This window comes from Oryctolagus cuniculus, chromosome 16 (genome assembly GCF_051225735.1).
Source record: "Oryctolagus cuniculus isolate XC-2025 breed Fujian yellow rabbit chromosome 16, ASM5122573v1, whole genome shotgun sequence".
Classification (NCBI taxonomy): Eukaryota; Metazoa; Chordata; class Mammalia; order Lagomorpha; family Leporidae; genus Oryctolagus; species Oryctolagus cuniculus.
In genome coordinates, this window is record NC_142882.1 from 86,721,892 (window position 1) to 87,837,143 (window position 1,115,252).

Below are 1,115,252 nucleotides of genomic sequence, written 5' to 3' on the forward strand. Positions count from 1 at the left end.
AACCACTGAATGTCATTTACCCCACTTGATAACTAAGAGCAAGGCATTGCCACTGCCCTGGGATGGCCATTGCTGTGGGCTGCTTGGCTAGCTGTTGACACACAGATGGCTACAAAGGCAAAGGTACAATAGCTAGAGGAGGAGAATGATTTGGAGATGACCATAGGAGAGGACTCTCCAATCCTGGACCCATGCTTTTCTGCCCAACACTTTGTACAGCAGCTGGTCAATCTTATGGAATCCCCTAGGAGGAACAAAGAAGATACCCAAGGCCCTCTGTGGAAATTAATAAGGCAAAATGTTTATACTTGGGTTTTTCAAGGACTTGATAATGCCATTTTTTACTGCTGGTATGAAAAATAAGAATGTACAAAGGGTACCCCTAGCCCCACCAAGAATGATATGATCTGCTTCTCTTTGTTCTTACCCAGATTGTCACGAAACACGTGTATCATACTGCAGAAGGTATAACCAATTTGGGAAAGACTGAATAGGGCCATATTAGTATGCACCTTGTCATTAACAGAAGATCAAATTAAGCTTGGAAAATAATATTGAGAGATAGGCCTGGGTAATTGGAAAACAAATATGACACTATATTCTTGACAACAAAGTGCTCCCTTCCCCCACAAAAAATAGTAAAGAAACTGAATACTATGTTGGCTGCCCTGTAGGAAGTTGTAAAGTCCAGTCTCTCCCATGCATTCCTCCTGAGGGAAGATGATGGATATTTGCAACTCTGCAGATAAACATGGAAGATTAGACAGATTAACTTCCTGCTATCTGAGGTTAGAGGTGGGTTAAACTTGCCCAGGGTAAGAGCAATAGGGGCTATCAGACACTTTGTGTACAAGTCATTATTTAGTGAACTGTTCTAGTAAATATGGACACCTAAGGTTCTCTAATTCATGAAAACCTAGAACATTTCCCAGGATTTGGGCAGTCATAGATAGTTTAGGGATTACATAGATAGTTTAGGGATTACACTTTTAAATGACCCAGTAGAAGTCCTTAACCCATCTCCAAACCAGAAGTTGGGCTATTGATCCCAAAAAGATTCAAATCCCTGAATCTTTGTAAATCTTCTTGAGCTGGTCTAGCCTGGAAAGACTCATTTAATACCAGTAAAGGATGTACGGATATCTGTTGGGCTCTTGGGATATGGGTGGACTTCCATTCCCCAATTTAACCCAAAGCCCATACCCATTGTATAAGCTAATTAAAAAGAGGAGCATGTGAGCCTTGGATGTCTCCCCAGTAGGAAACATTCAAAAAGGCAGACTTTTGTAGCATAGGCACAAATCTGGGGCACCCCTCTCTTCATTGTGCCAATATAGTCAGACGTTACCAGTACAACAGAGGGTATGAGCTGGGTCTTCAAAGGAGCAGCAAGGTGAAAATGTACCCCGGGGGTTTTTAGCTAAGATATGGAAAGGAGCTAAAAGCAAAAACACCGCTTTAGGACAAAGGCTCCTAGTGGTATGCAGTACCCTAATACAGGGACAGCCACTGGCCTGGGTGTGTGGTACAACACTGTCCTGGCAATGTGACCCAGCCTCACAGCCGCCTTTTTTGGGGCTGCAAATAACGATGTTCTGCCTTTCATCTACCTGAGTGTCATTGTATTTTCTGCCACCAAAAGTCTTTACGTTTTTTAAAACATAGAGCCATTAGGCCATTCTCTGCCCCCCAACCAAGAATACAGAACTAGTCTCTGGCTCTGGGCAGCTAAGTTTGCATCTCCCCACAAGCTGGAATCTCTGTGAGAGCTACTTACTCATCTTCACATCTCATTAATCATTTTTAGACAGAAGCCATTTATGTTCTCTTGAGGCTGGGTCACATGAAAAAGCCAATAATGAACATAATCCGAACCACAAGAATGACAGTTTCATTAGCTTAATTATATACACATTCTCATACAACAGTCAACATGTGAAACATCTAGAGATAGCAGATTCTATCCCCATATCTTCATGCTCCTATGCTTTTTTTTTAAAAAAAGATTTATTTATTTGAAAGAGTTACACAGAGAGAGGAGAGGCAGAGAGAGAGAGAGCGGTCTTCTGATGGTTTATTCTCCAGATGGCCTCAATGGCTGGAGCTGTGCCAATCTGAAGCCAGGAGCCAGGAGCTTCTTCTGGGTCTCCCACGTGGGTGCAGGGGTCCAAGAACTTGGGCCATCTTCTGCTTTCCCAGGCCATAGCAGAGAGCTGGATTGGAAGTGGAGCAGCCTGGTCTCTAACCGGCGCCCATATGGGATGCTGGCGCTTCAAGGCCAGGGCATTAACCCACTGCACCACAGCGCCTGCCCCTCATGCTCCTATACTTATCCCTGCCAGTCTTATCAAACAGGAGTTAGTGAATTGGTTGATGGTGCAACAACTCTTCTTCAATGAGCAATCTTATTTGCCCTCTGTATGCAGGAAGCAAGCAGTGGGGGTTACACATCCACTAGGTAGGCTTGGCTACGAGAGCTCTCCCTATATTTTCCTTCTCCTCCAAGACATCGTTGGCAGGGATGATTTAGGAAAGACCCTCCTCTCTTTACAAATTCTCATAACTGACTGACCCAGATCCTGGCATCTGGTTCCTGGTAAAACAGCCATAACGAGGGTTAATCAGAGTTCTGGGAATTACATTTAAAAGCCAGCCAGATTTAGGAAGGAGGATGTATGGTAGAGGTCATGTATTGTCATTGAATCTCTGAAGACAAAGACTTGGAGAGGTCAGCAGCAGCAGCAGCAGCAGCAGCACAGTGCTAAGAACATTTTGAGTTCTAGAAAGTTCAGATAAAGCAAATTTAATCTGTTGACCGGAAACTCAGGTCAATGGTGATCACAGGGGGAAGGGGGCAGTGTAGCAGTTTCCATTGCAGCCTTAAACCAAAGCAAACACAGAAGCAATTCATCTGTTATCAGAGAGCACAACATTGCAGATTAATGGGTGCTGGCTGTGATCTCAGTAAGCTCCTAGATTCCAATTTTCTCTCCATCCCTATCCTACAATTCTTTTTGGGGAAATTGGCAGTTTGGGGAGATGGATAAAATCTCATCATCATGGCTGGAAAGTCTTTCCTCTAATTGCCAAGAAAATTTTACTCAAAAAAAAAAAATTAATGGATTAAGGAAGTTAATTGACCACAAAGACAAAGAAGGTTCCTACAGAGACGTCAGAAACTAAAACACAAGAGCAAATGAGAGCAAAAGAAAGAAGAGAGAATATGGTTGTTTAGCATGAACAAAAGCTGTTGCACACACGTACACACACAATTTGGGAAAGTGTAAAAGAGCTTATTGGTTTCCATAAGAATTGATGTACAAACACTTGCAGTTATTTCTCAACAAAACAATTTTGGTGAGCACCTACCCTCTAAGTAACTTCATTCCTGAAAGCTTTTCTCCAACTCCCTTCACTGGCAAAACTGCCCATGGGAAGGGGCTCCACTCCCTTCTCCCTTAGGTAATCACTTAGGAATCCCTTTCTTCCGGAATCAATGATTTTCCCAAAGGCTCCTCTCTAGCATCCTAGAAAATTACAAGGGTGACCTGGAGGAGTCCCTTAAAACACCCCTGAGATTTTTAGCATAAGACATCAACTCTGAAGGGATACACCATATGTGATCAATTAAATTTGAAGTGAGTGAAAACGTTGTAGGTGACTTCAGTGTTTGAGTGCTAGCATCACATGTGACAGGAAGATAAAAGGAGATTACACTAGAAATGTTTTCTTCCACGACGTCCTCTCAGAGCTAATGGGGTTGGAAATCAGATAGGAAGAAATTAAGACACAAGCACTAAAAAAATTAAAAAACATTAAATTAAAAATTAAGATAACAAACATGCAAAGCATAACTCTAAGGTATTTTGCATGGAGTACAGAAAAATACTAGAGTATTTGGAGATTTGTTTACATTGGTGTGTGAATACACACATACACATGTGAATTTTGTTACTCATAACTAAAGAGAAAATACTTGTCTGTGGGGTGGCATAAGAGGAGGATATAGAAAGGAAAAAGGCTGCATCGAAAGGAGATTAAGCTGGTGGAAGAGTCATCCTGGACTTGAATGAGCCGCTCAGGCTACAAAGTGAGCTGCAGGTGCTGCATTCAGAGAGACCACAAACAAAAAGGAGCATGAGTCACTTGTATAACCTCTGTTGGCAGTTTGTGAGTTAAATCTTTGCACTTGCAATTTATTCCTTTAAGGTATTGTGTTCACATAATTCCCTATCCCCGGGATCTCTTGTCCCTGAGTTTCCAGTCTCACTGTAGAGTTCAAGTGCTGAAACATCACAGGATTGGGAACTGAACACAGGTGAGTTAGGAATTCAAACCCCTGAACCAGTTCTCTTATCATACTGTGGCTCAGTTTTCTCTCTTGGAATAATACAGTGTTCTTAAAAAGCAAAAATCCGGGGCCGGTGATGGGGCACAGCAGGATAAGCTGCAGTGGACAAAGCCAGCATTCCAGATCAGAGCCCTGACTTGAAACTTGCTGCTCGGCTTAGGTCCAATTTCCTGCTGATGCACCTGGGAAGGCAGTGAAGGGAGGCCCAGGCACTTGGGGCCTTCCATCAATGTGTGAGACCAAGATGGAGTTCCTGGCTGCTGGCTTTGGGCTGGCCCAGCCTGGCCCAGAACTGATTGTTGTGGCCATCTGGTGAGTGTACCAGCAAATGGAAAATCAGTCTCTCTCTCTCTCTCTCTCTCTCTTTCTCTCTCTCTCTCTCTCTTTCTCTCTCTCTCTCTCTGTGTTTCTCTCTGCCTTTCAAAAAATGAAAAAATACACAATATTTTTAAAACCCCCAAACCCTAACAGAAATAGATGGGGTTTTAAGAAATAAACAATACAATCTTAATCAAATTATTTACTTAGTTCAAACTACTCTCTCATTGTTCATGATCTTTAAGAACATTAAAAAATCATGGGCTTCATGTGGACGTGTTTCTTCCCTCAGTGTAGGCTGTGCCTTTCCCTCGCACTGCGTAGTTCAGATTTCCAGGGAAAGGCATAGTGCCCTGAACCCAGAAGCCCACCTGCACATGCTCGCATCTTTACAACTTTCCTTTCCATATCCACTGTGGTATCACAGTTAGCCTCCCATTTCCCAGGCCCGCGCTAGGCACACACATTTAATGAGATCGTTACTGCTGATCTTCGAAGTCTCAGGTCAGGGATTTATTTCTTCTCTGAGGCCCCGTAAACTCCTGGAACTTTCTTCTTCTCTTGTTTTCTTAACACTAATTTCTGATGATTCTTGACCGACAATGGTTCAGTGTCTACTTGATGCTGCAAAAGTGATAGGTGTTCAGTAGAAAATCTTCATACTTTGGTATTTCCTTGGACTGGCATTATGTATGGTAATTCCTTGCCATGCTGGGATGTGGCAAGGAGTCATAGCTCCCAGTGAGCCCAGAGATCATGAGAGAAAGAAGCTGTGCTGCGTTGCTAAGCTTTGATTTCCAGTAGGTTTGGGGAGTTAAATGCATCTGACTTGAAGTATTTTCAATTTATGATGGGTAATTAGGGACAGCCTGCCTTATAGGTTGAAGTGCATCTGTACAATCTATTTTTTTTTAAAGATTTATTTATTTATTTGAAAGCAGAGTTACAGAGAGGCAGAGAGAGAGAGAGAGTCTTCCATCTGCTGGTTCACTCCCCTGATGGCCACGATGGCCAGAGCCAGGAGCTTCTTCAGGGTCTCCTATGCAAGTGCAGGGGCCCAAGGGCTTGTGCCATCTTCCACTGCTTTTCCAGGCCACAGCAGAGAGCTGGATTGGAAGTGGAGCAACTAGGACTGAAACCGGCACCCATATGGGACGCCGGCCTTGCAGGCGGCGGCTTTACCTGTTACATCACAGCATTGGCCCCTGTACAGTCTATTTTAAGTCTGCATTTACTCCTCTGATATTTACTAACCAGATAATGTGCTCTTTGAGAACATTTATTTTTCATTGTCTTTTTATAACGAGGTCTTAGCCATGTTTGGCATATGACATGTGATCAATAGTACCTATTGAGTGCCTCTTTCTTATATGTAAAGTCTAAATAATCTGTTTCATTTATTTATTCAGTTAGTTTCATTTTATTTGAAAAGCAGAGGGAGGGAGGGAGGGGGAGAGAGAGAGAGAGAGAGAGATCTCCCATCTGTTGGTCTATACTCCTAAGACCTGCGACAACCAAAGTTGGGCCAGGGCGAAGCTAGGAGTCAGGCACTCAGCCTGGGTTTCCCACGTGGGTGGCAGGGATTCAAGTACTCGAGCCATCTCCTATAGCCTCTCCAGGACCACATCAGCAGGAAGCTGGAATCAGAAATAGGAGTTGAGCCCAGGCACTGTGATGGAGGATGCAGGCGTCCCACGTGTCATCATGACTGTCGTGCCAAACACCCAGCCCAAGCTGTATTTGAAATGGCAACCCAAGGGCAGAGGTTCATATTTCTTAGTTCTTGTTTTTAGTAGTTTATAAAAAGAAGGGTATAGGTGTGCAGACGGGTGATGGATGTTAGGGAAGTAGTTAGGGATGTAGTTAATGGTCTTCATATTGCAAAAGACCAACAGTGACATGAGAAAAATATAAGCAAAGCAGTGAAAAATCCAACTTCTGATGTTAATAAGTTTCTCAAGATGATTTGTGTGTCCTCAATTTCATGCATCAACCCACTGTTACTACAGCAAAATGCCTGAGACAAACTACTTTAAAAAGAAGAGGTTTATTTTGACGTGCAGTTCTGAACACTCAGAAAGCCCAAGCAGCATTATGTGAGCTTTTGCAAGGAAGCGCTTTGTCTACATCACTTCGTGGCAGGAGCACGGGTGTGTCTGATCTTTATTTCCTTTATAAAGCCACCAGAGTTCAAGTACTGGGACCTCCCCTCCCCACCCTTCAAATCTAACCTAATCACCACCCAGAGGCCACAGTCTAAACAACATAGCTGGGTCAAGTTTCCACCCTTTTAATATCTTTAATATAGGGCTTTGGGGATTAAACTTCTGTATGAGAATCCCTAGCAGGTAACATTGAAGTCATTGGTTGTTTTGTTATACTTATTTTTTAAATTGGAAAGAGCCTAAATGCTCCAAGAAATCAAAGGCATATTAACTGAAGTCTTAGGATTTGTCATGTGTAAAAGAACCTTTCAAATTGTAATAAAAACCTAATTGTTGGGGCCGGCGCCATGGTGCAGTAGGTTAATCCTCTGCCTGCAGCACTGGCATCCCATATGGACGCTGGTTCTAGTGCCAGCTTCTCTTCTTCCAATCCAGCTCTCTGCTGTGGCCTGGGAAAGCAGTAGAAAATGACCCAAGTCCTTGGGCCCCTGCACCTGCGTGGGAGACCTGGAAGAAGATCCTGGCTTCTGGCTTCAGATCAGCACAGCTCTGGCCATTTGGGGAGTGAACCAATGGAAGGAAGACCTTTCTCTCTGTCTTATTCTCACTGTCTGTAACTCTACCTCTTAAATAAATAAATAAAATCTTAAAAAAAAAAACCCTAATTGTAACTCCTACTTTTATTTAGTATATTTTTATTCTGATTTCCTTTTAAAAAGGTATAAGCTTCAGGCTCAATAAAACCTAGATCACTGCTAGAGAGAGGGGTGGGGGTGTGGGTGGGAGGGAGGGTATGGTGGGAAGAATCACTATGTTCCTAAGCCTATATATATGAAATGTATGAAATTGCATACCTTAAATAAAATTTTTTTAAAAAATATTATTTATAAAAAAGCAAAACTGAAAACTGATATATTTAATAAGTTAATAGTAACAAGCTTTGAGAAACCTAGTACCTAATATAAAATGGCTTTTTAGTTTTTAAAAAATAGTTAATTAGGACAAGTAAGTAACTTTACCTAAAGTGGTCAGATTGCCTGCCAGTAGGAGTAGGAAGATATTGAATAAATGAATATAGATGGTAGGCCTATAGCTTATACTAGCCTATCTTAGCTGAGGGACTGGAAGACACTTGTTTCAAGTTGCACCATTTAATGTACTATATTACTTTCTTTAGTTAAATGCTTTCTACATCTTTTTTTTTTTAATTGGAGTTCCCATGTCTTAATGCAAGAGGGACAACTGTGTCCCCTACTTTGCAACCCCACCTCCGTGGTGCATGAGCTATAGGAATGGCCATCAGTGTTCTCAGACAACAGTCCTGCATTCTCTTGGCTGACTTTCAATGTAAGGTCATTTTCCAGAAAGGCAAGTATCAGTGAGTTTTTTTTCTATGAGCTTTCGACACACTAATTGAAAGCAGTAAATTGGTCGATTTTTTATCAGAGAAAGGAAGCCATAACCTTTAAAATTATAATTAAAACAAAAGACTCTCTTGCCTGGCAATGAATAGAGACCCAAGGAGAACATTACTTGTAATCATGACAATATGATGCCTTCATGTTAGCCTGAAACAACATCTGTCTTCTGTAACCATTTTGAAATCTTATTTGATAAAGTACCTAAATCTGTTTTTAATTACATTTATTATATTTGGCAAAGATTAATGCTTTTCTTATTCTGGAGATTGGTATATAAAATCTCCAATAACATAAATATCATTTATAATTAGGTTGTGGTGTTCAAACTAATACACATAAATATGCTCAAAACCCACTATAAATTTCAGAACAGAGAAGATGTACTACTCAAATAAATATATACCTTTTTCTGTTAAACATGTATTTAAAAAATTTGAACCACTTTTAGAATTAGTCACTTACAATGAAGATTTAACACATCTTTACTGAATCAAAGAAGAAAACTTTACCCTGTTGAAAAAAGATAAAGTTTGTTATTAAAACCATATCTAAAAAGCTGTATAGTTCTGCATACATTCCTATGGACTTACTTCTAAGGGTACAGTTTAAAAACCTGTCATGGGACTCCAAATCCCATTAAAACTGGTGGTAAAAATCCCATCTTTATTGTTAAAGTGATCATATTAAATGTTAAAGTGAACATATAGATAGGATTAAGTGTTAAAGAGATCATACAAATAGCATCAAGTGCCTGGTAATAATAGACAGAATTAAAAAGGAGGGAATGTCTAACATGGGAAGCAGTCCACACAGCAGACTCATAGAATGACAATCGCTTGAAGTAGCACTCAGACCTCAGAACCAACCCTTAAGGCTTCCTGGTCTGGCTGAAAGGCCTTTGAGAGCATTTCAGGCATGGAAAGCCAAGACAATGTGGCAAAAAATATCCTGCATGAAGGATCTCTGTGAGTGAGATCCCAGTGGAAAGAGGGGGCCATCAAAGAAGGATGTACTTTTCTCTGAAGGGAGGAGGGAACTTTTACTTTGCTTATGGCCCTGTCCAAATACTGATGGAATTTGTGGTAACAAAAGGCTTCCATAGCCTTGGCAGCTCATGGCAAGAGCCTCAGGTGATCACTGACATCATAAATAAGAGTGTTAATTGCTAAATTAACAACAGAAGTCACTATACATTTATTCTTCATGTAGGACCTCTGTCCTTTATGAGTTATACTATGCGAATTAACTGCAAAACTTGTTCTCAAGCAGTACTTTATATGGTGTGTGGGGGGGTGCAAACTGTTGAAATCTTTACTTAGTATAGTTAGTCTTTTGTATGTAAAGTTAAACTAAAAATGAACCTTAATGAAGAATGGGATGGGAAACAGAGTAGGAGGTGGGATGTGAGAGGAAGTGGGAGGGCAGGTGTGGGGGAAAGAACCACTATATTCCTAAAGTTGTACCTATGAAATTTGCATTTATTAAATAAAAGCTTTAAAAAACATATCTAAGTAGTACCTATTTTTGCTAAGTTGAAAGAAGGTTTGAGAATAAATAAATTTAAGTTAGAGGTAAATTAGTTTATCCTCACTAGAAAATAGTAAAATTTCCTTTGCACTTTTCCTTTATCTGTAGAACTGAATGCCTCTTCCAACCTATTTCTACTGGTTCTGTGGTATTGACTTTTATACCAATGGACTAAACTGAGAGGAATAGAGATACTCTGAGAGAGACAGATCGAGCTCCCACCCACTGGTTTACTCCTCACATGCTGAATGGCTGGGGATGGACCAGGGCCAGCCTAAGAGCTAAGAATTCAACCTAGGTCTCCACATGGGTGGCAGGAACTCAGTGAATTGACACAGAATGAGTTCCTCCTAGAGTCTGCACTGGCAGGAAGATGGAGTTGGGAACCAGAGCCCAGAATCGAACCTAGACACTCCAATGTAGGACTTAGGCATTTAATTGCTAGTTTAAACACCCATTCTCTGTCATGTTTCTTCAAAAATCTTAAATGTTTTATTTAGAAAAAATTCAAAACCAGGCTAAAATATAGAGGAAAACTATGATGAACCCTCCTCAGGTGCTCATCCCTCTGCTTATCATGCATGACTAATCTCATTTCACATGTCTCTACCCTCTTCACCTTCTGCAATGTAGAATCACAAATTCCAGCCTTTATGTATTTTTATCTGAATCTCCATAAGAGATACTTTCTTTTTTCTGAAATAAAACCCCGATATCATTATCACATCCAAGATAAGAATATCAGTAATTTCTTAAATATTAACAAATTGTCACCAAGTTTTTCTGGGTGCTTCATACAGTTAATAACTTCTTTTTTTAAGATTTATTTATTTACTTGAAATAGTTACAGAGAGAAAGAGAGAGACAAAAAGATTTTCCATCCACTGGTTCTCTCCCCAGATGGCTACAATGGAGGGGGCTGGGCCAGGCCCAAGCCAGGAGCCAGAAGCTTCTTCCAGATCTCCTGTATGAGTAGCAGTGGTCCAAGCACTTGGGCCATCTCGCACTGCTTTTCCTAGGCCATCAGCAGGGAGCTGGATTGGAAGTGAAGTTGTTGGGACTTGAGCTGACGCCAATATAGGATGCCAGCATTGTAGGCGGCAATTTTACTGGCTACACCACACACAATGCTGGCCCTGTCTCTCTTTATCTTTCTCTCTCTCTCTCTCTCTCTCTCTCTGTCTCCCCCCTCCCTTTTTGATTGTTGATAAGCCTTTTTTATTATTTGCAATTATTTTTTGAAGACTAGCAATTGATTTTCTCCCATTATAATTTAAGTCTTTGGCATATTGCATTCCTGTGGTGTTAATATGTTCCTGTGTGTATCTCCTGTAAATTAGCAGTTATATCTAATTATCAAATGTACTTTTGGACATAACTTTTGTGTATTTCCATCGAGAGGCACATACTGTCTCCTTGTCCTGAATTAATGATCCTTATCATGAATTCATTAAGAATGGGGTGCTGTAATATTACCTTTATTAGCTAACATATGCAACAGTTTTATCCAGGGTTACAGATCATAGAGGAAGGGCAAAACAAACACTTAATTCTTCTCAATTACTTACCATTTTTTGAACTGAGTTGGCTCCATGGCCTCCTTCCAGGTTGACCAGTGTATGTCATTATTTTTAAGCACCATTATGAATGGATTTCCAATTGTGTCCTGAAGAATTAACTTTACTGAAAGAGTGGTCTTACCTTTGTTCTGAGCTACTGGGAGCTGGTCCCTGAGGCCTCTGCATGTCCTGTCTGAGAAGAGAGTCTCTTTGCCTGGGTCTGGGGTCACCAGGCAGTTTGACAACGTGATTTATGGTGGTGGCTTTGGAACACACCGACGGTCAGTAGGAGGGTACTTCAAACACTACCTGGGAAAATAGAACTAATAGATATGTTTATTTTGGAGAAAAATATTTGAAATTGTATATATGAGTATGCAATCGAAACCCAGTAAAACTGGAATGAGCTTCCCTGGTTTTAGTCTTCTGCCCATGGGGCTAATGTGGCCCTGAACATGACAGGGTTGGGTTTGTAGGCCTCCCTTTGCCTGGTTTTCATTGGCAGTCGTTGATTATCATAAAACTGTAGCCGTAAGGACAACACTTTCCTAAATTCTGTGTGCGTCTAGGAAATGATCAGACCTGAAGGGTAGAGTGGAAACCCCTGAATCTGTAGCGCGCCTGTCGTAAGGAAGGAAGGTACTGCAGATCTCTGACCCTCAGCTGGCGCCTGAAGGGAGTGCAGCCCCGTGGGGGACGATTCTCGCAGCTTCTCTGCGATTTGGCAAACTCACTGCACATATATTTGGTATGATGCAATTTTCTATGGTTGCTGGAGGTGATGCAGTTTGTCTCATCTTTAGCCAGTTAGAGGTTTCTCAAATGGAATCTGGAATTCTAAAAACTGGCATAATTCAATGCTTTCTTGATTCTGATATGACAAGATGGTGCATATTCATCTAGGACATTTATTACTGCAGACTTGGAATTAGTAATTTGTTTAGGATGTCCTGGTACCATTCAGGAGGAAATGGTATGATAATATGAGTATGATAAGCAGAATTCTAAAATTACCAGGACACATGCTTTGCATAACCTCTAGGACTATGAGTAGGGTGGATTTGACTCGCGTGATGAGTCTTTGTTACATGGTACAACTGATCGTAAGATAGCGAGATTTTCTAACGGGGTCTAACTTAGTCCCATGAGCCCTTTTATGGGAAGCTTTCTCCAATTGGCTGAAGAAAGCATACAAGAGAGAAACTCAAAGCCTGAGGGGATTTGTGTTAAGAGAGAATTTCTGTTGCTGTCATTGAAGGGGCCACAAGCAAGCACCTGAGAGCAAGCTCTGGGACTGAGAGAAGCCAACTGCTAGGAACACAGAAAAAATCCAGGAGCTGAGTCAGGCCCACAGTCCAAAAGGACTTGCAAAGATCTCTCTCTTAGGGATGCCTCAGATGGGAGACCGCCGCGAGTGAAAGACAGCCAGTAGATGGGAAACCCGAGCGAGAACCCAGGTAAAATACACCATATTTTTGGCTCATGGAGATTTTGGCATAACAAATTTGTAATAGTTTAAGTTGTGGTTTTTAAGTTGTCAAACAACAAAAGGAAATTAATACAATGGTTCCTGGGGCATAGTTAAGCTCATTGTGTTTTGCTATTAGATTTGTCCTTGTTTCTTAGTCTTTCTGTGGGGATAGCTAAGAGAAGCTTTTTAAAAAATTAATTAACTAATTAATTAATTTACAATTCAGAGTACCCAGACCATCCTCCACTGCTTTCCCAGCTATTAGCAGGGAGCCTGATCAGAAGTGGAGCAGGTGGCACATGAAAAGGTGGCTATATGGGATGCCTGTGTTGCAGGTGGCAGCTTTATCTAATACACCATAATTCTGGTCCCAAGAAGCATTTTTTTAAAGATAAAGTATATTTAAGATTGTTCTTCTATGTATACATGAAATTCAGGATTTCAAAGTTTTACTTAACTGTGCTTTTACTTACCAGAATCTTTTTTTCCTCCATACTAAAATTCCCAGTTGTCAATGAAACATCAGCTTTGTTTTACATTTGCATTACCTCTCAATGTAAACTCCATAGTCTCACAGTACCAATGGCATTCCCAAACCAATGATTACAGGAGAAATTTCTCTGCTATCTGCCACTAGAATGTTGAGGAGATAGAGTCAAATGATTGAGTTTTAAACTTCCGTGGAATAGCTCTTTCTCAGTGTGGTTATGCCTCAAACTTGACACAGCATTTACTTGTTGACTCTGTTTTAATTTTTTAAGAAATTATTTTTATAAATTGAATTATATTACAGATATTTGCATGGTTGTAAACTCGTATCACCAAACAGGATATGATCAGAGAAAGCTAGGTGTTGTCTCACTATATTCCACCTGCTTTCTTCCTTCTTTCTCCATATGTAGATATTTTGAAATACACAATTCTTTCTTCTACTTTTAAATCTAAGCAAATATGTCTGCACATACATTTCTACAGTGTGTGTATACACACACAGATCACATATGACTACATTCAAATAAATCCTCTCTCTTCCCTCTCTTCCTTGAAAATCTGTAGAAAATTATACAGACTTTTCTCTACTGTGCTATTTTCACCTACTGATACATTCTGGAGATTACTCCATGGCCGTACATAGAGATTTTCTTCATTCCTTTTATAGCATAACATATTTTATGGTGTGAATGTTCCATAGTTTATATTAGCAGTTGCCTTTGGGCTTTTTTCTTCTTCTTTTTTCTTTTTAAATCTACTTTTACACAGAGTGCTGAAATGAATAACTTTGTCATGTGCCACCCGCCCCTCCATTTTTTCCCAGAGTTAAATACAGAAATAGGAGCTCAGTTGGACATTAAAGATCAGACTTCTCCTACAAGGATATCTCATAAGTAAATAAAACCCAAAATATCATTCTTCACAAATACCTGATATTCTTTATCTGAATTTACATCATATTCATAACACAGTCTCATAACTTGAGCCATTATTTCAGAATTTCTTTCAAATTATCTTTAGTTAATCATGGAACCCAGTTATTCCTCCAGAAAGCTTAATTATCCACAAGCTTTATCCTAGGACTGAATTTATATGCTCATCATATCATACTTTGTCCTTTGCCTGAAGTCTTATTTTAAATCACACTTATCATCTACACTGGGACAGATTAATTTAAAATGAAAGTTTAACCTTGCCGCTGGCCTGCTTAAAACACCCATTGTGTTCTGTCACATCCAGGACACAACCCAGATCAACAGGAAGCATCCATCTCCCCAAGCTCATCCTCTGTGGTTCCTTGGCATTTGTTTGGCCAAATGTTTCTTCATAGCTCTGAGCCTTCCCAAATGCTTCTGTGGTGGAAACGCTCATCCACCAGTCCTCTTTATCCTGCCAACTCTTAGGAGTATCTCAATATGCAGCTCATTGACTGACCAATAACAATATCTCTGTCATTCTCAGTACATCTTTATCATAGAACTGACCACAAAGAATAGGATGCCTATGACTATCTCTTCGCAGCCACACTGGAATTGCTTCAATAATGGGAGTGAAATTTTTATGCTTCCAAGTCCTAATAACATACATGGCCTAATAATGTTCAGTAAATGTGGGTTAAATTGAACTGTCAAGAGAATGTTCAGCTTTCTGCCTCTACTGTAATTGGAGCAGGTAGATTGACAGAAAAGAGATTACCCAAAGAGATCTCAGTAAATGACATTTAAAACAATGAGAAAGAGCTAATAAGTAAATAAGTAGACAATTAATTTCTATTATTAAATTATACTTTTCCTCCTAAAGCACTATTCAGTCCCTAATTTAACATTCAATATATTTATATAAGGTGAGTTGTCCACCAAGAGTTAGCATGGTTAACCCATAAAATGCTCAATTTTGTTTGCTTTAAAGGGAATTTTCCTCTATTTACCTAGCCCTATATATCTATGTGCTATACTATGTGTTAATGTCTGCTTTCTAAGAGACACCTAAATAATATTTATGCATTTTATATTCTGTAATTTATGTTCATGAAAATAGCATTTGAAAATCATCTGTTTCTACTTATTATTTATTCAATTCAAATATAGTTAGACTAGGGAAGCAGTCGGTAAGTTCTAAGCACTGATGTGAATTTAACACTTGAAGTTCAAGTTTGATTTATTGCTATAGAAATACGATCTCCCACTTCAAAGAGGTGGCTTTCACAGTATTTGGGGAACACTACAGACTTTCTAATAAGTTTAAACCAAATTGATAAAAACCATACTGATTAATTTTTTAATATATTTTCTTTAAATTTTTCATTTATTATACCTCTCTAAACTTCAAATAGCTCAAAAAAAAAAAAAAAAAGATCCATAGGAAGGAAACATGACTACCGAAGGCTATATTTTAGATGTTTTTTTCCCCTTTCTTTGTAGCTTGTCTCTTTCACCTTGAACCACTTTTTATGTTCCAATACCCTTAAGCATTTTACCTTAAAATCAGAGTATATGTAAGCATTAGATTGGAATGCAAGAAACTAAGATGGAGTATATATTTAATGAGAGAGGGTGAGATGTAAGCAATAGAAATCGCTGCCTAGGTTAAGTGTTTATGTTGGCTTGTAGACTCATTGATGGTCTCAGTAGACACAGAGGGCTAAAGGAGCATTTTTATTTGACTATTTTTTCTCTGTGTGTTGAATATGGGCATCGGCATTGAACAAATATCTGTATACAAAGCAGCCAGAAATTCATGGTGGCTTCTGGGGCAATAAGCATGCTGCTGTGTTGTCGTCTCTACATTCGGCAGAACCTGATTATTGTCATTGCAAACCATTCTGATATTACTCACAGGACAGGTGATGAAAACAAATGACTTCAAAGCAAAACATTTTAGCAAGAAAGTATAAATTGAACTACAAAATTTATGTACGTAAGTCCTACCTAAAAAAGTTTATATGCTTCTTACTTGGAACTGCAAAACAATGATCTAACAGGACCACGCTTATGTTTGGAATTTAGCTTCAGAAATAACATGGGCAACAAAGAAGTATCTTTTTAGAGAATCAGAGGTAACAGATATAAATCCCTCACTAAAGGGGTTGAATATCTATTTTTATAAAAATCATATATACTACTATTCATAAAGCATATTCTGATATTTCCTCCACAATTTTCTTCCTATGTACTTTTATGGATTTACAAATTTAAGTCTCATTTTATGAAATTTGGATATGTTTCATTCATGTAATAGCATTTTCCACTCTGACTTATAATTTGTTGTTAAATATCAATTTCCCTCACAAGATAACTTCTCTTTGAATAGAAATACAGTGTCATTAATGTATTATTATTACTAAATAGTTCATATTTCATACTTTCATTGAAAAACAAATATGTGAACACATTGATAGGCTAAGCACAAAGTATTAATGTTTTTAAGTTTATAAATATAAATTGGTTTGCAAATAATGATTCCAAGCCAAACTTTAATCAATAGGATAGAACTTTGCAATGAGACATTGATCCGTTTTGTGTTATTTTTTCAGCATTGCATACTGAGCAAATTGATGCACACTATACAGTTTCTGTACTAAGAACACAGTGCAGGTAGCACATAGGTTTAAAACTAATGTCATCAACGGCACTGATGTTAGGTTACGAGCATAGTAGTTGTACTTGTACCTAAAATATTTAAAGAAGTAGTGGGAATAGCATTAATAATAAAATTAAACAAAAATTTTCTATACATGTTTCCAAATGATCTATCATCCATCTACCTACCTACCTACCTACCTATCATCTATCAATCAGCTAACACATGCTTGCTTTGAAATATAAAACCACCCATTATGTATCATTAGAGGACTGTGTGGCTAACAGCCTATAGTCTATAATTGACCTAGAATGAATCGTGCTCTATTAGTTATTTTAAAAAATACAAAAAAAATTTTATTTGACAGAGTTATAGACAGTGAGAGAGAGAGAGAGAGGAAGGTCTTCCTTCTGTTGGTTCACTCCCGAAATGGCCGCCATGGCTGGCACTGTGCCAATCTGAAGCCAGGAGCCAGGTGCTTCCTCCTGGTCTCCCACACGGGTGCAGGGCCCAAGCACTTGTGCCATCCTCCACTGCACTCCCAGGCCATAGCAGAGATCTGGCCTGGAAGAGGAGCAACCAGGACTAGAACCCGGCGCCCTTATGGGATGCCGCAAGGTGGAGGATTAACTAAGTGAGCCGCGGTGCTGGCCCCACAAAAAAAAATTTTTTTTAAAAAAGAGAAAAAATTTCCAGGGCTTCTGAGATTTATAATGTCAGAAAAAGAAAAAAAAACTAAGTTATATTCTTGCTGTTTTCTGACATTATCTTCATGCACACAATTTCACACAAGTTTAAATCAGAAAGCCAGAGAGCAGTAAACCAGTTTTACATCTTTAATAACTATAGATTGAGTGGCCAGGGCTGAGCTAGGCCTAAGACAAGAGCCTGGAATTGATCCAGGTCTCCCACATCTGGACAGGGGCCCAAGCACTCGTGTCATCCTCTGTTGCTTTCCCAGGAGCATTAGTAGGCAGCTGGATAGGAAGCAGAGCAGCTGGGACTTGAACCTGCATTCACATGGGATGCCAGCATCCATATATGCCAGGATACCCTGGCCTGTCTTTGGTCTCCTGGCTTCTGCCATCGGATCAGCATGGTGCGCCGGCCACAGCGCGCCAGCCGCAGTGGCCATTGGAGGGTGAACCAACGGCAAAGGAAGACCTTTCTCTCTGTCTCTCTCTCTCACTGTCCACTCTGCCTGTCAAAAAAATAAAAATAAAAAAAAATTTTTCAATTTGAAATGTTTAAGTTGTAAATGTTAACACTATCATTTTAGAATGGCACCAAAGATACACACATACATTACAGAAATATACTTCTTCAAGTGTTATATTTTATGTCAAAAATTAGTTTTATGTCAAACTTGAATCTAGTGAAAAAGAAGTAAAATGAATAAACACAAATATTGCCCCTTACAGCTAATATAATTCTAGTATCTTTGCCTTAAAATTATTTGAAAGTATTTCTTTACTGTTTGTATTAATTTGAAACATAATCTATCTTGTGGTTTGCAATTACAGTATGAGCTTTAATTTTGATATATAAGTTAATAGTCCATGTTTTCTACATTGCACATTCATGGGACTCTAGCACTCAAAGTATCCACTGTACAGCATAACAAGTTTTGCATCTAGACCACTATGTCAGAAAAAAAAAGTTGTTATAATATGGTTGGGGAAAACTAAAGAAGTCAGTATCCATCAAGTTAATTAAATTACCAATTAAAAAATAAACCTACACCATATTTATCATTTAATCAAATCAAATGTAAACACTTAAAGAGACTAATGGAAAGTATGTCTGAAATTTAATCTCAATAAATGCAGATATACAAATAAAGGTATATTACACTCATAGGACTAATTTATGTCACTTATTAATTATTTTATTTTTTATTAAAAATTTTAACAGATAAAACTTGTACATATTTCTGGGATACTATGTGATGTATCAGTACATAAATTTATTGTGGAATGTCTAATTTGTATAAAAATGTTTCACTCTTCAAACATTTAGCCTTTCTTTACCCTGAAAACATCCAGAGTCCTATCTTCTAGTTTTTGTCTTTTTAGAGAAATATTCAATATATTAGCAATATCTATAATAACTCGACTATGCAAGAGAACCCCCAAACTCCTTACTCCTACCTAACTCTAACCCAGGACTCATAATCAAAGTTTCCCCGTCTCTCTCCTGTTGCCTCCTCAGACCCTGGTAACCACCATTATACTTTTCATTAGCATGAGATCACGTTTTGTTAGTGAGGTCATGCGATATTTTTATTCCTGTGCTTGGCTTATTTCGTGTTACATAAAGACCTCCAGTCTCATCCATGTGTTTGCAATGGATGGACACTTAGGTCATCACATTTCTTGGCTATTCTGATTAGTGTTGCCATAAACACGGAGTACAGATGTCTGTTTGACAGATAGGTTTTATTTTCCTTGGATATATACCAAGTAGTCGGACTTCTGGATCATATTCTAGTTTCATTTTCAGTTTTTGAGAAGCCTCCATTCCCACAGTGTATGTACCAATTTTCATCTCCACCAATAATTTATAAGATTTTCCTTTTCTCCTTGTCCTCACCAACAATTATTACCTTTGTCTCTTTGAAAATAGTCAGTCTATCTAGAGTGAGTTGATATCTTAATGTAGTTTTGATTTACATTTCTCTGCTGATTAGTGATGTTGAGTATTTTTTCATAGCATGTTGACCATTTGTACATTTTCCTTTGTGGATGCCTGTTTAGATTTCAGCTGCACATTTTAATTGGACTATAAATCATTTATTTTGCTTTCGGGTTGTTTCAGCTATTTATGTCTTCTGAATATCAATCCTTAGATATGTAACTTGCAAATATTTCTGTTTACTCCATCGGTTGTTTCCTTTGCTGTGCGGAAGCTCTCTAGTTTGGTAAAATCCCATTTGTCTATTTTTGTTTTTGTTTCTTGTACTTTTGGGATCTGAACCAGAAAGTCCTTCCCCATCCAAACATCCTAGAAGTTTCCCTATGTTTTCTTCTAGTAGTTTCAAAGTTGATTTTTGAACATGATGAGAGCTAGTGGTCTACTTCCATTCTTCTGCATGTCGATATCTGATTTTTGCCAGCACGACTTATTGAAAAGACTGTCTTTTTCCCAAATACAAATTAGAAATGGGAAAAATTTTAAATTTAAGTATTATTTTGTGTAGAGGCTGGCATTGTTTAGCAGCTTAAGTTGCTGCTGGCAATGCCAGCATCCCATATGAATGCCAGTTCAAGTCCTGACTTCTCAACTTCCAGTCCTGCTCCATACTAATGCATATGGGATGACAGAAGAAGATGGCTCAAGTGCTTGAGCCCTTGCCATCCTTGTGGGAGACCAGAACAGAGTTTCTGGATCCTGTTTCAACCATTTGGGTAATGGACCCATGAATGGAAGATCAATATCTGTATCTCTCCATCTCTCTATGATTCTGCATTTCAAATAAATAAAATAAATCTTTCAAAAACTTATTTTACTAAAATGTGGCATTCCATATTTTAAATATATATGTCTACCCTCATATTATTTGTGTTGATTATCTGAGAGATAACAATTTATGTGTTATCTACTAAAAATATTCCATGTATAGAAGAATCAAACTATGTGGAATAGCTATTTCTTTAGCACTGCTAAGTCACTTTCTATCTTTGTGAAGCATAGAAGTTCTTGAAATATTTTGTAGTTGAAGAAAAAAATATAAGCTTGGAGATACAGAAATATATATATTATAGCACATTTTTTTTTCCATCTGGGAGAGTTGCAGTTTTCACAGAATAGCAAACTAAGCCAACATTTATCTATCGCTTTGAAGAATCTCCCTGATGGTAAACATCTACTTTGGCATCAAATAAACCACCATATATACATATGAATTTCAATTTCTTAATAACTCAAACCATGACCAATTTTTTTACTTCTTAATCTTGTCTGAATTTAAAAACATAATTTTATATACTCTGGGCAACATAGAAATCTGTACCCTTTCAATAAATCTGGTTCTCATATAAATGTTTTAAAATGATTGTGTTTGTTTTCAGTGGTTTCACAAGTGTGATAAAAAACAATTTTTGAAAGGAGATACCAAAAAAAAAAAAGATTGTATATTGGATTTCTATGTTACAATGTGTTCTTATGGTTATAGTTAGTATACCCATACACACACATACATAAATTTTGTATGTAGTATGGTATGTGCTAGTGAAAATTTTATATTAAAATATATCCATACTGAGTGATTGGAAAACTTACACTATTTACTCAATGTGCATTAATTCCTGGTTTTGTTCAAGAAGTTAAAGGATTGGCTGAGAATAGACTATAATCCATTTCTTCCGAGAGCATTACTTTCCAATATGAGCTATTTTAATAAATTTACCAAATTAGAAGCATATGTGACCTATTAAGACCCAGCTGGTGTTTTATTATAAACTCTTGAAACCTAGTGCCTTATAAGTGCATTCAAATTGAGCTTCCTCTCGAGCAATCTGCTTATCAGAACAACATATAAAATCTGACTTTTCATGTCAGGAAACACCTGTCATCCCAGGTCTTCTAGGGCTTGTGCACACATGAACTTGAAGTGTTGCAAATATCCAGCAGAAAGATTTGGGTTCTTTTATGTGAAGACCAAAATGGATCTTGTGTGAAAATTGAAGAAAAGCCATAGTTTTAACCCTCCTTTAAAAATTATGCATATATACCTACAGAGCAGTGGTTATGTTGCTATACTTCACTGGTTCAATGAACTTCTGGTGTTAGAAATCAGGCTCAATATCCATATTTAACTTTGTGCCTTGGATTGTTTCTTTAAGAATGATGACAATAGCTATTCCAAAAATGCTCAGAGAAGACTAAATGTGTTAACACAGCTCATGTATTCAGAATCATGTTTGGCACCTGGGAAGTACTTAATCAGCATGCTGAGGAACAGCATGATGGTGGCAGCTACAACAAGAACAACAATTTTGGTCTCAGTTTCTGCAAAGTAGACTGTAATACATGGCTTTGTGGAGCAGAAGATGCTCCTGGGACAGTGTAGAGTGCCTTTACAGACCTGCAAGAGAAGTGAGTTCATCAAGAATGTGTTACTGAGCCATCTGGGGCTCAGTCTTGCTGAGTCATGTGGAGCATGCATTGGAATCATCTCTGAGAAACTCTCGGGCTTTTTAGCCAGATCCAAATGCCTTAAGGGCTGATTCTGATGCCAGAGTGCTGTTTAGGGCATTTGCTATTCTATAAGTCTGCTGTGTATCCTGCTTCCCAAGTTGGGTCATTCTCTCCTTTTTAATTCTGTCAATTATTATTAGAAGACACTGGCCTTATTTATGTGATCCCTTTGACACTTAATCCTATCTTTATGATCAATTATGAACTTAAACTGATCACTTTAACCAGTAAGAGTCATTGTGTATTTACTTCCTATGTAGGATCTCTGTCCTTAATGTGTTGTACTATGAGAATTAAAGTATAAAATACTGTTTGAAGACTTGTTTTACTATTGTGTGTCTGTGTGGGTGCAAACTATAGAAATCTTTACTTAGTATATACTAAGTTGATCTTCTGTATATAAAGATAATTCTTTTTAATGAAGAATTGGATGGGAGAGGGAGTAGGAGATGGGATGATTTGCAGGTGGGAGGGTAGTTATGGGGGGAAAGCTACTATAATCCAAAAGTTGTACTTTCAAAATTTATATTTATTAAATAAAAGTTTTCTAAAATAAAATAATAAAGTTGCTCCAGCAGAAGTGTTTTTCTCAGGAAAAAAAAAATCATCCCACTGGGGTGAGAAAAGGGAAGGAAGAGGGGAAGGATGGAAGGACTCTTGGCATTTATCAACTGACAGCATAACTTCATTGATTTAGCTTTGCCTGTGGATGTATTCTCAAGATTTCTCAATGTTAAAGAAAACTCTCATTCAAAGAAAAGAGACAGAGCCTCTTAAGGGAGACCCTGCTGGCTTACTGAAAACTATTTGCAGTATAGCTTCCTTCAACTCATGGGTCAAGGAAGTAATCAGCAGACCATCATTCTGGTCAGCCCCATGGTCTTTCCAAATTGCCTGTAATTATGGGATCGACACAATGAGGACCAAGGTAATTTCATACAAAATTTAGATCATGTTGTAAGGGAAAAGCTTTTCTGGTAGTATTAGGATTGGTAAACACTGGGATATTTGCATAATTCTAGACTCTACATAAATACACAGGAAATAAGTGCATTATATACTTGTTCATTTATAGAGTGGTTTTTCTTTATGGAAATTCTACCCCCTTTCTCTAGTTCTGGTTAGCATCAGAGTACTATGAGATTAGTTGTTCAAATATCTTAATATTCCTCATTGTTTTGTGATGGTTATAAAAGAATAGTACACGACTGAAAGTGCCTAGTAGCAAGTAATCTAGTAGGTTTTTTTTTTCCCAATAACAGAATGACAGACCATCTGAGAGCATTAAGTGGGAGTCTGACCATAATCTATTCTCTTGATTAGGTATAGTATTGTCTGATTTATGCATACATGTGGTTTTTTAGAAAGATGTATCTGCAATAAGATGGATAATCTGACATCCTAGTTTGGATCTTACTGTAAAGAGACTGTCTTCTCAAAGGATTTATTCCTTTTATAAACAGAGCAAATTAGCTAATACATTATAATGACAGAGCCACTCAAAACCAATTGAACCCCAGACTAGAGTCATGTTCCTAGCTTGCAAGTCAAGGACTTTAGGATTTTGGAATCTTCAGATTTATGGAGAGAGATTCCTAAATCTGGATTCATCAAAAAATTGTGCATAGTCTGAGGCTGTTTTGTGTTAATAATATAGACATTCATATAAATTTATAGTAGTATTTTAAAATATTTATCAGAGACAACCTTTAGCCATAAACCATAGAATTTGTTGAAAGAAACATAGATTTACTGTCAAAAGAATTAGATTCAAGCTTTCTTTTTATATGAGGTACATAAACGTCAGTTAATTTGCTTAACTGTTCTGAGTTTATTTTTTAATTTGTAAGTGATTTTAATTTTTATTCATAATTATAAATTTGTTTATGTAAACATCATGTATATATGCTTGCAGTTGTACATAAATATATATTTTATACACTATGTAAGTTATATACTTTCTGTGACATAATACAATTTGCCTTTAGCTTTGCAAAGGCTATTGTGTGTCAAGAAATGAGAATAACAGAGTCAGTGAAGAGGATGAGAGAATGGATGCAGCCCTTCCAAAGGAGTACCTGAGGCTTTGAATTATTTTATTTCTTTATTTCCTTGATAGGAATGTGGATGCAAGCTTTATTATGTTAAACATTATACATTTTTTTCTTAAATATTTATTTATTGGAAAATCAAAGTGACAGAGAAAAAGAGGGGGGCTGGGGGAGAGAAAGAAAGACCTTGCATCTGCTGGTTCACTCTCCAAAGGCCCACAATAGCCAGAGTTGGCCAGGCCAAAGCCATTTGTGTCACCATGGGAGAGGCAGGCCCTCAGCACATAGCCCTCACCTGCTGCCTTCCAGGGTGTGTGTTATCAGGAACATGCATCAGAAGTGAAAGATCCAGGATTCAGGCAGGAACTCGATATGGCATACAGGTGTCCCAAGAAGCAGCTTACCCACTGCACCACCACACCCTCACCACATTTACCTTTTATATAGATGTATCTCTCAAAAATTAAAAAAAATAAAAGGGAGAGGAAATCATGTGAAATACCACCACCACGCAATCTGTACCATTGGAAAATGATGTGAACTTTGGAGAAATATGTGTTCTTTTGTTTAATTTTTCTTCAATTTTTCAGTTTCAAACATGGTTATTAGATAGTTAGAAATGAGTATACCTTTTCTGTAAGTGTTAAACTATTAGTAGTTTAATTAAACCCTTCATGTTGCTATCTCTGATTATCACAGAGTATTATTTTACACATGCATCTTTGGGAAACATCATACATATTTTCTTTTTCCTGAAGCCACTTTAAAAACCTCCATGAAAACCTGAAAAGATATATTAAATGTAATTTTTAGATTATATTTAATTTATATGGAATAAACTATAGTGAGATGTTTTATTGACCCTTTCCTTACTATAGGAAAATTCTTACAGCATGGTGCTACCCAAATAAAATAGCCTTATTACTGTATACTTAACTTATTGTCAACTTTCAGCTTTCATAATCAGCATCAAAATGCCTAGTATATATGGACTGTATACAATCCAACTCTGGAAAGAAAATAAATTTCTCACTAACACAATTAGACCTTAACATGGGGCTCACCAACAATATCAAAATTTAACATTACCGCATACTTGTTTATTAATTTCTAGTCTTTGGAATGAAATGCTCTGATTTTGAAGAACTTACTTTAAAAACTATTTTTCCAGTATATAATAAAAGATAGAAAAGTTAAATTAACTGGCCCATCATCATGTGAGCCTTTCCAAACTGGGAAGCAGGAAAGCATGATAAACTCCACTTGAGTGTGCTTGATTTTGGCTTAGAAAAGTGCTGTCACATGAGTTCCATGGCACCAAAAATAAATCTTCCTCTGATGATGACTTGAAGGAATCCAGTTTTTCTTAACCTCAGAAGAGGCCTCTAATATGTTAGTAAACTTATATTCTATGATGACACACTGCATTGCCGTAGATTAACCCAGAATACTTTAGTCTTGAAGGATTTATTACATTCTGGTCTACTGATCTAAAAGCCAGCAAGAAGACAGATGTGCTGGTGGTCGGCCCTTTAGAAATGTCCCCATGATGACGAAGGGGGTCAGGACAAATTTTCTTTTCTCAGGACACAAGTCTAGCCCTGAGAAAGCACATTTTATAATAAAAGTACATTATCCTAGACTTTGATCTGCATCTATATAAACACCACGTTAATGGGGAGATGGTGGCCAAAGGGCCCACTATTGCAGTTAGGAGGAATAAGTTCTGAAATCAGTTGCATAGCAGGGTGACCACAGTTAATAATAGTGTATTATATATTTCAGAATTCTGAGAGTAAATTTCAAATGCTTCACCACAAAAAAAAAAAAAAAGATAAGTAAGGGAATGGGTATGTTAAATGACCTGGTTAAAACATTTCACATTGACTATACATGTCAAAACATCACGATGCACCTCATAAATACATACAACTAGTGTTTGTCAATTAAAAATAATATTAATAAAAAACCCACCATCTTATATCCCTTTCAGAGCTTTAAGTTGTTCCACTTACAACCTATGAGCATTTGTTGTGCCAGCCACCGGGCAAAGAGCTGGTCAGTGCTCCTTCAAACCTGGGGGACGTAACACACACACACACACACACACACACACTCCCTCCCTCCCTCTCCCCCAACGTCTTCAATTCCACCCACTTTCAAGTGGGTGCCCAAGTCATCTTGTGGCTCGTGGGAAATAGTTCATCTTGCAAATAACACAAAAAATGCAAACTAAAACAAGCAGCCTGCTCAGCTTCTGCTTTGTTTGGGGAGCCCGCTAGTTGATGGCACTAGTCAGGTTTCAATCATATAATGTTTTCTTTTGTTTCTTGCATGCAGTTGGCAGATGGGTAGCACAGGTGAATCCTAGGCTACCACCACTTCTTTACAACCGAAACCTTAACATATGCAGTTGTCACATTGACCCAACTAAAACTGCTTCATTATACTACTCAGAATAGCACATTTCCGTTACCCATGCTGTAAATCCTCGGAGCTTGAAATCTCCTTTGTCCCGCCCCCTTTCTTTCATGTACTTCTTCATTGCTTCTTACCTTTTCCTCACAATCCCTTCTGTTTTGCTCCTTCTGCCCCTGTTTTGTTCTTTCCGCATTTCATTACTCTGGCTCCCCAATCCATCCTGAAAGTCAGCACATTTAGCTCTTTCTCTTTTGCAGCTGATCTCAATTTCCCTGTCCTTTCTTGTTATTCAGGTTCCCTGCAAAGCCCCAGTCATGGATCATTCAATTCAATAGTCCAATCAGCTCTTAGTTAAGATTGATGCCCTTACAGGTCTTGGAGTGTACCCTCATTCTGGCCTTCATCAGCACTCAGTGAGCCTTTTATTTGTGCTTCTTGGCTTCCTTCCCTGTTCCGTAAAAACTTTTCTCTAGTTTCATAATTTTGCATGTTCTAGTTTGTTCCTTCCCCACTGATGCTATTTAAAATAGATAGCGTCATTCCTATCTCATAGGAACATACAGTGGGGAAACCGTCTGCCTTTTCTGCTTATGCCTCTATCCCCTACAAAATGTTCATCTCCGTCAGCATCCCTACCACTTCATTGTTCCTGTGGAAGACAATGTCCCCTCTGTCAGACTGTTGTGTGCTGGCTTCAAGCTGCGCAACTACACCACCACCCAACATCCAGGATTCCCTCAAATGTAAGCTGAAGCTGTGTTTTTTGCAGTTACACTGTATTTCAGCTTTTTCTCTTGTTCAATACTGAGTCCTTCACTCCGCACAGTTTCGTTTCGTTTCTTTTCTTTTCTTTTCTTTTCTTTTCTTTTCTTTTCTTTTCTTTTTGACAGGCAGAGTGGACAGTGAGAGAGAGAGACAGAGAGAAAGGTCTTCCTTTGCCATTGGTTCACCCTACAATGGCTGCCACGGCTGGCGCACTGTGGCCGGCACATCGTGCTGATCCGAAGCCAGGTGCCAGGTGTCTCTCCTGGTCTCCCATGGGGTGCAGGGCCCAAGGATTTGGGCCATCCTCCACTGCACTCCCGGGCCACAGCAGAGAGCTGGCCTGGAAGAGGGGAAACCGGGACAGAATCCGGCGCCCCGACCAGGACTAGAACCCGGTGTGCCAGCGCCGCAAGGCAGAAGATTAGCCTAGTGAGCCGCGGCGCCAGCCTACAGTTTCTTTTGTTTTAACTATAATGCTTTCCAGTAATCCTTTCGAACTTTTGATTTCTTATTCCTGGACAGCTTTCAATACATTAATTGCCAATGACACCTGAGTGTTAGACTCAATCAAATATTCAATATTTAACTCGTTTGGCTGCCATAGTATTGTCCTCATATGACCACCAGTGTTTGTGAGGTATCCTCGGTGAGTGCTAGCCCGCAACACTGTTCTTGCCTGGTCTCATCTTACTCCTCGGTGTCCTCCATCCATTCCTTCTACTGACTTGTTTATTAATATAAAAAGAGATTCCATGTATTCTTGGATATAATTCAAAGAGCATAATGATACTTCCCTCCCTCTTTTCTCCTTCTTTATTTTCTTTTAATTTTTGCAATAACATACTTTTAATTTACTTTATAATCACAAGCTTAGTGTTCCCCTAAATATAATGTTCAACAAGTGAAAAGTAAGCAAGAAAACTGTTCCACAAGAATGTACACAAATGTAACAAACAATAATCAAATCATAAGATGTGAATTTCACTCTTATACATTCTGGGGTATGTATTATACTCTGTATATTAGCTACTGCAATCACAGAAAACTTGCTATTTGTTTGTTTAGGTCTGCCTTATTTCACCAAGCATAAAAGTCTTTAGTTGTATCCATTTTGTTGGAAAGAACAAGATTTCGTTCTTTTTTATGGCGGAGTAGTACTCTCATGTGTCTTTGTACCATAATTTCTTTCTCCAGTCATCAGCTGATGGACACCTGGGTTGATTCCCTATCTTAGCTAGGGAGAATTGAGCTGCCAGAAACATGATAGTACAGGTAACTCCTTCATAAGCTGATTTCATTTCCTTTTGGTATATTCCCAGGAGTGGGATGGCTGGGTCATATGATAGATCTATTTTTCAATTTCTGAGGACTTTCATTCTGTCTTTAACAATGCTTATACCAGTATAGATTCCCACCAATAATGTATTAGGGTACCTTTTTCTCTGTATCATTGCCAGCATTTGTTATTTTTCTGTTTTTAGATGGTATCCATACTAACTGGGGTGAGGTGAAAACTCACTATGGGTTTTATTTGCATTCCCCTGTGCTAATGATCCTGACTGTTTTTTCATGTGTCTGTTGGCCATTAGTATTTCATCCTTTGAAAAATACCTATTCATTTCTTTTGCTTATTTCATTTTTTAAGATTTTATTTATTTATTTATTTATTTGAAAGGCAGAGTTACAGAGAGAGGGGGAAAGACAGAGAGAGAGAAAGATCTTATGTCCACTGGTTCAGTCCCCAAATGGCAGCAGTGGCCAGAGCTGAGACCTTCTGAAGCCAGGGTCGTCTTCTGGGTCTCCCACCTGGGTGCGGTGGCCCAGCCTCTGGGGCCATCCTCTGCAGCTTTCCCAGGGACGTTATCAGGGAGCTGATTCAGAAGTGAAGCAGCTGGGATTTGAACCAGCACCCATATGAGATGCCAGCATTGCAGGTGCAGCTTTACCTGGTACACCACACTGTTAAATAATTTATTTGGTAACTTTTTGGTTTCTTGATGTAGGGACTAATTCTATAAACTCTTACTCTTTTTTTTACCTTTTTTTTTTTAACTTTTATTTAATGAATATAAATTTCCAAAGTACAGAATATTGATTACAATGGCTTCCCCCCCATAACGTCCCTCCAACCCGCAACCCTCCCCTTATCCACTCCCTCTCCCCTTCCATTCATATCAAGATTCATTTTCGATTCTCTTTATATACAGAAGATAAGTTTAGCATACATTAAGTAAAGATTTCAACAGTTTGCTCCCACACAGAAACATAAAGTGAAAAATACTGTTTGAGTACTAGTTATAGCTTTAAATCTCAATGTACAGCACACTAAGGACAAAGATCCTACATGAGGAGTAAGTGCACAGTGACTCCTGTTGTTGACTTAACAAATTGACACTCTTGTTTATGGCATCAGTAATCAACCTAGGCTCTTGTCATGAGTTGCCAAGGCTATGGAAGCCCCCTGAGTTCACTGACTCTGATCATTTTTAGACAAGGCCATGGTCAAAGTGGAAGTTCTTTCCTCCCTTCAGAGAAAGGTACCTCCTTCTTTGATGACCCATTCTTTCCACTGGGATCTCACTCACAGAGATCTTTCATTTAGGTTTTTTTTTCCCCCAGAGTGTCTTGGCTTTCCATGCCTGAAATACTCTCATGGGCATTTCAGCCAGATCGGAATGCCTTAAGGGCTGATTATGAGGCCAGAGTGCTGTTTAGGACATCCACCATTCTATGAGTCTGCTAAATATCTCGCTTCCCATGTTGGATCACTCTCCCCTTTATTTATTCTATCAGTTAGTATTAGCAGGTACTAGACTTGTTTATGTGCTTCCTTTGACTCTCAGTCCTTTCATTATGATCAATTGTGAACTGAAATTGATCACTTGTTCTGGTGAGATGGCATTGGTACATGCCACCTCGATGGGATTGAATTCAAATCCCCTGGTATGTTTCTAACTCTACTGTTTGAGGTAAGTCAGCTTGAGCATGTCCCAAATTGCACATCTCTTCCCTCTCTTATTCCCACTCTTATATTTAACAGCGATCACTTTTCAGATAAGTTTCAGCACTTAAGAAGAATTGTGTATTGATTACAGTATTCAACCAAAAGTATTAAGTAGAACAAACAAAAAAAATACTAAGAGGGATAACATATTAAGCTGCTCATCAACAGTCAGGGTGAGGGCTGATCAAGTCACCGTTTCTCATAGTGTTCATTTCACTTCAACAGGTTTCCTTTTTGGTGCTCAGTCAGTTGTCACCTATCAAGGAGAACAAGTGGTATTTGTCCCTTTGGGATTGGCTTATTTCACTCAACATAATGTTTTCCAAATTCCTAACAGGGATCACTTTTCAGTTAAAATTTAAACACCTAAGAATAATTGTGTGTTAATTACAGAGTTCAACCAATGGTACTAGAACAAAAACAAAATACTAAAATGGATAAAGTATTACATTGTACATCAACCGTCAGGACAAGAGCTGATCAAGTCACTGTTTCTCACAGTGTCCATCTTAACAATGCTTTTGTTGTAATGAGTTTTGATCTGTTGTCATCTTCATTCTTTTCTCTGAATTTTTGGTTTCCCTTTTGATTTCTTCTATCATCCACTGCTCATTCAGAAACATGTTGTTCAGCCCCCAAATGTTTGTGTGTTTTCTAACCTTTTGCTGTTGGTTCACCCTCCAATGGCCGCCACGGCTGGTGCGCTGTACTGATCCGATGGCAGGAGCCAGGTACTTACCCTGGTCTCCCATGGGTGCAGGGCCCAAGCACTTGGGACATCCTCCACTGCCTTCCTGGGCCACAGCAGAGAGCTGGCCTGGAAGAGGGGCAACCGGGACAGAATCCGGCGCCCCGACTGGGACTAGAACCCGGTGTGCTGGTGCCGCTAGGTGGAGGGTTAGCCTATTGAGCCACGGCGCCAGCCTTTCTAACCTTTCTTATGTTGTTAATTCCCAGTTTTATTCCATCATGGTTAGAAAAGATACATAGAATGAATCAAATGTTTTGCATTTGGTGAGACTTGTTTTTTGGCCCTAACATGTGGTCTAGAGAAAGTTTCAGGCAGTGATGAAAAGAATGTGTGTCTGGTAGCTGTGGGATGAAATATTCTGTAGATATCTACTAGATCTATTTGGTTGATGGTATAGATTAACTCTGTTGTTTCTTTGTTGATTTTTTTTGTCTATTTGATCTGTGCATTGATGAAAGTGGGGTGTTGAAGTGCCCCATTATTATTGAATGGGAGTGTGTGTCTTCCTTTAGATCCATTAACATTTGTTTTTAATACCTGGGAAGTAAAGCACTGGGTGCACATACATTTACAGTAGTCACGCTTCCTGTTGAATCCCTTATTGTGACATAATGATCTTTATCTCTTTTAACAGTTTCATCTTAAAGTTTATTTTACCTGGTGTTAGCATGGTTACTCATGCTCACTTTTGATTCCTATTTGCATGGAATGTCTTTTTCCATCCTTTCATTTTCAGTCCGTATAACTGTGTTGGTGAAATGTGTTTCTCGTAGGCAGACAATAGATGGATCTTGTTTTTAACCCATTCTGCCAATCTGTATCTTTTAATTAAGGAATTTAGTCCATTCACATTCAAGTTTTTGATTAATATGTAATGATTTGGTCCTTCGATTTAACATAAATATTCATATTGTTTTGGATCTCCTTTCTACTTTAATTAGGAGACTTTCTGCCTTTACAATATTTCATCTTGCTTATTATCTTTCTGTTTCTGTGTAGTATGTCCTTAAGTATCATTTGTTAGACTGCCTGGGTGGTGATAAATTCTTTCATTTTTGTTTGTTTGTGGTCTTTATTTCACCTTCATATATATTTGAGAGCTTGACTGGGTATGGTATTCAGGGTTGACAATTTTTTTTTTTCCTTTCGGTACTAGGACTATATCTCCCCATTCTCTCCTAGCCTGTAGGGTTTCTGATGAGAAATAGGTTGTCAATCTAATTGGTTGTCAATCTAATCTATTACCTTTAAAGGTAATTTGACATTCCTCTCTTCCATATTTTAGGAGCTTTTCTTTATGTTTTACTTTTGAAAGTTTGGGGCTGGTGCTATGGCGTAGTGGGTAAAGCCGCCACCTGCAGTTCTGGCATCTCATATGGGCACTAGTTTGCGTCCCGGCCACTCCAATTCCAATCCAGCTCTCTGCTATGGCCTGGGAAAGCAGTGGAAGATGGCCCAAGTCCTTAGGCCCCTGCGCCCACATGGAGACCAGGAGGAAGCTCCTGGTTCCTGGCTTTGTATCAGTGCAGCTCTAGCCGTTGTGGCCAACTGGGTAGTGAACCAGTGGATGGAAGACCTTTCTCTCTCTCTCTCTCCTTCTCTCTGAATTTCAAGTAAATAAATAAATCTTCAAAAAAATAAAGTTTGGCTATAATGTGTCATGGTGAAGCTCTTTTCTGATCATATCTACTTGGGGATCTATGTGCTTCCTGTACTTGGATGTCCATATCTTTCTCCAAATCGGGGATTTTCTGCTATTATTCCACTGAATAAGTTTCTAAGGCATTCTGTTCTCCCTTCCTTCAGGAACTCCTAAGAGATAGATAGATAGACAGACAGACAGATGATAGATAGATAGATAGACAGACAGACAGATAGATGATAGATAGATAGATAGATAGATAGATAGATAGACAGACAGACTGATTGATTGATTTGGTCATTTGATGATACCCCATAGATCCTGAACACTGTTTTTATTTTTTCTATTTTTTGTTCTTTTTTTTTACTGAGGTATTTCCAAAAATTTGTCATAGCTCACATATTCTTTCTTCTGCTCACAAGTCTGTTGTTAAGGTTTTCCACTTTATTTTTTATTTGTCATATTGAATTCTTCATTGCTAATATTTCAATTCAAATTTTCTTTAATATCTCTATCTCCCTGCAGGATTTCTCATCTGTGTCATGTACCAGTTTCCTTAATTTAGGTAACTGCTCTTTGTTTTTGAGTAATCTTGTGCTTATTTTTTAAAATCAATTTCAGGCATTTTTAGGCTCCTTATCTTAGTCTTATATTGGAATATTATACCCCTTTTGGGGAGTCATGATGTCTTCCTCATTCATGTTTCTTGTATTTCTACATTTATTTTAATGCATCTTTGGAAACACTATTTGGTGTCTACACTGCAGGCTTTGTGCTTGGACTGGTGGCTCTACGGCTAGGTGGAATGCCTGCTCCTTCAGTGGGTATCCAGAGGTGTGTGCTGGATGAGCCAGGCATCTCTGGCTGGTGTTTTTGGTGGAATCAAGGGTCCAGAATGACACCCAAGTTGGGCAGGGTAGGTCTCTTCTTTTCATTCAGGCGAAGGGGGGATGACTGCACTGGCTGGCATGTTCACAGCTTCAATCCTTTTCTATGCCAAGGGGAGCCAGTTGCCTAGGTAGGCTCCCCATGCCTGTGAATACCACCTATTCAGACTCACAGATCACAAGAATGATCTGTGTGCTCTGTGGTGTGAGTATGCAGCCCCTGCAGTGTCCATCCCCAGCACACAGGGAGTTCTGAGCTTTTGAATATGGACCAGGTGATTGCCCAAAGACCCAGCCACACTACCTATGTGTCTCAGTTTCCCAGCTTATGCATAACTTACATAGTCACTGGGTCCCCACAGTCACAGGGTGCAGGTGATCTACTCTTAGCCTTGTGAGCTTCCCTATCAGAGTTACCCCATCCCCAGAGCCAGCCACCTGACTGACAGAAGTCAGTTGGTGTTCCACCTTGGCAAGCCGTGTCTAGTGCTTTGGTGAGGGAAGGGGAAAATGTACCATATCATCTCTTCATGGAGTTAAGTGGACATTCTGCCGCCTGCCAACTCTCCAGGCTGGACTCAAAGTCAGTGGGGACCTTAGTGCTCTTTCTCAGACAAAATCTGCCAATAGCACATGGGCTGCTGCAGGCTCCTCTCATCTTTCTCTGGGAATATGGCATCCCTACCATCCACTGCCTGGGGGAGTCACTGCCTGCATTCTTCAGCTACTGTGTGTTTATACAGTCTTTGCTGCTCCATGGAGTCTCTCTTTTATTCTCTAGGCTTCCCACTGAATTCAGTGCCTCCCTTGTTCTTCTGCTATGTTCCTGTGGTCAAAATTAACATGTCTTTTCCCTGTTCAGTGATCCTGGAAGCTTCTGTCCATTTCTCAAATTTTTGGATTACTCGACTCTTTTATTTTCCTGCCCAACTCTTCCTTTAAATTGTGTTATATCCATGGAATAAAAATAATGATGCAGTTACTCTAGTTCAGAACTCCAGATATAAACACTTACTTATAGACCTTTCCTACTGGCTAACCTAATATCACCTCATGGAGCACTTTATTCAACACATATTGTTTGGTTATAACTTAGTTATCAGTAATCAAATGTGTCAGCCATTCAAAATTGAGCCCTCTACTTCCTGAAACTCTAACTTGATTTGAGCAAGGTTGTGCAGATGGAAGAATAAATCAAAATTAACTTTGAGAAAATTTAAAACAAATACTTTGTTGTCATATTTACACATTGATTGGGTCCATAGATTTTGAAGAAGTCCCAGCAAAATCATTGTATCTTCCAACAAAGTATCCAATCACCCTTTCTATTCATTTTCTTTTCAGGATGGAGTCCCAACTCCAGAGGGTCCTTCAAAGAATACATTTAAGGTCTGGACACTCAGTCTAATTTCAAGTGTCATATCTTGACATTGTAGTCACACAGACAGCTTCTGATTTGCTTCATAGAACATTGTTTCTTATCTCTATGTGCTTTCCTCTGTATAAATTATTTTTCCTAGAATTCCCTTTGTTTCCTTTCTACTTCAGTGAAACCTACTCAACTTCAAAGATTTACTATGTTAATGATTATTCCACTTTTATTTATTTAGACCCTACTGTGACTCAATATTTTAGATACTATGTTAGTAAACAAATGTAATACAAACTTCTGTCTCCTGGAGCTTATACTTGAGTGAGAGATGACAATCCTTAAGTATGACAAATAAGTATTAATTAGGTAAATGGATTATCACTGGAAGGGATAACAAAACAGAACAGCTAAAGAGAGCTTGGGCAGTGCCAGAGGGTACAAGGAGAACTTTTATATTATAAAATATTGTGGTTCAAAAGGCCTTTTGTAATGTAATCAAATGGTGGTTTAGGAATTGAGAAAATTATCCGGGCAAAACATTAAGGAGATAGGGAAGTTTGCCATGTGACTTTTTGCTATGCGAACCTTCCAATTTAAGGTTGTGATCAGTATTAAGGGCCCTAAGACAGTACTGAAGGTGACATGTATGAAGACTAGTGAGGAGCCCATTGTGTCCAGACAAAGCTAGCAAGTAGATGAACAGGATATTACAGGGTCTTGTATTTATATTGGGAACAGATGATGGAGAATATTGTTCCTTTGTAAGGACCTTGCTTTTGGATAAAAATGGGAGCCATCAAAGGATTTTGAGCATAGGAGTGGCATTATCCAACTTCCATTTTCAAAGGATCAGTCTGATGCTCTTTTCAAAATACACTATGGAAAGGCCAGAGGCATAAGTAGGTTGAATTTTGAAGCTGATGGAGTCATCCATGGGAAGGTGGTCACAGTGGAGGTAGTGAGATATACGGAGTCAAAAATATGTTTTGATTGTAATATTTGCAAATGTACTACATTTATAGATGCCAACAATGGCTTTACATTTTCTACCCAGGCACCTAGAAAGAAGGAGCTATAATAAGGTGGAAAAGCTGCACCTGGAGCAGTTTGTGGCAAAATGAACCTGAATACAGTTTTGAGCTTGAAGTATCTATTGAGAGCTATTGAGAGCTGTTAGATATAAGACTGCACTTCATAATAAAATAAATTTCTGGGTCATAGATAAACTTGGGGAATTGTATTTATATATATATTCTTTTTTAAAAATGTGAAACTAGATGTTATTGTTAAGGAAATGAGTTAATATAGAGAGGAGGACCAGATACTGAACATAGGATACACTGATATTAAAAAGTCAAAATATAAGAGGAATGACCTGCCAAGTAGATTGAGAAGAATCAGACAAAGGAGTAGGAAGGAAATGAAGAGAGTTTTGTGATGCAGATGGCAAGTGAAAACCAGATGTGTTATAGATGAGGGAATCATCAACTTGTACAAATTGGACTGCTGTGTGAAATAAGATGCACTATTTCTCTGTTGCTGTATATCAAATTACCACCAACATAGTGTGAGATAACTCATTATCTCCATGGTCTCCACTGGATAACAGGCCCATGTGTTTTTCTGAGTTCTCAGATTAAGATTTTGCAGGGCTCAAATCAGCTGGCTGCATTCTCATCCGAAGGCTCAACTGGAGAAAGATGTTCCAAGTTACCGTGGTTGTTGGCAAAATGAAGCTTATGAAAATGCATTTGGTATTTCACTTTTTCAAAGAAAATACATACTAAGACGCTAATATATCAGTTATTCTATGATGCTATAAAGGATGAAATGATTATTTACACTAAGATTTTATTCAGATAATATATACTGCTATAAGTTACATAAAATCTATAAACAAGGATCTTCTATGAGATAAATTATCATTTTTAAAAAGATTTATTTTATTTATTTGAAATACAGAGTTACAGAGAGAAGTAGAGCCAGAGAGAGAGGTCTTCCATCTACTGGTTCACTCCCCAAATGGCCGCAGTGGCAGGGGCTGTGCCAATCTAAAACCAGGAGCCAGGAGCTTCTTCTGGGTCTCCCATGTGGGTACAGGGACCCAAGGACTTGGTCTATCCTCTGCTGCTTTCCCAGGCATGTTAGCAGGGAGTTGGATTAGAAGTGGAGCACCTGGGAATCAAACCAGTGCCCATATGGGATGCTGGTGCTGCAAGTCAGGGCTTTAACCCTCAGGACCACAGCGCTGGCTCCAAATTCTCATTTTTCTTGGGGCACAAGGAATAGATTTTAAGAAGAATATAATTTTTGATCTGGATCTTAGGCAATATTGGGATTTAACTCTGTAAAAATGAACAGGTAAGTTATATTCAAAGAATATTTTCTCAGTCTAGCAGGAATACAGAAATAATTATAGCTATGGCTGTGAATTAGAAATAAAATTCAGACTTTGTAGAGCCATGGTCTGTTTCAAAAACAGTTTTGGAATCCCTCTGTAAGTTAATGCAAGTGGTGGACATTTGACCTAGCAGTTGAGGTACTGCTTGAGATACCCACATACTATATTGGAATACGTAGGTGCAGGTCTTTATTCCAATCTCAGTGATTCTAGATTTCTGCTGATGTAAAACCCAAGAGGGAGCGGTGATGACATAGTTGCTGAGTCCCTGCTATCCTCTTAGGAGACCTGAATTGAGTCTCCAGCTCCTGGCTTTGGCTAGACCCAGCTCATACTGCTGTGGGCATTTTGGTAGTGAACTAGCAAATAGAAAATCTCCTCTCCCCCTTCTCCACCTGAGTCTCTCCTGCCCCGCCCTTCCCTCTCTCCTTCTTTCCCTCACCTTCTCTCCCTCTTTCTTCCTTTCAATAAATAAAATAATTACACATTTAAAACAAGTAATATAAGAATATAAATAAAATGTCTTTTGCCACTGAACTATCGCTCAACTTGAGTAGAAATGGGTTGGAAAAAGTCAGGGTGGAAGGGGCAGTGCCTGAGACAGCAGACCACAGAAGTTAAAAGGTTAAAAGAGGACACAGAGGGGTTAAAAGCGAGAGTAAGCAAGGGGGTCTCCAGCAGCCCAAAAGGATGCACTAAATAAAATAGCAATGAAGATGGTCACCTGTGTGGTTTGAGCCATGAGCCAACTTTATATTTAGGTCATTAAGAAAGGCATTTTAAATTTTTGTCCTTGTCTATACCTAAAATTTATTTCTCCGTATTACATCAGCCAGGCACAATTAAAAGAATAAAATGTACAGCCATTTACATAAATTTTATTAATTAATGATCGGTTCCATGATTTTATGAAGAGCAGGAGCTTTTACAATTCATTTAGAAACATAAAAGAGTTTTTGACTTTTAAAACTAGGTAGATATGCATTTTTCCAGTGAAAGGGAAATTTATGATTTTTATTTGTTGTTTCTATTCTGCGCCTTATGCTGTTTACTTCATTGATTCTGATTGAAAATTGAAATGTTGATGGTTTTTCTGACTATCTAAAATTTGAGAACTGGCCCATAAAACTTAGAAAAATAAATTAAGATTTTTAAATTTTAAAAATTTACATAAAAGGAGCAAATTTCATGTATCCCACCACATCCTCCCTCCTTCTCTCACTCCCACTCTGCTTCTTCCATCCTTTTATATTTTTGTTTTGATTTTTGCAATGATGTACTTCAAATTTACTTTATTATCACACTTTATTTATTTATTTACTTTATTATCCTCCACTAACTAAATAATTCAACAAATAGTAAGTAGAAAAATCGCTGTTCCTCAGGAACATAGAAAAGGGCTATAAAGAAAAGTCAAAAGGAAACACTGTAAAAGTCTTTGTCAAAATAAACCAGTATTTTAGGCATACAAATTTAATTAACACGTATTTATTGGTGACATCATTACTATTATCATTATTTTTAAAATTGGCAACCAAAAAATTGTTCCCATTCATTTTAAACCTACCTAATGCCCAGAAATCATAACCATGAAGAACAAAGAAAAATAAAGTCCATTCATCTATATGGAAAAAACCCACAATTTATAATGCCTCTATGTAGGCTTTCACAAGATTCTGACAGGCCATAAAAATGCAATTCTTTGAAATCTAAGAAATGACACTCATCTATTTCATTGGTTTATTATTTTAGGATTTATACACATGCTGCTGCCAAAAATCAGCCAACAACCATTTTTCATTTTATTGCAAGGATTTTTAAAATTTTTAATATAAATAACCATGAAGGGTTAAGATAAAATCATTACCTGTTCTTTGTAAAATTCCTCCAAATTTTGATTTTCATGTAAGCATATTAGAATAATGGATTTGTACAGGTAAAATAATAAAAGCCAATTAACCCAACCCCTTCCCCAGCAGAGCATCTCCTCGTATTGGAAGCCTTTTCCAGGTTATTCAGTAGTGATGTGCAATCTCCAATTCTAGAGGTCTCCAGTGACATAGGTCGGGATGCTGTGTGAGTCTGTGTTCCACATAACTTCACTTCAGAGTCCAAGCTTAAAAACCATCTTCTAGTGGGGACACATTGTTCTGGTAACAGAGGAAAAGCAAGAAAAGCAAGCGCTATAGCAGAAGTGTCAACCAATGACTTTTTTTTTTTAAGATTTATTTTATGTATCTGAAAGACGGAGTTACAGAGAGAGGGAGAGACAGAGAGAGAGAGGTCTTCCATCTGCTGGTTCACTCCCCAGATGGCTGCAATGGCCAGAGCTGTGCCAAAGCCAGGAGCTTCTCCCAGGTCTCCCGTGTGGCTGCAGGGGCCCACACACTTGGGCCATCTTCTACTGCTTCCCCAGGCCATACAAGAGAGCTGGATCAGAAGAGGAGCAGCTGGGATTCAAACTGGTGCCCATATGGGATGCCGGTGTTTTAGGCCAGGGTGTTAACCCACTGTGCCACAGCACCGTCTCCACCAATGACTCTTAAAAATCCCCTCAAACCAGGTATACACCAGTTGCTTCTACATTTCTTCAATGTGAGTTTCATGTGGAGCCTTTCAGTATACTAGAAAGGATATTATATCTGAGGGAAGGCGTTGCAAGTATATGGCAGCAAGTGGGGATGGATAAACCTATTATAGGGAAGGTGAGGCAAAGAATTAGAAATGATATTGCGCTCCTCCAGCTTAGTCACAAATATTTGACTCTCTTCTGTATGCTAAATATATTAATCACTTCTAAGAACATTATCCCAAAAGCAACATTCAGTCATGGAACAAAGAACAATTGCAAAGTCTGTTCTGTTATACACCTCATCATATGAGCCTCCTTCACACTAGGGAGATTTATATCTTTACCTGTGCCCAATGCCCACCCAGAAGTTGTGTTCCTATCTATGAAATCATTATTCATTTCCCGAATTTCCCTAAAAGACCTGGAACCTACACAACCTATGACAGCTAGAAGGATAGAGACAATATCCAAAAGATATTGCATGTCCTCCCTAAGACTTTAGGCACTTGCTTTACTATCCATACTTGGCAATTGTCTTGGGTTTGATCTTTATTTATTTTTATTTGAAAAGCAGGGAGATAGAGAGAGAGGGAGGGAAGGAGGGAAGGAGAAAGAGAGGAGAAGGGGAGGCCAGCACCGCGGCTTACTAGGTTAATCCTTTGCCTGGGGTGCCAGCACCCCAGGTTCTAGTCCTGGTCAGGGTGCCAGATTCTGTCCCAGTTGCTCCTCTTCCAGTCTGGCTCTCTGCTGTGGCCCAGGAGTGCAGTGGAGGATGGCCCAGGTCCTTGGGTCCTGAACCCACATGGGAAACCAGGAGGAGTACCTGGCTCCTGGCTTTGGATCAGCGCAGCGCGCCAGCCGCAGCAGTCATTGGGGGGGTGAACCAATGGAAAAAGGAAGACCTTTCTCTCAGTGTCTCTCTCTCATTGTCTAACTCTGCCTGTCAAAAAAAAAAAAGAGAGAGAGGAGAAGGGGAGAGACAGAGGGTGGGAGGAGAGACACAGAGAGGGAGGAGGGGGGTGGGGGTGAGAGGGAGAGAGAGAGAGAGAAATCTATATCCTGGTTCATTCCCCAAATGCCTGCAGCACTCAGGGCTGGGCCAGGCAGAAGCCAAGAGCCAGAAATCCATCCTGGTTTCCCACATAAGTGGCAAAGTACTTAATGCACCCCCTGCAGCTTCCCAGGGTGCACAACAATGGAAACTGGAATTGAAAGTGGAGCTAGAACTTGAACTCAGGCAGTGTGGTATGGGTAGCAAGTGGCCTCGGTGACAGCTTAACCACTATGCCAAATATCTGCCCTTTGAGTTGGATATTTAAATAGAGTCTATTATCCAATTTAGCATTCAAACCTGGATAATTTTGAAATTTAGAGCTGATAATGAGAATGAAACCAGCCATCTTGCCTGTAGACAGGGACTTCCACAGGCAAGGGTAGCAGGTAACCCTCTCTAACCATGAATATCACCGAGCATTCTTCAGTCACCAACACCACAGCTCCAGTCATGAGAAACTTAAACTTAGTGGAAGGAAACAGAGATTGTCACTGATTAAAAAGACAGGAGAACAGAACCAGTATTTGAAAAGAGCAGGTCCCAGAGCAGATCTGGAGAGCTACAGAGCAGTATAGAAGAAACAGTTTCTCAAAAATGGCAGGATCTGTACATAAATAGGAATGTTTTGATAATAATAATAAAATTAAAAAGGAATGAATGCTCCAATATGGGCTGTGTGGACTCACACAGCAGACTCATAGAATGACAGTCACTTTAAGTAGCACCCTGATCTCAAAATCAGCCCTTAAGACATTCTGCTCTGGCTATAAAGCCCCTGAGAGCGTTTTAGGCATGGAAAGCCAAGAGACCATGGCAGAAAGTGTCATACATGAAGGAACTCTGTGGGTGAGACCACAGTGGAAAGAAGTGGTCATCAGGGCCGGTGCCACAGCTCAATAGGCTAATCCTCTGCCTGCAGCACTGGAACCCTGGGGTTCTAGTCCCCTTCGGGGCGCTGGATACTGTCCTGGTTTCTCCTCTTCCAGTCCAGCTCTCTGCTGTGGCCCAGGAGTGCAGTAGAGGATGGCCCAAGTGCTTAGGCCCTGCACCCGCATGGGAGACCAGGAGAAGCACCTGGCTCCTGGCTTTGGATCAGTGTGGTGCGCTGGCCACAATGACTGGCCGCAGTGGCCATTGAGGGATGAACCAACAGAAAAGGAAGACCTTTCTCTCTGTCTCTCTCTCACTGTCCACTCTGCCTGTCAAAAAAAAAAAAAGTGGTCATCAAAGAAGGATGTACTTTTCTCTGTTGGAAGGAGAAAAATTCCACTTTGCTTATGGCCTTGTCTAAATACTGAAGGAGTTTGTGGATTCAGAATGCTTCCATAGCCTAGGCAGCTCATGTTAAGAGCCTCAGATGACCACTGACATCATACATAAGAGTGTTAATGGTTAAATTAACAACAAGAGTCCCTGTGCACTAACTTCCCATGCAGAACCTCTCTCCTTAAAGAGTTTTTATTAAGAGTTAATAGTAAAACCTGTTCTCAAAGATTTACTTTGTTTTAGTGTATTAAATGGAAGATATTCTTATGTCTCATAAGCTGTAGTTATGTCTAAGTGCTCATTCTAAGTGTATCATTCTTGGGTTCTTCTTCCAAGTTAATTAAGTTTCTAAAACAAAGAATACTTAAAAACAAAAGGTGGCAATATTTGGATAAACCCACTACAGATTCCCCCTGTTGTGTTCCACTGCCTCTCTGTGGTGTCCCTCTCCACTACACAACCTGTACTCAGTGCCAGGGTGCAGGCGTACACCTTCCGGATAGGTTAACGCCGGCGAGACCTCGGAGACACCAGACGCGTTTATCGGCTTTTCAGCTTTCACTTTATTTTTCAGCAGACTCGCGTTGCATGTCGCGAACGCCCGCCCTGTTACCGGCATTCATTCACAACTCCTTCATTCACAACTCCGCCTGTTACCGGCGTTCATTCATTCCTCCGTCTTTTACCAGCGTTCATTCACTCACTCCCGCCCACCGTCCACCTATTTATATATATCATTCACGGAAAACATGTTACCAACTAAGTGTGGGAAACATGCAATAACAGGATGCTTAAAGTCAAAACAGGATCTTGCAATTAGCAACGGGCAGGGTGGAAAAAGCCCAGCACTAAACTTCTTGTCAGGAGCGGCACAGCTGGCCAGGCTGTCCCGTTCCCCGACATCTCCCCCTTATTTCTTTGCAAAATGGAGTGGTACTGTGCCTGTCTTAGGTGACCAAGAGCATCTATCGGGCTTACCCGTCATTGGCACATGAACATGAGGTGTGGAGGGAGCGTTCATGCCCTGTCTTAGGTTGCCTTGAAGACCTCTCAGAACTTACCCGTCTTTGACTACCATTCCAGCAGATTCAGCCACACCTGAATCTGTCCATTTTGCATGGGGTACTGGTTATTGAATGTTAGCTGCGTATTAACAGCCCTTGCAAGATCCGAACAATAATTGATCCTGTCGTTAACATGCTACCCAAAAGACGGGAACACAAACTGCAGTAGATCGAATAACACAGGGTATGCCAACCAGGCCTAATCTTCAGTAGATCTTGTGATGCTATCAAGTGTGGACAGTGTGGAGGTTTGGCTCACGGCCATGCCAATAGCGGCCTAACCAGCTGATAACGCCGCAATTACTGCAACGACGACCACGGTGACTCCAAAGTCTCTCCTGTGTTGAACAGCCATAGAGAAGTCCTTCTCAGGCAAATACACAACTGGAGAGGGAGAGGTAGGGCTCTCAAGAGACCCCAATACTCATCCAGCTTGGCCATCGTCGGTGACAGTGGCGTCATTATTAGTAGGAGTAGGATCACGATCATCTTGCCACTCTATTGTTCTTGTCCGTCTTTCTGGAGTCCAGATTGGATTTTTTTCTTCCTGTGGGAGAAAACAAACAGCGCCTCGTACCCTTCTTATTAAAGGGTATGGGCCTTTCCATTTGTTATCTTGTGGGTCTTTCCACATAATCATTTTTCTAACGTGTGGCTGAGCTTCTGTCGGTTCATGGGGTTTATTACTATTGGGGGTCTGTTCCAAGATTACATGACGTTCTGCCGGGGTGAGACCATCAGCTTTTTTATTTAAAAAATTTATGGTAAGTAAGGCGAGGTTGAGAATGTCTTTAGGGGAACAGGATAGTGCCCCTATTCCCCCTTTTTGTTTTAATACAAAGTTTTTCAGATACAGATTAGTGCGTTCCACAACGGCTTGTCCAGTAGGGTTATATGGGATGCCGGTTAAATGAGAGATATGAAAAGTTGCTAAAAACTCAGCAAAAGCCTTAGAAGTATAAGCAGGTCCATTATCAGTTTTTATTATATTAGGAATTCCCCAAGAAGCAAAACATTGTAACATATGTTGCATTACATGGGAGGTGGACTCTTTGGCTGCGGCGGTAGCCATAACTACTCCTGAGTAAGTATCCACCGTAACATGGACACAGGATAGCTTGCCAAAGGCAGGGATATGCGTTACATCCATTTGCCAAATGTGACATGGATAGAGGCCCCAGGGATTAGCTCCAGTAGGCATAGTAACAGGCTGATGAATAACACATTTTTCGCAATTTTGGACAATAGATTTAGCTTTACGAATAGGGATATTAAACCTCATACTTAAGGTCTTACTATTAACATGCCAAAGTTTGTGATATTCTGTTGCCTGTTCCATGGCAGTGCAAGCTAAAAGGAAGCTGGAATGTTGATCGGCAAGGGCATTTCCTGCGGTGAGAGGACCTGGCAGGGAGGTATGTGCTCTAATATGGGTGATAAAAATGGGATCTGATCTCCTAAATAAAGCGTGCTGAACAAGCTCAAAATAAGGAAACACTGTAGAACTTTTGGATATTAATGAAGGGGAGCCTAGCCTCTTAACAGCATTAACAACATATAAGCTATCAGAAACGATATTAAGAGGACCCTCAACCATATTTAATAACTTAGCCACTACAGCTAGCTCTGCATGTTGAGGTGAGGGAGATGCAGTAACTGCATGATGCACCTGACCTTGTAAAATAGCCACCCCGGTACCTCCTTTTGCTCCATCAGTAAAAGCTATGGGTGCTTTGGGAATGGGATTAGAATAAACTCTTTTAAAATAGTGTAAGGGTACCGTGTCGCAAAATCTAATAAAGGGATGATTGGGATAATGGTTATCTACACTTATGTCAAGGGTGATGGTGATGTGGGACCATTGCCAAGTTTCCTTAGCCCACTCCTGAATGACTACAGACTCTAACGGAAGAATGCAGGACTGTGGTCTTCTCCCTGCAATTTCTACGACTCAGTGGATGGCTTGTAAAACTAAATTTCCCATAGCCTCCGCATAGGAGGTAATAGATCTGGGCATATGGTTATGTGGGTATATAAACAACAATGGTCCTTCTTGCCAGAGTAAAGCATAGGGATAATGACTTTGTATGAACACCAAAATACTTAAGGGCATAGTGGGGTCACACCGCTGCATTGCGGTGCTCTTAAGGCGCTGTTCAAAATTTTTTAATACTGCTTTTGCCTCCTTTGTAAGTTGTCTGGGTGAATTTAGGCATGCATCACCTTCCAGAAGTCGGAACAAAGGGTGCATTTCTTCAGTAGTCATTTTACAATAAGGCCGAATCCAGTTTAAATTTCCACACAATTTTTGTAAGTCATTTAAGGTTTTAACATGATGAGTGGAGATGATGGGGGTTAAAGAACTCTGCCCAATTTGGTTTCAGGCGCCGCGGTGGTTGGGGAGTTGAATCCCCAGTATTTATAAAAAAAGCGGCTTCATCGTCATTACGAGCACTTTCGTTTTCAAGCATTTGCCTTCTAGTCTGTTTCTCCGGCCCAGACTCTAAAACTATGGGCCTCATCTCGCTGGAAGCATTGCCGGCAAAACAGCAACAGCGCATAGGATGACGGGGTGGTTCATAAGGAGGAGCGGAGGGCATTAAGGGCAACTCCGAGTATAGTGGAAGCGATCCCAGTGTCTGCGAATGTTTTGCTTTTGGTCGGGCTCCCCCGCTTGCTTCCATCCTTTGTTCCTCTATACTATCTCCTTTTTCGCTACTATCATGGGAGTCTTCACTGAGCTCCTCCAGTAGTTCAGAGCCTTCATCTAAGAGTTCCCGGATCTGGTCATCCTCCGACCGTAAAGCAGTATCTATCAGATACCACAAGTGGATCACTCCCTCCTCGACTCCAGCAATTCACGTCCCACCCGTCTCCACCGAACCTGTGATAAATCTCCTTCTTCAACAAACCAAGGACAAGTTTTATATAGTATCCTCGTAAAATTGCACACAGCTACACTCTTTACGGGCGTCCCCGTTGCCTTTAAAAGGCGGCTAATCAATAGGTGCATTTTCATGGTGGACTGTGTGTTCCCCATTGTACCGCGGTATTCCTAGGCTTTTTCCCCTAGACTCCCGTCTATAGACGTTTTTTTTTTTTTTTTTTTTCTTACCTTCTTTCCGCGTCGCAGCGATCCGAGTCATGGCACCAGTTGCAGGCGTACACCTTCCGGATAGGTTAACGCCGGCGAGACCTCGGAGACACCAGACGCGTTTATCGGCTTTTCAGCTTTCACTTTATTTTTCAGCAGACTTGCGTTACATGTCGTGAACGCCCGCCCTGTTACCGGCATTCATTCACAACTCCTTCATTCACAACTCCGCCTGTTACCGGCGTTCATTCATTCCTCCGTCTTTTACCAGCGTTCATTCATTCACTCCGTCTTTTACCAGCGTTCATTCATTCACTCCGTCTTTTACCAGCGTTCATTCACTCACTCCGCCTTTTACCAGCGTTCATTCACTCACTCCCGCCCACCGTCCACCTATTTATATATATCATTCACGGAAAACATGTTACCAACTAAGTGTGGGAAACATGTAATAACAGGATGCTTAAAGTCAAAACAGGATCTTGCAATTAGCAATGGGCAGGGTGGAAAAAGCCCAGCACTAAACTTCTTGTGCTTGTACATGTCGGGAGGGGCACAGCTGGCCAGGCTGTCCCATTCCCTGACACCAGGGAATCTTGAAAATAAAAATTCACACGTGAGGAGGGCTCACCAAAAGGAAATCAAGTTGCAATAATCAGATGATAGAATGAATGCAGGACACAAAGTCACGGGCATCCATTGCAACCAGTTCCCTTTCGGCATACTTGTGGGGAGCAACCGAGACTAGACTAAATTACTGGAACTAAGACTAATTCTATGCATCTGATCTCCCATCATATGGCGCTGTGAGAGAGTAAACAACTTCTACACAGCTGCCTCACCAATTCGACCTACAAGCTGCAGGAGCTGATCCTGCTCCTGATTGGAGGAGAGCAGCGTGCTCAGCGCGTGGGGAGAGAACGCCAGCAGAGTTGGGATTGGTGGGAGAGGACTATAAAGGAGGAGAGAGACAACATGCACCAGGAACACCTGAGGACCATCTGAGCAACCCCTGAGAGAGCCAGCCAGTGGTGTGCCGCTCCTCTGCCGAAGCGGGGGAAGCGGCGGGGGTGCCGCCCCTCCGCGGAGGCGGGGGGGCCGGCAGCAAACCTGGGAAGGGCCTGGCAAAGAGAACAGTGCAGGGTCTGGTGTCGTTCCTCCGCGAGTGGGGGAGCGACAATACTATGTTAAAAAGTACGTGGGTTTTGGAGTAAGGAAGAACAGGAGCCTCTACTACAAAATGAAAAAAATTGTTACAATATTTATTGATTTCAATTTTTTTGGTATAATAGCATACATAAAGTGACAGGGTTGTATGGAGAGGCTGGGGACGGAGGCAGAACAAAGATGTATGAGGCTCAGCATGGGGTGGGTCACCTGACTAAGAGACTGTTACCTCCAGTGCAACCTTGTTCCTTTAGTACCCTTGTGGCTCACCCTCACTGCGCTGTGTTTTCCTTCTGCTGCAGATGCGTCAAATGCTGACTGCGAGCTCATCGTTCCCTTCCTTTCCCGTCTCGTTCCCCATCATAACGTAATCCTGCAGGTTGAAGGATTTCCTCCCTAACGTGTCAACACAGCAGTTACGTTTCTAGCAAGATTTTGCATCACCCCAAAACCTCACTCAGTTGTACTGGTCTCATTACGCATTTGGACCTTAGGAGAGACTGAGGGTGGTGATGGTGGATTCTGTGTTGGGCAGATGGGGGGAACTGTTGATTGACGAGGGTCGTGTGCCCCTCCGTGTGGCTGGGGAAGGCCTTTAGTGGCACTTCAGTTGGCAGTTTGACTTCTCTATGGAGGCAACAAAGACTCTTTAATGGATAACTATAAATCAGGGAGAAGTTCAAAGGCAATGAAATTAGTAATTCTTAATTTCTGATATCAAACATTTTCTCATCATAGAAAAATCAAGTAAGTCATTTTGTCTCTTATGAGAAACGGCGACAAATGCAGCAGTATTTTCTTGTTACAAAAATTTTTCTCACATGGATGAAAAGATAACTATTTTTCATTTTTATCTTCCTTGGCCTTGTGTACTCTAAATAAAATAACTTGCCATCCAGTTGAAAAGTCTCCCCTTGAGAATGAGGCTTGAATCACTAGCTAATTTCAGTTGCAAGTTCATTGTTTATGTACAGACATGGCCTTTCTTTTTTTAGCTCAGCCAAGCGTTTTTCTGTGATAATTTCATATTTCCTGTTAGGAGATCATTTGTGTTCAGTTGGAAAAGCTGTTCAAAGCGGGAGGATTTGTGCTGCCAATCACTTATATTAAAAACAATAATTTATAAATATTTAAAATCAAATATGGTGGTGTGTTTGTAAAAAAAATCTTCAAGTCCTTTGTTGAAAACTCTGGGAAGAAGCACTTTTAAAAAACTTAAGAAAAAGGAAATAAAGTATTAACAGACAACTGGACCTCTGTGGGTCACCGAGTTCCCTCTCAGAGCAGTGCTCCTCGCATTTCAAGCCCACTGGGGCTTCCATTCCTTTGAGTGACAGGTGCGGGGTGCTGCACTCTCAGACACTGTGCTGATTTATCGCTACTGCTCTAATCAGGGACCTGTTTCTTCAGATAAATCCTCTTGCCTGAAATACTGTCCCTGCTGTGCCATTTAGTTTGATTAGAAAAGCAGTGATTCTTCACTCTGTTTTTGTAGTAAAACCAGAAAACTTTCTTTTTTACCCTTCAACAGTCTTTGAACAACATATTTCAATAACTCAGAAGTTTGTAAACGTAGAGCAGTGTAACTTTTTGCCCTTGAAGAATCATGACCTAATTTATGGGCTGCAGAACAAAGCCTATTCTTTCAGACTGATATTTTTGTAGAATTATGTATTATAATGAAATCTGATCTGACTTTCAAGTCACTATTTTACCTTACAGACAGCAATAAAACCCTGGTAGCATTCAGTTATGCTATTGTAATTCTCAAAAGAGCATTGTATAAGTGTAGCAGAAATAAGCTTACTTAAGTGGAAACTCTGAAAGTACGGGTTCTTCATACTGGGAGCTTTAAAATTTTTGTAGGTTAAAATCAATTTAATTAGACAATTAGAGTTTATATTTGGAACAAAAAATAGCTCTACATTGCTAAGTGGGAAACTGGTTGAATGCAAATTGAAGCCACTTAGAAACGTGAGGATGGCTAGAGGGGATTCATCCTGAAAATGAGAGACCTTTGGTGATAAATCTCACTTATTTTTAAATATTGAACAGGACCCTCAAGCATACTTCAGACAGAGGAACTGAGGCACTTTGCATACAATACTGTGAGGTGCTTTCTCTCACCATAAATTCTGTAATAGCTGTTAGGAAAAAATGTTCAAATTTAAACTAAGTAAATATACATGATTTATCTGGTTAACTTTACTCCACAAGATTTTAACAAATTACTTTTTAAATTTATTCTCCTGAATAATGTATTCTGCTTTAATTGTAATTTCTTTCAAATAATTGCACAGATTCTGGATATGATTAGGAGGTGTGGGGGAGGGACGTTGGGTAAAACCTGAAACTATTTATAGTACTTGTGAAATTTTATTTTATACAATTGATATAGCACTTTCTTCATAGAGGGAGATACTGCGACTCGGGACACATTCAAAGAGAAATCTGAACTTGGATCAGTTTTATGAAAATTAAGATTTTTTTAATGCAATACCATGTTTGATAATTTCCAGTCCTGCAGTTTGGGTTATTTGTGTCACACATCCATATACATATTCATGTACATGCCAGAAATCAAATAAGTGAATTGAAATATAAAAAATAAGTTCAACTTAAAAATTGGCCAAAACAGAGAAATCCATGGTTACGTATTTGTGCTGAACAACTGGAATATAGGATATAATTAGCTTCTAATTGTAGAATAATATTTTAATTTAATTGTAGAACAATATTTAAGTCACCAAAACCATTTCTGAAATATAAATCTTATTGAGTGGATTTTAGATGGTTATGTGCCAAAGGAGAATGCAGAAGCATAAAATTATTTTTCACTAATTTAGTAAGACCAATTATATTTTAGAACTTATAGAGTTCTAGCTTCTTGATCATGTACTTGGCTTATGCACCCCTGGAAAATAAAGTGGTTACATCATGTAATACCTGTTTTATTTTTTTCTCCCACACATTGCTAAAAAGACATTTATGATAAAGAAGAGTGTTGTAACAGAAAAACTTCTGTTGATTATCACAATAAAATCATGTCACCCAAATGTTATATTTATGGTCATGGAACAAAGTAACAATATATTTTTTTGACAGGCAGAGTTAGTGAGAGAGAGAGAGACAGAGAGAAAGGTCTTTCTTTCCATTGGTTCACCCCACAAATGGCCGCTATGGCCAGCGCACTGCACCAATCCGAAGCCAGGAGCCAGGTGCTTCCTCCTGGTCTCCCATGGGGGTGCAGGGCCCAAGCACTTGGGCCATCCTCCACTGCCTTCCCGGGCCACAACAGAGAGCTGGACTGGAAGAGGAGCAAGCGGGACAGAATCCGGCGCCCCGACCGGGACTAGAACCTGGTGTGCCAGCACTGCAGGCAGAGGATTAGCAAAGTGAGCCACAGCGCTGGCCAAAATAACAATATATTTTTTAAAAATTTTAGGGATGGGTATTTGGTACAACCTTTAAGGTACTGTGTAGGACTACTGCATCCCAAATCAAAGTGCTTGATTCAAGTATTGGGCTCTCTTCCAATTTAAGGTTTCTGCTAATGTGCACCTAGGGTGGCAAAAAATGATGGCTCAAGTATTTGGGTTCCTGCCACCCACATGGGAGACACAGATTGAATTCTAGGATCCTGGCTTCTACAAGATCCAGTCCTGGATTTTGTAGCCATTTGGCACTCGCTCTCTCTCTCTCTCTCTCTCCCTCTGTGTGTGTGTGTTGTGTGTCTTTCTACTTTTTAAATAAACCAAGCATAAATTAAATATTTTAAATAAAGACAAAGGAAGGTTTAAAAAGTCAGTAAAATATACTTTTCAATGCTCATGTGTATCAGCTCTTCTGCAAAGCTCTCATTTGTGAATGAAAGTGAAATACAGACCTTCCATAACAAAAAGAACTTGAAAGAATTTGTCACCACACATTCAGCCTTACAAAAGAATCTTAAGGATGTGCTACACACAGAAACACAGAAGCATGTTCATCACTATGAAAGAAGGTCAAGGCAGACAATCTCCCAGCAAAAGTACAAAGGAAATCCAAAGAAAGCAATAGGAATATTTATGGGAGAATGGCAGGACCAAGTCATTACTTATCAAGTCACCTTGAATGTAAATGACCTCAACTCTCTAGTTAAAAGATACAGATTGGCTGAATGTATTAAAAAATATCCATTTGCTGCCTACAAGAAACACTTCTCACCAACAAATATACAAGGAGACTGAAAATGAGAGAATGAAAAGATATTCCATGCTAACAGAAACCAAAAAAGATATAGTGTAGCCATCCTAATATCAGATAAAATAGACTTTAACACAAAAGCTGTTAAAAACAAGAAGATATAACTATTATATATATATATATATATATATATATAATTACAGGACACCTGACTATTTAAAAGATATGTTAAGGGATCTAAAGGGAGACTATCCAATATGATAGCAATGGGGGACTTTCAGCAATGGACAGATCAACCAGATAGAGAATCAGTAAGGAAACCATAAAGCTAGTCGATACTATAGACCAAATGGACATAACGGCTATCTACAGAATTTTTCATTCTACAGTTGCAGAATACACATTCTTCTCATCAGTGCATGGAAATTTCCTCTAGGATAGATCACATGCTATGCCATGAAGCAAGTCTCACTAAATTAAATAATTGAAATAATACCATACATCTTCTCTGACCACAATGGCATGAAGCTGGAAATCAACAACTCAAGAATCTCTAGAATATATACAAACACATAGAGACTAAACAACATGCTCCTGAATGAATCGTAGGTCATAGAAGAAATCAAAAGGGAAATGAAAAAAATCTGAAAATGAATGAAGACAACAATAGAACATATCAAAACTTATGGGAGACAGCAAAAGCAGTGTTAAGAGGAAAGTTTATAGCAATTGGTGCCTACATGAAGAAATTGGAAAGGCACAAAATAAATGAACCATCAATGCATCTCAAGGACCCAGAAAAAGAGCAGCAAACCAAACCCAAAATTAGTAGGAAAAAATAAATTATTAAAATTAGAGAAGAAATCAACTAAATTGAAAGTCTCTGCTCAAAAAGCAATACAAAAGATCAGCAAAATAAAGAGCTGGGTTTTTTTTTTTTTTGAAAAAAAAAAAAAGACAAAAAGCAAAATTGACACAGCATTGCCCAACTAACCAAAAAAAAAAAAAAAAAAAAAAGAGGAAGAAGACACACAAATTAATTAAATTGGAGATGAAAAGATAAAGGTAATACAGATATCACAGAAATAAAAAGAATCATCAGAAATTAGTACAAAAAAAGCTATATGTCAACAAATCAGGAAACCTAGAAGAAATGGATAGATTCCTAGCCATGAAGACATAGAAAACCTAATTAGATCAATAACCAAGATGGAGATAGAATCAATATTAAAGATCTTCCCAATAAAGAAAAACCCAGGACCTGATGGCTTTATATCTGAATTCTACCAGACATTTAGAGAGCTAATTAAAATTCTTCTCAAGCTATTGAAAACAATTGAAAAGGAGGGAATCCTCCCAAACTCCTATGAAGCCAACATCACCTTAATTCCTAAACCTGAAAAATAAGTAGAAGAAAGAAAATTGTAGACCAATTTCCCTGATAAGCATATATAGAAAAAATCCTCAAGAAAATACTAGCCAATTGAATCTAACAACACCTCAGAAAGATCATTCATCTGGACTAAGTGTGATTTATCCCTGGAATGCAGGGATGATTCAGTATCTGCAAATCAATCAATCTGATACATCCCATTAACAAACTGAAGAACAAAAACCATATGAGTATCTCAATAGATGCAGAGAAATCATTTGATAAAATACAACACTTTCATGATGAAAACTTTAAGCAAATAGGAGATAGACGAAACATTTCTCAACACAATTAGGCAATTTAAGACAAACCCACAGCCAGTCTCCTATTGAGTGGAAAAAAGATGGAAGCATTCCCTCTAAGATCCAGAACCAGATAAGGATGCCCACTTTTCCCATTGCTATTCAATGTAGCCCTGGAAGTTTCAGCCAGAGCTATTATGGAAGAAAAAGAAATCAAGTGTATACATATTGGGAAGAAGGAAGTCAAACTCTCCCTATTTGAAGATGGCATGATTCTGCATATAGGGTAACAAAAGACTCCACTAAGAGACAATTGGAACTCATAAAAGAATTTGGTGAAGTAGCAGGATATAAAATCAACAAACAAAAATCAATAGTCTTTGTATACACAGTCAATGCTGCAGCTAAGAAAGAACTTCTAAAATCAATCACATCCACAATAGCTACAAAAAAAAAAAATCAAATACCTTGGAATAAATTTAGCCAAGGACATCAGAGATCTTGACTATGAGAATTACAAACCATTCAGGAAAGTAATAGAAGACACAAAAGAATGGAAAAATCTTCCATGTTCATGGATTCGAATAATCAATATCATCAAAATGTCCATACTACCATAAGCAATTTACAGATTCAATGCAATACCAATCAAAATACCAAGGACATTCTTCTCAAGCATAGAAAACATGATGCTGAAATTCATATGGAAACACAGGAGGCCCCAAATAGCTAAAGTAATCTTATACAACAAAAATAAAGATGGAGGCATAACAATACCAGATTTCAAGACATACTATAGGAGATTTTTAATCAAAACCACCTGGTACAGGTACAAAAACAGATGGGTAGATCCACAGAATAGAAACTGCAGAAATCAATGCACACATCTACAACCAACTTATATTTGACATAGGAACTAACATCTATCCCTGGAGCAAGGATTGTCTCTTCAACAAGTGGTGGTGAGACAACTGGATCTCCATATGCAGAAGTATGAAACAAGGCCCATACCTTACACCTTACTCAAATATCCACTCAAATGGATCAAAGACTTAAATCTGTGACCTGTTACCATGAAATTATTAGAGAACATTGGGGAAACCCTGTAAGGCATTGGCATAGGCAAAGATTTCTTGAAAAAGACCCTAGGGGCCTAGGAAATCAAAGCCAAAATTGACAAGTGGGGTTGCATGAAGTTGAGAAGTTTCTGTACTGCAAAAGAAACACAGCAAAGTGGAGAGGTAACTGACAGAATGGGAAAATTTGTTTTGTAAACTATGCAACTGATAAAAGATTAATAACCAGAATATATAAAGAGGTCAAGAAACTTAACAGCAATAAAACAAACAACCCAGTGAAGAAATGGGCAAAGGACAGGCATTTTTCAAAAGAGAAAATCCAAATGGCTAACAAACACATGAAAAAATGCTCAGGATCACTAGCCATTAGGGACATGCAAATCAAAACCACGATAAGGTTTCACCTCACCCCATTAGAATGGATTTATACAGAAATTAACAAACAGCAAATGCTGGTTAGGACGTGAAGGAAAAGGCACCCAAATCCACTGTAGGTGGGAATGTAAACTGGTACAGTCACATTGCAAGGCAGTATGGAGATACCTTAGAAATCTGAATATAGACCTATCTATCATATGACCCAGCCATCCCACTCCTGGGAATTTACTCAAAGGAAATAAAATCAGTGTGTGAAAGGGTTATCTGTACCCTCATGTTCATTGCAGCTCAATTCACAATAGCTAAGACATGAAGTCAACCCAGATGTCCATCAGCTGAAGACTAGATACAGAAATTATAGGGAGGTGGGCCGGCACTCTGACGTAGCGGGTAAGGCCACCACTAGCAGTGCTAGCATCCCATATGGATGCCATTTCGAGACCAGCTGCTCCACTTCCAATCCAGCTCCCCACTATGGTCTCAGAAAGCAACAGAAGATGGTCCAAGTGCTTGGACCCCTGCACCCTCATGTGAGATCTAGAGGAAGCTGCTGACTCCTGGCTTCAGATCAGCTCAGCTCTGGCCGTTGCAGCCATTTGGGAAGTGAACCAGTGGATGGAAGACTTCCCTCTCTCTACCTTTGCCTCTTCCTCTCTGTAACACTTCCTTTCAAATAAATAAATAAATCTTTTTTTAAAAAAAAATTATGGGATATGAACACCATAGAATATTTTTTTTAATTTATTTAATGAGCATAAATTTCCAAAGTACAGCTTCTGGACCACAATAGCCTCCCCCCCCCCCACCCGTGTCTTCCCTCCCATCCACAACGCTCCCCTCTCCCACTCCCTCTCCCCTTCCCCTTCACATCAGAATTAATTTTCAATTATCTTTATATACAGAAGATCAATTTAGCGTATGTTAAGATTACCACATTTTGCTCCCACACAGAAACATAAAGTGTAAAATACTATTTGAGTACTAGTTATAGCATTAATTAAACACCTAAGAGTAATTGTGTATTAATTACAGAGCTCAACCAATAGTTTTAAGTAGAATATAAAATGCATCTTTTGCATTGTTGTGGCTTCCCCCCGACCTCCCTCCCTCCCGTGGCCCTCCCCTTACCCACTTCCTCTCCCCTCCCCCCCCCTTCATCACGTTTCATTTTCGGTTACCTTCATATACCGAAGATCAATTTAGTATATACTAAGCAGGGATTTCAACAGGTTGCACTCACACAACCGAACCAGGTATAGGGTATTGTTCGACTAGTAGTGTTGTATTTGAGTTTCATAGATAAACATATTAAGGACAGAGATCCTGTGAGGGGAGCATGAACCCAGTGACTCCCGATGTTGATTTAACAATTGGCACTCTTATTTATGACGTCAGCAATCACCCGAGACTCTTGCTATGAGCTGTCTAGGCTATGGAAGCCCCTTGAGTTCACCAACTCTGAATTTGTTTAGTCAAGGCCATATCACAGTGGAGGTTCCTTCCTCCCTTCAGAGAAAGGCGCCTCTCTCCTTGATGGCCTGATCCTTCTGCTGGAGTGTTGTTCACCAGGATCCTTCATTTAGATTGTTTTTTGCCACCATGTCATGGCTTTCCACGCCTGAGAGACTCTCATGGACCTTTTAGTCAGATCTGAATGTCCCAAGGGTTGATTCTGAGACAGGAGTGCTGTTTTGGGCATTTGCCATTCTATGAGTCTGCTGTGTGACCTGCTTCCCCCGCAGGATCATTCTCAACCCTTTTGATTCTATCTTTCATTATTTGCTTACACTGGTCTTATTTGTGTAATCTCTTCGACACTTACCCTGTCTTTTGGATCAGTTGTGTATTTATATTTGTCTCTTTACCAAGTGTGCTGGCATTGGTACCTGCCTCCTTGGTAAGATTGAGTTGAAATCCCCTGTCACATTTCCAGATCCACCATTGGAGGTAGGTCTGAGTGAGTATGTGCCATCCTATAAATCTCCTCCCTCTCTTATTCCCACTCCCATGTTCCACAAAGATCAATTTCCTATTAATTTTTAAATGCTTAAGAATGGTTGTGCATTGATTACAGAGTTCAACCAGTGGTCTTGTGTAGAGCATACCGAGCAACAACAACAACAACAACAATACTAAAGGAACAAAATAGTAAGTTTTTCCTCAACAGTCTAGACAAGGGCTGCTCATGTCATTGTCTCTCATAGTGTCCATTTCACTTCAATGGGTATCATTTTAGGTGCTCGTTTAGTTGCCATAGATCAGGGAGAACATGTGATATTTATCCCTTTTGGACTGGCTTATTTCACTCAGCATGATGTTTTCCAGCTTCCTCCATTTTGTTGTGAATGCCCGGATTTCGTTGTTTTTTACTGCTGTATAGTGTTCCATGTAGTACATATCCCATAGTTTCTTTATCCAGTCATCCGTTGGTGGACATTTAGGTTGATTCCATGTCTTAGCTATTGTGAATTGAGCTGCAACAAATATTGAGGTGCAAATGGCTTTTTTTACCCCTTTAATTCCATTTGGGTATATTCCAAGGAGTGGGATGGCTGGGTCCTGTGGTAGTGCTATGTTCAGGTTTCTGAGGACTCTCCAGACTGTCTTCCATAGTGGCTTTACCAGCTTGCATTCCCACCAACAGTAGATTAGTGTCCCCTTTTCTCCACATCCTCGCCAGCATCTGTTGTTGGTTGATTTCTGTATGTAAGCCAATCTAACCGGAGTGAGGTGGTATCTCATTGTGGTTTTGATCTGCATTTCCCTGATGGCTAGGGATCCTGAGCATTTTTTCATGTGCCTGTTGGCCATTTGGATTTCCTCTTTTGAAAAATGCCTGTTAAGGTCCTTGGCCCATTTTTTTATTGGGTTGTTTGTTTTGATTCTGTGGTGTTTTTTGATCAATGTGTAGATTCTAGTTGTTAATCCTTTATCTGTTGTGTAGTTTGCGAATAACGTCTCCCATTCTGTTGGTTGCCTCTTCGCTTTCCTGACTGTTTCCTTTGCTGTTAAGAAACTCTTCAATTTTAGGTAATCCCATTTGTTTATTTTATCTTTGATTACCCGTGCCTGTGGGGTCTTCTCCAGGAATTCTTCGCCTATTCCAATATCTTGGAGGGTTTCCCCTATGCTCTCAATTAGTTTCATGGTGTCGTGGCGCAACTCTAGTTCTTTGATCCATGTTGAGTGGATTTTTGTATAAGGTGTAAGGTAGGGGTCTTGCTTCATACTGCGGCATGTGGACATCCAGTTTTCCCAGCACCATTTGTTGAAGAGGCTGTCCTTGTTCCAGGGGTTGGTTTTAGGTCCTTTGTCAAATATGAGTTGGTTATAGATGTTTGGATTGATCTCCGGTGTTTCTATTCTGTTCCATTGGTCTATCCATCTGTTTTTGTACCAGTACCAGGCTGTTTTGATTATAACTGCCCTGTAGTATGCTTTGAAGTCTGGAATTGTGATGCCTCCGGCCTTGTTTTTATTGTAAAGGATTGCTTTAGCTATTCTGGGTCTCCTGTTTCTCCATATGAATTTCAGCATCGTTTTTTCTAGGTCTTTGAAGAATGACTTTGGTATTTTGATTGGTATTGCATTGAACTTGTAAATTGATTTTGGGAGAATGGACATTTTGATGATATTGATTCTTCCAATTCATGAGCATGGTAGGTTTTTCCATTCTTTTGTGTCGTCATCTATTTCTTTCTTTAGTGTTTTGTAATTTTCATCATAGAGGTCTTTGACCTCCTTGGTTAAATTTATTCCAAGGTACTTTATTGTTTTTGTGGCTATTGTGAATGGGATTGATCTTAGTAGTTCTTCCTCGGCCCTGGCATTGTCTGTGTATACAAAGGCTGTTGATTTCTGAGCGTTGACTTTGTATCCTGCTACTTTACCAAACTCTTCTATGAGTTTCAGTAGCCTCTTATAGGAGTTTATTGGGTCCTCTATATATAGTATCATGTCATCAGCAAACAGGGATAGTTTGACTTCCTCCTTTCCCATTTGTATCCCTTTAATTTCTTTTTCTTGCCTGATGGCTCTGGCTAAGACTTCTAGGACTATATTGAATAGCAATGGTGAGAGTGGGCATCCCTGTCTGGTGCCAGTTCTCAATGGAAATGCTTCCAACTTTTCCCCATTCAATATGATGCTGGCCTTTGGTTTATCATAGATTGCCTTAATTGTGTTGAGGAATGTTCCTTCTAACCCCAATTTGCTTAGGGTTTTCATCATGAAGGGGTGTTGTATTTTGTCAAATGCTTTCTCTGCATCTATTGAGATAACCATATGATTTTTGTTTCTCAATTTGTTAATGTGCTGGATTATGTTGATTGACTTTCGAATATTGAACCATCCCTGCATACCAGGGATAAATCCCACTTGGTCCAGGTGAATGATCTTTCTGATGTGTAGTTGGATTCGGTTTGCCAGAATTTTATTGAGTATTTTTGCATCTATGTTCATCAGGGAGATAGGTCTGTAGTTTTCTTTCTCTGCTGTGTCTTTTCTGGGCTTAGGAATTAAGGTGATATTGGCTTCGTAGAAGGAATTTGGGAGGATTCCCTCTCTTTCAATCGTTTGGAATAATTTGAGAAGAACTGGGGTTAGTTGTTCTCTAAATGCCTGGTAAAATTCGGCAGTGAAGCCATCCGGTCCTGGGCTCTTCTTTTTCAGTAGTGCGTTTATTACTGATTCAATTTCTTCCATGGTTATGGGTCTGTTTAGATTTTCTATATCTTCATGGCTCAGTTTAGGAAGGTTGCATTTGTCCAGGAATCTATCCATTTCTTCCAGGTTCCCCAATTTGTTAGCATACATCTCTTTGTAGTAGTTTCTGATGATTCTTTTTATTTCTATTGTGTCAGTTGTTACATTTCCATTACTGTCTTTGATTTTACAGATTTGGGTCTTCTCTCTCCTTTTTTTGGTTAGTTGGGCCAATGGTGTGTCGATTTTGTTTATTTTTTCAAAGAACTAGCTCCTGGTTTTGTTGATCTTTTGTATTGTTTTTTTGGTTTCAATTCTGTTTATTTCTTCTCTGATCTTTAGTATTTCTTTCCTCCTTTTGGATTTGGGCTTGATTTGCTGCTGTTTTTCTAGTTCCTTGAGGTGCATGGAGAGTTCATTTGTTTGGTTCCTTTCCAGCTTCTTGATGTAGGCACTAATTGCTATAAACTTTCTTCTTAGCACTGCTTTTGCTGTGTCCCACAGGTTTTGATAGGTTGTGTTATCATTTTCATTTGTTTCTAGAAATCTTTTGATTTCTCTTTTAATTTCTTCGATGACCCACTGTTCATTTAGGATCATGTTGTCCATTCTCCATATATTTGCATATGGTGTAGAGATTCTTGGGTTGTTGATTTCAAGTTTCACTGCACTATGGTCTGAGAAGCTGCATGGTATGGTTTCAATTTTTTTGAACTTGTTGAGGCTTCCTTTATGGCCTAGTATATGGTCAATCCTAGAGAACGTTCCATGTACTGGGGAGAAATACGTGAACTCTGTGTCTGTGGAGTGGAGGGTTCTGAAGATATCTATTAGGTCTATTTGGTCTATGGCGTCAATTAGCTCAGTTGTTTCCTTGTTGAATTTCTGTCTGGTTGATCTGTCCATTGGTGAGAGTGGGGTGTTGAAGTCCCCTGCTACTATTGTATTTGAGTCTATATATCCCTTTAAATCCTTTAGTAATTCTTTCAGGTAGCCAGGCGCCCTGTAATTAGGTGCGTATACATTTATAATAGTAATGTCTTCCTGTTGGATAGATCCTTTAATCATTATATAGTGCCCTTCTCTGTCTCTTTTAATAGTTTTTATGTTAAAGTCTATTTTGTCTGATATTAGGATGGCCACACCAGCTCTTTTTTGATTTCCATTAGCTTGGAGTATCTTTTTCAATCCTTTCACTTTCAGTCTGCGTGCATCTTTGCTGATGAGGTGTGTCTCCTGAAGGCAGCATATAGTTGGATCCTATTGTTTTATCCAATCCGCTAGTCTGTGCCTCTTTGTCGTGGAATTAAGACCATTCACATTCAATGTGATTACTGTTAAGTACTGTCTTTTTCCCTTCATGTTTCCTGAAACGAGCTGTTTATGTATTTTGAACTTTGTTTGTGGGTTATTCTACATTCGCTTTTTTTTTGCAGTGAAGTTCTTGTTTTTGTATTTCTGTGTGCAGCACGTCTTTGAGCAAGTGTTGTAGGGTTGGACGCGTGGATACAAATTCTTTCAGTTTCTGTTTGTCGTGGAAAATCTTTATTTCCCCTTCATTCATAAATGATAGCTTTGCAGGATATAGTATTCTAGGTTGGCATTGTTTGTCTTTTAAAACTTGAAATATATCATGCCATTGTCTCCTTGCCTGTAGTGTTTGCGATGAGAAGTCTGGGGTGAGTCTGATTGACTTACCCCTGAATGTGATTTGTTGCTTTTCTCTGGCACATTTTAGGATTTGTTCTTTGTGTGTCACTGAACTGAGTGTTGCCACAATGTGTCGTGGTGAATTTCTCTTCTGGTCTACTCTGTTTGGAGTCCTGGCTATCTGTTGTATTTGTGTGTTGTTATCCAGCTGCCTTTGTTTAAAGTTTTCTGATACTATTTCGTTGAAGACACTGTCTAATCCATTCTCTCTTTCCACCCCCTCAGGGACTCCTATTATCCGAACATTACACCATTTGATTGAATCTTGTAGGTCTCCGACCGTGTTTTTTAATTTTTTAATTTCTTCTTCCTATGATTGAACTGACTGTATTATTTCTGGAAGTTTGTCTTCGAATTCTGATATTCGGTCTTCTATTTCATCTGTTCGATTTCCGAGGGATTCCACGGTGTTTTTTATATGGTCAATTGAGTTTTTCAGTTCTAGTATCTCATTCTGGCTTCTCTTTAAGATCTCTAATCCTTGGGCTTGTTTTTCATTCAGCTCTTGACACTGTTTCTGTTTATTTCTAAGTATTCTGATTATTAATTTTCTGAATTCTTTTTCTGGCATGTTTTCAACTTCTTCTTCTGCCTCTGTTATGGTTGGTTTAGCCTGCTCCATTGGCAAATTTATATTATCTTCTATATTTTTTTGGTTTTTGGTTTTGTTTTTTGGCATTCCATCCGGGTGATTTTTCGGGTTGATTTCCCTCTACTATAGGCTGCTGTGAGTCTCTACCAATATCCAGTGTAACCAGGCTGCTCTACACAGCCCGCAGGTAAACAGACAGGGTGGCTGCTCTCTGCCCACTGCAGCTCTGGATCCTGTGCTTTTTCCCCACCAGGAGACGCTATTCAGTAACTTGAGTAGTCGGGTCTCAGGACTTTGGGCTGCCCTCCCTCGAGCACCCTCAGCTCCACCTTTGGGCTCCGCCTCCGAAGGTTAGTGTGGAGGCAAAGATAGTTCTCCTTTAAGCCCGAATGTAAACAAACAAAATGGCTGCTTCCCGCCTGCTGGAGCTCTGGGGAGGCGCCAAGAGATACTGGCTTACTTAGTCTCTCAGTTAGTGTCCCTGAATCGTGCACTCTCTCCGCCGGCGCCACTCACTGTGTTCCGTTTTTCTATTTCCTCCCCCACTCAGTCGTGCATGTCTCAGTGTCCGTCCCAGGGTGTGTTGGGGGAGGGGCGGCGGCAGCTGTGCCGCAGTGCTGGGCTAGTGCCCCGTCTCACCTCGGCTTCCAGCGCTGGTGCGTACACACTCCTGCTGGTGTCCTGAGTCTCAGGCGTCCGCGTCCTCCACGCGTGTCCACCCTAACACCCCAGTTTGAGGAAGGGCTTAAAAACTACAAATTTTCATCCCTCTTTGAACCTTCCCTTAGTGGAGCTTCACTGTGCTCCCTCCCTCTCTATTCCGCCATCTTGCCCCGAACACCATAGAATATTACACAGTGGTAAAAAAAAAAAATGAAATCTTGCCACTTGCAACAAAATGGATGAAACTGAAAAACATCATCCTTAGTGAAATAAGCCAGTCCAAAAAAGGCAAATACCATATGTTCTCCCTGATCTGTGGAAACTAATAGAGCACCTGAAAGGTAATCTAAAGAAGTGAGAGTGATGCTTTGATGCAATGACTTTGACCAGTCCTCGTGTTGACTGTTGAGGAACAGTTGTTTTTTTCATACTATTTGTTGAAATCTTTACTTAGTGTAGAGTTATCCTTATGTCTATAAAGCTAATTGAAAATAGACTTTAGTAAAAAATAAGAATGGGAATAGGAGAGGAAGGAGCAAGAAGGGTGGGAATGTGGGTGGGAAGGCAGGTAATGGGTGAAAGAATGATTATACTTCTAAAGCTGTATTTATGAAATGCAGGAACTTTGTGTACTTTAAATAAAGTTTTCTGGGAAAAATGCAATAGAAAAAATAATTGATTTCCTTGGAATTCCTGGCTGCATTTTTATATAAACTCTGTATATGTAAGAATGACTTGCTAACCATTATCTCAGATCAAAAGATATATTTCTTTGAGAAGCTACTTTTTGCTACATTCTTTTGGCAGATAGTAAATTAGATAAAGCTTAAAAAAACATGTCAACTAAAAAGTATTCCAAAACTGTGAGTAGTGTATAAAACCCTTATAATTTATAGTCATTATTTATTTATTTATTTATTCAAAGCTAATTCTATTACAGTATGTGTAGTTTTATTCACATCCCCAATACTTACATTTGCACATACACATGCAGCAAATCATAAATAAAATGGCATTTTAATAGGCAAATCCAAGTAACGATAGTTCTGCTGTTTCTGGCAACACTGCTATTTTGGCAAATTCTTACAAGTTTAATATTTTTCCAAATAAAAAGCTAAAAATATTTAAACCTGTTCCTTTCATTAATTTGCCAATAATTGAGTTTTGATCCAAATCCAATCAAATTGTTTAATTTTGGAGCCCTGTCATTGTATGGCTTAAAATTTATAGACTTTATTTTGTACTTGTACTTCAAGTTACTGATTTTAATCATTTAAATTTTAATTCCTAAACACTCCTACTTAAAATAATGTTGAGAATGTGGGTCACATCTTCTTGAAACACATGTTCTCTTAGCTTTTAAGACACTATCTTCTCTCTGGCCGGTGCTGCGGCTCACTAGGCTAATCCTCCACCTTGCGGCACCGGCACACCGGGTTCTAGTCCCAGTCAGGGCGCCGGATTCTGTCCCGGTTGCCCCTCTTCCAGTCCAGCTCTCTGCTGTGGCCCAGGAAGGCAGTGGAGGATGGCCCAAGTGCTTGGGCCCTGCACCCCATGGGAGACCAGGAGAAGCACCTGGCTCCTGCCATTGGATCAGCGCGGTGCGCCGGCCGTAGCGCACCAACCTTGGCGGCCATTGGAGGGTGAACCAACGGCAAATAGGAAGACCTTTCCCTCTCTCTCTCTCTCTCACTATCCACTCTGCCTGTCAAAAGAAAAAAAAAAAGACACTATCTTCTCTTGATTTTTCTCCACATCTCTGCCGCCTCCTGTTCAGCTTTTCCTGGTTCCATTTTCTCTCCCTAATACTCTTATCTTGGAGGGTACAACCTTGGGACTTTTCTTTTTTAACTCTTACCGTTTTCTACTTTACTGATATCACTTAATCTCTTCATGTAAATCACAATGCATGTTATAAAAATTCCAGATGACCATCCCAGCTTGTATTCCACCTGTCAACAGACCTCTGTGCCCACTGCCTTTAGATGCCTTCACATATCATCTCCAGCTTGACCAAGAGTGAACCATTGTTTTCCCTCAGCCTGTGTCTACCGCAGTCCTCTGTGTTTACAGCTGCAGTCTTTCTATGGATTTGATTTGTGATTAGTTCAACGTGCTATTAGCCACTTGCGTAATTATTTTCAAGTGATGTCTACATGTCCACATTTAATTGAGTTTTATTTAATGTATCACAGTTATAAGGGAAAGCAAAACACTTGCAGTTACACTTACTCCTCACATATTCTCTTACACCATGTCAGTGCTTCAACATCTATCTCCAGGTTTTCATCCAACTTAGTACCTCCATTGTTATACTACTTTCATAAACCACCAATATCTAACCTAGATTATTGCAAAGGCTTCTAAGTGAATCCTTATTCTGTACCCTTGTTTTCCACACCCCATCAAGGTAGTCTGTTTTTCAAGTATAAACACTTAAAGCTATTAATTTCCCTCTGATTCAAATGACCTTCCACCAATTTGAACATGTACAATTTTACTGTCATTTTGCTCATAGTCTTTCTAGGTGACTTTGTGATGTTTTTGTTCTATGCATCTATTAATATATTGTTTAATTTTACATATTTATATTTTCTATATATCTTACTGGGACTGGTTTATAATTAAATTTAATTGTGGGCAGATATTGTATACTTTTTGAAATTTTGAAAATATATTAAATTTATTGAGACTTGGAAGGGACAGAGAATTAGAATTAGTATTAGAATCATATCCACAAATCACACTGAATCTATTAAAAGTAATTTAAAATTTAAAAATTTTTAAAAACTTGTTGAGGTTTGTTTTGTGGTTCTGGACATGTTCTGTCTGTGAATTAATCGTGTTCATTTCAAAATAGAGTGTATTCTGTGGTTGTTAGGTATATTTTTCTAGTAATAAAAAGATTAAGCTGATTGGTATAGTTTTTCAGATAACCTATATCTTCACTGATTTTATATATTTTTATTTTTAGTCCTAAAATATCTGTCTGAATCTTCTGTATAATTTATATTTTCAGCTGAGATTTCATCTTATTTATGGAAGTATAATTTACTTAATTATGCAGAATTAAAATAGCTGCTTTAAAGACTTATTTACTAAATTTCATCATTTGAGTTTTCTCTCTTGATGCTGTGACACATCTTAGTTTTTCATATGTTGAGTAATTTGGGATTGTATCTGAGACATTGTGAGTGTGTTGTATGGAGACTCTGGATTCCATCACATTCCTTCAAATGGAGTTGATATTTTAACATAAGCAAGACCTCAACATGATTGGACTCAAACTACAAACACTTGTCAGTTTGAGTGTGCACTTTGAGGTCTGCCCTACACTTGTATAGTTGATGGATCTGGCATAGATTTGGATATAGAAAACTATAGAAGCTATAGAAAACTTTGGGTATCAGTTGCTGGATCTCTCATTTTCAGGAAGACTCCCTCACTTTTCAGTGGTCATATTTACCCTGAACTTTAAATTTTTTTTGTCTAAGAAGAGTATGTGAGGATATTTTTTCTTGTAGTTTTTAGCCTAAAGCCACAAAAAGAGGTAAAGTCACACTCTACCAGTACCATCTGCCAAAGAATTACACTTCCTCAGAATCTGCCTGCTTTTTTTTTTTTTTTCACACCTCAAAGCCTTTAGCTCTTTGTGTCTGTTTTGTTTTATTTTCTCTCAAATATAGGCTTGTCAACTGTGTGATGGTTATGCTGGCAGGAGTCCAGGCATAGTAGAATTGGAATCCCAAAGTCTAGTAGTCAACATACATCTCTGAAGTGGTCCTGTCAAAAGGAAGTGAAATATATAACTTGTGTTATAAAATTTTCAAACTGCTTCTCAACTTATTCATAATAAAATCCAAACCTCTCATCATGACTTACAAGACCCTAAGTCCCAGGGTCATCCTGTTACCTCCCGGCCTGTATTTCTCATTGCTCTTCCAGGCACACATCACTCACGCAATGGGGCTCTCTTTCTCTTATTTGGATGTGAAGACATTAGGCTGATTCGTTACTCAAGACTGCAGTTGCTTCCTGAAAATCTCCCCCAAACAAATGGAGGCATAGATTCCTCCTAAATACATAAACCTTTCCTCGAATGTCACAATTTTTTAAAATAGATTTTACTATTTTGAATAGCTTGAGATTTACAGGAAAAAAATGAAAAGGCATTCCAGAAAGTTCTCATAGGCCTTGCACTGTTTTTCCTTGCATTGTTTTCCTCTGCTACTAAAAGCACTCATACACTCTGCACTTTTTCCCCATTGCTAACATCTTACATTAGCATGGTGCCTTTTTTAGAATCAGTGAGACAATTCCAGCACATTATTACCCAAGAAAGTCCGTTGTTCTACCAGTGCTTCTAGACAGGTATTCTAATGTCTCTCCCTTCCAGGGTCCTATCCACCTCCTGACCTTTAGTCACCGTGTATCCTTAGCACCTCCTGGCTGGGACCATTTCTTAAACATTTGGATGACACCAACTGTTCTGAGGAACTTTGACTTCTTTCAATTAGCATTGGACATTTGAGTCATCCTTGTGTCCTTGTTACTGGATAACATCTGTTTTTACTGTTGAATAATATTCTTCTGTATGGAAGTAACACAATCTATTTGTCCATTGATATTTTTTTTTTTTGACAGGCAGAGTTAGACAGTGATAGAGAGAGACAGAGAAAAAGGTCTTCCTTCCATTAGTTCACCCCACAAATGGCCGCTATGGCTGGCGCACTGCGCCAGTCTGAAGCCAGGAGCCAGGTGCTTCTCCTGGTCTCCCATGTGGGTGCAGGGCCCAAGTACTTGGGCCATCCTCCAGTGCTTTCCCAGGCCACAGCAGAGAGCTGGCCTGGAAGAGGAGCAACCAGGACAGAATCCGGCGCCCCGACCGGGACTAGAACCCAGTGTGCCGGCAGGGCAGGCGGAGGATTAGCCAAGTGAGCCACAGCGCCGGCCTGTCCATTGATCTTTGAAACAGCATCTTCATGATTTCCAGTTTTTCAAACTGTAAGTTTTTAGCATTGATGTGTGGGTAAATTTTCAAACATTTGCTTAAATACCTAACAGTGTAGTTATTGAAACTTTTGATGTGCCTGTGTCAATTTTGGCTGGTACAAGAAACTGTTATAAACTGAATGGCTTAGAAACATCAGAATTTTATTTCTCACAGTTCTGGAGGATTGAAAATCCACAATAAGGGTGCTGGCAAAATTGCCTCCTCGTAGATGGTGTCTTCTCTCGTGGTGGAAGAAGTAAGCTAGCTTCTAGAGTCTCGCTGAGGAAGCAACTATCCTTCCCTCACATCCCAATCACCCCCGAAGGCCCATCCCATAATACCATTCCCGTGCAGGACAAGATCCTCACATAGACACTGGGAAGGCACCAACATTCAGCAACAACTGCCAGACTGTGATTAGCACTGTAGGAAACTCTCAAACTCTGCCCCCAAGGGTGTGTGTCTTTTTTTTTCCCACAAGAACTGAATGAGAGTTCCTGTTGCTTCATGTCCTTAGCAGCACATGGTATTGTCGGCTTCCTGATTGTCAGCCACTCTGATTGGTGTGTAGTACAGCCACATACTTATGCTAATTTGCATTTCCCTGATGACACATGAAGTAGCCTATCTTCTCATGGTTATTTGCCATCTGTGTATCGTCTGTAATATTTAGAGCTTTTGTCCCTATTTTACTTGGTCGTTAGATGGCTTACTCTTGAATTTTAAGGGTTTTTAGATAATTTAAATATTAGTTCTTCATCAGATATGTGTTTTTAAACTATTTGCTTCTATGTGGATAACACTTATGTGTGCATATCAGATGTGAGGAAATTAATTTTTCTATTAATGCTGAAGTTTTTCTAGTTACCTAATGTTATAAAATGGAATGGAGGACTTATTCTATGCTAAGATGTAATGTTTCATGATTTAAGTGGATTTATAAACATCACTTCTGTGCTTTCTTTCTTCTTCCTTCCTCTGATAGAATGCTTTTTAATCATGTGTAAGAGTATGATTTTGTAAAAATGAGTATTTCACCTCAACTGCGAGTGGGTTCAGTTGCATGATAAAAATCAGCCAAGTCATTGGTCTTTCTTTTGTTTAAGAAAAACACAAAGATTATGTCACCATTAAAGTCCAGCACAAGTAACAGATCCTCCATTGCATTAGCTGAAAGACAAGCACTAGCAAGGTGTTAGTGATTTTAACTGCCTTACCAGCCAGTATCCATTGTATATCAGTGGTAGGATTCCTTTCAGTCTTGATGTTTCTGTCTGGAAATTGTTATTGTCTGGGAATTAATTTTAATTATAGCAATAGAAGAATTATAATCACTTTAAATGCTGGTATTTTGATAGTTTCCTAAAAAGGCAAAATGAGAGTGAGATCGTTTTAGACCTCTTAGGTTTCATCATTCTTCATTAGTGCTCACTGAAAGAACTCATTTGAGTTAGTTCTGATTGTAAATTCCACATGTCAAGTAAAAAAGTTTAGCTGTCAAAATATAAAGAATAGAAATAGAAGGGGGATGCTTAACCAAACACAGAACATACTGGCTAATTCTGGTTGAGAAACCATTATTGAGTGACCTACATGTGGAGTAATTGTGATAATTCTGAGAAAGCAGGACATAACAGAGTAATGTGAGTTGGTTGTAGATAATTATATTAGAGGAAATCTCTGTATTTACCATTGTGTTCCATTTCCAATGGCTTCTCTATATAGTTCAGTGGTCACTACTGTCTAGAATTGGGAAGAAAGTAAGAAGTTGTGCCAGCGATAGATCTACGTTCTTGAAGGAGGAATTGGTTCCTAGATGTTAGGGATGTGGCCTAGTTTCCCTCTGGGATATAAAGTAATAATGCAGACATGACAGGTCCTTTCAGTTACTTATGTCCATTTCCTAAGTCACGTATGAGAGTCACATAGGAAAATGAGATATTCCATAGTGAAACATAAAGATCTTGTTTGAGTCTTAACAGTTGTAAAACTCTTATTGACAAAGGAATAATTATCTTTGGACTTCTAGAATGATATTTTAATGGCTATAATTCTGCATTTGATAACCTAGAAAATTATTTGTGATTTTTAATGCCAAACAGTCATACCTTTTGTTATCATAAACTTAAAAATTCTTGCATAGATTGAAATATTTCACACCCTTAGAGGAAAAGGATTTATCCCATGTAAATTTAAATATTTGCTCATATTTATAACTTCATGTGAATGGAAACTGCAATATGATATATCTCACAGTGAGGAGCCAAAATAGTTAGAGCCACACTAGATAGACAGCTGAGAGAATCTTTGGAAAGATGATCCCAGCTTCTCTCTTCGGATGGATCCTCTCCTCACTGAAACTTGTAATCAATTAATTGAATTAATTCTCTTCTTCTCATGTCCTAGAACAATCATGCATATTAACCTTGTTTTTCTGTCCAGTTTGTGTTGTGTGGGCTTTAATACATTCACCCTGGAAACACTTGTCTTGGGTTTTTATGAGGCCTGTGATTTTACCCCTTTGCGGTCCCTCAAGGTGTGATATTCAGCCAGTAGATTCTGTACGTCTCAATTGTCTCATGTGTGAAAGAGAATTTTTGTATGCAAATGTCCTTATTCGGAGATGTACAGATTAAATAAGACAAGTCCAGATGAGCAATTAACCTGGGGTCCAGATAATAGAAAAAACTCTGAGATAATTGTTACTTATGAATTAGAGATGGTATGTAGCATATGCAGTTGGTTTTCTGAATACGTTCAAATGAATGAATAATAAACCTCTACTCTCATCCCAAATCTAAACTTAGTAGTTTTTTAGTAATAAGGAAATAGCATCAATTGGATGAACATTGAACTCCAGCTTTTCCAATCTGCTGAACCATTGAGAGAACTCTGCTGACTAACTCAATGAGAACCTGAACTTGCTTAGAACCTCTAAGTAACCAAGTCTCCTCTTCAAGTAAGAATGTTTTCAGAGGCCGGCGCCACGGCCCAATAGGCTAATCCTCCGCCTTGCGGCGCCGGCACACCGGGTTCTAGTCATGGTCAGGGTGCCGGATTCTGTCCCGGTTGCCCCTCTTCCAGGCCAGCTCTCTGCTGTGGCCAGGGAGTGCAGTGGAGGATGGCCCAGGTGCTTGGGCCCTGCACCCCATGGGAGACCAGGAGAAGCACCTGGCCCCTGCCATCGGGTCAGCGCGGTGCGCCTGCCCCGGCGGCCACTGGAGGGTGAACCAATGGCAAAGGAATACCTTTCTCTCTGTCTCTCTCTCTCACTATCCACTCTGCCTGTCAAAAAAAAAATGTTTTCAGAAACATTTGGTTTTTATATGTAGGATTATTTCTGTAGTATAGTATATAAAACAAACAATTATTGCTAATTCAAGAGAAGGTTTTGTGTTTCTGTCATAGAGTTTAGTAGTTCATTAAATACTCTATAGGACAATTAAACTTTCTTGAGTCTTTTATAAAACTACATAATTTAGTAAATTTCAAGAAGTCTATCAAAATATGTCATGGGAAGGTGGCAAGATTTTATTACTTGTCAATAAGAAAGGGACACTTGAATGTATGCAAGAGGTTAAACATATATTGTCATAATATAAATTAAAATATGCTGTATGTTATCCCCTTGAATATATCCTCTTTCTGACAAGTGTTTCTGAGCACAGTTTTCTGTGAACTCACTAGTTTCAAGTCTCCATACACTACACCTGTACTTTACTTGTGTGCCAGGTAAGTGATTTTAATATTTTCAAGCAGAATGAAGTTAATTCTGGATCTTAATGGCTCTCACTAGCATCTGTGTGCATGGTCTGATGTAGAAGGTGAAGGGCAAGGTCAAGACAGTTGCTGAGAACATGTAAAGCATTGGGTTAAAACAGAAAAGAACCAAGCAGAAAATTGCAGAAGGAAATGGTGGCTTTGAGTTATGTGTAGCTAGGTCAGACTAATTGAAGATTTAATGCCCAAGAATTTTCTTTCAGATCTAAACATGAAAGTTTCATTAGATTGCATAATGCATTATTATTATTTTTTAAATTGTATTTATTTATTTGAGAGGTAAAGTTACAGACAGAGAGAGGGAGAGACAGAGAGAAAGGTCTTCCATCCACCTGTTCATTCCCCACATGGCCACAATGGTTGGAGCTGAGCCAGTCTGAAGCCAGGAGCTTCTTCCAGTTCTCCCTTGCTGGTACAGGGGCCCAATCTCCATTGCATTCCTAGGAGCAATAGCAGAGAGCTGGATCCTAAGAGGAATAGCCAGTACATGAACTGGTACCTGTATGAGATGCCAGTGCTACAGGTGGAGGGTCAGCCTACTATGCCAAAGCACAGATGTCTCATAATGCATTTTAAAAATGAATATTCAATGCCTTGTGAAATACTGAATAATTATATAGTATGAATAATCAAAAATTTAAATAGGTATTTATGAAAAACTCTATAACAAATAATGTTTGATTACACACCTTTTATAAAGCAAGCCAGGAACCATTTCCAAATCTCTTTCATTCAACCGAAGATTATGGATCAGGATCTTTTTGAAGGTCTGCACAAATAGACCTATTTATGGAGTGTTTATAAATAATTTAAAATGATTGTGCTTTTGATGATTTCAAAGGGTTATTGACAGAAAACACCACTGAACAAGTTTTTTGAAAATATCATTTTTATTTCTCAATACCAACAGTCATGATTTATTTTGAAATAATTGTATATTTATTTGAGAGAGAGAGAGAGAGAAACTTGGCCAAGCTGAAGTTGGGAGCCAGAGAGCTCAATCCAGTTTCCCATGTAGGTGACAGGAGTCCAATTAGCTGAGCCATCACCATTTCCTATCAGGGTTTGCATTAACAGGAAGCTAAATTCTGAAGCCAGGGGCAGGGATTAAACCCAGACATACTAATATGGGGCAAGGGCATCTTAACTACCAGGCTAAACACCCTCTCAGTCATGATTTCTTCTAGGTAACTTGATAGAAAAAATTCAGGACAAAAACACCATAGGAATTTAGTTTGATTTGGGCAATATCCATATATATGATTAATCTCTGCTACCCAACCTAAAAGGCATTGCATTTTGCCCCCTTGACCATACTCAATAGATTAGGGAGCTAAGAAAACCCAAGCTGCTAGCAAACTGCTGTACCCAGTGAGCACCACACCAGTGCAGTAAGAAGCTGGATAGCTCAGTTTCCATGAGTGAGATGAGGGGAAGGTTTGTATCTTCTCAAATATTCTTGTTTACACGGTAACCTTTTTCTCACCCACTCATCTCCTTATCACAAAATGCTCTTCCTATGGGCTGGAGACAGTCTCGGGACATTCTCATGCTGTTTCCGGAGTCAGGGGGACGGCTGCTCTTACTTGCTCAGCGAATCAGAGGGGAGCCTGTAGCACTGATTTTATCGTCAAATCTAAAATATGTTGGGGTTTATGCTGCTGAGATCTTTGATGCTTTAATTTGGCAAGTGAAGTGTCAAGGGTTAACAGAGAACAACTGGAAAGCTCTCAGGCTACTGTTTTGAGCTGTAGGTCATATCTATTTCTTTATCTGTATACATATACACACATTTAGATACCTGTGTGTGTGTGTGTGTGTGTGTGTGTGTGTGTAAAACCTGAAAAAAGGAAGCAAATCATCGCAAAGTTTGAAAGTTGGAATCAAGCTCTTGGCAAAATTTTATAGCAGTAATTTTATATTAATTTCATCATCCTAAAGAATTCTCATTGCCTCAGTTCCTGGTGAGAATTTGGGTAAACCTAGATAGTTTTGGAGGAGAGGTCATGGAGAGGAATGAGTGTCTTGATACAAGGAAGTGCTTAGGTCTTTCTGTTGGGAAGATTATTTAGAAGAAAATCTTAAGCATGCAAGTAAGTGTAATACATGATAACATAGGTCATTTCTTTTCAGTTTACTTAGAATATTTAGATAGCATCAAAGCTGTCCATCATGATTGTAACACATCCCATCTATTTTTATAGTTGTTTTCTCTTTTGTGCTAATGCTAATGCTTGGGGCTTTGTATAATGAAGAATACTTTCACTGAGCTGTTGAGCACTCATTTAAGCTGTTAGTGTATATGTGTGGTTCTTTCCATCACAGGGAATGAGGAAGGCTTCCAACAATCTCATGACTTTTCTACTTGCTCAGTAAGAACTATTATTACTTTGTGAGCATAGCATAGAAACTCTCTTACAAAAATTAAATTACTCTCTTGCAAACATTGAACTCTTTTACAAACTATTAAATATATCTTGCAAAGCATAATATTATAAATAACAGATTTTTTTTTTGTAGAAACACATAGGGCAGAATTCTTATCCTTATGTCCTACTTTTAATAAAATGGTATCAATTTATTTTCTCTTCATTATAAACTTTAATGCTAACTTAATACAAACTGAACCCCTGGCACGAATTAACTGGTTCTGGAAAGATGCTGGACTTATTTGAAAGATAATGAAGTGCAGTGGAAGAAACACAGATGAGTCAGTTGCCGAGTGTCGGGGGCAGGGTTTGCTTGAACTGGCTACGTTATTTTCCGGAATAACTGGTCTGTTTCTTCATTGAAACAATCACATCTTTTAAAAAATGGGTAAATCCCTTTTTCAACTCTCTGCCACTACATTAGTTGTGTTACAAAGATGCAGATGCACATTTAGAAATAAGACTCATAGACTTTTATAAATAGGAGAATGCTTTTTAAAATTTGCACATTTGGGGAGGAATAAAAGCAGCAGAAAATAGAATGGTTGAAAAAACAAAAATAAAGTAGTTTAGAATATCGTGATGATAAAAGAAAAAATCGATGTAAAAAAGGAAGATGAAAGTATAATGTAGGATGAAGACAAATGGACCAAAACTGACAATAAACATCTTTCAAGCAAGTGTATATCTGATAAGTGAAGAAATGTTTTTATTGCTTTAAAACATCAAAACATTACTGCCACCTTGACCTACAAGTTCCACATGCTGGCATTCCTTCCAATCATTCTTTTTGGCTTTGGATAAAATATAAATATTAATAAAGTTATTTCTGACAAGTTCCCATAATATAATTTCTATTATAATAGGTATAGATACAGATACAGATTTGGCTTTGTATGGTATTACTATTAGAAATAGGTGAAACATTGGCCACCGTCAAAGGAAGACAACACATAGATCTATCAGAATATCATGGATTTCAGAATTGGTAAAGAAAACTGAAACAGGGTGAATGTAGGGAGAAAATCACTTATTCATTCTAAGGTTTATTTAGTAACTACATAGACAAAATGCCATTCGTTAGGGGTAGCATGGCAAACTATAGTGCCTGTGCCAAAGTGAACAAGTGAACGTAAGCTCTGCTTCACTAAATAAAAACGTCCACAAACAGAAGGAATTTTGAAAAATCAGAGAAAGAGTGAAGTTCTGAATGGAGGTTTTGGTTTCACCTCCAGGTAGAGTGTGTGTGTGTGTGTGTGTGTGCTGGAGAACAGGAGGAAGAGTGAGAGAGACCTAACCAGAATGGCGTGGGTGTCGCAAGTTTCTGTGTAAAATGGCATCCTTTGAAGTCGTGAGATCCTAATCCTACTTGATATCCTAGCTGACTGAAGGGCTGAAAGGCGAAACGCAGATGTCACAATCAGTGTTTAATGATGGAGGAATGTCCTCACACATGTCCTGCCCTCTAGGAACGCTTGCCCTGACTTGTCTCAGACTTCAGAAAAGGGAAAGTACAGTCTGAAAAAGAGATGCTCAATAACGAATCTCAGTATCACAAACACAACAAAACAAACAACACGCAAACACAGCAAAGGAAAAGTGTGTGGAAGGACAGACACCAAACTGATAATCCTGGCTCCCTTAGAAGGTGCAACTGGATGTCTGTGGGAGGCAGGTTTCTGCAGAAACTTCCGCGATCTGGTGACTGATAGGATGAAAGGAGTAAGGTCCTGGAAACAAGTAGGTCTAGGGTATAGCTTTCCTGATATGCTTTTGTGCTATTTATCCAAACCAGACGACAATAATCTCTACAAGAAGTCCCTCTCCCTCTCCCTCTCCCTCTCCCTCTCTCCCTCCCCCCCCCAACACTGGTGTTGAGTGATCACTTAATTTTTTTGTTTGTTTGTTTAATAAGATAGTGTTATGGGGACATGTGGGCCATGAAAGCATGTGGGCTCTGGAGCAGTTAACTTTAGCTTAGCTTTTCCACTCTTTTATGAAGTGGTAAGTCAACCAAAAGATATCTTCTGCACCAGGCCTAGTTCTGAGGGCAGGGCTGGGGCAGGTGGTAGGATAAAAGACAGTATACCACGTCATGGCTGGAGCCAGATTTGAAAAATTGACACATTACTTTTTCTTAAGTATAAGAAATAATGAATGTCTGTTATATACTAAACAAACAACAGATTGGGCCCTAAGAATAAAGAAACTAATGTGGCAAGCCCTTGTCTTATAAGAACTTGAAATCTACAGAAGAGAAACCCATTCCTAATCAGCCTGCTACAACACAGTGAGTTAGCAGTGTTTTAAGAATGTGTGAATGCAGGAAGATGGCATGGGACTTCCCTATGTAACTGTTCAAGAAGGGTTTACCTCCTACAGTGAGATTCGAGCTGGATCTTCACAAGTGAGTGGAAGTTTGCCAGGTGGATGGAGCTGCAGGAAGGCTCTTGTTATCAGCAGAGGCCAAGACATCTAGAAAGCCACAGAGGAATAAAAGAAATGGCAGTTGTTAAAGACTGATGTGTTAGGCCGGCGCCGCGGCTCAACAGGCTAATCCACCACCTTGCGTCGCTGACACACCTGGTTCTAGTCCCAGTCGGGGTGCCGGATTCTGTCCCGGTTGCCCCTCTTCCAGGCCAGCTCTCTGCTGTGGCCAGGGAGTGCAGTGGAGGATGGCCCAGGTGCTTGGGCCCTGCACCCCATGGGAGACCAGGAGAAGCATCTGGCTCCTGCCATCGGATCAGCGCAGTGCGCTGGCCACAGCGCACCGGCCACGGCAGCCATTGGAGGGTGAACCAATGGCAAAGGAAGACCTTTCTCTCTGTCTCTCACTCTCACTGTCCACTCTGCCTGTCAAAAAAAAAAAAAAAAAAAAAAAAAAAAAGACTGATGTGTTACTACAGTGGTAGGGAGAGGAGAAGCTGCAGACGGGCTGGGGATGAGTGTGGGAGGGAGGATTGGCACTTCCTCCCATGGGTGATGAACCATGGGAATTCTTTGAGCAAGGGTGTGACATGAGATGCTCCGCTCTGTACCCTTTTGGATATTGTTAATTTCCTTCTTTTATAAGAAGACATTTGTTTCTTTCCAAAAAGATGAAAGTTTTCTCCTTTAAAATGGAACAGTATCATTAAAATACCTCCAACTTGCATCTGCTTACATAGGAATGAGGGCGAGAAGGTAACTGTTTAAAGAAAAGGCCGACCTTGTAACGAATGCATTGGCACATCCCTTGATGCCATTGACTGAGCAGTCATTGTTCTCATGTATGTTTATTTCTGAGCATGCCTCCAGGGAAAAACAAGTTCAGATCATTTCCAATCCATTCAGATCATGAAATGGGCAGCTATTTAAACAACTTAGAGATCAATGAACATTTGTGGTCATTTTTCTAAAAATAATATGTAGTAGTAACGCTCTATGTATAGTTATCTCATGACTGGCGAATAGTTCACATTTTACACATATCATGGCACACAAATGCTGCTCCTTGGGTTTCTGTTTGAATTGAGTTGTGGGTGGTCCTACAAACGGCTCAGATCATCACCCGCTAATCCCTGTGTCTCCTGGAGAACAGAATTCCCATTGTTGCAGCTCCTTGCTGGAAACAGCTGGGCTACCTTTCCTGGGTTAGCTGGCAGGAGGGGCAGCTGCATTCCCCAAATCACACAAATCACCACTGAGCTTATTTTGATTGCTAACTTATGCTACACCACATACTCCTTTCATGTTTTTTTTTTTTTTCCTATTTGTTGTCCTAGATTCCTTCTATGCACTACTTCACCCAGCAAAATGTTTGGGCTGCATGTCCCGTATTTTCATTGCAGAGATTCCAACCTTCCTCAAGTTTGGAAAAAAATTGCTCTCTGGGATCATTGCTATAGTTTTGAGAAAGGAAAAATATTCTTTATAGTCTGCTTTCTCACGTTGAGTTCCATTGTTTCCTCTAGGGCATTTTTGGCATTTTCTACATTCAGTTCAGCATACACTGAAAGGATGCAGTGAGTTTGGGGCACTTTGAGGAATAGAGGAATGTGTTCTGTACATTTACTTTGTCATGAAAAAAAAAAAAAGATCATCCATATGAACTTCCGTGAAATGAAATAGTTGCATTCTTTAGTGTCAGTATGAGGCCAAAGGGAGTGACCTGAGGAGCTCCGTCCTGATAAGAAATGATCCAGAATTGCTAAGGAAGTTTGCACACAGCATGGTGCTCTTAATCAATGCACTGCCTGATTTATTGTGAAATTAGAATGTATTTATTCACATAAGGAGAGACCGTGAAACTACTACATATCCAGTTATAAAGGTCTGAGCTTGAGACACCATCATTAGAAAGTGTTTTGTGTTCTGATTCTTTCAATTTCCCCAAAAGAACATTCCAGAGTGTCTCTTTCCACTCAGGGGTTTTCAAGTACTTCCACGTGTTAGCAGCCTCAAGTTTATTTATGAAAAAGCCCAGTATCATCCAAAAGAAATTTTTTTCTTTTTATATCAAATTGAGAGCAGCTCAGGACTGATTTCTTTGCATTCCAGCTGTGGGCTGTACACCTGGAATGTTCTGTTCTTCCCGCGTGTCCTTGTTTTCTGCAACTCACTCTGCTGATTCCGGAGTGGGAATGTGGGAAGGAAGAGAACATGGGATTGGGAGGCAACTTTACCTCCTGCTGGTTTTGGATTTTTGCTCCTGTATCCCCTTCCCTGAGACATGTGTTGAAGTCCCTGGCTGATCCTTTGTAGGTAGCAACCATTTCGTGTCCTGGTGTCCCTGACTTCTGGCGACACCCAGCTGGGGCAAGCTTTCCTTCTCACAGTTGCCTTCCCAACTTCTTTTTCTTCCTACCTCCTTCTTGGGCATAAGAAAGGAGATAGTAGAAAGAGATTCTCCCACAAAGTAATCTCTAAGTGTCTATCCTCTGGGCGCGCACTGGGCTTTACTGGATGCATTTTAAGGCTGGTTTTGTTTTCATGTTTAAGGTCTTGCAAAGGCTGCTTGTCATCATGGGCCTCAGCCTTAAATTTTTACCAAGATTCTGAGAAAAAGAGAATTGCTTTATTTAATATCCTGACACATTAATAAAATTTCAACATATTTTATCTATTATGATAGGCTTCCACAAAGTCCTAAAGATATACCCGATATCTTAATCCATGGAACCTCCTAATGTTACCTTACTTGGTAAAGGTTTTCCAGATGTGGCTAATTTAAAAGTATCGAGGTAGGGAGTTTGTTCTGGATTTTCTAGCTGTGTTCTTGTGAGAGAGAGGGAATGGGAGATAAGATCACAAACTGAAGGGATATTACCATGGAGGCTGGTATTGGAAGTTTTAAGCCAGAAGTCAGAGATTGCTGGCATCCTTACCCACTCTGCCCTGGAAGAGGCAAGGGGTAGAGCTTCTACAAGGGGCACAGCCCTCCCTCACTTTCATTTCACACTTCTTGTCTCCAAGATGGTAAAAATATAAATTTGTCTAGTTTTGAACCACCCAGTTGGTGGGATTTTGTTGTGGAAACCATCACTAGATATAATGACATGCTATGCTCTGAATGTTGACATCCCCTGAAAGTCATATGTGGCAACCTCACCCCCTCTGTTGTGTTAAGATGTGATTTTATCGTCTCTCAGAGGCTCTGCCACCATCTGTGGGGCCACTGCCCTTAGGAAGAGGCTCCTGCTCCCTGCTGTCTTGAATGGCCCAGAATCAGATACCAAATCTGTGGGCACCTTGCACATCTCAGCTTCTCAATCTGGGAGAAATTAAGTTCGGCTGTTTATAAATTGCCTGATATAGAGATTTTGTTATTGCATCCTGAACAGATGGAACAGAAAAGCAATCATCAATCTCTATTCTCACCTCATCTAACCAATCTGTACTATTTTCACCCTGCTAACCTTCCCTATCTTGACAAATCCTCATGGCTTCAAGAATCTACTCATCCACTCTATGATCTTCCTTGACATTTCTGGCCAGTCAATCTGTCCTGTTATTTTACTTCTTCTCCAAGATCTCTTAATGGTGGAGGGCTCAGTCTTGGTTCCTTATCTCTAGCTTTGTCCTTTCCATAGTGATTTCTGTTCTCCCAGATTTTAGTACCATGGTGATTCCCAGATTTATGTAGCAGTCCCAGCCCTCTTTGCTGAGGTCCCAATCACAACTCCATGACTATGCACTGTTCCCATTGCACGTTTAGAAGCTATCACTGTATGGTGTGTGAAAACCCTCCTTACTCCCGCTCCCTGCGAATTGGGCCACTCAAGGTCTTCTACATTTTAATTGAGAGTAACTGTGCTTTCAGTGTTTGGAGCAAACTTTTTAGAATAAGATCTCATTGCTCTTTGTTCCTCACTCTCTATCTACTCCATCAGCAAATATTGGTGCCTCTGCTTTCACAGTGTATCCAGAATGAAATCCTCTCTCATTGTCTTCAGTTATGTGCTGACTTACATCTCCCTGGATTGAGTGGTAACTTGCTACCTATTCTGCTTCATTCTCAACCTGCCCCCTGTTTTCAACATAGCAGTCAGTACATCAGCCTCTAGAAAGATAGAACAGACGTTATTTCTTATGCCTCCAACCAAATACAGTTCTTCAACATTGTATGTCAAGCAAAGTCGAGGCCCCCACTCATGAACTCATCTAAGCACCTTTCAAGACCTCATCTCCAAACAGTATGGCACTGGGAACTAGCTGTTCACTCGATGAATTTCAAGGGACACAAACATTCAGTCCATGACAACATCCGTATGATTTATTCCATTGCTTCTTTTAGGTCGCTTCCAAGCTGTCCCCTTCTCAGTAAGGACTTCCGGGTCATGCCACGTAACTTTTTAATACCCATGCTCCTCCCAACATTTACTTCCCTCCTGTGTTTAACTTTGTAACAGTTAATACAGAATGAACTCATTTTTCATGTATTTTTTTTCTGATTCCTTTAATATAATATAATCTCCAGGAAGTAAGATATATTTTGTATGGTTTTGTGTTTTTTTTTTTTTAATTTTTAAAGATTTTTATTTATTTATTTGACAGGCAGAGTTACAGACAGTGAGAGAGAGAAAGAGAGAAAGGTCCTCCCTCCATTGGATCACTCTCCAAATAGCCGCAACGGCCGGAGCTGTGCCGATCTGAAGCTAGAAGCCAGCTGCCTCTTCCTGGTCTCTCATGCAGGTGCAGGGCCCAATCACTTGGGTCATCCCCCACTGCACTCCCGGGCCACAGCAGAGAGCTGGACTGGAAGAGGAACAGCTGGGACTAGAACCGGCGCCCATGTGGGATGCTGGCACCGCAGGCGGAGGATTAACCTAGTGCCCCACGTTGCTGGCCCCTGGTTTTGTTTTTTCTACACTACGTCCTCTGTGCCTCTGGCCCATTGGCCCTCAATGAACATGTGTTGAGTGAATGAACACCACTAGGAATCATATTCATAGATGTATCACTGAATGGGTGTATCACATTTTGAGAGAAATGCATGAAGTTGAAAATGGTTGAATTTAGATTCTGAATATTCTAAGCAGCGGGTGAAATCTTACCCTGTGAAGTGGGAAAGTGTGAAAGAATCTGTGTTCTCCCACGCTGTGTTCTCTGTTCTGTTGTGTTCACTGCCACACTCTCTTTGTCTTCAGCTTCATCACCTAAGAGTTTCACTTTGATTTTGTAATATACTTGAGTTTTCTTCTTATATGAATATTTAATTACCATTTTATACTGTTTTTCAGAATTCTTATGAACTTTAATCCTTTTAATATGTACAATTTTAAACCTTTGATTAGGAAAATACATTGGAAATTAATTTTAATTAAGTATTCAGAACTATAATTCTGTTTTCTAGTCTCAAGTTCAAAATAAGTCAATTCTGTTTAAAGTTACTTAAATTATGGAACAGATAAGTTTAATTTTAAATGATCAATTTAAAAATATTCAGAAATGTATCAAATTCCTTTAACAAGATGCCACCTACCTGTCAGTTGCCATTTATAAAATGTGTAGAAAATGAAAGAAGATTTTATTTTCATATTTTTACTGATAATATTATTTTAACTTAAGCTGACCACAGGAAAATATACCTGGCATTTTATGTAAGAAAATCTGCCTATGTAAGATATAGCTAAACTGAGATAAAAACCAGTATCTATATATATTTTTTAGAATTTTCAGAAGATTAAATCAGTTAAAATTTTCTTAGGATGTTTTAGATTGGGAACAATGAGATTTACCAATTTATTGGATTCTTATGTCCTGATTGTCCTTACATCTATAGTCTCTTTAAATCACATTTGTGGAATTTATCACTGCCTGTCATAATTATTCCTAAGTTTCTTTTCTTTTTTTCTTTTCTTTTTTTTTTTCTTTCTTTCTTTTTTTTTTTTTTTTTTTTGACAGGCAGAGTGGACAGTGAGAGAAAGAGGCAGAGAGAAAGGTCTTCCTTTGCTGTTGGTTCACCCTCCAATGGCCGCCATGGCCAGCGCGCTGCGGCCGGCGCACCGCGCTGATCCAATGGCAGGAGCCAGGTACTTATCCTGGTCTCCCATGGGGTGCAGGGCCCAAGCACTTGGGCCATCCTCCACTGCATTCCTTGGCCACAGCAGAGAGCTGGCCTGGAAGAGGGGCAACCGGGACAGAATCCAGCACCCCGACCGGGACTAGAACCCGGTGTGCTGGCGCCGCAAGGAGGAGGATTAGCCTAGTGAGCCGAGGCGCCGGCCCTAAGTTTCTTATTTAGTTCATGCAGTAAGATAATTTGAAAACTGCCAAGTTTACACATTTTTAAAGGGCATGCATGCCAAACTGTATTTTTTTTTTATTATCTCTACTCTGAGAATTATCTGTTACAACAGTTAGTTGATTGTTATTTGGGGTCTGTTTTAAACTTCATACCTCCTTATAACTGGAATTTGGAAAAATCCAAAAATAGTTCTAAAGAATGTTTTTACTTCTTAGGAATTTTCTGAATAAATATATTTTACTGCTAGCCAGAAGAGGTCAATTGATTTTATTTGACCTCATGTTATGTTATTGAGTCGTTGGTGCTCATACTTCGGTGCAGCAGCACTTTGTAATTACTGCATATTCTAACACCAAGCAGCATAAAATCAGTCTTTAGAATGATGCACCTGCATGATATAAATTTATAACACAATAGGAAAATGCTCCCTCACTTTAATTACAAATGTGAATGCAAAGAGGCAATGGATTGATTTCCGTTCTTGGATGGTTCTCCATCATCCTACCTCATGGGGCCAGAACAGCTCAGTTTTTTCACCACTGGTCAGGGGGAGACCATTTTTACTCCCAGCTCTTGGGTGACACAGCATCATTTCCTGTCTTTGGCCACAGTGATCGACTTAGGGGAGGACATGGGATTTAAAAGAAGCACCGTACTTTTTTTGACAACTGAGGAGAAAGGTGACCTTTTATGGAGTGAATGAAGGAGGATGTGCCCCAGCATGGGTGAGGCCTTCAGCTGCTGTGTGGTCCTGAGGAAAACCACACCATGGACACAGACCAGGGAGATGGGGTCAAGCTGACTTCAAGGCCACTCCCAGGCCATTCAGACACACACCATCTTACATTCCCTTTCTTCTTCTCTATTTTTTTTTTTGCTTTGATGAATATATTCATAATGACTGTGTCTTTCTAATTATATAAGAGGCATCCTCAAAAGTAGGCTGCTGTCAAAAGTAGGCTGAGTTGTGCCCTCCAGTGCTCTTAGTGGAATGCATCAGGCACACCTGTGTGTATACCCTTTGTCATATAATTTCCCAAGTCTCTTGCTAAAGGCAACCTGTGCTTCTCGGTCCCTTGGCTCTAGGCTCAGCCATGTGTCTTGCATTAGCCAATGGGGTAAAGGTAGTCATGATGAAAGCAAGGCTGTAGAAGCACTTGCGCAACAGATCTTGTTTCTCTTGCATTTCTATCATGATGTTGAAGAGAACGTGCACTAGCTAACCAGCTGGTCTGAGGGAGAGGAAAGACACGTGGAGCAGAGCCAACTCACAGCTCTGCACTGAAAGAAGAGATCCCCTGCTGAGGATCAGCCAAACCCCAGCCTTCAGATGCCCTGACCTGCAAGAGTAAGTGATTGATAAGTCATTGAACTTTGCAGCTAGTTTGTTACACAGAATTACCAGGGCAGGAGTCAGCATTGCAGCACAGTGGGTTAAGCCACCGACATCCCATCATGGTGTGTCTGCCCCGCTGTTCTGCTTCCTATCCAGCTCCCTACTACTGGACACGGGAGGCAGAGGAAGATGTCCAAGTACTTGGCCTCCAGCCACCCATGTGGGAGACCCCAGTGGCATACCAGGCTTCTGGCTTTGCACTGGCCCGCTCCTGGCTGTTGCAGCTCTTTGGTGAGTCAACCAGCCGATGAGTGATCTCTCTCCCTCTGAACTCTTTCTGCCTTTCAAAGGAAAACTTGTGACAATCCTTAAAATAATTACTGGAGCAATAGCTATACATTTAGGCTGGAAAGCAAATCGTACCCACAGTCTTCTTTTATTTGGGTAATAAAATGTAACATTCTAATACACAACTTAGTTAACACATAAATACTTTGGGGAACAACTGGCTCAGGTAGTGTCTACAGGATTCCTAGAACAATCACTACCTTCAGAGGAGAGACAAAGATGGGTGCCACTAATGAAGTTCTTGTCTGTCAGGTGTCATTTTAACAAATAATAATAATGAATCATAATTGTTGCTTTATGAGTTTTATGAAATTCTAATCTGTGGTTTGTAAGAGAACACCAAAATTCCAAAATTTCATTAGGTGTTCTGAAACACGAAGAATGCATCGATTTTTTAACTTAGCTTAATGTTTTTATCTCTGAGAGAAATGTTTTTGCATACTTTCTACAAAATCATAAAATGATGGCCTCTCAGTAGAACAATGTTAAGAGGATATGCATTCTAGAAATTAGCATAGAAAGCAGTTTATCACATTGTCTCCATTGCAAAAATAAACTAAGGCTTTCGGTAAACAGTGATGCAGCGGCAATGCTACCAATCATGTTATTTAAAACATTTCTGTTTCCATTTTCAAATACCAGCTCTACCAATTGAAAAAGAAAAAGGACAGATTGGTGGTAGCTTATGACTTAGAAATCGTCATAGTATTTCAAGCCACGTGTGCTTTTCAGCCTCACACTCTGGAGCTGGATCGGAAGTGGAGCAGCTGGAACTCAAACCAGCACCCATATGGGATGCCGGCCCTGCAGGCGGTGGCTTTACCCACGAAGCCACAGTGCGGCCCCTAAAGGAACATTTTTAGTAAAGCCTTATCAGTTTGAGAAGCAAACTTAGGGAACAAGAGTTTGACGCAGCAACTGACGGCCCAGCTGTGATGCTTGTATCCCATATCCCGGGTCAAGGCTCGTGGTCCAGCTCCTACCCCAACTTCCTGACACAGCACACCCCACACCCGGGAGGCAGCAACTGAGGGCTCGGGTGGCTGGGTCCCAGAGCCGTGTTGGAGACTTAGATGCCACCCGGGCCTGGCTGTTACAGGCATTTGGGGAGTGAACCAGCAGATAGAAGATCTCTCTGTCTCTCCCTCTCTCAAAATTAAATAAATAAATAAAACTTTAATTTTTTAAAAAAAAAAAACATGTTTAAAGAAATTAATCTTAGCCTAGTTCATGAAAAAACTATAAATTCCCAATGTAAAATTCATTAGCAGTTATTAATATTTTTCTCTTACAAAACTTAAACACACTTATAATTGATATACCCTCTTACATTGCTGGAAAGATTCTAGGCAATACTTTCTGTAAGAGGAAAAATTAATCTGGTGACATAAATATAACCAGATCCTGGCTGTTCACCATATTAGAAAAAGAGATTTTAAAGCTAAAGCCAATATCAACCTTGGTATCTGGTACAATTCTCGAAACATGCCTCATTATCAATTGCAATCCTCATTTATCACTGTCAACCTTCTATCTCTGTGCAGAGTAACAGTAAATACATTCGATGATTTTTGGAAGTGTGCCATTTTAGTTAAGTCTGAGAGAACAATATTGAACAGAACAAATGTGTTCTGTTTTAAATAAAACTTGAAAGTGTAACATTTTGAGATATTAGCTGGAGAAAGACCATCCTTACAGCATTCCTTTCATTGGTGATCAGTGCTATGTGGAATAATACAGGCACATTAAGGCCACGTCTCCCTTTTTCTCTCTACAAGTAAAAATGTCAGCAAGAAGTCCTTTTTAATCATGCAAGTTCTCTGTTGTTTTTCTAGATCATGGACAATCTGTGGAAATATCTGTCAGAATTACCTCTCGTTACTGCCACCTGAATAAATTTTCACACCCACCCACCCCCAGGTTAGAGAAGGAACAAAATAATTCTGCTAGAATATGTGAGTGATGAACTTTCTTTGTTGGATGCCCATCACTTTTTGTAGGTTTAGAGGGGGTAGGACAACATTTTACATGTTATTAATTTGTCCGTATAAACTGGAAAAGTTGTTTCCATATTATTCCATGAGATAATTTATGTTATATTTCTTTAATACATTTTAATTTTTAACTCTATTTTATAATCAATATATTAGTTATGCTACATCTACATTCTGGAGAAATAAGTCTATTAGAATATGTTCATGTAAATGTTCTGTATCAAAGTAAATATGCTAGCAATTGAAAGTATAAATATATAATTTAAAAGTCTTTATTGTGGTTCCTTCATAACAATCAAGCTTTAAAATTACTTACATAGTGGAGAGAGAGAAACAATCTCTCATCTACTGGTTCACTCTCCTGATGCCCAGAAAGTCAGGAGCCAGAACCCCAATCCAGGTTTCTCACAGCGAGAAATTGATTACCTGATTGATCACCACTGCCTCCTGGGGTCTGCGGGAGGCTCGAGGCAGCGCCGCGGCCACCTATTGCACTCAGATAATCCAACGTGGAGCATGGGCGTCCTGCTGGCAACTGAACTGCTAGGCCAAACGTGCCACAAAAGTGAACTTCAATGATTGCTGTTTAATACTTCAGTGGCTGTTATATATGATATTAATAATATTTCCTGAACTTTGGTCATTTTGGAAAACAAAATTTCAGAACAGGCTAAAAAGCAAGCCTCTATAAATGAATTCATCCTTGATAGTTCTAAACCACAGCGTGTCCTCCACTTCCCCCATCCAGGTCTCTGAAATAGGCTCTGATATTTTCTAGATTATTTCCTTGCATCACTTCTCCCTGAAATTGGCAAATTCGCCGTTGTGTTCCTTATGCCTTCAATGTCTTTCCTGCATACATCTACCAGAACAATCTCTTCTCAGTTTGCATGAGAATGCCTTTCTCTCCCAACCTTGAGAGGGGGAACATGTTTACATTCCTCTTCATGGATCTTCGCAAACACAGTGGCAGGTAGGCATGTGCCCAGCGTGTTAGGAAAATGACAGCAGTAAGGGGCAGTGATTGGAGGCGCGGGTTCAGCACGCCCAGGCGCCGTGGGAGCTCTGTGAGCCCAGTGCTTCCGAGGCCTGAGAGCTGACTTAGCATCGCCTCGGGCAAGGTGTCAGTGCCTGTGCATTTGACAGTAACAACGAATGACTCATTTTAGATTTAGACATGCTGTTTTATCACTGGGAAGGTGGTTTGCACTGGGAAACCTATGGAGCACGTAGGCTGAGCAGGTCTGGCACAGGAGTTGCAGTGCACAGATGCACACCTGGAGTTTGTCTCCCTCCTCGGCCACCTCCGTTCTCCCGCTCAGCACTGGTGTAAATTCCTGTGTGCGAGAACTTCTCTTCACTCAGCACACTCGGGGACACAGAAGTGCTTCCCTAGCACCGCTTCCCCTGCCTTAGTGAGGCTCCCGCTGTCCACAATGGCTGCTCCCTGCAGGCTGAACGGCGTCCACCCAGTGAGTTCCAAACTCTAGGCTGCGGTTACTGATCGTGTGTTAACCAGCGCCAAGATGGAGTTCCCTAATTAAACAACCTGAACAACAGAGCTAAGAAGCCTCAAAGATGTCCAAAAGGCAAGAAATAACAATACCAATCTATACCTATCTGTCTAGCTATCTTTTAGTATACATTTTGCATTTTATGTCTACGAGCATATCAAATTATTTCATAATGATATCATTTGTTATAAGAAATGCAGCAGGTCACGTGTATCATTTATGTGTGTGTAATGCAAACCATCTCAAATTGTAGGTGTGTACTTCTGGCATTTTTTTTCCAATGAAGATATACTCCATTCTTCTATGCTTCCTCATAGCATTTTGTAATACAATGGGATGATGAGAATTGGTTCTTATTAATTTTTTCCTATTTTTTAAAGATTTATTTATTTACTTGAAAGAGTTACAGGGAGGCAGAGAGAGAGAGAGAGAGAGAAAGAGAGAGAGAAAGGTCTTTCATCCACTGGTTCACTCTCCAGATGGCCCCAAAGGCGGGAGCTGCACCAATCCAAAGCCAAGAGCCAGGAGCTTCTTCCGGATCTCCCACCCAGGTGCAGGGGCCCAAAGACTTGGGCCATCTTCTACTGCTTTCCCAGGCCATAGCAGAGAGCTGGATCAGAAGTGGAGCAGTGGGGACTTGAACTGGCACCCATATAGGATGCCAGCAGTGCAGATGGCAACTTTACCCACTATGCCACAGCACTGGCCTCTTAATTTTTTTTCTTAATTGGTTCCTATTGTGCTTTTTCAGCATCTTTCTTCTGCTTCATTTCCCAGGCAATTCTGCACAGTCAGTATGCAGACAATAAAGTCAACTGGTCTCGAAACGGTTCCTCTAGTGCAGCTTTCATCTCTCTCCCTCTTGCAGACTAACAACTACTAAAGCTTTAAGGCAAAAGTAAACATAGTTTGAATTTAGGGAAACAATTCTTATTTCAAGCCCTGTGATTCTTAAAAATATGTGAATGGATATAACATACCTAATCATCTGATTGCTTTAAAAAGTCTTCCACAGTGTAACAGTCACACCACCACCACACACATACACATACAACTTTACAAAGCAATTTTAATTGACCCAGCTAGATGAGTGCAATACTATCAACTGTATAACCTGCGTTTACATTGTAGCAACAAAGTGTTTAAACCAAATAACAAACACTGATATTTTAAAGGTGATATCTATTTAATGGGTATGAAGGAAGTCTCCTGCATAAAAGCAGAAGATACCCTGTGTGCTTTCAGAAGTAGAACTGTGCGTGTTTTTATATGTGGGCTCATGAACACATAATTGCATCGCATGGTAGTGACTATTGCCCTTATTTAAGCATCTGCAATATTTGCATTCCTTTTTCTCTTCTGTGGGTGACACTTCATTACTAGAAGTCTGTGCCTTTTTATTCCTTGCCTCATAATTCAGATTCTTGGCACATGATACTGAATTTTTTACTGCAAGAATGAAAGTAAATCATGCACAGCTGTCTCTGTTGTAGGTGTGCTCTGTGTTTGCTTTGGTGGTGTTACTGTTGTGTAACGCAGTGTGACCGAATCATTGTGTGTCCACAGTTCTGCCCTGATTATGCTGATTGGAAATCGTTTTTCAATTCTTGGTCATTTTCACTAATGCCCTCTAAATGTGGCTGAAAATTTTCTGATAGTATCGCTCAGTCCTTGGTTCCAAAACTACAGGAGTATTAAGGGTAATGTACTCTGAATGTGTTTTTGGTCAGGGGTCAACAAATTGCAGCCCGCAGGCCAGATTCAGCTCACAGCCTGTTTTGGTGGCGTCTGAGCCAGGAAAGGTTTTTACACTTATAAATGGTTGTTTTTAAAAAAAAAAAAAAAAAAAAAAAAAAAAGGAAAAGAATGCGACAGGATGCAAAGCATAAAATAAAATCGCACCTTTCCAGTAAAAGTGTGCCAACCTGTTTTTAAGTTATTGCTCCATAACCATTCACTCTTTTTTGTTCAAAGATTTATTTCTTTATTTGAAGTGCAGAGCGAAAGAGGGAGAAGGAAAGGGAGACAGAGACGGAGATCTTTTATCAGCTGGTTCTCTCCTCAAATAGCTGCCACAGCCGGGATGGGGCCAGGTGCAGTCCAGGAGCCAGGAACTCCATTCAGGTCTCCCATGTGGGTGCAGGGGCCCAAGTACCTGGGCCACCTCTTGCTGCCTTCCCAGGCACATGAGCCGGAAGCTGGCTCAGAAGTGGATCAGCAGAGACTCAAATCTACACTCCAGTATGGGATGCCTGCGTCACAAGTGGCAGTTTAACCCCGTGCCACAAGCCAGGACCCCACTCACTACTTTGCAGGACCTTGTTCATAGGAGTTATTTAACAAAATATCTTGGGTATTCATAATATTATTTATTTTAGTGTTCTGTTTATTTTTATGCTATTAAGATTGGAGCAAAAAGTATAACATTAAAATGAAAGTAAATGCATTGTTTTTGGAGTGATAATGCCTTTAATATTTGCACAAATTCCTTGATTAGAATTGGAAGACATTATTATGTATATAATCACAAGCTGCGAAAATTACTTTGAAAGAACGATGCTTGAGCATTTTTAGTAAATTCTCAAATATACGGGAACAACTGCATCACAATAAATTGCTGATGACAGATTTTCAGTGACAACAGTCATAAGTTTTTTTGTGACATTAGTATTAGTTTTGGTATGTAAGAACTGTTCACTCAATTAGAGAGCTGCAAAAAATATTTAGAGTGAAGTCTATCAAAAGCTGTAAGTTTGAATTGAGTAAAAGAATAGATGCTTAAGTCAGAACTAATCAATTTAAGGCTACAATGTTTTTATTAGTAAGTGTGAACATTAAGAACTGAATTTAGGGGCCGGCACCATGGCTCACTTGCCGGCATCCCATTTGGGCGCTGGTTCTAGTCCCAGTTGCTCCTCTTCCAGGCCAGCTCTCTGCTGTAACCCAGGAGGGCAGTGGAGGATGGCCCAAGTGCTTGGGCCCCTGCACCCCATGGGAGACCAGGAAGAGGTGCCTGGCTCCTGGCTTCGGATCGGCCCAGCACCGGCCATAGGGGCCGTTTGGGGAGTGAACCAATGGAAAGAAGACCTTTCTCTCTCTCTCGCTCTCTTTCTCTCTCTCTCTCTCTCTCTCTCTCTCTCTCTCTATTTCTATCTCTCTGTGTCTATAACTCTACCTCTCAAGGAAAAAAAGTACTGAATTTAACAGGATTCCTTACCTCACCTTGAGGTCAGGAAACTCTTCCTTCTATCTGTCTACAAATGATTTCTTTGATGGATTGACTCCTGTTTCTAACCGAAATCCTCCCCTGTTTAATTGCCATATTCCTTTAATTCTATTAAGGAAAGAAAAATGAGTTTTTGACTGTAATTGTTAAAATAAACAAAACTGAGCATAGATATCGTAATCAGAAACATTGTGGTCATAGAGTTCACTTAAAACTACTGAAAATGGTTTTAAATTTTAAGTTGTATTGGTCTTCAGAAAATCTGATTTCTGTTTCATTGTTATCTACTTTCTATCTCATTGACTACTGTGTTTACTTGTTCCTTTATTTCAGAGACGTGGGGTGGAGCTTGGGAAAGGGAGCTGGCCCACAGTATCTGGTTCACTTCCCACATGTCTGCAACAGCCTTGGCTGGGCTGATGGAAAAGCTGGTCCCTCAATCCAGGTCTCTCAGTTACTGGAGTCATCACTTCCTTCCAGGGTCTGCATTAGCTGGATGCTGGGATGGGAGCCAGAAGTGGGATTCAACCAAAGCACTTTTGTGTGGGCTGCTGGGGTCTTAACTGGCATCTTCACCTGAAGGCTAACTGCCTGCCCCTAAAAATCTTCAACAAAATAAATGACACGCCTATTTGCAAAGAGGAAATAAAGCAGCTTATCAAAAATTATTTGAGTCCTTCCCATGAATTCATTTCCTCCTGGCATTATTTCATTTAATTTATCCAATAAATCTGGGAAGCAGGTGCTGCCATTGAGCTCTTGTCACAGATTAAACGTTGGAGGATCTTACTCAAAGACAGAGAGGTGACTGGTAAGAACCCACATTTGGAAATTCAGCTCAGTGCTGTGTGTCCATTTACCCATGGGTCATGCTGGCATGGGAAGCACCATCCATCCTTCTGGGCTGGATCTGAAGAACTATGAGAAAGAACAATCTGGAGGGAGACAGGGAGAAAAGTTAACAGGGAAACTGTAACTGCATCTAAATATATTTTGTATTACTAAGGCATAAACACATAGGCATTCAAGTTATACGTCAATGGAATGTTTGCATCCAAGAAGAAATATGTAGTGATACACTTAAAATTGACAATACTTGTCCAATCTTTTGTCCTTGAGATTTGCACCAGGCAGACCTGAGACACGCGGGGCGCTCACCACTGGCCATGGGCCGGGGCGCTGGCTCGTTCTGAAACGTGGCTGGCCCTGGATCACCTGAGCTGCTTCAGCACCCCAGCACTGAGTCCCACTCCTGGAGACTTCAATTTCACTATCTGGGGTGGGGCCCGAGCAACTGAGTTTCAGCATTTCCCCAGGTGATTCCAGCATATTTTCGGTTTTGAGCAGAGTTTAACTACTTGCTGGTAGGCACATCCTTACCTGCTAGTACCCTCACAAGGCGGCTGATTCTCAGACATTTAATGTGTCGCAGATGAGGGAAAGGCCACGATCTGACTTTACACCTTTCAGCCTCTCAGAGCGTGGGCCTGGACCAGCTCTGGGGTCACCTGGGAACACAAGCCACAGGGAAATTCTCAGACCCAGAACAGACCTATTGATGCCTTGCAGTTCTGGGGTGGGCTGAAGCAAGCTCGAGGGTGAATCTGACACCCAATAAAGTGTGAGAACCACTCTAGGCTCAGGGAACCCAACCAGGCACTGAGAACCTCTGCCTGCTTTTCAGATAGTAGTATAAATCAAAACACAAAACTGCAGTGTTTATTTTTGTGTAAGTCATATTTTGAAGGGATACATAGCTTCTGCTTCACACAACATAAAATATCTGCAGATTCAACTCCATGAAAAGGATATGTGTGTGTAAATATATTCAAATATGAAATATCTGAAGTTTATTTATGTTGTGACTGATAATGCTTCTTTCAAGTATGTTTTGGCCTTGCTGGTGGAAATATTTGAAGCATTGGGTTTTTTAATTTTGTAACAGAGAAGTTACTTGGATATATGTGAGTTAAATAAGCATTTGGTCAAATCTGAGCATCTAGAAATCTGCTCAGAGACCCTTAGTTTCAGCTTAAACTATAAGAATACCTGTAGAAAAGATGAGTGTCTATAATGTATGAAACACATTTATAGATAGTCAATATAATGTATTTTTAAAATATATTACATATTAATCTAATTATTTGAAATATTTTGCTTGGCACTTAACATCATGAGATAAAGTTTATATTGAAACACTCTCTGTCACTTGTTTGCATTATTGGGTGCAGGATTTTTTTAGACTTTGGGCCAAGAGCTGTCCAGACTCTAGTTTATATCAGGTATTGCACACATGTAGTAACTGTGATTTTGAGCAATTACTTAGACACTTAGGTTCTTGGTAATATTTTCTTTCCTTAATAGCTCTGTGTCTTCCTGTATGAAACAGAGATAGTAGTATCTTCAGCACAGTGTCAGCATGAAATTAATATACAAGATAATATGTGAAAGGCCTTAAGGCTAGTGGCAAGGACCCAGCATTTCTGAGATGTTAGCTACTTTTATTTCTATTGTTATATGCAAATATTCATTTATACAGCAGTACATTTTTAAAGAATGTATGATTTTAGAGAAAATAATCTATTTTGCTTTTTTAATAAAATATTTTTCAGCATTTATATTAAAAGTTTTGTGGAGAAAGGTTTCCAGACATAAAGAACTACACTGAGGGTTAATAAAGGGGTCTATATAGTGGGCTATTGTTCATTGTAAATGCAGTGGAACCTTGATAAAATATGACCTGCTATAGCATGAAATTTGGCATAATCCTATTGATTGGTGCTTGTTACTGAAAGAACCAGAAGGTTCTTGTTAAACTATTTTATCTATATCTCAGTTGCTTGGCAGAATCCCAAGGAATCATGTTTTAATGAAGTCCATCTTTGGGAGAAAAATGGAACAAAATACTATTCTTCTTCACTTTTACAGAGCTCTGAAAACGTTTATGTTAAGTAAATGGAGTAGAGACATCGATAGGGAGGAACCACACGTCTAAGAGTACAAAGACAGAAATCCAAATTATCATACAGACAAGATTTGAAATTTTTGTTTTGAAAGTATTCCTAATGTAAAAACATCAGAAAATAAAGCAGTTATTGTTTTCCTGACTATATTTGTCATAAAACCATGTAGGTTTATCATAATGATTTCTTAATTGAAATAATATTCAAAATTCTAACACCCTTATTTGTGCTGAATGCCTTATATCGTTTTTTAAATGCCCTTTTGAATATTTGACTGAGACACAGCAGAGTTAGAGTAAACTGTTTGAGATAAGATGCTGTGCTTTTTCTTTGGGTGCCACAGTGGTGCTTCTCATAGAGCAGACACTGGGTGGTGCTTTCTGAGTAAGTGGCGCCCTTAGCCGTTCACAGGCATTGATGATCCATCCTTGTGTCCATGGCTGAGTGCTGTTCACGTTGCTTTTGTCTGATGTCTCCTTCCCTGTGGACGAATCTGTTAGGATGACCCTCCTGGAATCATTCTCCCCCTATTTGTACCTTCCTGGGAGCCATAGCATGACTTCAGTGACAAGCCACTGCACAGGTAGGAGCTGGACTTCTTTTCTCAGCTGCTTGCTTGCTTCCTTTGGTTTTGGATCCATCTTTCAGTGCAGAGCAAGTGCTTGTGTTTGCTCATGGCCGTGTGGCAGCCGGGAGGCACAAAGCCTGCAGGTTGACACTGTAGGTCTGTAGCTCTGCCTGGGACAGTCTGGTTGAGTCTGTTAAATTCTTTGGTGAAGCTGAGGATATCAGCCCCTAAAGATTAGCTTGTGGAACACGGAAGCTGGTGTCTACTTTTGCTCCATCCATAGCTAAGCTGCTATTTTTGCCTCTTCTCCTTCTGTTCTCTCTGCCTTGTTTCCAGACCTTGGGCATGGAGCAGTGAGGTACTGTGTATGGGCTCTCTTGGACTTTAACAGATTAGTACATGTACATGTACTAACACAAAGGCCTGGATGGGAGTGGAGGGCACACTGGTAATGACCATTCACTGAGCCAGAGCTCATCCCAGCAAAGCTAAGTGAGCGTGCTACCAGACAGCCAAGTGTTTCTGATCTGAGAATCTTCAAACAGGAGGTAGATGAACATCACGGTGCTAGCAAATGTGAGAGCCTTGGCAGTCATGTAGGACTGAGAATTCCAGGACATCACTAGCTGTTCATGAGAACTCAGCAGATTGTTCAAAATAAGTGGCCAGTAATCAGAAAACCTTTGTATTCCCCATTCTATGGCCACTACTGTGGTTCTGTTTTCCAACTGCCAGCATCCCCAATAACAGCAGAATTATTTCTGTCTTCAAACCAAAGTTGACTTCTCAGCCACAAGTCTTCCTATATGTACTTATGCATTGGTAAGAAATAATAGATTTTTTGTTTATTTTTATTTGTTTGAAAGACAAAGAGGGGAGAGAGAGAGAGACAGAGACAGAAACCCTCCATCTCCCCTCCAAATTCCCACAATAGCCAGGACTGGGCCAGGGGGAGGCCAGGAGCCAAGAACTGCATCTGGGTCTACCATGTGGGTGGCAGGGACTCAAGTACTTGAGCCATCCTCTGCTGCCTCCCTGGGTGTGCATTAGCAGGAAGCTGGACTCAATTCCAGGCTCAGCAATTCAGGATGTAGCTGTCTCATGCAGTGACTTAACCTGTTGCACCACAACCCCCATCCCAGAACTACTGTTTCTCACTCATGCAAATGCATTGTTGTACCACTATTTACTGCGAAAACTTAAAATCCCCCTTACAACATCTTCTTTATGGCCCAATTTTGTCAGTATTCAACTTCTTACCTTACATTAATGTAATATACTCTATTTTTCTGCAACTAGCAACCTCTTGTCCATGTCTTGAGAAAACACAAAATAAGAAAACATACATGATATCATTCTTTCCTGGCTTATATCCTGCCTCACAGGTGCATTTATTATTCAAAGCAAGTAGAACTCAAATGTAAAAGAATATGTAATACCTGGGATGGGATTCATCAGCATGAATTGAATATGACTGTGTATACATAGGTACATAAATACATACATACATAAAAGGGTACTCCAAAAAGCTTGTTGAAAAACGTAATAGAGTTTATTTAAGTGCAAACATTTTAACAATATATGGAAATGCATATTTTTGCACCAAATAAACCCTTAATTCCATTTATCATGAACTTTTTGAAATACCCTTGTAGATACTCAAAATCACCTCTCCCATCTGTTCCCTTCAAGTCACAATTCACATCCAACAGGCTTGTTCTACTATTCCTCTTCTCCTATGCAGCACTCCTCTATTTTTTCTGCCGTTACCTGCTTCACCACGATGGCCTCTTAAAGTTAAACCTTTCTGAGAACCCAGCACGCTACATAGTAGGCCCTCAACAGACACTTGTTTAGTGAATTAGTTAATTAATTAATTGAATGTAGTGGTTAAAGGCAGAGGACTTAAACTGGTTTTATTTATTTATTTGAGAGGCAGAGTTACAGTGAGAGGGAGAGACAGAGATACAGGTCTTCCTTCCGTTGGTTCACTCCCCAGATGGCCTCAACGGCCAGAGCTGCGCTGATCCGAAGCCAGGAGCCAGGAGCACGGTGCTTCTTCCTAGTCTCCCTGGTGGGTGCAGAGGCCCAAGCACTTGAGCCATCTTTTCTACTGCTTTCCCAGGCCACAGCAGAGCTGGACCGGGAGAGGAGCAGCCAGGACTAGAACTGGTGCCTGTATGGGATGCCGCACCGCAGGCGGAGGATTAACCTACTGTGCTATGGCGCCGGCCCCCAGAGGGCTTAAACTGAAAAATCATGGCTCTACTGGTTCAGAGCTGAATGATGCAAGATATGGTTTTAACCCCTCTAAAGCCAGCTTCCTGCTCTGTGCTTTGGGGAATAATGAGATCTCTTTTCACTGCCACTAAGAGAATGACACAAAGCGAGTTAAGTGCTTCATATGTGCAGGAAGTCAGTAAAAGTTAGTACTTTCTACACTAAATCTACATGCATTTTAAATTAAGCATAATTAAAAATTAATATTAATCTGCAATGCCTAAGCATGTGTTATTATTTATATTTTTGTAATTAAGAAAGAATCAAAGTTAAGAGCATATATTAAAAAGATAGGACAGCCGGCACCGTGGCTCACTAGGCTAATCCTCCGCCTTGCGGCGCCGGCACACCAGGTTCTAGTCCCAGTCAGGGTGCCAGATTCTGTCCCGGTTGCCCCTCTTCCAGATCAGCTCTCTGCTGTGGCCCAGGAGTGCAGTGGAGGATGGCCCAAGTGCTTGGGCCCTGCACCCGCATGGGAGCCTAGGAGAAGCACCTGGCTCCTGCCATCAGATCAGCGCGGTGCACTGGCCACAGCGCGCAGGCCATGGCGGCCATTGGAGGGTGAACCAACGGCAAAGGAAGACCTTTCTCTCTTTCTCTCTCTCTCTCACTGTCCACTCTGCCTGTAAAAAAATGAAGATAAAAAAAATAAATTAAAAAAAAGATAGGACAGGGGCCGGCACTTTGCTCACTTGGTTAATCCTCCGCCTGCGGCGCTGGCATCACATATGGGCGCTGGGCTCTGGTCCTGGTTGCTCTTCTTCAGTCTAGCTCTCTGCTGTGGCCCGGGAAGGCAGAGGAGGATGGCCCAAGTGCGTGAGTCCAGCACCCCATGGGAGACCAGGAGGAAGCGCTTCAGATCAACGCAGCGCCGGCCGTGACGGCCATTGGGGGGTGAACCAATGGAGGGAAGACCTTTCTCTCTGTCTCTCTCTCTCTCTCTCACTGTCTAACTCTATCTGTCAAATAAAATAAAATAAAATAGGACAGTGGGTGAGTCATATGAAATCATGAAGGGTTGGGAGGACCAGGGACTGGAGACACCAATAACACATCCATGACTTTTCCCAGACTCTCCATTCTTAATGTCCCTCTACTTTCATGAGGACCATTTCCCAGAAAACAGGCTTGAGTGGGAACTAAGCTTAAGACATCCATCTCAACATATTTGATGATCTATTTAATTGAAAGTCTAAGTGATAGACAGAGGGAGAGAGAGAGACAGAGGTTGAGAGAGACCTTCTATCCACCGGTTCACTCCCCAAATGCCCACAATAGCTGGGGATGGGTCAGGCTGAAGTCAGAACCTGGAACTTCACCCTTGTCTCCCACGTGGGTGGCAAGGACTCAAGTACTTGAGCCACCATCTGCTGTCTCCCTCATGTATTTAGCAGGAAGAGCAGCAGCCAGAGCTAAACTGGCCTCTCTGATATGGGATGAGGGCATCCTGGGCTGCAGTTCAACTCACTGTACCATGACACCCACCGAGGTCTGTGTGTGTGTGTGTGTGTGTGTGTGTTTTTCTTTTTCTTGTTTTAAGATTGACTGATTTATGTGAATGGCAGAGTTGAGGGTGGGAAGATAGGGGGAGAGAGAAAGAAAAAGAGAAAGAGAGAGGAGAAAGAAAGAGAGAGAGAGATCTTCCGTCTGCCAATTGATTCCCTAATGGCCACAATGACAAAGCCAGGTGTCAGGAACAACGTCCAGGTCACCAACATGCAGGGGCCCAAGCATAGCAGCCATCTTCCACTGCTCTCCCAAGAGCATTAGCAGGGAGCCAGATAGGAAGTGGAGCTGCTGGGATTCCAAGCGGCATGCATTGAGGTTTTCCTGCTGCGCCACATCATAGCTGCCCAGGTGTGGTATTTCTGAGATAAAGTCAGGTTCTGGCCCTGAACACCAGTGCATAGAGCATCTAGGCAAGGCTTCCCATTGCTCCCTGGCCCAAAGGTGTAAGACAGCCTCAAGGGGATTAGACACTTGTTCTGACCACAAAGTACAGAGTAAGGAGTGGTGTGTACCACATTGTATGTCCATCTGGGACACAGAGGTCTTTGTGGTCTTGTTCTGAAACCTAACCCATAAAACATCATGAGTGATATGGCTTCTGTGGGGCAAATTCTTTCTGGAAATCACAAATAATTTTCAAAGAAATGTTAGAAACACAGTCACTAGAATCGCAGATGACCAAAAGGCTTCCAATATCTTGGCAAACACTGGAGGCTCGTCTTCATCTTCAGCTCTTGACAGGGCGATCGTTTGTCCAAGCACGGCTTCGGCTGGCAGGCTGCTGAGCGCCGTGCCTACCTGTTCTCTCCTTGTTTTCCCACACCTCTCATCCCTCAGCGTGGGCCTCCCATTTTATCTTAGGTCTTTTATCTACGTGAAAAAGCCCACTTGTGCAAAATATAATGCCCATGTTTAAGACCGATTTGCATTCAGCTTTGTAGAGAAATAAACGTTTTGAGAAACTTCTCTGAAACATGAAGACTAACCCACAAGGGTTACTGTGTTAGAGGGAAGGTAACTTTGCACCACTTCTGAGAGGTTTCCAGGGCTGAATTCTTTAGACCCTGGGTGTCTGAGACAGCCCATCCCATCACCACCTCCCAGCTTCCTAGTGGACCAGATTACTTTGCCTTTATACAACAGCTTGAGTTTCTGGGATGAAAGACAATGAGGGTAAAGAAAAAAAGGTATTGCTTTGTGATGAAAGTAAAAATAGACAAATTTTTACTGAGTAATGAGTGGCTTTATCTCTGGCAAGACTGCAGTAGAATGTTGTTCTTGAATGTCATGGTATTTAATCTGATAGCATAATCTTGCAATCTAAAGAGGGATCAAAGACTGTCTTAATTTCAAACCTATTGAAGTTTTCTTCTGGGCATATCTATGGTAAGATAAGAAATTATAGCCACTTAGACCTGTTTGAAGTTTGGGGAGGGTGACCTACTTATGGGGCAGTATATAAACAAATTACATATCCTGTAACAAAGCACAAGGGTAATTAAACTCTGTTTTGAGTCCTAAATACTTATAAAATAATCAGTCTTTTCATGAATGGAGCATTTAATTAGAAAATACAGTTAATGGAATTAGCTTTATGTTAAACATTTATATTAGTTTAACCATTTTATTTTTGATGTCAATCCTCCAAACATATACTAAATAGAGAATAATTCATAGGCTATCTTGTTTCAAGCAACCAGATTGAACAAAAATTTATATTGGCCATATTTGCCTGGAATTTTTATTTTGAAAATTTTAGAGATACAGAGAAGTTGAAAATAATGTATAATGACCATACCTCATGACTCCATTTGAACTCATCAGATGGAACATTTCATCTCATTTCCCAAATGTCCTTCTATTTAGCTTCTATATACTTCAAGTTGTTCTTCAAGTTGTTTCCAAAAATGTTAATTTTACCAGAGGGTTAGTAGATTGTTTAAGACTCTTTTTTTTTTTTTTTTTTTTTTTTTTTTTTTTTTTTTTGACAGGCAGAGTGGACAGTGAGAGAGAGAGACAGAGAGAAAGGTTTTCCTTTTGCCGTTGGTTCACCCTCCAATGGCTGCTGCGGCCAGCGCACCGCGCTGATCCTATGGCAGGAGTCAGGTACTTCTCCTGGTCTCCCATGGGGTGCAGGGCCCAAGCACCTGGGCCATCCTCCACTGCACTCCCTGGCCACAGCAGAGAGCTGGCCTGGAAGAGGGGCAACCGGGACAGAATCCGGTGCCCCAACCGGGACTAGAACCCGGTGTGCCGGTGCCGCAAGGCCGAGGATTAGCATAGTGAGCCATGGCGCCGGCCATAAGACTCATTTTTGAAAATAAAAATCTGTTAGCCAATTGAACGACTTTAATACCTTTATCAAAGACAAATTGAGGCCGGCGCCGCGGCTGTGGCCACAGCGCACCGGCTGTGGCGGCCATTGGAGGGTGAACCAACGGCAAAGGAAGACCTTTCTCTCTGCCTCTCTCTCTCACTGTCCACTCTGCCTGTCAAAAAAAAAAAAAAAAAAAGACAAATTGACCTCATGTCTGTAGGTTTCAGCCCTGGACTTTATCTTCTATCATGCATCTGTGTGTATATCCTTTAGCCAAGCACACAATGTCTTGATTATTGTAAGTTTTTGGTAAATCTTTAAATTAGTCCTTCCTTCTTTTTTTTTTTTTTTTTTTAAGTATACTAGCTGTTGTGGTTCCTAATTATTTTGCAATATATATTTTGGATTTGCCTTGCCAATTCCTATAAGCTATATACTAAAATTATATTTGAGAGCACAAAGATTCAATAAATCAATTTGGGGAAAATTAACTTCTTAATAATATTTAGTCTTCCATACATGAACATTAGCATTGCTTTTCAGTTATTTAATCTATCATCAATTTTCCCTGCAATGTTTTATAGGTTTCAGTGTACAGGTCTCATACATGCTTTGTTATTTTGATCTTTATATTTTCTATGACTGTAAAGCTGTTGTAAATCTAATTATTTAGATGGCTCCTAAGGGAATATATCAAAAAGCTTTTGGGAAAATGAAATTAAAGAAATTTTAGTGCAAAAATTTAAATCCTTTATAATTTTTATACAATATACATTTTTGATGTATACATTCAATATACATTTTTGAAGATCCATCATATGCATGGGTTTCAGAAAAATTTTTCATTGAAATAAGCTTATCTTTTTTTTTTTTTTTTTTTTTTGACAGGCAGAGTGGACAGTGAGAGAGAGAGACAGAGAGAAAGGTCTTCCTTTGCCGTTGGTTCACCCTCCAATGGCCACCACGGCTGGTGCGGTGCGCTGCAGCCAGCGCATCGCGCTGATCTGAATCCAGGAGCCAGGTACTTATCCTGGTCTCCCATGCAGGTGCAGGGCCCAAGGACTTGGGCCATCCTCCACTGCACTCCCTGGCCACAGCAGAGAGCTGGCCTGGAAGAGGGGCAACCGGGACAGAATCTGACACCCCGACTGGCACTAGAACCCGGTGTGCCGGCGCCCAAAGGCGGAGGATTAGCCTAGTGAGACGCGGTGCCGGCCATAAGCTTATCTTTTAATTCCTTGTTCCACAAAATTTTTGAATTTCCTTCACACTTCCAAAGAGATTATTCTGTGGTAACTAATAGAGCACCTAAAAGGTAATCTATAGAAGTGAAATTGACATTTTGAGATGCAATGACTTTGAACAGCCCTTGTCTCCTCTTGAAGAACAGGTTTTATTTTATTTTTTTTCGTACTATTTGTTGAACTCTTTACTTAGTATAGAGTTAATCTTATGTGTATAACATTAATTGAAAATAGATCTTAATAAAAAATAAGAATGGGAATAAGAGAGGGAGGAGGAAGAAGGGTGGGAGTGCAGGTAGGGTAGGAAGAATCACTAAAGTTGTGTTTATGAAATGCACGAAGTTTGTGTACCTTAAACATTTCTGGGGAAGAAAAAAGAGATTGTTCTTCATTTTTATGCTTTTCATTTATATATTTTTTAATTTATTTATTTGAAAGGCAGAGTTACAGAGAGGCAGAGAGGCAGAGAGGCAGAGAGAGAGAGAGAGAGAGAGAGAGAGAAAGTCTTCTATTCACTGGTTCCCTCCCCAGATGGCCACGATGGCTGGAGCTGTGGCAATCCGAAGCCAGGAGCCAGGAGCTTCTGGGTCTCCCACATGAGTGCAGGGGACCAAGGACCTGGGCCATCTTAAACTGCTCTCTCAGGCCTCAGCAGAGAGCCGGATCAGAAGTGGAGCAGCTGGGACTCAACCCAGTGCCCATATTGGATGCCGGCACTACAGGAGGCAGCTTTTACCCACTAAGGCACAGCACCAGCCCCATAGATCTCATTTTAAGTTAGGAATTAAATTCATTTATTTTCATTCTCTCATTTTTATCAAGATCACAGGAAAACTCAAAACCTTACATTCTTGTCAGTCTTTCATTGTTTCCCATAAATTCTGACATGTAGTGTTCTGATTTTTCATTATTTTAGGAATTCTGAAAATTTGTTGTATTTCTCCTTTTGCCCAAAAGGTGTGTAACAAGTTTCAAATTTCCAGTAGACAAGGGTTCTTTTCATTTTCTTTAAAGTATTAATATATTTTTATTGTGTTGCGATCAGTGAATCTGGTTTGTATTATTTTAATATCATGGAATTTTAGTGTTTTCTAAAATGTGGTCAGTTTTTGTGAATGTTTCAAGTGCAGTTGAGAATAAAGTCTACCTTTCATCAGTAGGGTGAAAAGTATACATTGCTGTACTGATTATGCCATTCAGGGCTTCTACACCCTGCTTTTATCCACTTGGCTTGAATTGGACTGAAAGTGATGTGTTAAATATCTATTTTAGTGCTTCTAGTTCGTCATGCATTCCCTGTAGGTCTTGCTTTACAGAGTGGTGGTTGTGTTTTAGGTTTATGTATTTCCTGTTATGTCTTCATTGTGAATCTTAACCTTCAACATTTAAAATTTTGTAGTTAAACTAGAGATTTTAGAGTCTAAATTCTGCCTTGTCAAGTAAGATTTTTACCCTTGATTTTACTGTCTCATTGTTTGCAATAAATGTGTTAAGTCTATTCATATTTATGAATACAATTCCAAGTCTTTTGTTTTAATTTTGTTTTGGCTTAGTAAAATTTTTTCAGAATATTTTGTGCTTTTTCTTAGCTCCTGTTAATGTTTGGTTGTTGTTTTTAATTAGATGCTGAAATCAAAACCACAATGAGGTATTACCTCACACTATTTAGGATAGCCTTTATTAAAAATCTAAAAGATTGCAAGTGCTGGTGAAGATGTAGAAAAAGTATCCCCTCGCACACTGGTGATAGGTATATAACTTGGTGAAGCTATTGTGGAAAGCAGTATTGAAGTGCCTCAAAAAAATAAAAATAGAACTAAAATATAATTACATCATAAAACTATCATCCAACAATCCCACTTCTGGATATGTATCTGAAGGGAGCAAAATCAATGTCTCAAAGAGCCATTTGCATCGTAGGGTTATTTACAATAGCAGGATAGGAAACCTGCTTAGATGTGTGTGTGTGTGTGTGTGTGTGTGTGTGAGAGAGAGAGAGAGAGAGAGAGAGAGAGAGAGAGAGAGAGAAAGAGAGATATTGGAGAATGGAATTAAAAGATAAACTTGTTTTGGTGAAAATTTTATGCATCTGGGGTAGGCATTTGCCTTAGCAGTTAAGATGCCTGCATCCCGTATTAGAGTGCCTGGATTCAAGTACTAGCCCTGTGTTTCATTCAGGCTTCCTGCTGTTGCATACCTGGGAAGCAGCAGATGACTGGTGACCTCTGGAAAACTTGAGACCCTGTTGCCTGCCAGGTTCCCAGCTTCATCTTGGCCTAGCCATGGCCAAGATGTAGGCCTTTGGGAAGGTAAATCAGCAGATGGGAACTCTGTCTCTGTGTCTTTGCCTCTCAAATTAATTCACTAGTTAATTAATATTTTAAAATCCATGCCAATGAAGGACCTTTAAAAGTTCACATCAAGTGTATATTGTGATAATCTTTTCAAGTTTTTCAATGTTCTTTGCTCCAAAATGAAAATATTTGTTAAATCCATTTTCTTTGAACTTTATGTATACCTTTCGATGTGGGATGTGTGTATACACAAGTGTGTATGTGTGTATAATACTTAAGAAATTCATGGGAAATGGAAGTTAACAATAATGAGTATTTTCCATGAACATTTTGAAGGCTCCTTATATTTGATGTGACACATACACGCACATCCAGGGGGATATTCAGCCACAAAAATGAAATGAAGTAAGTTGTATCTTTGTGGCAACATAGATGACCTTGGAGGGGTATATTATCTTCCCAAATAAGGGCAAACAGAGAAAGACAAACACTGAACTCATTTAAACATGAAATCTAAACTTGTCAAACTTACAGAAATAGAGAGCAGGAGCTGATTGCCAAGCTAAGCTTCAGTCATATGATGAATAAGTTGGTGAGATCTAATATGCTACATTCTGACAGCAATCAATTATACTGTATTACATGAGTGAACTTCACTAAAAGAGTATCTCTTAAATGTTCTGACCAGCCCAGACACACATACAAAATGGTAACCATGTGAGGTGATACATTAGCTAACTTAATTGTGAAAATCATTCCACTGTATATCAGATTATCACATTGTACACTTTCAAGATATACAAGTCTTACTTATCAATAACACCGAAAAAGAGTTACACGCCGAGAAAGCACAGAATAATAAACCTGAACCCCATCTCTTTTCCCCCTCTCTGGAGCCTCTGCTTTTGCCATGGAAATTCTGATGAGGGACGAGAGTTATGATGGGGTGAAGTCGTACCTCCTACATGCACAGTGCTCTGTGACTACACAGGGGTGAAGTCCCTCCTCGCTCAGAGTGTTAGAATCTGCATTCACCATTCATCAGTTTTTAATCTTAAAGGCTGGAGTGATGCTATCAAAGGCATTTTAAAGTAGCACCTAAGAAATATGAGGAACGAGATGTTTTCAGGAGAGAAAGTTTGTCTCACACATCTGTCGACAAGAGATTTCCTTGGAAGTAATCAGTCAATGACACCTTGATTAAAAAATCCTTGAGAGGGAAACTCATTTTATAGAAATCTGGCAAAATGGAGCTTCATGCATGCTAATCACACGTTGCTAAAATACTTCTGCATAACTTCCCATTTCCTCCTGCCATTGAAGAGCTCTCAGAATGTATGCATCAACGTGCATTCCATTTTCTCTGTGCCTGCATCCTTCCTAGAGGCAGTGGGGTTTATTTTAACACCACCAGTCAAGATACAAGGTTGTTTCTGGCCGGTAACAAAGCAGGAGAGTAACAGTTGCTTTAGGTCATATCTCATTCCAGTTTGCCTGGAAGACAGACACTTGCTTTACCCCTGCTTTGCCATGATTATTCACAGTCCCCTTTGTCCTCAAAGTGTCCTGGTTTAAAAGATACATTGTAAAGTCATCATTGCTATTTTCACTTAACTGAATGATTGGTTCTTCATAGTTAATGAGATTTTTTTTTTTCAATGAAACACATCAAGCAAAGTTTGCCTGTTAAGATTTTACCTCTAACTGGGAAAAAGGAAAAAAAAAAAAAGACTCAGTCTCCATGATGTAGTAAGGTAACAACAAGGGTGGGGATGCTAGGAGCCCAGTGATCTGTGTTAACAGAGGCCTGTTTCCTGGAGCTGTTAGGAAAGAATAAAAGTCCGGCCCCTTCTTGAGACTCTTTGCCTTCCCTGGCACAGTTCCAAGAGGACTCTTCCCTCCGGTGCTTGATCTTGATCCGCGTCATGACTTTCTGCCCAGGCAAGAATCCCACTTGTCCTTTGCTATCTTTTATACCTGCAACTTTGCAAGAATTTCTGATAGAATACATGGTGAGATCTGTTTTCCTCTCCCTTTGTCTCTGAAATACAAGCTTAAGGAGGAGACAATTTTCTTGTATCAACTGAAATACGCACAATATTTAGAAGGGTTCTGGCTCAAAATATTTGTTGGTGAATAAAGAGGCATTTGTTAATTGGCCATAATGGATTTAGCCACATGCCAATAAAAATAGGAGTCACAGACAAAACAAGATTTGGTACCACTGATGAGAAGTCTTGCAAAGAACAAAAAAGATTGTTAGATGTTAAGTTACATTAGGGGCCATTGCTGTGGTACAGTGGGTTAAACAGCTAATGGCAACACTGGCATCCCACATGAGCCCTGGTTCAAGTCTTGGCTGCTCCATTTCTGATCCAGTTTCCTGCTAATGCACCTGGAAACGCAGCAGAATATGACCCACTGCTTGGGCCCTGGGAGACCCAGGTGGAGGTCCAGGCTCCTGGGTTTGGTGCAGCCATCTGGGAAGTGAACAGCCAGATGGGAGGCTCACTCTCTCTCCTTCCTTCTCTCTCTCTCTCTCTGTAGCTCTTCCTTTCAAATAAATAAAATCAATCTATAAAAGATGAGAGTTATATCAGATGTTTTATACTCTAGAAGCAGAGGAATGTCATCAGTGGCTAGAATCAGGGAACCCGTGGTGGGTTGGCCTTGACCCTGCCTGACATTGCAGGGTAGGTAGATTTACATATTTGGAAAGAAGATAAAAATAGAAAAAGAAAAAGTTCTTTTGCGTATAAGAAATCACAGGAAGTATCTTCAGACAATAAGAAGTCTCAAAGTGAATAAATCAAAATGTGATACAAACAATGAACCATTTTGATAGTTTTCTCCAGTTTACTGGGAAACTACCCAAACATAAACTCAACAACAAAACCACAGTAGTAATGGATTTTATAATGTGTGTATGTGTGTATACTTTTCACTTTCCATGTATTTTGTAAGAACATCCTCAGGAGTAACATCGTTGAGTCATAGGTTTTACCTCCTACTTATTTTCACCCACAGTGCAGGAAAGGAAGGGCTCTCCAGACTGGTTCCACGCTCAGACTTCCAACTGCAAGGCACAGTGGTCCCCATCTCTTCACACTCTTCATAACAGTATTGCCCATCTCTTTGAGATTTGCCTTGGTGATGAGTAAAGATTTGCATCTTTTTTGTTTTATGTGAATAATATATTTTAAGAGACACTGGAATTTTAAAATTTTTACTACTGTAACAGCATACTTGCATTAGTTTTCTATAATCTCTATTGGTAATTTGCATTTAAATAGCAATATAAATGTTTTATCAATTGAGGCACTATGGTGGAATTGAGAGTAGGTCACATCAGAAGAGCTAAACCTCTCTAATTGAGCTAAGAAAAAGAGGCGATTTGATGCATCACTTTTTGTATAAATAGTGACATCTAGAGTTGCCATTAGAATTTCCTAATATGTGAATAAGTTAAAGGTTATCATCTGCTGCAGATTTAATGGATTGCAATAGAATTACAGCAAATGACCCTTGTAGATTCTTTAAATTTGATTGATCACAATGTAATTATCAAGGTGGAATAGCAATTAATTTTCATTAAACAGGAAGGTCATTAATACTTGCTGTTATGGAAAAATGGCTATTAAGTTGTGATGTAAGAGATTTAATAGTTTTCCACAATTCAAAACTTTTGCTTAATTCCCTGATCCCATGAAGACTATTGTAAAGCTATTGGCTTCTCTTATTGTAGAATTGATAGAATGGCATAAAACAATTGTGGGTATAGGTGTGTCTGAGAAAGAGAGATGGACAGCAGAGACACAATCTGTAGAAAAATATTTTAGAGTTAAAAGGAAAACAGGTCTTCACATACATTTGTTAGACTGGCTTCACTTTCCGGTTAACATACTTGAATATATTTTGTCACTTTTCAATTTCAAATGTATTAATGCATCTCTAAATTTCTTTAGAAGAATTAAAAGAGAAAACCACCGAAATTTTTGAAAGCTAACATGTAAACAGTGATTCAATATTGTCACTGTTGCACATTATTTTATTTATTTTCTTCAAATCTATTCTATATTTTTCTCTTGACTTGTAGTTGCCATAGTATATCGAGTGTAAAATTGGGAAAAGCTAATTAAGTTGAAATTCATCAGACCCCAGTCCTAAGATAACTACTCAGCAAGCTTGGGACAAGGTTCAGGTTTAATTATTTGAACAGTAGAGAGAGAGACTGACACTGAGATCTTCCATCAACAAATTTCCTCCCAAATGCCCACAATGTCCAGGGCTTGGCTAGGCTGAAGCCAGGAGCCTGGAAATCAATCCAGGTTTCTCATTTAGGTGACAGGAACCCAAATACTTGGGCCATTACCTACTGTCTTCCAAGGTGAGCATTAGCAGGAAGATAGAATCGTAAGTGGAGCCAGGGCTCAAACCCAAGCAGTCTGAGGTGGGATGTGAGTTCCAGACAGCAGCTTCCCACCTTAACAGCCACCCCAAGAGTGTGTTTTAAATAACATCCTAGGTGTTTCTTGGTCTTCTTCTTTATTCATATACTCAGGTACTCTTTTATTTGAAATCTTGTTTTGTTATCTGCTTTTAATTTCTTAATCAAATGTGCCTTTTTCTTTTCTCAGGCTTTCTATCACTTTTATTTTTTTAATTTCAATTTTTAATTAGTTTTTAACAGAGTTTATGTGATTTGTAGATATAATTCTAAGAACATAATTATATTTCCTCCCTCCCTTCCATCCCCTCTCTCCCTCCCATCCTCTTTCCTTCTCTCTCTCTCTCTCTTTTTTTTTTTTTTTAGTTTTTGAGATAATATAAACTTACATTATAGTAAAAAGGCTTAATACTTCACCAAATAAGAATTTTAACAAGTATAAAGCAAAGAAACTTTAGTGGTAATATAGACAGTGGCTATAGACAATACTGGTGTTGTGACTTTTTCTATGCCCTTTAATATACTTATATAACATGATTCTTAGAGGTAATACAGATTGCCAGTGCAAGCATATATTTATTTAATCAATTTTATGGGTTCTGTTTTTAAAAGATTTATTTTATTTATTTGAAAGACAGAGTGACACAGAGAAGGGGAAAGACAGGACAAGAGAGAGAAATCTTCCATCCACTGTTTCCCTTTCCCCAGATGGCTCCAATGATAGGGGCTGAGCCATGCTGAAGACAGGAGTCCATAATTCCATACAGGTCTCCCACATGGGTAGCAGGAGCCCAAGTACTTGGGCCATCTTCAGCTGCCTTAGACACATTAGCAGGGAGATGGATCAGAAGTGGAGCAGCCAGGACCAGAACTAGTGCTCTGATATTGGATGCAGGCAGCACCTTATCCCACTGCACCACAACACTGGCCCTGACTGATTTCCTGGTTTTGAGAAGTTAATCCCTGTGTCTCAGGATCACCATATAATCTACTAAAGCTAATGAATTTCTAGAGATTCAGTTATAACAAGTAAATAAATCCCATAATAAAATATATGTAATTATAAACCCAATGATTTTCTTTAAATGCATGAAATCTTCTTAGTAATTTTTGATACATTGCATTGGGATTTGTTTAGAAAATAAAGTAACTACTCTTGTATTTTTAACATGTACAAATGTAAAAGGAATGTATTAAATACATAGCAAACCTTCAGTATTTCTTGGATTTTCATTATACTCCCTTCCAGGGGCAAGCTGTAAATTACTTCCTTGCTTCTTTTCATTTGTTATTAGATGAGGTACATGGGCAACTACTTTATTACTCTTTAGAGTTTTTTTTTTAATATTAATTGAATGGTAGAGTAGTACATAGTTCACTCCTCAGGTGGTCGCAATGGCTGGGGCTGTGCCTGGTAGTAACCAGGAGCCAGGAGCTTCATCTCGGGGTCAATTTTTGCTCATGTTTTTCTTTTTGTGGTGTTCATACATATTTTACTTACTATACCTTTATAATTACACATTCTCTTCATGATAACCCATGATGTCATTTTACAATGAATGAACACAATCAAAGACACTTGATAATTGGCACTTAAAATTTTTTATTAGTCAAGATTTTCCTAAAGTCTGTTCCAATACATATATTTTCTTTTTTTTAAGATTTTTTTCAACTTTTATTTAATAAATATAAATTTCCAAAGTACAGCTTACCGATTATAGTGGCTTTCACCCCCATAACCTCCCTCCCACCCGTATCCATCCCATCTCCCACTCCCTCTCCCATCCCATTCTTCATCAAGATCTTTACTTTAGTTACTAAGTAAAGATTTCAACAGCTTGCACAAACACAGATATACAAAGTATAAAGTACTGTTTGGGTAGTAGTTTTACCATTAATTTGCATAGTACAACACAATAAGGACAGAGATCCTACATGGGGAGTAGGTGCACAGTGATTCCTTTTGTTGATTTAACAATTGACACTCTTATTTATGAGATCAGTAATCACCCAAGGCTCTTGTCATGAGCTGCCAAGGCTATAGAAGCCTGTTGAGTTCGCTGACTCTGATCTTATTTAGACAAGGCCAAAGTCAAAGTAGAAGTTCTCTCCTCCCTTCAGAGAAAGGTACTTCCTTTTTGGATGGCCCATTCTTTCCACTGGGATCTCATTCATAGAGATCTTTCATTTAGGTCATTTTTTTTTTTTTTTTTTTTTTGCTTCAGTGTCTTTGGCTTTTCATGCCTGAGAAACTCTCATGGGCTTTTCAGCCAGATCCAACTACCCAAAGGGCTGATTCTGAGGCCAGAGTGCTGTTTAGAACATCTGCCGTTCTATGAGTCTGCTGTGTATACCACTTGCCATGTTGGATAGTTCTCTCCTTTTTAATTCTATCAATTATTATCAGCAGACAGTTGTTGGTTGACTAGCAGATTTTAAAAATATATGGTATTATAACTAAATGTAGTTTTAATTTGTGATAATAATTCTAGGGTGTTTAACTATGAAGTTAGCTTACAAATATTTTTACCTAGACAATGTCCCACATGAACAAAAATTATATGAGCAGTTTGACAAGTACCATTGTGAACTAATATGCATTGATGAATTTGATACATTTGAAAGTGTACTAAGATAATTTATATAATGAACAATTTATGACAATTAAAATCAAAATTTTGAGTGTTTAGAAGCAACTTACTTTTGCTCTTTATGATGAAATTATTGCGTATTTGGGGCAGGCATTAGGCCCAGTGGTTTAGATGAGCTTTGGGATGTCCAATCACATGTGTGACTGTCTGGGTTCAGGTCCCAGCTCCACTGCAGATTCCAGTTTCCTCCTAATATACACCCTTGAAGTAGCAGGTGAAGATCCAAGTAGTTGGGTCCCTGCCACCCATGTGGGAGACCTAGATGCGGTTTCCAGCTCCTGGCTTAGGCTCTGCCTACCTCTACCTGGTGAGGCATTTGGGAATGAGCAGTGAAAAAAAGAACTCGGTCTCTTCATCTCTCTCTCCATTTCTCTGCCTTTCAAAAAAAAAAGAAAAATAAATAAAATTTTAAAATGCATGAGAGCCTTTTTAGAAAGTATACATTTTACCATATGTGTAAAAAGGCTCTATATAAAACTATGGGGGAAAGTATATGACAAGGAACTCAAGACCTGCCTATCACTGATGCTAATAGGTTTCCAAGTCTGCTTTTTAAATTCTGTTCTTCAGATGACTAATGTGTGAAGGAAAGTATATACTCAGATTTCTAATTGTGCAATAAAAGGAAGAATTTTGTCACAGATTTAGTAAATGTATTTAATACCAAGTTATCCATTTAATAAAATTTATTTATGGTATGAAGCATGTTAAAGGGAGATTATGTAGCCTGCTTGTTTGATTGCATATACCTGTAGCCAACTCTATAAATGCATTGGAAGTAGAGAACTGGTCTTACATATTGATTTTGTATTATGGGCATCTTACAGCATATCTATTTTCTGCAAGGCATTTAATAATTACTAGTTGAAATTACTCTTAATGTTTTTAAAGCATATACAAGACATCATTTTTATGGTTAGTTTCCATATTGACTTTCAATAAAATCTGAGAGTACAACACCAAAATGTATATTGTAGAAGGTAGTTTGTGATGCACAGGGCACTACTGACTTCCAGGCATGGAGCTTTTTTCATATAACTTGCTTGGGAAATAGAAATTAGGGTTCCTGGAGAGGAGACTATAGAATTTTCTTAGATAATATTCCTTTAAGTAGTATTTCTCTAAATTGGAATTTTCATAGATTTCTGACAGCCAACCAGGCAAAGTTAAACTTGGTGATGAAAACATGAAGAATATTCGAATATAACCCACATGCTTTGAATATGAGAAAGGGAAAGCAAGGCTGAGTATTCATCAAGAAAGTGAAGGAGGCAGTGAAAGTGATTGTGAGTGGTTTGGAGGGGGCCTGGAATTGAAATTATACTTAGGAAAGGACTTCAGATTTCCCTCTGGCACCAAAAGAATTTTGCCTAAGGCTAGCAAGTGCAACAAAAGGAGCATTGTGGAAGTAATTTCTGTCATGGCTCAAAGCATGATGGAGTCTCAGGAATTTAGGTTCATCAATCAGTGAGTCAAAGTAAATATGCAGTAACTTGGCAGAATGGCACTGGCTTAGGAGCCATTTCTATTTCTGGATTAAGGGACTGGCCACAGTCAGGCACTAAGCATGCAAACATTTATGGGATACCAGGGAAGGAGTCCAAGTCTAGAGGAAAAGAGGTGCTAATGTATTTCATGATAGATTGGAAAGAAAATGCAAGCAGAAACTCAGTCTAGTGATTGGACAAATGCAGAATGTGTTCAAATCTGTTAAAGAAGTATGCACTCATTTAAAAGGGCTCACTGAATTCCAAAGAGAATTGGGGTGGAGACGTTACAGAAACTGTGGCAGATGTGGCTGGGTGCTGAGTTAGAGGTAATTGTCTTGTATTTTGCTTGTGTCACCAACTATGAGAAAAATCTGGAGGGCCAGAACATCTAGTTGGGGCACAAAAGAGTGTAGGTCTAGGAATCCAGAATCCAGAGAAAAAAATGCAGAATAAATAAAAAACACATTGTCAATTTCCCATTAAAAATACGAGAATATTTACCACTGCCTCATTTGACTATAAGAGCACACCCGTGTCCCCAGTGGTCTTTGTTCAACTACTTTCTTCCCAAAGAGCCTGGCAAAATAAGGTTGCTGACATGTGCTTCAGGTTACTGGGTGAGCTGACCTACTGCATAATATAAATTAGCAGTGTCCATTTGTTTTGGATTTTTGTTATAGAATGGTTGATACTGTCACTGGGATATTATTTGCTGATTTGTAGTAGTGAAATTATTAAGGAAAATACTTGATATAATACATTATTAAGGAAAATATTGAAAAAAAGCAATGGTTTTGGAAAGAAAACTATAAACATGCAATGGAAAATAATATGTAATTTATGAATGTTCATTATTACCTCAAGAAGTAGAAGAAATAGAGGTGGGAAATACAGAACATTTTTGGAAAAAATATAATTACTGTGTAAGTCCTAATATAAAAGATAGAGAAAGCAGAGGAAGGAGTGGGGAAGAGGAGTTGGGGACTTGGTGCTGAGTGACGGTACAAAGATGGGTTTTGTAAGTTAGAAACAAACTGACTTCTGAGGCAGAAATGCAAAAGCCTAGGAAAGAGATGGGCAGGAACAAAATTCCATGGACTTTCAGTATAAGCTGCGGCTGGTATCCTTTTCACGTTCAAGGAAATCTAGAAAAAATTTTCAGTACTGTTAATTTGCTCTTGGCTACTAAGGTGAAATAAATACTGAAACCTTTTCTAGTTGGGTATTCTTTATAAATCTGGTAACATTAGCTAATTTTCCATTTGCAAGTAGTATAGGTCATCTATCCAGATTATATAAACGCTTACCAAGATATTTCTGTATATTTGAAAGGGAAATGCAAGAGGCATTCCGGTTTCCTACCTCTTAGACTTGAATTAGGAGCAGTTAAGAGATAATTCTTGCTCTTTTATTTCATCTTTTTAAAAAAATGCTTAGAATCCAAAGGAAAAACTATGAATTTGACTACGCAGAGTCAGTAAATTGAGTAAACTATGAGGGCCAATTTACCTCTCCACTTTCTACTCCAAAATTTAAAAAACTTGGACATAGTCATTCTCTTCTTTATATCAACAACAACAGCAAAAAACTGAATACACTGAAAATCTGTGTTTTTTTTTTTTTTTTTTAAGTTTGTAGGACAAATCTGCTACAAAATCTAAGGAAATGAGTAAACGCAAGGGCTCTTCACACTTGGAACAGAAGTCACTGCAGCTGGTGCTGAGAGTGGATAGGTCTGGAAGTCAAAAACTCCTGGGCTTGTAGTCTGAAGGTGGAGGCATTCTTCCATGGATTTTCCCTTCAGATACCCCAGCAGCATCAGACAAAGAAGAGCAGAGGAAAATCCCCTCTTGTCTCTGCCGGGAGAAGGGGAGGAGTATTCACTATGAAATATACTCTGGACATTCTCTAAAAACAAGGCTTACTCAGCTTTTACTGAAGATTCACCCCAGCTGTGGGGGCATTTCTCTGACCCCTACCCCAGCTAGCCCTCCTGCATCACCCAGGGGTATACGGGAAGCTGGGAAACACTTGTGAATTCTATGCATTGCCCAGAGATGCAGTCCTACTGAAGGAATGGGATTTAATCATTAGCTTATAGAATGCTCCTTAACTTACAAAGGCATTGCATCACAGTAAATCAGCCATTGAGTCAAAATTGTCACAAGTCAAAATGCATCTAACATGCCTAGCCTGTAAGGCGTCAAACCCTAAACATTCCCTGAACTCTTTAACACTTTGACAGTCAAAACACAGTGCCTCTTTTATAATAAAATATTGAATATTTCATGAAGTTTATGGAATTCTCCTGCAAATGAGAAACAGAGGAGTGTATGGGTACTTACCACTGACATACAGTTACTGAACATTAAAAGTATGGCTTCTATGAAGTAAATATCATTGTAAACTCAAAAAATACTAAGTTAACCCATGTAAGTCAAAGACTGCCTGCTGTATAATACCAGAATTATTGCTGAAAGAGCTGAAAAGCATAGATGTTCTCTGAGAAAGAATACTTAGGGGAACACAAAGAAAAAGAGAGTGAGGCCGGCGCCGCGGCTCACTAGGCTAATCCTCCGCCTAGCGGTGCCGGCACACCGGGTTCTAGTCCCAGTCGGGGCGCCGGATTCTGTCCCGGTTGCCCCTCTTCCAGGCCAGCCCTCTGCTGTGGCCAGGGAGTGCAGTGGAGGATGGCCCAGGTGCTTGGGCCCTGCACCCCATGGGGGACCAGGAAAAGCACCTGGCTCCTGGCTCCTGCCATCGGATCAGCGCGGTGCGCCGGCCGCAGCGCGCCGGCCGTGGCGGCCATTGGAGGGTGAACCAACGGCAAAGGAAGACCTTTCTCTCTGTCTCTCTCTCTCACTGTCCACTCTGCCTGTCAAAAAAAAATAAATAAATAAATAAAAATAAATAAAAAAAAAAAAAGAGAGTGAGAGAAACAATGACACCAAGGGAACTGGAAGGCTCCAGTACCTCCAGCTACAACATATACTGAACACAGCCAGCATCTTAGATAAATTAAGAAGAATCATACTAAATACCTGTGAACCTTAGTTCTTATGATCTGACATGTACTATGGGGTTTTCAGATGCCCTCTAATTTGGGCAACAGGAAAACATAGTCTGAAGGAACAAAGTAAGATTCAGAACCAGACTCAGACACAGCACCAATGTTGGAATGATCAGACTAGAAATTTCCAATAACTTTGATCAATATTTTAAGGTTTCCAATGGCAAAATAGACAAGAGGTAAGAGCACACAGGAAGCAAGAAAGGGGCTGGAAGCTCTAGGAAAAAATCAAAAGGAAATACCAGAAATCAAAAGCATTTAATAGAAAGTAAGAATACTTTGAATGGGAGTATTATAGACTCAATATGCTAAGAGAAGAATCAGAGAACTTGAAGTTAAGTCAACTGGAACCTTCAGAACTGAAAAAGAAAATGAAAAATAGGAACACCCAAAGAGCAGGCAAGAACTGTGGAATGATGTCAGTAGGTATAGCATACGGGTAACTGGCTTCTCAGAAGGAGAAGACAGAAAAGAATAGCAGAAATATTTTAAATAATAGTGGCAGAAGATTTCCAAGTTTAATGATTGATAGCAAGCTCCAGATCCCAGAACTGCAGAGAATACAAAGCAAGATAAATACTTAAAGAAATCCACAGTGAGGTGTGTTATATTCAAACTACAGAAAACCAAAAATAATAAGAAAATCTTGAAAGAGCAAGATAAATGAAGTACCTTACCAATAGAACAAAAAGGATAAAATTTATAGTGCAATTATGGTCAGAAATCATACAACCAAAAAGAACCTAAGGTGAATTATGTGAAATATTTAGAGGAAAACATACCAGTCTAGAATTTTATATCCAGCACAAGTAGCCTTTAAAATTGAGAAAAATGAAGGTAAAATGAAATGTAAATGATAACTTGTTAACTAAGTAATAACACTTATATGCATTGGCTGATTATGTCACACAGACAAGTGAGAAGAATAATAGGGATGTAATAATGGAAAAAGGGAAGGAAATAGAAAACTGTTAAAATGTGCAGATTAGTTAAAATGTGTATTACCTACTGAGAAAACCGTTGAGTATTTTTAAAATATAACTTATAGGCTAAGAGAAGAGATAAAATTAAAATATAGAATATGCTCAAGTGAAACCAGTAACAGTTAAAAGGGGGGGAGGGAAAGAGAAATATTGCAATGAATAGAAAGCATAGATATTAATACAATTATGTTGATAGCACAGGGTGAAAAGTCAGAATAAATCAATTACAGATTTCTCAAAGTGGATTTTAAAAAGGGCCTGATTCTATATTTCCCATAAGAAACTCACTTTAAGACTCAAATAAGTAAAAGTTAAAAGAATAGAGAGAGATGTCATGACAACCCCAGTAAGAGGGAAACTGGAGTAATTATATTAGTTTCAGACAAAGCAGACTTCATATCAAATTAAAACAACAGTAAGATGTCAAAGAGTCAAAGGGATCACACAAACAAGACTAGTGTCTGCTAATACTAGCTGATAGAATCAAAAAGGGAGAGAACAATCCATCATGGGAAGCAGGATACACAGCAGACTCATAGAATGGCAGATGTCCTAAATAGCACTCTGGCCTCAGAATCAGCCCTTAAGGCATTCGGATCTGGCTGAAGAGCCCATAAGAGTATTTTAGGCATGGAAAGCCAAGACACCCTGGAAAAAAAAAAAAGAACACCTAAATGGAAGATCTCCGTGAGTGAAATCCCAGTGGAAAGAACGGGGCCATCAAAGAAGGAGGTAACTTTCTCTGAAGGGAGGAGAGAACTTCCACTTTGACTATGACCCTGTAGGAATAAGATCGAAGTCGGCGAACTCAAAAGGCTTCCATAGCCTTGGCAACTCATGACTCGAGCTTAGGGAGATTACTGATGCCATAAACAAGAGTGTCAAATTGTTAAGTCAACAATAGGAGTCACTGTGTACTTACTTCTCATGTGGGATCTGTCCTTAATGTGTTGTCCAATGTGAAGTAATGCTATAACTAGTACTGAAACAGTATTTTACACTTTGTGTTTCTGTGTGGGTGCAAACTGATGAAATTTTTACTTCATATATACTAAATTGATCTTCTGTATATAAAGATAATTGAAAATGAATCTTGATGTGAATGGAATGGGAGAGGGAGTGGGAGATGGGAGGGGTGTGAGTGGGAGGGAAATAATGGGGGGGAAGCCATTGTAATCCATTAACTGTACTTTGAAAATTTATATTTACTAAATAAAAAATAAAAAAAGTTCATGGAAAATGTGCATTATCTTTAATTTCATTTTCCACTGGCTTTTTGGAGCCCCATTATACGCACTAGAGTTGTCAGAATAGGAAAAATTAGAAAATGCAGAAGATAAAAAATTCTTCATAGAATTTTTACCACGTAGATCAGACCACAATTAACCCTTATGTTTTTAAAGCATACTTTTTTCATGTAAATCAGTAAAATTTTCCTTTTTCTTAAAAAAAAAAGAATTTAACCATATCAATGCAAGTCTTTTTATATTATTAAAAAAGGGTTTCCCTTTAAAGTTTTTGTTTTTAATGATTAGGAAACAAAAATAAATCAGAAGAAGCCAAATCAAGGGTATAAGATGAATGCCCAATGATTTCCCATTGAAATTCTACCTAATTTTCTTTGTTTGATGAGAGAAATAAGCAGAATTCTTATTGTAATGAAGGAATTTCTAGTGAGCTCTGCTAATATTTACCAACTTTCTCAAAGCACTCGTAATCAGAAGATATTATTGTTCTCTGATTTCTAAAAAGTCAACAAGTATAATGAATTCAGCATCCCAAAACGCTAGTGCCATGGCTTTCCCTTGATTAGTCTGCTTTTGCTTTGACTGGACCTCTTGAACATTTTGGTAGCTGTTGACTTGATTGTGGTTCATCTTCAGGGTTATACTAGGGATGCAATATTACATTACTTGTTGGAACTGTTTGGAGAAATGCTAATTTGTTTTCCTTGAAAACTGATGTGAATACTTTGCCTCCACAGGCTTTATCTTCAACATTGCCTCATGCCTTCTTAAAACAAATTCTCCATTTGGAAACTGTTGGTTTCTTTGGGGGCATTGTCCCCAAAACGTTTTGCCATTCATCTACTCAAGCTTCTTCATCAATTTGTTGCTTAATCTTGTTTCAATTTTAGCAGAGTTCATGTTGTTCCAAAAGGGATTCTTTTAAACTGATGCCTTATCCGTCCTAGTGTTTCAAACCAGATCCTTCTTAGACACATTATAACAAGTCAGCATGAATCTACTTTGGTGCAAAAAAAATACATTTTTGCTCATAATACACATTTTTCCATCAAGCTCTGGAAGAGCACTTGTATCACATTTTAGGGAGCATGCATCGCAAAGGGAACTCATGACTAGGGAGAAGGCAAAATGCCCAGTCCCTTCAGAAGCAGTGTGCAGGGTTTTTTACAAAGCTAAAAATAATCTTACCAGATCATGCAATAGTTGTGCTTCCTGTTATTTACCTGAATGAGTTGAAAACTTGGGTCCATACAACAACCTAGACACAAACACTATGGTGGAATTATTCACAATCTCCAGAAAACTGGAAATAACCAAGATGTCCTTCCTAGACGAATGTGTAAACTGTTCTACATCTATACAATGAAATAGAATATGTGACATTATTAGAATACAGTATAGAACAATATAGTGATATTAGAAATATTAGACATATGGTGTATCCTTGATACAGATTCTAGGACTGACTTATGTATCTATTATTTTTATTGTTGTCATATAAACACATTTTCTCTATCTTCAACCAATGTCCTCAATTTTAATAAACTTTCATGAATCCAGTATATGCATATGAGGATTTAATATCTAGTTTTAGAGAGAGAATGACAAATGATCTACATGACCAATGATGGTGTGATGGGTTTTAGAACAAGAATGGTTAATCAATCAATAAATAAATCATGGTTAAGACTTGAAATTCTCATTTTACTTTGTGTTTATTTTAGAAAAATACCAAGCTATGAGCCATGCAGTTGATGAGATGGAGATTTCCTGTTATTTGCCTGACGTGTTTGATTTAGATTTAAATTTACCTGTAACGCATCATGCAACTAATGACAGTACTTGCTATCACTGTGCTTAAACTGTTTCTATTGAAAATAATGTGTTTTTACTTCTTCACATAAACATTTAATGAAATATTTGTTTCTACTTCATGCATGACCATGTCATTTCAGAGTGTTCAGATTTATTATTTTATGTGCTTTGGAAATATTTTACTGACATAACTCATATTTGTGTAGGTGTGTTGTTATATTCTATCAAGAAATCTGTTCAAGCTTTTTTTTTTTTTGCTTTTGATGCCTTTTTCCAATATATTTTCTGTACTCCTTGATTTTAATATTTATTTGTCTGATAATTTAGATTTCTTTTTTATTAGATTTATTTTATTTATTTGAAAGTCAGAGTTACACACAGAGAGAGGAGAGGCAGAGAGAGAGAGAGAGAGAGAGGTTTTCCAACCACTGGTTCACTCCCCAGATGGCTGCAATGGCCAGAGCTGTGCCAATCTGAAGCCAGGAGCCAGGAGCTTCTTCTGGGTCTCCCACACGGGTAAAGGGGCCCAAGGACTTGGGCCATCTTCTACTGCTATCCCAAGCCATAGCAGAGAGTTGGATCAGAAGAGGAGCAGCCAGGACTAGAACCGGTGCCCATATGGGATGCCGACGCTTCAGGCCAAGGCTTTAATCCACTGCACCACAGTGCCAGCCCCAGATTTCTTTTCTAATGTTGTATTTTATACCAGTAAATGTTTTTGTGTACTATATAGGTAAGGGGAAACTTCAGTTATCAGCATAAATGTGAATTTATAAAAAATGCATTGCATTCTATGTTCGCTTAGAAGAAGCATAGCTTATAATGCATTGGCACAAGAAAAAATAATCTATTTATTTCTATTTTTTAAAATTCTAAATTGCTTTTGTCACTCCCCCTCTTCATGGAGGAACGACACAGGACCCTGCGCTGTTCTTTTGTCTGCTCGGCCCTTCCCGGGTTTGCTGCTGGTTCTTCCCGGGTTGGCTACCGTGCCTTCCACCTCCGTGGAAGGGCGGTTCCCCCTGCCACTTTCCCCACTTCCGCGGGGGAGTGGCACACCGCCGGCCGGCTCTCTCGGGGGCTGCTCAGATGTTCCTCAGGTGTTCCCTGGTGCATGTTGTCTCTCTCCTCCTTTATAGTCCTCTTCCACCAATGCCAACTCTGCTACCCACACGCTGAGTACGCTGCTCTTCTCCAATCAGGAGCAGCTCCTGCAGCTTGTCAAGTTGGTGAGAGGCAGCTGGGTAGAAGCTGTTTACTCCCTTCTCAGCGCCATATTGTGGGAGAGCAGATGCATAGAATAAGTCTTAATTCCAGTAACAGTCTAGTCCGAGTTGCTCCCCACAGCTTTCAATTGGATAAGGGAATAATTTCCACCATAAACGAATTTTATTTCAAAAAATGCAACAGTTATATCATAATGTGATTTACATGAAGGCAAATATGAAGAATTGTGGAACAGCACTTTATTTATATTTGCTATTTTAATTCAGTTACAGCTTCAGATTTCCCTCTGTGTAGCTCTGCTACAGGTTTGCTGTGGTGATCTGTGTAGACCACTGAGGTTCTTCTGTTTGATGTCTTTTGTTTAGTGTAATCCCAGTCCCACATGTCTGACTTCAGTTTGTCTAAATGCTCATAAGCCTTTTGTGAGAGCAGAGAGAATCCCTTGCCTCCTACTGAAACAGACACCTCGGAGGAACGCTGGACCTCGGTTAAGGCGAAGGCCGTGTGACCCCCGTGCTCCTTCTCAGCAGGTCCCTGTGTTAGGTGCACAGGAAGCTCTAGGAAGTAAAGTCAACATAGCCCTTTGTATTCTGACACTATTAACTGTGGAAGTTTGCCTTCTGCCAGACTTTTAGATAAACGACAACAGCAGATCTTGTATCAGTTCATAGATTTTGACTTTAAATGTTTGTGGTTTCTAAATAAACGCTGGAGGATGAAGGTTGACAGTTCCATGCGAGGTGTTATATGGTATCCATTATCCGTGTGGCAGTATATCATTGTCATCAAAAGAAGCTGTGGATGCTGGCGTGCATACGGTTCTGACCAAAAAATCTTTTCTATTATAATAAATTATTTTCATTTTTGCAAGATGACCTACTGCCATAACTCATATTTCACACACCAGAAGAGCAACACAAGGCCACAGTGTTGATTTTCTAACTGGAATATGTGCTAACCAATGCAGTTCTTTGTATTTCTCCCATTAATTTCACATATTTAGTTTCCAGCTAATTTCCTACATCAATCTAAATCATGCTAGATATTCTACATCTTACTAAGATTTTAAATCTTATTAAGAACAACCTTCTCTTCTCTCTTTGCGTGAGAGCAAGGCACTCTTCTTCCACAAAGACATAAAGTATGTTCACACTTTGGCTACCCCAAAGTGGCTGTTTTCTCTGTAAAGCCACTCACGCCACCAACGATGCCACTTCAGAGAATCCGTGAATCAGAATCTAAAAATGTAGGGCAGAATACAGCAGGACAAATTTAAATAACACACCGCATGTTGCCTTGAAGTCCTGTTTAATTATATTTTGGCTTAATTATGATTTTTACAATTAATTCATTCTTCAAAGGTTTATTCTTAGCATATACAATAGGAAGTTATACTACTCACACCATTTAATCCATGGTACTTAGCTATATTCTGTTACTATATATGATTAGTATTCGTCAGGGATCAGAAAATGTTTCCATAAAGGACCAGGCAGTAACTGCTTGATGCTCTTCAGGCCATCCAGTTCCTGTTATCATTACCTAAATTAGCCATTGTAGCACAAAAGCAGCCTTAAGCCAGACAAAATGAATGTGGTGTTTCCAATATGGATCCTGAAACCTGAGATTGAAATTTTTTAAAGATTTATTTATTTATTTGAATGTCAGAATTACAAGAGAGAAGGAGAGACAGAGAAATATCTTTTTTTTTTTTTTTTGACAGGCAGAGTGGACAGTGAGACTGAGAGACAGAGAGAAAGGTCTTCCTTTTCTGTTGGTTCACCCTGCAATGGCCGCCGCAGCCAGCGTGTTGCAGCCAGCGCACCGTGCTGATCCGAAGCCAGGAGCCCGGTGCTTCTCCTGGTCTCCCATGCAGGTGCAGGGCCCAAGTACTTGGGCATCCTCCACTGCACTCCCAGGCCACAGCAGAGAGCTGTACTGGAAGAGGAGCAACCGGGACAGAGTCCGGCGCCCCGACCTGGACTAGAACCCGGTGTGCCGGTGCCGCAGGTGGTAAATTAGCCTATTGAGCCACGGTGCCGGCCCCTTCAGGGCCACGGTGGCCAGGGCTGGACCAGATCAAAGCCAGGAGCCGGGAGCCACCTCTAGGTCTCCCACTTGGGTACAGGGGCCCAAGCAGCTGGGCCATCTTCTCGTTTCCCAGGCTATGAGCCATGAGCTGGACTGAAAGCAGAGCAGCCAGGACCAGAACCAGCACCCACATGGGATGCGGCATTGCAGGCATGGCTTCACCCGCTGCTCCACAATGCTGGATCCTCAAATAATTTTCTATCATGCAATATTATTTTTTTATTTTGTCATCCATTTTAAAATATAAATAGCATTCTTAGATCTCAGACTACAGAAATAGGAGGAAGGCTGGGTTTTACCAACAGGCTGCATTTTGTCCATTCTTGTTATAAATTAACAAATAAACCTGGAAAAACAAAGATCTTTCTATTTAAATGGAAAAAGAAAATCACAAAGATCTTTGTATTACTGAATTTTCACCTTAATTTATCAAGATATAATACCTCCCACAAGGGAGGAAATTATCTCAGACTCTTCTCATTTTGAGAAAAAGAATATGACGGTGGAAAGAAGTCAGTCTTTTTTTTTAAGATTTTATTTATTTATTTGAGAGGTAGAGTTACAGACAGTGAGAGGGAGAGACAGAGAGAAAGGTTTTCCTCCCATTGGTTCACTCCCCAGATGGCCATAACAGCCAGAGCTGTGCCAATCCAAAGCCAGGAGCCAGGAGCTTCTTCCTGGTCTTCCATGCAGGTGCAGGGGCTCAAGCACTTGGGCCATCTTCTACTGCTTTCCCAAGCCATAGCAGAGAGCTGGATTGGAAGAGGGGCAGCCGGGACTAAAACCGGCACCCATTGGGAATGCTAGCTCCGCAGGTGGAGGATTAACCTACTGCGTCACGGAGCCGGCCCCAAGAAGTCAGTCTTTAGAGGAACAAGGAAGACTTGGATTCAGTGTAACCTGATTTCTTATTAGCTTTAAAAGTTCTATTGCCTCTCTGGTCCTTGGTCTTCCCATGTAGAAGACTCAAAGAACATTTTGAAATGTAACATAATTGTGAGGATTGAAAGCATTAAAATTTAAGTCACTCAATTGTTTAAGGTTCTCATATCAAACATTTTAGTATTTTATACCAGAAATTTGTTGGAAGGCAAATTTTATAAAAACAATTGATTGCTAGTCATCTGAGGGGTCAATTTTCATTCACTTTTTTAAATATTTGTTTATTTATTTGAAAGTTAAAGTTACAGAGAGATAGTCCATCTGCTGGCTTACTCCCCAAATGGCTATAATGACTGGACTGGGCCAGACCAAAGCCAGGAGCCAGAAGCTTCTTCCAGGTCTCTCACAGGGGTTCAGGGCCCAACCACTTGGCTTGCCCAGGCACATTAGCAGGGATCTGGATCAGAAGTGGAGCAGCCAGGACATGAACTGGTGCCAATATGTGTTGCTGGCATCTCACGTGGCTACTTTACCTGCTAAGCCACAATGCCAGCCCCTAATTTTCTTTTATTAACATCTGTTTTACATGTTTGGGTTTTCTTACACTATTGGCAAAAATAATCTGGAGAAATACAATGTTTAGTAGCCTGAACATAAAAACATCTAACATCCATGCATTATCATGCCTGTACCATGTTAATCATCTGATTATTGCAAATTATTTTAGCTTACATATAATTGATATCTGAATTGGTTAAATTCATATTTAAAAGTTTGAATTCATATATTCACGGACTTCTCTGACTATGATTAAACATTAGAAACAAAAAACAACTCATTCTAATTTGAACCTTCCATGAAATGTGTTAGTGATGATAATGTGTGTCTCTGGGATAATTTACAAGATAGTAAAACTGAAATATCTGATTTGGTTAGAGCATATTAAATCATGCAATGTGTGAAAATTGTAAATCATTCTGCATGTACACTTTAATATCATAGCTTTAATAAGATGTATTTCTGACTTAGTAAGATTCACATCTCCATGTTATGAGTTTCAAGGAAGTTATATAAAGTACTGAAGGACACTGATCATCACTAATAAACCTGAAATCAGTCTCAAGAATAAAATTAGTCTTAGATTAAGTTACTTTTATTCCCAAGTTTCTATAGGATCTAGTGGAATTGATGGCTTTATTCCAATATTCTTTGTTAAACATAATTTAGCAATGTATTTATCCAACCCAGGGCCTGGGTTTAATAAGCTTCATTGTATTTTATTGTAACTGAGTTATATGTTCAGTATGGAGTTGCTATCCCAGAGATATGTGGGACAACAACTACATCTTCATATTTTTCTAGAGAGCAACACACATTTGCAAATACTTGGTAACTGGCCTGGAAATAGCGTTGTGGGTGTTTGAGTACAGAACACTGGAGTTTAGAACAACAGGATAGAATTGAGACATCAACTGTCTACTTTGGCTTTTGTTTACTTTGGATTACATATCCTGTTTTTCAAGTAGAAAGATCAAAACAATTTCCTGGGCAATCAAGTATTTTTTTTTTTTTCCGAAACAACTTTTTGATGAGTTACGTGTAAATGAATCAGAACCATATGGAAAGAGTTTTCCTTACAACACACACTGCTTTAATGGGAAAAGTGTTTATGAGAATGTAGTTTGGTTTTTAAAAATTTGAAAAATATTTTGAGAAATAGCTTAAGAATTCCAAATGTGGTTTGATCATTTTTTCCTGGTACAATACACATCAAAAGAAAATCTTTGAAGTAAAAACAACTCTAGGGCATAGCTAATCAGAGAGATATCCTTAATCTGATGTTTATCATAGCCTTCTCAGCATCTCTGAGAACTGGGCAGTATCTTAAGGAAGTGGACAAGGTGGGAAGAGAATTGGTTCTGGCAGTTTGAAAAAAGGAAACCAAGTTGTGATCATCACACAAACTTTTACTAACATCCAAGCGGAGTTCAGTCCCCTTTCCATCAATCCAACCCACAATTAGCTTGTTTCTTCCAGTCTTGGGGAGGGGGCAATCAATAGCTCCCCTCTTTCCTAACTGATTACTTTGCTTAAAAAAAGATTTATTTATTTAGAGAGTTACAGAGTGATAGAGAGAGAGAGAGAGAGATCTTCCATCTGCTGGTTCACTCCCAAAATGGCTACAATGGCCAGGGGCTGGGCTAGGCTGACACCAGAAGCCAGGAGCCTCTTGCAGGTCTCCCACGTGGGTGGCAGGGGCCCAAGCACTTGGACCGTCTTTTGCTGCTTTCCCAGGCCATTAGCAGGAGCTGGACCAAAAGTGGAGCAGCCAGGACACGAACTGTCACCCATATGAGATGCCTGCATCTCAGGCAGTGACTTAACCTGCTATGCCCCAACGCTGGTTCCTTTTAAGATTTCTGAAATGATTGAGAAAGTAACAAAAGAGTCAAGAGCCAGCAGATCTATAGGACAGTGCTGTTGCTTGGAGGACACATCTGGGAATCAGAGAAAAACAGGTACCTTCTGTGGATGCCGTACGCCGTGCGTGCACAGAATTGCATCACTCCAAAATCCTAGGATAAAGAAAGCCCTGAGGATGGTGTTTGGAGATGAGGCCTTTGGGGGATAGTCAAGGTTAGATTACATGAGGATAGGGCCCTTATGTAGGGATCAGTGCCCTCACCAAAGTTTACGTTCTGTCAGGTGAGGACACGCAAGACAGAAAGAGGGTCCTCACTGAACCCAACTGTGCTCACCCAGGCCTTGAACTTCTAGCCTGCAGACCTGTCAGACAATCCATCCATGTTCTTTGGGTCTGCCCATCTGGATCATGGTAATATGGCAGCCCAAGCTATTGCACCATGAAACAACCCATCAGAGGGGAGGTTGGAGCCTACCGAGAGGACCAACACCTAATCCCCACCTATCCCGGGCTAGGTAGAAAGGAGGACAACGGAGACAAAAATGTACTTTGCACAGTGTTTGATGGATTTGCTCCACTGTAAAGAACCAAGCCCAGTGGCAGTGCATGGGTTTGCTGGGCTCTGTACACAGGCACCACAGCCTGGGGGACTCAAGCAGCACAAATGTGTCTTCTCACCTCTGCGGGTGTGGAAGCCTGAATGAAGGTGTTGGCAGGCTGCTTCCTTCGAAGCACATCCGCTTGCTTGTAGCTGCTCTTCATGTTGTGTTCCACCTGTGCATGTCTGTGTCTGAGTTTTCTCTTCTTCCGAAGACCCCAGTCCTATTGGATTAGGGCCAGAGGGAATGGTCTCATTGTGACTTAATCTCAGCTACAAAGACCCTATTCACAAGTCATCACTCTCAGAGATATTAGGAGTGAAGACTTCAGCCCAAGAACTGTTGGAGGACTTAGTGCAGCCCATGCCATGCCCATGCCCATGCCCAGTGTGATCACTCATCTGAGCTTCGTTCAGTAGACATTGGGATTCCTTTAGCAGCATCCTGGGCTATGTCTAACTCAAGCAAGGGTAATTCCTTCAGGAAATCAGTCATTGTGTTTGTTCGACTCCAGATCTCTTAAGAGCTGCAGATTTAATCAGACTCACATCAGGGCATTGGCTCCTCCGCCCGCGGAGCTGAGGGACGAGCCCCTGGCGACATGAGCAGCAGTTCTACCTGGCAAAATTACATGTGTTCCTGGAAGGGGAGCCAGAGACTTTAATGAAAGTTGCATGGTCTTCCAACGCAGAAATATTGATACAGAACATGTCTGTGTGTTTAGTCTCACTAGGATGCTAGATTGTTTATGACAGCTGTCCAGAATCCACTGAGAACCAGGGTTGAGTTGAGAAAAACTTGGCACTGTTTGTTTGCCGAATCTGGGGGAAATAACCATTTAGACAAACATAAAACTTTGTCTCTTGGAGAACAGCATGTGTGCTTGATGCAGCTTAGCAATTTACAGTAGTGGCAGTCACAGGGCAGCCTACCAGTGTTTTTTTCTTTCACTTCCATAATTTAAAAAATATTTAAATTAACATTTTCCCCTTGGTGTGATGATTTCAACATAGACCTTCTTGAATGCTCTATAGTGGAGACTGAATTCAATTGCCTTGCAGAAGTTAAAAGCAGCACTTGTACTTGCTAGCATCTGAGGGCTTCTACTGATTGATCCTCTTTTCCTCCATAACTGAGTCCTTGCCATAGCTGCATCTGCTGTGGTCTCTCAGGCTGTGCCGCAGACTCCTGCTGGCACATATGCTAAATATGGGCTGAGGTCAAGGTGTGGTGTTCTGCACCCACCGTGTGCTTGCACCTGCTGACATCGCGGGAAGGGGTTAATTTATTCAGCTCCTGTATGCCCTTCAGAATGATTTTACTTAGAGCTAAGGATTCGAATGAAGCATTCCTTTGTGTTTAAAAAGTCCACTTCCCTTCAGTAGTTCGTGTTTTTCATTTAGTAATTCTAAATCGCTTTATGGTGACTGCTGTAAGCTCATATATCAGTTAGCCTGATCTCCAGCCAAAAGAATCAGGAAATGTATTTCAAGAGCACTCAGAACATTGTGATTTATGGATCACAAAGTGTATAGGTTGATCATACTTTGATTAAGTTAGAAAACCTACACAGAGCTGCATTTTGGGACACCTTCCACTTTTTTTTTTTTAAGATTTTTTCATTTATTTGCAAGTCAGAGTTAGACACAGAGAGGAAGAGAGGAAGAGAGGCAGAGAGAGAGAGGTCTTCCATCTGCTGGTTCACCCCCCAGTTGGCCCCAACAGCCGGAGCTGGGCTGATCCAGAGCCAGGAGCCAAGAGCTTCTTCCTGGTTTCCCACATAGGTGCAGGGGCCCAAGGACCTGGGCCATCTTCTACTGCTTTCCCAGGGCGTAGCAGAGAGCTGGACCGGAAGAGGAGCAGCCGCATCTTGAACTGGTGCCCATATGGGATGCCAGCACTGCAGACAGCGGCTTTAGCTGCTATACCACAACACTGGCCCCTCTGTATTTTCTTTTAAAAATACTTTGTCTTGTTAATGGTTTTGTGCTGCTGTGTGAATACATTTTTAAAACTTGATGTGTTGCCATGAGAGTAAGAGAAGAAGCTTAAAGGGAGTGGGGTCAGGATCTGGGACCAGGATGCATCGGGATAGGAAGAGGACATCCATACCTTTCAATGAAAAATGAGTTTGTTGTATTTGTATATCTTGAAACAATTCATCAAATAGAGATTAGATTTCTCAAGGGAAAGCTTGCTGACTACGAATTGGAGAAGTCATTTCTCTTAAACCCTCTGAAAGTTCTCTTTGGTACTTACTCCGCATTTGACGGAGCTGGCCTGGTTGAGGCACCTGACAAATTCATGGACAGTGGAGTTAGATGTTTACTTTGGTGTAAGAACTTTGACTCTGGGATAGTGTTTTCATCATACACATTTTACTTGGGCTTTGTGGAGCCCCTTTCTGTATGTGACCCAGCCTTCCCTGAGGTGGGATGAACTTCACCCCGACAGGGCTCCCTTTTCTGGGAAGAGGTGACTAACCTGTGAAATCATCCCTACAGAGTAAGATTTCATAAGAATGAAAATAAGCTTAATCTTTTCTTAAAAATATTCTATTTTGATTTTGTAACCAGGGTTTATGTAAAAATAATTCTTGTGAGCTTAATTTTTTAAATAATTAGATACAAGCAATACTAAAATATATCTCACATTTCTCTTTTCCATTTGAAGCTAAAAGTAGCAACAATTTGACCTGTTCTAATTTTAACTTGCTTCAAAAATTATATGCTGAGCAGGTTTTCCAAATGATTTTTCTGCACTGACATTTCATAACTATTAAAGTGTTATGACTTTATAGAAAATGTTAAATCTGGGATATTGTTCATTATTAAACTTTATTGTTCAAATTCCTTACAACAGTAATTTTTACATGTGATGGGCAAATAAGATTTTTTTTAAAGAGTAAATCCTGGAATATATTTTGTTATTTGTGCTTTTATTTGTTTACTAGAAAAATCTTTCCATTGTTTACTTTTGATTTTTAAATGTATAAGAGCCATATTTTAAAATTCTCATCACAATATTACTTAATTGTTATTTGATATAATTGTGAAAAGTTTGAAAATTATTTTAATGTTTTATTTGTATTTTCCTAATTTACTTTTAAATCAAATAAAATTATGCATGCATATCTATCTATATATCTTGTACAACATGATTTGAAATATGTGTGTATTGCAGAATGGTATTACATCATCTCTTTATCTACTTGTTATTTTTATTTTTTGGTTGGAACACTTAAAATTTACTCCCTTAGCCATTCTCAAGTGTACAAGACATTGTTCATCATGTAAATTAACATGTTTAAAAGAGATCTCTTCAACTCATTCCTCCTTTCTATCTGAAACATTTTACCCTTTGAATATTTTCCAACCACATCCTCTACTCCTTGGATCCACCATCCTACTCTCTACTTCCATTAGTTCAATGTTTTAGATTCTATATGTAAGAAAGATTATATGGTGCTTGTGTTTCAATCCCTGGCTTATTTCATTTAACATGGTATCTTCCAGGTACATATATGTAGTTGCAAATGACAGTAACCCCTGCTTTTATCAGGCTGAGTAGTATTCCATTGGGTATGTATATCATCTGTTCTTTAGTCATCCATTGTTGGACACTTAGGTTGATTCCATATCTTGGAAATTAAGAATAATGCTGCAGTAAATATGGGATTACAGATATCTTTTTTGATATACTGATTTCAACCCCAACAGTGGGGTTGTTGGATCACATGGTAGTTCTAATTCTAATTCTCTGAGGAACACCCCTACTGTTTCCATAATGGCTGTACTAATTTACATTCCCATCAACGGTATGCAAACATTCCCTTTTCCCTAAATCCTCATTACACTTCTTTTCTTTCTGTCATTTGGTAATTATTCTAAAAGACATGGGGATACTCATTGTGGTTTTAATTGCATTTGCCTGATGGTTAACGATGTTGAACATTTTTTTCATATACTTGTTGGCCATTTGTGTGTCTTCCATGGAGAAATGTCTACTCATGTTCTTTGCCTATTTCTTAAGTTACTTGTTTTCTGACTCATGAGTTGTTTGAGTTCCTTGTATGCTTTGAGTATTAGCCTCTTATCTGATTTATGGTTTGCAAATGGATTTCCCAGTCTATGGGCTGTTTTTATTTATTTATTTATTTATTTTTACTCTGCAGCAGCTTTTTAGTTAGATGCAATTTCTTTATTTATTTTTGCTGTTGTTGCCTGTGCTTTGGGGATTATATCAAAAAAATCTTTGTTCATATCTATGTCATGAAGATTTCCCCAAAATTTTTCCCCAAGATTGTTGCTATTGTTTTACAGTCTCAGTCTTATGTAAGTCTTTAATCAAATTTAAATTGATTTTTACATATGTGTATGGGTCCCGGTTCATTCTTTGCTTGTGAATTTCCATCCTCCCAACACCATTTATTGAAGAGTTTGCCCATTCCCCATTAGGGATTTCCAGCAATATTGTCAAAAAGCAGTTGGTTATTAATACATTAATTTTGGACCCTCTACTGGGTTCCATTTTTGTGTCTAGTTTTAAGTCAGAACAAAGCTGTTTTATTATAATATTTCTCAAAGAGATGGAGAGAAGCAGGTGGGCCACCCAGGTTTAGTTCTAGAATTTTAAGGCCTACAGATTATGGGTTTGGTTCCTTGTGCTTGAAGATAAACAGATCCCCTATGTGGATCTGCTTCATGCCAGTTTGGGGAAATCAAGGCTGACCTGGACTGACCTACAGCTCATTATATGCTCATTGTAAAAACATTAGCATGCTAAATGACACACAAACCAGCCAGCATAACAGGAATCAGATCCTATAAGGAGTGAGAGGGGGCAGCAGCTAGATTCTGGGAAATCCTCTCCAATTCCCAGAAAAACCATCAATAGCCCTGACCTTTGCCATCATTTTTTACTATTACATGGGACAGGCATCTCCATCTTCAGGGGTCAGCCTGGAAGCTGGGCTCAAGGATGTTGGCCTGATGAACAAAATGTTGGGAGGGTGGCCTGGGGCAGAAAAGGCTGCTTGGTACTGGGTGTGGTCCAGAGCCCAGCACCTCTGGGGCCAGCCTAGCCCTGCGTCAGAGTCTGTGGGTATTCACGTCACAATGGGGCAGTCTCCAAATCTGGATCTGTTGCAGCCAGCCAAGCCCTAGGGCAGGCCTGGAGACCACATCCAGGGTGAGGTGTGGTGTGGCACTATGGGAGCCTCCCTGGTACCAGGGTAGGCTTGGAGTCTTAATCCATAGACACCAAAATGGAGTCTGGGCCCTGAGGACCTGTCGGACACTGGGCTTCGCTGGGGTGGCCCCAGGGTTGGGGTCTGTGACCAAGTGAAAGTCTCACTTGCCTCTCCTTCCCCCGTGTGGTTGTTGGGTCTCTCTCAGCACCGTGCTGCTTAGGGTTGGAGTAGGGGTGTCGGGGAAAGTGAGTTGTCCTCCCACACTTGTTCATTAATCTCATCTCAGGTGTCTGTTACATCCAGACGCTGTTATCACTCACCTGCTTTCCTTCGCTCTTTTGAGGGATTTTCGTACATGCATTGCTGTGTGCATGGGCATTGAGTGATGGACATCCTTGTCTGCCATCTTACCCATCACCCTTGTGAAAGAACAGTAGTGACTGTGAAAACCAACACTAGGGCATTTATATAATAATTTCAGGGGCTTTAACTAGAACTTCAACATATGAATAGCCATTCTTTTCTGACTTAAGGGTTCTGATCTAATGACATGAATTGTTTGTATATTTTAAAGAATATGGTTACAATAGCCCCCAGCGGCCATCACAGTGTTAAATCACACTATTTACTTAAACATAATTTTATAGAAATGCTTAAGAAAATGAGAATGGAGCTTTAATGTGGAACCAGACACAACCCAGGCAAATGAGCAGCTGTTTACTAAGGGTCCTTCCAAGCAAGAGGCCAAGCTAAGGTGTAAAATGATCGTGCTGGGCTCATGGAAAGCTTTCAATATGATTTCATGTTTCAGTGCAATTAACTCACGTTCAAGAATCTGAAATCCAAATGCCTAAACATATGTTTGTCTATAATATACGTTGCTTTCTTGAACATAGGGATTTAATAAAGTTGGGTAATTTTGAACATATATATGCTTAAAAATTCTATTTAATTTGGATCCATGCAAGTTTGACATGAGAAAACTTTATTTAGAGAAGATGTAAGTTTTAAGGCTATAATTGGAGAGAGAAGGTATATTTATTTGTTGGGGCATAATTTTGTTAAGGTCTGTTAGCACGTCTGGAAATCCATTAAGAACAGAACTAAAATTGATGTAGACGTGTGCTGCGGTGTGATTTAGATGAATTCTGTATCCTCACTATATACATATGCATTAAGGCCTAAAGATGCTGAACAACACTCTTCACAATCAGACTGAAATCTTTGAAAGAGTGCCTGAGGGTTTTCCATTATTAGACGTACGCACTTGCCATAATGCAATGCATTTGGTATGTTTACAAAAGCAGGCCAGAAATACATACATAGAACCAAAGTACAGTTGCATAACCTTATACCACCTTTTATGTAAGAAAAAATGCAATTCTGAAACAGAGAATTGTCGCGTCCCTCGACCAGCAAGGAAGACACGACCCGAACTCTTCTTCAAGCAGTTTATTCAGGAACCTTGAACAAGCTTCTTCTTCCGCCTCCTTCCCTCTCCCATCCCTCTTATAGCCATCAGCACACCAATCAAAAGCAGCCAAGTGGCAAGGATTGATAGGTACAGCAATGCGGAAGCCGGAAGGGAGCTCAGCCATCTCCTTATTAGGAGTTGTTTGTTTCTCGCCAGTCCTTCCGGGAGAAAGGAGCCGGCGCCATCTTTAGGGCGCCGTGCAATGGCTCCCCACAGTTCCCCCTTTTTGTTTTAGAACCAGGCATCTAAGGATTACAGGAGAAGGTAGGGGTCTGTCCCCCACTGCCAGGCATCCACCTGGAACAGCATCCTTTTCGCGGGGGTGGGATCTGGGATGCCAACCCACATGCAGACAGACTTGCCTTCCAGAGAACGTAATGGCTCGTTCTCTCTGCAGTGCTTTGCCTCGCACCCTGCACCCATGCCTAGCATTCAAGGAAGGCCAGCCATGCTTGCAGTGATTGTCCAGCCTCAAGGGCATAAAAGGCTTGAGCTATCATGGCCAATTCCCGCCAATGAGCTGTCCTCATCCTGCACAAACACCACAGGCAAAATAACACAAGTAACAACAACCCGTCAAAGCTCCAAGTCCCACCCACTCCTTCAGGTTGGAGACGGCTGTGCAGATCCAGGATGACAATCCAGATGCGAAGGAGACATCCACACATGTGGAGTTCATGGTGACCACGGCAAGGCACAGTTGCTTCAAGGTGTAGTCAAATTCTGTGGACCAATTCTGCAAGAGCATCTGAGACAACTGTTTAGAGTAATTTGCTGCCTGAGTCATGTTATCGTACTGAACAGAGGTCACACACAACCCTGAAAATTTCCACTCACATCCTAGCTGAGCAAGCTGCCAGAGAGTATCCACCTGCTCCTGTACCAAATCCACACGCTGATTAACAATCATCAAACCTCCCTTTATATGTACATTTAAGGATGTCTGAGTATCCAAAGCAGCAGCCAAGGAGGCCGTCAAATTATTCAGGGTATTAGCAGTTTGAACTGTCCCTGTGAGCGCTATAGCAGGTGTTGTAGCGCCCACAGCTGCAATGGAAATGGCGGTTATAACGGCTGCAGTAACGATCCCAATCAGCAATGTTATAATGAAGATCGAGGGGCTGCTTTGTGACATTGTCTGTTTGCCGCACCAGTCGCTCAGGTAACCATCGAGAATATAGAAACATGTCCACGTCCCCATATTAAAACAGGGTCAGGTCCATACCATTGAGCAGTTAGAGGGTCTTTCTACTTCACATAGACTTGTTGTCTTTTGGTTTCAGGATGCCAGTGACGATCAGCTGCAGTTTTCCCTTGATTATCCAGTATTAGAAAATTTAAAATGAAAAGAGCATGTGATAGCCATTTTTGTGGGGAATATGCCATGGTCCCATATTCCCCCTTTTTTATTTTTTGTAAATAATTTTTTAATGTGGCATGTGCTCGTTCCACAATACCTTGTCCCTGGGGATTATAAGGAATCCCGGTGATGAGAGATGTGGAAGTTAGTACAGAAGTGCTTAAAAGAGTTGGAAGTATACGCTGGGCCATTATTAGTTTTTATCTGTATAGGGGTTCCTAGAACAGCAAAGGCCTGAAGGCAATGAGAGATGTTTGGCAGCCTTGCCGCATTGCGGGGTGGCAAAAACAAAACCTGAACATGTATCTAAAGAGACATGTATGTCAGTAGAGTACACATTTACTTGGCAGAACATGAATTTTTAGGTAAACCAGAAATACAAAAACCTTGAACATAAGAGTTAGCACATGAAATTATCACATAACTCAGAACTATTTAACAGAGTTAAAAAGAGCTTACACGACCTAACTTTAGAAATGGCAGAGTAACTGATTAAGCAGACACTGTTAAAAAGAGACGTTACAGTTTTTGCAACAACAGATTTTAAGATTTACAATTGAGACCATTTCCAGATAATTAATAACATTAGTACACATTTTAAAAAATCCCATTGTTAGAAGATCAGACTTCAACTTTAGGTTAGTGTAATTTTGGCATTAACATTTAACTTATAGAAAACTCTGTAAACAATGTTTTAAAATCGTAAACTTTTTACAACTTTTCATGACTTGCTCACACCTTCTGAAACTTTATACCTGTAGTTACTTTTACAGTCTTGAATTATCATGTATGGACAACCTATGAGAATACATGCTGGCAAACTTAAAAGTCTTATCAAATTTAAGATGTTAAAAGTACACATAATACATTTTCCATATTTTACTTAGCACCGATGCCTGGATAACTTAAAACACTGAGCTATTAATGAATACCACACCATTATCTGAATTAAAAGTCAAAATTACATTTCCATGCTTTTAAGTAACATAAGGATAACACCACTTGGGCAGCAACAGTCACTAGTGCATATTTACAACTTTGAAAAGATCTTCATCCTTAAGAGAAACAAGTTTAAAGCATATCAAAGACATGTAAATGTAAAACTGAGCAAGTGAACCAAAGGGCGTTTGCATTAACCCAATTTTCTGAACCAATCTGTATTGGCTTACTTGAGTTAACACCACAAAGGCTTGTATACACAGAATTTACTCTCATTTTTATAAGACTACTTTAGCTGAAAAGCAAAAACATGAATACAACATAGATTTGACATCATTTACTACATTTTAATACACTTTGTATAATTTGAATTGACTCAAACAGCTGTTACTTTAACAAATTTAGAGTCCCATCCTTTGAGAGTTCCAGGGATCCAACTGGAAGCCCCAAAGTTGAAAGACTCGGTTTAGAATTTAAACTATCAGAGAGTCAAACCATTTTAGTCAAAAATTAGTACGTTTAACCAAGGCTGTGGACTAGATCTAATCAGAGTTAGGTACTCACTCAAACATTAAAGATATAACGTAAACAGCTTCATGGTGCAGTTTTTCCAATCAAGAGTCATACTGGCAATAGAAAAATGTGAAACCTTCAAGACACATGAAAACTCTCATTAGATAAGTTAGCTACAGCAGCACAGAAAAGAATTGATTATCAGCGTATGAGCCCATTGCTTAAGTTTTTATTAACTGTAAAGAGAAAAACCCATCAAGTTGGAAAGGGTTATCGAATTAAGACTTTTCTCTAGGTCAAGATACCTGTGGAATTTTTCCTCTCTCTTTCTCCTGGCCTGTCGTGCCCCCCTTTTTGTTTTAAAAGATATTCTTTCAGTGTGCGGTGTGCTCGCTCAATTATGCCCTGGCCCTGAGGATTGTACGGCAATTCATGGACAAGTTGAACCTCCATTTTTTGGCAAAAGGTGGTAAAGGTTTGAGATGTATAGGCCAGGCCATTATCAGTTTTTAGCACCTGGGGTCTCCCCCAGGCGGCCCATGCATCCAGACAATGAGCAATCACCTGACGTTAGGGATGCAATTGGGCTAGAAGGTTTAATCGGTCCTGCGGTTTCCAATATCTTTAATGCGTTCACCACATATAAGGAATCTGACAACAACTGGTAATGGCTCAGCAGCTGTAATTCTTGGAAATCCTCATTTGCCGATTCAATTCCCGTACTTGCTTTATACCAGACTCTTTGTTATCACCACACTCTTCAGACTCACTGCTGCTTTCTGAGCTACTTTCTGCACTAGTACTACTTACTAAGGAGGGGCTGCGCAACTCGGAAAGATCGGGGTACAGTTTTTTCCTAGTTCTTTTCTGACTCTCCTTCAAAGTTTTCCCTTTTTCACTGGCAGCTCTCTCGGAGCGCTCTTCCTGAAGCTCCTCCAAGGCAGCTTGACCGCTCAGAATAGTTTCACTACACTGCTCATCCTCAAGGCATGCTCGCACTAACTTCCATATTGGTCTCACTCCCCTTTCGAGATTACCCTGTTCAAATGCAAAATCCAAATCCCTGCCTAGTTTGTCCCATGAAGGGATAGTAAGGCTTCCCGAAACCCCATACCAGGGTGCAATGGTATCGCAGTTACGTAAAAACCTATGCAATGTACTAGGCTTAAGTTTCAAACTGTTTTCTCAAAGCAGCGCATTCAGCGCCAGAAAAATTGGATGGGACTGTGAATTACCCACCGTCAAATATTGTACTCTTTCCCTGGCCACGGGTCAGAGCTCCTTCTGCTTTTGTCGCAGAACTTCCTCTGCTTTAATCGCAGAGCTATCCTCCCGCTATTGTCGCAGGACTGCCCGCTGTTATCGCGGATCCCCACCTTATTTTCCTGGGGGACTTACCAGCGCTGCCCTGACTGCAGGAAGTTCTGAGTTCGCGTTTGAGATGGTTCCCCGTACGGGCCACCAGTTGTCGCGTCCCTCGACCAGCAAGGAAGACACGACCCGAACTCTTCTTCAAGCAGTTTATTCAGGAACCTTGAACAAGCTTCTTCTTCCGCCTCCTTCCCTCTCCCATCCCTCTTATAGCCATCAGCACACCAATCAAAAGCAGCCAAGTGGCAAGGATTGATAGGTACAGCAATGCGGAAGCCGGAAGGGAGCTCAGCCATCTCCTTATTAGGAGTTGTTTGTTTCTCGCCAGTCCTTCCGGGAGAAAGGAGCCGGCGCCATCTTTAGGGCGCCGTGCAATGGCTCCCCACAGAGAATCCTCTGATGTATGTCATGAGCCTATTAAATATTCTTTTGCTGGCAATCACTGGAAAGGGATTGTCGTATCCTGTAACCACGACATCCCGCTGCCTAAGCTACGCTGGAATCCCAGTGTTAACATTGTCCCATGAAGTGCGGCCTCTGCCTCCTCACTGCTGCCGCTGCTTCACAGCTGCTGACGCGCACACGCAGAGCTGCGCCTCCCTTCTCCTGTTCTGACCTTGCGTGACTGCCACTGCTAAAGCAGATATGTTTTCGGTTCAGTTTCCATCCCAGCTTCTCCCCAGAGCCCATGTAGTCAGAAAACATTTGGAAATTAGAAGGAGCTCAACTATAGCCAGCTGTTTCAAGAATGAAACAAGGAAGGATGTCATAGATTGGGCATATCAGAGTAATGTGTACACATCTTGCAAAATCAGCCCCAAGGTTTCCACCTCTTCCCATCCACCCACAGATTTCTTCAATGCTTACTCTCTGTTTAGATATAAGAGTTGAAACACAAAGCATGGTAGGTAGCAGAAGTAAACTCTAAGTAAGAGTCATTTCTGCTCTTTTCATTGAAAAGACAATACACAACAAGGTGTGCTGCTCTCTCTCTGCTCTCTGCTCTTTCTCGGCTCCTCTCCTCTCTCCTGTCTCCTCTCTCTCTCTCTTACTCTTTCTTTTTCCTTCTCTGCCCCTTCCCTCCAGTCTGCTGGGTTTTCCCCAATAAACCCTTTCCCTTAAAAAAAAAAAAAAAAAGGTGCACTTTGCCGTAATGCTGGCCCCAATATGATTCTAGTAGTAATACAGAAATTGATCAGTTTCAATTCATAATTGATCATAATGATAGGATTAAGTGTCAAAGGGATCACATAAGCAAGACTATTGTCTGCTAATAATAACTGATAGAATTAAAAAGGAGAGAACTATCAAACATGGGAAGCAGGATACACAGCAGACTCATAGAATGGCAGATGACATAACAGCACTCTGGCCTCAGAATCAGCCCTTAAGGCATGCGGATCTGGCTAAAAAGCCCATGAAAGTTATGCAGGCATGGAAAGCCAAGACACTGTGGCAAAAATAAAAATGACCTAAATGAAAGACCTTGGTGAGTGAGATCCCAGCAGAAAGAAGGGGCCATTCAAGAAGGAGGTATCTTTCTCTGAAGGGAAGAGAGAACTTCCACTTTGATTATGGCCCTGTCTAAATACTGAGGGAGTTTGTCCTTGGCAGCTCATGACAAGCGCCTCAGGTGTTTACTGACGTCATAAATAAGAGTGTCAATTGTTAAATCAACAACAGGAGTCACTGTACACTTGTTCCCCATGTAGGATCTCTGTTCTTAATGTGTTGTGTTATGCAAATTAACAGTAAAACTACTACTCAAACAGTATTTTATACTTTGTGTATCTGTGTGGATGCAAACTGTTGAAATCTTTACTTAGTATATACCAAATTGATCTTCTGTATATAAAGATATTTAAAAATAAATCTTGATGAAGAATGGAATGGGAGAGGGAGTAGGAGATGGGATGGTTGCGGGTGGGAGGGATGTTATGGGGGGAAAAGCCACTATAATCCAGAAGTTGTACTTCAATGAAAAGAACAAATGAATTTCTAAAGAGAGGAGACAGGAAGAAACATAAATGGAAACTTAGACTATTGGAAATCCAATTTGAGTACCAGTAAGAAGGGAGCATTTTCAGAGAATTATCTTGGAGAAATTATATGATCACCTTGAATTTCTGGCTAACTACTAAGTTATGTACCTATAGGTTAAGACTATAGGAGGGGTCAGTGCTGAGGCACAGTGGGTTAACACCCTGGCCTGAAGTGCCGGCATCCCATCTGGGTGCCAGTTCGAGACCCAGCTGCTCTACTTCCAATCCAGCTCTCTGCTGTGGCCTGGGAAAGCAGTGGAGGATGGCCCGAATGCTTGGGCTCCTGCACCTGAGAGGAAGACCTGGAAGAAGCTCCTGGCTCCTGGCTTCAGATTGGCACAGCTCCAGCCATTGCGGCCAACTGGGGAGTGAACCTCTAGGAGTTGTAGTCTGAACAATGATGAGGGTTTACACAGAGCTAGGGGTGTTGGAGTACGTGTCTCAAGGAGAAAGACCTGGAGCCAGCATGGTGGTACAGCAGATTAAGTCACTGCCTACAATGCCAGCATCCTATATGAGCATAGGCTTGGATCTTGGTTGCTCCACTTCCAAGCCATCTCCCTGCTAATGCACCTGGAAAGTCAGGAGAAAATGGCCTAAATTCCTGGGCCTCTGCACCCATATGGGAGACCTAGACAGAGTTCTGGAGTCCTGGATTTGGCCTGGCCCAGCCCCAACATTTGCAGCCATCTGGGGAGTGAATCAGTGGGTGGAAGATCTCTATCTCTTTCTGTCTTTCCCCCTCTCTCTGTTACTCTGTTGTTCAAATGAAATAAATACATCTTTTTTTTTAAAAAAAGGAGAATGACCTCTTTGATCTCCAGGCGTTCATCATGTATTCTACAGTACTGGCTGGGTTAAACTTCTTGTAAAGTCTAGGGGCAGCATACAAGAGGGCTTTCAGAAAGGCCATGGAAAATATGTGTAATGAAGAAACTATGCATGAATTTCATTTTTTGCACCAAATAAACTTATCTTTTAATTTTATCTTTCCACAAAGTTTTAAAATACACTCATAATCTAGAACTATAAAAATCAAACCATAAAATTACTAAGTTGATATCCAAATAAGTTAGTGGCTTATTGGAAGATTTATTAACTCCTAAGGGAAACTACAACATTCAGACTCTCAACAACTTAACCTTTACAATACCCATCCTATAATGAAGAGTTATGTGATATGCAAAGAGCCAAAAAACTTTCCCTTATAACTAAAAGAAGAAAAAACAATACAGGGCCGGCGCTGTGCCATAGCAGGTAAAGCCACCGCTTGCAGTGCCGGCATCCCAAATGGGTGCCAGCTTGAGTCCCTGCTGCTCCACTTCCAATCCAGCTCCCTGCTATGGCCTGGGAAAGCAGTAGAAGATGGCCCAAGTCTTTGGACCTCTGCACCTACATGGGAGACTTCAAAGAAGCTCCTGGCTCCAGATTGGCACAGCTCTGGCCATTGCAACCAGCTGGGGAGTGAACCGGTGGTTGGAAGACCTCTCTCTCTCTGCCTCTTCTCTCTGTGTAACTCTGACTTTCAAATATCTCTTTAAAAAATACAAATAGAGCATTAAATGACAGAAATGGTGAAATTAGACAAAGGCACGACACTACTGTAAAAACATCGAAAGTTTTAATATAAATGCAATGAAAGAGAAATCGAAACTATAGAAAAAGAATCAAATCGACCTTCTAGATCCTAAAGCTGTAGTATCTTGGAGCAGGCAATTAGCTTAGGGTTTGGGACACTCCTGTCCCTTCTAGGGGTGCCTGAGTTTGAATCCTGACTCTGCGGACTCCAGCTTCCTGCTAATGCACCTGCATGGGGAGACCTGCATTGAGTTCCAGCCTCAGGGCTCTGGCCCCATCCCAGCCCTGGCCATTGAAGGCATCTGGGGACTGAAACAGCAGTTCTGCATTCTGTTTCTCTATCTATGCCCATCTCTCTGTCTGTGACTCTGCATCTCAAATGAATAAATAATCTTAAACTTTATTTTTGAAAAACTTAAATATCTTGAAAAAGTGCAAAAAATAATAAAAAAGGAAAAACTGCTTGGAATTTTAAACAGGTAATGCACTACAACAGAAGACTTGTGAACTCTATGGAAGAGAAATAAAAGCTACCAGAACCAAACAAAGCCTTGGGGAGGTGAGGAGGAAAGAGGGAACAAAAAGAGCCCTCCTCGAAGGATGAGACAATATTAAGAGATGTGACAGGAGCAAAGCTGGAGTCCAGAAGTAAGAGAGGTGGGAACAAAAGTTTTACTGTTTTTAATTAAAAAAAATAGCCAAAAAAAACTCAGAGAGGGAAAGATGTAAGATTAAAGGTAAGAAAATAAAACATAGCTGATTAAGATGCAAGTTTGTGGCTCCCGGGGGAGATCAGTGTTCAGTTGATAAAGGAAATTACACGGAGGTGTTGACTAGATGGTGAATTACCAGACAGAAGATGCAAGAAATCTCATTCAATAGTTCTGACTCAGGAAGCTGGGAGGTTCGCAGATGCCTCAGTCAAAACAGAAAGTAGTGGCCTCACCATGCAATGAACAGTATCTAAGGTACCTTTAAGATCAGAAATTGGAAATTCATATTTGTAGCTAAACACAGAGGTCTAGATAGAGGTCAGGCATGAGGCCTTAATGAAGAGTGTAGATTGAGCGTCACTGGAGTCTCTCACTCTGCTCTGTTCAGATTTCTGCTTTTGTTGAAACTCAGAACGTTCCAGTCCACCTCCACCCTCTGTTTGCCACGAACTCCAAACCAGCCTCAGGGTTGTTATCAGCTGTGCTCCCTGGTGTTCAGACAGATTGCATCATTACATCCTGAGCCATTTCTCCATGACCTTTTGTACTTAAAATTGCATTGACATTAATGTGAAGTCCTTGCATCACGACCTTAGCCTATCTTATCTATGTGATTTCCCACTAATCCCATATTTGTGGTCCACATTCTCTAGCTAAATGCAATCAGTCTGTGTTTTCCAGACAGTGTGCATGTAATTCCAGGCATTTCTCCTTACTGTTTTCTTTTCTGGAAATGCCTTCTTTCTTGTCTTCTATAGGCATATTTTATCCAACCTCCTTGATTGCACGCAGCAAACTGGTGCACACCTGTGAATCATAACAAATTAACAGTTACTCTATCCATGCATGAAACCCTAGAAACCTGATTTTGCAGTTCATGTGAGCCTATTCAAAAAGCATTTCCCTTCTTTCCACATAAGAAAGCACCATTGTACAGATAAGTTACCTAAAATCCAGACTCTGTGTGATTATGTTGTATGATCAAAACCCTATTGAGTAGGGGTAGCAAGCATTTCACCTAGTCTGGCTCCAAACCCAGGGTGCCTCTGTCCTCTGCAACACGCGCGTTCACCTTGTGGTTTGGGTTCTTCACAGTACCCACTCCTATGAGTTTATAATCTCTGTGTAAGTAAATAGAGTGCTTCCTTCCCCTCTTTTCTAATCCATGCTTAACACAATGCTCAATATATGTATATTTTTTATTCTTTTGTTGAGAGAATGGGAAAACAATTCTGCCAAAAGTCAAATATTTTACTAGATTCAATTTGGAATCAGCCAGTAAAAAATGGCACTGTTACCACACTTTTCATGTTAAGGAGACAAAAAATTAATTGCTGTCTCTTTAACTAAACGTCTCATGTGGCTTCCTCTTAGGTTAAACACATTTAATGTTGCCCTTTGTCATGAATCTTTAAAGATAGTAACATTTGAAATATGAGATAGTTACTTATATGATGCTGAGATATTTAAACTTGTCAATGCACAGCTCTTTGTAGGTAAGATATCTGTGATTCAAAAAGGCAATATCAATCTTAGAATCTGTTTCTGTCTGTCCACACAGACTGTGGTCTGCTCTGAGTCACAGAAATTTTTACTCTCCAATTCTGTTTTATTTATTCTTTAAAGAGTATTGACTTGATGAATAGCATTTTATCTTAATAATAATGTTCATGCAGGGGATTCTCTTATGATTTTGATTTATAAACTGACACATTAATTCAATTTCAGAGTCATTCTTTAAGCATCTGAAATTTTATATTAACAATGGATAGCTCACATTTCTGTTGTAACTTGGGCATCAGTCGTAACACAGATGATCTAGCTCTGACTGTGTGCATCTTGCCATGTCCTGGGATCACAGACATGAGCCATCACTGATGGCTGGATCTGGAGCTCGGTGGCTCTGTCTACTGAATACGGTCACTGTTGTCATTGATGAGGCTGTGATTTCTCCATGAAGTGGAGTGCAGGGGGTAGGAAAGCATTGCATGCTAATATTCATGCTTCATTTACCAATGTCCCAGGATTCCATGCTAAAATGTCTCTTAGGACACTCTTTCCAGTATATGTCCACAGAGCATTTTCCTCCATAGTATCAACCTATCTTGCCTGCCTCACCACCTCTAATCACACCTCCCTTCCTCAAATGAGTCTGGACAAATCTTGAGTGTTTTCTAGTCTCAGATTTGTGCTCGGCTAGAATTGGGAACCTCTTCAGTTTTCCACCTTCAATTCTGAGAACAGAAGAAATTTATCAAATCCGAAGACTTCTGTATTTCCTATCTTAGATATGCCCCCTTTTCCCTTTTAAAGTTATCTCTAGAATTACGTAAAATCTTAAGGAAATTATTTAGTAATCTTGAACCTTTGTTTCTTCACTTGGATTAAAGTTCTCTACAAAATTGACAAATGATCACATAGAATTAGTATTGGATAATAATAGAGAAGAACTAAGCAAAATAAAAATGTTGGAGTTATTTTAAAACGTTCAACTCCTTAGTCACAAAATTAGTGATGTGCGTTATTCAGCTTTTTGTTATTACAAAAGAATTCCAAGATACTCTACTTATGAATGAAAGAGAGGTTTGTTCAGCTCATGGTTTTGGAGTCTGAAGGTACAAACAGCATGGTACAGGCTTTGGTGAAGGCCGCACGGTGGATGGCAGAGCACAAGTATACAGGAGTCACATGCAGTCAGGTAGCTGAGTGTCTGGGCCCCAACTCTGGCTTATCTAACAACCCTCTCATGAGTCTGCCCTCTGAAGGCATGCCCCTAATGACCCACATCTTTTACTAGAGTCCACCTCCTAAAGTTCTACCACCTGTGACCTACCACCTACCACCCTAGGGATCAAGCCCTAACACATGGGCCTCTGGGGACACCCAGACTAATATCCAAACCACAGCAGACTGGGAAAGCAAGCTATGCTTATCTCCTCAGAAGACTTTCTACTGCAATGCAAATCGCACTTCAGCAGGATTTACAGGATTAGGTCAGCATACAACTTGCCTGTTGGCCTGCCTGTAGCAGGCAAACAGGATGCCACCCGAGCAAGTGTTGTGGTAAAGGACGGTGCCTCGGTTTGTTCGGCTGCTGTAACGACATAGTATAAACTGGATGGCTCCTCAACAGCAGAAAGTTCTCACAGTCCTGGAAGCTATAAATTTGGGATTTGGGTGTGAGCACGATTGGGTTCCGTTGAGGACCTTCTTCTGGCTTGCAGACAGTTGGCTGCTGCTTGTGTACTTACATGACAGAAGAAGACCCAGAGAGCTCTCTGGGGTCTCTGTTATACAGGTACCAACCACAATGGTGAAGTCTGCACTCTCTGGTAACCTCTCAATGGCCCTACCTCCTACTATCATCACATCTGGGATTCCTAATCTTTTCAATATATGAATTTAGGGGCAACACAGACATTTAGACCAAAAAGTTGAGTTCATCTCTGTCCTCCTGTTGTACTTGAGATGTTTTGCAAAATAGTTCAATGTCTCTGTTGAATTCTTTATGATGGTGATATTGGTGATGACTTATCACTCCAAAAATATAGATATGGAAAGGCAACTTTAAATTATGAAATATTTATGATGTACCCTGAAATGATTTGCAATTCTTTAGTGACTGTCTGATTATTCAAAATTTTGATGCATTTTAAGTATAGGATCATCACTCATGAAACATTCTTAAAATTAATCTTTGCTTTTCCTTGCATAAATCAGGAAGTGCCATCAAGGAGTTTCATTTCCATGATGACAAGAAACTAAGAAAAAAATGATGATTAAAGATTAAAATGGTCAAAAGAGCAAGTTAATTTGCATGAATGTGATTTCAGAAAATGTTCTCCACCTTTATCCTGTGAATATCAAATATGTTTAAGGCAACAGAAAATGTCATTTCTGTGTTGTGAAGTTTCAAAATGACTTCATTGCTTTAAATTAGAATAGTTTCTTTCAACATAATGATGGAAAACTAATGTGTGTTCTACTCAAGATTTCATTATATAGGTACCTATATTTCTTGACCAAAACCAAATCCTCAGGTCATAGCCAATCTTGGTTTTTAATACTATCCTCCAAGAAAAGAAGCCAAGGATTCCTGGATATTGTGTGATTTCAAGGGAAGGAAAGTGTACAAGATGAGTCTGTTCGAATATATTTTAGTGTCAGGAAGAAAGGAAATGACAATATATGGAGTTGGGTGTTTGGTGCCGTTGTTAAGTCACCACTTAATATCCACACCTGCATCCCATATCGGAGTGCCTAGAGTGAATCCTGGCTTTTCCATTTCCAATATAGTTTCTTACTCTTGGGAACTCGAGAGGCAAGAGATGTTGGCTCAAGCACTTGGGTCCCTGCTACCGACATGGAACACCTGGATTGAGTGTCAGGATCCTAGGTTTGACCTGGGCCATCCCTGAGTGTTGCAGGCATTAGGGGAGTAAGCCAGCAGATGAGAAGTGTCTGTCTCTCTGCCTTTTAAATAAAATGAATGAAAGTGACACACATAAAATGACCGGGGAAAGAGAAGCTAGCTAAAAGAACTACCAATGGCCACAGTTGCGAGAATTTGGAAAACAAAATGAGTAAAATATTGTCTGATTGTAATTTAAAGTGTGAGAATAATCTGTGTCACCATATGGATATAAATTCATCAGTCAAGCTATGAAGATAAAAATAATTTTTCATGTGGAAGAGTTTCAGATAATGTATGTAGATATTCCAGCTCAGGAACCAGCAACTCTTTACCCATTAAGGGCTGGTTGTACATGATGATTTCCACTAAAGAGCACAGACTGAAACATGTGGAAAAGAAACCTGACCAGCACTGCCTTACCTAGGCAAGAAAGGTCTAGATGAACAGTGATAAGTGACATTGATTGATGGTACAACCCTTAATAAGATTAGATGAGAATGGCAATTTCCCCCAAACCACAATCCCTGAGTAATCATGAGAAAAAAAAAAAAAAAAAAACAGAAAAATGCAAATAGAGGCATGGCACGTGATACAAAATATCAAATCAGTACTCAAAACAATGGAAGTCAAAAACAAATTCAGTCTGGAAAATGGTCACCGTGAAGGAGTCTAAAAAATGAACATATGACTAAATCCAATATGGCGTCCTGGGTGAAATTCTGGAGCAGGGACACTAGCTTTAAAATGAAGGATCTAGGGACCTGCACTGTGGTGTAGCAGGTAAAGTCTCCGCTGCAGTGCTGGCATCCCATATTGGCACTAGTTCGAGTCCTGGCTGCTCCACTTCTGATCCCGCTCTCTACTGTAGCCTGGGAAAGCAGTGGAAGATGGCCCAAGTTCTTGGGCCCCTGCACCTGTGTGGGAGACCTGGAAGAAGCTCCAGGCTCCTGACCTTCGGATCGGCGCAGCTCTGGCCATTGTGGCCGCTTGGGGAGTGAACCAGCGGATGGAAGACCTTTCTCTTTCTCTCTCTGCCTCTCCTCTCTCTGTAACTATGACTTTCAAATAAATAAATAAATAAAGGAATCTTTAAAAAAATAAAATGAAGGATCTAAACAGTATTTGAGCTTTATTTAAAAATAGTGTGTCAGTATTGGTTCATTAATTGTCACAAATATCCTATTTTCATTCAAAATATAAAATAGGAATACTTGGGAACTCTCCATAATAATTAACATTGCAATCTTTCCCCAAATTGAAAACCACTCCAAAATTAAAGGTTTATTAAAGAAAATTAATTGAAAAGAATCCAGTACATTATATCAAATGCTGCTTACACACACTTGACTATATTTTTATGTATTTTTCTATTCTTTTTTTAAGCAATTTGTTAAAACATTAGATTATCAGGTTCACAGTATGCACATGATAATTACTACAACTCAATTCTCATCAATTCTCATGTTAATGTGATATTAATACAGACAGAACAGAGTCCAAGTATTTCATAGATACAATTCTAAAAATCTAATGATACCACCTTCCCCCCTCCCTCCCTCTTTATCTCTCTTTCTTTCCTTTTTAAGATAATATACTTTTAATTTACATTATATTATAGTCAAAGGCTTAATATTCCACCAAATAAAAAGTTCAACAAGTAAAAAGTAAAGGGACTATAGTTTGGTGAGAATGTAGGCAAGGCTAAAATCAATAATCAAATGAAACAATGTCCATTTCACTCATATACACTAAATTTTAAAATAATCACAGATCATTAACATTACAGTAATATATCAGTCTTAACCATTGGTCTCATAAAGGTATAAAACAAAGTCTGACAAAGCTGCTCTTGCAGCAACACTGATACCCTCAGGCATTTCTCTTGTTGTTTTTAAAATTTTTTTCCTTCTTAGTTTTAGCTCCCACATGTGAGGGAGAACATGAAGTATTAGTCTTTCTGTCCAGCTTATTTCACTCAATATGCTGTTCTCCAGTTGCATCCATTTTGATGCAAATGTTAGAACAGAGTTCCTTTTATAGCTGAAAAATATTCCATTGCATGTGTGTGTGTGTATATATATGTGTATGTATATATATCTATATGTGTGTATATATATGTATATATATATGCTTTCTTTACCTGTTCATCTGTGATGGACACCTTGGTTGATTCTGTGTTTTGACTATTATGAACAGTGCTGCTATAAACATGGTGCAGGTATCTCTGATGTAATGTGTCCATGTCTGGTGGACACAGTAATAGGATTGCTGAATCATATGGTGTGTTTATTTTTAGAGTTTTTTTTTTATCACCATACTATTTTCCTCAGTGGCTGAACTAATGTACATTCCTGCCAACAATGTCTAAGAGTTCTTCTTTCTCCACATACCCACCAACATTTGTTGCTCTGTGTGTTTTTAGCCATCCTGACAGGGGTGAGGAGATAGCTCATTGTGGTTTTGATTTACATTTTCCTAATGGCTAATGATGCTGAGCACTTTTGAATATATTTGTTGGTCATTTGTATTTATTTTTTGAGAACTGTCTATTGAGATCCTTTGTCTATTTCTTCACTGGGCTGTTTTGTTGTGGTTGAGTTGTTTGAGTTGCTAATACATTCTTGATATTAATCCTTCATTGGATAGGTGGCTTGCAAATACTTTTTCACATTCTATTGTATGCCTCTTCACTCTATTCTTTCCTTTGCTGTTCAGAAGTGTCTGCATTTGAGATAATCTCATTTATCTAGTTTTTCTATGGTTACCTATGCTTTGGAGATCTTAACCAAGAAGTTACCACCTACACAAATGTTTTGCCTACATTTTCTTCCAGCAACTTCATAGTCACAGGTTTTAAATTGAGGTCTTGTTTTTATTTTTTATATATGGTGAGAGGTAGGGATCTAATTTCATTCTTCTGCATATGTACATACTGTTTTGTCAGCACCATTTATTGAAAAGATTATTCTTTCTTCAATGTATGGTCTGGGCACTTTTGTTAGAAATCATTTGGCTGTATGCACGTGGATTAATTTCTGGACTCTCTATGCTGTTCCATTGATCTATGTATTGGTTTTGATGCCAGTATCATGCTGTTTTAATTACTGTAGCATTGTAGGATGCTTTGAAGTCAGGTATTGTGATGCCTCCAGCTGGAAGGCTTTGCTAAGATCCCTTTGGCTTTTCTGGGTCTTTTGGGATTCCATGTGAATTTCAGGGTTGTTGTTTCTGATGTAGTTTTCCCTGAGATTAAGTGATAAAACCTGTCTGGGCATTGCAGGGAGAGAGTGGGAAAGAACTTCAATTTTAGTAGGTTATTTTATTTACAGCCCATATCATATATTGCAGAAATTATTTGAGAATGACCTTTACTTTAAACCTCCCCACATTGATGGTCAATGGCAAAGGCTAAGGGGTGTATTTAATCCTCAGCCGGGTGCTTTGCTGTGTAGAGGGTGTAGATGGGGTATTGTGGGGATAGGGTAGCAAGTTCTCCAGATGTTCAGTTTCACTTCCACCTTTCGTTGTAACACAAATCATCGGATGATACAAGCTAGTGGGAAAGCTGACTACATAGACCAAGGAGTTACTATTACTTTACAGAGAGATCACCGTCAGTGTTAGTAGCTTGGGTATTTTGTTATACACTGAAAGCAGCTGTTACACACTGAAGTCATTAAGTGGTACACAGAATTTCAAGGGAAAAAACCTGGATCCTGTATCCACAGCATGCATACATGGGTACATGGGCGTTGCATCCTGCGGAGAGTGGATTTCAATGTGTCCATTAATATGACTTCATTTTCTCTAGCATTTTTGAGACTGGACTGTGAAAGAATAAACTACTACTTTAAAGAATGGAAAAACTAGCATCCCTTGGTGTTTGTTTAGAAGACTGCATGCGAGCCAGCCATTTAGCAGTTATTTTGCCATTCACAGAAATCACGATGTTCAAACAGAAGTCTCGCTTAAATCGGTTTGGCTAGTAGCCCTAACCCCTGTGAAAACATCAAAGTACCTAATGCAGCAAGAGGCCGGCTTTCCAGTGCTGTGGAGGAAGAAAATAGCCTTTCCACCTTTAAGCATAACACGTGCTGCAACTTGAAGGAAAAAAGGTCTCCGAGGTCTCCCCGTACAGTGTCCTGTAATCAATCTCAGATGCAGAGCTGACCCTTAGACTCTCACTTCCCTCCAGGTACTTGAAAGGAGAGTGCAGTGCAGACATCAGAAGGCGAAGCTGTGTGATTGCTTTGGAGGGTGCGTCCTGCACTTTTACACAGAAATGCCTGCATCGGTCATGTCGCAGGAACCCCAGGTCAGACTTGGCATTGTAGACATTGGTAGCTTCTTTTCTGGATATGTGACAGTGACTGAGGTGACACTTAAAAATAGGTGGGGAATTGCAAGAGAAGAATTGGCTTGAATAGCATTTTGAGACATTTAGACAAACCTGTGGAGTAGAATAGCTGGCTTGTTGTAAACCATCAGTGTCTTTGTTAGATCTGGACAGTAAATTCATAGGAAGAATTAAGACTTTAATACCCGTGGGTTAAACAACTGAATCAGTGCCTTCTTGATGCAGATGACTTTTTGTTGTCAGAATTATATGGGTTGGTTCAATCTGCTGCCCAGATTTCTCAAGTCCCACGTGTGTTGTTCCTGTGAACTAGCACCTGAGTATACGGGGGCATGCAAACACTTTTAAGGTTTTGAATCAAAGGAATCAGCTGCTTGTTGGGCGAAGCTCTGATTTTTACATTATGGGTCACTAGAATGGACCAGCAGTAGTCCCATGTCTTGATATTTTGCGTCACTGTGAGTGAACAATATGTCCAAGAATAGTAAATTATCTTTAACCTCTCAGGAAAAGTGAATGGTTTCATGGTGAGAGAGTGGTTGTGTAAGTCAAAAGCATAAAAATGCCAGCTATAAATAAAGGTGAAAAACCCTCATCCCCACCGGGATAAAACAACATTACATTCCTGAGACACTAACTAGGGACAGACAACTTCTTGGAGATTTGTTTGGTCCACGAGTAGAGAGAATATAACTTTAAATAATTTACTGTCACATTGTCCCAAATCACAGCCTTGAACGTAGAAGGAGAAAATCTACCTAGGTACTATTACCATTTTCAATGGTGTTTAATTCAATTATTTGACGAGTGACAGACATTTCCACACATTTAAACTAAACACAGGGCATAGTACCCTTATCAAAAATGATGAGAGCAAACTCTTTAAATTTTATAATTAAGTATATATTTGAACTAAAAATCATTAACACAGGTTTTTCTTCTAAATGCATTTGATTATAGAAATAAAGCAAAATTAAAATAAAGTTATTGGGAGCCGCTGTTTGGCTGTTTTTCTAGCACTCAAAGCAACCCCACCTTGCCTCTGGCTGTGAACAGACCACATTGGCATAACTCCTATTTTCTTCTCTGTCAGATGCATTTAATCACACTCACCTTGTTCTACTGTATGTTGTCTGGCTTAACAAATTAATGGCTCTGAAGTGCTTTGAAAATATAAATCTCTACATAAATAATAAAACCTTATGATAGCCTTGGGATAGGTTTGAGGAAGAGGAGGTGAAAGGGTAATGACTTGTCTTCTAGGATTGTAAAAGTTTCAAATGTAGGGTTTTCCAAAAGTAGTTATTTCTTACTTTGATATGAAGTCTTCTAGGGACAACTTAAAAACAATTATATTGGATAATTTAGCACTCCATAAGCAGTTATAATTGAACCATGATGTTAAAAGGCTGTCTAGTTTTGCCTGAAAGATTAGTACAACCAAACCAACAGGGCAGCCTCTCATGTTTTCTTCTGTATGCATGCACATTCTCAAACTAAGAAACACTTGATGGTATGGGAGTAGAAACAGCTAAAAATGTGATTTCTTGTTTCAAGAAGCTTTTGAGCCCATCAGGGAAGTAAATGTATACAAATTTTCTGAGTAGAAGGTTGAATATCTAAGCCATGTTCGGGATGTTTTTGGTAAAAGATTGAGGATTACAGAAGGCAAGATAATTTCTGACACTGATACGGCAAGGGAAGATGGGGGTGAGATGAGTTCAGTATCTGGGATGCTTTTGCTAATCATCCAGCATTAGATCTAAGCCTGGGTGTGGATTAGATTTGGAAATGCAAAGACATCTTGGAAGGTGTTCACAGCAGGGGTAATAGCTGGAACAAAGATAGGTAAGCAGAAAACGCAAGATGCATTTAAGAAAGTAAATGGTTTGGGAGTTAAGCTTGTGTCAAACTAGGTAGGAGGAGATAAAGCCCTAAAGATAGCTTGGCGCCAGGTTGCGTAGGTCTTAAGTGACAGGTTAAAATGTGAGCTTGTTTCCTGGAAATTGTGAACTACTTCTTAAAGTCAAATAAACGTTTTTGTATCAGTTGTCTCAAATAATCAAAAAAAAGACATTTTATTTGAGAAGAGGTTATATATAATTCATTTAGAAATGTCCTTCCTTTCTGTGGTTAGAAAAATAAATAATTTGCCTGCCCATTGGACACTTGACTTCCAAAAATATGTAATGATTTTTAAGCTAAGCCTACCTTAGTATGAAAAGACAAACAACTGAGCTATTGTTAATGTTTCACAGAAAATTATTTTTAACTGAATAGGAACTTTTTGCTTATTACTGTACTTTGAAAAAAATTCAGATTTGTGCATGAGTCTAAATATTGATACCGGAGATATCCTTATGGAACTTAAACTGGAGCATTTCCTTCCTTTATTTGTGGTCTTAAGAAATGTTAGCATTGATTCTCAGTCCACATGTACTAGAATAGAGAAAGCAAGGTCCTTACTTTCACGCTTCATTTGCTCCCATTGGTCATAGTAACAGCAGCTTCCTCTCTGGGAATTCTCTTTGGCCCAGACTTCTTGTTAGTAAATGAAGAAAACTTGAAGCTGGAGATAGAAAATGACTTGCCTAAGTCCACATCAGTAGAATCCTGACCATAAAACCCAATCTTTTTTACTTAATTCAATGCTTTTTCAATTAAAAAGTCAGTTTTCAAATATTTTAGGCAATATTATTTTAAGTATCAGGTTTATATTAGGTCCAAATACAACATTTTCCTTTAACTTTCTTTTTAAAGGCTTATATATGGATGTATGTAAGCATTAGTATGTAAGCATAATGGCAGAAAGAGACAGAGACAGATCATCTGCCTGCTGACTCATTCCCCAAATTCCCACAAAAGCCAGGGCTGCGCTAGGTCATAGGTCAAAGCCAGGAACCAGGAACTCCAATTTAAATAACAATGGTTTGATATATGATTTTATAAACCACATACACACAAACACACACACACCATATTTGGAAACTTTGACCAGTTAATTTACATATTTCATTTGAATTATAGTAGACCCTATGAATAGAAAGCTAATGAGGACTAGAGTTTTGTTGTTAAGAGAAGATTTTATTCTTGGGATTTCAGAAGTAAAATAGGGTGGAGTTAGCATGAAAGTTTTTGAATATGATGTGTGTTTTTGTAATGTATAATTACTTGGACAAATATTAGCAGGTTAACTTCCTCCACTGCTTTTGTTTCATTTCATTGATTTTAATAGATTTTTTTCATTGATTCAAAATTTTGGATTATTCTTTAGTATGATATATTGTAGTGTTAAGTATATAATTCTATTTGCTGCATAAGCATTGTCCAGGTTTTATTTGGGGAACATTTTAGCTGTATTGTAATATCATATAGTCCAATGGACTGATAGTCATGAAATGCATTTTACTTTCTTAACTTCATTAGATTCAAATGAGCATACCAAGATATCATAATGATTAGTTACATAAATTTGATGCAAATATTTGAAAGAGTCTGGGGATTTTACAACACAGAAACTTTTGTAGAGCTTTGCTTTTTGTCTTTTTCTCCTCTATTTTTTCTTTCTATTTGTTGTCATAAATTGTCATTGTCTTTCTTGCTGACTCATATACTAAATAATTGTAAATTAGTAAAGCTACAGCCAGGATTGGCGATACAATTTGTAAGGCTCATTGCAAAATGAAAATGCAAGGTGATTTATTTTAAAAAATTGTTGAGACATTTTTTGAAGATTTATTTATTTATTTGAAAGTCATAGTTACAGAGAGAGGAGAGGCAGAGAGAGAGAGAAAGGTCTTCCATCCGCTGGTTCACTCCCCAAGTGGCCACCATGGTCAGAGCTGTGCTGACCCAAATCCAGGAGCCAGGAGCTTCTTCTGGGTCTCCCACGTGGGTGCAGGGGCCCAACGACTTGGGCCATCTTCTGCTGCTTTCCCAGGCCATAGCAGAGGGCTAGATCAGAAGAAGAGTAGCTGGGTCTCGAACCGGCACCCATATGGGATGCTGGCACTTCAGGCCAGGGCATAAACCCGCTGTGCACAGCCCCAGCGCCATTGTTTAGAATTTTAAACTTGACAGCAGAGCACGGAAATAAATGTGTCTTTTCTAAGCATGGGACCCAGCACACTTATCCATGAGACCAGCCCTGGCTGCAGCTTTCAGAGGCAGATTTATGTGATCTGGGGAGAGATGAATTTCCTACTTCATCCTTTTTTTTCTGAAATACTGATAAGTTAAAAGAATTTATTTATTTGCTTATTTGAATGGTAGAGAGACAGAATTAGAGAGAGAGAAAAGGAGAGACAGAGAAACAGACTCAGAGAGATTTACCACCTACTGTTTCACTCCTTCAGTGCCCACAGTAGCCATGGCTGGCTTGGACTGAGGCAGGAGCCAGGAACTACATGGGTGTCAACTGCTTGACCCGCGGCCTGCTGCCTCCCAGGGTGCATGTTCGCAGGTGGTGGCAACCAGGAGCAGAGCTGGGCGTTGAACCCTGGTGCTCCAATATGAGACTCAGGCACACAGGCCAAATGGCCACCTCTCCCAAAAAGTTTCTGGGAAGGAGTATTTTAACACAGAAACGTAAGGTGCCTCTAGTCTTAAAGGCTGGCACTATTGATCACAGAAAAACCTTTAGTTACGTAAGTCTCCCCCTGCTGCTGCAAGAAATAGCACAAATGGAGTGGCCTGCAGCTGCAGCGCGTTGTCATCCTACTCTTCTGCAGGGCAAGCGTTAATTTTCCTGCTGAAACCCAGGTGTGAGCGGGGCTGTGTCCCTGGGAGCTTCTAGAAGGAACTGAATTGCTGCCCCTGCCGTATTGAGCTTCTAGAGGCTGTCTACACAGTGGGCCTTGAACTCTCTCTCCGTCTTCCAAGCCAGCAGAATAGCACCCTAAGGTCTACGTCACATCCTCTGCCACTCTGTTCTCCTTAACACTTCTCTCACATTTCACAAAACTGTGATCCTGCTGGTCCCCCAGATGACGCAAACTAACCTATCTCAAGTCCTTGACGTAGTCAAGTCTACAGGCTCTGCCATGTAGGATGATATATGCAGAGACCCAAAAGATTAAGATGTGGGCATCTTGGGGGTGATACCAGCCTATCACAGGACTTCTTCCTGTACACATACTGTTTTACTAATGTTGTAATTCTTCACGGAGCGTTTTTAATTTCAAAACTCCCCGACTTAAAAATCAGCTAAATAATCCATTTTTCCTGGACTTTGAGTCAACCAGATGCCAGGAGCTATGCCAAGATTTAGTTTAAAATAAGAAAGGCACCTTATTATTTTCTTTAGGCAAGAGTATCATTTTACCACCAAAACCATTTGTAACATGTGTGAAATGACTTTTTATTTGTTATCTACCCAAGACCCAAAAGCTAATGTTTATGCAGCACATGTTATTTCCATACAGTATGCATGAGCCATTCTCTGGTTTTTTACAGACACACCTTTTATAAGTCCAGATTTTACTACACTCTCATTCTCAATTTTTCTTACCTACTACATTTACTCGTAATTACCTTGCTTTTATGGATTCAAACTTTCTAATCCTTTTGTAAAACCATAAAACTCAGTGCTTCTCACAAATAACAGGTTAGTGGGCATTTAAAAGACTTGGTATCAGGTATATGCTCAGTGTTTATTGCATACCTAATATGTTAATTGGAATTGTAGGTACTATAGAGTATACATTGAAAGTTCCTGTGGAAAACTATGCAGATACTCAAATAGCAGACATAAATTCAATAAAATAAAATATGCATCAACTCAAGAACAGGGTGGTCTGAGGGTTTAGTGTTCATAGAAACAGTGTTTTGCAGGAAATATTAGAGTGATAGAATTGGGCTGGGTAAATGAAGGAATGTAGCCCTCATAGTCACCGGTATGTGCAAGGACTTTTCAGGGCCTCATAAGAGAAGAAGTAGACGAGCAACAAACAGGACCAGTGGTGGGAATGGAAAGAACCAGCTAGTGTCCCTACAAAATAGAGTCAGGAAACATACCAGAAGGCTCTGTATCTCTGTGATTAAATAATGGGGCTTAATCTCCAAGATGATTCAGTTATCTAATATATTATGTAGTGAGATTCCATATTCAAAGCGTGAGTCAGCTTTTCAGGGACATTTGCAAATGGCACTACATTCTGAAGCCAAATATGCAATTTGAGGGGAAAAGTTCAAAACAAACTCGGGAGAAAGACGAAGGCAATCTCAGAGATGGCTTTAGTGTTCCCAGCACAGGAGAAACCACAGCTTGAATGTAACGGGAAGACAGGAGAAAGATAGACTGCTTCGGTTAGTGTGATGCACACAGTGCACAGTTTCCTGGGCTCGTGTCATGGAGAGTGGTGGGCTGAAAGCTTATGAACTCTCTAAACATACGTGGTAAGAATACTAGGTACCTTCTATTGAATGTTTGTTTTAAGTCAGATACTATCCTTGGGGCTTTTAAATAATTTCATTCCCACTGCAACGCCTTAATCTTAACCTTCCCTTATATACATGGAAACTGTATAGCATTCAACTGATTTATCCAAGTAACCAGAAAATAGATACCAGGATTTGTCCTGGTTTTGGACTCCAAAAACTATGCCTGTCTGTAGTTTATGCCAATAAAGTAAAGGCACTAAATTTTAGCCTAAAATGCATTCCCATTGCATGCTCCCATTTCATTTGAGATTAGAATCATTAAATCTTAGCATCCAAAGCATAATAAATCTCCCTCAATGTCATATTCTATTCACTGTAGGAACTGCCACTGCAGCCACTGTAGAAATGGGCTGTTTCTGCGAGAACACTTCTGAGTCACGGAGATTTTCTCATCTCTCATTTATAATGTTTACAGTAATGGTTTTTTTTGTCTTTAACTTACATTTTTGTGTGGCCCAGGGGCTAGGAAGTTCTTCCTTATTTGTAATTAAAACCTGGTGTTCTTAACCTTTACTCTGTAGTCCCGATTGTCCCTTCTGGCCACACACACACACACACTCACACACACACACACAATCATGTGCCTCTTTCACAGGCTACCCCTGTAGAGTGTTTGCAAACAGCCATCGCAAGTCCAAGTTCATTCAAGTGGAGCGCTCCATCCTCGAAACCATCCAACAATGTGTTCACATCCTCATCATCATAGCATGTTCTTTAGGCTGCTCAGCGTACTGTAGACAAACTCGCGTTATTCCTTTCAAACAACAGATCATCATTTCCCTTTGCAGCTCACCTGGCTCCAGAAGATACCCTTAAAACATTTGGTCAACTTACCAGCCTTTCCTGTATTAGCACTAATCGATAGACCCACAACATTTCAGGCAGTGCCTTGCGTTTCCCGCAGTTACAGGGGACACCTCACTTCTGATAAAAGGAGACCTTCCTTCCATCTGCAGCATGAACACCTGCAGAGCTGCACTCTGGAAATCTGAGAATTGTGCAGGCACTTAATCATCGTTTACACTCCCCATCCTTAGTGCTCAGCTGTGAAGGCCTAGCAGTGACCTGCTGAAGGTTCACCAGTAAAACAGAGGAGACATAAAGCAGGGCCATCAACTCTGGTTAACAAGAGCCTTCTCTCCAGCTGTCAATGAGCCACGCAACACTGAAGAAGCACAGTAGGAGGCCCTCCTATCGCTGACTTTTGACTAGTAGACAGTGTTTGGTTAAACGTTTTGAAAAGTGATAGGTGAGTGGGGTCTTTAGTTGAAGCTACGGGTCAAATTCCAGGCTTGTGGTAGCACATCAGCGACAGAGAAAAATAAATTACTGGGCTTTCAAGTGTCTATGGACATAAAATACCTCAGGGTGTGATTGAAGGCTAAGCTCCATTTTAAAAGTCAACATAAGTAAAAAGTAGTGGGAAAGGAACTAAAGCTTCTGAAATCTACCATCAGTACAACTGGCAGAAGAGAATAATGGAAAGGTGGGAATCAAAGGTAAAGAAAGCAGGCTGCAAACATGCCTTCCTGTTATCTTATCCAGTGTCCTGGACGGGGGGGACTTATCTAAAGTCTGTCCCCCTGCCCTCTTATATGAAGATCCACAATGAACTGAAACACTAAGAGAAACACTGGAGGAAGAAATGCACTTATTTGAAACTCACTTTTAGGTCAAAAATATATAGGACAGATCTGGTTATTATATACATATATTTCTTTTAAATTTTATTTTTATGCAGATATAGCTCCTAGATCCACTTGTGTCTGTTAACATACAATGAACATATAAATTAATGTGTTTACATTCATGTGTGGGTATATCTATGTATCCTATATATACATACACATGTATGGAAAGAGACAATATTAGATATTATATTAATTGCATAGTTTAGGTGTTATTGAAGCACAAGAGAAATACTTTTAATTAGGGATTTGTATTTTGCCAAAAAGTTCAAAACGCTATTATACTTTGTTGCCTGAATCATTTTTTTCAGAGAGTAAATAGATTTACTAAGGAAAATGGTTTATATCTTAATATAATTCAGAAATGTCAAAATTTTCATATATTCTCATATGATATCTCCAACATTTAGCCTTTGAAAGCCTGTGGCTATCATTTTTCAAATTGAGAGTTGAAGAAAGTGAATTCTGTGGAGTGATTAGTGAGGGTAGGAAAGGCATCCATATCCGGTTTTTCTGATTCCCTTTCCTGTTCTTTTTCCACTTTTTAGTGATACATTTCTCATAAAAATAAAATTGTAAATAAAGGCTTATAGTCATTGAGTCTTGATAAATGAAACTGGCATATCTTAAGAATTAACTTTTATCTTTCCAAGTATCTAATAATCAATGCCTCCTGTATTTAAATTTATATTTTAATTCACAAATGCAAATTGTATATATTTGTCATGTACAACATGACATTTTGAAATATGAACACTTTGTGGAATAGCGAAATTGAGTTAATAAATATCACCACATACTTAATTTTCCATTCAAGATGTCAAAATGTGTTTTATGTAATTTTAAGAATGAGAAAGCAAGGGAGAGAAAAAGCATGAGTTCTTCCTGAGGAGTTTGTATTTTGAAATCAAGGAACTTGTTTTTGATTTTAAGAAAAAAAGTACATTTTTTTTCCTTTCTAGATTATTCACAGACTGGTAGGAAAACCAGCCCTCATGGTTTAGGGGGCTTGTGGGGGTGGGGTGGTTTTATGACTCAAATGAAACCATTCAGAAACCATAACACACTCCATATGCTTGGCTTTTTGAAGTCTGCTTAGTACTCCATTAGGGATTCTCAATTTGTACTTCCCAATCTGATTTCGATAAGACACCATTTCCCTTCAGCAAACTGACCTGGTGCAAACACACGATGGATTAATTTCATAATAAATTATGGGGGCAATAAAGCTTTCTAGACCAGTTTTCCTCTTAAGTAACAATCTTTTATGTCGCCTTATAAAACTGAACTTATGTTTTATTTGTAAGTCATTCTGGGCATCATAAACTGCTTGAATTCGGAGCCCTTGGTTTTGGGCTTTGAACACATTCATCCTCAGTGCATCGTCCTATGATGGTACCAGATTGACCTATTAGCCAAAGCACCTGAACATTCCTGGAGAATACAAACTTTTTGTCAAAATAATGTCACACTAATTCTGGACTCCAGCTGTTTTTCATCTAGTTCTGTTTCTATTCATTTATAGCTGGGGAAAACCTGCCATTTGCCATTCAGTGTTGTAATGAGATCACTGTTCTTCAGTTTTGTGTGAAGTTACATCATGTAGAGGGCGTGTATTGAAGCCTTTTTAAGATCACTGTTGGGGTAGGTAAATTCATTCTGGCCCATAAAGGAAGACACGGATTATTTGATCAGATCCTGAGCAGTAATGTGAACACACAGACGCCTATACTGCTCATCCTTTCCCTTCTTGGAAAATCATTTGTTGACTTTCTTGCACCACTGCAAGCTGGTGTCTTCCTCATTCAAGACAATCTCATTTTTCAGCGTTTGGATTTACTTCTGTAAAGTGTACCAAAGCTGGTAATCCTTACTCCAGAGCTTTGTAGACAAACCAAAGCGAAAAGTGAGCCCCTTCCCTCTTCTTTGCATTGATGGATTCTTTGAAAAGAAAGTTGGAGATATTGTGGTTGGACTGTTTTCTTAACTTCTGAAATCAGTGGAACTTGTTACTTTAGAATGAATCTGTAAACCTACAAGAAATTTGGAAATAATTCAGGATAAGGTGAAGATGCCTCTGGCACTCATGAGCTCATGAAGAAACAGTCTATTCTTAGCAAATGTGACCAGCTTTGCTCCCAGCTGCAGTACAGGACAATGAAACTGAGGTAGAATCAGGTAAACAGAGTGTTCTAAATGCATGTCTCGTATTCTGGACGTAGCGTCTTCTCTATGTCTTTTCTTTTTGGGAAATGGAAATTCAATCAAAACAAAAGAAAACACGCTTTTAGAGAGTAGCAACATCATGGAAAATGCGAAGTATAAAACAGCAGTTCTGTCCTCAAGGAATGCACAGACTAACCAGCATCACATGGTTTTCGTGAAGATCAGTTAAAAAGAAATACCAAGATGGTACAAAATCTATGATGTCCTCTAGAAATGGAAAGGAAAACGATATCATCGTCATAGTAAAGTCAAGTCAATTCAGTTCCTTTAATTCAGATTGTTTAATATGCACAGAATTTATAACACAGCAGTAGTGTAAAGATGATGATCATATCAGAAGGCAGCCCATGTACCTTCCTTTTTATATTAACTCCAAGGACAAGGAGGGCTCCTAGTTCTGAACAAGAAATAGCACTCACTATGCTTCTTCCGTAGACAGCAAGCCTTCCTGGGGTAAATCTTGTGTCTTTTAGTCTTCCACATTTGACTTTTAATGGATTAGTCCTTGGAAAATACCTGACACATTGCCACAAGCTGGGTGACTTCAAACAATAGACATCTATTTGCTGTCCATTCTAGAGGACGGATGTCTGAATTCAAGGTTCTGGCCAGGCCATGTTCCCGCCAAAGTCTCTATGCGGGTATCCAAGCTGGTTTCTTCCGGGTCTGATGGTTGTGAGCCATCCTTGAGGCTTCCCGGCTTGTGACAACATGAACTGCAGTGTCTTTGTTCACATGGTCATCTGTGTCTGGTTGGCCTCAGTCCAGTGTTCCCGCTTTTCATAAAGAAGACAACAGACATTGGATTTAGGACCTGACCTGATCCGTTATGATCATGTCTTAATTTGATTCTGTCTCAAACAGCCTATTTCCATATAAAATCACCGTCACAGGACTTCAGTACATCTTTTGAAGGGTCATAATTCAGGCCATAATGAAGTTATCAGATCAAAGCTTTGAGTGTGTTTTTAGGTGGAATCAGCAATGCTGGCCATCAGGTAATTCTAATCCTTGAACTCAGATCTTTCTCTAGGGGCGAACAAGTTCTTCACCTGGTCTGGGGCCAGCTTATTCTGTTTCCACACTCTGGTCCTGACCTGGAGTGACAGAAGGAGCTCTGTGTGCTCTTTACCTTCTCATACATGTCTCTTTTATACAACATTAGAGATGACAGTGATGGAATCAGAAGTTTGTATAATCCTGTGTTCTGGCTTTCTAGGTTTCATCTTTTCTTAGTCTCAAAATGTAGATAATTTAGTGTCGAAGGAGAGACTAAAATAAAAAATGATTGGATATCTCTATATATTTTATCCCCATACATTATGTAAATAATCACATAAAAATCTCCCTTCTACTTCTACTCATTATATTCTTTGTTATTAGCATTTCTGTCTTAATGTTCTCTTTCAAATATGCATAGAATGATATTACAACAAAGTATTACTGTCATGTTGTTTGGAAAACATTGCATTAATATACTCATAACGATGTAAGAATTTGCATGGTAAAGGATTCCACACAAATTTAAGTTTTTGGCCAACCTGTTGTTTTAGAAAATAATTCTGGTCAGCTCAACGACAGAAAAACTAAGAAGCAGATGGCACATTTTTCCAATAGAATATTTCATGACAATGGAAATTTTCTGTATAGCTAGATTATTAAATACTACAGCTGTTAGCCAGATATATCTATTAAGTAATTGAAATGCATCCAGCATGTTTGAATAATTGAATATCATATTTTATGTTTCATTTAATTTAAATTAAAATAGCCACAGACAACTGGTGGTACAATTCTGGGTATCATAGTTCTATCAGCTTTTGATGAGTTATAGGGCCGTGAGCACACCTTGGAATATTTGCTCTTTGGGGTTTCAAATGGATCCAGCACAGCAATGTTTATCGATTGAATACAAAATGAAGAAATAATTTGTTTTTGCTCACATGAGTGTTAAATTTCTTCATGAATTAACAATGGAAGCCTTAGATTGGATGGGGTGAAAAGACAAATGATTAATTATTTTGCCATATCAAAATCATTAAAGAATAAAATTTGTTCTGGCACAATAACTATGCATTTTATAGCTCATTTAACTAACTGCTTATTATTCCACAAAATGGAAAACATCTTGGTGCTCAGTTCCATCTGGCTGATGGAGTCATGGAAGGCTACTTTGAAAACCACTGAAGCACTATTTCCTAACAGATAGATGCTTATACCTAAAGTTTAGTTCACATTTAAAGCATCAATTGTCATGAATTTTGGAAAATCAGAGAAATCTTTCAAAGAAAATTACTCCTTTAAATGAGTTAACGTCAGCTGCTAGAATGTTACTTGTTATTACTGGTTTTTGATGTACACTGAGAAATGTAAAAAAAATGGAGTGTTCTTTGTCTTCTAAAACACATATCCATTAGAGACACAGACTGTTCCATTCATTTTTTGGTGAATAAGTGTTTGTGACTTAACAGGGATATTATAGCATACATTTAATGAAAATATGAATAAGTGAATTAAGGCTTATGGCTCTAATTTTTTTAGGTTTTACATAATCACAACAAAGTAATAATTAGCATATACTCCCTGTTTTCTGTGAATACTTTTCCCCTACACAGCATAATATTTTATACAACCTGGTTAATTCGACAGTTTGCAGGCAGGTGTCTCTTCAATTGTAGTTCCTTCTTGGAGACTGTTTTTAACCACATTTTGCAAGAGCGTTCCCCTATTTCTTCGTCGTTTTTGGCATCAAAAGATGTAGGGGAAATGGGCAGATAAGATTAAGATTACAAATCCAAATGTTTATTCATATTGAAAAAGTACAGAATATATCTGGAGGTCTAAAATAAAAAATTGGGACTGTAAGAGGAATAATTCGTGAGTCAGAAAGTCTTGTATGATAAGAGGGCTTATAAGAAACAGAGGACATTTTTCATGGATTTCACCAAGTGGATTTGATTGCAAAAACGCCATCCGCACCATCAGTTCTTTACCTGTGTGTGAAGCATCGCCATGTAAAACTGGCTTTCCAGGACTGATTGAGAAGTTTCATTCTGCAAGAATTGGCCACTTAAGTTTTGTGGCCTCTCAGCTCTAAACCTGATTACTGGTTGCTCTGTGAAGAGCGAGGTGCTTCCTGTAGGTGTGGTTTCCTGTGCCTGCTGGCACTAGGGTCAGCTTTGTCAGTGGAGAGTACGGAGGAGACAAAGCCATTGGAGCTGTTTTTCTTTCTGGTGCTTTAATGCGTTGTTGGATGGTTCTAAACACAACTGCCCCAGCTTCCAGCTCCTACAGTGCACAAGGCTTCTCCAATGCCCAGCTCCTGCAGAGGGTGGAGCAGCAGCGTCCAGCGGTCAGCAGCAGCTTCTTACAGTGAGACCTCTCCCCGTGAGTGGCTTCTGCTGACAGCTCTCTGGCAAGTTCTGTCATCTCACAGGGTACCACAGCTACTTCTCTGCCAGTTAGTGATCGCTGCTGTACCCTCCTCAAGAAATTCCACATCTCAGCCCTTGTGGGGACAAGGATCTCTCTTGCATGTTCTATCTCAACCCTGGGAGGAACAGTTGCTCCTTTATGGCTGCTATTCCTATACTTACTCTAGTTCCCTTTAATTCTTACGAGTTAATCTGCCATTGCTCATATCTTCTGCTGGAGTATACCAACTTTGTCATGTTCAGATGACAGTGTGGTTTCTCTCTCTTCCTGGGATTCTGAGTTATCCAGTGGGTGTTGCTAATAAAAAGCCAAGCAGTTGCTACCCTGTGATTCTCTGGTTTGACAACCAGCCAGAAAACTGTTCATAGATTGCATTCATCCACTGATATTCACTGAGTTGGATAGTAGCTCCCCCCCGCCGAGATGTGTCCATGTGCTAACTCTTAGTACTTGTGGGTATGACTTTGAGGAAAAAGTGTTTGTAGATGTAATTAACTCAGTGAAATCATCCTGGAAGACCTGGATGTGTGTCCTACCGTCAACGACAAGAATTCCTACACCACTGGGGGACAGAGCCACTAGACAGACAGACAGGAGGAAACCCTGGGGAATGTTCCATGAAGGCAGCGGTGTGGATCTGGGCCATGCAGCCTGAGCCAAGGAATGTGTGGAGAAACCAGAAGCTGGAGGAAGCAGGGAAGTTTCTCCCCTGGGTCCTTTGAAGGGAGCACAGCCCTGCCCACACCTTGGCTGCAGACTGCAGGCCTCCTCAATTGCAAGATGATAAATCTGTTGTTTTAAGCCATCAAGTTCGTAGTAATTCATCACGGCAGCCCAAGGAAACTAATTTAGGAAGTGACGGGGGCCAAATGAAGTTGACTAGAATATTAATGATATAATAGATCATCCAAATTCTATGACAAACAGGATATCTACTGATTGAAAATAAATACGATGATTACTGTTCTCTATTAAACAGACATTAATAGCAACTGATATTTATAACAGTAATGGGATACAGTGTGATAAAATATATATTGAATATTAAGACCATCAAAAGTATAAGGCACAGTTATGATTATGTTAATGCTATTAATGATATTTATTAAATGTTCTCAGTGCTCAACACATTTTTAACTTCATTATATCCTACATCGAAACTTCTTTAGGAATTTTTTTTATTTGAATCTTGTACAGCGATGGAACACTTTTAGTTGATAACCAAGCCATTTTAAAGCCACTAAAAATTGTAAAAAAAACCCATAAAATTAGTTATTTAAACAGGAAAAATATTTTCTTTTTAAAATTTCAATTGGTATTCACATGTTCCTGCATGAAATTTTAAAAGCAGATATGGAGAAGCTAAACTGCTAAGTGTTAGAACATGGAGAATGAAATTTATGTTAGGCCAGCCCTACAAACACGTGCCAGTACTTTTATTCTCCTGTCATTTTCTAAGTAAAGGTAATTTAAAACTAAGTAATAATAAGTAGTAGTGCATTCCTACTTTCCTCTTAAGAAGTAATACTTTCATTTCCTAATTTATACCTACTTTAGGGTGGCACTAAGGCCTTCTAGGTTGATGATGTCTGCTGAGGTGTGGATCCAAATCCAATCTTCAGACAGAACTCAGTAGATTAGTTTTCAGGGACAGGAGTAAAGCAAACTAATTATTGAAAGGAAAGAAAAGCCTGTGCCAGGTCTGAAATATCTAATTTTTCTTGAATTAATTTATATCTAGCAAAATCTGGCTTCCTAGTTCTCAAAAATAGATGAAAATACTTTAAAAAGCTTGCTTGATTTTGTATCCTTGAAAAGACCATCTTGATGAGTTAAGTGAAAATTAATCGGAAACATATGGATTACCTCGCCTTAAAATATTTATAGTTATAAATAGAAGAGGAAACTAAATACTTGGCTAAATGTACTTTGGGTTTTCCATAAACTAATCACTTGAAAATCACTGGAATTACTCATTTTCAATGAACTGGGCTGGTTTTTCTTTCCAGAATTGCTTTGAATGTGGTGCAAACATCTTGTGGATGTTAGTAGAACCACTAAAGGCAAATTCCTTTTTTGGAAAAAGATTTATGTGTTTATTTGAAAGGCAGAGTTACAAAAAGAGAGTGAGAGAGGGAGAGAGAGTGAGAGAGAGAGAGAATGAACTGGTTCATCTCCAAATGGCCACAAAAGTCCAGGCTGGGCCAGTTGGAAGCAGGGAGGCAGGGACTCCATCCAGGGCCCCCATGGGGATGAAGAAGCCAAGCACTTGTGCCATACTTAGCAGGACCTGGATAGGAAGTGGAGCAGCTGGGACTGGAACTGGCCCCCATATAGGATGTTGTCATCTTAAGTGGAGGCTTAACCCACTGAGCCACAACACTGGCCCCAGTAAAAGGAAATTCTTAATTTCTTCTGCATGGATATATTTTTAAATGGCCACCAATGCTTGATTATAAATACATAAAAGATATTGGAATAAACATTCATTACATTTTCTTGATTGTGTGTGGAACATTTGCTTTAATAGTTACTGAGTTTGGGGGCTGGGGCCATGGCACACACTAGGTTAATCCTCCGCCTGCGGCACCGGTATCCCATATGGGCGCCGGTTCTAGTCCCGGGTACTCCTCTTCCAGTCCGGCTCTCTGCTGTGGCCTGAGATAGCAGTGGAGGATGGCCCGAGTGCTTGGGCCCCTGCACCTGCATGGGAGACCTAGAAGAAGCTCCTGGCTCCTGGCTTCAGATTGGTGCAGCTCCGGCCATTGTGGCCATCTGGGGAGTGAACCAGCAGATGGAAGACCTCTCTCCCCCTATCTCTTTCAAATAAAAATAAATAAATAAAAGTCTTTAAAAAAATGGTTACTGAGTTTTGTCTAAAATAATGTTTTATAATAACATTTGGAATATAGAGAACTATTTTAACAAAACAGGTAAATGTTGATATTTCTTCAAGAGGATAAAAAATTGTAATTTGGAAGGAATGAATTGTTGCCATTAAAAGTACTTTATACAATTATATAGTCAATCATTTGGATTTTGCTAATCTGTGGCATATTGTAATAAGTAAATATTTATCAAATCTACCTAAATTTTGATGTTTGAAGAATCTGGCACAACATAGGACCACAGAAGGGTCTGTGCTTAAACATGGACACTGTTGCTAGCATTTGTGAAGAAAAGATGCATTTTTCTTTGGTCTCACAATTTATATTTTTTTGTTCCTATTTCACAAAATGCTACTTTTAGATATCAGCAGTGTTTTCCCAAATTACTTGAACATGTTCTATCAGATATACTAAAAGACAGCTTTTTAAAACAATCTGCTTTATATTCTATATATATAATTAGTATATTACGAGTGATGCTCTTTGATAATTATTTTGTGTGTGAAAAGAGACACCCAAATTCAACACTGAATCGTTGCTCTCGTAAGTTTCCCATCTTTTGTCTATATAGGATTCAAATATCTAGACAGTTTTTGGATCTTAATTGGAGGGAGTAATTGTAATATCACCATTAGTTCTTAAGTTCAGCTTAGCAAGGCACTGGAGCATGGGCTTTGTCTTGGGAGCAGTGGATCGGTGATTGCTGTGGGCTGGATAAAGTCTGTCCCCTAAGAATGCAGGTGTTGGAAGCTTGGACCCTAATGTGATGATGTTAAAAGATGGCAGAACTTCTAGTAGTGAGGCTTCATGGGGGTCATTATGTCATAGTAGTCACCACCTGCAGAAGAGATTAGGTGGTTCTTATAGGACCCCAGTTCTGATGAGGGTTGTTCTAGAAAGAGCCACCTTTGCTCCTGTCCCCATTCTGGTTTCCTCAATGGTGAGGACACCTCTCTTAAGTGCATGCTTCCCCACTACAGTGAGGTCCTCACCAGAGCTGAACTTATGTTGCCTTTGAACTTCTAGAACTGTGAGCTTAATCACCCTCTTTTCCTTTAAGTTATTCAGCCCTTAGACACATTGCTATAGTAACAGAAAAATGGACTGATGCAATGGTGATCCCGTTTTCTAGTTCTGTGCTTTATTAACCATGGCTAATATTCCTGTACACTGTGAACATAGACTGAGGCATTGATAAACACTGCTGGACTTAACATTTTAATCAAAGTTTAAAATGTTTCTTGTTTAATGGTTTCTGTCTAAATCTTGTGATGGTCAAATCCAAGAATCCGGTGTTTCCCATTCTATGCAGTCTGACACCTGTGCTTATGGCTCTGTCTTTACACAGGTGCACCTTGATTCCGATGCCCGAGTCATGGAGTCTATGTGCACATTATTTTTCTGAACTGTAAACATTAAAACCAGAAATCAGCAAGTTATCTTAGAGAAAGGTATGAATTTAACAAAATCAAAAGCACAATTACTTTTAACTTCAGGCTTTGTCCAGAGTCATGTTTCAAGAAAGATAAGGAGTTTCTTAACTCTCCAGTTTTAGCTATAGATCACATATTGCCTTTTATTTAATAAAAAAAAAAAAGTATGATACATGTCACATGGAACAAACCATCAATTCTGTGGGATGGATAAATTATGGGGGTCTAATGTACAGTACTTATGAGTGTAGTTCATCTGTGTTGTACACCTGAAGTTCACTAACTAAGTAGAGTGTAAATAGTCCCACTAACAAGGGAAACTAGATGAGGTCTTAAGAATATTAATTGGTTTGATTTTGGTCATAATTGCACAATGCATAAAAATATCAAAGCATTACACAGTGCTTCTTCAATATGTATGTTTTCAGTTGATCAGATATACTCTAGTGAAGCTGGGAGAAAACCACATGGTGCTGCACACCTCTGCCCAGTGAACTCAGCAATTGCTGACATCCGCAGCATCTTGACTAGAATGGTCGTCTGCTCCTCATTCGCCCATGCTCTACGTATAACTGAGATGCAGTGAATCTAATAATCACATGGTCTCTTAAATTCTGAGTTTTTCAGCATACTGATTAAATAGCTATTGCATTTGTGCAAAATCTGCTCTTTTAGAATGAGTGAATTCATTGTGTTTAGAGGATTATCCATTTATGTTTTGATTCTGTCTTTGGTAAATGAAAGGAAAAAGAAACAAGGAATAAAAACAAACATCCAATTTTAAAATGTTTCAAGTTTTATACTAAAGTTTGTAGAAATCATACAATGACTAGTGAAAATGGGGTAATGTTATCATCCATATTTTTCTTTTTCCATACATTTTAAGAGCATAGGTATGTCTCAGTTATTATGATCTAAGTTAAGTTGGGCAGGCTCAGAGAAGGTAGAAACTACAGGTAAACTACATCTATTTTACATTAATAAACTGAATTTTAAAACCATCCAAATTTTAGTGTACCTCTTAGAAAATGGTGACACAGTGTTTGTTAACATGGTAACTGACACCTTATAGGTGTGGCATCAAAAATGGTTTGCTACCAAAAGTCAAACTTTCACTCATTCTATTCTTTGGCATAGGTATCAGTTATCATTCAATAAATAAGCACATACTGAAATAAATAAAATTAAACAATAGCTACACAAGTATTCATGCTATTCAATCATTATTAATTATAAAAATAATTATTCACTCATGCATTGATTTTGAGGTCTGATGATATTTAATTTTTACATATGTTTCTGATCTCCAGGATATGTATAATTTCCTTATAAGAAAATTCTGAAGCCGGCGCCATGGCTCACTAGGCTAATCCTCCACCTGTGGCGCCGGCACCCCAGGTTCTAGTCCCAGTTGGGGCACCGGATGCTGTCCCGGTGGCTCCTCTTCCAGTCCAGCTCTCTGCTGTGGCACAGGAAGACAGTGAAGGATGGCCCAAGTCCTTGGGCCCTGCACCTGCATGGGAGACCAGGAGGAAGCACCTGGCTCCTGGCTTCAGATTGGCGCAGCACGCCAGTGGTAGCGGCCATTTTGGGGGGTGAACCAATGGAAGGAAGACCTTTTTCTCTGTCTCTCTCATACTGTCTAACTCTGCCTGTCAAAAGAAAAAAAGAAAGAAAGAAAGTTCTGAAAAAAGAAAGTACATATATTTGTCAGGTTCAGGTCTCTTCTGTTAAATAATACATAATTTATTTTAAATGATTTTGTTAGTAAAATAAAGTTGATTGAGCTTTTTATAAGATGTAAGTCTTAAAGGAATACATAAAATATATTAAAATCCTAAGAAAATTTGTTAAGTTTATGGGCTTCTTTTCTTAGTTTACTGAGTAATAACAAGATATTCTTTAGTTCCTTTATAACCTGCCTAAATAGCAAACGTTTTATGTTTTGTCAGAATAATTTGGTCTCATTTATATTGATTTTATGTTCTTTTTAAAAAGAACAAATGTTCCTCATTTATGAAATGACTTTCTTTTCAATCCTGTTACCTCTATGTTTGTTTTTGAATATTTTATTGTCCTCTGATTAAATAGGTAACAAAGCATTTTCTCAGACTCTTGAGATCTTGAGTTCAAATATTCTCTAATAGTTTTTAATAATGCCTTTCCAAACACTGGAAACTAAATAAAGAAAAATTATAATGATATTTTCAAAATATGTTTTATGCCTCAAACAGGAGAATTATAAAATGCTTTCTTCTTTCATCATGCAGAAAGTGATATGTTAGAAATAGTGAGGTCTGTTTTATATATTTTCATTTTAAGAATTGTAGGCAAAGAGTTTTCAAGTATGAAGAGAGTCAGTCCGTTCTAGGCTACATTTGTGTAGGTAAATTATTAGTCAAGTGAAAACTTTATGAGAAAGTTCTGGAGGTACGCAAGCGTACACACAGTCCCGTGTTTTAACCATTGCAGAATGTAGTGACCAAAACCACATCAGATCTGCATTCCATTGTGTTTCTATGTTCGTCTGAGTTCTGACAGTATCTTTGATGATATAATATATAATGGTATAGTATTATCAATCAAAGTGTCAGCTATCATATAAAATATTTACTTGTCTACAATCTGATCTCTTCAATTTGAATTTGGCATCTTCTAGGCCACTGGTTTTCATTTGGGGTTGTAGATCAAATTTATTCATGAAGTTTCATAAAAGTATATATGTCTAGGCTCACTCTAATCTTACTGGATTTCTCTCTGATACACAATAATTTAAAAAGTAGTGTTTGGGGATTTTTCTATGTAATGTCTCAATGTATTTTCCTTCATCAAAATTATATCCATCCATTTTCATAAATCAGATATGAAATCCAAGGACATCTTTGAAAACGTACTTAATCCTAACCCTTAAAGACATGTTGTCAGAATTGAGGGATGGATGGTTTTCTCTCCTTGGTCATGCATGCCAAGAAAACAACCAGATCCCCTTGTTAGTTGCATTATTCTTATGATCTTTCATCAGACCTTCTGTTGGAATACTATCAGCAGTAAGCTAGCAGCAGCCGTTAAATCCTTGTCATCTGCAGATAGTTTTGCTTTTACTCTGACGCTTGCCTGAAGGCTCTGGTGTATGCTACGTGACCGTGTGTGTCTTCTGTAAGTAATGGCATTCCGGCTGAAACTGCACGTCCTTTGACCAGGCTCAGAACCTCAAGCAACAGGACAGGGCTCAGTACTTTAAAACACTGGCAATTCCTAGGAATAGCTTTGTGGTACAGGCTGTCCTGGAACTTCCTGGTGTGGGCATCTCCTGGACAAAGCAGCGGACCTAATTGTCATATCCAGGGTGCTTTTTGTGTAGAGCAGATATTGTCAAGAAAGGAATCTGCTGGAACAAGATGAGCCCAAATTCAAATTAATTACCAAGTATGAATTCACACATAAAGGGACTTTCATTATGCCTATTGGCTTGGAACAATGTTGACTTTTTAATTATCATTTTCTGATTATATGAAGATGATTCTTCTCTCTTATTACACTTTTAATCAGTTGATATTGTACTTTTACAAAGTGAGATAAAACATTTTAGATGATATCAGATTCTCTCTGGTTCCCCAGAATTCAGAAAATCTTATTCAATATTGTGATTTTTAGTGACAACATAGTGTCATTTGCATAGGTTAATAAGAATTTGTCTTCCACTCTATCAAGATGGTTTTTAATTTTATTTATTTGTTTTTATTTTATTTTAAAGAGGGAGAGAATGGAAGAGAGAAAGAGAGAGGTCTTCCATCTGTTAGTTCATACTCAAAATACCCAGAGCAGCCGGGGATGGGTCAGGCTGAAGCTAGGAGTCCAGAACGCCATCTGGATCTCCCATATGGGGAGAAAGGCCCTTTGTCTTTGACCATCACCTGCCGCCTCCCAGGGTTCACATGAGCAGGAATCTGGATCAGAAGTACAGGAGCCAGGACTCAAATGTCGCCCTCTGATATGGAATGCAACTATAAAAAAAGACAAACAAGGAAATCCTATCATTGTGACAAAAACCTGGAGAATATTATGTTAAATGAAGAAACCAGGCATAGAAAGAAAAATACTTCATGATCTCACTGTATGTGGAATTGAAAATACTTGAAGTTATAGAAAAGAGACTAAGGTGGTGATTACCACTGTCTGGGAAGTAGGAGGATTGGAGAGTTGTTGGTCAAAGACACAAAACTTCAGTTAGATAGGGGAAGTAAATTCAACAGATCTATCATACATCATGTTGAATACAAATTAATAACAAAATACAGTATATTTTTAAATGGCTAAGAATGTAGATTTTAAGTGTTGTCATCCAAATATATGATAAATATATGATGTAATGTATGTATTAATATTAAATATCTTGATTTAGTCATATATATATCAAAACATCATCTGTAAATCATAAATATATACAATTTTTACTTGCCATAAAATACAAATACAACATAAAATAACAAAACATTCTGACAGGCTGCATGTATGGAGCAAAGGATAGTTTTACTCCTGGAGCCAAAGCCTTCACAGTTCTTCTGGGAAAATTGTTCTGTTTCAGATGGAGAGGGCCCAGGTACCTAAGGAAAACTGTGGGCTCCATTTCCTTCATCAGTGACTTAAGTGACATCTTTGACATATTTCATTGTATATTTTTATGATGGTCCTGATTGTACCTTTAAAAATATTACCCTTTAAATTAGTCTCTTTATGAAACAGTCTTTGGAACTAGGGAAAATGATTGTTTTCTCAAGCAACGACTTTATAGCTTTAAGTTAAAGTACTCCATCTGTTTTAATTGGTATTGTTTTTTTTTTAAAGATTTATTTTATTTATTTGAAAGAGTTACAGAGAGAAGGAGAGGCAGAGAGAGAGACAGAGAGAGGTCTTCTATCTTCTGGTTCACTCCCCAAATCACCGCAATGGCCGGAGTTGCGCCAGGAGCCAGGAGCTTCTTCTGGGTCTTCCCATGTGGGTGCAGGAGCCCAAGGACTTGGCCATCTTCTACTTCTTTCCCAGGCTATAACAGAGAGTTGGATCAGAAGCGGAGCAACCAGGACTCGAACCGGTGCCCATATGTGATGCTGGTGCTGCGGGCCGCGGTTTTAACCTGCTGCGCCATAGCGCCGGCCCCTTAATTGGTATTGTTAAGAGGCTAGAAATAGGTCTATGTATTATAGGCAACATTCAAAGTATACTTTTATGAATTTATGCATTTTATGTATTTAAAAACTTCTTTTCAAGAGATATTTGAAAATCTCATGTATTCCTGCAGCAAGAGTGATCTCAGTTTTGCAAAATTAGAATTAAGGTGGTAACTGCCGGAATTTGATGTTAATTCCACTGGATAATATTATGTTCCTGGGCCTAGATGTTTAAATATTGGAAAGTAAAGCACTGGGATACTGAGAGCAAAAACAATCATCTTTTTTGTTTCTTACTGACTCTTAAATTTATGTACAAGAATGTTTATCACAGAATTATTCAGAATTACAAAAACTGGGAACAAACACAAAGTGGGAATAGCTAAGTGCATCCACATGGTCGAGTCCTTCAGCCATTACCACATATTCACAGAATATTCAGTGACAAGTTACAAACCCTGTGTTGAGCATGATTCCAATTATGTAACTATATATGCACGCATAAACCCACACCGACCACAGACTTCAGCTTGCTTGTACAGCCTCTCCCACTGCTTACGTTTCCACCTCGCTGGTCATGACCATCACTTGGTCTGTCCATTTTACCCCTATCCGTCAGTTTCTTGCTCCGTGCACTTCACTGTCAAACTTGTATTCACAGCATGCAAGAATCTAATTATGTGACACTAAATCATAGCTCCCCAAACTGAAATCTAGACATTTTCTTTGTGCATGCCATCCGAATACAGCTGGGGAAATTGACTAGACGTCATAATAGCATCAATATAAACACAGGGTCCCTAGCAGGTACAGGACATTTCAAAATTTCCCTACCCATTTTTTCTCTTACTTTCTGAGATGACGCATCTTCCCTTCTCTGTCTTGAATCACAGAAGAAACATTGTTCCTCCAAGTTCACGAGAGAACACGGCCCCTCCCAGTTTCTCACTCTATCTTTTGTCCTGTTTTTTCTCATAATAATCTTGTACTTCTTCCTCACTACTGAAACCCTTCCTGTACTGTTAGATTAATTCTCTTCCATTCACCTCCTCGTCACTTCTCAGCCTGTTCCAGCCATCGCTGCATGAAACCCAGACTTCAGTGTAAAGCTGGTCTTGATATGTGTGCCAGTCATTTCCAGTGGAAACACTTCCCTGTCGTCTTTCCTGCTTCTGAGCTGCCTCCACTGCCAGTGACTATTCCCTCAGTTCTCCTCCTCGCACTTCCACCTGCTAAGCTCTGTGGGTTTCATCTGTTCCTTATTCTCCTTTACTTTCAAGAATCTGTTCACTCAGAGCTCACACTCTCTGTTGATCACGGACACTCTCTCCTTGTGTGACTTAACTGATTTCACTGGCTTTAGATGCCCTCTGTGTGCTGACCACTCCCAAGTTTCTATTATTAGTCCAGTCTTGTCTTCTAAATTTCAGACTCTGTGTATCAGGGGTCTTCATGAAGTTCTTGGAAAAGACATACTATGAAAACATACATGGGTTTCAAATGTTTTTGCATCAATATAGACATTTTAAACATATTTTAAATAAATTTGATTTATTTACTTTTTTTTAATTTGAAATGAAGAGACCCAAGACAGAGAAAGACCCTTCATCTGCTAGTTCATTCCCCAAATGTCTGCAACAGCCATGGTTGGGTTAAGTCAAACCCAGAAGCCCAGAACTCAGTCCAGGTCTCCCGCGTCGGTGAAAGGACTTGAGCCATCCACTGCTGCCACCTAGGCTGCATATTAGCAGGAAGCTGCAATTAAAAGCAGAACTGGGACTTGAACTGGATTACTTCCACGATGGGATGCCAGTGTCCCCGCTGGTGTCTTAACCACTGTACCAAATGCCTACCCCTACACTTCTCTTTTAATTCCACCTGCCCACAGACTTGCTAAAGTCCCCTCATACAACCATTAGGGGATATTTCCAGGTGGATGGCATCTTGCTATCAGTGTGTTCAAGACTGAACTCATGATTTAACCATCCTAACTTGCTCCTCTAAAGTTATAGCAAAAACTTTCCATCTTTGCACCTGCCTTCAATGCAGACAACGAACACGTTCTTTTTAAGTAGATGAAGTACCATGATTCATAATTGAATTATTTGATACTTCTAATTTTCTGCAAGTCTATATCAAATCATGGTAACTATGTAAGCTTCAATATTTTATCAGATTACTGAGATATCTAAGAAGAAAGAGGAATGTCCCTTAAACATGAGCATTTATCAAACAAGTTGAAATTTACCATGTTTTAGTTAACTACCTAGAGAGTCAGTGGAATTTTTTACTTGGAACACTCTTAAAACAGGGAATAGGCCGGCGCCACAGCTCACTAGGCTAATCCTCTGCCTGTGGCGCCGGCACCCAGGGTTCTAGTCACGGTTGGGGTGCCGGATCCTGTTCCAGTTGCTCCTCTTCCCGTCCAGCTCTCTGCTGTGGCCCGGGAGTGCAGTGGAGGATGGCCCAAGTGCTTGGGCCCTGCACCCCATGGGAGACCAGGAGAAGCACCTGGCTCCTGGCTTCAGATCAGCATGGTGTGCCAGACGCAGCACACCAGCCACAGCGGCCATTGGGGGGTGAACTGACAGAAAAGGAAGACCTTTCTCTCTGTCTCTCTCACTGTCCACTCTACCTGTCAAAACAAACAAACAAACAAACAGGGAATAGGGCCCCTTATCTGGACTTATTTTCAGGCAAGAAGGTGACATTAATTCCTTCCCAGACTCTTTTTTTTTTTTTTTTTTTTTTTGACAGGCAGAGTGGACAGTGAGAGAGAGAGACAGAGAGAAAGGTCTTCCTTTGCCGTTGGTTCACCCCCTCAATGGCCGCTACAGCTGGCGCACCACGCTGATCCGAAGCCAGGAGCCAGGTGCTTCTTCCTAGTCTCCCATGGGGTGCAGGGCCCAAGCACTTGGGCCATCCTCCACTGCCTTCCTGGGCCACAGCAGAGAGCTGGCCTGGAAGAGGGGCAACTGGGACAGAATCCGGTGCCCCGACTGGGACTAGAACCCGGGGTGCCGGTGCCGCAGGCAGAGGATTAGCCTGTTGAGCCGCGGCGCTGGCCCCCAGACTCCTTTTGAAATCTATGACTGTTCAAATTTTAAGAATTCTTAATGAACCTGATTTTTATAAGTTATAACTTTCAAAAATTTCTTCCCTATATATTTCTGATGTGCATGATACTTTTCAATTAACATAAAACTTTGATGAGCATTCTCCCCAATTGCTTTTTGTGCTTGTATGTGTGTGTGTGTTTAAAGATGTATTTATTTGAAAGCCAGAGTTACACAGAAAAAGCAGGAGAGGCAGAGAGAGAGAGAGAGAGAGAGAGAGAGAGAGAGGGGTCCTTCATCCGCTGGTTCACTCCCCAATTGGCCACAAGGGCCAGAGTTGCTCCAGTCCAAAGCTAGAGGCCAGGAGCATCTTCCGGGTCTCCCACACCCGTGCAGGGGCCCAAGGACTTGCACCATCTTCTACCGCTTTCCCAGTTCAAAGCAGAGAGTTGGATCAGAAGTGGAGCAGCCGGACTGGAACCAGCACCTGTATGGGATGCTGGCACTGCAGGCGGCAGATTTACCCGCTACACCACAGCACTGGCACCTGTGTGTTTTAATCTGTGGAATTTAGTTTAAAATAGGTCAGCTATTACTAATGTGCTCAAAGGTACACCAAAATGAAATTCAGAAGAGAAGGAAAAGGGTGGAATATGATAAAAATCATCATTAGCTTTAGTTCAAAGAACACAATTTTCTCAGTGTGTCTAACACAGATTGTTTTATATGTTACAAGTCTTTATTTCTCAAAAGTTGTATGTTGGATCTTGTTTGCTTCCTGTTTCATTGGTCTTAGGGCTCTAAGTTCTGCCAAATATAAACATGTCTCAAAGATCTGCATGATACAGTTCTAGAAAAACATAATAGCGGTCACTTACTGTGCTTCCAGTAGATGTTCAGGCACTGTACTAAATATCTTACAAACCCGATTTTCTCTATTAATTTCCATTTGTATGATAATCTACAATGTCAATATTGTCGAAATCACAAAGTTAGTAAAAGTATCCAGATTTTACAACTAAGGAGCAACAGAACAGTACTTGAGACACGTCTCCTTGATTTCCAAATGTGAATGTCAGCTACTAATTTGAGTATCTAGATATTTTCATTTTCTGAGTTTTATCACTAGTGGCTCATTAATTTTGGCCACATAATATATGCTTTATTTAAAAAGCATAAGTAAATCTAAAGTGTGTATAGGAGGATATAATACAATTTTTATCATACATGTTAGCTAATTCCCAAGCAATCAATTGTATTAGGGTTTTGAAGTTCAACGGAAACTAAATTTCCGATTTCATACACATTCCCCAATATTATTATAGTGAGTTATGAAGCTATGGGATAAGCCACCTATCATTTTATAAAAGACTTTTTCTGTTTCACTTTGGCCTTGGGCAAATTGTTATGTCATCACTGCACTGGAAATTAAGCTGTGTCTGTGATGACAATTACTAGTGCAATTTCCTGAAATCCCAGACTGGAGCTGAAACCATGCCCGTGATTAAAGCCAGCACAATGGAAACGCAGGGCTTCATGAAGTATGGAATATGTATCTATTGCTATCTAGGGCTTTTCCTTTAGAACAACAGAAGAAAGAACATCGAGGAGATCTATTAAATGTAAGAATAACTGCCTATTGCCTGGAGATTATATATCTTTTCTTTCATAGCTTTTCATATTTTAGGCTGTATGTAAGACTTTATATATTCGATCCAAGATCTGCTCCAAATAAAATATTATACCTTTCACTGTGTTCCAGTTCTGTGTATCTTGATTAGATTTTCTTTTTGATCAAAGTCCTGATTTTCACATTTGAAATATTAAAGTGCTTTCACACTTGTTTCTCATTTTCAATTCAAACAGGTGAAGAGAAAAAAAAAATCTTTACAAGCTTTTCCCAGAGTCTGGAGGGGCTAATTTGCAAGATCATGAGTCTCTGGAAAACAGTTTGGTTTAACTATAAAAAAAAATGAATCTTAGATGTTTTCTGATAAGCTGCAGATCATCACCCTGATGAGCAACATCTCTTTTGTAGAATCCCAGGCGCGTTTGCACTGCACAGACCAAGGGGTCAACACCCAGAATCTCACTTAGATCTTTCAGAAAGTACAGAGCCTTGGGCATCAAAGGTTGAGGAACCCTTGTGCAGATTACAGTGACCATGGTGCAGTCACTATAATAAGCACTTTTTTCCTCCTGTTCCCAATCCAAATGCTACCAGCCAGGCTGTAAAATGATCCTAATCTTCTACGTTTGAGTTATCTTTTTGAAGGCAGTCAGAATAAAAGTCGCATACGGAAACAATCTTTATTTTCCATTGGCTGCATATGTTGTCTGTCTAATGAAATGCATTTCATATATTTATTTTAAGCATGTGATAGAATTACAACATTGACAACTTACATGGTCTTCAAAAAATGTGATGCATTTTAAACATATGGTGGTACCTAGTTCTCTCATAGAAATGCTTAAATAAAATGTATTTAATTTAAATATATTCATATATATATATAAATATATATGAATGATGTTAAATGTATATTTCATTTGTATATCTGCACTTTTGGATAAATATCAAATATAAAACAAGTATAGCTTTAAGACATTTTGAATTTTTTTCATTTTGCTGAAAGCAATTTTGATAAATACTTTCAATACGAGAATGTTGAAATTCTACAGTTGGTGGTTAGCACTTTGGATTTGTCTGTGAAAGATACTTCTTGAGAAAGCTTTCTCTAAATTAAATCAGGAAAACAATGATTGCCACATACATGTTACCACAGTCAATTATTTCTCCAATTTTTTTTCCCCAAAATGAAAGCCCTCACTTTGTTTTAATCAGATTCTCTGGACGAATGACTCTTGTTTCATTTGGTAAACTTTCCAACTTCCCATCTTTCAGGAAGGTTTATGAAGCATAAGTGATAATAGTATCCCTACATACAATGTCATATAAATGGTATTATTTCTACACCAAGCAATCAGAAAATGCCCTAATTGATGACTAATGAATTGTTGAGCACCAATTTTGAGCAGAAAATAGGCTATTTAGAAAAATCAAAATAAAAATTATTTTCTTTATGATTTGATATTTTCAGTGTCACAAATAATACATTTATACTTAAAATCCCCAGTTCATAGAATAAGGAAATAGAGAGAGATCCCTACAAGCACTATTATTCACCTGTTTTCCAAGTAGATTCAAATATCATGTTGTTAAAGCCGTGAGATAATCATAATCAACCTGGAAAATCTAGAAATTTAATGTGCATTACATAAAGTGAAACCAAGTACTTACAATATTTCCTAAGCAGAAGCAGCAAATAAGTTACTTTAAATCTTTTAAAAGCTGTTTCCTTTGACGTGAGAAGCGCTGCTAAAACTATTGTGTTTTAGGTCAATTGTCTTATGACTTCTTTCATATTCTATATCACCTTCCTTTTGAAGGGGAGTTCAGGATTAAAGTAAATGTGAAGCATATCTCAATCTTTTACAACGTGGAGGAAAAAATATGTATTTAGACAAGTGTTCTTGATTTGGTCTCCATTGACACCTAGAGGTTCCAGGGAAGGGATTCTAGGGGTTCATGAACTCTCTGAAGCCGCATGCAGGCTATCATGTGTTTGTGCATACATTAATTTTTATAGGAAAAAGATGCATGGCCCTTGTCCTTTCACATCAGGTTGAGAACCACTGTGCTATTGGAGAGTGATGACATTTCTTGCCGGAGGTCCTCGCGTTTAGTCTCCCGGATACTTAGTGAACATCTGCTGAGTTACTTTGGTTGTAATCAAAAGAAACGGTCTCTGGATGGTTTTAGAAAAATGAAAATTCATTGCACATCCATGAAATAGCTTAGAAACTTAAAGGGAATAATGAAGACGCAAATGTGGAAAGAGCTAGAACTGGGGCAGAGTTGGTAAAGGAACCAGGGTAGCAGCTGCAGAGAACAATACTTCACCAAATCTTCTTCTTTCATTGAGCTTTCAAAAGATACAAAATCCAAGGAAATAGTTTGGTTGGCCTGCTCCTTGGGTGGAGAATGGCAAGGTATCTGGGTTAAAGTCCAACCAGGGGGCACACAGTGTGGCTTAACAGGTTAAGTCTTCACTTGGGTATCTGCGTCCCATGTCTGAGCTCCTGGGTTCGAGCCCCAGCTTCACTTCTGATTCTGCTAGTGCACATACTGTGAGGCCGTGGATGATGGCTCATGTACTTAGGTTCTTGCCACCCAAAAGGGAGACTCGGATGAAGTTGCTGGCTGCTGAGTGCAGCCTGGCCCAGCCCTGGCTGCTGTGGGTATTTGGGGAGTGAGGTAGTGGATGGAAGATAGGTGTGTGTGCTCACTCTCTCTGCCTTTCCAATAAGTAAAAATAAAGAAATAAAACTTTAACAACTCCAACTGTGAGGTTGCACCCTGAGAAGAAAGGGAGACGGATGGGCCCAAGCTGGCATCTGCTGCATGGGATCCTGGAGCCTGGTCAGAGCTACGTTATTAAGCCCAAATTTAGTCAGAGTGCTTCACCATCCTAAGTCAAGGCAAAGCGTCTTTCCTTTGTGCCTGCATATGATCCACTTTTTAATCCAGAACTTAGTGTTTCTTACCTGAATTAAGTTTCTGGCTCCTGGCTTCAACCTGGCCCAGCCTCAGCTGTTGTGGGTATTTGGGGAGTGAACCTGTGGATAGAAGTCTCTCTCCTCTCTCTCTCTCCCTTTCAAATAAAAATTAAAATTAATTTTAAACAGTCAGAAATGCAGAAATATGGATATTTGTGGATATTGTCCAGGCAAATAAGTGACCAACTCATTTTTAATGCCTCACGAAAGACAGCTGCAGATCAAAGGAAGGCTAATATATGACTTTAAGATTAAAATAAGAGAAAATACTAAACCATTTTTCAAAAAAAGGAAGTCAAAGAAAACAAAAAGCATTTCAAGGAAGAAAAGAGCCTCCAGAATATTCTCAGAAAGATACAAACTAAAAACATTACAATAGAGAAGTCACGTATCCAAGGAATAAAAATGATGTCTTGAAAATTAAAAACTATAGTAAGAAGGCAAGAGAAAAAAAAATCAGTTTAACAAATATCCCAGAAAGTTGAAACAGAAGTGATAAAAGTGGGTGCATCACATGTCCACTAATACACGACGCACAGAGGAAGCACAGTGGCTAAACGGAGATAAGGAAAACTCAGAACTGAGGCCATGTTACACCGGAGAGTCTCACTGGATATCAGTAAAGCAATGGAAAGCATTTCACTCAAAGACATAATAGAAATTCCAACCCCCAGGAACAATGAGACAGACAAGAAAGAATCTAAAAGGAGAGAATAAAGAGTGGGGTTGGCCAGCGCTAATCCTCCACCTGTGGCGCCGGCACCCCAGGTTCTAGTCCCGGTCGGGGCGCCGGATTCTGTCCCGGTTGCCCCTCTTCCAGGCCAGCTCTCTGCTGTGGCCCGAGACTGCAGTGGAGGATGGCCCATGTGCTTGGGCCCTGCACCCCATGGGAGACTAGGAAGAAGCACCTGGCTCCTGGCTTCGGATCAGTGCAATGCGCCGGCTGCAGCGGCCATTGTGGGGTGAACCAACAGAAAAGGAAGACCTTTCTCTCTGTCTCCCTCTCTCACTGTCCACTCTGCCTGTCAAAAAATAAAATAAAATAAAGAGTGGGGTAGAAGGGAGATAAAGTAGTTGAAGGTGATAAAGCAATAAATTGAGAAACCAGGAAACAATGGGAAAATGTCTACAAAATCTTTACCAAGAGTGATTTCAACTGCAAGGTCACTTACTGCATATGCAGTAGAACTCAGAAATGCAAATCGCCCATCCACAGTCATTTTACTAACTTCTCTTCCAAAGATTCACCATGACTTTGGTCAAAACCTTTAAACTGAATATTTTCTTCTTCCAGCTATAACATAAGAGGAACAAAAGCTTGATTTTCCACCTTAAGGATATGTTAAGATATGACAAAATAATTAAATAATACATATGAGTTGGAGTATATGAACAAAACAATATCATGATTATTATTTCATTCAAAATTAAACTTCTACATGCAGCCACCACCCACCACTCTCTCTGGAGTCCTAATCCATATTCTTACATTTGGATAGATAGTCTTGTCTGCACTAATCACCAATCCCATGTACGTTCAGAGTTTGAGATGAGGAGAGTTCTGGATAAATACTTGCTTCCAGTGTTCGGGAACTATGAGTAAGAAACCCTTCTCTAGGGCAAATGAGCCCCACAAAAGTTTTCTAACCTTGCATACCAGCTCAAAGTAATTTCTAAGCTTCTATAAACATATTGAGCTGGATTTATTTCCTAACCCATTTAAGCTTGTTTTAATGATGATAATATATATAGGAAATAGGATCCTGTATCAGCTTTCTTATTACCCAATCAATGTACAAAATTGCAGTGACTGAAAAAGTTTCAATGTTTTAACCATTATCCTCAAAATGCATCTTACAGTAAGCTCCTATGACTCTTTCCATTTTCCTAAGGATATTTGCTAAAATCTATTCACACTATGAAGATATGGGTTCCACAAAAACATGGAAGCATGAGTACAAACATTAGGTTTCCAACCTGTTTGATATACCCTGACTCCAGCTAGGTTTTGAGCTCTTTGTTACGTATCTTAGTATCTTCTGATCTGAGAAAAATACTTGACTCTCAAGTGTTCAATGAGTATTTATTTAATGGATAAGATGTCCAGAAACTGTTAGTATTTTTATTCCTGCTCATTCTTCCAGTTTCCCTTATAGTTTTAAACAAATTTTGCAATTTAAAATGCATTTTGAATATGCTGTCAATACCTGTGAACATTTTCCAGTGTGCCCTTTGTAAATTCTTTGTGTTCTAAGATTGTTATAATTTGTTCCAGTTCTTTAGAAGATTAAGGTTTGCACATGATAAAGTTGACCCTAGTAATCTAAAGTGATTTAAACCTAAGAAAAAGGATTTGTACTGAACGTGCCATTGCTTCTGCACTTCTCTCTAGATCTTTCTTAGTTCTGTGGATGATATAATCGCCATTCCTGAATATAAGTGTGGATTTGACAAAATTGATTACTTTTTAAATTGAATGTTCAATAATCTCAGCTTCTGATTAAGAAGCATATTAGTCAACAAATACCAATATACTGTTTTAGTAAGATAATGTTTTCATATTATCCCTCATCTTTATCCACAGTGTTTTATTCCCTATATTCATTGCTTCATTCAGAATCTTTTTATTTCTATAGGTATCTGTGGAATGAATGTTCATTTCCCTTGATAAAATGTAAATAATCCATAGTAGATGAGCTAATATCTATGGGCAAAATTTCCTCCTGACTTTGAATCTTACTGTTAGTAACAGAAATCCTAAATCTTTAAAATTTGTATGCCTAATGTTTATTTTGGATTGAGTTACTCGAGAATATATTAAATGATATGCAAAACAAATTGTAAATTTGATATTTGACAATATATCTACTGCTACAAGAGCCAAAACCATCCTTTCAAAATTGAGCTGATGGAGTTATCAAGTACAGATGTGCATTTAAATAAATAAGAGAACCCAAATATTCTTTAAAAGTTTACTATATCAAAATTTTAAAATGACTTAGAGAATCACTGATGAAAGATGTTTACAAGCACTGTAGAATTCTTTCAAGATTGTAAGTGGATAAATCTTAAAGTAGCAGGTTGGGTTGCAGGATAGGTTGAAGTAGATGAAGGTAGAAACCTTAAGGGTTCCCAGATCAGCAGTGTCAACTGTCAAGTATCTCCTATTGGAGAATTCATATCTTATGTATTGAATAAGAACAAATGGAGGATTTTAAGAAGAGGAATTATATATAAAATTAAATTTGGGGTTGTCAAAAGACAACATATTGTGATGTGTGGAATGTTGTGAGAATAAAAGAAACAATTTGAGGGATTTGGGAACAATCTATGTGAAAGACAGTATATGACATAGGTTTCTGGCAATGGGGGGGCACGTTGCAGAGACATTGTGGGGAGGTAGATGCATGTATGTCGTGATTATAAAGAAAGAGGTCAGCTTGAACATTGGATGGGTGGGGACAGTCATGGAGGGAACAAGTCATAGGAAGAACAGCTCCATGACTTAAGACAAGATGTTCTGATTTAGAAATGACAATTTACGGAAGACAGCTAGGAGGAGTATGGTGGGTTTCAAGTTTTGCTGGACTTGAAACATCTGTTTAAATATAGTTGAAAATTAAAATTTTTCTATTTGTGAGATTGTTTAGTCAGTGAACATAGGATGAAAGGAAGAGGGCCTGAACATGACACTGAAGTGGACCAACATTGCAAGACAAAGCAGCAAGCTCTGCATTACACAACGTACCAGACACAGCTGACTTTATGAGAAAAATCATTTAGTTTCCAGTTTTGGAGACTGCAAGTCGGCATGGTGTAGTTCAGGCTCAGGGAGGGCACTCCCTTGGTGGCATTGCCTTCTTACTGCAGGTAACCATGGTGGGAGTGAGAACAGAAACAGTGGATTACATCTTGACCCAGAAGCAGAGGAGCTGGGTGGAGCCACGCTTGCTCCTTTTATTACAAGCCTCTGATGAGAACTCCAGAGGCTTACAAGGATGACCTTCAGAGAGTAGGTACCCAGTGACCTAGTATCTCCCACTAGGCTGCAACTGTTAGAGGCTTCTATAACCTCCCAGTACTGCTGCCCTGGGGACCAAGACTCTAATCACATGGCCAATGGAGACACCCAAAATTTAATTGTATTCAAATCATAGTAGTTACCAAAGGAGGATCAGTAGCATTTACTATAATATAAGTTAAGTGAGAGAGATCAGATGTGACCAAATGTGGCAAATGATGTGGACTCAACTTATAAGAACATATTCTTTTAAGCCAATGGGCATGGCCAGAACAATCTTGTTTTTTTAAAAAAGAAAAAATTAAGTACAATGGTAGGAGTAGGGAGCACTTCTCTTCCAGAATAGGAGAGTGCAAGGAAGACAAAGAATGGATGTGTAGATTTTAAAGGCAGGTATAAAAAGGAGAAAATAGGGCATTGGCTACAGGAAAATGTAGAGCTAGAGGTGGTTTTGGTTGCCTTCAGAGTTTCTTCATGCTTCTACCTGTTTTTTTTTAACATGAATGCCATTGTTTATTTGGTTGATTATTTGGCTTTTTAAAGAAGATTTATTTATTTATTTATTTATTTAAAAGGCAGATACAGAGAGGGAAGGAGGGAGGGAGGGAGAGAGAGAGGGAGAGAGAAGGAGAGAGAGAGATCTTCCATCCACTGGTTCATTCCCCAAATGACCAGAAGGACCAGAGTTGGGCCAAGCCAAAGCCAAGAGCTTCATCCAGTTCTTCCACAGGGTGTAGGAGCCCAAGTACTTTGGCCATCTTCTGCTGCTTTCCCAGGCACATTAGCAGGGATCTGGATCATAAGTGGAGCAGCCAGGACTTGAACTGTCACTCTGTGGGATGCTGGCACTGCAGATGATGGCTTAACCTGCTATGCCACAGCACTGGGCCCTTAACTGTTTTTTAAACTGGATTTTTATTTTTTTCCCAAACTATTTAAAAATTCTATTAATACATGATAATTGTTAATAATTGTATGAGATGCAGTGCAATGCAGTGCAAATACGTGCAAGATAAACCAAACAACTAACCTTTCATTTCCCTGTCTTTTCTTTATCTTTAGAACCCACCAGCTTCTCTCTTGTAGCTGTTTATACAACTAGGCAAACCTAAGCTTGCTAATTCTTTTTCCCCCAAAATTTGCTTTATTGATTGATTGATTGATGTGAAGTATGGAATGTCAGAGTGGGGAAGACAGTGAAAGAGAGAGAGAGAGATCCAACTTCCATCTGCTAGTTTGTTCCCCAAATGTACACAATAGCCAGGGTCATTCCGGGCCAAAGTCGGGACCCAGGGACTCAATCTCATTCTCCCATGTGGATGGCAGGAACCCAACTACTTGGGCCGCAATCTGCTGCCTTCCAGGGTGCGCAACAGCAAAAAGTTGGGTCAAAAGCAGAGGTGTGAGCAGATCCCAGGCTCTCAGACGTGGGTTGTAAGCATCACAAGAGGTAGCTTAACCCACTGTGCCTCAGTGCCTGCTCCAGGTTCCAGCTTTTGTGTCATTGAATGCGTTTTCTAAGCCTCTATTCTTCTCTCCCCCTACCCCAGTAGCCCCCCTAATTCATACATCTGTTCATTTAATGGTGTCTCAAAGGCCTGTCTTCAGGTTCAGTATTCTTTCTTCTGCTTGATCCAGTCTGTTGTTGAGGCTTTCAAATACCTTTTAAATTTGACTTATTGAGTTCTTCATTTCCAAGATCTCTATTTGATTCTTTTTCAACATTTCTGTCTCCTTGCTGCATTCCTTATTCATATCATGCATTGTTTTCCTGACTTCGCTCAACCGTCTGTGTGTATTCTCTTGTATCTCTTTGAGCATATTTATAATTATTCTTTTGAATTCTTTGTCAATCTCCCTTTTCTTTGGAGTCTGTCACTAAAGCATACTGTGTTCCTTTGGGGACAACATCTTGCCTTGCTTTTTCATATGTCCTACTTCCCTATGTTTATGCTTGTGTATCTGGTGGATTAGTTGTTTCTATCGTCTGAAATAAGTGTCTTTCACGGGAAAGGGCTTTTTCTTGGAAACAGGTCTTCAGGTATCACTTTGGGAGGCTGTTTGGCTTCATTTTTGGTTGGGTGTTGTGGTACATTCTTCCTAGGTCCTCTTCCTCAGTAACTGATGGCAGTAGCAGTGGGGGTATGGGCCTTATCCTCAGTCCCAGAAGAGGTGCATGGACCTAGTAGCAGCTTTTATGGCAGGAACCAGGATTGCAGGGGCACCGGCCCTGGGCCCATTGTGGCTGGGGTCTCTGAGTGCTGGTCTGGATACCTGGAAGTCTTGCTCTGGTACCTGTACTGGAAGGGATATGGTTGGAGTTGCATTAGTGCTGACCCAAGGTTTGGTAGGGGCACTTGAGCCCCCACAGTGCCAGCACTAGGTTTCTATGCAACGTCTTCACACCTAGTTACCTGTCTTCTCCAAAGTAGACCATCTCTCCATTTTGCACCTGTGGAAGGAGGAACAATGGAATGAGCAGTCCTGTGGCCACCTATGCCACAATCCTGGATCCCACCAAGAATCCAAAGCCTGCAAAAACAGGTGCAGTATGGTATAGCACCAAGGCCCACTTTGCTATGGGCTGCCTACTGCTGTTTGCTGTAACCAACCACAGGGGATTCTGGCCATGGTACAAGTTCAATTGACTAGGGCCACAGGTCTCCGTTTGGCACCAGGCAGGACCAGGGCTTATGTCCTTGGGCACTGGTGTGGGGGTTAGGACTGTTAGCATCTTCCTAGTAATGGTTTTACCAGATCCAAGACAGTTCCGTGCTCATTTTCCTGCCCTTCTCCTTGTTCCCTGCTCTCTGCCCACAGTTGGGGGAGCAATCATACAGGCAGTCCCTTGGCTACCCAGGGTAACACTGAGCTGAGTTAGAATACTCTAACTTCAGGGCCCTCCATTGTCTTGTAGATACTCAGCAAGCATACAGAGGCCTGGGGTGATCCAGGCTGAAACAGTCATCAGTCCCATCAGGGTCTATGTCTCCACCCTCGTCCAGGGCAGTTCTAGAAACTCTATCTGTAACAACTGGTCTGGGGATAGGGGCTGTGGTCTCTAACTGTTGCTAGGTCTCTTTGAAGTGGGAATAGCAGGGAGCTTCAAGATACAGCTCTGAACTCATTTTCCTGCCCTCCCCTCTGGTTGGAGTCTTGCTCCTTGCCAGGGATCGGAGGGTGTGTAGTGGAGACAGGTAGATCCTTGTCTGCTCAGGCCTGCAGTAAGCTAGGTTGCACTTCCATCTCAAAGTCATAGGGACCTATGCAGTCGCAGCATGTGTGCCAGGCCCACCTGATGCTGGATGTGAAACAGGCCAAAATGGGCCTAACCCACCAACCCATAGCTCCCTGCTGGTTCTGGCACACAGATCTAGAGGCTGTGTGTGTGTGTGTGAGCACTGGCCCAGGACAGAGACCTTGGGCTTTATCAGTTTCTGGCTCTCTCTATGGCAGCTCTGATACCGAGCTTTAGGGAAATGTCCTAAGTTCCTTTTGGTCTGCTGGAGGTTGGGGTAGGGATGGTGGGTTCAGTCTCTTTGCCACGTGGCCAAGTAGGGACTAAAGTTTTGTTCAGCAAGTGCTAGTCTGGGAGCAGGGGCCTTGGCCCTGTCCCACTTTACATTTGACCACAGCAGGCCTGGCACTGGGTGTCAAGTCCAAGGTCTGGACTCAGTTCCCTCTCCTTCAGGCAGGGTTTATCTTTCTCCAAGCTGGGCTCCTTGGAGCTGAAGGAGGTGTTGCAACAACTCTTTCCTTCCTGCTGTCTTCAGTATATCTTCTCTTACTTTTGCACCAAAAGCAGGCATGGTTGCCCTCACCTGGCTCTCTTGGCTCTTGGGGAGGTACCTTGGAGGGCCAGCGCTGTGGTGCAGCTGGTTAACGCCCTGGCCTGAAGCACCAGCATCGCTTATGGGCACCAGTTCTAGTCCCGGCTGCTCCTCTTCCGATCCAGCTCTCTGCTATGGCCTGGGAAAGCAGTAGAAGATGGCCCAAGTGCTTGGGCCCGTGCACCTGCTTGGGAGACCTGGAATAAGCTCAGCTCTGGCCATTGCAGCCAATTGGGGAGTGAACCGGCAGATGGGAGACCTCTCTCTCTCTCTCTCTCTCTGCTTCTCCTCTTTCTGTATAACTCTGACTTTCAAATAAATAAATCTTTAAAAAAAAAAAGAGAGAGAGAGAGAAGGTGCCTTGGCACACAAGCTGCTGTTCAAATTGTTGACTCTGTGGGAGCATCTTAGCCTCCATCTTGTTCTGCCTCCTCTTGAACTTATTTAAAGAAAAAAAAAAAAAAACCTCTTAAAATGGGAGAAAAGTGCGGATCAGTGGCCCAGAGGTTTATCACCGAGCAGTGTTGGGGTCTGGCTGAGATCGCCAACTTCACTGCTGCTTCTGGTAGGAGAAGTAATTTAAGTTGATTTCACCACAGTATTTAGAGATCAGATAAAGCTCATATCTGGGGTTGGTTTCCCAAGTTGTCAAGCTAATGAATAACTATTAAGATTTGGTTATTAGCCGGCGCCGCGGCTCACTAGGCTAATTCTCCACCTTGCGGTGCCAGCACACCAGGTTCTAGTCCCGGTCGGGGCGCCGGATTCTGTCCCGGTTGCCCCTCTTCCAGGCCAGCTCTCTGCTGTGGCCCGGGAGTGCAGTGGAGGATGGCCCAAGTGCTTGGGCCCTGCACCCCATGGGAGACCAGGAGAAGCACCTGGCTCCTGGCTTCCGATCAGCGTGGTGCGCTGGCCGCAGTGCGCCGGCCACAGTGGCCATTGGAGAGTGAACCAAGGGCAAAGGAAGACCTTTCTCTCTGTCTCTCTCTCTCTCTCTCCCTGTCCACTCTGCCTGTCAAAAAATTAAAAAAAAAAAAAGAAAGATTTGGTTATTGGTCTTCGACTCTGCCACTTTGTCATCGTGGCCAATCACTTCACTTTTCTGAGTCTCAGCAGATCTGTATAAAGTTCTGAATTTCAGGTTAAATGATGCTTATTGAAGGGAAAGAAACCCTGTCACACCAGTGTAATTCTCTGAGCTCAGACAAAATGTATAAGGAAGTAATGCAAATGCTTATTGATAATATGTAAAATATGTCTAAAGGAAAGTAAATTTCCTACTGTGAGCGCATTTTAACAATTGGTGGAAAATGGAATTAAGAGCTTAGTTTATTTTGATGCAAAAATTTTTGAAATTCATGGTTTTTTCATAGCACACATTTTCCATGAGCCTTTTAAAGACCCCTTGTATTCTGAACACACAGGACTAATCACTTTATTTTAAATGAGAATTAGCACTAATCTTTAGTTTCTTAAGAGTGCTTCCTTCTTCTGAAAGTAAATACAGTACAAAGTAAAGCTATTTGGTTAAAAAATGAGTACAATACATTTTTTTTCCATGGGAACTTATGCATGCATCTTGATCTATTTTAGAAGCAAGGAGTTCTGTGAACACACTCTCAACTTTTGCACTTTTATCAAACTATAAAGCAAATGAATTTCTTGGAATCAGACAATTTCCAAATACGGTCTCATTTTTTTTCTCCTCTGTGGAGCTGTATCACCAAGACACATCTAGCTCTTTGGCCCTGAAATCTAGTAAGGAGAAGAGGATTTACAAATGCACTTCTGTTCTTTTCACTGGAAATATAACTGCTCATCTAGAGAACAAAGGTCTCTGCAACTTTTATTCATGATCTGCTACAGATGCAGTCGTAAAAGAGGGATTCCAAATGCCGCTGAGTCATGGCCAAGGGTTTTCACTTCTATATATCAGGGCAAAATATTTATCAAGAACTTGACGAATTTTGATTATGGCTAATTTTCCTTTCTTTTCTAATTTTTTATTTATTGACTTATTTATTTATATTTATTTGAAAGGCAGGGTCACACAGAGACCCTCCATCTGCTGGTTGACCTCTCAGATGCTCACAACAGCTGGGGCTGGACCAGAATGAAGCTAGGAGCCCAGAACTTACACTGGGACTCCAAACAGGTGGCAGGAACCCAAGTGCATTATCCATCACCTGCTGTTTCCCGGGGTGTGCATTGGAAGGAAGCTGGAATTGGAAGCAGAGTCAAGACTGAGACCCAGGCAGGCATGGCAGACATCCTAAGCAATGGCTTAACCTCTTTGCCAAATACCCGTCCCTTTGGCTTCATTATAATAGAAAATATATCAGACACAAAATATTTAAATCTTATATATTTTAAAAATAATTATGTAGAAAAGGAATATTCCCTAGACACTTAAAAATAGGAGCTGTTAGACAAATTATAAACATGCATACAAAGTACACACACACCGATGTACACACAAATGGTTCTTCAAACAGTTCATGAAGTATTTGCATCAAGGAAAAATAATACCTGGATTTCAGAATTTGTGCTCCAAAATAAACTTGACTTTTAAGTCCATGTTCCATGAACTTTTCGAAGTATGCTGGTGTGTATGTTTTTGTGTTTATAGTAAATATACACACATAATAGTGAAATATTTCACATCATAATTAGGATATTTAATTTTTATAAACAGTAATATATGGAGACATTTAAAAATGTAAAGTAGTTTTAAGTCATAAGTTACTTAAATCACTAGGCTTAGCCCTGCAGACTATGCCACACAAAGTGTGGTTCTGCCATACAGGAAAGGAATTGTGGGAAGTGAAGTTCCTACTTAGCTAAGTTGACAGAGTACAAAACTACCACACACCCCAAACTCTACAGTACAGACCTGTGAATCTCATCTACCTTAAACATTGGTCATATTGGTATTTAACTGCTAATGTTCTCCAAAACAACCCAATTTCCTCTGTTTTTGTCCTTAAACTATAAATTTTTCATTGTCTGGAAAAGCTTTTTGTCACTGATTTCTCTGCCTACAATGCTGAAATGAAATATCAGCACCTCCTGGCTGGCGCCGCGGCTCACTAGGCTAATCCTTTGCCTGCGGCGCAGACACCCAAGGTTCTAGTCCCAGTCGGAGTGCCAGATTCTGTCCCGGTTGCCCCTCTTTCAGGCCAGTTCTCTGCTGTGGCCAGGGAGTGCAGTGGAGGATGGCCCAAGTGCTTGGGCCCTGCACCTGCATGGGAGACCAGGAGAAGCACCTGGCTCCTGGCCTTGGATCAGCACCATGCACCGGCGGCGGCGGCCATTGGGGGGGGTGAACCAACGGTAAAGGAAGACCTTTCTCTCTGTCTGTCTCTCTCACTGTCCACTCTGCCTGTCAAAAAAAAGAAAAAAAAAAGAAATATCAGCACCTCCTGAAGCCTCAGACTGAGCACGAATCCAGTTTATGGATTGTCATTTGTGGGGAGCAACTGGGAGCAACTCGGACTAGACTAAGTTACTGGAATTAAGACTTATTCTATGCATCTGCTCTCCCACAATATGGCGCTGGGAGAGGAGCAAACAGCTTCTACCCAGCTGCCTTTCACCAACTTGACAAGCTGCAGGAGCTACTCCTGATTGGAGGAGAGCAGCGTACTCGGCGTGTGGGTAGCAGAGTTGGGATTGGTGGAAGAGGACTATAAAGGAGGAGAGAGACAACATGCACCAGGAACATCTATCTGAAGGAACACCTGTGCAGCCCCCGAGAGAGCCGGCCGGCGGTGTGCCGCTCCCCCGCAGAAGTGGGGAATGTGGCTAGGGGGAACCGCCCTTCCACGGAGGTGGAAGGGACAGTAGCCAACCCGGGAAGAACCAGCAGCAAACCCGGGGAGGGCCGAGCAGACGAAAGAACAGCGCAGGGTCCTGTGTCGTTCCTCCACGAAGACGGGGAGCGACATAATGGTGCCGTGACTCGGATATGAATCCTAGGCAGGGTTTTGTGTCGTTCCTCCACGAAGACGGGGAGCGACAGTCATTGTGCCACAAATGGGAGATGCCCAGAGAATTCCCGGCGCTGCTGTTAATACTGTGTGTTCTTTGTGAGGGTGCAAGGATTGTGAGCTGAGTCTGACGCAGTGCTTCCGCGGAGTCAGAAAGCACAGGCATCCCCAGGGAATGCTCGGAATTTGCTCAACAGCTATGTGGGCAAGCGTAGGCCGCATTAGCAGACTTTAATTAAAACGATAGCTGATGGGTAAGTGTTTAGCCCAGCAGTTTAGACACCCCAGTCTCATATCACAGTGTCTGGTTCAAGTCCCAGATCTGGCTTCTGACTCCATCTTTCCTCCGGTGCAGTCACAGAGAGAACGCAGTGATGCCTCAAGTAACTGGGTCCCTGGCATCCACAGGGGTGCCAGGGCTATTGTGGGGATTCGGGGAGCGAATCAGCGGATAGGAGCTCGCTTGCTCTCTCCCTCTCTCTTCCTTTCGTTTATTTATTTGAAAGACAGGTTTTAGAGAGAGAGAGGGAGATACAGAAAGAGAGAGCTTCCATCCATTGGTTCACTACCCAAATGACTGCAATGACCAGGACTGGGCCGGGCTGAAGCCAGGAGCCTGCGACTCCATCCCGGTCTCCTCCGAAGGTGGCAGGGGCCCAGATATTCGGGTCATCTGCTGTTGCTTTCTCAGCTGCAGTAGTGAGGAGCTGGATTGGCAGTAGAGCAGCTGGGACTTGGACCACTGCTCATATGGGATGCTGGCATCCCAGATACAGATTACCTCACTGGGTTAAATGCTGGCTCAAATATATAAACAAAATTTTTTATGTCACATATGAAGTAAATTCATTTTTAACTGTTCAAGATATTTAATATAGATAAGGAACTATTACAATATATCATGCCTTATATGGTCTCATTTTACTAATCTGTTCAATTTATTAAACTTTTATTTAATATTTTTAAGAAATAGGATACTTCTTAAGAATACAATTCTTATGAACACTACAAGAAATAATAAGGTAATATCCAGGTTATTTTTATTAAAATTGAGTCATACTGTCTTCAGCAGAAATATACAGAAAATAGACTCTATTTCAGTAGAATGGAATATCCCAGTTTAAACTGTTTCTGGGGGCTGGCATGTGGCAGAGTGGGTAAAGCCGCCACCTGCAGTGTTGGCATCCATATGGCCGCCAGTTCGAGTTCTATCCAGCTCTCTGCTAAGGCCTGGGAAAACAGTAGAACACAGCCCAAGTCCTTGGGCCCTTGTACCCTGGCTCCTGGCTTTGAATCAGCGCAGCTCAGGCTGTTGCAGCCAACTGGGGAGTGAACCAATGGATGGAAGACCTCTCTCTCTCTCTCTCTCTCTCTCTCTCTGCCTCTCCTTCTCTCTCTGTATAACTCTGACTTTCAAGTAAATAAATAAATCTTTATATAAATAAATAAATAAAGTGTTTCTGCTGTGATGTGAAATGCATCATCATTTCAAAATAATTATCACCTAACGTAGTGTAGGTTCACAAATGAAATCCGTGGATGCTTTCTCTTCCTAATTGATAGCCATCGTTAAGTGAACCACTTAAATCATCTGAAAAGACTTTTAAAAGTTTCCTGCCTCTGCTTTCCCACGATACATTTGTTTGGCCAGTAAAAATTGTGCCAGTTTTGCAGAGTGGTTACCGAAGTGCCCAATACACGAATCCACTTCCAGTGACATCCACTGTGGGCTCTGTGCTGAGCAGTTGCCCAGGCAGGGAGCCCGGGACTCACTGGGCCACGGCTGTCGCAGCTGCTGTTTCCTGGATGCAGAGAATCAAAGCCGAGACTGATGCACATCCCTGATCCACACAGGAAAGCATGTCAACGTAGACCCAACCCATGGCCTCGAGACATAAATCACTGTCAGGGTTTGGAAATAGGCAGGATCGGAATTCAAGTCGGAACGTCAGGAAGTGGCAGAAGCACGGGAGGCAGGGTAATTTATAAAGAAATTGTTGCAAGTGCCAGTCATCCTGTGTGACTTCACGGATCGGGTGTACGGCTCGTCTGCCTTCCAAAGGCTGGGCAGATGAGCTGCAGGGAGTCTGCCACGTATGAGTCTGCCGCGTATTACTCCCATCACTTTGCAATGGAAGCACGTCTCGGCCTTTGTTGATCAGAGATCCCATCACTTCCACCCTTTTACCTGAGAAATTTTACCCACAGTGACAGAAGGGATTTGTAACCTTGGTTGAATACAGTGTCTATCCCTAGTTTCAATGGCTAAAGAGACTTCAGGATGTTCCTTGCATTTTTTTCCCATAAATAGCAAGTAATCAGCAACATGATTTTCTGTCTTGTTCTAATATTTATTGTAATATCACAGTTCTATATAACAGCAAGAGATAAGTAATGCATTATTTATCTCTCCCTAGTGTTCTTTAGTGTGTCTTTATAGAAGCATGAGTGATTAAACTGACTTACTATAGACTTACCTCAAAATGAGAATCCAATGATTCTAGAGATAAGGCTACTAAAGTAAAAGGAAAATATTATCTTTTTCCCTATAAAATTAATAAATGAATGGAAGTAATTGATGAATCTATTAGAAATCTGAGGTTCATCAAAATAATCTATGATAGATTTGCTATGGGTTTGCTATAATGCAAAGAAAAAATATAAACCAAAAAAACTTTTTAGGTTGAAGAACATAACAGTATACATCTTTTCATTACTTGATTATGAGTTAACCTGTTTTGAATGAAAAAGAAATAAATTTTCTACATCACAGGAGTGAATACAAAATAGAAGAGAAACAGTGAGAACAAGCTAGCTGAACACATACCAGAAAGCCTGATCTACACCCCAATTCCTTTTTAATTATAAAGTTAAGCTCAGGTCAAAGGACACTTACGGGTCCACCGAGAGCTGAGAGCCTTTGTTGTCCTCGCAGCTGAAATTCTTTACATTGACAACAGTTTTATAATTCTTATTAGATACCGAGATAATAAGCAAAGATGCTAGATATTTGATGTAAAAATTTGCCTGGGAGACATAATAAATTGGCAGTTTGTAATAATGTGTCACCTTACTGGACGAGACTGTGCATCACAGAGAAATGAGTTTTGTGACAGGCTGTCACCCAGCACGGCTCCCTGGCCCCACGCTGGGTAATTGCTCCAGGCCTGAGTCAGGAGAAAGATCACCACCCACTGCGTCACCCATGTCACTTCCTGCAGCACCTGGGTTTTTCTTGGAATGTTTCCACCCAAATGTAGATCTTCTCTGACCCTGATCTGTTTGCCAGGGCTGATAAGATCACAGCCAGGCTGCAGTGTCAGTGGGCCATGAGCGTAGGAAAGCCCGTCTTTCCTAGTTCTTTTCTGAGGCTTTCCTAAAGCTGATTGAATCCCTGGGCTGTTCAATAACATGTGACCAAATGGGATTTCTTGAAATGTAGGTTTTCCTGAAGAGTTTCTGCTTGTGATTGAACTCACCAATTTCCCATTAGCGTTGATTTTCATCATAAGCCTTAATATAATAGCCTCATAAATTTTTTAATGCACTGTGAAAGAGTGGAAAATTACAAATTGTACAAATTCTGTGTACAGGAATTGCAAATAAAGAGGGAAAAGTATGTCCAGGACACAGGAAGTACATTGAACAGGCTGGGCACGAGGTGCTGTCTCTGTAATGTTGCTGATGTTTTAAGCACAGGTCTTGAAGAGAAATTTGTACTGCTGTGGGAAATACTTTAGCCACTGCTCATGTGTTTTAATTATCTGCTTAAGATTTTTTTAAGAGAGATTTTTTTTTTTTTTTAAATTTGGAAGGCAGGGTGACAGAGAGAGGAAGAGATAGTGAGAGAATTAGAGATCTTCCATCCTCTGGTTCATTCCCCAAATGGGCACAATAGCTGGGATTTTTAATTGATTTGTTACCTTTAGAAAACTTGAAGTCTTTACTGATTGTGTACATCTAAGTGGCATATTATTTTTCAAAGATACAGGATTCTCTTTTTATAGAAGAGAAAATTCTTTAAAAAATGTAGTTTCCTAGTTTCTTTCATTAAATATGGATGCAAAGTACTCTTCCTTTCTTTTTGGTTACAGGAGAGAACTCCAATAGGGCAGTGCCAGTCTTCCAGGAGAGACCATGGGGACACCATAGAGCTCTACACACTGGGCTTATTCCTCCACAGAGCAGAGAACAAATACCTTGGGATGAGGCCCACCCAGATTCTGGGTGGTAATCTGCTATATACAAAGACTGCTCATTTAAATGCTAATCATATCTAAAGAAATAACTTCAGGGCAATATCTAGACTGGTGTTTGATTGGACAACTGGGCATCAAGCCAAGTTGACACATAAAATTAACCATCACAATGGGTAATCATGGGGTTCTCAGTAAGAGGGTGTTAGAATCGATTATAGGATTTTGAGGGCTTGGCTGAGAGCTCTGTGGAAAAGTTAAGGAGGCAGCAAGTAGGGCAAGGTTTGATGTACCTTGGAGGCTGTGAGAAAGTGGACAATTTTGTGACTGGTGTTCCAACATGTATTATTATAGGAAGAAGAGATTCGAATAATGATGAAGGAAATTATTTAAAAAGCATGAACAGTCATTCATTTTCATAGACAAAATCCTGAGCTGACATTGTTTTGTCTCACTTTATCATGAATTCAGAATAACCTTGTCTGTGGTTGGTATTGGGTGACACAGTATTGGATAACACAGTATTATTTTGGGAATAAGAGGCCAGGTTCTGGATACAGGGTTTCTTTTTGTTCCTTCTCAACAATAATTTGTCTTTCTTTGGTCTTTGCTTAGAATTGCATGGGGAAAGTTTTTGTGTCTTGGATTATTTGCTTGGCTGTACTCTCAAAATTGACATTAAAAGTAGGAATGTTTCATATTGTATGAAGAAATGAGGGAAATAGTTTGGTTTTATATCCTAACTCTTACCCAGCTTTTCCCAGTCTATTGCTTTTCTTGTATGTGTCCTGTCATTATGGATTTGCACAAATACCATTGCAAATAAGCATATAACCACAGAACTTGCTAGAACAAATATGACATTGCATGTTGTATGTGGGTTGTCTGTTGCTAACTCAGCTTGACTACGATCCCTTGTGTGCAGACAAGGATCTCCTTCTCTCTGTGATTCCTGGTTGTGTTGACAGTCCAAGGAGCTCAGATCTGATCCGAAAGGTGGGAGATGGCTACACTGGAGATTTACACTCTGGACGTGGTGGCACATTACGGAGTGTCCTCAGCAAGTTTGAGGGGACTTCAAAAATGAGTTAAAATATAAGCTTGTTTTGCACAAAAAATGTTTGAGATTTTTGCATATTTTTTTCATGATACACATTTGCCATAAAGTTTTCGAAGAAAGGTTGAATTTGTAAACTGCCCATTTCACTGCTACATAAGACAGCCAGTGTTTTTCAGGTATTTTTCCTAAAGTTTTAAGAGCTATTCACTTTTATGTTTCAAGTTGGGATATTCAATATCCTCTTTCTAGCTGCAATTCCTTTGTTCTCCCAGTTCTTCTAGCATTCCTTTAAGGCCTGATTCCCATTCCAAATCCTTAAATTGGCTCTGTGTTCTTGACTTAACCCAAGTTAATACAATTCCTACTGGCATTCCTACTCAAACTGATACACATTTCTACTCTATAGTATATAGGTCCTTCTACGCAGTACATGGTGTTTGTGTGTTGATATCTGCAAAATCATAGGCTGGATTTGAATATAAATACTCATGAAAGATAAATACCCATGAAAGATGATCTAAGATATCTCATTCAGGCATTAATACATGCAGTGTCCATATATATTATGGTGCTTTGACAGGATAGACAGAATATAATAGAACACTGAAATATTGGTATACCAAATATATACATATAAAATCTCAGATAGTGGTGGGTTAAAAACAATTTTATTCTCCCAAACACCCCATGCTCATGAAAGTAGTATTTAAATTCACAAAATGGTGTGAAACTTTGTGACAGTAAACTTCAGAAACTGGTATACTGTACATAAGAAAGCCGAGACACTAACAGTGGGCTAGAAGACATTCCACCCCATTTATGTCACAGAATCCTCAAAAGCTTAGGAAGCAATGCCCCTGGGTGTCTCGGGAAATGGGGTGAATGAGGAAAGGGTGTTGGGAGAGGAAGGGTCACTTAAAAGTCTATTTGAAGACACATAACCCTCAAATCCTTTACCCTTCTGTAGCCAAGGCAGATGAATGAAAGCTTGCAGGCTGGAGGGAATAAAGCTGGGTGCAGCTGGTGCAGCTGAGCATGCGGTATGGAGGACACGTGTACTCCTGATGTATGCTTCTGAGCATGCTGACAAACCACTTTTCCCCAGTCCTTTCCTTCCTGGGCTCTCAGAACACTAACTCTGGACAGAAGACAGGAGGGTCTTTTCAGAATCTAGTGAGACCAGGGTGTGCACTGAGGGTGTACAAAAGAGTACACATTGAGTATAACAAGACAAGTGATAATCCTACACAGGCAATAAGCTGAACACAGGCTGTGAGCACTCTCTCTCTACAGAGGAAACATTCCAGACCAAAGTCCATTCATACGTGCGCAAGTGCGGGCTGAAAGACTGCATGACTTAGACTGCACTGTGAATGAAATATGAATAAAATATTATGAATATTTAAGAATAGACATACAGTACCATTCAAAGGAACATTCAGATAACAGAGGAGAGTATGAGGACCATTCCAAAAGCTTAACATGCGAATAATAGGAGTTCCATAGCAAAAGAATAGATTAAAATGAGGAGAAAGAACTCATTGAATAACTCTTTCAATAATTTACAGTAATAGGAAGACATGTTTCCAGGTTGATGGCCCCATGTAATGCCAGCACAGTCCATAAAAATGTACTTCTACTATGGCACAGGCATCACTGAACAATTCTGGAAAATTTAGGAAGAAAGAGACAACTCTACATGCCTCCCTACAGGGACAAAATGGCACATTTGCAAAGTATCAAGAATCAGCATGGCTTCTGACTTCTCCACAGCAACACTGAAAGCTAATAGACAATAGAATGATGGATTTATCATTGTATTTACTCAAGTACCCAACAGAGAACACAGAAAGAAGTATCTAAATAATTAAGCAAGTTCCCAAACTCTTTTATATATATATATATGTATATATATATACACACATATATATCTATTTATTTTCATTGCTGTTATTCTCAGATGATGCCAATGTTTGGAATATAGGAGGAGAATATAGAAAATATAGTAAAAACTGATATTTTTTCTGCAGAAAGTTATTACACCTAGAGTCTATGGAAAATCATTATAGTGTTAAAACCTTAGAGTAATCCTAACATGACAACCAAGTAAAGAAATCTGGGAAAGTGGTTAAAACTGGCAATGTTAATAATAGAATTTGTTCAAGTTCCTTAAAACGTTTTTTAAAAACTTTCCCAATCTGTCTTCCCCTGTTCTGTAGTTGTACAAACCATTTCTCATAGACGTAGACAAAGATGCATTTGAGCTGCCTGAAGGTCTGTCACAGTAATGCACATGTGGTAAATTCCTTCCTACGATGACAAGCAGAGTAATTACTGGTAACGATGGTTAGATCATAGCAATAATTACTATTAACAGTTGGCACCTTGCTTCAAACCAGTGTACAAACTGATGACTTTGGATGAAGGAAAAAGGAGTAAACATTAACGTGACTACTCCTTTAATAAACAATTCGTTTTTTCCCTAAAGATTTCTTAAACTTAAGTGTGTCTTGGCTTGCTCAGGAAGAGGAAAGCACAGGTTCTCAGTTATGACCGAGTTCAGGATATTGTACAGTTTTAAAAATGGCCTGTTGAGGTGGTTGTTGTTGTTGTTGTTGTTTGGTGAGGGGCACTGCAAGGGCCTGCTTAATTTTGTTTTTGTTACATGCTTATTATCCATGGTTCATATTTCCCAGAAATTATCTCTGCTTTAAGAAGTCATAGCTAATAAACCAAATGATCCAGAACTGTAAAAATAAACAAGTAAATAAAAAAAATCACTGCCAATACACGGAAAGATGTACTTCCTGCTGCGTGTTGTTCTTTGTCCGTTCCGGCACGGGCCAGGTGAGGCAGAACACGGGAAATCATGTAGGTTTGAATGTCGTGTAAGTGTCTCATAGTGACGGGAACTCTGAGCCCGGGAGATTCTTTGCAGAGACTGTGTGAAAGGTGTTCTGGCCCCCTTCCTTTGTGCTTGCTAAAAAACACTTGAAATTCAAATGCCTACTTATCTTGGCTGACACATAGCAAGTGATCGGTATAAACCAAGGAAAATCCAGGGAGGGAAAGAAAATGTTTCACCCAGATAGACTGCAGAATATAATTAATGAGTCCCTGTGGAAGTCATGGTTTTAATAAAAACTGTTATTTGATGTCTTATGGGTGTATCATATCGTTACTGCCCTTGAAAACAGATTCAAAACCTTTTCCTTTAAAATTTGGATGGCGATTTCCTCAGAATGCTTACTAGCAGCGGCATGAAGCATGCGTTGGGATTGAATGAGGACAAATGTGAGGCAGGACTGGGAGGGGAACCCTCTTCCTATTAGGAGCTAGCTGGGGTGGAGCCTGACAGATAGAGGAGAGAGGCTGCCTCAGGCGATGGTGGAAGCAGCTGGGTTGCTCTCTCTTCAGTCCATCCGCTTTCCCTCCTTGCAGCCTGTGACTCCACAGGTGCTTCTGCATTGCATAGGAAGCCTCTTGGGTACGTTGGTACTGTCCAACCTAGATGATCCTGCACTGTCCGGGTAGAGAGAAGAGCACTTTCGTTCTAAACTGGGGGTGCTCTGAGTCGCACCGGAAGCTTGTCTGTCACATCCTTGGGACCTTTTAAGTCCCTTCTTTTTCTACAAACATGAGCAGATTGACCAAGTTTTACAATGGCTTTCTGTGTCCTCCACATGGAGACAGCCCTAACGCAGGGGGAGTGTATCCTGATGTCTCCTGCACTGTGCTGGTGCCCCCACAGAGACCTCCAGTGTCCCTGTGCCACAGATGGCACTGCATCCATTCTAGGATGCCCTCTAGCGAATCCAGCCGTGGTTTGGAAATCGTAGATATCCAACTAGATGCATGTGGATTGCACGTGAACCTCAAGGGATAACATTCTGTAGACCTTTTGGGGAAACTGATGATCTTTTGACACTTGTCATTCAGATCAGTTTCTAGACATTCCAAGTTATTCCTCGGCTTCTTTGCGGGCCAATTTCACACCATCAGAACTGATCTGCTTTGAGGATCCATGTACACTTGTAAATGCCCCGCAGACCTTAGGCGATACTCAGTCTCGTGTTTCTCCTTGACCTCTTGGACTGCCTTCTGCAGGCATTCTTTGTGGTGTCCCATTTACTTCCTCTGGGAAATTCTGCGTTCATTTGGCATCAACAAAATAATGAGCGCAATGAGGCCAGCCACATGACAGATAGTTCTGCATTTAATGACATGTCTTATGTGACACATTAGACGTTGTATTATGTTGTTTGCAAGGGCACGATCTCAAGGGAAATTGCTACCCTGTTTGAAGGAAGTAAATAAATATGAAAATAGTGTTGCCTTCTGCCATGAAATTAGCATCCCTTCAGGGTACCTGTTAACAAGTTTATTGTGGGAGGACATGGAGAAATGCACTGTGAAGGGAAACTTTGCTTAAGAGGGTTTGCCTTTATTTTCCTTGGGAAAGAAGGCATTCCAGGAAATTTGATAAGATTCCCGTTTCCTATTGAACTGTCATGACGAATTTAGGCTGATACCATCCCGGATGCAGGTGTCCAGGTCAAAGGAAATAAAGGGGAAGCTGACAATCACTCCTCCCATAGCTGCTGATCTTGTATCTCTGCTAGTGTGTCATAGGAAGTCTGGGGTGAGCATATGCTGGAAATTAGGCAAAACCAAAATTGCATATCAGGCAAGTGAAACAGGTTATTAAAGAGGAAAACTCTTCTCAAAGAATGCAAAGGATATGAATTCAGCAATACCGTACTATGGACTGAAAAAGTTGTTGAGAGAGTAGATGCCACGTTAAGTGTTCTTATCACAAAGGGGGACAGGAGGAAGATTTTAGATGCATCGAGTCCCTGGATCATGTTAATGGTTTCACGGTTGTGTGTATGTATCTCAGCTCTTTAAATACCTGCGGATTTTTATTTATCAATTTACCTCCTTAAAGTTATCATTTTGAAAAAGTATTCAGAATTACAAATAAATATAGCCTTTTCACATTCAAAGTATTCATTTCATTACAAAAGATTTTCTTTCTTTTTTTTTTTTTTTTTTTTGACTGGCAGAGTGGACAGTGAGAGAGAGAGAGAGACAGACAGAAAGGTCTTCCTTTACCGTTGGTTCACCCTCCAATGGCTGCTGCGGCTGGCGTACCACGCTGATCTGAAGGCAGGAGCCAGGTGCTTCTCCTGGTCTCCCATGTGGGTGCAGGGCCCAAGCATTTGGGCCATCCTCCACTGCACTCCTGGGCCACAGCAGAGAGCTGGACAGGAAGAGGAGCGACCGGGACAGAATCCGGCGCACCGACCGACCGGGACTAGAACCCAGGGTGCCAGCGCCGCAGGCGGAGGATTAGCATATTGAGCCATGGCACTTGCCTCATTACACAAGATTTTCAAACAGACTGAAACATGTCAAGATCCATGCAAAGAACTCATGTGTACCATTCACCCATGGACTCTCTAAGGTTTGTCTTAATTTATTTGAAAGGCAGAGTGACAGAGAGAGAAATAGGCAGAGAGAGATCTTCCATCTGCTTTTTCACTCCCCAAATGCTAACAATAGTAGGGAATAGGCCAGGCCAAGTCATGAGCCAGGAACTCCATACGGGTCTCCCATGTGGGTGGCAGGAACTCAAGTACTTGAGCCATCATTTGCTGCTTCCCAGGTACATCAGCAGGGAACTAGATAGGAAGCAGAGTGGCCAGTGCTCAGACTGGTCCATGGGCAACATGGGTGCAGGTATCCCAAGATGTGGCTTGACTGGTTGCACCATAGGGCCCGCCTTCTCCCACACCATCCAGTGCAGGGGCTGGCATTGTGGCCCAGCAGGTTAAATCACTGCCTATGACAGGCATTCCATATCAGACTGCCAACGCAAGTCCTGGCTGCTCTGTTTCTGATCCAGCTCCCTGCTAATGCACCTGGGAAAGCAGCAGAAGATGGCCTAAGTAATTGGACCCCTGCTAACCACATGGGAGACCCAGATGGAGTTCCTGACACCTGGCTTCGGCCTGGACCAACCCTGACTGTTGTGTCCATTTGGGGAGTGGATCAGGAGTTGGAAGATCTCTCTCTGTATCTCCCTCTTTGTCTCTTTGTAACTCTGCCTTTCAAATAAATGAAATAAATATTTAAAAAATAAATAAGAGTATCTAGTCCAGGATTGTATTTGTACCTAGTTGTCAAATTTGTCTAGTCTTCTTCATTTGGGAACCTTCTCCAATATTTCTTTGATTTCATGACCTTCATATCTGGGACGATTATAGGGCTGTCACTATGTACACTATTTTTCAGTTTAGGTTTGTCTGATGTTTTCTCATGAGTAGATCCAGAATATACGTTACTGGTATAAATATCACAGAAATCAGATTGCATCTTTTAATGGTATCCTATCAGATAATGTAACACAAACCTTGTTCAGATAATTATGATGGTGTCAGCCAGATTTCTTTTTCCTTTGTAATTAGTAAGTATCATGTGTGGAGGCAATATGAAACTATGTAAATATGCAATTCCTTATTCCATTGTTAGCCTCTGGTTTGAGCAGTATGGGGTGTGTCTTGTCTGAATTCATTATGCCTACGATAGCATCAAATTGTGATCATATTCATTCTTTCTACCCTTATCCTTTCCTATTTATTTATTGGCTCATGTATGTAATTTTGGACTAATTCCTCTTTTATTCAAAGGGATATAGTCTGTTCGTATCATCATCTATTTAGCTAATGGGAGCAACCTAAAATTGGCTACAGGATCCTTCTTTATACTCCCATTTTTCTTTGACTGCTTCCTAACCCACATAACAAAATATTCCTGGCATATAGAATACTTTTTCTGCCCACACCCTGAAATCAGCTATTTCTTTAGGTCTCTGATACTCTTTAGTGGAGAACAGTATTTGAAAGTTCTATCAGGGGAACACAGCTATGCTTATTATTAATGGGGTGTTCTAATGACAAAGCCCTTTCACATTTGTTCCTTGATTCCATCTTTGAGAAACCCAGCTCCTGTTATTCCTCATATGCTCACACATGTGGTAAATACCCTGTGTGTCGCTAATTTCCCAAGACTGCCAGGCCACACTCACCACGGCCCTTTGAAGCATGTTTGCATGAACCACCATGCCTGGCCACACTTAGTGCCTCACATACACAAGCCGCATGCTTGACACCATCATTCTCCCAGCCTCGTATCTCTTGGAGGAGGAAAGAGGGAGTTGTGTTCAGGAGGGGAGAGACTTGAGATGGGAAGAGAAGAGAGGAGACAGGATGGAAAGTGACAAGGAAGAAGTAATGTGCATATTTTAAGCTTATTTTTAGAGTGGTTTGAAACATTCCAGACTGTGTGAAGTACAAGTAACAGTAACAGAAATGTGTTATGATTATTGCACTCTACATTTTGCTGATTGAAATACTGCTATAACAAAAATTCTTAAGGCCTACAGATAGTATTTTCTAAAATGCAATTGTTGTTGAACATTTTTCAATAGTTGTCTTAAATACACAATACACTTACAAAAGATAGTTTATGTCTCAGGCTGCTTTTCCTCATTGTGGCATTTTATATGTGGAGAGCTTATTTATATTATTTATATTTTAAAATCTGTGGAAATATCTTTGACTCTTAGGCATCAAAGAAACATGTATTATCAAAACCTCAACATTTCTCTGTAAATACAGCTTTCCATGATTCCATTGTCTCCCACTGGCAAGGACGCAGCAGTAATGACACGTTCACTCATCTTTAATAGACACATGATGGGCAGATGCTCCCTTCTGATCAGGCGTTGAACTAAATATAAAAGGAATGCTTATAAAGTGCCATTTAGATTCCAGTGTAATAGAGATGTAATGCATGTGTCAAGTTATTGAGTTGTCAACTTAAATAGAAGCCAGTATGTCATCCAGTAATTATTGCTATTTAGGCCTGAGGCATTAGTGCTAATATTAGCATGTGAGTGTTAAGTATGCACAGCACAAAAGGGGAGGGAAGAGAGCAGTGAATCGGCCCTGAGCAACACGCGAGAGCCGCAGGCCGCACTCTCTCCTTTAGAGATGAGCTGATATTTTAAGATCAGGAAAATTTATATAGGCATACACACTCCACTCGGGAGGACAAAAGTATCACCCATCGTTTTAGGGGAAATTCAGTATGTTCTGCATAAGTAAATGGTGAAAATTATCCGAATCCCCTTAGAAATGGTTCTGTTTCTAGTTGCAATGATTTTTCAAGGATATTTTTATAGTAGGACTTTCTTTAAAAAAAAAAAAAAGCCCTGTTACAGGTAGGCCTTCATGTTGTAGCAGTATTTCAAGCCTAAAGTTAAGCTGTGCAGTGTTCTCCCGAAGTCCTCCTCCTCCTCTGATCAGTCTCATGTTACATGCATATTTAGCCAGTAAATTCATGTTTACATAACTCTCTTGGACTGCTCTCTTTTATAAAATCAGAAATCTTCTATCAAAGCTAAGAAACTTTTGAAAAATTTTGAAATTTCACTAGTACATGTTAGAGATTATGTATGTGTACATACACATATATATAAATACAAATATTCACATATATGTGGAAATTCATAAATGTACAAACACAAGTATCAGTCCCTTCTTACAGGTAGTGTATCTAATTTAAAAGTACAGTTCCTTTTTAAGGTCATCGTTCAAAGAGATAGATTAAAACCTGCTGTTTCTAAGTGCTGGTACATATGAGCAGCCCAAAAGAAAAAGAAACAAAAAGGAAAAAAAAAAAAACCAGACACTCTGCCATCCGCTTCTGGTCCATTGCTGAAGAACATTAAGTAATAAAAGAACCCATCTGAAGATTAAGATAAAATCAGGCAAGACCAATACTGTCTTTCCTAATTCGCTGTGCAGACAACAGAGCCAGCAGAAGAAAATTGGACTATGTCCAAATCCTTTTAACAGCAGAAGGGATCTCCTAGTGAACGGACAATCCCCCCCTACACACACACGCCACCACCATGGCTTGCATTTTATACCAATGGGCTAAAACCACACAGTGCAGAACCACATTCTTTCAAAGGAAGGCATCTATGCTCACGTTAATGGGTAACACAAGGCAGAGAGCAGGAAGGCAGGCACAGCCTCTTTGGACTTCTGCCTTTGCCCCTGTTGTAAGCCAACTCACCACAAGCCCAAGTTGTCCCCTGCACTCCAGGTCCAGCTCGACCATGTTCTCCTCAGGAAATCATGTCTTTCTGCACCTCCCAACATGGAGCTAAACAGCCCTCTTTGTCTTCCCATGTTACTTTGAGTTCCTGCACCTGGAAAAGCACCGCTTCTATTAAAATGTCCATCTCCCTTACTAGACTGAGAAACTCACTGTGCAAATGTGCTATTCAAAATGTATAAATTGCATGTGGACCTGTATCTTACGTTTGCATTCCCAGTGCCTAGCACATGTGCTGTGGATAGGTGGAACATCAGACAGAGTTAAGGCCCTGGCTTTGCTCATGGTCTTTACTGATAAAAGGACTCTCCATTCCAATACAGGTTTGGTCCATTTTCCTTCTTTACAGAGGTAGGAAGGAATTAAAATAAATCCTCATTTTTATTGCCATCCCTCCTGTTCTTCTATACCCCAACACTAAACCACATGAAAGGGACTAAAGAAGTTGTAGCTACAAGTTTGATCTTAATTGGAGAGTGTAATTTGCAGATTTTATTTTTGAAGAAGAAAACGAAAAGTTTCCCACAGGCATTTCTCTGCTGTCTGCTTCCCTCCCTGGTATTTGAACATATTCCTGTAGCAATAGATAACAGCTGTTCATTCCACACCATTAAAGAGACGCTTGAGACAAGAAAGAGCTAGGTATTTGTTAGTGTACTTCTAGTCAATATACAATTGATTGATAGTCAAAGAGTTCTAGGTTTGATAGAGAAGATGAGGTTACAGTCGGTTATGGGTATTTTAAGTTTGAAACTATTTCTACAATGTACTCATAGTGGTTCACAGGTAATTTGGCCTAATTATGTTTGATCTGCACTGTACAGAAACACCATCACAGTGGTTGGAATGTTTCAGATTTTCAGTAGTTTTTGGCACTGAGGGCAGTAGAAATGATGTTTAAAATGGGTCACATCAATACAATGTCGATGTATGTGTTAACTTTTCATTTTTTAATATTAATTTTTGTTTTTACTTTTGCCGATTTTTATAAATCATTTTCTTTAGTTGGAAACACCAAGGTACAAATTAATAGTCACTATTGGAACCCTTTGTTTTCAGTCTTGTCTTGGGCTGGATTAGACAATAATTTTTTTTCTGTCCTTAACTAACAAGTCTTGATGTAAAAATGTTTTGCTGCTTTAGAATCTTAAATTTGGCTAACGGAGATCTCAGAATGTTGCACACATATTCATTAGTGAGATTGGTCTATGCCTTCTTGCTGTAATGTTGTTTTATTATAAAAATCATGCTGACATTATAAAGTAAAATGAGCAGAGCCGGCACTGTGGCATAGTAAGTAAAATCTACCACCTGCAGTGCTGGCATCCCATCTGGGTGCTGATGTCAGTCCCAGCTGCTCCACTTTAGATCCAGCTCCCTACTAATGTGCCTGGGAAACCAGAGGAGGATGGCTCAAGTCCTTGGGCCCCTGCATCCACAAGGGAGATCCAGAAGAAGCCCCTGGCTCCTGGTTTCAGATCAGCTCAGCTCCTGTTGTTGTGGCCATTTGGGGAGTAAACCAGGAGATGGAAGATTTCTGTCTGCCTGTCTGTTTCACTCTATGCAACTCTGCCTTTCAAATAAATATAATTTTTAAAAATAAATAAATAAAATGAGGCGACTTCTATCTATTTATGAGGTCTGGGAAGTTTCAAGAAAATTGGAATTAGCTGTTTTTTGCTTTAAGATTAAATGAAACTTTGTTCTTAATCCCTTTTCTTTTTCCATGATGGAGCTTTGGCTTATTATCTATTTCTTCTTTGCTATTTGTTGTACTGAAGTACTTTACTTTCTCTTGGATCCATTTTGATCATTTCTACTCTGCTGGAAAGCCATATTTTTTTCCTGGTTTTTAGATGTGTCACCATAGTTTTATACCCTAGTTTTAAAATATCTGTTTCTATTTTAATTTCACACTTCATCTTTTTCAAATTTCTTTTCCTAGTTCTCAGCAATGAAACTAAATGGAATGAATTTTGTTATTTTGGGGAAAAGCAAATATTGTTTTCTATTTTATTTCCACAACATATAATATTTAATCTTTTTTGAAAATTGTTTATTTTTCACTTTTTAGTTGGAAAGGCAGGGAGACAGACAGGCAGAAAGAGACCGTCCATCTGCTGGTTCACTCTCCAGATTCCCAGAACAGCCCAGGCTGGCCAGACCAAAACCAGAAGCCAGGAATCCAGTCCAAGTCTCTTGTGTGGGTAGTGGGGATCCGAATGCTTGAACATCTGTTGCCTCCAGCGTGTACATTAGCAGGAAGTGGAAAGGGCAGGAGAGCTGAAACTCAGACCAGGCACTGCTAGTATGGCGGGCAAGCATTTCAGGTGGGTTCTTCATCACTTCACCAAATGCCTACCCTGATACTTAATGTTTAAAGGTTTAGGCCTCCTGCCTCAGATATTTGAGATTATTTGTATGTAATTTGTAAAATATAACTATGTAATATGTAATTTATAGGATATTCTGTAGATAACAAAAATGTCAAATAAGTGTAACTTTGGCTTGTAGCTCTTAAAAATGTTAACCTCTAGTATTGTGTAACAACAATATTTCTCTTCATGAAATATGTCAATGTAGATCTGCTCAAATAATGTTCTCACCTTTATTGATTGATTTGCTAAGAATGACTTAAAATACTGAGGCAAAACTTAACCTGCTGTCCCAACCCCCATGATTTAAAAAATATAAAGTGATGTATTTTCACCTGCCCTTGATTTCTTTTATAATCTGAACGTGTGTGAAACATGGCACAGAACAGGGAGACAGCTACAACAAGGGAAGGTTATGAGCAAGGTCTGAGACCTAGCATTTAAGACACTTGTCTCCTATACCAAAGGGTCTGGGTTCAATCCCCGTGTGTGCTCCTGACTCCAGCTTCCTACTAATGCAGACCCTGGGAGGCAGCGGGTTATAGCTCAAGTAACTGTGTTCCTGCCATCCACATGGGAGACCTGGATAGAGTTCCTGGCTCCGGACTTCAGCCTTGGCCCAACTCTGGTGGTTGAGGGTATTTGGGGAGTGAATAAGTGGATGAGACATCTCTCTCTCCCTCTGTGTCTCCCCCTCAACTATATGAGTAAGTAATTTTTTAGTTAAAATTAAAAATAAATGGACAATGATGGAAAAATCATTTTATAATCCCTTACCACCTCACTGATATCATCCAATGATATTCCCTTTCTGTCATCCTCCAAATAAACTCCATCTCCCATCTCAAAAAATCATAGTGATATAAATGATCTACTTCAGAGTAGATACAATCCTTATCTGAATAATGTTTTTCTTTTAAGACATTAAAATTACAAAATAAGCTGGTATTCTACTACTTTACTAGGGTATAATTTATGTATTAAAATTGACCCATTGTAATACAATTTAAGATTTTTTCATTAGCTTATAGAATGATACAATTTTAGAATATTTTTATCACTCTAAAAAAATTTTGTTTGCTATCAGTTCATTTTCCCACATCCATCCACAGGCTACCCTCTAATCCATTCTTTACCCTACATATGTGCCCTCTCCTACACTTCCTATAAATGTAATCAAGTATTACACACTCTTACATTGAGCTTATTTTATTTGCATGTTTTTGAGGCTTATCCACGATGTAGCATATTGTTGCATTGTATAACATTGTGCTTATCCATTCACCAATTTGTGGACTTTTAGATTATTTCTATTTTGGTTATTATGAACAATACTGATATTAACACTCAGTTATATTCATTTTGGATAGGTATGTTTTTTATTTCTCATATTATTTTCCTAGGAGTGGAACTGCTGGGTTATCTGTGTGTGTGTGTGTGTGTGTGTGTGTGTATACATTGCTGTTTTCTGTCTTTTGATTGCATGTATTCAAGTGGTATCATTGTGCTTTTAATTTTCATTTTACTGGTGACAAGGGATTTTTGTACCTTTCACGTGCATGTTAACTATTCCAAAGTCTTCAGTGAAATGTCAAATCTGTTATCCATCCTTTAAAGTATTGTTGTATTTCTTTTGATTATTTTCCTTTTATTATTGAATTGTACAAGACTTTTAAAATGCATTCTGTAAACAGGTATTTTGGCAAACATAGAATTTTACATTATTTTCTCCCTGTTTATGTTTTAATTTTCTTAATGAAATCTTTTAATGCAGAACATTTTTGCTTTTGATGAAGTCTTATTTATCTTTTATTTTCTTCCATTGATTGCCTTTAATATTGTATCTGAGAACCGCATGGCCAAAGTCACAGGGATTTTTTGTTTTCTTTTCTGTTTTTTTTTTTTTTTTTTCATGGTAGTTTTATAATTGTAGCCGTTAAATCTAGGTTGCTGCCCATTTTTTCCACTCACTTAGACAACTTCAGTATGAAGATCCTGCTTCTTGCTTATGTTTGGCTGTCTTTTAAAAGGGAGAGAGGAACAGATGGACATAAATGATCACTAACAGGATCGGGAAGCTTTTGTCTCCCAAGGGCCATTGGGATATTTAATACATAATTCACAGGCTATACAAAATTATCAACGTCCAATTAACCTGCTATCAACTTACGGACTTCCTGGTCCAGCCTGTGGTGGCCTTGGTCTTCTTCAATGCTGTGGACCAGACCTGGCAGATAGCAGGTATTGTAACAGGAAATTTGTAACAGGAAAAGATAATGATCGAGATCAGTACTTGAAAATTTGGTTTCTTCAAGGCCATCTGAACTTTCACAAACTACAAGTACTACATACTTGCAAAGTCATCATTAAAATGTGTGCGTATGCTTTGTAACCCATTACTTGGGTTATAAAAACAGTTTAATCACTTACTGTGAAAGTAGCAATCAGGTGCAGCACAGTCACCATAGAAGAGCCCCGGCTATACAGGCGTGTGCATGTGGATACCCAGTTGTCTGAGCATCACCCCGTGCCTCCCGTTCCCCTCAGAGAGCTCTTGGCGCCTTCACTGAAAACAAACCCACCACAAATACAAAGACTTATTTCTGAGCTCTCAGTTCTGTTTGCTGATACAGAAGTCCACCCTGAAGCCAACAGCAGAGAGTAGCTGGGACTTGAACCAGGCACTCCTCTACATCGTGGACAAAGAGTGTGCTATCTGGGTCTTATCATCTAAAACAGCCCTTGCCTTGTTTGAATACTTTATGAGTGGGTGATGCACCACAGTGACATTTATTTAGAAATGTTCCAGAATGTTTCTTTAAGAACATAGCACTTTGGGCCGGCGCCGTGGCTCACTAGGCTAATCCTCCACCTTGCGGCGCCAGCACACCGGGTTCTAGTCCCAATCGGGGCGCCAGATTCTGTCCTGGTTGCCCCTCTTCCAGGCCAGCTCTCTGCTGTGGCCAGGGAGTGCAGTGGAGGATGGCCCAAGTGCTTGGGCCCTGCACCCGCATGGGAGACCAGGAGAAGCACCTGGCTCCTGCCATCGGATCAGCGCGGTGCACGCCTGCTGCGGCGGCCATTGGAGGGTGAACCAATAGCAAAGGAAGACCTTTCTCTCTGTCTCTCTCACTGTCCATTCTGCCTGTCAAAAAATAAAATAAAATAAAATAAATTATAAAAAAAAAAGAAGAACATAGCACTTTGAGCCAAATTCTGATTTTACTTTTTTCGTAACTAAAGGGAGCATTAACATTTAACTGTTAGCTGCATTTTCTGTGATAGGAATTCATTGTTTCATCAACAGAATGACAAAAACATGCAGAAGGTTCGATCTTTCTTCATTGAAGTAATACCTGTATCTGTGTTTTATGCACGATTTAAATGTTCCAACTGTACTTTGTTTGGGTTAAGTATTTATCCCTATTTTTTAAAAGTAGCTATTAATTGACATCTAAAACTTCATTTATATTTGTGCCATGACTTTAGCATATCTTGGCGAAAAAAAAACAACAACCAGTTTTTATCTCATCCCTTTGTGGGGTCTTCAAAATGTTCATGAAATATGCAGATACTGAAAAGCTACATGTGTATTTGGAAATTTTGGCATGAAAAGAAACTTACCTTTTCATTTCATTGTCTGTGAACATTCTGAAGTCTTCTTGTATGAGTGTACACGAAAAGCCACAAGATAATGTTACATAAAGAGGCACAGTGTTGAAAACTTTGGTTGAATTCACGTATTTGTAGTTCACCGGAGCAATGACCTTAGATAAGTAAGTTAGTTTCTTGGGAAGTTGACATTCTGGTTTGTAAGATGGAATGTGGCCATTCAGTGCCTACTTGCACAATCAGAATGTTATAAGAAAATCAGTGCCTTGGGAAAGCAATTTCAAAAGTGGAACAAGAATTGTGTCAGTTATTGCCCAAACGACCCTGGACAAGTTACTTAATAACTGAGATTCAGTTTCCTAATCAGAAAATAACAGGGATAATGGGAGCTACCTGAAAGTCTAGTTCATGTAAAGTGTGTAGCAAAAAGTCTATCATGTTCTTAATACTCAGTAAACATTAACCACTTCTAAAAATCATGATCATAGGAAAAGTAATAAGATAGTCGGAATAATAGTGGGCTACGTGGAAGAATGTCTTCATTTTGGTTTAGGTCCTGCTGAAATTAGTTGATGTAATTGAAGCAAATGATTTAAGCTTTCCAGACCTGAGTATAGTTATTGTAAGTCAAGGATAATAATCAAAATGACCTTAAATGTTCCTCCTATTGCAGGGAGTTATAAAATTAATACTAATTGCATTTAATAAATACATACTAGCCTTTTTTCAATTTTTCCATCCAGGGCACCTAGTGATAAATATATGAACACAGTAATATTCTCTGTTTCAAAAAAGAAAAAATAAAATTAATCCATAGGCTTATACTTAAAACTATGTCTTGGCCTTGGATTAGTTTGTTTTTCTGCTTAAAATATATTGGAAATATAAATATATAGCCTTCTTGTAATTATTTGTCACATTGACATTCTGATAACATGAATAATTCAATTACAAAAATTCCTAAACTCTCTGCCCATAAATGTGTCACTTAAGTTAAAACATCAACAACAACAAAAATATCTCCAACAAGGTTTCAAAGTTGAATAATACCTGCATTTTCAGATATGAAGTTCATATACAAACATATTTAATATCTTCTCTAGATTGTGTCCTTCTCCTATAAAGCTAAAGAAAATGGAGTAAATATCACTGATTATTCACAGGCTCTAGGTGCAGACATCGGGACGCTACAAAGTTACAGTTGATTGTGGCCAGTGTGGCAGACGCAGTGAGTCCAACAGTCACAGCATCCCTATGTGGGGAAGCAAACGAAGTGAACAGTGATGGACACACCCACTGTAAAGGGGATGTGAGTGTGTGTGCGTGTGTGTGATGTTTATTACTTCATTTCTTTAAAAAAGCAAAGACAGGTGTCGTTGGCAGCTTGCACCAACATTCTAATCACATGCGAAGAACGAGAGAGGCGGCGGGTACCTGGAGCGGTCCCAGTCCCAGCTCTGTGCTGAATGAGGGAAGCTGACACCTTCAGACGTCGTGTGGATCGGTGTTGACATTTCTCCTCCGGAGCTGACAGCTGCTAATGAATTTAATTTAAACATCAAACGGAGACCAAAAATATCTCTTAAGCAGTATTTTGCTAAAAGAGATATTGAGGCACATTGTTCATAGGCAGTACCAGTAAGTCTAATATGCGGCATCCCAGACCACCATAGGCCGCCTCATATAATTGTACCCTTTAATCTTGGAGTGTAATTTATAGTGAGATTTTCCAATTAGAGCTTGTAGAAAGTCTATTGAGTTACATTGAAATGTTTCCCACACAAATGAGTCATTCAAAGGGATTTTTCTATTTCTGCTCAATTTTGAGTAAAAACCTAAATGGAAGGCGTGTAGCAAGAGATCTTAAGCAAGTTCTCTTTATTTTTAAATCATCTTTAAAGACGATATTTTTAATGTGCATCATCTTAAAGACAATGTGGTTTTCTGGGTGGAAACTGTAGGTGTGTCTCTACCTTCACTTCTGATGATCTTATCCTCTTTAAGAAAGGAGACCTTTACCTGTGTTTGTTTACTAGAGTGGAAATACGGAGATTCCTGGTTTCTCTGAATGAAAATGGGACACTTGAAAGAGCTGTCTGACTTAGGTCGGAGGTTATGAATAGATAGCATCGAGCAGGTGTGCAGCAGGTTACAGTGTGAAAAGTATTTTTTCAGCCAGCTAGAAACTGAACAGACAAGTTGGGGGCGTTTAGCAAAGCGCAAGGCAGGGTCGTTTGCTGGAAAGATGAGCGCACGATCTCCCAAGCCGGAGCTGTGAGATGGAGTTCTGGAGCAGCTTGGGTGGAGGTGTGAATCGGTCGGGGTTACCGATGAGCAGAAGGTGAGGCAGCAAGTGTGGCGATGAAGAGGGCAGGGCAGAGAGCGGGGAGGTGCAGAGTTCCAGATTTCCCTCATTCTGTGTCCAGCTCTCGCCTCCACCCAGCCCAGAAACACGTGGAATTCAGCACGAGTGACGGACGGGAATCTGGGTTGCTTCTGCTTACCCAGGACGACTGTGTGTGAAAAATGAGTCTTCAGAGATGATTCTGCCACCATTCCTGAAGCCATTACGCTATCACCTGACAAGCCTTTATTAAATATTTGATTAAATATTTACAGAGAGGCTCAATTCCGCTGTCTTTTTACCAGCTCCAAGTCCTTGCCCACTGCTTCCCCCGATGACAATGACAGTGCTAGGCAAGGAGGACAGAGAAGCAACATTAGTGGCCTTGCTACTCTTGTTGATTTTGTATTTCTACAGGTGCTTGCTTCATCCAGGCTGCCTCAGCCCCTGGCAGGTGAGCCCTGCTATAATCCCCCCACTTTCCTAGGCAGCATAGGGAATGTCTAATAGAACTTAAGCAGGACCCCCACCAGAATCACCCAAAATCAACATTCTTTTATAAAATGTTGAAAAGTATGTATTTTCATCTTATGTGAAACACAGAAACAGAAGGACAGAAACAAATATCTTGCATCTCTGGGTTCACTGTGGGCCAAGCTGAAGCTGGGAGCCCAGAACCCAATCCAGATCTCCAACACAAGAAGGAACCCACGCACTTAAGCCATCATGACTGCCTCCCAGCTGGGCATTAACAGGAAGCTAGAATCAGAAGCAGAGCTGGGACTGGAACCCAGGCACTCCTTGTGAGCTGCAAGCATTCTGAGTGGCATCTTTTTTTAAAAAAATATTTATTTGAGAGAGAGAGAGAGAAAGGTCTTCCATCCACTGTCTCACTCCCTAGATGGCTGTAACAGCCAGTGCTGGACCAGGCCAAAACCAGGAACCAGGAGCTTCTTCTGGATCTCCCACATGAGTAGCAAGGGCCCAAACCCTTGAGCCATGTTCTGCTGCTTTTCCCAGGCCTTTAGCAGGGAGCTGGTTCAGAAGTGGAGCATCTGGGACATGAACCGGTGCCCATATGGGATGCTGGCATTACAGGCGGCAGCTTTACCTGCTATGCCACAATGCCAGCTCCGTGAGTGCCATCTTAACTGCTATGTCACATGCTTTCCACCGGAACTAATGTTCTTGAGCACCGCGTGATGTTCAGTATTTTGAGATCATTTGTGATGCATTTGGTGATAACACATTTTGCACTTTTAAATGGAATTCGCATGAAATCATAGCAGAAATTGTTCATGCATTATTCAATTATTCTAATTTATTCACTTGGCTATCCAAACTTTGACTGCAGCTGTCCATAACTGCCAGAGCACCCAGACACCTGCCGTTAGAAATATTTAGTAGAAATAATTGTTTTTCTCTGGGAGCTTTATCAGTGAAAACAGAAAGGATTAATTAAAATTAAATTCATGTCCTTTAATAAATTGATATGTAATTCACTAGGCCATTGTTTAATTCTGTGTATATGCCTGACTGTATCATCAATCACCAATACAGAGCTGTTGCTAGAAACATGTTTGTTTTTGCTGTGACGCTAATACTTCTAGAGTCAACAAGTAGGAATGGGTGAGTATACTGGCGATGTGGTAAAACGGAAGCTCTCTGCTCCCTTTCCGGTCTAGGTCCTCCTTGTTGATGATCCACTCCAGCATTGCCCGTTCCTCCCATCTCGTGGCCTGTGCTGACCCGTATGAACCTTGTAGACATGTGGCAGCAGGGGTCATACCTCGCACCCTGTGATGGAGTGGGGACATGTAACAGGCTCAGACTGTTGAACACTGAGGGAAAGTGACAGGTGCAGCATTGTTAAGTGACCTTTGGGAGCCACGCGCTGACCAGCTGCATTCTTGTTCTGCTGCTGTTCACAGAGAAGCTTCTCCCTTGGGCAAGACAATGGTGACACGAAACTGCAAATGGAGACGAAGAGGCTACTGGGGGCATGTGTCATGGTATGGGCCCCAAATAAACTTCTGTTACCATGACTGTTTGAAGGTGGGGGCTGTTTGCTCCCCTAACATAACAGCTTATGGAATGCAGGTCACTTAACATTTCCTGTGAAATACAGATTGCAGGAACTTTTGTTTCTGTCTGCAGTGCTCACAAATTCAATGTTCTAGGTGCTCTGTCGGCCTCACTAATGACATCTCTCCTCCCATCCCTCTCGTTCTGATTTGAAGGAGTCTAATGAGACCCACCCTTACATTCAAACTGCCCTGAAATGGCTGCTGAACTCTTTGGCAAGGCCTGTCCTATCCCTGTTATCGTGGCAAATCCATGTATACGAGGAGTCTTCAACAAGTTGATGGGTAAATGCATGTGATGGAAAATCTACGTGTGGTTTTTGAATATTTTTGCACCAAAGTAAAATTATTTTCAAATTCCATTTTTTTCTTGAAGTTTCCTATGTGGTAAGCAAAGTCACAATTTTTTTTTCAGGCAGAGTGGACAGTGAGAGAGAGAGAGAGACAGAGAGAAAGGTCTTCCTTTTGCCATTGGTTCACCCTCCAAGGCCACTGCAGCCGGCACGCTGCGGCCGGCACACTGCGCTGATCCGAAGGCAGGAGCCAGGTGCTTCTCCTGGTCTCCCATGGGGTGCAGGGCCCAAGCACTTGAGCCATCCTCCACTGCACTCCCTGGCCACAGCAGAGAGCTGGCCTGGAAGAGGGGCAACTGGGACAGAATCCGGTGCCCTGACTGGGACTAGAACCCGGTGTGCCGGTGCCGCTAGGTGGAGGATTAGCCTAGTGAGCCGCGGCACCAGCCTGTCACAATTATTTTTAATGGATAAAATGTCAACACAAGAATGCCTAAATCTCCAAAACGGTCAATGCAGAAAACCTCATTGCTCTTGCGCTCGCTTTCTCTCTCTCTCCCTCTCCCCTTCTCTCCCTCTCTCCCTCTCTCCCTCTCTTTTCTCCTCTCTCTCTCTCCTGTTACCCTCTAGCTTTAATAGGTACTTCTCTGTAAGTCTTCATATAACACTGTATTAAATATCCTATCTAGTTATAACTGCTTGAGAGGTTTTTTTTTTGTTTGTGTGTTGCTGTCGTTTTACTTAATCATGTCATGCTCACTTATAAGCAGACTCCATCACAACTGCAGTTGGATTTCATATTTCCCTAGAGATAAATTGTACTCTTGCAACACCACTGCTTTACTTTGTGTGCAATGGTTATTAATAGGTATTTTTGACATTTCTCCAATTTTGTTGTTCCAAATTTGAGAACAAGTTGAACGACCCCTATTTTTCAGACTCTTAAAATAGAATCTTGCATATTCAGATCAGGTGCTATATCAGGAAAGATATGCTAGTCCATTGGGTGAGCATGTGCAATAATTCTATCAATTAGAATAACTATTGTGATGGACTGATCAACAAAACTGCTGGCTTAATTCATTAAAAGATGGCTTCTCTCTTAGGCGTCAGTCACATAATGGCCATCCTCGCTGGCTGGAGGAAGAGGTGTTGTGTTTCGTGCTGTCATGGGAGTTCCGACATTTTACGGTCTTCCACACAAGCTTTCCTGATGTCCTTGTGCAGCAGGCAGAAGGGGAAGGACACGGCTGATTGCAGAGGGGAGCTGTTTGGAATGAAATCCTGAAATGTAACCTATCCCGCCATCCACAGGCAGGGACTCGGTCACATGACCATAACTAATTGCAGTGATGACGAGGAAATGTAACCCAGCCAAGAAGGGGAAGTTAACCGATGTCTGCCATACACTTAAGTAGTTATAATTACTTTGATTATTCCTGTCTTTCATCACGTCTAGAATTTACTTTCTTTAACCCTCTTTGGAATCAAGATGTGTCCTAACATTGGTGATGCTATAGTCTTTCATTATGGTTTAATTGGAGCCATCTTTTTCCCCTCTAAGTACACCACAGTATAGTGAATTTTGTAATATATATATACATATACCATACTTTTAAATACAATAAAATATGGTAATACCACAAAACTTCCCCAGAAAAATTTAACTTTTTAAATTGTAATAGCGAATATTTTATAAACACTGAAATGCTATTAAATCTTACAGTTTTATAATGCTGATATTAAAGGAATTGTTTATACTTCTTCAGTTGTTCACCAGAGGACAAGACAATAAACAATAAATGCCAAAAACAAAGCCAATCCACTAAAAAGTTGAATTAGGAAACCCTATGATATTCTGTGGAGATATACACACACATAAGTGCTATAGTTTATATAGACATATATATGATATGGCTTTTCTTGAAAAATAGGTTTACAATATGTTAAACATCAAACAAATAACATGATTGGAAGTTGGTAGTTAACTAATGTTTCTTACAGGGGATCTTATGCAGTGGAGTTATATAGAAAACATTACAGGTGCAGAGCTTTAAACGCTTCAGGAGAGTATGGAAGCCAAGGAAGAAACAATGATACTCTTTGGCCTATTTTTGGTTTCAGCTTGTGGCTTTTGTGTTCATATTATTTTGCCATTTTTGAAAAAAAAAAAATACTTCTAAAAGGCCGGTGCCGCAGCTCAATAGGCTAATCCTACGCCTGCAGCGCCAACACCCCAGGTTCTAGTCCTGGTCAGGGCACCGGATTCTGTACCAGTTGCCCCTCTTGCAATCTAGCTCTCTGCTGTGGCCCAGGAGTGCAGTGGAGGATGGCCCAAGTGCTTGGGCCCTGCACCCGCATGGGAGACCAGGAGAAGCACCTGGCTCCTGGCTTCAGATCAGCGCAGTGTGCTGGCCACAGCGCATGGGCCACAGCGGCCATTGGAGGGTGAACCAACAGAAAAAGGAAGACCTTTCTCTCTGTCTTTCTCTCTCACTGTCCACTCTGCCTGTCAAAAAAAAAATACTTCTAAAAGTCACTAAATAAGAGTACAAAAGTATGTGTTGACTTGAAATATTCCTGATTATTGTCACAAATAAAGGCTATATTTAATGAGCTGGGAAATACTGTAGCTCATTTCTTGCAAAACTTTTCTCTAACTTCCAATTTTATGGACCATATTTTCTAAAAGAATCCTCCAGAATTTTCACTCTTGAAGCAGTGAAGACAGAATAAAAACATTTTCTTTTTTTATTAAGATGTAGGAATTTTTTTCTCTGGCAATCTTCATAAAATACATTGTTTGTCCTAAATCACCACATTTTATGTGTGCTCTTCCACTATATGTACGAATGGTTAAGATAATTCAAGCCATTTACTTTAATTGCCAGCTTTATGCAATAAAAAAAGAATGCTAACTTTGAATATATTTAGATCTATGAAAGTACTTTAAAACTTTGGTGGAATAATGGAAGTAAAAGGTAATGTTATTTTGGTGCAAAAGCCTTTTCAATTCCATGCATAGTTTTGTCATAATACACATTTTCCATGAACTCTGTGAAGACCCCTAAAAACGTATTTCCATTAGTTTACAATTTCTGTTTCCCTGTCAAAACAACCAGCAGACTTTCAGGTTGAAATATATACGATTAATTAGAAGTGTAGAAAAAAAAAACATTTCTGTTGTTCCCTTCTTTGTTATATATAAACATTTGGTTTTGTTTAATGTTTGTTTATTTTTATTTATTTGAAAGACAGAAAAACTAAAAGAAAAAGAGACAGAGACACAGACAGATCTTCAATCTATTGTTTCACTACCCAGAGGTCTGCAGCAGCCAGGCTGGGCCAGGCCAACGCTAAGATTCAGGAACTCCATCCAGGTCTCCCATGCGGATGGCAGGGACTCAAGTCCTCTGGCCATAATATACTGCCTCCCAGGCACATTGGCAGGAAGCTAGCTCATAAGCAAAGGCGGGACTGAATCCCAGACCACTCCAAATGGAATGTAGGCATCGCACGCAGCAGCTTAACCCACTGCACAACAGCTTCCACTATAATTTTTTTTTCCTTTCTTTTCAAAGCGTCCTTTTTGTGAGCATTTATTACAAAAGATACTCATCCTTAAAATAAATGCCTTTGTCCATAAAAATATATAAACACTTAAAAAATTAAATGAGAATGCATTCAGCTTGTGTATTTAAAAAGTTGTCCGCTTTAATGTCACAACTCAAATGTTTGTAACAGTCTATCTTTCCTAGAAATCAATAATCGGATATCAGTTAGTTTATTCAACATTGACAGTCCAGATTGCAGAATCTGCTGCTTTATGGAGACAAAATGCCAATCCTCTGAATTCTAACTAGAACTTGCCGCTAGTGCAAACACCTAACTTAGCACCTTTCACTGTTGAAATTTTCTCTTGTGTTGTGTGCCTCCCTCCCTGAACTCTGAATTCATTGGAAGTGTTTCTGATGCATGCACTGAATAGTCACTCAAATGTTTATTGAACTGAATATAAGCTAAGTGAGTAGAATTGCAATTAGAACACTGAATGAGCTGTTTGGGGATACATCACATGCTTTTGTTTATTGGTGACAACTTTTGTTTTAGAATCTAAGCAAAAATCTTGCACTAAGTATGATGTACGTGGACTGATTTCATTTAATACAAAATCCTTCATGTTGTATGGCACAGAAATATCTTACACTTTAAAATATCTCACCAGGAACAGGCTCTGATCTTTGCACTTCTGTATAAAAGTAGGAGGGCTGCAGGCCTCAGATTGAATTTGATGAATTCAAGTTTCAGGATCAAAAGGATCAAAAGGGTTATTGAGTTTATTTGTAGCCATATTAGGTAAAATTCAGATTCTGATCTAAATTTTGCATAGAGCATAACATCATAGAGCAGATATCTTGTTATGACCCTTAAGATAATAAATTAAAGATATTGCTGGTGGAAAAACTGACAAATTTTAAAATATCACAAGCATCACTCATTAGAAATACTAATAAACAGTAACTTTAGTTGAAACACCAAGTATAAAACTAATTCCTCAAAAACTTAGTTCTAATACCTCTACAACACACAACTTTCACATTTCTAAGGAGTTATTCTAAATAGTTATTTGAGCAATTTATAAAGATCAGAAATATACTGACCATCTATGTTAAAGATCAAATGCACAGTCGATAGAAGGAGAATGTAAAATTGCTATATTTAGGATTGAGACATTTTCTTTAATCTTTTTGTCTTAAAGTTCCTTAAAGCCTAACTTGCTTCCAGAATATAAATGAACATGCGCTAACATGCATTTTTATGTGTTTCTAGATTCTAGCAACCCGTAATAGAATTACTAAGTTAAATAGCATGTAATAAGAAAGTAATCTCATTAATTCTCAGTTTCGGCAACTTCATCAAAAGCAATACCCCTAAAATGTTTTGCTGATGTTAAAATATTTAACATATGTATGTTCAGTATGTCAGTGAAGATTATCAGAAGAAAGCTGCATAATTCATAGAATAATCTTCCCTGATGCATTTTTAATGGATGTGGAGATCACAAACAACAAATATATTTCTATCTATGGCATCTTTTTTATTTAGCTTTAAGCCACACTTCCACTTCCAATACCTGAAGAACTCTTACTGGTCAATTGAGCTGAATGTGGAATATTTAAGTCTCGCTGAGAAGTGTGTCAAATCAATGATTGAATGCACAGAAGAGTGGAGACAAGTTCTTTTTGTGCCACGCAGATTGGATTCCCCAGGTGTGTTTTGGCACCGTCTGCCGGAAGTCATGTCACAGATTTCCTTTCCAGCTCACCTCCACTTATCATCAGTAGACTTGTCAGGCATACGAAATGGCCCCCTCATGGGTACCACGTAACATAAGAAAGTCATGTATTAAAGAGACTCAAAAGCTACCACCTCAAAGCACTGGTTTCAATTTCTTCTCAACCCTTCCCCTGCTACCCCATGTATTAGCTTCTCTGAGGTCCCTGCCTTAACGTGCTCGGGACATGGTCCATTCCTATTTTTCATGGTCATTTGGAGAGATGTATTATGCAGTGGAATGTGCCGTTTGTTCATTGGTTGACTGGCTGTCATCACTTAACTCCTTCCTCCGCTATCTTTTATGTGAAAGGAAATAAGCAGGGCTTTAAACTTGAGATGAAAGAATTGTTAATGTAGTTTTATGCTCATATTTCTCTTATGCTCAGTTTTTATCCCTTTTTGGCTGAAGAAATTACAGGTTCGATACAATATTCACTGTGTTATTACTCATTTGTGTTATGAAGGAAAGTCTTTTTTTCGCTGTTGTTAAAACACAGAACACCAAGATTTAGGAGCAAGAGCAAGCTCCAGATTGGTGAGGTCGCGGGTGAAGCAGCAAAGCGTATTTAAGCTGCTTGATCTGACCCCTCACAAATCTTGGACGTTCCCTTCCGTCTCCTAAATCTTGAGGTTCCTGTGTTTTGTTTTAGTGAAAAGATGGTCTTTCCTCCTTGAAGACTCCATTTCCTCATTTTCATCCTGTCTAGCCACTTCTCAGTGTGTGCTGCTTCCTCTCCTTCCTCACGTACGCCACTGGATGCGCTGAGTTCAAGTCGCCTTCTGGTCTGTGTTCACTGCTTATTGATCTCATCTGTCCTCATGTCCAGCTGCATTTATAGACAGATGACCCAAATTCCTCTCTCTCACCCAGGCCTCTCTCCTGTTTGTCTACTGAACATCTGCCGTTGGGTAGTAAACAGTTCAGATTGAGAGTGAGAAAATGAGACTACTATTCTTGGTCCTCAAACCCATTCTTTTCCAACTCCACCCGCCTTAGTTGTTTAGACCAAAATCCTTGTTGGTATCTTTGACTGTTTTCAGTCACTCCTTAATAAGTAATCCATTAGAAAATTCTGCATGCCTTCATAGTGTATCCATTAGAAAAGAGCTATCCAAAGTGTATGGCACGTAGTGTATGATCAGTGAATAATTGTAGATGGGACAGATAAATCAATATACTAAATCCAACTGTATTCACTTTCTCTACCATTCTGCCTGTGGGTATATCACTACACTGACTTCTCTCTCTATTACCACCCATGTTCTCTAAATTCAACTCTCAATCAGTAGCCATGATGATCTTTTGCAAGTACAGTTGGGATCTCACTCTGCTACCCCAAATCCTTCAGTAACTTCCTACCTCCTGGTCAGTGCCAAACTCCTCACAATCAACAAACTGTGATGCACAGCCCAGTGTTCTGCAACCCAGCTGAGCTCTTCTTCTATACTCTGTGACTCAGTCATACTCTTTCAGCTCCCGGCTACTCCAATGTCATGTTCCCAACTCTGTCTATTCTTGGGTGCTATTTCTTCTGCATTCTTCCTCCCAGATGACATGGCTCCATCAGGTCTTTGTTATGTGACATACTTTCCAGGAGTATTTCTCTGGGGAATTCCTGATTAGAAATATTTATCCCCTCTCCCACCTCCACATGCAGCATGTACTCTCCTACCCCCACATCCACCTGCTTAGCTTTTGGTCTTTGCTTTGTGAATTTCCAGTGGAGTATTCCACAGACTGTTCCTGCATGAAAGACAATTGGCAATACTGCACCATCCCTTTCCCAGTTTTGCCATTAAGATGAGAAGGTTAAATCCAGACTAGTCCACTGATCTCATGAGGTAGGCAAGAAGCACACACAGCAGTGCCAACTCAACAGCATAGGCCAGCCTGGATCACCATCACCCCAGATGTCAGAGCTAAATAAACTTTTGTTGATGTATGCTACTGAGATGTTGCTGTTTTGCCTACCACCCTGTGGCAATAACTCTTAGATATACCTCTCATGATCAGCTTGTTTAAAAGTTGCTGTAGGGGGCTGGTGCTGTGACCTAGCAGGTAAAGCCACCACCTGCAGTGCCAGCATCCCATATGTGCGCTGATTCAAGTCCCAGCTGCTCCACTTCTGATCCAGCTTTCTGCTATGGCCTGGGAAAGCAGTAGAAGATGGCCCAAGTCCTTGGGCCCCTGCAGCCACATGGAAGACCTGGAAGAAGCTCCTGGCTCATGGCCTCGGATCGGCACAGCTCCGACCATTGCAGCCATCTGGGGAGTGAACCAGCGGATGGAAGACTTCTCTCTCTCTGCCTCTCTGTAACTCTGCCTCTCTGTAACTCTGCCTATCGAATAAACAAATAAATCTTTTTTTAAGAAGTCACTGTGTACAAGACAGAAAACTCAAAAAGAACAGATGTTTTTACATAATACCATGTAGAAGACTAATTTATTGACCATTTAAAAATTTAGTGAATTACTGCTTTTGGCAACAGCGAGTGCTGCTTGGATGATTTTCCGTGAGCATTGCTCCTGGCTTTGTGTCCAATCAGAGCGACACTGAGAGCAGATGCTCTCGATACAGTTCCCTGTTCATCTGAGTGTTTTCTTCACAATACTTGATTCTTGCCGTTGGCAGACTACTTTCCAGAATGGGAGTCATTGTAGAAGGTTTGAGTAAGGAATTTTAACTTTTTGCAATAAACAAATGCACACAGGCTTTTCCTACAGAACAACCTTAGGGTAGAGACATTGGAGTACTCTAGCCATTCTCTTGCCATTTTTAGTTACTTCAGAGTTTAATAAAATAAGCTCTTTCCAGGCATCCCATGCATTTCTTTGTACTTCGCCAGCCCTTGTCCACGGTTCTCTGGGGTATTCTCTTTAGAACTTAATATTTAAACATGGATATAAAAACAACTTGCAACAGGAGATTTAGCTGTGTGTACAAGATTTTATTTTTTTACATATGGTTAAGAGAGCTCATAGCTTTTTATTGATAGCCTGTTATTGCCCTAAGTGAATCATTCAGGAAGTTGAGATCTTATATTTCACTCATATGGGTTTCCAGGTTTTACTCCTTATATCCTGAGTAATTTAAATTAAGAGACTTCATATACTCACTTCAATGACCTGCTATGATTTTCATTGATTTAAAAAATGTAAGAAATAGTCATTTTAGGAAATATTCTACTGCCTCAAATCTTTGGGAAAGAACCTAAGTATTAATAAATTCACATATTTCTTTCATTAAGAACATTTCTTATTAATATGTAAGCCTATTTAAACAAGTGACTGCCAAACCTAGCCAGGTGCTTTTTCTTTCTAGTTAAAAATAATACACCTTAATTGTCTTTGATTACTTCCAGGTTTTTTTTTTTTATTTTAACTCTCTTTTATCCTTAGGGATTTAAAACAAGATTCCATTAATTTATATATCCAAGAGAATAGAAAGTTTCCCATATATATACATACCACAGACAATATTGAATAACATATTACACAGTATAATATAGCAAAAGCTGTTTATAAATCAGTTTTAGGTAAAAAAAAGTTATAAAATATTTCAAGCAAAGACATATTAACATTCTCCAATTTCTAACAAAATCCATATATTAGGCATGTGTTATTTACTGGTCAACATAAAAGAGCCATTTTTAAAAGATTTATTTATTTGAAAGGCAGAGAGACAGAGAGTGAGCGAGAGACAGAGGTCTTCTATCCATTGATTTGCTCCCCAAATATCCACAACTACTGAGACTGGACCAGGCTGAAGCCAGGAGCCTGGAACTCCTTCTGGTTCTCCCATGTGGGTGGCAGGGACCCAAGTACTTGGACCATCTTCCACTGCTCCCCAGGTGCATTAGTGGTAGATAGATGGAAAGCAGAGAAGCCAGGACTCAAACCAGAAATCAGATATGGGCTACAGACATCACAGGCAGCAGCTTAACTAGCTGCGCCACCCCACTGGCCCGTTTTATTTCATTGGAATGAAAGCTTCTAAGTTATTTCATTTGGTCAGTGTTAAAATTTTATTGTGTGATTATTAATTTTGAATGTAACCATCTATTTTCATGTCATTGATGAAGAAATATTAAGGTTTTGTTCTATTGTTTTCAAGTCTTACAATGTAGCACAGTTGACATATATGCTATGGTGCCTAGTATGAGCTTGAAAGTGGGTAATGATTCCCACCCCCTTTGTTGATATTTAAACATAAATAAATGCAATTCACTTTGAAATGGTTGATATTTTTAACGTACTAATTAACAGGATACCTTTAGACCAAAATCACATATTACAATACAGTGGACAAGTGATCACTTAATGAATAGGATATTATATCAAACAGCTGACACAGGGTGATACAACTACTGTTTCAGCCAACACAGGATGGCCAGGGGGTGACTGATCAATCTACCTTGTTTTCATATCCAGCAATCTTTATCTGAATTTTTATATGCATCATTTTCCTCTCTATACAATAGCACATCAATAGCCTCTAGAGAGGTGGCAATAATTAACCGGAATAATGCATGTAGATCCAAGTATAATTTTTGCATTACTTTAGATGGACTAGGTTATGCTGCAACAACAAGTACTCCTACATATAACTGACTTAATGCAAGCAGCTTACTTGTGCTGTTTGACCAATGAGTGGCAGCAGGAATAGAAGGGTGTGGAGGTTCCTTGTAGTCTTCTGTGTATCTACACGGGTAGAAGGTCTTCCTTGACCCTGCTGGCATAATCATCGGAGTAGGAAAAGGGAAAGTAGTCATTTCTGCATGTTCCTTGAGCTTCTGCCCAGCAGTAAAACATGCTGTTCACGTTCACTTCTTACTAGATAAAGTAAGTCACGTGGTCAGATCTAACTTCACAAACTCAAGAAATCTAGCTCTCTTAACCTCATTATGGTGGTTGATGTATAATCCAGGTTAATTCAAAGATTAATATCCATTTTTGATCAGCCATGTTGAAAAGCACATTCTACCTTGGTAGACAAAAGACATGTAACATGACATTATAATTAGATGATTAATATTAAACTGTTACATTTATTTGTTACATATGTATATATATGACAGTCTTCAAAAAGTTCATGGAAGAAACTATGCACGGATTTCAAATCTTTTAGAGATACATTTATTTATTTCAAAGGCAGTGTAAGAGAGAGAGCGAGGGAGAGAAAGAGAGATCTCCCATCTGCTTGTTCATTCCCCAAATGACTCAACAGCTTGGGCTGGCCCAGCCAGAAGTCAGGAGTCTGGAACATCATCCAGGTCCTCCACATGCAGGGACCCAAGTACCTGGACCATCATCCGCTGCTTTCCCACATGCGTGACTGAAAGCAGAGCATCCAGGATGTGAAACAGCCTCTAACACGGGATGCCTGTGTTGCGTGCATAATAGGTTAGTGTAATGCACCAAACTCAGGTCCTGATTTTCAAAAATTTTTGTACCCAAATAAACTTATCATTTAATTCCATTCTTTATGAACTTCTTGAAATGCCCTCATCTATATCTGTGTATTGTGATGGGCTCCTGTGTTTGTCAACACTGTAGAAGTACTTCTGTGATTCTGATTGCACCATCAAGTTCATGAGTGAAGGCACCATCTCCGATAAACAGCTCCAATTTTCACAATTTCCATATCGATAATGGGGTGATGGAAGTCTCTCAATTAAAGCTTTATTTAATCTTAACTCATCTTTCAATATAGTCATAACATCTGAGATTATATCCAGTCATTAGGAATTAATTTTTCCGAAATTTCCTGTTAATCTGCCTTGTGTTGCTTTGTGCTGGAAGGTCTGAATGTTACTGCCACTGTCATAGCTATTGTTTACTAAGTATCTTCTCTTAGGAGGGCTACATACTTTGTGTTATTAAATTCTCCCAACATCTTCTGTTATTCTTTTAGAGAAGATGAAATTAGGACTTAGAAATATTAATTCATTTTGCCACTTTGTCACCTAGTATGAATTTGGCAAAGCAAACATTCAAATAAATGTTGCATGGTGGCCAACTTACTCATGCTAATATATTTCACTGGCTCAGTTCCATTTTGATTATTCTGAATTTCATTAAGGAGTGACTTACATGTACACAGTGATCATAATTCACATGCCTTCTTTACCCTCCACAATGAAGAACCAAAAGGAGAGATAGCTGGCCTGAAACTGCCATTGTCAATTTTAAGTAAGAGCTAAATTGAAAGGATTAAGATTTTGAGAGCCGATTATTTTGGTTTTGTTCTTAAGTATTTCTTTTCTTTCTTTTTTTTTAAGCACCATTGTGTCATTTGTGGCTGCCCTGTTTTCCAGCAGAGAATCTCACTTCACTGAGCACCTCAGGTACACACAAACCAGTTTCTTCTCTGGCATTCAGCTGTGGGACCCACCTAACCTCTTAAAGGGGAAGCCCAAATCGCTCCGAACTTTAGTTAAGCCCGCTCATTACAAAAGAGATCTTATCTACTAAAAAGCTGAAAAAGTATGAAACAAGGTCTTCCCTATTTCAGAAAAGCACGACTCAATCAGGGAATAAAGCAAACACATATGCAATGAAACCGCTAACATGCTCTAGTGTATGGATGGTGACCAAATGTAAAAGAAAACCCATTTTATCAAAAACTCTAGGGTTCTTCTAATTTCAAAAGAATTAATAACTTTTCCAATTGACTACTCAATTAGAATTTGCAAACAATCTCTGTGTTGTTAAGCAAAATATGACCCACTATTTATGACTGCATTCTCCTAATTATTCTAATCATGCCTGATGGGTCATTTAAATGAATGGAATTTGTGCTTAATCTTCATTCAAACAGAAATCACTGGATTTTTAAATGTGAAAATATATGGCTCCCAGGATACCAAAGGAAGTGATTCTGTCTACATGGTTGTGAAACACCAAACATGCTCAAACCTCCCAGTTCCTATAGAAAAAACATGAATAAATGTGGTTAAGACGTGTTCCGGAGAAGAGGCAACTTGATAGGCAATTTCAGATCCATGTGGTCTTTATGCCCTCAGACACAGATATTCTGGGAAATGGTTGGTATGCATTTCCAAGAAATTACAATCTTTTAAGAGCCATGGAAATGCCCCCATTGAGTTAGAATTTAACAGTGAATTTCCAAAAGAAAAGGGTGGGTTATGAGCGTGGTCATTTCTTTTCCCAGCTGAATTCACTGCGTTTGAACCTCAAAACTACAGCTTCAGCAGGATACCCAGCCACCACTATTTTATAAACATGTGGTGCTAACAAAAAACTGGAAAAATAGCTGATAGACTAATTAAAAGAATGTGAACTTGTTAAACACCTAATCCTTCCATAATTTATAACCTAACATGGGATAGCTCATTAAGTATAAATATTACTCTGTACAATTATGAAATGAGAGCTTAAATGTGTTAACTATTTTACTTGGAATGCTATAAAATTGCTGGTAGCCCTGTGCGTGTTATATTCTTGTTCCAGAGTTGTTCCTCTATTAATGTACAGATCTGATAAGTTAAAAAGTCCAATCACAACTTAGTTTGCATTTTTTGCACTACGTTTTTTGCACTACATTTTATTTATAAGGAATAGGCCTTATTCCTATTTAATGTTAAAAACAGATGTGGCTCCCACTTCTCCCATCTTGGTGGGAATCTCCTTTCAGGTGTCATGTTGTCAAGTTTTCATCACTGTTATCTCTTTTTGTCTTCCCCACACATGGTACTACCTACTTTCTTCCTTGAAAAGCATCCAATCTGATTGTTTAGATATAGACAATTCTTAACATTTTAATTTCAAAAGGAATTCTGTTTCCAGATTTGTATCATGCCTGCTGGCTGAGTTAGGGTGTGTCCCAAAACTTCTAGTGTTCTGGGCTGCAGTGCTGTAAAACAGTCTTGGCACTGATTTGTTCTCTGGAAATGAAATACATCTGTGAAAGAGTATCCCACTGATTTGTGATATGAAAAGGTACATCTCTCCATGAAAAAACACTTCCTTGGGGGAATGGCAGCCCCATATTTATATGAGATTTTCTTAGCATTATCTTAAATGGGACTTTCAAATATGCATATATCTATCGTTATGTCCTCATTATTTTCAGTGTTCCTTGAAGTAGAAGATTTTAAAATATTGACTATTTACTAAGGAGAAAAAAATAAGCAAAATAATATATGGTTTCGAGTCTCAAGAGAGTGATAATGGAGAGATGATAAAATGCAATGTGGACAGGAAATGATGAGACCATAGAATAAGTTATTTTGTTTACTGATTGATTCCAGTGCAGTATGGAATCTGGCTCCCTAAAATCTGCTTGAGGTGATTAATATAAATATATAGTGCCACGAGTGATGGAAATAAGAGAGTTTAGCTATGGGAAAGTAATGGTAAAGTATATTGGAACTCAGGAATGGAATTGTTTACTTGGTGAATTGTAGGTTAGTTATAGAACTTCTCAGGATACAAAATTAAGAAAGGGAGTATAACTGGAATTAAAGTAAGTTTAAAAGATAAAATAGTGATACAGTACAGATATAAAATGAATAGGAGTTAAAGATTTTGTTAATCTCTTTAAGAGGGAGCTGATAAAATGTTGAAATCGGTACAAAGAACCAACAGGCATTTGAAAACTGTATATATGATTGATATTATGCCACTATATGTCTATATAGGTTAATATATAATTAATTTAATTATGTACATTTTATGATTATATAAATAATTTAATATTATAAGTCTCCTGGGTTAGAAGCAAAACTGGTTAATGTCTTATAGGGCAATAAACTGTAATCATTAATATTTTCTATGCTACTGGACAGAATTTGTATTACAATACCTTGGCTAATATAAAAATAAAATTAAAAGATAAATTTAATATAGTACAAAAGTGTTTGAAATGCATGCATAGTTTTTCATGAACTTTATGAAGACCCATCTTTTTTTTAAGATTTATTTATTTGAAAGGCAGAGTTACACAGAGAGAGGAAAGGCAAAGAGAGAGAGGTCTTTTTTTTTTTTATTTTTTTTATTTTTTTTTATTTTTGACAGGCAGAGTGGACAGTGAGAGAGAGAGACAGAGAGAGAAAGGTCTTCCTTTGCCGTTGGTTCACCCTCCAATGGCCGCCGCTGCAGCCGGCGCACCGCGCTGATCCGATGGCAGGAGCCAGGAGCCAGGTGCTTTTTCCTGGTCTCCCATGGGGTGCAGGGCCCAAGCACCTGGGCCATCCTCCACTGCACTCCCTGGCCATAGCAGAGAGCTGGCCTGGAAGAGGGGCAACCGGGACAGAATCCGGCACCCCGACCGGGACTAGAACCCGGTGTGCCGGCGCCGCAAGGTGGAGGATTAGCCTATTGAGCCACGGCGCCGGCTCAAGAGAGAGGTCTTCTATCCTCTGGTTCACTCCCCAGTTGGCCACAACAGCCAGAACTGCACCGATACAAAGCCAGGAGCCAGGAGCTTCTTCCAGGTCCCCTACATGGGTGCAGGTGCCTAAGGAGTTGGGCCATCTTCCACTGCTTTCCAGGGCCATAGCAGAGAGCTGGATTGGAAGTGGAACAGCTGGGACTCAAACTGGTGCCCATGTGGGATGCTGGCACAGCAGACAGCAGTCTTACCCCCTACACCATAGTGATGGCCCACATTAAGACTCTTCTTATCATAGTTTCAAGATTTTTTTGCACCTAAATACACATTTTTTAATTCCGTTTTCCACAAACTTTTTGAAGTTCCCCTGTATATTTACTGGACAACAAAATAAAAAATTATCAAATTTTGCTGAATATGCAATCTTTAGTTCATTTTGTATGAAGAGTTGACTTAGACACAATTCTTGAAAAAAATCCTTGGGTGACTCCAACACTGCTTAGCATTGGAAAATATGTGGCTGGGGCCAGTGTTGTGGCATAGTGGTTAAAGCCACTGCCTGTGATGTTGACATCCCATAAGGGCGCTGATTAGTGTTCTGGCTGTTCCATTTCCAATACAGCTCCCTATAAAGGACTGGAAAAGAACCAAAGGATAGCCCAAGGGTTGGGCCCCTGCCACCCGTGTGGGAGACCTGGATACAGCTCCTGGCTTTGGCCTGGCTCAGCACTGGCCGTTGTGGCCATCTGTTAAGTGAACCAGTGGATAGAAGATTTCTCTCTCTCTCTCTCTCTCTCTCTAACTCTTTTAAAATAAATGTAAAAGGAAGAAAGAAGGAAGGGAGAGAGGGAGGGAAAGAGGAGGAAGGAAGGAATTGTGGCTCACAAATTGGTCATATTTTCAACTTTGTTAGTTTCTTGTACATTAGTTATAACAAATATTCAACATGTATTGACTTCTGTGTTTCTGATGTCATATTAATTTATTTACAGGCATTATTTCACTTAAGGTCCTTATGCAAGTAGGATAGATAATACAATTCTTATTTACATCCTGATTGTATTGCAGAAACTGAGGCAGAGAGGTTAGCTAGCTTCCAAGGCTGTGCTGTAGTTAAGTATTGCAGCAGGGATTCAAGAGCAAGTGGTCTGGTATCACTTCACTCCTGTGACTGCATGTTAATTGTACACACACATACACACACATTAATTTCACGTATGGTGTGGAAGAGAAAGGTGACAGTGAGTGACAGTGAATAATTAATATTAAATATTAGTAATTAGTAATTAACATTAATAATTAGTAATTAACATTAATTAGTAATTAACATTAATAAATATATCTTCCCAAGTGGACTTTTCTGTAACTGTTTTGCACAAGCAATACTTGTTGTAAAATGGAGTTATACAGCCCAAGTGTAGTTTCATAAAGTTAGTCCTTAGGGAATCAAAATGATGTTTACTAAACATGCCATTCACTGAAGGCAATTTAAAATTTTTTATTTTAATTTTTAATTAGTTGTTAATGGCTTCGACATAGTTCGTGGGTAAAATTCTGAGAACGTGATGATGTTCCCTGCCTGCCTCTGCATCGCCCCCTCCCACCCTCCTCCCCCTTTCTTTCTTTGTATTTTGTTTTTTTTTTTTTGAGATAATATATTCTAAATTTATATTGCAGTAAAAAGCTTAATACTTTACAGAATAAGAAGCTTAATAAGCAAAAAACACCCTAGATTAGTAGGAATATAGACAACGACTACAAACAATAATTGAATGGAAAAATGAGTATTTCACCCATGTAGAGTAATTGTTTAAGTATCACAGATCATTAAAACCATGATAGTATAACATTCTTAACCATTGGCTTGACAAAGGTATAAAACAAAGTTTCACAAAAGTGTATGTGCAGCAAAATTGATATACACAGGCATTTCTTTTTTTGAATTTAACTCCCACATGAAGGGAGAACATGCAATATTTGCATTTTGCTGCAAACGGTAGAATTGCATTCTTTTTTATAGCTGAATAATATTGCATTGTGTGTATGCATCACATTTTCTTTATCTAGTCATCTGGTGATGGATACCTGGGTTGATTCCAAGTTTTAGCTATTGTGAACAGTGCTGCCATAAACACAGTGGTGCAAGTATCTCTTTGCTGTATTGAGTTTGTATCTTCTGGGTATATACCCAGTAATGGGATTGCTGGATCATATAGCAAGTCTATTTCTGGCTTTTAAAGAAATCTCCGCATGGTTTTCCACACTGAGTGCACTAATTTGCATTCCTACTGACAGTGTGTAAGTGTTCGCCTTCCTCTGCATCCTCACCTGCATTTGATACTCTGTGTTTTGGATTTTTGCCATTCTAACCGGGGTGAGGTGATATCTCATTGTGGTTTTAATTCGCATTTCCCTGATGGCTGGTGTGGTTACAATGTGAAATATGCCAATTTTATACATACACACACATGTGCCTACTTACACACATAGTAATAAACAAATATTCTCGCTCTAAATTTTCCTAGGTTTACGGATATATTCCCTCCTTTAGACAATACTCCATGAATGTCATTTTTATAGGTATGTTTTCATTATAAATCAGTATTAAAAAATGTGAGCTGGCATTTGACTTGGTGGTTCAGAAGCCAGTCTGGAAGTAGGTATCCCCTATCAGAGCCTAGGTTTCAGTCCCTGCTCTGCTCCTGAATCCAGCTTCCCGCTGTTGAACACTGTAGGAGGCAGCATGTGATTTAAATACGAGGGGCCCTGCCCCCCATTGTGGCAAACTTGGTTTTGGTTCCACATTCCTGGCTTTGGCCTGGCCCAGCCCTGGCCTTTGTGGACAACTGGGGAGTGTGCTAGTGGATAGAAAATATCAATCTCTCTTTCTCTCCCTCTCTCTCTCTCTCTCTCTGCCACTCAAATAACAATAAATCAATGAATAAAAATTATATTTTATAAAGCTAAGTATACTTTTTAGTAAAAACCTAGAGAGTAAATATTCTACGCTACGGATCTAGGATATGCTGATTTGTCTGATGTCAAAGTTGATGGTCTCTTAAGTAAAAGATCAAAACAGGCCTCGCGGCTCACTAGGCTAATCCTCCACCTAGCGGCGCCAGCACACCAGGTTCTAGTCCCGGTTGGGGCGCCGGATTCTGTCCCGGTTGCCCCCCTTCCAGTCCAGCTCTCTGCTGTGGCCAGGGAGTGCAGTGGAGGATGGCCCAAGTGCTTGGGCCCTGCACCCCATGGGAGACCAGGAGAAGTACCTGGCTCCTGCCTTCAGATCAGCACGATGCGCTGGCCGCAGCGCACCGGCCGTGCCGGCCATTGGAGGGTGAACCAATGGCAAAAGGAAGATCTTTCTCTCTCTCTCTCTCTCTCTCTCACTGTCCACTCTGCCTGTCAAAAAAAAAAAAAAAATCAACTCCCAGACTTAAAAGAGAGATGTGAAAGTCTCCTTTACAAAAAGTATTGCTGAAGATCTTCCTCCAAAAAGAGTTCAAGAATCCCAACAAATGAGTAACAGAGAACTGCAAATGTTCTCCTCGCATTTGGCTGAACTGACACTATCCTAACATTTCAGCACTTTCCTACCAGTGTCTCCACATGCATAAAAATGAATTGTGTGCATAAAGTGTCAAATGTTGAACAATTCCATTTCTAAATCAATTAATTGGAATGTGTAATACAGGATAATAACAACAAAACCATTCTCTACCCACTGTGTTCAGTTGTTTGATAATAATATCTTGAAAATTTATACCAAGAATTTTTAGTTATATTTAATTCTTTTTTTCTTAGAAAATGTGCAAATATATTGTATAAATATATCAATATTCCATAAGGAAATAGATTTGCAAAATAGGGATAATAATAATACAATTTATTGGACTTATGAGGATTAAATTAGTTCTATTATGTAAAATAGCTGGCATTTGGTAAGCACTGAATTAAGATACTTTCTTGACCCACCATGAGCTGTCCTGCAGACCCAATGAAACATGCCTTTTCAGCATCAGAACCAGTTTGATTTTTCAATGGTGCCTCTTGTTTGTTCTTATTTCTTATCTAGTCTCTACCCACCAGCTTTGTGATATCTGGTTCCTTTTTACTTTAAAATGTGATGTGTTGATTTATAGTGTCTGCAATTCCCTTTAATCTTAATAAGGAATCCAACTTCTCAATACACCCCTCTGACACATGAGATACTATTAAGATTTGATAAGTTACCAGGAAGATTTTTAAAAACGATATCAATGTACTGATCACATTACTAAAAGATACATGAAACAATATGGAGACACATGCGTGGCATGCCTTGTCCTCAAGAATCAGAGAGAGATGGGACACCGTGGGCATGCCTAGGGAGGCTATCAGCTAGATGCTTTCAAGGCCACCTCCATGAGAGGCAATGATTTCTGGATAGATTAATAGAAATCAAACAATAAGCAATCCTGGTCACATAAGTGGTGTACTACATAGTGTGGCATACACTGTGATACAATGGGAGTTCCAAAGAGAAACAACAGAACCACAACAGAGTAAGAAAAGGGGATTTGTGGATGAAGGTTTGACTTGGAGGATGGGAGTTTGGTATTCAGAAGAAAAAGAGAAGTGTACCAGGGAAACAAACTGAACACAAAACCAAAGTAATAATAAACATGAGAAGTGAGTGGGAGGTAATTTTGGCCGATGTATACACTGTTGTTTTATTTATTGCATACCCATGATGCCAGGCATTGCTGTTTGTGCTCATTGCACATTGGAGAAGCAAACTCCCATGGAGATGAGTGTAACAGCATACAGGGAGTAGTGAGAAATGACCACTGGGGAGGGCCATTGCTGGGTTGTCAGCATTAACACTGCAAACACTGGCCAGCGCCGTGGTTCACTTGGCTAATCCTACACCTGTAGCACTGGCACTCCAGGTTCTAGTCCCGGTTGGGGCGCCGGATTCTGTCCCGGTTGCCCCTCTTCCAGGCCAGCTCTCTGCTGTGGCCAGGGAGTGCAGTGGAGGATGGCCCAAGTGCTTGGGCCCTGCACCCCATGGGAGACCAGGAGAAGCACCTGGCTCCTGCCATCGGATCAGCGCAGTGCACCAGCCGTAGTGGTCATTTGGGGGGTGAACCAACGGAAGGAAGACCTTTCTCTCTGTTTCTCTCTCTCACTGTCTAACTCTGCCTGAAAAACAAAACAAAACAAAACAAAACAAAACAAAACAAAACACAACACAACACAGCAACACTGCAAACACCAAGCAAGGAAAGCTGGCCCGGTTCTAGTTCTTTGGAAACGTTGTTCCCTCCATTTGCAACGGTAACCTCCTCCCCTCACCAGATTCCTGGCTGTTTTAATGCTGCTCATTTTGAAATTTCCCCTGTAAGGACCTTCTCTGACTCCCCAAATTAGCTCAGATTATTCTGCTCTCATATTATCATGCGACTATCCATCTTAAGACAGTTCATGGTTGTTCATTTACCTGTTGGTTTTTTATATAATGTTTATTTACTTGAAAGGTAGAATGACTGAGAGAGAAACAGAAAGAAAGAAATCATCTGTTTGTCAGTTCAACTCCCAGATACTCTCCATAGTCAGGACCAGGCCAGGTCAAACCCGGGATTAAGGAACTCTATCTGGTTCTCTCATGTGGGTGGAGGGACTCAGGTGCTTGAGCCACCATCTACTGCCCCCCCATCACCCCCCCCCCCGATGCATTAGCCAAAAGCTAGACCAGAAATGGTGTAGCCAAAACTGAAACCAAGCACTCCAATATGGGATGCAGGTACCCAAGTTGGCTTAACTTGTGGCACCTCAATGCCTACCCCAATTTTGTCATTTTAATGTGACTATTTTTCTGTATTTGCCCCTTACCAAGCTGCTTCATTGGAATAAGAACAATTCTATTTTACTTCTTAATGCCTAGTAGTGTAAAACATCATCGTGTTAAACTTTGTAAATCTGTTAAAACTCAGTCTTTATATAATAGGGAGGAGGAAAGAGCTATCAGGACTCTTTAATTAATGTATACAAGGGCACGTGTTTGCCGCAGGAGTTAACACTTGCATCCATGATGGAGCGCCCTGGTTCAATTCCTGCCTGTGCCTCACCATTCTGGCTTCCTGTTCATACAGAAACTGCAAGGCAGTGCTGATGATCAAGGGCTTGGATTCCTGCCTCCCACATGGGAGACCTGGATTGTATTCCCTGCTCCTGGCTGCAGCCCCTGCACAACCCTGTCCATTTTGTGTATTTGGGAAATAAACCGGTGGATGGGAACACTCACTCACTCTGTGTTTCCCCCTCTCACCCTCTGTTCCTCCTTCTCTCTTTCTCTCTTTCACTCTGCCTCTCAAACACACAAGTAAATAAATAAAATTTTAAAATATTCAAGCTCTCTGGGCCCAGAAAAATTTTATCTTATGTTAAAATTACATGGAATTATGTTAATAAAACCACTCCTAATTTTTTTTTATAATTTATGATTAGTGGAATATCAGCAGAAAAGTAAATGCCTTGATTTTTTTTAACTTTTATTTAATGAATATAAATTTCCAAAGTACGATTTATGGATTACAATGGCTTCCCCCCCATACCGTCCCTCCCACCCACAACCCTCCCCTTTCCCACTCCCTCTCCCCTTCCATTCACATCAAGATTCATTTTCGATTATCTTAATATACAGAAGATCAGCTTAGTATACCTTAAGTAAGGATTTCAACAGTTTGCTCCCACACAGAAACATAAAGTGAAAAATAATAGATGATTTTTTAAATGATGATGAAATCAGATCAGACCTATTGTCATGTTTAATCCCAGTGAGAGTCAAGTTGGGAATTGATAATTTCTTTCTTTTTTTTTTTTTTTTTTTTTACAGAAGATCAGTTTAGTGTACATTAAGTAAAGATTTCAACAGTTTGCACCCCCATAGAAACACAAAGTGAAATATATTGTTAGAGTACTCGTTATAGCATTAAATCTCAATGCACAGCACATTAAGGACAGAGATCCTACATGAGGAGTAAGTGCACAGTGACTCCTGTTGTTGACTTTACCAATTGACACTCCTGTCTATGGCATCAGTAATCTCCCTATGCTCCAGTCATGAGTTTCCAAGGCTATGGAAGCCCTCTGAGTTCTCCGACTCTTATCTTGTTTAGACAAGGTCATAGTCAAAGTGGAGGTTCTCTCTTCCCTTCAGAGAAAGGTACTTCCTTCTTTGAAGACCTGTTCTTTCCACTGGGATCTCACTCGCAGAGGTCTTTTGCCAGAGTGTCTTGGCTTTCCATGCCTGAAATACTCTCATGGGCTTTTCAGCCAGATCCAAATGCCTTTAGGTCTGATTCTGAGGCCAGAGTGCTGTTTAGGACATCTGCCATTCTATGAGTCTGCTGAGTGTCTCACTTCCCATGTTGGATCACTCTCCCCTTTATTTATTCTATCGGTTAGTGTTAGCAGGTACTAGACTTGTTTATGTGCTCCCTTTGACTCTTAGTCCTTTCATTATGATCAATTGTGAACTGAAATTGATCACTTGGAATAGTGAGATGGCATTGGTACATGCCACCTTGATAGGATTAAATTGGAGTCCCCTGGTATGTTTCCAACTCTACCAATTGGGGCAAGTCAGCCCGAGCATGTCCCAAATTATACATCTCTTCCCTCTCTTATTCCCACTCTTATGTTTAACAGGGATCACATTTCAGTTAAATTTCAACACTTAAGAATAACTGTGTATTAATTACAGAATTAAACCAGTCATATTAAGTAGAACAGACAAAAAAACTACTAAGAGGGATAATGTATTAAGTTGTTCATTAACAGTCAGGACTATGCTGATCAAGTCACTGTTTCCCATACATAGTGTCCATTTCACTTCAGGAGGTTTCCTTTTTGGTGTTCAGTCAGTTGTCACCGATCAGGGAGAACATATGGTATTTGTCCCTTTGGGATTGGCTTATTTCACTCAGCATGATGTGTTCCAGATTCCTCCATTTTGTTGCAAATGACTGGATTTCGTTGTTTCTTACTGCGGTATAGTATTCTAAAGAGTACATATCCCATAATTTCTTTATCCAGTCTACTGTTGATGGGCATTTAGGTTGGTTCCAGGTCTTGGCTATTGTGAATTGAGCTGCAATAAACATTAGGGTGCAGACTGCTTTTTTGTTTGCCAATTTAAATTCCTTTGGGTAAATTCCAAGGAGTGGGATGGCTGCGTGGAATGGTAGGGTTATCTTCAGGTTTCTGAGGAATCTCCAGACTGACTTCCAAAGTGGCTTGACCAGTTTGCATTCCCACCAACAGTGGGTTAGTGTCCCTTTTTCCCCACATCCTTGCCAGCATCTGTTGTTGGTAGATTTCTGAATGTGAGCCATTCTAACCGGGGTGAGGTGAAACCTCATTGTGGTTTTGATTTGCATTTCCCTGATTGCTAATGACCTTGAACATTTTTTCATGTGCCTGTTGGCCATTTGGATTTCCTCTTTTGAAAAATGTCTATTGAGGTCCTTGGCCCATCTCTTAATTGGGTTGTTGGTTTTGTTTTTGTGGAGTTTCTTGATCTCTTTGTAGATTCTGGTTATCAACCCTTTATCTGTTGCATAGTTTGCAAATATTTTTTCCCATTCTGTCGGTTGTCTCTTCACTCTCCTGACTGTTTCTTTTGCAGTACAGAAACTTCTCAATTTGATGCAATCCCAGTAGTTGATTTTGGCTTTGACTGCCTGTAAATGCCTTGATTTTTAAAATGAGAAATTAAATAAAGTTCAAAAGTACCTAGTGGTTTCCCCAAGCATATGTTTTATTTACTCCTAGGAATGTTAGGAATGCTTGTAGCCAGCATGAATTCACCAGGACAAATTCACATCAAATAAGCCTGATTCCCTTCTTGACTGTATTATCAGATTCCTAGATCAAATAACTGCTGAAGGGATAGGCCATGTATCAGTCAAAAACTCAGGATACTTTATGAAAAAGAGAGATAAAATTTCAAGGGTGATACAATAATTAAGTGCTTGGATCACCTGAAGAAAGCACATTGATAGGATCCAAACTGGGCAAATTCTTTAATTAAATGGGTATATGTTTAGTTTTTATTTTTTTCCACATTTTTACCCATATAAAAAAATAGAAGGCACTTCTAATTATTTTTGCAAATAGAAAGCAATTATAGTTGTAGTTTATATAGTAGATCACAAAATCGAGATCCATAAAAAGTACACATTCTGTAGGAGGAAAGGAACAATCAAGCTGAATTGCAAATGAATTCCATCACAGGCAAAGTTAAACTTGGGTGCAGAATACTTCACAATGAAAAGACTTGGAAATTTTAATTTGCCACAGTCCCATGGTGAACCATGGGGGAAATCAAGAGCCTACAATAGGCAACAACAAAATTACAATTTGTAATAACAGTAGTGATAATGGTTAAGAGTTTGTCCCTAGATTAAACTGAGTTCAACCTCAGTCAGATGTCTACTTTGAGCCATGCTGGAGTACAAAGGCCCAGACTTGGTCTCCTGCTGTAAGAAATAAACAAATGTCAAGGAGAATTCATGGCACAACTACTTTCAGGCTTTGACAAGAGGCCGCACAATCGCACCCCTGTGAGAAGGAGAACCACGTAGGTGGGTTCTCCAAGCTTCCTTGGTTTCCTCCAAGAGCCCGTCTCCGAACTGTTAGTGCAATGCAGCAACATGGAGTTAAGGAGGTGCAAACTGGAGTTTGGAGAGACTGATAGGGCTGTAAATTGCAAGGGTGGGGTCAGAAAGATGGGATGTATGGGTAACCGTGGCTCCTGTTCGCTTTGGGTCACTCTTGCAAACTGTGACGCTTCTCATACAGAAATCAAAACTCCCTAGAGCAAGGCCAAGAATGACAGGAATTTGTACCAGAGAGATCCCCAGCACTCCTAAAAGGTGAGGTGATATCTGAACTCTCACAAGTCAAGGCAGCAAAGCTCAGAGATAACTCGGGGTAGAGTGAGAGACCCAAGGGGGTCCTGCCTTAGATGAGAGGAAACTCCAGAATGCTCATGAAAAAGCAAAATTCAAAGTATGAATCTATTCTGATGCATGACATTTTGATGCCGATCTTTTCATAATTGGGAAATGCATATTATGGAAAACCTATTCATGGATTTTTAAAAATTACACTCAAATAAGTTTATTCCTTTCATTACATTTTTCTGTGAACTTTTTGAAGTACTCTCAAATTTGAGATGAATTATCTCTGGAGTTAAGGTTACTCAACCTCTAAGAAAGACTAAAAATAAGCCTTTGGGGCTAATGCTGTGACATAATGGGTAAAATCACTGCTTACAGCTCTGGGATTCCATCTGGACACTGGTTCGAGTCCTGGCCGCTCCACTTGCAATCCCTGCTAATGCAGCTTGAAAAGCAGTGGGAGATGGCCCAAGTGCCTGGGCCCCTGCACCCACATGGGAGACCTGGATGAAGCTCCAGCTCCTGGCTTCAGATCAGCCCAGCTCTGGCTCTTGTGGCTATTTGGGAATGAGTGAGCAGATGGAAGATCTCTCTCTGTCTCTCCCTCCTTCTTTAAAATCTTTAAAAATAAGCCTTTGAAGGATCAAACTGACTAGAGATTAACTTAGGTGTTGGCCAGAGCACACTGCCTTCAGACCTGAACTGCAGCATCAAATGTGTACTGGATTTCTTGCAAGCCAGCCTCATCATTTTGTGAACCAATGCCTTAACAATAAGTTGTCAGATCAGGGTGAGTGGGGAAGAAAGTGTGTGTGTGTGTGTGTGTGTGTGTGTGAGAGAGAGAGAGAGAGAGAGAGAGAGAGAGAGAGAGACTATATCCTATTGGTTCCTTTTCTCTGGAGAGCCTCATTAATACACAGAGCTTATCAAACTTCATGAGCTGCAGCCAAGGCTGTACTAGAGGGAAATTTGTAGTATTAAATGCTTACACTGTAAAGACATGAAAACATGAAATCTAGAAATTAAGTTTCCACCTAAAAAAAAAACTCAAAAAAGAGAGCAAATTAAGCTGCAGCTGGGGCTTGAACTGGTGCCCATATGGGATGCTGGCACTGAGGCTGGGGTTTTAACCCACTGCACCACAGTGCCAACCCCAAGCCATAAGAAGTAGAATAAATGAAATAATGAAGGGAAGATCAGAAAAAAGATAAAACAGAAAAGAGATTAGAGAAAATACAATTGAAACTAAAATCTGTGTCATTGCACAAAGGACGTAGAATAACTAAAACATTCTTTAGCATGAACTTAGGAGACATTGACTACCTGATTGTAATATTCCCTGTAGAGCTGCAGTAATCCTGTAGTGTTGGTATGAAGGTAGACCTATATGACAACAGAAAGAAAGAGAGACCCAACAATTGAGGTCAACTGAGTTTCAACAGAGGTCCAATGGTGCTAGGAGAGTATTTTCTGCATCAGTACTGGAAGAACTGGGGGTATATATAGGACGAAAGTTATCTTGATCCTTTCCTTATGACCTTAATTTGAAATGGTTCATATGTCTAAATGTATAGCTGAAGTTATAACATTCTAGAAGAAATATAGAAAAAAAAAGCCATGATGTAGAATAGTAAAACATATTTTAGGTAGAACACAATTTGCATAAATCATGGGAGAAAAAAATTCACTCTTTTCCTAAATTAAAAAATTCTGTAATGGATTCCACTTAATGATACAAAACATATCAAATTATCTGTAGCGATGGAATACAGATCAGTGGTTATTTGGGGCTGACAATGGAGGAGGGACAATTGAAAGGTGTATAAAATAATTTCTTGAAATATTGAAAATATTTTATATCTGAATTTATGATGATTATTACATAGATGTATATATTTGCCAAAATATACAGTTTAGGTGGATGGCTTCATGTGTACATAGACCATACCTCATAAAAATGTTATTGAAAGAAAAAGACATTTATAAAGATCTCAACTAGAACTCTGAAGTCATGCAGGTTAGGAATTGTATCTCAGTGTTGCCATTAACTTTGGACATGTTACTTATTCGCTGCAGTTCTGTTTTGTTTTCATACACAAGAAAGAGGTAATCAGGGGCCTGGACTCTTAGAGTGGGAGGAGTTAATGATTCTGTGTGGCAGGCAAGTTCGTGGCATAATGACCAGTGCTCCAGATATGACAGCATATACTTTGGAGGTAATTATACTTGTCCCTGAGCTAACTCCCAGCAAATTTATAGTGAGTTCAGCATCTCATCTTCTTGGTTGGATAACGTGACTGTACTCTGGAGTTTTACTTGAGTGCTTTCTGAAACACTCCACATTATTCAAAGCAAGCATCTGAAGTCTCCTGGGGAGCTCCTCTCAGCAGATCTGTAGAACTGCAGGTGACTTTTGTGCACAAAGAGGCGCATGGCGGTGATGAGATCAGAAAAGCTCTCCCAGTGGCAGCAGAGTTACATGCAGAGGTTAATAACTCTATCCACTGGGACGCTGTAGTTGCAGGGTGCCGGGAATCCATAGGAAGTGTAACCAAAGCCCAGTCCCAGAAAGAGCGAGGCACCCATGTAAATTGATGAGCGCTTGTGAATTCAAAATCCAAGGCAGGCTAGTAAATTCTGGAAGAAGAACCCCGCGGTGCAGCCCCACTGCATCTGAAGTGCAGGCAGAGAAATTTGTGAAATAAAATGTTGATGTGATTATGACCTGGTTTGTTGTTTTGCTCCATGTTTAACTCTTCCCGCAGATACTTAGGAACGTTTATCTGTGCAGAGGGAAAAGCTGGACAGATGGTTCTGTGATCACAGCCTCCCTTCCTGCGCCTCTGCCTCAGCCTTTGGATTTTCAGGAAGCTGGCATCTTCTCTATGCTAGGTTGTTATTTGAGGTTATTGATTAGTGATCTAAATCAATTGATTATTGATCTAAATCTAAAAATGAGAACTGAAGGGTTTATTGATAGAAAAGTTTGATTATATTTTGATATGATCGAGTTTGATAGCTGCTTATATTTTCAAAGAAAACTCAGAAGGATGTTATTTTTCGGTTAAAAAAACTAATTATTATAGTTCTGAGACCTTTTTGACTTCTTATATTAAGTCAACCATCTTGTAAGCAGATATTTCTGCTTTAAACAAATATTTCTGGAGACTCTTTGTAGAGAATGGCTGAATTCTATTTACTCAACAAGATTAAAAGCTTTAGGATTCTCCTTGGTATAGACTATCCATGTGCTATCATTTCCTTTAAAAACAGGCTTATAAATAGAATAAGAGTGAGTTTCATTATTTTTAGTTCAATATAAGAGGTTCATCAATAAATGAAAATCTGCTACCAGTGAAAAGTCAATAATTTTGTGTCACGAAACGTTGAAAGGTATGCAGGAGATAATCTTTGTAAGTACTGCATCTGTACTTGATTTAAATTGACTTTTGCATATGCTATTTGCTTCCTATTAAAACATTGTTTTAGATTATGATAGTAGTAATAGAATGCTACCTAAACATATGATGAGAATAAAATATTTCATACTTTTTATTATTCTAAAGTAACAATGACTAACAATATTTAATGTTACAAAATTGATTATATCTTTTATAACCAGGTATATGCATAAGAAAACATCAGATGTATAAAATTAGTAGAAAAAAATTTAGGGGGAGAGGGGTTTAATTTTATTTAAGGTATACAGATTTCATGTATTTCCTGTACACAGACCTAGGAACACAGTGATACTGCCCACCCTACCCATTGCCCCACCCTTCTTCCTCCTCCTTCTACTATTTCCACACTTATTTTTTACAAGATCTATTTTCAGTTAACTTTATACTCATAAGATTAGCCCTACACTATGTAAAGAGTTCAGCAAATAGTATGAAGAAAAAAATCTGCAACAGTCGAGACAGGGGCCTTTAAAAATCATTTTTTAAAAAGTTAATGGAAAAAATTAGAAAGTTAAGTTTGTTTTGTTGAAGGAAAATTTGAAAACCATGACTTCCAAATTTCATACTATGTGTTTTCTGTGAATATTTTTGAAAACTCTGATTTCATGCATTTCCTAAATACAACTTTAGGAACATAATGATTCTTCCCACCTTACCCTCCATTCTTCCTCCTCCCTCTCCTATTCCAATTCTTATTTTTTACTAAGATCTATTTTCAATTAATTTTATACACATAATGTAAACCCTACGCTAAGTAAAGAGTTCAACAAATAGTATGAAAATAAAAAAATAACTGCTCCTCAACAGTCAAGACCAGGGCTGTTCAAAGTCATTGTATCTCGAAGTATGAATTTCACTTCTATAGATTACCTTTTAGGTGCTCTGTTAGTTACCATAGATCAGGAAGAACATATGATATCTGTCTTTTGGAGACTTACTTATTTCACTAAGTATAATTTTAAAAGAACTACTGTAAAAAATGAGTATCAAAGATGAAGGAAATGAAACTGTAAAGACATTCTAGAATGAGTCTATTCTCTGAGAATAATCAGACTCTAGTTTACATTATTTTTTTTAATTTGTTTTATATGGGATATTTGGTATGTTTGTTTTGTTTCCTACGACTTGAACATCATATATATTATTCATTATCCAATCCAACTGTCTCATTCTTTCTGAAAAATGTAAACATCTGTATCTCTTGCAGGGAATGCGTTCTTTGGTGATTTCCCCCAAAATTGTTCTTTGTTGCTTTTTCACTCTCACTTAGAATTCTTATAATGTTTTTCCTTTTATTCAAAAGAAATGTTTGAAGTATGTAAATATTACATTACACAAGAGTCTGATGTAAAAGATTGATGTGGCTGAGTTTCAAGATAGCAATCAATTATTTACTCTCCAAATATGTAGGGTACCACAAATATGATAAGTACCACCATAACCACTGAGAATGCTGTTTTGAGGAATCAAAAAATCACTTATGTGACAGATATTATTTAGAGTGGTTCTCAGAAAGTTTTAGCTAGTGTTAAGGGAAATTAATGTAAGTTTTTTTCTCTGAAAAATTCCTACATCATAACTATCTATAAATCACAATGTTCAAAGAGTTGATTTGATTTAGATCAAGCAGTAGATATATGTTAAAATACTATGATCATAAGTTTTAAAAGTTTATGAAAAATCTAAATAGTATCGTATAAATTTCAGAATAATGCTACTAAAATAGTGTAAATATTTATATTTATAAACAACGTATACAAGCTTTAGTTTTTAAGTCACAGCTATTATAACTGGTTTTCTAGTTTCTAACAATAAAGAAACTGCCATTATAACTTAAAATAAATGAGACATTTGGGTTTAGATGATTTGTTTTCAGGAAAAGTTGGGCTTGTTTCAGAGCATTGCGTTATTTTCCTCCCTCTTACGTTCAGTTTGTTTCTTGAGAAAACTTAGATGCTTTCATCGCAACTCTTGATCTTACAAACCTTCTCAGTCATATAAAATAAGAGAACACACTTGGGGAAAAGAGGAATTTCTCGAAACTCCCTAATGTTTCCCATATTGGGTTACAGTGCACATATCTGCTCTTCAACTTCCTTTTCTAAGAAACAAGGTACGAATTTGGCAGGGCGGTTTTACTCTGAATTTCCATCACAATAATCTAATCATCATGGTCAATTGTTAATGACTAATAGCCCTCTATCCTACCTTATGTGTATACAGCCACAAGATCGGGTTAAGTTCCCTGAAAATTTCATGGCTTTACCATTGAATATTAAACCTGGCAGTGAAATATGAATATTTTGAATGCCACTTTGGGATGGAGAAAGTGCATATCATAAGAAACTGCCTGTCTTTAATTTCTAATTCATTCCACATCACCATTGTGTACTCATTTTTAATGCTTCTCAAAGCTTTTCTATTGAAAGAGGAAACATTAGGGTTAAAAATTCATGTGAAGATCTTCTGCAGTGAAGCCATGTGCTTTAAGGAAATCACTGGAGATTCCCTCCATGCTTCTGACTCACGATGAGGGTGATGTTGACAGGAGTAGGATGACCTACCCTCCCAAAGCATCTTTAATAAGAAAAATGTGTACTTGCTGTCTCGGGAGAGGATTGAGCATTAGAACAGGAGTTATAAATTCAACAGAACCTGATAACCCTTTTCCTCCTTGGGCCCAAGGACCACATCTTCACTGCCATCATTCCTACAGATGCACGAGCATCGCCACTGGCAGGGGCTCTGAATTCAGAAGCACACTCTGTAGTGAGTCTAACAGAGCGTTTCACAGTAAATTTTTGTTCCTTAAAAGGGGAGATTCCACCTAGTATTTCTTTTGTCACTCTGAGTTGGAGGACCTGACCTCTGCAGAGAAGGACTTCAGGGGATTGAAGATGTGGTGGAGGTGGTAGTGGTGGGCAGCCTTACTCAGCAACCTACAGACTGCAGGAGTGACTGCTGGTCTGTAATGATCTGGCTTAGAGTAGAGGTCACAACAGGAGAGTTTATCCAGCTCTTATTTTTTTTTTTTATCTTTTATTTAATGAATATAAATTTCCAAAGTACGACTCATGGGTTACAATGGCTTCCCCCCCCATACCGTCCCTCCCACCCACAACCCTCCCCTTTCCCACTCCCTCTCCCCTTCCATTCACATCAAGATTCATTTTCGATTATCTTAATATACAGAAGATCAGCTTAGTATACCTTAAGTAGAAAGCACATTCTTCGGGGAGAGGGAGTGGGAAAGGGGAGGGTAGCGGGTGGGAGGGACGTTATGGGGGGGAAGCCATTGTAATTCATAAGCTGTACTTTGGAAATTTATATTCATTAAATAAAAGTTAAAAAAAAAAAGAAAGCACATTCTTCTATAGCAGTTTGCCACCATACTGGTGGCCGTGGGAAATTTAAGAAATTCTGCAATTTAATAATTTATATTTAGCTGGAAATTGTCAAATAACTATTTGACCAATTACTCCAAATTTAGCTTCATATTCTTATAAGTCCACATTTTCTTTTTGTTTAAAAAGACTCCTGGGGACCTAGCACGTAATCTATTCTATCCTCTGCTACTTAGCACTGTGGCTGTTTACTTACTGAAATGTTGTTCAGATAGATTCCTTTTGGGGTGCTCTATTCTTGCCTAAATGCTGAATCTCACTGCAAGGAATTTGTCTACCTAATTATCTCTGTGGGGTGACTGGAATCCAGGTTGCAGATTCATGGGGAAGAGGCAGTTGCTTTGAATCAGGAGAAAACCTTTACAAGTTACAAATATTTTCTGACTCCTTAAAGCTTTTGTGAATGCAGACAAATTTGTCTTCCCGAAGGCCCTCAGAGCTTACAGAAAGATGACAAAAGCAACTAAGCAAAATTGTTGTTTTGGGAGAACTCTCAAGTAGCTTCTTACATTTTGTTAAAATTCCCTTTGGATTATCACCCACCTTTTCCTAACAACCAATACTCATTCTCAAAACCCCAAACACTACACATAAACACAGGAATCAGCAGTCTAAGTATCATTTATTTGACATCAAAACATTTGTTAGATTACAACTTTTAAAAGGTAGTTGACGTTAGTAAGATTCTAACCCTAAACATTAAATGATAAACTTTAGACTTTGATGGTCACTTTGTTTATCAAACAGATGTGGAGAGAATTTCTTAAAATAGTCAAATTACTTAGAAAAATATCTGACCATTATTATAGAACAAATACAGCACTCTTGGTTTCTCATTAGATTTTTGGAGAAAACATAAATCTCAAGAGATGGCAAGTAACAAATGCAATAATTATTCTAATTACTCTTTGTCCCTACCAAAGTAATAAAGCAGCAGTCACAGTACAATAACTGGGATTGTTAATTATATAACTAATCCCACAAGTGTCATGTTAGCATATAGGAAAATATAAAATATTAAGTTATTAAAAGAAAATTGTAAAGGACTTCACGAATCCTCTACAACAAACATCCTCAAACAGCCCACATCCTAAGCATGTGTGCCATGAACTGGAAACTTAGTAGTATAGAAACCCTGAAAAAATGTGTGTATATCTTTGTCTAGAAATTTAAAATATTCAAATAAGAATAAAGTGTGTCACTGTTCCTGTGTGATGCGTTTGACCCTTCATCATGAGGACATGTGCTGAGTAGTTTTTCCACTACAAATGATGAGTCCCTCTGCAAAAGAAACATATTTTCCTGGCTGGAATAAGGCATCCTTGGACCAGAAATAACTACCATGTTTTCAGTAACTGAGTTAACTGGATACTGGAAACAGAACATGTGAAACTTTGGCAGCTACGAGATATTTTACTTAGAAGTTGAAGCTTCAGAGGCACTGATGGTTGAAGATCAGAGATTCATCACAGTCCAGATTTGGATGTAATTGTCTTAGCCAAAAATATTTTCTTCATGCCTACTGCTGAGATTTCCAGTTTTTATGTAACAAGCTGTGATGTTACTAATAATGCCAGTTGTCAGGAAATTTTTGAAACCAGCATTTTTTAGCTATAAGGATTAAAGGCTTATGTGGCTTGATAAGTATCAGGTAGCCAAATTAAGAACAAAGAATGAAATACACAGCAGCAAGTAATCACGCCAGAAATCGCCTATCTACCGGAAATACACCATCGTGTCGGTTACGTTTCCACAACCCACGAGATTGAAGTCTATTCAAGGAAGGAAGAAATGAAACACACATATGAAAACACTTAAGGAAAAATGGCACATCTCTAGAGATGTCACGAGCAGAAATGGAAAGGAACTAACAAATTAAAGAGATATTTTAAAGTGGAGAAATCATTTACTCATTCCTTCGCCTGATTCACTACTGATCTCATCAGTGTAATCAGTGCACCATTTACACACTTAATAATTCATTCAACACTAAGACCTGTGTTTGTGCCAGCAGACTGTGGTTACCTAGGATACCTAGGTTGACAAAACATAATCTCTGACCACAAGAGTGCATAGTCAAAAAGAGACAAATAAGCAAATTCAATAAGCCGCAGTAGAGATGAAGAATCTGTCCATAGGCACATAACAAAGTAGAGAAATAGTGACAAGAGGGGGCTATCAAGTCTGGTGGACAGGCAGGGATAAGGCATATGTGGTTCTATATAGGTAGAAAAATATGTGTACACGTATAAAGTTAGGGTTCTAAGAATTTAACCAGACTCACTCATTGGTATTAGAATGATTTCTTAAAATTGAATAGATCCAAACTTATGTGTTTCACGGAAAAAGACATATTTCCTGGTTTTACAAAAATAAGACAGATACCCACGACAATAGCAGTGATAAGTCACAGGGTAGTGGATGATGCACACTGATAGTAGGGGCCGGTGCTGTGGCGCAGTAGGTTAATCCTCTGCTTGCGGCACCAGCATCCCATATGGGTGCCCATCTTCCGGTCCAGCTCTCTGCTATGGCCTGGGAAAGCAGTGGAGGATAGCCCAAGTGTTTGGGCACCTGTACCCACATGGGAGACCGGGAAGAAGCTCCTGGCTCCTGGCTTCGGATCAGCAGAGCTCCGGCTGATGCAGACATTTGGGGAGTGAACCAGCAGAAGGAAGACCTTTCTCTCTCTGCCTCTCACTGTCTGTATGTAACTTTACCTCTCAAATAAATAAATAAAAGCTTAAAAAAAACACTGATAGTTACAGTATCAGTTATCTCTCAGTGTGTAACATACTACTTCAGCCCTTAGATACATAAAGCAACAATGGACTGACCATTGCTCATGATACAGTGGATCAGTCATCCAGGCATTTCTATTGCAACTGTTGCCTGGATCACTCCTGCAGCTGCAGTTCTCTGAAGCTTTGACAGGGCTGGAAGGCCTGCCATTGCCTCAGATGCTAGAAGTTGGTGTTGGCTGTTTGCTGAGTTGTCCTAGGTCACTTCCATGTGGCCTCTTAGCCTCTAGTCATCTGTTCTTTACCACAGCCTAGTAACCTCAGTGTGCCAAGAAGCAAGGGTGCAATATGCAATGTCTCCCAAGTCGTAAAATCTGAAATCTGAGCAAGTTAATTCTGCAACATTCTATGGGTCAGAGCAAATCAAAGTCAGCTTCCATTCAAGAGCAAGAAAAACAGACAAACGAACAAGGTGATTCTGCAGTGATTAAGGTCAACATAACATAGAGACTATCCCTGATAACTAAGGATTTTAAAAGTCAAGAAAGAGGAGTGGTAGGATAGGAGAAATGCAAGTGAGAAAAATAGCTGTCTTTAAGTATAGATTTCTAGGTACTAACAGTAACTGGCGCCAGTGCTGTGGCTTACTTGGCTAATCCTCCACCTGCTGCGCCAGCACCCTGGGTTCTAGTCCCGATTGGGGCACTGGGTTCTAGTCCTGGTTGCCCCTCTTCCAGTCCAGCTCTCTGCTGTGGCCTGGGAAGGCAGTGGAGGATGGCCCAAGTGCTTGGGCCCTGTACCGCATGGGAGACCAGGAGGAAGCACCTGGCTCTTGGCTTTGGGGAGTAAACCAGTGGAAAAAAGGAAGACCTTTCTCTCTCTCTCTCTCTAATTCTGCCTGTCAATAAATAAATAAATAAAAGAAGTATTTTTAAAAAACCAGTAACTGGCAAAGGAATAAGAATGTGGTTAATGGAATGAAATGGGAGATGATACGAAGGCAATACATATAGCCTGATCAAAAATGAAGTTTAATATTCTCTAAATAGTTGGAGTGAGTTCAGACAAAAGGGACTGAAATTTAGATTCTGATGAATGGGATGGAACCTTGCATTCATTATCTCCTCAGCTCTCAGATGGCAGTGGTTTTGAGCCAATGATGCATACGGTGTGAGATGAGTATGTGATCTTGAAGTTGATGCCGGGAGTTTCTCTTCCTTATACGTTACCATATGACATTATAACTGAAAGCGTAGGTGTCTCTATTACCAACAAATAATCTAAGCAGCAAATTAATCTAGGATTTAGATTAGTGCTATACAAGCATTCAACAAACATTTTAATAATATTCTAAGAATTTATTTAGTATAAAATGTTGATTAACCAAATCCAACAATATATAAAAAACATATACACTATGACTACATGTCATTTTTCACAGAATCTAAGGTTGGTTTAATATCCAAAAACTTTTTGTGTTATGTTTCATATGAGGGTACTTCAAAAGGCTCATGAAAAATAGAAGCAAAGATAAGTTTATTTGTGACAAAAAAAAAATTGAAATCCATACATTTGAGAGGGTTTAAAAACACTCATAGTAAATACATATTACGCAAATTCACATTGTGAAAACCATTCATGGATTTTAAAAAGTTTTTTCTTTCCATCTTAAGAAAGTTTATTTATATTTGAATGGAAGAGAGAGAGAATCTTCCATCATTGGTTCACAAATACCTATAACAGGCAATGCTGGGCCAGGCTAAAACCAGGAGCCCAAAACTCAATCCAGGTCTCCCATGAGGGTGGTAAGGACCCACGTACTTGAGCCATCATCTGCCTTCCACCATGTGCCTCAGCAGGAAGCTGAGTTAGAAGCAGAGCGGGATTGGATGGTACTTACTCCACTATAGGATGCAGGTATCCGAAGCATTTAGCATGCTGAGCCACAGTTCAGGCCCCTGTATTCAGTGTCTTTGAAATACGAACATGAAAGTTACATATTTTATTCAAAAAGAGATAATGAAAATTTCATACATGCAAGCTTATTTAGTTGTTTACAGCTGCATAAACTGGTATTTCATATCCTGTCCGAATTGACTGACTTCCTTCTCTTACTGCATATTAACTGTTTCCTATGCTTTAATATATTAAGTGAAAGTTTCTGATTACTTTGCAAACATTCTTGGAATATTATTATTTGGGTAAACTATCTTTTTTTAATGATTTATTTATTTATAAGACAGAATTACAGAAGGAGAGGGAGGGGGGAGAGGAAGATAGAGAAAGAGAGAGAGAGAGAGAGATCGTCCATCTACTGGTTCACACCCCTGATAGCAACAATGGCCCGAGCTGGGTTAAGTCGAAGCCAGGAGCCAGGAGCTCATTCCAGTTCTCCCATATGGGTGGCAGGGGCTCAAATACTTGGGCCATCTTCTGCTACTTTCCCCGAGCCATCAGCCGGAGCTGGATTAGAAGTGCAACAGCCGGAATACAAACCTGCGCCCATGTGTGATGCCAGTGTTGCACGCCACAGCTTTACTTCTTATGCCACAATGATGGACCCTGGGGTTACCTGTCTTTAAAATATTTCAGTACTAATATGAAGTGGAATAGGTCTCACACTTTATTTAAAGAGGTTCTGCTTTCTGAATGAGAAAAATCAGCTGAGGATATCTGCTTCCTGCAAATAAATCAAACTTTCTTTGGTATTCTCCTGTAGAAGAAGGAAATTCATCTGTAAGGTGGGAAAGTAATTCTGCAGGGTGACGGGTAGTTGTCTAAAGTACTCAACATTCAGGGGAATCTGTACTTCTATTTGGTTCATGGACTAGGTTTCTAAGAAACTGCAAGATAGAGAGTTTTGTAGCACAGTAAATTTATCGTTTAATTCCATTTTCCATTAATTTTTGAGGCTCCCTCATGTTAATAGATCTTTCAGTTCTCAGGTTAGGCAAAAAATTGAATATGGAGCTCACTTCTTAGAAAAAAACAAGTTTAAGCCGGCGCCGCAGCTCACTAGGCTAATCCTCCGCCTGCGGCACTGGCACACCAGGTTCTAGTCCCAGTTGGGGCGCTGGATTCTGTCCCGGTTGCCCCTCTTCCAGGCCAGCTCTCTGCTGTGGCCCGGGAAGGCAGTGGAGGATGGCCCAAGTGCTTGGGCCCTGCACCCGCATGGGAGACCAGGAGGAAGCACCTGGCTCCTGCCTTCAGATTGGCACAGCGTGCCGGCTGCAGCGGCCATTGGAGGGTGAACCAGTGGAAAAAAGGAAGACCTTTGTCTCTGTCTCTCTCTCTCTCACTGTCCACTCCGCTTGTCAAAACAAACAAACAAACAAAAAAACAAAAAAAAACAAGTTTATTTAAGCAACGAGATACTTCACTTGAGGAGTAAACTATCTAGGATTCATTTTTTAAGAATCATTTACCTCTACTTAAAGACAGATTGCTCTACATGTAACAGGTAGGCACAAAAAAGTTATAAAATTTCCCTTGGTTTATACAATGAAACATGAAAAACATCAAGATTCTCCAATCAAACAAGATATGCAAGGATTTTTGTGGTTTTTTTTTGGTTGCAGTTTATTTAAAAAGCAACAGTAATAGCAAATAACTTTCTGGAATGTAAAGATAAGGGCAGAATGAGCATGCCTTTCATGGAGAAAGGGGATATTTTCACAGAAACAATATTTTTCCCCATTCCATCTCCATTTTATGTCAGTAAGAACATACCATTGGTTATTTAGGGAAAAAAAAAAAAAACAGAGAGAGGGAGAGAATGCAAGATGCTTGTGCACACACACCAATGACTTTATGTGCAATAAAGGAATGAGGAAGGGAAAATGAAACAATAGAGAAGACTCTACCATAGTAGTCAGGGTGTGATGGAAAACATGGTTTTCTGCTTGAGAATGTATTCTTGCTCTGTAAGAGCAGAGCTCTGGTATAAAGTAGCAGGTTCCCTTTTTGGTAGAAATCTCTCATCTGTTGTTGGAACCCTTCAATTTTATCTTCATCCTCCATTTCCAACTGTGTAGGTATGTCTGATTAATTGAATATATGAATGACTAATATACAAATCAAAAGATGTTTACTTTCATTGATAATTAGTTCAGCACAAATTAAAATATGATGAGACATCACTTCATACCCACTATTAAAGAAAAATAAAAAAGATAATAACAAATGTCCTTGAGGATCTTAGAAACAGGAATCCTCACCAGTTACTGATAGGAAGGTGAATTTGCACAGCCATTTAGTAAAATACCTAGCAATTTCTTAAACTAAATTTCCATTCAACCCATGAAATTCCACTCCTAGCTATCTACTCAAGAAATATGGAAACATATGTCCATGTCCACACAAAGCAGAAATTGGAACAACCCAAGAATTTATCAACTGATAAAGAAATACCCTAAATGCTGTATAATTGTACAATGGAATGCTATCAGCATTAAAAAGAAATAAGCTATTGATAAGTGCTACAACACAGCTAACACTCAAAAATATTATCCTAAGTGAAATAACATCATCGAATGAGAATACATGGTGTATTATTTCATGTATATGAAATAAAACCTCAATTATGGTGATGGTTGCATACTTCAATAAATTTACTTAAATTAAGTATATTGTATATTTGAAATTATGATATGTCAAATATATTTCAATGTTGAACAAATAAAACCAAAGCCATTTTGTTAAACACCCAACTGTGAATTGGACCACACAGAAAATCAAGCTGACAACTAGAAGAAAGTTAATTAGAATTGATGTCAGAACCTGAGATTTTTGGCACAGCTTCTCCTTGCCAATAAAAATGGGTAAGTTCCATAACATTTCTGAACCTAGTCAGCTTCACATTTTCCAAGAGTAAGTTGGAATAGGTGATTCTAAACTCCATAGTTAGCAGTAATATTCCATGGGTCTACTCATTTCTTAAAAATTATAGATGGCATCCATCCAATTGTAAAATGAAGTGTTAAGACTGAGTAATATTATCACACATTCACCAATTTTCTCTCTTTGACAGTCTTATGATTTCAAATATATAATACTTGGAAATTTAATTTCTAATTCATTGGACTAATTAGGTTTTACTGAGTATCCACTGTATAGGAGATATTCAAAAATTAGTGAAAATGGAATTACAATATTATTTTGCTGCAAAAAGTTGGAAAATCATGCATAACTTTTTTCATAATACATATAATCCATGTAAGTTTTTGAAATCCCTTTGTTTAAGTTTTAGATTTCATGGAAACAAGAAAAAATTAGGAATGCATAATCCTACCTCAAAAGAATCTTTTAATTTTTTAAAAAGGTAGAAGTAATGAATGAATGATATCATTTATAGATGAATGAAAAGCATCACCTTAATAGACACAAAAATTAATACTCTGGAGTATTTGGGGGTGAGGAAACTGCTAATAACTGAAGGATTTAAAAAAGCCTTCATGAAAGAAACTTATTTTTGATGGAATTTTTAATAACATGTAAGATTCAAATATATGAAAAATATAAATCCAATAAAAGTCTTTGAGTAAAAGTAGGAAAGTTCAGAGAAAACACTATAACTCAGCTGTAGACTAGGAATGAACAAGTGAAATGAAGGAATGGAAGCCTGGATGGGAAGCCTGAGCCAGGTCTTGGAGGATTTTGAATGCAGATAGCTGCTTTTATTATTGATGGGGAATTCCAATGACTTTTTTATTTTTTAATTTTTTACTTAATGTCTTTCAAAATAACATATTTTTAATCTACGTGAAAGTCAAAGGCTTAATGCTCCACTAAATAAAGAGTTCAATAAATAAAAAGGAAAACGATGGTAGTTCAGCCGGAAAATATCAAGGACTGCAAACAATAATGAAATGAAAAGATGTTCAACTTCACTCATATAAAGTAAATTTTGAAACAGTTACAAAACCATTCAAACTATAATAGGATACAATCGATACCAATTTAACAAAGATTAAAACAAAGTTTGACAAAATACCATATGTGCCGCAAAACCAATACACACAGGCATTTCTTTCTTGTTTTGCTTTTTTTTTTTATTTTTTTCAAATATTTACTGCCCACATATAAGGGAAAACATGCATATTTATCTTTCTGTGTCTGGCTTATTTCGTGTAAGACAATGTCCTGGAGTTCCAAACATTTTGCTACAAATAATAGAAAATCATTCTTTTTTTTTTTTTTTTTTTTTGACAGGTAGAGTTAGTTAGTGAGAGAGAGAGAGAGAGAAAGGTCTTCCTTCCTTTGGTTCACCCCCTAAATGACTGCCACAGCAGGCACTGCACCAATCCGAAGCCAGGAGCCAGATGCCTCCTTCTGGTCTCCCATGCAGGTGCAGAACCCAAGGACTTGGGTCATCCTCCACTGCCTTCCCAGGCCACAGCAGAGAGCTGTACTGAAGAGGAGCAACCGGGACTAGAACCCGGTGCCCATAAGGGATGCTGGCACCGCAGGTGGAGGAATAACCAAGTGAGAAATGGCACCAGCCCCCAAATCATTCTTTTTTATAGCTGGAAAATATCATATTGTGTGCATGTGCATATATGTATTTCAACTAATAATGTCTACAAGTTCCCTTTGTCCATAACCTTGCCATTGTTTGTTGCTCACTGTCTTGTATAATAGCCATTTTACAGGGGTGAGCTGATATTTCATTGTGGTTTGATTTGCACTTTCCTGCTGCCTAGTGATGGTGAGCCTTTTTTTTTCATATATTTGTTGACTATTTGTTTATCTTTTGGAAACTGTCTATTGAAGTCCTTTGCCCATTGCTTAACTGGATTGGTGGTTGTTTTTTTGTTGTTGAGTTTTTTGAGTTGTTGATATATTCTGGTTATGAATCCTTTGTTGGCTAAGTAGCTGGAGAATATTTTATCCCATTCTATTGGATGTCTCCGTGCTCTATTGATTTTTGCTTTTGCTGTGCAGAAGCTTCTGAACTTGGTACAATCCCATTTATCTAGTTTGCTTTCATTGCCTACGTTACGGGGGTATTATACAAGTCATCGCCTACACCAATGTCTTAAATTATTTCCCCTGTGTTTTCTCCTAGCAATTTCATAGTTTCATGTTTTAAATTTAGGTCTTTGATCCATTACGAGGTGATTTTTGTTATGGTGAGAAATAGGGATCAATAATTAGCAGTCTTGCATCAGTGAAAAGTTCAGGACCTGATATCTTTGCTACTAAATTTTACAAAACATTTAAAAAGGAACTAACTCTAATACTCTTCAAACAATTCCAAGATATTGAACAGAATGGAACTCTCCCACTGAGTTTTGAGCAAGAAGGTCAATTTAAAAAGAATTTACCATAAGAAGATTAATCTGATGGCCCTGAGAAAGGGGAAATTGTAAGCTGTGAAATGGATTGGAATTCATGGTAATATAGATATGAACTTAATTAATTACATATTGCTAGCACAAAATGTTTGACACAGCTATAATAGATCCTGCAGAGGAAGAATTAATAGAACTTGTTAATGCTAATATATGATCAAAATAAAATGAGTCATACTGGGTAATATTCTGAATTCTTTACCTATTATCTCATTGAATCCTCCAAAGCATCCAATAAGATAATGGGTTACCCCCACTTTATGTGCTGGAAAACTGCACAGAGGATAATCCATGCTTTTAAACATTAGTGGTGGATTTGAATTAGATCCTAGCAGCTAGCACATCTCTAACTTAGCTTAAGCAGCTGCAAATATCATGGTTGCACTGACATAAATAGGCTACATGTAATGAGAAAGATAACCTAGGAGGGAATCAGAAAATACAGTTTAGAAAGCTTGTCTGTTTACTGTGCAGTGGATGTTTTCTCAGTCTAGAGTTCATGAATAATATTGAACAAAATTACAGAATTTATCAATTGTACATGAGTCCCTCTTGGAATTCCTGCACTATTTCTCAACAAGTAATTCAGTCTTTCATTGGTCTTTGCGATGGAGTTTTATAATAAGCAATCCCATCCTGAAAAGGGGCAATGTATCTTCTAATCTTTTACAATTTTGTAGACCATAATTTTTAAAAATGTAAAAAATTAATACTATGGATATTTTTACACTAATTGTGAAAAGGATAAAATAGGTAAAGAATTTTACTTATACATTGTATGTGCATAGATATGACATATCTGAAAAGTATATGCAAAAATCTTAACTTTGGTTTTCTCCTTGCAGTAAAGTTATATTTTTTTCTTTCTGTGCTGGGATTTCTTGGATATTTTCATCTGACATGTGTTACTTTAGTTACTTTTTAAATAGAACTTTAATTATGGCATCCAGTTCAGGTTCTTATAAAGTTCAGCTCTGCTTCCAGAGATATTTTGTTCCATCTGGAATTGAAATCTGCCATCTCATCTAATTTTGCTGAGTAGTGTTTATCCTACTGTGTCAAAGACTGCTTGTTGTCCTTGCCAGCATCCATTCTATCCTTCTTCCTTGAGAGCAGAGCTTAACTTTCATTGGGACTGGCCTTCTACCCCACTCAAAACAAACTACAAGGAACCTGGTGCATCTCTGCCTCCCTTGAAGATAAGGTTCAAGGAAGACACAGTGAGGCAGGAATCTCATCAGGAAGATTCCTTAAAGAGGGTAGAAGGGCAGGTATTTGGCCTAGCAGGTGGGATGGCGATTGTGACAGCCATACCCTACGTCAGAGAACCTGGGTTACAGTCTCAGCCATGCTCCCGATTCCAGCTTCCTCAGGGGGTTGTTCAGGTGATTGGGTCCCTGACACCCATATAGTCGATCCAGACTGAGTTCCTGGCTCCCACTTTGGTCTGGCCCAGCTCTATTGTTGACATTTGAGGAATGAACCAGCAGATGGGAGATCTGTCTCTCTCCCTTTGTCTCAAATAAATAAATAATACGTTGAAAACTAGGAAGCGGATTCCAGTGGGCATATTCCTAAACTATGTCTTTGTGTTTCCTCCTTATTTCTATGCTAACCTCAGTCATGTTGACTGAAGTTGCAGTAGACATCTTAATGACTTGCTTGAAAATTATTGTTAGGTATTAATGTACCTGTCTTCATTGTGCATTCTAGATGCATTTAATAATACACTTGGGGGTCATACTTCTTTTAGACCATAACACTCAACTCCTATTGTAGACACCAGGATACATTAGACAGAGAATATACCCCATGAGGTAGAGCAGAACCAACACTTAGGTGGCATTTTATTTCTTTCTATTATTTCATTTGGGCTTAATTGATAGTAAAGAATTCTTGTCAGTGAGAATTGAGCATCTGTTTTAGTTCCTTCATAAGGGTATATTATTCAGAATGATAACCGCATAATTATCAGATAGGATAAAACATTCACAACAGTATAGTAATAAACATTATGACAATAATAATAGAAATGTTTATTGTGGACTTGCTGTATGTGAACTCCATGCTGGGAACATTAAGTGCATCATTTCATTTAATTCTTAGTCCAGCTATTGCCAAGTAGTCATTTCTGTATCTACATTTTGCTAAGAAACAGAGGAACAAATCGCTATATATCTCGCTGAAGATCATACAACAAGGTCATGCGGAACTCAGAACTGGAACATAATACTGACTTCAGAGATTTTCCAATGAAGCCTTCTGTTCTTCTTCTACCATTTTTTAAAGGCAAGCCTTCCAATTCATCTAAAATGTCAATATAGTTCTCTGAAAGTTACCGGGATTTTAGGACAGAATCCTCAATTTCACTCACTGTCATAGTACTTAAAAGAAATATTTATTTATTTGAAAATGTTACAGAAATAGAGGAAGAGACAGTGAACAGAGACCTTGTATCTGCTGGTTCACTCCTCAAAAGGCCACAATGGCCAGGGTTGAGTCAGGCTGAAGCCAGGAGCCTGAACTGACCGTCATCTGCTGCTTTCCCAGGCACATTAGCAGTGGACTGAATCTCAGGTGCAGCTGTCCGTACTAGGGCATCACTTCTATGGGAAGCTGGGCTTTGCAGGTGGTATCTTAACATGCTGCACCAAAACACCAACCCCTCCATGACATTTATTTTTTTTTGTTACACTTTTATTTATATAAATGGAACAAATTTCATTTATTTCATAAATATAGCTTTAAGAGCATGACATTTCCCAAGCCACCTTCCCTCCCACTTTCTTTTCTTATTTTTCTTTTAATTTTTATGATGACATACTTTCAATTTTATTTATACTCACAAGCTTAACCTCCACTAAATAAATAATTCTACAAGTAGTAGTCTAAAAGTCATTATTTCTTAAGAGTATAGACAAGGAGGCCGGCGCCACGGCTCACTAGGCTAATCCTCCGCCTTGCGGCGCCAGCACACCAGGTTCTAGTCCCGGTCGGGGTGCCGAATTCTGTCCCGGTTGCCCCTCTTCCAGATCAGCTCTCTGCTGTGGCCAGGGAGTGCAGTGGAGGATGGCCTAAGTGCTTGGGTCCTGCACCCCATGGGAGACCAGGAGAAGCACCTGGCTCCTGCCATCGGATCAGCACGGTGCGCCGGCAGCAGCGCGCCAGCCGCGGTGGCCATTGGAGGGTGAACCAATGGCAAAGCAAGACCTTTCTCTCTGTCTCTCTCTCTCACTGTCCACTCTGCCTGTCAAAAAAAAAAAAAAAGAGTATAGACAAGGGCTATAAATAAGAACTAAATCTCAAAATATCAATTTCACTCATATATGTTGCATTGTTTTTGTACACTGTATAATAATGTAAGTTACCAAAAAATAAGGGAAAACATATTATATTTGACTTTTGGGGATTGACTGACTTCACAAAGCATCATGGTCTGTGGTTGCCTCTACTTTGTTGTGAAAGTTGGGATTTCCCTGGTGGCTAGTGATCCTGAGCATCTTTTCTTGCGTCTATTGACCATTTGTATTTCATACTTATTTATATATTTAGACAGTCAGAGTTACAGAGAGTGAGGGAGAGAAAGAGAGAGAAGGATCTTCCATCCAGTGGTTCACTCCCCAGGTGGCCATAATAGCCAAAGCTGTGTCAGGTCGAAGCCGGGAGCTTATTCTGTGTCTCCCACATTGGTTCAGGGGCCAAAACACTTGGGCCATCTTCCACTGGTTTTCTGAAGCCATTAGCAGGGAGTTGGATTGGAAGTAGAGTAGCCAGGACATGAATCAGTAACCATATGGGATGCTAGCACTGCAGGCAGCAGCTTAACCTGCTATGTCACAGCACCAGCCCCATATTTCATCCTTTTAAAAATACCTGTTCATATCCTTAGCCTATTTCTTTTTTTTTTACAGGCAGAGTGGACAGTGAGAGAGAGAGAGAGAGAAAGAGAGAGAGAAAGGTCTTCCTTTTGCTGTTGGTTCACCCTCCAATGGCCGCCATGGCCGGCGCACTGCGCTGATCCAAAGGCAGGAGCCAGGAGCCAGATGCTTCTCCTGGTCTCCCATGGGGTGCAGGGCCCAAGTACTTGGGCCATCCTCCACTGCACTCCCTGGCCACAGCAGAGAGCTGGTCTGGAAGAGGGGCAACCGGGACAGAATCTGGTGCCCCAACCGGGACTAGAACCTGGTGTGCTGGCGCCGCAAGGCGGAGGATTAGCCTATTGAGCTGCGGCACCGGCCACCATTTCTTAACTGAATTGTCTGTTTGTTGTTGTTGAGTTTCTTGGAATCCTTGTATATCCTGGGTATTAATCCTTTATCAGCTGCCTTGTTTGCAAATATTTTCTCCCACTTTGCTGGTTGTCTTTTAACTTTGCTATGCAGAAGCTTCTTAGCTTGATGTAATCCCATTTGTCTGTTTTTGCCTTTATTTCCAGTGCTTTGGGGGTCTTATACAAGAAGTCTTTGCCCGTGCCATTACCATTCTAGCTGTAACTGAGGATCCAAGCCCATAGGAAAGACTGTGGTTCTTCCTCTTCGTAAGATGTGCCAAGGATAACATTGATGTCCAAAAGAAGCTCAGGAAACAACAGTGCATTTGGACCCTACCAATATAATATAAAATCAGGTGTCAACATGACACTGAAATGGTTTTTGTTGTATAATCTCCAATTTATTTCTGAAATTTGCCAGGTTTCTGGTTCTTCTTCCTGTCATCACTCCTTCTTTTATCGACTTTCTTATCAGTAGTTAGAGTTAAGCCTGGAACACTGTAAATTCCCTCTACCAGCATGAATTCCATAGAAATTGGGTAATAATGAAATAATAAGGGAGAGTATAAGCAGTTTATTTGGAAATTATTCTTTAAACAAGAGTCTGATTTGTATTCATTCGACCTCAATTTATTATTAGAAACTGGGCATATGATGACTTACTCCCCTAAAGTTCAGAGAAAACAGAGATTTAGTGTAATCAATAAAAATGAAATAAAATATCTTAAACATATAATGCCACTACAGAAAATGTGTATCTTTACAGTTAGTCGCTGCACTAAAGAGACAAATAAGATCATGAAACTTGCTGACTTATTTTTCATACAGTTTTAGCACTTTCTTTTGTACCTAAATTCAAATAGTAAGAAGTTCGTTTTCATAAATGCTGTTTGTGAAGAATTCCATGATCAGCAATCTCTTATTTCGCATCTGTGTAAAGAAGCCTCCCAGGGAGTTGCTTTAGCATTAGACACACGATTAGGCCCTGATAGACACATGGCATTTGGTAATACCATTAAAATATTCTACACTACACAATGGCAACAGATGTCTTAAGTTCTAACAACTAATCAAAAAGTAAATCAAGCAACATAAAAACACATCTGGAATCCAAGAAATGGAGGAATTTAGTCATATACCATTCAGTATTTTATCAAATTTGTGTTAATTTGTGAAATGCTGTGCTGGATGTTTTTATGTAAATGAGACCAAATAGACATTTTACTCTGTGATCTCCAAAACCATTTACTATAGAAAGCACTTTGTCACGTCCTAAAGTGCTTCTTCCTGGGCTTGAGATAACTCAAGCTTTCTGAAATAATTCTCCTTATTAAAGCAGTATGTTCAAAGTGAGCAGTGCAAGTCCACAGGGAACCCTGCTCAGCAAGCAACGGTCTGAAGGTAACTTGATGGACTGAATTATGAGGCCTGGCCAATCCGGAAGGAGAACTGACAGCAGCTCACTTTGTAAATGTATTTCATATGTAGAACATATTTCGAAAAGAGTCCTAAATATTAACACTGAGTATTGGTAATCAAACCACATGCAAATCTTGGCATTACAGCCCTGAATTAAAAACTCTGACCCCTGGTCTCTAATCATCGGGAATATTCACAACAACATGCGAACAATAATCACAGTAAGATAGATTTACATAGAATGCAATTGTGGTTTGGTTTTGCTTACAATATTAACTAATTTCTGGGCCCAGAAACTAATTTCCAGGGAAGGGAGTGTATTTAATATATTTTTAGATGCCAAAAATGAGTCAGGTATTTGAAAGTCTTTCAAATTACTCTAAATATTCTGAAAAATTGCATTGCAATACAATAAAAATGAGTGAAATGTAATATTTTAGTGACAATTATAAGTAAAACACTCCAAATAAGTGGTTAGAGTAATACAATAAAGACTTCAGGCCAGATTCTGGTCCTAATGAATCTTAACAGAGAAACTGACATTATTTCTTCATCTCATCGGAATCTCTTCTATTGTGCAGCAGGCATATTTGTTTCTCCATCGAAAATAAAGAAGGTAAATAAAGAGGGATGTTATTTCTCTGGAATATTTTTAATACGACAAATATTTGGTTATATACATTACATCTCTGATGGCAGAATTCATCAATGTAGGAAATGTAACAAAAAAGTCAAGGTTTTTGGCACACAGTTTTGAAGTTATTTCTCATCCTGATTCTAAGATATATATTAAATGTGATCTCAAAATTAATGCTGAATTGTAGCAGTGATTATTATCTTTTGAATTAAGTGCAGCATGTAAGAACTACCAGACTGCTTGAAGTAAACAAGTCATGGTGTCACGATGTGCAGAATTTCCGTTAGGCAGATAGGGTCTTCCCCTGCTATAGCATTTTTAGTTTTCCCTGCTATTTTGCCTCTATCCTCTAGAGCAACTGGCTGCAAGTGATATCAAGAAGTACCAAGAAGTGCTCTGTAACCTGAAACTTTACATGTGCTAAAGCACCACTGTTAATCAACAGATATTGTCTGGAACTTGAAAATTAGCCTAGAGAGCCAATCTCATGCAATTCTTCCATTATTTGGAAGATTTTATTTTTCCTAAACAATGATCAATGATTAAACTTTATACCTAGATAGGGAAAGTTGACATTAGAGAAAGAAGGAAGGCTTAATCAGTGGGAGTATTCACTAAAATGATTATCTTTCTCTCATGTTTTTAGGAGGGAAAAAGAAAGCAATTGAGATATTTCCAAACAATTAGGCATGAGAACTCTGTAGACTTCCTACAATCACAGGGGCCTTAATGATCCCTCGATACTCTTAATCCCTCTTGTAATTTTCATAAGACTTTCAGGTCCTGCCCTTGGCTTGTCTTATAGCAATGACCTGGAACCTGAATGATCCCGTATTTTTATTTCACAGCAGTAATAAAACGTTATGTCACAAAAGTACTTAATAAAAATGAATGTGATATTTTACTAGAGATAGGGGAGTTGCCAGATCAAAGCATATCAAATGAATGTTACAAACCCTTGATTAAATGAGTTGTCAAGTGGTGACATGTTTATTCCGAGAGAATAGATGAAAAGATAATATTTTTAATTAAAAACAATAAAAACCTTCTGCTAGCAGGTGGGCAATAGTGTTGGGGGCAATGGCTAACAGCTGGGCATTAAAAACCTGCATAATAGCCTGAACACCTCATTTGTGATTCTTATGTACGTTAACTATCTTTTCTTTTATTGCTAGTGTGAAGGGGTTCTATATTTGTGCCCATTTGGACCAAAAAAGGACATAATTTTAAAAGCTTGTCTATAATTGTCATCTTTCTCGCAAATCTGCAACATTTTAGTGACTGGAGAGCCATAAAATTGCCAATAAAAGTGAACTTATTCATACTCAATTAAGCTTTCAGTCAATATAAAGCTGTCCCCTAAGGAATTGTTTCTACCATTCCCTTCTCCCAAAATGCTGTCTGAGTGGGAAGATTTCTAGTCGTCGTGGTCCAGGGGAAGGTAAGGCTCATCCATGGCTGGATTTCTGCCCCCTCTGCTGTGGGAGCTGCCCGTGAACGTCAGAACTGACTGTGGACTCCTTTATTCTCCTGGTCCTGCTCTAACAACAGCACTGCTCATCCAGGCACAATGTGTGCTTGAAATGATGCTAGCCCCGTCATATTTGACCATTCTGAACATTATGTGATTGTTTTCACCCAAGTATTTCTCTTTTATTTCCAAGATGTGCTAGATAGATAGACCATCATACAAATCACTCCAGCCAGTTTTGAAAGCGTTGAATTCAGCATGGTAAAACGCAGAGAAAGAGGAAGTGATTGGGTCAAAGGGGCCGTGGTCTCACCTAGGACTGTCCCCAAACACTTGCAAATCCTACAGGTCTTCTTCTTTTATTTGTGCTTCTTTCAGTGTGCTCTTCCCATTTTTCTGAAAAGCTTCTGCAGGATGCACACTTTGATTCCCTTTTTTAGCAGGGAAGATCTAGTAACTAGGGATGCTCCGGCAATCTCCGTATGAAACTTACCCAGGAAGCACTTCAGTTGGTTCACCTCGACTCATCCACCTGCTCAGGCTAGAGGAGAATTGCCTGCCATGAAGGACCATTTCGTGAAGAACTAGGAGAAAGTGTTGAAATACTCAGAACAATAAACACCTCCATGTGCAAGCAATCATTTTACTATCAGTACACCTAAATGAATTATTTACTTTTCCAAATTTGTCCCAGAGCCCTTGCGTTTTCACACACTTTTTGCCTTGGCTTAAGCACCCTTCTCTTGATTTTTAATGAAAGTTTATAAGACGGCATCTCTCCAATCTGAAAACAAACATAGGTTGGCCCTGCTTCTGCCTTCAGCCTCATCTGCACAACTACATGGATCCCTTGAATGCTTATGAAAATGTTCCAGCTTCGTTCTGAGCAGAGGCTTTCTGGCTGTGCTTTTTCCTCTTCCTGGCATTGTTCCTCCTTCTCATCCTTCATGTCTACACTAAAACACTACCCCAAAGAGAACAGTTTCTACCACTTGGGCTACATTCTTTATCCGTCTGTGGATTTACTCATTATATGTCTTTCCCATCGGGCAGGAATTTTTACAGGTACAAAGGCTGGAGCCCTGGGCTGCCCTTCTGTCCCATGAGGTCCACGGCAAGCCAGGAACATGGTGCTTGCTGGTCCTTAATCAGTTGCAGCACCTCATCTTCTTTACTCTTTACTTTCTTTGAACCCGGAGACTTTCCATTGTTACTCTGGCTCCAACTGCTTTTCTTTTTCTTTTCTATCACAAAATGCTAAACTTTTTCCAAATCTTATTTTCTTCTAAAACTATGCACCCAGAGAAATCTAGTACTTGTTTGTGGATTTAAAAAAATGTTTATTGGGGTTGGCGCTGTGGCATAGCGTGTAAAACTGCCACCTGCAGTGGCAACATCCCATATGGGTGCTGGTTCACATCCCAGCTGCTCCACTTCCAATCCACCTCTCTGCTGTGGCCTGGGAAAGCAGTAGAAGATGGCCCAAGTCCTTGGGCCCCTGCACCCATGTGGGATACGTGGAAGAAGCTCCTGGCTGCTGGCTTTGGATCAGCACAGCTCCGGCTGTTGCAGCCAATTAGGGAGTGAACAGCGGATGGAAGACCCTTTCTCTCTCTCTGTCTCTCTCTCTCTGCCTCTCCTTCTCTCTCTGTGTAACTCAGACTTTCAAAAAAATGAATAAATCTTTTAAAAAATGTTTATTTCCATATACTTGAAAAGCAGAAGGAAAGAGGTAGGGAAGGAGAGCATCTCTCTACCACTTTACTCCCCAAAGACATTCCTGAGCAAATAGTCACAGCCTAGCTCTGGAATGATATATGCTCTAGAATCACCATTCAGTGTTCCAAAAGAAATACAAGCCATTTAAATTTTAACTGAAAAGTGATCCCTGTTAGGAATTTGGAAAACATTATGCTGAGTGAACTAAGCCAATCCCAAAGGGACAAATACCACTTGTTCTCCTTGATAGGTGACAACTAACTGAGCACCAAAAAGGAAACCTGTTAAAGTGAAATGAACACTATGAGAAACGGTGAATTGATCAGCCCTCACCCTGACTGTTGATGAGCAACTTGATATGTTATCCCTCTTAGTATTTTTTGTTTGTTTGTTCTACTTAATACTTTTGGTTGAATACTGTAATCAAAACACAATTCTTCTTAAGTGTTGAAACTTAACTGAAAAGTGATCGCTGTTAAATGTAAGAGTGGGAATAAGAGAGGGAAGAGATGTGCAATTTGGGACATGCTCAAGCTGACTTACCTCAAATGGTAGAGTTAGAAACATACCAGGGGATTCGAATTCAATCCCATCAAGGTGGCATGTACCAATGCCATCTCACTAGTCCCAGTGATCAATTTCTGTTCACAATTGATCATAATGATAGGACTAAGAACCAAAGGGATCACATAAACAAGAATAGTGTCTGCAAATACTAGCTGATAGAATAAAAAAGGGAGAGAATGATCCAACATGGGAAGTGAGATACACAGCAGACCCATAGAATGGCAAATGTCCTAAACAGCACTCTGGCCTCAGAATCAGCCCTTAAGGCATTCGGATCCAGCTGAAAAGCCCATGAGAGTATTTCAGGCATGGAAATCCAAGACACTCTGGGAAAAAAAAAAAAAAAAAAAAAAAACTAAATGAACGATCTCCGCGAGTGAGATCCCAGTGGAAAGAATGGGTCATCAAAGAAGGAGGTACCTTTCTCTGAAGGGAGGAAAGAACTTCCACTTTGACCATGCCTTGTCTAAAAATTATCAGAGTCAGTGAACTCAGGGGGCTTCCATAGCCTTGGCAGCTCATGACAAGAGCCTAGGGTGACTACTGATGCCATAAACAAGAGTGTCAATTTGTTAAGCCAACAACAGGCATCACTGTGCACTTACTCCTCATGTAGGATCTTTGTCCTTAGTGTGCTGTACATTGAGATTTAATGCTATAACTATTGCTCACACAGTATTTTTCACTTTATGTTTCTGTGTGGGAGCAAACTGTTGAAATCTTTACTTAATGTATGCTAAACTGATCTTCTGTATATAAAGAGAAACGAAAATGAATCTTGATGTGAATGGAAGGGGGGAGGAAGTGGGAAAGGGGAGGGTTGCGGGTGGGAGGGACATTATGGGGGGGGAAGCCATTGTAATCCTTAAGCTGTACTTTGGAAATTTATATTCATTAAATAAAAGTTAAAAAAAAAGAAATACAAGCTATTTTTTTGAAGAGTCCTTTTAAAAGACACATCAAATCTAACATCATTTATAGTGATGCTTATTTCTCTCTCCCATTCTTTTTCCGTCTCAGCTCCCAGTATGTCCCAGCCCATAGCTTCCATCTATCGTTGAAACTTCCCCACCTCCAAGCATCTCAGCAGTGATTCTTTCTTCCTTGCCTTTTTTTTAACTTCTCTTTCTCTCTCATAGATGATTTTCCCTAAAAGATGACCCTCAAACTTGTGTCTTGCCACATTCACAACCCATCCTTCATTTACCCTCAGTTCTTCTCAGATAACCACCTAATCTCCCTCTCTAGGCTGGAGTGTGCTACTAATTCACACATTCTGCATTTTAAATGGTTACTTGGCACTTACACAATGGTGTCTCAAGTGCCAGGCTCCGTCAGTTAAATTATCACGTTATTTAATCTCTCTAAATCCACACACAGTAAATACCCCCCCGCCCCCGCAACACAACACTCTCAACTCTACATGAAAATCAGCAGACTCCTCTTACTGTCCTCAGTGCCATCTTCACTGTAGAGATTCTGGAAGGGTCCTCCCCTGCTTCATGGGGTCTCTAGACCACTTTACATGTCTATAAGTTGCCCTTTGGTTCCCACAACAAGATGCATCCCTTTTCAGCCCTTTACATTACAATGGAAATGGCTGGCCGCAGCCTGGGATCCCTTGGAAAAAGAAACTCTCACAGACCCTAGGCCATGGCCCTGAATATTCTCTTGTCCATTATGACTTGGATCATGGAAGTAACCCCCTACAGGCTTGGGGTGGGCTACTGAGTCATTGACCTAGGATGGACCTGAACCTGGCACCTGTGGCACATTCCACTTTCAGATGGCAGTAGCCTTGCTTGTACTCGGTGCATTGCAAGCTGTCATGGTGCTGGATGCCCACCTCCTCGGCTCCCTGTGGGTTGAGTGGATTTAACTGAGTGAAGAGAAGTAGGGAACTGAACAGCTGGCGTTGCAACTGTCAAAGTTGTGGAGCTCAGTGGAATGTTGCTGCTTTCCATGCTTAACCAAGAAGCCCTTCAGAAAGGGTAAGACCCAACATTCAGTGAGAATTTCCAAACTTCAGTAGTTCAGTCTCAGCACTGAGGGCCCTTGCCAACAAATGGTCGCACCTGCACATTTTCACAAATTCTTGAGCCATTGCCTAAGAGTGGCCCCCTTCAGAGTAAAGAATTTGGTGATGTTTCCCTCACAGAAACCTAAACTGCAAACCAGTGTCTCACAGATCCTTACATGTATTCGAGCCGTGATGCAAGCCTTCATCAGGACACTGTTTGATCCCTTCAGAGCTCCAGACGTTACTGATCATGACCAAGGGACACATTTCACCTTTCAGAACACAATGCAGGGCACTAAAAAAGTCATCCAGTGGAATTTCCATCTCCATTACAGGCCCTGGACAAGTGGTTTAACAGAGAGGGTAGAGAGATCCCTTGAGGACTCCCATTTGGGTTATAAAATGACAAATTAACTCCTAGGTGGGTCTTGCCCCAGACTTTAATCTCTCTTAATCCAAGGCCTCTTGGCTGATGCACACCTCACACAAATATAGAAAATCTTCCCTTTCCTACACAAATGTTACTTCACTTATGGGAGGGATTATATCCTTAAAAAAAAACCATTGATTAAGTTGAAAATATCACAAAGGAAACATGCATTTAATACAACTAACTCATGGTACATCATAGCTTAGCAACACAGCACACTGTTAGGATTGGTTGTTTCTCTTCATGATCTCTTGGTTGACTAGGAACTGGGGTTCAGCAGTACTGCCCATTCTCACAAGAGTGTATTTTACTGGCTATCTCAAAGATCAAAATTCAAAATTTGGTATATTCCTTATACTGAATTTGTATCATATTTGCACCATAGTAAAGTTTTTTAAAAAAGAAAGTAGAGGTGGATGTGCTTCACTGCCTGTTCACAAAGGGTCTTTACTCGTGAGTGCCTTCAGGAATGTCTCCTTCCTCCGTGGATGTTCGGTCCTGCCCTTGGCCCATAAGTGCTGGCAGCCAGAGGATGGCATGTGTTCTCCTGGGATCTATAAATTGTCCCACGAGCCAGACATCTGCTTGGCTGGTATGTCACCCAACCAAACCTGAACATCCACCAAACACCTTTCTTGAGATTTGAGTTATAAGGGCTGGCTAATACTCATGGTTCTCCTCATCTTCGTACTCCATGGCCAATCACATAGACAATGCATACTTCCAAGAAGGAAGGTAGATAAAAGAAAGATACAGACGTCTCCACTTATAACAGAAATCATATTCACAAATAATGGAATAACCACCTCTATAATGAAGGGACCAGACAACCCCTCCTTGGCAATGTTATGTGGAGGATGGAAATCAACATCAAGTAACAAAATCCTGTCAAGCATTTGACACACCATCCTGCATATTCATGTAACTCATACTTTAGCACAATTCATTGTGTCACCAAGGTATTTTTCAAGACCCCAGAATTTTCAGGTGTATTTTCTCAGCTACTACCACGCTATGGGAAATTTGGTTATCTCTTTCCCTATCATGACTCCTTGTACCTCTATGTGTTTCTGCCTTTTACTATCATGGTAGTCAATCATTTTCAGCAGAATCTTCCTCCTCTAGAGTACTCTACTATTCAGGACATTCAAATACGCAAATAATTGAACTCAAAACTGATTTCAAGGCATCAAGAGTTAGCTATGGTATGGTTTCCTCTCACTTCATTATATTTGGCCCACTTTTACAGCCTGGTCTAGAGTCTGTGACAGTTATTCCTCCCGAGCGCACAAGAGGAGTCCACACCCAAATGCTTCATCTATAGAGTACAGTTATAGAGCATGGATCTCAAACTCCCCAGCCTCTTAGTTGCCAAGGTGACAGATAGCCAGGGATAATCCCTATGCTCCAGAGCCCTTGAAATTATTCCCATTAGCCGATCCACAGACCTCATGCTGTCTAGCTAATCCCTTCCAGTTGGCTACGCAAAACTGCCCTCCACAACTGCAGCTTGCTGCTGCCCCACACCCAGGTACAGCTCCCTGTGTGGCCTTATATGGCTCCAGTCTATAGCTATGAATAGTGAGGAATTTTGCCTTTCCTCTACCAGAGTGTCATTGTTTCTATTTCACCATCAAACGAGTTCTTAAATCCTCTAAAAGATTTGTATATGCCTCAAGTCTCCTGATACACTGTGCTATTAACTTCTGCCATCTTTATTTGAAGAATAAAAACAAGTCCATGAAAAGTAAACAGTATGAACATTGGAAAAGCCATGTTTTTTTTTTTTTTCCCTCAGTTATTATTCGGTCACAGAAGTTACACTTTAATGTCTTTCCAGTTTGAACAGATTACATCTTTTCTGTTTATTGTACAGAATATTGCTGGTATCTTGATTTACATGAGAATTGGGTCTTGGTACATGGAAGCAGAAATTATGTGTCAGAAAGTTTCCCTAATGACTATTGATGGAGGATATGAAGGTACAGCAAAAAGTTCGTGGAAAAGCAGATAAAAAGATAGATTTACTTTGATCAAAATTTGAGATCCATGTCTAACTTTTTCAAAACACACACTTTTTCATGAACTTTTTGCAAACCCCTCACATACGTGGATTTCAAAAATTATTACACCAAAATAAAGTTTTTGAGTTCCATTTCTATGAACCTTTTGAATTCCCCTTGTACTTTCCCCATTTTGCTATGCTCTTTCCACTGTAGACATTAAATTCATACACCTAACCGATAAAGAAATCAAAATTTCAGAGTTAGATAGATGTCTCTGTTTAATAATAAGCAAAAATTGAAATACAAAAGTGTAGATTTTGACATGTACTATGTTACTTTCTTACACACAACTTTAAAATATTGCCAAATATTTTTAATTATTTAATAATTGGCCATTGCAAGATATATTTTAAAATAACGTGGGGTACTTCAGGGAGAAATTTTAATACAACTAAAGAGAAAGAAATCATCAACAATTGCATTGCTGTCTTGGCTTACGATTATGGGCAGAACAGTCTCTTTATGTCAGTGCAATTTATGGCGTTCCAGTTGTGTTTTATTCATCCTTCTTTCTCTTGAAAAATGTCTCTGACTTCATTTTCTGCATATGCCAGGTAGTTCCTAGTAAATCGTCCTTTGTGTAAATGGATCTTATCTGTATAAAAGTGATCCAGGCCAGGAGTAAGCAAACTAAGCCCACCCCAAATCTAGCCTGCTACTTGTGTTTGCAAAAGAAGTTTTATTGGGACATAGTCACACTCATTCATTTAGGAGCATCTGTGGCTCTCTTCACACTGGAAAAATGATGCGTAGCTGAGGAGTTGCTTGCTACACAGAAGTTTGACCTGTGAAGACTAAAATGTTTGTGCCCTTGTCCTTTTTTTCTTTTTTTAAAGATTTATGTATTTGAAAGGCAGAGCTACAGAGAGCCAGAAGCAAAGAGAGGGAGACACAGAGAGAGAGAGAGAGAGGTCTTCCATCTGCTGGTTCACTCCCCAAATGGCTGCAATGGCCAGAGCTGAGTCTATCTATCCAAAGCCAGGAGCAAAGAACTTCATCTGGGTCTCACACATGGATGCAGGGGCCCAAAGCACTTGGGCCATCCTCCACCGCCATCCCAGGCCACAGCAGAAAGCCAGGTCAGAAGAGGAGCAGGCAGGACTAGAACCAGTACCCGTACAAGATGCCGGCACTGCAGGCCATGTGGATTTGCCCACTACGCCACAGCGCTGACCCCTACTCCCTTGCCCTTTACAGGAAACATTTCCCAATCCCAAATCTAAATCAAGGCTATCCTAAAGAACCTTCAGAAATACTCTGTGATGATGAACATGGTCTACCTGTGCAGTTGAAAGTTCCTGCTGGTTACATGTAATTACTGAGAAAATGCGACTTCATGATTAATAAGCAAATGTTTTGTTATTTTAATAATTTTATTTTTTTATTTGAGAGTCAGAGTAAGAGAGGGGGAGACATAGATCTTCCATTCACCAGTTCATGACCCAAATGGCCACAAAAGCCAGGGCAAGGCCAGGCCAAAGCCAGCAGCATAGAATTGCATCTGGGTCTCCCACATGGGTGAGTCTCATACTTGGACTATCATATGCTGCCTTCCCATTCGCATTAGCAGGGAGATGGATTAGAAGCTGGGCATCCAGGGGTTGAACCAGCACTCTGATATGGGATGCAGGCAGCAGCTTAACCCGCTTAGCACATTAGCCCTTATCTTAACAATTTTCAAGGACCATATTTGGCTAGTGGCTGTACTGTTGGGCAGCATACATGCAAACTCTAAATTCTCTCACTCCATGCTTTACATCTTCCTTACCTCTTTCAGAGTTGCATGTCACAGATAAGCACCCTGGAAGGGGCCAGTTGATAAACTAGTGTTTCTGTGAGAGCAACTTTCAGATGAAGCTAAATCCCGCACAAGCATGTCAGAGTTTGGATCTTCAAAGGAAAATTTTAAATGGCAAAGATTATTTTACTCATTCACATAAGATGTTTATTCAAACTGAAATACATCAGTGATTTTTAATATAGAAAACAAAACCCGAGAGGGTGTCTTCATCTCCCTGCAGTCGTAACTGCAAGGTCATTCTTATAGTGCAGGAATTCTTCAGGAATGATAGAACACACCTGTGCCCCTGATTCACATTACATTGCTTGCAAGATGCTATTCAATAAAATGTCCGTGGTTGGATGGTTTTCATCGACATTTTTATCCCAAAGTTATCATTCCAAATAAACATTGTAAAAGTGAATCCATACATTTTTCTAGTTCACTTGAATTGATAAAACTAAGAGATTGCTGGATGAGTGTTTGAAGCCTCATTAATAGCTTAAAAATGAAAGGAAGGCCAAATATGAAATTGTCAGAACATAAATTTCCCATTTCAGTTCATTTCGTCAAGATTATATAATGGATCATTAAATTTAACCTCTATTAGAAAGTAAAGGAAGACTGTAGTATTCAGATAGATCCATTCCTTTACTGTTCGTTCAGTACAAAATTATGTCCTCTGTAACAACTGTGCCTTGAATAATTTTTTCCATATAGATGCATATTAAGGAACAATGAAGGTTAAAATCTTACATAATTAAAATTCACTGCTATTTTTAAAAGATACTACAAAAAGATCAAGTGACTTTTATCTTAAGAAGTATATTTTAGAGCACATACTTGGGAAAACCACTATGTGAAATGTTTTCATCTCTCTCAAAAATTAAGGTTCCTTTTAAAATACATACCAACATTTTACTCCAGGGATTTTATGTTGAATTAGTTCCCCTGGTAGTAAAAACTGTGCAACATCTTGGATTACTAAGAGACATCTTAGTTGTGGTTCAAGTCTCCATGATTCAGTGGGTGAAATCCATTGCTCTCTTGACAGATCCTTCTATAGGTAATGACTATTTTTACACAATGCAGAGTTGTGCTGAATCAAGACTTCTTTTTTGAATGACTATTAATTATGAAAGATGTTTAGGCTGTTTCTAACATGATCTCCCAGCGGTAGGTCAGTTGGGTGCTACGTGGTCAAAGGTTTCTGGATTCAGTTGGGGAGATACTGTGTCACTTCCCAAGGGATTTGAATTTGCATTAAGACCGTTGAGTCTCAGAAGTGTAGCCTTCCCACCCCACCGTTGTTTCAAGTGTTGGTTCATCATCCCTGGAAATGTTGGAGCATTCTACTGTACTGGCATAGCTGGGTGATGTAACTCAGTTTCAGCTGGATTCCTGAGAGGATTGTTGCTGCTGAAATGGTGAGTCATCATAATTGTCTCCGTCCTCACAAATACTGCATTTCTCTTATGAGTTTTCTTTATGCCCTTTTCTGAAGACAACTTTACACTCTTCTCCCTCTCAAACCTCCACATCCTTTTTTCCCTCCATAGCATTTCAGCTTCTAATCTCACGTTTAAGTCCATTGAGAAAATAAAAGACTGAAACATCATCATGTCTCAGCATCAAACCTGCGAGTCGATGTCCCTGAGCACCCAGGTGCTCCCTTTACGTTCCACTACCTGTTCAGCCAGACAGCACATTAGCTCATTTGAACTCTGAGAGCACTCTAGACTACATCAATAGTACAACTTATTATCAATCTGCTGACCTGCAGGCATTCTTTCTTATTATTATTTTTGTACTTAGCTTTGCATAGCTCCTGAGGCAGACAAGCCCCTGTACATTCCTTAGATGTGAAATTTCCATCCTACTTTTTTTGAAATTTGTTTATTTTTTAAAAAATGTAAGAGGTGAACAAATTTCATGTATTTCATACACAGGCTTAGGAACATAGTGATACTTCCTACCATACCCTCCCTCCCACCCACACACCCATCCTTCCTCTCCTCCTCCCTCTATTATTCCCTCTTTTAAATTTTGCAGTGATCTACTTTCAGTTTATTTTACTTACGAGATGAACCCTACACTAAGTAAAGAGTTCCACAAATAGTAAGAAGAAAAATAACACTGTTTCTCAGCATTAGAGACAAGGGCTATAAACAATCATTGAATCTCAAAATGTCAATTTTACTTTCTATATATTACATTTATGGTACTCTATTATTTACCACAGATAAGATAAAACATATGGTATATATCTTTGGGGGATTGGCTTATTTCACTATGTATAATGGTTTCCAGTTGCATCCGTTTTGTTGTGAAAGACAGAATTTTCATTCTTTTTTACAGCTGAGTAGAATTCCATATTATGAGTGTGTGTGTGTATATATATATATGGTATATGTACATATACATAGTGTATATATATATATATATGGTATATATACATAACACAATTTCTTTATCCAATCATCAGTTGATGGACATCTGAGTCATTTCTATTTTTAGCTATCATGAATTGAGCTGCAGTAAACATGGAGGTACAGATAACATTTTCATATACTGACTTCATTTTCCTTGGGTAAATTCCTATACGATATATCTATTTTCAGTTTTTTGAGGTATCCCCAGACTGTCTTCCACAAGGGTTGTTCTAGTTTACACAATCCCACCAACAGTGCATTAGGGTACATTTCCCCACATCCTCACCAGCATTTGTTTGTTGATTTCTGTATGACAGCCATTCTAACCAGGGTGAGGTGAAATCTCATTGTGGTTTTGATTTGCATCTCCCTGAAGGCTAAAGATCCTGAGCATTTGTTCATGTGTCTGTTGGTCATTTGAATTTCCTCTTTTGAAAAATGCCTATTCAAGTCCTTTGCCCATTTCTTAACTGGATTGTTTGGTTGTTGTTGAGTTTCTGGAGCTCTTTATAGATTCTTGATATTAATCCTTTATCGCTTGCATAGTTTGGAAATATTTTCTCCCATTATGTCAATTGCCTTTTCACTTTACTGAGTGTTCCTTTGCAGTGCAGAAGCTTTTCAGCTTTTTTTTAACCGCATTTGTCTATTTTTGCTTTGATTGCCTGTGCTTCTGGGGTCTTTCTAAGAAGTCTTGCCTATCCCGATGTCTTACAGAATTTCCCCAGTGTTCTCTTCTAGTAATTTGATGGTACCAGGTCATAGATTTAGATCCTTGACTGATTTTGAGTCAATTTGTGCAGAAAATGTAAGGTAGGGATCTTGTTTTATACTTCTGAATGCAGAGATGCAGTTTGTCCAGCACTGTTTGTTAAAGAGACTGCCCTTTCTCCAGATTGATTTTAGCTCCTTTGTCAAAGATAAGTTAGTTGTAGATGTGTGGATTGATTTCTGGAGTTTGTATTCTGTTCCATTGGTCTACATGGCTATTTTTGTGCCAGTATCGGCTTGTTTAAATTTTAACTAACCTGTAGTATGTTTTGAAATCTGTTATTGTGATGCCTATAGCTTTGTTTTTGTTGTATAATATTATTTTAACTATTTAGGTTTTTTGTGTTTCCATATGAATTTTAGCATCATTTTTTTCTAAATCTGAGAAGAATGTCATTGGTATTTTGATTGGAATTACATTGAATCTGTAAATTGCTTTTGGCAGTGTGGACATTTTGACGATATTAAGTCTTCCAATGCAAAAACAGAAGATTTTTCCATTTTTTTGTGTCTTCTATTTTTTCTTTAATGTTTAGCAATTTTCAACATAGAAATCTTTCACCTCCTTGGTTAAACTTATTGCAAGGTATTTAAATTTTTTGTAGCTATTGAGAATGGGATTGACCTTAGAATTTCATTCTCAGCCATGGCATTGTCTGTTGTGTACAAAGTCCATTAAATTTGTGTGTTAATTTTATATCCTACAACTCTAACAAGCTCTTTTATGCATTCCAATAGTCTCTTAGTGGAGTCTTTTGGTTCCCCCAGTGTAGAATCAAGTCATCTGGCTAATTTGCCACTCTCCATTCCAATTTGTGTCCCTTTGATTTCTTTTTCTTGCCCAATGGCTCTGGCTAAAGATTTAGACCCTTTCAATTTAGCTTTCAGTTGCTGAAGTGATCTCCAAAGTGATTGCACAAATTAATATTTCAAAATACAGGGAATGAGTGTTTCCAAAACCCTTACAAAACTTGATATTGTGACATTTTTACTTTTGCCAAATTTCAAGTATGCAATGGTATCATATTGTTTTTATAAGTTGTATTTCCTTACTGACCAGTCAAACAAAATTGTTTTCAATCTAGGCAGTTACATTTCTTTCATATCACTACATTTCTCTGATACATTTTTAAAAATCCACATACATATTGATAACATTCATGCTTTTTTTTTTTTTTTTTTTTTTTTTTTTTTTTTTTTTTTGACAGGCAGAGTGGACAGTAAGAGAAAGAGAGACACAGAGAAAGGTCTTCCTTTACCGTTGGTTCACCCTCCAATGGCCGCTGCGGCTGGCGCACCACGCTGATCCGAAGGCAGGAGCCAGGTGCTTCTCCTGGTCTCCCATGGGGTACAGGGCCCAAGCACTTGGGCCATCCTCCACTGCACTCCCTGGTCACAGCAAAGAGCTGGCCTGGAAGAGGGGCAACTGGGACAGAATCCGGCGCCCTGACTGGGACTAGAACCTGGTGTGCCGGGGCCGCAAGGTGAGCCGCGGTGCCGGCCTCAAGCTCTTTGAAAACCTGTCTCCTTGCCAACAATCCTCTGGGATGCTTTGTAATCTCAATTATCACTGTCCAAACGTATGCTACAAAAAAAACTTAAAAAACTTTCTGCCACCAATTCACTATTGAATCAAAACAATACATTTTGATCGAAGACAGCGTGTGCACTGCAACCACAGCTCTGTTGGTCACTTGATAGGATCATTACTGTGCCTGTGGTTGTTGTTTAAACATAACATGCTTTAGCACGCTCATCTTCCTAGCACACTCTCTGGCAGTGCAACCCTCATGGTCCCCAGCATTACCCTTCCAGTCTCCTGAACAGCTTCACCCCTTTTCCTCTCTCTTTAAATTGTCAACAGCTTTCTCCATGCCTCAATCTCACTAGTGCTCGTGCATATCTTATCACTGATTTTAAAAATGCAAATGTATAAACCACTTACATCTCTACTTACACATCACATTTTCCCTCCCATCCTGTGGGTGCTATGTCACTTGGCAGACTGGAGACCACTCCCTCCACAGCTTTTTTAGATATTTCTCATTAAACTCCTCCAGACTTTGTTCCCCAGAATATTGATGTTGATTTTTCTATATCATTAATTTTCCTCTCTCTTAGATCATTTCCATCATTATACAACCACAGTGTTACAGTTTCCTTGGAATCCACAATCTCTGGTTATAGTCTTGTTTTTCTACTTCTCTTTATAGCAATACTCTTTGAAGCAATTTTTCTTCTTCCTTTGACTATTTTCTCAGTTTTTACTCTTTATTTATCTCAATAATACACTGAAATGTGTCCTGTTGAGGTTACTAGTAACTACCATCTTGCCAAATTATCAGTTCATGTCTAATTTAATTTCTCGCCACCTGTTAACTCACTGGTACACATCTTGAATATCTTTCTGCAATTGGCCCTCAAATTCTCTTCCATTTCACTATCCACTTTTCCTTAGTCTTTGCAACTGACTACTGCTTCTCTTCCATATCTAAATTATCAAATGCCTCCATGTTTTCATTGGCTCTTCTTCTTTGTCATTTCTATCTTGCTACAGAATCTCACTGCCCTTGCTGGCTTTAGAAACGATGTATGCAGTGTTAACTTCCAAATGTATTTCTTCAGCCTTAGCTTCCTTTTTGATCCAGGATCCCCATCCCAGCTGTATATTTCATGGCTATATAACAGGGATGTCAATGCTGACCAAAATAGAACGTTATTCCCCCACATATCATATGAATGATTTTTCTACCCATCTAAGTAGACGGAACCACCATTCACCAAGTATTAGGCCAAAGACCTAGAAGTCATTGTTAATTATTTCCTCCCTTATATCCTAAATACAAACCTAAATTTTTAGCTTTTTAATTAATAAATCCATGATATGAGTATTTTTCTCTGTCCTCTAAGTTAGTGATAGTACCATAGATTTTCATCAAATATCTGTTGGATTGTAGATAAAAGCAATAGCAAAACTTGTTGTATATAAAATATGTAAATCTTTTGCCAAACCTTAAGTGAGAGTATTTTAGGAAACAAAGAATGAAATTTAGCATTGCTATCATATGCTATGTACAAAATGCTTTAGAAATAGTCAATCAAGATTATGATAATGTATGTTTTAATTTAATATTCCACTAGCATAATGATTATATTCTTTTCTTCCTCAGGTGTGTTATTTTTGGCTTTCCTTCCTGGGTGGATTTCCTGATAGTCTATTTTATTTCCACATTTTCAATCTATAGGTATAATTTAAGAAAAATTAGTAGCCATTTGTGGAGAAAAAAAATAGTCCCTAGTGACATTCAAGGGTATCCAGCAAAAGAAAAAGGCACGTACAATTATTCAAGAAGGATTTATAGTAATTCTGACAGCACAGGTTAAACAAATAGTTAACAAATTCAAAACAGAGCAATTCAAATCCTTCATTAGAGGGCTTCAGTTCTATTTATGTCTGGTAAAGAAACATTATAGTAGTAGTTGATTATTTTGATTTGGATTATTAACCATTCTAAACAGCAATCATGACTCAAAGGATACTATACTTCCTTACATGAGAGATGTGCTACGTCACAGCACCTTTCAAATACTGACTTTTGCTCTTTTTCTGTAATATATGCCTCAGTGGTACAGAACTTTTCTGTTGTTTTTAATCCTTTTCCTTCTGTCCTGTTCCTCTCAGAGGGGCAGCTCCTTCTCCTACCTGGTGGAGCCTTGTGTCACCTGGCTTCACTTTTTCAATTTCATGGTGCTTGTGCAAGAAAAAAGTCCAGTTAATTTACTTTTCAAAACTTGATATAAATCTTGGGAAAGGGATGCTGTGTGCTTTTCCCTGGCATTGCTCAATGTAAGTAAAATCCAAACTATATCTGATGATGGCAAGGGTTCAAACTCCTTGAGCATGAAACCATCAGAAAGTAAAACTGAGCAGGGAGAAGGCCCAAAAACAGGCAGATGAAATAATATTTGATTATGTTGTTTGAGTTCCTGGATCCACCTCTGTTTAAGTGATCCTGAGTTTTATATGTTTCTGCATCTAAATATTTCTAAGTCACTTTTGTCTCATGTCATTGAAGGTGACCTTACATGCATAATTAAAGTTTTATGTAAATATACACATAATTGGTTATGATAATTTATAAGCAAAATGTGTAAACATGCTTCTCAGAGAACTCAAATACTACTAAAATCAGAAAATGTTAGTATTTAAAGTCTATATTTGGAATAACTAAATAATTTTTGTCAAGAAGTTAAATGTACATGACCTAAATACAACTCTGACATTGCCGATGATGGTCTGGAGGTTGCAGAATCACAGAATTGTATCTGGATGCAGGTAATTTCTAGATCCTTCATCACTATTGATTTCTAGACTTCTTTATCTTCTTTCTTGAGTTAATTTTGTAAACTTCAAGCTTTCTCTGTGTTGTTTCATCCACATTTATTATTGTATCCCTTCCCCATATGCTGAAAACCAGATCTCTTCCCTCGTTTGCTGATTTCTATATCAGCACTAGAAACCTTTTCTTTAAAAAGTGTAATTTGTCCCATTATTTCTCTGTCTCATGTGAAATCATCATTAACAGTCTTGGATAAATATCAAGAGAGAAAAAATGCAAAGAAGTAGCAGCTTGAAAACCCATTAGTGCACAAAATGATGTACACTAGGGGTTAGGAACCCTACTATGTGCTTTCTAATAACCTAAATAGCAACTCAGAGGAGACTGGCCATATAAATTAACTCACCTCCCCTTGGTCCCTTATTGATCTACTTATCCTGGGTAATTAAATCTAACATTAATGGAATAGACCTTGAGTGGCACTCTAACTCATTTCCCATCTTCTTTTCTCAAAATCTTATTCTAGTCCTGGAGGAGCCACCTAAATTAGTAGCACCCCACTCAAATTCTTGGAGTTGTTATCGATTTCTCCATTTCCCGAAATACTGATCAAACGATTCCCCATCTAGATATTATTCCAATCATTTTTGTTGCTCATCCCTGATTCTACAATACTCCACATAGTTTTTCTGAAAATTGCAGCAATCTTTCATTGAGCAAATAACACTTTATGACTTGTAGCTTCACAGAGCATTCCCTGGAGTGGTTAGGTGCCCCTATTATGTGCTTTCTGAATAACATGTATTTATATGCCATCATTACATTTAAAACACATCAATGTAATTTTGTGTGCGGCTCCGGAGAAATTTTCCTTATTGTTATTAATATTCAACGTGGAAGAGCTGAGAGAACTTGAATCTCTTCAAAACAAGACAAAGGAAATGTATCATGTTTCATTTCCATTTTTAAGTAATATTTCATAGAAGCAAAGAAAAAATAGGATTTAGGAAATTTATCTGAATTATCAATTTTCTTTGGTACATTTGAGTTATACCTAGGCTAAGAATTTCTTTATGATTTTCAGCATTTTAAAAATGTGTTTACCAACTGATGGCCTATGAGATGACATTCCTCCAATTCTGTGCCTCTGTCACATGCTCAAATGTAATTTTTAAGCTTCATCTCATAGGGCTCCGGACCCTAGGTACAGATTGAGGCATTGACTCTGACAGGATCATTGTTTTCCAAGAACCTCCTCTTCTTGTTGTGCCCTTCCACCTTCCTTAGCGGGAAGCCAACTCCACTATCACATTCTCTGCTCCTGTTCCTGTTCCCCCTTTTTGCCTAAAGTCTACGCTCTTGGTTACATCTTCTATAAATCACTCTGTGTCCTTATATTCTGATTTGTTTTCCTCAAAATTATGACAATTAAGTGGCATCATTCAACTTACTATTTAGTTGATTACTGCCATTATCACTACTAAAATCTAAACCCCTCAATTCACAGGCTGTTGTATTCCCTATTTATTCAGAGTTCAGAAAATGATTTGAGTATGCCTCCCATAGCTACCTTTAAAATAAATAAATACTAGTTCATAAAATTATGTAATGTTTACACTTCTCATGTAACATTTTATGAAAATGTATTTGCACCTTTATATATTTTAGTGTTTATTTTTTATTTGAAAGGTCAATTGACAGAGAGAGCCAGAGAGAGACTGACAGAGAAGAGTTCTTTCCTCTGCTGTTTTACTCCTCAAATGCTCACAGTATGTAGGGCTGAGCTAAGAGTCCAGAACCGGGTCTTCCATATGAGTGGCAGGAGCCCAAGTACTTCAGCCATCATCTACTGTCTCCCAGGGTGCCCGTTAGCAGGAAGCTGGATAGGATGTAGAGAAGCAGGGATTCAAACCCAGGCACTCCCAGTGGGGAAGCTGGCAGCCCAAGCAGTGACTGCACCACAATGCTCATCCCAATATTCATACCGTTAATCATTAAAGTTACTCACCTCCATTCCAATTTTAATTGTATCATTGAGCTCATTGTTTTCTTATTTAATGAAAGTAATACCATTGGCCCTCATCCGTAGTTCAATATCCTGGATTCAACATCCAAACAACTAAAGTATTTGGGAAGAAAATATTGTGTCTGTACTAAACGCAACACAGACGTCTTTTTCTTTGACATTATTGCCCCCAGGAATATAATGGAACTATTTATGTAGCAGTCAGATTGTGTTCGGCACTGTAAGTAACTAGAGATGATTTGTGGAGGATGTGCACAGAGTACATGCAAATACCATGCCATTTTATATAAAGGACTTAACCATCATGGATGTTGTTATCTGAGGGCCGCTTGGAACCAGTCCGCAACAACATGGAGGAGTGGTTGGATAAATACAACCATTTTGCCTTTTCCCCATCTGCTTTGTTTTCTTTGCAATTATCTGAAACATGAAGCATCGATGGTGGTTTGCCTCTCCCCCAGTTAATTAACTAAGTATTTTTCCTTTACTAATTCATCTTATGATATGCATAATTTTATTTCCTTATTGTCTAATTTTTCATTTTACTGCAGAGAATGTGAAAACATTCTTTCTCAATAGTTGTTAGGATATCAAGATTGATGATGTTCTGATTATATTTGTATTAAAAAAAACACTATATTCTAAGGTTCATCTTCTAAGATTATTCTTAAAGGGAAAAAAAGGAAAAAAAGATGTATCAACTCTGTGTCTGAAATTACTCTAAGAATGACAAGTAAAAACACAGCAAAACATCTGTATTAGAGCAATAAAGTGACATTAGCAGTCCATTCATTAATAAACAAATGAACAGTTCTAAGATTGAGAAAACTACTTTCAAATTATTAATCACATTGAAGGTGAGGAACTGAAATAGTCAACCACAAACGTGCCGTCGATTGCTCTGCAGGAATATTTCATTCTTCAGCCATTTATTTTGACTTTTGTCACATTTCCATCTATTTTTAAAATAAATTCTACTATTTAAGTTATACAGCATGATGTTTTAATATTACATATACAATATCACATTACGCTTGCTATATGCATGTAGTAAAATGGTTACTCTTGTGGAACAAATTAATATATCTACCATCTCACACATTCATTTTCCCCACTTGTCCTATATGATTTATGTTAATTATTCCAGAAAGAACAATTTTATTTAGTTTATCTACACATTCATATATTCTTACGACTTTGCAATTTGAAAGTTTGTCTCAAGTAATTACGATTATGTCAGTTCCTTTATTTTTCCTTTAGGTATCAGGATACTGTATTTCTCTTTTTATTCTACTAAATTCTAACATATTTAAAGTATATGTGTTTATATACATATTTATGGGGTGTCATGTGATGTTTATGTATAGTTACACACTGAATAATGTCCACTCAGGGTAGCATCAGAATCTCCTCAAATGTTTAACATTTTCTTAGGGCAAAACATTCTAAATCATTTCTTCTAGTTGTGAGTGTGTGTGTGTGTGTGTGTGTGTGTGTGAGAGAGAGAGAGAGAGAGAGACATACATGCATTATCAATATCTATAATCCCTCTACTGTGCAAAAGATAACTGGAACTTCTTACTCCTATCTAGCTACAACACAGTATTTATTAAACAATGTTTCTCCACTCTCCTGCTCTCCTCAGCCTCTGTTAGCCATCATTATACTCTTAACTTCCGTGAAATCAGCTGTTTTTATATTTCACATGTGGAAGATCATGCAGTACTTGTCTTTCTGTGTTTGGCTTATTCACGTAGTATTACGACCTTCAATTCCACCCATGATGCAAATGACAAGAGTTCATCCTTTATCATGGATGAAGAATATTCTATTGCATGTATGTACCACATTTTCTTTATCCATTCATTAGTTGATAGGTACTTAGAAGTTTACATTTCTTGACTTTTGTGAATAGTTCTATGATAAACTTAAGAGTAAGGATGTCTCTTCAACAGAGTGATTATAATTTCTACTAATCATCTATTTCTGTTGTGTTTATTGCAATAGTGTTTCCCTTTTTAATTGATACTATTTATTTGTATCTTCTCTATTTTTCTTAGTCTAGATAAGATTGTCAGTATTGTTTCTCTTTTCAAAGAACTAGTTATTTGCTTCTTTGAATTTTTGTAGTTTATTTTTGTCTCTGTTTCATTCCTTTCTGCTCTGAGTTTTATTGTTTGTTTCACACTAATTTTGGGTTTGATTTATGCTTGTTTTTTCTAACTACTTAAGATGTAGCCATTAAGTTTGTTTGGGAGCTTTCTGCTTTTTTTAATATAAGCAGTGATTGCTAAGAACGTTCCTCCTGGGACTGCTTTTGCTGTATCTTACAGGTTTTGGTGTCCTGTGTTTCCATTTTCATTCATTTCAACGCAATATATTAACTTCCCTTTAAATTTCTTCCTTGACCCACTGGTTGTTCAGAAGTAACTTAATTTTCATGTATCTATGCAATTCCCAAACTTTCTTTTTGTTAATAACTTCTTGTTTTATTGCATGTGATCAAAAGAGATACTCAATATTATTTCTAATTTTTGAAATTCATTGATAATTGTTTCTGTGACATGCTTTATGAGCAACCCTGGAGAATTTCCCATGTGCTGTCAAGAATAATGTATGTTCTGCAACTGATCGATGGAGAGTGTTAGCAGACACAAGGGACCTGCTCACTCGGAGTGTTGCCAGATAATCAGCATCAAGTGAGATTTGCTCAAAGAAAAGCCTGGTTTCCTTGAGAAAGGTAAAGGAGACAGCAGGAAGGTATGGTTCCCTAGGGAACTCGCCTCTCCAAAGGGAATCTTATAGGAAGTGCTATAGAAGCTTCCAGAATGTCGAAAATCCAAAGTGGGAGGAACCTCCTTGCTTGAGCAACATACATCTTCATTCAAAACGCTGACTCAGACTGGTCTCTGGCAGCTTTCCTTCTCACTGGTGAGGTGGTCCCTCTGCGTGAGTGTTCCCAGATCAGCTTTCCTGGAACACCCTCTGAGGACGACGCTTCAGTGAGGCAACTTTCAGATTCTCTCCAGTGTCCTTATGCCCGTGTCTTGCCCCACACTCTGCGGTACACAAGTTCTGTAGATGTCTGTGAGATCCAATGGATCTAGGGTATAGTTTAACTGGGCTATTTGCTTTTGATTTTTGTTTGAATGATCTGTTCATTGTCAGTGAGTGGAGTGTTAAAGTCTCCTGGGAATTGTGTTATGGAGTGTATCCCTTAAAGTCTGTTCATATTTGCTGCGTGTATATTGAGTGTACTTTCAGTCTGTGTGTATCCTTAGGAGTACAGTGAGTTTCTGGAGAACAGCATATAGTTGGACCTTGCTTTTTTTTTTTTAATCCATTCAGCCACTCTGTGTCTTTTAATTGGTGAATTTAACTCATTCACATTTAAGGTAATTTTTGATAAGCATTGTCTTATTGCTTCCACAGTGATACTTTTTCCTAGTTTAATTGTAGTTCCTTTCTTTATCCCTCATTATAATCTTCATTTGTGATTAAGTAGTTTTTCCAGTAGTGTGCTTTGATTTTCTGCATAACAACTTGCTTATAAATATAGGAAAACAAACCAAAAAGAAAGAGACTAGAAATACAATAAAGAATTCTCCACTTGCACATCATTCCTTTCCAAATTTTGAATGTTTGGTGTCCATTGTACATCTTTCTAGATTGTGTATCTCTTAACATATAAATGTTGCTATTATCACTTTTAATCATTTGGCTTTCTAGTCTTCGTAACAAATATGCGAATGGTTTTGCACATGTTTCCTATATTAGAATATTCTGAATTTGTATAGCTGCTCCTGTACTTCTGATATTTTCTTCTTAATCATCAGCATTTCTTGTAAGACAGCCCTGGTGTGGATGAATTCTCTCAGCTTCTGTTTGCCTGCATGGGTCTTTGTCTCTCATTCACATCTGAAGGATAGCTTTCAGGGGAAGAGTAGACATGGCTGGCAACTTTTTCCTGCAATATTGTGAATGTCTCACCCTATTCCATCCTGGCCAATAAGTTTTTGTTCAGGCAAATATGTTTATATGATTATAATTTCACATGTTATTCACATCTCTTCTCTTGTAGCTTTGAGCACCTCCTGCTTCAGCTTGCGGAACTTGATTATAGAACATCTTAGGGTGGATTTGCTTGCATTGAATTGGACCAGTGGACTTTGAACGTCCTGTACCTGCACAACTATGTCTTTCTCAAGAGATGAGAACTTTTCGGCTATTATCTTTCTGATATACTTTCTATCCCTTCCACAATCTCAAGTTCCTCTTGTACTCATTACTCAGACCTTTGTTCTTATCATGTTGTCACAAAGTTCCCATAAGCTTTCTTCATTCCTCTTAATTATTTTCCTGTTATTATTACCTCTTCTACAACTGTGTGTTTTGAAACAGCCTGTCTTCATGTTAACAAATTCTTTTTTGGATATATCCTGCTATTACTGCCTTCTGTTGCATTTTTAATTTTACTTAGTATAGTTTTGAGATGAAAGGTTTGTGTTAAAACTAATTCTATCTCTGTGAAATCTGTTTATTAGAGTCTTAAATCATTTCTTCATATTCTCTTGAAATTTTTCGATTCATTTAAAGTAACTACTATAAATTCTTCATCTGAACCTATGACAATGTCAGATCCTAGGTGGTGGCTTTCTGGCTCCTCATTATGTTTGTTAGATGAAATCGTGGTTTCCTGAGACTTCTTGATGCTTGTTGCTATATGATATCCTCTCTACATGGAAGGACAAGCTTATTTTTTAGGTCTTCATAATATATGTTATTTTTATTTGTAGCTAAATATCCAACAATCCTAATAAATCCATTTATGTCCTGTGAGTCTTTGGACATTTCTGCCATATCATGATTAGTTGGGGCACTAAGCAGAATTTTGCAACAGTTCAATGCCAAACAGAAATACTTTGGAAACACATAAATACATATATGTTCTAAATGCACAGTTGGTGCGGCACTCATATGAACCAGGGATTTGCTAAAAAGGAGATAGACTGTCCCTATAAGCCTCCCCTGGGTCTGATGAGGCCCAGACACCCAGTCAATGGCCATCAATTCATTAATGCAAGATCACAGCTCGAGACCACAGCCCACCCACACCAGACCAGTGGGGATGGGTTGAGGTGGGGGTATTGGACCAAAGTTCACACTGGTATGGTATGTCCACTACTGAGATGGACTCATGGTTCACAGATGCTGCCAATAGCCCCGTGTGAGGGCGACTGGAATGTCATTCCAAACAGTGGGAGCCATGGGGCTTTGCTTGCCACTAGGCAGTTTCAGAGGTCCCAACCATGGGGATTGGCCTGGGCACTGGGGTCCTTAGGATTTGCCCAGTGTTGGGCTTTACCAGCCCAGCATTGAGTTCCAAGAGACCATCCTGTGATGCCTTGCCGCCTGCCCAAGAATGAGGGAAAGAAGACAAAGGCAGTGCCTTAGCTGCTCAGGCTAAAAAGCCGAGTGGCACCTGAGTTTCAGTTAGAAGGCTCTTGTACTCCCCAGGATGCATGTCAAGAAAACATGAAGATGGCAGTGACACTTACCAAAACAAGTCTGCCCACTGGTGTGTGGATCTCCAATACTGGGAACGCTAGCATCTGTGTGAGTACTGCCCCGGGGGAAAGGACTTGTTGTGTGGCAACGCAGCCCTGAGCTCCAAGGCAAAGTACTAAGTTCACTTTCCTGCCCTCCCCCTCAGTAGCTGGAGTCTTGCTCTGCTACTTGCCAGAGGTTAGGGGAGAGGTGCGGAGAAGTAACCCCTTCGCCACCTGGCTATGGAGAGTTAAAAGCTCAGAGTGCTGGTATGAACCTGGGGCATTTCTCTTCTCTTATTCATTTGTAGAATCAAATGTCAATAATAACATTCAGTCATTAAAACAATTTTAAAAGATAAATTTCTTTCAAATAGTGAAACCACTGTCAAGAAATCTATAGGATTAAAAAATGACTAAATTATAAGTACAATATTGGTCATTAAATGATTTCCTAAACAGAAAAATATACAGAGCTTATATATATATATATAAAACTTTACCAATGGCAAAAAGGAAGACCTTTCTCTCTCTCTCTCACTATCCACTCTGCCTGTCAAAAAAAAATATATATATACTACTTTAATTATCTTTATAGAAGAGAATGATCACCAATGATCATTGTTGGTTGCAATATCTTATTAAAATATAAGTGTTATTTCAGTTTACCACCTTTTTATCAAATGATAAGATAGTCATAGATGTTCTTATAGAGAGATATACAGTATATTTATTTTTTAAGATTTTGTTTATTTATTTGCAAGGTAGAGTTACAGATAGTGAGAGGGAGAGACAGAGAGAGAGGTCTTCCTTCTGTTGGTTCACTCCCCAGATGGCCACAACAGCCAGAGCTGTGCCAATCTGAAGCCAGGAGCCAGGAGCTTCTTCTGGTCTCCCATGCAGGTAGAGGTGCCCAAGCACTTGGGCCATCTTCTACTGCTTTCCCAGGCCACAGCAGAGAGCTGGATTTGAAGAGGGGCATTCAGGACTAGAACCAGCACCCATATGGGATGCCGGCAACACAGGCAGAGGATTAACCTACTACACCACAGAGCTGGCCCTGTGAGATATGCGATATATTTAGAGATGTGCAATATACATCCTTATTTAGATATGTGTTTTATATATATATATATTCAACATTATATATATATATATATATATATATAGTTGACAGGCAGAGTGGACAGTGAGAGAAAGAGAGACAGAGAGAAAGGTCTTCCTTTGCCGTTGGTTCACCCTCCAATGGCCGCCACAGCCGGCGCGCTGTGGCCGGCGCACTGCACTGATCTGAAGCCAGGAGCCACGTGCTTCTCCTGGTCTCCCATGCGGGTGCAGGGCCCAAGGTCTTGGGCCATCCTCCACTGCACTCCTGGGCCACAGCAGAGAGCTGGCCTGGAAGAGGGGCAACTGGGACAGAATCTGGCACCCCAGCCGGGACTAGACCTGGTGTGCCGGCGCCGCTAGGCGGAGGATTAGCCTATTGAGTCGTGGCGCCAGCCTTCACCAACATAATTTATATTTAACTGCCAGTAACAATGTTTCTTTTTTAAAGATTTATTTATTTATTTGAAAGTCAGAGTTACACAGAGAGAGGAGAGAGAGGCCTTCCTTCCGCTGGTTCACTCCCTAATTGGCTGTAACAGCCAGAGCTGTGTGATCTGAAGCTAGGAGCCAGGAGCTTCTTCTGTGTTCCCCACGTGGATTCATGGGCCCAAGAACTTGGGCCATTTTCTACTCTTTCCCAGGCCATAGCAGAGAGCTGGATTGGAAATGGAGCAGCCGGGTCTCCAATTGGCAAATATATGGGATGCCAGCACTTCAGGTGGCGGCTTAGCCCTCTACGCCACAGCACTGGCCCCAGCAATGTTTTAAAACATGTTTTAGGTTTTAATTAGGTTTTGTTATTATCCATTAATCGATTTACTAAAAGATTCAAGAATCTATCAATTCTTCTTTTTGAAATGGATATCTTTTTTTAATTTTATTTAAGTTATACATGTTTCATGTATTTCATATATACAGATTTTGGAACATAGTGATCCTTCCCATCTATCACCCCTCCCACCCACACTCCAACCTTTCTTTCTCCCTCTCCCATTCCCACTCAACCTTTATAAAGATCCACTTTCAATTTACGTAATGGTGGTGAAGTTAAGCACACACTAAGTGAAAGAGTTCAACAAGCAGTATGAAAACAAAACAAAGCACTGTTCCTCAACAGAAGAGATAAGGGCTATAAATAATCATTGGACCTCAAAATGTCCATTTACTCCAATATATGACATTTTGGGTACTGTATTAGTTACCTATCAGTTAAAACATGGTATCTGCTTTTGAAGACTGGCTTATTTCACTAAGTATAATAGTTTCCAGTTGCATCTATCTTGTTGAAAAAGACAGGATTTCTTTTTTTTACAGCAGAGTAGTACTCTATAGTGTAGATATACCATAATTTCTTTATACAGTCAACAATTGATGGACATCTGAGTTGATTCCATATCTTAGCTATTGTGAATTATGACGCAATGAACATGGAGGGTCCAGATACCTCTTTCATATGCTGATTTCTTTTGGTTTTGGTAAATTCCCAGGGGTGGGATGGCTGGGTCATACGGCAGGTGTATATTCAGATTTCTGAGTTATCTCCATACTGTCTTCCACAGTGGCCACACCAGTGGGAATGTACTGGTGAACTGGATACATTTTTAATGAATATTTGGTATGGTCCAAAAAAATAATTAGCTACAAAAACTGCATATTACCATTATTTTATCACTTTTATAGTATATTCCATTAATATTTATCTTTTTCTCACATCTTCAATGAATAAATTTAAATGACAAGAGCAGGAAAGCTAAGAGAAAGAAAAAAGTGACTAAGTTCACACAGCTAAATTGTAGCCATTAAAGCTTTTACAGAATTATCTGTTTTGGTCAAATCTGAAAATGCCTAATATAATCCATATGATCCTTGCCTTTTAGAATCTAGGTTCAATAGGTTATCCACATATGAGGTTTTAGAGTAAAGAACCATTTATTTTTAACTAATTTTATTTTTTATAGTTAGAAGATACAATGAGCAATGTATTTAACTACTTAAAGCTAAATATTTTCATCATTTTGTAAGTAACTACAATAAAAACAAAATAAAACTGAGATTAAAAGTAACAATGTAGCAGTTAGATAAATATTTAACTGGTGAGCAGATTTCCTAGGTAAACTCCAAGAGAGCATACTAAAACGGCGTTCCTCTACACTGAAAAAAGAAAGAGCATTATTCTCTTTAAATCTTGAAAGATAGCCTCGTTCCTACAGTGAATAGTGAAGCGCCTAAACCTAACCCTAGGTCCCCCTTAATCATCTTTGTAAACACCTAGGTTAACACAAAAAGATTGATTATAATGTGAACAGGGGAAGTTTTATTTTGCAATGAAGGTGAACATGTTGATAATTTCATTAAATTTAAATGATATAATTAACTTAAATTTAAAAAACTCAAAAGGTTGGTTGGCCCAAGGGAGTTTATTTTTTTTTCAATCAGACCTTTCACCTCTGTTTTACCATTTTGAATCCAAACCAGATTAAAAGTGACCGAAAATTGTTAACACATGATGTTGCTTGATGGCTTATAGGAAATTAGTTGGTGGTCCCAACTTAATCCCACGGACAGGCTTTCAGACCATTAAAAAGACCCTCAGAGTTTGCAGCACTGTGTCTCTTGTCATCTAGGTTTAACTGAAACAAGTGAGTTGTGTGTGTGTGTATTCATGTATGTGTTTATAATATGTATACATATATGTATGTAAATACATATTTATGTAATAGATGCATCTAGATATATGTATACAACATATGCTTTTATATAATCTATATTCTAAGGTGAAAAATCTTATTGGTTATATAGATCCTGGAAAAAAAGAACTCTTTTGTAAATGATGTTTGAACCATTTTAGAAGCTCTAAGATTACTAATATAATTCCTTTGGTAAATGATGCATTCAGTTCAAAGGACAATATGATCATTTGTGTTTGTGAGTAGGTGAGAATAATGGGGGATGACAGAATAATAGATATATGGGCAGTGGTTTTACAAAATACGTTGTGTGTGCATGTATGTATGAATAGGTTTTTGTTTTCTTTTTTAATACGAAGTTTCTCAAGTCACCCACCAAAAAGTTAAGCATGTTGGCACAAGTATCTCTAAATCCAAGTTCAAGCACAATACAGATTAAGAACAAATACCTATTTTATAGTGTGTATATGTTTCATAAAGAATTTTAACATTTAGTAAAATGGACTTTCTTTCTATAAGTTAAAATAGTCCTGGAATTGAAGTGTAAAATATACTTGTGTGAGAATTTAATTAGAACCAACTCAATTAAACTCGAGCCAGAGAATCTGAAAATCTCAGGTTGCTATTTCCTCGTGCAACCTCCCATAAAACATTACAAACATTAAATTCAATTTTAAAGCTGCCTCAGTGAGTATTCCCCAGTGTGTTGCATTAAAAAGCTACATCCCTATACCCTAACACATCCCTATCACATCCATAGATAGGTCCTGGTTTTGCTTTCTGTGGTGACATTCAAAATGTGTGACACTTTCTCCAAAGTTACATTTTAAATAGTTGTCTTTCAGATAGACTCAGCTACTTCCTGTGACTATCCAGCTACCAATAGTAGAGCCACAACATCAGCACTTTCTTCCCACTTGCTCTAAGGCCGTGCCTTTAGCCGAGAGAATACATCACTCCCACTGCTGTGAGAAAGAGGACCATGGCTTCATGACGGCAAAAGAAATCACTGAACACATGTTGTAGAAATAGCACCCTAAGAACAGCGTGGCCAAGATTTCAGGCCACAAGGTTTAAATGGAGAGGTCCTGAGGAAGTTGTAGCATGTTTGACCGGGACAGGTTTGAGTGGTATTTGAATTTCAAGCCTGGTTAGGTGTTGCAGGACCCGGGAGGGAGCGGAAGCTAGACTAACAGCAAGATTTTGAGTTCGTCACCTGGGAGGTGGATCGCAGTCAGCATGGGAAGAAGGGTAGCGTGCCCCTTTGGCTGGAGGCAGACCATTCCGCTCAGACTTCAGTTACTCCTGGGAAAGCAGGAAACTATCTTCAAGATACAGCAAAATGTAGAGTTTGCAGTGAGCTGCCTTGCTGTTTAATACATTCAAGACTTTGGGCTGTTGGAAAATTTTCCAAATGAAATTTAAAACATTTTGATCAAATTATTTTTATAAATAACTCAGATCCCACTTACAAAACAGCAGAGTTCAGTAGTTTCAGAATTTTTAGAAAATTGTTTTAATTCGTGTCCATGAGTTTTTCATGAGCCAGTTAGAGTTAGAACTACCAACGTGCTGTAGACACACTGAAGCTTCTTATGGCCCTTGGAGATGTGGTGACAAATTCAGAAATCGAGGCCACAGGGATGACTGTTTGACCTCTCAAATGCGGCCAGTTCATGGAAATGCTAAAAATCAAATCCAGAAAGTTGATGGGATCAGATCTGCAACGCTCTGTGCAAAGGGTTGGGTGCTGGTAAATCACAGATGCCTGAGGTTTTCATATAAATCTTGGCCTCCTAGCCCTCAGAGGATTCTCATCGCGCTTTTTTTTTTTACCTTTTTTTCCTTTTTTTTTTTTTCCAGAAATACCCTTTTGGGTACCAAAAGACCTCATGTGATTACTGGTTTCCCTTATTGAAGAAACAGCTCGTATCTGCAGGGTCAAAGGGCTAAAATTAGGAAGAATGTAACTGTGTTGAGCAGGTCAGTGCAGGGAAAACTTATAACTGACACTAAGCACAATTCTACTGTTAAAATAGTGTTTCCTTGGGGCCACCTTGGTGGTATAGGGGGTTAAGCCACCATGTGTGATACCTGCGGTCCATATCAGAGTGCCAGTTCAATGCCTAGCTGCTCCACTTCCAAACCAGCTCCCTGCTCATGCACCTGAGAAGGCAATGGAGGATGGTCCAGCTGCCTGGGCCTCTGCCACCTATGTGGGAGACCTGTATGTAGCTCCTGGCTCCTGGCTTTGGCCTGGCCTGGCCCTGGCTATTGGCAATCATTTGGGAAGTGAAACAGTGGATGGAGGACTTATCCTCTCTCCCTCTCTCTCTCTCTCTCTCTCCCTCTCCCTTTCCCTCTCCCTCTCCCTCACTTTGTTTTGTGGTGACACTGCAAGTTACATTGGAATTGTTAGAAGACTGAGAGAGACACCCTGCTTTACTTTTATAAAAAGGAATATAAACTCTGGTTGCTCTGCATAACTATGTCTCTGTTAATGCTTTATGGCTTCCCACTCAGCTGACTTTCACAAACCTGCCCATAGTAATTCACGTCCGTTGTCCAGCTATCTGGGACACAGCTGCCCAGTGAAATATCGTTCCTCTTGGTGAACACCTGGGGTTGGAAATCAGGAGTCTGTGTCTCCACCCTGGTGGTGAACCCCTGTGTCTTAGATATTAGCTAGTAGGTCAAACCCCAGAGTCAGAAAAATAAAACTGAATTATCTATCAGGAGCAGGAGTCGAATTACCAGGGCATCCCAGGGAACATGATGAAGCACAGGCAGCAAAATGAAAAGTGAGCCTGAACCATGGTAGCTTGTGTCAGACTGCACAACGCAGATGGGACAACCTGGAGGTCAGATGGAGGAGGAAAACGCTGGGCTCAGATTCAGAGACTGAAAGAATTTATAGGCAGATCATCAAAAGACAGCAGAGTATCTGGAAGGCTTGACTACCTGGCAGGATAGCATGGTGAAACCCCCACCAAGTCTGGTTCACATTAGAATGTGTGTTTCAGTCTGCACACCCCTCTCCCTGGCCAGGAGGGACAATCTGGATCTAGAAGAGAGATTAACACATGGCAATATTTTTAGACCTTCTCTTGATAGGGGGTTCTGAGAAACAGACAACAAAGAATCATCCAGTTCAGAGGCCAGCGACTGGTTTCTGTCTCTCTACTCTTACTTTTTACTTGGCTTTATCATTAGTCTAGGTAGCCCTCTAAGGGCCTTTTAAAGAAGACAAATATCTCCTTTCTGCTAACGATGTTGAGAAAAGATTTGATCAGATTCCTATCTGTTGAACTGTTACATGTGTCTCGGTTAGGAACCAAGGACTATTTGAATGCAAACTGTACTTGATAGAACAATCTGGCTAAAATTCTATGTATTATAGTGAATCTAGTTTCCTGACGCTTTGAAGACCTCTTCTGATGTCTGTGCAATGTGACAGGCACCATTACAGAATCTGAGCTAAAGACGCCATGTGGGCTCCTCGCTGTCTCTCAGGTTAATGGGAGAGGCAGACAGCAAGACAGGAATCTTAGAGGTGTAATGAAACTCTGTTGACATGCATGGGGAGCAAATCTCATGGGAATTCTCATGAGCAAGCTGATGGTCACCTAACAATTACAAAAGATTTCACAACTCAATTTGAAGAAATAATCTTTCCAATTACATTGCACGTTTTTATTTTCTCTGTTCACCAACTGCATTTGCCTGATTCATAATTTGATATCAATGAACCACACCAAATTTTTGTTGTACTGATTATCTGAGGTGGCAGTAACAAAATATTACCATCAAGACTGTATCATCCCATACTTCTGGAGGCTCAAAGTCTGATACCCAGGGGTCTGGACCCCGCTGAAGACACCAGGAAGATCTCCTCCTTGCCTTGTGGCAACAAAGCCCCAGTATTCACTTAGAATTCATTCTGTTTTCAAGTTTCTCTGTCTCCAAAACTGACTCCAGTCAAAGGGAATGGGAGCGTTCTACTTCAGCCTGACCTCCACCTTGCTAACTCCTTTGGCAATGCTCCTATTTCCAAATAAGTCTACGCTTTACGGTCCCAAGATTGGAACTTCGAATCTGAATTCTGGGGGACGCATTTCAACAGTTAGGTTTGTTTAACGCTGTCTATTGTGTGAAAGGCTCGAGTTCTATCCAAGGACTGGACACACTGAATCTGAATTTAGGTGTAAACATTGCCAGATGGGTACAGGGCCAGGAGTGGTTTTTGTAAGCTATGGGCACTTAGCAAATACTGATAATCAGGTCTGCAAGTGACCTGGCACTCTGGATGATCGAGAGAAGAGAAACAGGTGATGGAAAGGTGTTCTGAGATCAAGCTCAGAGAAAATTTCCCTAGCAATAGCCAAGTATGCGCTGGATTGATGACTTTTTACAACATCACTCAGATTTTGCTGAGAGATTTGTATGTTTTTCAGCTATGCTAAGCATTTGGCGGTTCTTCCGTGGTTTCTTACAGAGGATACTGTGGATACAAAACTATTCAGTTAGATTTATTCAATCTGGAAGGAGTAAACGTAAGTTCACCACGGCTCGCTTTGGCTTGTCTGACACTAGGCGTTATATTGAAATGGTTAGAAAAGTGAGAGAGACACACTGCTTTACTTACATAAAGAGGAGTACACTATGGTCACTCGGCATAAGAGTTGGTAGATTACCAAAGCGTGATTGGCATATGTTAATAAGAAAGCTCTGTTTCATTGTTACTAATTTATAATATATGACATAAGCTTTGCATTATGGAAAAAGTATGTTATAAAGAGCAAGAAACGGCAGTGGTGGTTACAGAGGACAAGGTTGGTAGATGAGGAAACTTGTTTTTTTCTTGTCTATTTTGACTTTAGTAGCCAATACCAGGAGCTGAACTAACCAATAATGAGAAGTTTATTTCACTGTTGTCTAAATAAGTTGGGGTGGTTTTTTCGTTTTTTTGTTTTTAGGGTTTTTTTTTTTTTTTTTTTTTTTTTTTTTTTTTGTCAAGCACTGTATCTGAGCACTTAGCGTGTGCTGGTTTAGCTTCTGTTACTGCTGATTCATTATTCTCAGAATAAAAGGTGATAAGTGTTATCAGTAGCAATGACATAATCGACTTTGACATTTCTATAGAAAACATATTAAAGGAACTCATTTTGATACCCAAATTTTCAAAAGAGAAGTGCAGTAAAAATAAAAACAAAGGAGATCAGCTAGACAAACCTCAGAAGAAAAAGATAGGAAATTAAAAAGCAATAGAAACATGATAGGATCAGGAAATCATGAACACCAAGAAGCAAAATAAGAGGCAAGGTGTCGGGGTTTGGGCAGGCGGGAAGAGAGTGATGGGAGAATGCTGGGCTGACCTCTCCAGGGTTCACGTTTAAAAAACCAGTCACTTCCAGGTACGTGCTCAACCAGTCCCCTCCACAGGAGTGTGCTGGAAATGCGGGTCCGTCGATTTGCTTTGTTAGCCTGTGTCGGGAACGAAGCAGTCCAGAGAGACAACACAGAAGGCAGAGGCACTGAATGGGGGCTTTGTGTCTGGCCTTCTCCCCGGGATGATGAAGAAGCGTCTACCCTGGAGTTACTTTGCACAGAGAAGGAAGGTGAGGAACTGTCAGAGAAATCAAAACAAAGTCCTGATTGAAAAAATATGCGAAATTAAGTGACCATAAATCACTACGTTCAAATAGTCTTCATGTGAACCTCCTGAAGGAGTTAAAGAGTGAGGTCGCTAAGCTACCACCAAAAATGTATCAACACCTTCCGTCAGAGGGGAGGGTGGTGACTGCCTGTGCATCCTGGAGAACAGCCCAGTGTTACTTGTGAGGTTAGGTTTTAATAAAAAGCATGGTGTTGTCTAGAATTATTCATGCCTTGAAAAAAGGCGTGCATTTTTCTCGTGGTGGTAGATGATTACCTTCACATTCAGCTGACTGTTTCTGGAGTCCGTTTCTCTACATGCAAGCCGTCTTTCCCCTTTTGTTTTGTGTTGTTCCTGTGCTATGGTTACTATTCCTGAAAGTGATTCTCCAAGAGTCCACCGCCAAGGACATTGCTGAACAGTGCTTATTAGACAAACACTAATGGGCTACCAAGGGGAAGATGGTAAGCCAGCCTGAAATAACTCACGGCAGCTTGTGTTGGTTGTCAGCATTGTCTGGTGAATAAGCAGTGTTAGGATATATGGTGCGGCTGGAGGTGCCAAACACCAAGCAGGGAAGCAACAATCAGACCTGCTCCGAAAGCTTGAGTTCAAAAAGCCATTCGTGCGTGCGTCTGCTTAGCCTGAGAATTTTCACACATTCTAGGAAGGCTGTTGTTTTTAAGGGAGGCTCTTCTGTGATGTCCAAACACACACACATTAACGAATGCCTGATGAGTTTCTTAGGGTTTCTGGTGATGAACCTAGAGCTTCCCACGAAGGACCAGGCGCTGACTGACCAAGAGAATGCACTCTGCTTTTTGCTTAGCAGAGGGCCACAGGCCAGGTTTGCCAATGAAGCTCAAATGCGACCCCTCCCAGAGGAGGGGGGCATTCATCCACCAGGTTCGCTTTATCCTGGAACTCTTTGTAGAAGAGGACTCCTCACTATGCTGAATTATTGTTCGTTAACAATGTGAGCTATGTGGCATAACTGGTGTTCCCAAGTCTCTTAAACAATAATTTCCTGTGTAACTTTGACCAAGTTTCAGAACCATCGCCCCACCTGAAAAACAAACTCATGTGAAATTCTTGTGAAACGAAATGTATTTCATTCAAGGGTGTTCACGAAGGGTGTGATGTTTAAAAGCCAGTTGCCTTTGTTTTGCTTAAAGGTAAGAAGGTAGAGGAGTCCAAGCTTCCCCTACGGCCCCAGTCTTGGGATTTCCAGTATGAGCTAGGACTGCACCAAATCTTCATGGCTGCTACCTCCTCCCCTGAACTGTTTCGTCCACACCATCCCTCGGAATAGCATCGTTCACAGTTTGCTGAAGGGGACGTTCATCCCAGGACGATGGTGGACCTTCTTTCATTCCCTTTGCGAGTGTCTTGGCTCACTTTCTGAATTATAGCACATTTAAAAAAATACACATCTGTCCTTTAAAAGAAAAAAAAATTTTGTAAAAGCGAGAGTGTGCATGAAATGAGAAGGATAAATGCTTCAGAGGATAGTCAAGGCTTTTGAAGAGAGCACCTGCTCTTAATCTTTTTAGATCACTGAGCACTTTGAAAAGCTGACAAAACCTATGGACTCATTCATCAGGAAAAGGTACCTGTAAACATTTAGCTACGCAATTCCAGTGGTTCATAAACTCACCGATAACCACCTCCAGATTAAGAACCCTTGACTGGCTGATACATGGAGTGCAATAAACTATTATTACTTTTGAAGTAGATAAAATAGTAGGCATCTTGGAACCCTAATTTTAGTCCCACTTCAATGCATTGCCTATTTTTCCATCAGATGGAAATAGTCTCTTCATGTGTTAGATATATTTGAACTATTTCTAAGTCGATATTTCAGGGAAGTAAATCTAGCTCCAATTCTAAATATCATTAACTTACTATAGCCTGCAGTTTTCTTATTTCTGTGATCAATCATTTTTTTACTGATGACAAAAATAATTATTTAAAATTTTCATAAGTAACTTGCTGTTAAATTTTCACTTTTTAAAGTTTATTTCATGAACATACTTGCAGTGCCACATATATGTTTGTATTTATATGACATTATTTTCTTGTAGCTTAGTTTTAAAATGTATTTACACTTGCATGCTTAGTGACAAATATTAAAAATGTCATGGAAAAATACTTTATTATACTGTATAGTTTCATTTTTTGCAAGGAAAACTGATACTTTTTGTTTTCATAGCTTTTTACCTAGCCATGGATGTAGAACATATAAGAGAAGAAGAGATAGGAAATTGTCTTAAACTACCAAGTTCAAATCCTGACTTTTCTCACCTTATTCTGGGACCTCAAGGCTTCTCCACTGTAAGCTTGAGCCAACAATGATCGTGTCAAACTTACAGGATATTGAGAGGCTTAGATAAGATGCAAACACCCTGGTAAAGTATTGACTACCTGAGGTGGACCATTAATGTTAGCTGTTATTCAGTTAGCTTTTTGTTATTTACCTACAAAGATTCATCTTGAGTGTTAGAAGAATAAAACTGTATCTGAGACAGTGATTTGGCTCCACACAGTACAGTGTCACAGTGCACACAGTGATTTCTCTCTCCAGTAGAAGCAGCTCAGGATGGTGAACCCCGGGGGGACCTTCCATGGGGTCAGGGACCAGGACTACTTTTGCATTCTGCTCGGCCATCTTCAGCTTGCACTTTCCAACCATGTGTCCAAGAAGACTGTTCACTTCTAGCTAACCTGTCTGTGTCTTGCCGCCCGGAGGAAGGAGTCAGGGAGGAGAATGTGTTGCTGTTCTTTAAAGATGCTGCGCCTGTGTCTGTGCTATGCACTTTAACTTAATCTCAATCCAGTCTTAGCAGCAGACTTTATGCTAGACCCCGTGCCTAACTAAAAACTGGGATTTTCTTACAAGGAAAAAGATACTGCAGATTCAGGGGCAGTTAGCAGTTCTGCCACGAAAACATAATAGATCACTTTTAAATGAACAACATAAACCAAACCCTACAAAATAAAATGCAGTTTCTTCATTTTATTCCCGAATGGCCATTAATCCCTCTAACGACTTAAGAGAGCTGTGAACTTTTATGTTATGCCTTTCCTCTTATTCTCATCATTTATCCTGTATAACTGAGGTAGCTCGTCTCTTTAAGAAAGTGTCCTGAACCCCCTCATCTTACATACTTTCCATATCCTACTCTAACCATAGCGCACACGATTGATTAGTTACATGCCCATATCCTCTATTAGAATATTCCTTGAGGGCAAGCACTACATCTGACATGTTTTTGTAACCTCGGTCTCCAGCACATTCCTGAAACAGACTGCGTTCAATCACTACTTGCTGAAAAAAATGAATAAGTGGACTGAGGTAAATGGCATGCTCTAGGATATGGAACACTGGCAACTATCCGATACCTGTAAGTTGGAAATCAGCTGTCATATGCACCACACACACACGCATGTAAGCTATCTGGTTATGTGACAGATCTTTGAATTCTTGTTCTAAGCTAAGGTAGCCAAAAAAAGTAAGTAGTTTGAAAACACTCCCCTCTTTGTTTCCCTGACTCGCATCAGGGAGTGGAATTGGATAAAAAGTCCTATGCCGTGATTTCAACGTAACCTATGTTAACCGTAATCCCCAAATTCTGTGCCTGTGTTCTTGCGGCTGGAAAGTGGACAACAAACCCCTCAGTGTTCAGCTCCTTTCTTACTGCAGCCTGAAGTGTTCTCTCTGAACTCATTGACAAAGCAAGGACCCCACATGCCTGAGATCTGACTGCCAACAAGGAGCATTGCCCTGGAGAAAGGAGCCTTGCACACTGTAAGGCAGTGAAGGAAAATATTTGCCTTACACTCCTTTATTTATTGTGTTTTGAGAGCAGTAAGAACATTTAACATAAGACCCACCATCAGAACAAAATTCTAAGTGTGCAATGCACTATTGCTCACTGTGGGCACAACATTGCACGATAGATCTCTAAAGCTGATCCATCTTCCATCGCTGGAACTCTATGCCAATTCATGAGCAACTTGTAAATTCTCTCTCCCTTCCCAGGCCTTGAAACCATTATTCTACTTTCTACTTTTATAATTTTGCAATTTTAAGTATTGCGTATAAGTGGAATCATGAAATTTGTCCCTCTGCTACTGGCTTATTTCATTTAGCACAGTCTTCAAGATTAATCCATGCTGTCACATATGGCAAAATACCTTTCTTTTTAAGAAGGTATTTTATACAATATTTCATTTTATAGATGTGCTGCATTTTCTCTCTCCATTCTTCTGTTGAAGATATTTAGATTGTTTCGTTATCTTGGCTTGTGTGAAAAATGTTGCAATGAATATGGGAGTATTATTTTGACCCTATGAGATCCGACAAATACCCAGAAGTTAGATTGTTGGATATGGTAGCTCTGTTTTTATTATTCTAAGATTTATTTATTTATTTGGAAGTCAGAGTTACAGAGAGAGAGGGAAAGAGAGATCTTCCATCTACTAGGTCACTCCCCAGCCGCAGAGGTCAGGGGCTTGACCAGGCAGAAGCCAGGAGCTAGGAGCTTCTTCCAGGTCTCTCACATGGGTGGCAGGGACTCAATCACTTGGATCATCTTCTGCTGTGGCAGAAAACTGGAGCAGAAGTGGAGCAGCCAGGACTCTAACCAGCACCCATATGGGATGCCAGCATTATAAGCTGTGGCTTTACCCGCCACACCACCATCTTGACCCCTATTTTAATTTTTTGCATAACCTCCATGCTGTTTTCTATAATACCAGCACCAGGGGCTCCACTTGTCTGCAAGCTGGCCAACACTGATCTGGTTTCAGTAACCCATCCTCAAGTGTGGGTGATATTTCACTGTGGTTTTGGTTTTCCTTTCCATGAAAATTTGTGATGTTAAGCATCTTTTCATATACTTGCTGCCACTTGGATGTCTTCTTTGAAGAAAGTACTATTCATTCTCAAGACACTTTAAAAATTGGATTATCAGTATATTTCTCTCAATTGTAACAGTCCCTTATATAATCTGTAAATTAACCTCATTAGATTTATGGTTTGCAAATATTTTCTCCCATTCTATAGGTTGCCATTGCAATCTGCTAATTCTTTCCTTTCCTTTGCAAATGCCTTTTAGTCTGATGTAATCACACTTGTCTATGTATGCTTTTTGTTACTCATGTGCTTAGTATCACATCCATGTGATACTAATATTGCTAATATTAATGTTGGAGGTTTTCCTCTGTTGTTTGTCAGTTTTATAGCTTCGGGTTTAACATTTAAGTCTCTAATCCATTTTGAGTTTATTTTGAGAATGGTGTGTACATCCAGATCCAGTCTTTTTCACATTTGGATATCCAGTTTTCCCAATACTATTTATTGATGAAACCAACCCTTCCCCATGTATATCCTTGGTACCCTTGTCAAAGATCAGTTTACCATAAATTTGCTGATTTGTTTGTATCCTACTGTGCTTCAATGACCCACATGTCTGTCTTTATGCCAGCACCATAATGTTTTAATTACTATAGGTTTATAATACGTTTTGGAATCAAGAAACCTGATGCCCCAACTTCATTCTTTCCCAGAAATGTTCCAGTTTTTCAGAATCCTTTGTGGTACTCTGTGAATTTTGAGATTTTTTTTTCTCTATTTCTGAGAGATTGCTTTGAATCTGTAGATCACTTTGTTCACTAAAATAATTTTTAAAAATTTTTGGACAATTCATAGGTGCAGGATAACTTTCCAATGTCATTTTTAGTTCTAATTGTTTATGTTTCATTTCTTTCATTGATGTCTTAGAGTTTTCATTATACAAATCACTCACCTCTTTAGTTAAGCTTATTCCTAAGTATTTTACTCTTTTTGATGTTATTTTAAATAAGATTTCTTTGCTAATTTCCTTTTCCGATAGTTCATTGCTGGTTTAGAGAAATGCCTCTCATTTTCGTATGTTGATTTTGTATCCTGTAATTACACTGACTTCATTTATTCTAGTTTCTTTTTGTGAGAGAAAGAATGTGTGTGTGTGAGTGTGTGTGTGTGAAGTCTTTGGGATTTTCTATAAATAAAATCTTTCATCTGCAAGTAAGGACAATTTTAACTTTCACCTTTCCATCAGATGAATTTCATTTTTTTCCGTGCCTAATTGCTCATTATAAGACTTCACTTTCAACCAATGTGTCCTTAAATCTAAGGTGAATTTCTTATAGAGAGCAAATAATTTAAAATTCTGTTCACTCATGATATATCTTTATTGGGGAAGTTTAATCCATATATGTTTTAGGTAATTTTTTGATAAGGAATGATATACTCTTCTCACTGTATTAATTGTTTTCTGCTTTTTTCTCTATACTTTCTTGGTTGGTCTTTTCCTCTCCTGTGGTGTTCCTTTATGTTTAGTTGATTTGCATTGATGTGTTTTGTTTACTTCCTCTTTTCCTTTTGTATAGTTTCTATAGATATTTTCTTTGTGGCTACCATGGAGTTCACATAAAATTTCTCATAGTTGTAACAGTCTGTTTAATCTATAAAAGTTTAAGTTGCTTAGAAAAACTACACATTAATGTTTGCCTTTCTCACACTATGTTGTTTTTGTCAAAATGTATATCTATTTAAATTGTTTCCATTAATGTTTTTATTTATAATTATTTTAATTGTTTTATTTTTAAACTAGAATTAATAGTGATTTTTCTCTTTTTGCATGTCCTGCATGGGAAGGAGAGGACATAGTCACAGACTCACTGTTCATGGCATAGCCATGTGTTCAGGGGTCACATATAAATAGCTCCATATATATTTTTCTTTCTCACCAACATTCTGTTTTTGGTATTTGTCTCTGTATTCACCTTTACCAATGAGTTTTACATTTTTATTATGCTATTATATTGCCATTTCAATTCTTCTAATGTCAACTTAAAGAGCTGCCTTTAGCATTTCTTATAATGCAAATTTACTGGTGATGGAATCCCTCAGCTTTTTATTTATTGCCTGAGAAAGTCTTTATATTTCAATTTTGAAGGATAGTTTTGCTAGGTATAATATTTTTTGTTTTTTCAGCACATTGAGTATATCATTTTCCTATTTCTAGCCTATAACATTTATGCTAAACAATATGCTAATAGTCTTACAAGTGTCTTTCCCTTGCTGCTTTCAAAATTCCTTTGCTTTCTTAAAATATTTAATTATTTATTTGAAAGAGTTACCAGAGAGAGGGAGAATGAGAGAGAGAGCTCTTCTATCTGCTGGTTCACTCCTCAGACTTTGATTTTAATATATCTTGATGTGAATTTCTTTTTTGGGGTTCTATTGGACTTCCCAGATCAGATCATTTCCCTATCCAGATTTTGGACTTTTTAAGCTGTTATTTCTTTAAATAAAGTCTTTTGTGTTCTCTCTCTCTCTCTCCTCTATTTCTTCTTTCTTCTAGGACTTGTATACTAGATATATTGCTTATTGGTGTCCTATAAATCCATTAAACTTCTTCACCATTTTTCTTTCATTTATTTTGCTGCTCTGACTAGATAATTTCAAAGTATGTTGGAATGCCTGCTATACAGTATAGCTACACCAATCCCGGAAGGAAGCATGAGGTTCTTCCCATTTGCATGGCACTGTGCCAGGCACAGTGATTGCGGTGAGAGTGTATTCACACTAATATGCAGAATATCACAGTTATGACAGGGGGCTACATCTGGGTCACACCCACCAGACATGACCGGACCAATGACATTAATCATATGGTCTCAGAAAGACACCATGCAAACAGGTCTGCTGGTATCCATACCACATGCTTTCTCCCATCTCTTAAGTTACACAGGCGACTTGAATTTCCATTCCAGAAGTTTTCCCCAAACCTATCTCCAGTTCCCAGCACTGTGTGAACTCTAGAGAATCCCAACTCATTACAGCAATCTCCCCTTAATCTCAACCCCCATACAACACACCTTTATGTCCCTTCCCAAAATGACTACCTCCTCAATGAAGCTCCAGGCCTGTGGCTCTCCTAGACTCCATACTCTCTCCACCGGTGCCTCTCTATTATCTTCTCAGGTTTCTCCCTCCTCTCTGTCCACAGAAACCTGCATGTGATGTATCCCAGATGACTCACAATTCCTCATCCTCATGTGCACAGTTCAGCCTTAGATTTTCTGAATCCAAGTTCCGTCCCTTTCTTCACCTACGCAGAGCATGGTGTTGGATTCCCCTTCTTTCAGGTAGCGTGAAAAGTGTCCTCAGCCCCAGCACCATCCAAGTGCTCAGACCCAGCAACCTAGAGCACAAGAATGGTACCTGCTTCTCATTGGCCCACATGACACGTCTCAACTCCATCAAGCAACAGTAGGTTTAGTACTTTCATCACAGGATCCTATAGCTCACCTCCCACATTGGTGTGCCTAGATTCAATTCCTGGCTCTGGGTCCTGACTCCTGCTTCTTGCTTATGCAGACCTGGGAGGCAGCAGTGATGATCCAAATAACTGGGTTATTGTCACTCACATGGGGCACATGGATCAAGCTCCTCACTGCCAGCTTCAGTCCAGGTCCAGCATTGGCTGTTGCGGGCATTTGGAGTATGAACTAGCAGATGGGAATGCTGGCTCGCTCTTCTTCTCACACAGCTCTCCTTTCTCTCTCTGCTTCTCAAATAAAATAAACAAAAAACTTCGGAGATATTGAAACAAAAATTTGTAATTTTAAAATATCTATTATATTACACTAAAGTGAAGCATTTCTGGCAACAAGACACCACAGGGGCTGGTGTTGTGGCTCAAGAGCTAAGCTGCCTTTTGCAAGAGTAGGATATCATATCTGAGTCTCAGCTATTCTGCTTCCTACTAATCCAGGTTCCTTCTAATACGCCTGGGAAAATAGTAGAAGTTAGATCAATTGCTTGCGTCTCTGCCACCCTCATGGGAGATGCAGGTGGAATTCCTCACTCCTGACTTCTGCCTGGCCTGGATCTGGCTGTTGTAGCCATTTGGGGAGGGAACAAATTCATGAAAAATCTCTCTCTCTCTCTCTTTCTCTCTCTCTCTCTCTCTCTCTCGGTTTCTCCCTCTCTCTATAGCTCTGCCTTTCAAATAAGTAAATAAAACTTAAATAAAAAACAAACTGTAAAGCAAATTTAAAATAAATTGAACACACAAACTAGGTGAAGATATTTGCAACAAATATCGTAAGATGCTGAGCATATAAAATCTCCCAGAGGGCCAGACATATGGTGCTACAGTTAAGTCACCTATTGGGCCACCTGCATTGACCTGTCTAGTGCCTGATTTGATTACCAGCTCTACTGATTGCCATGCAGCTTCCTGCTAGTGCACATCTTGGTAGGCTGATGGATAGTCTCTCCCCACACCCTTGTACCCCTTTCCTCTCCCTCCTCCCTCTTTCCTCCTTCAAATAAAATGAAAAATCAATATTTAAAAATAAACAAATAAAATTGCCAAGAAGCCAATAAGAAAACTATTCAAAAATAAAATAGGTGAATATTATGCTGGTAAGTCACAAAACCAGCAAAAGAATAAATCTGAAAATAAAAGGACTACTAATGTAGGAGAAAGTTCTGTAATGTCTCTTAAGACACTTGCAACCAGGCAAAGGCAAATTAAAACTAAGAGACTTAATTAAATATCCCTCAGCATGGCCTGTGATCGCAAGTTTAGGAGATTGGAACTAAAGAGCCTCAAAGGTGACAGATTACTTACTTCTAATTCGTGGAAATCTCTGCAGAACGCAGCACAGAGAGACTCATTTCAAATCTTTGTAAGTTCTTTTTCTACCAGAGCAAAGTGTGCTTTAGCTATTTAAAGTTTGATTTTTCTTGTAATCTGCAGATCTATAAAATCCTAAATTTGTTCTGTCTTGTGTCTCTTTTTCTAATCCAAATGATATTTTCCACTGCGCAAACTATGGGGTTATGATATTCTCAGCAATGCCCAAAGAATATAAACAATTCTTGGGGCAGGCACTGTGGCACAGCAGGTTAACGCCCTGGCCTGAAGTGCCAGCATCCCATGTGGGCACCGGCTCTAGTCCTGGCTGCTCCTCTTCTGATCCAGCTCTCTGCTGTGGCCTGGGTAAGCAGTAGAAGATGGCCGAAGTGCTTGGGCCCTGCACCCACTTGGGAGACCTCGAAGAAGCTCCAGGCTCCTGGCTTCGGATTGACGCAGCTCCAGCTATTGCAGCCATCTGGGGAGTGAACCAGCGGATGGAAGACCTCTCTCTCTGTCTCTACCTCTCTCTGTAACTCTGTCTTTCAAATAAATAAAAATAAATCTTTAAAAAAGAATATAAACAATTCTTGCTGTCATATTGCTTCAGAGGTTTCACTGATGCGCGTGATTTTTCAGTTCAGACGCATTGTGACATCGCTGTATATTAGATACAACTGCTGTACTGGGACTGCCTTGCTAGAAATAAAAAAATACGCATTGCAAAATACAGAAATTATTTTCAAACTTGCTCACAAATAGCGTTGGTTGAAAATTATCTTCAAATGGATCTCTTAAATCATTTATTCTGGTATAAAGTGTCTGCCACGATTCTGAAAGAGCTCTTTCAGTTTCCGTTTTACCTGTGAGAATCAAGACAAAATTTCATTTGTACTGGAAGGATCTAGAGACCACACAGAGCTGGCATACTTTTCTGCCTTGATTTTCCTTTTCATCTTTTCCTTGCAGTTCATATCAAAGCTATAATTGTTTGCTAGCCAGCAAAATCTAATGGCTCCCTCTGGCCAAAGGCTGTCAGCAGCAATCTATCCAGCAGTGAGGGCACTGCCTGGAATGGAAAGGCATCCCATATGGTCCTGTTCCTTGCTGAGCTACAAACAAGGCAAGCCTTAACCATTTCAAACAGAAAACAATTGCTAACCCCACATCATAGGACGGTGGCACCAACATATCATTAAGAGAGTCCAGCACATCATTACGAAAGAATATTGATTCTTAGTTCATTACCGTCCCATAGATCAACTGATACCAAGATAGTCCAGCCATTTTTGTCTTCCCTGGAGTTAGCAATGTGGCAGTAAGTCTCTTTGTTAGATGTTACATTGTGATTTATTAGGTGTCCAAAAGTAAACCCGGACTCCACAATGTATAAAGAAAACAGGCCTCAAATGATCAGTCCAGATTTCCTGCTAAGCGTCAAGACTGCTAAATTCATTAGAGAACCCAACAAAGAAAAACATTACCATAGTTTTTTAAAAATTCTCCCCAAAGCTGTAAAATACTGTTTAGGAAATTCTGAGGTATGGGCTTTTTTTCTTAAGATTTGTGTTACCACATGCTATTGTGAAGTCCTACTGATAGCATCCCTTGCACTGACTCCACACATCAGTCCAACGATTTAGCCTTGTGCTGAGTTTCTCATCCACGCTAATTAGAATTTCTGTCTCCTTAAAACATTTGCACTGTGGCATCCCAATGGCTTTTCCACTTGTGCCTGAGCCTTTTTGATATTTCTAAATCTGAACGTAAGACTGCTACAAGCTTTCCCCGTTCGCCTGCTCTTGCTGGGAAGCCAGAATTATTTTAGTAATTCCTCAGAATGGAGCAGAACAGTTCTATTATCTCAGCTTGGAGACACCCCAACTTAAGCAAAGTAAAAACGGAATATTCCTCTAGCAGTTTTCATACATTTTGACCCCCCCACCTCAATCTACTACATACATTCTTATGTGTACCTAAGCCACGCTGGGCTCAGTGTAGTACCTAAAATCCGTATCAAGCTTAGTCCATCTAGAAGAGTGGTTACGTTGGACTAGACTTCAAATAATAAGTTGAATGAGAAAATAGCTTTGGGTCATGTAGAAGTGGAGCTTGTTTCATTCATACTTGACATGATGTGTGCTGTCCAAGTAGGGAGTGGCACTGCTTGTCTGTTAGAAGGGACACAATAGTAAGAGTCTGAAAGTTCCTGCATAAAACAGAATAAAACAGCACGTGATATGTGTCCTTCCTAATCTCTTCGTAACCTAGTAGCTTCCATCTATTGTGAATAGAAAATTCGTTCCGTAATATAAATTTTACACAACTCATTAAGTGCCATTGGGTCCTTTTCAAAACTCTTTAAAAATGCATACATCATTCCACTCAGCAATGATTATAAGCAACTGATGACAAGTCCTATTGGAACCTGCCATTGGTGTAATCACACTAATTCATCCCACAGCTGAACTAAACTTGGGAGAAGCTTTCGGTCTGAATTCAAACGGATAAGAATGGCTGTGTGAAGTAAAAGCCTGACAACAGATTCAGTGTTTGGTCTATCTATCTCCCTGACACAGAATTCTAAGGTTCAGTGAACTGGGAATATGTTTTGTTCATTATAACATCTTCAAGCCTTCCTACAATGTCTGGGCTTTGGAAAGCGCCACAGCTATCTTGCCAAGCACATTTTCCATCAGTATTTACACCCATATGTATCTTCAAGGAAACAGTCTGAGTGTTTCTGATTAAACAGGGCTACTAAATGTCCAAACGTCCTCCTGGATACACTATGATAAGTCTCTTATCTCCCTTTTCAGAGGGAAAATTAAAAACTGAAAGAGAATTCACACTTGCCCGTAGGACTAAAATTTCATGGATTCGAACTGAGTCTAACCCTTAAAGTGTTATTAAAGCCTAGAATTGAATGAAATGCATTCTTATGGTGCTTACCATCCATGCCATTTTCCGTTCACCTTGTCGTCTCTGTCTAATTTGCCATATATGTTACTTTACTACCAGTGCTGTCCTGATTGCCTTGTAACATAAGTTGGCAGTAAAAGTAATTCTTTGCAAAGAAGACCACTCTTCAGCCTGTGGAAAATGGGGTAGAATTACTCAAGCACTTCGCTGAGGCACTAATGTGTCATATGTCCAATAGTACAATCAGATATGATGTGTGACCATATGTAGGTATATATATCATAATTTAGTATAGTAAGCAGAATAGTAAGGCACTCTAGCCTAATATATTAAAACTATAAGACCTACTATCTTAATACTGAAGACAAAATTCACTACTATTCATGACCTCTATTTCACATGTCATGAGGTCGAGCTTCCACTGTAAAAACTAGAGCGCCAGATTTCAGCGAAGGTTCTGACTCTTCAGTTGTGTTCACAGGGAGGCCTGTTTGTATCCATCCATGCTCATCTAAGCAGCAACAGAGAATTGCTGTCTCATTTTCTAGAATGTTCTCAGGAAAAAGACCAGACTTCCAGAGATCAAAGAGAGCCATGATACAGATGATTCCGAAGTGTGGGCTTGCTGAATTCATCCCTGAAACTTTTCAGTCTCTCAACAGTTCTTTCTCTTTGACGAGCACAGTGTGTGACTTGGAATTGATGTATTTGTAACGAGCTCTGTGGAGTGGCCGTCACACTGAGACGTGTTCCTCAAGGAAAAATACTTTCCAAGAGAGAAGCAGGCATGGAGAGTTTTAAGAGCGTTGCTTTCCAGATATGATTCTCATCGGTATAAATACTTGTTGCTAAAATGCACTTGCCTAAGTACACACTTAGAGTCAAAATGTTGTGCCAGTTTCCCCACCATCACCTCTCCCACTAATGCTCCCATTTCCTGATTCTTGCTATGGTGCATTGGACTCTATGTGTAAAAGCCCCCAGTGTACCAAAGAGGCAGTGAAATACACTGTTGCCTAAGAAACATTGTTTCACTTCTAAGACTTGTATAAATACTAAGACATCTGGTTGGTCTGGAAGCCTACTTCCCAAAAGTTAAGGGTGTGCATGACTTTGGTCACTAGGTAATAAATGTTTTGGCCGGTATAATTAGTTTCCAGTTTTTGCTTTCAACAAAAGGAGAAGCTAATTAACATGTCAATTAATGAGTTATTGAAATTCCCTTGTGTTGAAATATCACAATAGGCATTTCAGTATAGCAGACCCACGTAGGGGACCCAGATGAACTTCCTGGCTTTGGCCTGGCCCAGCCCAGGCTGTTGCAGCCATGTGGGGAGCAAACCAGATGATGGAGAATGTGTCTCTCCCTCTCCCTCTTTCAATCTGTCTTTCAAATGAATAAAATGAACCTTCAAAAAAACCGCACAATATAATGTTGGCATATAAATCAGAAGGGATTTAGATAATTAGGTGGGATCTATACTAAAATTCCTCATACTGTTATCTATTTATTTGAAATTTGAAAAATGATGCTTATTGCTGACACTTATAAAAATAAAAAAGAGGAGTAAATCTGAGGCTGAGAGGTGGCCTTTAGCTTCGTGGTTCAGCTCACTGCCTCCGTATTAGAATGCCTACATTGAACTTGAGACTGGCACTTGAGCCACACGGGCTCTGGAGGCAGAGGTGTCTCTCTGGCCCTCCTCTCTCTCTCTATATATATATATGTGTATATATATGTATATAAATATATATATAGTATATATGTTTTTATTGTATCTATATATTTATTGCATTATATTATATATTTATTGTATATATTTATATATTATATATATTTATTGTATTGTATATATATATTTTTTCATTGTATCTTGTTCTTTATTTGTCATGGTGTTCAGGTACTGGCACATCTTTCTAGTGTTTTAGCTTTAAGAGCAGTCCAAGTCCTGACCAAACTTCCTCTTGGCTGCTAAGACTCATAATTTTCTTTTTTTTTATTTTTTTTTTAAAAATAAATAAATACATAAAATTGAGACCAATTCCTGAATGAGTCTAGAAGCAAGTTCTATTAATCTATGCATACACAATATATTTAGAAGAAAAAAATCCATGTATGTCTTTAAGATTAATAGAATTTTGTTTAAAAGGCGTTTTTAAAATGTGTACTGCAGCTATACTGATTCTGTGTTACTAAGAATCCTACTAAAACTGAATTCAGGAAATTAGGTTTTATTCTTTTTCTTATTTAAGGATTTATTTATTTATTTGAAAAGCAGAGAGAGAGAGAATCTTCCATCCACTGGTTCACTCTCCAAAAGGCCCCAATGGCTGGAGCTGGGCCTATTCAAAGCCAGAAGCCAGGAGCTTCTTCCAGGTCTCCTGTGTGGATGCAGGGCCCAAGGATCTGGGGCATCTTCGATTGCTTTCCCAGGTGCATTAGCAGAGAACTGGATTGGGAATGGAGCAACTGGGACTTAAACCAGCACCCATATGAGATATCTGCACTGCAGGTGGTGGCTCTACCAGCACACCACAGTGCTGGGCCCTTCTTCTCGTTCTTTGTTTGTTTGTTTGTTTCTTTTTGCAAGTTGAGTTACAGAGGGGATGGGAGTGGGTCTTCTATCTGTTGGTTCACTCCCAAGTTGGATGCAGCGGACAGCACTGGGCCAGGCTCAAGCCAGGAGCCAGGAACTTCATCCAGTCTCCCACATGGGTTTCAGGGGCCCAAGTATTTGAGCCATCTTCTGCTTCCATTCCCAGATCCTTAGCAGGGAGCTGGATTGGAAGTGGAGCACTTGAGGACTCAAATCAACACCCATGTGGGATGGTGGCACTGCAGGTGAGGTTTAACCCACTCTGACACAATGCAGGCCCCAGGAAAGTTTTCATCTCAAGTATATAATCCTCAATTTTAAAAGTTATATAGATATTTTTGTTGAATATGGTTCTATTCTTCCATTTCCTTTTGCTGAAATAGGGGAATAGGAAAAATCAGAATATTGCTTTAATGATATATGTGCCATTAAGATATCTACAGAGGAGAAAATGATTTGGCATGAATTGGGTCAGATAGTTTGGACTAAGGCCTTAATAATGCTATAAGCAACCTTCTAAAAGTTGATGAAAACACAAAGTTAAAGTTATTTTTCAGAAGACAATTAAATACCTGTTATCCTAGATGCCATAAGGTACATTCAATTGTTTTCATCTTTTAGTCTATGCATTACGTTTATGTCACTCTATTTTAAGCACAATTCTAAATTTTGTTATTAAAAATATTGCAGGAGAACAATGTACAACGTAGATATCGTCAGTGTTATCTCAGGTGGTGTCTACTTAGACATGATTTGTGGAGGGGGAGCCGGGTTATTGTGTCACTGCTGCTGCGTTGTAACTTGGTGAATATAATTTCACCAATTGTTATTCTAGCCAAATCTTTTCATTTGAATCTGTAAGACTTACATTTGTCTCCTAGTATACTGAAAATAGAGCAGTAAGAGAAATAAGCTAAAAGACATCAACAGGATGTAAGCAGACAAAATCAAAAGGCAAAACATTCCTCTAGACAGCCGTCTTATTCATTTCAGTAAGCTGGTGTCATTAAAAATTGCATCAAGTAGCCTAGAGGCTGAGAGACCCACATCTCACACCGAGTGCCTGGTGCAGCTTCTGACTTGGCTTCCCACCAGTTCAGAGCTGGGAGCGGTAGTGATGGCTCAAGCAATGGAGTTCCAGCCCCCTGTTCCCGGCTGCTCTCTCTGGCCCTGTCCCTACCCCAGCTCTGGTGGATGGGAGCTCACTCACTTTCTCTCACCCTTTCTCTCTTCCTCTCTCTTTCTGTCCCTCAATCCAGTAATAATGATAATAATAATGGAACTTTGGTATTCCAGAAATGGCTCAAAATGAAAATGTCAATTTGTTAAAAAATAAAAATGGAATCTCACATGAATAAGGGGAATATATTACCTTATAATAAGTGGTAGTATGCAACAAGATAGCCATGTAGAAAAAAATAAATGTGGATCCAGTCCTCAAATCTTATGCCAGCACACATTCAAAATGTTTTACTGATGTAAATTGTTTTTTAAATCAAACAAGAGCTAGAGGAAAACATAGGTTATTTTCACTGTGCATCTAGAGTGGAGAAAATTGCCTGAACTATGCCTGAGTTTATAGACAGAAGAATGGAAAATATTAATAATTATATCTGTTGAAAAATGTTTTAAAAATGCAAAAGTCCCCATACCATTTCAAAGGACAAAAACACAAATAAAAAACTGGAGACAACATAACAAGACATAAAGTGTAGTGTGCCTCTCATATTAATGCCTTTTAATAGTAGAGAAAAGCCCAACACCATAGAAACAGACAAAACATACAGACAGCTCAAACAGAATGGAAAATGTGAACATAAAATGCCTTTGAAAACATGAAAAAATGTTCTGCTTTATTTATAATAAGAAAACTGCTAATTATGACTACCTTGAGATCCAATTTCTCATATATTGGGTTGGCGAAAATCCAGAAGTTTGGCGCCATTCTCTGTGGGTGAGGATGAATAAAATGCTTGTGCCATGAAGATGGAAATGCACAATGTTAAAAATCACCGTGAACAGAATGCAGTCATGTCCAACAACTCAGGAGCCCCACTGCTCAGACGATATCCCAAAAATGCATTCACAAAAACATGAAAAATCAAACAACAAGCACGGGTTTTATTGAGTAACATCTGGATAACAAAGACCAAAAAACAATCAAATGTGCATCAAAGTGGGACTGGCCTCAATCAAACACTTCGCACAATAGAGTTCTGGGAATATCTCTACAAATATCTAAGGAACAGTGTAAGCAGCATGTTCAGGAGCAAAATGTTAAAATATAAGCAACACATATATAGACATGTTTATATAGCTCAAGTTGAAAGTTGAATAATAACTTCAGAATTAGAAATCATTTGAAGGCTTATCAGGCTAGGCAAGATCAGGGAAAGGAAACAAGAATTAGACTTCTCCAAATATGCTGATTTATAAGCCTTATTCTATAACCACATGAATGTTTTTCATAATTGCAAAATAGAGAATTTATTTAGTAACAATCACTAAAACTTTAAAGCAAGTTAAGCTGTGTACTGAATTGATGGTGTAACCACACGTCGTGAAATTATTCCAAGTGCTTTTAAGTTGGCTAACAGGTATCAAAGCTCAGTTAGAAGTAATAGCTCTAGTGTTCTGCAGAGCATCTGTGAGTACACACACACATGCACACACATGTATCTACACACATGAACTCAGAAACACATATACACATGCATACACATAGATGTATATGCCTCTATTAGCACCTATGTATCTCTATACAGTTCTATGTATATAATTTTATTGTTACCATGTTTTTAAAAGCACTCATTTTGTAGAGATACATTTGGATGAAATGATATGTAATATTAAAATTAAGAGTTAGAATAATTTTGGTTAGTTTTGTGCAGAGAGAGGAAGCATATTCATGGGGGTACAGGCTTGGTCTAGGTTAATAATTTCTGAGGTTAGTTTATGAGAATATAGGGAGTCACCCTAGTATCTTTATGAATGTTAGAAATTTCCAGTGATAAGTTTTACAAAAGGGAAGCGAGTAGACTTGTGTTACAAAAGGAGGAAAACACGCTGGAGTCAACATCACCAACCATCAGGGAAATGCAAATCAAAACCACAATGAGGTATCCCCTCACCACTGTCAGAATGGCTAAAATCCAAAACACAGAGAGTAACAAATGCTGGCAAAGATGTGGAGAAAGGGGAACACTTATACACTGTTGGTTGGAATGTAAATTAGGACAGTCACTGTGGAAAGCAATGTGGAGAGTTCTTTAAAAACTAGAAGTAGACTTGCCATATGATCCAGCAGTCCCAACACTGGGTATATACCCAATAGACATGAATGCATTCTATCAAAGAGACAACTGAACACCATGTTTATAGCAGCACTGTTCACAATAGCCAAACTTTGGAATCAACCGAGGTGTCCATCATCTGATGAATGAATGAGAAAATATGGTATATGTACAAAATGGAATGTTATTCAGCTATTTAAAAAAATACAATTCTAGCATTTGAAGCAAAATGCATACAATTGGAGGACATCGTATTTAATGAAATAAGCAAGACTCAGAAAGACAATTGCCACATATTCTCCCTTATATGGGGGAACTAAATTTTAAAGTTTCTTTTTATTTATTATTTATTTATTGACAGGTAGAGTTATAGACAGTGAGAGAGAGAGAGACAGGGAGAAAGGTCTTCCTTATGTTGGTTCACCCCCCAAATGGCCTCTATAGCTGAAGCTGCCGGAGCTGCGACTATCCGAAGCCAGGATCCAGGAGCTTCTTCTGGGTCTCCCATGCAGGTGCAGGGGCCCAAGGACTTGGGCCATCTTCCACTGCTTTCCCAGGCCACAGCAGAGAGCTGGATCAGAAGAGGAGCAGCCGGGACTAGAACCTGCTCTCACATAGGATATCGGTGCCGCAAGTGGAGGATTAACCTACTGCGCCACAGCACTGTTCCACTATTATAGTTTTAATGATTAATGATTACTTAAAAATTTACTGTATATGGGTGAAATGGTCATTTTTCCATTCAATTACTGTTTATAGCTACTGTCTATATTCCCAGTAAACTAAGATCTTTTTGCTTTTTACTTGTTAAACTTCCTATTAAGCCTTTTTACTGTAATGGAACTTTAAAATATGTTACCTCAAAAACTAAAAAAGAAAGTGAGAAGGAGGGAGGGTGAGAGGGAGAGAGGGGTGGAGGGGATGAGAGGAGGGAAGGAGGAAAGGAGGGAGGAAGAGAATATTATTATCTTCTTAGAATTATGTCTACAAACCACATTGAGTCTTTTAGAAACTAAAATGGAAAGATTAAATAAATAAGAAGTTTAAGAAACATCCAACAGATACTAAAGGAGGTTTAAAAGAAAGTGAAACCAGAAGCAACACTTGGAATGAAATTAGCTACTATTTGAACCACTTTGAAGTCAATTGAGATAAATTTAAGTGTGAACTGTGTATTAAGAGTTTAAAATGTACAGAAATGGAAATAAATTCTGGTTAAAAAATAAATCACAAATCTGTGTATTAAATAACATGTAAGTTATTATACATAGAAGTGGATCTGAATGCTAATTTTGTTGTATTTTCTAATTTTTTATGATAGATATTTATAACTTCAGTAATAATAGTTTATTTTACTTAAGAAATAAAACACAAGTTCACTGTTTTCTACCCTACAGTCAATGATATTTTTCTTGTACATGAAAGTAAAATAATATTGTAAGCCTCTAATCAGTTCCCATTTTTATTATATTTGCAAATGTTAATACTCTACATTAAACAATAGGATCATTTTAAAAAGGATAGTATCAATGTAACTGAATCCAACTTAAAACTTATCACTTATTATTTTATAATTTCAACGTCTAAAATGTCTCTTGGTTCACGCTGTGGTTCAGGGAGTTAAGCTGCCATTTAGAATGCCAGCATCCCATATTGGGGTGCCAGCTATTCCTTGTCTGACCCCCAGCTTCCTGCTAACACATCCTGGGAGGCAGCAGGTGACAACGCAAGTGCTTGGGTCCCTGCCACCCCTGTGGGAGACTGGGATGCAATTCTAGCCTCCTGGCTTGGCTCCAGCCCTAGCTGTTGTGGCATTTGGACAGTGCATGGAAGATTTCTCACTCTCCCCCACCCCTCTCCCTCTCCCTGTCTCTGTCCCTCTCCCTAACCCCTATCTTGCTCTCTTTCATTCTGCTTTTCATATAAAATTACTAATTAGATAACCATTAAAAACATAAAATTTCTCAAATCATTCTGCATTCAAAGACTTTGGTTTTCCTGAAGCTGTTTCATCTTCTAGCCATTGCCACGTAAAACCTATACTTACTTTTGGTCTTGTAGTTGTTCTTCTGAGTCACAATGAGTGATAAAAAGAGAACTTTTTTTCTTTCCTGTACTTTTTTGCACAAAATAGAAAATATTTTGTATCTTTTATATAAATGATGAAAATAACTCCATCGTTGGAGGTTAATTTTTTAAAAGTACTTTTGATACAATTGCTACTATAAAGATGTATCCCTGACCCAGGCCAGGACTCTGCGCCTTGCATGTGGTAAGCTAACTTCCAAGGATGCACACAGTGGAGTGAGTCACATGGCCCAGTGACAAGGACTGTGAAAGGCATGGCTGTTTCATGGAATGAGTGCTTCCCTGACCTACAATTTATTTCAATACCTCACCTTTATTTATATTACTCACTAATTGTTTTCATACCTATCCATGCCCTTACCTTCTTTTTGAGTCTCCCTTCAAATTATAAACAGAATTGGAAAAAAATCAACACTCCTGATTGGTGATAGCTGTAGTTCATATCAGCAGATGTAGGATAGATGGTATCTCCGGAAATTTGAGTATGAAAGGAACTTAAATACCTGTCTTTTGGCAACTGGCAATGCACTTTCAGTTGAAAAGAATAATAAGCCTTTCTTATCCCGTTTCTCAGAGCCCTGGGCTCTCTTCAGACTAGCTCCATTCACGATCAGCAGTGTTATTGGAATTTCATTCTGCCTAAGGTTTCTGCATGTTTTGAAAACTATTAGCTTTGTGTATTGTGATTAAGAAGAGGATCAGCATGGCCATAACTTTTTAATAGAGAGTTGGAGGGCACAGGTTTACTACTTACAAAACTGTTCTAAAATGAAGTGTGGATCCTTTATAAGAATCACATCTTAGGGGAAGAGGTGTGATCCTTATAAAAATGAGGCAAGTGATTTTAATAAACGGGCTGCAAAAAAAATGGAGCTGTAACCTGCCCCCCTTTTCATTCTGACCCCATCTGTTGTAAATGAATAAAAGCACAAATTGGGTTTATGCTGAACACTTTAAAGTCAGTAGTGGTTTAAAGTTATGAGCAAATGAAAACCAGAAGGAGATTTAGAAGTTATGTGAACCTAAGAGCTTGAAAATGTAAGTTCCTCCCTGGTAATCACAGTGAAGAAAATGGAGAGTAAAAGATCTGGGACGTTAGAGCAGACCCATTCCAGTGTTCCCAACCAGTTGTCTGCACTCTGAGTTAGCTTGGGAAGAGTCGTCTTGGGTGTGGGCAAAACGAGACCATGATATGAAAAATAATCTCATGAAGTTGACTTTATTTGCTTTAACTACTTTTTATAAAACATTTCTGGGGTGAGCATTTGGCCTGGCATTGTTGGGATGTCATTTGGATGCCCATGTTCCACACCAGAGTACTTGGGTTCAATACCCAGCTCTGGATCCAGACTCCAGACTCCTGTCAGAGCAGACCATGCGAAGCAGGGGGGATAATCCAAGGAACTGGGTCCCTGGCACCCATGTGGGAGGTGTGGATTGAGTCCTGGCTCCTAGCTTTGCTCCAACACAGCCTTGGCCATTGAGCACATTTGGGAAGACAGCCTCAGAACCCCTAGAGTCTCTTTACTCATGTCCAGTGTTTCACCAAGGTTACACTTGTGTCTCATCTCTCTAACACACCTGGCTGAGGATCTCGGTAGACTGAGATGTGGAATCCATGTCATGGAGGGCCAAGCGGTTTGCCACCGGGAAACCCAAGAACAAGACAGGAAATGCATTTAGGGCACCACTCCTGCCACACCTTGAAGGATCTTACTCATTGGATGTTAGTCTCCTTCACCAAGTCTTGTAGAGAAGGTTCTCCTCTCTATACCATCAGAATATCTTTCAGGAAAGAGATACTCCTTAGAAATCGCCTGGCTCCAAGTGGACATGTACCAATCCCCACATTGTGTGTATCTTCCGTGCTGCCTGGTTGGCTCTTGATGACACCGTAGGCTTTTCCAATGGCTCTTCTCATTTGGAAAAATAGAAACTTGTTTTCTGTTAACACACAAGCAAGGCTCCCAGGTTCATAAAGTGAGCTAGGATCTGGCTACTAGGTTATGAACTAATAGTAAAACAGTCTTACTGTTTGTGCCCTGCCCCATCATTTGCTGAAATCCTAACCCCATTAGGTAATGGGGTCTCTGGTGAGAGATTAGGTCAGGGTTAGTGGCCCTGACTTGTTCACTACTTCATTCACACGAGGCTTAATAGGTCACCATCTGAGAACCAGGAAATGGGCTTGTGCCAGACACCAGATCTGTTGGTTCTTTGATCTTGAGCCCCCAGTATAGTGAGAAATAAAGTTCAGTTGTTCATAAGCTACCCAGTCTACGGTACTGTGCAATAACAGCCTGGCTGGACTGAGACAAGATCAAGGGAACACTGGAACAGGTCTTCTGCACCAAGGGAGTAGTTATTTGTGAAGGGCACAGTGGGAGCCCAGTAGATTCCATGCAGTGCCTTTCAATATTCTAGGTATGAGGACACATATAAAAGTGCTTGAGACTATACTGCACATGGAGTGAAAAGAAGAGGATTGTCTCAAGACCCTCCTGAGACATGCTAGGCCCCAATGGCCCCCAGTACTGCAGGATGACTACTTGGGCTCTTGGAAGTCCATTTTTAATGCTCCAGTTGAAATGGGACAAAGAGCAATTTCTTAAGACTCCATTTGACACAACTTAGAATTTGATATCCTATGAAATGTTATTTTCCTATCACATGGTCAAGGATACCTGTGTTTCATTCATAAGAGATGTGCTTACCCAACAACATGATGGCCTAATGAGTTGGTGTTTAAAACTATGACAAAGAGGCAAGCCTGTGGCCAGCAGTTAACATGTTTATGTCCCATATTGCAGTGCTTGGCTCTGATGCCCTGCTCCAGCTCTTGGTCCCAGCTTTCGGCTAATGCAGACCATGGGAGTCAGCAATGTTGACTGAAGCAGTTGGGTCCTGGAGACCTGAATTGAGTCTCCAGCTCTTGTCTTTGGTTCATCCAAGTTTCAACTGATGTGGTCCTGTGTGAACCAATGAAAAGGAGCACTTCCTCCCCCTCTTCTTCCCTCCCTCCCTCAGAATTTGTATATGCATGTGCATATGTGTGTGTGTGTGTGTGTAATGAATGAATAAAGTTCAAAAAATAAAATTAGGACAGAGATAGGCATATCTAAAAATGAAATTTATTAGTGAAATGTTAGCTGTATGAATAGATCTGCAGCTGTTTTTGTGGTCCTTACAGACTAAACAAGTGATTAATTGAAATTATTTCTGAGGATGGTGAGTCCTTGGAATAAAATAGGACCAAGGTGTTCAGAGGGACAGAGGTTGGGAGGCTGCATTAGTTTGGGCTATCGTAACAACCCTGGCTCACACTGAGCCTGGGTCCAAGAAAGCTGTGCTCCTTCTGGGGGATTGCATTCCAGCTCAGAATGTGTGCAGATAAGCTCAGCATGTCCTGAACAGATGGGAGACTCATGTGACTGTGAAATGGAGAATGAGTGGTAAGAGATGAAGTGAGCTGGGACACATCATCCAGCTTCCTATTATAAAATTTTGGGATTCATCCCCAAATTAGATGTAAATTGACTTGAGTTGATTTATGTTGTTGAGTGGTTATCGGTGTGGGAGGTAGATTACAGACAAGTAATGGTGGAGTTGGGGAGACTGGTCAGAAGACGATTCAAGCAATTTAGGCAAAAGATAGAGGTAGTGGTTAAAATTATGTAAATTGAATAAATTCTACATGTATTTTGGAGAATGTATCTTCCAAAATCAGAAACTCAATTTGCTAAGAGTCCCAGACCAAACAAAATACACAGACAAGCTTGAGAACCACTCACTTAGGTTAAATAGAGGACAGGTCGCAGCACGGATAAAGGCTACCAGTTTTGGCCTTGACTCCTTTCTTTAGTAATTTGATGACTAACAAGTACATTTGGTGGATGTAAAATAGACAAGGTAGTCACAAGGCCTTCTGGCCACGTGGGAGCCATTCTTTCTCTCTGAGGAGAAATTATTGCTGTCCTTCATCCCATTTATAACTTAACTCTCAGAATGTATTAGTTTCATTACAGGCATGCCCCATAGAACATATTCCTGGTTAGTATTTTCCCAAGAAAATGCTTCTTGTTATTTCTAATTTTCACCTAAAATAATATTGGAAAAAGGTTTTATATTACTCAATAAAATGTGATAAGCAATAACAAGAACAGATAAAGCATTTGAGAAAAGTCATGTTACATTTCAAATAAAAAGAGTTCTGGGGAATGGGAATTTGCCTAGTGGCTGAGATGACCACATCCCATACCAGAATACCTGGGTTGAATTACATGCTCCTGTTCCCCATTCCAGCTTCTTGTCAGTGCAGATCCTAGGACATAGCAGGTGATGGCCCAAGTAATTGGGTTCCTGCCACCCACATCAGAGACCTGGACTGAGTTGCTAGCTCCTGACTTTGGCTCAACCCAGTCCTGGCCATTGTGGCTATTTGGGGAGTGAACTTGCAGACAGGAGCTTGCTCTGTGTATCTGTCTTTCTAGCTTTCTTGCTATCTCTCTGCTTCTCAAATAAATATTTTGGAAAATATTTTATAATTTTATAATATATTTTATAGAATGAATCTCATATAAAGATCTTTAAAAGTGTTCTGAGTGTCAAAAATCACATGCTACTGGAAACAAAAGTGACCATATTATTGGTGATAGAGTAACTGGTTTCTAACAATTAAATTCATTGGTTAGTGATCAGGAAGTAACCTTTGGAATCTTTTATATTATCACATGACAGCATATTTCTTCTACAAAATTGTTTTACTATATTTTTAGTTTTAGATGAAGTTTGTTGTTGTTGTTGTTTCAGATGAAAGTTTTAGTTTTGGATGAAGGTTTTTCGATTTTAACATGAAGCCCGATGTCATTTTTCCAATTTAATATACAGCCTTGTGTCACTTAAAGATGAGCAGACATTCTGAGACTTGCCTTGCTAGATGATTTTTTTGAAAGATTTATTTATTTATTTGAAAGGCATAGTAGAGAGGGAGAAACAGAGAGAGGGCTCTTCCTCCTGCTGAGTCATTCCCCAAATGGCCACAATAGCTGGGGGTATGGGAATGGGTGCAGGGACAGACCAAAGCCAGCAAACAGGAGCTTGCCATGTGACTCACAAAATCCCATATACTTGGGCCATCTTCTGCTGATGTCCCAGGTGCCTTGGCAGGGAGCTGGATTGAAAGTGAAGCAGCTGGGACTCAAACTGGCTATGGGAAGCTGGCATTGTAGGCGGTGGCTTAACGCAGTAAGCCACAATGTCAATCCCTTGCTAGTTGCTTTTGTCATTGTGTAAACATCATAGAATGTACTTATGAAAATTAAGATGTCTATCACATTACTATATGATAAAATTTTACAGAACCCCTGACATATATGTGGTCTGTCATTGAACAAAACATCATTATGCAGAACATGACAGCAGTAGAAAGAAGTCATGTATGTGGATTCAAGTCCTAATTCCTGATTCCTGTTACTTGCAAATATTGCATTATTTGGAAAATGTTATTTGGAAAAATATTTGCAGATAGCATTAATCTATGGATTTTGAAATGTAGAGATTATTCTAGACTATTGGAGTAGACTCCCAATGCAATCACATGTATCCTTATAAAAGGAAGGCAGAGGGAAATTAGATTCCCATGGGGAGGAGAAGCAAGGTGAAGAAGGAGATGAGGCTGCAGTATGCAGCCACAAGCCCAGGGATAGTGACTGCCCACAGGAGCTGTCAGAGGAAAGAGATGGGCTCTCCGTTGGGGGCCTCTGGAGAGAGCTCAGCTCTGCCAACAACTTGATTTTGGCCGAGTGATGCTGACATTAGACTTCACGCCTCCAGAACTGTGATAGCACAACTTTCTGTTATTGTCAGCAACTGTATTTTTGGTAATTCAGCAGAAGCATGAAACGTAGGTCCCAGTGACCATTTTCATCCAGAACTGCTGAGTTTTTGGAATGGATTTCTGATGTTAGTGATGTTATGTGTGTAGTCTCTGTTTCTTGGAGGAAAGTCCACTTTTCTAACATCTATGATTTGGTTTCCCTCTAATTTCTCTGTAAGCACAATTGCTTGCTCTGTCTGCAATGAACCAGCAATATTACTGTCTCCTGATGTGACCACTTGCGTAGTTGATCCGTTTTTCCAGACTCTTCTGTTCTTATCTCATTATCACCTATTACCTAAAGCCACCTGACTGGGATGGAGAGTTTCTTATTTTGAAAGTCAGAGTTTTAGGCTCTTTCTCAAAAGAAAGCCACACCCCCATGGAATCAGACATTCCCTAAGTTGTCAATTAGCACAGTGGACCAGTCTTTCTTTCTTTCTTTCTTTCTTTCTTTCTTTCTTTCTTTCTTTCTTTCTTTCTTTCTCTCTCTCTCTCTCTCTCTCTCTCTCTCTCTCTCTTTCTTTCTTTCTTTGTAAGCAAATTGGTTTATTGTGCTGCTACCCATATTTCACTATGGAATCTTGATCTTATCACTTATGACAGTTACCACTTCTGATCTTTGTTCCTCAGTCACCTCGTTAAGGAAAACATTCAGGACCCCACATGTGTCAGTGGGTCCCCTCTGAGCTTCCTACTGGATCCTCACAGACCTCATCCCTCCTTACTTCAATCCAGATACCTCTAGTACTCCCAGCTGAGTAACCTCTGCCCAAAGAAAGTCGCACTGTGCACTGCAGTGTGGTTTTTCTCCTTGGACCTGGCAAAGCCATCTCCCAGTAGCACAGTGCTCTGCAGTGTGGTTTTTTGCCTTGGACCTGGCAGGGCCTTCGCCCAGTAGCACAGTGCTCTGCAAAGGAGCAGCAGCACTGTCCCCCAGCATACAAAGCAGCCCTTGCCCTTGCTAACAGTCTGTCGTGTTAGCTGTAAAATGATCTTTATCAGAGGATTCCTACTGAATTCCTGCTCCTTTAGGAAGTGGCAACATAATTCAGGTTGACATTTTGGAGGAGAGGGGAGCAGAACTGAGCTCCCCTTAAATGAAGTAGGACAAGAAATATTACAGATAATCAAAGGAAAGATGATGCTGTTTTATGGTCATGATCTACTGAACATGAGAATATATAGATCATGGATTAATGAGAAAAAATAAATGTTCAAAAATAGTTCCCATGAAGAGACCATTTTCCAATTGATTCAATGATTCCCTTAACTAAATAATAGCAAAATTAGTTTAGATATGCTAATGAGTCACAGTATTCATATCCAAATTGACTTTCTGACTTACTGGGTAATAATAGGTAAGTTATGTAATGTGTTGAAGTGTTAGTTTGTTTTTTCTTGTAAATGGGCATTTACTCATAGTGTTAGGGGGACCACATGAAACACATACAACAGAATCTAGAATGTTGCAAACAAGCAATGTGAGTCATTGTTGCTTTCTTCCTCCTCTTTCTCCTCTCCTCCTCCCATCTAAGTAATATTGTATATCCCCCTGGTGTTTAGTGTTAATTATAGAGTTTTAAACCATGGAATCAGTTGCAGTAAACCAAACCAAGCAATTAAAGTATATTTGTGTTATCAGAAATAAAGCATCAGAGTCAGTGTAGAAAGCTAAGATTTCATTTGACCATAAGCATACAATGAAATGACAAAATTCTTAACAGGATATTTAGATTACCATAATGGACCCGTCAAATCCATGCTGTGCACGAACCTGCACTAGTATATGCACAGCAAGCAGTGTTACAGAGTCTTTTGAAAATCATACTTGATTATCTCCTACCATAAACACTTAAAATGAATGCATTACTCTTGCCTGGGGCCTGGCAAATAACAAATGCCTGTAAAAGGAGAGCTCTAACTTCCTAGACTGCCAGGGAGAGAATGATTACTAATGAAAGAAGAGGGTTATTTTGTTTGGTTTTAGATAGAAATCAATGTCTTTCTGTCCTAGCATTGTCATTTAGGGCAGGGAAAGTAGATCCAGGAGGAAAATAGGTATAAAAATATTAAAGGAAATGGGCCATTGGACAATTTCTATGAATAACTGTGTAGCATCTGAAATTATCTTTCATCTGGTTTGTAGCCACATAGTAATGGCCCAGTTTTGTTACCCCCTCTTCTGTGTTTCATTCATTTTTTTCACTCTTGGGCTGGCGTTCACAACACTGGCAAAATAATATCTTGTCACACTTTTTATGCAACCCATGTGGAAAATGTTTCTGAGCGCTGATATATGCCATGTCTGGCCTTAACTACACAGCCTTGCCTTTACACTTTGTAAAGCTTTTATAAATTTTTTTTTCATTAATCTTCTTTAACTTGTCTAATATTCCTCAGCTGCCTCTGACTTACATATGTAATTTTTATTGATTCTGTTAAACTACATTCAGAATTTAATTTTAACCTAAAGTTGAAGCTGCAAAAAAGTATGAAAATATAAATGTGATACAATTTCTTAATCTATTATGCCTTTTAAGATTCAATTTCAATTTGAATTACAATTTTGCTAACTACTTTTGAATGCAAATGATTCAGACTTTTTCTTTTCTTTTCCAAGTTTCCAGTGATAATGAATCCTTAATTTTCACCATGACAAAATTTAGCCCATATTTTAGCCTGGAGGGATCAGGTAGTTACTGCTCTCTAAGAGATTTTTCTACCCAATGAGAGAGTCTAATTTATAGCATTCATATTCCTAGATATTTTACATTCATTACTTCTCATTTTCAAAGTAATTCCCTATGTTACACAATTATTCTTATTTTAGAGATGAGGAAATTCACTGCTGCTACTAAATCTGACTTTAGTCTGCCGGTTTCATTCTACCATGACTGTCTCAATCATGGGGTCAGGAATAAGGATGTGAAACGGATAGATCCTGTGTAGGAAGCCACAGGAAATAAGCAGTGTGTGACTACAGCATCGTGCCTATTTGGGGATGACTAGGATTACCCAGTGGGTAGTAATGATCCAGGAGTTTGAATAAACTCCGAGAAGAACTCCAAAGAGCACCAGTTCACTGAAGTCAGGACTTCTAACCTTCTCCTCCCAGAAGTGCTCATACTGGCTTGTCATCACTAGCCACTGCATTCCCTGGTGAAGTTCCCTGCAGCGTGGTAGCACCGCTGCACTCTTCACTAGCGCACACCTTGTTTGTTTATGTGTTGCCTTCATGTGTTTGCAGAGATCCTTAAGAAGAGGAAACCACGTTCTACTGTATCTTAGCATATTACACAGTTCCTGTCCATGATACCACAACTAATGTTTGAGTAAAACACCTACATGAACGAATATATCACGGATTATGTTGACATTTGGGAGATACATTTTGGAGTCAGAGTTGTGGCACACGGGTTGAGCTCCGTTGTATCCCATATGGGTGCTAGTTCAAGTTCTGATCCAGCTCCCTGCTGATATGCCTTGGAGACCTGGATGGAGTTCCAGGCGCCTGGCTTTGGCCTTGTCCCTCTCCACTGTGGCCATTTGCGGAGCTAATCAACAGATAGACGTTACTCTCTTTTCCTTGCTCTTTCTGTTTCTTTCTCTCTTTGTCTTCCCCCTCTCTCTGTGTCTCTGACTTTCAAATAAATAAATAAATATTTAAAGCACAAAAATAAAGATATATTTTAAGAAATCAAAGCACTCTGAATGACAAAAGAATCCAGAAAAACATGACACATAAGCATAAAGGAAGAAGTTCCTGGCTCTTGGCTTGAGTCTGCCCTGGCTGTTGCAGCCATTTGGGGCTGAACCAGCATATGGAAGACTTCTCTCTCCTCTCTGCCTCCGCCTCTCTCCCTCTCTAATCTTAAAAAATAACAAAAGAAGTTCTGGTGTTCTTTTGCACAGTAGGGTAACTAGATAATATTTGTAGACTTTCCTAGGAAGAAAAATCTAGAAGAAATGATTTCACTTGTCCTATCATAAGGAAATCTTAAATGTTTGGACAGATAGACATGTTTATCCAGATTAGCATTACACAGCATGTAAAAGTATGAAAGCATCACATGGTATCTCATAAATATGTACAATTTTCATTTGTCGTTTAAAAATTTCAGAAATAGTTGAAAAGTTTGGCTGTATGAACAGAAGATAGATAACATATAGAGTGGAAGTCTACCTAAAAAATTCATAAATAGTTGAAAAGTTTAGGCTGTATAAACAGAAGATAGATAACATATAGAGTGGAAGTCTCCCCCCCTCCCACCCCGCCATTCCTCTTACGAATGTTGAAGAAATGTAGCCAGAATGACAAATGATCTGCAGTCCTCAACTTTGCTTGTGAAGAACCAGCCTCCCACCAGCTGAGTCAAAGCGTCCTGACACAGAGCTAAGCCACTGTCCTTCCTGCTGCTCTCTGGGATTCTGCATAACGTAAACAAGGTAGAGAACCACTGGTCCCACTGGTTTGTGTTATGCTGTCTTGGGCAAGCCAGATGGTGGGTATGGGAGTGGTGGAACATGAAGGAAACAATGAACTGGAAGAGGATGTGCTCTCCACTGGCTGAGAAACCTTCAGAAATTTAATGTAAACTTCTAAGCTGTAATCAGGAGGCCACCAAGCGAAAGAGAAGACCTGCATGCATGCTAGGATACGAATTTGTCTTCATTCCTCTCCATCCCATTTTCAAATATCAGTTGCCACCTTCTATAATGCAATTAGATGGTAACCAGCTTGAAATGGAATCAGTATAACTGTGATGTGAAAACGGGGCTAATAGAATATTATGAAAAGTGAGTTAAAAGAACAAGACTACAATTTGTAAATAAATGATTAGAAGTAATACTGATAGTTTAAATTACTCTTATAGGAGAAGGGATCATTTAGTTTTGCTAAGTAAATAGTTGTGCACTTTATCATTGTGGTGCTATCACCTAATTACAAAAAACAAAATTTCTCTGAAGATCATACATCTGTTTTCTTTCCCATTTTAACTAGCCATCTGTTGATAGTTATTTTATTTTTAATAAATTGTGACTGCAGAGAAATAGTGTTTCTGAAGGACTAATCGGTTCACATGTCATGGGATTTATCCTACTATATTCTCTGAGCTATCAATATAATTATTCAGACTAGAAAGTGACACCTGTGGTATTTGGTGTCTGATCATAGAAACAATTAAACACTTAAAATATACACCGTTGTCTTTGGTGCTTGATTTACTCTAAGACTCAACAACTTCTGTGTGCATGTGCAATAAATTCACTGAAATTTCAATTTTTAATTGAAAGATTGGCCTATCTCAACAGTCAGGCTAACTTCAATTCTCTAATTTACTAACTAATTCAAGTTAATTATGGTAGCCAACACAATAGGTATTTTTTGACTTCTTTATTTTTGTGTAAAAATAAACCATTTTACTATGTATATTTAAGAGTATGGTTAAAAAATTAAAAATCTTGCCACTATATTGTCACTTTAGTTAATTAAAAGGGTAACATTTTTGAATTAAGCAGATTTGCATGCATGTGATCATCATGAGCCAATAATCCTTCCTGGTGGTCTAAAAACTAATTTTCCACACATGCTGTACTAAATGAAAAGACTTTGAACTCATGACAATGTCAGAATAATGAGAGTTATTAAGCATAGGTCCATAAAAGAGTAAAATCAAAGAGGTCAGAGATTCCATATGCTGGCTATTGTAAATACAGCAGCAATGAAGATGATAGTACCAGTCTCTTTTTTTTATATACTCATTCCATTTCAGATACATACCCAGGTGATGATGAATGCATAAAAACATATACATACACACACCTACACATAAATTCACAATGGAATATTATATACCCATAATAAAGAATGCAATCCTGACCTTTAAAGCAAAATGATTGGAACTGGAGGACTTTGTATTAAGTCCAATAAGGCAAATACAGAAATATAAATACTACATCTTCTCTCTCACATATGGAAGTTTAAAAAAAATCTGAACGTGCAATGGTGATTACTAGAGGTTGTTGATGATGGAGGAAGAAGGAGACAGAGAGGTCAGATAACAGGAACCAAAACACAGATAGAAGTAGTAGAGCATAGCACTGCACACGTGCCAGGAATGTATTCTATATTACATAGTACATAGTAATACTCTCAAGAGAACAGTAGAGGAGAGGCTAGTTGGCTCCAAACATGGCAGAAGGATGGAGAGATGGGAGACTGCCTGATTGGATCGGTTTACACTAGAGGTGACTGTTGAAATCTGCACTGTACCCCACAGAGTTGTGTAAGTATTACATATTAACAATATTTTGTAAAAGAAAAAGAAAAAGGGAGTAGAGGGCCAGAGAAAAGATCTAGGAAGATTTTCTAAATTCTAAAACAGGAAGGGGCCAGCACTGTGGCATAGCTAGGTAAAGCCATCGCCTGCAATGCCAGCATTCCATATGGATGCCTGCTCAAGTCCCAGATGCTCCACTTCTGATCCAGCTCTCTGCTATGGCCTGGGAAGACAGTAGAAGATGGCCCAAGTCCTTGGGCCCCTGCACCCACATGGGAAGAACTGGAGGAAGCTCCTGGCTCCTGGCTTCGGATCAGCAGAGCTGCGGCCATTGCAGCCAATTGGGGAGTGAACCAGTGGATAGAAGACCTCTCTCTCTCTCTCGGGCTCTCCTTCTCTCTCTATGTAACTCTGACTTTCAAATAAATAAATAAATCTTTTTAAAAAAGAATAAAATATAGGAAACTTTAAAAAAAATCCTTATTGCTTTTTAGAACTTGGAATAGGCACTTGTCAAGAGCAATTCTGGAATTTTAAGCAAAGTTACTGCTTATATTAAATCGAATTGCATTTTGGTTTTGGACATTGTATTCCATGTTTGTTTTACAGCCTTTCATTAACTCATGCTTTCAGCTGATATATATTTATGATGTCCTTACTACATGCAATGTGTATCATGTTAGGTGGTAGACAAAATGTTCATTTAAACATAGGGTCCGTCACTTTTATTCACAAAAAGAATCGGTTTCTTTTTCAAAAAAAAAGTTTTACTCTATTAGTAAAGCCATTTAAGTCAAACAGTAGAAGAGGACCTGAACCCATCTTTCTTCCAATTATATATCTTTTAATGAATATATATACTTATATATACTTATTGTGTAGAATATTATCTTTTGAAGTGTATACACATTGTGAAATGGCTAAATCCAACTGATTAACAAATGCATTGCCTCACAGAGTTATCATTGTTGAGGTGAGAACACTCACCATCCACTCTTTCAGTATTTTTCAAGAATTTGTATTAACTACGTTGCACAGACAGAAAGCCGCCAGCAACAGGCTTCAGATTCCATCGTTGGAGGATGGCTGAGAGTGCAGTGGCAAATATAAAATAAACAAGAGTAATCGCATATCCAAGCAAACATCACTGAAAGGTAGAAATATGAAAGACCTGCAAAAGCCTGTGAGGGTGAGAGTAGTATAACAGTATTTCCCAGTTTATATAACATGGTAGAAATGTTTATACATGGTTGTGTGTATGTCTCCGAGTGTGTATGTTTTAATTTGTGCATTGTCCTTAGGGAAATCTCTAAACAGAGCCCAACGCATGAGCTTTCCTCAATGATGTTCATGGAGGTATCCTATAAATTTCTGAAGAATATGATTTGAATAATTTGGTCAAATTGCAAGAAAGTTACAGCATCTGGTTTGAACTCATCTATCAAACAGAGTAACGTGAATAAATGGAGACATTCATCACTATGCACACAACAGAAATTGTGTTCTCCTATTGATATAATTAAATACCCATAGAAGCCTAAATGCATAATAGCTTCCAGACCCTTTGTTTAATGCCAAAAATCAATGGCTCCGCTTCCAATGAACTCGATAGGCATATGTTCCTAGTCAGAACCATTGTGAGCCCTCTCCAGTTTCTAAACATTTATTGCTGGTACTATAATAATAAACATCTTGCATTTATAAAATGTAATGTTGCCTAGAAATTTTCATTTTTCAAGAATGCAGCACACACTGTCTAATGGCTCTCATATGTCCAGTGTGCCCATGAACAATTTGTCTTCTGAGTGGAGTGTTAATCTGACACCTCAAGGACAGACCTGTTTTCAGAGGGACTTAAAGAAAAGCTAGAAACATTCATAGGCTTCAATAACTACTGAAAATCCTGGCGAACTGTGGCTGGGATCACTCAGAGTTCTGGATCACGTTACTTCTTCGTGCTATCTGTTGCTTAAATAACAGTTATTAAAGATGCTCGTACATTATTTTTTGACTCATGGCCAAATATGTGCATACCAAACACATATGTAATATATGTGCGTTTATATAAAATCAAACTAATGATGACGTTTATGGTCCAATTGTTTTGTTTTCCATCTGCACTCAGAGATGCATGTGTGATAGTAATGTAGTTTCCATTTGTTTAACCCAGATGTATGTGATAACCCCACAGCAGTGATGAAGGAAGCAAATATAGCCTTTGGTCATAAACACCATGGAGCAGAGCAAAATCCCTCCTCTAAAGACAAATCCCAGATTTTGATCTTAGGTCAAGGGCAGTCCATTAAACATGTGGCCTGAAAAAAAGAATTAACCTATTTCAAAAAAAAAGAGGTTTCATTAATGATGCTATTCTACTTAGATGAAAAAAATTAGAAAGTCATTTCACCAATGGAGGAAAAGATTCCTTTCTGTAAAAAACACAGTTGGTAGAGAAGGGAAGAGAATATTTAGCTAAAGCTAAAATATGGCCAACAGCATTCACACCTGATCCTGTGTTGTTTGCTTTTCTTATTTGACATGCATTATTAATCTTAACATTCCCAGGGGTGTGAATGGACCTTGACGATTCACACCAGTACCTTGAGCTAGAACAATAATATTTCATACAGTGGAGGAACAGAATTAAATGAAAGTGATATCTATCTGGCTCACATACAAGTTTTGCTCATTTTTTAAGCCATGATTTCTGTTTAAGAGTAAGGTCAAAATTGTCAGCTTCTTTGCTTCCACAGTGTTTTTATTCATTTTTCTCTACTTTGTATCCTAAGGATGCACTTAATTCAAGACGTGGAAAAACTGACAGACTTCTCAAATGCAAATCAATCATGTCCCTCATGTATGTTGATTACAATTATAGTTTTCAGTACTAATATCCTGGTATTTTAAATTTTCTACTCATAAGTACATAAACAATGTTCACGAACTATATTTGATTAGTATTTTAGATCACTTCTTTTTTTTTTTTTAATTTCAGCTTCTACCATTTCCCAAGGCACTAACATGATTCACTGAGCTCCCAAAACTCATCTATCCATGCTCTGCAAGTGCCAAGGCACAGGTATCACTAGAGCAGATCTCCAGAGTTTGCAGGAGGTTATGTGGAACCATCAAGAGAACCATACAGGATGCCTGAAGAAGAGAAAACTGGGTGGTTTCCACTTTGGGGGGAATCTGTCAAAACATTTCTCTCAAATCAATTGGATTGGCATGGCAAAATCTAAAGCAACTCCAAGCAAAATGTCCTCTGTTTTATAACAAAACTAGGAGGTAGTTAATGAACTAAAATTGAGAAAGAGATATTTGTTGGGCTAAATTTAGATTCAACAGTCTTTTCATAGTTGAATATGTGTGTGTGTGTGTGTGTGTGTGTGTGTGTGTGAGTGTATAATCCTGGCAATGAGTTTCCTAAGCAAATGAACAAATCCAGAGTCCAGTATGAGATGTTTATTCTGAAGAGGTTTTCAATGCTCTACACGACCTCTTTGCCGAGTTTCTGATTTTATTTGTTGCTCTTTACATGCCAAGAACTGCTTATTTAGAGCCACATTCATCTGCAGTGTTTTACTGGTGTCATTCAATCTTTTCCGTTAGTGATGTGATAAAGGCTATAGCTCATGAACCCCTATAAATGTTTTGGTAATTCAACCTTAACACCCAACAGAAGTTCAAGTGTTTTGCATTTAAATACCAAGCATTCCCTCTTGCTAAAAAAAATAGTAAAAGGGGAAGCAAGAAGCAAGGATACAACATTCAACAGTTAAGTTTTATAGCACAGGTATTATCTCTAGTGTTAGCTATCAGGTTTTAATTAACAGATTGTATATGCTCCAAGAAATTCTTATCATGTACTTTACAAAAATTAAGATTACACTTATTATGTTATTTCATAATATTTAACTTGCTTTCTGTCATTTGAATATCAGTGCATATCAATAAATATGTACAATATCTTTTAAGTTACCAAATAATACTAGACTGATTACTTAACTATTATTCATGATTGGGCTGTCAACTTTTCCTATCATAAATCATATTGTGATGAAATCTTTATAGCAAATCCTTTGAATCATTATCACTTACTTCACTCTCTCAATTCCTTTACATTCATTCTTAGGTGTGAAAATTCTAGACCAATTTGAAATGTGCATCTGCCAGGACTGGAAATGTCCTCCGTACGTGACCGAAGCAGTTACAAGCATGAATGGTTTGTTAACTGCTCATATCTTGGAAAAGGTAAGAAGATTTAAAAATCTATAATAAATGAATTAGATAATCATATATTATCTGCTAGTTACATATTAAGTCTACAGTTACATTTTATATATTAAAAGGTTCATTTTTTTGTTGTTGTTGTTGTTGTTGTTGTTTTTCTTTCTCCTTTCTTTTTATTTATTTATTTATTTATTTTTTATTTTTTTAAACTTTTATTTAATACATATAAATTTCCAAAGTACGACTTATGGATTACAATGGCTTCCCCCCCATACCGTCCCTCCCACCCACAACCCTCCCCTTTCTCACTCCCTCTCCCCTTCCATTCACATCAAGATTCATTTTCGATTATCTTAATAAACAGAAGATCAGCTTAGTATACATTTTGCTCCCACACAGAAACATAAAGTGAAAAATAATAGATGATTTTTTTTAAATGATGATGAAATCAGAGCAGACCTATTGTCATGTTTAATCCCAGTGAGAGTCAAGTTGGGAATTGATAATTTCTTTTTTTTTTTTTTTTTTTTACAGAGGATCAGTTTAGTATGCATTAAGTAAGGATTTCAACAGTTTGCACCCCCATAGAAACACAAAGTGAAATATATTGTTTGAGTACTCGTTATAGCATTAAATCTCAATGTACAGCACATTAAGGATAGAGATCCTACATGAGGAGTAAGTGCACAGTGACTCCTGTTGTTGACTTTACCAATTGACACTCCTGTCTATGGCATCAGTAATCTCCCTATGCTCCGGTCATGAGTTTCCAAGGCTATGGAAGCCCTCTGAGTTCTCCGACTCTTATCTTGTTTAGACAAGGTCATAGTCAAAGTGGAGGTTCTCTCCTCCCTTCAGAGAAAGGTACCTCCTTCTTTGATGACCTGTTCTTTCCACTGGGATCTCACTCGCAGAGATCTTTTGCCAGAGTGTCTTGGCTTTCCATGCCTGAAATACTCTCATGAGCTTTTCAGCCAGCTCCAAATGCCTTTAGGGCTGATTCTGAGGCCAGAGTGCTATTTAGGACATCTGCCATTCTATGAGTCTGCTGAGTATCTCACTTCCCATGTTGGATCACTCTCCCCTTTATTTACTCCATCAGCATAGCCCTGACTGTTAATGAACAACTTAATACATTATCCCTCTTAGTAGTTTTTTTATCTGTTCTACTTAATATGACTGGTTTAGATCTGTAATTGATGCACAGTTATTCTTAAGTGTTGAAAATTAACTGAAATGTGATCCCTGTTGAACATGGTGGTGGGAATGGGAGAGGGAAGAGATGTATAATTTGGGACATGCTCAGGCTGACTTGCCCCAAGTGGTGGAGTTGGAAGCATACCAGGGGATTCCAATTCAATCCCATCGAGGTGGCATGTACCAATGCCATCTCACTGTTCCAGGTGATCAGTTTCAGTTCACAGTTGGTCATGGTGGAGGGACTGGGAGTCAAAGGGAGCACATAGACAAGTCTAGTACCTGCTAAAAGGTTCATTTTTAAAAAATATATTTATTTATTTTTTATCTGAAAGTCAGAGTTATAGAGAGAGACAGAGAAGTAGAGAGACAGAGAGAGCTTCATTTGGCAAGTTCACTCCCCAAATGGTTAAACTGGCAGGATTGGGCCAGATTGATGCCAAGAGCCAGGAGCTGTATCTGGACCTCCGACATGGGTGCAGGGACCCAAGTACTCGGTCCGTCTTCAACTGCTTTTTCCCAGGCCACTAGTAGGGAGCTGAATGGAAGGGGAGCAGCCAGGCCACAAACTGGCATCCATATGAGATGCCATCATCGCTGGCGATGGTTTTACTCCTTTCACCACAACACTGGCCCCAAAAGACGTGGAAATATTTCTGTGTAGGATTTTTCTGCAAGCTTGGCCATGATTGGATCATAAGCTTCTGTGGTTAGAAAAAACATGAAATAACAATGGAAAAGAAAAACACATCAAACCCAGGCAAGGTATGATCCTCTGAGAAGAGGTGGCCGGCCCATGTCAGCCCTCAGGATGACCATGGCTCTCAGGATGACCATGGCTCTCAGGATGACCATGGCTCTCAGGATGACCATGGCAGCTCAGCATCTCCAGCTCAGGTGAAGTTCCACATCTTAACGCTGCAAGGCTGGGACGTCTCCTGCAGTGTGCAGCCTTTGAAGAGCAATGATGCTCATTTTCCACATCTAGCAGATACCATGGAACGAACTCTTGGGATTCTAATAATTCTAATATGAAGCAATACTTTAAGCACAGTGTGAGGGAATCCTAGTCTGTTTTACAGCAGACTACTTTGTAGAAAAAAATAAAAAGAAACTATCATGTTAAGTTTTCCGTTGCACTCATTGTGTGTTTCCTTTTTTGTTGTTGTTGTTTTGTTTTTGTTTTTGTTTTTGTTTTGTCTTACTGTGTACATTTAAGGTGGAACCTTAACAACTGTGATCCTAAATGGCAAGTTATGTTGGGGTACAACGAGGGCATGGCCAATTGTCATATGTATAAGAAATATTCTGCACAATATAAACCACAAGCCTAGGACAATGGTGCCAACCACTGCACTGCAAACTTGAATAGTAACAGAACACACATGGTAGCGAAGTACCTTAACTGACTTGCTAGTTAAAGTACACGGTATTTCATGACTTACGGGAGAAACAGGCAGAATCAAAGTCGTGTCGGTAGCAGAGGTGACAAGAATACCCGTCCTTCCTGGGCCTCAGGTAAGATAGCCATTACTTCGCATCACCTAATGTGAATGAGAAGTTCTCATCTCAAATTCCACAAACACTTCCCCAAAGAGAGTGGCACCTTTTATTCTAGATGCATTGACTTTAATTAAGTGGCCTGAAGGAGAATCCAAGGACAGAATATCTGAGGTGGTACCCAGATACTGCAACGGATTTACCATTAACTCTAATAAGAATTGCTAGCATAACTACAGATGCTGAAAAGTGATTCAAAGAGACGAATGTCCATACTCCTGGACTTTTTTTTTTTCTAGTTAGAGAAATAGATTGCTGGAATGAATTCTTGACATCTGAATGTTTGTCATACTGTGTAGTGATTTCTTGTATGTTTCTTTTTAAATGTTGTTGATTTGTCATTAAGACATCACTATGTACTTTCTGCCATTTGACTCAATAGGATGTCAAAACTGTCGCTCCCCCTCTTCGTGGAGGAACGACACTAAACCCTGCCTAGGCTTCATATCCGAGTCACGGCACCATTATGTCGCTCCCCGTTCTCGTGGAGGAACAACATAGGACCCTGCGCTGTTCTTCTGTCTGCTCGGCCCTTCCCGGGTTTGCTGCTGGTTCTTCCCGGGTTGGCTACTGTCCCTTCCACCTCCGTGGAAGGGCGGTTCCCCCTGCCACTTTTCCCCACTTCCGCGGGGGAGCGGCACACCGCCGGCCAGCTCTCTCGGGGGCTGCACAGGTGTTCCTTCAGATGTTCCCCTTAGATGTTCCTGGTGCATGCCGTCTCTCTCCTCCTTTATAGTCCTCTTCCACCAATCCCAACTCGGCTGCCCACACGCCGAGTACGCTGCTCTCCTCCAATCAGGAGCAGGTCCTACAGTTTATTGGTTGAACTGGAGGCAGCTGCGTAGAAGCTGTTTCTCCCTTCTCAGCGCCATATTGTGGGAGAGCAGATGCATAGAATAAGTCTTAATTCCAGTAACTTAGTCTAGTCTGGGTTGCTTCCCACAAAAACTATTGAAAATGACTCAGCACACTAGCAAGTTTGCTCTGAACTCTCATGCTCATGTAAGACTTTAATGTTAATAGCCATGTGCACTATTTAGTACATGGGCAAAGAACTAGGAGTAATTGCTTGTTCACAGTTACACAATACACTAAGCAGCACTTGATTGTATAAGTGTGTTTCTAATTGTAGCCTTAAAACAAGTAAAAATTAAAAGATAATGTAAACCATGAATGAAATCAGTACTTTGAGGAAAATGCACATTATTCAATTTATTTTTCAAAATGAGTTGTCCAATACATGGTTCAGCCACATAAAAAGTCAGAGTAAACATGGATTATTACTACCAGTAGAAAAGTACTGTGTAAAATATAAAATAATAAACTAAGAATAACTTTGAATTTTTTCACTGCACTTTAATGGTTGATGCAATATGTTCATTGACAGTGTCAGCCAGGTTATTCACGAATACATTTTATTTAATACATTATATGTGATGCAGAGTCTGTGATCAGCTATTTGTACTATTTATGCTTCGAATGAAAACCATGGTATTAATAAAAATTATTTGATGCCTATTGTTTATTTGTGACTGTGATATTGTCAAAATAGCTTATTTTTAAAATATTGTACTGATAAAATCAGAATTTGGTAATGTGTTATATTGATATGATATTCTTCACAATTTATTTTGCTATAATTATATGATGATGGGCCATTATAGAGTAATTTAAAATAACACAAAGGACTCCGCTGACTGAGACACACACTCACTAGTTTTGCACCTCTTGCTTTAATTGCCAAAAGAGGGGGCTATTAAGTATTTCAAGGTGAATCTTAGATGAAGTAGTATAATTTTTTTAAATATATAGTACCTTTACTTCCAAGATAAAAAGGAAAAACATGTTAAAGTCATGCATTTTTACTTAATGCTTGACATGGATATAATTATCTTTTTCCATACAAAATCCTTATGAGCAAAGGCTGGAATTATAGGGGGAAAAATGGTAGAAAAAATGAAAATTGTATGTTCTGATTAATAGGCCTCTTTTACAAACCTACCATATGCAGGAGGAATGACCCACTTATGGAGCATACATGTTATGGTCCTGAAGAATTTTATAGTTTGTGCGAGGGAAAAAATACACATAAAACAAATAAAAAGTAAAGTAATGACAGAAAATTCAGCCACCATGCCACCTGTTTAAGATTCTCAGGTAAGTTTGATTACAATGTGTCATTTACTTAGTATATACTAAGTTGATCTTCTACATATAAAGATAATTAAAAATGAATGTAATGAAGAATGGGATGGGAGAGGGTGTGGGAGATGGGATGGTTACGAGTGGGAGGGTGATTATGGGGGGGAAACCGCTATAATCCAAAACTTGTACTTTTAAAATTTATATTTATTAAATAAAAGTTTAAAAAATATAAAAGACATTAAAAATATTTTCAGGTAAAACACCAACATAAAAGTATAAAAGCACTTAGCATATTTGGAGGTTATAAATAAAATTAAAATTCTAAATTCTTCATCCTTTAAAATTCAATTTTTTAATTCTGACTTTCTCAAGACTAGGTAAACTATGTATATCTTGGAAGCTTTTGCACAAAGATTTCAGTATATCCAATTGTTTTTCTACAGTTAAGGTAGTAAGATAGTCGAAACTGCAGTTACAACCAAAAATTTCAGAGATGCATGCCCACAAATGATAATTAATTATGCACGTGAAGATCCAGCATAGAGACTGCCCAGTGGGAGGGCTGCTCTGCTGTAGGTGGTGACACGGAAATTTCAGACTCTGCCTTTCCCTGGGGCTTTGCCATCTGTCACCTGCAGCCACCCAGGCCATTGCTGGAAGCCCTGACGCTTAGGCCACTTGAGGACGTTAGTGATATGGCCACCTCTGCCTTCACCGAGGCTGGGAAAAGGAGTACTCGTGTCTGCCAGGCTGTAACTGCCGTGAAAAGAAAAGATAGGAAATTGAGTTGGCCGCTTCTGATATTCAACACAACTCTCATTTGGTTGACAAAAACAAGAACAGAGCTCTTGACTTCCTGGCTCTGATATTACTGGCATAATCACACGTATTTTCACATACAAACGTCTTCAAAAAGCTCAAGAACAATGTGTATTTCATTAAAAAGATGATTTCAGAGAGACCGAGAGAAACAAAGACAGGTAGAAAAAACTCCCATTTGCTTATTACTCCACAAATGCCCAGAAATGCTTGGCCTGGGCCGGGGCTGAAGCTGAGAAACAAGAATTCAATTAGGGTCGCACATGTGGAAGGTGGGAACTCCGTCAACTCAGCCATCACTGCCGTGTCCCACGGTCTGCACAAGCAGAAAGCTGGAGCCAGGACTCAGACCCAAGCGCTCCACCCTGGGCTGTAGGCATCAGGTGCTGTCTTAATCAAGGTTGCACCCTCCAGGCCAAATGCCTGCTCCTGTATTTCATCCTTTGTATAACAAAGACTATGGTCTCTCTACTCAAGATCATTCCCATAAGTGAAGCAAGTGCCGTGTAAAAGTGAATTAAAATGGTTAGATACAATTCCATAAAATATTATTTGAATTCTATTTTCATAAGTACTTTACCTGTTAGTGATACCTATGTAGGAATGCAGATATATACATACATATATATATATATATATATAGAGAGAGAGAGAGAGAGAGAGAGTAAATCCTGTAATCCTCTTTCCAGCTAACACATTCCTGGTAGAATACCATCCAGTTTCTAATATAAAAATTCCTTAGAATATAAAGATAGATCAGTAATGAGTTTTTCAACTGATGCTTACTGAGCAAAAAATCATATTTATATTTGATTATATATATAAAATTTAATGTAACTTTGAAGCTATATATATATATAGGCATTCATTGTTCATGTATAAAATATTTATATATTAAGTTTAGAGATTTATACATACAAAAATGTGTATGTTTATAAACAAAGAATCCTAAAAAGTTTGTGGAAAGTGCATATAATGAAAAAAGTATATATAAGTTTCAAAATTTGCTTGACCAAAATAAATGTATCTTTTAAGTCAATTTTTTGCACTTTTTGCACTGTGTGTGTGTGTGTGTTTGTATATAAACTCCAAACTTAATAAAGTTATGTGGAAGAAAAATCTCATGTTACATTCCAAATATTATGGTCAAATACCAAAATCTCATATAGAAGTTTTCTAAGAAATGTTGGATGCTAATAAAAGGGTCTGTGAATAGCAAATGCTGCTGGCACCAAGAGGGTTAGCACTGGCTTGTAAGCGTCAGAAAACTTCCCTCTGAACTGTGCAATGTCCTGAACTTATTTCCACACTGTTTTCTTATGTTTAGTTTTTGTTTTTGCCTCCTGTCGTAAAATGCTTTCAATCATTCCAGGAAGCTTTGAAGAAAACCATGACCAAGTCAAGAGTGCGAGAACAGTGCTTACAGCAGGAGAAAAAATGAAGTGGATGTTTTGACAATGGACAGCCCCACCAAAGACATCACACATGTAATTGGACTGTTTCATCACCAACCTGAATATTATCATAATAAGGAGTAAAAATAATCAAAAGTTCTCATAGCATTTGGGTAAGTAACATGTGTCCTATAGAAAAATGCATTCTGTGTTTTAAAAAATAGCTTAAAATATGGGGGCCAACACTGTGGTGTACTGGGTAAGCCCCAGCCTGTGATGCCAATATCCCATATGGGCACCAGTTCAAGTCCTGGTTGCTCCACTTCTGATCCAGCACCCTGATAATGACCTAGGAAAGCAGTGGAAGGGGGTCTAAGTGTTTGAGCCCCTGGACCCACATGGGAGACCCAGACAGAGCTCCTGGCTCCCAGATTCGGCTTGGCTTAGTCCCAGCCGTTGTAGCCATCTGGGAAGTGAACCAGTGGATGGAAGATCGGGGATGGGGGGGGATTATGTGTCTCCCTCAGTCTCTTATTCCGACTTCAAATAAATAAATAAATCTTAAAATAAAAAGCTTAGGATAAACCTGGAAAAGAGGGTGGTACACCACGTGATCACGACACTCCCTTTGGGCTGATCTAGGACAGAGGGAAGAGGGAAGAGGGTTCTAGAGAAACTGGAGGTGAAGGGTGTAGTGGCGAAGGATGTACTGCCTGTACTGTGTATTCAGGCCAAACTGTGTTTTATCAAAACCACAGGGAGAGCAGCTGCCACTGACACTGACAGTGACGGGACATCACATCCTTATTTGCAAAAAGCAGACACTGATAAAGGAGGCTGTAGCATTCCGTAATTGTTCAATGTAAAAACATTATTTGCAAACGCATACCTTTCTCAGCGTTGATCTTACGGTAGAAGAAAGCACCTGATCACTAAGCCTGTGGGGCAGGGTGACTTCACTGCTGTGAGTCGAGTGCAAACCCTTTCTAGTGATCACTCCGGAAACCTCCACCCCTCAAGAAATGCTCAGAGGGAAATGACGTCTGGCGTTTCAACATCCATGCAGATGGATGAGAAGGTGTGTTTGTGTTACCTAGGGCTCCGGTTGCTGTGCTTCCTGACGGGGAGTAGAGCCTAATAGATTCACCAAGAAAACTCTACACAGAACTGCAATGTCTGAACATCCGGGCAGTACTGTGACACTGGGGCAACATGGGCAACAGTCACCAGGACTTGGCTGGTGCAACCCACAGACGAGCTGGGGACTGCCTCCTTTAGGGCTCATGGCGCTCACTTGCTCATTCAATATGCACGTGGTCCATAGTGTGGATTCCTACCAGGAAGCTTCCCTGAGAAACCTTTGGAAAAGCCTTCATATAGGAAAATCTGTAGAGATCAATTGAAGAAGCATGACAAAGAATTCTCTACACAACAAACAGTATATAAAAGAATACATCCTGCAATTGGTGGCATATTTGTAAAGATTTAAATCAGTGTTTTTTTTTTGTTTGTTTTGTTTTGTTTTGTTTGTTTGTTTTGACAGGCAGAGTGCACAGTGAGAGAGAGAGACAGAGAGAAAGGTCTTCCTTTTCCATTGGTTCACCCCCCAGTGGCCACTCTGGCCAGTGCGCTGTGGCCGGTGCACCACCCTGATCCGAAGCCAGGAGCCAGGTGCTTCTCCTGGTCTCCCATGCTGGTGCAGGGCCCAAGCACTTGAGCCATCCTCCACTGCACTCCTAGGCCACAGCAGAGAGCTGGACTAGAAGAGGAGCAACCAGGACAGTATCCAGTGCCCCACCTGGACTAGAACCCAGGGTGCCAGCGCCACAGGCGGAGGATTAGCCTAGTGAGCCATGGCACCGGCCCAAATCAGTGGTTTTCTACAGGGAAAGTTTTCGTTCTTGTAATGGGAACTGGCTTTATTTTTTAAGATTTGTTAATTTTTTTGTTTATTTGAAAGACAGAGTTACAGAGAGAGTTAGAGACAGAGAGAGAGGTCTTCCATCCGCTGGTTCACTCCCCAGATGGCTGCAATGGCCAGAGCTGTGCTGATCTGAAGCCAGGAACCAGGAGCTTCTTCTGGGTCTCCCACAATGGGTGAAGGGGCCCAAGCACTTGGGCCATCTTCTACTGCTTTCCCAGGCCACAGCAGAGAGCTGGATCAAAGAGGTGCAGCCGGGACTAGAACCGGCGCCCATATGGAATGCCAGCACTTCAGGCCAGGACTTTAACCCGCTGCGCCACAGCACCAGCCCCCAAGGGGAACTGGCTTTGAAGTGAACAAAGTGACACTGGAGAGGTTTTAGGTTCTACTCAGAGAAAAAGCAACACAAGAATGCTGAAGACCATGGTCATGAGAAGCTGAAAGTGCAATCCATCAAAATGCTGGACTCCATCCCCTGAAAGAAATGTGAGTTATGCAACAATACGCGTCATCCTCAATGCATGAGTGGCAGCTTTTCCTGTAGAACAGGCTGGGGGCTTGTGTTGTGGCACAGCAGGTTAGGCCACCATGTGGAGTCCCAGCATCCCATATCAGAGCGCCAGCTCCAGTCCTGGCTGTTCTGCTTCCCATCCAGCTCCCCGCTAATGCACTGGGAAGGCAGTGGAAGATGGACCAAGTGTCTGAGCCCCTGCCACACACATGGGAGGTCTGGATGGAATTCAGCCTGATCCAGACCTGGCTTTGCAACCATTTGATGAGCGAACTAGCACATGGAATGTCTTTTTCTTTCTCTCTCTGTGTCACTCTGCATTTCAAATAAATAAATCTTTAAAAAATAATATGGTCTTGGCCGGCACTGCGGATCACTAGGCTAATCCTCCGCCTTGCGGCGCCGGCACACCGGGTTCTAGTCCCGGTTGGGGTGCCGGATTCTGTCCCGGTTGCCCCTCTTCCAGGCCAGCTCTCTGCTGTGGCCAGGGAGTGTAGTGGAGGATGGCCCAAGTGCTTGGGCCCTGCACCCCATGGGAGACCAGGAGAAGTACCTGGCTCCTGCCTTCGGATCAGCGCAGTGCGCCGGCCGCGGCAGCCATTGGAGGGTGAACTAACGGCAAAGGAAGACCTTTCTCTCTGTCTCTCTCTCTCTCACTGTCCACTCTGCCTGTCAAAAAAAAAAAAATAATAATAATATGGTCTTGTGTCTCTTGTAACACCATTCACAGAACTCTAAACAGACACATCCACAGAGCAAGAGCTAAAGCTTCATTTTGTATTGATTTCAAATGCGAAAGTCTCTGGTTAAATCCCCTAAAAACGTTTCAAGAGCTTCTTGTTCAGGATTGTCAAGAGCAACACCCAAATAATGGAAAAATCTCAGTTAGTTCCCCGGGGACTAATGGTTAACATTTTCTCTTTCACCTGACTCACCCACACCATCATCTTCCACACCCAGGGACAATGTCTGCTCTACCGTATTTCTCAACTGTGTTTTTAAACCTTCAAGTCCCTACTTCAGCCAGTAACAGTTTATTTCAGGAAACTTCTGCTGATGAGAGTTGCTAAATTTTGTTTGCTAGTAAATACCTAGACTTCATGGGACTTACACTCTCTGATGCTGTCACTCAGCTCTGCCCTTATAGCATGAACACAGCCATTGGCAATATGTCAACAGATAAGGGTGGCATTGATACAACAGAGCTGTTTCAAAGGTGGCAAGGTAGATTTTTGTCTGGAGGCTGTAGTGTGCAACTTCTGTAGGAGAAACTCTCCAAATGCAGGCACTGAGACTTACTCCACTTCTTTTCTGGGCACGTCATGTCCGACACCAAGACCTGGACTCCGATCTCCTTCTCCCTGAATCTTAGCTGATCTGACAATTCACTTGGCGCTGGGGGAATGCAACAGGAGCAGTGTCTGGGGCTTCTGAGGCTCAGCTGACAGAGACCTTGCATTTCTATCTGGCTCTCCCCGCTGCTTGCTGTTGGAATGTTTCTCATCCAAAGTGAGCCACTGTGCCATGAGAAGTCCATGGAGAGACCATGTGTAGGTCATGGTCCACGGGCAGTACCAACTGCCAGCTATGTGCAGGGACAGCCCTGGGCATCCAGTCCAGCTATGTGCATGGACAACCCTGGGCATCCAATACAGTTGCACCATTGGATAACCCCAATACCCACTTCCTTCTCATTGAAATCCTACGAGAAACCCTAGCTGGAACAATCCAGCTGAGTCCAGTCATGAACAGGATTGTAAGTTATAATAATAGGATTATTTTAAGCCACTTGTTAGGCAATAAAACAAAACCCAGAATGATCAGCTGGTTTCCTTTTTAATTATTTGAACCTACTTTTGTGTAATTATTTTTTTTTCTAAACTTCTCTGTTTGTTTCATGGCTCTGGACAAGGACCATAAATGAGTACTTATTGTAAGGAGTACAAATGGTCCAGTGTACTGTGTTTACTGTTTTTAAAAAACCTCATCTTTTTGCATTAATTAGAAACTTTTTTTAAAGATTTTATCTGTTTATTTGAAAGTCAGTTACAGAAAGGCAGAGGCAGAGAGACAGAGAGAGAGAGGTCTTCCATCCACGGGTTCACTTTGTAGCTGCGCCGATCTGAAGCCAGGAGCCAGGAGCCTCCCCTCGTCTCCCACGTGGGCACTGGGGTCCAAGGACTTGGACCATCTTCCACTGCTCTCTCAGGCCATAGCAGAGAGCTGGATTGGAAGTGGGGCAGCCAGGACTCGAACTGGCGTCCATATGGGATGCCAGCACTGCAGGTAGCAGCTTCACCCACCACACCACAACACCAGCCCCCAAAATATTTTGAAACGCATCATATCCTAACCTGGTATTTGCTATTTCCAGGGGAGCCTGGTGTGTAATACACTATAATTTCCCGCATTGAAATAATATAAAGTGGACATCTAGCAATCATTTTCACACAGAACTTGTGATTTTCAGGGGAAAAAATTACTGACATCAGTGGGATGTGTCTACTTGAACTATTTTATGTTGTAACTGTTAGGGAAGCAAAGAATATAGAATTTGCTATCGTTCAGTCTATGCATGGGGCTCTGTTTCAATACCCTATCATTTGATCTGTGTGAATAGCTGTATGAATGACTCTGCTAAGCTTGTCATAGAATTACACCCAATGTATTTGAGTTGAAATTTCTGTAGCTAGATGATTTGAACCAAGAAGCCAGTTGTCATGAGTAAGAACACACTATCATCTAGTTTCTTAGGCTTTCGATAGGAAGTGACAAGTCTGGGAAATATAACTTTAAGTGATTATTTACTCATTTCAAGCTCAAGATAAACTAAGGACATCAAAGGAAAATATGCCACAAAATCATTTATAATTGTTTTCTTCTTACTTCCTTTTGATTATATGGCAGAGAAAAGAAAAACATTACATAGTTTGCATTTTACCAGGAGCTATGTTAACCTAGGATGCTCCTCTGTGTACAGTCACTTCAGATATAGAAGTAGGGACAAGTATGTGATATACTTGTAACAATTAATGTCCCAATCTAGAATAACACAGATTAAAGCCTTGATGTACAGCCTAGAACTTCACGTGTAAACGAAAGCTAGAGGACACATTAGCTCTTCCTCTGAGCATTGACTTGACCTAAATGTGAACAATTTGCTTTATTCTGGAGCTCTGAAAAAAACATATGTCAGATCTGGCTTGTAAAATCAGCAGACACCTTCCTAAGCTTGGTCCAAAAAACCCTGAAACAAATCCAGAGAAAGCAACAGTTCTGGTGGGAGATTACAACATGTTTGGACATTCCTTAATTCACTGTGTACAAGAAGCATTTGTGTGACAAACTATTGTGTACCTGTGTTTGAAGAAGTTCAAACACCTAACAGAAGAACAGATGTCCTGTGTATTTAGATGCATTGTAAACAAAGGATAAAGACGCCAACACAGTAAGGACATGATGCACAGTAAACAGACATTTACTTTCAACATCCAACTGCAGTGTAACCATAGTCACACATGCTACATACTTGTACAAATGTGTTAGTAAACGTGTATAAAACATGGAGCAAAATTCAGTCACCTTTAAGTTGCAGTTTTGGAGCTGTGTTGTCTTCAATCTGTGTTATCACCATACTGTGAGAGTGTGCTTTACTGGCATATTGGATTGATGTCCCAAGGGCTACATTAAAGCAAGACTTTTTCCATATGTAGACACACAAAATCCTGCTGGCTGGATTCTGCCATAAACAATATGCTATAGACCATTCCATCCTTTCACATCTTTCTCTGGGGCTCCCAAGAGTAGAATAAGTATTTTTCATAAAATAGATTTTCTTCCTAAGTGGCAAGACGCGCAGAAAAAAAAATAAATAGGACTTTGACAGAAGCACTTACCAAATGCCAGATTTCAGAAGCTATAAAAAACCCCGTGTGCTCACAGCACTGATAGAATATTTAATTGGACAAAACGTACAGGCAATAGAGAAAGGCTCTTTAAGGCCACAGCTGCATCTCAAGGACTATCGTTGAATGAAGTTTCCAGGTGAATTTCTATTGTACACTTTGTCTGTTCCAACCATTTTTAATAGTGAAAATAAACTTCAGAATTCTGAACTGAAATTGTGTAAGCATTAAAATAAGCCTAGAAAGGCTAGATGTAATATAAAAATGTAACTTGCTATCTGTATGTAGCTTCATAAAATAAAAATGATCTGGAAGTTTCATTGTTATTTCAAGTGACAATTAGTTTAAACGCCAACATCAACCAACTGATAGGTTATCGAGCTTCAGAATGTTGTAGGGGGAAGTGAGATTTGCTAAAGAGAAATTTACATTACATGAATTTTTTTAGAATATTTTCTGATGTTCCTGAGAAGGACATGGAGAGAGAGAAAGAATTACAAGCCATCCTTCAACACTGCCTGTCCTTCCCTGAAACGCACATGTGACATGTTCTATTGGAGAAACGCACCGTTTCACTCTCACAGACAGATTCCATCACACGGACCAGCTTTTAAGTTTGAGATCGGCTGATATTTGTGGTGGTTTTCAGACTCTGAATAAGAAATCTTTGATGTACCCAGAAAACAGTTTCCCTACCATTCCTTTCAATTATTTTTTCTTACAATCACTTGTATAAAATGTCATAACACATGAATACTCCAAATCAGGTTATATCATCTCTGTAGGTTTCCATATTTCAAGAGTATATTTCTCAGAAAAACTAATATCACATCTTCCTGGGTTTCCATTGGAAAGACTACTTACATGTTGTTCTGCTTGTTTTAGACACATACACAAATGATTGAAATGTTTTACATTTTAAATACTATTTTCCAAAAAGCCTCCAAGATTAATTTAGGCCAGTTTACACTTGTTCATTGTCAAGTAAGATCTTGGCTAGGGTTTTGATGATTATTGGAAAGATACATAGACTTGTGTTCCTTTAAAAGGAAAGGATAAGCCCAGGATGTATTGTCAGTCGAAGTTCACTTTTGAAGACTTTCAAACAGCTTGTATATACTTACATGCAGAAAACCAAAGCAACAGGCAGTAAAATGTTGCTACAGACCACATGAGACTAAGCAAGAGCCTTTTACAATATTAAGCAACCTCCTGGAAATGTGATTCTATTCTACCTTTGCTGAGTGTGGGATGTACCATAAAGATTCAGATCCTAGACAGCCGGATGCTGCTGTAAACAAAAACCACACTCCATCATTCTCGAAGGGAGAGGAAGATGTTTTTTTCTGTTCTCTGTGCTTCTTATATTGTAGTCCATGGGAAGGAATAACACTCTTTGAATTACACTGGGAAATGAAGTCTTAGAATACTACACGAGGTGAAAATCTTTCCAGTGAGAATGAAAACTCAAACTGGGAGACCTCCAGGTTAGAAAGTGTTCTGTGAATATAACTCAAGTATCTATTCACATTTTTAGAGAAATGTATGAAAGTATTAACACACTTCTGCATTTATTAAACGCATTTGACACTGGAATCAGAAAAAAAGAATGTGATTCGTACTATCCTCCTTCACTGAGGCAAATTATTTCACTTCCCAGAGACTCAGTTACCTCTTTTCTAAGGTGAAGATAAGGTGGTCTAGGTTGTTCCATGTTTTCAACAACACCTGCTGTGTGTCCAGGACCTCCACTAGGGTTGAAAAAAGACTCCTTGTCAGCAATGATACTAGTCAACAGGAGACACTGGGCCTGATCTCATAGAGCTTAAGCTGCAAGAGCGCGATGATGCCAAAGAAGCGACCATAACATTGAAGACATAATGATGCGTTTTAGCAAGAGCTGTGAAGCAGAGGGAAGAGGACGCCCTGAGAGAAAACACAAACAGCAGAATAAGAGAGTGAAGGGGTGAAGGGGTGGAGGGGTGGAGGGGTGAAGGGGTGGAGGGGTGAAGGGGTGGAGTGAAGGAGTGAAGGGGTAGAGAGATGTAGGCGTGGAAGGGTGGAGGGGTGAAGGAGTGGAGGGGTGAAGGGGTGGAGTGAAGGAGTGAAGGGATAGAGAGATGTAGGCGTGGAAGGGTGGAGGAGTGGAGGGGTGAAGGGTGAAGGGGTGGAAGGGTGGAGGGGTGGAGGGGTGAAGGGGTGATTGGGTGGAGGGGTAGAGGAGTGGAGTGGAGGGGTGGAGGAGTGGAGGGTGAAGGAGTGGAGGGGTGGAGGAGTGAAGGGGTGAAGGGGTAGAGAGATGTAGGCGTGGAAGGGTGAAGGAGTAGAGGGGTGGAGGGCTGAAGGGGTGGAGGAGTGAAGGGGTGAAGGGGTGAAGGGGTAGAGGGATGTAGGCGTGGAAGGGTGGAGGAGTGGAGGGGTGAAGGGTGAAAGGGTGGAGGGGTGAAGGGTGAAGGGTGCCCCCGTAGAGAACACTCCTGCCCTCTTCAGCATAATACCAGCCCAGCTGCCAGACTCATTCGGAGCTCCTCACGCCTCTCCCTGGTCTGCTGAGCGCATCGATGATGGAGGTCGGCACCACATCCCATACAGAGAGGCACAGCCGGAAAGAGGAAGGCGAAACAAGGAATAAGTGGCTTTTTCATGACTTTCCAAAAAACATGCGTGGGCAGGAAGGTAGAGCGGTCGGACACAAGGCAGGAAAGCCGTGTCCGTGACAGAGGGAGCAGGAGCAGTGCGCGAGGCCCAGCAGGAGTCAGGGTCTGAGCGGGAGGAACCTGGGGGAGCAGCAAGCGGCCTGATCAGTGCTGTGGCTCAGGGCGAGGAGACCATGGGGCCCAGGAAGGGGGAGGGGGCGGCAGGGGAGGGAGAGGTCAGGGCCCCCGCTCCATGCGTGCTTGTACTGTCTCCTTGTGCTCGGTGTTACTTCTCCAGTGACTGCGTTTTACCACGTTTGTTTAAAAACTGCTTCTTGGATCTCCGAGTGTGTTCCCAACAGAAAGAAGTGGCCAGCAAATAGGATGTACTTTTCTCTGAAGGGAGGCAAGAACTTCCGTTTTGCTTATGGCCTTGTCTAAATACTGAGGGGGAGTTTGTGGGTTCAAAAGGCTTCCGTAGCCTAGGCAGCTTGTGTCAAGAGCCTTGAGTGGTCACTGACGCCAGGCATCAGAGTGTTACTTGTTAGGGTAACAACAGGAATCACTGTGCACTTACTTCCCATGCAGGACCTCTGTCTTCAGTTGGATTATGAGAGTTGACTGTGATACTTGTTTTCAAACAGTTTGTGTGTGTGTGTGTGTGTGTGCAAATTGTTGAAATCTTTATAGTATAGAGTAGATCTCCTGTGTACAATGCTAATTGAAAATGAATCTTAATGGAGAATGGGACTGGGAAGAAGGGAAGGGATGGGTTGTGGGTGGGAGGGCAGGTATGGAGGGAAGAACAACTCTATCCCCAAAGTTGTACAAATGAAATTTGTATTCCTTAAAAATTAATTAATTAAAAAATGCTTCGTATGTTCTGTGATCTGCTGCCTTCTCCAGCCCCGACTCCCTGCTACATTCCAGGGACCCTTAACGCCCTGGTGCCAACCTCAACACAGCTCCAGAACCATCTGCCCCAGCCCCTGCTCTACCAGTGGTGACAAGTCCCGCCCTCTCGGGCTTGGCTGTGGCGTCAACCTGACACTGTGGCAGCCAGGGCCTCCCGGGTCCTGATCAGAACACAACTGGCTTGGAATATTCCCTGTCCTTTGCCCTTGGCCAAGCTGAATCCAAGGCCACGTGGCAGCAACCCCACCACTGAATCCATGTTCCCTATTCTTATGTGCCAATCATTTCTGCTTGGGCAGCATGAGCACATAATTTATTGTATTAAGCAGGCCCCACGAACAGGAGCAACAGCACAGACCATCCTGGGCCACCCCTACCTTCAGGGACATGTCCTGGCTAATCTGCTTGGTGCTGGCCCTGTGTCCCTTGGGAATGCCACACTGGGATAGAAACGGGCATCCAGAGGACGCCGGCACCAGCACAGCACAGCAGCTAACACTCCTTGGAGCAAGGATGATTTGTCACACACTGAGCTAAGCACTTGGCTTTCATCTCACAGGAGCACATCATTGTGTCCGTTAATTTCAAGGTCAGGGGCGAAAAAGCCAGTTGAAGCTACATTGTACACTACAGCTAAAATAAGCCAACAGCTATACAGAATATGGGTGCCTAGGCTTTCAATTCCTGATCATTTAAAACAAGGCCGTCTAAAAAAGGAATTGCTTTCCTTCCTTATCTCCACTCTGAAGACGCCCTGCCATGTTTGAGCCCACTACCACAGGAAAAGCTTCCTTACAGTAAACCCAGCTGTCCCGTGGTGCGACTCAGTGCATGCGGCCTGAGAGCTCCAGTCAGTTCTCTACTCGCGGGAGTCGCTTCCTGGGAAGCAGCTGCAGACACTGACTTCGTGCGTAGGAACCGTCTCTCCTCGGGAGACACAAGATAAGGCGCCTGAGCACATCTGGCCGAAACGTTTTGCTCCGCAGATCAATACCTCATCTTTAAACGTGTTTCTGTTCAAGACCCTTTACTTAATATTCCAGGGAACTTTTCAACATTTATTTTGGTGCAATACAAGTTTGAAATACATGCATTTTTTCATAATCTGTGCATTTTCCCTGGATTTTTTCAGAGTTCCCACGTGCATGATTTTGGGGGTTGGGGGTGGTGGTGGTTGTACCAAAATAAAACTATCTTTTAATTATGCTTTCGATTAACTTTTTGAAGTGCTCGAATGCATCATTGATTTCACTAACATTGACCTTGGGACCTACTGCTCTATAGCTCAGCCCTGCACAAAGCTTTCTAACGCATGCATGTTTCCTCCAGGCCCCGCAGAGCCTTCCATGAGACAGCAGTGCTGCCCTGTGTTGGGAAGCCATTGAAAACAGCAGAATCAGCAACTAAAAATGTAAAATAGAAAAACGATGGCACTGAACCGGGCACAAAAAAAAAAAAAAAAAAAAAAAAAAAAAACAAGAACAAAACAAATAAACAAAAAGCCACGTGTCTCCAGCCTCAGAGCTGAACAAGAACACAGAGCATCACCTTGCACCTCTGCTGGCACTGATTTTTCCTGCTGTGTGTGTTGAAAGTGCTGTGGGTATTGAATTCAGGGTCATGAACAGGGAAATCTGCAAAGACTGAGCCCACAAATAATGAGAATCGTCTATAAATTGAATTGTGTTATGCTTCCTTGTTTAAAAACCATGCAATGTCTGATAAGTTTAATTGTTTTTTTAAAGATTTATTTTATTTATTTGAAAGACAGAGTTACAGAAAGAGGTAGAGTCAGAGAGAGAGAGGTCTTCCATCTGCTGGTTCACTCCCCAAATGGCCGCAACAGTCAGAACTGAGCTGAGCTGATCTGAAGCCAGGAGCTTCTTCCAGTCTCCCATGAGGGTGCAGGGGCCCAAGGACTTGGGCCATCTTCTGATTTCCCAGGCCATAACAGAGAGCTGGATCAGAAGTGGAGCAGCCGGGTCTTGAACTGGCACCCATATGGGATGCCGGTACTGCAGGCCAGGGCATTAACCCACTGCGCCACAGTGCAGGCCCCTGATAAGGTCATTTGAATAAAGTATGACCTGCTTGACATGGCATGCAAGGACCTGCATCCTGTGGCTCTGCTTGCCTGTCTGATGCCTATGCCAGAGTCCGCTTGACCCACTGCACGCAGGCACCTTGACTTTGCATGCATTTGTCACTCCCTGCCAAATTTGCCTCCCAGTCCTAACCTTTTCCTTACCTCTGAGCCAAGAGCTCATGTATCCAATTCCCTACTGGAAATCTTGGTGGAGAGACCCAGGAAGCAATGCAAACTCAACACAGCCAAAAGCAGTCCTCCCAGCTCTGCCCCTCGCTTCCTCTTGTCCACCGCAGCAAATGTCACTCCGTCCACGCGGTGCTCTGCTCCTACACCACCGAGTTTATCTCCACCTCAAATCCTGGGCAACTGCTCCTTCTCCCGGCTGAGACCCTCTTCCTTCTGGGGTGTTCAAGACTGCTTCCTTCTTTGCATGCGAGTCCAACGCTCCTTGTTCAAAATCATGTGATCTTACCCACTTTCTTTGGCTTTTGTTTTCTCAGTACACATTGCACCACCGGAAATTCTCTGCTTTGCTCCTGTGTTTGTTTTTCGGATGCTCGCTCCATTGGCATCCGGAGCCCTGGACAGCAGCGGCTGCCGCTTCCTGAGAACAGGCCCAGTACACAGTGAGGACTCTGATACCTGTTGCCGACTGGACTTTTTCCAGGGCATCACCTGCACGCAGGTATGCCTGCACCAGGGCCATTGCACCCAGCACCCCCTTAGTATGGATGGGCCAGCCATCAATCATCCCTCAGATGCCAGCCGTAGTGTCCCTCGGCCGAGGCTTTACAAGCCACCGATCTTAACATCGTCTCCATGTGTGGGGAGCAGCCCGGACTGGACTGAGTTACTGGAATTAAGACTTATTCTATGCATCTGCTCTCCCACAATATGGCGCTGGGAGAGAAGTAAACAGCTTCCGCACAGCTGCCTCCAGTTCAACCAATAAACTGTAGGACTTGCTCCTGATTGGAGAGCAGCGTACTCGGCGTGTGGGCAGCCGAGTTAGGATTGGCGGAGGAGGACTATAAAGGAGGAGAGAGAGACGGCATGCACCAGGAACATCTATGGGGAACATCTAAGGGGAACATCTAGCTGAAGGAACACCTGTGCAGCCCCCGAGAGAACCGGCCGGCGGTGTGCCGCTCCCCTGCGGAAGTGGGGAATGTGGCCAGGGGGAACTGCCCTTCCACGGAGGTGGAAGGGATAGTAGCCAACCCGGGAAGAACCAGCAGCAAACCCGGGGAGGGCCGAGCAGACGAAAGAACAGCGCAGGGTCCTGTGTCGTTCCTCCACGAAGAGGGGGAGCGACATAATGGTGCCGTGACTCGGGTATGAAGCCTAGGCAGGGTCCTGTGTCGTTCCTCCACGAAGAGGGGGAGCGACATCCATGCCCATCTCCCCTGACGCCACCTGACACACCCTGGCTATCTATAGTTGTATCAGATGGTTACTCGGTTAGTTCCTGTCTCATTCACTAGAACGGAGGTTAGCACACAAAGGCCTGTGGCCCACGTCCACCCACTGCCTGATTTTCTAGACGTTCTTCTACCTGTTGGCTTGTGGCTTGTCTGTGGCTGCTTCCACTCTACCACAGCAGAATCTACTCATTGCAGCAGAGACCACATGGTAGCCAACGCCCATGATTTGGACTGTCTGGCCCTTCACAGAGAGTTTGCTGATGGTGCATAGACTATGGCCCCCAAGGTCAGGAGGTCTTACCTCTGCCGGCCCAGAACTGAAGAGCATCATACATAGGGCAAGCTTAGTATTACTACTTGACCATATGTTGAATGATTTAATATAGGAAGCAATGTAATTAAGAACTTTTTTTTTCAGTTACAAATACACAGTCTTTCTTTTCGTGAGCATCCATTTTTCTGTTTTTCTTTAAACTCTTGATCCTGATTCTTTGAACTACATTTGTTTCCCATTATTTTCACTTCTTATGTAACATTAAGACAACACACAGACTTCCATCCAGAGAATGTCTAAATGTTGCCGAGCTGCTCAATAGAAAAGTCTTGTGTATTTGAGGCCCCTAAATTAAACCCACAGAAAGTTCTAGAATGTGGTGAGTTTGGTCTTCCTGTGTTCTTCTGGCATGAAGGTAGCAGTCTCCACTGTTTCTGGTATGGCCCTGCCGCAGAGCATAGTTAGGGAACTCCTCCAAATCTCCTGTTCCCCCAGTGTGAGATATCATCATGTGTCCTTGGAGCTTGGTCTTTTCATTTGCTATACTAATTTAAATCTGACCTATTGGAACTTTGTTCAGTGCGCTCCTCATTGCTTTTACAATTTGCCAAGTTCATTTTGAATACCGAATCTCTCTCACGAGTGGCCCTGCCCTTATTCTCGTCAGAAGATTGAACTCATCCACAGATTTGATGAGCCGATTCTCTATTCCATTTTCCAGGTCATTGAAGAAACACTTAAGCAGCCCTGGAACCCAAGGTGACCCCTTCACAGCATCGCTTCTGATGTCCCCTTTGGTTGACACTAATTCATCAGGAACCTTTATCTGGGCATGGACGATCATTCGGTTGCTGGTACAAAAGAACAGCGCAGCAAAAAGAGTTCATTTGAAATTTTCAGAAACAAAGCATTTTGTCTTCGGCTCCACTAAATTCATCCAGAGGCGCAGAAGGTGCTGTGTAGCAATTAAGTCTCTTTTGTGGATGGTAAGCTATATTTTTGGTTTGTGTAGTCAACTCTGCAATGAGGTCTTTCCCAAACACTGTGATTAGAAAGCTAGCTGGTCACCCTTGTTTCGACACAGAGCAGTCTGCATTTGTTTTCCAGTCTCCTCTGTATCTGTATTCTCTGCCTACCGTGTTGAGTAATTACCAAGTCCTGCTCCTGCCACTGTTTCTGGGAAGTCTCCTTTACTCAGTTGTCAATTAGAGCCTCAGCTCAAGCTACTACTCCTTGTAGCCTAACTAATGGAAAGGGATAGACGTATTTTCAAATAACAATATTCTTGCCTCCAAGGCGATCTTGTCAAATGTTGTGTTGTTTTATGGTTCCTACCCCGAGCGTCTACAAACAGCTCCCCACTGATGCTCCAAGTAAAACAAACTCCCAGTGTAGACTCCATGGCCCTCTCTGTGCTATTTTGCTCAGTGCTCCAGACTTTGGAGCTTAGTTCATGTTTAGTGTCTTGATAAGCACGGTTTACCAATGCAACGTCTCACCACAACCATGAACATCATTTAAAATCACATTTGTTCACAATGCAGAATATGCTCTTATCACCAGGGCCATTATTTTACAAACATGTGTATCTTTACCAATATAGTATTCACAACTCACTAGGCTATTTTTTAAGCTTTCCCATGAAAAGTAGTCTTGCAGGCGTCTAAATACATTCCCCGCAACTTGTAATCAGCTTATCTTTACTGCTGGTGAATTGTGCATTTGTCTATGATTCCGTATTGTCCTTTTCAAATCTTTTGGTATAACGCATTACTGCCAAAAGCAGTCTTGAACACGATGTGTGCTTGTAAATGGGCTTTACTGACTGAAAAAAACAGTATTGGTATTCGTGTTACTGATACCCAATGCCATCAAAAGGGAATACAAAATGACACACAATGAAATTATACAATATGCTTATAAATTCAGAAAAAAGGACTATTTAAAATTATTTATTAATAATTTAACTGCAGTTTAATTGTTCTTGATGATTAGTATTCAGAATATCAACATATATGCACCCAATTAGATCTAGTAATATGAGTTGCATAAAAGTCTGTTGTAGAATTATTTGATTGAAGTAGATCTACACACATACAGTTATACATGTCTAACGCCATGTTCCTATGTTACAAGTGTGTTCAAGAAACAAAGAAGAGAGAAAACAAGGAAATTTTACAGAAATTCTATGCTTGCGTAGCAGCTATTAAGTACTCTGGGGGTATAAAGAATAGCTTTTGACAGTGATTATAGATAAATTAATGAGATAATGTAGAACGATACATAGAAGTGTATGGAGTCATTTATAAATTTAGAAGTATTTCTTCGGAAAAAGTTTTTTTCATTCATTAAGCAACAACAGAGTACTAGATAAAATTTACATTGCCATGTGCTAAAATAAAACATACTTAATATTCAACTAATGTTTAAAAATGCTGAAGATTTTTAGAAGTGGACTTAGGAAGACAGTATTTCTATCAAAAAAACAGATAAAAATGCAAAGAAAGGAAAATAGCCAAAGGTATTAACAAGTAACTCAGTTTTCAATATTTTGCTCCTAATTGAGGGAACATCAATATAATTCAAAAATTAGACGATTTTTGATCACTTTGAAAGAGCTTGTTAATTTGTGTTTGGACAGCAAAACATATTGTAATAAAGATTTTGTTCTTGGCAATTGCCCTGCCAAAATCTGGATTTACTAAATAGGTTGTACCTCCTTGTACCTTCCCATCACATAAATAAAACGACACATGTAACATGCCACTGTGAAATGTTGGAGTACTGTAGAATGATGATCTGAACAATGAAAACCAGCTTTCACTCCTCCGATACTTCCTGCCCAAAGGATTTTTAGCATTTGCTTTAGGTTTTCAGATTGCTCCAGTCCTCTTTAAAAAACATTGCCTGAGTATGTATAATCAAAATGTGCTCTAGTCAACTTCCACTATATCATGGTGGCAAGCTTTAAATCTTGGTTGTAGAAAAACAGGTTCTTTTATACAAGCTTGTGGAATATTCGTGCAGCATGGAAACAGACGTTAATCCTTTCCCAATGTGAACCAGGTAGGAAGTAAAGACTTGGCAATCATTCTGATAGTGAACGCTAGCACATCAAGCTAGCCACGTGAATTTCAGTGCCCAGAATTAGCTCAGATAGGGAGGTAATGTGACATGTTTCTAACCACGTATGCGTTCTTCTCTCCCTCCACCACTTTCCAGCTCTGTGGCTATTGCTATATTATTATTCTGTAGCTCAGTTTCTTCATCTACAAAGCCAAATAGAGAAGGATGGAATTGATATCCTTTTAGGTGTAGCAGGTAAAGTCACCCACTGCAATGGGGGCATCCCACATGGGCACCAGTTTGAGTCCTGGCTGCTCCACGTCTGATCCAGCTCCCTGCTAATGTGCCTGGAAGCACAGTGGAGGATGGCCCAAGTGCTTGGGCCCCTGCACCCATGTGGGAGACCAGGAGGAAGCACCTGGCTCCTGGCTTCTGCCTGGCGCAGCCCTGGTCCTTGAGGCCATCTGGAGAGAATGAACCAGCTGATGGAAGACTTTCTCTGACTTTCAAATAAATAATAAAATAAATCTTTAAAAAAAGAAGTTAATACTTATAAAGTAATCACTTCCTAGAGTTGCTATAACAAATTCCAACAAAATTGGCCACTGAAGTCAACGGAAATTTCTTCCCTCACAATTCTGGAGACCAAACTCGGTTTCTTCAGTCCCCTGTCTTTCAGGTCTGAGGACAGCCAGAACCCTGGGGATGCATCGTCTTCATGTGGCAAATCCTCTGTCCCTCTGAATCCATTCCTCTCCTCATAACGACATCAGCCACAGGACGGGACAGACCCTCGTGCCAGGACGATCTCATCTCATGATTCTTAATGTCATTTTGTCAGCACAGACCCTATTTCCATTTGAGTTCATAGTCTGAGGTGTGTGGTGAACTTAAATTTGGGGACAAATTGCAGGGGAATATTTTCAACCCATTGTAATGACTTGGAACAGGAAGTAGCACTCAACTGAATTGAACTGAAGTTCAAGAGACCTACTGTACAACACGATTACTGTAGTTAAGGACAACATGTGTATTCTTGGAAACTGCTAGAGGTCAACTTTTCAGTGTTCTCACCACAAGCCATGATAAATAAACGAAGTAATTCACATTTTAATAAACTTGATTTAGCATTTTCACATACATATTTCAAAATGTTATATTATGCTTAATAAATATATAAATTTTTATTAATTAAAAATAAACACTACTCTAAAAACTTTCCAGGACACATTGAAAATGTTCAGTGACTCAAAAATTATATGAGTCACAGGATAAACTCTGTTATAATTCTTGAAGTAATAGCCTCTATTTGTATGAATTTTACCATAAGTAAATCTGGAAAATATAATTTAGGTTTTTTTTTCAAATAAACTTCAAAACCCAAGCTATATAACATTAATGTAAATTAATATTATTGCATTTTCATACCATAAACATCAAACTCATGGTAAGTATAGATTCTAGTGAGAGAAGAGTGACACTAATGGGAAGACATCAAAAACTTATGTAATAATTATTCTTAAATTACCATGTATCTTTTCAATTTAACTTATAATAATATCAAAAAGAATAAATGCTTAGAAATAAATCTAATCCATGGAGCAGACTATTTCTACATTGAAAATTATAAAAAAAGATATAAAAGACACGGTTATTATGGAAAGCTATGCCAAGCCCATATATTGGAAGACTAAATATTGTTAAGATGCTAATACTGTTTCAAGTGACCTGGAGTTCCAAAAATGCATATTAGGGGCCTGCACCATGGCTCACTTGATTAATCTTCTGCCTGTGGTGCTGGCATCCCATATGGGCGCCGGTTCTAGTCCCGGTCACTCCTCTTCCAGTCCAGCTCTCTGCTGTGGCCCAGGAGGGCGGTAGAGGATGGCCCAAGTCCTTGGGCCCCTACAGCAGCATGGGAGACCAGGAAGAAGCAACTGGCTCCTAGCTTTTGATCAGCACAGCACCAGCCGTAGCAGCCATTTGGGGAGTGTCTACAACTCTACCTGTCAAATAAATTTAAAAAATAAAAATAAAAAATAAAAAACTAAAAATAAAGTGACCTGGAGTTCCAAAAATGAATATTAAAATTTCATTAATGAGTTTTGCAGACATAGAAAAATATCTATCTATCCTAAAATTCACATAGAATCTTAGAGGGCCCTTAATGTCCAAAGCAATCTTGAAAAAATACATTTTGTGGTCTCATATTTGATAATTTCAAGACTTACTATAAAACTGTATTAACCAAAACATGTGTACTGGCATAAAGACAAACATACCAACTAATACAATAAAATAAAGAGTCTAGAAATAAACCCTTATGTGTATGGTCAAGGAATTTTCAACAAGGGTGCCTAGTCAACTCAGTGGGAAAAAGACTGTCTTTTAAACAATCTGTATTAGCAAAACTGTACAGTCACATGCAAAAGAATGAAACTGGTCTCTTACCTTATGGCACGTGCAAAAGTTAACACAAAATAAAGATCAAACCCCAAATATAAAAGCTAAAACAATGGAACTCTTACAAGAAAACATAGGGGGAATATTTCAAGATAGAGGATTCATGAACAATTTCTTGAATATGATACCCAAAGCCCAAAGCAGAAGAAAAAAAAAAATAGACAAGTTGTGCTACATCAAAATTTTAAGAATTTGTGCCAAAAAAGGATAAAATCAGTAGTGTAAAAGAAACACAAAGCATGAGTTAAAATATTTTCAAATCAAATAATACAATTGTTCCAGCTCCCATAGGCTGCTAGAAACAGTCAAATAGAGTATGAACATGGGAGAATATCTTGAATTTTCAAAATTGCATTATTCAAATCAAGCACCAGGTTGTGTTATGCAAGTCTTTGAAATTAACTTTGGGTATCATTGATGAATGTAGTCAAATGAGTGCCATCAACAAAATTTTTCACAGAATCCTTTAAAAAATGTAATCTAATCAACATTTGATTTGAAGACTTGCAGATACCTATGCTAATATATGTACATATATATTTAAAACCACATACACAGCTATTAAAAATACCCAGTTATGTGATTTCTATGCAGTAGTATTTAAGTGATACAGGTCTAAATTGGGTTTGGATGTGCATTGAAATGACTGACCCTTCATTAATTGCATGTTCTTGATTTGTTTTGCTACTTTCTTGGTACACAGATGTGCATTTCATTTTCAGCCAAATTATAGATATAATGTCCTAATTTTTAATTCCTCATCCATTCATTTTTTTAAGTTAAGACTTCAAACTTAACATGGTTTCTGCTTCAAATATTTCTACTTTTTCCAAATACTATTTTTTTCAAATCAGTTGGTAAGGGTGAGACCATAAGTTTGCTGCCCAAAGAATTCAGCCATTTTTCTCAATAATAGCTTCTGCTTCATATTTTAAGTACTTAAAATAACATTTTCAACCTTCCTCATCATTAGGGGTCCCAATATTATATAAGCAAAATTTTACAGGTGGATATTTTAGGCTTGGTCTGTAACAATTGCATGGGCCTTCGTTTACCATTCCCACCATTCTTTGAGTCATCAGAAAACCAACCACCAGAATTTCAACAGCTTTATTTTGAGCTTGGAAAAGTCATCCATTAGGCAGGAATGGCAGAGCAGAGAAAAAGAAGATGGTAGATCTCTAAGGATTTGACAAATGATCCCGTATCAGACTTGGGACCTGGACCTCCTCCTAGACCTCTCTTACTAGAGCAAAGAAGAAACATCAAATGTACATTCATCTTGATTAGCCTGCTATTATTTTTCTATTATTTTGGGGGTCACTTTTGATTGATTGATTGATTTGAAAGGCAGAGAGAAAGAAAAAGACAGATTGACTAACAAATAAAAAATCCCCCTTCTCTGGTTTGCTTCCAAAATGCTAACAATAGCCAGGGCTGGGCCAGAACAAAGCTGGGATCTGGGAACTCATTCTAGTTCTCCCACAGGAGTAGAAGAAAACCATGTGCTTGAGCCACCTTCTGCTGCCATCTATGGAAGGCTTTGCTTGGAAAGTGGATTCAGGAGCAGAGCCAGTACTTAAAACTCACACGCTCCAGTATGGGAAACGGGTGCCCCAAGTCTCCAAATACCTTCCCCTTGGGGTCAATTTGCACTCAGTGTTCTCCATCTGTACTTGTTTACCAGGTATTTTTGCTTCTAGCTTTGAAATTTCTCATATCAAAGTGTGAGCTTTGTTTCTAGTACCATATCATTAACAAAATCTATTTGGTCAGCATACAAAATAAAATGTGATAAGAGTTCTATATTTTGTAAGTACTGTAAGAATTATTTAGATATATAAACACTTGAAAAATATTTTTTGACATCTGTTTTGGAATCTACTCAAGATGTTAAAAATTGAGGATGCAGAGAAGGACATTATTCAACTAACCTCCATTTAAAATTATAAAATTCCAGTTTGGTGATCTCATTACACTTAAACTTCATAAATAGGTGTTGCAGTCCCATTTATTGATGAGATATGGGGAAGTTGAATTACAATTAGTGGAGGGAACCTGGGATTTGACCCAAGATATTTTAAAATCCTATTATTTCCCATGAAGCACCACATATGGCAAGAACCTAGGAGTAGAGGGGGATGAACTGGAAGGAGGACTCATGTATACCAGGCTACAGGGCCAGTTGTATGCTGGGAAAAATTATGATCAGATGAGAAATCTGGTCAATACCAAGTTACTTCAGTGGATCAAAGGTAATCTATGGAGGCATAGTCCAGGTCCTAAAAGAAAAGAAACAAAAACTGTCAGAAAACTGTACCCAGAAATGATCTCATTTATAAATGAAGGTAAAATAAAGATCTCCCAAAACAAACAGAAATTGAAAGAATTTGTCACCACTCATCCTGCCTTACAAAGAATACTTAGGATGTGCTATACACAGAAACAGAAATAGAAAGTCATTATCACAAAAAAATGTGAAGGCAGAAAATCTAGTATAAGTACAAAGGAAATTTAAAACAAACAATAGAAATTTTTATGGAAAAATGGCAGGACCATGTCATTACTTACTTATCAATGATAACCTTGAATATAAATGTCCTAAACTCTTAATTAAAATGCATGGGATGGCTAAATGTATTTAAAAATGAGACCCATCTATTTGCAGACTACAAGAAACACACATCACCAACAAAGATATACACAGACTTAAAGTGGAAGGATAGAACAAGGTAATCCATACTAACAGAAAGCAAAAAATGAGCAGGAGTAGCCATCCTAATAGCAGAGAAAATAGACTTTAACACAAAAACTGTTAAAAGAAACAAATAAGGGCATTATGGAATGAATCAGAGGTCAATTCAATAGGAAAATGTAGCTATAATAAATGTATATGCACCCAATGCCAGGGAAGTCTGGATATTTAAAACAAGTGTTAATAGATCTAAAGGGAGACATAAGCTCCAATACAGAAATAATGGGGGACCTCAACACTCCATTTTCATTAATGGACAGATCAACTTACCAAAATATCAATAAAGAAACAACAGAGCTAACTTAAACTATGAACCAAATGGACCTAATTGATATCTACAGAGCATTTTATCACACTGCTACAGAATACACATTCTTTGCATCAGTTCATGAACCTTGCCCTAGAATAGATCATATACTATAAGTATATATAAGTATATATATATGTACACATACAAGTATAAGTAAAGTAAGTCTCAGCAAATTTTAAAAATATGAAATCATACCTTTTTTTTCTGACAATGAAATAAATATGGAAATCAGTAATTTAAGAAATTCTAGAAAACATGCAAACATGCAAAGAAATGGAAACCTTACCAACAGGAGCTGAATGAACAGTGGGTCATTGAGAAATAAGAAAGGAAATAAAAAAATTCCTGGAAATGAATGAAGATGAAAATACAACATAATAAACTTTAGGGATACAGCAAGAGCATTGTTAAGAAGAAACTTGTTAGCAATTAGGGCCTACATTATAAAATTGGAAAGGCATCAAATAAATGATCTAAAAATGCATCTAAGGGACCTAGAAAAACAACAACAGACCCCAAATTAGTAGGAGGAAAGAAACAATTAAAATTAGAGAAGAAATAAAATTTGAACTAAAAAAAAGGAAAGATCAGTAAAATGAAGAGCTGCTTTTTGAAGAAAAAAAAAGTTAAACAAAAGTGACACACCTTTGGCCCAACTAACCAAAAAGAGGGAGGGAAAAAGACCCAAATTAATAAAATAAAAAGTATAAAAGGATACGTTACAATGGATACCACAGAAATAGAAAGAATCATCAAGAATTACTGCAAACAACTTCATGCCAACACACTGGAAAATCTGGAAGAAATGGATAGCTTTCTGGACATACGTACAAAGAAATAGAAGATGACACACAAAAAAATGGAAGAATCTTTCATGTCCATAGATTGGAAAAATTATCATCAAAATATCTGTAATACCCAAAGCAATTTAGAGATTCAGTGTGATCCCAATCAAAATATCAAATACATTATTCTCAGATCTAAGAATAAAAACAGTGGTAAAATTCATATGGAGGCCGGCGCCGCGGCTCACTAGGCTAATCCTCCACCTAGCGGCGCCGGCACACCGGGTTCTAGTCCCGGTCGGGGCGCCGGATTCTGTCCCGGTTGCCCCTCTTCCAGGCCAGCCCTCTGCTGTGGCCAAGGAGTGCAGTGGAGGATGGCCCAGGTGCTTGGGCCCTGCACCCCATGGGAGACCAGGAAAAGCACCTGGCTCCTGGTTCCTGCCATCGGATCAGCGCGGTGCGCCGGCCACAGCGCACTGGCCGCGGCGGCCATTGGAGGGTGAACCAACGGCAAAGGAAGACCTTTCTCTCTGTCTCTCTCTCTCACTGTCCACTCTGCCTGTCAAAAAAAAAAAAAAATTCATATGGAAACACAAAAGATCCTGAATAGCTAACGCAATTTTAAACAATAAAAATAAAGCCAGAGGCATCACAATATCAAATTTCAAGACATACCACAGGGCAGTTATAATCAAAAGAGTATATTAGTGGTCAGTGCTGTGGCTCACTAGGCTAATCCTCTGCCTTGTGGCACCGGCACACGGGGTTCTAGTCCTGGTCGGGGCATCAGATTCTGTCCCGGTTGCCCCTCTTCCAGGCCAGCTCTCTGCTGTGGCTGGGAGTGCAGTGGAGGATGGCCCAAGTACTTGGGCCCTGCACCCATGGGAGACCAGGAGAAACACCTGGCTCCTGCCATTGGGTCAGCGTGGTGCGCCGGCCACAGCGTGCTGGCCGTGGCGGCCATTGGAGGGTGAACCAATGGCAAAGGAAGACCTTTCTCTCTGTCTCTCTCTCACTGTCCACTCTGCCTGTCCAAAAAAAAAAAAAAAAAGGAGTATATGAGTGCCACAAAAATATACATGTAGACCAATGAAACAGAATAGAAACCCCAGAAATTAATCTCTGCAGCTATAACTGATACATTTTCAACAAACAAGCTAAGATCACTCCCTGGAGAAAGGACAGTCTCGACAAGAAATGGTGTTGAGAAAATTGGGTTTCCACATGCAGAAGTGTGAAAGAAGATCCCCATCTTATACCATACACAGAAATCAAATCAAAATGGGTCAAGGATCTAAATCTACAATCTGATACTATCAAATTACTACAGGAAAACATCAGGAAACCTCTGTAAGATATTGGCATAGGCGAAGACTTCTTGAGAAAGACTCCAGAAGCACAGGCAATGAAAACAAAAGTAAACAAATGGGATTATATCAAGCTAAGAAGCTTCTGTACTGCAAAAGAAGCACTCAGCAAAGTAAACATGCAACCAACAGAATGGGAGAAAATATTTGCAAACTATGTAACTGAAGGCTTAGTACTCAGGATCTATTAGGAGCTCAAGAAACTCAACAACAACAAAACAAAAAATCCAGTTCAGAAATGGGCTAATGGCATAAACAGGCATTTTTCTTTCTATTTTTTTAAGATTTTGTTATTTATTTGAAAGTCAGAGTTACAGAGAGAGAGGAGAGTTAGAGGGGGAGAGGTCTTCCATCCACTGGTTCACTCTTCAAGTGGCTGCAACAGCTGGAGCTGAGCCAATCTGGAGCCAGGAGCCAGGAGCTTCTTCTGGGTCTCCAATGCTGATGCAGGGGCCTAAGGGCTTGGGCCATCTTCTTCTGCTTTCTCAGGACATAGCAGAGAGTTGGATCGGAAGTGGAGCAGCCGGGACTTGAACCAGCATCTATAAGGGATGCCAGCTCCACAGGCAGCAGTTTTATCTACTATACTGCAGCGCTAGCCCAAACAGGCATTTTTCAAAGATAAATACAAATGGCCAGTAGACACAAGAAAAGATCCTTAAAATCAGTAGCCATCAGGGAAATGAAAATAAAAACCACATTGAGGTTTTACCTTATCAGTTAGGATGGCTCTCATGCAAAAATCAAAAATAATAAATGCTGATAAGAATGTGGGAAAAAGGTACTCTGATACACTTTTGGTGGGAATGTAAACTAGTACAAGCATTATGGAAGATAGTATGGGGATTTTCAGAAATCTGAAAATAGAGCTACCATATGACCCAGCCATCCCACCTCTGGGAATTTATCCAAATGAAATGAAATCAGCATTTGAAAGAGTTATCTGTACCCCCATGTTTATTGTAGCTTGGCTCACAATAGCTAAGATATAGAATCAACCCCGATGTCCATCAGCTGATGACTGGATTCAGAAAATGTGGCATATATACACTGTGAAATACTACTCAGCCCAAAAAAGAATGAAAGCCTGTCTTGTGCAACAAAATGGAAGCCATTGAAAAACATCATACTTAGTGAAACAAACCAATCCCCAAAAAACAAATATCATATGTTATCTGAAATATAGTGGTTAATGTAGTATACAAAAAATGTATAGGAATAGAATGGACAACTTGAGATTTGATTATTATTTTCAGCCCTTATTTATCCTCCTGTGGAATTGTAGTCTTTCTAATTTTTACTTGTTGAATATTATGTTAAGGAGTACATTAAACTTGTGATTATAGAGTGGACTGAAATTATGTTTATGCAAAAATTAAAGAAAAAAGGAAGGAAGGGAAGGGTGAGGTTGAGGGAGGAAATAAGAGAGGGAGAGAGTAAAGTATGGTTATCTTCTTAGAAATTGTGCCTATGAAATATTTGAAATCTATTCTGTTTATATCAATAAAAATTTAAAAATAGAGTTCCTATTATGTATGGGTAAGATGGTAATGAACACAATGGAAGGGAGTTGGAGATCAAGGATGAGGTGACGAGCTAGACATTTGTTGGTGGGGAAATTATGATTTTTACCTCCTTCAAGAAAAAGAAAAGTCAGCCAACGTTGGATCATTAGTTCATAAATTAGATAACATTGGTTAAAAAGAGCTCTCTTGAGTATAGGCTTGTATGGTGTGTTATGAATAAAGCAAAGAATAAATCAAAACAAAGTCTGTATGCTTCTCCCAATTTTATCCAAACTTTGGTGTAAAAGTTAGACTGGAAACTACCCAAGATACTGTTTCTTGGGATGCTTCCAATACGTCCATTTTCAGCCAAGATAGAAAAAAAGTCAATGAAAATCTTTATGGTATTTTATATGTATCAAGAAAATGTGGAAGCTTTGTTTGTTTTTCCAGTGAAATTGTTTGAAATCTGAAAATGCTGAAGTTTGACTGAAACTCAAAACAGAGAATTAAGGCAGGCCTAAACTTTAACCTAATTTACTTAAATCCTATTAAATAAGATTAAGATTAATTGCTGTCCTATACCATATTTCTACAGATAATATTGTGTTCATACAGTAGTATATTTTCTCTAACTTGAATAAGAATGTATACATGTAACATCTTTAGGATATAAAGATTCATACATGTCCACACCATGTCCACATATAAACATATGCATCCACACACACACATGTTCTAAAATAGCTGGACATTGTTTACAAGTCCCTCTTCTCATTTCACAACTATGCACAAGTACTAGACCTCTCTTGAAATCTCATTTGCTCTTTGGGTTACAATGAAAACACTACCTGTTGTATTGTGGGTTCTGTTATCTCTGTTCTTTGATCCTGTCTTTTCTTGGTACTATGTCCCCATTTTTACCACACCTTATCTTTCTACCTCATCACCTTGAAATACTTTCCTTAAAATTACTCTTTCATTTGAAACATGCTCATTCATGTTCTTTAGTTTCTGATGGAAGGACAGAGGGCATTATTGCTAGGTGTTGAGTGTGGTATTGTAAATATCGGAGACCAGAGACTAAAATATGTCTTCTACTGTCATGTGCCATTAAACATGACTATGTGATTGTTCTAGAACCAGACATTTGTTATTTATCTTTTGAAAAGTGTTTCATTAAATGTCAGTCTCATTTAAAATTTTTTCATTGAAGTGTGATTTTTTTGGATTTATTTTTCCTATCTTATTTGAAATGAGTGAGAGTTTTTCTACCATTTTTCCCTATGTGCTCAATAATAGGACTTCACTGCTGAATAAAATTTCCTTGTATTGGAAAATATAAAGCACTATTCACAGAGAAAAGGCAAAGCATGAAAGAGATATAGAACATTACTAATCATATGAGGAGTTTTGGCCCATTATGGAAACATGGCAAAGGTATAAAAATTTTTAATTCTCAATCCCATTCTTTTCATTGGTTTGCTGAAAATCAATTATGGATATTAAAGAAGCATTTTAAATGTAAGAAAATAGTCCAATTGGTCATTTTTAGAATATGTGTTCTTAGGCAATTCTTAGCTTTCTGGGTCCTTAATGTTTTAGTGGAATTTCTATCAGTAGAGAGGACTGTATTTTTATTACCTGTTTGCACACACAAATATTATCTACTCTAAATTATTACTAGCTGAAGAAATATAATGTTATTTGGAATTTCTTGTTAAGTGTATCAATGATAGTCATTTTCTTTTGTACAGGATAACAATTATTACGCGTGGAGACCATTACCATGGTGAAGCCCGAGGATTTTAGAAACAGATTGAGTTGAGTCTTGCCTCCGACCCATAGCAAATATTTGGCTTTGGGTAGAACAGCCTCTCAGAGAGGCTTTTCCTCATCTTACCAACAACAACGAAGGAGAGAAAAGTAGTTACATTGACCTCCAGGTCCTGCTAGGACTCAACAAGGATGCTGTGTGTGGAGGTCTTGGCAGTTTCTGGCAACTTGCAACTGCTCAGCTGCCCTCAGCGTCACTATTGATAACAGTAGTGCACGCTGCTTCGTCTAGGACAGTGGCTCTCCACAAGATGGGGAAACGGATTTACTGATTTTCACCTTGCAGAGTAAAATTATGCTCATCCTCATTAATTATGCATTTTTAATTGTCAAAGAGCTGTGACTCAGAAAGCCCTAACGCTTCCTTGGTTTGGGGTGCCTGGGATAAGAAGTGCCATGTGGAAACAGCTACAGGAGGACATTTTTCCTAACAATTGGCTTCAACCACATTAAAGAAAGAAAAAAGAAAAGCCCAATTGCAGAACGTCAATCTGCATGACAGTGTAAATCCCCTTCAAGCAATTTAATTCAGATTAAAAAGATAACCTTGGCTTATGCGGCAGAATGAGGGATCTGTTTCAAATCCATCACATTAACACTATCAAGAACCCACTCTGACCCATGATTGAGTAGTTTTAATTAAGTTCAGTTTGGGCATTGGGGGAAGGGTGTGCTATTTAACCCTTCATTAATAAAGAGAATATCATAAATTTCTCTACAACTGTGATAGTTTGAGCATCCTGTTTTTTTCCCCCAGAATTTATTATTTTCCCTGCTATGGGGCTCTACCATTTGGGGAACTCTGGCTCCCAGGAGCTTGAGTGCTACCCCACTTCCAGCCCTATAAAACAGAGGCCTGCTGTTTTAATCACGCCTCTCTCTCTCTCAATGTTGTTTGCGCCCTGGTACAACCCATCTGCCTTGCATCTAATGCTCCGCTGGGGCCGCACACATCTGCCAGCCAGACTACCTTCGTACACAATTACTCAATCCACCGCAAGGCTCTTTAATAGGAAACAAGTGTGACAACGGCGAGCCTCTCTCTCCTCTCTCTCTCTCTCTCTTTTTCCCCTCCCTCTGAAACCACAGAGTCGAATAGCGCTAATAGAGATGAATCTTGATAGATCCGCCCAGGTGTAGGTGAAACGGTAGAGCCTCCGGGGTAATAGACGCTGCGCTCGCCTGCTGAAGTTGAGCACTTTCCCCTGCCCGGCTCTCCGGCAGCCGCGCGATGGGCTGCTCCCTGTACAGTTGCAAAGTCAACAGGCTCCTGGCCGTGCGCACTTGTGCCTGATCCTGCAGGCAACCTGGAGCTAGGTGACCGCAGCCAGCCAGCCCTGAGACTTCAGCGCGTGGACAAAGGACAGCGGACGCAGTAAGTGGAAAATTTCTCTTTCCTTCTTGGCAATTAATTAAGGATGTTTACTCTCAGGGAATCCTCTGAAGACTGAGCGAAAGTGAACCAGCCAAAAGCCTGTGTTCAGAACCCTGTGGATTTCCTCGGGTTTCATTTTGCACGGTGCTCTGGCACTGTCACTGACTTTGAAGTAGTCCACAAGTGACTTCCCATTCAGAAGGGCTCCAAACTGAAACGTGGTGCTAATCGGAATGCTAATTCAATCCTGTAGGCTGGCATATCCACCACGATTTGTGGGTGAAATGTCCTTTATTACTGTCAAAAATGATGGTGGTAAGTGCATCGTCGCAGTTCTGAGAATGGAAAACATTTCAAGAAGCCCATACTCTTTTTGAAAATGGATTTCAACTTTTATGCATGTCTGTATTGTTATGTCACTGTTCGTGCACTTGTGTGAGGCGCTTCCTCAGAACATTTGCTTAATGAATCCGTGCTACAGCTTTAACTCGTGCCAAAGCCGCCATCCTAAAAACTCTAAAAGCAGTATTAGATTGTAGCTGCCACCGTGACAATGATAATGAATTTTTACAACAAACAAAACAAAACAAAAGGTCATTTGTCTAATAGCATGGGAGGAGATATTAAAACCAGATGTAGGAAATCTCAACTTTGAGTTGCTGGTCTTTCATGCTTGGCTTAAAGCAGCCTTCAACATTGAGTTTACTTTGCATTTACAACTTTGGATTCACCGTTAAACTATGTTTGAACTTGAAGTTCAGATTTGATCTAAGTACAGCCCTGTTCCTGAGCCCCCACTCTGATTTTTACTTGGCTGTGGGGAATCTTTTTACTACTCTACCATATATCCTGAATTGTGTTAACTAGCTTGCTGTGCAGACTTTCAGGTGCAGTCGCAACCAATGTGAAAGAATGTGTTTGCTTGTTCAAGTTAATGATACTCCACGTTAGAAATAAACAGATGGAACATGTGCCCTGACGAAGACTCCAGTTATGATTCCTACATAATCCTCCAAATAGTGCACAAATATGATTCTATTTTGAAAGAATGCAATGCAACTTGTCAGTTCATCATCCACTTGCAATCATTTGAGTTGATTTGTTTCTTAATTTAGGGATTATTTGTTTGAAAAATTAGTCTGGAAGGCATTGTCATCTCAAAAGGGAATGCCCATATCTAGCATATGTAGGCAGGCAGAAGTCAAGCAAAACGTTATTGCATTGTTTAAATAATTCCCCATTGGCCAATGTTTTGTTTTTGTTTTCTGTTATAGATGGACATCATTGGAAATGATGATTTAACAGCCATGACGGTAGAATAGTGATGACTCCTTTGTGTGTATTCAGAAATGATTTAGCTTGGATAAAGTTGCTGCTATGAGAGGTTTAATTAATTACTGCTAGTTAAATATATTTCTTTAAGAATGGCCTTTGACGTTACTGATGGCATTGTAAATGCAGTTGAAAAGTCATTCTTCATGAAATACTTTAACCGACAATTGTTGGCATTGAATAGCGGTCGATGTCTACCCCCTACAGGGAGAGATTCTAATTTCACTATGCCTTCCCCAGGACGTGAATACCACAGAGTACAGTTCACACATATGAATGCTGTAACCTTGTCAATGATTCCAACAAGTGCCCCTTAATGAAAAGGTCAGCCCTATGATTAATAGGAAGCCAGTTTCAAAGGCTGGACTTCACTTCAGCACTGCCTGTAGGTCTCTTTCTTCTTGATTTACTTCATTTACCTTTCAAAGTGTAATGAAAATCAAATGGTCTGATGCTGCACATTTTTAACACATTGGTGACGTTTTTGTATGATAGCAACACATCAGTTAGATCACTTTGTTCAGTAAAGAATAAAGTGAGAAAATCAGTGGCGTTGATCGAGGACACAAAGAAGGTAAATTGAAATTTCATTTCTTCTCTGAATAGAAGATAGAAACTGAAGTTTCAGTTAATCCCATGCACTCTTGAGAGGCACTGCAGGTAAAGTGGAGGGACATGGGGAGTCTGGGTGTTCAAGATCACCTGATTAAGCCTCAGTGCGAACAAGTATAGAGGAAGTCACTCATGAAGATGGTGATCAGTAACTGTTGGTGAGATGTGTTGACGAATATGACCAAATGCAGATGAAGACAGTAATTACAAACCTAGTGACAACTTCAAAGAAGCAGATTACCTATTTAAAATTAATAATGGTTGCTTTCTTGTAACTCTTGTAGTGAAAACTGTGCTGAAAAATATTATGGTTGAGTCCAACTTATTTTCAATACTTTTTTGTCTGTGATTATATTTTTTCTAACAAATGTATTGACACTTCCACAATTCATAAATAAGACTATTCCTCTTAATTTATGAGTTCTTTATGTAATTTTTATCACCATGGCTTCACAAACAAAATTGCAAAGTAAGTATTAACAGCCACATAAATGCATACAGTACATTTACTACACATGAAAAATCCATATACCTAGAGAAAATTTTTAGAAGTTATAGAATATATCAATTTATTCCCTGTAGTATTCGCTTTCAAATAATTTTTCCTTTTAAACCCTAAATCTTGGTCCAATCTTGAATGCTAACAGGGCACAACAGGAGGGAATACAGTGTAATCAGCTCTGCATAATGGGCACAGTGCTTCCTGAGTGTCCTCATGGCTTTTTAGTGCCCACAGGCACTCACCTATTTATGGTTGTTCTTTCTTTCTGATATGGAAGCCCACAACTTCCAGATAGGTTTGTAACAAATAACATTAATTGTGTACCCACAAGGTAACAGCAACCACCCTCAGCGCCTTGTAGCCATGATATATTTAGTTTCTATGGTCCAGTGAAGTAGGTAGTGCTCCTGTTCCTATGTATAAGTATGAAAGCAAAGTGCGCTGGGTATTTCCCAAGTGAGCAGTGGTACTTGGGTTCAAGTGAACTTGCCTGAGGGCAGATTCCTCTTCCAATCAGTGGACTATAGTGTGTCTCTAACAGATGACCTCGTTATCAGTGCAAACTTGACTTTGTCTCTAACCATTTTATCAAGACCACTTGAATTCTTTTTTTTTTTAATTTTTTATTGGAAAGTCAGTGTTAAGAGAGAGAGAGAGAGAGAGAGAGAGAGAGATCTTCCTTCTGCTGGTTCGATCTCCAAATGGCCATGACAGTAGACCTCCGTCCAGCTCCCACATGGGTGACTGAGGCACAAGCACTTTGGCTGTCTTGGGCTGCCTTCCCAGGTACATTAGCAGAGAGCTGGATTGGAATGGGATTCCGCTGTTACTGGCAGAGGCTTAACTTGCTATGCCACAAGGCCAACCCCAGGACTACCTCAATTCTATAAGGAATTGTTCAATGGAAATTCATGGAATACTCAATCCATCAAAGCATAAGTAGTTGAATGCCAAACTATGGGTATGATTTCACCTCAGGTCACATCATCATTGAATATTTATAGACCATTCCACTTTGCAGTGGCGTTACCACAAATAGTTCTAACTCATACAGGTGAGGGGCATCTGGGCCATCCAGCTTTCGTCAATAGCTGTTTCCATTCTTGTTAGTCCTTTTTCTCTGCAAGGTGGTTCCAATCAAGCCATGGGGGGTGTTAATGGGTGACAGTACTGAGAATGGTGGCCCCTTGATGAAGGTCACCAAAACACCTTCCCACCTCCAAGGCCGTGAAGAAAATGAGCTGTCCACTACCCTCAAGGATTTTCACACCTCAGTTTTTCAAAAGGACTATTATGATACTTATTTTTCACAAGTTAGAACACTAACTAAATTTTCCCTTGATTAGTGGATTTTTTTAAAATTATGTTGACAGCCTGGAAAATTCTTCTTTACAAGGTTTTATTTCAAATCCAGAATTCCCTAGAACCTGTAGCTGTGGTGTATCTATTAGTTAGCACTTTCTCCTCAAAGCAGACTTTTCATCAATATGGTTGAGACTGTGGAGAGACAAAATAGTTATCACAAAATTCCCTTGTATTTCATGATACGATTTTGACATAATGGGTTCATGCATCCTCGCCCAAGTAGGAATATATTATTCATTTTAAGAGGAATATTTATTTTATTTTTATTAGTCCATATTACCATACTTTTTACATCAAGACAACAATTACTTCTATAAACATGAGAAAATGTATAAAAGGCAAATTAAATGAACAGGAGAAAATTACTTCAAGGCTGAAGCAAGCCCCAAACTGTTTTCTCCCCCAAAAAAGTCATTAGAAATAAATGTTCCTATAACTCCCATATTTCTTTTGGTTTTGATGAAAGATGTCTGAATATGATTGACGTGTGTAAGACAATAGCCTATTACAAAATTGAAGATAGAGAAGAACATAAGTAATTTTAAAAACTAACCTCAGGATCCTAGACAAATGAATCTGTGGTGACAGGTCCTGAAAGCTCTAAATACCTTGAGGATTGATGACCACTAGGAAAACGCAGCCAAGGACTTCCTCTATCGTGAGCATTAGCCTAAGAGGTCAGTAGGAGAACTCCTTCAAGAGAATCTCATCTTCGTATATCCCATTTTGAATTGTCTACCAACTGTTTCATTTTTATACATATACTCAAATCTCTCTCGCGCTCCCTCTCCTTCCCTCCCGCCCTCCCTCCTTCTCTCTCTCTCTCTTTCCCTCCCTGCCTCCCTCTCTCTCTCTCTCCACCCTCCCCTCTCTCCCCCTCATTTTCTTTCTACCTGACATTCTTCCACCATGGCACCAGTCTAGGATTAATTCTTATGCTGGTTACCTCTGGTTTATATTCTGGGGAAATGTTGGGAGCACTGCACACCTAGATACTGCACTGGTGATCATTTCCACCCACTCCAGGGGGTTGGCTGTCCGCTCACTTCCACAGTGTGTACCTCCTGAAACCCTAGCCAGCACTCACAGCAAATAACTCAACTCCTGGCCCTTGCTTTGTATGGAGATTTCTTGATCCCAGTTCTCTGACATGAGTCAGACAGCTGGGCAGTTCTGCAATCCAAATCCAACACTTCTTGGTTTCTGCTCCCACTTCTTATTAAACAAGTCTCTCCATTCCAGGTCCGTTGAAACATTGACCCTACTTTTTAAGCATGGCTATGAATTTTTAGTTTTGTTATGAAGTACACATTATCATTGCTGTATGTTCAGAGCAGAAGTGGCAAACGTGCCAAATCAGAATTCAAGGAGGCATCTAATTAGTAGTCAGATTTCCTTCTTGAGATTCCCAAATATTGAATGGAAGCAAAACAGAGGGAGAATTATTGTTTTCCTTCTACTTCTGTTATATTTGAAGGTTTAGCCAGATGTGCCATTAGGCTTGAATTTCACAGGTTAAATCATCATTTTTCTGATAAATAGTATTATCTGTTATTCTGGAATTTATTTTCCTAAGGTTTTTTAATTAGTCACATGTATTTTTTATTTACAATTACCCTTGATTGAATTACAAATCTACAATTTTCCGCAAGTGGAGGAGAGATCTGGAGGTTAAAACATGGGGCTCAGGTCCTCTGACCATTACAGACTCATTTTCAAAACATAGAGAATATACACCAGATGATTTTTTTTTTATTTTTTTGAGTATTCACATATGAAAGAACTTTTCAGAGTTCTTTGTAAAGTTACCATGAAGAGAAGTCACAATAACAGGAAAAATAACATAGAAAAATGCATAAGGCGTACACCATTGAGGATCCTGTATCCAAAATGCTTGGGACCAAAAGTGGTTCTGATTTTAATTTTTCAGATTTCAGTTGGGTAAACATCCGTAATCTAAAAACATGAAATCCAAAATATTCTGATACACAAGACTTTGAGTGGCACATCACACTCAAAACGTTCATGGTTTAGAACAAATGTTGGATTTAGTATGTTCAGGTCGGGGTGACATGATGTGTCCTGCAAGGTGATCGCCAGATTATAAAGATTTTATAAATGGCATAAGGATTAACTTATGGTATTACATATAAAGTATGACTATTTTCTCTTTTGCATCAAAATATATTTTAATGATATTTAATCTCTAAACTTTTACCTGAGCCTAATTTCCATTCTACAAAGTATGAATTTAAATAACTTTCTTAGACCAATGAAACATTTCTTAGCCTTTCTCCAATTTGTAAACTTGATGAACCATGCCTATTTGATGAATATTGTTTGTTGTTTCATTTCTATGTCCCAGTTCTGAAGAATTTAATAAATGAAGCACGGGGCCAGCATTGTGGCTCGGCAGGTTAAGATGCCACCTTGACACTGGCATCCCACGAGCACTGGTTCGAGTCTCAGCTACTTCATTTCCCATCCAGCTCCCTGCTAACATGTCTTGAAGACAACAGATGAATGTCCAAGTTCTTGGGCCGCTGCTACCCATGTGGGAGACCCAGATAGAGTTCCAAGTTCCAAACTTGTCTCTCTCTCTCTCTCTCTCTCTCTCGTTCTCATGTGTTTGTGTGTGTGTATGTGTGTGTCTTTCTCTCCCTCCCTCCCTAATCCTGGCTTTCAAATAAATAAACAAATCTTGTTTTAAAAACACAAGAAACAACATCTGCAGTGGAAGCCCCAAATCCTTATATTTTGAAGTCGACATAATAGAACCTTTGTCTTGGGCTTGGATTACCAAGCCAATCACAGCCAGCTTTGTTCCGATGCATGATGAAGAGAACTGTTACTACCTGCAGGAATGCCTTCAAATCCCCACAAAGCATTGCTTTTTATTCTACTTGGCTCCCAGTTATTGCATTAAGTAAATAGTACAGGAAAACTTTCATTTCTTTGTTCTTAAATTATGATAAAAGTGTGTCTTATCACAACTAATACTGTGACCAAATAATTTATTGAACATGAAAATGTTATTAATATGAGCTTATATAAATATATTTTAATTTCCTTTATGATAAAAGAATAAACAAATGTGAATGAATATAGAGAAGAAACACTAATTCGGTAATTGCTCTGTGCTCCATGGTTTGCATTATCTGAGTTAATTTTCATAGTGGTCATTTGCATTTTGCAGATGAGCCCTAGATATTATTTTTCTTGACCTTATGAACCCCATTAAACTTGCAAACTCTTTTCGAGTGAGTAACCTAATATTGAATGCAGTATGCTCACAGGCAATGCAGGTTACAATAGAAATGATTATTAACTTATATATCCAGTCCCATGCACTCCAGTTTAGAGACCTGAGTGATTTCAGAATATTAACACTCAAAGATAAGCAGCTATACATTTTGTATAGAAGAGTTATGCCTCACTCAAAGGCACTAGGATTGCCACTGGGTTTTGGTTCTGGACAATGTCAGATGATGCCAATTCTTTGGGAAGTAATTCTCCTTTGGCACTTGATTTTTTAAAGATTTATTTGAAAGAGTTACACAGAGAGAAGGAGAGGCAGAGAGAGAGAGGTCTTCCATCCACTGGTTCACTCCCCAACTGGCCGCAATGGCTGGAACTGTGCCAATCCAAAGCCAGGAGCTTCTTCTGGGTTTCCCAGATGGGTTCAGGGGCCCAAGGACTTGGGTCATTTTCTACTGTTTCCCCAGGCCAAAGCAGAAAGCTGGACTGAAAGAGGAGCAGCTGGGTCTCAAATAGGAACCCATATGGGATGCCGGTGCTTCAGGCCAGGGCATTAACCCACTGCACCACAGTGCCGGCCCCATTCTTTGGCACTTTTATGAGAATGTAGATGCTAAAAACAGTTTCATCGGTAGGAAGGGATATATGTTTATATAAATATTTATTTATTTTATTTTTGCATCATATTTTAAGGCATATTCATTAATTTCAGTATTATGCAAACCGTGCATGTGAAAGCGAATAAGTGAAAAAGTACATGAATGAATAAAAGTATTTGGGAAAATTTCTATGATATATACCATGATAATAACTTTGTTAAATATGAAATTATTTACATTTTTATTTATGATTTTAAATGTTATTTGGGAGACAGAGGGGAGGGGATGGAAGGGAGAGAGGGCACATACAGAGCTCTCATCCACTGGGTCTCTCCTGTTGGGGCTGAAGTGGTAAGACAGGAACTTAGTTAATTGGGGTCTCTCATGCAGGTGGCAGGGACCCAGTTACCTGAGCCATCACTGCTACCTGTCAGGGTTTGCATTAGCAGGAAGCTGGAGTCAAAAGCCAGAATTTGAGATTGAACCCAGGTAATCCCATGGAGGATGCTGGCATTTTAACCAACATCTTAACCCATAGGCTAAAACTCACATCACAAGCTTTTATTTTCACCAACAGGGAAAAAAATCTATGCATTTGGAACCTTTTTTCTCTGTTAATTTAGGCCTTTTAGGGATTTGAATATTTCTGTTCACTGTTGGCTATGCTCTGCTGCCATAGGAACACTATACTGTTATGTAATTTAATGTATGACAGTGATGGCAACCTCCAACAGCATTACACAGGAGTCTTCTAGGAAAATCACAAGAATTGTAGAAAATAAAATGATTAACACTATTTCCCAACTGTTTTGGAAATGGTGAATTTTCTATTTGGATTACTGCAAAGCACAGATTGTCTTCTGTTATGGTTCATAGGATATATTGCCACAGATTCTTTGTGGAGTCTCCTTAACAACCAGGACCACAAAACTACTGCTGGTCACCGATGCAGCCTTCTCAGGAGGAGATGGGACAAGACAGAACCGCAGATGGCCAGCAGGACAGCATCCAGGGAGAGCCCACAGCGGTCTGAGAGCTCAGGTGCAGGCAGGGAGCAGCAAAATACAACAGGTGCAGGAAACACCTTCCCCATAGAAACTGACACCTTTTGTAATGACAGAGACACAGCTTCTGGGATGGCTGTGAGGAGGCAGGCCAGGGAAAACAGTCACCACAGGCAGGCAGGGAGACCCAACCTTAGAATTGCTATCAGTGTGGCAGTCATTGTAACAGTCAAGGGTCATTTTCACCTAGGTGAATTGTCCTACGATGTAGTTGATATAAGGTACAGCAAATTTTAAGGGGAATAAGACAGGCGGCTAATGAAAGGTTAAATTATCATGAAGAAGTGGGGAATGTCTTGTCAGCCTCTTCCCCTCCGTGGTTAACGTGCAGTTTGAGGAGATTAATTTAAGAAATAACTGGCCTGTCTCCATTCTGTCTAGAAGGGCAGACTGGGTTTATTTACAGTGCTAGCTTCCCTGCAGACGTGCCATTGTTTATAGTTGTGCTGTTGCATCCAGGACATTTTAAACAGTGCTGTCCCTCTGTAAACTCTACAAACTACAAACACCGTAGATTATTCTAAAGGGCTGAAAAAGGTCTAGCTTTGTTAATGAAAATTCCCAGCAGCAGGGAGAGGCCTGGTGGGTAGGATGCCTGCATTCCCACCATCATTCACAAGTCCCAGTCCCAGCTCTGGCTCCTGATTCCAGCTGCTTGCTAATGCAGACCCAGAGAGGCAGCAGTAAGGCTCAAGTAGTTGGGTTCCTACCTCTCAGGTGGGAGACCTGGATTGAGTCCTGGCTCCTGACTTCAACCTGGCCTCAGTCCCGATTGTTGCAGGTATCTGGGGAGGGAACCAGTGGATGGAAGCTTGCTCTGTCTGTCTCTTTGTTTGCTTTTCAAATATATAGTTTTTTAGAATTGCAAGGGGATTTTGTTTCTTTTATTGAGGCTGGATTCACAAAGAGACTACATTCTGAAGGCTAAAACTCAGGCTCTAGTATGTAATTTCTGAGAATAAACTGCAGCTTCACATAAAGTGAGGATAAATTTGCTTCCAAGACTTGGGAAGGTAGTTCTGGAGCACCCCTTTGACATGGAAGAAGACAGGGTCCACACACGGTAGAGGAGTTGCCCTCAGTGATGATGTCATGTATGGCCACATCAGTAAGCTTGCCTGAGGGGAGGATTGCAGAGGTGGCAGGACCTGGGCTTTTCTGGAGGAGCCAGTGTGATGGGCAGATGATACCTTGTGAGTTCCTGAAGCTGCAGTCTTCAGGGGTAAAGAGTTAATTCGATTGATTTTTTTTTTTTTCCAGAAAGACCTATGGGCTGAGCAGGCTCAGAGAATCTAGGGTACATTCACTGTTGCTGTTGCAAATGATAATTCTTAGATTTTAAAGACACTACTAAGGATTTGAAATAATGAAATTTAAGTAAATGAATTTGAGGCTAAATATCAATCCTACTGAGTCTACCAATTTACTGTTTAGGGCTAGATTATTAGTTGTTTAATAATTGCAAAATGTCTGTTCCTTTATATATGCACATTGCTTTATAATGAAAGAAGAATTAGTGGAAATGTCAGAGACTCTTCCTGCAGGAAGGTCAGCTAATAGAGAGAGTTGGACGAATGGCACCAGCAGCACCTCCACACCACAGCACTGTAGGGTGAATAACCCTGCCTCAGTGTTTTTACCTGTAGATGAGAAGTTTTGAACAGATGATTTATATCATTTCTTTATGTCTAATTTTAAAAATATAATTTTATTTATGATAGAAAGGTAACATTAATCAACTACAGGACACAAAACCTAATTTAAAATAAACTTTAGGCAGTATATTACTCATAAAAATGTGGACTAATTTTTTAAACAAATCTTATTTTCTATAATGCATTTTAGTAGCTTAAAGACTGAATTAATAAACTATTCTTGAGGATAATTAAATATCCTCAAGTTACTTGAATATTGAAAAATGAGTGAATTGATTCTTACCGTTAATTTTGCTGGCTTCTGTTAAATGCTTATCACGAATTAAGAAATTAAGATACATTTCTTGAACTTTGAGTAGGCAATAATTTGCCTTTTTTCTATTAAAGGTAATTTTTTATTCTGTCAAACTATAGTCACCATAATATAATGGAGACAGTGCAGTGTAATTAGAGGAAAGAACTTAATTTATCTTGAATTATAGGTAATAAGAAAAAACACATGAGAAGATATTAAGCATTGCTGGTACTTAACAAAATAGAAAAAAATATACTTCAATTATTTCCTTTTTCTTTTGAAATCAGAGCTATAAATCTGAAAAATTGTCAGAGATATATGAAGTTTTTGCTAGAACTTTTTTTGTTGTACACTGCATTTCTTAATAGATATTGTATTTCAGCATCAGCTATGACTGGCTCAATTTAGATGAATAATATACTTACAACATTTTTAGATTTATTTCCTTCAGAAGGATATCTCAAAGTTACCCAAAAAGAACTTTGAAATGATATTTATTTTTAAATAGGACTGACTCTAACCTGTGCAGCACAAGCCATTAATAACTAAGACTCAGGCCAAGAAACTGGGGGTAGGAAGTGTTTGAAAGACCAGTGGGTCCCTGAACATCTAGATTGCCCTAGTATCGTTTCACTGGTCTCTCTTGGTGTTAGGGTGAATCTCTCATGACAAGAGCCTCGAGTGATTACTGATGTCATAAATAAGAGTGTCAACTGTTAAATCAACAACGGGAGTCACTGCACTTACTCCCCATGTAGGATCTCTGTCCTTAATGTGTTGTATTATGTGAATTAACGGTAAAACTATTACTCAAACAGTACTTTATACTTTGTGTGTCTGTGTGGGTGCAGTCTGTGGAAATCTTTGCTCAGTATATACTAAGTTGATCTTCTGTGTATAAAGACAATTGAAAATGAATCATGATGAAGAATGGGATGGGAAAGGGAGTGGGAGATGGGGTGGTTGCGGGTGGGAGGGAGGTTATGGGGGAGAAAAGCCGCTATAATCCAAAAGTTGTACTTTGGAAATTTATATTTATTAAATAAAAGTTTAAAAAAAGAAGCATTCAGAGATAGGCAATACAAAGGCACGGATTGAGCTGCCGCAGTCTTGGGGCAATGAACTTGATCTTTTATACTCTTCATCAGTCTTCATAGCCTGCCCCATTCAGGGGCCATTTCTCTTTATTTCTCTTAATAACCGAGTCTCTCTGATGACCCTCATCTTCCTGTTGACTTCGGATTTTCCCAGTGTGGAGCTTCTGTCAACAGCCGTGTGTTCTGTGCTCACAGTCAGCCTTTATTCTTGCACTGCTGCCATCATTCCCAGTAATGTCTAAGTCAACACGTTCACTCTGTTGGGGTGATAATCGCCACCGTGTCCTACAGGGGCAATCAGGGAAGTACAGACACAGAACTTTGCAAAGTGCGGGTTGACTCCACAGTTTTTCATTACTGCAATTCCAACTCTTTAGGGTCCTTACATTTTAAAAGAGTACACCTCTGATTCAAAAAAAGGTCTCCATTCAGATTCAGAAAACTTCAAAGAGATCAGTCTCAGGCCAAGGACTGACAGCTCTTCATTCTCACTTCAGAGCTATGATCTTGTGCCTTCAGCCAGCCCTGACCCGGAGGGCTGCCCCAGGGTCAGCATTCTGGCTGCCAGGAGGCAGGGATCCATTAAAATCCACCATCAAGTTTTGGTGCCCATTCATCTTGGCCTCCTTTATGCTCATGCCCTAAGCATACTGAAACTAACCATTGGGAGAAACCCACAGCATTAAAAATTCTTTAAGAGCAGTTTTTGAGTGGAATTTTAAGGATTATGTGTTACCTGTCAATTTTTCACCTTTTCCACTCCAGCTGTTCCTGCACTGATCCTTACCTCCACATTCTGCTTTCTTAGTGTAACTTCCTTCTGAAATTAATTGGAAATTCAGTGAGAAGCAGAAATCCTTGGCTGAACATGGCTAACTTAGTCAAAGCAAGGCTGCTCCATGGATGGACAATCCCCAGTGGTTTCTAGAGATGAACACTAATCTTGCTTTAGTAGACTTCATTTGTACAATTAATCACATTGTCACTTGGGGCTTAGTGATGCAGTTTGCCTTCGATAAGGGCCGGATACTTCAGCTCCTAATCTTTCCTGGTTTCCCTAGTTTAACCGAATGTACTTGAAGCCAAAGTTAACGTGCTAACTTCCTGTTGTGTTGGTTGTGGGTGGTGGTGGTGGTGGAAGGCTATTGCTTTAAATCCATCTTCAGATTTTGTGTGTGGAAAAAAGAAAGTTAGCTTATTTCCAACTATGACGTTGTGTTGATCCATGCTATCTGTAAATTGCTGGTGTAGGTTTAATGTGAAGTTGTATTTGGGGCACATGATGTATTTGATGTATGATCCCATTGTTTGGAATGATATACTTTAAAAAAAAATTTGAAAAGCAGAGCAACAGAGAGAGAGTGACAGAGGGAGATGGGGGAGAAATGGTGGGGTGAAAACTCCTATCTACTGGTTCCCTCCCCAAATGCCACAACAGCCAGGGCTGGGGCGGGCAGAAGTCATGAGCCCAGGACTCACTGGGTATCCAGGAGCGTAGCAGAGACATGTGAACCATCATGGGCTGCCTCTCAGGGTGTGCATTAGTAGGAAGCTGCATCAAAAGTGGAGCCAGAACTTGAGTCTAAGAATCTGGGATGTGGGCATTCCTTAACAACTGTGCCACAATACTCACCTTCCACTCCCTCCCTACTCCCTTCAAACAATAAAAGAGAGCCCTTGGAAAGACCATTTATTTTAAGATTTGTGTTACTGATCAAGGAGGGGAGGGCTGGAGCAAGTCTCATGGGTTCTTTTCCTCAGCTTAGTATAGAAATAAAAAGCCAGGAAATGGCCCATGCCATGGCTCACTAGGCTAATCTTCTGCCTGCAGTGCCCAAACCCCGGGTTCTAGTCCCAGTTGGGGGGCCGGGTTCTGTCCCAGTTGCTCCTCTTCCAGGCCAGCTCTCTGCTGTGGCCCCGGGAAGGCAGGGGAGGATGGCCCAAGTGCTTGGGCCCTGCACCCCATGGGAGACCAGGAGAAGCACCTGGCTCCTGGCTTCAGATTGGTGCAGCACGCCGGCCATAGCAGCCATTTGTGGGGTGAACCAATGGAAAAAGGAAGACCTTTCTCTCTGTCGATTTCTCTCATTGTCTAACTCTACCTGTCAAAAAAAAAAAAAAAAAAAAAAAAAAAAAAAAAAAAAGCCAGGAAACAATTTGCTAAGAAGTAGAAAGTATTTGATTGGCAAGTGACAGAGAAAACTTTGGGTTCAGAGTGCTCGAGTGGGACACTGGCTTTGAGGAACTATCCCGGGTTTTCTTAAGGTGTTTCTATCTGTTCATTCGGTTATCCTATTGGGGGTGCTCACTGCACAGGCGGTTTCACATATGTATGTTGATTGGCTTGGGGCTCATGGTGATAGCGGGAGTCTCCTGGAGACTGTCTCCTTAGGGGCTTAGCCCCCTCCTCTGCTAGCTTTGGGAAGAAGAGTACAACTAACTTGAAGGCATGGTTTAAAACTACAAGGTCACGCAAGATAGCCAGGGTCTCCTAGAGTCAGTCAGACTCTCCCCAGGGGCCCAGCCCCTTCCCCTGCCAGCTGTGGGTGAAAGATTCCACCCACCCTGAAGGTGGGATTTAAAGCTGCAAGGTCACACATGAAGCTATTAGTGGGGGAGATACCAGTTGGTCTGGAGATGGGCTTTCCAGCCACAGCTGGAAGTCTGCTTGTGAGGGACGTTCCACCTGTGTCTGAGAGGCCCACAGACTCCCAGCCCTACTGGCCGGCCTCAGTTTTTTTTTTTTAAATATCCTTCACATTCTAAGAAATTCTGAGTTCAAAGTATCCCCCCCCAACCTTGTTTTTAAAGACTTACTCATTTATCTATTTGAAATTAAGGATTACAGAAAGGGAGAGAGATCTTCCATCCGCTGGTTCACTCCCCAGATGGCCACAAAGGGCCAGGGCTGGGCCAGGCCAAAGCCAGGACTTCATCCAGGTCTCCTACATGGGTGGCAGAGACCCTAACAGTGGGGCCATCTTCCAGTGCTTTTTGCAGGCCATTAGCAGGGAGCTGAATCGGAAGTGGAGCAGCTGGCACAGATCTGGCACACATACGGAATGCTGGTGCTGTAGGCAGTGGTTTTACCCTCTAGGCCACAATGTTTTATCTGTGTCATTTCTTTAAAAGCTGCCCACCCTAAGGCATATTTGTAGCATTCCCTGTGGGATTCTAAGCATCTTGACCATAGGGACAAGGGCGTCTAATTCTTTAAGTGCAAGACCATGTTGAGCTAATAGGTGTTCAGTAAACACTTCTTGAATATAAGTTGACTATTAAAGCCTACACATGCAGGTTGAAGGGTCTTTACCTTCAGTCTCTACCCCCAGTTGCTGTTTAATTGGCTTTTAGCTGGAACTGATTGATAGACATGAAGACCTTTTTTTTTTTTTTTTTCAAGAGAATTGGCAGCTATGTAAATACAGCACTTAACCTTAGCACTCAGCCATTAACCTTGATCACTGCCCATTAACCTTAAAGCACCCCAGGTTTCTCCCCTTACAATCCCCCAAAACAGACACCATTCCATGCAATTTTTAGCCTGAAAACACAGCTTAGTAGAATGTTTTTATTGTTCTAGAAGTGGCTATAAAAACGAATTTTGAAAAAGAACATTTGACTATTTATTTTTCTACATCCTAATTAATTGTCCAGGTTTCCAAAGAAAACAAATAGATTGGAAAGGTATTTTGAGGACCATGCTAGGATAATTTGATAGGAGAAAGACTGGACAATGCTTTTTAAAACTGCAATTTTATGTAGAATTGACAATCACAAGGGTAATAGATTCGACTCAAGCTCCCAGAATTGTGAAAATTAAATTAGCTTTTGCTATAGTCATTGCTAAAATCATATATTCATTCCAGACGTGTGGTAACAAGTCAGTATATTAAGAAGAGACTGCTTAAAATCTTTTCTCACTAATGTCTGATTGTAACAGTAAAAAAAGAGAAACAAAATTTCTTTAAAATATCACTTTAGATTTGCTGTTGTATTCATGTTCATAGATATAACCAATCTTGTTGAAACAATAGCTCACATTTTCACAACCCCTCGTAGTCCATAAATTCTGTATATATATTTTTTATAGGCAGAGTGGACAGTGAGAGAGAGAGAAACAGAGAGAAAGGTCTTCTTTTGCCATTGGTTCACCCTCCAATGGCCGCCGCAGCTGGTGTGCTGTGGCCAGCGCACCGCGCTGATCCGAAGCCAGGAGCCAGGTGCTTCTCCTGGTCTCCCATGGGGTGCAGGGCCCAAGCACTTGGGCCATCCTCCACTGCACTCCCTGGCCACAGCAGAGAGCTGGCCTGGAAGAGGGGCAACCGGGACAGAATCTGGCGCCCCGACCGGGACTAGAACCCGGTGTGCCGGCGCCGCAAGGCGGAGTATTAGCCTAGAGAGCCGCAGCGCCGGCCCATAAATTCTATATTTTCTCTTGCAGGTTTCATATAAAAAACTATATAAAATAATAATTGCATGTGATGGCAAAGAACGAATCTCAAGTGTTACTATATTCCAATTTATTGTGTATTTGTTTGATATCAAGATCTACATCCACTACCTGTGGATGTTGGAGAATAACATTTCGAAGTTGCAAAAAGTGAACGCAGTGACTCCTGTGGTTCCCGCTGTTTGGGAGCATGTGCATCTTAGGGCCACGTAGAGTAGAGTAGCGAAGGGGGTGGGGGCAGGAGAAACAGCACCAGCGAAGGGGGTGGGGGCAGGAGAAACAGCACCTTGCTATCAGAGAAGCAAGTTGACAGTAGCAGACTGATTATGTTCAGATTTGCCCAGTGCTCCGTTTTGCTCCACGTTCCAGAGGGAGCTGACACAGAAAGTGGGAGCACCTGAGGGCGGGGGAGGGTCTCTGTTGCCACTGAGGTTCAAGCTATACGTTAACAAACGTGAAATCTCACCGGGAAAACAAGTGTAACATCATTACCGGTACAGTAGGAAGACTCACTCAATGCCAGGCTGCTTAAAATTTCGTTACCCAGCTTTCTTTCCGAGCCGATAGCGTTCTGGCAACATGGTGAACGTTCCGAAAACCCACCGGACCTTCTGTAAGAAATGTGGCAAGCACCAGCCCCACAAGGTGACACAGTATAAGAAGGGCAAAGACTCTCTGTATGCCCAGGGAAAGCGGCGTTATGATAGGAAGCAGAGTGGCTATGGGGGACAGACTAAGCCGATTTTCCGGAAAAAGGCTAAAACTACAAAGAAGATTGTGCTGAGGCTTGAGTGTGTGGAGCCCAACTGCAGATCCAAGAGAATGTTGGCTATTAAGAGATGTAAACACTTTGAATTGGGAGGAGATAAGAAGAGAAAGGGGCAAGTGATCCAGTTCTAATCTTCGTCTTCTGTTTTGCTATGAAGACAATAAAATCTAAAGGTTACCACTGTTCAGTTCATTTGGTCTTTTGGAAGGGAATGGACCAAAGCCATCAATAAAACTCCTCTTGGAAAATTAAAAAAAAAAAAAAAATTTCGTTACCCAACTGAGAAGGAAGGGGACTAAGAGAGTGACTTGGCAAAAGAAAGGTCTGTAGAATAAGCACCAGAAAGCCAAAACGATGCAGTACATCAGTGACTTTCAGACAGACCCTGCTCATACGTTCATCCCACTCAGCAAGCACCTTCACTCGTCAGGCATCCATGCACTGAGGACAGTCTCGGAAGTACACAGAGGCTGAGACCACAGTAATTCACTGTTGCACTTTCTATTTAGTAGATTCCTCTCCATAGAACGTAAATCACTAGACCATTCATGTTCTTCTCACTCAAGCTGATGAAAAAATACATGCAAATTTAGCTCAGAATCTAAGCAAAGAAGTGGAAGTAAATTTCTGTCCATCCTTGTCAGATATCTTCTCCAATCCATGCATTTTTTAATATGGAATGCTTCATGAATTTGCATGTCCTCCTTGCACAGGGCCATGCTGATCTTCTCTGTTTTGTTCCAATTTTGTATCTGTGCTGCTGAAGCGAGCACATGCAATTGTTTATCTGAGTGACGGTGCTTGAAGAACTGTGTCACTATGCAGATACATGAAATTCGTTTACCTCAAAACATTTAAAAAGAACTAAGTTATTTCAGAAATATTGCAGATGATTTCTGTTGTTGAGACAGAGATGTACACTAAGGATGTAGTTTTGGATTCTTTTACAAACAGCAGCAGGTACTCTAGAAGACTTTACTTACAAAGCCACAGCTACTTCTTTTAAACAGTACAAGTATTAGTGTTGTCAGAGATGAGACAATGGAAAGCTGATCAAAATGTTATCTTAATCGTTCCTTCAGAATTTAGGAATAATTAGGAATAATAATTTCTTGTAATGAACAAGAAATATTCATAATAGCATAGCTACGAGCCAAGGAGATCTTATTGATGCCACGGGAGTCAGTGTGTTGCATTAGGTTCTCAGCTGTAACTTAAGGAGCCCAGACTACACACATTATATGGCCTTTTCCAGGGCTGTGTTCTCTCCACTTTTACTGTCACATTTCGATATTTTTACCAATCTGATTTACTACACATAAAGGAACACAAGATTCTGTTTTATTCATGAAATGCTTCAATAGCAAAACAGTATACCTGGTATGGATAAAAGATAGAATTTTTGGTATATTTTAATCTTTTCATTCAGGTACCTGAATGCCTGGCATGTATTAGTCAATCATGTTATTTGTTGAGTAATTAACATGACTGATGTCTCTATGTTTGGGCTATAGGCAAACTAAAAATATTTATATGGTAAGTCTTTGTACCCTAGCCCTAGGTTCTAAGGACATAAAACGTTTGTGGAAATTGAAAACTGCTCCCATGAGCATTGTGTCTTTCCAAGAAATCTGACTTTATTTGCATGTTTCATCAAAATGTATTTCAATCTGTAGTCATGTGAAATCTATAGATGAAGCCCTACCAGAAAAAAAAGCAGCTGTGAACTGAACGCTGCAGGGTGGAGGGTCTTCTAGAAGCAAGCGGGGAAAGGTGTGGCCAGTCCCACCTGCGTGTCTTAGGGAAAACAGAGCAGGGACAGCCCCCGTGTTCCAGCGCACGTCATCCACAGTCGACACAGAATCTTCTCGGCAATCATTTCTTACAAACCATCAGGGAAAATTTAAGAAAAAAATGATGCCTGCTACTTTTTGACTAAATGCCCAGGTTACCCGTTCTGTTCATTCTCTTCCTTAAAGACTTGGAAGTCATTTTGATCTTATTTTTACCTATAAAACAGGTTGGTTAGAGTGTCAACCCCAACCCCACAGTCTGTGCCAGCAGCCGTGTGACTGCTGTTCCTACTTGAGATTGCCTCCAGCATTAAAGGGAAATGCTGTCCGTTTCATGTGAGTTTTTAATGTTAAAACTGCAAGCCAGCAAATCACCACCCCAGCAAAACCAATGACAGGAAACAGCAGAACCACTTGTCACAGTCACACACACCCTCACACCCTCACAAAGGCACACACACAAGTAGACATGAAACACAAACCAACTGTGTAGATCCCCTCTCTGACAATGCATTATTACAGGGAGATTTCAGGTTGCATGTGCACAGAGGAAAAAAAAAGGCCCCACTTTCTCCAGGGAGCGTGAAAGGGGCTGCTCCCCCGCCCACTCCCAGCCCTGGTGCTCCTGGGACCCAGCTCCTGCAGGGGAGGGAGCAGGAACCCTGGCGCCACCAGCCCATCTGAGGCCTTCAGGAAGAAAAATGATGTCACAGGCGCTGCACCAGTGTTTTTCTCCTCTGTATCTCCGCTCTGCCAGTTCCTTGAAGGATTGCGCTTGCTCTCACAGCTGCTCTCCACCGTGTCAAACCTCTGACATGTCCTCTCCCCACCGGCCCCCAGCTCGCTGATCCCCTGATGTCCTTCTCCGTCTCCCAGGCCCTCTGATTTGCTCTCTGTTTTCACTTGGACAGGGCTTCTCTTTTCCCAGGGGTGGAACCCTGGGTGGCGGGATCCACACCGCATTTGCCGTCTGCAGGGATCTCAGAACACTGGCTATGCATTAGCCTTTCCCGGTGGCCTCACAGCGTCTGAGAAACACACCGAGAGCAGTCGCTGAGCTCACCCACCTGCTTTGGGTTCTGGATCCACCAGCTCTTTTTACCCCTACTTAGAGGGCAAAATGTTACCTGTGAGAGCTGCTCCAAGGAGGAGCAGCTGTCAGATCTCAAAATGATTTCAAACACTTCTCTGCAAAAAGACAATAGAGCGTCCTTGGCCTTGCTGTGCCCAGATCCATGCCCAGCCCCAGGAGGAGGCGGTATTTCACCCTTGGACCCTCTGTGCCCTCTGTGGTCCTTGCGCCGGGACACAAGCAGCCACCGTAGGGGCACACGCTCTGGAGTCGCTTTTCTCTGCGCACATCTTCACCTCCCGGGCAGGTCCTGTGTCCCAGGTGTTGCTGGTTTTGGTGGGCACAGAATCCGCGTGCTTTCATTGTTCCTCCCACTTGGAGACTGTTTCCTCTGGAAGGAACGCTCAGGGTCCGCTGTCTGCTTCTCTCCAGTGCTGTCATTCTGCAATGTTCTAGTCCAAGAAATCAGAAACTGTCTTTTTGTTCCAAAAGAGTCAGGATTCTCCCGCTTCCTAGGAAGCAGATGAGGCCGAGAGGGCTTGCTACTGGGGAGGAACGCGCAGCCCTGCTGGCTTGGGGCCGTCCAGACCCCTGACAGGAGCCCCAGCCACGTGCCTCTAGGCCTCTGGACTTTCTTTCCACGCAATTAGAACAAACCGCATTTCCACCCCAGGGTGGCATTCCTTCTGCTGGTGTTTTTATTGTTTACTTGAAATTTTACTTGAAGGACGAATGCTCAATACTATGGAGTTCCAAGTTGTTATTTGGCATTTTCTTCTTTATTTTTTTTCATAGTCTAAGTGATATTTCTATCTGAGCATTCTCATAGAAATTCAAAAATATTAATTAAATTGGACTTACAACATGGAATACATAAGATTTATCCACAGATAACATTTAATATTTCCCAGATCTTTCGTCCCTCTGCATATTTTCATCCATTTTAACTTGTAACTATAGAAAATAATAAAGAGGTTAAATGCAAAGTTTCATGGAAAATCCTCAGAGGTAAGAAACAATTTTAAGAAGTATCAGGATTTGATTTATGCACACACATGCATTAATATATACCTTGATTGATATACACTTTTGTATCTGTGATTTTTATTTTTTAGACCTTAATAGTATCTCTAAGAAGAAAGGAGAACTGTCAGCCTAATAAAGTTTAAGGAACTTGCACAGGCTCATATCTATAGTTGGTGGCAGAGCTGTAATTTAGACCCTGATCTGTGTAATTCCAAAGTTCAGCTTTGTAAACAAATAGACAATACCCGTTTTTATTGCCAGTAACACCATCACTATCACTAAACTGATAGCAGTGCTCCCACGGTTGTTAGGTTGTTAGGCAGTCATAGCTTCTGCCACTTCGGGAAAGTAGTATTACTTGGCTTCATGAATGTCAACATTTCATTACCTTTGAGGCTTACCTTCCCCACTGTAACACCCTGGGAGGAATTTGTTTGCAGTGGTGGTTCACCAGACTTGTATTCCTCTGAACTAACAAGGTGACGTTGTCGTGGCAAAAGTTTAAGAGCAGAATCTAATTTCTGATTGAGTTTGTCTTTTGCATGACTTTTTAAAAAAAATGTTTTATGTATTTGGAAGGCAGAATGACAGAGAAAGTAGAAGAGACGTACGTAGAGAGAGGGGGAGACAGACATACACACACACTCACACTCACACTCACACACACATGCCCTTACTCTAGTTCACTCCCCAAATGACCACAACAGCCAGGTTGTGGTTGCCAGGACCCAGGAACTCCATCCTGACTCCTACATGGGTGGCAGGAGTCCAGGCCCTTGGTCCATCGTCCACTGCCTCCCCAGAAGCATAGTGGGACGCTGGATCAGAAGGGGAGCACCAGGACTGGGACTGGTGTGCTGATATCTGATGCTGGCGTCACAAGTGGTGGCTTAACCTGCTGTGCCACAGTGCTGGCCTGGTAAGTTATTTTTAACAGAAGATTTTTATTTAGCTCTAAAACATTTAAAAATAATGTGGAAATTTGGCAAACTGAGCATTTGTCTCATATAAATGGAGAGGCATCTTTGATTGTAAAAGCTGGCAAGTGTGACCAGAAAAAGACAGGCTCAATAGAGATTGCAAATTATAGCAAACATCAACACTTCATCACCAATACAATACAAAACACTAATGAATTTTAGCTTATTTGGCAAATAGTTGATATGGTTAGCTAAGATCTTGTTGTCATTTAATGTCTACGTTTTATCTCCTACCCTCCTCTTCCCCACTCTGTATCCCACATGGACGTGCAATCGCGCACATAGATTCACAGATGCCACCTTTTCTATTATGGCCATATATGTATATATTAATATCTTATTTGGAGACTGGGCACTCAATTTGAGGTTAAGTAATCCCCAGAGCTATCTACTTCTGTTCATTGAGTTAGTCTCTTAAACCTCTATTAAATTAAATTTACTTAGTGATCAGTGTCAGGGCAGTGCAATTAATAACGATCCTGAGTATTAACCTAAGCTACTAAGGGGACAAAATCTGAGAATCTGATGATTTGCAGGTCTGCTAATCCTAACGCGCTCTTTGCAATTATAAGCAGCAAATTTTTTTTGAAACAAGGGAGCTAAAAAAAGATTTCCCAAGTCAGCCTTACGTATAAAAGCATGTTTCCCTAGAAACCAGGGGGGAAAACATGCACAGAAATATGGATGGCTTAGAGTGTCTCTTCTCCACTGGGGGAACTGGGGGTTTTGTTGCACTCAAGCAATTCCAGGTCTAGATTTCATAACGCGTTCGTTCCCCGCTTGTCTCCTGAGGGTAGAGAGCCATTGGGATAGGTTGCTAACACAATTTCTATTTTTGGCCCACTCCAAGCTATGCTTTTTTAGCATCACTATAAATTTTGAGATCTTTGGATTCTTCCCGCACAGATTTGTCCATTTGTGCCATGGAAAAAATGAATGAGGTGTATTAGGTTTAACAACATTGCCAGAATTGTATTCAACATCTTCCCCTGAAAAAAGATACCTGAAGATGGTCGTTTAGGGATTTCCTGGCACCTTTTAAAGCCTTGTGTGTCTGTGTGGGGAGGCAGATGTAATGTCCACGGTTAAAATGCTGTTGTGTCACGCAGCCACCCTGATGGCTGAAGTGAGCCCGTGGAGGGTGGGGCACAACCACCTTTATTATCACATGGCCTGCAAGGCCACTCAGAGGCATTAATACTTCATGACCTAGGACAGGAAAGAAACATCACAGAAGTTAGGGGGAAATGGTTGAATCTCCTTATCTGTGTCTGTATGGCTTAAGCAAACCGCTTCTTTTGATGAGCCTCGGAGATTTTGCTGCAATATAAAATTAAGATACCGTAATCTCTTGTTTTCATTTTTTTCTTCCTTGTTGGAAGGCTAATTAAATGAGGCCCGTTTCCCACTCTCCCTGTCTGTCTCTCTCTCTCCCCCCTGTCTACTATCAAGTGTGCCCATCCTTACTGGTTGCAAACCAGTAGAGAATCATAATCTATTTTTCCCTCTGACCCAAATAAGTTTATATGTGAAATCCAATTATAAAAAAGATGTCAAGTGCAGTCTATATGGAGATTAAATTCTGAGGGGGTCGAGATTGGATTGAGCCTAGTTTTATTTCTACAGTGCTTGCTAGAGTTCGTACAAAGGCATATTGCTAAATAAGAATGTTAAAAATACTAAGAGATAATTGGAGTAGAGTTCTGGGATTTCAGGAATCGAATATCGCCTTGTCCCCTAAGTAAGTAACTGTCTACCATTACCTCCACATAAGCCTTAAGGTTCTAGCATCAACTCTTCTTCCATTTGCCATGTCTACCCCACTGTTAGGGAGAGGTAGGACTCAGCCAACAAGGCCTAGTTTGTTCTCCGTCTTCTCAGCCTCCAGTGATGGGTTGCTTTTATGTGTTGCCCAGTGGTCATGCTCTCCTACTCTTCCTAGGATCGTGGGTGTCTCCAGAAAGACTCCATCACACAGCTTTATTCTCATCAAGAATAAAGCATACTTTTGATTAAGATTGGCGTTTGATCAAATGAAAATGGCTGCAACAGCTGGTCCTGGGTCAGGCCGAAGCGAGGAGCCTGGAGCTCCATCCAGATCTCCCACATGTGTAGCCCAAGCACTTGGGCCATCTTCCCCTGCTTTCCCCAGGTGTATTAGCAGGAAACTGGATGAGAAGTGAAACACCCAGGACTCGAGCTGGTGCCCATATGGGAAGCTGGCATTGCAGGCAGCAACTTTACCTGTTATGCCATGATGCTGACCACCTTGTACTTTGAAATTTGTGTCTTTCTGAATTTTATATTCTTTATGAGTAGAACAAACTATCAGTGAGTGGAAAATTAAATTAATTACTATGATTGTATGTAAAACTTCCTTACCTCTTAGTACTAATAACACATTGATCACCCAAGACATCTCATTTTACATGAGTAGTTGAGCCATTTTGCAGAGAGAATCATTGTACGTCAGAAATCTTAGAATCCGAGTTATGGTTATTTTTATTAAAGGAATGCTTTTACTTCCCTCCAAGGCACTTTTCATGTACACCCTGTTTAGCACATGTGGACAATGATTTAGGTTAACACAAAACTTTTAATGATCATCAGTTCCCAGGTAAAGGTACAAAGATCTCCCTTATGTTTTAGGACACAACAGAGGGAAGTAACGCAACCTGCACTTTATTATTTAGTATCAGATGCAAAGCTTTTTCTAAACTTTAAATACAACTGAAAGCAGCTGCTGGAAAAATATCATTACACTGCACCTTAAGCTACAAAAACCAATTTAATGGTGACATTTTATTTTGTTCAGATGGTCTGCTCTTTTCTCCTGCTGAAACCGGTAAAGCCCACAGAAACCGTATCCGGATGAAATCACTGGTAGGTGAAGGCCATGACTGAAAACATTCTTTAAAGATTATGCAGGGTTACAGTCGAGCGGGGCAGCAGCAGCGAGAGAGGAGGTCCTCCCAGAGCAGGAAGTAATATGACATCATTTAGCCATGTGTAAGCGTAAGCACACGTTCCCTTTACTAGAACAGGAGAGAAAGTTTATTACTCAGAGCCATCAGACCAGAAAATATGGGCATTGCCTTGAAAACACATGTGCTGTGCTTCGCAGCTCGGCCTGTTTTTAATGTTTAGATGAAATAATCCCTCCTCTAGCCTCACCAGGTCGAATTTTTTCCTTATATTTTGACCATTTTATTTACTTTTCTGAAATAACATTAAAAAAGAGAGATTCGTCGGTGTTTTTATTATGTTTCAATGGGATTAGGAGCAAAATGTGAAAACTAAGTGAAATTTGACATTAATGTTGATCTAGTTGTGTCAAAAAATGTTACTGCAGAGAAATGGTTAAGAAGAAAGAAAGGAAAGAAAAATGACTCTGGATATGAATGCAGCATTCACGAATCTTTATTCTAAAAGCCTTGCACCAGATTGTTTAATCTAGCACCTGTCTTCCTGAACATAAAGATAAGAAATCTTTCTCTGTCTCTCATCAATTTTCACTTTCAAATCATTATTCTCAACTGATAGTAACACGTATTTGTTCATTCATTCATTTGCTATTTATACAAAATCATTAAATAAATAACCGATTCTAGAAATTATACAAGAACAGAAAGCCATGACTTAAATGCTTCATTAAAAAAAAAAAAAAAAACAAAAAACAAAAAAAAACAGAGGGAACAATGTAAGTGAACATTGTGACTGTGGTGCAGTGTTAAAGATCTGAACTTCACTGCGTCTAAGAATTTAGCAAAGTGCCTTTGTGCTGACCTCAAAGGCTGTAAAATAAGCACCTGCTGTGGCTTGCAGGCACAACCTTTACACAAATAAGACAGTCTTACCACTTAGGAATGACTCCCAGGTGGTGCTGGCACAGCCTGGCCACATCTGCTAGATCTCAGCGAGGGCGGGGGTGAAGGCTCCGTGCTGGCACTGTGCCACGTGACCGTGCTGAACGCGTTGCACAAGTTGAGAATCCACAAATCTGATGTGGAGGAAGGTAGAGTTCCGACTTTAACATCTAATACTGGCTGTCTCTAAACGGTAACTTATCCTTTCGGGCTTCATAGTTTCCCAATATCAAATGAGTCACTGGGACTACATGGTTTGCAAGGTTTTAGCCTCATCTTTAGCAAGCATTTGATCTCCCCAGTGATAGTCTGGGTAGAGTCTATCATTTACTGATTCAACAACATTTTCTCTAAGCTTGTTGAATGCAATATAGTCTCTGTGACCCAGGCTCCAAGTTGTATCAAGAGACACAGAAATATAAACAGATTATTGGAAAATACATAAAAAGAGTGTGTGCACCGGAATGTTGATGGAAGTACTTAAGCCTTCTGGTGTGGTCAAGACAGCAGCTGTGTCTGACTGAGCATCCGTAGGTAATCTCTACAAGGGAAGAAAAGGGAGGCTTCTTCTGGGAGGAAATGGCCTGTGAACAGGCAGGAGGCAAAGAAAGCTTGGTAGATAAAAAGAATGCCTAGACAGTGGAGGATGCCCACGTGCTTGGGCCCCTGCTCCCGCATGGGAGACCATGGAGGAAGCACCTGGCTCCTGGCTTCGGATCAGCGCAGTGCCGACTGTAGCGGCCATTAGGGTGGTGAACCAATGGAAGGAAGACCTTTCTCTCTCTCTCTCTCACTAACTCTATCTTTAAAAAAAAAAAAAAAAAAAAAAAAAAAAAGAATGCCTAGAAGCTCAATGATGTTGGAAGGTGCTGACAAGGGGCGAGTAGCTCTCAAAGTATACAGAGGCCAAAGTATACAGAAGGGGATTGTCCAGGGGTCTGGACAGGTCTGTGCTTAAGTTCATGACTCAGAACCGGCGACTGCAACCAATCTCTGCCTTAGTCATTCTTGAGTTCTTCAACACAGGAAAATGTACTTAACTCCTCTTACCCTCAGCTGCCACGAGTGTGCAAAGGTGATTGGATTTCTCCTTATTGTGTTGTGCTCAGCAGTAAAGCCTGGTAATATTGAAAGTTCAGCCAGTAATATTGAAAATTCCAAAAAAAAGTAAAATTTCAAATTAAAGTACTAGATCACCACATGCAGACATTTGGAGGAAATTTCTGAACACAAGTAATCTTTCTTACCCATCTTGACACTGCCAACAGGCTGAGAGTGAAGAGTGGAAAGGAGAGCTCATGTAGAGCTTTGATGAGTGAGTCAACCATGGGCCAGTTCATGTGGGGGTGAAGAGCAAGGTGGTGCCACCTCCATCACCGTGAACCTGGAGAGAACTGCAGGATGCAGAGTCTCATCAGGTGACGGGGCTGTGGGGGCTTCTGAGTCCCTCAGAAACACGCTCCAGTAGAAGCTGTCAGTTTCCACCACCTTCCAGGTTGCAAGGACAGTAAGGCTGGGATGTGCCTGGCATGTGGCAGGCAGAAGATCCCACGGTGAACTGGGTCTACCTCAGATGGAGGTCGTTTCCAATGTTCGGGGCTGAGGCTGTCTTGTGACTGATGTGATCATAGGACTTTGTTTCACCTAAGAAAGAATAGAGAATTCATGGACCTGCCAGCATTTTCTTTCATGAACAAAATAGCGCCTTCCTGAAAAACATGTCTGAAAGATGGTGGGAGACAGAAGCAAGGTTGCCTCTTATTATGTCACCCGCGTAATGATTGCTATGTGAGGTGGTGTTGCCACCTATACCCAGCTCTGAAATACCCTGGATACAAGAGGAAGCCATCATAGGAGAGGATCAACTCTCAATAGGGGAGGATAATTTGGGGCTGAGATTGGGCAAATGGATGGGGGAGAAGTAGGAGATTAGAGGCAGGAAGCCATATAGGAAGCTCTTTAATATCCTCCAAAGAAATGTTAGTGCATGTAGAGAAGGCAGTGGCCACAGTGGATGGAATAGATTTGGCAGATATTTAAGACATAAAATATAGGACTGAGGGATATATACGGAAATGAAGAAAATAAAAACTACAGAATGACTTTTCTGGTTTTCTGTCTTGGGCAATGAAAAATAAGTGAAGGGGAATCAAGAATTTTGTGGTATGTTGAATATGGGAGATTTCTGAGAGTTCCAAAGAAACATATGCAGCTGGAAAGAATCATCTGTGCTCAGGAGGCAAAGCTATATTAGAAATACAAAATTGAAAATTCTCTTTATTTATATATGGTAGTGGCATACATGAGAACACCTGTGAATAATATCTGTGACTAGGAGTGGGGAAAGTCAATGGTAGATCTATAATTTTATAGCTGAAGGTGACCTCAGAGATAATTTAGCAGTAGTTCCATATTTTTTACCTTCATTCAAGTAGATGTTATGGGTCTAACATATAAAACAGAAAAATTGGAGCTCTTTGGGGAGTTGGAGGGTACCTGTTTGCATCGTCAACATTTATGCCTTTTGAATACCCCATCATTCCTGAAGAATATTCTGGGCTCCAAGGAATAATTAAAAAATCATTGGTGCTATAAAAATCTTCCCATTTGATACTCAAGGAACTGATGATAGAGTTTGGGGTGTTCGCTTACAGTTGTATACAATCCAGATAAATATACATGTGATTATAGAATGCAATAATGGTGGGGTCAGAACTCAAGGGGTCCTTACCACTAAGCCTTTGTCCTCTGGGACCCTATAAGAGAGGGCTTTTTAAAATTTTTTTTTTTACTGGAAAGGCAATCACAGAAAGAGGGAGAATCTTCCATTCACTAAAACACTCCCCAAATGGCTACAACAGCTGGGGTTGGGTCAAGCCAAATCCAGGAGCCTGGAACTCCCTCCAGGTCACCCATGTGGGTATCAGAGCACATGTACTCAACCCGTCTTCTGCCATTTTCCAAGGTACATTAGCAGGGAGCTGTATCAGAAGAGGAGCAGTCAAGACATGAACAGGCTCTCATGGGATACCGGCATCACAGGCAGTGGCCACAACACCGGCCCCTGGGAGAGGGCTTTTATGGGACAACCTAGAGGTCTTTGTTACTCCTCAGGTTGCTTGGGCTCCTGTTCAGACTGAGAGAACACCTCTGTGTGGTCATGAGGTCTGGAAACAACTGTTTCTACTTCACTCCTTTCTTTCCTTTCTCTTATTGATAGGAAGATGTGCTCTTGTTCAAAAATAAAAAGGCATAGGCTATACCGCAGAAAGTCCTTTTCCTACCTCTATCCTCCTAAACCAAGTGAATATGACTTTCTTACGTGTCTTACTTATGTAACTTCCCTCATCTTCTAGGTTTGCTCCTTCTATCATCTAATTCCCAGGCATCAATTACGATGACACTGGTAAAACAGTGCCAAAAAGATCGTGTCAATACTCAGCTTAAAATCTTTACTCTTGTGGCAGTTAGGAAAATGTGCAAATTTTCACTGTGAGTTGATAGGCCCTAAATCCTATCCCCCTGACTTGGGGGCCTTACTCCAGGAGTCCTCTCACTTCCTACTGTTATTCTTAAACCTACTCAGCACTCTGTTTTGACTTGGGATTTGTATTACTTCTGCTGTGTGTCTGCAATGTTCTTTCAGTGTATCTCTCCACAGCAGACAGCTTATCCTTCAGGGATGACTTAATCATTGACTCCTCAGAGCGACCTTCTCTGTTTTACTCCCCTTGGTTCCACCCACATTTACTGTAAGTAGGGACCTAAAGAGAGAGACAGAGATTTTCCATCTATTCGTTCACTCTCCAAATACCCTCAACACCCAGGGTTAGGTCAGGCTGAAACGGGGGGTTGGGGGGTGGGGGGGTAGAACCCTCTGGGTCTCCTAGGAGAGGGACAGAGACCTATATATTTGAACCATCATCTGCTGCCTCCCAGGGTGCACATTAACAAGAAGCTGGATGAAAACCCAGAGTCAAGGACTGAATCAGGCACTATTGTATGGACTGCAGGTGTCACAAGCAGAAACTTAATCACCACCACTCAACCTTTTGTAAACTGAAAAACAAAGTTAACATTGATTTATTATAAAATTTAGAGTTCAATAAGCAAAAGCAGTTATTTGTGTTAATTTTTGTCTCTCCTTAGCTCAAAAGGAATTTGAGTTGTATTTATTTGTTGGAGATGAAAAGTTAGGAATACTAGGAATGCAACTATCAGATTGTTTATATTAAAGGAGTTTATATTAAAGTTTATATTGAAGGAGATTAAAGTGTCCAGATCACCAGCCATGCCTAGACCTACCACTAATTGACTCACCATTCTTTATTCATTACTAGCGAGTGCTTATATATTAAGTATTGACATTATTGTCTGGTAGAATAACAGTTGTGCACATAAACTTATGGGAGAAATATGTGTATTATATTGTAATAGATGTTAGTAATACATATCTCTTTGTGTAATGACTTAAGGGAATAGGAAAGGATAGGGAGAGGAAGGCAGGAAAGAAAGGAGGGGGTGGATTTCTGTAGATTCAGCTTGGTTCTCAGACTTAGAACAGGTTTTATACCAGGAGAGGAAAAGTCATTCCGAACAGAAAACCATGCATGAAACCCCAGCTATTAGAGTAGAGAAAAATGCAAGGAGAGTCATAAAAGGTGAAATTTTAAGGAATAATGGGCCATGGCATCTAAGCTTTCAAGATGAACTCATTAAAAAAATTCAAGTGGCTAAAAGATTTGAATGCAAGGAGGTTGTTGGTAAATGTTTCAAGAATTATCACCTAACAGTACTTGGACCAACTTTAGATGCTGAGTATTAAACAATAAATTGAGTTCAAAATTGGAAAACGCTAAACCAGCAATGCAAGGCTGGTGTTCATCAAAAGGAGTGAAAATGTGTAGATGGTAGAATATTGAGAGAAATTCATTAAAAGGGAGGAAATTTCTGTTTGTAAAAGAAGAGGAAAGGAGGCCGGTGCTGCGGCTCACTAGGCTAATCCTCCACCTGCGGCACCAGTACCCCGGGTTCTAGTCCCAGTCAGGGCGCTGGTTCTGTCCCGGCTGCTCCTCTTCCAGTCCAGCTCTCTGCTGTGGCCCCGGGAAGACAGTGGAGGATGGCCCAAGTCCTTGGGCTCTGCACCCGCATGGGAGACCAGGAGGAAGCACCTGGCTCCTGGCTTTGGATTGTCGCAGCCATTTGGGGGGTGAAACAATAGAAGGAAGACCTTTCTCTCTGTCTCTCCCTCTCACTATCTAACTTTGCCTGTCAAAAAAATAAATAAATAAAAAAGAGGAAAAGCTCATGTACAGAGGACATTCTGAGACACAGGAGAGTGAGGTCAGCTGCCTAGACAGAGTGGCTCGGAGACACTTGTGTTTCTGTAAGAAGATGAGGATTTCCACTTGAGGTGAGTTGCAAGCTATGGATTAAACACCTAAGTGTACATATTCATGCACTGTGCTCCATCCTGGTCACGTACTGTGAAAGTGAACCCCTGTGCGGTCTTAAAGGGGCTTGGCTTCTTTGGAAAGAACTCTCATTATTACAGAGCCACTCCAAAGAACGGTCTGAGGAACATGACTAATTAAGAATGCCAGGCTGTGGGGAAGAGTAAGTGTGAGGCTAGGAAACCAGCCAGACACAAGCACAGACCATAGCTATTCTAATTTCAGAAATAAGGCTCTGTGCCGATCCTGTACAGCGAGCATCAGTATCAGTGATCACGGAAAATTAGTTCCTCGCATTCCTTCAGGAATACTTGAGCTTCTTGACATAAAATTCCTTGGGAAGACTCCAGAAGTCACAGTTGCTGTATGTAAAACTTTGTCATTTCTTGTGGCTTGATTAATATGAGCTTTTAGAATTATATGTTGCACCATAAAATATTGTAGCAGTGGTATCCAGACAATGTAATATAAGCTGAAAACCAGGTCATACATCTTTTGTTAATTCCTCAAGATGCTTCAGTAATAACGTATATCTTTGTGAGATAAAAATCATTCAATATGTAATGTGTTAATGTTTAATGCCACATGAGAAAATGTTATAGGTTATAACATACCATTCATTTATGAGTCATTTCATATTTATGGAGATAGTGGAATGATTTAGACATACATAATCATTTATATATATGTATATATAACATATCACCAACATTTTTTTCAAATAGGGGACTTAAAAGGTAGTTTCACACCAAAAGTCCGAGTATCACTTAATTTCACCAGAGTTCCCAAGTAATAGAATCTTCTTTAAATCCCCCCCCAAATCCTCTTATATTGGTCCTTGTGGCCAACATGGTAAACTTATAAATTGTGAAAGAATTGAATAATCTAGAATTATACAAGACATAAGAGTCAAAGAATAAATCATTAATTCATTTTGACATAAACATGTACTGCATTCATTCTCCATGTGCTTTAGTTTTCTTCCATTTGAAGCAACTCTACCCTAACAGTATGGAAATCCCCAGAACAATAATAGATTAGAAGTCTATCATGGTCTACTCCCTTCCCTGAAAGTCACTGTTTATTTTGGTCCCAAAAGTTCTGTACAAGATTTAAAGGAAGGTGAGGATGGCAGGTACCTCCATTGTTTGTTCATGGTCTACGCACTATTATACTGCACAAAGGATCATCTCTTTATGCATAAGGATTCTAGATTATGCATCCAAAGTTTGTCTTATTTAAAAGAAGTGAAGACAGTTGTCATAAAGAGAGAGCGAGAGGGCTTTCCAAGTATTTGTGCATCAAAATACATATTCATGATGGAAAATTACCTTCCCAAAATGTGCTCTTTGCAAGGGGCACCATTCTAATTTTGAGAAAGTGTATAGCTGCCTTCTTTATATTCTGCTGTTGTGTCACTGCTGGTGGGCCCCAGCAGGGTATGCAGTGGCGATCTCTGAAATTTTGCTCTGTTTGAATGTTTAAACATATTGTACATAAGAAGAAAATTTAAGGATGTAAATGACTCAAACATAAGGCAGCTGCAGACTGCTCACTAAGAACATTTATAAACACATTTAATCTGCAATTCACTTCACATCCCATGTATAGAGCATCGTATCCATTACATGGCATTTAAAAATGAAATATATGAGAAGCATTTCACACTTTCTTAAATAAGCAAAGTGGCATATGTCCTGTGATTTTTTAAGGTTCTATTTGAGTTTCTAAAATAACTTTAGAGATAAAAGTATTTTAAGGGTCGGCGTTGTGGCATAGTGCCTTAAGCCACCACCTGTGATGCCAGCATCCCTGATAGGTGCTTGTTCAAGTCCCGGTGACTCCACTTCCAATTCAGCTCCTGGCAAATGTACCTGGGGAAGCAGTAGAAGATGGGTCACATCCTCGGGCCCTTGCACCCATGTAGGAGACCCAGATGAAGCTCCAGGCTCCTGGATTCAGCCTGGCCTAGCCAGCAGATGGAATCAATCTACCTCTCTCTCTCTAAATGAATAAATGTTTTGTTTTAAAAGTATTCAAATAAGAAAGCCTGATTTTCAGTTTACCTCCTGGGGATTCTTGCAGTTTGCAGTGGATCCTCTCTGAGTGAGGGCAGGCACCCAGCAGCATTGCGCAACTCAACATGGCTCTGTGGGGCACTTAGTTACCAGCAGTCGGGAGCTGCAAAATGACACCTGAAGCCTGTTCCTGGCTCCCTCACTTCCTACCGGTTTCCTTCCCTTTCCTGTCCCAGCTTCAGCTGCCTCCTTCTACAGGGAGAAGCAATCCCTGTCTACCCACGGAGCTTTGTGTGCCTTATACTTGGTAGCGTAAGAGGGCTTTGGGTTAACTGTAAACCATTGATCAAATAGGAAAGGCTGATTTAATTCGCATTTCTCTTTTCCAAGTTATGACCCAGCAGTGCACTGGAAACAGTACAAGGCTATGATACCTTAGACTTGCAAATAACCGTTTACCACTGTTTTACTTCATGGGGGAGATGTGACGGGGTCAGTGACTACGTTCTTTTGGCTTAAAGGTAGAAAAAAATAGAAGCATAATAGCTTTCAAGTTGGATAAAATTCTTCCAAAGTGATTATAACTTTTATTATTCTCTCTTTTCATTTTTCCCCCTGATGATTGATTAGCAAATTATAGCTCCCCATGCTTCATCCTATTTTTCTGGAAAAATGCTCAAAAGCTTAAATTCTGTCACAAAGATGAGCACCATGTTACTAGTTCCTGAATATATTAAGAAAACAAAGTGAAATTCTAGCCCATTGCTTCTTCTACAAATTTGCAGGATTAGAAAGTCCAGTGGAAATGTACATTGGGGATTACAACACTTTCTTTAAATAGGCTTTAAAAACTCTAAAAAAAGAATTCTTAAATTCAAAATTAAGATGAACATAATTGTAGTATTCAATTGATGGAACCCTCTCTGATGCTTCTGAAGTTATTTGTAACAAAGGTTAAATTTTTAAAACTTTATTTTTAATTACAAATTTAACAGGCATGTAAATTTTTTGCATATTTTGCATATTTGTGATGTTTCATTACTTGTACACATTGTGTGGATGCATTTATGCTTTTAGAGATTTAATATTTCTTTATAGCCAAAAGCACCCCAAATCCTGCCTTCTATGTTTTTATAAATAAGTAAATTCACAGTACATTAAAAGATTTATTAAAAATTATATTTTAACTAAATCAAAATTAGTTGATTTTATTTTCTTAAAATTATTAACATTATCTGCAGAAATTATGAAACCTATCCTGAATGCAAAAATTGCTTTCAAGCAAATCCTCAGGAAATTCAGATTTCAAGGAAATCTTCAGGAAATTCACAGCTCATATCTTGTGTTTCTGTGTGTGTGTGTGTGTGTGTGTATTTTTACATTTATTTGAGAAGGTGGGGGGAGCGACAAATACAGAGAGAGACTGAGCTCCCGTTTCCTAACTCACTTCCTAAATTCCCTGGGACAGGATTGGGGGCGGGGGTTAAAGCTGGGAGCTGGAACTCACTTCAGGTCTCTCAGGAGGGTGGCAGAAACCAAAGTACTTGAGCATCAGCACTGCCTCCCACAGCCTGGTGAGTGGGAACGCTGGAGCAGGGAGTGGAACCCAGGACCACTGATGTGGGACAGGGTCATCTTCGCACCTAAACCTCTGGTCTAAATTCATGCTTCTGAATTTCTTGCTATTCCTCTCTTTGTGTTGGTCTCCCTCACACCATGTACTTGAGTCATATTTGCTTTCTTTCATTTTTACTAGGATTTATGATACTTATTGTCCACCCGCTAAAAGGTTCCTGAAGGTATTTCTTGCTTGAAAAAAAGTAATCTTCAGCTCATTCGAGAGAATTTTAAATAGTTACAACTCATTACTGTTTTTGCTGCCTTATAAGGAAATAAAACACGAGGAAAGTATGATGTCAGTATTTTGGGGGCATTTCTATTGTATTGACCCATCTGGTATGAATTCTTCTTTATCTTAATATTTCAGTAGCTACACTCTTTTTGTCCATCTTTGAGATGGAATGTTTAGAAATATGAGTACATGCTTTTCACTCCAGCTCACTTATCATCTTAATGTGATTTTTTTTCCTAATCCCACCACAGCTTTCTGCAATGTGACAATGTGTCACATGGTGGAAATGTAATGGGTTCTTGGGGGATTTTTGCAGGGAGTAAGGACAAAGTTACATATATGTAAAGTAAAAAAAAAAAAAAAGCAGGTGCGAGGAGAGTGATGGTATTGGTGCCATAGCCTCAAAAGAATTTTAGTGAGAGCTGGGAGATGTCAAAATTTGATTCCTTGAAATGGCTGGGCAGAGGCTGGAGGATTCCCATAACAGAGCAAGCAAAGAGCTGCTGGAATCTTTCTTTAAAGAAGGGAAGGCAAAAAGCAGAATCGTAAGCTTCCCAATGGGCGAAGTGGGAAAGTAGGGAAATAAGTAATTCTGTTAGAACACAAAACACAAATGAAAAAGTAATTTTTATTTGTTTCTATGATTTACATAGCAAATACAGCTAAAATGCTACTTTTTCTGAATTGAAATCAATATTTAAATAGTAACCGAGTTTAACAGAAAGAGGTTTTCAAGCATGATTTTTCGTTCATTTCAAGTGGGACACGTGCAGGAGTGTTCGGCCTGGTGGTTAAGAAGCCACCCGGGACAAGTGCATTCCACGTCCCTGGGCCTGACTTGAGTCCCAGCTGTGCTCTTGATTCCAGCTCCCTGCTAATGTGCACACTGAGAGGCAGCAGGTAGTGCTTCAACAGTCTGGGTCTTTGCTACCCACACGGGAGATGTGGACTGAGTTCCTGGCTCCCGGCTTCGAGCTAGCCTTGACCTGGCTATTGCAGGCATCTGGGGGACTGCCTGTCTGCCTGTCTCTGCCTTTCCAGGAGCCAGGTGCTTCCTCCTGGTCTCCCATGGGGTGCAGGGCCCAAGCACTTGGGCCATCCTCCACTGCACTCCCGGGCCACAGCAGAGAGCCGGACTGGAAGAGGGGCAACCGGGACAGAATCCGGTGCCCCGACCGGGACTAGAACCTGGGGTGCTGGCGCACTTTGGATTTTTAAGAGTTACTCTAAAAAAACTAATACAAATCTTTTTCTTCTTAATGTCCAGTCTTTCTCTGCTTTTGGAAGTCCATTAACTGGTTGGAGCCAGGTCCCCAGAGTTTGCTCTGTGTCCAGGTCTTGATGAGCTGTGGAGACAGCAGTACTGGTTTTTGCAAAATTTGCATGCATAGCTACAAAATATGGAATTTGCTCTCTGATCAATATTACATACTGGTCCTTGAGGAGTAATTGACTCAGGAGAGGCTAGGAAATGACTGCTTTCCTATTCTCCACCCATCCTGAGGCTTAATTCCATTTAGCAATAACATTGTCATCAGATTTGTTTTCCAGTGGCATGGTTGTGCCAGTGGTGAGGCTGAGCCCGGATCTACTCATCTTTCACATCAAAATGCAAAGTTAAATGGTTAGGGATGAGGGGCTTCTTTACTCATGGACTCAATCAGAGGGTCTGGCATATAGATGCTTAAAGTAATTGAAGAATGACTCCTGTATTAATTTCAGCTCCACAAGTACTAAAAACTAGGGTTTTTTTTTTTTTTTTGGCCTTCAAAATGGAATCATAGAGTCTACCCTATTAAGACTTTTATCTCTAAGAAGAAAAACAAAAGAAAAAGATCTTTGTCTCAGTCCTGAAATTGACTTGATTCAAAAACCCTAGATGTCTGAGTGTCTATGTTGTAGGCCTTTCTTTAAAACCGTAGGGGATTAGAGAAAAGAAGGGAGGGTATTTTCTGCTTTCTAAATATTTTTCCCATGGGAGAACTTACTTGTGACGTCCATGAATAATTTTAGAATATCATCCTAACCATCCTAACATTAGGCACCATTCATAAGTGTCAAATCTACGTGAAGGCCTAAATTGTCAAGGGTCGTGTCAGTTGGATAGCTGCCAAGTTTCCACTCCAGTTTATGCTGTGTGGACAGAACACCCATCCGCATGACCTGGGTGAGGTGGACACTCAGCTGTCCCAGGAGCTATTTCAGCGACTGCTGACTGCCAGCAAGGTGAGAAGGGAATCCAAGAGCAGGAAACTCAGAGTGAGTCCTGTTTGTTACACTGGTTAAATCTTTTTCTGTCTCTTCCCTCTCCCATATACAAAATGGAACAGTATTTTCTTGAAATTCATAAAAACCCAGCACATAACATTTTGAGAGCCATTAGTTATAAATTTGAAAAAATTCTTATAATGTACCTCTAAACTTTAAGTAAGAATACAATAATATTTTTAATTGTACACAAATGTGTTGATAGAGGTTACAGACCGAACTGTACAGATTGTTCACTAAAATATCAAAAGTTCCCTCTTGGGGAAAGAAGTCCTCCAATGAAGCACTGAGTTTGTCAACTGTCGTTGTCACTAACTCAGATAGTTCAATAAAATGATAATGAAATATATGTCATTATATCTTATACATTTTAAGTTGTGGTAGAAGCTATAATGTATTTTTATGATCAAGAATCTATTGAACACATAGAAATGTTATCATTTCATCAGGCATTTTTATTCAAATGTGGTTCTATTAAATATTTTCCAGTATGATTCTATTAAAGTAAAAAATGCATAATTAAATGTATGTTTTTTGAAAAGAATGCATTGAAAGTACTTATACAATATTTATATAAATTTTATCTATTTTTATTTCAGATTTTCTGTTAGAATTTTTAACCATTTTCAGAAAAGAATAATATCCCCACCTCTCAACTTCATAAAAATTTAAAATTTTGTCATATTCTTGTCTAAAAATTACATTCTATATTTTAATCAGATTCAACTAATAGAAGGTACAACTGTCCACTAAATATATAATACAAATTCAGTATGGCAAAGTGAGAAGAACCATTGATATGAAAATATGATACCAGATTCCCAGATAATTTTATTTTATGGTTTTAATTTCACTAGGTTTTTAAATTTATTTTTATTTCTGTTATAATTTTAAAGATTATGTTAATTATTAATATAATTAAAATTCGTATTTTATATATTATATTTATTTTGTAATATATCTTATATTATAATTAATAAAATTAAAATATTTTGGATGTTACGTGACATTAGCAGACTATTAAATCTCCTCTCATCCTGGGAGCACATACGCTTCAGGTCACTGCAGGTCAACAAGGAGGAGGAGGTGGAATGTGAGTGTGCGTGTTGATGTGTTTGCGTGCGTGTTCCCTGAATTCTGATCCTGCCACCAGATGGCAGGAAAAATCAGACTCAAACAGTTGTTGTTAAGCAGAAGGAACAAGGATTTTTGGGAGTTTGTGTTTTGATTTGTTGATACTTTGGATATTATTCTACTGATTTTTAAAAACACATTTATTTTAAATGCAGAGTGAACGAGCAAGAGAGGGATAGACAGAGAGAAAGAGATCTTGTGTCTGTTAGTTCATTCCCCAAATGGCTGCGAGGGTTGGGGCTGGACCAGACCTAGGCCAAAAGCCTGGAAATCCATCTGGGTCTCCCACACGGGTAGCAGGGGACAAATACTTGGGCCATCTTCCATTGTCATCCAGGCACATTAGCAGGAAGCAGAACCAGAAGCAGAAGAGCTAGTACTGGAAGGGTGCTCTGATATGGTATGCTAGCATCGTAGGTGGTGGTTCAACCTGTGCCTAATTGTTGATATTTTTCCTGAATCCTATGACAGTATATTCAGTATACTGTGAATGCAGAATAACAGCTCACTGGTAAATGTTTTCTCGTTTTTCATTACAAGTATGCTGTAAATAACATTCATTCATGCTGTCATTGATATCATAAGTTTAATAATTGAAGTCATTGTCTGTGCAGCATTTGACTGCTGCAGCAATTGAACTGTGAAGTCTCAGCTCCCCGGGTTCAGATGAGGGACCCTCAGCTTCTGTACGCACAGGTCTGCAGCCTGAAGACAGATACAGCAGTGAGCTGTGCGATCCAGGGATCCCTGGCAAAGAGAGGAAGGCGGGTTCATGACAGGGACTCTAAGCTGCCACCTCATTGTCGGGTCCCAGCGAGGACTTACTGTGGCCCGTGCACTTCCAACTGCCTCCCAGAACAAACGCTTCAAAGTCTTGGTGTAAAATCACTTGAGATCTTCTCAAATAAAAGCAACTGAAGTGAAATAAAAGGAGAAAAGAGGAAAGAGCCCTGACATCAGTAGGATTCAGTTGTTCTTTATATTGTTTATATGGATGCTATTTTTTGCTTTACCTTTTCTTGTGAGAAGTTCACACCCCTTAATAAAAAATACTTTGACTATATGAGAAACAGAGAAATGAGGCAACTTTTTAAAAATTCTATCTTAATATACTTTAAACAGTTTAAACACATTTATTGTAGATTTATTTTTCATTACTGTAATAATAATAATACCAGCTTCATCCCATCTTTAAAATACCACTATAATAAGGGATGGGTTTTGTGGCACAGTTTGGAACACCTTCCCATGTTGGAGTGCAGGTTCCAGTCTCAACTACTCCATGTCTAGTCTAGCTCCCTCCTGACGCATCTAAGAGGCAGCAGATGGTAGCCACTCATGTGGGAGACATGGATGGAATTCCTAGTTCCTGGCTGTTGGGATCATTTGGGGAGTGGAAGATCTTTCCCTCTTTCTCTTTTTCTATTTCTCTCCTTCTATCTCTCTGTTACTCTACTTTTCAACTAGATAAAAATAGATAAATAAATAAAGCTTACAATCAATAAAGTAAAATGTCACTGATATCAAGTAGGGCAGGTACTGTTTCCTTCCTTTCTACAAGAAAGTATGTAGCTAGAATTAAATCATCCAATCAAATCCAGTTTGATTCACTGACATAATCCTTGCCCAACATCTCTCTTTGGCATAATGGAAAACAATTTTCTACAAGATTTTTCTTTGCAAAGAAAGGCAGACAGTTATTCTTGACACACTGCAGACTCTTGCTTGCTACGATAATGTAAACGATGGAAGATTATTTAACACAGCCAGTGTGGCCTTTAGGTAGGAGACGGGTGTGTCGGTCAGGTGGCTCGATTCCATGCTGCCTTACGACCTCGAACAGAGGAATGTGGCCCTGTGATGTCTGAGGTCTAGCAGTCATTCAACTAAGGCAGAGTTTCATCAGCCCTAGTTTCTTATGAAACTGGACTCAGATTCTCTGCTATAGTAGCAGGGATTTGACATATACAAGGCTACACCCACATTTGTATTTTTCTTTCCTTTGTCCTTGATAAAGATGAGACCAAAAAAAAAAAAAAAATGGAGAATTGTGAACTGGGCTTCACACAGAAAAACTTCAAACCATCACTGGTAAAATGACCAGCTACAAACCTATTGGATGTATCCATGCAAACCTCTGGTGTTAGTAAGAGGAGGAAAGACTCTGACAGTCTACAAAGATTTACTTCCGAAAAATGGGCTCTTGTTTGCTTGCACAAATGGTCACACAGAGTGACAAGTGAGCCAGTGCACCAAGTTCAGACAAGTTGCAGAAGAAAAAGAAAAATGATCCCTCTGGCCAGTGACAGGTGAACTTGGCATCCATCATGCGGTGCAAGGCAGGCAGCCAGGTGAAGTGTCAGTGCTGCTGTGAGCCTGTCAACAGTGGCAGCCACAGAGCTGGGCCTGTGCAAGATACAGTCCTGGGAGTGTCCTTGTACGTGGTATGCTGCCTAAGCTTTTTAAACTAGTTCATAGTAGATGGTAGCATACCATTAGTTATGTTTCATGCTGAGAGTCAGTGAGAAAGGAATCGCCATGATTGGAAACACAGCAAAGTCATGGGGAGAAAATAATCTTGCCACTCCTCCGGGCTGTGCGAGCGCCCGGCTTGTTATCGCCTGTGCCAGCACGTGTTATCTGGCTAAGGTTTATGTTATCAATTGTGCACCACGTGCTGTCTGGATCAATGTGCCTGGGAATATCCAAATTGCTTTCCAAGGCGCTGTGGCACGTCACTCATCCCGAGCAGCACCCACTTGGGTTAGCGATGCTCCACTGGATTGTATGGGCTGTCATTTCAGCTTCCAGCCATTAGTGCTTTACATCTTACCCTACAATGAAAACCTAGAGTCAGTGAGAGCTCGTTCTGTTTGGCCAGATGTGGAACTTTTAGGCTTTCAAAAGTCAAAGAACACCGTGTGATCTTTACTTGAATCTTCTATGCAGACTCGAGTCAGATTAATAAAAAAAAAAATTCAAGATTTAAATAAGTAAAAGTACATTTTTTTTTAAATACAGGGGCTGATGTTGTAGTGCAAAGGGGAGATGCCAGCATCCCATATCAAAGTGCTGGTTCAAGCCAGGCTACATTGCTTATGATCCAGCTTCCTATTAATGTGCCTGGGAAAGCTGCAGATGATGGCCCGAGTGCTTGGACTGCTGCCATTCATGTGGGTGACCAGCATAGAGTTTGTGGCTTCTGGCTTCAGCTTGGCCTATCTCTAGAGTTGGGGCCTTTTGAGGAATGAACATATAGATGGAAAAAAAATCTCTGTCTCTCCCTCTATCTGTCACTGTGCCCTTCAAAAAAATAAATAAGTCTTCAAAAATAGTTGCACATAAACAGATGCTCATAAAGTTATTCATAGATTAAATGTTGAAAAGGAGGTGCAGGAATGTGGATTGATGACTAAGCTGCCTATGGGACACATGCAGCCCCTATCAGAAAGCCTGGGTTGGATCCTGCCTCTGCTTCCCATCCAGCTCCCTGGTGATGCACATCATGAGAGGCAGCAGAAGATGGACTGGGTGCTTGAGTCGAGACCTGGATGGAGTTTGGGTTTCTGGCTTTGGCTTTGCCTGGCCCTGGCTATGTGAGCATTTAGGGAGTGCCTTCCTTCACTCCCTCCTTCACTCCCTCCCTCTCTCCCTCTCTCCCTTTCAAATAAGTAAAAATAAACACAACTTTTTAAAAAGAGTAGGAGAAAGAAAAGGGATTGTAAATTTAATCCATGTAGCTATTTCTTTTTTAGAAACAAATATAATAGTATTAAATTAGTTTCAGAAGACAGTAAACTTAAAAAATATCAGGGCCTCCAGCTTCTCCTTCATCAACCTAACTGGGAAGATGGATAGTTAAAGGTGTGCAATGCACATCAAAAAACTGAAACTGTGTTCCTCCTTGCAATAAAGCGTCCTGTGAAACAAGAACTCAGCATAAAACTGGGTCATAGATGATTTTCCAACAGATGTTTTGCCAAGATGCTTATTCTGTGATAAATTTGCTATAACCTTCCAAATCATGTCACTTTGTGAAAGGATGCTAGATCCTGTAGAGGCTTCACGGAGAGGAGACTTCGTTCATTCTTCATCAAATATTCATCCATCCACAGGGCAAACTTCTATCCCTTATCACGGTCTGTACAAATTATTACTATCACCAGTAAGAGTAATCTGACTCTCATGTTAACCATTTAGTTTTGCTTATTCAACAATATTTTAGCACTGTAAACATCTGTGATCAATTTAGGAATTATTTGTGGTAGCTTGGCTAAATTTATTCCAGAATATTTCAAAATAGACAACAGAGACTTTCCCTATGACCTTGACTACCCATGGAAATGACTTTAAATATCACCCAATTATCATGAAAAGTTTCTACATAGGCAAGAAGAAATTGTCTAAGCACATGCATGTTTTAACCTATCAGTTTGGCTTCTGAAGATTTATATTTACTTTATATTCTTATCAATGAGGAAAACTGAAAATTTTTTGCCCAAGATGGGGAACAAAATAGACATTCAGTTCTGCCACTCCCATGCAACACAATACCAGAAGTCATAGCCAGAACAATTGTTCAAGAAAAAAGAAATAAAAGACATCCAAACTGGAAAGGAACTAAAGTAATCTCTATTTGCGGGTATGATCTTATTTGCAGAAAACCCTAAAGACTCCTTAAAAGTATTGCAAGAGCTAATAAATAAAGTCAACAAACTTGTGGGATACAAAATCAGTATACAAAATTCAGTTATGCTTCTACACACTAGCATTTGGTATTTTCTGTTGAGAATTGCAAGCAGAAAGGAGAAAAGCTGGCCCAGCCAAGGCCATCTGGGGAGCTGTCCTCCTTCATATGTTTGCTAACAAGAAATAAAACGACAGCAAGCATATAGAGAAATTGGAACCCTCATACACTGTGTTAGGGGCATTGTAAAATCGTGCAACTGCTATGGGATATAGCATGGCAGTTTCCCAAAAAGTTAAATATAGAACTATTATATGATCCAACAATCCCGTATCTGAGAATCCAAAGAACTGAAGCCAGTATCTCAGAGACCATTGCACTCCCATGTCCACTGCAGCACATTCACACTAGGCAAGGTGTGTAGTCACTCACACGAGGTATCTACAGGGTGAAACACAAAAATGGAGTGGAATGGTGACAGTGAAGGGCGGAGGTGTTGGGGAGTTGCTATTAGATGAAATAATTTCTGTAAAGTACGTATTTCTTCATTGAGACACTTCACTCATATAGGTGTCTGGGTCAAGTTTCTTTGTGGGAAGGATTTTATTAGGAATTCAACTACATTAATTTGATAAGCCTATTCAGACTTTTCCATTTCTTCTGTTGTCAGTTTTGATAAATTATGCTTTACATGGAATTTACTGAATTCACCTAGGTTTTCAATGCATTATCATAACTGTATCACTCCTGTCTTCTTCTAATCCTTGTTTGTTAATTGTCTTTTATTGTGAAACAAGATTGAATTTTGTCAAATGCTTTTTCTGTAACAATTGAGATAATTATATGATTTTCCCTTTCCTTCATTATGGTAGAGTATTATATTATTTTGCTGATGTTGAACCATCTTTGCATTCCAGGAATAAACCCTAATTGGTCATGGTGTACAATGTTTTTAACATGTTGCTGAATTTGTCTTGTTAATATATTGCTGAGAATTTTTTCTTCAATATTTGTAGAGTCATCAATCTTTAGACTTATGTTAATGGCTTTGTCTGACTTGGTATCAAGGTAATGCTTGCCTCATAGGATGAATTAGCATTCTATTCTCTTGGATTTTTTGAAGAGAAAGAGTGGTGTTAGTTTTTAAATATTTGGTAGAATTCACTACTGAAGCTAACGGGTCCAAAACTTTTCTTTGTTGAGAAAGTTTAGAGTACTCATTTAATCTCTTTGATAGTTATTGTTATACTAACAATTTTAATTCTTATAATTTAGTACATTTTGTATTTCTATGAATATGTCAATTTCATCTAGATTATCCAATTTGTTTGACATACAACTGCTATCATGCTCTCATTAAGTCAATAATGTCACCACTTTCCCTTCTGATTTTAGTAATTTGAGTCTTCTCTTTTTAGTTCATATAGTAAAAGATCTGTCAGCTTTATTCATCTTTTCAAAAAACAAACTTTTTATTTCATTGACTTTCTCTGTTGTTTTTCTCCTTTTTAAAAAAATCTCTGCTCCAATCTTTACTAATTTTTTCCTTCTGCCAGCTTTGGGTTTAGTTTAGTTTTGCTTTCATTATCTCCTAAACTTGTAATGTTACATAGTTGCATTGAAGATTTTTCTTGTTCTTTTTAATGGGAAACATTTAAAAATCTAATTTTCCTCTTAGTACTGCTCTCATTATAATTTCTTGTGTGTAGTGTTTTTAAAAAAATACTATTCAAGCCTCAGTAATTTCTAATTTCCATTGTGATCGCTTCTTTGAACAATTTTTTAATTAAGAATGTTTTATCTAATTTCTGCAAATTGTGAATTTTCAAGTTTTCACTCTATTAATTGATGTCTAACATCATCTTATGATCAGGGAAGACACTTTGTATGATGTCTAATTTTTTCAATCTGGAGACATAATTTATCTGACTATTGGTCTATTCCAGCAAAGATCCATTTCCTGTTAAAAGAATGCATTTTATAATTTTGTAGGTAAAGTGTTCTGTATAGATCTCTTAGATCTAATTCGCTTTTTGTGTTGTTCAAGTCCTGTCACATCATCCTCTGGTTCTTCTGTCCACTTAAGAGAGTGCGGTATGGGAGCATCCAACTATTATTGTAGAATTATTTCATTATTTCATTATTTTTTCAACTTTTGCTTCATATGTTTTCATGGCCCATTATTGGTTACATATATATCTGTTATATGTTAGTAAAAGTTACAATGTAAGGAGATATAATATTCCTCTTTTTTCTTATAAATTTCACCATCTTAAACCCTATTTTGTCTGATATTTAGTTAGCCGCTCTGCTGTCTTCTGGTTATAATTTGCATAGAATAGTCTTTTATATCATTTAACTTTCAAGCTATATATGTCTTCACATCAAAAACATGTATGTATACACAGTATACTTGTATGATTTTTTTTAATCCATCCTGTTTTTGGACTATAGTTTCATATATTTATGTTTGAAGTAATTGCTGATAAGCAGAGACTTCTGTTATTTTACTATTTAGTTTTTATAAGTCTTAAAATGTTTCATATCCTTCATAATCCATACTACTGTCTTCTCTGGTATTTAGTCGATGTTTTGTTTTTGTCATGATAAATTTAATCTTTTTCTCATTTATTTTTGTGTATGTGCCTTAGCTGTTTTCTTTGTTGTTGCCATGGGGATTTCATTTAACAGTCTAAATTTATATCAGATTAACTTCAATAGAACACAGGAGCTCTGCTTACTTCAGTTAGTGATGTAAAACATTATGCACCCATTGTGTAGCTGAAAACTCAAATCATTTCAACGCACTAGTTTCTTAGGTTATGTAGAAAACAAAAAGAGGACTTAAATACTTGTTCCAAAAATCCAGGTTTATACTTGCCCATGTATTGATCATTACTGAGATCTCAATTTTCTAATCCATCTTTGAGTTCAATCAAATATCCTTTCATTTCAACGAGCAGGACTCCCTTGAGCATATGTGCAAGACATGTCTAGTGATAACTGACTCTTTCAGCTTTTATTTGGGAATTTTTAAAAATTATTTTTATTTATTTGGCAGTGAGAGACAGGGATATCTTCATCTACCGGTTTGCTCTGAAAATACAATCAATGGCCAGGCCTGCTAAAGCCAGGAGCCAAGAACCTCATCCAGGTCACCAGGGTGAGCAACAGGGACGCAAGCATTTGAGCCATCACCTGCCACCTCCCAGGATATGTACAAGCAGGTGTTTGGAATTGGAAGTGCAGGGGCTGGCGCTATGACTCAGTAGGTTAATCCTCTGTCTGCAGCGCCAGCATCCAATATGGGTGCTGGTTCTAGTCCCAGCTGCTGCTCTTCCAACCCAGCTCTCTGCTATGACCTGGGAAAGCAGTAGAAGATGGCCCAAGTGCTTGGGTCCCTGCATTTGCATGGGAGACCAGGAAGAAGCATCTGGCTCCTGGCTTTGGATTGGTGTAGCTCTGGCTGTTGCAGCCATTTGGGGAGTGAACCAATGGAAGGAAGACCTTTCTCTCTGTCTGTCTCTCTCACTATCTGTAACTCTACCTGTAAAATAAATAAATAAATAAATCTTTAAAAAAAGAAAGAAAAAAGTGAATGAAGTCCAGCAAGGACTTGAACCCAGGCACTTTGATATTATATTCTGGCGCCCCAAACAGCATCTTAACCACCGTGCCCAACACACATGCCTATCTGGGAATGTTTAAATTTCTTCCTTGTTTTTTTTTTTTTTAATCCTGTCCATTTGTTTTCTTTGCTTATTTTTAGCATGTTGAATATATCAAGTCATTCTTTGTCTTTTGTTGAGTGTATTTCCAGATGAGAAATCTGTTTACAATATTTCTGAGGATTGCTTACATGACTAATGAGTCACCTTTTTCTGGCTTATTTTTAAAATATCTTTGTGTTTGGTTTTCAACAGTTTGATTATAGTTTGTCTCAGAGTGGGGCTCTCTGGTTTCTCTTTCATACTTGGAGTCCCCAAATTTTCCTGGATGTTTATATTTGGGAAATTTGTGCCACTTTTTCTTTAGATATTCTTTATGCTACTTCTCCTTTCTCATTCTAGAGCTACACAATATGTGTCTTGGTCTGTTTGGTGGTGGTGTGCAGGTCCCTCAGTCCCTGTTAATGTTTCTTTTTTTTTTTTCCTTTTCAGCTCCTCATACTAAAATTTTTCTATTGTTGCATTTGAAAGATCAGTGTTTATTGTGCTTACTGAAAAATAAATGCCTATGTCTAATGAATGTTTTATTTCAGTTTTTGTACTATTGTAATCCAGCATTTCATTGGAGTTTCACTTTAGTTTTCCCTTTATTGATTTTCCATTTACTTCATATATCATTTCCTTGACTTTCTTCATTTCTTCTTTTAGTTCTTTGAACAACATGATGACAGATGTTTGAAGTCTTTGTCTAGTAGATCTGTCTGTCATCTGATATTTTTCAGCGTCAGTTTCTGTTATTTTTTCTTGCTTTGTTTTGTTTTTACTTAAATGGGCCCTACACTCCTGTTTCTTTATATTTATGCATTGTGACTTTTTGTTGCACATTGGACATTTGAATCTCTTAGTACAATAACGCTCAACAGCAGATGTCTCCCTTTCCAGGGCTGGCTGATATTTTTTGTCTGAGCTATCGTTAGCCCTCTCTGCACTGAATACCAGCCTGAGTTACAAACTCAAGGTCATCTGGAGGGTGTGCTGTTTTGATGCCTTCTCCTGGGGTGTGTATGGCGATGTAATCATGGGGCAATCAACTGGCAGCAGTGTCTGTTCCTTTGTGATCAGAAGGATTAATCGGGAATCAGACCAGAGATCCGTGGCTTTGGAAGACAGGATCTTCTTGCACACCGTGACTTGCAAGCAGGACAGAAGCTGATCAGGAATTTGTGCACAGCTGCTTGATAGGGTGCTGAGGGGTGGAGCATTGGTACCTACTACTGTGGTAACGGCTGCAAGGGACCAAAATTAACTTCCCTTGTGTCGCTCCCCCTCTTCGTGGAGGAACGACACAGGACCCTGCGCTGTTCTTTCGTCTGCTCGGCCCTCCCCGGGTTTGCTGCTGGTTCTTCCCGGGTTGGCTACTATCCCTTCCACCTCCGTGGAAGGGCGGTTCCCCCTGGCCGCTTTCCCCACTTCCGCAGGGGAGCGGCACACCGCCGGCCGGCTCTTCTCGGGGGCTGCACAGGTGTTCCCTTAGATGTTCCCCTTAGATGTTCCCGGTGCATGCCGTCTCTCTCCTCCTTTATAGTCCTCCTCCGCCAATCCCAACTCGGCTGCCCACACGCCGAGTACGCTGCTCTCCAATCAGGAGCAAGTCCTACAGTTTATTGGTTGAACTGGAGGCAGCTGTGCGGAAGCTGTTTACTTCTCTCCCAGCGCCATATTGTGGGAGAGCAGATGCATAGAATAAGTCTTAATTCCAGTAACTCAGTCTAGTCCAGATTGCTCCCCACAGATCCCCCTTTCTTTTTATTTTTTGGCGTTGATACGCGCCTGTCTTCGGTGTCCCGCGGCACACACTCTGCTCTACTTGCTAGAGTTGCCACAGGCTCTTACAAGTCCTATCAATCAGGCAAACCGAATTCGGGTCCTCTCTTCGCCATGTTGTGAGGAGGTTTTTAGGCGCTGATGCGTGCCTGTGTTCGGTGCCCTGCAGCGCATGCTCTGCTCTGCCCGCAGGGGCTTACAAGCCCTAACAATCAGGCAAACCAAATCCAAGCCTTCTCATTGCCGTATTGTGGGGGAGACTTATTAGTGTTGGTTACGTGCCTGTTTTCGGTGACCTGCGGCGCATAAGCTGCTAGCTGCCCGCAGGTGCTCACCACTTCCCTAATCAGGCAGACCGAATCCAAGCTCTCTCATTGCCATGTTGAGGGGAGGCCTTTCTATTTCTCTATTTCTCTATCTCCGGGCATTCCTATTTCTCCCATTTTACTTCTATCTTCCAGCATTCCTATTTCTCTCACTTTACTTCTAAACTTCTGTTTCTCTTATCCCCGCAGCTTCCCGCTCTCATTCTTATCCCCGCGGCTTCCCGGCTACACCCGCCCCGAGGCTGCTTCTCGGCAGCTTTCCGGCTCTGAGCCGCTTCAGCCTGCGCCTCTCTCATCTGCGAGGCTTCGCGGCTCTGCGCGGTTCGGCTTTGCGCGCACACTCTGCGGTCTCCGCGCTAGCCCCGCGTTCCCTATGTACTTGAGCCCCGCACGCTCTGTCTGCGCGCGGCAGCCTCCGCGAGTCACACAGCGTAGCTTACGTGTCCGCCACTAGCATTCAATCTAAGTTCCCCGGGCTAGCCTGGCGAATTCAACCCAGCATACGTCTCCGCCCCACTGTTTGGCTTCCCGTCCTTTGCTCCCCGGGCTAATCAGACGGATCCCAATCTGGCTTACGTTTCAGCTTCTGGTTTCAACTTTTCGCCCCCTATTCCCGGGCTACCTTGAGAATCCCAAAGTGGCTTTCGTATCCACCTCGGCCTGCCCCCCGCGGCTTCAATTTCCCTAACACTTTTCTCTACCCGGTATGTTTCCCTAAGTTTTCTTCCAACAATATTCCTCCCTCATTTCTCCTGGCCTTTCCCCACAGTCCGCATCCGAGTCTGTTTGTTCTAGCTTTCACTTTCGCTTTCGACCTTAGAGATTTCTCCCAGCTTCCCCCCGTAGTCCGTATCCGAATCTATGCCTAGGCTTTCAATAGCTTCTTCCGGCACCCTTTTCGTCCGGCTTTTCCCTAGGCTGTTTGCTAGTCTCTCTCTCCGATATTTTCCCAATTCTTCCCGTTTCTTCCCGTTTCTTCCCTCCTAAGTTTGCTATCCGTCCTAGGTTTCCTATCCGAGTCACGGCACCATTATGTCGCTCCCCGTCTTCGTGGAGGAACGACACAAAACCCTGCCTAGGCTTCATATCCGAGTCACGGCACCATTATGTCGCTCCCCCTCTTCGTGGAGGAACGACACAGGACCCTGCGCTGTTCTTTCGTCTGCTCGGCCCTCCCCGGGTTTGCTGCTGGTTCTTCCCGGGTTGGCTACTATCCCTTCCACCTCCGTGGAAGGGCGGTTCCCCCTGGCCGCTTTCCCCACTTCCGCAGGGGAGCGGCACACCGCCGGCCGGCTCTTCTCGGGGGCTGCACAGGTGTTCCCTTAGATGTTCCCCTTAGATGTTCCCTGTGCATGCCGTCTCTCTCCTCCTTTATAGTCCTCCTCCGCCAATCCCAACTCGGCTGCCCACACGCCGAGTACGCTGCTCTCCAATCAGGAGCAAGTCCTACAGTTTATTGGTTGAACTGGAGGCAGCTGTGCGGAAGCTGTTTACTTCTCTCCCAGCGCCATATTGTGGGAGAGCAGATGCATAGAATAAGTCTTAATTCCAGTAACTGTATAGTCCGAATTGCTCCCCACACCTTGGAAGATGCAAGCTTTAGTAGACTCTGAAGTTCTAGAAGCAATTACATCAGACAGATTCTGCCATTGCAACGGTCGCCTAGGGGAGGAGATAAATTCCTGGTGCTTCATATTTTACCAAAACCTTCTGCTCATGCATTGATTTTCGATAAAACACTTCCTTGTTTTCCCCCTCCTCTCTTTTAATTTTAATTGCCATGCGTATTTGTTCACTTGTATCTACCAATACAGGAATGCCTAGCACAGGATATAAAATGTATTGGCTCTTTCATATATCAGGAGTATACTAATTTCATTTAACATTTTTTTAAGATATTATTTTTTGTTTGAGAGGCAGAGTTACAGAGGGAGAGATAGAAAGGTCTTCTATCTGCTGATTCACTCCCAATCTCAACAGCTGGAGCTGGGCTGATTCAAAGACAGGATCCAGGAGCTTCTTCTGGGTCTCCCACATGGGTGCAAGGGCCCAAGCACTTGGCCCATCCTCCACTGCTTTCCCAGGCCGCAGCAGAGAGTTGGATCAGAAGAGGAGCAGCCAGGAAACAAAACAGTGCCCATATGGGATGCCAGCACTGCAGGTGGAGGCTTAGCCTACTGTGCCACAGTGCTGGCCCCAATAATTACATTTTTTAAAATCTGACAATACTAATTTTTAAATTTTGGTCATATAAAGATAAATGCACTCCTTACTCAGTAACCCAGTGTGTATTCCATTTGCCTTGTTTGTATTTTATGGTCCTCTGGTGACAGTAACAACGTCAGAAATCTTCATGTGCACCATCATACTGCCCCTGTTTCTTTGTGTTTATAGATTTAATTCCATTTTCACTTTGTAACAGTGAGTAATTCCACAAGCAAGTTTTTTAGAGCCTTCATCTAAATCTTTGTGTGTGGCTAAACTGTGATAGTCACTGTTTGAAAAGTCTCAATAGAAATATCTATCTTAAAGGCCTTGTTTGAATATCAGACATAATCCAGAAATTTTCATAGCTCACATATTTGTTCTGTCATAATAAAATAATCGGGGCTGCTGCCTTGCTTATGCTGAGTTGAAACACTGTAAATAAAGCCAGCATTGCAGTTTGTGATCTAAAATAGCAAGATAGCTTTGCTTCTTGAAATATAACCAAGAGTTAAGGCAGGCATGAAAGGAAGGTACAATTTGTCCATGTAGGTACATGAAATTTCACTTGTTCTAAACCTTGCATGCTTCTTGTATTGCCTCTCTGTGTCCTGTCATAGAGAATTGTTCCTGGGTCGAGATTAAAGAAGTCAGTAGAACAGAAGGTGGTGGGCATATTCCGTCTCTAAATTCTATGTGCGTAGGGTCACAAGAAAGCATACAAAATCATTCTTAAATCCTTCAATCCCAACCGTCCAAGATGGCCAGGGCATTGCCGTTCAAGATCCTAAGTCCGTTGAACATAGAAGTTAGACATTCTGGTCATTAGGGTTAGTTTAGCTTCCTTGCTGTTGTTTAACATAAGGGCTTTTGTTACCCTTTTTCCTCCTAATTTTTTCAATGGGAATCTAGAAAAGAAAAGTTATCAGCGGGAGCAGGAGCTGAACAAGTGGGTCCAGATCTTCCTTCCTGCTCCCCACCGTGCATGGACAAGCGTCCAGGGCTGTCATCACCTCTCCGCCTGCTCAGTCCCTCTGACCCAGCCATCCCGGGGAGAACCCCTTCCTTTAAGTGCTGCCTTTGCATGGTTGAGACACATTGCTCTTTTCAGATGCTCCTCCTGAGGCACAGGGGCAGGAAGAGCTAGGACATGAATGAATCAGCGCACCAGGATAGAATGGCAGCATCGCATGCCGTGGCCCAACCCTCTGCACTACTGCACTCGCCTCTTGTCTTTCCTCTTGGCTTATCTTCCCTCTTTTCTTGTTTTCTTTCTTTCTCTCTATCCTCCTCATGCCTCTGTCCACCTCCCTTCCTTCCTGTTTCAAAAAATCATTTCTAGCACACATAAACTTCTTGTCTTTGTATCCAACTCATTTTGGTCTTACTATTTTACGTCCATAATAGACAGACAGCCAACATGTTTTTCTTTCGACTGCTGAGAATATGGTATTTAACTTCCTTTTGATTAACAAAGAATATATTTTAGTCTGAGACCTTTGAAATTCTTGAAATATATAATGCTTACAAATTTTTCTCCAGCTGTTTTCAGAACAGATTGCTTGGTTCACAAAGACTTTCTTCCATTATTCGTTTGTCTTAACATCAACTTTCATTTTCTATAAAACGTAAAACATTTTTTTAGCTTTTAAGAAATCAGCTGGGCTTAGTAGTAAAGTAGACAATGCCATGTTGGCCAGAGAAAATAGCAATACTGGAATGCAATATCATTGGCGAAATCATTTCTGAAGTCACATCCAAGCTCTACTGATTACCCCAGAAAGTTCAATAGATTTTCTGTGTGTGATAGTCCTTTGATGTTTTGTTTGCTTTAATTCTGTCAATCTGGTTACTGCGCATTTAAAGATACTTTCTTTTTGGCATTCTTTGTTTGAAATTTCCATTTCTCTGGAATGGAATGCTCTGTCCTCTTACATCGTAATGCAATATTAATTAACAAAACTTTCCCTAAATGTTTTTCTTCAAAGCAATTTTTTTCTCATTCATTTAAAAGCAATGAGCTAGAAATAGAGAAGTAACTCTGTCAAAGCATCACATTATATTTGAAATTAGATTTAGTTCTTTTTTTAATATTTATTTATTTATTTGAAAGTCAGAGTTATACAGAGAGAGATGGAGAGACAGAGAGAGAGAGAGGTCTTCCAATCGCTGGTTCACTCCCCAGATGGCCACAACGGCCAGAGCTGCGCCAATCCGAAGCCAGGAGCTTCTTCTGGGTCTCCCATGTGGGTGCAGGGGCCCAAGCACTTGGGCCGTCTTCTGCTGTTTTCCCAGGCCATAGCAGAGAGCTGGATTGGAAGCGGAGCAGCTGGGACTAGAACCAGCGCCCATATGGGATGCCAGCACTGCAGGCAGCAGCTTTACCCTCTACACCACAGTGCCAGCCCCTAGATTAAGTTTTAAAATGAACTGGGTTCTACTAAAACAAAAGAAGAAATTGAATCCAATTGTTTGAACTTATTTCATAGGAGTAAGTCAATGGCAGTATCAGGTTACGTCAGTTATGTTGGTGCTGGAGAGAAACACTCCAGGAAGAATGGCCACAGCAGGGCGTTCCCACTTCAGATGACAGTGAGCCCATCCACCATCTCTCTCGACTCAGGTCCATGCCATTCCTTCCTGACTGCAGCTGGGCGTCCTGGGAAGAGTAACCGCTGTGTTTACACTTCTTTGATTTACCATGGATCACTCTTTGTTTGATCCTTCTGGGCTGGACCATCCAGAGAGCCTATTGTGAAAGCATGTGATCTTTTCTTCTGAAGGATGGCATGCCAGAGTATTACACGGAAAAGCCATTTCCAATGACAGTCATTGGGCTCTCGTTAGTCTGTGTTCCCATCGTGGAACGGAATCCCTGGTGCTCAACTCAGCGTTCAATGGCAGTTTAAAACTGGGGAAGCTGAAAGAAAGACGATTGGGTAAACAATTTCTTTTCTAAATAAGTCATTTTTTCATCATTGCCACATGCACACAAAATTTTGTATTTAGACACTAACATAAACATTGGGTTAGTGGTTTATGAAGGAAATAGTGGCTTAAACTAATCTCAATAAATTGTGAATGCACTCATTTTGCCACATTTACACAAGAAAGATTCCAAAGCAATTTGTGTTCAGATTGGCCACCAAGATAAGATCTTACAGGTTAGTTTCTTGTGGGAAAATAATGTAAATGCAAATCCACTGCCAGCACCCTGGGTTCTAGTCCCGGTTGCTCCTCTTCCAGTCCAGCTCTCTGCTGTGGTCCTGGAGGGCAGTGGAGGATGGCCCAAGTGCTTGGGCCCTGCACCTGCATGGGAGACCATGAGGAAGTGCCTGGCTCCTGGCTTCAGATCGGTGCAGCGCACCGGCCACAGCACACCAGCCATAGCAGCCATTTGGGGGGGTGAACCCATGGAAAAAGGAAGACCTTTCTCTCTGTCTCTCTCTCACTCACTGTCTAACTCTGCCTGTCCAAAAAAAAAAAAAAAAAAAAAAAGACTTCTCTCTCTTTCTGTCTCTCCTTTGCTCTCTGTGTAACTCTGACTTTCAAATAAATAAATATTTTTTAAAAAAAGCTTCAGTAGTTCAGTAGTCTAAAAAGAACACTACAGTTATTGATGACAGTAAAGAGAAAATTAGGTTAATAGAGTAAGAGTGATGTGAAATGATTCATAGCCCATCAGTGGCCCTGCTGGAGATGGAATATTAATCTAACATATCTTGATTTAGATTTTCTTTCTGCAACACATATCTTGCATGTTGCTTCCATGTTAAAATATTCAGTGGCTCCCCTCATCGTGAGCACCTGTTTTATCGCTGCGATAATCCACCATCAAATAGGGAGTGGGTGTTTCCCCTCCAGCGTTACTGAAATGAAGACAGGGCGCTCTGCCTCCCACCCCTCCACCACCATCTGATGATCGCATCTTCTGCGGATGTCCACAGTCTTCATTTGTCTACTCACAAAACTTCAGTTCACTGTCTGGTCCTCAGTTACAGCTAAATTCATCTCTCAGCTGGTATGATCTGTGTGCAACCGCCACAGACAGTTACTTTCCCCCCATGCCCTCTGTAGCTTGGTCTATTTTCTTATTGGATTGGATTGAGATTCTTTACACATATCCCTCTGCTACTCAATTGCAAGCCCTTTGAAGGCAAGGTGCTCTTAAGTCTTTGAGTCTCTGTAATGCAAATGCCAAAGAATGCCCATTAGATTGACTCACACCATAACCCTGGTCTTGTTAAACTGAGACTCAACTACTACTCTTTAGTGCTCAGAAAAAAAAAATCATTAATAAAGCAAAACTTAACTCAGTTTGAGTTAGCCTCTCTATAAAAACTCTGATTTTGAATTTTTTATCACTTTTTGGGAACATAGCCCGTTTTCTTCCCATATCAGCTTAAGGAAATGATAACATACTTTCTTCATTGTATGCAACTCAGCCAATGACTCTATATTAAAATGAGCCTAAGATTTTTGGAAAGCTAATTACATTCTAAATGTAGGAATGTATAACTTCCTGGTTCAAAGAAGGAAAGTTTTCCAAGCCAGCAGATCCACAAGGCTCCTTGAACATGGAATAACACTCATAAACTATCGTCTGCTGGATTGGCTGTCAACAAATCCTGGCCATAGCAATTACTCTTCAAATGTTCATGGGCAGAACAAGCAGCTGTAAATGCACTTATTTCTTCTCCACACACAAACTTGGAAAGTTTTTTTTAACTCCTAAAATATTCTTTAATTAGGGTTGCCCTTTGTGTAAAATATTTAGGGCAGCCAGCTTATTAGGAGAAATTAATTCTCTAAATAACTCTGCATAGCAGCTATTAATGTTAAACTCCATTATATCAACTGACTCTTGGGAAAACGACATGGAAGGACCACAGTTTGAATATCTAAGGCTTTACAATTTTTCACAGGATCAATTTTTCAAAAATGTTGTATGCTTCTACACGAAGTTATGGAAAATCTCTGTACCTTCCTATCAATTTTGTTATAAACCTTGAACTGCCCTAAAGATAAAGTTTGAGGAAATATTATAGCTTAGCTATTTATTTCTTCATCAAAATCAGTATGGACTTAAAAACAGTTTGTGTATGTGCACGTGGAAGACTTTGAGACAAGTGAATTTTACCTTGAACCAGCATCACCTACGGATGCTGACACTGCCAGGCAGGCTGTTTCTCAGAGATCCATCCCCTGAGACACTCCATGATAAATTATCAAACATAGCGCCAGATTATTGTGTTACGTATCAAGGGTTAGAATTATTATTTTCATATCAATCTGATTGACTACTAATATACCTAATTTGGAAATCACATTCTTAAACTAATCTTTTTTAGATCTTTGCAGCAAGTTGTATTATTTTATGTGAAAGTTTGTTGTACTCTAACAATCACATTTGCCTGTGAAATTGTAGAAACTGTATAGCTCTTATGCAAAGTGCTTCCTTGCTTGGGAGTGTGTTACCTAATTGCATTGTTTTGATAATATATATGTCAGAATTTCTTTAAAGTTGCTTGCCAAATATCAAGTGCATTTCATTTTAATTATTCTAATAACTAAAAGCTAGAGAAAATGCATATTTTCCTCTGTTCATGGGGGTTCATAATTAGACCACTCTGGAAGAGTAAAATTGTTTTAAAAAAAGGAAGATAAAGGAAGAATTGTGTTATTTTAATGAAACAAAAAAATTGGTAAAGACATAGCTTCCCCAACTGGGTTTAGTTTCCATCCAGCTTGACCAAGTCCTCTCCACATTGCAAGTGAGGTATTTAGTAATGTGACAATCAACATTGATTTTCACTTTCTACCTCCACAACTTGCAAGTTAGTTTTGCAATAACGCAAAGTTCCTGGTAACACATATGGTTTCTGTAGCATTTTTGTGCAACTTAGCACATATTGGAATTTTTGTCAAAGAGGTAACTGCAAGAAAGGAGTTTACTAGCTGCCTCACTTTGCCCCCACCTCCCAGCCTTCTTGACTGTAAATTAAACAGAGATGATGTAAGTATCTTGACAGTCTATTCTTTACTGAACGTGTCTACTGTGTGCATTTTGCCAGAGAGCTTAGGCCTGGATGAGCGATCATAGCCTACCCCTTTGCTGCACTCAACCAAACTGCTCAGGCTCTGTCTGTCAGGAAGAGCAAGAGGAAAATGACAAGGGCAGGGGAAAATTGAATGATGACGTGAGATCAGGTATACCTGATAAAATCGTAATCTTTCTCCGTTCTTTTTCTCTCTCATTTATATATGTGTGTATATATGTATCTGTGTGTGTGTATGTATCTGTGTGTGTGTATGTTTAGATTTTACTCATACAAAGGGCATGAATTTACCATGCAATATAATGCCTTTTATAGCCTTTTCCCCCTGAAACCAGAGCCAATCTGGGTTTCCCCTGTAGGAGACATGGACCCAACTTCTTGAAGTATCCCCTGATGCCTCCAAGATACACTATCCAGCAGGAAGCTGGAGTTAGGAGCGGAGCCAGAACTGGAAGCCAGATACTCCAGTATGGAATGCGAATGCCCCACGTGGTGTCTTAACCATTGTGTCAAATGCCTGCCCCAGTGTTCAACTTTCATCTGTAGAATAGTTTAAAAAGTCTGACAAAATAGTAGTCTCTTTTTAGTACAGGGGTTACAGATGGAAGAAAAAATCTAGCTATTAAACGTTAAGATGTCCTCCTATTTCATTATTGAAGTGTTAATATTGATTTGGTGGAAAAGTATGGAAATTCTTTTTAGTCCCGGGAAGATAATGTTAATAGGTAAAATGTAAATTAAAGTAACACTATTTAATGGCAACATTAGCAAAATAGGCTTTCTCAACTAGCATTTTAATATATGTTACTTAATCTCAAGTCTTGGCTGAATTATCTTCAAAATAACTAAAATAACCGTCTGCCTCTCCCGTACGACCCGTGACTTCCTTTGTAGGAGGACCTGAACCAGACAACGAGTGGCCCTTTTTCTCCTTTAGCTGTGGACTTCATCATATGTCTGATCTTGCTTTGAATCCCCCCAAATTTAGAGAAAATAAAAGTTGCTTCTCTTAGAATAAAAGCAAGAAATTATGCTCTTCTTTTTCCCTCTCATTACATAATTTATATAGCTATGCTGTTAAATTGATAATCCAGTCACATATAAGTCATGCTTAATGGTCATTGTATTTATTAGATTTTTAAATTTCAGTATCTAGTATTGATTTTTTAACTGATAAAACAGAAATAAGATTGTTTTGATGGGAAGGATATAATGGAGAATTACATTATAAAATGAAATATGGGAGTATCAATGCTATAATGAAATTTTTAAATCTCTATTAGGAAATGTTTGGGATGCAAATGATAATAGAGAAATAATATTTTCAAAACTTCCTAATAAGCCAGTAATCAAATTATTTAAAAATACATGAAAAAAAGTATATCTTGCTCATGAACAGCTAGAGCAGAATGAGTGTACTGCCAATATGTCCTACCGGTTACTTTTAAGAGGTGAAAGTTCTTTGTTGAAGCCATGATGAAGCTTTGACATTGTATATAAATATGAAACTCGACTTGCATATGGAGGAAATAATAATATAGGATATTATTGTATTTTTCCTCTTTACTATATTTTAGCTGATACAGAATTCACCTTTCTATGTCATTTTTGTTCCCCAAAGCTTCTACAAGGATAAGATAGAAGTATCAATTTCATTTCAATAATAATTTCACCTTCACAAAGAAGAAATGGTTTCATTATCTAAATACATAAAGATTTCCATAGAAAAGTAGTCATTTCCTGAACAAAACATGATAATTAAAGGTCTGTAAGGGCTAGTGGTTGGATTGCTGCTTGAAACAACTGAATCCTGGAGCAGAGTGCCTGGTTTGAGTCCTGGCTCTGCCTCTGATCCAGTTTCTTGCTGATGTAGACCTTAGGAGGCAGCAGGTGATGGCTTTGGTACTTGAGTCCCTGCCAGTCACGTGGGAGACCTGGACTGATCCCCTGGCTCCTGGCTGCAGCCTGGTTCAGTCCCAGTTCTTGCAGGCATTTGGGAACTGAACCAGCAGATAGAAGATAACCTGGCTTTCTACCTTCCAAATAAAATGAAAATAAACCAAAAATAATGTTAAATAAAATTTTCACAAGAAAGCCACTTAAAAAATAAGTTCTCTAAATCACATATTATCACTTGCTGTAGAATTTAAAATGTTTAAAGTTTATTAAACTAGTTATTAAACTAGTATAAATTAGCTAAGGCATTCATTTCATATTAGTTATTCAGATTAAGGTCTTCTATCACAAGTATTTGTTTCTGAGGAATCACCAGGATGTGGTGTGTTGGGTTATGATTATTTAGGTATTCAGTATTTTGTTGTTTATTTGGGGGAGAATTCTGTTTCCCGAAATGATAAATGCTAGCAGAGCTTTTCTGCAAATATATTATTAAATAGACAAAATGTAGTATTCATTACTTTAGAATGTGTGGACTGTGAATTAGTATGCATTGATTCTTGGGTTTAGACTAACTGGCAGTAGGTAGAAGTAATATATTACAATTAATATTATATATTTTTCTTATGTAATTACACATTAAAACTACAAGGGTATTTGAAACTTTTTATTGAAAATGTAATTTAAAGATAAGTTCATTTTGGTGTAAAATGTTTGAAATCCATACATTTGAGAGGTTTTCAAGAAATTCATGAAAAATGAATAATCATAGTTTATTTGTATTGCAAGGGCACATAGGACCAGCTCTGCTGATAGTCCCTTTCATATGAATAGACTGTCTAGTATACCATTCACAGTTTATGAAAAGGTAATATATTAAGAACTATTCATTGCTACGTATGAGTAAATGTCACTTTCAAAATGTGGTTTATGCAGACTCCTCTATATCAAAATTATACAAATATTTCACAACCAAGTGTTTTAAGCAATTGGAATTCTCACCATTGCCATCCTTTGAATTTTTGTTTGCTTGTGGTTTAGAAATGCTGATACAGGCAAAACTTATTTCTAGGTTTCAGTATTTTGGAGGGTGATTAGAACCCAGCCTGTGAGCATCTCAAATCCATTCCGCTGCTTCTAGGAAGGGTAGAGAAATGGGTGGCATTTCCTATAATGGTTGAATAACTTAACATCCCATAATCCTTATTATGATTTTCTTCCATGTTGGATGGTGTAACCCTCATTCTAGAAACATTAGAAGGCACATGATGTATGGGTGGTTTCTTTTTGATTAGATACAATTGTTATAAAATATTTTAGAAATGCAGAACAGCATAAGTGCAAACAGTGAAGTTATCAGAGGAGATTAAGACTTAAAATATTTGATGAGATAATTATGTTCCCCTGACTTTAACATTGCACAATGCATACAGATATTGAAACATTACAATACCCTATAAGTACATATAAGTGTTTAAAATAAAAATGAATATTTTTAAATTACACAGAATTTTACCAAAAAAAAAAAAGCCTGAGTATGAAACCTAGACATAAGGGGGAAATACTTACTCTGAAAAGATAAAAATTAATGATAGAAGTTATAAAGTTCTTTCTGTGTCAACAGTTATTACAATGAGTATCAAGTTTTTCTGTGCTAATAGTCAAGAAGGAAAAAAACGGTCTGAGATAATTAGAGATATGTAAGATATATTTGCATGAACCCTATGATTCCATGAGTTAACACTAGAGGTGGAGAAGACTGGTGCCAGGAAAGTTTTTGTCCGATAATTGTGAAACAAACTACTGTACCTTAATGCATGCAGAACGGTAGATTGAGTGAATATTGAAGTCTCTCTAAATATTACAGTGTGAGGGTCATTCTGCTAAATTCTTGGATGAAATAAAAATTACATAGTATTTGTTGTGGTTCATTGGCCAGGGTAATCAGCAAAGACTAGGTAGGTACCCGCGTGGACCTAATAATTATAGTACCTAAAAATGCATTAGTGAATGAAACAGATAAAAAGTTTACTCTCCTGGAACTTATATTCATTTAAGGAATCAGAAAGTTAACAAATGATAGATGTTAGATGTAGACAACATAAATATCTGCTATGCCAAAATTTAATAAGGGTGTCGGGGATGGAGAACAGAAGCAGGCAGTGTCTGGGGAGGAATGCAGTTCCTTCTTACAGGAGGCCAGAGGAGCCCTCTAGATGAAGTGGTACCTGTGTGTGCTGGACTAAGAGCAAATGCAAAGGCCCTGGGCAGAACTCTTCAAGTCTTAGGAAACAGCATGGAAATGAGTGTGGCAACACAAGAGGGATTAACTGTAAATGCAGAGAGGTACAGAGATTCCTTGAGACTTAAAACAGCCACATAGTAACAAACTCGGATTCAAATCTGGTGCCTGTTCTTTCCAAAGTCTTTCCATAGTGTTCCTTTAACACAAAGGTAGCAAACATGTTAGCTTTTTACTGTACTCATTTGAAGAAATTGTTCTATTTTTACACATTTGCCTATTGTTACAATAAACAGTATGTTCTGATGATTCAACTGGGATCTACTGGCAGGAAGTTTAATACCTTATTCAGCATTTTAATTTCCACATTAAAATAATACTGATCACAACATGGTCAAGATACATATTTCATCAATGAATGAGTGAATGATTCACATCCCCTTTTACAGTGAGAGGTGGTATAACATGGCTAAGAGTATAAACTGGGAGTTAAATTGCCAGAGTTTGAGTGCTGACTCTATAGAACTATTTTTTTGGTTGCCATGGAGATTACAATTAGCATCCTCTGTTTACAACAATCTAGATTTACTATTATGAACGTAGCTTCAATAGTATACAAAAACTCTGTTCCTAAATAGCTCTGCCTTTGTTCTCATCATGGGTACAGTTTTATCTATCGTGTGACAGTGACATAGATTTATAATTGATTTTATGTATTTTCTTTTAAATCATGTAGGAAATAAAAAATAGAGTTATAGATCCAAAATGTAATGACACTGGCTTTTACATTTTACTTACATAGTGGCCTTTATTGGAAGACTTGTCTGTGTGTGTGTCTTCAACTTATTGTGCAATGTCCTTACTGTTCAACTGCAAGGACTCCCTGTAGTATGTCTTCTGGGCAGATCAGTTGATATCCAACTCTCTCAGCTTCTCTTTATGTGCAGAAGTCTTCATTTCTCTGTAACTTTTTAAAGAATAGTTTTGCTGGATATAAAATTTTTGCTTGAATTTTTTTTTTTTAATTTGAGCACTTTAAATACATCATCCTTCCAAATGAAGTCTCCATGGTCTCTGATGAATAAGTTTAAAGATCCCTTATACTTGATGAGTTAATTTTCCCATGCTGCTTTCAAAATTTTTTCTCAATAGCCTTCAATAATTTGATTATAATGTGTCCCAGTATTGTATCTCTTTGAGGGTATCCTACTAGAATTTATTGAGCATCTTGAATTCGCAGTTTATATTTTTCATCAAATTTGCAACATATTTGCCATTACTTCTCATAATGCTTTTTGTTTCACAAAGTTATTTAATTCATTCTTCTTTATTTTTTTCTACTTCTTAGACTAGAAAAAAAATTTTAATTCATTTGACAGGTAGAGTTATAGACAGTGAGAGAGACAGAGAGAAAGGTCTTCCCTCTGTTGGTTCACCCCCCAAATGGCCACCATGGCTGGTGCTGTGCCGATCTGAAGCCAGGAGCCAGGTGCCCCTTCCTGGTCTCCCATGTGGGTGCAGGGCCCAAGCACTTGGGCCATCCTCCACTGCCCTCCCGGGCCACAGCAGAGAGCTGGGCTGGAAGAGGAGCAACCAGGACTAGAACCCGGAGCCCACATGGGATGCCGGCACTGGAGGCAGAGGATTAACCAAGTGAGCCACGGCACCAGCCCCCTAGAAAATTTCAGTCAACCTACATGTATGTTGAAGTTCATTGATTCTATCTCCTGCCTGCTTAAATCTTCTATTGAACCATCCAGAAAATTTTCATTGTAATTATTGTATTAAAAGTCTCAGCATTTCTAAGTATTTCCCTTTTCATAATTTCCATGTCCTTATTAATATTATCCGTGGTTCACAGATCATTTTTCTGGTTTCCTTTAGTTGTTTGTGATTTTTATACCAGCTTTTTGAGAATTTTCGTAATAGTTTAATTATTAATCTACTAAACACAGTGTCTAGGATTCCTCAAGGATGGTTTCTGCCAGCTGATTTTTCTGTGAGAATTGGCAGTTTTCTTGGTGCTTTCTATACTTTGTGGGTTTGGTTTTGGTTTTGGATTTTTTTGTTTTTTGTCCAAAGCTAAACATTTGAAGTGCTTGCTATTTTAATTTTACAAGCTGCCGTCATTCATTGGTTTGGTGACTTTTCTAAAGTGCTTTTGCAAAGACTGCGAAGACTCGGTCATGTGGTTACTGAAGTCCCAGTTCCTTCAGCTTGTGCGCATGTAGTATTTCCACAGAGTTCCTTGAGTGCTGGGCGATGACCACACGCCTTTCCCTGTGTTGTAGATGGCCGCTGGCTGGGGCGTCCCTTCAGTCCTTCTCCAGGTTATTTATAGCTCGCTCTTAGCCTTCACACACCTGCATTTGAGCACACCAGTGCCATTATTGCATTTTTCCTACAGGGTCAGCCAGGTGTGAAAGCTTATGGCCTTCTCAAGTCTTCTGTGAGCTCGTACTCCACTCTGGACACCTGTGTGAATTTCTCAGGCTGCCAGTAGATGCAGGCACCTTTAAATGCCCAGTCTTTCCACAGAAACTCTCTCCCCAGACCTTCCTCCCAGGCGCTAGCCAGTCTGTTTTAAGCCTCAACTGTAATCTTCCATTTTACCCATCTGGGGGTTCATATTCATCTTGCAATGTTTTGAACTCTACCATTTGCTTTTCTACCATGAGTGAGGTTTGGTTTTTATGTATTGAAGAGTAGAACAAGAGAAAAAAAGAGAGAGAATGAATGGGACTATCTTTCATTTGCTGACGTACTTCCCAAGGAGCCACAAGAGCCAGGTGTGGGCCAGGCTGAAGCCAAGAGGCAGGAACTCCAATCGGTCATCTCCCACTGCCTTCCCAGGTGCATTAGCAGGGAGCTGCATCAGAAGCTGAGTGGTCCAGACTCGAATAGGCATTGGTAGCAAGCGGTGCCTTAATGACTGTGTCACAAAACCAACCTCCAAGTTCTGACTTTTGATGACAGTTCATGGAGCAAGTCATTCTACCTCCCTGTGCCTCCATTTCTTTTCATGTATAAAATAGAAATAATAGCAGTAGTTCACTGGATCATTTAAAATATTCCAGATTGTGCTGCTATAACAGAAATTTCCTAGATCTCTGTAGCTTAAAGCAGAATTATCTTTTTTAATGGTTCTTGCCCTACTTGTATTGATTGTCTGAAAGGGACTCTTCATGAAAACTTCACCCCAGTTCTAGGCTGCATTGCAGTAACTACCTCCTCAAATGGTAGAGAAAATTCTCACTTTGCCTGTTTAGAACCCAGGTGACACAAGTCATTTCTACTTTCATGAACCAAAGAACAACACATGTGTTCTGAAATCCAGTTCATGCAGAAGCTGAATGTTGTCATATACTATGAAAGAGAAAAGCCCCAATAACTATCATACTGCCTGGTAAGGTTTGTAGGAGAAAAAAAATAATTAATGTTAGTTAAATGATCAGAAGGGTGTTCAATCTTGTAATTGCTATATACCAGCATCTTAAAAAGTTACATGAAAAATAAACAGTATGAAAAGATGGATGTATGGATTTCAAAAGTTTAGGCACCAAAATAAATTTATATTTTAATTCTGTTTTTCTATGTACTTTTTGAAATAGCCTATCTGTACTTTTAAATGTATACATTTAGTATTCAACCATGATTCTGAGCCATTTTATCTGTGATTTAAATCTGGAAAGACTGCTGATCTCCCATTAACCCCCTACTTACAAAAATAGCTACTGCCACCTTCTTCACTATAGCCTAATTTCAGTTAGGTTATTATACTCTTAACATTAAAAGTGGTGCCTGGCAGTGAATATTAAGAGCAACATGCAGTAAAATAACTAAAAGGAAAGCCACATTTTAAAATTAGCCATTTCTTATTATAATTGCCACTGTCTCAATAGAAGAAGTTCTTGTGTTTTCCATGATATTCAGTTAAATCACTAAAAATTAAGAATTTTGAGCAGAAACTTTTAGGAGGGTCAGTTTATACCTAAAATGAAACAAAATTCTATAATGGAAACATAAGTGACTCCTAGATTTTTGATGATAAAATATATTGATAACCCAATTGTATCAATTGATTTTTTTCCAGGAAGCTTTAAAGAAAATGCCCCTGCCTCCTGTTAGGTAAGTAAACATCTACACACTGGATTCACTGATTCAGTGTCTACAGGAAGGCTTCCATCACTGGAGCGTTGCCGCTTCCCACAGCCACTCTAAGTTTACATTTTGTGGTGATTCCTGTAGTAAGCACAGATTTGTGAAATAGTTTCTGAACTCTATGTGTAACAAAACAGCACTATTGACTCATGGTACACGTAAAATAGTCTTTGTTCATGGTTGGAGTAGTTTCTGATTCAGAATTAAATATCTATTTATTATGTGGCCAAATGAAACAGAAGTTTAGCACAGTGCCTAAATTTTCAAATGCTATGGCCTGCTACAATAATCAAGGAAAATAAGGTTTTTCCAAAGACTGTGCCTTTAAAATGGCAAGTACCATGGGATCCTCAAGGAACAAGCCAGGAATTGAATTTTATTCCTCCTTGGAACAGAGTCTTGCTGCTAATTAGTCTGCTTTATTAGGGCTGTGACTCCATATGGATTAAAAATAAATGACTAGCCTCTGCATCATCCTTTCTCTGGAAATCTGTCTTACGCAAAGCCACTTCTCCAAACGTGATTTCAAATCATTCCTGCCCAATTTCAAATAAAAGAGAGCAAACTTGAGAACATTCTTATTTTTTTGAATCTCAAGTTCCTGTTACTTTCCCAACCTCGGTTCTGACGAGAAGTTGACAGTCCCATCGAGATAGCCTTCACGTTTACTCGTTTTATTCTATATTAAACTCAGATTTCCATGTTTGGAAGAGTGTTCCAACTTCAAACCTTTGTTCCTAACTCAATGCGAGGAGACACATCTGCCTTTGGAGATGCTGGTCACCACCTCAAAGTGAGCTGTGAAATCCCCAACCAGTAACAAAGATACTGACTGCATTAGTACAAGCAAGTCTACAAGAAATAATTTGTGAGACTTTTTGAATCAGGCCCACATTATGCCTTAGAGAATTCTTAGGAATCTAGTTAACTGGATGGGGACCACTGGTCTAATTACTAAGAAAATAGAATATAACAATATTAACTTAGATTTGTGTTGAATACTCATAGATGAGTGATACTTCTGATGCTAAATCCCTATCATGGGGGTGGGGAGTAGGCACATGATGGGATTATCCAGGGCCACATAGCTTGTAGGGAGCGATTCTGATACTTGATGACTGCCACAAGAAACTGCCATCCAAGCTCTGTTTTCCAGGACACACGTACGAGCAGCCTGATAGCACCTGATAATATCAATAGGGGAAAAGTCCAAAATCATGCAAAATACTTCATTACCTATGTGTCAAAAAATGTAGATCAAAAGCTTCCTACCCTATGGAGAACTTGGAAGATTAGAAAACTAAGATCTGAATAGCCGTCTCCTAGATGCAGCAGGTGTTCGCCTTTCCATGTTGCTTGCTGTCTACCTGCTCCAAGCAGTGACTTTGATCTAGAACCAAACTGCAAATTTTTTTTTTTAATCTTTTATTTAATGAATATAAATTTCCAAAGTACGTCTCATGGGTTACAATGGCTTTCCCCCCCATACCGTCCCTCCCACCCACCACCCTCCCCTTTCCCACTCCCTCTCCCCTTCCATTCACATCAAGATTCATTTTCGATTATCTTAGTATACAGAAGATCAGCTTAGTATACTTTAAGTAAGGATTTCAACAGTTTGTTCCCACACAGAAACATAAAGTGAAAAATAATAGATGATTTTTTTTTAAATGATGATGAAATCAGATCAGACCTATTGTCATGTTTAATCCCAGTGAGAGTCAAGTTGGGAATTGATAGTTTCTTTTCTTTTTTTTTTTTTTTTTAACAGAAGATCAGTTTAGTGTACATTAAGTAAAGATTTCAACAGTTTGCACCCCCATAGAAACACAAAGTGAAATATACTGTTTGAGTACTCGTTATAGCATTAAGCCTCAGTGTACAGCACATTAAGGACAGAGATCCTACATGAGGAGTAAGTGCACAGTGACTCCTGTTGTTGACTTTACAAATTGACACTCCTGTTTATGGCATCAGTAATCTCCCTATGCACCAGTCATGAGTTTCCAAGGCTATGGAAGCCCCTTGAGTTCTCCGACTCTTATCTTGTTTAGACAAGGTCATAGTCAAAGTGGAGGTTCTCTCCTCCCTTCAGAGAAAGGCACCTCCCTCTTTGAAGACCTGTTCTTTCCACTGGGATCTCACTCACAGAGATCTTTTTGCCAGAGTGTCTTGGCTTTCCATGCCTGAAATACTCTCATGGGCTTTTCAGCCAGATCCGAGTGCCTTTAGGGCTGATTCTGAGGCCAGAGTGCTATTTAGGACATCTGCCATTCTATGAGTCTGCTGAGTATCTCACTTCCCATGTTGGATCACTCTCCCCTTTATTTATTCTATCGGTTAGTGTTAGCAGATACTAGACTTGCTTATGTGCTCCCTTTGACTCTTAGTCCTTTCATTATGATCAATTGTGAACTGAAATTGATCACTTGGAATAGTGAGATGGCATTGGCACATGCCACCTTGATGGGATTGAATTGGAGTCCCCTGGTATGTTTCCAACTCTACCAATTGGGGCAAGTCAGCCCGAGCATGCCCCAAATTATACATCTCTTCCCTCTCTTATTCCCACTTTTATGTTTAACAGGGATCACATTTCAGTTAATTTTCAACACTTAAGAATAACTGTGTGATAATTACAGAATTAAACCAGTCATATTAAGTAGAACAGACAAAAAAAAAATACTATGAGGGATAATGTATTAAGTTGTCCATTAGCAGTCAGGGCTATGCTGATCAAGTCACCATTTCTCATAGTGTCCATTTCACTTCAGGAGGTTTCCTTTTTGGTGTTCAGTCAGTTGTCACCGATCAGGGAGAACATATGGTATTTGTCCCTTTGGGACTGGCTTACTTCACTCAGCATGATGTGTTCCAGATTCCTCCATTTTGTTGCAAATGACTGGATTTCGTTGTTTCTTACTGCGGTATAGTATTCTAAAGAATACATATCCCATAATTTCTTTATCCAGTCTACCGTTGATGGGCATTTAGGTTGGTTCCAGGTCTTGGCTATTGTGAATTGTGCTGCAATAAACATTAGGGTGCAGACCGCTTTTTTCTTTATCAATTTAAACTCCTTTGGGTAAATTCCAAGGAGTGGGATGGCTGGGTCGAACGGTAGGGTTATATTCAGGTTTCTGAGGAATCTCCAGACTGATTTCCATAGTGGCTTAACCAGTTTGCATTCCCACCAACAGTGGGTTAGTGTCCCTTTTTCCCCACATCCTCGCCAGCATCTGTTGTTGGTAGATTTCTGTATGTGAGCCATTCTAACCGGGGTGAGGTGAAACCTCATTGTGCTTTTGATTTGCATTTCCCTGATTGCTAGTGACCTTGAACATTTTTTCATGTGCCTGTTGGCCATTTGGATTTCCTCTTTTGAAAAATGTCTATTGAAGTCCTTGGCCCATCTCTTAAGTGGGTTGTTGGTTTTGTTTTTGTGGAGTTTCTTGATCTCTTTGTAGATTCTGGTTATTAACCCTTTATCTGTTGCATAGTTTGCAAATATTTTTTCCCATTCTGTCGGTTGTCTCTTCACTCTCCTGACTGTTTCTTTTGCAGTAAAGAAACTTCTCAATTTGATGCAATCCCAATAGTTGATTTTGGCTTTGACTGTCTGTGCCTCCCGGGTCTTTTCCAGAAATTCTTTGCCTGTGCCAATATCTTGAAGGGTTTCTCCAATGTTCTCTAATAACTTAATGGTGTCAGGACGTAGATTTAGGTCTTTAATCCACGTTGAGTGGATTTTTGTGTAAGGTGTAAGGTAGGGGTCTTGCTTCATGCTTCTGCACGTGGAAATCCAGTTTTCCCAGCACCATTTATTGAATAGACTGTCCTTGCTCCAGGAATTAGTTTTAGATCCTTGATCAAATATAAGTTGGCTGTAGATGTTTGGGTTGATTTCTGGTGTTTCAATTCTGTTCCATTGGTCTATCCATCTGTTTCTGTACCAGTACCATGCTGTTTTGATTACAACTGCCCTGTAGTATGTCCTGAAGTCTGGTATTGTGATGCCTCCGGCTTTGTTTTTGTTGTACAAGATTGCTTTAGCTATTCGAGGTCTCTTGTGCCTCCATATGAATTTCAGCATCATTTTTTCTAGATCTGCGAAGAATGTCTTTGGTATCTTGATTGGGATTGCATTGAATCTATAAATTGCTTTTGGGAGAATGGACATTTTGATGATGTTGATTCTTCCAATCCATGAGCATGGAAGATTTTTCCATTTTTTGGTATCCTCTTCTATTTCTTTCTTTAAGGTTTTGTAATTTTCATCGTAGAGATCTTTAACGTCCTTGGTTAAGTTTATTCCAAGGTATTTGATTGTTTTTGTAGCTATTGTGAATGGGATTGATCTTAGCAGTTCTTTCTCAGTCATGGCATTACTTGTGTATACAAAGGCTGTTGATTTTTGTGCATTGATTTTATATCCTGCCACTTTGCCAAACTCCTCTATGAGTTCCAATAGTCTCTTAGTAGAGTTCTTTGGATCCTCTAAGTACAGAATCATATCGTCTGCAAAGAGGGATAGTTTGACTTCTTCCTTCTTGATTTGTATTCCTTTGATTTCTTTTTCTTGTCTGATGGCTCTGGCTAAAACTTCCAGAACTATGTTAAATAGCAGTGGTGAGAGTGGGCATCCCTGCCTGGTGCCAGATTTCAGTGGAAATGCTTCCAACTTTTCCCCATTCAATAGGATGCTGGCTGTGGGTTTTTTATAAATTGCTTTGATTATATTGAGGAATGTTCCTTCTATACCCAATTTGCTTAGAGTTTTCATCATGAAAGGGTGTTGAATTTTATCAAATGCTTTCTCTGCATCAATTGAGATAATCATATGGTTTTTCTTCTGCAGTCTGTTAATGTGGTGAATCACATTGATTGATTTGCGAATGTTGAACCATCCCTGCATACCAGGGATGAATCCCACTTGGTCTGGGTGGATGATTTTCCTGATGTGTTGTTGTATTCTGTTGGCCAGAATTTTATTGAGGATTTTTGCATCTATGTTCATCAGGGATATTGGTCTGTAATTTTCTTTCAGTGCTGCATCTTTCTCTGGCTTAGGGATTAAGGTGATGCTGGCTTCATAGAAAGAATTTGGGAGGATTCCCTCTTCTTCGATTGTTCTGAATAGTTTGAGAAGAAATGGGATTAGTTCTTCTTTAAATGTCTGGTAGAATTCAGCAGTGAATCCATCTGGTCCTGGGCTTTTCTTTGTTGGGAGGGCCTTTATTACTGTTTCAATTTCTGTTTCAGTTATGGGTCTATTTAGGTTTTCGATGTCTTCATGGTTCAATTTTGGTAGATTGCATGTGTCCAGGAATCTATCCATTTCTGATAGGTTTTCCTGTTTGCTGGCATACAGGTCCTTGTAGTAATTTCTGATGATTCTTTTTATTTCTGTGGTGTCTGTTGTTACGTTTCCTTTTTCATCTCTGATTTTATTGATTTGGGTCTTTTCTCTTCTTTTTTTAGTTAGTTGGGCCAATGGGGTGTCAATTTTGTTTATTTTTTCAAAAAACCAGCTTCTCGCTTGGCTGATTTTTTGTAATGTTTTTTTGGATTCAATCCTGTTAATTTCTTCTCTGGTTTTAATTATTTCTCTTCTCCTACTAGATTTGGGTTTGGTTTGCTGCAGTTTTTCTAGGTCCTTGAGGTGCGCTGAAAGCTCATTTATTTGGTACCTTTCCAATTTCTTGGTATAGGCACCTATTGCTATAAATTTGCCTCTCAATACTGCTTTTGCTGTATCCCATAAGTTTTGATATGTTGTGTTGTTGTCTTCATTTACTTCCAGAAAGTTTTTGATTTCTCTTTTGCTTTCTTGAATGACCCAGTGTTCATTCAGGAGCATGTTGTTCAGTCTCCATGTGTTTGCATACTTTCTGGGGTTTCCTGAGTTGCTAATTTCCAGCTTCATCCCGCTGTGGTCTGAGAAGCTGCATGGTATGATTCTAATTCTTTTAAATTTGCTGAGACTTGCTTTATGGCCTAGTATGTGGTCAATCCTAGAGAAGGTTCCATGCGCTGCTGAGAAGAATGTGAAGTCTGTAGATGTAGGGTTGAAAGTTCTGTAGATATCTGTTAGATCCATTTGGGCAATAGTGTCAATTAAATCTGCTGTTTCCTTGTTGATCTTCTGTCCGGATGATCTGTCTATTTCTGAGAGTGGAGTATTGAAGTCCCCCAGTACTATTGTATTGGAATCTAAATCTCCCTTTAAGTCCCTTAACATATCTTTTAAATAGACCGGTGCCCTGTAATTAGGTGCATATACATTTATAATAGTTACATCTTCCTGTTGAATTGAACCCTTAATCATTATATAGTGTCCCTCTTTGTCTCTCTTAACAGTTTTTGTATTAAAGTTTATTTTGTCTGATATTAATATGGCTACACCTGCTTTTTTTTGGTTTCTGTTGGCATGGAATATCTTTTTCCAACCTTTCACTTTCAGTCTGCATGCCTCTTTGTTAGAGAGATGTGTTTCTTGTAGGCAACAAATAGTTGGGTTGTGTTCTGTGAGCCAGTCAGCTAAACGGTGTCTTTTAACTGAAGAATTCAGACCATTAATGTTCAATGTGACAATTGATACGTAGTGACTTTGCCCTGCCATTTTCCCGGAAATATTTTCTAGTATATGCTTTGAGCTTCCCATGCTCTTTTACTGGTAGGTGTTCTTCCTTTCCCTTCTTTCATATTGATGGCCGTGTTTCTGTGTTTCTGAGTGTAGCACATCTTTAAGTATCTTTTGCAGGGCCGGACGAGTGGCCACAAAGTCTTTCAATTTCTGTTTGCTATGAAAGGTCTTTATTTCACCTTCATTCACAAATGAGAGCTTGGCAGGATATAATATTCTGGGCTGGCAATTTTTCTCTCTTAGCACCTGTGCTATGTCTCGCCATTCCCTCCTAGCTTGTAGGGTTTCTGATGAGAAGTCAGCTGTGAGTCTGATTGGAGATCCTCTGAGAGTAATCTGACGTTTCTCTCTTGCACATTTTAGGATCTTTTCTTTATGTTTCACTGTGGTAAGTTTAATTACCACGTGTCGTGGTGAGGATCTCTTTTGGTCATGTTTATTGGGGGTTCTATGAGCTTCCTGTACTAGGATATCTCTGTCCTTCTCCAAACCTGGAAAGTTCTCTGCTAGTATCTCACTAAAAAGGGCTTCCAATCCTTTCTCTCTCTCCATGCCTTCAGGAACTCCTAGAACTCGAATGTTGGTTTTTTTAATAGTATCCTGTAGATTCCCAACAATATTTTTCAGGTTTCTAATTTCCTCTTCTTTTCTTTGGTTTGACTGTATGTTTTCCTGTGCTCTATCTTCTAAGTCCGATATTCTCTCTTCTGCTTCACCCATTCTGTTTTTAAGGCTTTCTAATGTGTTTGTCATTTGATCTATTGAGCTCTTCATTTCATTTTGATTTCTCTTGACTATTACACTTTCCTGTTCTACTAGTTTCTGAGTTTCATTTTGACTCTTCCTTAAAATTTCATTTTCACGAGAAAGATTTTCAATCTTGTCCATTAAGGATTTCTGTAGTTCAAGGATTTGCTTTTGAAAACTTCTAAATGTTCTTATCATAAATTTTTTGAAATCCGTATCTTGCATTTCTTCTATCTCATCATCTTCATACTCTTGGCTTGGGGTGTTTTGCTTATTTGGAGGCATCATAGTGTCATCGTTGATCTTGCTCCCTCTATTTCTGTGTTTGTTACTCGGCATAGTTAATTCTTCTTGCGTCACTGTGCGCTTTTTTTTTTCTTTTTTTTTTTTTTTTTATACTGTGTCCATGTTAAGTGGACTGCCTGCTGTTGGAGGAGCCTTGGAGGCTTGAGATGGGTGGGGCCTGAGAGCTCTGCCTGGTTCTTCCAGGTTAAGGGTGTGCAAAGGTGACACCCTCAGGTTATGCGTGGTAAATCTCTCTCTTTTTATTTATTTATTTATTTTATTTATTCAGGGGGTAAGTAACACTGCAGGGCAGGGCTGTGCAGAATTGATGGTATTTAGCTTCCAGTCTTTGGCTCCTCTGGACTCCCACTGGGTTGCCTAGGCTACTGAATTGTAGTGACTCAGTTCCTTAACTCTCCCCCACTGATATGCAAATCCAAAGAGGAGGCCTGCTCTTTGTCTCTTGGGAATTCTTCAAGTCTTGCAGGCTTGTAACCTTTGCAAGGATAGGGGGAAGAGAAACCCCGAAGCTTTTTTTTTTTCCTTCTTTCTGGTAGTGAGTTTGCTGCACTTTCCGGCCCCCCTCTAGATTCTGACCCCCGTTTCCCCACCAATGTCTCGGGTTATTGAGCTCACCTCCCCTTCCAGCGCCGATGTGTGGACTCGGAGCCCTGAGCGTCTCAAGTCTCCCCGCTGTTTTCTGTGTGGCATGCACTCTCCTTGGAGCACTGTCGCGCAGACCCTGGGGCTTCTGCGGCTGGGTCCCGCGACTTTGCTTCCGTGCGGTGGGCGACCTTGTTCTCCCAGTAGGTCGTCCGATTCACGCCTGCTCCATTCAGAAGGGTTTCCCCTGCAATTTTTGTTTGGTTCTATTTTCTGCGGCTACCGTAACTCCCCTTTTGTTAAACTAAATTTTCCTGGACTATCGGTGCGCGCCCTCACTATTCCGCCATCTTGGCTCCCCCCCAAATTGCAAATTTTATGAAAAATAATCCCCCAGTGTAAGTGTGTATGTGTGTGTATTATCAAAAGCTAGGACAGTCTTTTACAAAATAGAAATTTGTTATCACATCCAAGAGCTCTGATATAATATTGTAAAAACATTTCCTAAATTTATTAATAAGCAAAAGAGACTCCTGAGTGTCTTTGACATATTCAGCTGTGCTAGGATTACAATTTGGATACAATTTCTAGCAACAAGCCTCTTTTTATAACAATTAAAGTTAAAAAAAATAACAAAAGCTAACAAATGCAGTTGGTTTCTGTTTAAAATGATAACTCCAATGGCTATAGTTTATTGCTCTATTTTTATATGTAATATGCCTTTATTAATTGACCATACAAGTGTAACTTCCATATGATTTTGCACTGACCTTACCATTCTACTGACTTCCTTATTAATGGATGAGCTAGACAAAAATCTTTTCCTGATACTAATTGTTTCATGTTAATGTAGTATTAATACAAACAGATCAGGTTCGATGTAGTTCATAGAAAAATTCTAAGCATATATTGATATTCCCGTCTTCCCTCTCTCCTTCCGTTTCCTTTCCTTTTCCTTTTCTTCCTCCCTTTCTTTCTTTTACTTTTTGAGATAAATGTTTTTATTTAACATTTCAGAGAAGGGCTTAGTACTTCAGTAAATAAAGAGATTGACAAATAAAAATAAAAAGATCCTAGTTTAGTGGTAATATTGTCAAGGGCTATCAACAGTATCAAAATGGAAAGATGACCATTTCATTCATATACAGCAAATTTTAAAGTAATCACAGCTCATTAAAAACTATAGCAGTATAACTTTCGCAACCATTGGTTTGACAAAGATATAAAACAAAGTTTGACAAAAATATATTTGCAGCAATACTGATACACTCAAGCATTTCTTTCCTGTTTGTTTTGTTTTTGTTTTTTGATAGTTTTTCTTTCTTAATTTTAGCTCCCACATGTAAGAGAGAACATACGGTAGTTGTCTGTCTTTCTTTGGGTTACTTCAGTCAACATGATGTCTCCAAGTGCTCTCATTTTGATGCGAATGGTAGAATTCCATTCTTTTTATATAGTGGAGTAAGATTCCACCATATTATGCCACATTTTCATTATCCGTTCATCTGATGATGGACACCTTGGTTGATTCTATGTGTTGGCTATTATGAACAGTGCTGCTATAAACGTGGTGCAGGTACCTCTTTGATACGATGTATTCATGTCTGTTGGGTACATATCCAGTAGTGGGATTGCTGGATCATCCAGCAAGTCTATGTCTCATGAAACCTCCACACTGTTTTCCACAGTGGCTGCACTAAGTTACAGTCTCACCAGCAGTGCATAAGTGTTTCCTTTCTCCACATCCCCACCAGCATTTGTTTTTCCCTGTCTTTTAGGTAATAGCCACCCTGCAGGGTCAGGTGATATCTCACTGCAATTTTCATTTCTGTTTCTATGATGGCTAGTTAGACTGATTGTTTTTTTTTTCATATATTTGTAAGCCATTTGTATTTTTTCTTTTGAGAACTTTCTATTGAGATCTTTTGCCCATTTCTTAACTGGATTGGTTGTTTTGTTGTTGAGTTTTTTGGAGTTGCTGATATGTTCTAGACATTAATCCTTTGTCTGATAGGTAGCTCACCAATTTTTTTTTCCAATTCTGTTGGATATCTCTTTACTCTCTTGATCAGTTACTGTGCTGTGCAGAGCTTCTGAGTCTGATAAAAATCCCATTTGTTTGATTTTGCATTTGCTGCCTATGCTTTGGAGTAGACAAAAATCTTCAATGGACTTCTATTTCTGTGTTTTTCCACTTTCTAAAAATTAAACTTTAACATTGGTCTTACCTGATATGCAGTCCTTGTCCATATTCTCCCAGGGATCATAAGAGTAAATTTTATAGTCCCTTACTTATTTGTTCATTTACTTATTTTGATCCAGGATCCAACCATGGATCCTGCATGGTAGCTGGTTTTTGTTTGTTTTTGTTTTTTTTTTTTTTTTTTTTTTGACAGGCAGAGTGGACAGTGAGAGAGAGAGACAGAGAGAAAGGTCTTCCTTTGCCGTTGGTTCACCCTCCAATGGCCGCCGCGGCCGGCGCGCTGCGGCCGGCGCACCGCGCTGATCCGATGGCAGGAGCCAGGAGCCAGGTGCTTTTCCTGGTCTCCCATGGGGTGCAGGGCCCAAGCACCTGGGCCATCCTCCACTGCACTCCCTGGCCACAGCAGAGAGCTGGCCTGGAAGAGGGGCCACCGGGACAGAATCCGGCGCCCCGACCGGGACTAGAACCCGGTGTGCCGGCGCCGCAAGGCGGAGGATTAGCCTAGTGAGCCGCGGCGCCAGCCCATGGTAGCTGTTTTACCTTTCACTTTAATTTCCCTGTGAAGGTAAACTCCCTCCCTTTCTCCCATTTTTGTTTCTCATGATATTGACTTTTGTTTTCCTTTAGAGAATACAGTCTAAGTACTTAATAGAATCTTCCCCCATCTGGATGTGCTTGAACGCTTAGTTATGATTAAAAAACTCTGCCAAGAAAAATACAGGTGCTATTGTGCACTCTTTATTCTGTCAGATTCACATAATGAGAGTTCGCCCCTGTTTTGGGGATGCTAAGGCTAATCAGTTGATGAAGATGATTTCTTCAGAATTTCTCCATTGTAAAGTTACATTTTATTGTGTGTATTTATCAAGCTACCTGTTGGGTGTTACTTTGAAACTATGTCAAATCCTGCTCAGTAACCCCTTAGCTGATATTCACCTGGTTATTGCTTGAGTTAATTATTACATTAGTGTTTGCCAAACCAAATCTTTTAGTTTTAAATGTCAATGTTTAGGAACAATAGAAATGGTTAAGGGAGTTCAGGATTGAGGTCAAGAGCTGTATGCATAGTGCACACACAGGTGCATGGCTTCCAGATGTCAAAGAATGATGGTGAACACTTGATCAGGATATTATCCCTAAGAATATAAAAAAGTAAATAAATACCAAGTGGTATTTGATATATTGTGCATGTTCATGAGGCAGCATTTAAGCCATAAACATCATTGCTGATTTTCATAAAGTGCTAGCGAGTAGAACTATCAGGAACTTTTAGGTGTGACCTTGAGCCTACATTTCTCCATGTGTGGAACCGGGAATCAGAATACTGAGGGCTTTAGAGATGCAGATAATGCAGAAGACTCTTAGATTAGTTGAGACAGACACTGCATGTGAAGCACATCTGATACTTCCTGGCAGGTAACATTGATTTTCAGATTCTTGTTACTTTTACTATATTGCAGAGTCCTATGCGCCACTTAACTTAGTGTTTTCCTTTTCTTTTAAAATGACTAACAGGAAACAAAGGGATAGATGGACTAAAATCAATGTAACTTTCAAATTGTTTCTCTGGACCTGTGCGTTCTCAATTAATGGCTTCGCTTTCTACTGTGTGTTCCACTCCTTAAATCCCATGTTCATTGTTTCAAAATGTCCTGCATAGAATCCTTAGGGAATGTGACCTTCATTGTTAAAAGCTTTCATTTATAGAGAGTTTGGTAATGGTGATATTATTCTGCACATATGGCAATGCATTCTATGATGTCATAAATGCAACGGTTATAAATGGTAGATTCCTAAATGGAAATCAGCAGAAATCAGAAAAAATACAGCATAAAAAAAGAAAAATCCACATAAGAAAGAAATTAACAGAGTCCTAATTCCAGGAGCAGGCATGGAAAAATTATTTATGCAACACTTACAAAAATGTTTAATCTGTTTATAAAAAGGTGATATTTCCTTCCAAAAAGAGAGAAGATTTTTTTGTTGATTTTTTTAAACGGCTTGATAATCAGAATGGAAGTTTGCTGTATGCACTGGAAACATAATGTGTTTACTTGAGTCTGTGTGTGTGTTGTAAGAAAGACAGAGAAAAATATTTTTATGCAGAATGGACTGTTTTCAAATTCAAAGTTTGTAAATTTGAATCAGTCCTATGTGGAGTACTACAGCTGGGAAAAGTTTTACTGCATTAAATATCTAGAGAACAGTGTTTGCTTCTGTTCATATTTTGAGTTAAAGTGGCAGTAGTCATGGAAATAGTTTAGGAACTACGTTAATCCCTCCCTGACAAATACAGGCCTGATTTTGAAGGCATCCATGCAGCCTAATCTTCGCACCATATACCTCACAACCGCCAGGACTGCTCGCTGGGAAAGGGGAAGGGGAACGTGCTGATGTTTCCTTGTAAATGATCCAGCTCTTGTTTGGTTTGCCTTTCACTTTGAACTTTTTCTATATCAAAGTCTTGTCTAGTAAGGAAGGAGCTTTGGGGGGATTTCTGACTGACAGGTACCATTACTAATAAATTGCCTCAGAATGTAGAAAGGCGACCCCTCAACTGGTTCAACCACGTTGTTTGCAAACTGTGACTAAATATCAAATTCCAGCATTTTGCTAAGCATTCACCATGGAACAATACAGTTCCACTTTTTAGTACGTTGGCACGGATTGTGTAGGTCATAATTAGGGGTCCAGCCAGGGCTGAATGGAGAAGAATGCACTGTGCAATTGGCTGTAACCAATCTGACCCTGCTTGATCCTCACTCCTTAAGACCCCGTGACCTCCTACAGCCCCTCGCATGATCTTAGCACTGCCTCCCTACCAACCTTTTCATCAGTTGACTTTTTCAAGCCATTACTTTGCTTTGTAGTCTTATCAAGACATTCCTTGTGAGCTGTCATAAATAGTATCTACAAGTTCAAAGTTTTCCCAGCCAGCAAGAAAAGTTGTTCTGTGTGTCTTAGAAAGGCAGGCAAGAAATGTTGCAGAACTTTGCATAAATCGCTTATTTTCAAGTAAGTGTGTATTAGAATTAGGGAAGAACCACACAAGAATGGAATAATGAGGAGAGAGATACAATGTGTCTGCTTAATAATGAAATCTACATAATAAGGATTCCATTTTCCAGGTTTTCTATAATCCATCAGAACCCAGTTCACAGGTGATCTATGACTTCTTGTTGAAAGAAGAAAACAAACCAGAATTTAAAACACTGTCTTCCTTAATTCAGCTGTTTGCTGTTGACAAGAGAAAAAAAAAATAGCTTCAGAAAATCTCTCCATGTAAACAGGAAGACATGACTTTTCAGTGGCATTACTACATACCTTTTGAAATCTATAAAATTCCATAAATAAACACTTTATGCCAGTTGTTTAGTTATAATAATAAAATACAACACCAAAGTATCATCCTAATCAAAAGTCAGCATTTGAAGATGTGGATGCAGCTACATTAGTGGCCTATTTTTTTCAAGTGAGTTTAGCTCAAAGATTGATTTGGCTGATATTTTGGAAGTACCACAGTGGAAGTAACATGCCATGGAGTCCATATTGCATAATATAGCCATCCCTCCTCTGTGGGAGAACAGGTCGCAGGAACCCCCTTGGCTAGCGAACCATGAGTGCTGAAGGCTGTTACATGGTGTGAAGTTTGCAGAAAGTCTAGACACAACCTCACATATGCTTTCAGTGATCCCTGGGTTGCTTGTAATATCGAATGCAATGCAAATAGTATTTAAGTTGTATTTGTTAAGGGAATAATTGCCAAATAATTTCTGGGGAACGGATTTTAGCCTGGCAGTTACGATGCCCGCATGCCACATCAGAGTATTTGCGTTCGATTCCCGGTTATGGCGCCTAACTCCAGCTTCCACTAATGCAGGCCCTGGGAAAAGTGGGGATCGTTCAAGTAATTGGGTTCCTGCAGCGCTTCTGTGTGAGCTGGGTTCAGTTCCTGGCTCCTGCTTACTGGTGTGGGTATTTGTAGTGTGAACCAGACTACAGGAGCTCTCTCGTCCTCTGTCTGTGTGCATCTAAAATGATGTTTAAAAACTAATAAAACCAATTTAAAAATCTATGCCTGTTCAGCACAGAAGAATTTTTTCTCAAATTCCAGTCCACAAGTGGTTGACTCTGCAATTGGACACGGCCAGCTGTAATTAGGAAGCAAAAGGAATGCAGCGTTTTAGTAGCCCTGAGAGATGAATCGTTCCTGACAATAAATGTTCCATTCTATCCTATTCCGTTCGATCCCATCATGCTTAATGATTTGTGCTTTCGGCTTTATCCCTAAATGCGGTTAGCTGTCAAAACCAAAAATAAAATCAACTTGCAAAAATTACTTTTTAAAACAGTGCAGTGCTACCAGTTTCTCTGTATTCCAGAATTAGATATCGCAGAGTATGGAGAGAAGGCTCTCGCTGGCTACCTCGCTCGCTCTCCCTCCCCCCAACTCTGCGTATGTGTGTGTTGACGTTTCTGAGACATGGTCAGCTTTTTCTCGTCCTGACTTCTACATACAGCCCCACACAGACACACACAGACATGCACATCAAGAATCGTGAATGCATTGACCCACTGCGAGGTTATATTCCTGGGGTTTATGAAAAGTTCCACCTTCTCGAGGAAAACTGGGACAAGTGCTTTCTCATAGTCATGGCTGTGCCAGTGTGAAGCAGCCTCCTAGGTGCAGACATCCTGGGAAAAACGTCAGCTGGCCCTTGAGACTCCAAGGTGGAGAAACACAGGCACTTCTGAATGCTCCAAGGCACAGGGTAAAAGGTTCCCCAAGCACTTTGCCATTTCCGTGTTAATTCAGTTTGTAGAAACATATAATTAGAAGCTCTAAATACCTGCATTTTTCTTTTCTTTATGAGAAAAGCATGTGGTCATGCACAAAGCAACGAACACCCTGGGAACAGAACCTTTGTGGGGTGGCCCTACCCCTCCTGCCGAAAGGCCAGGACTGCTACATGTCCAACAGAAAACAAAGAAACCCAACGCTCTGTGCCTTTATTGGAAGCTAGCACCTCTCCTTAAGACCCAAACGGCGCTTTCATGTAGCATAAGTAATTTTCTTCTTTACAGGTGTTGAACAAAGTAGCCTGCGGAGTGTGCAGTCTGGGTTGGGAATTAAATCCAGGCTCCTTGCTCAACAGTCTAATATATCACCGTGTAGGCACGAGGCTGACATTGAAAGAATGCCTTTTATCTTGAAAATTGCAGAAGAAAAGGCTCTGTGATGAACTACCATGATCACGTGTTATAAATGAAAATGTAGGTTGTGTAAATTCATCCATATATTTATGCATGGAGGTTAGTGTACAAAAATCATACAATTCATGTGAACTTGGGTTTTCCTTTAATACTTGATTATACAAGGCAAGAAGATAAAATTAGTTTACTTTTGTTAATTCTTGAACAAGAATAAAAAGCTCTGTAACAGTCTCCTACTTTTCATTTAATTTTGTCTTCCTCAGTGGAAAATTGCCTTTAAAAATCAATTATAGCTAATTAATACCACTCCATATGTGGTTTGTATTAATCTATACAAACAAAAGAAATGAGAACTTTTAAGTAAAATTTACCTTTGTATTTCTTTTTGTAAAATTAATATTCCTGCACTTTGCGCCTACAATGGAAGGAACTGGCAAATCATTGCAAAATTCCCTGAGAAGCAAAATTCATACATGAGTTTTATAGCCTCTATCTGAATTAATTTGTTTCTGGAATACCTATTTCCACAGTTCATTTGCCATGGTTTAGTTTTTCTCACCTAACTTATTCTGTCCAGTTAGTTATTGAAAAATTCACTTTCTTTATCCTTCTCATTTGGAAACTATTAGGTGAAACACAATTTTGTTATTCCTTTTAACTCATGAGGAATTAAAAAAGCAACGTCTTGTACCCATGGATGAGAAAATGAGTAGCCTTCAGTTAAGGATTCCTAGTGAATACTAAATTAAATGTGAATATCGTCAAAGTTTCATCCCCTTCAGCTTTCAATCTGAAAACATTAGGGCAGCAATTAAAAGCCCAGGCAGCAGCAGAAATGGGTCTGCTGGGAGAGGTACCGTGGATATGTGCATGGTACGGCAGAACTGGCACAGATTCTAGAAGGATACAGAACCATGGAGCAACAGATAATGATGTAAATTTCCTTTTAAAGGCTTCAGCTGGGAGCTGAGGAAAGAAGGTGATGTGAAGTGAGTGGTATCTTCCAGTCACCTTGCTGAGAAGTGAGTTGGCAGGTTACATACTGCAGTGATATTGATCAGGGCCAAAAAAAAGTGAGAAAAAGGCCCCAGGCTCCTTCATGTTAAACGAAACAGCATAAAGCTTTTTGTGTAGGCTCTGCAAAATGTCATGCACACAATAAATGGTAGCAATTATGACTTCCAGTAATGAGGGGTGGAGTGCAAGTCAAGATTTTGGACTCTTAGAAGACCTGTTGCGTAGGAAGGCAAGGCAGTAGCTGGGTTATACGTTTTTGAAGGGGGAGAGGCAGAGTCGAAAAACAAATGCTCGTCAACATTTGCTTCATTTGCTCGTTTTCACCATTCAAAACCAGACCGCCCTGGCCATTAGGAAAAGCAAATCAAACAAGACCTAAATCATCGAGCCGGCTCACAGGTGGAAGGCAAAAGCAGTCTTTCTATTTACCATGCGCCATGCCCAGTATTATAAGCCTTTGTGATTTATCTTATTTAATTATTACAAAGCCCTGTGTCTCAGGGCCACTGTCCCAGAATTGGCGTATCTTTCTAATATGTTAGTTTACAAATAAGGAAACTAAGGGCCATGGGGTTAACTATTGAAAAGCACTGGCCTACAGGGTTTTGTCTGATTCTCTGCAGTGCTACATTAAATGTCAAAGGCTCCCTGCACCCACGTCTGATTGTGTTAGAAATCAAATGGGCAGGGGCCAGAGCTGTGGCAGAGTGGGGTTAAGCTACTGCCTGCAACACCAGCATCCTATATGAGCACTTGCATCCTCTATGAGTGCCAGGTGCTCCACTTCCAATCCAGGCCCCTTCTAATGTGCCTAGGAAGGCAGTGGAAGATGGCCCAAGTGCTTGGGCCCCTGCCATCCACATGGGAGACCTGAATGGAGTTCTAGGCTTGTGACTTTGACCTGGCCCAGCCCCAGCTGTTGCAGCCATTTGGAGAGTGAACAAGTTTTCATTTTTCTGATTGGTGATTATTTGATCTTTTACCAGGACAAAAAGTTAGATGTCTTTCATTTATTCTGTAAAATTATACTCATGGTTTCATAATTCATGATGATATCTCAAAAGTCATGATAATACTCATATTCAGTTTATTCTAAATATTGCCCTTTGTCTACTTAATGGGTTAAATCTTTTTAAAGTCTTTTTAGTCTAGAATTTCATGCTTATTTACATCATTTTCTTACATCTAATACATGTGATTTCCGAAAGTGTATTCCCTCTCCTTTTCACTCATGGTACACTGTTCCCCTGTGAGTTTTTCTGCTTTATGTCTGTGCATAAAAATTCGGAATTGAAGCTACGATTTTGTCGTGTAGATTTTGCATTTGCATCCATTAGTTGCCCGGGGTCCGCCACCAACTAAGTTGTGTAAAGTTGAGGATCGAATGTACATAAAGATCATATTATGTTTATAAATTCTCAACGGATAATGTTTCCCCCACTTCACACAAAATTGGTGACATGAGAAAGTTTATTTACTGTCTCTTACGCTGTGGGTTTATTGCAGGTGTAACCCTTTGGGGACCCAGCTTTATAGGGCAAACTCCTATCACATCCGGCACTTCAAGCATGGCCCGGGCTTTATCTTATGTCTTCCGTACCTGAGCAGCTATCAAAGTGGAAACTTGAACTTCCCTGAGTTTGGTGAATCGACACCAAAACACTGGCTGTTGAGCACATTTAATTCCTAAGGTTGCACTTTCATTGTTTCTAATCTCTATGGATTCTTTAATTTATTTCTACCTCAGAAAGTCATTTAAAAAGATGTGTTTTACATTTGTGTGGCTCTCTTATTGGATTTCATTGGAAGATCCATTTGCAGTTTTGTGCTCTAATTGCTGGCAATGAAAATTTTATTTGCATTGCATTTAAAACCAATTATATAAGCCATCTTAAATGTGAACATTGCTTTTATATATATATATTAAAGTTCTAGATTTTAGTTTTTTCAAAAAATCACATTATTTCAATCAGATATCAACTATGAGCTTCTGTGACTCTGGTTCTTTGTCAGAATTGATACAAAGAACATAAATGTTTAGATGTACTTGTGAGATCATCTTCAAGTGTTCCATAGGATACTGGGCTTCTGTGAACTGTACCTTAGAGATAGCATCTCAGATTTACCTTAACTGTTCTTCACAGATGGGCAAACAGTGCATAGGATGCTATGACCTGTTGATTCTACACGAAAATCTTTCTTAGCATGGCCCTCTATAGGTTCCAGATTCTACAAACCATGTGGTACAGTTTAGGGTAAAGATAAATTAACAGTGTATCAGCACTTAAAATCAGCAGTCTTAAATGCTTTCAGCTGCAAGTAACAAAACATCTGACCAACAGTAGTGGTATGGTACAGTGCTACTTATTGTGTTTATAGTATGTACCTAGATTGGATTGCTCCATAGATGAGCCAGCAATTAAAGAACACACTAGCATACTGTGTTCTTTCTAGTACTCTGTTTACTGACTGTATCCTAATCCTTCTTGCATCTTGGCACAAATAGTTTCCGTAGCTCCAGGAAGTGTATTTGCTAGGCAGAAACAAACAAAAAGAAATGACACCAGTCAGCAGTTCTCCTGTGCCCATTTCTGTACAAATCAGTAAAATCCTTCCTAGGTTACTTTGGCCAGAACTAGGCCACATGACTCTTTCTGGCTTCAAGGGAGAAAGATTAGAGCAATGAGGTATTTGAGGATTTGACGGAGGGGAGAAAGTTGGGAGTGGATTGTAGAAAACAAACTAGGGGGAAATATAATAGTTTCATCATTATTCAACATGCATACTCAGCTGATATGAAAATGACTCACCTCTTCCATGAGGGAGACCCTGCAAATGCTCATCTGTGTATCAAATGAGGATCCCTGTGTGAATAGCACACATCACTGTCTTACGGGTTAGGTGAACAATGCATGACACAGTAATTCAAGGCTAGAACAAGATTGTTACTTGTACCACACAAAACACCCCAATGTGGAGAAGAAATACTACTTTTTATTTTAGAAGTGAATGTTTGATGATGGCAGTAATTGCTACTTACGTCATAGGCAGTAATGCCAGGAAATCCTGATAGTGATGTCATTCTCTGATTAGCCAATATTTCTGTCCTTGTTTCTGTTTGAACATCTTTACTTCTGTCCCTGAGAGAGGGACTGTCACCTCTGCCTGCCTACCTTTTCAGATCTGAACTGGATCCCTGGGGAAGTGCTCCTCCCGGGGATCCACTGCTTCAAGGCCATCCCCAACCAGGTCTCCCAGCCAGTCGCTGAGGGTGTGCGACCCTCAGATTTTAGTAGGTGCCTGTCTGCTTGTGTTCAGTCAGTTTCACACTTGTGTAGGTGTGGCCAATTTTAATTGCTCCAACATAGTCTTTACCCTGACGTAGACGGACATAACCTGCAGCTGAGCCTTTGCTAGAAGGCTTGCCCTCCCGTTGAAAGGCGCTGGGGACTCAGAGGCATCAACTGCACCTCCCTAAACGGCTGATGTGCCCATGCTGGTACCTCCTCTACCTTCAACTCAGCAGTTAGAACTTGGCTTTCCTAACCCTCACCGACCCCCAGATCATGAGGAAACACTCCCCATTGTCCTGGATTACAACCCCCAGACACAGGGTACCTTTTTTTTTTTAAGGTTGCTTTATTTATCTGAAAGGCAGAGTTTCAGAAAGAGAGAAACAGAGAGATCTTTCATCACTGGTTCAATCCCCAAATGTCCACAACAGCTAGGCTAGGGCTGGGCCTGGCCAGGAACCTGGAACTCCATCCAGTCTCCCATGTAGGTAACAGAAGCCCTAATACTTGGGCCATCCTCTGATGCTTTCCCAGGTGCATTAGCAGGGAGCTGGATCAGAAATGGAGCAGACAAGACTCAAACTGGCATCACAGGACTCAATGCTAGCATTGCAGGCGTTGGCTTAACTATTTGCCAAAATGCCGGTCTTGAGAGTACCAGTCTTAACAAAGCCCCTTTGCCTTCCTGTTTGCTTTCAAACTACTCACTTCATTTTTCTCTTTTAAATCCCTCCACACTCAAATCCTCCAATGCCTCAAAATGCAACTAAACACGGGTCAACATTCTGATGTTCAACTCCTCAGTCCCTGAGAGATCAGCATCTGCTAGGCCAACCTCACATCCCAAAGTAATTCAGGCAAAACGGTGATGAAAAATTTCATCTAATCTTCAGAACATCTCCAAAAATCGGGAATAGCTGCTACCGTTCTCTTCCTCATCCCGTGGCCAAGCAATACAACAGTTAGAGGTACTTGTAGCCACCCATTCTATTGCTCTGATCACAGTGTGTGTTGGCGTCTATCAAGGGCTTGGGAATCTTATTGACAATTTGATTCGTCTGCATTAGGATGTCAAGTTAAGTGTGACCTTGATCAATAAGTGTGCTGAGTCAAGTAGCGTGAGAGCTCTTCAGGGAGAAAGCAGAGGCAAAGGAAAGGCTAGATGGTGTTCTCATAAATTACGTTTATGACCAGGAGGACGATGTTTACCATAGCAAAGGAGGTGGTGCTCTAAATGTTATTGAAATTGACCCATCAATTTGTTCCCAGGTGTTATTATAATAATAATTCTAGAATACCACCAGCCTTTTTTCCCATTATCCCAATATATTAAAAAATATATCAATAAAAAAGTTCTACACTGCCAGATGTGCAAGAGAGATCCTATCACAATGATAATGGGGCCAGAGGAGCTTTCCAAATCTCGATGGAATATTAAAACAACGTGTGTTACCTTGACTTATGAACACAAACTCTATCAGAAACACAGTCATCTATTTTATTGTGTTTTTTTTTTACTTTTTTTATGCAAAGAATACCTATGAGTGCCATTTGGTAAAAATAATCAGGACATACTTAATTCAAGACATCAACATGTAGAAATGAGATTAACAAAAGGGCTAATGAATTTTCTACAGTTTTTAACATCAGCTTGCCTGGTTGATGTCCAAGTACATAGATATTTGAGTATCCTTGTGTGTGCAAACATGCAACATACCTTGCAGGCTATAATTTCGCTCTCTCCTCTTTTGTGACTTTAAGATGTTTTAGTAGTCTATAATTACACTCATTTGTTTAAAGTGTAAACATTTCTTTATCCTAATCCTTCATAACTCCATAAGTTGATCGACATTGTTTCTTAGAAAATAGTTATAGGTTTATAGCTTTGGGAAAAATCAGGGGAAACCCATTTTCATCCCAGTATACTTAATGTCTTTCCCTACCACGATGATTACTTTAAAGTTTTTAAATATAATTACTCAGCTAAACAATGAATCCTATGTTATACAGAGGAAAAGTATCTCCACTCAGTATTCAGCAAGTTATGTTTAGGATTTCTATACAATCTTATTAAATTTGACGTCTCCGTGTTGCCAAGGCTTTAGAGATTTGTGAATTGTTTTCTTACCAGTCTGGGCTGGACTACTGAGAATCCAGGTGTGTGCTGTTGAGTTACACACACAATTACATACTTGAAAATCAAAAGGGGAAAATGAAACCGTAGCAGCTCTGCAGACAGGAAAACCAAATGCATCCTCGGGGTGCATCATCACACACTACAGACTCAGGAACAGGCCTCCTTCCTCTGAACTGTGGACAAAGAAAGCAAGAGTGCCTGGCATGGCGGCAGGTACGCAGAAATCAGCTTCACTCTGGCAGTTTGCTACAGGAGTGGAGCAGCTCCAACGTACCTGGCAGGTCGAAGCCAAGACAGACTTTGTCTCGTGGGGAAAACTGCCGTGGTGTCCTTTGGTGGGTTTTCTGTGTGACGGGGAAGCAGCTCTCTTTGCTCGACCTGGGCGCGGCTGCTTGGTCAGCTCTGCGGCCGGGGCGCGGGCAGGGAGGGGTACAGTGTTTGTCTCTCTTTTGAATTCCCACAGCCTGAGACCTAGCACAGGGCCATTGCTGCAATTCTTTGTCTTTGTGAGGCCTGCTTTTTGGAATTTGTTCTTCTGGGATCATAAAGGTTAGTTTTGGGATGTTGACATTCTAGAACACACTCCCAATCTTGACATTGAGGAAGGTTCCAGTTCACTTCTCTGCTTTTACTATCTGAAATATGACTGGGGTGCTGTTTCTGGGCATCCATGGGAATATATAAGGAAAAGGGAAGTTTTCTTAGAATCAGAAGACATTTCAGGTGAAACGCTGCTGGACCTGTTACTAGAAACTGGAGGGACCTCAAATACTTTCTTGAATAACACAGGTGCTAGTAAAAACTTCTTTATGTTTCTATCACTATATTTCTGTTTTCAGGGCTTAGTACAATTTCAAGCCTATAGAACACATTTAGTAAGTGAAACGGTCATCAGTTTTCCTTTGAATTCCACATTATTCTGTGAAGTTCAAAGAAGAATGATTAACACTTCTGGTGATAGTAACAGCCTGGTTGTCTGGAAACACCGAAAGTATCTAAAATCAGGATATTGAAAATTAAACAAAAATTTTCTAAAATCCATTCAATAATCATTCAAAGTATAATGAACAGAACACACATTTGATCCCCGAGCTAAACAAAATACACTTGAAAAACAGCACGGCTTCAGGATGAATTGTCCCATAATTCTTTTAGTTTTAACAAAGCGTAGGACAATTTCCACTCCTCTATAAAGAGCAGGTGAGAAGTAATGAGGTTACGGTTACTTAACTGTCAACTTCCCTGAAAACATCTGAATCCAAGGCAGCTTAAGAGCAGGTGAGTGCTTTGGAAAAGCTTTCTAAGCTCGGATTTGTCACATGAGCTAAGAACCCACCTGCCAACTCACAGACTTCTTCAGAGGCGCCGAGGTTCAGATCTTCTTGTAATCAAGAAAGTTTGCTGTATTGTTTTTTATTTAGAGTATGGCTATTGGTCTGCCACAATCATTCTTTGTTTTTAAGGCAGTATTTTAACAGAGGAAATTAGTTGAGTTCTCTTTTATATCTGTACTTAGCATGAGTCGTTTGACTAGGTTTTTCCATTATGCACAGGTGGTAAACTTATCTCACATGGTTTTTGTATAACAGCCTGAAATAGCAAAGCCATGAAGAGCAGCATCTAATGGTATCATGAAAATGATTGTAAACATGCCTGTTGTGGCAGATGTGAGCTTACTTTCTGTTGATATACATTCAAGTTGTTTAGTGAGATCAAACAAATGTAGAGTTTTAATATGTCAAACATGTCTACATTCTAGCAGGTTCTGTTTTTAAAGAGATCTGTTTCTTCAGAAGTCAGGACAGCTACAAAAGCCAGACTGCAGATCGGATTCTAAGTCCAAACCCATTTTCTCTGATTAGAGCAGAATTCTCTGAATTTGTATCACTTAGTGACTGTTTCCAATGAAAAGAGATCAACCAGGGAAGGATATTGCAGGTATTAAAACAAGAGGTTGGAGAGGAGTGTGTGTCTATTAATTAACTGTGGTTACTCTTAGGTTTTGTCCAAAACCAAATCAAATATTGTGAGTCATTAAATTTTATCGGTCTTCCTCCTCAGTGCTTCACCTCTTTGACACAATCTCTACTCCCCTAATTTAGGAGTTTACTTACAATTGTGTCACACCATGTGTTTTAATTTTCAGGCCATGTAAAAGGAACTCCAGAGAAGCCACTTAAAACTGATGTTCTCAAACAAAAACTTGACTTTATACAGTGGCAAAAGAGGGAAAATTCCCTTCTATGGCAAGCTTCTATTAACAAGTATTCTCAACATAGTAGAAATCTGTGGATTAAATACCTATATCATTTGTGTTTCAGTAGAAAGGCATAAATAGATTGTGTTTCCAAAGTAATGCTAATATCCTTTAAATACCTTATAGATGTCTGGTGCTTAATAAAAAATATCTCATTCAACCTCTCTGAGCTCCAAATCATACAGCTGACAAGCCCAGAACAACTTAAAAAAAGGACCTACCTTCTAGCTCCTGGAGTATTCTACCTGTTTGAACTTTTCTTTTCTTTTCTTTTCTTTTTTTTTTTGACAGGCAGAGTTAGACAGTGAGAGAGAGACAGACAGACAGAAAGGTCTTCCTTTTTCCGTTGGTTTACCTGCTAAGTGGCCGCTACAGCTAGCGTGTTGCGGCCGGCGCACTGAGCCGATCCGGAGCCAGGAGTCAGGTGCTTCCTCCTGGTCTCCCATGCGGGTGCAGGGCCCGAGGGCCTGGGCCATCCTCCACTGCACTCCCTGGCCACAGCAGAGAGCTGGACTGGAAGAGAAGCAACCAGGACAGAATCCAGCGCCCGAACTGGGACTAGAACCTGGGGTGCCGGCAACACAGGCAGAGGATTAGCCTAGTGAGCCGTGGTGCCAGTCATGTTTGATGTTTTCACTGCAGATAGTGTTAGTTCTATTTCAAAACAGGTGAACATCACAGTATTATTTCTACAAAGACTTGGGAAAAATAGTGCATGGGAGGGTTTTCTCCTATGGTAGAGTAAAACTCAATTAAACGTTTCATTTTCTCCCCTCCATTCATGGACACTCTTATAATTATTTTAACCACATGACTGCTTTACAGAATAACATGTGGAGATAAACCTCCTGGCTTAAAATAGCAAAAATCTCAGGCGTCATTCTTCACTCTTTCTCCTCCACTGCTTTGGTGACCAAGGGGCCTTGTCAAGTAGGCCCAAAACATCAAAACAACAGAAATGATGATTATTGTGTCAGTGTGAGGATCATACCGATTGAAGAGTTGTCCAAATAGTAGTGGATTGGAAAGAACCAAAAATAGACCTCTGTTGCACTGTGCATTGGTATCTGGACATTTTGGTTTCTATCTGATATAGACTGTCTCAGCTTTTGTAGAAATTGATACCAGAAGTAGATAGTTTTTGAAAATGTAACGTATTTGGCAATGACCCAGTGATCCACTGGTGGGCAAAGAGAGAACTGGTATCATGGGCTTTGGAAATATAGGTCTAGACTTCCATGTGATATAGAACCTTAGAATAATGTTACTGACAAATCATGTCCCTAACAAATTTTATAGTTTTATTTGAAAGTAGGATGTTAATAATGTATGTGATTTGCAGTTATTCTGTTTGGCAATGTACAAGAAGAAAAATAGAATTTATAGTGTGCTAGTTCTAGATAGAATTAAAAGAGATAAAGAGAGAAAGTATAACCAGAGCATTTGAATGTTGAAAAAATAAGCAGTTGTAACATGACCCTAATAAATGATGAGTGAAAAAGTCTTTAGAGATAAATGTCTGGTAATATATTTCATATCTACTAAATTGCCTCAAAGCAAAGAACAGGTTAAGAACTTGGCACTCAATAATTTGGTGTGGTGAGTCATAATAAAAATCAAATTACATGTGTGGCTTTCCTGAGGATGTCAAGCAGTTTCTTTGTAAGTTCCATTATAAGAATGAATAATGGGATGAAGGATACAGGTAGAGAAGACAGAGAGCTGGCCATGTTCCAAGCACATGGAGAAGACTAAATGTCTGAAAGTGAAAGTCATTCGTGTCCCTATCCCTTTTCTTAACTGGACTGTTTATTGTCATTGAGTTTCTTGAGTTCTTTATAGCTTCTGGATATTAATCCTTTATCAGGTGCATAATTTACAGATATTTTCTCCTATTCTGTCAGTTACCACTTTGTTGACTATTTCCTCTGCAGTGCAGAAGCTTCTTAAATTGATGCAATCACAAGTTTTTGCTTTGGTTGCCTGTGCTTCTAGGGACTTTAAAAAAAAAAGAAAGTGAAAGTTTCATTCAACAAAAATGAATGTGGACAAAAAAGACACATATAAAATGACTCTGGATCAACAAGTTTCTGTGAGCAGGAAGCTATCTGGGAAAGCTCCTTGGTTTCCAAGAAGAGGATGTGGGATGCGCCTCCAACTCACTTCCATTGGGTATAGCAAATACAACAAGAAAAGAAAATCATCCTTAAAGATAGTACCAGGAGCCACTCAAGACACCCCATCACCAAAAATAAAATAAAAATAAAAAATAATGAAAGCATCTTCCCCACCCTTAATCCAGTTTAAGACCCTTCCCAATGCTGCCCACTGGAATCAAACTGTCTGTGGCTTAGTGACTTTCCTGTCCCCTCATGCTACTCCTCTCCTAAGGGTATCTGTGCGTATATTTTTGCATGTTTGTTGCGGGGTGGGGGGTAGTTCCCTTAACTTGACTTTCCAGTTTCACAGTCAAAATAATGACCCCAGTTTCTGAACCTGATATAAAACTCTCACACATCAGCCAGAGTTCTGGGGACCTGGAAGTACATGCTGGGTGGATCCCAGACTTGCTACAGTTAGGGAGTAGTTGAATGTGTTTCCTAGTAGATTAATGGGAATAAAAGATATTTGATGTGAGAGACAGTCCCCAAATAATATTCCTCACATATTCCGTTTTCTTCTGCTTGTCCTTGTCCCAGAGTTTAGGTGGGAACAAGAACTGGCCTTGGTCCAGAGAGAGTAGAAAAAGTGACAGAACTAAGTATCATGCCAAGGGAGTCTGGCTCACATTTGATTCTCTGATCTTTCGTTACCTTGGGAACAGAGATGATACAGTCACAGGTTGAGCTCCCTGGATCCCTAAATTACTACAGAGAAGAAATGGTCTTAGGATGTCATGAGCACAGTGCTCTCATGGGAATCAGAAAGAAACCTGTATTGTGTTAGGTCTTGAGTTTTTTTTATTGCTTCACAAACTTGACTTTCCTGTCTAACACGCCACTGTTACCATACTCAATGTAAAATACCAGTAGAAAATAATTTTTCCTTTTTTTCAGACTAAAAACATGTGTGAATTAAATTTATTAAAACTCACATTTGTTCAATTTCATTCTTATTATTATAAAATTGATCTCATCTCTACTCTTTAGAAATCACAGTGCTAGAATTCCTTTTGACATTTATGGTTCTGTCATAACCAGCCTAAAATAAAATTTAACACATTTAGTAGGATCAAAATGATGTGACAACTCCAGATGAGAATTATTTTTAATTTCTCAATGTCACGAGAAAGCGATCCCTGCCCTGATATCTTCACAAGAATAAATGGAACAAGGGACCAATGAGTTATTTAAAGGACTCATTAACTTTCACATGACCCTATTTGTAATTGAGACAGTTGTGTCCTAGAAGTACCCTCCAAGAAATGATTAATGAGGTTTCCAAATATTCTAAATTGACTGACATGGAGGGAGTAAACCTCCACTTTAGCCAAACCTGTGAGGCCCAGGCAAGGGGGGTGGGGTGGCAGTATTTATTTCTTAAATAATTCATGGTGGTGTCTAATACTAAAATTTAAGAATGTAATTATTTTTACTTGAGCTTAAAAAACTCAACACACAAGGTCAATTAGGTAAATTTATCAGAATTTTCTCTCTAAATTGATCAAAGTATCAAATGGTTTAGTGCAGGAATCTTTTAATTTTGTTCATGTTAGTAATAGACTTTCCACAAATCGGTTGAAGAGTACAGAGGAGCTTCTTAGCTTTCCACTTCTATTCTATGCACTAGTCAAGATCCCAACTACATCAGAGAAGGTGGAATGGCAATCTGCTTAATTTGATGACAATAAATGACTCACTTGAAGAAATTATAATTAGACCTTTTCTTATGTTCCTAAGAAATGAAATTATTTGCATCCATGAATAATCTCTCACTTTCACCAGTGTCAGTGTTCTATAGCTGTAATTTGGAAGTAAAATGTTAAACACAAATATAAGAAAATGTTAACATTGCAGGGCCTTGTTGCAGAGGAACTAAATTGTCAGTTACCCCACTTTGTAACATTCTTCAGAGTAGAAGATAACAATTCTTATACTTCATATCCAATAACCTTTTAACTGAATTTTCTATCCATCAAAGCATAATAATCAATACCATGTAGTATGAATATTCAATTATATTTATCCCATTTGTTCATTGATTTAACTTTTTTAAAAAATATTTTATTTATTTATTAGAGAGTTAGAGTTACAGAACGTGAGAGGGAGAGACAGAGAGGAAGGTCTTCCTTCTGTTGGTTCACTCCCCAAAGGCCTCAACGGCCAGAGCTACGCCGATTCAAAACCAGGAGCCAGGTGTTTCTTCCCAGTCTCCCATGCAGGTGCAGGGGTCCAAGCACTTGGGCCATCCTCCAGTGCTTTCCCAGGCCGCAGTAGAGAGCTGGATTGGAAGAAGGGCAGCTGAGACTAGAACCGGTACCCATATGGGATGCCAGTGCTGCAGGCGGAGGATTAACCTACTGCGCCACAGTGCTGGCCCCTGATTTAACATTTAAAAAAAGATTTTTTTTTTATTTTAAAGGAAGAATGACAGAGGGAGTGACAGAGGGAGAGACAGAGGGAGGGAGAGATCTTCCATCCACTGGTTCACTCCCCCAATGGCTGTGATGATCAGGACTAGGGCAGACCAAAGCAGGATCCAGGAGCCAGGAACTCCATCCAGGATTGCCACACTTGGCAAGAACCCAAGTACTTGGTTCATCATCTGCTGTCTTCCAGGTGCAATAGCATAGAGTTGAACTGGACGTATAGCATGCAGGACTTGAAATGGCACCTTTTTGTGAATTTCATTTTCATTTTATTTAAGATACACAATTTTCATGTATTTCATATATACGGATTTAGGAACATAGTGATACTCTTACCCTGCCCTCTCTCCTTCCTATGCTCCTACTCTCCCTCCTCCTACCTCTCTCTTACTCCCTCTCTTAATTTTTACAATGATCTATTTTCTGTTCACTTTACTCTCATAGTATTAACCCTACACTAAGTAAAGACTTAGACAAAGAGCATGAAGAAACACTGTTCCTCCGCAGTGGTGACGAGGGCTGTACACAATCGCCAACTCTCATTCCAGCATCAAAAGAGGCAGGTCAATCCACCACACCACAACTCCAGCCACTGTTTGACGTTCTTTAGCAGGGACGTTCACTGACCTAATATACTTTTATTGCTCATATTTTTTTCAGTTTCTTAACTGCACATTACAAAAATAATAGATTTTTCCAGATTATTAACAATTTTCCATGTCGAAAAAGGTTTTCTTGTTTTTATTTGACTTTCCTTTTTTATCCACATCTTATTAAAATAAAACTTCAGAATTCTTCAAGCATATATATATATATATATACACACATATAATTACATCCATGTTTAAGAGAGATTCTAGGAATGACTGTAGTTTTCATTACTTGGAATTCTTAGGAAAGCAATGTTAGTTTCCCTCATGCTTATTATAATCAAGAGTATGGCTTCTACATACAGCCTTAGCTTTTACAATATGCAAAATTATACACTATATAAGATCCTAAACAGGGTTTAAAGTGGTAAAATGATCACTCATTCACCCCCTCTGAGATTTCTCTGGTAGGACTGTTTCCATTACACACACACACACACACACACACATTGTGGGCACACACAAACCCACATAAAGTGGAAACCAAAATCTACAATATATAGTTCAATTAAAGCAGCATATAAAATCTCAAAAGATACATGCTTCTTTGAAACAGTTTTCAGGGGTGGGTGTTGGCTTAGCAGTTAAAGCGTAGTTGGGATGCCTGGAGCTCCTGCTCAAGTTTCTGGCCAGAGTCCGCTGTGCTTTTGATTCCAGCTTCTGCTCATGAGGGTCCTGGAAGGTAGAGAGTGACAGGTCAAGTGATTGAGTGGCCGCCACCCATGGATGAGACTTGGCTGGAGGTCCTGGCTCCCAGCTCCCTTCCCAGCACAGAGCAACACGCAGTGCAGGGCTTGTAAAAGTATGTGAAGAGTGAACCAGAAGATGCAGAAGATGGGTTTCTCTCTCTCTCTCTCTTCTCTCTTCTCTCCCTGTATCTCTCCCCCACTACACACTCTCCCTCTCTCATTCTCTTTCTTTCTCTCTTAAAGGAATAAGATAAATAGAAAAATAGTTTTTAAAATTCTTACAACTTTACAAATGAAGTCAGTGTTTCTTTAAATTGGCAGTGATGTTGAGTTTCTTAATGTTGCTAGTGATGTTAGCATTTCTTCATATATTTGTTGACCATTTGTATTTCTTCTTTGGAGAGCTAAGTCCTTTACCCATTTCTCAACTGGATTGATTGCTTTTTGTTGTTGAGTTTTTTAAGTTGCTGATATATTTGAGATATTAATCTTTTACAGACAGGTGGTTTGCAAATATTTTTCCCATTTTGTTGGATGTTTCTTCACTCTATCAATCATTTCCTTTGCTATCCAAATGCGTCTGAGTTTTATATAGTCTTATTTGTTTAGTTTTGCTTTTGTTACTTGTGCTTTGGGGGTCTTGTCCAAGAAGTCATCCCCTACACCAATGTCTTGTATTATTTCCCCTATGTTTTCTTCCAGCAACTTCATCATCTCAGGTCTTAAATTTAGGTTTTTGATCCATTTGAGTTGATTTTTCTATACAGTGAGAGGAATGGATCTAATTTCATTCTTCCACATATATACATCCAGTTTTTCCAGCAACATTTGTTGAAGTAATTATGCTTACTCCACTGTATGGTCTGAGTGCTTCTGTCAAAAATCAGTTAGTTTTCTGTGGATTAATTTCTGGTCTCTCTATTCTGTCCAGTTGATTTATATATGTTTCTATGACAGTACCATGCTGTTTTAATTACTATAGCTTTATAGTATGCTTTGCAATCAGGTGTTATGGTGCATCCAGCTTGATTTTTCTTGTTCAGGATCATTTTAGCTATTCTGGGTCTTTGGTGATTCCATATGAATTTCAGGATTGCTTTTTCTAATTCTGTAAAGAATGTCATTGGTATTTTGATGGGTAGTGCATTGAATCTGTAGATTGCTTTAGATAGTATAGCTATTTTAATGATACTGGTTTTTCCGAAATTGAGCAAGGAATCTTTCCATTGTTTGTGTCCTTGGTGATTTATTTCATCAATGTTTGATACTTTCAGACTATTCCAAAATATGGAACAGGATGGAACTCTGCCAAACTTTTTAAGAGGCCAAGCATTACTTTGATAACAAAGATGACACAAAAAGAACGCTATACAACTATATCCTAGATGAACATATATGCAAAGATTCTCAACTAAATACTAGCAAATAGAATCCAAAACTACATCAAAATGATCATACATCATGATCAATGGGATTTGTACCAAAAATACGAGAGGAATTCAACAATTGCAAATTAATAAGCATCATAAATCACATCAACAGAATGAAGAACAAAAACCATATGGTCAATAGATGCACAGAAAGCACTTGATGAGATTCAACACCTTCATGAAAAAATCCTCCATAAATCAGGGATAGAAGGAAGCTTCCTCAAAAATTATGAAGGCTATATATCACAAACCAACAGCCAGTGTCATACTGAATGTGGAAAAGCTGAAAACATCTCCCCTCAGATCTGGAACAAGACAAGTTTGTCCACTTTCACCACTCTTAGTCAATATACTACTGGAAGTTTTAATAAGAGCCATTAGGGAGGAAAAAGAAATAAAGAACTCAAAACTGGAAAAGGGGAAATCAAATTATCTACATTTGTAGATGACATGATGTTGTACAGGAAAAATCAAAACACTCCACCAAAAAGCAGTTATTGATAAACCAGTTCAGTAAAGTTGAAGGTTAAAGAATAAACATACAAAAAACAGTAGCTTTTTTGTATACTAATGATGAATTCACAGGGAAATCAAGAAAGAAATACTATTCACAAAAGCCACCAAAAATCAAATATTTAGGAATAAATTTAACCAAAGCAGTGTGGCAATTTCTTAAAAAACTAGGAATAGATGTACCATATGATCCAGCAATCCCGCTACTGGATGTATACCCAAAAGACCTGAACATAATGTTATTAAAAAGACGCCTGCACCACCATGTTTATAGCAGTGCCCTTCACATTAGCCAACACTTGGAGCCAACCAATGTTTCCATCATGAGATGAATGAATAACAAAAGTATGGTATACAGACACACACACACACACACACATACACAATGGTTTATTATTCAGCTATGAAAAAGAATGAAATGCTACTGTTTGCAGCAAAATGGACACAACTGGAAGACACTCTGTTGAGTGAAACAGGCCAGACCCAGAAATACAAACACCATATGTTCTCCCTAATATGTGGGAGCCAAACTTAAGAAGAGAAAAGATATGTCTATGAGTATGCTGCAAATATAGTTTTGTAAAACTTTGTCTTACAGCTTTGTTAAACCAATGGTTAAGAATGTTATACTCCTGTAGTTTTAATGATCTGTGATTACTTTAAAATTTATTGTATATGGATGAAATGGTCATCTTTCCATTCAATTATTGTTTATAGACATTGTCTATATTCCCACTAAACTGGGGTCTTTTTGCTTATTATTTGTTAAAAATATACTAAGCTGGCTGGCGCTACGGCTCACTAGGCTAATCCTCTGCCTGTGGAGCCGGCACCCCGGGTTCTAGTCCCAGTTGGGGTGCCGGATTCTGTCCCAGTTGCTCCTTTTCCACTCCAGCTCTCTGCTGTGGCCTGGGAGGGCAGTGGAAGATGGCCCAAGTGCTTGGGCCCTGCACCCGCATGGAAGACCAGGAGGAAGCACCTGGCTCCTGGCTTTGGATAGGCGCAGTGCCGGCCATGGCGGCCATTTGGGGGGTGAACCAACAGAAGGAAGACCTTTCTCTCTGTCTCTCCCTCTCACTGTCTAATTCTGCCTGTCAAAAAAAAATTAACCCCTTTTACTGTAATGTAAATTTAAAATATATTATCTCAAAAACTAAAATAATAAGGGGGAGGGAGGAGGAGAAAAGGAATATCATTATGTTCTTAGAATTGTGTCTACAGGGGCCAGCACTATGGTGCAGTGGGTTAATGCCCTGGCCTGAAGTGCCAGCATCGCATATGGGCGCCAGTTCTAGTCCCGGCTGCTCCTCTTCTGATCCAGCTTTCTGCTATGGCCTGGGATAGCAGTAGAGGATGGCCCAAGTCCCTGGGCCCTTGCACCCACATGGGAGACCCGAAAGAACCTCTTGGCTCCTGGCTTCAGATCTGCACAGCTCTGGCCGTTGTGACCAGTTGGGGAGTGAACAAGCAGATGGAAGACTTCTCTCTGTGTCTCTACCTCTCTCTGTAACTCTGTCTTTAAAAACAACAAAAACAAAAACACACAAAAAAAAGAATTGCGTCTGCAAATCACAATAAATCTGTCAAACACTAATTTAGAATTAAAAAATAAATAAATAAATTGGCAGAGTTTTGATTTTCTCAACTGATATACTCTCTTCATACCTGGTCTCTTATCCCCAATTTTGCAATTCTTTTTCTTTTAGTAGATACACTACATAAATAGCAGATATACTAAAATAAATTTCCTAAAATAGCATTTAAGTGTTGGAGCTCCCTTTCTGTTAAACTATCTCTCTCTCTTTTTTTTTTTTTTTTTTTTTTTTTTTTTTTTTTTTTTTTTTTTTGGACAGCAGAGTGGACAGTGAGAGAGAGAGAGAGACAGACAGAAAGGTCTTCCTTTGCCATTGGTTCACCCTCCAATGGCCACCGTGGCCAGAGCACTGCGCTGATCCGATGGCAGGAACCAGGTGCTTCTCCTGGTCTCCCATGGGGTGCAGGGCCCAAGCACCTGGGCCATCCTCCACTGCACTCCCTGGCCACAGCAGAGAGCTGGCCTGGAAGAGGGGCAACCGGGACAGAATCTGGCGCCCTGACCGGGACTAGAATCCGGTGTGCTGGCGCCGCAAGGTGGAGGATTAGCCTAGTGAGCCATGGCGCCGGCCTAAACTATCTCCTAAAGTCAAAGTTGTCAGCCCAACATTTAAGGATCTCCACAGAGGGATCTCAAAATATGCAGTCAACTGTGTTATTCAGGGTGAAATTACAACTTCTGCTTATTAGGAACATATTTTGTAAATGCCTTCTTTTGGAAGTGGTGCTTGGACAAGAAAGGATGGACCTACTGGACGGGGGGACAATGGGAATGTAGCATTTAAGACAGTTAGCCCATATGCAGTAGCTGGAAGATGACACAGTGGATTTTTTGAGGTGGGTATGACCAGAGGCACAGGAAGAGTTGTTACAGTAGTGAGGACTCTGAGGAGTCTGTGGGACATTTAGGGTTCTGTGCTGATGACCTAAAAGAATCAGAGACAGCCATCTGGGTTCTCCTGTGTTGCGGAAGACTTTGGTACTCATTTCCAAGGGAATTTTGTGGCCCTGGGGCAGGACCAGCACTGTCCACTGGTTTGTGGCCAGTTACCACCAAGGCCATGGTATACTGGTATTTGGATGAAATATTTAATTCTAATGTATACTATTGTCATGAAAATAGGCTTGTATTCTATAGGTGAATGTCATGACTAACTTGGTGCAAACTGGAAAAACGGGGAGGGGGTGACATTGTGCTGTGGTGGGTTAAGCCTCCCCCTGAAATGCTGGCATCCCATTTGGTGCTTGTTTGAGCCCCAGCTGCTCCACTTATGGTCCAGCTCCCTGCTGATGCACCTGAGGAGAACAGCAGAAGATGACCCAAGTGCTTGGGCCCTGAACCCACATGGGAGACCCAGAAGAAATTCCTGGCTCCTGGCTGCTGCAGCCATCTGGGGAATGAACCAGTGAATGGAAGCTCGCTCACTCTCTTGCTCTCTCTCTCTCTCTGTAATTCTGCCTTTCAAATAAATTAAAAAAAAAACTTTATTTGAAAGCAATTAGAAAAATAGTTAAAATTCAGCTCCTTATTTTTCTCATCACCATGACCGACCATCCCTCCCATCTCCACACCCAAATTAGAATCCGCCTGCTTGCTGCATGGAGCTTAGATGAATACAAGGCTTGGACTTCAAACGTTGGAAAACGCAAGGAATGCAAGAGGGGAGATCATCCACCCTGTGCAGGACATGGTAGACGAAAGGATGGCTCACAAGGATGCCAGACCCTCAGAACCTGTGACTGTCACCGTAACTGGCAAAGGAAGCTGGCTGCTATGGTCAGGATGCAGAGCTGGGGAGGTCATGCTGGAGGGCCAGTGGGTGACCGGTGAATCCAGTCGAGCCACAGATGTTCTTTTTTTTTTTTTTTTTTTTTTTTTTTTTTTTGACAGGCAGAGTGGACAGTGAGAGAGACAGAGAGAAAGGTCTTCCTTTTGCCGTCGGTTCACCCTCCAATGGCCGCCACGGCCAGTGCACCGTGCTGATCCGAAGGCAGGAGCCAGGTGCTTCTCCTGGTCTCCCATGGGGTGCAGGGCCCAAGCACTTGGGCCATCCTCCACTGTACTCCCGGGCCACAGCAGAGAGCTGGCCTGAAAGAGGGGCAACCGGGACAGAATCCAGCGCCCCAACCAGGACTAGACCCCGGTGTGCCGGCACCACAAGGCGGAGGATTAGCCTAGTGAGCCGCAGCGCTGGCTGAGTCACAGGTGTTCTTACAAGCAGAGGGCCCCTCCCTGAGTGGTCAGGCAGCAGTGGCTGCGTGAGACTCTACTGCCTGTGGTTGGACCTGAAATGCAGGGTCTCTGTGCGAGGACCAGAGCAAGGCCTTGGAAATCCGGAAGTGGCAAGGGAATGGATGCTCCGCTAGGGCCTTCTGTGAGAAACGCTTCACAAGCCGACATCTTGATGCTGGCCTGAGGTGTCCAGCTTTCAAGCTCTAGGACTATCCCATCATCCATCTGTGTTGTGTTCAGCCACTCACTTTTGTTAATTTTTCACAGCAGCAATAGAAACCTGACACCGATGTCAAACCCATTTCATTTCCCTAAATTTGCTCATGTTCCCCATCCAGGGGTCCTCGCCCTTCCACGGCCTTTCCAAAAGGCATTTGTCAATCCAGAGTTCAACGATGTCTGGCCTTCTTGGAAAAGGATTCTGAATTTCCCTGTAGCTGTGATCATACCATAGAGAGCCATTCATGGAGATTTTGTCCATTTTCATTACACTGCCCAATTAGATTGTGAACAAATCAAAGTAATAATCAACTTTTATCTTGCTTTTGTATCTTTCAGAGCAGCTGGGACAATGTACATCTTTTAATGCTCCAAAATCATTTGGAGCCATAAAATTTATCACTTCAATCTCTTCAGTCCAGAAAAATATTATATATTTTTGTTTACTATGTCATTTCTATGTTTTGTTCTAAACAACAGGGAGGTATTGGAGTCCATATTCTGAATGCACACAAAACCTACCATGAAATTTCTCATATTGCCTTGTAGTTCATCAGAATAAAATTGTAAAGTCTGACAAACTCAGCCACATTCCAAAACCATGCATTCCATGTACAGTTTCAACATTTGAATCAAAATAGCCCCAGTTTAGTGGCCAAACAAATCTATGTTTTGAGCAATTTGTGTGAGTCATATCCCCAGTGTTTTTTGCCTCGCTTGTTACCAATTGTCACTAATTGGAAAATTCTGTGAGCAGTAAACTATGAAGAGAAAGGCCTCAGGACTTTGAAGTTTATTAGTTACAAAAATTGGAGAGACTTTCCCATATTACTTTTGATGAGTAGAGAATTTAGCTTGTTTGATTTTTTTTTTTTCTGCTTCACTTTTGTCACCTCATTTTAGTTATGGAATTAAGTTGGTGGTTTGGGGGATATTTTTCAAAACAGTCCACTTCCTGAAATCAAAGCTTTGTTTTTGTAAATAGATGCAATTGCATTCACGGTCGTGTGTGTGATGGATGAACCCGGTAGTGCTGAACGGGCACGGTGAACACAATCTGTCCTGAGTGTTTCCTCGATTCTCTGGAATGTCACTCTTGAACTTGATCAGTGGAGATAATTCCCTCTGAAAAATATTTTACCTAGGTGATAACACCTTTTTAAAAGATGTGTTTATGTGCGTATTTGAAAGGCAAAGTGATGGGGTGGAGGGTGTCTTTCATCTGCTGGTTTATTCCCCATACGGACACGATGCCAGGGTCTGGGTCATGCTGAAGCCAGAACTGGGAGCTCCATGCTGGTCTCCTACATGGAGCCAGGGGTCCAAGCACTCGGGCACCTTCTACTGCATTCCTGGACACCTTCGCAGGGAGCTGGATGGGAAACAAAATATCCAGGACTCAGACCGGCCCCTCAGTATGACGCTGCAGACAGCAGCTTCATCCACTGTGCCTCACGCCGTTCCGTGGGTGACAGGATTTTTTGTTCCCATAAACCTTCACTACGTGGACTTGTTTATATTCGATATATTTTGGAGATATTGACCATTGAATTATAAATTATTCCCATAAGTTATAGACTAACACTTAAGCATTAAAAATTAAATGTTTCTTTCAATTTTTAAAATTTGGCAGGGGGTGGGGGTCGGTGCCATGGCTCACTTGGTTAATCCTCCATCTGCGGCGCCAGCATTCCCTATGGGCGCCAGGTTCTAGTCCCAGTTGCTCCTCTTCCAGTCCAGATCTCTTCTGTGGCCCGGGAAGGCAGAGCATGGCTCAAGTGCTTGGGAGACCAGGAGGAAGCGCCTGGGTCCTGGCTTCGGATCACTGCAGTATGCCGGCCGTAGCGGCCATTTGGGGAGTGAACCAATGGAAGTAAGGACTTTCTCTCTGTCTCTCCCTCGCTGTCTAACTCTGTCTGTCAAATAAATAAAATAAAATTTGGGAAAAATGTTTGAAATTATGGTGATAAATTTTAATATTCCTATTTATTAGGACAAAGAAACAAATTTGGGTCCACATATAATCTTTTATGATTTATGTTTTCAGGATTTTTTAATTTTAAAGATTTAGTTATTTTATTATTTGTTAAAGAGAGACTCTTACAACTACTGATTCACTCCCCACATGGCCACAGTGGCTGGGGCTGGGCCTGAAACTCCATCTGGGTCTCCCCATGTGAGTGGCAGAAGCCCAATTACTTTGGGCCGTCTTCTGTTGCTTTCCCAGGCACATTAGCAGGGAGCTGGATGGGAAGTGGAGCAGCCGGGACTTATTAGTGCCTCATTCTGTTGGTAAAAGTGAATCTCATGATCAAACTCATACCCAAGGAACAGGGGAATAAAATCATCCCGGTTTGTAGGAAGAACTGCAAGGTTGCACGGCAAAGATCATAAGAGTAAGAGGCCAGGAGAGACCAGGGCCATGGATTCAGTCCACCATCAAAGCAATTGAGGTCCCAACTCAAACATGAGCCTGTGTTCTTAGTCACGTGGCTGTGAAACGCAATGACACGTTCTGATTTCCCCGGGCAGGAGACGGTGCTGTGGCCTTTTAGCTTTCTGGCCAGGGGCTTCTTCCTCTGCAGTGGTGTTGCTTCTGTACTTTAAGAGCCTTTCCTGTGTCTGCCTGCACTTGGGTTTTAGCACCGAAACCTCACAGTGAGTGACTCATTAAACTCATCACCACCACATCCACCTACTCCGCCTCACGCCTCAACCTCCCAATCTAAGGCCACCGGGTCACAGAGGCATGAGAAGTGGAGAATCCAGAATCCCATTCGACTTGCGCCAGATAAACAAAGCTGGAGCCCAAGATTTGAGAAGAGCACTCGAGAGTAATCATCTGAGAGAGAAACAGCCCGATCGCAGGGCCCCCAGACCTTAAGCTGACAGTCACCACTCACAGCCAGCTAAGAGGACCCTGAAGGAGGGGTCGAGCCCAGCAGCGGGACTGAAGACAGAAAGCCGGAGATGTCAAAAGAGGCTGAGGGGGTGAACGGATTTGGCCTAAGAAGATAAGGAAGCTAAACAGAGAGTGAGGATAGAGCAGCCAAATTTACATGGGCAGATAGCGGGAATCAACTCTGAAAATCTGACCTGGGAAGAAGTGAGGGAGAGAACAGTGCTCGGGGGGCTGGTGATGAGAGACCGAGAGGCTGCCAAGGCCTGGGCTGCAGATCCGCAGTGTCTCCAGCGTCCCAGGGCGGCCGGATTCAGCCGGCAACAGGAGAGAAGTGGACTGTGGTGTCTCTCCATCGGTTTACCAAGAAAGCTCAGGTTTGGCTGACGGTCAAACATAAAAGACTTTTGTTGGTTTGCTTTGTTGTTCAGAGCATTTTATTTTTATTTTATTTTTTTAAAGATATTTATTTGAAAGAGTTACTCAGAGAGAGGAGAGGCAGAGAGAGAGATGTCTTCTACCTGATGGTTCACTCCCCAGCTGGCCGCAACGGCCGGAGCTGTGCCGATCTGAAGCAAGGAGCCAGGAGCTTCTTCCAGGTCTCCCACGCAGGTGCAGGGGCCCAAGTCCTTGGGCTGCCTTCTACTGCTTTTCCAGGCCAAAGCAGAGAGCTGGATCAGAAGAGGAGAAGCTGGGTCTCAAACCAGCACCCATATGGGATGCCGGCGCTTCAGGCTAGGGCATTAACCCACTGCGCCACAGTGCCGGTGTTCAGAGCATTTTAAAGCGCCTCTGTGGGACAGGCTATCCAGTGACAGTGGGCCAGGTTCCCCTGGGCAGGGGAGGGGTGGGGACACATCCTCTCCCTTGGTGTTGACTCTGAGTCCTCATCCATTTTGTGGAGAATATTAACAGCTTTATATTCTTGTAGTCAAAGGCTTCAGAATGATCCCAAAGCTTCTAAAAATCTCATCTGCTGTGTGCTCATTGTTCTGAACTTAAATATAAATATCATCTTGGTGAGCTCTAGGCCTTCTTTGGTATAAAGTTGAAGTATCTATAATTAGCAATCGTAGGTCTTAATATTTATTTTCGTCTATGTTAAGTGTGACTTGGGGCTCCAAGCTGTATCATTAAGACCCAAATATGCATCCAATTTCACAGGAAAATCCAAAATTTTCTGTTAGAGTACTTAAAAAAGAAGCATTGAGCAACAGGGTAGTGACTACCGAGAACCACCAATTCTGGGTATGATTAATGCACAAATCCCCCTTGTTTCAAGTGTGTAACCTATTTGTTCCTCTCATACCATATGACCCGTATAAAAGTCTCTGAGACATGTTACACACTGTCCAATACTACCCAGCACCATGCTGGCGCAGGCAAACAGATCTGACTCTATAACAAGTTCTGAAGGACCAAGATAGCAAAGGAAGAAAGTATTGAGGGAAAGAGGTTCTGCCAAAAACCAAGATTGTGTGGCGTGACACAAGGTTCTTTGTGAAAATGGCAAAAATGGGAACCCCATGTGGATAGATACTTATGAGTATGTATATGTGCATGCATGTGTGTGCATGTATAGCAGCATGTAAGCCCATGTATGTGAAAGCTGTTCATGTATACTTCTGTGTAAGTATGTTGTATAGCTTGATATGCATATGTTTATAATATAATGTAATACAAAATCCACCTGCATCTCTCTGCTGTCTATCAGCTGACCCTCTATGTACATCCTCTTCTTCCATCCCCAGCTATCCTGTCCATGAGGATTTTGAGGGACCCAGGGAGCTAGGCTTCTCCAGGGGCAGGTGACATTGGCCTGTGACTTGTGGAATCATCTCTGGATCTCCTCATCTTTATCACTAGAGAAATGCCATCACCTATCACCTTACCTCTGTGAATCTTTTCTCCCCTGTAAAATGGGAATGAAAAAGTATTTATAGTTATAAACAAAATAGTATCTAGGACAAGTATTCACAAATCGAAATGGGCAATTGAGAAAATAAGAGAAACTACGGTAGTTGACACATGGCTGCAGCCGAAATTTAACATCAATCTAGATTTTTTTTTAAATTTTCCTTTTTAATTGCATTTAAGGCCTACCTATTTAACTTCTACTAGAAATTATAATTTACATGGTCTTTTTCCATAGATATTTATTTTAGGAAGTCTCGGTTAAACTATAGATCTGTGGGGAAACTTGCACAGATATAAGGTGTTAGCCTGAGCGTTTACAGGATCCTGATCTCCAGGGAGGCTCCAGAGCGACGGGCTGTGATGCTGCGGTAGATTCAAGTTCGCACACGTTAGCACGTTTAATTCTCAGCCACAGCTTCCGTGTACTCCGCACCAGCTGTGTCCTCCTCTACTGTAGAATCAGCTGCTCCTTCCATACGTGGCCATTCCAGACCCTCAAGGCTCTGACCGGAACTAACCACTCTGAGACCTTCTTCTCCTTATGTGCAAGGAGGCTCTGTGCATCCGTCAGAGCAGCGCCCTTGTCATCCACAGTTCCATAGGCAGTACCCCCCCCACCTTTGTTTTCTTAGCTTCTTTTCCAGGATTCTTCCATCACAGTCCAAGAAAGTGAAATCGATGTTACTAAATTCATTAGTAGAAAGCTATTGATTTTCTATTTGGTGATGAAATCGGTTGTTATTTTTGTTCATAAAGATAGAGTTGGCTAAATAGTGAGCACTAGAAAAGGGCTAAGCTGGAGCTTGTGAATTTCTAGAAAGCACTTTCCGAGTCGGCATGGGCTGTCACTATTGTCCCACATGTGTATTTACTCCCAACTTGTGGAAAATCAAAAAGAATGTAATGACTAATAAAGTACTATATTACTTGAAGGATAGAAGTGCGATTTCTTCTGAACACAAGGCCACATTGTACTCTGAATAGTCAGAACTCAATAAAAACATCCCTTTGCACTTGCAATACCAACAGTTGTTGCTAGCATGTAACCGCATGGTTTTCTGTACAAATTCAGAGTTCCCTTTCTCGGTTCCTGTAGCTCTCGCACTTCCATCAGGTAGTCGTCATCTCTCACCTGGACGGGACCCTCTGCTTCCGTTCCCATCCTACACTTTCGTATCCCACGGCATCCAGGATTTTAAAATGCCACGTTGAGGATTTGATTGTGTTTCTAAACACTCTGAGGGCACCCCTTTCCAGCAGAAGATAAAAATCCAAACTCCTTCCTGTAGCCTCAATTAAAAATGATTAAAGAGAAAGTGAGGGAGACGTCAAAAAGAAGAGAGAGAGTGGGAGAAGGAGGGGGAGAGGGAGCGAGAACGAGAGCGATTCTATCTGTTGGTTCCCTCCCCAAATGCCCGGGAGCCTGGAACTCAGTCCTGGTTCCCCATGGGGGTCGCAGGGACCCCGCTTCGTGTGCTGCCTCCCAGAGTGTGCATTAGCAGGACTGGAACCCGAGCACTTCAATCTGGGGTGCAGGCGTCCCAGCTGGCACCCTGAGCACTGTGCCAAGCGCTCACCCCCGCCTCAGTGTTCCCACCCCGATGCCCTCTGAGCGTGAACAAGACGCACCTCCTGGTGCTCCTTGATGGGACCAGGATGGTATATTTCAAGTATTAGCACAGCAGACCTCGCATCACACGTCAGTCACTAGCTCCCTAGAGAAGCCTGCCTTGACCCACCTCCAGAAATGTTGTCACTCACCCTGCTATACTCTCATCACCAGACGCATGACCCCTGCCCATTACATTTTGTGTTTGTTGGTCAGTTGCTTGCTATCCACCACCACTTAAACAGGGGACATATCTGTGAGGTTACAATGTGTTTTGTCTACTGGTTTCCCCCAACACCCAGATTACCCCCTGGCACATAGCAGACGCTCAGTTAACTGACTTCACATTAATGAACTGACATTTTTAATAACTCTACATCCACAGAATTGGGGTTTTCGATGTATTTCTTAAAAAGGCAGCTTGGTGTAGCACCCAGAGACCAAGGTCGTCTGTGGCTCCAGTCCTGCAGCTTCATGGCAAGTCTCACAAACACCTGCATCCATCCATCTCTCTCTCTCTCTCTCTCTCTCTCCACCAAGTGGTCACTGCTCTTCTTTCCTTTACCCTGTTACTTGATGTCGGGAAACTGATGAACGGAGGACATTAAATACCCAAAGTGACTTTCACCAACCCATGATTATGGATTCCTGGAGCGACTGAAAAAGATTCTTCAATTTTGTTTCAAAAAAAAAAAAAAAAAAAAGATGATAATGCACTTTTGGGAAATATCCCCTGGAAATAAGTATGTACGGAACACAGGCTATTAAAATTCATTTTTAACAAAAAATGACCAGACTTGCACTTGTAAAATGTCTACCTGTGTGTTGCTTTGAGCTTGCCTTGGTTATTATATAGCCAGTAAGTGTGAGAGAGGATATATACTCTAGGTAGCTACAGTACATAAGACTAATAAACACAACACCAATAAACCCAAACCTATATTACAGCTTACTGGTATGATTTTTAAGAGTTGTAACTGCCTTGCTTTTATAATTATCTTCATCCGTGTAATCCCAATGACAAAGATAAATAACTAGCTCTTAATTACAATTCACCTGCAGTGATGAGATGTGTATCCATAAGTGACTTGGACATGCAGCTCACTGTTGAGTTACACACACACAAATGCCTTGCATTACCAATAATCAGAGTCTCGCTGTCTTTTTAAAAATATTTTAATTGATTAACTTTTATTTATTTGAAAGGCAGATGAGTGGGGGAGAGGGAGGGGGGAGAGAGAGAGAGAGAGAGATCCTGATCCTCCATCTTCTGATTTGCTCCTCAAATGCCTATCCCAGCCCTATCAGCTGGGACTGGGCCAGGAGGAAGCCTGAGCCTGGGACACACAGAAGGTCTCCCATGTGAGTGTCTGGGGACCCATGTAGCTGAGTTGTCTCCCTGGGTGGAATGGGAAGCAGAACTGGGACTTGAACTCAGGCCCTTGGATATGGGATGTGGACCCCATACCAGCGGCACCAAACACCTGCTCTTGTGAGCTCCCTGTTTTGATGAGCACAATTCAGTAATGGCATGGTGAATGAATTTTCATGCTACTCTAAAAGTTGTAAAGAAAATTATGGTTTTTTGCTGTATATACCCTATTTTTAAAATGTTACACATTATTTAATGAACATTTTACGTTATAGGCTTCATCTTTCATAGCACCTGTAGATTACATTGTGTTCCTTCATTTGCTCAAACCACGAGGCCTTTGGGAGCAGTAACTACTTAGTTATGTTGTAGTTAGAACTTAACATGGAGTGTGAGTAAAATTACTATGTAGTTACTGAATGTGTTAGTCTGGAAGTAGGATACCTGTAAACCTATGATTCCTTCAAGACCCTTTTACACAACAGAATTGTATATTTAGCAAGGGAAGTTTTACACCTCCCAAAGAATTAAATGCAATTTAATAATCTGTGGCTGATTCTCTCAGGCATCGGGCAGTCTGAGTTCAGCCCTAGTTTCTAGCTGCTGTCTCTGCGTACACACATGTAGGTGTGTCTGCCACTCCAAATGCAACTCCTGCTTCCTCTCCGCGAAGGCGTCCCGACTCTGTTTCCGTCTGAATGGTGCTCTCCTTGCACAGCGCCTGTGCAAATCTGAGGCTCTGGTTAGGCCTCAGCTCACGCCCAGTCATCTCCAGTGAAACGACTGGAACAGCTGCATGCAGCGAGGTCAGGTCACCGTCTTGTGGGAACATCTGTGGCCCATCTGTCCTTCGAATGTCCAGTGTACTTTTGGCACAACCGGCAGTTACTCTTTAAGGAGACGTGCACTGATGGTACACATACCTGAGCTCTTCAAGAGGATTTTAGGATTCTTCAGACAAAAACACGAATTATGTGCGTTATTTTGCAGGTTTCACAACCCTAGGTGAAGAACACCACTTTTAAGAGCAATTGATTATAACCTGAAATAAATCATCCATCATGTATTGGCCTCTGGCTCTTTAAGATGAAACATTAAATAATTAGGTTAAAATCTGGCTATAATTGATCGCTGTATACAAAACCTAAAATTTATTGTTAGATATCTCTGTTCCTAACAATCTACCCCTACTTCCCTGAGGGGTTCTGCTGTCATTCGTTTAAATTCTTATTTATTTTTATTTCTTTGAAAGAAAGAAAAAACCAGCCAGCCAAAGACAAAAAGACCTTCTATCCATTGGCTCACTCCCCAGATGCCTGCAACAACCAGGAACAGGGTTGCACCAGGCTGAAGGCATGAGCCCAAAATGCCAGCCAGATTTCCCATGGGAGTGGCAGGGCCCCATGCACTTAAGCCATCACCTGCTGCCTCCCAGGGTGCACGCTAGCAGGAAGCTGGAATCGGGAGTGGAGCCAGGACTGGAACACAGGTACCCTCTAGGAGATGCAGGCATCTCAAGGGCGTGTCTTAACTCTTCTCATCTTTCATGAATCCCTCATGGTTGTGGTCAGGAAGAAACAGAGGAAAGCAGCTCAGGAAATTCACAGACACATTACTCAGAGATGCTGGAAGACCCTGGACAAAAGCAATTCTCAGAAGCTCAGTTTGTTCAAAAACTAAAGTTGGAATTTTTTTTAAAAAAGATGAAATGGGTTATATGCGCGTTGGTTGGACACTGAGCTGCTTCCAACAAAGTTTCTGCCTGTAGAATCATTCATTAACAGCGCATAACCAAGTAGCTCAATTTGAATCATGCTTTGTATGTGGTTAGTTTTGGAATAGCAAGTTATCTTCTAGTTTGCCAGCGTCAGAAAGTTGCATGTGGAATTGTATTGCACAGAAAAACCTTGTTCCGAGGTCGTCTATGGATGGAGCAGGCAAATCTCTTGAGGGACCCTAAAGTAATTCTGCCCTGAAGCTGTCATTTACTTAGGCAGAAAGATTGTAGGCGCCAAGATCTTGCTGGCTGGGATGCTGCCACCAGGAGTTATACCAGCTGAAGAAAGAATTAGGCGGTTTGTTCACCAAGTTAACTGATGGTGGGAGCTTAATAAAGAGGAGTGATTCACCATTTTGGTAAATAATATGATGGTGTCATTGTAATTTAGCATTGTAATATTACGGTTTTCTGCCACTCAAAGGATGTCTAGTTTTTGTTTCGTCTTAAGTTTCCCCACCAGACTGTCCACTTTGTAAGTGATGATGTATTTCTGCTTTAGTTGACACTAGTTACCATGGGTCGGCTTCAGGCCTATGGAATCCGTGAGGCTCAAAGCAAACACAGAGTGAAATGTACATTGTGTACTACAGGGCACCGCTTGTGCTGACCGATAGAATTAGACCGCAGAGCGGACAGTGAGGTATGATAGTTAGGGAGGAGCAGGTACTTTATGCGAGTGGTTGAGCCACTGTCCCATATTGGAAAACCTAGGTTGGAAACCCAACTCTGTCTCCCTGACTCTGGCTCCTGACGGCACAGACGCTGGGAAGCAGTGGTAACGGCTCAAGTCAGCTGGTTCCTGCCACCCCCATGGGAGACCTGGATTGAGTTCCTGTCCCCAGCTTCAACAGCTCACACGCTCGCTCGCTCTCTCTGTCTCACTCCTTCTCATCCTTTCTCTTCCTCCCTTTCAAAAAAAAAAAAAAAAACACTTTTCAACACTTGAGAGATCTTTGACATACAATAAGGACAACAACCAGTTTTTTTTTTTTTTAATATTTCTTTATTTGAAAGGCAGAGCAGCAGAGAGCAAGGGAGAGAGAGATCTTCTGTCTGCTCCTTCAGTTCTGAAATCACAGAGCAGCCGGGGCTGGGGCGGGCAGAGCCCAGGGCCAGGAATTCCAGCCTGGTCTCCCGGGTGAGTGGCAGAGGCCCAAGTCCTTGAGCCATCACACTGCCTTCCAGTGTGTGCATCGCAAGCAATAGCTTAACCAGCTGGGTCACAATGCCAGCCCCATTTTTTAAGTAATAATTTATCTGTAATAGCTTCAATACAAGCTTTACAAAGGCTGTAATAAGCTTTTATTTCTTTTTCCCTGTTGGTGACTATATATTCATACCATTTACTTTAAATTTTCATATCTATATTATTCAAACATAAATGACAATATAATTTAAACATTGCAATTATATATAATTCAAGATAAAAATACTTCAACCATTAATTAATATCTAATAATTAATTTATAATTAATTAATTAAGTTAATTCATTTTACTGATTACAGATACATTATCTACTCATTAAAATTGTCTCTTAACCTCATAGAGAGATAATTTATGATGAGCACATACTTGTCAACACCAGGTAGCATCTCGATTTAGTTGTAAAAAGGCTAATAAATAAATTCTCTTCACTCTAATCTCAGAGTGACTCTGAATGAGTTCCAAGGAAAAAAGGATGAGAATTTTTTAAGAATATTTATTCTTTTATTTGAAAGAGTTACAGAGAGAGAGAAAGAGGGAGAGACAGAGAGAAAGATCTTCCATCTGCTGGTTCACTTCCCAAATGGCTGCAGTGGACAGAGCTGGGCAGACTGAAGCCAGGAGACGGGAGCTCCTTCTGGGTGTCTCACATGGATGGCAGAGGCCCAAGAGCTTAGACCATCTTCTGCTGCTTTCTCAGGCACATTAGCAGGGAACTGAATTGGAAGTGGAGCAGCCGAGACTCGAACTGGCACACATACAGGATGTTGGTGCTACAGGCAGTGGCATAACCTGCTACACCACAGCATCAGTCCCTGAGAACATTTTTAAAATAAGTGAAATGATGGCTGTAGTGCAGGAAAACTGAGAGTCACCATATTAAAAGTGTGGTCACTGACACAAACAATAAGCTTATCACTGATACGATGCTAACAGAGAGTATGAGAGGGGCCACACTGTGGTGAAGTGGGTAAAGTCACAGCCTGCAGTGCTGGCATCCAATATGGGCACTGATTTGAGTCCCGGCTGCTCCACTTCTGATCAAGCTCTCTGCTGCTGTGGCCTGGGAAAGCAGTAGAAGATGGGCCAAGTCCTCGGGCCCCTGCACCCGCGTGGGAGACCTGGAAGAAGCTCCTGGCTCCTGACGTCGGATCAGCGCAGCTCCAGCCATTGTGGCCATCTGGGGAGTGAACCAGTGAAAGGAAGACCTCTCTCTCTCTCTCTTTCTCTCTCTCTCTCTCTCTGACTCTGCCTTTCAAATTGAATTAATAAATCTTAAAAAAAAAAAAAAAAGCAGCAGCAGCGCATGAGGCATGGGGAGATCTGTTAGGGAGAGAAGCGTGTTTGGGAAGGAGAGGGGCAAGTTTAGGAACAACTCCTGGACATGGAGGTAAGTCGGGTCCTGGATGCACCACGCGTGAGCTCTACAACATGGCACAAGTTACTCACCCCCTTTAAGTGTAAAGTGGGCGTAAGGCTAACACACTCGGAGAGCACCAGCCAGCATCCTTGACTCTGGAGTGCCGGGAGCCGTAAAGGCAGCAGGAGGTAGGGCTCTCTGGCTCTGAACCCTTCGTGTGGGTGGGGTTCCCGCCAGGCGTGAGTCACCCACATCGCAGCACGTAGGCTTCAGGACACCCTTGACCTTGTCAGGATGTGGCACTGGCCACACCCGAGCACCTCGGGGTTGAGCTGCCTGTCTCCTATGTCACCACTTCTGATTACTATCATTTCGTTGTCATGAGCTTTTGTTGTGCCATCACAAGGTAGGGGGAGGCAGGGAGGTGCAGGGGGCTGTTGGGAGGAGAGCTGTTGGACCAGGAAGCTGGATCAAGAATGGGAACTCCACACGGCCGAATGCATTCTGTGTCGTTCGCTGCCCTCATTCTTGTGGTTGAAAGAACGCAAACAACTCTGCACTCCCACCTCTGTTTTCCCATGCTCTGCCTTTGTTTTCTCCTTGGTCTCATGCTGTTCCCAGGGACTGCTTGGTTGTACAGTTTCTTCTGATTTTAATAACCTCTTTTAGTTCCAGATAGCACTCTTTTTTTTTTTTTTTTAAGATGAAGATTAATTTATTTGAAAGGCAGAGAGGAAGAAAGAGACAGAGACAGAACCAGCAATGTTCCATCCCCAGATAGCTATGGTGCCTGGGGTGGGCCACCCTGAAGCTAGCCTGGAACTCCGCCTGGGTCTCCCACACAGGTTGCAGGACCCAGCCACAGGCAGCTGGAGTGAAAGCAGAGCAACCAGGACTCGAACCAGCGCTCCGATACAGAAGGGCTTCGCTGTGGGCTGCTTAACCGCTGCACCACAATGCCAGCCCCCAGAAGGACTCTTTCCTCTACGCCTGGCTCTGGCTCCCGACTCCAGCTCCAGCTAATGCGGACCGTCCTAGGCAGGAGGGATGAATTTAATGAGTTGGGTCACTGTCATCCATGTGGAAACCCTGCACTGAGTCCTCATCTGCTGGTTTGGGCCCTCAGCCCAAATGCAGGTGATCTGGGCGTTGGGGGAGTGAAGCAGTAGACTGGAGCTCTCTCCCTGTCTCTCTGTTCTCAGTTGTGTGTTTGCTTATGTGTGTGTGTGCGCGCCTATTTTTCTCTATGACTCTCAAATAAATAAAATTAAAAACAAAATAAATTACTATTTGTTTTCTCCCTTACTTATAAATAAGTTTTGCCTCTGATCCATATTATTATTCAAAAAGACAACAGCATAGCAATGCAAATAAAAATTTTATTTTGCTATTCAGAAATATAGTAAATTCTCAGGCTGTTATGTCACACAGCAAGATATATTTTAGGCGATAAAATGCTGAATGTTCCATGCAATAAAATATATCTTTTGGCTGAAGCAATTAAATATGAAATCAAAATGATTAAGATATTGGAAAAATAGCCATAATCTAAAAGCATGATGGATTTGTGAACTTGAATGACAAAGGAACATCACAGAGAAATTAGTGAATGCTTCATAACACAAAATTTAAACTTTGTATTTGAAAAAATGTTATCACCTCTCTGCCTTTTGGCTAAGATCAAGTAAAAAAAGATTGTATATATTTATGTCTGTATTTTTGAAATATTTATTTTTATTTGAAAGGCAGAGTAAGAGGGAGGCAAAGGAGATCTTTCTGTTCACCTTTCTGTTCACTTCCCAAATGGACACACAGCTGAGACAGAGCCAGGCCGAAGCCAGGGGCACAGAACTCAATCCAGGTCTCCCAGGTGGGGGCAGGGCTCTGGTGCGTAAGCCGTCTTCTGCTGCTTTACCCGGCACATGAGCAGAGAGCTGCATTGGGGGTGTAGCAGCCACGACTCCAACTGGCATTCTGATAAAGGATGCTGTGTCATGGGCGGCAGCTTGACCCACTGTGCCACGATGGCGGCCCCATGTCTCTGTGTTTCCTTTCCTTGTCCAACATTCAGGTACTAACGGCACATTGAGACAAAGCATTTTCAGGGAACATGGAGGAGGAGTATGTTACCATGTAAGCACAGTCAGAAGCCCATTGTGTCATAACCCTAACCAACCCTAATGTTTTTGTGTTTACCAACATGTACTACAACAGGAATTAAAACAGACATTTAAAAATCTTTATTATCTCACTTACAGGTTCACACAGATATGTATTTCAATGATGGCGTATTTCCCAAATAAAATGAATTAGTAGAAGTTAGCATCATCCCATATTTTTGATCATCTTCCAACATCTGGCTTCCTGCATGAGTTCTCCACCTGCATCTGTGTTCCATCTGTGGGGACACTGCCTATCTGTAGCTTCTGAGAAACCAATCGGTCCGTCCACCAGAGAATGAGAAGAAGGCCGTGTTTAACATTCGCCTGTAGTTTTGACTTCCCAGAGTTCCTTACACGTTCCAGATCAAGCTCAGGGCTCCCTGATCATACCGTGAAACACATTGACGCAGACCAACCAGGGCCATCCCAGTAGCCATGATTCACAACAAGGTCGCAGGCCCAGCAGGGCTGCTGGGTAGGCAAGCAGCACCTGGTAGATGTGGGATGAACTTTGTTGTTCTACAGCTGTTCCATTTGGGCTAATCACATGTACATAAATGGAAACATTTAGGTTAAAAGAAAGAAAAGTATATATTTCACATGGTCAATTGAAATATTAAATAACAGGATTTACTCAACATTGCTGTTAAACATTTTTTTAAAGAACTAGAAGGAAATGCAAGAAAATACACCAAAAAATGAGTAGCAGTTGCCTGTTGGAGGTGGATGTATATAAGTGTCCAGTAGTGAAAGCAAAGACAATCTATCTACTGGACCACGGTGGGATTTTAGGCCACTGAGCTGTTTTCTTCCAGGACTCCTGTTTCTCTCACTTAATGAATCAATTCTTTGTGGGTTAGAATCTGGTCCAGAGTAGCTGGTTCCCAAATAACTCATTTCCTTTATCTTTGATGGATAGATTTTTCAATAACACGTGTCAGATGATGTGACTTTGCTGAAAGACAATCGCAGCAGATGTCCGTGGAGCAGCTCTCCCAGTGCCACTCTGTTTGGGCAGGGAGGCGGCTTGGTGATCTGGGTCAGGACACGTCATCCATTTCCTTCCTCCAGCTGGTAGTTCCGTGGTACCCTCCCACACTGCGTTGGCTGTGTAACTTTCCTGTGTTTGCCTCGTCTGTTAGATCTGTAGCATGTGTCCATGCCTGGAAGAGAAGTGAGCGCCATTTCTGTGCAGACACAGCACAGGGCTCTCCCAGCCCTTCCCTCGCATTGGTCACAGTTGTGTTCACGCACTTTATGGTTGTGATTTGAATTGCAGTCTCATCCTTACTATGCCACATGGCTATGGGCATCCTTAGGATCAAAACACGGATACACATGCGAAAGGGCATGGACGGGAACAAACTTATCAATGAGAACGTCGGAGGGGATGCTCTTTATACTGGGATATGTGAAACTTCAAGTGTGTGAAGATTTACAAGAAGCCATAGCTGAACAGAAAGCTTAGAAAGTTCATAAGAATGGCCTCACAGTGAAATATTTGCCTTTGCTCACAATCATTCATTGTTACTGAATCATCAAATAGTGCCCTATAACTCTCCATTTTTAGAATGTGGTTTCAAAATGGCTTCCAATATTGTTAATGGATGTTTGAAAGCTTGGAGAAATGACATCAGATTAGTATGTTTGAGCGTTTATTATGTAGTTGGAATTGGGAATTCTCTAATTACCTCAGCCCACTATGATGCATGACTATTCGTAGTCTCATTTGAAATATGGTAACAGGGGCTTGGTGAGGTTAATGTCAGTCAATTAGTGGTGAAGGAACAGTATTTATCTCTGAGAGAGTCTTCTCACCTCTCATTCTTAACCGCTAAAGGTACCATACAAAACCACAAGGGAGTGTTTAGTCTAGCAGTATGGATGCCAGTTGACACCCCCATCCTACGTTGGAGTACCACAGTTAAATTTCTCCATGTCCTGATTCCAGCTTCCTGCCAATGAAGACTCTGGGAGGCAGCAATGATGGTGAACAAAATGGTACCTTCCACCCATGTGGGAGACCCGGATGGATTGAGTTCCAGGCTCCTGGTTTTGGTACCAGTCTGGGCTGTTGTGGGCATTGGAAAGTGAACTGGCAGATGGGAGTTTGCTTTCTCCCCTCTTCTCTCTCTCCCTATAAGATTTTTTTTTAAGAACTGTACGAGTAACATTGAAAGCTGTACTTACTACAATTAAAAAAAAATAAGAGAGTGCAATCATTTTCAAAAAAAAAAAAGATGATCAGAGAAAGGGAAGAAGGTGGAGCCTTCTGGTTGTGCCTTCCTGGACCCTCTGTGTCAGCAGCAGAGGGGGTGAAGAACACAGCCTCCCACAAACTCCTTCTGTTAACCTCCCCGGCCCACCCGACAACATGATGCTTCTCTGGCTCTTTTCATTTGTTCCTTTGCATCCCCATGAATTAGCTATAGAGAGTTTTCTTAGGATTCTCCTCATTGCTCAAGGCACTTTTCCAGAAGGTTTAACTTCCTCATGTGTGACATCCATTGTTATTGGACCTCATAGTCATTCCTTGAGTCTCTTACTTTAGACCCTCATGCTCTCAAGAGTGCTTCTGCACTCATTCCATTGGAATTTTGCAAAGACTTAATTCTCATGCTCAGGAAAAATACAGTGATTTGCATATACGCACACATCCATAGATGTAGTTATAGATTGGAGGTGTGTCACATCTTTCCAATTTTATTATTTCTATTTCGTGTCTCTTCTTTCATTAAATCTAAATCTTCCAAATTGTAACAGTTCCTCAGGTCCTTTAGCGGCACTCCTTCTGCACAGCAAACTGGTCACTTCCTGGCTGTGTGCTCCTCCTGTAGCATCTCAGCTTTGGGTCACAGTCTGAAGTCAGCCTCATGGTTCCTCTTAGTGAGGACTTCAAAACTGTGAAAACCAGCTCATGTTTTCTTAAGATCTTGTCATTCCAAGATCAAATAGCTGCTGCTCATTCTGCCCATTTGTTTGCTAGTTCCTGATATCCACCAGGAAATAACTGACAGTAAATAACATGAGTCCTTGAAAGCCAATTAATGGAAATCCACCCAGAATCATAGTACAAGATCTCTATGAATGATTCAAAATTACATCCATCTTCTATAGAAATGGTTAGGCATGGTTTTGACCACATCTAGTCAGGTTTCTATAGAGCCTTGGTGGTCCTACATTGTCTTCCTGTCTTTGTGGCTTAGCTACTCTGCCAGGGAAAGAAATTACACAGATTTTCCTATTGGAAAACTACCCCATGCTCTCTGTGCTGAGTAAACAAATGTCTAATTAACTTTCTGGTAGATTTCTTAACTTTGTTGCAGAAAAGTTTCCTGTTTCCTAAAGACACTCATCTTTTCTGCCATCTTTGTTTCTGGTTGGGATTCTATCAACTAAGATGGTAGTTTTACACAAATGAAAATCTGTTTTGCTCTTTCTGGCATGTTTACACACAGTGGCACCTCTTTTCAATGGTTTCCCACCCGTCCATCCTTCGTTACTTTCTTCCTTTTACAGATTGAACCTTTGTTTACCTCATATCTCAAAACCTGTCAGTTGCATTTAATGTGGGAAAGAATGAAGGCAACCCGGTTCCGATGGTTTCTGAACTTAATTTGCTCCACCACTGTTGAGTAGATGACAACCTGTTTTGCCTCATTCCTACCTTGTCCTACCCTCTAACTTATCACAGTGTTATAGCAGAAGTCAAGTATATTCTATGGGTCAGTGATGTGTGTTAGGACCACTCTCTCACAATAAAGTCTATAACAAACATATAAAATTACAAAACCCTTTTTCATGTATTCAAGTGAAAAGGTAAGATAAATAAAGCCAAATATTAAACTAATTTTGAATTACTAGCACAAATTTTAAAGTGATGCTTGTAGCTGTACCTTTTTACACTTCAAATTGTCTTTAATTCCTTATAACAGAATTTTCTTTAACAAAAGAATATTTAAACTTGTATATTGTTTAAAGCTCTGTTGAATAGGAGGGCTGACCATCTGTGAAGCTCACTCTGTTCCCCTTTGAAAATGAGCTAGTTAAGAACTCTGCTCATTAGCAAGCAACCTGCAAAATAAACTCTATGGATCATCCTGATTTGCTTTAAGAAAATTTGATTTTCAATGCTAATGTCTTGCACTGTAGCACCTTCTATATCTCACAGAGCAAGAATTATGAATGTGTTAGTCTTTGGGGGGATTGATTTATTAAACTGAAACAGAGAAAGGTGTCATAATTTACCTTGTTGGTGCTCAAGTAGACGTAATCATAATGGAGACAATAGCAGCTTGTGTGTCATTAAAGTTTTCATAGTATTTTTTATTTGTAACATCATACACTAGAATTTCAGAATCCATATTTCTAAATCATGAAAAACTTAGATATTGTGCAGGTTTATCAGGAGAAAATTTTAGTCATTTTAATATAATAATGTAATTGTATTATTTGTACTTAAATTGAGGACAACTTGAAAATAAAGTAGTTAAAACTAAATGACTCAATTGAAATCTTTCTATGCTTAGACTTTCTAGCAGGTGCAAAATTATTTTATATGGAAAAAATCACAGACTTTTCAAACTGCATCTTTTGCTCATTAAAATGCATTTTGTAAAGGTCTTGATTTCATTAATGAATTGATTTTACTTTATGGAATTCAATTTACATTCATTTAATAGGCTCCTACTAAATCACTGGTTATAATTTAAAAATTACATTTCAGAAACTTTCTTGTTTAAAGATGTATTTAAAATTAATTTGTAAAGTCTAGGACCTTTTTTGTGTGTGTGTAATATTGGCTAGGTTAAAAATACAGTGCTGGCACTGGAGTTGTGGCGTAGCTAGTAAAAGTTCCCCACCAGCATCCCATAGGAGTGCTGGTTCACGTCCCGGCTGTTGCCTTTCTGATCTAGCTCCCTGCTAACGGCCTGGGAAAGCAGCAAAAGATGGCCCAAGTGTTTGGTCCCCTGCCACACACTAAGAGACCCAGATAACGTTTCTGGCTCCATGCCAGCCTTCTAGGAAGTGAACCAGAAATGCAAGATCTCTCTCTCTCCCTCCCTCTCTGTAACTCTTTCAAATAAATAAATCAATCTTTTTTTAAAAGTACAGTGCTAATTTTACTCTTTTGTTTTAAATATTTATTTATTTATTTAAAAAGTAATTACAGAGAGGCAGAAGCAGAGAGAGAAGGAGAGAGAGAGAATCTTCCATCTGCTAGTTCACTCCCCAGATGGCCGCAACGGCCAGAGCTGCACTAATCCAAAGCCAGGAGCCAGGAGCTTTCTCTGGATCCCCCACGTGGGTGCAAGGGCCCAGGCACTTGAGCCATCTTCCACTGCTTTCCCAGGCCACAGCAGAGAGCTGGATCAGAAGTGGAACAGCCGGGACTTGAACCCATACGGGATGCCAGCATGGCAGGTGGAGGCTTTACCCACTACACCACAGTGCTGGCCTCTAATTTTATTCTTAGAAGTAAATAAATAAGATCTACTTTGGGGCTTAATTATTAGATAAGTGTTAGGATAAGTAAAATAAACCAGCATTGAGGTACAATGGATATATGACGATTTCTCCTCTAGATTACCATTTAACAAGGGAAAGTTAAAAATAAATGTATTTTTTTTTTTTTTGACAGGCAGAGTGGACAGTGAGAGAGAGACAGAGAGAAAGGTCTTCCTTTGCCGTTGGTTCACCCTCCAATGGCCGCCGCTGCAGCCGGCGCACCGCGCTGATCCGATGGCAGGAGCCAGGAGCCAGGTGCTTTTCCTGGTCTCCCATGGGGTGTAGGGCCCAAGCACCTGGGCCATCCTCCACTGCACTCCCTGGCCATAGCAGAGAGCTGGCCTGGAAGAGGGGCAACCGGGACAGAATCCCGCGCCCCGACCGGGACTAGAACCCGGTGTACCGGCGCCGCAAGGTGGAGGATTAGCCTATTGAGCCACGGCGCCGGCTCAAAAATAAATGTATTTATAAACTATAACTTCAATATAATTTAAATCCTTTAATATAATAAAGTAATTTTTAAAAGACTTTCAAAATATAATTTTAAGAAGACAATGATTGAGGCCAGTGCTGTGGCACAGCAGGTTAATGCCCTGGCCTGAAGCGCCAGTATCCCATATGGACGCTGGTTCTAGTCCCGGCTGCCCCTCTGCCGGTCCTGCTCTCTGCTGTGGCCTGGGAAAGCAGTACAAGATGGCCCCAGTCCTTGGGCCCCTGCACCCACCTGGGAGACCCGGAAGAGATTCCTGGCTCCTGGCTTCGCATTGGCGTAGCTCTGGCCATTGTGGCCAAATGGGGAGTGAACCATCAGATGGAAGACCTCTTTCTCTATCTCTCTCTATCTCTCTCTCTCTGCCTCTCCTCTCTCTGTTTAACTCTGACTTTCAAATAAATAAATCTTTTAAAAAAATGAAGACAATGCTCTATAGCATTTAATATCAAGTACCTGTAACATATTATACACAGTGGGTAAGTGGAGTCTGTAAGGTACAATGCATGAGTTAGAAATGTAGTAAAGAGTAGTCTAGCACTGTTATTTCACATTTAAACAGCCTTTGAAGATATTTTCCAACCTATTTTCTTGCATTCTAGACTGTTTCCTTGAAGACTATGGGTGGTCACGTCAAATCCATCAGGTTTGTCATTCACATTTTATTGGCCAAGGGATATGTGTTTCTAAATTACATTCTTAAGTGCTTATGAATTTGTCTCTTACTCTCAGTCCTTTTTTGAAACTATTTTAATTTTTTCATACATTTTCCAGTTTCATCAATCTCTCTCAGTTCTCGTCATCTAGATTCAGCAGATTTCCAAGTGGAAATAACATGCGATGGACGCATCAGAAAACAATAGATTATACCAAGAAATTGCTAGCAAGGGGAATGTAAAGCATTAAATTAAGGCTTTTTTTTTTTAATTTATTTTACTTATTTGAAAGAGTTACAGAGAGAGGTAGAGACAGAGAGAGAGGTCTTCCATCCACTGGTTCACTCTCCAGATGGCTGCAATGGCCGGAGCTTCGCTGACCAGAAGCCAGGAACCAGGAGCTTCTTCCGGGTCTCCCACGCGGGTGCGGGGGCCCAAGGACTTGGGCCATGTTCTACTGCTTTCCCAGGCCATAGCAGAGAGTTGGATTGGAAGAGGAGCAGCCGGGACTAGAACCGGCACCCATATTGGATGCCGGTGCCTCAGGCCAGGGCTTTAACCTGCTGCCCCACAGTGCTGGCCCCAAGGCTTTTTTTTTTTTTTTTTTTTGACAGGCAGAGTGGACAGTGAGAGAGAGAGACAGAGAGAAAGGTCTTCCTTTTGCCATTGGTTCACCCTCAAATGGCCGCTAAGGCCAGCATGCTGCGGCCGGTGCACCATGCTGATCCAATGGCAGGAGCCAGGTACTTATCCTGGTCTCCCATGGGGTGCAGGGCCCAAGGACTTGGGCCATCCTCCACTGCACTCCCTGGCCACAGCAGAGAGTTGGCCTGGAAGAGGGGCAACCGGGACAGAATCTGGCGCCCCGACCGGGACTAGAACCTGGTGTGCTGGTGCCGCAAGGCGGAGGATTAGTCTAGTGAGCCGCGGCGCCGGCCGGCTTTTGTTTTTAATATAGGTTTTTGATATCTACTTATTGTCAGATTCAGTTTCACTTGTTAATGTTGGCTACCTGAAGTGAGAGCTTGAATGGTTCCTGGTTCTTTCTCTGTATAGCTGATATTTTATAATATCAGCCATAATTTGTGTTTCTTGTATTAGTGATTATTATTTTTTTTAAAGATTCATTTATTTAAGTTGAGAGGCAGAGTTACAGAGAGAGAGAGAGAGAGAGAGAGAGAGGGAGAGAGAGGTCTTCCATCCGCTGGTTCACTTCCCACATGGCCACAATAGCCTAGTTAAGCCAAGAGCCAGGAGCATCTTCCAGGTCTCCCAAGCGGGTGCAGGAGCCCAACACTTGGGCCATCTTCTGCTTTCCCTGGCCATTACCAGGGAGCTGGATTGGGGGAGAAGCAGCCGGAACTCAAACTGGTGCCCATATGGGATGCTGGCGCGGCAGACAGAGGCTTAACCTGCTACACTACAGCGCTGGCCCTGTGATTATTTTTCCTTGTGAAAAACTTACAGACTGAAGATTCCTGGATGTACAGTGTGTCACAGATGTGTCCGTGGCCACTGAATGCAAAATTCAGTGATGATAAATCGTCTGCTCAGTCGTCCTCTTCCCACTTAGGGCCCAGTGCTCAGAAGAGGGAACACGTGTTTTGACTACAGGGAAGATTTATACCTAGTTCATGGAATGAATGAAATCGTGGCATCATCTCAAACAGCTGTGAAACTGAGCAGAGCCCAGCACTTCAAAAGCTGCCTTGTTTTTGTTAGGTGGGACTTGTGAAACATGGGAGATTTGGGTTCTGGTCAAAGCAGTTCTTGCTCTCATGTTCAGACCAAGTGAATTCCATTTTGTGTGCTTAATTTCCCTGAGAATCTTGACAGGAAATGATCTCTGTGGCCCTCTTCTCGTCACGAAAGTCTGTTCCACAGATGGTGTGCGGATCCCATTCTAGAGAAGTGACAGTGGTAGGAAAACCAATTCCGTACCTTGGTTGGGAGACTAAAATGTGTTGATTAAAGGAGTCATCAGACCACACTTTCAAACCATTTTTGGAGGAATGACTTGAATTTAGTCAATCTGAGGGGTTTTTTTTTTCACCTCCTCTATTTTCCTACCAAACACCAACTATACATCTATTTGTTCCGTGTGTGAAGCAGAGATGACACATGGATTCTGACATTTGTGAAAAATCACATTGAAAAGGTCTAGCATCACATCCTTTCTTAGGAAATCATGAAAAATTTATATAACTGGCAGGACAGGTCTTTCTTCCACCCCCAAAGCAGAAAAATCCCAACAGTATAATTTTGTCTCTGTTAGTATTTAACAGAGTAAAGCCCAGTGTCTGTATAATTCAGCATAAAGTAGGGCATTCCTTGACTAATGTGTAGGGATGCCATTTTTGTGTTCACAACTTTCTTGAAATAAACTACAAAATGCTGACAAGATAGAAGAAGATACCAGAAAGGAAATGGAAGGGAAAGTGGATACTGAATGGGTCAGTGGGTGGTCCAGCTACTCACTTTCCTCCTGTTAATAGGAATTCTCTTAAATGCTGTACCTTTCATACATAAAAATAATGATGTAAGATATGGTTTGTTTACCAAAAGAGTGAATTCGGGAGCATTTCAGGTAAATAGCTCACACCCTTCGAGTTGAACGCAAATTTTGGTCTGAGTGTCCTTATCAGTGTAGCTCAAGTAGAAGGGATAAGCAGTGACTTCAGGAGAAATTGCAAATGCTCTGAGTGTGTCCCTGTAGGTACCAGAGATCTATTCACTAGCAATTGCATCATTTTAAGCTTTGCTTTCATTCTTATGTTTATAATGTCAGTTTGATGAAATTTATTTTCAGGTATAATATGGTGACATTTTTATTTCTCCATTTTTTCAGTACATTAAGCTTACAGGGCATGGCTTGAGAGTAAGCATCAGTGTGTAGAGATAACATATGTTCTCAATAGGTGACTGACACATAAAAGAAGAAAAATGTGATTTAATGATGCAATTCCAGTATTTCTAACTTAACATATGGTTTGAGAAGAAGATAAAAATCAACAATCAATGTGGACCTAAAAGCTTATGGACACAACTGCTTAAATTAGATTCCATGTTTTATGACATTTTAATGTTGTGATGATCAAGGCTTTCCTGTCCTCTTCCAGAAAATACACTATTGAAAAAAAGAAGCATTTCAGAATCTGATTTCAGATTCTGTAAATAGCATCACAAGTCAGTTTCTGTTCTAAAATGACAAAGAAAATGAAACACTTTCTCTCCATAGTCTATATTAATTTACTCATCTATGTTGAACTGTGTTTTGCCCATCTGAATCTTTATGTCCACTGCATAATGTATGATATGGAGGGTCACAATAATATATTAGGCATCTGGAAAATATACACAGACATAATTTATCTTATAGACCACAGTTTATTATGGTAAAATTTGTTATTTCAGGATCACATTTCTTTATTTTTATTTCAGGACACTCTGAGAACTGGTATAATTCATGACCAAATTTACAAAGCACCTCTATTATATTAAATACAAAAATATATTACATATGCATAGTTTATACTCACTACAGAGTCATCTGATACTGCCCTCACCAATCTAAACATCCTTACCTATAGCTTTCTGTATGTCTGCATTCACTCGATCTTGGTAAATATTTCTGATACATGGACTGATGAATGAGTGACCTGGCAGTCCGATTCCCACCTGCTCATGTCTGATGGTCGCGGATGTTGCAGGGATGCAGCGCAGAGTACGTGAAAGCAGACAGGCAGATAGGTGTCTTCCTTCCCCCTCCGCTATAGCATGTTACAGATCATATCCACGAGGTGCTCGTGTCTTACCTACGTTCAGTCTTGTCTTTCATTTACTGCACGCCTGAGAAAGTACCTTTTTGTCTCATTATAGGAAAGTTTCTGCTTTAACAGTCCTACTGCTTTTAACTTTTAAACTTTATTATTTATATAAAGGGAACATATCTCATGTATTTCATATATACAGTTTTAAGATCAAAATGGTATTTACCACCCTCCCGCCTCCTTTTTCTCTTATTTTTCCTTTAATTTATGCAATGATATACTTTGAATTTACTTTATAATCAGAAGCTCAACGCTCCACTAAATAAAGAATTCAACAAGTAGTAAATAGAAAAATCATGGTTCCTCAAGAGTATAGATGGGGCTATAAACAACAATCAAATCTCAAAATGTGAATTTTGCTCATATATATCATATTTTTGTACTCTGTATATTAGTTACCACAAGTCAGGGAAACCATGTGATCTTTTCAAGTGCTATTTACATATTCTTGAATAGGGAGGCAACAGCTATAATGCTGCTTTAGTAAAGACCAAAAACTCTCTAATGTAGTATTTGGAAAAAGTCATTGCAGTCAATTTGTGAAGTTATCCTTCAAGGTTCTATGCCAGGTGGGACAGGCCAGGAGACTCAGCAAATACCCACCTCCGTCTGTAAGTGGGAAATGCGTATTATGCAGAAAAAGATGAAGAGTCGTGATGACCATCTACTCATTAGGAATGTTGACATTGACTATATGAGCACCGGGAAGAAATGTTTCCCCACATAAACTTATGGTTCCTGACTAGCTCTTTTTTAAGATTTATATATTTTTTTAAGACAGAATGAGTGGTTAGAGGGAAAGAGTGAGAGAGCGAGAGATCTTCCATCTGCTGTTTCAATCGCCACAGTGGCTGGGGCTGGGCCAAGCCAAAACCAGGTGTCAAGAACTCCATCCAGTCTCCCACATGGCTGGCAAAGGCCCAAGTCCTTGGTCCATCTTAGACTGCTTGCGTAGGCGCATTAGCCAGGAGTTGGATCGGCAGCAGGGCAGCCGGGAGTCATTCTAATATGGCTTTCTGATAAGAGATGCCATCTCAATGGCAACTTAAACTGCTGTGCTACAGCATCAGCCTCACAACTGTTATCCTTCTCTTTTTTAAGATCCATTTATTTATTTGAAAGGCAGAGTTATGGTTGGGGGAGGGGAGACACAGAGAGAGATCTTCCATCCACTGGTTCACTCCCCAAATGGCTGCAATGGCCAGCACTGGGCCTGTCTGAACCAGGAGTTTCCTCTGGGTCTCTCCCATGAGTGCAGGCGTCCAAGCACTTGGGCATCTTCTGCTGCTTTCCCAGGCCATTAGTAGGGAGCTGGATTGGAAATGGAGCAGCCGGGACGTGAACCAGCACCCGTATATAATGCAGGTGCTTTATCCGCAGCAACAGAGTGCCGGCCCTACAAATATTTTCTAATGTATTATTTTAGGCAGTGTGCATGTGTGCATGTATGAATATATGTGTAGGCATGCAAACCTGTGCACACATGACCCAGTGGCACCAGAGGACTCAGATATTTATTAATACAACTGTGCTTGATCATCTTTGATTACTCAGCAGCATTAGTGATGAAGATTTCCAAGAATTACATGTTTTGAAGTTAACATGAGATGGCATGTATGGTATATTTATACAAAATGAATAAAAAAACATTAATAATATCTATTTTACTAGGAAACATACCTTCAAATATGGGGGCGATACAGAATGCAATGATGCTAATAATTTTTGTGTAAACATAATTTGAGACACTGTTGATTTTCACAGAATGCATGGTTAATGGCAAAGAAAATGTCTTTTTACCCAGTTTTAAATAAAGACGAAAATTATTAGACATAGAAAGTTTTGTTGGCTTAAAGTGTTATTAATGTATTGTTTTATTAATGTATTGCTTTATATATGACGCCTTACCACCCGCTAGTATCTGACTAAGTCCTATAATATATCAGACACCATGAAAAGTATTGGGGCAGTGTGTTTGGGTACACTGAAGGTGATGGCATGATGGGAACAGGATGACAGAAATTAAGACAGGAAATATGAACTGATTGGAGGACGCTTTTAATGATCTAGACAGTACTCAATGATGTAGAGTAACTGAATGTCCATAGAAATACACTGATGTGAAACATAAAGAAGAAAGGGAGGTCAGCATTAAATTTGGGGTTCTGCTTGTGTGACAGGAGCCCTGAATAGGCAGCTCTCTTAATTAGGTCCATTTTGGGGAATCCATGATGAGAATTCTATGTCCAACTTGGATATATTGATATACACTAATGAAACCAGGGAGACAGATGAATCTGGAACACAAAAGAGAAATCTGGGCTGGAGGGAGCATTGGGAAAAGTCTTGGAATAGTTATCCATTGGAGTCACAGATATGTAACAGAATTTCTGGAAGTTACTGTAGGAAAAGAAGAGAGCACTTAGACCCCCAGGCTATTGATCCTGTTCTATTGGTAAGTCTAACGCTGGTAAGACACTGGGTAAGGTCAGCTTTGAAGAATATACTGTTGGAATTGTCACTCTGTAGGCCATAGGTGAGTAGAAAACACTGTTGTGGTGACACCAGATAGGAGGGGACTTTATTCCTTCTTCTTGCCACTTGCCTGCCCTCGTCTTCTCCCCTCATCACCTGCCTGTTCTCGTTTGTCAGGAAAAGCTTCCCTAGGCTTATTGCCTAGTTCACAACCCTATATTATAAGCTGTTGTAGGACACTTTATTGCTCCTTACTTTATTGAAATGAAGGTTTTTTGCTTGATTTTTGTTCATTCTAATATTAGTCTCCTTCCCTAGAATTTAATACCCTGAAGGCAGGTCACCCATGTTTACGCCCCCAGCACCTAGCATAGATGAAGGTATCGGAAGTGTTCCAAAAAACTTTGTTTTTCAGCATTTTTAGTCACTCATCAGCTAGACTGCATATTGGTAGCTCTCTGCGATGATATTTTACATTCCCCGCCTGCCTAATGGCACTGGGCCTGTTTTCACAGGCTTGTTTGCCATTCACATGTAGCGTGTGTATTCACTGGTGAGATGTCTTTGCAAAGAGTTTGCACGTTGTGGAGACAGTGTTGCTTGCCTTATGACTGTTGAGTTGTAGAAGTTCTTTATGTCTTCTGGATGACAGTTCTTTTGCAGGTGGGTGCTTGGAAAATTCTCTCCCCGGTGTGAGTCTCATCTTTTCATTTTCTTAGCAGTGCCCTTCAGAGACCAGAAGTTTTTAATTTTGAGGAAGTCTGAGAATTCTACCTAATGCCTCGTGTCCTAGGAGGGCTTTCCACTCTGAGTGATAGAAATATGAACTGTGATACTTTGGCTCCAGATGTGTTCTGCCTGCCCCCTTGTAAAGTGGCTCGTTGCCCTCGCTGCGGTCATTCCCTCTCGCTCCAGTAGATACATAGTTGTCCAGAGACGTGAGAAGACCGCTCTGCAGGGCCCTAGAGGGGTCTCGGTCGCTCTCCCTCTCTCTCTCCTCTCCTCCCTCTCCCTCTTCTTCTGCTCCATTCTCTCTGCTCTAGGACTCTTAGCCAGCAAAGTCTATCAGCCGTTGGCTGTCTCATCCTCAACTCAGTAAGAATTGTGTTTATGCTTGAGACTCCGGCCCCTGTCTACCCCTCAGTCTGACCCAGCTCCGAGGCAGTAATTTGGTGCACTTGCAGGACTCACTTTGTTAATTTCACCTCTCTGAGGAATCACAGTCCTGTACCACCTGTTGCCCATGTCTTCAGAACATTGCTTCATATATTTTCTGTTTTTTTTTTTTCCCTCTTATTTTCTGAAGATTTATATATTTATTTGAAAGGCAGGGTTTTGTAGGGGTAATGTTGTGGGGAGATTACAGTGGCCATGAAGGCCACTCCTGAGCCAAGACAAAGCCAGGAGCCTGGAACTCCATCCAGATCACCCATGTGGGTGTCAGGAGCCCAACCACGGGGGCCATCTGCCACTGCTTTCACAGGCACATTAGCAGGGAGCTGTTTCAGAAGTGGAGTGGCTGGGGATTGAATGGGTGCCCACAGGGGGCGCCAGCATCATAGGCAGTGGCTTAACCTGCTCTGCTGGGACACCGGCCCCACGTTTCCCTCTTTCCCTTTCTTAAGCAGAAGGTTAAGTCTGGAGCGGTTATGCCACGTTGGACAGAAATATTCATCTTCGCCGGCGCCGTGGCTCAATAGGCTAATCCTCCACCTTGCGGCGCCGGCACACCGGGTTCTAGTCCCGGTTGGGGCGCCGGATTCTGTCCCGGTTGTCCCTCTTCCAGGCCAGCTCTCTGCTATGGCCAGGGAGTGCAGTGGAGGATGGCCCAGGTGCTTGGGCCCTGCACCCCATGGGAGACCAGGAAAAGCACCTGGCTCCTGGCTCCTGCCAGGATCAGCATGGTGCGCCGGCTGCAGCGGCGGCCATTGGAGGGTGAACCAACGGCAAAGGAAGACCTTTCTCTCTCTGTCTCTCTCTCACTGTCCACTCTGCCTGTCAAAAAAAAAAAAAAAAAAAAAAAGAAATATTCATCTTCATCGTCTACAATATTGGAAGCATGATCGAAAACCCACATAGTTCTGTAAGCAAACATTCATTTAAGAATGGTGCAAGGCCAGGAGTATCCACCATCTAATGTACTCTGGGAAATCCTCTGCATAAATGTGGATTACTTCTGTGTTCAGAAAGTTCCTGTGTGAAGAGCCCTCCGTTTCCATTTGCACCCTGTGGACTCCTCCCCCCGGTGCCTGTGGTTAACTTTCATTTGGCTTCTCCACTCCGCTGTCCCCTAGCACAGCAGCTAGCTCTCAATGCTACATTATCCTCACCAGAATCACTTCTCCTTAGAGAACCACGATTTGGCAGAACATGAGGTAGGATTCAGTAATCACTCTAGAGTATTTAGTTTGAGTAGCTGGCTGAATTAAATTACCTTTAACTTTCCTACCTGCCTAGTTCAGTTATAGACAATTTAATGTAGTCATAGGCAATTTAATCAAGCCACTTTCATTAATTTCCCATATGGTTCGCCATAGAAATTTTCTAACAATTGGGTTGGAGTTAACATGCTCACAGACCTTCCAGTGTTTTCTCCTGCCTAGAGGATAAAACTTAAACTCTCAAAACGTTGTGCTCCAAGCCCTTCACAATTTTCCTGCGGTTTATAATCTCAGGGCCCCTCTACTCCTCAAGTGCAACACAGCCTCACATGGTTAAGTTTATGGACTCCACACTTCATACTGCTTTTTTCTTAGCTATGTATTCATGTAAAATTTACCAAAATGCTGTAATATTGAGCTTGTAGCACTTAGTTGAATGAATTTGTGATAACATTAGTGCTGACATCGTATACCTGCGAGAATTCAATGAGAGTGCACATTCCAAAGTCTATCACATGAGGTCTTGCTCTCAGTAAGTTCTCTTAAATACTTGTTTTTGTGATCCGTTCATAATTAGCTGCTTGTTTCAAAAACAGAATAGGCAGCACAATCAAGAAACCATCATTTTACTCATGTATTTTCCATTGCCTATAGAGTTCTTTGTTATTCTTGGCCTCCTAAAATCTTGCCATCATTCAAGGCCTGACTGAAAAACCAGCGTCTCTGTAACTCTCCCCTCAGTGTGCACAGGTAGAATTAGTACCTTCTTGCTTTTTTCCTTCATTACCCAATTATAAGAATTACTATTAGTGATGAATTCTTAGTATACAAACTGTCGACCTCACTGGATGATATCTTTATTCAAGAGAGGTAGAGACTACAACTGAAGTGAATCTACTGACAAGTGTGAACCTATACACACACATGCGCCTTTATTGTATAAGTGTTTCCTTATTCCGACATTTGGAGATCTCTTATTCTCCCTGAAATTTTTTCTCTGTTGAAAAACGGAATTTGAAGGCCTGTGTCTTTCTGAAATCCTTTTTCATCTCTTTAACTTTCATTGAATTTATTTGAACAGACAAAGTTCCTGTGCTCAGGGCACTCACAGTGTAAGTGTTAAATAAGTAATCACAGAAACGGAACTGCAAACCAGCAGGAAAGTAAAACAACGCCTATGGTGACAAAGAGCCAATGATTTCAAGATTAAAGAAGACTTTTTTGAGGTGGCAAATCATAAGATGACATGTGAAGAATGAGTAGAAATTCATTCATTTAGGAAGGAGCAGGCAGGATATGCAATTGAAAAAAGATTCTAAGGTGTGACAAAGCAGGAACTCTGAAAAGCAGGGATATGTGTTGATGAAAGTGTTGACCGGATTATAGTTTTATTATTATTACTTTTAAAAAATATTTATTAAGTTAGTTATTTGAAAAGCAGTTACAGAGAGAGATCTTCCATCTGCTAGTCCACTCTCCAAATGGCTGCCATGGCAGGAGCTGAGCCAAGCTGTAACCAGGCTCCAGGAACCCCATCAGGGTCTCCCACACCAGGCTGCAGGAACCCAAGCACTCGGACCATGTTCCCCTGTCTTCCAAGGAGCAATTTCGGGGAGCTGGATCAGAAGTAGGTCAGCAGGGACTCAAACCAACACTCCCATATGGGATGCCAACATCACAGGCGGTGGCTTAACTCACTGTACCACATTTGTATTTTGCCCCAGATTTGTATTTAAATATCACTTTGGGGCAGGTGTTTGGCATAGCAGTTAAGATGTCACTTGGGACACCCACATCCTATGTTAGAAGGTTGGATTTTAGTCTGGGCTCCACTTCCTATTCCATCTTCCTGCCAATGTACACCCTGGGAGGCAGCAGGATCACTGGGGCCAGGTATTTGGGTCCCTGCCACCCATAGGGGATACCTGAATTGAGTTGTGCTCCTGGTTTTGGCCCTGGCTATCGAGGACACGTGGGGATCAAAGCAATAGATGGATGGTCTTTCCATTCATTTGTCTTGCAAATAAAATAAGTAAATAAATGAAAAGCTTAAGTCACCTTAATAGCAAACTGTGGAACTTCATCAAAGGACAGTTAGAATCTATGGGAAAATGACAGGAATCTTTAAAATGCTCATAATATCCAACTTTAAAATAGATACTACAAAAAAACTATGAATAGACTTAAAATATTTTTTAAGATTTTTATTTATTTATTTGACAGGCAGAATTACAGACAGAGTGAGAGAGAGACAGAGAGAAAGGTCTTCCCTCAGTTGGCTCACTCCCCAAGTGGCCACAACGGCCGGAGCTGCGCCAATCCGAAGCCAGGAGCCAGGAGCCAGGTGCTTCTCCTGGTCTCCCATGGGGTGCAGGGCCCAAGCACTTGGGCCATCCTCCACTGCACTCCCAGGCCATAGCAGAGAGCTGGACTGGAAGAGGAGCAGCCGGGACTAGAACTGGCACCCATATGGGATGCCGATGCCGCAGGCGGAGGATTAACCTAGTGTTGCCATGGTGCCGGCCCCTAGACTTCAAATTTTTAGCATAAACTTATCTTTTAACCTCATTTCCCACAAACTTTCTGGAGTCCCCTAGTCAAGAAGCTGTTCCATTGGTTTGGGGCTGAGGTGGTGGAGGTGTGGGTTAGAGGCAGTGCGGATTGGAGGAGTAAAGAGAACCAGGAACTACGCAGCATGGGTCGCCTGTAGGCCCCGCTGCTGGTGAGAAAGAGTCCAGGATGCCTCGGGGTCTCAGGAGGCTGGGTTATTAACTGGTGCAAGAATTACCAGCGTGTGTGCAACCTGCCCATGATTTACACTTTCTAATTTAGAGGAAATGATCTGTATGCACTTGGAGTTTAGTGATGCTTTCTGAAAAACACAAGGCCTACGCTCACCTTGAAATAGTCTTCCCAGGTTGATTCAGTTCTGCAGAACAGGTTCTGAAAGCTATGGTGAAATCCCTGGTCCGTCCCGGTTAGGAAGTGGTGGGTACACGGCTGCTGGATGTGCAGGCAGGTGTCCACAGGCGGCTGTGGGCTTACGTGTGGTCTGCACTGCAGTGTGTCTCCGTGAAGTGAAATCGATTCTTTACTCATCAAACATCCCATTAATATGCTTTAGAGGCTTCTTTGTTCAAGTGATTGTTTTGTGCCTCTCTGTTTTGCACATGAGAATATGACCATCATAAAAATCAGGCAAAAAACTGTCAGAATTGTTAATTTACTAAATACGTCCATGGAAAAATGTATTTTTATACATCATTCAATTGTCAATGAGACATTTAAATCTTTCTTTCAAAAATGGATCTAATGTAATTCATTTTTACCAGGAAAAGTGAGGCAACTATAAATTTATTATTATAGTGCACCTGATCCTAATATTTTCAATTATTTTTTTATCTGTAGAAATTTATTTAGAAAGATCCATTTGAAGTTAGTATAATTCTATGGCTTCAATACTGAATGATCTAGTGAGAATATAAAATTGTTAGTTTAAAACTGTCCTTCAGTCAAGGAATAATTTCCTCTTACAATCATTGAAAATTCATAGTTTTTAATTGCATTTATAGAATTATTGAGTTAAATAATTACTTATTGATTATGACTTATTCAGGTTGTGAAATTATAAAAATACATTAAATAAATATTTATGAAATTTAAATAATCTGACTATAATTATCATTATATCATATTGTGGTAATTTTTGAAAATATCTTTCCTGGGCAAAGTTAAAATCCATTGAATTTACTTTTTACAGAGATGTTTTTAAATCCTTCATGATCTATTTCTCTGTACTATGACTTTAAGTATCCTAAAAGACACTTTGAAGTGTACAGCCTTTTCCCCAAATTAATGTATGTGGGTGAAATGGTTCAATAAGTGTGAAATTTTTCTGGAATACTACCATTAATGTATTCTTTATAAATGCAAGTACACATGGCCATGTTAAAGCTTTGAAATTTGCTGCTGAAATTGAGAAAACAGCACATTCTTTAACATCACAAAAATCTCTCTTTTGCTGTACTTACTGAAGGAAAACCAACATTTAAGAAGAGGTTCAAAGTAGTTTGCCTTCATATTGAGTGTATGAATGGGGCCCAAATGCCCCAATCAAGTTAACCACCCTTATATTCTTCAACTCCATTCCTCATGTGCTCTCAACCACAACTATGGAGAAAGGTTTTCCAAACATTCTTTAAGTCACCATGCCCTGTCCACACTTCTTGCCAAGCTTCTACACAGTAGGAACTATGGAAACGAGTGCCAAACCCTCACGTTCCTGATATAGCTTCCAACAGCTGCAAACCCTTAAGCCTCAAGTGCAGCTGCCTGGAGCAGAAAGGACCCACCAAGGCAGATAGACAGATTACATATGTTCAATAACTTTAGAGCAGTACTAAGACGATGTGGTTATATTAAGACCATTAGGCGGGAGGGAGTGACCTTGCACAGGAGTCAGATCTCCCTTGGTGAGCTTCCATTTGTCCCCAAGTCATTTGCTTTTGTTAGGATTGTATATTCTTTCAACACAAAACTGCACGCCAAGTAGAGGGCAATTATGTTGGTGCCCGCACTCCCGGTTGTAATTTTCCAGAGGAGTGCCATTTGAGCAGTTAATTCCTGAAAAGTCCAAGGCAGTTCCTGGCACGGAATTAGGAGGAGGGATCCAATAGATGCGATGTCTGTACCAAATTGGAGAATAGAACCTACCACAGACATCTGAGCTGTGCCCTGTAAAAACAAAGAGCAAATTCAAGTAAAACCCCACATCTGATGAAACAACCTAAAACATGGTTTTCATCCAATTTTTATAACTGCATTTGGCCAGGCAGTTCTCTCGCTCCCATCAAATATCAAAACTGGCTTAGTTCATGCTTTTAAATGTTTTCTCCTTTTCTTTTTAGAATTTTAGGAAATGATATTAATTGCTCTACTATTCTTTCAGCTTCTGACTTTCTTCAGTTAAAACAACATTACTGGGCAAATCCATGTAAACCAGAACTGGCAGTTAAAGATTTTTATTGTTGGTATGGTTATGGTCCCTTCTGAATCCACATCTCTGCCATTTTACCACCATTTTACTGCCTTCATTTGTGCTTAATCTCTGTGCCTAATTTCCCATTTCTTCAGACATTCATCCTTAGAGGCAAAGGAATAGTCCTGGGGTTAAAAATTGGTAAAGTCTGAAAGTAACTTAAACGCCGGCGCTGCGGCTCACTAGGCTAATCCTCCGCCTGGGGCGCTGGCACACCAGGTTCTAGTCCCGGTCGGGTCGCCGGATTCTGTCCCGGTTGCCCCTCTTCCAGGCCAGCTCTCTGCTGTGGCCAGGGAGTGCAGTGGAGGATGGTCCAAGTGCTTGGGCCCTGCACCCCATGGGAGACCAGGATAAATACCTGGCTCCTGCCATTGGATCAGCGCGGTGCGCCGGCTGCAGCAGCCGTTGGAGGGTGAACCAACGGCAAAAGGAAGACCTTTCTCTCTGTCTCTCTCTCTCACTGTCCACTCTGCCTGTCAAAAAAAATATTTAATTGTTATTAAGATTTGTTTTTTTTTTTTTTTATTTGAAAGTCAGAGGTACAGACACAGAGGGAGAGAGAGAGAGGGGGGAGAGGGGAGAGAGAGAAATCTTCCATCTGGTGGTTTACTCACCGAATGGAAGCAATGACCAGGGCCAGGCCAGGCCAAAGTCAGGAGTCAGGAGCCTCATTCAGGTCTTCCACACAGGTGCAGGGGCCCAAACGCCTGGGCACCTTCCACTGCTTTCCCAGGCCATTAGCAGGGAGCTGGATTGGAAGTGCAGCAGTCAGGACATGAACCGGTGCCCATATGAGATGCCAGCATCGCAGGCGGAAGCTTTACCTGTTGTGCCACAGTGTTGACCCCTAATATTATTATTTTAATAACCAATTACATTTTAATGCAAGAGAGTAAGAGAAGCATTATATGAAAATATGAGGAAGATGTATTGCTAAAGTATTATATAATTTATGGTTCAACTTCTTCCTTCAATCTCGATTACAGTTTAAGTTTTTAGCTTTTATTTATTTTCATTTACCTTCAAAGGCAGAAAGACCCTCAGTCCACTGAGTCCCTCCCCAAGATGCCTGCAGCAGTCAGTGCTGGACTAGGTCAAAGCCAGGAGCCCAGAACTCAGTCTGTTCCTCACGTTGGTAGCAGAGACCCAAGTACTTGAGCCATCACCTGCTGCCTGCCAGGGTGTGCATTAGCAGGTAGCACAATCAGAGTGGAGCGGAGCTGGACTGGAACCTGGCAGTAGGCATGAGCTGTGCCAACCACTCAGCCGCTGAACCCAATACTAACTCCCGGTTACAGTTTAAATCAACAGAGGAACACACGTTTGTGATACTCCAGTTAGCATAACACATATCTTTTTCTCATTTGTGGTATGCAAACACGTAATTCTCACCTATTTCATATCCATTTGCCTACTTTGGAACATTTAGAACATTTTTGTCTACTATATATTTATATGCATATATGTGGGTACTTTACAAAGTTTAGAGAAAATGGGTTTAAAAGATAAGTTTATTTTGGTGCAAAAATTTTGAAGACCATGAATAAAAAGGGTCTTTAAAATCCATGGAAAATGTGTATTATAAAAAAACTGCACCACAGTAAGCTTATCTTTTAATTCTACTTCCCATACACTTTTTGAAGTTCCCTCTTACATATGCACACACATACTCACATAGAAACGTAGGCGTTTGTGTGTGTATACACATGTGACATTGTGATGAACATCTTTGTGAGCAAAGCTTTTGTTAAACATTTAGTATAAGTTTTCTTAGGCCCTCCTGATAAAATTCCTTAGCTCTGACTGGTGGGGTTCATCATTTCACTTCTGCTTGAAATCTCCTCCTCCGGATACCAGCGCTTCCTGAAGGTCATTGTTTAGCAACAGTACTTGCTCAGCCATTTGTACATTTCTGCTCTTTCTTTGAGAGTGCTTCGGGGCTCCGTGAGGTAAAGAAGAACATGTGCCAGGACTCTCCCCTACACCAAGTGCAGGGAGAAGTGGCTTCACATCCCACCTGCACAAAGCATGCAGGTCTTTATCAAGGAGTTTCCAGTGATCAAGAATGTGAGCTTGCTTCATTGAGACCCTAACACAATGGTCATTCCTTGGAAAGCCTTTTCATGTTAAATTGAGTTTGAATCCATTCCTCTGTGAACTTTCCCCTGAAGCTAATAACGACCCAAGGCTGCGTGGACGCCCTCATCGTCCACTGCCTGGGTTGCATTTTGGAGCACTGCCAGCTGAGTGCGTAATGGGAGTGCTGGTACACAGTGGATTGTGGGACAAAGGGAATTTTGGAAGGCAAGAGGAAGACTACCTGTCATCTTTGAGTATGGCTTCTTTATTGTCCTCTAAGACATCTGCTTTGAAGGATGGAAAATCTTTATGTGCACATGGATATCTGAGGTATTTTGTGCTTGTGTGTATGTCACACATACATTAATAAAAGTGCACACAGCACGATAAAACATAACTTCAGTATTTTTCTTGCCAGATATTTTGGGATTCATTGGCATATTGCATAAAACAACTTTCTGAATTTGGTATTAAAAAATAACTAAAATGTATTATTTTCAATTATGTGCCGGGCATTTTTCTCCTCTTTACGTTAATCTACATATCAATGCTCTGAAGCGGTACAATTTAATCCCATTTTGCAGTTGAGTTCACTGATTCTTAAGTTTATGTGACTTGTCCAAGATGGCCTGGTTTGCATGAACACTACTCCTTCTTCCTAACCACAGCACCGAGCCACTTCTGTAGTGAGGAGAATTTAAAGTCTGGGGAAGTTGTTGGTGTAATGTTAGCTACTATTCTTCAAAAAAAATGGTTTAGATTTTCTGAAGGAAATTGAAATGGTACATACATTGGACAAACTGTACCTTGGACTATTTGATGTGTTTTGTGGTCTTATCAAACAACCCAAGTTACAGGATGCCAATCACACCAAGTGAACTGTGTGTGTGCAGGAATAATGGAAGTCCTCATCATCCTTTCCTAACCCTCTTTGGGGAAGTTTCTCTGGAAATCTCTCTAATGAAGCCCCAGGTTTGCGTGGCTGTAACCCAGCATCCCTGGCCTGCTGCTCCCTTGTCCTGGGGCACTTTCTCCCACAGGCTGCAGAACACTGTCCTACTGTACGTAGACGAAGTGGAGGTTGGGAAACGCAGCTCAGGCTTTCGTTCTTGGCTTTGACTGAACATCTGCTCACCCAAGACCAGCTTTTTTTAGTTCCATGTACTCATCACTATAGTTACCATGGTATATACTCTATTTTAGGCCTGTATCTATTGGCGTGTGGCCATTCTCTCTAGCGGGGAAAAGACGACGTTTTCCAGAGCCAAACTGGACTTCTTTTCAGTAAATATGGTAATTTTTGCCTATGCGGTTTCCGCCCCTCCCCTTTCCTTTTATGCTTGGTGTTCTTCTGTTTGGAAAAGGATCTTTCCATCCAACATTTTTTTGTGTGGGTTTCACTACACATTTTCTACTTAATTACCCCCTCTGTTTTAAAGTTTCCCCTTAATTGCACTCATATAGGGTTTGTTTCTATAGTCATTGTGGTGTTCAAATGTGACAGTTGTCTCCTTATACTCCCCTAACTATGGTATCTAGGAAGAAGATGTTCTGATATTTCTTAAGAACATCATGCTGTTACTAGATTTTTACTGCCCCCATAGACCTGTGCTAGCCATGGATGGACAAACAGTAGCCACATGGCAACAAGTTCATGGATGGCACTAGTCCAAGGTGAGAAATACAGATTTCAAAGGCTTCACAGGAAAAAAAATGTAAAATGTCTCAATCATTTTTATATAATTATAGGTTGAAATAATAATTTTGCTATATCAGATGAAATACAACATCTTATTAATTCTGCCCTTTAATTTTTTTAAAAAAATTTTAATATTAGACTTCCAGGAAGTTTAAAATGAAATATGTGTTCCACATGATAGTGCATTAGACAGTGTTGCTTTGGACTATTTCTGATATTTGAGATGCCAGTAAATAAATAAATAAATAAATAAAACAGTAATCAGGATAGCCATCATTTGGTGTGATGTATACATGCTTATTGTCAACTCTAGTTTCTTTGTCTAAATGCATGTCTCCATAGCACAAAAATGTCTGTCATTTAAAGGTAATATGGCTAAATCCCCAAAGAAAACGTGCATCACAAATTTTACTTTCCAGCAAGGATTGAACACATTGTATATATGATTGATAGATTGGAAGAAAGTTAGATAGCTGGATAGATCCATCTCTGTCTCTCTCTCACACACACACACATCCATCAGTCACACTGTTGACCTCATGAGTCATTGCCTTCCATGACTATGCCCTGTATTTGCCAATGCAAAAATATCTGTGTCAGCAGTGAATAAACTCTCAATGAGAAAATAGACATACAGGAGATCAGAGGAAGAAAGACAAAACTCACACACTTTATATTATAAAAGTGGCCCACACTTGTATCAATATCAATTTAAATTATATACAATATATTCATGATAAATTAAGAGGGAGAAGGGAAAGACTTACCGGAAAACCTAGTAATATAGAGAGTTTCTCCTCTCCATCTCACTTGTCTATAAAATAGGTCCAAATATTTCAAATAATTAAAGATTTAAGGGTGAGTGTGTGTCCAGAAGAAAATAAGAGCCTTTAAGACAGGGAATATGAATGTATGTAAAACATTAGAAACTGGAAATAGATTGTAGAACGATTTTTAGCAAAATAGGACAATTTTATTTTATAGGCCATTTATTATTGTGTAATTGCTTGTCAATTATTTTTATTTGTATTATTTTAAAAGATTATTTATTTATTTATTTATTTGAAAGAAAGAGAGGAGAGGCAGAGAGAAAGAAGGAGATCTCCCCTCTACTCTCCAAATGCCCACAATAGCCAGGGCTGGATCAAACTGGATCAAACTGGAGCCCAGAGCCAGAAACTCCATCTGGGTCTCCCATGTGAGAGGCGGGGACTCAAGCACTTGCTCCATCATCCGTTGCTTCCCATGCACTTCAGCAGGGAGCTGGATCGGAAGCAGAGTAACTGGGACTTGAATGGACTTTTCAGTGTGGGATGGGGGCATCCGCATTGGCAGCTTAACCTGCTACATCACAATACCTGCCCCTATTATTCTATTACTTATTTTGTTACAAATTCTAAATAGAATCATTTTGTAGAAAATTTCTCACCCATAAAGCCTCAACCCAGGTGAAAAATAAATTAGATTTTCTGTACAGTTAATTTTAAAACAATAAAAGTATTATACTGAAATCCTTATCAACATAAAATAAATTAATACATTTACAAAAGTAATACTTATAAGTATTTTGCATCCTCTAAAAATCATTCAAGACATTTGGAATCATGTAGAAAGAACTTAAAGTGACAGTGATGTGTTTTTAATCAATCTTTGATAATTTACTGAGTTTTAGTTAACTTTTTGAAAGAAACTTTTGGTGTTTAGTCAATGGGAAGAAAAGATGTTTGTGGATATTTCCCCTTGTTTCTAGTTCACTTGGTAGATGATTTTTCAAAAAAAGATTTATTTCCCTTATTTATTTGAAGAGCACCATCAAAGAGAGATGGAGAGATGGGGTGGGGGGAGAAATCTCCCATCCGCTGGTTCATTCCCCAAATGCCCACAATGGACCAGACTGGGCCAGGCTGAAGCCAAGAGCCAGGGGTTAGGAACTCCACTCTGGTCTTGCACATGGTAGCGGGTAACCAAGTACTTGAGCCATCCTCCTCTGCCTTCCCAGGTGCTGGATCAGAAGCAGAGCAACAAGAACTCAAAGGCACTCCAGTATGGGCTCTGCCGGTGGCTGCTTAACCCCCTGCACCATGGCACCAGCCCCCACTTGGTGGATCTTGGATTTGTATCACAGCCTGTGAAATCCTGAAAGGAACACAAGCCAAAAGCAGTCATCACACCTCTTCTTCTCAGTGCCTTGAGCTGAGGTGTCTGGCAATGGAGCACCATCTCATATGGGAACTTTGAAAATCATGTCTCATGTCCCCTCAAAGTCTAAATATAACATCCCTGATGCCCTGCGACTTAGATTCCTTTAAATCATAGCAGGTGCTTCATCACTGTGTGTGTGCAGCACGTGTCCAGGATGAAAGTCCCAAACTGGAAGCAATGAGAAAAGCGCCACTGTTCAGAGGCTCAAGGTCTGAAAATTCACTTTCTTCAAAACATGTCGGGACCAGCACACTTACCAGGCATTCTTCTGGCTTGCTGACCTTGGAGCTCTATGTGTCTTCATCTGAACGTTTGTCTGTAGGGTCAGCATATCACGGCAAGTGGAAGAGTTTGAAATTAGGACATACTTAGTGAGCATTCTTTCGTAACTTTCTATTAAATAAAAACCCCTACCACGCCTCCTGGTGCTGTTTGCAGTCTTGTGTGAGCGCTGTGAATCATGGCACAGAGGTGAATAGCGAGTGTGAGGGGCGCGTAGGGAACGGCAAGCACCACCTCTCTCCAGCTAAGGTGTGGGGGTGAACTCAGCCCGTGGCAGCAGCTCCCGGTGCTGTGTCCTACAAGCTGAGGGAAGTCAGATGCTGCATTTGCGCAGGTCCAGGAGGGTCTCTAACGTGACTGTGGTGAGACTCTTGACAGGGCTTCCACTGAGAGTTTTGGAAGATTGCAGTTTGACAAGCTATGACTAAATGAATAAGCGGCACACATGCTTACTATTGATGTTTTCTCTCATTTCCTATAAGAAGTGCTCTGTCAAGGCCAGCTTTTAGTCACAAAAAGTAAGGAAAGCAGAGGAAGGACTGATCAAGTGACTTCCTAGATGGAGTCCTGCACAGTTATCAAGACACCAGTCTAAATGTGAATCATGGCTTTTTTATATATAAACGTGATTGCATTCTTTCTCTTATGCTACATAATGTAGATTCATAAACCTAGAATGTAAGTCATTACGTAGATAAAGTGCTAGTAGTGAGTAGAGACACATAAAAACAATATATTTGGGTATAGCAAATTTATGTTTTAATATATTCAAGACTCATAAATATTAAGGAGTAATAATAAATAAAGATTGATTATATAAAGCATTTTTCCTTTTACAGTTTTAAAGATTTTATTTATTTGAAAGGCAGAGTTACAGAGAGGCAGAGGCAGAGAGAGAGAGAGAAGTCTTACATTTGCTGGTTCATTCCCCTAACAGCCATAATAGCCAGAGCTGGGCCGATCCAAAGCCAGGAGCCTCTTCCAGGTCTCTCACATGGATGCATCTTTTACCCAGACCACAGCAGAGAGATGGATAGGATGTGGAGCAGCCGGGACTCGAACAGTCGCCCATGTGGGATGCCAGCACTGCAGATGGTGTCTTCACCCACTATGCCACAGCAAGGGCCCCTCCACAATTTTTTATATGAAACACAAATCAAATATATAGAGGTCAGCTTAGTGCCTTAGATTGATGGCATTACAGTCTAACATATTCTTTTTTACTGTTAAACTGAACTCTCACTGGAAAGTCAAGGAACAATTAATTTCTTCCTATTAAGGCAGTTTTAATTTCTCTGGTTTTAATTGTGAACTTCAATTTAATGAGGACTTGCCATTTGTCCTGGGATCTAATACCTCTATGGTCAAGCTAGGCCTGGTGGACTTTGACTTCTGCAGATTACTGTCCAGAATGTCCTAGATGGAATTGAGAATGTCTCTTTTAATCAGTAGAGTGTCTAATGATGGGTGTAGCAAAGAAAAAAAGAGACAGATTGCATTGCCATGAACAGTAATCTATAATTATTTACAATCACATTGATCGCATTTTTAATGTGCAGCCAATTTAATATTTTTTTCTGCAAATGAGTCATTGGAACATAAAATTTGGGTACATTTGTAATATCCTGATGGGACCTATCCACCGTGAGTCAATGGATATTAGGATATTGCCTGGATCACTGACCTACGCAAGTCTGTGGATCCTTTATGGAAATGCACTCCAAAGGTGCCTCTATGGCTGAGTCACAGTAAAAACAAGGAAGCCAACTGGGTCCCGCCTGTGACGCCTTGTGAATGAGCTCAGATGAAAGCACGTGTTTTTAATTGTGTCCGTTCACTTCGGCAAAGTGTTTTTATTCCCAACGTGGTGGAACATTTCATTAACAACAGGGAAACACCTCTTTGCCAGTGGGGTTGAACAGGCTCCCGTCCACATTCTCATTTTATTTCATCAGACTGGACGTCCCTTCCTTCCCTTTCTCCTGTTTCGGCCACGAAAAACGCGTGCACACACGCACACAGGCTGTGTTCTCTCTTCCTGCTTGCCAGCTGTGGTGCTGCAATGCCAAGTTCTACCATTTTTTTTCCCAGCAGCAACAGCAGCAGCAGCCACATCTGGATCTGTGAAACTTTAACCTTGGCTGTTTTCCTTCTCTTCCTTTGCAGCCTTCCAGGCACCTGTGGATGTCCTGTACGTACACGATGACATCAAACCGGTCAGAAATCTGACTCCCCTGATATAATGAACAATGATTAGTTGGAAGCATATAAAACTGTGAGCCGCTAGTTAAAAAGAACAAGTTCAATACATTGAGATAAGGAGCACTGAAAACTTAGCTGGAAAATTAAGTGAATTTAAAACTGCCCATATAACTAGAGTCCCCAGACCCTTTCTTTTTAAAATTTATTATAAAATTGTGGGCTGCGATTAAAAGCAAGAACTCAACAGACTTTGTCTAAGGTAGAAATCTCTGCCCATAAAATATTAAGCCCTGATTTCAAGCTAAAAGAACTTTGGAGGGAAGCCAAAAAAATTCTTCCAAATACCCCTGGCAAATTTCTTAATCATCTTAGATAGGTGGTGTTTTTTTTTTTCTTTTTTTTTGTTCCCTACAGTTTCTGATGTCTTCTCGGGCTTCAATCTAAATTACTGCAAAGTGGGATTTGGAGATTATTCAGCAAAGCAATCAATAATTCAAAGAAATTATGTCACAGGCATCGACTACTTGAATCTCCAGTCTATAGATATCTACAAATGTCATGGTGGCCAAATGCAAAGCCTGGCATACTGACTTGGGGTACAGATCCCAATAGCATGATGCTGTCCATCCTTTCCCTGACACAGAATCACTGGCATATGTTTTGGATACCTGGGTTAAATACCCTTGGATATGAATGTCAAAGAGTAGGGTGGGCAACATTCTTGATGCCAGAGGCCATTTGGGTACTCATATTAGCATTCATTCATGGGCCATAGGAAATGATCAACTTAAAAATTACCAGCTACAGACTATTGAATTTTGAGTCCTGGTTGCCTGGACAGAGCCTGACCAAATGATTTTGCAGGCCTTACATGGGCCTGCAGGCCAGAAGTACCCCCTGTAACCCATAGACACACTGCCCCAATAGTGAATATACCTATCTACACTTTTCATCATCTTTGGTTTTTATGCAATCCAAACCCCTCTTATTAGAGTGTAGAGGAAGAATATTGTAGGTGTGAGCATGAGCTTTATGGATGAATTGTAAAAAAAAATGTGCTTGTAAAATTGTAAAATAATCACTCAACTGTGTAGACAATAAATCAAAATTAACACCACCATACCCTGTGTACCATAGGAAAGAAAAATGGTAGCAAGTAGAAAATCAGTGGGCTGATAATTATTCTGAGTGGTTAGGGAAAGCAAGTTAGATAATATCCTTTCTATAACAATACAAGAAGAATGTATAGATCTCTTCCCACTTAACTACCTTAAAAACTCTGTCATGTGTATCTTCAAAATGTTTACCTATGCTATTTACCTAAACCGATTGTCTCCACTGAAAGTGTTAAAAATCATTAGATCTTACTACTTACATATTTATGATGTTTATATTTTCTTCATCAGTTTCTTCAATTGTTTTAAAGTTTTAATATTAGGCTCCTTAATTGTTACATAGGCACAATTTTAATCTTTTAAAAATTTATTGTACTTATTTGAAAGGGAGAAGAAACAGAGAGAGAGAACCTCTATCTCATATCTGCTGTTTTACCCCACAAATGCCCACAACAACTAAGGCTGGACTAGGCCAAAACAGGAGCTGGGAACCCCATCCGTATCTCCCAGCGGATGGCAGGTACCCAACTACTTGTACCATTATCTGTTGCTTCCCAGGTGCACATTAGCAGGAAACTGGAACTGGGAACACAGCCAGGACTCAGACACCAAGAAGGACATATCTCCCATCCACTGCTTTATTCCCTAAGTGCCTACAACATCCAGGGTTGGATCATGCTGAAGCCAGGAGCCAGGAACTCAATCCAGGTCTCCCATGTGGGTCGCAATGAGCTAAATAATTGAGCCCTCATTACCTCTGCCACCAGAGCGCAAATTAGCAGGAACCTATAATGGGAAACAGAGTTGGTACTCAAACCCAAATACCCCAATATGCAGGCCTACAAAGAGGCATCTAACCCCTGCACCAGGTGCCTTCCCATATACTTTTTTCAAACTTTTATTTAATAAATATAAATTTCCAAAGTACAACTTTTGGATTATAGCAGCTTCCCCCCCCCATAACCTCCCTCCCACCCACAACCCTCCCATCTCCCACGCCCTCTCCCATCCCATTCACATCAAGATTCAATTTCCATTACCTTTATATACAGATCAACTTAGTATATACTAAGTAAAGATTTCAATAGTTTGTACCCACACAGAAACAGAAAGTATGAAGTACTGTTTGAGTACTAGTTATATCATTAATTCACATAGTACAACACATTAAGGACAGAGATCCTACATGGGGAGTAAGTGCACAGTGACTCCTGTTGTTGATTTAACAATTGACACTTATTTATGGCGTCAGTAATTACCCGAGGCTCTTGTCATGAGTTGCCAAGGCTATGAAAGCCTTTTGAGTCTGCCAACTCCGACCTTATTTAGACAAGGTCATAGAAACGTGCCAGGGGACTCCAATTCAATCTCATCAAGGTGGCATGTACCAATGCCATCTCACTAGTCAACGTGATCAGTTTCAGTTCATAATTGATCATAATGATAGGATTAAGAGTCAAAGGGATCACATAAACAAGACTAGTGTCTGCTAATACTAGCTGATAGAAAAGGGAGAGAACCATCCAACATGGGAAGCGAGATACACAACAGACTCATAGAATGGCAGATGTCCTAAACAGCACTCTGGCCTCAGAATCAGCCCTTAACGCATTTGGATCCGGCTAAAAAGCCCATGAGAGTATTTCAGGCATGGAAGGCCAAGATATTCTTGCAAAAAAAAAACTAAATGAAAGATCTCTGTGAGTGAGATCCCAGTGGAAAGAATGGGCCATCAAAGAAGGAGGTACCTTTCTCTGAAGAGAGGAGAGAACTTCCACTTTGACTATGACCTTGTCCCATATACATTTTTAATTGTCCAACCACAAGAATAAGCAACGGGGCACATACACCAGAACCACTTATTCCTGTTCGATATGAGCCAGGGATGCCTTAAAAGGAATTGAATATAACTGGGTTTGCTTTTCTTTTGCTTATGTTACTTCCTGCCAGAATCTGTTTTGATTATGCTTTTATCTTTAATCATTAGGTAAGAATATAGGGCATCTGATATTGATTGTTATGTCTGACCTCAAATCACTGGCTTTGGGTGAAGGGTACAGTGGGACTCATTGCTTAAACCAACAGGTACAAGCCCTAAATTTGCCAGAAAAGTAATGACAAAGTTATTGCAGTGTAGGACATTAATTTATGCCAAGGGGACAAAGGCCCCGTGTGAAGGCACAAGGAGAAACACGAAGATATAATCTAAAGAGCAAGCCTTTTGGAATGACACACTAGTCAGGAAGCAATATTGTAGTTTCTTAAGGATGGAAACCTTCTCATGTGTCTTCTGATAATGATCTCTTTACTCTGTCTTTTCCTCTTTCCTCTGTCCTTTCTCTTTTCTTTCACCCCATCTCTCTCTTTCTTCCAAGAACTAAACATTTATTTTGAGTCAGAAGCTTCTCTAGGACATGGTGTTCAAAGGATCATTAATGTTTATTTATGGTTACCAAACTCTTGTGATAGCACAAATGAGCTTTTGGAAAAGTGAAGATGAGGACGCCAGATTATTTTTTTTCCATGTTGGTTGCCATAAAAGTAACCACCCTCAGTGACTTCTAATTTTCATTCATCAATTCATGTCTGGATGTCTGGTTTCTGAGAATACTCCTGAAGATGAGGCTGGCACTTTTACTTCTGTGTAAATTATAAACTCCCTTACTTATACAAAGGGAATTTATATACAAGCCAATAAAAATAGACTACTTTAAGATAAATGGAGCCGCCCATACAAAAAGATATAATTCATATACTCAGAACTGTAATCTATCAGCTATCATTCCAATGAGTTCAAAAAATGATCCTTGTGTTTTATTTATTTTGTGGTAAATGTATGTGAATACTACATTTTTCCCACTAATCCTTGTCTGAATTTTATCTCAGGCTAAAAAAATCAAGCCTAAAAAGAACAAGAAGTAGAAAAAAATAAAGTCTGAGTGTTGTCCATTCATCAAAAAGACTATATCCCAGCAATGATTTCTGTATTGACATATGCTGCATTTGAAGGCTTTTAGGCTTGCAATCTGTGAGCAAATGCCACTTTCTCTCCATTAGCTAGCAGTGGTGAAAGTTATAAACATAGAGCTAGCAAAATAAATCTACTTTGGAACTTAAACTCATCCCTAAAAAATAATTATAATGTACAAATAGTAATTGTACAAATTTGCAGAGTATCTCCTAATCAAATTATTATAAAAGACCTTACAAATTTCAAGAATATTTTAACATGTTCTCATAGTTTCTCTGCTATGAATTTCACACACTCTTTGTTAATACCTAGACTCTCTGTGAAAGGTCCTGGTATACTGCTTAGCATGTAGCAAGGTTTTGGTATTTTTCCACAACCTTTGCCTACCTGTTTTTCTTTCTCCAGTTCTCGGTTTCACCGTCTCATATCATTCTAGGATCTTTTCTTCCTCTCCTTGTCATGATGATATTTCACATGAAGTGTTACCTGACTGTTTCACTTAAAAACGACTACTTGCTTCCTGTTGTACTTGAACATACGTAAGGGCCTGGATTAAGTGAGTTTATGTGTATTATTGGAATCATCTCATATGTCAACATTCACCTCCCTGGAAATATTTTACATCTATTAAGTGTAGAGATCAACTCATTGGTAGATTTTTCAGATTTCAGACTACTGATCATTTTATTTTTAATGAATAGATGATTTTTTCAATTTTTGAAACATTTTTAACAAGCACATAAAATTGTACTATATAGGGAATACCAAGTGATATTTGATATGAGTATACTTGTGTAGTGTCTACATCAGAGTAAATGTATTTGTTTCCTCAAACCTTTAACATTTCTTTATGGTGGAAAAACAAGACTTCACTGTATGAAAACATACAAAGTCTTAATGGAGAAATACGCATTTACTATAGGGACCCTCCCATACACTAGAACCCAGAACTTCCGACTCCTGTCTAACTATAACTCAGTGTCTGTTGAGCAGCTTTTCCCTATCCACCCTCCTTCCCTGCTCAGCCCTGGTAACCGCCATGACACTTGTAACTCCTGTGAGATCACCTCTGTTTGGATTCCACGTGTGGATGAGATCATGCAGTAACTGTCTTCCCATGTGCTTATTTCACGTCACATACCGATCTCCAGTTCCACCCCAACTCTTGCAAATGGCAGGACGTCATGCTTTGTTATGGCTCGGTGGTATTTTAGTGTGTAAATCTACCACATGTTGTTTATCCGCTCATCAGCAGCTGAACATATCCATTGCTTCTTCTCCCTAACTGTTGTGAATACTGCTACGGTAAACATGGAGGAGCAGATATCTCTTGGGCAGGCTAGTTTAATTGTTCATTCTATTGTTCTCCGTAGCTGCATAGCTGACGTCCTCCCGCCAACAGTATGCAAGGGCTCCCTTTCTTCCACATCCTTGCCAGGATTTGTTTTCTTTGTCACCTGATCTTTTAAACATGGGTCTATGATGTTGTGCTCATAACAGCTCTGAAACTATTCTTAACAAAAGGATAGCATGTCTTTTTTAATTTAAAAGAAAACATTTTTAACATAATGGTATGAAACCAAATAAACACACATTTAAAATATTTAATAAGTACTTCTTTATAAGTTCTTCTTTAGCACTAGTAAACCATAAAAAATAAAAATGAGCCACTCTATTTCTAATTCACTAACTATGGAGTAAAACTGGTTTGTCCATGAGTTTTGCTTATAAGTCTTAAACCCAGAATGAGTCAAAAAAAATCAAGAAAATTGTTGGTTTTGGTTATAAAACACAACCTTGCCTTATGGTATGTTTCTCTTTGAATGATAGAATTGGCCAGTTTAGAATGTGGTGGGATGTCCCATTTAAGGTCACAGCGAATGCCCTTGCACAGGCGACCAATGCCTTTCCTCTGCCTGACCTGTGGGAACAGCTGTGTAATTCATCTCCTCCGCCGAGTTGCCAAGGTGGTCCTTTGAAAATAGGTCAGCTCACAAGGCAGTGGTGTTCAGCCGTAAATCAGGCATCTGGCCATTTGTGACAACATGGATGAACTTGGAGGACATTGTGCTAATTGAAACAGCCAGACAGAAACAAGTTCTGCGGAATCTCAAAAATGGCAAACTCAAAGGACCAGAGACTAGGACAGTGACCACAAGGGATGGGGGTGGCGGAAATGAGCCAATCTGATCAGAATGTGCAAATGTTCACTGGCAAGATGAGCAGTGGTGGTGGTGATGAGAAAGCATGGGTGGTGAGGAATGCAGTCACGGATTTGACTACAAAAATTCTTACACAACATATGTGAGTAGCAAATCGTCACGTTGTACACCTTGAGCATGTTTTGTCTTTATTTGCCATTTAAATATGTTTTTAAATAAATTCAAAATGAAGCGGACCGTTTCACATCACTCTACTGCTCAAAGCCTTCCATCACTTCTGAGGCTCCCCATCGGCCGCCCGTTCCTTAAAGGTCTAACAAGGTCCTTGTAGCGGCCTCCCTCATCCTCTGACCTCGTCTCCCTGCATGCCCCGGCTCAGGCCACCGCGGTCTCGCAGTCCTCCTTGCTAACCCCGGGACACCGCCACCTGTGCACTTGCAGTCTCTTCTTCCTCATATTCAGATATTCTGCGCCCGACTTTTTGCTTTTATTTGGATCATTTTGCAAATGCCCTCATTAAGGAAGCTCTCCCTGACCTTCCTACGTAAAACAGAACCTGCCAGTGCTTTCTCTCCTTTCCCTGACTTTTGTAGGTTTTTTTATCTTAATCATATTTTGATATATTTATTGATCCTCTCTTCTTTCTGGAATATGAGTTTCATAAGGGCAGGGACTTGGCTTGAGCATGCCTAACTCCAAAGCTTAGAACTCTGCCTGCTGCACAGTTGACACAACCTAAATACTCTTTAACACAGACAGGTGGGTAAACAGATGCATGGGTAGACGTCCGTTCTCCTTTGTTATAGGACCACTCTTAAAGTAAAAGCAAATAAAAATTATTGCATATGTAGAATTTATTATTTTAGCAGTAACACTAGTGTTTGCGCTCTTTATTATGTAAAGAGTATCACTTTTTCTTTCTTCTTGACTATAAACTCTTTTAGGGAAGAGGTTGGTATCGTGTCAACTAGATGTTTCTACCACACCACACATTCCATGTACATTTTATCTATCAATAAATACCTGTGGAATGTTGAAACAATGAAGTCATCTTTGTGACTGATAGCTATATTGGTGTTAGGTCACATGTGAATTTTCCCAACAATTTTTGCCTTTATTTTGTAGTCTATTTAGCTGAACATATTTTGATATGTACTTTAATTTTCATGATAGAAAATGACTTTAAGACCACACACTTCATCATGAATTTCAATCTCTCAAAAAAAAGAAATTCAGAAATTATTTTGACTCTTCTTTTTAAAGATAAAAAATTATGCATTTTCCTATAATTCTAGTTTGGTGAAATAAAATTGTCAATGTACATATAATCATCACTTTTTTTATGTATCTGTATCTACCAGCCAAAAACAGCATTTGCTTTGTTTCAACCATATGTTCTTTTCTTTTTGCTCTACAACAATCTTGTTTTTGTTCATTCATTGGAGCTGGCAGATAACTATAAGGGTTTGAATTCCGAAACCAATTCAGCATTAACTTTATATCCATGACCAATGTCAAATCTGAACTCTGTCTAATGGAAATACTGAGTAATCTCATGTTAATCTCTTCTGTGTACCAGTGCTGACGTGCACTAATGAACACGGGTTGATTGGAAACGCCAGTAGGTTACCGTCGTCCTGTAGAGTTTGCTTTTGTCAGAGACCACCCTAGGAAGCTGTCCCACCCACCCAGGTCAGGCTGCTGCTCTCAGCAATATTGCAGAGGTCTGCATACACTCTGTAATTAAGAAATCCTTGACTCAGGTGCCAGGAACGTAAGTTGGTTCAGCCATTGAACTTGTAAACCCAGTTCTCCATATTTTATTTATTTACACACTTTGACATTGTGTTATTTTGCCATTAATTAAAATAGCTATGGAATGTAATACATATTTAAAAACCTTAAGAGACTTTATTTTAAGCCACATTCAAAGACTGGGAGAGAACAGATTTTTACTGATTTTAAAGCCACATTTAAATACATATATTTGTCATAAATTTTTTTATTGGGCAGATGTGCTATAACAAAGAAAAAATTACAAGATATTGCTTTCTATTTTTTGTAATACCAAAGAAATTAAATTTTAAATTAAAAAATAAAATCCTTAGCCTGCATTGCATAAACCTTGAGTGACGGTAATCAACCATGATGCGTGACTAAGGCGCACATCTGTCCATATGATTTATGACAGAATAGAATCAGAGGGTAAGCTCTTCATTTTTTAAAGAACTGTAGTTCATTGTAAGATGGGGTCATGCTTAGTGTGGAAGTATGGAAGTGTTTCTTGTGGGTGCTATTTCTACAGGGCTCTGTCTCCTTTTATCCCCACGTTTACTTTTTACTCATTGCGTGCTGCAAGTACCCCCTTGTGAGCCATCACTCAAGAAATGACATGATTTCTTCTCATCAGAGAAATGTTTTCTTTGTAAGTGGTGAATAGTACTTATGTTCTACTTCAGCAGAAGGGGGTCTGTCTGTCATACATGGCATGTGTGAGAGCGTCGTGACCGCTGCCAAGACCATGTAGATTAAGAGCTTTGCTCAAATGAACATTAGCAAACTTCCCATAGCACAGTGAATTGCATATTTTGAAGAAGGAGCCTAGTCCTCCTTTGAGTCTTGATGTCTTTGATTGACATAAATATTACAGTATAGAGAAAAATGCACAATTTAATGTCAGTCTATTGGCAGCTAATATTCAGAGAGCATCAGAGGGTTTTGTCTTATTAATACTTACTATTTATTATGCAATGACTCATGTTCAATATTTGCTGATATTTTGAGAAACAAAATGAAAGAGAGAGATGGACGGACGTGCAGGCCTACCATCCACTGGTTCACTCCCCAAATGCCCACAATAGTTGGGCTGGGCCTGGCCACAACTAGGAGCTGTGAACGCCATCTAGGCAGGGACCCAACCACATGAGTCATCACCTGTTGCTTTCCAGGGAACACATTAGCAGGCATCTGGGATTGGGAGCCAGACCAAGCAATCAAACCCAGGCTCATTGTTGTAAGATGCAGATATCATAACCAGTTTCTTAACCATTAGGCCAAACACCCACCCCTAATGTTTATTTAAAGATTGCTTAGCCTCACAAAGGGTGCACTGTTAGGATTTCCTTCACTTTGCACACAAGGAAACAGAGGCCAGAGTTGAGGCCCCTTGACAAAGGTTGACCATTGAGTCTTATGGAATGAAGCTTTGAATCCAAGCAATGAGATTTTCTTTTCTTACCTATAAACCAATTTAAAAATCACTAACTGCCCAAAATGCTGTAAGAATTAAAAGAGCCAACAGACGTCAAGTGCTTTGAACCAACCCTGAGTGACAGCACGTGCCCAGCAACAGTAGCTGCTGTTCCTCTGGCATTTGGCCTCAGTGGGTGAAGTTTGATAAATACCCTGCTCACCGCATCCATGGGGTAGATTAAGAGACTATCAGTGCCTTGACATTAAGATTAATGACTTCTTCAGCCATATTTATTTGCGTCATCTGGTGAATACATGCATAAATAGTTACTGACACACATGTATTAGAGCAGTGTAGCGCTGATGTCGTGGTTTGAGGTGTAGTGGTTAGTGTAGCTGATGTCTGGATCTGGTGGGACTGTTCCTTACCACTCAAGTGACATTGTGAAGTGGCTGTATAAAACTGTGATTGACCAATGCAGTCGTACGTGAAAATCATTTTGCCAAACGGTCCCTTTGCTCTGTTCTACTTACTGTAGTGCATATAAAAGGAAGAAAGATGTATGTGCACATTTATAAATACTTAATGAAATTTTAATGATTTTCTTAAACTGTTTTGAAATTGTGACTATGTATCCTTGTTAACAATTAATTGGTGATTATCAATTTGGTATTAATATTTGGTTAAATCAGAGGTCCAGGCATTTGACATAGCAATTAAAATGCCACTTGGGACGCCAGCATTCCATTTGGGGTACCTGGGTTTGAGTGCATTCCCAATCCCAGCTTCCTGCTAATGTAACAGAGAGGAAGCGGTGACGGCTCAAGGGCTGCGTTTCTGCCCCCACATAGGAGATCCTGGCGAGTTCCTGGTTCTTGGATTCAGCCCAGCCCAGCCCAGCTCTGGCTGTTGTGAGCATTTGCAGAGTATATGGCGGATGTTCACTCTCTCTCTCTCTCTGCTCTTCAAATAATTAAATAGATAAATAAAGTTTTTTAAAAATATTTATTTGAAAGAGTTACACAGAGAGAGAAGGAGAGGCAGTGAGAGAAGAGAGAAAAACAGAGAGGTCTTCCATCCGCTGGTCACTACCCAGATGGCCACAATGGCCGGAGCTGGGTCTATCTGAAGCCAGGAGCCAGGAGCTTCCTGGTCTCCCAAGCAGGTACAGTGACCCAAGCAGTAGGGCCATCTTCCACTGCTTTCCCAGTCCATAGCAGAGAGCTGGATTGGAAGTGGAGCAGCCGGGTCTCGAACCAGCACCTATATGGGATGCCGGCACTGTAGGCAGTGGCTTTACCCGCTATGCCACAGTGCTGGCCCCAATAAATAAGTTTTAAAAAGTAATTATGGCATTAAATATGAAAATACATGTTCATTTTTAATTAAAAATATTTGAACAGCAGGGAGAAAGAGACAGACACAGAGAGCCTCTGTCCACTGGTTCACTCTCCAGATGCCCCCAGTAGCCAGAGCTGGGCCAGGCTCACGTTGAGAGGCTGGAGCTCACTTCAGGTCTCCCACAAGATGACAAGGATCCCAGCGCCTCAGCCATGACCTACTGCCTCCCAGTGTGCACCTGCCGGAGAGCCAGGAAACAAGTCCACACACTCTCATATGGGCTGTGGCTGTGCCAAGCCGCATCTAAGTCACCACCAAACACCTGTCCCCATATTTTTATTTTTTTCAGCATTTAACTACTTTAGTATTGATATTTTGTAGTCTGTATTTCAATATTTAAATAAATATTCTGTTTTTAAAAACCATCAATTGTATACCAACTGCCTAAGAGTTACTCACTTATTTTAGTGAATGAAAAAAAGAGGCGGAGACATGACCTGAAACTGTATTTGACTGACAACTTTTTTTTTAGTCATTGTTTTGTTTATTTCATCATTTATGGTTTTCCTTTTCTGGTGCAAATATCTCATGATAAATTGAGTTTCAAGGAGCAAGTATATCTTCTGAAACACATTTCTTTCAAAGCTTATTTAGAAACCAGTCATTCTTGATCCAACTTTGCCGCTTCAGGCCTGCCTGGAGTAGTTGCATTTCCATGCAGTTTGTCCTTAGAAATGCTGTCCATCAGAGAGCAGTTACTTCAGTTAAATAATTTATTGGCGACTCAGTGAGCACAGTAACTGATGAAATCTGTTGAGACAAGGCATAGTCAAGTCGAGTGAGTGTGAAATGTACTGCGAATTTTTGAAAAGCAGAGGCAGGCTCTAGGAGCAATGCACGACAGTGCCTCTGAAACGGGAGGATTCTGTGTGCTGCTAATGTGTGTAAGCTGAAGACCCTGCGATGCTTAAAGAGCAATCTCATGAAGCATAAGCTAAAACTGGAGGAATGAAGCTGGCCTATGATAAAGCTGTCCTTAAAGAAAAAGGGAAGGGTGAGAGCCTGTTACCTCCACAGCTCCAGAGAGGGAGGGCTCCCGCTGAGTGAGCCCGGCCGCAGGTGCTGTCAGGATCCCTACCTTCCTGCCTCGCTCTCCCATGGTCCATATTTAATCTTCTACAGGCAGCCCTCTATCTCTAGAGAACGCAGAGGGAAAACCAAAAATTAAGTGAAGAGGCAGTACAGTCAGCGGCCAGACACAGGTTCACTGTATTAACAGTCCCCATCCGTGACCCAGAATCCACATGTATTCTGCTTTGGTCTAAAAGTCCCCGAAGGCGACATGTGACGAATGCCTCTCTGGACAAGCGCAGCCCGGGGGAGGGATGGAGGGAGTTTCCAAAGCCCGGGAGCTGCAGGTCTCATTCAAATGGAGGCGTCCTGGTAGTGGACGGCTCCCAGCGCCTCGTAGAATTTCCTGATGTGTGAAAACACAGTTCTCGCTGGTGTTGCGAGCTGGGGCCGGGCATGCTGGTTTGTTTGGCGCCTGCTACTTGTGAGAGCTTCACCTTTTCCATTTTTAGAAAATGTGAGGCAGCAAAAAGGGTTTTGACAAACTGCAGAGCCTGCAGAGTGCAATCGGCCTGGTGGAGGGCACCCCAGCACCCGGCCCGGCCCTTGCCTTCGTCTGCCCGCTAGCTTTGTGCGACATTCTCCACCTCTGGATTATAGTTTGAAAGTGAAGTCAAAGAATGTGACTCTGGAAGATTAAAGATTCTTTGTGAAAATTCATCAGAAAACAATAGGAAAGAAGACGCACAGGAGCTCCTGAATGGTAACTCTGCCTGCTTCTCCCTCCTTCCTCTCCCTCTCTCCTGTCATATTCTCTCTCTCCCTCTCTCCTGTCATACTCTCTCTCTCCCTCCCTCCCTCTCTCTCTCTCTTTCTCTCTCTCTCTCTCTCCAAGCATAATATATAGCTTTACAGCACCTCTTTTGTCGTGCTAATTGATGACTTGATAGAATGGCAATGCACTCTGTATAATTCAAAAACAAAGGAGTTTTTGCTATGTTTGTAGTTAGTGAATTTTTATTTGTGTATATCCATTCTATGTGTTGGGCAATAAGTCCTTATTTCAGTTTAAGGATCTTAAGTTATTATATTTTCATGATATTAGCTGACTTATCTCTAGATAGCTCCTTATATCAGTATTTATTTTGGTTTTGATTACAGTGATATTAAAAGTGCAGAATGGCATATGTAAATTAAGGCAGGAATCTTTAATTTTAGCGACTTTATTTCAGTTAACAGCTCTCATATTAAAATGAAAAATTAGAAGACGATCAAAAAATTTATTCTGAAAACAGGGAGGGCTTCTTTTAGTGAATAAGGAAAGAAAATGAAGTTGGAGGAAAAGGAGACGAAATTGCAAAAATGAAAAGAAAAAGGTATTGGTAATACAAAAATACCACAAAATCTGAGAGAGAGCATTCCCTATAATTTCATCCAATGCATATATTTAAAATAAATAATCAGATTGTGGGTAAAAGTGTGCTTAAAAATTACATAGCATCAAATGTCTTAATATAAGATGTAGGAGCCAGGTTAAGCATTTGAGTATAATTATAATATATTTGTGCATAATATTTCATGAAAAATTTCTTCACCAGAAGCCTATTGAAACGTCTGCTAAATCTGGCTATTTAGAAAAAGAGCAGGACTGCATTGATGAACTGCCTCTGGATTCTTTATTATTGAGATGGTCAAGCATGAAAGATTTAAGTCACCAAAGATTTGCTTACATAATTGTTTAAGAATACAAATTATTGAAAGGTCAATTTTAGCAGAGCTAATTAGACCACTTTTTATTAAGTGTTTCTATCCTATGATTTTATGACATAATTGTTGTAGCTGCTGTTTCAAAACCAGAGCTCAAAACCCTGCCTATTGTTGTTGAGCCCAGGAGTATAAGAATTATGTGGACTTTCGTATCTTCTGTGATGGTGGTGTTATTAATAAAACCTGGGTTCCAAAACTTGCAGATATTGGAGGAAATATTTCAAGTTTTCTCTAGCCCAGTCATCTACACTTGTACATTCATATCTATTCAGAAAACTGACAGTTTAATATTTACATGTAGCTTTTTCCCTTTTTACAAATGGCATCCTCTTTTGTAAAAAATATGTGTGTGTATGTATATATATATATTTATTTATTTATATTCATTTGAAAGGGAGAGCAGCAGAGAGAAACGCAGAGGGATCTTCCTTTTGCTGGTTCCCTCCCCAAATGCACACAACAGTCAGGGCTTAGCAGAGCCAAAGCCGAGTCGAGAACCCTGCTCTGGTCTCCCACTTGGTGACAGGGATCCATGTACTTGACGGATCACCGTGATGCCCCCAGGGTGCTCACTGGAAGGAAACTGGATCAGAAGCAGAGCAGGGCCTGAATCAAGGCACTCTGATGCGCAATGTGGTGGTCTTAACTGCTGAAGCAAATGCCCACCAAGACAGACAGATATGTCTCAGTTTACATTTTGAGATGCTTTAGAGTCTTTGGAGTTACGTTTTGGTTGATTAACTACCCAGCTGATGTGATCACACTTGCTAGAACAGATAGTGGAAAATCACTCCAAGTAAACAGTGAACTTCTCCAGATAATGCGCTTCTCAGTTAATTGGTTATTTGCTTACTTATTCTTCATAATTCTAAAGCACCATGACCAGATTGTTGTGAGATTATAGTAAATTAAACTGTTTACTCCAATAGTTTTGCATTTTTTCCCTTCCTTTTGTATTCAGAGAACACTAGCTTTTACTCAGAAAATGACTTCTGCCCCAGTTGTGGCTGCTGGTGTCTGGAATTCCTACTTTGCCAAGGGAGACAGGGCATGAAATCAGTTCTGTCTATAGCAGGCATGGCTTGGCTGAGCCGCTGTGGCCATCAACTCTGGCGTACTGTTTTCTCTACATCTTTTTCTTCTGGGCACTTTCTGTTGCACCGTTCAATCAGTGACGCTAGACCAAGCTGTACTGTGGTAACAAATGAGCCCAACATCTGTGTGGCTTAGAACAACACGCTGTGAGTGGTGCACGTGTTGTACATCCATCACGAGACAGCTTGTGCTCCGCCATCATTCCACAGGGAAGTGGCACCCGCTGTCTGAGGCATCCCAATCTCCACGCAGAGACGTGGGAGCCAGGGCAGCACCGTGAGCCGGCTCCTAGAGCGCACTGCTCAGACCTGGCACAGGTGACACTGGTCACTCCCCAGCACAAGTCAAAGCCAGTGCAAGGCTGTCTCTGTAGTCTTTGTGTTCCCAATGCTCCCAAGGAGTGAAATCACAGATGTAAGGATCTCTTCCATAATTCAACGTTTACCTCTTTATCCACTTGCCAAAAATAGTCTCACTGAGTGAATCCTGAGGGACTTCCATCGAAACGAGGGCCAGGTCTAGAATGGACTGGAGAGGCTGTGGGGCACACACTTGTGGGCTAGAAAAGGTGGAGTTCCATGTGTGAGAGTCTCTTCACTCACCATGAGCACACTTTTGGTAGCTAACACACCTTTCTATGACACAGTCACTCAGTAGGCCCACTCTTATCTCTGACGTCAACTGTATTAAGCGTATGTAGCCATCCAGCTTAAGACGAAAGAAAATGCCAGTGCCTTAACAGTTCATTGAAAGAATGAAACACCGTTGATAAAATGTCGACGAGAACAATAAACCGTCAATGAAACTTATTCCTAAAGAACTACAAATCAATATTTTGTTTTTGCAGAATTAGAAAATAAATTGCTTCTGTGGGCGATATTATAATCATAGATATTTTCTTTCCTATGATTTTTACTATTTTGTTCTCCAGATTGAATTCTTTTGATTTGGATGGCAATAGGAATTTAGAGAAAATAAGTACTTAAAATGTATCACAGCTGGTATTTTCAAAATATAATGATAAATATTATGTAATTGGATTCAAGTAGTTAGTGTGGTTAGAGGCTTCTCCTTTGTTCATAATGTTGCAAAGGGAAAAAGTAACAAATTGACACTGTAAACAGCAGTAGAAGATGAGATATTGTGAACACCAGGAAGCTTCAAAAATGTTTATTCCAATAATGTTTGTAGCTATGATTAAGAAATAATAGAAAAATGTAGTCTCTAATTAGAAATATAATCAGGGCAAGAATTACACATGTTTAGAAGAGGATATAAGAAATATTCAGAAGGAAATAGAGATTCCAGAGTGTTGGTGGAATGAAACATTTGGATGACCTAAGTTGAAAGCTTATCTAATTAAATTATAACAAAGCATGTTTACATCAGCTAAGTATCCTTGAAGGAGGATACACATGTGTGTATGCGTGTGTGTGCAGGCACATGTACATGTAGATGTGTGTGTACATATCAGGGTATTTTTACAAGGTTCTTATGTAAATAGTTCGATACAAGTAAAAGACATGAATTAAAGTTTATAAGGTAGTGTTATTGACATGATGAAGCTTGAGCACTCACACTGTGGGTGAGCACTTCTGTAACTGTTTACAGAATCTGCTTATTTTCTAAGGGGAAAATTGTTTCAGTGTAAATTTTCTGAGAAGCCTATAGGAATTATATGTTATCATTGGGGCTTTCTTTGTGACCTTTCAATGACCCACATCTGTCCCAAGAAATTTGTTCAGGCTGATTTAAAATGTGCTGAAAAAGGCCCTAGGAAGTTTATTTAAGGCAGCCATGGCACTGGACAGTCTTAAACTAAGGACAGATGCACGGATTTCCTAATTAAATAGTTTTTGTTATCTGATGGAAAATTGAAAATGATGAAGCTTCTAGTTTCAATGTCTCTAAGCTAGAAACATTCAAAGGCAGATTGGGGTTTTGAGGTCACTTCTTTTAAGGTGTCACACACATGTGATCAAATGATGCTGATTCCAGCCTGTTTCAGAACCAGTATCACACTGGAGGATCCGGGCCAGTCTAGGTCTTTTAAAGCCCTTGGTGTCATTTCTTCATCTCGATGGTCTCACTAATAGCTTCAAATGTGTTAAAATCTTTGTCCAATATTAAGCATATATGTTTTGTTTTAGAACAAAGGAGAGGGCGATGATGTTTTGGCACAGCAGGTTAAGCCACTGCTTGGGATGCTAGCGTCCCACATTGGAGAGCCTGGAACGAGTCCCACTTCCACTTCCATACAGCTTCCTGCTAATGCACCTCCCAGGAGGTGACAGCTCAGGTACTTGGGTTCCTGCCACCCACATGGGAGACAAGATGAAGTCCCTGCATCCTGACTTTGGCTTGGCTCAGCCCTGGCTGTTAAGGGCATTTGGGAAGTGAACCAGCCAATGGATGGACCCTCTCTCTCTCTCTCCCTCTCCCTCTCTCTCTCATCTTTCTCCTCTGCACTCTGCCTTTCAAACAAAGTAAAAATAAGCTTTAAAAATTGATGGGGCTGGCGCCATGGTATAACCAGATATAGCACCGGCAGCCCATTTGGGTGCCAGTTCAAGTCCCAGCTACTCCACTTCCATTCCAGCTCCCTGCTGGAGGCCTGAGAAAGTCACCGAGGATGGCCCAGGTGCTTAGGCCCTTGCACCCCTGTGGGGGACCCAGAGGAGACTCCTGGCTCCTGGCTTCAGCTCAGGTGCGGTTGTGGTCATTTGGGGAGTGAAACCAGCAGATAGAAGATCTCTCTAACTCTGCTGTTCAAATAAATAAATAAATATTTTTAAAAATTGAAAGGACTTATAAATGTATCCTTTCTTTAAGAACTATGTGAGGCCGGCGCCGCGGCTCACTAGGCTAATCCTCCGCCTAGCGGCGCCGGCACACTGGGTTCTAGTCCCGGTCGGGGCGCCGGATTCTGTCCCGGTTGCCCCTCTTCCAGGCCAGCCCTCTGCTGTGGCCAGGGAGTGCAGTGGAGGATGGCCCAGGTGCTTGGGCCCTGCACCCCATGGGAGACCAGGAAAAGCACCTGGCTCCTGGCTCCTGCCATCGGATCAGCGCGGTGCGCCGGCCGCGGCGGCCATTGGAGGGTGAACCAACGGCAAAGGAAGACCTTTCTCTCTGTCTCTCTCTCTCATTGTCCACTCTGCCTGTCAAAAAAAAAAAAAAAAAAAAAAAAGAACTATGTGATTTTTTAAACAATTATCTTGCCTATTAAGGTATTCTATACTTGCAATGAAAGAAAATTTTAACAAAATGTTTAATTTAGAAATTAATCAGGCTGAGAGGTTAAATTTAACAGACATTAGTTAAATATTTCCCAATTTCTCATTTGCATATTTTAATATTCTAAAAGTTATCAAATTTTATACAACTGAAATATTGTTCTGAGTCTTGGAAAAGTGTAGATGTGTTCCTTGAGTAATGTTCTATGGTGTCTGATGCACTTACTGGCCCCTGGTGTGCTTGCTTCCTCTAAATCTTTACCAAGTATCTTAGCCTTCCAGTCACCCCTGTTCTCTGATCTGTTTCCCCAGCATTTGGTGAATGTGGCTGTCATAGACTCATTATACTGGGGCACCTTTGCTGATCACTCTTCTGATTCCCTTGTGTTCGCTCAAAGACATACATCCATTCAAAGTGAGATATTCATTTAAAATCTATACTTTTTGAATATTAGCCCCTAGTAGGCATTGTTCTATTCACTAGAGATAAAGTAGCAAAAAGAAAAAGAAAAAATATTTCAGCTATTCCGGTTATACAAGCTTAGTTGTGTGTCTTATTTAATTTTGCACCTACAACGTTGCCTAATGTATTTGATATAATAATAGGTGTTTAATGTATTAATGAGTAAACAGACATGTACATTGCAATGTTTAAATAAAAGAATTTTGAAATTACTTCAATTTATACATTGTTAGCACACTAACTATTCAAGACAATACACATCTTTAATTTATTAGATATATAGCATATCTACTAACTGTAATCAGTATCAATTGGAAATCTGCATCTTAAAGGAAATTAAATATTTTTCTATTTGACAGGTAGAGTTATATATATATAGAGAGAGAGACAGAGAGAAAGGTCTTCCATCATTGGTTCACTCCCCCCGCCAAATGGCCACCACGGCTGGCTCTGCACCAATCCAAAGCCAGTAGCCACATAATTCCTCCTGGTCTCCCATGCGGGTGCAGGACCCAAGCACTTGGGCCATCCTTCACTGCCCTCCTGGGCCACAGCAGAGAGCTGGACTGGAAGAGGAGCAACCGGGACTAGAAACCAGTGCCCATATGGGATGCTGGCTCCACAGGCGGAGGATTAACCCAGTGAGCCACGGTGCCGGCCCAGGAAATTAAATCTTAATTGATGAACTTTTAATTTATTTATATAAATTGCCTCAAGTACATCATTTTCTCATTGTCTTGTGAGAAGCAAAGAAAAGGATTGAAGACAAGGAGTATCACAGATAAGAGGAGATATATTAAATTTGAAGTGAACTTTTTTTTTTTTTGAGACCTATTTATTTATTTTATTTGAAAAGCAGAGTTACAGAGAGGCTGAGGCAGAGAGAGAGAGAGAGAGAGAGAGAATCTTCCATCCGCTGGTTCACTCCCCAAAGCCAGGAGCCAGAAGCTTCTTCCAGGTCCTGACACAGGTGCAGGGGCCCAAGCACTTAGGCCATGTTCCATTGCTTTCCCAGGCCACAACAGAGCTGGATCGGAAGTGGAACAGTCGGGACTCGAACCGGTGCCCATGTGGGATGCTGGTGCTTCAGAAGGCGGCTTTACTGGCTATACCACAGCATAGTGAAGGGAACTTTCCTAGCACTATTAACTACAGATTTTAAATCTTTTCAATAAATTCATGATGTTGTTTTTGAAAGAAAATGGTCAATGTGAGTTTCAGTTCTACTAACTCCTAGTAAATCATTGCTTAATGAAAACAAGTACAACAGAAAGTAGAATGTTTTATTTGTTCATAGCCCACTCCGAAGGAACTGGCAGACATCAGATTTGTCAAAGTCGCGATTTTTTTAGAGTTTGCAGGAGAACATTGGGATCAAAGGAAAGAAATAGATAAGATAAAGAATTACAGTCTGTTTGCTATAGGAGTTTCCCGCTCAAGTTTCACTCCTTACTATCATTTTAGAACAAGTTAAAAGTATGCTTGTTCGGAATCGTCACCTGACACTAATGGAACCTCTTTTGACAGATTTTTGTGGGAAAATTATATGCTGTGAATTGAAAAAAGAGCTGTCAGCTTGAATCCATTATTATGTATCTGCAGGTGCCTCATTGGCTCACGTAAACTTCCTGAAGATAGGTGGAAAACTCATGTGTGTCCGCGGATTCTCCCCATTATCAGAGACGTGTGTTTTTTCCTGTCAAAATGCATGTTTTAATCACGCTTATAATGATTCCATAGCAAGATTCTGTTTATTGGAGTAAAATTTCTTTGACCACCATGATGTCTGTATTTTTGTTGATTACTGTAGAGATATCTGAAAAATAGTAAAACCTCCACTGTGTAAGGCAACTGTATTATTTACATGATCCATAGCTTTTATTTTTTTCTACAATATTTTTATTTGATCAATGCGTTGTTCTTATCTAATAAATTGTGTTTGTACATAGATTGTGCCAATTCGTTTTTCACATTTTACTGCCTTATAATTTGCTACTCCAGCCCTTTCTCCTCACTCATGGCTGGTTGACATTTTTGTTGTTTCTAGAATATTCTGTGTATGATCTTGCTTTTAGGGCCTCTGTATTTATTGCTTCTTTGGTCTAGAACGTTCTTTCTCAAGAGATCCGTGTGTCTATATCTAGAATATGAGATCCCAGATAAAATGTCACCAACTCAGAGAGGACTTCTTGTCCGTACCCAACAAGTGAACACCCAACCCTCTGTAACTTACTTTGTAGCATAATGTAATTCAGGAGGAGGCTCACTGGTCCAGGCCTCCACTGATGGAGGACAAGTGAGAAAGACCGCCCCTCCACTGCCCTATGGGTCCATCAGTGGAAGTCAGGGGCGGGGGGTCTGATTCCTGGCTGGGGCAGACAGCACCATCATCAAGAGTCCAGTGGACACCTTCAAGCCTGAACACTCAAGGAACGACCTCACAGCCATCTCTCTGCCCCCAAGGGTACTCTCGGCCTCATCACTGCCTGTCCATCAGCGGTCCTCCCGGGACTGCTCAGCCACTGCTGCTCACCCCACTCTCGCCTTACTCTCCAGTCTCCCTGTCTCCTGCCACTCTCTGGCTGTGCTCTCTTGAACTCGCCAAGACAGCCTCTTTGTCCTCAACCCCTTCCAGGTGTTCCCCCCTCATCTTATCTCCAGATGAACCCCGTGACTCCTTCTCGTGCCAGTTCTGCGGGTGGCCCCTTCCCCCCCCCCCCGCCCACTCAGAGCCTGACATGGTGACGCCTTGGCACCTCACTGTCACTACCTGAGAAGCCTTCTTGCGTCTCCCTAAGATCCCGTGAGTGTGTTCCTGTGACTCTGCTCGTCTTCCTTGTACACGTTTTCTGCCAATCTCTGGTCACTGCCCCTCTTCAGTTCTCATTTTAGCTTCTCCTTGCTGTCACTCTCTCCACCTTCGTCCTTGTCATGACGTCATGGTCATTTCACTTTTCCCCAGTGGTGAACATTCACAAACACGGGCCCCTTAGTTGACTTCTCATTCCAAAGGATCTTGTTTTCCATGTAGCCACAACCTGAAATGATTTCAGCATCTCACGCTGGCTGTATCTAAGGAACATTTGATGTGATGTTGACATATGCATTCTCAATGTTTGTGTATTTGTTTAGACTGATAGATTATCTTTTTACATACCTGTATACCTAGTATAAATTTTTTTTTGCTTATATCAGTCTTTTAAAGTTTGGTCTACTCCTACCACATAATAAGAGATCCAGCAAGTATCCACTGAAAAATATATCAGAATGATATAATATTGTACTATATGGAATAATATATTCAATATTTCTCAAAAATATAGCAATATAGCACCATATTTCTCAAAATACAGTTTTTAAAAGGGGTTGGAAATAACAGAAAAAATACTACTTTAAGTTCTTTGTCACTATATTGTGTTTTTTTATTTTAATAACACTAACACCTAATAGGTATTAAGGTTAATACTTAGCTAATGAATCTGTATTGCATGTATTTTCATTTAATTCAAATAATATATCTTCCCAAATGCAAAAGCATTCCAACTTTGGCCCAGATTTGAACTCTTTTTTTCTCAAGTGTTTCATTATTTATTCACATATGTAATGTGTATCATTAATGTTATAAGGCATCTATTTTATTAAAATTATACAAAGCATGCTTTCAAGTTCTATTTGAAAAATTTGGTTATTTATGATTTATATTTACATTTGTGGTATATATAACATATGTTATTCAAGAAAAACGTCTTTTGTTACACTGAAATCCAGTTACTTGCTAGCTGTGCTGTGAAATGACTGCTTAGCTATGTCGTTGGGGTGAGCCTTCCCTCATCGGCAGTGAGAAAAGGGAGTGGTGGCGTAGCGTTCCGGACAAGTCAAGGGGGCACCCGCGTGTTTCAGCAGCTCTCAGATGAATCACGGATTCCTTAGTAGGGCCAGAGCCTGAATAATGAATTATTTCAAAGTACCTTAAATCCAATTAATGATTCCAAACTGTGATTTGTTTGGGGGAGTTGAAGTCAAATTTAGTGCCTACCCCCTTTTTTCCTTCCTACATTACGTTTTCCTGTTCAAGATATCAAAGTAATTTGGACAAATTTATTGATCTTATTTAGTGGGGCACCAAGTAATAATTGCTGAACGTTTACATTAAATTATAAAGATATAAAATAAACTTGTTTATTTTATAGGATAAAGTGTCCAGCTACTTAAAATAACTTGCTGAATGAACAAATGGGCCTTGGGAGCTAAGGATTTTTCTTGGAAAGAGGTAAGATTTCTAAAACTGTGCATCCTTGCATGTTAAGAAGTTTTGAGGAAACTTTATATTAGTTCCTTTTCTAGCATATAATTTAAAAGATAATTTTGAAAAACTAAGGGCACTTTCTGTTTTAACTGATAGAGTCCTGATTTATGAATGATCTGGTCATTTGAGATGGTCCTGATATTTGAAAAAAATATTTGTAGAGGCTACATTGCCACTTTAAAATGTAAAAAGATAGATTGCTACTGTTTCCGTCATATTATGCCTCAGAATGTCGCTGGGTCTGCCATGCTCCCCTGGAGCCACAAGGTAGGGTATGTGGGCACATTGCCGCCAGAAAGACCCTGTGGCTAACCTGCCCCCTCTACGTTTCCTGGAACATAATCTCAACCAAAACCCTTTCCGAGGCTTGAGTGCCAGGCACAGGGGAGGAGCCGTTCTCTTTGTGTGAGGCTCTGAATTTTGACCAAAGATGTGAGCTTGAAATTCCACCATTAAATCCTTTAAAGAAAGTGTAGTCACAAAATCTGAATGTGGACATACTACTTATTTTAACCCCTTTGCAAAATTGTTTCTCGAGATTCATTTCATTGTATGAAGTGGGGCAAAAAGCTAGCAGCATTAGACTTACCACTTGCTCACTGTTATGCTATTACGAGGAATGGATGGAATGAACAAAGGAATTAAAATACATACTTGTACTTGAACTTCTATGAATAGTATGTGGGACTGATAAGAATACATGAATCTAGGTATGTTTCTTTTTTCCCTGTTGGAACTTTGAATAAGATAAATCTCATATCAATTTTGTTTTAATCTTACTATAGTAAAACAAGTTTCGGTTTTATTGGGTTCCTATGTGTTTAATTTGGTGATGCTTCCTAGTCAGTGTGAGCAAATGCTCGTTCCCCTGGATTTTCATGATTATGTCAGGAAATGTAAGACTTCCATGAAAACGTAATAATTAAATTCCTAGGTGGAAGCATCATTTCATATGCAGAATATTTTTCACACAATGTGAAAATTCATTGATTTAAGACGTATCTATACATTTTTAAAGTTGAGAACAATTTGTTATGTGGTTATACTTCTTTCATGGGAGTAGATGTCATATCTTTAGTATCAGTAGGATAGTAAAGACTTCCAACAATCACTTATAGTGCCTTTTCTGTAATACATACAGAGAACTGTTTGAAGACTTGAATTTGTGCTTTTAGGTGTAACTTAAGACAAAAACAAGCTGGGCTACAAAAATATCACTTGGCTGTACAGTGCGATTTGGTCGTCTCAAAGTGGGTGCCTTGAGGATTTCATTTTATCTACCCATTTCTGCCTTTTCATCTTTTTTCATAAATTTGCAGATAAGATTACATGTAGATTCTGTGTACATCATGATGTTTAAAAGTGTATCTAAGTTCTGAAATGGTTAAATTTAGCTCATTAACAAATGTGTTAGCTCACATAATTAGCAATTTTGTGGAGACAAGTCTTCACATCCCTTTTCTTAGCATTTTCAACAATAAATATGTCATCCTTAGCTATAGCTACCATGCTGTATAACAGATTCCTGAGCTTATTCCTCCTATGCCCAGTGAAATACAATTCAGCCATTAAAAAAGGAAAATCCTGGCATTTGTGACAATGTGGATGAGCGGAAACTCATTATGTTAGGTGACATAAGCCAAGAACAAAGAAGACAAAGGCTGCTGACTTCATTCAGAGGGGGAGTCCGAAAGAGCTGATCTAATGGAAGCTGAGACGGAGCAGTAGTTAGCAGAGGCTGGGGAAAGTGCAGGGTAAGAGGGTGGGGACGACGTGGTCTCTTTCATTAATGGGAGTAATAATTTGAAGCTTGGAAAATGCCAACAAAGCAAGATCTATGATACATTTTCTTCTGAATCTGAGTATAGTTCTGCCTTTAGTAACAATGCCCTGAGCATGGCTCTGTATGTGTTAGATTCTAACCACATCCTATATTAAATGCACACAGGTACCTTACTTGTAAGCTCATGACAATGATTTCAGTAATTGATCGGGAGTATAGAAGATAACTGAAGGAGCCTGCGGTCAATAGTGAATGCAAGGATTTGGGAAGAGAGGAAAACAAAATAAAATTTCATATTAGCAAAAAGGGAAATTTGAAAACATGTGAATGATAAGGAAGAAAATAAAAGTAAGACATTAAAACCAACAATAGTACATGATTGCTCTTCTGTTTGACATTAGATACTCTTTTGTTTATTTTTATATGGCTATTGAGCAACTTAGATCTGGAATAGGGAGATGCCTTCATATACTGGAACTAAATCACACTCCAGACCCTAGACTCTAGAGCCAATCACCTTGCGACCTTGAGAAAAGTAGTTTGCCTTATTTTACTTTCTCATTCATACACTGAAACAAGCAATATACAATTTAACTTGCTTATGCTTTTTTGCATATTTTGAAATATTTTGATTTTTTTTTTTAAAATTGAATTTTAAGATGTGCCTGGTTTTCCCTTTCATTACTTTTAAAGATAATTTACCTTATTTTCAGGAAATTTTACTATTTTAAATTTTTTAGTATAAATTTTATTTCTTTGTTCTAGATTCTAAGCTTTCCAGAGTAAAAATATTTTTTTCTTCTTGGTGCCCCTCCTTTTCTTCTTGCTGTTGGCTAAAAGGCATGGGTGAATTTAATTGAGTGAAAGATAAAAAACCATTGTTTAATAAAAATGTTCCTAATGAATTCAAACAAAAACCATTGAAACACTTCAAACTCTCTAAAGGATGTCAATATTTAAGAGATTAAAAACTCTTTTTCTCAAATGAAGTTTCCTTTGAACTACTACGTTCACCTATTAATTTGACTGTTACCTGAGTTTTATGATTTATTTATTTATTTTGAAAGTCAGAGTTACAGAGAAAATGAGAGAGAAAGAGAGAGAGAGTGAGAGTTAGAGAGAGAGAGAGAGAGAGAGAGAGAGAGACTGATCTTCCATCTGCTGGTTTATTCCCCAAATGGCTGCAATGGCCAGCATTAGGCCAGGCTGAAGCCAGGAGCCAGAACCTTCATCCAGGTCTCCCATAGGGGTGCCAGGATCCAAACACTTGGGCCATGTTCCACTGCTTTTCCCAGGCCATTAGTAGGGCTGGATCAGAAGTGGAGCAGCTGGGACATGAACTGGTGCCCATATGGGGTAGTAGCATCACAGGCATTGGTTTTACCCCCAGGCCACAACACTGGCCCCTTGGTTTTAATTTTTAAATAGTTTCTCTTGGCTTATATCTTTATATATTATTCAGTTTTATAAGTACTTCTAAGAATTTTGAAAGAACTATTAGAGAATTTGCTAGATACTTTATTTATTAATATGAATGACAAAGAGACAGAGAAATAGACAAAGAGAGATCTTCCATCTCCTGCTTCTCTCCTAAAATGCATCCATTAGCTGGGGCTGGGCCAGGCCAAAGCCAGGAGCTGAGAACTCAGTGCAGGTCTCCCTCAGGGGTGGCAGAGAGCCATCACTTGCTGCCACCCAGGGTGTGCATTAGCAGGAAGCTGATGTTGAGAACAGAGTCGGGATTCAAACCCAGGCACTCCTATACGGCGTGCAGGCTTCCCAAGCAGCGTCTTGACTTATATGCCAAATGATTGCCCCCTAAACAGTTTTTAAAGAGAGAAAAGTTGCTCAAATGTGCTGAGAAAATCATGGTGGAACTGAGCTCACGTTCAGCCTTAGTAACAAGCAGCGTGATTGTGTGGTCGACCAGCCAGCTCTCTGCCTTCATTCAGCCTTAGTGTCCATGGTGTCAAAAAGAGAGCTTAGACTGTCTGCCATACAGGCCCAGCCTCCTCTACACCCAGTCAGAATGAGAGCAGGAAGGCCATGGTGGGTGTGGAGTGTCACTTGCCTGGTTGAATTAACTTCATTTTCTGCATATGTGCATAGATCCAGCTTCGGATTCGGGCCATAGAGCTTCTTTATTTATTTTGCTGATGAATGGTTAGTTCCTTCCTCAAAGTGTTCTCTTATTTTTCTTCCTCTTTGGTAATCTATGCTGAATGTGTTTAGGTCCACAGAAAGGACTTAGGAGACCATCTCATTGTTGATAGAACAAAACTGGGACTAAGAACCAAGAATGAGGATCTAAACCCCCAACCCCAATTTGAGAGTTCATGTTTTTCACTTTGTGGTATCTTGCTGCCAAGTTGCTCCTTTTCCTGGGCTTTATTCCTCATTCATTTTAGAAATCTGGTGGCAATTTCTGCTACGTGTTCAGCAGTGTCCCCAGTGAAAACATATTTGTGTGTATACACGAAGTGTTTCACCCTCCTCTTCTGGAAGATGAAGTCTGTTAATGGGGCTTAGGAATGGAACAAATAATGTTGAGAAACAAGAAGAACAGAAATTGGACTCCACAGAGATCCACTAGTTGTGTGATGGGATTTTAGGACTTGATAAATAATTATTGATGTGAAAGACAAAAGACTGCACAGAACTCTGCATTACGAGCATTGTTTTTGTTGGAGGACTATGAATTTACGTTTTTTCTTTCTGATTTGTGAGGAATAATTTAGGCAAATAAACTGCCTTCATTTTCTACAGCTTAATTCTGTAATTTTGGAAGAGGTATATAACCATGAAACCACCCACATAGGCAAGATATAGAATATTTTCATCACCTAGGCCAGATTCGTTGTAGCTATTTTTTAGTACTATGCCTTAGTTTGCATTGAATATAAATAAGTATGTGAATATAAATAAATATATTGTATGCATTTTTTCACTTAGCATGATACAGAATGATCTATGTACCTGGGTGTGCCACAGTTCATTCTCTTATGGCTGAGTGATATTCATTGAGTGGATATACTACATTTGTTTGTGAATTCTCTAATTCAAGATATTTAGCTGTTTCCATCTATTGGCCTTTGGGAATTAATTTTCTATGACCATTTGTGTGCAAATCTTTGTGTAGACATATTTTCATGTCTATGGAGACACATGTACTTAGAATATCAGCGTCTTTGCCAGGCATATGTCTAACTTTTTAAGAAATGACAGATTTCCAAAGTGCTTGTACCATCTGAGATTCCTCCAAGCCCTGTGTGGGAGATCCGGGTGCCCTGTAACCAGGGCCTGCAAACTATTGTTCTTGAGTCAAAGTCAACTTCTCTTCTTTGAAAGAATCCATGGAACATAGCAGCACTTACTTGTTTGTGAATGAGTTACTTTCATGCCAAAAAGGGTAGAGTTGAGCAATTGCAACAGAGACCGTATGTCCCTAAAAGTTTCAAAATATGCACCAAACTGGCCCTTCACACAAAAAATCTGCCGACTCCTTGTTCTTCATCCTCAGGAGCTTGCCTGTTCCATCTTAGCCATTTTCACGTGTGTGGCCATGTGGCCATAGGTCTTGAACTGCCTTTCTCTGAGGTGTGAGTTGCGTAATCTGTCTGTCTTCTTCTGGAAAGTGTCTGTGATTTTTGATCATTTCCTCCAAGTTCTTTCACTTCGGAATTTGGGGCTTGGTTATTTTTCATTATTCGTATTCTCTACTATCCTCATAGGTCAGGTAATTCTAGGCTGTCCATTTCTATTTGAGTAAGAGGCAGAGCCGTTTTTGAAAATGCCACACAGGGTAGGTTTGGGAGCAGGGATGGAAGTGATCTCAGAACAAAACAGGATTTTTCCTGAGACGATGAGGTAAGGGCGTATGGAGTCCTTTCTTCAATGCTTTCCAATTTCTCTGATAGTTGACAGGGGAAATATATTAAATACAGATATTTTCAGAGCCAATGAGGGAACTGTTGGCCTGTTCATCTCTTTTCTGGTGTGGTATAGCGTGGTATTGTGTAATAATATGATATGACATAGTGTGCTTTGGCATAGTATGCTATGCTACAGTATGACATGTAATAGCATGATATGATATGTGTCATGACATGGTATACCATGGCATGATGTGTTGTGACATATTACATGATATGGTGTGGTGTGCTCTGGCATTGTATGGTATGACGTGAAATGGCGTGGTTTGGTGTCGTATTATACGGCATGGTATGATATGCCATGACAGCAAGTGCTGATCATCTCCCAATTTTCTTGGTGTGAATGAGCTAGCTTTTCCTGAGAGATCTTGAACTTCTGATTGTTAAGTTAGTGAATTTTATGTGAATTCTTCATTCTTTAATTTTCTTGATATCATATATTGCTGAGATCTTTTTTACAGTTCTCTTTATCTTAGTGGATGACAACATATCTCTCCGTTTTCATTCTGGTATACCCTTACTGGGGTTAAGTGAGTGAGCTTAGTTAATTTTCATGCTTTCTCTATCTGGTTTAATCAGAATTCACATTATATTCTTAACAAGTATTCAGATGCTATTCACATAGGTTATTGAACCAAAATATCATTATTGTGGTTCGTGGCACTGTGTTTCCATGGTTTAAAAGGTAGAATTTCCTGAGTTTTTTCAGAAACATATCCATAAGACAAATGATTATCCAGTCTTCTCTCTTCGAAACCATATGTCGAGATCATTTTATAACTTATTTGCACATTTACCCTGGGTAGAGGAGAAAAGTCACATCTGTCCATTCTAATTCATGCTAAGAAGTTTTCATAAGAAGTCTGATAGAAGGGGGATTGGAAATTATTGACTAAGATGATGCTTCAGGACTATCTGCAGATTTCATTACTCATGTTATTTCAGTTCTCCTATTACCATGGGTAATTGACTACAGTTTAAGTGGGAATATAGACTGAAATACAGTTGTAGCTCATCTGGGCTTCATCAAAGCCATATCCCTGTTGGGCCACAACTGGACTTTGAAACAATTTATGTCTGGAAGGACTGCCCAGAGTCACTGGGGATTTGCCTAAGTTCTGAGACAGTTGCCGTGGAAACAGTCCCATTCCTCTCTTATTTAGTAAAAACTTTTCACTGGCAGTTACCCAGAACTGAAAATAACAAAAGATTGAAGAAATAACTCTACAGAAGTGAGGTATTAACAATAGTTGGATTTATAGACTGTTTTGCTTAGATCCATGTAGATTAGTTATTTTGAATGGAATTTCTGAAATAATTTATTTTAATCTACATTACAAAGGTTGAGAATCAGACCCTTAAGTTTTTAAGGACTTTTATTCCTCTGCATTCTAAAGATGTGCTCACAAGTTCCCTTGAGGTTTCTTTGTTAACATCAATTCTGTTTTGTTCATAAAACTGTGAAGCTAAAAAAAAAAAAAACATTTCAGATGAAATCAGTATCACTGTCCAGTCAGAAGAGGAGTTAAGATGAAATGTCCTAACATTCTGGATTTTAAATAGCACTTTTCCAAACGTGATTAATTACCTCAAAAGCAAATACAAGTTGCAAGTAGAATACCAGCAATAAATAATATGGCATGCTTTGATGTGAGTTTAAAACTGTAAATATGTTGTCATAGTGCAAGTTGTGATATTTTAATTAGAAATTTTGCAGTGAAAATATGCAAAATGGCAATAACAAGGTGATTCCCTTAACATCTTGTACATTTTGATGTTCACAACAATAGTAAATTCTCCTTAAATATTGACTGAATAGCTGTCACAAAGAAGTATGGAAATACATAACTAGTAAAAATCAAAGCATGCACAATCATAAAGACGCCACAGGACATCTAGGATCTACTTGTTTTTACCATGGGAAACCCATTGGAGTTCCATTGTCATTGAAGTATATCCCGGATTTCCTTCTGGGCAATCAAGAAGCCCCTCTCCGGCAGCAGCTGGCATAACTTGCTGGGTAGCCTTGCCGCTCTGCCGCAGGCTCAGCTTGTGAGGATGTAAGGGGACCGATGGGTTGAGAAATGTATACTTCATTACAAGGTAACATGTAAAACTCAATCCTTCCATAGTGTGCCGTGAATCTCATCTGTCTTCTAAACTAGTCAATGAATATACTGCTCAGATTTATAATTGAAAAGAAGGTGGGCGCCGTCACACCAGGTTCTAGTCCCGGTCGGGGCGCCAGAGTCTGTCCCAGTTGCCCCTCTTCCAGGCCAGCTCTCTGCTGTGGCCAGGGAGTGCAGTGGAGGATGGCCCAGGTGCTTGGGCCCTGCACCCCATGGGAGACAGGAGAAGTACCTGGCTCCTGCCATCGGATCAGCACTGTGCACCGGCCATTGGAGGGTAAACCAACAGCAAAAGGAAGACCTTTCTCTCTGTCTCTCTCTCTGTCCATTCTGCCTGTCAAAAATTAAAAAAAAAAAAAAAAGAAAAGAAAAGAAAGAAAGGAAAGAAGGTACCCACAGTGAGTTGGCCAGTCTCATTGAACTGCATCATCTGATTGAATCAGTTGATCTGCCAAAATGCTCATTTCTGTCTTATCCCTTCATAAAACTAACCCCAAACACACCTCACGCCTCAGTGCTGTCTTCTATAAAGTATATTCTGTAGTAGGTTGGGGATTGTAATTATCTGTTTACTCTTTTATTCACTAGTAGTTAACATGTGGATTGCATTATTTGTTGCACCTTCATGTAAATATGCTATATTTTGCTTATTTTCATGGTTTCTTGCTGCTGCTAAGAATCTATGAGAATATTGCACCAGAAAGTGGCTTTGACTTGTGCCAAATCATAGCCCTGCTTTGAGTTTCCAATCCAACCGTGGTAATGTCTGCTGTATCAAAAGCTAAGCAGTCACTACCCTCAGTGTGTTGGTTGACTTTCTTTCAAAACCATAATGAAAATCCTTGATTATGACTGCAACTAAAGTGCAACCAAAAAGTAGCACACTATGTAGTTAAAGAATAAATCATTGCCTGAAACTTTGGTTTGAGTGTCAGAAGGCACAACCATAAACTTGTTTAGTTACTACTTTGTTTTACCAAAGAAAATAAAGAGGTGGAGGACTTGTAGAGATCATTCTGCACAATTCCTTTAGGTAAAGGATGAAAGAACTGAGCACAACAAGGCAAAATTATTTGTTCCAAATCACACAGTCAATAGAAAGCCTGTGTGTTTAGAGATAAAATTTTTGAAATCTACTATGATGATTTTTCTACTGCAGACATATGGTCTTTATTTCACATATTTCCCAAATTTAAAAATGTATTCCTTTGAAAAATCTTGCCCCAAGCAAAAGATAAATTATGATGTTCACATTCTGTGAATGAAGTCAGTCCTTACCTCTCTTGCTTGCCTTAGTGAAAGGATATCCCACAAAAATAATGAACCTAATGGCATTCATTAACAACGAAATGATCATGTCAGCAATTTGACTAATGTTTATTTTGAATCAAGAGACCATTGTGTGATAGAAATATTCTAGGCCGATTGCTTGTCTAGACTCTGAAGTTAGATGGAGGTGCCTTCTAAATTAAATCCTTTCCTATCCTACAGGCTGAGGTCATGCACATCTGAGATGTGTTAGTTCAGATTCCACACAATCCTCCACTGCCGAGTTGGGAGAGAATGATCATAATACTAGAAGTAAGGAAACTAGGAAAAATTAACATTAAAAATGGGTAACATACAAAGGTTCTGGAGTGTGGGAGGGGGAGAAGGGCCCCAGCCATCTCCACTCACAGATTTAAACTTGAAGCTGACCGATTGATCCCAAGGATTGTTGGGAAGGTAGAGAAAACGGTTTTCAGACTTAGAGACCAATTACAATTAATTCAGAAATGTTTCTTGACAGTTTTCCGTGGGGGACACTACGTGTGAGATGTGATTCCTTCCCTGGAAGTTTGATTCGAGTACCTGGCAGCTACATTAAAGGGGTATTCTTCTGACCATTTTACCACTTCCACTTGCATTTCCTGTAAACTTAAGTATTTCAGGTATTTATGATACATTACTGGAGAAAAAGAGGAATAACAATAATTGCACTACAATCAAAATAATGCCACCGTGGGAGCAATATAGTAAAGTTTCAATAAAATATGGTTAAGTGCTAAGATGGCGGAGTGCCCACTTTGAATCTCCCTGAAGCCTACATGTAGCTCCCATGAGAAAAATACAGGGATTTGATTTATTTAATTATGGTGATAAATAGAGACCAATAACCTAATACAAAACTGGCTGAAGCATATAAATAGGGAATTACCGTGGAGCAAGATAAAATCTGAAGCAATCACAAGAGAGGATACTAATGTTCACTGGTTGGAAACTGCCAACCACAGCAGTGATGAGATGTTATTTTTAGCCATCAGGTTCAGATTGGCAAACATTAAGAGGGAGACAAGGTACTCAGTGTTCTGCAGTGTGCCAGGAAATGGGCCCACTCATAGCTGGAGAGCATCCAAATGACCATTCATTCATAAAAGTAATCAAGAAATAGTTAATAAAATAATAATGCATATATTTCCATAAAATAGCAACTAAGAGAATGAACAGGAAAGAACAAATCGCTCCTGAACAAATCCAAAATGTCCATCACTGGGTTAGAGTTAAGGAATGTGGTTTTAAATTCATGGTGAGATCCATGCATTTGACTGCAGAGAGGCTTATTTGTGATATACTGTTTTTTGTTTTTTTTTTTTTGACAGGCAGAGTTAGACAGTGAGAGAGAGAGACAGAGAGAAAGGTCTTCCTTCCGTTGGTTCACCCCCTCAAATGGCTGCTACGGCTGGAGCTACACTGATCCGAAGCCTGGAGCCAGGTGCTTCCTCCTGGCCTCCCATGTGGGTGCAGGGCCCAAGCACTTGGGCCATCCTCCACTGCCTTCCTGAGCCACAGCAGGGAGCTGGACTGGAAGAGGAGCAACCAGGACAGAACTGGCACCCCAACGAGGACTAGAACTTGGAGTGCCAGTGCTGCAGGCAGAGGATTAGCCTAGTGAGCCGCGGCGCCAGGCATGATATGCTGTTTTGTGAAAAGTCATTTTTTGCTAAACAGTGTTTATATTGTGATACTATACAAGAGTAGTTCAAAAACTTTGGTTAAAAATAATGTTATTTTCAGCCAACGCCGTGGCTCACTAGGCTAATCCTCCACCTGCGACGCCAGTACCCCGGGTTCCAGTCCCGGTTGGGGCACCGGATTCTGTCCCGGTTGCTCCATCTGAAACATAAAATTCATGCATCTATTTTTCACAATGTGCATTTTCCATGGACCTTTTGAAGACCCCTTATACACACAGATTTCTTTTCTTTTTTTTTTTACAGCAAAATTTACTGATCTTTTAATGCCATTCTCCATAAAACATTTGACTCTCCCCCATGTGTCCTTCTGGTTTTTTAAACAAATAATATAAAATTTAACCTGTATGATATATTTACACGCATTTCTCCTCGAAGTGGTAAATGATGGGGAAGAGCCTCTTCTTGAACCTGGACACCTGGGGTATGAGAAGTGCAGCCGTTATAGAGATGGTTATTGACTTTCCCCTCATATAACTTCTCATATATTGATTAACTGAGGTGAACACTGGTGATTTTGTTTGAAAATATTGACTGAAGCAGTGTTAAGATAGTAAAATAATGAGATGAATACACTTAAAATTTTTTGAATTTTTACCTTTTAATAATTTATAAAACTATGGCACTTGTACAGCTACTCAAGACCTTGGTAAGATTCATCTTAAAGATTCTATAACAAAAAATTGAATTGTTAGGCTTGTTTATGTCTTTGAATTAACTTGATAGCTTTTGTCCACCTCCTAATGGTAGGTTGGCATAGATAATATTGACTTTCCTTTACAAATGACTTACCATGATCCATATACCAGATACAAGAAGTGCTAGTTATTAACATACATACAGAAACCCTGACACACTCTCATTGATTAGAAGGCACCTGTGAGACGCAATCCCAACTTCATTGAGAAAATAGTCTTACAACCGATGTCCTGCTGACTGATTCTAAGAATAGGGTCAGCCCAATGCGTAGTCTGTCGGGCACTGCCGATTGGACAGTGAAGACGATGCTTCACGGCAGTGATTGGTCCAGATGTTGAATTTTGATTCAAGTTGGAAGCATTCAAACTATGTGCTTCAATTACAGACGTGGAAATAATTATTTGTCTGCCTCATCCATCACCCTGCCAAACTGAGACTTTTGTAACTACTGCTTTGTCCAGTGCATTTGTAAATGTTCGTTCTACAATTTTGCCAGAATTGTTTTCAAATGATTATTTGTATATAATTTTCTGCAAGAAACGCATAAACAAATGTCCCCATACACATGCATTAATATATTCATCAGTTAGGCCTCATCAAGTTGGTTTGCATGGAAATTTTTCATAGAATAAGCCAAGAGTTTTGCATGGCATAAATAACCTATAAAATGGGGGCTAAGCTATTGGCTTTTAAAATATATCAAAAGACCTCTGAAAGTTACAGCAAATTGCAATTTTCTGATAGATATTCAAGTTAGTATTACTTTTGTACATTCTTTACTTATATATTCTGATTACTACCAAGTTTTGTGGCTCATAAAATCACTAATGTTGCCTTCTGTCATGAAATTTGCTGCAGAGAAATTAAGATTGGAGTCTGGCTAACTTGAATTTCCATATTTTCTGTCTCATGCATATTTTTAGATGATGTCACCTTCAGTTGATTAAACTAGTGAGAATTGTTGCCGTTTTCAGAATAAAGGTTCTCTTTGAGTTATATTGACTCTGGTAGACAAAACTTAGTTTTTGCTAAGAAATAGTTGCCTATTGTAGTGTTAGATTTTTTTTAAGTCAGGCATTCAATATAATGCAATTCTGAATCAATGATTTGAAATAAATTCATGAAATGACCCCTTATGTATAGCAGCAATTTTTAAATCAAATCTTAGTGAGACCATGTATCATCCAAGCACACAAAATGCTTCCCCGTTTTACTTCCCAAATAAGCACTGACAATTAGGCAGCATTCAACATTTATCATGCTTATCTTCACAGCTGCAGTGGCACTGTAGGTAACTGAGAATGACAAGAAGAGGGGTTTTTGTAAAGAATCGAAAATAACAGGAAATAACGATTGATTCTCTGTTGCTTGTTGAGTGGTTAGAGGTAGATAAGCGGATTTGTAGTGAGGTCATCAGTCACAATTGGATGGTAATTTGAAAATGGATTAGCTTAGAAGTAGCAATTTCTGCTCCATGGGTTTCGGTGAAAAAGTCTGCCCGGTTCTGTAAGAGACCTCATAAACTGGCAGAGTTCAATGCCCACCTAATGTGCCATTAAGTGCTGGGCACACTTCAATGATTACAGCGCAGCTGCGGCTGGGTTTTGCTTGCTATTTCTTTAGCTCTTGCACCACAGGTGCTCCATGTGAGTATTTGGCCCCAAGGAATAAACTCTTCAGGGAATTAGAATGGACAAGGGGCTCGTCTTCCTAAGCAGCTTTTCACGTGTGAGCTGAGAGGGGCCGGTGTCAGATGTTGCTGGTGTCCACGGGCCCAGTGTCGAATAAAAGGCTAAGCTGTTCCTGCGAAGGAAATCATCTTCCACCTCATGGATGCAGGATCCTTTCTCAGTTTTCAGAGACCACCTGCTGCTGTGGCTTGGAAGGCTAGAAGAACACAGATTCTGAGTTGGAAATATTCAGTGCTTTAATGACCAGAGTTGCAAGTAAAGTGTAAGAGACAGCACTTTGTCTTAGAGGCCATACCAATTAGATGGCAATTGAGAATGAAAATTAATTCGTCAAATGTATTGAAAATAAAATTTGAGGAACAGGCGCACCACTTATAATTCTTATGGTCTAAAGCTCCCCCAGTTTCTGCACTGGTGGCTTTCAGAAATTATGAGCAAAATATTACAGATCTGTACCATGCAAATAGATAACAAATTCTACTTTATATTAAAAGCAGAGGGATATTAGCAATCTTATGTATCTGAAAACATGTTTGTAACCCATGGCATGACATGACATGATATAACACGACATGACATGACATGGTATGTAATGGGATGAAATAAATGACATTGTAGGAAAATGCAACACCCCAAAAGGAATTTATTGTGGAAAATTTACGACTGCTTCCTTGACATCAGTCTGAACAATATCTGGAGTATGGTCTAGGCACTTTTAAGTCCTTTTGCTCTGTGTGTAAAACAGCTGCAATTCTTGTAGCTAATACCCAAACTATCAGCAGTCAGGTACCTGATGTGTTCTGTATGAGGGAAAGACAATGCAATGATTAGGCAAACACCACTAGTAAGATTTAAGGGCAAAACAATGCTTCTGTCTCAAATTATTCCTCAACCTTTCTGACTGAAATTTCTTCAAGTGGAGGCAGTAATCACATTCTCAATTAAATGTTCATCTCTAAATGAAATATTCCTGAAAGAGATATATTAATCTGAGGAAAGTTAGTATATGAGACAGGAATGTTCACAGTCCCATTGAATACTTCCAAACAATATGTTCAACTCAACCAACATTTTTTTTGACAGGCAGAGTGGACAGTGAGAGAGAGAGACAGAGAGAAAGGTCTTCCTTCTGTTGGTTCACCCTCCAATGGCTGCTGCGGCCGGCGCACCGCGCTGATCTGATGGCAGGAGCCAGGTGCTTCTCCTGGTCTCCCATGGGGTGCAGGGCCCAAGCACTTGGGCCATCCTCCACTGCACTCCCTGGCCACAGCAGAGAGCTGGCCTGGAAGAGGAGCGACCGGGACTGGAACCCAGTATGCTGGCACCACAGGCGGAGGATTAGCCTAGTGAGCCGCGGCGCTGGCCAACCAACATTTTCTTAAAAGGACTCAATTCAGAAGAGAAGTATTGTCATGGTGGAAGAATTTGCTGTTCCACTTGGGGGGAAAAAAGGAAAACTCAGAGAATCTGGAAAAAGAGGCAATTTAAAAATTATCACACAAAAGGAAGAAGAAACTTCCAACTAGGAAGGACACAGAATAGTTGGTGGGTCCTTAAACACAGTTTGGGCAAATAGGAAGAGTAACTTTATAAGTTGCAAAGCAGTATCAAAGTGCGATGAGGAGGTGGGGTTTTAGCCTCTCAGTAAAGATGCAAATTAACACGCTTCATATCAGGGTGCCAGGGTACACGAGCTTCCTGCTAGTGTAGCCCCTAGGAGGCAATGGTGATGCCTCAAGTAGTTGAGTCCCTGCAACCATATGAGAGTCCTGAGTTGTTTCTCAGGTCCAAGCATTAGCAGGGCCCGGCCACAGCTGCTGCAGGCACTTGGGGGGTGAACCAGTGGAATGGGAAAACTCTCCCTCTCTCTCCCTTTCTTTCTCTTTCTCAATATTTCTACCCTCCATCCCCCACGACCTCTGTCTCACTCTTTGCCTCTCAAATAAAGAAGCTTTAAAAGTGGAATGAGCTTTCTTGGAAGGATGGTACACCAAAGCTAACCCTTCTCCAGGGATATTTGAGCTCGGAGAAGAGTCGCTCTGTTCTGGATTTGCTCCAGACTTGTTCTTGTAGGACCCCAAAAGCGGTGTCCTTTTGTGACGACCCCAGAAACACAGACTCCAGACCAGACGATGCAAAAGGCAGGAGGCAATTTTATTTCATTTGCGCAAATGGGCCCTCTACTACTGCAAGCAGCGAGCGAGAGAGAGGAGCCCCGAGCAGCTATCTCACACAGCTTTTAAGGGGCAAAACCACAAAATTAACATACCATAGGGTGGCGTAAGTTTATTGGGCAACTACAAGGGGAGGAGGTCGTCGAGGAGGAGGAGAAACGGAAGCTTGGATAAGGGGAGGGGGTCATTGAAGAGCAGAAAGGGGTGGCTACGTGCCCTACATGCCTCGCGGTTTTTTGTTTTTTTTTTTTGTTAAGCTTGAACAAGCACAGGGGAGGGGGCTTATCTACATAGAAGGATGTTCTGTTGCCCGTATCTCTGGTTAGTAGCTAACTGCTTTCTCTGTGAACCGGTTTACTCCCCATTTCCCAAGGCCGTCTCTGGAACTGTTTGTCTCAGGAGCCCCATTTTTTTTTTTTTTTATTAAGGCTACTTTTATGGTGGCTCACAGCCGCTTCTTTCATTCTAGAGGATACAGACATGCTCTTTAACTTCATTGCATCAATGCTTAAAATGAATTGGTTAGACTCAATGGCATGCCCTATGTTTTTAATTTGAGAGACAGAGAGAGATCCACCCACTGGTTCACTCCTCAAATGCCCACCATGGCTATGGCTGGGCCTGAACCAGAAATGGAACCTGGGAATACCATCCAGTTCTCCAGCTCGGGGGGCAGGAATGCTGTCTCCAGAATCTGCATTAGCAAGAAGCAGGAATCAGGATCAGATTTCAGCCGGGAGTTGAACTCAGGTACTCCAGGATGAGACATGGGCATCCTAACTCCCATCGTAATCACTTGACCCAGTGCCTGCCCCTGATTATATTAAAATGATTGTAATTTGTAGGTGTCACTGTTTGGGTTTATTGGGTAACCTGACTTTTCATTTATTAAAAAGTTCAATAATCTTTAGTAAAATTTACCTTAAATGTATTTAAATATTATATATACCATGAGAAAGATATATTAAAGCATTTTAAGATGTGAGAATTTTAAAACAGTAAAGATGGAAGCCTCCATTGACAGAAGCAGAGGTAAAGGAGACTCCACCCTGAACTTGTACGGGAGGCAGTGGTGAGGTGCAGAAGGCAGTGTCGCCTTTCATCACCATTTTCTCTGCTGAATCTTATTCTCATAACTAGTCATGAGGTTAGTAACATTAACTAGTCACTCTCACTCTCCTACAAGCACTTTCTACTGGAGGCAGACCACAACGATCTTGAGTTTGCAGGGACCATGGCGACTCGCTTGTGAACACACAGCATGGGGAGTGTTTGCCGTGGTTGGTTTCTATGATGGTGTGCGCGACAGGATTCTGGAAGCACCAGGATCTGCAAACTTCCCCCAACTTAGCACACACAACCGTAACTTTGGGTGGAATTGGCCATTAGCCTACTTTTCAAGGTTTTTACATACATTGACAGTAATAAAATTAAGCAAATGTAAAAATTACATCAATTTAGTATATAAGGCTAAAATGTGCATTATGTGAGAAATAGGAACTTCTGTTAGAATGGTGACTTCGGGTTATGGTTCCTCCCACTCCGTTTTCCAATTAGAACACCTCAAAGGTGAGTTCTTTTTGGAATTGGGAAGACATTCCTTTGTATTTAAAACAAAATAATAGACTTTAAAAAAATCATCTTAAAGTAAAAATTTAGCAAAAATGGTTTCTCAAAACCCAAGTCGGCTGGAAAAATGCAGTGAATAACTTAAGGTAAGGTATCATAAAGAGGCATAGTTTTGGAATGATATATTTGATAGGACGAATTTCAAAATATGCTTGGTGAGTAGAGTTTGGATTAGTAGAATGGGTAGAATAAAATAGAGACAGGGACATACAAGCAAACAAAATGGATGTGTTTTTTTCAGCTTTCAAATGCTGGTTTTGCTAAGAGAATATAACTGAAGTGTTCTTGCCAAAAAACAAAATAGAGCGCTTTTTCGGTGAGTTGATGGTTATGTTAGCTATCATAATTGTGTTAATCACCTCACAATGCATATTAAGTCATTACATTGTATACCTTAAATATACAGTTTTATTTGCTGTACATTAATGAAGCTAGAAGAAATCATATTGCTACAACAAAAGTACTATTATCCCAGGTTGTATATGATTTGGGAAGAAAATTAAGGAAAATGTCCACTATTTTTTTTGTGTGATAAAGGTAATGTAAGCAGTACTGAGTTTTTACATGGAGAGATTAAAAAACCTGATCATGAAAGTAACGGAAATGGAGCAGAAGTAAGAATTGGGCTTGGTATATAGTTAGAGTCAGTCACTTGTTTAAATTGAGTTGTCCCATTAATTTCAGAATATGTTGAGTTAAACACTTAATGAACTCCCTGTGTGTTAAAGAAAATAAATGTTTCCTTAATAGTATGTACTAGATGCAACATAGAAATTGTTTCTTTTAAACACTAAATGTAGACTAACTGTGATATGAATGACACCAAATATTGAGATCCTTGGAAATACATTGTTATTGCGCTCTTAAAGGGTGAACATGTAGTTTCTTGCCATTAAAAATGTGAAACAGGAAGTGTGGTGAAAACCGTAGAGCAGGGCATGAAAGAACCCAAGCTGTGGGGTAGGGAGAGGCCCAAGGGGCTGGGGAGGGAGTTGCCGGCCTCTGAATTCCAACTACATGGGCTCGGCTGCTGTTTCTGTAAACTTTGCTGGAATTCTCAGAGCACTCTATCTATCAAAATGGAAGAAACAGTCATTTCTGCATCACAGGGCTACTCTGAGGATAAATCAGGTGAAGCATTAACATAGTTTTTGCTAAGAAATGTTAGCCGTCCTTATCTCATAGAATAGGAATCCTATCAAACTCAAGGTAGAGTCTTGAGTTACGCTTCCCTCCTTCCCTTCCAGCGACTGTATTTGTTGCTTATTATTTATCAGTGTTCTGGAGGAAACTTTTTCTGCACTTCTTGAAAGCATTTTTTCAATGGAGGTTATTTTACATCAAAATGAAATTCTAAGCCCACTGCTTCCTTTATCTGTGTTGCTCTCTATCTGCCCTACATTCTTGCACTGTCTCCAGTGAATTCAGTGAGAGCTCAAGATGTGAATGAAAGAGTTTGATGTGGATGAATGTCAAGTGAAAGCTACTACTGTGTCAGGGGGCCTAATCTTTATTTACTTTTTCTTCCCTTAAAGTAGAAGATCCACTAATACGTATTTTTTGATGTGAGGTGTCGCTCCCCCTCTTCGTGGAGGAGCAACACTGAACCCTGCACTGTTCTTTCGTCTGCTCGGCCCTCCCCGGGTTTGCTGCTGGTTCTTCCCGGGTTGGCTACTATCCCTTCCACCTCCGTGGAAGGGCGGTTCCCCCTGGCCGCATTCCCCACTTCCGCAGGGGAGCGGCACACCGCCGGCCGGCTCTCTGGGGGCTGCACGGGTTCCCTTAGATGTTCCCCATAGATGTTCCTGGTGCATGCCGTCTCTCTCCTCCTTTATAGTCCTCCTCCGCCAATCCCAACTCGGCTGAGTACGCTGCTCTCCAATCAGGAGCAAGTCCTACAGTTAATTGGTTGAACTGGAGGCAGCTGTGCGGAAGCTGTTTACTTCTCTCCCAGCGCCATATTGTGGGAGAGCAGATGCATAGAATAAGTCCTAATTCGAGTAACTTAGTCTAGTCCGGATTGCTCCCCACAGATCCCCCTTTCTTTTTATTTTTTGGCGTTGATACGCGCCTGTCTTCGGTGTCCCGCGGCACACACTCTGCTGCACTTGCTAGAGTTGCCACAGGCTCTTACAAGTCCTATCAATCAGGAAAACCGAATCCGGGTCCTCTCTTCGCCGTGTTGTGAGGAGGTTTTTAGGCGCTGATGCGTGCCTGTGTTCGGTGCCCTGCAGCGCATGCTCTGCTCTGCCTGCAGGGGACTTACAAGGCCTATCAGGCAAACCGAATCCAAGCCTTCTCATTGCCTTATTGTGGGGGAGACTTATTAGTGTTGGTTCGTGCCTATCTTCGGTGACCTGCAGCTCATACTCTGGTCGAGCTTTGCTGGCGCTTACCGCCTTAAATCAGGCAGACCGAATCCAAGCCTTCTAATTGGCATGTTGAGGGGAGGCCTTATTTCTCTCTATTTCTCTATCTCCAGGCATTCCTATTTCTCTTTTACTTCACTTCCAAACTTCTGTTTCTCTTATCCCTGTGGCTTTCCGGCACCTCGCCCCGCCGGCGGGTTCCCGGCTCTGCGCCGCTTCAGCCCGCGCGCCTCTCTGCGCGGCTTCCCGGCTTTGCGCGGTCCGCGGTCTCCACGCTTAACCCTTTCGCGTCTGAACCACGGCCTACGCCAACGTTCCCTATCTATTCACGCCCCGTGCTCTCTCTGCACGCGGCGGCTTCCGCGAGTAACACAGCGTAGCTTGCGTCTCCGCCACTAGGATTCAATCTAAGTTCCCCGGGCTAGCCTGGCGAATTCAACCCAGCGTACGTCTCCGCCCCACGGTCTGGCTTCCCGTCCTTTGCTCCCCGGGCTAATCAGACGGATCCCAATCTGGCTTACGTCTCAGCTTCTGGTTTTAACTTTTCGCCCCCTATTCCCGGGCTAACTTGAGAATCCCAAAGTGGCTTTCGTTTCCGCCTTGGCCTGCCCCCCGCGGCTTCAATTTCCCTAACATTTTTCTCTACCCGGTATGTTTCCCCAAGCTTTCCTCCAACGATATTCCTCCCTCATTTCTCCTGGCCTCTCCCCACAGTCCGCGTCCGAGTCTGTTTGTTCTAGCTTTCACTTTCGCTTTCGACCTTAGAGATTTCTCCCAGCTTCCCCCCGTAGTCCGTATCCGAGTCTATGCCTAGGCTTTCAATAGCTTCTTCCGGCACCCTTTTCGTCCGGCTTTTCCCTAGGCTGTTTGCTAGTCTCTCTCTCCAGTATTTTCCCAGTTCTTCCCGTTTCTTCCCTCCTAAGTTTCCTATCCGAGTCAGGTTTCCTATCCGAGCTAGGTTTCCTATCTGAGTCACGGCACCATTATGTCGCTCCCCCTCTTCGTGGAGGAGCAACACTGAACCCTGCACTGTTCTTTCGTCTGCTCGGCCCTCCCCGGGTTTGCTGCTGGTTCTTCCCGGGTTGGCTACTATCCCTTCCACCTCCGTGGAAGGGCGGTTCCCCCTGGCCGCATTCCCCACTTCCGCAGGGGAGCGGCACACCGCCGGCCGGCTCTCTGGGGGCTGCACGGGTTCCCTTAGATGTTCCCCATAGATGTTCCTGGTGCATGCCGTCTCTCTCCTCCTTTATAGTCCTCCTCCGCCAATCCCAACTCGGCTGAGTACGCTGCTCTCCAATCAGGAGCAAGTCCTACAGTTAATTGGTTGAACTGGAGGCAGCTGTGCGGAAGCTGTTTACTTCTCTCCCAGCGCCATATTGTGGGAGAGCAGATGCATAGAATAAGTCCTAATTCGAGTAACTTAGTCTAGTCCGGATTGCTCCCCACAGTGAGGTGGGGGGAGGGAGTGAACTAAATTCTTTTTTAACAAAATTTAACCTATCAAGACCTCTACCAGATTTCCACCATTCCAGTTTATGTATGAGTTTAAGGGCTAGGAGTTTGCTAATGTGAATGATTATTTATTTCTTTTTCAAGAAATTGTTATCAAAGAAAATATTCCCTTGTATGCAACTGTTTTTTCATGAGAGACATCTTGTCAAAGGCAAAATAAACATATCTTAATGAAATTCTCAGAAAATTAAAAATGTATAAGAATATTTAGGCTGGCAACTACATTAGTTGCTTAAAATTGTTGGAATCACCAGATTTTACAGATTTGGTATTTAGTTGGAATAAAGCCTTTTAAGTTGGGATTTATTAATTCCTATCATGACTTCATGTCTTAGAAATTCGCTCGTGTGTGTCTGAATGGTTGTGTGCACACATGTATTGTATTCAATACTTTTCTAGGCTTGCATTGTCTTTATTACCCACAAAAGCATTTGGCAGAACATGAAGCTAGCAGTCTTCACCTTGGCTTTTTGTTTAATGTCTTCTCAGAGGGTTTTCAGGCACCTGCTGTATTCTCGTCTGCGTTTACACAGTACAGAAAGTGGGTTCATCCCAGAGCAAAGATTGATTTTCTTATCCGAAACCATCTGGAAAATACAGACACATTGCATGTGTATAACAGGAGAAAAGATGTTCGAGCCGCCATAACACAAATGATAAAAAAAAATAGCTTCGGTTACTTTGTCTAAAAATATGAAAGAGTGTAAGAGCCTTAGCAGAATGTGTCCTGCCGAGCACACATTGAGACCTACTGTTCTCCCTGTGGGTGTCCACATGGCTTTGATTTTCATCTAATTGCAAGAAAACACAAACATTGGCAAAGGTTGCACTGGATGTTTGGTGACCCCACTGTGTTAAACAGGACTTGAATTTGTGTGCCTGAAGAAAACCTCTGTGTGATGTGTTTGTTTGTCTTTTATTCCCAGAAACTTAATAGGCCCATCAATCAGAAAGAAACATCATCTATGAAATTGGGAAAGAGTTTTAATAAGGAAACAAAAAAAATAAGCCAGCTGTCCTCCGTCCTGATCCTTTCTTATCAATAAGTTTGAAAAAAATCATTCAGTGCACTGGACACGATGTCTAAAGGGATCCAGAATTCTCTTTAAAGCATTCAATTCTCTACACAGAAAGGGACATTGAAGTTGAAGGTCAAGTTTCCTTTTAGTTTTTAATGAGTTCAAGGAAATGAAGTCTTTCACTATTCAAGTTTGGCCATTTCCCTAGCTTTGTCTGCTCTCAACCCGAAATTTTGTGAGGAAAGTCTGTGGATCTTGATGGTGTTATTGTCAGCTAGGATAAAGTTAGGGCTCTGTTTCCTGTTTTGCCTATGTTTCAGTATTTTAAAGTCTAATTTTAACATCATTGCTGAAACATAGTTAAAAGGAGAAGGTAATACTTAGAAGATGAGAGAGCGGGTCTTGGACAACCAGGAGAACCTGGTGAAATACTTCCTCAGGGATGCCCCTCTCCTATTCCTACCCACCTGACTTAGCCAGAAGCTTTCAAAGTTGACATTAGCTGTGACCGCCCTATTTATTTTATACTCACATACACTCTAGCTTTCATTGCCCACCCAATCTAGAATAGTTATCAACTTAGATACAAAACATTCAAAAGCAAGGAAATCTTAAATAATTGGCTGTCCACTGTCCAAAAACAATTAGTAAAGAAACTTAAAATTGTTTTCAAGCAATAAAATTCAGAGAATATTTTCACAATTAATGACATTTTTAAAAATTCTCGCATCTTGCTTTACTGGAACCGAAAGTTGTGTTCCCATTTGCAAAGTTAAACCTTCGATGAGATACAGGTATACATAGTACTAACTTTCATACATGTAAATCTCTTAAGTTCCCTATTATTTATTTATATGCTTAGCAACACTTAATGTGAATTAATGCAGGAAGAAAAACCTTCCACATATATCCAATAAGCAATGAGTTTGGTACTTTGTTTATATCGTCAGTTTTCTTAATATGTTCTTAACATTTTTTTAATCTGCCAGACCCAATCAGTTGTTAAATTCCAAAAATTCCTTCCTGTAATTCTATTTCTACTGGTATCACCTTGGTTTGGGCCATCCGTACTTTTAACTTGGTAAGTTAGATCATGAGGAAGGAATTAAAGGTTATCTTAGTATTTTCTGGGATTTTAAGTCTGAGCAGACACTGAATGACATCAACAGTAATGACAGAATGTAAACACTGAGGAGAAAGGTGAGAGTAGTTTCCTACTTAACTTGATACATTTGTTGGAAGTAGCTACATGTGGTCTAAGACAGACATCCTTGCCCTACTGTTTCTAGAATAGTATCCTCTTGAGTGCTCTGAAAACAAAGATCTAACTGCTCAAGTAGGTTTGGAAGCCAAACTACATGTTGCTGTGAATAGCTATTACATCCCTACACCTACACACAGATTCTGTGAAGATTAACAGTCAATATTAATGTTACACTCCGATAAATTTTGCTGTCATACACCTACTAATGTAATTTAATTTAATATTTCCAAAAGTTAGTTTTTCAAGGAAGTTTTTGTTGTTTTGTTTGTTGCTTGTATATTGGTTTTAGGTTTTGTTGTTTTAGAGAGAGCACAGCTGTGACTATATAAAAAGGAAAACATTTTTCCTTTAGGAAATGCTGGCTAAGGTTATCTGACACAGAAGGCCGGAAAAAAGAATGAGAATAGAAGTTTACAAGGGTGGGAAGATGGCAGATGATGTTTTAGGTTAGGAAAGACAAGAGTGTTTGTTAACAAATGGGGGGAAGTCAGTAGCCATACTGACCTGACATTTCAAGAAACTATGAGAATGAGACAAAAAAATCAAAAACATGTATACAGTAGAAATTCATTTAATCACTAACATAAAAGTTAGTTTACTTTGAGAAGTTTGAAGGTTAGTTATCCTCAAGTTTGGAGAAATAATGTGTCAAAAAATGCAATAGTCAACTAGGAAAGTAAGAGTAAATTTCATTTTGTTGCAGTTTTATTAAGAATTTTTGCATTATGTTCATAAGGGATATTGATCAATAATACCTTTTGTTGTATCTTTGTCTGGTTTTGGAATTAAGGTAATTCTGGACTCATAGAATGAGTTTATAAGGGCTTTTCTCCCTTAACGTGTTTTGAATAGTTTAAGAACAATTGGTATTAAATGAATACAACACCACATCAAGAAGGTTATCCTATGCTGAGTGAAATCAGCCAATCCCAAAGGGACAAATACCACTTGTTCTCCTTGATAGGTGACAACTAACTGGGCACCAAAAAGGAAACCTGTTAAAGTGAAATGAACACTATGAGAAACGGTGACTTGATCAGCCCTCACCCTGACTGTTGATGAGCAACTTAATATGTTATCCCTCTTAGTATTTTTTTTTGTTTGTTTGTTCTACTTAATACTTTTGGTTGAATACTGTAATCAATACACAATTATTCTTAAGTGCTGAAACTTAACTGAAAAGTGATTGCTGTTAAATATAAGAGTGGGAATAAGAGAGGGAAGAGATGTGCAATTCAGGACATGCTCAAGCTGACTTACCTCAAACGGTAGAGTTAGAAACATACCAGGGGATTCCAACTCAATCCCATCAAGGTGGCATGTACCAATGCCATCTCACTAGTCCCAGTGATCAATTTCTGTTCACAATTGATCATAATGATAGGACTAAGAACCAAAGGGATCACATAAACAAGAATAGTGTCTGCAAATACTATCTGATAGAATAAAAAAGGGAGAGAATGATCCAACATGGGAAGTGAGATACACAGCAGACCCATAGAATGGCAGATGTCCTAAACAGCACTCTAGCCTCAGAATCAGCCCTTAAGGCATGCGAATCTGGCTGAAAAGCCCATGAGAGTATTTCAGGCATGGAAGGCCAAGACACTCTGGGGGGGGGGGAACCTAAATGAAAGATCTCTGCGAGTGAGATCCCAGTGGAAAGAACGGGTCATCAAAGAAGGAGGTACCTTTCTCTGAAGGGAGGAGAGAACTTCCACTTTGACCATGGCCTTGTCTAAATACGATCAGAGTCAATGAACTTAGGGGGCTTCCATAGCCTTGGCAGCTCATGACAAGAGCCTAGGGTGATTACTGACGCCATAAACAAGAGTGTCAATTTGTTAAGTCAACAACAGGAGTCACTGTGCACTTACTCCTCATAGGATCTTTGTCCTTAGTGTGCTGTACATTGAGATTTAATGCTATAACTAGTACTCAAACAGTATTTTTCACTTTATGTTTCTGTGGGGGAGCAAACTGTTGAAATCTTTACTTAATGTATGCTAAACTGATCTTCTGTATATAAAGAGAATCAAAAATGAATCATGATGTGAATAGAAGGGGAGAGGGAGTGGGAAAGGGGAGGGTTGTGGGTGGAGGGACGTTATGGGGTGAAGCCATTGTAATCCATAAGCTGTACTTTGGAAATTTATATTCATTAAATAAAAGTTAAAAAAAAAGAAGGTTAAAAAAAAAAAAAGAAAGTAGGAGTAAATTTCAAAAATTGTAAATTAGCTCTGAGGATCCAGCTGTGGTTAAAACATACACTTACCGTGCAGTGCACTGAGAGGGGTGGATGTACTTACTACTAACAGTGTGCAGGAGGAGGCTGATCTGTTGTGCCCACAGATGGTAGAGTACATACATGCCACCTTTGTCCATGCAAGGTTGGCACAGCCATGCATTCAAGCGATTTTGAATGTTATGGAAAAGGTCGTTTTCAATGAGTAATTGAACTATTGCTCTTTGATATGGCTCTGGGTAGCAGCCCGACAGCAGTCTCTCTGTTGTTTCCAAAATCAGCAAAGATCAGAAGATCCAAAGCAACATCTTAACATTATCAAAAAGCATCTTAATAGTAACAAGGAATACATGTTTAGTTCTTGCTATGTCAGGCAAGCATTTCCCTATGTATTGACTGCAGTTTATCTTTGCAAACATTTTGTTATCTGAGATTTTCCACCATTTCACAGTTAAAGAAATTAAGGTAGGAAAATTAAATTTTAAAGAAGTAGGGAATTTTAAAATAAATAAGATTGTGCATCTAATGAATAACAGAGATGGAATTTGAACTTAGTCAATATAGGTTCTTAGTGTGCTATTTTATTTTTTTGAAGAGTAATGTATTTATTTGAAAGAGTTACAGAGACAGAGGGGGAGGTAAAGAGAGAAGAAGAGATTTTTCATTCACTGTTTCACTCCCCAAGTAGCCACAACAGCTGGGGTCGGACTAGGCCAAAGCTGGGACCCAGGACCTTCCTTCAGGCCTCCCACAGGAGTGCAGGGGCCCAAGAACTTAGGCCATGTTCTGCTGCTTTTACCAGGCCAAGAGCAGGGAATTGGATTGGAAGTGGAGGAGCCAGGACATGGGCAAGCACCCACTTGAGATGCTTGGATCACGGGCAACAGCTTTACCTGCTGTGCCACAATGCCAGCCTCCATAGTGTGTTCTTTTAACACCACCTTATATTGCCTAACATCAAAACCTTCAAGGAATTGATAATGGTTTTAAACTGGAACAAATTGAGACAAATACAATTTGAATAAGAGAAACCTAGACCTTCATTGATGAGATAAAATTTTTCCCATTTTCTTGGAAAGAGAAAGGGCTTCTCGCTACCCAGTCCTATCCAAGTGCAGCTCATGGGTGATGTTTCCCTGATGGTCTACACGCTCACTCCATATCATAACCACGTCCCATCCCACTTCCACGTGACTTCCTGGGGCTGCCGAGGGGTCATGTGAACAGTGTCCCAGGCTGCTCCTAGTTTCGTCAAGCAGTCATTCTAGAGCTGGCCAGTCTTGTTACACCCCATCTAAGGATGGCCACAGTATTTCCCCATCCTCCTCAATCAGACCCCATCTTGAAATTGGCTGAAAACTAAGGAGAAAGAGAACATAACCCTTGTGTGATAATTGGGCTACCCAAAAGATAAAACAATTAGAGAAAAAAGCCAATGGCTTCAAAAACACTTTGAAAAACTTAGAAGGAATAATTGACAAATTTTAAACATAATACGTGTCTTCTTACATAGAAGGAAAACATAATAAAGGAAATATCAAGGAGCATGGATTAAGTAAAAAGAAGCATTTCATTTATGAAAGTAAAGTAAGTGTGAAATTCTCATATTAAATACACATTCTTTCATTTTGGCAAAAATTAATTCAATGAAATGTTTCAAAGATAAACTGCCTAAAATTGAGTGTTATAAACATTTATTAAACTTTAAAAAAATAAAAGACCAAATAATGATGAAAACTTTATTAGGCCATTAAAATTCTAAGAAAAATAGCAATTGAATATTAACATATTTATGGAGACACTTAAGATAAAAGAGATCTAATAGAACAAAGTTGCTTACACTAATAAAAGATATGTAATTCACGGGAAGGGCACTGTGCAGCTTTCCCTCTGAATCCCGTTGCCGTGGCCCTGTGGTCTCCACAGTGAGCTTTCCACAAAGTGCTCACATGTGAAGGCAAGAGATGCGTGCCAATCAAGGGGCACAGAATGGGGAGAATAATCGGAAGAGCAGCCTCTGAGTGGACAGGGTTGCTTGTTATTAATCATTATTATCTCAATTATAAATTTATTGATCATTAATAATTATCAACTAATCTGAGAGTCCTGTCAAGTGACAAAAAGGAAAAATGTAACCATGTAGAGTCCTGAGCCAATCCATGCCACACATTCCTTTGAGTACACTGGCTTCAAACCATGATATGCTTGATTCACTGCACAAAGTGTTCCTACCTGTCTTCCACTGTTTCAAATAAAAAGCTGTTTGTTTGCTGTGTTTTGTTTTTATCTCTTAATGAAACATTTTATTTGGAAAAAATTCAAGATTACAGAAACATTGTGAAGAACTGCCTATCCTTTGGCCACCATTCAATTTTGTCAGTTGTCCCAGGCAATCGTGACTACTGGATCCAGTCCAGGACGGTCCCTTGCACACGGTGATCTGAATCTCTCATCTCCTTCAGGAAGAGCAGTTCTTCAGTGTTTCCTTACCTTCCGTGACCTTGACATTTGTGAATATTATATGGCGTTCACTTTGTAGGGAGCTCCTCAATGCAAGACTTCAGTGCTTCTTCAAAAAGTAGACCGAGGTTATACACTTCTAGAAGGGGTGATGCCGTGCCCTTTCCACTGTGTCCCGCTGGCCAGCATAGGACAGTGCCGTCACTGGCAGTGTTAACTTTACTAAGTTTTCCAAGTAGCCAGTTCACCAGATCACTGTCATGCTTCTCCACTGGAAAGTTGTGGTTCTTTTTCCCTTAATAAATATGTCTGAATAGAAATATAAATGTCTGAATAAATATGTTGAAACCAAATAAATATCCTGTTCCTTATCCTACTTTGCCCATTAATTTTAGAAACTATGGCTATTTCTTGCCTGCATTACTTAAATTTTTATCAATGTATCTATTTGAGAGGCAGAAAAACAGAAAAAGAAACAGAAAAAACATTATCATAATAATCCCAGATTTGGTCACTGGGAGTCCTTGAAGCTAGATCTTTTATGACTTTGACATGTCCAGATAATTCTTTGAAGACTTCATTATCATCTTGACACACCGTACAACATTGAAGGCTCATCTTGTATTTCCTTAGCCACCACTGAGATACCGGCCTTTCTCCAGGGAGCACTAGTCCCTTTCAGCAGGAAACAAAGTAGAAGCCAAGATCTGAATGAAGTGTACTCATTGGGAGTTTCTCCTTTTGTGTCATTTCAGTGGATAGAGGTAGGAGAAGACATATATACATTAACACACACACACACACACACACACTTTTGCATCTCTGTCTGAACCTACAACTATATCTATAACTATATTAAACCATTACTTCATATCCACAGATACAATCTTACTTTATTATCACTCATGCCTGCTGAATGACTTTTGGACTGGAATTGGAGAGAAGGAAGGGAAGAGATTTAAAAGACTTTTGTGGTTGAAAAATTTTTAAAGTCTTTGCCGTCATCTCCAAACACTTACTGAGTTTTAGATATGAAAAGGATGTCATGTTTTCCAGTCTCCCATTTTGCACCTGAAATAACCGAGAAGGAGGGAAATGAGACCAAAGCAGCACGTTTAGGTAAAGGTAAAGCCACACATTTACTTGGAACTCATAAGTTGCCTCCTGCCTTACCCACCAAATACAATTTTATGTTTAGCTGCTAGAAAGCAAATACAATGACAAAGATGTAACTATTTTGACTTCATATCTATTAAGGGACAGCTATGAATTACACTCTATTTCATAAATTGATTGTTCCAATCTTTTCAACAAAAACATGCAATACTAATTTAAAATCCATTTTACTAATGAGATCAGTACTCAGGAAGCTAAATAAATTGCTTAAAGTGCAAAAGAGCACCAGGCATGGATCAAATTGTGCTGAATTGATTCTAATTCTGCTGAGCCTGATAGTATATTACAACATTAACTATTTGTGATAACAAAAAGAGGATTGGAGTGAATCATGGTAATCAAATTAAAATAATCAGTGCTTTTAAAGCTAAATTAGATGGTGACAGTGATTGATATTTTAAAATTTTATCACCTTATTTGTAAAATAATCAGCTGACTCCAAATCAGTTAAAATATCTACTGTGTACTAGAACTTGTGACTCTAACTGAAGATGTAAACATGACTAAATCACGTTGTCAAAGACTTGATGGACAATCTGCAGCAAAACATCTACGTAATGCATTGTAGATTAAACATAAGAAGGAGGCTTTTTTTAATGTACAAAATTCTATAGATTAAGGAACTAGCAAGTGACTTTGAAAAAGAGAGAGAGATGATTGATAAAAGTGAGAGTTGGAGACAAGATGTTCAGTGTAGCTGGATCCTGGGCACTTCTTTCGTCAGTGCCAGTACCTAGCAATGTTCCCTAGGTCAGTACAGTCACTCAATGATATTATTGAGTCAATGGTGTTGGGTGAATATCAAATAGCCCTGAAACGTAGGACGTAGAGTGGGGACTGGCGGGAGCTGAGTCTGGGGAGATGAGCTGGGGCAGTTAGGAATTGCTCCGCAGCATAGCCTGTGATCCTGCGCATCCTGTCAGGGGATAGGAAAGGAAGCAGCGCTAGGAGTGACACGGCAGGCTGAGCCGTCTCTTGCCAGCGGGTGCCAGGTCACAGTGTCACTGAGGGGGATCTCCCCGTCTCCCTCTCCCTCTGTCACTCTGCCTTTCAAATAAAGAAGAATGCCTTTAAAATATTTTAAAAATTATCACGAATGTCAAGCACTCTATAGTAAATAAGATGTATGTGTCAAAAAGGTACGAAAGTATTATTTCAACAAGTAACCAATATTGGCCGGCGCCGCGGCTCACTAGGCTAATCCTCTGCCTGTGGCCCCAGCACCCCGGGGTTCTAGTCCCGGTCAGGGCGCTGGATTCTGTCCCGGTTGCCCCTCTTCAAGGCCAGCTCTCTGCTGTGGCCAGGGAGTGCAGTGGAGGATGGCCAAGTCCTTGGGCCCTGCACCCCATGGGAGACCAGGAGAAGTACTTGGCTCCTGGCTTCGGATCAGCGTGGTGCACCAGCCGCAGCGGCCATTGGAGGGTGAACCAACGGCAAAGGAAGACCTTTCTCTCTGTCTCTCTCACTGTCCACTCTGCCTGTCAAAAAAAAAAAAAGTAACCAATATTGAAATTAGCAATGACATATTTCACATTACTTTTGTTGTAAGTCATTGCAATCTGGTGTGGATTTTACATGTACAGTAATTTTCCACTGTAATGCTGTTAAACTTTATAAAATAAATTAAGCTTTACAAATATTTATACTCCTGTTCTCACTGATGTCTTTTTTGGTCCAAATGCCAGATCACCTCATGTCATTGATGTCTGCCCTAAGTAAGAACTGAAGTTAGCCACAGAGCAGGTGTGTATTATCCCATCTCCATGCCTAGGCTGGGAGCAGGTGTGTATTTTTTATTCTCTAGGCCTAGTAAGGGAGCAGGTGTATATTATCTATTCTCTATGCCTGGTAGGGGTTTAGGGAATTCATTATCAATGATATTTTCTATGATGAATTAAGCGTGCCCCTCAAAATGAAGACTATAGAATATTTTGTAAATGTGTTTTTGCCAAGTACAAGGAAACAAAACAAGCAAACAAGTGCCACAGCTAACCCTTCTGATTCTTATCAGATGTCTTCTTTGGCCTGAATTGTAGGTAAAAGTAATGATGATAGCCACAGATTTACAAGTAGTTTGTTCAGTCCTATAACATTAACAAAATATTGGCTTCAGCTACAGGACAACCCTGTAATTAGTGGTGAACTTAGCCTGATGTGATATTGTACCTCAAGATATCACCTAATGATAATATAAGGCCATTATAATTAATAAGGCATGTTAAATATTTTAATTTAGTCTTCTGTGCTGGGTATTCCGTACTTCCAAGTTTGCCTAGGGGACTCCAATTTCCACACGTTGTCTCAATATCATTACTAATAGCACCATGTTTTGCTCTAAGAAGAGGCCTTGAGTGGACAATAGGTCATTTGGTCATTCTGCTTGTCCCATGCACTTAAAATTTATCCTGTGGATATTTTATATATAATGTAGCACTACAATAAACAGCATCTATTCGAACCTTTTAAATAAATGAGCACAGATTCTGGTACCGATTTAATTTTTTGTTATTATTTTGAAAACATCACACAGGATGACCAGGCAGAAGGGGGAAGGTTTCCCAGGTTCCCTCTTAGCTGTGCTTAATTGTTCCCGGCCACCACTTTCAGCCTGGGAGACCGTGTTCCCTCTCATCCTGATGCAAAGCGACAGTCTAAGCAGAGCTGTGTACTTCTGCCTGCTCTCTCCCCCCATCCACTCCCTTAATTGTGGGAAGAGAGGGAAATAATTGGGAGGAATTTCAGAGACCTGAAACTGCCTTGCGGATTGTTTACCGACCAATGGAAAAGCAGAGTCAACAGCAGGCAGCAACTTACCCACGTCCAGAGTGGCCTGGAAGACCTTAAGGACAAAGCTTGCAAACCACAAAGTGCTCGTCCACTCAAGCCTCAGATATGTCAGACGCTAGAAATGTACATTTGATGTTGCAACACACAGAGCAAAAGGCAAAATTTAGTTGGTTAAAAATGAGCCCTACTATAAACAAACTGATATTTATACAATCTCTGGAAATATTTTTAGAGCTCAAAGTCTCTGTTAAGAACTAAAACTTAGAGATATAGGTTTCCATTGCATGCAAGCATGGTATACTTCTGAGGTACTTTTTTCCACTTACACTAGACAATAGGATTAACCTACTTTGGAGAACTCACTCTGAAATTTGAGAGGCTCATAGAACGAGATAGGGAAGGCACTCATGGAGGGGTCACCTGAACCAACAATGAAATGTCGCTGAAATGTAGAAAGAAAAGAAATGCAAAGTTACCTGTTTAATGTGACTCTCACGGTGGAGAAAAGATGGAGCAGGATACAGAGCCTACAACACAGAGCAGGCACTGGGCAGGGGGCATCAGCAGTGTGAGGGGCCCCTCTGTGAGGTGTCTCTCAGACTGTCGCTCCCACAACATCCCCAGACCTGCCTGCAACACACTGCAGCAGTTTTCACATAATGATGGCTTAGGGGGTCCACGTTTCTCCAAATGTGCTCCTTGGAAGATCGGCTTTTCCAATTATGCCTTGGGGGAAATGTGCCACTTTCAGTGGGTAGGCCCGTGAAATCATGTGGGCTGGCCCTGCCAAGGCAACCACAGGCAGGACTCAGAATTCAATAAATCCATAGCAGGGTGATTTTTAAGTTGATAATTGTGTGTGGCCTGGGCAGGATGCTATAAATATCCAAATGGCAGAAAAAAGATTCCCCACGGAAAACTTGTATTCTCTCTTACTGTCCAAAAATGCATGTTGTGTATAAAGATACTGAGTGGTCTTAGAGTTCATGCAGTAGCTGACCTAGCTGTGTAACTTTGTTTTGTTCCAACAGTACCTAAGCTTCCTAAGTTATAGAACCTCCAGTTTGAGTGAACCCTATGGCTCTTCTAGGAGACTATTGCCCCATAGCAGATGTTCTGAGAATTGTAAGGTTAGAGGGTTTTTTGGTAAGGTGTTTTTTGTTTGTTTGGTTGGTTTTTTTTTTTTTTTTTTTTGCTTATTTACTGCTATTCCTGCCACGCTCTCCATGTTCAGGATTATCTTCGTTTAAACAAAATGAAAGATAGCACTAGGCTAGTATTTCAAAATGTTCTAGGTGAATTTTGGTTTCTAGTAAGTACTTGAGTATTTGGACCTTCCGCAGTGACTGAAACAGCAGTGTTATTTTCGTGCCTACATTAACATATTAACCCAGAGCTAGTTGACAAGGAGTGTGATGAATAATATCAAAATATTCCCAAGTATGAGCCCTGTTATTCTGTGAAGGCTAGGAGGTACAAAAATATAATCATTGTTGGCTAAGCTTTAGGTTTCTGAAAGAATATAGACTTATTCCCAAAAATGTAATGTTGGAAATCATCATTGCAATTTGGAAGAAATCATATACTGTTAGAAAAGAGCTGTGTATACATTTTAACTCATCATTATTATTTATTTCTCAAGGTGGAAAAAAGGGCAAGCTGGAAAAACAAAATCCCCTTCAGGATTGCTTGTGGGTGCCGAGGGACCAGAAAGTGTATTTTCCATATGCTCACAGATAATGGTGTAACCTGACCTGCCTGTACGAGTTCAACTCAGTGCAAGTTTGGAAAATCATCACTTAGTGCCGGACTTCATAATCTAGTCTCACTTATAGCAAACATGAAAGGTACAACTTGAAACACAAAGCCTATAGAATTGGCAAAAGAAAATGACATTTAAAGGCATCCTCAGATGTTGCTACATATACCATCTCATTTTGTTACCTAGTCAAATTCTTTTGACCAAAACCATTTAAAATATTGAACAGAATACAAATATTTCTCTAACCCTTCTTTATTGTTTTTGCCTCCATTGAATCTAGTGCTCACCACTGATAAGGACGGACAGGAAGGGCCCATCATGTAACAATAGCTGGTTTACAGACCAAAGGCCTGGCGATGTTTTGTCCTTAACTGTCTCTAAAACAAAATAGACTCCAAATTCTATAAAATTTGCAATATATTCTACCTTCTTTTCACAGATTATGGGTTTTCTTTGGTTTTCAGCCCTGTGATAAATTGCAAATGCCCTATTGATCTAATCTCTGACACCCCTTGTACCAAGCTGATGTTCATTGCTGTGCCAGGCAAGTGCTAGGCACCCAGCTATGTCCATCTACAGGACAGACACGGCATCTGCCTTCCAGTAGGTTATAAACTGGTGAGAAAGACAGTGACAGGTCAACAACCGGAGTGATTGCATTGAGTCATGAACAGTGTTCTGAAGAGGAACGGGCATCAAAGACAAGGGTTGAAGTAGGAAGACACGTTATTATAGTCATTCTATCTGCATGTTTGATAGTTGGGTTTCCTGACTTCCAGAGGACGCTTTTCTGATGGGGCTTCAGGAGGACAAGCCCTTTGAAGAGAGCTGACAGGTTTGTGCCCACGGCGCTGGCCCCTCCCATCTTCGGTCCTTGTCAGATCAGTACGCTCAGTGGGGTGTGTAAGTTGGCTTGTGATTATATTCGCAAGCCTCCCCCTCAAGTACCAGAATCCCAGGGACCCTTCAGGCAGTGAGTGGGAAACCAGACGAATGTCTCCCTCCGGCCATCATCTGACTTCCTTTGCTCACATTCACGTTTCTATTAAAATTTAGTGGAGGTGATTGTCTGGGAATTATCATATTGGATGGAGAGAGGCTATTCCGAGTGGAGTTGAAATCTGAACCACATTTGTGTTTTGAGTCCATTATCTTAATAGCTTCAAGTGGGTGTATGTCTTTGTGTCTTTAAAAGTAGCACACTTTGTAGGCAGCAACGAGAAAGTAAACGGAGAGGAAATCAGGCTGAGATTAGAGAGTTAAGATTGCCCACAATGTTAGTCCCTATATATTTATCATGAACTGGAATGATTCTGAAACTTATCCCACAGTAGCAAATTGCTTCAGAAATATGAATAGACAATGGAAACAATCAAGTTGGGTGCTCCTAACCTGAAAAAAAAAATCCAGCCTATTCCACAGGGGAACCAGGTAGTCCCGGATACCAAAGTGCACAATCTACAGGAAAGTTTCACTTTACAAAAATTGCTCTACTGCTCAAACTCAGGAATCAGAGTTAATTTGTAGATTGTGCTTTTCAAAAAGTTTTCAGTTAGTAGATTAATTTGTAGTTTCTTTATCTGGAGAGACAGAAAGAGAGGAAGAAAGAAGGGGGTGGGGAGGAAGGGAGAGAGAGAAACAAGAGCTCCTATCCCCACAAAAGCTGAGACTGGGCTCCTGCTAAAGCCAGGAGCCAGGTGCTCAGCGGAGTTCTTCCAGTGTGGCAGGGACTCAATACTTGAGCTACGGCTGCTGACCTCCCGAAGTCTACATTAGCAGAAAACTGGAGTGAGGAGCCAGAGCCAGGCATCCGACTCAATTCATATCCAGTCCAGCGTGGAATGTCTGAATCTTAACTGCGGTCTCGCCTCCAAGCCAAACACTAGCCCCGATTTATAATTTAATATTTGCAACTGTTTTTATTCCTGCAATAAATAGCACTTAATCCTAACAGAGCCCTAAGGTTTACTAAACAAGAAAGCAAACTGGATAAATACAAGATGCATATACAAGGGTTCTCCAAAAAGTTTGTGGAAACTGGACCTCATGCATTATTTTGCTGCAAACAGTATTTGAAACCCATGCATCATTTTTTATGTATACATATTTTTCATGAACTTTCAAAGGGCCCCTGGTATGTGTGGATTTCAGCATTTTTTGCAACAAAATAAACATCTTTTAACTCCAGTTTCCAAGGACTTTTTGAGGTTCCTTCACATATAAGAAGAGAAAGAAACGTTGCCGACAAATGCTAATAGCACACTTACAAAACAGAGGTATTCAGAATTGTTGGAAGTATCTAGAATCGTGGGGTTTCTTTCTCGGCTTCTGTCATCTGATGTATCCCTGTCACTTGTGTCCTCTGGTATTGCGGGTCAAATTAAGGTCTGAGGGGTGTGTCTGCTTCAGCTATTCTACGAGGCAAATGGATGCTGGAACTGGACTCACAGGTGTTTCAGCCTGCATATCCTGGCACGCCAAGAGCAAACGCTTAAAGGAAACGACGTTACAGCAATCCCTCTACCTGGTGCACAAAAATAAGCCCACCCAGGCTGAAAAATGAAGCAAGACTTAGTGCCATTCCGGCTACATGGCCTAGCAGACAGGCAGGTAAATCACTGGAGAAGCTTTCCAAACTTAATCCTTTGAAAACCGATCTTCCCTCAGGGGGATACAAATCACAGTCTCTATTTAACTATTCCTGCCTTCAACCATCCTTACTCAACACGTTTTGTAGGGGAGCAAAAGGGTTTGAGTTTTTAAATAGTATGATTTTAGTATAAAGAAAACGCTTTCTTTTCATTTGGAGAAGTTAAATCATGCCTCGCTTAAAAAGTTACTTTTTAAATAAAATGATTACTGTAACATGTTTATATAGCCTATGAAAGTTGGTAAGAAAAAGATGTAGAGGCCTAAAGACATGGAATACTTTAGCCAAAAGTAATTCATGCCACAGATGTAAGTAGAAAATCAACTTTTTTTTTCCTTTTTTGGAACGTATTGTTGCTTGTGCAAACCTAACTATCAGTGCTAGTGCAGGCGTCTTTACCTCCTGAAGGTCAGCCTAACTCAAAAGCAAGACGCTTGGCTTGCTACAGAGGTGCCCTGATTCTACTCTGTGCTCTGCTATCCATTAGCTGTTGGATCTTAAGCAATTCCCTTTCCCTTTCTTGATTTAAATCCAATTGTCCTTAATGTTGGAAAGTTTCACTGTATTTCCTCCCAGGTCCCTGCAAGCTCCAAAACTCCTGTGATGCTGAGGCCAGCCTCACACTGCGTGCCTCTCCCGCAGTTCACATGGCCCCGTTTTATCAAGCTTCATGTAGGTGAACGGCAGGGGTATTGTGTCCAAGCATAAGCTACTTCAAAGCCCTGTCTCACTTCTTCTTAGCCCCTGTTAAAATATACTGTCAAACTTACTTATCAATGAATTCGGTTTTAACTCCCACAATCAAATCAGTGCGCTAGAGAGAACACTCTAGGTCTGTAGGATCCAGTATGTATATGATGGACACACAGAATTCAGACTGTTGCATTTGCAGATTCAGACTATTTACTGATCCAAGATGACGGGGGGGGGGGGGGAATTTCAGAGAAGGAGATAAAGGATGAAAGAAAAAGACAGGAAGGCAGGAAGGGAGGGAGGGAGGGAGGGAGGAGGGGGGGAGGCAGACAGAAAGGAGTGGTGAGAGTGAGTCTTCTGTGTCCAGGGAGGTCCATTTTGCTGGCAGGAGGAGTCCCTGTGTGCCAGCCCCCTGGTCAGACACTCGCAGGAGGAGCAAATTGGAACCATCCGCTTCCCTCGGGCAGGAGCTGCAGTTCTCGGAGCGGTGTGGATGCACCGTAGGTCATGATTAGTTGAGAGGGTGGCTTTCAGGTAATCTGATCTTTGTTAAAGGAGCAAGCTTTGCAAATGATTTTCTTTAAAGTAAATCAGAACACATTTAGGTTAAGCCTATAATAATAACCCTCGAGCCTCCTGTCTGATGCTCTCTCTCGAGAGGAAAGCGAGGGTGCCGGTAACGGAGAGCTGGAGCTGCCCAAGACCCTCCGAGGGAGTGCCTCTCCAAAGGAGAACGTCAAGGAAGCTCTGTGAATGAAAATCACACAAACACAGTCAGTTTGTCCTCAGGAAGGGGGTGAACTACAGGGAAGTACAAGGATGGCGTTTGCGTCGGGCTTCACTGGAGGGGGCCCTCAACCTCTTCACTGGTTTCCACCTGCTCGGCTTCACCTTTCTCCGCTGCAGACACAGGTGTTACCTGCAGGAGGTGAGAGGGGCAAGGCCGCACGTGGCCTCGTGCACTTGGAGGAAGCAGAGTTTCCTGCCCTTCCCCTCCACACAGCTCCCGGGAAGGACCCTGCTCCTTGGAGTTTGGGACCCTTTTCCCCTTGCAGACAGATCCCCGTCCCCATGGGGAAGGCGCTGGAGCCACGGTGAATTACGGTGACTTTCAGCCCCACTCCCAGCCCAGGGTGGCTCTCTGCTGAGCTGAATGTACACACGGTTCTTACTTTTTAATCTGCTTAATCCAATTATTCTTCTCAAAAATATTTGGAGAATAGAAGTAAATTAATATAAGTATGTAGGCATCGATTCCACTCCCATAGTTGCAACTAACACAGTTCCGGAAAAACTCGGTGCATTTACTTGTGTTAAAGAATCACAGAGTTTACGGCCAAGGGTAGAGGGGAAACTGTCACTCAGACAGTCACGCAGGAGAAATGGCAGTGTTTAAAGTGATCTGGAAAGGGAGGGAGCGCTACTGCCTCCACTTTCATAGCCCTGTCTAAAATCGTGCGATTTGAATTTGATTAGCTAGTCCACATGTGAGTTAGGGTTAGGGCTCTATATACATAGTAAAGACTATTTGGTGATATTATTAAATATTTTTCACACTTAAAGGACTACTGAATCACATTGTTTCCATTTTTTTAGTTGATGAATAAAATTCCATGTATTTATGGGGTATCGTGTGATGCTTCCACACCTGAATACATTGAATAATGTTCAAATCAGAGTAAGCATTTCTATCTCCTCAAATATTTGCTGTTCTATACATTGCAAATATTCAAATAGCTCATTTTTTCAGGCTTCTTGGCAATCTATAGTACATTATCAGTATCTGTGGTTATTCTGCTATGCAACGGAAGAACAGGATGAATTTGTCCTCTCTACCTGAAGCTTGGTTCCATGGACCATTCTGTCCCATTCTTCCCCCAACTCCCTCCAGCCTCTGCTGTTGTTCACAATGCATTGTGTAGATTTCGTCAACAAGTTAAAGATCATCTTGTGATTTATAACATACAACATAAACTGTAATTAAAAGCACATACATTTTCAAGTATAGGTCTATAAAGACAGAAATAGTTATAGGAAAAACCTCAGTCTTAAAGACCCATGAATTGTAACTTACAAATCATAGTTATAATTTGGTGAATTAGGAAAGAGATTTAATTTAATATTACTTTCTGGACATTTAACTTAGCATAAGGCATAAGTACTGGATTTGGGTTTTGAAAAATATTTAGTAATTCCTACCATTAAGAAGTTGCTAATCATGTATTCAAGCATGTGTTTGTGTGTGTATGTGTGTGTAAGAAAGATAGATAAGGGGAAGAGAGTCATGAAAATATACTATGTTGATACTAAATAATGCAACAATATTTCAAAAGATGGCACCATGAGTATACCTAGGCTAAAATAGGTAAAATTGATTTAACAGGCATTTTATCCATTAAATTGAAAGTAAAATTAGGAAATATGAAATGACTTTTATATATTTAAGTGTATTTCATTTACAATCTCTATTTTTACTATAAAGATAAATAATCGGTAACTGTGATTGATAGCTACATCTGTAATTAGGTAATGTTTGCATTGAAGGTCATATGTATATTCTCTTCTGTACATGTAAGCTCTTGTGTGTACTAGTGACAACATTCCTGAAACATTCTAGCAAGTCCTCTGGTGACCAAACTTCAGCTAATTCATCATTCCTATTTTCTCACTCACCAGCTAAAGCAATTTCCTTCCATTTGTGTGCCAGTTGGCACTTCAAGTCTCTTTCCAATTATGCTTTTAATTTTTTTAAATTGCATTTGGCCTCTGATTTACTGCAGTTTTAGGTAGTACCTCTTTTAAACTAGATGGCTCAGAAGTCCCTTTTCTACATTTTTCTTGACTAAAAAATGTAAATTCCCCCAAATTTACCAAAGAATGAAGATTTCATATTGCTTAGTAGACTCGTAGAAAAGCCACTGAATTTTCAAAGTCATTCTCTCAAATCACTCTCACCTAGACTCTCTATTGGCAAAATCGCCTTGTTTTTTCCTTCTACTATGATATCAGTAGAAAATATTTTTTTCCTAAAAGCACATTTGGACATATCCAAAAAATAGTCAACAGACTCTAATTTCTTATTTTTTTAAAGATTTATTTATTTATTTGAAAGTTACACACACACACACACACACACACAGAGGGGTCTTCCATCTGCTGATTCACTCCCCAATTGGCCACAACGGCCAGAGCTGTGGTGATCCAAAGCCAGGAGTCAGGAGCTTCTTCTGGGTCTCCCAGGTGGGTGCAGGGGCCCAAGGACTTGGGCCATCTTATACTGCTTTCCTAGGCCACAGGAGAGAGGTGGATCAGAAGTAGAGCAGCCGGATTCCCATATGGGATGCCGGTGCTTCAGGTCAGGGCATTAACCCACTGTGTCACAGCGCCGGCCCCTCATTTCTTACTAAATTGTATTCAAATTCATTAGTTTAGCATTCGAATCCTGCGTGCAATAATCCTGATAATTTTCTAGTATTGTTTTTCGCTCTGTACTGTGTACAGCCTGTATATCAGTAAATTCTTTTGGGCTTTCAAATATGTGTTGGGCTTCATTCAAGCCCGTTTGTTTGCTCATAGAAGGCAAAATGATCAGAGTTTCGGGGGCATTGAAGAGGTGGCTTGGTTGACACCTATTAGTAGATGAGACCACTAGATTGGATCGAGGAGTCCAGATAAGACCACTGTGAAGGTAGATTTTTCAAACAGGCAGGCAACTAGAGTAGAGAATTCAAACGCCACACTCAGGTTGAAGCCCTCTTTGAAGTGGGAGTAACCTGGGGTGGGAAATGGGCACTACATGTGCAAGCTTAGTTTACGTGGGGAATGGGTAAGTAAGCTAATAACAGAGGTAAGAACTCAAAACATGGGTCAAATAAGGGCTCAAAAATCGGGAGAGAAGCTTGGAAAGCATCAACCCTTATAGAAACCCATGACCAAATTAGTCAATACTGAGATACCATGGCCAAGGATACCTTACAGAAGACAGGGCCTGCTATGTGAAGAAGGGAGAGTGGTGAGCATGGCCTGGCTCGGTTCAGCCCTCTGCCGTCTAGAGAAGACCTTCCAAGCACTCTCCCCACCACACACACACCCAGATTAAAACTGCACTGTGGTTTTCTAGGTATGAAGTTGCCTCATTCTCTGGGTTAATAAAGCTGCAGAGTCCAGGAGTTCAATGCAGTTACGACGAGAGTCTCAGATCTGATCAAATGAATGCATTTTATCAGAACCACAGGGATGCACAACAGGGTTAGAAATCTAATGAAAATATGTTATCTTAATATATCTGGTATCCTGAATTTACTGCTGATTCAGGAGCCAGCAAAAACCACAAGAGTAATTTTTCTTACAGAATGTTGGCCCTTCTACGGTCTTCTTTAGCCAGAAGCACAATATATAAATACTCAGGAAAATTGAAGAGAACAGTGGAAAACTTATCCATATCATTGTAGGCCCCCCAAGTAGTTTGCTTCAGGTTAATATTTGTTTCCTTCAAATATTTGCATTTTCTCCTAACACATTCTAGAACATTACATTGAACAGTCTGAAGCGTCTTGTCTATGTGATGGACTGAGAAGAATATGTAAACTTGTATCAGCAGGAAGGCAGACACAGGGACACTTAAAATATCCATTGTCCAGGCAAAACAAAAAGAAAGCCTAAATTAATACAAGAACAAGAAAAAAATCAAACACCGGGTTAAGCAGCAGTGGAGAACCAGCCACTCGTGTCTGCCTTCTGTGGCAGCACTGGTCATCCTGACTGCTTCGTGACTTGTTTACAACTTCCACTGAAGGAGAAATTAATCTATAAACTAACTTATGCTATGTTGTACATTTAACAGCTTGAGATATGCCAGAGGAGATTTTCGTTTCCGTTATTCATCTCTAAGGTCTAACATTACAAAAAAATTTTGCTAATTGTTCAGTTTTCATTGGAATGCCTTATTTCCTTTTGAAACAAAGAGTCATTAATATGATTATTTGGTTATCATACATGTCTAATATGCACTCCCTCTTTAATGAACATTGGAGAGATGTGGAATAGATCTATTTTCAAATACTATAAAAATAATTCAGGAGATAATGAGCGTGGAATATCGTTTCTAGAGAAAACCTTTAAAGGGTGTGTGAGTGTGTGAGTGTGTGGAAGAGTGTGTGTGAGTGTGTGTGTGTGAGTGTGGAGTGGGGCAGGGAGACAGAGATGGACTGGGGAAAAGAAGAGTGAGAATACAGCAAGCACTTGCTGGTGATTGGTATCAGATGTGTTAAAAATGCCACAGAAATTAGTATCTACTTTAAAATTTATGTATCAACACTGTGTTAGATGCTTTTATTAAATCCATTCCACAGATACTTACACTTTAAGTTGCTCAATATAAGGAGATATAAGTGATGCAAAGTCAAACTTAGAATAAACTAGTACATCTCTGGTTGCCAACAGGGGAATTACAGACTCCAGAAGACAGACTTCCAGCTCAGAGACGGGGGACGTGTACCGCCTGCGAGATTTTCTAAGCGGAAATGAGGACCTCCAGACCCCATGATGGGTCTTGAACCACCAATTGAATAGGCAGAAAAATTCCATCATATTCCCTCCCATCCAATGTATTTCAGGATTTGGGGATATCTTTGAAAAATTGAGGCAGTGGCAAATATCTTTTGCAAGGGCAAATATAAAAGGAAGACACTATTGGAAGGAATCTAATGTAAAAGAGGTCTCTCTTATTTGCTGAATATATTTCATTGATGCAAGTATTGCTATGATCAGATATTTAAAACATGGCAACCCTGCAGACTGTGGTGGTCACTACGTAAAGTATATTTTCTATGGTTTCTCCATTGATGTGAAACTAATGAAATAAAAGTAACCCACTGCTGTGACTTGCAAAGATTGTTCTTTAAAATTTTTATTTATTTATGTGAGAGGCAGAGACACAGACTGACAGAGCTCCTGTTCACTAGTTCCCTCCCCAAATGCATGCGATGGCCAGGGCCAGGCTGCAGTCAAAGCAGGGAGCTGGGAACACAAGCCAGGTTTCCCCTGTAGATGGCAGGATGCCAATCACTTGAGCCATCACTGCTTCTTCCTAGGGTCAGCATTGGCAGGAAGCTGGAGTCAGGAGCTGGAGCAGAGATGAAACCCACATGCTCTGATGGAGGACACAGCTTCTTAGCTGACAGCTTAACCACTCAGCTAAACATTCACCCACCCCCCAGGTTATCTGTTAAACATACTATGCCTTTCTACAGAAAAGAGAACTGTATTCCACTTACATTGTTCTTCTATGATACTCTTGAAGATATTCTAGGCTTACGTATTTCAGTTGTTCTCAGAGCATTCTCTCAGGCACTTATTCATTGAACTTGTTCCTTCAGCAAGTATTTACTTGCTCCCAAGTATTTGTGAAGCGTCATTCTATTTGTTGCAGATGCGAGGAAGTACAAGATGTGTTTGTAAAACTGGAGTACTGATGCCGTTATGCTGTGTACTGGCAGCTACAGTGAGCCTTCTCCAGACGGTTCCGTCTCACCAGAGCACAGCAGGGGTCTTGTTCTCATTTCAGGACCGTACTACTCTACTTCCATGTACTCTGTTTTCTGTTGCTGTTTTTTGAAAGATTTATTTCCTTATTTGAAATTCAGAGTTACAAAGAGAGAGAGAGGGAGGGAGAGATCTTTCATCCCCTGGTTCACTCCCCAGATGACCACAATAGTCAGGGCTGAGCCAGGGAGCCAGGAGCCTCCTCTGGGTCTCCCACATGGTTAGCAGGGGCCCGAGCACTTGGACCACCTTCCACTGCTTTCCCCCAGGCCATTAGCGGGAAGCTGGATGTGAAGTGGAGCAGCCAGGACACACAGGTGCACACATGGGATGCCAGGGGCATCACAGGCATCAGCTCCACCTGCTACACCACAGTGCTGGCCCCCTATTTTTTTTTTGTTTTGTTTTGACTGGACTAATCTCTCACTTCTTCACTCGTGGCTTGCTTTAATGCCTTCTGCCTAATGTCCTCACTGATGACATCTCAGTCTTTTCTGAGTGACCTTTGGTCACAGCACGAGAAAATTCCCTTCTATCCCTGCATCAAAAATATTCATGTTTTCTTTTCTAAATAAATACCTGAGGTTTACTGCAGAAAAAATAAGCAATAATGGAGCATTTTTATTATCTCCTTCTTTTCTCAGTAGCATATTGAGGTCATGCTTTTGTCAAACCTTCCCTCAGTCCTCCCCAACTCCCCCCCCCACACACACACACATACACGAGAAGTCAAGCTTACGTAGCTTTAGGAAGCTGACTTCTGTTTGTCTGGGAATGGATACGGTGAAGATATGGAGGAGGAAGAAAATGTATTCCTTTTTGGCCAATTACTTATCCTGGACATGGTGTGCTATCCAGATGTAGGACATAAGACTCAAACTCTCTTTGAAAATTATGCAGGAATTAATAGAAAACTAGTAGTTCATGTAACCTCTCCTTTGTGATATAAACTAAATGTTGTTGGAAGAATGTGAAAATTTTTAAAGATTTACTTATTAATTGAAAGGCAGAGTGCCTGAGAGAGAGAGCCAGAGACAGAAAGACAGAGAGAGACAGAGAGAGAAAGCGAGCTTCTAACAATTGGTGTACTACTCCAAATGGCTGGGGCTGGGCCAGACCAAAACCAGGACCCCAAACTCCACCAAGATCTCCCACATGGATGGCAGAGGCCCAGGTACTTGGGCCATCCTCTTCTTTTTCCCCAAGAGAGCAGAGAGCTCATTGAGAAGCAGAGCAGCTGGGACTTGATGGGTGCTCTGGTATGGGATGCCTGTGTCACAAATGGTGGCTTAACCCACTGTGTCACAATGCTGGCCCCACAATGTGGATTTTTAAATGTTCAAATGCTTTATTTTATTCTTCTTAGAAAAGCTAATTCACATGGAAATATGCAAAATACAGGTATCTCAATACTGAGGTTGTTCATGTCGCTCCCCCTCTTCGTGGAGGAACGACACCAAACCCTGCCTAGGCTTCATATCCGAGTCACGGCACCATTATGTCGCTCCCCCTCTTCGTGGAGGAACGACACTAAACCCTGCGCTGTTCTTTCGTCTGCTCGGCCCTCCCCGGGTTTGCTGCTGGTTCTTCCCGGGTTGGCTACCGACCCTTCCACCTCCGTGGAAGGGCGGTTCCCCCTGCCACATTCCCCACTTCTGCGGGGGAGCGGCACACCGCTGGCCGGCTCTCTCGGGGGCTGCACAGGTGTTCCTCTTAGATGTTCCCCTTAGATGTTCCTGGTGCATGGTGTCTCTCTCCTTCTTTATAGTCCTCTTCCACCAATCCCAACTCTGCTACCCACATGCCGAGTACGCTGCTCTCCTCCAATCAGGAGCAGGTCCTGCTGTTTATTGGTTGAACTGGAGGCAGCTGTGTAGAAGCTGTTTCCCTTCTCGGCGCCATATTGTGGGAAAGCAGATGCATAGAATAAGTCTTAATTCCAGTAACTTAGTCTAGTCCGAGATGCTCCCCACAGTTCAAACATACTGGTCTCCAAAATAAAAGATCATTCCAAACAATCCTGTTTCATTGCCACAACTTTAGTTTCTTGGTCATAAAAAACGGTTTTATACAACAGATGGCAAAGCCACAGCTCAGAGAAGAAAAAAATAATCATCCCTTCTAGTTTAGATAGTCCCCAGAGCTTCGGCCTTGGAAGAAGAGTAGTTTCTTACGGCAGTACCTTGAGAAGAAGAATGAGGTTATGTGGTTGGAATTTTTGACTGGAAGTGAAGGATCATGGGTTATAATTTTGGTTGCAACCATTTACTCATTGTCTGTGTGAGCAGTAAAACAGCACTGATTAATAAATAAATATTGACAGACTGTTTCTAAGGCTCTGTGAAAGGCACACTAAGCAAGTATTCACTGTCACCAGAAGTATTGAAAATATTGTTATTCAAATATCAGATGGCCAAGAAATAAGACATTTTTTCTTTACTTGTCTGAAAATGTGTAAAATCCCCCCAAAAGCCTAAAGTGATCGCCGCAGATATTTTTTTTTCTACAAGGTTATGAGAATAATCGTGAAAAGGGTAGAATTATCTTCTCAACGTGCAGTATATAAATCTTTCTTTGGATTACCTTGTCCCATTTCCTTTTTCCCTTGAACTTTCACAGAGTAAAAAAGAATTCCTGAAGAGTTGCATGGAAGCATCCCTCTGGGTTGCCGGTTGCACGCGGGAAGTGAGGGGAGTTCAGTACCAGTCACGACTAAACAAGGGCAGCATCTGACCTTTGGAAATAGGAGTTTATAGTCGGAAGGCTGCTTTGAGAACCCAAGTCCCCATCCACCCCCGACCCCTAATGAGAGATCAGCCAGAGTAGATGAGCTGCTGGATGGGAGTCTGTGATGGAGGAAGTGCATCAGCCATGTGCGTCCCTTGTGCAAGAGCGTGTTGTCAGAAGAAAGGTGGAGAAGGTGTCTTTGAACACAGATAGCAACCTTGGTCCCAGGACTGTGAGTGCAGACTGTTTCCTGTGGTGTCAGATGCATCGCAAGGGAGTTAGCAGTCGCGTTTCATCACAGAAGAGAAGTGACACACAGAACAAGATCGACACCATCCTATATGCCATACGTGGAAAATCGGGAGAGGCCTCTAAAGATGCTTGGGGGTGACTCTTATCCACATGGCTTTTCTTTCACTGATTTTTGAATCCCGATATTCCGTCCATCTACACCGTTTTCTTTACATTTCACGAATATTACCACACCGACTGTTGCCGCAATGGAGCATTCGCAGAAAGCAGTGTCTCCGTAAGATTTCATTCTGGGTCTGTATTGCTTTTCAGTTTCATTCAAGGAGGGCCAGTGCACACACAGCACTGAATTGAATTAGGGAAAATCCCAGCAGATTAAACTCCACTGGGAGGCCGGGGCCATCCCTTGTGAGGACGAACATTTCAGGGCAGGTCCTTATCCATGCCCAGCACAAATGACTCAGATGTTCCAGCAGCACCCACATGTCTGTGCACCTCAGTACTTTAAATGTTACCCGATTCTGTTGTGTGGAAGCCTGAGTATATACCAGGGAAAATCAAACAGAATGGAAGCCTATATTTAATAATATATGATGGTCCCTGTTTCCTAAGCTCCTGGGGAAAGATGTCAGTTTTAAAACAGGTAGCATAGAAAACCAGCTTTATAGTAGATTTGAACTGCAGATGGGTTGCTTGTTACAAGTTCAAAGAACTCCAGGGGAGACGAAAATTTAAAAAAAAAATAAATAAATAAAGTGCCCAGCCTGTTTTTGATGAGTGTTTGACATTTATTACTTCCTTTGGCTTTTTTTTTTTTTCTCCCTTGTGTGATTTCGAGGACCAAACCCCTAGCTGCTATGGAGTCTGAAATTAAGTTAGTCAGAAAATGATATTCCCTTGTTACCCTTTGGTGCAGGGAAAATCATGGAGACACTTTATTCCTCCAGATGATTTTCAACAGTTTGCTGAGTCCCTCGCCAGCATCGTAGCTGTCTGTGTCTGCAATACCCACGCTGTGTGAACACTTGAGGGGAAAAAAAGTGGAGCGACCATGCAACAGATGCACTGGTCAGTGCTGTTTTCTCCAGGGCGCATGCCTGCTTCCGCACTGAGGAGAGCATTGGCCAGAGAGTCAGACTGCAAGGACTACTGCCCGGCTCCACGCAATGGAGTTTCCATTCCGGGAGAAAAGTCATTATGGGGTTTAGAACGCTTTTTATTTATGTCTCATAAACAATTTTAAAAATAACACCAAAAAAGGATGTTAACCATATGCCATCACGCAGTTTGTGACTGAAGGGGATACAGTTACCAAAGTTCCCTCAAGCCCTTTGAACTTGAGAGCCAGCCTGCATTTTCCACTCCATTGTGCGCTATGATAAACAGTAACCCCTTCGTGGCTCCTCTGGCCATGTGTTGCAGGAGCGCTTTGCTCAGCAGACACAGCGTGTCACATCCATTTTATTACTGTAGTTAACCGGAGTACTTTCAGACAGAGACTTTTATTTTCGTTCGTTGCCTTTTTTAAAAAATAATATTTTGAGATAAAATAATGGTTGAACACCACGGCTTGAAAAATGTTCAACATATCCCTAAGTCTCAGAGTGGTGATCGGTTACAATGATTTTTAACATGGTTTTAAGAATATATTTCTATGTTCAAAGATGAATCATTTTTTCAGATGATATAACATGCAGTAGTATAAGACACTCTACTGCTACAAAACACTATTATTATCTTCACATCACAAAGTCATGTACCAGTTTTCAATGCTAAACGTGGTAAACCAACATTCTTCCACCTACCGTAGTATGCCATTTCATACAAAGAGACATATTCATATTTTCCTGTATTGCGTATATATTTAAGCACGTGTGTATATATTTAAGCTGTAGTAGGCATGGCCAGGCATCCAGAGACAGTGCCCTCACCACATCCATCCTGTTGCGCCCGGCAGACACACCATCTCCGAAAGATTCCAAATCTGATTTTATGTTCTGTCTTCCTCCTGTGCTTTGGGACAGCATTAGAAATCTCCTTATACCCAATAAATCTGAATTAAGAAGTGATAGATTGAGGATTGTTTCATCCTCCATCACAGTAAAAAGGGACATAAAATATGCTCCAGTCTTGCCTGTTTTACAAGCTGACCATTGTTGAAAAGATCAGAAGGCAGCAGTGTGGTGTTGCAGCATTTCTGTTTTTGTTTTTGGAAGTGACGTTCATATGGCTCAGAGTCTATGCACAATCTTCCTTTTTTCTCATTCACAGCATCAACTCTAAAATGGGGCTGGGGACAAATGCGAGATTAGAATAAAGTCATGAGAATTTTATCGTGCATGGAAACAAAGCAACAACCCAAGAAAGCTCAACTTCTGAAGTGTTTGAGGTTAGACCGAGGAGGAGAAAGGAGGGAGACTCCAGATATATTCTCCAAAGACTGTAAATTTGAATAATTGTTCAGGTTTTGAATTCTGCCAGTTACAGCAGGTCCTAGCCACATGACTGTGCATTTCAAGTTGGAATTCTAGAACCTTTGCGAGAGGTGCAGTTCCATGTGGAGGGAGTCGGGCCACAAGAACGTTGCCATGGACAGTCTGGGTAGAAGCCCTCAGTGGAGAGAGTAGGATGCTCGGAGCTTTGTGCCCAGTGTGGTCCTCTAGAACATGGTATTAGGAGAGTAGCAAATTCACAGAATGGCTGTGGAGGCAACGGAGGTAGGAAGGGCTTTTAAAAGGTTCATGAAAAATAAATATGAAAAAAATCTCTGCATAATTTCAGTTTTTGCACAACAATCAATTTACCTGTTAATTCCATTTTTACATTTTTAAATGCCCTCATACAATATTCTTCTGTTAAAAGAATACTTGTACTATGATAAATGTTCAATAAAAAGTGCTATTTTCTTTTTTTAGATTTATTTTATTTATTTGAAAGACAGAGTTACAGTGAGAGGTAGAGACAGAGAGAAGTCTTCCATCCGGTGGTTCACTCCCCAGCTGGCTGCAACAGCCAGAGCTGCACTGATTCAAAGCCAGGAGCCAGGAGCTTCTTCCGGGTCTCCCATGTGGGTGCAGGGGCCCAAGCACTTGGGCCATCTTCCACTGCTTTCCCAGCCCATAGTAGAGAGGAGCGAAGAGGAGCAGCCGGGACTAGAACCGGTGCCCATATTGAATGCTGGTGCTTCAGACCGGGACTTTAACCCACTGTACCACAGCACCGGCCCCAAAAGTGCTATTTCCATTTGTTACCTTGTTAGTTAATTCAGGGTGATCCAAAGCCTTCCCATGGGCAAGCACTCACAGAGACAGCCAGGTGCGTTGTGTTCCCAGGGACTCCCTCTGAGATGGTGCCTGCCTCCATAAGATGCCTTTGGAGCCGCCCTGATTCTACCTACCTCTCCCTTAGACATTGTCTCCAACAGCCGAGACATTGGACTTGGTAAAACACTCATGCTTCTTAGATGAATGATCTGCCAAACTTCAGTAAGATTGAAGAAGGCTGTGGCAAATAATGCTGTCGTGAACCTTTTATAAATATCTTTTGGTCCAGATATTTATATTCGGATAAGGTCAAACTGTGCCTAGTTGCATGTAAAGACAGATAAAACTAATTCAAGCTAAGGAAAGTCAGATCACTAAGTACCTGTTTAGGTGGGTGGGTACTGACTAGAGGGAGGACACGGCTAATCTTTATCCCAACCAAGTGTCCATCATAAGGTAAATCCATTTTGTAAAGATCTATGGCACAGGAGAAAAATCTATGTACTTTGAAGTTTTAAAGTGCTTGAAGAAAACATATATATGTATATGTGTGTGTGTCTGTGAATGTCTAATTAGAGATTTCCATGAAATTATGATAATTTACAATTCACCTTTGAGTATTATGGCTTACTGTCCTCTGGTTTCAATTTTCAAGGAAGCCCCTAACATACTGCCACCTCACCTCTGAGATACAAAGCCACACACCCGGGTCTGTCTCCTTTTATTCTTCTTCCTGGTTAGTTTTGCTCATATTCAAGTCATTTCTTGTATCTTACTGAAAATTTGAGTACCCAGCTCAAGTTCCCCCTTTCCATGCAACATCTTTTGCTGCTTTAATTTCCGTTTAGTATCTTTTGCTTTGCTCGGATGATAAACTCCCCTTTCGGGTCTTTGGTCTCATCTCCGCTTCCCTCAGTGTCACATCTACAGTCACACGTGGGCCTTGTCCCCATGAGGGGGTTGCAATAAAAGACTGAGACTACTAAAGACATCACAGCCTCCTCCCTTTCAGTGGTCTCACCTAGTTGTTCAGGTAGAGAAGTTACTTGTCCCTTTCATACATTTCTGGCTTGATTACCCCATTTTCTCAATTGTTAGCATTTTTCACTTATTCTCCATCTTTTTTGCTTAGCTTATAATTCACTGTCAGGTTAATACGTCCTTTCTTCAACTCCATTGCACTTCCTTTCATCTCTCTGCCAAACCTCAATCTTGGAGCGTTTGAAGCAGGCTGTCATCTCCACGCTCCCCTGGGACGACTAAGAAGACTCGCATGACGGAGCGTGGCAGCAGGACACACTCCTGACGACCAGCATCCCCTGGCCCAGTGCTCCCAGGGATTCTGAGTGCTCACCAGTTCTCTGTGCAACTGCACAGCAGTCGTTCTAAACTGTCCGTTTTTCTCACTGGCAGCCTTTCCCTTCCTCTGTTCCTCCCTCTCAGGGTTGATTTAACTTCCTATTGCAACGGAAAAAGAAGAACCATCAGATGGGAACACTCCCACTGTTCAACCACCTGATGGGCGAACCTGACTGTCATGTGCAGTTACATATACATACATGCATTATGTGTGAACCATGCACAATATGTGCATATGCATGCAATAGGTACACTGCACATCTAGATCTCTCTGAATGTGCAGCAAATATGTGCACACATACAATACATCTGTCTACCTTACACTCTTGTTCTCTCTCCTAACTTAACCTTACAGAGCCATTACGATGTTGACCGTGGTCTTTGTTCTTTCAGATTCTCTCTCCACTGGAGTAGAAACACTCGAAGGGCCGGGACTGGATCTGCCCTGCTTCCCTGCTATTTCCAAACCCCTGTAGTACGCGCTCAGTAAATATTTACTCAGTTATTTACTTAGTGTTTTACAAGCACTTCAGCAGAATTTGCATTTAGAAAAACACTGGCATTTGCAGAAAGCAAACTTCTAAGTTACTTAGGCACAGAAGACTTGCTAAGCTTCTGATGTCTGATCTCCGTTAGTCAGCCTAGTTTAAATTCTTACTTTTAGCATTTTAAAATATATTACTGCCTTTACGTAATGCAATTTCCATAAATGGATGGGAGAGGAGATGCTGGGTTCCACATTATATCAGCCGATATATTTTGATTATCTATCGTATAATAGAAGCTCTTAACGTTTGTATGTTATCCTAATTTATAGGGTAGGTGAGAACTTATTTTTCTAATATATGTTACATAGAATATGTGGAAATTTGGTTCTCCATAAATGATGTATGTCCTTCAAACACTATCCTAGGTGACAACTTTGGTACTTAGGCAGGAGACAATAGCTCTTGGCTGTGTAGATCATTCCACTGCCTATTGCTAAAGGCCACTGAACATCACATATGGGAAAAAACCTCACTGCCCTCGCGTTAGTCTGTGGTTTGCCTTTTATGAAGATCAGTCCCCTTGTAGTTGAGTATAAATTGTTTATCCATCTTTCATCTTCTGTCATCCCGTGGCTGTCAAAGTAGGTGACATCACATTTTAGCTAGACTCACGGAGTGACTGTCCACAGGCAAGAGTCAAGTGGTCTAGTGCTGAGTCCACTGCTGCTTGAACTCTGCAGGGACCCCTCGTGTTCAGAGATGAGTACTGCCTGGGCTTCCCTCTGTCCACTCTAGCAGGTGCTCATCCAGTCCAGACCTGGATTAAGCCCAATGCGCACAGTTGGGCATCATTTTGACCTCCAACAGACTTACTTTTGTTGGATTCTAAAGCTATTGTTTTAAAAGCTCTATTGTTCTTCTATCTTTATTTATTACAAGCATATGTGCTGTCAGATTTCTCAGAACAACAAAAGCAAGTATCCCAGCACCAGCGAGTGTGCACTCTCTCTGCAACTGCTTGATTTTTGCTTTGAAGAACCCACATTCTTGAATGTGTGAAACTTCATTGTCTTAAGCATCAGTTCACAAGGGAGAGAGAAGATTTGACTTCTCCTGGGGCTCTTGGTTAAGAGCCCTTCCCTCTTGTAAGAACCCTATAGATTCTTTTCTTACAGAAAACCCTGCTGGTTGTTCTCAGATAAGACAAACTGCTTTTGCTACTTCGGGGAAGTGCAGTATGTAGAGGCACTGGATGAGTCACGTCGTGAGCTCCATGGAGAGTCCTGGGCGGCTGCTGGGTGTGCAGTGTGGTTTCTGCAGGATGTCCACTCCAGTCCACTCCTCGCATAGCCTTCCAGGCAATAAAGAAATCCACTGTTTTTTGGCTCAAAGTTAATCCCTCTGTCTTCACTTAACCTTTGTTGTTCTCCCTTAAGGGTATTTGGGAACCCACTGCGGATGCTGGAGTCAGTTCTTTTGCCCATGTGCTCTGGTTTCAAGTCCTCCTGTCCACTTGGAAGCTGACTCCGGGCTCCCGATCATGCGTATCAGTCTTCCTGGCTTCTAACCTGCTGTTCCACATCAGAAATTCCACCCCAGCTGCTCTCCTGATCACTTCCAAAGCATAGCACCTTGGATCCACAAAGCTGTGTAAAAAGTATCCACAGATGATCCTTTTCACATTCGCCAGTGCTCCCAAAGACCCTAGGAACCACAAAACTGATAGAACTGAAGATCACCAGAAGCACAGAAAGATAGCAAGCGTGTTGTGAAGGCCATAGATAAGCTCAAATTTGACACACACTTCTCTAGTGGCATAAATGGCTAAAAAGTACAGCTTATGTTAAGCTTATTTACCCAGGCAAATTCTGGAGAAAAACTCTGTAAGAAGAGCAAGTTCTAGGGATTTTATGACTATGAGCTCATTTCCATTTAATAAAAAATTTCATTCTTCAGGAGATTATCTATATCCTGGACATGAGTGTGTGCATGTGTGTGTGTGCACATGTGCGTGTGTGTGTGTGTGTTTGCGTCTGTGTATGTGTGTTCTATATATATAATATATATGTAGAAAACCAACACACAAATAAGATACTCCATAATTGACAAATAGAATGATGGCTAATAAATTTCATAGTCAGTGATGAAGTCAGTATAAAATTCCATGATTCTGGAACTTTTCCTTCACTGCATATTTTCGGGAAAACCTATTGATAGAAGCATCCACTTGAAGAAAGCTTCCATTACTTAAGAGTGGCGAACTGTCAACTTGTATTGAATTGTGAAAACAGATTAAAAAGCAAATGCAAAGTGCCAAGCTTGTTTTAGCATCAAAAAAATCACATTGGCCTGTGGCCAAAATATTTGCCTCCCAAATGTCATCTTTAGAACAATTTTTTAAACCCACTGCGATTGCTTCTCCCTCCTCTAAACTCCCAGCAGGCTGAAGCAGACCTCACATGGTCCCACACAGATGTAGACGGAGAAACTGCTCATTATCAATCAAGGAACACAAACAACTCAAAGACCGCTCTGTTCTCTCTGGTCAAGGTAGAGAGGCTTAAAGCCCCCAAAGAGTTTATTATTCTGGGACTGAGATCGTCAAAGTCATTTGATTTTTAACTTGCACAGTAGCCACAAAGGTTAAACTGAGGTTAAGTTTCCCAAACAAAATGGAAGCAATTAAACAGTTAAATAGTATGGCTTTATTTTTTGTTTGCTTGTTTCTAACCAAGAGACCAAAAAAGTATTAACATAACCAAAATGTAATTTTTTGTATATTTCTAATTAACTAGTGATACATGAGAAATAGCTTTTTTGTACTTAATTATAGGTTTCCATACACTATTAAAAAACTCATAAGAATAGTTTGTATATCTCTAGCTACCAGCTGGTTATAAAATTTCTTTCTTAGCGATACAATATCTGAAGACTTCTGAAGTGTATAATTTTTAATTACGCAGGAAGGAAACCAGACTTATTGAAATAACACAATATTAGTAATCATATTTATGTTTGTTTTAGTACAATTAGAAAGAAAACCAGTTACAGAAGCAAAAAGAACTCAGATATAATGGTGTCCCATCACTTTGCTCAGACATATTCTACCTTATTTTATTTATTTTATACAATTTTCACACCAACTATCTTACTTAACTCCTAAAATAATTGCATAAGATAGAGGGAGATTTGAACACTATTTTAAAAACATGAAAAATCAGGAAGATTATATGGTTTGCCCAAGATGATCATATACCAGGAGACTTCAAAAAGTAAGTGGGAAAAGCATGTTATGAAAAATGATTCAAGGATTTCAATTTTTGTTCCACAAAAATGAACAACTTTTAATTCCATTTTCTACAATTTTTCAAAATACCTTCATATTTAGTAAGAGTTTGGGCCATGCTCAGGTCACCACTGATTCCCACACATAACACGACCTCAGACTTGGAATCATGCCCTTGAAGCATCTTGAAGTCTGAGTTTTTAATCTCTAATTTCCAAAATGACATTGTATACTTGAAGTGTTTTTCAGCTCTATAAACATTGGTTGATATACTATTTTCTGAGTCGTTTGTGTCTGGGGGAAAAAAAAAATCTTAATCCACCACCATGGGAAATGGGAGACCTGGATGTGTTTATTATATTTTTATGTAAGAGTATTGGAAAAAGAATTAAAAAAAAAAAACACCATTTGATTGTAACCAACACAAGTCCCCTCATTACTAAATTCTTTTTCTATCTTGGTCTTAACTGCTGTTCTCAGAGCAGATACTCCCTGCTTGAAATGAATCTGAAAGAGTCTCTGCATGAGCTGTCAATCAGCGAGGGGGGTGGATGTGAAGAATGGGCCCTTCCCTCCCGAGATCCTTCAGGTTTGTAAATTTTCAGGTAGAGCCGCTGGGGCTGGCTCAGAGGTCAGGCAGGATACATGGTGCCCACAGGTGCTTTCTTCCTCTGCCGCAGCCGGGAGAGGATGGAACCGCAGGAGTGTTAGTGCGGTGTGCCAAGTCCAGGCCCGCCCGGGTCTCCCATCCACGGGAGATCAGAGCTGAAACCACGGATGCCCAGCCACACGTGGCCTTCCGCTGGCCCAGCCTCTCAGGGCAGCAGTTCTTTCCTTGTTCCTTGGAGCCTTACTCCCTTCTAGTGGAAGCACTGCGTGATTTAAGGTCTTAAGGAACATTTCTGAAGGTGCTGCCCCTTCCAGCACACACTGTAATTAAAAAGACAGAGAGAGCACGCAACATCAAAGAGTGGAGTTTTTAGGTGGTATGCTTGGGGAAAACCTTTTAGCACTATAAACAATCATTGACATGCTGTTTATTGAACCATGTGTCTGAGAAAAAATATTTTAACTCTTCTAGATAGCTGGGCTAGAAGAATGCAGTTTTTTATCGTTTGCCAGAATAAGTAGAGACACATTCTGGAGAAAGCTAAGTGCCTATCTGCTGATTCTCACGGCGAGAGGCGTGCTCAGTGCCGGGTGAAATCATGTCCTTGACCATGCGCCTCAGCCTCCAGGCACTGGCTCCACTTCTACTGTCCCCGGCTGCGGTGGGGGAGGCTGCTGGCTGGGCAGGCAGCTCAGACGCACATCTGAGTGGTGCCAACAGGACTTGTGCCTCTCGAGTTGTCTGAGTGGCATTCTCAAGCATTTGGAACACTTTTAAAGTCTAGTCTCATAATTTCCCTAGGTGCAATATGTGTAGCCATTTTAAAGAATAGCCCACACGTTAGTCTAAGAGAATGTATTGAAGAGAAAAACACAGATCGGGGAACATGAGGACTCGCCGTAATTAATAAGTGCTCTTCATGACTGTCTTGAACCAAAAGGGAGAGTGAAAAATGCCCATCTCAGCCTTGAAGTGACAAATCTGAATGGTTTTCTATCTGCTGGGTGGTGCTAAGGTTTGGGTATCATTTGGTTGTCCTGCCAGGTTTGGTCCCCTGGGTGGTGATGTCAGGAGGTGGTGGAAGCTAAGAGCTCTTACGGAAAGCCCTGCATTGAGAAGGGTGCCAGGTACCGCCCCTGTGACCCAGCGGGAATTCTCACAACTGGACTCTTAGGAAGGCACCAGCCTGGCTGCAGCCAAACTCGCTCTGCTTCTTGATCTGACGTAGTTGCTGGCTGCCAGCACGCTTGCTCCCACACACGCACCAGCCTTTGCCACCTGCCACAACGTGAAGCCGAGAAGACGCTCTCTCTACCTGAGCAGCTGCAGCCTCCACTCCACCATCCGCAACCCGTGTCAAGTACTTTGTTATAGTGACAAATCGCTGACCAACACAGATTGTGACAAAGGAATGGCTGGGTACTTCACACTGCCCGACTCAAAGCAGAAAGCCCTTCAGTGCATAATTCCCTCCCACCAACTATTAAAGAGCTTAGGTAGTCAATTTGTGCAGATGTAATCCAGAAGGTAAACCATGCCTGAAGTATCTTGAAGATGTAACTTAAACATACCATATATTTTACCTACTAAACCCTGAGCATCACTGTCTGGTTGTTAAGTTCTGCTAAGACTCACACTTTGTGGGCAGGAGCACTCTTGCCTGGACAGCTCCCTGGGGGTAGAGAAGGCGAGGGGGAGGGGAGCAGTAGCTGCTACGCTCTGCACCTGCTTAGAGGATCCCAGAATTCATTCAGTTAATTCAGAGGCAGAAGCAGATATGCACTCTACACCATACAAGTCATTTCCTTCTCTTCACACTGATTGCCTGTCCTGTCAACCATATTTGTTCTAAATATAAGAAATATTAGAAGAGCCCATGTTGTGGCATAGTGGGTTAAGCTGCCATCTGCAGTGCCAGCATCCCAAATGGGCACTGGTTCGAGTCCCAGCTGCTCCACTTCTGATCCAGCTCTCTGCTAATGTGCCTTGGAAAGCAGTGGAAGATGGCCCAAGTGCTTGGGCCCCTACACCCACGAGGGAGACCTGGTAAAAGCTCTGGGCTCCTGGATTCAGATCGGCCCAGTTCCAGCTGTTGCCGCTATTTGGGGAGTGAACCAGAGGACGGAAGGCATCTCTCTCTCCCTCCCTCTCTCTCTCTCTGTACTCTGCCTTTCAAGTAAATAATTTTTTTAAAAAGTCTTTAAAAATTAGAAATTTGTATTTCTCACTATCTTCTCACCTCTTCTTAACCAAAGGTTTGGCTTTATTTAGCAAATCGAGATGGTTTTTTCCAATTGCAGACATTCTCCACCTCACTCAGTGATGTCTGTTCAACCAGAAGCACAAGGATGGGGGAGTTTCTTTTATAAAGTATTAGTTTTTCTATTTTTCTAAAACCTAGTAAATTGGATATAGAGATCAGAAGCAAATATGACAACATGCTAAGCAATCTTGAGGCATCACCTACAGAGCTAGCAATCAGAATTAACTATACAGTTTTGAAATGTTTAACTTTTTAATGTCCATTTTCATGAAATTTTTATCAGTTTTCCTCTTCACATATTTTTTCCACACACTCTGTAATTTATTATTTTACTTTTTTCAAACAAATTTTGCCACCAAAGCATTTAGAATCCAGGACTTATAACCACATCATCCTATGGCACTATTATTTTCCAATACATATAAATCTGTTCTCCTATTAATAAATACTTATTTTTATCTTTTGTTGTTTTCAAACATTTTCAATAAGAAATAGTACTGTGACAAATAACCTTGCATAAATCATTCTGATGATTCCTTGAGACTAATTTTTAGACATTAAATTATAAGGTTAAATCCATACACACTTATAGTCCTTTATACCTAAATTAAACTGTTCCTTAAAAATGTTAACATTTCTCCTTCTATAAGAAGGGGATGCAAGTGTTCATTTTTCACATGCTCAACCTAAACAGAGGGAAAATGAGGTTTGGAACTTTTGTGGGTTGGATACCACAATCTGATATATATATATATATATATGTATGTATATTTTATCATCTCTTGAATTTCTTTCTTCGGAGGTCATCGCACTCTAAACTAATTTTATTTTTGTAGCATGTTAGTAATTTGCTTTCTTTATATATGAATTTATTAATCCTTGTTGTACTTGTAGCAAAAATAGTGCTTATGTTTTATTTTAGGCTTTAGTATGAGATTAAGACTTTTACATTGTCAAGTGCATTTTTAACCATAATTTTGTTGCCTTTGTGCATGGAGAATCCTTGTATTGGTTTCCTGGTGCTACTGTAACCAATCACCACAAACATGGAGACTTGTCTGACAACAGAGGTATTTTCTCACCACTCTGGAAGCCGCCAGCCCAGCATTAGCATCTCTGGGTCAAAAGCAGTGGCAGGGCCATGCTGCTCTCCAAGGCTCCTGGGCAGAATCCATTCTTCCCCTCTTCCCAACTCACAGCCATCGTCGCCCTTTCCTCCATCTTCAGTGTGCAGTGCAGCATCCTCAGCCGTTCCCTTCTGCTCGCACCTGCACCTGCCTGTGGGTGGGTATCTAACCCCTCTTCCTTGCTCTTAGAAGGACGCTGTGTGATGGTATTCAGGGCCCATAAGGGGTAACTCAGAGTCTTTGACCTAGGCCCATCTACACCTGCAGAAACTTGACCACTCCATGTAACATTTAGAAGCCCAGGTCTTAGGGACTATTATCTTTGGGTGACCATTGATCAGCTTATAAAAATCATTTATGAGCTAAATTCTACTTCTATGTTTTTAAGAACTCATAATATTCTCTCTCTCTCTCTCTCTCTCTCTCTCTCTCTTGCTCTGTCCATCTAAAATTGCTATCTGAAGACTAGTTTTGCTATTGGTTTCATAATATTTACAACATATATTCCTATTTTTATAATGCTGAAGATTTGCCTACTGTTTGGGTACAAAAGGTTAATTTTAAGCACAGAGTATCAAAATTGTATTGTGATAGTTCCACATATTGCCTTTAATTAAAACAATCAGCCAATATAATTAACACCAATAATCATGGAAGAATGTATGAGTTCTTCTGGCTATTAAATTATTATTTTTTTATTTGACAGAGTTAGACAGTGAGAGAAAGAAGAGAGAGAGAAATGTCTTCCTTCTGTTGGTTCACTCCCCAAGTGGCCACTACGGCTGGTGCTGTGCCAATCCGAAGCCAGCAGCCAGGTGCTTCCTCCTGGTCTCCCATGCAGGTGCAGGGCCCAAGCACTTGGGCCATCCTCCACTGCCTTCCAGGGCCACAGCAGAGAGCTGGACTGGAAGAGGAGCAACCAGGACTAGAACCCAGCGCCCATATGGGATGCCGGCTCTACAGGTGGAGGATTAACCAAGTGAGCCCCAGCGCCAGCCCATTACTATAAAATTATACGGTAAAATATTTTGCCCTACTGGATAAAATCTTAATATTTATTTGGGACTTGTACACTTATACAACCTCTCTCTTGTCAGAATATTTCTGAACTAGATTTACAGTGATAGAAGGAATGATTGTGTGTGCATCTACCCCTCTCACAAAGGCAGCCTTCTAAGGTGGTCGGAGTCACTAACATGGTTTTTATCTTTATGCTGTCTCCTTCGATTTAGTGCCTTGGTTCTCATTATAGGCTTAAAAATATGTTAAAAATATTCTGACCACAGTTGTTTTGTTTTGTGATCCAATTTTAAACTATAAGAAGATGTTACTACCTATAAAATGTAATTGGTGCTGCATTCTTCGTCGGAAAGATGACCAGATGCTGTTTAATAATGAATTCGTTATACAAGAGTCTCAAAAATTGTCCTGTGAGTAACTGCTCCTTCAAGTAACAGTTCCAATACTTTAAAAATATCATTTATTACCCACACTGTCCATTTCTGTCTGATATCTGAGTGTAAAATGAGTAAGCCACGTGCCTACATCAAATCATTAACTTACAGAGAGCTTAGTGAGACTTTGCCTATGGGAAAAAGATTAAACTTATTACCAAAAGCATTTTTGTTTGTTTTTCGTATAAATTACCCAGTATTTTATAAATTAAAAATAATTTTCTGCCACTCTTGGCAATGGGCAAAGGGACACTTCGTTCATGGTGTTGCTGTTACATCAGTCAGGGGCAGAGCTGGGGGTTTGATGCCTGTGTTGGTGGCCAGAGCGATGTCATGCCTAGGGAACAAAATAATAATAATACCAGTAACAATTTTCTGATAAAAATTAAACTTGACTAAGTAGACACTAAAAGCGACTAACTTCCAAATGTTTAGTTTTACCTAAAGCAATGAGGCACATTTCTATAATCATAGAATCTGGTAGAATACTCTCAGACATGTTATTCTATCATTTAACTTAGAAAGAATTCTGTTTTATTTTAGTGTTACTATTGTAACAAAGGATTTCTTTGGTCTACATTCTTAAAATTCTTGGAATTGATACATGGTTTTAATTAGTAGTTTTCATAGCAACAGTTAAAAGATAGAAGTTCCTACATATGCACTTTTGCAAAAAGGTTTATGTATGGAATGAAAGACTTAAAATTGTTTTATAGATTGCCTAACATCAAAAAGAAAAATATAGCAAGTGCGGGCAAGGATGTGGCAAAAATGGAACAACTGTGCACCACTGATGAAAATGTGAATTAGTGTGGCCATTGTGGAAAACAGTATGAAGGTTTCTCCCAAGAAACTAAAAAGAGAACTCCATATGGGCCAGCCACCCTACTACTGGGACTATCTAAGGGAAACTGAATTGATCTGCTGAAGAGCCATTGCACTCCCCTGCTCATTGCTGCAGTCTTTGCAACAGGCAAGAAGTGGAAGCAACTTCAGTCCCACTGACTGATGAATGGATTAAGCAAATGTGGCCTGTCTCCTCAATGGAATACTGTCCACCCACAGAATGGATGGGTGCTTGTCATTCGCAACACCATGGGTGGGATAGGAGGTCATTATGTTAAGCAAGGTAAATCAGGCACAGAAGGACAAGTACTACAGGGTCTGATCTGATGGAAGGTGAGAGTAGAATGATGGTTACCAGGGCCTGTGAGGAGGAGAGCAGAGAGGGGTTGCAAAAAGGCTGAGTGATGGGTATTCACCTACCGTCTGGGAGGAGAGCTGGTGCTCTGTTGCAGCGGAGGTGGCTGTGATAACAATATACTGTACATTTTCTCTGGAAAAAAGTGAGAAGGAAGGATTTTTGAATATTTAAACCATAAAGACATGATAAATGTTTAAGTAAATATAAACATATGTATATATATACACACAATAAATGATTGATTAAATATATATACATATATACATATATATATTTGACCACATGTCTACCCAATGCATGTATCAAAACAAAACATGGTAACCCATAACTATGTACAATTTTATGGCAGCAAAAAATACCAATTATTTTAGAAAACAAAATTATTGCAGAAGAGCTTTGCATCTTTGTATGTAGTTGTAAAAGATGTTTTTAAAAATATTATGTGCATGTGATTACCAGTTTTTCAGAAGTTACCATTCATGCCTTTCCCAAAACCAAAGGCTTTGAGCAGCTGATTTAAATATATAATAAAAAATTAACTGATGTAGACTTAGCTGTTCCTATTATTTATTATCCCATGTCCGGTACCAAAGTTCAGTTGATAATTGTACCATCCCCATCTACTAGTCTGAAAAATTGACCCACACTCTGCCAAAGCTGGCTCACTCAGTCCTTCCCACACAGCCTGACTGTTCCTCCATCCAGATCCTGAGCTGTAAGTGCACTGGCTTCATCTGATGGCTGAGTCTTCTGCTAGCACTTCGGTCAGCAATGATCCCCACTCTCCTCTGCATTCCCATAGAATTTTGAAAAACCCTTCCTAAAGCGTATTTTCTTGAATTGGTTGTGTTTGGGTCTCAGTGCAGTATGTTCCCTACTATACACCCTAGAGACGAAGGCACAGTGTACTCTGGTGACAAAGGCACAGACTTGGAAGCATGAAGTATCCTCTGGGATTGAAGCCCATTCAGATTCTTTGCTGGGTGATCTTGGTGAGAAGTTTTCTGACCAGGTTGTGCCTTAGTTCTCCTAACTGTATAATAAGAAACCATAACAGTAGCTACCTAGCCAGAATTACAAGGCGGTAGTGGGTTAAATCTGCATCCTATATTGGAGTGCCTGGTTCAGGTCCAGCTGCTCTGCTTCCAATCCAGTGCTTCTCAATGCTCCTCAGAGACAGATGATAGCTCAAGCAGTACTTAGTCTCCTACCTCTCACGTGGGAGAGATATGAATGGAGTACCTGGCTCCCGTCTTCAGCCTGGCCCAGCACCTGTTGTTGTGACCATTTGGGGAGTAAACCAACCAATAAGCAATCTCTATCTCTGTCTCTATCCCTGAAATAAATATTTTTTAAAAGCAGTTGATAGGCCGGCGCCGCGGCTCACTAGGCTAATCCTCCACCTAGCGGCGCCGGCACACCGGGTTCTAGTCCGGTCAGGGCGCCAGATTCTGCCCCTCTTCCAGTCCAGCTCTCTGCTGTGGCCCGGGAAGGCAGTGGAGTATGGCCCAAGTCCTTGGGCCCTGCACCCCATGGGAGACCAGGAGAAGCACCTGGCTCCTGCCTTCGGATCAGTGTGGTGTGCCGGCCGCAGTGCGCCGACTGTGGCGGCCATGGGAAGGTGAACCAATGGCAAAAGGAAGACTTTTCTCTCAGTCTCTCTCTCTCACTACCCACTCTGCCTGTCAAAAAAAAAAAAAAGAAAAGAAAGAAAGAAAGAAAGAAAAGAAAAGAAAAGAAAAGAAAAGAAAAAAAAGCAGTTGATAAATATATACCACTTAGAAAAACAGAGGGTATATTGTAAGCATGCAATAATTTCATTTATCACACCTCCACCTCCTCCTCCTTCTGTTATTATTCCTCTTTTTCTCCATCTTCTCTTTTCTAATTTTTTTTTACTTATCTGAAAGTCAGGAAGACAGAGATTTCCCATCCACTACTTGATCCAGTGCTGCAGCCATCAGAGCCAAGCTGATACTGCGAGCTATGAACTCAGTCCAAGTCCCCCCAGGAACCATCACCTGTGCTGCTCAGACCCACATTAGCCGGGAGCTAGATGCATAGAGGACTCCTGACTCTGCCTCATGTGCCCCACTACAGAACGGTGGCATCTTAACCATTGCACCAAATACCAGCTGCACTTCTCTTTGCATTATGAACCACTGGAATCTGTTTCCCCAACACAATGTCTTGAATTCAAAAAGTTCATGGGAAATGTGTATTAGGAGAAAATTATGCATGAACATCACACAAAATTTTGTACTAAAATAAACTTACCTTCTAGTTCCATTTTCCATGGAGTTCCTTTTGTTTTTAAGAAATATTTTATTTATTTGAGTCAGAGTTACATAGAGAGAGAAGGAGAGGCAGAGAGAGAGAGAGGTCCTCCATTCTGCTGGTTCACTCCACAAATGACCGCAATGGCCACAGCTGAGCCAATCTGAAGCCAGGAGCCAGGAACTTCTTCCCGCGGGTGCAGGGGCCCAAGGAATTGGGCCATCTTCTACTGCTTTCTCAGGCCATAGCAGAGAGCTAGATTGGAAGTGGAGCAGCTGGGACTCGAACCGGCGCTGGTGCTGCAGGCTGGGGCTTTAACCCGCTGTGCCATAGCACTGGCCCCTTCCATGGACTTCTTAATGTACCCCGGTATTATTTCAACAAACAAGGAGTGTGAGTGGGAAATGAATGGTTAATTGCCTAATCAGGAACTTCCCTGGCTGGCATAGCCTATCTCAACTCTTCATCAGAATTCCCTCAGTTAGACTCTGGTTGCCCAGAAACTCCATTGTCTTCATCAACATGGTTGCTGTTGCTTTTTTTTTTTTTTAACTCTGGAATAAAGTTTTCAGCCTTTTAATTTTTCCCCAACTCTGAGTTGCTAATTAGGATTCAGGTGTTAATTATTTTAAAACTATGGTCTCACTATAAATGCCGGTGTCACTTTTCATATTTTATTCATCTTCCCACCACTGACTTGAATACCTACACTAATTCTCCTTCCCCTCCTTGTTAATACTGTAAAATTTATTTTAAATAGAATATACATAATATTGCTCAAAACATGGTGACTATTGTCATTCCTTCCAGGTAATTATAATATGTGTTCTTTTTAAAAGAGGCTTCTGTTTTGAAGTAATTCACAATTATGTCATGCTAACTCACTTATAGGATTAACTCAGCAGTTTCAAGGTGCAATCCACATAAAACGGAAAAAGAGATTCATTCATTGAAGGCTGAAAAAGAGAATGCACACTTGCTCTGGTTTTGGTTTACTGGGACAAGACAGTCAAGGAAATAGTGCAGAATCAACAGTCAGCTCTCTTCCAGTTCCAAACCCTTGTCAGACACGGAACATTTCTTTTTTTGAGGAGAACAGAGGTAGGCTTCTGAAGCTAGTGGAGTGTCTTGGGGCTGAAGTACACTGTGTATGGGGAATGAAGTCCCAGAGGAACACTGAAATGCAGTGTTGGAGGAGGTACCAGAAGCATCAAACTAACTATCAGCCATTTTCTTTTTCTCTTTACGAAGAGGTGATCATAACGAAAATTTCAGAAACTTAATACTGATGATTGGGTGATCGAAGGAACACAGAGAGAGAAGGTTCTATTGGAAGGCCATTTTGGATACAAAGAGTCCTCAAAAATGGTGGGCACCGTGGCTCAATAGGCTAATCCTCCACCTAGCGGCGCTGGCACACCGGGTTCTAGTCCCGGTCGGGGTGCCGGATTCTGTCCTGGTTGCCCCTCTTCCAGGCCAGCTCTCTGCTGTGGCCTGGGAGTGCAGTGGAGGATGGCCCAAGTGCTTGGGCCCTGCACCCCATGGGAGACCAGGAGAAGCACCTGGCTCCTGGCTTCGGATCAGGGTGGTGCGCCGGCCGTGGCAGCCATTGGGGGTGAACCAACGGCAAAGGAAGACCTTTCTCTCTGTCTCTCTCTCTCACTGTCCACTCTGCCTGTCAAAAAAAAAAAAGAGTCCTCAAAAAGCTCATGCAAATGTGACTCATGTAGAGAACATGCCTGGATTTCAACTGCACCACAACAAACTTTTCTTTTAATTCCTTCACAAACTTTTGGAAGAACTCTCGTATCTAACACAGGAGTGATTCATGTCCAAATTAGGGCTGCATAATGGGAAACACAAAGGAAGTCACACTTCATCCAAAACTTCACTGCGTTCACCCACTGACAACTCCGTGATAGGCACGTAATCAATACAGATGTGGTGACTGGCTACGAGGCAGGCGGGCTGGAAGTTCAACAAGCTGGAGTTTTTTAAATCCTAACAGGGAGGAGGCTAGTGGTGTGCATGAAGCTGAAGGCACAGGAGAAAGAAAGTTGGAAGGGAAACTAAAAGGTTACAGTTTGAACCTATGGAGTCTGAGGCAACTCCAGGCTTGTTTTATGCAAATGGACACTTTGCATGTAATTTGGTATTTAGATAATAAGTTGAGAATCATTCATAAGGATGATATTGGGAGTCATGAAGAATGTGCAGAGTGAAAGAGAATGTATGCTGAACATGGGGATGTCTGAACTTAGGGAGAAAGTGAGGGAAAATGAGCCAGTGGAAGAGTTCAAGGACGAGCTTGGGTTTGGAGCAGCCATGTTTTAATACAGAGGATGTTCACCCCACCAGGCTCCTGAGGGAGCTCATTGCTAATTGCTCATCATGAGAATGGTTACAGTAGACAAACTGCAGTCAGCAACCTAGATTTCAGCAGCAAAACAGAGACAGAAACTAAAATAATTATATCCAAGCCGCTATCTTCCTCAAAATTGTTGGTTTACCTGTATTATTTTTCTTACTACAGTAATAGGCACAGGGACTTTAAGCAGTGAAAAGTATGAGAAGAAAATAAGGAAAAAATATCAAACATATGCAAAATTACAGTAGCGGATATCAATTTTTTTACAGGCAGAATTAGACAGTGAGAGAGAGAGAGAAAGGTCTTCCTTTTCCGTTGGTTCACCCCCTAAATGGCTGCTATGGCCGGCACTCTGTGGCCGGTGTACTGAGCTGATCCAAAGCCAGGAGCCAGGTGCTTCTCCTGGTCTCCCATGGGGTGCAGGGCCCAAGCACTTGGGCCATTCTCCACTGTACTCCCGGACCACAGCAGAGAGCTGGCCTGGAAGAGGAAAAACCGAGACAAAACCAGCGCCCCAATTGTGACTAGAACCCGGGGTGCTGGCGCCGCAGGCGGAGGATTAGCCAAATGAGCCAATATCAATAATTATTAATAACTTGCAAACATTTCTCCAGATTATAAAACACATGCAGTAGTTATTCACTTGTAACACCAGATATGTATACATGATCGCACATGGTATTAGAGGCTAGGGCTCTTCAACAAGCTTGTGAAGAAGTGTAGCAGGAAAAATCGTGCATGGATTTTAAAAAAATTATCCAAATAAAAGAAATTCACCTTTTCTCATAGATGCATACTCCCATAGATAAAAACACCTGTTATGCTATTTTCCTCAGTAATATAGTAAAATAACTTGCCACATTCATTAACACAGATATACAATTAATGACTGCATTATAGTGCACTCCTATAGTTTATTTATAAACTCATTATGTACAACTAAGTGGATATGTATTTGTGCACCTTCTGATAGTTGTCTCTGGATAAATTGCTTGTAGAGAAACTTCCATTTTAAAGAGCGTGTGGTTTGTAATTCATATTTTTGCATCAGATGAATCCAGAGTGCTTCCATCAAGCTGCAGCTAAGCAAGTTGAGGGAACATTTCCCTATGTGTCGCGTGCAGACTGCAGGGCAGCCAACCAGCTTTGGGGATTAATTGTTGTTAGTTAGCTCTCTCCTGTAATAGAGTTCCCTTTGTTTCAACAGTGCTCAGCACTCAGGAATAAAATCGCAAAATATTTTCTCCAACTTAAAATATGGATGGCACCTACCTAGAGACAGAAGGTCAGAGTGAGTCAGGCGTGAAAATCTACAGATGCATGACATTAGTGATGAAACTGCTGGCCGTTAGGCCTACAAAGAGTAAAGACTAGGTGAGCACTAGGGGTTGACTGGAGAGAATCAAACACATAAGAACAGAAAAGCTGGGATGAAGAAATACCTGTGGTCATAAAAAGGAAGTCCTCAGAGCTGGAGTCCCAGGCTTTAACCACAGATGGCGTGGTTCAAAAGCTCCTTCATGTGAATGTTAAGAGCAGAGCAGAGAAGGACGATCAAAGAATACAGTGATCAAAGTAGCTTAAATCCATGTGCAGAATAGACAAGGGGCATGAGGTTGCGGAGGTGTAGTCAAACAGGTGGGCAAGGGCAGCAAACGTGAGTAGCACTGGTGTCAAGCGGAGTGGCTGCCCATCAATACCGGGGCGGGGCTCTCATGATGTCATCATGGCATTGAGGAGTTGACTCTGGTACTGGGAGCGCACGGAGAGGAGACAGGTGATATCAGACACCACCTGCTGTCCACAGAGGCAGGGGCTGACCTTGGCCATGACAGGGAACACCCCCATGAGGTGATACTGGGAAGGAAACCCCCCGGGAGAGTAAGGCCACTGACTGTGAAATAGGTTGCAGTGTTTGTGCAACGCGTTCTCTTGCATTTAAGGAGAACTTGGAGGTGAACATCAAGTGAGTTTTGTAAGAAAAGTAGGAGGAACAAGTCCTAAACTCCCCTTGGATAGGCTCAGGGAGATTGAATATATGTTTTTTGTTTTTTAACTTTTATTTAATGAATATAAATTTCCAAAGTACAGAATATGGAATCTATGTTTTCTTAGATGCTCTTGTAGAAAGACATAGCAATGTAGGGAGGGGTGCTTTCCAAGCTTCGAAGTGTCTTCCCACTTGGCCTGACATCGGCCTTGACTTAGTCTTCTGTTCCTATGTACCCACACAGTTTTACTTAGCGAGGATCAGAGTGCTATTTTACCTCCCAGGATTCACGCTTTCTCATCCTTTCTGGCCTCATAGAATGTCTCTGCCTGCCCAGGACTCATCAGGCAGCTGTGCCTTATTGGAAGCCTTCCCATGGACACCAGGATCATAGACCCTACAGAGTTCTCCAGTGCGCCAGGGCTCTCCTTAAATAGCAAACGGAGGAGATGCAGTCTCCTGTGACTTTCCAGTTTCAGGATGCTGTTACCACCTTGTTAGTTCTACTCCCAGAAAAAAAAAATCCTGTAAGAGCTTCTCATCACTTCTGGTCTTCTTCCATCTGATGGTGGCCCACGGTCGCTCTCCATCTGACCTCAAGGATCCTTATTCCCGGCCTGCATGGTTTACTTTTCTGCGCTCGCCATCCGTTTCCTTCTCTCTCCTACCCTCCTGCCTGTGGGTGGATGCTCACCCAGGCCCTGTGCTAGCAAGTGAGGAAGGAAGCCTTGAAGCAAGCTTTCTTCTAAACCCAGAGGCCACAGGCTAATTTGGAACACATGTGAGTAAGTGAACCATCTCAGTGCCCTGTGTGCAAATACATACATGCGGATGCACCAAGGTCAGCGTGATGCACTGCGCCTGGAGATGTGAGAACGGCAGAGGGAAGAAGCACCAGGTAGAGCGATGTTGGAAGCATACGTAGGACTTCTCAGTAAGAAACAGAGTAATGCGGCAAATGATCAGACAGTGCATCCACACTTCCCCACGCCGCTCTTCCATGTCAGGTAAATTGTAGACACTGTGGTAAGAAGATGGACAGTCTACAGCAGGGAGACGCTAGGAGATCAGGCAGAAGTGCTGGCAGGAGCCAGGATGTTAAAACCTTTTTTTTTTTTTTTTTTTGACAGGCAGAGTGGACAGTGAGAGAGAGAGAGAGAGAGAAAGGTCTTCCTTTGCCGTTGGTTTACCCCACAAATGGCCGCTGCAGCCGGCGCGCTGATCCGATGGCAGGAGCCAGGTGCTTCTCCTGGTCTCCCATGGGGTGCAGGGCCCAAGCACTTGGGCCATCCTCCACTGCACTCCCAGGCCACAGCAGAGAGCTGGCCTGGAAGAGAGGCAACCGGGACAGAATCCGGTGCCCTGACCGGGACTAGAACCCGGTGTGCCGGTGCCGCAAGGCGGAGGATTAGCCTAGTGAGCTGCGGCGCTGGCCAAAACCTTTCTTTTTAAAGTTTCAGTGAAAGAGAACTTCTGTGTGATAGCATAATATGAACAATTTTTGTTTTAATTAAGTAACTGTGTAATCAAGTTTACAAATTTTAGAAGGTTATTTCAAATATGTGATGATGGGAAGATACAAAACCAAGTTGATGGAAGCAGGGATAGAGCTTGAGAGTTAAATCCAACAGTGCATGCTTAGACAAAAGGATAAAGGAAACACTGCGATTCATTCAGTAAATGACAGTAGGTAGGAAAAAAAAAAAAAACCTAGGAGATGCACAAGCTAAAATCACTGAAATAAGGTGACTGACTGTCATTTCAGGGTTACGGAGTACATGGGAGAAAGTACAAATAAAAGAGGAGTAATTTATTACCAAGAATAATGAGTTTAACTTTGCTCATGTTAAAGTTGAGTTCCATAGAGGACAACTATGTAGGTATAACAACACATTAGATAGAAATAGGAGTTTTTGGAGCTTGAGAGTTAAAGACAAAAGATGCAGTTTTGAAAAATATTGAATATATGTAAGAGTTGAAGCCATGAAGATGATGTAAAATATCCTTTAAATATGGCATAAAAGGAAAGGAGAGACAAGAATTGAACTTTGATCAAGAGTCCGTCAGGCCTGGTGTTGTGAGTTTATGGGAGCTGCCTGTAATGCCGGCATCCCATACGAACACAGGTGTGAGCCCCAGCTGCTCTGTTTCCAATCCAGCCAACGTGCCTCGGAAAGCAGCAGATGATGGCCTGAGTACTTGTGCCCTTGCCACCCACATGGGAGAGCTAGATGACCAATAATATTCTAATGAGATTCTCTAAGACCATCTACAAAAAATCCTGAGAAAAAGTCCTTTTTGAGAATTTCATTTGTAATGTGAGCAGTATTAAACTTTTAACCATTTGGCCTGCTAGGTAAGAATTCTGTAGTGCCTGGGTTCAATTCCCAGCTCGTGTCCTTCTTCTATCTTCTGCACACCCTGGGAGGCAGCAGTGATGGCCCGAGAACTCGGGTCCTTACCACACACTTGGAAGACTTGGATTGAGTTCTCGCCTGCTGACGGCAGCCTGGCCCAGCCCTGGCTGTCATGGGCATTTGGGAAGTTGAACAGCAGATGGAAGAGCCCTTACTATCTGTGTGTGTCTCTTTCTCTCCCTGCTTCTCAAAACATAATTTAATGCTTTACAATTGTTCATGGGGTATAAATATCCGAATTCTTTGGTTTTATTTTCAAGTGAAAATGCTGTGACCCAAGGAGACTTAAGAAAAACATAAAGCTTTCTTAAACCAATTTAGCCCAGAATTTCAAAGCAATTTTGTTATGATTGCCATGTTTTTCAGCAATTTTTAGAATGAGTGCCCATGCTGTGAGCTGCTAATGACAAAATAAAATGGTGATATTAAATGAATGCAAAAATCAGATACGGCATATACACTATGGTGTAAAAGTCAGGGTCCTGGACAAAAGCAGCTGGCGCATTCAATGTGGGCCATCTGAGGGGCCTTTCGTGGAGAGAAACTCGACAATGGTGAGGGCAGGGTACGGGAACATTACAAAGCTTGGCTCTCTTGCACTTGAATGGAAGCCGCCTTTGCCAACCATATGACGTGGGGAGATCGGGGCCAGGAAGTGTCAGAGAATTTGGACCAAGAGCAGAGGATGGATGCAGCCAGGGCGGAAAGCAGGGAAGCAGCAGCGGTCCTGACGCTCCATCCCTTGCGTCCCCACGCTGACCCTCTGCTCTTGATTCCCAGAGCACATTCTGGACAGAAGTCAGAGAGCACCAGAGCAGTTGAGTTTTTAACCTCTAGCGTTGGGCGTTCTGGGAACAAAGAAGGGAAAGGGTGGGGAGGATTTGGAGAGGGAAAGAACATGCATCCATCATAGAAAGAGTCTAGTTTTAATTGTTTTAAGATTTTATTTATTTATTTGACAGGTAGAGTTACAGACAGTGAGAGAGAGACAGAGAGAAAGGTCTTCCTTCTGTTGGTTTACTCCCCAAATGGGCGCAATGGTCAGAGCTACACTGATCTGAAGCCAGGATCCAGGAGCTTCTCCTGGGTCTCCTATGTGGGTGCAGGGGCCAAAGTACTGAGGCCATCTTCTATGGCTTTCCCAGGCCACAGCAGAGAACTGGACTGGAAGAAGAGCAACCAGGACTAGAACGGGTGCCCATATGGGATGCTGGCACTGCAGGTGGAGGATTAACCAAGTGAGCCACGGCGCTGGCCTCCCTAGGTTTAATTAAAAAAAAAAAAAGTATTTGCAAGAGTGGGAGGAAGAGAGAGAGAGAGCATGAGTGAGCAGAGTGCACCATCCCCTGCTTCAACTCCTCAAGCGCCAGCAATGGCCAGGACCCCTCAGGACTGAAGCTGGGAGCCAGGATCTTAATCAAGGTTACCACAGGGATGGCAGGGACCCAACTGCTAGAGTCCTTACCTGCTGTCCCAGGGTGCACATGAACAGGAAGCCGGAATTGGGAGCCAAGCTGGCACTGGGATCCTGACTCTACAATATTAGGTGTGAGTCTCCCAGGTGGCACCTTAACCACCCTGCCAAAAGCCTGCCCCAAATAGTCTATTTTAAACATAAACATGATATACATGCTACTGAAAGAAACTCAGTTTCTTAATAGCTCTAACATGGATGCTAAATAGATAATTAAGGGCTGTCAGTTTGATGGAATCTAGTATCTGCAGCCTTTTTAAAATCCCCGCGTCTTGGTGCAAGCTTGATTAAAATGATTTCTATTTTCTGAGGAGTGAGACGTTTCCTACACTGCAAAGTTGCCAACTTGCCCAGGGCTCGGCCTTCACGTGTTACAGTATCGCCCAGTGCGTGCCAGGCTGTGTGGTCTGCTGTCCATCTCCCCACTTCATAGCACATCTGTGCTGCCACATCTCTGCATCCAGCCAACTCCAACCTGTCTCACCCTCCATACAAATAGAACAGAAGACTTATCAACGTGGTAAAGACACACATTATGTTTTGATCGAGTTTTCTCTCACCTCTCATTATCTGTTCCCAATTCGTAGCCATTCCATGCCAGCTTTCAGCTTACCCTCACTTCACCCTCCTTCCCAAACACGTGTATCATCCACCAGCTGCCAGTAGCTAAGAAGGAGGAAATGAGTTAATGATGACAGTCATTCTGGGAAAGAAAGGCAGGTGTCTGGGACAGCCTGGTGGTAGAATTGCTGTGCACCAACAGGGTCTTTTCATTCTAGACAAAGCACCTTACACAGGGCGTCCCAAGCAGTAAAGGAATAAACTGGAGCCCCTTCCCCCAGGCATCATGACTTCCTTTCCTTGATGTATATGTAAGGATGCTTACTCAGAGTTTCTAGAAAAACACTCATGCCCATGGCCATAATTTATCAGTTGGAATAAACTGAGAAGTTGGACAGAATGACTTTTCCAGGCAGCTACTTCCTTGAAATGCAATTTGTTTATTGCAACTGTCCCACAAAACATACATATTCCAAGCAAAAATGTATGTATAGCTTTGCAGTTGTATCAGCAAATGAGGTTGCACATAAATACCTCTTGGGGCTAAGTTAGGATCACAAATCTCGCTTGCTTTGTGAATGAAAATAACCTGATGAACTTCATTTTTGTGTACTTTTCATTTAGAACTGACATAAAAATTGTGCATATTTGCGAGGTACCTTGTGGTGTTTTGATACTGTACAATGTCCAATCACGGTGCACATATCTAACACCTTTAATATTTATCATTTCCTTATGGTGAAAACATTCAAAATCTTTTATTCTAGCCTTTTCTTTTTAGTTTTTGAAAAACATACAGTATACTATGATTGTCTGTAGTTATCTTACTGTGCGGCTTAGTACCAGAACTGTTTACCCCATCTCACTATAACATAGTACCTGTAAATCGATCTTTGCCATCCCTCCATCCTTCCGACTCCCCTCAGCCTCTGATAGCCCCCATAACGCTCTCCTTTTCTAGGAATCAGCTGTTAGGGCTTCAGAATCATTATTCTAAAACACAGAATGGAGAGATTTCTTCCAAATTTATTTTACAAAGCCACCATTACCCTGAAACCAAAACTAGACAAAGACACACACCCACACTAGAGAAGACGCTAGATCAAAATCCTTTATGAACATTGATAAAAAAAATCCTCAACAAATTCCTGTGGTGGGCATTTGGTTCAGCACTTAAGCCGCCTGTTTGGACTCCCAGGTGCATGGTTTGGGTCCCAGCTCCACTCCTGATTCCAGCTTCCTGCCAATGCACATCTTGGGAGGCAGAAGGTGTTGGCTCAAGTCCTGGGTCCCTGCCACCCACTGCAGAGACCTGGACTGAGCTTCCAGCTCCTGGCTTCAGCCTGGTACAGCCTGGTCTGTTGGGACCATTTGTGGAGTGAAGCCAGCAAATGGGATATCTGTGTGTCTGCTTCTCTCTGTGCCCCAGTGCCTTCCAAATTAAAACTAATAATAAGAATAAATTTGTTAAAAAGAAAATCCTCAACCCAATCCTAGCAAACTGTTCCGAGGGCACATTATAAAGATCATTCACTCAATGAACTTCTGTCTCTCATAAGAAAGACTTCATACAATAGTCACTTGTGTTTACTCTTCTGTTGTCAAATCTTCTCCTTTCTATTTTTAGATACAAATTAAACTGAATAGAAAAAAAAATGGCTTCCAGCCTGAACCTATTTTAGCTGTAACCTATGCAGTTCATTTGAAATCACTCATTTATCATTGACAAATTAACCTTGCGCTGGATAGCTGCTCTCACTCCCACTGCCTCTCTGTCCTGCAAAGAATAAACCTCAAGCATTAAACAAATAATGAAGGTTGAATCAGTGAGGCATCCTTAATGCAAAGAGGGGTTCTAATGGCATCTCTGTAATTATAGGCAATGATAACTGCCTATAAATCTTCATTTCCCAGATGCCACAGCCCTTAGGAATAGAGTGCAATGTAATTTGTAAGAGATCTCATCAAGAATATTATACCAAAAGTATCTTTATTTCAGCTTCAAACATTGGCTATTGCGGAACTAATATCAGATGTTTATTATAGAAAATAATATATTGTTCAGTGCTTAAAATGTTTAGCTCTTGGGTTTTTAATTGGGCTATGATATTACCATTATGATATTGGATTAAAAATTTTGCCCAACTACTGTGTGACATTTTAAAAGTCACACTTGTTTTAGTTCATAATGATAATAAATTAAAAAAAAAGCTTCTTGGCAACAAGCTATGTCGATGAAACTATATATGTCTTTTACTGCATGAACACTTATTGTTGTAAGCTATATCCTGAATTTTTAAACTGCTTCAGAATTTCTATGGAACATTTGCAAGGCTGCGTTCTCCCAGCCTCTGCTTTTCTGCAGAGCTCTGCGGTCTCTGCTTATACATTTAAAGACGTTTTCTTTAAAGAGTTTCTTATATAGAGGTCCGTGGCAAGACGTGTGATTTCTGACACCTTTCTGTTCCCAACAGCCCCATTCTGAAGTTATGTTCCCTGCCCAGAATCCTGGTGTCTGGGCGTGGGGACAACGCAATGCTCCTGTAATGGTTAATTTCCTATGTTTCATCCCTGGAACACTGACCACTCTTAAACACTAAGTATTTGGAGAGGTATAATCTTCCCTTGCACATACGTCGAGGTGATATACTATCTACATGCTATTGCACAATTAAAGTCTACCTCCTATACAACATGCACATTGATATTGAATAAGAAGATACATTTATTACATGACTTTCAATGATGCTCTCAGGGGAAATTTACCACATAGCCAATGTATAAATAAGAATGTTGAAACTTGGCATCCACAACTGTTTAAGTGCTTCTCAGAAATTAGCCCATTAATCTCTGTGCAACTGCTTGTAAAGTAGACAGCAAGTTATCTTATTCTTCCCACTTCCATCAGTGATCCCACTCCAACTGCCTAGAATTTTCTAATTATTATGCTCATGCAATGCAGATAGCTTCCTTGCCTCTTCCTCTGCAAAACAGAGCACACGCTGTGTGCAAGTCTCTGTGCCCCCTTCCAGGAGCTGATCCAGCGGGTTGCCCTGCTCTGGCTTCCTGCGGATGGGTGGGGCACAAGACTGGTGCGGATGAATACATTGACTATGTTGCCTGAGCTCTGAGATGTCATAGTCTCTTATAAACAGAGCTGGTGAAGTCCCAACACCTCTTCCGCTTTGCTTGGTTGTGAAAGGGGCACTGCAGCCTCCCACACATCTGATGGGGCTCAAAAGGAATAACCTTGCCCGCAACAAAGACAAACTTGTTTGGGAATTTCCAATTTCTTACACAGTTCTGAATACATTATCTTTGTCCCAAAAGAAAAGCCCAAGGGCATTAGCAGGTCAAGCACAGGGTGTGATAAGAGGAAATACTTAGTTATGAATTGCATGCTGTTCATATTGTACAAAGCTACAACCAAAAGCTTAGCTACCTTAGTAACGGTCCGTCTCTCTTTACGGTATGAGCAGTGCCTTTCTAGAATTATATTAAATCTGAAACGGAGAATCATGAGATATACAGGTTAGTGATTATAAATCAGTGACTGTCAATCAGAAAAATTAATTCAAACTTCTCTGTGAAGCACAGTAAGTGGTTTTAAAGTATCTCCTACGAGGCACACAGGAAATTTATTTTATGTCTGTCTCTCCTGATTCATTTCTTCTGTAGCTATTTTCCTTTTACTAACTCCAGTGATGTCTACTATATGCACTGGACAAACCCAATGGATTTTCCTAACAGGGTTTGTACTGCTGCTTTATTACCTACATTTTGGTGGTTCACAACCTCAAATATTCATGGGTTTCAGGAGAAACCAATGACTCTGTTAACATACACATGGGTAGTTGCAGCTCTCAGGAAGATCTGGGTGCTGAAGGAGGCATTGTTCAATGAGAGGACATGAAGTCAACTCTCTTCCCAGTGGGTGGATGATATGACAACAAATGTGTGCAATAGCACTCAAGTTGTCCTGAACCGTTGTCCCCCACCCCGCTCCCCACCCCTTGTGAATCATTGCCTCTCTCTCTCTCTCTCTCTCTCTCTCTCTCATCTCCCTACCCCTTCAACTCTCTCCCCTTTCTCCCTCCCTCCAACCTCTTCCATCTCTCCCTTTCCTCCCCTTTGCCTAGGAAGGAACTCAAATGGAATGGACTTTGTCTTGTTTAATGGATTGTGTATAGTTCGTGATATATATTTTCATGGGAATGTTTTAACTCTATGTCAATGCTCATTCATCATGATGTTGTTTGTTTTTTAAAACTGAAATAGAGCAAAAGATTAAGTGACCTCTCACCCTTTGGTATATTTTCCAATTTCTTATAAATAAATTAAATCCAGAAAATAGGAGGGGTTGTGAAAATTTTACCCAAATTTATTTTCCAGCATACAGAGAATGCAGTTAACACTACAAGATTTATTTTTTTTAATTTCCTATAATTTCCAAAATAAAAATCTTTGTAATTGTATACATAGAACAAGTCTTTTGAGTTAAATCTTCAGATTAACCAAAACCACAATTGATTTAGGAATACCACCTCTTAATACATACACACACACACACACACACATATAAACTCTTTTTGTAAGATTTATTTATTTTTGACAGGCAGAGTGGACAGTGAGAGAGAGAGAGAGACAAAGAGAAAGGTCTTCCTTTGCCGTTGGTTCACCCTCCAATGGCCACCACGGCCAGTGCACCATGCTGATCCGAAGGCAGGAGCCAGGTGCTTCTCCTGGTCTCCCATGGGGTGCAGGGCCCAAGCACTTGGGCCATCCTCCACTGCACTCTCTGGCCACAGCAGAGAGCTGGCCTGGAAGAGGGGCAACCAGGACAGAATCCAGCACCCTGACCGGGACTAGAACCCGGGGTGCCAGCGCTGCAGGCAGAGGATTAGCCTAGTGAGCCGCGGCGCCAGCTAAGATTTATGTATTTGAAAAGCAGAGGCAGAGAGAGAGAGAGAGATTGTCTATCCACTGGTTCACTCCCCAGTGGCTGCAACATCTGGAGCTGTGCTGATCTGAAGCCAGGAGCCAGGAGCTTCTTCCAGGTCTCCCATGTGGGTACAGGGTTCCAAGGACTTGGGCCATCTTCTGCTGCTTACCCAGGCCACAGCAGAGAGCTGGATGTGAAGTAGAGCAGCCAGGTCTTGAATCAGCACCTATACGGAATGCCAGCACTGGAGGCGGTGGCTTTATCCACTACACCACAGCGGCGGCCCCCTATATATATAACTCTTATATTTTTTTTCTGTCCTTTGGTATGACTTAGTCATCTCTGAATTAATAGAAATGCCTTCAAATGAATGGTTGAGTTAAGTGTGAGAAAATTGGGATCTATTTCATTTATCCTTAACATCTGAATTGTGTACACTTTTGATAAGTGATTCTATGATTCCTTTTTATTTTTTACATATTTCTATAGAGGAATTTAAAAATATTTCTTGGCCATGCACTTTATTGGTCCTTACTTTTGGCAAGAGTTCACTCTTACCATCAGCCTTGAGTGTACCTGGATATTTATTTCAATAGGAAGATGTAACACAAGGCTTGAGGTTTTCCACTACTGAACCCTGCAACTGGCTTCAGTTAAGATAAGATTTCTATTTTATTTCTAAACTGTGATATCATCTTATCTTTCCTAGGGTTCATGATATCTGAAATTCTCTAGATGTCATGTTAATTTCATTATCTTTATTCCCCATATTGGTTTCATATGTTGAAGCCCTGGAGTTTCACACACATATGAGGTAGTCTCCTTCAGAGCCTGTGTTATATGATTTTTGAAATCTAGTTTTAACCAGCTAACTCTCACTTACAGGATCACCCTCTATGTTGAGTGAAATTTCAAAACAAAAGTAACTGAAATTTTAGTTCTTTCCTTATGCAGTTGTATACAGTTCCATCAAATAAGTTCACTCTCTTCTAAAATAATAAGGAATTCAAACTTGAACTCCATCAGTGGGTGAGGCTCCGCATCAATCAAAAAGGCGATAGTAAACATCAATGAAACATGAAACAAGTGCGTGTGCACCCATGTATATATGTATGTGTGAATATGTTCCATGTGCAACTATGCCAGCACACACATGTAGATGTGTGTACACAGGTACACACACCTACACGTCATACCCACACCTCTACATAGGGAGAGGCAGCAAATCGGTTTTTCTGACACTTGTTGTAGTCTGTTTTGTGTTACTGTATCTAAACACCTGAAGCTGGGTGCTCTATGAAGAAAAGAGGGTTTCGTGGTTTCTGCTTCACAGTTCTGGGGGTCCAAGAGCGTGACAGCAGCATCTGCTTGACCCCCGTGGCCGTTGGCCGCATCACAGTGTCCTTGAGGATGTCATGGCAGGGGCTCCGGTGAGAGCAGAAGGGAGCGTGTGCAGAGAGGGGATGCAGGAGACGTGCGAGCAGCCTCATCACAGCCCACTGTCACGGGAACTCATCCAGTCCTGGGAGACCAACGTTAATCTCTTCTGAGAGTGCTGCCTCCTTGACCTAAGTCACCTTCTGCCAGGCCAACCTCATAATGTCCCACCATCCCTCAGCCCCACTGCTGTGGAACCCAGCTGCCAACACTTGACCTTCTGGGAGCCACACCCAAGCCACGGAGCCACTTGAATCGCTTTCCTTCCTACTTTCTTCTGGAAACACCAGCTAAGGCTTGCTGTGACTCTGGCAGTATTCTCGTTGCTAGCATTCCTTAATGAACGCCTTCCCTTCCCTATCTTCATCCTTCGCCTTTTAACGAGGGTACAGAACCCTTTACAATTCATATCTGCTTCCTGCATTGCCATGCTGAAGGAGTCTGCCATCCAATATGTGTCTTACAGTGTGTTGAAAAGGTATTCTAAAATTATATATGCAGAAGCATTTTTAATGGATTGAATGTGAGTCTTTGGCTGATCCCAACACAGCTGATTTCATTGTTTTTTAAAACTATTTATTTATTTATTTGAAAGAGTTACAGAGAGGGGGAGGAGGAGGAAGGAGGGAGGGAGTGAGGGAGGAAGGGAGAGAGTGAGAGAGAGAGAGATCTTTTATCCGCTGTTTCGCTTCCCAATTAGCTGCAATGGCCGAGGTTGGGCCAGGTCTAAGCCAGGGGCCTGGAGCTTCTTCCAGGTCTTCCACATGGATACAGGGGTCCAAGCATCTGAGCCGTCTTCCCCTGCTTTCCCAGGTGCATCAGCAGGGAGCTGGACTGGAAGGAAGCAGCTGGGTCTCGAACCGGCAACCATATTGGATGCTTTTGTCACAGGCAGAGGCTTAACCTGCTGCACCACAACGCCGGCCCCAACACAGTCAATCTCAGACAGTTGCCTTACCACAGGTGCTGCATATGCGGGCATTATGTGCCTAACAATGACTTAATGGGTAAATGAATAAGGTAGAAAATATTCATTTGGGACCAATAAACATTTCTATACTGAAATTCAGTATAATATGTACTTTAAAAAACAATTGTTACTATTTCACAGTAGAGTGACTATGCATAAGGATCATATGCTATATGCTTTTCTACTTTAAAAGCTAGAAGAAAGGATTTTGAAAGTTTGCACCATAAAGAAACTGTAAATATTTGAGATGTGTTGAGACATCACATGGTACCCCATAAATACGTACAAAGATTGTGTGGCAGTTAAAACTAATTTTTTAAATCAATAAAGTAAAATGAACTGTTGTTTATATGAAATTTAAACATTATTCTTTGGGAAAATCTACCCTTTGCTCATAGTTAATATTAAGTCTCAGAAGAAAAATAAAGCTAATTCCTTCTAGGTTGCTTTATCAGCAAGTATCATTTCCAAGTCTGCAAGTTAAGCCAAATTGCATGAGGCAGTGTGGGATTTTAAATGTTGTTTTCGTCTGTGCTCTCATCCCATCTTCTCTGCTCTTTATATATATATATTACAGTTGTTGCACTGGAGTGCTTGGATGTCTTCTTAGGAAAGGCCTGTCCTTCACACACCGACACTGATGTTTGGATATCAAGGCTGGGTAACCTGGTCTCCATTGAGGTATTTAGCACTGCCCTTCTGCTGCGGCCACAATAAGAATATCTGGAGCTAGGACATGATATTTATAGTCCAGTGGCCAGCATCAGTATCACAGGTATCGAACTGGAAACCTAATGCACTTTGCACATTTTAGTTGTATTACTGTTTGACCATGTTAGCAGGATAACTTGTACCATGAGCTTAAAATCCATGGTAGCTTCCACACACTTTACTTTAGACGGAGATCTTGCTATCTTGAGAGGCTTCTCAGAGGCGTGGAGATGAGTTTTGACAGCCCTCACGGCATGCGTTAGCGAGGTGTGATAATCAGAGCACCATGGCAGAGCTGTAGGGCATCCACACACAGGATGAAGCCAGCCTCCTTCGGGAAGTGCCATGAAGCGGTCACAGGAGCCCCTGGGGGCCTGTGGCGATAGTGCTCTGTCCACCCTCTGTCAGTGCCTCTGTCCACCCTCCCCCATCAGCCAAGTTCCCATCCTCATTCCATACTGAGGACTGGGTGTGAGTCCCTCTGTCTGACCTCAGAAAGGCTCCTTACCCTTTGACAGACTCTCTGGAATGACTTCATTTTTTAAAAAGATTTATTTATTTATTTATGTGAAAGTCAGAGTTACATAGGAGAGGAAAGGCAGAGAGAGAGAGAGAAAGAGAGAAAGGGAGAGGTCCTCTATCCACTGGTTCACTCCCCAGTATTTAATTTTTTAAACATTTTTATAAAGGCCCTCAATATCCATTTGATTTATTGATTTTATTTATTTATTCATTTATTTTGGGAAGAAAATCACTTTGTTCTACTCAGAAACAATAACATTACCAAAGCTTGTTCAAGGAGACCAAACATCTGTCCAACCCCCAGGTCGATACCATGTCAAGGGAATCGCACACAGGCAGGATGCCCTCTTCCCTTGCGACACTGAACCAGGGGAGCTCTTCAAAGCAGACCTCGCGTTGACCTGGTGGCTTTTACACTTTATGCTAAAGTAGCTAAGTCATGAGATTCCATTTTCTATTTCATCCTAAACTTCTGATGAGACCAATCCATCTGCCCTGTCTCAGGAACTCACTGAAACCATCACAGAGCTTAGCACCACTCCGGTTCTGGGCACACACCAGAGCCCACAGCCATGCCCCTGCAGTGGCTGCCCCCTGGGCTATCAGGCCTGGCTGTCGGGGTGCAGCCGCAGACGAACCAACTGCAGATGTTGGGGCTGCTGGTGCTGGCTGAGCCACTGGTACTGAGCGCTCATCTGGGGAGCCCTGCTGGCCAGAGGAGCCCTGTGGGAGGTATGGCTTCCACGTGGCATTGTAATGCAAAACCACTCATGGGGCACTGTGGGGCAGCGAGTTAATGCCCTGGCCTGAAGCACTGGCATCCCATATGGGCACCGGTTGAAGTCCTGGCTGCTCCACTTCCAATCCAGCTCTCTATTATGGCCTGGGAAAGCACTACAAGATGGCCCAAGTCCTTGGGCCCCTGCACCTGCATGGGAGACCTGGAAGAAACTCCTGGCTCCTGGCTTCAGATCAGCGCAGCTCCGGCCATTGTGGCCAGCTGGGGCGTGAACCATCAGATGGTAGACCTCTCTCTCTCTGCCTCTCCTCTCTCTGTGTAACTCTTTCAAATAAATAAATAAATCTTAAAAAAAAAAAAAAAAACACACTCAGTACCTAGAAGCATGAAACTCTGCGAAGAGATAAGCTGCTTCTTATTTCTTATTTTTATTTATTTATTTGAGAGACTAAGATAGAGGCAGACAGAGCTCCCGTTCACTCATTTCACTCCCCAAATGCCCGCAATGGACTATGGCTGGACTGGGATTGCAGCGCACAGTTGCAAACTCAATTCATGTCCCCCACAAGAGTGACAAGGACCAATTGTTTGAGCCATCCCCTGCTGCTTTCCAGGGTGCTCACTGGAGGAAGCTGGAATCACGCATTGGAGGCAGGAATTGAGGACAGGCGCTTTGCTGTGGGATGCAGGCGTCTCAACCTCCGCGCCTGCCCCTTGCTCACTCCCTCGGCAGAGTTCCTCCCCGTCAGGCGTTACTGTCTGGTTTATCAGTCTTCGTGATACTGAGCCACTAGGAGAATCCAAAGAGAAAGGACCCTGTAGAGGGAGCCTCCTCCAAGGGAGCACTGAGTGTTTTGCGGGTCCTCTTTACCGACATTTGTGTAAATATTTCGATTGGAAGTCGACCCTATTTTAATTCTCCTGGTTTGAGTAAGACTGAGTCAGCAGTTTCCTGTTGGGATCCTGACTACACAGAGGGGCAGAGCTCAGCCGAACTGGAGACAGACAGGTGGAACAACATAAGAGAGGGGTTCAGGATGAAATGGAGCAAGTCTTCATCGCTAAGAATAGCACAGCTTCCTCTATGCTGTGAAATGAAGGGGTGAGCCATGGGAAGTCACTGTAAATGTGGCCTTTATACTGCTGTGTACAACTGAAGTCCCCATAGAATGCATTCATTCAATGACGTCCAATGGAATAGCATAAATTCAAATCGAATATCTTCATTGAGGCCATAAAATAACTAGCAGATTTCAGGTTTTCTATATTCAGTTTGATGTTTCTTTTTTTTTTTAAGATTTTATTTATTTTATTTGAGAGTTAGAGTGAGAAAGAGAGACAGAGAGAAAGGTCTTCCATCTGCTGGTTCACTCCCCAAATGGCCACAACGGCCAAAGCCGCGCTGATCCGAAGCCAGGAGCCAGGTGCTTCTTCCTGGTCTCCCATGTGGCTGCAGGGGCCCAAGGACTTGGGCCATCTTCCACTGCTTTCCCAGGCCATAGCAGAGAGCTGGATCGGAAGAAGAGCAGCCAGGACTAGAACCGGTGCCCCTATGGGATGCCAGTATCGCAGGCGGAGGATTAACCTACTCTGCCATGGCGCCGGCCCCTCAGTTTGATGTTTCTAAGAATACCTAGAAGTTACGAAGTCTCCAATTTATAAAACGTGAAGTGACTCCCTGTCCTTAAAATTGAACATTTTTTCTTGAGATTACTTCACCTCTTGTATATATGATTTTATATTGGGAAGCAAGAAAAGTGGTGAATACCTGGTGATGACCCTTGACCTCTCTGAATGTGGAAGACCTGGTCATGTAATCCTGCCCAGAGTTTACCAGGTCTGAGGATTCTACTTCTCTTCGTTTACTCTGTAGACACAGCTTGGTTGTACATGAAGAGTGATCTCCAAAATAAGTGTGCTTACATGTATTCATATACTCCATAAAACTTCTATTTTCTCAATTTTCTGTTGTGATTCAAATATTCCTTTATTATTAATCACCATGATTTTTCCTATGAAGTCTTCAACAAACTTCAAAAGATCTTTTTGGCCGGCGCCGTGGCTCACTAGGCTAATCCTCTGCCTTGCGGCGCCGGCACACCAGGTTCTAGTCCCGGTCGGGGCGTCAGATTCTGTCCTGGTTGCCCCTCTTCCAGGCCAGCTCTCTGCTGTGGCCCGGGAAGGCAGTGGAGGATGGCCCAGGTGCTTGGGCCCTGCACCCCGTGGGAGACCAGGAGAAGCACCTATCTCCTGGCTCCTGCCATCTGATCAGCACGGTGTGCCGGCCGCGGCGGCCATTGGAGGGTGAACCAACGGCAAAGGAAGACCTTTCTCTGTGTCTCTCTCTCTCACTGTCCACTCTGCCTGTCAAAAAAAAAAAAAAAGATCTTTTTAAAACTAATTTTTAAAATATTTTAAATATTTGAAATTTCAAATTATTTACATAGTACATATGAATGAGAAATATTTTAAGTTACCTAAAACATTAATAATGGACTATGAAGAGGGGTAGGAATTAGAAACTCTTTTCAAAATTCTAAGACGAGACGTGGGAGCCAGCATTTGACCGCAGGGTTAAGCTGCCCTTTGGGAAGCCTGCATCCTATACCAGAGCTCTGAGTTCAAGTCCCAGCCCACTCCCAATCCCAGCTCCCTGCTAATGTACGTGCTAGGAGGTAGCAGCTGATTGCTGCAGTGCTTGGGTCCCCACCGCCCATGTGAGAGACCCGGACTCAGCTCCCAGCTCCTGGATTTGGCCCAGCCACAGCTGTTGTGAGCATGTAGTGAGCCAGTGAATGCGATATCTCTATCACTCTGCCTTTCAAATAAATAAAATAAGAATAGGGGAAGGATGGGTATTTACAAAGGTTAGAGGACAGATGGAAGCACCCAGAGGATGCTTTTAAGAGAAATTTTACACCTTGATTTGCCTGACTTCATATTCTGTTGCCTTCCTTTCTTCCCCTCCATCTCTCCTTCAGATTTTAAAATGTAGTGTATTAAACACTGTATGGCACATTGTAGAATGAACAGACTGTGTCATAACATAAAATTTAGAATGGAACCTGGAAGTTTTAGATAAGAGCAAGTTCATTCAGTAGCATAAAAACAGTCATGCTTTTGTTTAGAAATCATAACTTTGGTCCCTTTTAATCTTAGGGCACAAAGTACATCTCAAAATATTATCAACCTGAATTTTAGAGTTGATGTTGTTGCTAATTTCTGCTAATCTGGAAATATTTTGATATCCCAAGTTTATTAAACAGGCAGAAATTATAGTACAAATTAGTTAATTCTTTTTTGCTTAAACTGCTCATGAATGAAATATCGACTTCCGTATGAGTCTACCAAAGAGAGGCGTCCCTTTCTCCACTGAGTATTGATTTCAGAAGGAAACAGAATATGCACTGAAAACACATTACAGCTGTGCCGCTCTTTTTGCAATTATTTTGATTCGTTGGCCATTTGACAGTTTGTGAACATGGTGAATAATTTAGCACGCATGCGGCTGTTTTAGCACAATTAATTTGAATCACATATCTGCTGTTATTTAAACTGATTGCAGTCTAGGGTGTGGGGTGAACCAATATCTTCAGTTCTTTGTATTCTCGTTTTTCCATAACGGCTTGCAAGGCAATAATAAACACAACACAGAGTGAGGACCACTTTGTGGGATGACCTAAAAGCCTCTGAGGACATCCCTCTTTATTAAATTCCTGATACCAATTAGGACCTGGTATCTAATTTTAGAATTTTCTTGGAGAGTCTGTCAACTGGACATCCATGTATTCCAAGCATGTGCAAAATATTTATGGGCCTCTGAGCAAAGCCGAAGACTCCCATGTCATTATGGATATCACCGACCATTTGTCATTCTGCTAGCATGACTCAGAGGCATGCCTGTTACACAGTCTCCTTCTTATTCTCAGAGGCATAGCTTCAGGTTACTCTTCTAGCCCAACCCAAAACTGTCCCTAGAATACGTGCTGGAAATCAGATCTGCTTTTTAAAAACTACATTAAAGCATATTTATCACAGATTCTTGATATCTTACTGCAAAAAGCTCTTGTTCTAATTGCTCTACAATATCTACAAGAAGATCTGAAAGATAATTTTTCATGGCCAGAGGAGTCACTTTTAAATAGCAGATTAAAGGATCATCATTAGTGAGTATTTGTTTAATGAATGAATATTATTCTTAACCAGTTCATCTAATCTTCTCTTGGCCATAGTATAAAAGATTGAATTTTTTCTACATTACATAGAAAAATAGTATTTGCTTCAGAGCATATGAAAAATTAATCTATTAGTTTTTCACCATTATACTTCTGGATGTCATAAATTCATTGGTTTCAATAAATATTTCATGATACCTCCACATACCAGGTCCAATCTCAACTGCTGGAAATACAGAATAATACTGAGTAGGCCTGGGAGTATGTCCTGATTGGGGGAGGGGAAACAAACAACAGCATAAATTAGATAGACCATGGGAGGTGATGATAAGGACTGTGAGGGAAAATGGAGTTAGAGAACAGATGTAAGGGATACAGTTTTAAATGGTGCAGTCGGGAAGAATGTAGCCTGGTTGGGAACATAACCCTTGAGTAGACCCATGAAAGAGCGAAGGCTGGGAGCAGTCAGCTTTCTGGGGAAAAACCTGTCAGGCAGGGGGCCTTAGATTGTTAAGGTCCAAGAATGCAGTGTAGAGCTTCTACCCTAGGAACTCTTCTGAGCAGAGAGAATCCGCTCAATAGAACTCAGCTCTCACTTCAGTGCAGAAAGCAGTTACAAAAGATTCGTCATTCCAGTTTCGCGAGTCCAGTAATCCATCATTTTAATGAACATATTTAAAGAATGAGAATGCTGGTAGTGTGCTTTCTTAGTTTCACAGTGCAACTGAATTTTCAAAAGACCTAACTCCTTTTATATCAATATTGGTATTGTGTCTATTGTGTATCTAATTAGACATGCCAATATATATTCAATTGATTTGTAATAATAGAAAGGAAATGATTAAAAACGCAATATAACCTTGGTTGTCAGGCACAAAATTGCTGAACACTCCCAGGTGTCAGTTTTGCCATTGGTGAAATGGGGGGTCAACCCCTGTCTTGTGGGGGACTGTTGTGAGGACTGACAGGTATACAGGAGAACCTGATCCCGTGTCGGGCACGTCATCGACGCTGAACACTGATGCATACTTTATTTTGTCATCAGTCAGAATGCTTATGATCAAGTTACAAGAAGAAACTCAATTGTCTCAAAACCCATAATACTCTGATGGCAACCACATTCTGTTCATACACGCACTCCACTTGGAGCCAATAGCAACGTCCTTGGAGAATGACAGGCTTCATGTTGAGGGACAGAGCCTCACATGAGGAGGCAACCTCCTCATTTCAGGAGTAGAAGTCCAGGGCACGTTGGGTGCTGTGCACGGCCAGGAGCTGGCTGTGGGTCTTTTCTCTGGGTGCCTCCCTGGCTGTTCTACTTCTTTGTGATTCACACATATTTTTTCTTGTTTGATAAGCAGAGAGAGAGAGAGAAGAAGAAGGGAGAAAAAGAGACAGATCTCCTATCTGCTGTACATTCCCCAAATGCCTTCAATATCTGGCGCTGGAGCAGGCTGAAGCCAGGAACTGGGAACTCAACGCAGGTCTCCCCCCTGCTCAAATAGTGGAGCATCTCCCGCTGTCTCCCTCAGTCTGCATTAGCAGGAAGCTGGCGTCAGAAGCAGAGCCAGGATTTGAACTCAGAACACCAGTATGAGATGTGGTTGCTCTAACTACTAAGCCAAACACGTGTCCTGATCTGTGCGTACTTGCATTGGGCAGATTATCTTTCTCTTCTGGGGTGTATTTGATATTTTGATGGTGATTTCACAATACTACTCCATGGCGTTGTATTCATTTAACATTGTTTTCTCAGGAGTCTGTTTTATTTCTCAACTATTCAAATTCTTGCTGCAACCTTTCATGCCATCAGTAGAAATGTCACCATCAATTTTATATAATCATCTAGAATACACCCACAAGGAAATATCTACAATCAAGCAGTATCTCTTCATTCCCATGATCCTGTAGCTTTCGCCCAAGCATCTACCTCATTACTTCCTTTCTTCATTCATTCATTTGTTCATCCATGTCAGCATTCAGACAAAAGCATTGCTGAGTCCTTCTGTATGTTTACTGCTTAGACGAAAAAGGCACAGGAGGCACAATTCCTCCTGTGAACAGAGGACGGAAATGGAGCTTTAAACAAATCATTAAACTATTTTGAGATTCCATTATAATCACCAAGAACAGGCTGTCAGGAATCCAGAAAGCGGCCAGAGTTTTAGGGAAGGATTTAAGATTGTTCGTGTCATATTCATTATATGCTCTTCATTGTGTCTTCAGGGGGGCTGGAAAGTATCTACCAACAGGCTGTGGGGGCGGCTTATCAGAAGAGCTGGGTTTCCTAGTTCCTGTATCACACCCTTTCTCTAAATCTCATGCTCACACTCAAACTGTGAATTTTCCATAACTTTGGACATAATTCGTATTCCTTCATTGGCACCTGTGATGTTACACGGAGCTCTTTAGAAGACAATGTCATAGAAGCTGCTTAAATTAGGTTACAGTCACAAGTGGTTCCAAATATCCTGGAAAAACAAAAACAAAAACCACCAATGGCGTTTGTATTAATTGGTACCAGGGCCAAACTTATGTAGTGAAAATTGGGATAAGCAGGATAAATTAATAGATAATGGCTTTCAGACCAGAGTTAACTTCTGCTTCTCTTTCCCGGTATTAGGTGTACAGAGAAAGGAGGAAATAGCTGATAAGTAAAAGCAGATATAGAAATATAGAAAGGATTATCTCTAAAGTAATACCGCAGAATTTACCACCTTTTCTCACACAGAACGTGCCTGTGTTTGTGTAGGGTGGAAAAGGGAGCTTCAAAAGTGATGCAGAGAAAGTGGACTAGAATGCTGATCAAGTAGGTTGTTCTGTTACTGTTGTTAATTGTACTCCTTATTTTTCGTAGCATTTGATGGTGACTTGGAAGCACATAGATGCGTGGACACACACTCATAATTGAAATATCACAGAACTAGTAGACTCAAAAAGGAAAGAGAAATACATCTCCAGCCATCAACCAGGACACAGAGAAGGCTGATTTCCATACATGAGCACTAAATTTCGTTTTAAATTTCCTATCTGCCAAGGTGAAAAAGGAAATACATTTCCATTAACTGATAAAAAGGAGTGTATCAGCTCTTCATTAAAGAAAACCTTTCCTGGCACTAAATTCTGGGAGGAATCTATCATCTATATCATTATTAGAGATGTTGACTGGTGTAATGAATAGAAGTTTGCAGCCGTAGTAAGAGCGTTCTTGATAAGATCATTTGTTACATCAACCTACAATAAAAGCTAAGGGCATAGCATTACATTGTAATCAGTGAATCAATTTCTGTGAGTAGTCTACAAAAACACTTGGGGCAAAATGGAAAAATATATTCAGTCAAATTGTTTGAAAGAGAAGAGAATTTCCACATTGCGCTGATGATAAATGTAACATGTTGTGTACTCTAGTGCCTGGTTTTGGTCAATGTGTTGAGTTTTATTATGATTTATTTATCATTATTTTATTTATTTGAAAGGCAAAGTTACAAAGAAAGGGGAAGAGAGAGAGAGAGAAAGAGAGAGAGAGAATATCTTTATGTGCTGATTCATTCCCTAAATGGCCACAAGAGCTAGGGCTAGGCCATAGGCCAGGCCAAGGCCAGGAGCCTCTTCCAGGTCTCCCATGTGGGTGCAGGGGCCCAAGCACTTGGGCCACCCTCTGCTGCTTTCCCACACACATTCTCAGGGAGCTGGATCAGAAATGAGCAGTCCAGACTTGAACCAGAGCCCACATGGGATGCCAGGGCTGCAGGCAGAGGCTTTACCTGCTAAACCACAATATGGGCCCCGATTATGATGTCTAGCTTCTAGGCTGGAAAATACCATTTTATATTAGGGACTGGGAGAGAGTTGATTAACCAGATTATTAGCTGATTGTTAATCATTCGTCTTGTTGGGTCTGTTCAATCCACTGCCTATGACTTCGTCCTCACCACAAACTCAGCTTTTCACAGGGCTCTGAGGATTTCATGCTTCTGTTTCAGCGAGCATCTGCGGGGCCCAGCTCTGCGTCCCTTGGCTTCTTTGTCTGACTTCTTTGAAAGTTTCTACCTGGAAGTCCAGGCCATGACTTCACGTCTCTCCTGGCTGTCTCTCTCTGCGTGGGCTCTCCTTTTCTGTTCTTTACTGCAATCCAAAGTCTTATCCTCCGTCTACTACTTCTCTCTGTAAATTAATCTCAACTCCCACATTTATCCCAATCTTTGTCTCTTGCATCTGAGCTTTAAAGTAATTTACCAAACTACTTACATGCACCTGCAACACAGACTCCGGAGTCTTTTTCAAGGCCAACAAGTCCAAAAGTGAACGCCCTCCTTTCTCTTCATCCTTTATTGCTGGTGTCAGTTGATGACTCTATTTATCTGTGCCATGATCATGGGAATCATGAAAAATGTTATAAAATCCCACTTCTCTCTCCTTATCTTTATCCAACCACTCACCGACTAGGAGATTTTGCCTCCTTTATGTGTAGGAATTTCCACAATTTGTGAAAAATGAGTTTGCTGCGGTGCCAACATTTTGAAATGCATGCCCAGTTTCTTCATGCTCCATCTTTTTGGGCGCGCTTTCGGAAGGCGCTGCTTGTACTTTATTGTGTCCCACTGCTGTGATTCGGAAGTCAGCCACCTCTGCTGGAGGCTGGGACAACAGAAAGCTCCCTGGCCTGGCTGGCTCCAGGTTTATTCCTGGTGCACACATCGCTCACACTGAACCGGACTCATGGATCTCAAGCAGTTCTGCACACGATGCTCCCTTTACAATCCTTCCGTGGCTTTTCATCCCCTCTATCACAATCACAAGCGTGAAGATCTAGCTGCTTTCTGAGTTGGACCCTGCTGATTTCTGCTTCCTCTCTTCCCTGTACAACGTACACCCGTCTAACGTCATGCCTGCTCCCGCTCCCTCCACTCCTGCGTGCTCTCCTGTTTTGTGGCTTTGTGCTTTGGTTGCAGCCCTGGTGTGACCTCCTCATCTTTCTTCACCTGCTCTTACTCATCATGCAAGACCCAGCTCAGGCACCATCTCCCACAGGAAGGAGCCTGTAAAACTCCAGTTGGGCTACGTGCCTTTCATTGGTGTCACGAGCAATTATGTGCTGTCTTGGTATTTTCTTTTTCTGTAACTCCTTCTCTCAGTGGACTGGGACCTGCTCAAGGGCAGGAATCACATGTTATTCATCCGTTTCTTCCCCCACAGTAACGAGTTCAGTATCTGGAAATGAGCCCAGTGTCTGAAAATAATACATATGCATTGAAGTAAGTTGAATTAACATTATCATTAATAATATTGTCTTCCTTCATACCAAAAGCGTATCTTAGCATGATCAAATGAAAGGAGAGTAAGTTAGACATGTACATTACCGTCTCCACAAACCGTCTCAAAGGGTTTGTTCTTCCCAAAACAGAGGCAATCATCACCACTCTCTAGAAATCTTCAGTTCAGCCAGATTCTGCTGCATCACACAAACTACCTGCCACATCCAAACCAGTGAATTCTACACCAGGTTCTTCCTCAAAGTCCAATGTAGAGGGTTTGTTATATTTTACTTAATAAACAAATTCTCTGTGTTGGAGTTATCATAGATATTATTGAGTATTTTGAATGACAGAGTACCCTATAATAGTTTTTATATTTTATTTGCCACCCAAAATTATGGTCTTATATAGAGCAGTATGAATCATTAAATTCTTACTCCTAATAAAATAATTAAATATTGTTAATATTTTAAATGTTAAAATTCACACTATAGTTTGGAAATGCACTTTATTATTTAGTATTTCAGCACGAGAAATAACTGGGTGTGGAATTGATCTAGTCCAACTATCTATAGAGAGTGATTGATGGTTTAAGAAATTAATTATGTAATAGCACATACTTGGTTACTGTTCAAGCTAGATAGAAAGGATACTCAGGCTGGGTTTCTTTCATCACTCTGCCCTTTATTCTTTAGATAATGTAATCCATGCATCTGAGTTAACATGAGCCTGCTCCCGCACAACTGCTCTCCTTCTTGGTGGGGTTCAGTAGCAGAATCTTTTTGTGCTTATCACTCTTACTGTGACCACTGAGAAATGCAGGCAGCTCATCTCTAAAATTAATGAATCTGAGGTAGTCATTGTGGTACAACTGCTTGAGCTTCCATCTTGGACACCTGTATCCCATATCAAAGTATCTGGGATTGAGTTCCGGCTCCATTTCTGATCCAGCTTCCTGCCAGTGAGCACTTTTGGAGGCAGCAGATGATGGCTCAAGTACTTGAGTCCCTACCAATCACAGGGGAGACTTGCAAGGAGTTCCTGGCTCCTAGGCTCCACCTGGCACAGCCGTTGCAAGCATCTGGGGAGTGGACCAGAGGATAGAAAACTGATCCTTCCCTCCCTCCTTCCCTCCCTCCTTCCTATCCTCCTCTCCTCTCTCTCCTCTCCTCTCCTCTCCTCTCCTCTCCTCTCCTCTCCTCTCCTCTCCTCTCTCATTCTCCCTCCCTCTCTTTTTCAAATTAGTAAAAATAAATTAATAAATTTTAAAAGCCACATAACATGAATGGAATCACTAAGGATATGTTATAGAATGCCTTTCTCAGGTTTGCAATTTCATTCCAGCATCTATGCAGGTGTATGCAACAAAACAGAGTTCTGAAATCGGTTTCATCTCCACTGTACATGAATTAAAATGCTACAAGCAAAAGAATATTTAAACATGCAAATATCCATTACAAAGAAATGAAATTTCCTGATACTTAAAATTGAATCAAGCACAAATAGACTATTAGTCTATTTGTTGTAAAATAATGTACTATGTGGTTGTTGATTTCTTTCAGAGAACTAGAAGCACATAATATCTACTTCTTTTAAAGAGATTCAGATGATAGTATTTATCTTTAAATGAATTCTCAGTGAAGTAATCAGAAACCTGCACTTCTCTGTATCCTAAGAGTCTGATTTCTGAAAATAGCTTTTATCCCTCATTTCCAAGACTGAAATCTGAGAGTAATTCTTCTGAATAAGGAAATGGATCAAAGCCAACAGTTTCACTCCTACTTATGATGCCAAAAATCACACACAAATTTGTATCATTCAAGGGAGGAGAGAAATATTTTATGACACATTATTGGAAACTACCTCAACTTGACTAAATAAATACTTTTAAAAAGACAAGGGTAATTATCCTTGCCTCTGTTTTCGAGTTGACAATTAAATGGCATCCAGGAGCTTGTCGCTCTGTACTTCTAGAGCGGTAGTCTTCACGTTGATTCTCCAGCTCCGTGTCAAATCCTTGATGGCAGGGAATGTGTTTGTTCTTCTGGGATTCTTACAATTTTAGTATAGTAGCTGGCTGTATGTGTAAGCAAGGACATATACAGGCACAAGTATGCATGTATAAATGTGTGTGCACATATATGCCCTGTACAAATGTGTGTGTATATGTGCATAAGTACATATGTAAAATACACGAGACAAAAGTGCTTTATAATCTTGGGAGGAGAAACAGTGACGTAACTGCCGTCTCCTCACTGTCTCGCTGTTTTACGGTCCTCATTACCCATTCGGCCTTATTCTCTGGTAGCCATGTTCATTTATTGTAGAGTAATTGAAGGGAAACCCGCCTCCCACACCAGCAGCCCCGTTAACCTCCTGGGGGAAGGGAGACACATTTTCCCCACACCTACTTACACAGGAAAAACGGCTTACCTCTTAAATTTTATAACACCTGATTTTTAGCTTATGGGTCAGAGACCTGGGCAAAATGAAAGCCATTTATGTCAAAGCTATACCTAATGAAATTATTATGTAAGACTATTTCACCACCTTACTACAGAACACTTTTCTACAGACATAGTAAGTTCTGCAGCAAAACATCATATTCATCATGGCCCTTGTCAGCATTCCTTTTTAAAACAATGAGCAAATGAGCATCGCCCAGTGTTTAGAATTCTGGGAGTTGTTTTTCCGACCTGTCCTGGTGGGCCCGGGGATACGCAGAATGCGATGAATCGGGTTCTGCCAGAATGGCAGAGTCCTTCGGAAAACCTTCAGAATGCCTTTCCGCTCCCACTTTTGCTGTGGATCTGAATATAGCAGTTTTGACAGCCAGCTTTGTCTTGGCTGCCAGCCGCATCCTGCATCTCCCAGGAGCCTCGACAATGGTCAGGAAGTCATTCACTCACATTTATTGGGGACCCATTGTGTGAGGGGAATTGTGCTAGGACCCTCACAGGAAACTGCACGTGAGCCCCACCATTGAAGAGGCCCCTTCCCCAGAGCCCTGCGACAAGACAAACATGTTCATAAAATGTGCGCTTCCCCGACAGCCGGATAGAGATCAGCGTGCCCCAAACACAATGGGAATGCACAGAGCCCTAACTCCGAGGACGTGGTGAGCATTGTAGGGGCACACTTAGGAACAGAGAGAGTTAAGGCAGGGGCATTTACTGTCATGGCACAGACAGAAAAATGCATCATATCCATTATTTACTGTAGGCAGCGACTCCTTTTTACAGTTGAATGAGGAAGAACTGTAGAAAGTAGTGCAAACCCATATCACGAAGACACAGAAAACAGAGCAGCAACAGCAAACAGGGAAAGTCCTTGAGAGTAAATTAAAGTTGTCTTAGTTTCTACAATAAACCAAGCTTTTACAAACTCACTGAAGTGAAACGTTGCCCCCTTTTCCTTTTTTTTTTTTTCTAATACTTTTAAGATACACATTTACCGTGGAGACCTTAACATTGAACTGAATCGGAATGGGAAGAAAGCCACAGCGTCAATCATGTAATTTTTATGCAATGTAACTGAGATGGTACGAGGCGAAGGAAACGTGCTGCAGCTTTTGGGGGTGGCAGGCAGCCCGCACTGTGAGATACCCAAGTGCCACATCCCGCATCGGTTAAACGAACCCAATCGGCTCTGTTGTCGGCAGCAGGTCCTTTTTTCCATCCCTGCACTCCAGTCTCAAAGTAGATGAAGCCTTCGGTTTGTTTAAAGTTTAATATGATTATTCCTATAAAATCATTAGTGACATTTGAACAACTTTCTGATAGGCTTGATTTGCTAGGACATGAAGTGGCTTCCTATGTTGACTGAACTGACATTTGAAAAACACCCTGAACGCACATGAAGTATGGCGTTTCTGAAGGGTATAACGGGATGAACTTCTAAAATTCTATATGGGGTCATAGAAGATGATTCTTTTTTAAGTCCAGTTAATCCCACTACGTATGGGCAATACATCTAGAAAGTTCTGCCATGTGCTGATGCTTAAGCCTAGAAATTATAATTCTATTAAGATTGTACTAGTTGTATTTTCACACTGAGTACTGTTCTGAGATTTCTGTCAAGTATGAGAAAACAATACGAACACAAATTATTTTGTAGGCTATGTCCAACTATTCATCGTATGACCCTAAATGATACTTAGTATCCACTTGTAGGTATAAGAAACTGTCCCAAGAGAGTTGTCTGATATTAATCATTGTGTTTTAGCGGATATGTTTTCATATCTTTAAGGTAAAGGTAAAGACGGGTGTTTCTGCTGAAACTGTTATAGTAAAAACTCCACCAGGATGGAGAATTAACTTATTTACCAGCCATCAGGAATCCCTAGCGTTCTGAAAACAGCATGACACAAAACGTGTTGAACAGTTAAAATACTAAAGAGTGCTGTTAACCTAAGAGACGTAATGACTTGGAATATAAATAGTAGCAGGAGATATTCCCATAATAATTGTACAGGTGTTTCACCTGTTGACCTTAACTTCTCTGTTTCCCAAAGTTAAGCATGATACTTATCTGGGAAAATAATTTTCTCTAAGACATAAATATTAACTCGTGAAGCTTGCAAGTTAGGTTATTAAAACCTACTCGCATGTTGAGGATTTAGGACTAGTAATGGGTCTTCTAATAATTTAAGGCTTGATTTACCATAAAAGATACCATTCTTTCTATACAGACGGTGCAAGCCGTGAAAGATGGAAGATCTCGGGCTCACATCTGGCCAAGTGAGTCACCAGCACCTTGTTAAGTGGTGAAATGCGGCTCTGCTTCCAACCGCAGCTGCCGGCAGTTGTGGGGCTGATTAGCGAGGCCACCTCATGCTTGTTAGTCTAAGTCCCGGTTTCTCTGCCGACCACTGCCCTCCCTCCTCTTCCCATGTTGCTTTGTGTCATCTGGCTCTTCCTGGCTCGACCTGCTGCACTGGGCATGGACATTTGGTGTACATACAAGAACATCTGCTAAGTGATGCCTAAGGACAACTTGTCCTACCAGGCCATCAGTGGCAGGGCTGAGCCTGCCTTGTTTGTGTTGAACATTTGTAGCCTGCTACAGTGGTGCTCAAGGGGCTTTCTCATACTTCTCTTGAAGGGCGTTTCAGAATCCCTGGTTCATCTGCCTGCTACCCGCATCCCGCCTATTAACTTGATGCCCAGAGACTGGGGACTCTGCGGCTGTAGAATCCAAGGTGTACAGCGTCCACAGGGTGTCCTTGTGTCTGGCCGGACAACGGTGACCTCTGAGGACAGATGGAGTGATCAGCTGTGTTTCTAGACAAAGAAAACTTAAATGATACACTGACCTTGTGATTTAAACCTCAGCATCCAGTCTCACAGGATACCTGCATTTTCACAATTTGTGATGCCTTCCTTTCGGGGGATTCCATAACCACCACTCTTAATTGTTTAAATATAAAGAGGGTGGAATGTAGTGCCATTTAGAAATGTGATTAACCTCTATGTTAGCAATATACTGTGATTGTTTTCAGATTGTAGTAGGTCTGAAAAGGGAATCTTTAAGTTCAAATATAGACATAAAACTTTATAAAAGTAATGATAATGGCAAAACAATGACTTTTCTGTCATTGTTAAAGGAGAGACCAAACATTTGTTATAAGTACAATATGGTTCCCTGAGAAGCATTCCACAGGACAAAGTGGGACTCTGTCTAATGCTATGGTCTACACAAGAATGTAAAAAACTCATATAATTATGTCTGTGAAGAAATCATCACTACCAAGCTATTTAGTAAAACTGGGATTTTTCTGGAGCATTTCTTAACTATCTAGCACACATTTCCCCTGGCTCTTTAATTAATTAATTAATCCGTTAGTTAATAAGTGAAGTTTCACTCCGTGCCAAATGCTATCCTGAGCACTGACAATAATGACAAAAATAATTTCTGTTCTCTCTGAGATTAGAGTCTTCTGAGGAAATTAATTATGATATAAATCTATAACAGATACATGCTCTCAGCACCATAGAAACATAGGAGAGGAAGCTCCCAGAATACTTGCAAACCACTGTGAAAAATTAAACAAGGCTTTTCTCTTTTGTATAAAGCAATCCTATATCCTGTGTCCCTAATGCAAAGTCCTGATATAGGCCGATTAGCTTTAAGGGGATACAATAACCTATAATCATGAGTAATCCAACAAAATATGTAGACAATCTGTCATCAGCTAGAATTTTCCACACTAATCCAGAAGATAGCACTAGAAGGAATGAAAACAAACAGAGGAACTGATGCAAAGGATATAGCTGTAGAGATGCATAAAAAATAAAGCACACACCAGGCCAAAATAAATACAGAAAGATTTATAGATGCTTACTATTACTTTCAGTTTAAAAAACAGAACAGATAAACTGGTATTAGGTCACTTTTTATAGGAATATATATCACCATCCACAAAAATTATAATTTGTTTTGCAAGTGAAAATGACTGGCATTGGGGAAAATCTCAAGATTTAGAAGAATGAATAGGCAGATATAAAAGAATGTAGGAAATGTGATGGTGAAATGTTCTCAAAGCGTTTGAATTTTAGTGCAAAGAGTGTACCTATAATTGTGTCTTTGGGGGCGGGTGTTTGGCCTGGCAGGGAAGGTACTGCTTGGGACACCGGCATCCCATGTCACAGTGCTTGGGTTTGAGTTCTGGCTCTGAGCCATGTTCTAGCGTCCTGCTAGTGGGCACTCTGGAAGGCCGCAGGTGACAGCTCAGGTAGCCTGGTTCCTGCTACCCACGTACAGGCCTGGATTGAGTTCTCAGCCCTTGGCCTTTCCATCGGGGGCGTTTGGGCAGGGAATCAGTGGATGGGATTTCTCTGTCTGCCAGACTCCCCTTCTGTCTCCCTGATTCTCAAATAACTAATTAAATAATTTTTAAAGATTTATTTATTCATTTGAAATGCAGAATGACGCAGAAATGAGGGAGAGATGGAGAGACACCTAACCACTGGTTTACTCCCCAGGTGACCACAAAAACCAGGCCTGGATCAGGCCAAAGCCAGGATCTAGAGTCTCCATCCCAGTCTCCCACAGGGGTGACAGGCGCCCAAGTACTTGGACCTTCCCAGGGCACCTGGAGGGAGCTGGGTCAGAAGTGGAGTGGCCAGGACTTGAAGGGGTGCTTGTATACAGGATGCCCGGGTCACAGACAGCAGCGTAACTTGCTGCACAACAGTGCTGGCCCCTAAATAAAACATTTTTAGATAAAATATTCTCCATAGAAATAAAATTAAATTGTGCCTCTGGAAACTGAGTTAGAAGCACATGGATGTACACTGTGGCACAGATTACAAACTTACATTGACAACCTAAGAAGTGGACTACCAATGTACCTTGATCCTTCAGCCTCGGTCCTGTGTGTTTGGCCTTTTGACTTAGTAGAACTAAAGCAGGTTCCTTAGCATTATTAAATCTACAGTGATTATTTTCAAAATGACAACCAGGAGCCAGTGTTGTGGTGTGGCAGGTTAAGATGCCGTCTGGGATTCTGTCATCCCTTATGGATGCAATTTTGAGTCCCGGCTACTGCACTTCCCATCCAGCTCACTGCTAATGGCCTGGTAAAAGCAGCAGAAGATGATCCAAGTGCTATGCCTGTGGTAGAACTGGAAGAAGCTCCTGGCTCCTGGTTTTGGCCTGACCCAGCCATGACCATTGTGGCCATTTGGGGAGTGAGCCAACAGATGGAAGATCTACCCTCCCCCTGTAGCTCTGACTTTCAAAATAAACAAATCAAGAAATAAACCTTCAAAATTAGACCACCAAAATATCTGATACTTTAATTGACATAAATGATGTATTTACTGTTGTATAATATACCATACTGATGCTTATATCCAGGTTAGAGTTAACAGCTGCCTTACCTCACAGTGTTTGTTTTGTAGTAACAGCTCGTTACATCTGCTATCTCAGCATTTCTCAGGAATAGATTAATAACTACAGTCACCATGTTGCACAATTTTATCAAAAACATCAAACGTTGAGGCTAACATTGTGACACAGCAGTTTAAGGCACCACATGACATGAGCATCCCGTATCAGTGCCCTGGTTCGAGTCCTGACTGCTCTGATTCTGATCCAGCTTCCTGCTAATGCCCCTGGAAAGGCACAGGTGATGGCCAAAATCCCTGGGCTCCTGCCACCCACTGGGAGACCCAGGTGGAGTTAGGTTCCTGGCTTCAGCCTCATCCAGCCCTGGGTTCTGTGGTCATTCCAGGAGTAAACCAGTGAACACAAGGTCTCTCTCTCTCTTTCCCTGTCTCTCTGCTGCTCTGTCTTAAATCAATCAATCAATAAATAAATAAATAGTACTTTCATAAAATCAGCTTTCATTTCTACCAAATTATATTGTGACAGATATACTCATTTAAAATCATACATACAAAAAACCCTAGTTTTTTCCTTGTGTGTATTCTTTGATAAAGCTTTAGTTGAGTCAACAGAGTTAAAAACTGGGTCTTTGGCTCCAGAAACAGTTTACAAAACTCAGATATTTAGAGGTCTTTATAGTGTTTTAATTCACTAGAGTCATGTGTCAACTTAAAAAAAAAACAAGGATAATCACATTGTCATTTAAGTCCTCAGGTCAAACCCTTTCAACTTGGATCTGTAATCTAAGGAGATGCAAAGCTAAACATATTGGATCGATTTCGCTTTCCCTTGATATAGCAAAAAAGAAAATGAATTTATGTTGATTGATTTTTCAAAGAGATGAATCCTATGGCTATACTCTAAGGAGAAACGGGAAATAGAATTTTCCACACAAATCATTGTTCATAATAACAAATGTTAACTAATAAGCAAAACATTTCCTAAGCTCCCCCATAAGGTGGCAGCTGCTTTGGTAGCCAAGACAGTGAAATGAAACCTGGAATATCATTCTATGCTCAGATCAGAAAACAAAAAAAGGGGGTTGCATGAAGTGGGGCAAAGGCTGTTTTACACTTTTTTCTGCCTAACTCTGGCAATTTGGAGAAATCTGTGCCCTAGCGAAACAGAATGCACTGTAGTTTTTCAGTCCCCGTCCGCCAACGGTTGGTTTTGCCATTGTCATAAACCCTTTGGAGGAGCTTTAATTGTGGGTTTCAGCATCCCTATTGCCTGTCGGAATCAGCTCCAAACTGTTCAAAAGCGTTTAAAATAAAGACCGCAGGTCTCTTCCTGCAACGTGGGGCTGTGCTAGCTGCAAGTGAGGTGCCCCAGTCTTTGTCGCGGGTCACAAAGGGAGCCGTGCGTCGGCTCTGGCTGAGTCAGACCTGAAGGGACCCTTTCAACAACGTCGCCTGCTCTCTTCACTTTGTTTACTTAGCACGTCTTATTTATTCGTCCAGCCAGAAGGTGTGTGCCACACCTTTACTGAAAGCAAATAACTAATAACCTCATAACGTGCAACACTCATAAACCAACCTGCTCACTCCATTTGTATTCCACCAGTGCCTCGCTTTTTCCTCCTCACTGCCTGGCCTGTGCTGATGAGAACTAACAATGGGATTTTTGTCTCACTTGAAAACTTTCTTGTTCAATTTGAGTTGAGGTGGAGATACTGACTTAAATGAAAGCACACACCCATACACATGGAACAGGTACTTTTTGGTGTTTTTTTTTTTTTTTAATACATTAAGATTCAAGAACATGGCATTCACTCATCAGGTAATCTAATAGAGGAGCTGTAGTGATGATAAACTCCTTTAACAGAAATGAAACAGAGAAAATGCTACCTTGAAAACATTTGTCAAATGGTGAAAAATATGATAGATTTAAGAAGACAAAAGAAAAAACTAGATCATAGAAGTGATAAATCATGTTCCCGTAACTGGATGTTAGCCACTTTGGCAACTTGGAAACTAACCCTGACTCAGAATGTTCCGTGCATCCCTTCTCTCGTCTCTCTCTTCCATTCCCCTCTCAAACTTACCTAACAAAATCCACCTTCTTACTCCATTCATCAAACTGTCAAGGAAAGCTCGCCAATGAAAGACTTTCTCTAAGTTTCTGGAAACCTTGTTTGTCTAGGGTTTTCTTAAACTCTGCAGCCACAAATAATGTGCCTATTTGATTGTCTTCATTGATTTAATATTTATCTCTTCAATTCATCTGAAAAACACGGAGTCTTTCATTTTGAGTCCCACAAGTATCATGAGCATTGATGTCGCAGGAGAAAATACTTTTTTCAAACTGTTGGGCCGTTGCTGTGATATACTGGGTAAAGCCACCGCCTGCAGTGCCGGCATCCCATACAGGCGCCAGTTCGAGTCCGGGCTGCTCCACTTCTGATCTGGCTCTCTGTTGTACCATGGGAAAACAGTAGAAGATGGCCCAAGTCCTTGGTCCCTTGCACCCAGCTGGAGTCCCAGAAGAAGCTCCTGGCTTCGGATTGGCTCAGCTCCAGCTGTTGTGGCCATCTGGGGAATGAACCAATGGATGGAAGACCTCTCTCTCTCTCTCTCTCTTCCACTACCTCTCTGTAACTCTGCCTTTCAAATAAAATGAATAAATCTTAAAAAAATTACTGCTTTCAACAACTTGGAAAAAAAGTATTAAAAAACAAAGAAAACAAACAAACAAACAGTTACAAATTCAGCCCAGAGGAGGGACCAGATTTTGGCTGAAATCTCTGTTCATGGATGGGGAGCCAGCAGCTACCGGTTCTGGACCCCGGATTCCCCTTGCATGTGACCAGTTCTTTCTCAACTCAGGCTTTCCCAGGTTGCTCACAGTAAACGCAGTCATAGGAATCGGACTGTGACAAGTTTAACTTAATTTCTGAAACTTGGCTTTCAACCTGCCACCCGCAGTTTCCATGGATGATGGTAGTAGTTTTAAATAGCTGTCGTTTGGGAATAGAACAAACACTACATCAGCTATTTAGTGTTTCCAATTAATACGATGTCTTCTGAACTTGTAAAGAATTTTTTCAGCCACACAATTTTCCACACAATTTGGGGGAAAAAAAGAAGAAGGTTCAAATTCCCTGGTACAGAAAAGCTCTCATTAAAGATGAACCCCCAGCATGAGACTCAGAGCAGGAGCGAGTGTTGGCCATAATTCTGTGGATCGTGCCCTTTCTCCAGCCCTTGAAGGAAGAGCATAACAGGATGCAACAGATGGTGGGCAGAAATTAATACATGTTGTTTTATGTGACTCAATCGAAAAACACCTTGGGAAGAGTACTGAAATTTGTTTATTTTTTAGCATTGGTTTCCTTCTTGGTGTCATTACTTAGGAGAGCTGATTAACCAGCTCATTTTGAAATTCATGACTCAGTCATTTCCTTTAAGGCGCTCCTCGACTTTGGCAGATGTGCACAACTTGGGGGCAGTTCCTCTGCTTATGATGAACTGGGGTGGAGGGTGAGGGCGGGAAGTTCACCTCGACAAAGCACCCCCGAATATCAGGAATATTTTATCCACTAATTTTGCTTTATATTCTTTCATATACAAATAGGAGGAGAGTTAAGTGTTTTTACCTAATACAGACAAATTATATATATATATTTTTATATATATATAATATATATATTTGACATATTTTATATATATATATTTTTATATATATTATATATATATATATAATTTGGGAGAGTATGTAGCACCATCTTACAAACTGGAAAAACAATTTCTGTTCTTAAACACTTCTGCTATCCCAGTTTGTTTCATAATAACACAACAGAGAGAGTAAGCGTTTAAACATGTGCACATCGATTTCATTTAAAAAAATAAACACAGTGGTTTCATCCAACACATGGCGATACGATCAAAATATCTTCCATGGAGAAAGATTAACATGTCTCTTCGACATGGCTGTATAGGTCTTCCTTGCAAAGCAAGAGCTAACTAACTTGTGTGAGGCTGGAAGTGTGGCTTCTCTGGAAAACCAAGTACACCACCTGAAAAGTTAGCACCCCTGACAACCATACCCATCGTCTCCACGGGCAGCGGGTGAGCTAAGTCGCAGATGTATCTGGCAGAAATGTGTACAGCGGCATGATCCGTTCCAGCACCTGCTCCAGCTTGACTCTGTGGCAGGAGTCAATCACAGTTGGAAACCTGAAATGTTAGAAGACAGTGGGAGCTCAGTGGCAGGGAGAGTTAATTATAGGGCCTGATGCGGAGTGTGGAGGAGAAAAGCATGGGAAGGAGGCTGTTTTAGAGCAGAAACAGGGGATTTCACTTGTTCCTCAACTAAGACACGGCGTGACAAGGCAAGGCATGGCTCTGCCTTCCAAGAAGTAGTAGATGACACACTGCAGTCGCTGCTATGGTGGCAAAGGCTGGAGCCGGGATCGTTCCAGGCCTCGGGCCGCTGGTTCTGAGTAAGCCGTAATTCTTGGAGTAGATAAAATCCACCTTTCACACCTGCAGGCAGAGTGGATGAGGTTCTGATAAACATCCATACGGTCCACCCTTACCTGGCTTCTGCTTCAGATGACAAAAAAGACTTACATTGGATCACCGCCCCAGTGTTCATGAGAGTTGAAAAAGAGAAACCAATCTGAACCTTAACTGAAGTCCAACCAGAGACCAGAAGAGTCCAAATACTCGTGGTTTTCTGGCCTGCAGCTTCACTTATCTCTCTCTCTAAGTCACAGTTCAAATATCTATGCATGACTGAACTTTGTTATTATTTAAGAATTTAATCAGCCTACAAGTTATGTTGATCTTACGAGTTTCCTACTTTTAATTTTTTATCTTAAGAAAGTCTGCAGAAAAGCAAATATCAATGTGAATCTACAGAATTTTCAAACCTTTGATAGAAACACACACACACAAAAATCACTAAAATTTTGGAGGGTAGGAAAAATGTCAAATGTAAATACATGGATCAGAGTTTTAAAAATAATGTGTGTATGTAAATGTGGGGGAATCTGCACCACCAAATTCCAGGCATCAACAGTAATTTAAATTATTTGTTTTATGAAATGAAATAATTCTGGCCTGATTTTGTGGTTCAAAATCTGGATTGAATGTTCCCCCACCCCAGGGAGTCAGTTCTGAGCCTCTCTTGTCTAGAATTCACTGGCGGCCTTTTACTTTTCCTGGGACGTCTCAAATGGTTCAGGATTATACAGGTGAAATGGATATACTCCTAAATAAATTTATCCCACTTAGTTTTGACAAAAATAAACTCACCTATTTTTAGGTAACTAGCCTACGAAATACAGCGTAAGATATTTAAAATATGCTTCAAGTGAACACGGTGACACAATTCAGAGCAGTCAGACTAATCAGATGTGATACTTCAATAGGATAATTCACTGGCCCGGTCCCCTGAATAATCCCAGAGTGACAGGAATTGCTCTGTGGAGTGCGTTTCTATAGAGAGCAAGCCCTGGCAGACAGACAGGCCTCTTGTCATCAGGAGCCCTAATCCACTGCCCAGGGCATGAAAAGTGCTCAGGATAACAAGTGTGCGAATCACAAAAATCAACATGATTTTTGGATTTTATTTTCTTAACAATGCTGACTAATCAATAGGCTTGCGGAAACTGACAAATACAATAAGACCCCCTTGTTGACGAATCAATCTCCCTCCCCGTTCCCCAGGGTCCCCTTTAAATCCTCTGGAACCTCCTCCACCCTCCCATACCCCCCCTTCCCACTGACACACAAGGGGGCGGGGGCTGGAGACACCGCTCTTTATTGGCCTGGGGATTTTAAGTAAGAAACACTGTGATGACAGCGCTTGGATGGTTTTTCAAATAATTTTTTTAATTGTCAGACTCTCCTTGGGGGTTGCGGAGGTTGGGGTGGGGGCTGGGGGCGTGGTGGGGCGTGGTGGGAAGGGTAGGGCAGGAGGGTTGGAGAGTAAGGAAGGAAAGGAATGTTCTGTTAACTTTTGTACGGCTTAGGGCAGAAGGAAAAGGACAGAAAATGCAGCTGGCACCCACAACACGCCTAATTCCCAAAGACCTGTGGGTGTCTGTGTGAGACAGTGCCTGTGTCCCTTAGCAGAGTCAGGGGAAAACCTCTACCAGCTCACGGAGACGCAGAGACCTTTTTATCTCGGTCCCTGACACTCAGCAGGGACTTTTGTGAACTTTGTCATCTTTCCCTGCCCCTGGAGCCAAAGCTAGGGAAGTGGTTTTAATTAATGAGATGTGATGCATTAAAAATGTTAGCCAGAGCATTCCAGAAGCCCGAAAACCATAGATGTTGTTCAATTTTGAGTATCCTTTTGAGAATCCCCTGTTGTAATTTATAATTCTCAGCGGACCTATATGTGTCTTGAACTGATTGTTGAAATGGGCTTTACTAGGAATTTCTCCTGCTGAAATTGCAGTGGGGCAGGAGAGTGGGGGTGGGGGTGGGGGGAGCCCACTTAGTTTGTTGAGAAGAGGGTAAGAACTCTTACAAGGCTTTAAAGCCCTCCGTGGTGAAGTTATATTGACACACACACACACAGACACACACACACACCGTGCAAGTTCCCCAGGATTGTAATAACGAGCATGCATTGTAAATTATGTAGGTAGCCAAATTCCGATTTTTTTAAAAAAAAAATCACAATTGCACCCCAAAATGGCTATAAAACCACGCTTGCCTTGGGAAGTGAATTTATAGCTCCATGCCTTTCGCAGGCACGCCGGAGGGCTCAGCTCCCGGCTCTCATCTCGAGGAGATGTTTTTTGCATGTGTTGTGTGACAGGAGGAAGGGGAGTGGGCTGACTCGCCGTTCCCCCATTGTCAGCCGCTCCGGCAGTGCGGGGAAAACCTGCCTGTGGGCTCTGTGTCATCGCCCTCTGCGTGTGCACGGCGAAGTCCGCGCTGCTGCTCGCAGTCCTCCCTCTCCCCCTTCCTCGCTCGCTCTCTCCCTCTCTCTCTCTCTCTCTCTCTCTCTGCTTCCCTTTCATTCCGCTTCCCCGGAGCCGGCTGAAGCAGGGAGCAGGATTAGAGTGCGCCACTGGCTATCAGAGGAGCGGAGATAAAAGGACGGCTCCCTGAGCACCACTGCCTGCCGCAGCCCCGGGAATCTCTCCCTCTCTCTCTCTCTCTCTCTCTCTCTCTCTCTGCACACAACAGTTGTGCCTCATTATCCGGTGCCTGGCTTTTTTTTTTTTTGAGGGTTTGAAGTTTCTGAGCTCCACTGACGGCTGCAGAAGAGGAGGCGTGAGTGTTGCCATGAGGTCCTGATGGTCCGCCTTTATGAATGAAACTCACCTCAATCACCTGTTACCTCCAGTTTCCAGATTGTTGGAACTTCTCTGGCCGCACAATACAGGAAGGAGGACGGAAGGCAGCACAGGACCCGCGGCGGCTGCAGCATGGGCTGGTGCACCGGGCTGGTCTGTCTGCTCTGGGGAGCGTTACTCACGGCGAGAGCAAACTATCAAAATGGCAAGAACAACGTGCCGAGGCTGAAATTGTCCTACAAAGGTAAATCCTCGCTTTTCCATTGAATTGCCTGGCTTTGTGATGCTGCCCCCCTCCCCAACGCGCGCGCACACACACACACACACACACCTCATTCCTTGAACTCCCCGCAGCCCAGCCATTAAACCTTCAGTTTAACCTGGGAGACCTGTGTGATTATGCATATCTTTCTGAGATGGTTTCAGCACTTTTGTAACAAGCAAGTCTCCTCTTAGATATATGACAATTTAAAGGCAAACAAAGAACATTTAATCACATTTGCAGAGCGGAGAAGAGCTACACGCCCGGGACATACTGATCCGTGTATCTCATGAGCCTGTCTTCTGTTCTGTTGATTTTTCTGACTTTGCTGTAGTTATTTTTTTTTTTTTTTAGAAAATAGTAAAGCAAAGCTGGTCTCTTTGTAGACGTGCACGCCTCACCTAGAATAATTGCTATGATGAATTGTATTTTCTCCATTTTAGACACTAAATGGTTAATCAGCATCATGAATATTCAGTTTGTTCAAATCTGACAATCAGATGCTTAACATAAGCGTGGATCCTGGTTTGCCAAGAGAATATAAACTGGAGAGAACAGACTAGTTTTTCCACAGTGTGTTATGATTGTACGAAAGACTGTGTATGCTGGTGATTGGTGTCAGCTAGCCTTTGAAACATAATGTTATTTAATTCCATATGTACTTCAGTGAGAACTGCAGAGGTCTTACACCGGCTGCACAGCCACTTGGGTGAACTCTGAAAAAAGTATACATTTAAAAGAGAAAGAAACAAACCTGCTGGAGCACGTGGTATTTTATCTGGCTACAGTTTCCTGTATCTGCTTGCTCTTTAAGTGAGGAATTTTGAGCAAATTCGAGTTTGATGCTTGTGTAGGTAGATTTTATAGATAGACGTGTAAAGTTATGCTGATTCTAAAATGATGTGCATAACTTTTGGTGGCAGAAAACATTTGTAGAACTGAGGCATTATGTAAAATGGAGCCGAAGATTAAACTGTTTTAGCTCAAGTAGTTTTACTCCCTGAGGTGCTGATTTCTTAAGTTTCTCAGATTTCTAGAATGGAAGGGGGCAGTAAAAGCTTCAATTATGCTCCATTTTGAGGCTGTGGAGTAAGAGAAAACTACTCACTGCTTCTGTCGAGATGTCTGTCTCACGCCAGAAAACACTCCTGAATTCTCACACGTGGGGGAGCAGCTCTTTCTGAGTGTCCTGGTGTGAATGAGGATCTCACAGAGGAAAGAGGGATGTAATTTTCACACTTTGAGTTAGAAAATTAAACACCTTTTAAGTGGGTTTCTTTGGATTTAATATGCAGATAAAATACATTCACTTGGAAAAATATGTATTTTTGATATCATGTCTTCTTAGGTATCAAAGTATAAGATTTTAAACAGTAAGCTATTGCAATTATCCTTATAAGTTTTGAAAAATCACACTCCTCTGTTAAGTATTTAATTAGAACTTTATCATAGTTCTATTTAATAACTAACTTACACCATTGTGTGTAATGTTGTAGCCTCTGGGTTTCTGTCAGTTTTTGTTTTCTATTCTCACTCCTTAAGAAAGTGCCAGCAGATAGTTCTGAGGCTGATGGTCCACCACTTTATCCAAGTTTGGGTCCTGGTGGGTAAGCTTCGCACAACTTCAGTTCTCAAAGACGTGAATGCCTACATGGCATAGTTGTGGATGAACAAGTTAGACAAAGTGAAGTCCATCTCGGACATCTACATTTGGATATATTTGAGTGCTAAATAAGTTGTAAAATGAAATAGAAATTGAAAGTGACGCTTCTTTATCTTGCAAGACTTCTAGTGCTACGGAAATATATTCCTGCTCATTTTAAAGGCTACACTTGTCATTTCTGTATGTTAAAAATCATGTAAATATAGCATGCAATTAAAATATCCCTCTATTGCATACACATATGTTAAACTTACGAGGCAAGCTGTATATATGGACAAGGTGCCTGTGTGTTGACACTGTCATTATACACATTTTTGAAAGCAATGGCATCCCTTAGAGTTATTCTGCTTTAAATTAAAAAAACCACTCGACAGCTACATAACAGTTCTATTCATAAACCTAGAGCTTGGCAATTGGGTCGAATAAACTGAGAAATGGACAACAGCAAGAAGAATAAAAGGAATTGTCCAAATAATTTTTCTTCTGTCCTTTCATTGATCTGTCATTACCTTTTGGTCTCTACATGCACACTTGTTTTACCAAAGCAAGTGCCTGGTGGCCAATTGTCAGTACTTTGTTTCTAAAGTCTAATAGGGATTTTTTTTTAGCTACTTATTTTTCCTCCTTAATTAGATGTCAAACACAGTTAAAACATCCACTGCATTGCCCTTAAAAATATTCCAGCTCGATTCATGAAGAGTTAAGTCCCTGCCAACCTTCATTTCCCATGGTCACTTAACTCCCTCCTCACTCAGGTTGCCAAGATGAAGTTTCAGGAAATCACTGTGCTTACTCTCTGCTTGTCATCTTGCCTGGTAGGAGATGAAAGCGATTTGATAGGTTAAATGAGAAAGAAAAAGAAGTCGAAACAAGAAGACAGCCTTTGTAGTGGAGGCACACACATATCTAATAAGGTACCTCTTGACTTTCTAGGAACAGGGAATTGAATAGATGTGTGCAGCACCATCTGGAGAAGTGATAATATTAGACAAATGGGGTATGCTAGCTTTTCCTCTGAACCAATCTGATTTAGAGTCCTCGTGGGGGAAGAAAATGTGAGAACTCTGTAAATCTCAGCAGTCACATAGAGACTATTCTAAACATTCACTCAGACGCATCTGCCTTCCTTAGCCACAGCAATACCTCTGCATGCTCAAATGTTTCTTTTGACAATTAGCGCATAACTGTTTACTTCCCCTACAGAACTAGTCAGGTCTGATTTTTCTCATGATATCCCAGACAGTCATATAATCTTCCATTTGGGATATGTGGTACAATGGAGTCTTCAGAGAAACCTATGTGAATCACAAGAAAAACACAGGCTTTGGATTTTAAACAAATGACAAATGTTCCATCATTCAACATAATGGACTTTTCCAGGACACTGTGTTTTTTGGTTTTAGTGGAAAGCAAACATACACACAAGTCTCAATATGATGGTGAGCCTATGAATCCAGAGGTTAAATCAATGATCTTAACCTTCCCTGCTTAGGGAGGACTTAGTAAACAGCACTGAACTAGTATACATCATCAAGACTTTCTTTTCAGATTCCCTGAAGGTTGTTCCCCCCCACTAATGTCATGTTGTCTAATTATTCTAAGAGTAAGAATATCAGTTAAGTCGGCTCATTATACATGTATGTCTAACACCAGATAATTTCCTATAATTAAGGATTCTGAAGTAAACTTTGCAAAAGTTGTTTCTTTTCCTTTTATTAAGTAAATTATCCCTTCAAAAACTAATTAACATGGATAGAGATTTACTAATTAAACCTGTGGACTTCAGTAGCTTACTTTTTATCAAAGCAGCATTTACATATATATGTATATGCACACACACATATATAAGTGTATATATACATATAAATACATCTGAATATATATATATATATGAATGACACAAACTCATGTTGATATTTTATGGATAAGAAAAGTAATATTGGCAATCATTATGCAGTGAACTACAATAAAATTCTTTGCAAATTAACTTGTTATTGGTTTATAATGACACTCATATTTTAAATTTTATACTTAAGCAGGCAGTGGTATGATTCTGTGAGTCTCATGGGAAGGATGTCTCAAGTATTCACATAGTATAGCATGAAAGTTGCCTTGTACTAGAAGTTTCCTCATAGGCAAAATGGAAGCTTTCCAGGAAAGGCAGTGGGAAGAGGACACATGCACACACACATGTTTACATAGTGCAGCAAAGTTCTGTATTATGTGCAAAGCCTGGCCTCAAATAGTCACCACCTATCTGGCACCAGATTCGTAACTTGCTGATTCCTAGCCTTCTCCTCTCCAATTCCATTAACTTTATAATCATATTTTGATTCTGAAAACAAACATAAAATAAAACATTCAGTCATACATCTTGTGATACAACACTGGTCAGATCAAATGAGGGTGAATGATGGTCTCCAATTTGTGGCTTCTGTACTTAAAGCAGCCAACCAGATTGGCTTTTGAAATAATCATTTGTACAGTGTAGGCTTTAGCAAGTAGGAGAAATTCCAAGACTGTAAAAACATTCCATGCAAGCCAATAACTCACCAACTTTTAATAATAATATTCAGTCATTATTAGAGTTAAGTAAATCTGAATGCTGAATAGATCATTTTTTCCAATTCCAACTTTTTATGTTGTTTTTCTTCCTTCATGTGAGTTCCAAGACCCTACTACCCTCAGTGATAGAAAAGACTTAGATTCTTAGCCAAATAAATAGATGTAGAGACCTGTGATATCCAGTTTCCCTTTACCTTGAATTAATGATTTATATGTTCCTATTAACAAAAATGTATGTTAAACTTTGGCTGTAGAGGAAGTTGTGCTACATTGTGAATTACATTTTACATCATATTTTCAGACATGTGCTGTAAGAAATGTGTATTTTAAGGTTATTGTGAACTTTAAGGTATCCACAGGGAATTGTGTGGTTTAACCTCTCATCTCCAATTTTCTCATTTAAACTTCCATGACACCTCTATGTATCAAAGCTCCAAAATTCAAAATTCAAGTCAGGAGCATCCCAAAGCAAATTCACACTTCAATTTTTCTAAAATCTTCCAAATTTGAATTGATCAATACCTGAAAACTTTCATTTACAAAGTCACAGAAGTATATGACAGTGAGTTATGCATTAATGGAATAAGACCCTGCTCTTGCCAAACCTCTGTGAGGATAAATTTATGATACAGTCATCCATTGCTGCCAAGGTGGGGATAAAGTCTCCAAAACGCATGGTGCTATTGAGCCAAGTGTAATGCATGAAATTAGAACTTATTTTTAAGGGGCTAGCAATCATAAATGCTAATTAGAACAAGCTTGAATGTCAGGGTGGCTGTTACCCCCTGCAGCATTCTAAGGTATAACTGAAAGGAATTACCATGATTTGCAGTTCTGTGCTTCCACTAATAGGTGGCACTAGCTATTTGTGACAGCACTTTCATTAGTTTACAGAGGGACAGGCTGCTAGGATAAATACAGAATAATGTGTGGGGGCCCATGCTTGGAGAAACTGGCAGGAGAATCATGCGATGGAACATGCCCAAAACAGAGGCATTAGGTAGGTGGGGACTTGTTCAAGATTTTGCTGTATTCTTTGTGCGCACTTATTAGTTCGTGTTGACCCTGAAAAAGTATATGGATGTAAGTAAAAACCAAGAGTACATTGTCACTTAAACAAGACTCTATTTGTGAAATTGATCTATAGGATGTAAAACAAATAGTGGATGAGATAGTCAGACCAAGCAATTAGAATAATTGAAGGGCCATATCATATGTTTTCACATTCATAGATGAGGAGTGCTCAGCAAGTTCACAGAAAATGTGTATTATGGAAAACTTATGCATGGATTGAAAAATTGTGTTTGTCAAATAAGCAGCTTTTAATTCCATTTTCCCTGAACCTTTCAAAGTAATCATGTGTCATACACACACACACACACACACACACACCCCACACACACACATACTGAATCATAAAGTTTCTTATTAGGAATGAATTAGCTTGCCAATGGTATATTATTGACATAATCTATAATTGGAGAATAAAATCTGCACCAGTATCTAGCTAAAGAGCTAAAATAATGTTTAGAAAACCATGTTTGGTACATTTTTAAAAGAGTAACTTCTAATTTGTAGATGGTTTGGAATTATTATCATAGTTAAACATATGGAAGAATCAATACGTTCTATCTGACATAAATAAGTCTGAATGTCTCCAGCTACTATCTCCTTCCATTGCCAAGACATAAACATTGGTATAAATAGGGAATTCACACACTATTTCTACACAGTAACAAAGCTGGACTCTGTCAAATCCAGGATAAGAAAATACACAATTTATCCTTGAATTGTGGAATGAAGATAAGCAAAAATAAAATTCTGTTGATAAATATGAAGAATGATTTGGTCTTAGTATCTTCCACAAGCTTAGGATAAAACTTAAAGGGAACGCAAGTTTAGGGAGTCTTGTCATCTTGTGAAAAAGTAATTCAACCTGCATTTGTAGGCTTCCCTGGGTTGGAGAGATGTGCCATGGGGAAAAATGTTGCCGAAACCTTACAGTAACTGAACATGTCACAGTCGTAGACTTCGGGTAGATAAAACAGAGCACCACCCACTCAAATTGTCACCAGCAGACCAAATGAAGGTTAGTAATATTTGACTATGTCAAGTAACTTCTTTAGTTATAAAACCACTTCTGTGACTCACCTTTGTTGTACCAGATTGGGAGGGTCTCAAGGCTAGTTACCGAAGTATAATTTTCATCTTTCTTTTCTCAATGGCTAAGCACTCACTCATTGCTGGATGGTTTTGTGCTATGTTTGACACACTTTGTGGTTTAAACCCAAAATATACCTGCTAAAGAAATAAAATTCCTTGGAGATACAAAATAAGTTCATATTGATAATAAGTTCACATTTATAGTGAATCGATTATGAGAAAATTGTACATGGCATTATTGTGGAGGGAGTAAACATACTGCTAGATACTGGGGCAAGAGGATGTCAGCTGAGACCTTAAGGAGCACATGCAGGACACAGGCCAATGGCATCAGACCAACAGCACCTCCTTCCGAACCCAGCCTATTCCAGGACTGTGTTCTGTCCATGTCCGCCTGCAGGAAGGGATGGGAAGTATATGACGCATCATGTTGAGAGCCTCTTGGGAGTTGTTTCATTTCTCTGCAAATACCCTGATTTTCCTTACTCTCTTACTGAGTCTCAGTACTCACAGCCAGAAAAGAGAATGAAACCAAATAGTGACTGTGATCCCAAAAAATGCCTCATCCCCGGCCTCATCTTTTAGGAACGTTTGTGTGGAACAAGTCAGTCATAATGAATGAAGTTGAAAATATAATCATCGAACTATTTAACTTGCCAATTCCCCTAGTCCACTCTTTCAAGAGAACCCTGGCTCTGCTCTCTAACAACTTGATAAGGTTTGGCATTTCAGAGTCTTTCCTGCTTCCTCGCCTGCTTACCAAGAGCCGCCGTTGCTCATGGGCCTTTGAGCTTTGTCCCCAAGTCAGCCTCCCTCTTGCCTTGGCCGCGTGCTCCACAGCCTGGCAGCACCACCTCCATCAATCCTTAGCCTCGCTGTCCAGCCTCCACTTGCACAGCAGAGTCGATGTGATAGAAAACACCCCAGAAATCTTTGCCAGGGTGTAAATCGATGGGTTGTATGTGAGCTGAGTTCTTCACCTCATACAATTGAGAGGGTGGACGAGGATAATAGACTAATCTCCTTAGGCCACATAAAGGTCTATAGATTGGTATTTAGGATATAAGTGAATTTGCAATGTAGGATAAAAAAAATTTGTTTTAAGATCTGTTATTCTGGGCTGGCGCCACGGCTCAATAGGCTAATCCTCCACCTGCGGCGCCGGCACCCCAGGTTTTAGTCCTGGTCAGGGCGCCAGATTCTGTCCCAGTTGCCCCTCTTCCAGTCCAGCTCTCTGCTGTAGCCCAGGAGTGCAGTGCAAGATGGCCCAAGTGCTTGGGCCCTGCACCCGCATGGGAAACCAGGAGAAGCACCTGGTTCCTGGCTTCGGATCAGAACCGTGCGCTAGCCACAGCAGCCATTGGGGGGTGAACCAATGGAAAAAGGAAGACCTTTCTCTCTGTCTCTCTCACTGTTCACTCTGCCTGTCAAAAAAAAAAAAAAAAAGATATGTTATTCTTGTGACAAGGTAGAAATATCAGGAGGGGACAATAGGACAACTACCAAGAGTATTTTTTCATAAAAATCACAGCTATTAAGTGCTAGTGAAAATGGGGATGGCTGAGTCCCAACCCTTAAGGCAAAGCTAAACCAAAGTTGTTGACACCTGAGCTAGAGTTCCAGGTATCCAAATGTGTGTGAGTCTTATAATATGTGTCATGAATCTTTAGTTCTTGAATAAACTATCGTTATCATCCTTTTAGAATTAAATGAAAATACACCTCCATCAGTTCTGCAAACTTCAGTTACTTACAAAATCACTTATTATCATTAATAAGCATTCACTTTTTAAGAATGTTTTTATTTATTTGAAAGAGAGAGTGTGATATGGAGAGAGACAGGGAAGGAGGGAGAGAGAGAGAGAGCGAGAGAGTGCAAGAGAGAGCTCCCATCGGCTGGTTCACTCCCCAGATACCACAATATCTGTGACTGCAGAGAGCGCAAGAGAGAGCTCCCATCAGCTGGTTCACTTCCCAGATACCACAATATCTGTGACTGCACTGGGAAGAGAGCTGGCTGGAACACTGTCAAGGCCTTCTGTGTGAGCACCAGCAACCCCATTGTTTGAGCCATCACTGCCGCCTCCCAGAGCCTGAACTGGCAGAAGGCTGAAGGCAGGAGTTGGAGCTAGGACTTGGCCCTAGGCACTCCAATATGGAACAACTAGGCTGAATGCCTGACCCTATTGAGTGTTTGCTACTTGCATTCTCTGTGTAAGACGGATCCACTAAGCCTCATAAATCATCTGCCAGATTTCTTTATGAACAAATGGTATCTTGGATAATTGAAGTGAACATTGTAGATATCAGAGGAAGGCTTTGTAGCATGGAACCCGAGGAAGCCAGGCCTTGGAAGAGGAGAATATGAGAAGGCAAAAAGTAGAGAAGACTGGTAATCACTATGATTTCTAGGTAATTTTTTTCAGGAAAACAGCAATGTGTATTTTGTGCACTTAACAGAAACCTGCAGCAAAGCAACCCAGGAACTTCATGGAGTTAGTATGTGATTGTCCAGATTTGATGAAAAATGAGATTGAGAGGAACAAGAGGCACATATTTCTAAGGACTTTTCTGAGGTAGTCATAGAGTTGTTTGAGTGTATCTATCTTTTCTTTGGAGTTTGTCTATAGAGTACGTGAGCCAGACTTCTTTCTAATGGAGGGAAAAATTGACTTGGTTATCCAATGTGGAACATGCTGTTACTATGGTTCCTTGAGATCATAAAATATACTGATTTAGAGTGTTCATTTCATCTTGTTTTCCTGATTATATCTTATCAGGAGTTTGATCATTCAGGATGTTATTCCAACTCACAAGAATAATTAGTTTCATAACAAACAGGGCAGTAAAATCTTGGAACATTTTATAATACTTTTCACGAAGTTGTAGGTTCATGATATCTTGCAACACAAATTGGGAATTGTCATAACAGTTTAATCCCTTGTACTTATAAAATTGTACACAGATGAAAAATACATAAATCTCTGTGCTAATATTTAGTGTGTTTGTATTTGTGTATATCTGTAATACTAAAATACATGTGAAGTTACACACTATTATTTTCCTACATCAAAATACATGTATTTGAGCATTATGGAAAGTGGAATGTCAAGCATTTAGAGTATGATGTTGGGGCAAAGATTATGGGGAAGGATCTCTCGCTCTCTGCTTGGTGTCAGGTCTTAGGTGGTTCAGATGGGCTCTGATGGTTCTGCGTGGCTGACCGTGTACTGCAGCGCACTGCTCTGGCTGAGTTCCTGGCTCATAGGCACTTCTACCTCAGAAAGTTGCCACAAATCTCTTCATCATCTTGGCTTCAGGACACACAGCACACTTAGCATCTTGCTTCCAAGAGTCCACATAATGTTCTCACTTCCTGGGTGCAAAGTGTGATTGTGACACAGATTCCCCTAATACATTAGCCTTCCAAAATCTTCCCAGGTTTGAAATATATAACATTAAAAAAAAATTCTGATTCCTTCAACCTACCTTTTTCTTTGGGAGTACAAATCCCTATTCCATATCTTCTTGGTCTATTCAAATAAATCTCATTTCAGTCTACCTTTTGAAAGAAAATCCCATTAATTCTCCCTTAGAGCTATGGAGAAAAATTTACAGATCTCAAAAATAAAACTTCGTCCTGTTCCTCTTGGGAAGAGTTTCGGAACCTTCCAATTTTAGCTGATCGCTCTATAGGAGAGCAAACAAAATGGCAATACCTGAATTAGATAATCTCACCACTTTACATTTTCCCTAAATTTACCCCTTCTTCTTTCTGGCTGACCACATTCAAGCAAGTTTCAGTGCTTTGTGGATTCTGCCTCTTGAGTCTGTCACTCACTTGCATCTTCCCCCTTCTCCCTCCCGGGTTAAGGTAGTCCTCTGACTTCACAGGACTTTATTGCAACAACTACCTGTAATTAGTGTCTCTTCCTTCTGCCATTTTTGACCACAGTTGTTTCTGAAATTCAAATCTAATTATGTCTTTCTCTTATTTAAAATTTCTGCTGACTCAAGCTCCAACTATTCAGTATGATTTCTAGGAATGATGAACCTACAGGAGCCCAGCAGTAGTGAGCACTCTTGGGAGGCCCTGCTAATGTTCACATATGAGGTGGTAACTACCTGTATTAGGAGCATGGCAATGAACATGAGACTCAGTGAAAGTGTGGACAACTTAGTCGCAGTAAATAGTCGATTCTGGGTGAGAGGACCTGGAGAATTAGAGGACAGTGAGAGTTAAATTTCTGCATTGAAAGTATGAGCTGGATTGGGAACTGGAAAGTGAAACACTTTGTAGCCCAAACCACATCCTGAAGCTGTCTCCCCTTTCTGCATCACTGGCTTGTTGGGTTCATTTCTTTTTTTTAATTTTTATTTAATAAATATAAATTTCAGAAGTACAACTTCTGGATTATAGCGGTTTTCCCCCCGATAACCTCCCTCCCACACAAACCATCTCATCACCTACTCCCTCTTCCATCCCATTATTCATTAAGATTAATTTTTAATCTTTATATACAGAATGTCAACTTAGTATATACTAAGTAAAGATTTCAACAGTTTGCACCCACACAGACACACAAAGTATAAAGTACTATTTGAATACCAGTTTTACCGTTAATTCTCATAGTACAACACATCAAGGACAGAGGTCCTACATGGGGAGCAGGTGCACAGTGACTCCCGTTGTTGATTTAACAGTTGACACTCTTATGTATAACATCAAGGATCAGTAGGGTTCATTTGGCACATCAGCAGGTCCTCCCATCCTCTGATGTTTACTAACAGCATCCTCTCTGATAAACTGCTACTTGAGTCCCTTTGTCAGCAGGGCCTTTGGAGAGACAGAGAGGCATAAAGCACAATATGGCATCTATTCTGCATGAAAGGGGAAAAAACTGACCAGGTGGGAGAGAAGTCAGCTACTGTCAGATGTTCACATCTCATCTGTTCTTGAACCAGCTTAGAAATCCCCAGTCTTGCGCCCAGGAGGCCCCCATTCAATACATCTTGCATTAAGTAGTTTAAGGAAGAGGTGAGGAGGTAGCTGGTATACGTTCATGAGAGAGGGCTCACAAGTGGAGGTGTGACCTTACATACGCAGTGGATTTGACGATAAAATAGCTCAGGTGAATTTGAAGGTGTGTAAAATGAATTGCTAAAATGGTTAGAAGAAGGATCTTCTAAAACTGCAGTAGCAGTTGAGATGAATAAATGATAGAGAAATTTCAAAGAGGAGTTACGGGATTTAACTTTAGCAAACTCATATAGTATAGACAATGAAACTTTTTAAGTTTATGTGAGTGACAATTCTTTAGGAATCCAGAAACCTGGGAGTTTGCCCTTAGTTTTTCAGTTACCTGAGTCATTTGTAAGTTCTTTTTATATTCATTTGCTCATTTATTTGAAAGAGAGAAATCTATCTAGTGGTTCACTCCCCAAATGCCTACAAATGCTGGGAACTCAACACAGGTCTCCAACATAGGTAGCAAAGACGCAATTACTTGAGCCATCAGCTGCTGCCTCCCAAGGTCTGCATTAATAGGAAAGTAGAGTCAGCAGTGATCTGGTGATCTGGGGTTTGAGCCTGGGACTGTGATATCTGGGGGTGGGGGTGTCCCGAGCGCCTCTTACCTGCTATGCCAAACGCCTTCCCCCGAATTACTGAGTCGTCGTCTGAGGTGCTAAAGCAAGATTCTGGGGCAGATCTGAGTGGACCTCACTCGATGACCTGTTTCCTGGAATACAAAGATGCCACATGCCTACATGTAGTTCATCCTTACTGACATGAGGCAGCATATTAGCACGTGTTCAGAAAATATGATTCACATTTGAAAACAGAAGGTACCTATGCTTTCGTATAAAAGCAAAGTTTTTGAGAGCAAAGTTTTAAAATCCAACAATCAGTATAATTTAGGATATAACTGTCTACTACTGATGCCATAAACAAGAGTGTCAATTTGTTAAGTCAACAACAGGAGTCACTGTGCACTTACTCCTCATGTAGGATCTTTGTCCTTAGTGTGCTGTACATTGAGATTTAATGCTATAACTAGTACTCAAACAGTATTTTTCACTTTATGTTTCTGTGTGGGAGCAAACTGTTGAAATCTTTACTTAATGTATGCTAAACTGATCTTCTGTATATAAAGAGAATCAAAAATGAATCTTGATGTGAATGGAAGGGGAGAGGGAGTGGGAAAGGGGAGGGTTGCGGGTGGGAGGGACGTTAATGGGGGGAAGCCATTGTAATCCATAAGCTGTATTTTGGAAATTTATATTCATTAAATAAAAGTTAAAAATAAAAAAAAACTATTCTATGTCACATATTATGTTCTTTAAATTTTCTTAGGTTCAGGTCAAACAACACATTTAGATTTTTGCCATAAATAATATATGATTTCTCATTTTCTTTGTATTTATTTATTTGTTTTCTTATAAACAGAACATATTCAATGAAGTTCATAGATAAAATTCTAAGAATGCAATGATACTTCTTTCCCTCCATCTTTCTTTTTCTTCTTTTCTTTCTTTCCTTCCTTCCTCCTTCTTTCCTTCTTTTCTCTGAATTTTTGGGGTAATATTTTTAATTTACATTATAGTCAAAGCTTCGTGCTCCACTAAAGAAAGAGTTCAACAAGTAAAAAGAAAAAAGACCCTAGTTCAGCAGGAATAGGGCAAGGCCTTTAGAATTTTTTTAAAGCTTTATTTGATCTATTTGAAAGACATGAGAGAGAGAGAGAGATATCTTCCATCACTGGCTCATTCCACAAAGGTCTGGAGTGGGCCAGGCTGAAACCTGGAGACCGGGACTTCCTCTGGATCTCCCTCTTGATTGGCAGGGGTCCAGGCACTTGGGCCATCCTCTACTGCATTCCCAGGCACATTATGAGCAGGGGGTTGGATTGGAAGTGGAGCAGCCAGGACTCAAACCTGTACTCCAAAATGGGATGCCAGCAGTACAAAGGGAGGCTTGACCTGCTGCACCACGATGCTGGCCCCACACTTAGAATTTTTCATCAGGAGTCTCACACAAATTTTCCTTTAACACACTGTCACTATTTTGGAAAAGCAAGATACCATGGGTGCCCTTTTTTTCTGGTCACTAACTATATCAGGAGAGATCATTGTTCTTTCAAGGGATTTGTGTGTGTGTGTGCGTGTGTGTTTCTTTTGGCTATTGTGCAGAGATTAATCCTATGCACTCAATTCTAACTAGAAAAAAATGAGAAGTTTTGTTCAAACAGATCCCAATTCCCTGTTAGGCTCTCACGTAATGGCACAGAGCCATGGAGTTTCTTACTCTCGCTGCGTGATCCTTGTGTTTAATAGGGTCTCAGACTTTGCTTCCCAAGGCACCTCTTCAGTACAGAAGTGAGGTTTCCTTCGCACACTCTTAACACAGAGACATCCTCTGGCTGTTACGCAACTCCTCATCCAGACAAGTACTTAAGAAAGATTTCTGATGTACAACAAAATGAGACCAAAGGATTGAAATAACAGTTTCTTTCTGGCACCCGTGAAATCACTTAGCAAGGCAAGGTCAATGTCTGCTTTGTCCACTCGGGTTGCACAATACTGAAGTTAATACTTATCTGATTGGCTTTGCTCTGTAGCTGTCAAATTGTAGAAAACTATCTACTCTATGACAGTAGTTCTGTCCACAGCTATATAAACATCCGGATATTAATTCTGAAAGAATCTGCTGAGTGTATTTTAAGCAGATTCCATATAAGGAAGTGAAATCAACAATGTTTTCGTAATTTGTTTCTTTGGTAGAGATCTCAGTCTCTAATATATATATCATTGTATCACACACAGCACACAGGACGGGCCCCATTCACCCAAATGGATGTTTCATTGCTCATATTACATCAGTTTAAAAATATAATGTAGTTTTCTTTATATATGGAGATAATGGCTAACTAGCTCTATTGTGCCAGATTTACTGCCTTTTAATTTTATTCCCAAAGAATAAAATTTTACACTCTTGGAATGTGCAAGATGACGGCTAATATTCGATTTCTATGTACGATAATATACACTATTGCTGTTTAGCATTGTTGAGTGACAAGTCACGCTGCACTTACAGTATCCAAGAGCCTACATGTGGCCTATTGAATATGAATGGCGTTTTCAAATTGAGCTACTGGAACAAAAGTTTCACAAGGACAGGAGGGATGTTGGCTTAGGCATAAAAGCTTTGAACTGCGTCTGGCACTTTCTAGGTGTGAGGACTTTGGCAGGTTACTGTCTTTGTCAGTCTCAGTGTCCCGCATTCTCTGGTGTGGGGAGGAGAGTGTGGGTGCAAGCCCTTATGCCATTATACACATCACGGCAATGCATGTGTGAGGTGCTCAGTCAATTCTGGATAAATACAGGATATTCGGGAACTTTTAACTCCTTGAGGCAGATTAATAAGTGCACAAGTTCTGGCTTATGGAGTTTGGCTCCTCTGTAGCGTGTTTACATGTGTGCATTTTCTAACTATTGCTGATTTTGCAAATTAGATTGCATTAGTACCACAAACTGTCAAGTGTCGGGGGTGCTTCCCTCAAAGACACATAGCAGAAGAGTGTGAATGTTTACCAACATGAAGTGTGTCCGTATCATTAGTCAGTAAAGGTAGGAGCAGGCTTTATAGAAAGCGAATGCGTCCAGGAAACATTGATGACAAACGAGCTAAGCCTAACATTACACCTTTCACTTCTTCACCTGCATCTCGGCGGCACCAGAGGCCTGGTCCTAGCACTTGCCACGGTTTGAGCAGTCATTCACTGGACCCCGTACTCATGAAGCCAATGGTAGGTGAAGGAGGCCAGATGTCAGGACCTCTGGCTGTGACCCCCACCCAGCCAGACGAGCAAGGAAGCACCTGTGTCTGAAGGGACAGGTTGGCTGCATCGCCCGGATAGAAGTTGTGTTTTCAACAGGAATTGAAGTCATTCACATAATATTCAGTCAAAATAACCAGGAAATGACTAGTTTTATTTTCCCCGGCACCAGCAGCCTACCCTCTCATGGTGTAATGGTAGCCTTGAATATTATTTTGTTAAAGACTTGGTCTGTGAAGGCACGCCATCCTTCAGGACAACTTAAGGAACATTGAATCCACGTAGGAATTAACACAATATTCCCATTTAGTATGTCCCCGAGCCTGAATGAAACAGTGCAGATAGAGACTCCGAGTGTCTCTGACCAATTCTGCCCACCACCTGTGATCACAAATAGCCCGTTTGCAGGAAAGAAGCTATTCGGTCACTCAAGAAAATCAACGTGCAGTCTGACACTGGTGAATAGAATGAAGAATGTTGGAAGTAACTTAAAGAGGCTTTTGTCTAACAGAAGACACTTAGAAACCAGACTGGGAAATCCAGACGTCACTAGAGAAAGAGGTGACACTAACCACAGTCGGCTTTTAAAGGATTTTTCTGGAAGACAGAATTCTTTTGGAAAACACTTAATGCACCAGCATGAATAAATTTCGGAGGAACTCTGGACTAAGATGAATTTCATTTCATCGTGGCTTCAGTGTATTACAATGCTTGTAAACTATTTTACCTTATGCCAGACATGTGGAAGCAATCAGTATATGTAAATGATATGTGAAGGTGAGGTATAGCTTTAGCCTAAAAATTTCGACTGTCTGTGGTTATAAATTATAACCACATCACAAAGAGAAGCTTTCCTTGTAATGGTAAATTCAGTGTAAAATTAATCAGTGATGAATTTGTGAAACTACTCATATTTTTTGGAAAGCGCAATAAATATAAAAATGGCGCTGTTATTTTTATTTTATCTTTAAAGCACAGTCTTGAAAGGCAAATGTTTATTCCTTAAGTAATTGTTAAAATGCAAGTAACGATACTAGATGTATTGTGTCAGGCTATCTCTCAAAAACTGCTTTAGCCAAGGGTAGCATTTTAGAGGAGAGTTATATTTTATTAAAGTAAATGGCCTCCCTCTGTTTTCCAGCCTGATATTAATTTGGGGTTTTTATATATGTGTATATATAAATATATATGTTTCATAACATTTCATAAATTTTGAACATATAAGCCTGAATTAAATCAGCTTGAAAAGGAAATAGATATAATAAAAATAAATGTTTTCCTCTCTTCAAATTCAAAACATTGGAACTCTTAGCCTCAGCATCATGGTGCAGTGCTCCTTTAAAATAGTTTTATCATCTGCTATTCAGAAAGCCGGATATTAAAACAACGCAGTTTTGACCAATGATACTAGACATGCACAGACACACACACACACACACAAAGACACACACAGACACACACACACACAGAGACACACACACATTTGATGAGGGCAAGAGCACAGCAAAATACACTAATTCAAAGATGAATAGTTAAGAATTATATTAATGTCTTTTCAATGGGAAAAAAAAAAAAAAAACAAGATCAACCAGCATTATGTGAGAATGAAATAAGCTCCGTCATACTCCCAATGTTTGATAAAAAATAATAAAAACAAAGCGTCACACATTTTTACATACTTACTTGAGCAAATCAAGCAGTAGCCACTGGTTTAAAATTGCCATTGTTCTAAAGAAGAAAGAGCCCCCAGGGGCAGGCATTGTGATGCCCGCCTCCTGTATCTGAGTCCCTGCATCAAGTCCCAGCTCTGGCTCCTAACCCAGCTTCCTACTCATGGGGACCCTGGGAGGCAGGTGCATCCCTGCCACCCACATCAAGACCTGGATGGAATTCTGAGCTCGTGGCCTTGGCCTGGCCCAGCTCTGGCTGTGATGGGTGTTTGGAGAGTGAACCAGCATATGGAAGGTCGCTGTCTGTCCCTCTTCTTTAAAGTGAAATAAATTGTTTTTCAAAAACCGTTGCCCCAAACCAGCATTCAACCTGCCATCCTTAGTGCAATACGGCATATTCTGGGCCGGGACCTACGCGATACTGGTACAAGGATAAAAGATGCAGTCTCAGGCAGAAGGGCCCCAGCCTTCAGGATCAGCCCAGACTATTTAGGGTATTATTTAGTGTATCGTCAAGGTAATTTTTTAAAAAATTATATAAAAGGGCCAGCATAGTGTCGCAGCAAGTTACCTGCAACTTGGAATGAGTGCATGCCATAATGGAGGGCCTGTTTTGATTCCTGGGCACTCTGCTTCCAATGCAGCTTCCTGCTAATGTACCTGAGAGGCCGTGGATGGTGGACCACAGTGCTTGAATCCCTGTCACCCACATGGGAGGCCCCGGGGAGAGCTCCAGGCTTTGGCCTGAACCAGTCCTGGCTGTTGCAGGCATTTGGAGTGTAGGTCAGCAGATGAAAGATCTCTCCCCCGCCCCTTCCCTTTCTCCTTTCCACTCTGCATTTCAAGTAGATGAAAAGAAATAAACATTTAAAGACAAAGAATAGAAGCCTTTTTCAAAAAGTTTAACAGACAAATGCCAGTTACCATTTTGCAGAAATGGGGGAGGAAAGTGAGGTGAAGGAGAAGGATCTGGAACGGAAGAGTTAAGTGTAGAAAGACTGAGCATACAGAATGGGAAAAGCGGTTCAGATGCACAAGCAAGGATGTGTGTGTCGTCTGTTGTGACACATTGGTCTCAGCTCCCAGTGAGACTCAGGTTGATCCTGGAGTGAATTCCATATTACTGTCCTCTTGGTATTATTCTCTTTCTCATCCAGGAAGTGTTCTTTTAAGACTCTTACATCTATTTGCAATGAACAGAGATATACTAAGTATGATTCTACAGCATTCTCCGTGATACCTGTGAGAAACATGAAGCACATAAGATCAATCTCTGTTCTCAAGGACTTCACAAGGTAGTGTGGGAGACCATGAGTCATTCTTGTATTTTCCATGTGTGACTAATATTTACTGAGCATTTACTACACTGAGCACTTGGCTCAGCACTCCATGTTTTCATCCACTATGCACATACAAAGATAATGAAAATATGTCCATAATTTAGGTATAAAGCTATATTCTAGGTGTTCAGAAAATAGGGGTCGGAAGGAGTTAAAATCAAGCTGGAAGCAAGTATTGTGGTGCAGCTCATTAAGTCACCACTTGGGATGCACTCATTCCAAAACTGGAGTGCCTGGGTTCAATTCCCGGCTTCTATGCTTCCTGTCCGCCCCCCTGCTTCTGTATCTGGGAAGCAGCAGATGGTAACTCACGTACTTGAGTTCCTATCACCCTTACGGGATGCCTGCTGGGTTCCTGGCTCCTAAGCCCCATCTGTTGCAGCTGTTTGGTGAGTGAACCAGCAGATGGAAACCTCTCTCTCTTTCTGTCTCTCTCTCGGTCTCTCTGTCTCTCTCTCTCTTTCCCTCTGCCCCTCTATCACTCTCTCTTTATCACTCTGCTTTTTAAATGAGTAAGTAAATAGCTCTTTTAAAAAAAGAAAAGCAAGCTGAACTTACAAAGATGAGGAACATTTTGAAAGGAAAGAAAGCAGACCTCTAGTGGAAGCACACTCTCTAAGACATGACACATTAGTGTATGCAGCATATCTCAGAAGAGGCAAACTAATTTAATTTCACATGGGAAGGAATGGCAGGTAATGGGATACTTTGATTAGTTCTGACAGTTTGCAAATGTCAATGATGGATGACGTTTTGTAATTTTTTTATCATTTCCCTAATAGGCACTAACATTGTATGCAATACAGTGAAATATAAATTATGGGATATGCACTGATAAATATGACGTGCTCTTTGCCCTTAAAAGCTTACATTCCTTGGGAAGGCGGGCAAGTGTGTCAAACACACACCTTGTGACAAATGTGCAAAGAGTGATGCATCCCAACAGAAAACTGAAAATTCAAAAAATGGAGCTATCACAGTGGAGTAAAGGATCAGGAAAGCAGAAGAAGCCTTTGAGGTGAGAATCAAAGAACACTTAGCAAGCATGGAGGGAATAAGGAGGGAGAACAGTCTTTGGTATGGGAAGAAGAGGTGCAAAGTAAGAGAGAAAGTGCCAAGCACATCTCATGAAATGCTCAACATTTTACTTTGCCTGCACATGTTCAGGAATATTGTATTAAATAACAGGTGTTAACTGAGTAGCTATGTCAGGTAACTTGGCTTCTTCAAGCACACAATAAGGCCACAAGGGACACTCCAACCATGTTACCTCTTTCCATTATTAAAAACATTTCATAAAATGCATCATGATCATTATTTTAATTGATAGACTTAAGGACATGGCTTGTGCAAGGCACCAACTTTGAAATCACAGTCTACTTGAAATCAGTACAGCACTGTAGTTTGGAATGTGGCTTTAGTAATCAGAAAGATTTGGGCTAAAATCTTGCACTAATTCTTGGTGAAACTTTGAACAATATGCCTCACTAACGTTCAACGTTTATTTGTAAGAAGGTAAAATCAACAGCTTTTGGGGTTGTTGTGTAGATTTCATGAAACTCAGATCATGTGTTTGCAAAGTGGGTGATGATGACACACCTGGAGCAGTAAGCAAAGTACTTGATACGGTAAAATGCTCGGTAAATATTAGGCAGTAATGGAAAATGTAAGAATGGCTCTCGTGTGAGGTATTAAGTCAAGTGATACAAGTGTAATGGGAAAGCGGAAGAGTCATTCTTCACACAGGAGTGAGATAAGAGGATTGAAGGCACAGCACAAGTAAGATCAGTCAAGAGTTGAGATAATGGTGTGAGTAAGTAGGGAAACACATAGTTATACCGGGAGGAAGAACAATTTGTTTGACAACTCTTCCTTGCACTGTATTTGGTTGAGTAAAGCATCCCAATCGGTGTGGCTGACATGGGTGACACAGACATGAATTGTGTGACTTTCTATGATTCTCTTCGTCCTCTGAAGAGACTGGTGAACAGTGACTGAGCCAAGATAGATATTGTAGGGGAGAGTTTGCAAAAGCAAGTTGAGTAGATGTTCTAATGGTTTGATGTAAGGATCTAGCCAGAAGTTTATCAACACAAAGGAATGGTAATGAATCAAATCAGAAGACCAGAACCCAGGGGAGGAAGTAAGTTGCTGAGAGTTAGGATTAGGGAAAAGCCTTACTCAAAACTAAATCAGGTAGCACTTCATTTTTTCCTTACATCACTTATTCATTTGGTGTAGGAAACAACTCAGAGTTTCAAAAGTATTCAAACTTGCAGAGGATATTGAATTGTTGGATATCAATAACTAAATCGGGTCTTTCTGAATGTAATTTATGAAAAGCGAATATAATAAGGGGACTGGTGCTGTGGTGTAGCAGGTAGAGCTCACACCTGTGATGCCAGCATCCCATATGGGCACTGGTTTATGTCCAGTTGCTCCACTTCCAAACCAGCTCCCTGCTGATGGCCTGGGGAAAGCAGAGGAAGATGGTGCAATTGCTTGGGACCCTGCTGTCCATGTGGGAAATGTGGGAGAAACTCCTGGCTCCTGGCTTCTGCCTGGGCCAGGGCTGGCCATTGCAGCCATCTGGCAGTGACCCATCAGATAGAAGATTCTCTCTCTCTCTCTCTCTTTCTCTCCCCCTCCCCACTCTCTGTATAATTGTAACTTTCAAAATAAATAAATCAAAAAAGTTGTCACTGTTGCCAAATAACACATTCCCATATCTCTTTAAATGTTGTTTATTATTTAAGTCATACTTACCAATATATGCATTAAATGTTATTTATTATTGAACTTATGCTCTAAAATGCATGAATTTTTTAGCAGAGGGAAAGACTAGAAAGAGAGTTTTATTTTATGTGACAAGAATGGTCAGATACTGTAGCACAAGAACCAAGGTGATGACTTTATATCACAGTAAGTTAGGAAAATTAGTGTGTGGCCCACTGAGGGGACCCAGATAGAGAACACTGAATGCAGGTCTGACATGTACTGGATCATAATATGCCTCGTGGGATGGTAGTGGTAGCTCCTTCCATTCTCTCTCCCAGCACATTCTAAAGCCATCCCATTGCATTACAGGTCTGGTCGTTCAGCTCCATTCCCTTCTATGTCTCAAACAGAGGAGAAAGATTTATTTGGATGAACAAGCTTCATCATGTCTTTTTTAGTCTTTCAGGTAGCAGTGTGTTCTCTCCCTCCCTGGATGTTCTAATTAATAGAGCACTATTCCAAAGACATTTCATAGAAACTTGAAACCACTTAGGTTGTCTCATTTTATGTCTGAAGGCAATACTCTGCTATGCGACAGTGAAAGGCTTAGATGGTACCATTTTTTTCCCATTCCAGGGTCAGTTATCTTCACTACTGTGAATGTTGCACACACTAATCTTAGTGTTTGCTACTGGGAAAAATGACTCCAGACTGAGTTACCTGGATTAGTTGTCTTCAGCAAAGTCACTACTTCTGGATCTCAAACTGACAGTGTCAGAATGGGTTGGAAATGGGAGGCAACAGGGTCTGCTAGGAATTTCGGCCCGCCAGATCTGAAAGCTCTGTTAAATGATTAAGGAAATATCTTACCCTTTCCCTTCATACATGCTACTCATTAGTCGTAGATGCTATGTTGTTTGCTTGGTATGCAAATACTGATTTTTCTACTCTTATCTTGAGTTTGTAAGGCAATTTTTATGCCACAGTTCCAGATTCTTATAGGCACTAACCTGGTACCCTAGTGTTTCTGCATGCCATCTTTCATAAATAAATATGCTCATATATCTTAGAAGATAATAAATGATTTTTCTCTGTTGGATAGGTATACATCAAACTCATGGTATGTTTTTGATTAAATACAGGAAGAGAGAACCATTTGTGGTAGAAACCCCAATAGAAAACATATTTACACCCCTCTGATCTCTGTTTCAGCCTGGATAATAATTTTTTGACTTGCCTGGTCCTTTTCTTCAAAGTTCTTACTATCCACACTAATTGGGACCTTTATTTAAATTGCTTCAGCAATTTACGACATACCACAGAATAACCTCTCAATGTTCATTTTGCACCAAGATTTGTATCTACTGAAATATAAGAACTATACCCTAAACAATTCATAAATTCCAGGAAACGAGATATTGCATTCTTTAAAAAAAAAAGGGAGCAACTAAATGGGAATCATTCTCTTCAGCGAAGAAAAATATTGGGAGTCTTAATTCAAAATTGCATATTTAGGCTGTAGCGTATTTACCATTTCCCATGCCAAATAATGTGATAGCAGTGCGGTGAAAATTTAATGCTTGTTAGTGTTGGTGAATCACTCTGACCATAAATAAAAACTGCTATAAAACTTCAGAGCATTCTTTTGTGGGGCAGGCAAGGTTCACACAGACTCTGCTCCTCTGCCTACCAGATCTTTAGGAGTTATGCACCAAGCTTTTAACAGTGCAGGCACCCACCTGACACAGGTTTATCAGACCGTTTTATTCAACCTGTGGAGTAAGAACACAAAGAGAGAGGAGAACAGATTGCCTGGGTCTCCCACTAAAAACATTTGTCAGCATCATTTAGATAACCAAACTCACGTGTCTGTTTCATTCTCTGCCAGTAAGATATCCACACGTTGAAAGAGGGGAACTGGATGGGTTCACAAGAAAATTCCAGGTGTCAACCTTAGCACCAGCGTTCTGAAGGACACACTGCTGCCTCCTAACCTTGCCATCGTACCTCCTGCTGGTGGCCCCTCAGCCCCTCAGAGCAAGGGGAAGCCTAATGTGATGCAGGCAGGTGCCCACTGGAGACCCCACTCCTCCTGCTTCTTGCTGAGGACCCAGCATTCCCTCTCGCTGCTGCCTCCTGCAGCTTGATGTGAGCTTAGCTCTAGAACCCTTGTTTTAGATGTTACTTAAAGGGGTGGATGCTGAGCCTACCGGTTAAGAAGGCAAGTCAAGCAGTGAGCAGATTGGATTCCTGGCTCCAGCGCCTGCCTCCAGATCCCTGCTAATGCAGACCCTGGGAGGCAACGGTGATGTTTCAAGTAACTGGGCTCTTGCCTCTCTGCTGGGAGTCCAGGATTGTAAGCCCAGATCCTAGTTCCAGCTTTAGCCTGTCGTTGGCTATTGAGGGTGCTTGGAGAGTGTACCAGTGGATGGACAACCTTTCTCTCTGACTGGCCCCTCTCTCTGTTTCTCTGCCTCTTTAAAAGTTACTTAATATAGCTGTCTTGTTTTTCTTATAGCAAATAATGCTGAAGTCGTATCAGTAATCAATACTAATTGATAAATTTTAATATGGTCCAGAAACAATGCTGACCATTATGCCAGTTTTCCATGTAATGGTTACAGCAACGCCAACCCAAGGATGGTATTTTCCATAATTTTACAGATGAGAAAACAAAAGCCCATGTGGAGCAAGTAGTAGGGAAAAAAACTAGAATTTTTAAGTTGCTGAATTAAAAGCCCTTTTTTTAGATTTATTTATTTATTTGAAAGAGTTACACACAGAGAGAAAGAGAGGCAGAGAGAGAGAGAGAGAGAGAGAGGTCTTCCATCCGTTGGTTCACTCCCCAGTTGGCCATGACAGCCGGAGCTGCACTGATCCAAAGCCAGGAGCCAGGAGCTTCTTCGTCTAGGTCTCCCATGCAGGTGCAGGGACCAAAGGATTTGGTCCATCTTCTACTGCCTTCACAGGCCATAGTAGAGAGCTGGATCTGAAGTACAGCAGCCGGGATTTGAACCAGCGTCCATATTGGAGGCTGGCAGCGAAGGCAGCAGCTTTACCCGCTATGCCACAGCCCTGACCCTACACCTTTACTTTTAATTATGCTCTGATTAGCGACCTGCTTCTAGGTGATCAAGAGAGACTGTTGTTCAAAGACTGCAGATGTGCAGTTGCTCATCATTTCAGTAGAAATCAGTGACTTGTAAAAAATATTCTTGGGACTGGCACTGTGGCACAGCAGATAAGCCCCCACCTGCAGTGCTGGCATCCCATATGGGTGCCAGTTTGTGCCCTGGCTGCTCTACTTCCAATCCAGCTCTCTGCTATGGCCCGGGAAAGCAGTGGAAGATGACCTAAGTACTTGGGCTCCTTCCCCCCGGGTGGAAGACCTGGGAGAAGCTTCTGGCTTCTGGCTTTGGATCCGCTCAGCTCTGGGTGTTGTGGCCAATGGGGAGTGAACAAGCAGATAGAAGACCTCTCTCTCTCTCTCTCTCTCTCTCTCTACTCTCCCTCTCTCTATGTAACTCTGAGTTTCAAATAAATAAATAAATTTTTAAAAAAATTCTCCAGAAAATTACACTCTTGGCCGGCGCCACAACTCACTAGGCTAATCCTCCACCTGCGGTGCCGGCACCGTGGGTTCTAGCCCTGTTTGGGGCGCCGGATTCTGTCCCGGTTGCCCCCCTTCCAGTCCAGCTCTCTGCTGTGGCCCGGGAGGGCAGTGGAGGATGGCCCAAGTGCTTGGACCCTGCACCCACATGGGAGACCAGGAAGAAGCACCTGGCTCCTGGCTTCAGATTGGTGCAGTGCCGGCCGTAGCAGCCATTTGGGGGTGAACCAATGGAAGGAAGACCTTTCTCTCTGTGTGTGTCTAACTCCCCCTGCCAAAAAAAAAGAAAAGAAAATTACAGACTCCTAAAAACTTCTTGCTATACATTACTGCTTTTAGGTATGGTATGTTGAACAATTCAGAGAATATTACATTTTCCAAGAAGCCGGAAAAAAAAACATTATTTATCTCTTCCTAACTTAAAACACTCTAATCTTTTTAAAGAATATTTTTGAAAAAACAAAATCTCCAAGCAAAAGAACTATGTAGACTAACTAACAATTAGAACATAACTATTCTAGCATAGACCTTTTTAATTCTACCTCTCTATTTAACAATATAGTTTTGCTTAAAAACTTTCATTGTTTTTTGAAGTGCATTGCAATGCATGGCTTTCCAGTCATGTATAACTGAACACGTGCCATCGATAACCACGTTTGCTGAAATTACAAAGGTAACTTCTAAAAAAATAATTTTTGCAAAAACAAATATGCAGCTCTCACCTTTGCTGCTTTGTTGATCCTTAAGTTGTGTCAGCATGCAAACAATTATCATAGAGTTCAAGAAAATTCCATTTTAAACTCCAGTGAAATGCCTCTATTATGACTGGCTGAGGCTGAAAGAATGCACGGCTTCCATGTTCCACACAATGGACTCTCTAAACCATAAACTCCTTCCCAACATCCAAAGATTACCCCAACAATGCTGGCAAGTTGGACCTGGTGCATGTAAAGGTTTCCAAGTTTTGGCACACTTTTTGACAAATGAATGAAATCAGAGACCCGAGGCGATTGTCACATTCTACTTCAGATGCTTTATTGGAGGAATTACTTAGCACACATGAGATGGGCAGCCTTGGTGAAATGCTGGACTCGCATCCGTCTTCAAGAAGAGGGAGAAAAACTGTGCTTAGATAACGTGGCTGCTCTAGTTTTACAGGAAGTGATGAGTTCTTCCACTTAGAAATGAGACCAGTTTGGCAACTTTGAAAAAACCACAGGTTATATTTTTATTTTTAACTCAGCCTTTTTTACTTAAAAGTCATTCTTGTGTTGTGGCCAGACGAGCAATTGGATGCTCAGTTATAAACACTAAAGCGCTTGCCTTGACCGCCATGAACCTGGAAATGTATCAAGAAACTAGGAAAGGGATGAATGGTGCATTTTCTCAGTATTTCTGGACCTCAGCGTTTGATTTCTACCAGTAGACTTCAGATGCATTTGGCTCATTGTTCCTGGATGTGCCTCTGTAAGCTCATGCAACTTGAGTCCATGAGGCCCTTCTGTCTCAGACCCATAGCTCAGGTCCTCCACCACTGGGCAGGTGGCGTCGCAGTCCACATAACTGGGCAGAGGACTCGAGTCAGGCTGGGTGTCTCTGCTCCATTGAAAAGCGTTTGCTTACATCTTTCCATCCAGTGTACTAGTCGTTTGTGTGAGAGCTTTTAATGGTACTTCCATGAATTGAGTGCAGTTCTTACTTTTCTTGTTTTCAATGATTGGACTGATACTTGAAAATATACAACAGGCAGCTCAAAACTTGCAGTCTGCAAAATAAGTATAATATGACATAATTGATATGCTTTGGCTTCAAGAAATAATTGATTTTCACTGTACTTTTTCTCTGAAAACACAGCCATAGAAAGTCTGGGGAAAAAGAAAGTCTAATCCCTTACTGTATGGCTAAGGACACAAGAGAGTTCAGAACTCATTGAAATGGTTAATATTCCCCTAAAACACTTCTAGGTGCCTCTCAGAAACAGAAGTCTCCGGTTAAAGACATATACTTCCTCAGTAAAGACATTCATGTGTCTTTCTGTAACTTAAATACTCTCCAAAACGAAAATTAAAAAATAGGTAAATTGAAGGTTAGCAAATCACAAGCCTTTGAACTAAGTACAGTCGGTTGTGTTTTGGACAACCAGCAAACTAATAACAGTTTTTTATCTATTTGGATGAATACAGGGAAAATCAAAGCAAGAATATTTTATGATATAATCGTTATGTGAAATTCAGACTTGAGTTCCATAAATAAAATTTTAAATTTTGTCAAGAAAAGATGTATGTAAATGTGTTCTTTCTTGGTATATAAATACCTACACAAGATTCTAAATGTTGCCTCTTGGCCTGCAATGCCAAAAATATTCGCTCCGTGGCCTTGGAAAACATTTGCAGATGGCTGAGCTAAATGCTACCAGGAAATGACTGAGGAGCTCATTTTGCTGTTTCAGAGGTCAAAGTTCAATTTAATTCCAATGACTAACAATATGGAGAAACTGTGCGTGCAAAATGAACATATTAGCTGGTTAACTCACAAAATATGCACCAATTCTGATTCCAAACTTTAAAAATGTGAGATCCAAAAAAGTTTAGTGAACTCTCACTTCCTTTATTTCGTATCCTTCCTCTGAATGTAGAAATGAATGGCTGTTTTCTTTGTGGCGTTCTTTGAAGAACCTGCTAGGACTTACGTTGATATTATTAGGAGACAGCAAACACAGAAATGACTGAATGACTATGCTGGGGTGGGTGAGCAGGTTAACTCACCGTTTGGGACACCCGCATCCCATAGCAGAGAGCCTGCTGGAGCTCCCTCCACGCTGCTTTAATCCAGCCACCTGCTAATGCACCTGGGGGCAGGAGGTGACCCCTTAACTACTCGCCATCCACATGGGAGACCTGGATTGTGTTCCTGGCTCCTGGCTCCTGGCTCCTGGCTAAGCCTGCCCTAGCCCCAGCTATTGCAGCCATTTGAGGAGTGAACCAGCTGATGGAAGACCTCTCTCTGTTTCTTTCTCTCGCTCTGTTTCTTTCTTTCTCTCTCACTTTCTCTCTGTTGCTGTGCCTTTCATGTAGATGAAAAATAAAAAATAAACATTTAAATGATTGCACTTCTATTTTAGCAGAAAAAAATAGAATGCTTTCTTTAAAAATATAAAATACTTAGCACTAAAACAATTTAGTCCTGTATTCATTTATAATATTTCATACTCATAATTACTTGTAAAACAGTTCATTTCAAGTTTAAGAATTTTCTTCATTAATACTTTCATTTTGTTTCATCTTGGTTTTACAATCTTCCATGAAACTGTTCAGTTGTTCAATATTTTTATGTAAATTTATATGATTAAACAACACAAAGAGCTATTTTGCTGTATTATTCTAAAATTGAGATCTTTATGTTTTTGTTTCAAAAAGGATGACTGTTTCTAGCAATTTTGTTTATTGGAGTGTAGAGCACTTTATAACCCTTGTCATGGCAAAGGTGTTAATTTACATATTTATATTTAATTTACACACATATGAAGCTTCACCTATTTCTGAGGATTATAAATCCCTCAGATGTGAACACTCGAGTTGCCAATAAAAAACAGCAAATTTCCCACCATTCTCCAACCCAATGAGAAAAATCCAATTTATGTTGCACTAAACCAACTGCAGAAGGCAGCCTTGCTTCCTCATATAAAGTCACATTTTGATGCTGGATCATCACAACTCAAAGCCGAATTCTGTGTTCATTTTTGTTGACAATATTCTGCTGCTTCAGAAATAAGCAGTATGTGTTGATTTTGTACTCTGATTGAAATAGCTGCTCTGGAGACTGGAGCACCGTTCTTTATCATTCAGTGTGATAGTGTGTTCCATCACCAGCAGCTCAATTTCTTTCTTTCGCCATCTGTTCTTTCTTTCTCTTCTCTCTGCCAAAAATCGATAGAACTCAATGAGCAAAACTGAGCCGTTCCATAACCCAACCATATTGGGATTATTTTGTTCACAATACATTGACCTAATTCTTACACTGGTCCAGTTTAATTAGGTAAGCCCTCTGTTTATAAAAATGCGCATTTACTAAACTGTAAACATTAAATGAGTGTTATAAAAGCAGCCAAAATGTTATTGTTTCAACAGTCAAGATTTTAAGATGGCAACACTTGGCAAACACAAAGCCACACATTGTCTGTTTCCAGCTTGGAAGTCTCTTTGTGCAGTAAGTGCTTTCATGAGGATCATTTTTACATATCCAAGGAGATGCAATATTACAATTTTAAATGCAAGGCGAGTCTGACAACATTTTCAGAGATTTTAATATATAGATGAGTATCTCTATGAAAACATGTTAATTACATTATTTTAACTATTCTGAGATTTTTCAGTTGCTCTATTCCATTTTAAAACTCCCTCTATAAAGATTTTTGCACATGCATCAAATTCATGTCACGGGATTGTCACAAATATAAATACAGTAGATAGCAGAAGACATGTGCAGTGAAATCTTCTAAAAATTCAAATAGTCACAATATTTACTGTTGTGCAGGCTTATTAGCATAAGATGCTTCCTCAGAGACTCCCACATCCCATTTAAAAAGTCACTGCAGTGTGGAAGGAAGCACCTTGAGAAGCTGTGGTAGCTGCACCTTATATACGCGTTAGTGTTGTGTCTCTTCACATGTGACAGTCGCCCTCACCTTTTTAGGAGAAAGAAAGTCTTCATAGACAGAAAGATGGGCAAGACATAAGATAGCGCACGCGTAGCGCGGTTTTGTTCCCGCACAGTCGGGCATCTCCTGGACCTGCTCACCGTCCACACCTTCCGGCAGGGCTGGGCACAAAGCTGTCCTCACCTCTGCACAGTAGACCAGAAAAAGAAGAGAGTTTTAGGGCTCAATGTTATTAAACATGAAGCATTTTAATGAGAAGAATATCTTCTTTACACAAAGGAATCATTATTAGCTACGATTTTTATTTGTAACAAATAGTACGTTCATTTCAGAGCTGATTTCATCCTTATTGGCTCATTAATAGCTTGCCTTTCCTCGTTGCATCACCTAATCTTATCTCCAAAGAAAGGCTCCTTCTTTTGGTGATTAATTATCGTCCTCTCACACTATCTGGCCAGCGAAGAGATGGTGTTTTGTTTTTTAAGAAAGAGGAAACTGCTGGATAAAGCCTTATCTTGATATTATTAATCTTAGTTTCAGTGTCTGGAGAAGAAGTTACATAATAATGAGGACATATGTAATAATGCCTATTTAAATGCAGCACATTAATTTTCATTAATTTATAAATCCTTCACTACCACTTACGTCTCACTGCAGTAAACAAACTAAGTGCATTTATACAGATACAAAAACGCTGACTGCGGTGCTCCGTGTTTCTGATAGTCACTAATGTTCCACATCCTGTTTGCCAATTTATTAATTTGATTATAAAATTATAATTGAGGATGATTCACTAATTTTGACTTATGAAGGTTTGTGGCAGAGCTATGAGTACAGTCCACGGCTAGCATCCATATAAAGTTTTTGAAACGTTTCATCACACACCATTATTTTGTGAGATAAATAATGGAGAATCTTTTCCCTGTTTTCTTCCCACAATTGGGAAGTGTTACTATTTAATCACAATAGAAATGTTATTTATAATTTATGATAGCTATCTTAATTACTACAACAGTTTACACAGGTATATTTGGTGTTAACATAGAGTCTGAAAAACTCACCATGCTAAGATCACCTCCAGAAAGATGGTTAAAAAATAAAAGTCCCACCTCACCTCTAGAGAGATGGTTAAAAAATAAAAGTACCACCTGACCTTAATTCAGCATCAATTATGATAGCATAAACATTTTTTAGGCTTGTCAGTAAACAGTAACTATGGTCAGGGTTGAGGTCATTGTTCCTCTAGCTGTAGATCAATACAGACTGAACCCTCGGTGAAATAAAGTTACATTGAGAGTTACGGCTCAACAGGATAGGAGTTTAAATCATTACCTGATAAATTTAGGTAATGAAGAAAATTTTTGAATTTTAGATTAAGATATTGACACAAATGGAAAAAAATGCATATATATATATATATATATATATCCTGAACTGGTAGATATATCAGATATCCCAAATGCCATTCCAGGAATGGTCCTTCTGCACCATGTTTTAGGCACTGCTAGGGGACCCACATCCCATATCAGAGCTCCAGGTTTGAGTCCTGGCTCCCCACTTCCTGTCCAGCTTTCTGTGAAGCAGGTGAAGTAGGTTCCCCTACTTCCTGTCCAGCAATGTACAGGTCATGGCTTAACCCCTGCACCACAACACCAAGTGAGAAGAAAGAGGTTACATCCACTAAATTAGCTGGACTTTTGCAAAACTCGTGTGGCTTCATGGAGTAACAATTTAGGAGACACATTATTATTAATTTTTTTTTGACAGGCAGAGTTAGTGAGAGAGACAGAGGAAAGGTCTTCCTTCCGTTGGTTCACCCCCAAATGGCTCCCACAGCCGGCCGGTGCTGTGCCGATCCAAAGCCAGGAGCCAGGAGCCAGGTGCTTCCTCCTGGTCTCCCATGCGGGTGCAGGGCCCAAGTACTTGGGCCATCCTCCACTGCCTTCCCAGGCCACAGCAGAGAGCTGGCTTGGAAGAGGAGCAACGGGGACAGAACCGGCACCCAACTGGGACTAGAACCCGGGGTGCCGGCACTGCAGGCGGAGGATTAGCTTAGTGAGCCGTGGTGCCAGCCACATTATTTCTTTTTCGCCACCTCTGTTCTGTTTTCAGTGTCCACAGAAGCAGTTTAGCCTGGAATGTGGAATTCCAAAGTGTTACTGTACTTACATGTGGATCATCTTTGACCTGAAAAAGACCCTGTGTTTATTCCTAGGCAACAAGTCACTTACTTCACTGTATCATCTATGGACACGAAAATAGTAAATACGGTAAAACAAAAAGGACTGTCATCACCTTTTCTGGAAAACGTACAGCCATCAGTTGTTGATGTAGCCTGTGGCCCACTTCTAGATTTCATTCCGTTTCAAAACATTGAAATAAACACTGCGATGCATTTCAAGATTTTGTCAACAAATAGTCTCAGTATTTATGGTTCTTGTTTGGTTTTTTCCTTCATTTACAGTTGAGAAAGGATATTGTAATAACTTTTATACTCTTGGAGTGACATTTAAGCTTGAACTAGGAAACGAAAATGTCAAGTTTTCAAACTTGGTGTCTGAATGACATGGAACACCCCGCACCAGATGACTGTCATTCTCCTTGGTCTTCCACGCCCTTCTCCACCTCAGTGTTTGTTTTTCGTGACTTCAGTCATGAATTCCTCTTAAAACCTTCCCTTGGAGGGGTCTGCATGGTAGCCATACTCCACTCTCAGTCTCTGGTACCCGAACTTTCCAAGAGTCCTCTCCCTCTTTTCTTGGGAACTGAACGCGTGGTCTTCCTACTTAGAAGCGTTACTGTGCCAGGCCATGTGAGAGGCAGAGAAGCCAGATTAGGCTCAGCAAGAGACCCCTAACACAGTCAGCGCTGACTTCTTGATAGAAAGCATGGCGCCAGCTGGTGTTCCTTCTTCCAGAGGGAGGCCATAGATGTGGTGTGCATGTATTGTGATATGCAGTTATAGTCAGTGGCCACCTGGACACACCAACCACACGTCATGGGTCGTATTAGGTCACTGCAAACTTAGGAGCTCAGTCCTTCCAATCAGGTCCCTTCCCCTTCTAGATTTTTTTTGTCTTCAGTATATGATTCTACTTCATCTTCTGGATAAATTCTGTTCTTAACACGTCATATAAGAGGCATAGTTCTCTCAGGTCTGTCTGTCTTGCTATTATTACATCCTTCTGCACTATCATTTATACCCATGATCCAGCAAATCTGCAAATGCTTGGCAGTATTTATTCAGTTGCCAAGTATTTATCAATATCACTATCACTCTGCTATTCACTCACAGAGAGCAACAGCACCCAACTGTAGATTGACTATTTTATTACAGAAAAAATGTGGAAAATGGTATTGTGGGACAAGTTCCCAATATATCAGAGCTTCTGTACACTAATACATGAGTTATTAAAATATATACTTAGAGTACTCACCAGGCATTGCATGAAGCTTAATGTTTCTTTTTGCTCAGTAGCATTAAAACATAAGTATTTTATTTCTAGTAAACCCAGAAAGACCCTCTGTTAAATACTGTGTATTTAGGCAAGCTAAACACTTAAGACCAGGGATTAGGGTCAGGATTAAAATTAGTATTGAGCCAAGCAGCTTTCTGATATATTGGTGTTGTGTTTTTTTAATGATAAGCTTATATCAGTGGACTAGAAAAATGAAACATTAATAGCATTCAATGAATTGAAATATTAACTCTTATAGAACTCTTATAAGAAAGAGTATTTTAAAATAGAAAAGGCTCATTTTCTCTCTCCTGGCAGTGGGTTTATCAACATTTTAAATAGCTGTTTGCTTTTATCTGTAGTAAAGTCTGCCTGTGAAAGCGTTTTACGTATGAATGAGTCCCATGTCTGCTCTGTGCAGGTTCCAAAATTAGACCAAAGAGGTGGAGCAGCAGTTCTGCCATAAATCAAGGTATTTCTAAATCTCCGGAGCAGGGAAAGATATACGCGACACAGCGAAGTCATTTCACACATCACTTGAAGCCACCTATTTCCCTGGCTTGCACACTGCTTTACAGTTTGGCGGATGGAGACTGGCTGGCTGGTTTTCCCAGCACAGAGGAGCTGGGACTCCTGACGCCTGTGACTGGGCGGGGAATGATTTGTGCTGTAGACAGAGGCTACAGTCTCAAGACTGTGTTTTCGCATTTTCATTTCTGGACTGCATCTAAAGATGCTTCAGTAAAAAACATTCCTCTCTTCTACTCATGCAGAAGAATGGCCTTTCTTCCTAATTCTGGCATCTAATTCTGTTGGAGCAAGGCAGAATTGCTGCTGGGCCAAGACCTGTGGGGACATTAAGTTCAGGGAGGTTGGTACATGTGAGCTCTCAGATCTCAGCCATGCGCTTTGCACCCTTGAACAATAGTCTTCCCATCAGTGAAACTGTAGGAGCACTGACTGCCTCAGGAAGTTTGCGTGAGGATTTTATATATTTAAAGTAATGTATTATATTCTTATATAATACTTATATATTATATATATAGTAATATATATATAATATATTATATATTATAATATATATTACTATAATATATTATAGTAATATAATATATTATATATTAATATAGTATATAGTTCATGTCTCATATTATATATATATATGACATGTAAAAGCACCAGGTATAGAATAGAACTAGATGAGTATTAATTTTTTCTTACAGCTCATGAACTCGTCTACAGTAAACAATTAACAATATTTGGTGCAGATTTGTCAATCAGCAGAAATGCGGGAAGACTACCATGCTTCAGGATATCTGAATGGGAAGTGGGCATGTAGCTTGGCAGTTAAATACTCATACCCCACCTCAGAGTGCCTGGGTTCGATTCCCAGCCCTGGCTCCTGACCCAGCTGCTTGCCAGTGCAGACCCTGGGAGGCCGCAGTGGTGGCCCAGGTGGTTGGTTCCCTGGCATCAAGTAGGAAACGTGCACTGCACATGCAGCTCTGGGGTCTGCCCCAGCCCAGCCTTAGCCTGCAGGCATTTCAAGGATAAGCCAACAGATGGGGACTAGCATGCTCGTGCGCGCTCTCTCTCTCTCTCTCCCTCCATTCCTCCTCCTGATAAAAAAACTGGCAATGCAGCTATCCGAGAGTACACTCAGAGTTTACAGTAGCCCAGATTTTACCTAGGTTACCTAGACCCAGGTTACCTCCTAAGGCTTAAGAAGGCCTGTTTCAGACAGGAATTTGAATCATGAGTCAACCACAGTTTTGGCATCAGCTTGTGAGATTCCTGCGTGTTTCATTCTTTCTGGTGTGGAAACTGATGCTTTCCCTCGTGCGGCCCTCCTCACACTGGTTTCAGCGCTTCTTCCATTCGGTGTCCTTTCCCTGGCTTCCTAACGGCAAACTGCCGAGCTCCTGAAGCCCAGAGTGCTAAGCCCATTAGAACACAATTGTTCACACCCAGCGAGCATATAAGTCATTCCGTACAGCTAATGGCAAAATTGGGTCTTTCCAGTCCTCAAATTATTAGAAGCATTATTGCTTAGATTGTACCGGGAGCTAAAAGATCCCAACCATATTTCTGACAGTTTATTCTGAGACTGAATTATAGTATCATTAAGTAATCGCATCTCCAACTGCAAATTGCCTTAATGTTGGAATGCTTTTTCTAACTGGTGTGAAGAGGTGGTGTCTAATTTTATTTCCCCCACAATTACTATGTCAGCTCCCTTGGAAATAAGGCGAGGGGAGACTGACAGAGCTTGAAGTAGGAGCTTTGCATCTAAAACGTTTTAGTATTTAACAGGAGGTACATGTAATGTTTTCTGGGGAGAAATACTCTTGTATTCCTTGCCTCCAGAAATCCCACCCTACTTCTTTTAAATTACTTTAGGATTAAAAGGTACCGAGGAAGAATCCTCTGTGAAAAGTGTTGTTCTTGCAAGCTGGAGAGGTAGATGGGTAGACTCCTTCTGTTGGTGTAGACACAGTACTAACCGCCATTCCTGGGTCCAGCACTGACATATGAATGTGCATTTGATGACTGTTGGGTTTGACCTTGGCAAACAATGTGAAATGGCTGTTGGTATGTATAGTGGCCTACAGTTCTAATGTGTTTCTATAAAGAGGCAAAGGCAGGCAAAGGATAAAGGGTCTTTCTTTGAAAAAATGAAAAAAAAATACATTTGAAGTGGTGATAGAGTAAACTTATGACTTACCAGATCCAGCAAGTCAAATAAGTCGCTTACATTTTTAATTTTTATTAATTTATTTACTTGAGAGGAAGAGAAAGAAAAAAAGATGGAGATGGAGAGAACTCTCAACCACTGTTTCTCTCCCCAGTTGACTGCAGCAGAGAAAGTCAGGAGATGGGAATTCAATCCAGGTCTCCCATGTGGGTTACAGGGATGCAATTAGTGGAGCCATTACCTGTTGCTTCCCAGGGTGCATTAGCAGGAAACTGGAGTCAGGAGCCAGAGCCTGGTACTCCAACAGGGAACAGGAACACAGGCATGTTAACTGCTAAGCTGAATGCCTACCCTACAGCCTTTTCTTGAAAATGCATGCTTTCATAGGAACCAACTTTAAAACTTAGTACATAAAATTTGCTTTAATCTTTAACCAACCACTTGATAGCTAATGGTAATACTAACACCACAAAAATTAATGTTTGTGTGAACAACTTTCTTGGCTGTTGCAAGATTATTTGCACTCCACAAAAAAATGTTTAAAAATTCTATAAAAACAGAAGAAATTCAGGACATCACATCAATATGCAGTGATCAATGGAAGAAAAATTAGCAATGACATTTTTCTCAATATTTTACTGTTTATAGTCAATCAATCTGATGTGCAGGATGTATAAGATGCCATAAACATGTTTGGTATTACTCAAGTGCTACAAATTCATGGCAAGGAATAATATGTATGCATATATATATATATATATACATATATATTTCTACCCTTTGATAAATGCTATATAAAAGTGTATATATATATTATTATTATTTTTTACTCTGTGATAAGTACTGTGAAATCAATAGGATATCAGGGGAAATCCAGCAGTGGAACCTATTTGAGGTGGCCATATCAGAAAAGACATCACTGAAGAAGTGATATTTAACTTAAAGCACACAGTTAAAGATAGCCAAGTCAAAAGAAGGTGGAGGGCATTAGAAGCTTCCCAACCCAAGATATAGCATCTGTTAAAGACCTTAGATTGAAAGAATTGTACCGCCAAGTGTGGTGAGCAAGGGATGACTTAGCAACACACTAGCCCTGTCATGGCAGGGACATGAGGAACACTAAAACTGTAGGATTTTTATTCCCAACTGTGATGGGAAACAGTTAAGCACCTTTGGGAGGAGTTACAGGATGTGTTCCCTATTTACAGAGGAGTCACTGATTGTTAAGTGTGCCATGCCCTGAATGGCAGTCAAATCAGGGAGCCTCTGCAGAACTGGTACATTTGTCCTGGTAAGAGAGAAGAAAGTCTTGAACTAGGTTGGTGCTGGTGTCAACTGAAAGATGTGTGTGGGCTTGAGCTGAGTGTTAAGGGTAGAATTAACTACGATTTCCAAATTTAGATAATTGAAACAACTATGCACTTTTCTATCACTTTCCCTAATAGTTAAAACCTCAAAGACATCTTAGGATATTAAATTGCTTAACTATATCCCCTAGATCTTTGGGGGAAAAACTACCAGTGCTATTTTCATATGGACGTAATATCCATTAGAACAGGTAAGAATGCAAAACCAATCTTTAGTTTTTTCCTGGCAGATCTGCTCTCCAGGGTGCCCTTAACCTTAACAGCTATTAGTCAAGTGTGTGGTCATTAACAACATCAACAAATCCTTGGATGTGAATTCTCAAATTAATATTCAACAGGTTCTGTCCTAAAGGCTTTTGAGATCCCTGCAGATGTAATCCATCTCCCAACAAGGAAGTGTGGTATTTAAAAGGATTTTTGACAATTTGCAACATGGAAAATGGTTCATAGCTAGTATTTCTAAATGTATTTTTGCATTTAAGCATACACATTGTAAAGTATTGCTTAATAATTTTGGAGGGAATGGGCGTTTAGCCTGGCTGCTAAGATGCTCATGTCCCTTAACACAGAAACTGGGTTTGACTCTGGCTCCAGCTCCTGACTCCAGCTTCCTGCCAAAGCAGGACTTGAGAGGCAGCAGTGATGGTTCAAGTAGTTGGGATTGTGTTTCTGGCTCCTTGCTTTGGTCCAGACCAAGCCTCCAGCACTGCAGACATTTGGAAAGTTAACCAGCAGAGAGATGGAAGCTGTTTCTGTTTCTTTGCATCTCAAATGAATTAACTAAATTAAAGTAAAAGTAGACTTGTTTAATATTTTTAAAGAGAATCTTACAGAAGTAGCAGTACCAGTGTGAGGGAATACTAGTAGATTTTGGTACTCAAGTGCATGGTAATGATCAGCATTCCTTCAGCTGCCACTCAAAAGCAGACATTTTTACCCTGCATATACTCTAAGAAATGGTGAAATTACACAGAGCATTCAATCACTTGATCAAAATGTACTCAGCTCGAAAATTACAATGCTGATTGCTCATTTTTCAGGAATTTAAAGAAAAAACAAAGGCTCCCTTAGATGTCTTATAAATCAATGCTGTCGTGAGTAATAGACATTTCAAGTCTGGCCAGCATGCTGTGGGTGAAAAGGTTAGTTACAAGGAAGAATTTGATAATAATGTATGGGTAAGCCATCTCTGGGTTTGATAATCTTATACAGAGTTCCCTTAACAAAAGAAATTGAAATGTTCTTGAAAAGATTAGCATTTTATGGGTCAAGATGGAGGACTGTGACTTTCATTCAAATAAATATATATAGGAAAAAAATCCCACAGCAAGGACTCACAGCTGCTAAAACACATAATCTTCCCACATGCATTTCATGTCTTTTTGACATGTGTATCTTCACTGTATACAGAGTTAACATACATATGAACTTTCCCACAGAAACATGCCACATACGTAGAATTGGAATGTGTATTTTACAAATAAATCATCCACACATGATCCAGTCAATAAATACTAAGTGATAAAACTATCTTTTCTTCGCCTACTCAATTTTCTAACAATAATGTAAATTATTTTTTCTAATGGATTTTTCTGAAGATGACTTCAAGTCATAGAAGGGTCCAAGAATATGTTCTAGCTCTTACAATAGTATTTTGTTAAGTGTCACACTTTCAGAGATTGGAAATTATCTGCCATGGGTAAATTCTGGAAGAATACTTTAGCGATAAAAGGCTTGCCTGGGGAGACCTGAACTACAGCATATAGACAAGTTAAATATATGTATGTATGTATCTGTATATATAGTTGATATCAATCTACAATAGCAGGGAAGGGTGGGGAGATCAGGTAGATTTGATTATGGGTGCCACAGTGTGGTTGGGTGAAGGTGATGGGGTTCAGGTCTTGCATAAAACAGTAGGTCACTGTAGACTGCAGGAAAGGAGATTGAAGGACTGTTTGCCTGGTATGATTGATTCGTGCTGTGTATATTGGTTAAATGTTTCACTATGCCCCATAAAATGCATATTTATTTCATATTAATTCAAAATTTTAAAAATAAGTAAAAAGGAGAGATGGCTGAAACCAAATGACCAAACCATTATCATAGTATGAGCTAGAAAAACGCCATACTGGAGTTAAACACATACCCCAGGAGGTTGGAAAGTATAAGTCTCATCATTTTTTTTCTTTTTCTGATGCATAATGAGAATATCTGTATTCTTTGTTTTTTGGAGAATGATATGAAGAAATGCGCAAATTTTTAAAATTTGTTATAATTTACAACATCGCAATTAGAGTTGTCTAGAAACTTTAGAAACATCAGAATCATAATATCTTCAGGAGAAAAATAACCTTAACAATATTCAGACATTACATCATTCGTTTTCCTTTTAAGTTTGTCTGTGAGATGGTTAGGGGCAGGTATTTCACATGTGGTCTAAGAGAGGCGGAGAAAAATGAAGGTTACTGCCAGTAGTTGCGTCATAAATCAGTCGTAGAGTTAAAGACTCATACAGTGTGCAGGGCAAAACCTGGGTTTTCTGAAATTCCCTTACCCCTGCAGCTAAGCTAGATATAACAAAAGTAAAAATCATATTAGGTTGATTTAATGGTAAGAAAAATTTACTAACATGATTTCAACAAAATCTCAGATCTCGCCAACAAATAGAAATATACTTTACCTATACTTTAAATATTGTTTTATTAGAAAATTTAGAATTGAAATATATTTGAAGCATTTGGACTTTGACCTTTCACCCTCTCCTACATGATTAAAATAAGCTAATAAATGCAAAGGGGAAATAAGAAATGTAAGCCAAGAAGACTTCATTTGCTAACCCCTAAAGGCAATGTTGGGTACAAGTTGACATCATTTATAATCTAACCCAGATAAATTCCCAGTGTGGAAAAGATAGCCTACGTGAGGTCAAGTGTTTTGGCTAAGTTGTTTGGAAAGAACAAAGTGCACCTGCCCAAAGCCCACCAACTTCTTAAAATGTGGAAACTGAAGACTGATAAGGTAAAGATTCTGATGAAAGCTAAAATACATCCCAGTTCTCCCAGAAAGTATGGAGTAAATAATGTTTTTTAATTTGCAAAAATCAAATGGGAGTTGAACACATTTGAATCTAATTAAAAGAGACATGATTTTATGTGGTCCTGGGTATGCTGATCGCACCATAGGAAGAATCCTGCATAATGAGAATCTTGCATGGGAAAGAGTGTTGATAGATAGGTCTTGCATTGGATGTATGAGGTCACTGGTTTACATCCTGAGGAGAAAACCTGGACTGATTCCATGAAAAACAGCTGCTTTTGTAAAATACAGTGTCTTGCACACAAATGGAATTAAAGTAGCTACCGTCACTTTAAGGACTCCACAACCCTCAAAGAGAGGTAGACATTTGGTCCCAAGTATTTCAGACATGCTGCATCAGCATGGAAATATAATTTTCCTTGAAATAAATCATTAACATAAAGTTGTGGCTATATATATATTTAAAAGACTATCTCTTAAAACTTATGGCAAATATAAGGTGACTTGTGTTTTATTTTTCAATTCCAGGCATAGGATTGAAATCTTAGAAAACCATCCAAATACATTATTCAGAAAATAGCCATTGGTTTACGCTGAATTAGAGACTAAATATGTGTTGTACTAATTCCATAATCTTTCTCAGTGTTCCCTCTGTTACATCTCTATCATTTGGAAATCTGCATTTTTAAAAAACCAAAGTTATACTAGAATTCAATGAAAGTGTAGGGCATTGTTATTACAGGGCTGTTACCCCAACCCCTGCCAAAATAATAATAATAATAATATAATGTTGATAAAACTGAAGCACAAAGAAGTTGATCTGTATTCATTTTTCATAATGATTAGCCTAGAGAATGTTTATGATTTTAAAATAATTGCTATCAAACTATTTGCCCCAAGTTTTTTAAAACCCCAGTACTTACTCATAAATTTCATTGTATTTTGAACAATCAAGGCTCGACATTGATAAAACATTAATAAAACATTATCTCTTAAATACCCCTCAAAAATATGAGTTCTCTTACAAGGGGAAAAATGGGTTCTATGTCAATCAGAATTGGGAAACATTGAGTTTAGCAACATTTTTAAGCCTATTTCTTTACAGCTAGACCTCCCAAAGTCTTTAATATGATAATCTGAAGTATAATATGTAAAATATATCATGATTTCCTAAACTCATTTTTCATGGAAACCTCTATTCCATAGGACATCCAAAGAAATTAATGTTTTTTTGACCATCCCAGTAAAGAACCACTCGCTCATTCACAAGCATGCATATTTACTTTCATTAGAAAAGAAAAACAAGAAACAATTTAACTTTTCTTAATTTACAAAAAAAGTCATATAAAAGTCATGGAAAATACTTTCCAATTTGTGTTTGTAGCAGTTAAGATTTTATACCAATGTGCTTTTCTGTTTAGCATTCTGTTTAGCAACCTTAGAAGAACGGTAGAAGGTAGAGAGGCAATAAAACCTGTGCAATTAAAATTAAATTTCACTAAGGTCATATTTTGTACCTCAGATAATGCCTCTAATCAAAGGGGAAATTCATATAGAATTGTTCAAATGGTTAAAACTATGCATTTAATAAAGAAAAACCTGGGCCCAAAACAGTGTACAGCCAAGCATAAAATACATTCAAACACAGAGATTAAAATATTTATCTTTTATGGTCCTTCTTCTGGAAAGAAAGTATAATTTTGTTTGTTCCCATTTCTTTTTTTTTTTTTTTTTTTTTTTTTTGCCATCTCATGATTATAGGTAAGAGTTTTGGGGTCAGTCTGTCCCAGGCTTTCTGAAATCAATGTGTGTATTTATCTCTGAACTCAAGGAGTGAATCACTAGTGTTCAAACACTACCACTTTCTGTCCTGTTTGCGTGCTCATGGTGTGCCTCCCTGGTAGACCCTATCTTCATTCCACGCCCTTTGGTACTTTTGCAAAAAAACATTTTGGATCACCTGAATCACGACTTCCGAAATGATAGCTCTCACGGGTTCACAGCAGCAGAGTAGAAAGCAGGGCTGATAAACTCCGCAGGTGACCAGAAGAACCCGCTGTAGCATTTCTTAGATTCTGATTTCTGATAAGCGGGAAGGAAGTCATTACACAGACTGAGCTACAAACTTTTAAAGCAAGCACTTGATGTTTTTAAGCTGCAGTAATGTCTCTACCTTGAATACTTACAGGAGATAAACCAACAATGATAACTGGAAAAAAGCAAGACATTTTTTCTCATTTTTCTAACTGTTACTTTCTACCATTTCTTATTTTGATCAGCAGAGACATTTAGCCTAATAAGAAACAAATGTTTGTTTCAAATAATTCCCATGCAATAAAATGTAAAAATAAAAATTTTTTTAAATTTGGTAAAAATGTGTTGCCACTTAGAGGTACAGGAAAATACAGAATCTCGGCTTTTACAATGAGCTTCATAGGTTGTTTCTTTAATAACAATTTATTAATTTGTGGGGAGAAGCTGTCTACCACGTGTCATCGCTTTAATTTTAAAGATATAAAACCATTTTCAGTTAATCCAAAGTGTATTAATGACTGTTGTTACACAGAACGGATGCTCTTCTTTTAATTCTTTCCATGCGAAGCATCAGAAAGTTGAAAGAACTGAGGAACCCGTGACCTCAGACAGCCCAGGATTCCCCTGGATGCCGACACTGGACGGCCTCTGGAGGTTCCCAGTGCGCACTTCCTCTTCACTCACGTAGAGGCGGACTTTACCCTGGCTTTTCTCTGCCTGGAGACTGCTGGGACCTTCTCATTTGGAATGAGTGGCCTGGCCAGCAGGGATTAAAAGGGGCTCCTATTTCACTCTAAGCCATGTTTATTACTTGCAACTCAAACCTTGTTAGGGGCATTTTGCTTTTGTTTTGTTTTGGTTAAAGGGACGTGGCCACAGTTTTAAATGGAGTGTAGGAGGAAGTTGAATGAGAAACTCACTCACTTTCCTGTTGCGCAGTCATGAAGAAGAGGTAAATCAGGTTCAGAATTAGACATTTATCCTTGGGGGACTAGATGTCTGTGTCCGGCGTGGGTGTGCGGAACCTTTGCCGTCCTCAGCCCTGTCTAGTGTGGAGTGTACTTGATTTAATGGGCCCTTGGAGAGCAGGGAGTTTTCAACAAATAAGCTGGATTTTTAGCTTCATTCTGGGGAGTCGCAGGTTGTCCTTGGGGATCTGAAACCAAACCTGCCTCCCATTATAGTTAGTTTCAATCCCAGAATATTTCTACATGTGACCCAACTTCAGATTATTATATTTATAGCAGAAATTATTTAGAAAAGAAAATAGAACTATTTACATTTATTTCACTTTCTGCATCAGATAATATCCATGAATTGTTAATTTTCCTCCTGTACCTCTGGAAGTAATACTGTCACAAGTTATGTTGCCAAAATATATAGGGGAAAGCTGGATGTAGGAAAACTTAATCTTGCCCAAAATTCTCTATCATGACCCTATTTTTCTTTCTTTGATTTTATATGTAGAAAAACTATGAAATGTCAAAGAATTGTGCACCAGTTCCATTAAGGCATCTGCCTGCAAATTTGCCCATTCCAAAATAAAACAGTGCTGCACAAGAAGTCACAAGGTGTCACCTTAACTTGGATGTTACTGTCACTTGGGCGCAGGGCATGGTGTCCTCTCAAGTCTTTGAACTCATGGGTTTTCTACACATTCCTCTCCCATCTCCTTCCCCTTCCTCTGCCGGGAACTCCGAGCCCCATAAAATCCTTTGTGGACAACCCAGAGGCCATCATTGTGGCTGCTCCAGGTCATGGCTATTACGTCACAGGAATAGTCCCCATCACTCCTTCTCAAAAACAGGAAAGAAGGGAGAGACAAGAAAATCAGCTCTCAAGGGTACAACCTCTCCTTTGTAAGTGGCGAGCAGGGACAGATGTCTGGCACAACCCCTCGGGACACACGTATCCCACACTGGAGCAGCAGCTGGAGGTCCGGCTCCACTTCCAAACCAGCTTCCTGCTGATGCACACCCCGAGAGGCAGCAGATGACGGCTCAAGTTCTCAGGTCTCCGCCACGCATGTGGGAAACCCGGATGGAATTCCTGGCTCCCTAATTGGGCCTGGCCAGCCCTGGCCGTAGCAGGCACGTGCCTGAAGGAAAAGGCACCTCTGTGAACCCTGAGTGAACATGCTGTCCAGTAGGTCAGCATTTTCAGGGAACAGTTCTGGCACTGAATAAGGAAGACTTCTCTCCTGCCACAAATATGTGTTGGGAAGGAAATTATGAAACTATACTGGATGAAATAATTTCTTTTTCCATCGAGAGCCTGCTCAATATTGCAATTCAAATACAACGTTCTAGGGCCAGCGCTGTGGCATAGTGGGTAAAGCTGCTGCCTTAAGTGCCAGCATCCCATTTGGGTGCCAGTTCGTGCGCCAGCTGCTCCACTTCTGATCCAGCTCTCTGCTATGGCCTGGGAAAGCAGTAGAAGATGGCCCAAGTACTTGGGCCCTGCACCCATGTGGGAGACCCGGAAGAAGCTCCTGGTTCCAGGCTTCAGATCAGCGCAGTTCCAACCATTGCAGTCAATTGGGGAGTCAACCAGCGGATGGAAGACCTTTCTCTCTGCCTCTCCTTCTCTCTCTGTGTAACTCTGACTTTCAAGTAAAATAAATATTTTTAAAAAACACACAACGTTCTTAAGCAGTTTTTTTTTTTAAATCTTGTAGTGGACATATGCAACATTTAATGGGTGGCTGAGTGGTTTATCACATTTAATTCTCCATCTATTTTCCACTTTTAGTAAGATATGATACAATTTGTTACATGTCAGGAAATGTGCTTTCTTACAGCCATGCAAAATATAATTATTTGAAGAACACACTGAAATACCTGCTGTGTCACATGAAAATATTGACCAAGACTGCCTAAAAATTTACTTTTGACTGTATGACACAGACAAGCACTTTCCTTTTCAACTTGCTACAGGTGATACAGCGCTCACCATCCACTCTCTCAGGGACTCTGATAATAGAGAAGAATAGAAAGGAAATAGAAAGGAAACTCATAGCAAAGAAGACAGAACCAAAACAAAGCTTTGATCTCTGGATTCCTAATTTGTCACTCAAATCACTCAATAAAACTAAGGTGAATTTTAAAAGAATGATTGACACTTTCATTCCAAGTTTTCACTAATCATCTTACACAGTACATAGTGGTCAATGGCAATGCATATCTGAATCAGCCATGTTTGTCCACATTAAAACAGGCAACCTCGTTAGGTTACAATTACGTTGAAACTCTATTCCTTCAGGCAGGGGTAAAAATTAACACCGTGCTTTCGCGATTTTGTACACTGTTTGCAGTTTTTATTATTTGCCCATGTCCTTGTGCCAGAAAATATTATCCCTATTGGGGATAAGGCAGCAAAACATAAGGAGCAGAATGAAAGTCACAAATTTTCCAGAAATCAATTTAGAAGGATCATTGAACCTGGAGCCAAGAGATCTGAATATAAATCTGGCCTCTGATGCTGTTAACAGTAACGTTGCTTCTGCTTTTCTATTAACGCAAGCAGTCAGACTTCAGTCAGTCAGCCTAAAGACTCCTCTGGATCTCAGAATCAATGATTGATTCATTACCCAGCTCACCATTTCCGCTACGTATGATTTCACCCACACAGCATTGTGCCAACCTTCATAACTCAGAGGGGAAGGCACTAACTAATGAGTCCTAACACTCATGCAGCTGAGTGGTCTGTGATGAACTCATGACCCTGTGTTGCATCAAAGCACAGGGAGCCTCTGTGAAGAGGGTAACCCCTGCTCGTTCCCTGCTTTCATGGGAGAGACGATTTCTAATTCCACCTGCAAGTACAAGAACAAAGGAAATAAACCGGAAGCAGGTAGAGGCAAGCCATGCTTAGAGAAGAGTAAACTGGCCATGGCTGATAGCATTGTGGCAATTTACAGAAACTGGTGTGCAATAGGGAAGAGAAGGAAGACTGGGGAGTGGGACTTTTCCCAGTGAGATGATGCCGTGATAAAGGTGGTGGCTCTGCAGGAGCTGTATTCAGTTTTAATAAAAGCATTGCGTTTTTGAGCCATGCCCTGGCTAATCTGTATTGTGATTTGCAGAGTATATTAAGGCTGAGAGAAAATGAAGATAGAAGCTGGTTAAGTTTTTGCAATAATTTGTTTAATGCTACAGGCAAAACACCTCTCAAAAAAAAAGTATTCATGTTGAAGAAAAACAACCATAACAGTGCTTAGCTCATAGGATTCAAAAATTGTAACCTTTGTTATTTTATAGCAATTTGTAAGTACTTTGGGGTACAGAGGGTATGCAGGTGAACTTAATGTATAACTAATGAGAAATACTAGCAGATAGCCTAACCCACAAAACATCGCTGCATTGCCTTTTTACCTAGACATCGGTTATTGCATTTATTTTTTTCTAAGTTCCCTGTTGCATTTTTAAGAAATAAAATGTGTTTCATGTAATATTTATTGATTAAATATTAATTTCATGTAATTAATTTCCTGTCTGAGTCCATTTCCTCATGCACAAAAATGGCAATGAAAATCCCTAGCCCCCAGTGTTGTTGGGAATATTAATTTCATGTAATATTTATTGATTAAATATTAATTTCATGTAATATTTATTGATGCATGGCTTCTGTGTGCCAAGTCAAGGTACAAGGCCAGGGTAGCCAGAGTAACTTCTCCACTGCTCCCTCGTCCACTGGGAGGAAAGCTCTCAGCTTCACCTCGTCACCAGGTAGAAGAAACCCACCTGCTTTATAACGTAGCTTAATCGGGGAGCCATGCCGGGGGCAAAGGTCACATCTTAAAACTCTGCTGGGCAGAAGCCACAGAGATGGGAACATGACACAAGAGCTCTAGAGGCTTGACCCATGAGGGAGCACAGTGGGACTGTCCCTGTGGCGTGAGCACGCAGAGGTGGGTCTCCCCTGCCCATTGCAGGTCCCTCCTGGGCCAGAGCCCGCATCCTCGGCCAAGGCAATGGGAAGGCTGCAAAGGGTGACCTGAGATGGGCTTGTTCACAATGGCACAGCCACAGCCACTCGGAGAGCCTCTTTCTGTAAAGGAAAACACTGTGGGTGCAGCCGCTATGCTTTTTCTTAAGATTTATTCTTTTTTTTTTTTTTTTTTTTTTAACTTTTATTTAATGAATATACGTTTCCAAAGTACGAATAATGGATTACTATGGCTTCCCCCCCATACCGTCCCTCCCACCCACAACCCTCCCCTTTCCCACTCCCTCTCCCCTTCCATTCACATCAAGATTCATTTTCGATTATCTTAATATACAGAAGATCAGCTTAGTATACATTAAGTAAGGATTTCAACAGTTTGCTCCCACACAGAAACATAAAGTGAAAAATAATAGATGATTTTTTTTAATGATGATGAAATCAGATCAGACCTATTGTCATGTTTAATCCCAGTGAGAGTCAAGTTGGGAGTTGATAGTTTCTTTTCTTTTCTTTTCTTTTTTTTTTTCTGTGAATAATTTGATGCCTCATTAGCATTTTCCTCTCTTCATTAAAAATATTTATTTTCCTCTCTTATTTCTGTTAGAGACCCAAAGGAAGAAGAGAGAATACAATTTGTTGTCTTTCACCGGTAGAAAATATACTTATTTTGTAGAAAGATCACTCTGGACGCATTGTTGGTATGAACCTAGAGAGGAAGTTTTGTTAGAAGATAATCGCAATAACTCAGGGGAGATATAATGAGGCGCTGAAGAAAGACAATTACAGTGAAGATGCAAGCAAAAGCAAATATTGGACATATTATTGTGAAGCAAACTTGAAGCGGTAGACTGGAGGCTGAGGCTCTGGCCTGCACGAATCCTAGGACCAGTGATGCCGGTAACCATGTAAAACATACAGAAAGGCAGCCCAGTGGCAGGAATAGGAGCCAAGGGAGTGAGTTGTGTTTATGTCCTGCAGGCTCTGAGATGTTTGTAAGACATCTAAATAAAGATTTTTAGCAAGATTCCGTTTGGCCTTTGGAGGCCCATGTGTCTATTTTTTTATGATTTTATTTATTTTTTTTATTTGAGAGGTGGAGTTACAAACAGAGAGAGGGAAAGGCAGAGAGAAGGGTCTACCATCCGCTGGTTCACCCCCTAAATGGCTGCAATGGCCGCAACTGAGCCGATCTGAAGCCAGGAGTCAGGAGCCAGAACTTCTTCTGGGTCTCCCATGCAGGTGCAGGGGCCCAAGCACTTGGGCCATCTCCACTGCTTTCCCAGGCCATAGCAGAGAGCTGGATTGGAAGTGGAGCAGATGGGACTTGAACCAGCACCCATATGGGATGCCAATGCTACAGGCGGAGGATTAACCTACTGTGCTAGTGCCAGCCCCTGCCCATGTGTCTTAAAAGACAAATATTTGAGACATGTCAAAATGCTGCTGGTAATGAAATCTATCACTGCAGAGAAAATTACCCAGAGTTCATATTGTGTAAAAAGACCAGGTACAGAGCAAATAAATAACATGAATATTCAACCAAAGCAAGTTATGTGGTCAAGAGAGGTAACCCAACTTTTCGAGCATCAGGTCCTACTATTCTTGAAAATGTACCCTTCTTGGAGGTACTGTAGAGAAAAGCAGAGTGACCTCTGATGTCAGATGGGAACCAATATCCTGATTCGACGTCAGTCTGTCTCTGTGCCCTAAGGTCTTCCTGATAACCCATCTAAGTCCATTTCTTCATGAGCAAAAAAGGCAATGAAAATCCCCAGCCCCAGTGCTGCTGGGAAGCGTTCCACAGTGTGCCACTCACAGCAGGTGCTTGGCCCTGCGTTTTTCCTTATTTCTGTCATCTCATCTTCATAACTGCCCCTGCATGGGACACTCTGCCAGGCCACTTTGTGCTGTTGCCGCTGCCAAGTTCCATCTCTAAGATTATTCATTTCTCATTGTGCCATGGATTTTTCTATCCCATTAACTTTCTTAGCTCTTATTATACTCTTTGCTGTTGATAATTTACTTTCTGCTTCTCCAAGGACATTTACCCACCTTGCCATCAAGGTCTTATTGATCTTTATACTCCACTCATTTTTTTTTTGCCAATGTCATGTGTTACATATGGCAAGGACCAAATAGGTGTTTATTGAGTTGAGGATGGATGACCATTAAACGATGGAAACCTGAGTGGTCAGCTTGGATGGTGAGCAGTTTTCTTTTCATGTGTACTTTTCACGTTATACAAAGCAGACCATGGATTCGTATCCCAGACAGTCCTAGTCTTGAAGCTTTGCAAACATCTTTGGGGGGAAACGCACTGTCCTTCCGTGACAGCATGGCTCAGACCCGCTTATGTATCATATGGGATCTAGAAGCAGTGACGCTGGCGTGAGTTCAGAATTGACCTTTCTTGTCCAAAACTCAAGTGTGGGAATCCCATGCCTTCATCGGGGAGGCTGTTCAAGTCAAAAGCTGTTGGTTCACAGCGACTGTGAGTAAGAGCATTTGGCAGGGGAGAGACAGAGACACTGGAGATCAGACCATCAGCATATCCAGAGAGAAGGTTGAAGAAGATCTTGGAGAAATGTCCTAGGCAGGGCCTGGCACAGCCTGGAGAGGGCAAAAGTTAAGTTCAGACAAGGCTGTGTAAGCCTGATGCATATGTTTGAGTGTTTACTGCTGTTGAAATGAGGAGATAGATTTTTTTTTCCGTGTATTCAAGCAATACTTACCATGTTTTGTAAATTGAAAGACTATACTAACATCACAAAATAAATCAAGACACATGGACACACACTGATGTCAGCTCTGTCTACGCAGTGGTAAGGCACATTGGCCAGAGATGGTAAGGGTGGCACTCACCATCCACACCGTGTAACTTAGAGCCATACTTCCCAAACGCCAGTCTCTGGAAAAGCACTAGCCTTCTGTGTGGTTTAAAACCTAGGCATTGGTGAAAGAAAAAGAAAATGAAAATAGTGTGATTTTTTTCATTATGTAAATGTATTCATTTCTTTTAAAGCTATCTTTTATATTTTTTGTTCCTTCCATTTTGTTAGTAAAATGAAAAGCCATCTTTTCCCATGAAATGATAATGATAGCAAATAGTACTTGTCTTTGTTCTGCTAATGCAATAAAAAGTTGTGCCCTGTTGTTTCAGCTTGTGTTTTGAATTTGAGGCTTCTTTGTTTTATGTAATTAAAAAAGAAAACCTGGGAAGTGCTAAATATAGGATCTAAAATTTGTGGAACTTCCTGAATTTTCCAATATTTACAAATATCTAGATGGGGTCATCATTTAGCAACAATGTTTTGGCATCTTGTGGACTCAGCCCTTGGCTGCTCTGAATGGGTGTTTGACTGTTGTATAAAAAGGGCAAAGTTCAAGTCATGCAAACAGGACAGAAGCCTAAAGCATCAATGAATACGGGCGATTCATGTGAGTCCAGCTACTGCCGGAGTCCTGTTACCGCTCATGCTCTAACACTTGGAGGGGAAGAGGAGAGAAAGAGCGAAACGCAACGGAAGTCAGGGACGTAAAGAACAGGGTGACTTTTATTTGGATTTGAAGGTCAAGTACACAGGAGTTCTCCCGCCAACTATAAAATGTCTATCTAGTTCTGGGCGGTCCTGTGTGCTGGAAATCAGTGTTCCTTTCACTGCCTTTTTAAGAATCTGCCCTGGTCATTGTAACATAATCCTCTGTGTGTATCCTAAAGATAATCAGAACACCACAGGAACCACACAGTTTTATCCTGGAGAGGTGAACCATCATGTGTGATTTCAATATAGATTTTCCCATCTTTTGTCTTCTTCTTGCATATTAAATGTATATGAAGAACATTAGTTTGTAAAATAATTTTAATAATCTGATATCTACCAGTGTCTTTTTTTACTCCTTCCAAGTGAATCTATATGAAAGATCATGATGAAGTCATAGGGAGAAGGCAAACTGAAAATTTGTAAACAAATAGAATAAAAATAAAAATTACTGTTTTTCTCTCACAATTGTTTGGTGCCATATTCTGATTATAGAACAGACCAATTATAATTTCTTCTTTTGTTATGTTATTAGATTTAAAAGAAGTATATAAGAGTTTTGAATTTCAGTGGACTCCCTTTTTTGAACTATATCACAAGAGAGTACAACCCATTTATAATTGCCACTACTGCTTGAAATAGCAACCATAATGGTGACAATACTTATTAAGCATTGACTGTTTGCCTAGATTTATGATGAGCATATCTTCAGTTTTATCATTAAGCAAATCATAAAGATACTAAATCATTTGATGACTCTAGAATAAACACAATAATCACCTTTCAATCTTAAGAATGTATTATTCATTAGAGTGCCTATTCTAAAAAATAGCATTTTAACATAAAATTCTGCACTTATTTTTTTTTAACTTTTATTTAATGCATATAAATTTCCAAAGTACGACTTATGGATTACAATGGCTTCCCCCCCATACAGTCCCTCCCACCCACAACCCTCCCCTTTCCCACTCCCTCTCCCCTTCCATTCACATCAAGATTCATTTTCGATTATCTTAATATACAGAAGAATTCTGCACTTATTTCTCTTTATGAATGAAACAGCAGGTAGAAGCTCAGGTTTATCTCAACCACTTTTGAACTGAGTTACACTGAAAGATAATTAATGCCTTTTCAAAAGCCAGTTGGTTACTCAGATTTGCCATAGTCAAGCTGACTCTAGGAATTTAGATTGTTTCAAAGAGCATTTCTTGTCAATTGCCTGGATCTGCACATAGGCACCATGTGAGTACGTGGAGTGATATGAAACATCTCATGTTACTAAATATCCACTGTAGCTCCAAATGTGCTTATGATCATTGCAAAGTATAAATAGCAGAAATGTAGAAGAACACGGAAAGTTCTAAAGGAGTAGTTTCAGATTAAAATTGCTGAATATCACTTGAAGCTAATACAAACTCACAGTGAAAATAGGGCAAACAGAATATAGAAGAATCTCAGCTCCAGATTTGGAGAAACCCAGGCAGGCATTTTCACCCTGGAACTCAAAATGTGTCCTGCTCACCACCCTGAAGTTCTCCAAAACTCTTCTCAGTAAAGCAATGAAAGAAGCCCCCGTTAAAAGAAAATACCTCAAGAATCTGGAATAAAAAGAAGATGGAACAAAACTGAGTACATTTGAAGTAACAGAAACAGCCATTAAGTCATACTCCATGAAAATACCTTGTTCTAATGAAATGATTCAGCTAGTTTATTTCTAGAGTGATTTCAAATAAAAGCCACCAAAGGCCTCTCTAAGCTTCCTGTGCGTAGAAACCAATAACTCTCCCCAAATGAATTTACAAATTTGACCTATTGCATATTTTTCAATTGGATAAATATTTTCACTGCTTAGAATTATAGTGTAGAAAGTCATTGTTTCTATTGCTTAGAACTGAGGATATGATTGACAAAGAAGAATGCTTCATTGTCCTTAGTATTAATATAAATAAAAACATATTATGATTCATATTTATCCCTTTACCATACAGAAATTGCAGCTGTTAACAAGTTAGAACACTTGGTAAGAGAGTTTATAAAAAGTATTTTCTTCAGTCTAGTCCATCTGGATCATAATTTTTATATCTTGCCAAGAAGATCAAACTTGCTCATATTTAACCTCCACTTACACAAATAATCTTCTGTTGAGTGCTTGCTATGCAAACTTTCACTTCAGGCTCTTTCCATGAGAATGGAACTTTACCTTCGCAGTAACCATCCCATTTTCTGTAAAACTGAGACCCAACGTGCTTAGGGACCTCATCCTGATTTGCAAACCTAGAAAACAAGTACTGTAGAAATGTCCATGTTCTCGTAACTAGATCACTTCTGAGTCTAAACCTATAATGGCTGTTTTCCTGGAACCTTTCCCACTTGATGCTTAGGGGTTCCGTACATGATTTCTATGTGTTTCAAATTCAAATCCATGGTGTATCTCTTAATTGCCACTTGCATTTCTTAATGTCTCTATATACTCTGATTTTCTTGGTTTAGGTTGAACTTTTCCAGTCATTTTGTCTGGCTACCTATAGTCTGGCCTCTGGTACCAGGGTCGAATCACAGTGTTTTGAATGGGAATGAAGAGTGACTGGCATCTATTTGATTAAAAAAATGTTAAACATCCACTCTCTGCCTGAATTTATCCAACGATACAAGTTTGGCCCCCACCTCTGGGGCAGCTGCTTCCCACCCTCACGTAGCTCAGAGTGCCTCAAGTTTCAGTCTTAAATTGACTCTGTGTTGCACTAATGCTTTGCAGTGTTTTGGATGGTGGTGAAAGCAATGCCATTCAATTCAGATGTCATGCACTGGATGGGCTGCCCTTTGTCTCTGGACACTGAGCTCTCATTCATGTCAGCCATGATTCCTATGAATGAAATGTTTTCCTTTGATTTCCTCCCTCCCCTTTTCTCTTTGAGGGGGCAGGGAGAATTGGAGGCCAGCTTGTTATTACTGTTTCTCTTGAAGAAATCAGAAAAGCATGTTTTAACAATTTGTTCACATTTCTTCTATTAGATACGTAAATGTGCAAATAGGTATTCAATTCAATGTTAGTTGATCTGGTAATATGGAAACAAAGTTGTGTGGATTGTGGATATTGAGCTATTAATCATGTATTCCATGACCTTGGGAAATGTTAATTCTGGTAGTTAAATCATTTTGCATGAATGACTGCAGTAATTGACAGCGTGTTGCAAGTTATATTCAAGCAACATGTATGAAGAAACTCTAGGATAATGTCTCGGAGGCTGCGCTCAGCCTGGTTTGTAAGACCCGACACTGGTTTGTTGAGGTGGCATATGCTCCTGGGAGTTGGGAACAATGGCAATGAAGACAAACGCTGAGGACATGAGGAGGCTAGGACAGGGACTAAACACAAGGGTGGTGACTTGACCTTTAATGCTAAGTTCCAGAGTGTGAACTCTGTCCTCTGTGGAAATCACACTTTCAATAGTAAGATGGAAAAGACCATAGGAGAAGGAGATACCAGCGTGGAATCTGTCCCGAGACGCCAGTACATGTACGTTCCTGGAAGTGACGGCAGAGATACAGGGTGCACCTTGCAGCTCTCTTACCACGCAAGGTGCACTTTCCATTTTGTAGCTGCTGTGGAAAGTCCCCTGTGAACTGTGGACTGTGAACTGGAAATCTGAAGTACTCATTCAGGACATAGTTTCAGAGAACCCTTAACATCAGTGCCAAGGGGGCAGGATGGAGATCTAAAAACATGTGTTGTGTGTGGGTATTTGAGTTAAACAGATATTTAAAGAAAACCACTTTTCATAAAAGTTTTCATTCCGCTTCTCTAACTATGTCAACTCCGAAAACTTCAAAGGCTTTATATGGTAAAATGAATGATTTAATGATTGATATGATGTATTCAAGAATCTCGTTAAAGAAAGCCTTCAAACAACCAAGGAGGTTAAATTGTATTTTCTCTACACCTCATTCTCCTCTCTGCTGACTCTTTTGTTACCCTTCTAGCTGATGGCTTTAGGCAAATGAAACCACTCAGGCAAAACTTTGTAAAATTAAAGACATTTATTTACACTATGGACACTTCTAGTCCATTACAACATATGAATAGAATCTGCCAGGCCAGTGTGTGTAGGCAAGATGTTTCTCTCTTTTTCTTCTTTAGTGGTGTGTTTTCCTGAGTATGAAATCAACAAACTGATGAGTGTAACTCCCATTTCAATGAACTATAAAAACTGTATTTCTCTGTATTTCCTAGTTCCTGCCGGATAACTACAGCAAGCAGTAGTCGAATTACCGTGGACTGACAGTCTCGGCTCCTGGAGGACCTCACGTTAACCCCCAGTGTCTTGTGTTACCTTGCAGAAATGTTGGAATCCAACAATGTGATCACTTTCAATGGCTTGGCCAACAGCTCCAGTTATCATACCTTCCTTTTGGATGAGGAACGGAGTAGGCTCTATGTTGGAGCAAAGGATCACATATTTTCATTCAACCTGGTTAATATCAAGGATTTTCAAAAGGTATTTTTATTCTAATTTATATACCATAGTTCTGTCGAGACCTCTCAAGTTGTACAGAATTCTCTCACCATCTGACACCATGTCAACTGACAGAAAATTGCTTTAAATTAATATCTTTTTGGATGCAAATATATGATGGCAATAACAAGCCAATGGATGCAGTACAACATTAAAATCATCAAGGAAGAAGCATGGATTTTCAGTGTTCACTTTAAGAAATATTAACTTCAGCTTATCCTTCTTAGTTACACCATTTTCCCACAGAAAAGTAAATGTTTGAATTACATAGAAATACATTATAATTGACTTCATGTCCTATGCGTATGCATGCATGTGTGTAAATTTCTCCATCTCTCTATATTGCCAGCAAATGCAGGGTTCGTGCCTCCCACGCCTGTTCTGGTGTGCCACCTGTGTTTGCAAAGAAAGTTTTATTGGAACACAGGCACTCCCATTCATTTCCATATTATCTGTGTCTGTTTCATGCTACAACAGCAGAGTTGAGTAGTTGCGACAGAGATCATCTGGCCAAGAAAGCCTGAAATATTTACTATCTGGCCTTTTAAACAAAAACTTTGCCAAACCCAGATCTAGCAGATTAGTTTTCAAAGCTTTAGACATTTTGCAAATGTGGTCATTTAGACATCAGCAAGCAGCCAGATTTTATCCTTATTCTTAATATTGCTTCTGGCTTATTTCATTAATAACATACACAGTTTTGAAAGTAAACATGGATTGGCAAATTAGTGGAAGCCTGCTCCTCCATCTACATGCTGGACTCTAAATCAACTGGTTCTTCACAGTCGACATTTCCATTCTCAATTCCCTGAGGAACGAAGTCTTCAGGCAATAACTTTCACAAGAATCACAGCACAATGGGCTTCTTGGAACACAGACACATTAGCATCTAGTATGTTGGCTTTGCTTCTTCTCAACACTGAGGCTTTAGAGTGGTGGGCCTCAGCTGCCCATAAACCATAGCAGATTGGATGATAACTTTTAAAAATGTGACTGGGTTGTAAAAAGTCTTTGTTCTGGTTGGAGAATGTTGCTTAGAGATACAGTAAAGGTTTACATTCAAAGCTGACTCAGACCTTAAACAGGGTATTGCACTAAACCTAAGGCTTTTTCCTTTATTACCCAGACACTAAAATTCTGACCATATGCATACACATTTGATGCACTAGACATATTCATATAAAATGACAACACCCTTCTGAAATATTTTGGAATTAAGATATATCACTTAAAAATCTTAAAAATCACCCTGTGTATTTCTTTTCTTTCTCTGATTTTTCAATATGATTGATTTCTAAGCCCCCTCCAATGATAGCAATACATAGCCAAAACTTATCTACTATTTGAGAAAACTATTTTTCATTGGCTTTCCCAACAGGATAAAAACATCTTAAAAATTTTAGAAAAGGTCACAAATTAAGCAGATGTTTGTCATCATTGTTGTCTTAATGAAAGGAAAGTATACATTAAAGGAATATAAAAATCTAAGATAATTAAGGAAATTTTCACACTTTTATTTTAGGAGATTATATGTTGAGATTATCAGTATTACAGCATTTTATAATTTTGCAAAGGTTTCATGTATATAAATATGCATATATATCTGTAGATAGAAAGTGTATGAACATAAATCACTTTAGCCTATACGTTCCACATATTTAACCTTATCTTTGAATAGATATTCTGAACTTGGTTAATATATTCAGCTGTTTCTAAAACTGAAAAGAACCAAATTAAAATAGAGAAATCTACTGTTTTATAGCTGAGAACAATTTGAGTTATTTGTTTACCCAGTATATTTTAGTGTCGTCTATCAACAGACTCATCATACATATATTTTGAATTAATGAACTAATTAAAAATTAAGTGACATCCCATATATCTTAGTGTTCTTATAGCTCTTGTCCTTCAACTTTAAAATCAACATTTTAATCTGAAGATGTATTTCTAAATTGAAGGCATCTCATTGCAGCCTTGTGTATAAGCTTGAATCTAATTTACTTATGGATTTACATCTCTTTATTTATATTTCATTTTTATGTTCTTTTCAGTCTATGTATGTACAACATTGTTGAACAACTTCTTCCTAACCATCTCATGTTATGACAGATTCTGTACTATGGTATATCATAAATAATTCTTGATGACTTTTTAAACCACAATAAAATATAAGATTATAAACTTAAAGATGAAAAAATAAGCCAATCATTTTTAGAGGAAAGCACATTCCCAGATTTGGAAAATCATAGAAAAACACTTTACCTTAATAAAAGGAGTTCAGTCTCCTTAAAGATCCTGTTTGTTAAATATAAGAGCAAGAAGGACTGCTGTGAGTAGTGGATCATAAGAAAGAGAAAGTGCAAATAGACTTGAAGCATTTTAAATAAGAAAGAAAGACATTTAGGCATTATTAGTTACCTGAGCAGTTTTTGAACAAAGAAGATAAAGAATTTAACAGGAAAGTTATAAAATGATTCTTCATACTCTTTGATATAAAGAACTCATAGAATGAAGCCCAAACTGTCTCAACACCTAGCAATCAAGACTTCTGAAACTATAACAAAACATCTCGCCTTTGTAAAGAAATAAATCAGTGCATATAAGCATGATTAATAATCTGTGATTTGGGCACAGTTTAGCTGGAAAGCTGAATATGAACATCAACAAATTTTAACTGTGCTGTGTATTATTGTTGTCTTGCCCCAGACAAAAGTTAATAGTTCGACCTCTTCCATTATAAACTTTCTCTAAGACTGATCACCTGACCTTTCTGTAGCCAATGTGAAGACAGAACTGTAGAAGGGAACCTCCTGCCATCAATTCACCATCCAGGAGTCAGGCTAATGTTAGTCGTGAGGAATGAGACACATTTCCTGCTCTTGAATGTTTTTACGCAACTCGTTTGTAAAATTTACGTGGAACAAGCCAAATGACAGTTTTAATTTTTACACAGACACTTGTGAGAGGGAAAACACATTAAAAAAAAAAAAAGTCCGCAAGTGAAGAGCTTAATGGTCAAAATAAATACATATCCAAGAATTTTTAGGACTTTGTAACTGGGGCAGGGCCCCTAAATGCATTTGTCAAGTCATCGTGTGTTATTTCAATGTGTCCCAAATTCTTGTTTATAAATGTGTTGTAATTTGCTTTCCCACTTCCTAGAGTGAATATCAGATTGCTTGCCCAAGTTTAGCACCATTTATATTGCATCTTCCGGAGGTTCCCAACTGAATGGTAATCAGTCATTCGGAGACTAAAAGCTTCCCCACAGACGTGAATGATTAACTCTTACCATCTCTGCATTCTTCTATTAAATATGACATTTTTCCCTGATATTCAATAGTATTGCTAGAAGAGAAAAATGAATCAAGAAAAACAATAAATTGTTCTGCCCACCAAGATGGAAGCCACTGGTATTGCTCAGGGCATTGGTTCAGTGCTGTCGAAGGAAATGCAGCCCCTGCTTCCAAACCACCATAGCATCTCTTCTCTGTGTTCACCCCAGCACAGGGATGCGATGGCGACAAGTAGGTCTCAGTGAGTCTACGATTAGCCCACAGCCAGAGGGTGATTTTAGAGCTATCTACTTTCTCCTTCAACCTCTCAGCTATATCAGTGTCTTGCCCACCTCTTCTATGCCACAAAAGCTCATCTGTCCTATCAGCTGTATCAGTTTCTTGCCCACCTCTTCTATGCCACAAAAGCTAATGTGTGAGTAGAGAACGCAGGTCTGAAGTCCACACTAGCTGACCTCACCGTGAAGTCTAACGATAGTTGATGGAACTTAAGGCATATGCCCCACCCTCATCCAAAAGTTTGTTGTATCTCTTAGAAAAATTGACATAAAACAATGTTTTTTTGTCTGTCCTTAGATTGCGTGGCCAGTATCTTACACCAGAAGGGATGAATGCAAATGGGCTGGAAAAGACATCCTGGTAAGTATAAATTTGCTAAATTATTTTAGTAATTCCATAAATATTGTATTACTCTGTCATTATTTTTGCTCAGTATTCTACTAAACCTGAAGCTTTACTTACAGCCTTAAGTACTCTCAACAAATAAAACAATGCCATTCAATTCTAGAGGCCTTAATAGTTTTGTATAACAAGAATATCACATTATTCCTCAATAAAGCAACAGTGTGGTCCCTCTAAATAATCTATACAAAATATAATTAATAAAATTCAATTTTAGACATAACAAGGAACTTCCAAAAGTTTGTACAAAATAGAATTAAAAGGTGAGCTTATTTTGGTGTTTTGAAATCCCTGTAGTATTCTCATAGTACACGTTCTCCATGAACTTGACGACCCTCATGCATACTTATATTCAATAACTTCCTTGTGCAGGTTGACTGTTGCGTGCAGATTCCTCCTGAATGGAATGAAGTGTTTGCATTTTCCAGCCATTGTAATCGAATCACTCCTCCTTCCTTCATTCCATTCCTTTTCCTTTCTTTCCTGACTCTCTCCTTCCTTCTTTCCTTCCACTCATCTGTTAATCAATATGGATTGGGAAATGAGGATGGCGCCGGCATTGTCCTGAGCACTGTGGAGCCCGGAGGAGAAAGCAATCCTGAGAATGGCTTGACCACTCTCAAATGGTGGAGGACGTTTTATTTTTTGAAGGAAAGCATCCCTGACACTTGTGTAAGACAATGAAGGAGACTTCATTTAGTGGGGCTCCGTCAGTGAGGTCTGGCACTTGGAGAGATTGGCTCATATCTGAAACAAGACCCTGCAGATGTACAGCCCAGGGCTGGGAGGGGGTCCGCGGATGGAAAATGACCCAGAGGAGGCCTCAGGTGGAAGGGACAACTGCTGAGGACAGGCCAGCCTGGTAGGACACCAGGGTGGGGGACAGGGTCCAAGCAGAGAAGAGGATGAGGGGTTTTTGAAACTGACTGCACAGGACTCTTACTAAAACCCAACTAAGCAGAGACAAGCATGGAAACCCTTAAAATTGGCGTCCCCAGGAGCATAATTAGGAATGGAGCAGGCAAGTGTGGGGATCTTGACTCACAGTATACCTTCCTAGGGTAGAAAACACTTTTCTGGTTTGGGAAAGTAGACCCAAAAAAGTGTTTTCCTAGCACAATTTTATTCTCCCAAAGTCATGCACACATTGGAACTTTTAGGAAAGAATTAATAGAAGGAACAATGAAGTAGGGGTCCAGAGAGTGTGGATTTGGGGTAGATACCACCAGTGAATCCTTACATGTCCTTAACAAGTGCTTGAACTTTCTTTGGAATTATTTTTTTCATTATTATTATTTTGACAGCTGGAGAGACAGAGAAGGAGACAGACAAGCTCCTTAGGGTCCTGGGAACCTGGGACTGCATCCGGGTCTCCCTCATGAGTGGCAGGGGTCCAACTGCTTGAGCCATGTGTTGCCTCTCAGAGTGTGCATTAGCAGGAAGTGGAATCCAGAGTGGAGCTGAGACTCAAACCCAGGCATTCTGAGCCTCACCAAAGGCTGACCCCTCATTGGGCTCTTGTATGCTATCCACTGAATGGAACAATATATATCATACAAATGTGAAAAACAGAAATAATAGATTTTGTGAAGATTATTTGAAAATGTAAAGCCAAAAGGATAACCAAAAAATCTATTAACCTCAAAATGCCATATCTATCATTAATAAATTGTGTGGAAGTTTTCCAGTTGCTGATGACTGAGGATAAATAGAAATGTCTAATCTCACCTGTGTGTAGCTATCCCTTGTAAGAACACGGAATGGCCCATTTTTAGTAAAACCTAAAAGAGGAAGCGACAAAACATAGTTATTCAGAATCTTTTCTGAACCACCCTATGTGGATTACATAACATTTCACAAATATAGTTTTAACAGTAGCTTTATGAGGTGGATATCCCACCCCCTTTTCTTGGTCAAGGAATAAAATGATTCAGAATATTCACTCAAAATATTTTCATTTAAAAATTTGGTGGTGCTGGCTTTGTGGTGAAGTAGATTAAGCCTCTGCTGGCGACACTGGCATGCCACTGGTTCAAGTCCCGGCTACTCTGCTTCCAATCCAGCGGAAGGTGGCCCAAGTGCTTGGGACCCCCTCACCTTTGTAGGAGACCAAGGTGGAGTTCATGGCTCATGACTTTGGCCTGGCCTACTCCTGTCTGTTGTGGTCATTTGGGGGTGTGAACCAGAAGATGGACAATCTCCCTCCTTCTTGGTCTCTCTCGTCTAGCTCTTTCAAATAAAATAAATCTTGTCTTGAAAGTTTCGGCAGTTTCTGGGTACTTTGCTAGATGTTAAGATAAAATTTTTGTGTGCCCAATCACATTTTTGACATATAGATGATTAATAATGGAAATTTGAACAAGTATCTTATAATTTCAAGGCTCATCAAGAATGGTATTCTAATACAGTTAGCTCACAGAATTCTTATAAAGTCAAAAGAAGCACAAATTAAATTGTGACATTACTGTCAGGTAACTATTGATGCTATTAATAATAACAATACCAAGCACTTTTGTTTGGCTGAAATATGATATATGTAATAGCGTTGTGTGGACAATCTTGAAATAAGACACTGTTAATGAATTAGATTGCCCTTTAATGATCATGATCCCTGCAGTATTGCACTATTCTTTTGGTTTGATCTCAGAATTGAAGGTCATAATCATACTTATCTGACAAATTATCTGGATTATTTAGTAAGCACTGAAGCTGAACATATTTGATTGTGTGACTGAATCAGTCCATTCAATCGCTAAGTTATCAGATATCCATGTTTGTGATTTCCAAAATTATCCATGTCAAGGGATTTCCCTCATACTTTATAAACCTCCTCTCCCCCCCTCCCCTCCCCTCTCCTCCCTTCTCTCCTCTCCCCTCCCCTCTCCTCCCTTCTCCTCTCTTCCCCTCTCCTCTCCTCTCCTCTCTTCTTCCCTGCCCTCCCCTCTCCTCTCCTCTCCTCTCCTCTCCTCTCCTCTCCTCTCTCCTCTCTCCTCTCTCCTCTCTCCTCTCTCCTCTCTCCTCTCTCCTCTCTCCTCTCTCCTCTCTCCTCTCTCCTCTCTCCTCTCTCCCCTCTTCCTCCATCTTCCTCCCCCTCTCCCCCATCTCCCTCCCTCTTTCCCTCCCTCTACTTCTTCCCTCTGCCTTCTCTCCCTCTCCTCTCCTCTCCTCTCCTCTCCTCTCCTCTCCTCTCCTCTCCTCTCCTCTCCTCTCCTCTCTCTCAATAGCAAAAACTGAGGGATTCTGCTGTTAGCTCAGAGTCAGTTTGCCCCGCGGTTGCAAAGAACTTGTGCTTCTGCAATGCCCTGTGGCGGCCCAATCCTAGTATCAGAGGCGTTCTCTCAAAGAACAACGACTTTACTGCGTTTTCTACATTTACCGAAATGCGTATGGATTTCTGTGGAACTAGCTGAAAGGAAGTTAGACGTACAGGGTTTACTAAGTCTGATCGGTGTGTACTGAGATTCATAGCATCTTGTAATAAAGATAATTATGTCCCAGATATAGTTTTATTGAGAGATACATTTTTGAAAGTTCAGTGGTATCACATTATTAGCCTATTTTAAAAGCCAACTAATTAAACTTTATAAAATATTTGCACTTTGCTATCCCTTTATATTCTGCATTACATCTATCCAATTGTGAATTTTGAGCGATTTTGACTAAAATGTATTTAATGAAGTGAAAACACAACAGATGTTATACATGAGGAATTTTCACAAAGTTCATGGAAACTTTGTATTTTATGAAGACTTTATAGATTTCAAAAAAATTGCACCAAAATTATCTATTTTTTACACACTTTTTTGAAGCACCCTCATATTTTATTTGAAGAACAAATATTTTGGAAAATAGAAAGAATCTAGCTCAAGGTAACATTGAATATCATACCATGTATCTGATAACCCATTTGTTCCTTTGCTAATGCTTTTCCACTGACCTATTACTGAAGACATATTTCATGCACTGAGAAGTCACTGTATTGAAATTCACTTCACTTAGGCAGCCTTCTTTAAGTACTTCCTCAATTTACATATTTGGTGCATTTAAATGGAATACGTGACATTCACTGGTTATTTTTGGACTTTAATTTTTACAGACCCATTTGTTACCATTTCTTTTTAAATCTGTGATTTTAGAAATAACTATTAGATGACTTCCTGAAATCTGAAATAGTTCTTCCTTGATCAACATAGGAGAACAAACAGAGTTATTATTTTTAACAATAATGTAAATAACTAATTAGAGAGAACAGAAAGATCTGAAGGAAAGAGGTTTTTGTTTTCTTCCTATTCCCACTCAACACCTGAGTTGCAAAGTGACACAGGACAGCTTGGGGGACACCTGCACTGTGAGCTCATTAGCAGTAGTCAGCTCTGACTTCTGGACAGCGACTCCTCTCTGGAACCTGCTGTGCTGCTAGGAACTACAGCAATGGGGCCGGAGTGGTCTCCACAGCCGTCAGGGCTCCAAGGTAGACTCGCAGTCAGAACAGGAACTAACCTGAACGATGACAGAAACATAAAGTGGCCACTTCCCGGAGTGTTCTCCCTGGTCTCTGCAGCCTGGGTTCACCCTTTCTCCACTGGTGCCCCCAAAGTTCCCTCTGGAAACAGAGCAGGTTTTAAGGAACTACCCTGGGGGAGTGCCGTGGTCTCAGCCCTAGCTTTAGATGCCAGGGTGGCACAGGAGACGTGGGGCAAAGGCACCGACTAATTCTGCACACCGTGACACAGGGTGGTGCTCCAGGCAGGGTGGGCTTCGTTGCCAGGGCTGAGACGGCACAATGACAGGAAGTCAGGACACAGCGCTGAGTGCCGTGTCTCTCCGGAGGTGACTGCTCCCTGCCGTTCCATGGAGCTCCTCCCGGCTTCACTCACCCTTGCCACCACCACCAGACATTGAACCATTGGCGGGTATTCTCACAGCTAGAATGCACTTGCAGGTTAAGGTACACACTCTGTGGTTGTGGGAAATGGATTAAAAGAGAAGTTTACTTTAATACAAAAGGTGTGTTTAAGGGGGATGTGTATTATGAAAAAGCTCTGCGTGGAGTCACCCAGGTGTGCGCTGCTTGTGACATTTGTGACAGTAACATTCATCGGCATTTCCTATGTCTGTTGTACCAGTGAGTATACAGGTTATAAAGCGTATCGTGTTAATGTGCTATTCTGTGTTGGTGTTGTAGATTCTGAATAATGTACACTTCTATGGCATTTCTATCATTAGGGGACTGAATGGTGTTAAACTTTTCCATTGCCGTTACTTGAGAGTCCTTATTTGAAAAAAAAAAATACAGAATACACACTGTTGAATAGAGCCTTGAATTAAGCCATAAATGCAATCCAGATATCTATTTTCTGAGTGCTATTACCTTCCTTTCCTCTCATTTCTGATTTTTTGTCCACCGCTCAAAATCCACTTTGCTATTCACAATAACATTTCTATTGATGGATTAACTTCCTTGACCCTGTTTTGCAAATGAAAACTGAATTTGTGCTAAGCTGGTAAAAGAATCTGTTTTGAATCAATAGCTCTCTGAATCTTCTTTGTTTATCCTACTAACCCGTCTCTCTTTCTACTGAGTTTCAATAAAACCAAATGGCAACCGTATGACTGTTAGAAATATTTTGAACATCATTGAAAATCAAACTTTCAACCATCTGAGAACAAAAAAAAAAAATAGCAGATTCTCATAACATTCTTATTCTTGGATCCATTTCAAAGTGCAGCATCACGCACCTGAACTTTGGGACTTTTTTTTTAAATTCATGAGGGACTTCTTTTCATATTTTTGTCCTTAAGTTTTATCCATGTTTAAAGCTAGGATGGAGTGCAGCATGTCCACCACGTTTGTCACAGCTCAGATTGCAGGGTCTCTGCGGCTCTAACTCGCCCAGCAAATGCAGCTGTGAATTGAGGCTACACGTGCATCTTGAACTTCAGTCTGTTCCCACGTGCACATGTATTACCCTGGAATTTCATTTGCTCTTCCAAAAGTCGAAGTTGACATCAAACTTTAGGTGTTTTTTTTTTTTTTAATTTTTAAGCACTTTAAGGCATGATAACCCTTTATTAAGTTGATAGGTAGAATTATGTTGTAATATGGGAGTGTGCAAAAGCCATAAGGTTCCATTAAACCTCAAAATCCTTATGCATGCTTATGGGGAGATAATTTTTCACGATCTCTCTCATTTTAGGAGCAGAGGCACTGAATGCCTTGGTTGCAGGGCAATGTTTAGGGGTGCTCATATTGTTAAAAGCTTTGAAGACAGGGTCTTCTCGTGAACCAAAAGGAAGGTACGTTTACTGCCAAGTGCAGTGGACAGAAAATGTCCCTCAAGGCAGAAAGGCCAGTGTGTTGGTCCTTGGATAAAATAGTTCGCATTCCTCTCCCATGATTCAACTCGCCGTCTGTACAGGTGTCACCTGACCCTCTTCCTCTGCCTAATGCTGACATGCTAATTTTCTGGCTACGAATGCTTAGGAGAGTGCTGAGGTCCTTTAGCTCTGACCCAGGAGCTGCATATCCTCTGCCAGCATCTGTGAAGTCATGAGAGGCTCCCTGTTGTCTGACAAGTGCAGTGAAATCTCAGCCCTTCGGCAGTTCTCGATGATACCGATGACGTTTGCAAACATTCTAGGTGATCTCACAAATGAAAGACTAGGCTCCGTTTATTTCTTTAAAAACCCAACTCTAGGGTGAAACTTGATGGCCCTTCAGTTACACAGAAGGCCAGTCAAAGCCATGTCACGTTCACTGTCCGAGAAATGAGCAGGGATTTTCCTATGCATATGCCTGTGTATGTGTGTTTCTGCTTCAGGGAAAATATCAGGCAAGCAAAATTGATTACAGTTTAAATTCAGTATTGGGGAGTGATAATAACTAACACTGAGAGCTAATTATATACCTAGTATTAATATAAATGTGTTTTTACATTAACTCACGTTGGAAAGATTCATATTTGGTTATAAGTTCAAATTTCTTTGTAAATTAGATGGGCCAGTTTTGTGCATTCAGAAGATAACATGGCAAATGCAACTTTACCATTACATTTATTTTAGAAGCTAGTTTTCTTCATATTTTGAATTAAAATATTTTACTAATAAAGCAAAACAGGATGATTATTATAATGTCTGATTTGTCATGGACCAAATCTAATATTTACAGATTGCATGTTTTAGGTTTTTCAAATGCATTTTTTTATTTAAATGACACGTGAAGCAGGCATTTTATAAAAAAATTTAAGGGGGTTTAGGGAGTTTGAATAGTATTCTTTTTTTATGAGAAATTTCCATTGCATTCTTAAATGGCTGAAATGAAGGTCAAATAGTTGGCACTGGTTAAGGAATGGTGATTTAGGTTTGAGTGGACACCATAATTCATTCAAGCATCAGGGTACATACTTTTAGAGTCCAGTAAGCATTTTGTGCTCTGTAAGGTTCATTAGTTTGATTTGGACAGTTCCCCTCGGGAATGGATTTGGGCTAATGTCTTCTGACTTCATAGTTAGCAAGTTGGTCCAAATCCCACTGACTTGTAGTCTCTGACAGTCATCCCTGGTATTTTGCTTCTTTGCATGCTTGGTTGTCTTCTTAAATGGATTTTTATTCATTTCTGAAGGCACACTAACCATCCTGTCTTAGAGTCATAGATTTAATGTGAACTGTGGGAATATTTCCTTAGATACTCTCTGACTCCAGACAAATATACTATGCTCAACTTTGACTGATGTTTTTAAATTTGATTTAGAGTAGCAATAAAAAATTGTATTCACAGGCCATCATGAAGCTTCTTAAAGTTCTGTTTATATCATGTGATTTTTATATGTATCTACTTACTGCATTTTTAGAGATGGTAAGGAAAATGAGACGCCAACATTACAATGACTCTAAGAACTCAACACTGTTTTCAGAGATGAGTATTAGCTTTGTCTTGGTTTTTATATGTTAAGAGTAGAATGTTCTTAGGACATCTCATTATTACATTCAAATTAGATACTTAATATATTACACTATATTACACTGTCTATATCATTTGTTATATATGATATTAAATTCAGATTACATCTATTCATATGTGTATGTGTATTCCACAAGTATGCAATACTAGAAGACAGAGTTTTAAATATTCTACTTGAATTGATACCAAAATCAATAACTTATTCTGGACTCTCATACATTTTTAAAAGGAAGAAACATTATTTTTCAGAAATAAGTGAAATTATCAACTAATGACTTTGAGTATACGTGTGTTTTTAAGTAGGTCAAATCCACATTCCCCTTATGTATTATAATGAGCTGTTTTATCACAGAAAGATATATCCTTCTGTTAGGGTTTTATCAGAGACCAGAACTTGTATGCGTGGTATGGAAAATATCAGAGTGATATGGAAAAAGGAGCTTATGATAAGGGGCTTAGACTTCATACAATGGTGGAAAGCGGTAAAGGGATTTATGGGAGGCCATTGCCCCGACACAGGTAGTGTCCCTGATGTTACTATTGCTAGCAGACTGGCCTCACAGAAGAAAAGCTGGACATGAAGTGAGAATAGAAACCAACAGGACACACACGCACCCACTGGATCCCACGGAGACAAAGTAGGACCAGTATCTGCCTTTCACTGCCTCTAACTCCAACCTCCTTTTGAGTGAATTTGAGCAGCCTAAAGCTGACCTTTACTATGGAGCTGAGCAAGAATCAACACTAGGTCTCCTTGAAGCTAAGGGATGAGACCTGTGGGAAGACCGAGGAGCTGCAAGCCCAGAGCTGTCCATCAAAAAGCCAGCAGTGCAGAGCAACCTGAGCGTTCTAGCCTACTTGAGCCTCCCAGGTCTCATGCGAATTCCTCTCAAGGCCACCCTCAACTAACCAAAGGAAATTAAGAACCATAGCTCCAGCTATCAAGTTGATACCGTGCAGATCCTCCACAACCACTGAGAAACAACTTCTGTATTTGCTGTTGAGACAATGAATCACAGGAAACAGCACTTTGATAACCAAAGTGCGTGTATTTCATAGTCCTCCACTGGCAGAGGACTGAAATTTCATGAAAATTTTAGTGAATAAAATGCAGTGTCCCATTGTAACAGAAATGGGTACAGATTACTATTCGAGTTCAAGTTTATTATATCCATCCTCTCCCCCCGCCCCCATTTAGCACTATGGATTAATTTCTCTTAACTATTTCCTTAGAAGATTGGACAATTTATAATCACATAGTAGGTAGGATGGTGTAAGAGTTAAGTAGATATGGGAGTGTTCAAACCAATAAAAAGATGACTGGTTATTTTAAGAAAAGATAGTCAGTTAAATAATTAGTGCTAGGCATCATACTAAATCCTTTACATGAATGTATCAATAATCCCACTTTTCATCAAGGATAGTGAAGCTCAGAGACTCTAAGTTACTTTCTCATAGTCACACAGCAACTCTGACTGACTCCACGGGTTAACACGAGTAATTGCCTTCATGCTATATCTCTTTTACCATTAAGACTTCATCCCTTTTACCCTCTATGTTTTTCTTACCTTTTTATAATATCTTTTCAAATACAATAATAAGTAACAAATGGAATAAATAACAACTTCCATAAATATTAATGAATATAAATAAATTATGAAGTTCCAAAATTTAATTATATTCATAAATTATTTCTCCAAGCAAATGTATGTATCTGTGCAGACACAGAAATATAGGCCTATGTGTACATGCATATATATTTAGGAAAATTATTACATATGGATGTTATTGAAGAAATATTAAAAGTATGCCAGAATAAATCAAATTTGTGAAAATTCCTCTTTAATGTATAATTAGCTAACTTGAGACAAAATTATGCCACATGGATGTTTTGTTTGTCCAAAATAAGATTTTAAGTAATAATAAATCTTAATATCTTTTGCCTAAACAGCTCCAATTCTCATGTATACTCCCTCTCTTTGGTGCCAGTACTCATATTAGTTTGCTGGGGTTGCCCCAACAAAGTGACACGGACTGAGTGGCTTTAGCGACAACACTTAATTTCCCACAATTATGGAGGCTGCAGTCCAAGGTCAAGGTCAAGGTGCCAGTGGGGCTGGTGCACTTGGAGGCTCCTCTCCTTGGCTTGCAAATGGTCACTTCCTGTCTCTGCCCTTGTGTCCCTGAGCTTCCAGGCACAGCTGTAAACTTCCTCTTCCTACAGGAACACCAGCCAAACTGAGGAGGGCCCACATTAAAGGCTTCGTCTTAACTTGGCCTCCCCTTTAAAGGCCCTGCCTCCAAAGACAGACCCACTCCAAACTCCCAGGGTTAGGACATCAGAGTAGCAATACGAAGAGGCAGATCTCAACTCAATAACTGTGACTGACAGCTGTGCATTCTAGTTCATCAGACATACAGACACTTGACTTCTTCACACACGTTTTTTAAATCAACAGCACAAGCTTTATTGAGTATGCAAAGCATGGAGAAGCAGGAGCCTAGCGTTGTTCCTTGGGTTGAGCATTTAGCCTAGCGGCTAAGTCACCAGTTAATACCCCCGTGTCCCTTTTCGGAGTACCTCGGCTTGCGACTCGACTCTGGCTCCTAACTCCAGCTCCCTGGGAACCAAGGATGATGGCTTAGGTAGTGATGTCCCCCCACCACAGGGGAGACCCAGAGTGAGCCGTTGACTTGAGCCCAGCCCAGCTCTAGCCATGCGGGCATTTGAGGAGTCAACCAGCAGATGAGAGTTCTGTCTCTGCCTCTGAAATAAAAAAAAAAAAATTATAAATTCTTTCTTTCCTAACATCCTGCTTTTTAAACTTTTACAAAGCAACCGAACATTATAATCTTAAAAAGAGACAGAAGACAAAAAAGAATGAACATGGAGTATCTTGTAAGCACCATTGGACTAAGGCTGATGTGTCACTGTCAGTGTCTCAAATAGTAACCCTCGGTTAGGAGTCTCCGGTTATTAGAACACATGTTAACAGTACATTTGATGCTAGTAACTACATAGCAGCCTTTAGAACTTTGGACAGTCAGGACTCCCACAAAAATTTTTTTTAAAAAATTTTCGACATTAGACAAAGCAGAGTGTAGGTATGAATGAAATCAAGCAGCCCTATAAATTCTGATCATCATTTTTTGTCTCCTTTCTTAAGGCTACATCTCTTATGTCATTAACAATGCAGTTCATCACTCCTATTTAATTCTGTTATGATAAAGGTGTATATGTTAGAATTAAAACATGCCAAGAAATCCTGGCCACAATTAATGAATTAATGAGACTAACTCTTCCTACCTGATGTAAATCAGTGCCTTGTTGTGTTAAAGCATGAGCACTAAGTACTCAGCACCTTGCCTCAGACCAGAAGCCACAAATATCACTGTTGAATCAGTGTACAGATTATCACTACGGAATGGTTTCTCTGGTTTCACAGGAAACATAGTTAAGTTGATTTCATATAACATTTTACAATCATCTTCATTCATTGAAATATCAGATAAAGGAAAATTATACTAGGAACAAATAAGGGACAACAGTCAAATAATGCCAAGAGATGGAACAAATGTGACAGTTAATTAGATTGACAGGAGAAAACAGGGTCCTGGATAGAGGGTGATAAACTTCTCAGGTCCACGTGGAATTTCAACGTGGAATTTCTTAGATCTCCCTTTTCTAATATCATGCTCTACAGCGCTTATGTGTATAATCATTTTGACTGAGTGTGAAGGTTAAAAGTCATTTGAAAGGAAAATGTTTATAGAATCTTAAGTAATATTTCTAGAACTTCAAAACAAACAGTCAACCCAGAGGGGGAAAACAGTCAAACTGAGCACTTAACTGAAAGAGCATTAAGTAAGATGATTTAGGGGCCGTCTACAGAGAGTCCTCATCCAGTTTGTCACATTGTTCAGACTTCTCTAAAATTTATTTTTCGAATATCACAGACCTAATGAGGATATAGTTCAATTAATGTGAATATGCTTACATAGTTTAATAACTACAAAATAACACTTAACCTGAGTCTGTGTAGTTGTTTTTTTAATCTCTTTCTTTTACAAAAAGTATTAAGATGAAAAGGTGGGTTGGTTTTATGATGCCATCATTCTTCATCATAGTAAAGGTAAAACATTTCCCAAACTGGACAGAACAGCCCACTCACCATTTTAAAGGGTGAGTGTTAAAAACAGTTCAAGTCACACATCCAAGCTGACATTTGCATGTTAGTTGCAAAGTAGGCACCCCTCTCGGACAGAAGGATTTGCCATATCCTGCAGTGAATGCTGAAGTATCAGGAGGACACGATTTTGGGTGATCAGATCACAGCTGCCCAGCAGAACATCAGAAGGGAACAAGACAAAACATTATTGCCAGATAAGTATGGAACAACTTAAATACAGAGGAGGAGGGGTGACGTGAGTGACAGGAACAATCTCACGGATTACAGCTTTGGCACGGAGAGGAGTGTTCATCCAGCTTGCCAAATAAATGGACCAGAGAAAAGAAACTCAACAGATTAACTTCAGGAATTAAGCTTATTAGTGGATTTTCATGCAGAAATGAACCCACCCATCACGGATGGAAATGGCTCCCTTGGCTTTCCCGGCTGCCAGACTATACATTAAAGTCTTTCTGCATAACTGCTGATGAGAGAGGCAGAGGCCATTTCTTTTTCTTTCAGGATGAATCTTTTCGGACCTGAGGCAGCACAGTGCTAGAGCCATTCCCTTGGCTTTATATTTGCCGGGACAAGTTGTTTGAGTTCATCTGGAGCTGAACAGATTTGAGTAAGATAGTGTGCATGTTCACAGCCTCCTCTACTTTTCTTATTTACAGTAAAATTTCGCTGTTCCTTTTATAAGTTGAGAGCATGCGAGTAGGTAATTGGAGCTGGAGGTAGATTACATTCTTCTGTAGGAAGCATAATCATCGGAAGTTAGTTAACAACACCTCAGTTCTGTTTTAATTTTCATGCACGGAGCAGTTGTTTTGACAGATGGATGGACTTTATTTTTATAACCGTCCAGGAAAAGTCTGTGCCACACAGTCTAATCAGTGCTACGTATCTGCAATGTTTGTTTTTGAATCATTGTGCCTTGGGCTCCTCTATCTTTTTTTTGGGGTGGGGGCGGGGAGCAGGGGTGGCAAGGGGAGAGACATCCTCTTTAAATTTATTTTTCCAGGCTAATATCTTCCTGCATAATTCTTCTATCCATTTGACCTGAAAAGACTAGGACCACTGCAGAGAGTAAGAGCAAATGGTCTGTCACCCAGGCAGAGGAATGATTGCTGCTCAGGTGTGGCCTTGGGCTTCACTGCCTTCGCTTTTATTTCCACAATTATCATTCCTCATGCCGGTGATCTGCAGCAGATCTGAGTGAAGGGAGAGGTCAGCCTGGTGGCCTGACCCTCGGGAAGCCAACTTGTTGCTAAGCTCATCTGTGTGCATCAACTGAAATTCCAAAAAGGATCAAGGTTGGAAAAATGAATTCATTTGGAACTGATTACACTGTCTTTATGACTCTGTAAATCCGCCGGTGCTGAGCCGAGCAGGGCGGTAGTTGAATGCCAAAAAGTACATTACATTCCGCGTTTTCAGAATCGCCATGGTTCAAGGGAAGGTCAGAAACACTCTTCCTCTGTCTCCCCAGAGCAGAAATGTGTCAAGTGTGTTTCCTTTTCTCTGCCACGCTTCCTTCTTTTTTCAGGGGAATGTCCAATCTGCTTCCAAATAAAATGAATATCCTGTTTTGGAACACTCCAAAAACCTTGGCAGCATCAAGCTAGCGAGTGCAGGCAAATGAATGACAGGATTGATATTCTTTCAAGTAGGCTTTCTGTGAACAACAGATCCTCACTCACATGGCTCTTTCACGTTCTTGGTTCTTGGGTCTTCTCCATCCGGGCCTTTTCATTAGCTTCCCTCCTGCATTGTGGCTGATTCTCCTCTCAGCTATTTTTAACCAATTTTGAAAGGATTCCTTCCATTCCTTGGTCTCCCTTTAAGCATCATTTTACCCTTGAAGCCCAAGAAATTTCTCTGCATTCAATCTGCATCAACCTTCACTGTCTCAGTACTACTACCTCGCCCCAGGCATGCAACAATGCAACCTGCAGAGCAGCGGGAGAGGTCGGGGCAGGGAAGTGAGGGGAATCATCTCGGGCCCCAGGCCAGGGTGGGCAGGCTGCTCTGCCCCACAGAGAGACTCCATTATCAGCCTTCTCAGCAGAACCCTCGCCAGCTTTCACAGCTATGGGCCTGTGATTTTGTTCCAGCAGCTCTGTAGCAGACCGGTTGTCTTGCTGCCATGGGTCTTCTTGAACAGCGGAACAGAGGACAAATTAAAATTATGTTGGGCGTGGCCTGAGCCCACAGCTCTCAAAACCTGCAGAGCTTTTCAGGCGTCATTTGTAACCTGCCAGCTTCCTGGGGGAACAGACCGAGTCGCTGATAAATGGCTGATCGAGGATCCCAGCTATAGGGGACGAAGTGCCCCCCAAATCTGTGATACCCAGGTCCTCAGAGTTGTGGTGGTGACGTGAACCTTCGTTTGTGCTCACAGTTTTCCATGCACGTAATGTAGTTCCTTCCTCGCTCGTTGTGGAGAGCTAAAATCGACTCCCACCTCTCTAGGAATCGCCTCGGTGTTTCTGGTGGGCCTGTGCATGTCTTTAAAAGCATGGCAGGCAAGCCAGAGTCCTGTTCTTTTCTGAAATGAACAAGCCATCCATCTGCGTCTGCCACGATTATTTATCAGAATCTCCGTGTGCTTACCAATATATACCCAGCCAATTTCTTGGTCTCAACATATGGTGCTGGAACTGGTTATTTATAATCTCGAATACTATAATATTGAGCCCACAATCGAGGATGATGGTCTTTGTGTAAAAGCAGAATATGCGGCCACCTACATGTTTCAAAGTAAACATTTTCCTGAAAATGACTTCTCCGCAAACGGCTGAATTTTTTAGAGTACAAATGCGTCCTTTGGGTAAGGCTCATGACGCCTCATCTGTAAATGGGTTTTTCAGATGCTTCCCTCGCCACAGCCTCCTTCCTCTGCCCAAGCATGTGTGCCCCATCCTCCTGGGGAGGAGGGGAAACCACTGGAGTTCGAAGAGTTTGCTGCCAAGAGGAGTGGAAGTTAAGGTTCCTCTGTCTCACACTTGTACCTGGGACGTGTGCCCTGTTGGAAGCAAAGCGTGAATGCGATGCGTCCACCCTTTTTTTCAGCCACCAACCGTTTTCTCCAAGCCACTCACAAAATCAGTTGATTTCAGAGCATCGTTTTACGTGCTAAAAGATGTGGGATCTATGTGGTTAAACAGTGGAAGACATTGTGTGTGTATGTCAGTGGACCCCAAGTGTCTCAGCATATGTAAAGAAAGCGTGAGAAGTCCTAACGTGGGCCTTTAGTGTATTGCTTCAAGGAGGCTACATCTGTCGGACAACATCCCAGACAACAGCAGATTTCACCCTGGGAAGGTCAGGAATGCTGGACAGTATCATTTCCATTTCGCTGTCGATTGTTGTGCTGACGCTTGGTGGCTCGCTCTTCATTTCACCTGGGCCAAGTTCAGAATGGGAATGCCAGACGGCAGCGTACTCAGATGACTGCAGTGCTCCGGTGCCGAAGCCCTGCTGACCACCTGAGTGCACGCACTCTGGGCCTCCACTGAGAAGGCACAGGGCGTAGTCACAGGGCGTGGCGCATGGCTGGGAGGGCAGCACACTTGGAGGAGCCGAGACCACCACTGCTTGGTTCTGTTTGCTAACCTTACTTGCAGTAAAGTCTGCTTCACATCTGTCTCTCCATTTGTAGCTACTATACACTTGGTTCTTAAATCCAAATATTTATAGACAAAAAAAAATAAATTCAAAAAGATAAGGAACGTGGGACAGGCATTTGCTGCAGCGAAGTTGCTGCTTGGAACGTTCACATGCCTTATCCACGGGGTCAGATCTCAGCCTCCCATCCAGCGTCCTGCTAACGCTCACCCTGGGAGACAGCAGGTGATCACTCAAGTAGTCAAGTCTCTGCCTCCGCTGGAAAGCCCAGTGGAGTGCTGGGTTCAGTGGAGTGCTGGGTTCATGGCTTCAGTTCAGCCTGGTCCTACTTTGGCCGTCACAGACATTTGAGGAGTGAACCAGCAGGTGGAAGACCCCCTCTCTCTGTCTCTCTTTCAAATAAAATGAAAATCATTTTTTAAATTAAAAGAAAATATACAAAGCATTTTGTGCAGTTTTTATTATTTAGCATATGAATACTCAGATATGTTCAAAGTGAGCTACTAATGATGCTTAAAGTTCATGTCTAACTGTGGCAAAAAAAAAAAAAAAAGACCTAAATGAAAGATTTCGGTGAGTGAGATCCTGGTGGAAAGAACGGGCCATCAAAGAAGGAGGTACCTTTCTCTGAAGGGAGGAGAGAACCTCCACTTTGATTATGGCCTTGTCTAAATAAGGTCGGAGTTTGTGAACTCAAGAGGCTTCCATAGCCTTAGCAGCTCATGTCAAGAGCCTTGGATGATTACTGATGTCATAAATAAGAGTGTCAGTTGTTAAATCAACAACAGGAGTCACTGTGCACCTGCTATCTATATAAGACTTCTGTGTTATACTTTGAGAATTAATGGTAAAACTAGTCTTCGAACAGTACTTTATACTTTGTATGTCTGTGTGGGTGCAAACTGTTGAAATTTTTATTTAGTATAGAGTTGATCTTGTGTATATAACAATAATTAAAAATGAATCTTAATGAAGAATGGGATGGGAGAGAGAGTAGGAGATCGGATGGTTTGTGGGTGGGAGGGTGGTTACGGAGGGAAGAACTGCTATAATCCAAAAGTTGTACTTTCAAAATTTATACTAATTAAATAAAAGTTTTCTATAAAAATAAAGTTCATGTCTAAATAGAATTCTACCTTACCTCTTGTTGGTTTTTCTAAAATTGAAAGCTAATTTTTGTAAGGACACTTTCGCCATTTTCTTGTTTAGTCAGTTCATTGATGAATCAAATAATTTGCTCTTCTCATTTCCTGAAAAAACTCATCTGTGCTTAGTGGTTGTCAAGAACTCTCATTCTATATTTGGATCAATAAATTAGGTACAATTTTAATGAGAGTTATGGAAGGGCTTATTGCCCCCCCCCAAAAAAATAACAGAATAAGAAATTCGGTATTTTTTTGCAGGTGATAATCTGAACAAAGCAACAGAACAAACAACACACCCTAAAGTGTCCTGGAAGGAGTGAGAAAGGGGAGAACCTGCTCAAGCCTGCCCAGGACCCCGGAGGGGCCTCGGTGGTGCTGGCTGCTGGAGCTCACGGGTCTTGCTTTTGTCTTGCAGAGAGAGTGTGCCAACTTCATCAAGGTGCTCAAGGTTTACAATCAGACGCACTTGTACGCCTGCGGAACGGGGGCTTTCCACCCAATTTGCACCTACGTTGGAATTGGACATCATCCTGAGGTAAAGCCGCTCTGAAACACGGCGTCTGCCCAGGGCCCCCTCGCTGTTCCAGTGCAGACGCTGTGATTAATCAGAATCTGTGAAGGCAGGGAGAATGAGTCCCGCAGCCTGCAGTCACTGCGGACCAGGAGAAGGAAGGCAGCGGACGGGTGCTGTGTGTTTTCGCCTTGGGTGTCGGAGCCTGGTCCCTGGTGCGTGAGCAGCAGACGCCAGCGAGGCTGACTGGGGCGTGCTGGCGCCTGGGCTCGCGTGCCGCCAGCTTCCCCTCAGCCAGAAGTGTCTGCCGCCCAGCCCAGTGGTTTTCCTCTGCTGGGGATTAGGGCGGGACGCAGTCCCATGTGGGCAGGGGGCCGATGGCACGTTTGACGGGAATTAGTTGCATTTGTGTTCTGGCTCAGCCAAGCTTTGATTTTATATTTGTCATTATTTTGATGGCATGGAGAAGGAAGAAAACAAAAACATGTTTCTTTGATTTGCCTAGTCTTTCTAAAAGCTGTTTTAGGAAATCACAGTTAGATAAACTTAATTAGAAATTGGAGGGAAAGTTGCTTCTGTTCAATGCAGCTGGGTGAGTTGGGTTTATCAATAACCTTCCGTTGTAGGCTTTTGATAGCTTTTGGCACAAAATCCTAAGGGGAATGAAGGTGTCCATGTGATGAGAACATCATTTGTGGCAGTTTTCTTCCAAAATGGGATTCAGAAATACTAAAAAAAAATCAAAGACTTGTTCCAGGAAGAATTCGGGAATCCGAAAGATACAATTTTCCTGTTGCTTCTTTATACCTTAAACTCTAGACCCTCTCAATTTGTAAGATACCCTAAAACAATATAAACGCATTATTCTGATACAAAAGACAGAAGCAGAAGCAGTCTGTGTTGTACCTTCTTTGTCTAGGAAGGCACCTTCGAGACCATGTGGCTGCCAGAGTACGCGTGTGCTTTTCTTCCCTGATGAGCCGAGGGGTTAAAACGCTTTCCCCAGAAATCGCCAGTGAGGGCCGTTGACCCTCATCAGCCTGTTCTCCACGTTCTTCCTCCCATTCTGTCTCTCCTGGCATAGCCACGAGGTTGAGGCAGAAAGTGACCAAGAAAATGGAGTCCTACTTAAGCTGCCGGCGTCATGCTGCCGAAATTAGGCGTCGTTTCTCGCACCTGGTCCTGGTGATGTTCTCTACTTACTTTGTCACCCTCTGTTTCTCTCACTCCCGCTGTCCTGTGCCGAAACCTGGGGCCACTTCCGTGTGTCCTGGGGGTAGCTCCAGAGAACTTTCTCCACATTGTGTTGCACCTTTTATATCTTCCAGGAATCGGCAGTGCCTGATGGGTGATGGATCAGGTACACAGAGCTCTTAGCACAGAGCTGTGGGAGACAGGTCTTGCTTTGCAACATAATAACGTAATAGCTGTGGAACAATTCCTTAACCCCTCTGAGACTCTGTCTTATACTGTGCAAAACTGACAAAACCTTTTATACTCTCAGTGTCAGCTAGTTTTGAAATTATTATTATTGTTAATTTGAGAGATGGAGAGAGAGAAACTCCCATCCACAGGCTCACTCCCAAATGCCCACCATGGCTGGGGCTCAGCCAAAAAGTCAAAGCCAGGAACCAGGAGCTCAGTCGGGGTCTTCCACAGGGGTGCCAGGCACCCAAGGACTTGAGCAATCAGCGCTGCCTCCCAGGGTACATTAGCAGGAAGTGGGACCCCAGAGCAGAGCCAGGGCTCTAACCCGGGCGCACCACGGTGCGTTCCGAGATGGACTGCAGGCATCCCAAGTGGTGCCTTAACACCTAGGCCAAGCCCACTTCACCACGTCCAACTGTTTTAGAGATTGGCTTAATTACAGTTACTTCGCTGTCATCCACCCCTCCAAGCAGGGTGTGAGTTCTGATCCCATCATTGTGGAAAACGCACCCTCTGGCCCCAGACGGCAGCATGGATTCCTTCTATCTGCTTGAACCACAGCAAGCTGTTTGCTCTACAACAGGATTCTCACCCAGGAAGCAAACGCTCGCAACTTCATGTGGTTGCGGGGAGAGTTAAACCTTGCGGGGAGAGCTAGTAGGTGCCTTCGGAAAGGGGGTCAGTGCCTATGTTGAAACTGAAATTCTGTACCAAGCAAATGTCCATCTCTTTAAATGTGAAATGGGAATCTGTGTCTCTGGCTGAAGCTTTCTTGGTCGTCGCTGTCACCTGGCCTCCTAGACGTTCTCCGCCAGAGTCCGTGCGAGCCGGCACGGGGCTCCCCTGCTCGCGGGTGATGCTGCACGTAAGCTCTGCCTTTTGAAAATCTCAGGCTTACGTAAACCCAGCTACTTCAATTAAGGGCCAAATGTGGTTCCTGGAATTCTATCATTTTCTCCTAAATATTGATTTTCTTTTTCCTTTCTGAAGGTGCTATTTGATTGAACTCCTTCCCAACACATCAGCTCCTCACAGCTGCCCTGTGTGTGGGCAGCCAGGGGAATAAGGAGCCACCGGTCCTGGAGCCAGGCCATGTGCCCAGGAGCCGCTCCACTGAAATGATAAATAAATAAAGCTGCCCACCCACCCCACGCCCGTTTAAGGGGAGCACTGGGTGCGAGCATTTCCCTGGGACTCCACCCTCGGAGTCTTTGAGAGAGGTGTGAGCTTCAGAAGCCGAGTGGTTTTGATTTCAGTGAACACTATAGATCGGGAAATACTGTCCCGGGCTCCTCGGGAGGTCAGAAGGAAGACTGTGTGATTACCCAGGGAATTTAAAGCAGTCTAGACAGTCAGTCGAGGATCTTCTGGAAAAGGTATTATCCAGCCAGCTCGTCTAGACTGCATCCAATTCAATTTCCAATGCCTAAGCTGCCTTAAGAGGGAATCTGTTTAAATTGATCTATGCGGGTTCTTAGAACATTACCGTCAGATTTAAACAGCTAGGCTGTGTGAGGAGTTGAGAAAAAGAAACAGTGAAGGAAGGCAGGATTGGGAGGGTAAGAAACACAGCTGCAGTCAGGGCAAAAGCTAGACGTGTTGGTGAGGGGTCCTCAGCTCTCGGGACATTTGCCTGTGACAACCCCTACCCACGAGTGTGACTGTTCAGATAAAGGACACGCTTTTCTCCTGAATGCTGATTTACAAGTTCCATGTATATTTTGCTGTTCTCTGTCCCCCACTGCACAAAATAATGCAACATGCTCTTCTGTTTAAAATTCTGCCTTGTCTGTACATATAACAAGTAGTTGCATCATAGGAAAAAAAGACATTTCGCCTTTTGCACTTAATCAAGACGTCCCTGTACATTTTCACATTCAGTGTTTTCCTCTGCAGTGATGTTCCTTTAAAATAACTCACTGTCTCCCATGAGTTCCAAGGCTTTTTTTTTTTTTTTTGAATCCCATTGGCAGGAAATGACATGATGCCACAGAAGTGGACACATCACTTTTGCAGCAAGTGAAAGCTCTCTTCATCATTTAATAGCTTCAGATCTTTCAGGAGAAAATTAGCAGCTCCTTTTAAGGAATGACACAACTGTTTGCAAAATAACGCCCGCCCGGTGTAGCCTTCTGGTTATGAAAATAGACCTCCTTTAACTCCCCTGCATTTCCATAGCAATATTTACACTCCATAAGTGTATTCCAAAATCCACTCTGGCTGAATAGTGAATGCCTTCTGACCACACACAGCATGGCATTGATTGCTGTATTAAACAGATTTTCTGTTTCCTCTGGTACCTTTGGGAATTGGTAGACATATTAATTAACTCCAGTTCTGTATGATGCATGTCAATCAATTCTTGGGTATCTGCCAATACAGCTTGACATTGTAACCGACTGCCAGTGAGGTCACATACCTCATACACATGTGTGTTTATCATAAAACACGCGCAGAGTTCACGGCAGGATGATTCGGAGCTGGGGCACAGATGAGTCTGGAGTTTAAGCTCCCAATCACATATGTGCCATTCAAATGCAAAGAGTAAGTCATCCCTGAGAGGCAGACTACCCCCAAATGGCTTATAGTAAATGGTATTTTCCCTTCAAATTTACATCTGTTAATAAAAGGAAAAGTATGAAATTAGAAGGAGGACAGCTTTTCAAGGAAGTCTCTGGATGCTTCTCTAAGTCCAAACAGGCCTCTTCTGTACACTGTCAGGAAATCTAAAGAAAGATGGACCCAGATGAGACCTAGGAAGAATTAGCTCTATAAATACTTTTGTAATGTCGTGATCTCAACTTAGCATAGAACCAAAGGGCATTAATGGCTATCTCTAAGGTCATTTCTACAATGACACTGACATATCTGCATATGAAATAAAATGATTTGTCTGCTTCTTCCCTCCCACCAGGAATAGGGGTTTGCTCTTATGCAAAACTTGGAACCAAATGCTCTTAAGAACAGTCCCCAAAGCCAAAATGATATTCAAGCAGTAGGGAGTGCTCCGCTGGCTAAACTTCTAATCTAACCTCTTCCAGTTGAGTCACCTCTCAATTTATGATGCCGTGTAGTCCAGTGGAGCACAGGTTTATTTCTGAGAGGGATACTTAGCTGAGAAACTCGGATCTCTTGGCAAAACAAGGAGGGCTTGCTTTGGGGTAGGCGGCCCTTTCCGTCTTTCTTAGGTCAGACAAGGGCGTCCACATTCGCTTCTTAGTAAGCAAACCTCCTCTGGCGGTGGGATGACTCAGGACCCGTGGGCCCTTCCCAGCTGCTTAGCATCTCCACCAGAGAGTGTATCCCACACTTGCGCCACTGACCGGAGCCAGATGTGGTCAGGCTAAGTTCACCGCGGTTTCTAGGTTTTTCTTTCCTAATCTTTCAAATACTGGAATCATGTTGGAAGGCTGAACTGCACAAGTTTCCATGCTTAATAAACAATAACACGATTTATATTTCAAATTAAATTTTAAAACGATCTGCTGTTTGCATTTGAGGAGAACCTTCACAGTTCATAAATTCTGGGAGAACTTAACAGCTCACCAATGTATTTTTCCATGAACTATTAACATTCTAAGCCCCACTTTTTTCAATAAGGCTGTTTCTCAAAATTAATAGAACTAATAATCTAGTGACAGGGTGAGGGAACCTAACTTATGATTAGAAATAAGGGTAGATTTTAAAAATTTCAAAAATATCAAATTCCAAGCCAACACCCTCCACACTATTAAGGGGTTTCAAATCAACATTTTCTATTTTGGCTTGATTGACCTGAATGTCACACCAATAATTATGAGATTCATGTTCTCTTACCTTCTATCACTTCCTTGTTTCCATTGTTAAAATTTTTTTCTCATAGTATTTTCCTAACTTTTTACTCCTAAGACTAGTGGCAGGTAAATGGGAATATTAGCTTTCAGTTCTTAGCTTGGACAATATTTAATTTCATGTTGTAGCACATGCGGTTCACTTATTGCCAGTATGCAGACACAATTAGTGTCCCTTAGGCCCTGTTGGTGCAATGGCACTATCAATCACCTATTAAAAGAACGGCTGTCTCCTACTAGTGAAAAAACAATTCAGATTTCAGTGTCCTCATTTGCATGAGGCTTATGATGATGTGAGTGCTATGAATACTCCTTTCATTTGCTAGGGCTTATGGGAAAGAAACAAACGTTAACTCAGCATGCAAATACGGAGTTCTGCCAAGGAAGGGTCAAAGTCAAGTCAGAGTAGATTGTGGAGGAAGATTGTGGTTGACGCTGAAAGAGAGAAGATTGGAGAGAGAATTAAGTCTTCCTGGGGCACAGGATAGGGTAGACCTGCCAGCCCCAAGGACTATAATTTCACAGCCCTCGGGCTGTGATGATATTGCAAAAAAGTGTTTACTTTTTGAGATATGCGGCAACATCAGTAACATTGCAGTGTGATCCAGCACTAGTTTTAATTATATTGGTTTTCCAGTTTTGTTGGCACTTCATTCTGAGCGTGAAGAGCATACAGGGAATTTAGAGTCCTACGAAGTTACTTCCTAGTAGGAAATGTACGAGGTAAGGCCACTCTGACAGGACACGAGGTCGGCACCTCCCAGTGATCATAAAGAGGGACGCTTGGCTGGTCCTGGGACTACTGCTCAGATCTTGGAGTCCTCGTGGCTCCTTGCTGCTCCAGACTTCTCACACGTGGGCTGTGTGGTGTTAATTCTGCTCCTTCCCTGACTAGGAAGATTTGTCCTCTTAGAGCACTTCAATCAGTGTCTCCCAGAGCTAGAGCCAGCTTAGGGAAGGTTTGAAAAACAAATATAGCATCTATTTTATTATGGAAATATTATCCTGACTTGTAGAAATGGGTCCAAAAACACTCCCAGGGCAGATAAATACAAAAGCCTATTTTGAGTCACACACAGATGCTCTTACCCTATAATTGCGTTTTAAATTAAGCCATATGTATTGACTTCACCAACCCCAAATCACAGTTTATTAGTGATAGTGCCTGGATTATCACTCTTGTTTTAAGCTTCTTTGTTGAGTGTTTTTCCCATTATATACTATATTAGGGCTTTCTAGAGCATCTGTGGCAATGGCAGTGTAACACATGCCATGTACATCATTTTGATTATTCCAGTAGCCACAATTAGAAGAAGTACAAAAGTAGTAAATTAATTTTAATGCTCTCCTTAATCCAATATATGCAAGATATCACTTAAAAGCGTAATCAATATAAAAATCATTAATAATTGACTTTATTTTCACATTGCCTTTGCAGTTCAGAGTGTGGGATGCACTTACAGCTCAGCTCAGTTCAGCCTAGTCTCTTTTCAGGTCTCCAATAGCGTCATGTGGTTGGCAGATGTTGGACCAGACAGCTGAGTCCTGGAAGGTAAACAAAGATAGAATGCAGAAATACAGGTGATCATCATGTCTGCATTAGCATTCATTTAAGAAATTTAATATCTCATGGTAGAAATTCAACAGTGCTTGTGATAATATAATTTAAACTAGTCTATATTCACCCCTATTCAAACATCATTGTCACAGAAGAATGAGATCTAGCAGTTGGAACTAAATGAGAGTATTGCCCAACAACCTGACATATTGAACTTCAAAGGGCCCAGGAGAAAAAAAAATGTTTTATTGCGGCATAGTGATTTTAACATGATGGCAATTTTTCAGATAATTTTATGGTTAAAGTTCCAAATATTTCATGCTGTCATTTGCTGTTCGTGAATGTCCAAATATGCAGAGAGGGGTTCCTAAGTCCCAGAGAGGAGGGAAGAGATCATTGCTTTCTGGAGTGTTGAAAAGGTGAATACAATGTCAAAGCTTTGTTTCAAAAAACTAGGACGCCCCTGCTGTTTCTCATGTGATCTCATGAGAGCCCCTATACTTTGTGTATGGGAAGGGTCTAACCTTGGGGCTCTAAGAGTTGTCATGGAAGCAAACATCTGCAATGATGATACACCATGAAGCTATCTCATTATCTGAGGGTCTGAGGTGTGTTTAACTGCACTGAAGATAAACACTCTAGAAAGTTAAAGGGAAGAGGAGCTCGTGGGGTGCCTGAGATCTGTCAGCCGGAGCCTTGTGGAGGCGCTGAGACTGGAAGTCCATGTTGCATCATGAGTCAGGCTGGGCAGGGTGCAAACTGGAGGGGTAGAAACAGCAGAGACACGGGTTTGAGAACTACATGGGGTGACGAGAATAGCACTGGGTGAAAAGGGAAGACATAATGAGCGAGCCAGGCCTTCTGGAAGAGATGTGAAATAGATTTGAGAGAAAACTGGGATCATGGAGACTTAGCATCTGTGTCTCAGTCCTGCAGACTGGAAGCTCAACTACTGAACTTGAAAGCCATTTTTATTCAGATGAAAGATTTAATAGACGAAAAGTCGACTGGTGTGTATGTTTGGGGAAAATGAATGGAGGTACAAGGAAGTACCTTTTGCGACTATGACAGAAGTACACCTGCTAAGACCCTAGTCTGGGATTGAGTGAAAGATATTGAATAAAGTCTTAAAATTCTCAAAGGCAAACAATAAGAAATCAAAAAGACAACCAGATATCATAATCCATAAGACATTGGTTAAAATCTCCAGTTATGGGACAAAGGGTCTCTAATTCTTTCATGATAATTAGTCAGACATGTTTGTGGCATATTGTGGCTCATACACACTCAGCTTTCACTCCTGAGGCTATAAATAAACTGCATTTTCGTGTTGTGCATAAAACGTTCAGTATTGCATGCAAAGTTGAATTTCTCATCCAGGGCTTCTCACAAAAGATAGTTTCTGTATACCTGTCAATCCAGAGACTGCTATTTTGTGCAATGCCAATGTGAAAGCAGGAAATAAGATTTAATGCATAGCACTTAGTGATTTAAAATGAAGAACTGCTTAAGTGTACATTATTTGTAATTCACTGGTATGTGATAGCCTATACACATTCTGTGAAGTGTTTATAAAAATGTGATTCTTAACTTATTCCTGTTTATTCTACCCAATTTCTCTCTTGTTGTACTTCCAGGGACTATTATCAGCTTCATTACTATTAGTGGATGTCATTGCTAGCATATTTCATGGCTTTTTGACATCATGGCACTGTTGCCACAACTTTGTGATATCATCGTTAACTCCACTTTTTTCAGTTGAGAGAACAGGTTTGGAGATGGTCAACACACTACCTATCATCACACAGCTGGGAAATCTGTGCTCATAACCATCCTCAATGTGACTCTCCTACTGACTCCAGTGCAGTGCCCCACTGGGATTGTGCTATCCCATGTGTTTACTCATACTCACCTCCAAACACTCAAAACATTGAGTTTCAAGCTGAAATGCATTACAGCTTGAGTTTTCAAGAATCGTCTTGAAAGTAGCATAATTTCTTTGTATTGAAAATATATCAGTGCTTGTCAGCCTGGTGAGATCCCATGGCAATGACAAATTCTCAGAGTCCTTGGAAATATTAAGGGAATAGTGTAGCCATGGAATCATATTTCAATAAAAGAAGTGCTAGGATTCCCCAAAGAAACAGTTAAATTTGTTACCACTAATTGTTTCTCTTAATAATCTTGGGATTGGGCAAAGATAAACAAAGCCTACCTTCACTTTCTTACTTCCACCCAGACTTAAATGATATGTTTTACAATGAGAGAACACTATTATTCTTATTTACCAAAAAGGGAAAACTTTGAATCTGTAGCATTAATGGAAATATAATTTTTAATTTTATTTAAGGTATACAAATTCCATGTATTTCATATATACAAACTCAGGAACAGAGTGATTCTCCCCCCTCACCTTCCCTCCTGCCCCCACTCCCACCCTTCTGCCTCCTCCCTCTGCCATTCCCACTCCTAACTTTTACAACAATCTATTTTCAGTTTACTTTATACTCATAAGATTAACCCTACCTACACTAATTGAAGAGTTCACCAAATAGTATGAAGAAAAAAACAGTTCCTAATCAGTCGAGACAAAAGCTGTTCAAAACCATCACATCTCAAAGTGTCAGTTTTACTCCTGAAGATTACCATTTAGGTCCTCTATTAGTTATCACAGATCAGAGAGAACATGTAGTATTTGTCCTTTGAGGACTAGCTTATTTCAGTAAGTCTAATGGTTTCTAGTTGCATCCATTTTGTTGCAAACAACAGGATTTCATTTCTTTTTATCATTGTGTAGTATTCCATAGTGTATATATACCATAATTTCTCTATCTAGTCTTCAGTAGATGGATATCTGGATTGATTCCATATCTTAGCTATTGAGAATCGAGCTGCAATAAACATGGGAGTACAGATCACTCTTTCATATGCTGATTTCATTTCATTTGGGTACATACCCCGGGGTGAGATGACCAAGTCATATGATAGGCTATATTCAGATTTCTGAGATATCTCCATACTGTCTTCCACAATGACTGCACCAGTTTACATTCCCACCAATATAGCATACATTTGGATTAGCATCTGTTTTCCCCTGCATTCTCACCAGCATTTGTTGTTTGTTGATTTCTATATGAGAGCCATTCTAACTGGGGTGAGGTGAAACCTCATTGTGATTTTGAGTTGCACTTCCCTTATAGCTAGTGATCCTGAATATTTTTTCATGTGTCTGTTGCCATCTGAATTTCCTCTCTTGAAAAATGCCTATTCAAGTTCTTTGCCTATTTCTTAACTAGATTGCTTATTTTGTTGTTGTTGAGTTTCTTGAGCTCGTTATAGATTCTGGGTATTAATCCTTTATCAGTTTCATAGTTTGCAAATGTTTTCTCGCATTCTGTCAGTTGCCTCTTCACTTTGCTGAGTGTTTCTGTTGCAGTGCAGAAGCTTTTCAGCTTGATATAATCCCACTTGTCAATTTTGGTTTTGATTGCCTGTGCTTCTGGGATTTTTTCTGAGAAGTCTTTTCCTATGCTAGTATCCTGCAGAGTTCCCCCAATGTTCTTTAGTAATTTGGTGGTATTGGTCGTAGATTTCGGTCCTTTATCCATTTTGAGGGGATTTTGTGTAAGATGTAAGGTAGGGATCCTGTTTCACTTAAGGAGATTCAGTTTTCCCAGCATAATTTTTGAAGAGACTGCCCTTTCTCCAGGGATTGAGTTTAGCTCTTTTTGTCAAAGATAAGCTCATTGTAGATGTGTGGATTGATTTCTGGAGTTTGTATTCTGTTTCATTGGTCTACAAGCCTGTTTTTGTGCCAGTACCAGGCTGTATTGATTATAACTGCCTTGTAGTATGTCTTGAAATCTGGTATTATGATGCCTCTGGTTTTGTTTTTGTTGTTTAAGATTTTTTTAGCTCTTCGGGGTCTGGAATTCTTAAAATATAAAAAGTTAATGAGTTTTCCAATTCTCATTCAAAATAAGATTAACAATATTTTCCTAATATTGTGACTATGTAGCATTTTAAGAACACCAAAGTTTGGAAACTATGTTTAGAAAATCCTCTTAAATAAATAAATTCTAGATTCTCTAAGAAAGAAACATACTTAATTTTATGAGGTATGCAAGTTATTAACAGAAAATTAATAAACTCTTTATATGCTTTTATTATTATCCTCAGTGCAATTGAGTAATTTTTGCCTGCAAAGATGTTAACATATTAGCATGTTTGAAAATAGAAGCTTACATTTCAACCCAATTCAACTTTATACTTTTGAATATTTAGAAATTCCATCTAGAAAAATATAGCTGGAAAAAATAAAAATTTGTGTGAAGTGTAATCCATTAATAATTTCTTAAAGAAATTTAATTGACATATACGTTTGCCTTTCATTAGCATAATGATTCTTATCTTTGCATATTTTGCTTTTAGACTTTAGCAACTTGAAATCCATTCCCATATAAACGATTGAAAAACTGGTAACACTACCTGAGTCCTGCCTTCAGATCTCGACATTTCCAGGCAGGAAATAATATCACTTCCCATTTCAGAAGTTAAACCACACAGGTTGGCTGCTTTCCATTTTTATTTTATTTTTATTTTCCAGTCTGCCATTCTAATTCAATTGTACTTCCTTGGGCCAGAGAAAGCAATCTCAGGAATTGCTGAGTGTTTAAAAAGGGAGGCTAATGGGATCTCAAATCAATTCTCAGGTCTGCCACTGACTTATCGTGTGACGGCTGCTGCCAAGAAAATGGCATTAAACCGGTCTCCTTAACATTTTCATACCCCAGTAGTTGTCTCATGTTAAAAAAAAAAAAACTTACCTAATGCATACGACACGTATGCACTCAGGAAGAGAGGTTACTGGCTAAGACATACAACCAGTTACCTCATTTGGATCATCACAAAGCTTTATCCAGAGGCTGAAAGTCGGCATTCCTGGTGAAGCAGGTGCAGTTTTGTACATGTGCCAGGGTCCAGGCTCCTAGTAAGTGCGTTCATCCTGGAAAATCCCTCTTTTGATTCTTCCTTTGCCGGCATCTCCTCCCCGTCTTACCTCGTATTTAAATTGCTGACCATGGAAAGACTTCATGCCTGGTGTGCCACTTTCATGTCCCTTGATGGCCCACATCTTGGGCACATTGAAAGTTTACAGAGAGGAACACCTATTCCTGTGTAAAATCACACGAGGTCACAATCCTAGATATTACCCCACCCGCACACTTTTCCTGTTTTATTTTATTCGAAAGTCAGAGTGACAGAAAGGGAGAGATAGAAAGAAAGAGATCTTTCATCTGCTGGTTCACCCTCCAGATGACTGCCATGGCCAGTGCTGGGCCAGGCTAACCAGGATTCAGGAACCCCATCCAAGCCTCCTATGTGGGTGTCAGGAGCACAAGCACTTGGGCATCTTCAGCTGCCTTCCCAGGCACGTTAGCAGGGAGCTGGATTGGAAGTGGAGCAGCAGGGACTTGAGCCTGAACTCTGATGTGGGATGTGTGGTGACTTAACCCTCTGCACCACAACACTCAACCAGGAATTTTTTCTTAATTCATGCTAAAATTGCGTACTTTCTTAGTCTTATGTAAAAATATTTTTAGAAAGGCGTAATAACTTACCTGATAGCAGAATGGGAAAAGATTATATTATATGAGTGGTAAGGGAAATGTTATCATTTTAAAGATAAAAACATCCAAAAAGCTAGAAGTGAATGAATGAACCTTGTTTTATAAAGCGTGTCAGAGATTATCACACTTCTAGTCTCTTGATGAAAATCAAGTACAGGTGAATTGAAAGACATCATGGAACGATGTATTTCACACACCAGTGACAAAAAATATAATCTTGTTCTCCTTTGTACATTGTATTGTTCAGGTGTGAAAAGTATAATAATCTTAGACAAAAATGAAAATATTTTCGATGGTGTAACTAAGAAAAATAATGTGATCTAAAAGATGTTAGTGCAAAAAGTGAAGATAGAAAATGTTATACCCTCATAATTACTTTAGTCCAATTCTATGCTGGACCCAAAACTCAGCAATATTTGATACGCAACTTTAAAAAATGATATATCCAGAAAGCAACTGTGACCACAGCTTCCACAAAGGTCTCTCTTAAAACATTTAAAATAGTATAGGTTGCAGTTACTTTATAGCTCTTCTAATCCCCGCGCTTCACTTTAGAAGGTAGAAAATTTAAGCTCAGATTGGTGAAATAGCGTTCTCCAGTCCCATAGCTGTTTAGTGGTAGAAGCTGAATGTAAGCTCAGTGCCTCTGACGGCTGACTCAGGAGTTCTTCCCATTTTCCTGTGTTGCTTTTGGTCCTCTTGCCAAGTGTGTGAAACGGAAATGAAAGCCACAATATCCCATGCCCCTCGACATCTTTATAAATGTGTTATAAAAATTAAGGTAGATCATTTTTCTTAGTATCTTTGCCTCATCAAAATAGATAAAATTTAAATTTTTTTTCTACTTTGCATTATTTGCTTTTATTCTCTGCAAAGTGGCTAGACTTAGGATGATAACTACCAGTAGAAGCAATCATCACACATCAAATATTATCAAGGAAAACAAGTGAAAAATGAGGAAAGCAAGCCGAACACAAGGATCATGCAGAAGTTCACCCACACACCTCTGTGTACAAAGAACAGGGATGACCAAGTGCTTTGATCTCCCCTGAAGCTCATGAAAGCAGAAAAGGGGGAAAAAAAAGTAACATCTGTTAGGAAAGAGCTTTAATGAGCAGGATGGAAATTGGTTGAGTGTTGACGAGCAGCATGAGAAAAGAAAAAGAGGCCGGAACAAGGTGACTTATAGTCACAGAACTCAGTTGTCCAAAGAGATCAAATCTGACTTAGGGAAAAGATATTAAAAGTGCAGTTTGAGTTATACTTAAAATCCTGTGGTGAGTTTTCTATAAATGTTCTCAATGGGAAAAATATATGAAATATGCTATGTATCTATATACATATAAAATTTATGTGGATATATGTATCTGTATACATATGTGTCCATACTAACAACCATAGTGAGTGATGATATCATAGAGAAAGTTATGAAAGCCTAATATAAAGAACAGAATTCATTTTAGATTGCCTTCGTATATTTGTAAATGTGGAGTTTAGTGGATTTTCCACGTAAGAAAGTCAAGTGTCTATTGTGAGAAGCACGATTGTTTTGAAATGGATCCATTCTCAGTCCAGACGAACTTGCCTGGACATTGTCCATCTCTAAACTGTTGCGAGGACTGATAGAAAAGACAGTTCACGGTACTTTATAAATGTGAGGTGTTTTCAGATGTGTGAGGCCTGCTTTTATTTCAAAGTGTGGTGGTGGCGGTGGGAACTGGTGTCATGTGATGCTGTCAGAAGTGTAGACCCCACTGTCCTGGAACTGGGCGGTTCCCTGTGTTGTGTCTCACAGATGACAAGCACATGTGTGCCATTCTTCCATGGGTAGGAGACCACCATTAGATCCATGACTGTTCTGCAGTGCAAGTGGGTAAAATTATGACAACAGAGTCTGAACCTTGAATTAGCCATAATTTCTTAAAAAAAAATTAAAAATATAAGAGCAGGCATTTGGCCTAGTGGTCGAGATACATACAGGGCTCTGGCTCTGGCTCCTGACTCCGGCTTTCCACCAAAGCAATCCATGGGGGGCAGTAGTGAGGGCTCCAGTAGTTGGATTCCTGCCACCCATGTGGGGACCAGGATTGTGTTCCCAGCTTCCAGTGTTAGCCCTGGCCCAGCCCAGCCATCGCTGGCATTTGGGGAGTGAACTAGCAGATGGGTGCTCTGTCTGTCACTTTGCCTTTCAAATTAAGTGTGTGTGTGTGTGTGTGTTCGTGTATAAGTTTAGAGAAAGTGTAAGAGGGACAAAAATGGCAAGAACCCATTCTCTTGGATGTAGTGAGAAAATATTTAAGAAACACAATAGTTATTAGGTCTAGGATGGTGCCTCCATGTAGGAGATGAAGGGGATGCTTCTTCTGGAAATGGGACCAGGGGTTGCAAGGCCACCAGACGTGTGACTTCCCTTGCTGACAGGATTCTCTGACCTTACATCCTGCTTCTCCCCACTTTGTCCCTGGCCTGCCCTGTTCCATCATTTCCCACCATTGCACAAAGCCAGTGGCCACCCACAGCCTCTGTTGGATGGTGGTCCTTTGTCTCCTTGTCATCCTAGCAACTCGGGACACCCGATTGTTCACTCCTCCCTCTGAACCCTTGTGGGAGCCCTCACCCACCCCACGGCCCCCCCTCTCCTGCCTTCCTGGAGTCTTCTTCCTCTTTCAGTCCTGGTCGTGAGGCTGTCGTTACCCAGCTGTTCTCCTTCCATACATTTATGTTAACGTGTGCGCCGCATTCTTGGAATGTCACCGCATGTGTCCCCTCCTCAGAGAAGTGGCCCTGACGGCTCCTGTGTTGCAGATGGTACATCTGTTGTAGATATTCAGATAGGGACACAACAAAGAGGCCAGCCAGTCCACGGACGCGCCTAGTGTGATAGTTGCTTCCAGACTCGGGGAGTTTGACTGAAATAAGAAAAATACTTGCAGGTAGGACTCTCATCACATGAACCTTCTGAACTATTGAAGGTCATTTCCTCTATTTTCAAAGGTTAATTATTCTTGTATTTTTCTTGTGCAAAAGCCACAGGCTACGAGTTAGAATAAGGATGTGAAATGAAAGTCCCCAGCAACGCCAACAGCCTTTCTCAGAAAAATTAATACTAATGTGGGATCTCCACATTCAATGTGCGTTATTTTCTGTATTTTACATACGCGTGTCATCACTTGTGTGCCTGGAGTAATCTACACTGATTAACAGGTACTTCTCCTAAAACTTTAGCATGATGATTGTTTGTGTCAGTAGAATGGTGTTATCTCTCGTGCATTTGGCCTCAACAGAGAACAGTTTTACATTATTTTTTCACAACGGAATTTACACAGCCGTGTAATTGGAAGTTATTTTACTGTTACAATCCCTTATGCACCAATTCAAGAAAGAAACGGTTGGAGGCTATCTACCATAATTAATGTTTGGAAGGAGGAAAGGGAAGGAGGGAGGAAATATACTCCAAAGTCACTTTGGTAAAATTGATTTCATAATAGAAATTATTACATAACAATAATATCAATTTTTATTTTGGACCTTTTGTTCCAAGTGGAATAGGTTGTTTATTTGTAAAAGTCAATCATCTGAATGAGGTGTGACCAAGAGTTTCTTGGTATTGTCACACTTACCACATGGAAGGAAATAGCACATTTGTGGTAAAATCTCCTTTTTACTCCAAAGACTGCCACACAGGGAACAATATAAAATAATATTAATCATAATATTTAAAATTAATATGCAATTCATATTTAAAATGAATAAAAATATATAAAGTGACATAACAAGGGATGTGGTGCTTTTTCAAGTGTAAAAGGTGGGAGTTTTCTGGTGAGCGGCTGAAAGGGGGAGGCGGAAGCAACAGCAGCCACACACTCACGCTGAGGCCCAGGGAACGTTCAAGAAAACCACGCTGCATTTTTTTGAGGTTCAAACTAAAACCCTGAGGGTGAAGGCAAGTTGTACTTTGGTTTGAAACAGAGGTCTCCTCCTCCTCCCTCGGGAGTCACCTGGGAGCAGACGACGCACCTGCCTCACCAAGAAGTTTCAGTCCGAAAGCACCCATGTCGCCCTGGACTCCGTAAAAGCTTGTTTGCTTGGTGGCGTTCATCTGCGTGTCTGCACCACGTGCTTGCTCTTAGGCGGACCGAGGGCTGCCTAGGACTTACGATTTGGCAGATTATACAAAGTTATGCACAAATGTACAACCTGCATGTCTCTTGGGAAATAAAGTGCCATGTTAATACTGTAGAGTTTCATTTGCTTGTAGCCTACTTTTATAAACTCTAAACAGGCATCCCAGATTCCTACAGTATCTAGCAGGCTCTTGATGATAATCAAAACTCTGCTGCAACTCTTCACCCGCTAGCTCCCAAGTCATCGAATCTCTGGGTACTCACGTGACAGATGAAGTTCATTGCCTAAGAAAATGGAGAGAAAGGGAAGCAGTTTTCTCGAAACCTGGGTTTTTAGACACCAGTGTGGATTAACCAGTGTCAGACTGAGATTTAATCACATCACTTTACCCCAAGAGATACTGTGATCAAGTGTGTAGAATCCATTAAAGTGCTCTGCTAAATTGGTTCTGAATTGGACACTAAATGCTTCTCACTCTGCGTCTTCCCGCACTCCCAGCCCTGCTCTCCCGCTGACAAGCTGTGTGCTATTTTAGTGTGATATTTCTCTCTTTGGGCTAGATGTGGTATATAAAATATTCTGTGTAAAATCATATTTTTTGTCTCAGCCTACACAACTTTCTACAACGTGGTGATGAACACATTTTTAGCTACTTGATAATATTTGTAAATCTCAGTAAATGAATCTAACCAGCAGTATCAGCATGGCTGTTGACTTTTCAAAAGGATAAATGGTACAGAATAGTCTGATTTCAGGAGAAGAAGAAACACTGACTTAAAAGCAGGCATTTGACCCCACTTGGAGTTCTGCTCCTGTCTTCCAGGCGTAAGCTCCGATTCCATCTTGCATTGCTTTGTGCATTTCTGTTTCTTTGCATTTGAGTTGCTTCCTTCCGCCTTGCTGAGAAACATGCTCTAGTGGTGTCGGAGGCCATTCCTGCTCATAGGAGGCACATCTCCCGGGAACACTGTATTACCTGTCTGTTGTTTAGGGAGCAAACACTAAAGGACCAAATCTTCTGAAATGGCAGCACAGGTGCATCGTGATTCAGCAGCCGTAGCACTCTGTCAAATTCCCACCTTTCACTGAACACCCATGCCGATCCTTCCTAGGAAACACGCTAACAGACGTGCCTGCTCCCTGCACTTCCATGGTTTCCCTTACAAAGCTCTTACCAGCTTCTTTCCCAAACTTCAAATCCAAGAACTACACACACCTATACCTCCCTCTATTGCAAAAGAAAACTGGAAATAGTCTTGTGTAATGTTTATATTATGCTACTCAGAAAATGCATGGGCCAAATTTGAGAATCTTTTAAATATTCACATGCATAATTCTTCTAGTTTGTTTTCTAGAACAGAACAGGTCTAACTTGAAATCATTCATGGTATAAAAATGTCGCTTTCAAATATATTTTCCTAGAAATGAAGTCACAAAATTTCTTATTTAATCTCTGCATAAATGGTCAAGTTTACAAATGGATAGGAGGTCATCAGTACAAGGCATAATTTTTAAAATTTAGTTTGATTACATAAAAGTCTTTCCAGTTAATAAATGTAGGTATTCAGTGCAAATAAACTATAAATTGTTTCCGTGTATATTCACCAACTGGGTGTAGATATGCAACTTTTGGAACTGTATTATTACAAAAGAAGCACTCAATTTCTGAAACAAGATCTATTATGAATTCCCCATAAGAAATCCTAACAAATAATTTAAAGAAACAGCTATGTTTTTATTAGATGTTGAAGTTATAGCACAACTATATCCGTATGTGTCGTTTCAGTCTACGGCTTACCAGACTGTATAATGGTTATCGTCAAACCTATAATTGCTCTAAAATCAATGCTGTAAAATCAGTGCTTTAACTGTCCCCTATTTTATCTATGAAATAATATTCGTAGTATGTCATTGGTCAAAATGTTCATAATTGACACTTTTTGGACTTGCACCTTTAAAGGTAAAAGTGCTTATTCTTATTGACGTATTTCTACGTGATAAGGACTTGATTCATCTGAAAAGCAGCAAGATTTGTACCAGTTGTCCTAGCAGCACCACGGGTGACATCAAGTAGAGCATTTATTCTTTGCCAGTGGAATCCAAGCCGAAGTATGAACTGAGTGAAACCTTGAGGTTTCCGTTCCTATCGAAACAAAAGTGTTTTACGCTGGGCCTCTGAAAACACACGGAAGGCTGTGCTGGACATGAGTGTTTACATATACTTTCTCCCCTAATGGCTTTCTTTTCCCTCACAGCTCTAAACTGACCCATCACTGGTCTTAAGAGGATTATTACGTCAATGCCTTCTTTACTCTTAGAGTAAGCTCTAGAAAGTTAAGGAGATAACTGCTTTTTCTGAATGACTGAATATCCTCCCACACTATTTAAAATCCTACAAAACAGAAGCATGATGGAAGGTTCAAAGCAACGTCGAAGCCTTGCATCTAACACTCTTGCTGCAAGTGACTTTCAGCACCAACTGGTTCAGAGTCCTCTCTGGTTTTCAGTTCTCTAGCTAACATTTCATATTATAGTGGCTATTACCTTGTTGGCCAGGAAAGTGAGGCAATAAATAGGATTGTGTTTTCATATCGTTTTCTCAATATGTCAGATTTGACAGTCAAATAATTATTAATTAGTCCATCAGCTCTAATAGATGGCGAGTATGCATTCACAATCTACCAGCCTACACACTCCAACAGTGTGGCATTTGTGCCATATTCTGATAGTGATAAATAAGGTTGATTGTATAAGACGTGAGCTCTGCCCCTAATTAACTTGGAGATTCCTTAAACATACGAAACTGGCATAATTGTCAAACATGTTTCCAACCGATACTTTTTTGTGTTCATTTTGTGTTGGTGCCAGCATTGCAGATGTATAGGAGAGCGATGCATTTAACCTGTCACCTCAGTGGCAGGTGTAATGCAGTTGTGTGCATTGTGCCACAGAAACCCCCATCAGGGCTGGTTTTGGTTAGGGTAATCTGGGCCAGTTGCAGGATGCTCAAGACAAGACAGGGTCATTCCAGCCAATGAGAGGAATGATGCAAGTCCCAGAGCAGCAGGAATTAGACAAGATCCAAGAGCACAGAGGAGGGCCAGCAACCCACCAAGGGGGTTTCAGGGAACGAAGTGTTCAGGAGAGGAATCAAGAGGCCAGACTCCACAGCACCCACGGAGCATCAGCCACTCCTGATGGAGCCGCTCCTGCACATTTGCTGCAGAATGCCTTGCCCTCCCCCACACCTCCACCTGGGTGTCCTCTCAGGGCGGGCTTCCGTGACCAACTAGAGCCCAGGCCCCTCCAGAGTTAGGTCTTCAGTATGTGCTTCCATGTGATACTGTCCCTTGAGAAATATCCATTAACATGTCATGAATATTATAAAAGCATTTGTGTCATGTCTGTCTTCCTTACAACACTGGAGGTGCAGGAGTTCTGACGTGGGATCTGTCTAATCCAGCAGTGTAACCCCAAGCCCTGATCAGAGAGGGGATCACAAAAAAATACTGTAGAAATGAATGGATACCTGATATCCAGAGACTGCACCAACTGAGTTATTTTATGTAATCCCTACAGCATTCTAAGTAGGCTCATGGGATTTTCCTCATTTTGTAGATAAGAAAACTGGTCATTTGAAAGATTCTGAAACCAACACAAAGTCTCGCATCTTAAGGAATCATAGGGCCACTGTTTAAACTCAAGTCTTTATAACCACTAACCCGCTAATAAAGTAACTACATTAAAATACTTGAAGATTAGTTCTGATAATAGTATCGAAGACTTTGGATAAATAGCAGCAAAGTAAATATCTTCATTGCCAAAAAGTAAAAACATGAAAATAACAGCAAAGGCATGAACTTTGTTGTGTGGTAAAGAGAATCTTCTAAATAAAGCATTTGTGCATTACAAAAGGAGCTGGACTGTTAGGATTGGTCAAAATTAGGAAGAATCTTGAGAGAAACCCATGTATGAGCAAAGAGAGCTACTGCGTATTATCAAGCAGGACATGAATGTGGTGGAGACGAGTTTTCTAAAATGCTAACAGAGTATGTGATGAGGCAGTTGGACAAAGGGATGGAGTAAGAAGTCGGCTAGAAGTTAAGCAAATCCACTCTTGTGTACACAACCAAGATTCGAACAGTAAAATTGGAAGGAATAAAATAAGAACTCCTTTATAGAATAATAGTTGTCAATGATGATTGACAGCAAATAATCAATGAGCCTGAGAAGCCACAGTTATGTGTTAGGCTTTGAGTGTGGATATCAAAACGTGATGGTTTCTGTGGTGAGATCAGAGCATCACTGGGAGAACTGGCAGATCCTGGGTTGCAGGATCTCGGTTAGAGGAAGTAAGAATGCACAGTGCTTGGTTCCGTGGAGGTGAAGATTGGGAAGAGACAACCAAGCCACACGTCACGTGGGCAAGGGACAGGCTAAAAGGGAGCAGGCAGGCGCTTGAGCGCATATAAGCAAGTCGTGACTCTAAGTTTTGAGTGACAATTTAACATTTCTGGAGAAATGGAATAGAAGATAGCCAAAAACTAAATCTTTGTGTGAAGGTGGTTGGGGGCAGGGGGGATTGATAACGAAGAAGGAGGGTTAATGGAAATGGAGAAAAATCAGAAATGGGATCCATTCAAATCCAGAGTCAAAACAGAAAACTACCTTGAAGTAGGCATCCGGAATTTCCATAGTCAACAAAAATGCCAAGCAGTAGAAGAAAGCTAGGCAAGTCTCCGAGGAGCTGGAGTTGGTCACTGACCCAGGAAGTAGAAGAGGGTCATTGAGTTCCGCAGTGTTGATGTGGACGGGATAGCTGTGGGGGGATGGCAAGGGTAAAAGGACCCGCATGTGACACGGGGCTACGAGAGGAATCGTTCAGGAGAATAAAAGGGTATCAAGGAAGACAAACCGTGCAGCCTGCTATGTTGATCTTTATGGGCCTGAAATGCATTGCCCGATTAATCCTCTGAAAAACCTGGGACTTACCTGTTTCTCAGGCCCCTCATTTGCGGCACAGGCCCTGGTTACCATTTCGAGCCTGTAAAGAAACAAGTTAGGACAACGAGCGGCAGAGCCAGGCGAGAGCTCAGACACGTTCCCTGAGCATTTCCCCACTGTGCAAACCACTTGTTTTTGCTATGAATTTTGAAAATCACATGTTTCATATGGCAACAAGTTTAAGCCTGCTGACTTCGGCTATAATGCCTTGGCCACGCATATAATTATTATCAGTTCCAGCTATGTTAATTATTAGTTGTACCCATGGGGCATAAGCAGTTTCCTTAACTGTAAAGTGCAGAACACAATGTCTACCTCGTATATTATGGGCGAGGATTATAAGTATGGGTTGAACAATAATAAGAAAAGTGACAGCCAAGAGTTTCTGTGTTAGGACCACACGGGCAAAAATGGTCGGAGGGAGGACCACCACCCAGCCAATGCTGCACTCACATATGGGGGCGCTGCGTCCACAGACGGGCGGTGTCCAGCTCGGGACCTCGCCACTTCCTGCATTCTCGGAGCTGCCGGGATTGACCAGCCGTCCCTGCGAGGGCTGACCGCGGTAGTGGGATTACAGCAGCCGCAGCCACCGCAGCAGGCCTCGTGCCTCTGAGGAACCTGCTTGGGTTCCGTCTGTGGGATTGCCACGGAGCATTTGTAATAGCCACAAGGCTGGGAATGCAAGGCAACCAGCATTGCTCCGGGCCCTTCCATGATGCTGAGTGGCGGCTAAGCATCTTTGGGAGATGAAACCACTATCCTATGGAAGCCCTGTGTGGGAGGCGAGAAGCCTGGGTTGAGCCCACATTGAAGGTTCTATTGGGGTCTCGCTCCCAAAGAAGCAGGTGGGCCAAAGTTTCTAAGGAGAAGCCTTGTCTTCCCGACAACACATTCATATGCATCTCTTCCATTCTGCCTCACTTATTTTTTTTTTTTAAGATTTTACTTACTTATTTGAAAGTCGGAGTTACAGAGCGGGAGGGGTGGCACAGGGAAAGAGATCTTCCATCTGCTGGTTCAATCCCCCAATGGCCACAACGGCTGGCACCCTGGGCCAGGCCACAGCCAGGAGCCAGGAACATCCTCCAGGTCTCCCACTTGGCTGCAGGGGCCCGAGCACTTGGGCCATCTTCCGCTGCTCCCCCAGGGGAAGCAGCAAGCCGGCAGGGAGCTGAATGGGCAGTGCAGCAGCTGGGACTCACACCAGTGCCCATACGGGAGGCCGGCGTCCCAGGTGGCAACCCCTGCCTCACTCATTTTTAAAACGGCCAGGGGAAAGATACAAAACACTAGAGGAAAATGATGGCTGCATTTATCTTAAGGGTTAAGGAAAATATTAAAATTCGAGTAAAATGAGGGGCACTTCAGATGACATTAATTTTATGACATAAATAATGCAACAGATTTCTTCCATGTTTCTCCCCTGTTTGATGTGAATGGGCGTTTCCACATGCCAAGAGAAGTCAAGAACTGACAGTCGTGCTGGGGTTTTTAGCTTCAGTGCAACCTACAGGCTGTTCCTCAAGGCACTTGCTATCCATCTTCTCTTCCCGGTCTTGCAGCCACGTTTCATTTCCATCTGCGTTCGCTCACCCCCTCCGCCCAACCCGCCAGCTCCTTCCTTCTCCCCTAGCAGAGCCATGTCTAGGATTTTATGGTCAGTTTCAAAGCTCTGTGTAACACGATCTCCTCCTACACGCATGGTCTCATTTCCTATGACACCCCCTCATCCTCCCTTTGCTCCTCCTAAACTTCAAAACAACCCATTGATGCTGTCAGCCAAAAAGATCTCCTTCCAAGCGCAGCTCCTCCCTCGCTAATATCGACACATCCTCCTCCTTTATCCTTAAGGCCCCGGGAGAAACCCAGGCTGGTGGGGACCACGCTGGATAGGCGGTCTCAGGCTTCCGCTACAGCTACAGTGCTTCCTAAAGCCCTGCTCTTTGACAGTGAGTGCCGACGGATCGTGGCTAAGGAGCAGAAAATTCTTCAGTATACTGGAAAGTAGCTGAGAAGGGTGCCTGGGTCATTTTGTCTAAAGGAAAATCGTAATCTGCTTATTTCTGTGATGAGAATCCCTGCCTTGCTTTGCTCAAGGTCAGGAATTTTGATAAACGTGAGGGTATTGAAGAAGTGGTGTTGTTAGGGCCTATGATTAATCAGCTGGAGCACTGTCTAGAGTTTCTGTTTTCCTCTGTATACATTAGCTTGGCATATGCGAAATCTGAGTGTCTTCACATAAAGAGGAACTGGCTTTCTACTATGTGCCATATCCAGAGCTTAAACTTAAACGATGGGAGACCGGACTCAAATTCCAGAAATGTTCTGTTTGGTGGTTTCAAACGACAAGGTCAGCAGCTCTGGACAGAGTGTCCTGTCTCTGTGCTTATAACTTCTTCTTCGCAATAAGACACAGAGCAGCAGCTTTTAGGTTGGGAGCCACTTAACTGCTCAGTGCCGGGTGCCCCCACATACTTGTTACTTCAAACCAGCTATGAGGTATTGCGTAATTATCTCAGGATTTATGTCCTGGAAAATTGGGCTAACCAGATCATGACATAAGTGATTTGACCCAAATCTTTATATATTTATTCTAAATTCAACTCCCTAGCAGTCTGATATCTTTTATGTTTTCAAATGTTTGGGAAGGAAAAATCTTAAACCAGCATATAGAGTTGCAACTCACTGGGCAGGTGTTGTGTCACAGGGGGTTAATCTACCCCTGGGAACGCCTGCAGCCTGTATTGGAGTGCCTGGGCCTGAGTCCTGCCTCCACTTCCCACCCACTTTCCTGATACTGCGCCTGGGAAGGGAGCAGATGATGGCCCAAGTACTTGAGCCTCTGACCCCCAACTGGAAGACCCAGATGGACTTCCTGGGTCCTGGCTTCTGCCTGGCCCAGCCCTGGCTGTTTCAGGCATTCGGGGAGTGAAACAATGGATAGAAAATCTGTGTGTGTGTGTGTGTGTGTGTGTCTTCCTGATTCTCTGTTCTTTGGCAGTTCAAATAAAAAAAAAAAAACTTTTTAAAAAGAATTACAATTCAATAATTAGATATAATTTTCTACCATGCCATTGTTACCATCTATGCTAATTTTATTATTACTTCCAAATAAAGTATACATGTTATTTTACCTAATAATTATTTGGATACTTACCCAGTGTATATGCAATAATTTTAGAGGCTATGAGGAAATGATAGCCAGGTGATTACTGACTGATGACAATGATCAGTTTTATAAAGCATTATTTTAAACATTTTATTTTTATTTATTTAAAGGCAAAGAGACAGAAATAGAAAAATAGATTGATCTTCAACCTGCTGGTTGAGTTCCCAAATACCAGCAACAGCAAGGGCTGGGCTGGGCCAAAGCTAGGAGCCTAGAACTCCGCCAGGGAGACAAGTCTGAGCCATCACCTCCTGCCTCCCAGGGTGTGCATCAGCAGACGCGAGACTCAGAAGCAAAGACTCCAAATCAGACTGCAGTGGAGGGTGCGGCGTTGCAAGCAGTGACTTCCGCTGTGCCACATGCACACCACTGAAGCATTATTCTGAAAATAAATAATACTGCCGATTCATCTAATGATTACAGATTTGAACGAAATAAATTGAGACCTGTAGCAAAATTATTATTATACCACAGGCAGTGTGCTGTTTAGTCGAAAAGATTCTAGAGCTGAGGTATCGAGTAGTCAGTTAGCTCTCTGCACCTTGGTGTTTTGATCTACTTTCATGGATTATGTAAAATTAAAGTCTAAGCTACCTACCAGTAATAGAGATACTTTTGAATCAGCCATTACTTTGTTTATGTTTACATAGCTTTATTACAAATTTAAAAGCAAACATGATTTAAAATCAGTATTTGATTAAGTAAGAGATACAGGAGTATATTGTGTGTATATAATGTTAAGATACTTGGCCGGCGCCGCGGCTCACTAGGCTAATCCTCCGCCTTGTGGCGTCGGCACCCCGGGTTCTAGTCCTGGTCAGGGTGCCGGATTCTGTCCCGGTTGCCCCTCTTCCAGGCCAGCTCTCTGCTGTGGCCAGGGAGTGCAGTGGAGGATGGCCCAGGTGCTTGGGCCCTGCACCCCATGGGAGACCAGGATAAGTACCTGGCCCCTGCCATCGGATCAGTGCAGTGCGCCAGCCTCAGCGCGCCAGCCGCGGCGGCCATTGGAGGGTGAACCAACGGCAAAGGAAGACCTTTCTCTCTGTCTCTCTTTTCAGTCAAATTTGGGCTTGGTTTGCACTTTGGTATCTAAGGTTTAATTATTGTCATATTTCTGTGAAGAGATGCAGTTGCTCAGACTCTATTTTCTATTGTAACTATGGTGGTGCAGGAATGGACCCCCCTAGCAACTGGCCTTGTTCTTTACTTGATCTTTGAAAATCAGGCCATCCTTGCGTATGTGCTTGTGTAGGTATGGACTGTGGCTCTAAGATCATGACATACATCGTATTTTCCTTTGCCACAAAACCAAAACTTGGTTTTCCTAGCCATGTGCACATTTTGGACAGTTTGATTTTCTTGTGAGTGTGAATTAATAGCAATAATTTATAGGGAGTCCTTGAGCTCAAAAGCTAATAGCACGATTGACTTTTTTTTTATTTATTTATTTTTTTTTTTTATTTTTTTTTTTTATTTTTTTTTTTGACAGGCAGAGTGGACAGTGAGAGAGAGAGACAGAGAGAAAGGTCTTCCTTTGCCGTTGGTTCACCCTCCAATGGCCGCCGCGGCCGGCGCGCTGCGGCCGGCGCACCGCGCTGATCCGATGGCAGGAGCCAGGAGCCAGGTGCTTTTCCTGGTCTCCCATGGGGTGCAGGGCCCAAGCACCTGGGCCATCCTCCACTGCACTCCCTGGCCACAGCAGAGGGCTGGCCTGGAAGAGGGGCAACCGGGACAGAATCCGGCGCCCCAACCGGGACTAGAACCCGGTGTGCCGGAGCCGCAAGGCGGAGGATTAGCCTATTGAGCCGCGGCGCCGGCCTATGATTGACTTTTATCTGCAGATTGCAGGACTAACTTTCTGCAAGTTTAATAGAATACAACCTTTGCTTTTTAAATTAAGGAACACTATTTTTATGCCAGACGATAACGAAAATGTCAAATACGTTTTGTTTATTTAGCAGTAAAGGATTTCTGCAGTGATGACACTATGAGAAGTTATCTAAGTTTCTCAGGGTTAGTATCCCATTAAATAACCAGAGACTTTCATCATCGTCCCGCTCCTTCACCGTCGTCTGTTAATGTCAGCAAACTGAGCTTTTTTCACTTCCTGTTGTTCATGCTTGCCACGTAGCTTTGTAGAAAACACAGCTAAACTACACAATTCGCAATTTGAAATGAAGAAAGCGAATGCAATATGCTGTGCTCTTTCAAGATCTTGTGCCTTTGACTTTCTGTGTGCAGGCAAATTGATTATTAAGACGGTGATGAAACAATATCAAAGGAAATGGCATGAAGGCAAAACCGAGCAGGTGGTACCAAAAGGTAGAATCTGCTCTTAAGCATTTTTCCCCTGCTACCATGGGAAAAACAAACTTTAACCTTGTTCCCAGTGGTGTTATTAAAGAAAAAAAAGAGAAAAGTGGTCAGAAATTAAAACAGGAAAACTCTAGTCAATCTGATAATTGCATTAAATATTTCATTTTTCTTACATTTTAAATATTACAGTTTGTTGTGTATATCTCCACACAATTTTAAAGGAATATTTAAAGGAATATTTTCAAGTATAATATTAAGTCATAAACATATTTGTGTGTAACATATATGCGAGATAAAAATTTTAGCATACATGTACATGTATATGTACAACCATATATGCACATTTATTTGTATATGTACATGAAGAGATAAAATAACTTTTTGCATCAGCATAGTCCCTTCTAGTTTTTCTGTTTGAAAATACATTTATTGGGCCGGCGCCGCAGCTCAATAGGCTAATCCTCCGCCTTGCGGCGCCAGCACACCAGGTTCTAGTCCCAGTCGGGGCACCGGATTCTGTCCCAGTTGCCCCTCTTCCAGGCCAGCTCTCTGCTGTGACCCGGGAGTGCAGTGGAGGATGGCCCAAGTACTTGGGCCCTGCACCCCATGGGAGACCAGGAGAAGCACCTGGCTCCTGCCATCGGATCAGCGCGGTGCGCTGGCCACAGCGCGCCAGCTGCAGCGGCCATTGGAGGGTGAACCAACGGCAAAGGAAGACCTTTCTCTCTCTCTCTCTCTCTCTCTCTCTCTCTCACTGTCCACTCTGCCTGTCAAAAAAGAAAGAAAGAAAGAAAGAAAGAAAGAAAGAAAGAAAGAAAGAAAGAAAGAAAATACATTTATTTAGAGGCCTTGTGACTATAATTAGGTGTGTTACCCATCAACAGTGATCAAATACAAACCATAGAAAATATTACCACTTTGCAAAAATTCAACAGTTCCCAAACAGTTAGAAAACGTGATTTTGCTTCTATTTTCTTTCCTATCGCTACCATATCATTCAGCCATGATCTGGGAATCCAGTTCAGGTGCCCCCCAGGGGTGACAGTCACCGACAACGTGAGCCATCACTACTGCTTTCCAGGGTGCACATCAGCAGGAAGCTGGAGTCAGGAGCCAAAGCTGGGGAGTGAACCAGGCACTCTGGTGGGGACGCAGACAACCTAACAGGCGACCTGACCACCACGCCAAATGGCCACCTTAGGGTCCTGCACCTTCTTACTCCAATTTATTTAAATTGTCCCCTCCTATGTCTCTTTTGAACTTGTAATATAATTAGGATGCATAGACATAATAATTTATAGCAGTTAATTATTTTACTATTCCCAATTTCTTATATACATTAATATTATCCCCAGATGTAAAATTTTAAAGCTTTTAATGGCAGCAATTAAAGTATACTTTTAAAGAATTGTAAATTGCCATGAGTAAGCCAGATAAGACATTAATAAAGCTTTCAACTATCCTAAATAATTTATAGTAAGGTAAATTTCCAGCTCATAAGAATGATAATTAGGCCTGTAGTATACTTTCTAACATCAAATATGGCAAATCATAAAGAAAATGAAAGCTTGGTCTATTCTAGATCAAGTAGTCACACTTTTTTTTGATGCTCTCCAGGCAGAAACTTTTACCCATGAGAGAGACCCAGTTACAAATAATTCAAGTGTTCATCATACATTATAAATAATGACTCAGAAGACAACTCAACAGGTGACAGCAAATGTCAAAACAGTGGTTAATTCAATAGCAATGTCCAGATAACTCACCCAAGGAATGTTTAGCTCTTTTTTTTTTTTTTTTTTTTTTTTTGCTATTGTTAGGAATGCAGGCTATGGTTGAACTCTTAAAAATTCTGGATAATTAATTTAGACATAAACTACTACATTTTGAATAGTCACAATATTCATACAGATTTTGAGTAGTTAGGAAATTTTTATAATTAGAGACCTATTAAACCACAGTGTATACATAGATCAATTTAATTATATAAAAAGGATGAGTGAATGAGCTACGGGGACGGGCAGTACTCTGGAAATCAAAGCAGAACTGCAAATCACTTTGAAGTTTCTTTAACTTCTATATTCAACCTTGATTAATTGCGAGGCCCTATGGTATGTCTGTGGTGAGGTAGGAAAGCGTGACCACACTTCTTCCAAGACCTTTATTATTGGAAATAAATCCCGGGAACAGGGACTATTTCGATGATAAATGCTCATGTTGTTGTAGTTGGTGATCAAATTAGCTCCAGTGTTTTATAAGGGATTCAAACTTGAATACCCACAACCACTCAGGTGATATAAAAAGATAAAGCGGCCAGCGCTGTGGCTCACTAGGCTAATCCTCCGCCTTGCGGGGCCAGCACACCTGGGTTCTAGTCCCAGTCGGGGTGCTGGATTCTGTCCTGGTTGCCCCTCTTCCAGGCCAGCTCTCTGCTGTGGCCAGGGAGTGCAGTGGAGGATGGCCCAAGTACTTGGGCCCTGCACCCCATGGGAGACCAGGAGAAGCACCTGGCTCCTGGCTCCTGCCTTCAGATCAGCGCGCAGTGCACTGGCCGCAGTGCGCCGGCCGCAGCAGCCATTGGAGGGTGAACCAACGGCAAAGGAAGACCTTTCTCTCTCTCTCTCTCACTGTCCACTCTGCCTGTCAAAAAAAAAAAAAAAAAAAAGAAAGAAAGAAATACTAAATTCCAGTGAGTGAATTGTCCCTTGAAGAGCCCTAAAGTCCCATGAAAAGGCATTCAAATTCAAGATTTCAAGACCCTCTGTTAGGTCAATAAACCATGTCTTTGGGCTAGATGCCCCAAAGAAGATTTACATAGATAATAGGACAGAGAAACTCTGGCTTTTGAAAAATATGCCTTTTGTTGTCATTGTAAAAATGTTAAAAATAGAGAAAATACCTAAATTTCATAATCTAGAGGCCTAATATCTCAATGAGCTGCCTTCAGAATTTTTCTCCATGTGTCGTACATAGCTTCTTGTTATTCCATATTGCTTCTACCATGATGGTAGAGAGGTATTAATTCTAAGGATTGAAACGTATGTAATGAAACATTTTCTTTATTGCAAGACCTGCATCATACTCAATTCTATAGTTAGGCTGTGCCTTATCATTTCCCTCAACCTGGCACTTAACTTTCTTTTCAGTATTCTAAATGCCACTCTGATAAACTTCTTTTTGCTTTAATTTCTTTTTCTTTCCCCTTTTCCCCTTTCATTCAGATATATTTCCAGAAGAAAAATGATCAAGTTAAAATGTATGCATGTTTTTAAGGATCTTTCTAATTCCCCAACTGTTTGTTAAAACTTCCATTATTATCAAGAATGGACAGGATTTTCTCTTTCCTACAATAAATTGCCAAAATAATAATTAATTTCGAAGTCTTTCCTAATTTGCTGAAAGAAAATCAGAATTACATCATATCATTATGACAACACTTGAATGACAAGCCTTTCCTAAAACAGAACTTGGTATAAATAAAATGTTAATCCTTTTGGCCTCATTGCATCCCAGATGGCACGTATAAAAAAATCTTGAGATGTAAAGAAACCATATGAGTGAATTCCAACTCTTCTTACAGTACATATGTTCCCTTCTGTTGACATATTTACATTTAGGTTGACGAAATTTCCTAGCGGTGTCTAAACATGGAGGTAACAAATACATTTATAAAAAGTGGTAAAAAGTAAAACCTGCACTTTCACAATTTTCAGTAAAACACAACTCAGGTTTTATGAAATTGTAAGATCACCAATCAGAAAGAAACCATGTTTTGGATATGAATTGTTCCACTATTTTACCTTCTGTGCCACGGCTTTGCTCTTTGACTGAGGTTATTTTACCGGGTCGCAGTGGGGCAAAACATTGCAGAGTGAATTGTTCATGTTCTGGAATTGCTCATTCTAACCCAGATAGAATTTTCCCTCTCATTGTTCTATACCTTGGGAGTAGGCAGGCATTCATAGCTGAATAATTATAGCATGACAGGCATGTGATATCTGCATAAACTCAAATTAAGCTCCTATTAAAAATATAATCTGCATGAAGTATGAAGACATATGCTTTCTGTTTTCCTTGGTTTATACCATTAATTTTAATGATGACAAAAAGCAGATGAATTATGGCCTTGATGTTGGTGGGGGGAATCCAGATAAATTCAGGTCCCTTAAATTTAGGAGGGTAAATCCTACTTAATCTGGCTGTAAGTGTTGCATGCATGTCCATATTATTGCTAGGAGAGGAAGAGATAAAGTGGATCTCACTTTTCACAAATTTAGGGACAAAGAGACCATACATTTATGAAAAGAAAGTTGGAAATATGTCCATTCTTTCTACTTGCCTTTTCATATCAATAGTATAATATGAATACTATATTCAGTATATTACCATGGGCAATTCCATGAAGATTACTTCAGGACCTAACATGGGCATGACCCACAGGAGCTCCTAAGCTATGTTTAGATGGACAGACAGACAGACAGACAGACATCAGCGCTTGATGCTTTTTGAGACGCATTCATAAGTACCATGTTGGGCAAATCAAGCACAAAAATCAAGACTTTTGTTACTGATTCTGGAAATAGTGCTTTTGCTGCATACTTCTGCTCTTTTTCTTTTTTCATCTACAAAACTGGGATAATTACACTATGTGTTTTCAGGGATATTGTAAAGATGAGACCATAAATATCTACCAAGAACTTAGGAGAGTATGGTTGGCTAACTATGCACTACGAACTATTATTATCATAGAAAATGAGCTATGTCCATGCTACCATAGCAAACATGTACCATTAAAAACGTATTGATGACAAAGTTATAATCAATGCAACTTCTATATGATTTAAGAATGCTTCCTTCTGTTGACACATATTAAATCTCATTTAATCATTGGAGAAATGCTGTGGGGTATTTCCACTTCATAGATAAGAATCCTGACATTTCAAAGAGATGTTTGAAAAGTCTTCTATATCACGTGATCAGTAATCGGCACAATGGGGCCTAGAAGGGAGGCTCCACAATCCACGAACAATGACATTGTACTACATCCGCCTTAAATTCAAGTGAGGGGAACAGTCTGGACCACAGAGAACCAGGTGAAGTCTACAGATGGAGTTCAGAAGTCAGGGGTGTGCGGCACTGAGGCCACGCTGACACAGAAAGTCACGGAGGCCGGGCAGACCACCCCGGCGTGGTTCAGTGTCTGCCTGAACTTTCCGGGAAAGTTGCTCACCCTTGTAATAAACATTGCCTATCCTTCTATTTGCATTTTGATAGAAATTTCCCAGAAAGAGAAGTTATATGCAATAAAAATTCTGCATAGTTATAACTAGAGATTGCTCATGGAGCCATGAATATTAATATGGGCTCTAACTGGAATATTTTTACTGTTTACTTTAAGGCAGAATGAATTTTTGTTAAAGCTTTATAAAAAAAAAAACTTTCTTTGCCAAGTTGCACACCTTTTGGAAAAAAACTAATGAAAATTTTTGAGTAAGTATGATCATTATAATTATTCATTCAAAATATTTTAGTTCAACAACTACATTTTAGATTTAAAACTGAATATTATTATTATTATTATAATACATCTGAAGCTACTCAAAACAATTAATGTGAAAAGAAGTTATTGGTAAGCTCATGCCTAAAAATTCTTACAGTATATCTTTTTCTTGCATTTTCTTGAACTATGCTGGCAAATCATGGTTCAATCCAAGGCAGAGTTAACACAGCACAGTCAGGGCAGAAAATCACACTTAATTCACACAGCATTGCTTCTTTACATGTCTCACTCTGGGTGACAGACACCAGAGTTATATTTCTTTTGTATCTTCATAGAATGTATGTTGTCAAATAACTATTTCTGACAGCCTAATTTTTATGAAGCTTATTATTAGTGATTGCGCTTATATTCTTTTGAGGAGTCAAGGACTCTTAATAGCTCTCAATTTCTAAATAACTATAGAAAAGAAGATTTCATGCAGGCCCGGAAACCAGGTTTGAACGACCTGATTAGAGAGCGGGGAGGCGGAAGTTCAATAGCTGAATTCTTAAAAGTAGACGCATTCCAAGTAATAGTAAGTAGAGACTGCAAAGTAAAGTGGGTTTAAAAATCTTCTTAATCCCTGTATTTATGTACACTGTAGGGAACAAAGAACAGAGGAGCAAATGTAGACGGTCAGGGTGCTTCCATCTCAGAATGACGCGATGTGAGAAATGGACAGATCTGTGCAGAGTGACTAATTTAGAGCTTCGTAACCATGACTGCAAAAAGTCCATAAACTCTTCAGGTTACTTACAAAATGCATGGAGGCTTTGCTGCAGGTTTCTGGGGGAAGAACTCATAGCTTTACTGGATCTTCAAAGAGAACTGTGGTGCACACGAGATTAAGACCATGAGCTGCCAGGAAGCTAAGTGACCAATTCACCAAATACAATGTACAACATCCTTTCTACTCCGTGGTGTGTAACAAGACCCAGTCCTTCCCTCCCGAGGCTGGGGGAATGGTTCCTTCCCTGCCCCAGACTTCAGTGTCTCAAAATCATCCCATTCATCACTGTCAGACTCATCACAACATTGCACCTGTTTGATGCTCTTGTTCTCCAACTGAAATTATCCCTGTGTCCCTAAGTTGCTTATCCTGGCACAGAAGGGTTTCCATGGTTTGGCCCCCAAATTTATTTTTCAGTTTTATCTCTTGACATATATTTATATATTCTTATCTAAACTCAACCTTGCGTCATTGCTCAAATAGGAATTCTATGAATTTTCTTTGCAGATTTTTCTTGTGCTGCTTCCTCTGTGTGGAGCAGTCTGCCTGGGGTTCCTGTGCTCTGTGTTCTCTCTGACCCCTGCACTCAAAGCCAATCGCTCCGTCTCTTGCCCATGGCCATATGCATGTGTCTTCCAACAAGGTGCATCTTACAAGGACTACGTAAGATAAAGCCCACCTAAATAAATAAGCCAAAACAGAAATTGACCTCTTCCCAGTGTGAACTAGTGTGGTTTCCAATCCTACCATTTTAGGGGACATCTTATGTAATTTTTGTCCTAATCATGCTGTTTTATGCGGTGGTTAAAAGCATGTATTTGGAAACAGATCTGATACCAAATTCTTACTTCATCAGTTAGTATTTGCTTTGAGTGTTCTATAAAAAATGTTTCAAGTTTCCACCCATAAAGTAGATTTATTAGTAGTGCGGTGGTTGTGACGATTAAGTGAAATACCTGAAGTTTTGAGACACTGCTAGCACTTGGTTTGTACTTAATGTTAAATGAAAGTGGCTTGCCAATTTTATGATTGTGAGTGTGCCTATGTAATGTGTCATAGTTATGCAGTTTTTGCTGTCATTTCTGGTATGCTACTTGAGTTTGACAAATAGTCCCTTGACTTTCATACCCCAAATAGTAATCTTATATAGTGACGGCTCAATATATACTTGCTGTGTGAATTAGCAGAGTTTCAAAAAGTTGCATAAATTAGTAAAGCTTCGAAAATAGATATAAAAATGTAAACACCAATAAGAAATTATGAACAGAAAATCACATTTGGAATATCCAGATGACTTCTCTGGTTGAACTACCCAGATGCCTGCGGAAATCCCCACGCAGTAGAAATGATCCGACAAAGCAGGTTTCCTGGACGGTGAGACTGACTACAGAGATTTTTAAGTTCTGCAGAGGAATGCTCTGATGATTTGACCCCTCACTGAAGTGCAGTTGACTCTTTTGAAAGAGGTAATACACACACACACACACACACACAATATTTAAAGATTTTGTGTATTTATTTGAAAGGCAGAGTGACAGGGAGAGCAGCATTTTCTGTCCCTTGGTTCACTCCCCAAATGGCTGGAACTTTCGGGGTTGGGCCAGGCCGAAGCCGGGGGCCTGGAACTCCATCCTGGTTTCCCATGTGGGTGGCAGGGGCCCAAGGACTTGGGCAATCTTCTGCTGCCTTCTGAGGTGCATTAGCAGGGAGCCCGCTGTGCCACAATGCTGGCCCCCACATATTTTTAAAAATTATTTCAGTGCAAGAGAGAGACAGGCTCAGAAAGAGAAAGAGAGCCCTCAGTAGCTGGGGCCTAGGCAAGAGCTGGTAGCCCGGACTCAGTCCATGTCTCCCACATGAGTAGCAGGGACCCAGTGACTTGAGCCATCACCTGCTGCCTCCCATGGTGCACATTAGCAGGAAGCTGGATCAGAAGCAAAGCTGCGGCCGGCGCCGTGGCTCACTAGGCTAATCCTCCGCCTTGCGACGCCGGCACACCGGGTTCTAGTCCCGGTCGGGGCGCCAGATTCTGTCCTGGTTGCCCCTCTTGCAGGCCAGCTCTCTGCTGTGGCCAGGGAGTGCAGTTGGAGGATGGCCCAAGTGCTTGGGCCCTGCACCCCATGGGAGACCATCGGATCAGCATGGTGCGCTGGCCGCAGCGCTCCGGCCGCGGCGGCCATTGGAGAGTGAACCAATGGAAAAAGGAAGACCTTTCTCTCTGTCTCTGTCTCTCACTGTCCACTCTGCCTGTCAAAAAATAAATAAATAAAATTAAAAAAAAAAAAGTTCAGTGTTCCACACTAAACATTACATATTAAAAAAAAAAAAAAAAAGCAAAGCTGCGTCTCAAACCTCAGAACTCCAACATGGAATGCAGGGGTCACCACTAGCTGGCGTCAGTAGGCCAGATGCCCACCGAGGACTCACATTTATGGATAAGCTAATATTGAAAACAAGCAAAGGATTATAAGATGCAATGAAAATTAAATAGAAGCAAGGTTATAAAGATAAAAAGATTTTAAAGTTACACTGCTTTAAATTTTTATTTTTTATCTTTCATAGCAAGAATATTCTCATGTTGTAAATATACAAATAACATATTACTAATAGCACATGTGCCACTAAGAAGTTAAAAAGCATGCTATTTCCCAAAACTCACTTTAAATAAAGCTTGGTTTGATCATTGAATTATGCAGGTTAGCATCCACTGCTCAGTTGCATTCACATATGTGAATTTAATAGTCTTAAATTATTAGCTGTGAGAGGCCAGAGATTTGTCCCTGCTGTTCTTTGGATGCAGTTTTTCCATAGAACCTCTTGTATGGGGCCACACATTTATTTATTTTTTATTGAACTTTAATTCAATGCAAAAACTCTGTCTTAGCATTTGGAAACAATACAGTAAGATCTGTCCCTGACATCTAAGAATTTTAGTAGGAAAAAAGAACATGTATAGCAATGAAAGCAAAAAAAAAAAAAAGGCAGAGGACAGGAATGAGTAGGCAAGTGTTTTTCTCTGCTAGTGACTCAGTGGACATCTCCTGCACCGTGTGATTGCATGTAGAATGACATTCAGTAAACATGGGTTGTGCAGTGGTGCATTCCTTTTTTTTTTTTTTTTTTTTATAGGCAGAGTTGACAGTGAGAGAGAGAGACAGAGAGAAAGGTCTTCCTTTTGCCATTGGTTCACCCTCCAATGGCCGCCGCGGCCGGCGCACCACGCTGATCCGAAGCCAGGAGCCGGGTGCGTTTCCTGGTCTCCCATGGGGTGCAGGGCCCAAGCACTTGGGCCATCCTCCACTGCACTCCCTGGCCACAGCAAAGAGCTGGCCTGGAAGAAGGGCAACTGGGACAGAATCCGGCGCCCCGACTGGGACTAGAACCCTGTTTGCCGGCGCCGCAAGGTGGAGGATTAGCCTAGTGAGCCACGGCGCTGGCTGCAGTGGGGAATTTCTTTGTGCTGCTATTGAATGTGACCATGATTCTTGATTGAAAACGTACACAGATCGGGCCGATGTTTGGCGCAGGGGTGAAGATGCTGTCTGAGACATCCGCCTGTGTTTGAGTCCTGCCTCTGCTATTGTGCACCCTGGGAGACAGTGAGTGATGGCTCGAGTTGTTGGGTTCTTGCCACCCACTTGGAGGATCCAGACTGAGTTCCCAGCTGCTGGCTTCAGTCCTCCACCGGGCCTGTGGTCCTTGAAGGCATCTGAAGAATGAACTAGCAGAGGAGCTCACAGGCTCTCTCTGTGTGTGTATGTATGTGTGTGCGTATGTGTATCTACCTTTCAAATAAATACAATAAATGTTTTTTTTTTAATTAAGAAGATAACAGCTAAATTTCTGTGTTCAGTAGGCTCCCCTCTTTCATATCTGGGACTTTCCCTGCTGTGGGTGTGGTCTGTCGTCAAATATCCAGTCCTTGGCCCGGTGACACCAGCTCCTGACTCAGTGCCACAGAAAGTAAAGGAGTTGGGATTTCATGTTGTCCAGCAGGACTTGTGCGACAGTGGAGATATTCAGCATTGCCTCCGTCTGTTATCACTGCCTCAAGCCGCATGTGATTGTTGACCACTTGAAAGGCAGCTGATGCAACCAACTGAGGGATGGAATCTTTCTCTTTTAATTAATTTGACTTAAATTCAGACTTATGCCTGTAAAACTCAGATTTGGAATCACCATTTTAGGAAAAGTCACTTCTGGATGACCTTAACCCACAGAAAGCTCTCCATTGGTTGACGTGTGGCAGCCATGATGTTTCCCGTGGGATCTTATTGCATCCTTTCTTTATTGAAGACTGTAGTTCTACCCTGTGTATCATTGCCTTCTATATTGTTAATTAATACACAAAGAAAACCCAGTAAATCACCTCTGCAGAAATCTCTGACAACTTCTCCTAGGATGTGACTTCTGGAAGGAATCTTACAGGAAAGGGAGGTCATCCGGGGTGGAGGCTGAGGGTGCGTGATGGGGGGAGGAAGGAGTTTCAAGCGAAGACGAGAATAGCAGGGCACGACCAAGGAGGGCTGCGTACTCCAGACGACCTGCTCGCACGCAGACGTCTTCTGAGAGGGGCAGGAGAACAGCAAGAACAGCTTCAGAAAATGTAATAATAAACATCCTGAAAATATAATAATGTACATTCTTTCAATAGTGCCCCGCTGGTGCTTTTTACATAATTTTATGTAATTTTCCACACAAAAAATGTTCACTCTGTCACATATATGTAGGGTTTTCTTTCCTTTTAAAAATATCATTTATGTTTTAAGCATTGCATAAAATTGCAACTTTGTTACCTAAATTTATTGCTTGGACAAGATTGAGATTTGGGAAATTTATTGCTGTGATGTCACCAATAGTTTAAATTTATAAGACTTTGGGTTAGGCATTAGCATGGTTATTATTTCCTCTAATGCCTTACCTCACTGCAGTCTAATAACATTCAGGAAATCCAAAAGACAAAGGGAAAGACTGGTCTTGAAAGCTAAAAATAGTCGTTGAAAACTGATGCAATCGTGCAATAAAATATGGCACAATAACTTACATGCTCTGTTCATAGTATCTGCTAAAGCAATTAGAGGCCATGCAGCTAGACCGCAGCTCATGTTTTACTAAAAATGAAAGCTGTTTCAGCCCAAGGTAGACATGGAAGCTATGCAATTTAATTGTGCAAATTGCTCCTAGGATTTCAGTCATTATTTGCATATGTGATTCATTTGACGCTCTTCTAAAGCAGAGAGTCACTGGGTAGCAATCAGATTTCAAAAGGCCTTGCAAGTAGGACCAGAGAGTGAACCACATGATGTGTAGCATATGGCCACGAAGGGCTTAATACACAACCTTAGCAACACGGTGTGCTTTTGCAGTGGGTCAATGGCTTCACACATCTAATGAGTCTTGCTCACTGGATAACAGAATCAGCAATATTGGGGTCTCTTAATATCAATGATGTTACATTTCCCAGATATTATAAACGAGATCTTTTTTTGTTAACTAACTTTAATTAATTATTGCCAGTATTCTATTTAATGCTGTTCTAGCTTCAAGAGATTCCCAGTAAAATGTTTTAATGAAATGTTATGAATGAATTTAATGGAATGAATTTAATGGAATGGAAGCCATGTTTGAAAGAAAATCCCATGTTGAGAAAAACAATATTTTTTTCTAATTTTAATCATTTGTTCTGGAAAGCTTATCAACTCGACTTTTGCCTAGCTGTAGGAAAAACTGATCTTCTATGCAATGTGCAAGTCCAAAACAGTACACATATTTTAAAGATCTGCCCTAATTTTCACAAATGAAAATATAGGAAGGCGATTCTCTGCCATCAGAGATTTCAGTCAGTGTAGGACAGAATGATCTTATTGTGGCAACTATAAACAGCAGAAAGGGAGATTAATGATTTTTTCTGAAGTCATACTAGGTATGTTTTATGTGCATAATTACTATAAATTTCACATTGATGATGATATTTTTTTCTTACCCTATTGTACGTGTGGAACCTGAGTTTCAGAGGGTTTTGAGAATTTCCTGAGGCCCTAATAAATGACAGATCCAGAGATAACACCCAGCTCTTTCTGATTCCACCATGCTTTGGTCCCATTACCGCATGCAACGGGCATGAATTTTGCACCACAAACATTTGCATGTAAGAAATGTCATTTTACTTCCCAGTCCAGACATCAAATTACGTTTCTTTCCAGACTCTCATCTCACTAAGCTGGAAAGGAAATCCAATTTGGTTTGCCCCTCTGCAGAATCCTAGGAGAACACAGAAGATTTACAGGGGAGATACCCAGAAATCGGGCTGAGTGATGTTTAAGGGAACGATGTTGTGTGTCAGTGGAAGAGACCATGATTAGCTGGGTGTATTTATGGGTGGAACAGAAAGGAGGAAGGATTGAACGCATGACCAAGGAAAGCTCTTGAACCAGAACCGACATCTAACCTCTCTTCTGGGATGGCTAATCCTTGTTGTAAATCAAACACTTTGCAAGACGGAAAGTGTTACTCCTCTTCCACAGCATTCATTGTCTGATAGACTTGTAAGGTAGACATTGTCTGATAGACAAGAGGACTTCAGAAAGTTCACGGAAGCCTGGAATTGAAAGATAAGTGCATTCTGGTAAAGAAGCTCAGAAATCCTTGAATAGTTTCTTCATGATTCATGTCTCCATGAACCTTTTCGAAACCTCCCAGATGCGTGATTTTCAATTTGTTTTGCAACAAAATGAACTTATCTTTTGATTCCATTTTCTGTAAGCTTTTTGAAGTGTTCTCAAGTGGTTGCTGACATGAAGTGTCTCTTGCTTCGAGCCATGGCTGCTTGATTTTTGTCAGTATTCTAAACGGCCTGATGGAGCCAAGAAACAAGACCAGCATTTACATATGACATGGTTTGCTGCCATGCCACCATGTCTTCCTGCTTCTTCTAACCTGTGAAAAGTATCCACATGTACAAATTTTAGTATTTTTTTATGATTTGTGGCAGTAGAACACAGATCTTTCTCTCAATACCTCTTTTTTAGTATTTCCTAGTTTTTAATCATAGCAGATACACATTCGCAATATTTCTCAAAATGTTCTATATTTTATTAGGGTATGCAAATAAGTTTCATATTATATTTTAATATTCAAGAGGCTGTGATAAATTGTATTTATGAACAAGTTTGGAATTTAGTTATCTATATAACTGTCTCGAAGTAATATTTCTTTTACTTTATGTTAGGAAAATTGATCAAAACAGTAACAACTTGCTTTAAATTTTCACATTATTTTGTTTTAATGGTAACATGAGGAATATTAATAGAATAAAATAAATTGCCCTTATTTTGTATTTTGCTATTTTTATATAATTTCTTGAATCCCCCAGTAATTCTGAGAGGTTAAGTGGCTGTAACCATACTGACTTCTTGAGACCAGAGGCCCAGAGATAGGAAATGGTGACCTAGCAGCCAGAGCCATTCACTTGCCCGGTGCCTGGCTCACAGCCCCCCATGCTACAGCTGAGCCCAATTCAGAGAAAGCCCATACATTAGTGTTCAGTTTAAGTATAGAAATAAGCTGAGCCATCATTGCCAGGGGACGGTCAGTGACCAAACACAGGACCAGCACAAGGAAAGAACAGAACTGGGACTTGTCACCCTCAGTCATAAAACCGGAAAGCACTCTTGGTTTGCTGCCTTGACCGCGTCCCTCTGTACTTCAGATGGGTTTCCAGAGTCATAGCTTGAAACCCTGCCATTAGCTCCATCAGAAATATTAAACATTAAAATAAAGCGATCCTTATTGACCATAAAATGAACACCATTTACTATCCTAAGAAGATAGAAAATACTTTTATGTGAATAGAGGAATTGCCAAAAACGCTATTTTATTTCAGTCTGTGGACAAGTTAATGTGCTACTGGAAAAAGCATGCATATTCCGAGCTAATTAATCCCCAGGACACCTCATTCTGCAAAGCGTGCTCAGAAATATCCCCAAATCCGCCGTTGCTGCAGACATTTGTGGTTCCTGGGACACGTTCCGACACAGGCATGGGTGCATCACTCCGTTATCGGGGCTTTTGTCGGCCTGCTCTCCTGCGCCCGTTCGCACTCAAGATGTGCGCGCTTTTTTATGTGCAGTCAAAAGTTCCTTCTCATTCTTGGGCCTCGATCCCCAGCCAGGTGGACAGTGGGCGTAGTCTAATGGTGCCACCTGCAGTAACTGCCCCTACGGCATGGGTACCTTCTCGTTTCCCTCCTGGGGAGACGGCGAATGAGGGGTAGTTTCCCGGGACTTCCCGGCTGCTGATGTCCCCACAGTGCCTGAGAAGCACGCGAACCCCACGTGGTGCAGAGTAGAGTGGGAGACGTGACGGCCATGGCCACTGAGCAGTGCCTTCTGGAAGAGGCAGAAAAATAACACAGTGTGAGTTACTCTGGACATCTGATGTGACGAACAGCTCTTTTCGTCTCTGTAAAGGCAGAAAGCAAGGCATTTTATTTAACATTCTGTCCTCGAGAACCATCAGGGTAGATCTTGGCAAACCCTTGAGAAGGAAAAATGGTTGCTCTGTCCTTATCGCGACATAGCCTGTTCCTTGAGAGTTCATCTGTGCATTGTCGCTTGCAGCGTTCTATCTGCTGCTAAAAGTCGCCAAGCTAAGTAGCTAGTGTGCTAGTGCCGGCTGGGTTTCAATCAACTTACTTTGCCATCTCTCAAGCTGACACAAATAAAAACACCTCTTGCCGTGGCACATGGGTAATTAATCTGATTATCTGAAATGCTAAAAACACTTCTTTTTTAGGAATAAATGGAACCCTTCTCTTTTTTTAATCTACAGGACAACATTTTTAAACTGGAGGACTCACATTTTGAAAATGGCCGTGGGAAGAGTCCATATGACCCCAAACTACTGACAGCATCTCTTTTAATAGGTACGTAGTCAACACTCAGTCCCTTAGTGAACTGCCTATGGGTCATAACCGGCTTGCATAGTCTTGATTATCTACCAGGGTTTTTCATTATTAGTTACAAATGATTTCAGGAGAAGTTCAGTAATTATGTATTCAAAGATTTTGAAAATGAAGAAAACCCATTAAATGATGTCTTACTTATTACACTATCTAGTCTGCCTCTGACAGATTGAAATGATTTAATGGTGTCTTTGATGGGAACTGCTCAGGGTTGGAATCTAGCCTAGCATTTGGGATGCCAGTTAAAACATTTGCAACCCAGAGCAGAAAGCCTGGGTTCCGTACCTGGCCTCACCTCCTGCCTCAGCTTCCTGCAGACGCAGAGACGGCTCAAGGAACTGATCTGAATCCACATGGGAGACCTAAGCTGAGTTCCCAGAGTCCAGGTTCGGAGTAGCCCAGCCCTAACCATCGTGGGCATTTGGGAAGTGAGCAGGCAGACCGATGGGAACGCTGTCTGTCTGACTCTTTCTCTTTCTGCAATCTTGAATAGATACAAAAAATGAGTAAACAGTTGACCTGCTTAGTCACTGGAATCCCCACTTGAACTTTTTTTTTTTTTTTTTTAAGAGAACCTTTTCAGGCGTCGACATTTAGTACCACGGTTAGGGCCACTTGGGTTGCCCACAATGCATATTGGAGAGCCTGATTCAAGTCTCCACTCTGCTTCTGATCCAACGTCCTGGGTAGCTGCAGATAATGGCTCAAGTAGTTGGGTTCCTGCCACTCACCCTGCAACCTGGACTGAGTTCTGGGCTCCTAGCTTTGGCCTGGGCAAAAGCTGTTGCTGGTGTTTGGGGAGTGAAGTAGGGAGTGGCAGTTCTCTCTCATCTCCTCTCCTCCCACTACCCTGTCTCTATCTCTCCCTCTACCTCCCTTTCAAATAAATAGATAAAAAAAACTTTTTAAAAAGAAAATATTTTCAGTTTTCATTGAGTGAAAAGAGTGTTTAAATAAGGAATTTTGATAAGTTATTTAGAGAGAATGAGCTTCTGTCTATCCCAATAATAGTATAAGAGTATTTCAAAAAATTTTTGGAAAGTATAAAGATTGTTTATTTCTGTGCAAAAAAAAAATTGAAATCCATACAAAGATGTTTCATAATGTACGTTCTCTACTACCTTTTTTAAAGATCTCCATATGCATGAATTTCAGAAGTTTAATTCCATGTTCCATGGATTTTTGTAGAGCCCTCATAGTCCAAGATTTGTCCTTGGCTCAGCGTTTGGACAGCTCACCCACCAGCAGGGTGGCCCCCGGACATCCCGCTCTCTTGTTGGATGTGCCAGGCTAGGGAAGGCCTTCTGCATTCTCTTTTCTGACTTTGAGCCTTTGCTGCAAATCTAGCAGAACATTTGGTGGGCTCTTCTCCACCCTTCTCCCTGACCATTTCTTCTTTCCCCTTTTCCTTCTGCGCTGAGGCTGGCTAAGAACGCTCAGCCGCAGTTCAGGAAGATGGAAGCAGAGGGGTGGATGTAGTCAGAAGTAGCTGACAGCTTGAGTCTGCGTTCAGACCTCAGTCCCGTTAGCCACCTCCACACTGGGGTTGAATAAAAACAGCAGCACCGTCTGATCAGCCATGAAGCATGTTCTCGTGTCCCGTTGCTTCTCCCACTGCCTCTTCTACACAATAAAGTAATTAATTAATCATAAAAATAGCAGAGAAACTTTTCAAATATATTTCTAATTGGATTTTGAATGGGTAGTGTTTTTAAAAGATTTATTTATTTATTTATTTGAAAGTCAGAGTTACAAAGAGAGGGAGAGACAGAGACAGAGAGAGATCTTCCATCCGCTGGTCATTCTCCAAAACGTCTTCATCAGCCAGGGCTGGGCCAGGCCGAAACCAGGAGCTGGAGCTTCCTCCGGGTCTCCCACATGGGTGCAGGGGCCCAAGGACTTGCACCATCTTCCACTATTTTCCCAGCAGAAGTGGAAACCGCCAGGACTCAGCCAGAACCCGTATGGAATGCTGGTGCTGGGGGCAGCTGTTTAACCCACTGAGCTACAACGCTGGTCCCATGGGTAGATTTTTTTAAGAGTAAATTTAGATTATTATCTGACATGTCAAAAGTTGATTAAGTTTACCATCCTTTTCTTCTACATATAACTTTTTTTATTCCAGAAAATAAAATTCTAGTCACATTTATTAACTACTACATTATTCATGATGATGTATTTCTCACTTTATCCGTGTTTCACAGATCCCTGTTCTATTGAGAACGAAATCATAACGGCATGAGTCTCTTCTCTGCTGTTTTTTAGGTGTTAGTCCGTTGGTGCATTTATGAGCATTTTAACAAAACATTGAGACCTGAAGGAATGCAGCAAATTAATACACTGCCAATTTTCTACCTCATGGATTTGCCTAGTGATTACCTGAGGCTGACTCCCTCAAGAGTTTAGACTGAGTTAAAAATGAATTAAAAATGAAAATTTACAAAGAGTTTAGGATGAAATTTGAAAATGCTCTTAAACCAAGAGCAGCCTATACTCATCTAAATTGCACACTGACAAAAAGATAGATATTCCTCAAACAGCAATATGTAAAAGTGTACCTAAAGCAGCTTTAATTTGTGGTGTGTTTCTCAGTGGGGATTTGTCTGATTATTTATTTTAATATTCCACTGAGAAAGGATGATGACAAGTAGGTATTACCTAGTCCACATGGTATGCAACCACACAGAGTCCGCAAAGAATATGCAACTCCACAGTTTGAGTTTTATATTAGGATGTCTTTGAAAAATCTGTGTAGATTTATAAGAGGGAGACGAGCGTGAGAAGCTCTGTGAGTCGAGGAGAGGATGCGTGGCTAAAGAGGAACAAGAGGCATCGTAGAAAATCAGCCTTTCAGTGGAAGTCAAGACCTACTCTGTGCAATAAGGCAGCATGGTTTAGTAGCTTTCAGAGGTACATATGGTGCTTGTTGGCAAGGCCAAATAAATTAATTTCTGAACCCGTTGCATAGTGAAATCCAGAGAGAACCGGCCGTGCTTGAACTGGTGAGCTTGAACCCTCAGAGCACCATGGCGCGGTTGGCAGTGCCACAGCTGCATTCCTCTGCCCTCTGGTTGTTCGCCTCCTGCGTCTCGGTGCCAGGGCACTGCTCTCTCACAAGTACATTTCATCCCACTTGATGCCGCCGTCCTCTTGGCACATTCGTTCTCTTCTGCTGCTTTAGAAAGGATGCCACTGATTGAATGGAGCTTTTTACCGTAAATACTTCCTGCAGCGCTTCCCGAACTCTCTCACCTTCAAGGGTGGCAGCTGTTTCTGAAGTAGCCAGGTTCTACTTTGTATATCAGATAATGGCCCTTGGGAGAAATTTGTCTTCTCCAAAGGTTTTGGACGCATTCTGCTCGGCTCAGCACATAAGGTAGAAATGGTAAGGTGGTTTCTGGCTGCTTTCCTGCCCAATGCTGGGAGTTAAAATTCCAAGCTCAAACTATGTGTAAACTGGCTGCATGGATCTTTGCAGAAGACATATTTTATACCATCAACCCCACTGTGAAGCAGTTTCAACCAGTAGTAAACTTTAAAAGTAGATGAAAGCCTAAAATTTCCATTTATAAAAACTACCGAGGTTTAGTAGACCCTCTTTCTAAAATGTCATGATTGTTTAAGCTGATGACCACAGAAAATATGAACTCTCTTCTGAACAATGCAGAGCTGCTGAAGTAAGCCCCAAATCTTTATAACACACCCTAATTTCCAGATCACCCTAGTAAAGTTAATGTTTTGAATATCCTTCAAGAATGATCATTTTGACAATATGAAATTGCTCCAGTACTGATGTTTAAAATATTTCTGACTTTATTTGCCAGCAAATATCTGTGATTTTATTTCAGATCTCTTTATTAAAGATAGCAGTTGCTCCCCTGCTCAGAATAAATGCCAGGTGTGAACACAGCACAAGACTAAAACTCAGCAGTTCCCACACTAAGTACCTCTCCCGTTTTTGTGATATGAAAGGAATAGTCAACTTGAAAGCAATTTCATTTCCTCATTGAGATCTTTTCCAGGTCAAGCAGCCCAAATAGTTTAGAAATATTCCACCGCTAAAACATACATTGAAATCGATTTCAAAGTTCTGGGACTTTCAGCTAAGGCTTGCATCCTAAGCTGGAACTCTGCCCCACCTTGGCAAGGGTGTCCAGAGAGCCAGAGGATGCAGCAAAGTCATGACGTTGAGTAATGCTCCTACTTAGTATTAGAGCAAACAAGGCACTCCCTAAATGAATTGAACGTTACTGAGAATGTTATTTGAGCGTTCCTAAGCCTCAGTTACCTTGGGTATAAAGCGATGTCAATATAGGAACCAGTAGTTTGTTGGGAAAATTTATGGGGGCAGTGCAATAGCACACTATTTTGAATGTTTGTGTAGTTGTGGAACATATATGGAGTAGAAATAAGCAGAAATCTTGGGGGCAGTGGTTGCTTGTCAAAAGGCTGAGGGGCAGATTTGGCTCCTTATGCTAAATGTCATATTTTAATTTTTTTTTACCATATATGCATATTAACTACTAGGAAATGTCAGGTTAGTAACAAAGCCAGTACAGTACAAGTTGGTATACAGAAGGTGCTCAATAAACTTGGAGTTATAAGATCATTCCCACATCCTTCCAGTCCTTCCACTCCCAGGGAATGGATTTCATCCATGCTGTGTGTTTGTGTGTATGTTCGCAAGAAACACACATAAATTTCATTTTTCCTTCTGTTTCTAATTAGTCTGCTACTCTGTGAGTGGAATTTACCTAAGGTGTTAACAACATAATGGCCTGGTCTTTAGGTTTGTTTGATTTTGTTCACATTCATGTCACCCTTTCCACTTGCCCTAGTGATGTTTCAAGTTCAGCAGGAAGTGATTTTTGCCTTCTGTTTCTCCTCACCACACCCTTCTTAGGAATTGCAATCCAATACGTTGACTGATCTAAGCCACATTTTTACTGCATTTTGAGCTGTGAACAGAAAGCCTATAATACGTATGAACCTTTGTTTGTAATACGTGCTTCTCAGGTTACTCAGCCACAGTGGAAAAGCAGCTCACAGAGTTCTGTGCTCATTTCGGTGAATACTTTCCTGAGAGACAGTTAAGCAGGCTTAGAGCTAAGAAAGAATGGTGCTCGGATCACAACTTTCCTGTTGGACAGTCTCTTGATGGTTAGTTACATCTGTCAGCACCAATTTATCTTAGTCTACTATGTCATTGCCACGACATCAAGCTGCGCATGTGGTATTTTTGTAGAGAGACTCCAAGATCTTCTTAGAGTATCCTCAACTGCTTTCTGATACACAGAACAATTCCTTAAGAACAATATTCCATCATCAATTGAATGAAACTGGGCAAATGTTGTGTTTTCTTTCACCACTGGCTTAGTATATTTAGAGAGCCCCAAGATGTGTGTCTCACCCCTAATGCCATTTGAATCACTGCAGAGTAATATTTATCTGTACTTCCTATTTCCCAGGGTCAGAAAATTGCAAAATTAACACTGTGTCTCCATATAGGATTTGAGAACTTCATAAATGACCTTGCAACTAAAACAGAAATTTGGCAAGTAGATTTTCTTCATTAAATGTATCTGTTCTGCAAAAGCAAGCCAACTGAGGTGTAGCAAGTGTCTCAGAGTCAAGAACCTTTGGGCCGTTTCACATAGGCACAGGATGTGACCCAACTCTACTACAGGGCAGAAACAGTCAAGTATTTGTAATGGCATATACTTCGTGTTCTTATTGTATTTCAGCCTAATGAGAAATAAGCAAGAGCAGGAGACTCTACCACATATAATTTTGGACCAAAGCAACAAAGATGTCATCCCTTATCTGGAGCTCTGGCCCCCGATAAGAATCCCAATAGAAATCTCAGCGGGAAACCTGATCCAAGGCCTGATGCAAAGAAACATTACTGACATTGAGCATGGACAAAAGAGAATGTGCCCTTCAAGGTCACCAGATCAGCTGGTCCCCCCCAGCTGGTGGAAATCACTCTGACTCTCGCCACTCGAGTGGCTGGAGGCCACTGGTGCCTAAGCTGCAGCCTGGCTTTGGTTTATAAGTCAGCTGTTTAATTTCATTGTTTTTAGTGATCACTTGAGCCACTTGCTCTTCTGCTGGAAGTCTTCTGCCTTCTCTGCAGGGCTTTCGGTTGTGGGAAAAAGAGAGAAAATTACTCTTGCTTTCTTCATTTTACGATTTTTGCCCTCATTTGACAGTATATTATAATAAATGTTTATGAAACCATCCACCAAAAGAATAAGAAAAACAAATACCTGTCTATATCCAAGCAACAGTTTGTTGATATTTTCGTTATTTCTGATCCCTCCTGAATAGAATTTATGAGTAACAACAACCCAAATTCTGGATTTTACTCACCCTAAATACACTGTATGACAAAGGCAACGTTTAATGACATTCTCTGTTCAACTGAACCTTCTGTCGGACGTGGTGTTCTGACTACAATTGACATTAAATTGTTCAGTGTATACCTTTTTATTCTATTTTTCACTTTTCCTGATCAGATCACATAGCCTTTGGCTCAGGGCAATGAGGCTCAACTGGTAGTTTAATATTTCTAATTTTTCAAAGGGAGGCAGACACAAGATGCCCTCTCACAGGTGTTCCAAAATGAAAATGTTTGCAACTGGCATGATCATTGTTAACTAACACCCTTCTTCACAGAGACCAAGGAAGTTCATCCATTGGACAGCTAAAACTATATCACACCTGCTATCAATTCTTTGTGAAGAGATAAAATACTAACCTCAATAAAAATCTTATAGTGATTGACTAGAGGCTAATATTAAAGAGTCAGTATGTATGTAAGTATTCCAAAGTACTTTTAAAAATCAGGGAAACATACATGGAATTTTTGCATTTTTAGAAAAGGATTATTTCTTTATCTTGTGATCAGGTAAACTATTGCTGCATTACATTTTAATGAGAGCAAGTTAGATTTTCATTTGCTATTTCAATTAAATGAAGAGAATACAAGGTATTATTGAATCCTAAAGATACAATACTATGAAAATTCAGGATGGCATGTGAGTACTGTTCATTTAGCTATTGATTTGTGCTCCTTATATTCTCCAACCACCATTTTTGTTGGTCATGAGTCATAGCAATGTAAAATAAGTGACCACATTTGTAAACTTGATTTCCAAGATAAGGTATCCAACCTCACTGTGACTTTTGACATTGTCTTCCCCATGGCTCTGGAGGATCTGCAAAGTCAGGTCACACCAGAGAACCACATCTCTGCCAAAACACCTGCTATCAGCTGGACCCCTGTGAACATCTGTTTTACGGTGTGAAGTCTTCACTTGCAATTGAGAATTAAGATGTGAACAGTTCCTGTCTCCGCTCCTGACTCTAGCTTCCTACTAATGCAGACCCTGGGAGGCAGCAGTCATGGCTGAAACAATTGGGTTCTTGCCAACTATGTGGGAAACCTGGATTGAATTCCCTCCTCTGAATTCCTAACTCCCAGGGTCTGCCCTGGCCCATCCCTGGATGCTACAGGCATTTGGGGAGTGAACCAGGGAGTGAGATGTGTGTCTGTCTCTCTCTGTCTTTCTCTCTCTCTCTTCTGTCCCTCCATTCCTGCATCCCGCCTTCCCCTTTACTCCCCGCTCCTCTTCATCTCTCAAATTTTTTTTGAATTTTAAAGAATTATATTGAGATTTTCTCACAAAAGTATTTTTACCTGAAGTTTCATTTTTCCTCTTATCTAATATGAAAGTACCTGGGGAACGATAGGTCATTCAAATGTTTACACCATAAGAGGAGGGAGGGAGGTAGGAGGGAGGGAGGGAGGGAGAGAGAGAGAGACAGAGAGAGAAATGAATGAATCTGCTTGTTCATTACCCAAACGTCCGCAACAACCAGGGCTGGGCTAGGCTGAAGCCCAAGAGCTCGGATCTCAGCCCAGGCCTCCCACATGGGTGACAGGAACCCAAGTACTCAAGTCATTACCTGCCGCCCCCCAGGGTCCACATCAGTAGGAGACGGAAGCCGAAGTGCAGTGAGGACTCAAACTTCGGTGCTCCAACATGAGATGCAGGCATCCCACCTGCCATGCCCGATCCCTGCCCCAGTGAGAGACTGTACAAATGTTGAAGTTATAATTTATCTTTGCCCTCTTGATTTTCTGAATATTTTCCAAATCAAAGGATACCCAAACACTAACATCCACAAATGATCAATAAGATATTAGTAAGGTTTACTGTACAATCATTAATTCTTCCAGGAAAGTTGCATCAGTTCTGTTGTTTGGCAGACAGTCCACTGTAAGTAGGCAGGCACACATGTATTTTCTGCAAGAAATATCAGGACGCCCTTTCTGTTTCACCAAAAAAATACGGTTTTCACAGACTTGAGCGGTGGGATGTTTGAGTGTCAAAGACTTGGGATTAAACAGGCCTTCACCTTGACCTGCCTACACATTAGCTGAGCAACCCTGAGGTCCTTGAACTGTAAAACAGGCTAACATGATTTACATCATGGGTTGTTGACAGAGCAGAATGAGATCACCTGTCAGTGTCGGGCCAGCGTCTGCCTGACAAGCTACAGCGGACTGAGCGACAGGAGCCTCTTCCTCCTCCTCCTTCCCTTTCTTGCCTATGCTTGCCCTTTGGGCTATGATTCCTCCATTATTCAACTCCGACCTGGAGTAAATTCAGCCTGAGTAATAATGAGTCGAAAAACGAAATCTTGAACTGTGGTATTTATGACCTGAATTTGTCCAACTTTCCTCCTCTTCAAACACATTTTTGTTCTATCTGAGGCCATGTGGTAGACTGTTTGATAGCTTATATCCAATTAGAACACTTCTCCACTAAATGTATTAAAAAATGCAAGAAAACAATTAGGGAAGAAAAATCAGTCCCTTCTAAATTAAAACAAAATGTCATTAATTCAGATCCCATTTAAAAAAGAAGTATATAACCATTTAATTGCCATGAAAATAAAAGCTGTAGGCAAGATTTTACAGTGATATATTACCCTACTAAATAAAGATATTAGAGCCAGAATGGGTTTCCAAACAGAAAATCAAACAATGTGGTAAATGTAGTTTTCATTGTGTGCGTTTGTCAGGACTCAGAGTGGCAAACAATAAAAGTTTATGTTTTAGCAATGTTCACGGAATCTGATTTTACTCAGATTTTCTCCATTAGCCCTAAATGAGCGGTCAGATTCTTCAACAGTGATCGTTTGATGAAATATCGCCTTCCATACAGACACGGGATGAAATACTAGCAGCTCTGTGCAGCGCCACAGAAAGCGTTCCTGGATTCTCTTTCCTCACGGTCATGCCACGAAACTTGGATTTTGTTTGTTTTGTTTTTCCTGTCTGGATTGAATGAATGAATGTGGCTGTGGTTTGGTTTTGTCACCACACAGATGGAGAATTGTACTCTGGAACTGCGGCGGATTTTATGGGGAGAGACTTTGCTATCTTCCGAACACTTGGTCAGCACCACCCCATCAGGACGGAGCAGCACGATTCCAGGTGGCTCAACGGTAGGTGGTGCGTGCGGGACCCAGGCACGCGGCGTGCACGATGGTGCTAAGGGTTGGAGACCCTTCCTTTCAGCGTATCCACAGTATGACTCATGTCTACATGTGATGTTGCACTAGCGATGGTGACCTCATGGCTGTGGGTGTGAGAAAGTTGTGCACAGAGAAAGAAGAGAGATTAAAAACTCAGGAAAATATTTGTTGCGCGCCAAAACCGAAGTGTCTCAGTAGTCTGCTGTGGAAAGAAGGAGATGTGGGCCGGAGCTGAGGAAGGGAGGCATGGGAACAGATAAGAGGGCTTACCACGCCTGTCGGGTGATTCCACAGGGTCCCACCGTTTCCCTTCACGTCACTCACTACTGCCTTGAGAGCATCAGATAAGCTGGGAACATCAAACACATTGCAGTGCTAATGATACCGCACTGATAACTGTTTTCAAAATTTCAAAGAGCCTTTACATCATTGGGGTCTTCAAAAAGTTCCCGTCTTTCATCTTCCTAAAAAGCCCTTTCCCGTTTTATGGCCGAGAACATGAAGGCCAACAGTTTATCTAATCCAGAAGTGGAGGATCTGTAACCAGAGCCCAAACACTGGCTGACCTGCTTGATCAAGTATAAGCTTTTAAAAGTTATTTTTTCTTTTATAATTCAAAATTGTATAAAATATATAGGCCTAAAATATCTTCATTCAGATTTTAACCAAATGATCCTGTATTTCCTTCTTTCTAGACTTGGATTTTTTTTTTTCAATTTTACTTATTTTATGTATGTTGTCAAAGACTTTAGTCTCAATAATATTATTACGGTTATTTTTATTTTTACTCAATCGCCTACATTTCTGCTTGCCTTCAGTCTTATAAATGAAGCTACTCAACCCCTAGAGTCCCATGTGTGAGCATTTTCTTGGTTTCACTCGCTTTCTTGTGAGAATAAAGCTCGCAGTTTGCAGTAAACCTATGTCCTCCAGTGGACGCTTGCTTGTCCTTCTCTGTGAATTTCTGCCACACTCGCTTTCCTCTTCTTGTTTCTGGGGGCTCTAGACTTCATCTAATGGCTTCTCTCCTTCACTGATTCATTAGAGAAACGTCACAAGCCTGCCTCTCGACCTCCCTGAAACTTCAGAACCCCAGTGACGTACGGCAATCCCTGTTCTGATCTATCCTGAACTGCGCGGTGTGCCTTCAAAACCTAACACAACCTGGGGCCTCAGTGAGCATCTCCCCTTCCCGTGACACCTGCAGATGTCCTGTGCTGTTTGTTACTGTCGCTCCCCGTCTTCGTGGAGGAACGACACAGGACCCTGCGCTGTTCTTTCGTCTGCTCGGCCCTTCCCGGGTTTGCTGCTGGTTCTTCCCGGGTTGGCTACCGTCCCTTCCACCTCCGTGGAAGGGCGGTTCCCCCTGGCCACTTTCCCCACTTCCGCAGGGGAGCGGCACACCGCCGGCCGGCTCTCTCGGGGGCTGCACAGGCGTTCCTTCAGATAGATGTTCCTGGTGCATGTTGTCTCTCTCCTCCTTTATAGTCCTCTTCCGCCAATCCCAACTCTGCTACCCACACGCTGAGTACGCTGCTCTCCTCCAATCAGGAGCAGGTCCTACAGTTTATTGGTTGAACTGGAGGCAGCTGTGTAGAAGCTGTTTCTCCCTTCTCAGCGCCATATTGTGGGAGAGCAGATGCATAGAATAAGTCTTAATTCCAGTAACTTAGTCTAGTCCGAGTTGCTCCCAGTTGCTCCCCACAGTTACGATGGTAACAAGGCCCTGCCTCTTGCCTCCCTCACTTGCCTTCTTCATTTGACCCTTCTGCCTTTGCTCGCCATGATGCTGGTGCTCGTTCATAAACGTACCCAGTGGACATTCCATTTGCTGTCTTTATCTCTTCTTCACCACTGACTTATTCCTCTGAGCTGCGATCTTACCATCCCGGGAAAAGATGCTCTCTTCTGGGGCCTGACGGGCCAGAGTCCCCCGTCACATGGAGAGTCGTAGCCTGGTGAGGAGGTGTTTCCTCCATGTCTCCCCCTGCAGCCCCTTTCCACCTGACTTCCATGCGACAGTCTATTCCCAAGGAAATACCCATCCAGAGGTCAATGCTGACCATCTCTGGTTGTTATGAGCCTCCACGCACGCAGCCCTTCCTGCATGTCCGTCGCTGGTAACTAGCCCATTCCCTTGAAAGTGGCCATGTCTCTGGGCTCCTCTTACTTCTCCCTCTCCCAGCTCCCTCTCAAGTTAGCATCGCTCCCCCCTTGGGTGTTTTAGGTGCAGATGGTGCTGAAGGCCACTTGTAATTGAGGACAAACACCGTGGTGATCCAAGGGGATTGAGCATAGAGTCAAATCCCCCCATCCAGGGGGCAGGGGGCGCATAACAGTTCCCAGGTGACCAGCAGAGAAATTGGGAGCCTCACGCAGGAAGAGAACTGAGGAGACTCGTGGTGTCCCACGGACGATCTCTGAATAGCCACTGTCAATTGTTAGAGCAGAGCTGTGTGTGTGGAGGCGAAGTTAGTGAGAAGACCCTGCTTCCCACACTGCTCTGGGGTCTGCTCTCAAACGGAACTGTGTGTGTGGGAGGAGCAAGGTTGGCTTTCTATTCAGCATGGAGACTTTGATCTGCTGAGCACTGGAAGGGGCGCGGACGCTTTCGCTGCCCATGAGAAACAGAATCTCATTAGGAGATGGAGCCGCATAAAGGAGCGCGAGTATCTGTTCCATTCTATGGCCCGGGAGGGAGAAATCACCCAGCCAAAGCTGCTTTTCTGCTGCACGCTCCCATGTCCACAGCCGCGTCGGAAGACTTTGCACTGTGGGAAAACACAGGCGTTTTGTGCACAGCCCTGTGCTTCGTCTCTGGAAACGTGTGGCTCACTGAGAGCTCGGTTATCAGTCTCTCAGCACTCAGTGTGAGAACTGATTTTTCCACATTAGCACCCAGGTTCCACCTGACAGGCTGCAGAAGCCAGGAGTGCTGCAGGACTGGGCTACGAGGCTGCAGCCACGTTTGGGACACAACCAGGGGCCGTGCAGTAGAAACTCCTGCAGGGAAAGACCATTCCAGACGAAAATTAGAAGCATCGTGTTTACACACTCATGCATAAAATAAACGGGTTTGGGGCATCCATGTAGACCACACAGCCATCTGCACTGCCGGGGGTTATACAGTGCCCGGAAGATAGCTTCAGTTTCTTGCCAGCGTCTTCAGAGCTTGTTAATTTGGTAAACGTCTCTCTTGACTTTTCTCAAATCAAGTCAGCTCCTTGGGAAGAACCGGCTTGCCTATCTGAATGACTTAATTTTCATTCCTGCTGAAGGTAAACAAAGAAGCAAAATAGTCTAGAATTAGATCTTGAATTATCTTGATTTTTAATGGAAGTTCACTACTTTCTTTTTTTTTTTTTTTTTTTGTCTTTTTAGGATTAGTTTATTTCACTAAGTATAATCGTTTCCAGTTGTGTGAACACTAATTTTTTTTTTTTAACTTTTATTTAATGAATATACGTTTCCAAAGTACGAATAATGGATTACTATGGCTTCCCCCCCATACCGTCCCTCCCACCCACAACCCTCTCCCCTTCCATTCACATCAAGATTCATTTTCGATTATCTTAATATACAGAAGATCAGCTTAGTATACATTAAGTAAGGATTTCAACAGTTTGCTCCCACACAGAAACATAAAGTGAAAAATAATAGATGATTTTTTTTAATGATGATGAAATCAGATCAGACCTATTGTCATGTTTAATCCCAGTGAGAGTCAAGTTGGGAGTTGATAGTTTCTATTCTTTTCTTTTTTTTTTTTTTTTTTTTTTTTTTTTTACAGAGGATCAGTTTAGTATGCATTAAGTAAAGATTTCAACAGTTTGCACCCCCATAGAAACACAAAGTGAAATATATTATTTGAGTACTCGTTATAGCATTAAATCTCAATGCACAGCACATTAATGACAGAGATCCTACATGAGGAGTAAGTGCACAGTGACTCCTGTTGTTGACTTTACCAATTGACACTCCTGTCTATGGCATCAGTAATCTCCCTATGCTCCAGTCATGAGTTTCCAAGGCTATGGAAGCCCCTTGAGTTCTCCGACTCTTATCTTGTTTAGACAAGGTCATAGTCAAAGTGGAGGTTCTCTCCTCCCTTCAGAGAAAGGTACCTCCTTCTTTGAAGACCTGTTCTTTTCACTGAGATCTCACTCACAGAGATCTTTTGCCAGAGTGTCTTGGCTTTCCATGCCTGAAATACTCTCATGGGCTTTTCAGCCAGATCTGAATGCCTTTAGGGCTGATTCTGAGGCCAGAGTGCTATTTAGGGCATCTGCCATTCTATGAGTCTGCTGAGTATCTCACTTCCCATGTTGGATCACTCTCCCCTTTATTTATTCTATCGGTTAGTGTTAGCAGGTACTAGACTTGCTTATGTGCTCCCTTTGACTCTTAGTCCTTTCATTATGATCAATTGCGAACTGAAATTGATCACTTGGACTAGTGAGATGGCATTGGTACATGCCACCTTGATGGGATTAAATTGGAGTCCCCTGGTATGTTTCTAACTCTACCATTTGGGGCAAGTCAGCTTGAGCATGTCCCAAATTATATATCTCTTCCCTCTCTTATTCCTACTCTTATGTTTAACAGGGATCACATTTCAGTTAAATTTCAACACTTAAGAATAACTGTGTATTAATTACAGAATTAAATCAGTCATATTAAGTAGAACAGACAAAAAAACTACTAAGAGGGATAATGTATTAAGTTGTTCATTAACAGTCAGGGCTATGCTGATCAAGTCACCGTTTCCCATAGTGTCCCTTTCACTTCAACAAGTTTCCTTTTTGGTGTTCAGTCAGTTGTCACCGATCAGGGAGAACATATGGTATTTGTCCCTTTGGGACTGGCTTATTTCACTCAGCATGATGTGTTCCAGATTCCTCCATTTTGTTGCAAATGACTGGATTTCGTTGTTTCTTACTGCGGTATAGTATTCTAAAGAGTACATATCCCATAATTTCTTTATCCAGTCTACCGTTGATGGGCATTTAGGTTGGTTCCAGGTCTTAGCTATTGTGAATTGAGCTGCAATAAACATTAGGCTGCAGACCGCTTTTTTGTTTGCCAATTTAAATTCCTTTGGGTAAATTCCAAGGAGTGGGATGGCTGGGTCGAACGGTAGGGTTATCTTCAGGTTTCTGAGGAATCTCCAGACTGATTTCCATAGTGGCTTGACCAGTTTGCATTCCCACCAACAGTGGGTTAATGTCCCTTTTTCCCCACATCCTCGCCAGCATCTGTTGTTGGTAGATTTCTGCATGTGAGCCATTCTAACCGGGGTGAGGTGGAACCTCATTGTGGTTTTGATTTGCATTTCTCTGATTGCTAATGACCTTGAACATTTTTTCATGTGCCTGTTGGCCATTTGGATTTCCTCTTTTGAAAAATGTCTATTGAGGTCCTTGGCCCATCTCTTAATTGGGTTGTTGGTTTTGTTTTTGTGGAGTTTCTTGATCTCTTTGTAGATTCTGGTTATTAACCCTTTATCTGTTGCATAGTTTGCAAATATTTTTTCCCATTCTGTCGGTTGTCTCTTCACTCTCCTGACTGTTTCTTTTGCAGTACAGAAACTTCTCAATTTGATGCAATCCCAATAGTTAATTTTGGCTTTGACTGCCTGTGCCTCCCGGGTCTTTTCCAGAAACTCTTTGCCTGTGCCAATATCTTGAAGGGTTTCTCCAATGTTCTCTAGTAACTTGAGGGTGTCAGGTCGTAGATTTAGGTCTTTAATCCATGTTGAGTGGATTTTTGTGTAAGGTGTAAGGTAGGGGTCTTGCTTCATGATTCTGCACGTGGAAATCCAATTTTCCCAGCACCATTTATTGAATAGACTGTCCTTGCTCAAGGAATTAGTTTTAGATCCTTGATCAAATATAAGTTGGCTGTAGATGTTTGGGTTGATTTCTGGTATTTCAATTCTGTTCCATTGGTCTATCCTTCTGTTTCTGTACCAGGACCATGCTGTTTTGATTACAACTGCCCTGTAGTATGTCCTGAAATCTGGTATTGTGATGCCTCTGGCTTTGTTTTTGTTGTACAAGATTGCTTTAGCTATTCGAGGTCTCTTGTGCCTCCATATAAATTTCAGCACCAATTTTTCCAGATCTGAGAAGAAGGTCTTCGGTATCTTGATTGGTATTGCATTGAATCTATAAATTGCTTTTGGGAGAATGGACATTTTGATGATATTGATTCTTCCAATCCATGAGCATGGAAGATTTTTCCATTTCTTGGTATCCTCTTCTATTTCTTTCTTTAAGGTTTTGTAATTTTCATCGTAGAGATCTTTAACGTCCTTGGTTAAGTTTATTCCAAGGTATTTGATTGTTTTTGTAGCTATTGTGAATGGGATTGATCTTAGAATTTCTTCCTCAGCCATGGCATTGTCTGTGTATACAAAGGCTGTTGATTTTTGTGCATTGATTTTATACCCTGCTACTTTGCCAAACTCTTCTATGAGTTCCAATAGTCTCTTGGTAGAGTTCTTTGGGTCCCCTAAATAAAGAATCATGTCATCTGCAAAGAGGGATAGTTTGAGTTCTTCCTTCCCAATTTGTATCCCTTTAATTTCTTTTTCTTGCCTAATAGCTCTGGCTAGAACCTCCAGAACTATATTGAATAGCAGTGGTGAGAGTGGACATCCCTGTCTGGTCCCAGATCTCAGTGGAAATGCTTCCAACTTTTCCCCATTCAATAGGATGTTGGCTGTGGGTTTTTCATAGATTGCTTTGATTGTATTGAGGAATGTTCCTTCCAAACCCAGTTTGCTTAGAGTTTTCATCATGAACGGGTGTTGTATTTTATCAAATGCTTTCTCGGCATCTATTGAGAGAATCATATGGTTTTTCTTCTGCAGTCTGTTAATGTGGTGTATCACATTGATTGTCTTGCGCACATTAAACCATCCCTGCATACCAGGGATAAATCCCACTTGGTCTGGGTGGATGATCTTTCTGATGTGTTGTTGCATTCTATTGGCGAGAATTTTATTGAGGATTTTTGCATCTATGTTCATCAGGGATATTGGTCTGTAATTCTCTTTCAGTGCTGCATCTTTCTCTGGCTTAGGAATTAAGGTGATGCTGGCTTCATAGAAAGAATTTGGGAGGACTCCCTCTTCTTCAATTGTTCTGAATAGTTTGAGAAGAATTGGAGTTAGTTCTTCTTTAAATGTCTGGTAGAATTCAGCAGTGAATCCATCTGGTCCTGGGCTTTTCTTTGTTGGGAGGGCCTTTATTACTGTTTCAATTTCTGTCTCAGTTATGGGTCTGTTTAGGTTTTCGATGTCTTCCTGGTTCAATTTAGGTAGGTTGCATGTGTCCAGGAATCTATCCATTTCTGATAGGTTTCCCTGTTTGCTGGCATACAAGTCCTTGTAGTAATTTCTGATGATTCTTTTTATTTCTGTGGTGTCTGTTGTTACATTTCCTTTTTCATCTCTGATTTTATTGATTTGGGTCTTTTCTCTTCTTTTTTTAGTTAGTTGGGCCAATGGGGTGTCAATTTTGTTTATTTTTTCAAAAAACCAGCTCCTCGTTTGGCTGATTTTTTGTAATGTTTTTCTTGATTCAATCCTGTTGATTTCTTCTCTGATTTTAATTATTTCTCTTCTCCTACTAGATTTGGGTCTGGTTTGCTGTAGGTTTTCTAGATCCTTGAGGTGAATAGAAAGCTCATCTATTTGGTGCCTTTCCAATTTCTTGATGTAGGCACCTATTGATATAAACTTTCCTCTTAACACTGCTTTTGCTGCGTCCCATAAGTTTTGGTATGTTGTGCTGTTATCCTCATTTACTTCCAGAAAGTTTTTGATTTCTCTTTTGATTTCTTCTATGACCCATTGTTCATTCAGGAGCATGTTGTTCAATCTCCATGTGTTTGCGTATGCTCTAGGGATTCCTGAGTTGTTCATTTCCAACTTCATTCCTTTATGGTCTGAGAAGCTGCATGGTATGATTCTAATTCTTTTGAATTTGCTGAGACTTGCTTTATGGCCTAGTATGTGGTCAATCCTAGAGAAGGTTCCATGTACTGCTGAGAAGAATGTATAATCTTTAGCTGTAGGATTGAAAGTTCTGTATATATCTGTTAGATCCATTTGGGCTATAGTGTCGTTTAAATCTACTGTATCCTTGTTGATCTTCTGTCCTATTGATCTGTCTATTTCTGAGAGTGGAGTATTGAAGTCCCCCAGTACTATTGTATTGGGGTCTAAGTCTCCCTTTAAGTCCGTTAACAAATCTTTTAGATAAACCGGTGCCCTGTAGTTAGGTGCATATACATTGATAATTGTTATATCTTCCTGTTGAATTGATCCCTTAATCATTATGTAGTGTCCCTCTTTGTCTCTCTTAATGGTTTTTGTGGTAAAGTTTATGGTGTCTGATATTAAGATGGCTACGCCTGCTCTTTTTTCATTTCTGTTGGCATGGTATATCTTTTTCCAGCCTTTCACTTTCAGTCTGTATGGATCTTTGTTGGAAAGATGTGTTTCTTGTAAGCAGCAAATAGATGGGTTTTGTTTTTTAACCCAATCAGCCAAACGGTGTCTTTTAACTGGACAATTCAGGCCATTCACGTTCAATGTGACTAATGATAAGTGGTAACTTTGCCCTGCCATTTGCCAAAGATAAGTTCTAATATATGCTTTGAATTCCCTGTGATCTTTAGCTGTGAGCTTTCCTTCCTTGGTTTCCTTCCTTTACCTTCTTTCATATTGATGACCGTGTTTCTTTGTTTCTGTGTGTAACACATCTTTAAGCATCTTTTGCAGGGCTGGACGAGTGGCCACAAATTCTTTCAATTTCTGTTTGTTATGAAAAGTCTTTATTTCACCTTCATTCACAAATGAGAGCTTGGCAGGATATAATATTCTGGGCTGGCAGTTGTTCTCTCTTAGTACCTGGGCTATATCTTGCCATTCCCTCCTAGCTTGTAGAGTTTCTGATGAGAAGTCAGCTGTGAGTCTGATTGGAGATCCTCTGAGAGTAATCTGACGTTTCTCTCTTGCACATTTTAGGATCTTTTCTTTATGTTTCACTGTGGAGAGTTTAATTACAACGTGCCGTGGTGAGGGTCTCTTTTGGTCGGGAAGTTCACTACTTTCTTAATGTATTTCTAGAAATTTAGATTTTATGAAAATGCCAGTCAAGATTTAGATTCAGTTTTAACAGGAAACATTGGGACCGAATAACACTTTTAGATGAAGAAACTTGAGATGGGATGTATTGATTATTGTTACATACCGATATGTTACAGCTTTTTAAAAAGTCCTCTTGCCTTAAGCCCTAATTTTAACCTGCCAGAAGTTAGAACAACTTTTGATCTCAGAAAATGTGCTACTATGGATTTGATGTTTATACCAAATATCACTGTTTCTTATGCTACATATAATTTCTTAATATGCCATAGTTTAAATTTCAATTCCAATTTTAGGTTGCTAATCGTACAGATATTAGGTAAAATAGTCTGTGTGTATTCATAATGAAGCAAATGTGTGCCACTGTGCTTGATAACTTCTTGGCATTTAGTTTGTGAAGGTACTACCTCACTCCTGTTCTGCTGGTGATTTACTAGAACAGGCAAACGACCCCCGTTTGCTTCTCTGTTTGGTGGAGACTGTTTCCCAAAACTGTGTATGTCTTGGACTGACATTGGGATGCTCTGTCATTTGGAGAAAAGTCTATGCACAGTCTTTATGATGACACCAAATTTCACCTTGACTTTGGCCTTTACATCTCATGGAAGGGTAATACTAATACTGCCTACCTCTATGGTTGTTGTGAAAGAATAAATTTCCACATGATATTGTAAGAGCTCACTCCACCTGTAGTGAGCACCTAATGAATGCTAGTTATCCCCGTGTCTCTCCACTTCCGCTGGGTGGGACGTGCCCCGGAACCTCTGTCAGTCCCATTCTGCAAGTGATTAGATTGAGTCAGGGTCAGCCAGAGTCAGGTTGAACACTGGAAACCGCATGGATCCTTGGGAGAGCCGTGGCCTGGTGAACACAAGCAGAGCTGATTACAGAGCCCAGGGTATGAGGCCCTCCCACTCACGTCAGGAAGACCTGTTTTCTTTGAGTGGAATTTCTTAAAAGGACCGTGCCTGTGGATGCACCAACCCACTTGTTTTTCTGTAATTGCAATGGTATGCAGGTCATCATTCCACTTCCTCTCACTGCAACCACCGTGCCACTCTGGGCTGGCCAGCCTGGGGTCACCCTAGCTTCCTCTGTGGTCACAGATGAGAATATCCCATGTTCTCCGAAGGTTCAAGTTTCTCTACAAGACGTGTGTTTAGAAAAACAGAATGAAGCAATGTGACCACAAATAAGCTATTAGTGCACAAATTAATATTACATGGTTTCAGATACCCAATCTCAAATCACTCAGACAACCTTTTAATAAACTCTTCTAATTCTACCATCTATGGAGGCATAAACTGTGTCAGTATCCAATTGCATTTTTCTGGAATAAGTAAATGAGTCATCTTGTTGTGTATCATGTCGGACTTAATGATGCCATGTGGATAAGTAATATTTTGCTGACCTGTGGAGAAAATCTTTTTGTAAGCCTTAGTTTGTGGTTCTGTGAGCCAATGAGTGTTACAGAGCTGGATGATCAGGTTAAACAATAGCAACAGCAACAATTTTCTGAATTTTCAGAGCCTATGAAAGAAGTAATGATGATGCAGTATTTTTAACTTTTGAATTCTGTCCTCCATGAATTACCACTGAATTCATTAATTAGCAATCCTGTGGTATCAATATCTAGAGTTACACAAATAGTAATACTCCTTATTTTTCCTGAAACCTCAATATATCATACCTCAAAGTAAATTGTTATAGCTGTACTTTTAATTAAGTTCTTATATTTGGCATTACCAACCACACTTGGCATTTCTCAGAGGCAGAGAGAGAGATAAGGAGAGGGAGAGATAGGGAGAGAGAGAGATAAGGAGAGGGAGAGAGACGGAGAGACAGGCAGAGAGAGAGATAGGGAGAGGGAGAGATAGGGAGAGGGAGAGAGGAAGAGAATCCCCATTCACTTATTGACTTCCCAAATGCCTGCATGGCTAGGGGTGGGCCAGGGCTGAAGACAGCCAAGAATCCAATCCCAATCTCCCACCTGGGGTCTGCATTCACAGAAAGCTGGAACTGGAAGCAGAGCTGGGGCTTGGAGCCAGGTGCTCTGCGACGAGTTTCCGGCATCTGAACTGCTAGGACAAACACCCACCCCCCTGTCTATGCTCACATAAAGCCTCGTGAGTAGCCATTGACTCTGTAACCCCAGAAAAATGTCCATGCTAATAAGGAATGCATACCACGTAGGAAGGTACTCTTTTTAATAGAAATGCTATCCATAATTTTTCTACTCTCTAAATTGATAGTGAGTTCACTAAATAGGACTCTTTTTCCTTAAAGAGCTATGTTACCAAAATATACCTTTACTACACTGCTATAGAAAGGCTTTTTTTTTTTGTCCAAGGAATGTTATCCTTGTTTGAAGGGACATTGCACTAACGAGCAAAAGTGAAAAATGCTTTGGGATAAAAAGCACTTAGCCATGGCAATATTCTTGGAAGCTAATTTTGTTTATTTCAATCCATTACAAAATTCAACTGAAGGAAATTCTAAGGATGTATTATTTTAGTATTTTTTAAGAATTAACCAAAAAGTACAATTCTCACATATGGCATATTGGTCACAATATTTGAATCATGTATTCAGGAATAAGTTAAATAATGAAAGTAAAAAACAAACAAACTCAGAGTATCATTATATTGTCAATTCCACTGTTGAAATTAACACTGATCAAAACTTACAGAGTGAGACAATGTCTTGGAAAAGTCTTTACATTAAAGGCAGCTCTCTTTCCCCTTGTTTTCTTCTCTCTCTCTCTCTCTCTCTCTCTCTCTCTCATCTCGCCATCAGTCCTGTGAATTCAGAGCCTGTCTATACCGATTTCCTCTTCCAGAGTCCCTGTATTCAGAGCTCTGGGGCCCCAACAGGGATTTAGTGCTGACTGGGTAATCCGGGTCCCTGTGTGCAGTGACATCAAGCAAGAGATTTGCCCAGAGAAGTGGATGCCCCAACAATGGCTGTAACCATGGAGTGACCCGCTTCCCTGACATGGCTCTCAAAAGCCTTCCCTCTGTGAAAACAGAAGCCTGTTTGCAAATTAATTAGTTTCTGGCGGCAGCTTGGTTGTTGACCCAGAGTTTGTAGAGTGGAAAAACAATCAGATTAGTGTGCTCAGGGTAAAAGACCAGTGTGCACTTGCGTGTGGCTTGCTCGACTATTGAAGCTATGAATGGAGTGAAACAAATTCTATTCTGAGAAGCCCAGGCAGAGGTTAAGTATGATGAGCCTGGAGATCCCCAACAGCAGGGGTCGGGGAATTAAAGGATTTTAGCCCGATAAAACCCAAAGAGGGAAACAATGCCGTTGCATTGTAATGGCATGGATAGTTTTGACCAAGGGGAGAAGAGGGGAAGCCACTTGTTAACGTTCTAATCACTCCAAGTAGAAGGAAGGTTTACCATATTATTAAATGTTCAGTACCGGCTTGCCAGCAAGCTTTCAGGGTGGAAGATTGCCAAGGCTCTTAGAGTGGAAGTTATTAATTACATCTCCAAAGGTGATATGGTAAGAGATAAATAAAAACACTCACAAACTAGCCTAGCTTTTCATGTTGGCAAGATATTTCTTCATATATGCGTGTCACCCTTTTATAAAGTGTCATCTTCAGATGCCCTACAAAATTCATCTGGACTCAGAGAGAAACATACACTCATGGGAATGTATGTCCTGCTGTTTCTTTTTTACAAATTTCAAGTTGGGTCACTAAGCTTAGAACTGACGTCTGCAAGGTTAGGACAAAGAATCTTGGATGCCACTTTTGGTGATCAGAATTTGTTTTAATCAAGAAGTTATCAGTTGTGCTTATTTTATAAAATTATCAACACGCTGAGGCACAGGCACTTTTCCTCTTTAGATACAGCAGGTAGGTGTCTCCCTAAATATAGCGCTGACAAACCGCCACCAGGATACTTTCCCATTCAAAAATCACTTGTCTCTCTATAGTTAAAAATCCAGATGTGCTTCCAACCAGAGCCTTTATCTTCTAATCCTGAGTGACCTCCCCAGTGATAAAACTCCCCGATCAAATAGAACAATCAGAGGTCCTCAAGTTTGCCTGTTTTATTTAGCATCGCTGTTCTCCCGATGGAGTTTAACTGTTCCCACCTTGGAACTCCAAAAGCACACAGATGCGTATTTGTGTTTGCCACATGGCCTTAACTGCCCGTACCTGAGGATGAGTGAGATGAGAAGCTGTTTATGAAGACCCTGGAGCTACGCTGCCTCAGGCTGGACCCCAGGGTGCCCACCTGTTCCTCGTGTGACTGTGCAACTGATTTGCTTTATTGTGTGCCCACAACACATCCATGAAGCATAAAACAAGGGTTAATATTAGAATCTCGTGTGGTGTTTCTGAGGATGCCTGAGACAGTCTGTGAGGGGGAATAAGAACAGTGTCTGCTAATATGGAAAATGCTCACGGTGACAATGGGGCTTCTATCACTCGTGTGGCTGCATCTAATCACGGTCCCTAACGCGCAATGCATCTGCAGTAAATTAATACTATGAATGAGTCTGACGTTGTGCTTACTTTTCTTAACCTGTTTTTAAGCTATTTTGTTTGGTTTGGTTTCGATGACAAGTTTTGTCATTATGTGGAGTACTCAGTGCGTCAAAAATGTATTTAAAAATAGCTTTAGAATTAAAATAGTAAAGAAAAAATCATGTTTTCAAAATTAGCAGAGGAAATAATGAAATGAACAATATCCCAGTCTAAAGTCCAAGAATATGTGATTTTGTGAGTGTTCATTAACACTCATAGATAACCAGTAATGCTTGCCACTGAAATGGAGGGGCCATTAGGTTACTTCTGAACAGCTGGCTTTTCCAGTGTGATGATCCAGGAGACAGTGGCTGCGTTCATGACTCTGGGGAAGCACCTGCCCTGCTGTATCACAGTTTCATTATTTAGGTTTTCTCCTGAGGGACACCCTTAGCTGCAAAGAGGATGGTAACTGGACTTCCTGCAGCCCCTCAGCCTGACATAGGCAGCAGATGAGCAACTCCAGGCAGCTGATGTGAGCACTCTGGGCTCAATTGCTCCTCTGTACAAATGGAATGAATGATGGTTTGCCCCGAGTTTGGTTGTTATAAGGGTCTCACACAAGCTAATTTGTATAATGCATTTGGCAAAGTGACTACTATCAAAAAAAAAAAAAAACAGCTGGTTTCATGATAGTATGTGAAAATCTCAGATTGAAATCATAGAAGTACCTAAATATGTCAAGTCACTAAGAGTGTGGGAAGATGCCCGGTCTCGTTTCACTGAGCTTCCCCGAGGAGTGGTAGGAAAAGCTTAAGAAGTGCAGATGAAGCCAGGCTGGCCAGTGCCTTCCCCTCGGACTGCGTACACACAGGCGTTCTTGCTGAGGAGTCAATGTTGCTTTTGATGATGTAAGTTGATGACGATTCCTTCATTGCGTAAAGTGTACAGGAGCTCTCTAAGAGCATGGACAGAGGTGTTGCTGAGTTACTTGCACAGGGCAAACGGGCAGTAAAATCAGCTTTTCATATCAATGAATACAAGTTATAAAACGATAGGCACGACAGTGTTCTTTAGATTGTGTTCCTGGTCACATTAGAAAGGAAGACTGGTTGTATTTCTATGCCCTTAAAAAGAACAGTTTCAGGTAAAAATGTCTGGGTCACTCTGTGCTTTAAGGAGCCAAGGGTTGACATTGTGGCACAGTGGGTTGAGCCAATGCCTGCCCCAACGCCCCTGCTGCACACTTCCAATCCAGCGCCCAGCTAATGTGCCTGGGGAGCAGCAGAGGACAGCCCCACACAGGAGACGTGGATGGAGTCCCAGACTCCTGACTTCGCCTGGCCTTGCCTAATTATGGGGAACCAACTGGGGAGTGAACCAGTGGATGAAAGATCTCTGTCTCTCTCTGCATCTCTCCCTCCCTCTAATTCTGCCTTTCAAATCAAGTAATAAATTTTTAAGAAAGAAAGGAACTGGACAAGAGAAAAGTCATAGTGCCTTCTCTGTGCTCCTGCAGTTGATGGCCACCCTTGACCACGTGCCAGCTTCCTTTGGTATTTTATACCATGCATACATTTTGCATTTTAAACTCTATGCTTTTATACACTTGATAGTATGATGATCAAAACATTAGTTAAATAAATATATACTTTTGAAAATGAATTATAATTAATCATGACTAGTGAGTTTACAAATTAAATGTGCTTTTCCAGTAGAAGCACAGCTTTTATGATTTTGTTTGAAGATTTGCTCAATTATAACTATTCTGGATTCATGTGGGCTGATAGCATAGGGGCTTATCAACATGTCTCTTCAACATGGGTAAAAAGTTGTCTAAATTCATATAAATACAAACAACCTCTTTGGCTCATTTAATCACTAATTTTAAAAGCTGCTAGGACTTTAGTACCAAAGTCCGCTATACTTTCCTAAAATCCTGATGAGGCTGTGTGCAGGAGATTGGTGACAGCAGGTCTGGCTCTCCCTTGGAGGCCCACACAGCCTTTGCAGTTCACCACAGCATGGGACTGATATTGCGTAGCTCTGCTCATGACCTTCGGTGTCCCTGCTCCTGAAGGTCAGTAATGGCAAGGTTGGAGTCAAGCTGATGACGGCCCCGCAATTGCTCAGTACCTCGAGAATCCACATTTGTTTAGCAAATGTGCTCTCTAAACACACTGAGGAATGAATGAGTAAGTTACACCCACATCTGGAGGAGGAACGAACTGCCTTTTGGGTCAAAACAGAAAGAAATGAATTCTGAAGACAGAAAGTGAGGCACATGGGTAGTCACACAACCTTCCTCATCTTCAGATGTACTAAGGGGAACTCGAGCTATGGTCGCAGTTCAGGTTACAGAATACCCATAAGGCCATGCTGAATCAGCACCTTTGCATTTACTTTCATGTGCTTGCAGTAAGCACATTAAATATTTTGAAGAGAAATGACTAAAGTAGTGGGATAGTGCTGTCTGCCCTAAAAGGCTAATGTGCTATCTCGTGGTGCTCTTCCTCTTTCTTGGTTTTTTTTTTTTTAAGAAGAAAATCTCATTCTTCATAGATGATATAAGGAAATACAGCCAACTTTGATCAATGTCCAAATAACACAATGTTATTGTAGCTGCCTTTGAGAGACCTTGAAATAATTATGTGAGATGGTTGTGTGTTAATGAATCATAAAGCACAAAAGAATTTTATCTTTTTTAGATGAATCTGCTTTATTTCGTTCCTTGCTCATTCCTAATTCCCTAGTGACGGTAACTCGTAGACAGCAGCAAGAGAGATTATGTCGAGCCAGGAACATGGCAGCAAGAAATAGGAAAAGGCAGTGTGGGGGTGAGCAGCACACCTTCAGCTGCTTGTGCCCCCGATGTCACTGGATGGTGACACAGCACGGGCAACTTGGGAGGAGGAAGTAGCCATTCATGGAGATTAGCAACATCTCCTCCACATTTATTGTTGTTTTGGTTAATTCTGTCATCCTGATTTGGCACAAATGTGCCACATTCCCACTGCCAGTAAAGCAGTCATAAATTATTAAACCATTTGTCCTCAAAAGGACAATAATTGGTAAGCAAAGGATCCTACTGGTACCATCATAAGAGATACTCTGACAACAGCAAAGTGAAACTTCCTGTGATGTCTTTAATTCGGTGGAGGAGGCTGAGTGCGTCGGTGCTACTCCGATTGGTCACCGAGAACTGATGAATTACTCCTGGTGAGAAACAACAGGAATCATTAAGAAGAAAAATCTAGTTTTGAAAAGATAAATTACTCAGCTATTTGGAAGAAATGTGTAAAGAAAGATCAAAGGGAGAAAAGAAAAGAATAATTGCTTATGATCAATAATAAGTTCCTGATTAGAGTTTTTCATCATCACTCAACTATAATAAGCAGCATGAATCACCTTAAGAAAATTTATAGGCCGGCGCCGCGGCTCACTAGGCTAATCCTCTGCCTTGCGGCGCCGGCACACCGGGTTCTAGTCCCGGTCGGGGGGCCGGATTCTGTCCCGGTTGCCCCTCTTCCAGGCCAGCTCTCTGCTGTGGCCAGGGAGTGCAGTGGAGGATGGCCCAGGTGCTTGGGCCCTGCACCCCATGGGAGACCAGGAGAAGTACCTGGCTCCTGCCATCGGATCAGCGCGGTGCGCCGGCCGCAGCGCGCCGGCCGCGGCGGCCATTGGAGGGTGAACCAACGGCAAAAGGAAGACCTTTCTCTCTGTCTCTCTCTCTCACTGTCCACTCTGCCTGTCAAAAAAAAAAAAAAAAAAAAAAAAAAGAAAATTTATAAAATCACAAATTGAAATACATATCTACAAACCACACTTTAAAGTTTTCTATCGGAAATGTGTAATTTGCAGATAGGATACACATTTAGGGATTTTTACAAAGGTCGAGAGCATTGCAAAATGTTGAAACAAATACCGATTACTGAGAATACTCAAATTGTCATTGTATACCTTACCATATGGTTGTCAGTTAAAGCAATTAAGATACCGTGTAATGTAATAGGCTAGAGATAAAATAGCTACATTATTAATGAGAAATTAAGACTAGGTATTTTGGGCAAAGATCTAAGTATCCATTTCAATTACTGTTTATCAATGTTACTTTTTGTTTTTGCTGGTTTTTTAAATTTCCCTAAGTCTCCTGTCTTCTCACCTCATGTCTGTCTATGTTAGATTTACCGCTCACCTTAGATACTTCCATGGAATATTATTCTCTCCTCCTCCTGCCCTTGCTGTCTTCCAAGTCCTCGAATTGCTGATAGCGACACTGTGAACAGGCTACACGATTAGCTACCGATGTGTGACTCTGCCAACTCCCGTTTTCTACATACAATGAGTACTTGAGGTACTAAGACCTCAAGACTTACTCAACAGGCCTGAGTAAGAAAGAGATCCCTGCCCTTCAGGATGGTACACAACTGTTGATCAAATGGAAAGCCCTACAAATCATAGTACACCTGTGAGATCATGTGCATGTATTTCCAAGAAGTCTTTTTATCTTAAAATCATTATAACACACACAGGAAGTAAAAGAGTTGTTATCCACCTCTGTTATATGAAACACAAATTTTTGAGCAGCTGATTTTGGGGCTTTCAACTAATATCAGAACCATAGACTGAAGATGTCACTATAAAATAACAGGCTGTGACAGTTTATGAGGGAGGCTATCTTTTGTCCAAATATGCAGTCCTTTCTGCTGGAATATGTATAGAAGAGAGTTTCTGCAACAAGAAAATGGAAATCTCTCTTCAAAGTTTTGAAGAAAAAGACGAATCAGAATCAGAAAACCGTGATTATTTGTAGATGATGTGGCTACTGACTTATACATGATGTTACGGTAGTGACGTACATCCCTAATCATGAAGAAAGCTGTAGGGGAGGTCAGGCAGGCATGATGACATGAAAAAGGGATTGGTGGTTGTAACAAGGAGCCAAGGAATGGGGAGACACTGGAAACAGAATTCTGTCTGAATTTTGAAAAATGATGCCTTCGACTGCTATCCACAGGAAATTAGGTATCTTCAGTCTCTGAACTTTAAAAGCTCCACAGGCATTCTTCTAGGAATAAAGGGATTCCTTTTCCTTTATGATGGATGAATAGGAGTTTTAAAATACAAATTCCAAACATTTCCTTAAGTAACTTCTATCACCTTAATGGTGTAAACACAACTATTTGCTACAGAATTTTTACATGTGAATAGCTATCCTGCCTTCCTTTTCCATCACATAAAGAACAAAAAGTATAATCATTTTCTAATTTCTTTGGGCTTTACTATATAAATCGATAAATTAAATTTGAAGCATTTTCAAAAAGATATTTATTTATTTATTTGAGAGGCAAAGTTACAGAGACAGAGAGAAATGTCTTCCACCTGCTGGTTCACTCCCCAAAGGGCCTCATTGGCAGGAGCTGGGCCAATCAAAAGCCAGGAGCCAGGAGCTTCTTCTAGTCTCCCATGCAGGTGCAGGGGCCCAAGCACTTGGGCCATTTTCCACTGCTTTTCCTAGGCCATTAGCAGGGAAGTGGAGCAGCTGGGATGTGAACTGGTGCCCATATGGGATGTTGTCATCATAGATGGCAGTCTTACCCACTACACCACAACACCAGCCCATTTTGGCATATTTTTCAATATCCTTTCAATTTATATACAATTGGTAGACTTTTCTCTTGGTCTCAATAACATCTTGTAGGTTATTATTGAAAGTAAGAAAATCCACCTGTATGGTATTTTTAAATAATGAATATACATTTAACTTTCCTGTCATATAGCCTAAGAAATTGACACTAATGAGCATGTAATAATATAGAATTCAGCATAGCATTGCTCTGGAATAATTATTCTAGGTAGTTTTATCACTTATTTCATGATACATCAAGATATAATAAGTGTGTTAGATAGTAATCCTAACTTGATCTATATTGAAGATTCCTTTAAGTCCTATTTCTTAGCATTACTATAATAAACTGAGAGAACTCTACCCTTATTTAAAGCAAAGTTGGAAGTATCAAATTGGTTTGGAAAACACATGCATTAGTCAAGATCAGGTATCCATGGCAACAACTCCATCCCTATGTGAGTATTAGCACTTGCAGTACTGGGACTGCACCAAACAAAGACCAAAAATTGATGACAGGCGTCAGCAACAACGTAGATTGCATCCACCAAGTCATAGATGCCATGACGTTCAGTGCAATGTCACTGAATTGTGCCAGTTTTAATAATTAAAAGCAGTGAATTGAAAAATTGACCTCCCTCCATAAAGACACAATCGAATTCTGAACAGCAGAAATCCTGTATTTGTAGTGTAGTATTTAGTGTCTTCCAAGTGTTTTCTACAAAATCTCCTGACCCTCCCAAACCCTGTGAACTGTAAACTAGCAATATAAAATTTCCAGCTTCTTAGTGGAAACAGAGGCTGAGCTGTGTCTTCAGACCTGAGTCTGCTCTCTTTCTAGCATGTTCATTTCAATGTTTCCCGCTTTGGAAGTGTATGTGTTTCTGCTACCAACAAGCACCATACACGTAGGGAGTGCTTGTCAAGATAGATATGTTCCTGGAGGCTCAGTTCCTGTCCTTGGGGCCAAGTCAAAGTAATGAGGGCAGGGTTTGGGGTGAAGGACAAAGAACTTTTCATCTGTTGACAGATGAGAGGGTAGCAGACCTGAGGATCTAAGGACTCCTGGGGGCTTAGGAAGGGGCTACGAGAAAGGGGATGCTGGCAGGGTGAAATCAGAAGAGCTGCAGGTCTCTGCTGCCACACACCAAAGCTGGTCACTAGACTGATGACATTGCATTCCTTCTGTGTTTTGTCATGGTGGCCCTTGGGGTCCAGAGGTGGTGAGACTAGATCTTGCCGGACCAGTTCCTCCTGCTCTGCAAAAGGAACAAGGAGGTTTGAAGCCAGCAGCCCTGCCCTGAAGCATCAGCTTCCTGGCTTTGCATTTAAGCTGTAAAAATTTTCTGGATCTGTTATTTTATACCTGGGTACAGATATAGACTGTTAGAATATAAGAAAAGGGAACATACGTTTTATAAAGCAAAACGTTGTCAAAGTTAAAAGATTCTACCATACAGTGAAGAATTCACAAAATGAAGACTTTTGGGTTTTATTCGTCCCTTAATCACTGAAAATTCGGCTTCTGTAACCTGTTGCTGCCAAGTGCACGTGCAGGGCACTAATAGGCAGCAGTGCACCCCCTGGGAGCCTGCTCAAAATGTGGAGTTTAGGACCCATCCAGACCAACTGGATCCCAAACTGTACCCTATCTAAGCCCTATAGTAAAATTTGAAGAGGACTAAGCAACTACTAAGATGTATTTTGAATTATCAGAGAAAAGATAGATAGAATGGCTCTTGTCTCATTCCCTGTTTTTCATGTCAACTTGGAGCATCCAGGAGTGTACGTTGTTTGAGGTGGGGGTTGGGAAGGGTGTCAGAGCACATACCAGGAGAGGGTGTGTGTGTGAGAGAGAGAGAGAGAGAGACAGAGACAGAGAGAGACAGAGAGAGAGAGAGAGATCGTCAGACTCAGTTTCCTGCTCATGTTGTGGTCAAATTCAAACAGCTCCACATCAGCCTTGTTAAATGGTAACTTTCATTCCCCTTAAACTGGGGAGGTGGAAACGCCAGCCAAGTTTGTCCTCCCCTTCAGAAGGCGTGAATAGGAGTTGACTTCACTGGGTGTATACGAGAGCTAATCTATTATTTTAAATAATGAATTGGGTTATAGAACAGTAATGTTTTATTTAAATTATGTAATAACTGTGATTATTTCCCTATAAACACATTTTGTCAGAAGCACTCAGTACATAAAATGTAGGTGGATATATAGTACAGAGAAATAGAATAAAACGCAAATATAATATCACAAGTTATACATGTATGTTGCAAATTTAAATTTTGTGTTGAAACCTTAAATTTTAAACTACATGTGTGTGATATGATTGCATATTTTTAATACAGCCTCTCCAATACTTAAAAACTACTCCAAATTTTATGTTAATATAGGCAACAACTTTCTTACTGTTTAGTTTACGTGCATGGGATCCTAAAGAAAACAAAAGAAGAAAGCCCACAAAACACATAATTATTTCTTTTCAATATTGACACCAGCAAAGGACAAAAAGAAAACCCATAGCCAATGTTAAACTTGAATATTATTTCTTGAGAGATAATAAGATCTCACAGATTAATTCAAGTGAGTAACAAGAATTGTTTTTTACAAATTCTAGTGACTTTGAAAATTATGGGCCTTTCTGCCTTGAATTTCCATCTCCATATAATTAGACATTTTCCAGAATCGCAGCTATAATTGTCCCTCAACAACCAAAGCCATAGGAACCGCTACTTGTAACGCAGTTCGACATGTTTTCCTTGTTTGAATAGATTCTGAATCTCTGGTCATTCGGAGAACATTTTCTGACCAAAGAATGGTAGCAATGCTGATGCCCCTGAGGTATTGGAAATGGGACAATTAAATTCTGCCTGAAGTAACATCCATGTTATGAAAAGTCGCCGAGGTCTGTGTCAAATAAAAACTGACCTAAATATTTTCTAGTCCCCAAGTCATTTTTTTTAATAAATAGCCGCATTCTTAGCAGTCTCTTCCTTCTACCAGAACCCCAGGGCACACTAGCGGGCAGTTCACCATAGGAGGCAACGTCCATGGCCACCTTTAAGGAGCACTTGAACTCTTGCCCTGCCCTAGGAAAAGGGTGGACACCAAAGATGAACTTCGATCATCTCTCCTACGATTTTTTATTTTAAATGTGTTGCAATCATGTACTCAGAAAAAAATTTTTGGAAAAGTTAAGTTTTATAATTATGTGAAAATTGTCTTTATTGTGGATAAAACTGTTACTGGATTTCACAAATGCTGATTTAGCCATTATTAGACTCTGATCTACGTTTCAGAGGGAAAAAGAAAGCAGAAATTGAGTATATGCTTGCATTTTATGCAAATTAAATAGAAAAAAATAAGTGGCTATTATGTATTTTATGTTTTCTGTGGCTTCATAGTTTCATTTCTTTAGTTCTTGGTAACTGCAGTTTCATGTTGTCAAGTAATTTACCTTGAATCATGTATAAAATATGTGGTCAAGAAAATTATCTAGCACTTTAAGAAATGTTTTAGAGCATAGAGAAGAATTGAGATTTTCAAATCATCCAAATGAGAAGGGGCAAAAAAATCACCAATAACAATATTGGACAAAAAGGAAAATTAGAAATAAGCATATTTATCAACATCTAAATATTCCAAATAAAATTAGGATACCAATTCTAATGTTACAAGGGTGATTTGGGAATAGAAAGTCTCTTAGGACAGTTCATTACTATAATATTTAAAAATAACATAAAATGCATTCTTTCTCTGGTTCAATGTTGAAAAATAAGATGAAATCAAATTATTTTTTCTCACTAATTTAAATATACTAGGTAGAAGAAGGAGAAAATGTTCTCAATATGAAAAAGAAGAAAGAGTTGAACCCTAATGGAAGTTCTTAATACATGGAAGGACACTTGTAATTATTTTTTGAAAGACCTGTATATTCATATGAGATGCATCTTAAATTTTATGTGGTTGTTCTTATTTTAAACGTTAACAAAGAGTAAGATAAGAATGTGGATTGGAGAAAGAATTGGAAGGAAACACTGGTATGTTTTTCTTCCTTAAAGAGATTTAAATCATGCCTGTACTATATCTCTTTGGTGTGTTGATTTTTTTTTAGCTCCTTGCTTAAGCACTGAAACTTTTTAAAAATAAATCACACACACTTAAATGCACTTGTTTCATCTCATCTCATAAAGCAGAGTAAAGCCGGCGCCGTGGCTCAATAGGCTAATCCTCCACCTTGCGGCGCCGGCACACCGGGTTCTAGTCCCGGTTGGGGCGCCGGATTCTGTCCCGGTTGCCCCTCTTCCAGGCCAGCTCTCTGCTATGGCCAGGGAGTGCAGTGGAGGATGGCCCAGGTGCTTGGGCCCTGCACCCCATGGGAGACCAGGAAAAGCACCTGGCTCCTGGCTCCTGCCAGGATCAGCGCGGTGCGCCGGCTGCAGCGGCGGCCATTGGAGGGTGAACCAGCGGCAAAGGAAGAGCTTTCTCTCTCTGTCTCTCTCTCTCACTGTCCACTCTGCCAGTCAAAAAAAAAAAAAAAAAAAAAAAAAAAAAAAAAATAAAGCAGAGTAAGCTTTCTGTCTAAAAATGTGATGAACTTTCTGGCAAAGGGAAGAAAAATGTGCTCTGATTTTAAATGAGGTGGTTAGGAAAGACCACATTTCTTGAAACTCTACCAATTTTCCCTTTTAAGAGAAGGTTTTAGTATGAAGTCATTGATTAAGTAAAAGCATACAAATTACTCATTATAGAGAATGGCTTTTCTAAATAGAAACTTCTATTTTCATTGGTGTATAAAAAGAGGTTTTTCTCTCTTGTTTCTGTTCATCCAAGTTCAAAAGTTATATTTAATTGAACCATATGAAAATATTTTAATAGGTGTATGAACATGGATTCCATTGATAGCATGATTGATGGCTGTCAATGACGAGAAAAGAGGAGTCAAGGCTGATCTCTGTTTACAGGGGTCCAACCACTGGAGTGGCACTGAGAAAGGCGAATCGTCCAGGGAGGGCAGGTGGAGAGAGGATGGAGATAGTGAGTTGTTCTTGAGTAATTAAACATGTGCGTACAGTCAGTCATAGGACACAGGACAGTCGTAGACCAAGAGCCTGGGAATGAAACTCAGTTAACCAAAAAAATTTCCTGGAACAGGGCAGAGAGGCAGCCATGTTATTATCCCATTGTCATTGTCAAATGGATATTTTCTTTCACTTTTTTATGTTCTTTTAATTAAGGGCCAAAATAACGTTTAATTATCTTATACTGGTTATGCATACCTATATAATCTTGCTTATCCTTAATGCAATTAAAAATGGTAATTTAAAGAATGCAAGGACAATGGTTGATACGGTCTCCCCTCTCCCCGTGTAATTTCATTAGTTGAGGAGCCCATGTACAAGGGTATTTGTCTATTGTCACACACGTAGTTTCGCTGGACTAAGAACACAGTCATTCGAGTCCCAGCATCCGGAGCAGAACCTCCTTTGGGTTCTTTTAAACCCGTGTGTTTTGTCTGAGTCGGTCTAGAGGACAATGCTGCTCTGTTCTATTTTCTGGCTCGTTCTGATCTTTGCCTCATTTTTGACCTCCATGTCCTGCTGCTGTTTCCACAGAGCATGCTTGTTTTTAGTTGACTTCAGTGGTGCTCTTCTGAAGTGATTTCTGGTGACAAACACATGGCTTGACAATAAAGGAAAAGCAACCAGCCATGGATGGAACAAGGATGGTTCTGATTTCACAACAGCACATTGTTCTAAGTCCATGCGTGCTATCTTGGTCAGGCCATTTGATCTTTGCAACATCACCATAGTCTCACTTTATGACTGAGAATTCCAGAGATGAGGAACTTGCTCAGGGCCACGTGGTTAGGAAGCTGTAGAACTAAGCTGGGAATGACCACAGCCCCTTTCCCACCATGGAGTTATGCTGCCATTGACCCTGCGAAGGCTGTCACATGCTGTAAGCCACTTATATAAACATAACAGCGTGCAGTTCAAGTTGGCCAATATCTTCAAGTGTAATATCCTGTTAACAGGAGAGGATTCAAAAGTAAACAGCCAACCCTGCTTCCCAGAACTTAAGCAACAAACAGGTGTGTGCCACTGAACAGGAGAGCCTGGAGCAGGTGGGCAGATGGGGCTCTAACCGAAACTCACCCAAAACAGTTTGGAAATGCCGAGGAATTCCCACCCGAAGAATTGAAAGAAAGTTTTCTTGGAAGCTGTTTGTAAATAGTCTGAAAAATTGACTGATTCTCCATGGAAGGGTTTGCATAAATAGGGCAATTTAAGAATGCGAGTTGAGAAACGAGGTAGGAGTGCTGTCCGTGGAGGTGAGCCTGGAATGACGTGTTGGGCCATGCAGCACAGTCCTTGAATGTCTTTCAATGAGTCTGAATTTAATTGTTGACCAACGGGACACAATTTTTAAAAATCAAGGGTACTTTTAGAAATACACCCTGCCAACATCATGAAGCATTGGTTGGGAAGAATGAAGGGTCTTTTTTGAGGACAAACCAATACTTTTAGAGAAATCCTTAAGTAAATAAGGGGGGAAATACACTCAAAAGTGTATCAGGGGCCCACTAGCAGGAATCATATACTAAACAGGTACATGGAGGTGAGACTGGAAAGATGAACATGGAATGACGTTTTCTGCATCACAGGGTTGAGTAAGAGAACAGGAGAGCTCGAGTGAGCACTTCAAGGACCTGGAGTTGAGGGCGCCACATGCCACAGCAGGCTGGCAATCGCTTCCTGCATTCATGCCAGGAATTCGCCCTCATTCGAGAATGCTGAGGACATCTTGTTTTGATTTTAGCCACTTAGAATAATCTTACTTTGCAGTGGAAGAAAAGAGAAAGCTTCCCATTAATATTCTATTGATGTTAAAAACAAATCTCTGTGACAATAGCAAGCCAGATACCACATGGCACACCAGCACGTGCAGTTCAGAGACACAGTGCGAACTGCAAAGGCACGGATGCAACTTGATGGCGTAGAAAGAACTGAAGCTCTCATTCACGTCAGCATTTTCTGCATTCCGGGATTTCCTTCTGGGATGAGTGTGCATTATAATGAGGAATGTATAGCACAAGGAGAGGGCAAAATAGAGTTCCCATCATTTCCACTCACCTGTGCGTCTCTTCCGTTCTCATCAGCCCATTTCTCTCCTCTAAGGTGACTCATCTTGAACCCTTCTTGGGGTTAACCTCCCCCAAGGGCTGTTCAAAGTCTCCGAGCAGCTATGCATCAGGAGTTTTTCCAGGTCTGTTCCTTGGCAGCCAGAGTTTTTTCTGTTCTACAGCCAACAATGATCTGTCTGCTCCGCCAGGCAAGAACGTGAGGTGACCCCCGCTGCATTCCCATCATTCTTGCTGCGCTGCAGGTCCCCAGGCAGGCTCTGTGGATTCCTGGGGGCTTTCGTTTCTCCTTGGGTGGCAGCAGAGCACAAGAGGGAGGAGCCCGGTCCCCCTGGCCGCCACCCAGGTGTGCTGGCCACGGGCAGGTGGTGGTCTTACCCCATCACCAATTCCCACACCCCGTACTTTCTAAGCGTTTTGAAGCCGGAGGGCGTGATACTGGAAATACCAACAGAGTTCACACTTGACATAATTTACAGCTCTTCTTTGTTCTTCTCCAAGGTCTTTAGCAGGTTTATAGCTTCCTCACCAGCAGGCTTCTGCTTGAGCGTGCGTTCATTCACCACCTAGATTTATGTGGCCATTAACCGTGAAACATATATATTTTGTAGGCTATTTCACGCAGTCTTATAAACATTGTTATAAAGTAACAGCTAACAATTTTGAAGGCATGTGAAATGCTGGATGGGAGAGACAGTGAGAGGGAGAAAGAGAGAGAGAGAGAGAGAGAGAGAGGACAGACTCAATCCAGATCTCCCATGTGGTGGGAAGAAAAGCCATCACTTGAGCCATTATCTGCATTAGCGAGAAGCTGGAAACCAAGCCCAGGGGCTCCAATATGCAGTGCAGGTGTCCTAAGCAGCAGCTGTACCACTTTGCTAAACACCTGTCCCTGCGTTGGCTTCTGAAGGGTTTTTCTTCACAAATGACCGCAGCATCCGTGGGATCATGCTTCAAGCGTGAAGGACCTAAGAGTGTGTGTGAGTACTTAGTGCATGACCGCATTTTACTGTCATCTTTTTCCTTTCATAGGGAGAGTTACCACTGGTTCAGAGAGAAGGGTGATTGGGGCTATTTCTCCACAGGGGGTTACACCTCCCCCCCGACTCTGCTCCAGAACCTCTGTCACGTTTCACAAGGGGATTGGCTGGGTGTTTTGAGTGAGGAGAAACCCAGAAGGCTGGGGGCTCTCATGCCAGAGCATATCAGCATCCATCCTACCCTCTCTACAGATGACCCAGGTATAATAAATGTCTAGGAAAACCAATCCCCGTCCCAACTCTTAAATTTATAGACACTCTAAAAGCCTTAATCATTCTGTAAATTTAATGCATCGTCAGAAGTTACTTGGGCTGTTGGGAATGCAATGCAAGTCACCCCACTTTCTTGGGGTGACAGGGACAGGCCAGAAGGCTGCTGCCCTAGACGTTCAGATTGGTTCTGGTGCTGAGAGCAGCAAAATGTGTTCATTATTTAAATAAGCTCAGGCTGCCAAGTGAGTCATAGAGGCAGTTGTGTGTCCCGTGCCAAGGTGTCATTTTCATTAAGTGTGAGATTGCACCTGAAGGACACTTTAATTTGCAGCTGCTAGAAATGTTTCATCAGAGTGGCACTGTTACAAGTGGCAGGTGGTGCCCAAACGTGGATTTTGCAAGAAATGCCATCTGTGGGATGAGGTGTGGGAGAATGTCAAGGGGATGGCCAAGGAGATAACGAGGCAGAGGAGCGGGATGTGTTTACTCTGCGTCTGCCACAATTATCGGGACTCGAGATTCCAGGCTTCACATGATGGCATTGGCCCGCGTGTATGACATGCGATTGTTTGTTCAGCCTCCACCGTGTGTTCTGGGCATTGCAGAGGTACCAAGGTATCTGCAGAGGCAGTTTCTCCCCCAAAGGCATGGCAGCCAAGCCCTGCAGATGGGAGAATCTCCTGCAGCTCTGTTTACTGTTCATAATGTTTACGTTGCCATTCCGTGCGGCGAGATTAACGCACTTTGATCTTGCTTCCCTGAATCTTGCCACTTTCTTTTGATGTCCCGCTTTTAATTCATTTCTACCTCTGCTTTCTGCTTACACCAGAAGGAACAGGTTCACACTGCACCAGCTCACAGATTTTTGTTAAATCATTGTCTCTTGGGATTTTCAGCGTGGCAGTGTATCTAGGGATGCTTTCATTGTTTACATTATTAAAGGATTTGTTTATCTCTAAGTATTCATTTCAATGGGTTTGGCCACCCTGAAATCAGGATTTCATATCTGGAGAATGGAAATAGGCTTTCTCTGCTTTCCTGGGTCACAGGTCACAGATTTGAAACAGAACTGCTAGGTTTGGGTTTTTCATTTCTGCTGGCAATTTGAGGTAGTAACTGCACATGGAATGGCTTCTGTTGTGAATACCATGACCTATCTTAGGTTCTTTTTTTTAAGATGTATTTATTTGAAATGCAAAGTTACAAAGAGAGAGGGAGAGACACAGAGACATGGAGGTCTTTCTTCTGCTGGTTCACTTTGCAAACAGCTGCAACAGCCAGGGCTGGGCCAGACTGAAACCAGGAGCTTGGAACTCCATCTGGGTCTCCCACGTGGGTGGCAGGGACTCAAGGACTTAGGCCATGTTCCACTGCCTTCCCAGGCACTTTAGCAGGGAGCTGGACTGGATGTGTTAGCAGCTGGGACTCGAATCCATGTTCTTGTGGGATGCTGGCCCCCTATCTTATGTTCTTAAGGAGAACTAATAAAGAATAAAGTAGGTCAATCAGAGCAACATTTGGTAAAACTTTTCCAAAGAGAGACTTTAATGACAAGACAAATCACTGAATTGCCTGTGGATCGGACAGGGGTGATCTCTGACCTCCAACATATGCATCGTTTTTGTTAAAAAAAAAAAAAGCCACATAAAACAGAGAAACATGTTTTAGTTTATTTTAATCCTGTTGAAGAAATCTAATTTTGAAAAATCATAAACAAAATTAATTTTACTGCAGTAATTAATGTACAAGGGTAAGATCAAAGAAAGGAAAACACTTCTTCTAAGGTTAAAGGAATATTCATTAAATTTCAGAGAAACACTTTGAAAACCTGCCACTGCGTAATAACTTTTAGAAATAGTTGCAATTTAAAAAATATGCCTGAGCATTTTTAACTGAAGAATTAAACACTTTTGAGTCTTTGATGAGATTGACCTGTCCAAAAAGCTATAGTTCCCCACACTAAAAAAGCAAGAAAAGGTGATTTCTTCTTTTTAAAATACAGCCATGTTTTAGTAGACAAGATTCATTCATTGATTCAGGAACTATGCACTGTTTCAGAAATTATGTTTAGCTTAGAAGGAATAGGAAAAAATAGGACATCAGCTGATGAGAAGACAGAGGAAAGAAAACAAGTGATTAAAATAGGTTTTATGGATTCTAATTGTGGACTATGCACCAGGTGTCAGGAAGTGGTTTGTGTATTAAGAGGCGGTAGACAGTTATCCAACATGCATTGGCCAAGTTGAGGTTGGAAGCGGGGATGGCGGATAGAATGTGACGGCCAGGGAAGAGCTCAGGGTTTGTTTGGGTGGGTGCACAGGAAAGATCCTAAGTGAGCTTGGGGGAGACTTCGTTGTATACAGAGGCTGGAGGCAAGAGCAGGAGCAAACGCCAGCCAGATGCCTGGGCGTGAGACAAGCATGACGATGAACACAATACGAAAAGAATTCAGTGACCCGAAAGAGGTAGCCGCAAGCTTTGCAGGTTACGTGACGCACCTGCCCGTGAGGACAGGTGATGAGGGGCGTCCTGGAATGACAAGCAGGCTCGTTAGAGGATTGAAGAAGGGGACCTGTGGTCAGTTCTGCCAGAAAGGCTCATCAAGGTGAACTTGTGGATGGCTCTCATTGCCCAAAGTTTGTTTTCTGTACTAGGCGCCCTGTGCATAATGTGTGACAAGGTTTCCCATTTCTCTCTTGTGCTAGAAAACTCGGAGCCAAAGCTGTGACTCACCTCCAGTATATGTATTGATCAATGTGGCATGGACCTTCGGCCTTATTACAGGTTCAGTCATCTGTCACTTTTGCTCTCCCAGGCTTAATTTGCACTGCTCTGGCGTATCTATGACCCCTGAAATCTGTTGTGGAAAATATATGATACAAATGCATTCCTACTTGTTTCTGTAACACTGTACCATGTGAGTAGCTGAGAAGAAAGGGACAATACAGGTTGCAGACCAGTTAGAGTATTCCAAAAGTATTACTTTGAATGAATAAAAACATTAATTGGCCAGCGCCACAGCTCACTAGGCTAATCCTCTGCCTGTGGCGCCAGCACCCCGGGTTCTAGTCCCGGTCGGGGCGCCAGATTCTGTCCCAGCTGCCCCTCTTCCAGTCCAGCTCTCTGCTGTGGCCCGGGAGTGCAGTGGAGGATGGCCCAAGTGCTTGGGCCCTGCACCCGCAAGGGAGACCAGGAGAAGCACCTGGCTCCTGGCTTCGGATCAGCGCGGTGCGCCAGCCGCAGCGGCCATTGGAGGGTGAACCAACGGCAAAGGAAGACCTTTCTCTCTGTCTCTCTCTCTCACTGTCCACTCTGCCTGTCAAAAAAAAGAAAAATATTAATTGTGCTGACAAAACTGAGACTAAAGCACAAAAAAAGGGAATGACAGCAAATGCAGGAAAATGTTTGATAATCAACTTGGAGTGCAAAGAGACACAGAGGAAATTTTGAGGGAGAATAACAATCTACACAAAGGCCTTGATGATGGCATTGACCAAAATGAGAAAGGCATACGCGGAGGCAATTTTGAAAGAAAAGCTGATGTGTCCCTTCCTGGGCACCGTGAAGTAAAGACTCGGGGGGATATCTAGGGCGGAAAAGTTTAGCCAGAGTGTTGGATCCAAGAAGGAAATGAAGACTGATATTGCTCAGTGATACCTGATGCTGTGGAAGTGAATGCATTCTCAAAGAGAAAGGAAATATAAGGAAAGTCAGAATGTGGAAATAATGGAAGAGAGCGCCACATGAGTTCATTTGAGGAGTTACAGGGAATAAAAAGTGCTCAGGGAGAAGTTTATGAACTTCTACATCGTGAAGAAGGAAGAGGAAGCAGTGAAGGTTCCATGGTCCACAGCTCAGTTCAGGGGCACAAAAAGCCAGCAAAGCAATGCATGTTTTAGAAGAACACGGGCATCTTATTGTGTTAATGACTCAAGGCAAAGCAGGGTGAGTATCAAATTCTACTTTACGGCTTGATAGTTTCTGCTGATTATCAACTGGATAGCAGTGAAACATTCAAACACTACACAGCAGAAGTTGAGAGAGCAAATGCTAAACCTTGTGGTCCAGTGGCTTAATGGATCCAAGACGTCCCAAGGTTCTACAGGGTGGCATGATAGTTGAAGGTTTTTGTTGCCATTTCTCAGGATAAAAACGTTTTAAAAATAAGTATTTGACACAGAAAGAGTCACTAAAAAGGACAAGATTGAAAAGGGGGAAGAGGTACTGTCCTCCTTCTGGCAGGGTGCTCGCTGGATTTCTGTGTTTTGTTGCTTTTCTCAAGGCACTGGAGTCTATTCTCTTTCTTGTTATTCTTTTCTTCCTGATCACTGCACTGGCTCAACTTCAAGGCCTTCAACTTCAATCCACATTTCTCTGCTGAGGGCTTTGCCCATGACCCGTGGGAAGCCGCCACGGCCCCCCACTCTAGAGATGCACTGAACGGAGCTGATCCTCCTTCTCCTCTCCATCGCCCCCTGCCCCAGTCTCACTGCCTTACCGCCCCTTGTCTCTGGAAACGCTTCTTCTCGAGCCAGTGATTGAGATGAGTTCCTCTTCTTCTCGCTCTCTCACTGTTATTTATAGTCGAACTCCCATCCAAGAACACAGCTCCTGAGTTCTACTTCCCAGTGGTCCTTGTGTGTGTCCTCTTCCGCCGCACTCCACAGCCCCAAGCAGGCGGAGGGCCCCGTCACGTCTCACTCACGTTTCTGTGAAAGCCACCAAGCTTCCTGTATCCTTGCTGCATTCTTTGCATTTTTTTAAATTTTCATTTATTTCCTTTTATTTGCTTGCAAGGCAGAATCAGAGAAAAAAGATCTTGCACCTGCTGGCTCACTGTCCACCTCAGTCAGGGTGGGGCCAGGGTGAAGCTGGAAACTGGGAACTGGATCCGGGTCTCCACACGCGTGGTGGGGACTCAGTTGCTTGAGCCATCAGGAAGGTGGAGTTAGGAGCAGAGCTGGGACTCAAAGCAGGCAGGATGCAGGTGCCCCAGGAGGCACTGCCTTTGTTCCTGCTCCACCTTGTTTTCCTTTGTTCCCCTCTGCAGTAGAGTTATCTTCATAAAATAAGACCCGGAAACATCAATATCAGGTTTAAAACACTTCAGTGGCTGCCCCCATAGCCTTAAAGACATACGTGCACTGTGGCATAGCAGGTTAAGCCTCTACCTGCGATGCTGGCATTTCATATGGGTGCAGGTTCAAGTCCCAACTGCTCCTCTTCTGATCCAGCTCCCTGATAATGCATCTGGGAAAGCAGCAGAAGATGGCCTAAGGCTTGGGTCCCTGCACCTGCGTGGGAAACCTGGAAGAAGCTCCTGGTTCCTGGTCTCAGATTGGCCCAGCTCCAGTCGTTGCAGCCATTTGGGGAATGAGGCAGTGGATGGAAGACCTCTCTCTCTGTCTCTCCCTTTCTCTGTCTGTAACGCTACCTCTCAAATAAATAAATAAGTCTTTAAAGAGAGAGAGAGAGAGCCTACATGCAACTGCATATGACTTCCTTCCCCTTGTGGTCTCTGTTAAACTTTCTGACCAGCCGGCACCGCGGCTCACTAGGCTAATCCTCTGCCTTGCGGCGCCGGCACACCGGGTTCTAGTCCCGGTCGGGGCGCCGGATTCTGTCCCTGTTGCCCCTCTTCCAGGCCAGCCCTCTGCTGTGGCCAGGGAGTGCAGTGGAGGATGGCCCAAGTGCTTGGGCCCTGCACCCCATGGGAGACCAGGAGAAGCACCTGGCTCCTGGCTCCTGCCATCGGATCAGCGCGGTGTGCCGGCCACGGCGGCCATTGGAGGGTGAACCAACTGCAAAGGAAGACCTTTCTCTCTGTCTTTCTCTCTCACTGTCCACTCTGCCTGTCAAAAAATAAAAAAAAAAATTAAACTTTCTGACCAACCTCCGTGTGCAAGGCTTTCGCTGTGCTGTTCCTGTGATTGTGCCCATGTCTACCTAAGACGCTCCTGGTTATTCTTGATATGTTAAAGTAAACATCAAATTTTCTGTGGAAAGAGTACACTAATTCCTTCAAGATGAGATTGAATGTCCCCTGTATTTGCCACTTCATTCTTTCCAAATTCTTATTTTTGGCCTTTTTGTACAACTTAATAACTGACCCCTTTTGTTGTGGGAATTCCCTTGCAGATAGAAACCCTGTGGATAGAAAAGGTTTCACCGTGATGACATCCCCCAATCTCTCACAACCCAGAGTGTAGACTGAGAGCTTAGCAAATAGATGCTAAGTGAAAAATAAATGATGAGTGAGTTCACGTAAAATAGGAGAAAGTCACTTGAATGCTGAGTGCATGTAGACTCAGGCTTGAGATGCAGAAATGAGGAGAGAACTTTCTTCCCCAGAAAGGAAGAAAAGAGAAATTGGAGGTGGGAGGGGTGGAACAGGAGAGAACAGTTCCCAAATGTCGGTCCTCTCAACAGTGCAGGAACTAGCAGAACGAACTCTGGAGAGCAAAGTGAGACATAGCGCATTCACTGGCTTGAGAAAAATCAGGATGGTTGTAAACAGTTGCCGATAACAAATCTATAGTGAGTCACCAAAAGCTAATTTGCAATACTCCTTGGCAACACGGATTCTTGTTTAGGAAAAACAGCTTGAATCTGTAGCAGATCCATTTACTATGATTATATGGTTTTCTTCAGCTTGCTTAAGGGGAGGGGGTAGGGAAAGCTCTGGGGTTTCCAAAGGCAGGTGCAGGTGCAGTGGGGCTCCAGGAAGCCAAGAGGCTCTAAGATGGTAGGGAAGAGAGAGAGACTGATTAGAATGATGGGGTTGGGTAAAGAAGGGCTTGAAAAATGAGGAGACTGAGAGAATGAGAGAGGCAGAGAGAGTTGTAAGCAGACAAAATACAAGAAGGAAAGGAAGGCAAAGTCTGGGAGATTGAAGAGGTGGAAAACACAAGTTAAGCAGAGTTTGTGACCCAAGAGAATGTCTTGTAAATATGAAATATTTGGAAAAGAATAAATCCTTTTAAATTCTCAGCAACTAAAATATGAGGAGATTTCAAAAAGTTCATGGAAAAATAGATTTAGAAGGCAAGTTTATTTTGATTGGAAAAGTTCTAAAATTAATGCATAGATTTTTTGTAATATGGCTTTTCCACAAAATTTTTGAAGTCCCTTCCTAGATGGATATGGTATTTTGAAATGGGAACAAATGCTTTTCCAAATCTAAGATATAACTTAAGCTGCTTGAGGACAACTTACATTAAATTGCCGTTTTTCTTTGATGTTCTTTCTCGACTTCAACAAGTGTGGTTTCCTTTCATGTGGATGATTCCTTTGGGGCTACATCCAAGAGTGGGCCAGAATATTAATCTACCTGTGGAACGCTCCATGCCTGCTGTAAATGAAGAGGGAGAGTAGAGTGAGGTCCTCTTGACAAGGAATGTACCTGATAACGTGCTGGAAGTATTTCCCACTCAGGCCTGCATTTGTAAGATAATAATGATCTTCCAATGTCTTGGAAACAAGATGCGCAATGGTACCTTCTCTGGTGCCCAAATGCCAGTTTAGGGGCCATCAGCATCTACACAGCCAGCATGTCGCTTTGTTGTCAGTTTTGTGCTTCTAACGTTGCTTTGCTTGACTGTAGTTTTCTAAGAACAAGGAAGAAGTAGTGTTTGTTTCCTCTTCAGTGTCTTGTCTACAGCTGTAATCTAATAAAAAGAGATTGGGATGGGGCGGAGCTTGTGTTTGGCCCGGCAGTTAGCACTTTGGTGAAGGTGCCTGAGCCACATCTCAGGGCCTGAGTGTGAAGTCTGTGCAGCTCCTGATTCCAGCTTCCTGCTGATGCTGACCCTGGGAGGCAAAGGTGACAGATGCTCAAGGAATCGGGGCCTGCTACCGTGTGGGAGATCAGGATTGAATTCCTGGTTCCTGGCTCCAGCCATCAGCCAAACTTGGCCATCGTGGGCATTCGAGGAGTGAACTGACAGATGGAACCTCTCTCTATTTCCCTCTCTCTCTCAAATAAATAATTTAAAAGAAGTTGGACTTGATTATTTGAAATTCTTTAAGTTATTCAAATATGTGTAGGAATACCTGCGCTGATTTAGGAGGTAACATTGGACCAACATTTCCCTCCATTGCTCCTGGTTTAAAAGAGAAGAATGCGTGATATTTTATTTCTACTCTGTGGCTTGATATAATGAGAGTCCCAAGTATAGCATATGATACAGGCTTCCTGTCACTATCATCATAATGATAATACATAAATAACAGTAATGAAATGTGTTCATCTGTTAACATTTTACAAAGTTGTTTCATATGCCTTAACCTTAGAATATTTGTTTTTGTGTGAATTATTTTGACAGACGAGGTGAATAGAACCCAGTTTAAAATAACTCAACTTGAAACAAACCCAAGCTGAAACCTAGGCATCTGAAGTGAGAAGTGAGAGTCTTGCCAAGGGTCGTGAAAGTTGTGAGTGACTGAGCGTGCAGCCCCGTGATGTTTGTGCACACACGCAGGTGCACCCGGACACATTGCTAGGAGCCAGACATCAGTGTTGTTGTAATGCTGGTTTGTGACAAGAAACCCAAATCCCATGTCACGTTATTTATTCTGCTCATCGTTGCTCATGAGACAAACACGTATATGTAAATAATTGATGCATTTAAACAAGTATAAGCTTTGCAAACAATTACGAATGTATTATTTGATGTATCTTTTAAAAAACCCTAGGGCTACGTGATTCTGTGCTGTCGTTATTACTCTCCTGCTCTTGTTCACTGCCACACTGAGCTTTCAATTTGAATAGGTAATATTTCATATGTTTCACATTACCTACAGAGTCTGTATAATTTGCCTGCAGCCCTGTGAAATGCACTAAGTGCCTGGTCCCAGAGCAAATGTTAAAGGAAGGTTACAAGCATAGAACACATGATAATGATGATTACTCACAGGTGTAAAGTTCAGGACTAAATAACTTGGATTGGATATGGATAAAACCAGTTTCAGGGTTCTGATCTCTTTCCTGGTCTCTCAAGACTGATGCTGACCCGTGTGTATGTATTGCAATGTTGCCTCGATAACGTAATTCACTGTGGGAGTAAAGGTAGATTACTGTAAGAATGTAAATGTCTGCGATGTCCTAAGTGCTTTTCGTGAGATAAACTCAGTTTTAAGCATGTTAAAGCCATAAAACTATGACATTTTTATAGAGCTTGTATAAGCCACAGCCATACCAACTCAGGTATTCGCAGCAGCATTTTTTAGTGGAAATTTGAAACATTGCTAGTTTCCATTCTGTATAAAATACACAGAAGTCCTTGTCCTCATTGAGCTTATATTCCACTGGGGTTAGGAGGGCGGAAGATGAAGATGAAATGGGGAGGGGGAGATCACATCAGGCATTGAATGGTGTTAAGAAAGAAGGCAATGCATGGAAGAAGTAGGGAGTGAGCAGCAGCTGAGATGTCACTGCTTCACGTAGGGAAGTCAACCGATCTCTGTGAGTAGGTCGTATTTGAGTGAAGACTTGATATAGAAGCCAGACTCCAGCAGTAAGGCCATACAAGGGCAGAAAGTTACTCAGGAGGCAAGACTGAGCAGTGTGTTGGAAGGCCAGGCAGGGAGTCGGTCTTTGTGGCCTGGTGGATGTTGGAGAAGGAAGGGTAGGTGGGGAAAAGGCAGGAGAGAGAGCAGGGACTCCATCATGGATGGCTCTGGTTGTTGGAAGGGGTTACAGTTGAGTATTGTGAGTTGGAAAGAGGGTGGCGTGGAGGGGCATCTCGGGGCTTCATTCTGGTTGACGGAGGTTGAAAGGTGAGAACAGGAGCTACTTAGGAAGGGAAGGCGAGGATCCGGGCAAGCACCATGGCCTAAGAAGGTGACAGTGCAGGGCGGGGTCAGAAGTGGGGCTGAACGGTGGACAAGTTGATGGACCAGACGTGGCGGGTGAAGGGGAGGGAGCTCCAGGGGGACTCCAGGGCTCTGGGCCTGCGCTCCCAGCACAGAGACGCTGGCATTTACGGAGAGGGAACACAGGAGAGGACTTGCACTTCTGATGGCGAGTTTGATTCACATAATTTTATGGCTGATAGGAAGAATAACAATGGTGATGGCAATAAATAATATCTGATAGTCCTTGCAGTTTGCAAAATGTTTTAATATCCACTAATGCCTTTGCAATATGTGATCCCATGAGAATTCCTGCACCTACTCACAACCTTCCAAACCAAATACGTGGATTTTTCTGGACATTTAAAGTGATTTGTAGCATACTTTAAAATGCATAAAGAATAGTTCACATGAACTGAAAAAGTGAACTAAGGAAAGATTTGTTTCTAAAAATAGCTCAAATAAGAGGTAAGACAAAAGCGAGAGTGGACTGCTATTAATGGTGCTACGTAGCAAAGTGTGAATCAGTGTAATGAGTGTGCTGTCATTTGTCTCCCAGATCCGAGGTTCATTAGCGCTCACCTCATCCCAGAGAGTGACAACCCCGAAGATGACAAAGTGTACTTCTTCTTCCGTGAAAATGCCATAGACGGAGAACACTCTGGAAAAGCCACTCACGCAAGAATAGGTCAGATATGCAAGGTGAGGCACCAAGAAGGAAGCAGGGGATGTCATTGTCCACTCATGGTTCATTTGCCCCTTTTCCACCCGTGGGCAAGTACGATGACAGATGTGGCCAGGGCCTGAGTAATCACAGCACGTGTGTACATGACACAGTGTGGCGGGAAACGCGTCACAGTTGCTCTCGAGTGAGTCTTCATCGCCAAGCTTCAGGTGGAGGTCGCAGGGGAACCAGATGACTTCCCAGGTCCATTAAATGATCCTGGTGTGACATTCTAGAGAAGCAAAACCTTTTCAGTTACCTAGGAAAGTATGCTCTTTGGTATTTTCAGGCGTGGTGTTGTTTCTTGTAATCTGTGAATGAATATTTCTTAGAAAACAAGCATTAATTTCAGAGAGAAAATATCAAAGTACATTTTTGTAAATTGATTACAACAGCCTCTGTACATGTCCACATCGTCTTGAAGCTCCAAGCTTCGACTGCCTGAGGAATTCCATTCATTATGTGGCACGTCAGATGTGATACTGCATTGGCCGGCGCCGCGGCTCACTAGGCTAATCCTCCACCTTGCGGCGATGGCACACCGGGTTCTAGTCCCAGTCGGGGCTCCGGATTCTGTCCCGGTTGCCCCTCTTCCAGGCCAGCTCTCTGCTGTGGCCCGGGAGCGCAGTGGAGGATGGCCCAAGTGCTTGGGCCCTGCACCCCATGGGAGACCAGGAGAAGCACCTGGCTCCTGCCATCGGATCAGTGCGGTGCGCCGGCCACGGCGGCCATTGGAGGGTGAACCAACTGCAAAGGAAGACCTTTCTCTCTGTCTCTCTCTCTCTCACTGTCCACTCTGCCTGTCAAAAAAAAAAAAATGTGATACTGCATGATGATATAAGATGCACAGAATAAGACTTTCTTGATGAGTGCTTTTGGATTCGTTTGTGTCACCAGTGCGAAGACCATCGACAGTACTGCTCTTTCCCCGTCACAGTGGCTAGGGCAGCACGCACTCAAGAGGAATAAATAGAGCCAACTGACTCCTGATTAAAGCCCCTTCCAGCTAACCGAAGTCGCAAAGGCAGACTCAAGACGTACTTTAAGACATAATCGTTCTTTTTAAGAAACTATCTTGAAATGTTAATGTGTGTTCTTTTTGTGGCATCTTCTTATCTCAATCATGATCTAATTATTAATGAAAAACTTAAAAATTAGCTATCTAGAAACCATACAAATAATATGTGAAATAGATGAGACTCTTTTCTCTACCAAGTGGAAATTATATTTAAAATAGTTACCACTACTTACAAGGGTTAAAAAATCTTATTATATTATAAGAATTTACTCTAAAGTTATATAAATAAATACAAATCAGTATTCTAATTTATATACACATAAATATTATTTTAAAAGACTGAGTTGCTAGTAAACATATACATACCTTATAGAATTTATGGCAATATTTAGGTTAAAACTATGAGTTTGATTTTGTGAGTTTTATGTTTGTTTCATTTTTTGTAGTGAAGAGACACGTTCAAAATATTTTCTCTGGAATGAATTTCCTTATTAAACATGCAAATATTTTTTCAACATGCTATTTATAAAGTATAAATTGCTTTCAACACTTTAAGCTTATAAAATGTTTGATGCTTTTCAGTATAGATGATAAGGAATGTATGAATCATCCATTCAGTAAGTGCTCGTTGAATGCCTGCTGTATAAGTACTGGCTGTGAACAGGTGTGGGAATAATAGGTAGGAGAGAGAGACTCACACTAAAAAAACAAGAGTAGTAAGTGTTCACTAAAGTGAAGTGACTTCTTAAAAATTATTTTTAGCTGGCAAGTAGAAATTCTATATATGACAGCATTTCAAAAAGTTAATGGAAATGCATATTATTAAAGCACTGTGAACAATAATTGACTGCTTATAGTCCTTGTCTATACTCCTGAGGAACGGGGGTTGTTCTACTTACTCCTTGTTGAATTCTTTATTTAGTGGGAGGTTAAGCTTGTGATTATAAATTGGAAGGATGTCATTGCAAAAGTTAAAAGAAAAATAATAAAGAAGTTAGGAGAGAGGGTGTGAATGAGGGAAGGAGGGTCGTGTGGGAAGATCATTATGTTCTGAAAACTGTATATATGAAATACACGCAATTTGCTTCCTTTATAGAAATCTAAAAAAATTTAAAAGCACTATGTGTAGATTTCAAAGTTTTGTGTATCACAATAAATATTTTCCTTTGATGTATTGAATTATCCTTGCACTTATTATATACAACAAGATGATTGGAAATATTATTGTGAGATGGCAAAGTTGAGTAAATTAATATATTTACTACCTCATATGCTGAAAATTTGCTTTTTGATGTTAACCTACATTTATTGTGAATAATTCCTTGAATAAGAGCTGAGCCAATGTGACCAACAATATAATAAATCATAGTTACTTCTATCCAGTCATTCAACATGGCTGTGGGACTTTTGGAAAATGAGAAATTGGGGATTTCTATAGTTGTAAATAAACCTTTCTTTTGTTTCCAAAAAAGGGTGGGGGGGAATGAGAAATGGTATCTGGATCCATCCCGAGGGAGAGAGAAAAGAGACGTATCTGGAATATCTGCGTGCTCAGGGCTTACACTGGCTTTCTCTCTTCCAGAACGACTTTGGGGGACATAGGAGCCTGGTGAACAAGTGGACGACCTTCCTCAAAGCCAGGCTCATCTGCTCAGTGCCAGGGCCCAACGGCATCGACACTCACTTTGATGAACTGCGTAAGTAGCTGGCGGGTCTGCTACACAGCACATTTGCTGAGACTTTGTCATAAGCACGAAAAATGCAACTTTCCCCAATTTTGTTTTCTAACAGAGGATGTGTTCCTAATGAACTCTAAAGACCCTAAGAATCCCATTGTCTATGGCGTGTTTACAACTTCCAGGTAATGGACTTTTGATCTAGAAACCCCATGTGCTTTCTGTGCCTTGACGTGTCTGGAATCCGTGAATGCATATTCCTGAAAGATCAAGGTTCATTTGACCTTGGAGCTTTAGTCTATTCTAGTGCGACTGAAGTGAGTTGTGACCTAAGAAGTTATTGTGTTTAAGAATAAATTTTAACAGAAATGTCCTCACTCTATATAGAATCACAGCCTTGAAAAATTTGTCATACCCTACGTAGAGCTTTGTCTTAAAACATTTCAATGAAATGTACAATATTATACTCGTGAAAATGGAAACGTGAATTTCAGTGAGAGTGCATAATGCTACAAGCCAGAATGAGGAAACTGAATTTAGAAGCTGTTATGTATGTAACTAAAACAATTCTCCTTCTGTTCTGTCTCTGGGTCCCTCGGATCAGTGGGGCCTAGAAATCCACAGAAAGTTATCTCCTGAGCAAACGGAGAGGCTCTGGGGAGAAAGTGCACGTAGGAAAGCCAGTGCAGCCATGGCCTCCCACTCCCGCTCCACACACGGCCTCTGCTGCTCTTTCCCGCACAGGCCTCTGGAATTCAAGTAGGAATTTACAGGTTTAGGGAAAGCTGATTGTTCACAAATGAAATACTAAATTATTTTCGGGAAAAAAAATAGTGAATTACTTTTAGCTACTTTACAAAGTCATTAACCATCCAGTAAGCTTAAAGTATAAACATTGTAAAGCTTCTTAAATCAGTAAACACATTCTCTTTTTTTTCATCTAATTGCTTATTTTTAATTCAGACTCCACTTAGATCTTTACTGGCTGCCTTGTAATCAAGATTTTTGAAATAACCATTCTAAAACCTACATCAAAAACCCTTGAGCACTAACTGCTCACTGAGGATAAGCCTGTTTTTTTTGTTTTTGTTTTTTTGTTGTTGTTTTTTGTTTTTTTGTTTTTTTTTTTTTAAACAGGCAGAGTTAGTGAGAGAGAGCCAGAGAGAAAGGTCTTCCTTCCGTTGGTTCACCCCCCAAATGGCCGCCACGGCTGGCGCTGCGCCGATCCGAAGGCAGGAGCCAGGTGCTTCCTCCTGGTCTCCCATGCGGGTGCAGGGCCCAAGCACTTGGGCCATCCTCCACTGCCTTCCCGGGCCACAGCAGAGAGCTGGACTGGAAGAGGAGCAACCGGGACAGAACCAGCGCCCCGACTGGGACTAGAACCCAGGATGCCGGCACTGCAGGCAGAGGATTAGCCTAGTGAGCTGCAGAGCTGGCCAAAGCCTGTGTTCTTTGATGCACAATGTTGCACTTATCCTTACGTTCAGTGTAGAGTTCACATTACCTGAATTTGTTGACAGGAACACACACACACTTTTGCATACTATGTGAATAAGGATACAAATTGACAAACAGACAAAATGTTTTAAAAAATCATTTAAAATACAAAATGAGAAAGAGAACCACAAAGTGACCATGGTAGCATAAAGGGAAAGATTAACTGCAAAGCCCAACCCTACATTATTCTGTAAATATTAAGTCATAACAAATTACTTGGACATTTTACTTTAGTTAAAAATTAACATATGCAAATTAAGACATATTACCAAAACTGTATGCAATTTCCCATGCATGAATATTTTCCCCTTTGATATAAAAATAAAGAGAATACCAAAGAAAATAATGGAGGAGGCTTAAATTAAACACTCATCGATTCCTTCTGCTGCCTCTGTCCTCAGCCCAGTGGGTCTCGGGCTGGAGCGTACCTGCGAGTGACCAGAGGCCACGTTAACATTCAAATGGCTGGACCCTGCCCCAGAGTCTCTGGTTCAACAAGAACGGGACAGGGCCTGGAAATCTGTCTTTGTGTCGAGTCACTGCCCATGTCGTTGGTCTGTGAACTCCACGTTGGCTGTCCCTGGCTGAAGGTCATTGCACCTCTCCACTCCGCCGAGTGGATGTTTGCATGCGAGATCTTCAGAGGGCTCATGAAAATGAGTATGATGAAAACCACAGCCATGGCTTTCAACATTTCTAACACCAAAACAAGCTTACGTTTTCATTGTCCACGTATTCTTCAGTAGTTTAGTGTGAGGTTAACAGCTATAAATCACGTTCATGCAGGTTTTCCCTGATGACTGTTAGCTGTTCCATCAGTAGAGAAGCAAAATGAGTAACATTGGCAAAGAGAAGCTTCGTGTAAACTCTGCATGACAAGCTGTGGTGCACCAGATCTGGGCTAACTTGCTATTGATTCTCCTATGAAAACATTATTGCATTCCCTGCATGTTTGTTAAGGTCCATGTGCACTATCTAATGGATGTAGCCGCGGAGAAGTTAGGCCTGGGCCCTTCCCTCATGGAGTCTGCAGTCTCCCGGTGCCTGTCGGTAGCAGTTTCCCGTGATAAGCTGCCAGCAGCTCATGTTTTCCTTCTGGTCTGATTTATATGTAATTGTCTATGGGAAGAAAAATGGTTAAAAGATAAGCATCCCCTATTTAAGTCTGCACAACTATTTAACATCTTTTTATAAATATGCTCCTCAAAAGTGTAGTGTGTATAAGTAGAATAAAATGGAAAATTGTGCTAGCTCAGTGGCACACTTCCAGTTTATTTCAATTACTTAAAGTGCTAGAAATAATTGCAGTAATTCTGCACTTGCACTGAGCGTAATAGCTACTAACTTAAAACTGTTTTCTGTGATGGAAAGAGATGATTTTAAGTGCCTTGATGAAAATCAAACTCTGTTACTTCATCTAACACGTTTGGTGTTTTGGGAGTTAGAGATAATAGAAGCTGACACATTGCTTGACATTCATGATTGGCTGCACCTGTTTCAGCTTATCCTGTGAATTCTTAAACATTGTTGCTTGTTCAAAAGTTTTATGGCTACAATGATGTTTGCTGCTTAAACAAAGTTTATATTTTGATATTAAAGTGAAACACTCATTTGTAGAAGATCATTAACAGTCTGTGATATGAATGAACAGATTCTGTGCGTTCTAAGGGTGGTTTCTTCCATGACCTCTATTTTTGAGAAATCATCATTTGTTCTCACATATATATTGTTAAAATCTGTATGATTTGTAAAGCACCAAAAAGCCTTGCGGAGTGTTGGAAATGATTCTCTGACCGTTAAGCTCCCGAGCCGTTGTCTAAAGGAACGCCTGTTTTGTCCTCCGCCTCTTCTTCAGTAACATCTTCAGAGGCTCCGCCGTGTGTATGTACAGCATGAGTGATGTGCGCAGAGTCTTCCTCGGTCCCTACGCTCACAGGGACGGCCCCAACTACCAGTGGGTGCCTTTCCAAGGAAGAGTCCCCTATCCAAGGCCGGGAACGGTAAGTGGCTGAGGTGTTCATGTCTTTCTGTCAAAGCTAAATTTTTAAAAATATAGCTATAAACATAGTAAATCAAGACAATGAAGAACCAAGATTCCGAGAGTATCAGTGAAAATAAAAGCAGGGTTCTCTGCTATTCCCTGGAACTTCACAGATCCCAGCGTTTCAGTTAAGTGCTTCCGTTTTCTCATACCATGACTTTTCAGAAATGGAGACTTGTGGGTGCAAACTGCTGAAATCTTCTCTTCACTTAGTATATACTAAATTGATCTTCTGTATATAAAGAGAATTGAAAATGAACCTTGATGTGAATGGAATGGGAGAGGGAGCGGGAGATGGGAGGGTTGTGGGTAGGAGGGAAGTTAAAGGGGGGAAAAGCCATTGTAATCCATAAACTGTACTTTGGAAATTTATATTTATTAAATAAAAGTTAAAAAAGCAAAAAAAAGAAATGAAGACTGAGTGGATGGCCTTCGTTCTTTCTTTCTGAATGGGATGTGGTGGAAATGGCTTTCAGAGACAGCGGAAACAGAGTCCAGCTGGACTTAGTCCCTCTCTTGACAGCTCATTTTGTACATTAAGTGGGAGGGAAAAAATTAAAATTAAAATTTTTAATAATTAAAATATTATCATTAAAGTAGATGAAGAATATACTGGAGAATCAACTTCAGAACCTGTGTACCTTCAAGCTAAGAACAAAAAGTTGGGCAGACTTTTTTTCCAGATTTTTAAGTAAACAATTTTATTTTTAAAAACTCACATTTGAAATGTAGCCATTGGTTTAATTTCACTTCAGTATTTTTTTATTCTGTTGAGTTCAAGCAAATTATTCTAGTTTTTCTAACTATTTCATTAGAGGACACTTTGAGTATTCTTGTTGCTGTACTGCTCAGTCCATTTTTGAAAACATTAAATACTTTGTATTTTACAAATATTAATCTTAGCTGATGAATCTTGTATCAAAAAAAAACAAAATAAACTTTCAGAAAAATAAATAAGACTCAATTATCTTTTTGATTATAGCAAGTCAAAAGGATTTTATAAAAGAAACAATACATTTACCCTATATCTTAATGGTAAACTGTTTTTCATGGTTGGTAGACAGTTTTATATCCCTGTGGCTCATTAATGCCAGGATGTTCTAAATATAAACTAACCCTTTGCGGGTTCATGTCAACAAACCTGATGAAATCAATCCCTAGATACTGTGCTACTATTCTGAGCTACAAAAATACATGACGTTTTTTATCTGAATGTGTAAATAACCTCAAAAACTCATTCTTGTTCCCATTTCGCAGGTGAGAACTCTGAGGGGTTAAGTAACAGAACCAGGGTTCAGTCTGGGTGGTTTAGTTCTACAGCCTGTGTTCTCGTCCACTATTATACCATAGGAAGCTAAGTCAGCAGGGAGCACCAGGGTCGGAGACAGGAGGCTGGAAGCAGTGTCTGACCTAGGAGTTGGAGAAGACACCTCGCTCTGGGAATCAACTTCACTCACCTGAGTGTGTTAATCCCAAAGGGCCCAGCTGAGCATCGCATGCCTTCAGACAGGGCTGGGGAAACCATGATAAGGAAACTGCAAACATTGTGTTGGTACAACAACCTTTTCTTTACTTTCAAGGAAAGGTCTATGATATAGGTATTATTAGCCAGAAAGTAAAAGGACAGCCAGGCTAGAGAACAAGACAAAAATTATAAGACAAAAACTGAAAATAAATCTCATACTTCCATTTTCAACCAGGCATTTCTAAATTTTTGCAGACTATTTTTCATGGTTGTAGAGAAGCACAGGAATAATTTTACATGTCATGAAAATGTTTTATACTCTCTGCTAGGCTTTTAAATAGATATTTGAAATTCTATAAGTAACTGACTTTATAATTTACTTAATAAAAACAAAAAGAAAATTCTTAAGCCCTTTTGTGCATGCATGTATATGTATAAACAATATATATAATATATATATTATATGTATATATATATAATATATATATACATGTATATAATCCTGCCATTTCAAAACAGGTTTATTTATTTCACCTCTCATGAATTATTAATAATTTTTTTCAAGGTAACAACAAAGACAATTGATTTCTCATTCTAAACTTCTTGTAAGATCAGGAACCTTTCTTAATTACATTTTGTCTCCCAAGCCTTATATTAAATGGCAGAAATTAAGCATAAGATGAAAAGCAAGAGATTGCAGATCTTGTACTCTATGAAGGCTTGTCCTGCATAATTAAATGCACGGAAAAGAGATGCAGTGAAGTCTCAATCTCTCCTCCCTGCTGTATTGCCATAGGTGGCATGTTTGTACGCGGTGTGACCATGCGCGTACACAAATGGCACCCTTCTGGCCTGGTCAGGATGGCCATGCTTATGGGTCAGCTTCTGTGCTATGGAGGTGGCTAAACTCTTTGAACAAAAACCTGTCCTTATCTTTAAAAACTGGTCCTTTATTTCTTAAAGTCATTGGCGCTCCTTTTGCAGGGTTGGGTTAGAAATAAAGCAATCTAGAATAGTGTCTTTTAGTTTGAAAGGAGCACTTGTTTTAGCATGATGCCATAGTAAAAAAATTAACATGTCCGAGAAAATCATGCCCTGTGTTTCTCTAACCTAATGATTAATTACCTTCACTTGTAGCATGTTCTGTTCTTTATGTCAAATACTTCATCTATCACAGGAACAAAACTATGGTAGAAACACTAATAGAAGCTTCAGACTTCTCCTGTACTTTGAATTCATTATATATATATATATATATTTATAACTTTGGATAAGAAATTATAATAAATCCCACTGAGAAGTGATACATTTAGGAAATACACACTGTCTATCACAACTAATAATTTAAGTAAGCAATAACTGAAAATAACTTGTATTTTTAGTTTATTAGTTACCTAACTTTAAAAATAATCACATTATGTCCTTAGACTATTGAAATCATGTATTATTATGTCACTTATAATCCTAGACATTGCATTTTAATCAAAACATGTCATCCTCTTTCTGCAAACAGTGTCCCAGTAAAACGTTTGGTGGGTTCGAGTCTACAAAGGACCTCCCTGATGACGTGATCACCTTTGCTAGAAGTCATCCGGCCATGTACAATCCAGTGTTTCCTATTAATAACCGCCCGATAATGGTCAAAACCGACGTGAATTACCAGTTCACACAGATTGTAGTAGACCGGGTGGACGCAGAAGATGGCCAGTACGATGTCATGTTTATTGGAACAGGTATACTTTGGAACTTCAGCTGTGAATTTTCTTGAAGGGCGCTGTGTTTAACTGATTCAGTATGCAAAGAACCAAAGGAGTTGTTACAGTGGCTTGCAAAGTATGGGTCGCCTGTAATGAATGGATAAAAACCCTGAGTACTCTCCTCCTACCAATGCGTTATATATTTAGACAAGTTGAGACATATTGATTGAAAATAAATTTCCTTTTCAATGAAGAGCTGATAAATGTAATCAGGTAAATGTAATGATTGCATGAATAATCAATGTTCAGACTTGAATTGTGACTCTCTTCTGCCAGTGATTTGTTTAGAACAAAGACGGAAATTCTCAAGATGTTCAATAATGGTTCCAGAGTAAATTCATGCAAAATTATCTGAACTTTAAAATTATCAAAGGGCAAAAACCTTCCAGTCAATAAATATTGACAACAAAATTTGTTCAGTGTTTCTGGCATACAACGAGAAGGGGATAAAAGAAAAGTAACTCTTCAGAAAAACAGCAAAACCGATCCAATAGAAACCACCAGATTTATTTCTATAGCAAATTAATAATATTTTACAAATTCCATGAATAGGAACAAATTTTTCGCAGGTATATTTTCAAAGTGATATTTTATTTGTCCCCTACCCTTTTTTAATAGTAATACTGTTTTTCAGAGTACCAGTTACAAATCTGAAACTTGCTACTTAGGGTCAAATTCCAAGGTAATAAATTCCTAGTCTCCATTAACGTTGTTAAGTGACATAAATCAGTGGGAAAGAGAATGAGTGCTCCACTGAAACCTTGTATAATAACATTTATTTTCCCTTGGTGAGAAACAGAAAAAAAAATGCATTAACTATGGGGAGAAACAGGGGGAAAAATCACATTAACTACCCAGAATTGCAACTGTGCAGTAAGTGCCTCGAGGCCGTAGAGTTTTATAACAAAATTGTCAAATCCTTATGTTATCAGGTGTAATAGTTTCAGGTTCTGAACAATATGTTAGAGTCTCTTTTAGGGGAAGAAAGTCTCTCTATCAAATCAAAGAATCCCGTTGAGATACAGGGTTCCATAAAAGTCAATGTATTGCAAGTATCAACTTCTGGTTATAAATATCTTTAGAAAATGTAATAGGATTTCCTTTCAATAAATATTGGTTTATTATTTAATGTCAAATTATAACTGAATCTCTCTGCAGAATAATTAAGTTTGCTCAATAATACCGCACTTGCCTTTTTCTTCACCTCTGCCTTCAACTTGTTGAGAAGTTCTTCTCTCACTGTCAAAGCAACAAAGCTTGCTTCCGGGTGGTTAACCAAAGAAACCCAATCATGAGCTTTTAACTCCTCTCCAACACAAGCTGTCTTTTGAGGCACCAACCTCATGAGCATGTTGAATGTTGGAAGATGCGAATGGCTGTAGGTCGGTACAGACCAGGGTCATCTGTCAGCAAAGGAAATTGATTACAGTAATTTTATCCTTTAACTAAGTTGCACATCATAGTATATTGATCCGAGTTGAGTAATCTGATTCAATTTGTGTGAAATTGTTTGAAATACTACGCGGTCAAGCTTGATCTGGAACAGAGATAAAGTTGTGTTTGGGTATTGGAGACCCGATCGGAGGCCCTGAGCAGATTAACCTAATTTACCTTTCATCTCTGCGTGTTATGAGTAGCCCAAGGTCCTGTAAACATAGAAGGATCCTCTTAAAAGAGGACTCCTTTTTTTTTTTTTTGAACTTTACAAGGGATAAACCAGCAACCTTTCTTGATCTTCCAGCACACAATCATGTCAGTGCCTGAAAATGGTTATCAATGGCATTGAATTATTGAACTATTTTTCTCATGTATCTTATTCTTTATTGGTAAGCTTGTCTTCACAAATAATTAGTCTGTTAAACTGGATTAAGAGGAACCAACTGAAGCTAAGTAGAATTGATTGAGTTTAATCAAAAATGGAATGCAGAAGAGTAAGATTTTTAAATTTACCAAGGCTGTGTTCTTTCAAACAAGGAATAAGAACCCACCTGGGACACTGGAGTTTGAACAGCTTTCTAAGCCACCTCAGGGTAAAGGCTGTTCTAACAGTGAAAAGCAGGGGGGAATAGGATTTGAAATCTCTATAAAGAGTACTTCTCACGGTCTTGACCATTCATACTTCTCATTGCTGAGTTGAATGCTCTCAGGTTGATTAACCAATGGGCACTTTATGGAAAAACTACTGTAATAGGTAATTGTCAGTGTTTATTGGGAGGGATCAGGTTATTGTCGTTCATCACCCAGTGGTCATTGAACTGTCCCCCGCGGGCCCCTTGCTGCTGAAGGCCCACAGGTGACTGGAGGAGGGCGCCCCTGCCCGACTCCCCCTGGGGCTGGACAGCATTCCTTGCATTTTGCATCCATTTAGTCTTCCTGGCCTGCCTGATTTCATAACAGAACTGGGAAAGCCTGCCAGGTCAAGCTGATAGTATGTTGAAGTTTTCCCCTGAGACAGCTGAGGTGAAGGACTTTTTTAAAAACAGCAATAAAAATAATTGATCCAAACTAGCCAAATCATTGTAGTGATTCTGCAAGTTTTAAAAAAAAATTACTACTTCAGGATAAAATCTTCTTCAAAATTCATATGTTTTTTTAAATTCAATGTTTTATATTTGCAGACTTTATCTTTAAAGTTTGTCTAACTGCAAGAATGTATGTTAGAATTTATATTTTGCCAGTATTTGGACAAAACACACCAAAGGAAAACTGAAATCAAAATGTTCTTTTTTGGAAAAAATGCTGATTCTATTCATTAACACTGAATTCTGTTCGGTTCTGTTTAAGCTGTGGTCTTCTCTTTTTCTTTCTAAGATGTTGGGACTGTACTGAAAGTAGTGTCAATTCCTAAAGAGACCTGGCATGATTTAGAAGAAGTTCTGCTGGAAGAAATGACAGTTTTTCGGGTGAGTGCTGGTTAATTTCAAATGTCAACAGGTTGGGTAGTACGTCTTTCTCCCAGGACAGCTGCACACTGAACTTGGTATGGACAAGTAGTGTAGCATACCCTTCTAATTAGCTTGTCAATTAGAAAGCCAGACACTAGTCAAAATAAACCTTGAAACTTTCAATGCTAGTTAAGCCTAAAGATGTAAAGAAATATATTCCTGGCTCATATTTTGTTTTCTCAATGATAAAATAAATATGATTTACATTTTATATTATTTATGTAAGTTACCTCACTGAGTAGACTCCTCCCTGCTCCTAAAAATCTTTTACATTTTACCGTATAGCCGTGTTGCTATGTAACTTCCATGAAAATATTCTGGGAAACACATTCAGAATAACAGAGCGATGAAGGCCTTTCAATCACCCAATCATTTTATAACTTATTCATTAATTTTTTATCCTATATTCTTAAGGAAATCGTTTGTTAAAAGTTTCAGGTTTCCCTATTGCCAGTAGCAAATTTTTACAGATTCCTGGCCTACAAAAGGTAGAAGCATACAGCTGTTTGTCCCTTTGTCTTGAGGCATAGATGGCCCAGGTGTGTTTCTGGAGAGTTAGAGGGGATGGGGGTAGGTGAGGGAAAAGTAGGGATCTGAGGTATTGTAACACATCCACTATGCCCACTGCACCTGTGGGAGGCTGGCTTAACAGGAATGGTCTCAACTGTAGCACGCCTTGACATAAACTATTTATGAGATATGACAGGAAGTCAGATATCTATAAAAGATATGATTTTAATTTTTTGATACAAGAATAGAGCAAAGATACATCGAGACATTTATACCACAAAATGAACTTGAATTAGAAGTGCACGAACAGAAAAATGAGAAAACACTGGAGCTAATCTCACAACTTCAAGTGATTTCATGTAGCCTACACATGTCTCAGTTTATCTGCAAAATGAAGAACAGGATTAAAGTTTTCAGTTGAGTCACTATTTAATGGGAAGCAAAGGCTTCCCAAAACTCTCTCAGCCCCGTATGTCTGGCCCAGAATAGGCAAGCTCCTAATGTGTGGCTATCCAGGTGGAATGATGATGAGCCCTGAAACGTGCCACTGGTAGGTTGTGACCCAGACACACAGACCGCTGGTAATAACCAGCTCCACTGTGTTCTAGCACAGAGTGGACAGCCCTGTCCAGAACACTTGGCGCTTCCTTCTGAGTGTCCCCTTTCAGAAAACACTGAGAATGCCACCTCCATCACATCGGATGGAGGCACTGGAGACGCCAGCTGCAGAGCACCAAGGATAATCACAGGCGTGTGATTGCTAATGTGATTTTACTGCTTCAGTTCAGCTGTGTTCCAATAGCCTTTTCTACCAAGTCTTGGTTTGAGTCTTTCAAATAAAAAAAAATCATCATTATTCTATCCCAGCTTTTCAGGTCTGGCACTAGGCCTTATTTTCTTTGTGTCTGGTATGGAGTGTTCACTAATTCCTATCATTTACCAAGCCCCATAAATTACCTTGGTGAACAAATACATTGATACTTTATTCTACAAATTAAAGAAACACAATTATCCAAATGGACTGTGCTAGCCACTATAGGGCCCATTTAGATTTAGCAAACAAATTACGGGCGCTGAGCGGTCGGTGTATAAATTGCCGTCTTGTGTTCATTGTTGGGCCTCCAGAGCCCAAGGTACCTTCTCAACCCACATTTATTAAACGAGTGAATGAATCAGAATTAATGAATAGATGAAGTATGAGGAAGTGAGGAGTGTACGGCCTTCCTCAAGGACACCGTGCTTAGAGCAAGAGGAAGGTGACCCAGGAAGAGTAAGAGGTGGGTAAAGCGAGTGCCAAACACAAGGATGGAGAGCCAACGAGAGCGGCCATCATCCTGCTGACCCTGCTGCACGCCACTCTCGCGGAACACACCTCTGCAGGCTATAGCCGCCGTCCAGAGACTCACGATGCCCCTCTGTCACAGGTGCAGTGCCACAGTTCTTCCGTCACTGTGGGAATTTAATTCTCTCCAGACTGCTACCTGTGCTATTTGTCCTGGTTCAGTTGCATATTTGCCCTTGGGCATCATACATGACTCAAACAGGGTTCATGTATGAATTCAGTAGAAAATAAATACATATACATGCCTAACATGGCCCCAGCACAGTACTAAGTTGGGATGTTACAGGGATGAGTGGTATAAACATGGACCCTGACCTCATACAGCCTGCAGGCTCGCTGTGGTACACGTCTTAGTTTCAAGGACGTCTTCATCACGCCTGCACTTAAACGTTATTTTGTGAAATTGCCTTAAGTCACATGATGACACCTTAAAAGTGTTTTTTTCTTCTTTTCTGGGAATCAGACCACACATAATTTACAGAAATACTGTAGTCTTCATGTTCTAAGGTTTTAAGTTTGTATTTTACATCTCACCTATATTCTTTTGTACATTAGGAAAAAATGTCAATATAAAAAGATATTAATTCACATTGTCCTGTTAAATGACTTTTAACTAAATCAGGAGAAGTGGAAGCTGGTCATTTTGCAAGTACAAGTATTCAACATTTTGTTAGCATTTTGCAGTTTCCAGAGAAATACACAGTCGACTACTCAGCGTGAACCCCACAGGTTGACATTGGTGTGGCGTTCAAGATATCATGAGAAAGGTTATCAGTCCCTAACAATTGAGTATAAGCAGACAACATTTTGCTGGCATCTGATGGATTGTTTATGAATTAAAATTTTACAAACAGATTGTTAGTAACATGGAGTCCATCTCCTGCCATAGACAACTGTTCCGTTCTCCCCACATCCTCTGTTCTGCATTATTTTCATTATTACTTCTCTGGCACTCAAGTAGACAAAACATATTTGGGCAGAGTTTAGAGAAATATTTACTTTCAACATTCTATTCTATCAGGCAGAGTTCATACATATATTGTGGTGTAGCAATTGGAATATTTCACTGTCAGACTTTGTTTAACTTTGCAGTGGTAAGGAGGGAGATCCCACAACACATTAAAGTGATACAGTCAGATAGAGTGAAACAGCAGAGAAAGGCGACGGTTTCTATGTTTGTAACTTGAATGTGGTAGCTGTTCCATTAAAATAAAATATAATTAGAAAGTGTCCACCTGAGCATGAAGTTAGATGCCAGGATAAATAGACAAGCTACAGGTTTAAGGTCACAATAGTATGTGATCTTCCTGATCTTTCTTTTCAAAAGGCATTTCATGTGAACCAACCAGTTAATTTTACGATATTTTCATTTCCATGAGACTGTGTTCACTATGCGCCTTCAATACACTGAATAATATTAAAACCAGTCTCATGCCACTGCCGCCCTGAGGTTGGTTCTGGGGAAACACCCTGGCTAGTCACTGAACATTCCAGTGGTTTCAGTAACATGCAAGATACTTTCATTCTGGGTGAAATCAAATCCCAACCAGAGAACAGGAAGAAAAATAATCCTTGGTGATAAAAGTTTTCCATTTTAGAGTAAAGTTCTCAATGGGTAAGAAGAAGTGAATCAGAATTGACGAAGATATTATGACAAAGATAGTAAGAAAGACTTTGATTTGCCATTTAATATTCAAATTGGCACTGAAGTGCTGTAAGCCTAATTCTGGATCCGGCTTGCAATTGTAAATCTGAATTTGGGTCAGATTCACCCTGTGGTGCTAAACGTCCACTGAAGTCAGCTGGGCCTCGGTTTCTTCACGGGAGGAAGATTACGATTCTGAACATTCGCTGTAAAGTGTTCTTCTTTAGTTAAGCTTGCTAGTACATCGGAGTTATCATTGACTAATGACACGAATGCACGTCTTACCGGAAATGCTTGAATACTCCGTATCTATACCTTATTTTTGGAAGCTTTTCAGAAGATGTAAAGGCCAGCACATGCTGCTTTTTGCCTTATCCGGTCAGTGTTGCATTTTCTTTCCAGGACGGCTGGGAGGGCTTTGCTTTTGAGTAAACAGCCAAGTGTTACATCAAATTGCAGTGCACTCAGGACAGTGGGCTTTATTTATAGTCTCATTGACTGCAAAGGATTGCAAGGCGGTTACATCAATAACACATGCATTTTGAACCCAATTTATGCAATATTCCACGAACAGCTGAGCAAACAAATGAGGGAGTTGAATTTTCATTCAAATGTAAAACATAATTGATGCTTTCCAAAACCCGGTCTATTAACCCATTCTAAGGGAGCATCCATGTGGTTAGCATCCAGTGGGCTGTGTCAGAATCCCTTGGGATCAGCAGCTTCAAAAGCTTTGCGAGTGCAAAAGTTTAATAAGGACTAGATTAAAATATCTGGAAAAATACAGTAAATTAGAATCATAGACAATCTTGAAAAGATGCAAGGTTTTTAATTTCATTTTCACTCGAACACCAATTAAATTTGCAATTGAAACCAGCTTCATGAAAAAATGCTTATGAAGCTACATCTGTTTTAAATGGAAGTCATACTCACCACTGGCTGTTTCTCAGGGAAAAAATATAGCTTATTTAAATGCATGTCATCTTAATATATTATCTATTAAAATTCAACCACAGGCAGTATATACCACATGTTATTCCAAACTGTTATTAATTTCCTGGTCTAAATAATAAATAAGGTTCCTTTAATTAAGGAATTCTGGGATTTTAATGTAAACATGTTGAATTTATAACGTGACACAATGGCTCTGGCGGGCATTGGGGTTTGTTTTGTGTTTTACACTTTGTATAGGAAATCATTCCTTTTCTTCTGCCTTATAAATATTTGGGTTTTGTTTTGTCAATGAAGATGAAATAGATGAATATTAATCGGGTTCAGTGCTGGCTGGCACTTCACTTACACGCGCTGGGAGCAGGTCTCGGCCTCAGAAGCAGTTTCCTGCACCTGCTGTACGATTTACTTCATGAAAAGCTGCATGAAGTTCGCTCTTGACAGAACCACAGAGCCTGGAAGAAGTTGCCATAGAAAGTATTCCAGGCCGGCACCGCGGCTCACTAGGCTAATCCTCCGCCTGCGGCGCCGGCACACCGGGTTCTAGTCCCGGTCGGGGCGCCGGATTCTGTCCCGGTTGCCCCTCTTCCAGGCCAGCTCTCTGCTGTGGCCTGGGAGTGCAGTGGAGGATGGCCCAGGTGCTTGGGCCCTGCACCCCATGGGAGACCAGGAGAAGCACCTGGCTCCTGCCTTCAGATCAGCGCGGTGCGCCGGCTGCTGCGCGCCGGCCGCGGCAGCCATTGGAGGGTGAACCAACGGCAAAGGAAGACCTTTCTCTCTGTCTCTCTCTCTCTCTCACTGTCCACTCTGCCTGTCCAAAAAAAAAAAAAGTATTCCGAACTTTGAAAATCTCTGTGGCTCATTGAGTCCAGCATTCTACAAACCTAAGTAAGATCTTCAGCCTTACCTTTCCAGCTGAGTAGCTTTGATAACGTGTCCCCGTTAAACACGGCAGCTCTGCACGGATGAATCAGGAAGACACCACTGTCATCCTGCTTGTCGTATGGTCATTAATTCCCATGGAAAATTACATATAAAAATTGATTTCATTCACTGAAGCTATTAAGATGGACAACTATGGGAAATCTCTGAATAATCCCATAAAATTGATGCATTCCCTCATTAAGGTGTCTTGTTTGCGTCCCAGGTAGTTTGCCTTCCATCTGTTGAGGAAATGCTGCTCCCAGCTCAGCCATGGGGACGTAGGTGGAGATTTGCAGTCCTGCGGCACAACGGGGGTTAATGCACAGGCATTACCAGCAAAGGCAGACAGCCGGGGAAGGAGTTGGCCACGGAAGGCATACCTACCTGGGACGCCTGGAGGATGGGAAATAGTCAAGACTCCCAAGGCATGATGGGATTGGGTAGCAGAAGTAGTCAAGAAGAAACAAGAGGTCAATGGTGCCCCACCCGATAGCCGTGAGGGGCAGAGACGCCTCCCCCAGGGTAGGCTTCAGTGTGATTCCTCTTCTGAGGAAGGAGATTGCTCTCCCTAGAGGACACATCATGGACCGAGGGCCGAGGGCCTTAGAAGAGAGATGGACAAGAGAGTGCAATTAGAGTATCAGATGATGGTTGAAGGAATCCCAGCCAAGCTCCAAGGACGCAGGGAACACTGGGTGTTACGTTGGGCACCTGCATCTTAGGCGACTCCAAGAGCGTGATGGGATAGGTTGAGGAGACAGCAGAAAGAGGAAGCAGAGAGAAGGTGTCCATCATTCATTCATTCACTTCACAAACGTACACGGAGAACCTGCAAATCCTAGCTGCTCAGGATCCGGCAGTGATTGCAACAGCCCAGACCTCTGTCCCAAACTGAGGGGACCGATGACTATGTCAGCTTCACCTCTGACTCCTGCCGTGAGCCCTCCACCTTCTGCCCCACAGCCTCCCTGCCTGCAGGAAGGAGCGAATGGGGCACAGCTGGGCTTGGGAGCACTGAGCGCCCCAGCAGTGCCCAGTCCACTTTTCTCGCTGCACATCTCACGGAACAGTTGTGAGGGTTCTGTCATGCTTGGATTTTCCCTCAGCAGTGACTCACATAATGTGCCTGTGTTGACTTTTCTGCCTTCCTCTCTCCCTCACTCCCGCTCAGTTCCCGCAAACAAGCTCCTGCCTCAGGCTGCCGTGGGCTGTGGCGGCAAGATAAGGCACACCCACGTGCACACACACTCGCCCTCAAAAAGTCCATTGAAATGCATCTTTATAAATACTGTGCATGATGCCAACTTTTTCACACCAACATGGTTGTACCTTTTAATTTCTTCATAAATTTTTGAAGTACTCCTGTATTTGTGTGTGAGAGAGAGAGAGACCGAGAGAGAGGAGAGAGAGAGAGTACCAGATTTATTAAGCGTTTTATGTATACTTGTATAAACTCATTTAATCTTTTCAATGACCCTATTAGGCAGGCACCTTACTTGTACTTTGAAAAGGAGGAAGCTGAATTACAAAGAGGTTACATACCTTGCCTGGCAGCACGTGTCTGGCCAGCATGGAGTCAGGCTGATTCAGTCTGGCTCCAGAGTCCAGCTCTGTGTAATTCCTTCGGGGCTCAGCCCCGGTCAGCTCCACAGGGAGGTCTTGTAAAGATCACTCTTCCCACTAAGCCTCCCTCTCATCAGCTCCCTCCACAGCCACCACAGCAGTCGTCTCAGCATCCTTTCGTCTTGGCTGAAAGATAGGATGGAACCCAATCCAATGCGAGGGAATGTAAAAGGATGCAAGATTGTGTGATCAGGTGTGTAGACTTGCGGCGGTCTGTATTTGTCAAAGAGCAGGGTTTATTTATGCAAGTCTGCCCGTGCTCGTGGGCAGCTCCAGTTTGCACGATGAACGAACTGCATTGGGTGGTTAGTTTCCTAGCTGTTCTGCCTTCTCTTGGTTAGCCTTTGATGGACATGGAAGATTACGTTCTCTGGCGAAGACCTGAAGTGTAGGTCTTTGCACATTAAACAGTCACTTTAATAGAAACAAAGTCATCTCACCCCAACTGAGCTCTCGCAGTCCTTGACAGCTGGGAGCTGGCCTAATGGGGTCTGCTCTCCTCCGGGCTGGGATGAGCTGACCTACCACTTTCAGTTTGTCACAGTGTTTTCCCATGAAACATAAACATTTTCCCAGAACACCAGCGCCAGAGAGGGACACTCCAACACTGTGACGTATCAAGATAAAAGTAAGACCGTTCCTTGATCATGTCTGAACACAGACAGAAGCGTGAACATTGTCCAAACCACAAAATGACCAAACGCTCCCCGATCCCGCCTAATGTAAGTGACCGCAGCTTCTGGAGCAGCCACAGCTTCAGCCTCCCTCTGTGTTTCCCTCCTTCTAAATGGTTTGTGAAAAAACCTAATCGTGGAATTACCCCCTGCTTTTAGACAGTGTGCAAAGTAGAGCAAAGCCCTACATCTCTCAGTCCTTCTTCAATCACCCAACGCAAGCCCAAAACGGAAGTTCTTTCCAACAACCTCTTACTCACCTGTCCCATTCTTTTCCCTTATTGAAGGCCATAAACTCGACTTGGTCAACTACAAGGTTGCTCCTCCCAGGCTTTGGCTGGGAGATGCTGACACACCTTCTTCTGTGCAGTGTCCTTCAGTGTGTCCCATTGCCCTGTTATTTTGCAATCATCTCTCTAAAAGCTTATGTCAATACCATGTGTTCTTACTAATGACTAAGTTTTCTCGTTGGACCAGTACTTCACATATTTATTTTTCTCCTTCAGGAACCAACTACTATTTCAGCGATGGAGCTCTCCACTAAACAGGTACTATCACCAAGCATTGCAGTCAAAATCCTGCATGTAATGGGTTCTGTATGATTAGCCATCAGATTTACAGAGAGGTTAGCAACTGGGCAAGAACAAGACCCAAGGGGAAAGAAATACTATTCTTATATAAACGAGTTGAATGAATACCGAAGATAGTTTTCATTGTCCCCGTGTTCTATTTTTAGAAACATATTTCCTGCATCATCATTTGTTATAAATTTTAATTTATAGTAGTTCTTTCTTGGTCATTATAATTTGTTCTTTACTCAAGAATTATTTCCCTCTTTTCTGAGTATATGAGGGAGCTTCAAAAATGACATTATCTTTTCACTCCATTTACTATGAATTTTTGAAGGACTCTCATAGTTTGTGTGTGTGTGTGTATTTAAAAATAACATTGGTGGATATTTCAGAATATAAGTAAGTTCATAATTTAATTTTACTTTGTGTGTACATAAACAGAAAGCATTTTATAAGGTAATAAAATTATGTCCTGGCTATATCTTTGGAGGATCTTGACTTGAAAGTTAATTTGACTTTTTTCATGAAAAGTAGAATTGTGTGACAGAGGAATCAAATGTGACTTTAAATGTGGCTGAATATGAAAGGAAACCAGAAAAATGGTCACAGCCAGGGAAGTTCTAAAACCCTGTGAATTCAAAGATGAATGGCAGCATTGTAATAGTCCTTCCATTCATATCGAATGAATTCTCTGGCAAGACACTTAAGAAAAAAAATGACTAGTAAATGCTAAATGATATGAACAAAACAAATACAGTTTTAACTTCTGATAAGTAACTTTTTCCTCATAGATGCTACCTTGTCTTTTAATCCAGTGTATCAATGGAAACTTAAAAAAAAAAAACTTGACTATTGAGTTGAAATTAATTCTTCAACTTAGCAGAAAAAGCCAGAAAGAAGTGAGGTGCTCCCCATGACTACAGTAAAAATATGCACACAAAGTTGTCACTGTGGGGATCATTTCACTAACGTTCCTGAACCACTCGTGTGTTTTAGCTCTGACCAAGATTGAACGCTTGAACAAGATGCTAAATGACTGTGCCAAGAAAATTCAGTCTGGGTCCTTTCCACACAGACGTATGAAAATAGGTTGATAATCTCCAAGATATTTAGGGCAAGTCCAAGTGCAGATACTATTGACCTGATACTGTTATCTTACCCTGCATAAGTATGTCTTCACCTGTTCTGGTAATCTAAAAATTGTCAGATGGTGGCAAGGAAATCCGGGGATTTCCAGGGTGGAAACTGAACTGGGATATTCTTTCCTGTAATGATTTTTTCTAATTTTGTATTTACTCTCTGCTAGGCCTCATAATCAAACGTCATTACATCGCCCTCGCATCTAGTTTTCTATAGCATTCCACTGGTTTTGAATGTTTTAAAATTACCTAAAGAACTGCTGCTGATGTAAGCTTTCACCCAAGAACAAACAAAAATAGGCTAGCAACTTAAATTACTGTGGTAAAGGGAAGTGTCCCAAGCCTCCCTTTGCCATTACTGGAAGTCTGATTTCATTCACATACGACTCCAGTTCATTCCTACTTTTGTGCATTTAAGAAGAGACTCAGTAGTTCCAAGGAGGACAAGTAGTGCTGCAGCCAATTTTCTGGATAAATGACTCATCTCCTGCTCATGGTCCACAACTTGTTAAGGAGAACAGTGAGAGAGCCATGGTGATGTTAAATTGGGCATTAAAAGCACATCAGGTTTCTTGCTAGGGACTGGATTATGCTCAGTGGTACCTGCAAGACTCCCCTATATTTCATTTGGATAGCATAATTATTTTTGCACATTATTAATCATCCGGAAGAATTATGGCTAAATGAAAATGACATTGATTTATACTTTATTTTTGACATTTTATTACACTTTAGGTCTTTCATTACAATAATTTCAGTTGCCATATTTTTGATTTTCTAGCCTACCTAGAAAACTCTTTTGCTGCTTAAATGTCATACACTCATACTTTAAAGTATTTTAATGTGAACTTTGTTCTTGGTTCTTAAAAGTTCTTGGTTCTTTGATTGTATGACCCATTTGGTCAGCTTTTTAAATTAATTACAATATAGGAGCTGGCAAGTCCACACTCACTTCTGGTTATTGCTACAATATCCTTACCAATCCCAGTGCTGTTAAAATAGAATGTATTCGATCACATTGAAATCATTGAAATTGCTGCATTTCCATCTACGTTCATTTAGAAAAAAAAAAAAAAAAAGGAGGGTGTGAGCAGAAAGACACTAAGGCTGGGGAAAGGTTAACCTGACTTCACTTCAGTCACTGTTACTTAACCTGCCCCGATCTAAAGCACCTTTCAAAATAACAATGAAGTTAAATATAGGAAAAGACTGAGACTCTAGTAATATTGTAATAATAGGCCAGTGGAATGCCCTGGCAATATGTATCGGGATAAATGCTTCCCCAGTGGTTCGATTTTTATTACAATTACTTTCCCCCTCTTATTTCCCTTTATTGAATAAATACGTAAGTAAGCTGGTTAGCTTTAAACATACAACCGGTTCTACAGAAACACTCACTATAACCTTGGTAGCTGCCTACATTCTATTAGGTACATCAGTATTCAGCTTCTCTGTGTATTTATATATGTGGATCATAAAGAAGTCTCTGGTAATGCAACTTGGAAACGCAGTCTTAATTCTGGCACTGTCCCCCTTAGACCATTTGTGATATTGAACGAGCATGTCATTGTCCGCTGGCACCCCCGAGACCTACTTCCCTCTACCTAGCATAGCAATTGACCTACACTTGGAAGGCCTTTTGCCTTGTGTCCTGTGTTTCAGTATCAGGCTTACGGTAATTGTTTGATTCTCTGGTGCAAGATAAAGTGAGCTGTGCTCCCAACTACAACAAACGTAGAGAAATCGCAAAATGTTATGTTTATTTCATTTTGTGTTCAGTTTGCAGCTGATATGTTGCAGACATTTTAAAGTGGTGCGGGAGTCCTGAGTAGAGGCTAGTGGGGAGCCTTTCCTGTTTTAATCTTCCCTTTTCTGCCTCCTTGATAACACAAAATCCGTGTGCAAATATGGCATTATAGAATTTGTACCGGGAGGCGCCATGTAAAAGATCTGTCCTCACGCTCATGTAGCAGAGGAGGAAGGTAGCTCCCAGCCAGAGTCTGTGCCTGGCCCACGGTCACACAGAGATGGGGTTTGGCCAGGCCTGACCGCCCACCCTGGTGCTTTTGCCACCAAACCTCAGTTCTTGCTTTCGCTGACTGCACCACGTGTTCCTGAGTCTCCTCTCTGGTGATCTTGTGAGTGAGAAGCCTTATGGTCTTACTTACAATAATCTTCCTGGAGCTGGGGCCAGGCAGGATGGTCGTCGGTGTTGAGCCGACCAGTCCTTCGTGGAGGAGCAACACCAGAACTCCACCTGTCTCCCTGACCTAGGCGGGCCCAGGCCACCACCCACGACCTGAGCCTCAGCCCAGCAGGACTCCAGAGGTGCACCTGCCCGATCTGCCCATATCGGCCTCTGTTCGTGAGATGCATCCCCGCGCTGGTCCCCTCTGTTGGAAAGCTGACAGGTGCCCTGTCTCCACAGCAACAGCTGTACGTGGGATCCGCGGCGGGTGTGGCGCAGCTGCCCCTGCACCGCTGTGACATCTACGGCAAGGCCTGCGCCGAGTGCTGCCTGGCCCGCGACCCCTACTGCGCCTGGGACGGCTCCTCCTGCTCGCGCTACTTCCCCACGGCCAAGAGGTAGGGATGCGGGGACGGCCGCGCGCCACGCGGGGGGCCGCTTCTGCACCTGCTCTCTCCTTGAATGCGGGGGGCTTGGGGGCCCAGGCGAGGGGGCGGGGGGCTTGTCCCTGCGTTCCGTTCCTGAAAATGGTGAGAACAATCAGCAAAATGGACCACAGCGGGACAGGTGGGAGCTGCATCCCGAGCACCGTGGTTTCGTGGACCACAGAGGGAACGTTGAGATCCCAGGGCAGGTGCGCTTGGGAGTGGTAGCTCTGCGGGTTCCTTGGACAGGAGGCGCTCAGGGCCAGAGTTGGACTCCCAGTCGACCTCCTGTGCCTTTTCCCCAAAGTGCTCCTTTGTCCAAAAACGCTCTTCTTCTTCCACTTCTTGCTTGTCTTTCATGGTCCCGAGGCCACCTGTGTCTCTGGATGCGCAGAGAGCTCTCAGAGAAAGGAGTTTATTTACCTTTAGAGTCAAGGAATTCACAAGGACACAGTTATACAAAGTCAAGATTCTTTCTAGTTTTCAAAAATCACGTTCTTGAATAAAATTTACTAAGATACACCTAGAAAGTTACCGGAACCAATACATTTAGGTAAAATGTAACTATATAAATTACTGTTAATGAGATTGAATCATTAGGAACAGACATTTGACATTTAGTATTGTGTTATTTTCAGGACAAGCAGTTATGGTACAGAAAAATCCTAGACACATCCTAAAACGTGAAGATTAACTTAATTGTTTTAATATAAATACTTAATATAGAATTTTTTTTTTTTTGACAGGCAGAGTGGACAGTGAGAGAGAGAGACAGAGAGAAAGGTCTTCCTTTGCCGTTGGTTCACCCTCCAATGGCCGCCACGGCCGGCGCGCTGCGACCGGCGCACCGCGCTGATCCGATGGCAGGAGCCAGGAGCCAGGTGCTTTTCCTGGTCTCCCATGGGGTGCAGGGCCCAAGCACCTGGGCCATCCTCCACTGCACTCCCTGGCCACAGCAGAGGGCTGGCCTGGAAGAGGGGCAACCGGGACAGAATCCGGCGCCCCGACCGGGACTAGAACCCGGTGTGCCGGCGCCGCTAGGCGGAGGATTAGCCTAGTGAGCCGCGGCGCTGGCCTTTAATATATAAAATTATAATTAACTTATCATTACTTTATTATTATTTTTAAATAGTCAACATAATCAAACACAATTTTTTTGCCCTTATCAGTTTTGTTTCATATATAACTTTTAGAAAGCAATTCTTTAGAGTGTCATGCTTTTTTCCTTCTGTTGTTGTAGGGTTTTTTTTTTTCCAAACTATTTATTTACTTATTGCCATTTTTTTCCTGATTCATTGATTTATTGTTATTCTTCAATTTCAATTTGATTTTTTACTGACAAGTTGCCTGCCTTTAGGAAGCCCCGTGTTATGATCTCTGTACACGCTGTGATGCTCAGGTCAGAGTAAATGTTTCTGTCTCCTTGAACACCTGTCATTTCTCTATGTAAAATCATTCAAAATCCTTCCTTTTAGCATTTTTAAAAGCTGTATTTGTTTATTTCCATTCATTGGGAAGGCAGTGTGACAGAGAGAGACAAAGACAGAAACACGTGGAGAGTTTCCATCCACTGATTCGTTCCCCAAATGCCAGCAACAGCCAGGTCAAAGCCAGGAGCCTGGAGCGCAGTGCAGGTCCCCTGGGGGTCACAGGGACTTGCGTGCATGGCCATCACCTGCAGCCTCCCCGGGTCTACAGGAGCAGAAGCTGGGTTCAGAGCAGACCTGGGATCGAAGCCCGGAACTCTAGCATGGGTGCAGGCGTCCCAGAGTGTGTCCTTACCACAGCCCCAACTCCTACCCCAGCTCTTTTTTTCTTTTTTAATATACAGCACATTATCATTGCTAGAGACACCTTATTCTGAAATGGAGCAGAATAACGTCTTTCCCTCAGGTGGCTATATCCTGGAATTCCTGGATAACTGTTCTCATCCCTCCACTCCAGCTTAGGGATAAAACCACTCCCTTCATCTGACAACATGGCCCTCTCAGCGTCCCTCTACCACTTCTCATGGATACCTTTCTGAGGGACGCACGAGTCTGGTTGGCAGGGGCACAGCAGACAGCATCCTAATGAAACAGAAGAGAAAGCAGCATTACCAAGACCCTGCATTCTAGGGGCAATTAAGTTGTTTTGGTTACTGGTTATTACAGCTACTATATTCAAAGAAGCTATGGATGTGAATTTTGCATGGCTAGTAAGGTATGTGCTACAACACCTGAATCATTCTACATGTTTGGAAAAATATCAGGGGAAAGAAATGGCCCTAGTTCCTACTTAAATCTTGTGCCCGCATACTTCAGATCACCTTGATGGAGTGCTAAGTTATCTACAAAGTAAGCCCATAGGAACTAAAACACAGTACCACATTAATACTATTAATTGTAAATGCAGTGCTAACTCTTCCCACGAAAGAAATCATTATAATTTTCATAATTCTCCAATAATCAGAATTAAGATGATACCATGTTTGTTATTACTTTCATACATACAGTGATTTTCTTAGAATTGTAAATTTAAAATACAAACTTAAGATGGAGATTCATGTCTATTAATTAAAGAAATCATGGCTAGTTTAATAACAGCAATATGCAGTCTTAATAAAATTAAATCATTTAAGATAAAGATTTTATGCTTCTTAAAAACATTTAGTTCCAGGGGAATTTTCTGTTACTCAAAAAATGTGGAACTCATGTTTGAACTAAGTAGGAATATTATTGCCTTTCCATGTATAGGTCTATAGCATTGCGTGTTTTAGTAATAATCCACTTGGATTCAGAACTTTTCATTATAAAGAAGGAGATAAAAAGAAACCATAACTACATCTATAATAAGTTAAAACCTGTATCTTGTCATATCTTTGAAATGTGTTTATTGTATTCCTACAATTCAAGACTGAAGGAATTTTCATTAACACATTTTTGTTATGCCTCACAGATTCTCCTTAATCCAATTTCATGTTTCCGATACTACATGTGTCTTTGAAAGGCTGTTTGGAGGCCTCACAGTGTGTATATATTCTTTGTGATGGCATTTTCCAAAAGCTTAAATGGCAGTGAAAAATGCCTTCCCGAGCGCTTTGTAGTTCATGTTTCACAAGTTCTCGTGTTGGCTCAATTCTGAAATGTGCAACATCTGTTTGATAGTCTAATTCTACAAATAGAAATCTATAAATACTTTCAACTTCCAAATTTATGAATACAGTAACAAATCCCATATTTGCAATTCTCAATGGCCTTTGTGTGGGCTCCTCTCAGGGAGGGGAGCTCATTTTGCTGCGAGACAATACCCATTAAAATAACTGCAGAAAATCGTTAGGCAAGTGTTTCCCAGTCTTTTCCAGGCTGTCACACAGACCCTGTCTCAATTTGTAGCCTTTTCCTCCAACCACACATCTTGTCTGCACCACAATGGACGGAGCCCCGCCTCCTCCTTCCAAGCCAACCATCAGTGGTGCATAGAGATGAATGCTCCCGGAAACAGACCCCAGCGTGGAATCTAACCTCTGGATCACAGAATTCATTGTGGTTTTTATTGTAAAATTTGGCTTTGCTGTTAGGTTAGTTTGTCACTTCTCCTTTATCTTCCCCTGGCAAAAAGCGGCCCAGCCCTCAGCCCAGCATTAGGGGTTGCTTTTCTTGTTTTATTCACTTCACAGGCAAATTGGTTTGCAGTCAGAGGCTATGATCATAAAAAACTGCTTTAAAACATATAGGTTGATATAGCAACCCAAAAAAAAATTCAAACACGAACTTAAAAATAGAATTCCTGCTCTTAATATGTTAAAATTTAGCACCAGTCTATTTAAGGACCTCGCACAAGCATTGAGAGAAAGGCTACATTCACAAACATTTTCATTTCAAGCTGACTCCCTCATTGATGACCAGAGACAAGTTTAACTCTACTTACTGAAGAAATGGGCTGCTATGCTAAATGTTGTGCTTTTTCTCCAAAGTTAAGCCCAGGGTGTCTGGATGTTAGATAGTTACTGATTTACATGTGGTTGCGAAAATCCAAGAAAATCTGTTATCAGTATTTCAAAGGACCTTTCACACATTATTAGCACATTTCTGTGTTTGCTTCATATTTTGATCATCTTGGAAATGGCTCTTACAGGTATAATGAACCACTTAAAATATCTTTTAGTTGGATATAGATGCTTCTCTCCCAATAAATCACTCTTTGACATAGATCTTTTTTGGGGGTAGGGGGTGTATTTTATTTGAAAGTCAGAGTTATGTAGCCAGAGGGAGAGGATTTTCCATCCACTGGTTCACTCCCCAGAGGGCCACAACAGAAAAAGCCAGGGGCCAGGAGCTTCATCTGGGTCTCCCACATAGGGATCAGGAAACATACACTTGGGCCGTCTTCTGCTGCTTTTCCCAGGCCCTTAGCAGGGAGCTAGATCAGAAGTGGAGCAGCTGGGACATGAACCGGCATTCAGGTGGGATGTTGGTATCACAGGCAGTAGCTTTACCCAGTATGGCACAACACCAGCCCCTGACACAGATTTTTGATTGTTCATTTGTTCTATGACAAAATTCTAAGAGGGAAAATAGATACAATAATAACTTTTAAATGTAATTGTTTTAGACGCACCAGACGACAAGATATAAGAAATGGAGATCCACTGACTCACTGTTCAGACTTACAGCACCATGGTAAGTCACAGTTTTCATCTTTCAACCTGTTAGCACCAGGCTAAAATCATGAGCGATGAGGCCTGTCCACCCATACGTGTGCAGTGCACACACCTCTCCCACAACATGAACAGAAATACACCTGCGGGGAAGAAACACCGCAGAAAGAAAATACTAAAGACGCAGAGCACAAAATTTGTTTTACTATTACAGCATGATAAGTTCAATATTTTAGATGCTTACCACATTGAAACCTCAACTTGCTGAGTTCAGGTTAAAATGCTTACTTTTGTATACAGTAGCAACAATATGTTCCTTAAAATATATCAAAGAAAGTATAGTCTTAAATTAGTCTGGCATATCACACATGTACATACTGGTAATAGAAACTCACATCTATCCTGATAAGACGGTATCATAATCAAGTGGAAACTAATGTTGATGTCCACACTGAATCACTGATGGTGGACTCCCTTGGAATGGGCATTTTGGACCAAAATCCTCTTAGGTATCCTAAAAGATGCGAGAGCCTGTTTGGTGTCAAAAATCCTTGTTTTGGGTAGACACATCAAACAATCTGTACTGAAAATGTGGTAAAATTGAAGTGATAGCTCCCTGCCCCCAGGTCCATCCCTGGTGAAAATCATCATTAGGTTGTGCTTCCCTCTGCTGGGGGAACTGATCAATGACAACACTGCTAAGGAGCCATGTGTGGGCGAAAATGGCGGAAATGTCAAAGGGACTGAATGTCATTACCCTGATACCTTTGTTGAGTTTTGTACGTTAATCCTAAAAGCAGCCCTAGCAGTTTTTGTCAAGCAACATCTACCTGATTCGCTAATTCTTGTGTAGAATGTTTGTCTTTCGTGAATGCTAAGAGAATACAGCCAGCAAAGTGCACGTGTTCCACAGCCTTCTGAACTGGGACCCCCTCCTGCTACCTCCTCTGGGTGTGCTGCATTACAGCAGCAGTGCTCATGAGGTTATTGGGGGGATGTCAGTACTAGGAGATAGGTGACTGTGAATGAGTCTGGGGTCTCCAACTCAACTTTGCTTGCAATACTTTCTCACACAGACTCTCCTGTCCTCATTATCACCCAGGAAGAATACACTAAATTGCAACAAGTGGTGACTATTTGTGTATGGGTCTCATGCATTTATTGATACTCCCTCGATTTTTGAAATGCGGTATTTCCACTGGAGGATAAAATATTCACTTCAATATTCCATTAATCTATTTTATGTAAAAATATTGTCATGATCAGACTTATTTCAGCAATGAAGTATTATGAACTGTTAACTTATTGAATTAAAGGATCTATTTGTTGGGGTAGATGTAGAGTTAACATTAATAACTGGAAGAGAACCAAGAGAGTAGAACTGGAACTCATTCCAAGCAGAGGCTAACCTGTAAATCAAGGTGAACCTACTGATTCTGCTCATTGTTATATGTCTACAGCTACAAAAAGTACCATATCATGAACATGACAGATGTTCAGTGAAATTTGTTGAATGATCCAAAGATCTCAGTCGATAATATATCCATCTTAGCATTTTTAGTGGAGACTTATACAAAATAGCATCTATTATTGTTTGTGAAAAAGGCTTCAAGTTATCCATTATCACCTCTAACACCATTAACACCAAATCTCCCCTAAGAAACATCATTTTAACCCATCAATTAACTAATAAATGTTGATTATAGGCCATCATGTGTAGGGAAATATGCTGTGTTTTAAAAATCACTAGACATCATGTTCTGTAATCCTACTGACACATCCATTTGTTTAACCATCCATTCCCTTTACAGACCCACTTAGTATTTCAAAATGGTATTGACGTTGGAATGTGTGTGTGTGTGTGTGTGTGTGTGTAAACTGACCGAAGGGATTTTTTAAAGTGAGACTTTGGATGTGGTGGAATAAACATCATTGACCATGAAGTGCAGGGCCTTGGGGATGTTTCTGATTTAGAAGATATATTTTGATGAAATCAGTGTGCCTGAACCCTGTAAAGAATGGGCCTATAGCTAAGAGTGACGTAGCTATGGGAAATAAAGTGAATGTGGGTGAACTTTTCTCCAATTCTTCAATCAGAATGCACACTATGGAGGGAAAAAAAGGGGGGAATTGCTCTAGTTCGGAGTTACAGGGTTGTGAGTGTGTGTGTTTGTGTGTGTGTGTGCTCAACCCTAAGTAGATTTACATGATATATGGGAGGAAAGGGTAAAGTAGGTTGAGGAACTGTGTAGCAATAATACATTCCTTTCGTGAAAGCCTCCTCATTCCTTGTCTGTTTGTGCTGCTTAATTGACCAAATATAAAACATATACACCATAGATTACAGTGAATTTCAAATGTTTGGAAACTAAGTCAGGCATTCCCATTTGGCCAGGCCATCTTCCCGTTAAGAATCTGAATTATCGTGGAATAATTGATGTCAATATTTGAAAGTAAAATGGGCAACAATCCAGAGCCCAGCCCTGTTAAATCATTGTTGTCTTGCTAATGTCACTTCTCACATTGAATAAAATATATGCGCTCCTATGGAAACATATAAAGATATGGGATGTTTGCACAGAAGGCTGCTAAGCAACATGAAGCCAAATTATACACTTCAGGATGATCAGTTCCAGCTGTGATGGTAAACATATTCTGTAACACTCTATATTTTACATATCCCAGGGTTTTAACTCAGAATCAGGATGAAAGAAATTTCACTTTAGATGAAAACTTTAGCACTCACGTGGCCAGCTGTGAACTGGCCCGGGTGAGACACAGAAACCCAGCCCCGCTTACCCTGGATCCCAGCACACTTCTCTGTCACCTGCAGCTGTTCACCCAGGGAGCTTTTAGTATCAAACCCTAAATATATGTGTGCTGGCAGGTCTCGTCTTCCCACTCACACCTCATTCAGGATGCTAAAGAGAAACCTCAGGTTGTTTCCAATCTGTTCCCGGCCCTAAAATAATTGCTGTGCATAAAATTGGAACTTGCCTGACTTGCAGTGAAGAAAATGACTGGCCAGTCAGTTTACCTCCACATTATCTCCCACTCCCTCATCCCTCCTAAATGAAAATGAGCCGTGTTTTGATTTACACGTCCAGAAAGATGGGCAAATGCTATGTCACACATGCCGAATTTCTTTAAAAAATCAAAACGGCATCTTACACTTCTCTCTAGTTTAATGGCATCATTGAGTTTCTCTTCCTAACCGTTTTCTTGGCTATTCTGCCTATACACATTTCCTTTGTGGCCTTTCACAGTAAAACATCCAGAGACCTCAATCTTTGAAAGTATCTCCAGCGCTAGCCCCTCTCAATGTCTTGGTTGGCAGCAAAATCATTCCACAATGTCATCAAACTCTCCCTGGGCTCTGCGGAGCTGTAGAGTTAGCACTTTGCAGCACTGCTGTTATGAATTGTACCCGAGCTTCTTTCAACCGTGAGTCTCAGCATTTAGCCCCAAAAGGAGTCTCAAGATTTGATAGATGAGCATCATGTCAGGCTCTGAAAATCCCTACCTTTAATAAATTACCAAATCCCATCAAGTCTAAGATGACAATGAATATAAAATGACTACTGCCCTGTGCACTACTAAGATGGAAACTGCCCAAGATGGACAGTCTAGGGGATGGCCTCAGCCTCCAGCGGGTACCCAGCGACTCAGGGGTGTTCTAAGGAGAATCCACTCCCGAGCAGATGTAGATGGCAGGGAGAACTGCCCGTTTCACCCACAATCACGGGTGGCAGAAAGTGAGGACGACCCTCCTTGAGCCACAAGGTGATATGAATCTGTCCTTCCTGGGTTTGCATTCTCTGGAGGACCCAAAACTTCAGGCGGAGACTTTAAAGAGCTATAAGGCTAGTAGGGGTCCACATGTCTGGCAGATGTAGGGAAGAACTCTTTCTGGAAGCAAGCAACTTCAGATCAAGAACAGTTTCAAGACACATGCTGATATCAGAGATATTAAAAAGGATGGACCAAAAAAATTTTTAAAGAAGTGTTCATCCTCTGATGTTTCAGCAGCAAATAATCCAGTTTTATGCACTCTATGCTTGTGTGGCACAGGCCCCCGCACCATGAATAAGAAGTCTGAAAGATGTTGCTATCTTTGTTCCTTATTAAAGTCTCTGCCATCAGAGATCACCTGTATACATCCACAATGTAACTGTTATAAACAGAGTTGCTATGCATGCTGTGTTTTTTAATTCTAAAATTTAAAAGTATCAAATATCATTCAAATGCAAGATGGTATTTTCATTATTGTTTATGGAGGGCTTCTGCTTCAGCAAATGGGTATTTTCCATCTCCCATCCTCTCTCGTGGGGGAAAGTAAATGAAACATTAAATCCATGTTTCCTGACTTTTAAAGTAAATGTATGGTAATTTTACTCTGGCATTTAGATTATTCATGTTTTCTTTGGTAATGCATTTGCTTTAAAATCATGAAAATAAAGCACACCAGATGCTCAATATAGACTAAATATTACAGTAGATATCTCCATGTTGGTGTTGCTTTTTAAGTCATTGAGTTCCAATTTGTCCTATACCAGGAAGCACTGCAGCCTATGACATCATCAGATATTCAGTACAGTGTTACTGTATTTATGTACAGTATTATGTATTTATGTACAGTGTTATTGTATTTATGAATATAAATACAACCATGCAAATGGTTTCCTTGTTAACCTAATAATTATTTAATCCCATTATCATATATATATCATTAGTTTTATTAGTAGTAATAAAATTGAAATACCCTGGCCCTGGCTGTCTGTTTATCCATCTACCTATCTATATACAAACTAGCACATTTTTAACACAAATCCATAGGAATCTGCGAATCCAGGAAACAGTGGAAACTATTTAGATTGTAAAATTCTAAATGTTGTATTCTGGTTGATGGTTACTTCCCAGCACCAAAGACAAAGCTTAATTTAGGCTATAAAACAGTCATTCAACCACTTAAGCTGATTTTAACAAGTTAATAAGTTGCAAGATTAAATTTTCTCTGAGGTTTAATTAATCGGATCTTTTTGCACTTGACAAGTCACATCCACTAAACTTCAAATACATTGGTGATGTTCCCACTAGGTAGATTAAGTACACATGCATGTGCATTAACACTCACACACACACACACACGAGCATTACTTGTGCATGCATGCAGACACACACGCAGCAGGCTTTTCCAGTGAAGCTAACTGATGTACGCATCATACCCAACACTGGAGAGACAGTGGACTAAGCATTATCTTATCAAATAAACAAGCATGCCCTTGTTATACACCTACCCTTCAGTATAGATTGTAGAATTTAAGGGCACTGCAATAATTGAGTTCTTTTGAAAAGATTCATTAACTTATTTGAAAGGCAGAGTTATATAGAGAGATGGAGAAAGAGATCTTCCATCCACTGGTTCTCTGCACAAATGTCCACAAGTGTTACGGGTAGGACAGACAAAAGTCAGGAGCCAGGAGCTCCATCCAGGTCTCCCACGTGGGTGGCAGGAACCAAGCTCTTGCACCATCAGCTGCTGCTTCCAAGGCATGTTAGCGGGAAGCTGGATCTGGAATGTGGGTCCTAAATGCAGCTGGGACTCAAACCGGGCACTCCAGTATGGGATGCAGACATAGGCATCCCCGGCAGCGGCTTGACGCACGGCACCACGATGCCTGCCCCAGTTAATGAGGTTATTAGATCAGCTGTAGCCATTGCTACCAGGTTAAAATATGCATGACTATTAAGGATGAATGAAATGTTTCTTTATGGTTAAACATTTTTAATATTTCATTTTCCCAAAAGATAGTGATTCATTCTTTTCAGCTACCTCTACTTAAAGAGATGTTTTTCATCCACTTGCAATCAAATTAGAGTCTTCTCTATTGATAAGATACCTGTTCTATCTCTGAAGGGAATGATCTAGGTTACAGTAAGGAAAATCTAAGTGATGAAATTTATATTTCAGTATGCATTGTCACAAATATTCATGTCAGCAAGAGTCGTGGTCAGCATTTCCTCTCTGACTTTCATACTGAACATTATTGAGGAAAACACAAGTGCAATGTGTTGGAAACAACTGGAATTTGATTTCTCCTTATGTAGTCCAGCAACTATGTTTAGCTAAAAAAAAAAAACTAAATATTAAAAAAATGGCTAAAAAAAAACTAAATATTTAAAATACTTTGAATCTATTTGCTTCTTGTTTTATATACACTGCTTATGAAATTCAACTTTTAATAAAAGGGATAACATCAAATGTGAAATAGAAATATAAAGAATTCAATGAATATATGGCTCACTACCTCATCCATCTTTGACTTTTCCATATGACAGCAGATTTCCTAAGATTGTCACATTATTCACATTTCAATCTTGGGAGACATTTATGGGGTTAAAATGGAGAGTGAAAAGAATGGAAAACTGAAATGTGATGCCTTCTGTTTCTGTTATATTGGAAGAGAATCAAATGCTAAATAAGGCCTTTAGCAACATGATATTTCTGGCCAAATGATGGATATCATGATTTTTTGTTGTTACAAAAGGAAGCAATTTATTTAACTTCTTTCTTTCCTCCCATTTTTTCTGGTTTATTAGACTCATTTCATTTCCATAAATTACCCCACTAAAAGAGGAAATGATTAATTGAAGATTGCTTCCTTAAAAACATTATTTCATGTCATTAACGGCTGCAACATATTGTAATATTGTGCTATCCAAACACACTGTGGTGCTTTTAAAATAATTTTACTATTTTGTTGCTCTCAACTATTTTGCTATAACCAGCCAGATTCCTGAACCTACAAGAATTTGCTATGCCAGTTTAACAACTCTACCCTTCATGTCTACTGGTAATTTTCATGACAAACACTTGTATTTAAAACCGTTACTTTCTAAGTGTGAAAAATATTTTAAAATGTTTAAGTGTAAGATTCCTTTCTTCTTGAACATCTATAAAATTACTTATGGGCATGGCTACCCTTCCATGGTAAAGGTTTCCCTGGAAATGTGGGAAAATATCCACAGGGGTCTCATATAGCTTTCTCTTCTGATTGTTTCGAATTCAGAGTTTTTGATTGAGGAGTATGCTTGATTAGGCGTCATCTGCTCCTACCATCTCTCACATCAACTTTTTGAACATTATTAAGCTTAACAAATTTAGAAGGGCTGAAATGTCTGTATCTATCCACTGTTCAATATTCTATCATAATAGGGTGACAACTGCTCTGACCTTCTTGATTGACTAAACTTTTATTCATTTTTATTCATTTCATAACAGAATTATGAAAACTCCCTATCTTACAGATGTCAAAATTACATGAGATTTCAGCTTTTAAATTCAACATAGTTACCTGGATTTGCCATTCAGCAAACATCAGCCAGGGGTTTACACTCTAGATGGGGTTTAAAAAAAAAAAAACTGTTGAACAATAATCACAGTAAGCTAGACTACATGTGTTCAAAAGAGATATGTAAAAAGAGACTTTCAAGACGTATAGGAAAGGAAACATTTTCTTTGAGCAGGCAGGATCATGAAGGGTTTCATCATTTGTCTTATTCTGTATTCTCCATGAAAGATGTTAAGTTCTGATTTAACATTTAGACCCTGAACCAGCAGTAACAGCAATGACTATCACTGTTACCAGACATTGTACCAACATTCTACACAGCTGTACTTTAAGTACGACAAGAAATATATTTTAAAGGGCAAAATTTACATAGTCTGTAATTGCTAACTGACCTAATATATTTAAGAGAATTTATAATTAGTTGATTTTTAAAAAGCAAAGATAAGATAAAGATAACCACAGGGCCACACAGCCAAAGAAGGAATACTGGCAGAGATTGAAGTCAGGCATGTGGCAAGGAGATGGTGCAAAAAGACATATAATTTGTCTAATAGTTTTTTGTTAGCCAATGTAGAATGAAATACAGAAGATAACAAAGTTCCTAGCAAAAAAGAAATAGACAGTCATTCAACAGAATCTCAGTAATTCCTAAAAACCAAGAACAGAAGAAAAATTTTCCAGTGGTGAACTTGGAAAAAATCCCGCCATGAAAAGGATGCTCTACTCAACAATATCAGGACGTAAATGCAGGGGAGAACAAGAGCGTTGCTTATGGGTTCCCTCGATATACACCAGTGGGACCCCATTACAGTCCATTATCTGATGTGATTAAAACAATGCGTTCCAATTACTCTCAGATCCACCAGTTTAATCCAGAGGAAGATGTTAGAATACACTTACCTTGCGTCTGTAAGATTTCATATCCTTAGGAAATCTTTATTCCACAGTATTTCCTCAGCTAAGCATTTTATTCATGTTGGGTAACTGTGAGTTTAATATTAAATGAAAAATACTTGGAGTACAGCTGTACTATGCACTCATACAGAGCCGTTAGCTTTATAAACAACCAAACGTGACATCTCAGTAAAGACAGAATACAATAAAGCTAAAGAGGACAAGAGTCAAAATACTGTTCCCATTGGTAAATATTATGGAGAAAGAGATTCAGAGAGACAGGGAGAGTAAGAAAAACAGAAAAGGAAACAGAGTGAGAACTAATGCTTTCTTTGTTGTAAAAAATTATCCAAGTGTCTAGGGTAGAAGAATCAGGAAGAGAAATAGCTATTTATTAAACACTGTCTCATCATTGTTTTTTAAATAGCTATTAGATAACTGCTTAAAAGATGTCAAAATTAACAGAAAAATGTTTAGTGGTTATTTCATCTGAACACTCAAATATTTGTATGCTTGGCCAACACCACTTTCAACTAACATTTTGGTCCTAAATTAAAATTTGCCAGTGGCAGAGATGTTCTGCACAGAAACTGCCATGTCCCATGTAAATTTACTTTTATAGTTATGGCTGATGGCAGCAGAATCTAACAAAACATAAAATAGGAGAATCTCCAACCAAAGAAGCACGATAGTACCTCTGTGTACCACCAGCCATAATTGATAGTTATTACGACAGGACTGCTGGCTTCACTGTTACCAGCTTGAAGATGTTTCTTTTTGTTTATAGAAAAAAAAAGGTCAACATAATGGAGAATGAGACCTTAACACATTGGCGAATGTAGTTTTCACAGCAAACTAACTAATGGCACCAAGCCAATGAGCCAAAGGCATCATGTGTGGTTCCTCTCTTACTCAGGAGAGAAAGCACCTGAGTACCATGTGTTTGAAGACCATCGGCGACCAAGTACTGCTGTAGTCAGACTAAAGCAAACACACTGGGTGTAAAGCTTTGTTAAGCTAATGCAGTTGTATTGGATTCTACCACAGAGAGTAGCACATACAATGAAATGTTTTTAAGTATAAGAAAAAAACTTGCCATCAGGATGGTTTTATTTGTAGCACATTGGGAAAAGTCTGCCACCACCAGAGGAGAACTTGAAGAGGAAACAAAAAGTGAACAAGTTTCTCAGAACTACTAGAAAGATCATAAAATGCTATCTCCATGGATTAGCCAGAATGTTTAAATTAATAGAAATGCAGTGATTTTTAAAAAAAAATAATGTTATATTAACATTGAACATTCCTGTTTGCTATTATACAAGTCACGTTGGTCTTCTTAGCTATGTGGTAGCTACGGCATTGAAGGACTTTATTTAAGACTTTATTTAAGTTCTGTGTTTGAGAGCAATAACTTCCTCTGCCTGAGATGTCCACAGATTGTGGTAGTAACTTAGAAAAGCAGCCTAGAAAAGAAACAAGTTGGTTACTGTAAGAAAGTTCTAGGGACCGGCTCTGAGGCATAGTGAGCTAAGCCACTGCCTGCGGTGCCGGAATCCCATATGGGTGCCACTCAAGTCCCAGCTGCTCCACTGCCAATCTGGCTCCCTGCTGGTGTGCCAGGGAGAGCAGAAGAGGATGGCCCAGATGGTAGGGTTCCTGCACCCAGGTGGGAAACCCGGACAGAGATCCTGGCTCCTGGCTCCTGCCAAGGCGCAGCCCTAGCCACTGGGGCCACTTGGAGAAGGGGCCATCGGATGGGAGCCTTCTCTCTCTCTGCCTCTGCCTCTTCCTCTCTGTGGCTCCATCTTTCAAGTAAATAAATAAATAAATCTTTAAAATTTCTGCCTGAGAGAGGTGGGCTTGGGAGGTGCAGCCAATGGAAAAGGAAGATGCTGGGAGATCACTGGGTTGTTTGTAAATCCAGTAGGCTTATCTAACGTTATCACACTGTCAGGTGTGTCATGAGGGGTCTTCCTAAAAGTAAAAGGGTTTCTTAATCAAAAAGTTCAAGCTGCAGAACAATTAGCAGAGGAACAAATGCATTTAATGTAAATTCCATTGACTTCCGGGATCAGGTATTCAATTACTCATAGTAGTTCCTGAACCACAGATATGTCTGCCCCTGTTGGACACAGCGGTTCAACTCACCTCTATCCAGGGAAGCAGATGTCTTGCGAGCTAGTGTGTGTGCCATATTTTTCAATTCAATATGCACTAATAATTTCAGAAGGAAAAAATCTTCTATGGCCATTATAGATACCAACACACAAAGATATGTATCTCCAGCATAAAAAATGACTTGAAATCTGTTACACAGTATTGTTTTTTCCCATGCCAGTCATGTCTTATTTTTCCCATTCCCAGAGAATTGATCTTTTCAATAAGAAGGGTGAAGCACAATAGAAGAGTTTTGTTTAAGCAGCTAGGGTGCAGCTGAGATGCGAGCGCCAAGCCTCACTTCCCTGGAGATGGAAGACAGAGGCAGGGGGTGGCCTGCAGCGGGGAGAGTGGGAGGGCAGGCCATGGGCCATGGACAGGGACTGGGACAGGATGGAAAGTTTTAAACCTAGTGAGAGAAAACCATATTGGTTCTGACAGACAAAAGGATCCTGTTGATTATGAAGAGAGTAAAACTGTCAAAGAGACACCAAAAGGGAGGGAGGGGACATTTTTTTTTAATTAAAACCTCGCTGAGTCCGAAATAGCAAAACTCTTTCATCTGTTTTCGCTGTCAGCTTTCTATGCTTGTGAAAATGCATTTATTATTTTCTAAATTAAGTTAATGAGATCCAGATTGTACAGGATGTCAGAATGGAAACAGGATCATAAGAGATAATGTGGAATTTTGTTCTCTGCATGAGTTTTACCTGGACTCCCTGTGTGTCCTTTTGATCTGAGCTGTGTTTCAGTGACCATGTTGAAGGAGGTTACATCAAGGGTAAAATAATAGAAACTTAATCAGGAAACAGGTTTTTGAGTGGCTGTATCTTGCCATATTCCAGAGCCTAATTTTTGAAAATAATATAAGATGTGTTATTTTAAAATAAGGACAATGGAAACCACATTGCATTATAATTACACATCTTTCTTCGGAGCTGTCCCAAACATTTCACACCAACTGGTCTTCAGAACCAACCTGTGGATTATTTAGGGGTTACTGGTGAGAGTATAAACTTCCTGAAATCTACCTTCTGTGAAATGCTAGATAAATATTATTGGGGGTGAATTTAATTCTACAGATGAAAAACAGACACAATGAGGCAAAATAATTTCTCAGAAAGAGATCCTTAGTTACAAAAGCCTAGTCTAATAACTTTTCTCCTAGAGAATAATATAATACAAAGTGGCTCAATTTGCCAGAGCATAGAGCTTTGTAGGGAAAATAATTTCTCGTGGAGCATTATCATGGCGTATAAAGATTTATAGTGATACTACACACATGACTGACTTTGTTAACATAATCCTGTTTTCTGCTGGGCAACCCTGTATATGATGTAAATACTCACACCAAAGTCACGAGTCCATTTAGGGAGGCACTGGGTTCCGAAACCTTGGGCCCTCGCCTTTCCTGCCATCCTCACTCGATTGGAAAACAGCTTCCAACTGAATTTCCAGGCAAGTGCTTTGGAAAGTTGACATTGCCTCTCTAATACGTTCTCATTTCATTTCCTCACCCCTGGCCAGATAATCACCATGGCCACAGCCTTGAAGAGAGAATCATCTACGGGGTGGAGAACAGTAGCACGTTCCTGGAATGCAGTCCCAAGTCACAGAGGGCCCTGGTGTACTGGCAGTTCCAGCGGCGGAATGAAGAGCGAAAGGAAGAGGTACAGGCGTGAAACGGACGGGTCATTTCTGTCCAACGCATGCTGCTGGGCAGTCCCAGCTCTGCAGAGCTGAGGGGAAGAAAAACACTGAGAACCCTTAGCCTTTCCTTAACGGATCAATAGCTCATCCATTAAACAAGTGTTCCCCCAGGCTGACGGCATTCCTGGGTGCGTGCCAGGAGGGGCGGGGTGTGTGTGTGTGTGTGTGTGTGTGTGTGTGTGTGATGTGGTACGAGTCTGTCCCAGAGCAGTTTAGGAGCCTATTTTAGGGTCTCCTTATTTCTTACTGTGTCACTACAACATAGTTCTGTTAGCTATATTTGTGCACACACAAAAAATCAAATCATCCTAGTAACTGTGTTCATTCTTTTCTGCAAACCTGTTTACCTTTCTCTGCTAGTTACTCCTCCAATGAGAAGGAGAGACGGGGAGAAGGGAGTGGTAGATTTAGGACCCAGGATCTGCAGAATCAGTCTGAATAAACTACTGATGAAGCATCAGGCCGATTTTCCTCCTCAATGGAGCTATTTCTTCCTCTGTAAATTAAAAAAATATATATATATGCAAAAATCCCAGTGAGCGCTCTATACATCTTTAAAGCTTTTTTAAGTTTGTATTTATTTATTCATTATTAGAAAGACAGATGGTGACAGAGCGCCCATCCACGGGTTCACTTCCCACATTCCACAACAGTGAGGCTGGACCAGGCTGAAGTCAGGAGCTGGGAACCCCATCCGAGTCTCCCCCCAGGGCTGCACCACCCAACCACCTGAGCCATTATCTGCTGCCTCCCAGGCTGTATCAGCAGGAGGCTGGAATAAGCCACAGAGCAGGGACCTGAACCCAGGCACTCCGATGTGGGAAGCCAGGATGAGCACCACCACTCTAAGTGCCATAAACGGGCACCGGAGCATAACCAGACTATGGAATCTGTAAAACGCCTTATGGCAGAGAAATGTACAGGCATAATATGAACATAAAGATAAAAATGCTCCCATTATCTTTTTTGACATTCTAAGCAGTCTTTACACAATGGCATCCTACAGATATGAAGATGAATTTGGGACATTATCAGGTTAGGCTTTGAGATCTCAATCGGAAACTGTGTTCAGCATGAAAATCAAGTTAGAAATGTAGCCTCATATTAATGTCGTATCTAAGACAGTTTCTTCTGCTTGCTCAACTGCTGCTTTTTGAAAATGTCATCTGTTCAAATTTTAATCTAAATTCATTTTAATGCCCCCACTGTTTTCTACTATCATGGTTCTTAGTTCCAATTTTATTTTTAACTAATGTTAATAATGTTAACCAATATTAATGTTTTTATCTCCCATATTTATTTAAAATTTATAAAGTCTATCTTGGTTCTTTTCTGGCATTATCTTAAACTATTATAAGAAATTCTGTAAAAATAATTGCACAACCAATGTTTCCCAGTGCATCTTAATCAATAGGAGTGGGTGTGTGGGGCATCGGGTTAAGCCCCACTCTAGATACCCGCATCCCACATGGGAGAGCCTGGGATTGAGGCCCCGTCTGCTTCCATCAAGTACCTGGGTCCCTGCCACCCCCATGGGAGGCCCAGATGGAGTTACGGGCGCCTGGCTTCAGCCCGGCCCAGTCTCTGTCTCTCTCTTTCTCTCTCTCTCTCTCTCTCACACACACACACTCACACTCACACACTCTCACACACACACTCATACTCCTCACACTCTCACTCTCAGTTTCTCTCCTCTCTCCCTATCTCTCTCACTCACACACACACTCTCTCACACTCACACACACTCACTCTCTCACACACACTCTCACACTCACTCTCTCACACACACAGTTTCTCTCCTCTCTCTCTCCCTATCTCACACACACACACACTCACACTCTCTCACACTCACACACTCTGTCTCTCTCTCACACACACACACTCACACTCTCTCACACTCACACTCTCACACAGTTTCTCTCTTCTCTCCCTATCTCTCACACACACACACACTCACACTCTCTCTCACGCTCACACACTGTCCCTCTGTCTCTCTCTCACACACACTCTCACGCTCACACACTCTGTCTCTCACACACACACACTCTCTCACACTCACACACACTCTCACACACACACACTCTCTCACACTCACACACACTCTCACACTCACACTCTCTCTCACACACACACTCTAACACTCACACTCTCTCACACACACGCACACTCTCTCATGCTCACACACTCTCACACACACACACACTCACACACTCTGTCTCTCCTCTCTCTCTCTCCCCTCTGTGCGCCACTGTAGCTGTTCCGAGGTGGACCTGCCATCGCTGCTGGGCCAGAGCTGCCTCGGCGGTGGCTGGTCCCCCGCTGGGGCTCCGGCACGCGCCCTTGTCTCACGCACGCCCGCGCCTCACGCCCGCGCCTCACGCCCGCGCCTCACGCCCGCTCTCCTCCGCAGGTCCGGGTGGACGAGCACCTCATCCGCACGGAGCAGGGGCTCCTGCTGCGCAGCCTGCAGCGGCGGGACGCGGGCCGCTACCTGTGCCAGGCCGTGGAGCACGGCTTCATGCAGACGCTGCTCCGCGTGCGCCTGGAGGTCATCGACGCCGAGCACCTGGACGCGCTGCTGCCCCGGGACGGCGCCGGCGCCGCGGCGCGCGAGGCGGCCCCCGGCCTGACGCCCAGCCAGAAGGTGTGGTACCGGGACTTCATGCAGCTCCTCAGCCACCCGCACCTCAACACCATGGACGAGTTCTGCGAGCAGGTGTGGAAAAGGGACCGCAAGCAGCGCCGGCCGCGGCCGGGGCACGCGCAGGGCGGCGGCACCAAGTGGAAGCACCTGCAGGAGAGCAAGAAGGGCAGGAACCGGAGGACCCACGAGTTCGAGCGGGCGCCCCGCAGCGTCTGAGCCGCGCGGGCCCCGGGACGGAACTGCGGGTGTGTGCGGCCGCGACGGCCCCCGACCCCAGGGCCCCGTGCGCGTCCCGGGGCGCAGACTGTACCGGTGTCGCTCTCTTCCTGCCCGAGAAACGAAGGCGCCCTTGGCCACGCCGCCCGCGGGCGGAGCCAGCGCCATCAGCCAAGCCTTGCTCGGGAGCGCGTGTCCGCCGTGCACCGCGTGGCCCGGCTCCGCTGACGAAGATTCCAGAACGCGGCTGGGGGCCGGGGTGGCTCTGCCTGCCGCACTGGTGTTTGTCCTGGAGCAGGACAGGGAGAAAGATGGGAGGAAGGACGCGCTCCGCGGAAGTACGAACACAGACACGCACCACCCGAGGAAGAATGGGCTACACTGATCGACTACTGATGTGTTCTTTCAGCTTTGACCTAAAGATGTATTTTATTAAAACGATAATTTAAATGTACCATGACAAATATGCAGTAAAGGTTAGCTGTTTTCTAAGCTAGAGTAGGTTTTTGTCTTACAGTTATTGTGCTATATAGTTTTGTTTTAAGATTCCAGTTGTGTGCTGCTTTTTTTCCTTTGACATTCGCAGATCTGTAAAAGGGATACCTGATATTGTCCTAAAATATCTATATACATTATTAACATTTAATCCTGAAACCAGAATATAAATTATGCTTCATTTTTTTTTCCTGAGGAAACCAAACCAATGAAAGCTGTTCTAAGTATTATCTAAATTAATTTTAACTGCATGAGGTGCTCAGAACAGCAGAGCACTCAAGCAGCAAAACAGGAAAGAAACAAGAGGATTGGTTAAGTACATGTTTTCTGTCTAGTGGGTCCATGAAAAGGAACTGCGTATCTCACAAAATATTAAGCATTGTCTTAATATAGTGTTAATATTAATTTTCTATTAATACTGTTAGCATAGTATTAATGGGAAAATATCTTTCTGTACTTGAATCTCCGCATGATGGTTGAGACATAAAAGCTCTCTCAGGATTCCTGTAGCAGCTATGTCAGTGTCGGGTTCCGCAGAGAGAGATCAGTAACATTTAGAACAACGAAAGTCAGAATCTCCACTGTTTACATCTGCATCATCTGCCTCACCTCACCTCACTTTAAGATAATTATCTACATGGGGAATACATGATGCTTTGGAAGTCCACAGAGTGATTTTTATGCAAACTATTTTCCAGGACACAACCCGCGCCTAAACAGCGTAAAGTTTTTTTTGTTTGTTTGTTTCATACAATTGACAGAATGTGGTAAAAGATTTTTTTTTATTTTTTCAATGTAATTTTTTCAGGCACTCACAGAGAGAGAGAGAGCAAGAGAGAGAGAGAATTCCCATCTGCTATTTCAGTCCCCAGATGCCCACAGTGATCCAGCCAGGACCAAACCCAGGGGCCAGGAACTCAGTCCAGGTCCCCCTGTGGGAGGCAGGGACCTATTACTTGAGCCACTGCCACTGTTGCCTCCCAGGGTGTGCGTTAAGAGGAAGCTGGAGTCAAGAATCAGAGCCAAGTATCAAAGCCAGGCACTCTGCCGGGGATGAGGCATTCTAGCCGGCGGCTTCACCGCAAGACCAGGCACCTGCCTGGCGAAAGTTTTTGAGGTCAGAAGTCGCCCCTTCATTGTCCTCAGTTTGTTGGGGCTCATTCACCCCAAGCCACCTGAGCCTGCAGCATTCCCGTCTGGTTTTTCTGCACTGCAGTCACCTTTCTAGGAATCCCTTCTTAGATCCTTCATCATGCCCAAAAATGAACAGAAAACATCGTGTTGCTAACTAATGAAGTCATGGTGCAATTCTAACTCCAGCTGTCTTAGAATTCAAATTAACGTAGCATTAATTTCTCACCTCAGACTAGTGAAATTTTATTCCCTATCAGCTGAACTACATCCCAGATGGAAGCTCACCTTTCAGTTTTAATTGTTACTTTGAATAAACAACTTGTTGACGCTTGTTTCAAATGAAAGCCTAGCAATATTCACATTTAATTTTAGTCTCCATTGAGTATAATGGTGTTGCTTTTAGATGTTCATCCTCAGATAGAAGTTGAATTGTTAAAATATTTGAAGGACACACTCCTGTACAAAAAATAGTGTTTGAAATCTAAATCAAAAAATGAAGAGTGCCCCAAAGGTCATTCTTTCGTGTTCATAGAATATCTTAACTGTACTAAAATTCAGTGTTGCCATTCATTCTAAATTTGCAGCTGAAACAAATTTATTTGCTGTAACAGAAGTATCTCATTTCATAATAATCCTCAAAAGTAAAGAATTTGAAGGGATAGCGATTATATGATAACTTCATGGATGCCATCCAAAATCTGAATGCATTTTGCTTAGCATTATGAAAAACCAACAAAAAAAATCTAGACTCCAATTAAAAGAAACAAAACAAATCTGCTGGCATGTCTCTATAAACCATGGAGTCTAACGGTTCGAAGAAAATTGCAGATATATGACTTGCAGATAAGTAACTCATTTCAGTCGTAATCTTCCGCCAATATGTATCAAGACAGGGCAGTTTGCACGAAAACAGTTAACGTCCCACTCAGTAATTCATTTTAATAGACTTTGGCATATGCATGTATTATCCGAGATGAGACTTGGTTGAGAGCTTTGTATGACCATACACAATCCATGACAGCAATCTTAAGGTATGAAAAAGACGCATCATAGCGAGAAAAGATGGCCCAGCGGAAACCAAACGTAGTGTAAATGCATGTAAATGCACACTCGATGCTTCTTTTTAATGTATTATTTAGTGATTTTCAATGGTATGTGTTTAATATCTTTGCTACCTACACATTAGGCAAAGGGGATGTAAATAATTTTTGCAAAGGTGGAATGGTGTAAAATACAACTTTCTATGAGTACTCCATTGCGATGTGTTCGACATCATCCTAAGTTGCAAGATTTTCCCACACAGGTGACAAGGTGGCTTTGTACTGCTGAAGGGCAGAAGGTGTGTGTCCACTCAGTAAGCATGTTTTTTGCCAGGTGGTAAACATGTTCCGTATCTGTATTTATCCTTGCCTTTCAGATGGGAACTAGAAAACTGGAGCAAAATCTGTAACGAAACTGCTGCTGTAAATTATTCCCTTTAGCATGTATTCAGTTGCTAAATACACATTTCTTCAAAATATTTGAATTCAGATGTCTTTCCTGTTCCCTGGAACATATGGTGTTAAGGAACATAAGCTTAGAAATTTTTTTGAGAACCAAATCCAGGTTGCTACATAATTAACTAACAGATTTCCTCATTGTAGTCATCTGTAAACTGGAGTTTATATTTATGGTGATGATGTGAATTTTTATGGCCTTTCAATTAAATACTGTTCTTTTTTATGTAATGCTTAAAAAAAGGAAAGATGAGGTGAGATTCTATAATGTGTCGTTATCATAATCAGTTTGGTTCCAATTCTGAATCTACAAAGATGCCAGACAATTTGTCACTGATACTGTCCTTTCTGAGGGTTACAGGCAAGCATTTTATTAATATGGAGTCAGTAAGTATAACATTGGAATTCATTTTCTAAACACAAACTCTATTCACTTTAATGGAAGTATAGCGGATTTGATGGCTTCAAAAAGACAAACAGAATCCGACACCACCTTATTGTGTAATAACGTGTTAGACATAAACTGGCCCCATGCCAAAGACATTCATGCTTCTCATTTTAACTCTGTCTGTAATAATTATTTAAAGTCAATGTTAATGTTTGCAAAATACATGTTTTCATAAAGAAGACGACGTTTTTTCCGAAAGTCTGCAACGTCCTGTTACTTTGATTTTTAGCAATTCTCTTATACCACAGAAGCAGATTAAGAGGATCTCTACGTAAAATAAGTGGTGCTGCACACACCACGGCCATTTCACAATCCTCCCACACGAGAAAACAGTGGGCGTCCCACTCCTCTGCGCAGGTGCACACTGGCAGAGGCCCAGGTTGCAAAACCTTGCAAAGAGACGACTTTGAGTACACAGAAAATGGACTGCTACATGCTGGGCCCCTTGAGCCCGGTTCCTGTTCATTCAGGCAAATTCTGTGGCTCCACCTTGACCACCACCGTGTGCTGGGCACTGTGGTAGGCGGCAAGGCTACTGAGACGAATGCTCCCATCATCACACAGCTCAGCGGTGTTACTTGGCCTCCGCTTGCCACGCAGGTCTTCCCTGAGACTTGCATCCCTAGACCCAGCCAGCCACCTTCTCTCTGCTAAACCTGTGCCTTGTGTATGCTTCTTTTTATAATTTTTTTTTTTTTGACAGGCAGAGTGGCCAGTGAGAGAGAGAGACAGAGAGAAAGGTCTTCCTTTCGTTGGTTCACCCTTCAAGGGCTGCTGCAGCCAGCGCACCACAATGATCCGAAGCCAGGAGCCAGGTGCTTCCTCCTGGTCTCCCATGGGGTGCAGGGCCCAAGCACTTGGGCCATCCTCCACTGCACTCCCGGCCACAGCAGAGAGCTGGACAGGAAGAGGGGCAACCGGGACAGAATCCAGCACCCTGACCGGGACTAGAACCCGGTGTGCCGGCGCCGCAGGTGGAGGATTAGCCTAGTGAGCCGCGGCACCGGCCTGTGTATGCTTCTTATGGCTCGGTTGTCACAGTGCTGTGAGTGGTTGGTTTACACCCCGGCCTCCCTCTCTAGACTGAGCTCCTTCAGTGCAGCTCTGTGTCTGCTTCATCCCGGCCCCACTGCCTGGCACAGAGAAGGAGCTAAGTCATTGCTGAAAAGCCTGGCTACAGCGTGTCTGGTGCCAAATTGGAGCTCACAGCAAAATGGCTATGGAACCGAAGAGGAGGGGGCCGTTAGGGAGAGAAATCATGGAGTGCTTCAGAGAAGAAGCGACGGCGCACTGCGCGTTGAAGGGCCAGGAGGATTTGTCCAGATGAAGACCAAGAAGGGCAGGCTGCAGAGAGGAAGTAGGGAGAGAGGAGAGGGGTGGGAATGCATGGGGCAGGGGCAGGCGGCGGGCACAGAGCAAGGGTTCCAAACGCCTGGGGCACAGGGCTGCCAAAGGAACCAAGTGTCCCTCTGCATGTCGGCTTAGTCTGGACTTGACCTACTGCCTCTGCAGCTCTCATCCTCCTGCAAGGGGTGGGGTGGCGTCCCCCACCTCCTGTCCCCCAGCTCCCCTTCTCTTCCCTCCTCCACTGACCGCCTTTATCCTCCCTTAGCCAGAGCCACAGCACTGGGCCATGTCCCCACAGCCACCGCCAGACCATCCGCTACCCCAGACTCTCCATCTGGTCAACCTTGCTTCCACGGCTACTTGACCAGTTTCCAACACCGCCTGGCTAAGGAGCCCTGTGCCTCCAGCAAGGGCAGCATTAAAAGACAGCGTCTGTATTTGTTCAAGGAATGCCCGGGCTGGAGTGATTGGTGGCTGAACAGCACAGCGTCAGCCCAGAGTGGACAGGCAAAGATTACTGTTTGTTTAATTAAAAAAGAAAGAAAAAGTTAAAAGTGAGGCTTAGCTTCACCATGAGGCTAGCTCCACCTCAAACCATTATATTAAACTGTCAAGTTTCTTTCTCATATGACAAAAGACTGTATTTTTTAACCAAAACATTATATTTGTAGATGCAATGTGTATCTATACCTAAGCAAAGGTGCTCATTGATGCGCTCACAGCATCACAGTCTGGGAATGCTGAAGTCACGACTTCCATCCTTTCTCTGGAAACCTCACCGAAGCAGTAGACCTCCAGTAAACACATTTTTTAAAAAAAAATCCACGTCATTTGTGTAGCCGAGTTCTTACCGTTTTGTTTGTTTTGTTGCTAACTAATTCCAGAGAGGCTTCCAGTTTTTCAAAGTCTGTGTCTAAAATTAAACAGCTTTTACACTTCAGGGAAGTGGATGGTTTCAACCTTGAATTTCAAAAAAAAAAAAAAAAAGGTGACAATTCTATTAGTGCTCCAGTATTTGTTTCCTTCATTCAGTGTTTTAAATTGCCCCTAAATTAGTTTAATCGTAGATCTCTGCATACTTTTCAATAAAATCCACTTGAACTTAGATACTAATAATGGTTCACCTGTCAGACTTTGCTGGCCGCCATCTATTGCTCCTATTCTCCTTGGCCTTCCTATCGACCCTGGTATTAGCTATTTTTTTCTTTTTTTAACTTTTATTTAATAAATATAAATTTCCAAAGTATAGTTTATGGATTACAGTGGCTTTTCCCCCCGATAACTTCCCTCCCACCCGCAACCCTCCCCTTTCCCGCTCCCTCTCCCCTTCCATTCACATCAAGATTCATTTTCAATTCTCTTTATATACAGAAGATCAATTTAGTATATATTAAGTAAAGCTTTCAACAGTTTGCACCCACACAGAAACACAAAGTGTGAAACACTGTTTGAGTACTAGTTATAACGTTAATAAACATTAAGGTGCAGACAACTTTTTTGTTTGCCAATTTAATTTCCTTTGGGTAAATTCCAAGGAGTGGGATAGTTGGGTTGTATGGTAGGGTTATATTCAGGTTTCTGTATTTACAATCTTGTCATTTTTTTATCCATTTAGAATCTTTTTATCACCATATTAAGCTTATGTCCATGTTGATCACAAAAAGCACTTTACATTAAGGAAACAATGTAATGACTTGAGCAGTGGTAACACAAGATCTTTAATAGGAAAGATGAATAAAGCCCTGTGTTCAGACTTTGGCCAGTGTCTGAAATTCCCTTTCTCTAACGAACAAGATGAAAGAAAAAATACTGATTTCCTCATGCATCATTCTTAAACAGTTCATATGAGGACACCCCAATAAAAGAACTTTTGAATTGATGCAAAACAAACAAAAATAATTTTCTTCACATATTCGATTAGCTGACCAAAGAAAGTCATTTGTTACAAAATATATGAAATATTAATAGTAATTTCAAAAGGATACTTTGTGAGACCATACATTTGCACAGAAATTTAACATTCCATAAGCAAACTTTAAAAATTCCTAGCGTTTTAATACCAAATATGTTGCTAGAGAAACTACGAATACTTTTCATGGAATTGCTCCTTCCTGGGGTAGAGCAATCATAAATACCTATGCCAAGACACGCCAGAAGGAAATTACACATAGATTCTCATTCTTTAACAGTAGTAAGTACAATCGTCCCAAATATATATTTTTTTTTGACAGGCAGAGTGGATAGTGAGAGAGAGAGACAGAGAGAAAGGTCTTCCTTTTGCCGTTGGTTCACCCTCCAATGGCCGCCGCGGCCGGCGCACCACTCTGATCCGAAGCCAGGAGCCAGGTGCCTCTCCTGGTCTCCCATGGGGTGCAGGGCCCAAGCACTTGGGCCATCCTCCACTGCACTCCCGGGCCACAGCAGAGAGCTGGCCTGGAAGAGGGGCAACCGGGACAGAATCCGGCGCCCCGACCAGGACTAGAACCCAGTGTGCCGGCGCCGCTAGGTGGAGGATTAGCCTATTGAGCAGCGGCGCCGGCCCCCAAATATATTTTAATACATATCTAACTAAAACGTGTACGATTTCTGAAATAAATCATTTTACCCACTGCATTTATCTAGGTGATATAAGAACATCATATTTCAAAAATCCTAAACTGAGGTATTTTGATGAAACTCTAAGCTCTCCAGTTTGTTTCCTGCTTGTGAACTTCCCCAGCCCCATCCTCTAGGAGAGCAGTCTTGGGGCCATGGACTATGCCAGTGAAGAAGTCACGACTTCTTCAAGATCTAGTTCACTTCCCAGTAAAACGGGCCCTCAGAAAATCAGTGTGTTCTCAGGACAGCTCCTTCGCTAGACGTTTGAACTGGTCTAAGATTATTTTACATCCCAAGATGCAGTTAAACATAGGTGAGGACGGTCAGTTTCACAAGGATCACTCCTCCATCTCCTATGGCATCACCGTCTCACTTTCACCACATTCAACTGTGTGATACTCAATTAAAATGATCTATAAAAGCCGTGTCCAGGGGCAGGTGTCATGGCCTCCACTTGGGATGCCCGCGTCCCACATCAGCGTGCCTGGGCCCAGTCTCCCCTCCATGGCAGCTTCCTGATAATGTGCATGCTGAGAGGCAGCGGGTGATCCTGCAGGGGCTCCCTCCGCCCCGGATGCAGAGCTGGACTGGAGCTCCCGGTCCCGACTTCGGGCTGTGACAGCCCTGACTCTCGCGGGCATTCTGCAGGGGAACCACCAGATGGACCTCCCTCTCTCTCTCTCTCTTTCCCCGCTCCCCGCCTCCACCACCCATTCTACCTTTCAAATAAATAAAAATAAGTAAATAAACTTGAAGGAAAAGCTGGATCAACATAGCAACATCCTGAGAGCGGCTTCTGCGTCGTCCCAGGCGGCACTGCCTGGAGGAATCCTCTCTCTGGTGCAGAGAAGCATTTGCACTGCTGCGCTCCTGCCCCTTCTGAAACTCTGCGCTGGACTTGTAAATTAATTAACAAAAAGCAAAGAAAAGAAATGCTTAAAATGCTTTGAAAGATTCTGTCATCTTCTTCTCACTCTCTTCCTAGCCTTTCTGCAATCAGAGACCAATTTCTTTTTTTTAATATTTAATGAATATAAATATTAAATTAATTAAATTTAAATATTTAATGAATATAAATTTCCAAAGTACAGCTTATGGATTACAATGTCTTCCCCCCCATAACGTCCCTCCCACAACCCTCCCCTTTCCCTCTCCCTCTCCCCTTCCATTCACATCAAGATTCATTTTCAATTCTCTTTATATACAGAAGATCAGTTTAGTTTGTATTAAGTAAAGATTTCAACAGTTTGCACCCACATAGAAACACAAAGTGAAAAATACTGTTTGAGTACTAGTTATAGCATTAAATCACAATGTACAGCACATTAAGGACAGAGATCCTACATGAGGAGTAAGTGCACAGTGACTCCTGTTGTTGACTTAACAAGTTGACACTCTTGTTTATGGCATCAGTAATCACCCTAGGCTCTTGTCATGAGTTTCCAAGGCTATGGAAGCCTTTTGAGTTCACCGACTCTGATCATATTTAGACAAGGTCATAGTCAAAGTGGAAGTTCTCTCCTCCCTTCAGAGAAAGGTACCTCCTTCTTTGATGACCTGTTCTATCCACTAGGATATCACTCACGGAGATCTTTCATTTAGGTTTGTGGTTTGTTTTTTTTTTTTTTTTTCCCCAGAGTGTCTTGGCTTTCCATGCCTGAAATACTCTCATGGGCTTTTCAGCAGATCCACGTGCTTTAAGGTCTGATTCTGAGGCCAGAGTGCTGTTTAGGACATCTGCCATTCTATGGGTCTGCTGTGTATCTCGCTTCCCATGTTGGATTGTTCCTCTCCCTTTTTTATTCTATCAGCTAGTATTTGCAGACACTATTCTTGTTTATGTGATCCCTTTGGTTTTTAGTCATCATTATGATCAATTGTGAACAGAAATTGATCACTGGGACTAGTGAGATGGCATTGGTACATGCCACCTTGATGGGATTGAATTGGATTCCCCTGGTATGTTTCTAACTCTACTGTTTGGGGCAAGTCAGCTTGAGCATGTCCCGAATTGCACATCTCATTCCTCTCTTATTCCCACTCTTATATTTAACAGTGATCACTTTTCAGTTAAGTTTCAACACTTAAGAATAATTGTGTATTGATTACAGTATTCAATCAAAAGTATTAAGTAGAACAAACAAAAAAAATACTAAGAGGGATAACGTATTAGTTGTTCATCAACAGTCAGGGCAAGGGCCGATCAAGTCACCGTTTCTCGTAGTGTTCATTTCACTTTAACAGGTTTCCTTTTTGGTGCTCAGTTAGTTGTCACTGATCAGGAAGAACATATGGTATTTGTCCCTTTGGGACTGGCTTATTTCACTCAGCATAATGTTTTCCAAATTCCTAACAGGGATCACTTTTTCTGCAATCTGAGACCAATTTCTACAATCGTTTTTCTCCCTCTGAAGTTTCCAGCTCATCTTTGCTTCCCGTTAGCAGGCCATCCCACAAACTCAACGTCCTCACCAATGACCTCTCCAACATCTCCAGTTAATTGAAATAGTTCTCCAGTCCACCTGCAGTCACCAGCTAGAGGCGACACGTTGAGCTGCTCTGTTGTGAAGATCTCGAACTCCGTTACCTAGGGACAGCTTAAAAGAAAGAAAAATAGACACCGTATATTCTCTACTCAGCTTCAAAATAGCACCATTCCCTGCCTCTGAAAAGCCTACGACATTCCTCCTTAACCACATCCTCCTCTCTCTCTCCCACGGAAATCAACATCCGGACGTTCTGCCTGTAACCTTCCGATGCCCCATGTCCCTTCCTTGTTACACTTTTTTTCTTCTTCCTCCATAGGACAGGATTATAGGAATGGAGCAAGAGAGGCAAGAGTCCGCGTGGCTGGGACACACAGAGTCAATGTCAGAGATCAGGAGCATTTCCCCGGCATAAACAGGATACGTGACCTCTGCTCGGGGAGATGGAGGGAGGTAGAGTCAGCTTCCCGGAGCCCAAGGCCTTAGCCCAGGGGTCGTATCTGTGTTGAGTGCACCCTCAGTACCTGGCACAACATGCTACACCAGGGCTTCGAATATGAGGGAGAAATTAACCTGTGACACTGAGAGACTCACAGTTGAGGAGAAACACAACATTTAACCTGTTGTGTCCTAAGAGGGGTACGGACACCACAGTAGTCATAGAGGTTATATTAATGATGGTAGCAGTAAGATTAAGTGCTTACAACATACTGGGTTTTCAGTTTCACTCAGGGCTCTATTTGTATTACTTTAATCATTCTGACAGCTCCCAAGCTCCTATTTTATCCTAATTTTACCAATAAAGAAACTGAGGTAGTCAGTAAATAACTGCTCAATTCACACACCCGGAAGTGGTGAAGTGGTACCTCAAGCGGGAATCCACCATGTTTCCGGAAAGCAAGGTGCTTATTCCACGCAGCTTTTAAGGGCCAGTGATGTGTGGAAGGAGAGAAGCAGGATGCCAGATCTTGGGAGGTGGTGGCCAGCAGACAGCCAAGCAGCAAATCCACAGAGCAGCCATGGTGTGCTTTCGGAAGCTGCCCTATGTGGTTTGAACAAAGCTCCACCCCTTCACACAGCAGTGTCTTTAGGCAGTTGTCTTTATTACTCCCCTGGGCCTCCATTCTCTCATCTGCATGACAGGCATTTCAGTTCCTCACCTGTAAAAGAGAAGTGATAGGGACCTTATTCAGAGTTGTGGGGACAATTAACACAGATGGATCCCCTTTACCGATAACACTGATCTGTAGTCACTGTGCTCCACGTGTGTCCTAATAACGACGAGAAAGATTTCTTCCTTGTTTCCGAAGAAAACGCTCGTGACTGTGTATTCTGCTTCCTCCATAAGCAGCTCCCCCTCCTCTACAGGTCTCTAGTACCTGTAATTACTCCTTCTTCCCATGCCAATCATCATAACAATACCAATAATTGCTCTTAGCTATGCCATTCATTTGAACACTTTTCTACTTCTTGCCTGTTCCTATCAGAAACATAGCACAAAGAGGTCTTAAACGATTCCCAACTGAAGACAGAGCTCATGTGTTTGACTTTTTATCCTCTCAAAACTCCATCGAAGAGACCAACACCTGTCTCAGCTTACGGCTCTGTCCACTCTAGTTCTTTCTTTTCATCTTGGAGGGTTTACTGTGGATTTTTTTCAACTCACTATTTTATTCTTTTTGAGATAGCATATTTTTTAACTGAGTCCAGCAAACAAAAAGCCAACAGTCCAGCCGGAAAAGAGGCAAGAGCTCTAAATAACAGTCAAATGCAAAGATATTCAACTTTTCTCATGTGTGGCAAGTTTTCAAATAATCACATAGCTATCAGTTCATGAGCTACTGTCGGCCACCTCAGCCACACCGCAGGGTGTGCTGCAAAGCAGAATGGTCATTTATTTGAACAAAGTGAAACTGTGTGTATAGACAGTGTGATAGAAATCTGCCAATGGACAGATTTCAAAGTTAGCATTATCCGGCTTGAGCGGGAGACATTTCTCTACACATTATTTCATAAAATATATTCCCCCCAAATAATTATTTTATGTAGATTCAATACACTATGTTGCAATAGGTGGGCTTTTATACATGAAAAGCCCGGGGCACATTCTAAGCAATTGCAAGCACTGATGCAGAGCTTTTACGAATGGAGAGAACTTGAAAAAATACACAGCATAGGCGAAATTATATTTCCTGTCACAAGATATAACTCATAGGAAGAAATGAAAGATCAAGCATTTAGCCTGGTCTCTAAAGAGCACACGAAAAAGAGCTCCACCATAATTCACACCTAGAAAGATAATAATTTATGCAAAAATCACTCCCTTTAAAAAGTAAAGATGAAAAGGGACAGGACACCACAAAACCCTGCCAAGAGATGGATAAACACAAGAAATAAACCACATGTGTTGTGGGAGGCAGCTCCACAGAGAAACAGTGAGGCAAAGCAAGAGCGAACGGTGACACGATCCAGATGTTCCCGAATATGAATGCCTCAGCGAAATCGGGCGGACTTCAAGGCCTGGTAGGGACGGATGAAAGTTACAGACGCGTGAACACTGGTCAGCTTCAATTATCCGGTACTTCTTCTACAGGAATTGCTTGCCGTTTGAAGTGTTGTCGTCTTGCAGCTTTAACTATCTTGGAAATTGATGGTAAAAAAAATAACAGCATTAGGAGATGAATCAACAATGCAGGCTTTGAAGTGCAGTTGCTGTGCCCCTAGGGACTTGGAGAGACCGTCCAGGCTGCCTCTGGGACGGGCTGTTGCCTCCTCTGCCTTAGGTTATCTGGAAGTGAGAAAGCATGAGAAGGACCCCAGCACCTACACAGCTCATAACTGAACACAGCGTGAGGTTAGAAGCCCATAGACAGTGGTAGATGGCTCTGCAGAGAATTTTCAGAGAACGCTTGAATGGGCTATCTTGTATGGACCTCGGGGCATGGATATGGAAGCACCCTCTGGATACTTACTTCTGGGCTCTGTGCTTCTAGGTGGTTTTTCAAAGGCCTTGTGTTTCAACACCTTCCACTCAGTGCAATGCAGCTCATGTTTTTTCATGTTTTTTTCAACTTTTATTTACGAGGTACATGATTACCGAACATAACATTATAGGATTGAGTTGAAAAGAAAGTGTTCAAAGATAAGAAATTTTAAGAGCAGAAAAATCTCAAATGGTGTGCAGGTGGGAATAAGAGAATGGAGCTGGCTGGGGAAGGCAGGGAAGAAAGGGCACTGATTGTCAAAGGGACTAAAAGTAAAAGAAACAAATACATCATATCTCCCTTTCATTGGCAATGCAAATGCTTGGATTCTTGTGTCATTCCTCATTTTATATATCTGGATATCCCAAATTTATGTGCTATTGCCCTCTCTCTCTCTCTCTCTCTCATACCTTGACCAACCATCCACTAAGACCAGACCACTCAAAACATGTGGTCAGAATGTGGACTGCAGACACCAGCACCACCCAGGGCTTTATGAGAAACAGATACACAAGATCTACCCCACACCTGTGGGACAGAACCAGCAATTTTGCTCAGTCCTCAAATGATTCAAATGACACACCAGGCCTGGAAGTGACTGGTGGTTGCAGGTCAGATCTCATTCTCTTTCAGGGGCACAAACTTGGGTTTTTCTCACTGGTAGATTTCTGGAGACTGCACGGGCCCAGTTGCTGCAGCCAGGCTGAGTGTTTAGAAGGCTTACCTGCTCCAAAGTCTACGGACCAGGCACCAAGACGCAAGGGCCCTGGCATAGCGGTTCAAATTCTTAATCTACTCATGGAGAGAAATTACTACATATCTTTTGAGACTGGCTGTGGTGGAAATCAACAGAAAGTTGTGTTCTATGTAATATTTACCCAGCAATTTATAAGCTAGAGTTGACACCAGAGAATTTCACTTAGAAAACTTCTCACCAGTTAAAAGAGTTAAAATGGAGCATCTTGGGCTGTGGCTGAGTAGGGTAAGCCTCAGGTGCTGGCATCCCACATGGGCATCAGTTCAAGTCCCAGCTGTTCCACTTCCAATCCAGCTCCCTGCTAATGACATGGGAAAGCAGCGGAAGATGGCCCAAATGCTTGGGCCTCTGTACCCACATGGGAGACCTGGAAGAAGCTCTTGGCTCTTGACATCAGATCTGCCCAGCTCTAGCTGTTGCAGCCATTTGGGGAGTGAACCAACAGATGGAAGATATCTCTCTCTGTCTCTCCCTCTCTGTGTAACTCTGCCTCTCTAATAAATAAATAAATCTTTACAAAAAAGTGGTATCTTTTTAAAATTTTAGATAAAAAGTATTATGGGAAACCTCAACTACACATAGTATAATTTTATCTAGCTTATAAGTAAGATTCTTAGGTGAAGTAGGACAATGCGATAGAGGAGAAGACTTGGTAAATGATATTGTCGCCTCATTTCCATCAGTTCTCAGAGGGGAAAGAAGACCAGGTTTTCCTGGGTTCTTGCAGAATTAAGTTTTGTGAAGTTTAACAGTCGTGTGAGAGTTGCCTTTGAACTTAACAATTCTTTCCAGTAATTTTGTAGTATTCTTACTCTATGAAAGAAACATGGTAACTTAAATAATTCCTATATATAGAAATAGCCAAATTGCCAACGGAAAGACTTTTTACTCCTAAATAGGCAACTTTAGCAAAAACAGTCATCAAATTCTATTTCCTTAGAATATTTTAGTGCCATTAAAAGCCAATCATGTATAGAGCCACCATTTAAAAGCAGAACCAACATTAACAACGTATTCATGTGTATGGGAGCATGCTATAGAGTTCTAAGATTTGATTTATTTTCCATTCATGCTGGGTGGTCTACTACTGCTTTTTATGCTACAAACAACTGATCCCAAGTTCAGGGTTATTGAACAACATCATAAATAAAATCCATGTGTGCACCATTTAAGTACCAGATGGTTATTTACAAAGGTTTAGCTACTTTGCCAGTTCACGGCCAGCAAGAAAACATCAGCAGCTACCATTCATTGAACCATCACAAATGTTCTCGTAATGCTGAATTCTCCCCCATGATCTTTCCTGGCAAATTCAGGTATGGCTGTGCATGGGCGGACCTGTTTCTCTGTGTTGCACTCACTGGTGCACATCCAAGCATGAGTTTAAAGCAGCCTGCGAACTCCTTCTTGGAGTATCCGTTGTCACAGAGCCACGCACTCTGATCACACAGAACACCTGGCATTAAGAACAAAAGTTCCGCACCATTGTCTGTATGCACGTTAGCTTATTGATTAGCAGTGGCACTGTGCATATTAAAAAGACTTCCGAAAAACCGCTGGGGCTGCATGTTTTACGTCAGTGAGATCTCGAGAAGCGGGGGCCTTAAGTTAAAGCTCAAGGGAGTTGCTGGGCATAAGTTTGAAAACTGCAGTTTTACCTTAAGCTCTCTGTAAATCATTTAAAAATACTGCTGATTTGCTCATGTGTACCACAGACTCCTAAATTTTTGTTGGGGAAAAAGCATACATTGGGAGCAATGGGAATGGGAGTTTGGGGGCAGACTGAGGTACAAGAATGTTTCCAAAATGAATACGATGCATTAATTTGGGCAGTTGTTACAGGACTAAGTCAAGTCACTAAGAAATGGCAAAAGTGTTTCATTTGCACCACTGAGTATTTGGTTTCTTAATATACTTAATAAGTTATAGTTCATATATTTCACAGAAAAAGGTAAGCCTTCAATTAAAATCTCACGTAGCTGGGTGGGCATTTGCCATGTTAGTTAAGATGGGGCTGGGGAGTCCACATCCCATACCAGGGTGCCTGGGTTCCAGTCCTGGCTGCCCATCTGATTCCAGCTGCCTGCTAATGGGCACCCCGGGAGGTGGTGGTGAGGGCTCAAGTACTGCGGGCCCTGCCACCCATGTAGGAGAGCCACACTGAGTTCCCGGCTTCCGGCTGTTGCCGGCATCTGGGAAGGGAGTCAGGGGATGGGAGCTTGCTCTGTCTCTGTCTTCCTGCCTTTCAAATAAAAATAAAAAAGAATAAAGAGATAAATGTTTTGAAGTCTCATATAACTCCAACATCTATAGCCTTAGACTCCAAGCCAGAGCTGTAGAATTCTAGATTCAAATCTCCACTCTGATAGCCACCAATTGCCTCGCATCTGCCTGGGTCCATGGGCTGTCCTGGGGCAGCCAGTGTCCCCGAGGCCCCAAGAGCGTTCAGGAGCTGTTCTCCAGGCAGGTGCAGTGGAGAGCCGCTGGGCCTTTACTGCTGGAACCTTGCCCCGCCCACTGGAGAGCAGGGTGGCAGCTTCCTGTTGACAAATGCCCCGCGAGTAGGGCAAGGCTTTAATTAGGCAGTAGTGCCCGAAGTTGTCCGGCGTGGTGGGGGCCCTACATTTCCCCGAGTCTCCTCCCACACTGGGACCGGGGCCAGAGGACGCTTCCAGAGAGGAGGACGGTGCCTGGGAGCCCAGCGGGTCAGCGCTGATGGAATTCCTGGGACAAGGAAGGAGGGAGAGTGAGGGAAGCAGGGAGAAGGGTAACTCACTCCTCCCCAGAAACCCCAGAAGGAGAGCAACAGTGACGCCAGAGAAGGAAAATTCTCGCGTTTGGGAAACTCACAAAGATCAGGAGAAAGGGGTTGATTCGGGGAGTAGCTCATTCCCCTGGACAGAGATCTTCAAACCTCGCCTTGTGGCACAGCAGGTCAGTTAAGCCACTGTTTGCCAGGCCACCGTCCCATGTCTGAGTACTGGTTCCGAGTTCTGATCCAGCTCCCTGCTAATGCGCCTGGGAAGGTAGTGGATGATAGCCCAAGGTCTTGGGCCCCTGCCTCCCACAAGGGAGACCTGACCCAGGCCCAGCTGTTGCAGCTTTTGGGGGAGTGAACCAGCGGATGGAAAATCACTCTCTCTCTCTCTCTCAAATAAATAAATAAATCTTCAAAAATAAAATGAAAAGCCGGTGTGCATGTGTATTCACTAACTCAAAAATGCCCAGATGAACTCTGAGCCCTCGTGATTAATCCACATTACAACAGGAACTTGTATCATTTTTTCAAAGCTAACGTTGCTTGTTAAGAGTAAGCAGTGCCTGTGTCCCAGCACCCAGCCCCGTCCTCATCGTCGCACTCCACACGCTGCTAGCTCAGAGAGTGAGCTGGGACTCCTGTTCATGTACAGCTCAGTGAGCAGAAACCCGGCAGCCCCGGCTTTCTCCCAGATTCACAGGGAACCCAGTAAAATGCACCTGCTTGCTGCGGATGCGGTCTGTCCCTTGTCCCCCAGGGTCCAGGTTAGAGATGTGATCCTTAGTGTGACGGGACTTCCTGGGGCAGCTACTCAGCAGTGGAGGGTCCGCAGAGAGGGCTTTCACGGTCAGCTTATACACGTGTGTGGCAGCAGAGGCGTGGAGCCAGGCTGGACACGGCAGAGCGGCAGGAACTGGAGCAGGAACTGGCAGCGCTGAGGTGCTGGGACCTTCCAAGGTCAAGGTCTTTCAGAGGCCATTGCGTCATGGGGGCATCACCCTTGGAAGGGATTGATGTAGTTCTTGCTTGACCAGTTAGTTCCCTCCAGAGTGGGTTGTTATGAAGAAGGAAAAAAAAAAAAAAAAGCTGCAACCAGCCCCTCCCTGCTCCTCACTTCCTGTGTCTCTACCTGACCTCTCCCTCATACGTGTGGTCTCTCCCTCATACGTGCCCCCACCATGATGTCATCTGTCATGTGCTGATATAGCCCAGGCGACACGCACCAGAGCTGAGCAGATGCAGGAGTCATGCACTTGAACCTGGAAAACTGGGGCCAAAGCAAACCTCTTTTCTTCCTCAAGTACCCAGCCTTGGGCATTTTGTGACAGCAACGGCAAATGGACCACGGCAGCACCTTCGAGCTGCACCTGTTCTCTGACAAGCCCTGATTGTCCAGGTCAGTCTGTTGGCCCTGCTACAACTCCCCTCCAGTTCCTGCAGCTCTGCCGCGTCCAGCCCTGCTCCACGCCTCTGCTGCCACACACGTGTATAAGCTGACCGTGAAAGCCCTCTCTGTGGACCCTCCACTGCTGAGTAGCTGCCCCAGGAAGTCCCATCAGGTCCTGATGACACGCATCGGTGCTATCCGAATTCCTCCTCTACCCCAGCCTTGTGTCCCCGACACAGTGTAGCTCCTGCTTTGCCCCCTGTCATTGAATGACACTAGCAATACATCTACTCACGTTGTAAGGGGCTGGCATTGTGGTGCAGCTGGCTTAGCTGCCGCTTACAATACTGGCATCTTAGAGTGCTGGTTCAAGTCTCAGCTGCTCTGCTTCCAATCCAGCTCCCTGCTAAGGAACCTGGGGAAGTAGCAGACAATGGCCCAAGTACTTGGGTCCCTGCCACCCACATGGGAGATCTACAGGGAGTTCCAGGCTCCCTGCTTCATCCTGGCTTAGCCCTAGCAGTTGGGACATTTGGGGAAATAAAGCAAATGGATGGAAGATGTGTGAGTGTGTGTATATGTGTGTGTCTTTCATTCTGTGCATCACTGTGCCTTTCAAACAAATGGCTATTTTTTAAATTACTTAAATAATCTTTTAAGTCTTTATTTTAAAGCCAACCCAAAGAAGCATCAAACAACATGAAGAATTGTAACAAAGACTTGCTGTGTCTCAGATGGAAGTATCCAATGCAATTATTCTCATGCTCTTCCTAGAGTCCATTTTTTAAATTATTTACTTATTTATTTATTGTTATCCACTAGAAAGATAGAAAAACAGGGAGACAGAAACAGAGACAGAGTTCTGCCTCCCACTGATTCACTCCCCAAATGTCTGCAACAGCCAAGGCTGGGCCAGGCTGGAGCCAAGAGCCCAGGACTCAATGTCTCCCACATGGACATAAGGTCTTGAGCCACCATCGGCTGCCTCCCGGGTACACATTATCAGGAATCTGGAATCATGAGAGGAGCCAAGAATGGGACCCAGGCTCTCTGCTATGGGATGAGGGTATCCCAGGCTGCATCTAACCACCAACGCCTGTCTCACGTTAAAGGAGAGGCTGAAAATAGGCTGCAAGTCTTTCTTCAAACTGCCAGAGATTCCACGGGAAAGAAAGCAAAGTAAGTATTGTTGGATAAGCCAGAGATCACAGGATGCTTCCAGACGTTTCCAGTGTGACTCTGCGTTTCCCAGGTTGTGCATGTTAACATCATAAAACAATTGCTTTAGGCGAGAAAATTAAAAAAAAAAAAATAAGGGGGCAATATAAAACACTGAGAGACAGTATTTCTGGGGGCAGGAAGGCTCTCCCCGGACCTTCCCCAGACGACTGCCTCCTCTTGTCTACCACGTTCACTTTATTTGCATTCTCTCCTTCCATGAGAGACCTGTTCACTCTTCCCCATGACTGTGGGTGCTCAAGTACTCGTACTATGGTTAGAATCTGAGACTAATTTTTAAAAAGATGCAATCTTGGGGCCAGTGCTGTGGCACAGCGGGTTAAAGCCCTGGCCTGAAGCGCCGGCATCCCATATGGACACCGGTTCTAGTCCTGGCTGCTCCTCTTCCCATCCAGCTCTCTGCTATGGCCTGGGAAAGCAGTGGAAGATGGCCTAAGTCCTTGGGCTCCTGCACCCACGTGGCAGACTTGGAAAAAGTTCCTGGCTCCTGGCTTCAGATCAGCCCAGCTCCAGCTGTTGCAGCCATTTGGGGAGTGAACCAGCAGATGGAAGACTTCTCTCTCTGTCTGTCCTCTCTGTAACTCTGCCTCTCAAAGAAATAAATAAAATCTTAAGAAGAATATATGTGTTCTTATCCCCTGTCATATACCCATACTTTCATCCTACTCTAGCTATGTTAATTTTAAGCAATATTAACAGAGAGAGGCATATGACAGATGATCATCTAACATGTGTTTAGAATATGTTAAAATTAATGAAATACACCTTCTGGAAGGACTGACAGTGGAGGACAAGAAGAGATTGGTATGTCTCATTTTTCACTTGACAAAATGTATTTGTCAAGTTGTCACTACGTACTCGGCACAGGAAATGCAAACCCGACTTTAGGAGGTTATAAGCTAGCGGTACAGATGAAGTTTACATCCTAATAACAATTCTGGGGTCATAATTTCAAACAGGATCCTCAGAAGTAAAGCAAGAGCAACTAGCTCCCTTCTGTCCCATAGACCCTGCCTCCTTATTCCCATGTACAAAGAACGGACGGCTATGACACTGGAGTTCATTTCTCCCCATAAATGCTGTATATACGATATATCACCGTCCCTACAATGTATGCAGCTAACATAAATATTTTCCTGTGGTAACTGAAGTATGTATACAGATTCTCTCGTATAAAATGTTTTTGTGTAAATACTTTTGATATCTCAAGAACAAATATTTGAGCCTGATAACTTTCTGCTTTGCAATTAGCCTTCTAGTAACTTCTATGACTTCATAACTACCAATCCCTTAATAACTGTTTTGTTTGCATGTAGAGTCTAGTTTAGATTGCTCTTTTCTTTCATTCCAACACTGTGCATAAGTTAGCGCAGTGTGCTCACACCGCACTATTTGCGTTAGAAGGAGCTCAGCTTGAGGATGGTTTGCACTGCAGGAAGACAGAACAGGCCCGTGAGCTCTTGGGCAAAATTTCTTGGGATATGTGAATCCGGGGCTTTTGCAGAGGCTACTTTCACATCATGAAATGCCCGAGTTTCTTGACAATTGTTTCTGACATTTTACTTTTCATCTGAAGGCGTCTCAATGTGTCATTATCTTGAAGAATGCAACATTGCATGCCCATACGTGAGGAATACAGACCCTTAACCAAAGCTCCAGGAGGTTAGCCCACCTGCACCTGCCGTCTCCCCTGGACACTGCTCCTCTGTACTTTTCTTGCACAAAACAAAAACTTTTTTACAAAGGACGCTGCTGTAATTCCTTACCGTTATGTGCTGTGAACGCCTCTCTCTTGTCATTTGATTTTTGCCTTCTACCTCTTGCATTTTTGAAAAGTTGAAGAAATTTTAATTTATGACTAATATCAATTGTTGAGGTCAGATAACTAGCATCAAAGCAATCTTCAATTACTAGCTCTTGTTTCTAGATCAGGCTTGCAACCCTAGGCAAGGTATTGCTTCTGCAGGTAACATGCCCTTCTTGAATTCCCACCACTGTGCCATCACTCTCACTCTCAGAGGAATATTCGTTCAGTCACCCATTCAGTAAATATTTGATGAGTGCTGCTACTCTAAGCAAGAAGGAGTCCAAGTGCTGAGGCTTTAGTGGCTAAAGAAAAGGTGGGGTCAGCATTGTGCTGTACTCAGTAAAGTCGCTGCCTGTGACGCCAGCATCCCATTTGGGTGCCAGTTTGTGTCCCAGCTGCTCCACTTCTCATACAGCCCCCTGATAATTGCCTGGGAAAAGCAGTAGAAAGTGCTTGGGGCCCCCGCCACCCACGTGGGAGACCTGGAGGAAGCCTCTGGCTCCTGGCTTCAGCCTGGCCCAGCACTGGCCATTGTGGCCTTATGGGGAGTGAACCAGTGGATGGAAGATCTCTCTCTCTCTCTCTCTCTCTTTCTCTCTCTCCCCCTCTTTGTGACTCTGCCTTTCAAAAATAAATAAATAAATCTTTTTATTTTGTAAAGAAAAAAAAGATAAAATTCCTACACTGAAGTCTCTCACAGTTCAGGGTATGGAACAACCCCCCAAAATTAAACACACAGTATGTCTGTTTCTTCCACAATTTTCTTTTTCCAAACAAAGTGCTTGGTACACAGGAAGGATTTAAGGACCATTTGTTGAATGGAAGATGAACCTGGCTTTGCTAACAAGCTACTTATCATCTTTGCTAAATGGGAATAAAACGGTTATTTACAGGGTTTCTGCAGAGATTAAAACATACAGTGTGCAAGTCCCCATGGCTAGCACATAGTCAACGGCAGAAATCAGCAGTTCACTTCAGCACAAAATTATGCACAACACATTGTAAACATTACGGAAATGGCAGGCAAGGAGCTAGTGATGCTGGGGTAGATGTTTAAACACAGCCACGGAGTATTGGTGAGCGCACCCCAAAGAGTGAGGCACACACACGCCGTTCTTTCTTCACTTTCAACAGCTGGCATCTGTTAATTCACAATGGGAACCCACATACTTAAGAGAGGCCGAGAGATTTCGGGTAATGATTTGAATCAGTCTGGCAAGGGACGATGATAGCGCTGTAAAATGGGTAATAGGTCGGTCCTGGTGTGAAGGCCAAAATAGTTAGCCAGGCACTTCTGCAGCTGGGGCTGAAAATGAGCTTTCCCCACGTGGCTTCCATACACAGCTAAAGTGGTGCAAGTATTCAGAACGGCAGGTGTGCCAAGTGGAGGCACAAAATGCTCTAGGAGTATTACAGTCATCATTATACTACAGGACACTTTCAACATTGGGCCTCTAGTCCGCCCCTTTTATCATTAGTAATAGTTAAGTTTTGCTATTACTACCTCAGTCCATTCATTTAACAACTATCGCATATGTCGAATGTTCTGGCAAATGTGTGGGTGCTTTGGACAGGCACACCACGCAGAAATCCTTTAATAGGAGACAGACACCTGCATGTTATCATAATATAAATTCTCAGTTAACTGACCCTTAAAATCCTTCCACTTAAATTGATTCCTGTTGTCCAACCATATAAGAGCTTTCATTTGCAAATTTTATGCCATGAACACAGAGTCCAGGGGAAACTTGGTAAAGGAGAACCAACCCCACTTGGTTTGATTCTCGACATCTGCCCTTCTTCAAATGAAAAGCCTCCAGGAAAAGAAATGACACATTGTAAATTGATGATAGGTTCCATCGGAGGCAGTTGGTAGAACTTAACGAACCTAATGCTATTTGAGGTTCTAATTACATGCATGGAGTCAAAGTGTTTGACATGTGTAGATTCCATGCACAAATTTAGTTCATTTCACTAAATGCGCCTATTTTTATTAAAAGGTAAATAAGTGCCATAAATCACAAAATTATAACCTTTTATTGCTGGAGAGCCGAAAATAAAGAAGTGAATAAGTAGGCTTGCAAATACTGAGTAATTAAACCTTCACCCAAAACGTATGTCTTTAGCCACCACGTACGTCTTTCTTATTACAAACAATATGGGAATGCATACTTTCCTTTCTGGACTTTCTCATGGGCTGCAGAGAGTAAAACCAAGCGGGAAGGGGAAAGGAAGTAACACAAACTTGAGGGAATACACGGGATGGGGAAACAAAAATAACTGTAGGCAATCTACTTATTCAGGAACATTTTCATAGCATCAGCTCTTCTCTGCCTCCATCTCCTAATTCTGAAATCTCAGAGGAGTTGAACATTATTTTCTCTTGTTTGGATTGATTCTCTCAAATTCTTTGTTAATTGAGAAAACTGATATTGTACGAATTCTCCAAATGACTGTGGTTTCAAAAGAGAAGTACATTTATAAAAGAACCTTAATTCCCTTACTTTTGAAACAAGAGGGCTATTTATCTCAATTACAGATTATTATAGCATCTAATATTTTACACTGAAGAATAACTGAAAATAGTAAAATAAAAAAATACTGTCCCATCAGGATATTACAAAACCATGTTTTTAAAATTGCAAACTTTTCTCCAAAGTATTTTGGTCTGGTAACTTGTACAGTAGGGAGGCTACTCGTTGCTAAGTAACACAACTCCCAGTATTAGTCAGCCATGCTTCTACAGTTAGCTACAAAACATAGAACCCATCACCTGAAACACTGGAGTAAAAGCTGACCCTGCAATTAAACTCATGTAAATATTATAATTTGCGATTTCTCCAGTATCTCTCAATTTTATCAGTACTTCATACTTCAATTGTTTTTACTAACTAGATAACATTTATAGACAGTGCCTTAAATGTAAAATAAAAAGAAAACAGAGATATTGAGAATTTATATAAAAATAAGCAGAAAACAACACCAGGGAGAGCATTATTATTTATAAACTACAATTTTTACAAAGATATATGAAACATCAAAAAAAACACACCAATTAACAATGGTGTTATAGAGAACACTTTTGTATTTCTCAAAGGTTCCAGCTAATGCAATGCTCTAAACTAATATATTTTATATAATTAAATTGCACAATATTTTATTTAAAAAAAATAGATATAAGCATGAGAAAGCAGAAACAAGATTCTGAAATAAGATCTGGCTAAGAGGTGTTTTAATTCATCAGATTGGGACAGTTTTCCTCAAGCTGTTTTGGGCGAAGTGTATATGAAGAACAGTGGTAACAGGGTAATTTCTAAAACCAAATATAGTGACCTGAAGCAGAAAAGAATACAATAGCATTGCTGAGGGAGGCCTTGTGTGCTCCGATTCGACCCATAAGACCCTCCCTAGATAGAACGTCACTGTATTCCAGTGAGAGATTTCCTGAACTCAGGTGAAGGGCAGAGGAAACTGACAACGAATAGAAACCAAATAAGTAATTAAAAATAATGAATCTTGGTTCTTCAAGGACAGAGGCCAGGGTTGTGGTGCAGCAGGTAAAGCCGCCACCTATGACGCCAACATCCCACATGGGCGCTGGTTCGTGTAGCGGCTGCTCCACTCACTGCTCATGGCCTGGGAAAAGCAGTGGAAGATGGCCCAAGTGTTTGGTCACCTGCCAACGATGTAGGCGAATTGTATGAAACTCCTGGCTTCAGCCTGGCCCATCCCTAGCCATTGTGCTCATCTGGGGAGTGAACCAGCAGATGGAAGATCTCTGTCTGTCGGTCTCTCTTTCTGCAACTCTCTCTGCCTTCCAAATAAATAAATAAATTGTAAAAAAAAAAAAAAAGCATAGCCTATAGCCCATATTATTCTTTGTTTATCTTCAGAAATATTTCCCATGTGCTTCTATTCTTGAACTTATTATTATATCTATGGAAGATATATTCTATATTTTAATCTATTATTTTACCCACATGATGAGATTTATGATGAGAGAAACAAAAGCGTATCTTACTTACATTCATATCTGCTGCTGCTAGCCAAATGGTAGACACATAACCCTAAGCACTGAATAGGTGTTTAAACTGATTTGTAGTTAAAGCACTATGAGGATCAAGGCAAAATTTTCTTAACAAATGTGTCAGAATCACGAATGCCACCTTTGAGTGCCAGTGACAAATGTGCATGTGCTCACGGGAGGGCACGTCAAAGAGTTCAAGGAAAGTGCAACTAAAGATTTCAGTTTATAGGGGCCAGCGCTGCGGCGTGGGGTATAAAGCCACCACCTGTGACACTGCCGTCCCCTGTGAGTGCCTGTTTGTGTCCCAGCTGCTCCACTCCCAATCCAGCCCCCTGCTGATGGCCTGGGAAAGCAGTAGAAGATGGCCCAGGTGCTAGGGTGCCCGCACTGGTGTGGGAGACCCAGAGCAAGCGCCTGGCTCCTGGCATCTGCCTGGCCCAGCCCTGCTTCTCAAATAAATATCATTTAAAAAAAAAAAAAGGAAGTAAGCTTATTTTGGTGCAAATTTTTTTAATTCAAGGGTAATTATCTCATAAGACATATTTTCTATGACCCTTTTGAAGACCCCTTGTGTATGCACAGGATGATATCGGGGAATAGAACTTGACCGTGTGCCGCAGCATTGGACAAAAAGTATACCAAGCACATACCACGGTCCTCTTCCCTCACCTGACACCCTGGAACTCCAAGAAAGTACACGTGCTTTTGAATCGCATAAAGGTAGGGCCATGCTCAGAAATGGAAAAGAAAATCCCAAAAGATTCAAACCGAGTCATTCCTGAGAGACTGAAAGGGAGCAAACTTTGCTGAAACCGAAGGACGTTAGGTGAACAAACTTTGCTGAAACCGAAGGGTGAACAAACTTTTGGAAGAGCGTAATGTTTAAAGCTGGGTAGTAGCAAAGCCACAGACATCGCACGGCGGATGTGGACAGGGTAGGGGCTGGGGGAATCACATCAGGATTCATTAGGCTCCTACACGGAATCGTCTAAGTGCTGGGCCAAACACACACACTCGTCATGTTTCACAGTGCACAGCGTCACCGTTCACCTCCAGGTAGAGCTCCCATGGGTGGGGACAAAAGATAATGCTCTAGGCAGCTGGTGACGCCAGGGAAAAATGGAAGAAAAACGCAGAAACTTCCCTATCTCGGGCTAATCTTGCCCTTCTGCAAGGCTCCCGGGACACGGAGTCGTAAATGGACCAGCTGTCGAGTGAGCACCCCCAGGCAGACTTCCTACCCAGCCAAACACCTGCAAGAGAAGCTGAACCACAACTGAGGACACCCAGATGGGATCACAGGACACCTCACACGCACCAGCTGCACGAAGCGAAGCCACCATCGGAACTTGCACCAGAGAAGCCGATGAGACGGAGCAGTGATCAGCAACCCCCGCCACCCTGGAATCTCTCACGAGCCGACTGTACGTGCTGGCAGATGTGAAGTTAACTCACCCGTAATGATCAGCATCACACTGTACACCTTGACTATGTATGACTATCATTTGCCAAACATTTTAAAAGAAAATGAGTGTTGAGACGTTCCTCCCCCCAACAGTGGGACCAACTGGGCGCATGGTGCTACCTGGGCATCAGGGTTTGCAAAAGCTCCCGGCGCCGTGGCTCAACAGGCTAATCCTCCACCTTGCGGTGCCGGCACACCGGGTTCTAGTCCCGGTCGGGGCGCCGGATTCTGTCCCGGTTGCCCCTCTTCCAGGCCAGCTCTCTGCTGTGGCCCGGGAGTGCAGTGGAGGATGGCCCAAGTACTTGGGCCCTGCACCCCATGGGAGACCAGGATAAGTACCTGGCTCCTGCCATCGGATTAGCGCAGTGCGCTGGCCGCGGCGGCCATTGGAGGGTGAACCAATGGCAAAGGAAGCCCTTTCTCTCTGTCTGTCTCTCTCACTGTCCACTCTGCCTGTCAAAAAAAAAAAAAAACAAAAAACAAAACTCCCCACGTGGCATTCACGTGCAGGCAAGGGTGAAATCCTCTGGGTAGGGTGTCCCTAACAGGAGCTTAAAGCCATGGACACCCCCACAGAGTTGAGGCAGAAATGGAATACGAGGCTTACTATGGTATTTAAAGAGCTTTTTAGGGTTTATGGTATTATCTTTACCCTCTGCTGATTTCCCTCGGTTGCCATTGTCTGTTATGGGGGGTGGGGGTTCAGTAAAGAGGGGCTCTGGTGAGTTTTGGGCATCTCCAAGGGATATCCTAAAGATTAAGCCAACAAAGGCCACACAGAGAAGAATGTTACCTTCTCGTATTTAACAGGGTGCAGTGTCTGGTCCTGACATGCTCGCGAACTTGATCTGCCAGATTTCCGGAGCCCGTGGATGCCGGGATGCTGCCTGCAGCCCACAGCACCTGAGGTGGAAAGCAGAGGCCAACCTGTTCGCGCGGGACGCAAAGACGTGAGTCTGAGTGAACGCGTCACACTGTGAATACTCGAAGCAGCACTTCTTCAGTCATTTATTGAAAGTAAAAAGGACGGACTGGCTTTCTGCCGTGTGTCAGTGGGGCACATAGGCACGAGAGGGCGCCTCCTGTCTCCGGAGTTGATATTGCAGAAGTAGGTGTGGCAAGCAAGACAACCCAGAAATCAACATAAATTAGGAAAAATACCAGTTTTGGTATTTTTGGTTGAACCATGTCCCTGGAAGCCTATGTGTTTCCAGAACCTCAGTTGGGCCTTATTCGGGAATAGGGTGTTTGGATCGGAGGAGGCCCTAAAATCGAATGCTTAATGTCCTTGTGAGAAGAAGAGAGGACGCAGACATGCAGAGGGGAGGAGGCCCCATGAGACGGACAGAGGCAAGAGTGCAGTCCTCCCCCCACGAGGCCAGGAGAGCCAGGAGCCCCCAGAAGCCGGGAGAGACGAGCACGGATGCTCCCCTGCCTTCATGAGTGAGCCTGGCCGCTGCAGCCCGGGCTCTCAGACTCCTGCCCTCTGGAGATGGGAGGCGTGCATTTCCGTTGTTGCCTGGCCACGTAGTTGGTTACAGCAGGAGCCATGGTAGGCGAAGAATTAAGAGGAGAACAGAACAGTAGGAAAGCAACGACCGACACTGGGATTTGAGTGGAAAAAAGAAACAACAAAAAATAAGAGAACAATAAGCGGGAAGAATGTTCAAGAGAGAAGACCTGGCAAGCACACAGACGCCCCTAAGGCCATCCTGGTGCGGGGCAGGTGAGGCCCCATAGCCTGGCTGGAGCTCAGGGAACCCCAGGCTGAGGGTAGGAGACCGGCTAGGGAGGAATCCAGGACGCACGCAACACAGGCGCTAGTACAGACTTAAATTCTAAGTGCAATGTGGAGACACTGGGAAATGCTTGAGTAGCACAAGGCAGGTTCAGCCTGGCTTAGGACTTTACAGTTCCCTCTCATTACCATGGGTAGAATGCAGTCTGTGTGGCTGGCCCATCCGTGGCCAGCACACGGTCCCAGAGAGGCACACCACGCCACGTGTAGGCATGACTCTGGTCCCTACCGTCGGGAGCTTGAGTCAGTGTCTAACAAACAGCAGCAGGAGAGTGGGAGAACATCTCCAGAAAGATGTCTGTGCCACGTAATCGCCACAGGTAGCAAGTGCATTCTGGATTTCCTTGTCATCCACTCTCATTTGCAAGTTATTGGCTCTTTTAAAAAAATTTATCTATGGCCAGCGCCGCAGCTCATTTGGCTAATCCGCCACCTGTGTCGTTGGCACCCCGGGTTCTAGTCCCGGTTGGGGTGCCGGATTCTGTCCCGGTTGCTCCTCTTCCAGTCCAGCTCTCTGCTATGGCCCGGGAAGGCAGTGGAGGATGGCCCAAGTGCTTGGGCCCTGCACCCGCATGTGAGACCAGGAGGAAGCACCTGGCTCCTGGCTTTGGATCGGCGCAGTGTGCCAGCTGTAGCGACCATTTAGGGGTTGAACCAACGAAAGGAAGACCTTTCTCTCTGTCTCTCTCTCTCACTGTCTAACTTTGCCTGTCAAAAAAAAAGATTTATTTATTTGAAAGTCAGAGTTAGAGAGAGGAGAAACAGAGAGAGTAGTCTTCCATCCACTGGTTCACTCCCCAGTTGGCTGCAATGTCAGGAGCTGTGCCAATCCGAAGCCAGGAGCTTCTTCTGGGTCTCCCACGTAGGTGCAGGGGCCCAAGGACTTGGGCCATCTTCTAATGCTTTCCCGGGCCATAGCAGAGAGCTGGATCAGAAATGGAGCAGCCAGGACATGAACCAGCACCCATATGGGATGCCAGCACTGTAGGTGGCGGCTTTACCCACTACCCAACAGTGCCGACTCCCCATCAAGTTACTGTTTTGTTTTTTTTTTTTCTTTTTAATTTGACAGAGTTATAGACAGAGAGAGAGAGAGAGAGACAGAGAGAGACAAAGGTCTTCCTTCCATTTGTTCACTCCCCAAATGGCTGCTATGGCCAGCGCTGCGCCGATCCGAAGCCAGGAGCTGGGTCTCCCAAGCACTTGGGCCATCTTCCACTGCCTTCCTGGGCCACAGCAGAGAGCTGGACTGGAAGAGGAGCAACCAGGACTAGGACCGGCGCCTATATGGGATGCCAGCACTGCAGGCGGAGGATTAACCAAGTGAGCCACGGCGCCAGCCCCAGTTACTGGTTTTTAAATGAGAACGTGGTAAAGGCCTACCATCCATAGCTTTTGGGTGACCGCAGTAGTTTCCTGGAACCAAAGATAATCTAGAGAAGTCTTGTTCCTTTAGTGTCTGTATCATTTCTCAAGGAAAGACGCAGCTGGTCAGCAATCCTCCTCCTAGCTAACCGTATTTGAGAATTTAAGATTTCCCAAGAAATGGGAAATGTGTTATAAAAGTAACCAAATGAGGGCTCGCATTGTGGCGTAGCAGGTGAGGCTGCCGCCTGCAGTGCTGGCATCCCATATGGGCCCTGGATCAAGTCCCGCGGATCCACTTCCGATCCAGCTCTCTGCTATGGCCTGCCAAAGCAGTACAGGATGGCCCAAGTCCGTGGGCCCCTGCACCCACATGGGAGACCTGGAAGAGGCTCCTGGCTCCTGGCTTTAGATCGGCACAGCTCCAGCTACTGTGGCCATCTGGGGAGTGAAGAACCAGCGGATAAAAAGACAAATTTGCATGATATGGACCCTAAAGAACAGCTCAGGGCTTCAAATCAAGGGGAGGACGAGTGGGAGCAGGCGAGGGCCGTGCTCAGCCGGCAGAAGCAGGGCTGGAGACGCGGTCATTACCGGCGCTCAGGTGCGTGGAGCGAGGGCTGGGTGCTTCGGTGGCCTACACTGGGCGCAGGGGTGGAATCTGGACTCGCTCTCACCTGGGGAACTTATCTCATCAGCTAGTTTTGAGGACAGGAAAAAGGAAATTCATCCCTGCCGGCTTTGACACTGGACATGGGGCAGCCTCCTTATTGCTTAAACACACAGCGTCGCGCCGGGCCGTTCTGCGCTTTCCTTCCCACAAAGAGCAAAGGCAGCCTCAAAGACCAGCGAAGATACGGCCGGGAGGATTTATTGAGCTTCGGGACATCTTGAAAGGATTAGTCGCACCTGCACTGAGAGCGTCTCAATCGGCTCAGACGCCCGGCTGCAGCCCCTTTTCCTCCCGCGCTGCGCTCGCGGGCAGGCGCTGGCTGGTGGGGGGAGACGCTGGCCGGCGCGGGCAGACGCTGGCCCGTGCGGGGAGACGCTGACCGGCGCGGGGAGACGCTGGCCCGTGCGGGGAGACGCTGGCCCGTGCGGGCAGGCGCTGGCCGGTGCGGGGAGACGCTGGCCCGAGCGGGCAGGCGCTGGCCGGGGGAGACGCTGGCCCGTGCGGGCAGACGCTGGCCGGTGCGGGGAGACGCTGGCCGGCGCGGGCAGACGCTGGCCGGTGCGGGCAGACGCTGGCCCGTGCGGGCAGGCGCTGGCCGGTGCGGGGAGACGCTGGCCCGAGCGGGCAGGCGCTGGCCGGTGCGCGAGCGCCACCTGCCGCTCGGCGCGCTGCAGACCCTGCGGAGCCGCTCGAACCTGTTGGAAAAGATGGGTCCTTTGAAGACGGACAGCGCAGTCGCGGAGAATACCCTTTGCGCTTTTCTTCTACTTAGGATTTCGTAGACTAGAGTAAAAATGCACTCGACAGGAAAACGGGACGAAGGAGGAAGAGGGGGAAGGGTTGCTTTTGAAACAGAACTATAACGACCCGGTTCTCATTTTATAGGTCAGGGGTTTTGTCTGTTTTTTTTTTTTTTTTCTTTCCTAACTACTTATTTATACTTTCTTATAATTTGCTTCTGCTAAGTTAGCTATTAAATAAGTGGGGATTCTTGATGGTTAAAACATAATGTTCTCTACTCAGGGATGTTAATATCAACACTTAAATTACAGCAAGCCTGTACTGAAAACATAATAAAGTATCACAGATTTAGTAACATTAAATTATTCTTCACAAGTCCTTTGCTCCACTTAAAACACCATTTACATCTACAAGGTAACTTTATACTCTTTTCTGAATCCAGGATCCATCATCGCAATAATATTCTTCCAACATCCATGCTCTCAAAAATATTTTAAACATCATTGCACTGAGACAATTCTGCTCAGTCTGTGAATCGGTGCTCCTAAACACACGCACCAATCCCGGAGGTCCCACTTACCTAACGGTTCGCAGGAATCCTCCATAAAACGGAGCTGTGATGGACACGCCAGGTGCTTGCCAGCTCTGCCTTCAAACCGCTCGCTGCCCCGGCTTCACCTGCCGGATCTTCAGGGACTCCTCACCGGCCACAAGCGGCGTCTCCCAGGACTGCCTGGTGCTCCCAGGACTTCCCAGTGCTCCCAGGCCCACACGTGTGGACTGCGGAGACAGGATGGGGAGCCCAGCACTCTGCCTGCCTCCAGCCTGCTCCCCCACCCCGAGGACTGCGGAGACGGGATGGGGAGCCCAGCACTGTGCCCTGCTGCCTCCAGCCTGCTCCCCCGAGGACTGCAGAGACAGGATGGGGAGCCCAGCACTCTGCCTGCCTCCAGCCTGCTCCCCCACCCCGAGGACTGCGGAGACAGGATGGGGAGCCCAGCACTCTGCCTGCCTCGAGCCTGCTCCCCCGAGGACTGCGGAGACAGGATGGGGAGCCCAGCACTCTGCCTGCCTCCAGCCTGCTCCCCCACCCCGAGGACTGCGGAGACGGGATGGGGAGCCCAGCACTGTGCCCTGCTGCCTCCAGCCTGCTCCCCCGAGGACTGCAGAGACAGGATGGGGAGCCCAGCACTCTGCCTGCCTCCAGCCTGCTCCCCCACCCCGAGGACTGCGGAGACAGGATGGGGAGCCCAGCACTCTGCCTGCCTCGAGCCTGCTCCCCCGAGGACTGCGGAGACAGGATGGGAAGCCCAGCACTCTGCCTGCCTCGAGCCTGCTCCCCCGAGGACTGCGGAGACAGGATGGGGAGCCCAGCACTGTGCCCTGCCTCCAGCCTGCTCCCCCGGGCCACCCCAGCGCCAGACTCCCATACAGCTTTCGGCACCCTTTGCAGCCTGGTTTCTGTCTTCATCTTTGTGCAGCCCAGACTCCACTCCCTCCACCACCTGGCTGGTCCCAAGGGCAGGGCCTGCTACACATCTGCAGGTGAACGCCACCTGAGTCTGTGTCGGGGGCACCGAACAGTGACTCGAGCCCGAGCGCTGCCTGGTCATGTCCACTTTACTTGGTTTTGTCCTCGTCTATGGAAAAAGGCTTTATTCTCAACTCAGTCAAATGTTTCCACTCGTATCAACTCTTCTCACACACATCGCATACTTTTAGAAACTAAGATGCTGCAGGTTTTGGTCATTATGTCTACACAACCCAAAACATCTGAGTGTGGACGTACACTAATTTAAACTGTAAGGGCTGAACATTTATTGGATCAGTGTTCTAAATTCTAGCTAGTGCAGCTATACAGTATGGATATTTAAAGTATGTATACTTGAAGGTCATATGAGCCATAAAGAATACACGCTTTTAACAATTTGAGTTGATCGATCTGAAATATTACACCTTTGCAAGGGTTGTTCAGTGTTACTCAGTACCTTGAGTTTAAAAGAAAGAACTAGGATTTTAAGATGGAAGGAAAGTGCCCTCTAGTGGTAAATAGGAATACAAAAAGTTTTATTTTCAAGCGTTAAACTCATTAACTTTTTAAGCAAATATATAAGTGCTTGATATGCACCATGCGTTCTGCAAGACCCAGAATCCAAGTCCTTTTCTTTTTTTTTTTTTTTTTTTACAGGCAGAGTGGACAGTGAGAGAGAGAGACAGAGAGAGAAAGGTCTTCCTTTGCCGTTGGTTCACCCTCCAATGGCCGCCGCTGCAGCCGGCGCACCGCGCTGATCCGATGGCAGGAGCCAGGATCCAGGTGCTTTTTCCTGGTCTCCCATGGGGTGCAGGGCCCAAGCACCTGGGCCATCCTCCACTGCACTCCCTGGCCATAGCAGAAAGCTGGCCTGGAAGAGGGGCAACCGGGACAGAATCCGGCGCCCCGACCGGGACTAGAACCCGGTGTGCCGGCGCCGCAAGGTGGAGGATTAGCCTAGTGAGCCACGGCGCCGGCCTCCAAGTCCTTTTCTATTGTACATTAGAGTGAGGGACAAATGTTTAAGAAAAAAATTACAATATTCCCTATTTAGTGCGTAGGGTGGAGGAAAGAAACAGAAAACGAGACAGACAACAGCGAGGCTGAACTTGCTTTAGTTGTCGAATGCCACTCGCTTCTGCATTTCCAGGAGGTATCAATATTGTAATTTGTGTTTTGTGGGCTAAGGGCAACGGTCTTTGCTGCGGTTGTTTGCTTTACACACATGAGGCATGTTGAGTACACGAGACGAGACTCCCCACTCCGAGGGAGAACTCAAGCTACAGCAGTTGAAAGTCTGTTCATATGCACAACGGATCTAAAACTTTATATAGCAGCCGGCGCCGCAGCTCACTAGGCTAATCCTCCGCCTAGCGGCGCCGGCACACCGGGTTCTAGTCCCGGTCGGGGCGCCGGATTCTGTCCCGGTTGCCCCTCTTCCAGGCCAGCTCTCTGCTGTGGCCAGGGAGTGCAGTGGAGGATGGCCCAGGTGCTTGGGCCCTGCACCCCATGGGAGACCAGGAAAAGCACCTAGCTCCTGGCTCCTGCCATCGGATCAGCGCCGTGCGCCGGCCGCAGCGCGCCGGCCGCAGCGGCCATTGGAGGGTGAACCAACGGCAAAGGAAGACCTTTCTCTCTGTCTCTCTCTCTCACTGTCCACTCTGCCTGTCAAAAAAATAAAAAATAAAAAAATAAAATAAAATAAAACTTTATATAGCAACTTTGCAAGTTTTACAGAACAACAAAGAGGAAACTCATTGTGTTCATAGTAGGAGGAATTCACAGATACATAATAACTCAGAGACCCTCTCACTACAAGAACACAAGCCCACTAGTATCGAGAAACAAACAATCCAGGAGAGTCCCTGGAATCCAACCGGCCAGATACGCATCCAGCCAAAGAAAACCAAACTTCAAGATCCTACAAGATCCCTCTGCTTCCGCCCCCCATGTCCCTGGCTTCTTTCAGATTTTCAGATTTCTTCCCAAGATTAGGCCCCAAATGCAGCCTACAAATTGCTCCCTGACAACTTCAACCTCTCCCAACAACACTTCTGCAATTCTACCTTCTTTGAGTTGGTTCCTGGCAGGATAGCAATAGTTGCTGTGAAAGACAGCTCCTTAACTGTCAATGGCATGATATAAAGCAAGTGCATTTGTCCATTCGTGTCCACAAAGTCCTATCACACACGGGCCATCAGGAGCAGGAGGGAGGCAGGGGGATCTATTTCTAGCATAGCCCTACAGGTCTCAGTAATGAAGAATGTACCAGCTTCAACTCAAAGCCATTCACAAGCCCACACCTTCCTTCAACAGTCTGAAAACTGCACACATACCTCATTCTTAGGCGCTGAGAGAAACAGAATCGATAGACAGCTATGCTTCATTGTCATAGCATTTTAGAAATGTATTATGTCATTATTTTAATTATAAAGCAGCAACAGAACACAGTTGAGCCCCATTTTCATGGAACTTAATTTTAAACAAAATGTTTAAAGAAACAAATTCTTAAAACAATTTACAATAAAGTAACCACCTCAAATACCATTTTTATTTTTAATAATATACAGTGGAGGTCTCTTTAAAACGTTGACGGAAAATGTTATGAAAAAACTATGCACGGATTTCAAAATTTTGCACTAAAATAAACTTATGTTTCATTTAATTTTTTAAAGATTTATTTACTTATTTTGAAAGTCAGAGTTACCCAGAGAGAGAAGGAGAGGCAGAGAGAGAGAGAGAGAAAGAGAGAAAGGTCTTTCAGCCACTGGTTCACTCCCCAGATGGCCCCAACGGTTGGAGCCAGGCCGATCCAAAACCAGGAGCTTCTTCCAGGTCTCCCATGTGGGTGCAGGGGCACAAAGACTTGGGCCAGCCTCGACTGCTTTCCCAGGCAGTATAGAGCTAGATGGGAAATAGAGCAGCTGGGACTTGAACCGGCGCCCATATGGGATGCCGGCACCGCAAGCGGTGGCTTTACCCACTATGCCATAGTGCCAGCCCCTCATTTATTTTTAAAATGTCGCTTATTTATTTATTTTTATTTGAAAGAAGGAGAAAACAGATATCTTCCATCCCCTGGTTTCTTCTCCAACTGCTTACGGTGTCCAGACTGGATGAGGCCAAAGCCAGGAGCCAGAAACTCCATCCCAGCCTCCCGCCTGCAAGGCAGGGACCAGGGACTTGGGCTGTCATTTGCTGCCTCCCAGGGTGTGCAACAGCAGGAAGCTGGATCAGAAGTGGACAGGACCACGGCGTGTGGATATCCCAAACAGGATTAACAGCCGTACCCAATGCTGGCCCTTAAACTTACCTTCTAATTCCTTTTTTTATGAGCTTTTTTTTTACTTGTATTATGGTTTTTTTTTAACTTTTATTTAATGAATATAGATTTCCAAAGTACAGCTTATGGATTACATTGGCTCCCCCCCCTTGACTTCCCTCCCATCTGCAACCCTCCCCTTTCCCACTCTCTCTCCCCTTCCATTCACATCAAGATTCATTTTCAATTTTCTTTATATACAGAAGATCAGTTTAGTATATATTAAGTAAAGATTTCAACAGTTTGCACCCACATAGAAACACAAAGTGAAAAATACTGTTTGAGTACTAGTTACAGCATTAAATCACAATGTACAGCACACTAAGGACAGAGATCCTACATGAGGAGTAAGTGCACAGTGACTCCTGTTGTTGACTTTACAAATTGACACTCCTGTTTATGGCATCAGTAATCTCCCTATGCTCCAGTCATGAGTTTCCAAGGCTATGGAAGCCTTTTGAGTTCTCCGACTCTTATCTTGTTTAGACAAGGTCATAGTCAAAGTGGAAGTTCTCTCCTCCCTTCAGAGAAAGGTACCTCCTTCTTTGAAGACCTGTTCTTTCCACTGGGATCTCACTCACAGAATCTTTCATTTAGGTGTTTTTTGTTTGCTTGTTTTTGTTTTTTTGCCAGAGTGTCTTGGCTATCCATGCCTGAAATACTCTTCATGAGCTTTTTCTAAAAAGATTATTTATTTATTTATTTGACAGGTAGAGTTACAGACAGTGAGAAAGAAAGAGGGAAAGGTCTTCCATCCTATGGTTCACCCCCCAAATAGCCGCAACTGCCGGAGCTGCGCCGATCCAAAGCCAGGAGCCAGGTACTTCCTCCTGGTCTCCCATGCAGGGCCATCCTCCACTGCCCTCCTGGGCCACAGCAGAAAGCTGGACTGGAAGAGGAGCAACCGGGACTAGAACCCGGCGCCCATATGGGATGCCGGCGCCATAGGCAGAGGATTAACCTAGTGCGCCTCGGCTCCAGCCCTTTCCATGAGCTTTTAAATGTCTGCTCATAAAACCGTCTTGAATTTTTAACTTTAATATCTATCCACTCCCAAAGGCTGTCACAAGCCCTCAAAACCTCCCTAAATGACTGACTAATCCACTGAAAGACTCTACTCCGCAGGGGTAGTTTCTAAGAAGAACCACGCATCAGCTTCCTTGTGAGACATTCACGGGAAGGACTGAAGGTTTGCCTGCCCACGGACACCTACATGAAAAGCAATGGTAGCACAAACAGAACGTGCTGATTCAAGGTGCCCGAGGCTGGGTTGGGGTTACCTACCGCTGGCTTGGAATGCCCTTGATCGAGGTACACGCAGCAAGATCTCACCAGCTGGCCAGGCATGGAGATACTCGCAGCGCCCAGCGCCTGACCCTGGATCCAGGATGGAGAGCTGGAAACAGGCAGATGACTGATGAATCGACGGAAGTGAATGGGAAAGAATTTGTCATTACATCAAAGGCGTAGCTGGTCTCTTAGTTTTGGGAACACATCTTATCCAACATCGTGTGCTCTATCTGAGCATTTGCTGATAAGGATTGCTCTTTTCCGTCTGTTCTGAACAAGAGTTTCAGTTGCTTAATGGTTCAGGAAGGATGCTAGGCAATGCCTATCTTACCAGTTTATAGAATCCTTGATGAAATAGAGAAATGCCGTTAGGTCAGGTAGATAAACAACCCACAGTACCCTTCGTTACAGGCGAAGATGAGAGAATTTCAAAGCATAGAGCCCGACAAAGTGGAAACATGAGTAGAGAAACACTGGAGTGAAACGCATTTGGATGTTATATTTGGTTACCTCTTCTCTCGGGATTTAGGTCATAATATCTGGAGTGAAATAACAGGACTAGGACTAATCAAACTGGGGGAGGAGGAAAGGTTGTGGGCGCTCCTGGAGAAAGTGATTTAAGTGCACACCTACTGAAAGGTCAGGTTCAGCTGCCCACTGTGTCTCCTTGTTTGTTTGTTTTTTTAATAGAGATGCTTCGTAAGCTTCACAAATTATTAAAAGTTTATTATAGCTAGTAGGCGTCAGCTTAAACCATGTGTAAGGGGTCGACGTTATGGTAAAGCCGCTGCCTGCAATGCCAGCATCCCATATGGGCACTGGTTTGAGTCCCAGCTGCTCCTCTTCCAATCCAGCTCTCTGCTGTGACCTGGCAAAGCAGTGGAAGATGGCCCAAGTCCTTGGGCCCCTGCACCCACATGGGAGACCAAGAAGAAGTCCTGGCTCCTGGCTTCAGATTGGCGCAGCTCCAGCCATTACGGCCATTTGGGGAGTGAACCACTGGATGGAAGACTTTCTCTCTCTCTCTGTCTCTCTCTCTCTCTCTCTCTCTCTCTGTAACTCTGCCTTTCAAATAAGCAAATAAATCTTTAAAAATTAAAACAAAATAAACCAGCTCTTAATAGAAAACCAAGCTCCTGCCATAACAAGTGTGAGAAAGGAGCAGTGGGGTTTAAATGAGTTTGAAACCTCAGAACACTGGCATCTTCAAACTGCTGGTCGGAAACCTGAAGAGTAAATTGTTGAAGATGAAGGAAACACACAACTTGACACATATCCTCACATTAAATTACAGACTTGAGTTAATTACTGCACCCCCCTCTCGTGTCCGGGATGGAGCAGCTCACGAACATGGCAGGTGGTGCCTCCGGAGCACAGTAAGCGGGGGAGATCACTGTCGATGACCCCGTCTGCATGCTCTTCACCTGTCACTCCCGTACAGGACACTCCATCTTCCTCTAGAACAGTGGCTCTGCGTGGCTTTCCCTGGAGCCCTGGAGGATCCGCAGTCCCTTTCAGAGCTCCCTAAAATCCAAATTACTGTCACCAATACTAATGTGTTGTTTGCCTTTTAGCCTGTTCTCTCCTACAGGGATAGTGGAGTTTTTCATGGGCACCCATGACAGAAGCAGATAGACTGCACCTGCTCTCTACCGTCAGATTCCATAGACGTTGTAGACACTGGCCGAGATGGGAAACAATGCACAGAACTGAAATCTGCCGGACCTAAGACCGAGAGTGGGATCACGTCTAGGGTTTCCATAGGGAAGGGTCTTGCCGACAGTTGGACACTGTCCTTGGGAAATCCCCAGCAGACAAGCAGCTGAGCCACGTGGGGCTGGACTTCTGAGACACTCAAGCTGACGGATAACAACTGGGCATTGTTTTAAGGCACGGGTTTTGGTAATTTTCTGGAGTTATGGTAGGACACTACTCCAGCACATAAGCAGACACATATTTTTAATCTATAAATGAATATGCATGCAAAAAATTTGCAAAAAAATAGTGAGCATTTTTCCAGAGCAAACACTCTTTGATATAACACATAATTAGACGAATTGGCATTTTTTTAACTACACGCTTTGGCATTGGGAACGTAACGATGCTGCTGCTCGTGGAAGGATTAAATCAGTTTTAGGGGCCAGCCTAGTGGCGCAGTGGGTTAAGCTGCTGCCCGCAACGCAGGCATCCTATACTGGAATGCTGGCTCAAGTCCAGGCTGCTCTGCTTCTGACCCAGACCCCTGCTAACGCACCTGGGGAAGCAGCAGGCGAGGGCTCACGTGCTCGGGCCCCTGCCACCCATGTGGAAAACCAGGATAGCATCGCGAGCTCCCGGCTCTGGCTGCAGACCTGGCTGCTGCATCCACTGGGAGTGACCTCGGGGATGGGAGACCTGCGTGTGTGCGCATGCGTGTCCTCTCTCCGTCACTCTGCTCTCAAGGACATAGATAAATCTTTAGAAAAATAATAAAAAATAAAATGGCTTTTAGTCTTATTTATAGAAATGGAAGGATGAGAATGTGTCCGCTGAAAATAAATGCTAGGATCAGTAACAAGGCTGAACAGACCACAGAAACCTGACTCTAAGAATAATTGATTATAAGGATTTCTCTGGTACTTTCCTGTCACACAGAGGTGCTTACGTTGTGAAAGGCAGAGAAGGAATCCAGCTTCTATTAATAAATTAGAAAATTATCTTTTATAAACAAATGTAAATTCTACATGAGAACTCAATATTTAACTTAGAAGCAAAAAGTTAAGAGGCAAATGGGTAGGGTTTGAAAAGATCTTTTTGTATTTAAATGAAAGGAAAAACTACTTAGAACCATTTTTTTAAAAAAGATTTATTTATTTATTTATTTATTTATTTGAAAGGCAGAGTTACAGAGAGGCAGAAGCAGAGAGAGAGAGAGAGAGAGAGAGAGAGGCCTTCCATTTGCTAATTCACTCCCCCAGATGGCCTCAACAGCTGGAGCTGGGCCAATCTGAAGCCTGGAGCCAGGAATTTCTTCCATCTCTCCTACTCAGGTGCAGGGGCCCAAGCACTGGGCCAGCCTCTACTGCTTTCCTAGGTCATAGCTGGAAGCTGGATCGGAAGTGGAGTAGCTGGGACTTGAACTGGTGCCATATGGGATGCCAGCACTGCAGGCGATGGCTTTACCCACTACGCCAGAGTGCCAGCCCCCTTAGTACCATTTTTATCCCAACACTAAAACTCCTATCTTGGTTAAGTTCTTGATTACACACAATAGAATCCTCTAAGTTATGACACAGGCTTCAGAAACCATCAGTAGTACCAATGGGGGTTGCAGATTAGGCAACTTTTTAATTTTAACACACACACAACTGTTCATATGTGAAATCTCAAAATGTCAAACTCCTAGAAGGCAGTAGGATGGAGGTTTGCAGAGGCTGGGGAAGGGAGGGGAAGGAGAGACAGGGCAATGGGTGCCCAGTTAGACGGGAGGGGTAAGGTCTGGTGTGATGCAGCCAGCAGAGGGACTACAGTCAGCACCAAAGCCTGGTGTGTTTCAAAACAGCAGGAAGGAGGATTTTGAACACCTCAACACAAAGAAGTGACGAATCTCTGAGTTGGTGGATCTGCTAAGTACCCTGATTTGATCACGACACACTTCTAAGTATTGAAACATCAAGTTGCACCCCATAGGTGTGTACATATGTCAACTCTAAAAACCAAAAATGATAAATACAACTTTAAATAAGTGAGTAAATATTTAGAATGAGAAATGAAATCAGAATAGATAAATGTTTCTTTAAAGTATGAAGCGATTGTTGTCAAACTGGGGGAAGCATCTACAAAGGTGTTTCTTTGCAAGGCTGTGTTTCAGGGAATAGAAGATTTTCTCAAGTATGCCACAACTTCATTGCCACAGTGCATTACCTTTTATATTTTTATCTTCAATATTTTCTAATGTGTTTTTGTGATTCACTTTCCTCCAACAAGTTGATCATCATATACTCAAAGAACCTATTATTACTTACACTCAAAGTTTATCTTGTCCTTGAAATTACTGATTTCAATGTTGATCTAAATGCTTTCAATTACAATTCACTTCTGGACATGGAAATGACCTCCATGTTATAATACATCACTTTGCTTTACATTTCTTTTTTTTCTCCCAGTTTTTACATAATTAGGTTTCGATATCCCTCAAACACCCATGCTCAAGTCAAGAATTTCTTCCTTGTTTCATTAAGCATTCCTAACCAAGCGTCTCAATTTCTTTTAAAGTAACATACATACGCCTCAACTTTTAAATGCTTAACTGCAAACTTTCAGATTATGTATTTACAACTCTGTGTTTCTCTTATGTTCTACACTTGCTTTCAAATCTTCAAAAATATATTTACAACTCGGTAATGGGAGCGGACATTCTCTTTAGAGAAAAACTCAAGCTGGCAAGCGTGTTTAAAATAAACCAAAAAGAAAGCTTGCAGGTGTGGCGCAACACCAGAGCAGTCTTTCTGGGACCTGGTGGCACCCTTCTCTTCAATAACATTAAGATTAGGAGTTGCTCTTGGCACTCATTCTGTATAATTACTGATTGTTTACATGGAATGCTTGCAGCTTGGAAAGTAACATTGTCATATAACAGACTGGGAAAAGGCAAATTACAATCATGCTGTGTTAAACAAAGTCACCTGTAACTGATTTTCTGTTGACTGAACATTTCAAAGATGGTCCTCAGAGGGTTTCCCATTCTTAGAGCAGGACAGAATAGCTGCCAGTGTCTGGGATTTATTGCTAATGTAGAATCTACAGCGATAAATAATATTTTGTTTCTAGTTTATTTTTGATTTGTTTATCATTACTCTTACATTTATCTCATCATTTCAATTAATTTTAAGAAATTTTTATTATTTATTTTATTATTTATTTATTTTTAAAGTTTTCAAGATGGCATGTATCAATGACATCTCACTAGTCAAAGCGATCAATTTCAGTTCACAATTGATCATAATGATAGGTCTAAGAGTCAAAGGGATCACATAAACAAGACTCGTGTCTGCTAATACTAACTGATAGAATAAAAAAGGGAGAGAACGATCCAGCATGGGGAATGGGATACACAGCAGACTCATAGAAGGGCAGATGTCCTAAACAGCACTCTGGCCTCAGAATCAGCCCTTAAGGCATTTGGATCTGGCTGAAGAGCCCATGAGAGTATTTTAGGCATGGAAAGCCAAGACACTCTGGCAAAAATAAATAAATAAATAAATGAAAAATCTCTGCACTTGAGATCCCAGTGGAAAGAACAGGTCATCAAAGAAGGAAGTACCTTTCTCTGAAGGGAGGAGTGAACCTCCACTTTGACTATGACCTTGTCTGAATAAGATCGATGCTTCCATAGTCTTGGCAACACATGACAAGAGCCTAGGGAGATTTCTGACGCCATAAACAAGAGTGTCAATTCTTTAAGTCAACAACAAGAGTCACTGTGCACTTACTCCTCATGTAAGATCTCTGTCCTTAATGTGCTGTACGTTGTGATTTAATGCTATAACTAGTACTCAAACAGTATTTTTCACTTTGTGTTTCTGTGTGGGTGCAAACTGTTGAAATCTTTACTTAATATATGCTAAATTTATCTTCTGTATATAAAGATAATTGAAAAATGAATCTTGATGTGAATGGAATAGGAGAGGGAGCGGGAGTTGGGAGGGTTGCGGGCAGGAGGGAAGTTATGGTGGGGGAGACATTGTAATCCATAAGCTGTACTTTGGAAATCTATATTTGCCAAATAAAAGTTAAAAAAAGTTTTATTTATTTATTTGAAAGGCAGAGTTACAGAGAGAAAGAAAGAGGGAGGGAAACAGAGAGATCTTCCATCTACTGGTTCACTTGCCAAATGGCCACAGTGGCTGGCGCTGGGCCGACCCAAAGCCAGGAGCTGCTTCTGGGTCTCCTGCATGGGTGCAGGGGCCCAAGGACTTGGGGCATCTTCCACTGCTTTCCCAGGAGCATTAGCAGGGATATGGATTGGAAGAGGAGCAACCAGGACACAAACCAGTGCCCAAATGGAATGCAGCACTGCAGTCAGTGGCTTTACCTGCTACGCTACAGCACCAGCCCTGTGTCTTATCTTTATGCTTATCAAGCACTCGTGACAAAAGGATCCTATTCAGCAATTAATTTGAGAAGTCATAGGACGTTTCCCTATTTGAAGAAAATCACTTTCATCTTGCTCCCTGAAGACAAATGTGCTTTGCCTAAAAACATGTAGCGGCAATGCTTTTAGTATATTCCAGAGTGAAATGGAAGGATCTTTCTTGCATTATCTGGGGACCCAGTATGGTTTTATTTGTCACCCTCTAATGAAGCAAACATGGTGTCCTTGAGGACAGCAGAAGCTGCATGGCTGAAGGCTCTCCACAAACACATGCACACACAGGCGCGCACACACAGAAAGTCCACTTCCGGTTCTAGGCTCTTCAAAGGCACAATAGCAAGCCAAAAGTGGTTTCTCAAAAGGAGACTCGTTATCCACAGATGATGAAAGGAATTGTCCCAAATTCTAAGATCTGTGCTGCGATCCTTTAGGTCCCCGTCAGGAGCTCCGAGCAGTCTCTGTGTCCTCTGTGAACACATGAAGCTCCCCTCGATCTGCGGGATGACCTGGGCCATGTGCCAGAATGGCTTGCGCGGCAGCCGGACCTGCTGCTGAACCTTCTCCTCCTCTGGTTTGTGTCCTGGTTGCTCCTCTTCCAATCCATATCCCTGCTAATGCTCCTAGGAAAGCAGTGGAAGATGCCCCAAGTCCTTGGGTCCCTGCACCCATGTAGGAGACCCAGAAGCAGCTCCTGGCTTTGGGTCGGCCCAGCGCCAGCCACTGTGGCCATTTGGCACTATTCAACACCAGCAGATTCGTGGTGGTCATGAACGGGTCCTGGTAGCACATCCAGACCAGAAGCCATTGTCTCTGAAGTCCAAGGCGGCTCACCAAGCACCGTGCCTTCTGGGGTGCGGGGTCCAGAAGAGGTCACTTCCAACAATGGATCCTTCGCCCTGGAAGGAATGGCTTGGCGTGCCCAGTATCACTCAGAAGTTTCGCAGAGGAAGAGGACCCCTGAGTTTCGGTTGGATTTCTTTCACGCAAATGTCTTCCCAACAAGCCTAAAGTAGTTGCTCCTTCCTGCTCGGGAGGTGCGGTCATCACTGGAATGAACCAGTGGGATATCCCAGGGGAGGGAGGGGTGCTGAAGACCCCTGAGAGCTATGTATGGGTGACAGCTGCAGAACTGGTCAGTCCCTGTCACGGGGCAGTTCAGGGCACTGCTCCGTGCCAGATGAATGCCGTCTGCTGAGGCGCCTGTCACGATCAGGTATTGAGAAATAGAAAAACTAAAAAGCATGTGCCGGCCCATCGCTGTACACCAGATACCAAAGGATGTGTTAATTTTCTCAAGCAATGAAACCATATCTGGAACAGAAGCTGCAGTTGGGATCATGACCTGGTGAAACCCGGGCGAGCCCACTGCCATTCTCCGGGATCCACCTGTCTTCTGAGAAGCCCACATGGCCCAGCTGAGGCAGAAGTGGTCTCACCGGCCCCGCACCTGTCCATGCTGAGGTTCACACCAATGGCTGCTGCCCTCCAAGGATGCCATGTGGCTTTTGTGTTACCGTTTTCATGGGTGCAGTAACTTCCAGTGGCTTCCACTCAGCTTTTCCTACCATGATAGACTCTGCTGCACAGGCGAGCAAACGCGCGTGGGATTCTACCTCTGGCTGAGTGTGAACATTCCCTTCACACATTTCAGAACTGACCAGATGGAGTCCCCCCGGCATAGCCCTGTGAAAGTCCAATGTCTGCCTCACTCTCATGAGCCCCTGCTCTGACTGCTGGACCATCATGAATCCTGGGGTCTTTGGGAAACAGTGTCAGTCGCAGTCAGTGTCTAGTAATGCCCACCCCCAAATCCTGATTATTTTCTTTGATCCACAGCATAAACACCCTGAAAAAAGTCTGCAGGGCCCCCTAAGAAGAGCTGGTGGGAAAGATTAACTATTGAAATATTGGAAGTGTAGCCAGGTCCTTCCTCCCAGGGGCCGGACCTGCCATGCACTCAGGGATCTCTGGGTCTGTAAAGTATTACAAGTCTGGGAATTGATGGAGGACCCCTGACCCTGTGTTCCTGATTAAAATCAGGCTTCTATTCACTTGTTCTAGAATTCTTTCTCCTATACCTTTCAAATAAGAATTTAGTAACTGCTCATCTATTGCACTTGTAGAGACCATCTAATTTATTTTTTAAAATTTATTTATTTGAGAGACACAGCTACAGAGATAAAGAGGGAGAGACAGAGAGAGAGGTCTTCCATCTTCTGGTTCTCTCCCCAAAAATGGCCACAATGGCTGGAGCCAGGTGGATCCAAAGCCAGGAGCCAGAAGCTTCCTCTGGGTCCCCCAGGTGGGTGCAGGGGCCCAAGTACTAGGGCCATCCTCCACTGCTTTCCCAGTCCATAAGCAGAGAGCTGGATTGGAGGAGGAGCAGCCGGGGCACAGTTGGCACCCATATGGGGCGCTGGTGTCACAGGTGGAGGCTCAACCCGCTATGCCACAGCGCCAGTTCCAGAGACAGTTGATTCTGACGATTACCACTTTAACTCAGCTGTCCATCCAAGTAGTCCCAGCCACTGTATCCTTGGCGATTAAGAGACACCTCTTTACCCCTGCCAAGCTAGGATCTAATTGCTCCCATTGCTCTTTTTTTATTATTTGACAAGTAGAGCTATAGACAGTGAGAGAGAGAGAGACAAGGAGAAAGGTCTTCCTTCCGTTGGTTCTCCCCCCAAATGGCTGCTATGGCCGGCACACTGCACTGATCTGAAGCCAGGAGCCAGGTGCTTCTCCTGGTCTCCCATGCGGGTGCAGGGCCCAAGCACTTGGGCCATCCTCCACTGCACTCCCGGGCCACAGCAGAGAGCTGGCCTGGAAGAGGAGCAACCAGGACAGAATCCGGCGCCCATATGGGATGCTGGCACTGCAGGCAGAGGATTAACCAAGTGAGCCACGGCACCAGCCCCAGCTCCCATTGCTCTTAATGCTCTTAAGAATTCCAGTTTAGTGGCAGCAGATTCAACGATAATTTCTAAACTAAAGAGAGAGTGACCACAGAGCATTTCATGAACCCTGGGGCTCCTCCTGCAGATGTATGCCTCCAAGTTGTGGTGAGACTGTGTCCTCGGGACCCTTCTGGGGTGAGTGAGCAATCCCTATCAGTATCCATGCTGCATTCTTTGTAGAAATTGGCCATCTCTCCTAAAATTCATATGAATGTACAGGACCTAGAAGAGCCAAAATAATGATGAAAAATACGAACAAAGTTGTGAGAGGAACACTTCCGAACTTTGAAGCTCACTACACAGCTATAGTAGTCAGTACAGTCTGACTATAAGCAAGCCAAGTGGAATGATGAATATAATTCAGAATACAGAAACAGGCCAGCGCCGCGGCTCAGTAGGCTAATCCTCCGCCTTGCGGCGCCAGCACACCGGGTTCTAGTCCTGGTCGGGGCGCCGGATTCTGTCCCGGTTGCCCCTCTTGCAGGCCAGCTCTCTGCTGTGGCCAGGGAGTGCAGTGGAGGATGGCCCAAGTGCTTGGGCCCTGCACCCCATGGGAGACCAGGAGAAGCACCTGGCTCCTGCCATCGGATCAGCGCGGTGCGCTGGCCACAGCGGCCATTGGAGGGTGAACCAACAGCAAAGGAAGATCTTTCTCTCTGTCTCTCTCTCTCACTGTCCACTCTGCCTGTCAAAAAAAAAAAAAAAGAATACAGAAACAAACCACTATGTCTATGGTCCACTGATTTCTGACAAGGGTGCCAAGACAATTCAGTGGGAAAACAATAGTCTCCCCAAGTATGGTTTTGGGTCTGTTGCAATACACATTTCAAAAAATAAGTTGAATGTCTTCGTCACACCATCCACAACAATTTACTCGATGTGGTTCATAGACCTAAATCTAAGAACTAAAACTGTTCCACTCGGGCCCAACGCTGTGGTGCAGTGCATTAAAGCCCTGGCCTGCAGCGCCGGCTTCCCATCTGGGCGCTGGTTCGAGTCCCAGCTGCTCCACTTCCCCTCCAGCTTTCTGTTGTGGCCTGGGAAAGCACTGGAGGCTGGCCCAAGTCTTTGGGCCCCTGCACCCACCTGAGAGACCTGGAAGAAGCTGCTGGCTTTGGATCGGCCCAGCTCCAGCCATTGGGGCCATCTGGGGAGTGAACCAAAGGGTGGAAGACCTCTCTCCCTCTCTCTCTCTGCTTCTACCTCCGTCTTTCTGTAATGCTGCCTTTCAAATAAATAAATAAATAAATCTTTAAAAACAAAAAAACTAACACTCTTAAATGAAAATATAGAATTAAATTTTGGTGACTTTGAGTTGGGCAAAGCCATCTTACATAAAACATCAAATTCCAGAAAACAGAAATAATAACTTGTACATCACCGATAATTCTTAATATTTGGTAATTTATTGATTTAATTATTTCAGGAAAAAATTTAACACTATTTGTAATTTTCCTCATAAAGATAAGTTCAAAGCGCGCTGACCATCTGATAACCTCGACATAACGTTTTAGGAGGATGGAAAGCTCCAAAATCACAGGACAGTCTTCAAAAAGTTCCTGGAAATGTGTATTATGGATAAACTAAGCGTGTATTTTAAAACTTTTTTGCAGCAAAGCAAACATATTTAATTCTATTTTCACAGACTCTTTGAAGTACCTGTGTATACATAAAATCTTTGTTAAATCAATTTGGATTCCATAGAATAAACAATGTAATATTTGAAGAAACAAAGAAAATGCAAGAAAAAAATTGTAACCATAACATTCTTGTTCTTTCCATTGAAGTTCAAAACACAATGGTTCAAATGATTTAAGAGGGTAATTTCTGGCTGGCGCCGCGACTCACTAGGTTAATCCTCCATCTGCGGCGCCGGCACCCCAGGTTCTAGTTCCGGTTGGGGCGCCGGATTCTGTCCCGGTTGCTCCTCTTCCAGTCCAGCTCTCTGCTATGGCCCAGGAGTGCAGTGGAGGATGGCCCAAGTGCTTGGGCCCTGCACCCCATGGGAGACCAGGAGAAGCACCTGGCTCCTGGCTTCGGATCAGTGTGGTGCACCGGCCACAGCGGCCATTGGAGGGTGAACCAATGGAAAAGGAAGACCTTTCTCTCTGTTTCTCTCTCTCTCACTGTCCACTCTGCCTGTAAAAAAAAATAAATAATAAATAAGAGGGTAATTTCTCAAAATTTTCTGTTTATGGAGGTTAACATTTTAATCAAATATTTGGTCAAAATGATGACTGTGGACTTCCCAAGATTTTCAAACTTTTAAGACTAGTTATTTTTGAGATTTTTCTCAAGTATGAGTTCTTGGCTTAAAATTCCTCTGGAATACACAATACTAAAAGACATTTTCCTAACTTACATTCCACAGCACATAAAAATCTCCCAGCGTCAGGGCTGGCACTGTGGCACAGTGGGCTATGCCGCCATCTGCAAAGCTGGCATCAGATACGGGCACTGGTTTCAGTCCCGGTTGCTCCACTTCCAATCCAGCTCCCTGCTAATGCACCTGGGAAAGCAATCAAAGATGGGCCATTTGCCTGGGCCCCTGCCCCCACGAAGGGGACCAAGATGAAACTCCTGCCTCCTGGCTTTGGCCTGGGTCAGCCCTGGCCATTGTGGCCATTTGAAGAGTGAACCAATGGTTGGAAGATCACCCTGTGTCTCTCTCTCTTCCTCTCTCTGCCTCTCTAACTCTGCCTTTCAAATAAATAAAAATTAAAAAAAAAACCTCTCAATGTGCTACTTGAAAGTGATGATCTGGTTACTATTTATTTTATCTTTCACTGATACACTAAAAGCTGCACGTATCCATGAGATACCATATGATGTGTTGATGCTGGAACAGTTAAGAGAATGCACACACATGTACATGGGAAAATGGGAGAAAAAAGTTTACAGGAGCGACAAAGAGAGGCATGACAAGGCAGAGCTTTGTGATACATCGTTCCTTAAAACCTTCACTGAAGACCGGGGTAGAGTCTCCTTTTAGGGACATAAATGTAGACCGAATTTTTCCCGTTCAGACGGGAAACCCACGTAGAGCCTCAGGAACCTGATGAACTTTCTGCTCTGTGATCCCGTTACCTGGAAGGGCTGCGAGTCTCCAGCCCCTCCATGGCTTTTTGGTGCCTGTCCCCCGGGACGTCCCCAAGGGGTCTGCACCTCCCAGGCACCAGCCCACTCACAGCACAGCAGTCATGGGAGCTCCACCCATCACAAGCAGGGGCTGGTGCAGCAGGCACCGAATTTCTTAGGATCGAGGGGTAACGCCTTGGCTTCCAGCCAGCATCTCTGGCGTTTGATTGCCAAGGGGCATAGGTTACCTGTGCACACTGGGATGGAAAGTCATCCCCACGGAGGCATGATGGCGTCAGACGCCTCTGCCTGTCCGCACGGCCCCGCCCACGGCAGGAGCCCTCATCCCCCCACGTCTCTGGCTCCCGGTGTCTGCTTCTGCAGGATTCACTCTGAGATGATGAAGTCATTATGTGCCTTGATTCTCTTTCACAGAACACCGGTAAGCCTATCTCTAAGGCACATTTTATACAAATCTTTGAAATTTCTGGCAAAGAAATTAGGCAGACATCTGGAAAAGAAGCAGTTTTGCTTATCGCCATCCAAAAAGTATTTTCGCTCCATGCCTATGCTTTTTTTAACGAACAGGCAATATATAAGTTTCTCTTAGCCATGAGCCTTTTCAGATCAAAAGTGCCCGCGTTCTATGGCTCCCTTTATCTCTACACTTCACAGGCCACCTTGTGGTGTAGAGCAGTCACCTGCATGAAATCAACAGCATTTACTGTCAGCAGGAAAATATAACGTGCACCCAATCAGTAGGAACATAAATAGAACTCCACAAGGAAGTCAGTCAATAAGTGCGTTTATTCTACATCTGCTGCTGCCGAAGTGGGCTGCAGGCTTCCCTTATAGGGGTTTCTATTCTCTGTCTCCTGATAAGTTCTCCTCGGTAGAGTTTTATGGGGTGAGTTTTCTGGGCTGATATAAGACTCTTCCACACTCACTGAGTGGCTACATTGATTGATCTTAACAGCACCTTAGAAAATCCTGGTGGAAATCTTTTCTTAGTTGGGGTTTTTAGATATTGGCTCTATAACTCAATAAGGAGTTCCATATTTCAAAGTAGTGTGTTTGGAAGGGTGCCCAGAGCCAAGAAAACATTAATAGGCACAAAAAGCTAGCATGTGGATGCTATAAGAGATATAATAGGTAATGTCCAAAGAAGGTAGTGGAACCTTCCAATCAAAGAGCGTGAGGGGCAGTAAGGAAAAGAGTCTTTCTCTTTAAGATTCTGCCAAAGTGTATGGACAATGCAACTTAGTTAGCGGCAGCTGGGAACAGCAGAAGGGAGAGGAGCTGCAACCAGCTTCCTTTAAAACAATAAAATACTATTTATGTCTTAGTCTGATTGTAATTAGAGTCTACGTTATTTGATCTCGGTGTCCGAGGCCTGTCCTAGATTAATATAATTAAGTTGTGCTACATGGTCCACACAGAAGGAATGAAGCACTTAGAAGGGCCAGCCTTCAAATGGAGAGCCGCAGTATGTCCTGCACTCAGCCGACGGCTCGGTGTTGTGAGTTCCGGTGGTGCACATAGATGTGTGCTAGGCGCATGTGTGGGGAGTCGTGCCCGCCTGCTTCCTGGAAGGATTATAAGAGCTGGTGAGAAACGCGAACTGGCTACGTGTCCTTTGTTCCCTCCAGGGCAATCATTTCAAGATTTTCAATTATGAAGACACTTCCCTCCCTAGTTCTAAAGAATACTTCTGATTCGCAGGCCTGAACATACACGTTGAATTATTTTATGTGATTCTCATAGCTTTTAGGTGAGGATTCCTTTAGATTTTTATTTGTTTGGTTTTCTTTAAGAGGTAGAGAGTCAGACAGGAGCCCCCACGTGCTGGTTCCCTTCCCAAATGCCCGCAACAGCTGGGGCTGGGCCAGGCTACTCCTGGGAGTAGGAATTCCATCAATGTTTCCACCCAGGGGCACAGACTCACTTATCCGAGTCTGCATTAGCAGGAAGCTAGAGTCGGGAGCAGAGCAGAGACCTGAGCCCAGGCGCTCAGATTCGGGGTGTGGGTGCCTTAACCTCATGTTAACCACGAGGCCATGTGCCCACTCCTAGGCGAAAGCTTTGTGAAGTTTTATAGGTTTAAAGATACCTTGATGGTGCAATGCAGCACACTAACACCCATGTAGTGTGCAGAAGGCTTTGTCGCATACCCCTCCACACCAGCAGGCTGCCAGGCAGGGCCACGTGCAGGGCTGCAACAGTAAGAGGACTGTAAGAGGAAGGCTACCTGTGGCAAGAAGGCTGGGGTTACTCGGTGTCCCCCGCTGCTGTGGGCTGGCTGAGCCGAATGCTGCGGGGGCTCTGGGACAATCGTGGCTGCAGCGAGCAGCCCGGCGACGTCTCAGGAGCAGAGCGGCGGAGCAGCCGGGCGACGTCTCAGGAGCGGAGTGGCGGAGCAGCCGGGCGAAGTCTCAGGAGCGGAGCGGCTAGAGCTCAGACTCACTCAGAAGAAACGAGGAAGGGAACCGGCCGGTCTCTTGTCAGGGCCTCCAAAGCAGTCAAGACAGCACACACAAGTATGTACACTCATACATGCACATACATACATGTGTACACTCATATACATACACATACACACGCATACTCTCATACACACATACATGTGCACACACATTAATGTACATACACATACATTCACACATACACGTATACACTCATACACACATACATACATGTGCACACATATACATACACATGCATACATATACACTCATACACACATACATGTGCACACACATTAATGTACATACACATGCATTCACACATACACGTATACACTCATACACACACTTACATACATGTGCACACTCATACATACACATGTATACACATATACACTCATACACACATACATGTGCACACACATTCATGTACAATACACATGAACACACATACCCATACACACATACACATATATACTCATACACACATATACACATGCACACACATTCACATACATACACATCCACACACATATACACTCATACACACATACATACATGTGCACACTCATATATATATTGCATGCACACATATACGTTCATACGCACATACATGTGCACACACATTCACATACATACACATCCATACACATATACACTCATACACACACTTACATACATGTGCACACATATACATACACATACACACATATACACTCATACACACATACATGTGCACACGCATTCATGTACATACACATGCATTCACACATACACGTATACACTCATACACACACACATATACACATACACTCATACACACATATATACATGCACACGCATTCATGTACATGCACACGCATATGCATATACACTCATACACATACATGTGCACACACAGTCGTATACACACATGCACACATGTATATATATGCACGTGCATAAACTTTCACATATGCACACATACACATACACTCATACACACATACATACATGTGCACACACATTCATATACACACATATACACTCATACATATACATGCATGTGTGCACACATTCATATACACACACGCACATATACATATACTCATACATGCACATACATACACGTGCATACACATTCATATTCGTACATGTGCACACACATTCATATACACACATGTACACATGCGTATAATGTGTACCCATACATGCACACATGTATGTGTGCACTCACATGTGCACAGGCATGCAAATGCATAAGCATATGTGTGTGCACATACATGCGCACATACACATGCACACATGAGTATGATATAAATGATAAGATTCTTTATCATGTATTCATTAATACTTTCAACAAACATCTACTGAATACTTGTCATGTGTTGAATCCATGACAGACATTCAGAAAATTAACATGAACAAGAGAATTCCAGGCCAGTGGGAGAGAAAGCAAACGATGACAGCGTGGCTATACCTACTGTGAGAGGGACACAGCCGTCAGCGCTACGGGGCACAAATGTGGGCGCTGCTCGAGCAGTCCAGGGCCGCCAGGGAACGCGTTCATCCCTGAGATGCACCATGAACAATGGCAAGGAAGATCTAAGCTAATAAGCAGCAGGTCAGAAGCGAGCCTTACAGTAAAGTGCACGTCACTAACAAGAAAAGAAACACCCAGGAAGGCAGACACTGCGCAGCCCGCAGACGTTAGGAGGCAGACTAGGACGTTGTCCACACCCAGTGTTCAGCTATCTCCCTTTGCAGGGTCGAGATCAACTTTCTTTACTCACAAATCACAGTCGCCTGTCTTCACATCAGCCCTTCAACACTTGGGCAGTTCTGGAGTCCCATTCTTCCATGGTGGATGCGTAATCTTTCTCTCAGAAAACTCGACGTCTAAGCCCCCTCGTGGTCTGGGAGCTCTGGACTCGAGTTCTGCCATGCTGTACCTGGGGTTGAGCTTTGTAGGAAAGAATAAAACAAAGGCGAATGTGAAAATGGAGTTAGAGTCCTATGCAAAGACATAGATGATGTCTCAAAATGGCAAATGTTACATCCAGTGAAAAGACAGGAAGCAAATTCCAGGTTTCATAGCACATAAAAAGAGGAGCCAAATCTAAGATATCAGGCTAGAAATTCACCTGCACAGGGTTGGCGGGGGAGGGACTCCAATAATTGTCAGTAACCTGATCTGTGGCTGAGGAAGGAGCCCTTACAGCATGATGTGTTACTGTAGGAGTTTTACCTTAGAAAACCCAGACTTCCCATTTATATTTCATAATATTAAAATAGCTCTATATTGAACAACATGCATTAGGATAGCCAATTTTTATTTAATAGTGTCGCTCCCCCTCTTCGTGGAGGAACGACACTAAGCCCTGCCTAGGCTTCATATCCGAGTCACGGCACCATTATGTCGCTCCCCCTCTTCGTGGAGGAACGACACAGGACCCTGCGCTGTTCTTTCGTCTGCTCGGCCCTCCCCGGGTTTGCTGCTGGTTCTTCCCGGGTTGGCTACTATCCCTTCCACCTCCGTGGAAGGGCAGTTCCCCCCGGCCGCATTCCCCACTTCCGCAGGGGAGCGGCACACCGCCGGCCGGCTCTTCTCGGGGGCTGCACAGGTGTTCCTTCAGATAGATGTTCCCCATAGATGTTCCTGGTGCATGCCGTCTCTCTCCTCCTTTATAGTCCTCCTCCGCCAATCCTAACTCGGCTGCCCACACGCCGAGTACGCTGCTCTCCTCCAATCAGGAGCAAGTCCTACAGTTTATCAGTTGAACTGGAGGCAGCTGTGCGGAAGCTGTTTACTTCTCTCCCAACGCCACATTGTGGGAGAGCAGATGCATAGAATAAGTCTTAATTCGAGTAACTTAGTCTAGTCCGGATTGCTCCCCACAAATAGGAACTACATTGCAATCTTTCATTTTAACCTTACAAGAGTTGACTATGCTATAGTGACTCAAAAATCTTGCATAAAACTAAACCTCCATCCTTATGTAAAAGAATTACTTGGCCGGCGCAGCGGCTCACTAGGCTAATCCTCCTCCTGCAGCACCAGCACCCTGGGTTCTAGTCCCGGTCGGGGCGCCGGATTCTGTCCCAGTTGCTCCTCTTCCAGTCCAGCTCTCTGCTATGGCCCGGGAGTGCAGTGGAGGATGGCCCAAGTGCTTGGGCCCTGCACCCGCATCGGAGACCAGGAGGAGGCACCTGGTTCCTGGCTTTGGATCAGCACAGCGCCGGCCGTAGCGGCCATTTGGGGAGTGAACCAACAGAAGGAAGACCTTTCTTTCTGTCTCTTTCTCTTTCTCTTTCACTGTCCACTCTGCCTGTCAAAAAAAAAAATTACTTATCAGAAGAATCTTATCAAAATACATGTAGCTCCAGAACTGCTCTTACACTTCTACAGGGAATTTCATAATAATACAGTTTACAAAAAAATTATTGTATTTGCTTTGTGGTGCTACAAGGAAACATGTGAAACAAACTACTTAGGAAGAAAGACACCGGTTTTGGCCTCTGCTGAGGGTGGCTGACCACATAGAACCAGCAGAGGAAGGAACACAGGGCAAGCCCCGGACGGAGCTAGAGAGAAGCTGGGTCTCACTCAGACTCAGTAACCAACTCTCATGGGAATCACCTTCTGAGGACACGCCCCCAGTGACATAAGCAGCTCCCTCTAGGTGCCACTGCTAATCTCCGCCCTCTTCAGAGCATTCATTTATGACTTTCTGTTTAAATACCTGCGTGTGTTTGGGAGCCAAATCCTACTGAAACCTAGCAACTATCTAACATGCTTACAATCTGATGGAGACTTAACAGATGAACATATACCCAAAGAAGCACATAAAATGTCCCAAATGCACGCACTGTTTGCCTACAGTAGTTGGCTCATGTTCTTGCTCCAAGTGTTTCTCAAAGTTCATCTCTTGTTTTGCACTAATGCATGCCTTTTTGCATTAATTTCATGTTAGTAAATGTTATATTGATCATGCAATGAGCTTTCCCTCCTCCATAGCTCAAACGACCTAAAGGAAGGAGGATAATTTTATTTGCCTTTTAACACCCCCAAATCCACAAGATTTAGGATCCTGTTGTGAAAAGTTACATTGAGCAAATGAATTAGTAAATTAGTGACTTGATCCTCCTTTTCTGTAACGACCTCACGTAGGTTTCTTTCGAACGGGTCCCACATTTCAGGTCAGCCCCCAGCCAGTATGACATGGGCTCCGGCACCTCCATCCGAAACGTGCCGTCAGATGTGGCAGTGCAGACAGCATCATGATGTGTTGAGGGCTGTGTGAAGGCAAATATTCCGTTTAGTTCTTTTTTTCATTGTTGAAAAAGATTTGTTTATTTACTTGAAAGGCAGAGTTACGGGGGTTGGGGGCAGAGAGAGAGAGAGAAAATCTTTCGTCCACTGGTTCATTCCCTAGATGGAAGCAATGGCTGGGTTCTGCCGGGCAGTAGGCAGGAGCTAGGAGCTTCTTCCAGGTCTCCCATGTGGGTGACAGGGGCTGTATTTGGCTCTGTTCCACTGTTTTCCCAGGTCATTAGCAGGGACCTGGATCTGAAGTGAAAGAGCCAGGACTTGAACCGTCATAAACAGCAGCTTAACCTGCTGTGCCACAATGCCAGACCCAATCTAATTCTACTTTTACAGAGTATAGTAGATTTACAGAATTTTAATTTCTGTTTAAATCATTGTATAGGGTGTCCACTCCTGCCAGAGAATATCATTGATAATGAGGCAGACATATCAAGACAGTTAATTAACTCCTAAACCACCCAATCGCAACAAAAAGCATGATTCCTGGGGCAGGCATTTGAACAGTGGTGAGGACACTTCTTGAGATGCCCACACCCCACATTGGAGTGCCTGGGTTCCGGTCCCAGCTCAGGTACCAACCCAGCTTCCACTAATGTGTACCCTGGGAGTCAGCTCAGCATGGCTTGAGCACATCAGTCCCTCTACCCAAGTGGGGAACCCAGATGAAGTTCCAGGTTCTTAGGTTCAGCTTGGCTGTTGCAGGCATGGAGGGATAGGCCAGCAGATGGAAGATTCTTTCTCCCTCTCCCTCTCCCTCTCCCTCTCCCTCTCCCTCTCCCTCTCCCTCTCCCTCTCCCTCTCTCTCTCTCTCTCTCTTTCTCTAGCAAATAAATAAAAGTAAGTACATAATTTTTTTTTTCTTAAACGAGGACCAAACTTTAAAAAAAAGAGGGGGCCGGTGCCGTGGCTTAGTAGGTTAATCCTCCGCTGTGGAGCTAGTATCCCATATGGATGCCGGTTCCAGTCCCGGCTGCCCCTCTTTCAATCCAGCTCTCTGCTGTGGCCTGGGAAAGCAGTAGAAGATGGCCCAGGTGCTTGGGCCTCTGTACCCATGTGGGAAACTGGGAAGAAGCTCCTGGCTCCTGGCTTCAGATCGGCGCAGCTCTGGCCGTTGTGGCCACTTGGGGAGTGAACCAATGGATGGAAGACCTCTCGCTCTTTCTCTCCTTCCCACTATCTGTAACCCTACCTCTCAAATAAATAAATAAAATCTTAAAAAAAGGAAACACAATTTCTACTGTTAAAATAGAAACAGCAAAATTAGGTTTGAGTTGGCGGTAGGGGTGGGGTTCTTTTTGGTCAAAATAAATAATCCAGTGACCTCAATAAAACGTTCTGTGAGCTTGCTACCATTTGTCAAAACACAAGTCTCAGTGATGGAAGAAGCAGAAACAAACAAGAAACTCTACAAGATAATTTAACTGAGGTCAAGAAAACGTCAGTTTGCCTTCACATACTTGAAATTGCTGTAGTTTTATTTTACCCACTTGAAGTAACATAGAATCAGTGCAGTTAAATAACATTCAGCTTTCCTGATCGTGGAAGAAAAATCTAATCTCTCCCATCTCCACATGAATTTCTGTCATCAAAAAGGAGGGCCAAGTTCTCTACACACCTGTTTAATAATCTTCCTCCACGGTGAGTGGCCGAAGAATTTGAGTATCCTGGCAGCTTTAAACCACTGCCAAGGTCAAGGGGCATTTCTGGAAAGGGCTCAGGGAGCAGCCGGGAGACGGCCTTTCTCGGAAGTGAGACTGGAGACGCCGGAGGAGATCTTGTCCAGCTACTGAGCTCCAGTGTCTTCTCAGCTCTCCCCCGGGTCTGAAGAAGACCAACCTCTTGAGATGCAACTACAGTATCAACATCTACACAGCGCCAAGATCTGAGCCAAATCAGGGATCGCCACAGTGTGAATTGTCTCGACAGAAAAGGTTGCCCTGCTTCCATAATTCACGTGCAGGCTTGAGTCAGATCTTGCTCATGCACGCTGCTTTCTGAAATGGGCAACCATGGTTTTGAAAAGAAATCATAGCATGTTTTCTTTTTAAACTTTGTCCGATATCCTCCCATCATTTCCCCTTTCTTTCCCCAGGAATGCTGTAGATACATTCATAAATGTAAACATCAACCTATGATACGCATCAACCTGTGATAGCAAATCAACCTATGATGGCACCATTAGCCATCAAAATACTTCATTTCTGTGACAACAGTAAAATATTTAATCAGAACAAGTATACCGTTTTACTCAAATAGGGTGTTATATGTCTGGATTTTTTTTAATTCTTCTTATGTAAGATAATTGAAATCAACATAACAAATAAAAATAAAAGTTGCAAACAGTAACGGTTAAACCGCATGCCTTCTAGCGGCCAAGGTGAGCATCTGGCATGGTGGTTGGGCACCTGTCGGAACGGCCACGTCCTACACTGGAGCACCTGGGTTCAAGTCCTGGCTCCATCTCTGGTTCCAGCTTCTCGCTGGCCTGCACCTTGGGAGGCAATAGCTGATGGTTCAAGCAAGTGGGCTCCCACCACCCATGTGGAAGACCTTGGCTGAGTTCCAGCTCCCACCTTTGTCCTGGTCCCATTCCAGCCTCTGCAGACATTCGAAGAGTGAACCAGTAGATAGGAGTGCATACTTTCTCTCCCTTTTACTCTCTCTCTCTCTGTCTCTCTCCCTCTCTGCTTCTGTGTGTGTGTTCATGTGTGTGTCTGCCTATCGAAAAATAAATCTAGTAGTATTCCAAACTTTCAATCCAGATTAGAACAGAGAATGAGAGGGGAAATTTAAGTGCAAAATATAGCCTCAAAAATGCCAACCTTCCAGAGGCTGGCACTGTGGCCTCTACCTGTGGTGCCGGCATCCCATATGGACACTGGTTTGCTTCCTAGCTGTTCCTCTTCCAATCCAGCTCCCTGCTATGGCCTGGGAAAGCACTGAAAAATGGCCCAACTGTTTGGGCCACTGCACTCACATGGGAGACCGGAAGAAGCTCTTGGCTCCTGGCTTTAGATTGGCGCAGCTCCAGCCATTGCAGCCATTTGGGGAGTGAACCAATGCATGGAAGACTTTTCTCTCTGTCTCTCCCTCTCTCTGTAACTCTACCTCTGAAATAAATAAATAAAATATTTTTCTTATGATAAACAGGGCTAAAGTTTACCATTCAGTAAAGGTAAAGGGGACAGAAAGTTCCCAATGAAGCACAGGCTCAAATTTTCAATGTTATTCTCAGAAAAGCTGCAAGAGTACCATTGAATACGTGTAACTATTTTGCAAACTCTAAGGAAGTGATACATTTCAAAGGTAATTGATTAGTAGTAATAGTATTAGTAGTAATAGTTGTAACAGTAGTGATCATATGAATTAGTAATAGTACTATTGGGAGTAATAATTCATTTATATTCATTAAGTGCCTACTCATTTCTATGATGTGTAGCAGTCCAAAATATTAAGCATAATGTTCAGGATCATAAAGGTAAGTATGAGTTATGGCAAGAATAAGAAAATAAATCATCCAACTCTTGAGTCTGAAGTGTTGGTCACTACACTATACTTTCATTGGATGGATGGCAGAATACATATTATGTATTATAATGTATGTGTATTATACATATTATGTATAATCTAAGTTCTTAGAAATACTACATTTTAAAATAGGCCTTTTTATTTATTATCCTATGTGAATATTGTGCAGGTTGTTGGTATTTGAAAGTGGAAGAAATGAATGAGAAAGGACAAAGAAGCAGTCTAGTCAGCAATAGAAACAAAAATAATGAATTCAAACCCACTTAAATGGCATGCTAAATTTTTCCTATCATGAAAAAATACCAAAAGGAGAGAATAAAAGAAGAGGAAAGGGTACAGACTCCCATTCTACAGGGAACATTGTAAGAAAGTGTTTATGGTTTATTTTCCAAGAGCATGACCAGCCTCTGTCCAGCCATAAATGGGCCTCGAGCTGCACATACTATAGATTGAAAACTGTAAATTCTTAACAACCGTGACAAGTCTTCCCATACACAACCTCTGCACAGTCCCACCAACCGCGTTCCCCTCCTGTTTGCCCAGGTGACTGTCTGCTCACCCAATCACACGCCCCATCTTAGGCAACATCTGGGAATGCTGTGACTCCCAAAATACTCAGCCAATGAGGAACTGGGAGAAGGGACCTGTGCTCTAAGAGATAAAGGGATGATTGTTTCCTGTCTCGGGTGCACCTGCCGCCAGACGCCCACCTTGCAAGGTCATGGATAAAGCCTCGCTTCTCGCCACCTTCACATGTCTATCCATCCTTCGTGGGAAGATGGTCTCAAGTGGGTTATTTCCCCCCATAACGGCCCTCTTTAACTTGATACAACTCTGACCAATCATGTTAGAGTATGCACCTGCCTCAGTCACAGCTGTTCCAGAGCACCGAGCCCCATCTGGAGCTTCTGGGTTTGGTGCGGCTGTCCTGATACCATACGACTCCATAGCCCTGGGCCTTTCTGTTTGCCTGAGGGTAGGCCCAACACGCCACAGGTGAAGGCAGAATCTATAGTCTGAACTGAGCCAATCGGATTATTTCTCTTGGCAATTTCAAGAGCACAGAAAGTAGTCAGCCAATACTGGATGCCAGGCAATAATATAGTTTGTGCTTACGCCATCTCACTTTGGGTTGTTTAGGGATGGTACATAAGCAAGAAGCCATTATGCTGAGTAAGCAAGAAAACAGTCTTACAGGAAAGGGAGAGAGAGAGATGGAGGCGCTTAGATTAAGTTCCACTCTTGACAGTTTTTCTGGGAAACCAGTCTCTATTTATTTCCATTCCTCAAAGTCTCTGAGTGTGGATTTCACATCCCAAATCTCCTGCTTGTTCCTTGCTTAAGAGAGTCATAAATTTTAGCAATTAGAATTGACTTGACTAGAACAACAAAAGCAAAGAGTCATATGGCAGCCTCCACACTCTAATTAGAAGGTGATTTAATGTGACTTAGATTTAAATAAAAAAGGGTGAGAAGTGGAAAAGCCTTGCTTCACGTCACAGTGTTCCTGTGAGCAGGCACACTGAGGACAGCTGGCTCCCTCCGCTGTTAACCCTGTTGAGGTTGTCCCTAAGTCAGATCCCTTAGTTCAGTATCTAAAACCTGGGAGGAGTCACAGCGCGACTTCGGGCTTCTGATCAAAAGAAAACGTTGAAAGTAAGAGATGAGACAGCGAAGAGAATTTCAGTGTTCCTGGCAGGGAAAGGTCAAATTGACGTTAAAGACAAATGCAGGGGCCGGCGCTGTGGTGTAGCGGGTAAAGCTGCCGCCTGCGGTGCCGGCATCCCATATGGGCGCCAGTTCGAGACCTGGCTGCTCCACTTCTGATCCAGCTCTCTGCTATGGCCTGGGAAAGCATTAGAAGATGGCCCAAGTACTTGGACCCCTGCACCCGCATGGGAGACCCAGAAGAAGCTCATGGTTCCTGGCTTCTTATTGGCGCAGCTCCAGCCATTGCAGCCAGTTAGAGGGTGAACTAGTGGATGGAAGACCTCTCTCCCCCTTTCTCTCTCTCTCTCTCCCCCTTTCTCTCTCTCTCTCTCTCTCTCTCTCTCTCTCTGCCTCTCCTTCTCTCTCTGTGTAACTCTTTCAAATAAATGAAATAAATCTTTAGGGAAAAAAAAGACAAATGCATCTAAGTTATTTTGATTTTTTAAAATATGTCTCATTATGTTTTTTCCCCAAAAACTGAATAGATGTTTAGATTAGTGACTTCCATCCATTGCAGTCCATATTACAGAACAATATTTCTGTCATTCACTTCTACAAAGAGAAGAAATTATGACATGATTTTTGTCACTCATTCAATTAACATTTATTGAGTGCACAATCTCTGCTTGGTGCTAGAAATTCAAAGGAAAATTAGACACAGCTCCACGGTAAAAGTAGTTTACAATTTAATAGGAAGAATACGGGATCTGAAGTAGAAACAGATATTAAACATTTAAATGGTATTAGCATTTGCTAAGGATTATGTTATAATCAAAATTAGGTTAAGAGTTTTAGGCAAAATATAAGATATATCTATTAAACCAAGATGATGAATTCATCCTTATTAAAACTTCTTTGTGAAATATGCTACCCAACGAATACTAAATAAAAAAATCAATTCTAAGTATTTAATCAAGTACTTAATGAACTCCATAATTCAACTGTTATAAAAATTCTGTGGGACAAAATATTTAGCCCATTAATCTCCTTATGACTTTGTATGGATTAAATTGTGAAATACATACTTTAGGGTTCTTTGCCTACTCACAGATCATGTATATTAGGTGGAAATAGGCAGCAAGCATTATTTTAGCACAGAGGTGTTTACCAATACTCACTTCAGCAGCAGGTAACTGAGCACCTCGTACATAGCTGATGCTTCATTTTAAAAATCCTCGAATAAATGAGTGGACTCAAAAGTAAGCATTTTGCAAACTTTTTAAACTTGACAACATACAAGGTAGAAGAAATGGCTTTCATTTGAAGTTTATAACTAAATTATCTTTTAGAAAGTTCCATTAAGTCCTTATACTCTTAAGAACTAATGATATATTTGGTATAACATCACCATCTACAAGGAAACCAGGTATTTTAATATGAATTTATCACTCTGGGCAGTGGCGTATGGAACTATTTCACAGACAAACCTGGCAAAATTCTGAACTCAAGACATAAAGAACAAATATGTTTTTCTCTCTCTTGTACCAGCTTGAGTTAGAGACCTGAGTGCTCCCACAGAAAAAACTGAGCAGGCTTACAGTAGATATCTTTTAGAGCAAACAAAATGGTAAAATTATTTCAAAATGGAAATCTCTGATCTTCAAAATTAGATGACCCAGTCTGGGGACATAATTAAAACCAGGTGCAGAGGCCAGCGCTGTGGCATAGGGGATAAAGCTGCCACCTGCAGTGCTGGCACCCCAAATGGTTGCCAGTTCATGTCCCGGCTGCTCCACTTCTGACCCAGCTCTCTGCTGTGGCCTGGGAAGGCAGTAGAAGGTGGTCCAGGCCCTTGGGCCCCTACATCCACATGGGAGACCCAGAAGAAGCTCCTGGCTCCTGGCTTCAGACTGGCATAGCTCTGGCCATTGCAGCATTCTGGGGAGTGAACCAGCAGATGGAAGACCTCTCTCTCTCTCCCTTCCTCTCTCTCTCTCTCTCGCTGCCTCTGCCTCTCTGTAACGCTGCCTTTCAAATAAATAAATAAAATATTTTTAAAAAACAAATGCAAAACACCGATTCAGCACAGTAGCACAGAGGCAGTGTATGTAGTGGGCAGGGCGGCTCCCTCTCACACTGTGCATGGAGGCTGTGTGTGGTGGGCAGGGCGGCTCCCTCTCACACTGTGCATGGAGGCTGTGTGTGGTGGGCAGGGCGGCTCCCTCTCACACTGTGCATGGAGGCTGTGTGTGGTGGGCAGGGTGGCACCTCTCACACTGTGCATAGAGGCTGTGTGTGTAGTGGGCAGGGCGGCTCCCTCTCACACTGTGCATGGAGGCTGTGTGTAGTGGGCGGCTCCCTCTCACACTGTGCATGGAGGCTGTGTGTAGTGGGCGGCTCCCTCTCACACTGTGCATGGAGGCTGTGTGTGTAGTGGACGGCACCCTCTCACACTGTGCATGGAGGCTGTGTGTGGTGGGCAGGGCGGCACCTCTCACACTGTGCATGGAGGCTGTGTGTGTAGTGGACGGCACCCTCTCACACTGTGCATGGAGGCTGTGTGTGATGGGCAGGGCGGCCCCCTCTCACACTGTGCATGGAGGCTGTGTGTGTAGTGGGCAGGGCGGCTCCCTGTCACACTGTGCATGGAGGCTGTGTGTGTAGTGGGCGGCACCTCTCACACTGTGCATGGAGGCTGTGTGTGTAGTGGGCGGCTCCCTCTCACACTGTGCATGGAGGCTGTGTGTGTAGTGGGCGGCACCTCTCACACTGTGCATGGAGGCTGTGTGTAGTGGGCAGGGTAAGGGTGGACACCGCCAAGACAGCTGAGAGTTTTCAGCAGAGTTCAGGTCCTTACATCTCGACATAAAAAGAATCAGACAAGGAAAGTCAACAATTCCCTTGGGCTTCTAAATCCCATTGATATGTCATAAAATTTTAAATTTTTATGATGCTGTGTTTGAAATTATAAATATAATTCGTGCTCATTATAAAGGAGGCATAAATATGCTCACATTACCCTTCCAGGTTTTCCAACATCAGGAACTTGAACTTCCATGCAGCGTGAAACCCTTCCCACATTTGCAGCAGAATTGTCTCATTTCCCTGAGCTGCTCTTGTTGACACTCAGTCTACGCTATTGAGGATAAAATATCTATATTACAATCTAGGAAATCATTTTAAAGATATTAAAGCCATAATTTATAACCTTCCCACAAAGAAAAGTCCAGGTCCAGATGTCTTTTGTGATAAAATTCTCTAAATATTTAAAGAATAAATGATGTAATTTTTATACAAACTCCCTTGAGAGTAGGAAAGAAATACTTCCCTGTTCGTTCTTGCAGGAGCATAATAATCATAACAATATGTGGTATGGACTTGACCAGAATGGAGAATTAGAACATTTCTCATACATACAGACACAAAATCAAAAACAAAATAATCACACGTACACACAAACTATATTTGTACATGTATATAACCATGTACCAAAGGGCGTTATTTCATAAATTCAGAATAAATTGTGCCAAAGACAAGCAACAGAACTTATCACATTAACAATAAGGGTAGAAATGCAGACGACCATCTCCGGAAGCTGTGAAAGCATTTGATAAAATTCAACAACACTTCCAAGGAAAGCAGTAATAGAAAGGATCTTCCTTCTTCTCATTGAAGAGGTCTCCTCAACAAATCGACACTAACATCACACGTACAGGTGCTTCTCTTTGAGGCAGAAAAAAGACAAGGATGTCTCCCTTATGACTTTTTTTCAGCATTTTTCTGAAGGCCCCAGCCAATACAATACAAGAGAAAGATTGGAAGCAAAGAAGTAAAATTATTTTTATTATAAATACCGTAGAAAATTCAAGAGAATCTAAAAAGTGTAGTAAAAGGTGAATTTAGAAAGAAAAGTGGTCAAGAAACAACTCAAATTTTTAATACCATTTACAATATAATCAATCATATTTGTTAGATTATTTTACAGAAATGTTAGATCAATGCTGAGAAAGCTTTTAAAAGATATAAATAAGGAGAAATATTGTCCTGCTCATGGATTAGAAAACTTAATATTTTTCTCCCAAATTGAATTACAGCCTCGGTGCAAATCCCCGGATGCCTCCTTTTGTGGGAATGGAGAAATCTTTCCTAATACCACATGGAAATACAAAGTGTCCAAGCTGGGAAATACAAAGTTTGAAAAGAAACTGGAGAACTTAGCTAGATTTCAAAACATTCACTGAAGCTCCAATAATCAAGACAATTGGGTATTTGTGCAAAAATGCACCCTTGGTTTAGGACAGAGACACCACTGCAGAGAGGGGGAGGGGATGGAGAAGGATGGTCTTTCCAATTTACAATTTACAATCGGACATCCATTTCGTACAATTGCATTTCTACCTCGGACCATATTTTCTTCAAAAAGTTCTTGAAGAAAACATATCTTCAGGGCCTTGTAGCAGAAAATACTGTCTTATGTAAGATACTGAAATGTGCACTTTGGAAGGTCATTGGCACATGCACCACGTCCTAAAACGGCGACAAAAATCCCATCGTCGTGTTAATCAAACCACTTCACAATCGAACCACGGACATCTGCACCTGAGTTGGTCTTCAGAAATAAGGGGTATTTTCCCTCACCACGGGCAGTTTAAAACAAACGCCACAGCGAATTTCAGCTTCCATTATGCATTTTGGAAACCAGCAGTTTGTTAAAATGCTTTCTATTTTAATGTCACAATTCAAAGAACATAAGAAATTTGTAATATAAAAATGGTAGCTCTTAAATATTCTGATAGTCTGTGATCAGCACTGCTTATATTTTACACGTGTCCTTGGAACACACTTTCTCCTGTACCATAATAAACTTTGAATCATGTTGTATATGGAGTGATAAATTAGAAATCGAATAAAAATGTAAAATTCTCAATTAAAATGTATACGTTTCATGCAAAATCTCAGATGATTTCATCTTCAATGTTGTGTTACTAGCAAAAAAAAATTATCCTGATAAGGAAATAACTTAGATATCCTGAATGTTTTCCTAGTATTCACTCTATCTGCAAATTCTACTGTGTTCACGCTTCTTTTCAATGAAGACAATGCCTGGATTTTCTCAGCAGCCACCTCCGGGTCTAACACTCGGCCCATTAATTATGTGCCCACCGTGATGAGAGATTTCCTGCGTCTGTTTCTACACCTGCACCCTTGTTTCCTCTGAGTTAGATGGGAGGCGAGCGGAGCATGAGCCTTCAGAGAATTCATTGATGTTGTGGTGCACGCAGAAGACCTGACCGCTCTGATGAGGGACTGAGATTCTTCCGGTGGCCGGGTCATGGAGGGGGTAGCAGCCATCGGGGCGAAGCTCACACAGGCACAGTAAGCTCTCATCTGTATGATGGATGTAACTGTCAATTACATTACAAGGACGAATTCAGTAAATTGCTGAGTGTGACACACTTGTTTCTGGGAATTAGCTGGATATTTGTTACCATGAAACATGTGAACCCAAAGTTTAGAGCTGACTTTACCTCATCAATATATGAATTAACTTTTATTTACGAAATTGATTTCCTACTTGTAGAAGCATATTTTAAAAATAGATGAACTACTTCCCACACCTCTTTTTAGGAGTCACAACCCCTTGACATCTGATTGTAAAACACAGAATGAAATAGAACTTCTAAAATTTCCAGCCATTCTATCATTTTAGTAAATATCAATCTTGGAAAAAGTAAACAACCTATTGAAAAAAAAATGAGGGAAGACAATGCTTTTGCTATTTTTATTGAGTAGATTTGGGGGATTTCTTGTTATAAGCGAGCATTAGCTGTAAAAGAACTTTAATAGTTACTGGACTTACTCTTTCAACTGTGGGCTCCACTCAGTGAGAAAACAGCTTCCCAGCAAGCCCCACCGTGGAACACGAGGCTGAGTGAAACACACCACAAGCAGGGACGGGGCCAAATCGCAGAGGAACGAATATTCCAGTACAGGACGACACCTGTCGTCTGCCACACAGGTCCTTGGAATCAGAGAACGCCAGTGCTGTTTAAAATCAAACGCTGCTTCCTTCTGTCTTCCCCGAAGACAAAGTTGGTTCCGCTGATATGTGGAGCCCATCCGCATCACCATACAGAACATATTTTAGAATTTCACAATGGTTTTTTGCTCAAGATCATGGAAATCAAATCCCAGTGCTGTTGTGACTATTGAAGCAAAAACTGAAAAGCTGGTTGACTTTCCATGTCTACACGGAACTCTGTGTTCAGGTGGCATTCACATAATGAAAATGGACAGAATAAACATGGTCTACTGTGGTCACATCGTGTGTGGGATTTTTAAAAATCTTTCAAATAATTTTCATAATAGTTATGATAATTTAAATTTATAAAACAAATTTATAAAACAAAAATAGTGACATAGTCATAAAAATTTATGTTTGATATGTGATTTACAGAAATTCTGTTGATTTTATGAGATAAATAACCTGCTTTTTACTGATAATTTCCAACACCCCAAAAATCCACTGGAAAATGTATCATTTCTACTAAAGCATCTACATTTAGTTCAAATAAAGACAAAACTTTTACTTAATTAGTTTTTAAAGTTTCCATTATTTTAATTGAAACTTCAGATTATAATAATTTCTCAGAGGAAAATGATTAATTCAATAAAATAATTTACCTTTCTAAAATTATATTTAGCAAAAATGGCATAATAGATATTAACAATTACATTTATTATTTCTTAATTTGTGATGTTCCTAAAGTAACTCAAACTTTTATTATGAGAATAACTCTAAAAGCTGTTAGTGGCAAAGATTTTGCTAACCAAAATTAAATATTCTCTCTGAAAATATATAGGTAATAAAATATTTCCAAATATCTTCAAGAAAATTCCCTTTGAAAACTTTCCACATGACGTGAAAGGTTTTTAATGACATGATCATATGTAGTTCCAAATTGTAAGAATTGTTACCTCACATATGTAACTAAATTGTTCTGCTTATTTTTATAGCCACAAATTTGAGATTTTCTCCTAATCATACATGTTTTCTGGAAAAGTAAAAAGCAATTTGTTTCTATAACAGCAATCCTGTCTTTTTGGTTTTTCAAATGGTCCTTTATTTAGTTTTATTCATCTGAAAGGCAGAGAGAACGAGACAGATAAAGACCGTCTATCCACGGGTCCCCCCTCACATGCCCACAACAGCCAGGAGTGGACCAGGCCAGTGCCAGAATCCCAGAACGCCATCTGGCTCTCCCATGTGGCTGGCAGGCACCCAGGCACTGGAGCCATCGCTGACTGTGCCTTCCCAGGGCGCACACCAGCAAGGGGCGGGTTTGGAAACAGGGCCGGTGCTTGAACCCAGACTGACCTGGGTGACCCTCAGCCGCGGTACCAAACGCACATCCAGCTCTTGGCTTTTCTTGCGGAAGGAAGCAGGTGCACTCTGCTTGGAGCACTGCGTGAGCCTTTTGCCACTGGAATTCCCTGTCCTAACTGTGCGGGGGCAACCAGATCTGTGAGGCTCATGAGCTGTATAAGGCTTCCCTCCGTCTCCTCCAGCATCCCCTGCACCCACGGTCAACACTCCTATACTCACCCTGCGGCAGGGAAGATGGTATTTTACTCAGATCGCCTTGGAGAAACCTCTTTAACATCATTTTACAAGCTGTAGAGTTTTTGATGTTACTCTCAGCCCATATTGGCGCCTGGCCTGGAAACTTCTGGAGATAACCAATTTCATGAGATGGTGGCTGTTCAGCAGGTAGTGGGAGACCAAGGGATGGTGAACCAGGACACCAAGGGATGGTGAACCATCTACATTTGCTCTGGGTGTGGCTTTCATCTTTGCTTTGTCTTCCAAGGAGAATCATTGCAAAAGAAGAGAAAATGTGCATGTGGCCCAAATGACAACACATTAACCAGCAGTTATGAGATATACCTGGTCTGAAAACACACTGTGCTGTTGTTGCTTAAGGGGGTTGGCTTACAAAGTACAGAAAACAAATAGACATAATTCACATACGACTCCAGCTTTCACACTGCTTTCAAAACCCAGGCACCAGCCGGCGCCGCGGCTCAATAGGCTAATCCTCCACCTAGCGGCGCCGGCACGCGGGTTCTAGTCCCGGTCGGGGCGCCGGATTCTGTCCCGGTTGCCCCTCTTCCAGGCCAGCCCTCTGCTGTGGCCAGGGAGTGCAGTGGAGGATGGCCCAGGTGCTTGGGCCCTGCACCCCATGGGAGACCAGGAAAAGCACCTGGCTCCTGGCTCCTGCCATCGGATCAGCGCAGTGCGCCGGCCGCAGCGCGCTGGCCGCGGCGGCCATTGGAGGGTGAACCAACGGCAAAGGAAGACCTTTCTCTCTGTCTCTCTCTCTCACTGTCCACTCTGCCTGTCAAAAAAAAAAAAAAAAAAAAAAAAAAACCCAGGCACCAGAGAGCCCTGAGCCTACAGAAGCATGTAGGTGGCACCCTTAGATGCAACTGAATGCCGCGTGCTCCCCGTTATGGACTGAATCCTCATGTCCTTCCCCACCCCCACCCCACCCCCAGAAAAACCCTGCATTTTGAATCCCTGATGCTCAGAGCAGTGGTTGTTGAAGGTGGAGCTTCTGTGAGCTACTTGGGCTTAGGTGAAGTCAGGAGGATCCCATTAGTGCCCTGTACAAAGTAGAAAGCAGATTTCTCTCACGCGCTAACTCTCTCTCCCCCAACCTTTCTCTGTCCCCCTCTTCGTGTGTGTGTGTGTGTGTGCAGATGTGCCCCAGGACCACAAGCCAGGAAGCAAACCCTCCCCGGGGACTGAGTCTGCTGCCATCTTGAACTTGGTCTTCCCAGCCACCAGAACCGGGAGAGAACATTCCTGCAGTCCAAGCCATGGCGTCTGCAGCTGAGCCGATGAAGACGTCCCGTAAGCCAAGGGTGCCCTTTCCAGTTTTCCTGCCGCTGCCCCAGATAAGCAGCTACCCTTCCGCCTGGCAGCTCTGTTTGCTCCTGCTTGTGGGGGAGCTGACCCTCGGTGGGCAGTCAGCTGCAGACACTGCCACGTGCCTCATGTTCCTCGCCTGATGCTTGGTCTTGCCCTTGCCTACTGCTTTGCTTGGCACTTCATTTCATGCTAATGCATTTCCCCATCCTAGAACATTCACTTAAAACTAACACCAAACTTGGGATTCAACAAAACATGTGCACTTGTATTTGAAAAACGGAGTGTCAAAGCCAATGAATACAGCTGCTCCCACTCTTCCCATAATATCCACTAAGGGCCTGGCTCCTCCAAAGTTGTTTTATTTAAGGATCTTCTATCCATTGCGGGAGGCAGGTGCATCTGTTTGTGATTCAAACAGCCAGTGAAGTTATTGGATTAAATGCACACACACACAGTCACATATACATACACACACATATACATGCATACACACATGGGCAAATGCACACATACCCTTTCCAAGAAAAAATAATAATTATTAGAGATAATAGATCTCCTATTTCATAATTTCCAAAGTGCCTCTTTCTCAGTAAAGTAGATAATGCAGTAGCCAGAGTTGAGAAGTTTGTTGAGTGCACTTTGGCGAGCTACCATGCTGTTCCTTGGTGCGTGGAACCATTTGTAAATGATGAGCTAAGCCTATCAGTTTCAGTGTAACTGCAGCCAGATCTACTCTACTCCCAGCAGCCGATTATCAGCGGTCATTTTGGGAAAGGATGCTGTGAGAACCAAGCCCAGGAACCCTGGATTTTAGATTTCATACATTCTAATGTAAATTCAATCTCTATAGAACTTAGACATGATTCTTATTCAAACATCATAAAAATTTAAATTAAAAAAAAAACCTGGCTTTAGTTTTACCTTCCACTTAGAATTACAGAATCGCACTCATCATCATGCTACTTTTACACAATACATTCTTATTTTTACAGAAAGTGAAGTAGGGTGCATGTACGCAAAAATACACACTAATTTTCGAAATAGCTACAAATTACTGACTTTTCCTAAATGTTTTTAAACTTCTCACTTTCTAACAGACTTTCCATTTGCTCCCTGTAAAGCATTCTCATCATTTCACCTGGGATGTGCAATTTAACACTAAATGAGAGAGCAGATTAAGGTAGTTGGGAGGAGGTGACCCAATTAAATCTAATTATCAGATTCTGTTATTTTTAAAAGCCATCCTTCCCCGACCTTCCTGTTGCAATTTGCCCCAGATACCTCACTCCGCGTCTGAAGGATTTAGAGAGGCTCAGTCCCTCCCTTTCCTTTGCCTCGCATCAAGAAGCTTGGTTAGCAAAGCAGTCCAGGAAATAAAAGTCCTATCTGCTTGTACAAATGGGCTTCCTTTAAGCAAGGCGCTTAATGAAACCCGGACTACATTCAAAGCCACAGAAGCAGAGTATTTCATTTCAAAAAGAAAGCTTTGTTCGTGTACATTTACCTGAAGTTGTGTGGCTCCATGGAGACGTAAGAATTGTCTTCAATATTAACCTTGAAAAAACGAATTAAAACAATTTTAAGTTGCTTCCTGAAGAATAAATAAAACCAGCAGATGAGCTGGGCACAGTCCACACAGTGATCATTATCTGTCCCAGTGAGAATCCTGCCTGACCCAAGTGGCGGCTAAGGTATTGATCTCTTTCCAGAGAGATGCGCAAGTAAAAAACTGAGTGGGAGGATCCGAGATCCTGGTGAGTGAGGCCTTAGGGAAACAAGGAGACTCTCAGGGGCCAACGTGGGGCACAGCAGGGAAGCCACCGCTCCTAACACCAGCATCCCACAGCAGAGCGCCGGTTCCGGTCCTGGCTGCTCCGCTCTGACCCCGTCTCCTGACAATGTGCCTGGGGAAGCAGCGGAAGATGGCCCGAGTACTTGGGCCCCAGACACCCATGCAGGAGCCCCAGATGGAGTTCCAGATTCCTGGATTTGGCCTGGACCAACCCAGGCTGTTACGGCCACTGGGAAAGTGAACCAGCAGATGGAAGATCTATTTGTCCCTATCTTTCTGTCACTCTGCCTTTCAAATAAATAAAAAGTCTTTTTTAAAGGGACAGAGAATCTTACATTTCTTTGGTAAAACTGTTCTGCAGCACAGCTCCCAGTATTTATATTAATATTTTCTGATCAGAATTATGAAGCCAAAAATTCACACAAAAAATATTATACATATGCTCCTATGGAATTGGCTCTTTTGATACAGCTACTGTCAGTTTCATTCATGTTATTGGCTTATTTTATTCCAAGTGAGATCTCAGTGAGCAATCAGAGAAGCCTTCTTTGGCAATGCAATGTAAATACAAAGACTCACAAAAGAAAGCCAGCTTAATGCATTAATAACATGTATACCATTTGACAGCTGAAAAACAGAGGGAAACATGAAAATAGGGGCAAAGACTTCAGCTCTACAGCTTCTTAGACTTGGTGTCACAGAAAGAACAGCCCTCAAGTCCATCGCTAATTTAATTTTATCTTTTGAATTTACTTTACGCCAAGTTCAACACTCACTGTACATATTTGTCTTGAACGTTAAGAAGAACAGAAACTGCTGTGAAGTATTTCTACAAAGTCTGCAAGCTTCAGATTCCAGAAGCAGGAGTATGTACCAGGTCGTTCTCCAAGACGTTTCTCCAAGATTAGTTGGAGGGCAGCCGCCAGCTTTAGAATCCTTTAGAAATCTTCAGAATCCACTGTGGGGTGTGTGCCTACATCTCACTCTTCCTGGGCTGGCTCCAGTGCCTGACAGCAGTGGGGACACAAGGACCTTGTCACTTTTGCCTGATGCGGGTAACTTCCTGTATCAGCGATCTGTGTTCTGCGTCTCTCCGTTAGCCTAGTGGGACTTCCTCAGAGCTGCACTGTAGCTCGAGATTCTTCCCATTCGATCCTTTCTTCTCTTCCCTCCTTGGCAGCTACCAGATCAACATCGTGGCCTGGAGCTCACTCATGTGGCAGCCACGAAAATGCACCTCCCAGTCCTCCAAAGACAAGGAGAAGAGTTGACCAATGGCTCTGTGTGCTGTGCGCTGGCGTCTGGTGCCAAGTTTGCAGTGAGGATGACTGGGCAGGGCAAGGATGCTCAGGCAGCCCCATGTCTGGGAGGCCTGGGATTCCTCGGAAGACCCATTTTAGCTTGAGAACTTCCCTGGATATCTAGTGCTCCCAGGGCCCACTTTTCTGGACTAGGGCTCGGGAATTGATGGCTGTCCCAACCTTCCCCAGCCTCTGCCTCCCTTGCACACAGACATTCCCAGTGATTGTCACGTCAGCGTCCACTTCTCTGAGGCTCCGCCTCTCACACGCCACCTGTGTCCACTCCTTCTTCTCATCCGTATCCTGCACGGGTGCTTCCCACAACCAGTGTCTTACACCCCAAGGGCCATATTGGCATCTACTTTCTAGAGGTCCAAAAACCAACACCCTTCCTTTCTTTGAGTGAAACTCAACAGGCACATCCAACTTTGGAGGTCACAGAGTGGGTCCCTTCTGGGTGATGCCAAGTTTAGGATCCAAAGTATTCCTTACTCACTGCCATTCCTAGTCTCACCTCCAGTGGGAACCCCCGAAGCATTCAAGCAATGTTTGAGAAGGTGAGGAACACAACGTGTAAACGCCTGAGCAAGATGTCCGTCAAACATCAAGTGCTGTAATTTGTATAAAATCTAAGTGTGTTGTCTGGAGCCCATATTTCTAGCACTCCGCCAAATCTGAAGTTTTTCCCTTGAGGTATACTGCTCCAAACAGGAAAACCCCCTTCAGAATCATTGCAGTGTTTGCTGTCTTAAGAACATTGATTTTGCTTCTCCAAAGTTTCAGATGTCAACTGAGTTTGTGAAGGCAGACATCCTCCTTCCTGCGCCTCTCAACAAACTCTCCGCAGGGAATTGGAAACAGAGTAGAGCTGGCTCTGGGATGGGCTGAGATGCACGAGAACAACCTTACGGCTTTGGAAAGTCGAAAGCTAACTGCTTGTGTACAAACTGGAAAAGACCCAACATATGAAATCCATTTGCTTTCAAGTCTCTTTCTTCGAGAAGGCAGGAAACTCCTGTCACAAGGGTCCGGGCAGGAGGCTTGCCTGGGTATGAATCTTGAAACGGGTTCTTCAGCATAGCATATCAATTTTTAGCTCTAAATTCAGTGCAATAACCACCTAGAGCTTTCATTTTATTACCTGAAGTTTCATTGTAATGAGAATATAATTAGAATAAATATAATTTTCAAAAAACTTAATTTAGCAGAACAAAACCTATTAGTTTTTAAAATTATCTCTTCAAGGGAAACTTCATGTACTTTTCCTTACATCTTAATATTACAGACTGCCACCAAACGTCCAAACATGTCTTCAGACTACGCTTCAGTACTAAGTAAAGGGTGGGAGTTTTGTCAGCAGAATTAAAGGAACAAGTAGCAGTGGCTTATTTATTCCCTATAGATGAGGAAATAAGGCATTCAGGTAAAGTGAATTTCCCTTGTCACTGATATGGACAATTTCAGGTGGTAAAAGCCTATTGTGCGTTTCCCTACCTCTTCTAATGCAGGATTTTGGGTTGTATTAAATTTCTTATGTCTTTGTAAGAGTTTTACTCCCGCCGATCCTACTCATTGATTGTGCCCAATTTTCTGTGGTTTGCAATTTTAAGCAGATATCTTAAGATGCGTCTAAGAGACAGATAAAAAGAAGACACATGGGAAAAAATTACATGACTGTAATGTCAAAGTCACTCACTTGAAGTCTTATAGGCAATTATCTTCTGTAACTTGAGCAGAACTCCAAGAAAATGCTCCACTCATCTCGGGACTGCGTTTTAGCTTGTTCACATTTCAGTGGAGAGTTACGCCTTCCGTATCTACAGTGATGTTAAAGATGAACATGAGCCTTACCTTAGGTTTGCTCCTGTGGTGAGGAGAATGAAGCTGATTGCTATGCCAGTGTGCTCACATCTGAGTGTGCCTGTGCAGGGGCCCCCGGAAGGCAGCAGCAGGGAGGAGAAGAGGATAAAAGACACTTTCAAATGATGAGAGGCGCAAACAGCAGTGTGTGTAGGAAAGATTCAGCAAGTAGATCGGGACGAATATGTTATAAAGCGATTCTCCAAGAGACTGGCGAGTTTAATAAACTGAAAAGCATCGTACAACCCGACACTAGCAACGTCCAGAGTCTTCGAACAACAGGGACGACACCTGAAGGTAGATCGCTGTCACCGGTCCATGCGGCGTTTGATCCGGTCCCTTTCCAGTTTGATCTGAAACGTGAATGGCTCAGGCTCATTCACTATTGTAAGCATTACAAGGGCTGTTTGTTCACGTTATTCTGATATGTCATCACTTTTCTGGGTTCGTTAGAAAGATAAACATGGTTTATACCTTGAGTTATAGTCAACTCAGCAGGCATTTAAATCATTAAAGGGGTGTGTTCCTCTTCAAAAGCGAAGCAGCTGTGCAAGCAGGAACCTCGTCCCTCTAGAATAAATAGGAATTATTATGCCCTTCGTGGTGGTCAATTAATCGCCTGGAGTTTTACACATGCTCCAGGCTGGGTGAGATGGCTTTACTCCTCTTGCTCCCTCTTTCTCCTCACTAGATCAGCTTGGAATAGTTCATATGCTAGCAATTTCTTGCACTGCCGTCCACTTGGGTCACCCAGGAAGATGTATTTCAGCCCAGCCTCGACGCGGTCCTCTGTGAGGTGGGTGCAGAGTGTGGCTGTGTCCTCTGCGCAGTCACCTTGGGTCATCACAGCCTGCCCAGCGCTGTGAATTCCTTTGCCTGTACACATCACCACAAATAGATTTGGGGTTCTTTAAAGTTTTTACTTTTATACAGTGAACAAATTTCATGTGTTTCAGACATACAGATTTAAGAGCATATTAATACTTCCCACCCTACCCGCCCACTTCCTCCTTTATTGTTTTTCTTTTAATTTTACAATGACATACTTTCAGTTTTTTATAATCACAAGCTTAACCCTCCTCGGAGTAAAGAATTCAACCCATGGCAAGTAGAAAAACCACCGTTCACAAAGAGCTTGTAAAATATCTGAAAGTCAGGCCTTTTTAGAAATTTCTCATATTCCCCGATTCTTTTAATCACTTTTTTTTTTTGACAGGCAAAGTGGACAGTGAGAGAGAGAGACAGAGAGAAAGGTCTTCCTTTTGCTGTTGGTTCACCCTCCAATGGCCACTGCGGCCAGTGCGCTGCAGCCGGCGCACCGCGCTGATCTGATGGCAGGAGCCAGGTACTTATCCTGGTCTCCCATGGGGTGCAGGGCCCAAGCACTTGGGCCATCCTCCACTGCACTCCCGGGCCACAGCAGAGAGCTGAACTGGAAGAGGGGCAACCAGGACAGAATCCGGCGTCCCGACCGGGACTAGAACCCGGTGTGCTGGTGCCGCAGGCGGAGGATTAGCCTAGTGAGCCGCGGCGCTGGCCGATCACTGACTCTTGGTATGCTTTGGCAACATGAATTTTCTCAGCATACAACATATTTTTCTACGTAAATATTTCACTCTCTTTTTACTTAGGACATGTTCTCATAATGCAAGTAAGATATTAAAGCTCATTAAAATAATGTCTTCATCTCAGATGATCCTACACTATAATCTACAAGTCAAATATCACAGATCCTGGAGATGGTGGCCAATTACTGGTGTATTTCTATGTAATTTATGTAATTTTTCCAAATATATGCATTATATGTGCGCTAAACAGTGCTTTATCATCTAGATAAAAGTCCACCTGGAAGCATAAACTGAATCAAGGCATCTAATCTGACAATGACACGATCCATCCATCTTCACGTCAGGTTCTTCAACTACAAGAGAATGGAGTTGGAATGGCAAAAAACAGGGCTTCCATAGCTCCTCAGTGTTGCATTGTTAAAAAAATCATTCTTGTGTTCTTCATTACCATATTTCCAGTTCATTCAATTATAGTTATTGAGCTTGTACCATAAATAAGTCATTTTTATACATACATGCTGCACCATTCCTGTGATTGCAGAGAAAGATAGAGCGTGAACGTGTGTGTGTATATGTGAGTCTGTTGAAATGTTGGGGCAGAAGAAAATAAGTGAGTAGGTAAAATGTCACATTTTATTTTTTTAAAAAGAATTTACTGTATTTATTTGGAAGGTAGAGTTACAGGAAAGAGGAAGAGGGAGAGAGAGAGAGAGAGATCTTCCATCCACTGGTGTACTCCCCAGATGGCTGCAACAGCCAGGGCTGGGCCAGGCCAAAGGCAGGAGCCAGAAACTTCATACAGGTCTTGCACATGGGTGGCAGGGACCCAAGCACTTGGATCACCTTCTGCTGCTTTCCCAGGTGCATTAGCCGAGGGCAAGATTGGACACTGCCCCAGTGGGATGCTGGGGTTGCAGACAGCAGCTTAACCCGCTGGGCGCAATGTTGGCCCCAGAGTCAAGTTTTCTAAAGTGGCCAGAGAACCATAAGTCAAGATAAGCCTGAGGGTAGGGAGTGCTGGTACAGACATCATGGTTAGAACGAGGTGAAAGTGGAGGAAAGATTTGAACAACACACGCCATTGAGATATTCAAGGAAGCAAATGTCCAGGAAGAGCAACCAGCAAGTGCAAGGGCCCTGAGAACAGACCCCGAATGGCAGGAGTAGGAACAAGCAACCTGGTATTGTTTCCAAAGTCTGCCCACGGTGAACTGTGGCAGCAAATATGGCTGGAGAAGCAGCCAGGTGTCTGATGGCAGGACCGTGGCGACACTGCAAGAATTTTAGATTATATTCAGAGTATGACCAGCCTTGGAAAGGTTGGGGTCAGTTGAGGCTTTTCTGACTTTTGTGGTGCATGGAGTGGTTAACACAGACTGCCAGCAACACCACACTGATATAATATGAGCACTACTGTGAGCTAGAACCGCTCATAAGCTCTTTAAAACATCAACATTATGTGCTCCCTTTCAAACAATCATGTACGCAATGAAGCCACACCGGGACTTTGAACGTTAGGGACTAGCCAGCAAAGCACAGCTGGCTCATTTGTTAATTTTTGTGTTGTTACCTTCTTTTAAATGATGATGACACCAGAGCCAAGGACCCTGGAACTTCAGCAGGGTTTACTGACCCCAAGCCCAAGCCCAAGGCGGTAGCGCAAGCAGCAAGAGTGCCCGCAACCAGAGCTTCAGGAGCTCCGAGTGAGCCAAGCCCAGGGCCTAACCCAGCTGGGAACATTCTGCAGTCTCATGGCTTCAGAAACTCCAGAGACCAGGCACTCTCCTCATTTAAGAGATGTTATAGCCAAGAGCATCTCTACCACCAAATAAATAATAAATTTATATTTGTTTGGTGGTTACTTGGCTATATAAATTTATATTTATTTGGTGGTTCAGTTCAGTTGGCGTTGGTTGGATCAGGTGTCCTGTCCCTAAGCAGAAAGCCAGGGAACAGAGACCACGTGCTGTGCATTCAGGCACTTTCCCCAGTGATGTGGGGGAAATCTTTTAGCAAGGCAGCCATCAGAAATAGCTCTTCTCCAGTTACCTGGACACAGATTGAGACAAAGCAAGAAAGTAAGAAGAGAATTCAGAGAATTCATTCCTTCTCAGCCAAGCACCAAGCAGACTGAAGCCAGAGTGAGGGTAACAGCAACGTTTACTCAGGCAGACTTATAGAATGGCTGATGAGTGCACACCTCGAAACACCACGGGGACAGTGACGGCCAAGGCAGATCTTGTCACTCACGCACCTGCGTCCCATGCGCTGAGTTTCTCATCCATTTTCCCTGCCAGACGACTGTCCTAGAGAGGAGAGCTTCCAAGGAGCGGTGAACACTGGGGGACAAGAAGACTGCTGTGTTTGCTCAAGAGAAGGGAAATCGGACACCATCGTGCCCTTATCAGCTTCATCGCTGTTCAGTTTAGGTGCACATTTGAATCCCCTGGGGAGCCCTAGTTCACTCTCCAATGGCTACAATGGCCTGGGAGGGGACAGACAGAGGCCAGGAGCTTCTTCCAGGTCTCCCATGTGGGTGCAGGGGCCCAAGGACTTGAGGCGTCTTCTGTTGTTTTTCCAGGCCATTAGCAGGGAGCTGGATGCAAAGTGGAGCAGCCGAAACTCGAGCTGATGCCCATATGGGTGCTGGCACTGTGATGGGTGGCTTTACCCGCTACGCCACAGCACCAGTCCCAGAAGGGAGGTTCCTAAAAGCTCCCCAGGTGAGCCCAAAGTGCACTCCAGTGAAAACCCCTTCAATAGTTTAGTGTTTGTCTTCAGTTCTCTGGGTCAAGTGTCCAGTGTCAAGTCTCTGGGTCGAGTGAACACATGTCCACACATGCATGTGTGTGCGTATATGTATGCGGTGGACATATTACTTGAAGGCAGCAGGAATTATGTGACTGGAAATATATTGGGGAGGATTTTGCTTTAATGTGTACATGCAAGCTCCTCTGTGGGCTGTGAAGATTTGGAATAATTCACAAATCAGGTTGGATGTTATTCTACAGAGAAGGTCACCTAAAGTTGTGCAAACCCCACCATTGCTAACCACGCTAGGCAGCAGCATTTCCTAACCAGGAGCTGTTACTCCTGCATTGCATTCACTGCACGTTGCTTTAATTTATTTTCCATGCCGTGGCTGGTTAGCTCAGTCGGTTAGAGCACGGTGCTAATAATTTATTTTCCTAATAAAGCATGCACACACACACACACACACACACACACCACTGGGTAGGCATTTGGCCTAGTGATGCCTGAGTCCTATGTGAGAGTGCCTGGGTTCAAGTCCTGGCTCTACTTCCAATTCCTGCTTCCTGCTGGAACAGATCTTGGGAGTCACCAAGTGCTTGGGTCCCTGGCACCCATGTGGGAGACCCAGAGGATGCTCCGGGCCCCTGACTTCAGTCCAGTGAAGTCCCAGCCATTGAAGATGTTTGGGGAGTAAATCAGAAGATGAGAGGTAGATCTCTCTCTCTCGATCTCTCTCTCTCTCTCTCTCTCTCTCTCCCTCTCACCATCTTTCTGTTTCTTGAATAAAAAATTATATTAAAAAAAAGAAAACTGCATAAGCTCTCAAAACTTAGACTTTCAGTGACATGAAATGATTATTCCTGTAATTACCACTTCTCATCTATCAGACAGCAATGTCATTAAATCTTATCAAACACATTACTTGCCTGCCATGCTTACTTCTTTCTCATGATTAACAGATGTGTAAAAATAGATGGTATATACAAGCCGTACAAACTGTGTCTCTGTATATCTGTTTCCAGAGCGTAGGGAAATTTCTCAAAAATCACTTTCCATATTTCTGCTGCTTCTCCTGCAAGTTTTCTAGTAAAGTGACTCCTTAAGTCTCTCTCAACTTGAGTGATGGCTACAAAGCCAGCCAGAGAGACAGAGAGAGAGAGAGCAAGCTTCCTCAGGAGCTTTAGATCGATTTGGGCCCCTAAAACAAGAAGGGACTGGGCCACACAGCTCGCTTTCGTCCTCTTCCCTCGGGGAAATGCAGACCCATCAGTGGGAAGTAGAGAATCCAACCACAGGACAGCAGTCACCGTGAACCTTGCCTGCGAGAACAAGGTTCGGGTCTTCCTTCCAGACTCCGCAGGTGTGCATCTCCAAGCCCTTTCCTGGCGCAAACAAAACTCCCTCGAGTGGGACCGCAGGTGCGACCTGTCCCATTTATCAGATCTGGACTGACTGTGCTAATTATTCTCCTAAAAGATGCCAGGCTTTGATCAGGCAGTGCCAACATCGTGCCCCTGTCGGAATGATGTGGCACAATTCCATCCCACTATCTCTATTGGGAATTGTTTGTTTGTAGTAGAAAACTGGGCTTATTAAAATGATGCAAGTTTGGGATGCATGACAAATGCTCCTTTTAACAGTGTATAAATATGAATGGGTCCTACAGAGGTTTATTACTGAAGGCTCAGAGTCTGTTGCTCTTGGCATCTTGGTCTTATCCATAAAGAGCCTCCGAAGAGCCTGAGTTTGTTGCTGCTGCTACTGCCAAATACGGCAAAGCTGAAACCTGCAGCTCTGAGTTAGGTCTGAGCAGTTTTTGTTAGCATTGTGATTAACTTCCCCACTTTTGCCCATTCCAGCAGATTTGTCAATATTTTGAGGCTGCATTATTCACATTGACAAGTGTTCTGTAGAAAATAATGTGTACAACAGTTATTGCTTTTGTGGCTGTTTTAGGCTGATTTCAAAGGCTAATGTTTTCTGATTGGAAAACAGTACTTGAAAATTAATTCTGTGTGGCTCATCCTGATAAAACTGTTGACAGACCAAATATGAGGTAAGGACAACAAATTATTTTTAAAAGAATGAGGTCTTGGGGGCTGGTGCAGTGGTGTGGTTCTAGTGGGTGCCAGTTCTAGTCCCAGTTGCTCTACTTCCAATCCAGCTCTCTGCTATGGCCTGGGAAAGCAGTAGAAGATGGCCCAAGTGCTTGGGCCCCTGCACCCACGTGGGAGACCTGGAAGAAGCACCTGGCTCCTGGCTTCGGATCAGCTCAGCTCTGGCCGTTGAGGTCATTTGAAGAGTAAACCAACGAAAGGAAGACCTTTCTCTCTGTCTCTCCCTCTCACCGTCTGTAACTCTACCTCTCAAATAAAATAAATAAAATCTTAAGAAAAAAAGAATGAGGTCTTACTATCAGACCTTCTCTGTCTTTTCATTAAGGTCCATAAACATGGATTTGTATCATCTCAGTGGCCCAGTGCCTCTCACTTTCACTGCTTCTACAGAACATCTGGAGCCTCTCCTAAATGCAGATGCTGATGACAATGGTCTAGGGTGCACCTGCAACTCCTGTTTCCCACGTTCCCCTTGCGCTACCAACTCTCTCCAAGGACCACGCTGAGGACAGGAAGTGCCTGGGGAGTGGGCTCAAACCCAGATTCTCAGGCTCCATACCTCACCCAATAAATCAGATTCTCCACAGAAATCCGATTCTTTTTCAGCCCCTCCATTAATTTGTTGAGTAGCAACGTCATGAGCCATGAATCCCAAGACAGGATGTAGAGAGCTCAGCAGATTGTCACAGGCAATGTCCAATTTCTTTTTAAAATATTTTATTTTTAAAAATTTTTGACGTGTACTCCATGTACATTTTATGGTGTACAGTGCGATATCCAAGCCCTACACACAGCGTAAATCAATCAAACCGGGCTGCTCCTCTCCATCTACCTCCCGATCTCCTGTGTTTGCAGCCCGCCGCCAGCTCGGCCCCTCTATGTACACAGCACGTAACTCGCTGCCATGCCCCAGAGTGGCCCCACTCTGCGGGGAGCACGGGCCTTGTTTCTCTTTGTGCGTGTTTTGGCAATGCCCGATAACTTTCATAAATGTTTTTAAATTTTTAATTAGTTTTTAACAGATTAAAGGTGAGCTATAGATACAATTCTAAGAACATAATGATCAAGATATTCCCTCCTCTCTCCTCTCTCTCCCTCCCACCCTCTTTCCATCTTTCTTTCTGTTTTTGAGATAACATATTTCAAATTTACATTGCAGTAAAAAGGCCTCACATTTCACCGAATAGGAAGTTTAACAAGTAAAAAGCACAAAGACCCTAGTTTAGTGGGAATATAGACAATGGCTATCAACAATAATTGAATGGAAAAATGGCCATTTCACCCATATACAGTAAATTTTAAAGTATCACAGATCATTAAAACTCTAGTAATATAACATTCTTAATCACCGGTTTGACAAAGGTGGAAAGCAAAGTTTTACAAAACACTATTTGCAGCAATACGGATACACAGAGAATTTTTTTTCTCTCTTTTTTGCTTGTTTTTTAAATTTTAGCTCCCACATATAAGGGAGAATGTGCTGCATCTGTCTGTCTGAGTCCAGTTTATTTTATTCCACATGATATCCTCCCATTGCATCCACTTCTCTGCAAATGGTAGAATGTCATTCTTTTTCATAGCTGAATTATATTCCATTGTGTATATACACCACGTTGTCTTTATCCGTTTATCTAAGGACACCCGTGTGGATTCCCAGTTTTGGCTCCTGTGAACAGTGCTGCTGTAAACGTGGTGGCGCAGGAATCTCTGAGACGTGCTCAAGTCTTGGGTGTGTCCCCAGTAGTGGGATTTTTGGACCATATGGGCAGTGCCCAATTTCTAATGAATTGTTATAATATCTAATTTCCTCCCAAGCTTGAGAGGGTGCATCCAATGAAACACTTCTCAGAATTAGGCTTTGGAAACAGAAGCCTGCTTGAGGAACGCGGTGCTCAGCATTGAAACATCTCACCCTCCACTGTCCTCCCAGGGCCTGGCTTGCAAGCCCAAGGCTGCCACGATGCCAGCAAACCACCTGACCAGCCCTTCCCCACCACTAACCACTGCCACATTCTCACAACCTGGAGACCAGGTGCGTCCCAGCCATGAGCCTCAGCTAACTCCACCATGCACAAACTCTTAACGTAAATGACAGCCATCTTGCAGAAGCTCCTGGGTTCATTAACAACATCCCTAACACTGAGAATTTCTTCTGAAACTTTCCAACTATCTGGTGAAATTCACACTGTAATGAACACGTCTAGGCATGCACCTTTGTCTTTTTTTATTTCCTTATAATATGCCGTAACAAAATATATTCTATCTTGATATAATTAAGAGTATGATTATATAGTAAAACAGAATTACAGAGAAGTTACACCAATTTACAATTCTAGCAGGAATATATTGAAATATCTCTTATTTTATCCTTGCTAATATTGAGTCATTAATTTTAATTGGCTGTTGACGTTTGAACTTCACTACTTAATAGGAAAAAAATTGGAAGTTTTAAACTACACTTTGTACTATCACTCAAGTTCAATATTTTAATATCTATTAACCATGCAGATCTCCATATTTAAGGTTATTTTTGCGGGCAGGCATTGTGGGGCAGCAGCCAAGCCATTGCTTCAGACGCCGAGACCTCATAGCGGAGCTCCTGGCACTGAGTCCCGGCTCGGTTTCTGGTCCTGCTTCCTGTTCACGGGCACCCTGCGAGGCAGCAGACGGTGATTCAAGTAGTTGGCCCCCTTCCACCAGGTGGGAGACCCCGATGGCGTTCCTGGCTTCAGCCCTGCCGAGCCCCAGCTGTTGCAGACCTTGGAGAGGATGACGTTGCCCTGTCTCTCTCCCTCGCCATCCCTCTCTCTCTCTCTCTCGCTCTCTTCCTCTCTCTCTGTCACGATGCCTTTCAAATAAATAGTTTTTTTAAAAGATTAGCTTTCATACCCTAAATAGGTTTATATACTAAACTCTTTTGTGCATACTTGCATTAAATCATTTTAATAATAGTTATACTAATATAGGCCAGAAATTATGCCAAGAGACTTTTAGTTTTCATTGTATTCCTCATAGTAATACCATGGCTTAGATACACTCGTCTTCCCTGTTCTGTAGGTAAGAGCACAGAGAGGGTGATATGGAGAAGACAGACAACTTCCTCCAGCCACAGCATTAGCCAAAGCAGAGAGGGACCGGCTGGCACAGAGCCTACCCAACCATGCTCCCTGGAATTTTACGCAAGCATCTTTCTCAGCCTGTTGGATCTTTGCTTTTTTATTCTTTGGACCAGCATCAATCTGCGGAAAAGCTCTATGATTTACTCCACCGCTTTGCTGTTAATTCCATTGTTTTCTTTGCTTAGTGTCCATTTGAAATGGTAGTCCAGACGGGAAAATGCTCCCATGGCCCACCTGTCTCACCTGTGGCTGGACCCCGGCAGAGGCTCGTCCTGGGCTCCGTATCTGAACACTGTGCTACCAGCTGGCGCCTCCGAGGGCGTGTCAGCCGAGGCTGCCGCTGCGTCAAGGCTGGGCTGAGAACGCCATCTGGTAGCTTCACGGCAGGAAGTGTTCACTAGAGCACTTGTCTCCTTCACAGTTCTAGCTCCACTTATGTCCTTAAAATATACGCTGCAAGACTGTCTCCTCAGGTTGGTCATTGACTCGTATACAAAGTACTATTGGAATTTGCAAAAAAGAAAATGGTTTTACTACTACTTCCACACTTCATGAACCAACAGTGTTAATAATAACAGGTAGAATTCTATCACCTCAATTAACAATCTGTACATAGTCTTCTTAAAGGGGGAGGGGGAGGCGGGGAGGCGGATTGGTAGGGAGGGGGAAGGAGAGAAGTGTGATTGTCTTCTTGGAGCTGTACCTACGGAATACATGCAACTTGTTCTCTTTATATTAATAATTTTTTAAAAAATCTAAAATAAATGAAATTGTGATTATACTTTATTATTATTAAATTTTAGGTCTGACAATGACACCATGGCTGGGTTCTTCAGTGGAGTCTTGCTATTTTGGAAAACATCCTGGAATACCGTTGATGAAATGGTAACATGATGTGTGAAGGCAAGGGGTGGGTGTAGAGATGACACAAGGAGGCCGCACATTGGTGATCACTGCCTGCAGGGAAGGATGCAGGGGTCTCACCATACTGTTCCAACTACGGCTCGTGATCTTTAACACTGTCTTCAGGAAAAGGTTAAAAGCTTAGTTCATGTCACACCTACAATTGCCACACTACAGCCAGACAAATCTTTCTACTGAGAAATCCGCTCCTACGTGTGTTCGTCTCTTCCTCCTAGACTTCGCTAAGTCCCATGGTTCCCAAACTTTATGTAACTTGATCGGTCTCATATGGCCCTGCTGGTCTAACTCTAAGTCTTCAGCCGTCTCTTCTATCACGTCTCCTTTCAGTCCCCAAGTGCCTCCAAGTTCATCGTTGCACAGCTTGCGACATGCCCCCTTCATTTCTGGAGTCTCGTGTCTTCGGGTCTGTTTGAAACCCCCTTTCCTAGTCTGTCATCCCAATTTTTCGTACTGTTTTTTCAAGTCATGATTTCTCCTTGTGATTACTCAGTATCTGTATTTTGGTGTCTATTTGTTCTTTAATCTTCTCTCATATCATTTCTGTCATCACAATCTTTTATTTTCTTCTAACGGTCCGGACAGGGTTACTAAATCACCAATTAACTATGCAGGAGCTGACCCTTTGCCCTCAGGATTGTTAATGCTGTTGGTGACTCTGTTATTGCTTTTTGAGTTGATGTGCGCTGCCTTCCTATTTCAATCTGCCCCCCCCCCATTTTAATCTGTTTATTGTGAAATTTTCATTGAGCCTATGTTCTTCTCTCATTGGTAATGAAAAAGGCACTGTGCCGGCGCCACGGCTCACTAGGCTAATCCTCCGCCTGCAGCGCCGGCACACCGGGTTCTAGTCCCGGTCGGGGCACTAGATTCTGTCCTGGTTGCCCCTCTTCCAGGCCAGCTCTCTGCTGTGGCCCGGGAAGGCAGTGGAGGATGGCCCAGGTGCTTGGGCCCTGCACCCGCATGGGAGACCAGGATAAGTACCTGGCTTCTGCCATCGGGTCAGCGCGGTGCGCCGGCCACGGCAGCCATTGGAGGGTGAACCAATGGCAAAAGGAAGACCTTTCTCTCTCTCTCTCTCTCTCACTGTCCACTCTGCCTGTAAAAAAAAGGGGGGGGGGCACTGTAAAAATGTCTCATGTTTCATCTAGCAAATGACTTTGAGATGAACCTCGTGCACATGCGTTGTAAGGACAATGCTTTCCTGGTTTTGACTTGCTGGAATCTTTCCACGGATTCAGACGTAGTTTGGGTTCCTGCAAATGGACTCTGAGGTGGAAATGTTTACAGGGAGGCTTACTGAAGAGTGCTCTTAGGGGGAACCCTTCTAAGGCTGTGAATAAGCACAATTGGGTAGGGGAGATGCTGAGTGGCAATGAATGGGAGAAGATCTCGCCTCCAGAGCTGTCTGGAGTGGAGGGAAAGGTGCCAGCCCTCGCACGCGCACCCCCAGTCTGGGTGAGGGCAGCTCCTGGGGTGGGTAGGGTATGGAGCCGCAGCCGCCAAAGCCCGGTGTGTGGGAGATACGTGCTTCAGGTCTGTGAGGACCGTGCACGGGGGACTTCCTGCCAGCCGCTCGGATCCCTTCGCTTCTTGCTGAAGCTCAACCCCCTGGGAGTGACTTCCAGGACTCTGCCTTGCCTCTTTTCCCAGGGAGCTGCACGCGCTGAGGGTTAGTGGGACAAACAGCAAGCTCTGTTGAAGCAGCTATGGGAGAGGCCTCAGCTCGTCCCTTGTGAATCCCCTTGCCTGTGGACGTGCGGCTCTACGTGGCGAACCTGGTGAGGTGACCCAGACCTGAGCTCCGGCCAGGCCACCATGCCCTCACCTACACAGCGGCTTCACTTCTCCACCTGAAACAAAGCCGGTCAAGAGGGTACAACCGATGCCGCATTGAACTGGCTGAGCGTCAGAGAGAAAGCTCACTGTCAGGACACATCGCAGCCGACGTCCCATTCCTGATGAACAGGGCCAGCTGGGGGGTGGTCTCTCGGATTCTATACATGGGGCCCAGGGTCCTGAAGAGACTGGATGGCCACCACAGCTTAAAGCGCAACAGTGCCATTGAACTCTTGTGTTGCCCCCTCCTGGGAGCTCCATTTCTTCTGGGAGCCAGACCAGGATTTCTCAGCCTTGACCCCACTGGCTTTTGGGGCCAGGTAATTTCTTGTTGTTTTGGAGAGTCTGGTTCATGGCTGAATGTTAAGTGGCCTCCCTGGCCTGTAACCAGTAGCTGTCTGTGGCACCCTCTCATTGCGACATATGGCTGTAGACATTGTCCAGTGTCACCTGGCAGGGTAGGGGACAGTTGGAAAGCCACCTCCAGTTGTTCTGGGTGCACAGATCCTAGAGGTGAGAGCATGGGGGTCACTGAGATGGATGGCGCCCATAACCTGTGGTTCCAGTGCCCATGCGTTTCCCCACTGGAAGATTTTCACGACTTGGAGACACAGCAACAATCATATTTATCAAGCTAGGTTGTATGCCAGGTCCTCCTGGAAAAGGGGGCGCACCCTTGCAGGGTCTCTTCTCTAAGCCGGGTCTTTAGAAACCACCCTTTATTCTGTAGCTTCTGGGAAATTCCCAGAACAGAAGGAAAATGTTGGTGATCTGTGCACCTGCTGGGAACATGGGGGCCCAGGTTCTGCTCAGGATTTCATTGAGCCCTGCGTCCCCAAGCATCTTCACTTTGACAGCTACACCATGACATTTGCACCTGGATATTCAGATCAGCTCAGACCTCGTGTCCTGCATCCCGAGTGCCTACTTCCCCCGTCTCGGTACGTGGTTGCTAAGCAGGTGGTCATGCATTTATTTGGAAAACTGCTGGGGGCATCGTCACTGCCAACACTCACAGGGAAGTTGCTGTGTCTCTGCTCGCTGGATCTCTCCTTCTGTTGCTGGCTGCCAGTCACAGCCCTGGAAAGCAGGCATGAGAACAGGACATTTTATTTGAGAGACAACCTGCAGCCTCCTCGTCATCCATCTTTGATTTCTCTCGACTGGATGGATCAAGCAGTGTTCATGTTGGCTTCCCCATGAGCTTGCGCCTAGAACACTCTGTTCTATCTTTTTTTTTTTTTTTTCAACAGCTCTTTACGGGTCAGGATCTCCAGCTGCCACTCAGACCTTGCTGCTCATTATGGTAATTGCTCCCACCTGAACAGCGATGGGTAAAGTGCTGCCAGCTGGCCCCGTTCTTTCTGGCGCCTTCTTATTTTCGGGGAGCCCTGCTCTATGTAAGCCTGGCCTACAAAGGGCAGCCAGCGCCGAGCCTCGCAATGACACTTGTCCCCTCTCACTTTGATGGAATGTCCTTGGGGTTCTCCAGTGGAACACAGGAGACAGCTAATTGATGTTGCGGCCTCGTGTAATATGATCATTCCAGCACACATGCCTCATTGGGCCTTTTCTCTACATGTGACATAAGACATTTTTTTCTATACTTCCAAAGCCATCCTAGTAGTATGAGAGCATTGTCTCTTGGGGTCCCTTACCAGGGCTCGATCTCATCTCATGGGAGAACTCTTTTTAGCCAACCTGACAGTCACTTTGTAGGCAGCCAAAGAAACAGTCTGACTTCCACATTTCCCCCAAGAGGTGGTCACTTCGCCTGCGGCCTTCTGTTTCTTTAACGCATTGATAACTCCCAACAAGAACTGTCTAATTGTGTGGTCCTTAGAATTACTACCTGCTCCACACCTCTTGAATGCTTTAGATATCCCATCAGGGCATACAATCCTCCCGCAAGCAACCAGTCCCCACTAACCACCGTGCAAATTTTCAGTTACATGTCCACCGCAGAGCTGAAGCTATGGGCACACCGCTGGTCAGCAGAGACGCAAGCTCCTTTGTCATCTGCTGGCATTCTGCCCCATTCTGATTTTGGAATCTGTGTCCCAGCATCACTAATGACACTAACTCTCCTGGGACAAATTCCTGTAAGCAAGATTTGTGATAAAAATTTGTTTACAGGGAGCTTACAGAGTGCTGTGGAGGGGGGTGCATTCTGCTGCCACACCTGTGAGACCCTGAAGAAAGTGAGATTACTCAGAGAAACTTTTAAAGGACTAAGCATATCAGCTGAGCACTTCAGAGCTAGTATTGTCTTGCAAAGTCACCCCATTGTGAGGCAGAGAAGTGTTAAGCCCTTGTGCACCACCACGCCTCCCCCTGTGTGTGCTCTCACGTCTCCTGTCCTGCCCGGGAGTGCTCCAAGGAAACAGTACATAGGTTTGTGCAAAGCAGCTGCTTCTGACCAAGGACAATATCCAGACAGGAATGCAACATCAGCAATCCCCACAGCTGGGCAGATGACCATCTCAGAAAAACCCAGTGGTGGCCGTAACATCCACCAGAGAGTCCTTTTGTTTCTTTTGGATTTTGAAGAAAATTTCCTAAAATTCATATCACACATTATTAGCAACACCACAAGAAGCTGTCCCAGCTTAGCAGCTAGAAGAAATTATTATTCAGAGTCCATTTATGGTTACTTAGACTTGGTGCACCATCAAAGCAGCAATGACAACAAAATGCAAAAAAACTTCCACACAATTAAACTTGGAAGTAGATTGGCAAGACCTCCATGGACAGTATCATTCCTCAGAGATATTTCAGTATTTGAATTCCCACCTTAAGAGACTAAAGAGGGGAAATCTATACCCAGAGCAAGTAGAAAGAAGGCAACAATAAAGATAAAGGCAGAAATCAATGAAATAGAAGCAGGAAGAAGTAAAGAGAAGTTATGGAAATGTCACAAGATTGAGGAACCCTCTACTAGGTGAAAGAAAACAAAGACCATGTATCATGTGATCCCATCGTAGGAAATTCTTATGTATATTTTAAACATTCATTTTAGTTGAAAGAGTTAGAGAGGGAGAGACAGAGAGATCTTCCATCTGTTGATTCACTCCCTAAATGGCCACATGGCTAGGGCTAGGCCAGGCTGAAGCCAGGGAGCCAGGGGCCAAGAGCTTCTTTCAAGACTCCCACATGGGTGACGGGCCCAAACACTGGGGCCCTCTTCTACTGTTTCTCCCAGGCCATTAGCAGGGAACTGGGTTGGAAGTAGAGCACCCAGAACACAAACCCGTGCCCTTATGGAATGCTGGTGTCACAGGCACTGGCCTCACCTGCTATGCCACAATGCCAGGCCCCATTTTATAAAATTCTTGAAAAGGCAAGTCATGGTGACAGAAATGGGTCCTGGTTGCCTGGGACCAGGATGGGGGGAGGGTCAGGTGGCAGAGGAGCAACTTGCTCCTCTTTGATGTCTTGGTTCCTGTGATCACTACACCCTTCTATAATTACCAACATTCAACAAACTGTACATTTAAATGAATAAATTTTACTGTTTGTAAATACTACCTTAATAAACAAGTCAGAGGAACATTATTTACACTCTTATGACCAATGACTAAATTTTTATAGGAAAAACAAAACTAATTTTCATTAATGTGTAAGTGGTTCTATCTAAAGATAATGTTTTTAAAGTTTTATTTAATGAATACATTTTTCGTAAGTATAACTTTAGGAATATAGTGATTCTTTCCCCCATTCCCACCCTCCCACTCCAACTCCTGTCCCACCTCCTACTCCCCCTCCCATCCCCTTCTTCATTATGGTTCATTTTTAGTTTAATTTTATATACAGAGGACCATGTTAAGCACAGATTTCAACAGTTTGCACCTACACACACATAACATATAGAGTACAGCTTAAGAAAAGTTTTGTAGTTAATTTTCATAGTACAACTCATTAAGGGTGGAGGTCCTACATGGGGAGTAAGTGTACAGTGACTTCTGTTGTTCCTTTAACAATTAACGGCCTTATTTATGACGTCAGTGATCACCCGAGGCTCTTGCCATGGGCTGCCAAGGCTATGGAAGTTTTTTGTGACCACAAACTCCTTCAGTATTTGGACAAGGCCATAAGCAAAGTGGAAGTTCTCTCCTCCCTTCAGAGAAAAGCACATCCTTCTTTGATGGCCCCTTTTTTCCACTGAGGTCTCACAGAGATCCTTCATGCAGGATATTTTTTGCCACAGAGTCTTGGCTTTCCATGCCTGAAATGCTCTCACAGGCCTTTCAGCCAGAGACCAGGAAGCCTTAAGGGTTGATTCTGAGGTCAGAGTGTTATTTACAGTGAATGCCATTCTAGGAGTCTGCTGTGTGGACTGCTTCCCATATTGGACATTCCCTCCTTTTTAATTCTATTACTATTACCAGGCACTTGATGTTATTTAATGATCACTTTTACATTTAATCCTATCTATATGTTGACTCTAACATTTATTTTGGGTTTTTTTAAAGATTGATTTTATTTATTTGAAAGACAGAGTTACAGAGAGAGGTAGAGACAGAGAGAGAGGTCTTCCATTCTCTGGTTCACTCCACAGATGGCCACAATGGCTGGAGCTGTGCTGATCTGAAGCCAGGAGCCAGGAGCTTCTTCCTGGTCTCCCATGTGGGTGCAGGGGCCCATGGATCTGAGCTGTCTTCCACTGCTTTCCCAAACCATAGCTGAGAGCTGGATTGGAAGAGGAGCAGCTGGGACTAGAACCGGTGCCCATGTGGGATGTCGGCACTTCAGGCCAGGGCCTTAACCCACTGCGCCACAGCACCTGTCCCTGACTTTAACATTTAATATGCTCGCTTGAACAATTAAGATGGCATTTATACCACCGATTTTGATGGGATCGGAGCCCCATGACGGGTTTTAGGCTGTGCCCTTAGAAGGAAGTCTGCAGGACTGCATGCAGAACTACACAGCTTTACAGTTATAGACTGCCTCCTCCCTCTCCTATTCCCCCTCTTACTTTTTACTGGGACAAAGATTAAATTTTTTAACATGAACAGCAGTGAGGGAGAATTAAGGTTTTTCTGAAGATTTCATGTGACAGAAGTTTAGTGCAGATGTACAACAAATTGTCTAAGCATCATTTTTGCCTAACACCCCTCTCCCTGAAGCAGTATCTACATCTCTGTGGCCCCTATTCGGCCTGTGGTTTCACCCCTCGTCTTAGGCTGGCTTCTCCCTGTGTGTCCACACGCGTGCTTTCCTTGGCCATTTCTTTCTTCCGTGGGACAGTCTTTCTCTGCTGCTGCCGTTCACAGCTGTGTTCCCCAGTCCTCCCTACTCTTCTTTGCCAGGCTATTTCTTACATATGACGTGCTGAAACTGGGGCCAGCTCAACCATGCTATAAAATGAAAACCAGCAGATTTGCTGCTTTTCACAGAACTCTCTATGACTATCTCATCCTAAGAAACGCATTTGCAGAAGTCCGTCAGGTGGCGGCTACTGAGCTATGAAATCAGCTGTTCTGTACAACGTTTACTTTTGCTAAACCTCTGGGATAAACAGCAAACTCATCCTCAGTTCTTCCAGGAAAAAGGGCAGAGTTAGTACAGAGGCAAACAGGACAGTGAAAGCGCTCCTGTTGGATACTGTCTGTCTTTTCTCAGCTATAGATACCTACCCCAAACACACGCACGCGCGCGCACACACACACACACACACAGTCATACATCACTGAAGCCTGTGTATAAACAGAGAATTTTTATTCCTTTCTTCTACAATAAGATTTTAGCCAACACTGGTAAAATTGATTGCTACAATTAAGGTGTGAGTTGATATTTTAACTTCATTTAACAAATATTTGCATAGTGCTAACTGTGATTCCATCGAGGTGCTATTCCAGGTGCTTTACCAAAGTGGCCTCATTTAATACTTCACTCAGAACTCTGAGGTTGGCAAGCGTTCAGATCCCCGTATTATGGACGGGACTAGAGCAGTTAAATGAGTCCCTGAACGGAGCTGGCGTTGCGGTGCAGCAGACCAAGCCACTGCTTGGGACGCTGGATCCCATGTTGGAGCGTTTGTTTGAGTCCCTGTTACTCTGCTCCCAGTCCAGCTTCCTGCAAATGCACCCGGGAAGGCAATGAATGAAGGCCCAAGTGCTTGCACGCTACCTCCTACGTGGTGGACCCCAATGGAGTTTCTAGTTCCTGGCTTTGAGCTAGTCCAGCCCTGACTAATGCAGGCTTTGGAGAAGTAAACCAGTGGTTGGAAGATCTCTCACTGTCTCTCTCTCTCTCTGTCTCTCCCTCTCTGTGTTACTCTGCCTTTTGAATAAACAAATCTTTAAAAACAAAAGAACAAAAAACCTCCCTATAGGTCATAGGGCTAACAACTGGCAAAGCCAGAGCTCAATCCAAACATTCTGTCTCTGGAGCCTATACACTTTAGTAATATGCTGTGTTGGTTACTGAAGGAATAAATTATAAAGCTAGAACTCATTATTTCATTTTCATTTTCAAATCCATAACAAAGATAAAAACAATTTGAACAGAAAGCAGAATCCAGGTCACACTTTCGCACTGCTCCCTGTTCTGCTGTCATCCTCACGTCTCTGGCATTTCAGTGTTGGCTCATAAAACAAGCAGCCTCCTGCCCACACGTTGGCTTTCCCCTACCAGGCAGCAATGCACAGCGTTAAAAGGAAGGTTTCTGGGGCGTGTTCGTGTTTGCCTCCAGGTTCTGCCTGTGTGAGTTACCAACCCTCTCTGGGCCTCCATCTGGGCTGCTGGGAGGAGTCGACGAGATGCAACTCAGGAAGAGCACTTCGATAATGGGCTCAGAGAGATTGCTGCTCTCTCTCGAGAGTGTGGTAGCTTTCAACTCCAATGTCCTGTGACCATGACCAGGGACCTTGTAGGCGCTTAGAGCGTGGACGCGAGTCTCTTCTCTCCCAAGTTCAAGCCCTCCCGTCTTTCCTAGACCAATGCTGTCTAACCCGGCTCTTTCCTTCCCAGCTTTGCAACCAGTTCTGCAAATGGTTATATTTCAAAATCTAGGTTTGAATCACACTCTATCACAGGGGAGGGATCTTCCATAAATTTGGGGCAGATGCATATTATGAAAATATTATGCTGTGCATGGGTTTCAAGAGCTTTTGGACCAAAATAAACTTATGTTTGAATCCTGTTTTTTCCATACTGTCCTATAGAATAAAGTTTTACATCTTAAGAAAGTCACTCAATGTCCTGTAAACTCTGGCTCTAGTGGTCTTCTCCTGCCTTGGGCTCCTCCTCTTCCTTCCTGTGTGTAGTGTTCTGTCACATCAAAGAATCCACTCAGCCAAACCCCCCTGGGACCTCCGTGCTCTTCATCCCGTCTTTCTTTCCACTTGGGTGTCCTGTTGAGCTACTACTCCTAACACAGCCCCACTCTAAGCATTCCATGAAGTCGGATCGCTTCTCTGAAGATGACTTATCCCTTCAGCTGTGCTCTGAAGGTAAACTCTTACAGAACACCACCACGCTGACTGGAAGAATTGCTGGAGAACTTGGGCTGTCGCTCAGTGCCTTTCCAGGTGCATTTGTGGGAAGCTGGATGGGGGAGCAACAGGGACGCAAACAAACGCACCAATATGGGATGCCAGCAAGCCAATTACTGACACCGGAGGGTGAAAGAAATTATTTCTTGCAAAGCTCAGCCCAAGGGACCAGTAGCTATTGCTTTATTCCCAGACTCCCTTGAAGGGTTGGGGTAAAGTCTGTCACAGATTGAAGCCAGGGCTGAAAGGTGCGTATTCAGCTAGTGTCTCAGTTCCTGGTTGGTGAGCAGCACTCGTGGCCCTCCTCCAATTTGTTGGCAATAATGTGTTTAGGGAATTTTGATGATGGCAAGTAGGCTCCAGGCAGCCTAGGGAATACGTGCAGCTGGTAGCTATTTTTCTCCTGGTCCTAGGTTTTCTGGGAAAGGATCTCCATGCACCAAACGTTACCTATTGGGAGAGATAAAGGATCTCAAGAGTGTCGCTTTCAGGGACTTTGTGTGACTGAGTGGCTGCACCACTCCCACAATTCGGTGAGCTAGTTTTAGTGAGAGATTGTTTTGCAGTCCTCAAGGCAGGGCAAGGAAACTTTAAGCTAAGGGAGGAAAGCTGGGAGCCCATGAGAGACTAGGACTTGATGATGTCTAGCAACTTAATCCAAGTCACTGTGTAAGGGCTTGGTTTCAACACTACTGAAACCTTCCAGTAGCTCTAATCACCTCCCATTATACTTTATAATTAGTTGTATACCTATTACTGTCATCCCACAGGGAGGAAATGCCATGCAAAACACTCTACACTAAGAACAATGCCTTCCATGTGTTACGTTCTCAATGAATATTTGTTATAGGCACAAAATATGGATTGAACAATTAATGATTGCTCAAGGACAACTTGAAAAAGGTAGCTGTGTCAGGAAAACAAAACTTAATATTTACATTGGAAAATTGGTTGACATTCAACTTCTTAAAACAAATGGAAAAAAAATAATATAAAGCAGATACTCAGTTGATGGGAGCAAGCTGGAAACTGCCATTGCCAAACCATATTTAAGAGTAATCAAGTTCTCTAAATTGAACATAAGTCTGAAGCCTGATCAGGTTAACAAAAAAGAAAAGACCAGTGTTGTTTGGACGGAATTGAAAACAGAGTGTGGGGAAATTTGCATTTTTTTCCTCCGAGAACAGGGTGACTTTATTCCCTTCATTAAGTCAATTTTGTGCCAAACCTTTAGCGGATGTTTTAGATCTTTACCAATCGCTTCTGGTCCTGTAGAGTTTATTTATTCCTTGTTTCATTCTTGCCTTGCTCTGCTTGCTGCTAAGTGATTCCTTCCTCACCTGATGTCTTACGTTCAACGCACATTTCACAGAACATTCTGGATTTAAAGACTTAGTAACTCAGGGCGTAATCTTAGTTAGGAATGCAAGATGGCCGATATGCAAATCCACTAAGTGCCTTATCATATGTAAACTGCTACATGATACAGGACGACCTAATCACTATCTGTGTGGGACCAGAAAGGCAAATGAGTAAACATGGGTGGTTCAAAATGTGATAGAATAACCAGGGTACTGTGTGTTTGCATAACTGGAGCTCTAAGCCTAGTGTAGAGATCAGAAAGCCATCCCTAAAAATGATACTCAGCCTTGTCTTAAAATATGAGTTAGAACTAGCTGGACAAAGACAGTATTAAAGGTGGGGGAGAGGCATAGTTGGATGTGAGAGTGGTCCAGGTGGTGGGAACAATGTTTATGCAGACTTTCAGGCGCAAGAATAATGACTGTAGAAGAAATGGAGAGAAGTCCACCATTGTTGCAGAGGAAGCAGTGAAAGAAAGAATAGGACCCCTAAGACTGGAGATAATCTGAGGTCTTCAGGTGACTTCCGGATGTTGAACTTGATCAAAGGAGGCCTCCTTGCCCTCCTCCCTGCAGTACTCAAGGCCACTGTCTTCCTTGTCCTCTGGCACACCAAGACAGTTCCTATAATTACACCATCTCTTACTTGAATCATTATCCTCCCCACTGGATCATTCCCATAGAAACCACATCTCAAAATATCAGAGTCCACTCACCACCAGCCTGTTTCTCTGTTCCATTTCTCTGTGCCCCTTAAAGAAAGCCTCATCCAAAATTGTGTCTATATTCACTCTGTACACGTTCTCACCCATCCATCTCTCCTCAATATAATTTCATCAGGATTTCCCTCCAGACTCCAGTGAAACTACTGTGGCAAAGTAATCGGTGACCTTAACTGTGCAGCCCCAGCTGACCCAGCCGCTTGTCATAAGCTCTCCATTTCCAAGGCAGATGTCAGACACTAACCCACCGCCATATTTCTAACATGAGTGAGTACATATCAAGCCCTCACAGTGGTCCCCCTGAAGCCATTGTCACTAGTCTTGGAGTGAGGCCAAGAGCAGAGTGTCAAGACTCAGAGAACACCAGTGTTCTCCTCTAACATCCCTCTTTATACCCTTACTTGGGTCTTCAGTTCCTAAAACTGTGATACCCTAGAGAGGCAGAAAGCTTTAGGAGCTCTCCCACAGGTTGGCCATCACCTATATTTGAAATCAAGGCATGGTTGTCTCACTTTGGGATGTACAATCACTGATCCGAATGCCCTACATAAACTGCAGTGAGAACATTGGTTTTGCCATGTGCTGTCTCCCATGGATCTCGATGTGGATCATATTTTCCCATTTGTAGCATGGAATGAACCTATTTGGGGACTGCCCAGTCCAAATGGCTCAGCAGCAGTGAAATGTTGATGCGATTGGCAGCTGAGAGGGTGCCAGTATGTCCTGGTGTTCACAGTGGGGTCATTTTCTCTGCCTATTGGAAGAGTTCAAATACATGTTCATGGAGACTAATGAGCTTTTCCTACCTCAGGCCTCCACACTCAAATGGACCAGAAAGATATGGATGAAAAAATAAAGGAAAAAAATAAGCCAGTTCTACAGTGCACATGGAGGAAGATTCCCACCCCATGGTCAAGGCCACACCGGATCAAACTTGCAAGAGATGAGCACCCAGCCTTCCTGTAGGGAAGGATTACTTCCTGCAAAGTGGATTACAAAAGACTAAAAATATGGGAGGGGAAACTAAAGATAAAACAATAAACACAAATAAAGATGTTCTATTCTGCACCCAGGAAGGGAAGTAAGGTGGCTGAGCTCAACAATTTTCAACTGTTTCTCTTAACAGCAAAGCCCAATATTGCTGTAATAGAATTCATCATTTCTCTGATGATGGAGACACACAGACATGTGGAACTATGCAGTGAGATATGCATTTTGTATGTGAAAGCATAATTAATTTGCATGTTAAAATAGCCTTAGTTTTAAAACCTACTATTTTTGCCACTCTTATAAAAGAGGATAACTAGAGAGGGTTCAGTTATTGGTGTCACCAACAACTCCCGCCCCCAAAATTACAGAATGTCAGTGTTTGCACAGCCTGTAATATAGGTTATCTCAAAGTCATTAAAGAAAAATACAGGTTATAAAATGTCACGTAAGAGGCCTATTATGTTCTCACCAATATTTATAGTTAAGGGTTGCCAAGTTTCGTTATTGTATCAATTAGGATAAGATTTTATTGCTGAGTAACTTGCAGATGTGATGAACAGAGGCTTTATGATTGATATCCTCCATTCACGGTAGATAATCCTGTGGCCATGTGGCAATATTGCAAATTTATCATTACCAGAAAAAAGCAGACTCCATGATTTATATTTCATTCAAATTTGTATCAGGTGCACTTACATTGAGCATATTTTGTAACTTAATTGCCCTTGATAACCAGGAGTGTCAATAAGATAGTATAACACTAATAGATCATTTTATCTCTGTACTAACTTCGTACTCCAATAGCAGAAGTGATGATCCTAGCATTGCCATTTTCACTTGCTGAGAGCACGCCTACCCACGATGCCCCTGCCATATGGTGTGTGTCTGTACCATTGAAGAGTCACACCCACGCAAGTGCTCATGCGGCCTTTCTTGGAACTAATTTGGAGAACAATAATAAGCAACTTGGTGAAGTATAGGGATGGGGAAAGTGAAGATATCTGTTATATCTTATAGTACATCATGATTGCACATTTGGCAATTAGTCAACTACCTATGAGGTTGAAAGCACCATGCTTTGTCTTACAGAGTGCATCAACTCTATCCTTGGCACTTAGTATCATGAAAATAAAACTCTTCTACTATAAAAATTACAGTTTTGGAGAGAAATCATAAGCTGTTCATTAAAATAAGCAAATAAAGTCATATCAAGTGAGAATCCAGAATAAAATGCCGGTTAGTCTTCTAGTAATTCAGAACAGACAACACCTCCTATATAAATACCGCTGCTGAGCAGGCAGGGCACATGGTCAGGAACTCAAGGTAGGTGAATAGAATCAAGAAGAGGACACTTCCCACACCCGAGTTGCTCATTTTCTAGTTGGTGCTAGAGAATGGAGGCTTGTTTTGGATTTTTACGTTTAGAACCCATGGGGGAAAATATGAGAGTTTGGAATTTCTGGCTGAACCCTAACCTTTAGGCGATTGTCTTTGTTTATTCTTGGCAAGACACAAGCCTAGTTTCAAGATAAAAAGGCTTAAATGGGCCATTAAAAATACCCTTGAACTTCAAAGAGCTCTTTTAGTGAATGTTTCACCATTTAAAAAGGAATAAATAAAACCATGTGGATTAAATTTCTTTTAAATTATACATGCATTTAGAAATTACAAAAACGACACATGGAAAATGAATTTTTGTTTTTTACCTAACTCTACACTGGTGGTCAATAGGGCCATAACATGTCTTTGCTTAGTATAAAAGTTAAGCATATCTGAAGTGTAAAAACACTTAGCCCAACTGATCAGAAAAGAAAAATTTACTTTACCATGATACAAGTCCTCAAGGTCACCCAAAACTAGCTGTTGCTTTTCTGAATGCACAGAGCAATAGACCATAAAATTGGAGGCTAGATCCCTACTCAGCTTTCTGGGGGTTTACAGTCATTCACAGACACATTAGACGAGTTCACTCACTCGTCTTCAAGGGGAGAATTAAGAGACAGCAAAATGTTTCAAGATTCCATAATGGTCAAGAGGACAGGAGATGTGCTGTGGGAAGGAGAGCTGCTTTGTGTCACATCTGGAAATGAGACCAAAGCATATTTAACCGTAAGTAAGCGTCAAGTGATGGAAGAGAGAGGCTTGGCAGGCGGAACTTCAGGGGGACGTTCTTGTCCTGATCTAGTGGACTTGGTGCGTGCTCACAGCCTCTGCTATGACCCTCTACAGCTCCTGAGACTTCCCTCTAAGGGTAAACACTGAGAACTAAGAGGGCTCTGTATGAAGCATCGAGTCTTGGAAAGAAACCAAGAAGTAATTGTGTTTTCCTAACTCAATTCATTTTTGTTCTCCAAAATGAGATGTAACACAGAAAATATCAAAAAATATCAAAAATGGCAGAAAACATGTTCCAGCAAGCTCATGAAGGGAGACTCAAGCATAAATACGAGATTTCACATCGCATTTACAGCACGTATCCAAGGGTACTGCGGAAAGCGCAGGGAAATTCAATTTAAAAATGATGCCCCCTTCCCACCAGCTCTGTGTGTGTGCGTGCCCGTGTGTTGACTCCATCTTCCCTTTCAACAGGAATCACTTCTTATTTTTCCTGAATCAGGGTGCCAGAGTGCATGCGGTCTGGCCTCTGTGACCTCCGTGTGTGCCAACCAGAATTCTGTAGTCCTGCTCCTTTTCCTTCTGAACAGGATAAAATGGCTCCCCAAGCTCACGGTTCTATAATCAATGGTTCCATAAACCACTTAGAAGCAGGAATGCCGGGTATGTGCCGGCGCCACCTCCGCTGCTGTCACAAATGTGGTAGAGAGGGTAGCTGAAGCGGCTGACGCCAACTTCTCACACTTCTGGACGCTGGAGAGCCCCAAAGATGAAGGTGCGGGCGGACCGGGTCCTGGTGAGGGCCCCTCGCTGCTTCTCAGCCGGCTGCCTCCTCGCTCGGCTTCTAGTCCTACTCACAGGCCCTTCCCCTTAGGAAGTGCCCAGGAGGTCCCGCCCCCGAACACCAGCACACTGCGGGTTGCGCCTTGGCACAGGAATTTTAAGAGGACGAAACAGCCCACACCAGTAAGAAAAGTAGAAAGGAAATGACTGCACAGGGACCCACTGATGTTATAGATAAATATTTATGTAGTCATTCATTGCTATGACAGCATACTTCAAGAAGTTCTTAGAAAATGGAATTCAATGAGAAGTTTATTTTGGTGGGAGAATATTTTGAAATCAATGCCTACAAGGGGTCTGCAAAGTTCATGGAAAATGCAAAATAGGAAAAAACCACATCAATTTCTAAATTATCTTGTGCCAAAATAAATTTATCTTTTACTTCCATTTCTCTGAACTTTTTAAAGTTCTCTGATATGTGTGTGTATCAAAAGGCATTATATGCATATCTATTCATTAAATTAATATATATAAAATACTCATTTTTTCCAAAATGAAATTTAAGTGATTATATAAGCTCTCTCTCTCCCTCTCTCGCTCGCTCTCTCTCTCTCACACACACACACACACACACACATTAGAACTTAAAAAGCTGGTAGAGAGGCCAGCACTGTGGCATGGCGGGTTAAAGCCCTGGCCTGAAGCGCCGGCATCCCATATGGTCACTGGTTCTAGTCTCGACTGCTCCTCTTCCAATCCAGCTCTCTGCTATGGCCTGAGAAAGCAGTGGAAGATGACCCAAGGACCCCTGCAACCCATGTGGAAGACTTGGAAGAAGCTCCTGGCTCCTGCCTTCGGATGGTGCAGCTCCGGCCATTGCGGCCAACTGGGGAGTGAACCAGTGGATGGAAGACCTCTCTCTCTCTCTCTCTGTCTCTATCTCTCTCTCTAACTCTGTCTTTCAAATAAATACATAAAATTTTAAAAGCTGGTAGAAAAATCTAATTAAAAGATAAATTAATTTTAGTGTTAAAATTTTTGAAAGTCATGCACCATTGTTTCACAATACAAATTTCCATGAACTTTGTGAAAACCCCTCATATATATCATGGGATAGAAATACCTGAATTTCCCATTGGAAAAATAATCACAGTCACGAAGGACGGTGCTCTGAGAAAGAAGAACAATGGGGTCAGACTAGCTTAGCAGGTAGGAAAATATAATTTCCAGGTAATCAGAACTGTGCTCACAGACATGTAACTGGTCAGAGCATTGGAGCTATGAGAATGGCCAGAAATAGACTAACAGGCTTGAAGTCACGCAACACAACATAATGACTGCGTCTGGAACAACTGACACCGGAAACACTGTAGAAGCAACGAACTTGAATCCACACTGCCTTTCAATCCACACACACCCCGTAACTGGATACATGGACTGATAAAGCTGTGTCAGACAATCCTGGATTATTTGGGTGCTCCTTTCTGCCCACGGAGATGAGCCCTCATTGTGCCGCTGCTTGTTACCATTACCCATAATGGTTGTTTAAGGGGCCTTTTTCTACCTCCAGGAAATGGAAATGGCCTGGCAGGGAAAGCTCCATGACTACTAATGAGTTCTTTCCCCCTCAGCACCCGGGGAAAGTTATTTGGGAATGGAAACTCGCTCGCTCTAAGCGATTTCTCCATAAAATAGTACCCATGTGGGCTGCTTTCCATACTCAGACGCATGTACCATTCAAGTGCGTGAATGCTAATGATATGAAAGAGCTAAAAATAATTATAATCATTAGCAAAATTACCAATTCTTATGATGCAAAGTCCGTAATTAGATGTGTCTCTGCACAAATTTACCGAAAATTCTTTGCCAATTATTTTCACTGAAGTGTAAATAAAAGACTTTCTTCCTGGTTATTTTGTGAGTGAGTAAAAGCTCAGAGACTTACTGAGAACAAAAAGTTTAGAGCCCAAAGAGAGTGCAGATCATATTTTCCTAATTGGAAGAGATGAGTGACACTGGGGGAAAACACACACAGGCAGAAACACCTGTTGAGATTGAGGACGTCTATTGTTCTTGTTGGTTAAATGAAACAATGCTTTGTTCTCCACCTGAGCTCTGGTGGTCATGAACACACTACAGCTTTGTCTACACAGGTGGAAACACAGCCTAGGAAGACGCACGAGTGAAAGACTCGACTGAATGCCCGTGAATACTGGTAGTGCCTTAAAATCATCTAAATCTGGGGGACTTGTGGGGCATTATCTGCTAAGAAGTAGGCAAAATTAAAGAAGTGGCGGTAAGCCACGTTGCAGTGGTACTCCGACATGCACTTGGCCGCGTCTTAGCTGCAGTCTGCTCTTCAACAGCAGGGAAGGCTTGAGATCAGATCAGGCAGGACCCAGGAAATGAATGTAGGATGACCTTCAGATAAAAGGGAGATGACTGAGATACAGCCCGTTGTCCTTTGTTCTTGCTAAGGAACTTTCCAGAGAGGGGGCATGAGTAACAATGCATGTTCACATCGAAGTCTCAGGTTGCGAAACCTGCCTAATTCCAACCTGGCATCTCTGGATGAGTAGCGTTGCCCTAACCCCTATCCTGTCCCAGCCCCTGGCAACTCCGTTCTACCCCCGCTTCCCAGCGTCCAGCTTTGCCATAGTCCCCATGCAGGTGCAGTATGTGCTGTTCGTCTCTCTGTTTATGCCTCTGTCCCTCCACAGAATGTTCTCCAGGTTCATCTAAGTTGCCACAAATGACAGATTTTCCTTCCACCACACACACAAAAAAAGTATGTGAGGTAATGCATATGTGCTACTTAGCTCAAGTTAGCCACTCCCCACTTTCTCTCAAAATAGAAAATGAAATAGGAATGTGAAGAGTTTGGGAGAACCGAGTTTGACTGTTTTCTCCAATGGGATTGTAAAATCAGTGCACACTTTCATGAGTGAGAAGTTAACCTGGGTGGGCGAGTGACATGAGCTGATGGTCAAGGCTTTCCACCGAAACAGAGCAGGTAAGACGTTGCTCCTCCTGACACACCGACAGAGAGCTTAATAAAGAGACGCAGCTGGGATTGAGGCTAGGGGCTCACTTGGGTGGGGGGAGCTTGTATATGTATACACCTGTACCTTAGACGCAGCTACCTGAGGAGGTTCATCCAAACACGACTGTGATGCGGTCCACGAACCTGAAACAAATTAAACCCAGAGGAAGCCAGAGTCATGGTGAGTGTGAAGGTGACAGTCAGTGGAATGCTAAAGAAATCACTTTAAAAACTTATCAAAGCACTGGTAAAAGGGGAATGAAGTCACACGAGGCAGCATGAAATCAGTGTTGGAACATGATTTCAACTATAAAAAAATTAGTCCTATCAGAAATGAAATGGGGAAATGATAATATGTTTATGTGTTTTTATCTTCAATTCTCCTATATTTAAATTTTCTTAATGTAGTTTTGGATATCAGTTTAGGCACAATTTTAGGGGCATACTAATGGTTTCATTGAAAATGAGCATTTGAGGGAATGGGGGTATTTGGTACACTGGTTAAGACACTGCTTGGAAACTCACATCCCATATCTGAGTGCCTGGGTTTGAGTCCTGGTTCCATTCCCAATTTCAGCTTCCTGATGGTGCACACCCTAGAAGGCAGCAGATGATGGCTCAAGTAGTAGGGTACCTGACACCCACGTAAGAAACTTGGACTCTGTTCCCAGTATCTGGCTTCAGGCATTTGGAGAGTAAGCCAGCAGAGGGAAGATTGATCTCTCTCTCTCTCTTTCTCTCTCTGCCTTTCAAATGCATAAAAAAATTTTAAAAAGAAAATGGGCATTTTAGAAATCATTTCTAGTCTAGAAAATTCATAATTTCAATTAGGTCTTTGAATACAATTGGTTCAGTCATGGTTAATAGGAATCTTGAATTAAATTCCTCCTTGTGAATTCTATTTTTATTTGCATATGAATCTGTTAACTGTCAATTAATTGTTGATATAACTAGATTTGGAGAAAAATAAGATCGTTAGCATTACTTTAGAATATAGATCTGAAAACCTTAAAAATGATTTTACTTGGACAGGAACATTAGCAGGTCCTGTAAGGCAATGATAATATTGTAGGGAGAGTTTAATACCAATGGATGGATTGGATTTTCACGAGTCAATTGCTGGCCACTGGATGACTGAGGAGAGACGGGAACCTGATTCTGCTCTGACTCATTGCTTCTTTTCAGGTCCAAATCACAAAGAAGCGCTGACATCTGAAATAGATAAATCCACAGAGATGTAACGGACACCACCCTCAATATTGTCATTGTTCACTGAGAAGCTGTTTTCTCTTGAATTCCACATGCATTCAGTAAATTATATTAACATTTGTTATGCACATAAATTGCGTTTGATGGTAAGATTGAAACCATATGTACTCAAATCATCCACGTAAGGAACAGTATTGTCAAAGCAAAGCAAAGCACACCTAGAAGAACTGCAACGTCTACCCTTCCAGTCCTCTCTCACCTCGTACTTCTCGACAGTTCTACCTGTGGTCATGAAACGAAAAAATCACAATACACCTTGAAGTGGCTCCATGTCTTACATCTGATACATTTTCTGATAAAAATGTACATATCAGTCAGAATGTTTGCAGCTGCAAATAACAGACCTTGCAACTAAAACTGGCGCAGAAGACAGACATACCCTCGTACCATAGGGAATCCGAATTCAGGGTATTTATTGTCCTGTCCCCATATGGGTCGCCACAGTTAAAAGCGTCCTATGGTGGAGAGCGTTCTCATGTGGTTCTTTTCTATTGGGAAGGAACCAGACCCCAGACTTCCTGCGAGATCCCGTCTGGCCTTATTTGCCTGCTCATGTACTTGCGGCAAGGCTGTCTGGGAGAGTAAGTGGCTGGGATGAGGCTTCAGGACTGGCAGACCAGAGATGTACAAGAGCACCATTGCCCTTGGGAACTCACCAGCATTCTGTACTGTCAAACTCTGGACTCTTCCTCACTAATGGACGAAAAGCAGTAGCACCATCTGGAGTGACTTCCTTTTGTAGCTTTCTTGCAATGAAGAGATGCGGCAGGTAGTATTTGATGGAGCCTGAATGGAAACAAGTCTCCAATTGGTTTTCATTGGTTTCACATGAGTGCTACTAGAGAGTAAGTTCTTTATTTTTTTTTTATTTTTATTTTTTGACAGGCAGAGTGGACAGTGAGAGAGAGACAGAGAGAAAGGTCTTCCTTTGCCGTTGGTTCACCCTCCAATGGCCGCTGCGGCCGGCACACTGCGCTGATCCGATGGCAGGAGCCAGGTGCTTTTCCTGGTCTCCCATGGGGTGCAGGGCCCAAGTACTTGGGCAATCCTCCACTGCACTCCCTGGCCACAGCAGAGAGCTGGCCTGGAAGAGGGGCAACCAGGACAGAATCCGGCGCCCCGACCGGGACTAGAACCTGGGGTGCTGGAGCCACAAGGTGGAGGATTAGCCTATTGAGCCACGGCGCCAGCTCGTAAGTTCTCTATTTTTTAAAAAAAGTTTATTTATGTACTTAGGAATCACAGAAACTGCAAACTCCCACAGTCTTGGGGGCTGGGCCAGGCTGAAGACGGGAGCCACGAGAGGAATCCAGTTCTCACACGGGCAGTGGGGGTCCAAGCACTTGAGCCACCATCGGCCGCCTCCTGGGGTCTGCATTAGTAGGAAGCTGGAATCCAGTGCTGGATCCAGGGATCACTCCCAGGCACTCTGATGTGGGATGTGTGAGTCCCAACCACGAGGTCAACGCCCCCACCCCAGTCATGCCCCTGTCTTCTTCCACAGTGGCAGCCGTGGAGCCATCCGTGTCTCCCTGTCTCTGAGCACCGGGACGTTCAGTTCTCTTGGACCAACCTCTGCAGATGGGTCATTCGCTCCAAGCAACCTCTGTGATGAGATGTTGAGTTTATTGGTAGTTATCCTTGATTAACCTTTAATGATTTTTGGATTTGGGGTCATAGATAGGGCCTTCCCCTTCAGTGAATATAAAAAGTAAATTCTTCCGTCTTAGCTCCTACCCTTATAATGATGTTTATTCTCTGCACTTCAAGTCAACGTTGAATTTATACCATGAGGTGCAGGAAGTTTCTCCAGGTGGCCTTGCCCTGCCCCGGTTCCGTCTCCTTTCTCTCTCTTGAATGATGGGATGACGCACTGGGAGTGCACAATTCTGAGACAGAGAGGGCCTGACCGGAGCAGCCCAGGCTCTGCTCCAGCCTCCCCTGCAACAGAATTCCTCCTGAAGTTTTAGCCCAGCGACCCCGTTACCCTCCCAGCGCCTAAAACCCCGAGCGGGCCACTTTCTGGAGGGTCGGCTGCCGTGCAGGTGGGGCAGGCGCAGGTGAGACTCCATGGATTCCAAGCAGCCTTTCTTGGGGGAACAGGCTGGCTGTGAGTCGTGGGCTCCCAATTGTCCCTTACTGCCTGCCTGCAAGTGATGAACCTGCTTCACGTAAGGTCTGTGTGTGTGTGTGATTGTGTGTGAGTGTGAGTGTGTGAGTGTGTGTGTGTGTGTGAAAAAGAAAGAGTTCTCCCCACACTCAGACAAGTCGGGAACCGGAGCATGGTGAACCTGCTGCTCATGAGTTGTGAAGAGCCATCCTTACACACACACACACACACACACACACCCCTCTGGTGTTTAGACACCCCTGTCTCTCGCTAAACTCTCAGCCTTCATTATGTAGCTGGATTCCAGTTGGGGATTGAAAACAACTATTTTCATGTACTATTTCCATCTACTTTCCCACAAAATATATTTTATCTTTAAAAGTTTTAAGAAAACTAAAAAAATATCATGACACAGAACTTAGAAAGTTGAACATCTCTTGTTCCCTTTCCTTCTCTTTCTCATTCTTCGTCAATCCCAACGTCTTCACTCTCTCCTTCCTCTTTTCTTCCTGTCAATCATCTATTGATCAACACATTTGTTCCTCATTAGGTCATGCAACAACATACATGTAGCCAAATCAAACAAGCATGACTGAAATAAGCACTCACCGCGCACCTGTAATATGCAAGGCATCTCCTGCTTTTATGCTACACTCTTGCACAGGTCAGACGTCTTAAAACCTCAAAATCCAGATTGGAAAATCTATAATCAAGGATAAAAGGCAGCGAAACATACTACCTACCTGTGGAGAAAAGAAGTTCATCTGGGACTTTGTAGGTCCAGACCCTTATTTTTTGTGCGGCTCCCACTGGGTTCTGTGTTCTGGGTCCTTATTTTGAATATCTCTGTGCCTGTGGCTCTGTAATCGTGTGTTCCTCATTCCCACGGCCACCCCTGACTCACCTGTGTGAGGTGCCTCCTCCTGCTTCTGCTGCCTGGTGTTGGCCAGCAGACTGACCCCACACACGTGGGCTCCACACCATTGATTAAGCTTGTGGTTTTCTTTTTTTGTATAAAGATTATTTATGTATTTATTTATCTGAGAGGTAGAGTTACAGACAGTAAAAGGGAGACACAGAGAGAAAGGTCTTCCATCAGTTGGTTCACTCCCCAAATGGCTGCAATGGCTGGAGCTGTGCTGATCTGAAGCCACGATCCAGGAGCTTCCTCCAGGTCTCCCACATGGGTGCAGGGGCCCAAGCACTTGGGCTATCCACCACTGCTTTCCCAGGCCATAGCAGAGAGCTGGATTGGAAGTGGAGCAGCCGGGACTAGAACCGGCGCCCAAATGGGATGCCGGCACTGCAGGCAGAGGATTAACCTACTGTGCCACGGCGCCGGCCCCAAGCTTGTGGTTTTCACCCCTGGATTTCCTCTCTGCCCTCCTGGCTGCTCTCTCAGAAGCTGACTATGCTTCCAGCCAAGGGCTAGTGTTAAACCAGCAGGTTTTCGTCACATGAACTGGAAGACCAGAGAGGAGCTAACTTAATAAGGGAAGGGTTGGTTTCGGCTCACGGTTCGAAGGTTCCAAGTCCACACCAAGAAGGTCCATGATCGAGGTTTAGGCGAGGCTGGCAGTGGCAGACGTGTGCAAAGGAACAACCACACGACGACCCAGGAAGCAGAGAAAGAGCAGCTAGCTGCAACATGGCATCAACAACCTCACAAACCAACTTTAAAAAAAAAAAGATTTATTGTGTTCATTTGAAAGGCAGAGCTACAGAGACAGCAGGAGAGAGAGAAAAAAAAAGAGAGAGAGAGAGATCTTCCACCCACTTGTTGACGCCCCAAATGACCACAATAACCAGAGCTAGGCCAGGCCAAAGCCAAGAGTCTGGAAACCCATCCACTCCTCCCACTGTGGTGACGGGGCCATCTTGCACCACTCTCCCAGGTGCGTTAGCAGGGAGCTGGAGTGGAAGAAGAGCAGCACTACAAGTGCCCATGTGGGAAGCCAGCATTGAGGCGGAGGCTTAGTCCACTGTGCCACAATGCTGGCCCCCCAGACTGCCCCCAGTGCCATTTTGGACATAATGCCATCTTGACGTTCAGGTAACTTTGAGTGCCACCTTGAGCCCTGTGACAGAGTGAACAACGTCTTGAAGACAACGTGTTCTCCTGTGCTTCTCAGAACATCTCTTGAGAATGGTAATGTTTCTTGAAAAGGCCCAGGTGCACTTGAATTAGCGATGGGCTGCCGTTGTCTATTAAACCCTCGTGGGTGGGAATCCAAGCCTGGAGGCTTCCCGGGGGCACACTTCTGTCTGCAAGTCCCCCAGGAAAACACTGTGTGTCCTCTTGGATTTACCATCTCTCTCCTGTCTTTGCACCTCCCATCGTTGGTGGCCCATTCTTGTAGATCAGGTTTTTCCTAAACATGTACTCTTGTTGTTTGCAAGAAGAGTGGAATTTTTTTTTCATCTTTCGTAGCTGAGGAACTGCTGTGTGTTTGTTTAAATCCCACAACTCGGGTCCTACACTTTGGTACCCTCCTGCTCCTCTCTCATTCTGCTGTGTTCTTTCCGTTCACCCGTCTGATCAGCCTGTGGAAACTTCCTGCTCTCCAAAACCGAAGGCAGCCACGCTTACTCGAAAACCACAGCTGTTGTCTGTGTCCCTAGTCATGACAGCTGCTAGCTTTGTCCAAGAACCGAAGTTACTTCTGAAATCTGAAGTCCATGGGCCTGCTGAAATCCAGAATCCCATCTCAAAACGCTAAAGATTTGGGAAATCAGAGTATGAAAGACCATGTAGCAAATGAGCCATGATCAAAACTGATTCCAGACAGATTTTACAATTCAACGTAACATGAATAGAACAATATGTTTAAACATGAAACAGAGTTATCAACAGGAGCACAACAGATTCGACTGGGCACGCAAGATGATCCGTCACTACTGTTTCTGGACGGCTATGACAGAAAGAGGAAAGAATCCTCTCACACACACTTCCCTGTTGAAAGAAAGGCCATGGCATGTTTATTGATATTACGTATTTTTTCCTCTGACCACTTTCAGGCATTTTTAAAAATATATACACTATGTAAAGGTATTTATAAGTAGAAAAAAAAGTATTTTCACCCTGTAGTTTCTATCTTCAAATCCACACACTCCTCCGTACTTTGGTTCTTACCAGCCTTGCTTAAGCCCCATCATTCCTCCCTTCCTGCCTGCCCACTTCCGCCCGTGGGTGCCCCCACGGCAGCAGAGCAGCCAGCTTGGTCCTGTTAATTCACATCTTGGATTATGTCATTTCTCCACTGAAAGCTGCCAAAGGTTCCCATTTCACTCAGAGCGAAAACAAATACTTTGAAATAGACTACAATGCCCATATGACCCTCAGGGAAAGGGGAAATTATTACAAAAGGAAGGTTTGAGAGACAAGAATGGATCACAAAAATTTTAAAGCAGGCATTTAAATAAAGGAAATAGTATCTCTATAAAATGCATGATTTGTGGAGTTTGAAACTAGGGACAGAACTAAAATATTGGGCACCAACACAGCACATATGTAAGGAAAGGGTGATCAGAATCGAAGCTTATCAAAGCTCTTCTATTCTTAGTGAGAGGACTTGAGATACCGATTAAACTTGAACTATACCATTGCTATTAAGCAATCCAGTAGAGATTTACAGGCACACAGTAATCCACTGCAGATAGAGAAAAGCCTTGTCTGTGAAAGGCAAGTCTAGAAAAATGTTTTAAGAACATATGGGAAGCTATTTGCTTGACCTTGGGCCAGAATAGGGTTTTGCAAATCAAACAGAGAGAGGACCATAAAAGAAAACACTGACAAGCTACACGTTTAAATTAAAAACTTGTGTTCTTCAAGAGGCACCGTGAATCGGTGAAAAGACAAGCCAGAAACTAGGAAACCGATGAGTGTTCAGAAGGCACTCACGCCAATCACTAGCGAAGTGCACGAAACACGTGAGCAGGTGGGATGTGGACAGCCGGGGTTGGCTGCACTGGGGGTGGGGGAGTGAGTTTACGGGGAATCTCGGTACCTGCTGCCCATTTTTATTATAAACATAAAAATGCTTGAAAACACAATGTCCATTTTTAAACCTTAAACAAGTAATCACTGAGGAGGAACTCATACAGGCCTTAAGCATGGGAAAATTGTTCACCACTGATGACTGAGGGTCTACAAAATCAATTCGTCCTTTCCAGCTACACCTAACGAATTGGCAGACACTGAAGCACCTGATGATGCCGATGGCCGGTGTGCCTGTGGATCCGTGGAAGGCTTTCCCAGGGCGGGCAGGAGTGGTTATTGTACAACCGCCTTGGAGGCCAACCTGCCTTTACCTTGAAGAGAGGAGCACGCGTGTCCACGGCACCATGATTCTACTGGCCAGCAGAGGTGGAAGGAGTCAGGTGCCCAGATACCGAGTAACTAAAGCAGGAAGTAACTCACACACTCTTGGAGCAGTTCAAGGATAGATGGGCCATATAAACAGTTATTGCCAATCAGCAGCCATTGTTGGAAGTATCGAATGAAAATGAATGAGCTGTCTGCAATCACACAGAATAGCATTAGAAACATTTATTTGAGGAAAGATAGGAATTATATGCATTTCTCCTGAATGCAAGAGCAAGCAAAACCTGACAGTCTATAGGTTGTCTAAACTAAGCATAAACCACAATAAAGTTGACAGAACAGAAGGAAAAGGAAGGAAGAAGGAGATGAGGAGCCCCCAGCTCAGAATGGTGGCGGAGTCTGAGGGCTGGAAGGGGCTGGAGAAGCGAGGCCCTCCCAGTGGAGCACTGGCCGCGTTCTGCATTCAAGCTGGGTGGGGGCGATGGAGGGTGTGTGCTTTCCTATTCTGGGAATGTTAGGTGCTTTTTAAAAAAGTGCTTGGACTTGATTCAAAGCTGAGCTGAATTAGTTTCCACAACGTGTCTGCAATGTTGTTTCTTACAAAGTGCAGAAAACAACATCCACCCTGAGAAGTGGCTGTCACATGGAGCCCACACGTCCTTGGAGCTGTAGGAAATGGGCTTCTCAGGCGGAGGCAAAGGTGGCCCACATAGCGATTTCTCTTTGTTGATTACGGTGCGTTGCAGGCAACACCGCTGGCAGGTCTGGGGAAGCAATCTTGCAACCACGTAGGAACTTGAGTTATAAAAACACGTCAGTCTTTCCTACAAAAGCCGCCTGACCAGAGGCGTGGAAAAAGCAGGCTCCAGGACGGAGCTGCCTTCCCTGCTTGTTCATGGGCAAACGTTGTAAGAGCTGTGGACTAGGAGCTGGGCCTGCAGCTACTCATGAGCCACAATATTTATTCGCTCTGATGATTCCCCCTTCTCAACAAAGCTGGTGCTGGCTGCACCAGAAAACATTTTATAGCAAGCTCAATGAACTGAGTTTGGCTTTGTGACTAAGGAAAGTATAATGGGTTTGCCTAAGCAGAATAAGATCTTGCGAACACAGAGCCTGTCGTGTTACAGATGCCGTATGCAAAACCAGGCAAACACAACTTTCCCTGATTTGGTTATAAATGCAAATGCCCAGAAAATCAAATTAGCGCTACCAAGGACAACAATAACAACAAACACAGCAGTAGTTTTGAACTTTATGGTAAAATAAGTAAAAACCAGCCAGCGCCGCGGCTCACTAGGCTAATCCTCTGCCTTGCGGCGCCGGCACACCGGGTTCTAGTCCCAGTCGGGGCGCCGGATTCTGTCCCAGTTGCCCCTCTTCCAGTCCAGCTCTCTGCTGTGGCCAGGGAGTGCAGTGGAGGATGGCCCAGGTGCTTGGGCCCTGCACCCCATGGGAGACCAAGAAAAGCACTGGCTCCTGGCTCCTGCCATCGGATCAGCACGGTGCGCAGGCCGCAGCACGCTGGCGGCGGCGGCCATTGGAGGGTGAACCAACGGCAAAGGAAGACCTTTCTCTCTGTCTCTCTCTCTCACTGTCCACTCTGCCTGTCAAAAAAAAAAGAGTCAAGGCTGGACAGGGGCCTCACTCCAGATCTGTCACCTGGGTGGCAGGGACCTGATTACACTGCTGTCTCCCCGGATCTGCACAGCAGGAAGCTGGAGTCAGGAGCTGAAAGTGGGGGTCAAACTCAGGCACCCATAGACGATGCAGGCGCCTCAACTGCTGGGCTAAATGCCCCCAACACCATTCTGAAATATTTCCTAATCCACATTGTTTTTGCCCTGAGGAAACGGCATGTTTTCTATTACTGTCTGAATTCTTCGCTCACAGATATTATTAGTGCCGTCCTGAACCGGGGCTCCGGCCCACTTCCTCTCCGCATAACCAGGGCTCCCCGGACCCCCGAGCTACGCCCGAGTTTCGGTGTCACAGCCAAGGACAGCCCAGTCTGCAGTCTCGCGCCACACCCCTTTGGTTCGTTCTTCCCCCTCTTCTTTCCGAAGGCTCATCCCAGCACATCCGTTGTCAACAGCAACCCCACCGCAGAGCACAGAGAGGAGGGACACGCGCGTGGCCGCACCCCGCACCACAGACAGGACAGGTGCTCATGGCGCAGCTGCTTTCAGTCTCGCTGTCAACCACACCTGGCCACACGCACGTGGGAGGACAGAGTTTTCATGGCTCTGCGCGTGTCTGCAAATGACCACCAAAGCACCCTGACTACCGATTTTCAGGTTACAAATTCTCTCCTCGCTGCGTCCTTAGAGGGGACAGGAAGAGCAATGGTTGCCAGCGCCTGTGCGTTTGACAGGCGCTCTCTTCCTTGGCACTCCCTCCGTCCTCACAACAGTGAGGTGAGGAGGGATCTGCTCCTTGTCTCTGTTTCATGAAGAAGCCGACTCGCACAGCCAGCGAGGTGGCGCGCCAAGCTGCCCTCCCGCTGCCTCTCCGAGCCTGCGCAGCTCAGCACAGCCCTTCACGGCTCCCACGACCGCCCCTCTCCCACTGCCGTGTCGTGTCGCAAGTCACCCGTGCTCTGATAGCCAAGTCATGTCTAGGAATCAAGCTAAGAGTGCAGAAAATGCTGCATTTGTAGAACGTGTTCATGGCTCCCTGGACAAATTCTTTTCATAGAGTGCTTTGTCCTGAGCTTATAGGACGGGACACCATGCATGGTATAAGGAACTTGTTTTCTGTTTGTTGGAGAGATTTTATTGAGAACACTGTTTTCTGCATTACTCAGTGTTCCCAACATAATCAGCCTTGTGAGTCGTTTCTTTCTTTCAAGTCCAGGGCCAGGAAGAGCCCGAGTACTTAGCATGTATCTCATTTTTTCCTTTAGGACAACTTGAGGCAAATGAACACTTATAATTTTTTTAAAGATTTATTTTATTTATTTGAAAGAGTTACAGAGAGAGAGGTCTTCCATTCACTGATTTACTGCCCAAATGGCTGCAATAGCCAGAGCTGCACCGATCCAAAGCCAGGAGCCAGGAGCTTCTTCTGGGTCTCCCACGTGGGGCAGGGGCCCAAGCACTTGGGCCATCCACCACTGCTTTCCCAGGCCACAGCAGAGAGCTGGCTGGGAAGAGGGGCAGCCAGGACTCGAACCGGCACCCATATGGGATGCCGGCACTGCAGGCAGAGGATTAACCTACTGCATCACGGCGCCGGCCCCAAGTCTGTATATACTTAAGAAGGCATCTAAAACTGGATGTGAAATGCAATGTTCTCCGACCAATATGCCTAGATTCACTCGCATTTACTTCAATCTGCCTTTGGTTAAAACAAATCCCGGAACTTGTGCCTGGGTCTAATCCACTGTGTTGTAGGATCCTAGTTTATAAGGATATTTTCACTTAGTTCCTATTTAGGCTTTAAGGATAAGTGCTTCAATAAAGTCCTTATTGTAACAGCATATCCACTTGTTTCCACAAACAGTAAAGTTACATTCAAGGCCTAAAAGTTATTTTTAAACCTTATACAAATAAGCCTACCCAAGTTCAAGTGACTGTGTCTCTCCAGAGAGTAGATGAACATGTGTGGGTATGAGTGGAGTGGCACCTGCATACACTGTGCCAGGCCAAGTAAGGATGTGTGGTTTTGTCATTGTTGTCAGCAGGGCAACATCATCCCGACCCTGACCCAAACTTCTGTGACTCCTTACCAGGGAAATTGACAGGAGCCAACCAGCGGAAGAGCAATCTCTCTCTCTCTCTCTCTCTCTCTCTCTGATCTTGAAATTCATTAAAAAAAAAAAAAAGAGTGAACTGAAGAGAGGGCCTGGAGACAGGGCGTATAGTGATTTTCTGTCTTTTTTTGCTACAAAGGCAAGGTGTCCCCCCCTCCAGAGTTTTTAAGTCAAGAAGGGATTCTTACAACAGGATAATAGTAAGTTAGGTGTATGGTGATGGGAGTGACCCAACAGCAAGAGAATGTTGGTACTGCAAAGGACTTGGAGAAGTCCTCGCCTAGATTAGCAGGGATAGGATGTGGCAGACATCTAAGGGTGCTGTCATGGACTAGGACAAAGTCACATTAAAACAGCTGTTGCTTTGCTAGGCTAATGTGACCCAGAGTTATAGGGAAGGAAGTTAGTGTTAAGTACAAGGAAACGCTTAAGTTGGGTACAAAGTGGACAGAGGACCTGGCAGAGGGACAGGTGCGCTCGTCTCGTGAACCAACAGCAGGGCCTTCCAAATGCTCCTGTTTGGTGAGATCCCAGCAGAGAATTGTCCAGAGTAACGTATTTCAGTAGCAGACCCACAGGCCTGGCGTGTGGGACAGACAACACGGAAAACGTGTCCATGCGTGTGGGACAGCTCAGAAATACGGAGCAAAATCTACTGTGTGATAAAAACGCCGCACACACCTCTTAATGGCCATCCGGAAGAAAATCCCAGTGCCTCCATTGTCCACAAAAGTTTACAGGCTTATTTAATTTTTATAAAGCTGAACCGCTGACAATCACTGCACTATCATTGGCTCACTTTAATGCTTTACATCCCTTCATTTGTGTTAAAAATCCACAGGCAAGCGAAAATGGAAAACTGCCAATACCCGATTTCTGTGCCCTATTTTCCCTCTTGCAGTCAGATGCTTAGCTGCCTTCAGACCCCATGAAGGGAAAAAAATTTGATGGTTGGAACTTCCAATAATGGGAAAAAAGAGGAAAAAAAACCCTTTGATCTCTGTTTCCCATCATAATGGATTCTTTTGTTTATTTATCTGAAAGTCAGAGTTAGAGATGAGAGAGAGAGAGAGAGAGAGAGAGAGAGAGAGAGAGAGGAGAGGGAGAGAGAGAGAGAGAGAGAGAGAGAGAGAGAGGAGAGAGCTCCCATCTGCTGGTTCACTACCCAAATGGCTGGGTCCCGAAGCCAGGAGCCAGAAGCTTCAGTCAGGTCTCCCACATGGGCAGTAGGGGCCCAAACACTTGGGCCATCTTCCATTGCTTTTCCTAGGCCATTAGCAGGGAGCTGGGTCAGAAGTGGGGCAGCCAGGACATGAACCAGTACCCATGTGGGATGCTGGCATCTCAGGTGTTGGCTTTACCTGCAACACCACAATGCCGGCCTCCATCACAGGGGATTCTTACACGTGTTCTCCACGCGCTGGCTGGCTGACTTTTGGCCGATTTCTGACACCTATGGATAGCACATGAGTCGGTGTCTTCAAATCGAAATCCCACCAGCCAGGCCTCACTCGCCTCCTGCAAGGCACTGGCAGCTGCGCTCCGCAAACACAGACCTGCCCTGACCTCCTGAGCAAGTTCTCCCTCCAGAAGTTTGAGAATCAGAAGTTCGGGGGACCTCACCACTTCACCACACGACCAGGCTGGGATCGGGAGAGTTCTTCACCCTTCCAGCAGAGGTCGCACTCTTGCAAGTGGCTTTTGTAGCCAGCGACTTCCTGGGTGCTTTCCTGTGGGTCACTTTGTGGGCAGTCTGCTTGGAGGAGCCGGCTGTAGCAGCCACACTTACCCAGCCTCTCCTCTGTCTGGAGCTCGGGCAGCTGGGGAGGCGCCGGCCTGAGAGAAACAGCTGCAGAGTAGCGGCTGCAAACACTCCCACAGCAGACTTAATACAAAAGCAAATATGAGCTTGCAGCTGCTTTCTTGTAAATTAGACCTTAAGGAGGTTTGCAAAATGTAAAACAATAATACCACTGTGCTCTCTAAATTTGTTTTTGCTTTAGAAAATACAGTGCAAATTAATGTTAGAACGTGTCACTTCTGTTAAAATATAACAAGTCTATTGTTGCTATTTTTAGTGAAACTATAAATTACTTTTAGTTTTTCAGCTTTAAATTATAATACAATAAACAATAATAGATACACCTCATATAAATAAAAACTTCCTGGTTTTCTCAGCAAATATTAAGAATGGAGTTCCTGACACTCAAATATTTGACAATTGATTAGAGAAAACCCAAAAGGTGAAAACTCTGTTGACGTCATTGTGAAAGAAAGAGTGAGTTTGAAGATAGGAGGTGCTGAGGTGGGTGTTTGGTGCAGGGGTTGACACTACTGGGGATGCCTGTGTCTGTGTAGGAGCTCCTGGGTTTGAGTCCCGACTGCAGCTCTGGTCTCAGCTTCCTGCTAACGGTGAGGCAGCAGGTGATGGGTCAAGTACTTGGCAGATCTGGATGGAGTTTGCGGCTCCTGGCTTCAGTCTGACCCAGCCCTGACTGTTGTAGGCATTTGAACAGTGAACCTGCAGATGGGAGCGTGTGCACTCTCCTGCTCTCTCTCTCTCTCTCTCTCTCTCTCCCCCCTACTTTCAGATAATATGAACTAATAAATAAAAATGTAGAGGTAGGAGGTGGCGATGAAGGGGTGGCATGCAGAACTGTGGCCAGGGAGGAGTGGAAGGCATCCATGGCAGTGCTGTCCACAGGATTTTCTGTGATGATCCAGAGGTTGTGCACCTGCGCTGCTCAATGTCCTAGTCGCCCGCCATATGCGGCTACTGAGCCCTGGAAGTGCGGTTAATGAGCCGAAGGAGAAAGTCTAACTGCATTGAATTCTGAGCGTTTAAATCAAATGTGAAAGTCCCATGAGTGTGCCACACCGGACACCACAGTGCCGCTCGGAGACTGTGTGGCTGCCATAGGCTGGAGAACAAGATTCCCAGAGAGGACCAACTCCGCAAGGGTATGAGAGGGGTCGTTGTGTCCATCGAACCATCCAGAAGTGAACAGACTCGTCACCAAGACGGCTCGTATCTCGTGAGCACTTAGCACGTGCACGCAGCAGGCTTAGAGCCTGGCCTGTACTTGCTCACTCAGAGCAGCCCAGTGACTCGGTACACCGCTCACCTCCACCTCCACATGAGGAGGCACAGGCAGACGCTGGTGGAGGCAGATCCAAACCCGCCTCCTCAGACTGCCCGGCCCGCGCCTCTGCCCACGACACCACAGCACCTTTCTCCCTGGAGTCGCCAGTCTCTGAAGACCATGCCTCAAATACAGCAGCGGCTGGACACCGGCGCCCTCTGTGCTAACGCATGAGACAGGAGTCCTAGCACAGGGCCCTGTGATGCGAGCCAAGAAAAACTTGGCCAATGGAAATTACACCACATAAACATTTCACAAGTGTGCCTGGCAAATGCTCCGCATTTCTGAACCTCGCCCTTTGAAGTGCATTGATGGCTAAACTTCAGCTTCTAAAGGAGAGTATCAGCCTTTCTGAATATACGCTAACGAACGGAGCGCGTCAGCCCTTGACTGCACAGTGCCGATAACCGGGACCTGAAACCCTGCGCAGGCACTGCTTCGGGGTACATTTCAAATCTCCAGGGCAAGGGAGCGGTCCCCTTGCAGGACATGAGAGAACTCCACCCCAGCTTCACCAAGGCCTGTCACGGCCGCCGATGGTAGATTACAACAGTGCATTTTTCTGTAAATACATTTGGACCAATAACTAAGTACAATCGATTAACAAAGTTGGCAACAGAATAAGGAAATAACACTGTTAAAAGACGATGTCAACCGCTTTGACATAAATTATCTGTTCAATTAAGAAAAAGGCATCTTAGTTACATTGAAGGTAATGTTTTATTTGCTGGATTTCTAGACCTATTTTTGTATTAATCATCGAACATCTAATTAAGTACCTAACATCTGATGCTAATTAGTGAAGGAGAGAGGAGGAAAAGTGGAGGAGGAGGAGGGCCCTCCAGAGCTCCCGGATCTCAGGGACTGAAGGTCACAGGGTGGGCAGCCGTCACTGGACAAGACCTCCCGAACATTAAGGAGCAGCAAGCTTGAGAGTGACCAGTGCTGGGCACTGACGTGACTCCGTAGTGATTTGCTGAGTGTCTCTGCACGTGGAGGCCCAGACGCCATCTTAATCAATGTGGATCCACAGGCATGGCCCTTGCTGTCCGCTCCCAACGTGTAATGTCAGAAAAGTAAGGGAGCCCCGAGGATTCAAACTTCCTCGCAGGTTTAGATAATTAACAGCAAAGAAGGTAAGGAACAAAATCTTTTTTTTTAAGATTTATTTATTTGAAAGGCAGAGTTACAGAGATGCAGAAGCAGAGAGAGATCTGCCATCAGCTGGTTCACTGCCCAGATGGCTGCAATGGCTGGAGCTGCGCCGATCCAAAGCCAGGAGCCAGAAGCTTCTTCCAGGTCTCCCATGCAGGTGCAGGGGCTCAGGACTTGGGCCATCTTCCACTGCTTTCCCAGGCCATAGCAGAGAGCTGGACCAGAAGTGGAGCAGCCAGGACTTGAAGCAGCACCCATATGGCATGCGGGCACTGCAGGTAGCGGCTTAACTGACCACACCACAGCGCTGGCCCCTTTGCCACCATATAACTTCTCTTTATAATTGGATGACTTTCAGGAGAAACTTGTCAAGGGCAATGTGTGTTTGAATATATGGAATGCAGCCTTTGAGGCCCCAAAGGTATTCTTTGTGCCCGCAGTGTCCCTTCTGGGACATGGGGAGCTACTGTACCTCTCTGTGCCTTGTATTTTCCCATCTGTCAAATTGTCATGTCTCGTGTCAGTTAACAGTCCTCCAGGGTGTAATGAGGCATGCTTATTCCTTGAAGAGCTTTGAAAAACATGTTTTATTGTCATCACACTTTGAATACTGCTATAGGTTTGAAAAACATGATTGCTACAATGAATATCAACATATGGAATACACATGCTAATCAATTATTCAGATATATTTTCAGCTATGGTAGTTGTTTATAAGTAAACATTCTTACTTGTCGCTACATAAATATCTGTAGTTATATAAGCTGTTGATTAATTTATAGGAAACCCCGGGTTACAAAGACAAACGATGCATAATTCATTCTTCTTAATCAGGACAATGTGTGTATTCAATATCTTGTGTAAGATCTAGCTCCATGGAGTATTGCATGCATATTTCATTCAATGAACACATAGCTGGCGTTAACGTATGAAGCTAAATGCATGTGAACAAAAGAATACGCTAATGACTCCTGTGACACAGCAGCTACAAATTTAATTGAAGTAGAAAAACAAGAGTGTAATAGAATCATATGGTTTAATACAGAGAATACAATAAAGTTAATGAACATTATAATGGAATGTAAGATATACCGCATCATTTTTCACAAGCAGAGAACTCTCTGATTTTCACAATTAAAGAACTGTCTTTAAATTTAAAACCTATCCACTACTTTTATTTCTGTGCAGTTTGTGGTGGCTGTTTCCTGAAATATACTTGGTCCATACTTGGCTTAGTTACATTGTTTTAGAACTTCATTATAGGGGGCCGACGCTGTGGCGCAGCAGGTAAAGCCACCGCCTACAATGCTGGCATCCCATATGGGCGACTGTTCAAGTCCTGGCTGCTCCACTTCCAATCCACCTCTCTGCTATGACCTGGGAAAGCAGTGGAGGATGGCCCAAGTTCTTGGGCCCCTGCACCCACGTGGGAAACCTGGAGGAAGTTCCTGGCTCCTGGCTTCAGATTGGCACAGCTCCGGCCATTGTGGCCAACTGGGGAGTGAACCAGCAGATGGAAGACCTCTCTCTCTCTCTCTCTCTCTCTCTCTACCTCTTCTTCTCTCTGTGTATAACTCTGACTTTCAAATAAATAAGTCTTAAAATCAAAGAACCCTATTGTATTACTTTTAAACTGGAATGATTTCTTTTGGTGATCTAAGTTTTGCTTTTCTATTTGGAACTTCCCTTCCATCATTGTGTGTGTGTGAGTATGTGTGTGTGTGAGTATGTGTGTGTGTATATACCTTTATTTATTGTGTGAATAGTTGTACACATGGTAATAAAAACCTGAGGAGGTGATTAGACTACATTATACTTTTAAATGTCCATCAATACTCAGCCGAAAATCTTCCTGTTGTGTGATCATAGGTCATAGGCAGCTGCTCTCTTCTCAACAGGAAAGATTATGCGTAATGGTAAGACAAGAAGACCACGGGAGGTCTTCAAAAAGGTCATGGAAAATGAATGTTCTAAAAAGACTACACATGGATTTCAAAACTTTTTTCACTAAGATGAGCTTGTCTTTCAATTTCATTTCCATGAACATTTTTTAAAAATTTTATTTAGTTGATAGGTAGACAAGACAAAAAGACAAATAAACAGCTCCCATCTGCTGGTTCACTCTCCAGATGTTTGCAACAGCTGGGAGTGGGCTGGACAAAGCCAGGAGCTGGGAACCCAGTATAGGTCTCCTATACGGGTGGCAAGAATCCTGTTACTTGATCTATTACCACTGCCTCCCAGTGTCTGTATTAGCAGGAAGCTGGAGTCCAGAGCTGGAGCCACGTATGGAACCCAGGTATTGTGATGTAGAATATGGGTGTCTTGGGACTGGTGCTGTGGCGTAGAGGGTAAAGCTGCCGCCTGCAGTGCCAGCATCCCATATGGGCGCTAGTTCAAGTCCCAGCTGCTCCACTTCTGATCCAGCTCTCTGCTGTGGCCTGGGAAAGCAGTGGAAGATGGCCCAAGTGCTTGGGACCCTGCACCTGTGTGGGAGACCCAGAAGAAGCTCTCTCTTCCTGCTTCTCCTTCTCGCTCCGTGTAGCTCTGATTCTCAAATAAATAAATAAATAAATCTTTAGAGAGAGAGAGAGAATGTGTGTGTCTTAACTGTAGGCTGAATGCCAGTCATTCCACACAGTTTTGGAAATACTCCAGGACCTTGTGATAGTAACTCAGAGAAATTGGGCCTAGAACAGGGCACTTTCAAGCTACGGTGTTATTCATCCTTCTCCTCTGAAGGCCACACATTCTCCTCTTCCCAGCATCTGGGGAGCCTTCTCAGGGGAGCCTTCCCCATCACAATCAAGAAAAAGATGTGGACCGACCAACACGTCCTCGTGACCTAAATCCATGACGATTCTCCCTGCTGTATTTTAATGAACATGGTATAATTTTTTAGAGTACGACATGTTTTACTTTAGTTTTATTTTTTGACGATTGCAAGCTACTTTTTTGTTTGTTTGTTTGTTTGCCAGGCAGAGTTAGACAGTGAGAGAGAGAGGCAGAGAGAAAGGTCTTCCTTCCATTGGTTCACTCCCCAATGGCCGCGCTACAGCCAGCGCTGCGCAGATCCGAAGCCAGGAGCCAGGCGCCCCCTCCTGGTCTCCCATGCAGGTGCAGGGCCCAAGCACTTGGGCCGTCCTTCACTGCCTTCCTGGGCCACAGCAGAGAGCTGGACTGGAAGAGGAGCAACCCGGACAGAATCCAGCGCTCCCACCGGGACTAGAACCTGGTGTGCCGGCGCCGCAGGCGGAGGATTAGCCTAGTGAGCCACAGCGCCAGCACAAGCTACTCTTAAAAGGGACAGGATGAGTTATTTGTAGGAGGGGAAACAGTACACAAATCGACTCTTGCTCTTGGGGTTCTCGACTCCTCTCTGTTGCAGGCTTTACCTCATTTGGCTTGTTATTCTCTAGCAGGAGGAGAAAAACTAAGTTATCTTCCTAGCAAAGCATTTCTCGGCAACAGTGTGATGGTTCATTTTATGTGACAACTTGATCAGATTAAGGCAGGCTCGGAGTGCTGGCAAAATTATCTCTGGGTGCGGCCGTGAAGATGTTCCCAGCAAAGATTAGCGTGTGAGTCCACAGACTGAGTGAGGAAGCTCCCCTTCCTCTGGGGTGGGCAGGCTTCCTTTAACCCACTCAGGGCCCAGACAGAGCAGAAGGGCAGAGAGAGGGCACACTCGCTTTCTCTTCTTGAGTTCCTGGTCCTTGGGCCTTTACACTCAGGATCACAAGTTCTGCTGATTCCCCAGCCTGCACGCATCTTGTGTTGTGGGGTGTCTAGGATTCGTAAGCATGTTAGAGACATTCTCACAGCAAATCTGCTCTTCGCTGTCTATTTAAAGCCAGTTGGTTCTGTCTCTCTGGAGAACCCTGATAGATGCAGTAAGATAGCTTATATTTATATATTTAAGAATTTCTACAGGCAACATACAGTAAAATCTCTTAATTTTTTATAGCATGAAAGATTTCAACTTTTTTTCTACTTGTATTTGACTTTTTTAACATTTATGTGAAAGGCAGAGTGACAGAGTGAGAGGGAGACACAGAGAGAGAGAAGGATCTTCCATCCACTAGTCCACTTCCCAGATGCTGTAGCTAGCTAGGGTGGGCCAGGTTGAAGCCAGGAGCCTGGGACTCCAGTGGGGTCTCCTACACGGATGGGGGCAGCCATCATCCACTGTCTCCCAGGAAGCATTAGCAGGAAGCTGGATCAGAAACAGAATAGGCAGGACTCGAAAAGCAGCTCTCTGATATGGGATCTAGACACCCCAAGCCAGTGCTAACCACTGCACCATAATGTCAGCCCCATGTTCTCATTTATTATCATTTTTACAGATGAGGCATATCACATACATTTAACTTATGCCTTTAATACTTCATAACACTTGGGGCTGGCGCAGCGGCTTAGTAAGTTAAGCCTCTGCCTGGGGCACCTGCTTCCCATATGGGCACCGGTTTGTTTCCTAGCTGCTCCTCTTCCAATCCAGCTCTCTGCTAATGGCCTTGGAAAGCGGTGGAAGATGGCCCATGTGCGAGGACCCCTATATTCACATGAGAGACCCAGAAGAAGTTCCTGGCTCCTGCCTTTGGATTGGCCCAGCCCTGGCCATTGCAGCCACTTGGGGAATGAACCAGTGAATGGAAGACCTCTCTCTCTCTCTCTTTCTCTCTCTCTCTCTCTCTCTGTAACTCTATCTCTCAAATAAAAAAATAAATCTTAAAAAATACTTCACAACACTCAAAATAGATTGTTTTCAGAGATATTTAACATTTAGGGCCCTTTAGCCATATACACGTTGCTCCCACCTTACAATGGACATAGAACTGTTTGACCATAGAGTGGTGTGAGAGTGATGTGCCTTCAGGAGAAGCCAGACTCCGAATTTTGAACTTTGACCTTTCCCCAACCCAGCCCTCTCTGGCATCACTGAGCAGCCCAGTGTCTCCAGCACAAGCCACCGGCACTCTGCGGTGTTCTGTGGAGCATGTTGGCGTCACGGTGGGCTGGCCGGATCACAGGTATTTGCAGCCGATACTATTTTCAAATTACAATGGGCTGCCAGGACATAACCCCATCACAAGCTGAGCAGCGTCTGTACTGATAATGGCCATTACTGTGTTACATCAGCTTTCTAGCACTGTCACTCTGGAGAATTTTGTTCTTTGATCAGCAGGTGTTGGGGAGTGTAAGGACAGAGGATCAGAACTTCTACCTAACAGATTCCAAAGATTGTAAACGTTGAAGACCATCGAGCAAAGAAGAGTTTCTAACCGAATGGCAGACATCATAGACTGTTTGGTAGAATCCTTCCAGGGCTTCCTGTCGCTGCCATTGTATCTCTGCTGAGAACATGAGGTTTCCTTGTCCACTTGCTGATTCTTTCAGCTGGTCAACTTCCCTTTGGATGAGGACGATGGTGGGCACAGCGCCAGCCAAGTTCCCAAGACGGATCCTAGAGCAGAGCAGAGCAACCGCAGGATGGGTCCCCCACGCAGGCAGACATCACCTTCACTGATTTCTTAATCCCATTCCTCAAGTCAAATTTCATCTTTTGAGTCGTGAGCTCATGAAGACGTCTCCGCTGGTCACCTGGTTTCAACTATCTGTCCTCTTCTTGTGCTGTTCCTGTCAAATGTGGCAGTGTTTTGGGAATACCATTTTAATATTTTTTTCCTGGGGGTCAAAAGCTGAAGTTCTACAACAAAATATGTCTTAGAGATTGGACAGCTGTGTAGAAGACTTGTCAACCAGGGAATGACCAGAAAACCAGATACAGAAGTATTTTTTATACTGAAAAACTACAAGGAAATTACATACTTTACTAAAAAATTTTTGAATAAAATATCCTGTTTTTTCTATATCTAATACATGCTATTGTCAATATGGATCATAAGATTGTGTCCAAAGCAAAGACTTGGCCAGCGCCACAGCTCACTAGGCTAATCCTCCGCCTGTGACGCTGGCACCCCAGGTTCTAGTCCTGGTTGGGGCACCGGAATCTGTCCCGGTTGCCCCTCTTCCAGTCCAGCTCTTTGCTGTGGCCTGGGAAGGCAGTAGAAGATGGCCCAAGTGCTTGTGCCCTGCACCCCATGGGAGACCAGGAGGAAGCTCCTGGCTCCTGGCTCCTGGCTTCGGATCGGCACAGCACTGGCCATGGCGGCCATTTGGGGGGTGAACCAACAGAAAGAAGACCTTTCTCTCTGTCTCTCTCTCTCAATGTCTAACTCTGCCTGTCAAAAAAAAAAAAAAATCAAATACTTGCGATGATGACACCCAGCAAACCCAGCGTGATGCCAATCAGATCAACACAACCTTATTGTATTCATTGCCAGTGCTTTATATTTCAAGTCAACTTGACATTGAAATAATTGGCATCAAAGTAACGTTTAGTTTGTGAGTGCAGAAAAAAATAAGAAAATGGGTGAAATCAAGATTGCCAATTTGTTCAAAGACAAGGTTCGTTTAACCACAAAGAATGACCTTGCAGAGAGTAATTCCTGTCTTCACAAAGCAGAAGTCACCCAGGGAACATCTGTTCTTCCCGAAACTGCGCTCTCCTGCCGGAGCCTCCCGGGTAGCTACATGCGCAGTTCCCTGAGGATGCTCGCAGCAGGCTGCCCTTCCGCACCAGGGCGGGGCTTGTGGAGGCCACTGCAGACAGTTCTCACTGGGGACCAAGGGAATTTCAGCTTGAAGACAGCCCGCCTCCTTTTGTTCCGCTCTATTTTAAATACCCATCTTCCCTGAAGGTTACCCAAGGTCAGCAGTTAAGAAAGCTACCTGTCATGCAGCACTAACACGATACTTAGTATACAATGAGCTTAAAATACAGAACTTATTAAAAAATCAAATAAACTATATTATTTTCCATTCTCATTTATTTAATCTCACTCATAATAATAAGGTGTATATTATTGCTAATACTCAGTTGTAATATAGGCTCTATGAAAAAAATAATGTGATTAGTAATGTTATATAAGGTATACATAATTAATAATTTCAAATAAATAATATGGCATAATTCATTATAGAAAAAGAGCATTAACTAGTGCTATGAATTTTATGTTCTGTAACTGTATTAATTGTAGATTATCATGAAGTTCATTGTTCATATGTATTTAACACCATTACATTAAAAGCCTTAATTGAGATTTACTCTGTGGCATACACAGAAGGATGCACTATTCCACACCTAACATCACCTTCAAAACAACCTCCAACTCACTATTTTAAAGACAAGGACACTGAGACTTAGATTAATTTGTTTGCCTTGTAAGTGGAGGAACTGGGATTCAAACCCAGACAGGCTTAAGTCTTAAATTATTTCAGGGGACACATCACCATCCTGCCTACTCACATCTTACGCCCTTCCAAGAAGTACCAAACTCAGAACAAGTCTGCTCTGTAAGGGACCAGACCCTCCAGTGAAAGCAGCCAGGAGGAGCCTAAATTAAAAGCCCATCTCTTCGCCATCGTGGTGCTTTTAGACGACACGTGCTTCTTAAGTCCCATCACGTTAATGACGATGAAAACGCTTCCAACAGCTCAAGTTACCAAGGAGAAAAACAGGCGGATACATAACGAGGCTCGGCATCCTCTCCTTCCCCGCAGTCCAAATTTCAGCTGCTACCAGAGTAGGAAAAGCAAGCTAATTAAAATTAATAAACCAGTTAATTATTGTCATGCCCAAGCGACAGCACTGACGGGCTGGCACCAAATGTCACTGTGACAGAATTTCTGAAACTGTTACATTTCGTGGCAGAGGATGTGGGAAATGGGTAACAGGTGCTGTCAACCGTCCAATCTCGGGACTTCTCTTTGCCATCAGGCGCTTGAGCACCGAGGAATCGAATCCTACGGAGGCCTGTATGGATCAAAAGGCTGAAAACACAGCGCCTGGGTGCAGCCTGGACGTAGGTCAGTTAGCCCCAGGGAAGTGCAGGGCATTGAACTCCTGTGGCTGCACATTCTGTCCATCACTGTACCACCAATAGTGGCCACAGTGAGTGAGTAAATTAGGTCCCAAGGATTCCAAGCCCTTTGGAAGGGACAGGGATTTTTTTTTCCTTTCTTCCACTCCTGTAATTCGAGAGCCTCACACAGAGAAACGCTTCCAGGAGCCTTGCTTTCTAAAATTCTTATTTTTCAAGATAAGGTTCTGATTTGGTACATCTTTTTGCTCATCTGCAAACGCAACAGCACGCCCTGTTCTGCCCTCTCTGAATGGAGGCACTATCTTTTAAGTCTGGTTCCTACGTATCTTTTTTTTTTCTAAAACCTCAAAATAGTTCTAGCCAAATGTGCCACTGAAAGCCAAGAGGCCATGAGCACAAATATCGGATTCATGTCAGTAGCTCCTGGCAGGACAAGTGTGCTTTCAAGAAATGACACACAAGTTCTGTGTGGAGAGGATTCGTTCATCTAAATGCAAAACTCCCTCATCGAGGTAGCTAGAGCTTCCCAACTTCCAAACGTGTTCTGTGCGTAAAACTAATTGAAGCTGAGCTATGAAGATGAAAATCCCCATCATGCAATTTAAACAACACAGCACACATCATATACACAAGATTGCTAAAGAAAGACCCTTAATTGTATTACTGAAAGGCACCTGTTCGTTTAACTTGTAACAATGAAACATCTGTTTTCCCCCGATGATGATAACCTAATAACAACCAGGAGAACAGAAAGGAGAAAGCACAGGGAGCTCTCAGACCCGCTCATGTTGTCTTTCGATTCTGGAATAATCACCTGTGGCCATCTTTCTCCAGGAGGTTATCACCCCCAAGGAAATGAGTGGCTGCTCACTCAGAATTCCTAAAGAATAAACAAACGCTTCACATCGATTAATGCAAATGCAGGGAATCTAAGGGATCCTGGCCCTTGTTACTCCCCGAAACACTGCTAAGTTGCTGCGATAGCTCTGCTGGCCACGTTATCTAACGGGTCACCAGCCTGGGGCAGGGTGCAACACCAGTGGGTGAAGCCCAGACTGTGTAAGACGACCAGGAAACAGCTAACCTCCAAGGGTGAACAAAACATGGGGAAGCTTCAGGTTGCTTTCTCTCTATGGTCTGTTTACCATCGAGCCTAGTCTGTGTTCCCAAGAAAAAGTGATGTTGTTCAAACAGGGCCACACATAGCAGTGGTGCCCCAAAGAGATCTGACTCACAGGCCTGGCAGAGATAAGGAGATGTGTTAGGGCCCAGAAAGGATGTGTGTATGGTCCCTAGGAATCTGAAAAGATAATAGCTAAGAAATAAATGAAAGCTTCCAAATTAGCCCTTCTCTCAGTTATGGCTTATAAAGCTGGTAAGAAATGAGTAAAATTCTAACTTTGGTTAGGTTACCTGACCTCAAGAAATAGCAAGGTTTCACCACTATATTTTCTACTTCACTTTAATTTAAATAACTTCCATGAATAAATACGGAGTTTATGGTTACACATGTCAAACTGCTAATACAACATTCTCATAGGTGTTTTTGTATAGCTACTCCACAATTATAAGGAATGGCCAAACTTGAGGAACCTAAATAAATCACAAAATATCTAGCTCCTTCGATCTCTGGGTGAATAGGCCTGCCAAGTTATAAACAGCACACAAACACACTCCCAGGAAAAGCTAACAAACCACAAAAGGAGCAAAAGAGGACAACCCAGATCTCCAACAGACAAACCCAACAACGCAGCAAGAGGCGGGGCTCCCCACTGGAAAATAATCCCAGTACTCTTGATATTTTGTAGCTCTGATGTTATAAAATACACGAAGATGCAGAGTACACAGGCGACTCCATAAACAGGTTTTTTTTAATTTTTCACATTGAGAAGTCTGATGATAGGAGAATAGATAAACTACAAGTTTTGACTTCATTTTTTACTGACCTCTCTTAGGAAGGCAAATCTTCTAATACAAGAATCTTCCAAAACCCAGAGCTTTTACCACCACTGACATAGATGCCCATGTGGGGTGAGAATAAATTAAAATGACAAATATTTCTGGTTTTGCTTATGTCAGTTAAAAGCAAGGACTAACATTGCACTGTACATAAACAGACAATGGACATCTAGGTTGGTTCCATGCTGATGTGAACCGGGACTCTCATGCACAGGCTGATTTCACTTCCTTGGGATCCATACCCAGGAGTGGGATAGTGGGATCTTCTGGGAGATCTACCTTTAGCTTACTGAGGAGCCTCCATTCTGTTCTCCATAGTGGCTATCCGAATTTGCATTCCCATAAGGAAGAATGAAATCCTAACATTTGCTGCCACATGAGTAGAACTGGAGATCATTGCGTTAAGTGAAATAAGCCAGACACAGAAAGACCAATGTCTTTCTCACATGTGGAAGTTAACACGTGGATCTGAGCAGCGGCCACAAAAGGCTGGGAAGCCAGGAGAGGGGGTGGGTAATGGGTTCTGACCCCCAGTCAGAGAGAACCAACAAGCTCCACTGTTCCCCAACGCAGCCAGGCGAACGTGTGAGGAACCGGAGAGAGGCACTCCCAGATAAGGAAGTGCACTTACAGAAAGTAAGGCAATGGAAAAGCAATTGCTTGATGGGATCAGTTTACCCTGTATATGCATGGTATAGCACACGGTATCCCATACAATGTCCAAACATTGCATGCTAATCACTTTTTTAATTAAATTTTTTAAATGAAAGATTATTTTTTAAAAGTGACAAGCATGTAGACAGAATTAATTTAAAAATGAAAAGCAAGATTTATTAAATGGATTTTTACTTCAAAATGTATGTAAAGGATTATGATTAAGTACTAAAAACACATTGTATAATGTAAGCAATCAATACACCGTAGCAGTAATCAAGATAATGATTTCTACTTTTGCCATGAATTTTATTGCAAAGCCACTAGATGGCTAACAAGCACAGATCAGCAGGTTCACAACTGGTACTGCTCATGTTCCCTCCATGTCTAGGGATTCTTGTAATTTTCAAACTATCTGCTTGAGCCAATTCTCACAAGCAAATATTAACCTTGCAAGCTGCTCCCAAAATTTTAGTTTGAATGCCTTAACTTGAAAAAGCATACGTAAAAATGATAGGCTGCTGTTTTCTTGTTACAAATACGATCCTGTTGCACGCTGATCATTCCCCGAAGCACTTGAGCTGAAAATAGAGATGCCTAATCAGGAAGCCGAACACAAAGCAAGGAAATTAAGGATTCTTAATCCCAGTCGTGATCTTAATTTTTAATTTCATTTCCTCTAAATTACATATATCTTCTGTAATTCAATTTCTTCAGCTTGAAAAAGGTCATATTAATTTTGCCAAATTGCTACTTGTGAAGATAATTTGTCACTTCAAGTCAACAGTATTTTAACAAAAATCTTGAGAACGCCGAGTAAAACATAATGCATATTTTCATTATAGGAGTTCCTTTATAACGTGGAAGTTTCCATTAGGTTTTCATTTTATGTCTATTATTATAATATGCCCATACACTTCTTCCAAACCTTTGGGCCCAGAGGCTTCTTTACAATTCAGTATTTTTATGATTTGAGAATGTTAAATAGTGCATATGTCATATCTTGTGTCATATCTCCTCTAAAGTCTGGGACTGGTAATTAAACTCATCAAAATGTCTGCTGTAAAAAATTATATTACTAAAAGTTGTGTGTAATCACTTACACCTTAAAGGGCTATTCTTTTCAAAGCATTTGGGGTTTCAGAATGGGAGACCTGCAGTATTTACCATCTTTACACTATTATTTGTTTAATCTCCATTTAATCCTCAAAACAACCTGAGAGCTGGGGTAACCAGCTCCCCTCTGGGGAAAAGGAAATTGAATTTCAGGGAGAAGGACCTCTCGTGGATTCCAAGCCACGTCTGCCTAGCTACAGGAGATGTTGTACTAAAGGAGCTTCCGCAGAAAGCAAAGCGAAGGCTTAGGTGGGTGTGAGAGACGCTTGTCTTTTCAACCTGAGGGCGAGAAATCCCCAAACTCTCCTCGCTTTCATAAAGGAGTAGGGGAAAAGGCGCCACGTGGGTTAGCAGAGGCGAGACAGGAGCTGTTTTTCAACCTTCGTCCACTTGGAGCTCAGTCCCTGGGACACCGGACTGGCCTTGTCTCAGCCAGCCATGCACTCTCTCTACTGAAAGGTGTGTTTTCCACCCTGGGAAAATTACAAGGTTTCATTTAATGTCCTAAGTTTTGTAATAAAAAAGTGAAATCTTGGTAGCAAAACTGGAATAAGGAAAACGGGGGCTTTTAACAGAATGTGCAGCTAGACCCATGTGAGTTTAGATCTCCATTTACCAGGTGCATAGGATGAGAACTTGCTAATCCTGTTTGCTCAGATGAAAAGTAGGGATAGCAATAGCTCTCCAGGGAGCAGATTCAGTCACGGCCTGGGACACCCCCATCCCTTGTGGAAGAGCCTGCTTCCTCTCCTGGCTCTGTTTCTGATTTCAGCTTCCTACGGATGTGTGCCCTGGGGGGCCGCAGCTGATGGTGGGGTCCCTGACAGCCCTGTGGGAGGTCTGGACTGGAGTTCTGGGCTCCCGGCTTCCGCCTGGCCCAGTGCTGGCTGCTGTAGGCATTTAGGGAGTGAATCAGCAGATGAAAGGTTCATTCTCATTCTCTGTCTCTCTCTCTCTCCATCAAATAAAAGAAAAAAGAATTAATTATTTTTAAAAAAAAAATAGCTACCAAAAAGGGCTCCTGTAATGACAAATGACAAATAGTATCCAATAAACAGCAAGCATTATATGTCCCATATTATAAATAAAGAACTAATGTTAACTTGAGTGACTTTTCCAGGGACATAGATCCCAAATCATCTGGCATCTAATTCAGTTGAGTACAAGAGGGAGAGAGAGGGAGCAGTTCTGTAAGAACATGTGTCATACCTTTTCATTTTATTTCTTAAAGAAAAAAAAGAAAACACAGGGGTGGGCATCCAACACAACAAGGGGTTCACCCCTTGGGACACCTGCATTGCACACATCAGTGCCTGGTTTGAGTCCTGGCTTCTCCTCTTCTCATCCAGCGCCCGCTAATGTCCCGGCCCAAGGAGCTGGGTTCCTGCCACCCATGTGGGAGATCTGGACAGAGTCCAGGCTCTGGGCTTCAGCCTGGGTCAGCCGGGTCTGGTGTCATCTCTCCTCTCTCTCTCTCTCTCTCCACGCAGCTGTGGGACCAGGGGCTTGGGTTCCCCTCTGCCGGGAGGCCCTGCTCGGTTCCTCTGGAGGCGCAGAGCGCAGCTCAGAGCACAGAAGACTTCCTCCAGGGACGAAGCCACAGTGCGGCTAGCCTGAGCCTGGAAGTGTCGGTCATGGTCCTGCTGGGATAAGCCCTTGGTTTCAAGACCAGCTTGGTGCAAGGGAAACAAGCCTAGGAAAGGGTGTTAACCCCAGGAACGGGGATCCTGGGAGCGCCCGGGAGATGGACGCCCTGAAAACCATCTCGAGACACTCAACTAAAACACTCTCCGTTCCTAATCAGCAGACGGTCCGCGGAGACAACACGCGGCACGGTGAGCTAAGCAGCTGCCTGCGGCTTCGAGTCCCGGCTGCTCCACTTCCCATCCAGCTCCCTGCAAATGGCCTGGGAAAGCAGCAGAAGACCGAGTGCTTGGGCCCCTGCACCCTCGTGGGGGACCTGGCAGAAGTTCCTGGCTCCTGGCTTCATTCTGGCTTAGCTGGGATGTTGCAGCCATCTGGGGAGTGAACCAGCAGATGGAAGATCTCGATCTCTCTGTAATTCTGACTTTCACGTAAATAAATAAATAATTTTTAAAAAGACAGTTATTTAAAATATTTTCTACTTGTATCAACTTTATTTTTCTGTATTTTTTTGCTATTATTAAATTAAAATATCATAATATTGAAAGTGTTGGTTATTTTCATAATAGCATCTCTGTAAATCAAAATTAGAGTTCATTTAAGGTCTTTGGTTTCAGTCATGGCCATGTTGATGGTCACAACACTAAATGTAATATTAGCACTCATCTCACGGCATATAGAAGCTACACGACCGGGCAGGGGTCTCCTGTCACCTAACTTGCAAGGGGGTGACCACATGAACGAAGGCCTAAGTGACAGCACTGATCTCAACCCACATGCTGTGTACAATGAAAGCTTCCTTTTCAGTTTTTCCTATCAATGCATTCTTATAAATAGACTTCCCAATATCTGTTCACATGCTAATTCATCGTCTTGTACACCTCCTTCCAAATCACTTTGGAGATTGTTGATGAAATGATCTCCAGATTTATCTCCACAAGTCCTTGACTCGCCAGCTCGTGGGATGTGTTTTCATCTTGGCTCAGAAGCAGCAACGAGCTTTTGATCACAACTCCTTTGAAATAATCCCATTCTTCCTGCTATTCATCTCAAATAACCTTGCAGAAGCAGAAGCCAGCGAGCCAACCAAACAACAGACAAGAACAAGAGTAGAAACAACACAGTGTCGGCCAAAACTCAGATAAACTCAGGAACCTGTCGGATCTCCGAGACAGACAGGGGGACAGGTAAGAAGAGCAGGCGTGGTCGGGGTACAGAGACATAACCCGGCTTAGCGCAGGTCCTCACGGAGGCCTGGAGTCAACGCTCTAAATCCGCGGCTCTCCGTCTGGATTACCAAAGCGATCTCCTGGGAGCTTTTCAAACTTGCCGCGTTTCTGCAGCTCTGCGTGCCGCATAAATCAGAGTACCCCAGAGGAAGGCCGGTGTCCTGGGTGACTCCTCTGAAAAGCCGGATTCAAGGAGCCGTGCTCTGTGTCACATGGAAAAGACTTGACCGTGACGGATGTCTTCTCCGTTGGGTGGAGCGCAGTGCCTGGCACTCCGAAGTAGCAGGCTGCTCTGAGCCAAACTCACGGCAGCAAAACAGATCCATTTTTGAAAAGGACCCCAGTAAAAAGACGAGGGAGATTTGACTTTGGGGAATAGGACTGTGTGAATTGGGTTGATTGTCAGAGACCGCGTAGGCTGATTGTTGGCTGGGACTCCGTCTCAGAGAAGAAACTAAAGTGCCAACAAGGAAAGCAAGACAGAAAATTCTTTCCCAATGCCCAGGCAGGTGTGGCACTTGCTGACGGGAAGAAAGGCTGCAGTTCAATCACCACGTGGCAGCCCAGGAACACCGTCCCAGTCACACCCATTCATTACCGAAAACCTCGGGAAACGTGTGGGCCTCCACTCACTGTGGAGGTGAGACCGCTGTCCGCCTTGCCAGCTTCTGCCCTGTTAATAGTTAAACCTCAAGATGGAGGGGCTTGCACTGTGGCGTAGCAGTCCGAGCCACCATCTCTGACACCTTCACCCCTTAGGGGCACCTGTTCAAGTCCCAGCTGCTCCACTACCAATCGCTCTCCCTGCTAATGTACCTGGAAAAACAATGAGAGACAGCCCAAGTACTTGGATCCCTGCCGCCCATGTGAGAGACCTGGATGAATTTCCTGGCTCCTGGCTTCAGCCTGGCCCAGCCATGGTTTCTGCTGCTGTTTGGAGAATGAACCAACAAATGGAAGATCCCTCTTCCCCCCAACTCCATCTTTACCTCTCTCTCTGTAACTCTGCCTTTGAAATAAATGAACAGGGGCCGGCGCTGTGGCTCAGTGGGTTGAGGCCCTGGCTTGAGGGGCTGCGCTGGCATCCCACATGGGCGTCGGTTCTAGTCCTGGCTGCTCCACTTCCGATCCAGCTCTCTGCTGTGGCCTGGGAAAGCAGTAGAAGATGGCTCAAGTCCTTGGGCCCCTGCACCCGCGTGGGAGACCCGGAGGAAGCTCCTGGCTCCAGGCTTTGGATTGGCACAGCTCTGGCCACTGCGGCCATCTGGGGGGTGAACCAGCAGATGGAAGACCTCTCTCTCTCTCTCTCTCTCTGCCTCTCTCTGCAACTCTGTCTTTTAAATAAATAAAATAAATCTTTTAAATAAATAAATAAATCTTTAAATAAACATGTATATATATAAAAACTTCAAGAGGGACCCAAAACTTCAAGAGAGCCTACACTTGGATATTTTGAGGAGAGTCTATTTTAGCTTAAAGAGGCATTGTAAAAACTGCTCAACAATACAAACGTTAGAAGAAGATAAATAAATACTCTTTGTATATAATAGAAGGCCGGTAATTAATAACACTTTTATCCCCAAAACATCGAAATGTCAATGCTAACTGATACTGGTTGAAAGGAGCTCTCCTTCCACATTTTGTGTAATGAATGTTTTAGAAACTGCAGAGAATAGATAAACCCATGTACTTCATGACTGAATAGAAGCACCACACACAGCTTGTGGGGTTGTGTGGTTTTAGAACAAGAACAATAGACAGGAACTCCCTAATGAGCGGTGCCAGCTGTAGCCTGGAGGTCTGAGCCTGGCTGCACAGTGCTGAGCACAAACACTCAGAGTTGTGTTGGAACAAGTGCATTGTTTGCAGTGACTGCAATTTGCTTGTTCCAGGAAGGGACCAAAATTAAAATCTGAGTGCATGGGGAGGGAAGTTTCTATTCTGGGTCTTTACTGCTGATTAATGAAATAATCTAAAATTGTTTATACCCAAGAGTTTGTTTTCCTATTGCTTTTTGGTTTTTATTTTTTGATTTTCCTTTGTAGTCAAATGCTAGTGAGAAGAAACTCAAGTTAAGTGAATCATTCAGACATTCCACATGATTAATGGAGAAAGCCTTTGAAAAGGTGTGCCTCTTTATGCCTACTTTACAAGCGAGGAATAGAAGAACTATGCCAGGGTCACACAGTGTCTGCAGAACACCACCGGAGGCTGTCTCTCAGCCCAGGTTCCCACTTCTCCTGCCTGGTGGGTTGAAACTTTGCTGACGATTGTTAGAGTATATCGTAAATGAAGAAAACTCAGTGATTCGTATCTATCAGGACATGAATTGCAAATATATTATTTAAAATATATTCCATAAAGTGTTGTAACAGAATTAAATATCTTAAAAATAACAATTGCCAACCGGCATAATTTTATTTCTATAGAAAAATACAGACCGTATTGAGTTGAACGATGGTTTTTCTAAGTTCACAGATTTCATAAGCGTGGCGATTTCCCCCAGTGACGGTATACACTGAAAGGTGCCCCGATCTGATCCCACAGGGAAATAAAAATGATTAATCAGCCAAGCGATCTCTCTTCTAGTAAAACATCTGGTCTAGCATAAATATAGTAAACATTACAAGTAGCCTGGCCGCTGTGAGTTTGGATAAATCATTCCGAGACACAAGGAGAGGGCCTTCTCTTTCCTAAAAATGAAATTTAACACCGAAAGAATCTTCTGACCATATGGTCTGGATGAACACGGCTATATATATTACTCACGTGTGCTGTTCCCTCGGGAAGCTCTTCCTCATCACATGGTAGCCTCCACTCTCCTGGGCGCGTGCTAGGGACTCGTTACAATACAGAAGCGACAGAGAGCAGAGAGCCACTGCTTAGGGAAGGTCTTAATTAAAGTCAAGGGATAGGAAAAAGCTTCCAGGGGCTTTGGAGCGGAAAGCCTTTTGTCAGGTTGGAATTGCTAAGCGGATGAAACATCCCTGGAAAACTCAGAGATAAGATCTAGATCAACATTTATTAGCGCTTATTTATAACAGTAGCACACTATCTACTTAACATTTTAGAATGTATTTTCTTCTAGAGCAGTTAGATATTAAAATAAGTTTGCTCAGGAAATAAATGTGGTTTATTTTAAATGCTTATTATTTTAAAAAATGTGTAATTTCACAGATTAACAAACCATTATTAACTTTGAAAATACTACACACAATTTTCCTAAAACATAAATGATGGTAAGCCAATTTTTAAATTATAAAATAATGTATATTTTACTTTATGAAATCATAGTTTTTCAAGTAATTTAAAAATTAAATTTTTACATTGTTACAAAACTCAAAATGTTAATGCATGTTTTTATCATGAGTGAAAGTGCTCCAGACTTCACGTATTTTCGCTCCTGTTTCTGAACTTTTCGTAACTATTTATTAACCAAAACTATGCAATGTTAATTTTAATTCTGAGGTTCCTGAATGAATAAAGCAAAAGGAAACATTACGATGAGCTCTTTGAAAATAATTCTGTGGAGCATTTTTGTAATCATGTAACGATATAGAAATTGTGGATCCAAATGAACTTCAAATGAGAAAAAGACACAAAATTGCCTTTTGTAAAATTAAACTCTGTCCTCAAACCCCTATTTAAAGGAGCATATTCAATAAGTGTTAACGAGAACCAGGAGTCTGGGGGCATATTTTCTGCTTATTAAACCATCCCAATGAATTGATGCTATCTAGTGGTTGCCTTGATTCTTCCAGAAGTAGGCACAGTTCTTCACCACCTATTTTCATCCTTATGGTCAGCAGCAAGAATTTTAGAAAGGAGTGAAAAATCTCTTTAAAGAGATTTAAGGAAGGAAAGATTTCTAGGAGGAAAATTTCAGAGATTTCTTTATCTCTGGAAGACACATGAACAGTACACGTTCATACTTCAAGGAGTTATTTCTTAAAGCAAATTTAGATTGATCAAGGTAAGAATCTTTTAAATTGAAATAATTTATGGAAGTAATACTTTATGTTCTCAAGTAAATAGTAATTTAACTGTGTACTCCCTGGTGTTTGTGGAGTCCCTGCTTCCTGTGTCAGGAGCTACAATCAGTGCGGCATCGGACGCTGCCTTACCGGTCGGATCCCCTCCCGGCCTCTCTGTGCCTTAGAGATGGGGAAACTGAGGTAGAGGGATGGTGCTTCTCCCCGAGTGCATTCAGTCCAGGCAACAAAGTGACAGATATAGCTCGAGAAAAAACTTTCCTTATTCCAGATCCCACATCCTGTAATTCTATGCTAGGCTGCCACTTACAACACAATTGGTAGAATTATCTTCTAATTCAGCTGAAAATTACATACTAAAAATGCCTTTTTCTTAGGATTCAGAAATAGAACGCTGCTGATAAAAGCAAAGTGGCGAAGATCTAAGTAATGAGAGAGACACAGCTCGGCTCTGTGAGGCCAGACCGCAGGCCGGAACAAAGCCAGAGGAAGAGTGACGGCGGAAATAACCCAGGTGCGCGTTCACCAACATCCAAGGCGGATCTGCAACCCAGGAGGGAGGGATGAGGAAGCTCTTTGAGAAACGTCTAGGAAGTGCTGATTGCTGGAACTTGTAGTTTGAATGAGCTTGGGAATCCGAAGGGGCAGCTGTAGACAGGAACTCCCAGGTCTGTTGGAGATATTACATGGAGGTAATGATGGCGTTGTATTTGGCTTTGATCTAACTTTACCTATCCATGTGTACTCACTGAACAGAATACTAGGGTAAAATCCAAAGGGAGGTAAATAGACACAAAACTATTCAGTGTTACATTGTTTTCCTTGCCGGCAAATCCAACGCTGGGTGTGAATGGAGCGCCTTTTAGACACTCTGTTCGATCAGTGTCTCTCCAGTTCAGGGGCTGCATCCAAACCCTAGCTTGTACTGGCTTTTGGATACATTTTTTAGAGCGTTCAGCCTACAGCAGCGTTAACTCAGAAGCCAGATAATGGCTGTGCACAAGTCCGTACTGAGAGAGTAGCCATCTGCTACCCACGCGCCTTTTCTCCAGACCTTCGCCACCTGTGTTGGTCCAGGTTCGCCAGAGAAGCAGAATCAAGGGGGTACTGATCCGACAGGAGCCCCTGCAGTCCTGCCCCAAAGGCCGCCTGGAGGTCCGGGTCTCGGGAGGCCCAGCCGTCTCTCTTGAGGCTTTCGTGTGGTTCCACGGGGCTCACCCACACTTGGACAGCCATTGCTTTCGTGTGGTTCCACGGGGCTCACCCACACTTGGACAGCCATCTGCTTTCGTGTGGTTCCACGGGGCTCACCCACACTTGGACAGCCATTGCTTTCGTGTGGTTCCACGGGGCTCACCCACACTTGGACAGCCATCTGCTTTCGTGTGGTTCCACGGGGCTCACCCACACTTGGACAGCCATTGCTTTCGTGTGGTTCCACGGGGCTCACCCACACTTGGACAGCCATTGCTTTCGTGTGGTTCCACGGGGCTCACCCACACTTGGACAGCCATTGCTTTCGTGTGGTTCCACGGGGCTCACCCACACTTGGACAGCCATTGCTTTCGTGTGGTTCCACGGGGCTCACCCACACTTGGACAGCCATTGCTTTCGTGTGGTTCCACGGGGCTCACCCACACTTGGACAGCCATTGCTTTCGTGTGGTTCCACGGGGCTCACCCACGCTTGGACAGCCATCAGCTTCCCTCGGAGTCCGCAGATGTTCTAAAGACACCAGCCGCTGGCGAGCACAGCCAGTACTGGACCCATGACGGCCGCAGAGCCTTACCAAGTTGGACGTGAAGTTGACCATCACATCATCCTTCCAGGCCACCGTTGGGTTATTGAAATGCATGTGCTTTTATTCAGAAGGCAAATTGTTAGTCAAGTGTACGTCTGATTATGATGCCCTTGACTTTTTAGCAAGCCAGAACCAGAGCAATGTCCTCGTGCATTCTTTCTGAGCAGGGCTGCGGGCCTCAAGTCAGACCTGTCAGGACAAGTCCACGGTCGGTGTGTATCACATACACGACATGCCAATATTTAATTGAAATTCAATACACGTATGCTTCTTATCCAGGTACCTACATGAGGACTTTGGATTATACAAAACACTTTGCTCAGTGTGGGGAGCAACTCGGACTAGACTAAGTTACTGGAATTAAGACTTATTCTATGCATCTGCTCTCCCACAATATGGCGCTGGGAGAGGAGGAAACAGCTTCTACGCAGCTGCCTCTTGCCAACTTGAGTGCTGACCTGCAGGAGCTGATCTTGCTCCTGATTGGAGGAGAGCAGCGTACTCGGCGTGTGGGTAGCAGAGTTGGGATTGGCAGAAGAGGACTATAAAGGAGGAGAGAGACAACATGCACCAGGAACATCTATCTGAAGGAACACCTGAGCAGCCCCCGAGAGAGCCGGCCGGCGGTGTGCCGCTCCCCCGCGGAAGTGGGGAAAGTGGCAGGGGGAACCGCCCTTCCACGGAGGTGGAAGGGTCGGTAGCCAACCCGAGAAGGACCAACAGCAAACCCGGGAAGGGCCGAGCAGACAAAAGAACAGCGCAGGGTCCTGCGTCGTTCCTCCGCGAAGAGGGGGAGCAACAGCTCAGTATTGTAACTTTAGGAATATATATGATAGCTGTAATTTTCTGAGATAAAGAAGCTAAAAATATTGGATTTGGCAAGAAATAGAAATACTTTTCTTATGTAAAAATTCAAGGAAAAATAAATTTCTGATTCACTTTTCTTCTTTTTCTCCTTTTTTATTTATTAATATATACAGAACAGATTTCCTGACTCTCACAGATACAATTCCAATACAACACTTCCCTTCCACCTTCCTCGCCTGTCTTCTTTCCTTTTTTTCTTTTAATTTTCTGTGATAACATACTTTCAGGTTGCTTATAACTCTCCATTCAAGCACCTGAGTCCCTTTTCTTAACAAATAGATTGAGGAAACTCAAAATAGCTAATAATTTATAAAATCAAATACTAGTTTTACAAGGAATTTTGTCAAACCTTTAACATCAATGTTTCATGATTTGCAGCTATTTAAAATAAGGAAAGTAAAATTTCACTAAAAGCAACTTTGAGAGAGCAATTTTTAAATATGCAAATATTCCTCTGGAATTTTTTTATTACTATCATTTATATACATTTATTAAAGTCAAAGTTCTCCAGAGAGACAAACCAGAAGGACGCAGAGAGAGAGAGATGAGAGCCGGGTGTGGAGCCGAGGGGGTTCTTACCAGGCCATCTGCAAGCTGGAGACACGTGGGAACAGGTAGCCGGGCTCAGCCCGAGTCCCAAGGCCTGAGAGCCAAGGGGGACCACGGGGAACGCCTCGAGTACCAGTGCAAGTCCCGGAGTGCGGAGCGCACAGGGCCTGGAATTCTGCTGTCCAAGAGCAAGAGAAGGGTGACGGAGCTTCAGGAGAGAGAGAGCAAATCCACCTGTCCTGGTCAGACCACCTACCCCGAGGTGGCTGCCTGCCCTGCGGGTGGAGCTCCCCCACTGGGCGCACTGATGCACCCCAGCTCCTCTGGAGACGCCCGGAGCAGTGACACGTCCCAGCTCTGCAGGCATGCTGTCATCCAGGCCACCTGACACCTACAAACCATCACAACACATGCAAACCATCACAACACACATAAACACTTGGCACAAGTGTTGCTAACTAAAAATGCTGATACTTCTTTTTGAATTACTTTAGGTAAAATTTGCATATAATTAAATGCACGGGAGCTTCTCCAGTTCTTCCACACGGGTGCAGGGACCCAAGGCCTTGGACCACGTTCCGTTGCTTTCCCAGGCCATAGCAGAGAGCTGATCAGAAGTGGAGCGGCCGAGACTCGAACCGGCGCTGCAGGCAGCTTTACCCACTGGCCTCTGTTTTATTTCTTAACATGATGTGCACTTTAAAGAACCAATGGTAACATGAAAAGAAAAAACCCAGAACATTCTCTGCTTCCTCATTATTGCTAATAAGTTCTTCAGAAATCTTTTAAAATCACCCAGCACCAAAAAGCAAATTTTAGGAACTATATTTTTTTTAACTTTTTTTTCAACTTTCATTTAGCAAATATAAATTTCCAAAGTACAGTTGATGGATTACAATGGCTTCCCCACCCCCATAACTTCCCTCCTGCCCGCAACCCTCCCAACTACCGCTCCCTCTCCCATTCCATTTGCATCAAGATTCATTTTCAATTCTCTTTATATACAGAAGATCAATTTACTATATATTAAGTAAAGATTTCATCAGTTTGCACCACACAGAACATAAAGTGTAAAATACTGTTTGAGTACTAGTTATAGCATTAATTCATATTGGACAACACATTAAGGACAGAGATCCCACATGAGGAGTAAGTACGCAATGACTCCTGTTGTTGACTTAACAATTTGACACTCTTGTTTATGGCGTCAGAAATCTCCCTAGGCTCTAGTCATGAGTTTCCAAGGCTATGGAAGCCTCTTGAGTTCACTGACTTTGATCTTATTTAGACAGGGTCATAGTCAAAGTGGAAGTTCTCTCCTCCCTTCAGAGAAAGGTACCTTCTCCTTTGATGGCCCGTTCTTTCTACTGGGATCTCACTCGCAGAGATCTTTCATTTAGGTTTTGTTTTTGTTGTTGTAGTTGTTTTTTTTGTTTGTTTTGTTTTGTTTTGTTTTTTGTTGTTTGCCAGAGTGTCTTGGCTTTCCATGCCTAAAATACTCTCATGGGCTCTTCAGCCAGATCCGAATGCCTTAAGGGCTGATTCTGAGGCCAGAGTGCTGTTTAGGACATCTGCCATTCTATGGGTCTGCTGTGTATCCCACTTCCCATGTTGGATCGTTCTCTCCCTTTTTGATTCTATCAGTTAGTATTAGCAGACACTAGTCTTATTTGTGTGATCCCTTTGACTCTTAGACCTATCAGTGTGATCAACTGTGAACTGAAATTGATCACTTGGACTAGTGAGATGGCATTGGTGCATGCAATCTTGATGGGATTGTATTGGAATCCCCTGACACATTTCTAACTCCACCATTTGGGGCAAGTCCGATTGAGCATGTCCCAAATTGTACATCTCCTCCCTCTCTTATTAGGAACTATATTATTTTAAATAAGTTTATACAGATTTTAAAAGAACAGTAATTGTGAAATCCATATTATTTCCTCTTTGGTACTTAGTTTTGCTCCAACATAATTGAAACCTGGCTGAAGCACAGTTATATTTAAATTGATGGTGAAGGGGCTAGACTGTGGTGCAGTGGGTTAAAGCCCTGGCCTGAGTGCCAGCATCCCATATGGAAGCCGGTTTGAGTCCCAGCTGCTCCTCTTCCGATCAAGCTCTCTGTTGTGGCCTGGGAAAGCAGTAGAAGATGGGCCAAGTCCTTGGGCCCCTGCACCCATGTGGGAGACCTGGAGGAAGATCCTGGCTCCTGGCTTTGGATTGGCACAGCTCCAGTCATTGTGGCCACCTGGGGAATGAACCAGCGGATGGAAGACTTCTCTCTCTCTACCTCTCTAACTCTGTCTTTCAAATAAATAAAATAAATCCTTAAAAAAATTTAAAAAAATAAACTAATGGTGAAGAAACTCTCCAAGCAGTGTAGGGGACAATCTGTTAAGAAATGGGCACCTTTGCTGGGGCGTGAGCAGACCTCAGCCTCTGTGGGTTGGGCGAGGTTGGGACAACATTTACTCGCCCACACTGAGATAGGCGCTAAGGCCCCATTTCAAAGACATATGAGTTTTATGATTTTTAAAATAATTCATATTTAAGGCTGGTGCCATGGCTCGCTAGGCTAATCCTCCACCTGTGGCGCCAGCACGCCAGGTTCTAGTCCCGGTTGGGGCGCCGGATAATGTCCCGGTTGCCCCTCTTCCAGTCCAGCTCTCTGCTGTGGCCCAGGAGTGCAGTGGAGGATGGCCCAAGTGCTTGGGCCCTGCACCCGCATGGGAGACCAGGAGGAGGCACCTGGCTCCTGGCTTCGGATTGGCGAGGTGCGCCGGCTGTGGCAGCCATTTGGGGGGTGAACCAATGAAAGGAAGACCTTTCTCTCTGTCTCTCTCTGTCTAACTCTGCCTGTCAAAAAAAAAAATTCATATTTAAGATCAATGTTTTAAAGGTTTTATATCAAGTGGTAAATGCAAAAAGGATCCAATGTGTCATTTAAAGAAATCCAAACGTAGCCAGGACTGCAGCTCCCTCAGCCGACAGAAGCGTCGGGCTGGAAGCCTGCTGTGACAGCTTGCACCTGTCTCTCACTTGTCTCTGAGCATCACTAATAAATTCAGGCAGAGAGGATAAGCCCGTGACAAAAACAAACAGAAAATAGCTATCTGAAAGAAAATACAAATGCTGCTTGAAAATGTAAGTGGTGTTCACACATATCAAAACACGGACTACGTGAGAAAAACACACTAACGGTGTTGGCTCAAAACATGAAGCATCAATGTAGTTCCACGGCTGTCATTATCTCGGTGCAATTCCGACGGCCATATCTGTAATCTGTAACACACCATTGTCTGTTTCTTCTTTATTTATAAACATTTATCATCAATGCCACGTGAGGCATCACGTTAGGCACTTGAGATGCATGGTTGAACACGGGAGCTCACATTTTTATGTGGGTAAATGATATAATGAAATAAAGCTAGCAAAAAACAAACGACGTGGGGCCGTTGCTGTGGCACGAAGGGTTAGGCCCCTCCAGGATTCCCGTCCTGGATGCTTTGCTTCCAGCCCAGATCCCTGACAGTGCACCTGGGAAGCCAGCGGAAGGTGGCACAAAGTGCTTGGGCCCCTGCACCCATGTGGGAGACTCAGATGGTGCTCCTGCTTCGTGGCTTCAGCCTTACCCAGCCCATGCTTTGGGGGCCTTTCGGGGAGTGAAACAGTAGATGGAAGAGCTCGCCCCGCCCCCCGCGCATCCTCTCTCTCTCTCTCTCTCTCTCTCTCTCTCTGTCACTCTGCCTTTCAAATAAACAACTTAATAAAATGAATAAACTATGCAAAATGCTTCATAAGCTATTACAAAATATTATGTACTGAGTTCCTGCACCAGGTCCCAACAGACCAAACTGAAATGAAGCCACTCCGGCTAAATGCCACAAAATCAAACGTCAGGAACGCCGAGTGATGTCAGAGAGACCGCTTGTTCCTGCGACCAGGAGGCTGCGATCCACCTGAGCCAGCCCCTGTCTAAGAAAGAAAGCGACACCCCCGGCCCTGCCCATCCATCTCCTTCCTCCGCTGTCTGCTCGCTCCCACCTTTAGGGGACCCGCCCTTCTGCAGGCGCCAGGTGGCTGCTCTCATTCCACTTTGCAGGACAGAGACTGCCCGGGCTCGTGAATGGTGACTAAAGCTACTTATTAGATCTTACGCCTAGATTTGTTGTCACGGTGACCAGGCGCGTGGTCAGGAGAGGAGAGAGGGGAAAAGTGCAGCTCCCAAGGGGGCTCAGGGTCGTGGGTTCTGAGCAAGAAGATGACACAGGAGCGACAAGAACAGGTGGGGGCCGGCGCCCCGGCTCACTAGGCTAATCCCGGCACACTGGGTTCTAGTCCCGGTCGGGGTGCTGGATTCTGTCCCGGTTGCCCCTCTTCCAGGCCAGCTCTCTGCTGTGGCCCGGGAGTGCAGTGGAGGATGGCCCAACTGCTTGGGCCCTGCACCCCATGGGAGACCAGGATAAGTACCTGGCTCCTGCCATCGGATCAGCGCGGTGTACCGGCCGCAGCGCGCTGGCCGCAGCAGCCATTGGAGGGTGAACCAACGGCAAAGGAAGACCTTTCTCTCTGTCTCTCTCTCTCACTGTCCACTCTGCCTGTCAAAAAAAAGAAGAAGAAGAAGAAGAAGAAGAAGAAGAAGAAGAAGAAGAGGTGGGGAGAAGACGGTGCGAGCGGAAGAGGCAGCCGCTGTAAATGTCCTAAGGTAGGGAGGCCAGAGCTGGAGCAGACTGGGTGACAGGAAGCGAGCCACAGAGATGGGTGGGGGCCGTGCATGTGCTACCTGGGAGGCAGATGGTAATGACGTCAGCTTTGACCCTGAGCAAAACTGGAGCCGTGGAAACTGCCCTGTGCCTTAAAGTGCAGAGCCACACACTGGCACTGTGACCCCACCGAGAAGAGCAGGGGCCCCAGACACAGCTGCCATGGAGCAGAATGCACCAAAAAGAAAAGAAAAGAAAAAAAAAGTCCATGGCCAGTAAACGTTAATTACGGTAAAGAGCCAAATAATATGAGGACTGAGAATTGACGAATTTCATAGCATGAAGCGTGTGGGTTTCTTTCATAGGAGAGGTTTGGATGGCTCGGTGATGATCACAGCTGATTAACGTAGGTTTAAGGCAGATTCGTAGAACAAGACACAGTCGGTGGCACTTGGCCAGGTGACAAGACAGAGCACTTCTGAGAGCAATGCTGCAGCTCAGCCGCTCTGCGCAGTCTCTGTGCAAAATGATCAGCTCTTCTCCAGGAGGGGCGCTGACCTGAGCATCCGACGAAGCCCCCAGGAGGGACACTGACCTGAGCATCTGTCGAAGCCCCCAGGAGGGACGCTGATCTCAGCATCTGACGAAGCCCCCAGGAGGGGCGCTGACCTGAGCATCTGACGAAGCCCCCAGGAGGCGCGCTGACCTGAGCATCTGACGAAGCCCCCAGAAGCACTCACAGTTTTGTTCCCCGATGCCCTCTTTTTTCTTTTCTTTTCTTTTTGTTTTCCCCCACAGTGGCCAGAGCTGGGCCAATCCAAAGCCAGGAGCCAGGAGCTTCTTCCAGGTCTCCCACGTGGGTGCAGGGGCCCAAGGGCTTGGACCATCTTCTACTGCTGTCCCAGGCCGTAGCAGAGAGCTGGATCGGAAGTGGAGCAGCCGGGACTTGAACTGGTGGCCGTCTGGGATGCACGTTTTCCTAAGATGAGCACAGACGTGTGTGTGTCTTCTCCACAGCCCAAACCCAGCACTGCGGAGCCAGAACCAGGGCAGCGGCCATCCGCTTCCTGATCCAACTGAAATAGAAGGGTTATGTTTTGTCTTATAGTTTGTATTAACTTTGTAACTCTAAAATGTAGCGATTGCTTTTGAATCCATAGGCTTTAAATTATTTTAGTTTCTTTAGAATTATAGACAAAAAATCCATGACTATCTGAGAATTGGATTAAAAACGGCAGTAGGGAAGCCATTGGGAGTAAAAATGTACAACTTCAGAACGAAGGCAGCTTACATTCAATGTTCAGACATTACCGTTTGATCAAATGCTTTCGTTTTATGAGCTATTGCATACTATTGTCTAATATTGCTGGAAATTTGTACCATAAATACTTAATACTAATCATGAATATTTAACCAGTTAAATTCCCAGTGATAACATTTCGAGGCTAATGGATTTTACTTGGGAAGACAATGTTTTAATTGGTGGAATTATTATAAATATTTAGATCTATGAAGAAATTTTGGTAAAATACATCATCTAAACAATGCAAGATAATGAAATAAGGTGTTGCTAAGGGCCAGAGAAATACGTCCTGCACAGTTCAGGTGCCGTAATTTATATAGGTCATGGAGAGTGGAAGGTTCATCTTTAATCGCAGGCACCCCTTTCCCCTACTTGGCATTTTCTTTAGCTCTCTGTTTTTGCAGTTGTCACTTACATAATTCATGTCTTCAAACAGTCACACATGTATTGCTTAAAAGATGTTAGCAACCAGGTTTCAAATGCAGTTGGCAACCACTAAAGAGTGAAATGTCACAGAGGAAAACACTAGAAAGTCATGCAGCTGCAAAGAATCTCAAAAATAGGTGTTTCAAATGGAAAAAAATCTGGGGAAGAAAGATATGTATCTAAAGAATAAGCATTTCTGAGAACTACATAAGCAAGCACAAATAACTTCTGAAAATGGCCATTTTTGCCCACCTGTGCAAGAGAATTAACTATTATACATGGGTTTGTGCTCGAAAGATGTATGAATTGACATTAATGGCTGCTGCCAGTACTGGCACTGAGACAAGCCAAGGTTACTCGGATCTTCAATTGTTCTTGGGTAAATTGAGGAACGCCCTCAAGAGGCACTGTGGGACCTCGGTCTTTCTCAGCGTTCCTGCTTCGAGATGGGACCACTTGCCCCAACACACCTCCTGCCATTACTCCACACCAAGGGTGATGGCGGTCAACGGGCGGCCAGGGCTGAGCCTATGTCGGACCATTCAGACATCCACCTGCCAAACTCGTGCACTGAAGAAGCCCCTCCTTCATAAGTAGCCTGTGTCAAGTGTTTTGTTTTTGTGACAAGAAGCTGACTAACACTACAGAAATTGGTACAGAGAAGGAGGCTGCTGCCATAACAAAAACCTAACACCGTGGCAGCTGCTTTGGAACTGGGGACTGGGTAGATCTGGAAGCATTAGCAGGTACAGGCTCGAGAACGTCCCTGGACCTCGGCTTCTGTCCCTCTCAGGGGCCACAGCTGTGGGAGTAAACCAGCAGATGGGAGCTCGCTCTGTCTGCCTGCCTGCCTGCCAGTTCTCTTTCTCTCTCCAACTCTTTAATCAATTAATTACTTTTTAAGCAGAGAAATAGAACTTAAAGATTTAGGAAATTCTCAGCTTGGACACATTGTAAAGAACACAAAAGCTCATTCAGAGAAGAATATCAAGAGTGTGACCAAAAGAACATTAAATAAGATTCGTGTGGCTAAAAGGAGGCCAGGTGACATTCATTGGGACAACGGAACAATGGGTCCGCGACCTGGAAGGCAACTCTGAGACGTTCATGGCTGCCGCACCCAGCACAGGCCCAGAATGTCAAGGCCTTGGTGGGTAGAAGAGCCCGGGGACCTCAGGGCCCAGGCCCCCTCCGACATCCTGCTCCGCACATCTGGGCATGGGCCTCCTCTGCTGCCCAGCTGTGGCTTGAGCCTCTCCACGTGTGGCTTGAGGCTTCGCTGCTGAGGCCGCAGGCAGTAAACCCTGGCGGTGACTGCATGATGCAGACTACAGGTGCACGGAGCTCAGCTGTGGAGACACAGATAACACAGAAGGCCCCAGGGAGACCTCAGGGCTCGGGGCATCCCGCGGGGCTCCGATCCAGGTGCCAGCTGCTCCGCTTCTGATCCTGCTAAAGGCTGGGAAAGCAGCACAGGAGGCCCTGGTGCGAGGGGCCCTGCACCCACGTGGGAGACCTGGAGGAAGCTCCTGGCTCCTGGCTTCTGCCTGGCCCAGCCCCAGCCACTGTGACCAGTTGGGGAGTAAACCAGCGGATAGAAAATCTCTCTCTCTGTGTGTGTCTCTGTCTCTCTCTCTCTCTCTGTAACTCTTTCAAAATCAATAAATAAAATCCTTTCAAGAAGATGGCATTGGTGAGGTCAATTAACACCGATCTGAATATTTAAATACAAAATGCTTTATAGCACCCTACATGTTTTTTGTATTTTAGCCACAAGTTTGCTTTGAAACTAGCTTTCTTCAAACTAATCCTCATTCAACCAGCATTTATTATGTATCTGTTATGTGCAGGCCTGGAGCTAAGAACTATGAACACAAACGGAGTTGATCATTGTCACTGCCCTCCAAGAAATTACAACGCAGGAGGAAAAAGGCGCAGTTAAATCAATGCAGCAAGTTATAGAAAATGGCATTTGAAGTAAGTCGAATGTATTAGTAGGAGCTTCCGATAGATAAGAAAAGAATGTCACAGGCTGAGCCAAAAGAATAAGCAAAGAGCAAAATTTTGGCAGTAAAAAAAGACTTTTCTCAAATATATTTTAATCTAAGTTGCATATATAATAATATGCTTAAATAAATGTGCATATTACAGGTGTTTTCTCTTTTTGTACAAATATATGTAAACAAACACACTTAAAAGTTAGTGTATAAAGCCTCTGTAAATACATACATGGGCTAGTAGACATCCATGTGTATACCTGTAGCACACTGTATATAACGTATTGCATTATTAAAAAGATCACAACACTTCCCTTTTTAGCTTGTAGAGTTATATATTCAGATTTTAAAGTATGAAACTATAGTGTTTGATTAGCATTTCAGAGCTTTCTGTCTTTTTGATAGTACCTCCTTGTTATAGTTTTGGCTTCAGTGTTTCAAGTTAAGAATGTTAAGTATAAGTTACAGCAATGGATTATTGCTTTTGAATTCTTCTAATTTTTTAACTCAGAAGCTAGGCTATGCATAAACTATGCCTTTCCCACAAGAGGTGGGTATTTGTAAGAAGATACCTGGGACACCCACACCCCATACCAGAGTGCCTAGGTTCAATCTTGCTTCTGCGTCCAATCCTGGCTTCCTGCTAATGCACCCCGAGGCAGCAGGTGCCGGCTCAAGCGCTGGCCACGCTGTGGGAGGCCCAGATGGAGTTCCTGGCTCCCGGCATCAGCCCGACCCTGGCTGTTGAGGTCGTGTGTGTGTGTGTGTGTGTGTGTGTGTCTCCCTTTCTCTCTGCCTTTCAAATAAACAAAAATAAAATATTCCCCCATAAGACCGACAGAACTTAATACTTATTATCTTATTTGACACCTCAAGTTTACATAATTATTATCTGATTATGTTTTTAAGCTTCTTCTAAATAAGTAACATAAACACGAAGATGCTTTATGAAATGTCACACAAGTATTTTAGGCAGGTACTTCTTGTTACTACCTAAAGTGTTTTTAAATAACCCATTTCCCCACAATTTTCTCTTGTGTGTCAAATAGAAAAATAAAATCTTTGCTGTTGACTTGCGCCCTGAAAATCCCTGGTTGATTCTGAAGAGCAAGAAAGAACGGTTAGTGCCCGAGCCTTCGCGTGCCGAGTTTCCCCCGCGGGGACAGGGGGTCAACTCTCTCACACTGTCCACGGAAATCGCTGCTCTTTTCCCAGTTTATCAAGTGGAATCATCCTGATTCAGACAAGGGTTATGATAAATTGTCCAATTATTTTCCTTTTAAACGTGAATGACTTTTGAAAGGAAAACACACAGTAGCACATCAGTAACTCAAAGACAAGTTACACAAGATCACCGCTCCAGCTAACACCATCTTGGTGTGCCTGTAGAGCTTTGCCAAAAGTCACAAATGGAAAGACCCAGATATGGAAGCGTACGTGTGTTATGAGCTGGGAAAGCAAGCGCAGTTCTGGGACAAGAATCTCGTCTCCTGGGTCAATCACAGAAGCCTTCACATAACTAGAAATCCCCCTTTCACGGACAGAGCTTGACACACAAAATCAAAACTTCACGTGCATTGTCTGATCAGGGATTCACTACCACCTCGCCCACCAAATAAGGGAGGGGTTTTACCCATTTTATGGAAAGGAAAGAATGTTCTTTGGAACCAAGAAGGTTCCAGTGTTAACGCAGTGTTAATACTTTGAACAAATCAAATGATAAAGAAGAGGCCACAAAATGGCAAAGAAGAGCAAACTTCATTCAACACAATATTTGTCTTTAAGAAGCTAGAAATTATTATCTCAGTTTAGCATCACACCAGAACGGAGCTTCATCCGTGTGATTTAACTTGACTTTCTCCAGAAACTCTGAAGAGTTCCAAGGTCAGCATAACGCAGCTCACTCTAATGTAGGTATGACGGTGGCTCCATATGCTTGCTGGTTTTCCATATTTCTCTGTCATTAGTGTTGGAAGTACTGGAAATGTATTTCTAAATAATATAATTATAGTAATTTCCACAAGACATGCTTGTCAGAACGAAGCTCTCTGTCTTCTGTGAGTGGAATCACATTATCTGCCTGTGTAATGAAGACGCCTGGGCCTTGGGTCATGTTGCAAAAAGCTAGCGATTCAGCCTTTGAGAACGTCAGTGGTCCGGGGAAGATGCGTGTGGCAGTGAGTGACCACAGAGGAAAGCCCTCGTGCCCCAGCACTGTTAGCAGCCTAAGCACGGGAGCTAGCAGACATCTCATCGTCTCGAGCTTTGGCTCCCAGCCGTGTTTCTCTGTTCCATTCTGAAAACTGAAGCAATGTGTCAACCCGTGCTTTGTACTGAACAGACCTAGGGAAACAGTCAAATCTCCAAAACGTTTCAAAATACTTTAATGACATTGGGAGGTGTGACTTTTCCCTTTCATTTCTTCCCCAAAAGGTCTCAATCAAACTCCATTTCCCAAAGGTTTCAAAGGCGCGCCTCGCTCCTTCCCGGCTGTCCGCGAGCTGTGCCGGCTGTGACGGCCCTTGGCTTCTAGAGGCACCCCCCAGCCTCCATCTTCCTCTCCCTGTGCGGCCCGCTCCTTGATCAGTCTGCCAGTCACGCTGCATTAGGGCTCCAGTCACCCACCCAGCTCTCCTCGACCTCATCTGAACTTAAATCATTTCCACATTGACCCTGTCCCCAAATAGGGCCAGGATCTGGGGCACTGGTCACAAGTCAACTCACAACGCTCATTATCTTTGGCTAAGAACTGTAGAGAAACTGAATGCATAAATTTAATGAAGGAAATTGTCATGCACTTGCCTAAGCTTCCCTGTAGCCATGAATTGGACAAGGGCCTGCATGTCCAGGACACACGGATTCAAACCAAAACCACATTCTGGCTCCTAGAATTCTATGTGGCCAACGGGACTGTCTTAAAGAAGGGAGATTTGTTAGGTGTTTATTCTCTTTCCTCTTTCACAGGCATGACGGCGAGGTTAGGATGCTTAATTTAGAATTACACTCCATAGTTGTAAACTTGAACAGAAATAACGCATTCACCACCATACATCCAACTTCCACATTTTCACTGTGAATTGTCCATTTTTCCCAGGCTAGATACTCTTCCTGTGTGGATCCAAATTTAAAAATCATCTTAAAATGCACGCATATGTATGTGCGCTGCCCCCTCCACGATGTGCCCTTAAAGCTGACATTAATCTACTGCAAGTCCGGAGCTCTCTGGTGGCCGTGTGAGCTGATTTCTTTACCACCTGAAGATTTTCACTTTTCTTCCATGACTCATCTTTGCTTCCGCATCTGCTGCCTCTTTCTTGTATTTCTTTTTGAAGCTCCTCTCAGTTATTCAAGGTCCAAGAGTTTTCTTGTTTATTTTGGAATGTGTGCTTTTTATCCTATAATTAGGTTTTCGAAAATTAAATTGTATGAAATTTTTCCTTTGGAAGTTATGAGGACAATGATGCACTAGATCTATTGTAAACCTTTTATACCAATTTTATAAGAAAATGGGCAATATGAGCAGTAACAGGACTAACAGTCATCTAATTTTACTCCTCTGTACATCAATTCTATTTTTTCCAGTTACATAAAAATAAGTCATATCACAAACACAATACTTTTAAATGTTTCCTGTTAGTATTAACACAATCACAGCTAATAATGGAGAGTCCCGAAGAATGCTGATTTGCATCTCTAACCCCCTCCAGAGATCCGCTCTTGCCATTAGAAGTCAATCAAAAATCAAGTTAAGCCTCTTGACATAATTGGAAGTTTCAAAGTGATCTGAAGAGCACAATTTTCTGTTACATATGTCAAAGCTAGATGAGAAAAATGCCATGGGAGCAGAAAGGTCAAGGGCTAATCCACTCCAAAGTCATTAAAGACCGTATTTAAATGGCTTTGGAAACTTCAAGGTTTTTAAGGTCGCCATCAAATTCCCCAGCAGAACAAGGTGCCTCTCGCGTGACAGCTGCTCACGACGCAAAGGAAGAGTGGGACCTTTTATGTCCTGCTGAAAAAGCGTCTTTGGCTTGCAAAGTCTATTTTGTGGTGCACATATAGGTCCTAAATAAATAGAAGATTTTTAAGCGGAACTTTATCTTGTGTTATCATGGATTTTTAACCCAAATGGAGCCATCTACATTGCATTTTACAGCACAGTATCTGTAACATTAATGTAGCCGTTTGCATGATGTCACCTTAAACAGTGAAGGCGAGGAGCCCTCCCTGTCTCCCGGCCCATTTCACTGAAGATCTAGAACTCCAGGTACTCACCCTGAGAATCAAGGCTGTGATAGGAGCATATTTTTAATAAATTATCAAGTAAAATAATTACCTTTTCTCTACCTCATTTTGGCAGTGAAAGCCCATTTTACTATAGGACAGTAAATCACAACCAGGAAACACATGCCATCAGGCTTCAGTCACCAAAACACGGTTGTGGAGAGACACGTCGACCTCCTATCTACAGCCCCACAAGTAATGTGTGGAACAGACCAGAATGCAAAAACAGGTCCCATATATGTATGTTCATGCATTTACCATGTAATTAAACCTGCACTTTAATTTCATGGGAAAAGGAGTTTATAGTAAATGGTTTAACAGAAAACTAAAATTGGATAATAAATCTATGAAAGAATAACTAAACCAGTGAAACAACAATGCTGGTATGGCCTGATAATGCTTTTTAACCAATCGGACAGATGTCGAACAATTGACAATTACAAGTATTAACGAGGTGGAGAGACTGACATGCTCTTCAAGAAGTCTGGTGTGTCTATAAAGTTGGCTACAATGTTTTTGGAATGATATTTGGCAGAAATAGTTAACTATGAAATACACATAGCGACACATATGTGTCACACATAGTAATGTGACATAGCAGTCCTACATCTAAAAATTTTCCCTCCAGAAATAAACACAATGGTTGAGAATACATTGCAGCACTGTTGGAAGTGGCAAGAACTAGAAAAATAAAGACCTTGTCAGAGAAACTGAAAAAAATTTGTGCAATACCCATATTATGCAGTTATTACCTTAAAAATAGTTAGAGCTATAAAAATCAGCCTGGAAAGAAAATACTATGATGTATGTAGCATAATACCATTTTGTAAAAACAAGGTTGAAGTGTAATAAACAATTGTGTATATATGTACAATTTAAAACCACATTTATGCAACCTAAACTTTGAGTCAAATCAAATCATGTATACAAAGAGCTAAGTATTTGGATTAACACTTTATATTGCCGTCATGCAGATACTCTATGTAAGTAGTCAATGTTTCAGACAGGAGAAAGACAGAAGTAAATTATTCTCTTTGGACTTACTGGTTTTTTAAAAAAGAAAATAAATTGAAGTGCTAAAACAGTAATAGGTGACTACAAGTGCTTCCTAAAATTCAGTTGCCCTGTTCATATGAAGCCAAATGTGTTCCTCTGTTCACCAACAGCCTCTGGTCAGAAGTTAAGCCGTAGAGGTTAAACATACACAAAGGTGCTTCAGAAAGTTTGTAGGAAGATGTGAATAAAAGATGTGTCTATTTTGATGCAAAAATTGAAATCCATGCTTAGAAAGAATCTTCAGAAAGTTTGGGGGAAACGCACATCACGAGAAAACTGTGCACGGATTTCCTATATATTTGCACCAATGACTTCTTTTACTTTTTGAAGTTTCCGCATGTGGCTGGTGCATCTGAGTCACCAGTTGCTGCCCTCATCACTACTTCCTACGACCTCTGTCTCCCGTAGGAAAAATCATCCTGGCACTGAGAAGCTAGAATCATTGCCTAACAACTAGCAGTACCTGCCACTGCCTCACCATTCTAGTGGTCCTGCTAATGTCAGATGCATTCGAGTGTGTATGAGACACACTCTCCAGATACAAATTGATATTTTGGCTTCTTCGCACAAGGTTGTCATTTTGTCATTTAAACAAATAAAATCATGGACTGCATTGTGTTCTCCCCAGAATTCTTAGATTGAGCCCTGAACCTTATGTGACTATATTTGGAGAAAGGGTTTTTAAGGAGGCCATTAGGGTTAACTGTGGTTGAACGTGTGGGTCCCTAGTTCAATATGACTGATGTCCTTATAAAAAAAAAAAAAGAGAGAGAGAGAGAGTGCACCAGGATACATGCTCTGGGAGAAGAGGCCACGTGAGGACACGATGACAAGCCAAGGAGAGAGGCCTCTGGAGAAACCAAACCAGGCAACGCCTTGGCTGGGTCTTGACCTGGCTGTAAAGATGCAAATAAAAAGTGCACTTGAAATGCACGCAGGAAGTCCTACCCTTCCTCCTGCCACCAGAGGGATGGTGAGACACCGCACTCGGAATCTGGAACGCCAGTTGTCAAAGAGGCCAGGCTGCACGGTTATCTTATCTACCCTCTCTTTCCCGGCTCCCACCGCATCTGTGTGAGTGGAGGGGACGCTTGCAGACGACTGCAGATTTACAGCTCTAGGGAAATGGAAATGTGCAACAAGAGGCTGGGGCACTTAACCAGCTGTCCTGGCTCCTGTTTTATTACTAAGGGTTAGGCCACGATGACACAAAACCATTCAGTGGGTCCCGGATCCCCCAAGGAAAGTGGAAACCTGCTTCCGTGTCCATGAATCAGCTACACTAGTAACTACCGACATAGTTATAAAGAAAAAAAAATCCCATCGTAGGACAGGATCTGTGACAGGGACACAAGACAGATCATTCTCCCTAAAGAAATATTTCTAGAGAGCAGTGTTTACCTTGAGTGAGAGGGCGTAGTTATGTTATAAAGAACACTACACATGGCCGGCGCCGCGGCTCACTTGGCTAACCCTCCGCCTGCAGCGCCGGCACCCCGGGTTCTAGTCCCAGTCAGGGCACCGGATTCTGTCCCGGTTGCTCCTCTTCCAGTCCAGCTCTCTGCTGTGGCCAGGGAGTGCAGTGGAGGATGGCCCAGGTCCTTGGGCCCTGCACCCACATGGGAAACCAGGGGGAAGCACCTGGCTCCTGGCTTCGGATCGGCGCAGCACGCCTACCATAGCGGCCACTTGGGGAGTGAACCAACGGAAAGGAAGACCTTTCTCTCCGTCTCTCTCTCTCTCACTGTCTAACTCTACCTGTCAAAAAATAAAAATAAAAAATAAAAAATAAAAAAAGAACACTACACAGAGAAATCCAACAAATGGACATCTGTGTCCAGATCTGGCATGTTGAGGGGAGCCGATATTACCCTCAAGGGAGCAAAAATGCTTGGATCCATGCATTTCCAGGAGACAAGCTATCAGAGTGTGTGATTCCATGAGGCTGGGGGAGGGGCAAAGAGGAAAACAATGTGTGCACAGGTTTCCAAGGGACATGGTGAAAATAAGCTGAGAAACTCTGCAGTAGGCCGACGGTCACATGGGTATCCGGTCACATGGGTATCCAGAGACTTCGACCAAAAGGTAGGTGGGCCCATAGCTAAGACTCCGTGTACTCACGGCCCACCAAAGCTCCAACCTGTTGCCCCAAGCACTCCCCCGAGCTGTCTCTCAATTTATAGGAGTCCACAGCACACTCTATGAGTCTCCGTTCACCCCCATGGCCACCAAACTGCGGAAGTGTCGCAGTCAAATCTGTGAGATCTTACTCCAAACTGGACATGATAGGGTCACAGACAGTGGACAGCAGGTCACAGAAGGGCACAAATCAGATATGCACGATCTTCCACCCTCTGTCAGCTGACCTGCAACTGGGAATCGTGGGAATCCTCTCTTGAGCCCCCCACCCCCCGGTACACAGGGCCAGGCCCCTGCCCCTCTCCTTTCCTCTCCTTTGATTCTCTCACACACCCCACCCGACCCTGCCCCAACACACACGATTCCTCTATCACAAACCTACACACTTGCCTGTTTTGGAGCCTTAGAAACCAACGGCTTCTTGAACTCGTAACTCATAACTCACTCAAGATTTTCACTCCTGGTCCACTGTCCATCACGCCAAAATGGAGCGCTGTTACCCCGAGGGGTAGATTTAATGCCCATCCGGACTACTCACTCGGTTACCTGGCTTCTGAGCCAGCTCCTCCTCCGTCCAGTGATCTCTTTTCCATCGCACCTCGGTAACTCACTTCCATCGCCGTAACCTAGGCTGTGTCCTCGCCGTGGCTTTAAACATTTCCAGCTTCCGGCTGCTACCTCTTTTCATTTCCCTCTAATATCCTGACTGCAAAAATACTGATATTTTCAACTGATTGATATCACTACCATCTACTTTCTCTCATCCCCTTGATGCCTTCTTTAGCTTTTCAATGCAATTTATACCATGACAATCATTCTAATTTTCCCTTGCAAAAACCCCTAACTCCCTTGCTTCTCAGGTTCAACCATCTCTATTTAGCAAAAATCACAAGCCTGGTTAAATTCAACGCTTTTCTTTCTCCATGCCTATATATGCATGGCAAAACATGGTTACAGAAAAATACACAATCATCTTCCATGTTCATGGATTGGAAGAATTAATATCATCAAAAGCTATTTAAAGATTCAATGTGATCACAATCAAAATACCAAGAACATTCTTCTCAGATCTAGAAAAACTTAATCCTAAACTCATATGAAAACACACCAGGGCCAGCGCCGCGGCTCTCTCTAGGCTAATCCTCCGCCTAGCAGCGCCGGCACACCGGGTTCTAGTCCCGGTCGGGGCGCCGGATTCTGTCCCAGTTGCCCCTCTTCCAGGCCAGCCCTCTGCTGTGGCCAGGGAGTGCAGTGGAGGATGGCCCAGGTGCTTGGGCCCTGCACCCCATGGGATACCAGGAAAAGCACCTGGCTCCTGGTTTCTGCCATCGGATCAGCGCGGCGCGCCAGCCGCGGCGGCCATTGGAGGGTGAACCAACGGCAAAAGGAAGACCTTTCTCTCTGTCTCTCTCTCTCACTGTCCACTCTGCCTGTCAAAAAAAAAAAAAAAAAAAAAGCTATTTACAGATTCAATGTGATCACAATCAAAATACCAAGAACATTCTTCTCAGATCTAGAAAAACTTAATCCTAAACTCATATGAAAACACACGAGGGTCAGCGCCGCGGCTCTCTCTAGGCTAATCCTCCGCCTTGCGGCGCCGGCACACCGGGTTCTAGTCCCGGTCGGGACGCCGGATTCTGTCCCGGTTGCCCCTCTTCCAGGCCAGCTCTCTGCTGTGGCCCGGGAAGGCAGTGGAGGATGGCCCAAGTGCTTGGGCCCTGCACCCCATGGGAGACCAGGAGAAGCACCTGGCCCCTGCCATGGGATCCGCGCGGTGCGCCGACCACGGCAGCCATTGGAGGGTGAACCAACGGCAAAGAAAGAACTTTTTCTCTGTGTCTCTCTCTCACTGTCCACTCTGCCTGTCAAAAAAGTTAAAAAAGAAAGAAAGAAAGAAAGAAAGAAAGAAAGAAAGAAAGAAAGAAAGAAAGAAAAGAAAAGAAAACACATGAGGCCCTAAATAGCTAGAGTAATCTTAAACAATAAAAATAAAGCCAGAGGCATCATAATATAAGATTTCAAGGAATACTACAGAGCTATTATAATCAAAACAGCCTGGTACTGTCACAAAAATAGACATGTGGGCCAGTGGGACAGAACAGAAACCTCATAAATTAATTCATACTTCTGCAACCAACTAATCTTTGACAAATGAGCTGAAATCACACCATGGAGAGAGGACAGTCTCTTCAACAAATGTTGTGGGCAAAATTGGATCTCCACATGCAGAAGTATGAAACAAGACCCCTACCTCACACCCTATACAAAAATCAACTCTCAGTGGATCAAGAATCTAAAACCATCAAATTCCTCGAGGAAAACATAGAGGAAACACCACAAGACATTGGTATAGGCAAGGACTTCTTGGCTAAGACACCAGAATCATAGGCAATAAAAGTGAAAATAGACAAATGGGATTACATCAAGCTACGAAGGTTCTTCCCAGAAAAATAAACACCCAACAAAGTGAAGAGGCAGGGCCATTGTTGTGGCATAGTGGTTGAGGCTGCTACCTGTGATGCCAGCATGGCGTATGGGTAGTGGTTTGTGTTCTGACTGTTCCACTTTTGATCCAGATCCATGCTGAAGGCCTGGGAAAAGCAGCAGAGGATTGCCCAAATGTTTGGGCCCCTGCCACTCATGTGGGAGACTGTTGGAGTTCCTGGCTTCAGCCTGGCCCAGTGTTGGTCATTGCTGCCATCTGGGGAGTGATCCAGCAGATGGCTATGTATGTGTGTGTGTGTCTGTCTGTCTGTCTCCCTCTGTCTCAAAAAAAATAAATAAATAAAGAGGCAACTGACCAAATGGGAGAAAATATTTGCAAAATATGCATCTGATAAAGGATTACTATCTAGAATATATAAAGAGATCAAGAAATGTAATAATACAAAACAAACAATCCAGTTAAGAAATGGGCAAAGGATATGAACAGGCATTTTTCTGAAGTTTCATGATATAGGCATGATTGAGATGAACTGGGTCTCTAGCCCCTCTCTCTTTTCTGGAGGTTTGTATGGGGTAGGCTTGAAAGGTCCAATCTTCTAATGAAGTTTCCATTTTTCTGGTACCTTGACCCATCCTTAAGCTCTCTAGGGGCCTGCCAAGAGCCACCTCATTAGAACACAAGATTCTCCTATCACTCAGGAAGCTGCAGTGGATTTAGGAGCTCTGTGTCAGGAACCCAGAACAAAGACCAAGTGATTCTCATTTTCTTCTTATACCACACTCACTCACATACAGTCATATCACTGATGCCAGAACAGTTCTGAAATTCATTACGTGACCTAGACAGGCACATGTGGATGAATATATCTTCCTGAGTGACGGTAATATTTCTCACCGCACCTGCTATTCTTACTGTGTAACTTTAATTCCCCACTTTTGAAGAGATGGGTCTCCGTTTCCCTCTTTTTCATCCAGGTGAGGGCTGTATGATGGGTGCAAGCAATAGTGTCCGTGGAAGTGATGTTATGTGACTTCTGAGATTAGGTCATGATGAGGGTGCAGCTCTTCCTGGTTTTCTCTTTGGGGCATGCTCTATCTGATGAAGCCAGAAACTATGCCATGAGGAAGCTCATCCTATCACATGTGAGAAAAACACCCAGAGAAAGTCACATAGAGTTACTGCGTCTCCAACTCCACAGCCAGCCTCAGTAAGATAGTGGGTGACTTTTTGCTTATAGCCTTCAGGACTTCTGTTTGAGGCCTTAGACACTTCATGGTACATCCAAGCCCTTCCTATTGTGTTCCATCTGAATTCCTGATCTGCAAGACCAGAGGGTATCATACATGATTGTTTTATACTACTACACTTGGGGTAACTTGTTACATAGCCATAGTAAGTGGTACTACAAGTAGACCATGAAAGGATATAAATAAAAAGAATTACATAGATATAAAAATTACTGTGCAAAGACAACAAAGTGTGTGGTGATTTTGAACAGTTATTAGCTAATCCTTGTCACAGCGGAATATTAACATTAAGAGAATTCTCTTCATTCAACCAGTGTTTACCAATTCAGCCAATATATGTACACACACACACACAGCACTGGGGATATTAATAGAGAAAATAGACAAAAATGGTTCTCATAGATGGTACCAGGTAGTAGAGACAGGGAGTAAAAACCAAACACGGAAAATATGCTTTACTTGTCCAAAGGATTAAATTCCTAAAAAGAAAAAGAAAACGAAAGAGGGAAATACAGACTTCGGGGGGAGGAGAAAGCAGTGGAGGGCTAAGACATTAAATGTGGTAGTCAGGGTGGGTGTTCTGGCCCACAGGTTAGACACCTGCATCCCACGTTCAAGTGCCTGGGTTGATTCCTTGCTCCGACTGCTGACTCCAGTCTCCTGCTAATGTGGAGCTTGGGAGGCAACGGTGAGGACCCAATTCAGAGAAGTTAGGGGAGTAGATCCCTGCTCCCCTTCTACAATCTTAATGCTTCGTGATGCAATCACTCAGGAAGATAACTACAGGCACGGCAACGTCTGCCTGCTGCAAGAGGCCTACGTGGGGTGCTGCAGGGAGTTGAAAGCAAGGTCAATGCAGAGCCAATCACGACACGCAAACCAGAACTACAAAATAGCAGAGCAACGCGTTCGCTCCCCCAAGCGCAGACGTCTCTCCCCGGCTGCAGGGACTCGCTCTTGGGCAGGGCAGCCTTCAAGGGCAGCAGGACGCTCATCAGAAGCAAGGCCGATCTGGAGCCCATCTGATGGCTGGTACCGTTTCCTGCTCCTGGGCCCATCATTTAACGTCGTCCCTGCACCTTGGGGGTTGATCCCACAGGAACCAGTCTAGAGGTGGCCGGCAGGGCCTGGGAGAGACGCGGGAAGGGAAGGCGCGGCAGCAGCTCCGGGTCAACAGAGCCTGCGACTGAGTGTTTAGATAATCCCCCGGGGAACCGAATTCCAAGCATCAGAGGGACTTCATGACAGCAATATATCAAACCTGCTTATGTGAGTAACAGCACAGGTGTGTCTTAGGCTGTACAAATAGAAAACAAGCTCCTAAATGTGGCAAGAAAGTGAAGGAATGCCAACTTCTTTCTGTTGTATAATGGCAACGCACAGAACGCGGGGAAGCCCGTAGGGTGCTAGGTCAGAAATAGGCAAACTGGGCTTAAATTGTGTGAGTCTGTGCTGTGTTCTTGCCCTTGTGTGAGCGGCCAGTCTGACTTTTAAATACGTCGCTCCACACATCTTCGGATTTTGAACAAAGAGACCAGTACTCAGCAAATTCTTAGGGGACTTGCATTTATAAAGTTTTGACATAGGCGGTCTTCACTTGGTTTTTCAAGTTGCAAAATCAAGTAGTCCCTCTAAGCCACTAATCATGTTGCAATTGAGCCTTTGTTTATCCGGGAGAAGATGAAAGCTTGGTCGCTCCAGGCAGGCGACGCTGTCGACAGATTTGCAGCACCGCTGCTAATTCCTGGCTGGGCGGTGGGAACTGAGAACACTCAGGTGGCGGCCGGTAGACACCCCAGCGACTCACTCACAGCACCTGCCACCCACAGCTCGCCCCCTCTCCCCCAGCAGGCAGCCTCCTGGAAGACGGCGCTGCCTGTAAGTCCCCTCCCCCAGGCCCGTCACCGTTCACTCTCTCTGTTCTCAGAAGGGCATTGGAAGAGTTTGTCTCCCGTGAGCACGAGTTAACTTCTCTGAGTCACATCCATTTAGCCAGGTAGTTACTAGAAAGGAGGGAAAAGAAGAAAGACCGCTAAGAGAAAAACCAAAGAGCACTTAACTGCAGGAAACTGGCCCCTAGAACGTATAGAATCCTAGAGTGTGCTTAGCCATCCATAGGGAGTCTCTGTGAGCACAGCCTGACAGCTCTGATATTTATCTGTGGGTGAGACGCTGGCAGAGAATTGACTATAATTACATTCGCCTTAGTGCTGCCTGTGAACACAAGAGGAGGACATACGTCTTTGTGGACTAGATTCAGGGACTAATTACAATAAAGTTTTAACAAAAGAAAAAATGAACCTCAGATCTCCACCTATCATAAGAATCAAAACGAACAAAGTCACAGGTGATAAATAAACATTGTAGCAATTGGTCTCTATTAGAAGCAATTAGTACCCAATAGATTTATAACTATGAAAGTATTTTGTAACAACAAGAAACAGAGCATGGGGATCTGGCTCCAGCTGTCCACTGAACTCTCTAAAACTTAGGCCTGCTCAGCTCCGTGCATGTTCAAAACACTCCATGATTTTTCAAAGACAAAGCACAATGAAACCAAAAGCAAGTTCAGTGTAGCCTTAGGAGGACCTAGGCTTTGATCGTTTTTGCGGTTAGAGCAAACACTTTGTACAGAATTCAACTTTCTACATGAGTGAAGGCCAATGAGGTCATCCTCACACCTTCCCTTGGTGCTATTGTCCACTTGGTCACACTAATATCCTCTTGACAACAGGTGCCCGAGCACAGAGAACGGCCTCTCTCTCCACCATGCACTGTATCACTGCTCTCTCCCAGCGCAGCCCCTATGTCAGGGGCACCCATCCTGGAACCCAGGCTGGGATCCTGACTCTGCAATGTACTTGCTGACTGACAACGGGCCAATTATTTAACTTGATAGCAATCAGCAACCGTTATCTTGCATGACTGACCACATGTGACGTGTCTGCCCAGGGCCTGCCGCATGACTCATGCTACACGGGTGTGAGCTGTTGCATGAGTATTTGACCCCAGACGTGCACACCACTTCACCATCGCCGGCTGTCTCCTTTTACCTCTCCTTCTGGGCTCTTCTCTCGTAGGCTTCCTCTGAGGGCCCCCAGTCATCTTGCTCCGAGCTCACAGGCTCCGTGGCCCTTGCTTTCTCTGCCCAGTCATCCCACACCAGCAATCCAGCTGCCTCTCAGCCTCTTCAAGCCTGGAGCGCCCCAACTTGACTTCACACGAGAGTATGCTGTTGTGAATACTGAATTTCTTTCCTGCCCTGCACAAAAGATCTATAAAACAGTATTCCAGGAAAATGAGTAGAGAATTACAAATAACACTTTTTGTAATATAGGCAATATTTACTTCCATTCAAGGGATGTATTATTTATTTTCATAAATATCCATCACCATTCAGTAATTTGATAACATTGAAAGAAAAGTTGAATATATGAATACATTAGCATTTATAGCTTAGTGTAGCAGTTTAGTGAAGGAACTGGAAATGGCCTTATTGACCTGTTTAGATTATAAAAAATCGTGATTATGATCTTATGTTCCATATGTAAAAATAAGTGAGTAGTTGTTCAATACTCAGAACTTTACAGAAACTAAAGAAAATTATGTGTATGCCCATATTTGTACAAATGTTACTCACAGAGTAGTGTTCAGCAGTATTTTTATGCAGACCAAGAGACAAATAGTACCAACAAGAAATAAATGTCCAGTCACTCTCATAGAAATTGTAGTACCTTTCAACTCTGGAAAGGGTGAGAAGTCTGATGACTTACCCAGATGATTGTAAAGAAAAGAATTGCCGTCAGTTCTGTCTTTTTTTTATGGTTCCCTTTGCTCTACACACTTTGCTTGTCTTACTCTACATTGAAATATAAAATTAATTGCATAAAATCTTCACTCACTCCCCGCTTCCGCCTGCACTTCATTCTTAGCTCAAATGTCAATGCGTTTCCATCACCGAGATTCTCTTTGTCTACAGATCTGAGATACTCTGCTCCCAACACAATCTGAACATACCCGTACTAGTTACCCATTTCTCGAGTTCCTATACACCAGGAGGAGCTGTATGGAGCCATTCTGCATTCCTTGGGTATTCACTGGTACGCAATGGACTGGAAGAAGGAATTGGATAACATCTTAAAGGGAGAGAGCAGTAACCAAAATGAGTCACAAGGCAGAAAGACTCATGGATCGCTGAGAATTCATGCCCTCCACTAGCTATGAAGATTCAACTCTCCCGTGTAGCCGGAGTCCCTGCCTGGTGGACCATCACAGGTGTCAGCTGCCACAGCTGGGGCCCAGCTGGATCCTGGGGCCCACGAGGAATCAGTCCGCAGGAAGGAATACGGTGCTGCCTATGGAGCTCCGCAGCCCCTATGGAAACACTGTGGTCTCCAACAAGAGCCATGCACAGGGCTGCCATGACCAGAGAGCTTTATCCGCGCTCAGAGTCTCCCAGGGGCCAGTCTTCATGGTGTATTCCAGCTGGTGGATAAACATAAGTGAGATGAAATTTTAAAAGGAAAGTACCTAAAAGAGCTCATTTCTCACTTAATTTTGCGGGTGAAGCCTGTGGCAATGGCACATAGGCTCTGCCCAGAGGGTACCAATCTTGGGATGGGAGATGGTGCGGGCAGTTCTAAGATGCATCCCTGAGGTCCAAGGAGGGCTGGTTGGGGTAGAGGCAGGTGGAGTGGCTTCTCCTAGGCTGCTGGTGAGTGTGGAGAGGAGAGAGACAGAGACAGAGGGGAGGGAGGTGGAGAGGAAAGGCAGAGAAGAAATGAGAAAGCGCCACCTGCACAAAGTGCTGTAAACTCAAACAGCACAGTTTAGAGAAGGTGCAGTTGCTTTGCCTCTCAAGGGGTGTTAGTAGTAAGTTCTTGGCGCTCTCTTCCCATCTTTGTAAAGTTCTGCTCTAACAGTTAAATCTGAGAGTCACCAAATAAGGAAAAGGAATGTAAATGAGAAAACTTTTTACAGAGATTCAAAATATTTCAGTCTAAATGCTTTTTTTCCTTTCTTATTCTCTTAAACTTTCTGTTTAGCTGTTACTTCTTAAAAGGGGAAAAAGCAGTGAAGTAGAAAGAAAAAGTCATCTTTTTTCTTTATTTTCTCTCTCTCCAGAGGCAATTGCTAGTTTCAGAAGTGATGTTCAAGCATGTCTTGTCACAGCTAGGTTTGTGATTTGAATTTACTGTCCTAAAATTTTCCCATTTCATCCACCCATTCTTTGAAGTATTTCATTAACCGATTTGAACATAATTTAAATATGTTTGGTAAAGATTACAAGTTAAGGGGAGCAAGAATAATTTTAATGCACTAGATACAAAAGTACCAATTTCCTCTAAATTACAATGTTTTAAGCTTTTAAAAATCCAAATTTTATTACATTTAAAATTTACCTAAGTTGAAAATGCTTTAGAAATTGATAAGTAAAGCACTTAGCAAATAGCAGCTTTTCAAATTCAAACCTGTGGTCTTTCTCAATCTCTGTTACCTACTAATAAACAATAGCCCATACACAGTTTTTGAGTCTAACTCGTGGATCCCATTCCCAAGGCGGCACACGTTATAGCGTTTTCACGTTAATCACACAAAGACAGCAGTGCCGCCGTGCACGTACCAAGCCAAAGCCCCAGCCTTCTGCGTGTGTCCCTCTGTGAGATGTGAGACAAAGTCTGCAACACCAGTTGGTGCCATTGTTGCATTTTGTCTATCACCAGTATGCTGGGCACGTGTTCTCCCCCAGCAGCCGGAGTTGATTAGTTCCTTGATTACAGTGGTAGATGCGGGACTCTTATCCTGTTTCTCTCGAGTGTGAGAGACCCATAACCAGCAACTCCACACTTGACACTTGCAACGTCCACCAGCCACATTCAGTTCAAGCAAGTGTTTACTGAGAAGTTTTGTCTGCTAAGAAGAGTATTACATAGTGCAGGGACACAAATAGGAATACAATAAATTCCCTTCTTGCAAAGAATTCGACACTAAAATAATGATCATAAAGGAAAAACAGAAGTGTCCCAGTCAGCTTCTAGATGGAAATCGTTCCACACATAAAAACATTAATACTTTGGGGAAAAAAAAAAGTGCACACACACTGTCCTAGCAGTGGCTCTTCAGCGTGGAACACACCTGCCTCCTCCACGGTTTCTTAAAACTTTTCCTTTCTTTCAAGTGATGCTTCGCACAGACTTAGATATCAAAGGGTAGACATGTGTCATTGTGGTGTAGATTCCTAGTCATTTGTCTTCAGTGTACTCAGAGAGAAAGCTAATGTTGGCAGCTGTTGATGAGAACACAGGATATATGCATTTCACCATCACCTCAAGTTTCTATTAAACACACAATTATTTAATTAAACCTAATTAAAGAGCTTTCCCTGGCTAGCGGTAGGAGAAAGAGAAGAGGGGAAAGAAGGTGGGGGGACCAGAGCGGTTTTGCCTCCTTCCTTCCGGCGAAGTCTGTTACGCTCCCAGTGATAATGCAGGAAAAGCAAGGCAACCCAGATTGCAGGAAAAGAAGCTGAGGAATGTGGCCTTGCGGGACAAGTCCCTTACTCTGTGCCTCTGTGAGTCCTGTAACCCTAATTCCCTGGTGATTCTCGGATTTTGTCATCAATGTCCCATCATGATCTTCTGCCCTCATTTAAAACTCCTAAGTCGGCAACACCAGTCTTTTCATTTCCTTTCTATTTAGAGCATTGATATACTCCTTGAGTGTGTTCATTCAGCAACTGTCAAATACTAGACACTTACTAGAGGGGATGCCTTCATGATACAGCGGTGAGCAAGTCAGAAGGAGTCCCTGGTCTTGTGATTTGTGATCTTACCACTCCGGGTGGAAGGAGGAGGCTGCAGTCCTAAGATAAAAAAAGATACAAGTGCTGGCAAAAGAGGCCCAGAAATTCTAGAGGTGCTTTCCAAGGTCAGACTTCATTCTGGGTCCTGAAGGAGAAGTAACTATTGGTTAAGTGACTCCTGCTGGGAATGACAGGGAGACATTGTAGCCAAATGTTTGCAAGGGCAGAAAAATAGTGCCTGCAACACATTGAAAAAACAACCTGGCAGGAGCAAAGGGTGATAAGGTGGCTATCAGCTCACCAAGAGGATATATATATAAGAGGTCGTGTTTATATACATTGCCAGTATATAAGGTGGACATATAAGGCTCACCAGGGGGAAGTAGAGGCAGAAAATGGGGAAATGGAGATGCTGCAAGCTTTTCCCAGAGGCCAGCTGGAGACCACCAGCAAGTCATCGTCCCAGAGCCTCCAGCAGGGGAGGGATGGGTCAGATGCACACTCTTCACAAATAGCTCTGCCTGCAAGGGGAGACCCGAATGACTGAGAGGGTGGCGGTGGTTCAGGGAGACCTGTTCAGCAACCAAGACAGTAGTTTAATTGCATTTAATTAGATTCTTGTGGCTTGGGCGACGATTGTGGAGAAGGAGATGCTAAGAAGAGAAGAGATATGTGATACACCTAGGAGCTACGTACAAGAGATCACGCAAGGGAAACCAGGGACGCTCAGGCCCAGGAATGCTAAGCTTGAGATGCCTGGGCAACACCCAGCTGAACGTGACCCGAGGGCTGTGGAAGCATGGCCAGAGCTCGGGGAAGACAGGAGCCAGCCAGCCAGTCATTGGAGAGCAAGGTTACAGTGCTGGTAGTTGAAGCCATGGACTAAGAATTCCTGGAATGAGAAAAGAGCAGAAGACAGAGCCATGAGGGACTCTGCTAGAGAAAGATTCGTGGAAGAGATAAGTCCAGGAACGGAGAGTAAAAACGAGGTAGGAAAAGAACCACACTGGTGGTGTCACGCCAGTCCCAGAAAGACGCACCTTAGAGAAGGAAACATAGCTGACCAGCTGACCCTCAACCAACAGGGGTTTAAATTGCTTGGGCCCACGGATATGCAGACTTTTTTGGTTTTGGAGATTTGTGACAATTAAAAAAAAAAAAAACAGACCAACTGCAAAGCCTTATAATATTTTAAAAATTAAGAAAAATCTAGGTAGGTAACAGATACATAAAATATAGAGAGATAATGAATGAGTTGATCACTTACAGCCTAAGAAGCTAAAACTTAGCACAAGTTCCACACGTGGTACACGGTGCCATTCACAGACAAGAGAAATGAAAACTCAAGTAACGATACCGCACTAAACCACACACACACACACACACACACACACAATGTACCATCTAGCATGTATCTTGTGTATATATACAGTGTACCACATAGAGAGAGTATACCATATACAGTGTGCATACATACAGATTTATAAATAGTAAATAGCATACCACATAATACTACCCTGCCACAAAACTCCAGAGAAGACAAATTTGGCCACGAGGTGAGATTGCTGAGGTTGTACCCAATTTCTTGGCGTGGCTATTTCCACCACCCGTCCCCATGAGCAGAGAGCCCAGTGCGTCACAGCGCCTGCCAACAGAGGAGACGGAAAGCTTCCGACGCAACCGTGTCTGCCATGAGGGGGGAAGGTTGTTTGGAGCAGAGCCCTGGGGGCTTGGTTCTCGACACAGCACAGGAAGAGGAAGGATTTAGGAAATCCTCTTTGAAGAGAGACGCCCGACTCAAAGGCTTCCCGTCTAGCCAGGAGGTCAAGTGCCCGTCAGCCCCTGCTCTGAGGCAGCTGACACCAGAGACGAGGATTTGCAAGCGTAGGGTTTTGGTGGGGATTAAGGTGCGTTTGCTTAATATCTGTCAATCTACTACCCCCCCAAGCGTATTATCTTAGAGTCTCTGCTCCATCAGTAAGTTTTGAACACCTCGAATACAAATACAATAGATCCGTAGACACCAAAACAATCATTCTGAAGAATTTCTAATCCTGGGTGTGTTTGCCTCCATGCTTCGTCTCCAGGATTTGTGCTTAGGGGACTGCAGACGGCTGGACTACCTTCAGGGCTGAGTAGCAGAGGGGACGTGGAAGGCTGGGCACTGGGAGCGGCGAGCTGTGCAGAGGATGCAGAGGGGCGGCCGGAGCAGAGCCTTCATTCATCCTGGAGTCAGGGAGATGCCGAGGAAAGCTCTCAGCTGGATAACAAGAGGGGGAAGAGTTGGGTGTCATTCGACCAGGTAGTGGGGAAAATCGTGAGTAAGCGCTGCTGCTCGTGAGAGCCCCGAGAGAAGGGGAGGGTCCAAAGCCCTGAGAACGTGACCGCTGGGTTCCTGGAGCCTGGGGTCTGAGACGTCGCACCACTGTTACGTTCTCGATTCCCCAGAACAATCCTGGGTGGACTTCCCTGTCTCAGGAGTCAAGGTGTTCATGCACATGGCCTTGCTGTTTTGATGGCTCCTGTCTGTCACCACTGGTCCAGAGTTTTCCACAGCAGCCTTTTCATTCTCTCGTGGTGCCTCTGAACAGCACCGGAACAGGTCCTCAACCTGCTCTTCTCCTCTATGCACACGTTCCCAAACGCCCGCCTCTGCCTGACTTCCAGCTCTGAGTCTCCCCTGACAGTGAGCACGTTTCCAGAATGTTCACCTCATAGAGTCACACCCGCACTGATCCCTGGGGTCCCAAGAATGCGTCTGCTGCTCAGATACTCACAAAGAATATCCACGATGCTTTGAGACCAGCTGGAGTGTGGCCTGCTTTAGTCTAACCAGGGGAGCAAAGCTTGCATCAGAAATGTAAAGTTGTGGAGAAATATGCTCCTTCCCAGAGCCTTGAAAAATTGGCTCTGCCTGTTGGAATATTAAAATAACATTTCCTCGTGTTTTTCTCTGCTTCACATCTGTGATATTTGCACAGAACTTCAAACATAATGCAATTCTAAGATCCAGTTTATAATGGCACTGCAGGAATTCACTAATAGTCCCGGATGACTCATAAGAACAGGGAAACAAGACATAGTGTCACTCTGTGCCTTATTTTGAACATGTTAACTAAACATCACAAGAGCAGATTAGAAAAGCAATCATTCTATTTCGTTGAGTAATTGCTCATTGGAATCCCTAAAGATCAGTTATTGTAACACGAGCTAGAGGTTTCCACTAAGAGTCTTATATGAGTCAATAAGAGGTCATGTTTATATACGTTAAAAACACTTGGAAGAATAATATTAACATTGACTCTCAGGCCATGCCCACACTTGCCCAGTGAAATGTATTTCTCTAGGAAATACACAGCTTTCAACATCAGTATACTCCTAAATACACAACAGCTGGGACCCTTGGAAATCACTTTCGATATATTTTGATTTAATAAAATTAAAGAGAAGCCGGTGTTAAATCCATTGCTCTAGAAGTAGGTCTTGTTTAACGTCAAGTTGTTGATATTGGCCATTCAAGTCATTGATGTAGAAAGCTTCCAAAGTCTTAGAACTACTGTGATACTTCTACACTATTTTGTAGCTGTTGTTTCACTGGCAAAGTAGATATTAACAAAAGAAGGAGTTTCTCACTATTCGTTTCAGTCTTTGCAAATAAATTGATGCAGGTAGTTGAATTTGCAAAATTTCTCTGCACTTTGCTAGTATGAAAGAATAAGAAGTTTTATTTCTCTTGGAAGATTCTAGACCACTAAGTATATTATGATGTCTAATAAAACTAAATTTAAAAGTTTTCATAGTCTCAAAATACATGTCTCAGTTACCTGCTCTGTAAAATGATGTAGTAAAATATTTCATATGGGTTAAGAGTTATAAAAGTCAAAAGTGGAAATAGAAAAGAAAAATACAACCCTCTGATTCAAAATACAAAAACAAAAACTCTTTGACTTTGTTTTTGATAAGCATCTAAATCATACATCCAAAAATTCAATGTGCCTACCATGGCTCTCTTAAATCCAGGTTGGCTTAGTGTTTCTTTTTTTATTATTAATAAAGAATTTTACTTAAATTATTTATTTGATAGTTTGTCTTTTCTTAAAAACTGAATCACAGAGTTCTTTAACTATTTGGGGGAATGGTCTTCTGGGATTCAGGATCTAAGATTAAATCATCATCTTAAAGCCAAGAATACATTTTTACTATAACTTCCAATTTGTTGGGAAAATAGTTTTATATGTGTGTATACATGTTTATATTCCTACATGCACCTATAACTGTTACTAAAACAATGCCCTCGTGATTCTTGAAAAAAAAAAAAGAAAACCAAAGAGAACTCGCACTGATGACACTGCAGTTGAAGTTGCTAAATCGGTGAAAAATGTAATGTTTGAGGTTAGATTACACCAATCAAAGAAGGAAATAAAAATTCAAAATTGAGAGTGAATAGATTAAAGGCATCAAAAACTCTCTTGTAACATCAAGCTATAAATTAGCCGTTCCTTCAATCTCCAGAAGTTTGAAATCAGAGTCCGGTGCTACCACGGTTGTGCGAGTTCCGATTCTCTGCCTGGTATCACGCAGGCGGGGGGCCCAATCCCCAGGCCCGGTGTCACGCGGCGGGGGGCCCAATCCCCAGGCCTGGTGTCACGCGGCGGGGGGCCCAATCCTCAGGTGCCCGCCTGGGGTCTTGCCCATCACTCTGAAACTGCAGGTGTAGAGCAACTGCCACTAGAAAACTGGGAAATTCTCCAGAATTCCATTCCCAGAGCCAGAACCTGGAACCTTGAATGGTGCTTAGAAAGCACAGAGCTCAAAATGTGGGCAGGGCAAAGCCAGGAGGATGTCCGTTCCTGTGAGTATCGTAAGGCCCTGCATTAGAGGGTTCTGCCGGCCTGCATGGTGAGGACTTACTCTGCCTGCAGGAAACCCTTGCTGCCCTACGGAAGTGACAAGGATTCATATTTCAAAGCTGTCACTGGCAACTCATCCCGTGGCCTCTCCTCAACCCTCGGAGCCCAGCATGCACGGATAAACCCATCCACCAAGCCTAAAGTGGCTTTCAGATCCCTCAAAACCTTAGGACCTGAATGTGGTCCAGCTCTTGTGTGGGTTTTGGCCAACCCACATCAACGTTGCTACCATAAATTATTTCTTCCCTGAATGAAGAAAAAGGACCCAGAGGGCAAGGAATCCCATCTCCACTGGTACGCTTGGTCCCCAGGGATTTTCCCACTGGAAACAGCAGGCACTTAGAGAGAGTAGGGTGCAATCCTTCCTCAAAGGCCAGGGAATAAATCAAGCAACAAGCAATCTACATGATGATGTTCTCAAAGAGAAGAGTGGAAAGAAAAGAAAATCCACGTCACTAGGGAAAAACAGAACAGTTTTATTTTAGGAGACTGGAAGAGAATAATGGTATTTCAAGGGCAATGTGTGAGGGATCTCTTCAATTAAATAATAATTTTAAATTAAATAATTAAAATAAGGACTTTCCACACTAAATGTTGAGAAACTTTTTACCGTTTTTGAAAACAGTGGAGCTATGCTGGACAAACTGACGAGGCATTCAGGAAATTCTTCCCCAAAACAGAACGTCTCTGCATTCCTGCAGCTGCCCTGGGCCCAGGAGTCCCGCCTCTGGGCCAGTAGGAGGGGTGCAGTCATCGATGGAGAGCTAGCCTGTCTCCAGGATCCCTCTGTGATCTGCTTTAGGGGCCCTGGGCTTCCATTACCAAGACTGCAAGACACAAAGACACCGAATCCCTGTCTGCCTGCTTGAAGGGAAATTGGTCTCAGTCTAGGCTGCTGCAGCCAAGTGCCACAGACTGGACCACTTGTAAGATGGAGACTGGGTTCTGGATGCTGGGGTCTGAGATCAGGTGGTGGTCAGGGCCTCTGTCCTGGCTGTGGGGGACCAGCATCGCCCTGGAAAGGAGAGAGCAAGCTCTCTGACCTCTGCTTAGAAGGGCACTGACCCCATTCATCAGGGCTTCACACGCATGACTCAGTTACCTCCCAACACTCCCATCTTCAAACCCCATCACCCCGGGAGTTAGGATTCCAAAACATGTATTTGGTGGTGGGGACACAGACACGCAATCAATAGCAATTGTCAGAGCCACCTCAAGGGACCTCAGACTGGGACAGCAGCAAGAAACGAAGCTTGGCTGTTAGTTCCCGAGACCCCACGCTTTATTTTCAACCTGTCCTAATTCCTAAATGGAATTGTTACAGCTGTAACAAAGCCCTGAGTTATGAGATACAGCGTTAGTTATCAGGGGATGGATGCTTTGAAACCTGCACAGAAATTTCGGAAGATGGTTGCCCATAGTGTGCAGGGGCCAATACTGGATCAAGCTGTTGCATGCAAGAACCTGACACCAGACTATGTGCCGATTCGTCTGCGAACTCGAGGGGATACGGCTGGAAAAAGCTAATAGCAGCATGTTAGTACATGTATTTGAAATAAGTATTTTAACGTTATTGACTATTTTTAACAGTGTATTAGCATCAGAGTGGAACACAGGAATAAATTGGCCGTTTTGCAAGCAGAAATAAAAAGAAACAGAGTTCTAAAATTCTGTGCCTTCTGGAGGGAAAAATCTAACTGCTTATAGACTCCAAGCACTTGGTGATGGAATTTTTAAAAGAATTAGACAACAAAGATCCAATAAAATGTCTCAAGTGAAGACAATAAATCAAAGCTAAAAACAGTAAGAGTGTATTTGGTCTTTCCATTCATTGTACCAAATAGCTGGTTGCCATTAAATTAAGAGAGAAGCTAGTCGGTGAAAAGTGATGCAATATAGAGACGTGAGAATGACATCTGGAAAAGCGCTTTGGGCACATGATTACCAGCACGTATAAAATTAGAATAAAGCAAATCAGCAGTCTACTGGTTTGAGAGAAATTTATTGCCACAAAATAAGAAATTTGAACTAAAGGAGACTTTGACCATTTCAGACTTAAAACAAGTAAATGAAAATTAAAAATTTTAACATCCTAAAGGGGCAGGAGGGTGGCCTGGCTGTTAAGAACCCACACCCCACCCGGAAGTAGCTGGGTTTGATGCCAGCTTCCTGCGGCTGGAGATCCTGGGACCCCGTGGCCATGGCTCGGTTGGCTGAGTCTCTGCCGTTCGTGTGGGAAACCTTGGTTGGCTCCTGGTTCCCTGCTTTGGGCCCAGCTGTTGCAGGCATATGGGGAACGAATCGGCAGATGGGAACTATCTACCATCTATCTACCTAGCTACCCACCTATCATTCCATATCTCTATCTGGGTATGTCTCTGTATCACTCTGCCTCTCAAGTTAAAAAAAAATGAAAATAAAAAACCCTTGCAACTCAAGTTCCCATTAGTATAAGATAGACTCTGGAAGCTCTACAGCTCCAAAGAAGGTATTTTCTTTTCTTTTTTGTCTTTAAAGGTTTATTTATTTATTTAAAAGTCAGAGTTAGACAGAGAGAGAGAGAGGGAGAGAGAGAGGTCTTCCATCCTCTGGTTCACTCCCCACTTGGCCACTACAGCTGGAGCTGCACCGATCCAAAGCCAGGAGCCAGGAGCTTCTTCCAGGTCTCCCACACGGGTGCAGGGGCCCAAAGACTTGGGCCATCTTCTACTGCTTTCCCCGGCTATAGCAGAGAGCTGGATCAGAAGTGGAGCAGCCAGGACTAGAACCTGTGCACATATGGGATCCTGGCTCTGTAGGCGGCAGCTTTACCCACCACACCATAGTACTGGCCCTGGAAGATATTTTCTCTAACACATCTGATGTGGCCAAGGAGAATAAATGACTAAGATGTGTTTACAAATGGTTGGGTCAATGAATCGTGGAGGAAAAGGAATAAAATCACTCTTTCTAGTGAAATGCTTTACAGCAGGACTCGCATTGTGGCACAGTGGGTTAAGCCACCACCTGGAACACCAGAGTCCCATACGAGCACCAGTTCAGGTTAGAGTCACCGCTGCTCCACTTCCAGGCCAGCTCCCTGCTAGTGTGCCTGGGAAGGCAGCGGAAGGTGGCCCAAGTGCTTGTCCCCTGCCACCCATATGGGAGACCAGGATGGAGTTCCAGTCTCCTGGCTTCCACCTGGTCCACCCTTGGCTGTTGTGGCCATTTGAGGATTGAGCCAGCAAACAGAAGATCCTTTATCTCTCTCTCTCTCCTCCTCCTCCTCCTCTTCTTCCTCTCTTTCTCTCTCTCTCCTCCTCCTCTTCCTCCTCTCTTTCTCTCTCTCTCCGTGTAACTTTGCCTTTCAAATAAATAGATTTTTTAAAAATGCATAAGTGCTGAGCACAGATCCACCCTACCTTCCCTGCTCAGTTGGAGACCATTACAACATCTTCTCCACAGGGTTTCCAAACGCAGTGAGCAGGTGCCCACCGTCTCTGTTTACCCTCTTCTGAATAGGAGTTTGTGTTCTTCTGTGTCCTGTTGTTGAGCAAATTGTGTGTATATGAGGATATTTCAAAAAGTTCCTGGAAATGGAATCAAAAGATAAGTTTATTTATAAGTGCAAAAAAAATTTGATTCTCCCTTGACACAACTAGAACATATTTTAAGCCCACACTAATTGCTAGAGAACAAAATCAGTAGTCAAAACTACATTCAAAGTCAAATCACATCATTGATTTTATAGAAGACATTGGGCTTAGAGCTACGAACCCAAGTCTATTTCTGTCTTATTCTTATTGAATATTGAAAATTGACTCCTCATTAGATTTTTAAGTGTTTTGAATTAGACTGTAAAATTAACTTCTACCTCCTTCTCCTCCTTCTCATGAATGCCACGAGATCAAAGCCATTTACAAACTCCTGCTGTATGGCTCATAGACTGCATCAAGAAAGAAAGTTAAAACAAGTTCATTTTCTAACTTAGAACTGAATTGCATAATGAGATGTCATTCTTCAGAAAGCAGCAATGATTTTATGCTAACACTGTGTTTATTTCCTTGGCAATGTCAAAGAGACTTTCCTGGAGCGTTTTGTAACACTGCTAGAATTCACAGCAGTGACAGTCGAAGTCGAAGTTCTACTTCACATTTTCCCTTAAGTTCTAAGATATTTTGCCACCAAACACATTGAGAGGTTTCCTATGATGAATCAACAAATAAAAACTGTGAATCTACAATATAAGGCACGACGCTAACAGCTCACAGGAAACAAAGAGCTATAATTCAGCACAACTCACAAACCAGCCGCCGTTCTGGAATTTTCCCATTTAATTCCAGATAAAGTAGCAAAAGAAACCAATGCTTTAGAGGTGCCCACTAGGTGATAATAAGAGACTGCTTGAATCATTCTTTAACTAGCTTTGCTTTCACATGTGTTGATCTTGATTAACACTCTACAAAGTACGGAGAGTCCCATTCCTACCTGAATTCAACCTCCAGTCTTGACTCGGGGAGGCAAGTTACTCGGTAATACTTGAGTGGGAAGGTTGGGGTTTCCTTTCTGTACCTGGAGGGTCCAGGATTCACAATGTGGTTTTCTGAAGATTGAGACTGTTCTGAAACAATGTCAGAGTGAAGCCAGTGAGAACTGGCTTGGGCAATGTAACAGCGCAGAGGAGGAATCTCTCACACTCAAAAGTGACCAAGCAACACGCAAGCTGCAGGTGGTGGCACGTGCTCTCAGCGTGGGGAGGCACAGTGCCCACCTGCTGGCTACCACTGCCCCCACAGGACTCCCCGGTGCTGGCCACAGGCACAACCCCTCAAGAGAGCCCTGGGTACCTCCTCTCTTTAAACACCTGACCCTTTGTGTCACCAAGAATCCATCAACAACTCCCCCTGTGACCTCCTTACTCTCAGCTAATGCATCTCTCACTCCCTGATGCATCGCATGTGTCCAATCCCGATCTTAACGCCAGCCCCACTCTCTCAGATCTGTTCCACTGTGTCTGACTCCCTCCGGTAGGGGTCTGTGCTCTGTCTCCCACTCCGCAGCCTCCACATTGCCACACCTCCCGACCTGACCTTCTTTCCTCAGATGCCAGGCTGTGAGCGTGGAATTCTGCCTGACAAAAATGCATCTCTCACCACCCCCAAGATCCCAGAAATGGTATACACACACACGATGCTCTCACACACTTCTCCCCCTCCGCGATGCTGCTTCACACCTTTGATCTCTGCCTGTGCTCCTGCCACTTGGACATCCCTCTTTCCCTGCTTTCTGTATGGAAACAACAAACTATCCCCACATCCACCAAATCCCACAGGACTCCAACAGGCGTCCATGTATCTTCCCTTGGTAATCTTGTTTGCATTCTAAGCACACTTCTTCTAGCCTTATCAAATAATATTGCAATTTGTGGATGAGAGCATGTTGCTTCCACATGAGATGCTACAGTTCTTAAAGCAAGCAGAAATCTACACACACAGTTTCTTTTTCCACATTCAGTGACTATTCACATTCGGGCAAACGCACCTGTGCCTTCCCACATGCTCTAATCTATCACCTGGCAATACTCTGGCTTGTTTTCCATAGCTTATGTTTCCAATCATCTTAAGACTCTGTTCAAACGTCCTTGCTAGTATGAAGCAATTGATGCAGGGTGGAGGACACAGTAATGTTATTTTCCTTTTTAAATATACAATTTTTCTGCTCTGTTTCGGAAACAAATAGTTGCCTCTTCTCTTCCTCCATCACACTGTTTATATCACCAAGAACACAGAACACCATTATCAAGACGAGGAAATATGACCTCCTGGGTGAGAACAGGGGCTCTGGAGACAGACCTGAAGATAATTATGATCCAATCACGCATTAATTTTAAATACGGGAAAATCATTAACTTTGCTGAGAACAAGTTTTCTGGAGAATCTGATTTCTGTTTTGTGTGCTGATTTTTATTCAAAGACACGATGTCTATCAGGGGCTTAACAAAGTACCAGGATACAATCAATGTTGCAGAAATGTCACCCTACCAGGTGATGGACAGCTCTTTGAGGTGAGGCGACTGGGGGAAGCAAATGCATTCTGCCTCAGTTCCCTCGAAACCCTGGCACATGTGAGATGCCCTCCAGAGTGGACACGGCAGCATCAAGAGGCGGAAGTGTCTGTGAAGAGAAAAGAGCGGCTGGAAACCGCTGTTCTGGACTCGAGTCATCTCAGAGTTCAGGAATCTAATGCACTCATTTTGCACCTTTGTAAACAAGGACAAACGTTTTGGCGTAAAGTCAATGTCTCTTGTGGACCTGAACTTGGATGCTATTTCAGTTTTTCTCTCAAATCTTGACTATTGATTCCATTGACTTCAAGCAAGTTTTTTTGAAGGAACCATTTGGCTAAGCATGAAAGGGTTTCCACTGACACTGAAATAATGATGTAACCACGGGCAGAATACAATGAGCAACGCATGGAATCTGGGCGTGTGATCACAGGGAGCAACACTGGGGAAGCACCGGCTCCGCGTGGTGGCGGTGGATTGGGGCTCATTTCACGGCCGTGGACGTGCTCAGGTCACTGAGCGGAGCACCCAGACTGACACGTAGCCCAGCCTCTGTCCCCCTGGGGGAGCGTGCCTGGACTCACATTACCTCCATCATCACAGCATACGTGAAGGGCAGCATTGCGGTGATGGTGCAGAGAGAAGCAGAACTCACACAACTTCATTTGCTCCAGACTCATGACCATCTGAACTCCAAAATGGCTGGAAAATTATTTTTTGAATATTTTGAGTTACTTCACATTAGACAAAAATCAATATGAAGATCTCTCAGCTTCCTAGAACTGAAAGGAAAAATGGTTTCAATGCTCCAGGTTAAAAAAAAAAATCACATCACAGGAATGTCAGACTCATTCCTTTTTGTTAAGATTTATTTTATTTATTTGAGAAACAGAGTTACAGAGAGAAAGAGAGCCAGAGAAAGAGGTCTTCCATCCGCTGGTTCACTCCCCAGATGGCCGCAACAGCCAGAGCTAAGCGGATCTGAAGCCAGGAGCCAGGAGCTTCCCCTGGGTCTCCCATGCGGATGCAGGGGCCCAAGGACTTGGCCCATCTTTCATTGCTTTCCCAGGCCACAGTGGAGAGCAGGATCGGAAGTGGAGCAGCCGGGACTAGAACCGGCACCCATATGGGATGCCGACACTGCAGGCGGCAGCTTTACCCGCTGCACCACAGCACTGGCCCCAGACTCATTCCTTTTTATGAAAAAAGGAATGGATGAGGCTTCATTTGATAAAAAATAAAGTAGATTTCATTTTAATTTTGAGGAGAATATTTATCTCCGACTTAGAATTTTTTGATTTTACGTATCTACTCAAGGAACATGTTAAGTGCATGTTAATACCCTTTAGTTTTTCATTTGTCTCAGTTCATTGATTATGCTGAGGCTAAACTGTCATCTACCAAATTAATAAAAAACTTATGCAGAGTGAATTGTTACAATTGTATTTACATAATTTCATGGGCTTATGAGTTAATATTTCCATAATAGCTGTTAATGTAATATATATTTGCCTTTTGACATACTAAAAAAACTGGTGATTTGGCACTTGCCATGTGAGTACCCAATAATACACATGGACCACATCACATAATATATGTGTTTCATTAAAATATATGTGATTTCAGTACTTCATGGGCCAGAACATTAATTATATTTCCAATAACACCTCATAAATTCATAAACTAAAAGGTATTATATAACCCAGATGACTTCTTTTTCAAAATAAAGAAATCCACTGACAATACACTTCTTTTAGTGTACGTCTTTTTAAAATTTTTGCCCTTTTATTTGAATGGCAGAGAGAGAGAGAGAGAGAGAGAGAGAGAGCGAGAGCGAGCTCCCATGCAAATGCCTGCAACGTCTCCGGCCAGAGCCAGGAACCAGAAGCTCAATTAAATTCTCTCATATGGGGGGCAGAAACCAAACTACGAAAGCCACCGGCACCGCCTCCCAGGGTCTGGCCTGCCTGGCAGCTGGAGCCAGGCGCGAAAGGCAGATCTGGAATCAACAGGGATCGCCAGGCCAAAGGGGAAGTGGGCATCAGAACTGCTAGGCCAAAGACTCGTCCGTCTTTGAAATCCTAGTGATGTAGCCTTTCTAAAAATATATCAAGAGTAATTCACTAATGACATAAACGTTCTTTTGAGTCTAAGAAAATCAAAGCCCTTTTGGAAAATGTTTTTAGAAAATTCAAAATAAAATTAGAAATGAGCACTCGTTCTCCAGAATGCTATGAGAATAGAATGCAGACAACTCACGTGTTTACATGTCCATATTTAATCTTCCCATCAATTACTAGATCATTGATATATGTGCTTTACATTTGCAACACAAATGCAAATTCATCTATTTCTATAAATATACACTTCCATAAGGTAAAAAAAGGCATAAATAGCATTTTTGTGAAATAAATATTTATATTTAAGAAAAAACTACCCATTTAAAAATGTGATACTTTCATGTGGGGTTATCTTGTAGAAATGTGACTAATTTACTATATCTTGAGGGGCCGGCGCTGTGGCATAGTGGGTAAAACTTCTGCCTGCAGTGCCAGCATCCCAGATGGGCACCAGTTCAAGTCTTGGCTGCTCTACTTCTGATCCAGCTCTCTGCTATGGCCTGGGAAAGCAGTGGAAGGCGGCCCAAGTCCTTGGGTGCCTGTGCCCAAGTGGAAGACCTGAAGGAAGCTCCTGGCTCCTGGCTTCAGGTCAGCACAGCTCCAGCCATTGCAGCCATCTCAGGAGTGAACCAGCGGATGGAAGACCTCTCTCTCCCTCTCTCTCTCTCTCTCTCTCTCTCTCTCCCCCTCTGCCTCCGCCTCTCTGTAACTCTGCTTTTCAAATAAATAAATATTTTTAAACAAAAGCTTGAACAGTATATAAGATACTGTATAAGAGGGGCTGTGTCCCTATACACTCATCCAATTAGAACAGTATACATTTTATACTCTAAGTGAAAAATTCTTCAGCATGTTATTAAAGTTGTGTCATGACTGGTGCATGCTACTTTGCGTCTGCTCATGGAGTCATCTTTTGTGACTTCTCTCTCGTGGTATAGATGGTAGGGCCTACATTTAGTGCGCAGCATCCAGCTCGTCTCTAGGGAAGGCCAATGATACAATGAAAACTAGAACACAGGGAGGGCATTTAGGACAACAGTGAGCACACTCCTTGGGATGAGCGTCTCCCATAGTCAGAGTGCCTGCTGGGAGTTCTGCTTCCACTCCCAGGCCCCCCTGCTGCTAATGTGTCTCTGAGAGGCAGCAGGTGATGTTCAAGCACCGCGTCCCTGCCACCCACATGGGAGACCCAGGATGAGATCCCGGCTCCTCGCTTCAGCCTGGCCCAGCCTTAGCTGTTGTAGCATTTGGGGAATAAACCAGCAGATAGAAGATTCTCTCTCTCTCCTCTCTCCCTCCTCTCTCTCCTCTCTCTCTCCTCTCTTTCCTCTCTTTCCTCTCTTCTCTCTCACTTCTCTCTCTTCTCTCTCTCTCCTCTCTCTCTCTCCCTCCTCTCTCTCCCTCCTCTCCCTCCTCTCTCTCCCTCCTCTCTCCTCTCTCTCTCTCCTCTCTTTCCTCTCTTCTCTCTCTTCTCTCTCACTTCTCTCTCCTCTCTCTCTCTCTCCCTCCTCTCTCTCTCTCTCCCTCCTCTCTCTTCTCTCTCTCTCTCTCCCTCCTCTCTCTCCTCTCTTTCTCTCTCCCCTCTATCTCCCTCCCTTTCAAATCAATTTTTAAAAAATGTATAATGAAACAGATAGAATACAGATTATGCAACTTAGGGCAGAAGGATCCTCTTAGACGGTCCCAGGCAGCACCCAGGGTGCTGGTGTGCTCCTCCTGCAGGTTAGCACTGTAATTTTGGCAATGACCTTGAAAGTCAAGGTCCCTCTGACTGGGAAATCACCACATGCGCAGCCTTGCATGCAAACCTCCGAGCATCATGTGCAAGGAACTAGGGAGTAATTAGGGGCTCCTTTCTTTCCTGGAGATTTGCTTTCCCTAGGTCAATTATGAATCAAAGGGAACGCAAATTCTGCTAAGTTATCCTTGTCCATAATCAAACATGAACCTATCCTTTGTAGTCCGTCCTGGCTCTCACTTTTCTGGAAACAAAACTCTCATTTTCTTTGAGAACTCAGCCTTCCTGTCTCGTCCAGTCTCTTGGCTTGAGCAAACAAAAGGACCCATGTGACCGAGGTCCGCTCATTCGTAGACCTCATCTCACCGCCGTGACTGTGCTGGGATGAGCACAGGGCCCAGCCACAGCACGGAGGGCTTAGCTTCGATTGTGCTGCCGGGAAGCCCTTACTCATTTGGAGTAGTTAGAGAGTAGGGTGCACCCTCCAATGGCCAGCTGTCCCCTTGCACCCTTGGGAAAAGGGCTTGTCAGAAAACCAAAGGGACATAGAACTGAGAGGTAGAGAAAGAGGGTTGAATCCAGCTGCGCATAGGTTTTCCAGCTAAACGACCAAGCAATACCCGCCTTTCTGATCCAGCTCGTTCCTTCTGGCTTTTGCCCAGCACTGAAAAGCTTCTCGGCTTCTCTGTCACTCAAGTTGCCTCTCCTTCTCGCGGAGTGTCCATTCCCCAGCCCCTCAGGGGTCGGCTGTAGCCCTGCTGCTCGCCTGCAGGGGCTCGGTCACTGTGGAAGGGAGACAATGTAGCAAATCACCAGTTGCCCTTAAAGCCCCGTAAGTCCGCGATAGTTCTCGGCCGAGGCAGTCATGTGACCAAGGCTGACACCTGTGAGGCTCAGAGACAATTCTCTCAGAACAGGCAGAGCCACAACGAATTCCACTTGCAGTGAAGAATTCCTAACGTACAGCAATGCAAGCGGAGCAAACAAACCTATCCGCAGGCGATTTTGGCTTGAAGACCACCATTTTGCAAACTTTATTTCGTGACCTTTAATTTTAAATTCTAGTTCTAAAATCTTAGATTAAGGGTCTTCAATTCACTGAACCAGAAAATGCACTTGATCTCAGCTATGCACCTTCAGAAAGACCGGGAAGCAGCTCACGCCGAAGCCTTTGGTGGCCTTGTGGAAGAATTGCTGAACCACAAATCTTGAGTGATCATTTAACAAAAACTAGAATTAAAATTCTTTCCCGAAAGTCAAGACAAACACACAATCTCATTTTTTTACCCTACAAATTTCCTAAATTTGTTTAAAAACCCAAACCACTAAGTTCATATAGTATACTTATCTCTAGCCACTAGAGATACAGTAGAACAGATACATAGATTTTATAATCTTTTTCCCTAATCAAATTATGACCTTCAAAAATAACAAGTACATTCCAAATAAAATCTACTAATTGATCACCTGTCAAGATTTCCTGTTCAACGGTTAGTTAGCCTTGTCAAAGTATTGGAGAGTCTATGAATGTGCTTCTTGGAACAATATTGCTTTTTCAAGGATTTTCTGAGCCACCACATTGGCAAAGGAACGCTCCACCTACAGTGCTTTTCAAAGGGGAACTTGAAGCTGCAGGCGGTGCTGTCTGTGAGCCGCGTGCGCCCAGCTGCTGGCTCCTTCAGCACTGCTCCAGTTGCCTGGGACATGTGACCGGAGGTTAAGCTCCTTCCATGGCTGTCCACATGTGATGACTGATTGACACCGGGCAGAGAAACCTCATAATCTCAGCCCCACGAGGGCCAACTCTGATGGGCTGTTGCAGCTCAGAGGCCTTCATGGAGTCATCCTCTCTCTTCGTCGACCCAGCTGCCTCCCTTTGTCCCTTCCAGAGTGACTGATCCCAGAGAAATTCCCTCACAAGTGTCCTGGGAGCTGAGTGCTTCTGCACCTGCCTCTCAGGGAATCCACCCCAAGGCAAGCTTTGATTATCCTCTGGGTCTCTGTCACCACAGTGTCTAAGGTAGGAAGAAGAAGCCAGAAATTTTAAATGTCTGCAAGTTAATATTGACAACATAAAAATCCCCATCAGGTTTGAAAATGATAGCATGACTTTTTTCAGAAATGAGAAAGACACCATCTCTCTTACTGTGGGCAATCTTTCAAACTGTGGTGTAAGAATTACTAAGTACTTTTAGCCTCACAAATTAATTATCTTGGTTACATTTTTGTTTCATTTAATTTCAAATATTATGTAGCCTCATCTATTGGTTGGTCTTTCGGTTACCTTTGCGTGGATGAAAGATTCCTGTGCTGCTCCATGGTTCACATTTGACAGTGGTGTTGCCCAAGCCTCCCCGATGTGCGTCACTGACCACAAAGGCGCAGAGCAGGAGGTGAGCAGGCTGGATGAAGGCCAGGGCTTCATTCGGGGGGGGGGGGTGTTTTACTCTTTTAAGGCCACTGATTCTATCAACTCATTATAGGACGAGGAAGACTTTATCAGGGTCTTGCCGCTGAGCAAGCTGTGGTATAGAAATTTCTCCTAAAGCCTTTAACCGGTCCCGTTATTCCTCTAAATGGCCACAACATTGCATTACTGTTAGCATTTCATTTGAATACCAAACTGAATGCAGGACAAAGTGCATTTTTGTTCAGGAGAGCTTGCACTATTTCACAAATATCAAATCAACGTAAGGACTATAAATAGTCTATTCTACTTTATTTTCTTTCAATCGCCATAAAATCATTATTTTCAATTATTCCTCTGTAGTGTGATTGGCCCAATTTCTTAGGAATTTTCCAACCAAAATTCGTGGCTACTTCTTTCCAAATTAATTGCACTGCTTCTATTAATATACCATTCTCCACAAAGTATACAAAAGGGTTCTCATGCCAAGAAAGCAAAGATAGAATAATATAATAACGCCAGTTGTATTAAAATATGTGGTGGGGGAAAAATTTGTCAGATTTACAAAACAGATATTTTGTTTCTAGATCATGAGGTAGAGCAGATTAAAAGAAAGCCAGCGACGAGCATTTCTTACTTGCCAGTGCTCCCTGGCGAAAGGCTCATTAGCAAAAGTCAGATTTTTCACCTCCTGTGACTTCCATTTGGTTTCTGAAATAGTCAATCTGGAAATATCTGTGAGCACTTATTTTCAATTTTAAATTCATGAGAATGAAACTAGAAATTGGCTCAGCTACATATTCATTTTTGCACTGCTACAAAATTAAATCATTACTTTAAAATTGTATAATTGAGGCATACATGCCTTCTTGCCTGAGGAATATTTTATATATATGATATATAGTAACATAATATTCAAATTTCATATATACATTTATTTTCCCCAAATGCATTTAATTCTATTAATTTTATGTTTTTCCACCACCCATACACATTAATTGTTATTTTTCACTAGCTATGAATAGTGGCACCACATTCACAATATTTTATGAAGAATATTTAGTGGCCTTATACATTTGTAAAAATACAATTAAGGAATTAAGGGCCGGTGTGGTGACACAGCAGGGTATCTGGACTTCAGCTTGGCCTGGCCACAACCGTTGCAGCCATCTGGGGAGTGAACCAGCAGACGAAAAATCTCTCTGTCACTCTGCCTTTCAAATAGTTAAACATATTTATTAAATAGACCAATATATACTGAAATGATATAAATTGAAAATAAATTCAGACAAATGCATTCATAAGTCCATAGCAACTCACTTTTAGGAACTGGGCAGCTTACTCGTCTGGAAGTCCATATACCAGTTCTGAAAGGTTGCCCCGTTAGCCCTGGGCCATGCAGGAATGAGAACGAAGCCACTAAGATTTGAAGAACACCAGCTCTGGAGCCCTGGGCAAACTCCTATTTCAGAGCTGCCATACTTTTATCAGGAAAAGCGGGAATAATGGCAAAACCTTCCGAAGAGGTCTGTTAGGAAGACTGGCTGTTCTACGACAGGTGTAGGACGTATCAGCCACTCGAAGCTGCTGGTGTGTTTGCTTCTCCGCTCTTCTCCCTCCCCTCCCCTCTTTGGTAATATGTTGGTGATCAAGACCGTGCGCCTGTTTAGAATATTTGGATTTAGATAGCTCTGCCACCTACGGCGATGATAACTAGCGAAGCATCTTCCACGTATCCATTCCTGATTTCCTCAGCTATAAATTGAGGATGAAAACATCCGAACTTACTTCAGAGGAGTTTCTGAGTATCAGATGAGTTAATGGGTTAATGAGTAAGACCTGGTCCAGAAGAAAGCTTCCAAAATTTTTAGATATTCTTAACACCCAGTAACAGAAGGTGTTCTTTCCCATAATACTAAGTACTGGCAAACAGTGTGAGAACAGTGTCCCATCAGGCACAAATCCCGTGTGAACATTGTCCCCTCCCCCCAGATGAATGTCCACCCAGGACTTGAGAATCAGATTTTATTTAAACATAGACATTTACTGATGTGATCCCAGTATGGAAGGAAATGAGAGTATACATGGGTACTGGATTAAGGCTGGATATATGCTAAGCCTCAAATAAGGAAAGAATCAACACACTGATTAGATACAATGTTATTTTGTCTTTAGCATTTGTTATATGTTCTTTGGGAGGTAGATATGTCTTTATTTACATAAACACCTGGGGACAGACTGGTTATTCCATTCCCTTCCATAAAGATGTGTAAATTGGGGCCAGGGCTGTGTCAGCAGGTTAAAGCCCTGGCCTGAATCGCCGGCCTCCCATATGGGCACTCATTTGAGTCCCAGCTGCTCCAATTCCGATCCAGCTCTCTGCTGTGGCCTGGGAAAACAGTAGAAGATGGCCCAAGTCCTCGGGCCCCTGCACCCCATGTGGGAGACCCAGAAGAAGCTCCCTGCTCCTGGCTTCAGATCAGCGCAGCTCCAGACGTTGCAGCCATCTGGGGAGTGAACCAGTGATGGAAGACCTCTCTGTCTGTCTCTACCTCTCTCTGTAACTCTTTCAAATAAATAAAATAAATCTGTAAAAAAAAAAAAAAGATATGTAAATTGGACTTTAAATGTGATTCAGAATCACAAATGTGAGTCCAAAGCTGAATATGAAATCTATTGTTTCAATATTTTGCATCCTTTCAGAAATATAGAATTGAAGACGTCACAGATATTGCACAAGTGCACTTTTACTTTTCAAGAGAAAAAATGGAATGTTATCCTAAAGGAGGTGGGATTAATTGGGTAGATTTCTGAGTGGTTGTTGCATTTAATGGGAAATTAGAATTGGGACATGTTAAAATTATGTCAATTAGCCTTCATCTCAATTATAACACATCAGGAAGAGAATTCAAAAATCACATGGACAGCTGTATTTAAATATGAGGGATCAAGATTTATTTTAGAAAACACTTGATGCCTTTGCATATTTTGCATCTGCTCAAGGATTGCATTTGGTCATTTATTTGACAAATAATCAACAAGTTGCTAGAACAGCCATAACATTCTTTAATAACAATATAAATAGAATAAATCAGATTATAGCACTTATTAACTGGCACCAATAACTAGCATTGCGCTGTTTCAGACATTGTTTATATACAAACCAGTCTTCAAAGAAGTGAATAAACAGTAAAATGAACCATGCAGAAATCAGTCTTCTGCTAAGTAAACAAAATGTTCCATAAATAAGATTTAAAATACAAGATGCACCCTGCTGGGATGGGTCGTTAACACATTAGAATAGGCCACGCCCCATCAGCAGTGCGTTAGTTTGCTCCCTAGCTCCTGCCCCTGACTCCAGCTTCCTGTTAGTGCAAACCCTGGGAGGCAGCAGTAACGGCTCACGTGATTGGGTTCCTGATCAGCAGGAGGAAGACCTGGATGGAGTTCTGGTTCCTGGCTTCTGCCAGGCCCCTTCCTGGCTGTTGCAAGCATTTGGGGAATGAAGCAGAGGATGGGAGCTCTCCCCCCCTCCACCCTTTCCCTTTCAATTAAATTTTTAAAAAATTAAAATATGTATACCCTAACAAAACTTAAAAGAACATGAAAGTTAAAAAGTGTTAAATACAATATGATCTCTTTATCACATCATCCTAGACTGACTTGTTGACATACATGAGCCAGCCCAGCACAGAAAGCCCCAAGTAGATAAACCAGAGGCCACGAGTCATGTACCAAAGGGCAGTCCACTGAGAGGTCCTCCTGCACACCCAAGGAAACAAGACCGATGGAACAGGTGACACACCTGTGTGACACTTCTGGTGACCCACGCCCCAAAAACAGACTGTGAGTGAGGCATGGCCTTTACCTAAAGGACCGTTACAGTCTCTCTGTGAGAATGAAAGCCACAACTCTAGATGCTAATCTGAATGATATAACATTAGCAATTGTGAATACGGATGAGTAAATTCTGCAAGGACCGAGTCCACGCCTGATCTGTTTGGCACTTTTTTTTTTTTAATCATAAAGGCTCCTTGACTAAGAACATTCTTTAAGCTACAAGTCTATATGCTAAACTTAAATATAGTAGTTAGTTGGAGTGGAATTTTGCCTGTAACAGCTGCGAATGATTAACTTACCCACAGCTCATGATTAATGAATGAAATAGTAGCCCTGTATATTAATATCTGTCCTGTAACAACGGCATCGAATGACATCAATTAAACTTGTGCACGCATTTTCTCCAGTGTCGTTTGTAACAAATTCTAGTACACACAGCAAGAAAAAAAATCGTACACGTTAAGGGAATTGTGTGCATTTACATTACATGGGACAAATAAATAGTTAACATTTCTCAAAGTTGTTTTTATTCATTTAATGTGTTAATACGTTTTAATCTACTGCCGCAAAAATTAGAAAGCATCTTTTTAAAGACGTGCTCTTTATGTGACCTTTGCAATGGCCATACTGCACAGGCGTGGAGAGCACTGCTGTCTCGTGGTCGTCTGGAACTAATGGCCGTGCAGGCAGGGCTCAGCTGGGAGCTGCAATGGGATCACATCGGTGTACGAGGTCTCCGGGCAAACAGCGCACGGAGCCTGCCCCCGGGCTCCCGGAGCACAAAGCAGGCGGATTCCCCTCGCGCGCCAGCCCGCCTGCTCCGAGGTTTTCCAGCAACCACAAGCCAGTCGTGGGATTCCGCGCGGCTCTGGGCTCCAGCCGTCCGCCGCCCGCTGTGAGCATCCTGGGGAAGAGGCCCCGCTGCACCTCCCGCCCCCTCGTCCGGGGTCCTCGCTGCTCCTCCTCACCCAGCACACGGTTCTTCGTCGAGTCCTTTTTCTATTTAGGTCGCGAAGACCTGGAAGTCTGCCCGGGCCCCGTTGGAAAAGCTGTCTCGAACCCCATCCCTCACAACAATGGAACACCAGTGGCAGTAGGGGAAGGTGCACCCCGCCTCCCGGAGGGAGCGGAGACTCCCCGGGTCCTCCCTGGGGACCTGCCTGCTGTGTCCCTCCGTCCGACCGCGCCGGCCTCCGCAGCGGGAAACCCAGAACGGAAGGCTTGGTCCTCTAGCAGGCGACATCCAGCAGGGCTGCACACAGGCCTCGTCCAGGGCACGTCTCCGTGACCTCGGGTCTCCGTGACCTCAGGTCTCCGTGACCTCAGGTCTCCATGACCTCGGGTCTCCATGACCTCAGGTCTCCATGACCTTGGGTCTCCGTGACCTCCAGTCTCCATGACCTTGGATCTCCGTGACCTCCAGTCTCCATGACCTCGGGTCTCCGTGACCTCGGGTCTCCGTGACCTGCTTCTGTCCACAAAGCTGCTCACCTCCATGACCCTGAACTGGGTATTCATTCAGTCTCTTGACAAGTCTCGTCATCCCTCGCCCGTGTCCGCCTGGAAGAACTCCCTTTCACCATCAGGCCTTTTGAGCTACTCAGCATTTTGGGAAAATTCCAACTCTAAGAAGAGATCTTGCCTGAAGTCCACGGACTCCAACCCAAGCTGCATCCTCCACCCCGTCCAGAAACGCTTCTGTGGGTGCTGGGCAGCTCCTTCCTGCACTGTCAGACTTCCCTGGTGGGTTTTTTTTTTTTTTTAATCTATCTGTCCTTCTATCTCTGTAACTCTGCCTTTCAAATAAATAAAATAAATCTTTAAAAAAGCCCTGAAAACCCCCGTATCTTGATTCTCAATCCCCTTCTTCATTCTACAATTCTCTGCAGAACACCTTGGCTTGTAACGTCCTATATAATTGACTTAATCGTGATACGCACCATTTCTTTCCATTCTTCCTGCTTGAATGCAAGCAATTCTAGGACTACTTGTCTACTTTGTGCACCAAGCACCCTAATTCTAGAATATAATAAGTGCTAAATAAATATTTGCTGAATAATTTTATAATCCACTACACAAGTAAAGTACTGGTAAGGCATTTTTGGTTAAAGAGAAAATTATACTTATTTTTTAAATGACCAATAAAAACTATACCCTAAGACTGTGGAAAATAACTAAACAAATACTCAGAGTGAAATTTGTAATTTTAAAAGATTATGCCAGAAAACATAAAATTTAAAACAAATGAAACCAACAAAATATTCTAATCAAGAAGTTGAGTGTGGATGGAGCACATTAGAACAGTCATGGAAACAAGAAAAAAGATGTTTTAAATGGCAAAAAAAATGCAAAGAAAAAAACAAAAGTATGAAAAAAGGGGTAAATGTATTAACATATGGCAATAATGAGTTAAAAATAGACAATCCAAAGTATCAACCACACGACAAAGGAGAAACAACCCACATACTAGGGATTCAAATACTCAAAGAATATAAACACGATTTTTTTTTGACAGGCAGAGTGGACAGTGAGAGAGAGAGACAGAGAGAGAAAGGTCTTCCTTTACCCTCCAGTGCCCGCCGCGGCGCACCGCGCTGATCCAAAGCCAGGAGCCAGGTGCTTATCCTAGTCTCCCATGCAGGTGCAGGGCCCAAGGACTTGGGCCATCCTCCACTGCCCTCCCAGGCCACAGCAGAGAGCAGGCCTGGAAGAGGAGCAACCGGGACAGAATCCAGCGCCCCGACCAGGACTAGAACCTGGTGTGCCAGCGCCGCAGGCAGAGGATTAGCCAAATGAGTCGTGGCGCCGGCCTAAGCACGATTATGTTCAGTAATCTAGATGCCATAGATAGAACCCTGTGAAACAAAAAGCTCCAATACTGACACGGAACGAAATAGGGAACTTCAGTAGATGAATATCCTTTAAAGAAACTGAAGGTGAAATCGACATCTACATTTTTAAAAACCTCTGGAAGTCCCAGTTTTATAAAAAAAAAGTTTTATCAAACATAATGAACAGATTATCTCCAACATATTATGACATTATAAAAGATAAAATTATTCAGCATAGTTTAGTCTAATTTAATTCTGATTCCAAGACCATGAAAACAAGATAAGAAATGAGAAAACAAGATAAGAAATGATGGCTTGGGGCTGGCGCTGTGGCGTAGAGGGTAAAGTCACCGCCTGCAGTGCCAGCATCCCAGATGGGCGCCGATTCGAGTCTTGGCTGCACCACTTCTGATCCAGCTCTCTGCTATGGCCTGGGAAAGCAGTGGAGGATGGCCCAAGTCCTTGGGCCACTGCACTGTGGGAGACCCAGAAGAAGCTCCTGGCTCCTGGCTTCAGATGGGTGCAGCTCCAGCCGTTGCGGCCAACTGGGGAGTGAACCAGCAGATGGAAGACCTCCCTGTCTCTCTACCTCTGCCTCTCTGTAACTCTGTCTTTCAAATAAAATAATTAAATCTTTAAAATAAATAAATAAACTCCATTCCCACATCCTATTAAAAAAAAAAGATGGCTCTATTTCACTTGTGAAGGTAGATGGAGAAATCTTACCTAAAATATTAACATGATATCCGACAGTGGATTAAAAATGATGCATTATCTTCAAGTAAACTCGGTCCCTAAATGAACATACTTTTCAATGTTATTTCTAAGGCTTAGACAGGAACCTTCAGTGCCTACCTATGTGTAAAAACCACACTAGGAAAATGGAAACGCAAGGCAGTTGCCTCAGCTTGCAGCAACCTTTGCATGCAATGCAAAAGCTCCCGTCGTTCTCACTAAATTCAGGAATAGAGTAAATGTGCTACCCTTTGGCATGGTGTTAGAACTTCTCATAAATGTGACAAGACAGGAAAATGGCAGGCTTGCAGATTGAGAGGGAGAAATAATACCGTAATTATTAATGCATGGTCACCTACACAGAAACAATCCTCAATAAGTAATAAGTGTACAGAAACATAAACCAACATCAGACCCTCTTGCAAAAATTACTCACTCTCTTCTATGCTAGCAAGAGCAAATGCAAGAATGTGGTAGTAAAGATACGCTCAACAGAGAGTGTGAAAATCTGTCCTTCTAGTGGGTTGAATCCACTCAGGCCACGGCATCCTCTATTTGCAGTTGTGGCTGTTCAGGGACCCCCATTCGATGTGCTGTACCTCCGTTCCTATTGTGTTACTTACCATGAAAAGCTCTCTCAAAATGGCAGAGAAGGTTATTTGTCCATTAAATGTGATCATTTATGCAATTAAAATACTATTAAAAACAAATGTATTATGCACTAAGTAACATTAATCTGTTTGAAGATATTAAGAGTTTATGATCGATGAAGGGCCACTGAGACAGCACCTTTGGTAAACGCGAGGATAGCACGCACTTTGACTCCCCGATGTTACAGTTTCTGCACCACAGCTGCCTAAGGCTCAGGAGCATCCCCGCTTCATTCCCGCGAGTCAGACGTCCTTGAGGCACCCTTGGAGGAGCTCCACAAGCAGATGATCTGAAAGGCGTCCCCGATGCATTGTCAGGGGAAACAAACAGTATTTATCACAGTGCGGACAGCAGGTTTGGCGTAGAAAGGGAGTGATGGGAATTCCTATGTAGGCTGATTTGTGTCCACTGAGAGAAACCTTGGAAGGATAAAGAGAGATGTTATGGGCTGGAGTGCAGGGGACAATGCGGACATGTGGCCAGGGAGGAATGGGGAAGACGTCGCCACCCATTTTCTTAGTTTCGTGATTTGGAGCCCTGTGAATGTTACCTCCTACAAACAGTTCTTAATTTTCTGGAAGCTGTTATGCGAAAACCCCCCCATTTTCAAAGGCAAACTCTTTACCAGCTAATGCAAGTACAAAAAGCTCCTCCTTAGAGAAAATACAACATTATGTAGGGCAACGTGTCTTTTAAGCCCTGTGTCTTGATGTTTTCTCACTTCCCAAATTCCCAAAGAAATCCGTTTGCTCAGCTTCACGATCACCGCACACCCTGTAGCTTTACCCAAAGCTGGATTCTCCATGAGACCGCAATTTGCAAGCTTTAGACTGGGTAGGAAAACCCAAGCCCAGACGTGACACACACACAGCACTGGTTTCTGAGCAAGAAAGACAAGGTGTGCCACACGCTAAAAACAGAGGCAGCGTTTACGCTAAGCAGTGACTCACTCGCCACTGTGGTTTTTGTCCTTTTGAGTAATTTGGATGACCCAGAAAATGAGATCAAAGTTGGATTTGGAGGCTGACCACACAGGATTGTCAATTTACTACACAGGACCCACGGAATCGAAATATAAGCACAGGAACTCCACACACACACACCCACACAGACAAACACACACCCACACACACACATACACACACACCCCACACACACACGCATTTACTTCAAATTGTAAGAGAAGCTATTGACGATTTTTTTCCCTTGAAACTAAATAAAATATGCGCGCTGCTACAGTAGATGCAAACAAGCTACATCAGCCTCTCTGAATATGGAGACCTGCTAGAATGAACTTAGGTCAGGTCCCTGAGACTGAAGTGCACTGTGACTCTAAAATGAACGAAAAATCAAGTGAAACTAAAACAAGGCAAAATAAAGAGGAGTGAGTAGACATCTCTAGATGCCCATCACAAACCTCGGAAGAGTGCGTCAATCAGTGTTTTTCCCTAACTAATTTTAAGTAGCTCCAGATTGGATGGGAAATAATGTTGAAAATGTCAGGATTGACTTGATTATGTATTCCAGTTGTACAGTTTTAAAAGTTTTGTAACCTAAAATGAACTTTTCATCCAATGCTGAATATTTTCATGCCTCAAGTACCTCAAATTTAAATGACAGGGATGAGTTAACAGTAATTTGGATACTTATCCCAACCTTCAAAATTGAGAATCACTCTACTAAAAGTTAGCATTCTATTTCTTGGGCAAATTTCTCGCTGGTGACACTTTTTCCATAATCTGGATATCAGACTATAAAACGAAGAAAATATTGTTGAGATCTTGCTACGAAAAGGAGAACTTCCTGTTCCTTTTCTGGCTTGTATGCAAAAACTGTAGAGAATGGCTGAAATTAAGGAACATCAGGTTTAAAACATGACTTCCAGATCATAGAACCTAAGCTGGTGGAGTAAATAACTGAGGTATATCATAAATTAATAAGATAGGTTTGTCCTTTTTAATCAAAATACTGTTTAATGATAAGCAAAATCCAACAAAGTAATCTAAAACTCTGCTCTTTGATCACAAAGACTGAACTAGACTTAAGGATATGCAAAAATAGAATAACCTTTAGACAAGTTACCATTAACTGACGCTGTCCTAACAGTTTACTTGTTCTAAAAGACATCCGCAGAAAGGAGAAACAGTTAATTCTTCCAAAGCTAACACTGATCTCACCCAAGGACACCAGAACTGGATGCCCACGCCTCTTCCATGTACAAGCACCTAACAGTCATCCTTACATTAGGAAGTCAGGTTTCTATCTTGTGGGAAAATACAAAAAGGACAATGATTCCTAAAGACAAGAAAGATTACTGAATAGCGCTTGAAAACAATAATAAACAAACTTCCTTGCTAGCTGCTGTCATTTCCCAAGCCATTTGTTTCTCCTTTCCCTACTCAAAACACTGCCTTTCAAAACGAGGGAACTTTGCCGGCATCCCCCTTCAGCGTGCCTAGGTTTGTGTCTCGGCTTCACTTTCGATTCCAACTCCCTGTGCGCCCTGGGAGGCATCCACTCCATCGTATGAACCAGCATCCACGTGCCCTCAGGCACAAAGCACAACCCGAACCTGAAGATTTATTTTGGGCCAGGGGCGTATATAAAACAGTCTATGAGATATATGCACTTGACTCTCAAGTATTTAAAATGAAGTATGGTCAAAATGGAACAAACGTTCCTGACAAATCAACTTAAGTAAGGGTGCTTCAAAAATTCCTGGAAAATAGAATTAAAAGATAAGTGTGTTTTTGGTGCAAAAAAATTATTTTTGAAACCCATGCCTACAAGTGGTCTTCAAAATTTCGTGGAGGAGTTGGTGCTGTGGAGCGCTGGCATCCAATGTGGGTGCCAGTTAGAGTCTGGCTGCTCCACTTCCAATACAGCTCCCTGTTGTTGTACCTGGAAAAGCAGTGGAAGATGACCCAAGCCCTTGGGCCCCTGCACCCACATGGGAGACCTAGAAGAAGCTCCTGGCTCCTGGCTTCCATCTGGCCCAGCCCTGGCTGTTGCAGCCAACTGGGGGATGAACCAGTGAATGGAAAACTCTCTCTCTCTCTCTCTCTCTCCTCTCTGTAACTCTTTCAAATAAATAAAATAAATTTTAAAAAGGGAAGAAAGAAAGAAGGAAAGAAAGAAGGAAAGAAGGAAGGAAAGAAAGAAGGAAGGAAAGAAAGGAAGGAAGGAAGGAAGGAAGGAAGGAAGGAAGGAAGGAAGGAAGGAAGGAAGGAAAGAAAGAAAGAAGGAAGGAAGGAAGGAAGGAAGGAAGGAAGAAGGAAGGAAGGAAAGAAAGAAAGAGAAAGAAAGAAAGAAAGAAAGAAAGAAAGAAAGAAAGAAAGAAAGAAAGAAAGAAAGAAAGAAAGAAAGAAAGAAAGAAAGAAAGAGAGGGGGAGGGAGGGGAGGGGAGGGGAGGGGAGGGAAAAGGTATTCGTGTGCATCATGAGAAAACTCTGCCTGCCAGGGATCTCACATGAGACAGGGTCATTCCGACTGGAGCCTCAGCCACTAGACAGAACACCCAACCCTGCAACGCTGTTTCTCAGAGTTCGGAAGTCCTTGACAAAATGTGCACAGAAATTTATCGTCTGAACTCCATTTGTCCCACACCTTCTTTCCTCTGGACTATTTCACAACCGTGTTTGACTGCTATTTCTTCCTAACGGTATCAGGTTCCATCTGAATTCTTTCAGGAATGCATTTTCCTGTCCTTGCTTCTCAGCACCCTTCTGTTAGATAAATCTGCATTCTATGGCCTGGGAAGGCAATAGAAGATGGCCCAAGCGTAGGAGACCAGGAAGAAGCTCCTGGCTCCTGGCTTCGGATCAGCTCAGCTCCGGTCGTTGCAGCCAATTAGGGAGTGAACCAGCAGATGGAAGACCTTTCTCTCTCTGCCTCTCCTTCTCTTTGTGTGTAACTCTTTCAAATAAATAAATCTTAAAAAAAAAAAAAAAGTCTGTTGATTGAGTGCATGATTTAAACAAATTTCTACTCCCGAAGAGGAAAAATCCAAATCATCTCTTTTCCAGCAGTGGGGCAGGCGAACATCTCTAGAATGCCTTGCGCTGATGAGTATGGAAATCGGAGTGATAACGTGTGCCTTGGATCATGGAAAGCCTCGTCACTCTCCACACGGAGGCCCGGCATCTGTCTTGGTAAGCTGTCCCCTGATCTGCTTCCCTCTCTGCCCGAAGACAGACTGCTATAAATAAATTCCTCCGGTTCTAAATCCACACCTCAGGGTGACCTTACACACACCAGCCTCTCCCTAGGGACTTCCGAAACAGGGGGGTTGCACCAGACGATTTTAGAGGCTTGCGGACTTCTGACCCGCCCTGATTACAGACCCAGCATAATCCTCTTCAGCTGTGGCTTAAGCCGCCTTTCCTAACCTCAAGGCTCTGGGACAGCAGAGTCACCGCAGGCTTGAAAACCATTACCCAGTGCGTCCCTCCTGATGCCAAGGCCACCTGAGTATCCACGTTTCCACTTCCTTCTCACATGCCCCTAGCTGTGGAGCCCAAGGGGACCCAGTGGCTTAAGACAAAATCTCAAGTGATGGTGAACGGGGTGAGTCCTGGGTCCCACACACGGCGGTACACTGCTGCTGAGAGGCACGGAAACCACAGCGAATCAGCTGTGACCACGAAAGCCGGGCCTGCACAAGGGACAGAATTCTAGTAAAAGGAGTTTCAGCTACCCACTTTCACACCCTCAGCCCGACTTAAAATGTGGCATTAGGTTACAGACACACGTGCGTTTCCATGATTGTTTCTGAAATGACTGTGGAAAACGCCACAGAAAGATGACTGCGCCATGGCTGGAGTAATTCTGCTTTTGAAAGACAAGTTATCCTAAAAGCATTAGGGGCCAGCAGCCATGAAAGTTGGGATTACCTTAAAAAGAGAGGGGAGGAGACAGCTGGAGGGGGTGAGGATGAACCTTACCTCGCCACTCCCCATTCCCGCGTGATAATTGAAGAACATTATTTATTTATGTCTAAGCTTTTGAACAAAGACTCTTAGAGCTCAACAATAAGATCTCAAAGTAGGAAGATAATTAATCCAGCCAAAAGTCATTTAGAAATATCAGGGACCTCAAAGAACAGCAACATCCCAGCGGGGTGAGGGGTGCCCTGTGTTGAACAGCTCTGGGCTCTGTCACATCTGAGATCTGTGCGGGCAAACATTCATATTCATGAGTGCAAAAAAGATCAAATACGCCTTAGAATGCTGGTTGCTCCAGGGCTGTTTTCCTTGGTTGACGGTGTCTTTCTCCTGTTTGTTTATAGGAACAGCCACCGGAGGGCCGAATTCCTCCTTGGCATATCTGCTGCCTCAGGCACCCCAGCTGGATCAGAGCACAATGCCATGGTTAAGAAGGGAACCAAGTTATTTCCATGGCAGAGAGAAAGGTACTGCCGCTAACCAGCTGTAAAATTGTGGCTCAACACTCCCAAGTCATTTCGTCATTCCTCTGCTCCGACACATTACAAATATTCTCTCAGCAAACCCTCAGACCCTGCAACGCTATTTCCTTGTCATCTCCAGCACACACACACACACACACACACACGCACACACATGCTCATACATACAGGGTCTTCAAAAAGTTCGTGGGAAATGCGAATTATGCATGGATTTCAAAACAAATTACTCATGGATTTCAAAATGTCAGGGACTACCATAAACATCTTAATTCTGTTTTCCACAAACTTTCTGAACTCCTCATGTGTGTGTAAGGAATTCTAAACCCATTAATGTAAACTTCCTTTTGGGGAAAATATTAATTAAAATCTTGGGCAACTTCTGAGATAAATAACTGCCCCTTCATAAAGCAGAGTGGCACCCACCTCACAGGACTGTCTTGAGCCTTGGTGTGAAGTGCCCAGAGTGTGTGCTCTAAGTGTGTATGGAAGAAAACATCAGTGAACATTCAACAGGTGTCGCCTGATACTCATCATGGTGGGGATGACATCCCAGAATTTGAAGGAGTCTTTGTCCGGCACAGGATGCAAACACACAGCCAGACCACTCAAGCTGTGGTGCAACCCAGGGAGTTGACAAACACGTGGAGCACTATGGGAGTCCCACGCAGGTGCACTCAAACATCCGGCTTGAGCTCATTTTTAGAAAAAGGAGTCAGTGACAAGTCCATTTTTGGAACCATGTAATCATTGTTCACTCTTGCAACTTTCTGTCCTGAAAAAGCCCAAACTGGTAAAGCTGCACACAACACTACCTGCAGCCTACCTAAACCAGCAGGGGCAGGACACGTAGAAATTGTCGAGAGACACGTAGCTTTGGTTACAAAAGTGCATGCAGGTGCATTGCCCTGGGCCAAGGAAGACTCATCGAGGCTTTTGTTTGAAAGAGAGACACAGCTGGGACACAGAAGCTAAGCTATGCTTTTCATTTTCTTCTTCTTTTCTTCTTTTTTTAATGAGGCAGGTGGTTTGTCCTTGATGTTGCCTATTTTCTACCCTCACTTGCTTCTCAGGTGTTTTTCTTGTTCCGTAGCCAGGAAGATATGAAGCCCCAGAAACAGCCAAAATGAGTATTTCACATGGCCCTGGCAACTGGAAGACAGCCGTGCGAGCGCATGGTGCACTGGGAGCCTCTATGAAGCAGGCGCCACTTTCCTTGCGCTTCCTCTGCGGGCGGAGCCGTCCAAGCCCGGCCAGGCAACCCTGGAGTAAGAGTCACAGTGTGCGTCCTTCCCGAGACGTGACAAATGAGAACTGACCAGAAACGGGTAGGATCTGAACGTCTGAATTGTTAACAAGTTCTCCAGGTAATGTTAATGCTTTGCCAAACTTAGCTCTGGTGCCAGATTCACCCTGCAGTTACTGCCTCTCCAGTAAGTTAACAGACTCAGATGTGAAGGGCAGTCACAAACGACAGTAATCCTGAACCTAAATTTTTAGAGATAAAAATGTAAACAAAGTCACTTTGAAAATCTTTATAATCTCAATTAAAACTCTGCCAATTAGGAAGGAATCCGTAGGTACACAGATTCTATTCAGCTTTATGATGAAGAGTTTTAGACATGAAAAGCAGAGTCCACATCAATGACATCTCCATAACGAATTAATCCTTGGTGTGCAGTATCCATTTAGTGCTGTAAGCGCATTAAGCAATGTCAGAGGTAAGAGAATCTCTGAGTTACATATCCCTTAATGGATTTTGATGGAAAGCCATAGAGTAATTCTAATTCATATCTAATCCCCAAAAGACGCAGGGAACCCAGAGAGTTATTTAGTTAAGTGGAAGTTACTCTAACATTCTATTAGAAATGGAGACTAATAAGACATTGAAATTTGGACCTCCATTTGAAAGACCTGTTTAAATTGCTCATCCATTAAGTTGCATGTGAATTTGCTATTACTTTCCTAAATGTCAAATACCAGCTGGACTTTGAAAGCCAATATAAATTTCCAAATATATGCGTATATGTACAAGGGCATTTCAAAAAGTTTGTGGAAAATGGAATTAGAGGAGGAGTGGCTGTCTTCTTGTAGCTGTACCTGTGGAAGGCATGAACTCTGCTCTTTTATACCAATAAAAATTTTTAAAAGAGTCATATATATGAAGACATCAAAACTGGCCACTTCCAACTTTAAATATTCTTATTTTAATTATAAAATATTTCAAAGTTAAAAGGTATAAAGAATTCCTGTGGCACCTTCCCTACAACTGAACACATGTTAATAGTGTTGCCATATTTGATTCAAATAAAACAAATGTGTAACATTCAGTTGAAAGCCTTCTCCTTAACCCCATTCCTTTATTTTATTAATTTACTTATTTTATTTCTTTGAAAGGCAGAGAAAGAAACACAGACAGGCAGACATCTCCCTTGTACCAGTCCACTCCTCAAATGCCCACAACAGTCAAGCATGGGCCAGGCCAGGGCCAGGAGCCAAGAATTCAGTGTAGGTCTCCCAAGTGGACAGCAGAGACCCAGCCACATGAGCCATCACCTGCTGCCTCCCGGGCCTGCACTAGCACGAGACTAACTGGAAGTCGAGCCAGGACTCAAGTCCAGGCACTCTGATCCGAATTGTATCAAACAGTCGTCCCACAATTCCCTTCCCGCACAGGAAATCGCTGTCATTGAAAGTACGTAGATCTTTCAGCCCATGTTTGTCCATCTTCAACGCATACGCACCTGTCTGTTCATATATTTCCGTGTGTTCTACATCTTAGATGTGTAAGTACATTTTTACAATCTCCTTTTCTCACTCAGAATTTTATTTTTGAGCTCTGCCTATGAATATGTACTGAGATTTAGTTCATTGTTTTAAAATGCCACACATTATTTCACACTATGAACAATTATGTCTCAATTTTTATCAATTCTCTATTGAAAAGAATTCCAATTTTCCCATAAACAATCTTGGAATTTTCCTCTGTGTCCATATATGTATGTGTGTGTGTGTGTGTGTATACAACTTTGATATCTTTTGCTCATGGTTAAAGATTAAGAGAATAAAAAATTATTTTTCTTATTGCCCACAAAACATTATGAGCTTCTAGCTAGCTAGCTGTAATCTAAGAACCCTAAAATACTACATTTATACAACATGCTTTCTCAGCTAAATTCTTAAGATTCACAGAACGTTTTCCTCTTATCCAAAAGCTGCTCAGACAGTCCTCCCTGGATGGGGAAAGTATAAAAAAGAAATCCATTTTCTTTCGCTCTGATTATGAATACAAACAAAACCCTTATATTAAGTAGAGCTGGGATAATGATTGTCAGTTAACTAAAGAAAAGCATTTACTTTATAAAATATTGGATTATAGTTTCCAAAAGTTTAGTTCTGTTAGCCACAATGCAAATCCAACAAGCCACAGGAAAGACTGGTTAGCATTGCACCAACACAGCCTTCCGCAGTCTGGGTAACCCTTACATAAGCTCCAGACAAAATTGAAAACAACTCCATATTTAGGTAAAATCTATTCTACTTATCAATCCTTTGTTTAATGAATCACAGATTATTTACTTAATCTTAAATAAAGGGGAAAGTGCCAGCGAAAGCTGTTAAAGTGCAATACATCAGTGCAAACCTTCAAAAAGCCTTCAAAGGCACTGATTGAAAAGCTTTGAAATCCCCGGCCCAATTCATCATCGTAAACACTTCAGAAAGAGCTCCTTTTCGTGTTCACACTTGACAAACTTTTAATTCACTTTGCTCAACCCAAAGTCAGGACTTTGTTCCGTGATTGAACTACATTCTACCGTGTGCTTGTCAGCAGGACGGAGTGCTCATTCTCCTCCTGCTCATGTCAGCCGTTGCACGGTCACAACCACAAACGCCCAACCTAACCTTTTTCAAGGCAGCCTTTTTCAGATTCCACATAATATCTGGAATTTTTATAAATATTGCAGAAAGCATAGACATACCTACCCAGGGGACAGTCTGCACAGGTAGGTTAAGTCATTATTTTGATATTCACAGAAGAAGAAAGACACACATGCTTTGTGTACAACTAAAGCAGTAAATTTCAGTGAACTCGTGACCCCTGACCTATGCACCAGGCAAGTAGTTCCCACAATGCATCTGTGATGTGTCTGTTGAAGGTGGAAGTAGAAGGCAAAGACATGAAATATAAAGAAAAAACGAGTATCAGTCCCATGGCTTTAAACATGCCCCCCAGTTCTGGACTCTCCTGCCATGAGTTGGCTCTCTGTTGCCTGCCCTTGGAATGGTGTGGGCCTTGTGGCCGTTCACACAGAGTGGACACACACACAGGGGCCACTTGGGATGGTGTGGGCCTTGTGGCCATTCACACAGGGTGGACACACACACAGGGGCCACTTGGGATGGTGTGGGCCTTGTGGCCATGGGTGGACACACACACAGGGGCCACTTGGGATGGTGTGGGCCTTGTGGCCATGGGTGGACACACACACAGTGGCCACTTGGGATGATGTGGGCCTTGTGGCCATCCACACAGAGTGGACACACACAGGGGCCACTTGGAATGGTGTGGGCCTTGTGGTTGTCCACACAGACTGCGACACAGTGGCGTGGTCCTGTATTGAGACTGCTGACTCTATATTACAAAACGCCTTAGAACTTCAGCTGACCTCTCTCTGGGCACTTGCTCTGGGAACCCTGGGCCACTGTGTGGAGCCATCCTATAGACAGATCACACCCAGGAAGAGGGACCCCAGGACTCCTACTCTCTGAACCCTCCCAGCTCAGGTACCAGAGATGTGAGTGAAGGATGCTTGAGGTGACTGTCCACCACCCGGCTGCTGGCGAGGGAAAGGCCTTGAGCCAGAACTGCCGACCCGAGCCGTCAAAACCTAGATTTGTGTGCAAAATAAATGATCACTCTTCTTTTAAGCCAGTGTGGGGAATGGTTTGCTAGAAAGAGTAGTATTTAATAAAGCTAGCATGCACATTGTATGTGCATATAAAATAATAAAATGCAGGCTTTTAGACTACGTAGATGTCAATCCAATAGCAAAACTATATTTCAGGTACATGCTGACATAATTTACTTCCCACTAATGGAAAATTTATATTTTACTTCCTTTCTGTCAATACTGTTAATAATTTCTGTGAATTCAGGGTTATTTACCATTTCTTTATGTTTGTGACATATTATTAGAGTAGCAATATGCTTGCAGTCAGAAAAGAATCGTTTATTCTTTCCTTCTAAGGACAAGTCACTCTTTATTAATCTTTCAAAATTCTTCCCTAAGCAAATTCTCTGTGTGTCCTCATAATACTTTCCATTAACTTACTCCATGAGTGCGATTTCCTCATGGCGCTGTGGCCCATCTGCCTGGAAGGACTGCCGCTTCCCTGATCGCACCTCCCTTTTCCTAAATCGGGAAGGACGTGGAATGAGGACTTGGCTCTGTACACACTCACTGTCACTTCCTCTTATACACAGACAACCTTCTCTTTTTTTTGAAAAGCAGAAAGAGAGAGAGAGAGAGAAATCTTCAGTCCATTTGGTTTACTCTCCAAATGCCCACACCAGCCAGGGCTGGGCCAGGCCAAAGCCAGGAGTTGGGAACTCAGTTGGGGTCTCCTTCATGAGTGGTAGGAACCCGGGGGCTTGAGCCACCACTTGCTGCCTCCTGGGTGCACACTAGCGGGAAGTTGGACTGGGAAGAGGAGCCAGGACTCAAACTCCACCAATTTGACTTGGGATGCAGGCATGCCACGTGCGTCCTAACCACTGCGCCAAACAGCCACCCTCAGCCCTGTTCCTAGTTCCAGTAAAGTGCAGACTGAACCATGCTTTCATTATTACGCTTCCCCTCCCAGCAGGAGGCACGAGTCAGCAGCGGGAGCAGGAGACACTGCGTTCAGGCTCCTGGATGCGGGACAGCAGGTGGCTTAGCCCGAGTCTTCTCCTAGACCAAGAATTGTGTAGTTGGCATGGGTCAGTGGTCACATCTGCGACTGCATCCCGACAAGGTGGTTTAATGCTTTTTCTCATCTATCTGGGATAGCAGGTATCGCCCCAGCTGCCCGAGCCCCATTGCCATTCCCCACAGCTGTGTGTCTGTTGACTCTCCTCTACCTGTGCATCCATACAGACTTCACAGAATTATCCAAGACGGCTTCCCTACAGCAGTGCGTGTCAGCACTTGACAGTTGCACCTTGCAGTTCAGTTTCAGAGCTCATGGCTTATCTGTATGTTTTCAGTGCTTTGCATGATGACTGACATATAATTTTTCATCAAATTAAAACTCACAATAGGTGGGAAAAATTCCAATTATAACTCAATAGTTCTAAAAATGGGAATATAAACTTACAGGGGCTAGAGCTGTGGCATAGTGGGTAAAGCCACCGCCTGCAGTGCCGGCATCCCATATGGGTGCTGGTTCAACTCCTGACTGCTCCACTTGCAATCCAGCTCTCTGCTATGGCCTGGGAAAGCAGTAGAAGATGGCCCAAGTCCTTGGACCCCTGCACTGGTGTAGGAGTCCTGGTAAAAAGCTCCTGGCTCCTGGCTTCAGATCAGTGCAGCTCTGGCCATTGCGGCCAATTGGGGAGTGAACCAGTGGATGGAAGACATACCTCTCTCTCTCTCTCTCTATCTGTCTCTCCTCTGTGTGTAACTCTAACTTTCAAATAAATAAATAAAAATCTGTGAAAAAAAACCATAAATTTATAAAGAAGATTATTTGCAGTTCCTTATTTAATGAGCTGTGACCTTACTTAGGAATAAACTGAAAACCTAACTTGCAAGTGTGCCTTTGTTAACAAACAGCTGGGTCTCAGCCAATGACAGCAGCCGAGCTTGGGCGGTCCCGGGCAGCCATGGCTGTGACGGACCCAGGTGTCCTTATCCCTGACTTCCGTGTCCTGCGCACCCCTTCCCTTTCTCTAGCTACCAATGAAACCTGCGCAGGTGTGGAGCACACCGTTCTGAACCACTCTGGGGCCAGGCTGCTGCTCGATGAGTAGAATCCTAAATCAAACCAATTCGGACCTGCAGAGTTTGCTGCAATTTTGTCTGTTAACTACTCACACAACCAAGACGGAAGAGGCCAAACACAGTCCAGGTGGAGGGAGCTTCAGCCCACGTGGTTGTGAGCGTACACATTCTGTGAGCAGGCACAAGGCGTCCATTCCCTTGCAGTGCCACCAAACAGCCTCCAGTGGCAGTGGCTCAGAGAGCTTTATTGACAGGTGACAAGTGAAGGTGACAATCAGGAAGACACCACTCTCCGAGAAGCGGGGTGCCAGAGAAGTATCCAGGATGTAGCCAAAGAGCAGAGGGGAAGGCCCCTTGGCTCACACAACGTAAGCATAATCTTCACGCTTCTTCACACATTGCAAGTTCACAAAATGCCCCCAATCTCCGCCCCTACATGGAAGATTTAATACTATTATGAGGAAAGTGTGGCTTAGGCCATGAAGATCTGACTCAAACCAGTATTAATTTTTATTCATTTATTATTTATTTGAAAGGCAGAAAGACCTAGGCAGAGAGATGGAGACAGAGATCTCCCATCTGCCAGATCACTCCCCCAGATGCCTGCAACAGCCAGGATTGGGCCATTTCAAAGTCAGGAGCCGGGAACTTGGTCTGGGCCTCCCATGTGGATAACAGGTACCCAGCTACTTGAACCATCACTCGTTGCCTCCCAGGAAGCCGGAGTCCAAAGCAGAGCAAGTGTCCCGCATGGTGCCTTACCCACAGCACCACACGCACGCCCCTTCTCGCAATGTTACCTGCTCTTGCTTGCGGTCGTCTGGTCGCTCGGAGCGCAGTGCTGCCAGGTACGTTCTGGAACATTCTCTGAAAAGCATGCTCAAGAAGATTCAGACTCTCTGCCTGTGCTCCGGGCTGCCCGTTGGCCTAACCCCACACTCGCAGCCATCCTTGAGCGTTACAACAGACTCCTTGTCCCAAGCTTGCTCACAAATTCACCAGACCAGTTCTCCGTGGATGCCTGCTTTGCTGCAGTGAGAATGTGGGCCGGGGTGGGGCAGCTGCAGTAATCAAGGCTTGGAGTAATTGTTAGCCGGCAACATACACCGCAAGTCTAAGTGAGAGGCAAACATTCATCGAGGCTATAAAACAAAGCAAATGAGCTAATAGTGTAATAGGCAACAACTGAATGAAAAATTCTTTCTTATAATGTGAGATATACTAAATATTTATTGTGTGAATGTTATTTGATGTGCTGTTGAGAAGTTACAATATTCATGATAGTAAATTTCATCAAAGGCAAATCTGGATTCCTTTGAAAGAAAAAGCATTTAAGTTTTGAATGTGTTCCTTTTTTTGGTCATTAATGTGGACCACCGCAAGTTCAGAAATTTTCAAAATTTGTTGGTTCCATCTGGTAAATTTATATCTCTTTAGACAAAATCACCTAGGTACCGGCCTGTCTCCCAGTTGAAAGCCAGCCACCTCTTTAATAAGAAATGCAGGGGCTGACAGCACTGTGGTGTAGCGGGTAAAGCTGCCACCTGTAGTGCCAGCATCCCGTATAGGCACTTATACGGTTCGAGACCTGGCTGTTCCACTTCCAATCCAGCTCTCTGCTATGGACTGGGAAAGCAGTGGAAAATGGCCCAGGTGCTTGGACCCCGGCACCCATGTGTGAGATCTGGAGGAAGCCCCTGGCTCCTGGCTCCTGGCTTCAGATTGGCGCAGCTCCGGCCATTGTGGCCATCTGGGGAGTGAACCAGCGGATAGAAAACCTTCTTCTGTTTCTCTCTCTCTTTCTCTCTCTCTCTCTCTTTCTCTCTCTCTCTCTCTGCCTCTGCCTCTCTGTAACTCTGCCTTTTAAATAAATAAATAATTCTTTAAAAAAAAGAAATGGAAAAGTAAACTCAGTGCAAAATGACTGAAACAATGGAACTCACTCGTATAACTCATTGTTAAGCAGGTTCAATTATTCCATGGTTCCAATAGTGCCGAAATGTTACCTGCATAAAACCTGCTCTTCTACGATCATGATTTACAATTCTATAATAGGAATCCTCTCTCACTGTGGCACCATACATACTGCCTTTTGTAGCACAAGCATGATAAGGAATTCAGGCTTCCAAAAAGTATCTAAGTTCATCTTTTCAGAAGTCAATTGTTGGCTTTTTTTTTTTTTTTTTTTTTTTTTTTTACAGGCAGAGTGGACAGTGAGAGAGAGAGACAGAGAGAAAGGTCTTCCTTTGCCGTTGGTTCACCCTCCAATGGCCGCCGCCGCTGGCGCGCTGCAGCCGGCGCGCTGCAGCCGGCGCACCGCGCTGATCCGATGGCAGGAGCCAGGAGCCAGGTGCTTTTCCTGGTCTCCCATGGGGTGCAGGGCCCAAGCACCTGGGCCATTCTCCACTGCCCTCCCTGGCCACAGCAGAGGGCTGGCCTGGAAGAGGGGCAACCGGGACAGAATCCGGCGCCCTGACCAGGACTAGAACCCGGTGTGCCGGAGCCGCAAGGCGGAGGATTAGCCCAGTGAGCCGCGGCGCCGGCCCAATTGTTGGCTTTTTTAAAGACCCAGATAAAACAGCATCCACAGGGCAAAGCTTCACTTGCAACATGAATTGCATGACATGGATGTGGTAATTAGGTAACTGGCACACACTGCTGTCACCACAGAACACCAACACATTCTTAACAACTTTGGTGTGAAAAGCAAAAAGAACTGTCCCTCAAATGTCTACTATCATTTCCGTTTGCCAATTTGATGAAAAAAAATGTAACCAATGTGTATTCCGTATTAAGTGCTATTGCTTAAAATGTCACATTGGATCATTCTCAGTAAAAACCCAGCACAGAATTTGCATAACCTTTTCCATTTTATCAGCAAGAAACAAATTCTCAGCAAACGCTTTGCTTGGCGTGTGCTAATTGGCAAAAGAGAAGGCTTTTGGAATAAACACTTTCTCCCCATAGAAGGTGTTGGGGTGCAAAACTCAAGTTCATTGGCTGTTCAACAAATAGGCTTTTCGTGGTAACGAGTGTTCAGCTTTGCATCAGCACTAGACAATATTATTTGTTATGCCAAGTAGGTGGTACGTTTCACTAGCTTAGTTTCATGATTAGTTTTATTACTCAGACCCAAAAACGTAATCTAAACACTTCACCATTTTCAGCAGTAAAAGGTTTTGTTTGGACAATCACCACTCCCTCTCCACTGCAAGGCACCCAAGGCACAGGTACCACTTTGTACTCACTGTGCAGGGGGAAATGCACCCTGTGTAGAGATACAAGGCTCTGATTCCATTGAAAGTCTCTGTGATGTCATAAACCAAGGGACTGAAAAATAGAATCTTTAAAACCCTGATATGAAAAGTTAAAGTTTTTTTTTCCTGAACAAGCTTAGGAATTCCACCTGTCTATTATCTGCTTCTTAAATGACCCATTTTCTGCTCCCATATCAAAATTTGAAAACAAGTAGACATTCGGCAAACATTTAGCATTTCACTTACGAATCGGTAACAACCAAGTGTAAAATCTTTTTCCAAAAAGGAATTAACTATTTTCTTGCACCAGAAATAAAATGAAATCATATTAAAATTAGTATTAGCGATGACATTTATTAAAAATGCATATGTAATTTAGAACAATTTAATTGGGATCTACATTTTGCAAAATGTTGGGCAACGCTTCTGGCAATGTATCTCAAAGTCATTCCAAGGCAGTGAGAACGTCTCTGTCCAGCGCTACAAACTCCGCTGGGCAGCTCGCGGTACGTAACAAGCAATAGCTTCTTACAAGGAACCTGGACTACCACCACCTCTGAGCTGAGTCCGAGATGAGTTTACCAGTGCAAGGTGGCTCAGAGACTGGAGTTCTTACCAGAGACAGAAAACCTGTAAGACGGGGCATCTTCCTCCACGGACAACATTATCCTAAGAAACATCGGAAATCCTGAAGATGGCGCAACGAAATCCACAGCGGGCAGACCCTAGTCCAGGCTTCCCAGGCTTGCAGGTGTGTGTTCAGGGTGGAGGTGCTATAAATAAATAAAAGGGGCAGGAGTTATTTCCAAACGAAATTGAGGAAGCCTAACCCTGAGGCAGTGAGAGGCCCAGCTTCCTGGTGCTGAGTCTACGTGCGGTTTTGGCACGCGCGGTCACAGCACAGCCCTAGGAGAGCCGTCCTCCAGCACTCGGGCCCTGCCGGGGTCCCCGTTAGCACCCAGTCTGAAGCAGCGCCACGTGGTGGCACTGAGGGCAAGTGAGTCCTCGCCCCGGGAAGCTGGCGCCACAGCGGTAACAGCGAACCCAGACGTCGCCCCTCAGCCACAGTCCACATGTGGGCACTCGGGCACAGGAACACGGGTGACAGCCAACTCTAAATGTGCGTGCATAAAACGTCTCACACAACCCCTTTCCTAAAAGTGCAAGTGTTTTAAGGGTTCAGGGTACCCTAGAAGCAGCTAGGGCAGCAGACTGGGGAAAATATGTTTATCACTTACAACCATCTTACAGTAAGAGTATAATTATTAAAATTTCCAGGAATGAATGAAAATGTAGGCTACCTTCCATGGGCTTTTTTTTTTTTTAATTTATTTGATAGGCAGAGAGAGAGAGAGAGAATGAGAGACAGAGCAAGCTCCCATCCGCTGATTCACTCCTCAAACACCCACAACAGCTGGTATTGAGCCAGGGCTGAAGCTAGGAGCCAAGAACCTGATCCAGCTCTCCCACATGGATGGCAGGGGCCCAACTCCTTGAGTCATCAATGCTGCCTCCCAGGACCATATTGGCAGGAAGCTAGAGTCACAAATAGTAGCCAAGAATCAAACCCAGGCTCTGCAGTTCAGGCTGTGGGCATCTACCGGCTTGCCTGAGTGCCTGCTCCCTGGAGGGTGTCTTCCACAGTATTTCTTCTGTGCTGTCTGTCAGTGGAGACCCTGCACTCACCTGAACATCTAGGCTTCTAACTTTCTGTTATTGCTCTAACACTAACTGCTAAGATTTACATCAGGCTTACTCTATGCCAGATACTCTTTATATATTTTAACTCTTAAAATTGCACAACAGGCCTAGGAGACAGGTACTACAGCTGTTCAGTTACATTGTTTAGGACATTGAGAATCACCAAGGGCGATATCTTGCCCACAGGTCCCAGGATAGGCAACTGGCAGACATGAGCTTCAAACTCCAGAAGAAACGACTCTAAAGTAAACCCCTAATGTTCAAGTGTCAAACTGTGTGCCTGAATTTTCTGGGTTTGTCATAAAATTCACACTCTCTTATGTGTGGCTTAATAGTTGATCAACTGTGGAAGAAAAATAAACAACTAAAACTCAAATAAGGGACAGCGTCTGGCTGGCAGTAAGATGTCAGGTGGGACATCAGCGTCACAGCTGGTCCTGATTCCAGCTTCCTGCTAAAGCACACACGGGGAAGCAGCAGGTAATGGCTCCAGCGGCTGGATCCCTGCCCCCCGCATGGGAGACCTGGACTGAGCTCCTCGCTGCCAGCTTCAGTCTGACATAGCCCTGGTCATTGCAGGCCTTTAGGGAGTGACCAGTAGCAGCTGGGAGCTCTCTGCCTCCATGTGTATGTGTGTGGTTTCTAAAAATCAGTTTGCACAAGGTGGATATTTGGCCTAGCAATTGAGACACTGGTCAGGATGCCCACACTCAATATTGAAGTCCCTGGGTGTCACTCACAGCTCCACTCTTGATCCCAGCCTCCTGCCAGAGCACACCCAGAGAGGCAGCGCATGATCATTCCACAGGTTGGTTCCCCATCACCTGCTTGGGAACCCTGGACTGGGTTCCCAGCTCTTGGCTTCAGTCTCTGGCCAGCCCCAGCCGAAGTGGACATTTGGGGAATAAACCAGAGTACATCAGCTCACTCGCTCACTCACTCTCTCTCTTTCTCTCTCTTCCCCTCTGCTTCTCAATTTCTTTATAAACTATGTAACAGATTGCTGTCAACTGTAGCATCCTACTGTGTTACAGAACATTAGAAGTTATTCCTTTCTTTGTGTTAGTACCCGGGATCTCCCCACCGACTCGGTCACCGCCCCCAGCTTTCTCAGACGTTACCGACCACTGCTCTGCAGTCTGCTTCCGTGGGATCTGCGTTTGCAGCGTCCACGCGTGAGTGAGGACATGCCTGTCATGGCGCAGTTCTTAGGTGTTGGAATAATGTTACACAGGGACTCTGGCTTCAGTCGCTCCTGTGAGGCGGTGGAACGTCACCGTTCCATCCTAGCAGAAAGTAATAAGCTGCGGGGGCCGGCGCTGTGGCTCAATGGGTTAAGGCCCTGGCCTTAACCAGCATCCCATATGGGCACTGGTTCTGGTCCCAGCTGCTCCTCTTCCGATCCAGCTCTCTGCTGTGGCCTGGGAGAGCAGTGGAGGATGGCCCAAGGGCTTGGGCCCCTGCACCCGCGCAGGAGACCTGGAAAAAGCTCCTGGCTCCTGGCTTCAGCTCCGGCCATTGCGGCCAACTGGGGAGTGAACCATCAGATGGAAGATCTCCTCTCCTCTCTCTGTGTAACTCTGACTTTCAAATAAATAAATAAATCTTAAAAAAAAAAAAAAAAGTGGCCGGTGCCGCAGCTCACTAGGCTAATCCTCCACCTGTGGCACCGGCACCCCGGGTTCTAGTCCCGGTCAGGGTGCCGGATTCTGTCCCAGTTGCCCCTCTTCCAGGCCAGCTCTCTGCCCAGGAGTGCAGTGGAGGATGGCCCAGGTGCTTGGGCCCTGCACCCCATGGGAGACCAGGAGAAGCACCTGGCTCCTGGCTTCGGATCAGCGCGGTGCGCCGGCTGCAGTGGCCATTGCAGGGTGAACCCACGGAAATGGAAGACCTTTCTCCCTCTCTCTCTCTCACTGTCCACTCTGCCTGTAGAAAGAAAGGAAGGAAGGAAGGAAGGAAGGAAGGAAGGAAGGAAGGAAGGAAGGAAGGAAGGAAGGAAAGGAAGGAGGAGGGAGGGAGGGAGGATAGTAAACTGAAAACTGAACAAGCTGGACACCCCACAGCTCCTCCTGGATCACTGAGAGAAGCCAGGTCGCAGGGCAAATTCCTGCCTCCAAGACTGAAGGGACAAACAAGCAGACTCCTTTTCACAGCCCACGGGGCAGACACAAACCAGTGCCTGGGCAGAGGAACCTGCAGGTAAGGATGCATTGCTGCAGGCCAGGTGCACACAGGTCTGGCGTTCAAAGCCTCAGGGGGGCCCAGGCACGAGGCGCCTCTTGAGTTTTCCCCCTAAGGGCAGGACTAGATTCTCATCATAAACACTGGAGAAAAATCCCCCTCGAGTTTTCTTTGGGGGGGGGGGGGACTTTTGAAGTGGGCTGGAGCCTCTGTTCTTCCTCACCAGTTCTGCCCTGGGGAGACCTGCTTCAGACCCTGCTGGGGTTCGTCACAGCCCAGCTGATCTGGACAAGAGGAAACACCCAACTCCGGCCAGCTGTCTTGTTCCTCATCAGTGGGGGATGCAGGGGTAAAAAACACAGGCAAAGTTCACAGTCCAGGGGCTGGCACTGGACGTAGCCTCCCTTACGGGCGCCAGTTCGAGTCCCGGTTGCTCCACTTCTGATCCCGCTCCCTGCTGATGGCCTGGGAAAGCAGTGGAAGATGGCCCAGGTGCTTGGGCCCCTGCGCCCACGTGGGAGACCCAGACTGAGCTCCTGGCGAATCACAGGACTCCAGAATGCTTTCCATTCTGCCACACCTGACCACATCACCAAAAGCTCATTTACAGCAGGTCCTTTAATCCACTCCATCATGTCCAGCTATCAAAAAAAAATCGCAAGGCTGAACAAGAGACAAAAAGCACAGTTTGAAGAGAGACAGAGCTTGCACCAAAAGTAGACACACCAGGGATGTTGGTGTTATCATACAGGGAATTTTTAAAACGATGATGAATATGCTAAGGATTCTTATCAATCAAGTAGACAGCACGCAAGAACAGGTGGGCGATGCAAGCAGCGAGATGAAATCCTGAGGGAAATAAACAAAAGGAATGCTAGAGATCAAACACGCTCCAACAGAAGTGAAAAGTTTCTTTGATGGGCCTATTAGTAGACCGGGCGAGACTGAACAAAAGAATCTCTTAGCTTTCATCTATATCAGTAGAAACTTCCAAAACCGAAAAGCAAAGAGAATAATGAAAAATGAAAAACTCTTGAGAATTAGGCTCAGAAGGCTTGGTCTGAGCGAGCTTGGCTTCCGGCCCGGCTTCCTGCTAATGTGCATCCTGGGAGGCCACGGATGATGGTCAAGGTGCTTGGGTCCCTGCCACCCCCCTGGGAGACCATCACAGAGTCCTGGCTCTGGCTGCAGCCTAGCCCAGCCCTGGCTGCTGCAGACATGTGGGGAATAAACCCTCAGATGGAAGATACCTATCTCTGTTTCTCTCTCTCCTTTCTCTTTCTCCCTCTCTCTTTCTCCCTCTCTGTCACTCTGCCTTTCATATACATGAACCTTTAAAAAGAAAAAGCGAGAGGAGAACTATCTGGTTATTGCAAAGCGTTGTATTAGATGATCCTAAATTAATGATGAAAAATACCTAACATATTCTTAAAATATAAAATTTACTGGGGCCAGAGTTGTGGCACAGTGGTTTAAGTCACCACGTGCAATGCCAGCGTCCCCTGTGAGTACTGACTGCTCTACTTCTGATCCAGCTCCCAAGGAACACACCTGGGAAAGCAGCAGAGGCTGGCCCAAGTCCCTGGGCTCCTGCCACCCACCAGGGACACCCAGATGGAGTTCCAGGCTCCTGGTTTTGACTTGGCCTACTACTGGCCTTTGTGGCCATTTGGGGAATAAACATGTAGATGGAAGTGTTCTCTCTCTCCCTCTCTCTCTCTCTCTCTCTCTCTTTGCCTCTCCCCTCTCTCTGTAACTCTTTCAAAAAAAATTTACTAAGCAAACACAGTAATTTAATACAAAAGGCATGAACTAGAAGACAGAATCTATTACATATTGCAGTAACTAATGAAAAAATGTAAACTTCTAGACAGCATTTTCTCATCTCGAGAATGCAATAATTTTCTGCTGCCCTAAATATACATTTTCTAAGTATAATTTAAATAGCTTCCTCATATGCTTGAATTCCCATAAAACAGGAATTTTCAACTATGAATCACTGAACTGAGAGACTGAACATGAGAAAAATCAGCCCCTAACCATAAATGTCAAGTTACAGCGTGTTCTCAGTATTAACAGGAACCTTAATTCGGCATAAATCGATTGGGCGATGTGAACAGAAGTTGGTGACTTCCCACTCACCGCCGTCCAGTGTGAGGCCAGAACAGGCCCTCCTGCCCCGGCCGCTTGCTAAGGAGCCTACATTCTAACACCCACGTCCTCTGCAGCCAGCCAGCCGTCCCAATCAAGTCCTGTCCGGCGTATGGGTGACCCAGGAGCTGCACATCCTGCCACGCAGCAGGGCTCTGCTGGGAGAACCAGGAGGCACGTGGAGGCACCTGCGCTGCCCCGAAGCCTCAGGTACCTGTGCAGCGCTGTGGCGTCCAGGCCGGGAGCCAGGAGCCCAGCTCCCACTGGGATTGGCCAGACGCTTCCCCTCCCAGGGCTCTGCTCACAGCACTGTCTCTCAGCGTCCGAGTCCCCTGGGCTCCCTCGTGGGCAGTCTCTCTGGACACTGTTCCGTCCTGTCCCGTCCTTAATAGAAGACCAAAAGTACCTGTGTATTAATTTAATGTAGAAAACATACAAACGTGTGTGGGGATACAAAAATTACTTATAAACTCATATTCTATGATGTACTTTCTATGTAATTCTATAATTCCTTCCATAAATACAATTACATAGCTAATATGTGAATAATTATTGAAATTATACAAATTATATGTGAGTACAAAACATCTTCAAAAAGTTCATGGAAAATGTGCATTATGGAAAAACTATGCATAGTCGTCAACATTTTTTGCACCAAAATATACCAATTCTTAACTCCATTTCCCACAAACTTTGTTTAGTGCCGTCACAGATATCAATGGGCAGAAATGGGAGATGAATATAATAAAATATTTTAAAACATGAGTCAAACAATGGTATTGAAATTCCAGGGATATGTTTCACAGCACAATCATAAAAAAGAATATAACACAGCCATTAAAAGGAATGATGTGGCTCACTTGGTTAATCCTCCGCCTGCAGTGCCGGCATCCCATATGGGCGCTGGGTCCTAGTCCCGGTTACTCCTCTTCCAGTCCATCTCTCTGCTGTGGCCTGGGAAGGCAGTGGAGGATGGCCCAAGTGCTTGGGCCCTGCACCCGCATGGGAGACCAGGAGGAGGCACCTGGCTCCTGGCTTCAAATGGGCACAGCACCGGCCGTAGAGGCCATTTGGGGAGTGAACCAATGGAAGGAAGACCTTTCTCTGTCTCTCTCTCTCTCACTGTCTGTAACTCTACCTGTCAAATAAATAAAAAAGAAATATAAAGAATAATTCTCAGGACACATTGTCACATGAAAAAATAAAACATATTTGCCACAAATGTTTATCATACTTTTAAATTCTGCATTTCCCTTGTCACATATAATTTTTAAATGTAACCAAATATACTATCTTATTTACAACTTTCTTTACAATTTCTAAACATAGCAACCTTGTAGTCTTCATAGTTGAAAATAAATATGTCTGCATGTATATGTAAAAGTGTTTTAAATTGGTGCAATACAGTTTGAATACTCTGCAAGGAGTGGTGGAAAATTTTTTGAGAGGATCTATATGCAACAAGAGCCATGTGAGACTTGAATAGTCTCAAAATTGGTCCAGAGAATTCTCCTAGGGCGGGAGGTAGAGGGGCTGCTGGTCAGGAATGGAGGGAAACATATTTGCTTACTAGACTGCACATTATTTTACTCTTTGTTTAAATAAATCAAGTATAAGTATTATTTCTTCGAAAACAATATCTTAAATTTTTAAATTGTGAGATGGTCATGTTTATATTTATCTAGTAGCGAAAGTTAAAGAGTAATGATACAATAATATTTGAACAATATCGTGGCTGATAGAATTGGAGAGCTGCTTAGTTCATAAATATCCTCTCGGTGGAGCCACGCGGAGTGCGGAGTGTTGCGCTGGAGCTAGGACGTATAAAACAGAGGATTCCAATCTTCCTTCGTCTTTACCGACCCTTATTTTCATCTATATTTTGTTACAGCATCCACGCGGCTGGGAAGCGGTGGCTCCTGGGGGCTCGTGGCTGCGTCTCCCTAACACTGGTGTCGAGCACTCCTCGTGTGTCTGTTGGCAACTTGTCTGTCTTTTCGGGGCTAATGTCGACGCAGCTCCTTTGGTCAGATGGGGCCGCCTTTTGGAAAATAGCCTAGCCTTTCTTCAAAAAGTTACACACAGTTTCTTTATGTTCCAACAATGCCACTCCCAGGCTTCTACACGTGCACCCAAGAGAAATGGAAATAAGAAAAACTTGTAAATGAATGTTTGTGGCACTATTATTCCTAAGAGCCTAAAGGCGGAAGTAACCCCGCTGTCCCTCAGCTCATGAACAGAGAGATAAAATACGGGATAACCATTGAACCAGATGTATTTGGCCATAAAAAAAGTAATGAATTGCCGAAGCGTACTACAGCCATAGACGAAGCTCAGATACACGCTACGTGGAAGCAGCCGTCACAAAGAGCCCACGGTTCCCGAGTCCACTGGTAGGAGAGGGCCAGCCCGAGCCAGTCCACGGGGAGGAAGCTGCCCTCCAGGGCGGAGAAGTTGGGCGAGACCCTTAGTGGCACAAGGGCTCCTGGGGAGTGAGGAAAATGTCCTGAATCTAAGACGACAGAGTGCAGCTGTCAGCCTTACATAGCTGGCTTCTTGGGTTTGTGAGCTGCATCTCAACAAAGCTGTTTTTTAAAGAAGAGAGAAGATAGAGTCCATTGTCTTTCAAAACTGTAGACTCTACTGATTTGTAAATCTAGCATGTTTCTGAGGGCCCAAGCAAACAGCCACCATCATACATGGATCCTCACCGTCCCTCTCCCTTCATGTATTCATTCAACAAACATCTCGTGGGTCCTTCCCACAGAACAATGACTACAAAGCAGGACTGGGCACACAAAGAGCAAAGTCACAGTGTCTTCCTCATGGGGAGAGAGGTGGGCCAGGGGAGGGGAGTGCTAAATGCTATAGATTTATCCCCAGATGTGGGGACAGAAGGGTTCAAGTAGAAAAGATGACGCCCAAACTAGGCCTTGACGGTTTCCTACAAAGCCAGTCCAGTTAAGGTAACAAGACGAGAACCTCCCTCCCCGCCCCCCACTCCGCGCCCTGACCAGGAATGGCCCTTGACAGGCATATTGCTATTTATTAGGGCCTCTCTGCCAGCCCCCGTGGACCCGACCATAAATAAATCCCCCATCCAAAGCGCTCCAGATGTGGCCCCATCGGGATGGAATTTGGACTTTGTCAGTGAAGGCGGGTGTAACCTGAACCGAGGATGTCAGTGCGCGAGGTACAGGTCTGCCCTGTCTGTTACCCCTACACAGCGGCTGAGAGAGCAGGCTGGGAGGGTGCCTGAAACAAGCCGGTACCAGGGAGAAAGCCGAGGAACGAAACACAAGTGCCCGCGGGGCCCGGATGCTATTTCATCCCCGCCCCCAGGTCCAGCAGCTCCTGAAGTGTGAGATACCCCAGTCTCCTCCCAAGAAAACGACTCCTTTGGCTCAAACGGAAAAACAGAATAAAAATGACAGAATGGCGGTCAGAGGGGCAGGACGAGGCAGACCCACCAGACGAATCGGCCTGTTCAAGGGCACAGGAGTGAGAGTCTTGGACCGTTCTCCATTCATTTGAATAGAATTTCATGCTGTTCATATCATGCTACAGTATTGATTTGCTACAGTCTTGGAATCCTGTACACAATCACCCCTAACAAACAAGAGTCTCCCTAGAGAAAGCCTGGCAAAATCACTCGATCCTTAATAAATTCTTTACCATACAGCAACTCCCAGCTCCCAGTGAGCATGATGAGAAACCGATGGATGGAAACACTTGGGTTGCTCTGGTAATTCTCATTTCTTTCTTTTTAATTTGAGAGTCAGAGAAACAGAAAAAAAGCCAGACGTACAGACAAAGAGAGATCTCGCACCCGTTGGTTCACTCCCCAAATGGCTGCAATGGTGGGCACCCGGACAAGCCAAACCTGGGAGTCAAGAACTTAACCCAGGTCTCCCATGGGGTGGTGGGGATCCAGCTGCGTGAGCCCGGGGGCCTTTACCGCTGCCCCAGGACCTGCATTAGCAGAAAGCTGAGTCAGCGGTGCAGCTGAAGGTAAACCCGAGTTCTCAACGTGAAATGCAACCGGCACCTACCCGCTAGGCTAACTGCCTGCCCCCCTAATTCTTATTTCCATGCCTTGTCTGAAAGTCCAAGCTATTTCCTGGAATAATTACAGTGGCAATGTCCAGTTTTTGTTCTAGAATTCCTATGGTGCAGTAGTTACATTTGTAATTAGAAAGAAGTAAAAGACAACCAACAGCACGACTTAATCCTCTGGATTACAGATAGAAATGAAAAACACATCCACATTTAAAATTTGAGGCTTTTCCCAACATCCAAAGAACAAAATTACTTAATATTCAAGTCATACACATATTAGAAATTTACATTTAAAAAGCTTCAGAAGTGAGAACTGATAAAGACAGTCCAATTAAAATACTGAAAGACCTAAGTTTAAGAATGTTTTTCACCTGGGCATAAAGAGTAGTTATAAGATTTTCATCTCCTGAATTAACTAACTGCAAACGGACAGAAAGAGAAAAATCACTAGAAACTTACTTATGATTTGTTTGCCTTTTTCTGTAGACTTTGAGCCGAGAAATGGAATTTTCCGCTTCTCTCATTCACCTGACACTTTGTCTAACACCTCTTTGCCGGGCAAGACCCACATGTATTTCAGTATTCAACAGCCTCTTCCTAGTGCATTCGGAAGAATTTAGTAAGATACATGACTGTTTTTACACCAGGATGCAGGTCCCCGGAACCCGTGCTACAAGGCGGCCTTACGTTGCTGCATACAGCCCCGTCATAGCTGGTATCATTTCTACAGTTAGCATATTGTGGTGAAAAGATGAAGATGGCATTTAAATTCTTAAGCCAAGTCATTCATGATCTACATATATAATTCACACATAATTCTGAGTTGGTGTTAAAAGAGGGATTAAATGTGTCAGCCAAGTTAGGTTTCCAAGTAGCAACATTTCATACATCAAGCTGGGCTTGAGGATGCCAGTGGCTGAGTTCCTAATCTTCTGCCTCGAATGGCTAATTTGTATTATTATAGCACTAATGAAATAATATTATGTCTGTTCGCTTTTCAAGAAGTAACTCTACTGAGAAGGACTTCTGTCCACGAGACTCTACGGTCAGACGTGATTATGTCGGAGTAAAGGCATGAAGGAGCAAGATGGACAGCCGTGGGGGTGGACAGGGAGGGGTGTCCCAGGCAGGGGGCCCCACAGGCACAGAGACCCTGAAGGGACAGCTGCCTGAGGAGTTCACCCAGGCAAGGAGGCCGGTGTGGCTCCAAGGCCCTGAGCAAGGGACACGCACAGAGAGGTCATCAGAGCGCCGACAGGGAGCCAGAGCCATGCGGCAGGCAGGCCTTCTTTCCAAAGACCAGAGTTTTCCGCTAACGCAGACCTGAGGCCGCGGTGAGGGTGCAGGCCGCTGGGTTCCTGCCACCCGCATGGGAGACCGATGGAGTTTCTGGCTCCCGGGACTTGTGCACTCTCCAAGATGGCTCCTGTCCCTGTGCTGAGACTCGGAGGGAAAAGGGCTGAAGCAGAAAGACAGGGTGTGGACGTTTGCGGGACAACAGCTGTCACCACTGAGCCGACGCCAGCTCCTGCCGCAAGAACCCTATAACCAGTGTCTTTTTTTTTTTTTTTTTTTTTGACAGGTAGAGTTATAGATAGTGAGAGAGAGAGACAGAGAGAAAGGTCTTCCTTCCGTTGGTTCACCCCCCAAATGGCCACTATGGCCGGCACTGCGCCGATCCGAAGCCAGGAGCCAGGTGCTTCCTCCTGGTCTCCCATGCGGGTGCAGGGCCCAAGGACCTGGGCCATCCTCCACTGCCCTCCCAGGCCACAGCAGAGAGCTGGACTGGAAGAGGAGCAACTAGGACTAGAACCGGTGCCCTGCCCTGGGTGCTGGTGCTGCAGGCGGAGGATTAGCCCAGTGAGCCACGGCACCAGCCCAGCGTCTTTATTTCAAGAAACCTACAGGGACTTCTGTTTTTGTTTGAAGCCCCCCCTCCCACTTTCCCAGTCTGCTTGGGGGCACCCAGATCCATCAAAGCAAGTGGATCAGGGTTGCAATCTCTTGCTGGCCCCAAATAAATTCTTTGCTATGGAGAGTCGATCGCTCTGTCTCCCATTTCCAGTTGACAGATACACGGTTGTATGCAGGAGAAAGCATTTTTGTAGTGAAGTGGATATTCTTCTTTGTCACTCCACCATAGCGCAACAGGGTTCTTTCTAAGGCTAGTGGCAAAAAGAAACCTGAAATTATAGTGTGAACACTTTGCAGCTGGTTAAATCGAAGTCTGTTGGTCTATCTTGAACTTTGGGTTTTTTTACTCACACATGACTCAATAACAACATGTTTCCGTCATGTGGAAAGTACTGGCTTACAAAGTTAAGCAAATTTGCCGATGTTGAAATATTTTAAGAAATATATATACATATATATCACTCCCAATTTCATCAGAAAGAAAAAGGTATTTAAATATTAGTTGGGAAGTCTGCAGTGGCAAATACAAGCTGTCCACAATTCTAATGTCCATTTCAAAGTTTTACATTTATCATTAAAACAAATAGTGTCTGTTGTTTTTCTTAACACGGAAGACTCACTTTCTTTGTGAGAAACTGTCTGCTAAATATGAAATTATTAAGAACAGTAATTTTCTGTTTTTCTTTCAAATACAAATGGAGTCTATGAAAGCGACACAATCCTTTCCTGGAGGCGACATCGCCCTGAGCGTTCAGCAGACATGATGTGTGCATTTCGCAAACTATTAAAAACAATGCACGTTAGGGTTAGCACTTACTATTAACATTTTCACTCCTTCCTCTGAGACGTTTAAAGTAACACTGCACCCTCTTGCTTTTCTGTGCCGGATGCTGCTCTCAACAAGGGGAAGCAGACGGACAACCTGGAAGCAGAGCCGTCGAACAGTGCTGATCTCAAATGATCACACTCTGCAGAGGGCATGAGGCCCCGGGGACTGTGGGCCCAACCTCGAGAAGCAAGGCTGCAGGAGACTGGGAGGAAGATGGAAACAGAACACGGTCCTCTGGTGGCAGTCAGGTTCTTTGTCGGAGCCTAGACTTGTCCAGCCACGTGGATAAAACAAAGAGCTGAACTGAGCCAGGACCCTGGTTCTGTTGAGCAAATACACGAAAGGGAGAGGGTCGAGCGGTTGAGAGTAGGTGCCAAGGAGTGAGAAGCTGGATAAGGACTGGGGTGTCCGAGCGGAGTCCAAGGGCGGTTTCATTTGGGTCTAAGTTAGAGCTAGGATATGGGGAGCTGGCGGTTGGAAAGAGACATATGGCAAATGAGTTTGCAAGGGTTTGCAGTTGGAAACGTCTGTAGTTCGGGCCCAGGAATGAGCTCTGGCAGGGTCCAGGGCAGCACTGGGGAGGGGAGGTCACCCGCTGACGGACGTCTCCCCGCGTATTCCAGAGTATTCCAGAGTAAAGAAGAGAATGGACCTGGTAGCCTTAATGCTTGGACTCAGAGCACGTAGATTTCCAGCTCTGAGGCCATATTCTGTGCCTCCGTCACTCATCTGAAAAACAGGCGGGGTGGCTGTAGCCCCTAGTTCACCAGGCTGCTCTGAGAGCTAAACGAGTCCAGCCACACAAAGTACTTGGAATGCCGGCCATGTGGTAACAAACCACATGGGTGCTCACTTGCCTCAGAGCCATTGGTATTGATGTGGGCGAGGCGGGGAGCCAGTGAGAGGCAAGGAGTTCAGGCCTGCCAACACCCAAGCCGTATGCAGTGCCTAACCCCATCCCCTCTGTGCCGTCTCCACAAGGCTGGAGGCTCCTGGGCACACCCACGGCTCATCATGCAGCGGAGCCTCCCTTTGCAGCAGGCGCTGGACGCCGTGACGCCTTCTGGGAGAGTTCCGTGCGCCCCTGCAGCCCCACCCTTATCCTAGAAAACGGACCAGTGCGGCCTGGGTTCAGGCAATTCTCCCCAGGAGGCCCGGCACTCCCACCTGAGAGGGTGCTATCCCTTTGCCTTTCAGTAAACCCTGGTCTTCCCTTCACCTCTCTCTGCGTATCCCATTTGTATCCATACATGCGGGGAGACAAGAACCCAGACTAAGCCTGTCTGGGGGTTTCTCCAAGCCCAGCAGATAATTTGGGGATCGCCATCCCCACCACATTATCATGCAGAATGAATCAGGAGGAACACCCCTGGAGAGAGTTTCCTAAACCAAGAGTCAAAAGCTCTGGCCGTGTCGGGGCGCTAACGCGGGAGCTGTACCGGGAGGGGAAGCTGCTGGCACGCAGAGGACATGGGGTTCAAACCTGGGAATTACAGGGAGGCGGGAGGAACGGGGTCTGGAAGTGACAGTGGCGACGGGGGTCGGGGGGGATCAGGAAAGTGCAGTCAATGTGACGCGGAGCCCCTGCGAGCCCTCAGAGGTCCCCCAGCGAGGGCCGGGCTGGCCCCCAAGTCCCAGGGGTCCTCACAGTCCTCTAACTGCAAGTCACAGATACGGGAGACTTCAGATCTAAAGTTGGCACCTTCCTCCGAGTGTCCACCTGGCGCGGGAAGGTCCCCGTGTCCTCAGGGCTGATCCCCAGCGCTGCGCTCTCCGCCGGTCCTGTGCCTCGGGATGCATTCTCCCTGCCCCAGCCAGGCCAGGCTTCCTCTGTTTCTGGTTGTGCGTCGCCATCCCAGCTGCCCACTGGAACTCCAGCCCACCAGATGTCTCATTCCGTCCTACACAGTTCCTCCCATAGCGCATCTCCCTCTGATTCACTGTTGCTCAAATTCGAAAGGACAATGATAATGAGTACTTAGTTATTATTTTCACAATGAACTTAGCAGCTTCGGCCTAGCATTGAAGGTCGCCCTCTGGCCACCGGTGTGAGCAGCTCTGAGCTCTGCCGCCTACCCTCTCACCTTCCCACTTTAGAAGGACTGGCAGCTTCTCTCGCCTTCTGAGCATTTTGTCCTCGTCAGCTGGGTTTCCGGTCCTCTGGTGATAGAAATTGGGAGAACTATAGCATAGCAGGAGGGGAGGTCTTTACCGTGGCAGAGCCAAGAGTTTTCTTCTGTCAGGTGAGGAGGAAATGGGCAGGTGTATAAGACAGAGGTGAAGACTCAGAGTGGAGGAAGTCCAGTGCTCTGACTCCAACCAGACACTTGGAAGCCCAGCTCACCACCCTGCTAAAACCGTCCGTCAGTTGGCTGGGAGCTGAAGTTAATGGCCTTAAATCATGACCTTGTAACGGACCTGACCACAGCTGTTCTGAAAGGGTCTCCAGCAGTGCAGAGCAGCGTGGCTGACCAACATGATCAGGTGAACCAGACGCGCACCCACGGGACTGGGTGTCCTCCGTGCGCGTGCGGAGGGCTCTCTGAGCTGCTGACACTGTTGAATCCAGCAGGGCTGTGCACGAAGCAATGACCTCTGTGATGCTGGCCCTTCAGGAAGGCTGAGTGTGGCGCTCAGGGCCGCAACCGTGGCAGCCTGGGTAGTTCAAAGTGACAATGTGTGCCCATGGTCTCAATCCCAGTCCAACAACAAGGTCCAGATGACAGGAGTCCATCTCCCCGCACTGAGCAGGGAATCTCTCCACCACCAAGGAGGCGGTGCTTGCTAGGAGGCTGTGCCCAATCATTAGGAGGCTGTGAAGGGTGGAGGCGAGGATGACAACGTCTAGAACAGTAGTCGGTGCAGGCCCAACACAGCATTTGTCTCGAGAGAGCTGAGAACTTTGAAGGGGCTTAGCACCTCTTCACTCTTGACCTCAGAGAATATCCAATGGCAGTCTGCCCTCACAAAGGACAGAACCCAAAGCGTAGCCGTCTTTCTCATGCTGCTGGGAGCCAGAGCATTGGAGGAAAATGGCGTTTACCTCTCCCACTGCTGCGTTTATCCCTAGGGAAGTCTCACCCTGCCTCCGCCCCAGACTCCTCAGAAGGGAATCTTTGGGGTGAAGTAGGTGCCTCCAAGGGTATCCCTGACAGGGGTGGGATCAGGCCATGCCTAGACAGAACTAGAACAATTAGAAATGTCAAGTCTTGTCGTGGAAGTTGGGGTGTACATGGCTGAGACAAAACACAGTAACACGCACATAGCCTCAGAACTTGACCCACTTCCAGTGTTCCACGGAACAGTGATGATTCTGCTACGGCCCTGCTCTCTTCTACAGCTTTGCCAAGGCCTTGGGGAAGCACTTTTCCTCCCTCATTGGAAGGGTCCCAGCCTACACCCTTATAGCAAAAAATAGATAAACAGCAGAGAGTCAAAACTGTATTTGAAACAAAGATCTAGGGGAAACTGTATGTTTATGCATAAGTTTGATGAAGAGTTCACAGCCCTGCAGAACTGTGGTTGGATGAAAAGGGTCTGACCTAATAACAAGAGACCGAAAGGAGGAAACTCAGCAAGACCTACCTTTCGAGAATGTTCTTGGCTCTCTGTGTAGCATACCTTCGTCTGAGCGAGGGGCTGGTCCCTCCAGAATGCGAGCCTTCATGAGAAGGGAACGAGGGGCAGTTAGATTTCATGGCTGCCTTTGAGGGAGAAGGGTTCTGGGTTCTATGACCCATCTTGGAGAGAACTCTGATTCCTATTGACTCTGGATCCATTATTCTTTATGCTTCCACAAGTCCACAATCAACACTACCACAGACGTGAGTCCAGAAAGGTTTGACTTTTTGGATAGATTGCACCAAAATGAATTAGTGCTTACTTAAGGTTATTTTATCAACTGTTTGTACTATAACACCTAATAAAATAGATTTTTAACCATATTTAGACTTACTTTATTCTTGATCGCCAGTGTTTTAATGTGATTGATTTTTTCTATTTTTCCCTCTTCCACATCCTTTCCCATACCTAGGTGTCGCTTTAAAGAAGCAGATTTTCATGAAAGAATCAGTGACATGTGCTATAGGTTTGCTCTCTCTTCTGCACCGATTAAATGTCATAAAACTTCCAGCAGGAATGTGCTAATATCATATCACATTGTAAATATCTCACCCTGTGCCCTGGTTTTATTGCAGTTCTGTATCTCACCGCGTTTCACCATTCACCTGTGTTTATCCATCTGTCTGGTTCTTTACAGAGTTCTCCAGCTAACACTACCAGCACAGAAAGGTACAGGAATTCAAGTAATAAACGCCACACCTATCCTCATCTTTTGATTTGTTTGGATGAGGTGGGTATTTTAGATTTCTCAGGCAACCACGTCATTTACTCTAATGAGAGACTAAGACTATTTTTACGGAGCAGATTCCACCCTTTGAACCCCAGTTATGCTGAACGCAAAGCACATTACTCCTCATCTCTCTACTCCTAAATGGTTCTTCAAAATGTTTATTTTAGGTAGAAAAGGCTTCTTAAATATTTCTGGAACTAATCTTTTAAACAATGCCTATACACAATAGGCTTTGGAATGAATATCACAGACACAGAACTGTCATTATAAAGAGCAGGAAAGAACAAAGAACGACAAACTAAAAAAGAATGAACACCGGAGTTGTGACGCAAACTGTCAAGAGATAAAGCACAACCAAGATAAAAAGATCAAAATGGCTTCCTCAAGTAGATCTCTAAAAGCCTTTCTCTATTTCACTCGCTTCATACCTCGAGCAGCATTGAAGAGATTTAATCCCTGTGCGCCTCTTGTTTATCTAGGATTGAAAAACGCAATAGACTTCAAGATCAGCTACATGTTCCTGGAATATCTGCCTTTGGTAAAAATAAACCAATCTGATTGTCTGGGGCTCATTACGTAGCTTCAGTCTACTGTGCTGATTAGTTTAAAGGTTTGGCAGATGTATTTTTAAAAAGCCCTCCCTTATTTTAATTTTAGCTCTTTAAACCGAACTGTGCAATTCTGCAGCTGGTTCGCTAAATAACCTTGGTGAAGTCACATAATATCCTACGATTCCGTTCCTCTCCGCCATGTAAAGTGGACAGGAGGACTTATACGACCTGGAGCAGATACAGAGAGTCTAGAAATGTCCTCGGGATCTAAACAATGAAAGATATTTAATGCATGTGTGTCTTTTACGAAACAAAATATAATCTTATTTATAAGCTCCTCAAATTCTTCATCAACTTGACCCACAACAGTGTTGAGCTGTGCTCTGGTTTCCTGGCAGAAAGGCTCATCTCGTAAACAAGTAGTGATCCAGAAAACCGCATCCATGGATAACAAGGGTGGGAAAGGTGATTTTACATTATTTAAGAAACCAGGGAACAGGTGGGGGAAATTCAGCAAGGCCAGGCAACTTGTACATCCAGGCCGGGCAGGAAATGGGGAAGGAACAGAATTTCCCTCGCACCTTAGGCTTCTAGGCTGGGAACACCCGAGACAACACAAGCATTCCAAGACACGAGAAGTGCGGGGCTGTGACCATCCTCGGTCGCCTGGGGCAGGGGGCGAGCTTCAGGTGATCCCGGCATGGAGACGAGTTTATGATGCTCTGTAAATGATCTATAAATAAAACAAGATGGCTTAAGAGGAATGATGGGAGAGTGGAGAGCTAGTTACAATCTTCCACACTAGCGTTTTAACACTGGGCATGTTGTTTAACAACCCTACACATCGATTTCTGTTTCTGTCTTTATTCATTTATTTAAAAGGCAGAGAGAGAGAGAGAGAATCTTTCATCTGCTGTTTCACCACCCAAGTGCCCGTAACAGTAAGGACTGAGCCGCCAGCCCAAAGCTAGGAGCCAAGAGCCACATCTGGGTCTCCCGCGAGGGAGTGCTTGGTTCATCACCTGCTGCCTCCCATGTACAGTAGCGGCAAGACTCAATCCCAGGCACTCTGATATGGGACGCAGGCGTCCCAAGGGCAGCTTAACCTTCTGCATCACAGTGCCCCTCGCCCCGATTTCCTCATTGAAAAAAAATGTTTAGTGTGGTAAGAACACTTAACATGAGAGCCACCATCTTATGAATTTAAAGAATTTTTATGTGTGTAATATAGCGTGAAGGATCTTCAAAAAGCAGAACATTTGCATTATGGCAAAACTATACATGGATATCAAAGACTTTGTAATGAAATAAACTTGGCTTTTAATTTCATTTGTCCTTAGGTCCCCTTGTGCTGTGGTTTGGATGAGATTCGGCTCCTGGACTCATGGAGGACTTTAAACCTCAAAGCCATAAGTTAATAGCACTGCTAAGTTAATAACCAAGGACACAGCCCCTCCTCGCAGTCCCACCTGCTCTGCCCAAACCGCCCCCGTTTGATGCTGCTTAAAATTATTTCCACAAAACAACCACCCAGACCCTGCACCAGCCAAGATAACCAGCACGGCCGCTGACTGCGTCTCTCTGATGACCCATGCCTATGAGCGTATCATCGAATAAAATGTCATGGCTGACACCCCTACTCCCACCATGCACCTGATGCCACCACACTTCCGAGATTTCAAAAAAGGGGAGGGGGACAGTACTCAAACTGTGCCCCAAACTCCGCCTCCTATGAATATTCAGTTGTATCCTGCCCCAGACACCAGACCTCACTGGGTGCAGCCTACACCCAAGCAGGCCCACTCTGTCTGGAATGTGTACTTTCACTGTGCAGGCAAATAAGTCTTAATTCCTCTGCTAATCTTTACCTACGCCTTGTCCTCGAATTCTTTTCTTATGTTAGAGACGAGAACCTGGACCCAGACACCCACGCTGATTTGATCCAGCAACTGTACAACACTAGGAGGGTAGAAACTTGATCCACTTAGGGTGTTGGGAGGTGGCCCTAGTCGGGGGGGGGGGGTCCCCAGGCCCCTGGGAATGGGCCCTGGGAAGTTAGTTCACCTGGGACGGTTGTTATAAAAGCCTGGGATCTCCTCCACCCACCCTCTCTGCTTCCCAGCTCGCCGTGTGACCCTGCCTTGTCCACAAGCACCCGCGCCTTCCCCAGAGCATTCCGACTGTGACCTTCTGTGACCCTCAGAACCGTGAGCTCAGTAAGCCTCTTCTCTCCAGGGTCGCTCCCTCGGGACTTTAGTACAGTAGCAAGGCTGCCACCTTGCTCTGCTCACTCTGCTGACGGCAGATGGCTGGAGCTCGTTCACGTTGTTCAAGTGACACGTCAGGGTGCTGATCTGTAACTCCCTGCTGCCCGCCCCGCCCCTCAAGCCCCGACAGCCCCATCTCGTTCGCTGGTTCTGCGGCTGGCAGTGTTTCTGGTAACCTAACGGTAAGTGGAAGCAGGCGGCATCTGCCATCGGCCGATCCGTGGGCAGGAAGTCCTCGATAGCTTTCCACAGGCCGAGCAGCACCTGAAGCGCTCCTGGTTTTTTCTTTTTCCTTTCTTCCTTCTTGTGGACTTCATGAAATGTACTTAAGGCACACTGCACAGTACCTAATAAAACGGTATTTTAAAGCATCAGGTTTACTCATTTGTGGCTAAAGAGAAGTTTCTAGGTTGGTAGCAGCCAAAATTATAAAAATAATTGCATTGATTCTGTAGCCTTTCTAGCAACCGTCCAAAGTAGGTGTAAAAGAGAGAGAAAGGAATTCGTCTGGACCCAGGGAGACAGCAACCCAAAGCTCTCTAAGTCACCCCCGCCCAGCCTGGGCGTAACAGACCCTGGTCACCGCTGCACGAGAAACCCAGGGTGGTTGTGGCTCTCATTCTCTTCTAAAAACCTGGCGAGGGAGTGATAAACACACCATTACTTTCAGAATGTATTCTTGTGCACTCATTTAATGTCAGCAATGTTTAAGAAATGCATTTAAAAATCACTTACTAGAAGTTCAACAAAGCATTCAGTCAAAATTATGACTAATCATGGTATTGTGTATTTTACAAAATTTTTATGTGTTGTTTAATTAAAGATAATAACCACCATATTAAAACACATACCTTCCCTTTGATATAACAGTTCTAGTTCTGGGAATTTGTCCTAGTGAAATATTCCAAGAAGCACATAAATATGTGTAAGTGTGTGGCTGAAGTATTAAAAATCATTGCAGAAAAATAGCAACAACTTAAATATTCATGTTATCTACGTTGTTGGACATTATCAGTAGCTATCAATATATAATGTTCCTCAACAATACTATGATTTTTAAATGAATGATGGTATTCACAAAAAATACACACGCAGAAAAATAAGCAGCCATTATTAGTAGAACTAATATAGTCATAGAAAATAATTATGCTAGGTGCTGGGGTTGTGGTGCAGCAGGTTAAGCACTGGCATCCCGTATGGGCGTCACTTCAAGTCCCAGCTCCTCCATTTCCAATCCAGCTCCCTGCTAACGCACCTGGAAAAGCAATAGAAGAGGCCCAAGTACTGAGACCCCTGCCGCCCCTGTGGGAGACCCGGAGGGAGGCCCAGGCTCCAGGATTCGACCCGGCCCAGTCCTGGCTGTCTCAGCCATTTGGGGAGGAAACCAGCAAATGGAAGATCGATCTCTCTCTCTCTCTCTCTCTCTCTCTTGCCCTCCCTCTTTTTGTAACTTTGCCGATAGTCCATTTTTTTTACATTGAACATCTGTGAATTTACACTTACAAAAATGAAGAGTAAAATCATTGAATGACAATTTGTGAATCATGCAGTTTAAAATGAACCTATTCTTATAATTTTAAAGTCAAGAAACCAAGATGGAATTCGGAGCACCTGGTCCAACTTCTCTATTTTTCAGATAAAGAAACTGAAATTCAGAGAGAGAAAATCACCCCCTCCCCAGGTTGTACAGTTCGTTATTAACTCCCCAAAACACACCAGTTCTCGGATTCTCTGAGCTGGCTTCCTGCATTCCAGATAATTAGGTAGATGTTAACACATGCTGGAATTATTTATGGCCATAAAGATAACACCACAATTTTGTGCAACACCGCAGCCTGAGCAACGCGTCTGGCCCACGCCAAAGCCACAGATGAAGAGATAGCACGCTCCTTCACCTCCTCTGCTCCTCAGTGTGTTTGCTCCATCTCATTTTCAAAATCTATGCTGAAATAATGCCCGGACAATGCAATCCCCGGGGACAGACAGCGCCCAGATTACCGGGCAACGCTGGCCCCCGGCCGGGGAGTCCTGTAGGGTGGTCAAGAGCTACAGCCAGAGGCAAGTGGCCAATCCACATTCCACCCATTCCTGTCCGCTGAGTCTGCCAGGCCTCCGGTGCAAATCCCAGCTGCCGGAGCCCAGAAGTGACCCCGCCCTGGACCTGAGCTCTCCCAGGTGTATCAGGACGGCACCTGGGCCCCTGCTCCCGCTGCCCCTGTGAGGCAGAGGGCAGCGCAGCGCCGTCTCGGTTCCCACGGTCCTTACTTCCTCACCCCGGTTTGTATTCCAGTTATGTCAGACTCTCCGAAATGTGAATCGGAGGCAATAGCCCCGGAGCGAGACGTGTGAAAGAACGCAGGAATCCCTGTAGCTCACAGACGTCCTCAGGTCTTATAGGGACAGCCGCTAACTCACGCTTGTTACACACCACACGGAACGCGGAACAACCCGGCAGCTAAATCAGCGGGGTTTTTTCTCGAGAAAATGTCCAGGCACCGGCAACCTGGTGCAGCTTAGGGCACCCGCACCCCATGTTTGAGGGCCAAGGCTAGCCCATCTCCAGGGCCAAGGCTAGCCCACCTGCAGGCTGGCTTCCTGCCGGCGCACCTTGAGAGGCGACCATGACGGCCCAAGTTCCTGCCAACAGGTGCAGTTCCAGGCTCCTGACTTGGCCTCACTCCACCCGGGGGGTCGCAGGCATTTGGGGATTGGACCAATGACTGGAAGCTCTCTCTCTCTCTCTCTCTCTCTCACCTCCTGTGTGTCTGTGTGTGTCACTCTGCCTTTAATCTGGGGGAATGTGGGATTCGTGGGGTCCTCGGCCTTCTCCCTCTCCGAGCAGCGGTGACCGCCTTCTGTGTCTTCTGGGGAACAGCAGAGTGGGGGAACCGGGAGGCCCCCGAAGGCCAAAGCCGGGCTCCCCTGCTGCTTCCTTCTTTCCAGTCGGGATCCATTTCTCTCCCGAAATCGCTCTCCCGGCCCCCGGTTTACACTGCGTTATTCCTCCAGGGCGCTTCTTCTGTCTGAAGCCTGAATGTCCCTCTTCTCCTGATTTCTCTCCTCGGCCAATGTCTGTTCTCGCATTTGTTCCTGATGAGCGTTCAAGTCCAGCCTCCCGGCTCCAATCTCCGTTCTAAGGAGAATTCAGGCGCTGGGCACTGCTGGTCACCACCCCCAGGCCAGGGCTCCCTGGGTCATTCCTGCCGGCTGCATTTCCACCTTCCAGTGCCGCTCTGTGTCCTCAGGGGCCGTGGGCAGAATCCCATGCATTTTCTCTCTTATCATTGATGCCAAGAAGAGCCCTACCGCTCAGGCCAGAAAGCCAGGAGGTAGCTCCACCCTTTCTGCTCACTTCCTACCTGCGAGGGTGACCGGAGCCGACAAGGCACCTCTCAGAAGTCTGCACGCCTGTTCTCCTTGCCCACTCACGACTGCCCTTCTGTCGCAGGCGTACTGCTGTTTCCCTGGCCTTTGAAGCAACCGTCCACTACCAAACTTCTCCTTCCCGGATCCACGCTCCTCAAAACGGTCAGTGACTGATGTAACCCCTACACACACACACACACAGACATATGCACACACATATACACACCTACACACACAGACATATACACACACACATACACACCTACACACATATACACAGACATATGCACACACATACACACATATATACACACACCAACACACATATGCACGCACACACACACATATGCACACATGCACATACACCCCACACACACATACACACACTCATACACACCTACACACACATACACACAAACATACACACACATACACACAGATGCATACACACACATACACACACCACACACACTTGCATACATACAAACACACATACACACACATACACACTCATACACACATACACGCATACATACATATACAAACACAGACACACTCACACATACACACGCCACACACATATGCATACATACAAACACACATACACACTCATACACACAAATATACATATACACACATACACACACATATATATACACGTACACACATATATACACACCTATACATACACACATACACATGTAATGCACATACATGCACATATATACACATACATCCCCCACACATACACATATACACACATACACCCCACACAGACATACACACAAACACTCGTACACACATACATACACACACACAGACACATACACACCTACACACATATACACACATGCACACACACATACACACACCCCACACACATACACAGACATATATACACACATACACACATACACACACATGCACACACACACACACACACACTGTGCCTCTGCTTCGGATCAAGAGTCCACGGCAGAGAGGACGCAATCAGCGCCCCCTGGAGACCGCCCAGGCCCTCCTAACCTCGCTCTGGCCTCTTGTCCTTCGTCATCTTCCCGCCTTCCCCTCCCTCTAACCCCTGCCTGCCTCCCTGGCTCACCCCCATCCCTCAGCACCGTGGGCTGCCTCTGCCCCCAGGCTTGTGTCTTTTGGAAAAATCCGTATTTGCCTTTCAAGTTCAACACTGGTCTTGTTCTGCTTGAGAGAGCTTCCTCTCTACCCCCCAGGCCACCTCCACCCCCACGCCCCTCCCTTCCCAGCAGGACTGTAGCCCTTGCTGATCTACACAATTCGTAGCACCGTCATTTTACCCAAAGTAGAGGGCATCACTTCCTGACTCCCGGTGCCCATCTTGCCCCTCTGGATTCTGGCATTTACTCTTCCACACTACTCAGATGAGCAGGAAAATCACTCAACAGCGTTTCGTCTTTTTTTTTTTTTTTTTTTTTGAGATGGATTTTCTTTTTTTTTAAAGATTTATTTATTTACTTGAAAGGCAGAATGACAGAGAGGCAGAGGCAGAGAAAGAGAGGTCTTCCATCCACTAGTTCACTCCCCAATTGGCCGCAATGGCTGGACTGGACCTACGCCCATCCAAAGCCAGGTGCCAGGAGCTTCTTCCAGGTCTCCCACATGGGTGCAGGGGCCCAAGGACTTGGGCCATCTTCTACTGCTTTCCCAGGCCACAGCAGAGAGCTGGATTGGAAAAGGAACAGCTGCGACTCAAACCGGTGCCCATATGGGATGCCGGCACTGTAGCCGGTGGCTTTACCCGCTATGCCACAGCGCCAGCCCCAGAGACGGAGGTTTTGAGGCATCATCACATTATGTTTGTGTCACATATGAGCACCAGCCCAGCCTCTGGCTCAGCTGGAAATCCTTGGGAAATTGTCTTAGAGTTCTGTCTTGGATTCTTCATCTACATGTTGGGAATAGTAACATAATCAGCCTCAAATTCATGTAAAGTGCTTAGAAAGTTCTTGACCCTTTATCATGGGTATATAATAAATGCATGAATAACCCAAGTCTCATCTTGCAGAATTGACCCAGATACAGCTGGAAATCCTTGGGAAATTGTCTTAGAGTTCTGTCTTGGATTCTTCATCTACATGTTGGGAATAGTAACATAATCAGCCTCAAATTCATGTAAAGTGCTTAGAAAGTTCTTGACCCTTTATCATGGGTATATAATAAATGCATGAATAACCCAAGTCTCATCTTGCAGAATTGACCCAGATACAAAATTTCTTTATTTTATCAGAATGCCTTCTAAGTAATGGCAATATAATAATGATTTTTGAATATGATAAACTAATACAGATAAACAGTGTTAAAAATTCTAAGTATCTTATTTAGTCACATGGAAATTCTACCACTTAAAATACATGCTGTCTTACCCATTTTACATTCATTTTGTTTTCTTAGATAACATATAATAGTGCTGAAACAATATTTAATCCATAATATCAAGTGTTCTTGGCCTTGGCACTATTTCCCTGATTAATAAAATTAAATCTACACGTTGTTCCACCCTCAAAAAGCAAGCATCCTTTCCTTCACAAAGAAGAATTTCTTCATGTTTCCAGGAATACGAACTCCTGAATCCCTGCTTTACCTTTCTCGTTATGGTACTATATCATTAATCTGACTTTCTCAAAAAGTGAAACACAAAAACGAGATTTTAATCGTACAATGAAAAGCGCACCTGCTGTGTTGTAACCCAAGGCCTCACGACTCGTGTTGGACAAGTGTCCCAGTGGGAGAGACCTTGTTCTTTCTCCTTCTGAGTGCCAGCCGACTGGGGCACGCTCCAGACCCGAGTCCCGTTGCCTCTTTGCTTGGACCTGCCTCCCATAGGCCTTCCCGCTTCTCCAGGCCTTTTCCGCAGAGTCTCCAGCACAGTGTATTTGGTCAATGCTTATTATCGCCAAGACTTCTCTACTTTATGACCAGATAATGACCATGTAAAATGCCTTTGGAGCAGCATCTTACATCTCAAAGTGGTATGTAGATTTTGCACTGGGGTCTTGGACACACCATGGAGTAGGTTGAATGAGGTGTACTTCAGTGAGTGGGGAAGTCCACATCTTGGAAAGGTGGGCTTCAAATTTGAGCAAGAGGAGGCTTCATCTCAGCCTTCCTGCCCATCTATGAGCCTGACTCTGTGAGTACAAGATGCTGTGCTAGCCTTTATAATGGCTGGAAAAAATTATTCCAAAAACTACTGACACATCGTAAGTGATGTGGGTGTGAACATACCAGTTTTCCATCCGGGTTCTTGCCTTGCACAAAGACAAGAGTGCAAAATGGAGAAATAATAATGTGTACAAGGAGGGACCAGATTTATTTAACAGTGAGGGGGAAAACATGCATTCATGCTTGAGTGTGGGTGACCCCACATGGAGAAATACCCATAAGGAGCAGGCCAGAGGGCTGCCCAGAGAGAGAGAGAGAGAGAGAGACAGCCTGAATAGCTGCCCCAACATTGGTCTGTGGAGCGCTCCATGTTCTCATCTTCATGGGTGAGGGGGCAGTGCCTTCGCAGGTGAGAAGGTGAGAAGCCATCCGGGAGTTTCATGGCACCTCTCCATGGAACTTAGCATTGTGTGATCATCTTGCCTCCTTCTGGGACCTGGATGAGACACAGGGGCACCTTGGGGAGGCGGCCATCTCTGCCTGCCAGGTAAAGGAATACCACTGGATTGGAGGGTTTGCAAGGGTTCTAGCTCGCTTAGACTTAACTAGCTGCCTGCCTGTTCCCACCACGTCACAAAGTGATATAACGAATCGATAAGAATAACCTCCACTTTTACACAGAAAACAGTCCTAGAAAATAGGTCACTGGATAGATGGCACAAATAAGGAGAATACAAACTGCTGTTCAAACATGCTTCCATCAGAGTAAGTTGACAGGATGATGAGAAATAAAACACTTTGGATGAAAGAGAATGATAAAAGCGTAAAATATAAGGACAAATAATCAGCAGCAGCAATTGCCTTAACATGAATACTGGCCATGCGAATTCTGCTTTGTGCTGACTCGTGCCGTAAGAATGCGTGCAGAACGGCCACCCACATTTCTGTGTAAGGCCAGCTGTGGATCTTGTCCCTCTCTCTCTCCACAGGATGCTGACCAGCTCCGGCCTGGCGGCACCGCCATGAACTTCAGGAACTACCACAGGCCTTTCTGATGAGGGTGGAAACCAGCAGAAAGCTGAAGAGGTGAATTCCTGAAGCAAACCTAAAGGAATGTTGGAAAACCAGTTCCAGCCCCTCCCCCAAGTGTAAACTCTCTCCCCTCCACCAACGTGCTGCAGCTGCTGACCAGCTCACTTGTCTACTCTGCTCTGGGGTCTCAGGGATCTATTGCCCTGACGCATTCCCGTGCTCTGGTACGGAGCTTCCCTCTCGTCTCCTGAATCCTTTCTCAGTGTGGGAGGCACTGAGACGAAACCTACCGGTATTTCCCCAACAGCTTAGGAACTGAACATGTAAATATTTATAGAAAATAAAGTCTCCTCCCTGGAGAAGACCATTCTCAAGTATTTTCCAAACTCGACAAGGGATCATAGGACATCTCAAAACATGGTGAGCTAGCATGCAAACATTGTATGCAAATTGGCAGGGCTCCATCTGCTTATGAGACATCTAGGAATAAAACAATTATTTGTATGACCTAAATATCAATTATTCACATTTCTCCATTAAGAATTACTTTAGGAAACTATAGTATCAGCATAATCTACTTTATACGATTTAAGCAGTATTTGTAAAATGGTTTCATGAAAGATCGCCAACCGTTGGGTTAAGATTCAAAATTCTGGGTATGCCTTCCATTATAAAAAAGTAACGGGGAAGTAATAGCTGACCTTTAAATCTCTATACTAATATAGCTTATTTCATTTTTAAACCTTTTTATAACTCAGTGACTCATGACCCAGAAGATGTGCTTTGACTGCTAACACGGGACATTTATTTTAGTGATTTTAGCGTAGGAATTCTCCAATATATCCCAAACGGCCTATTATTGTCCTATAAGGATTCAAATAGTGTCGAAGACTCTAATTTATAGATAATTATAAAACCATTTGGTCCATAAACTAATAATTTACAGAAATCTAAGTTTATCTAAAGCTAACCTTGAAGTAGAGTGTGCCACCCTCTGGGGGAGCAGCCTCCATCAGGAAGTCTGACAAGTTCTCTGACTTTGGTTAAATGAATCACCCTCCCAGCCCACCTCAGTGAGACCCGCACTTCTCACCCTGACAGGTGCCTCTCCCAGCCCGCCTTCTCCTCGTCATTCCTCTCCGCCCCTCACCACGTGCTCCAGCCTTACCGTCAGCTCCCAGAAGTCCTTTCTAATCCCCTCGCCTCTTTCTTTCTCTATCATATTTGCTTTATCGAAAAACCTGCACCTACACCCGCCACACCGACCACTTTCCAGAGCTCAACACTCAGTCTCCGTCCTTTCAAATGCTCAGGCCTGACTCGGCTCTTTATTTTAGAGCCCACACGAGTTGATTAGCAAAGTCTGTCAGCTCCACCTATGGAACATGTCCAGAACCCACGTCATTGCCCCACCAATTCTCTCTCTCTCTCCCTCTCTCTCTCTCTCTCTTTCTCTCTCTTATCCATTAAGAGTTTCCTGGGGCTGGCGCTGTGGCAAAGCAGGTTAAGCCCCTGCCTGCAGCGCCAGCATCCCATATGGGTACCTGTTCGAGTCCCGGCTGCTCCACTTCTGATCCAGCTCTCTGCTATGGCCTGGGAAAGCAGTAGAGGATGGCCCAAGTCCTTGGGCCCCTGCACCCATGTGGGAGACCCAGAGGAAGCTCCTGGCTCCTGGCTCCTTCGAATCGGTACAGTTCCTCCCAGTGCGGTCATCTGGGGAGTGAACCAGCAGACGAAGACCTCTCTCTCTCTCTCTCTCTCTCTCCCTCTCTCTGCCTCTTTTTCTCTCTCTATGTAACTCTGCCTTTCAAATAAATAAATAAATCTTTAAAAAAAAAAAAAAGTTCCCTAACAGGACTCAGGTTTCTCACCCCCCACTCCCGGTTCCCACAGTCTATTCTCATAACAAAAGCCAGAGTAATCCCTTCAAAACCAAGGCGGACTGCACCTCTTCTCTGCTTAAAACAGAACCGTTTCACTCTCTGAGCAGAAGCCTCCAACTCCTGCCCCACCACGGCGCAGGCCTCCCGCTCGCCCCTGCCTCCCGCTCCTCCACATCGCAGCTGTCTCTGCTCTTCAACAATGCTCCTAAAGCCTCCAGGCCTTTGAACTTGTCCTTTGGCCTGGACATGGGGACTGGGCAGGGCTCAGGCTGGAGAAAGGCTCCCTTCCCCAGCTCTTTCAGGCTTTGGGTTCATGAACACCTTCTCGGGGAGGTCATTACTGACCATAGGGTTGTTTTTTTTTTTTTTTGACAGGCAGAGTGGACAGTGAAAGAGAGACACAGAGAGAAAGGTCTTCCTTTGCCGTTGGTTCACCCCCAGTGGCCACTGTGGCCAGCAAAACGCGCTGATCCAAAGCCAGGAGCCAGGTGCCTCTCCTGGTCTCCCATGCGGGTGCAGGGCCCAAGGACTTGGGCCATCCTCCACGGTCCTCCCGGGCCACAGCAGAGAGCTGGCCTGGAAGAGGGGCAACTGGGACAGAATCCGGCGCCCCGACCGGGACTAGAACCCGGTGTGCCCGTGCCGCAAGCAGAGGATTAGCCTAGTGAGCCACGGCGCCGGCCTGACCACAGGATTTCAAGTTTCTCATCTTGATAGCCCATTTCCTTGTCCTGGCTTTTTCTCTCCTGTGGAATTTACACAATACAATTTACTTCACTCCTTTGTTCTATTTCTTGTCATTCTCCCTTTGTGAGAATACAAGCTCCATCCGGCCAATGGTCGGGCTTCTTCACTATTGCATTCTTGGTAACTAGAACAGTGTCTGAACGCAGTTTTTTGTTCCATATGTGTTTGTTGAATGTATTATGAACCTTCCATGGTGATCATGAGTTCTCTTTTCTAACATTTAAATGAGTCATTCAGAGACAAATATCTGTAGTCATCATTAGGAGCAAGAGCTTTGGTTCCGAGGTCAAAGATCTCACCAACACATTCTGGCCCCAGCAGTCCTGAGCTGCCTGGACGTGGAGGGTCCGTCTCCCAGAGGCTTGTGAGGAGACAGGGCTGGGATCAAGCCCGGGAACCCTGGTCATCGTCAGCCAGTGTCTTCCAGGAGGGGTTCTGAGAGCAGGGGGAGAGTGCTCTACAAACACACCCTGCAGGCTGTCTCAGGTCTGCTCGCCTTCGTGTTACACCTCGGGCGCTGTGGCTTCTGGGAACTCCAGGAAGATCTGGACTCCTCTAGACCTCCGGGCCACAGGAGGGGATGGGTTGGTGGATGTTTGCTCCCGGCTCGGGACCCGTCCAGCGTGTCTGGGGCTCATCTCCTTCTACAGGTGCTCATACTCACCGGCATTTATCAGAAATGTGAAAAAAAAAATGCTATATTTGGGTGAGTGAGTGGCGTAGTGGTTAAGACACTGCTTGGGACGCCCACCTCCCACACTGGAGTACCTGTGTTGGAATCCAGCCCTGCTCTGATTCCAGCTTCTTGCTAATGCACACCGTGGGAGGCAGCAGTGATGGCTCAAGTCTTCTGGTTCAAGACCCAGATTGAGGTCCTGGCTCCCAGTTTTGGTTTGACCCAATCATAGCCATTGCAGGCAGTTAGGGGGTGCACTAGCAAATGGGGAGCCTTCTGTCTCTCAAATGATTAATTAAAAACAATGCTGTGAGTTATGAAGAAAAGGGTGGGACCCATAGGAAAAATGAAGAGGAACTAGAATTCCTGTGTGAGCCATGGGTCAGTGCAGACAGTGGTGAGGCCAAAGGGGATTCCAGGCTCTGATGATGCCTGGGCCGTGGGGTGTGCAGTCCCCCACCCACCCCAGGGCGTGGGTCCGTGGCTCAGGCTGAGTCACCCTCCCCGAAGTGGTCCAGAAGTTTCCATTTCCGGAGTGGTGAGAACCTCCTCCGTCTCCAGGTTTTCAGAGTAGCCACTGAAAGTGCTTTTTAAGTTGTCGAAGTCACTCTGCCTTAGAAAAGCAAAAGGTAATTTCTGTCCTGTTTTTAGGCTTATGAATCAACATGGGAGTCCGATCCTACATTGCAGAAAGTGGAAAAAATTTACTCGAACTCTCCATTTAGAAACCACCCTTGCCCCTGGACTCTCTTGAATTTTAATGTAGCGGACAAAGGAAAAAGGAAGAGAATTAAATACAATAAAACGAGGACTTTTCAAAAGAGCCTTCGGTCACTATTTGTGAGTCAGAAAGAAATGCTAACACACGGTTCTATAGGATTGTTAATAACTGCAAATATATCTAAAGGGAAATCAAGAAATTGAGGAAGAATATATTTATTACTGTTTGCAAAAGATTTTGCAAGGCAATAGGCAGTAAAGTGTTCAAAGTGCTAGAGATGAGTTAGATCAGATTCTGGCTTATTTCCCAGAAAATATAATACTCTATAAAGGAAAGCAGAATAATGGGTTTCTTATGCTACCCATTCAGGTGTCTCACATTTAGGGGAAATTTAAACCAGATCATCACCAGAGAGAAATCCTAAAGTGTGAAGGGAGAAGATCAGATACCGATAGTAGCTGAAAGTACTCATACGCACAAGAGTTTTGCAAGCATGAAATTTACAATTTTCATAGAATTTGTACAGGTAAATTGAAAATCATATTGGCAGATTCATAGAACTGGAGCATATTCCTTAGTATAAAAAGGGCCCCACTGTACCTGCATACATAACACAATCAAAAAATCTGATTCTGATCTCTTGGCTGAAGCAGACTAAAGAAGCGCTCATCTCCATAGAAGATACAGAAATGTTCTCCACTGACGTGAAACGAGGAAGAGAAGAAAAGAAGCTGAAAACCCAACTCGGAATGAGATAGGCAAAGAGGACTGCGGAGGGAGAAAGTGTCTGAGAGTCACTGGACAGGTAGCAGGCTCAAGAGAGTGTTTGATGACTGCATGAGAAGGCCGGCTCTTGCGCCTTTCAAGCCCTTTGGAAAGGACGTGTGACCTCAGTGGCTGAGCTCCAATCACTGTCGGCAGACTTGAAGCCACGTGTCTCGAAAATCTAAGACTGTTGTTGTCACTGATTCTGACGCTGTGCTCCATAGCCTGGGTTCGTAATGGAGCTTGTGTAAGGAAAAGGGATCACCAGGGTTTTTGGGGGGTTGTGGGGCATCTGGGGCTCTGGGAGACCCCATCAGTCCTTGGTGTCGACAGCCAGGGCTGTTGGCCATCCTGCAATGCAAGCACAGCCTGCACAAGGAAAACTGCACTTAGAACAGGAGATGTCTTGCGTGACATTCATACGGTTGAAATACTCAGAATTATCTGAGCCTCGTTCTATTTTACAAATAAACAAAAAAATGACATTTGCATGGTTTTTAAATATACCAGATTTCCCAGGAATGCAGCTACAGTGTGAATAGAAATGTACATTTATGTATGCTTCCTTATTTGTTCTTAGGATCCTCAAAATCCAGAAATCCCTCTGTCCCTCCAGCCAGAGGGCTAAACTAGAAGTAGGCTTAGTGGCCATTCTCCTGGTTTGGTTTCCTGGAGCAAAAGGCAAGGAATCCTGACCCTAGCAAAAGAGTTTTTTTTTTCCTCCTGAGGCCTAGAAGAGGATTCTCAGAAGACCACTCCCCCTCCTCTCCCTGCTGTCACTCAATCTCCCAAAGACAAAGGGACCTCCCACGGAGAGGTAATCACAAACTCCTCCTTACCCACCAGCCTGGGGGAAAAGAAAGTAATTTAGAAAGTGGGGGAGAATCCGGAGAGCACAGCCCACAGCACACTTGTATCTGCCCGTCCCAACACAACCCACACAATAGCCGACTTTGTCCCCCCAGCCTGGTGACAAGGAGCCTAGAGCTGCAGCTGAGCTGTAGGGAGGACACAAGTTTGCCAGAGCTCCTTTTTAGTTTTGTTTTGTAAAATACTTTGGGTTAATTTTCTTTAAAGAAGGGAAAGAGTCAAGTAATCATAACCTAGTGAGGACTACAGATTTCATATGCATCTGTATGAGTATTGTGGTAAAAGTGAACATTTAGAGATCTTTGTAGGAACTTTACATCTTTTATTCTTTTACTACTGCATGGATTACTATACTGAATTTTTATACATACTAGATACACATTCAAAATATTGAATATTTTATACATAGTAAACCTTTGGAAATTTCACCCTAAGCATTGACTGGAATTCAAGGTTCTGTAACCACTGCTTTTGTTACATTGTTTCATATTTCCCTGTCCTTATTTAGAATCTGTGCATATCCATTATTCCTGAGTTTCTTTTTAAAATGTCTGTTTATTCTCATCTACTTGAAAGGAGGAGAGAGTGAGAGGGAAGGAGGGAGAGAAAGACAGAGAGAGAGAGAGAATCTTCCATCTGCTGGTTCACTCCTCAAATACCCACAGCAGCCAGGGCTGGGCCAGACTGAAGCCAGGAGCCTGGGACTCCATCCAAGTCTCCCACGTGGGTGGCAGGGCCCAAGCATTTGGACCACCATCAACCGTTGCCTCCCTAGTAGTAGCTTAACCCGCAGCACCACAGTGTCTACCTGTACTATTGATTTTTAGTGAGAAATTTATGTGAGATCACACACACACACACACACACACACAGGAAAGTGTCCCAGGAGTAAGGGTTTTAAAATAGCCACTCCGTTCTGATGTTTCACCAAAGTGCCCCTCCAGAGTTGCCCCCCCGGGAGGGGTGATTCCTGGGACAGCAACCTTGGCACACCGGGAGCCTACTGCAGGGCAGCTGTAGGCCCCAGAGTCAGAATCAGAATCTGCATGTCTTGAAGAACCACCGAGGAAGCAAAGATGGTGCCCAAGGGTCAGCAAACCCAACAGTCGCGGTCAACACTCCCATTTCAGGCCTGTGGGCCGTTCAGTCCCAGCCCTGCAATCGCAGGGCGGAAGCCGTCCTAGATCACACGTAAACAAGTGGGTTCCGCTGTGTGCCTGCTGATTTCTTCATGAAATTTATCTAAAAAATTTAATTTTCACATATCACCAAAAATATCTTCTTTCAATTCTTTTCCTCTGTTTAAATTTGCAGAAACTCTCTCGGCTCACTGTGCACTACCAGATGTGGCTGGTGTGACCTCTGTTCCAGCTACAGCACAGTAACTCTACGTAAGGTGATTTTTTTATGCAGAAGCAATGTTATCTGAGAAGCCAAAATCAGGAGTACAATGAGAACGAATTTAGCTTCAATTACCTGAAAGCCATATTAAAGGCAAAAGACAATAAAATAGGACCTTCATGAAAATAAAATATCATTTATTATGCATGAATATAACATAAATATGTAAAGCATGTAATAGGTTCTTATTGTACAGAATATTGAAAAGTATAAAGGAAAGATTTAAAATGTAAATTAAGGTAACCTATTTCCTCAAGATATTTTTACATGCACAGAAACATCTATATATACAATTTTTATTTTTAATTTTCCCAATTAATGCTATTTCATAAGTTTTTGCATGTTGTGGAATGGGCTTCAAAAAAAAAAACCATGATTTTAAGTGACAGTCTAAACTTCTAGAATAATGAAGTGTCGCATTTTGTTAGACCTTGGTATTTTAAAAGACCACTAAAAACACAGCAAGGAGAGCTGAATTTGGGAATGAATAACGATTACTCAGTTTAACGCTGAACCTTAAAAAAGGAAGCCGGCGTGTCTAATTATAGAGCTCAGAGGTGAGTAAGAGCACCAGTTGAGGAATCACTTCCAGGAAGGGTGGTGTGTGTATGCATCAGGAGACGCTAACTGGAAGCCTTTATCAGGGCAAATAGTGAACATTTAGAAAAGCCCTAATTCTTCTGGCACAAGGCATTTCAAAAAGTTCACGCAGGATGCACAGTATGAGAAAACGATGCATGCACTTCAAATTTTTTTCACTAAAATAAACTTATTTTTTAATTCTGCTTTCCATGCGCCTTTTACAGTGCCCTTGTATGTTCCTGAAATACAAAATAGAAGGAGACATGTCAAGGCAAAGGAAAGCAAATTCAAGTCTGTTGCAGACATAATAATTCAAGACAGTAAGAAATTCACGAGATTATAAGGAATACTGCTAAGATGCTTGTGCGTTTCCTGCATGAAGAAAACCAAAAATGAGTAGTGTACGCAGTGCGATCCCTCTCGTCTGAAAATAACAAGATCTCTGGAGGAAAGATGACAGACATAGAGCATTAAATACTAAAACACTGGAATGATGTTTGTGATTGTGTTGCCCACTTGCAGTTCTGGCTGTCCTTCACTGAATGTTCCGAGTGAAAAAGGTGAGGTTCATGTGCTTCTTCCTGTTAGTAAAATAATTTCTAATCTTCCAGGTCAGAGAAGAGAAGAGCCTGATAGTGAAATGATAGTTAAATGGTGATCCATTTTAAATTGTCTAAATTCCAAAAATGTATTTTATATAATGAACTTTAATGGAACAAGTTATAAGCATTTCTTCAAATTCTCTAAATTTGTTGAGAGAGAGGCTGTGTTCCTGTGTGTATGCACATGTGTGTGTTGTTTGTCCTTTTCCCTATTATAAAGTTGTTCCTGGGATTCACGCTAAGGGGGCTGGTTGCCTTGTAGATGAGACATACTTCAATAAAAGATTCTTTAATCACTTGATAAGCTAACGTCTTATAATAGTGTCCAATTGTGAATGATTTTGAACAAATTTGGTTGAACAAATGGTGTATAATTATGAATAATTTTATTAAAGAGTGGCGTCTTACTTGTAAAAACCACAAATTAAGTCAGATGCAACTGTAGCAACAACTTGGTTAAGGTTCACCTATGAAAGACAGCAACAAATTCTCTAGGCCAGGTTTTATTTTATTTTTTAAAGATTTATTTGTGAATTAATTTATTTGAAAGGCAGAGCAACAGAGAGGGAAACAGTGAGAGAGACCTTCTGTCCACCAATTCACTCCCCAAATGGCCACAACAGCCAGGCTGAAGCCAGGAGCCTGGAGCTCCACCAAGGCCTCCCAGGGGCAGGGCCCAAGTGCTCGGGCCATCTGCTGCTGCCTTCCCAGGCACATTAACAAGAAGCCAGATTGGAAGTGGCACCGCTGAGAGTCAAACCAGCCTTCAAGCATAAGATGCCAACATGGTAAGGAAAATGAAAAGCTTATTTTTCAGACAGGATTGAGATTATATCAGTATTCATGTCAAATGTAGTTTTAAATGATCATGTTATTTATATTTAGAACAGAACAAGATAAGTTAGCTCAATTCTTTTCTTTCCAAGATTTGTTTGTTAGGCCCATCTTGAACATTATAACACTACAAAAAGTGAAATACAAGTAATTATGCCTAATAGTTTAATTATTAATTGCATCCACTTTATTGAGATATCATTGAAATAATAAAAAATACAAATCTAAAATATGTGATTTATTAAGTATTCACATTGAATACATTCATGAAGCCGTCACTGTCAACAAGGTAGTGAGCACACCCATCATCCCACGAGTATTCTGGATTTCTCTTTTTCAAGCTTATTGATTTCTTTTTTTTTTTAATTTTTTTTTTTTTGGACAGGCAGAGTGGACAGTGAGAGAGAGAGAGACAGAGAGAAAGGTCTTCCTTTGCCGTTGGTTCACCCTCCAATGGCCGCCGCGGCTGGCACACTGCGGCTGGTGCACCGTGCTAATCCGAAGCCAGGAGCCAGGAGCCAGGTGCTTTTCCTGGTCTCCCATGGGGTGCAGGGCCCAAGCACTTGGGCCATCCTCCACTGCACTCCCGGGCCACAGCAGAGAGCTGGCCTGGAAGAGGGGCAACCGGGACAGAATCCGGCGCCCCGACTGGGACTAGAACCCGGTGTGCCGGCACCGCAAGGCGGAGGATTAACCTATTGAGCCACGGCACCAGCCTCAAGCTTATTGATTTCTAATCATAACAAAGTTTAATCTAATTTTAACTTGAAATCTTGGATGAGTTTTTCATTCTTTCATTCCTTCTGCAGCAAATGCTTATTGTATGCTGAGATGAGCGCAAGTCTAAGATTTGAGTGACAGCATCCCCTAAGCAAGAGTATACATTAGCCAGAATGAGTATCGTTTTGGCAACATGTAAAGACTAATTTTTAAATGCCTCTTAATGAATTTTTTAATAAGGTGCAAATCCTTCAAGAACAGCATTTCTGTACGATGCAGATCTTATAAAAATATTCTCCTCTTCAGCAGAGTTTCAGAGTGTTTCTTGCTCCAGGACACTGGACTGCTGCTCTATCGATCGGGAAAAGTCGCTGTCCTTTGTTCTAGGAGGGCGTATTGTCTTTCTGTGAGGTCATTCCTTTCGTAGTGGATTGGAGAGGTGTAGGGTTGCTGGGCTCCCAACCGCACCGCCTCCATCAACCGAAGGGCACTCCAGGACTGACACAGGAGCTAAGCTGTTTAACGCCTGAAGACTCCGATACGCTTCCAGTCACGTGATTTTCAGAGGCACCTGACAAGCAGCAGCCCTTGAGAAAAAATATATTATCTCATCGTTCAAACAACAGAAACAAAAAAACTAACATAAAGGTGTCATGCATACCTTTACACACCCAAAAAACCTGAAACATTGTTAACTATTTTAATATGCTCATGTCAATATAAACACAATATAGAAATGTTAGCTATGGAAGCTTTGAATGTAACCAATCAGCCTTCAAACATTTATCCTACTTAAACTCCCTTATACTACGTCTCCATCTTACAAGTGCTAGGAAATAATGCTCAGGACAGTGAACTACTTTGATCATGGGAGCACCTGGCTGCACAGCTTTAAGCCTACAAAACTGTTTTACTCTGAATATAGGTCGGAGCATTTTTTTCTGTGCAAAAACATCAGCATAAATGCTTGTAGATAGTTGAAATCCAACAAATTAGTGCTCAGTATTCTAAGCTATAATTAATTAGATTCAGGATTCATTTTTCTGTAATTATGTCCTCTTAACTTTTTGTTGCTGATAAAAATTCAGAGTTAACATCACGTAGAAGAACAGATTTCTGAAGGAAGGTGCAGAGGCCGTGAGACAGGAGGCTGCTCAGCCCGGCTGAGGTCTCCGGGCCGGGAGAGGGAGCAGGAGAGGGACAGGGAGACGCAGGACCTCTCAGGCCTGGTTAAGGACCTCAGGGACCATTGTCAGGGTGGAATGTCTATTGTCAGGCAGAAGAAATGCACTCACGGGAAGAGACCTAGACGTTTGCGTTTACTGCCACGACTCGGCTGCTGTCAGGAAAAGCCACAGTGTGGGGCGAGATTACTACCAGAGGGTGTGATGCACCTCCAGGAGACAAATATGGATTTGTTTCAGGGATTTAACTGGTGCATTGGAGGGAAGCTGGCTCATAAGCTCTGGGAGGCTGTGGTCTTCATGCCTGAAGCTGGAATAGAGAAAGCAGGTGATCAGAGAAGAAAGCCATGGAGTGGGGGAGGAGCTTGCATAAGGAGAGATTGAAGCCAGTGTCAGCTCTGGCTGCCTTTGACCTTGGTGGTGCGGCCGTGGGGCCGACGCTGACACCCTTAGTCTTGGATTTCAGGATGCACAAGTGGCTCAAGAAACAGAGAGACTGAAGGTGGAACAGTCGCAGGCCTGGTGGTTGCCATGCAAACCCACGAACAAGCAACCCAGCCAGGGTTGTGTGTGTGTGTGTGTGTGTGTGCAAGAGAGAGAGGGCGAGAGAGAGTAAGAGAGAGAGCTCTTTCCCTTCCACCTTCCAGATCTCCCAAGAATCTCTCCCTTTTGACTCCCCCGACCGGAAACAAAGATGGGAATTGTGCGAAAGGCAGTTCAGGGCAGCCAAGTTGACACGTCGCGAATCCACAGCAGTGGGTGCAGGTAGATGGAGAGCAGAAAACGTTTAGAGGTCAAAGTGCAGAGGTCAGGCGCTCCAAGGCTTCCAGGAGCTTACCCTTCTCCACGACTCCCCAGAGGCAGGACTCGTGGGCTGGGGCGGGACTGTGGGGATCTGTTAGGACAGGAAGTGCTGCTGTGAGAAGCATCGCGACCCTGCAGCAGGCAGCCCTGGGCTCAGCTCTGATCAACAGAAGGTAACCCGTCATGTTGAACCACCGCGGCGGGTTTTCTGCCGCTGCAACCAAGCTAAACCCACTGATGCAGCAGGCTCAAGGGAGAGTGAGAGGTGAGCCGATGAAGAAAGACAATATTTTTAAGGAATTTAACTATAAATCGGAACTCAGAAATGGGTCTCCAGCTGGAGGATAAGTGAGGTTAGAAGATTTATTTTTAAGATGAAAATGTCACATTTTCCCACAAGGTTGGGGATTAATCAATGGAGAGGAATCAGTTGATCTGTGGGACAGAATTGAACCAATACAAGGAATTATGGGGGAAATGTAAAATACTAGAAGGAATTTTTAACTTGGCCGTTAGCATGGGGGAATCTATATTTGAATTACATTTATCCCATATCAATGTTGATTTTGTCATAGTTTTTAAAACTATAGAAAACAGCATTCAGGGAATTTTAGCAAATTCGGTAAGTTCTTACCAGGTAACAAGAAACAGATGATATACCATGTTTTTAATAGTGTAAATCTTGTTCCATAGAAAATAATCGGTAAGGTAAACTCTTTTATTTTAAAGCTCACACAATCCAGGAAATCTTTATTTTTGCCTTTATTTGTAAAACACATAGCTGCTTGTATTCTAGTGCCTCGTAAAGACTGTCAACATGATACACTAATAAACTTTTCTCACTTAACAATGAAAATTTCATTCATTACACTTTTCGTTGACATTCCATTTTGGTTCTTTTCCTTAGTCATAAGGGATCCACTTTCAGATCTTCCAGCAATGTATTGAAGTTGGCCACAGTTAATTTTAGACATAGCTCTACACACATACACTAATGTATCCTCGGACACTTGCTAACTGACCAGTCTTACCTAACACAAAGTGAAACCCATGGCGGAAAACATCCTGTCTGCTTCAATCTCTCTTTCTGCTTAGACATCGTTTTATTTTGTTTTTATCATTTGCAAGCAAATAGAAGGAAGATGGGGTTGAAGGTAGTGGATAATTTCGGTTCACAGTTTTCTATTACTTATTTCATTTTATAAGCATGTGTTTATATAGAGAGGACATGTAGCAACCACATCACTGCTCCGCAGCAGCAGTAATATTAGAGATGCCTTTGGTCTGAATCAGACTTGATTAAATTGGGATTTCTCCAAAGTAGCAGATTTTCCACTGAGTTTCCTAAATTCTGATCAATAAAGTTTCATAAGACATATTTTCCTATTTAACACCTTTGTTCCGGCATATCAATGATCATCTTTTCAGAATCTGAAGTTATTTATCAGGAGTTACGTCCTGAACAGAAATCTTTATGCTTCCTTTCCCGTTTCCCTGGCAAGATCCATTCCACCAACCAGGAAGAGGCTATGTTCCGAGCATGGAGTGTTCCATGATCACTTGACAAAACACACTCGATTTTGCCAGAGGAAACAAATCGTGGGCAGCAGGAGGCTCCTTCCTGGAGTTTCCCTGACGGCTGAAGACCTGTAGTACCAGTGCTCACCTCCACACGGTGCTAGTGTTATGTCCTGGGCCTGAATGGCCAGCTAATGCGAAATAACTGCACACACTGCCCAGCACAAGTTACTCCAACGACACACGGAAGCCTCAGACAGACACACTGGACCTGAAACCCAGCCTCGCGCAAAATCTGGCTGGGGTCCAGCAGCAGTGTTGCCAAATCCTTTGTGAACACTGCAGTACAGCTAAACAAAGGTGACACGAAACGATCTGTCTGTTTCATCCCTGGGTCTCACCGTGGCTTCAGCCTCCCCTTCTTTCCTCTCTCTCATGGCAGGTTCTTTGGAACGGTGGTAGGGAAAGGAAGTCCTTGGGGGCACAGGGGCTCCGTGGGACTTCTGCCAGGTTTTGTCTTTGGGCGTTGTGATGCCTTTGAACTCTAAAATTCGCTTCCAAAGCCAGAATGTGATTTATCTTGAATATTTTGATTTTCTGTCATGTTCTTTGCAACTTTAAGGCTGGTATTTGTTTCCATTTATTTTCATGTGAAACAGGTATATTCACTGAGCTTGATGGCAGCTTTATGTGATGTGTAGGATTTTATATCCATCTGCCAATTGTATGACCACTGAGGAGACTATAAAACATTACAAAGCTGTTGGCCTTTTGGCTTAGCCTCTTGCCAACTGTCTAATGGGCAGTTGCATTCCCTTCACCTAAGTTCTTCCTCTTCTTCCATAATGGGACCCAAGTGTTCTCCTCACTTTGTGCTCATGCATTGCCCATTCTTCCTCCGCAGGCAGAGTGAACAACTGACTGAAGAAGCATTCTAAATAATTAACAGGAAGAAACCATTTTTTATCTCTAAATGTCTTAAGCGCACACAGAGGGGCTTGCGGATAATACACACTCAGTGAAGACTTATTGAATGAATCATGCCATGCCAGCTGGTTTAGGATTGGCGTTGCCAGTGGTAGCTCAAAAATGGTGGCGATTAGAGAGACAACAAAAGAGCCCTCAAAACCTGAAATAAAGGTCAAAAAAGAATGACATGGAATTATCACCTCCCTCCCTCCGTCCTCCCCTTTCCCTCTCCCTTTTCTTTTTTTTCTTAAGCACTTCAGAAACTGACCTTGAAAAGATGAAAATGAGACCAGTCATTTCCAGGGAGAGGAAAGGTATGGGTGGTCTAGAAGTATGGAATGAGATTAAAGAACCCAGTGCACAGACGGCCCCTTCACTGACGTCTACATCAGTGTTTCTACTACAGTGTTTCCTACTGCTCTCATCCTGAAGCCATTGCTTGAGTGGACAGAGCGTAAAATGCCGCCTTTTGCTGAGGTCCGTGAGTGGTAACCTTGTTTGAAAACATTGGAATCTCTTGGACTAAATAATATAAACATCAGCAACTATTTGTAAGTGATTTATTACCCTTAAATCCTTTCGTGGAAACGTCTTTCTTCTCCTATAACCATAACTAGAAATATAAGAGTATGTCTCTCTCTGTGTGTGTGTGTGTGTGTAATGTCTAAAAGTAAGAAAGATCAATATTACCTGACAATTTTTCTTAAAATATTTATTTTCTTTGTTACCTCCCACTGCTTTCCCAGGCCATAGCAGAGAGCCGGATTGGAAGTGAAGTAGCTGGGACTCGAACGGGTGCCCATATGGGATCTCAGCACTGCAGATGGTGGCTTTACCTACTACACCACAGTGCCTTCCCCACCTTAAATATGTACTCTTTAATCATCTTGCCTACTATGTTTAGCTTCAGTGTTATGTCTGGTTGCCATGCTAAAGAGTCTAGTCAAAACCCAACAGGCTACAGTGGCCAGTTGGTTCATTGACTAGCCGAATTGCTACCATGTGTGCCGCCGGCCACTCGGCCACCTGAAATCATCTGGTCAGAGCGTGCTCCGCACCTGACACAACCTGGGACTGAGGCTTGGTCTGGAGAGTTCAGTCTGCAGGGTGGTGCTGCCTGCATCAACCGCCTTTGAATGGCTTTTATTCTGAAAGTGCCTATAGCCCTTTATGAACTTCAATTCTGCTATGTCCCTGCTGGTGTGGTATTCTGGAGACCTGTAATGAAATCTTGCCTGAATAATATTTTCCAAAAAGACAAGGGCAACAGTGGGATCACAGGTGGTGGTGCCACATACAGGAGGCACTGTCTTAGGCGGGCTTCCCACACCGGCCTTCAGAGTCTCACCTGTGAGCGGCAGCCCTGTGGCACAGGACCACTTCCTGGGTCTCCCTGGATTACAGATGGACGAACCTCACCTGGTGAGGCCTGCAAATAGGAAACAGCAAACGAGCAGCAATCAGTATCTTCACTCTATAAAAGCAGGATTGATTTGAATGCTACAAATTCAAAATATTAGAAAGTATTAATTATACTATGGAAGTTTCTGTTACATTTTAAATTTGGAACTCTGCCCTCTTTTAGGAATTTTCTGTAACCATAGAGAAGAGGATGAGGAAATCTCCCAGGATCTGCAAATTCAAGGGCTTCTGGGTTAACGACACCTGTCATTTGCCACAGAAAGGGCAGGAGAAACATCACCAGTCCCTCCGTTCAAAATGCCGCCTCTGTTTCTCTTGATTACCTGGGATCTAAGGAACATGAGAAGAAACCTAGTGTCAGTCAAAAACAAGTGTGGAAATTTTTAAGAAGAACACTTTTGTTCACATTTTATGAGCCTTTTTTGTTTTGGGGAGTTGATGGGCAAGTAGAAAAATAAAAGGCCAAGTTGCTGAATTGTTAGCCATCCAAGCGACGGCATCAGAATGGGGTCAGCCGGTCTCTTTCAGGCAGGTGAGCAGACCGGGTCCTGGCCAGCACCGCCAAGAGGGAAGCCGCTCTGCAGGGTCTTCCCAGCTGCTCAGCGCCAGGAGGAAGGTTCTGATCCATCTGGCTGCGCCTCCTGGCCTCCCTGAATGAGGGAATAGTCCAGACTATTTCCATCCCTCAGGAATTCCATGACCAAGAACAGCAGCAGCAAGCAGTGTGGGCTCGCGCACCCCGGGAGCAGCCACAGCGCTCACCATGGTGGGACACCTGCAGCGCTCCAGACCTGAGACCACCAGCGCGGCAAGGCCAGCAGCAGCCGGTGATGCTCGGACGCCAGGACTCCCGCAGAGAAATCCTCTGTTTGGCTCTAAGAGGTCCACCATCACTGCCCCCGTGACACCTTGGTCCCAGTCGTAACGTGCTGTGGGGAGTTCAGCTGGCTCACCTATAGCCTCTATGACGTCATTTTTGAGTATCACGCCCAGTTGGAAAGGCTAAGGCCATTTCCACTCCATGCACAGGGACTCCCTCTGCCTCTTCCTCAGGCTGCCACTATCCGGGTCTTTCCTGGGCTGCATTAGTAACGTCTCCATTTCGGTTTCAGTGACAGATAGGAAGGAACCCAGCACCAGTGGCTTGTTGCTGCCATACATTTGTCCAAGAGCACTTTTCCCAGAGCAGGCGGGTAGAGTGTGCATGTCCGGGGGCAGAGGCGAGGCCATGTTCTGGTAACAGGCAGATCAAGGAGTTTAACCCAAGGGCGTGGCTTCCAGCTCAGAGAAAGGCTGCTGTGGATCTGTTCACCTTTCCAGGGCAACTGTCCCCCATGCGGTGACTTAAGAACCCAAGGTTCTTCCATCCCGCCATTTGCCTTTTCAACAGGGTCCTCCTCCCGTCCTGCCCACAGGACTTAAGAGTGTGATGCCGGCTGGCGCCGCGGCTCACTAGGCTAATCCTCCGCCTGCGGCACCAGCACACCGGGTTCTAGTCCCGGTCAGGGCGCCGGATTCTGTCCCGGTTGCCCCCCTTCCAGGCCAGCTCTCTGCTGTGGGCAGGGAGTGCAGTGGAGGATGGCCCAGGTGCTTGGGCCCTGCACCCCATGGGAGACCAGGATAAGTACCTGGCTCCTGGCTTCAGATCAGCGCAATGCGCTGGCCGCAGCACGTGGGCCGCGGTGGCCACTGGAGGGTGAACCAACGGCAAAAAGGAAGACCTTTCTCTCTTTCTCTCTCTCTCTCCACTCTGCCTGTCAAAAAAAAAAAAAAAAAAAAAAAAAAGAGTAAGAGTGTGATGCCATCTCTTCTCATATTGCTTTGGCCAGACTCAGTCAGATGGTTTCAGGCGACTGCGCAGGGACTGGGAAGGAGTCCCCCATGGTCCCAGGAAGGAGAGAAGGAAGGGCTATTGGTGAGGGTCTTGGTAAAGGCCGTCTCCCACAGTCAGCAAGGCGATTTTACATGGTCTGGGGACAAGCCTTCACAATTCCTTTGAAACTTCAACTAGCACATCAGGCCTGTGACGTCATGCTTTCATTTTATGTAAATTCTAAGTTGAATTTTCGTTGCAGATATGATGCTTTTAAGGCTTAGGAAACATTGTCCTAAAGGAATCTCCATAAAACTCAAATCTTAGTATGCAAGCTTTTAGGCAACCTGGGAACAGCGGTGCATAGGAACCCACTCTTCACTAGTGCCAGGATTTCGCAGCAGATTGTTCTGGAAGCCAGGTGCTCTTGACCAGTGACAGACCCACAGTGGGGGAGCCCTCTTTATGACTTAGCTGCTCCTTGTACAGGATGCAAGGCAGGCCACAGGGGAGGTTTCGGAATGAGATGCTGTACAGTGCAAGCAGTGCCTTCAGGATGGCCATTTTCACCGCACTGAGTTTTCCATCCTGGGTGATGTGGTGCAGACTGGGAACCTGGCTCCTGTCCCGTCCGTTACAGTAGTATCGCCAGACATTGTTTTCTATCCCAACAGCACCCAGTCCACTAAAGCTCTGCACTCAATGTTGGTGGTGAGTCAGGTTTCCCTTTCATTTCCTCTTACATGTTTCCCAAGGGTATCTAGACATTTCTCCCAAGTAGTGCGACCCTGTTGTCCGATTTGTCTATATCAATCTAGGTGTGTATGTAACTTTTTAAAATTAATTTATCAGAGAGAGAGAGAAAAAGAATCTCCCACCCACTGGTTCACTTCCCAAATGATCACAGAACTGGGCCGATCTGCAGCCAGGAGCCAGGAGCTTCTTCCAGGCCTCCCACGCAGGTGCAGGGGCCCACTGCTTTCCCAGGAACATTAACAGGAAGCTGGATCAGAAGCGGAGCAGCTAGGACTCAAACCAGTGCCCATATGGGATGCCAGCGCCGCAGGTGGCTTTCCCGGCAATGCCCCAGCATAGCCACAGCATACTCCTGTGTGTAACCATTAACTGAAGCCTCTTTTACTCACAAGAAAAGCGTCGTTTGGGTGGTAAACCGCACGGTGACCCGCTCCTGAACATTCTTCCTACTCCATTTGACGATGTGAATGATTTATTTGATCCCAAAGACTCCTTGTTCCTAGGTGAGCGGCTAAAGCTGAGGCTCCGGGATAATTCTGGCTGCTTGGTCTTCTTCATATCATTTTCTGGCATCACCTGCATGTCTCCTAGAGGATGCAGAGGAAGGTCGGAGGCTGCAGAGAAGGGGTCACCAGGCTGAGCAAGGGCAGGGGTGAGTAACCCACCCCGCTTTCTCCTGGCCTGTGCTTCCACAGAGCCTTAACCTAACCTGTAGGACAACGGGTGAAGCCACAGCGGAGTCTTGGCATTTGTGACCTGTGTCCCGCCGTGGACATCCACAGCGGGCACCCGTGTCCCAATGAACCAGCTCAGAGCTGCCACAGAGTCCGGACAGGCACGGAACCCTCAGAAGTGGCACTCTGAGGCAGACCTTCGGGCAGCACGGCTACTGCTCCTGCACCCCCAGTAGATAACGCAGCTGCAGCAAGGGGGGGCCAAGGCACAGTGGCTCACGCCGGGTCTGTGCCCCGGCCGGCTGGCGCAAATGCCTACGGAGACCACCCCAGGTTAGAAGTCTCGCAATGCTTCATGTCGCTTTGCTGTTAACTAACGTTTAGGGTTTGTTATCTTTC

The 1,115,252-nt window shown here is 41.7% G+C and overlaps 2 protein-coding genes and 1 non-coding gene across 4 annotated transcripts; 2 read left to right on the top strand and 1 right to left on the bottom strand.

The window, feature by feature from the left end:
• Positions 1–374,373: 374,373 nt before the first annotated feature.
• Positions 374,374–862,676, top strand: SEMA3A (semaphorin 3A). 2 transcript variants are annotated; one of them, XM_051853017.3, is made up of 19 exons: positions 374,374–374,715; positions 542,310–542,389; positions 649,023–649,216; positions 703,874–704,031; positions 707,922–707,984; positions 725,346–725,465; positions 767,603–767,696; positions 777,135–777,254; positions 815,362–815,504; positions 818,127–818,241; positions 818,336–818,405; positions 821,573–821,717; positions 824,737–824,956; positions 827,792–827,883; positions 836,101–836,142; positions 839,734–839,891; positions 844,512–844,579; positions 856,488–856,630; positions 859,081–862,676. In XM_051853017.3, exons 3-19 carry the CDS (start codon positions 649,105–649,107, stop codon positions 859,528–859,530), a joined length of 2,313 nt encoding a protein of 770 aa, XP_051708977.3. In that variant the 5' UTR covers positions 374,374–374,715; positions 542,310–542,389; positions 649,023–649,104; the 3' UTR covers positions 859,531–862,676. The 2 variants fall into 2 exon arrangements, with proteins under 2 accessions (XP_051708977.3, XP_051708978.3); XM_051853018.3 differs by lacking the exon at positions 374,374–374,715 and adding an exon at positions 532,188–532,324.
• Positions 391,499–391,893, top strand: LOC138848435 (large ribosomal subunit protein eL42). Its single transcript, XM_070068107.2, has one exon. It carries the CDS (start codon positions 391,527–391,529, stop codon positions 391,845–391,847), a length of 321 nt encoding a protein of 106 aa, XP_069924208.2. The 5' UTR covers positions 391,499–391,526; the 3' UTR covers positions 391,848–391,893.
• LOC127492713 (U6 spliceosomal RNA) lies at positions 392,385–392,489 on the bottom strand. The gene has a single exon (XR_007922410.1). It is a non-coding gene; the product is annotated as a U6 spliceosomal RNA (small nuclear RNA).
• Positions 862,677–1,115,252: the final 252,576 nt, after the last annotated feature.

What these genes read in the sequence shown, in the direction of transcription:
- LOC138848435 (XM_070068107.2), top strand. Translation starts at nt 391,527, where the DNA reads ATGGTGAACGTTCCGAAAACCCACCGGACCTTCTGTAAGAAATGTGGC.
- SEMA3A (XM_051853017.3), top strand. Translation starts at nt 649,105, where the DNA reads ATGGGCTGGTGCACCGGGCTGGTCTGTCTGCTCTGGGGAGCGTTACTC. An exon ending in GGGCTGGAAAAGACATCCTG is followed by an intron (nt 707,985 to 725,345) that starts GTAAGTATAAAT and finishes TTTGTCTTGCAG; the next exon opens with AGAGAGTGTGCCAACTTCAT. An exon ending in TACTTCCCCACGGCCAAGAG is followed by an intron (nt 839,892 to 844,511) that starts GTAGGGATGCGG and finishes TAATTGTTTTAG; the next exon opens with ACGCACCAGACGACAAGATA.